This window comes from Anabrus simplex, chromosome 2, assembly GCF_040414725.1.
Source record: "Anabrus simplex isolate iqAnaSimp1 chromosome 2, ASM4041472v1, whole genome shotgun sequence".
NCBI lineage: Eukaryota > Metazoa > Arthropoda > Insecta > Orthoptera > Tettigoniidae > Anabrus > Anabrus simplex.
The window spans coordinates 421151594-422249093 of NC_090266.1; the positions used below are offsets into that span (position 1 = coordinate 421151594).

At 40.7% G+C, this 1097500-nt stretch overlaps 2 long non-coding RNA genes across 2 annotated transcripts; both read left to right on the top strand.

The window, feature by feature from the left end:
* Positions 1-111808: 111808 nt before the first annotated feature.
* Positions 111809-704259, top strand: LOC136864174 (uncharacterized). Its single transcript, XR_010859280.2, has 3 exons — positions 111809-116883; positions 429055-429320; positions 697735-704259. It is a non-coding gene; the product is annotated as an uncharacterized lncRNA (long non-coding RNA).
* Positions 704260-1087013: 382754 nt separating this feature from the next.
* LOC137498357 (uncharacterized) lies at positions 1087014-1088489 on the top strand. Its single transcript, XR_011017755.1, has 3 exons — positions 1087014-1087272; positions 1087590-1087748; positions 1088036-1088489. It is a non-coding gene; the product is annotated as an uncharacterized lncRNA (long non-coding RNA).
* Positions 1088490-1097500: the final 9011 nt, after the last annotated feature.

Consider the following 1097500-nt stretch of genomic DNA (forward strand, 5'->3'; position numbering starts at 1 on the left):
GTCTACTAGAAAAAGACCTCCGGAGGCCCTACGCCATTTATTTATTTACCAATCACCACATAAATGCCCAACGGTAAGTACGTGAAGACGTACTGTTAGCGTCAGGAAGGTTATCCGACCGTAAAACTGGGCCATGTCCACATGTGAGACACTGTTCGAAACCGCGACCCCACTAGTGTGTGGAATAAACGACGGAATAATAATAATAATAATAATAATAATAATACAGTAATGTTATTGTGTTTACGTCCCAATAGCTACCTCTGACGGTTTCCGGAGACGCCGAGGTGCCAGAATGTTGTCCCGCAGGAGTTTTTTACGTGCCAGTAAATCTACCGACACGAAGTTGAAGTATCTGAGCACTTTCAAATACCATCGGACTAAGCCAGGATTGAACCTGCCAAGCTGGGGTCAAAAGGCCAGCGTCTCAACCGTCTGAGACACTTATCCCGGCAATAATAATAATAATAATAATAATAATAATAATAATAATAATAATAATAATAATAATAATAATAATAATAATTGTGTGTTCTCAGCTACCCTGTGCAGGCAGTCGCCATTAATTTGACGCTATCTAGGTTGACTACATGCCCATTTCGACGTTACGTTTTACTCTAGGAGGTGACTTAAAAAAAGACCAAACCTGTATTAGGTAGCTTATGGCTGAGTTTTTATTAATTTTTTCAAGTAAACATCAAATGTTCCCACCTCAGCCATCCTCGAAGTGGTTTGCCACTTCTCCTCCAGGAAAATGCCGGGATGGTACCTAACTTAAGGCCACGGCCTCTTCCTTGTCTATCCCTTCCAATCTTCCCATCCCCCAACAAGGCCCCTGTTCAGTATAACAGGTGATACCACCTGGGCGTGGTACTGGCCGTTCTTCCCAGTTGTACCCCGGACCCAAAGCCTCACGCTCCAGGACACTGCCCTTGAGGCGGTAGAGGTGGCATCCCTCGCTTAGTCCGAGGGGAAAACCAACCCTGGAGGGCAAACGGATTAAGAGAAAAGAAAATATCAAATCTGTCACCAGAGACGTTTTACATTCCGACAGCGTACGAGGTGTAATGCCAAACGGACTTTATTCCGCCCTGGAGGGTTTGAACCCACGATCTTGGAATCCTGAAGCTGTAGCTGACACTCTACCACTGATGGGCAGACGGAGTTCGAAGATCGTTCCTGTCCTCCGTATTAGAAGTCGTTCCAGTCCATGGCCTTTTTTATAAATGCTATTTGTTCGTGGCGTCGACCTCTAGAGATCTTTTGCCACAACTTGCACCATATGATATGAACCTGCGTGTAATTATAATTGCGGAAGTGTGGAGTGTTGACTGTGAGGAAAGGAACGTTAAGGACGACACAAACACCCAGTCCCCAGGCCAGGGACATTAATCATTTACAATTAAAAACGTGGCTCCCTACACCGCGAGGCCGGAGCTTGCTTCTGCTGTTATTAAGCAAGTTACAGTCCATCAAATGTAACCTGATAGACCAATCTCTGGGTGTAATTTTGAGGACCCTGAGTCCAGTGTAGACAGTTCTTCGTTTGTGGATCTAGCGCTCCTATCCTGGGTTTATATTCTACCCTTAAGTGTCCCACTTGGCATAGTAATTCCATTGAAAAGCTCTTCAGAATTGTATTTGTTTAGGGAATGCAAATAAAACTGGCTGTTATCTCATAAGTGATGCCAGTGTCAAGGTTCTTTCTGTGATAAAATGTTATCTCTACACTCTCCGTTTCTTGAAACCTTGGAGAATATCATACACGTTGAAAGTTTAGATTAGTACATGGAGATTTATTGCAATTGATACAGAAGGATAGGTTTATCTCACGGAAATATAACCTATATTAATTATAACGGTACTTGCCATCTACCCTTCTGCAGTACAGGTATTACTCGGGCACTACCCTCATTAACGAGCGGCCACGGCCACTTTACCTTCGAAGTTCCGTGGAATGCTTTTTTCTTTTGGGCAATATTTTATACCCTCTTGTAATCATGCAGTGTTATTCGAAACACTAAGTGAACACTACAGTCTATAAGCAACAGTTGCTGTGAAAACCGCTATAAGCTCCTCAATGGCCCTGAAATATTGCAGTGTTCCCTTCTCTTGGAGTAGAAATACAAACGTCGATATGATGCTCCTTCACTGCTGTTGGGGAATGAAACAAATGAAGTCAGCTCATTCATGCGGTAAGGATAAACAGGTTACATTATTCCACTAACATTATCGCTTGCTGTTACCAAAGGCTTGTCGGTCGTTAACGAGGGTACTGCACTCGTAATAAGTTGGGTAACGTGAGGCTATTGGCCGCTCGAGGAGGATCTTCATACACTTCACCCTCTAAGAAAGCTATTCTATGTCAAATACATGTTCATGCCTTTTTTGTCTTGACGAATTTGCTTCCATTCCATCATCATCCACCGGACGCCAATAATGATATCAATTACATGGCCTCGACTTTTCCCTTCCTCACTCCTAACATCAAATTAAATTACTAAACATTGCCGTTATAGGTTGTCAGAGAGACGTATTTAACTCACATATAGGCTATGCTTACTTCCTGGGCCCTGGTTGACAGGTTCGATACCAACTAATTCAGGTGGTATTTGAAGTTACTTGGTAAATTTACCGGCACGTAGTAGAATTCCTAAAACCTGGTACATACAACCCTGTCTAGTCGACTGGTGCCTAGCCAGATGGCCTGCAGATGTTGGAGTTCCTAGTTGTCAGTGTAATGGTATCGTATTGCTTGACTTTCACGATCGGGTCCGTTGTCTCTCGTATGACAGCTCCTTGGTTGGTCTCACGAGGCTGAGTGAATCCTGTTGCACCCAACCTCCTCCAGGTATAAGGAAGTTACGCTAGTCAAGGGGCTGTTAAGAGAACCACTACGGGATAAAATTTCCAACACCTCCGAAAACCGTAAAACTAGTTAAAGTGGCGTAAACCTAATAATATTACTTTTTATGATAACACAAGTCCACTCATACAAACAGACATACCGGTACATAGGCTACATGCATCCACACAAAGTACAGTACATACGGCTGCTGAGCACTATGTTTCAAGTCCAGCACATGAAGTAACAACACATAAGCGATACAATACAGTAGCTTTTGTTTTCATATTTTTTCCTCTACTTTCATAAGTTCACCCTCTTAGGATAGTTCATAAAGGAACATTTCTCTCCTATCTCGAGGGTAGTGTCTAAGATGAAACTGGGTCAGACGATCCAGGGCTCGCTGCTGTGGTGAAGGAGGCTGAGTTAATCAAACGCGATCCTGGCTTATGAAAAAGGTTACATTTCTTATTAACCCGAACTTTACAGTGAGAAAGCACTTCCATGTACGTCACCGGACATGTCCAGTTCCATGGCTAAATGGTTAGCTTGCTGGCTTTTGGTACAAGGGGTTCCGGGATCGATTCCCGGGGTGGTTGGGCTTTATAACCTTAATTGGTTAATTCGTCTGGCTCGGAGGCTGGGTGTTTGCCATGTCTTAAACATTAGATATCATCTTATGTAGGGTCCCATCATTACAGACGTGCAGGTCGCCCATAGGCCGTCTACCGAGCTCGATAGCTGCAGTCGCTTAAGTGCGGCCAGTATCCAGTATTCGGGAGATAGTAGGCTCGAACCCCACTGTCGGCAGCCCTGAAAAGGTTTTTCCGTGGTTTCCCATTTTCACACCAGGCAAATTAAGGCCACGGCCGCTTCCTTTCCACCCCTAGCCCTCTCCTGTCCCATCTTCGCCATAAGACCTATCTGTGTCTGTGCGACGTAAAGGAACTCGCAAAAATATAGGCCGCCTAATCGTAGAAGAACTGCACCAGCCCTCACCGGAGGACATACTCCATTATTGTTACCGGATAATTCGTATGACAATTGTCAGTTCCATAGGCGACACTGGCCGATAAATATATTTAGTACAGTGCGTTTCTTCAAGACAGACGGAACGTTCTACTGCGGCTGCGCAGTACGCCGAATTGCTGTACACTGTTAATAACATTTATATTAGTTTGTGTGTCTTCTTTCTCCTGGCCTTTTCCAAATTACCTTGGGTTGACATTTATATTACGCCCAGGTTTACGGCCGGATGCGTCTCCTGACGCCAGCTCTATGTGGTGGAATGTGTTCATTAATACATAGTCCGACTCGTTGGCTGAACGGTCAGCGTACTGGCCTTCGGTTCAGAGGGTCCCGGGTTCGATTCGCGGCTGGATCAGGGATTTTAACCTTAATTGGTTGATTCCAATGGCCCGGGGGCTGGGTGTGTGTGTTGTCTTCATCATCACTTCATTCTGCGCGTCGTCTACAGGCGTCAAATAGAAAGACCATACGACATTTCATTTCATTAATACATATCTCTGTGGTGGTTGGTAGTGTGATGTGTTGTCTTTACCTGAAGATGTGTGTATTAACATGAGGCAAAGAAATTAACCATACGCTGTTAAAAGCTTCCAACCGGCCGGGAATCGAACCTCTGGCCCGCTGAACTGAAGTCTTCAAATCTGACCACGCAGCCAAGGACCTGGACAGAATAGTTTGTGTGTAAATTTTAAAAATAAAACTTGTGGTTATTGGTTTTACTATGGCTGTGAAATGGCACAGAAAGGAGATCGTCTGCAGTGACTACTCGTGGAGAAGTTTTCCTTCACGTCGATGGGTATTGTTAGTTTGTTTAGAAGCTATAACTTTCCTACTTTGAGTTAATATAATAATTTAAGACTTCCAGTTGTTGACACACTATTAATTTTCTAATTAATTGTAAGCGGTGATTTGAACAATGTTAAAGCACACACGTGGAAATGAAAATGACAACCTACAACCTGTTTTCCAGTCATTGACCGGGTCAGGATGGGGTCGCCACTCCCAATGTGATTTATGAATGACTGAGAGATGCTATGAAATGAAAATGGAGAGTGTTGCTGGAATGAAAGATGACAGGGAAAACCGGAGTACCCGGAGAAAAACCTGTCCCACCTCCGCTTTGTCCAGCACAAATCTCACATGGAGTGACTGGGATTTGAACCACGGTATCCAGCGGTGTGAGCCACGAAGGCTCCCGTGGAAATGAAACGTCAAAATTATAACATCGTTTTTTTAACTGATAGAAAACGAACAGAAACAAGTAAAAAAGATGTGAGAGTTAACACAAATAACACAGGACGATAAATAATTGTACTAGATCGCTGGCACTCACACTCATTAGCACTGCGGAGCCCCTTCCCAAGAATCAGCACTTTCGAAGACTCCTTCAAGGGTATCCGTGGAATATGGGATAGACTAGATCAGGGCCTCTCAAACGCCCAAAATCTCACGTGTGCAAATCGAGGCGCAAGAGCTCCGTGCACTGTGCATCGGTCCCGCTCGGTTCGCCTCGTACCAACGCTTCATCTCTGGGCTACTCGTCTAAGCTCGGCTCAACTCGGCTCGGATGTGGAGCGCTACGGAGCAAGTGAGGAAGAGGAAGACAGGCGGAGCGAGCGAGTCAGGCGTGGGGAAAGAGAGAGACAGCGCTATTGCTCCAAGTCGAGGAGTGGGGGTCTGCACTCTGGTCAACCAAGCGAAGACGTCTTTTGCACCGTGCACAGTGCATGCACCAGGCGCATGCACTCTGAGAGGCCCTGGACTAGATCTTTAAGTTAATATTACGTGTATATGAGTAGTCGTATTTCTGTTATATATATATATATACACAAAGTTCAATCAATATTGTTGCGAATAAAAGAGTGTCTGTTTTATCACTCTAATTTATTTCAGGATGACCCAATAAGTTCACACACACACACACATACACACTAACGCATATATACACACACGCAGTTCTATTCAACCATGAACGGCCGAACTTACTAATTGCTGTTCATTTACCAGTATCGCTTCTTTTGGCACAGCAGGCCGTCCGGCCCGTTTGTATTACCTAGGAACGGCTAAAATCTTTACTTTCACTTCTCCAAGTACCAGTCACCCCATACAGCAGCTGCGTGCAAACTGTTGGATTTGAACTCAGTGCTACTGGCTACACAACACACGACGACGCCCTAAAGATGGTTTTCCGTGGTTTCCCATTTTCACACCAGGCAAATGTTGGGACTGTACCTTAAATAAGACCACGGTGGCTGCTGGCGATGCTGGTGTACGCTCCATGAACACCAGTTGTGAGGAGCAGTGCAAGATGCGTGGGTCCACATCCCTCTAGAACGATTCAACTCCTTGCAGAATCGATGCCTTGCCGTGTTGTTGCCGTTTTGAGGGCTCGAGGAGGAGCAACTCGTTCTTAACATCACTCGGTGTCTTTCCATGACGTTTGGCCACTCAGTGGCCCTTAGTTCTCCGTCACTGTACTGCACTTCACAGAAAGCTTGCAGTGATGTCTCAACGACGTACTAGCCACCAGCGTTGTGGAAATGTGTGGTAAACCAACTGACGAGCCCGGTGCTACCTAGGTAACAACACTAAATGCCGATCATTGTTTACTGATTGATTGATCGATTGATTGGTGTACTCAGTGCACTGAGTGAATCTCATTTCAAACTACAGATCAAGTAAAATTCCTTGAACTAGGCAGGAATCGAACTCAAGTCTCTTAGTACGAAATGCATACACCTTACATCATATTATTATTATATTGGTCAGTACTGAATATTTCGCTTGTCCGGCTCATCCAGTGAATGGTCAGCGTATCAGGCTTCGGTTCCGAGAGTCCCAGGTTCGATTTCCGGACCGGGTGTTTTAAGCGCGTATTGTTAATTCCTCTGGCTCAGGGACTGGGTTTTATTATTCATCTTTACACACTGTTTAATGTACGTACAACACAACACACACAACACAACACAACACAACGTTAAGAACTAGTTGAATATATCCCCCACTTAGGGTTCGCGTCAGGAAGGGCATCCGGTCGTAGAACTGGGCTGAATTAGCTTGCAGTGCTGACCGCAAGTAACTAGGGGAAAGTCCAGGAGGAAGAATAAGGCGAAGAAGTAGCTATATATCGTCGTTGCCGGGACAAAACCTCCTATGTGATAATATGTTTTGGAGATATAATGACCCGCAGCACATACATTGTGAAGAGCGAGAATGCCTTGACAATATGCACACGATATTGCACCTTAGATGACAGAACCTTACCAGCCAAAGTTCTAAACTAAAATTATTTCATATAGGAGGTTTTGTCCCGGCAGCGACGATATTTATTTTAAGAGTATGTGCCCATGCGGTTATTAGGCCTACTATCATCTTTTTCAATGCTTATTTATTTATTTATTTATTTATTTATTTATTTATTTATTTATTTATTTATTTATTTATTTATTTATTTACTGTATTTATTTATTACTAATGTTTTGATTCGTTCTAGAAAGCCAAGAATAACGGCCGAGAGGATTCGTCGTGCTGACCACACGATATCTCGTAATATGCAGGCCTTCGAGGTGAGCAGCGGTCGCTTGGTAGGCCAAGGCCCTTCAAGGGCTGTAGAGCCATGTGGAAGCAAGGAAGAATCTTTTGATTTAATCAGACTCATTGAGATATTACTTAGAAACGTTTCACTATTACTAGAGATAATAATTTCCTGTGGCTATTTCTAGCCGAGTGCAGCCCTTGTAAGGCAGACCCTCCGATGAGGGTGGGTGGCATCTGCCATGTGTAGGTAAATGTGTGTTATTGTGGTGGAGGATAGTGTTATGTGTGGTGTGTGAGTTGCAGGGATGATGCGGACAGCAGAAACACCCAGCCCCCGGGCCACTGGAATTAACCAATGAAGGTTAAAATCCCCGACCCCGCCGGGAATCGAACCCGGGACCCTCTGAACTAGTACTCTGTCCATTCAGCCAACGAGTCGGACATTACTAGAGATAAAGATAAAGTGATTAATTTTTAGGACCGCATTCATTTATGCAGTTTGGATGTTCTTCCTTGAAGTAGGCACGCGAAGTGACCGGGAGTCAGCAAGTCTCGGGCGTTCTCTTTAGCCTAGTTTATCTCGTTCTCTAGAATGAGGTTAAATCTAGTTTTACTGCCTTGAGGACAATATTATCAAGGTCTCGCTCCTTTGCCGGAGCAGAAGCTTGGCTGTGTTTACCGGAATCTCAAACCCGACATCCAGTGAAGCTAGGGCGGGAAATAAAAATCTTATCAATAAGCTTCTCTCTCAACAACTACTGTAATCTCCATTGTATAACATTAATTTTATCTCTTGTTCTCTGAGAAGTTTGAGTATATTGAATCTCCGTAAGTAAGAATACAATTATCCCTTTATATAAGGTCGTTATGATTACGGATCAGTGCATAGTTTGCATCCGTAATATTTTCTAGTCGTTATGCGTTTTATCTGAAACAGTATCCGGTTCCATGGCTGACTGGTTAACGTCTTAGCTTTCGGAACTCGGAGTCTCGGGTTCCATTCTCGGCCGGGTTGTGCGATATTAATCTTGAGCGGTTAATTTCTTTGCCTCGAGGATTAGGTATTTGAAAAAAAACCATCGCACTACAGCCCTTGAAGGGCCTTGGCCTACCAAGCGACCGCTGCTCAGCCCGAAGGCCTGCAGATTACGAGGTGTCGTGTGGTCAGCACGACGAATTATCCCGGCCGTTATTCTTGGCTTTCTAGACCGGGGCCGCTATCTCACCGTCAGATAGCTCCTCAATTCTAATCACGTAGGCTGAGTGGACCTCGAACAAGCCCTCAGGTCCAGGTAAAAATCCCTGATCTGGCCGGGAATCTAACCCGGGGCCTCCGGGTGAGAGGCAGAAACGTTACCCCTACACCACGGGGCTGGCTAGGTATTTGAGCTGGAAATTAATTATTCCTGCAACTTACACGTAACACGGAGTTTCCTATAACTTACACAGCGGATGCCGTTCTCTTTTGTCGAGGGTTCTGCCTTACAAGGGCTCATTAGGCTACCAGTACCCACTTTCAAAAATAAAATGGCATTTAATTTTTGGTTATGTTGGTGGCTTCCTAGCCGAGGTGGTAAAGGTGTCACCTGAAAGGATGTGTATTCGATTCCCCTTCTGGAGTCGAAACATGTAGAAAGGAGACTTCAAATTCTGGAGAGGGAAATAAGCCTGCACTAGAAATGAGTTCCAGGTTAATTCTTGGAGGCAAAGGTGGTCGGGCATAGACCTTTAGCCACTAGTACTGAAATTGCAGATAATGGAAGCATTTGCCTGCCTCGCTTCCAAGGAGATAACTTTGCTTGATTTCATGCCCATCAGTTTTGTTGAAATACCTAGGTTTTAAAGTTTTCACTACTTTGCATTGACGGAATACAAACAAGACTTACAGACAAACGAAAACTTTCGCTTTGCATGTCACAATATTGTGTTGATTCCGGTAGGAAAATGCACGTGACTAACTCGAGAAAAAACTTCTTTGTGCTCTACATTTATTCGATAAACTAATAATTACGGACTCCAACGCTGGTGTCTTAATCTTGTAGCGATGTAGGAGCTTGCGTGCCAAAGTGATCCTGAGAACTATGCCGGCGGGAGCATAAGCTCCTGATAGGGCCACCCAAGCCGAACAGGTCAAAGGTGATAAGCCAGATTAAGACGGATACCCTGGTCCTCAGGTTGGGGGTTGATCATGAGGCTAACAACCCTATATCGGAAAAACAACTCTTTACGAAACTCATAGACAAGAATAGACGGACTGATGACAATGGTAAACGACCCACGCGAGGAAATGGAAGAATAAAAATGGGAATAAGAAGATGGGGGAGGCGCGCAGAAGATCGTGAAGATTGGGCTACAATCTTCAGAGAGGTCAAGGCCCTACAAGGACTGTAGCGCCGAGGAGAGTAATAATTACGGAAATAGCAATAATAGACTATAGTAGAATGTTATTTAAAACGGTTAGTCACTGTCAGTGGCCGTATGTTTCGTAACGTTATTCGCAAGGTTGTTAGAGTAAGAGGTAGGCATCACGCGCAGGACTCCCCACCACGCTTGGCCGTCGATGACGTCAACATGAACCCTTAGCGCCTTGTCTTCTGCGTGAGGTAGGCTAATACACTGCTGTAAGCTATTCTGTTTTAACCACAAGTTAGAGATAAGAGAACTTCATTTGATATTTTAATATCACCTCACAAAAGGCATTCCACTTCACTATTACAGTAGATTAATAATAGATCAAATACAGTGTTATTCCAGCAGCGTTTCTGAAGTATTTCGCTCTGTATAAAAGGTTGTAACAATGCTAAGACTGTGATCGCAGTGGAATGGCCTTTCCATATGTTCGTGTTCTCAACATCTATGATAACAATGACAAGGGGCTCTAATTGTTACAGACTCGAACATTAAAGCTTGATGACTGCAAGAAATATGTCCGTTGTTACAAGCAATATTGGGAAACTATATACATTGTCAACAAAACAAACAGCAAATGTTAGGAAACTGTCCACAACACAAACAGTACAGTAAATGTTCTCCTCCAAGTGCCAGGAACTGACAAATTCCACGTTAACATTAGATAGACCATATAAATTAATGAGCCTGTATATTAACGTTCTTAGCACTGGTTTCATATACAACAACATAAATTGCCTTTCATAAAAAAACAGGTATGTTATACAGGTTTAGTGCCATTTCGTCCAGGCGCCATTTCGTGCAACAACAAATTTCCGTGAAAAACGTGCCATTTCGTCCAGCTCGGTTTTACAAATTATTACACAAGTTAATGAGTGCCATCTCGTCCAGACGAAATGTTTACAAGATTAGTGTTGAGGCAGTGCAGGTAGTTGGCGGTCAATGACCCCTGTGCTTACGTGCACAACCACAGGTTGTGGGATTTCCCACCCACCCCAGCTATGAAATTCCATTCCTCCCCTCCCTACCTTTGTTTATGTACAGAGATTTCATTCGTTCGAATGATCTCTATGAATTAATATCTTCGATAATTATGGAGTTTTCAACCGCCACAAGGGGCCAACGTAGTTTATTACTTAACGCGTATCGGTATAGGTTAAGAATAAGAAGAAGTGCGGTGAAGTTGTGTGGCGTTGTTTAACCGTTCTTGTAGTGGAAAAGTGTTTACTATAAACCGTGAAATTATTAAATAAGAGATCCATAATACGTGTGTCCATCTCTTAGCACAGGCCAGAGTAAAGTGTAGCTTCCACCGAAGTCCCAGTCTCATCCATGGCTGTGACAATATGGAAGCTGCTGGGGTATGGGTGGTGCTGAGTAATGACATTCAGAGCACGACTAGTGCGTCTGAGTGTTATGAAAGGTGTTGCTCATAGGGTCAGTCGTGCTGCAATAGCACTTTCTGACCCAGTGAGGAAAGCAATGGCAAACTACCTCACTCCTCGTCTTGCCTAGTACGCCTAATTTTGGTGCTGCCATTGGTTTTTGCGGTTTCCTTATAACCGCATAACCTTTGGTGGTGCTATTTGAGGATCCAACCAGCCTCTGGGCTGATGACCTAACAGACAGACAATACGTGTGTTCCTGATGTGGCTGCACAAGAAGTCCGCAAGGCTATTGCACAGGGAAAGAAGAGAGCCCGCGAAGATACTGATAAATCCATTTCACAGGTAGGTTTATATTTTTATTAGTGACAATATTTACGGCCCAGACTCTAGGACTCCGCCCCACTGGCTTTTAAATGGGCATAAATTTATTTAAATTGAGTTTGAACTCCTTGTAAATCCTGAAGCTGAAGGTCGAATGAAGTAAACTAGCGAAGCGAGCTTACATTCTGCGAGCGACGTCTGGCTCGAGAGACAGACGGAAATTGAGATAAAGTCCGATTCGGCTTCTACGATGTATAATACAAGAAATTATGCCAAAATTTCACTATTCCAAGTAATGTACAGACAGAACTCTTATTTTATTTATATAGATAGTATAGTTAGTTCCTTTTGGTATCAGATTTTTGACGACCTCTTCTACAATCCGGATTTGAACTCGTTACCAGAATTCCTCAATTATATAACTGCAAGTCTTGTCTGCATGGACAGCAAAGGGTTGCTCAGGGCATTTAGGCTGAACCCAATCATCGAGATGTTGAGTTTGAAGATGGCAGATGGAAATAATTTCTTACTAGCTGACGACTGTAATGGTGAGCGGATACTTATATTTGCCAGTTCCACAGGAAAAAAACTGCATTAAAAGAAAATAAGATTTTTTTCATGGATGACACCATTAAGAGTGTTAGCAAACAATTTTCGCAGTTGTACACCATCCATATAGATTTAAGAAGCACTGTGGAAGGAACAAACGTAACCCCCGTAGTTTTCGCATTACTTCCTGACAAGAGAAAGAACTTATATTTGCCTGTTTAACACCATTCTTCGGGTGATTCCAGACTGGTCCCCTGAGACAGTAAACGCCGATTTCGAAGCTGGAGTGATCGAGGCAATCAACACTGTATTTCCTGCTGCAGAATTTCATGGGTCCTTTTTTCATTTTTCACAAAGTCTATGGAAGAATGTACAAAACCTTGGACTTGCCAATGATTAAACACACGCCAGGAAACACGAGACTCCGTGAGAATGTGCGCTGCTCTGGCCTCTTCAAAAACGACAGATGTGGTGAGAGGCTGGCTACGCATCCACAGTGTTGCTGTAGCACATGAGAAACTCAAGGAGTTTTTTGACTATTCCATTGACCAGTGGTTAAATAACCCTCATTTCCCAATTGTTGCATGGAATTGTACCGGCAGGTGACATCGTACCAACAAAGCTGTGGAAGGATGGAACCATCGCTTGAATGCAATCGTAGGCAAACCACACCCTCGAATAAAACATCTAATTATGACACTGAAGAAAGAAGGAGTATGTTCTAACACGAACATCGTCAGGATTGACCTAAATTTAGAAGGTCTAAAGAGGAGAAACAAGTACTTTGTAATGGACAAAAGAATAGGAAGAGCCATTGAAAAATAGGAGAAGTCAGGAGAAATTTAAAAGTTTTTGAGGAACGTCTCCTACATAATTCAAATGAATTGAGAGGAACAAAAAAGTTACTGATTTGCATCATCGGACAACGCATTAGCTGTTGCATACATTGTACACACTGTTTATATTTGTAAATAGGCACAAAACTTGACAAGGCTGAAAGGCCGCTTTTTGCGTTGCCCGATTTGGTTTGTGTTTTTAATCAAACCTTTGTAGTAATGTGAAATTTAGCTGAACGTGACTTCGTAGCAGTCTCAAGGAACGTAGTTAATAGTGAGTATATTATCTTATATTTAATTACGTCAGGAGTTCTTTGTCCAGTGAACTACTTTTTTTATTATAAGTCCGATTTTGATGATTGAGGTGTCAAATTAAAGAGAACTTTCCCTAGATGTTTCGAAAAGACAAAGTCCCCATGTAATTTTAATGAATAAACAAATATTCCTGCTTGAAATATGATAAGATATTCATTTAAACAGATGTTTTAGTAATGCAACTTTGGATATATTTTAATTATCACCTCATTTGTGAAAATATTTGTTTTTATTCTCACTGTGTTGTTTACATTATAAGCATTTCATTGTAAAATATATTTGACTGACGAGCGGAGCGAGTAACGTCCATTATTACAAACATCAAAAAATTACTTATTTCTAACAAGGAATGCAGTGAAACGAAACACTTATTGCAGACCTGTCAAACTGTAAATCATAGGTGTTTGGACGAAATAGCACTAGTGGGCCGGTAGAGAGTTAACCACCTGCCTTTGTTCGTGGAATTTGGAAGAAATGGCACCTGGACGAAATGGCACGACACGGTTATACACAAAGAAAAAATGCTGAAAAAATATCAAACACACTTATCCATAGCATCAGTGGAGTTTCTTTGCTTTTCTTCTTTCTTTATCGGCATTGTATTAACTGAAACCCGGTCTCTTGAATGTCTTACTTTTGTTTAAAGCGACCGTTCGAATAGAAGAACGGCTTCTCACGAAGCAACTTGGAAGCTCATAAATTTGGGGTAATTTCTTCTTCAGGATATCCGTAAGGTTTGTGATGATGTTAGAACCCTCTTTCGGTTCTTTCCCGTGGTAAAATTGAAACTACCGAATTCGATAGCTGCAGTCGTTTAAGTGCGGCCAGTATCCAGTATTCGGGAGATGGTGGGTTCGAACCCCACTGTCGGCAGCCCTGAAGATGGTTTTCCGTGGTTTCCCATTTTCACACCAAGCAAATGCTGTACCTTAATTAAGGCCACGGTCGCTTCCTTCTCACTCCTAGCCATTTCCTGTCTCATCATCGCCATAAGACCGATCTGAAAGAAATCTTTTTGAAATCTAATTTCCACCCCTTGTAGTTTGACCTGTTTTCTCTCTGTAATTGCTTTCTATATCGAGGTTCTTCTTCTTTACCCTAAAAGCTATATAGCCAGTGAAGTCTTCAAGCATCTCATCACGATCCTTGGTTTCGCGACTGTCTTCGAGCTGTTTTACTAGCATTTCGAGGGCTTTAACGAACCCTTGCTCATCCTCCGGTAAAGAATAGAATGCTCTGGGCTCAACGCTGGCCTTAGACTGGCATACGATATGCGAGTTTAGTCGAGTTCATCAGTAGCATGTAACATATTTGGGCGTAATGTTTCATAATCTTCCGGAGAACAGATGGAATTTCTTATCGCCTCGGATGCATTGAGGCTAAGAAACAATGATCTCACCTTTCGCGTCACAGTTGTGGAAAGAGGATGGTCATAAAGACCTCAGAACCCTCGAAGCTGAGAAAGCTTTTGATAATATCTTGATTACTTCTGTCACCATTTATTTAGGTCAGTGGTTTCAGGGAATACATGAAAGTGTATGTTTCATTCCTTCGCGTGCCTGCTATGATTTGTGCAGCCTGCAATGGCATGACAAAGCATACTGAAAAGTGTACACTATTACTGCTTTTCACGTTTTATCACATAAAATAAACACACGCGGTTTCTTATAAACCACAGATATGTTACTATCGTGTATTATTAGCACGTAGCATCAGCGTGTACAACGATTCTTATTCGAACTACCTCCACCTCATTCAGAGCAGATTCAACGCGAGGGTCCTGCGTGACGTCACAGCCCTGCTTTGCTACTGCGCACCTCTCTCGTGATCCCTACCTTGTATTCTACGTACCTTGGTTATTCGTAGGTTTAGATCTCACACTAGAGTAACTTGGGTCTTAAGTCCACTGATTAACTTCTAGATAGCGCTCTATTTCACTCTCTCTTCATGTCTACGGATCTGTTGTACCCTTTATTGTCGTTGTCCACTGTGCAACAATATGGCTGACAATTTAGACAGGATGTTACGTAGAGTATTATTTGAGGTGTAAAGAGTGTAACCGAGGGAGTGGCTGCATAGTTTGGGTCACGTAGCTCACAGCTTATATTCGGGAGATAGTGAGATCGAACCCCACTGTCGATAGCCCTGAAGATGGCTTTCCGTGGTTTCTCTCTTTCACACCTTAATTACGGCCACGGTCGCTTCCTTGCCACTCCTCGCCCTTTTCTATTCCGTCGTCGGCATAAGACCTATCTCTGTCGGTGCGACGTGAAACAAATTGAACAGAATCTATTTGAAATAAGTATTAACCTTTTAGAAGGTGATGAAACATGCAATTTTAGAGATTTTTCCAGTTTGAGCATGATTTTTCAAGAAAAATATATCTTACATTTGAAGCTTCTTGGCTCACCGAAATAGGATTAATTCACACGAAATTGCACCAGGGAATGTGCGATTACTGTATTTATTTGTATGTTAAGCTATTAATTTGGCAACAACAACAACAACATTTGACTTACATCTTAGATTCCAAACGTTTTCTAAAGTCTCTTAGTGTTTTGAAAAATTTTCGTCCGTTAGCGATCAAACGGATGAGAAGAATTTGGAAATTGAATCGCAATCCAAGGAGAGGAAATCAAAACCTTGAGATTTGCCGGTGATATTGTTATTTTACTTGAGACTGCAGGAGATCTCGAGAAGTTGCTGAATGGTATGGACGAAATCTTGGATAAGGAGTACAAGATGAAAATAAATCTGAAACAAATGTAATGGAGTGCAGTCGAACGAAGGGAGGTGATGCAGGTAATATTAGATTAGGAGGAAATGAAGCCTTAAAAGGAGTAGATGAATATTGTTTCTTGGGTAGTAAAATAACTAATGATGGCACAAGTAAGGAGGACATAAAATCCAGACTAGCACATGCAAGGAAGAGCTTTCTTAAAAAAAGAAATTTTCTCACTTCAAACATTGATATAGGAATTAGAATAATATCTCTGAAGATGACTTTCATGTGGAGCGTGGCACTGTATGGAAGTGAAACGTTGACGATAACTAGCTCAGAAAGAAAGAAAATAGCTTTCGAAATGTGGTGTTACAGAAGAATGCTCAAAGTGAGATGGATAGATCGAATCACGAATGAAGAGATAATGTATGGAATTGGTGAGATGAGATCAATTTGGCTAAATTTGACGAGCAGAAGAGATAGAATGACAGGACACATCTTAAGGCACCCAGGACTTGTTCAGTTGTTTTCTGAAGGAAGTGTTGGCGGTAAGAACGGCAGGGGTAGACCAGCAGATTAGAGCAGATGTAGGTTTCAGTAGTTACGTAGAAATGAAAAGGTTATCTCAGGATAGGGTGGCATGGAGGCTGCACCAAACCAGTCTATGGACTGATGACTCCAACAACAACAGCATTTCCAAAATTTGTCATACAGTACAAAAATCGAAGATTGCAAAAAGTGGATTCTTTGAAAATGCGAAAGGAATATATACATTGGAGTAAGGACATTCAGATAATAATGTCCTTAAATAGACTAACGCAATATCATAGCTATATTAAATTGTCACAGCGGTGTATTTTCGATTAAAGTACATGACAACGGTTATATCTGACATTGTACGGAGATGATTCAGAGACACAGTACTTTTTCTTGGCCTAATACAGGGAATTTAAGCACTGTCCAAATTAATGAGGTCAGTGGAGAAATGCTGAAACACTGGATCTCATTAGAGCCTCAGAGTTAAACTACACTGGTAGTTGTACTCTCTTGGATGAGTAACTCACGTGCTGTTGGTTATAGATGAAGCAAAAGTAAGTATTAGCCACCCTACGGCAAGGAACCTCTGGCTCAGGATGACTCATCAGTGACCTCATGTGGCAGTGTTTCCAAGTTTATTTCTTTAATAATATATGCATTACCGAAACCTCCTTTTGGTGTAAGATGAATATGACTGTGGGCACACTTTAAGGGACTAGATCTCGCCAGCAAAGTCATTTCACCCTGTATAAAATTAATTATCTTTCCTCGATGGCATGTGTGCTGCGGATCGGTATATTTTTCCAACTAAATTGTCATAGTATTTTTCAAGGTGCAAAGACTATATCTTCTTTCGCCGTCGTGATCTAGGGTTGATCATAGTATCTTCCCGCTCGGTCATACTGAACTCGATCATCTTCCTTACCACGAATTCAAGCCAGGTTTAAGGGTTTAGAATGGGATAAGTAGAGCTTCAGGAACACAGTTGTGCAGTTGTGTGGATTATAAGCTCAAATAAATCTCTTTCTATATATATAAAATAAGAGTTTTCTCTGTCCATTGCTCAGAATTTAAAAAGGATGGCATTTCTGTATCAGTCGTGTCCACAGTGACAAGGAAATGCCCTTTCTAATTTTCCGTGATTTTCTGTCTGTATGTATGTATGTATGTATGTATGTATGTATGTATGTATGTATGTATGTATGTATGTATGTATGTATGTACACGCATCACGAGAAAACGGCTGAAGAGAATTTAATGAAAATGGATATCCAAAGTCCAGAAATAAGTCGCTACAATCTAGGCCATAAATATCTGTATTCACGCTGAGGGAAATGGTAGTTTAGGGGAAGGCCTAAAATTTAATTCTCAAATATTTATGTTATTAGTGGTCGTATCTTAACAGAAATCGGTAGGCGAAGTCGGAGAGTAAGTCGCTACAATTTAGGCTACAAATAATTGTATTCACGATAAGAAAAATGGTAGTTTAGGGGAAGGCCTAAAATTGATTTCTCAAATACTTATGTTATTAGTGGTCCTTTCGTAATGAAAATCGGTACACAATGTCGGGAATAAGTAGCTATAATCTAAGCTGTAAATAATTTTATTCACGCTGAGTGAAATGGTAGTTTAGGGGAAGGCCTAAAATTTATTTCTCAGATATTTCTGTTACTAGTGGTCGTATCGATAAATGCCACATAACTAAAGTTATATATTATTATCTTTCCAATCATTTGCCTTATACATTGTTACCGTACCGGCTATGATCACAGAGATATTCATGAATTTGAATTTTTTTACTAAGTCCATATAAGCGCCGAGCCGCGAGAAAATGGGTATACAGAATTTAATGAAAATCTGTATGTAAATTCGGAGAATAAGGAACTACAGTCCACGCTACAAATAATTTTATAAGAAAATTAAATGTGAAGGCCTACAATATATAAAGCTCATAAAATTGATCAAAAATAACATTACGTTGACTATTGTTTGTTCTGATGTGCTTTGCGTCTTCTGTTGCCACTCATCTTCGATAGATAGGATTACTGCTGCGTACCGAGTATTTTGTTAATTTGCCTTACGTCGCACCGACACAGATAGGTCTTATGGTGACGATGGGATACGAAAGGGCTAGGAATGTGAAGAAAGAGGCCTTGGCCTTAATTAAGGTACAGCCCCATCATTTTCCTGGTGTAAAAATTGGAAACCACGGAATAACATCTTCAGGGCTGCCGACAGTGGGGTTCGAACCCACTGTCTCCCGAATACTGGATATTGGCCGCACTTAAACGACTGCAGCTATCGAACTCGGTAGTTTCAATTTTACCACGGGAAAGAACTGAAAGAGGGTTCTAACATCATCACAAACCTAACGGATATCCTGAAGAAGAAATTCCCCCAAATTTATGAGCTTCCAAGTTGCTTCGTGAGAAGCCGTTCTTCTATTCAAATGGTCGATTTAAACAAAAGTAAGACATTCAAGAAACCGGGTTTCAGTTAATACAATGCCGATAAAGAAAGAAGAAAAGCAAAGAAACTCCACTGATGCTATGGATAAGTGTGTTTGATATTTTTTTCAGCTGGGGAGTTATATAACTTTCTTCTTTAGCATGCCATTCCTCAGGTTTATAAATGTTCTGATACTACTGGTACGTAACACACTGGTCCATCATAGCAAGCGAGTTATTCAAACCCTACTTTGAAGACCTGATTGGAATGCGCAGTGTGCATATTTAACGGAATATGGCAGAGGAGTGTTTACGGCTGTCTGCGGTCTGGTAATTCCAGCTCTGGAACTATGGACTGTTAGATCGGCACCGTAGTATTAATCGCTCCTGTCGTACTGACGTTTTTGTAATGACCTATATTGACTTCAGTTAAGAAAGTCACAAGGTCAGTCCTTCTGAGAATCCCGTAGCGAAGCACGGGTACAGCAGCTAGTGAATAAAAATAAATAAATAAAATAATAAATTGATCTATATATATATATCTAATAAGAGTTTTGTCTGTACATTGCTCACAATTTGAAAAGAATGGTCTTTCTGTATCGATCATGTCCACAGTAACAAGGAAATGCACTTTTTACTTTTCCGTAATTTCTGTCTGTCTGTATGTATGTATGTATGTATGTATGTATGTATGTATGTATGTATGTATGTATGTACGTATGTACACGCATCACTAGAAAACGGCTGAAGACAACTTAATGAAAATCGGTATGCAAAGTCGGGGAATAAGTCACTACAATCTAGGCTATAAATAATTTTATTCACGCTGAGTGAAATAGTAGTTTAGGGAAGGCCTAAAATTTACTTTTCAAATATTTATGTTATTAGTGGTCCTATCTTAATAAAAATGAGTATGCAACGTCTGAGAATAAGTCGCTACAATCTAGGCTATACATAATTTTATTCACGCTGAGTGAAATGGTAGTTTAGGGGAGGGCCTAAAATTTAATTCTTTAATATTTACATTATTAGTGGTCCTATCTCATTGAAAATAGGTATGCGAAGTCGGAGAATAAGCCACTACAATCTATGCTATAAATCATTTAATAGGCGCTGAATAAAAGGGTAGTTTAGTGGAAGGCATAAAATTTAATTCTCGAATATTTATATTATTAGTGGTCGTATCGATAAATACTACATAACCAAAGTTATATAGAATTAAATTTCCGATCATTTATATCATACATTTTTACCGTACGGGCTATGGTAACACAGATATTCATGAATTTGTATTTTTGTTGCCAAGTCCATATCAACGCCCAGCCACGAGAAAATGGGTGAACAGAATTTAATGAAAATCGGTATATAGAGTCGGGGAATGAGAAACTACAGTCTAAGCTATAAACAATTTTATTCACCCTGGGGAAGGTGCCTAAAATGTAATTTTTAAACACCTATGTTATTGATCCTATCTAAAAGCACTACGTAACAAAAGCTATAGAGAATACAATTTCCGGTCATTTATGTTTTATTCAGTTTTAACGTACCGACTATAATAAGAGTGGTATTTCGGAGTGGGAAGAAAACTAAATGTGGAGGGCTATCATATCGAAAGCGCATAACATTGATCAACAATAACATTACATTGATCATTGTTTGTTGTGATGTTCCTTGTCTCTTATGCTGCCTCTCAACTCCGATAGATGGGATTCCTGCTGCGTACCGAGTATAATAGCCTGACTGAATATTGAAGGGAAATAACCGGGGAGTTATAAAACTTTCGTCTTTAGCATACCATTCCTCTGGTTCATATATTTTCTGATACAGCTGGTATGTAACACACTGGTTCATCATAGGATTCCAGCTATTCGATCTCTACTCTGACGCGCTGTTTTGAATGAGCAGTGGGCATACTTAAGGCAGAGGCTCACTTAGTAAAGTAGTAGTAGTATGGCCTGGTCTAGAATAACAATTACGGCTATTCCAAATTATAGCACCACAATTCACTAAATAACTCAAAATTCAACCATGAAAAGAGCCGTTTCTAAAGAAAAGCTTCTTCCTTTTCTTTTTATTAAATTCTACATTCATTTTATTCCAAATTAGCAGTGAAGAGGGGGGTTTCTCCTCTGGCATGGAGGAAAAATTTGCCTCCAAGTCAGATAGATTTTTCCGCTGCCGGTGTAGTAAATTGATACTTCCAGACTCATCGGGGTACTCCTAGGACACAGATTAGTAAAAGGGCATAGTTTTTACCCTGGGAGTCGCCACTATTCGACCCCCTCCCTGCAGGAAAGGGACGAAGAGTGTTCACAGCTCACGGCAGCCTGCGGCCTTGTCATTCCAGCTTTGGAACTTTGGACTCTTAGATCGGCAGCTTAGTCCTGTTCGTTAAAAGTGAGAAAATGTGTGGTTTTTCATTTGATCGAATATTTCATATGAAAGCATTGCTTTTGTTCGCTCCATTCCTACTGACGTCATTGTAATGTATGTTCATTTCAGTTGGGAAAACCACTAAGACAGTCTTTTCGAAGATGTAAAAAGGCAGGTGGAGAGTGCGTGTCTACCATTACAGTGAAAATTCCTTAACTCAGTCTTCATATGAGAAATGATGTTTGGTGACTTCCCCGTCGGGTTTGTAGGGTAACGTTAAGAGCTATGCAATTTCATACAATCCTGCTCACAACGTGTACACTAAGTATACAATGTAGAATTCCGTAGCGAAGCACGGGTACATCAGCTAGTAAATAAATAAATAAATTAATTAATTAATAATATCTAAACACAATCAATAGTAACACATGTCTCAACAATGATTTGGTTGATTACTGCTCACGGTTAAAAACAAATGAATGTCAACATGTCTTTCAGAGTTCTTTGTCTACTCATGACTGCCACAATTGCAAAGCCAGCTTCGTTACAATTCGCGGATGTCCTGGGAGGAGTGGAAGGTAAAGGCTTCCACTATCCGTGACATAGGCGCTAAGTGGAACAGAGCGGTGAGCTGTATGCCCGACCGCTTTCGTGCCCCAAGATTTAACCTGGCACTGATTTTTGGTGCCGGCTGTATGGTTTCTCAGGACCATGAGCCTCTCCAGAAACTAAACTTTTTTGACTTCCAGTTACCAAAATGCATAATTCCATAGAATATTATCCGGCAGACCTTATAAACACTTAAGTACTCTGTGTTGTGGGTAATGATATTCTTTACCTCAATGACGAAGCAAAGACTGCTATAATATTCACACGCATATACTTACTGGAAAGGTATGTCCTCGGTGTCCTGAAGGAACACCAAATCTCTAAACTCAACACGCAAGTATTGCATGCCTTAAATTAACATGTTTTTGAATGATGTAAACCGTATATTTTTGAGGACAAGCATCTTAAAGGCGGGAAGACAAAATAAAACATATGTTACGCTGTCATATTTGCTGAAAAATATTGCAAGAGACTGAACATCTGATACATTTGGCACCAGTTGGCAACTGGCTGCTTTATTTTCTTCCCTTGTTGTCTTACTCTTCGGCCTGATTCGTTACTGAAAATCCCTCATGTTTTCAAATATGGTTGCTTCGCCTTTCGCCGTCTGGCTACAGCACTAGTTACTTTTACTGAGACAATGGGGAGACACTTGATTGGGCCATTGAAAGCAACGTCTCCTCTTTGAATGTCGGTCTGATTACTCGTCCACTGTCCAGTACTTTCAAGTGGGCATCCACCTCTTGTAACTGTATGATGAATAGGTGCAATTGGGTAACGGTAGAGAAGCGGTTGTTAGTAATCACTTCTTGGGGAACGAAGTTTTAAAGGTACCTAATATTGTATGATTGAGACCTACTTTACTTCTGCCGCATGTATGAAGCATTTAGGTCTACTTCAATGGATTACAGGAGAGAGAAGTGTTAGTAGCGTATGGCAGACAATGAATGTGATTTATTTTCTGGACGCTAGTTATTATTCAGATTTCAAAGCCTGGAAAAACTTTCCTCGATCAGTTGTATATTTAAGTGTCAATTAAAGAGCAAATACTCCACTGGCACTTAAAGAGCTTTAAACTAAATTTCTAATCCAGAAATTTACCCTTGAGTGTTATGTAATGTTCCTTCTCCCGTGTATGAGCCAGTTCTAGAGGTTTTACGTTAGTAACTACGACGCTTCTCTGAATATTGGCCTATTATAAGACGCCGGATAACTGGTTTTTGAAACTTGAAACGCTGAAAGCTCGAAAATTAATTGCCATTCGGGAACAGGTATTGATTTTGCTCCTGTGTAGACAAACTCGCCTAATTTCGACAAGTCATATACACTACTATCACAAGTCAGTCATTAAGGTTTTTATACTAATTATTAATACACTGTCCTACTAATTGAGCAACCGTCCGTCAGTTTATGTCTTTACTCCACAGGATCCTGGAATCTTGACTGAAACGTTGTACTTGATATTACATTATATCGAAGTACATCGATCGCCGCAACCGAGTTGGGATATTCCGGGACGAACTTCTCTCTTTTGCATGCACATGCGCTAAAATAATTGAGATGAATTGCGTTATTTGATGTAAGTAGGGTCTAGAGGTAGCGAACCTGCCTCTTACACGGGGGCTCCGGGTTTGATTCTCTTCCAGGTGAGATATTTTTACCTATATCTAATGACTGGTTCGATGTTCACCTAGTCTACGTGAGAGCAGTTGAGGAACTACCGTATCTGGCGCTGAAATGACGATTTCGCTCTAGAGAGCCAAGAATAACGACCGAGAAAATTTGTCTCGCTAACCACGAGTCTCCTTGTAATCTGCAGACCTTCGGGCTGAACAGTACTCGCTGGGTAGGCCAAGGCCATTTAAGGAATGACTGTAGCGCCATAGAGTTTGGTTTGATTTGGTGGTGTCGTAGCGTTTCGTCCGAGTGCTACCTTCCCGATAGTGTTTAATGAAGCTTTAACATCTATTGCCCATTGTTTAGTTTACGGTACGGTAAGTTCCATTGTTAGTGCCAGCCACGACTGCACGCCGTCTTTAATTGGCACCTCTGTAAAAACGGAGATGGGTCTGCCGTGTAACGAAATGTCAGTCTATAGCGTGATTCAGACGCCTCTTTCCGTGTAGTTTTATGCAACCCACAATAGACATTCCGTCCTGAAAACATCTGCTCTGCCGGTATGCTCAGACAACACAACCGGATATCTTGGTATTTACCGTCTGACCATGATAGGACGCCGTTATGTTATACTCGTATTAAACACTGGAAGACATGCGTGTGCCTTCTAGATCACATGAAACTGACACGCCGGTGAAACACTAAATTGATACGGTGACAGCAGTAAACTTAATACTTGCCATAAGCTGTTCAGTGTGCCGTACGGAACCGAGTGTAGTTGGAAAAGGCGTGGCGGAGCGGGCTTGCATTTCAGGTGGGAGCAGTAAACTTAATACTTGCTATAAGCTGTTCAGTGTGCCGTACGGAACCGAGTGTAGTTGGAAAAGGCGTGGCGGAGCGGGCTTGCATTTCAGGTGGGAGGTTCTAGTCTGGGGCGAAGATTACAAATTTTTGAAATATTTGTTTAATATGTACAGCACTCAATGTAAGATCCATATCCGCTTTCATGCAAATTGTATGTGAATGACTGTGCTTGTGGCCGAAAGAAGAGCCGATTAGTTAGCAGGCCGGACGTACACAGACCGGAAATAAAAGGAACACAATTGTCCTTACAATGTTTTATCGCATCAAATCCTAGATGTGATGACCGTTTTCATTTATGCACATTCGGGCCCGGTGTCCAATAGATCGTCTTGCGCGCTGAAGCATTCCAGATGTAATTGCTCGCCAGCCGTTCGTGAGAGTTGGCGCAGCTGGTCAGGGTTTTCCGGCGCTTGAGTGTAAACGTCGTTCTTCAATTGTCCCTACAAGAAGAAGTCTAATGGCGTTAAATCCGGTGATCTGGTGGGCCAAGAAACAGGGCCTTCTCGTCCTATCCATTTCCCTGGCAGTTCCTCGTTCAAATGGTTACGAACGGGCAAAGTCGAATGTGGTAGAGCTCCATCCTGTTGCAACCACATCGTCAAACATTCGTGCAAAGGCATCTCCAGCAGCAGTGGGAGTTTCTGACTCAGAAAGTGCAGGTAGCGTTGGCCCGTCGAATGGCCCTCAAAGAAATAAGGTACAATCAGGCCATCCTACAAAATTCCACACCAAGCATCCACTCCCGATCGTACTTGATGGGCCGCCTGTCGCACCCAGAGAGGATTGTCCGGACTCGAATAGTGCAAGTTCTGGCGATTGACGTTCCCATTATTGTGGAAGCGCGATTCGTCCGAGAACAAGATATGCGATACGAATGCTGCATCTTTGTCCAGCCTGCCTAATAGCCACCGACAGAACTCCATTCGAACTTCGAAATCCCGCCCGTGGAACTCTTGGTGTAGCTCAAGGTGGTATGGGTGAGATTTATGTTCATGCAGTATTCGCTAGACGGACGGCTGGCTGGTGTTCACCTGTCGAGCAATCGCCCTTGTACTGATGTGTGGATTATTACGAGCTACCTCCAGAACGGCCTCTTCTATTTCACCCGATGTAACGGGCCTATCGCGGACTGGTGGCTGGTTGGAAATCACGCCTGTTGTCCTTAAGCGTCTTTCAACACGACGAAACGTCGTAGCAGCGGCGTGTCGCCTGTCGGGATACCGTTCCCGGTACAGACGTAGTGCATCGCACGCGTTTTGTCGTGCTTCCCCATAAATGAGGAGCATGTCAACATATTCCTCTGTGGAAAACATGTCGAATGACAGCAGAGATTACAGTACATTCAGGCCCTAACCAGCGGAGTATGCGCAGGGCACAAGTTGAATAACAGCGTCATTCTGCTGTTCGAATGTGGCAAACGTGAGCCTGTGTTTACGTATTCAAACATCATACATATGCAAAGATATATGATCGATGCAGGATTGGAACCGCTGCTGGCACATTCCCTCGAATGCTGTGCGAACGACTAACCACATCCGCTACGGTACACTGCTGGAAACCTGCTGGTAGTACGACGAGAGCAGAGTACACACGCCATCCGGTTCGGTGTTTAAGACGTTAATTACTGCACTGTTACCTAGTTTTATGCGTTGATTCTCCTCTTCCTTACACCCGGTCACGAGGCACGACACATTAACATAGTTACATGGTAAAAGGACCTTGCTTCATGACTTCAAGGCGTCATGTTTTGAGAACAGATGATATGTGGAGGAAGCAACTCAGAAGTGATGCTAAAAAAATAGAATACCATATCAGTTACCTCGTGATTGTCCACAAAGAAAAAGATCAATCTATTCCATAGTTCGGTTTTAAAAATCCTTAATAATTTTCCATTAGATTAGATTATGCAATTCTTTATTCATATATAAGCTTAAAAGTGGTTAATATTACATCCTTAGTATTCAGTGCAAAAATTGTTTGAATTTAATGTATTTGTTACACGTTGACATTGCATATTATTCTGATTATGTCTATGTAGAATTGCTCAAAGAAAGAATGAGCGCATTGTATTGCATAATTTCCTCGCAGGTACACTTTTCTCAGAAACGGTTGAACTTAAATATGTAATATTTGTTTTGATTATAAGAGTTTGTGTCTACTTGGGAGGTGAATTATATTTTGGTAATAATTAAGAGTAAGTCCGAACAAATATTGAATGTGAGAACATACAATACCATACTTTCATTCATTTTTTGAGTGACTTTACATTTATGGTTTTATTATCTTTGATAATGTCTATTGTATGTAACATAAATCTGAGTAGGTGCTTGTGCATTTAAGGTTTTATTTTATTTGACAATGTCTATTGTATGGAACATAATGACTGAATAAACTCTATGCTATTCTTATTGATATTGAATGGGTTAACAAACTATGGACCTTGGCGAAATAGTCTTCTATTGAACAGCTCTAACAAACTGAGAAACAATAGGGTCTGTTTGGTTATAATTCTGAAAATACTGGTACATGTATTATATTTGACAAATAATGCAATGAAACGTGTATAATCCATACTACAGCTTTCTTTTGTTCAGAGGTCGCTGTTTTCAGGGAGCTGGTTTCGACTTAGTTTGTGTCAGTGGTCCTCTGATTCACAGCGCTATGGCTTAGTAGCCAGCCCACGCTAACTCAGAAAGTGCCATCTTCACGCATTTCCGTTACGCTCAGGTTAATTGGACAGAAATTATGCATGACAATTCTTTATCATTTTAACATATCTAATTCCAGAACATAGTCTTACATGTCATATCAATTAATTTGACAAATATAAGATGTAGCTTTTATCTACTTATCCGGGATTTCTTGCGAGTCTTCGTCGCTTTTAACACATCTCCTATTACCAGTAACTATTAATTTCCTATCATTTTGAAATAAAGAGTGCATTAGAAATGGCTTAGCCTCAGGTGATAATCACGCATTGTCAACATCCTACTAGTACCACTCGAGAAGAAATATTTTACCTTAAACTGAAATGAAAATGAAAACCTACAACCTGTTTTCCAGTCATTGACCGGATCAGGGATGTAATGAATGAAACATATATAGGCTGTTATTACAATGGGGTCGCCACTCCCAAGGTGATTTTATTAATGAGTGATAAATGCTATGAAATGATACTGGAGAGATTTCCTGGAATGAAAGATGACAGGGAAAACCGGAATACCCGGAGAAAAACCTGTCCCGCCTCCACTTTGTCCAGCACAAATGTCACATGGAGTGAAGGGGATTTGAACCACGGTATCCAGCGGTGAGAGGCCGTCGCGCTGCCGTCTGAGCCACGGAGGCTTTACCTGAAACTATGGTACCTAATTTGCTTTACTTGTTTACGTTCCATCAGAACGACTGAACTATTCCTCACTGCCTCCTACTGCGAGGGAATTTTGAGAGGCTAAATAGCAGGATAAGAAATAAACTTAAAGATTCCACGAGTGACGAGGAAACGTCCGCCGTCTGAAAATTTGAAATACTGTACTTGACCTAAAGTACTTACAGTTCTCTTATACATACAGAAATTTTCAATTGTACCAGACCTCAATTTTAATATACTCCAGAAAGTTTTCATCGGGGGATATTTCGTAGTTCTTGAATGGCGCTATACTCTACCTGAACTGAACACCTGATTCTACGAAAGGAAAGAGGGACTTAATTAATATGTTGTGTTATTTCACTATGAACTCTAGACGACTTGCCTACCGAGCTCTCCAAGGTGTTTGCCAAATTCTGTTCCCGTGCCCTGTTATTGTGCGCACTGAAAAACACTTGTAAAATATTATTATTATCGTCATATATCTGTTCAAAAAGCTATAGGCCTATATTACTTTCGTTTAGCAATTAAATTGGTACAATTCACCCAATACATTTTTCGGCTCTTTGGCTGAATGGTCGACCTACTGGTCTTCGGTTCAGAAGGCCCCGGGTTCGATTTCCAGGCGGACTCTAGAATGTAATCTATTTGATTAATTATTCCTGCTCGAGGGCTGAGTGTTTGTGTTCATCTCTATATGCATCACACTATAAGCCACTACAAAACACGAAATGGTAAATACACCCCTCCACATAGGGTTGGCGTCGGGAAAGGTATCCGGCTGTAAAACTGAGCTTAATCCAGATAGTGCCTGCCCCATGTAGTTCGAAAAATATAGGGAAGAAGAGGAAGAAAATACGTCTAATATTTTTGTATCAGCTCCATTAAGAATTGTAATAGTTCTTGAACAGAATCCAATAGAGAACCAATTGTACCACGGTGTCTTACACTGCCCAAGAGTTTTGAAATTTATTCTTGGTTTCTGGATAAAATTCAGTGATTCTAACGGAATATTGAATACTGAATCCAGATATACCTTCAGTATTTTTTATATCACGTATCACATATAGAAATTGGCTAGTTTATCTTCTTTCTTTCTTTCTTTCTTTCTTTCTTTCTTTCTTTCTTTCTTTCTTTTTTTCATTCTGTCTTTCTTCATCTGTTTACCGTCCAGGGTTTGTTTTTCCCTCGGATTCAGCGACGGATCTCACCTCTACCGCCTCAAGGGCAGTGTTCTGGAGGTAGGCGAAAAACTGGGGAGGAGGACCACTACCTCGCCCAGGTGGCCTCACCTGCTATGCTGAACAGGGGCCTTGTGGGGGATGGGAAGTTTGGAAGGGATAGACAAGAAAGAGGGAAGAAAGTGGCCGTGGCCTTAAGTTAGGTACCATCCCGGCATTTACCTGGACGAGAAGTGGGAAACCACGGAAAACCACTTCGAGGATGGCTGAGGTGGTAATCGAACCCACCTCTACTCAGTTGACCACCCGAGGCTAAGTGGACCCCGTTCCGTGGCTGAGCCGGGAATCGAACCCGGGCCTCCGGGGTTGGCAGCTAATCATGCTAACCACTACACCACAGAGGCGGACGGCTAGTTTATCACTTATCAAATTTGGTAAATCGCGGTAAAACTGAAGTAATTATCTCGGTATACTTGCCTTACTGCATGAACTTCTTGGCTTTCTTCTGTTTGTTTGATATTGCTGGTGTTTCCCTCACTGCTTACCAACAGTAATCTGCAGATATGACTGGGTCCATCTTCCCTAGAAACGCTTTTCACTTGTCAAAATATCCTGATGGATATCTCCATGTTCGTAACTGAAGGTAAGATAAGAGTGTATTCTGCCCGAAGGCAGGTCCGAACCTCCGCACAGGTGTGCCTGAGCCGGGGTTTACGTACGGTAGATTGGCCAGTTCCTTTCCGCTCCTCCATTCCCTTACCCCCTCCAACAGCGCGTGGCAACCCATCCAAATCTTGACCACGCCCAATGCTGCTTAACTTCGGAGGTCTCACGGGTTCGTAACTGCAGTGGCCTAAATTGTCCGGAAAAATTCCAAATGGGGGAGAAAAATGAAGCTGCAAAGACATGTTGCACTCCATCTCCCAGTAGGTCACCAACATCCACATCTCCACATAATCTCTGAAGTCTTCGGATTTCCTGTTCCCTAAGAAGTATTTTGTGAAATCTTTAAAGCATGTTCAGGCATTTTTTCCTTCCCCTCTAATACTGCATCGAATTCAGTATCTCTCATCAAATCCCCAAATTTGTGGACCAACAATATAAGCCTACCCTCTTTGATCTTTGCCTCACTAACGTTTTTGAACTTGTCTTTTATTAAATGAACTTCTGTAGTTCCTATCCATACCCTTGACGTAGTGTTTCATTAGCGGTGGCTTGAAGTGCAAGGGTGGACGGTAAATATTGCTGGATTCAACAAGATTTTTAATGAAGAGTCGCCTTTAATCCGTAGTACGACTTACTCAAAGGGATTGCATTAAACGGCCTAGGGCCTACATCATTGCTATATGTGAGATATTCATTGGTTGAAAAGTATTGAATGTACTTATCTTCAGGATGTTGAAATACGCTAACACTTGTCTCCTTGACCAGTACATTCCATTGCTGTAATCGTGTTCCCAGCAGCTCAGCTTGACTTTTGGTCTCTAACCAGGTCGTTTAGCTCCTCTTGAGAGATAACATGGGGTTCATCGGCGTTACAGGGATGGAAATCATTACTATATCTAGAGATTGGAACAAGGCGCAAGTGTCGGATATAGTACGCGCACCATTTAGCGATAGATTTTTGTCCGGGTTGAGGAGTTAGGAGGGAGCTCTGTCGGTTCCGGTTATACTGCCAACTGAATGGAAATGAAATCTGAATTGAATCGATAATATTACCGATATTAATATTATCTTAAGCCAGCAACAGTGTCACACACACATACAACATTTCTCGATGCGAATCTTCTTCCTAACATGAATTCTATAGTTTGGCTTTGCTGTGTAAACAACAACAGTACTAGTACGTAAAGTGTACCCCAGATGTCCCACAGCGATACATAAACGATTCATAGTTTGTGTTTCAAAGGTTGCCAATACTTATCTCGAAGATAAGAAAGGTCGACCGATTCAGCACAAGGGTGTCCGTCTATCAATAAAAGGTGCGTGTACTATACCCGCTTGACGGTCCTGCATGAGATTTTCGTAATTATTAGCTTTATGAACTATCAGAACCCCTAACATTTATGCAACTCCCCGGCATACTGTAGAGCGGCTAGTTTAGACTAGCGCCTTGCTAAAATACGTTTACATTCTCCTATAATTCCCATCTCTAATGATATTCGTCTTCACAAAGTTCTTCTTCTTCGTCATGTTCTAAATTATATGATTCAGGGGAAACAGGAATAGGAAGACCTTTACTATGTCGATGGCCTAGATTGAATACCTCGTATCTCAAAAAGTTCTTCCTATCCATTATTTCCCTTAAGACTGGTCACGCCTCCCAGCCACACATGAATATGCAGTCCATCAGAACAATGTTCATTGGGTTTATTTTCTTATGCTGATGCTTAAAGGAAAATGAACCTTATAAAATTTTACTGTAGGAGTCAGTAAATACATCACGCAGACATACTTTCCTATAGTACGGTACGATAAGGTTCATTTTCCTTCACATGACGGCATAGGAATAAAGAACACAACGAACATTGTTCTGATGGACTGCGTATTCATGTGTGGCTGGGAGGCGTAACCAGTCTTAAGGGAAGTAATGGATAGGAAGAACTTTGTGAGATACGAGGTTTTCATTCTAGGCCATCGATGTGCAACAGGTCGCATAGCAAGAGGTAAATTGGGATAAACTATTAATGTCTTGCTGTTTGCAGAGAAACCTACAATACTATTTTGGTAACACAGACATAACAATAGTTTAAATCATCGTGCTGTTTCTTCCGAATCAATGGTACAGCAAAAGGCATAGATGAAGGAGAACCCCTAAGCCATTGGCGAAACCTGTTTGCACATGAAACAAAGCTCATTTCTTGCCTTGATCACAAACACCGCAACCAAAATACAGGTGATAAGTTGTTTTTATACGGGAGCTAATGACCCTTCTTTGATGCTTCGCAGTGAACACGCCATTTGTACATGTCTAGGTTATGTGGTCATTCATTGATTTATTATACATGCACCACAGAGTAGAACTCAGTTTGAATGTTCCTTATACATCCACCATAGAGTAGAAATCAGTTTGAACGTTCACTATGAACACAAATGAACGACAATCACCGAAATACGCATAATACACAATTCACATTACTGCAAGAAAGCCGACATTGAGTCAGGACTGTTAACGTAGTTGCTTTCAACTGCTAACATTAATTTGTTAAATAATACACTGCTGACAACTTGATGGGGTAAAACTAGAGTTTCACTGGACAGGGTGACAAATTATGAACATACTGGGGAACCTGTCCCTACTCACAAAGCATGTAAAATGTAATATCGATTTTTAATAATATCTATCGATCTGTACGTGGTAGCGAAATACGAACATTTCCGAATTCAGCGTTAAAAATGCTTCTAAGCCAGCTATTTGCTTTTGAGAAATAAAATCATTGTTGACCATTAACGTATGATTATGATAACAATTTTTCTTTCGGTCAAGACAATGTTCTTAGCTTAGCAAACAAATAATTTAATACAAGATAATTCAGAAATGACTCAAGGAGACCGAAGCCATGGACAATTATTTGCTGTCAATACACTCCCCAACTTTAGTCCCTTAATTAACTAATTGTAATGTTCATTTATTTCTGCGAACTTTTATGCGTATTAAATAAATAATAAACAAGACTTTTCAATTTGGTTGATGCCTACATACCGAGAGTTTGAAAAATGGGACATCCTTTTCGGGACACATTTTTCGAGAATACATATGTCTGAATCTAAAATTATACCTTTTGCATGTACTCTGTTATAGACTTACGAGCCTTCAGATGTGATTTGAAACGGGATGAAAATAAATAAATAAATAAATAAATAAATAAATAAATAAATAAATAAATAAATAAATAAATAAATAAATAAATAAATAAATAAATAAAATAAATGCAATGAAATGCAATCTAACACAGTTAGGGGAAGCCGGATATATCCGATTAGGAAATGAAGTCTTTAAGGAAGAGGATGAATATTGTTACTTAGGTAGTAGAACTCAGTGATGTCATAAGTTAGACAGACATAAAATGTAGACTAGTCCAAATAAAGAAGACCCTTCTTGAGAAAAGCACTTTTCTCAACTCAGGAATAGATATGAGTATTAGAAAAATGTTGGTTCACCAATGAGGGCATCCTGGAGCAAGCGAGCAGGCGATATTGCGTCGTTTGTATACAGTTGTTTGCCATCTCTCATTTGTGAGTTTTGTTTAAGAAATTACGTATGAGTTCATCTCAGTAACCAACGGTAAGCTACATCAGAGGATTATTTTATCCTTCTTTGGTAATAATCCAAATATTTCAGTTATATAAATCGAATAAAATCTATCCACATAAGCACGGTAATACTTGAAATAATAATGAATAACTATTGGCATGAAAGGGCCGTCTGTCACCACCTTTGATCCATCAGAACCAATTCAATCCTGGCTCATAAATGAGGTCACGATGCTCAGCAGTGAGCTTAACGACTGATGATGAAGATACACATACACGTAACAGGAACATAATGTATGATTAATGTAAGTAATATTTAGTTTTTAATGTCGTTAACAACCCGCGACACATACATTCCATTTCGACTGAGGACTTCCACCTCGTTCCGGCACTCAGTCCAGAATTAAAATCGATCTCGGTGACTCGGCCTAAAAAATTAAATGGCCGGGAGTGTCCGAGGACAAGTTCGGCTAGCCAGATGCAGGTCTTTTGATTTGACTCCCGTAGGCGCCCTGCGCGTCATGATGAGGATGACGACACATACACCCAGCTCCCGTGCCAGCGAAATTAACCAATTACGGTTAAAATTCCCGACCCTGCCGGGAATAGAACCCGGGACCCCTGTGACCAAAGGCCAGCACGCTAACCATTTAATCATTGAGGGTGACTCGGCCTAAGTGGCAGGGACACTACATTTGCACCGCGTCCTATTAATGTTGTTAGTTGGTGTGAGTTTCAATCACTGTTGCGATATGCATATGAAGAGTTTTGGATGTATCTGTAGTACACCTCATACGAATATCTGCACACAAAAAGCTCGCCACAGCATGCCTACGTATTTCAACCGAATATGTTGGCATAAATCTCATTTTCCTCTGTATGTACAGTAGATGTCAAATTTAACACGAATAAAAATGCGTATGGCTGATCGAATCGTAAATCGTTTGTTTTGTAGATAAATGTAGTTCTATATTTATTCTTTATGCATTTTCCGTACGTCAGCGTTATAAATCACCTTTCTTGACTCTCTTTTTTTGTTAAATAGCACGAAGTTCTTGCTCCTCCCCTGCGTAACTTCGGTTCCTCACCAAGGACGTGCGCAGTACAGTTACTATAGAGTATGACTGGCTTATACACTACTGGATACTGTGTATATAAATAATATATAAACAACTATACGGGGTGGTTCACCAGCTCCTTATTTTTTCGGAGAAAGGCAACCCAAATAACGCGTGTAACCTAGAGATCCTTATAATTTAGTTTTACGACGCCTTTGTGGTGTAGTGGTTAGTGTGATTAACTGCCACCCGGCGGAGGCACGGGTCCGATTCCCGGTTCTGCCACGAAATTTGAATAGAGGTACGGGGGCTGGAACGGGGTCCACTCAGCCTCGGGAGGTCAAATGAGTAGAGGAGGGTTCGATTCCCACTTCAGCCATCCTGGAAGTGGTTTTCCGTGGTTTCCCACTTCTTCAGGCAAATGTCGGGATGGTACCTAACTTAAGGCCACGGCCGCTTCCTTCCCTCTTCCTTGTCTATCCCTTCCAATCTTCCCATCCCCCAACAAGGCTCTTGTTCAGCATGGCAAGTGAGGCCGCCTGGGCGAGGTACTGGTCATCCTCTCCAGTTGTATCCCCCGACCCAGTGTCTCACGCTCCAGGACACTGCCCTTGAGGCGGTAGAGAAGGGATTCCTCGCTGAGTCCGAGGGAAGAATCGACCCTGGAGTGTAAACAGTTTAAGAAGAAGATGATGAACACCAAATAACTTGAATTTCTCCTTATGGTCTATAAGGCTCTCCCTTACCTGTGTGTCATCACTGTAAATTGATCCATCGACTTAGCAAAAGAGAAACTACTATGTACAGTTCTGCGCCAAATACTAAGAACCATTCTGCAAGAATGTGATTCATTGCGCCTTGAAATAACACAGGTAGCCGTAATACGATCGAATTAATAGGTTATGCCACGTGTTATGTAATGTAAGGAAGTAAAATGAACACTGCCTTTTTCTTATTCCTCTTCTCCTTCTTCTTCTTCTTTGTCTTCTTCATCATCTTCATCGGTTTAGGTTCAGAGGGTCCCGGGTTCGATTTCCGGCCGTGTTGGGGATTTTAATCGCTTCTGATTAATTCTTCTCGCTCGGGACCTGGGTGTATGTGTCAGTCCCAACACTCTCCTCATAATATTCAGACAACACACCACACTACAAACCACCACAGAAACACGCAATAGTGATTGCATCCCTCCACATAGTGTTGGTGTCAGGAAAGGCATCCGACCGTAAAAATGGCCATATCCACATGTGTGACGCATTTCGCACCCGCGTCCCCACATGTGTGGGAAAGAAGCGGTAGCAAAAGAAGAAAGAAGAAGAAGAAGTATTCCTATGAAAGTACGTTGAATTTTTGCTAATTTATGAAGAAAGGATGGTCGAGTCCGCCTCTGTGGCGTAGTGATTAGTGTGATTAGCTGCCACCCTTGGAGGCCCAGTTTCGATTCCCGGCTCTGCCACAAAATTTGAAAAATAGCACGATGACTGGAATGGTCCACTCAGCCTCGGGAGGTCAACTGAGTAGAGGTGGTTCGATGCCCACCTCAACCATCCTCGAAGTGGTGTTCCGTGGTTTCCCACTTCTCCTATTAGGCAAATGCCGGGATGTTACTTCACTTAAGGCCGCGGCCGTTTCCTTCCCTTTTCCTTGCTTATCCCTTCCAATCTTCACGTCCTCCAACAAGGGCCCTGTTCTGCACAGCAGGTGAGGTCGCATGGGCGACGTTCTGGTCATTCTCCCCGGTTGTATCCCCTACCCAAGGACTCGTGCTCCTGGAATCTGCCCTTGAGGCAGTAGAGGTGGGATCCCTCGCTGACTCCGAGGGAAAACCCGATCCTGGAAGGTAAACAGATAAAGTATAAGAAGAAGAAGAAGTAGTGATCGATTTCCGCGTTCATTTTAGTTTAAGTTAATGATTTCTACCATATTCACGAGCATTATATAAACGGTATGGTTATACTAAAGCGATAAAGAACCAGGTACTAATGTTTTTCGGATGACTATTATATACACGTTAGTTGGGTTACCTACCTCCGAAAAAAATTAAGGGGCTGGTAAACCACCCGGTATAGACACATTGAAGAGTTGCTCATTTTTCTGTAATAGTTTAAGTTACCGGTACCTTTATTTTTTAAATCGCCGTATTTGCCGAAGTGACTTTAAATATGTATCATTTATTATTGTGATTATTAACGACTGAGTTGGCCGTGCGGTTAGGGTCGCGTAGCTGTGAGCTTGCATTCGGGAGATGGTGAGTTCGATTCCACCGTCGGCAGCCCTAAGGATGGTTTTCCGTGGTTGCCTTTTTTAAATCAAATACTGGGGCTGCACTTTAATTAAGGCCACGGTATCTAAATTCCCAGTCCTAGCCCTTTCCCATCCTTCCTTTGCCGGAAACCGTCGATGTGTTATTGCGACATTAGACCACTAGCTGCCATTATACTTATAATAATAATAATAATAATAATAATAATAATAATAATTGACCACGATGTTCCAAGCCCGTCACATAAAGTAACGAGGCTAACTAAATCATTACAAGGCTCGAACATTATCTTTTAAACGTTTTTTACCTAGGTTAGGATTTTCACCTTCGTATGTGAATCATCTGCACAAATACCTACGTCAAGTTGTTCGAAGCACGTGCCCTCTATCATATTTTCAGGGGTATTTTCATATGGTTTTTAACTGTCGGGTGAAGGCACTACTTTTTACTCCACTGCCTGGTATTACGTGAATACGAGATGGTAAATGTGGCCCTTATATTATATTCGGAAGCCTGCGTCGAGTTTGCCTGTTACTGATGGAAATTCATGCAATATACAGTGCTTTTATACCCACAGAGTTTTAACACGTATACAAGCTGTGCTCAAGAAATCCTGTCAGTAGGAGTTATGAAGGTTCTTAAACGTTTTATGTCAGTATGCACACAAATGGGCGATGCGAAAACAGTGCCACAGGAAATATTGAGTTCGTCTCCTTTGTTTTGTGGCTTGTCATTACAAGACTTGGATCAGAAACTGGCGGGTTAAGACATAGTTAAGTAACTTAACTGTCGTTGTTAAAACTACTAGAAGTAAATATTGGCTGGGCTCTCATTTCTTAGGGACATGTAGCGTTCGTCAACTAACGTCCAAGCTGATCTGTACAGCGATCTAGATTGAAAACCTTCTCTTCCAAGAAAGACCAAACCCTGGTCGTCGTTTTCGCTGCATCTATCTATCTATCTATCTATCTATCTATCTATCTATCTATCTATCTATCTATCTATCTATCTATCTATCTATCTATGTTATCATTCCCCACCCAATCGGGCGAGTTGGCCGTGCGGTTAGGGGCGCATAGCCGTGAGCTTGTATCCGGGATATAGTGGGTTCGAACCCCACTGTCGGCAACCCTGAAGATGGTTTTCCGTGCTTTCAATATTCACACCAGGCAAACGCTGGGGCTGTACCCTTAAGGCCACGGCCGCTTCCTTCCTACTCCTAGCTCTTTCCTATACCATCGTCGCCATGAGACCTATATGTGTCGGTGCGACGTAAAACAGATTCTAAAAATAAATAAAAATCCCCCAACCTGAAGGGGTGTGGCGGGCCACCTAGAGAGTTACGCCCTCTCTCTGGCTAATTTCCACTGCATGTAAAGTCTTCCTGATAGTATGTAGTAGTGAAGGTATTTATAGTCGTGTATGTAACTGGTTGAGAAAGGACTGGGAAGGAAGCAGTTGTGATCCACGGGGCGAATAAAATGTAATCCGACAAAGGCTAGGAGGGTGCTCGGGACACCTAGGCAATCACTTTTTTGCGAATGTCATATAAACCTGTGCAGCACTGTTTGTAGGTGGACAACCGATCCCAATGTAACACGCCTTACAGTCCTGCATGGTGTGTGTTATTCTCGGCGCCTTGAAACACATACCACTCGCATTCTCACCAAGATTACCGTTACCCTACGAGTCTTACAAAACAGAACACACCTTTGCACGCCACAATCACGGCAAACGGGGTTCGACAATACCTCCGTTGACCTATACACAAAGGGTGATCCGGCGGGACATGGAATTGTAGAAGACCGCATCACAGACACGCACATACGATATTTGGCAAAACATTGGGTGTCCCGAACACGCCCCTCCCTCATTGATGTTATTCGCCACCCCAGCGATCACCTGGAGATGAAGTCCTGTGGAAAAAAAAGAAAAAATTCTCGTGGAAGGATCAGCTGCCCTCTGCTCTTCTCAATTGTGTACCCGTAGCTGGATTGTGGGATTCGCAATAACATTACGTTAGAAATTAGTGAAAGTTTCAGATTATACTCCTAATATAAAAATAAGACTGAAAAGTTGAAAACTAGATTCCAACTCTGAATCCGATAGGCAAGGAAGAGGGAGGAGAAAATTTTCGATGTGATGAGTCCGTATAATCTGGCTGTGAATTCACACGTCTGCATCACGCATTCTATGATACTCGGACCGCCCTTTTCTATTAAAATCAAATGGCCTCTTGGACCAATCTGGTGTTCAATCCTCTACCGACAACTATAGCGGTGGAAATGGTTTGTACAACACAGTAACATTTCGTAGAAATGATTAGAGCGTTGGACTCCGCTCCACATAAATGGGTACAGTGCTTTTGAGATGGGCCTCACTGTCTATAGTAAGGCTTTTGCGTTGTGCGGGGAAGCCTATATCGGACTAATTGAACATAACATTGCTGTAAGATGTTGCTTAATATACGACCGACTAACAGACATGTAATTACTAGCAGGTTCTAGAAAAATAGGGGCAGTTTTCAAACACGGTATATCAACAGGTTTCTCTGTTCTCAAGAATATATGAAAGTACAAGTACATTTTTAAAATTAAGAAAAATATGGATTTTATGTTGAAATATAAAGTAAAATCGAAATTTAAAACAGGATATAAAAAGCATATTAATAATTTTCGAAGTAAAGTTAGTCTTTTAATCTGCGCAAAAACTGGTTTTGTTGGTTCACGAAGTAAATTACTAATAAATAACGAGTAATTTAAACACATAACAAGTAAATTACTTTGCCAACCCTGACCCTCAGACTGAGTGCAGAAATTAGTGCCAAGTTCCCAAGCCCTGGGCAACCGGTTGGGAAACTACTATGTTAACTTTCAGACGACGGTGACATCGATGTGTCCACTTTTTTTAAGGTATAACTTATAGGCTTGTCAGTATTTTGCAGATATATTATAGATGTTCTAAGCGTTCTTGTTTCGACAGACTGAAAAAGCTTATCAGTTCTATTAACTATGTCAACACTGAAAAAGAGATTAGCTCCATCTTAACAAAAACAAACTAAAACGCTTTGAAGAACGGAATTGAATGCAGCTGTTCATTAATGACATAATTCTTTGTTGTTCCTGTGGTAATAATAATCTTTTTTTTTTGGCTTTTCACACTCCTATTGGTCCTTGACTTGGGACACCATCTGGATCACAGACGTGGGTCACTGCTTATCTTCCTTGTCTTGTGGCACACTGTTGGCCACCTTCCTCTGGGCGTCCCCTTAGACTTGAGTCTTGTGCCCGTGGTCATGATCTCTCTGTTAGCGTATTCACGTGTATGTCCGAACCACTTGAGAAAAATCATTTTAATAAGGTCCGAAAATTAGGGGTCGGTATATATTGTAGCTTATTGGTACCAGAGGAACGTGTATCTGCCATAGCGGCAGATCCTCTTCCTCCAAGAGGCTTTTCATGGCCAGGATTTACCATAGTACATACAGCCAACTGAGGGCTTTGACCTGCCAACACGACTATCATATGGCCTAAATATATTGAGTGACGCGTTATCAGCGTGACGGCACATTCAGGCGTATTGCTTGGATTTCAGCTCCTGGGTCCACTGCTTCTCATATTAGAGAGCTCCTTAATGGACCTCATGAGGCTTAGATCGCAAAGATAGACATCCTTCGATGGTAGTTTCCATGCAAGCAACCTTGTAGTTTGACGTGACTGCTCATCTCGTGATCATAGGCTTGATACCTCCAGTTTTACGTGAAATTCGAACCATGACTTATCTTTTTTTACAAATCCCTCATACACTGGCTGGAATTCTAATAACAGCCGCCTTAATCAAAAGGCTGTGACGATGTCTTGGGATATCATGCTCCTATGGTTTCCACATTCTTCACTCTGTTTTAATAGATTAGATAGTTAAAATGTATTGATTTGAAACAGAGAAATCTGGCTAGAGTGTACTGAAGATACCTGATAAAATCTTCTGGATGGAGAAATTTGAGAAGGACCGAGTCATGTAATATATTTAGTCGCTGAGGACTGCTGTCGTTTAATTTTTTTTTCTTTTGCATCGAATCTCTCTTTGATAGAGTATTTCCATAATGATGGTGGAATGTTACTTCCTATACAAATCGGCTTATACCCTAACCTTTAGCGTTATTTTGAACATATTTTTTTTTTACAATTGACTTAACCATGCACCGACACAGATGGATCTTATGGTGACGATGGGACAAGAAAGGCCTAGGAGTGGGAAGGAAGAGGCCGTGGCCCTAATTAAGGTGCAGCCTGGTGTGAAAACGGGAAACCACGGAAAACAGAATTTTTGGTACATCCTGAAAGTGTATTCGTTTTACTGCTTTATAAATTTTATTTGATTTATACCTCGCCATAAACTTAAATTATTTAGGGATGCCATGTGTTCTTAGTATAGTAGTAGGCTTACGTAACGGCTGTAAAATTAACTAATTGTGATAAAGCGGAAATTCACGTCCTGCTCGCTTTTGATGAATATACCCGTCGGCTTGGTCATGCCATCATGTTTTGTTCAGCCTCAGTGCAAAAATACAAAGCCCCTATATAGGGAGAAGTCCACAAGCCTGATCCTGTGTTTTGTGTTGCTTTACGCTATTGGAGATGTTCTTTGATATGCTTCTAAATTCACTGATAAAAGAGATCTGTGCCCACGACGTTAATGACAGTCAGATTTGTCAACTTAATCGATTGTCACAAAGAACTGTTCCTTCGGTCAGTAACCCCACGTGACGGCGAATATGATGTAATTGTCTTAAGGTATTGTCCATTTGAAGAACTGTCAAGACCTAGCGTTTTCCTTGTCCCAAACCAGTGATCCAAAAAGTTGCGACCTCAGCATTCACATCGAACTGTGGTTACTATTAGAAAGGTTGACTTTACTGTGACTAATATTCGTTAAATTCCTTTAAAATGTAATTTCTTAGTGTGATATTTTCGTAGTACCTGATTTCTTTCGTCTGTATCCCATTACCTCTGTTTCGCATGTGTTTATTTCGATCTTTCTCTCTTTCTCTTACCCAAGGCTTTCATTGAGTTCTTCAGTCTCACTTTAAATTATATCACTGGCAAATCTTAAGAGTTTGCATTACATTTCTTCTCAAATTTTATTCCTTATGTCTCTTGCTGCCTTTTATATGCGCCCTTTAATAAGAATTGAAGATAACATAACCCGCACTTACTTTTTTTACAAACGGCTTTTTACGTCGCACAGATAGGTCTTATGGCGACGATGGGACAGGAAAGGCCTAGGAGTAGGAAGGAAGCGAGCGTGGCCTGAATTAAGGCACAGCCTGGTGTGAAAATGGGAAACCACGAAAAGCCATTTTCAGGGCTGGCGACAGTGGTGTTCGAACCCACTATCCCCCGGATGCAAGCTCAAAGCTGCGCGCCCCACTTACTTCTAGATAATAGTTTCTCTTTCTTCTCTCTCGGTTTACATCGCTTCAGTTTCATCAAAAAGATGTAAAGAGCAAATTATAGATAAGTATTATTTTCCCTATCATTTTTGGAGTTTGTTCCAGTCTGCGCTACCAAGCACTTTTCCCGTATCTGCAAGTAATATATGGAAGGGATTGCGTTTCTTTATTCGATCTTCTTCGATTATATTTAGGGTTAATACTGTTTCCACTGTCCCTACTATACTTTGTAAACCTATCTGTTCCGTACTTCAGGGGAGATAGGATCGTTTCACGAAGGGATTGTGTTTGATGGATTACTCACACGAATATTATTCTCGAGATAGTAAATCACACTGCCTAATATTGTGCGTACAGTCCCAGGTTTTACGAGGTGAGAGCATTTGTTGATTTACTAGCACGAATGTTATTCTCGAGATATTAGGCCTAAATTACGTGGCCTAATATTAAGTGTAGAGTCCCAGAATTCGCGAGAGGATGGTATTTGATGGTTTACTCTGTGTTGATACATATCACACGCCCACATTGGATTTATTACATCATATTATTGTTAATATTATTTCATTGGTATTAATGTAAGAATATTTGAATCTGGAAGGTCTCCATGTTAGATATTAGTACAGTGGAACCTTGGATTGCGAGCATAATTCGTTCCGGCAACATGCTCGTAATCCAAATCGCTCGTATATCAAAGCAAATTTTCCCATAAGAAACTATTGAAACTCGGTTGATTCGTCCATAACACAAAAACATTTATTCGCATAACATTTCTAAAACAAAATATAACGTAAAACAATTAAACTGCACATTACCTTACACATACAATCATTGTTGGTGTTGTAACTATTTGATGATAATAATAAATATAATCAATAAAATATCATAAAATATATCATAAATGAAAATATTAAAAAACATCATAAAATACTTGAAATGAATTAATAAAAATATTTAATCGAAATGTCCGTAGTATGGGCACCAGTGTTCACCAGAATGGATCCCTCGAATTTAAATAGAGCATGATACGCTTTATATCTCAGGGCGTGTACATAATGCTGCGTACTGGTTCATCTGCTGCAGACCTTACCTAACCTCCTGAAAACGACTAAATAGGTAGGAACTGCACCTAGGTTCATCAATAACTCCACTGATTCTAAAATAGCTAACTATATTCTTAACAAAATCCGTGCATGAGCACCTCATCAACACACAAAATTATACATATAATACACACATAAAATATTGCTAGAAGACTCCATATTTCCAACAACAATGAAAACAGTGGGAAAACGAAAGCGAGAACTCAACTACCATTTGTAGATGGTCCGATGAACAATGTACATACATGTAGATAAATACCCTTCACTGTCTCTGTATCAATACTACTTGCCAATTCTTATAATCAGCACTTCTAACATCACACAGATACTGTACCTCGTAATACTGTGTTCACAGACTTTAACACTTGTAAAGATATATACATTTAAGTAACAGACGCTTGTCAACCCTGAACATAAATTATGGAAAGTCTGAGATAGCTTTCACCAACATACAATGCCAGGCCGCCACAAGTGCTATAATACTTAATGCGTAAGCACTCCACGATCCGTCGATCAGTCACTTTCCACGAACATAACATGACTACGCTCCACAAACGTTTGAAGTCCAGTCCATTGCAGCCGTGTCACTCCAGTACCGTGTATCAGCACCACTTCCTTCCGTACAGTGTGTCAGTTGTGGGTCACTCATACAGTGATGTCGAAGTTTATATAAACATCCGCTTCTCCGTTCCTCTCAGATGAAACATCTGGATTGGTCCTTGCCAGCCAATCACGAGCGATGCTCTCGTCAAGACCATGCCCAGAACTCAAACTTGGTCCCAAGAAATAAACAAACGCTCGGGTGTTCCACATGAGTCATAGAACTTTCCTACTACCACAACAAGCTCATCTCATCAGACACTGGGATGCCCGCATGAGTCATCCAAATTACCAGAGTCCAATATAGCAATGTTTTCCCACTCGTGCAAATCAAATTACTCATACCTACATATGTGGATATCTCCCAGCTTACAAATATAAATGACAAAATATTCAAATGAAATACAGATAATAATAATAATAATAACAATAATAATAATTCGAATACTGACAATAATATCTCTAACTTCTACATATAATTCGGGGGTGTGATATATGTACTATCACACAGTGAGGGAGACGAGAGATGACATGAGAAGAGTTACTGTGTAGCACGAATTTCACTAACGGAATCACTGGTATAGGTTGGCTCATTGGAAGTGTTTTCTTTTCGTGCAACTTTAACGAGGAACCTGTCCAATGACTGTTGCTTTTGCCTCTTTTTGAGGATTTCACGAAAATGTGACATTGCATTGTCATTGAACAGATTCATCCACTGTAATCATCTCCTTCTTCCGACCGAATTCCTTTTTAACCTTCTTTTCGTTCACAGGGCCCATCGTTGCAGAACAGTTATATCACAGATGACAGAAACAAAACATGTACACTCGTACGGTGTTGACTATGCGAGCGAGGCACGCCAACTGAAGTCCAGCGCGGGAAATTATTACACACTCTTTCCCAGGAAAGAGAGTGGCAGGGGGAGGGGAAAACAAAGGCACAGGGGAGGTGAAAACGTACGTAATCGTGACGCTCGTATTGCGAAACCTCACTCGTTTATCAAGTCACAATTTATTTAAAATATTAGCTCGTCTTGCAAAACACTCGTAGACCAAGTTACTCGCAATCCAAGGTTCCACTGTAATTTATTTTGTACAGGCAGTCGGGAAACACACAGCTATTCCAAGTTTGGAAAAACATCCAGGGAAAGTTTGGTGAATCGTACGGAAAGTCCAAGTCATGAGACATGGTTATCTTGAAATCTTAGTTTCGGGCGTGGTGGGGAAATAGTAAATAGTGTTTCCATACCGCGGGAAATCTCCCGCTCATTGGACAGACACGCCTGAGTGGGTTTGGGCAATCACATTTGCGATATGCATATGAAGTTCTTTGGCTGTACCTGTAGTGCACCTCACAGCAATATCTGCACATAAAAAGCTCGCCTCAGCATGCGTACGTATTTCAACCGAAGATGCTAGCATAACGCTCATCTTGTCAAATTTACAGGAATAAAAATATTTATTGCTTATCGAATCGCGAATCGTTTGTTTTTTAGATAAATGTATTTTTATATTTGTTATTCATGCATTTTCCCGTATGCCAGCGTTATAGTTATAGATTTTTCGGCGAGTTAAGAGAATCTTTCCGCCAGTTATTTGAACGGCAGATACATGCTCTGCCACTAACCGGCGTTTCATAATCCGCGCATCCTGCTTAGCACAGACAGTGTCACCCGTCAGGCTGTAACACAGAATCGTCTTCGAACGCAGGATCTTTTGACTCCATATTACTCATGTTTAGGTAAGCGAATATAGAAAATGCCTACTAGCATTAAATCTCATCATAATGGAATCGTATAGTACAATCACTCGAACTGAAATTTGAAGTCATAGAAATGAATAGAAATGATATAAGAATGAAAAGTAGCCTAGGCGTTCTGGTTTTTTCACTGATACAGTATCAGCTTTAGAGGTCTATGGTGGGGCTATTACTTTGAACAGACAGAAATTAATGGTACAACATCACTTGACACTTCAGGTTCAGCCCTTCACTTATGATTACACCAATAATAATAATAATAATAATAATAATAATAATAATAATAATAATAATAATAATAATAATAATAATAATAATAATTGTACCGGGTGGTACACCTCCGCGCCGCTAATTCAAACATTGCGGCTGTTAGAACTCCTCTACTGGAGGAAGCCTGAACTTTAACAACCATGTTAATTCTAAAGTTTCTCAGAAGATGTCTCTACTGTAAATTTTGAAGTGTTCTGAACTATGTCAATTTCGATTCGTGTTTGTCTGCTCCATAGCAAAAACTTTGAACATTCTCTAACAGATGTCTCTATCAAAACTGAGAACGCTCTCTGGTGTAAAGGAATGAACAATCCGGAAGAAATTTAACATTCATAAGTTTTGTTTTTGCTAAATTTTGTTCTGTGGGTTGAGAGTTGGCAATATAGTCATTTCTTTCCGCCTGTTTTGTATGTAGCCAATCAGGAATTTCTGTAATTAATTTTCCACCAATAAGGTGTTTCTTCTTCGTCTGGTGTATTAGTTTTTGCTGTTATCCAATAAAATTTTGTGGGCGGGTTGTAATCATTCATGAAACGTCTCGAATCTTCCGCGAGGGTATATAAACTGCTGATTTTCTGGTCTCCTCGCCACTTCAGTAACATCTTTCTTTGTGTGATTATGTAGCAGGGGGCGGGAAGCGCCTCTTTCTTCGGGCAGCAGTTCAACCATCAGGTAATGGCCGTTTTATAACTTATTTTCTTGCTAGCTCAGCAGTTTAACCCTCGGGGCGGGTTCGAAACTTTCCTCATGTAACCTATATTTAAAATGTAAAAGACACTTGGTATAAATTCTGTTTCCTTAACTACAAATTGGGATAGAGAGTGCCTAACCCTCTAGAGCTCCCAATCATTTTGTTTTGAGGTGACTACATTTTTTATAACAGTTTCCCTTCTACTCGTAATGTCATAACATTTTTCAATCGTGTCACCTCCGTAGTATGGGATTAGCCCTTGCATAAGTGGCCTAGTGCCAAATAGGTTTTAAAGAAGTGTATTAGGAGTGCAGTTACGCCTCCTCTCAAGTTGGTATTTTGGGAGCCATGTAATTGTCCTGTTTCTTTATTGAATAGGCCTCAGTAAGTTGGGTATTTTTACCCCTGTTTTCATGTGCTTGGAGGACAGCTTGAAGGCGGAGTTTGGTGTGGCCTTTGATAGGCTTGAACTTTGAGAGCGGGTTGCTCTTTCTTAAATTTGGTTTCTGTGTGCCTCGAGCGGGCTTTACTGAGTAATAGGGAGCGAGTGCTCCTGGGCATGATTGGGGTTTTCTGCCCCTTTGTTAGACCTTGTGTATAAGTAAAGTTGGGCTCATTGCTCAGGGATTGTGTTTCTGGAACTCGAAGCCCAATATATATTAATAAACTGTAATTGTACATTCTTATTTTGTTGCTATATAACTAAGTTCCTGTTGTACTTGTTATTTCTTGATCTCGAAAAGGAAATATAACCTTGTTGAATTTTAAATTTACTTTAATTTCGTAAGTTGAGACCTGTTCATCCCAGCACCTTCTTTCACCTCTAACTACCACGGATAACTCCGTAACAATAATAATAATAATAATAATAATAATAATAATAATAATAATAATAATAATAATAATAATAATTTGAAAACGGTATCTGTTAGCTCTCTAATGACACTGGTAGTGAAGGTGATGATGATGGGATTTGCAGGGACTTTCTCATTCTTCTTTATACATTTTTTCCCTGCAAAATTCTACCAAGTGCAGCTTTTGATAATACTGTAGCTTTCGCGGTTCGATCGCAAACTCTACTAACAGATTTTTAACGATCTGCCACGCCTTGCGTCATCAAACTCATTTTCAAAACACTCAAGTACGTTACGGACTAGCTCCTTCGTATCTGAACGTATTGATTTACCCGTCTCGCCAAGCAAACACACACGTAGAGTAAGACAAAATAACCAATGATGCCATTAACACATCCATCTCTAACTAAACTTTTGATTTTGCTGCTTCTGTTGTGTTCTCCGATGTATAACAGTATTTTGAACAATAGCAGTGATACAGGGATTACTATCGCAACTCTTGCACATTATTTCGTCAATTATGGCTAGTTTTCCTGACTTCAGAGCGCATGAACTTTCTACTCTTCTTGCTGTGCGTTCAAAGACCGTTCATTCCTCCTCACCCCTCTCTGAACCTGTTTCAATTAATTTTTACTTACTTGACATTCAATCCTCTTAATTCTATTCCCATCTGACATCACTATAGTCTTGAACATTATGAAATCCATATCATACACAATGTATTCCCTTTTAAACTCCAATATATTACATTTCAAGCGTTCGTCACACTCTGTCATTAAGACGAAATCAAAGGCTCAGTCCGCTAGTCCCACGGTATAGCGGTAACGTTACCGACTCTTACCTAGAGGCTTCTAGTTCGATTCCCGGCCAGTCCAAGGATTTTAATTCTTAAATGAAACGGGGATCACTTAGCTTTGAGAAACCAACTAAAGAGGTGGTAATACGGGAGGCAGCGGGCCCGGGTGTGAAAGCCAAGCAATATACAGTAGGTTAAGGATGTCGTTACGCTGACCGAGTGACTCTCCAATATTTACTGGTCATATGACTGGACGGCAGTTTTTTGGGAGCTCAAGGCCATTAATAGACGGTTGAGAGAGAGGCGGGAGAGAAGAAGATAGGCTTACCACATTGCCATGTACATCTCTATTTACATGTCTTTTGCAAGCCCAGATAAATTGTATCATGAAACGGACCTGCATTATTATTATTATTATTATTATTATTATTATTATTATTATTATTATTATTATTATTATTATTATTATTATTATTATTATTATTATCTTACAATTTGCTTTACGTCGCACTTACACAGATAGGTCTTATGGCGACGATGGGATAGGAAAGGGCTAGGAATGGGAAGGAAGCGGCCGTGAGCTGCTGACAGTAAGCTTCGAACCCTGTATTTTCCGGATACAAGCTCACAGCTGCGCGCCTCTAACCGCACGGCCAACTCACCCGGTTTATTATTATTATTATTATTATTATTATTATTATTATTATTATTATTATTACTATTACTATTATTTCACGTTTTTAGTTTCTTGTGATATTGTCAGCCTTGTGCAGTCCTTGTACTGTAAGGCAGACTCTCCGACGAGGGTAGGCATTCTATGGCATTATTGACCATGAGTATTGGTGGAGAATTTTCCAAAAACGTAACCAGCTTGGTAGCCAACTACCTGACGTTTACTTTTCTGACGATGTTTTTGTATAAAACGATACGTTACGTAGTGTGTACACAAGGTTAGCATTACGTTGGACAATAAAAAGCTCCCGTCTCTGCCATGTAAGCCCTATAATCTTTAATGCACTGAGTTCACACAGTGAAGTCATTTTACGGTGACTGCCCGAGATACAAGCGCACAATAGTAGCAGACATTAAAAGCAGTACATGAAGTAAGTTATCAGAGCGATATTGAGCAGTCCTTCAGTAAGTAGAGAATATTAAAAAGTCGGCAAGCTCTATATATTTAATGCCCCGCGTCCAGAAGTGGAATCTTGTTGGTTTTCATTACATTATCAAAGATCGAATAAAATATCAGAAGTTTTGCATTTTAAAAAATCTTAGGATCATAAACCACGGGTCCAACAGGTTTACGTGGAATAAAACATTAAGAATCTGACTTTTAAGTTACAAAATTCTACATGTCGTTACGGGCGGCATGTGTCCATCATCGTGATCTGAGGAATGGCGTAGAAGTTACCATGCGGTACTGCTGGGTTGGATCCCTTTGTACCACAACGTATTTAACCAATGTTTTGAAAATTGCAACGGGGAGAACTCAGCCTTGGATGATACACAATAGGAAATTAGTATAATCCAAATTCTGGCTATCCTATAGATGGTCTACTGTAATGTTCCTCGTGAACTCCAGGTGATTGTGGGGATGGTGTCCTAACATACTGAATAAGCTACGAGCGCTGCCTTCCCATCCCTATTTATTCACTGATATCACCAGGGGATATCAAACTATACTACAAAATGCGGCCCTATCAGATGTTCTGCTGATCTGAAATGCCACTTGGCCAGCCTGGTCCAATACTCCGTCACATTTCTTGCCATCTTGACCAGCTCAACTGCCTCTCAAATCAGAGAGTTTATGTCATGAGGCTGAGTGAACTCCGCTCTAACACTCGGTCTAGAATTAAAATCCCCGGACGAGCCTTCCCTACGTGGGTTCGCATCTCCGTCAGGAAGTCGTAAAATTTAAGAAATGAGATTTCCACTTCCGGAGGTGCACATGACCCTGAGGTTCACTCAGGCTACACCAAAAATGAGTACCAGGTTAATTCCTGGGGGCAAAGGCGGCCGGGCGTAGAGCTGACCACTCTACCCCATCAAGTGCCGAAGTTATGGATAGGGAAAGCCTTTACGTTCCACCCCTCCAAGGGCCTTCATGGCCTGTACGGAGTGACTTTGCTTTACTTTTGGACGAGCCTTCCCATATGAAAGACACTGAGGCTACATTTGTAGAGTTGAAAGATAAGTACGTTGTGATATCATTTAGTGTCGCTACGTACTGTATGTAGTCGAAGGTTTTGATTATATCTCACAATCTCTTCCTCCATAAGCGTAGCCTCGCTCAGTTACAAGTACACAGCAATACAAACATAACAAATAAGTCACCAGATGGATCTCACACCCGGTGGGCGCTGTAGCTGAATGCTTTATTAAAACTTGACCCCAGATATTTCCATTTACAAACTAGAAACACCACAACGGTACATATTATCACAAAGATTCTACACGTACCAGTGCCTAAGACTAATAATTTCATATGTATTTACAGTTTTGCTTTACGTCACATTCACACAGATAGGTCTTATGGCGACGATGGGATAGGAAAGGGCTGAGAGTGAGAAGAAAGCATTTTTTGCTATTTGGTTTACGTTGCACTGACACAGATAGGTCTTATAGCGACGAAATGATAGGAAAGGCCTACGAATGGGAAGGAAGCGACCGGGCCCCAGCATTTTCCTGGTGTGCATATGGGAAACCACGAAAACCATCTTCAGGTCTGCCGTCAGTGGGGTTCGAACCCACTATCTCCCGGACGCAAGCTCACAGCTGCGCGCCCCCAACCGCACGGCCAACTCGCCCGATTGAGAAGGAAGCGACCGTGGCCTCAATTAAGGTTCAGCCCCAGCATTTGACTGGTATGAAACCACGGAAAACAAACTTCAGGTCTGCTGACAGTGCAGTTCGAACCCACTATCTCCCGAATGCAAGCTGATAGCTACGTAACCCAATCCGCAGTGCCACTGGCTCACTTAGTAGTTATAATCAATAGCTGTCGTAAGCCCCTAATATGTATCAACTACAATAATATCTGTAATTTGTGGATGGGCCGATGACTTAGATTAGGCTGAAGTCTAAAGTGGAGTATTTTTTCCTATGATATTTATTAAAAATATGTTGAATATTTAAGTGTCCAAAACTATGAATAATAAATAAGAAAAACAACGGTGCCCTCAGGTTTGAGGAAACGAACCTTGGCGCAATCAGTTGGCATTACAGCCTATATATGCTTCATTCATTACATTCCTGACCCGGTCAATGACTGGAAAACAGGTTGTAGGTTTTCATTGTCAGTAGGTACTTGAAAGATTTTTTTAACACATTGCGTTTTCATTCTTGATTAAATGTGAATAGTTATGGAAGTTTGAATGGACTGCTTAGGCGCGGCGGGAAAGTTGTTTAATCCACTTCTTGGGATGCGAGTTCAATTTCCCATGTGAAAGTCGAGAAATTCAGAAAAGGGGTTTGCACTTCACGTTGGAATACGCAAACCACTAAGTCCAACTCGCTGCCGAAATTACGAGACTTTACCTGTCGCTCCGGTCGGGGCTTTCATCTCTCCTGTATGTGTGCTTTTGTTTTTTGTACGTTATTATTATTATTATTATTATTATTATTATTATTATTATTATTATTATTATTATTATTATTATTATTATTACGTGGACTCCGTGACTGAGTTGTCAGCGTATTGGCCTTGTGGCATTAGAGCCCCGGTTCGATTCCCGGATAGCTCGTGGGATTTTAATCGTAAATGGTCGATTCCCTTGACTCGGAGACTAGCTGTTTGAGCTGACCTCAACATTCCTGCAACTCCCATATCGCACAAAGCAGTATTCTCTAGCACAATAACACTCAGTTTACTATTTACGTCAGACACTGCCCTCCATCATCAGAGGGTGTACCTTATAACACTGCATCTAGCTATACTAACCATACGATATTATTACTAATAATAATAAATACAATTGCAATGCCAATTGGCATTTAAAATGAGCCATGATACTTACAGATCCAAATCTGTCTCCTACCACGTTATACTGAGGCACTACTGCGTAGTACTCTGCAGTAACACTAGCAAAAATGGAAGATATGTTGATTGAGAAAAAGGCAAGGAAGTTCCTCAGAAAGATTATGGGTCCTAAGAATGTGTCCGGTGGTTTTGTCTTCCACCTGAGGTCAAACAAAGAAATGTATGCGAAAGTCGAAAAGATCATCACGGTTATGAAGAAACGAAGGTTAACCTTTTATAGTCACCTGAAGAAAATGAACCCGGAGTGATAGGCACACAAGTTGCTCATTTTACAAGAAAAATGGAAATATCATCCTCTCTGGCTGAAGGAGGTGCATAAAGACATGCGGGTAAATGATATAACACCAGAGGATATAATGGAGAGGACCATCTTTAGGTAGAAATTTGCGGGGTTGAGCGATGATCCAGGGGGAGAGCCTGCTAAACTGCGGAACATCTCGGTGGAAGATCGGCTAAAAAGGAACGTTAAGTTGAAAAACAGTTGGTTATTATGTAGACGAAAAGGTGTAAGCCTAAGAAAGAGGGGCAGGAAATTTGTGTAACCGTAGTCCATAACTGGCTGTATCGATGTACTGTAAATAAATAAATAAATAAATAAATAAATAAATAAATAAATAAATAAATAAATAAATAAATAAATAAATAAATAAATAAATAAATAAATAAATAAATAATAAACTGTGCCACCCACCGGGGCTGCAGTCTCAGAATGTTTGGATGCAACGTGTTTAGGGTATCAACTCGCAGAAGTTTTAATCCACTACTATCTATTTTCCCAGGATTCTCTATTTCTAGTGTTGCAGGGTTATTTTAGAGGAATTGTTCGGCTAACAAGTGAGAGAATAGAGACGGTCTTAATGTAGGTGGTTGCTGCATTGTGAAGTCCCATCACTCGTTCTTCCTGTCGCAACAAAGGGTCACTCTGGCTCCTTCCGGCGCTCTTCGTCCCCTCCATTAGTCCTCGTCTGTATCTGTCCAGCTCCTGGTCTCCATCTGTTGAAATTACAGCGTCATTGAACTTATTCCTTTTGCACTCAAGATGTTTAGATGAACCACTTAAGAGGAGAAACTCATAGGAGATGGATGCGTCTTCGATCTGGTATTCCTCTATTATAAGGCCAGTTTGGTGAGAAATAGTATCCTCTCTCTTTCAGGTCTTGTGGTTAGGAGAGAGGTTTCTTTTCCGGTTGAGTCGCGTTTGATTTCCGGCTATACCAAAAGGGTTTAGCCTCTAGTGTGAATGTTGGAGAAAATCTCACTCTGAACCTTCCGAAAATTGTTTCTGCGTGGTTTACCACTTCAACTCCACGTGAATACCAGACTAGGGCCTCTTCATTCCCTACCCTGCCTCTTGTCATTTACGGGTTACAGTGTCCATGATAAATCATTTTAGTGCAAGTACTACAAATATACAAAATCCTTTAAAATAATTTACTTGTGGACCAAAGGGACGTGGTTGTTGACTAAAATGTCCCAGATTCGCAAATTGAAACAGTAACTTCAACAACAACATCAACAACAACAACAACAACAACAACAACGTTCCAGCCACGTATCACTTGCTATGTCCTCAGAAGCGTCCATTTCTCTGATAACATACTGTAAAAGTCCTTTTGATGCCCAGTCTCTTTAAAAAATATTGTTTTTCTCTTGCCACAAGAGATAAGAATGCTGTGTGAATCTGAACAGAAGCAGATTATGGATTTACACATTTCCGTATTCTCGTGAAATAGAACGGCGCAACCTTAACCCACGGTGATGAATTTCAAATGTCATTCCCCTGATTTTAACCAATGTTGTTACTCTGTTTTTCCACTGACAGGTCAAGCTAGACGCCGTCATTAATGATCATTAAACAAACATTGTCGACCACCATGCTGTCCATGAAAAATGAGCATTCTCAATGAGGTATACATGTGACACCTCTGAAAATGAATATCTTCACAGGTTCAAAAATTTAACCGAGTATACCATTTTCCCATCACCCACCATCATGCCCCGTTTGAAATCAGATAACTCACTTTACCTTGCCATGGGTAGCAGCCGGCGCTCAACCTGCACGATATGATCAATTCGTCACAACTGAAACAGGTTTTTACCCTTAACGTTAAGTTATATATTACTATCCCATGACGTATTTCATCACCTCTACTGTACACGCTCGGCCGGAAGATGTTAGTTAAATTTTCCATCAGTTTTTAATTTCTGCTCAAAGAGGAAAAAGATACGTTTCTTGCAGTTTCCGGAATTTCTGTTAGTTCCTTTAATTTCTGTAGAAGAATATTGTACGGTGTTGATGTAAAATGCAGGAAAGTCTATGTCAATTTGTTTGATGATTTACGACTGTCCAGGCCTGAAAACGGTGGCACTGGCGATGATGCGGAATTATTTGATAAGATAATCAGCTGTGTCGAGAAAATGCGATAGAAAGGAGGGCTGTAAAGGTGGGACTACTAAGCAGTACCATATGTTTGAAAGAGAGGCAAAGGCGATTTTAAAGGTAATTATGATCAGTGGAAAATGGTAAATAATGATGTAAACAGCCTATGGGTTGGGTTTGGGGCAACTGATGAAGAGTGTGGCACCTTTAAACGTGGTAATAAGGAATAGCAAAGACCTACTATGTTATCACAGAGCAATAAAAAAAATTAAGAAGGCGTTGCAGTTTAGAAAGAAATAGAGTTAGGAATGGCTGTCAAGTAAGGAGAGATTGGAGGAATTTAGCAACAAAAAGGAGAGAGAAGTCAGGTAAGAATAATATGATGGCAGTCATATGTACTTCAGAGAAAAAAAGGCAGAAAAGGGTCCAGGGGGGACATTTCAGGGATTATTAATGAACAAGGAGTGTGGATACTGTATGTGACAGAAATATTCCGTAGCAGTATGTTAATGATACTTGGATATAAGGAAAATATCCAGGTAGACGAGGTTACAAGTATAACGAAGTACCGAAATTTACCTATGATGATAAAAGCATTTACAAAAAAAAATTGAAAGCTATAAAAGCAGCTGGAATTAATAAGATTTTCGGGGATTTAGTGCAATGTCTGAAGTATTTATTCGATTACTGTTTGGATGAAGAGGCTATTCCAAATGAATGGAGAGTTGCTGTAGTAGCCCCAGCTTATAAAGGGAAGGATGATAAACATAAAGCGCATAATTACAGACCTAGCCAGCTTGGAATGTTCCTTTTATGCTCTGGGGAAGAATTCTTTCTTGATTATAAGTGACGCGTTTGCGAAATTACTAGGTGGTTTGATAGAAGTGAGTTCGAGTTTATGAAAGGTTACTTTAGTGAAGCTCAACTTGTAGGATTCCAACAAGATATAGCAGACATTTCAGCTCCAGGTGGTATAGAGCTGTATTGCTATTGACCTATCAAAGGTTTTTGAGAGGGTAGATCATGGAAGACTACTGACAAAAGTGAGGGCTATTGGACTAGACAAAAGAGTGACTAAATGGGTGGTTAATTTCTAGAACATGTATCTCAGAGGATTACAGTAGGTGAAGCTTTATCTGATGCTGTAACGATAAAGAGGGTGATTCTGCATGGCAGTATTATTGGACCTTTAGGTTTCCTTACGTTTCCTTAATGTTTCCATACCGGTATAGTATATATATTATTTAAACTAGCCGAATGTCCGTTCTTCGCATGGGATGTTGCGTTTTCTTTTTAATTTTTTTTTGTTTTCTGGACGAAAGTGATGAATTTTTGTTTGAAGCCTAACAGCATGGTTCTTAGTGGTACTCAAGAAACGTCACAAGGATGTGACTGCGTATCGTTTCTCTTGGGAATTTTTATTTTCGAAATGTTCCCTTTCCTAGTGCCTGCAGAGTTTTATTCTTGGCAGGCCCTCTTGCCTACTGCTGGACGAATTCATGAGACCTGGGATAGTTGCATCTCAAAAAAATTAAGTTATAATTTAGAAGAACGATGTTGAACGGGGTTCGTTTCGTCTTAGTAAACAGCGTTGGATGTTCTTCCACACGGTGCTAACATTACGAGGATAGACTGGCTTGAGAAAGGGCGTCACCCCTCCAGAAGGCACGCCATACCCCATCAGGGTACGGAATGAGAGCTTTAGAAAATAAACGACGTTAGATGGTTTGTTAACCCTCGAACAGGCTACATGAAACGACGCTTAGCTATGCTATGTGATAAACCACTTTCGATACTGGCTTTTTTCAGCGATTGTCCCTGTAATTTGTTTATAATCATGGGGAAGCAAACCTTAACTGGGAACTGGAAATGTTTAAATTGAAATGGATAATCTGAAGGAATAAGTGGAATTCTTAACATAAAAACGGTCTCATCCACAGCAGTCCCTGATAAAATTGTGGCCCCAATGACGTTCCGTTGTAAAGACTTTACCAGAAGCCATGCTCCCTTGCAAAGCTTTGGTGGATTTAGGTTTCTGATAAGCATCACCGGACCACCGGCACTGTGGGCATTTTATGAATCAATTTTACAAAACATAGGAGTGAATCATTTTTACATTCCTTAACTATTTTATATGGAACACCTGCGTCAAATTTCAGCCCACTAGTCCTGTGGAAAGCGTGAGATGAGAAGCATTTGTTGATTAGTGCTGTTACACTTATTTCACTACCTAAATCACAGAATATCGGAATGAAATATGTTCGGTTTTCAAATTAGCTTACAAGGAACTCCTTTGCCAAATTGCAGTCCTCTACCATCTTGGAAAGCTTGGGAATTAGTGATAGCGTTAGGCTAGTGCACATCGGTTTCACCCCTTTAATAAAAGAGATTACAATAAAATATTTTTACTTATTGTAATCAACTTATAAGGACCACATGTGCCGAATTTCATTAGTATAGATTTGTGGGAAGTGAGAGTGATAAAGTGATTAGGGTAGATACCCCGATATCACCACTTTAGTCACAAAATCCTCAGAATCAAGCATTGTTACTTTTTATAAATACGAGGTGTGTTCGAAAAGAAATCGAACATTTGAAACACCACCCCAAGCGGTAGAGGGAGTGTGCTACGGTTACCAAGAGCACGCAGCGGCAGGTTTAGACAACAAACTGCCATTTGCCGCGTTTCGCTCGGACCGTTAGTTGGTGAGCTACAGCCGCTGAAGTGAACACGTCCACAAGCAGTTCGTCGGATTAGTGCCAAAGTGACAATGAAAGAGCTTGAAGAGCAACGTGTGTGTGTGTGTGTGTGTGTGTGTGTGTGTGTGTGTGTGTGTGTGTGTGTGTGTGTGTGTGTGTGTGTGTGTGAAATTTTGCCATAAACATGGAAAAAACTTTCACGGAAACATATCGGTCAAATTTTGAGTGACAAACTTGAGATGCGTCGTGTCAGTGCAGTATTAATAATAATAATAATAATAATAATAATAATAATAATACACTTAAGAAAATGGAAATTGCAACACTATGAAGGCATTGATCGTTTGTGTTGATTTTTAAGATATGGAACGATGCCATGTAGGTATGTAAACGGTCAATATCTTTTTTTTTTCTATTTGCTTTACGTCGCACCGATATGTCTTATGGCGACGATGGGACAGGAAAGACCTAGGAATTGGAAGGAAGCAGCCGTGGCCTTAATTAAGGTACAGCCCCGGCATTTACCTGGTGTGAAAATGGGAAACCAGGGAAAACCATCTTCAGGGCTGCCGACAGTGGGGCTCGAACGGTCAAAATTTCAGACCCATTGGATTGTTGCTACAGGTCTCACCACGTGATTGGTCGCAGAGGAATCAACTCCAGTATACGGGCTCTGGTGTAGCGTAGTTGACTTGAAGTCTGTGCAGTGAAGTGTTCCCCGTCAAACATGCCTCGACGACAGAGAAGAGCACGCTATCAACAACTGTCGCCGTTTGAGGGGGCTCGGATAATTGGGCTGTGTGAGGCTGGATTATCGCTAAGGACTGTCGCTGCACGTGTTGGCCGACGGGCATCTACGGTACGTGTATGGTAGCAGTGGTCAAATGAAGGTACCCACACTCGTAGACCTGGCACAAGCCCAGCGCGACAGACAACTGTGAGAGAGGATCGCCGTATCATTCGGATGGCCCAGATGGAACACCATGCAACAGCAGCGCAAATTCGAGCAGCTTTAGTACCCCACGTTACACAACAAACAGTTGGTAATCGCCTGCGTGCAGCTGGCTTACGAGCCCGTGTCCCTGCAGAAGGTGTTCCATTGACCCCACAACAGCGACGTGTAAGGCTGGCCTGGTGTCGAGAAAGATCGACGTGGGTTGACGAATGGCATAGGGTCGTCTTTAGCGATGAATCGCACTTCTGTCTTGCCCACAGTGATCGCCGGAATCGTGTGCGCCGACGTACCGGGGAGAGGGGCCGCCCAGATCTTATTGTCGAGAGGCACACAGGGCCAACACCAAGCATTATGGTCTGGGGAGCTATTGGCTTTAATGTGAAATCATAATTAGTTCTTGTTGAGGGCACTATGACTGGTCGACAGTACGTTGATAAGGTACTCAATCCAGTGGTTGTCCCTATAATGGCGAACATTGCTAATGGGATGTTTCAGCAGGACAATGCCCGGGTTCACACTGCACGCATCTCCAGGGAAGCTCTCTACGACATCACAACCTTAGAATAGCCCGCCAGATCCCCGGACCTCAGTTCTATTGAGCATGTGTGGGACATGATGGGTCGACAACTGGCCCACCGTCCTCAGCCACCCACAAGTCTGGAACAACTGACCCGTGCAGTGCAGCAAGCATGGGCCACAATTCCTCAGGAAGCGATCCAGGGCCTTATTGACTCCATGCCTCGACGAATTAATCAATGTATTGCAGTTCGTGGTGGGCACATCCTGATTTGGTTGTTGTCCAAACTTGCGTTCAGAGGGACCTGAAAGTGTAATCATCGAATCACAACCGAACACTTGTCCTGCATGTTCAATTGCAGCAATGTAGCACCACTCCTTCTGGGTGTTGCAATTTCCATTTTCTTCAGTGTAATAGTAAGGTGCCGGAATTTTGTCCCGCAGGATTTATTTTACGTGGCATTAAATCTACCGACAGGAGGTTGACGTATTTGAGCACCTTCAAATACCACCGGACTGAGCCAGGATCGAAACTGCCATGTAGGGGCCAGAAGGACAGCGCCTCAACCGTCTGAGCCACTCAGCCCGGTAGTGCAAAATTCGTGCCGCGTTTGCTGACTGACGAACCGAAACAGACCCGTGTTGAAATCCGCCAGGAAGTGCTTGCCACTGCCAATGACAGTGAAAAAATTCCTTAAGAACATCATAAGAGGCGATGAAATATTACATTGAAACAAAAGGTGCCGTCGTCACATTGGGTGGGCAAATGGTATCCTCGTCCAAGAAAGAAAGCACGGTCAAATATCATGGTGATGATGGTTGTTCTTTGTCTGCAAAGCAGATCAGATTTCATCAGGAATTTGTACCACGTGGTCAGATGATAAACAAGTTTGGCGCGCTATTTCTAAAGATCGGTTTCTTTCTGAACACACCTTGTACCTCTTAAGAAACATCTGTGCCAAATTGCAGCCTTTTAGCTTCATGGGAAGAGTATGAATTGGTGATATTATGGATTAGGGTACTTACATCAATTCAATCCCTTTAATCATAAAACGTCGTAATGAAACGTTTTCAGTTTTCTTCACTAGCTTCTGAGAAACATGCGTGCCAAATTGTAGCTCTCTAGTTTCATGGGAAGTGTAATAATTAAATATTGTAAATTGGGTAGTTCCTCCCATTTCACCCTCTTAATCATAAAATATCGGGATAAATCTCTTATGTTCTTTTGATGCTATTTGCTTTACATCGCACCAACACAGATAGGTCTTATGGCGGCGATGGGACAGGAAAGGCCTAGGAGTGGGAAGGAAGCGGCCATGGCCTTAATAGTGGTACAGCCCCAGCAATTGCCTGGTGTCAAAATGGGTAACCACGGGAAACCATCTTCAGGGCTGCCGACAGTGGGGTTCGAACCCACTACCTCCCGGATTCAAGCTCACAGCTGCGCGACTCTAACCGCACGGCCAACTCGCCCGGTCCTTAGGTTTCTTAATTAGCTTATAGAAAAACATTTGTGCTAACTTTCAGCCTTCTGCTTTTGTGGGAAATTTGCGATTTTTGGATAGTACTTTTAGGGTATTTGCTGCAATGTCACCATGTTTACGTCCGGCTCCATGGCTGAATGGTTAGCGTACTGCTCTTTGGTCCAGAGGGTCCGGGGTTCGATTCTCAGCCGGGTCGGAGATTTTAACCTTAAATGGTTAAATTCCCTTGTCTCGGGCGCTGGGTGTTTGGGGGTGTTTGTGCTCTCCCCAACATCCCTGCACCTCACACACCACACATAACACTATTCTGCACCACAATAACACGCTGTAACCTGCGCACGGCAGTTGCCGCGCTTCCTCATCGAATGGTCTGCCTTACAATGCACCCGGCTAGAAATAGCCACACGAAATTAATTACCATGTTTATCATAAAACATTGCAATAAAGCATCTTTACTTTTCCTTACTAGCTTATGGGAAACATCTCTGCGAATTCGCTGCTCTCGAAATTCATGGGAAGTGTGAGAATTAAATATTGTAATTTGGGGAGTTAACCCTATTTCACCCCAGAATCACAAAATGTCAGAATAAAACATCCTTACCTTCCTTAATTAGCTGATAAGAAACACTTGTGTCTAATTTCAGCCCTCTATCTTTATGAGAATTTATATTTTGTTTAGGGTACTTATACCAATTTTACCTCGTATAACACAAAATATCGGAATAAAAAATCTTTAATTTATTTAATTAGCTTTTAAAGAACACCTGTGCCCAATTATATCCTTCTAGCTTTCTGGGAAGTATGTAGTTCAGTGATATTGTTTCTAGGGTAGCTACTCCAATTTCACCCAGTTATCACATCAAGAATTGGTAAACAAAATCGAATTCACGAGAACAATGATAAAGTATTATAGTTTTAAATTGGAATACGGAATAAGTCGCTGTGCTATAACTATAGGCTTAACAACAACAGATCAGCCGTAAATCATGTGTGACACGGTTCACACCCGCGTTCTAACAAGGTTTGGGAAGAATGGTAGAAGAAGAAGAATGGTGGTTAATGAAACGTAAAATTTGGTGTAGATAAAGTTAATATTATCGTGAAAATAGTACGATTCCTGACTGAATGAGGTTCTAAATCCAGTAGTAATGATTAATTGTTTGTTAAATACAATGCAATTAATTGACCTTGAATGATCTGTAGACCTATAATTACTAAATAAAATGAAAATAAATTTAATCACAAGTATCTTCGGAAGCAAATTCATGTTACATGTAATAAATCTTCTCCATCTTGATTTTCCTTTTTATTTAAATTACGCACGTTCTCTTCATTCGGAGAAGTATTAACTACCGTTCTTCTCAAGATCGGAAAGCAAGGAAGAAATTACAATTTCTTCAACCAAACTTCTAATATTTAAAGTAGTTTTCTGTCACCGGAGCATCTGCACTTTTCTAGAGCACCCTTGCCTGGTTTTGGATAACAATGTATGGTTTATCCCCATAGCATAATAACTGAATTTATGAATTATACTTATTTTGAATTACAGCGGTTTCTCTACTTTTCTATCGATGAATTACCCCGTTGAAGCGTTTTCAATCATTTGGGGAACAGCAGACATCAGCATGAAATTAATAATACATTCTGCGTCCAAATGTAAAATGATACTCATATAAGTTTAATTAGTGATCACTGATGCACGTAATTTATTTTATTAGCCTACAGTGTATCGTGCCAAGGAACCATTCATGCGACTCTTATGTTGAAAGTGGAAAAGTAACTAATCAGTTTCTTCTAATGTAGTAATCGGCCACATTTCAACGAACGTTCAAATAATTGTTTAATCCCGAGTGAAACGTAAAATAAGGTATACACATCCAACGATCATTCTTCCCCACCTCGAGTTGCGTTGTATATGAAGTTGTCCGGCCGAATATTCTACTGTGCACATCCTTAATAGTTTTTTTTTGCTATGTCTTATGGAGACGATGGGATGGGAAGGGCCTATAAATGGGAAGGAAGCGGCCGTGGCCTTAATTAAGGCACAGCCCCGGGATTTGCCTAGTGTGAAAATGGGAAACCACGGAAAACCATCTTCAGGGCTGACGACAGTAAGGTTCGAACCCACTATCATCCGATTACTGGATACTGGCCGCACTTAAGCGACTGCAGCTATCGAGCTCGGTCCTTAATAGTTTATCTAAGTAATTTGATTCCAGCAAAATGCCCGCTGAAGAAGTAATATCTAAAACACGAGAAGATGCTGTTTGCGAATTCCCCCACATGCCGTTTGTACTGGGTCATTAAATGAAGTGTATTTTGAAAATCGGAAAGGGACTAATTTAAGATTCCCAAACCGCGCCAGGTTTCCTATCTCATACTTGAATTAGATCAAAATATACTGATGATACGTGATCTACTCTTAACTTAATTTTCCACGCGCAGAATGCACCAGAAAGCCGAACGTTTCTCTCACTCTTTCCCATCCCCTCCACCCCCACCCAAACAAGAACTGGACTTCCATGGAAATTTACGACTTTCCTAAGAATTTGAGGTGAAGAATACCAATGTAACTTGTTTTCCATCAGCTTCATATTTCGCGCAAGAAAACTAACGTGCGTGAAATTTTGAAACATAATTCGACATAAGTGCTTCGTGACAATTGTATAGTAATATATGCACTTTAACTTGAAATGATCTATATGTGTGATAATCTGTTCACCTAGTACATCATAGAACTCCTAGAATATAATATCTAAACTGCTGATCTTATTTCTTAGATATTTTCTGATTTCCAAAATGCTTATGCTAGTGGTAGGTGCGGGCTCCCGGTGTTCACCTTGCATTCCTCTGCGCGGTATGTTAATGGGAAGCGTTCCTCGAGCCGAGGGTTAATTAATCGTTTGCCCGCCCCTCAGTGTGTCCTCCCCACAGTGTCACGTTGGCCGGACGACAATCAATTAAACTTCTCCGTAGACTGGAACTTGGACAGCAAGTTTTAAATCGTTCATCGCGGTCGGCAAGAACTGTAACTTGGTAGCGTCCACAGAGGCCTCCCTCCCATCAGCAAGATGACAAACAGGACTGCAGAATAGCCGCCTAAGGGCAACTAATTATTTCTAGACAACGTTACCGAGTTTTAATTTGCCAAGATATGCTTCGCAGAATTGAAGAAATGACAATCAGTGTACTGAGAAACTTTTGGGGCGGTGACATGTGACATAACTACTAAATAACCACATGTCGCTTTCTTGTTTAGTAAGAATTATCAGAGCTATCATCAGCTGCTGAACTGTAAACTTGTGCACTTTATCATGGTTAGAATCAGAAGGTTCAAACATAAGCATAATGACTGGTTGCGTAGCATAATTACTTTGTTTTGCTACTTGTTCTGTTTTGCTATTTGTTCTACGTCTGTCCGAGAGACAGGTCTTACGGCGACAGTGGGATAGGAGAGGACGAGGACTGGAAAAGAAGTAACCGTGGCCGTGGTTTAGGTACAACCCCAGCACATGACCGGTGTCTAAATGCGAAACCACGGAAAACCTTCTTCAGGGATGCTGACAGTGGGGTTCGAACCAACCATTTCCCGAATGCAAGATCACAGCTACATGACCAAAACTGAGTAACCAATTCACTGGGTAGTATGGTTACTTACGCGCTCAACATTCTAGGTTTATGATTATGGGTTCGATTCCCAGTATAGTATTTTATTTACAGTGCTAAAATACGAGCTAGATTTACTGATACGCTAGGAAACCCACTTTTCCAGGCAGTATAACTATATCCCGTTCTCTCTTAAAATCTATAGCAGTTGAAGGATCATCAAACATATAAAGTAAAGCCATCTCCGTACAGGCCACGATGACCTATGGAGGTATTAATTAATGGCGTATGGCCTCCGGAGTGGCCTGGTGCAGGTCTTTTTCTAGTAGACGGCCTATTAGGCGACATGCATGTCTGTGAAGATGAAAGCCCTACCTAGCATGATTTCTAATGTTCTAATAAAATTACGTCTTTTTGTCTTTTTTTATATTTTGCCTCTTCAGTTAAGCGATAGTTTATTAGATTCCTATTATTTCAGGTCCGCATTGAACTGGGAACGTTGTACTTGTTAACATCTTAAAGGACCGATTGCTCGTTTCCACCTCACTAGGATTGCTCCATTAAAGCGACTCTGAAGATTTTATTGAATTATTTTAATACGATTCTACGTCACGTTTTAAGAAGTGTGTTAAATTAAGCTAATGTTTCTTCAAGACTATTTTATTTTATTTTTAAGTTGTTGTTCGTTTAAATCCACGTTAGTTTATTAGTGAGCAAACCGGTTTACATATGTTTTCATCAATTTAAGGTTTAAGACTCGCAAGTCTCGGACTTGTAGAAAATATGGACTTTGAAACAGTTTAATTGTAATACAGTTTTAGGTTGTTAATATGGTTTTAAATTGTGTTCAATTTGACGTAGATAAACTTATGTGATTGCTAATTTTTCCAAGAATCTATATCAGCTGATGATGACGCAAAAAGGGCGTCGAAACTAGTTCTGATTGAAATATATGTTGTAATTTCATCTAAACAACAGTTCTTATGTATTGAATGAGGTGGATCCAAATTATAATAAAAGTTGACGAGGAGAAGCCAGCACGGCGAGGTTATTTCATTTAGTGTGTAAGATGTACAGTATAAAAACTAAAACCAAACCCATGGCGCAAGAGCCCCGTAGGACCATGGCCTAACAAGCGACCTCTGCTCAGCCCAATGGCCTGCAGATTATGAGGTGTCGTGTGGTCAGCACGACGAATCCTCTCGACCGTTATTCTTGGATTCCTAGACCGTGGCCGCCATCTCACCGTCATATACCTGCTGAATTGTAATCATGTAGGCTGAGTGGACCTCGAACCAGCCCTCAGATCCAGGTAAAAATCCCTCACCTGGCCGAGAATCGAACCCGGGTTCTCCGGGTAAGAGGAAGGCAGGCTACCCCTACACCACGGGGCCGGCAAGATGTACAGTATGTTACTGAAAAAGTGCCATCAGATTTTAGACAGAATGTTGTTATATTTATTCCCAAGAAAGCAGGTGCTGACAAGTATGAAAACTAACGTACCATTAGATTAGTATTGTAGCTCACGCTTGCTAAATTTTAACTCGTAGTATTTACAGAAGGATGGAAAGACAAGTTGAAGCTTAGTTGGGAGAAGATCAATTTGGCTTCAGAATAAATGTCAGAACACGTGAAGCAATCCTGACTTTACATTTGAAATTTGAGGGTTGAATTAAGGAAAACACGCCCACGTGCATGGCATTCGTAGATCTAGAAAAGGCATTCGATAATGTTGATTCGACCAACCTATTTGAGATTCTGAAGGTGATCCGGATCAGATACCTAGAAGGAATAATTGTATACAATTTGTACAAAATCATTTTACAGTGATAAGAATCGAGGCCTTTGAAAGAGAAGCAGCAATCCGAAAAAGAAGATGTGAGGCAAGGCTGCAGTTTGTCTTCACTCCTTTTCATTGCTACATTGTTACAAAGAGAGAATCTCAGTGAAGCAGCATCATGGATAGAAGGACTCATCCTAAAGCCCACTCACACAATAAACAACACAAAATGCAGAGCTAAACCATGGTTCAACAAGGAATGTCGCGAAGCCAGAGGGAAAACCATCAATGTCATGCATAAAGCCAGAATAACTTTATCAGTGGATGACTTGGACCGCTACGATAAGCTGAGGAGAGAGTACAAAATCAAGATTATGGAAGCGCGAAAGAACATTCTGGGAGGAAGAGGAAACACTTTTAATAGAAACAGCAAGGCAGAGACCCTACAAGGCTCTTCAGCCGAAGCAACCGAAATTCCCAGGGAACCTCCCAAGGGACGTTTGGGAAAGACATCTAAGCTCAACCCTTCGGGCTAACGACACACGCCCGCCGGCAGCAAGCCCCAAGGTGACTCAACCCCCTACACAGGAGATCGAATTTTTCACATGAGATGAAATAATCCACACATTTATGAGTACAAAGAACAATAAAGCATGTGGACCAGACAACATTTACAACGATCACCTGAAGACTACGCTTCCTGCATTAGTTACTCCACTCACAGCATTCCTCAATGAATGCCTGAAACTAGGAACTATATCAGATAAGTGGAAACACTCAAAGGTGATAATGCTGTACGCTGACCGAAATGCGTATATGGGCATTGCGCTGGAGAACACCCTACTCAAGATCCTCACAACACTGTTATGTAAGCGTCTTCGAGATTGTATCGATGACAAACTCCCCGATTCGCAGTTTGGTTTCAGATGTGGAAGATCAACTAGACAAGCTATACACTGTCTCCAAGCTGATATAGAAATTGCCTTAGCAAACCGTCGGGGAAAGCTTTATTAAATCTTCATAGATTACACCAAGGCGTTCGACACTACCAATAGATCCATTCTAATGCAGAATCTGGAAACCGCTTTCGGCTCAAGACATTACCTGCTGCCAATCATCAGAAATCTTCTCACTAATAACTGTGCGGAAATGCATGATGGCATAGATAAATCGAGCCTGATACAACAAACTGTTGGGGTACTGCAGGGGAACCCACTCCTCATCGTAGCTACAACAGACATGGTCGAGACAATAAAACACGACATTATAAACCTTCTAATGTATGCGGACGACATGGCATTGACCTCAACCTCAGAGGGTGACTTGCAGAAAACCTTCATCCAGTTGGTGGACTGGGCACAAGAAAACGACCTGGCATTGAATGAAGGGAAGACAGTCTCCATGACCTTCAGAAGAGGGCGAAGGCCCGGCACTTTCTACACTGGCGAGTAGTGATGGGACATTCGATTCATTTTACTGAATCGATTCATTTTATTCCGTTCACGTTACTGAATCGATACAGTGATCCGATTCATGGCACATTAGTCACCGCTCCTACTGCATCTGTGTAAGTATGTACTGGTAAGACAGCAGCAACAGCATTCAGTGCTCACAGCTGCCATCTGGTCTTCACACTACGAATTCCTTTCTTAGAAAAAAAATGATAGTCACTCTAATATATCGAAGGTTTCTGGCGACGCAGGATAGGAAAGGTCTAGGATTAGGAAGGTACCAGCCATAGCCTTAATTAAGGTACAGTCCCAGAATTTCCTGGTGTGAAAATGGGGAAACTACGGAAAACCATCTTAACGGCTGCCGACGGTGGGATTCGAACCCTTCATCCCCCGAATGCAAGTGCATAGCTACGCGATACTAACCGCACGTCCAACTCGTTCAGTCATTTTTGAAAATATGGGTTTTTCTATCAGCTGAGGATTTTTTAAATCGTCATATTTTGTATAGGCTACCCGAGATGTACAATTGCCCGCTGGTTTTCTGATTCAACATATTGTTGGTTAAGTTATTGCGTCAGTCGGCTCACTTACTGTCCACATATTATTGAAGTCTTGTGCAACGATGTGACATACGAACTGAGAGAATACAGAGCCGTTCTTCCCAATATAAAACAGGTACTTTTGAGTGGTCATGAGCATGACTCATAGTCATAGGGCAGGCTAGAGTCGAGTTTAATTGTCAAATGTCAACTAAGTTATAATACTAAGATTCATTAAACTAATAAATAGTATAACATAATAGCCTACCTACTTAATAGCTGCTTCAGAATTACGTTTTGACTACCTTTTTAACACTGCAAATAAATCCATGTATTATTTAAACCTCCCTGTAAGAAGAGGACAGTGAATGCAAGTGGGTTTTATTTTCAAATGAGCTGAGCTCGAGAGTCCATTATAACATACACTTCTTTCAGTGTACCATGGCTCACTGTGTGTCTCGCTGCAGCGGAAACTCGGCTCTCCGCCAGTGTCCAGTGTGCCGATAAGGAGCCGTGTGTATCGTGTGTCTCACTGAGCCGTGCTCGTCCACGATTCTTTCGGTGTCCCATGGCTCACTGTATGTCTCGCTGCAGCGGAAGCTCGGCTCTCCGCCAGTGTCCAGTGTGACGATAAGGAGCCGTGTGTATCTTGTGTCTCACTGAGCCGTGCTCGTTCACGATTCTTTCGATGTGCCATGATTAACTGTCTGGCTGCAGCGGAAGCTCGGCTCCCCGTCAACGTCCAGTGAGTGCGCCACTCAGCACTGTCCGCTGGGAGTAAGCTGAACCGTGTGCCGTGAGCTCGCCATTCCTGCGAATCGATTCACTCGGACACTTAAATGAATCAATACACTGCTTCGAATCATGCATTCAGTAGCCAACACTACTGGCGAGACACCGCTATATTCAGTCACCAACTTCTCATACCTGGGAGTTACCGTATTCACAGGTCACATAAACGACAGAGTTAGCCCTACGACTGTTCGAAGTCAAAGTTGAACCTGTCGTTTAACATACGGACTGGAAAACATATGGACACATCTGAAGAAGATAAACCTCGAAATGATAGAGAAGCTGAAGGTAACATACTTGAAAAGGGTGCTCTGTCTCCCCAAATACACACCCTCTTGTCTCGTGTATGAATAGACCAGAGAGCCCTTCTTTATAGGTAACATATTACAGATTTGAAAACTGGTAGTGAGAGTTTCCTAACTCGCTGACTAAATTTACAAACATATTATAAATCTGCATTTAACTTGAAAAATCTGAATATCTGCATTTAAAATGGAAATTATGAAAATTAACATTCATTAAATAAAATACACACTCGTCGAACCTTGTACTCACACTTACTTGTTACCTGCTTACTTACACATACGTTATTTGAAGGGCGCCAGCTACCACTCAGTGCAGCAATAATAGAATGAGAATCTTGACTATCTCTAGGGTGTGGGGTAATAAGCTTACTTTTGACAACATACAATATACGTTCTGGGAAAATGAGATTGGCGTTCGGTTTCCCCATTCATTTTGAGGTTAAGATATTTTACTGTCATTGAAATAAAACTATGAATTCGATTGATAGAACAAAATATATTCTTTAAATAATATAAAAAATAGTGAGTCTTGTTGCGATAAACAGATGAGAATATGAAATTATGACATCGCAACTGAAAGAAACTAGGCATGAATTTGAATTCTTCTTGACCAGACATTTAACAATTTATACGAAATATTTCCCTCACTGATTCACTTGACTGTACCTTCAACACTTTGAGTGTAAATACGACGTATTCCTTTGATCTGGTGTTTACTGTAGATGTGTCACGCCTAACTTGGTGATACATCCTTGTGACTGCTTCTTCTCCATATCATCTGACTTCTTTGTAAGTCAATATGGTATTACCTCATGGCAGGTCCAGGGTTGCCCTCTCTGACTCCATGGTAAGCCCTTGCGTCCGTGTCTTCAACTAAGTGGCCAACTAACTTTGGCCTCACTCTCTCAATGACCAATGATTAATGGCTCACTGAGTCTTTTCCATCTCTCTTTCACACTCGTTGACTGACCGACTGAGGCCTCTTCATCTAGTAGACTTCTTCACTGTTCAGCTTCCGTTTAACTAATGACTGTTCACTTATCCATTTTGACTTCTTCACTGTACTGCTTCCGTTTAAATAATGACTGACGCTACAATATGCATCCACCTTTTATAGACGTTGGTTGACACAGCTACATAACCTCCAGAAATAACAATGACATACTCCCACAACGCCTCAAACTGTTGCATGTACTGGTGAAATCCCCTGGGGCGGCCGACTCTCTGAACGAATTTCTAAAAGCTCACGATGACGTAGCCATGACGTAGCAATGACTTGGCAGAATCGCCAGTAATATTGCACAATGTAAGGATGTCACATCCAACATCTGATATATAACAATTCTCACTGTACATGTATTGAGTGTTATTTTACACACACGTATATATGCATACATCTAAGTACAATCCTGCAAGCGACAAGCATTGTAAAATTGAATTGAATAAGAATTATAACAAAATAATAGTAATCTCACAGATAAAATAATAATAATACGGACATAATAATAATAATAATAATAATAATAATAATACAGATAAAATCATAAAATAATAAAAATACAGATATCATCTTGTAACGGAATTTGAACCGTTACAGTAGGCCTATTTGGAATTTCCTGTAAAAGTAAAGAACATCAATTTTTTTCGGAAAATCCACTTATGGGGAACTGAAAAAGGGGGTGAATTTTTAAAATTAGCATGTCTATAGTATATCTCAAAAACTTAACATGATGTAGGCGTGAAAAATTTGGTGAATTCTTTGTATGACGAAACTTATATCTCAAAAACTAAAGATGTTAAAGACGCGAACATTGGTATTTGGAATCACCTTAAAAAGTGAAGAAACGCACACTTTTAGGGACGGGGGAATCAGCTTAACGGTTAGGAAGGGTGGGGGTTGAAAAGGAGTTGAATTACGTTTACGTTTATTACGTTTATGAGGATACTTATATCTCAAAAAATGAAGATGTTACAGACGTGAAAGTTGGTATTTTGAATTTCCTTTCCTTTGTTTTCGGGAAGTCCATTTAAGGCGGAAGAGGGGTGGAAAGAACGCAAGAACAAGAAGAAGAAGATGCAGAAGAAGAAGAAGTTGAATTATTCTTATGAGTATACATTTATCTCCAAAAATGAAGGGGTTACAGACGTACAGACATTAAAACTGGTACTTGGAATCTCCTTTAAAAATAATGAAACACATATTTATTGTTTTCGGGAAATCCAGTTAAGGGGCTGAAAAGAATAGGGAAAACGGGTGATTTTTTTAATGAGTACCGGTATATCTACATTACATGTCAAAAACTTAACATGTTAGAGACAAGAAACTTGGTATTTGGAAAGTCCTTTAAAAATACAGGAACATGTATCTTTTTGTTTTCGGAAAATTCCATTAAAAGGGGGGGGGGGGGTGAAAACAGTCCAAAATGGGTTGAATGCCTTTTATTAGAATACTTATAACACAAAATCTGAAGATGTTACAGACATGAAAATTGGTATTTGAACCCCTTTTCGTAGAAGGCACTTAACGGGGGTGAAAAGAAGCGAAAAATAATTGAAATATTTTTATGAAGATACTTATACCTTAAAAACTGAAGATGTTACAGACGTGAAAATTGGTATTTGGAATCTTCTTTAAAAATAAAGAAACCTGCATTTTTGTTTTCGGAAAACACACTTAAGTGGGGGTGGGGGAAGGACTGATCAAGGGGTTGAATTCTTTTTATGGGGATACTTATGTACATGTCCAAAAATGAAGATGTTACAAATGTGGGAATAGGTATTTGGAATCTCTGTTAAAAATAAAGAAACATGTATTTATTTTTTCGACTTGAGAGAAAGACTGATTCTCACATGTACAGTTCAATGTCTCATGGTCGTCTTAACCCCAAAAGGTAATACCACAAACATGTTTACAAAGAATTTCTGGGGTAAATGAAACTCCGTTTAGGGTGAGTTTTATACTTTAGGAATTTTCAGATAATGTATTTTAGTACAATGCCGAGGAACGATAACTTTGATCATATTACGAAATCCACGCGAGCGAGCCAATATAAAATAACATGTACTGACTGACTGACTGACTGACTGACTGACTGACTGACTGATTCATCATCACCGAACCAAAGCTACTGGACGTAAAGAAATGACATTTTCAGGTTTGTTTTATATTGCAGTGTAATTACTCACCAAGGGAGGGTTTTTGGATATTCCGTCGCTATGGAGGTGAAAGTGGTGATGCTTTGTTTAAATGAGTATATCTATATCTCAAAAAATTTAAAGGTTTACAGATGCAAGAATTGATATTTGAAATCTCCTTTAAAAATAAAGGAACATGTATCTTTTTGTTTTCGGAAAATTCCATTAAGGGGGGGGGGGCTGAAAAGAGTCCAAAATGGGTTGAATGCCTTTTATTAGAATACTTATAACACAAAATCTGAAGATGTTACAGACATGAAAATTGGTATTTGAACCCCTTCAAAAATAAAGAAACGCGTATTTTTTTGTTTTCAGAAAATCCACATAAGGGGCTGAAAAGAAATGAACAAGCAGGTGAATTTTTAAAATGAGTACCGTTATATCTACAGTATATCTCAAAAACCTAACATGTTACAAGCAAGGAACTTGGTATTTGGAAAGTCCTTTAAAAATACGGGAACGTATGTTTTTTTGCTTTTGTTTGTTTTCGGAACAGGGACTTAACGGGAGTGAAAAGGAGTGAAAAAAACAGTTGAATTGCTTTCCTATGAGGATACTTACACTTCAAAATCTGATGATTTTTTAGACGTGAAAATTGGTATTTGGAATCTCCTTTAAAAATAAAGGAACATGTATGTTTTTTCGGGAAATCCTCTTAAGGAGGTGGGGTAAAGATTGATATAAGGGTTGAATTCTGTTTATGGGGATGCTTCTATCTCTAAAACAACAGATGTTACAGACGTGGGAATAGTTGTTTGGAATCTCCTTAAGAAAAGAAAATTATTTTTTTTCGACTGAGAGAAGACTGTTCCTCACATGTACAGTTCTATGTCGCATGGTCATGTTAGCCCCAAAAGGCAATACTACAAACGTGGTTCACAGAGAGTTTATATTTTTTGGTGAGTTTTTACACTTTAGGGATTTTTAAGATCATGTGTTATTAGTATTACTGTGCTGAGGCAGAATTACTTTTAATAAATTACGAAATCCACGCGGGTAACTTTTAGTAAATGAATATGTGCATTAAGACGAACGGAAACATCGAATCGGGACTCTTTGAAACGAAGTCAACTCCGCTGACTATTTAGTCAAGGCGTCGAACTATTATTATTATTATTATTATTATTATTATTATTATTATTATTATTATTATTATTATTATTATTATTATTATTATTATTATTATGCTGTGTGCTTCCAGGGTATGGAATGTCAACGGCTTCCAACTCAATGTAGCCCCGTGTTGAGGGCAGTCAATTTGCCATCCAGTTCATTATTAGGCTGACAAAATATGTCAATACTACATTAATTTATATCCTCTGAAGTATCACTCAGATGGCTGTTTCTGTTTCCGTAACTAAGAACGTGTTTACATGTGCGCTCGAGAACACTGTAGTGGAAGTACAGCCCAATTACTTCCCTAATTACCCACGAGGCTCTAGTAGTTGGCCCATGCACCGTGCTACCACCATAATGCAACAAAGAATATTACAATTCAAGAATATTCATATGGATTGACTAGTTCCCTTTCCACGTCTTTAGAAAGCATAATATTTCTGATTGTTGATTGTTGTTTATTGTGTACTGTTGGGTATGGGATTAACAGAGCATAATATGTGATAATATAATGAGAAATAGATGAGCAAAATAGAAAAAAGGAATGTAATTTATATTAAAAGTTAGCAGACCGGGCGAGTTGGCCGTGCGGTTAGGGGTGCAGCTGTGAGCTTGCATCCAGTAAATGGTGGGTTCAAGCCCCACTGTCTGCAGTCCTGAAGATGGTTTCCCATTTTCACACAAGGCAAATGCTGGGGCTGTACCTTAATTGAAGCTACGGCCGCTTCCTTCCAACTTCTAGGCCTTTCCTATCCCATCGTCGCCGTAAGACCTATCTGTGTCGGTGCGACGTAAAGCCACTAGAAAAAAGAAAATATAGCAATCAAAATGTTTGTGTTTATAAGTAATTTTTGTTTGATTAAAACACTTAGACCATCGTAATTAAAAATTACTTACGCATTAAATTTATCTGTAATGATAAAAATGTGAAAGTCAAGCCTCAATGCTTACATATTTACACAATATTTTGCGTAAACCTGGAATATCCTATAGACGAAGGAATGGAAACTATGGATTTGGAAAATTCGTTATGATCACTTCTGTTGAGAGAAGTGAGTTGTGGACATTCACCGATTCATAATGATTGAAGTTGTGACTTTTTAGCATTCATATGTGGCGTGTTGTCATTTTCGCTAAATCTCAATAGGGGCTTGCAGCATCTCCAGACATTAGTATCCTGTACTCTCTGCAGTAAATGAGTGATTAGATACTTTATTTTGAAGGTGGCGTATGTGTAATTATATTATTTGGACCTAAGTTGGGGATATGTGATCCACTTCCTAAAATACTATACTATCCCAGTTTTTACCTAGAGTGAATGTGGAATAATCCATATTGAAGTTAGCATTGGGATTCAAATTTCGGATATTCGAATGATGCTGCGGCCAAACTTATTCTGGAACATGAAATTGTTTTTGATTTTGCTTCGTGTAAGGGGCTTGGGATATCTCTTATATCAGTCTCACGTACATTGTGTGCTCATGTTGTGTGTCTGTAGTGACATGTGTATTCGTTTGTTTGTTTGTTTGTTTGTTTGTTTTTGAAGTGACTCTGTGTTTTGAAGTCATTCCCCATGTGGACTTCAGTCTTACATGAAATCGCAGCTACAGGGACGTAACTTTGCTTTTGCCTTTCCCGGACAGACGTTGGTGATGAAATCACTATAATACCAACATATATTTTTGATGACCTCAGTGACACAGTCGGTTAGATATATTTCTGTTCTCAAGATAGCAGGTTTAATCCCTAATGGGGTTGGTTGCAACTTCTTGTTATTGGCTTCTAGTATGTTAAAGAATCCTTTGGAAAACCTTCCCTTAAAAATCAACATCAATCGGAGGAGCATAGTGATAAATAATTAGACTGTATTATAATATTTACAATCCTCTAACTACTGTACTCCTAGGGGCTGCCTAGCCAATGCGGTAAAAATGTGCTCGGTTCACCCGCAAGGACGTGGGTTCGATTCCCCGTCAGGTAGTTGAAAATTTTAAGAAACGAAATTTCCACTTCTGTGGTGGCACACACCCTGAGGTTCACTCAGCCTGCACCAAAAATGAGTATCAGATTAATTCCAGTGAGCAAAGGCTGCCAGGCATAGGGCTAACCACTTTAACACACTAAGTGCCGAGGTTACGCAAGGTAAAAGCCTTTACTTTCCACCCCTCCAAAGGCCTTCATGAACTGTACGGAGATGGTTTTGTTTATTGACAACTACTGTTACATTCATCGGAGACGCTGATGATCTGCAATTTTGTCCCGCAACATTTCTTTTACGTCCTGGAAAATCTATTGACATGAGGGTGGCGTATTTTGGTCACTTTCACAAACCACTGGACTAAACCGGATTCGAACTCACCAACATGGACTCAGATAGCCAGTGCTCTACGTTTGAGCCACTCAGCCTGGCTAAATTATTATTATTATTATTATTATTATTATTATTATTATTATTATTATTATTATTATTAGTAGTAGTAGTAGTAGTAGTAGTAGTAGTAGTAGTATACATTAAATGTCAAGTACAATTCTGATATTCATCTTGACTTTAAGTGGAAAGTATAATAAACTCACCACGAGTATGGGCGCGGTTGGGGCTGTAATACACTTCTCAGATGAGTTACGTAGGGCCAGTACAAAACTACGCTCAACTGTACGCCGTTTGTACTGATATTCGATCCTCGGTGAAAAGTGATTAATTTTTAACTAACTGTGCGTGTAAGCTGCTGAGGTCTGGGTGTTGGTAAGTACTGTAATGAGTAATGACATTCAGTGCAATGCTAGTGCGCCTGGATGTTGTGAAAGGCGTTACTCTGGGGTCAATAGCACTTTCTGGCTCAATGGGAAAGCAGTAGTAAACGACCGGTACTTCACTCCTCTATGGCCACACAAGGACTCACCGGCCCAACATGATGCTCAGCTTAGCCTCCGGGCTGGCGATTTAACATGCCTATGACGAACTGGTGCTAGGAAACTAGGAGTTGTTGTTATCTCAGAATTTATCTTTACCGAATGTTGAATATAGGAGGTAGAGAAGAGGGTACAGCGATGGCTTCCTGAATCCAAGTGGCGGGTTCGATCCCGGCTCACTTCAGTAGTATTTGAAGGTACTTATCCTACATCAGCGTCGTGCCAACATATTTACCGGTTCATAAAAGAATTCCCCAGCGACAACATTCCGGTACCTCAGCGTCTCACAAAACCGTAAAAGTAGTTCGTGAGACGTGAAATCAATTATCAGATAGTAGAGAGAGAAGCCTTCTCAAGACAACTGTTATATACATTGCACTGCTTTTCAGGCCGGTAACCAATACTTCGTGACCTACTGGTGACTTTCTCTCGATTGAGTATGATGATGATGATGATGATGATGATGATAATAATAATAATAATAATAATAATAATAATAATAATAATAATAATAATAATAATAATAATAACGTGTGGCCTGGTGTATGTCTTTCGGGTTGGCGCCGTATAGGCGACCTGCGCGTCTGTGAGGAAGGGGCCCTACCTAAGATGAATTCGAATGCTGAAAACGGCACACACACACACACACACACCTTAACCAATTAAGGTTAAAATCACCGACCCGGCCGGGAATCGAACCCGGGACCCCCTGGACCAAAGGCCAGCACGTTAACTATTCAGCCGGGCGTTGGAGTGTGAGCTAAAGGCCTCCCCTAATTCCTGGGGTTATACTTGGACATTTTTGACACCAAAGTCAATCTGATGCTTGTTGTTTAAAGGAGCCTCTCATCTAGTTCTAGGTCATCGACCCGGAGTCAATCTGGTAGTGCATTTTTGTTTTAGACTATCTCTCCAGAAGTGGAAATCTTGCCTCTGAATTTTTCAACTTCCAGACGGGAATTAGGATACACATCCTTTCAGGCACTGTAATAATAATAATGTCCGCCTCTATGGTGTAGTGGTTAGCATGATTAGCTGCCACCCCCGGAGGCCCGGGTTGAATTCCCGGCTCTGCCACGAAATTTGATAAATGGTACGAGAGCTGGAAAAAGCTCCACTCAGCCTCGGGAGGTCAAATGAGTAGAGGGGTTTCGATCCCCACCTCAGCCATCCTCGAAGTGGTTTTCCGTGATTTCCTTCTTATTCTCCAGGCAAATGCCGAGATGGTAGGCTACCTAACTTAAAGCCACGGCTGCTTCCTTCCCTCTTCCTTTTCTATCCCTTCCAATCTTTCCATCCACCACAAGGCCCCTCTTCAACATAGCAGGTGAGGTCTCCTGGGCGAAGTACTGGTTCTCCTCGACCAAATGTCTCATGCTCCAGGACACTGCCCTTGAGGCGGTAGAGGTGGAATCCCTTGCTGAGTCCGAGGGAAAAACCGACCCTGGTGGGTAAACGGTAAGGTAAGGTAAGGTAAGGTAAGGGTATATTCTGCCCGAAGGCAGGTCCGAACCTCCGCAGAGGCGTGCCGGAGCCGGAGTTTACGTACGGTAGAGTGGCCAGTTCCTTTCCACTCCTCCATTCCCTTACCCCCCACCAACAGCGCGTGGCATCCCATCCAAATCTTGATCACGCCCAATGTTGCTTAACTTCGGAGATCTCACGGGATCCGGTGTGGGTAAACGGATTGATTAAATAAATAATTCATAATTCGTTGCAGACCCAACGTCACTAATGTTTTCCGGATCGCAACATTGCTAACAGGAGGAGAATCCGTAACTACGCTACACGGCCAACCATAACAAGGTGAAGTCCGTGGACAAAGTTATGTCATCATAAAATATTTCATTTAAACTCGTCTAAATTGCCTTAATAGAGAAAACATGTCCATATTACCGCAATTCTGCATCCCTGTAATCAATAGCTGAATAAATAATGTGGAATTACATTTCTCTTGCCTGATTTGCAAGCGTTTCCATTAAAACAACATTAACAGTGCCACTTTGCGCATTAACTAGCTAAAGCCAGCTGGATATAGTCATATTTCAATCTTATACTTAGTTTCCATGTCACAGATATTTGGTGAAACCTATCCAGTTTATTTACTGTGGCTTTGACATATTTCGAATCCTTTACCAGCACTTCCACAAAATCCTGACTCCTTCCAGACTTCATAAGAAAAGCTATAGTTTGCTAAAATTGTACTCGGTGCCTATTTACTAGTCCTCGGATTCTTAGCACAAACTTGTAGATTCTTTTGTTAACAAATTTAGAAACGATTTAGGTTTTTGACATTTAATCAAATGCTTCTTGAAATATAATCCATTCTACAATGTTGCACCTGCTTTCATTCTTGTTTACAGACTTACCGCTCCAAAGGCCCCCTTACAGAACACGACGAAATGTCCATCCTTCCTGGATCAAAGTAACGGCCCTTGCGATTTGAACCTCGTTAAGATGTCTCATGGGATGTGCTGATTTACGTACAACGGGGTTCAGATGACCGCAGTAGTCTGTGTACCTCACAACGACACACGGACGCACCGTTATTCACTTTGTTTTGAGGGGTCACCTGACAATTTAATGCATGGCTGCGCCTACATATGGAGTATAACTTCGATTAACGTTCATATACCAGACGTTACAAGACATGTTCCCCTAATTTTTGACCTGTGTAGTTCTTATGGCAAAAGGATACATTACAGACAGTCACTTTCATTTTACATATCACAAAAGTACTAAATGTATAAAATTAACACTGGTTATTAGGATGTTAAGAAGAGCTGTTATCAACACTTCTGGTGGGTACTATCCGCATATCGCCACCAAAATCTGTTGATACCCCAACTAGCCATTCACTCAGGCGTGTGCGGTCCTAACTCTCTAAGCAAAGTCTAAATTTTACCGCTAATACAAATTTTGGGGAACATATACTTCGACAGACGAACATCGAATAACGGGTGAAGCTATCTGCTAAAATAATGGGCAACGGTTGGCGAAAACAAATTTCTAATTTATTCAGAATATCGAATAACAATAGTAACCAAAAAACCCCATGGCACTACAGCCCTTGAAGGGCCTTGGCCTACCAAGCGACCGCTGCTCAGCCCGAAGGCCTGCAGATTACGAGGTGTCGTGTGGTCAGCACGACGAATCCTCTCGGTCGTTATTCTTGGCTTTCTAGACCGGGGCCACTATCTTACCGTCAGATAGCTTATCAATTCTAATCACGTAGGCTGAGTGGACCTCGAACCAGCCCTCAGGTCGAGGTAAAAATCACTGGCCTGGTCGGGAATCCAACTCGGGGCCTCCGGGTAAGAGGCAGGCACACTACCCCTACACCACGGGGCCGGCTAACAATAATAAGGCAAAGAAATCAATAAAAATGCAATTAAAAATCCTGAATTCAATAACTCTCCATTTCACTGCGTTTGTAAACCTCCAGGGGTCTTTACTGCAATTAACATGAAAGTTACCTCTAAATTCTTGGCTTTAACATACGTGGTGTTGAGTTTTAATCCAGGTGAACTTGTATTTCATTTCTCGTCGAAAACATGAGTAGCTAATTTCATATCCACAAAACATTGTGTTGACATCTTAACCGACTTCTACGTGAATACTTAGGGGATTACTATTACCTAAACTCAAATATTTGGTTAAATTAATCGCATGAAGTTACTTATTATGCACAACACATTACCTTAAAATCACATATAGAATCCCTCACTTGGATTTCAATTCGCCACGGACACAAGTTATTCACAACGCTAATTAAATCATCAAATAATTCATAATGGACTCACAATACCCGAAAACATAATGTCGCTCTCACATTCAGACCAAAATACACAACATTGACACTCGGCCATCAAAAACTTCTCGCCTGCCATGCATGCTGATGATGATTAACACTGATATGAACCTGGAATATACAGTTCCCGGGTCTCGAACATCGAGAACATTCCCTCGCGCTGCCTATCTTTCGACGGGATCACGTTCGCTACACTCCCTGACTTATAAAGTGACGATGCGGACAATGACTACGCATAGGCCTACAATTATAACATTCCTTGGGATTTTAATTATTACCTCGCCAGACAATATCCTAGTCCTGACGGCATTACGCACTAGGAGATCACACATGCTCCCTAATCTCATTAATATATTTGACGATGTTGCCTTACACATATCAATGACAATGGCAGTCCAAGCCATGTCTCAATTCTCAACATCACTATCATTTTCTCAAGGCCTGTCAATACATTAATTTATTTATATCGAAGATTTCTATGCACTCCGCTACATTCAGTATTACAATCTTATTCCTCACGATTATTGTAGCATTGAATAAAGACTCTATCCACATCAAACTGAACACATTATCTGAGTTAATTTACACACTTTTTGAAATTCTCCTGACGATTCTCCTACCGATTGATATCGAAAACTGACAACATGGGCATAACAACCAATTTCATTCTCTAACATACGGAGGATAAATTTCGCCCATTTCCATGCATATGATCATTCATTTCAAAAGGATGCATATTACTCGATTACACTAGATCTGACATTATATTTGAGGCTTGTCTGCGCGTTTATTAATCAAACTTTCTCTGAATGATACACAATTGTGAACAATACTATTCCCCTTTTTACATTTATTTCAAAATTACGTGCATCTTTACGTTAATTTTCCCCTACGAAGCAAGATGAAATGACATGAAATGGATCCGATTCATTAACCAATTTTATATTTTTGACCCTTATGATACTGGCGATGGCCTCTTAGAAATGAAAATTCAAACAAACTAAGACTACTATTTAAAAAAAAACTCTAAACATCTACGCAGAATACTGCATAATTGAAATGGTATTTGCTACTCAGCCTTCAGGTTAAGCCTCGCGTTAGGTCGAAAGGCCCCATCCTTTTTACTCGACCATGGTCACTAACGTTGGATATCCAGGAATCAGGCCCATCTTCAATCTGGTCCAGTTGCTGCTGTTCATCGCTGTGTTCTCGTACTAGATCTGATGATTCTGCGGCTGGGACAGCTGGTCCACTCGTACCCCAACGGTACCTCGGTGGTAGCCTGGTAACACGTTGTAACTGTTGTTACCTACTGAGCTATCTACAGTTTAGCTACTACGTATATGGCTGCTATAGCATCCTGAAATATTTATTGGCATTATTCTAGGTGCTATCATAGTCTGTCTCCGTCTGCTCACAGTTTATGGGTTTAACGGTTGATTCGCGCCGCGATCGCCCGACAGAACCTTTCCCGCACTACTTATAGACACTGTTCTGTACTCTCGGAATACGATCTCTGCATCTCGACGTTGGCCAAACACCCACATACTGTCACGCCGCTAGGCGAATTGCAAATTTCCACTGATTAACATGTTCCACACGACTCATCGCGAAATGAGTCCTTTAGTTGTGATTGACTGTCGATCCGAATAGTATTCTATTTCGAATCTAACTCGTCATGACGCTCAGAGTGAATACATTCAGCGATACAGTCAAACCTGACGTATTTGATGAGTTCAAGTGTAGAAGTGTCCACACCAACCACAAATGTTCAAGACAGAACTGCTTCATAAGTACAAGTTCAAACAAGTGTGTTCATACGCATTTACAGTTAAAAGTGCCTGCGCAGCTCAATAACATGAAGTAAAAGAGTAAAGAATATCTAAGTGCAAGTAAAATGTAAGAATGTCAAAATCTTAAACTAATGTCAGAATATCTCAGACTAATGTCGGAATGTCCCTCCGTGCTCCGTGCGACTAAATTTTATCATTTCGGTCACTTCCTTCCTGAGTATTCGTCAATTCGGTTTCTCTCGGTCTTCTCCAATCATCAAGTAGTAATTAATATGCCGCTTCCTCTCATTGTTAGGCTGGTTGTGCGTCCTCTCCTGAGGCTCTTGGATTCGATTCCTCCCTTGCTCACGTAGGCCAGGGTTAGAAATTTTCTACCCTTTTGTTCGAGTTTCGCATTTTCCCTGACCTAAAATCTATCTGTCCCCTCCACGTTGGTTCATTTTAGTTGTGATTTTATAACTGGGAACAGTTGCGTTCCTTTACAAATTTTATATAACGTTTTCGTCACACTTTCTGGCCCTCGTGGGCCTGGATATCGAATGCATTGTTTCCCCTAGTCTTTTGTCTTGCCGTGCGCCAACCCATTCGCGCCCGTTCCTTAAGAAAATTTTTGACTGGGATGTAATTTTTACCACTCCGCAAGACACACCGCGTGTCCTGTCTCAAACCGCTGGTTGGCCAACCCTCGGTTTTCTCTTACTTTGCTATACAAATTGTATTTAATTGTCCAACTTTATGGAATAAATAATTGATACCAAGATACACTTTCAATGAGCTCGTATTGATACGGGGTCAGGTACTACTCAGAGGAGTAGCGACAACGACAGCTGGATGTCCAGAGATGTCAACCAGCTGTTGGTTTCTTCGGTGCCTGAATTTAGGTCAGGAATGTTTCCCTCAGACCTCTTTGAGGTGAATCACCACAGTCACAGGAAGGTCTCTCTGTCATTCCCCATTTATGCTGCCGGAACCTGCATATTCCGTAATTCGTTCGCACTCGTTTCAATGATGTAGACATTGTTGGTGGTCGGTTGAAACTAGGGACTATTTACAATCGTCAGATATTAACCCTACATAGTCAGGGTTCGATGTGGTCCGTTCTTCACGCCAGGCTTGATCCATGCTGAACTGCGATTCAAGTTGCCTCTCGCCTACCTTCCATGAGAGATTTCTAGATTTAAATCTCCCTTGATTTTGTTCCCTGCAGTCTTGGTGTGTCGGAAGACACAGATTTTCGCAGCATTTTTGCCATTCATTTTTCAGGACTGTTTGCCATCGAAGATCACGAAGATGGATGTTGGACTCCTGAAGGAGTGGGAGTAAAGGCTTCCACTATTTGTAACCTCGGCGCTAAGTGGGATTAAATTGTTAGCCCTATACTCAGCCGCATTTATCCCCAGGAATTAACTCTTCCTCTATTTTGCTGAAGGAGGAGTGAACCTCAGGGCCTTATTAATTATCGTCTCTAAACTTTTCGACTTCTTGAAGGGGAAACGAATCCACATCCTTCCGGGTGAACCGACCACGCCTGTAGAGCTTCAGTTAGGCAGCCGGGCAGCAACAGTAGTAGTAGTAGTAGTAGTAGTAGTAGTAGTAGTAGTAGTAGGTGGTAATGCCACCGATCGCGTTGGCCGTGCGGTTAGGGGCGCAGATCTGTGAGCTTGCATTCGGGAGGTAGTGAGTTCGAACCCCACTGTCGGCAGCCATGAAGGTAGCTTTCCGTGATTTCCCATTTTCACACAAGCCAAATGCTGGCTCCACCTTAATTAAGGCCACGGCCGTTTCCTCAGTATTGCAAGCCCTTTCTTATCCCCTTGTCGCCATAAGATCCACTGTATCTGTGTCGGTGCGACGTAAAGCTACCTATAAACATATATAAACATCGTTTCAGTTAGTATATTCAAGAAACATTAGGAAATCGAAATTTTGTCCCACAGGAGTTCTTTAACACACCGAAATGCCATCAAGGCAGCCGCGGCGGAACCCGCTATATTGAAAAGAGAAGGGCTGCGACTAAACAACCCCGCCACTGACAGCAGTAGAAGATTCTAGTTGCTATTAGTAGATTCTGATAATGTTGATGGACTTTAAATACCAACAAAAAACCTACAATTTTTAAAGGGACTATAATTAAATGAAATGGAGTACGGCTTTTAGTGCCGAGAGTGTCCGAGGACAAGTTCGGCTCGCCTAATGCAGGTCTTTTGATTTGACACCCGTAGGAGACCTGCGCGTCTTGATGAGGTTGAAATGATGATGAAGATGACACATACACCCAGCCCCCGTGCCAGCGAAATTAACCAATTAAGGTTAAAAATCCCGACCCTGCCGGGAATCGAACCCAGGACCCCTGTGACCAAAGGGCAGCACGCTAACCATTTAGCCATGGAGCCGGACAGGGACTATAATATTCTTGCCACATTCATGACAATACCATTTGCTCCCATGACCTCGTCCTGCCCCGCAGCGCTCAAGATCAATATCTATTACAGTCTTTATTCTTTGTCAATCGACTGATTCTCGATGATTAACTCAGTTAGCATTTCATTGAATTCGTTTAATTAATTTCTTCATTCAAAAGAATACATTGTATTCATTGAGAACGTATTAAAAGTTTCGTTAGTCTTCTTTGGAGACGATCTTAATGTAATTGAATGAAGCCCAGCAGCAGACTGAAAAAGCGCCAGACGCAACTATTCTGGGGAATACAACGCTAACGACTACGAATTACTAATACTCGGCTTGACTCTTCTGTCGAAGTTTATGTACCCATGATGTGGAATTGAAACCTCTGATATTTTGAGTGAAGGGAATCTTTTTTTTTTCGGTTTTACACTTTTCTGTATGACAGGATGATAAAGGAAATAAATGGAAATGTGGACTAAATACAGCAAGTTCTTAGTTACATACATACATACATACATACATACATACATACATACATACATACATACATACATACATACATACATACTACACCTTATTATCGGTTAGGGTGTTTGTTCCCGCCAGCTCCTCAGGGTAAAATATTAACTTCGTCCTTAAAATAAGATAATATTATCGTAGGTTCAGTTGAAGAGTAAGACTGTGCATAAAACCATTATTTAACCCCCAAATTCTACCAAAGCATTTCATCTTTCGTCATATCATCTCAATAATCCTAGTCATTAATAGTTATATACACTTTACAGCTACATATCATTACCTATATTCCTTAATAAAACTCTGAAATACTCCTTACACTAGTTTATTAGCATGCTAATTTCATATGAAAGAAAATAAAAATGAAATCTATGTTGTTGAGAAAAGAAAATGTAAATACAATAATTAACGATCTTATATAGATTGATTCTTCTTGTCAACATAGTTGGAATTGGGTCTTTTGCATTCGAACATTCATCACTTTGCCATTAATGCTTCGCTGAACTATCTGAATCCATTATTTGGCATAAGTAAAGTTCATAGGGTAATTTTCCTACAAGGTCATATTCTTTATTCATGGTTGGATGTTAAGGATTTTTCATATTTGATATTCGATATTTAATATACTCGGTATTTGATACTTGATATTTGGGTTTTCACGTTCATTCTGCAAGTTACGAGATAATTAAGAAGTTTCCTCATTGTGGCTTTAAACTGACACCACAGTTTAAAATACTATTATAATTAGAAATACTACTAGGCAATGTCATATCAATTCGTTTATGTTATTGGAAATCATATATGTAATTAATAAGTGCCTCTAATGAAATAGCTTATCATTATTAACTCTGAAATTGTGCCACTCACTTATATATGTGCTACTATTAAAGATGTCTATTCTTATTTTATCTACCGCTGTGCCAATACTTCGACGTAATATAATTCCTCAATCTACATTTTATTCTGGGAGACATTTTCGTTCTGTAAGGCGATAATTATTACTGTCCCTACATATACACCAATAAGTATCCTAAAACTCAATAACCATGCATAATATTTCACGTTATATCACCAATCGACATCAAATCAGCCTATGCTGTAACTCAATATACACATCAACATGACTTAACCTCGTATCTCTCATTTTATTTAACATGGATTATTATTATCTGCCACACGAATCCCTCACAACAACTTCCTTCCTATAACCTTACGACGAAAATAAACGTTATACCACAATACTCTCATTACTACACATGTCTCATCTACCTCATCTTACTCCCTCGACGACATATTCTTATAAAACGCAGATTCCTAATATAATCCATCTCTTCGTATAATAAAATCATTACAGACATGTCCGTCGATTTGGTTTACTCAAAGATTAGGTTATACTCAGCAATTCATGACCACTCTTTTCAATCTTCCCTCATTTCATAGTAAAATAAACCTTCCGTGTAGATTGGAATGTTAAGATCGACATACACACTTCACGTATGTTGACAGTAACCTATAATTGCATGCAGGTTATATCTGCTACTTAAATTGGCACTCACGCGCGGTTAACAGTTTAAAATCTAATACTGACATTCACAATTTGGCACATATTATTCGTCTATAAGTAACACTAGGTTACTTTTAATTTATTCCAACAACTACTATTAATTTTATATATATATATATATATATATCGGAAACTTATCTCGACTCGAGTTGGTCAGCTGCTGGCTCCTGGTTGTATGCTATGCCATATCTCCTGGTTGTATGCTATGCCATATCTGAGATAAATTCCATCTCCGGTCACGTCACAGCTGGTTACTGGGCATCGTAATATTGGTCCCCGTCATAGCAGCCTGGGCAGTCCTCCTCCATCAGCTTAAGCGGTTCTCATCATGTTAAAGGTGTCCATGCAAGAAGAAAACAATATTATACTAGCAGAATAATTATCTAATTCATTCATTTTAAACATTAGCAAATGTGAATACATTTCTCCTATATTTTGGAATTGCGCTCTTATATGAATTTAAATGCGGCTTATTCTCATCAAATAGGACTTTTTCTTCATGTTGGCTAGTGCTTCTACATATTATTTCCTTTATTTCTGATTAAATTCAGCCACTTATAGTGCTAGAATTTGCCCTTTCTCTTCGGTCTTGCACCGGTCCGTATATTCCTTTTCTTCCAATATGTGAAATTGAAACCTATACGTTTCCCCTCGTCTTGACTAACTCTTTAGCTGTGAATAATCGAATTCTTCACCAATATTTATATTTTTTAAAACGCACTTCTCTTCCTTTTTGTTGATCAGCCTTTTCTTAGCTTCAAGTAGATTACTTTTTCAAATGCGATCTTCTTCCTCTCAAAGTAGTAAGAATTAATTGAATTCAATTATTTCTCAAGACAATAGTTATTCCAATATGAAGCTCTTTTCTGATGGTCTTTCATAAGTCTCCGCCTTCTAAACTGCGATCAACTTGCCTCTTGGTGATAGTTCACATGTGTCCGCGTTGCGTGAAGCCGGCGCACGCCATTTTGTCCGCTACATCTCTGCGAGTAGGATCGCCTCCACTGTAACGTAATGGTACAATACATACATACATACATACATACATACATACATACATACATACATACATACATACATACATACATACATACATACATACATACGTACATACATACATACATACATACACAGTCGGGCTGAGTGGCTCAGACAGTAGAACGCATGTAATCTGACTTCGTATTTGCGGATTCGATCCCGACTCAGTTGTGTAGTATTTGAAGGTGCTCGAATACGCCAGCATCTTGACCGTGGATTTACCGACACGTCAATGAATTCCTGCAGGAGAAAATTCCGGCACCTCGGCGTCTCCGAAAACCGTAATGATTGCAATTAACGGGATGTGAAATTATTATTATTATTATTATTATTATTATTATTATTATTATTATTATTATTATTATTATTATTACGGGGATATCGTGGATCACAGAGGTGTAAGAAGGTGCTGGGGTGAATGGGCAGACGAGGGATTAACTAGAGCATAACTTAACACAACGAAATTCGAAATTATATTTCTTTCCTTTTTTTAATTTAAAATTGGATAAATAGACTATCTGAATGAAAAATAATAACATATAATGAGCTCGTCAGCTCCAATAACAATGACTTAAAATCCAAAACATCAGGAACAAAACTTGAGAGAATTATCAACATGATAATATACAATGGGATGAGCATAATAGGTCATAAGAGCATGTTTGCCCCACTAATTTACATAGCCTAGGAGTCTGAGCTCCATAATTATAACAGTCCAGCCTCTCAGAGCCATGAATTTCTTACAGCGCATATGGTTATACCTGACAATCTTCAAATGAGGTATTTACAGTCACTTCTGCTCAACAGTTTTTCACTTTCTTTTCCAGAAACATAAACAAGGGGCAATGAGTGCCCATACTAAATGGCCTTAATGTAAAAAGAAAAGGTTGATCATGATCGGCCAAAAACAAAACGCAAGGAGGCGAAAAACCTGCACTCCTTCTAGAAAACTCTTAAAACCCTAAGTGGGCTTATGACCCGAAGTTACAGAGGCTAAGCCTATTCTACAGAGGGGTGACTAAACGAGAAATGCTAAATGTCAAAAGTGTTAATTTAGAGGTTCAGAAAATTTTAGTCACCCCATACCAAGCTGAATGGGATCAACAGAGCGTAATCACTCTTTGTTCCCTTCCATTACATATTTCCCATTAAGGAATAAAACAGATTCCTTAGACTGGCCGAAAATTTTACATTTAAACCACCAGGTTTAGAAATTCGCACAAAATAAACAGAGGTTTGAAACTTCCCCCTTACGTTATCTGCCGGAGCTGTCACATGTTAAGAAAATTCTACCATTACCTTGAGTTGCTGGGTCTTCCGAACGTCGACCTGCGGCCCCTACCCCCGAAGAACACAACTCATTCACTAAAGTGGAGCGATGAAGATAACGATACAGCCCTGAAGTGGCCAGCTTTTATAGTATTTCGAGGGGAAGTTTCCAGAACTCTGTACAGATAGGCTGGATGCCTGTACACCCCCCCCCCCCCCATTTAATTGGCTAGAGGAAATATTCAAAAAATATCTGATAGGTTGATAGCTATTGAAGAAGGAAGCAGCAGGAGAGTTAACAGCTTTGATATATATTTTTTTTAAAACAATCCTAAGAAGCAGGTTGAAATTTTTTTAATGGATTTATTGTAGTTTACCCCATAAGATGGAGCAATTAAACCTACAGTAGAGATATCTAACAATTGAAAACAAAACTATTTAGTACATCAGTTCGAGTTAGATTACATATATATGACCTTATAGAAGGCGCGCAGTTTAACTGAACGCAAAATGTACTGAACTGATTGAAATCCATAGCCAATTGACGGAAGTATATGGCGAGTCGTGCATGGATGTCAAAAATGTTCGTAAGTGGCGTAGAGAGTTTGTAGCCGGTCGGACTATAATTCACGACGAACAAAGGAGCGGGAGACCGTCAATTTCCGTCAAGACAGTCGTGAAGGTTGAGCAAATCATGCGTGAAGATTGTCGGATCACCCTGGATGATCTCTGCACTTTTGTTTCTGAGGTTTCCCGAAGCGCCGCTCACAGAATTTTAACGGAAAAGTTTAAATACCGGAAGGTATACGCAAAATGGGTGCCACGCATGCTGATTGAAGACCACATGCGGCAACGAGTTGATTCTTCCCGCACATTTCTTCAACGCTTTGCAGCCAAACAGGACAACGTTTTGGACTCAGTTGTCACGGGATACGAAACCTGGGCGTTCAACTTTACACCTGAGACCAAGCAACAATCACGCCAGTGCCGGCATCCCTCTTCGCCAAAGCAGCGGAAATTCAAGCAAACACAGTCTACCGTTAAACTGTGTTTTGGGATCGAAAAGGGGTATTGTTCGTTGACTTTATGCCCGCTGGGACAACAATTAACGCTGACAGGTACTGTGAGACCCTGAAAATCTCAGACGGGCAATTCAGAACCGGAGAAGAGGAATACTGAGCAAGGGCGTAAACATTCTCTATGACAACACTCGCCCGCATGTCGCCCGGCAAACCGTTGCTCTCCTGCAACAGTTTTAGTGGAACATCATCATCCACCCACCCACCCTATAGTCCCGACTTGGCGCCCAGTGACTATCACTTGTTCCCTAAGTTGAAAGAACATTTGGCTGGAAAGCGATTCAGCACCGACGACGAGGTGAAAGATGAGGTTCACAACTTCCTGAACAGCATGGTGGTGGGCTAGTATGACATGGGTATACAAAAACTGTCACAGCGTCTACAAAATTGCATCGACCGAAATTGTGATTATGTAGAAAAACAGCCAAATATTCAATCTGTAAAGTGTTGTAAACCATCGTAGAAATAAACAGCTCTATGTATTCAAAAATATAGGAGACCTTATTTTTGGGATTTTATCTCACCTCATCCCCGACCCCCGTACAAGGAAAACGGGACTAAGGGCCAGATATAAATATATTATTATCACACATACATATACACAGGCACATGTTTATTGTTGATTGGTAACCGTTAATATACAGAGTGTTTGCGAGTGAAATCTACAACCACCTCTCCACGTTACCTGATTTTACACTCCTGCTCTTGGTTCCTTTATTCCTTGACTTCATGGTAAGGTGTGTAGACGTACAGCTGCGAATAAACGATTTTGGAGATAAGGTCACTCATGACTAGTTCGCAACTGAACGCTGGCAGATATAACAATCTTTGATGAAAAATATTAAATATCATAATTCCAACACTGGTAGGTTTTGGGCGTCGGAGTGTTAAGAAAGGGATAACAGTGAAAAAGAAGCGGCCACCACCTTAGTTATGATTTCGCCACGAACTGATGTAAATATATACAAAGCATATCTAAGGGTGCTGACGATGGAATTCGCACCCATCATATTCCGCCGAATGCAAACTTACCGGTGCACAACATGTACTGTGCTAGATGTATGTAGGCCTACAGTGTGTAGGCTATTATTTTGGGCGCTTGATTTGTTCGGTGGCTTAGCTGCTGGCTTCCCACCCAGAAGGTGAGCTTTGAATAGGGGTCAATCCTGGATTGAGATTTTCATCTCAAAATCCACGTGATGACCGGAAGGGCATCCGCCCTCAAACCGCCGGCCAAACCAAAAAAATGAACCTAGGTATCTCCACCGACCCGGAAATACGAGTACCAGGGATAAGCTGAAGAAAGAGAGAATGTATTATTTTCCATTCAGCACACCAATACGGACTCCTCATCAGTCCAGAGTATCCAGTGGACTTCTTCTTCTTCTTCTTCTTCTTCTTCTTCTTCTTCTTCTTCTTTAGGAGCTTTTCCAACAATCTGGTGGGGTCGAGAGTGCGAGTGCGAGAGTCTGTAGAGCTGGTCACCCTAACGCGAACGGTGTTGGCCATGTGGACTTGGCTCCATTTTACGGTCGGGTTTCCTTCCTGACGTCAATCCTATGTGCCGTGGAGTTTGGTTCCTTTGGTAGTGTGGTGGGTTGCGTGTTTTAATGCAAACAACCAGTCCCGTATGCAGCGGAATTAATCAGACACAGGACAGACTAAAATCGCTGTTTTGGCTAGGAATCGAACTTAGAACCATGTGAACCGAAAGCTGCGACATTGATCAATCAACAGCTGAGCTGGACAGGGTATCAGACAGATGTTCCAACACGGTCTCTTTACCATGATATTCCAAACCTATTTTGTTAAACAAAACAAAAAAGCTACTTAGAACTCACGGCATTTCCTTCGATGACTTCGATATCTTTAACTCGCTATACTACCATTCTGAGATGATACAAAATCAAAGAATACACGTCCAGTATTGTAAATTGTCCTTCTTTCGCCCGAGCGCAATATCAGGCATTCTCCCGATCCCTGAATGAGAAGAATGTGGCCTCGGTAATCACTATCCAGGTGAGTTGTTGATTACGTGGAGTGAATGGCGTGATGACAGTGAACAGGGCTGAAAGGGAATGGTCCCGTATCTCACATTACATCGTTCCATATGTTACTAAGATCCGTATTTTCCATATTACCTAGTCAAGAAATGATGCAGCTTACTTTATCCATTACGGCTGAAGGTTTTTCAAGTGATTAGAATATACACTACTTCAGTACTAGGCCTAGTACTAAAATGTTTTCATTCCCCTCCTGAAGGGGGATGCGAGCCTCTTAGACGGCGACGCTGTCTCTCAGGTCGGGAGATATGTTACGGTGAAGGAGATGCTCGGAGAAGGCGAGGGGTTGGCGGCCGTGGCCTATACTAGGAACTGTCCCGGCATTCGCCTTAGTGTGGGAGAATGGAAAACCACAGAAAACCATTCTCAGGACAGCCGACGGTTGGGGCCAGCCGTGAGGTTCAGCCCTGTCCCGTCTCCCGCATGCAGAGGCGTCGAGCCGCTGTAGAACCGTGGCCACTCCTCATCTGCTCGGTTGGCCGGTCAGAGTGCAGAGCTGTTGGATCACGGACCAGCAGTGGCCACTTATGGGCCGAGACCCACTCTGCATCTACCGACGGATACATAGCTCTCAGAATTGTTAGATGTACCATTAATGCACTTACAACGTGAGATATTGGCCTACTCTGGAAGCTATCGTTTCAATCGTTAATCAAGTATGAGATTCGTTTCTAACGCTAAACGGATGAAGTGAGTTGCTAACGAACCTGGCAGAAGCGTCTTACCAGTACATGCCGGTTAACTGCATGTCGGGGAGCGTCTTTAACACGTCATCATCTTCTGGTCGCGTGCCGAACCCACTTTGTTTTCTTAATGTGACATCGCCAACTACCAGCACATTAAGTGCGGTTACCCAACCAATCCATCTTCCAAATGCATTTAATTGGCCATATTAGAATGCCTTTGTCACCATTAGATCTAAATAATATTCTACCCTTTAGCACAAGTTCACATGTTACTTGTGTCAAGTAGTTCAAACGCTGTGTAATATGATTTTAATGATGCCTCTTTCACGGACCAAGTGCTGTACACTTAGTGATCTATTGGAGATAAAATGTTACGAGTTCACATGACACTATCCTCGACATTTTACCAGCTCGATACAGTAGCTCAGACACAGCTGCAGTCTCAGCTGGTGGTCCTACATACCGACATAACTCGAGGAGTGTTTTATCTCTTCGCTCGTATGCAATTGTTGCTTAAGTAATGACTCTTAAGTGATTTTAGCGTAACCGAACCAGAAATGTAGTTAACTGCCCCACCTTTTAATTTGACTATGCACATTAGAAAGCTTAATGGCATTGTCTGCGATCCTTTGGTAGTGGCAATTTAGCCTAAAGTGGCGTAATCAATCTCAGTCCTTGATTCCTTCCATTCAAAAGTGAATGATATTTATTTTTATGCTCGACGATGGCGAAATATAAACATTATATGCCAGAAAACTGAATCTTAGTGAGGCTCATTATAGTTCAAGTTTCATTATGATACAACTGTTTGACCAATCAAGTAAGGATAGCATCGCACCTGAGCTCAACGCACTAGCTTCGCACTTGTTTCCGAAGTCAAACATGTCGGACACACATATTAACATCAATGCACCTTCTACTTCCAATAATTCACAACCACACGGCACATTCCCGCAAATTCACTTCACCGACTGTACAATAAACAATTTGTATTTGAAATTAAGCTAGGTTATGACAACCGTCTATCAAAGCTTTGAAAACATATGACATTGTCAAGGTCTCTGATCCATTCACGGAAAATCAATAACCCAGCGCATGTGCTCTGCGCTCTGTTCAATAAACACAACTGCCAAGCGACATCTCGAAAGAAATTTATGAATATTTAAGAAATAGTTACAATTATCATCGATCATAAACAGTCGTATGCAACCCGGCTATAATGGTAATGAAGCCACTCGTATGGAAATTATAAAACTCGCTTCGCTCGTTATATAAACATACTCGTGTCTTAATTATTGCCATTATAGGCTTGTTGCATACTGTACTATTATATTGTTACTTAAATCTGTATATTTCTGGAGCTAAATAGTCCTAGGGTCCAGGGTTCACTCAGCCTACATCGAAAATGAAATGGCGTACGGCTTTTAGTGTCGGGATGTGTCCGAGGACTTCGGCTCGCCAGGTCTCGACATGCGTCTTTTGATTTGACTCCCGTAGGCGACCTGCGCGTCGCGATGAGGATGAAATGATGATGATGACAACACATACACCCAGTCCCCGTGCCAGGGCAATTAACCAATTATGATTTAAATTCCCGAACCTGCCTGGAATCGAACCCGGACCCCTGTGGCCAAAGGCCAGCACGCTAAATATTTAGCCATGGAGCCGGACATCGAACGTGATTACCAGGCTAGTTCCCGGGATCAACGGTGGCTGAACGCAGAATTGATAACTCTACCCTACTTAGCGCCGAGGCTCATATAGTGGAAGCTTTTATCTTCCATAGCCTGTATGGAGATGACTGTCATATTTCTAAAACATTAATTACATATTAATTTTTGTAATCTTTCTTCTATCTTTCTTAATCCGTTTACACTCCCGGGTTGGGTTTTCCCTCTGACTCAGCGAGAGATCCCACCTCTAACGCCTTGAGGGCAGTATCCTGGAGCGTGAGACTTTGGGTCGGGGTATACAACTGAAGAAAATGGCCAATACCTCGCCCAGGCGGCCTCATCTGCTGTGCTGAACAAGAGCCTTTTGGGGGATGGGAAGAGTGGAAGGGATAGACAACTAAGGGGGAAGGACGCAGCAGTGGCCTTAAGTTTGGTACCATCCCGGCATTTGCTTGGAAGAGAAGTGGGAAACCACGGAAAACTACTTCGAGGATGGCTGAGGGAGAATCGACACCCCCCCCCTACTCAGTTGACCTTCCGAGGCTGAGTGCACCCGGTTCCAGCACTCGTACCACTTTTCAAATTTCGTGGCAGAGCCGGGAATCGAATCCGGGCCTCCGGGGGTTGAAGGTAATCACACTAACCACTACAGCATAGTGACGGACTTTTATTTATTTATTTATTTATTTATTTATTTATTTATTTATTTATTTATTTATTTATTTATTTATTACGAACATAGCAGGTCATATGTCCCACTTAAAATGTCCAAGACAGTTGTTCCGTATATGAAATATAAACAAACTAATTTATTCCTTAAATAACTTCAGTTTCACACAAAGGTAACTAGCGAGCGCGATAGCTACGCGGTTCGGGACACGTAGCTCTGAGCTTGCATTTGGGAGACAGTGGGTTCGTACCTCACCTTCAGTAGCCTTGAAGATGGTTTTCCGTGGATTCCTGATTTCGCACCAGACAAATGCTGAGCCTGTACCTTAATTAAAGCCACGGCCGCTACCTTCCCAATGTTAGCCCTTTCCAATTCTTGCATCGCCGAAAATATTCCACGTGCCAGTGCGACGTTAATCCATTAGTAATAAAAAGAAAAAGAAATGGTAGTTCTTCTTATAACTTAAGACATTACACAACAAGATGTTATTGTCAGTCTTAATGTATGGCCTATGGACAAGATATTCACTATAACTGTGGTGGAAATAGAATTTTAACGTCTTGTAAAAATGTGTTCATTAAGTATTGATATACTCCATGTAATATTTTGCATTTGGATATTGATATTATAAGTCTACTGTGTCCACGTGAGAGAAATGATGGAAGGAAAATAAAGATAAGCCCCGAAAATGTACATTTTCTTGCTGTCCTCCGTTCGGGATCTCCAAATACGCTGCATTGTATTTTAATTACATTCTTCCAGTTTAAACATTCACTGAATTTTTGTACAGTAATTCTAAAGGGAGTAAACCTTAGTGTTGTTGTAATGTACTGTGATTTCTAACATAATCTATCACACCGAACTCGATATTTTATACGATATTATAAAGGTTTGTTAGCAATAAAGGAACATAGTTGACAGAAACATGTAATTCACTTTGCATGTATGAGTGTTGTGTGCGTCTGTGAAGACTGATTAATAGTACGGATGTGTCGTCTGTGTCCGGCTCCTTGTCCGAATGGACCTGGGTTCGATTATCGGCCGGGTCGGAAATGTTAATCGTGTCTCGTTAAATCTTTTGATTCGGGGACTAGTTGTTTGTGTTTGTCCTAACACATTCCTTTTCATATTCCCACCGCAGAAACACGCACTCCACATAAAACTTGGCCAAATCTATCGCTGGGACACAGTTTGGACCCACGTCCCCCATTAGGATGTGGTGGGAAAAGCGGTAGAAGAAGAAGTGAAGTCTGTACTGGTGTATACATTCGTACAGGCAGTTAACAGGCAGTGTTGCCATCTTAGCGGATTTTCCGCTAAATTTGGCGGAATTGGAGGACTGACGGCGGAGAAATATATCATTTAGCGGACAGCGGATTTTTTGGGCGGAATTCTAGATTTATTATAGCGGAATTTAGTGTTTTATCCATTTTACGTTTTGTAAATGTGTACTCCAGTCTGTCTCCAAGCTATTCCGTGTTTCTTGTCACGAGCTAGCAGTCACATGAGGAAAACATGTTATTTGGATTTGATGTTATGAGATCGTGTTATCATAAATAATTAATGCGTGGGGAAAGGGTACTTATCTCTTAATTGACGAATGACGACAGATAATGAAACTGTGAGAGAGTAGCATTTATATTCATGCTAAGAAGGAAGACCGTTTAATGAACTGGCCTGTTCTGCGTCTGGCCCATGAGGTAGGGGATTCACCTAGTTGGCACCCGGCACTAAAACCCCAACACCGGTCGAGTTGGCCGTGCGCGTAGAGGCACGCGGCTGTGAGCTTGCATCCGGGAGATAGTAGGTTCGAATCCCACTATCGGCAGTCCTGAAGATGGTTTTCCGTGGTTTCCCATTTTCACACCAGGCAAATGCTGGGGCTGTACCTTAATTAAGGCCACGGCCGCTTCCTTCCAACTCCTAAGCCTTTCCTATCCCATCGTCGCCATAAGACCTATCTGTGTCGGTGCGACGTAAAGCCCCTAGCAAAAAAAAAAAAACAAAACCCCTACAAGTTTTAGCTCTTCGGCTCGAAGGCAGGGGGCAATCCCAGTGAAACCTACAGATGAGGTGAGTGGAGACATTTATTATTACTATTTTTTTTTTGCTATTTGCTTTACGTCGCGACGACAGAGATAGGTCTTATGGCAACGATGGGACAGGAAAGGCCTAGGAATGGGAAGGAAGCGGCCGTTGCCTTAATTAATGTAGGGGATTCACCTAGTTTGCATCCGGCACTAAAACGCCTACAAGTTTTAGCTCGTCGGTGTGAAAATAGGAAACCCCGAAAACCATCTTCAGGGCTGCCGACAGTGGGGTGTGAACCCACTATCTCCCAGATGCGAGCTCACAGCTGCGTGCTCCTAAGCGCGCGGCCAAGACGCCCGGTATATGTATTATTATTATGATTATTATTATTACTATTATTATTATTATTATTATTATTATTATTATTATTATTATTATTATTATTATTATTGCTAATTTTTATTACTCATTTTTATTACTCATTATTTGAGATCGGATTTCTTGGCGGAATTTTAGCGGATTTTTAGTAGCATTTAGGGGATCTTGAAAATATAAGTTGGCAACACTGTTAACAGGTGCTACAACTGGGAAGGAAGCGGCCGCGGACGATAGGGTATATTAAGTGTTACTTTGGCATTCGCCAAGTGTTGAATCAGGAAAATTCAGGGACCTCTTATACGATGGCTGAGAGTAGAGTTTTAACGCACTCTTCTATTCAGTTCCCAGCCTCATGGTGTATGGATAGCGCGCCTTGTGTTCCTTTTCCAGCCAGTCCAAGGATTTTGATTCTGGACGAAATTCACTCAGACTCATGAGATCAAATGAGAAGCTGTCTGCTATTGAGAGGCAGTAGACACTGTCGCGAAAGCAAGCAATACAGCTGAGGATTTCGTCATGGTGACCATATTGCAAGCTATCTGGCAGGGCAGCAGTCATCTTAGCAGGCCAAAGCCCTTCATAAGTTGTTACACCACGGGTTTGCTTTTTCTTCTCAGTTATTATACTTGGGACCAATGGTAGTTGAGCCGGAAATTGATCCGGGACAACTGAGCAGGAAGTGAATTTTCTAGCCCCTAGGTCTAGTGGTAAATACGCCGTGAAGGTCTTGTTCGCTCACAAGGACTTTGCCGCCGGCAACTCGAGCCGTTGGTGTACAAAGCATCCACAACGGCTCGAGTTGCCGGCGGCAAAGCATCCACAACAGCTCGAGTTGCCGGCGGCAACGCATCCACTACTCGAGAGGATAGTGCTTGTCCGTGGCTCAAATGTGTCCATTCCAACTATAGTCGATGATGGCACGTGGTGGTCTCTCTTTCCCCTATATTCTCCTCCATGTGTGACTGTAAGTCACAATAGGCGGTGTCAGGAAGTCACCAGAGTTAAGAGTAGAAGTGCAGAGTGTTAGAGGTTACACAGTCCGCAGATTCCCTTATGAATTTCTTAATGTGTTACTTCCGAAGGCAGAATACTTTGTGGTAGCATGCGTTCGAGCCATCCTGTTCTTGGACGAAAATAAGTTTCAGTTTCCTCGCGATTATGGATTCGCTACGATTCTGTAGTCCAAGACGAACACCTTGAAAGACTGCCAGTACAAGAGTTTTCAGCTTATTGAAACGTGTTACCTCAAGAAATTCTTCAGTAATCAACAATCAATCAGTCATCACTGATCTGTATTTAGGACTGTCGCCCAGGTGGCAGATTTACTATCAATTATTCCCCTGTCTGCCGCCGTAGCGTAACGGTTAGCATTAGTAGCTGCTGGGTTCGATTTCCGGTACTGTCAGAGATTTAAGAATGTCAGGAGAGCTAGTATGTGATTAAAATGGCACGTGCCGCTCACCCCCAGGGGAGTGGTACTGAAAGTGCTGCACCACTTCAAGATGAGGCCAGGAGTTCAATTTCCTTAGTAAAAATGTTATTGGCTTTACGTCCCACTAACTACTTTTACAGTTTTTGGAGACGCCGAGGTGCCGGAATTTAGTCCTGCCCGAGTTCTTCTACGTGCCAGTAAATGTACCGACACGAGAATGACGTATTTGAGCACCTTCAAATACCACCGGACTGAGCCAGGATCGAACCTGCCAAGTTGGGGTCAGAAGGCCGGCGCCTCAACCGCCTGAGCCACTCAGCCCAGCAATCTCTTTTTAAGTGATTTCAAAAATATGGTAGTTTATCGAAGATGTACCTTGATAAATTATTTCATTTCGTAATTCCTCTTCCTATAAATGAATATTTGCCCCAATTTGTCCTTTTGAATTCCAAACTTCAGCTTCATAGTAAGATCTTGCCTACCTTTAAAAGCCACAATCAAGCTCATTCGTCTACTATCCTCATTTTTCCAACAGTCAAATATACCTGAATTAGCTTGGCTGAGTGCCTCAGGCGGTAGAGCGCTGGTCTTCTGAGTTTTAAGTGGTGGGTTCGATCGCGGCTACGTCCGATGGTGTTTCAAGGTGTTCAGACACGTCAGCTTCAAGTCGGTAGATATCCTGGCACGTAAAACATATTCTGTGGGACAATATTCCCGCACCTCGGCTTCGTAGAAAACCTTTAAAGTTATTAGTGGGACGTAAGAAACCAATAACATTATAATTGCTCCATAATCAATGCCATGGCTACTACCTTCCCTTTCCCATCCTAACGTCGATGAAAACTTGTGTAATTATGACTTCAAGTAACAACGATATTTTTTAGTATTTCTATATTTCAGGGACTGCCTGGCCGAGGCGGTAAAGGCGTGCTCGGTTCGCTCGATAGGACGTGGTTTCGAATCCCCGTCAGGAAGTCGTAAAATTTTAGAAACGAGATTTCCACTTCCGGAGGTGCATATGGCCCTGAGGTTCACTCAGCCTACACCAAAAATGAGTACCAGATTAATTCCTGGTGGCAAAGGCGGCCAGGCATAGAGCTAACCACTCTACCCCATCACGTGCCGAGGTTAACAATGGTGGAAGCCTTTACCTTCCACTCCTCCAAGAGCCTTCATGGCCTGTACGGAGGTGACTTTGCGTTACTTTTTTATTTCTATATTTCAGTATAATCCTTTGATAGTGAAGTTATGACGGAGCTTGATAGCTGCAGTCGCTTAAGTGTGGCCAGTATCCGGTATTCGGGAGATAGTAGGTTCGAACCCCACTGTCGGCAGCCCTGAAGATGGTTTTCCGTGGTTTCCCACTTTCACACCAGGCAAATGCTGGGGCTGTACCTTAATTAAGGCCACGGCCGCTTCCTTCCCACTCCTAGACCTTTCCTCTCCCATCGTCGCCATAAGGCCTCTCTGCGTCGGTGCCACGTAAAGCAACTAGCAAAAAAAAAAAAAAAAAAAAATGAAGCCATGCACTATATATAGAAGAATATCTTAAAAATTGATCGATTTATGAAACGTCCTGCGATGGAAATGGCCCACAAAATGTAATATTACTGTGTTGAAGCTCGACGTGTTAATCTTGTTATCCGAATATGGTTATTTTCTCTAACATAGTTCAGCCAAATGCTGGGCCAATATCCCACTCTGGGATATTTGTCGGAATGGGGTAGTTCTATTAAAACGCCACACATTGATAGGCAACGTTCCTCATTAACGAACAAACTTACGGGACTCGTGACCGAAGATGTAACCTGTTGCTGCAGCTCGGACAACAACAGTGTCAAACATGGAACTATCCGGATCTGAGGTTGGAATGCCTCCGCTGACCATTGCAGACCTTGAATTTTATTTCCTTCAGTGCTCGTTCCAGAAAGTCACTAGGCCTACTTCAGCCCTCGAGCTCATTGCCCAATTCCAAAGTACTAGTAGATCAATGACACAGGTTTTTGGACGGGTTTCACTGACAGGAGTGCACGGGTAGTACCGAAGTGGTCCGACGGTCAAAATATTCCAAAATATCCCATAACGAAATGTCGTGGTTGAACTGGTCCGACGGGTAGTTGGCAGGTAACGGCACCAATTCCCGAATAGGAACAACAGCCCCATTTCTCTAGACTAGTAGAAGTGTGCAATGTTTTCCATGTTAAGTAAGATGGGCTTTAAGTTAGTCGATTTTGAAGGATTTAAATATTCAAAAGGTGACAATACACAATGGGGTAAAAAAAAATGGCGATCCTAACCTAACCTAACCTAACCTAACCTAACCTAACCGGAAAACCACTACATATACTGCATACTCTACGTTATTTGACAACGCCGCTACATACAGTATGTGTATCTGTTATTTGTACAGGCTTCAATTTCTTATCAAGTCTCGTATATTCACATTAACGACTGAAAAAGTGACATAAAACGTACATTACGGTTAAAAATATTGTTTGTCAATGACGATTCGTTAGTGAAAACCACAGTTATTTACATACAGGCAAGAAGATTTGATATTAATGTGCCGGCATCAACAAACGGGTGTATCAGTTGTATTCGTACACATGGACAGGATGATGCCCACCGTTTGGTTGCGATGCACGGAAAAGTCTCAGTGACGGCATACGACTGACTGGTCAAGTGCGATAGTCTCCTTCCTAGTGTATCTGCGGTGGACATCGGTAGGAGTGCAGATTTAAGTACGGAGCTCAAGAACAGTATACTTAAACTGGCACTTAAAGGACTTTCATTACGAAATATTGAACAGCTGGTCAATAGAAGACATTCTACGGTGCAATATGTGGTTGATACATTCAAATACAAAGGCACTATTAAGAACACGCCAAGGAAACCTAAGAGACAGTGTTTAACTGAAAGGAAAGAACGACTTGTTTTTCGGCTTATAAAGTCAGATTCCAAATTAAGTGCACCAGTATTGAGACAACTCACGTAGGAATGAACTGGAAAGACGATCAGCAACTCCACCATCCGTCGGATTCTGTATCGGCATGGGTACTATGAAAGAATCCCTCGGAAAAGGCCATATGTAAGTAGAAAAATCCGACGGCTTATACTGATATTCGCTAAGGAGCATATAAATAAGGAGAAAGAATTCTGGAATGATGTTATCTTGTCTGATGAGACAAAAATAACCCTTTCTTGGGTCAGATAGCATCCACAGAATATGGAGAAAAAGTGGTATGGACAAAGATGTGGCGAATACATTCCCAGCTGTAAAATACGGTGGTGGGTCTGTAATGCTTTGGGGCTGTATATCAGCCAGAGGTGTGCGTAACATACATTTCATCGACGGAATAATGAACAAGGAGGGCTATAATGCAATCCCGTGGACAAACGTGAAGCAGACTGCCGAAAATATGGGGATGCCACCTGTTTATATATTCCAGCATAATAATGAACCAAAACACACTGCTGATATTAAAAAGACATGGTTGATCTGGAACATTCCTAAGCAGCTTAGAACACCTTCCCAGTCTCCGGATTAAAATCCCATCGAACATATTTGGGCTACGTTGAAGAGGAATCTCCGAAGGCAACGTATGCGTACGAAGGAGGAACTTAAAAATGCGATTCTTCAGGAATGGCAGAAAATCAGCCCCGACGTATGAAAGAAATTAGTGTATTCTATGCGGCGACGATGTCAGGCAATTAAAAAGTCTTGGAGACATTCCACTAGATACTAATATGTTCCAGGAACCCCTATTTGTTTGTTTACTTCAAGTGTTCAGTTTTGCTTGTACGAATAGAAGTGATACAAGATTATGGGCGCGCTTTTCTTCATTAGAAGCTGTATGTTTGGTTAACATGATTGCAGATAGATACAGTAGATATATGTTTTCTGAAGGATTTGTTGAATGTATGTTGAGTGAATAAAATCCTTTTCAGTTTATTATTTTCTGGCAGTGCGTTGAAGAACTAAAGCAAACAGCCCGTACGAATAGAATAGGTACACACTGTATATTTACTATATTGTCCCGTGTCATTTTATTGGGATAGTTAGTATAATATATTAGCGAATGATAAGGCTTCCTCGATCCTTGGTCTTGATATTTTAGCGTCAGACCAGTTCGACCCCACTAATTTGTTGATCTCAAAATTCTTGTAACCATCGGACCAATTCGACAACACCCGGAGTGCACATAGATGTTGACAGAAAAAGGCCCATCCTTTCAAAATGAGTAAACAACATCTATGCTGGTCAAATATATTCAAATACTTTGTTCTTTTATGGTGCGCGCGCGTGTATGTGTGTGTGTGAAGGGGAAGTAGGTAGTGGAGTCGAAGGGGTGCGCCGCAAGGAGACTTCGAGCCAACATCTCACCAACACTACTCCAACAAAATCTGCAGAGTCGTAAAAGACAGACGGGAAATAAATGAACAAAGGGAGAGATCGTGAGATTTCACCATTTGTATCCTCCATTGCGCCAAGATCCGAACGGTTTATTGCTTTACATAAAACTTTACTCGTCAGCATTTCTCCATCGTCTTAAGACACAGACATGCCTGGAAGTCTTGAGATTTGCTGTTATCGCTGCGAGTGAAAAATGGGCGATACGTGAACTGCTAGATATTCAATTGATATTGAGATATTGTAGCATAGTGGTGACCTACCTTAATAGTACGGTGAAAGACGACACGAATATTGATAAGGAAATCAGACATTGAATGCTGCGATTCTAAATCATGACAACACTCCACACAAACATTCTAAGTAGAATTTTCCGCACTCTCTCTCAGAAAATTAATATTGTCAGAGAGCTTCCATACACACACAAATTTACAAAACTACAGACCAAGGATTTACTGAACGTACCATACGAATGAAAAATATAAGAAATAAAGCTACGGGCTAGTCAATCCTATTAATACAAATGCCTATGGGTATATATAATGACAAAACAATAGCCGGGCTGAGTGGCCCATACGGTTGAGGCGTGGGCCTTCTAACCCTAACTTGGCAGGTTCGATAGTGGCTCAGTCCAGTGGTATTTGAAGGTGCTCAAATACGTCAGCCTCGTGTCGGCAGATTTAATGGCACGTAAACGAACTCGTGCGAGACTAAATTATAGCACCTCGGTGACTCCGAAAACCGTAAAAGTAGTTAGTGGGACGTAAAGCCAGTAACATTATTATTACTGTTATACATGTTATATTTGCTTCACATCGTCGACGGGTAGCGAATCTTCCTCTTCCACTGAGGTCGCGGGTTTGATTCCTCGCCAAGTCAAAATTCCTACCTGGATCTTATTGCTGCTTCGAAGTCCACTCCGCCTACGTGAGAACAATTGCGGAGAACTATCTGACGGTGATACAGCGCCGCCTAGAAAGACAAGCATAACGAATGAGAGGATTCGTCGCGGTGACCGTGAGTCACCTGCGGACTTAGCAACGGTCGCTTGGTTGCCCATAGATCATCAGAGTAGGGCTGTTGCGCCGAGGATTACTTGCGGTCGCTTGGTTGCCCACAGTTCATCAGAGTAGGGCTGTTGCGCCGTGGATTACTTTTTATTTTTGTTTCAGTGTGCCTGATGAATCAACGTTCACTTTCTTTATCCCTCGACTGGTATGATACGTCTGTGAGACGGCGGCCATCGCTTCTGCTTCCGGGGTTCTACTTCTTTCTCCGTTTGTGTACTTTTGAGTTGGAGTGTCGGCTCCATGCAGTAAAGGTGGCGTGCTGTTCACTCTTGTTTGACCTTCAGTAAAAGCGCGGTAAGGTCGCCGCTCCGCCTCGCAGACAAATGATACCAGTTACGTGACTGTTATTCGCGAGTCAAGTTAATCACTATTTTGTGTTTGTTATGATTGTTACGGAGATTTTCGCAGAGCAGAGAGGGAAAGATGCCTGAGGGGTGAATGGCTGGATTAAGCATGAACCAAAGTTTAACTTTTGATAACAAAATCTACTGAAACATTTCTTTCTTTCTTTCTTTCTTTTCTTACCAGATAATATTCTAGAAACCACAACAACAACAAAGTGATAACATTACGAAAGAATACAGGGAAGCTTAAATGCTTAGTTAATTAACGATAAGGGGAGAAATGGCTCCCATTTCATACAAGTCAGTCAGTGAATCCCATACTAATAGGTCTTATAAATTTACAATGTTTCGGAGATAGGCTAGCCCTTACCATCAAAGTCCTATTATAGAGAGAAAATAGAAATTTACACAGTCCAAAATGGAGCCGAAGCTTTTAGAATAAGATTATCTCGGAAGGGTATCGAACCCTGAACCACAATTTACACATTACAAACGCCCATTTATGGGTCAGGAAATTACATAAATGTTTAGTGTCAAACACCTCTAATACTTGACGCAGAAGCAGCTATTACACTCCCTACCTTTATACACGAGAGCCACATTCGAAGGAAGGATCGAAAGGTCCAGAAAATTTTACAGGAGCCGAAGCTCATACTCATACCGCAACGCCATCCACCGATAAATAGTTTCTTACCGCGCAGCGTCGTCCTAAGACTGATGTTTTTCCTGGCCACCAATGCGAAATTGTTTGTTTCGTATAAAGTGCGGAAAGGAAGCCTGTAAATTGATTGCTCACTACAGATACCAACTATTGGAAAATAGTTATGAATTACTGACCCCTACTAAAATTGTTGTCAGTTATTGTTATGATAATACTATTGGTTCTGCGTCCCACTAACTTCTTTTACAGTTTTCGGAGACGCCAAAGTACGCGACTTTTGTTCCGTAGGACTTCTATTACGTGCCAGAAAATTACCGATACGAGGCTGTCTTACCTGAGCGCCTTCAAATAGCACCAGACTGAGCCCACGAACAAATACGTCACCTTGGACTCAGGAAGCCAGTGCTCTTCCATAATAGGCACTCATATTATTATTATTATTATTATTATTATTATTATTATTATTATTATTATTAAATTGTTTGGACCTCTCGCAGGTACTGCCACCTTGACGAAGGCAATATGACATTGCCGGGTGTTTTTGGAGGCTTGCGTGCTCAAATGACCCTTAGAGCTATGCCAGCGGGAGCTACGACTTCTGGTAGGGCCACCCATACTGGACTGGTCTAAGGCGATGAGGCAGACTAAGAACAGTACCCTGGTCCTCCACTTTGGGGGTTGGACGTGGGGTCAACAAATTTATCCCGAAAAAAAATCTCTCGTTACGGAACTAAAGGACAAAGGAAACCGGGAGTGGGTGGAGATTGTCCAGGAAGCCAAGGCCCTACAGGGGCTATAACGCCAAGCAGTAAGTAAGTAAGTGAATTGTGTTGGAGTTACGATGCCGAGATCAACAAAAACGTGCACTCACCGCGTTTTGAAAATTATGACTGATGGTCTATGCTATGCTACCTTCGTGTTTGTATTCCCCTGTAAAAACGAGCTTTCAGACAGAATGTAAGTACTCAGTGCTAATGACCTTGCTGATCCAAGATTGTTAATTGAAACGGCAACAATAACAGCAACGTTTGTGTAAGGAACGGACGGGTTGTCCGTTACAGATTTTCGGTGTTGTGCCTGTCCTGTAGCTTGGTGCTTCTACATTACTTGATAATAATGTTAATGAGTTTTGATCCCACTACTTTAACGGTTTTCGGAGACACCATTGTGCCGGAATTTTGTCCCACAGTAGTTACGTTCCAGTGAATCTTCAGGCACGAGGCCGTATTTTATCAGCTGCAAATATCACCGGACTAAGCCGGGATCGAACCACCAACCGCCTGAGCTACTCTGGCCTGCTCTATTTAGTTTACTTATAGTTTTGCTGCTGATGACGTTAAGGAAATTAATAATTTTCTTTGATGTTCTATTTTACTTCAGATGGCATCTCAACCGCATTAGAGTTGATAAGAGTGTTGAACGTACCAATATTAACTATTGAATATTTAGGATGTGAAGTGATACAGGCTACTCGTTATTTATATCTATTACCTTTAAACCACTTCTTATGTGTACGTTTTCTTTTGCAGGCGAAAATGTGGAGGTTCTAAGAGAGTCTATCCAGGCCCTACTTGAAATGTTCCGGTTTCCGTTGGAGACGTTACCATTGATTTATGTCGTTCTCAAAGACACTCGCTCTGACGTGAAAGAAGCATCCAATCGCATCTTGGAGGGTAAGTGTACTGGCCGACTTGTAAAGAGTAGACTGCATTCCAGACTTGAAAGTTTTGGGGAGCATTAGATTAGATTGCAACCTCACCAAGGAAGGACTACAGTGGTTTATGTGATTTATGCTGAATTCCATCAATGATGTATCATGCATTTAAAAAAATAACTTTGTAAAGGTTCAAAAGAATTAAGCTCATACAAAAAGATTCCAAGAAAGGTAGTATTCAGGAGTAAGAAAAATCCTTAGTATTCTCACTGTATTCTTCTTTGGTCGTAACGGCCTACTAAGGACCACGTTATTTCAGCTGTCTCCTGTGGGCTTTGCCTTTGCCCAGTGCTCCTTCATTCGTTGCCTGTGTTGCTCTTTACTTTCCACCGTCCACGTCTTTCCCGTCTTCAACTTTGCCCTTTCTTGAAAATCCTGGTGGTCTTTTAGTTTCCTCCTGAGTGGGTTGCGTTCTTGCATATCTTCGTAAGTGATCCCAGTCTCCTGTAGGTCCCTTTCCACCTCCTTGAACCAAATTAGCTGGGTCTTCTTATCTTTAAAATAGCTAAAGATCTGGTTCGATGATCGTGTTGGTTTCATTCTTAGCAAGCGGTCATAAAATGCAATTCTCCTTCTCCGCATGACATCAGAGATCTTCTTGACATGAGTGTACAGCTCGTGGTTACGCTGATGTCTATATTTACCTTTATCTTTAATTGGGCCAAGAATTTTCCTTAAGTTCTTTCTTTCTTCCTTTCTTTAATTTCCATTTTTTTCTATCAGGCCTTTCTTGTTCATAACAAGGCATTCCCCTGCATACAAAGCCTCTGGTCTTATAACATTGCAGTAATGTCTGAGTTTTGCGTTCAAGGATACGGACGTTTTGTTGTAAACGTCCTTGGTCAGTTTATAAGCCATTTCTCTGTAATTGAACATTTTTGCTCCTCAAGCTGTAAGAAAAAATTTAATACATATTGTTGTACACCTCCAAAACCGCTATGTGAGAATATGTTTGGAGAAATATTGACCCGCAGCACATACGTTATTAAGAGCGAGAATTCCTTGACAATATTCGCCCAATATTAAACCTTATATGACAGAACCTTACAGGCTAATATTCTAACCTAACATATTTCACATAGTGACTTTTGCTGGCGCAAAGACAATATATTTCTTGTTGCATTTAAATGTCAAACTTCCTGTATTCTGGAGCAGTCTTCTCTAATAGTACTTAACCACTTGGCTTAATTATATATATATAATTAAAATATGTGATCAGATTATCACAATAATACAAGTAAGATTAAATTAAACATTTTGAGACTAGGATTAGTTTTACGTTAGTTAAGTTAATGACTTTGTTATATTTTAAATATTTCTGCTTTAATTTATGCAAAATATGTGTGTTGATATATTATCTGCTGTTTTTCTAACTCGTATTCTGTTCTCTTCCCTGTGTAGGAAGGAGAATTACAAAAATCGTGACAAAGTTCACTTATGAAAATGGATGACATGATCTCTCGCTTTATGTTATTATGAAAATGAAGAAAAGTTATACTCATACAATTTTATGGTTAAAATTTTGAGTGATCAACGGAATGTAGGCCAGTACAAAGTCTATAAAGGATATGGTGAAATAGATTAACATAAACTAAATGATGTGCTTATATGTGGTATGCGTCTTGTCGTAAATAGGTATGTGGTGTACAATGCTATGGAATTATTATTATGTTTATATCGTCTGCGTTGCTGCTTTTATGAGCTGGTTGATCCTGGCTTTCCAAGAACTCAGTTAAACTATGTGATTGGTCGTAAAAGTTACAATAATGACAGCACACCTATACCAACGATAAGGCATGTATGAAATGCAGTTCCTTGAGAACTGAAGTTGTTTATTTCCATAACTCGCATGACAGCATGGAGCCACTGCATAATACACGTACACATTGTTACCAGTTATAAATGATCTGTATTAATGATCAGAAAGTGCAAAAGTATGTGGAAAGAAAACAGACAAGTACCGGTGTATACATTTAACAGAATGATAATAGAAATGAAAACATGCAATTCTGTATCAGGGATCTGCAACAGAAAGCGAGCTGTTGAGAAATATACAGAAACTTGATATGCTTGGATGATAAAACATTCTTCGGATATCAGTACCCACATGTATTGTATTATGTTAAAACCATACATTTAAAAGAATGTACAAAGTGGAAAGAATGGTAATAACTTGTGAGTGATTTTTGTGCAGAAGGAATGAAGAAACGAAAAGAAGAACAAAGAAAGGAATGAACATGTGAAAAGAAGTAGTAAAAGGTATTTTCACGCGCGACGCAGAGACTCGATGTTTTTCGTGTGAGATCTATCGTGAGAGCAAAAGGCTCTTTTACTAAATGTTCGTGATGTGAGATCTATCGTTAAAACAACTTACTATCAACCATCAACACAATTGTTTGAAAGTAAGGAGCGGAAGAGTGAAAGAAATAAATACTAAACAAAAACGGAATGAACGAACGAAAGAATGAAGGTCGTACGTACTATATGGCGAAAGAAAAGAAAGAAAAAGAAAAGTTCGGTAAACGAAATAGGAATCGAAATTCAAAGAAATTCGTAGAATATTATGCCACTATTTAAGCACGATGATCTCTTTATACGGTAACTCAATTGATACATTGAAAATCTTCTCCTTTCACAACGGATAACAAAGAAATATTTCTGCAAGTATTTGTATTTAGTGACTATTCAGTATATTGTGTCCAACGTAGTTGAAGAACGTTTCAAGATTTGGCACTTTGTTTTGTAAAGACACGTTCTCAAATTGAACAAAGCACAACCATTTCTCCATGGTACCGGAATTTTTCCTCACAGGAATTATTTTACTTGCCCAAATATCTTCAGAAAACGCTACTGGCATATTTGAGCGCCTGAGGTGAGATTCAACCCATCGACATGAGCACAGAATGTTAGCCTTCTGCCATCTGAGACAACCCCCATTAATAGCAGCTAGGCTACACATACCAGTACAGAATACTCAGTCACTTAATTTATGCACGTAACACACGGAATTGATGACCACGAAGACCCAACCATTGATCATTTTCTACTTGTAATATAGACGGTCGTGGTCTCGTTGCTGAAGACAAAACCACAGTTCTGCGGTTCCATCGCGTTTGCACATTACCTTCCGCCTCAGTCCTCGAGCTACGGAAATGGACTGAAACTCTCTCAAGGCCGAATAGCCAATAAGTAACGACCAGATCGTTCACTGGTTTCATGCAAGGGCCACCTTCATTAGTAAAGTTAATCAGTTACGTTCTTGCAAATATTCTTATTAGGTAAGAGGCGTTAGTTTATTCAGTGTTCAGGGGTAGCGTGCCTGTCTCTTACTCAGACATAGCGGGTTAATTTTCTGGCCAGACCAGGGACTTCCGTTGGCTGGAACCGTGTTCACTCAGCCTCGTGAGACCAGCTGAGTAGTTCTGATTCAAGAGGCAGTGAACCAGGCCTGAAACTGACGTCATACTGACCACGCGACACTCAAATATCTGCAGGCCATCAGCAGTCGTCTTAGCAGGCCAATCGGCTGCTGTGCCACCAGTTCTTTCTGTTACGGGTCATGGGCGGCTTCCATTCCAGCCCTTGAGAAAGTTGTAAAGGAAGCTTAGCTGTTGGAGATGTGTCCTCCCGAACCTACGTTCATCCAAACTTACATGTGAAATGTTAGCAATTCGTTTGCATCAGCTCCGTGCAAGGCTTAACTTCACTACACAGTTATAATTCATTTTGTCATATAAGTATTAGCAACGGTACTTTACTATTTATCAAATTGTGTTGGAAGCGAATGCTATTCCTCCGCGCGTAAGTACGAGTAACATGAAAGATGATGTGTGTCAGAAGACATTTCTGATGATTTTTGCAACTTATATCATAATTTAGCAGTTTGCATCCATCAGACCCGGACTGGCAATATGTTTTCCCTCTCGAAAAATGATGATTGATTATATACTGGCGACTGGCGAGCGCCAATAATCGCGTTCTCTGTAGTTCTCATTGGCTCGCCACCGAAATATATTTGCTTGTTGCTTGTTTAAAGGGGCCTGACATCTAGGTCATCGACCCGAAATTTATTTGCATACAGTCCATTGTTAAACGAAAAACCGTACAATTGTATTTCGTTCGAAATTGTTCATGTAGACATTTCCATAAAACAAATACTACTGACAAAACGGTGAAATAACTGACTTGGCATCTCTTCAAAACCCTTACACTCATTCAGTTCATTGAAATTGATACTGGTTCTATCCGGAAACCCATGTCAGAACTGGCAGATTTTCAGTAAGAAGTGTAAAATGTGTCCAGACAATTTTACATCTAGAACAACAATCCACACAATCCGATTTTTATAATTATCTTTATCGAAAACATTTTAGAAAATAGTTCTTAGAACTAGATTTCGAGCATGTAGACTTTTCCCCTATACCATTGTGAAATGTAACTATTCAAGCACCAGTTCATTGTGTGATATCAAAATTTCGTGTAATTCTCTGACAGATTCGAAATAATGAAGTAAGATTAAAATATTTTCGGGTAGCTTACTCGTTATAAAAGGACAGACAGACACAGACACCAACCATAAGACATTCATGATTTTATTTATTAGATAGCTCTGCTGTGTGTTCATCGTCCCTTTAGCTGTAAATTTTCCTTTTAGGAGAGAGTAAATCTACTTTCATAGTTTACTCACATTGAGCCACATTTAAATACCAACCAACCGTACTCGGATTTGTGCAGGAGAGCATCATCGCTCTTCTACCGCCTGGCGATTCCCTCCAGAATATTTTTATAACATTTTATATAGCCTCAGCAAGAAATAATTTTCCCTTACACAGATATAAATCTTATTTCACAAGCTAAGATTTTTTTCCAGGAGTTGCAGAAATCCCTCATATATACTTTCTCACTTGGCCTCGTTAACTCATACCCGTGCCGTCCTTGCTCTTGAGCGAAACTGGTTGCTGCTTTGTTCTATTTTAGCGAATTTATTCCATAATTTCGACTACTGAAAAGAATCGGTTATGCCAGTGTCCACAACTATGCTGTCCTTTTCAGAGGATCTACATTAATGATTTCCATATGTAGATATAATATGGGACTGAAATCATTGAACCTGTGTCTTCTAGCGCAAACTCATAAATTATAGTCATATTTTGTGTTATAGCTTTGTGCATACACATTCGACTACACTGCAGCTATCTACCCCTGAACTGTCATAACTGCTAAATTTTATTTAACTACTGTGTGGAAATCCAGATATTTCTGTAACAGAATGTTCAGGAGCAGTGTCAGTTAAGAAGAATTCTAAGGAGAATAAACACATTTGTTTAACAGGATATCTAACGCTTCATTCATCTACGGCTGAAGGAAGTGAGGAAGCTTCAGTTCTGTGCCTCCACCGTTGGATGTATTATGCAAAGAACAGACGACCGCGATGCACGGAACCATTGAACAGCGATGCAGTGCTGTGGGTGCAAGAGTACAATGCAACAAACGGAATGAATAATATGAAAAACGTCGGTTGGGGAGTTGTGTGCGTGTGTGGAAGTCAAACGTTGTGAATAATTCTTTCGCGAGACTTGTTGCATTGGATTGTTGTTCGAGTTGGATGTCAACACGAGATTTCAATTAAAACACTGACTCTGCACAGTGCGTTTGTTAGACTAATCCCCAGTGAGGAGACCATTATATATGTGACCCGCACAGCCAAGAAGTAGTTCAGGAGCATAACTACACGAAGAGGAATTTTGGAGTTCCGTTCAGTCCAATTGTTAATGCAACACAAATATAATACTGAAGACGTCATAACGTTCTCTATGTGAATTTACTAGAATATAATTAAAATTAAACGTCATGATCTATATCTTTTAACTAAAAATGATGAGAATACGTGGATTTTCTAGCATCTGTTTTGACAGGAACTACTAACAACTGAAAACAGTTTTTAAGTTGAAAATAATAAACGTAGCTTCATAATTTCAAGGTCAGTTCAAATGAGACTTTTACAGGAGAGTGGTTGATCTTTCAGGAATGCTTCTCTTTAACTATAGTAAACAAACAAGAACTTGTTCCTTGCCTCCCGCAGAGCTGGGGAATTGTTACAATGAAACTGGAGGAATTTTAGTGCCCTTATCAAGAATATATTGCCTTGCGTTTCGCCATATGCCTGAAATTTTGGAGAGAAAAAGTTGTAACAAAAGTATATTCAGTAGTGAAGATTATAATGCTGAATTTTTGCAGGCAACCACTCTGCTCAAGGCGCTTTGGAATTTCAAAAGCTCTGCTACGCGGCGAAGTCGGTCTTCTGATGTACTCTCCCCAAGAAGCGAACCAATTACCATAACCTGCTTCTCAACTTCTTTTTACAGTCTATCGCGTTGTTTTTATTTTATGGTTTGGGATCTCCTGACCCAAATTATTTCACGACTTGGTGATAAGATTATGTAAAATATTATTCCGTTCAAGCGACGACTGATCTTCGATAGATTGTCGTCATAAAACTGTGAAACGAATCAATCCCATTCGAGTCGCACTCTCCATCTAGCAGGTTCAGCTTAAATACTCATGAGAAAGGAAGGCCAAAAATCAGTTCCATATTACTGCCAGTGCAAGATGAAAGGCACAATTTATTCGAAAAGAAAACATTGTCAAGTTCTTTTTCAACAGGATTACTGCCAGTGCATGATGAAAGGCACAATTTACTCGAAAAGTAAACATTGTCAACTTCTGTTTCAACAAATACTTCATCATGAATTGGTTTGAATGGATGGTGAATTCTTGCATGTGTAGCATTGTACGGGTGCTCAGTCGCACGTAATCCTTCATAAAAGTAAATCAAAATGATGTCAGACACTAACATGGGAGCATTTATCTGAAAAATGTGGTGAGTGAATTGCAGTTCCGTTCTCGTCAAATTAACCAACCGAAACAAAATAATTCTTTCCATCCACATTAGTGCAGCTGAAGAATATGTATGCATAAAATAATACATTTGTTTCTGACTTTTTAGCAAGAAGTTGAGCCTATGTAAAACGAAGAATATATTTCTTTTGTCATTTATTTATCTGTAGCTACAGCAGAGTATTTATTCCAATTACAGTAACCGTACATATCACATTAAAACATAGATCAAATGGATCACAGAATGATAAGAAATTACAAATTTATATTGTTATTAACAAAAGTTAAAATAAATGACAAATAATTAGAAGAGATAAAAGGGAGAATATAAAGGGCATACAAATTAAGTAAAAAATTGAGAAGTTAACAATTCACTTCTTGAAAATTGTGATGGAGATTAAACACGAAATCATACTACGGAAATATTTAAAACTATTCACTAGAGTTCTGAACTTTTCTGGTTCAATATTACCGCCATTGCAAGACTAAAGGCACTGTTTATTCCAAAAATGAACATTGTCAAGTTCTGTTTCAACAAATACTTCGGCGTTGAATTTTGGACAGCAAGTTTTGTTTCAAGAAATACTTCTGATTTGAATTTTGGATTGCAAGTCTTTATGTTCAGGAATATCAACAGACGACCGTTCGCTAGCCTAACGATATGTTTTTCTGAATAACAGAATTTATGAATGGTATTTTCCGTGAAGATTGATGTAAGGTGTGTTGTCATAAATCCATAAGAGTTGTTTTCATTGCTAAGTACTGGCCTACATAATATTGGAGGAAAATGTTGATCAATAAATGAAAAAATCTTCAGTGGATCCAGTTCTCACGAACGGTGGCAAAGTTTGGAGAATGTGGCTCAAGAAGCGGCACATATAATAGCACAATAATGAGATATAGAACTACGTGGTGACTTGACAAAAACAAGCGACTTATTCAATAAAGTGTAACATTGGATAATTTTGAAATTTCTATACAAGACGTGGACAGTGACGACGAACTGCTTATTTCGCAATTTTATTGTGACTAATAAAGTCTGTACTCATTAAGGAAGTACATAATGATATGATGATGAATATAGGTTTGAAGATGTTTCAGAGTCGTCGCACCGTTTTGCGAATGTTCTTTCCTTTGAGACAAGCCTTGTTGTGGCTGTTTCATATGCATACATGCCATTACCGAAATGTAAGCCTAAAGCTAATTTTACTGGATGAATGTTAGTTCATGACATAATCTCAATTATTTATGGACCGCAGATCAAAAAATGCTTTGTTTTTGTATTCTGTTGCCAAAATATATTTGGACTACATTATTTCCTGTAAGGTACTCTAGGTAATCATTTATGACATAAGCAGTGTGCTGTCGTCATCTGATGTGTGAACATTTTCGTGCATACTGAGTCATTCATCAAGTATGTTAAACTTGAACTTCACGAAGACAGTGTGAAGTAATGCACATCTGTTGTGTACTTTTAGTTCCTACATCTGAAGGTTTGCTATTCGGAAATTATCCTTGCAGGTCTTTATCATTTAGGTGTAGTACAGAAATAATGTGACGTTTCATCGACGATCTTTCATTACTAAACATCAGCTGTTGTCTTTTAAGAGAAGGAAGTTTTCTTTTTACTGTGATTGTTATACAAGAAATTTACTCTTCCGTGCCTTGCATATATTCAGTCACCATTTATGGAAAGGTACAAGGCTCTCTTCTTATCTCTGCAAACTTACAAGATATGAATGGATTCAATATAATGAAATTTCATTATCTGCAAATGTTTAACAACGATTTTACGTTCATTTCTTAGACTTTCCGCATGTGCTACGATTTATTGCTTAGTTTGTTGTTTGTGTGATAAGTTATGGAATAAAATTAATATCAAGATGAATTTATTCCAAAAGTGTGGAACTAAATGAAAAATCACCGAAGTTTCTGTGAGAAACTTACTGAAAATATTGTTCATTATTGGATATCATAGTCCCCTATTTAACTCGGAAGATAATTGCTTTTATTAAGATGGAATTTTAAACGATTATGACTAATGTAGGTAACATTTACTGTGTTTTAAAACATAAATGCTCCAATATAAAGAAGGCTATTGCGTGGTTTTTAATAATTATTGTGTGAGCTATGCAAATTAAAACATTTTCATACTTTGAAATTGAATATATTTTAGATTTATCTATCATTTTTTGTTCTTCCTTCAATACGAAGTCTTTCAGGAAGTTATATCTAGTTTAGCAGCTATTTCTTCTATTGGTATAAACGACAAAATAAAACATGTTTTCACGGCTGAATAATATTTCATCATGTAATTTACCATATCCATATGTATAACGATATACAGCTATGAAGGTTTTCAAAATGCAGTTATACCTGAGAATGAGTCTAATTTAAGTAGGAAATTACAATCACAAACTAGTCTCGTAGTTAACGTGAAATGAACAAGATATATAAACATAAAAAATGATGATGTGAAAAATTTTACAAGGAAAATTAATCACATTGTGAACTACTATTTTGTAACAAATGGATTTGTTACAGTTGAAAACATCGAAGCTAGTTTCTTCTTCTACTTCTACTTGTTCAGGTAAACAAATAACCTGAACAGTGTTGTTGCAGACCCCACACTTTGTGAATGGGATACAAAGGGATAACAGGCACTGAAAGCTTTGTTTGCAATCAGGTGATTAAGCAAGTGTTACCTTTTTACATGACGCACCCAATTGTTTGAAGAAGCTATTTGTGCAGTCATTGTGTTCTCTATGCAGTAAACATGTGCCTGAAGGTCGCACGTGTGTGTGACAGTGAAGTATTTACCCAGTTGCATATAAAAAGCATTGTTTGGCAAACATGTCTTCAAGATCTGTGCCAATAAGGCCTTATCACTGGCATGTGAAAAATCTTGCAGTTCTTTTGGTACACAGTTGCTACGGCAACATACTTTGTTCACACTTAGTGCTAGTATTATATTACGTTGTACAAAACGTACTTAATTCTCGCACAACTATATGATACATTTTAATTTGAGAGTGTATACTTTCAGATCAACGCCAAATACTGTAATGAATGACAAATGTTTTCATAGAGGCCATAACACGACTAATAAGTCAGATTTCATGCCACAGTGAAATGCTTCGTTATTTTAGAATAAGTTTCACTGTACAACCGAATATAAAGTTTCATGAAGATTATGTATGAGGCCATCTTTGAATAAAATATTGGTTAACCAAAGACTCAGTGTGGTCTAAATTAAATTAGTGTTCCAGTGATAACGGAATTAAATAATGCCTCCACAAATGTGACGCCAATGGAACACTTCGGCCAAAAAATAGTAATGAAGTGAAAAATTACGGATTTAAATAGGCTAAGATTATAAATATATGGCTAAGAATTTAGAAATGTGATCGGATATGTCAAGAACTACACAACGAGGAATATAAATCACATTTTAAATAAATACCAATGCAAAAAAGAGCTGATATTAACGGAAGTCGCCTCTTGCTGCAGTATCCTGAATCAAAGATGACTTCCTGATGTCACAGTAAATGGACAGTCACACCATACTTGGTAAGTACGAATATTGAAATTTATCTTAATTCCTGTTTCATGGTGACCAGAGAAAATATTTCATGTTTTGTATTTGTTGGTATTTGTTGTATTTATATATTTCTGTACTGAGTGTGATGTAGGTTGAAAAGGAATCTAATTAAGAATTTACAACGAAGCTTAATTTAATATTACTTTCGAAAGTTATATGTTAGTAGGTTGACAAACCATTTGAAAGTAAAAACTTTCATGAAGGGGAAGGGAATGCGACCTTAATTATCACTTTGGTTTATTACCGTGAGGGTGTCACGAAAAGTAGTTTATCAGACGATTACGAAAAGAGCATTATTACAGATTCTTGCAGAACTGTACAGTATTTTAAACATGGCGTTGATAATTCCTTTTATGATAATATGAGTGCTTAATCTGGAATGGTAAATTGGTAACAGTCGTGAGGTAAGGTACTTACGTTCTTGGGTACTTTGTTCGATTGTTTCAACTAATAAAAATATGTAGGAAGATAACAGTCCGCCTCTGTGGTGTAGTGGTTAGTGTGATTAACTACCACCCCCGGAGGCCCGGGTTCGATTCCCGGCTCTGTCACGAAATTTGAAAAGTGGCACGAGGGCTGGAACGGGGTTCATTCAGCCTCGGGAGGTCAACTGAGTAGAGGTGGGTTCGATTCCCACCTCAGCTATCCTGGAAGTGGTTTTCCGTGGTTTCCCACTTCTCCTCCAGGCAAATGCAGGGATCGTACCTAACTTAAGGCCACGGCCGCTTCCTTCCCTCTTCCTTGTCTATCCCTTTCAATCTTCCTATCCCCCCCACAAGGCCCCTGTTCAGCATAGCAGGTGAGGCCGCCTGGGCGAGGTACTGGTCATCCTTCCCAGTTGTATCCCCCGACCCAGAGTCTGAAGCTCCAGGACACTGCCCTTGAGGCGGTAGAGGTGGGATCCCTCGGTGAATCCGAGGGAAAAACCGATCCTAGAGGGTAAGCAGATTAAGAAAGAAGAAAGGAAGGAAACATCGATTATAATGAAGATAAATAAAGACACACTACATTTGACCAATAATTACCAGTCTCGTAAAACTGTTTATTTGAAAGTGGAACTTCAGTTGCAGGAAGATCATTTGTCCATTAGCATCATTAGCATAAATGTTCGTGTTTGATTTTCAGAAACTACTACTCTCAAAAATACTGAGTAGGCTACTTTAAATAAAATTATCATGAAGGCCTAATATGCATACGTTATTTCTTTCTTTCTTTCTTTCTTTCTTAATCTGTTTACCGTCCAGGGTGCATTTTTCCCTCGGACTTAGCGAGGGGTCTCACCTCTACTACCTCAAGGGGAATGCCATGGAGTGTGTGACTTTGAGTCGGGCATACATACATCTGGGATGGAGGACCAGTACTTCGCCCAGGTGGCCTCACCTACTATCCTGAACAGAAGGGGCCTTGTCTGAGCGGGGGGGTGGGGGTGAGAAATGGGAAGATCGGAAGGGATAGGAAAGGAAGAGGGAAGGAAGCAGCCGTGGCCATAAGTTAGGTACCATCCCGGCATTTGTTTGGAGGAGAAGTGGGAAACCAAGGAAAACCACTTCGAGGATGGCTGAGGTGAGAATTGAATCACCCTCTACTCAGTCGACCTCCCGAGGATGTGTGGAACCCGTTCCAGTCCTTGTACCACTTTTCAAATTTCGTGGCAGAGCCGGGAATGGAATCCGGGCTTCCGGGGGTGGCAGCTGATCATACTAACCACAACAGCATGTTCTTTACCGTTTGACCATATCCTTGTCCTCATTTTCATGAAATTCATTAAACCGGTACCTTATATATATATATATATATATATATATATTATTTCCATGAAAGCCATGCAGGTGATGATGGATTAATAATGATGATGCGGAAGAATAATATATTCTCTGAAGTTTTCAGTGCATCTCCTGTTCAAGTGTGACTGTTGATATCAGTCAGGTATTACTTTCGGAAACCTGATCCACTTTTGTGACCTGTCTCGCCATTTCTTTCAGAGTCAGTGATCTTGGGAACACTGTTACATGCTGGATGAGATGCCATGTAAAATGGGATTTCTAGAGGTCAGATGGTACAATTCTCTCCAAATTAACTTGGTCAATAAATAACGTATAATGATTCCGAATATTGTTTGATCATTGATTTAAATGGCATCATCCGTTTAATTCCGTGTATGCTGCGAAAGATGGAACTTTCAAATGTTCGGAGGAGTATCAATAATACTGTTATTGGTTTCACGTCCCACTGGCCGTCTCCGTACCATAACTAGCTGCCGTCCTTGGAGGCAGAGTAATGCCAGAGATTTAAGAATGGCAGGAGGGCTCATATGTGGGTAAAATGGTACATGCAGCTCACCTGCCTGATAAGCGATGCAACATCTCAGGACAAGGACACGAGTTTACGTCCTTCTGACTACTTTTACGGTTTTCGAAGACGCCGAAGTGCCTTAAATTTCCTCCCACAGCATTTCTTTTACGTGCTGTTAAATCTACCGACGCGAGGCTGGCGTATTTGAGTGCCATCAAATACCATCGGTCTGAGTCCGAATTGGGCTCAGAAAGCCAGTACTCTACCATCTGAGCCAGAGAGGAGGAATTGCTCGGATGTGCTTATTGGTATTGAGAAATAAAGGGGTTACTTTTGTTGTTGAATGAGTTTGAATGTTTTAAAACGAAGATTTGCTTTTCTTGAAAAAGAAGTGGGAATGATAGATTGAATGCTAGTGATTACCATACAGGTATGAGTTACTTCTCAGATGTGTTCATAATATGCATATTATTCAGTTAATCGTTGGTGAAAGCTACGAATCCAATTCAAGGTAAGTTTCAACAAGAAGCACTGAGTTTCAAACCTTCAACTTCGACCAGACCCACATGATACTCCTATTGAGCTACCAATGGTATGCTGAGATGTATCCAAGACATGGGGCCCTTTCTGGTTATACTTTTGGTTAAGCTTGAGCCGGTATGGTGGGCAGGTGGGCTCAAATTCCACTCTCAGGTATGCTTTCAGTGATATTCTGTGTGTTCGCATTTCAATAATTCTAAGCAAACCCTGGAGTGGCCCCTTCATATTTATTTCTAACCTGAATGTATTTGTACGAAAAGTTAATCGCAGTAACAGACATGACGTAAGTAGCTGCTGACCACCATGTTCCTAGTCCGCAATACGAATAAGTAATAGAAAACTCGGAAGATATTGAGCAAGGTGATGAGGTAATTATGTATTCAAATAATAAGCAAGAGAAGCTGCTTGAGTGGACACTTCGTGCATCGAAGAAAAATAAATCTATAGTAGCCAACGTTGCAATAATTCCAGGTGGATTTTACAAAAATCCTTATTTCACCGTTAATGCGCTTCAGAAAGACGTAGACCGAGCTCGATAGCTGCAGTCGCTTAAGTGCGGCCAGTATCCAGTATTCGGGAGATAGTAGGTTCGAACCCCACTGTCGGCAGCCCTGAAAATGGTTTTCCATGGTTTCCCATTTTCACACCAGGCAAATCCTGGGGCTGTACCTTAATTAAGGCCACGGCCGCTTCCTTCCCACTCCTAGCCCTTCTCTGTCCCATCGTCGCCGTAAGACCTATCTGTGTCGGTGCGACGTAAAGCAACTAGCAAAAAAAAAAAAAAAAGAAAGATGTAGCCTCTTTTTACAACACGCTGCAATTTTTCAAGAACAGGAATCTAATTGTTATTTCAAATTAATGTTTCTATTTTCTTCGTTATTTGCTTTACGTCGCACCGACACAAATAGGTCTCATGGCGACGATGGGACTGGAAAAGTCTAGGAATGGGAAGGAAGCGGCCGTGGCCTTAATTAAGGTACAGCCCCAGCATTTGCCTGGTGTGAAAATGGGAAAACACGGGAAACCATCTTCAGGGCTGCCGACAGTGGGTTCGAATCCACTATCTCCCGGATGCGAGTTTACAGCTGCGCGCCCCTAGCTGCACGGCCAACTCGCCCGGTCCATTTTTTAAAACTCTGTATAACTTTATAGTTCTGTTTATATATACATCTTCATTCTAGTCTCTGTTCGGCTCCATGGCTAAGTGGATATCGTGCTGGCCTTTGGTCCGAGGGGTCTCGGGTTCGATTCCAGACAGGGTCGGGTATTTTAACCTTCATTGGTTAATTCCGATAGATCGGAGGCTGGGAGTGTGTGCCGCCTTCATCGTTAGAATATTCACCATAGGTAAGGGCCCCATCATCACAGCCGCGCAGGTCGCCTGTATGGTGTGAACTGGAAAGACCTGCACCAGTCCTCTTAGAAGGCCACACGAAATTATTATTTTAGACTCTTACGCCTTTGAGAGTTCAGTGAATTAGCTATGCTCCTCGACAATCCTATATTTCCAACTAGCTCTGTGGCCTCGTTTTATTTCGCTAACGCTTATATTTAAATGATTGAGTCTAACTATCGTCAACTTGGTCTACCTCTGCTTCTCTTACCATCCATGGCCGAGTCCGTTATTCTCCTAGGTAACACGTGCTCCTCCATTCGCCTCATACGACCCCATCACCGAACACCGAAGCTGGTTTATCTTCATATCATCATCCATCGAGTTCATTCCTAACTTAGGTTCGATCTCCTCGTTCGGAGTACCCTGTTTGTGCCAGCACTCATACTCACTACCTTCAGATCTGTTACTTCGAGTTTATGAATATCCTCCGAGTCCAACCAGCTTTGACTGTTCAATTAAACATAGAATGACATGTTTCTTTCTTAGAAGACATTTTATTTGATAGAATTTGATGATTTTATTTTAACAACGAAACATGTCATTCTGTTTTTAATTCAATTGTATCTTAATCTCTTCTTAATATTTTTCCAGATATTTTTAAAATGTTATTTTCTCCTTAATTAGTTTGGCAGACTGAAGTACCAAACAGTTATAGAACGCAGATTCACACAAATATGTTCATCCAAAACAAGAGTGAAACATTTCACTGCATTTGATAACACACCGAAAAGCCTCTAAGCCCTCTTAAGAGATCGCGCCTTAACCAACTTTTTTTTTTGCTAGTTGTTTTACGTCGCACCGACACAGATAGGTCTTACGGCGACGATGGGACAGGAAAGGGTTCGGAGTGGGAAGGAAGCGGCCGTGGCCTTAATTAAGGTACAGTCACAGCATTTGCCTGGTGTGAAAATGGGAAACCACGGAAAACCATTTTCAGGGCTGCCGACAGTGGGGTTCGAACCTACTATCTCCCGAATACTGGTAACTAAGTATTAACCGGGACAACCAACAGTACGTACATTCTTCCTCTACTACCACTTTTCCCACATCTGTAGGGTCGCGGGTGGGAACTATGTTGCACATACGGATTTGGCGCTGTTTTACGGCCGGATGCCCTTCGTGACTCCAACCCTGTATGCAGGGATGTGATAACTATTGCGTGTTTCTGTGGGGTGTGGTGTGTTGTCTGAATAGGAAGAGGAAAGTGTTGGGACAAACACAAACACTCAGTCCCCGGGTCAGATGGGCCGGGGAACCAACTGTACGTTCAGTATAACAGATACATGCAAAGTATTGTTGACTACCTGCACTGATGAAGCCATTCAACTAAAATCTTCTCCAAATCCTCATGTTTTTCCGCATTTAACTTTACTCCGCTATATCTTCCAACGACAATAGTGTTTGGATGACGATACTATATTACTGTTCTTAATGTTGATGATGGGAATCAGCGAGTTGTTTCTGATGAAGAACGGTTGTTTTCATTAGACTTCTTTAAGATTTATAATTATGCCGATAAAGAAGGTGCTTTTCGTTTAACACTCACTTGAATCACACAGACACTTCAAAGCACTAAGGTCAACATGAAACTGTCCGGCTCCATGGCTAAATGGTTAGTGCCTTTTGCACAGGAGAAATTAGGTTTTATTCCCGACCGCGTCGGGGACCTTAACCTCCACTGGTTAATTCCATTGGCTCGGAGGCTGGGTGTGTATGCCGTCTGCCACATCCTCACAGACTCGCAGGACCCCTATTCGGCGTCAACTCGAAAGACCTGCACCAGACCTCTTCGGAGGCCACACATCAAACTGACAAGCAACATATTCCAGAATTAAAGGAAGTGATCGAGTGGGTTGGCCGTGCGGTTAGGGTCACGCGGCTATGGGCCTGCATTCGGGAGATAGTGGGTTCGAATCCCACCGTCAGCAGCTCTGAATATGGCTTACCGTGGTTTCCCATTTTCATACCAAACAAATGCTGGGGCTGCACCTTAATTAAGTTCACGGTCGCTACCATCTCAACATCCCAGTCCTATCACTTTCCCATCCTTGCGCCGCCGAAAACCTTCGATGATTTAGTGCGATGTTAAACCGCTAGCAGTGAATAATAATAATAATAATAATAATAATAATAATAATAATAATAATAATAACTACAATTGGAAACTTATTCATGAAGGTACGGATTTTATTCCTTCCTGAAAATTCTATATTAACTAATACGCGTTGCTTGTTATTAAGTTAAAGGTCGAACAAGTCATAGGATGTATACATTCTGGTGAAGTGCTTCATTAGGCGAAATTACTTGTAGTAGCTTATTTGATCCCTTAACTGCAGGGTAAATGAAGGAAGAGTAGCGTTGATGTTGTTTAATTGAAAGCTTCATTGGGGAGAGTTCAAACAAAAGTTCATTTGCTTTTGGGGACATCACAGAGCGGGCATCGATCCTGTATTCCCTCATGCAAAGCGCTCTTTTACCACATACGCTATTGCAGCCCGATATGCTGGGTTTGTAGTGAATGTTTCATGCATATTTTCGCAATGTGGAGGAAGACTCCGTTTTCACTATTGATCAGCTACCTTACGTCAGTTCAGAGAATGGATAAACTGTGCTTAAATTGCGATACAGTAACGAAGCTTATGAATAACTTGCTGGAAGGTCTTTTGAAGTACAGTACATTGGTATAACTGAAGCAGACATACCACTCTTAGAGGGGTATTCGTTAGGCCAGTACTAACTCATCAGTCCCAGTTTGAGTGTACAGGGTTTGAACCCCGGAATCTTCTGGTAGGAATTTCAATAGGACCAACGCATCCGACCTTAAACCACCGAAATTGAGTGTCGACCTCATAAACACATAGGGAGGTAAAAATGAAAATCCACAGCCTGTTTCCAGTCATTCGACCGGGTCAGGAATGGAATGAATGAAGCCCCCATCTAACGGCGAGGATAGGAAATGTGCCGTCTGCCGAAGCGTGTCGCACTCCTCTGGGGCAATGATAAATGACTGATAGATGAAACTAAATGTAAATGGAGATATTTTCTGGAATGAAATATGACAGGGAAAACCGGAATACCCGGAGAAAAACCTGTCCTGCCTCCGCTTTGTCCAGCACAAATCTGACATGGATTGACCGCGATTTAAACCATGGTATCCAGCGGTGTGAGGCCGGCGCGTTGCCACCTGTGCCACGGAGGCTTCACGTAGGGAGGTAGCATCGAAAAAATGTTGGCAACACATGATGATGATGATGATGATGATGATGATGATATTTTGTGATAGTGGTTCTTTCCCCAGCCAAGAAAATATGTAAATGGTCAATAAAAATCAACAAGGATTGAATACAATGAAGGGAAAGTTGATGGTGATAATTACTGTTTTAAGAAGTACATCTGCGCAACCATCCTCTATTGATAATAGTCAGAGGGTAAAATTAAAAGGTGTCCGACAATTTGAAAAATGAAGGTATCGACCAAATAAAGACAAGGGCCATGAAGGGCATGAAAGTGAAAGACTCCCTAGGCCTCCGAACCTAATACCGCCGGAGTCGGACAAGAACAAGAATTGGCTGAGCGAAGTCGGTGAGGATAGATGAAAGTAAGAAGCCTGGCATAAGTGAGTGGAAGCAATGCCTGGACTAAGCTAAGGCCCCCATGGTGGCAACCCACGTTCAATCAATCAATCAATCAATCAATCAATCAATCAATCAATCAATCAATCAATCAATCAATCAATCAATCAATCAATCAATCAATCAATCAATCAATCAATCAATCAATCAATCAATCAATCAGCCAGTCAGTCAGTCAAACACTCACTACTGACGTGCATTTAGGGCTGTCGCCCAGGTGGCAGATTGCTTATCAGTTGTTTACCTAGTCTTGCCTGGCCTGGTGAACGAGGACATCACACGTCTAGAGTGGCCAGCTTGCTCCCCGGACTTCAATCCGTTTGAACATGCATGGGACGCTCTAGGCCGAAGGATTGCAGCCCTAACACCGCTACCACGGACCATTGTTGACCTCCAAAGGGCGTTTGTCTAGCAGTGGGATGCTGGTTTTCCTGTGTACCTAGTACCAGTAACACTGTGTCACGAGTCATATTGTCGCCAGGGCACCTTTTAGTGCACACATTATCACCCTGCTCCATGTCCTTCCGTGGATCGCGAAGATGCCTTAACTTATGGACATGCGTGTACATACTAATTACAGTCATTACAAATAGTTGAATATAAATAGGCTTGCAATGAGTAGTCATTGATGACTTAGAATATGTTTTTTTTTTTAAATTAGAACTTCTGGTATTTTGTTGCAGTTGCCCCAGACGAGAATAGAAGTTAATAGCGTGGCGTGTTGTTTAAGGCTATTGCAGTCTGATGGCAAGAAACTGCGATGAGGAACGCAATTCGGTAGAAAGGGGAGTTAAATTCCCACTCTCGGCCATTCTAGACAGGGTTATCTTTGGCTTCCTTCTACAACTCCCAGTGAATGCTAAATTGATACCTAACATACAAAGCACGTGGTTACAACATTCTCAAACCTGACCTCGTACATGAAGAAACGTCTGCCAAAACCAATTTCCAACTTCACGTACTCTGCGTGCACTTGCGAGCAAAGGAGGTTACCCATATGGGAACGGTGATTTATGCTGATAACGAATTGCCTAAAAGCCTCGCCTTAACCACTGTTAACTTCATTTGCCCTTTTGCATACTTCTAGCTACATGATTGCCAAGTTACTTTCGTTCCCCTAGAAGATGAATGAAGGTCCAACTCTCGGCACTTCCTCTAGATGGTGGAGTGAAAAAACACTGAAAACCTACAACCTGTTTTCCAGTCAGTGACCAGGTCAGGGATGGGATGTATGAAGCCCCCATCTTGCGGCGAGGGTAGGAATTGTGCCGGCTGCCGAAGCCTGTCGCTCTCCCCTGGAGTAATGTTTAATGACTGACAGATGAAATGAAATGATATTGAAGACTGTAGCTGGAATGAAAGATGACAGTGAAAACAGGCGTACCCTAAGGGAAACCTGTCCCGCCTCCGCTTTGTCCAGCACAAATCTCACATGGAGTAGCCGGGATTTCAACCACGATATCCAGCGGTGAGAGGCCGGCGCGCTGCCGCCTGAGCCACGGAGGCTCTAGATGGTTTAGTCTAATCGTAATACTTTGGTCTTGCCCACTTCGCCTTGTTTTCTCCAACCATAACAAATTTTATTGAGGAAGGCTATTTCTTTATCGCCTCTTCATTTCACTGGTTGTTCACTGGTTCATATTTGTGTTTTCGAATTTTATTTCAAGCCAATCATTGTTAGATCGATTCGGAAAACGTATGGAAGGAAAATACTATTGAGATCTACGAGTATGGGCCTGATTTTCTGCAGACAGGTGTACTCGGAGTTGTTGACCACATAAATAATAATAATAATAATAATAATAATATAATAATAATAATAATAATAATAATAATAATAATAATAATAATAATAATAATAAAATATCAAGTGTCCACCTGCTTAGTACAGTGGGCTGTTGACTGACAGTGGTGCTCTAAGGCTCTAAATGAAGAAGCAGCAACTATACCAGATTTTTCGGCATACATCTGCTAAGTACATGGCACTTTTGCCCTTGATGTCAAATTACCATAAGTCCATCTGATAAGTGATAATAGATTAATAGAATAATAGATAATAGATGAAGCAACAAAACGACCACTTACAGCGTGGTAAGGGAGGTAGCCACTCCTCTGTTCCTTCGTTCTCAGTGTACCGATGAACTCCCACAGAAGTCTTCTTTTTACACATAGATCATATACAGAAGTTAACCGACAACAACAGAATGTGATGTCTCTGCTTGTTATAAAAACTTCTACATCACAAACTTTGTATTATGTTTACAGTAGAACTTGTTTGTAACCAAGTGAGACCACGTCTAAATACTTCAGATACACCCCCGCCGTAAAGAAACAACACGTATTAAGGTGGTGGTGGTGGTGGTAATTATTGTTTTAAGAGGAAGTACAACTGGGAAACCATCCTCTGTACATCACTAATCAGAGAGGAAAAATGGAAGGGGTCCGACACTTGAAGGTATTGGCCAAGGAAAGACAAGGGCCACGAAGGGCGTCAAAATGAAAGACACCCTAGGCCTCACAAACCTAATACCGTCGGGGTCGGGAAAAAACAAGAGTTGACCAAGGGAGGTCGGATAGAATAGAGGAAAGTGAGGAGCCTGGCACAAGTAAGTGAAAGCAATGCCAGGACTCAGCTAAGGGCCCCGTGGTCGCCATCCCATGCTCCAAAGTTCAGAGTCCCTGGGGCCCCTTTTAGTCGCCTCTTACGACAGGCAGGGGATACCGTGGGTGTTATTCTACCTCCCCCACACACAGGGGGCACGTATTAAGGTTCGTTCAATATTTCAGACAGTCAAGCATATCAAACAAACCAAATAATGCTTTATAGGAACCAGTAATACTGATCACATGATATTCTAATATCTTCTGGCGATCTGGTTGGGCCAGTAGACGTCATATTAATCCCTAGTTTTTTAATGCCGGGCCGAGTGGCTCAGGCGGTTGAGGCGCTGGCCTTCTGACCCCAACTTGGCAGGTTCGATCCTGGCTCAGTCCGGTGGTACTTGATGGTGCTCAAATACGTCAGCCTCGTGTCGGTAGATTTAGTAGCACGTAAAAGAACTTCTGCCGGACTAAATTCCAAATTCCGGCACCTCGTCGTCTCCGAAAACCGTAAAAGTGGTTGAAGGGACGTAAAGACAAAATTATTATTATTATTATTATTATTATTATTATTATTATTATTATTATTATTATTATTATTATTATTCCTTTAATTGGCCATATGGACTACAGCGTTAGTTAAGTTTTTAGTTCTTAGTGTGTTGTTAGACATACCTTTTCTTGGACAATATGTTGTTCCATTTAAAAGCAAAGGTCAAGAAAGATCCTTAAAGGAGAAGAAGGGCAGGGTTCCAGTATCTGTAACCTTGGCAGTACGTGAATTGAGTGGTTAGCTCTATGTCCAACCGCCTTTGTTCCTTGGAAATAATCTGGTACAGGTACACATTTCCGGTGTAGGCCGAGTGTCATGTGCTACTCCAGAAGTGGAAGTCTCAGTATTCTAAACTGTTCGACTTTCTTCTGGGTGTACCGAGCACATCCTCTGCTAGCCAGCTTATTCGCTGAAAGTAACAAATAAGGAGATTAAGACACTGATTGTTGAAGCAATGACAGAACGTGCAGATATTGGAGAAATAATAGTTATATTATGGGTTTTTAATGGTGTGTGGCCTCCAGTGAGGCCTGGCGCAGGTCATTCAAGTTGATGCGTCTCAGGCGACCTGCGCATCTGTAAGGTGAATTCTAATGCTAAAGAAGGCACACACATCCAGCCCCCGAATCATTGGATTTACACAATGAAGGTTCAGTCACCAATCAATTAATTAATTAATTAATTAATCAATCAATCAATCACTACTGATCTGCATTTAGGGCAGTCGCCCAGGTGGTAGATTCCCTATCTGTTGTTTACCTAGCATTTTCTTAAATTATTACAAAGAAATTAGAAATTTATTGAACATCACCCTTGGTAAGTTATTCCAATCCCTAACTCCCCTTCATATAAACGAATATTTGCCCCAATTTGTCCTCTTGAATTCCAACCGTATCTTCATATTGTGATCTTTCCTACTTTTAAAGACACCACTCAAACTTATTCGTCTATTGATGTCATTCCACGCCATCTCTCCACTGACAGCTCGGAACATACCACTTAGTCGAGCAGCTCGTATCCTTTCTCCCAAATCTTCCCAGCCCAAACTTTGCAAAATTTTTGTAACGCGACTCTTTTGTCGGAAATCACCCTGAACATATCGAGCTGCTTTCCTTTTGATTGTTTCCAGTTCTTGAATCAATTAATCCTAGTGAGGGTCCCATACACTGGAACCATGCTCTATTTGGGGTCTTACCAGAAACTGATATGCCCGCTCCTTTACATCGTTACTACAATCCCTAAATACCCTCATAACCATGTACAGAGATCTGTACCCTTTATTTACAATCTCATTTATGTGATTACCCTCATGAAAATCTTTCCTTATATTACCCCTAGGTACTTACAATGATCCCCAAAAGGAACATTCACCCCATCAACGCAGTAATTAAAACTGCGAGGACGATTCCTATTTGTGAAACTCGCAACCTGACTTTTAATCCCGTTTATCATCATACCATTGCCTTATGTCCATCTCACAATATTATCGAGGTCATTTTGCAGTTGCTTACAATCTTGTAACTTATTTATTACTCTGTACAAAATAACATCGTCTGGAAAAAGCCTTATATCTGATTCCACTTCTTTACACATATCACTGATATATATAAAAACATAAATGTCCAATAATACTGCCTTGAGTAATTCCCCTCTTAATTATTACAGGGTCAGATAAAGCTTCGCCTACTCTATTTCTCTGAGATCTATTTTCTAGAGATATAGCCACCCATTCAGTCACTCTTTTGTCAAGTCCAATTTACTCACTTTTGCCAGTAGTCTCCCATCATCTACCCTATCAAATGCCTCAGACAGATCAATCGCGATACAGTCCATTTGACCTCCTGACTCTAGGATATCTGCTATATCTTGCTGGAATCCTACAAGTTGAGCTTCGGTGGAATAACCTTTCCTAAAGCCAAACTGCCTTCTATAAAACAAGTTATTAATTTCGCAAACATGTCTAATAAATTCGCCGACACGGTCGGTAATCGAACCCGGGACCCCTTCCAACGAAGACCAGCACGCTAAGCAGTTAGCTATGGAACCGGGCAAGTTAGGGGTGATCAAGCTGGATGAAACTCTATCGTATTATCGTATTTGTCCCAAGTAGTGTTGCCAGGTAGAGTATTCTTGAGAAGTGATTTTCTCGGGGAATTGGAATCTTACGATTTGCGGTTACGAATTAAATAATTAGATGAAGTTTTACTTCAAATTGTGTATAGCTGAAAGTATAGGCACTTGGTTCGTTCAAGGTGGCTTCCAGAGGGAACGCTGAAAGTTATTATAGGTTATCAGGTAAATGAATGAATGGGCGAATCGGTGGATGAACTCTCCAATGATTGACACGTTCCATTCCTACAGATGAAATGAAATGTCGTATGGCTTTTAGTGCCGGGATATCCCAGGAAGGGTTCGGCTCGCCAGGTGCAGGTCTTTCTATTTGACACCCGTAGGTGACCTGCGCGTCGTGATGAGGATGAAATGATGATGAAGACAACACATACACCCAGCCCCCGTGCCAATGGAATTAACCAATTAAGGTTAAAATCCCCGACCCGGCCGGGAATCGAACCCGGGACCCTCTGAACCGAAGGCCAGTACGCTGACCGTTCAGCCAACGAGTCGGACTTCCTACAGATTTCTTTGCTGTACAATCCGCCTCCGTATCGTAACGGTTATCAGTATTAGCTGCCATCCTCGGTGGCCCGGATTCGATTCCGGGTACTGTCAGAAATTTAGGATTAGCAGGGGGGCTGGTATTTGGTTAAATAGCCACACGCATCTCACCTTCATTGGGGGTGTGCCTGGAAAGATCTGCACCACCTCGAGATGAGGACACGTGTTTACTTGGTGCTGAACATTGAAATTTCGTGACAGCATTTATTTTTGTAGCCAATAGTAGAATATATAGTAGGCCTACTTGTAGCAGCAGTACAAGTAACGTATAGCGCATACCATCTCTATCTTTGAGGGTTTGTACGGGTTTAATTTAACTGTGTTTGGTCAATTGAGGAACGGAGGGGCAACGCACTTTGTCTTGAAAGTTATGCCGTGACACTGTAACATCGGCAGATCATCTAGCAGGACAACAGTCATCTTGTCAACCCACAAAGTCCTTAACGGGCTTATGCACCTCCGATTTAGTTTTTCATTGCCTTTCTTTGAGAAATATAAGCACGTTCTCCGGAATAAGAATATTGTGATTGATTCACCAGCCGGGGAGAATGCACTCTTAAGTGCTTGAAATGGTCCAGCTGGTCCAATTTAGAATTTCTTCGATTCTCTTTCCAACGGACATCGCTTCAGTTTTGGAAATACTGATTTGTATGTCCCTACCGAGCAAGTGATCACGCGGTTTGGGTCACGTAGCTGTGAGGTTGCATTCGGGATATAGTGGGTTCGAACCCAATTGTCGGCAGCCCTGAAGATGGTTTTCGTGGTATCCTATTTGCACACCAGGCAAATGCTGGGGCTGTACCTTAATTAAGGCTACGGCCGATTACTTCCCACTCCTAGCCCTTTCATATCCCATCGACGCCATAATGCCTGTGTGTGTCGGTGCGAAAACAAATAGTTAAAATTGTATGTCCTATTTGCTACCACTCAAGTTCTGAAATGCTACATTATAAGTTTTGGACACAGACTGCGTTGGGATGAAGCTACAGATCGGTTTAAACCGAACTCATTGCTGATCTTATACCCAGCTCACTCCCATCCCACTATTTTATTTATTTCGGGAGTTCGTCTTTTAAATTATGAAGAATAAGTTTGAAACATTTCAAACATGCCTTACCGCTGCAACTTCTTTGAACCAAGAACTCATTCCACCTGCAATAACCTGCTCGTGATCACTGTAAGCACCTTGGTGTTAATATAAGGAAAGATCTTCATTGGGGTAATCACATAAATGGGATTGTAAATAAAGGGTACAGATCTCTGCACATCAAGGTAGTTTAGAGATTGTAGTAAGGATGTAAACGAGAGGGCAAACAAGTCCCTGATAAGACGCCAAGTAGAGTATGGTTCCTGTGTATGGGATCCTCACCAGGATTCATTGATTCATGAACTGGAAAAAATCCAAAGAAAAGCAGCTCGATTTGTTCTGGGTGATTTCTGACAAAAGAGTAGCTTTACAAAAATTTTGCAAAGTTTGGGCTGGGAAGACTTGGGAGAAAGAAGACGAGCTGCTCGACTAAGTGGTATGTTCCGAGCTGTCAGTGGAGAGATGGCGTGGATTGACATTAGTAGACGAATAAGTTTGAGTGGTGTGTTTAAAAGTAGAAAATATCACAATTGGAAGATAGAGTTGGAATTCAAGAGGACAAATTGGGGCAAATATTCGTTTATAGGAATGGGAGTTAGGGATTGGAATAACTTGCCAAGGGAGATGTTCGATAAATTTCCAATTTCTTTGAAATCATTTAAGAAAAGGCGAGGAAAACAACAGATAGGGAATCTGACACCTGGGCGACTGCCCTAAATGCAGATCAATAGTGCCTGATTGATAATCCCTCAAAATGTTAATATATTTTCTCTTTTTACTCTATCATACACATTCTCTAGATCTACAAAGAAAACATAAATGTGTATTCGTCTCTTAGCATTTATGGTCGTAATTAAATGAGTAATAGTATAATTCTGCGCATTTGGTTTCATGGTTGTTTTGATATTAAGTATAATACGCATTTTATGACGGATCTTCCCCTCGTACATAGGTGATGTCTGAGGCGCTGAGTACGGAATACGTGCTTAGCGGCAGTCTTGCAACGTAGCTTGTATACTGATGCTAACATGAACAGACAGTCTATAGATCCTCTCTGACATCACTGCATTCAGACGGATGTGCACTGTAACAAAATGTATCGCTAAATTAGGCATGTACTTAACGGTCCGCCTTGCCAGTTCCCGTTGCAAGGGTGCCCAGGTGGGTTTTCCAAACAATACGATTAGGACTTTATTTCCCCTATGGAGAAAAATGTCATTAAATTGAACTTTCGAAAAGAATTTGATTTCAACTGAATACAATCCTGAGTAAATAGCTTAAACGTTTAACAAACAAGCAAACGTAAAAATGCGATTGAAAAAATTAAAGGAAAATAAAATGATGAAAGCTCAACACTTGCATCATGAAGTCCATCAAATTTCGAAAAAACCTCTTTTCTCATTTTCTAAGATAAATCACATACCTAGTGATATGTATTCTTCACTCCTATCAACACTTCTTACTTTGGCAAGCAAAGAAGAGCGTCTACATGTACTGATTTCCTTTGTAATAGTTTCTTGGATAATTGTTCCACGGATATTTATAAAAACAATTGTACGTTGTAAGAAGTATATTTTGCTTTACTAAGAATTCTTCAAGCACTTGTACTACAACATCAATCTGGAAATGAAGAAGGACATTAAAGTTTTCTTCACGAGCATGTATCTTTCCTGAAGAACCACGACATGTTAAGGTGCTCAGAATAGATTAAGTTTCTTTCTATTACACAGCGAAATATTCTGCTTATGTTTTATTGTTCAGAGATAGTTGGAAACAGAGGATTACGAAGACGATAAGTTCATTCACAGAGATTTGCAGACTGAACGCTAAAATGCATAACAGTCTATTACGAAGAATTGTACTGTATTTAATAACTTCGTTGGAAGTAACTCCTGGCTCTGTCGATTTAAAATTATATTCTTCATATATGCGTGTCTAAGATTTGGTCAGTATAGACCAATATAGAGAAAGTTGGAATCGAAACAAGAAGATTCAGTGACAAAATAGCTGACTTATTTTTTACTTCTCCGATTCCAATAATGTTTTGGAAAAGTAGCGTTCTCAGAATAGAATTATTTGCTATTTTCTTTACGTCACACAAACTCTGAGAGGATTTACGATGACAGTGGGCAGGACAAACTTGCTTTCATTCAGTATAACAATAAATTATCCTCAAAGTTTGAGAAGAAATTTTAAACCGCATAGTACTCAATGGTCGTGTACTTAAATTGTTTAATAATAGGTAAAATGCGCAGGGGTACCACATTTATACAGTTTATGCATTCTTCAAAACCAGTTTATTAGTAAAAGTCTCAAATAGAGCTTTTTTTGCAGTTACATGACACCTACGGAAAGTCACGAAATTCGCTGTCAAAATATATTTTACCACGGATAGCAACGCAATTCATCAAAATTAACTTTTTGATCAGCAATTTAAACATAATTCCGAATTGTTCCTTGTTACTATCAATCCTTTAAAACGATGCTACGTAATTGAAAGTAAATTAGAATATTGATAATACATCAAAATAATTATTAAAACAGATAACCTACTTCATTTGAATCAATATATGACTATGATCGGGATATCAACAGTCACATACAACTACGAACTTGCTTTCATTCAGTATAACAATGAATTATCCTCAAAGTTTGAGAAGAAGTTTTAAACCGCATAGTGCTCAATGGCCGTGTACTTAAATTGCTTAATAATAGGTAAAATACATAGAATGTTGTTTCAACTTGAATTTATATTCAAGATACACGCCGATTTCCTTCAAATTGCGTGTTCAGTTTACCAATCTACATAAAATGTTAATGGAAACACAAACTGTTTCTAACTTCTGAAGACACCCTAAAGTTAGCTTGATATTATTGAATGCGATAGAGGATTTGTTACATTGTCTTTATAAGGGTTTGGAAATGTGTTCACACTCTAAATACTGTCATTACCACCGAGACACAAAGCGCCGATGTATTTATATATATCCGGAGTAAGATTTTCGAGGTCAGCGATATTGCCAGCGGACGAGAAAATTCAGGTTTAGGTACGGGAAGAAACAAATTTTGGAAAAAAAAAAATGGTTAAATTCCCATTCCACAAATTTGAGAAGAATAATGTTTGATTATATTACCGTTCAGGATCTTGCTCTCCCATAGAGCAATTAACTATTCAATTTCTCTCTCAGGAATGTATTACCGAGAAGTGGAAGCTTTTATTGGTCCGTATGAATGATAATAGTCGGAACTGATCTAATACCCGGCTCTGTAACCTAGTGGGTACGTATGGAAAGAAGCTGCAAGAGCCTGTACACTTCACTTCCCTCTAATCTCCAGGAATAATTGCGTAACTCATCTCTGTAAGTGATACCATTATAGCATAACGTTTTCAGCAATTCGTTGAATCCACGTGTAGTTGAATTCAGGCAACTCTGAAGCCGAAAGGAGGTGGGTGAACCTCGTAGAGTATCGCTTCAGTCAGTTTTTTGGCAACTCCATTCTGAAGGTGGTTTTCCCATTTCCGCACTGTAATTAAGACCAAGGTCGCCTCCTTCCCAGTCCCAGCACTGTCATGTCCATCGTCACCGTAAAACCTCCCTGAGTAGGTGTGACGTAAAGAAGATAGCAAATAATTTTTTTCTGAGAACGCTACTTGTCCAAAACATTATTGGAATCGGAGAAGTAAAAAGTAAGTCAGCTATTTTGTCACTGAATCTTCTTGTTTCGATTCCAACTTTCTCTATCATACTTAAATCAGAACAATTTCTAAATCAAAGTTGAATATTCCTGTCACAACGGGTTTCCACTGGCTCCTGCGAAATATAATTATTCTTCATTTTGTTCTCTATAAGTTAAGACACTTGAACGTAGGTTCTTTAAGATAATAGGCCTATCAGTTTACAGTAACATTTTTATAGTTGGAGAAGACAGAAATGCTTATTATATGTATTAAAAGCGGTCATACCATCTACACGATGTCATTGAGAAATGTTCTTTATTATTAAACTTGGAAACCCTATCTAGAAGCTGCCTATCTGAGGCGGTGAAGGCGTGCTTGGTTCACCCGGTAGAACGTGGATTCAGTTCTCCAGTTGCCCGTCAAGAAGTTGATTTTTTTGCTAGTTGTTTTACGGCACACCGACACTGATAGGTCTTATGGCGACGATGGGATAGGAAAGGCCCAGGAATGGCAAGGAAGCGGCCGTGGCCTTAATTAAGAAACAGCCCCAGCATTTACCTGGTGTGAAAATGGGAAACCACAGAAACCATCTTCAGGGCTGCCGACAGTGGGGTTCAAACCCATTATCTCCCGGTTGCAAGCTCACAGCCGCGCGCTCCTAACCGCACGGCCAACTCGCCCGGTGTTGAAAAAAATTAGAAACGAGATTTCCACGTCTGGAGAGGCTCGTGGCCTGGGGTTCACTAAGGCTATGTCAAGAATGAGTAACAGTTCAATATCTTCGAGGTCAAAAAGTTAACCTCTCTATTCAACTTATTGCTGAGGTTTTACGGATTGTGGACATTTATACCCTCTGCTCCTCCAAGGACCTTAGTAGGTCTGTGGGGAGAGGGTTTTCTTTTTTAAATCTCAATTTCCTTGTGTTATGGTTAAGAATGCTTAAATTTGAAAGTTAGTTTAATTTCTTACATAATTAACGTAAATTACACGTAGTTTGCTAGTATACAATACGTATTTTCAATAGAGAACATAAAAAGAGATGAAAGCGTCTTTAATACCAACACGTAAAGAAAAAATTTTTTTGTTACCCATAATGAAATCATTATTCCCTCAACAATATCACTAGGAATTATATCTATTCCTTCAAGCAGTGGCGTACACTGATTTTTGTTAGGGTGAGGGTCGTAATTAAAGTTGTTCACAATTGACATTATCTGTGTTTTAAATTTTGTGTAATGTTGTTATTATTATTATTATTATTAACTACGTTACGATATATTTATTACACCATACTTGAATGGAACCTATTCATAAATATCCTAATAAAATCTTCTAAACATATTTTTAATAGCCCTAGGCTACAATTTTTTAACATCCGTTACATTTTGTATAATAGAAGTGTTTATGCCAGTGCCACATATTTATACTTTGGCTACATAATAATCATATATTTCAGTCAACGTTTATTTGTTAAACGATAAGTAAGAAGACACTTTACATAACAGGATAAAAGCAATCATTTAAACTTATATTGAAATCAATTTACCTTTGCAGAAATATGTCAATATGGAACTCAACTTTTTTTTTACAATTGTCTTTACGTCGCACAGATACAGATAGGTCTTATGGCGACGATAGATAAGAAAGAGCTCGGAGTGGGAAGGAAGTGGCCGTGGCCGTGGCCGTGGCCGTGGCCTTAATTAAGTTGCAGCTCCAGCATTTGCCTGGTGTGAAAATCACCAAGTTTGAAGAATAAAACCGGCATGATAAATGCACACTCTATGAAGTTTCTATTTAAAAATATAAACTGCCAAATGCACAAGATGTTAAACGAATGTTCCACAACAAAATCTAAACTCAGAATGACGGGTGAGAACTGCTCGACAATATACAATATTTTACGACTTCAGTGCAGAACTGTAAAACAAAATAAGTTTACAGTGTGTTTCTAAATTGCCATTACAGATTTCGAGGGCTTGCAGTGGGGACCAAGACGGTTAAATTTACCATAGGAACTTGTGTCTTTAACGTACCGTCTTCCCGCTATCCGCAAAGAACCACCACAACACAGGTTTAAATCCCGCATTTGCGGCGCTCTGTCCGACTCCTACTGCGCGTCGTCTGGGTCCAATTACTGGTGGGGCTCAATGTGACGACCACTGACGTCAACACAGACATGGTACCTACGTATCATGTTCTCGTACACACAATCACCAATCCCTGGTCCTCCAACATCCGCCGCAGCCATAACCCGTGTCAGTAGGTCTTCCGCGGATTCCACAGGGTTCTCGTAAATCAAGTTTTCATGTGACCCCACAGTCAGTAGTCTAGCGGTGTCAGGTCGAGTGAACGTGCGGGCCAAGCAATCGGGCCACTACGACCTATCCATTGTGGACTGTACTTATGACAGTAGATTTTGTTACTCTCTGACAGTGAGAAATTAGAGGAGATAAAGTTATTATGGATCTTCGGTTACATTTTCACACTCTTGCTCCCATGCTGCCAGAAGCTCCTCGTCGGATGCAAAACGCCGCCCTTTCAGTTTCATCTTCACTTCTGGGAAGAGTGCGAAGTCACACGGGGGAAGATCAGGACTGTATGGAGGGTGATCAAGCACAGTCAACCCTGATCTGGCAAGAAAATCCATTGTTACATTAGCACGATGTGCTACGTAGTAAATTATTACTGTTGTACTGTAGTATGAACGAAGATCACAAGCACAACAGCAGGTACAACACTTCTCCGTGTGGATCACACACTCAACTGAATGACATGGAATGTCAACAAACCTATAGAGGAATGAGACGTCACGTGATCGTTCAATGACGTACGTACTCTGGTCAGTGACGTGTACAACGCAGGAGATTTGAACATGTGCTATGGTGGGTTTTTACGGGTAGCGGAAGACGGTACGTTTCCTAACACAAGTTCCTATGCTAAACTTAACCGTCTTGGTCCCCACTGCAAGCCCACAAAGTCTGTAATGGGAATATAAAAACACTCTGTATTTCAGAACAAGTAAGTTTATACGGTGGTGGCCTTATTTTATTGCAAGGTCGGTATTATTATTGTACCTCCTTACAAAGCAGCACGACTTTGATGCTCCTTGCTCTCCTTCAGTAGACGAGGAGGGGTATACGCTTTGAGATCCAATGCGCCGGTAAGAGCACTGTCGCGTTCTCAGAATACTGAATGACAGCTATTTGTGTCCCAAGTTGATTGATGTATTGTACGTGGCCGCAGCCCCAAGCGAGCGAAGAAAGGGAAGGTGGACTGTACTTATGACAGTAGATTTTGTTACTCTCTGACAGTGAGAAATTAGAGGAGATAAAGTTATTATGGATCTGTAAAATATATTGAATATAAATATGTCATTTTTATTTTTATTGGCCTAATATTAAAAAGTTGTTATAAGTTCCGGCACCTCCCCCCTCCCCCTGCTTCCGTATGCCTTCAAGTAATTAAGATATGGGGAAACGACCAGTGATATCTTTCAGTAGCTCCATACAAGAATTCTATATACGAACTGCACAGGATACACATGTCTGTACTACAAAGGGCACTAGGAAAGTTTTGCAATGTCAGTGAACGCTTTAGACTTTTTCAAAATAATTTCCACCACTCTCAATACACTTCTGTATACGTCGAAACCAGTCGCTGAACCAACTCTGCCACTTTTCTTCGGTTACATTTTCACACTCTTGTTCCCATGCTGCCAGAAGCTCCTCGTCGGATGCAAAACGCCGCCCTTTCAGTTTCATCTTCACGCCCGGGAAGAGTGCGAAGTCACATGGGGCAAGATCAGGACTGTATGGAGGGTGATCAAGCACAGTCAACCCTGATCTGGCAAGAAAATCCATTGTTACATTAGCACGATGTGCTGGAGCATTATCGTGATGCAAGAGCCAAATGTTGAGCCGTGACCTTGGACGGAGCTTCTTGAGAGCCTGGATGACCTGAGGCAGACAAGTCTCACTGTACCACTTCGCAGCAACAGTCCTTTGTGTTTCTAGCACAACCCGAGTCAGGATGCCCCGTTTAGTGAAGAAAACTGCAATCCTCCTTTTCTTCACTGACCTTGACTTTCGCACAGTCACAGGAGTACCCTCATCTTCAAACAGCCACACCTTGTTCTGGGATTTTGTTGGGACATCGTAATAATAAAGCCAAGTTTCGTTACCTGTAACGATGCTATTGACGTTACGCGAAGTCCCATTTTCAAACTGTTTTAGCATTTCTCGGCACCATTTCACTCGATGTGCCCTTTGTTCCTCTGAAAGTGAATGATGCACCCAAAGGGAACAAACCTTTCTAACATGGAGATGGTCGTGTAGAATTGAATGAATAGCTGGTGCAGAGATGTGGAGGGTCTCTTCTACCTGCCGCTATGTCAACCGCCTCTCTTGCTGCAACATTTTCCTCACAGCTTCAATGTTTTCCTCAGTCACTGATTCAGACGGTCACCCAGAACGAGCATCGACTTCAACCCCAAAATGTCCCCTCTGGAACTCTTTGTACCAGCGAAAAGTTGTTGTCCGATGTGGACAGTCTTTCTCCAGCACAGGAGTCATTTCCTCCAGGCACTGGTCAACTCTTAACCCACGAGCAATTTGTAGCGGATAATTGCGCGATATTCATCTTTAGACCACAGTAACATCTTAACTTGCTTTCAGTCCCACTGCTTGGTACAACTGGTGTGATGGTCGCGCCTTGCTGTCTTCTAGACCGGTTTTCACCCCTCTTTTCATCCCTCACCATAACAGGGGTGTCCAGCCAAACGTTTTTTTCGTATTGCAAAACTTTCCTAGTGCCCTTTGTAAACTACTTACCCCGAAACCACGTTATGGTAAGTTAAAATGGCACCCGGAGTACGTTAATTTCATACCAATTCAAAGGTCCAAATATCAGATTCTTGTGGAAATAGCTGTCACCAACCGTGTGTTTAGTTATAGCAATGTACTCAAGAGAAATCACTGGTGATCTGATATTAGTTGGTATGTAGCTTCCCACTTCAGCTGGGGAGGTGACGGGTTCGAACCTCACTGTCGGCAGCCCTGAAGACGGTTTTCCGAAGTTCCCCATGTTCATATCACCCAAATACAGGAACAGTACCCTAATTAAGGCCACGGTCGCTTACTTCCCTGTCCTAGCCCTGTACTATCCCATAGTCTCCATAAGGCCTGTCTTGAGTCTGGGAAAAATCCAACAGTAGGCCTAACCTCTGTAACTCCAAGTAAATACTGGGTTCGTTACATTCCTCCTAATTTCCTGTTCACTTATCTCCTGGTACGACCTTCCATAACACAAGTCTCAATTTCTTCATTACTGGGCAGCGGACTGATCACTTTTCCCGATTGTATTCCTGTCCACAGTTACCATGTACAAGAAACTGTTTGATGTATGTTATTTTTATTGTTGTAACGCTGCTGTTTTGTTTAAATGAATTGGAACGCCGTGTGTGTACACTGTATTATAGAGTGTGTATTTGTTGGGGGATAAAGCCGGCTGTATGTTAATTGTCATTACGCCATTTGGGGTTGGAGCTGAATTGCAAAACTTGTACAGTTGTTGTAGATGTATTTTAATTCACTTCCCTTACCAATTTTGCTAATGAGGCTAAGTTTACTGATTTTTATAATCTTAAGCCAATATTGATGATGATGCTTGTTGTTTAAAGGGGCCTAACATCGAGGTCATCGGCCGATAAGCCAATATTAAAGTCGGTTTACGAAGCCAAATCTACCGGACAAGAAGTTAATACGAGAAAACCTCAGTGGCCCAGTGGTTAATCGCTGTCCATCTCTTTCCAAGATAGCAGGAATAATTCCCAGCTGAGGTCATTGGTACTTAAGTGTGTCTAAACTTCAGCATTGTGTTCTTAGCTTTCGGCTAGTTGTGCAAAAATTCCAACACTTTGGCGTCTCTTAAGATGTAAAGCAAGGAAAGGGAATTCAAATAAATTGCATTTTTTTGTAAATTTAGAAAAATTCAGTCTGGCGAATACTAATCACAACACGTACAACATGCAGTACATGTAAAAACACAATTAAACCTAAATGATATATTTCGATCTTGAAAGAACATCATCAGATTCTATCAAATCATTTTTTTACTGATGAAAATGATTTAGAAATGTACAAACATTATGTTTTAAGTTCTATTTATACCCGTCAGTACTTGAAAGTTTTTATTTTTTGCTAGTTGCTTTACGTCGCACCGACACAGATAGGTCCTAGGCGACGATGGGACAGGAAAGGGCTAGGAGTGGGAAGGAAGCCGCCGTGGCCTTAATTAAGGTACAGCCCCAGCATTTGCCTGGTGTGAAAATGGGAAACCACGGAAAACCATTTTCAGGGCTGCCGACAGTGACTGGAAAGTTAGAACTTATCTCTGCATTAACTTAGTCGACACTAAAAGTGAGGCTTCCTTCCAACAGATCCACCATCAGCTCTCATGACTGAAGACGTGCACTTGGGGCGATGACATACATAGCGGTTTCAGCCGAGTCGGCAGCAGAATCGGCGGCACCACTTTCCAAAACACACGTGGCTGTGAATGAGCTGCAATGTGATTGCTGACGTGACGGAATATGGACCCTTCCAGAGATTATTGGAGGAAGGGGTTTATATTGTCTCTTATTTGTCTTGGAGGAGAATGCAAGTTCAAAGCTGCGCGCTCCTAACCGCACGGCCAACTCACCCGGTCACCCGGATTAATGTGTGTCCGTTCTATTGTGAGTGATCGAGCAACAAAAGGTCAATTTTATATTTAATTCGAACAAGCAACGAGAGATGAAGAAGAGTTCTTTAATTTCACCCTGATGTTTTTTACAAGTTACTTTACACCGCACCGACACAGATAGGTTATGTGATGATAATGGGATAGAAAAGTGCTAGGAGTGGGATGGAAGTGCCCGTGGCCTTAATTAAGGCCGCCAACGTGGAAAATGGGAAACCACGGAAAACCATCTTCAAGGCTACCGGCAGTGGTATTCGAACTCACTATCCCCCGAACGCAGGCTCACAGCTGCGCGTCCCTAACTGCACGGCCAACTCGCATGGTCACACAGATATTAATCGCTTGTTTCGACGTATTACTTAATTTGCTCAATGGACGGAGGAACCGCTTGGAATAATAAAAGAGCTACCCCGTGTGGGTGGGTGACGTTGACGAAGAATACACCCACAGTATCCGCTGCCTGTCGTAAGAGGCAACTAAAAGGGCGACTAAGGGATGATTGAATTGAAAGCATGAAACTACTTGTGATTAGTACCATCACGCGGGGAACACCATGGGTCACCTTTACTTGCGAGGAGTACCACTATGTTAGGTACACAACTGGTTTATGATTAGTAGCAGGAGAGAGTGGCTTCACTGGGTTTACAGTACTCGTGATTAGTACCACTATATTAGCGACGCCGTGGGTCTGCGTTGCCTGTGAATATTATCCACTATGTGAGGAACACCACGGGAATACTGGCGTCCGTGATTAGTACACCTATGTGAGGAACACCATTGGTTTGCGTTGCCTATGAGTAGCGCCATTATGTGAGAAATACCATAGGTCTGCGTTACCTGTGCGACGTACGATACTTTTAATACCATAATGTGTGGAACACCGCGAGTCTACGCTACTTTTGATTAGTACCGCAGCATGACAAACACCATGGTTCTACTTTACTAGCGATAAGTAGCATTATGAGGGGTCGTTGACCTGATTTTGGACCCCTTTAGACATCAAGCATCATCGTTGCAAGAATGTGATTTAGAAGCAGTCCCTTGGTCAGTAATCCTATCGTTTTCAGTTTCTGGGAAGGTGGGGTGTTGCGGGTTGGATCTACTGGTTGTCTTAAATTCATATTCATCCATGCATTTCTCATCAACACGTTTTGAATTCTGGTCAGATGATGATTTTGGATTTTTAAATTGGCATTATATTTCGTCTCATTTCGTTCTATTAGGGGCCAGTGACCTAGATGTTAGGCCCCTTTAAACAACAAGCATCATCATCAAAAAACAGCTAGCTCAGCATGGGTAGTACGATGTACAGAGTCCGCACAATCACCGCGAGATGGGTGTCGCCGCTGTAGGGTGGTTTCACCAACTGAAATGCTAAGTAGGGAGCGCCGAATTAGCTGCCGACCATGCTGCCCACTTGGTAAAAACCGCTAAGTGTGCCATCGCCCTTAGATGACGGCATCTTTCCTCACCGAGCTAGGTGATGCTGTTACTGTACGTATCAGTCTGCTAAGCACATACCAACCTACCCTGTAAATTACACTTTCACATCCATCATCACGAAGACTGGCTACAAAGGGAATAGCGTTACTGGCATTGGTCGTACCTCAGTCACATTTATATTGTCAAAACCACGGAAAATACCAGAAGGCACGGTGCACTGGTAACACTATATCTTACCAGTGATGGATCTGGGCAAGCATTATTATTATTATTATTATTATTATTATTATTATTATTATTATTATTATTATTATTATTATTATTATTATTATATTTATGACTAATATAAATAACAATTTTGGAAGGCTAAGAAAGAATATAGGTAAATACAGGATAGCATCAAAATTAGTTATCATTGAAAATTTCTTATTCTTTTCGCTAATATATAAGAAATTAGCGACTTCTTGTCAAATTCAAGTACAATTCCTGTATTGTGTTTACTACAAACGTTAGTTATTTTCCCATTGAAAATCTAATGTTGTGATCTCGTCTTACTGCCAATGGAACAGTGGATGGTTTGAAGACACGCCGACTTTAATTAGGTGACAATATAGCAAGATTATGTAGCACTTCACTGTTTGTGGGCAAGCGCTTTTGCAATTGTGTGAAGATTCAAAACAAAATTTACAAATCTTTCTCTGATTACGGTTTCGGCATCAACAGTGATATCATTGCACACTCAACAAAATAAATCTAAATTATGGCAAGGAAATATTTAAAATTGTCAGGAAAATTGGGAGAAAATCTCGAGATTTCCTTCTTACCTATGACCCTGCTATCTTCACCCTCTGACAGAAAAATAAAATCTCCAGAGGGAAACCTCCGATGTTGGCAACACTGACTACTCGTAGAATAGAATGAAATATACTGTAAGGTAAAACTAGCTTGGAACTGAAATATTACGTTCCTCCCCTTCACGTCGATAGAGAGTGTATGAAGGAAGCTTCAAGTGGCCGTTTCTGTCATCATAAGAAATGCTACATAGGGGAGGAGGGGGAACATTTGAATGGGGGACACGTTTGGAAAGGTTGAATCTCCCGCCTTAATATATTATTTACATGAACTTTCCAGTATTGTCAGCAGATGGTAGCTCTTTCGATTTACTGGTTGCCAAGTTCCTTCCATTTCATTGCTTGGTGTAAACTCAGTGGATGAAGTATATTTTAACGCTTTAAAATATTTTTTAGTTTCGCATTCCATAAGGATAAACTGACAGCCTGAAAGTTTCAGAGGTAATTTCAATTATGTGTTAATAAACCCTAGTAATTGCACTTTTTAAATATTATTGCTTAAATTATAAGGGCCATTCAAAAAGAAACGAGCTGGTGGCTATAAAATGAAAACCTGTACCGTTATTTCAAAAGTGTTGCCCGACACTGTTGAGGCACTTGTCCCCCTGTAACACAAGGCGGTGAATGTTCGTCTCGTAAAATTCTTAGGGATGCGTTGTGAAGCAGTTCAGAACGTACTGCTTGACGTCGTCGTCCGAGGTAAATCGTTTGCCTCTCGGAGCCTTCTTCAGCTCACCTTGGATTTTTGGTTTGCAGCGACCCTGCATGCTTCCACTGGAGACTTCGTTGTTTTGACTCGTCTTCAGCGACCTTTCGTGACAGGAACTCATCCCCTTCCTTGGGATAGTGCAGCAGATGTTCAAGAGAGAGGTCCATTCGACATGCTTCCTGTGCTGGTTGAGTAGTGTGAGGCACCCAATGGGCGCACTTATAGCGAAATTTTAATCTGTCCTTAATGATGGCGTGAACACTTCCGATGCTCACTCCGACCTCTGTGAGAATGGCTGCTAACGCAACTCGCCGGTCTTGCGTAATGAGGGCATTCTCTTGCTGGACAATAGCATCGGTAATGCAGTGTGGCGTTCCAGACCGTGCCTCATCGACCAAGGACATCCGTCCTTCCCTGAATCGCTTGTGCCACGCCTTGGCACTTGCAACGGACATGCAGTGTTATCCGTATACTTGTGCAGTTCTTCGATGAATTTTCGTTCCCCTCACTCCTTCTGCTGTCAGAAAACGCTCTACACCCGTTTGCTCTTCTTCTGAAGCCTCCATTTCATTGTTGTCAGCACGACTGGGCGCAGAGGACGAGTTTAGGACCTCCGCGCTTTTATAGGGATCGCACCTTCTTCTGAGCGGTTTTCATTTTATAGCCTCCGGCTAATTTCTTTTTTGAATGGCCCTCAATTATATTTCCTTCTTGTTTCTCTTTATGATAGGTTGTACGTTTAGGGCTATGTGGGGCACACTTGAACTTACACAAATATACGCCAGTTAGCGTATGATTAAGCTCGCCCAATACCCTGCAAGTATCCCGAAGCAAAGGGCAGTAACAAAATTTCTGGAATTGATTGGCTTCAGGGTTTCATTTTCAAGTTGCTTTACGTCGCACTGACACAGTTAGTTCTTATGGCGACGATGGGACAGGAAAATGCTAGGAGTGGGAAGGAAGCGGCCGTGGTCTTTATTAAGGTACAGCCCCAGAATTTGCCTGGCGTGATTCAGGGTTTCATGAAGCGACATGAAAATATTCTTACACTGACGAATCCTGAGAACACCAGCCTGTCGAGAGCTACAGCGTTCAACAAAACTAATGTTACGGAGTTGAAAGAGCTCTGCAGTCGGGAGAATTCTCAGATGGTAGGATACACAACCTAGATGAGGGGTGTAACGATTGTTTTGCAAGCTCCAAAAGTTGTGGCTCAGCTAGGTGCACGATGAGTGGGACAGGCAGGGCCGGATTATGGGGGTGGCTAAAGGGGCTGTAGCCCCGGGCCCCGCGTGCTAAGGGTCCCCGGCCCTTGGCCGAACCTAAAATTGTATAAAAAGGCCTGCTGCTCCACCTCCGTGCATGTATATGAATGTTTACGCTCGCAAAATAGAGAACACGCACTCTTTCTTCCTTCTTATTAGCTGTCCGCGTTAGTATTTCAGCACTGCTAGAATCAATTATCGTCCGGAGACACGAATCCTCGCTACTTCCGCACTGTAATTATTGTAAAGGTTATTTGACGAAAATTTTAATCTGGCAGCTTGCGAGTACGGGCAGAGGGGGAAGGGGGGAAGAGGTCGAGGAAGTGAGCGGGAGGGGACATGGGAAGCACGGTGGAATGCGCATGCTATACTATATCTTTGCATCAGGAAGAGAACTTACAGTTCACCTCTGATTATTGAAAAATTCGTAAGTTACAACTGTAATGTTCTTGTAAAATGGATAGAAAATATCCTAGTGGTGCTAAGAAACGTAAATTAAAAGAACAACATTTGAAAGGAATTGAAAAGTTGCCGAAAATATAAGCATTTTTTGACAGGAAGTCTGCAAGTTCATCGACGACCGAAGAAACTGTTACTGGTGAATTGGAATCTTCCACAGGTAAGCGAATAGTGTAATATCTAAGTCTGCTGTTTTAAGAGAGATTAGGTCTTTACGGAATTGGAAAGCATGAGCATTAGAAAGATGGTTTTAGGAATAATGAAAGGGAATCCTAATGTGTATTTTAAACTTCAGTCACATTATATGGGATACTCGGAGTCGTAGATTAATAAATTGTCGATCTCGTTGGTGTAGTGGTAGCAATAATGACTGCCACCTCCGAAGACCCAGGTACCTTCCCCGGCGCTGCCTGGGGTGGGGGAGGCTTGGTTATGAAGAAGGGTCCCCACATTTTTAAATAGCCCTGGGCCCCCAAACACCTTGATCCGGCTCTGGGGACAGGCAGTCTCAGCTGAGGAACTATTATCACAGTTGGTAATAATGTGCCGCCAGTACTGTGTTCTCCAGAGCACGATTGCACGGCAACATAATGTTTGGATGGACACTAATCCTGGAAAAACCATCGGTGCACGTGATCTAGCATCTCTAATAAATGTAGCTTTCCTATCTGCATTTCATAAGTCCGAAATATGGCCCTTTTCTAGATTTACATTAAGTGACTTAAATTTAAAGCCATTGTTTGTATATGACAGACCAATAGACCTACCCAATCAAACTGCTGGTCCATCTTATGAAAGAGTTGGAACATCAGAATCACCGTAGGAAAATAAAGAAAATCGTGGTCTTGGAACTGTTGCCATCTCCCTAGAAAATGTACGACCTTATCCCAAAGCTACACTCAGATGTCTGGAAAGACCGAGAAAGGAAGTCAAGTCCCGCATTTTGACAGAGCTTACAGTAAAGAACAAGATCGAAGAGAAAACTCTAGCACGAAAGTCCTGGAAGGAAACAATATGCGCCATTAGGCCCTAGGTGTATTTCTAACAGAAGAAGATCTCCAGAAAAATTGATCAGTTTCTCCTGCCAGTGACAGTGATGAAGTGATTTCTGTTCACACAGCTCAGATGAAGGAATATTGCAAGATTTAATAACCGTAGAAATGAATGACACTGAGTAAATTGTTGCCGGCGAATTTGTGCTGAAAGAAATTGCAACAAAGGAAACAAAGTTCATTACGTTGGACTAGTGTAGTACCTCGTATACGGGCTCACACAGTCAGATTTATTACAGTGTTTCGACAAACGTGGAAATGTATACATTCTGAAAATGAAGACTGCAGTGTGACAGATAGAAGCGATAATTGATGCGAAATTCCCGCAGCCGTAGAATTCAGAAGGAATTATTTCCACTATGACAATGAAATCCTTTGATGTGGACTTCCGTAGTTTTAAAGAGAAAATAATATGACAATAGTAGTGCTCCTCTCATGACATTTTGTGAGTTAGTTAGTTATTTTAGAGATGATTTGGACATTGTTCGAAAGAGCTCCATACCTGATCAAAGAGTACCCCAAATATGGGGCAATTATATACACGTTACAAGAGTTCATTCTGCTTTAATTTATGATCAAGATGTGTTTAATTCGTGTAAATAAAACATTACAACTGTATATTAACCTATATTAATGTAAGGTTGTGTTTAAGCAAAAACATTTAAGTTAAATATCTGTTCAGATGTGCCCCCTCCTCCCTGTTCGTTGTTCATCTCATTAGGTGGGAAGTTGAGTTTCAAGTTCGAGTTAGGGGAACAGTGAGGTGTGAAGCGACAAGAGAGAAAATGTCTGATAGATTATATAATGTGTCGTAAAAACCTTGACCTTCTGTCGTTCGTTTAAGTTCACGTGTTGATATCATTGCAATAAAATAACCTTCAAGTTTTTCAGTCTGCTGAACACAAGACACAAATTTATAAACCACGAGTATGTACAATACCTGAAAGAAATACAGTTTATTAATAACAGAATGACATCCTTCTTTTTATAAGAACATTCTCATGTACTTTCAAATCGCGTATTTACATAGACTGTGTACGTTTTGTTGTCACTGATAGTTATGAATAGCCAGTAGGTAATATTAGAAATAAGTTTAAAAGTCAGTTGAATGTTAAAATTCTATGTCCACCACCTTAACTGTGAAAATGTTTTCATACATTTTCTTGAAGAGGTAAAAGCAATTTAGAAATGAGACCTCTACTTCTAGAGAAGTTCATGGCCCTTGAGTTCTCAAAAATGAGTACCACGTTAACTGTTGGGACAAAGAGGTCTGACCTTAGAGCTTACTACTCTGTCTACTTACTGCCATGGTTACGCAAAGTGGAAGGCTTTATCTTCCACTCTTCCAAGGGCTTTTGTGGCGTATAAGAAAATGGCTTTACTCTTCTAGGTATGAGTTGCTATAAATATATATTTTAAAGTATTCCAATTAACTTCTACGTTTTAGAATATTATTAAGTTGTGGTTTAAATGTTAAAATTCCAATGGAAAGTATTCACCAATTTGACTTTATTAATACTTGTACCTTTTAAATATTTGGAAGTAGAACATTAACGATACCTCCTTACGTTTGAGTTGATGTTTCCAGTTAGATGTAAACTGTACACACAATTATAGACACGTGGATGCGGATGCAAGGTGCGGTGTTTGAGAAGTGGTCTAACGTCCATATATTGAATAGAATTCAGATTTAAATTGTATCTACTCAGTTGCTGGAAATTTTTATTTACTAGATTTTGTGATTTAACTTATTTGCAAATATTGGCTTGCTACCGTAGAAAACGATAATATACGTAAATGTTCTGCTGTCGTCATCATAAAGGTATAACTACGAAGGGAAGAAACAATAAGCACAGAACATGATATGTTTGTGTTTTATGAAGTGGATGTGGTACTTTGCAAAGTTCCAAAATGATTATAAAAAGCCCCGAAATGGCTGTTGGTTTTTATGCCCCTTCGTCCTTTGTTGTACACAATAACCCATCAGAAAAACCACGTTTACGTTTTGGTTATTACGTTATTTTAGTTCTTTTACATACTCACTGTATTTGGGATATTTTTGCTTGTAATTGCACGTCTATGTCTACAGGTACTGTATTTCATTTTATGTCTTTGCAATACCATGGAGGATTCGACTCGTTATTACCTTTCGTCACACTTCCTACGGCAGCACTTTATGACATTACAATGCAAAACTTCTTCACCTGGCGTATCCTAGAGCCTCATTTGTATGTTCATTCTCGAAGAGACTTTTTCCCTCTCAAAAATTCATTAGATGTATATTTTCCATTCACAGACAATAAGGGAAACAACAACAAAACGAAATACCTTACTTCATTCTAAATGAGCTACTTCTACAGCTGGAATTTGGAGCATCCTGTACTGTTGAACTTGTAAGCCGTCTTATAGTATGGCTACCCTTAAATGAACGTATAAATCTTAACAAAATACAATGCACTCTTTCAGAATATCCCCGTAGTTCGCTGATTTAATGCAATTACATTTACATAGGTCTGTGGGAATATTGTTCGCAGCGTGCATCCTAATCCTGCTAGAGCCTCTGTTATAATATTTTAATATTCATAAACAACATGACAGTGTATTATGACAATACCATAAATTTGCATATCACATTAGGTTACATCAGCAAACATATTCATACAATTGAAGAAATGTGAGAAACGAAAGCATTTGTAACATACTCCGTAATTCGTGTCCGAACAAACTATGAAGTGTGCACAAATATTTGTGCCAGCTGTTAATACAAGGTAATTTACCGATTGATAGTACAAATAGAAAAACAAGCATTAGCAGGTTTATTGATATAGAAATCATACTGCTGTTTTGAATGGCTTGTTCATGGCTAATTAAAATAGATTATACATGCACTGCTCTGCTGTTCAATGTTCGACAATCGCACTTATTACAATAATCTTGGAGGTCATATCTGTATTAGTGGATACACCACAGGCGTGATTACCAGACATATCGCTCCAAGAAACATCCTTGTAGTTCTTCTTAGCCGAGCCGAAACACACACACACACACACACACACACACACACACACACACACACACACACACACACACACACACACACACACACACACACACACACACACACACACACACACACACACACACACACACACACACACACACACACACACACACACACACACACACACACACACACACACACACACACACACACACCGGGCGTACCTAGACTCTGAACCGTGAGAGCGGGTCAGCCCACGTAGGTTGGGGAAGTGAGGCGGGGGACAGGATCAAACTTTAAGATTTTGGAGAACTGATTTTATTAGTCACTGTAAGCGTAGTTGCTTTATTATAACGCGGTATTATTATTATTATTATTATTATTATTATTATTATTATTATTATTATTATTATTATTATTATTATTATTATTATTATATGCATAGGTTTTAATTATTAGCCTAGTAGGCTAATAATTTTCTCGGGTTTACTGCCTTTTTTTTGAAAACTTATTTTTCGACCATCTGACGGTTTTCATTGAGGAAATTCCGACATACACTCATCAAACGTAATCCGATCAGCCCTTCCTCTCTCATAGTACATAGTGCCTTGTCTTTACACTTCGAAGGACCGTTCTACGACCGCCGTAGTGGTTGAAATAAAGCTCGAAATTGAGAGTGCTTGCCTCATGGCAGGGAAAAAACATTGATGTTGTTAAAAAGGTCTTTAATCTGTGCCTGGCTAAATTCTTTTTCATCCAAAAGTTAAAACACAGCCTGAGTTCTGCGGTGATAACACCTATTCGAAAATAAATAAAACCCTATAAAGGATTCTACGTTTCTTGCAAATCCCTGATACTCTTTTTTGAGCATGTATGAAGGATGTATGTATGACGAAGCTGGAGTACACCGACACAGATGGATCAATGCCGACGACGGGGCAGGAGAGGGATAGGAGCGGGAAGGAAGCGTCCGTGACCTTAACTAAAGTATCCCCAGCATTTGCCTGGTGTGAAAATGGAAAACCATAGAAACCATCTTCAGGGTTGTCGACAGTGGGATTCTACCCACTATATTCCAAATACTTGCTGCTGGACGCACCTCAGCGATTGCAGCTATCGAGCTCGGTATTTAAGTGAATCAAGATGTGGTATAGTTATTGAACGTGTCCAGTATTTATTGTGACAGTCTGATGGAGGATTACTCCTGTGTTTCTGCTGATGAGCAAGCCGCGGAACAGAAATTTCTCCTCCCGCTTCTACTGCAGTGCTCTGTGCTTTTTGAAGTAATTCGTCAGTGACTCGGTGTGCGTCCTCACGATATTTTATGGGTATGTTAAGAATTCCTCTAATATGTTTTCCTACCATTATCAGATCCTTGCTCTTTGCTTGCAAGGCATTAGCTACTGGCTCTAATACTGCCGAGTACTTTGCTGTTCGAATTAGGGCAACAATGAACGTTTGTTTCGTAACCTCAGAATGCAATTGGTATTCAGAATTGTTGAGGTATTTTCGGGTTTCTTACGTTTACCCCCGAACGGTTTCACGTACTCTTGAACTCTCTCTTCAAAGTTCTTTTCAACTTTCCGTCACGGTACTTGTTCTCTATCGGTCTCGTGGTCATATTTAGCCTTAGATGGAGTTTACCACCCACTTAGGGCTGCACTCTCAAGCAACCCGACTCTAAGGAGAGATCCTCCCGGAAGCCGCAGCGGTCTCTACGGGCCTGGCACCCTCTGCGGAGCGTGGCCCCATTCAAGAAGGACTTGAACTCGCCGCAGGTTCCCGGGATAAGTGGACCCTCCCAAACACCACATTTCTCGGCAGGGTGAACCTGCGAGATTCGGTGCTGGGCTCTTCCCTGTTCGCTCGCCGCTACTAAGGGAATCCTTGTTAGTTTATTTTCCTTCGCTTAATAATATGCTTAAATTCAGCAGGTAGTCTCGCCTGCTCTGAGGTCGTGTTTGGTTTGTGCGTGTCGTACAAAATGTTCGGTCGCTGCACACACAGCACACACTTTCGAGCTTGGTCGCGGGGCAAGGGCGGCGAATCGGCGCCAGCAGACACAAAGACGCTGCGCGGACCAACCCTCCCGCCTCACACACTCTCAGTGGTGGTGTCGACCGGTCCAGCTCCACCGGGGTGAAGCTCTTTTCAGGAGACGCGGCGGCGGCCGTGACCGCACGGACCGCGACGCTCCCACCCTTCGAACGCAATGTCGCGTTCAGTTTTAGCAACCGACCCTCAGCCAGGCGTGGTCCGAGAAAGGAATCCATGGACCGCAATGTGCGTTCGAAATGTCTGTGGCGTGGAATCCCTCAACGGATATTTTCCTAATGCTTTGACAAGCTTGGGCAAATTTTGTAAGATATTTCGAATATTTTTGTATTTTTCTGACCATCTGGTCTCATACATTCCTGACAGATAGGGTGCCCAGTTCTTGCGAGCAGTCGATTTCCCGAAAAAAATATAGTATCCTTTACGGTAGCAATAGTGCTTCTAATTCCCGGTACATTATTTGCGTCGTTCACCACGAGAGCAACAGGAAAACAATTATTGGAGAATGCTGTTTCCTTAGAATGCCTTGTACATCACCCCCCTTTGCCTGCCATAGTGGAACATCCTACTCAATATTATGGTGAAAGATTATAGCTGACAAAAAATTGTCCATTTCTTCGGTGATTGATGGGGTATCATATGCTTTCATTTCCATGAATTGTACAAATTCTTCTCGAATTTTCCCTTGACTTTCATAGTTGAAACACGGACCAATAGATAGCTGTTCTCTTCCTGCTATTTCTACTGCTTCAACAGATATGACTGCTTAACCGTGGCTTTCTTATCATGAATTATTTTATTATTCCCAATACCTTCGCCGCGTAAACCTATTAATTCGTTTTGTATATATGGCTATGTATAAACTGCATTTCTACGACACTTCTTGAATTGTTTGTCACCAGAATCGTTTCGCTAAATTCAACAGATCGAAGAAATCCCCTTCATCTCCTTCGTTTCCTCCAAGAGGTGTATCATGTGTGCCGCAAAGTACTATAAAGGAAATATTTGATGACAATATTTGCATGTTTTCTTCGATTGCTTTTTGGTGATAACTTTGTAGTTGGGCATCTACTGGAACATTTTCGAGAAAAGCCTTTGCGGCAGCTTTGAATGTTTATGAAAATTACTGGCGACATGTTTCCGCCAGTCTTCGTGGATATCTTTGAACTTCGTGTATGGCCTAGTCATGAATAAACACCCAAGAGCCGATTTCAATATAATTAACAACACAAACGGTAACGCCGTCTCTCAGGCCAAGGTGATTTAATACGGTGAAGGTGAGAGGGTTGGCGACCGTGTCCTGTACGAGGAACTGTCCCGACATTCGCCTTAGTGCAGGAGAATGGAAAACCACGGTGAAACTATTCTCGTGACAACCGACGGCGGGGACGAGCCCCTCTCCGTTTCTCGAATGCAGAGGTGTAGAGCCACGGTAGAGCCGTGGCCACTCGTCATCTACTCGGTTGGTCGGTCGGTGTGCAGAGCTGTTGGGCCACGGGTCAGCCGTGGCCACTTTTATGCCAAAGCCAAATCTACAACCGCCGATATTGAATATACTAGCCACGGCACGTATTGATCTAACCAGGCATGATTACATTTTCTCCTCAAATAGCTTGCATCAGTTTTAAAATCGTAATTCGTTGGTGAAGCCCAGGGATTTTGTAACGACTTTTTATTCTTTTCCACTCTTAGATGGAGAGCTGCTCCAGCATAACGACTCGGGTCATTTTCGTGGTAGCCAACATTCTTTCCAGTCTCAGGATCGATTGAACAATTAGAAACTTGTTCAGATGTTGATAGAGAAGATTTGAGCCCTTTTATAGACCATTTTATAACCTACTTTACACCGCATCGACACAGATAGGTCTTATGGCGACGATGGGATAGGGAAGGGCTAGGAGTGGGAAGGAAGCAGCCATGGCCTTAAGATACAGTCCCAGCATTTGCCTGGTTTGAAAATGAGAAACCACGGAAAACCATCTTCACGGCTGCCCACATTAGTGTTCGAACTCACTATCTCCCGAATGCAAGCTCACAGCAGCGCCCCTATCCATACAGCCAGCTCGCTCGGTGTTATATAAACAGGCGCTGGCTAATATGATATTTGTTCATTGTCAGTTTTAAATGAGTTTGATGGTCTAGTTTCGTCAATATTATCATCGCTTCCACTGCTATCTCGACATTTTTTCTCCAGAATTGTTGTTGCTGTAAGAAATAATAATATTTAAAATAATGTAACAGTAGAAAATCTGAATGAAGGATACAAACCTAGCTTAATGGTGGCTAAATAAAAATTGATAAATGATTATAGAAACATTTTTTCCACTTTATTTAATACTAGCAGCACGTACCCGTCGTTGTCATACCAATAGCTGGCGATGTCGCTGACTTCTATTTGTATCCATCCCTAACGTGTAATTTTTAAGTATCAGGTTTCGTACAATCTGGTGTCCAGTCTGAATTAGCAGGACCCACCAAGAAAGGGCTAAATACCCATCCATCGACCGGCGAGTGGTCTGACACGCGTGCTTTTAACACACAGGAAATGAATTTCCTGCAGAAACATTACAGTTACAAAGAATGTATATGTCCCTTCTTGTAGTAAACTGAATTTTAAGCATACGCTGGGCTTCGTTTGGTGATACGACTATCCGTTTTTATTTTCGCGTTTAGCGCATGAAACATGCGTAAATTCGGTAATAACTTAATTTTAGAAAAGATTAATGATCGTAAAATGAGAATAGACTGGTGTTTGAACTAAATGTCTAAGATATATCCATGCCAAATTCTGAAATATTCGGGACTCGGCTAGAGACGGAATATTCTCGTTGCAACTTCCAGTAAGCGCACGGGGAAACGAAGGGGAAAATACAGGGAAAGGCCGGCCGTGCTCTCCAGGCCGGCTGGGAGCTCCCCAGTCTGACTCATTAGTCCCTTCCAGGAAGTACCGAATGGGCTACGACAGGGCTAGCTCGTATCAGGATCTTAGGTTTTAGAGGGGACTGTATATAAAGTTTCAGGTACGATTAAAATACATGGTAGGTACTTGAATTTGATTTGTCCTCGGATTACTTGTTTCCGTCTCAAATACAATATAATAAGTCACGAGGGAGTATATACTGTATGTGCAACCTTGTTTTCAATTTGTAATCAATCATTACTTATCAGAGCATTGGGAGTAGTCAGTGCCCATAAAATGAAATACCTATGTAGAGGATACAAACGATCCTACGATAACAATATTCATGTCTGAATGAAGAATCCTTGTACGCATCATAAACACATATCAACGAGCTGAGGCCATTGTCCTTTGGCAATGGAGTCGATGGCTATTTAGACGAAGCGTTCTTGAGACTGCCGTATGACGGCCACTTTGGTCAAAGGCCATGCACCATTACACGTGATAAGACAGACGTAATGCAATTATGTATTCGCTTATCGCCCCAGTAAATAACATTCTATTGCCGATTCTTCTGTACAGTGTCATTAATATCTCAACTGGTGTAGAAATAGGACGTCAGTCATGAGCAGATTTATCATCAGACTATTGACATATCTGTATGTATGGATGAAATATTATCCAAAATATTTGCGAAAAAAATTATGAGTCTGTCTCGTCAATTGCTCGATTTAATGCGCGAGGATATCTTGAGTGATGCGATGTTCAGCAAGTTTCAATATGCCTTATTAGGTTTCATGATGAAGCAATATTAAGTTGGCAGAACATTAGCGTGATGTGCGAACTCGGGATGTGCGTTACGAATGCGATACGACCCCGCCTCCCAAAATAAAAATTCGGGCCCCCTCCAATAAAATGTAAAAACCTATGAATAAATAATATAAATGTAATTAGAGCAGGTAAAAGTAATGCAATTATTGTCAAGTTAAATAAACAAAGGGATTATTGGTTACTGTAATATTATTAAAAAATAATATTTAATAGGTTTTAGTTGACTGCATCCGTGGTTTAACGGCGGAGCTTTCGAACTGCCAACCATGCACCTCTTTGGTCTTCGTACTTAACTGATTAGTTTCATTTTAGAGAACTATATGCTGTAACCGATAACGAAGTCTCGGTTATGTCAATGTATTCGATTACAACACAAAAAATATACGAACAAAATTAAATCAAAAACTGTTTAAATAATGTTCGAAAAATATCAAACCACACAACTGATAAGTCTAGTCGATATTAACTTCGGACAGAGAGCTCGTTAGAAATTGAGTTTTTTTTTTTTTCAATTTGCTTTACGTCGCACCGACACAGATAGGTCTTATGGCGACAATGGGTTAAGAAAGACCTAGGAATGGGAAACAAGCGGCCATGGCCTTAATTAAGGTGCAGCCCAAGCATTTGCTTGATGTGAAGATGGTAAACTACGGAAAACCATCTTCAGGGATGCCGACAGTGGAGCTCGAACCCACTATCTCCCGGATGAAAGCTCGCAGCTGCACGCTCCCTAACCGCACGGCCAACTCGCTCGAAACTCGAAACTGAGTTGAACCATTGTTACTACACGAACTTGTTATTGACATTATACATTGTTCTCGAATAATGTGAGAAAAAGTTGCAAAATGTGTGCATAAAACAATCTCAAGTGCGCCACACATCTACAAAGTATAATTTTCTAACTAGCAAAATACGTTATTTTGGTATCAATCTTTACTGTTGTAATTATTTTTTAATAATTTGGTGCAGGCCTTTTGTGAGGACCGTGTCGCGTTGTTGCAAGAGTTTGTTTAAGGCTGTGTTTGTGTTACACTCAGCATATTAAACTGCTGCTAAATGCAAAAAAAAAAAAGTTAAAAATCTCGACAGATTCTACAAAACCGCCCTGATCATTTCTGTGCCGAGTGACATCAAACTATATATATTTATTTATTTGTTATTTATTTTGCAGTAGTTTTCGGGGTCCCTTAAATGCTCGGGTTCGCCTGCACTGCAGGCTCTACAGACCCTAAATTTACCCCCCTGGAGATCGGGCTGTGCCCCAGTTCAACGAATCGAAATCCATTTTTGGCAATCCCCGAATGGAATATTTTTCGGTTCTGTCTTCACTAGCTCTAAGTACGGCCAGAATGCCACTATATTCACACACACCATTCTGTTCCATTGCCCCACGAATTACGCATGAACACATATATATGTACAAGACGTAACGCATTTCTGACATGGTAAGCATAGCTCTGAATCAACCAAGAGCTTCAGTCGGCTGGAAATCGTATGAGAATGTACATTGACTTAGCAAATGTCATGGGATAGTCATCTAATAGCGTGTGGGGCCTCCTTTGGTCCTCCGAACTGCAGTGAGATGCCGTGGAAGTGAGTCGACAAGTCCCTGGTAGTCCTCTGGACGCAGCTGACACCAAATCATTTGCAGAGCGGCCACCAATGCTGGTCTGTTCGTGGGTGCAGGAACCATGGCACGGAACCTGCGTTCCAGGACATCCCAGAATGCTCGATAGGGTTCATATCGGGGCTCCTGGGTGGCCATGGCATTCGTTGGACTTCCGCTGCATGTTCCTGGAACCATTCCCGGGCGATGTGGTGGCGCGTCATCATCTTGAAACACAGCAGAACCGTCTGGGCGCTGGAAGGCCAAAAATGGGTGGAGATGGTCTCCGAGCAGCTCAACATACCGCGTACCATTCAACGTCTCTTCCAGAACAACTAGGGGGCCCATTCCATACCAGGAAAATGCACCCCAGACCAAGAGACCATAACAAGGACACCAGCGCCCTGGACCACACCTTCAAGGCAGGCGGGATCCATCGCTTCATGTGGTCTGCGCTATACACGGTGCCTCCCATCGGCATGGTGCAGTTGAAATCGTGATTCGTCCGACATTATCACGTTACGCCATTGTTCCAGTGTCCAGCCCTGGTGACTGGCGAAAAATGCGCGTCGTTGCGCCCGATGACGTTGGGTTAACAGTGGCACCCGTGTGCGGGGCCGGCTCCCATACCCCATAGAACCCATGTTCCTACGGATTGTCCACTGGGAGACTTGTCTAGCACGGCCTGTGTTGAATTGAGCCGTGACTAGTTCCACGGTTGCTCGGCTGTCACTATTGAAAATCCGTCTCAGATGTCGCCGGTCACGGTCATCGAGGGTAGCTGGACTGCCGATAGTTCGTCTGTTGTGGACGGTGACACCCACATTCAACCATTCACGATACACCCTGGACACGGTTGATCGTGTGAAGCCGAATTCCTGCACCACTTCCGAAATCGCACTTCCCATCCGCTGGGCACCGACCACCATACCCCGTTCGAACGGTGTCAGCTCACGACGACGTTCCATGTTACACCTGTCACATGCACAGCCACTGCCCACAAGGTCTCCTATATAACTGCCGCTGGCACAGGGGGCGTGTGGTGGGCAGACAACACACCTGCGCATCAGTGCTCCGCTCTCCCGTGACATTTGCTCAGTCAGTATATACGCGTTAATTGTATATGGGTATTATGTGATCAGTCTCTTCAGCTCACCACCGAAGAGCACACCAGAATTGTATGTACTATAATTTTATATCTTAATGTGGACCACATAAAAACCATAGTGAATAAATCGACGTTAAGTTCCTTTCTTCCTGACCTACAGTGTCTATAAATCATTTTAAAATGTACAACATACCCAGTTTTACTACCTGTTATTGAACGATGAATCAAATATCAAAATCAAGTTTAATGATATGTAATATGTAGTTGTTGTTGTTGTTGTTGTTTGAGTCATCAGTCCACAGATTTGTTTGATGCAGCTCTCCGTGCCACCCTATCCTGTGCTAAATTTTCATTTCTACGTAACTACTACATCCTACATCTACTCTAATCTGCTTGTCATATTCATACCTTGGTCTACCCCTACCGTTCTTACCACCTACACTTCCTTCAAAAACAAACTGAACAAGTCCTGGGTGTCTTAAGATGTGTCCTATCATTCTATCTCTTCTTCCCGTCAAATTTAGCCAAATCGATCTCCTCTCACCAATTCGATTCAGTATCTCCTCATTCGTGATTCGATCTATCCGTCCCACGTTCAGCATTCTTCTGTAACACCACATTTCGAAAGCTTGTATCCTCTTTCTTTCCGAGCTAGTTATCGTCCATGTTTCACTTCCATACAATGCCACGCTCCACACAAAAGTCTTCAAAAACATATTTCTAATTCCTATATCAATGTTTGAAGTGAGCAAATTTCTTTTCTTAAGAAAGCTCTTCCTTGCTTGTGCTAGTCTGCATTTTATGTCCTCCTTATTTCTGCCATCATTAGTTATTTTACTACCCAAGTAACAAATTCATCTACTTCCTTTAAGACTTCATTTCCTAATCTAATATTTCCTGCATCACCTGCCTTCGTTCGACTGCACTCCATTACTTTTGTTTTGGACTTATTTATTTTCATCTTGTACTCCTTACACAAGACTTAGTCCATGCCCTTCAGCAGCTTCTCGAGATCTTCTGCAGTCTCAGATAAAATAACAAATATCATCGGCAAATCTCAAGGTTTTGATTTACTCTCCTTGGATTGTGATTCTCTTTCCAAATTCCTCTTTGATTTCCTTTACTGCCTGTTCTATGTAAACACTGAAAAGGAGGTGGGACAAACTGCAGCCTTGCCTCACTCCTTTCTGGATTGCTGCTACTTTTTCAAAGCCCTCCATTCCTATCACTGCAGACTGATTTTTATGCAGATTGTGGATAATTCTTCGTTCTCGGTATCTGATCATAAATCACCTTCAGTATCTTAAATAGCTTGGTCCAATCAACATTATCGAATGCCTTTTCTAGATCTACGAATGCCATGTACGTGGGCTTGTCCTTCTTGATTCGTTCCTCTAAGATCAGACGTAAAGTCAGGATTGCTTCACGTGTTCCTACATTTCTTCTGAAGCCAAATTCAGCTTCAACTTTGTTTTCCATTCTTCTGTAAATAATAAATGTTACAATTTTGCAGGCATGAGATACTAAAATAATGGTGCGGTAGTTTTCACAGCTGTCGATGGATAGGAAGGGGAGGACCTGTCACTTGGCCTGCTAGATCGCCAGATTTGACGTCACTGGACTTCTTCCTATGGGGGCTATTTGAAGGATATAGTGTACGCTCAGCAGGCGGAAAATCCTGAAAGCCTTATTACGGAAGCCTGGGAATTCGTAACACCTACAATGCTACAAAGAGCCCGAATGGAAGTTCAACGGCGTGCTGAAAAGCATCACTGCAGAAGGCCACCTATTCGAACACTTACTGCCCTAACAAGCTGTTGCTCAGTCAAGCGGATTCAAACCCCTAACCAGTCTATCCTCGTCCAACCCTGCTTATAAAACATCCACATCCCTAATGGCCTAGAACAGTGCCAAAATAAATAAATGAAAATGAAAACCTACCACCTGTTTTCCACTCAATGATCGGGCCAGGGATGGAATGAATGAAGTCCCCATCTTGTGTGGCGAGGATGGGAATTGTGCCGACTGCCGAAGCCTGTCGCACTCCTCTGGGGCAATGATTAATGACTGACAGATGAAATGAAATGATAGTGGAGTGTTGCTGGAATGAAAGATGAAAGGGAAAACCGGAGTACCCGGAGAAAAAGCTGTCCCGCCTCCGCTTTGTTCAGCACAAATCTCATATTGAGTGACCGGGATTTCAACAACCGAACCAGTAGTGAGAGGCCGACGCGCTGCCGTCTGAGCCACGGAGGTTCGCATAAATAAATAAATAAATAAATAAATAAATAAATAAATAAATAAATAAATAAATAAATAAATAAATAAATAAATAAATAAATAACCAGCGACGTGAGGGCATTCGGATACATTGGCTCTGTGGATGATTCTCGAAGTAAAAAATGCGAATAAAATTTACAGGCTATAGTGAGATTCGAACCCACGTACCAAACGCAGCTGTAACTTAACCCATGACACCACGGTGACTCCAGCGTGTAAGTATCCAGAAAGCCTACTAGATTGACTACTACTTCCGCTTCACAAATTCACAAACGTTTTCTATCAGCATGCATTGAATAAATGCCTTTCTCATACGGTACATGTTTTTGCAAGGGTAATGGTACAGTGAGTGTTTAAAGCCGATTGTTGCTTGGTCAGTGGCAAAGGAAAATACACCATAACGACACCAGTGACGTTCGGTGGGATGCCAAACAGCATAAAACGTCAGGCGCGGCTGACTCAGGCGGTATTTGTACGTCGTCCGCGGAAAGATGGTAGCTGGAATTCTTTTAATTAGATAAAATGTCATTCTTGACCAGAATAAATAGCAAAGTGCCTAAAACTCTGCCCTGTAGGTTCCTGCCTTCCTGGTTAGCCAGTGAGAGGTTTTATCAAGGGTTATAAGCTATTGCTTGCGATTTTTTATATACTGGGTCATTCAGCGGTTGGCCGTGGTTCGCGATCTAGGACTTGACTACACTAACCAACACCACGATTCACACAACTTAATAATAATAATAATAATAATAATAATAATAATAATAATAATAATAATAATAATAATATAACAACAACTCTGAATGCTCGAAGAAAGTAATGGTAATGTACGAAAAAACGACCAGGCAGTGAATGGATGCTGTTATCGAACTGTAGTATGCTACCTATATTCACGCATGGCTGCGGGGTATATTGTATCACTTGATGCGGAGATCTGGTAGATATTTGGTAAGAAAGGAACTGATTCCATTCAGTATTTTATTTAATAGACTGTCATATGTAGTTACTAGCGATTGTACCCGTGCTTCGCTACGGTATTCTACATTTTATTCGAATATCGAAGTAAATAGTGTACATGCAGTAAATAAGATTGTTTTAAAATTGCATGTCTCTTAGCGTTATCCGAGAAAGAGCATGGGGAGGTCCCCGTACGTTGTTTCAAATGTAAAGTGTTTGTTACGGGTTTGTGATATAACGGCAAGCTCACTTGTCTACTGCTATTCACAATCGAGTTGGGAAGTTTACATTATAATTGCAGGCCCCATTGCCTACTACGCGGACAGAATCGATTTGGGGAGTTTTCGTTAAAATGGCAGCCCCCTTTCCTACTTCCAGACAGATTACAGTTGAGGAGTTTCTATTATAATGGTAGGCAATTACCCTACTATCACTCTAAATTGAGTTGTGCAGTTATCATTATAATGCCAGGCCCATTTTCCTACTGCCAGCCAGCTTACTGCCAGTCACACCAAGTTGGTGTGTTTCCATCAAAATAGCAGGCCACTATGCCTAATGCCAGTCACAGTTTAGATGAGGACATTTCTTTATAATTGCGGGCACCCTTGCCTACTGCCAAACACAATCGGGTAGGGGAGTTTTAAACAAAACTGCATGCTCACTTGCCTTCTGCAAGTCAGATGGAGAAGGGAACTATTCATTACAATTGTCGGCCTTCCTTACTAATGACAGTTACACAGGAGTTGGAGAAGGAACCCTTTCCTACTGCCAGTCAAAGTCGTTGTGGGGAGTACTGATTACAATAGCAGACACACCCTTTCTCGATCGCTACAAATCGACATCAGTGAATATATATAGATCGACATACGAAAGTATATGCATGTTTACAATATTGAAGACCTTCATTTACAGATTAACTGCTACTAAACGTACGTCATATCGACAAAGGATTATACCATAAGACACGCCGGATTTAGTGGCCTAAATGGCTGGTCCTATGATATGTCATCTATTCTTGGGTCAGATTGAGTTAGAAACGTGGAACAGGGTAAAGGTTTTGTAAGATTATCTCACATTACATTACTTTTCGGATAATTATGTGAAGGCTACATACATAGCATTTGGCTCACATATGCCTACTGGGTGGGCCAATTTTCGTGAAGAGTATGACGATTCTGTATTTCATATAAGTAATTGAAAGTATGAATTATGCATGTGAAAATTCTAAATTGACTTAACATCCATTAATAGAGAAAAATCAAACGTAAAAGGGATACAAATACGGCAAAAAGTCATAAGACCAAGGTTGTATATCATTCCAAATTGAACGGAGATTGTGCAATCCGTTATGTGATAGGAATTTCCGAAGGTCTGCACCATCATTAAAATTGCCTGCATATTTCGATATTCTTCGGGGATAAAAAGTAAAAAATTTAATGATCTAGGATGTTTTCTGTTCGTTACAGGCTAAAACGTATAATTTTGTCAAATTTCAATCATCTTCTTTTTCTTCTGGCAGATTATGCCGCAATCTGGATTTTGGGCGAGGCGGGTAAAAATTAGGACATTCAGGAAACTAAACCAAAAATTATGGAGATGGTCATTATTACCCCTTAAAGGGAAAGCTGTACGAAAATGTCGCCAAAATAGTCAGTGTAGAGGCACACAGTCGTTACGATTTGATTTATATAGATAAGGAATCTGCTCCATGTAAAACACCTTTTGGGCTATGTCCGCTGGACTTAACCTGCAAAAGTGACCATTCATGATATCTCCCTTATTAATCCTCCTGACGAAAAAATGCACCTGAAAATAAAGGTATAGAGGTGGAATTCCATCTCGTTTGGTCGATTTCCAGTCAGGTTGGTCTTGTTCTGTATATATTGCGGAAGAGTAAAATCACCATTTGTGTTCCCTATAAACCGCCAGTCCATTCCGGAACATGAAATGTTATTGACCTTTAAAACCTACCTTTGGACAGGTGGATGCTAAATATAAATTTTGGTTCGAATGTCTTCAGTAGTTTTCAAGTTGTAAGGAATACGCTTTACACGCACCCGCTCGTGAGTTAAGTCCGATGGGACTTATACAGAAAAACGGTCCGTTAATGATATCTCCCTTATTAATCGTCGTATGGAAATGATGCACATGAGAAAAAAGGTTTAGAAATTAATTTCTACCAAGGTAGGTAGATTTCCATTAAGTTTGGTTGTGTATATTTTGTGGAAGTGCAAAATCACTGTTTCGGTTTCGTATAAACCCTCGGTCAGTTCAGGGATTTAGAAACAATATTTGCCCTGAAACCTATCAAGGACAGCTGTATTCTAAATATGAGTCTCCCATTTTCACACCAGGCAAATGCTGGGGCTGTGCATTAATTAAGGCCACGGCCGCTTCCTTCCAACTCCTAGGCCTTCCCTATCCCATCGTCGCCATAAAACCTGTCTGTGTCGGTGCGACGTAAAGCCCATAGCAAAAAAAAATATATATGAGTCTTGCTGGAAATACATCCAGTAGTTTGTAGCACTCACGTACATACGGCGTAATTAAGGAAGAAAATAATACAGTTAAGAAAGTTGAAAGTAATAGAAAATGGATTATAACTGAGGACAGCCGGATAACGACAAATATGTAAATGCCAAGTGAATGTATTGGAAAATCAAATGCCCCTCAATAAATTATGCTAGTGTGAGTTATGGATATAATAAAGCGGTAACAGAGGAGAAATTTAGGTCCATTGATTCTTAGGTAAACAAATAATAAGAAGATGACTAATGGTGTTATTACTTAATCTATTCAAGGGCAGTTATAACATCCAACGATATTCCGCCATTATCCCGCAGACGCCTCTTTTGCCTTCTACCCAAGGAACAACCACGAATTTAAAAGCATGATGAGGAAAATGGCAATACGTTAATTCCCTGCTGGCATGCAGTCAGAGACGTTGCCATGGTAACCTGTAGGTTCGTTGTCGGTCTATCGGTCACTCAATGCAGAGCATGATACCAGCGGAAAATTGTAAATTTCTCCGTCATGTGAAGAGTAAGGTAAATTATGAACATAACGAAAGTTGTTTATAATGAAGAGACGTTTCACGTACGGTAAACGAAGTTTACAGAAAATCAATAGTATAAGAGAAAATGGAGGAAAACCATTCTGGTTTTCCTATAAACCCCCCGTCTGTTCAAAGATTTTAAAATGACATGCATATCGGAACCTTCCCCGGGATAAGTATACTCTAAATATGAAGTTTGGTTGAGATCTATCCAGCCGTTTCGAAGTGATGGTGGAAAAACCATTCTAGTTTTCCTATAAACCCCCGCTCTGTTCGAAGATTTTAAAATAATATGCATATCGAAACCTTCCTCGGGATGAGTATACTCTAAATATGAAGTTTGGTTGAGATATATCCAGCTGTTTCGACGTGATGGTGGAAAAACCATTCAGGTTTTCCTATAAACCCCCCGAGTATTCAAAGATTTTAAAATGATATGCTTATCGGAACCTTCCCCAGGATGAGTATACTCTAAATATGAAGTTTGGTTGAGATCTATCCAGCCGTTTCGACGTGATGGTGGAACAGACAAACAGACAAACAGACAGACAAACAGACAAACAAACAGACACGAAACGTAAAAACCACCGATTCGGTCTTGAGTTGACCTAAAACGGATAAATATCTGAAAAATTGGCAAAACAAAAGAAATTACAGACAGCGGACCCCCTACAATTTTATTTATATAGACTAGCAAGATACCCGTGCATCGCTACGGTATTATACTAAAATTTATAACTGAATGCCAAAATTCGCTATCTGACCCGTTTTCTGAGAGATTACGGCAAACTTCCTCCCATTTTTCAATCTTTTTTACCAGCAATCGATTTCGTACTTCCCGGGCTAGGTCCAGGTTTTCCACCCGGTCAGTTGGGTCCCTAAATCTTTGCCATCTTTTCCTATAGGCATTTTAATATGGGTCAAATTATTGACGAGTTCCGGCGTGGTGTCGTCTTGGGTGCCTTGGCGGTACTGAGCCCGCGGCCGGACTGCATTCGTAGTCACTACCCGTCCGGGACACGTTTACAGCAAGGTCCGCACATTTTGACGACGGTCCAAAACATTATTACAATTAAACAGTGGTTAGGTCGCACCAGTTTTCCAGTAGCTCGCCTCATATTGTTTCAAATTACTGTAGATTTCTATACAAGGTTCCATTTCTTCACGTATAGATGGCTACTCACTTTTACATGCCTGTAACTACTTCAGTCCTCTCCGCGGTATTTCTATGTTAATCATTGGATAGTCAAGTAGAAAGTAATAAAAATAATCAAATCGCGGTATTCATTTGTTCTTCTCCACCGAAATAGTAAATCGCCTTATACTTGAAGGCGATGTTTTATAATATTTATTTAAAAAATATGTCTTGGAATCGTTCCCAAGTACGGGTGTGTGAAAGGACAGTTAGATAAACCATGTTACTATGAAGTTTGCAGTGATACGTTTAATCCTCATGACAGAGAATATGAAATAAGGTGCCATCGTGCCACATACATTAACTGAGGTTTAAAAATATTGAGGGGAAATTAACACTCAGAATACTCGCTGTCAACTCTCGTCATTCGAATATTAGATCATCAGTCGGTGTAGTTTAGGTGTATTTGACTACTGTTCTCCTAAAATGAGTCATGAAAGAAGATAAATCTGCATTGCGACAACAATATGCAATCTGCATTGCTTATACAGTAGTAAGTTTAGCTGGACTTGGTCAAACTACAGAATTTAGCGGATTTTCTTTTCTCGAAATTTTGTTAAAATTGCAAGTCATAAGACATAAAAAACAGTTAAATTGTCCATATTTCTCTTGTTGATGTTGTTGGGAAATACCAGTTTTGCTTATAAAATCTTAAAATATCATTTGTTGTAAATTTCGAAGATCTTATTTTAAATGTCAAAAAAAAAAATAATTTAATGTGTCTTTCCAATTTTAATAATATTTATTTCTGATATATTAATGTTAATTTATTATTAGCTGATGATGTCCCTTAGGGGACGAAGATGTACTAGATATAATAAATTATATATTGTATTGAATAGGCGTACCACTTAATTACAATATTTAAGTTTATCTTGAATATTCATTGATAGATTATAGTCAATACGGGATTAGTATTACTTGAAATGAAGCTGTTAAAGCTTATCACTTGTAATACATCGACGTAAGCATGTCGCAGGGCTTTAATAGACTGGTATCTCGAAGTCCAACGTGTTGGGCAAAGTTATTTTAAGGTATGAGAAGATACCAAACGCTTCCATCTTGTAATACTCTGACTGAGGAAAGGATACAGCGTTTCCACTTTGCCATGAAAAGACCTAACTTCTTGTATTCTACATGCAGTATCGTTAAGTACTAGATTTAAGTTAAGCGCTGCACATACTCTAGAGTTCTTTGTCTGTGTTCAATTTTCGGTTTGACACTTTTATATTAGCCTGACATTTAGGAACAGCCGTCATGCACTTGACCACGGCATTTAGTTAACAAGAGTTCCTTTACTTCTATTGCACTGAGTATTCACATCTCTACTCCTAATGCAGTTTGATCATGTATTTCGCGAAAGCCTAAGGAGCTTTAATTGATTTTCATGTCACAAGCCTTTACGGCTACAACATTTGAAATGGTAACGTATCTAAATAGCTTATTTAATTGATGTTGTATTTTCGCTATGTCCTGTGTTGCACCTGCAATAATAGAAAAGCGCAACTTTAATATCAGCAGTAATTTCTTTTTCAACCGCACGAGAAACACACTATTAACTCATTTTTTATTGAAATGCTTTGGTAATTTTTAGTGTACTTCGATTTATTTATGAGATTGCGTAACACAATATGGTACTTCGCGAGCAGCTCGATGATTGGTAAAAGATTTCCACTGTGTGATTTTCCAGTTTCTTCGCTATGTCCCCGAAAAGCTAGATTATTGCATTCCATTGTTAATGTCACTTTAAGAATACGCCCAAGGACTTCTTTCTCTCAAAATTCTTTGTCCTATCAATGTGAACTTTTCCAAATATTGGTAGTGAAAAGGGATCTGTAACTCTATTTAGCATCTTTGAGGAAAGGATTCGCAGGTTGACACGGACTTCGTCTAACAAAATACGCTTTTAGTTTCATCGTCTACATCTAACTCGTCATCTGCGCGATCATTTTAATACTCCCGGATGTTGACAGGCCTAACTATGTTTATGGCGATTTCGTCACAATCCTCACAACTGTTGTGTCTATTTCCGAATCACTTTTCACTTCAGAAGCACATTCACCTCTAACACTGCAACGGGGAGCATCATATGTAACTGTTTCACTAACACTAGAACTAGGAGGTGTGGATATATTACTTATTTCCCCTGATTTCTTTGTTTCTTTTCTCTATCTCTCGCTTCTGCTTTCTTTTTTATACAACACTTAAATGTTCCTACTTAAATTTAATTGGTTTCAGTTGTCGGTAAGTATTTAATTGGTTTCAATTGTCAGTAAGTACGGAACTGTGCTCTGTAACCGATACCGAATTCTCAGTTATAATAATTTATTCCATTTCAGCACAGAACATTATACGAACACAATAAATACATAACTTTGGAGATAAATGCCACACAACTGATATGCCTATTATGAACTCCGCGCAAAGTAAGGAATCCCGGTCAATGCAGGTGTGACTTAAAAATAAAAACTCACGTGTCTATGGTCCAAATTCCACATGAAAATTGAGGTCCTGTGGCTATTATCACGATATCAACAGTCGCTTAAAACGGAACGTTGTATTTGCTTCTAATCCTGCTCCAACCACATACTTACCGTACCGTACAGTAGAAATTAATGTTTGCATGACGTATTTACCCGCAACTCGACGAAAATTTTTCTTTTTTTTCTTTTTTTTGCTAGCTGCTTTACGTCGCACCGACACAGATAGGTCTTATGGCGACGATGGGACAGGGAAGGGCTAGGAGTGGGAAGGAAGCGGCCGTGGCCTTAATGAAGGTACAGCCCCAGCATTTGCCTGGTGTGAAAATGGGAAACCACGGAAAACCATTTTCAGGGCTGCCGACAGTGGGGTTCGAACCTACTATCTCCCGAATACCGGATACTGGCCGCACTTAAGCGACTGCAGCTATCAAGCTCGGTGAAAATTTTTCTGGTGGGCTGCATATCAATACGTGGTTGGGAGGTGTGACCAGAGCCTCCAAACTTTATGCAGCTTTAGGGAAACCACAGAAACCTATGGCGGCACTACAATGAGACGTACTTGGGAAGTTGAAGACTGAGGGATTTTGCCACTGTTTTCTTCACTGAGCCACAAAGTGCTATTACAACACGACTGACTATAAATAATGGCTTTCACAGCATCCAGACGTACTGCCGTGGTCCTAAAGACGCTGCATAGCACCATTCATACCACGATAGTTAACATACCGTCACAGCCATAAATGAGACAGGGACTTCAATGGAAGTTACATTTTGATCTTGCCTGTGCCAAGAGACAGATGGCCGAGCTCGATAGCTGCAGTCGCTTAAGTGCTGCCAGTATCCAGTATTCGGGAGATAGTAGGTTCGAACCCCACTGTCGGCAGCCCTGAAAATGGTTTTCCGTGGTTTCCGATTTTCACACCAGGCAAATGCTGGGGCTGTACCTTAATTAAGGCCACGGCCGCTTCCTTCCCACTCCTGGCCCTTTCCTATCCCATCGTCGCCATAAGACCTATCTGTGTCGGTGCGACGTAAAACAACTAGCAAAAAAAAAAAGAGACAGATGCAAAAATACTGCATCTGTCAAGAAATAGCAGCAGGTGGGGATGTATTGCGCGTAGAGCCAAAACATGTGTAAACCTAAATATACCCGCGTTAAATTCATTATATGTAAAACGTTCTGAGTCAAATGGTAATAATATATGAATATAAAATAAATGTAGCCTAAAATAAATATAATAACTATAAACAAATTATAAATGTATAACATAACTAACTTAACAAATAAATCAATCAATCAATCAATCAATCAGTCAATCAATCAATCAGTCATCATTAATCTGCATTTATCACTGTCGCCCAGGTGCCAGATTCCATGGCAATTGTTCACCTGATCTTTTCTTAAACTATTTCAAAGAACTTGGAAATTTATCAAACATTTTCCTCAAAAATTATTCCATTCTCTAATTCGTGTAAACGAATATTTGCGCCAATTTGTTTTCTTGAATTCCAGACTTGTCTTCGTATTATGATCTTTACTACCTTTAAGAGCTCCACTGAGGCTTTTTCGGCCATTAATATCATTCCTCGCCATATCTCCACTGACAGCTTGGAACATACCGCGTAGACGAGGAACTCGTCTCCTTAGTCCCAACTCTTCCCAGCCCAAATATTGCAACATTTCTGTAACACTAATCCTTAGTCGGAAATCGCCCATAACAAATCATGCTGCTTTCTCTTGGATCTTTTCCAGTTCTCGTATCAATTATTCTTGTTGTGGGTCCTATACACTGGAACCATATTCTAATTAGGGTCTTAACAAAACTTATACGCCCTGTCATTTATATCCGTACTACAACCCATAAATACCCTCATAACCATATGAAGAGATCTCTCAACCTCGGTAATGTGATCACCCCCACCACCTGAGTACTTACTGCGATCCCCGTGAGGTATTATCACCCCATCAACACAGTAACTAAAACCGAGAGGACCTCTTGGTGAAACCTACAACCTGACGATTCTTCCCGTTCCCCCATACCACTGTTTCCTATCCATGTTGGAACATTGTCGAGGAATTTTTGCAGTCGCTCACAATCCGGTAATTTATTTACTACTCTATAGCCTACATCATCATCTTCAAAAAGGCTTAATTATCTGTGATTTCAGTTCTTTACTCATATCTTGTATATATAAGAAGGTATATAAAAGATCGAATTATACTGCCCCGCGGGATCCCCATGTTAATTGTTATAGGATCAAATAATGCTTCACCTACTCTATTTCTCTGAGTTCTATTTTCTAGAAATTTAGCCACCCATTCAACCGCTTTTTTCTCTAGTCCAATAGCCCTCATTTGTGTCAGAAGTCTTCCATGATCTACCCTACTCTTAGCCTTGGGCGGGGCATTAACGATACAGTCCATTTGCCCTCCTGAACCTAAAATATCTTCCATATCTTTGTTTGAATCCTACAAAATAAGCCTCGCTGGAATAACCTTTCCAAAACCCGAACCGCCTTGTATTAAACTAGTTAGTAATTTCGCAAATGCGTCTAATGCTTTGTCAGAGCTTACACGCAACACACGTCAAGTTGACTGGCCTGCAATTATCCGATTTATGTTTATTACCCTTTCCCCTTGTACACTAGTGCTACTATAACAACTCTCCGTTAATTTGGTGTAGGTCCTTCATAAAACAGTAAAAAGATAAATATTTCAGACGCAGCACTATCATCCTGTACTAATTAAAGATGAATTTAGAACAACCAGTTATTCATTGGAATTATTCAAATTGTTAAGCGTGAATGGATTTGAACAAGACTGATAAAATATTGAATATACATCTTCGTTATAAACGTTTTTGCCTTTCATGTGAGTTGTTGTCTGAGTAGCCTAGTAAGTGGTCCTGTAAGTCGGGATACCAGTTGCTCGGGCCGAGTTGTGGCCCTCCTTTCTCTTAGCCCGGTGTCTGGACAGTTCCCCATACTGACACTTCCACACACTGCAAGAAATACTGACATTTCCCCACAGCCCTTGGACGTGGCTACCTGATTAATGACTCAGAAATAATTTCGACTGACAATTCAACCCACATCTCCCGCCCCCACTCACCAAAAGCTGAAAAAAATTTAAAATGCAAGCATCCACATCCCGTACATTTATTATACACTATATGATGCGTCTATTTAATACTCTTCAGCTATATATTATGTGAGGAACTGCCATGTAATCTCTCGGTCCACCGCCTGTCCCCTAAACCGTTAGAGGAGAAATTCTCACTGCGACTAAGTTTATATAGGATAGGATCGAACTTCACAGAATTGTATCGAGCATGTTCAGAATATTCAGAATATTATAATTATGAAGAGCAACGTAAATTATTTCTGTACGAAAAAACACTAACGTGAAATCTTTTATTGTTAGGCTGGTTGTTTGAATAGTACACTCTTGAATAGCTCTTGTAGTTACAAAGGATGCCTGATGTAATATTATGCAATGTACAATATTACTGATTAAAGCTTTCACAAGAACATTGTTATAAACACAGATCACTGTTTGTGTGTCACTGTCGATAGCCATTGTTAACTGTTTACTTTTAGGACGGATAGAGGATTGCAACACCCAATGGTCGTACTCAAACCAGTGTTAAGAGAGATATGGTCACATGTTAATCGGAAGTTAGGAGAATCTTATTCCTAAATCTTACTTCTCTCAAAAATGCACAGTCTCTGCTCTTCTCAGTTAATACTGTTAGCTTTAAGCAAAAGAGTGGAAATAATTAGTTCTTGAATTATAGAATTGTTACATCACTCGCAGTAAAAATTTGAACTCTGCAGAATAAACATACATTCCAAACATGCATTCCTTATAATCCTTATATTGTCCAGTGCATACTATCATTTCAAGTTATGTTACTCGACAAGTTTCTGAAGTAATCAATTAAAAGTACTAGTGCCAATTATAATTATTATTGGAGCTCAGAAAAGCCTCCGTGGCTCAGACGGCAGCGCGTCGGCCTCTCACCGCTAGGTACCGTGGTTCAAATCCCGGTTACTCCATTTGAGATTTGTGCTGGATAAAGCGGAGGCGGAACAGGTTTTTCTCCGGGTACTCCGCTTTTCCCTGTCATGTTTTATTCCAGCAACACTCTCCATTCTCATTTCATAGCATCTATCAGTCATTAATAAATCATTTTGGGAGTGGCGACCCCATCGTACTAATAGCCTATATCTGCTTCATTCATTACATCCCTGACCCGGTCAATGACTGGAAAACAGGTTGTAGGTTTTCATTTTTATTGGAGCTCGGAAATTCAGGCATTTATTTTTACTAAATTAGCCAGGCAAATAAGCACTTATAATTTAGGAAGTAGGCAGTAAAATAATGAAAATAGGCATTTACAAATGACGAAAATGGATACTAAAATAATAAAAATGGTTTCATGTAAGCTACGTAATACATAAATCTTACATAGCAGGTATCGGACCCGGCAACCCTCTCGACAAGTTGGTTTGTCGAGTGAGAGTTTCAAGAGAGACGTGTGTAATACGAAAATATCCTTTGTGCGTTATTTTTTCGTTAAATTAAAATTAAATTGTTCTCTTTATTATTAACACAGTACCTTGATTTTTTTAATGTTATTTGTTCGGGGCGTCGACCTATAGAGATCTTTTGCCCCTACTTGCACCCCGTGTGATATTAACCTGCATGTAATTGTGGAATGGAGGAAGTGTAATGTGTTGAATGTGAGGAAAGGAGCGTTAAGGACGACACAAACACCCAGTCCTCAGAGCAGGGATATTAATCATTTACAATTAAAAACCTCTGACATAGCCGGAAGTCGAACCCGGGGCCGCCGGGTGACAGGCGGACGCGTTGCCCCCTACACGACGGGACCAGACACCTTGAAAGTGCATTTTATTTTATTTGGCAAAATATGTAAATAACATCAGAAAATATCCACAACTAAAAATGGGCAAAAGGCATTAAACTTTAAAATAGGCAACGGAAGCTAAAATAGGCAGAAAAGGTCAATGTAATAACTGATCCTACCGTTCTTAAATGTACGCAAACCATTTTTATATCTATTTGACACTTTGATATATCACCCAAGTAAAAAAATCATTTTGCCTACCTTCCGGGCTATACTACTACTCTATTACTACTACTGCTTATTATTATTATTATTATTATTATTATTATTATTATTATTATTATTATTATTATTATTATTATTATTATTATTATTATTATTATTGTGGCTCTACGTCCCACTGTATACTTTTGCTTCTTTCGGAGACGCCGAGGTGCCGGATGTTAGTCCCGCAAGAGTTATTTTACGTGTCAGTAACTGTACCGACACGAGACTGACATATTTGAGCACCTTAAAATTCCACCGGACTGACCCATTATAGTCCCGCAAGAGTTATTTTACGTGTCAGTAAATGTACCGACACGAGACTGACATATTTGAGCACCTTAAAATTCCACCGGACTGACCCATTATAGTCCCGCAAGAGTTATTTTACGTGTCAGTAAATGTACCGACACGAGACTGACATATTTGAGCACCTTAAAATTCCACCGGACTGACCCATTATTGAAACTGCCAAGTTGGGGTCTCCGGTCAGAAGGCCAGCACCTCACCTGTCTGAAACACTCAGCCCGACAATAATAATAATATGTTGTGGCAATTTGAAATTACCATGTTTACACTCACTTAGAGCTAATGTATTGTGTTCTTAATTCATTCACCAGCAATGAATTAAATACAGTAGGCAACTCCGCTGATTCTTCTACGTATCAATTGCCCTTTTAATCTAAAAACACGCGAACTTCTAGCTTAGAGTACAACAAGGAAAACGTTAGCTTTTCGCACATTCATCTTCATTATAGACTGTTATGCCTTTCAGAGTTCACTCTGCAAGTCTCCGTGAATGAACTAAGCTCCTCCACAGTCCTTCACCAGGTGTATGCATAAGTCTTCTCCGGTTTTACTAAGAGATGGCGCCAGCAAGGAGTACGCAGCGTACGAATTTGACACATGCGTCAGTTTGTTCGTCTGACATTAACCTACCAATACACACAAGTTGAGTCCGCCAAACACTAGCGTCTGTGTTGTATCGTTCAGTGATCATGTCGACGTTTGTGCCTAAAAAGGAACACTATCGGCACTTACTACTTTTCTTATTTAATCAAAATAAAAAGGCTGTAGAAAGTCATCGTTTGCTGGTAGAAACATGTGGTGAACATGCTCCATCGATTAGAACATGTGAAACATGGTTTCGACAAATCGCTTCGGCAAGAAGATATTCCAATCCCTAACTCCCATTCCCTTAAACGAATACATTATTTGCCCCAATTTGTCCTCTTGAATTCCAACTTTATCTTCATATTGTGATCTTTCCTACTTTTAAAGATACCACTCAAACTTATTCGTCTACTGATGTCATTCCACGCCATCTCTCCACTGACAGTTCGGAACATACCACTTAGTCGAGCAGCTCGTCTCCTTTCTCCCAAGTGTTCCCAGCCCAAACTTTGCAACATATTTATAACGCTACTCTTTTGTTGGAAATCACCCAGAACAAATCGTGCTGTATTTGAAGTTGTAAGTCATATGATTATACAGACAATTCAAGGATATTATTTTGTTTCTAATAGTTTACAGAGTAGGCCTACCTGTAATGACATTTTGTTTTCAGACATAGTTTATTATTGAACCCAATTCGAGGCTCATGAGAGATGATAGTTATTTAAAGTGTGTACTTGGTGTTAATATTCCCGGCTACTGCATGCTTTATAAAGCTTAAGAAACAGTTTAAAATTTCCCCCTGTGGTTGGGGTTGGTTGAATACACATACGGTATCCCCTGCCTGTTGTAGGTGGCGGACCAGGGTCTCTCAACTTGGGAGTATGGTTTGGTGAACACCGTTCCACTAGTAGAGTCTGGCATCACTCCCACTAACATGTGTCAGGCTCCTCACTTTCCTGTCCTGTCCGACCTCTTCCGACCCCGACGGCATTAGGTTTGCGAGATCTAAGGAGTCTATCATTTTCCCTCCCTTTATGGCCGTTCCGTTTGCTTTTCCAATAGCTTCATTTTTGGAAGGATCGAATCTCCCCCATTTCCTCTCTGATTAGTGTTGAGAGAGGATGGCAGCCCAGATGTGCTTCCTCTTAAAACAATAGTCACCAACACCACCACAGTATAAATTTCAGGAGGGAAATTTGGCAGATGATGTTAACCTAAAACCTTGAGAAACAAGTCTCCTCAATGTGTTTTAAATGTCGTGATCACGACCATAATCCTCCAATGTATTTGTGTATTTGAGGGTAAGAGATTGGCCGGTTTGGTGTCCTTTAATGGCTAAAGGAATCACAGGCTATTAGTTATTACCTTATACCTGTATTTTCATCAATTTATTGTCAAATTATTGGAATTTATAAAGTGCAAATAATAGATTTCTGAGATTGGTAGAACGGAAGCTAAGACTTTGTCTTGGTATCGTCCAACCATTCATGGCTAATGTGACTAGATGCAGGCATTAAATCATTGAGCTTTCTTACACTTGTACCATTGTGATTTTGTTGTAACAGTTTCCGTTACGTCGCACCGGCACAGATAGGCCTTATAGCTACTTGTGATCATTTTATCGAGATCTTGTTGAAGGTCTGTAAAATATTTATTATTGTAATTTTGAGTGTAATCCTTATCGCTGCTACCGTTTGCTTTCGCGGCTTTTGACACCACATTTAGGTAGTTGAAATAATTCGGTTTATTTGTGTTGTAAATGAAATGCATGTGGACATTCAGGAGTAGTACGTATCTTGTAGTTCATTTGCCAGCTGAACTTATTTATGTCCAAGAATTTATATTTTGTAAATAGTGCAATAATAATAATAATAATAATAATAATAATAATAATAATAATAATAATAATAATAATAATAATAATAATAATTAAGTGCGGCCAGTATCCAGTATTCGGGAGATAGTAGGTTCGAACCCCACCGTCGGCAGCCCTGAAGATGGTTTTCCGTGGTTTCCCATTTTCACACCAGGAAAATGAAAATGTGTCATCGTCGCCATAAGACATATCTGTGTCGGTGCGACGTAAAGCCAATAGCAAAAAGAAAGAAAAAATAATAATAATGTGTCCCCCGTAAAGTGAATGTAACTTGTGGAAGTTCGGTGTAGTAATAGAATCAGCCATTTTAGGAGTGCAATAGATGTATTTGACCTGATTCAGAATAAAGTTGAGGACCAAGTATTCGGGATGGTATCTCAAACATTTTGCGTTTGTTCCATTGACTGAATATTGACTACTTTATAGCGGTAGCCGATGAGCCCCGTGGGGTATTGTGTGTTGTGCACAAACATTGTACAGGGTGGAACTTATGAGTGTTATGTCCAGTTGGAACCTTACCTAGGGTGATGCTGATGTAACCGTATCGGTCATACATATAATTAACTGAAAATTGGTTTAGGCAGTGCAAACATTTGTCAAGCTCCTTTGTCCATGTCGAAGTCAAGTTGCATCAGATTGCACACCTCCGACTTGGTGGTGCAAACACAAGCCCGTCATAGCTGGAGAGATCCCCAAAAAGAGAGCGAGCTTTGAAAATGCCAAGGAAGGAGAATACATAGCAATAACTCCACCCAGTAAAAATGGTCGAAACACGGTAATGCCAACGTGCAAGCTTCATTTGTGTTGTAAGATTTCAAGATAAGCACATTAATTAGTAAAGGAAAGCTCGGGATGGTTTTTTTGGTTGCACTATGAATGCCCCTGGGGATTACTAAAGCCTGAAGTGATGTTCGATGACGATCCTACAATTCCGATTTTTTATGAGAGCTTCAGAAGTTTAGCGGTAGAGATGGTTCCACTGTGTCCAAGTAAAGCTTAAGTGTGTATTATGTAGTCTTTTGGTATAAAGGACATTCGAATTACAGTATGTGTAAGGGAAATATTTTCTTTAAAACATTGTATTAAGTTACTGTTTCATTTCTATAACATCATGACGACTTACTCTTTCGTTTGAATAATGTCAAGTCTTGGTAAAGTATCTGTGTGAGAAGTGATGATAAACTTATAGAAAGGTTGCCATATTATTGTACCTAGTAGTGATTCTTTTTGATGTTGGATTTCATTTAATTTTTTTGCTAGTGGCTTTACGTCCATCCGGGAAGGAAGCTACTTTTTATTACAACTTGATTTACGTCGCACTGACACCGATAGGTCTTATGGCGACGATGGGCGAGGAAAGGCCTAGGAGTTGGAAGGAAGCGGCCGTGGCCTTAATTAAGGTACAGCCCCAGCATTTGCCTGGTGTGAAAATGGGAAACCGCGGAAAACCATCTTCGGGGCTGCCGACAGTGGGATTTAAACTCACTATCTGCCGGATACAAGCTCACAGCCGCGCGCCCCTAACCGCACGGCCAACTCGCTCGGTAATGTTGGATTTCATTGAATGTGTTTTGAGTGAAGGTCTTTAAATCCTCGCTAATGAACATTCGTAGTACAGGTGATGTAACCAGTTGGACATAGGATGTTGACACGGCATAGTGATTTTCCCAGGCTTGTAAATATTACAGTATTTTTGTTTAGATTTAACTAGTGGGAAGGACTTATTCTTAAAGTGAGTATATATTTTTTATTTTGAATCGCGTGGTCTATTTTGACAGATGATGTTAGTGGGGTCAGTTAAATGTCTCTGTAGGCGTGAAAGCAGATCTTCTGGGTTACACGTTCCGACTAGCGTTGTGTAACCCGGTGGGAGGAAAAATAATTTCGTCACGTGAAACCTCATTCAACAGTCCTTGGTTCCGACCATGCATCTACGTGCATACAAGTGGTTACTGTATTTATCTTCTGTCGTATTTACATGTTTGACTAGAGTGTGTTTTCTTTGTCATTGTTGAATAGGGTTGTATAAATGTATGATGTTTAGCATTTCTTGTGTTTTTGAAGCTAGCTGAACTCACTATCAATGAAGGGCCTGCCTTCATTAGGAGTCAACATGTGATAGGAATGATTGTTGAGTTGTATTGCCTTCTGTTTTGCGGAACTTTAAAAGTGATAAGATAAATGACTATGGAATCGTTCTTTACAGACCAGGCAAGTGATAACGCTACCCATAATAACTAAAGCCAACCAGTTACTTCGTGGGTTAACTGTTAACTTTCTTTCTTAAAATAAACATGCATTTATTGAGCTGAATTTTCTTAAGTTAACCTGAAAGAAAATTATTAAATTGAGTTAATTAAAGTTTATTTGGGAGTTACTTAGCGTGTTCGTTAATCGTTTGCGTGTTCACTTGATCATGTCGAGTACATGTGCACATGTAAGCACTTTCAGTTGATTTATTTACGATGTTAATTTAATTCAAATGATATCATCATTCATCAGTCTCTTATTTCCCTCATTTGGAAAACTGAACCTTGAGCATCATGTTTTTCTAATGAATATATTAAAATTTGGTGATAGTCTACGACTGGTCCAAATTGAACTGGAAGTTATCTAGTTTTAGCTAAGGGTCCATACAATGTTTGTATGGTATTCTGCGTCGATATTCAGTTGGTGGATGACCTTGTTATAAAGGATAGTTTAGATCTCACAAACTCAGGTCGAATATGCTCAGGCATGGGAAATTAGACATTCAGAATTAAAGTTAATTTAACCTAGGGTCACAATTCAAACCATATGTTCATCTTTCAGGTTTTCTGTTTTTATTAGTAATACTTGGAATGCAAGGTGGAACTTAGGATTAAAAAGCCAGTATATTCATCTTTTTAATTCTTTTTGAGAATTCAAACTTTTATTTGGCTATTTTTATTTTCCATAATTTAAATACCTTAACTTTCTATACACTCTTTCTTCAATGCTCTTCACATTTAAATTTTAATAAATTTGAGTTAGTTAAATTCGAGTCTTGTTATTTCAAATAATACATCCTCTTTCGTACCCTGCCAATACTCGACGAAGTGACTAGAAAAAAGAAGAAACCCCTGAGATATACGAGAGTTAATAAGTATTTACCTGCGCTGAAGCTGCGCTCAAAGATCATCAATGTTTGAGGTACAGTACCTACTAAACCCCTTAAATGTCCGACTCGTTGGCTGAGTAGTCAGCGTACTGGCCTTCGGTTCAGAGGATCCCGGATTCGATTCCCGGTCGGGTCAGGGATTTGAACCTTCATTGGTTAATTCCGATGGCTCGGGGGCTGGGTGTTTGTGCTGTCCCCAACATCCCTGCAACTCACACACCACACCTAACACTATCCTCCACCACAATAACACGCAGTTACCTACACCTGGCAGATGCCGCCCCCCCCCCCATCGGAGTGTCTGCCTTACAAGGGCTGCACTCGGCTAGAAATAGCTACACGAAATTATAATTACTACCCCTTAAATTTGTGGCCATCCCTGTGAAAAGCTGTTCCTGTTTGAGATTTTGTGTTAACGATAGTATTGTTGTCTTCCTATAAACTCTCACAGGAATAAATATATTACCTTAACGTATCATTTTATCAGGGACTTGAGTCCTGCTGGTTGGGCTGTTGGCTGTGTAAAATTGCGTTTATACCGTTAAGTCTTATAATAATTAGACGTAGCTAGTGCCTTGTAGCTGACACTGAAAATTAGCACCCAAGTACCAAACATCTATATCGATTTCCCAATTGTTTTTACAAAATAGCTTAACAAACCATGAATCCTGTGCTGAGTTAAGCACCGGCCACCAGTGTTGCTAATTGCGTGAGCAGGTCTGTAACTTAGTGCGAGTCACGAAGTGAATGTATCGTGGGGCATTGTGCAGCATGCAGTTGCCATTAATTGTATGCAAAGTTATCCAAGCTTGTACGTTACCTTACTGGATACATTGTTCCAGATTAGAACATCTGACATGGAGATAGAGTATGTTCCGCCGCATGACATCAACAAAACTGCATTTACTCATTTGACGTGGCCATTCTTACTTGTTCCAAACATGGAAAACCGACTTCTTAGCCTCGCCAAAACATTGTTAAGAAATCCACATGCTAGATAGTCTGATCGCGTCTTAATATCAAGTCAAATCCTTCAGTTTCCCACCGACGTGAAGAGGTCTCATTTCCCTCAGGAGAAAACATGTTTTGCGTTGTAACTTCTACGCCAAATATGTTACTCTACAAGAGGGTGAATTCGTCTGCCACCGTAGTCTAGCAGTGCGAGCGAGTTGGCCCTATGTTTAGGGTCACGGAGCTCTGAGCTTCCATTCGCGAGATAGTGGGTTCGAACCCCACTGTCGGCAGACCTGAAGGTGGTTTTCCGTGATTCCCCGTTTTCACACCAGACAAATGCTGGAACCGTACCTTCAGTAAGGCCTCGGCCACTTCATTTCCACTCGTATCCCTTTCCTTTCCCATCGCCCCCATAAGACCTATCGGTGTCGGTGCGACGTAAATCAAGTTGTAAAGAAAAGTAGCTTCCCTCCCTGATGGACCAGGCTGTATTCCTGACTTTGCATGAATTTTATACTTATGTAAGGAACTGGGTAAGACGTAATCAGTCTTAAGTAACTCAATTATGTACAGAAATGGATTAAAATCCCATTCTGGTTATTCCTAGAAGCACATTCCTATCGTTTATCACTTCAACTCCGGACGAATGTCAGGCTGACGCCTGACATTAGGCCACAGCGGATTCCCTCCCTCTCCGTGTTCCAAATAAGTACAACGACTTATACTGGCATAGGCTCTATAGCTTTACAGATGCACTAAGTACACAGAGAGATTGACCTAGACTTACCAGCTCCTTATAAGATGCGACAGAGAAAAACAGAACCGGGCGAGTTGGCCGTGCAGTTAGGGGCGCGCAGCTGTGATCTTGCATCCGGGAGATAGCGGGTTCGAACCCCACTGTCGGCAGCCCTGAAAACGGTTTTCCGTGGTTTCCGATTTTCACACCAGGCAAATGCTGGGCCTGTACCTCAATTAACGCCACAGCCGCTTCCTTCCCATTCTTAGGCCTTTCCTATCTCATCGTCGCCATAAGATATATCTGTGTCGGTGCGACGTAAAGCAAATTGCAAAAAGAAAAAAACAAGCATGCACTCATAGCAATTATGTGTCACTTTCATCGTGCACATGTTTCACTAAACAGCAGAAACTGGCAATGCCAGAAACGATCCTTTCCATTCGAAAGTAATTAATGTTTAGACTGATGGCTAGAATAATATATATTAGATTCTTTATTATTTATGCCGTGTGACATCAGGGAAAAGAACACTCGAGTTCGATCGTGATTCACTTCTGAGGAAGCAGAACAATGTCTTCGTGAAACGTAATATTTCCCTGGAGTTTGTCTCTGCCACACGACCTAACTCCCCGAAAGAAAGTAATTCACTTCACACTTTATTTTATCTATCGTCACGGTTTTTCAGTCCTAAAGGCGATGACCGTCATTAGTAAGTACACACGATCCAGTCTGCTGGGCACGATCTGCAGGGACCCTGCAGATTGGGTGGTACGTAGGCTTGTCGGGATCGGTCAGGCCGACACAACTCATGTCGGGTGGTTGATCGGGGCGACCACACAATCTCCCAACTCACTATTGCGACACTCTGCAAGTTGGGTCGTGTGTAGGGTGGCTGTGCAACTCGGGCCGATTTGTCATCGAGAAGTTCATTAAAGTTGTCTATATCCATTCGCAGAATGTTTCTAAAATCGAGTACTTCTAGTTCTTGAATAATATTGTTTTGACTAAATTCCTTTCTGTGTAATAACCACTCTAACCACTCTTTATCCCAATATTTTCTCTTTCGAATCAACTTCAGTGACAAGAAAGTCAGTGCAATTCCTATTTTTTGAAAATTAGAAAATGAAGGAGCCATGATCAAGCGCGTTTTCAGAGCACAGCGAGCCAACCTATTGCAGCCCCCAATTTACCGCTCCAACTACCCAGCAGATCGAGCCCAGCAGATTGTATCGTGTGGAGAGCAATCCCCCAATTTATCGCGCCAACTACACAGCAGATCGGGCCCAGCAGATTGTGTCGTGTGGAGAGCAAACCCCCCCTCCCCCCCCCCCACCGATTTACCGCGCCAACTACGCAGCAGATCGGGCCCAGCAGATTCTGTCGTGTGGAGAGCAGCCCCCGATTTACCGCGCCAACTACCCAGCAGGTCGAGCCCAGCAGATTGTGTCTTGTGGAGAGCAGCCCCCGATTTACCACGCCAAGTACCCAGCAGATTGTGTCGTGTGGAGAGCAGTCCCCGATTTACCGCGACAACTACACAGCAGATCGAATCCAGCAGATTGTGTCGTGTGGAGAGCAATACCTGATTTACCGCTCCAACTACCCAGCAGATCGGGTCCAGCAGACTTAGTCGTGTGTAGAGGACTTTTAATAGCTCGGAAGGCCACCTTGATATGTATTGCGTAAAACTGAAAGGCGTCAAGATTACCATGGTGGAACTTGAAGAACGACTCGAAATAGGAAGTAACAGAGAGAATAAATCATTCCCCTTAAAAATCTGTTTCAGACAGAAACTTGTTCGTTGTTATCTGATAATTGTAGTAGTGACGATGATGGTGGGGCTGTTTTTTTTTTTTTTTTTTTTTTTTTTTTTTAGTGGCTATTGGTTGTCCAAGTCAACTGTCCCTCTGCTGTCGTCTATTGGCCTGCTGATTAAGCGTCAGATATCTTTGACTGATAGTCTTGTGAATATTGTGTTCTGGAGCTCTCCCATATGGTTGTGTATGTACAGGGTCTTTATTTATGCTTGACAAGGACTTTCCCGCTCGACCTAGGTCGCCGACGATAGGCCGCTACCGGCCGCTGGCGCGCACGGTTTCGGGCACTTCCTGCAGTTGTTGAGAGTTGAGCTCCGAGATAGCAGCGTGTTCAATGAAGCTACTGCGTACTGTATGTCATATTGTATAGTCTTTTATTGTGATTGTGTGTAGTGCTGTAATGTATGTGAAATATTCGTTACGTGAACGTGTACATCTGCACAATAGTTACATTAAGTGCAGAAAATCGTGCGCTAGAACAAAACGAAAGTTTCGAGCGAAATTTCCTGGGAGACCCATTCTTATCAATCGGGTGAAATAAAACAACTGGCCAAGAGATTCAAACGTAAAGGTTCAGTAAGCAATAAAAATAGACGTAAAGGTCGTTATCTCCTTACTGAAGCGTGTTCGGTACGAAGATCATAAGTAAAAATCTGTGGCCCCCTCGTAGCCCAGACTTAACGGTATCTGATTTTTATTTTTGGGGAATGTTAAAAAATGTAGTTATGGGAACAACCCTCACACACTAAACTTAAAGACAATATAAGAGCTGCAATTGCATCCATCAGTGCTGAGGAACTTGGTAGAGTAACCGAAAACTTCATTACGAAATGCCGATTATGTTTGGCAGCGCATGGGGAACATTTTCAGCATAAACTGTAAAAATGGTGAGTAAAATGCATGACAAATGCATGATAATGATTTTGAGCATAAACTGTAAACATGGTGAGTAAAATGCATGATAATGATTTTGAGCACCGTATTCTGCCGTACATACGCACGCGCGGTAGCCGGCAACCGAACCGTCAATGGCGGCCAAAGTCGAGCGAGAAAGTCCTTGCCAAGCATAAATAAAGTCCCTGTATCTGCAAATAATGTAGCCTTATGTTTACAAAAGGCACTTTGATACAATTTGTTAGAATTTTGCTAGATCGACAGCAAGGATACTGAAGAACGCAGAAAGGGTTGGCACTGTCACAAGGTTGGTCTCACCAAAGCGATCGTACTTCGAATCCCGGCCAGTGCACGTGGGATTTTTGAAATGAAAAGTCACGTCCACATGGTTTGGATTGCACGTAAAAGTAGAGATCCCGTAGCTATTATCACGCTATCAACTGTCACGCAAAACTACCAACTTGCTTGCTTGAAGAACGTACACACTACAAAGCCGCCGTTAGGCTGCCGGTGTTTGAAATCCAGTGCAGCCTTTCTGCCAATATGAGTGGGCCAAGGTTTAGTGCACATGCAATCATAAGATTATTGCTCGAGCTTTAAGGAATGAAACAAAAAGGAGCTCCATGGTGAGAGATCCAGAGGTTAGAGTGGATGTGACGCTCTCATTCGTGGCATGCAGAACACGCGTCCGTGATAAAGTCAAATCTGCTTAGGCTGGTATTGAAAGCTTCATGGTTTAAATAATTGCCACCTCCCAAATTCTTCCACGTACGTATAGGCTTACTACAGACAGATTCCCGCCACTCAGGCATACTTGTAGGTACTGCGGAACTAAATTCCAAGAACGCGCTGCTTTGAAAAATATGTCCCGTTTTGAATTAAAGAAACAACTATGTTACAGTTATCAGCACAGTTCGGAAGCTTTTTTAATTAATAATAACAATAATAGTATTTGTTTTACGTCCCACTAACTACTTTGCCGTTTTCGGAGATGCCGAGGTGCCGGAATTTAGTCCCACAGGAGTTCTTTTACGAGCCAGTGAATCTACCGACACGAGGCTGACGTATTTGGAGCACCTTCAAATACCACTGGACTGAGCCAGGATCGAACCTGCCAAGTTGGGGTCAGAAAGCCAGCGCCTCAAACATCTGAGCCACTCACCCCAGCCTTTCTTAGCTAAAAGTGTGTGTTTATATACATATATAGTACATTTGTAGTGTGTGTGTGTGTGTGTGTGTGTGTGTGTGTGTGTGTGTGTGTGTGTGTGTGTGTGTGTGTGTGTGTGTGTGTGTGTGTGTGTGTGTGCGAGAGCGTTACATTGAGTTTCTCAGAATTACATCGGCACGTTTCTGATCACACCATACAGTACTTCAATATGCAGCTATCATATCTGAGAAGTGTCGCCAGTCGGTCTGTGTTTTGCTTGCTCCTAGAAGGACAGGTGACGCGACTGCAATATATCACGAACAACTTGCGGATTGCCATAAATGCAGACCAGGTATCCTAGTAAGGAGACTCGCTTATCTAGAACTGGATGTCCGTTTCTACACCAACATATTATATGAAAATAATCTGAACGTCTCACCATGAGCTGTAGTTACCTAATAGCCTTATATTAAGTTCTCCTTACAATTACTTTTATTCATACTCCCACATAAGCAAGAATCATTACTTAATGTTATATGCAGACAGAAATACAGTGTTACAACTTTAGTGTTAAAGCAATTAGAATAAAACGTTGAAACGTGCACAATTGTTTGCTCATCGAATGGAGGGAATGTATTGAGAAGGAAGACGTCTAACATGCGGCAAATATTAGAGAACTTAATTTGCCCTACCCTATTATTATTATTATTATTATTATTTTTTTTTTTGCTATTTGCTTTACGTCGCATCGACACAAATAGGTCTTATGGCGACGATGGGATAGGAAAGGGCTAGGACTGGGAAGGGAATGGCCTTGGCCTTAATAGGAAAGGGCTAGGACTGGGAAGGGAACGGCCGTGGCCTTAATTAAGATACATTTGCCTGGTGTGAAAATGGGAAACCACGGAAAACCATCTTGAGGACTACCGACAGTGGGGTTCGAACTCACTATCTTCCGGATGCGTTCTCACAGCTGCGCGCCCCTAAGCGCACGGCCAACTCGCCCGAGTGTCCTGTCTCCATGTAGAAGTAAGGTAAAGGGAAGATATCAACAGCAGCATAGAATGCTGATTCTACAACGTTAATGTGATAGAGACGAGGCAAATTATTACAACTGAAATCTAGTGAGGCTGCGAGAAAGGTATTCGTGAAGGTACCGACCATCACTGGTTTTAATCGCATGGATCGAAAGGTAACCTCGTCACAAATTGTTATCTGTAAGCACTGTACCTACCTTCTTGGATTCGGATGAAGGATGGCCTCTATCCTACTGCTGGTCCTTTGTAAAACGGTTTTCCGCGATCTCCATTTAACTCCACGAAATGCTGATTTCCCCGCTGGTTATGAACGTCACTGGTCTATCCTTGACATAGTCAGAAGCAAATTTTCCCTCACTTAAATATCAGGCTGCTGGGATATTGATCAACGAAGACATCCTGGAAACAACAATTATTCACATCTGCCGCATAATTCTGAAAGACAGTAGATAGTCGTTGTGACAATGAATTGAGGCAGTTACATGAAAATAATCACGTGTGATTATACCCTCTCTATGCATATTGAACTCAGTATCTTCACGACATCGCTATCGCCGCAATACGAGGTTCAGTGACCATACTCCGCAATCATCTATATAACATCTGAAGAACCGTATTGCAAATTTATTCCTGAGCCTTGTGGTGATTTTTCTACCTGGCACACTAGCAAAGTCAACAGTAACTTAGAAGACAAAATACTGTGTAGTCGACATACTTTGTCCTTGTGGCAGCCTCCGCATGGGGGAAGTTGTAATAATAAAAATAATAATAATAATAATAATAATAACAATAATAATAATAATGAGCGACTGCCTGGCCGAGGCAGTAAAGGGACTCTTGGTTCACCCGGAAGGACGTGGGTCGGCTCCCCGTCAGGAAGTCGAAAAATGAAAGAAACGCGATTTCCACTTCTGGAATTGCATTCCGAGGTTCACTCAGCCTACACCGAAATTCAGTACCAAGTTCATTTCTATGGGCAAAGGCGCCCGGGCGTATAGCTAACCATTCTATCAACGAGATAGTGGTTTCGAACCCCACTGTCGGCAGCCCAGAATATGATTTTGCGATGTATCCTATTTTCACTCCAGTCAAATGTTGGGTCTGTACCTTAATTAAGGTCATGGCCGCTTTCTTCCCACTCCTATCCCTTTCCTATTCCATGCCGCCATAAGACCTATCTGTGTTGGTGCGATGTAAAGCACCTTGAAAAGAAATTTCAGGATATAGGGGATATCATGGAAACAAAAGCCGATCAGAGACGTGGAGTTGTGATAAAGGTTCTTCAACGGAGAATTACAACATGCTTCGGCTAGTTGATCTTCCTCATGGGATGTCTGTTCATTTTCAGTTTCCAAGAAGGGATTTCTGATCCACGAGGTGTTCTCCACCAGCGGCAGAAAATATTGTCTGAATGTGGATCCTAGCATTCAATTCATTCAAGTGACTCAATATATATGCCAAATAACCTGGTACCGAGCTCGATAGCTGCAGTCGCTCAAGTGCGGCCAATATCCAGTAATCGGGAGATGGTGGGTTCGAGCCCCACTGTCGGCAGCCCTGAAGATGGGTTTTCCTTGGTTTCCCATTTTCATACCAGGCAAATGCCTGGGCTGTACCTTAATTACGGCCACGGCCGCTTCCTTCCAATTCCTAGGCCTTTCCTATCCCATCATCCCCGAAAGACGTATCTGTGTCGGTGCGACGTAAAACAAAAGAAAACAAAAAAAAAGAATCACCTGGTCTCGCAAGTCACGGGAAGTCATTGTAGAAGTCTTCGAAAGAGCATATCCTATCGAGAAGAAATAACCTAACTTCACCTCTCAGTTCAAGGAAGCGGGTTAAAATGTTGCCTCTCGACAACCCCCTAACCTCTGTATGCAATAGCAAACGTTCACGGCCATACTCCATCCCCTTGCATAGCTCCAAGGTGTAACCTAGAATTTAGAGGCCTGGCTTTAACGAAATTAACAACTTTCAGAGATTCTTTCAGCACATCATCCAGTTCTTCGGGCATGTTCCAAGTTGTTAGTGCACACTGGATGCAATAGTGCGTGCACGTTACACAAGGGGCGACAGTTCTCACGTGTGCAATTACGCCTTTATATTTTCCAGATAAATATGTCCTTAGCGCCATCGGTTGTTAATCCACAACATTGTTCCCAGTTAAGTCCGTTTTCAGTCATCAGTGTGTTCAGAACTGAAAAGAAACTTTCGGCATTCACGTGCGAGGGGAAGTTTGAACAAAAGACCAAATCCTCGTGGGTCGTGTTTTCAAATTCCTATCGAATTAGTTCTAATAATTTCACATTGTTTTAAATATCAGCGCTTTCATCGAGTTGAAACGTGCATCATTCACCAATTTTCACTCGTTCAACAATGCATCGAGCACATTTGCTGTCTTTCTTCTATTCTTCGCTTGACGTTATTATCAGATACCGATATAGCACCCGATTATTTTGAGTCATTCTCACCAACTACAGTATTTACCATCAATTTTGCTGCAGGTAGTACTTGCTTCCCTCCAATGGTACGTGGTTGGCCAAGTTTTGTAGTTAACAGGGAAACTTTATATGGTGATGAAACTACATTTTCCTGTCCTCCCGTAACACTGTCCTTGAGCACTTTCCTCGTCCATTAAGTTCAGCCATGCATCGTTTGGAGATGTTTTAATTTCAATGGTTTCGTACATTCGTTAGATAAAACGTCATCACACAACACACATTGGGGATTCTGGTTGTATCCAATATTCTTTCTTTCTTAATCTGTTTACCCTCCAGGGTTGGCTTTTCCCTCGGACTCAGCGAGGGATCCCACCTCTACCGCCTCAAGGGCAGTGTCCTGGAGCTTCAGCACTTTGGGTCGGGGGATACAACTGGGGAGAATGACCAGTGCCTCGCCCAGGCGGCCTCACCTGCTATACTGAACAGGGGCCTTGTAGAGGGATGGGGAGATTGGATGGGACAGGCAAGGAAGAGGGAAGGAAGCGGCCGTGGCCTTAAGTGAGATACCATCTCGGCATTTGCCTGGAGGAGAAGTGGGAAACCACAGAAAACCACTTCTAGGATGGCTGAGGTGGGAATCGAACCCACCTCTACTCAGTTGACCTCCCGAGGCTGAGTGGACCCCGTTCCAGCCCTCGTACCACTTTTCAAATTTCGTGGCAGAGCCGGGAATCGAACCCGGACCTCCGGGGGTGGCAGCTAATCACGCTAACCACTACACCACAGAGGCGGACTGTATCCAATATTCACTATAGTAAATCCCAGTAGAGGTATTTATTGTCGTACTTACGACGTTTCTGCACTTGTTGAACAGTTTTCCGGCTTGCGGATCAGGTTTCCAGAAGAAACTGTGTTGCATCATTCTAGAAAGGAAAGCTCACTCTACTTCTAATATCTAAAGTTGAATTCTGACATTTCTTGGAGAGAGGTCCGTTTACTGCCTGTCGGAGCGGGTTAAAGGGAGGGGGGTATGGTTGCCATGGAAACGGGGTGGGGCGACTGCGGTTGCCATGGAGATAAATCTTCAGGCCACTGCATATTGAATTTTCACGACCGCATTGTAATCGAAACAGACTTTGAACGTAATAGGTCGTGTTACGTACATGTAGTACGTATTGAAGAGATGTTAAGTACAGAACAAAAATGGCCAGCCGGACACCAGTGGGATCCGAACCCACAACCTCCCGATTTCGCGTCGGTTGCTCTACCAATTGAGCTATGGTGGCCTAGGCCATCTTTGTTCTGTTTGAAAGGATCTGAACTACAGGTCTGGCACTGCTGCCAGCACACTGTAGAGTGCGTTTAAGTCGCCCGTTGTGGGGCATGTCAATGCATATTGAATTTTCACGACCGCATTGTAATCGAAACAGACTTTCAACGTGTTAGGTCGTGTTACGTACATGTAGTACGTGTTGAAGAGATGTTAAGTACAGAAAAAAAATGGCCAGCCGGACACCAGTGGGATCCGAACCCACAACCTCCCGATTTCGCGTCGGTTGCTCTACCAATTGAGGTATGGTGGCCTAGGCCATCTTTGTTCTGTTTGAAAGTCTGTTTCGACTTCTGGCCAACTCTATCTGATATCTGCATGCTTACTTACACATGTAGATCTTATGCTTTATATAAAGTCAGAGATGTTTGGTGACATGGGTGTTTTTACCGCTGGATTTACGTCGCACCGACACGGATAGGTCTTACGGCGACAACGGGATACGAAAGGGCTTGGAGTGGGAAACGTGGCTTTAATTAAGGTACAATCCCAGCATTTGCTTGTTGTGAAAATAGGAAACCACGGAAAACCATCTTCAGGGCTACCGACAATGGGATTCGAACCCACTATTTTCGGAATGCAATATCATATTTTCGCACTATCATTATAGAATTATCATTTTTCAACTTATTGTAATCTAAACATTTTCTTAACATTAATCACATCTAATCCGACGTACAGACAAAAATTATAATTTTGTTTAGGGTATATAGGCTGAGTGGCCGCGTTTTAACGCACTACGGCTAAGGAGCCAAACTCTATATTCGGGAAACGCATGGGTTCGAACCCTACCGTCGGCTGTTCTCAGAATAGTTTTATGTGGTTTAATATTTTCACTTACAGGCAAATGCCGGTACAGTTCCTATCCATGGGCCAGAGCTGAGTCCTCGCACCCCTTACCCAGTTGCATTCACCATGACACATTGCATGTTCATTAGCTCCTCAACTAAGGTTTGTGCCAGGAAGGGCATCCGGGCGTAGAAACATGCTGTATAAATTAATCTCATATCGTACCGACCCGCTATCAAGAAACGAGACTGAGGGGTAGACATGCATACAGACAGAGGAAAGTAGGCTAATTATAATTTGAGTAGCTGTTTACTTAACGTGTCAGTATGAATATTAGAACAGTTTGAGCATTATGTAAGCATTAATTTCATTTTGTCCCCTATTGTATAAGATAGTGTAAGTTAACTGTTAAGTTTGAGATGAGCTGCAATTGCTTCAAAAAGGGTAGCACTCTCGAAGAAGCAAAGTGTTACAAAAAATCCTTTGTTTTGAAATCGGAAAGTGTAAAATTCAACGGTTTGAATACGCAATCTTTTGTCCTACTTCTTAAAACTCATTTAACTGCCTTTACACCCACAGCCATCTGGTAACTCGAAATTAAAGGTTTATTTGAGTCCTGTTTATTCTCTGTCAGTCCCGATATTAATGCATCAGTCTCAAACGGTAAATATAAGTAATTTAATGAGTTTCAACTTACGATTCGTGAGAATCCCAGTATGTAGTTTCGGCAGATACTTGAGGGATGTCTTCCTGTACCAGTCCTTTAGTAAGGAATTCTCTCACAGCAACGTGACTCTTTGTATGTCACTGATAAGAATGATCGCAAATGGGACGACACCGTCTGGCCAGGTACTCTGCAACAGATCACAGCGGTCAGAATGAACGAGGGAACAAGTGAGCCGGAAGCGAGGGGAAAGAGAAAGGAATGCTGGAATGTGGCAACATCGTGAAATGGCACGTGCAATGCTCCTCCCTCCAGCCCTACCTGTCAGATCTCATCTTTAGTTATTAGAGGTATAACTACCCAAATTTTCATTCCGACGGGCCTCTTTCAATGGACCTGTCTTCAACCAGCAATCCGTATTATCGTCTGTGAGTACTATTACACTAATGCCCGGTTTCTAGTATGCTGAGATATCTGCCCGATAGCTATTGATTAGTTACAGTTGTCGACTCGACAAATCTTCGCTGCGTTGCACAGCGTAATAGCAGCTAACTAATCGAACTGTTAACTATTGGCTCGTTGATCAAGTTTCACAAATGCACACTAGATGCCACACGTCTCACTGCTTTTTTGTGTGTGTGTTACATGTGTTCCCTAGACTGTCAGGCGCATGCGCACAAGTAACGCATCGTATTTGAGCTTTCTATGCAACTCTTATTATATCGTCTTGGCCATGTAGGGAGAAATGGGTATTCTAGTTCTTGCAGGCATGGGTGTCAGTTTCTTAGTGCTTAAGGACAGTCCGAAGAATCTGATATTATTTGAGGATTTCTAATGAAATATGCTCACCAGCAACTTATGTCACGCGCGATCCAGTTTGCACTGAGCCTTATAAATATACCGTTAATATTCCCTGTTATTCCAAAATATGAACATTGTTTGACCAGAGTATTGCGATAAATATAGGGTAATTAACATGCATAACCTGTTATTTCCTTTTAACGTAATATCCTTACTTAAAAACAATCCCGCGATAAAAGTATATGCTCACTACTAATGCAAGTAGGCCTGCAGTAGGCATACTATGATAAATGTGTAATTAACTGGCATGTCCTTGGTTCAATCCCAGGAATGCCTGGATAGAAGGGTGGAGGATGTCGTCTCCCCGTGGCTTATGTGATATCTCCGACCCCAGCAATAAACTGGCTGGCTTCACTTCGCCCCGTGCTGTTTGGTCAACCCTGAACAGGATCCGATGTTGTGTTGGTAGGACTGGCGCAGCCTTACATCTGTGCGAATGGGTAGATTCTCCCTGCTGTGACTGTGACGCTCAAGTGCAGTCTATCAAGCACATAGTTGTAGAGTGACCCTTACGTGCATTTCCTGCTTTTGCGGAGGAATTATTTGAAGTAACACCGGAAGTGATTACATGGATGAAAAATTTGGACATTAAAATATAAAACTGAGGTCCTGATGCTGTCACCAACTTGTATATTTGTATATTTTGTATTATGTTTATATATTTTGATTCTTATGTAAACATACGCTAATAATAATAACAATAATAACTGGTACCAGTCCTTTTACGGATGCCGAATGCCGTCATATATACAGATATGATAGGCCTCAGTAGTACTAAAGGGTATCATAATTAATATTTTACCATCAGGGGATACTGGAAAATTATTTGTCACATGACGCAAATTGTTGCCTGTAACCTCAACCAAACGTATGACAGTATATTTGTTTGAAGTGAATCTGCCTTTGAATTCACTTTCACTGTACTTCATTAGAACATTAGACCGACGATGATATAATCGTGATCGTTCTAGATTGTTGACCACATCGACCATTTCTTCGTCGGAAGAAGATGAGAAAGCCATATAAAATTTTAACCAACACAATATTAGCTGCTGATACTGAAGTACTGTGCACGCGCCCACCAAGTTTACAAATAGATGTCTCCTGCCGAGGGCCCTCTAAGATAACAGGTGATTTATCGAACCGATAGATGTACCGTACGTTCGTGCAACGCCAAAACACAAGGTAACCATTCGATACTGCTCTAGGTTCGATATCTCACGTTCCAGAAACCGGGCATAACACTTTATTACTGTTCACTTCTCAATTTCTGCAGGTTTAGTACATGGAAGAGTGATGACAGAGCCTTTATATTATTTTAAAATGATGAATTGTGTGTGTACAATAACATTTCGCACTTTTAAGTACTTACAGCTTACGTTATTATTGCGGACCCCTTGGATTGCGGACCACAGTTTGGGAATGCCTGCGTTAGAGGAAAAATTCTCACTTGGACTGTGTGTAAGTAGGGTAGCATCCTGCCTCACAGAATTTACCCACGTCCATTTGAAAGGCGAGGGACTCCTTGGAAACAACTTGGCGAAAGAAATGGCAATCGATGGGAAGTTATCAATATTATTGGGGCTAATGGAAGAAAGAAACTAGAACTGGCTGAGTCAGCAAAGAGGATTCGCCTGCATGCGTTAGGAGTTAATGGTATGCGGGTAAGGGGAACTAATGAGTAAAAGATTGGGGGTTATAAAGTATCTTTAATTGTGTGGGCAAGGGAAGAGTGTGGGGTAGGACTGTTCATCAGGAGTACTATTGTACGCAACATTGTTTTTCTTAGGCAGGTAAATTAGCGAATGATGCACGTAGATTTAGTAGTTGGAGGAATTAATACGAGAACTGTTTCAGTCTATTTAACATGTGACGGAGTAGAGGATGAATTTTACAAGTTTTATGTAACACGGAGTGACATCGTAGTCAGGATCAACAGCAAGGATAGGGTGGTGCCATTTGGGCGATTTCAATACGAGAGTTGGAAATAGATCTGAAGGATATGAGAAGGTGATGGTTAACGCGGGGATGATATGGAAGCTAACAGGAATGCAAAACATCCGCTGGACTTGTGTGCTAGTATGGGATTAGCAGTTTTTAAGCATAAGGCTATTCACCGCTACACAAGGGAGGGTAGGGGCACCAGATCCATAATAGACTATAACACAACCAACTTTGAATTCAGGATACCTGTTAGGAATGTCCACGTGCAACCGGGCATTTTTCGATGATACATACTGCTACCTGATCTATAGTTAATTATCTGTAGTCCTAGGATAGAGAAAGTGAAATCTGTCTGCAGACGAATAAGGATACAAAATCTCCAAGACGAGGAAATTAGACAGAATTACGTATGTATGATAAGAGGAAAGTTTCAAACAATAGAAACTACACCGGTTAGGAATGAGAAAGGAAATGGCTGGCATACAGGGATGCTGTAATAGAAACAGTAAGGGAATGCCTACGAACAAGTGTGTGCAAAGATGGGTAAAAGCAAACATCTTGGTGAAATGATAAAGTGAAGGCGCTTGTAAACGTAAAGAGATGGCATAGGAGAAATGGCTCCAACAAGGACTGATGCAGACGGGGAACTGCATGTAGATGAAAGAAGTAGAGTGAAACAAAGAACTGTTGACACCAAGAAAAAAGTCATGGGATGGTTTCGATAATAACCTGGAAAGGCTAGGTCAATTGGCAGGGAAACTTTTATAGAATCTTAGAAAGAGAGGGAAAAGGGAATAGAACAGTGTTATGGGTAAATCAGGAGAACGCATAGTAGATCCCAGGGAAACACTGGGCAATTGGAAGGAATATCTAAAAATCTTCTCAACGTAAAAGGAAATATTTCTGTTGACATGGCATTCAGGTGCATAGTGGATATTTTCAGGATTTCTTGTATTAGAATGAAGTATCCCTGCTGATAGAACAACATGGCGACAGCTACTCGACATGGGATGTGCCAGAGAACAATACTTCGCTTACAAAGTTGGCAAGTCTGGAGCTATTAAACGATTGACCGTAGGGCGTTTGTTCATAGGGACATTTGTGTTGTTTTGGGTTGCATTATCCATCCCCTTGTTTACCTCCCATATGTTCTATGTCATATAGTAAAGAATGTCAATTTGGGCAGCCTCGATAGCTTACAGATTGCAGTTGGGAATCTATTAGATATGAGTAACATGTTGAATAACATAAACATCTGAATATTTAAGGTTAACTATCATTTGTACCCGTTCTTCGCACGGGAATTTGCAGTGCATTACATATTTCCTTCAGGGATTTATGAGAAGTAACACGGCTCTATTCTCACGTTTAATGCGACATGTTAAAATGATATTTTCCTACGAAAGTGCGTGGCAATAACGTGAAATATGATGAAGCTGAACAAACTCGAGAGAGAATGCGGACGTTGTCCGAATTTATTGTACGGTATAATTCCTGATCCGAAGTTGTGCGAAATTCTCCACGGTTCTCAGGTTATATTTTGTATTTCTGACCACTAGCGTGGCGCTATGACGTTGATGATACGTCACTTAATATTTTCCCTATCGAAAAGAGTAAAATGGCTCTTTGGTTTTTCACATTACTTACCTTGAAGTGACATGCACGACATGTCACACGGGACTGGACTAAAATCCGCTTTTTCATAATCATCTGTGTTGTTATCCGTCGTACGATAAATACGTACATGGCGTAAAGGAACGGAAATAACATATTCTTAAACTTTTGTTATATACTGTCTTTTGATATACCGAATGTTAACGAAAATACATAGGTCGAGCCATAAGTCATAAAAAATATTTGTTTTCTCGCGAACAGGAGACAACACGGAAATTGTAAGATATGCTTTTGGAAACGTACGGTATGTACTTGCGCATGATGCCACTGGATGGTGTATGTCAACAACAGTGTGGGTCTAAGCATGCCCCCAAGTTCAGTGTGTGAGTGAGAGCGTCACAAAATGGAAGTCAACAAGCAGGAGCAACGATCGTACATTAAAGTAGCAGTTCTCCGAGGCAGAAATGCACGCCAATGCCATGCAGAGCTGCGGGAAGCATTAGGTGTGCATGCCATGCCCTATAGAACAGTGGCGAGGTGGGTGGAGACGTTCAAACGGGGTAGAGTAACATATCAACTGCCGATTTGCCTCGCCCAGGCCGTCCAGTGTCCATGGACAAAGATGTACCGTTGACAACGCACAGTGGAAACCTTGGGTGATTATTTCGAAGGTCTGTAACCACTGGAGACTTGTCCTTCGTACGTAGTCTTGTATATTTGCTGTCTATACCATAATAAAACAATGTTTACCAATGGCCTGTGTTCTGTCACTTTCCTACGAGAATCTCCTGAAGTCAGAATTTGTCTTCAGGTACTATGCATAGGTAAATGCCCTATATTTCCAAATGCATATCTTAGATTTTCCGTGTTGTCTCCTGTTCGCGAGAAAACAAATAGTTGCCGTGACTTATGACTCGACCCTCGTATTTGAGAATCACCCTATAAATAACAACTCCAAGTGATTAACGTGACATCGTATGCACCTGATAACACAATCTTGTGTGAGTACAATCCAAATACGTAATTTGATTGAAGTAAGTCCAGCAGTTTTACACTTTTAGGAATTTACAAACAGATAGATAATTAGACATACAGACAACAAACGGAAAACTTCTACCTCACATTTCGTCGGTGTTCAGTTACATTAGGTGGGGTTAATTTTCAACCGAGCGAAATATTATCCATCCCCTGATTTTCTCCTGTTATGGACCCTTCAAATAATTATACGTCTACGAGGGTGTCCGTCACTGGCTGCAGAGCATGATGTCCGTAGGATATAGTAATTTTCTCCGTCATTTAAAGAATAACCGAAATTATGCACAACAATTATTTAAAATGAAGGGGCGTTTCACATATAGTCTATAGATTTTACGTTTAATCAATAGCGTAAGAGAAAATAGAAAAAACGAACTCCTTTGGTCTTCGTATAAACCCCAAGTCTGTTCAGTGATTTTTAAATGATATGCATATGAAAACCTGTGTTTGGATGAGTAGACACTACGTATGAAGTTTGGTCGAGATACATTCAACAGTGTAAGAGAAAATGGAAAAGAAACTCTTCTGGTCTTCGTATAAACCCCCAGTGTGTTCAGTGATTTTTAAATGATATGCATATCAAATCCTGCTCCTGGATGAGTACAAACTAAATATAAAGTTTGGTGGAGATATAATCAACAGTGTAAGGGAAAATGGAAAAAAATATTCTGGTCTTCGAATAAACCCCCAGTCTCTTCAGTGATTTGTAAATGATATGCATATCGAAACCTGTGTTTGGATGATTAGACTCTAAATATGAAGTTTGATCTAGATATATTCAACAGTGTAAGAGAAAATTGTAAACAAATCTTCTTCTGGTCTTCCTGTAAATCCCCAGTCTACATACATATCGTAACCTGCTCGTAGATGAGTAGGCTGTGAATAGGATGTTTGATCGGGGTCGATTCAGCTGTTTACCCGTGGTGGTGGAACAAACAGACAAACAGACACGAAAACTAAAAACTACAGATTCGATCTTGAATCGACCTGAAACGGATAAATATATCAAAATTTGGCGAGATACATGATACTAGCAAGATTCCCGTGCTTCGCTACGGTTTTAAACTGAAAGTTATTATTCAAAGTTTTACATTTTGGAGAGTTTACTCTCAGCTGAGCCTGTAAAATACGCTCTCAGATCGTACGTCAATCGGTTTTGAGAGAATGATTATCTATTTTCTGATATACCACACATTTGAACCCCTTACGGAAGAATTTGAATGCTTAAACCCTATCTTATTTAACGTCTAGGATGTAAAAGCGACCAGATTGTGAAATTTTGATTGTACGTCGAACAGTAATGGAGGAATGAATACTTTTAATAATAGGTGAAAGTTTTTAAATATTTATTAATATCTAGGATATAGAAGACCACACTTCATAAAAAAAAGTTATGTTCGTGCCTGAAACCGTTTCGAAAGAATGGATATTGTGTTTCTTGAGAGTCAACTACCATCTAAACCTCTTAGGGGAGAAATGTTTTGAAGTATGCGGTATTTTACACCTAGGACATAAAAGAAGACCCTTTCCGTAAAATTACAACTTTGTACGCCAAACGGTTTGGGAGGTATGAATAATTTAGCTTATGGAGCTAGCCTCATTTGACACTTTAGCGGTGGAAAGTTAAAAAATGTTTCCTATTTCATACCCAGGATATAAAATATATACTGCTATTTGGAATTTTGTCTTCGTACGTTAAACCGTTCGGGAGGAAGGAATTAATATATTTGTTTTCGGATCGTAACCCCCATTTAACTCTCTGAGGTGTTAAATTTGTTTCAAACCTTCTGTTACTTAACACCCAGGATATCATTTGACATTTTAACTTCGTAATTCAAATGGTTTCATATAAACGTATGTTCTTGTCATCATTCCTCATCCGCCAGTAGAAACCCTTTAGCGGTGTATTGTTTTAAGTCCTTATTTGTATCCCCATAAAAAGAATTCAACTCCTTTTACACATCCCTAAAGTTGATTTTCCCTCCCCCCCCCAAGAAAAATGCGTGTTTATTCATTTAAAAAAAACATTTCAAATACCTATTTTCATGTCCAAATTATACTTCGTTTTTGTGATAGACGTATCCTCATACAAAGAATTAAACTCGTTTTTCAATTCACTCACCCACCCTTAATTGGATTTTCAGAAAACAAAAGAATGCGCGTTTCTTCATTTATAAAGAAGATTCCAAATACAAATTTTCATGTCTGTAACATCTTCAGTTTTTGAGATATAAGTATCCTCATAAAAAGAATTCAACCATTTTCATTACTTTTTACACACCCTTTAAGCGGATTCTACAAAAAAAAATACGTGTTTCTTTATTTTTAACGGGATTCCAAATACCAATTTTCACGTGTATAATATCTTCAGATTTTGAGATATCAGTATAATAATAAAAGTAATTCAAAACCTCCTCCAGTTTTATTTACCACCACCCCCCAAGTGATTTTTCCGAAAACAAAAATGTACCATATGTGTTACTTTATTTTTAAAAGAGATTTTAAAATACCAATTATACATCTATAACATGTTCCGTTTATGAAATATACTTATTTTAAAAATTCACCCCCCTTTGTCAGGACTTGTCACACTTCCACCCTTAAGTAGGTTTTCCAAATACAAAACAAAAAATACGTGCTCCTTTATTTTTAAAGGAGATTCCAAATAAAACTTTTCATGACTGTAACATACTTAGTTTCTGAGATATAAGTGACCTCAAAAAATATTCAAACCTATTCTCAACTTTTTTCACCATCTTTATAGGATTTTTCCACAAAAAAACGTGTTTCCTTATATTTAAAGAAGATTCCAAGTACCAATTTTCACGTCTGTAACATTTTCAGTATTTGATGTATAAGTACCCCCATAAAAATAATTCTAGTAATATCACATCTCTTCACCCACCCCACTCCTTTAAGTGGATTTTCCAAAAACAAAAAATACACGTTTCTTTATTTTTAAAGGAGATTCCAAAATATCAATTCTCATGTCTGTAACATCTTCAGTTTTGAGATATAAGTATCCACATAGAAAGAATTCAACCCCTTTTTCAGTCCTTTTTACACCTCCCCCCTCCACTGAAGTGCTTTTTCGGAAAACAAACAAATACGTGTTACTTTTATTTTTAAAAGAGATTAAAAATACCAGTGTTCACGTCTGTGACGTATTAAGTATTTTATATATACTGTATATATTATATGTTCATTTTAATATTTATCCCCTTCAATACTTCCCCTTAACAGGATTTTCAGAAAACAGATTATTAGTGTTCCTTTACTTTTACAGGATATTCCAAATACCAGTTTTCACGTCTGTAACATGTTACGTTCTTGAGATATACTCATTTTTAGAATACGCTCCCTTTGTCATTCCTGAACACCACCCCTTAACTAGATTTTCCAAAAACAAAAAAAACAAAAATGTGTGATTCTTTATTTTAAAAGGAGACTCCAAATACCAACTTGCATGACTGTAAAATCTTCAGTTTTTGAGGTTTAAGTATCAACATAAAAGGAATTCAACAACTTTTACACCTTTTTCACTACCGTTAACAGGATTTTCCGAAAAAATGCGTGTTTCTTTATTTTTAAAAGCAGAAGTGCGCCCCAGTCTGCATGGGTTGTCTGCGAGAAACAGGTGTTTCTCAGGAACGGTGAACGCAGGATTCGGGTTCGAGTGTCAACGACTTCTATGCATCACATAAAGTGGCTTCCTTTATACTTCATAATATTCAAATTGCCGCTATTTGATATGTTGAATAATTGTTATAGACTAAAATTGATGTTTGATGAGATTCCTTCTGTTTTCCATTCCTTGCCTTCTTACAGTAACACACTTGTACACTTGTCTGTTAATAATTAACTCTCTCTTGTGGCTCGATTCACTGAAATTTACCATCACACTTTCCTCACCAAAAGACCTAACCTTGCATTAATACACCGCCCATAATGAGGCCATTCTTTGTTACCGAGCGAGTTGGCTGCACGGCTTGAGCCGTGTAGCTGTTAGCTTGCATTCGGGAGATGGTAGGTTTGTACTCCAGTGTAGGAAGCCCTGAAAATGAATTTCTGTGATTTCTCATTTTTATACCAAATAAATACTCGCGTTGCACCTTAATTAAGGCCACGGTCGCTTCCTTCTCGATTGTAGTCCGGTCCCATCCCCGCGTCAATATAAGTAGAGCCCTGCGCGGATATACAAAATATTATCCGCATTCCGAATGATTATCCGCATATATTGAAACTATTTAACTATATTACACCGAAGGATAGATCTGCTAACACAATACAACAGGGCTGATTCCTATCACCAGACCGTCTACAGTCACAGGTTTATAAGAGATTTCCTCTTGAGACTACTACCGACGTATTGAGCGGTTCCCTTTCCGAGCCGTTGTTCCCTCCTTCCACTAATTGCGAGCAGGAGCCAGTTAGGCTTAGGTCAGATTTACGGCTATATGGATTCCAGACTCTTTACATATCACCATTCTCCCATACCAGTGTCAAGGGTCGCGATTAGGTACTTTATTTTATTCATATTTGATTATATTAAACACATTGCGATGTTATTAATTATTATAATTATTTTTTATTTTTATAATTATTATTTACAATGATTACAACTTTGCTCACTGCCTTTAAAACTTGGCTTAAAAATGCATTCACTAGAGCAACACACGCTTGTCTTTCCAAAACATAAAATCTGGAATTTCTGAGATACAGTATCCCATTGCTTTCAGCAACATATATAAAACCAAGCCACCACAAGTGATACAATATCAAGTGCCTAAGCACTCCACAGTTGTAGGTTAGTTCCACACTTCACATTTCACAAACATTATAAGACCACGTTCCACCAAAGTTTCAAGTCAAGTCCTCCGCTGTTTTCACACATGCCTATATAGACCTCAGCTTCCCTCTCCTATTCCATGATGCGTCTAGATTGATGTTGGCCATCTAATCACGAGTGGAAGATCCTCTTGTCATTCCAAGACAACACCCCGAACCACTTCCGGATCCCAAGAAAATAACATCAACGGACCCTGGGCTGTTCCACATGACTCATACAAAGTTTCCGAGTAGTAAATAGCACTGTTTTCTCATCCGTTAGTACAAAACAAATTACTCATATCACATATGGAGACCTTCCAGCTTAAAATATTAAGAATAAATGTAAAAATGAAGTAATAATAATAATAATAATAATAATAATGCGCACAATGACAATAATATATCCTAATCTGAATACTGTGCGACGGTGTGATATATGTACTATCACATAACGCCCTCTTAGTGAATCGGTATCGCATATTATGATTCACCACAAAACAGACCTTAAAATAATCCTAGAATGACATAACTGAACACTTAAATGACTGTGATAAAGATATATACATTGCGTCTACTTCAATGTATTCGCACACGCGAAATACAATTTATCCAAATAATAATAATAATAATAATAATAATAATAATAATAATAATAATAATAATAATAATAATAATAATAATAATAATAATAATAATAATAATCTGGCTATATACAAACAACTCTGATTGTTTGATATACCTTTGAACACAGTCCCTTCTTACTACTGAACATTAGCTCAAAATTGATAATATTTACATCCAAGGTGCAGATACCATCTCTTATATCTGCGAAGACTATAGATATTATATGTCCCAAGGACCTTGTCGTCAGGGGTTAGAAGTCGGTAAGCACACTTGCCTATACTACTGTCGACAGTACACGGACCCTGATATAAATGAACTATACATAAACTTAATGTGGAATATATAATAAAACATGACTACGTCTAGAATCCATTCTGTCTCACACAAAATCATTCATCCCATCCAGTCATGCAAAAATCATACAAGATTTCATTCGGAACATTCAAAACAAAGTTCACAATCAAAAAATCCCTATTTGTGAAATGCGCAGAAATCTCACGATGCGTTTTTTTTTGCTTCCACAAACCCATAATTAATGCAGGAAAACAGATCACATTCCTTTCCTCAGAACTCACATCGATATCATTCAAAACGTCATTCAAATCATTCACACAACTCTCAGCATTAAATAGAACATTACACACTCGCTTGAATAGACTTTCCTTCATCTCACCCACACTTCCATTCTCACTTTCCTCAAACATTTCTAACACACCCACATAATCTCCGACACAACAATTTCTCACAAAATCTTCAAACCCTGAATCACCATACAGTTTACCACCCTTCAGCACAAGATATGACTTACAATCCGCTTCAAACAACCTTTCACGAACAACTCACGCTTGTCAAACATACCTACTTCAATTACCTCATGCTCACCCTATTACTGAAATCATTACCATAATTAACTTCGAAATCGCTATCATTACTACTTAATGTCCCAACAAATAATGCGTCATCACCACCTTCCATACCGGCTCCTACCTTCACTACATTCATGCTAACAACACCGCTACTCTCAATTCTCTTACCAGAAGTTTCATTAAACTCAAAGTCACCATTTTCACACATAATCGACGAAACCTCAATCTTCTCACTTACACTCTTCTCTCACTGAACATCCTTCATCACCTTCACGAAAAACTTCACATTCCATTTCGGAAACTTCCAGAAGATTACCGATCGTCACAATGCTGTTACCATCACCACTACCACAAAGTAGGTCATCCGACACATCTTCCCTAATTTCATCTCCCCCTATTCTCAAAATCTCTCTGATCATCGCTTTCCCTCCCTACTTTATAAATTGCTTTCTTAATGCCACTACCACAATCTTTGACTGCCTCCCGTAACATTTTACCCCACTCGTCAGTTGCCTTTCTTAACTCTTTAGTCTGATTCAACAGTTCAGCCCTCTCATTAATAAGCAACTGATGCATACTACGAATGAAAGCCTCCTCTTGATCAATTTCCTTAACAACAACTACATGCTGGGATTGAATCGGATTACTCCATTCCCCACCTATCGTTGCCGATTGATCTTTAGTACTATTAGCCATTTCGCTACTCTCACTTAAATTGGATAGACTCGATGTGGTGGAATTTTTTTTACCTCTCTTATCTGGATTCACAGCACCAAAAACTTTAAGAACATCTTTATTCGTCAATTGTATAATACTCGACTCGCTAAAACATTTCTCCATACTCCAGAATATATATCACGTACATATGAAACAATTCACTGACAGCTTTTAAAAGTCCATCCACGCCTGGCAAGTGTACCTACGCTTATAAGCCTAACAGAAGCACCAATCATTCATCCCCACGTTGGGCGCCATCTGTAATATTATTATTATTATTATTACATATGAATAACTAAAACTGAAATAAATTAAAATAACATACGTTAATAAAAATCATTCTAATAATAAATAATAACAATTGCAATATGATTAAAGTAATCAAATATGAATAAAATATTTCATTGCCTCACGCTTGGGCGTCAATTGTAATCTAATTCAAAAAAATATGAATAAATAACTGAATCAATTACAAAAAATTAAATTAATAAAATAATTAATCGAAATGCCCGTAGTATGAGCGCCAGAGTTCAACGGAAAGGATCCCTCGAATTTTGATAAAGCATGATAATTCTCTCTCGCAAGGCGTGTACAAAAAGCTGCGTGATGGTACCTCTGCTTCAGACCTTACCTAACCTTCTGAAACGACTAAATAGGTAGGAACTGCACCTAGGTTCATCAATAACTCCACTGATTCTAAAATAACTAACTATATTCTGAATAATATCCGTGCATGGACACCTCATCAACACACCAAAATATACATGAAATACACTCACAAGATACTGCTGGAAGACTCCATATTTACTACAACAACAACAACAACAACAACAGTGGGAAACCAAAAGCGAGGACCAAGTTACCATATGCAGTCAGCCCGATGAAAGATCATTACAAAGTATATATATGTGGATGTATACCCTTCACTGTCTCTTTGTATCAACACAACTTGCATGTTTCAATTATTGGCACTTGTTATATCACACAGATACTGTACCTTTATAATACTGGGTTCGCTGACTCGAATGCTTGGTTTAAGATACATTTAGTTCAGCAACACGCGCTTGTCTTTCTAAAACATAAATTCTGGAAAGTCTGAGATACAGTACCCCATAGTTTTCACCAGCATATAATACCAAGCCGCCACAAGTCATAAAATACCAAGTGCCTAGGCACTCCACAGTTGTAGGTTAGTACAACACTTCACATTCCACAAACATAATAAGACCACGTTCCACCAAAGTTACATCCTCTCTTCCTACCAAAGTTTGAAGTCAAGTACACCGCTGTTTTCACATGCCTATATAGACCTCAGCTTCCCTCTACTCATTCATGATATGTCTAGATTGATGTTGGCCATCCAATCACGAGTGGAATATCATCTCTTCATTCCATGACCACGCTCCCAAACGACCTTCGGATACCAAAACACTAACAACATCAACGGACTCTGGGCTGTTCCACATGACTCTTATAAATTTCCCGAGTTGTAAATAGCACTGTTTCCCCATCCGTTTGTACAAAACAAATTGCTCATATACCTTCCAGCTTTAAATATTAAGAATAATTATACAAATGAAATAGTAATAATAATAATAATGCGAATAATGACAATAATATCTTCTACTTCTGAATACAGTGCGAGGGTGTGATATATGTACTATCATAGTTTTTCCGTACCGCGATTTACAAAACCTGGTGAAAAATCATTGTGACACACCTACCCGACAATTACATTATTGGGGTAAATATAGCGTCCCTCAGACCGAATAATAAGTTGTGATAGAACTGACGTTAAGAGAGGGCGTGCCCTCGTTGTATGCAAACACTGGATGCGGAACACTTCAGCTGACTTTCGTTCATGTTACTTTTGCTTTTAGTTAGGCCTACGTGTTGAACGTTCCACCAGCTCCTGTAGATTTTCGGTGACGATGTAGCAGCTGTAGCCTTAATTCAGGTACGCTTAGGTATATACCTTCTGTGAAAATGAGGGAACACGGAAAACCGTGTTTACGACTGCCGACGGCGGAGTTTGAATCTACCATCAGCCAAATGGAAACTTACAGTTGTACGATATATACTGTAAATGTCCATAAACTATGTTCTATATAACATCTTACCATGTTAGCGCAACTATTAGCGTTTACACAACAGTATAGAGTCCAATGGCAGGCATTTATACAAGTGGAGGCATATTCTCCCCCTCGTGCATAGTCACTGCATTGTCCTACATTAAGAGGCTTGCAGTGGTGTCTCAACAGCGCACTAGCCGCCAGCGTCTTGGAAAGATGTAGCAATCCAACTGACGAGCCCGCTGCTATACTGGGCCGAAGCGCTAGTAATTTCACGATTGAAAAAGCCTAAAGAGCTTAATTTTTTTATATTATAAGAGTTTGTACATTTTATCAGATCATAAAATTTCTAGAATTTTACACCGGTCATATAGTGAATTCCAGAATTACACCTCACACACTCGTACAACTGCCATACTGCTGTGCTTGCGGCAAATCCTTTAAAATCTTTCTTAATACTTGTAGCATTTCTCTCGCCTTGCAGTAATAGGGAGAAGAATTTAGATGGAGTTCAACACGTGAAACTGGATGGAATTAATTTACAATTTGTTTTACGTCACACCGACACATGTACGTTTTAATGGTGACGATGGGATGGCAAAGGCCTAGGAGCAGGAAGGAAGCAGCCGTGGCCTTAATTAAGGTACAGCCCCAGCATTTGCCTGGTGTGAACATGGGCGGAATTAATTGAAGTTCAGTGTGCTCAGTCACACTACATCGCACATACATTTTCGGAATTTCAGGAACATGCCTAAGATTAATATTATGATGTTTTACGTGATGTAATGATCGGGCACGGTGATTTTATTACCTTAAACATCTCAGATATATATTTAAACTCTTCGTTACATTTACGTGAACTTAGACTGGTACAAGGTATAAGCACTGATCGTGTATTGCCCTTTCATAAATTCTATACGGCTTAAATATGAAACATTGTTGTTGTACAACTATTTCCTTTTAGAACCTCATTCTTTCGTTATTGCTTTACACACACTCACAACTTCACCTAACCACTCACTCACTCATTTACGCACTCTTTCGATTACTCACATCCTCATCCACTCACTACGCCACCAGCCGGCTTTCCCACTCACTCACATATTCATTCATTCATTCATTCATTCATTCATTCATTCATTCACGTAATCATTCACCAACTCACTCCTTCACCCACTTATTCATTCGCCCGCTCTCTCATTCACTCATGCAGTCGCTCACTCAGTTACTCACATCCTAATCCACTCACAAATTCACTCTCTCATTCATTCGCCCATTCACACATTCACTCACTCCCTAACAATCGTAAACATTCAGTAATTTGATTAGACTATATTTTATTACGTGTATTCAGTTCGTATTGGAAGGCAAGTATTTTCGTGGGCAAGTAATATGTTAATAAGTTCTTTAATGAACTCACAACATCACCAGTGGACCTTATACTGAACTTCATTTCGAATTTTTCCACTGACAACCTGGATTTTGCTACTAACATTCCGCGGGTTCTGAGAGTGCTTTCTGTGGTATACCGTGACAGCTTTTAAACTACGGAGAAATCTAGTATCAAGTCAGAATCAGGAACAGATGACTATACAATAATGAGGGAACATCCAGAGGCAAAAACTATCCACATTACTCACAACTTGCCAACAAAAAGAAGAGTAATGCTTTTTTCCTTGGTCATAAAAACAGTCATTACTTAAGTTTGTGGTCGTATAAAGTTAGCACATCCGTCCCGCTGACGCATTCCTGGTATTCTGTGGAATACAGATAGTTTTCCCAACATTCATGTGTTTCTTCATCTAACGAGATTTTGCATGAAGATTTAATATTGTTAGCTTCATTACCGATTGTTATGTGTTTCAGCCTTCAGTAGGTTGCATCTGTGATTAAATTAGGTGTCTCTATTATGATCTGTATGTGAATTCTTCTCTTTCTACACTTATGATATTAAGCTATTAAATTATGAATATCACCATGGTCTCGTAAGTTTTCTTTGCTACTCTCTCCTTTTTTTGTTGTTAAATATTTTCGCCTACGTAGTTCCATCACTGAAACTATTCCAAACACACAACTTCGTACAACGTGCTCATTAAAATCTTAGTCTTTAAGTGTTCATTCTAAATGCTTTCCCGCCATTGTTCCCACCTCTTTGTAAAAACAAAATATTTTTAAAATATTTGAACCTTACTGATGTAAATCGCCGAATTATTTTGCTTTTCACAAATTCAAGTATTCAGGATATATGCGTCGTATACAAGTCCGGTCTGTGCTCATAACAAATGGTTACTGACTAACGTGAAGGTCCAAATGATCTGAATGAAGTGTTCGATTGTAGTGTCACTTGCTATAGAAATATGTCGTTATGGGATGTATAAATGATTCGAGAATCAATGATCCAGCGGCGAGTGTTGATTGATTTTACCGAGCGAGTTGGCCGTGCGGTCAGGGGCGCGCAGCTGTGAGCTTGCATTCGAGAGATAGTGGGTTCGAACCCCACTGTTGGCAGCCTTGAAGATGTTTTTCCTTGGTTTCCCATTTTCACACCAGGCAAATGGGGCTGTACCTTAATTAAGGCCACGACCGCTTCCTTCCCACTCCTAGCCCTTTCCTATCCCATTGTCGCCATAAGACCTATCTTTGTCGGTGCGACATAAAGCAAATTGTAAATTTAAAAAAGTATTGATTTAACTACCGGGGTTGAAGAACCAAGGGCTCACTCACAAGGTAGCTCAATACAGATACAGTAATTTCTACTGGATGTTTTCGATACCAATTCAACTCCAGAATTTGAAAAGGGGACGTATCTTGACGCTGCAGGCATGACTGTAACGAGATGATATAAATCAGTGGTTACGTCATGGCGAAACCCTCACCCCACCTCCCACTTGTTGGGAATTTTCCATTCGATCCAGATGGGCAAGACTAAGAGAGGAGTCGCATTAGCGGAGTGACTTGTTCGGACCCCATCGTACATCTTGAGGATATTCGAAGGCATGTGCGTTAGTGATGGGATATTCGATTCATTTTACTGAATCGATTCATTTGATTCCGTTCACGTTACTGAATCGATACAGTGATCCGATTCACGGCACATTAGATTCACCGTTCCTATTACATCTGTATAATGTTTACTGATCAGACAGCAGCAACAGCATTCAAAGCTTGCTGCTGCCATCTGGTATTCATTCTATGAACTGTTTTCCTACGCGTGATCTAGCTTTCAGATTCAGGTTTCTCCTGGCAGCCACCTCTTCGCATGAAATTTTGATGTTATAAAGCCTTTCCCTCCACAGTGACAACTTCATTAAAAAGTATATAGACTTGGATGAAAAAAATCTGTACGCACAATCTTCCGTGATCTGCATTTAGAACTGTCGCCCAAGTGGGAGTTTCCCTAGCAATTGTTTGCCTAGTTTTCCTTAAATGATTTCAAAGAACATAGAAATTTAATTATATTCACTGTAAGTACACAATACAAAACAAATAAGCCAACAAAGGAAATGGAGGGAAAAAGAACACTTGTGCGGTACTGTTCTTGCTCGTTATATAACAGTACAAAATTTACGTAGTTAATAATAATAATAATAATAATAATAATAATAATAATAATAATAATAATAATAATAATAATGAGATGTAAAAATAACTGTGTTCGCAATAAGTAACCTACATATTAAATATAAATTAATAAGTAGCTTTACCTTGCACTGACACAGACAGGCCTTCTGGCGACGATGGGCTTGGAGTGGAAAGACAGCGGCTGTGGCCTCAATTAAGGTACAACACCAGCATTTGCCTGATGTGAAAATAGGAAACCACGGAAAACCATCTTAACGGCAGCCGACGGTAGGATTCGAACCCACCATCCCCCGAATGCAAGCTCATAGCTACGCGACCCTAACCGCATGGCCAACTCGCTCGGTCATCTTTGAAACTACTGTATGTCTCTTTGTATCAGTAGAGGATTTTTTACATCGTCATATTTTGTATAGGCTACCCGAGATAAAAAGTAGCCCTGTGGTTTTCTGATTGAACATCTTTTTATTTAAGTTATTGCGTCAGCCGGCTCACTTACCCACTGTCCACGTACACCGGTGATCTCGTGATTCGATTATTGAAGTCTTATGCAATGACTGACATACGAATTGAGAAAATACTGAGCGGTTCTTCCCAATATAAAACAGACAATTTCGATTGGTCACGAACATCACTTATAGTCATAAGGTAGGCTAGAGAGTTGAGTGTAATTAATTGTCGAATGTCAACTAAGTTTTAATACTAATTCATTAAACTAATAAATATAAGAACCTAATAGCCTATCTATTTACTAGCTAGTTACTTTCGAATTATGTTTTGACTACCTTTTTAACACTGCAAATGAATCCAGATATTACTTAAACCTGACTACCTTTTTAACACTGCAAATGAATCCAGATATTACTTAAACCTCCCTCTAAGGAGAGGACAGTGAATGCAAATGGGTATTATTTTCAAATGAGGTAAGAGCGTGAGCCGTTTTAACGTACGATTCTTTCAATGTGCCATGGCTCTGTATGTCTCGCCCGCAGCTGAAGTTCGGCTCCCCGCCAATGTCCACTGTGCCGATAATGAACCTTGTGTGTGTTGTGTCTCACTGAGCCGTGATTGCGTACGATGCTTTCAGTGTGCCATGGCTCTGTATGTTTCGCTGCATCGGAAGTTCGGTTCTCCGCCAATGTCCACTGTGCCGGTATGAACTGTGTGTGTGTTGTCTCACTGAGTCGTGATTGCGTACGATGCTTTCAGTGTGCCATGGCTTTGTATGTCTCTCCCGCAGCTGAAGTTCGGCTCCCCGCCGATGTCTAGTGTGCCGATAATGAACCGTGCGGGTGTTGTGTCTCACTGATCCGTGAGTGAGCCACTCAGCACTGTCTGCTGCGAGTCAGCTGAATTGTGTGGCGTGAGCTCGCCGTTCATGTGAATCGATTCACTCGGACACTTGAACCATACACTCAGTAGCCAACACTAATGTGCCTGTCTCCATGCGGTCGTCCACTTACACCAACTATCATTAAGGTCACGTCTAGAAAGCTTTACTGTACGCATAGTGGTGATGCAGCACGTTTAGAGACGGAGCCCACCGTTCTTTATAGACAACAATCGAGTACGCGCGTGACGTATACTTGGACATACTTGTCTGAAAGCCACGAGGGGAACCCGCCAAGTGTAACAACCCGATCTGCGAGAGCCTTCGCTCAGTGAAAGAGCGGTCCAAATAACCTAACACATGTCTTCACTTATTCGTAGACACTCGATCATTTCCGAAAAAATGACAGTCCAAGTTTCTGACGTGCTTTACGTGCCAATTAGCGCACTGCAAGTAGCTCCGCGTTGAACCGACGCGGTGGTGCAGTGGCTTTCGCCACGGGTTCACTATTTTGCGCCCCGTGTTCAAATCGCCATGAATTTCTGTGGTTTCCCACTTCTCCTCCAGGGAAATGCCGGGATGCTACCTAACTTAAGGCCACGGCCGCCTTCTTCCCTCTTCCTTGTCCATCCCTTTTATTTTCCTTCTGTTTTGTTTCATTTACTTGCTTATGTCCATTGACTACTACTATACGAATGATTTTGTTCAATCTATTTTGAAATATCTTTGTCCTTTTTCGTCTATTAAGGCTCGTCCTAGTAAATGAACTTTTTAAAACGTCAGTTGTTCTATACTCATTGCACAGCAAAGGGATATCACGAATAGACGCGACGCAATAAAAATCCACGTATTGATTGATATTCAACTGCAAGCGCCAGTTTTAGAAAAAAATGATCCGTTATGCGTCGTTTGTCGCAAACATATTGCCAACACGTGAAATCATCAGTCATGTTAACGACGTTTCTTTCCCGAGTGACATTCCCGGCTAGAAATGTAACTGTGGCAAACCTGCCTTCACGCGATGCTCGTGGTGTGCGAAATTTCCATGTTTCCAATGTTTCTACGATCGGTATCATTGGAGGAAATGCACCGTATCTCCCGGAAGATAAGATATAAGAATGAACATAACAAACAATTTAATCCCTAAAAAAATACCATGTAGGGTATAATTTCTCCTTCTTCTTCCTATATTTACCTTCCAGGATCGGATTTTCCCTCGGACTCAGCGAGGGATTCCACCTCTACCGCCTCAAGTGCAGTGACCGGGAGCTTCAGACTCTGGGTCGGGGGATACAACTGGGGAGGATAAGCAGTACCTCGCCCAGGCGGCCTCACCTGCTATGCTGAACAGGGGCCTTGCGGGGAGATGGGAAGATTGGAAGGGATAGACAAGGAAGAGGGAAGAAGGCGGCCGTGGCCTTAAGTTAGGTACCATCCCGGCATTTGCCTGGAGGAGAAGTGGGAAACCGCTTCCAGGATGGCAGAGGTGGGAATCGAACCCACCTCTAATCAGTTGACCTCCCGAGGCTGAGTGGACCCCTTTCCAGCCATCGTACCACTTTCAAATTTCGTGGCAGAGCCCGGAATCGAGCGCGGGGCTCCGGGGGTGGCAGCTAATCTCACTAACCACTACACCACAGAGGCGGGCATTATTATTATTATTATTATTATTATTATTATTATTATTATTATTATTATTATTATTATTATTATTATTATTATTATTATTATTATATTTCGTTGCCGGGAACTTCACAGGGGCTTTGATGAATGTATGCTTGCGCATTTCGCACATGCACGTACCGGTACTGTTTGAAACCATTTATGTTCCATGGTGATCAGTAGAAAGTGGTTATTCTTACTGAACTTCGAATATGGATGCAGCCACCTCCGGAGGCCCGGGTTCCATTCCCGGCTTTGCCACGAAATTTGAAAAAAATGGTACGAGGGCTGGAACGGGGTTCACTCAGACTCGGGAGGTCAGCAGAGTAGAGGTGGGTTCGATTCCCACCTCTGCCATCCCGGAAGTGGTTTTCCGTGGTTTCCCACTTCTCCTCCAGGCAAATGCCGGGATGGTACCTATCTTAAGGCCACGGCCGCTTCGTTCCCTCTTCCTTGTCTATCCCTTCCAATCTTCCCATCCCTCCACAAGGCCCCTGTTCAGCATAGCAGATGAGGCCACCTGGGCGAGGTACTGCTCATCCTCCCCATTTGTAACCCCGACCCAGAGTCTGAAGCTCCAGGACACTGCCCTTGAGGCGGTAGAGGTAGGATCCCTCGTTGAGTCCGAGGGGAAAACCTACCCTGGAAGTTAAACAGATAAAGAAGAAGAAGAAATACATAACACTTATTGTGAAAACCAGTTGTAATTTTACAATCATCATAACGCCCTTTTATCCACTAGCTTGATAAGAAACATTCGTGTAGTTATCGCCAATGGACATACGTAGACACACCAAAAAAGGAAAGAACATCGGGATTTGAACGCGGGGCGCAAAAACCGGGAAGCCGCCTCAATAGCCGCTGCGCCACCGCGTCGTCTGAACTTAAACCGCTTTAAAAGGCACGTAAAGCACCATGGAAACTTCGACTGTCATTTTTCTCGAAAACGGCTGAGTGTCTGCGGATAAGCCGAAATATATGTTCGCTTATTTGGACCACTCTTCCACTGAGTGACGTTTTACACTTGGCGGTTTCCCTCCTCAGACGCACGATCGGATTTGTCATGATGGTGGGGTCATTTGTCTTGATTACAGGTCGCTAGGAAGATCCGATAATTACATGCTATACCTTAATTTATTGCCCCTCATGGTATGTCACTTAGGACCCGCGTTTCTTCTTCATACTGCTCGGGCACCCAGGAGGTTCTTGCATAATATTAAGCTCATTGCTCGGCATGTCTGATCTCCGAATCTGCCTCTTGCCAAGAATGTGTCGGGCCTGTTTGGATATCATATTGGACCTTTCTCTAGTCTTGAGATACATAAATCAAACCAAACACCATAGCGCGAAGGGCCATGGCCTAACAAGCCACTGCTGTTCAGCCCGAAGGTCTGCAGATTACGAGGTGTCGTGTGGTGAGCACGACGGATCCTTTCGGCCGCTCTTATTGGCTTTCTAGATCGGACTTCTCGTACATGAGTAACACTTAAAACACCAGAAGTGCCTACCACAAGAACGGATGCAACACCTCTGAGACTCGCATCCAGGTCAAATCACTAAGACCAGAAAGGATGCTAGAGAGGCTAACACAAAAAAGTGCATCCATCTTCATATCCATAAACACCTGACAGCGGTTCCGTGAGCAATAACGTACACATACATTACCATTCGTAGTAGAAAGTTCCGTATAAATGTTCAATAATTAATTATTACCATCATTCACCGCAAACATGATATAAAATAATCATTTATATGTAGTCTAAGGAAAAACACGAAAATATGCTGACTTTAGTGGTACAGACGTTTACTCCTTGTCCACCCCAATCGCATGATAAGAAGCTCAATCCCGGTTGTTTGAAGGCATTGAAGGGTATTTAAATGCGGCAATTTCGCACCATCGGTTCCTGTGTCCTCCTCCGTAGCGTAACGGTTAGTGTTATTGGCTGCCGTCCTCGGGGGCCCGGGTTCGATTTCCGGTACTGCCAGAAATTTAAGAATGGCAGGAGGGCTGGTATGTGGTTAAAATGGTACATGCAGCTCACCTCCATTAGGGGTGCTCCTGAACAGAGCTGCACCACTTCGGGATGAGGACACGAGTTTGCATTTTGCATTGGTTCCTGTTAAAGAATGCCTGCAGGAAAAAATCCCATCCCGTCGTCTGCTCAAACTGCTCATACTTGGAACGGCTGGTAGACAAAGAACGCAGTCTTCTTGCAGTTTTGCATTACAGTTGGTGTGGCGATTATAATCGACGGGACTTCCAATACTACGTAGAATTCTAATCACAGGGATATGACTTTTCATTTCAAAAATCCCACATACATTGCCTAAGATTCAAATCGCCTTGGTGAGGGTCAGTGTATTGTCACTAGCCACATTATTATTATTATTATTATTATTATTATTATTATTATTATTATTATTATTATTATTATTATTCCTTAATATGTTTACCCTCCAGGACAGGCTTTTTCCTCGGACATAGCGAGGGATCCTACTTCCACCGCCTCAAGGGCAGTGTCCTGGAGCGTCAGATTTTGGGTTGGGGGATACAATTGGGAAAGAGGACCAGTACCTCGCCCAGGCAGCCTCACCTGCTATGCTGAACAGAGGCTTTGTAGGGGGATGGGAAGATCGGAATGGATAGACAAGGAAGAGGGAAGGAAGCGGCCGTGGCCTTAAGTTAGGTACCACCCCGGCATTTGCCTGGAAGAGAAGTGGGGACCGGGCGAGTTGGCCGTGCGCGTAGAGGCGCGCGGCTGTGAGCTTGCATCCGGGAGATAGTAGGTTCGAATCCCACTATCGGCAGCCCTGAAAATGGTTTTCCGTGGTTTCCCATTTTCACACCAGGCAAATGCTGGGGCTGTACCTTAATTAAGGCCACGGCCGCTTCCTTTCAACTCCTAGGCCTTTCCTATCCCATCGTCGCCATAAGACATATCTGTGTCGGTGCGACGTAAAGCCCCTAGCAAAAAAAAAAAAAAGAAGTGGGGAAACCACAGAAAACCACTTCCAGCATGGTAGAGGTGGGAATCGAACCCCCCTCTACTCAGTTGACTTCCCGAGGCTGAGTAGACCCCGTTCTAGCCCTCGTACCACTTTTCAAATTTCGTGGCAGAGCCGGGAATCGAAACCGGGCGTCCGGGGGTACCAACTAATCACACTAACCACTACACCACAGAGGCGGACATTATTATCATTATTATTATTATTATTATTATTATTATTATTATTATTATTATTATTATTATTAATCTTCGCTAATTGGCCAACTAGGGACCACGATAAGCCTCACTTTACATTCTGGCATTTGTTCATTTTTCGCTTGATCCACATCGTCTTCATTAGTTCAGTGTGTTTAGCACGACGTTCTTCCGTCCATTTAGCACCAGTTGCCCGTTATTCGTCCCGGAAAGTCCCAAAAGTCTTGATGGCTACTCTGAATAGATTTCGGTCTTGTGCATCTTCTGCTTGTAGGCCCAGTTCTTAAAGAGTTTCCTTGACATTAACGTACCATGACATTGCCGTTTTTGGTTTTCTGTCAAATATATTGAAGATACGTTTCGTCCATCGAGAGTCGATCATCCGTCGTATATGGCCGTAGAAGCGAACTCTGCCTTTACGCATTGTGTTCGTGATCTACTCTATCTTAGAGTATACTTCTTGCCTGGATTTTCTAATGTAGATGCCATTTTTGTAGTTTGGGCCAAGTATGGTGTGTAGGATCTTTCTTTCTTTCCTCTCTAAATCCGCAAGCAAACATTTCTCGGACAGGATAAGGCATGCAGATGCATACAGCGATACTAGTTTGATGACAGTGTTGTAGTGACGAATTTTTGTGCTCAGGGAAAAGCACTTTTTGTTGTATATGTTGCCGGTGGTTTGGAAAGTGACTTCCATTTTCTTGATTCTTGCTGCTATGGCCTATTTTTCAAGTCCATTTTGCTGAATCCATTCCCCAAGGTATTTAAATGTACTAACACGGTTTATCGTTCCATAGTTGGTGTTTAGTTGTGCCGCATTATCTTTGATTTTTGACATTACTTCTGTCTTTTGAAAGGAAATTTGTAAACCTGTTTGTTCTGCTACTTCCTTCAACACATTGATCTGTTCTGTTGCACTTTCGAAATTTTCTGTCATAAGGGTTGTATCATCAGCGAACGCTAAGCAATCTATTTCCACTCCATTTTTCTTTGTCCCACTCCTTACGGGTTTGTAAAGGTTTCTTTCTTTTAACGTATTTCGCCATTCCTGTATTACCTTCTCAAGTACGCAGTTGAACAAAAGAGGTGACAGCCCATCTCCCTGTCGAACGCCTGTCTTGATCTCAAAGGGTTCAGAGGGACATCCTTGGAATTTTACTTCGGATTTGGTATTAGTTAGTGTTGCCCTTATTATCGCCAGCAGTTTCTCATCGACTCCCATTTCTGCAAGGATGTTTAGCAACACATCACTGTCGATGGAGTCGTATGCTTTCTTGAAGTCTACAAATGTAGATACATATGTTCGACCTCTCAGCATATGGTATCTGATTGTGGTTTATTATGGCATTATTATTATTATTATTATTATTATTATTATTATTATTATTATTATTATTATTGTCCGGCTCCATAGCTAAATGGTTAGCGTGCTGGCCTTTGGCTACAGAAGTCCCGGGTTCGATTCCCGGCAGGGTCGGGAATTTTAACCTTAATTGGTTAATTTCGCTGGCACTGGAGCTGGGCGTGTGTGTTGTCTTCATCATCATTTCATGCTCATCAAGACGTGCAGGTCGCCTACGGGTGTCAAATCAAAAGACCTGCATCTGGCGAGCCGAACTTGTCCTCGGACACTCCCGGCACTAAAAGCCATACGCCATTATTATTATTATTATTATTATTATTATTATTATTATTATTATTATTATTATTATATTTTGTTGCCGGGAACTCCTCAGGGGCTATGATGAATGTATGTATCCCTGCGCATTTCGCACATGCACATACTGTTTGAAACCATTTATGTTCCATGTTGATCAGTAGCAAGTGATTATTCTTACTGAACTTCGAATATGGATGCACCAAAGTTGAATTTTGAACATGTAATGTTATTCTCCTGTAAAGGATGGGACACCACTGCGCTGTTGGTTAATCAATGGAGGAATAAATGACAATCACAGCCTGATTCCAGTCATTCGACCGGGTCAGGAATGGAATGAATGAAGCCCCCATCTAATGGCGAGGATAGGAATTGTGCCGGCTGCCGAAACCTGCCACACTTCTCTAGGGCAATGATTAACGAATTACAGATGAAATGAAATGATATTGGGGAGTGTCGCTGGAATGAAATATGACAAGGAAAACCGGAGTACCCGGAGAAAAATCTGATCCGCCTCCGTTTTGTCCAGCACTATTCTCACGTGTAGTGACCGGGATTTGAACGACGGAACCCAGCGGTGTGATTCCGGCCCTCTGCCGCCTGAGCCATGGAGGCTCTCAATAGAGGAATAATGGAAATTTACACTAAATTTATACTATGTGCATGGTAGTATTTCTAGGGTACCCATTACTCTAAGCTACACAAACTCAATCAAATTGTTTATTCGAAAGTGTAGGCCTACTGGAAAAATTCCAACGAAACATTTATGAAAAGAGAACAAATGCAGACAATGGAAATGGTCTAGGTCTCACAGCAAGTTGCATGTGGCTCGCTGGGATATGTAAGCACACCCTTCTGCCTCATCCTACTCTCACGGTAAAACTGTCTCTTGTGTTGGACGAGAATTCCATAGATTTAAGTGACCGGGAAATCGTCTCCCGATTTTAGCACTATCGAAAAGTGCCTTGATGATTTTCTCGCCTCCTAAGACAATCCATTTCGCTCCAGCGAAATTTCAGAAATGCTGGAAAGCAAAAACCCGGTGATGAAAACCAACCAATACGGATGTGGATGTCGCCACAATAACTACGCGGCATTACGTTATCTGCAGGTTAACTAGTTAGGCAGGAGTCATTAATAGGATGTGCGTGTCACAAGTTTGTTTTAGTTTGGAATACTGGAAAAAATAAATTAGGCCTATAAACTAGAAAGCATGTTGTTCTACATGACTGCTGATATCGTTATCATAGTCACGCGACTTCCACTTTTATGTGGAATTGAACCAAAAGGATACGGCTTTGAATTTTAAAATCCCACATGAATTGGCCGGGATTCGAACCGTGACCACTTTCGTGAGAAGGAGGTAACTATATCATTCGGCTATCACATCCCAATTGAAGTGAACGATAATGAAAAAATCGAAACCAGTCAATGAAGAAAATTTACTTAATTTTCATCCAACGAGGACGTTGTAGTCAGTATCCAAATCAAACCACGACAACAGTGTGTACGAATGTACCTATGTTCCTCGATATGCATCCCGATAAAATTATGCTAGTAAGTAAATTCGTGTCCACATCCTGAGGAGGTGAGCTGCATATACCATTTCAACCACATACCAGCCCTCCTGACATTCTTAAATTTCTGGCAGGACCGGTAATCGAACCTGGGCCCCCGAGGACGGCAGCTAATAACACTAACCGTTACGATACAGAGGTGGATATTATGATGCTAATAATAATAATAATAATAATAATAATAATAATAATAATAATAATAATAATTTCGTGTGGCTATTTCTAGCCGAGTGCAGCCCTTGTAAGGCAGACCCTCCGATGAGGGTGGGCGGCATCTGCCATTTGTAGGTAACTGCGTGTTTTTGTGGTGGAGGATAGTGTTATGTGTGGTGTGTGAGTTGCAGGGATGTTGGGGACAGCACAAACACCCAGCCCCCGGGCCACTGGAATTAACCAATGAAGGTTAAAATCCCCGACCCCGCCGGGAATCGAACCCGGGACCCTCTGAACCGAAGGCCAGTACGCTGACCATTCAGCCAACGAGTCGGACATAATAATAATAATAATAATAATAATAATAATAATAATAATAATAATAATAATAATAATAATAATAATAATGTTTTTCTACACCTTAGACATGTTCCTTGAGACACGGTCTGGGATGAGGTGAGATGAGTTTATATGGCATGTTTTACGGCCGGATGCCCTTCCTTGTCACCAACCTCAGTTGAGGAGCTGATAAAGGTGAGCTTAATTATGGTGAATGAAACTGGATAAGGGTGTGGAAAGAACCCGCTGTCGTCTATGAATTAGAACTCTCCCGGCATTTGCCTGGAAATGGAAAATCGGAAACCACAGCAAACCGTTCTCTGGACAGCCGACGGTGGGTTTCAAACCAACGCGTCTCCCTAATGCAAAGCTCGGGTCAATAGCTGCAGCGCGCTAACACGCGCGACCACTCCGCTCGTTAATAATAATAAAAACCTGTGACATTAAAGTATCCTGGTAGATCGGGACTCTTAGTGGGACTCTTACACATTCCCCCGGGTTTAATTTTGGTACAAATATTTTTTTGTACAATTGGAACTAATTTTTGCCTATATGTGGTACAAATCTACAAATTTTGAGTCCTTTCTTGAGATAACTTTGAGCTTATTTGGTTTGTCTTTTGCCATTGTGCCCAGGTAAATTGCATTCTTTCACTTAGACATCCTCATGCTGTAATTCTGCAATTACTTTATTAGTTCGCCTATAATTCCGGTAGTGGAAGACAAAGTTTGAGTTAAAGATGGACTTATTTATTACCGTACGTCAGAAACATTTAGACGGATAACTGCAGGAAAAGGTTTACAGCATTCCATATATCTACAGTATATTACCTGCCTGGACCAGTATTATCATATTTATTCGGTGATAAACGAGCTCGACGTTTCGTAGCTTAAAACAATTGTCAAAATGGTCTTCTAGAAATACTGTGGAAACGTTTTTCGAATTTCCATTCTTTCTTTCTTTCTTTCTTTCTTTCTTTCCACACTATATTCTCTACCGACCTTGATAGCTGCAGTCGCTTAAGTGCGGCCAGTATCCAGTATTCGGGAGACAATAGGTTCGAACCACTGTCGGCAGCCCTGAAAATTGTTTTCCGTGGTTTCCCATTTTCACACCAGGCAAATGCTGGGCTGTACCTTAATTAAGGACACGACCGCTTCCTTCCCAGTCCTAGCCCTTTCCTGTCCCATCGTCGCCATAAGACGGTGCGACGTAAAGCCAATAGCAAAAACAAAATACTATGTTCTTCTTCTTTTCCTTTTCTTAGGTTTTTTTTTTTTTGCTAGTTGTTTTACGTCGCACCGACACAGATAGGTCTTATGGCGACGATGGGACAGAGAAGGGCTAGGAGTGGGAAGGAAGCGGCCGTGGCCTTAATTAAGGTACAGCCCCAGCATTTGCCTGGTATGAAAATGGGAAACTACGGAAAACCATTTTCAGGGCTGCCGACAGTGGGGTTCGAACCTATTGTCTCCCGAATACTGGATACTGGCCGCACTTAAGCGACTACAGTTATCGAGCTCGGTCTTAGATATTTTCTAATGTCTATTGTACTGTATGCTGACATTTTGCTATATTCGAAAGAACGCAGTACTGTAATGATAAGTAAATTCTTAGTTGGAGGGGAGTACTCGAAATGCAATGTCGAACTTTTAAAAATAATACACTCATGTCTGTAAATTAAGGGATCTTCGAAATCCGCGAGAAATCATTGCGTCATGGCCATGATGTGCGGGTTGAACTGTGGCTGGACTACACGTAAACACGTGACAAAGCTGGCACCTCAGTACGAGCAGTGTTGCCAACTTCATGGATTCCCCGCTAAATCTGGCGAATTCTAAATCCTTCTAATGGCGAAAAAATGCTTTTAGCGGCTAGTGGAAATTTGGCGGAATTTTGATGTTACAGCCGATTTCCTAGCGGCACTGTAAAATGTAAATGTAATGTCACACATGTATGGCATAAATATCACTGAATCAAATTAATGGGAAAAACTAGAATCTACCTAATCCTCGGTGGGAGTACCACTACTGTTGTCAATTGTGTCAGGCTGAGTCTGTAAATCCGTTTAATGTGATTGGAAAGTAGCGCTTTTATACCGGAGTAGCTCTGTTTTCCGTTGGGAGTATGTGTCATGCTGTTAGTTCAGTTCATCACTGGTGTGTCCGACTCGTTCGCTCCAACGGTCAGCGTCCTGGCTTTCGGTTCAGAGGGTCCCGGGTTCGATTCCCGGCCGGGTCGGGGATTTTAACCTTAATTAGTTAATGCCAATGGCACGGGGGCCTGGGTGTATGTGTTGTCTTCATCATCATTTCATCCTCATCACGACGCGCAGGTCGCCTACGGGTGTCAAACAGAAAGACCTACACCTGGCGAGCCGAACCCGTCCTGGGATCTCCCGGCACTAAAAGCCATACGACATTTCATTTTTTTTTTAATCACTGGTGTCTTGCGGGACTGACTCATTCTACTGCCGCTCCACAGGGGACATTATTTCATTCTATTTAATATCTTAATGATGTTCATCAGTGCGTTGTGCATGCATTCTGTCTTTCGTTTTTTTAACGATTTAATTTATTACCTCTGCCTTAACGAAGTGTAGCTGTGACCCATTGTACTTACTGTGTGCGTATACTTCAATACCGAGTGTTTTACTAAGTTTTATAAAAATGGCAAAAAAGAAAATACACCTCAAAATTGAAGAGTGAATGGTTAAAAATTAAATTGTTCGAAGACTGGATTCTTTCAAAACCTAGGAAAGAAGGAGCTATTTATGGGAGTAAAATTTGTTGTAGGTTTGCAATAGGGTCGCGATGTAGTGACTTAAAAATAATTGTAACGAAAGATCTTATCAGTGAGCAGTAACAATTTAAGCACTAGATTACCTTAAATTTTAAAAAATCTAACTCTCTTTTAACTTTGAAACTGCTACTACCACCATTCCCATTTCTATTTCTTCGTTCCAACTCGGGAAACTAATATGCAAGATTACACATTGTATTTATTTATTTAATAAGAAGTTAAATTAAATGTTGAATTTATCGGATTTCTAGCAGAATTGACATTACAGTTTTGGCAACACTGAGTACGAGACCGATTAGTGTGCCTGAAACAGTCCGTGTGGGCAGAGGTTTTGGGTACAGCGGTTCTATGGTACACAGTATTCGAGTCGTAGGGAACCAGAATGCCACAAAGAGCACATCTGCAGATTAGAGGCCGGCCACAGTCAGTGCCAGGTGGACCAGGAGATGAATGTCGCCCGTATCGTCATTTTACGGCTGTGGGTAAGATTCTAGAAAGGAAGAAACATTCAATGGCATTACGGGCAAGGCAGAGTCAAGACTGTAAAAATCATTCATGCTTTTGTATTAGTCCAAGGTGTTGAAAGGTAGCTATTACTATTGTACGCGCACTACTTAGTGATAGATCTTTGTACAGGGTTGAGACGTAAGGAGGGAGCACAGCCGGTTCCGGTAATACTGCCAACTGAATGGAAATGAAATCTGAATTGAATCGATAATATGCTAGATCGATATGAATTTTCTAAACCTTTATTATCTTACGCCACCAACTGTTTCGCACACACAATATATAAAACTATATAACATTTCTCGATGCGAAACGTGTTCCTAGGATGAATTCTATAGTTTGGCTTTGCTGTGTAAACAACAACAGGACGAGTAGGTAAAGTGTACGCCAGATGGCGCACAGCGATCATAAGCGATTCTTAGTTTGTGTTTCAAAGGTTGCCAATACGAATCTCGAAGATAACCGAAGTCGACCGATTCAGCACTTGGGTGTAAATCTATCGCTAAAAAGTGCGCAGATACTACCTGCTTATAAAAAATAACGGCTGCATGTGCAGTTACTGGAATTGAACAGGGAGGGTGTATTCTGCCTGTAGGCAGGTCCGAACTTCCGCAGAGGCGGTAGGGTGGCCAGTTCCTTTCCGCTCCTCCGTTCCCTTAACCCCCACCAACAGCGCGTGGCAACCCAGGAATTGAACAGATTTTGTTTATTTCAATAATTGGCTCTTTAGCTGTGGCGCATGTTCTGCTTTTAGTTAATTTAGAATGGTTTCATATTTGAAAGCTTGTGACTTATAAATGACAGTAAAAACAATATATACAATTTTCAACATTTAACTGTGAATTTGAAAAATGTTATGTTTAAACTCTTCGCCCAAAACAGGAGTAAAACAGAATAATAAAAAGGTGCATGGTTCAGAATTCGGTAATTCTTTGAAACTTACTGGATTAGTGTGATGGACGAGGCTTGAATTCGTGATGAGAGATCTGGTCTTGGTTGGACATTTGAAACTGCAATCCGCAGATCCCCCCCCCCCCCGCCCACACACACACACACTTCCTTCCAGCTTCAGTCGAGATCGATGCTTCGTTTTGATGGATACCATTGCGGAAAATGTTGGCTCTCACAAGTAAGTTGAAGCGAAGGGTAATAACACGCCCATTGCTTTTCTTGATAAATTGGGATATTCATTCCGAATCTGCACCCAAAAAATTTCAGGAGACTTCAACTTAAATTCATTTCGAAGTATTCTGTCACTTGAGAGTACTGTTAGAAGATGGACACTATTTACGATACCAAAACTGTCATCAAGTTGCAGGACAAATTTTGGGCTATCATGAAGACGTGGTAGCAATTGATGTTCTATGTCAGATGCTATTGTATCAATACGACGAGCCACCGTGTCATCTGAGAGCGATATCGACTTCAGACACTTGCCGAACTTTTCTTCATGCATTATTGCACACATCTTAAGGGCTGCAGGAAGAAGTAATTTGGATTTTGTAATTAAATAGGATACCACGAAGGGTGCTCTAAGCGCTTTTTTAGGAACTGTTACGTGCTTTTCATGGAATTTGACATTTCTTTTAGATGTTGCTCACGACGCTTAAAAAAAATGCTATAGGTTTACTTACACAGTCTGGGTGTTTTGTCTGCAAATGTCTTATAAGTTTCACAGGCTTCAAACTGTCGTTAGCTAAAATCTCCAAACAAAGAATGCATTCAGGTCTTTCTTGATTATTCAAAATAATGCTGTTAAAGCCTAATGTAAGATGATCGTCCTGATATTTACGCACTTTGCTTTTGGGTGTAGAGTTAATGTTGCGGGTGGGGACAGAAGCAGAAGAGGTAGAACAATGTACTTTGATTATATTAGATTCTTGTTCTTTATTGGGACTGAATATTTTCGAACGAAGGCAAGCACTCGATAAATCAATCCCATGGGGTCTCTTTTTACCACTGCTAATAAGTCACTTATCCGTGGGTACGGCGATACTTAAAACCAAACCCCAAAGCACTACAGCCCTTGAAGGGCCTTGGCCTACCAAGCGACCGCTGCTCAGCCCGAAGGCCTGCAGATTGCGAGGCGTCGTGTGGTCAGCACGACGAATCCCACCGGATGAGTTGGCCGTGCGCGTAGAGGCGCGCGGCTGTGAGCTTGCATGCGGGAGATAGTAGGTTCGAATCCCACTATCGGCAGCCCTGAAGATGGTTTTCCGTGGTTTCCCATTTCCACACCAGGCAAATGCTGGGGCTGTACCTTAATTAAGGCCACGGCCGCTTCCTTCCAGCTCCTAGGCCTTTCTTACCCCATCGTCGCCATAAGACGTATCTGTGTCGGTGCGACGTAAAGCCCCTAGCGACGAATCCTCTCGGCCGTTATTCTTGGCTTTCAAGACCGGGGCCGCTATCTCACCGTCAGATAGCTCCTCAATTCTAATCACGTAGGCTGAGTGGACCTCGAAGCAGCCCTGAGGTCCAGGTAAAAATCCCTGACCTGGCCGGGAATCGAATCCCGGGCCTCCGGGTAAGAGGCATGCTACCCCTACACCACGGTGCCGGCGCGATACTTGTAACAGTGTATTGTAAATGGGGCAAATTGCATCCACTAAACACGCATTAGAATTCACCTGTCTTTGAACTGACTGCAAAGACCTGGCTGAAATCGAATCGACAATGGCAGAAACAGAAGAATCTATTCTTTCAAGGAAGGGGCGGTCACATTGTCAAGCGGCTTATTGTCATTGCTGAATGAGTCATCAGTTCATAGACGGATTTGATGTAGCTCTCCCTCCATGCCACCCTATCCTGTGCTAACCTTTTCATTTCTACATAACTGCTGCATCCTACATCTGCTTAAATCTGTTTGCCATATTCATACCTTGGTCTACCCCTACCGTTCTTACCCCCTACACTTCCCTCAAAAACCAACTGCACAAGTCCTGGGTGTCTTAAGATATGTCCTATCATTCTATCACTTCTCGTCAAATTTAGCCACAACGATCTCCTCTCACCAATTCGATTCAGTATCTCTTCATTAGTGATTCTGACCGAGTTGTTGTCCATGTTTCACTTTCATAATATGCCACGCTCCAAACGAAAGTCTTCAAAATCATTTTCCTAATTCCTATATCAATATTCGAAGAGAGCAAATTTCTTTTCTTAAGAAAGGCCTTCCTTGGTTGTGCTAGCCTGCATTTTATGTCCTCCTTACTTCTGCCATCGTTAGTTACGTTACTACTTAAGTACCGTAACAATATTCATCCACTTCCTTTAAGACTCCATTTGCAAATAAAGAGATTTTGATTTGATTTGATTTGATTTGATTTGATTTGATTTGATTTGATTTGATTTGATTTGATTTGATTTGATTTGATTTGATTTCCTAATCTTACATTATCTGCATCACCCGCCTTCGTACGACTGCACTACATTTGTTTTGGACTTGTTTATTTTCATCTTGTACGCCTCACCCAAGACTCCGTCTATACCATTCAACAACTTCTCTAGATCTTCTGCAGTCTCAGATATAATAACAATATCATGGGCAAATCTCAGGGTTTTGATTTCCTCTCCTTGGATTGTGATTCCCTTTCCAAATTCTTATTTGATTTCCTTTACTGCCTGTTCTATATAAACACTAAAAAGGAGTGGGGACAAACTGCAGCCTTGCCTCACTTCTTTCTGGATTGCGTCTTCTTCTTATTCTTCTTCTTCTTCTTCATAACAATGGATTCCTATCACTGCACAATGAATTTTATATAGATTTATATTTAATTCTTCTTTCTCGGTACCTGATCCCGATCACCTTCAGAATCTCGAATAGCTTGGTCCAATCAACATTATCAAATACCTTTTCCAGATCTACGAACACTAGTATGTGGGCTTGCCCTACTTAATTCCATCCTCTTAGATCAGACGTAAAGTCAAGATTGCTGCACGTGTTCCTACATTCCTTCTGAAGCCAAATTGATCTTCTTCCAACTCACTTTCAACTTGTCCTTCCATTCTTCTCTTAATAATACGTGTTAGAATTTTGCAAGCATGAAATACTGAACTAATGGTACGGTAGTTTGTGCACTAGTCAACACCGGCTTTCTTGGGAATAGTTATAACAACATTCTGTCCGACTACTTGGCTGAATGGTCAGCGCGCTGGACTTCGGTTCAGAGGGACACGCGTTCGATTCCCGACCGGGTCGGGGATTTTAATCTCTTCTGATTAATACTTCTGGCTCGGGGACTGGGTGTTTTTGTCCGTCCCAAAACTTTCCTCTTTTTATTCACACAACACACTACACTACCAACCACCACAGAAACACGCAATAGTGATTACATCACTCCATATCGGATTGGTGTCAGGAAGGGCATCCGGCCGTAAAACATGGCCAAATCCACATGTGCGACGCAGTTCTCACCTGCGACCCCACACATGTGGGAAAAACGGTAGGATAAGAAGAATGAGAGGAAGGTATAACAACATTCTGCCAAAAATCGGATGGCACTTCTCCTGTCTCATACATCTTGCACACCAAATGGAATAACCTCGCCATGCTAGTTTCTCCTAAAGCAGTCTGTAATGTAGAGAGAATGTCATCAATTCCAGGTGCTTTGCTTCTATTTAAGTCTCTCAGAGCTCTGTCGAATTCTGACCTCAAAATTCGGTCACCCATTTCATCAGCATCACCAGACTCTTCTTGTTCCAGAACCATATCATCTACGTCCTTACCTTGATACAACCGTTAGATATGTTCCTGCTATCTTTCTGTCTTGTCTTTTTTCCCTAGAAGTGGTTTTCCATCTGAAGTCTTAACATTTATACACCTTGTTTTCCTTTCTCCAAAGGTCCCCGTAATTTTCCTGTGTGCAACATCTACCTTTCCTAGGACCATACAACTTTCAACTTCCTTGCATTTCTCCTTCAACCATTCTTCCTTAGCTGCCCTGCACTCCCTATCCAATTCATTCTTTAATCACCTGTATTCTTTTCTGCCCTCTTCATTTTTTACATTCTTGTATTTTCGTCGTTAATTGATCAGGTCTAGTATCTCCTGAGTTATCCATTGATTCTTAGTTGATCTTTCCCTTCTTCCTAACATCTCTTCAGCATCTCTACTGACCTCACGACTGTTCATTCTTCTTCTACTGTGTTTCCTTCAGCCTTTCTATTTAGTCCTTGGGCAACATGTTCCTTGAAACAATCCTTCACAATATTTTCTTTAAACTTTTCTAGATCCAATCTAACTGGATTCCTTCCTACTTCAATTTCTTCAACTTCAGATGACATTTCATGACAACCAGTTGTGATAAGAGTCCACGTCTGCTCCGGGGAAACGTTTGCAATCCAACACCTGGTTTTTGAATCTCCGCCTAATCATAATGAAGTCTATTTGATAACTTCCAGTGTCTCCAGGTCTCGTCCATGTATACAGCCGTCGTTTGCGATGCTTGAACCAAGTATTAAAAACCAAAAAGCCGAACCCCATGGCACTACAGCCCTTGAAGGGCCTTGGCCTACCAAGCGACCGCTGCTCAGCGCGAAGGCCTGCAGATTACGATGTGTCGTGTGGTCAGCACGACGAATCCTCTCGGCCGTTATTCTTGGCTTTCTAGACCGGGGCCGCTATCTCATCGTCAGATAGCTCCACATTTCTAAGCACGTAGGCTGAGTGGACCTCGAACAAGCCCTCAGGTCCAGGTAAAAATCCCTGACCTGGGCGGGAATCGAAACTGGGGCCTCCGGGTAAGAAGCAGGCACGCTACCCCTACACCACGGGGCCGGCTGAACGAAGTATGAGCAAGGACTAAATTGTCATTAGTGCAGAATTCAACCAGCCGACTTCCTCTTTCGTTCCTCTGTCCCAATCTGAATTCTCCTACTGCATTATCTTCTCTTCCTTTGCCTAGCACTGCATTCCAGTGTCCCATCACAATTAGATTCTCGCCACATGTTACATACTGTATTAAATCTTCTATCTCTTCATATATTCTTTCGATTTCCTCATCATCCGCTGAACTAGTAGGCATATATACATGCACTATTGTAGTGGGCATTGGTTTGGTGTTTATCTTGACAACAATAATCCTTTCACTATGCAGATCGTAGTAGCTTACTCGCTGCCCTATTTTCCTATTCATTATTAAACCAACTCCTGTATTTCCCCTGTTTGATTTGTGTTGATAATTCTGTAGTCGCTTGTCCAAAAATCCTGCTCATTCCTGCCAACGTACTTCACTTATACCAACTACATCTAACTTTAGTCTATCCATCTCCCTTTTCAGATTCTCTAACCTACCACAACGATTCAAACTTCTAACATTCCGTGCTCCGACTCGGAAAATATTAGTATCCATCATCCTGATGATCGCCCCCCACCCGGAGATCCGAAGGGGGTACTATTTTACCTCCTGAATATTTTACTCTGGAAGAAGCCATCATCAGTACATCATTCATACAGAGAGAGCTGCATGTCCTCGGGAGTTAGTTACGGCTGTAGTTTCCCGTTGCTTTCAGCCGTGCAGGAGTATCAACACAGCTAAGCCATGTTGAGTATTATTAGAAGGCCATATCAGTCAATCATCTAGAATGCCGCCCTTGTAACTTCGGAAAGGCTGCTACCCCCCTTTCGATGAACCATTCGTTAGTCTGGTCTCTCGACAGATACCCATCCGATATGGTTGCACCTGCGGCTCGGCTATCTGCTTCATTGGGGAGCGCAAGCCTCCACACCCATGCAAGGCCACATGATTCGTAGGGGAGGTTATAGTCATTAGTGGATGTTAAGTGTTTGATAAGGTGATTCTGCTGCGGGTGGCGGGTGAAAGGGTGCTGTGTGAGAAATGTTACTCGCACCTTTTCTCATAATACGTGCTGGCAGTATCTACTGGTCATTTCTTGTGAAATAAGACAGCAAAAGTTCGAGTTTATTGGTCTTGATTTGCGGTGGAAGAGCTTCCTGCCTTGGTTAAAGGGTGTGATAATCTGACGAAAGCAATATTTGTTACAGAATATTAAATATAAATATTTTAATCAGACCCGGCGCCCCCCTTTATCACTCTCTGCGCCCCCACCTCCCAGGGTGGCGCGCCCCCCACTTTGAGACGACTGCTTTAAAAGACAAGTTTGGTGTAACCTATAAGTTTATTCTATATCCTGTGATCGAGGGCTTGTTTTACTGCTCAGTACCTCAGAAGAAATTGATATTGTTAATATTTTCTACGGGTTATAATACACCATACCTTATAGGCCTAAGTAGAGGAAAGAATCTAGCCACATTGCACTGTTTATCATGTGGCTCAGTAATTACTTAGCTTTCAGTTCGGTGTTTAAATTTTTTCTTTAGTTACACAGCTTACGGTGGTAAGCTTACCAATCCTTATATTGATGTTTTAGTGCACCCACGATATTTTATTCAGTATAATTGGATAGGCCTATCTATCAACCTTTCTTAGGTCAACGAATATGGTGCTTCCTAAAGAAATAGCTTTACAGCATTATACAGGGTATTTTTTAACTAAGTGTGGTCTTAGACTCTGTGTTACGATAGAAACTGTACGATTTTATAAATCTTCAACCAATTTTAGGTTGTAAATACTTGATTCCTGATTGCAAGTTTGATATATATTCATCTTACTGATCTGTAATTGACATGATCCAAGATTCAATAAGTGTAACTTAACACATCACAGCAGAGTGCGTATTATATTTTCAAGAAAAGAGGGGCTATTTTAGTGGGGACGGATAGGGTTGAAATCGAAGTAGATACGTAGAAAAAGATTAAGAACTATTGACCGAATATTAAGACTGCTAAATCAGATTAATGATTGTAAAGCAACTTCAGAACAAGACTTAAATTCTTTAAAATAGATAACCAGCGGTCCAGATCACCTGATTTAAGAATAGGATTACTCCCACTAACTGACAATTCTCTTTCTTCTTTCACATTGTTATCACTGAAAGCCATCAGCGGCTGTGCAATGGGACTGTGCTTTCCTGTCGCTCCATCTCTCATTGTGCCCTCGACTCTCGGCTAAAATGTAATTAGATAAATTGGATTTGGAGCGTTTCTAAATGCAGTCCGCTGAAATGATAAAAAAAAAGGAATGAACGGACTAGGTTGTAGTATTGTTTTCCTTTCGATCGATGGGACAGGTAGAGTTTTGTATCGTCTGACTTTTGAGATTACGTTTAATATTAACGTGAAGGAGAGCGCGATCAAATGGCAGACATTCTTTTTGGAAGTCATCAAGATAACTAAAGAATGAGTGACGATGAAATATGTCACATGTGGACGTATGAACTCTGACTGGCTGTGATAATTCATCTGGAGAGATAATGCCAGCCTCTTTCTGTGTCCACCTGTATATTGTCCGAGAGTGAGGTATGTGTTTTGCTTCAATGCGCTTCGTGTGAAGTGATTGATGTAGGACATCATTTGGTTTCGACCAGATTCATGACACACCGTGAATTAGTCCCGCGCCGCTCCCCCTACATTACTATGAGTCCAAGATCCATTTATTGCACACATCTCACAGCTAAGTTCACTGCGTAATTATGTGTGACATGAAATTTCCTCCAAAATTAACCCGCTGAATTCGCATCTCATGATTCCAATATTGAAGTACTGTATAGAGTTATTGGTTCCATGAACTCAGCATAGTCCAGTGGGTAGTTAAATCATTAGAAATGAGCATATGGGTCCAGATAATTAAGCGGGGGCCAATGTAGCCACTACCGTGGATTCGAAAGGCTGATGAGTTCGAATTCCTTCAGCATCCATCCCTGAAATGAGCATCCATTGCTACCTATATCGTCTATATCATACACTAGATGCCATTAACTAGAACTTAAGCCCTTCACGGAATAAGTACATAACCAACAAATTTTTGGAAATGATATTTCAACGAAAAATAGCATGTATCATCACACATCTATGCTGTGGTGACATGTTCTGTCTTACATTTGGACTTCAAGCTGTTTTACAGCCAGCAGAGCTTTGCTCTCCGTGGTGTAAGGATGGAACATCAGTCAAGATCGTGGACAGTGCTCGAGTTAGTTCATCACCAGGTGTAATAAATCATTTAAATAAAGGCCATAGACGAAATCGCATCTATATTTTCTTGACAATTTTATTATTATTGTTATTATTAGTATCACAGTAATGTTATTTTCTATAATTTGTGTTCCAAGTGCATGTACAGCATTTCTCTTCTGGTATATACAAACGTAAGACATAGTTGCAGATTATTTTGCATTGTTTCCCTTCAAATTCATAAAAAAAATTAACAATAAAATATTGTTTTTAATAGATGAACTCATGTGTGCACTTGCATGTGCAATTCCTTCAAGTAGGCCTAATATATACCATGAATAAACCCCAAAAATAATTTTCCTCTCCCCTGGAAAATAGACTAATTTGTGGGTTATATCCTTATTCCGGGGAAATCTTCCATTAAGCCTAACCTCATGGCGCTACAGTACTGACGGTCCAAGCTAGCGACAATCAGTCCGAAGGCCTGCAGATTACGAGGTGACGTGTGGTTAGCTCGACCAACATTCTCAGCCGTTACTTTTGGCTTTCATCATCAGATTGCTCTTCAGTTGTTTTCACGTAGGCTGAATGAAACTAGAACCAGTCCTTAGATCCAGGTAAAGAATCCCTGACCTTGCCGAGAATTGAAACCGGGGCGTCCGGGTAAGAAACAGGCTCGCTACCCCTGGAGCGCTGCGCCGGTACAAGCAGAATAAAGGGAAGTGTTATACACCCGTGCTTTTGAAATCTCTCTACCATGAACTTTTAAATATGTCGAGCCATTATTGGCATCTATTGTAAGTTCACTCTACTACAATTTTTTTGGTTTCAATATGAATTTTGATTTCCAATTACTTTAATCAATTGTAGAAAAGAACCAATCGTGGCTTTATAAGGAAATCGAATAACGCCAATAATATCACTTGTGAGAAAATAGGTTTTGTATAGTGTACAGTGCTTTCAGTACCAAGATCTGTTCTCAAAATAAGAATATTTCTCTTTAAAATTATGCAATGCGTTTCTTAGGAGTATGTAGATGAGCTATCTTTACCTGGAATTGTTTACATATACTCTATCTGAATGAAATTTCTCTCTTGAGACTTAGCCATAAAATGTAAATAAAAAAAATCAGTAAGAAAATGATCTCGTACGATTTTATCGATTTCCCGAGAGGAAAATATCACACACGGACGGCTGTGTGAAAATGTCAAAACTTAAAAACTGTCAGTGTGGTTTGCTCGTAAACCCCCGAAATGCTACATAATTAATTCACAAAATGAGAAAGATTTTTACTACGATTTTGGTTAATTAGCTCTTTGTAATGTTAAGAAACTGATGAAATTTTGGATATTATCCGCTCTGTAGTTTATCCGGACATTGGTGGTGAGACCTAGTGTTTACAGTGCACTGTGTCTTCTGGCGTAGGCTAGAAACCAAGTTGTTACTTTCTTTGACCTGCCTCAGCCTCATCTGTGCTTTGACAATATGAATGCACTTAGGTATGAGCAATGATAATAATTCCATTTTCTATCCTACCAGTCCCTGTTATGAACGTGTGAAAGTGCCATTCATATGGTCAGTTGGTGCGCGCACTTCAGTGGAATTGGCAGACTAATATGTAATAACAACAGAACAACTTCTTGGTGAGGAAAGCAACGGGAAACTACCTCGCTCCTTCTTTCCCTAGTTATGTCTCTTCACTGACAGCTGATGATGGGGCTGTTGAAGATCCGGGCAGCCTTTGGGTTGAGCAGTCAACACACACAGTACCTAGTTTGTCAGATACAGCTACATACAGCACTGAAAATGTGAAATGATGAAAGCTGTGACTGAATTAATTACAGTATTTATGAATACTCGCACTATTAAGAACATAATTACTACCCAGGTGCTGCACTCTAGGGCCTCTAGGCTGTCATAAAACAATACTACCAACATAGAGAACGAAACTTCTTTTACAATTTAGCGGAAACGAAAGCCTTCTGAATTGGTTGGTTTAGGTAATAGGGAGTTCTCAATGGAACAGCGTGAAAATATAATAATAAAGTTATTTGCTTTACGTCACACTAACTATATTTACGGTTTTCTGAGCTGTCAAGGTGCCGGAATTTTGTCCTGCATGAGTTATTTTACGTGCCAGTAAATCTACCGACACGAGGCTGACGTATTTGAGCACCTTCAAATATCACCGGACTAAGCCAGGATCGAACCTGCCAAGTTGGGGCCAGAAGGCCAGCGCCTCAACCGTCTGAGCCACTCAGCCCGGCATCGCATGAAAAACTGAAGCAACTGTTACAAGAACGTAAACGGTAGTATAGTGATTAAGGGGTACTTACTACTTAGAGCAGGGTCTCTCAAACGCCCAAAATCTCACGCGTGGAAACTGCGGCGCAGAGTTCCTGTGCATCGGTCGCACTCGGCTCGGCTCGGACCAACGCTTCGTCTCTGGGCTACTCGGTTAAGCTCGGCTCAACTCGGCTCGGATTTGGAGCGCTACGGAGCAAGAGAGGAAGAGGGAGACAGGGGGAGCGAGCGAGACAGGCGTGGGGAAAGAGAGAGACAGCGCTATTGCTCCAAATCGTGGAGGGGGGTCTGCACTCTGGTCAACCAAGCGAAGTCGTCTTTTGCACCGTGCACAGTGCATGCACCTGCCCTGAGAGGTCCTGACTTAGAGACGGAGGAGGAAAATGTTAAAAGAACATACAACGCTGGGGTGATAATGGAGGACTGATGAAAAAAGAGGTAGGATAACCGCTACCGGAACATGAATTAAGCTATCGCATGTGGAAATTATCATGTTTCTCGACCTTGACCACAAGAATAACTTTCAGGGGAAAATACGTGTTGGATGGGCTGTAAACAAAAAGTCAAAATTCGGTTACATTATGGAATATATAGCACTTTTCATGAATGCAATGTTGATGTCATACCAAACCTAACTTCCGATTTCCAATATTTATATCTGTCAGTCACCTCCGTACAGATCATGAAGGCCCTTGGTGGGGTAGAGTGGTTAGCTCTATGCCCGGTCGCCTTTGTCCCCAGCAATTAACCTGGTACTCGTTTTTGTTGTAGGCTGAGAGTCACGTGCTACTGCGGATGTGGAAATCTCGTTTTTAAAATTTTTCGACTTCTTGACGGGGAAACGAACCCACGTTCTGGGTGAACCGAGCACGGCTTTACCTTCTCGGCCTGACAGCCCCTATTTACAGCACAGCAACCATTTACATGACGATAATCTGACACACAAACTATTATGACCACGAGGCTCTAAGCTCTCCGCCTGGAGAGTCAAAACCAAACAAAAATGTTCTTTCATTTTCAGCGAAAATTTGTCATTATTGTGGTCCCATTTAACAACGTGAAATTCAGCTCCCTAAACCTATAGTGTGCGTGTGTGAAATCAGTTTTATAACTAGTGCCGTTGTGTTTCCTGCAATCACGTCGACATTTTGTTAGGAGTATTAAAATAAAATACTAACCTAAATTTAGTCTAGATTGGGAAGCCCTGGATAAAAAAGGAAAGCTTTCGGACCTCCCGACGACAATCATCACGAAACTTTCAGGGATAAACAAGCAAGAAACGAAAGCAACTGGTGTGAAGCGCGGCATTTCGCAATCACCCGCAACCCCTAAATCAAGACCGATGAAAACAAGGTGCGCGACTGTAATGTTTGCAGTAAGAACGTGCCAAACACACACACTTACTGTGAAATATGAGACATATAAATGCTGAGATTACGTACAGCATCTTGAATTTTCAAATTACTTGTATACATCTCATTCTTCATCGTGGTAGTTGTGGTATGGGAAGGTAGTGCTGCAACCAAGGCAGCATCTTACACCCCGAGGAAATAATGACTGCTCTGGAATCACAGTCAGGAGTGCTGCATGTGTCTTGAACAGCAAAACTGTTGTCCAACACATTACGGGACGGAAGTGGCGTGTCCTGTTACACGTAACCAGACGCTTTCCAAGCACATCGAAATATGGGCTAGTACTGTTGTGTACTCAACTGATTGTATATAAAATAGTAGAACTTGAAAATGAAGATCCTGTAATGCCGATTGACGGTATTCTTCTCATTATGATGGATGTACTCTTCCATTCATCTCGCAAATTGTTTGTACTGGCGAATGAAATAGACATAAAGGGCATGTCAGTAGGTTGTAGTTTTTGGTGGTTTGATTTCTGAATATTTCGCAGTGAAAGTACCCGCAAGCGCATAACATCAGATTCACCAGCCCGTTATGCAAATATGATCCTACACGAGTTCTTTAAGAGTGGTTCTACATCTGTACGTCCTGAATTGTCTACCTCACTCGAGGAGTTGATTTATTTGGGCGTGAGCTACTGTGATCAATTTTGTGAATCGATCTTCCTTCATTAGACATGATCTTTTTGTGAATATTGACGATAATCACTTTTCACTTTGCATGTCCAAAATGCCGTCCAATCCAGAAGCATCTTTCTACACAGCTCAAACGTTATATTTCCATCATTCCCTTGGGGAAAAGGTTCTCAATTACCAGATAATGGTGTACAAGAACATACTGTAGACTTCGAAGTAGAATAGCTTCCTCAATAGCCTAATATGCACAAACGTTCGCATAATATTTGTATCGTAACCATGGGTTTCAGTGTCATATCTTACGTTTTTAAACAGCGTTTTTAATCATGCAGAATTTAAGCTCGTTCTGTTCATGGTGAGTATTACTACAGGTCCAATACCTCCTCTTACCCCAGTAAGTCAGCATTCATATTGCCCTTGCGCCTAGAATAACTACTGAGTGAAATACTACAACTGACAACTCTAATCCCTTTACATCAGGGGCAATATATCTAGGTAGTGCACGTTAGGTTTCTAGTCCTGAATTGTACACAGACTGTCTCAAATTTTCTGTAAGATTTGCAGACGGCATTAAGAACATGGTGTTGTGAACAGGAATCCACATCCGGGAACAGAAAGGACTAAAATGGGTACACAATCCAATCATGCGTTTATATACATAAAAATAAATAAAAATTCTCACTTCTACTGGTGGCTAAATAACATGATGTTCCATGTTGTTAAAACTGGAACCTTCTATCGAACAAATGTGGGACATTGAAAAACTTAATTTGATTTTCTTTTATTGTAGCACGGTCTTTCATGAACATGGTTCCTATACAAAACTGTTTCCATATTTCGTTCCTTCTACAAGCCATAGGAGTTTGTCTTCTTCTTCTTATCCCACGTTTGTGAGGTTGCGGGTGTGAACTGTGTCGCAAATGTGGATTTAATCAATATTGCATGTTTCTATGGTGGTTCGTAATGTGATGTGATTTTTGAATGTGAAGAGTGTGTTTGGACAAACACAAACAACCAGCCCCCGAGTCAGAAGAATTAATCACACGCGAATAAAATCCCGACCCGGCCGGGAATCGAACCCGATACTCTGCGAACCGAAGGCATCAACGCTAACCATTGAGCCAAGGAGTCGGACAAGCCATAGGAGTTCGGGTCGACCAAGAAACACCCCGAGGGAGGACCGTCGTATGGTGCGCCAAGCATTGCAGGATCCCATAACTTCGGCACCAGCCATCCCTGAACATGTACTGGAGACTCTACAGCATCCTGTGAGTTCCCGCACAATGTCTCGACGACTCGCATCCGCCTAATTGGGGTTCAAACACCCCATGCGTCGGTTGCCATTGACACCACAACACCAACGCCTGCGTTGGGAGTGGTGCATTCCCCGGGAGGCATGGATAGAGGACGACTGGCATCGCATCATGTTCAGTGATGAATCCCGCTTCTCCATACCCTCCGATGACCATCGTGAGCGAGTTTGGCGGCGTCGAGGGCGGAGGACAGATCCTGCCCATATTGTGGAAAGACACACAGGCGTCATCCCTGGCGTCATGGTGTGGGGAGCCATGGTGTGGGACATTGAAAAACTTAATTTGATTTTCTTTTATTGTAGCACGGTCTTTCATGAACATGGTTCCTATACAAAACTGTTTCCATATTTCGTTCCTTCTACAAGCCATAGGAGTTTGTCTTCTTCTTCTTATCCCACGTTTGTGAGGTTAGTGCTTCGGTAGACTTTGACGGCACAGCGATACGTCACAGACATTCTGCGTCCGCACATCCTATCTGTTATGGCACAGCACCCTGGGACAGTGTTCCGACAAGATAATGCACGTCCATACACAGCACGTGCGTCTGTGGACTTCCTAGAGCATGGTGAGGCCCTTCTGTGGCCAGCAAGATCCCCGGACCTCTCAATCACTGAACTCGTGTGGGATGACATTGGAAGGGGACTCGGTCCCTGTACCAACCTGCAGGATCTGCAGGGACAGTTGTAACAACTGTGGACGAACATGCGTCACGAGAGGATCCAAAAGCATTTGGACACCATTCCGAACCGCATAATGGGGGCCAGGGGGAATGCAACACCCTACTGACCTGGCGCAAAACATTCCACCTGTAACTGCGAACGGCCTTGTCTCTTTCATCCCATATTAAAGGCACATGGTCTTTCAGCATATGTACTAGTAGTTTCATTCACTTTCAATCACTCCTTCTGGGTTCTTTTTTGTCAGGCAGTGTAATTATTAATATTAGATACCATGCCAGGAATTAATCTTTTTCCTTAAATTCTGTCTTTCTTAATCCGTTTACCCTCCGGGGTTGGTATTTTCCCTCTGACTCAGCGAGGGATCTCACCTCTACCGCCTCAAGGGCAGTGTCCTGGAGCGTGAGACTTTGGGTATGGGGATACAGCTGGGAAGGAGGACCAGTACCTCGCTCAGGCAGACCCCACCTGCTATGCTGAACAGGGCGCTTGTGGGGGGTGGGAAGATTGTAAGGGATAGACAAGTTATGTACCATCCCGGCATTTGCCTGGAGGAGAAGTGGGAAACCACGGAAAACTACTTCGACGATAGCTGAGATGATAATCGAACCCCTCTCTACTCACTTGACCTCCCAAGGCTGAGCGGACTCTGTTCTAGCCCTCGTACCACTTTTCAAATTTCGTGGCAGAGCCGGGAATCAAGCCTGGGTCTCCGGGGGTGGCAGCTAATAACACTAACCACTATACCACAGAGGTGGAACATTTTTTTAATTAATTCATTAAATTAATGTATTTGTAGCAAAAAATGGTCAAGTACGATTAATTTACTTTTTAATACAGCATTGTTTATACAATAAAGGATTTAGTATTATTAATGTTTATGGTTTATTATTATTATTATTATTAATGCTATTTTCAATAATGCTATTACTGTTATCGCTCATTATAGAGGGTGTGTATAAATTTGTTAAATGTATAAAATATGTTTGTGTAGGTGTACTGTATTTGAGGACCTTCGTGCCCTATGAAATTAAATGAAATATACAGGGTGATAAAATAATCCATAAATATGAGGGAGCAAGAAATTCCACCTCCATCAAGTACCCTTGCTTACTAAATGCGTTCCTGCAGCAGAAGACTACGACAGCCGTACCGAAGGAGTACATACTCGAAAAGGTTTGCTGGAGGTCTATTCTATACACTTGTAACTGTATGCGATGTCGACCAAAGTAGTCCACCTGTCATTTTTAAAACACCCTTGTTGTATCAATACGAATTCACTGTTTTATGAAAAAGGCGCATTGGAGGAACGGGACGATTTACGTACTAAAGTACCCAATTATCTTCCGAGAGTCATCGTTAACGTGGAATAAGAATTTATACACCTTCCAGGATTGTGTAACTATGTGCCTTAGTTGTAATTCAGTCTTTTTACGGAAGTTTTTCCTGTTTGCACACCATTAATGAGAACAAAAAATGACGAAGCTCCCTCCAAACAGCAGCATCGGGTTTGAATCCCTGCTCGCCCAAGGGTGAATGTTGACGCAGCAGAGTCGGGAGGTTTGGTTAACAAGGCTGTAACTGCAGTAGGATTTACTCGGAAAGAACACGAGGACAAATTCAGGCTTGTTTTATTTCTCTCTTACACCGCATCAACACAGCTTTCCAACTTTACGAACAAAATATCACTTCAATTTTCTGTTCATATTTAACCTGGCTAAAATATATAACAGGAAATATATCTGACTAAAGAGCAGCTGCTTAAACAGATGGCACACTTGTAGATATTCTAGTTATTCTGTATAATAATAATAATAATAATAATAATAATAATAATAATAATAATAATAATAATAGACAGCTTCTGTGGTACAGTGGTTAGTGTGATTAGCTGCCAACCGCCGGAGGCCCGGGTTCGATTCCCGGCTCTGCCACAAAATTGCAAATGTGATACGAGGGCTGGAACGGGGTCCACTCAGCCTTGGGAGGTCAACTGATTAGAGGGGGTTCGATTCCCACTTCAGCCTTCCTGGAAGTAGTTTTCCGCGGTTTCCCACTTTCCCTCCAGGCAAATGCCGGGATGGTACCTAACTTAAGGTCACGACCACTTCTTTCCCTCTTCCTTGTCTATCCCTTGCGATCTTCCTATCCCCCCTCAAGGCCCCTGTTCAGCATAGCGGGTGAGGCAGCCTGGGCGAGGTACTGGTCCTCCACTCCAGTTGTATACCCCGACCCAAAATCTCACGCTCTAGGATACTGTCCGTGAGGCGGTAGAGTTGGTATCCCTCGCTGAGTCCGAGGGCAGATCAACCTTGGAGGGTAAACGGATAATTAATTATAATCTAAAAACCAAACCCAATGGCACTAAACCCTTGAAGGGCCTTGGCCTACCAAGCGACCGCTGCTCAGCCCGAAGGCCTGCAGATTACAAGGTGTCGTGTGGTCAGCACGACGAATCCTCTTGGCTGTAATTCTTGACTTTCTAGACCGGGAATAATAGTAATCTATATATATAAAATCCCTATTCTGTCTGTCATTCACAGAAATATTGATAAAACGAGAATATTTCAACAGCTGAAATTGGTACCATTTATAGATTGTTATGTCTGCTTTACAAGAAGAATACAATGATCCTCTCACGACAGCGACTCTTGTACTTTTTCAAAGAAAAATCGTTTCTGTAAGCGAAGTTATTGTCTCATCGCCATATTGATGCAGCTACACAGGTATGTCTATCGACATGAGTTTAAACTACGTACATCCTGACTTCTGTTGCCTTCCACCTGGCACATATGGGTTACAAGAACAATGCAATCCTGACCATCATACCGTGTAGTGAAAAATGCTACCTCTCAGTAAAATAATTGATTTTTTTTTCCATTCTGGAGTATGAAAACATTGTATCTCCATCAATAAACACGAAGATTTCTGTGGCCATGGTCGTTAAGGCGGGAACTGTATGGTCTGACACCGTGGTTAGCGGGAGCGAGTCCGGTTGGTTGAGAACACTTTCACCATCAGACTGTTAGTCGGCAGGGTAAGGGAGGTGGTGGTAGACAATTTCTAATCACTAGATTGCGTGCAAAAATTTCAAACGTCTACGCAGTGCTCATATGATGCTGTTGAATTGTGATTAGTCCGTCGGATGGTGACATAAAGTCTTGTACAGATTCCTCGACAAGAGTAGGCTATGTGCCGGAACCGGCACGTACATTCTACTATTATATAGCACGTCGTTCATTTCATCTCATTAACTCCTCTGATGAGGTTGACGTCAGGTAGGGCATCCGGTCAAAAAAGCTTGCCACGAAGATTCATCTCACTTCATACCCGCGTTCGAATACGAACGGGACAAGGGTTAGACAAATAATAATAATAATAATAATAATAATAATAATAATAATAATAATAATAATAATAATAATAATAATAATAATAATAATAATAATAATAATAATAATAATAATAATAATAATAATAATAAAGAGAATGAAATGGCGTATGGCTTTTAGTGCCGGGAGTGTCCAAGGACAAGTTCAGCTCGCCACATGCACGTCTTTTGATTTCACTCCCGTAGTCAACCTGGGCGTCGTGATGAGGATGAAATGATGATGAAGATGACACGTACACACAGCCTCCATACCAGCGGAATTAACCAATTATGGTTAAAATTCCCTACCCTGGCGGGAATCGAACCCGGAGCCCCTGTGACCAAAGGCCAGCACGCTAACAATTTAACCATGGAGCCAGAAATAATAATAATAATAATAATAATAATAATAATAATAATAATAATAATAATAATAATAATAATAATGTCCCTTTATCTACTGTTGCATTCGGGAGAGAGTAGGTTCGAACCCCACTGTTGGCAGCCCTGAAGATGGATTTCCGTGGTTTCCCATTTTAACACCAGGCAAATGCTGGAGCTGTACTTTAATTAAGGCCACAGCCGCTTCATTTCCACTCCTAGCCCTTTCCTATCCCATCGTCACCATAAGACTTATCTGTGTCGGTGCGACGTAAAGCAGACGGTATCCACTGTTTTCTATAAGAAATATCGACTGAGGGGATGGGATATTGCGCTCAAACTGTAATCTTAAACGTGCTAGAAAATCTACTGACATATCTCTTACATTTAAACAGTGTTAAAAGTTGACCGACTGTGCCGAAATTCGTTCTTATAAACTTCGAGCATAGAATGCGAGTGCTTAACCAACTACGCTTTACAGCTGCTCAGATTTTAATCGTAGGCACTTTCTTTATGGCCTAAAAATTATAACCAGCAACAACAGAAAATGTAGTTCTCTAATTTGGATATCCTTTCTCCGAAACGCAAAGTTACTCAGATTTTATTATTGTGTCCTCTTAAACATATAAGTTAATTATAAGAATGACAACCCATATAAAACATGTAAACGAAAAGAAATTTAAGTACCAAAGCTTAAGAGACTATTAAATACAATAAAAAGTCAATAAGTCATCACTAACAACGTCTTGTAATTGACCCGGAACACTGGGTCAGTGCAGCTGTGAGGTCCCGAACAGTAGTAACTGAGCAAGGATTTTAGGTATAAGGTTAGTCAGCATAATCTTCAGATCGTACAAATCATATGAAATGCAATTAACATGTGTTTGTTAAAAATTCGTCGTGTAGTTAGACACAAAGGAAATTCGTATTTTACGAGTTCAGGATAAGAAAGTGGCCGCTTTAGTCTTCCAACATGAAAAAAAAAAAAACAGAGATACAAGCAGCCCATACGGCTTCAGATTGCCAAGAAGGCTTACTGCCCCATCGGGTGTTCTGTAGATTTAGGATTGCACCTTGTCAGGGTGATGACATCCTCATCCACGTTAGTTGATATCCATGACGGGTCTACCACCTTTCATGTCTGACATCTCCTCAGTTGGTCTCACGAGGCTGAGTAAACTCCGTTCTAGCCTGCAGCTCGGAATTAAAACCTTCGGACTGATCGGGTACTGAAATCAGGGTTTTCAGGCAAGATACAGGCACACTCTGGGGCTGAATCACTTTGGACTTCTCTGTATATAAATACGAGTAATTTATAACGCTGTCTTCCGCATAAATTTATGTAGTATTTTTTTTTTTTGCTAGGGGCTTTACGTCGCACCGACACAGATAGGTCTTATGGCGACGATGGGAGAGGAAAGGCCTAGGAGTTGGAAGGAAGCGGCCGTGGCCTTAATTAAGGTACAGCCCCAGCATTTGCCTGGTGTGAAAATGGGAAACCACGGAAAACCATCTTCAGGGCTGCCGATAGTGGGATTCGAACCTACTATCTCCCGGATGCAAGTTCACAGCCGCGCGCCTCTACGCGCACGGCCAACTCGCCCGGTGTAGTATTTATTATTCCAATAAAACAGAGTAGCCTATTTCAATAATAATAATAATAATAATAATAATAATAATAATGATAATGATAATAATGTCCGAGTCTGTGGTATAATGGTTAGTGTGATGAGCTGCCACCCCCCCCCCCCAGGCCCGGGTTCGATTCCCGGCTCTGCCACGAAATTTGAAAAGTGGTACGAGGGCTGGAACAGGGTCCACTAAGCCTCGGGAGGTAAACTGAGTAGAGGTGGGTTCGATTCCCACCTCAGCCATCCTCGAATTGGTTTTGCGTGGTTTCCCACTTCTCCCACAGGCAAATGCCGGGATGGTACCTAACTTATGGCCACGGCCGCTTCCTTCCCTCTTCCTAGTCCATCCCTTCCAATCTTCCCATCCCCCCGCAAGGCCTCTGTTCAGCATAGCAGGTGAGGCTGCCTGGGCGAGTTACTGGTAATTCTCCCCAGTTCTATCGCCCGACCCAGAGTCTGAAGCTCCAGGACACTGCCCTTGAGGCGGTAGAGGTGGGATCCATCGCTGAGTCCGAGGGAAAAACCGACCCTGGAGGGTAAACAGATTAAGAAAGAAGAAATAATAATAATAATAATAATAATAATAATAATAATAATAATAATAATCGATGATTGCGATTGTGTACGTCGAACAGTAATGGGGAATGAATACTTCTTAAGGGGTGAATGTTTCGAAATATATATTAACATCTAGGATATAGAAGACAACCCTTCATAAAAAAAAGGTACGTTCGTGCCTGAAACGGTTTTGGAAGAATGGATATTGTGTTTTTGAGAGTCAACCACCATCTAAACCTCTTAAGGGAGAAATGTTTGAAGTATACGGTATTTTACACCTAGGACATAAAGGAAGACCCTTCTCGTTAAATTACAACTTTGTACGCCAAAAGGTTTCGGAGGGATGAATAATTAAGTTTACGGAGCTAAGCTCATTTGGCCCTTTAGCGGTGGAACGTTTAAAAATATTTCCTATTTCACACCTAGGATTTAAAATATATACTGCTAGTTGGAATTTCATCTTCGTACGTTAAAACGTTTTGGAGGAAGGAATTAATGCATTTGTTTTCGAATCTTAACTCCCATTAACTGTATAAGGGGTTAAATTTGTTTCAAGCCTTCTGTTATTTAACACCTAGGATATCATTTGACAACTTTTTAATTCAAACGGTTTCATATAAACGTATATTTTGTCATCATTCCTCATCCCCAGTCATAACCCCTTAGGGGTGTATTGTTTTTCCACTTCTTATTTGTATCGTCATAAAAGGAATTCAACTCCTTTTACACCCCCCTTAAGGTGATTCCCTCCCCCCCCCAACCAACAAAAAATGCGTGTTTCTTTATTTTTAAAGGAGATTCCATTTTCACGTCCGTAACATCCTTCGTTTTTACACAACTCACCCCGACCCGCTGAATTGTTCTTTTCCGAAAAGAAACAAATACGTGTTACTTTTATTTTTAAAATAGATTAAAAATAGCACCTTTCACGTCTGTAACGTGTTAAGTTGTTGATATACTGTATACTGTATATATGCTCATTTTAAATATTTACTCCCTTTAACATTTCTCCTCAAGTGGATTTTCAGAAAACAAATTATGCGTGTTCCTTTAATTTTACAGGAGATTCCAAATACCAATTTTTCACGTCTGTAAAATGATACATTTCTGTGATCTAATCATTTTAAGAATTCACTCTGTTTCTCACTCCTGTTCACCACATCTTTAATAGATTTTCCAAAAACAAAAAATACGTGTTTCTTTGTTTTTATAGGAGAGTCCAAATACCAATGTTCATGACTGTAACATCCTCAGTTTTTAGGATATAAGTACCCATATAAAAGGTATTCAACCACTTTTTTTACCTTTTTTCACCCCCCCCCCTTAACAGGATTTTCCGAAAACAAAAAAATATATACCAATTTTCATGTCTTTAAAATGTTAACTTTTCACGTCTGTAACATGATACGTTTTTGTGATCTAATCATTTTTAAGAATTCACCCCCTTTGTCACTCCTGTTCACCACACCTTTAATAGATTTTCCAGAAACCAAAACAAAATTCGTGTTCCTTATTTTTATAGGAAACTCCAAATACCAATCTTCATGACTGTAACATCTTCAGTTTTCGAGATATAAGTATCCACATAAAAGGTATTCAAGGTATTCACTCATTTTGAAAATTCACCGCCTTTTTTACCCCCTTAGCGACGGTATATCCGTAAATCCTCCCTTGGTGAGCACCTGCATTGTAATATGAATGTATCCCCCAAATTTAATTTCTTTATGTCGAGTAGTTTTGGCTCGGCGATGATGAATCAGTCAGTCAGTTAGGGCAAGTTATTTTATATAGAGACATATAAGCCACATATGTGACTGTTGATATCGTGATCACAGCCACAAGACATCCACTGGGACGTGAGTTTCTATTTCGAAACATTTCGAGCAAGTTTGCTGCGTTGTATGCTAGCATTCGGGAGATGGTGGGTTCAAAGCTCCACCATCGGCAGACTTGGGGATGGTTTTCCGTGGTTTCCCATGTTTACACCAGACGAATACTGAGGTAAAGCCTCAGCCACGTCGTTCGCAGTCTTAATCCTTTCATATCCTATCGTCGCGAAGATTTATCTGAGTTAGTGCGACGTTAAAAAACATCAAAGTGTGTTCGACGAGTTGAGAGAATTCCCACGTGCTCTGACTGTAAGGAGGAGCGACTATCCGGCGTTTCATAATCCACGCACTTTTGCACAGGCTGTGTCACCCATCAGGCAGTAACATTCAATCGTTTACGAACATAACGCAATTTTGACGCTATATGGCTAATGTTTAGGTGACCGAATTAAGAAAATGCCTTTAAGCATTACATCTCTTTATCATAAAGGAATCGTACATTCTCTCGAACTGAAATTTGAAGTCATATGAAGAAATAAAATGAGCCGCCGTGACTCATGCGGCAACGCGTCGACCTGTCACCGCTGAGTTCCATGGTTCAAATCTCGGTTAATCCATGTGAGATTTGTGCTGGACTAAGCGTTGGCGGGAATGGTTTTTCTCCGGGTACTCCAATTTTCCCTTCATCTTTAATTCCAGCAATACTCTCCAATATCACTTCATTTCGTCTGTCATTAACAATCGCCTCAAAGGAGTGCGAAAGGCTTTGGCAGCCGGCACGATTCCTATTCCTATCGTCGCTGCTGTATGGGGGCTTCATTCATTCCATTCCTGACCCGATCGAATGACTGGAAACAGGCTGTGGATTTTCAATTTTATGAAGAAGTGAAATGTGACAGAAAAGTACGCATTCCAGTGTTACACGGGTAGCGTATCAGTTTTAGAGGTCCGTAGTAGGCCTGTTACAGTACTTTGAAAATGGTGCACCACCATATGCCACTTCAGGTTCAGCCATACATGCCTTTATAATAATAATAATAATAATAATAATAATAATAATAATAATAATAATAATAATAATAATAATAATAATAATAATAATGTGGAAGCGGTGCTGTCAGCACTCTCATGACACTGATGATAATAGAGTTACAGTGTATTTCTTATTCTTATTCTTATCCTTATTCTTCCTCCTCCTCTTCGTCCTGTTCGTCTCCCGAATAATCTGGATAATCCTGTAGCTTTCGCGGTTCGATCCCAAACTCTAATAACAGATGTTAACGATCTGCCATGTCTTGCGTCCTCGCCGAGCGAGTGGCTGCGCGGTTTGTGTCACGTAGCTCTCAGCATTAATTCGGGGAATGGTCGGTTCGAATCCCACTATCGGCAGCCCTGAAAAGGTTATTCCGTGTTTTCCGATATTCACACCTGGCAACTGCTGGGTCTGTACCTTAATTAAGCAACGGATGCTTCATTCCCTCTCCTAGCCCTTCCCTATCCCATCGTTGCTTTATGACCCCTCTGTGTCGGTGCGATGTAAAACAAATTGGAAAAAAGTAATTTTGAGTCCTCAAACTCATTTTCAAAACACTCAAGTACACTACGGACTAGCTCCTTCGTATCCGAACATATTGCTTTACTCGTACCTACCGGCAAACCCAAACCCACAGAGTAAAATTTACGTATATACAGTATATCAAATAACAAGTCCTGACTGACTACTACCCGACATAAAGAAATGAAGCGTCGATGCTGGGCGGGTTGCGGAGCTTGCAGGCGGCGGAGGACACACACAACAGATTCCAAATACCAAATTTCACGATTCAGATTTTGAGATATTAAAGAAATGAAATTGAGATAGTCATCAGCTATCACGGACATTCGTTCCTTCAAGCGTCCTATCTTATCAAAATAGACAGCATGGTACATATGAATATTAATATATATGATTGTACATATTTCTCAGACCATCAGTCTACTAGGTTGTCATTATTTAACGTGTGCAGCGCTTCAAGCATCAAGTCAGTTTTCGTTCCTTTTTTGTATATACTGTGTAAAGATTTACAAATAATAAACTTTTATGGTGGTGCTTTGTATATCGAGTTCCTTGTATACAACAGAATCTCCTTTGAAAACAAAGAAACGCGCATTGGGGGGGGGGGGAAGGAGGGAATCAAATTAACCGGGCGGGGGGATGAAAAAGGGGTTGAATTTTTTTTTTTTTTTTTTGCTATTTGCTTTACGTCACACCGACACAGATAGGTCTTATTGCGACGATGGGATAGGAAAGGCCTATGAATGTGAAGAAAGCGGTCATGGCCTTAATTAAGGTACAGCCCCAGCATTTGCCTAGTTTGAAAATGGGAAACCACGGAAAACCATCTTCAGGGCTGCCGACAGTGGGATTCGAACCCACTATCACCCGATTACTGGATACCGGCCGCACTTAAGCGACTGCAGCTATCGAGCTCGGTGAATTATTTGTATGAGGATACATATATCTGAAAAACTGAAGATGTTACAGACGTGAAAACTGGTAGGCCCCCCTATTTGCAATCTCGTTTAAAAATAAGGAAACATTTTTTGTTTTCGGAAAATCCACTTACGGGGCTGAAAAGAATTGTAAAAGCGGGTGAATTTTTAAAATGAATACCGGTCTATCTACAGTATATGTCAAAGTCTTAAGATGTTACACACAAGAAACTTAGTATTTGGAAAGTCTTTTAAAAATACAGGAGCATGTATTTTTTGTTTTCGGAAGCACTTAATGGGGGTGAAAAGTAGTGAAAAAGAGTTCAATTATTTTGTATGTGAATAAGTATATCTCAAAAACTGAAGATGTTACAGACGTGGAAATATGTATTTGCAATCTCCTTTTAAAATAAACAAACTTTTTTCCCCCTACCTGAGAGAAGACTGTTTCTCACATGTACAGTTCTATGTCGCATGGTCACCTTAGCCCCAAAAGGCAATACCACAAACGTGGTTTACAGAGAGTTTGTGGGGCAAATGATACTCAATTTTTCGGTGAATTTGTATACTTAGGGGATTTTCAGATAATGTCTTAGTACAGCACCGTGGAACGATTACTTTTATCAAATTACGAAGTTCACGGGAGCGAAGCCGCGGGTAACTGCTAGTAAGACATAAAATAATAACCCATAATGGCATTAACACATCCATCTCTAACTGAACATATATTACGTTGTACTTTTGATTTCCCAGCTTCTGCTGTGTACTCTGATGTACAACAGTACTTTGAACAACACTGACAGAGATTACTATCGAAACTCACGCGCACGCACACAATACCGGACAAATACAACCTGCTCGTTTGAGTGACGATGATTCGAATCGCGGTCGCCTTGGTGGGAAGCAAGTGCATCATCACGCCCCGTGTTGTGCAGAAATGTCTTGGCTGTGCTGAGATGTAAACACTACTCTGTTAGCTGTGTTCGGTGTACATTTATAATTGCCGGAGCACACCGTTCACTTTGATTATAGTGGTGAGGTATTTCAGTGACTGCGGCGCTAAATATCTGCCAATATTTTTGCTAGTCACTCCATACTTTATGCAGCCAGTCCCTGTCGTGAATAATGTGAAAGTGTTGATCAGAGAGACTGCCGGTGTGTACATTTCAGTGGGTTTAGGAAACCGGAATTTAATAGCGTGTTCTGCTAAGTGACGAAAGCAACGGAAAACTACCTCGCTGCCCTATTCCGTAGTATGCCTCTTCAGTAAGTGTTGGTAATCCAATCAACCTAGGACTGAGGACTCAACGTATATACGCCTGGTTTGAATCCGGATCAGTTTGTGTGAGACACGTCTGTGTACTTTGGTTTCCGCTTAACGCTGTGCCCGTGAGATTTAAAATACTGGAAGTCTGCAAGTTTGCTTCGGTTTTACTTACTTGTATCGTAATGAAGTCCATTACAGTTTCCAAATGTGCAAATTATGGTTAAACCCAATTCAGGAATATTCATTAATCCTTCTTTCTCCATTACTTTTTCTACACGATAGTTTGGTCGCGGATGTCGCACACGAGGACTTGCTCTAATTTCCTGGTCGGACGCCCTTCCTGCCGCCAGGGATTTATTCAAGTACTGCGTGTTTCTGTGGTAGTTGGCAGTGTGACGTGTTGTGTATGGAAATGAAGATGTGTATTAGTTCAAACGCGAACACCTAGTCCCGAACCAGGCGCGGTTGGAATCCCCGGCACGGCGGTGAATTGAACCCAAGACCCTCTGAACCGAAGGCCGCTATGCTGACCATTCAGCCGAGGATCATTTTGGCCTATCATTGATGAAATATTGTATTCTTTCTCCCAGGCTCAAACCGTCGACCTTCTTTCTCTTCTCACTAAGATCTGAGATTTCATTCTCCGTCCAAACATTCAGATCGTGAGAACAGCAGTGCCCTTTCGGTATAAAATTAACGGAACAGTGTGACCACGAGTTAGAAAATCAAATTGCGGACCAGTAAACAGTTTGATCTTAAAATGAAACTGCAACTTTCTGTATTTGAGCTATGTTTTCAACTGCTCTCCTTGATTGAGTAAGTAAGGTATAGCCTATATCTCGGTCAAATTAAATATACTATTTGCACGGACAGCAATGGTATTAAATCATTAATCTTATGGAAGTTCGATATTACAGATCTGTGAGCGAACACGCTCTGGTGGTCGAGACTGGTAGTTCACAGGTTATTGCAGTTAGTGCAATTAACTGGCGATAGATTTCATATCTGCACACTCAATTGCCATTGATGTATTGTGAGCCGCTTGTCGAGAGCGGGTTGGTGGGGAGCGGGTGGGGTAGCCTCCTCCCGACAGCAAATGAATTTTCTGCTAGATCAGAATTAATTACAATAAGTTGAACTAAAGTGCTTTAAGTTTTCAACGCCAGGATCTAAAAATAAATCTAGCTCACTCTTCGTTCTTCTTACGTCTGGCAAGAGGGAGCTAATGTCCAAGCATTCAGATCGTAAGAACAGCAGTACACTAACCTTGTTCTTCTGTTAGAGAACAACTAATATTTTACATCGACTGGGATAAATTCGATTCATACTGATAACTCACTACATCAGCTTCAAATAACGAGGACACAACACGTCCATGTCCCAAATAAATTATTTAATTGTCAATAAATTTACATCCTTCTTTTCCAAGCATTCACTGATTCATCAAATTGCTCAGGTCTATTCTACTTTTATTCCCTAGACGTGAACAAAACACTACTTTTCTAGTAATCATATTTTTTCTTTGGGAATAAATTTGACTAGACCGTGAAATAACACTACGCTCGTGTACTGGCCTGATTCTGTGCATATGTTGAAATGTTTTCTCAACGTTTCATCACAAAGTATTCCTCTTCTTCTTTCCTCCCTACTACGTTTCGCACACGCTAGTGTTATACACATATGCACCTGACCCAGTTTTACAGCCGGATGCCCTTCCTCACGCTAACCTAATAAGAAAGAACGTATCCAACTAATCTCTGGTGGTGACTGGCAGTGTGATATCTTCGTGTTTCTTTGGAAGTAAAGAGGTGTGTATTAAGACAAACACAAAAATCATGCGGCCGGCATTTCCCGTCCGGCCGGGAATCGAACCCGGGACCCTCCAGAAAGGCCGCTACACTTACCGTTCAGCCAAGGAGCTGGACTCGTCACATTAACAGGGTACATTTAAGGAAGCGGCAGGGTTTCAGGGCTGGCGAGGTAGTAGTGAGACAAAGAAAATTCCTCACAATCCAATAAGTATTTATGACTGAAGTTAGCCTTGTGTTTAGGGCCTATCGAAATTTCAAGTAACACCTAAACAATATAGCAAAAATAAAGTGAGTTCAAGAATGAATTTAACAACAATAAGGTAGTAATAGCAAATTTTAAGATAATTAGAACAAGTCCCATGTGAAAATTGAACCTATCCTAAAAACAGTATGGTTTAGAGGGTCCTAAAAAATGAAATGGCGTATGGCTTTTAGTGCCGGCAGTGTCCGAGGATATGTTCGGCTTGCCAGGTGCATGTCTTTTGACTTACCACCCCTAGGCGACCTGCGCGTCGTGATGAGGATAATAAATAATGGCGTATGGCCTCCGGAGAGGCCTGGTGCGGGTCTGTTTCTCGTAGACGGCCTAATAGGCGACCTGCATGTCTGTGAAGATGAGGGCCCTACCATGATTTCTAATGCTGAATACGTCACACACACCCATCCCCCGAGCCATTGTAATTAACCAATTAAGGTTAAAATCCCCGACCCGGCCGGGAATCGAACCCGGGACCCTCTGGACCAAAGGCCAGCACGCTAACCATTTATCCATTTAGCCAGACGTGTTGAGGATGAAATGGTGATGAAGGCGGCACATATATCCAGCCCCCGTGCAGCGGAATTAACCAATGATAGTTAAAATTCCCGACCCTGACGGGAATCGAAACGGGGACCCCAGTGACCAAAGGCCTGCATGCTAATCATTCAGCCATGGCACCGGACAGGCCTAAAGAATTCATAAAAGAGGGGGAGAGCACCCTAAGTGGTCTTTCGAGCATCATTTGACGCAGTAGAAATTTCAGTTTGGTAAGATTACTTACCTCTAAGGAGATTCGAGAATTAAACTTTCAAGCTTAAAAATTAGTTCCAGCAAATAAATCTTAATTTCGAATTCCTCCCTTACATACGAGAGGTAATTTCTTTCTTTCTTTCTTTCTTTCTTTCTTTCTTTCTTTCTTTCTTTCTTTCTTTCACAATCCGTTTAGCCACCAGGGTTGGTTTTCCCCTCGGACACAGCGAGAGATCCGACCTCTACCGCCTCAAGGTCAGTGTACTGGAGCATGAGACCTTGGGTCGAAGGGATTTAACTCGGGAGGAGGACCATTACCTCGCCCAGGCGGCCTCGCCTGCTATGCTGAATAAGGGTTTTGCTGGGGGGTGGGAACATCGGAAGGTGTGGACAAGGAAGAGGGAAGGAAGAGGCCGTGGCCGTAAGTTAGGTACCATTCCGGCATTTGCCTGGGGGAGAAGTGGGAAACCACGGAAAACCACTTCAAGCCGATGGCTGAGGTGGGAATCGAACCTCTCTTCCACTCAGTTGACCTCCCGAGGTCGAATGGACCCCGTTCCAGCCCTCGTACCACTTTTCAAATTTCGTGGCAGAGCCGGGAATCGAACCCGGTTCTCCGAGAGTGGCAGCTAATCACACTGACCACTACACCACAGAGACAGACACACTACATATGTGGCCAAAAGGAAAATGTAACTCAAAAGAAGGAAATACTTTTAGAAGAAAAAACGAAAATAGCAAAAGTCTACAACCGTACTAAGTTATAAGTTCAACAATATGATACTCAATGCATTCTGGTCAACTATACCTTGTTATGACTGTTATCCCAATGAGTAGTTATTTAGAGGAAAAGGGAAGTGCAGTCCGGTGAGTCGACGAATCTGGGAAAGAGGTAAGGATCAAAATTAAAGACCTTTAGCTCCAGGGATCTAAAAGGAAAATTAAAATATGGAACCTAAAGATATAATTCTTGAAGTATCGATATGCTAACTAAAGAAAGAGGTGTCAATTTCTGAGAGATAATTTGGTTACTGCTATCCAGACGTGTCATGTGTCGAACTTCTCTAATCTTTCCCTATTCCTTACTTTACTTACTTACTTTACTTAACGTACAGCAGTAATTAGAGAATGGCCAAATGCTTCTCTCGTAGTAACGTTCGCGGTAGCGCCAGATACTGGATGGGTAGCATAATGACTTGTTTTAACATGGCATTTTAGTGTTTGGCTCTGCTGAGATGAAAGCACTATTCTCTTAGCTGTGTTTTCTGTACACGACCTCGCTATCGCCGCACTACGAGGTTCAAAAACCATACTCCGCAATGATCTATATAGCAAATGACGGACTGTACACCATACTATGTTCCAAATTTCTTTCCGAGCCTTGTGATTGCTGTTATATCTATCTGGCACATTTTAGCAAATTCACCAATGACTTGGAAGACATAATAATTTGTAGTTGATATGCTTTGCCCTTGTGTCAGTCTCTTCGTGGGGGAAGTTGTATTAATGTTAAAAAATATAACATGAATCGGCCCGTTCACTTTCAGTATACCGGGAGAGCTCATTCAGTAGCATCGTCGCTAATGTTTTAACAGTGCAGACTTGGTTTTAATCCTGATCAATTTAGGCTATATGAGACATGTCCCCATGTTTTGGATTCCACGTAAAATTGTAGGCCTCTTGCCGTATGTCCATGGGATGTATAAGCTTGCTTCGTCGTTACTTGTATCGTTAATGTAGTTCTTTGCTTCGTACGTTAACATGTGGTAAACTGTGTAAGAGTAAGCTGACGTGTCAACTGTGAAAATATTCTCACCTCACACCTACAAACGTTGAGTGCTTACTTACGTTAACTTGGAACTTCCACTCAAGGCGAAGTGTATATTAAAGGCTCTGGGAAAGCCTGGAATCCACAAATGAAATGCAATATTAGCTTACTTTTTTATTTTCATTTTATTCCTGTTCAGTTGTGTTCATTATAAGACGATGAATGTAGGATTTTAGTGTGATTAGCTGCCACCCTCGGAGGCCGGGTTCGATTCCTGGCTCTGCCACGAAGTTTTGAAAGTGAAACTAGGGCTGTAACGGGGTCCACTCCGCCTAGGAAGGTCAACTGGGTAGAGGGGGTTCGATTCTCACCTCAGCCATTATCGCAGTGGTTTGCCGTGGTTTTCCACTTCTCCAGGCAAATAACGGGTTGGTGCCTAACTTAAGGCCATAGCCGCTTCCTATCTCTTCCTTGTCTATCCCTTTCGATCTTTCCACCCTCCGCAAGGCCCCTGTTCAGTATAGCAGGTGAGGCCGCCTGGGGGTGGGTACTTGTCCTCCTCCCAAGTTGTATACCCCGACCTAAAGTCTCACTCTCTAGTGCACTGCCCTTGATGCGGTAGAGGTTGGATCCCTCACTGAGTCCGAGAGAAAAGCCAACCCTGGAGGATAAACAGATTAAGAAAGAAAGAATCATGTGGGACTGTTATTTTGCTCAGACCATGGAGCTGTTTGTAAATATACCACTCTTCAGGTTTTTATTTCATTCACAGGTGCTTGCAGACTGAACATTGAAATGCCCAACAGGTTATAATAAAGATGTGTATGTGCAGGCTGCACCATTACTATACCGATAACAAGTCAGAGATACTCTGCTCTTCGTGTTATGTTAAGAATAATGGGGCAGTCGGATTGGCGGAGAAAATGATTGGCGCACGATTCAAATGGACTAACTCGCCGTATTTGCTATGCCAGACCAGAAGCCACGGCCGTGCTTCAGGGAAGAGAAGGAGAGGCGGAGGGGAAGAAGGGTGTATGATGGAGACAGAGATAATGCTCCGCGCGTATGCACAAGTTTCCTCGTTCGACTCGCACAGAATTGTCCTTGTCTCTTACAGGCAATATCCACAGTTCGTTTATTAAACAGCCGTAACTGCACACACAGTACAAGAACACAATGAAATTAAACACACATGTCAGTCAAGAAATGCACCAGATCGTTTCTACTCTCGTCTGATGGTCGCAGTAACATTCTTTATTATTTAACATGCTCGAAGATGAAACGCTGCCGCCGCACGATTGTGTATTCCCTCACTCACAACATTGCAAATTGAATGAAATACTGAACGAAGGAATCAATACGCCCAATAGTTTGATTGCAGTAGATGTTCAATATGCCCTCCTCCAACTTCGATGCACAGTTCACAATGGTGTAGTTGTGACCTCTTGACTCTGTTCAGGATGTGTGGTGCGTCGCGCATTACCTCTATCTCCCACTCACCACTTCCCCTCCCATCCCTCCTCTATAAATTTGAATCGCGCGCCCGGAATTAAAATTTGATCTCATATTCTCGAAAATAAAAATGTTCTTTCGCCAATCCGATCATACCATCGTTCTTAATACAACACGAAGTGCATCCTTGATATTTTTGTCGGTATAGTCCGTGTGATACACTATGTATGTATGTATGTATGTATGTATGTATGTATGTATGTATGTATGTATTCTGCCCGTTTAAGCCACGACTAACACATTAGAGACACGAGACACCCTCAGGGGTGCTCAGTAAGGGATTGGCATGTTCCATAAAAAAGATGGTGTGGATCAAGGAAATGGGCAGATATCAGTAAATAATGAACCATCGAAATACAAATTAATGGTGGATGATTTATTACAAAATAATTCCGTCCTTCTATGAATTTTGATTGTGTGAGATGATCACTAAAAATTTTAATTTTACGTTAACTCTTGCTGTACATCTAAAAATCAAAGCAAATGGGATGGTACATGTTAATGAATTCTTATTAATTCTGACAAAATTGTTTACATAAAAGTAATATTTTATCGAATATTATTTTGAATTAAAATTTGATTTTGCTTAGAGAATGATGCTCGTACGCACGTCAAATCATGCCGGAATATCTGGAACAAGATTTTAAATGCTTAAGTTACATGACTGGTCAAAAGATGAAATACAATTTTTTTAAGAACTTATTTTACTTGCTAATTATTTCTTCAATATAACTCGACCTTTCAGTGAGTATCTGTCCAGCGTAACCTCAGAGTACACGTGACTTTACGTGACAAAAGTAAGCAAGAAAGAAGAAAAATTTAATTAAATTAAATCTTTAACCATGTGTCATGACCTTAACACAACGCCGAAACTCAGAACAACAATGATAGCACACACATCAATAATTCACAATAAAAATAAAATCACTCAACCTGTGGAAATAACAAAATAAAAATGCACGTAATAAGTCTCCCGTTACCATCATCCACGAAGGAAAGAATTGTGACCATCTACAACTAAGGATACTATTTTAAAAATATACACACACGTCCACAGGTTATCCGTCCATTACATGGAAATGGAAGACTCCCATAAATAATGGTTTGCACCTATCAGTAACCCATCCGGTACAAATAGTCTGGGTATTGGTGATTAATAATATCGTCAATATCTACATGGAACCCAGGACGTTACCCACATGTATCAAATATCGAGGAATTGAATAATATTATACAGCTACGATTTTGATATTATTGCGATGACGCTCATCCAGTATGACAAAGGGCTCTAACAATCTCATACGCTCAATTTTATTTTGTAGGAAGACATGTGGTTTACCTCGTGGTTCAATAATATTTTATGAAGACGCTATCGCCTATCGTTCTCTCACGAAAACAACTACTCGTAAATACATCAAAATGACGATAAATTATTCCTAAGTATCCATTCATCATTGCACACAACATCGCAGAAAATAGATTACATGTGCTTCTGATCATAGAGACGCGAAGATTTGCCCCCAAATAGCGCATCAAATCACCATAATCCATGCAACATTTATCCCCATGGCACAACGTGAGAGGTACAATATCGAAAATAATTCACAACATCCGTCCAAAATATCACGGGAAAATTCTCATAAATGACTGGAACCACACGTAAATATAATAATCATACACTGTCCTCCCTTAAAAGTATGAAATTGAATCCAAAAGAAAGCTATCCGTATCGTTAGCGTAGCGTTAATATGTCAGATGAGCCTGCTCTCTCATGAAAAATGTAGCAAACACTTTCGGTAAAATATAGGAGAAATACATTCCGAGGAATAAAAATATCACGCGGACACAATCCACAGTATTATAGTAATCGAATGGAGAGATAATATTCCTTAAAGGTTAGCCGATGGCTGATATTTAAACCAGATACTTGTCTGATGACATGACTTATTGAAACCCGCGTGGTCGATGATGTTGACATACCGGCATCACACACCTTAAAATCGCATAGTAGGACAAAATACAATTTCAACGTCGTATAACACAAGAAAATGACATGGTAAAGATACTAGAAATCTACTCAAACTACTGTTCAATCAATAATCCCTTCAAGAAGAAAGTTAACTACTTATTACAGCTACATAGAACAGATAACACCCAGTATAAATGAAATGTCGACTTAACTTGGATGTCTTAATGACCCTGGTCCCCTCCTAGGCTGGATTCATGGCATTAGGATGCTGTCGGCATTGGTCCTATCTTTTAGTACTGCATCCTGATGTGGGCGATGTCTCCGGGGCACATGAATTTCTTACCGTAGGTCTTCATTGCCTTGGCCGGTATCGAACTGGTACTGCTTGATGTGCACTGAAACTTTCACAAAAAATTTAGTACAAATTCCCCACTCTTGGTTTCACAATTGACACGTAATGATACGTACTTTCTTCCTAGACACTATTGACGTCTGCTATGACTGTAGATGGTCCGTTAAACTGCCAAGAAATGACACTGTTCTCCTCGTGGTGCAAGTAACAGTTGTCCAGGTCTGTTAAAGACCTCCCTGCTTAGTGAGCTTCTGAGCAACTCGCGTAACCAGCAGATAAGCAAGAGTAAGAAATTTTAGTTCGGTTCGCCACCTATATTCTGAGCTCTGACGTCATACCTCGTGATTCGATTGACGTCCTGAATTCCTCGACGTTGTAATTAACATGTCTCCTAATTTCTTGTTAATTAATTGGATAATTAATTCCACAATTAATTTAATTTCCAAATAATATTATTTGTGCCTTCCTGAAATGTGATATTAAAGCTTTTATTCACACATGTTGGAGAATATTTATTAAGACGTCGAATCTGAAGTTGTGATATTACGAAAGATTTTGAATGTAATACTTCTCGTCGATGGAGAGTTCAGCAGTATTAAAAATTTTCCTGTCTTCTCTTGCGGTGATAACATTGTCTTTCACCCCTCAACAAGTTATACAAAAAGAAAAAGAAGAAGGCCATCCCTTTGGGTTCCGCTGCCGACACTCTGCGCAGAACACATGGCGTACAGTCCGCTCACATAAAATTCACCGCCAATTACAATAGACCTAAATTGTCACAGTATGTATGGCTCAATTCGATGGGTGCAGTATGTATGTATGTATGTATGTATGTATGTATGTATGTATGTATGTATGTATGTATGTAGGTAGGTATGTGATGGCTCACTTCCAGTTTCATAACCTATCCAATCTACGAAATCAAACGACTGAAGGTTACGGTGTACAGAGAGTCCATTTTTACATGTTTTACTAGGAGATCAAGTTAAATAAAGAATCGCCCATGATTAGATGGTTAGTGATCTGATTGCCTACATGTTGAGCTACTGTGGAACATTTATGATTCTGAATATAATTTTGTAAGTGTTAGCAATATACTATACTACGGGTAATGGTTTGTTCCGCCCTGTCAGTATTATTATATTTTTTTCCAATGTTGTAAAATTGTTTCACCGAGCTCGATAGCTGCAGTCGCTTAAGTGCGGCCAGTATCCAGTAATCGGGAGATAGTGAGTTCGAGTCCCACTGCCGGCAGCCTTGAAGATGGTTTTCCGTGGTTTCCCATTTTCACACCAGGCAAATGCCGGGGCTGTACCATAATTAAGGCCACGGCCGCTTCCTTCCAACTCCTAGGCCTTTCCTATCCCATCGTCGCCATAAGACCTATCTGTGTCTATGCGACGTAAAGCAAATAGCACCAAAAAAAAAAAAAAATCTTGTTTCACTCGTACATGTTTCGGAAGTCCCAACTCCCTTCATCAGCGATTTCTTTCTCATAAAGCAATATTCCCCACATCTTAAGGTCTAACATCATTTACCTATACATAATACATCGTCAATATACACTGACTGACAGAGCAAATGCAACACCAAGGAGGAGTGGTTCGAAAGGGACGAAAGTTGGGGAAAAAACAGAGACGGCACGGAAGAATAATTGATGTTTATTTCAAACCGATATGCAGGTTACACAATGCGCACGGCATCGACTCAGTAGGATGTAGGACCACCGCGAGCGGCGATGCACGCAGAAACACGTCGAGGTACAGAGTCAATAAGAGTGCGGATGGTGTCCTGAGGGATGGTTCTCCATTCTCTGTCAACCATTTGCCACAGTTGGTCGTCCGTACGAGGCTGGGGCAGAGTTTGCAAACGGCGTCCAATGAGATCCCACACGTGTTCGATTGGTGAGAGATCCGGAGAGTACGCTGGCCACGGAAGCACCTGTACACCTCGTAGAGCCTGTTGGGAGATGCGAGCAGTGTGTGGGCGGGCATTATCCTGCTGAAACAGAGCATTGGGCAGCCCCTGAAGGTACGGGAGTGCCACCGGCCGCAGCACATGCTGCACGTAGCGGTGGGCATTTAACGTGCCTTGAATACGCACTAGAGGTGACGTGGAATCATACGCAATAGCGCCCCAAACCATGATGCCGCGTTGTCTAGCGGTAGGGCGCTCCACAGTTACTGCCGGATTTGACCTTCCTCCACGCCGACGCCACACCCCTCTGCGGTGACTATCACTGACAGAACAGAAGCGTGACTCATCGGAGAACACGACGTTCCGCCATTCCCTCATCCAAGTCGCTCTAGCCCGGCACCATGCCAGGCGTGCACGTCTATGCTGTGGAGTCAATGGTAGTCTTCTGAGCGGACGCCGGGAGTGCAGGCCTCCTTCAACCAATCGACGGGAAATTGTTCTGGTCGATATTGGAACAGCACATGCTGAAGAATGGCGGTTGACGTGGCGTGCGGGGCTGCCACCGCTTGGCGGCGGATGCGCCGATCCTCGCGTGCTGACGTCACTCGGGCTGCGCCTGGACCCCTCGCACGTGCCACATGTCCCTGCGCCAACCATCTTCGCCACAGGCGCTGCACCGTGGACACATCCCTATGGGTATCGGCTGCGATTTGACGAAGCGACCAACCTGCCCTTCTCAGCCCGATCACCATACCCTTCGTAAAGTCGTCTGTCTGCTGGAAATGCCTCCGTTGACGGCGGCCTGGCATTCTTAGCTATACACGTGTCCTGTGGCACACGACAACACGTTCTACAATGACTGTCGGCTGAGAAATCACGGTACGAAGTGGGCCATTCGCCAACGCCGTGTCCCATTTACCGTTCGCTACGTGCGCAGCACAGCGGCGCATTTCACATCATGAGCATACCTCAGTGACGTCAGTCTACCCTGCAATTGGCATAAAGTTCTGACCACTCCTTCTTGGTGTTGCATTTGCTCTGTCAGTCAGTTATTTTTAACTCATACACACACTATGACCATTTCTTGATAATGTTTGTTATGTAATAGAACACTTTACAACTCTTATAAAACGTTCAACTGGTTATTCTCCTGTTATATAACACTTTAAAACACGTATCAAAACGTCGGCTGGTTTCCTTAGAAAAATTAGCCAAAGATAAAATGTTTCTTGCTACTGTTTGTTATGTGTAGGTTTACTGTTGTAGCCCACTTTAAGGGTATTAAAAAGTCAACTGATATATTACCAAAGTTAAAAATCTTCAAATTGATCCGCTCTGTCGAAATTCCAGCCCAATACCAACATAGCACGATTCCATCTGACCTGATATAATAAATTACGCATTTAGATCTGAAGAAGGCAGATCATTTAATGTTAAATCAGTTCATTCTAAAAGGTGTTCTAACTATAACAAAGCGAATATTTTAACTTTGGTAGTATGTCAGTTGACTGTTTAATACGCTTAACATGGGCTACAACAGTAAACATATACAAACAACAAACAGTACGAAGAAACATTTTATCTTTGGATGATTTTTCTAAGGGAACCGGGCTAACGTTTTAGTGCGTGCTTTTAATGTTTTATGTAACAAAACTAACCAGCTGAACGTTTTACAAGTGTTTAAAAGTGTTTTATTACATAACAAACATTATCATGAAATGGTCATTTTATGTTTATATGTTAAAAATAAGGCTATATAATGACGATGTCTTACGTATAGGTGAATGACGTTAGATCTTACTATATGAGGAATTTTGCTCTATGAGGTAGAAATCGCTGATGAAGAGAGTTGGGGCTCCCGAAACCTGTACGAGTGAAATAATTGTACAAAATTAGAAATTGATAATAATATTGAAAAGGCGGACCAAATCATCACCCGTAGGACAGTATATGAACCTAGTCAATACTGTCCAGCTAAGGACCGAAAATGGTCAAATTTGTCGAAACTCTTAGCAATAGTATGAAGTGCACTAGGGGTGATTGCTATCAACTTCAACTTCATTAGGCATGGCACAAGAATTAATTGACCAAACGAGTTGGTTATACTGTACAGTACGGGTTGTGTAGCTGTAAACTTGCATTTGAGATATGGCCATACTTTAGTTTAGGTGGCCCTCAAGATGATTTTCCGTGGTACCCCGTATTCACACGAGGCAAATGGTGGGACTGTACCTTAGTATTTTTTGCTAGTGGCTTTACGTCGCACCGACACAGATAGGTCTTATGGCGACGATGAGATAGGAAATGCCTTGGAGTTGGAAGGAAGCGGCCGTGGCCTTAATTAAGGTACAGCTCCAGCATTTGCCTGATCTGAAAATGGGAAACCACAGTAAACCATCGTCAGGGATGCCGACAGCGGGATTCGAACCTACTATCTCCCGGATGCAACCTCACAGCCGTGCGCCCCTAACCGCACGGCCAGCTCGCTCTGTACCTTAGTTAAGGCCACGGCCACTTCCTTCCAACTCCTAGCCCTTTCCTAAACCATCGCCCCCATAGGACCTATCTGTGTCGGTGCGGTGTAAATCAAATTGAGAAAAAGAAAGAACATTAGGCCTACAACTTCTTTATGTGTACTATGAATTGTTTAATGGCGGGGTATATCGGAATATTTTACATGTGGTTTTGTGCAATTTAATGATGCACGTTGGAATTATTTGTTTGTGAAATGGATGTGTCTGAATTTGCAGTAACATAAAAGTTATTAGCAAGAAAAGACGAAGAGTTGTAACCAACAAGATCACAGTATAAAACGGAGTGATCACAAGGGTACCGGGGTATATCGGAATATTTTACATGTGGTTTTGTGCAATTTAATGATGCACGTTGGAATTATTTGTTTGTGAAATGGATGTATCTGAATTTGCAGTAACATAAAAGTTATTAGCAAGAAAAGACGAAGAGTTGTAACCAACAAGATCACAGTATAAAACGGAGTGATCACAAAGGTACCGTTAAAGTCAGGAATTATTTCATTGACACTGGACGAGTTGGCTGTGCGGTTAGGGGCGCACAGCTGTGAGCTTGTATCCGGGAGATAGTGGGTTCGAACCCCACTCTTGGCAGCCCTGAATATGGTTTTCCATGGTTTCCTATTTTCACTCCACGGCCGCTTCCTTCACACTCTTAGCCCTTTCCTATCCCATCGTCGCCATAATACCTATCTGTGTCGGTGCGACGTAAAGCAAATCGTAAAAATAAAAATAAAAAATATCATTGACGGCCTCCGGATTCACACCTTCAATATAAGCCACAAGTTCCGCACATCTCTTGATCTTCCAGCTATTAAGGCCGACCATAATGGTTTCCTTCCCATGCATGAAAAGAAAATGCAATACATAGTGAAAATCAGCTGTATTTACAAGAAGATGCTCAGCTGTTTTACCGAGGGATTGTTCGGCTCCATGGCCAAAAAGTTAACGTTTTGGTCTTTGGTCCAGAGGGTCCTGGGCACGATTCCCTCTACCCCCACCCCACCCGGTCGGGTGTTTTAACCTGAATTGTTTATTTCTTTGGCTCAGGTGCGTGGTATGTGTGCTGTCTTCATCATTAGAAAACATCTTCTATAGAACCATATCCTCACAGACATGCAAGTCGTCCATAGGCCGTCTACTAGAAAAATACCTGCACCAGGCTTCTCTGGAGGCCATACGCCATTATTACACAGAGGGTTTTGCATGGTCCAACCGTTAGTAAGGAATCTGCTACAGCCCATGAGACGTTAGGTTGAGAATAGAAGTAGTATTCACATGTTCTTTGCCAATAAACATGATGCAAAGGCCTTGAGAATTTAATTAACTATCTGAAATTATCAAATAACTATAGAAACATCATGAGTCAATATTTGGAAAAGCAATTTCCTCTTATTAGAGCACAGAATTGCTTTCTGACTTATGTTGTTCTTGACGACAAGTTATCAAGTGTGCTTTGTAAATTGTTTATATTTTTAAAAGGAAACCGAAAGGCACCAGGATGTTTTTCAATTTCCCGAAAGTAGTAATTCTTGACTTACGTTATTTCTCAAATGACGCCTTCAAATGAGAAAATGGTCGTTACATTCACGATCCCAGCCCTTCCCGTCCTTTATGTGTCAGTACGCCGTTAAACTGCAAAATAAATTATTGCGTCCACCCCACTCTAGCTCTCTGAGTATATAATCTTATCGCATGGTTTAGGATATTTTTGTCGTTTTGAAGCTTAATTAATTGCACACATTCCTGAATAGATAACACAGTAAATCAAGTTACCAGATACGATTTTTCACTTGATCTAACAACCCTGCTTTTGTAACGGCTATAGTAATCTATATATATAAAATAAGAGTTTTGTCTGTACATTGCTCAGAATTTGAAAAGAATGGTATTTCTGTATCGGTCATGTCCACAGTAACAAGAAAATGCATTTTTTACTTTTCCGTAATTTCTGCCTGTCTGTTTGTCTGTTTGTCTGTCTGTCTGTCTGTCTGTCTGTCTGTCTGTATGTATGTATGTATGTATGTATGTATGTATGTATGTATGTATGTATGTACAAGCATCACGAGAAAACGGCAGAAGAGAATTTAATGAAACTCGGAATGTAAAGTCGGGTGATAAACCGCTACAATCTAGGCTATAAATTATTTTAATCACGCTGTGTGAAATGGTAGTTTAGGGGAAGGCCTGAAATTTAATCTATATATAAAAAATAAGAGTTTTGTCTGTACATTGCTCAGAATTTGAAAAGAATGGTATTTCTGTGTCGGTCATGTCCACAGTAACAAGTAAATGCATTTTTTACTTTTCCGTAATTTCTGTCTGTCTGTCTGTCTGTCTGTCTGTCTGTCTGTCTGTCTGTCTGTCTGTCTGTCTGTCTGTCTGTCTGTCTGTCTGTCTGTCTGTCTGTCTGTCTGTACACGCATCACGAGAAAACGGCTGAAGAGAATTTAATGAAAATCGGAATGTAAAGTCGGGTGATAAATCGCTACAATCTAGGCTAAAAATTATTTTAATCACGCAGAGTGAAATGGTAGTTTAGGGGAAGGCCTGAAATTTAATTCTCAAATATTTATGTTATTAGTGTTCGTGTCTTAGTGAATATCGCTAGACAAAGATGGGAAATAAGTCGCTACAATATAGGCTATACACGCTGAGAAAAATGGTAGTTTAGGGGAAGGCCTAAAATTTAATTGTCATATATTTATTTTATTAGTGGTCGTATCTTCACGAAAACTGGTATGCAAAGTCAGGGAATAGGTCGCAATAATCTAGGCAATCAATAATGTTATTCACACTGAGTGAAATGGTAGATTAGGGGAACGCCTGAAATGTAATCTATATATAAAAAATAAGAGTTTTGTCTGTACGTTAATCAGAATTTGAAAAGAATGGTATTTCTGTATCGGTCATGTCCACAGTAACAAGAAAATGCATTTTTTACTTTTCTGTAATGTCTGTCTGCCTGTCTGTCTGTCTGTCTGTCTGTCTGTCTGTCTGTCTGTCTGTCTGTCTGTCTGTCTGTCTGTCTGTCTGTCTGTCTGTCTGTCTGTCTGTCTGTCTGTCTGTCTGTCTGTATGGATGTATGTCTGTATGTATGTATGTATGTATGTATGTATGTATGTACACGCATCACGAGAAAACGGCTGAAGAGAATTTAATGAAAATCGGAATGTAAAGTCGGGTGATAAATCGCTACAATCTGGGCTATAAATTATTTTAATCACGCTGTGTGAAATGGTAGTTTAGGGGAAGGCCTGAAATTTAATTCTCAAATATTTATGTTATTAGTGGTCGTGTCTTAGTGAAAATCGCTAGACAAAGATGGGAAATAAGTCGCTACAATATAGGCTATACACGCTGAGAAAAATGGTAGTTTAGGGGAAGGCCTAAAATTTAATTGTCATATATTTATTTTATTAGTGGTCGTATCTTCACGAAAATGCAAAGTCGGGGAATAGGTCGCTATAATCTAGGCTATCAATAATGTTATTCACAGTGAGTGAAATGGTAGTTTAGGGGAAGGCCTAAATGTAATCTATATATAAAATAAGTGTTTTGTCTGTACATTGCTCAGAATTTGAAATGAATGGTATTTCTGCATCTACCATGTCCACAGTAACAAGAAAATGCATTTTTTACTTTTCCGTAATTTCTGTCTGTCTGTCTGTCTGTCTGTCTGTCTGTCTGTCTGTCTGTCTGTCTGTCTGTCTGTCTGTCTGTCTGTCTGTCTGTCTGTCTGTATGTATGTATGTATGTATGTATGTATGTATGTATGTATGTATGTATGTATGATTGTAGACGCATCAATAGAAAACAGCTGAAGAGAATTGAATGAAAATCGGAATGTAATGTCGGCAGATGAACCACTACAAGCTCGGCTATAAATTATTTTATTCACGCCGAGTGAAATGGTAGTTTAGGGGAAGGCTTGAAATGTAATTCTCAAATAAGTTATTTATGTTATTAGTGGTCGTATCGATAAATCCATATGTATGAAAAAAGAGTTTTTCTGTTCATTACTCAGAATTTGAGAAGAATGGTATTTCTGTATCGGTCATGCCCTCAGGAACAACGAAATGCATTTTTTACTTTTCCGTAATTTCTGTCTGTCTGTCTGTCTGTCTGTCTGTCTGTCTGTCTGTCTGTCTGTATGTATGTATGTATGTATGTATGTATGTATGTATGCACACGCATCACGGTAAAACGGCTAATGAGAATTTAATGAAAATCGGTATGTAATGTCGAGTGATGAACCACTGCAATCTAGGCTACAAATTATTTTATTCACGCTAAGTGAAATAGTAGTTTAGGGGAAGGTCTGAAATGTAATTCTCAAATAAGATATTTATGTTATTAGTGGTCGTATCGATAAATACTACATAACTAATATAACTTTAGTTATGTCGTAAGTTAGTAGTAGTTATGTAAGAAGTTATTAAATTTCCGATCACTTATGTCTTATCTTATACATTGTTACCGTACCGCATATAGTCGGAGATATTCATGAATTTGGATTTTTGTTACTAAGTCCATATCAGCGCCGAGTCACGAGAAAATGGGTAAACAGAATTCAGTGAATATCGGTATGTAAAGTCTGAGAAAAGGAACTACAGTCTACGACATAAATAATTTTGTAAGACTTCCTAATTTCACAGAGTCGAAAGAAAACTAATGTGAAGGCCTGCAATATAGAAAGCTCATAAACTTTATCAACAATACATTACATTGACCATTGTTTGTTGTGATGTGCTTTTTGTCTTCTGTTTCCTCTCATCCCCGATAGATAGGATTACTGCAGCGTACCGAGTTTTTTTTTTAAATTTGCTTGACGCCGCACCGACACAGGTAGGTCGTATGGCGACGATGGGATAGGAAATAAATAGTGGTGTGAAGGAAGCGGCCTTGGCTTTAAGGTACAGCCTGGTGTGACAGGTGTGAAAATGGGAAACCACGGAATACCATCTTTTATTTTTTTATTTTTATTTTTGCTTAACGTCGCACCGACACAGATATGTCTTATGGCAACGATGGGATAGGAAAGGTCTAAGAAGTGGAAGGAAGCGGCCGTGGCTTTAATTAAAGTACAGTCCCGGCATTTGCCTGGTGTGAAAATGGGAAACCACGGAAAACCATCGTCAGGGCTGCCGACAGTGGGGCTCGAACCCACTATCTCCCGAATACCATCTTCAGGGTTGCCGGCTGTGCGGTTCGAATCCACTATCTCCCGGATGCAAGCTCACAGCTGCGCGCCCCTAACCACACGGCCAACTCGCCTGGTCGTACCGACTGTAACAGCCTGCCTGTATATTGGTGGGAAGTGTCTGGGGTGTAAGATAACTTTCTTCTTTAGCATGCCATTCCTCTGGTTCATACGTTTTCTGATATATCTGGTACGAAACACACTGGTTCATCATAGTATTCGAGCTATACAATCCCTACTCTGAGGCACTGATTGGAATGTGTAGTGTGCATATTTAACGGAATAATGACAGAGGAGTGTTCACGGCAGTCTGCGACCTGGTTACTCCAGCTCTGGAACTTTGGACTCTTAGATCGGCACCGTAGTACTGTTCGTTGAAAGTGAGAAAGTGTGCGGTTTTTCATTTGATCGAGTATTTTATATGATAACATTGCTTTCAATCGCTACATTCCTACTGATGTTTTTGTAATGACCTATGTTGAATTCAGTTGGGAAAACTACCAAGTCAGTCTTTCTGAGAATCCCGTAGCGAAGCACGGGTACATCAGCTAGTTAATTTATAAATTAAGCGAAACAATATCATTAAATAATTCTGAATTTTTCCTTTTGGTATTACTGGACCAATAGAGTAAATGTTTTCGTCCCACGGATATCTTTTTTTTGCTATTTGCTTTACGTTGCACCGACACAGATAGGTCTTATGGCGACGATGGGATAGGGAAGGCCCAGGAATGGGAAGGAAGCAGCCGTGGCCTTAATTAAGGTACAGCCCCAGCATTTGCCTGGTGTGAAAATGGGAAACCACGGAAAACCATCTTCAGGGCTGCCGACAGTTGGGTTCGAACCTACTATCTCCCGATTACTGGATACTGGCCGCACCCACGGGTATCTACCAGCCTGATTTGCCCCGTGCGATGTAACAAGAAAAGTCGCTGAACACTGCTAGCTCTTCCTTGTTAAACTATACTCATCTCACAACTCAAGACTGAAGTCAGTCCTTTCCTCTCTTTGCTTCTTTTGCTGTGTGCTCACAGTTGAACCTCACATAGCACTTGGGGATGTTGTCCGTGTTGCTATGATAATAAGTGTGAAATGTTGGAAACTAACAACACTGTTAGTGAAGATGTGTGGTCTGTAAGAGGAGAGCACCACTTCCATGGTCGTATAAGGAATATTCGCGAAGTGCCTGGCAGGATTTATCTCATCTTTTGTAACTAGGCATAAATGATGCACTAGTGGGCAGTAACGCAAATTTCAGCTGTCCATACTGGCTCGTACATAATATCGGAAAAATAGAAATTGGTAGCAACCATTCCACCTATTGCAACTTCGCTCGTTCTACCTTTCGATGTATACTTTCTTTTCGGCAATGGAAGAAGTTCGCACCAAGCAAAAGAACTCCTGCGGGACTAAATTCCGGTACCTCAGCGTCTCCGAAAACCGTAAAAGTAGTTAGTAGTTTTTATAATCCCAGCCCTGTAGATGGTTTTCCGCGGTTTCCCATTTACATACGAGACAAATGCTGGGACTTTACCTTAATTAAGACCTCGGTCACTATCTTCCCGATCCCAGCCCTTTTCCATCCTTGCGTTATCGAAAACCTCAATGTGTTATTACGACGTTAAACCATTAGCACAAAAAAAAAAATTAAAATCGCAAAATCTTTTTGTAAACGAGTTTTATTCGACAACACTGCTATTGACCCCCAAAACCGTAACGCTATCACAAACCTTCATACGCTTATCCATAATCAGTTCAGTGCCCCCACATTCAATGACATGATTAAACATGACTGGAAGAAAGCTACATTTCCAGTTGAATCTGATGTCTTTGGTGCTTCTGACAATGTTATCTGGAACACCGAAGAATCGAGTTGCTCTGCTTCCAACTGCACGAATGCAACATTCATATAATGCTTTCGCTGTTTACAATTGTCTTTTAACATATTTCTACATCAAGATCCACAAACATGTTTCAAGTATATGTAAGGACCGCTAAAATTAGTAGAATAATAATTATTTGTAGCTGAGCATTCATTATTTTACCGATATCTATCTCTGTTCATAAACATACTGTATATAATTACCGCCTCGGGCAGCTAAAGTGGTACGATAAGCATTGATTACAGCCGAACTTCCCATCGTGTTTGATTTTATACCATTATCAGTCAGCGCGAATGTTCCTTGTTTTTTTGCTATTTGCTTTACGTCGCACCGACACAGATAGGTCTTATGGCGACGATGGAGCAAGAAAGGCCTAGGAATGGGAAGGAAGTGGCCGTGACCTTAATTAAGGTACAGCCCCAGCATTTGCCTGGTGTGAAAATGGAAAACCACGGAAAACCATCTTCAGGGCTGCCGACAGTGGGGTTCGAACCCACTATCTCCCGTATGCGAGCTCACAGCTGCGCGCCCCTAACCGCACGGCCAACTCGCCTGGTAATGTTTCTTGTTAGTGTCAGCGCTACAAGGCGCGTATCTCTGCTGAAGTGGGGTGGGTTCTATGCCTTCATCACCAATGTAGTGGCGGATCTAGGAGAAATATTTTGGGTGGGCCTAAACTTAAAGTTCCTTGCATACTCATTTTCCTACTCATTCACAAGCAATATAATATATATTCAAAATGTAATTATGCGTTCACCTTATCAGAATATTTAACAGTGGGTGGCTCCGAGCCCACCGTTGAAGCCATGACTGCGACCTGCGTCGTTGTATGTATGATATGCATTTCGGTTGATTTGAAACCTTGTTTATAAGTGTTGACTGGTTAATATAATGTAATATAATGAGAATATAATCATCAGAAGCTTATCATCCGGGCTTATTGGCTCAGACAGTGAAAATCCACAGTCTGTTTCCAGTCATTCGACCGGGTCAGGAATGGAATGAATGAAGCCCCCATCTAGCGGCAAGGATAGGAATTGTGCCGGCTGCCGAAGCCTGTCGCACTGATTAATGAATGACAGATGAAATGTAATGAAATTTGGAGAGTGTTGATGGAATGAAAGTTGACAGGGAAAACCGGAGTACCCGGATAAAAACCTGTCCCGCCTCCGCTTTGTCCAGCACAAATCTCACATGAAGAGACCGGGATTTGAACCACGGAACCCAGCGGTGAGAGGCCGGCGCGCTGCTGCCTGAGCCACGGGGGCTACTGGCTCAGACAGTAGAAGCAATAAGTTTTCTTAGCTCAAAATTGGCGAGTTCGAAGTCTGCTCAGTCTGGTGGTATTTGAAGGTGCTCAAATACGTCAGCCACTTGTCGGTAGATTTACCGACATATAAAAGGTCTCCAGAGGGACAAAATGATGGCACCTCTGCATCTCCATGAGTCGTAAAGTAGTTAGTGCGACGTGAAACATATAACATAATTATTCGACCTGCGGCTACATTGGTGAGAAGCTAGTGACGATGTCACTCGGCTATCAGCCACCCCTGTAGTTTCTTTAGCGTAGGCCTATTCAAATGTTTTCTGTGGTCGCTTTAACCACCATGGCTTGTTTGGGTTCTAGCCTGGGGTTTACGACCGGTCTGAGTGGCTCAGAGGGTAAAGCGCTGGCCCACTTACCCCAAGTGAGTGGGTTCGATCGGGGCTCATTCCGTTGCTATTTGAAGGTGCTGAAATAAGCCAACCTCGTGTCGCTAGATTTAGGTAAGGTAAGGGTTATTCTGCCCGAAGGCAGGTCCGAACTTCCGCAGGTGTTCCTGAGCCGGAGTTTACATGCGGTAGGGTGGCCAGTTCCTTTCCGCTCCTCCATTCCCTTACTCCCCACCAACAGCGCGTGGCAACCCATCCAACTCCTGACCACGCCCAGTGTTGCTTAACTTCGGAGATCTCACGGGATCCGGTGTTTCAACACGGCTACGGCCGTTGGCTCGCTAGATTTACCAACTATTAAATGAACTCCATCAAGACAAAATTCCGACATTCGACATGTGAGAAAATCTCAAATGTAGTTGATGGTATGTGAAAAAAATATATTGTTATTAATTGTATTTCTTTTACCGTCCGAACTACTCAGCGCGGCATTTTTAATATTATTACATGCCTTTCCTTACAACACATGGATTTTCGGGAGGAAACTCTACACCATATTCAATGGTATTCCGATGTACTGTACATCTATTATTATTATTATTATTATTATTATTATTATTATTATTATTATTATTATTATTATTATCATCAAATGATTCCTCTTTACTACTCGTATTATTGGAGACACCTACTGTTTTGAAATTATATGGTGACGGTGGGATAGGAAAGGGCTAGAAGCGGTGTGTGGTGTGAAAATGGGAAACCAAGGAAAACCATCTTCAGGGTTATCGACAGTGGAGTTCGAGCCCACTACTCTCGAATGAAAGCTGACAGCTACAAAACCAAACCAAACCAAACCAAACCAAACCAAACCAAACCAAACCAAACCAAACCAAACCAAACTAAACCGCATGCCCTGGGCCATTACGATTTGTCATGAAAATTTGGAAATCCTCTCGGCCGTTATTCCTGGCTTTCTTGACCGGGGCCGCTATCATACCTTCAGATAGCTTCTCAATTGTAATCACGTAGGCTGAAAGGGCCTCGAACCAGCGCTCAGATTCAGGTAAAAATCCCTGACCTGTTCAAGAATCGAACCCGGGGCCTCCGGTTAAGAGGCAGGCCGGGGTCGGACACAACAGCTACGTGACGCAACCCGCATAGCAACTTGCTCGGCATTATGGTTTTACTCCACCATGCCGCGGTTAAGTGTAATTTTGTTTGACTCCCTATAGGTATTCGAACTCGAGATATAGTTTAAAATCAATTTGATTTGTGTTGATTGTGTACTGTGCTAGCATGAACATGCCTGCGGCCTGTCAGACAGTTACAGCCCTATTTCACTGTACAGTGATTATTTACAAAATTTTCAAATCAAGTTTGAGCGGTCGTAAATGTCTAGTGTGGAGTCCGCCCACAACCAGTCATCATCTTTGTTCTCCGTCGTGTTTGTGTTGCAGTTGACTACAAACACGTGTGAGTAGGGGCCACAGGACTTCAGCACAACTTACACATACTCCAAACACTAAAATAATATTACCATTCCCTAGCAACTGGTCGTAAATTATTTTTTAATAGCACCTTGCTGTTGTTTGGGACTGCAGCCGAGGCCGGAAGAATTTGAGACGGCTGTTCCACCAATAACATGAGGGGCAAGAGATCGGCAGAAAATGGATGATGCTCAGACAATTAAGACCGGATAATTATCACATTATCTTCCAATATTCTCTGGTGAATCCACGTAAAACCTTGCCCTGAATTAGTTTTGCATGTACTCGGATATTAAAGTTATCGAGTGCATTTACAGGACCTTACCGTGGATCTGTGAAGCACCTAATGTACGTGGGGGTTGCCTTTTTTCACTAGGCCATCCATAAATTTTGTATGATGTATGGTAAATGAATAATAATAATAATAATAATAATAATAATAATAATAATAATAATAATAATAATAATAATAACCAGTTGCTTAGCAGAAATTTGCAGGGGAAAAATGGTAAATAATTGTATTGGTTTTACATTCCACGGTTAGGTGCGCACAGCTGTGAGCTTGCATTCGAGAGATAGTGGGTTCGAATCTCAGTGTCGGTAGCCTAGAAGATGGTTTTCTGTTGTTCCCCATTTTCACACCAGGCATATGCTGTAGCCATACCTAAAATAATAATAATTATTTGGCCTCACCCACAGTGTGCAGACATTTCAATTTGACGGCATCTGGCTGTCTGCTCGTCAATTTCGACGTTCTGTTTCACTCTAGGCCCACTAGATGGCAGACCGAGTAAACCGAAACTCTCTTGGGCGTCTATGGCGGAGATTAATGAATTTTGTCAGGTAAACACCAAACGTGTCACCAGATATCTTTTACATGCCGACATCGTACGACATGGAGTGTCGAAAGGACTTTTTCCGCCCTTCAAAAGTCCGACTACATCTGCCGGGTTTGAACCCGCTATCTTGGGATCCGGAGGCCGAACTATACCACTGATCCACAGAGGCAGCTTTATAGCTGTACCTTAATGAAGGCTACGATCAGTTTCTTTCCACTCCTAGACTTTTCTTGTCCCATCGTTACCGAAAGAACTATCTGTAGCGGTGCGACGTAAAGCAACTTGTGAGAAAAAAAGAAAAAAAAACCACAAACTGCTTTTATGATCTTCGGAGACGCTAAAGTGCCAGAAATGTTATTCCACAGGACAGGGCCGGGATCGAACCTGCCAATTTGGGCTCAGAAAGCCAGCCCCCTACAACCTGAGTCACTCGACTCGACAAATTATTGTAATTAAACTTATCTTTTATTACCATGCAATTAAAAGCATACCTCTGAGCATAAAGAAGTGACACGGAAACAAGGAAATGGAAGACAGGACGTAAGTATGCACGAAGGATCGCTTCAGACATACTGACATTTTTTTCATTTCCTTATTGAAGTACACATTTTGTCCACGCAAATTACAAGTGTGTCTATTTACGATAACTGAAAATATGGAGCTATTACGCCAGTCTCGTGCTGTATCCTCGCAAATAGCAAGTACATATAATTATTAGAACTTACGATAAGGAGAGATCACCCGGAGCCCGGGTTCCATTCCCGGCTTTACAACGAAATTTGAAAAGTGGTATGAGTATTGAAACGATGTCCACTCAGCCTCTGGAGTAGAGGTGGGTTCGATTCCCACCTCAGCCATCCTCCGTGGTTTCCCAATTCTCCTCCAAGAAAATGCCGGGATGGTGCCTCACTTACGGCCACGGTTGCTTCCTTCCCCATTTCCTTGTCTATCCCTTCCAATCCCCAACAAGGCCCCTGTTCAGCATAGCAGGTGAGGCCACCTGGGCGAGGTACTGCTCGTCCTTCCCAGTTGTATCCAGCCGACCTAACGTCTCACGCTACCACCTTGACTAACAGAGTCTGAACGTTCGGAGGCACTCTGCAAAACTATAACACGAGCGCCGAAGAAATTAAAGTGCATACATTACGACAAATGTGACCATTGGACGGATATATAGTGTCCTAGGCTGAGAGGCGTCACAAAACATGTCCTGTGGCCGTATAACGACAACGAAATAGAACATAACTCAGCAAGGCTGTGTTGCATGTCCTATCCGACCACCTGTATGTGTTCCCTTTCAGGGAATGCTCACTTCCTGTACCAACCAGTATACAGGTTAAAAAGAAGTTGGGCCAAAACTGATTCTTATTGTAAGCCGTTACTTAGTTTCCTTTTGCGGCTTTTAGAGTCAGCTAAGTGTCACCCCAAATTGCAAAACCAATATTATTATTATTATTATTATTATTATTATTATTATTATTATTATTATTATTATTATTATTATTATTATTATTATTAATAGGAATTTGTCTTTGCACGACGTATTTACGTACTCCTAGGTATAAAGTAAAGTAAAGTATTGGCACAGGAAAATGAACACATCGAAAATTTTTCTAATGGACTGCATATCCATATGTGTGTGCGAGGCGTGACCAGTCTTAAGGAAAATAATGGATAGGAAGAGTAATGAGTGTAATGACATACACGCGGTATTGCTCGCGGAGTGACGCTATATATATGCAGTATAGTTTCCGATGCATAGGTAAAGTATGTATCGCACTTAGTAAGACAATAATGTTTCATTAGTGTTAATGAAGCAGGTGTATTATCAGATACAAATACTCGGACAAACCTAAAGTGCTTTCTAGAGTCACTCTCGAGGATTCCAGTGTTTCTTTAAAGTGAATGTATTGGAATCGTCTCAGAGGATGTTCTGTCACGTAATTTAAGTTTCATGTTCCTCTGATCCTCTATAGGAATTGATGAATTTAATGCATCAGTCAAAGAGTTGAGATAACTCGTGAATTTTTCTATTGTTTCTCTATCTTCTAAACCATCTAAATTAACACTTCGATAAACTGTTATCCCATTAGTGACACAGCTGATAAATAGCTGAAATGCCGCTCAAACATTCATTCGTTGAAATAAATTTGTGTCGTCGGGCTGAGTATTTCAGATGGTAGAGCGCTGGCCGTCTGAGCACAACTTGGCAAGTAGAATCCTGACTCAGTCCGGTGGTATTTAAAGGTGGCCTAATACGTCAGCCTCGTGTCGGTAGATTTAATGGCACGTAAAAGAACTCCTGCGGGACAAAATTTCAGCACCGCGGCTTCTCCAAGAACTATAAAAATGTATTTAGTGGAACGTGAAACAAATAACACCAATATTATTATTATTAATTTATGTCCAAATGAGCAGATATGAGTTTATAGTAATCTTTCATACCACATAATTCGGGAGATACTGTATATCACGTCCGTAAGCTTTCCTATAAAATGAGTAATCACCATCATTACCATAATTGCACTTTGCCATGGAAATTAATTTAATATATGCGAGACCGAGCTTGATAGCTGCAGTCGCTTAAGAGCGGCCAGTATCCAGTATTAGGGAGATAGTAGGTTCGAACCCCACTGTCGGCAGCCCTGAAGATGGTTTCCGTGGTTTCCCATTTTCACACCAGGCAAATGCTGGGGCTGTACCTTAATTAAGGCCACGGCCGCTTCCTCCCCATCGTCGCCATATGACATATCTGTGTCGGTGCGACGTAAAGGAACTAGCAAAATATATATATGCGATGCGTCTGAAAATGCCCAACCGAGTGAGTGGCTGTGCGGTTTGAGTCACGTAGCTGCCAGCTTGCACTCGGGAGAGAGTGGGTTCTAACTTCACTGTCGGCAGCTCTGAAGATGGTTTTCCGCGGTTTCCTATTTACACACCGGGCTGTACCCTAATTAAGGCCACGGTCGTTTCCTTCGCACTTCTTGTCCTTTCCTATCCCATCGTCGCCATAAAACCTATCAGTATCCGTGGGACGTAAGGCAAACTGTAAAGAAAGAAAAAAGCCCACAATTTTGTGCTTTAGTTATCTGGCACTTATGATGTCTTATGTCACCGTATTTCCCTAAGCATTTCCATAGCATATTAGACTGACTACCGCCAATAATTCTAATTTTATGATAGCCTGGATAAGAAATTTTGCTGTTGTATCACAGGGGTAGAGTTCCGGCTATGGGCTGAATCTGGTTACAAAAGGAAGAGAACAAACATGAAAACTAGTGCATGATTTGCCAACTGATCCCTCTTCTACTCGGAAGTAATATTTTCCAAATTAATGAAGCCACTTACTTTTCGTTGAATTACAACTAAAATGAATTTCTTCCCGAAGTTTAACTTCATCGAAATTCAGCTTTTCGACTTGTTCATTCTCCTCTTTTTCGCTAAAAATAATTGTGCTATGACAGTAGTAACATTAACAGTTTATGTCGTAAGTGAATGTAAGATCTTTCGGTCACCTCCATAGCGTAACTACCTTCCTGGGGGGCTCGGGTTCGATTCCCGGTACTGTCGGAGATTTAAGAAGGGCAGGAGGACGAGGGTACTAGTTTGCTTTACTCACCAATTTACGTAAGTGAAACTCAGAAGGCTAACGCAGCAACTCTTGATTTAAGCAGTTCAATTTAGGAGACTTTATTTTTAAAAGTAGAGGATCCAACAAAACTTCATTACTGTATCTGATTCATCTTTTCATTTGGCATTTCTTTAACATTGCATCGACTTCATTTTTTCTGTTTTTTTCTGACAGAGGCGACCTGCTTTTTAAACTAGTGATTAATTTTACATCATATATACGTTTTTAAGTAAATGTATTCTAGTGGGACTGCAATGTTGTAGTCGGACGTGATGCTAGTTTTAGCAACGTTTAGTTTATTCTGTGTTCTGATCAAATTACGTGTCTGATTATTCAGTATCTTCTTCAAAAAACAATTAATTGTTTTTCTAGCATGTACGACATCAGGGTTATCTTCAAATGCTAAGCCTAAGAATTCTTCACCGACACATTCTAGTTAGTTATTTTATTATCGAATGAGACTACTGGGTAGATATACTATGATATATGTCCGCAAGGATGATATCTTCGAGGGAGAATTAAGTTTCTTAACTGTCTTCGAAAAATATTTGAGTAGACTAGGAAAGATATGGTAACTGCTTCTGGCTTTAATTTTCACCTCAATCTTGGAATCTCTGCTCTTGCGTCATTCAGCAAGAGCGAGTCTACTTTTGCTAAGAAGTTTCCGGAAAATGAGTGTCATTCGCGAAATCAACACGAGTCAGTTTTCTGGCTTTGCTGTCTTTAGATCTACATGCGGATACGAAACACGTGGTCATGTTGCAGCACCTAGTTTTCCCACATTGCTCTTTTTTTCACAGTTTGTTTTACGTCGCACCGACACAGATAGGTCTTATGGCGACGATGGGATAGGAAATGCCTAGGAATGGGAAGGAAGCGTCCGTGGCCTTAATTAAGGTACAGCCCTAGAATTTGCCTAGTGTCAAAATGGGAAACCACGGAAAGCCACCTTCAGGGCTGCCGACAGTGGGGCTCGAACCCACTACCTCCAGGATGCAAGCTCACAGCTGAGCGCCTCTAACCGCATGGCCAACTCGCCCGGTGCATTGCTCTTTTCAAACACAATGTACTGTATTTTATACATAATTCTCACTATCTAATTAAGAAATAAGTTGGCAGCTACAGTGCCTAGATGTTTTCACACTAGCAGTGAATAGCACTAAAACAATTAGCGAGTGTGAAGACTTGAGATAACAGGGACCGCGCGCTAATGCCAATACTAGTCTACTGCCGTCTCAGACGACGGTGCTGCTGCTGCTGTGAGGTGGAGCCACGACCCTCTTCAGTTGGTTTACGGGCAGAAGCGGAGGAGCTCACTTTTCTCCTGCTATGTGTTATGGGATAACTTCCCTGACGATATCCCCATATGGAGGGACGTATTGACAACGGCGTGTTTCTGAGGTGGCTTTTAGTGTGTTGTACGTAAATGGAAGATGTGTATTAAGACGAACGCAAATACCCAGCTCCCGAGCTGAAGGAATTAAGTAGATACGATTAAAAGCACTGGCCCGGCCGTGAATCGAACCCGGAGCACTCTGAACCAAAGGCCACTACAGTAACCATTCAGCCAAGGAAAGTATTATTATTATTATTATTATTATTATTATTATTATTATTATTATTATTATTATTATTATTATTATATTCAAGCCAGCCCCATAGACACTAAGTTAGAGGATTTCAAGAACATGATCCTCAACGAGACACGATTTCTACGTTTACATGGGTACTGAAACCTATTAGAGTACACTTACCCTACTGAATACGATCCTCGCTTACATATAGTATTGAGTACTGTATAAAATGCGGCAAGCAAAATAAACACAAATAAAGGATACAGAATCCCAGTAATATCGGTATAGCCCATATTCTCTTAATCAATATAACCTATCACGACGTGATATCTTCGAAAGTTACAAGGTATTATGTTCACTCTCGCCTCGTGATGATAGCCACTTAACGTGTCTATACTAAAAACAAACAAGAAATGATATTATATATTTTCCTTCTATGGATGAATATTCGTCCTCTTCTCGTGATTATGTTGCCTTAAAATATTCAATGGGTTATCGATTATGAATGGAAATTAATAGCGCACATCCCATTATGGAGTCCGCCTCTGTGGTGTAGTGGTTAGCGTGATTAGCTGCCACTCCGGAGGTCCGGGTTCGATTCCCGGCTCTGCCACGAAATTTGAAAAGTGGTACGAGGGCTGGAACGGGGTCCACTCAGCCTCGGGAGGTCAACTGAGTAGAGGTGGGTTCGAAACCCACCTCAGCCATCCTGGAAGTGGTTTTCCGTGGTTTCCCACTTCTCCTCCAGGCAAATGCCGGGATGGTACCTGACTGAGGCCACGGCCGCTTCCTTGTCTCTTCCTTGCCTGCCCCATCCTATCTTCCCATCCCTCCACAAGGTCCCTGTTCAGCATAGCAGGTGAGGCCGCCTGGGCGTGGTACTGGTCATCCTCCCTAGTTGTATCCCCCGACCCAGAGTCTGAAGCTCCAGGACACTGCCCTTGAGGCGGTAGAGGTGGGGTTCCTCGCTGAGTCCGAGGGAAAAACCGACCCTGGACGGAAAGCAGATTAAGAAGAAGATATCCCATTATGGAAATTATGGAGTGTACAAGCAGTCGTTTTCAATACGATCTCAGTACGATCCACGTTTACGTAGAACTAAATTCGAACCGACTACGATACGATCCCATGTTTTACCGTATCGACCTCGAGACTTAATCCGGACTGAGTCCTCCTTTACATAGCGTTTTCAGTACGGAAAATGTCCTCAAATCACACTTTATGACTGTGTGAGTCACTGTTTATGTAGAGTGACTACGTCCGGCCATGTGGTACGTCATTATTGTTGAAGTGTATTTTATTGTACGGAAGGACATGCAATTAGCTGACTCCGCGGTCTGCACTAGTATTTTAAATGAACCTTCCATTTAGAGAATTCATACTATAATAATACTACATAATTTGTCGTTCTAAAATAAAATTGAATTCAACAGCGAGGAAGGCACTGCGTTTACGGTCATAGATTATTTTAAATATACATTACCTTCTACATTACACAACACAAAATTACAGGTATTTTTGTGTGTGCAAGCTGCCTGTAGTTGTACGTAGCTGCTTAAGTGATAGCATCTTATAGGAAATAGGTTCCATTAAAAATGTCCGTTGACTCAGCTGAAAAAGGAGAGAGCTATTACAGGCGACACGTGGAGCAGTTTCAGTATTCGCAGACGACCTTCAAGGTTAGCAAGTTTTCATCTCCAGTTGTGTTTTGTCTCAAAGATTGAAAATAATTGTTCTGAGGAAATATTTCTCCACGTCTCATTCGTAAGGACCGAGTAACGCTTTTATAATTACTCAAACTCAACAAGTCCTATTAGAAAATACATCATCGGAATAAATATGATACATTAAGCTCATTCACAGAAGTAGGTGGCTGCATTGTTCACACATTTCATGTTCAAATATTTGTGTTCACAGGGGCTATTCCAAGTTTCCCAATTCCACGCCAGACAAATGCAGTAATAGCGTAATGTTTCAAATGCCAGGGCACCTATCCCGACCGTAGGCCCAAGTTGTTACTGCAGACCACTCAATAACTCACTACCAATACTAGTACCATTGCATGATGACCAGTTTTGTTAGAAGTGCCTAATATGAACAGCAATAAAACAAGTCTTCCAGTAGCCGGGGGCTAACCATTCTTCGTGTCTGTGTCACCAACATCACTTGTGCAGTCTCCCTCGCCCGAGAAGAAAGCAGGTTTTGAGAAACCTATGGACTATACCTAGTTTGGTTACGGGTTTTCATCTACGGAAACACTGCTCTTTGTGCCTCTCATAATAAATTCCCTGTTTTTTGCTCTTGCAATAAAAAGCATTCTATTGTATTTTTCTTTGCTATCTCCTTAATATAGGGGCTGCCTGGCCGAGGCGGTAAAGGCGTGCTCGGTTCGCCCGGAAGGACGTGGGTTCGAATCCCCGTCAGGAAGTCGTAAAATTTAACAAAAGAGATTTCCACTTCCGGAAGTGCATATGGCCCTGAGGTTCACTCAGGCTACACCAAAAAAAAAAAAAGAGTACCAGGTTAATTCCTGGGGGCTAAGACGGCCGGACGTAGAGCTAACCCCATCACGTGCCGAGGTTAACAATGGTGGAAGCCTTTACATCCAAGGGCATTCATGGCCTGTACGGAGGTGACTTTGCTTTGCTATCTCCTTAATATCGTATTAATAACACACACAGGCTTTCGCCGACGATGGGATATGCTTCGTTTAGGAATGTATAGGTAATAGCAGTGGTCTTATTACGGTACAACCCCGGGATTTGACCGCTGTGAAAATGGGAAATCGTGGGATGCCGACGAAATATTTCAAACCTATTCAATCGGTGGTTTGTATTTTAATGTAGTCCAAAGTCAGAAATACTGACGTTAATAATGTTATTTGGTTAATGTCTTCTAGCAGTGGCTAGACCGGGCGAGTTGGCCGTGCGGTGAGGAGCGCGCAGCTGTGAGATTGCATCCGAGAGATAGTGGGTTCAAACCCCACTGTCGGCAGCCCTGAAGGTGTTTTTCCGTACCTTAATTAAGGCCACGGCCGCTTCCGTCTCACTCCTAGTCCTTTCCACTCCCATTGTCGCCGTAAGACCTATCTGCGTCGGTGCGACGTAAAGCAAGTTCTTAAAAAAATAAGTGGCTAGAGCGATTTTGCTCCCTTCATTCCTTCATTGATCTGTCTCAGTCTTATCCTTGACTTTGGCAATTTGAAAGTGACTGAGGTATGAACGATGCCAGTCCCCGTTATGAATGGTGTGAAAATGTTGCTGAGAGGATCGGTTGGTGCATGCATTTCAGTGGGCTTGGCAGACTGATATGTAATAGCAACTTCTGGCTCAGTAAGGTAGGCAACGGGAAACTACCTCACTCCTCATTTGCTAGTACGCATCTTCTGTGATGCCTAGGGCATCCATGACAGCTAATGATGGAGCTGTTGGGGGATCCAACCAACCTTCGTGCTGAGGACTGAACATACAAATGTTACCGACCTCACCCGGGATGGAACCTGCCATCTTGGGTTCAGAAGGCCTGTATTTACCATCCGAGTCACTCAGTCTTGTATGGATATGTGTATGTATGTATATATGTATGTATGTATGTACCGAGCTCGATAGCTGCAGTCGCTTAAGTGCGGCCAGTATCCAGTATTCGGGAGATAGTGGGTTCGAGCCCCTCTGTCGGCAGCCCTGAAGATGGTTTTCCCTGGTTTCCCATTTTCATACCAGGCAAATGCTGGGACTGTACCTTAACTAAGGCCAGGGCCGCTTCCTTCCCACTTCTAGCCCTTTCCTGTCCCATCGTCGCCATAAGACCTAACTGTATCGGTGCGAAGTAAAGCAACTTGCAAAAAATTGTATATATGTATGTATGTATAGCCAGTGAAGAAAATGAGCACATGGTATCGTATGTTCTTGCATTTCATTTTTATCAGACTTAACCCTAGAATACTAATATTATTCGCTAGTTTCCGAATACTAACATACGTATAATTTACGTCCATGTTCATATCTACACTAAAAGTATAAGCAAACTCCACATTGTTGCCAGAAGTAATGTGTTTGAGTCATCAGTCCATAGACTGGTTTGATGCAGCCCTCCATGCCACCCTATCCTGTGCTAACCTTTTCATTTCTACGTAACTATTGCATCCTACATCTGCTCTAATCTGTTTGTCATATTCATACCTTGGTCTACCCCTACCGTTCTTACCACCTACACTTCCTTCAAAAACCAACTGAACAAGTCCTGGGTGTCTTAAGATGTGTCCTATCATTCTATCTCTTCTTCTCGTCAAATTTAGCCAAATCGATCTCCTCTCACCAATTCGATTCACTATCGCTTCATTCGTGATTCGATCTATCCATCTCACCTTCAGCATTCTTCTGTAACACCACATTTCAAAAGCTTCTATTCTCTTTCATTCTGAGCTAGTTATCGTCCATGTTTCACTTCCATACAATGCCACGCTCCACACGAAAGTCTTCAAAAACTTCTTTCTAATTCCGATATCAATGTTTGAAGTGAGCAAATTTCTTTTCTTAAGAAAGCTCTTCCTTGCTTGTGCTAGTCTGCATGTTATGTCCTCCTTACTTCTGCCATCGTTAGTTACTTTACTACCCAAGTAACAATATTCATCTACTTCCTTTAAGACTTCGTTTCGTAATCTAATATTTCCTACATCACCTGCCTTCGTTCGACTGCACTCCATTACTTTTGTTTTGGACTTATTTATTTTCATCTTGTACTCCTTACCCAAGACTTCATCCATACCATTCAGCAACTTCTCGAGATCTTCTGCAGTCTCAGATAAAATAACAATATCATCGGCAAATCTCAAGGTTTTGATTTCCTCTCCTTGGACTGTGATTCCCTTTCCAAATTTCTCTTTGATTTCCTTTACTGCCTGTTCTATGTAAACATTGAAAAGGAGAGGGGACAAACTGCAGGCTTGCCTCACTCCTTTCTGGATTGCTGCTTCTTTTTCAAAGCCCTCGATTCTTATCACTGCAGACTGATTTTTATACAGGTTGTAGATAATTCTTCGTTCTCGGTATCTGATCCCTATCATCCTCAGAATAATAAATAGCTTGTTCCAATCAACATTATCGAATGCCTTTTCTAGATCTACGAATGCCATGTACGTGGGCTTGTCCTTCTTGATTCGATCCTCTAAGATCAGACGTAAAGTCAGGATTGCTTCACGTGTTCCTACATTTCTCCTGAAGCCAAATTGATCTTCTCCCAACTCAGCATCAACTTGTTTCTCCATTCTTCTGTAAATAATACGTGTTAAAATTTTGCAGGCATGAGATACTAAACTAATGGTGCGGTAGTTTTCACACCTGTCAGCACCGGCTTTCTTGGGAATAGGTATAACAACATTCTGTCGAAAATCGGATGGGACTTCTCCTGTCTCATACATCCTGCACACTAAATGAAATAACCTTACCATGCTGGTTTCTCCTAAGGCAGTCAGTAGTTCAGAGGGAATATCATCAATTCCAGGTGCCTTGTTCCTATTTAGGTCACTCACAGCTCTGTCAAACTCTGACCTCAAAATTGGGTCTCCCATTTCATCAGCATCAACAGCCTCTTCATGTTCCAGAACCAATTTATCTACATCGTTACCTTGATACAACTGTTGGATATGCTCCTGCCATCTTTCTGCTTTGTCTTCTTTCCCTAGAAGTGGCTTTCCATCTGAGCTCTTAATATTCATGCACCTAGATTTCCTTTCTCCAAAGGTTTCCTTGATTTTCCTGTATGCAGCATCTACCTTTCCCAAAACCATATAGTCTTCGACATCCTTGCACTTCTCCTTCAGCCATTCTTCCTTAGCTACCTTGCACTTTCTATACACTTGATTCTTTAATCGCCTGTATTCTTTTCTGCCCTCTTCATTTCTAGCATTCTTGTATTTTCGTCGTTCATCAATCAGGTCTAGTATCTCCTGAGTTATTCACTGATTCTTAGTTGATCTTTTCTTCCTTCCTAACATTTCTTCAGCCGCCCTACTGACTTCATTTTTCATGACTCTCCACTCTTCCTCTATTGTGTTTCCTTCAGCCTTCTCATTTAGTCCTTGTGCAACATGTTCCTTGAAACAATCTCTCACACTCTTTTCTTTCAACTTGTCTAGATCCCGTCTTTTTGCATTCTTTCCTTTCTTCAATTTCTTCAACTTCAGATGGCATTTCATGACCAACAAGTTGTGGTCAGAGTCCACGTCTGCTCCTGGAAAAGTTTTGCAATCCAACACCTGGTTTCTGAATCTCTGCCTAATCATAATGAAGTCTATTTGATACCTTCCAGTGTCTCCAGGTCTCGTCCACGTATACAGCCGTCGTTTGTGGTGTTTGAACCAAGTATTGGCAAGGACCAAACTATGATCAGTGCAGAATTCAACCAGCTGACCTCCTCTTTCGTTCCTTTGTCCCAATCCGAATTCTCCTACTGTACCACCTTCTCTTCCTTGGCCTACCACTGCATTCCAGTCTCCCATCACAATTAGATTCTCGTCACCTTTTACATATTGAATTAAATCTTCTATCTCCTCATACATTCTTTCGATCTCTTCATCATCCGCTGAACTAGTAGGCATATAGACCTGCACTATTGTGGTGGGCATTGGTTTGGTGTCTATCTTGACAACAATAATTCTTTCACTATGCTGGTCGTAGTAGCTTATCCGCTGCCCTATTTTCTTATTCATTATTAAACCAACTCCTGCATTTCCCCTGTTTGATTTCGTGTTGATAATTCGGTAGTCGCCTGACCAAAAATCCTGTTCTTCCTGCCAACGTACTTCACTTATACCAACTACATCTAACTTTAGCCTATCCATCTCCCTTTTCAGATTCTCTAACCTACCACAACGATTCAAACTTCTAACATTCCACGCTCCGACTCGCAGAATGTCAGTATCCTTCTTCCTGATGATCGCCCCCTCTCGTGTAGTCCCCACCCGGAGATCCGAATGGGGGACTAGTTTACCTCCGGAATATTTTACCCGGGAGGAAGCCATCATCAGTACATCATTCATACAGAGAGAGCTGCATGTCCTCGGGAGGTAGTTACGGCTGTAGTTTCCCGTTGCTTTCAACCATGTAGCAGTATCAACACAGCTAAGCCATGTTGAGTATTATTACAAGGCCGTATCAGTCAATCATATAGACTGCCGCCCTTGCAACTACCGAAAGGCTGCTACCCCCCTTTCGATGAACCATTCGTTAGTCTGGTCTCTCAACAGATACCCATCCGATATGGTTGCACCTGCGGCTCGGCTATCTGCATCATTGGGGCACGCAAGCCTCCCCACCGCGGCATGGTCACATGGTTCGCAGAGGAGGCCAGAAGTAATATATTATCTAATAATTATTAAGTATAGTTTGCATTATGTTGTTAGTAAAGGATAATTCAAGACATCTAAGTGGATCAGCTTCTACGTACGTCCTGATCGTATATGAACTATGTCCTCTTTTGGGTATTTTCCTGTGTTTGAATCAGTTGTTTTCGATTTGCCCATTCTTACCAAAGAGTTTATCCACTTCATAGTGAACAAAAACCGTTCTAGAGGTTGACAGTCTGAAGCTGAGCTGTTTGAAGTAGTCGTTTCTGTTATTCTCTTCGTAGTTCATTTTTGAGATTTCACTTTCGTTGGCCGCTCAGTTTGCTGAATTTCAACAGAAGCTCGTAAATCTAAATCACAGTCGAGATTAAGAAAAATCGTCACTGGATGAATAGTTCGGATCGTCATCGGAGAGTTTTCGTGCTCAGATTGAGTTTCTGAACAGTTGTCTTCCCTGCTCTCATTTTCATCCAGCTCATCAAAAATACAGCAAATGAGCTCTACCTATGTCACTATTTGTTTATCCATTGTGCCTTGGAAAGCCACACGCCTAATAACTATAAAGCAACCATTCGAAATGCTATTTGATTTACGTCGCACCGACACAGATAGGTCTTATGGCCACGATGGGATAGGAATGGCCTAGGAATGGGAAGGAAATGGCCGTGGCCTTAATTAAGGTACAGACCCAGCATTTGTCTAGTATGAAAATGGGAAACCACGGAAAACCATCTTCAGGGCTGCCGACAGTGGGGTTCAAACCCACTATCTCCCGGATGCAAGCTCACAGCTGCGCGTCCCTAACAGCACGGCCGACTCGCCCGATCATTCGAAATGAGCAACCTACCTGCATACGACATACCTGTTACATACTAAATAATACGCAAGTTTTACGTACCAACAATAATGCGTCATTACTGACAATACGTAATGAAAAGGAAAGAACAGTGACTTTCCGAAACTGAACTCTTACGGCATTCGCTCCTCACTCATGCATCTAAATGCTATGGTGACATCATCCACATTGATAAGTGGAAGGGGGGTCTCTTTCCGCATCGCGCTCACTTCTTTCTCTCCCTAGCCGCCTTCTGCGTGACGTCATGTGATATGAGACAGCGCTCGCCCATCCTGCTGACACGTATTACCACTACAGTCTAAAATGATCATAACTTCTGAACCATTCATGCAAATAATGTCCTGACAAGGTTATTGTAATCCTTGTAAAATACTGGAGGAGGTCAAACAATTTATTTAGATGAGGAACTCGAGGGTAATATCGAAATATTTATTTAATTTTAAGGAGTTGTATTTTTTACCGCGGACTATAGCATAAAATCGCGAACTTTCTTGTAGAGGATTCTATGCTGTACAATTCGTACGCCTACACTTGGGGTCTATCGTTGATGGTTCACGCAGCGTAACCCAAGAAAGCAAGTGATCGACCGACCGCCATTTTTATCTCTTTCTACGTATTTAATGTGCATCGGATCACAGATACATAATAATTTTATAGTGGTTCAGTACGTGAACAATGTTCGTGTTGTCAGTATCTGAAGTAGAACCACTGTTCTGATTAAAATGCAGTCAACATATTATGGAAACGTGTGTGGCACTTTAAATTGTCGGCACGTAAAAGAACTCCCGTGGGACAAACTTACGGCACCTCGAGTCTCAGAAAACCGTAAATGATGTTAGTGAGACGTAACACAAATAACATTATTATTGTATATATATATAATTCGCTGGGGCTATCAAGGACTACGTTAAGTCTTGTTGCATTTGACACTGAACTTCGCCTTCTTTAGAGCCCAAATTTCCCTCATTCTTTGTGAGTGGGCCTGCTTACGCTCGTCTGTCCAAGGGGCACCGTGTCTTCCCTTCGGTTGCTCGTCTCGGTTTAGCCCGTTCGTCAATATTTTCTTGCAGAAGAGATCTCTGTTAAGGGCATCTTCAGCTGAGATATGTAGCATTTGCAGGTCTTCTTTGGTATTTCTAAACCAGGGAATTTTGGTTTTGGGGTTTGAATCAAAAAAGTGAATGATTTCTTTAGTTAACTTTCTTCCGTCCATTCTTTTCAGATGGCCGTAATATCGTGCCGGTCTTTTTCTGATTGTGTCGGTATTTTTCTCTATTTTGCTGTAGACTTCCTTGTTGGATCTCTTTTGATGGATTCCATTTCTGTACTTTGATCCCAAGATTCCTCTCACAATTTTGCGTTCTCTTTTCTCCAGTTCCTCAAGGAGTCCTTTGTTGGCATTTAGAGACAGGGATTCGGCTGCATATAGAACTACTGGCTTCAGAACTGTTTCATAGTGACGTATCTTGGTGTTTTGGGAAAGACATTTTTTGTTGTAGATTGTGTGGGATGTTTGGTAGGTTATTTCCAGTTTGCATACTCGCTCCTGAAGTGCTTCTTTGTCCAGTCCATTTTTCATGATGATCTCACCCAGGTATTTGAATTTGTCTACTCGGGCGATGTCCTCGTATTTTGTATGGAGTTTTGGTGGAGCCTCTTTGATGTTAGTCATTACTTCTGATTTCTCAAACGATATCTGCAAACCAGTTGCTTCGGCAATTTCCTTTAAAATTTCAACTTGAGCTCTAGCGGTTTCTATGTCGTTTGAAAGAACAGCAATATCATCGGCAAATGCTAAGCAGTCTGTTGCGATCCCCTTGGATTTGGTTCCTATTCTCAATGGACTGTAGTTGGTTTCCCGTAATCTCACCCGCCAGGTTCTGATGATCTTTTCAAGAACACAGTTGAAGAGTATCGGGGATAGCCCATCACCTTGTCGGACTCCTGTTTTGATGTCAAAGGAATGCGAGAGACATCCGTGGAACTTCACCTTGGATTTTGTATCGGTCAGGGTGGCTCTAATTAATGCCAGCAGCTTCAAATCAACTCCAAATTCATTTAAGATGTTTAGCAGGACTTCCCGGTCAATGGAGTCGTACGCTTTCTTAAAGTCCACAAAGACAGACACATACTGCTTGGACCTTAGTGTACAATATCTGATGATCGTTTTGAGATTTTGGATCTGTTCAGCTGTTGAGCGACCTTTTCTGAACCCTCCTTGGTATTCACCTATTTGATGTTCGACTTGTGCTTCCAAACGCTCCAGGATGACAAGTGATAGAATTTTGTAAGTCACGGGTAGCAAAGATATTCCTCTGTAGTTGTTGGTGTTCTTCATGCTGCCTTTTTTGTGTAATGGATGGATCAAAGCTATTTTCCAATCTTCGGGTAGGGTCTCCTTGTTCCAAATTTCTTCTATTTGCTTTTGCAAGATATCAAGTAATTCCTCTGGGGCATATTTCCATAGTTCTGCTACTACTGAGTCTTCCCCCGGCGCTTTGTTATTTTTGAGACGGGCAATGTGGCGCTTGATTTCATCTCTGTCGGGTGGTCTGGAATCTGGGTACCTGAGCAAGTGTTCCTTGGTCTCAATGGCGCTTTGCGGTTTAGAGCAATTAAGTAAATCCTTGAAGTAATCTGCCAGAATGCTGCAATTTTCTTCATCTGACGTCGTCAGTGTGCCATCCTTTCGCTCAAAGCATAGAGATGGTGGTTTATAGCCAGTGAGTTTGCGTTTGAAGGCTCTGTAGTATTCTCTGCTTTCATTCTTCCTAAAGTTTTGTTCTATCTTTTCAATGAGAGATTTTTCGTATTTACGTTTCTCAGTTCTGAACACCCTAGCTGCTTGGGCACGTTGGGTTTCGTAGGTTTCCCAATCATTTTCTGATTTCATAGAGTAGTACTGTTTCCACGCATTCAGTCTTTCTTGGAGGACTGATTCGCAGGTACTATTCCACCAGGCACGCTTTTTGCTTCTCTTGATTTCTGCAACGTCTTTGGCGGCCTCAACAAGGAGACTTTTGGCGTTGTTAAAGTCACAGTCATTTGGTCTAGCCTTCTCCTGGAACTCCTCGACCCTTTGCCGAAGTTTATCATTGTCGAAGCGTGTGATCTGTTTGGTTGTCTTCCTTGTGTTTGCGGGAATTGGTTTGAATTTGATAAGAGACACATAATGATCTGAGGCCACATTGATGCCTTTCTTTACCTTGACATTCATAATCTCAGGGCTGTTTCTCTTGGAGATTACAACATGATCAATTTGGAACTCTCCGAGAGCTTGGACGGGAGAACGCCAAGTCATTTGCTTTCTAGGTAGATGGCGAAAGTGGGTCGACATGACCTGCAGGTTGTGATTTTCGCAAATGGACACCAGTCTTTTGCCGTTGGGATTGGTTCTTTTGTGAGCAGGGTAATTTCCTATAACTTTCTTGTACTTCTGTTCACGACCTAGTTGGGCATTGAAGTCGCCCAAAAGAAGCTTGACATGGTGTTTGGGGATTTTGTTTAATTTTTCATCCAGTAGGTCCCAGAAATTATCAACTTCGTCTGGATCAGACTTGTTCTTATCGTTTGTATGAGCATGTGCGTTAACTAGGGCGTAGGTTTTGTTCGCGCATTTAATTGTGAGAATAGAAAATCTGTCATTCACAGGTTCGAAATTTGCAACCGATTTAAGGATCTTGGTTCTAACAGCAAACGCGGTTCCAAGCATCACAGCTCCATTGAGGATTCCTCTTTGCGCTTTGCTCTTGAAAAATCGGTAGCCTTCGGATTCAAAAATCTCTTCATCTGGGTACCTTTTTTCCTGTAGGGCCATTATGGATATCTGATTTTCGTGAAGAGCTTTGGTGAGGGTTTTCAGCTTGCCAGTTTGTGTAAGTGAATTTATGTTGAAAGTTGCTAGAAAGGTTTTAGATTTTGGCCTGAGTGTTTGACTCTTCGGGGTACACTGAGACGCTCCGACTCGTCTCTTGCATGATGTCGAGTCTCCCCCAGAATCCGAACGAGACTCGTGCGCCGTGGCGTTCACGACGAGGGATTTATCCGAAGATTTACCCCCTGGGGTATGTTTCTTGAAATGTTGTGCCATCATGCTTTTTGACTTGACTTTGCTTTGGACGGGTACCCATCCTTTTACAACTAGGGTTGTTAGCCCTAGAGGTTGCCTCAAGATGTTTTCTGGCTTCTGGTCATTTACCAGTCTTCGCCGTAACCCTGGCAAGGGACCAGTTTTTTTTCACGGTGGTATTTTATTTCCCTACTACCCTCTGACTCTGCTGGCGGCAGAGCCAGCGAGCTTCCCGAATTCCAATGGGACGCGCCCGATGGAGGTAACCGGTAAATCCCCACACGGGCATTATTATTATTATTATTATTATTATTATTATTATTATTATTATTATTATTATTATTATTATTATTATTATTATTATTATTATTTTGCATGTTATAAAGACAATAACGACAACAACCATCATAGCCAGTTAGTCTGCTACTGTGATGGCATAACAATACTTCCTCGCCAGCAATACTTGGTTGTTGAAACACTTTGTAATAAACTCTTGAATATCTCCATTATTACAGCTCGTACGGTAAAAAGGTGTCAGATATAAATGACGGAATGAAAATCATATTTTCTATAATTATTGTTAGGTGCTAATAGCCGGGCTAAGTAGCAACTCAAATGGTAGAGCGCTGCCTTCTTAGCCCAACTTGGCAGGTTCGATCCTGTCGCAGTCCGGTGGTGAAGGTGCTCAAATACATAGTTAGTGGGACGTAAAATCCAATAACATTAACATTATTATGAGCTAATAACTTATACTTCTGAATACATTTCGAAGCTCGTGAAATAATACAGTATCCGTGATCCGATATACAGTAAATACGAAGAAAGAGACAAAAATGTCGTGCGAGAAGAGACCTATTACTGGATCTCGGTTATTTCAAACGGGGGCCTCACACATCCCAGTGATGAGTGGTTAAAAAAACATAGCCCAGTTCGAAATTTCATTTGGTGTGTTTCACGGTAAGACTGTATCCATATGCAGAAACGTAATGAAAACTCTTATTTCTATTATTAAGTCGAAATTTCCAGTATTCCATGACAAAATGATTTGTCTGTACGTAAGGACCAGGACATTTATTAGGATATGGCATTTTAATGCAAAGAGTAAGGGACTAGCACTGAGAAAATATGCCAATAAGAAGGCTAAGCTTTGGGCTGGTTTATCAAGTAATTACGTCTCCTGACACGTACGTTTTAATAATTTAATATAATTTCATAAAGATGTCGATATGATGGATATTTTCCTATGCCATTTGATATAAATATTTACTTCATCAGGAAATAAATTAATTATTTTGAGTTGCACGGCAATATTTTATTTCTTGTCGTATTATATGTCATGTATTTGATAGTTGATGGTCTACCTGCTCAGCCAGTGACGAGATTTAACGCATTTTCACGTTTTTAAATCTATTGGAAGTGCCGTTACTTATCGAATCGGACTAAACCAGACTATTATTTGATGAAAAATTGAGAAGATGTTTCACAGAAACGAGAACTCACAGGCTTACTGTACTGCGACTGTGTACCTTACTCGCTATCATTCATATCGCGTGACGTCATAGAGCTCCAGCCAATGGAAGGTTCAACCGCCGGAGTAGCCTACATTTTATTGTAGTTACCTTGAAGTGGAAGCACTACATGGAGGGTGTCGTGCCAGATGCGACCGCGCCGAATGCGACCCGTGCCACTAGCGACCGCATACTCTGTAATCGTGCCGGATGCGACCCGTGTTGACAACCCGTTTTAAATTAATAAGCTATGTCATCATCCAAGCTAAAGTAAGATAAATCAGAACAATAAAAGGTTAGAAAATAGGCCAAGCATTTATAGCACTGCTTACCAGGTTGAGTATGAAATTGTTCTTTGTTCTGTTCAAATAGCGAACTACTATAACCACAAACCGTGCACAACATTTAATTAGACTATGTACACTGAATTAGTCGACGGTAAAAGAAATTAAATGAAATGAAATTAAATGAAATGGCGTATGGCTTTTACTGCCGGGAGTGTCCGAGGATATTTTCGGCTCACCAGATGCAGGTCTTTTGATTTGACTCCCGTAGGCGACCTGCGCGTCGTTATGAGGATAAAATGATGAAGATGACACATGCACCCAGCCCCGTTCCAGCGGAATTAACCAATGATGGTTAAAATTCCCGAACCTGCCGGGAATCGAACCCGGGACCCCTGTGACTAAAGGCCAACACGCTAACCATTTAGCCATGGAGCCGGAGTCTTCGCTAAAGACAGCCGATATAAATCTTTACGGCGAACAATCGTAACGACTGCGTGAAAGGTTTATAAATAATAATTAATGAGTTCATTTCTATGACGAAAGTTCAAATACGTAAAACACGCATACACAAAAGGTTTTATCTAAAACCAACTCAAGAACTAGTCGTTGAAAACTAAATCAGTGCAATGTATAGTTTGGAATGCCATAAATAGAGATATTCCTCCCCAAGAGAAAACTCATACGGGTCATAAATAATGCAAGAGATAGTTTAAGGTCAAAACCCTAAAAATGCGGGGGGAAATGTACAATAAGGTAATTCTATTCTGAATACTACTATAACACAAGTTTAGTTATATTTTAACGAAGATTATGTTTGTAAATAATAATAATGTCCGCCTCTGTGGTGTAGTGGTTAGAGTGATTAGCTGCCACCCCCGGAGGCCCGGGTTCGATTCGATCTCGATCTCTGCCACGAAATTTGAGAGTGGTACGATCGCTGGAATGGGGTCCACACAGCCTCGGGAGGTCAAATGTATAGAGGCGGGTTCGATTCCCAACTCAGCCATCCTCGAAGTGGTTTTCCGTGGTTTCACACTTTTCCTCCAGGCAAATGCCAGAATGGTAGCCTACCTAACTTAAGGCCACGCCCGCTTCCTTCCCTCTTCATTGTCTGTTCTTTCCAAACTTTCCATCCCCCACACAAGGCCCCTGCTCAGCATAGTAGGTGAGGCCTCCTGGGCGAGGTACTGGTCATCCTCCCCAGTTGTATCCCCGACCTTAAGTCACACGTTCCAGGGCACTGCCCTTTAGGTGCTAAAGGTGGGATCCCTCGCTGAGTCCGAGGGAAAACCAACCCTGGAGGATAAACAGATTAAGAAAGAAAGAAATAATAATAATAATAATAATAATAATAATAATAATAATAATAATAATAATAATAATTAGACGCCCCTGCTGCTCAGCAGCATTCGTTATAAATAGGTCAGATAACTCATTTTGATATGCCTGTCGTCATATTGTTTTACCTGCACATTTAATAACAAGCACGTTATGGTACGCCGCACTTCGTAGTCAGAATTCATCCATTCTAACGTCATCATGCCGTCTGTTTGGTAAAAAATCTAACCATATATTCGCTTTCTTCTGCCGCAGTTCTTGATGTAAAGCTTGGTGTTGTGTCTTAGAAGGCTTTGGTATTTTTAATCGCAGTTCTTCTATATAGAACGGTTGTCTTAAGAGCTCATACGTTAGTCTGGAAGGGACTTTTTTATGCCAGGCAGAAAATATTTTTTTTAAAGATACATGTCCAAGGAGAATGTCATGATGGGTTCTATTTGTACGTAGACTTTTCCCACTATCTCCCGGATGCGAGCTCACAGCTGCGCGCTCCTAACCGCACGGCCAACTCGCCTGTTAAATTACTGCTTAAATAATGCTCAAACTGTTCAAATATTCATACTGACATGTTAAGTAAACAGCTGCTCAAAATATAATTTGCCTGCTTTCATCTATCTGTATCTGTCTATCCCTTAGTCTCGTTTCTTGATACCGGGTCGAGGATCAGATGAGATTAATTTATACGGCATGTTTCTACGGTCGGATGCCCTTCCTGACAACTCAGTTGAGGAGCTAATGAAGTTGAAATGTGTTATGGTGAATCAAATTGGGTAAGGGGGTGGGAGGACTCAACGCTGGCCTGTTGATAGGAACTGTCCCGGCATTTTCCTGGAAGTAAAAATATTAAACCACACAAAACCATTCTGAGAATAGCCGACGGTGAGATTTGAGCCCACACGTTTCCCGAATGCAGAGCTTGGCTCCATAGTCGTAGCGAGTTAAAACGCGCAGCCACTCAGCCTACTTTGACCTATATAAATAAAATGATAATTTTTGTCTGTAGGCGCGGATTAGATGTACAAGATTCCAGAACTTAATATTAAGAAATCGTTTAGATTAAAATAAGTTGAAGAAATTATAATTATATAATGATAGCGTGAAAAGATGAGATTACATTCTGGAAATAGTGGGTCAGAACCCCATTGTCGGCACCCCTGAAGATGGTTTTCCGTGGTATCCTATTTTCACAACAAGAAAGTGTACCTTAACTAATGCTACGGCCGCTTCCTTCCCACCCCTAGCCCTTTCCTATCCCATTGTCGCCATAAGACATATCTGTGTCGGTGCAACGTAAAGCCAGCGGTAAAAAGAAAAACAGCCATGTCACCATACATCCCTGACTTTTCCGTAAATTTCTGCAAGAGTATCCATAATATAAAGCACAAAGCTTGCCTCTCTTCGTTTCAATGACCTGCATGTCGTAAGTAAGCACGCAGATAACAACAAAAGCTACATTAATGATGGATGTCTACAGCTGGAATAATTACAGTATGTTTAAAACTGTAGACTAATATTACCTCAAAAAACGTTCAAGAGAGAGGGGACGGGTTGGGAGAATCCATATCACACGGTTGCGTGGAGTACGCCCTAATTAGCAGTCCCCCTTCTGCATGGACGTTGGAAAACACTGATAGGCTGCTGATAAGTTTACAGTGATCGCAAATGGGACACGAACTGGTCTTTCTTCTCATTCTTTTTTTTTCCACTGTAATGGGAGTGATCGCACATGGGACAAATTTTGCTGTGATCGCAAATGGGACACAAACGATCGGCCCCCCTACTGAGTAATCCCTTGCTAATTGCCCTTATCCTCATCTCATGACATTTGTCATCAACGGTTATATTCCCAATACTGAGGTCTCTACGGGGAAATATCCCAGCGCATCAAAATCCTAAGTGTTTTCCTTTCATTCAAGCAGTACAAATATGGAGCCTTGCTAGTAGATTCTTTGTCACTATGTTAATTTAACATTTCGGCGTAAGTTGTTATGTTGTTTCGTACCGTACGTAAAACAACGGCTGATCCTCGCTCTAGTTTCAGGAAACATTTTGGGGGAGGGACGAATCCCCCTGCCCCGCCCTTGGCACGCCAGTGGTAGGCTGTACTTCAGATAGTGAGCTGTAAGTGCTTTAGGAGACCTATTTTGGATTTAAATTCACTGTACACCTCTGAACGTGGCGAGATATTTCAAACCAACGAAGAGTATTCTCGCTGGTGGAATACTCTGGCTTTGTGTAAGTCGGGCAACAGGTTATCCCGAACAGAGCAACAAACAATATGGATACCCACAACAGACGTATCTGTAAGTTCATTGTTTCTGAGAGAAGTATATCTACGAGGAACATACACAGTACTATGCCCTCATTCCTTTTCTGAGTGACTGTATGCAGGCCTATGTGTATGTATGTATGTATGTATGTATGTATGTATGTATGTATGTATGTATGCATGCAACAAATAAAATTTTTATTAGAGGTACTTCTCCGAAACTAAGGCTAGTATTCGAGATCAATAGAACACGATGATATCATCGCGGTTTTGAAGTTTCTCATGCTTTCATCATCTTCAGTCACCTGTTAGTTCTTAAATCTTGATACATTCTTTTGAAGTCACATTGTTGAAAATTATGGCGTTCTTCATAGCGATTTTAATATAAGATGAAATGTATATGTTTCTTGAAATCATTTTATCTTCGCTCATGTGTCGTATTACACCAGCGTGGCACTGAATGCAATTATTTTCTTCAATACCATATTTGTGTCCTGAAACATAATCATACCTTGGTAAGAGAACCATGGACTCAGGGCACTTGGCTGTCGTACAGGCTGGGGTTTCTCTCCTGCACGACCTGTCCTTGAAGTGGTGTTTGTACACCAGGGGAAGAGGGAATGAAGCAGGTGATAGAGTGACGTCCTGTTAGTCAGTTAATCACTGAATCGATATCGTAATTTGAATACCAGTCAGTCACACTGATCTGCATTTAGGGCAGTCACCCAGGTAGCAGATTCCCTATTTCGTTTTTTACCTAGTCATTTCTTAAATAATTGCAAAGAATTTGGAAATGTATTGAGCATCTCTCTTGGTAAATTATTCCAATCCGTAACTCCTCTTACTGTAAACGAATATTTGCCGCAATATGTCCTCTTGAATTCCAACTTGATCTTTATTTGGCGATCTTTCCTACTTTTAAAAACACGACTCAAACTTATTCGTCTACTAATGTCATTCCACGCCATTTCTCCACTGACAGCCCGGAACATACCACTTAGTCGAGCAGCTCTTCTCCTTCCTCCGAAATGTTCCCAGCACAAACTTTGCAGGATTTTCGTAACGCTATTATTTTGTCGGAAATCACCCAGAAAAAATCGAGCTGCTTTTCTTCGGATTTTTTCCACTTCTTGAATCAAGTAATCCTGGTGAGGGTCCCGTACACTACTGTACAATGAGATACATACAATTAAGGCAATTATGCTTTTCTTAAAGGAAGGGATATATGAAATATAGGACAGGAATCATAATACTTTCTTATTAAAATAGTTTATTACGTAATAACTGTTTTTATTTTAAAATAATTATGAACATAAAAACAATGATCATTTCTTTGGTATAGGCCCTAATATTTTTAAAATCAAGCCATAAAAATCATGCGTGTGTTTACAACATGTCTTCTTCTTCTTCTTCTTCTTCTTCTTCTTCTTCTTCTTCTTCTTCTTCTTCTTCTCCCGCTACAGCTTTTCCCACACACGCTGGTGTGAACTGAGTCGCACGTGTGGACTTTGCCTTGTTTTATGGCTGGATGCCCTAGCGATGCCAACCGTATATGAAGGGATGTATTCAGTATGGCGTGTTTCTGAGGTGGTTGATGGTGTGGTGTGTTGTGTGCGCATTAAGAAGAGCGTGTTGGGACAAACACCAACACCCTGTCACGAAGTCAGAAGAATGAATCAGACGTGATTAAAATCCCCGACCCAGGAATAAGAACATTTTCACTTTTACGGACAGCCAAGCGGCACTAAAGGCAGTCCGGATAATATCCAGAATTGTCTGGTATTGCCACTCACTTCTCCTGAAGCTCTCAAAGTACAACATTGTCAAAAGAATATGGGTACCAAGGCATGCAGATATAGAAGGAAATGAAAAGACAGATAAACTGGCCAGGAAAGGAGCAGAAACACATTTTGTAGGCCCAGAACCTGTTGCGGGATTTCCTATGGACAAGCCCGACACTACATAGGAAAAAGGGTACAAAAGAAACAAATGGAAAAACTGGAAAAATACTCCGAGATGCAGGCTTGCAAAGGAACTGATAAAAATACCAAACAAGAAGCATACTAAAGAACTGTTGAAACTCAGCAGAGAAAATATAACATGGGTAGTAGGACTGTTGACAGGACACTGCCATCTGAAAAAACACCTTCAGTGACTCGCATAATTATTCGGACAGACATGATTTATTACATTTTCCATTGTGTTAGTGATTTCAGTAATAATAAATCACTGATTGAAATTGAATACAAGTTTCTGTAAGGAATATAGAAACTAATAATAATAATGTTATTTGCTTTACGTCCCACTAAGTACTTTTTCGGTCTTCGGAGACGCCGAGGTGCCGGAATTTAGTCCCGTGGGAGTTCCTTTGCGTGCCAGTAAATCTACCGACACGAGGCTGACGTATTTGAGCACCTTCAAATACCACCGGACTGAGCCGGGATCGAACCTGCCACGTTGGGGTCAGAAGGCCAGCGCCTTAACCGTCTGAGCCACTCAGCCCGGCAATATAGAAACTAAACGTCCATCATTCTTCTAATGAACACCATGAATGAAAATACAATAATTAAATAAACAATATTGCACAAAATTATTCGGACACTTTCCTTTTTACTTATGATCTTAAACGTTCAGCTCCTGGTTGTATTTCCTTTCATTTTAATTACTTCCCTGAGTCGACTTGGCATGCTCTCCACTAATTTCCGTGTATAATCGGGATATATCTGCTGCCTCTCTTCTTGAAGTCGGTTTACCAGCTGTTCTCTAGACGTGATTATTGTTTTTTCTTATTTCTTTATCAAGTTTGTCCCAAAGGTTCTCAATCACATTCAGGTCTGGTTATTTAGGGGAAGGATGAAGCACCTTTGGGCAAGTAAACAATAACCACATCCTTACATTGCAGGCCATGTGCTTTGAGTCGTTATCATTGTTACGGGGATACCCGTGGAGCAGAAAGAGGTTAAAGAAGGTGCCGGGGTGAATGGGTCTATCTACAATATCAAAATTAATTTCAAACTTGAACAGAAGGTTATATTTCTTTTAGAACTTCAAACCTAACAATTTTTCATAACAATGAAACATCAGGTACAATGACAATCTTGAAACAAGACTAGGAAAAATCCAAGATTAGTGATTTTTACAGATTCTGGGCTTCAAGCCCTTAGTTTTACAATTACAGAGATACCGGATTCAGTTTACAAAACTTTAATTAAAAATAAGGAATCCTTTAATCAAGGGCAGAAATCCCCTAATTCAAGAGCACTTGCTCCCAAAATACAATATCTAGCCTTCCAGAGGCAGTCGTTACTATTACCAAAACTTGAAAAGAGCTAACAGGCTCTCAGTTTCTTACAGCCCGCTCAAGGCTATATTACCTCAAAATGTTACACTCTCTGAATTACCTACAGGGCCTTTGCGAAAAAGAACAGGTTAAATAAACGGCCCGAACACAAACTGAATGGAGGCGAAAAATGCGCTCCGATATAATGACAAAAATTAAAATCCTACAGGGCTCTCGGCCGATGAAACGGGGGCTATTCCCAAACTACTGAGGTGGCTCGCATGGAAATATCTTTAACATATTACAAAAAGGTTGCAAAACGTAGTCACCTCAAAGCAGGATGAAGGGGAGATCGAGAGGGTAACTCACTCTCTATCCCCGATTTACAGTTAAAGATTTTATGAAGTTTTTACATTAGCCGAAAGAAAAGTTACAAATTAGGAAAGTATTGTTACATAATTAAAGATTCGGATCTTCCCCTCGAATAAAACTGCGGAGGTAGCAAGAAAGAATGATTTTATGTGGCCATTACCTTATAGATGTTCTGCTGACCGAAGAAAGAGGCGGCCCCGCCTCCTGCCTTAACACACACACTCAAAAAGACGGTGATCAATTGCCAAGGAAACGTGAAAAGCCGCAGTTTATATACCCTCACGGAAGGTTCGAGAGCATTCAAGACTAATCGGGACACACCCTCTTAATTTTTATTGGCAGATTCAAAGTGAACAAGAAATGCGGGATTAGTTGAAAATTAATTATAAAAATTCGTAATTGGCTAGATTCAAAACTGGTGGAAAGAAAAGGAAGTATTGCCAACCCAAAAATTAAATGAACATAGATCAAGTTATGGAAAACCTAGGAATATGAAATTTCTTTTAAGTTCTTTCACCTTGCACCAGGGTGCATGATCATAGTTTTTTGGTAGTGTCATCTGTGGAAAAATGTCCAAACAAAACAAGGAGAAATTCAGTCAGTTTAAGAAACTTCACAACAAAACAATTACTTAATATTTCAGTGGTGACATCTTCTGATTAAAGTTCCAAGTTCGTGTAGTATGAGTTTCACCTTTTGATCGATAGAGGAGTTTATAAAGGCGGTTATTTTGAATGTGCGGCGTTGAGGTGTACCTCCCGGTTCAATCTTTGTAAAACTTAAACGTTCACTAATCCCCATATTTATGGCACTCTTTTTCATATTGTCCCTCAGTATTCTAAAGTATTGAAAGTGGTCAATTTTACCTTCAATAAAACAAATTCACCAAATCCATTCGTCGACATGCACCCCCACACTATTACATGTCCACCGCCTTCCTTCACAGTTGCTTTCATATTTTTCTCTTGAAGCTCAATATTAGGACGCCGCCAAACTGTTATCCTCTCATCAGACTGAAATATGTTAAATCTGCTCTCATCAGCAAATATAATGTCATTGCACCACTCATTGTCCTCTCTAACATGCTCTTTGGCAAACAGCATTCTCTTTCTTCCATTTATTTGATTTATGAAGGGCTTCCTTCTTGCAATACGGCCGTGAAAGTTACCTCTTCTGAGCACTCTCCGTATTGTTTCGGGATGCACTTTCTTTCCGGTGTCTGCGGCAATCTCCGTAACGAGTTTTGGAGCACTTAACCTATTTTTTTTTTTTTAATTTTTTTTTTTTTTTTTTTTTTGTGATAGAACTCTCTTCTCTCCCACAGAAAAAGATTCATTTGTAACATTTCAGCAATTTGACGGCAACTTTTACCTTTGGCATGGTGGAAAAATTACTAGCTGCCGCTGTTTGATTGTTCTCTCTCTTCCACAGCGGGCCATTTTTTCTTAAGTTGTGCACAGTACTCTAACTCACTGAATGTTTAAGTTCACACTATCCATGGCTCTTCTACACACGACCTCTGCATGGCAACTGACTTGTGTCCGAATAATTTCGTTGAAGCACGTTAACTGAGTTCTGAGGTTCCAGGGTCACTGGTTCTCTTCCGTTTACTAAAAGTTCACATTTCAACGCCGTGTTGAATCTGTCAAATGGGGTTCTGTCAGAAACTAGTTTGCGTGTACAAGATTTTTTCTGAACCATACGGTCAGTGTGTAGCAAAGGCTATAATTAACGTGTCCGAATAATTATGTGAGTCACTGTACATAGAACTGGAGTAATAAGAGACAACATATGAAGGAAATGCAATGAAGCACAGGAATCAGCGGAACACATACTTTTCGAATATGAGGCGCTGGGTAGAATCAGACTTTTCACTCTAGGACTACCAGGTAAAGAGACAGAATAAATCCAAGAAGACCCAATAAGAACAACCTGCAGCTTTGTGAAGGGGGCAGGTATATATAGGTGGGAATGAAGGAAAAACATGGTAGCAAAAGATTTTACAGGTCGACGCTAATTAGGAACTAATATTTCCCAAGAGTTTCACTGCTCCTGACGAAGATTGCTACAAACGTAAATAGACCTGCTTTTATAAGAAATGTATTGCAGTGTGATGTAATCTTATCGGTATGAAAATTAGATGCAAAGCAAAAACCTCAGCCATCTTCATGCGTGCTAGAAAGTCCCTTGCAGGAGAAAGATTTCTATTATCCGTAATTTCGGAACTGGATGGGATATTAGTGGTTAACCTAGTCTGAGCTGCATTTGCTCCCAGAAGATAACCTATTACTTATTTCCGTAGTAAACTGTCTCAACCTGAGGGCTGCACGTATCGACGTATCTTTGGAAGTAACAATGATTTCGTGTCAGATACAGCCCATTGTAAGGCAGACTTTCTGCTGAGGATGTTGTATGTGTGTTTGTTGCATCTGTATATGTACTCCGTCGCATGCCTTCACTAGGTCTACGAAACAGAAAACATGTCGGTCTATTCCTCTCGTGGTATTTTTAAATTACTTGAGTCATCCTGGAATTCTGATCCAGGCAGCCCCTATGAGTTCTGAAACCACAATGGTTTTCACCCAACTTATTCTCCACCATTGATCGCGTTCTCTCTTTCAAAGTGCCCGTGAACGCCTTTCCTGATATACTGATCAATGTAATACCTCCATAGCTGTATAATCCCTTCCGTTCCCTTGCTCACAAACAGGTGCAATTACTGCTCTGATCAATCAGAAGATACTTTACTGTACCCAAATTCTGTACTAATCCGATTACTTTATGATGCCATTTCTTCCCAGTATAATTCACCATTTCAGGTCTAATTTCATTTAGGCCATTTCCTGCCGCGTTGTGACTCTGCGGCTTATTTACCATCCTCTCCATCCCTCAAGTGTAATTTCATTGGCATAATAAATTAGTCTCCTCGTCCGACACGTTGGCTGAATGTCAGCATACTGGCCTTCGATTCAGAGGGTCCTGGGTTAGATCTCCGGCCCGGTCGGGGATTTTAATCGCTTCTGATTAATTCTTCGGGATCGGGGACTGGGTGTATGTGTCCGTCCCAACACATTCCTCGTCATATTCAGACAACATACCACACTACCAACCACCAAAGAAACACGCAGTAGTGATTACATAACTCCATATTGGGTTGGCGTCAGGAAGGGCATCCGGCCGTAAAACGGGCCAAATCCACTTGTGGGGCGCAGTTCGCACCCGCGACCCCACAGGTGTGGGAAAAAGCGGTAGCAAAAGAAGAAGAAGAAGAAGAGAAAGAAGAAGAAATTAGCCTCCTCCATATCCCCATGAACAGGTTGTTGGGGATTTCAACAGAAAGATTACCTTTTATACTGAGAAGATTTTCAAGATACGCGTTTCATCTGTCCAGCGATTGTCTGGGATCTACAGTGAGATCAACTGACATACCTAAAACACTATTTAACTACTTAATCTAAACTGGAATTAAATTCAAGGAGGATCACCCGAACGCACTACTCACGCATATAATGTCCCATTCCCTTTACACCAGCCCTGTCCAACACGGCGCCGGAGGTGCCCTTTTATGGCGCCCTTCGCAATTAATTTCCAAATTAAATTTTAATATTTGAAAACAATACTTTTGCATTTCAATAATAATTCTTACTTTTCTCTTAAAAATACCGTCCCCAAAGTCAGGAAATTTGTTATATCCGTACCTCCAAATACACAAAGAGCTTTGAGTAAGCCATAAATGTGATCTAGGCCTAAATGACTCTTGTTCGCAAGTAGTGAAGAGATAGAAGAAAGGTTCAGAAAGAGAGCTATTCAACATGTAAGTAGTTGCGACAAAGGGAAATCCTCCACAAACCTCTCACTATGGGGGGGGGGTGCTAGCGCGAGGTATAAGGCCCTCTCTACTCACGGAGCCAAATATAGCCGCATATTTATTCTGCCAAACAGAACCGCTTCCTTATGATTCACTTGATTGCAATGTCATAAACTACCTACCATGACAGATTTTCACCAGGACGACAATGGGACACCCAATTTGCCCACAAAGTAACTTTAATCCTAACAAAGCTGTGCCGTAAACAATGAACAAACGATTTATGAAAGTCTTGCAATTGGAATGTTCCCAATTCCTAGCTTTCAGACGAACATTCAGTATTACTTGTGAGCTTATGCAGGGCGTATGGAATACGTTTTGAGTGCCTTGTGTTGTGATAAGTTGTACATTCAACATGTTTCGTGTGCTTTTTTTCATTACTATTTAAACTTTAAGTTATTCAGTTTATAATCAGTTATATTTCATTAAACATAACTCTTCTTAACTTGGCTAAAGGCAAAGAAATTATAACTTTAACAGTGAATGGGAGGAACAGTATTGCTTTATTGAAAAGAAAGGAAAGTCTGTGTGTTTGTTGTATAATGCTAGCGTGTCTGTTCCTAAAAGAAGTAATCTACAGCGACATTTTTTTGACTAATCACAAAAATTTGACAGTGAATTTCCTATTAATTCTGAACTAAGAAAACACAAAGTGAAAGACCTAAAATCTAAATTAGCATTGCAACAATGTGCGTTTAAGAAGCCAGTTCAGCAAACGCGTAACGTGACAATAGCTTCTTACAAAGTTTGTTACGTCCTAGCTAAAAGGAAAAAACTTTCAGTGATGGGGAAGTAGTGAGAGAATCTATGCTAAATGCCACTGAATCTCTGTTCGTATCTCACAAAGATAAATTTGAATTGATATCTTCAATCAACGGACTTCAGTTGTCTCACCAAACTGTTGCTAGGCGGGTTGAACAGATTTCTAATAATATGGAATCTCAATTACATCAAGATTTGAAATCTTGTGAACATTTTTCACTCCAGTTTGATGAAAGTGCTGATATGTATGACACTGCTGAGTTGCGTGTATTTGCTAGAATGGTTTTTAATGATTTTACAGTAAAGGAAGAATTTGTCAAGCTATTGCCACTTCATGGACGTACGAGGGGAGAACACATATTTAATGCTTTCGTTAAATTCACCAAAGAGAGTAACTTACCACTGTCGAAGCTTCTCGCTATAACAACAGATGGGGCACCGTCTATGACTGGTAGAAATAATGAATTTCCTTCCCTTTGCGCTAAGGATGAATCATTTCCAAAATTTCATTCTTATCATTGTATTATTCACCAAGAAGCTCTATGTGCAAAGGTTTTAAAGTTCGATCCTGTCATGAAAATTGTAACTAATGTCGTGAATTATATAAGATCGTCATCTACTCGTCATCGATTGTTCAGAAATATTTTAAGTATGTCAGATTCGGAGTACGGTGACGTCATCCTTCATGCAGACGTAAGGTGGCTTAGTAGGGGGAAAACATTTGAACGGTTTTGCTGCCTTTTGGATGAGATACGAGACTTTATGAAATCATCACCTGGGAAATATTATCACGAACTTGATGATATATCTTGGCTAAATTAGCATTCTTGGCAGACAGCACCTCAAAATTAAATGAGTTAAATCTCGATTTGCAAGGAAAAGATCATAATATTTCAGGTATGGTAAGTATTGTCAATGCATTTGAAAAGAAACTTAAGATATGGATTGTCCACTTAATAGAAATTACCTATCACATTTTTAAAAATTTGAAATCTATGGCAGATACAGTAAATGGCGGCAAGCTTGATTTTTCATCTCTTGCTAAACATCTTGAAACTCTTGGATCCTAATTTGGTAGCAGAGTTAGCCAGTTTTCAATGCTTGAACCAGTGATCATGTTTGTCAATGATCCCTTCGCTTCTGTTGACGTTTGTGAGCTTGGAGGGAGGGTGTGTGAAATATTCGAAAATTATAATCCTAAAGAATTAGAAATGGCAATTTTAAGCCTTCAGTCAGACCTTTCTTTGAAATCCTCGTACGCAACCTACGGAAATTTCTGGACTCTGGTGGACGGTAAAAAATATCCCATTACCCGCAGTGTTGCTCTGAAGATGCAATCCTTTTTTTGGTTCAACCTATCTTTGTGAAGTCGCGTTTTCGAATATGACCATAATAAAAAACAAATACCGATCCTGCCTGACAGACTCACACCTGGATGACGCGTTAAGAGCAGCCTGTTCCAGTTACACGCCAGACATTCCTCAACTTGCAGCGAGCATGCAGTGCCAGATTTCACATTAATTATGTGAATAAATATATTTTCATATAATTTTTAATTCTAGATTTATTATTATTATTATTATTATCATTATTATTATTATTATTATTATTATTATTATTATTATATAGTCGTTGTAGTACCGATAACAGTAGTCGAATTAGTGGAATCGTACCTGGCGCCCGCATACCATTATTTATCATGTGAATGTGCTCGCGTAGAAACGAACGTTGGACAGCCCTGTTTTACACTTATTTATGCAATTGTTTATCGATCGCCGGGCTGAGTCGCTCAGGCGCTGGCCTTCTGACACCAACTTGGCAGGTTGGATCCTGGCTCAGTCTGGTGGTATTTGAAGGTGCTCAAATACGTCAGCTTCGTGCCGCTAGATTTACTAGCACGTAAAAGAACACGTTCGAGAGAAAATTCCGGCATCTCGGCTTCTCCGTAAACCGTCTAAAGTAGTTAGTGGGACGTAAAAACAATACCAATTATTCGTTTATAGATCTTTCTACATTTTGCATCTTTCCTTTGTGATAAACATATGTCAACAGGCGTCAACGGCATGGCTCTCTTGAGTCTTTGTTATCTTTAGTATTTGAAAATAATTCATAGAGACATAGATCCAGAGAAATATAGATCGCAATATTTACACCTTTCGTTGATCAGCGCTTCGCACTTGTTAGGTGACGTCATGCAGCTTGAGCTACACTCCAGATCGACGTTGTCTTGCATAACATCGTCCGTATTGTTCTTTCAGCCAAAGCAGTCGAACGTACTCCAGCTCTACGATAAGAAGGCGCACACTAAACAGTCCATTCTCTTATAGCTACGATGCACTACTGTAAATCTCTGATCGTGTTTACAGCGCCATATTGGGGCCTAGGGATACATCGCTTGTACACATTGGGAATATAACATTTTTCTTTTTGCTAGTGGTTTTACGTCGCACTGACACAGATAGGTCTTATGGCGACGATGGGATAGGAAAGGCCTAGGAGTTGGAAGGAAGCGGTCGTGGCTTTAATCAAGGTACAGCCCCAGCATTGCCTGGTGTGAAAATGGTAAACGACGGAAAACCATCCTCAGGGCTGCCGACAGTGGGATTCGGACCCCACTATCTCCCGGATGCAAGCTCACAACCGCGAGCCTTTAAACGCACAGCCAACTCGCCCGGTGGGAATACAACATGATATTTTTCAGCGACTATACAAGCGGCGTAGTCCACAACTGCTTCGTGTTGTATTCCACTATTCACCTTCACTTTAGTATATGTGCACACTCTTTGCTTTCACCATTGACGTACCGTCGAGTATTCACAATGTTGTGAACAACTAACTAGTGACTATTGATATTATAGACACTTACACCACAGATCAATACGTTGGAGCATACAGTGAGATCTGGGGCCCGTTTCTTAACATTTAACAGCAAACAGGCCTCAAAATAAATGGATAATAATTCTATATGATGAAATTTTCATATTTTGAAATCAAAATTGAAAATGAAAATCCTCATCCTGTTCCCAGTCTTTCGACCGGCTCAGGAATCGAATGAATGAAGCACCCATCTAGCGGTGTGAATAGGAAGTGTGCCGGCTGCCGAAGCCTGTCGCACTCCTCTGGGGCGATGATTTATGATTTACAGATGACATGAAATGATATCGATGAGTGTTGCTGGAATTAAAGAGGACAGGGAAAATCGGAGTACCCGCAGAAAAACCTGCCCCGCGTCCACTTAGTCCAGCACAAATCTCACGTGGATTGACCGGGATTTGAACCACGGAACCCAGTGGCGAGAGGCCGGCGCGCTGCCGCCTGAGCCACGGAGGCTCTGCGATTGATCATGATAATGTGGATTTTTCGGACTTAGTCGCGCAGTCGGTTAATGGTTGTCCTTCTGTTCCTCTGCTAAGGGATTCGATTCTGATTGGCATCGTCGGTATTTGAGTGTCTTGAAATACGACACTTCCGTGCCATTGGATTCTGGCTTATTGAAAAACTCCTGAGGGACACCCTGGAGTCTCTTGACATCTACACCAATTGAAAGACAACAAGACAGAAGTTATATTATTGTTTCCGCTATTAGTACTATTAGGTGGTGTCCTCGGGGGGTCGGGTTTCGATTCCCGGTACTGGCAGAAATTGAATGACGGAAGGGGGTTGGTATGTACTTACAATGGTACACTCGTGATCACGAGAATTCCGGGTGGAAAGGGAAACAGGTAACGTTTGGGCATAGATCAACAACCCTGAGGATGAAGGAGAAGTAACCAAGACATTGTCACATGTGTTCGTCTTTCAGGAGGTGTGGCTTGCGACGATACGCACTTAGAGGTCACTCCCAACTCCATTTCTTCGGGGACTGATTAAGATTTTTGTATGGTTAAACATTCTGTCTATACTGGCTTTTCCTAATCAAGGAAAACAATTAATTAACTGTAATTTTATTGTGGACATGTGTGCACGATGTAAGTCTACCCCAATATATGGCGTTTAACAGTTTGATCAACGCTGACAATAGCACCATAGGAACGGGTTTTCAAACACCCTTGCGTCTCTGATGATCATAATGCCAGATTACTTTTACTTTGGCTGATAATAATACTAATAATACCGGTAATAATAAAAAAACTCAACAGTTATTTAAAGCTAATTATAATGTTATTGGCTTTACGTCCCACCAACTAATTTTACGGTTTCCGCAGACGCCGAGGTGCCGGATTTTAGTCCCGCAGGAGTTCCTTTACGTGCCAGTAAATCTACCGACACGAGGCTGGCGTATTTGAGCACCTTCAAATACCACCGGACTGAGCCAGGATCGAACCTGCCAAGTTGGGGTCAGAAGGCCAGCGCCTCAACCGTGTGAGGCACTCAGCCCGACAAATATTTAAAATTCAACAGCATTATAAAGGTGAAAAGAATGGTCATAATAAGAAGCAATATTTTTATACCAGATGGCAGTTCGTGAAAATAAAATAAAATAAAATAAAATAAAAAAATAAAAAATAATATAAAATAAAATAAAAGACTTACCACGCTTTCTCTTGTGAATAACTTCAGAAACTGTAATGTATTTTCGGCAATATAGGATAGCATACAGCACCTCGACCCATTCAAATACTGATCAAGTGATCATGATCAGTCTCGCGTGAATACGGATATCTCAGGTAATTCAGTGTTTCCAAACTGCTAAAATAACGGAGTTGCATACAGACGGTAAAATGCTTCAGTAGTCGGTTGACTGTTATACGTTTTCAGTGCTTTTACCACAGTCCATTTACTCTACCGTCTTACTGCCATCTCTCTCTTCATAATCTGTGCGCAGGTGAAAGGGGTGTGTGACAACACGGACACAGCCGACCGTATGAAAAGTGGATGAACAAGTCAACTCCACAGTGAATGAAAGTTTGCAATAACTCTCCCTCCTCCTTCAAGTGAATGGAGTAAGTATACGTGTGCTACACCTACCATTTCCTACACATCATCCACCATGCCTTATACATCAGAGGTCACAAGGGGCCACATTGTAGGTATGTGGAAATGTGGTCGTCCGATGTCAAATATTGCTAAAACGGTCGGTCACTCAGAAGACACAGTTCGGTTTCGGATAAGAAGATACCAGGAAGAGGGCACGGAGAACCTTAAAACTCGCAAAAAATCGGCGCAACTTGAGAAGACAACTAGGGAGCAAGACAAAGCTATATGAGAAACCAAAAACGAAAATTCTTTCCATTCAGCTATAGTGCTCATTAGAAACCTAGGCTTGCCAGTGACTGCATTAACAGTCCGCCGCCGTCTTCGTGCTATATATCCCGTACTTCGCTCTCTCCACCTCCCCTTACTCTGCAGATGTGTGCATGTGCTATGCATCTAATGGATGTGACCTGTGAGAGAGTGTGTAAGCAGGTACTGGGTGGTTCTCAGGGCTGTACTGATTTCTTGCCTGAAATTAATATTTCTGGCCACGAGATACTAAAGATCTCGAGTATGCATGCAGCTCAGCGCCACTGAGGATGTGTCTGAAAATAGCTGCGCCACCTCAGGTCGAAGGCACGAATTTGCTTTTATAAATAATTAATAACGAGGGTTTAGTGTCTCATCAACTGTTATTGCTCTTATGAGACGTTGGATTGCCGGAACTTCTTAATGGGTTAGTAAATACGACAAGGATCTCGTATAAAAACAGTCATCTACATCGAGATTCGGGCCCACAGTATGAAACATAGATGGTGGGCGTCTTGCCAACTACGCTATGCAGGCCGCGTTATTATTATTATTATTATTATTATTATTATTATTATTATTATTATTATTATTATTATTCCGGGGATACCGTGGCCCACAGTGAGATAAGAAGCGTGTGGATTGAATGGCTGGACAAGGAATTAACTACAGTAGAACTTAACCCAACAAATTTTGAAATTTTATTTCTTTCCTTTTTTTTCTTGTTTAAAATTGAAAAACTGAGTTCAAACTGATTTTGGGTTATTATTATTATTATTATTATTATTATTAATATTAATATTATTAATGCAAGAGAAACATTCTGTACAACAATACAGCATTTTAGTGATATAATAGCGAAGGTTTTCTCAACAACGTAAGAGTAGCCTTCCAAACTTGACGGTTGTTTCCAGCGGAGTTAAAGCTCCTGAATGTAGTCTTCGATACAATGTCGGGATGTTCAAACTCAACTGAATCACGTTTGGAAGACTTCTCTTACGAAACTTGTCACTGGTTTGCTTCCCTTGATGAGCTTCATATAGCGTGCAAAGAGTTGTTGCTATTATTTGTGAAAGTAATCGAAAATAATTGGCTTCTGAGTGTTATTGTTTAGCTCTTCAGACACGCGCAGATGCAGGATTTATAGCCAACTTCCTACTCTCTTGTGCAACCTTCCTAGTATTTGTCAAATTTCTGATGTTCACTGAAGTTCTCCCAGCAAAGCTTCCCTTTCCCGGTTCTCAAGGTAGTGATGCCCTAGACAAGCGATGTTTTAGACTCTATAAAGATATCCTTTGAAAAGCAGAGTCATCTTTTACAGCGTACAGTTAAAATTCTATTGGGCTTCTTTTTATACAAGTAAGACAATGTTTCCTTTCCAATGTTCCTCGTCCCTCTAAATGTAGTTTATTTTCTTCATTTTTAGGGTAAATTTCACAGGATCAACGGAGTTTTTTCCGTGGATTCCCTTCCTCACACCAGGCAAATGCCGGGGCTGCACCTTAATTAAGGCCACGGACACTTTCTTACCCCTCCTAGTCCTATCCTATCCCATCGTCGCCGTATGACCTATCTCTGTCGGTGCGACGTAAAGGAGCTGGTAAAAAAAAAACCGCTTTTCCGTTAAAAGCAGGTTCATGTGCGGGCAGTTTTCACTGTAAATTTGTTGAAGTCCAAGTATCTGATAAGGCAAACTGCAAATGTTGCCAGCCGAACATCATAACACGCTGGGAACTTCACGGAAATGTTCAGACTGGTGGATGTTTCCTTTTCCTAATCTTCACCCTTTCCTTTCTTAACTGATGTTTAGAAACTACTGTCATATACTTAGTATTATAAAGTCAGTCCACTCCCAAGTACTGGGAGAGCAACTGTTCCACGTACGGTCATCAAAATCCTAAAAATTGCAGTTGGTTTCGAGGTAATGGTATGCCCTCAGACACCACATAAGTTCTGCAACCGGTTTCCTGTCCCCTTCGTTTTATTGGCTGACAATGTTGAATGTCATAAAATGTTATATTTTGAATAAAATCAAGTTATACTGAATGTGCATTAAAATGTTACGAGTTCCGTCGTAAAACACATTTGAAACTCTGAGATCAGGCTTCGGTATTCACACGGTTATAGCGAATAGCATGGAACGAAATCCATTGTGCTTCACTCGTTCTTGTTACGTTTTAATGGTTTGTCATAGCCTTGATCAAGGTAGGTAATAAACATAGCCTTCTAGTCACCACATTGGTGCAGTTTATAGTTGAGATATTTTGAACAAGCCACAACCGAGAAGTCGTTTTTATTTTAAAACTAAAAGAATGGACTCGTTTCTTGATTCAAAGAGAATCACGGTCAGTAAAATCCAAACTTTTCAAAGCGTCAAAAGCGCGCTTGGTGAGCTAAAGTGTCTAGACAGACTGTACTGGAATGCTAATCATTTTCCGCTAAAGCAAACAATTTGAGATCACTGTAGCCTCCCTCTCCTTCATTCGCAATTAAGTTTCAGCAGGTCAGCAGCACAGTTCACATGCTACTTCATTCACTAGATTATTAATGAATTTTGTATATTAATGGTAACGTGAGAAAACATATATAAATTAACCACCTAATCAATCTATATATATAAAAGTGTCCTGACTGACTGACTGACTGACTGACTGACTGACTGACTGACTGACTGACTGATTCATCATCGCCCAGCCAAAATTACTGGGAATAAAGAAATGAAATTTTCAGGATACATTTGTACTAAAATGTAGGTGCTCGCTAAGGGAGGATTTTTGGATATTCCGTCGCTTAGGGGGTGAAAAGGGGGATGAATTTTAAAATAAGTGTATCTATATCTCAAAACTTTGAAAGTTTAAAGATGTAAAAATTGGTATTTAGAATCTCCTTTAAAAATAAAAAACACGTATTTCTTGTTTTCGTAAAATCTCAATAGCAGGGGTGAAAAGGGGGTTGAATGCCATTAATGAGGGTACTTATATCTCAGAAACGGAAGATAATACAGACCTGAAAATAGGTATTTAGGATCTCCTATAAAAATAAAGACACACGTATTTTTTGTTTTTGGAAAATCCAATTAATGGCGGGTGAAAAGGGGGGTGAATTTTTAAAATGTGTGTATCTATATTTCAAAAATTTTAGAAGTTTACAGATGTAAAAATTGGTATTTCGAATCTTTAAAAATAAATAAACGCGTATTTTTTGTTTCAGGAAAATCCCTATAGAAGGGGTGAAAAAGGGTGAAAAAATGTTGAATGCCTTTAATGAGGATACTTATATCTCCGAGACTCATGATATTACAGGCCTCAAAATTGGTCTTTGGGATCTCCTTTAAAAAATGAACACGTATTTTTTGTTTTGGAAAAATCCAATTATGGTGGGTGAAAAGGGGGTGAATTTTTAAAATTGTTCTATCTATATCTCAAAACTTCAAAAGTTCACAGATGTAAAATTTGGTATTTAGAATATCCTTTAAAAATAAAGAAACACAAATTTTTGTTTACGTAAAATCTCAATAGGAGGGGTGAAAAAGGGGTTGAATGCCTTTAATGAGGATACTTAATTCTCAGAAACTGAAGATAATACAGACCTGAAAATTGGTATTTGGAATCTCCTTTAAAAACAAAGTAACACTTATTTTTTTGTTTCTGGAAAATCCAGTTAATGGGGGTTGAACAGGAGTGACAAATTGGGGTGAATTTTTAGGAAGACTATATCTACAGTATATCTCCGAAATGTAAGATCTCACAGAAGTAAAAATTGGTATTTGGAATGTCCTGTAAAAGTAAAGAAACATAGGTGATTTATTTTTGGAAACTCCACTTAAGGGGAACTAAAAAGGGGGTGACATTTTAAAATGAGGATTTCTGCAGTATATCTCAAAAACTCCACATGTTACAGAAGTGAAAAAAGGTATACTTTATCTCTATAAAGATAAATACACATTTAATTTTTGTTTTCGGAAAAACCACTTAGGTTGGAGGGGGGGGGGGTAAAAGTGAATGAAAATGGGGTTGAATTCTTTCAATTACGATACTCAGAAAACGAGGCAGATCGCGAATTTCGGCTTTATAAAATGTTAAGCATTAAATTATAAATTCCAGTATAATACCGTAGCGAAGCACGGTTATCTTGCTAGTCTATGTATATAAAGTAACTTGTCCTGACTAACTGACTGACTGATTCATCATCGCCGAGCCAAAACTACTGGACGTGAAGAAATGAAATTTTGGGGATACATTCATATTAACATGTAATTGCTCGCTAAGAGAGGATTTTTGGATATTCCGTCGCTAAGGGGGTGAAATTTTAAAATGAGTGTATCTATATCTCAAAACTTTAAAAGTTTACAGATGTAAAAATCGGTATTTAGAATCTTTTAAAAAAATAAAAAAACACGTATTTTTTGTTTTAGGAAAATCCCAATAGGAGTGGTGCAAAAAAGAGTGAAAAAGGGGTTGAATACCTTTAATGAGGATACTTATATCTCAGAAACTGAAGACATTACAGACCTGAAAATTAGTATTTGGGATCTCCTTTAAAAATAAACACGTATTTTATTTGTTTTTGGAAATTCCAATTAATGGGAGGGTGCAAAGGAGGGTTAATTTTTATAATGAGTGTACCTATGTCTCAAAACTTTGAAAGTTTACAGATGTAAAATTTGGTATTTAGAATCTCCCTTAAAAATAAAGAAACACGTATTATTTTGTTTTCGGAAAATCCCAAGATGAGGGGTGAAAATGGGAGTAAAGGGGTGAAAAAGGGGTTGAATGCCTTTAATGAGTATGCTTATATATCAGAAACTGGAGATATTACAGACCTGAAAATTGTTATTTGGGATCTCCTTTGAAAATGAAGAAACACGTATTGTTTTGTTTTTGGAAACTCCACTTAAGGGGAACTAAATAGGGGGTGAAATTTTAAAATGAGCATTTCTGTAGTACATCTCAAAAACTTAACATGTTAACGAAGTGAAAAACAATATTTCTTATCTCTACTAAAAACAATGAAACATGTATTTTTTGTTTTCTGAAAAACACTTGGGTGGAGGGGTAAAAGACTGAAAATGGAGTTGAAATTTTTAATTAGGATACTGATATCTCAAAACCTGAAAACGTTACAGACGTGAAATTTGGTATTTTGAATCTCCTTTAAAATATAGGAATACGTATTTTTTGTTTTCGGAAATCCACCTAAACGGGGGAGAGAAATTGAAAAATCATTTGAATTATTTGTATGAGGATACGCTTATATCAAAACGAAAGATTTTGCAGACGTGAAGATTGGTATTTGGAATCTGCTTTAAAATTAAAGAAACACGTATTCTCGGAAAATCCAATGAAGTGGGGGGGGGAGGTGAAGGAATTGAAAAATTAATTGAATTAATTGTATGAGGATACTTTAATCTAATAAAAGCTAGTTACAGACGTGAAAATTGGTATTTGGATCTCCTTTGAAAACAAAGAAAAAAGCGTTTTGGGGGGAAATCATCGTGGGGGCGGGGGTGAAAAGGAGTTGAATTCCTGTTATGAGGACACATATCTCAAAAACTGAAGATGTTAGAGTCGTGATAATTGGTATTTAGAAGACCCTTTACTATTAAAGAAACAAGTACTTTTAAAGGGAAATTCACTTAATGGGAGAGTGTGAAAGGAAGTGAAAAAAGTGAATTCTTTTTATGGGGATACTTATATCTCAGAACTGAAGGTAACAGACGTGAACATTGGTATTTGGAATCTCCTTTAAACATGAAGAAACACGCCTTCATCTTTTGGAGGTGGAGGTGGGGTAAATCAATTTAACGGCGGTGGGGTGAAAAAGGAGTTGAGACCAATTGATTTTACTGCTCATAATGTCCTTATTCCGATCATGAACTGATCAGTTTTAATCTTTCCTGGGTTCGTTTTCAAGAACCATCTTTTCCTTTGGAGAACATAAAGTTAGATTACAGTAGATTCGCCTGCCATATAAATAAAAATGTAAACGCATTTGAAATAAATGATAGTAATGAAATTGACCATGCAATTGTTCACCTCTATAATAAGGTCAGCAATGACAACGGCAGCAGATGTAGTTTACCGCCAGGGCCGATGATTTTCGATGTTGGGCCCCTTTAAACAACAAGCATCATCATCATCATCATCATCATCATCATCATCATCATCAATTTACCGCCAAGTAGCGGTCTTGCATTTTGCTGTGGGTTCCAGACCATCACTAATAATAATAATAATAATAATAATAATAATAATAATAATAATAATAATAATAATAATAATAATAGTTCAACTAATGTTACCTACCCTAATAATAATAATGTTCTGGGCCGTCGTCAAAATATGCGGACCGCGCTGGAGACGGACCCTGGTCGGGCAATGACTACGACTGCATCTCGTCCGCGGGTTCAGTAGCGCCAAAGCACCCAAGACGACACCACGCCGGATCTCCTGAAGGATTTGATCCATATTAAAATTGCTTATAGGCAAAGATGGCAAAGATTTAGGGACCCAACTGACCGGGTGGAATACCTGGACCTAGCCCGGGAAGTACGAAATCGATTGCTGGGAAGAAAGATTGAGTAATGGGAGGAACTTAGCCGTAATCTCTCAGAAAACGAGTCAGATCGCGTATTTAGGCGGATTCTATCAGAAAACGAGTTAGTTCGCAAATTTCGGCGAATTAAATTATAAATTTCATTATAATACCGGTGCGAAGCACGGGTATCTTGCTAGTCTATCTATATATATAAAATAACTTGTCCTGACTGACTGACTGACTGATTCATCATCGCCGAGCCAAAACTACTAGACATAAAGAAATGAAATTTTGGGCATAGATTCATATTAAGATGTAGGTGCTAGCTAAGAGAGGATTTTTGGATATTCCTTCGCTAAGGTGGTGAAAACGGGGGTTGAAATTTTAAAATGTGAGTATCTATATCTCAAAACCTTTTAAGTTTACAGATGTAAAAATTGGTATTTAGAATCTTTTTTAAAAATAAGGAAACACGTATTTTTTGTTTTCAGAAAATCCCATTAGGAGGAGTGAAAAGGGGTGAAAAAGGGGTTGAATGCCTTTAATCGGGATACCGGTACTTATATCTCAGAAAGTGAAGATATTACAGACCTGAAAATTGGTACCTTTGATCTCTCTTAAAAATAAAGAAATACGAATTTTGTTGTTGTTGGAAAATCCAATTAATGGGAGGGTGAAAAGGGAGGTGAATTTTTAAAATGAGTGCATCTATATCACAAAACATTTAAAGTTTACAGACGTAAAAATTTGTATTTAGAATCTTCATTAAAAATAAACAAACGCATATTTTTTTTCGGAAAATCTCAATAGGAGGGGTGAAAAGGGGTGAAAAATGGGTTGAATGCCTTTAATGAGCATACTTATATCTCAGAAACTGAAGAAATTACAGACCTGAAAATTGGTACTTTTGATCTCCTTTAAAAATAAAGAAACACGTATTTATTTGTTTTCTGAAATCCAATTAATGGGGGGGTGAAAAAGGGGTGAATTTTTAAAATGATTGCATCTATATCTCAAAACCTTTTAAGTTTACAGATGTAAAAATTGGTATTTAGAATTTTCATTAAAAATAAAGAAATACATACTTTTTGTTTTCGGAAAATCCCAATAGGAGGGGTGAAAAGGGGTGAAAAATAGGTTGAATGCCTTTAATCAGGATACTTATATCTCAGAAACTGAAGGTATTACAGACCTGAAAATGGGTACATTTGATCTCTTTTAAAAATAAAGAAACACGTATTTTTTTGTTTTTGGAAAATCCAATTATGGGGGGGGGGGTGAAAAGGTGAATTCTTAAAATGAGTGTATCTATATCTCAAAACTTTTAAAGTTTATAGATGTAAACATTGGTACTTAGAATCTCCTTCCAAAATCAAGAAACACGTATTTTTTTGTTTTCGGAAAATCCCAATGGGGAGGGTGAAAAGGGTAAAAAAGGGGTTGAATGCCTTTAATGAGGCTACTTTTATTTCAGAACCTAAAGATATTACAGACCTGAAAATTACTATTTGCGATCTACTTTAAAAATAAATAAGCAGGTATTTTTTCGTTTTTGGAAAATCCAAATAATGGGGGGTGAAAAGGGGGGTGAATTTTTTAAATGAGTGTGTCTACATCTTAAAACTTTAAAAGTTTACAGATGTTAAAATTGGTATTTAGAATCTCCTTTAAAGATAAAAGAACAGGTATTTTTTTTTTGTTTTCTGTAAATCCTAATAGGAGGGGTGTAAAAGTGTTGAATGCCTTTAATGAGGATACATATATCTCAGAAACTGAAGATATTACAGAAGTGAAAATTTGTATATGGCATCTCCTTTAAAAATAAAGAAACACGTATTTTTTGTTTATGGAAAATCCAATTAATGGCGGTTAAACAGGAGTGACAAATTGGGGTGAATTCTTCCAAAGACTATATCTACAGAATATCTGAGAAACGTAAAATGTTACAGACGTAAAAAGTGGGTATTTGGAATTTCCTGTAAATGTAAAGAAACATAGGTGATTTGTTTTTGGAAACTCCCCTTAAGGGGAAATAAAAACGGATGAAATTTTAAAATGAGAATTTCTACAGTAGCCTGTATATAAAAAAACTTAACATGTTACAGAAATGAAAAATGGTATATTTTATCTCTATTAAAAATAAAGAAACGTGTATTTTTAGTTTTCGGAAATACCACATGGGTTGCGGGGGTAAACGTGACTGAAAATTGTGTTGATTTCTTTTAATTAGGCTACTGATATCTCAAAAATGAAGATGTTACAGACGTGAAATACAGTATGATATTTGGAATCTGCTTTGAAGTAAAGAAACACGTATTTTTAGAAAATCCAATGAAAGGGGGGGGGGGGTTGATAGAATTGAATTATTAAAATTGTATGAGAATACATACATCTAATAAAAATAAAGTTGTTTGAGACTTGAAAACCATTTTTTGGGGGGGGGAACCATCTCGCGGGACGGGAGTGAAAAGAGTTTGAATTCCTTTCACGAGGACACATAAATAAAAAACTGAAGAAGTTAGAGTCTTGATAATTGGTATTTAGAAGATCCTTTATTGTTAAAGAAACAAGTAATTTTTTGCCGGAAAATTCACTAGGGGGTGGGGGAGGAGTGTGAAAAAAGTGAATTCTTTTTATGGGGATACTTATATCTCAAATTGAAGGTAATAGACGTGAACATTTGTTTTGGAATCTCCTTTAAACATAAAGAAACATGCCTTCTTTTAATTTTTTTTGGGGGGGAAGGGGTAAATAAAATTAACGGCGGTGGGGTGTAAATGGAGGTGAGACCAATAGATTTTACTGTTGATAATGTACTTGTAAGGAGCCTCCGTTGCTCAGGCAGCAGCGCGCCGGCCTCTCACAGCTGGGTTCTGTGGTTCAAATCCCGGTCACTCCATGTGATATTCGTGCTGGACAAAACGGAGGCGGGACAGGTTTTTCTCCGTTTACTCCGATTTTTCCTGTCATCATTCATTCCAGCAACACTGTCCAATATTTCAATTCATTTGTCATCCATCGATCATTGCCCCAGAGGAGTGCTTCGGCAGCCGGCACAATTCCTATTGTCGCCGCTAGATGGGGCTTTGTTCATTCCATTCCTGACCCTGTCGAATGACTGGAAACAGGCTATAGATTTTCGATGTACTTATCCTGATCATAAATCGATCATTTTTAATCTTTCCTGGGTTCGTTTTCAACAGCCATCTTTTCCTCCGGAGAACGTTCTTAGATTACAGTAGATTCTCCTGGCATATAAATAAAAATTTAAACAAATTTGAAATAAACGATAGGAATGAGATTGACCGTGCAATTGTTCACCTCTATAATAAGGTCAATAATGCACGGAAGTCAGTCATTCCTATCGTCAGAAATCCCGCACAATTGCCTACCCGCGACAATAGTGCTGGTCACATTGTCAACAATGACAATGGCAGCAGATGTACCTTACCGCCAAGTAGCGGTCTTGCATCTTGCGGTGGGGTCCAGAACATCTAATAATAATAATAATAATAATAATAATAATAATAATAATAATTGTTACGGAGATATCCGTGGTAGGTAGAGGTGAAAGAAGGTGCGGGTGTGAATGGGTTTCAAGCTACGAAATTAACGTGCAATGTAAAATTAATTTAAAATTTAACTAGGTTATATTTTCTTTTCAAAAACAAGAGATAACAATCATAACAGGTACAGAGTAGCAAAAAAGTAGGTACAATATTACTGGATTCGGGCTCAGTGCCCTTACTTCATAACTCTTGGGCAATCAGCCCCGCCTTACTCCAAAAAAAAAATTAGCCAAGGGGCAGAAAACCCCATTCATGCCCAGGAGCACTGGCTCCAAACATTACACATAAAGCCTGCACGAGGCATACAGAAACAAATTTCAAAGAGCGATCCGCTCTCAAAATTGTAAGCCTATCACAAGGCCACACCAAACTCTACCTTCAAGCTGTCCTCTAAGGACGTATTCACAGGGGTAAAATACCCAACCTACGGAGGTCTATTACATGAAAAGAAGGTTGATTACATGACCTCTAAAATAACAATTTGAGAGGAGGCGATCTTGCACTCCTAATACACTTTGTTTTTAAAACCTAATCTGGCTCTGGGCCGCTAACGCAAGGGCTAATCCCATACTACAGAGGTGACTTAGAGAAGAACACTTTACATTACATAAACGAAGAATAGTTTGAGAAAAGAAGTTCACCTCAAAACAAAATGTGAGTGGGAGCTCGAGAGGGTTAGCACTCTCTATCCCAATATGTAGCTTTACAAGAAAAAGATGAAAAGAGTAATTACATTTTAGGAAAAGGTTACATGATGGAAATGCTTCGAACCCGCCGCGAGTGTTAAACTGCCGACCTAGCAAGAAAAGAAGTTATTAATAGGCCATTACCTGGTGTTGAACGACTGAAGAAGAAAGAGGCGCTTCCCGCCTCCTGCTATGTACTTAATACACTGAAAGATGGAACAGAAGTGGCCCGGAGACCCCAAAATCAGCAGTTTATATACTCTCGCGGAAGTTTCTAGGCGTTAGGGGAATGAAAACACCCGCCCACAATGTTTTTATTGGATAGGACCCCGCAACAGATACAAGTTGGGGGAAGATACACCAGATTGGTCAGAAATTACTAAAAGAAATTCGGGATTGGATAAATCTAAAACAAGGGGAAAAAGAGGGGTATACAGCCAACTTAAACAATAACAGAAAGAAATTTAACAAGAAACAAACTTTTGAAATAAAAATTTCTCCAACAAAATAGTTCTTTGACTCCGCACTAGGGTGCGCTATTGTTGATCTTCAGTAGTGTCCTCTAGAAGAGAAAGTTCACACTTCTTACTTCAAGCGAAACAAAAACACATCAAAAGTGACACAGTTCAAAAACTCAAAATGTTCCACGTGGTGACATCTTCTGAGAAAGTAGAGAATTAATAGAATAGATAAAGTTCAACCTTCCTCCAGAAGAGGAGTTTCAACTGGCGCAACTTTTAAATAAACGGTGTAGAGGTGTACCGCCCGGTACAGACCTCCCCCCCCCCCCAAAAGTTCCTCCAGGGGTGACACATGAAAACAGTTTGAAACAAAGTCCAAGTAACGATGTTGATACGAAGATAGATAGCAGAAGCATTTACAAGATTTCTTAATTCAGTTTCAAAATGTTGTTGTTGCATGTGAATGAAAGTCTTTATGTTTGTAGAATTTGAATTTCTGAAGATAAACTTTTAATACTTAAAGGTGAAGAAAAATTTTGCAATGTCCACCAAATATTGTTGTTGAATTCCCAAGTGTAGTTATTGCTTATGGTGACTGTCCATGTAGTTGATGTAGATTGAGTCGGATGGCCAGACCGGCCGTTGCAGCTTGCGTCCAACGGAGGCCGCTCGGACCCCTCAAGTACCCTGAGATAACGCTCGCCCGCACTATGAGGGGAGCAGAGGTGTTGAAGCACGCCGCGCCCGCGGTGAACATATACAGGCTGCGGGCAAGTAGCAGGTCGTGCGCCGCACATCAGCCTTGGCCGGGAGGAGAGCTCCGGCTCGCCGTGCACATGTCGTCCTCGCTGGAGAGGAGGGGGCCCATCCCCCTCCCCAGTCGCTGCACGGCGCTGCGCGGCTGCGGGGGCGCTGAAACATTAAAGCTAGGCGGCAGAATTGTGTTGGACAATCATCTTCTTTGAGGGTACAGGCTTGTGGAGAGGTTGAGGGGCCAGCGGCATGTAGATATCCATGGCATTTACTATTATGAAGCCACAGTGTAAGGTGGAGCAGGAGACGGGAGCGTGGTAATGGCCGTGGCAAGAACAGGATGGCAGTTTAACGGGTCGGGGCAGGTTTTACACAAGGCTTACATCTAAAACCAAAATATTACAGAAGGGGCAGAATGCCTTAAAAGTGAAACTCAAAAAAAAATATAACCTTCATATCCTTTCAAAATAATATGAAGCAAGTTAACACAGAAATTACACCGGTTTCACCTGGGACAGGTGAACTCTAAATATCCTCTCGGTGGCTGGATTACTTAGCAATAAGGTAACCGGCGTAAGAAAATCGAGAATGATACAAGGCCCATGAAATCTGGGGGCAAGCTTGCCCGCGGGAACAAAATTTTTGACCATAACCTGGTCACCTACCTTCAAAGTGGTGGGTCTCCGTCCACGATCATACCTTTCCCTAACCTTTTCATGAGATACTTTAAGATTAGCTTTAGCCTTCTTCCAAAGATCTTTAATGTTGTCCGGATCTATTGTCTCGGGCAGAATGTCATTCAGAGACCAGAGGTTAGAGAGCGGCGTGTTGGGAACGAACTTAAACATCAAAGAAGCTGGAGTAAATTTGTGTGATTCATGAACCGCCGAATTCAAAGCAAAAGCTAACCAATGCAGGGACGTGTCCCACCTAGAATGATCTTCATGATGATAGGCAATAAGTGCGGACCTGAGATTACGGTTAACCCGTTCAGCCAGAGATGGTTGAGGGTAATAAGCAGATGTAGTTACATGAGAGATGGACAAGTCAAAACAGAATTTACGAAACAGATTTGATGTAAAAGCTTTAGCATTATCAGATACAATGTATTGGCACGGACCAAAAGAAGCAAAAATAGAATTTAGGCAAGTAATGGTGGACTGAGCGGTAGCCAGCTTAGTCGGAAATAACCAAGAAAATCTAGTAAAGCCATCTACGCACACAAAGATGAACTTGTTAGCATTACCCTTTGACTGGGGGAAGGGTCCTACATAATCGATATACAGGCGTTCCATGGGGCGCGACGCTTGATGCGAAGACAAAAGGCCTACCTTGGTGGACATGGTGGGTTTACTAAGCAAACAAGATTTACAAGCTTTTACAAGTTCACGGATTTCACCGTCCATACCTTTCCAAATGAACATTTCACGATTTTTTTCACGGGTTTTAAAGATTCCAAGATGCCCTCCTAATGGGGTCTCATGATAATACTTGAAGATCATAGGCACAAGAACCGCTGGCACGACAACCTTCATCATCTTATCATGCCTCGATGGGCAACATAAAACACCATTCCTCAGAACATAAGGGACGACATGTTCCCCAGAAGAAAGGGTTTCCATTATCGGACCCAGCGTCGGATCTTCACGTTGGTATTTCTCGATATCCCTAAAGAGCATGGGAGCATCTGTTAGGATGGCATTAACCTCAGATAGTATGGACTCGGAAGGTGATGAACTGTCGACAGGTTCATGGGTCTCGACGTCGTTAGAAAACATACGGCTGAGTCCATCAGCAACAACATTTTCAGTACCTCTGATATGTCGTACATCGAATTGGAAGGCAGAAATACGGATGGCCCAACGGGCTATACGACCAGTACGACGCGGCCTACCTAAGACCCAGCTTAAGGCTTGATTATCTGTCTCCAAGTCGAATTTGACATGTTCCAGATAGAGACGGAACTTTTCTAAGGCAAATAAAACTGCCAAACCTTCAAGCTCATATATGGAGTACTTTGCTTCTTGAGCCGAGAGAGTCCTAGATGCATAGGCGGTGGGGCGCCTCCCTAGTTCAGTCTCTTGAAGAAGGACTGCAGCTACCGCCGACGACGACGCGTCGGTTTGGACGATGAATTTCTTCGAGAAATCAGGCATAGCAAGTACAGGGGCATTACAGAGAGCTAATTTAAGGTCTTCAAAAGCGGCTTGTTGAGACGGTCCCCACTCGAATTTGATGCCTTTCCTACGGAGAAGGTTTAAGGGCGCCGCTCTATTAGCAAAATTAGGAATGAACTTCCTGAAGAAATTCACCATGCCAATGAACCTGGCGATACCTTTAATGTCCTTGGGAGGTTTAAAATCACGGATGGCCTGTGTTCTAGAATGATCGACTGCTACACCATAAGGTGACACAATATGCCCTAGGAATGACATAGAGGGCTTAGCAAAGGCAACCTTGGACAACTTAACAGTTAACCCAGCCTTACGAAGGCGATTGAGAACTTCTCGCAAATGATCTAGATGTTCTTCAAAGGTTTCGGAAAATACGACGACATCATCCAAGTAGTGATATAAGTACTCAAATTTGATGTCGGAAAAGACCCTATCTAGTAGCCTAGTGAGCACAGCTGCCCCCGTGGGGAGCCCGAAAGGCACGCGGTTGTATTCATATAAATTCCAGTCCGTGGCAAACGCTGTAAGATGTTTAGACTCTTCGGCAAGGGGAATTTGGTTGTAGGCCTGATTCAAATCCAAGATCGTGAAGAACTTGGCCTTACGAAACCATGAAAAACAAGAATGAAGGTCGGGAAGGGGCACAGATTGCAACACCACCTTCCGATTGAGAGCCCTGTAATCAATGACAGGCCTGAAGCCTCCTTGGGGTTTCGGGACTAGAAAAATAGGCGAAGAATACGCTGACTTAGAGGGCCTAATAATACCATCCTTCAACATCTGATCGATGATTTCTTTCAGAGCCTTCATTTTAGGTGGAGATAGCCTATACGGTGGAAAACGGACAGGAATCGAATCCGTGACCTCAATTTTGTATTCAATAAGGTCAGTAACACCAAGAGTATCAGAGAACACCTCGGGAAACGACTGACACAGTTTCCGAATACTATCAGCCTGCTCCTCAGGTAGATGTCTAAGGTCTAACAACATCTCATCCTGGGTAGGCGAAATAGATGAACATGATACAGAATTACACTTTAACAAGGGAATTCTACAATTGGACGCAAATTTGAATGTGCACGACCTACTCTGGAGATCGAGCACAAGACCAGTGTGAGAAATGAAGTCCGCTCCCAATATGATGGGGCAAGACAAACGCTTGGCCACAAACAATTTGATCTTCCATGTAAATTTAAAAACCCGAATTTTGACATGTAAGGAACCTAGAATTTCTAATGGAGATGAATTAGCCGAAACATATTTAACAGGAGATGAGTCATAGTCAGGGAGTTTACAAACAGATTTCAATTTAGAATACCAATCAGCCGAAATAATGGAACAAACACTGCCTGAATCTAAGAGAGCTGTTATAGGCTCGTTATTTAACTCAATCTTAAGAAAAGGAACAGATGCGGGGGTATCCGCCGCAATCCTAAGACACTCTTTAGGGCATTCAAAAGATGAATTTGAAGGCTGGTCGTTCTCTGCATTTACAACCTGTTTACTAGGGACTAAGTCTCGGGAAGATGGATTAGTCGGCTCAGCCGACGCCACTAGTCACTTTTTATTATTGGCATAGCTGGAATTTGCACCAGAAGTTGAGCAGGAGGGGGTGCTATTTGAGTTTGGGCAATTCTTGGCGATATGTGAGAAGGCCCCACACTTAAAACAGCCTTGTGATGACCCTGCTCCATTCCTTGTCCCACTTGACTTGATCAGAGGACACTTATTCCGCAGATGGTCAGGCGACCCGCAAGCATAACATTTACGGGGATTGACTGGTCGGCGAGGTGGAGGCCGAGTGTTACTAAAGGAAGGCGGGGGTTCTTTCGCGACACGCAAAGAATCGGCGTATCTAACTCCTTCCGCTGAGACGGCCAATGCTTCAAGTTCAGAGAAGGTTTGCGGACACGCCGCGAAACACAAATATGACCTGTAGGATGGCGAAATACCTTCTACAATAGCCTGCACAATCTGATCTTCAGGAAAGTGCAGAGCAAACACCCTAGTGTAGAATTTGATATCTTGAATGAAATCAGCCAAGTTTTCATCCAAGCGCTGTACACGGTAATAGTACTTCTGAATCAGGGAGGACCTGGCCCTAGCCGGGATGAAGTTAGCTAGCAAATGGGCATGGAAATCCTCAATAGATGATTGCTCGGCAATGGCTCTTACGATTTTATCAGAGAGAATACCAATAGCATACGGATAGATAATTTGCAAAATTTGACATGGCGAAAGAGAAAAAACAAGAGCATGATCCTGAAATTCCACTAGAAATCTTAAAAATGAAATTACATCACTGGTGGTGTTGACGGAAAACTTAGAGATACCTCTAAGCAACATTGCCAATGGATGAGGCAAGCTACTGAACCCAGGTGACATAGTCGTTAAAGGTTTCAATGGCAAAGAAGTTAATTCAGAGCGGATGTTACCCAATGACGCACGGCGTTCAGATTCGTTGTTCGATGGGGCAGAGATAGTTTGAGCAGCAACGGTTATCCTATTGACTTCTCCCTGAGGAGGCTCTTCCTCGTTACCTACATTCACCGTGGCGGGTTGATCAGTTTTGGGAGGAACTTCGCCGGTTAGCAATTGAGTGACCTTATTAGACAATTCAGAAATAGTTTCAAGGAGCGTATTAGCGTCCTTCCTCTGAACGTCATTCACCTTTAGAGACAACAGATCATTAACTCTATTTGCAAAGTGATACAGCCTGCCTTGCACACGCTTAATTTGATTAGGAGACGGATCGTTTTCATCAAAAAAGCTGACTACAGATGCTAGCCCAGTAATATTCTCGACGATCGTGGAAAGAGAGTCATCAATTTCTTTCTCTCCCAAATTGGGGATGGAAATGGGCAAATCAAGGGACTCTCTAAGCTTGTTGGTGTCGATTGCAACCGTGCCTCCAGATTGCACATTTCTGATAGTTAACTCGTATATCAACTCCTCTTTGCGCAAGTAGTTAAGGAGGAGAACATCGCGAGGGCCGGGCATGATGACAGAACAATTTTGAAAAACTCAAAAAATTCCAGCAACTGAGAAAATTGTTAGAGTTCGAATCAAAGCAATGTTTAACCGTCAAAAGGGGCTAAATTGAGACCCATTCAACCACGCTCTGCTACCACTTGTTACGGAGATATCCGTGGTAGGTAGAGGTGAAAGAAGGTGCGGGTGTGAATGGGTTTCAAGCTACGAAATTAACGTGCAATGTAAAATTAATTTAAAATTTAACTAGGTTATATTTTCTTTTCAAAAACAAGAGATAACAATCATAACAGGTACAGAGTAGCAAAAAAGTAGGTACAATATTACTGGATTCGGGCTCAGTGTCCTTACTTCATAACTCTTGGGCAATCAGCCCCGCCTTACTCCAAAAAAAAAAAATTAGCCAAGGGGCAGAAAACCCCATTCATGCCCAGGAGCACTGGCTCCAAACATTACACATAAAGCCTGCACGAGGCATACAGAAACAAATTTCAAAGAGCGATCCGCTCTCAAAATTGTAAGCCTATCACAAGGCCACACCAAACTCTACCTTCAAGCTGTCCTCTAAGGACGTATTCACAGGGGTAAAATACCCAACCTACGGAGGTCTATTACATGAAAAGAAGGTTGATTACATGACCTCTAAAATAACAATTTGAGAGGAGGCGATCTTGCACTCCTAATACACTTTGTTTTTAAAACCTAATCTGGCTCTGGGCCGCTAACGCAAGGGCTAATCCCATACTACAGAGGTGACTTAGAGAAGAACACTTTACATTACATAAACGAAGAATAGTTTGAGAAAAGAAGTTCACCTCAAAACAAAATGTGAGTGGGAGCTCGAGAGGGTTAGCACTCTCTATCCCAATATGTAGCTTTACAAGAAAAAGATGAAAAGAGTAATTACATTTTAGGAAAAGGTTACATGATGGAAATGCTTCGAACCCGCCGCGAGTGTTAAACTGCCGACCTAGCAAGAAAAGAAGTTATTAATAGGCCATTACCTGGTGTTGAACGGCTGAAGAAGAAAGAGGCGCTTCCCGCCTCCTGCTATGTACTTAATACACTGAAAGATGGAACAGAAGTGGCCCGGAGACCCCAAAATCAGCAGTTTATATACTCTCGCGGAAGTTTCTAGGCGTTAGGAGAATGAAAACACCCGCCCACAATGTTTTTATTGGATAGGACCCCGCAACAGATACAAGTTGGGGGAAGATACACCAGATTGGTCAGAAATTACTAAAAGAAATTCGGGATTGGATAAATCTAAAACAAGGGGAAAAAGAGGGGTATACAGCCAACTTAAACAATAACAGAAAGAAATTTAACAAGAAACAAACTTTTGAAATAAAAATTTCTCCAACAAAATAGTTCTTTGACTCCGCACTAGGGTGCGCTATTGTTGATCTTCAGTAGTGTCCTCTAGAAGAGAAAGTTCACACTTCTTACTTCAAGCGAAACAAAAACACATCAAAAGTGACACAGTTCAAAAACTCAAAATGTTCCACGTGGTGACATCTTCTGAGAAAGTAGAGAATTAATAGAATAGATAAAGTTCAACCTTCCTCCAGAAGAGGAGTTTCAACTGGCGCAACTTTTAAATAAACGGTGTAGAGGTGTACCGCCCGGTACAATAATAATAATAATAATAATAATAATAATAATAATAATAATAATAATAATAATAATAATGTTCTGGACCGTCGTCAAATGTGCGGACCGCGCTGGAAACGGGTCCTGGACGGGTAATGACTAAGAATGCAGTCCGGCCGCGGGTTCAGTACCGCCAAGGCAACAAAGACGACACCACGCCGGATCTCCTGAAGGATTTGATCCATATTAAAAATGTTTATAGAAAAAGATGGCAATGATTTAGGGACCCAAGTGACCGGGTGGAATACCTGGACCTAGCCCAGGAAGTACGAAATCGATTGCTGGAAGGAAAGATTGAAAAATGGGAGGAAACTTGCCGTAATCTATTAGCAAACGAGTCAGATCGCGAAATTTGGCGGATTCTCGTAGAAAACGAGTCAGATCGCGAATGCCGGCGGATTATATATCTAAAACAATACGCATTCAATTATAATTGTCAGTGTAATACCGTAGCGAAGCACGGGTATCTTGCTAGTCTATATATAAAATAACGTGTCCTTACTGACTGACTGACTGACTGACTGACTGACTGACTGACTGACTGACAGATTCATCATCGCCGAGTCAAAACTACTGGACATAAAGGAATGACATTTTGGGGATACATTCATATTAACAATTAGGTGCTCGCTAAGGGAGGATTTTTGGATAATTAGTCGCTAAGGGGGTTAATTGTTCAAATGAGTGTATCTATATGTCAAAACTTTAAAGGTTTACAGCTGAAAAAATGGGATCTTGAATCTCCTTTAAAAATAAAGAAACACATATTTTTTGTTTTCGGAAAATCCCAATAGGAAGGGTGGAAAAGAGTTAAAAAGGTGTTGAATGCCTTTAATGAGGCTACTTATATTTCAAAAACTGAAGATATTACAGACCTGAAAATTGGTATTTGGAATCTCCTTTAAAAAGGAAGAAACATGTACTTTTTTTGGAAAATCCAAATAGTGGGAGGTGAAAAGGGGGTGAATTTTTAAAATGAGTGTATCTATATCTCAAAACTTTAAAAGTTTACAGATGTAATAACTGATATTTATAATCTCCTCTAAACGTAAAGAAACATACGTAGGTCATTTGATTTTGAAACTCCACTGAAGAGGAACAAAAAAGGGGAAGAAATTTTAAAATGAAAATTTCTACAATATATCTCATAAACTTAACATATTACAGAATTGAAAAATGGTATTTTTTATCTCTATTAAGAATAAAGAAAAGTGGGTTTTTTAGTTTTCGGAAAAACCACTTGGGTGGGTGGTAAAAGTGACTGAACATGGGGTTGAATTCTTCTAATTAGGATACTGATATCTCAAAACTGAATATGTTACAGACGTGAAATTTGGTATTTGGAATTTGCTTTAAAAATAAAGAAACGCGTATTCTGGGAAAATCCAATGAAACGGGAATGGGGGGGGATGTGAAAGAATTGAAAAATTAATTGCACTAATTGTATGAGGATACTTATATCTAATAAAAACTAAAGTTGTTACAGATGTGAAAATTGGTATTTGGATCTCCATTAAAAACAAAGAAAAACGCGTTTTGGGGGGGGGAGAAGAATCAGCTTGGGGGGCGGGAGTGAAAAGGAGTTAAACTCCTTTCATGAGAACACATATCTCAAAAACCGAAGGTGTTAGAGTCGTGATAATTGATATTTAGAATATCCTGTACTATTAAAGAAACAAGTATTTTTGCCGGAAAATTCACTTAAGTGGGGTAGTGTGAAACGAAGTTAAAAAAGGTAATTATGTTTATGGGGATACTTATATCTCAAAACTGTAAGTAACAGACGTGAACATTGGTATTTGGAATCTCCTTTAAACAAAAAAAAAACGCGCCTCCCTTTTTTGTGTTGGGGGAGGGGTTAAATCAACTTAACGGCGGTGGGATGAAAAAAGAGGGGAGACCAATTGATTTTACCGTTCATAATGTATTTATAAAGAGCCTCCGTTGTTCACACGGCAGCGGCAGCGGCAGCGGCTGCTGGCCGGCTCTCACCGCTGAGTCCCGTGGTTCAAATCCTGGTCACTCCATGTGAGATTTTGTGCTGGAAAAAGCGGAGGCGGGACAGGTTTTTCTCCGGGTACTCCGTTTTTCCCTGTCATCATTAATTCCGACAACACTCTCCAATATCATTTCATTTGATTTGTCATATATGAATCATTGCGCAGAGGAGTGGGACAGGCCTCGACAGCCGGGACAATTCCTATCCTCGCCGCTAGATGGGGGCTTTATTCATTCCATTCCTGACCCGGTCGAATGACTGGAAACAGGCTGCGGATTTTCAATGTACTTATTCTGATCATAGAGCGATCATTTTTAATCTTTCCCGCGTTCGTTTTCAAGAGCCGTATGTTCCTTTGGAGAATGTTCTTAGAATACAGTAGATTCTCCTGGCATATAAATAAATATTTAGACACATTTGAAATAACGATAGGAATGAGATCGACCGTGCAATTGTTCACCTCTATAGCAAGGTCAATAATGCAGGGAAGTTTGTCATTCGTATCGCCAGAAATCCCGCGCACTTGCCTAACCGCGACAAAGGTGCTGGTCACTTTTTCAGTAATGACAATGGCAGCAGATGTTATTTACCGCCAAGTAGCCGTCTTGCATCCTGCTGTGGGGTCCATAATAATAATAATAATAATAATAATAATAATAATAATAATAATAATAATAATAATAATGTCTTGGACCGTCGTCAAAATGTGGGGACCGAGCTGGAAATGTGTCCTGGACGGGTAATGACTGCGAATGTATCTGGCCAAGGGGTCATTACCGCCAAGGCACCCAAAACGACACCACGCCGGATCTCTTCAAGGATTTGATCCGTATTAAAAATGCTTATACGAAAAGATGGCAAAGATTAAGGGATCCAACTGACCACGTGGAATACCTGGACGTGGCCCGGGAAGTACGAAATCTATTGCTGGAAAGAAGGATTGAAAAATGGGAGGAACTTTGCCGTAATCATTCAGAAAACGAGTCAGATCGCAAATTTTGGCGGATTCTCTCAGAAAACGAGTCAGATCGCGAATTTCGGCTGATTATACACTGACTGACAGAGCAAATGCAACACCAAGAAGGAGTGGTCAGAACTTTATGCCAATTGCAGGGTAGACTGACGTCACTGAGGTATGCTCATGATGTGAAATGCGCCGCTGTGCTGCGCACGTAGCGAACGATAAATGGGACACGGCGTTGGCGAATGGCCCACTTCGTACCGTGATTTCTCAGCCGACAGTCATTGTAGAACGTGTTGTCGTATGCCACAGGACACGTGTATAGCTAAGAATGCCAGGCCGCCGTCAACGGAGGCATTTCCAGCAGACAGACGACTTTACGAGGGGTATGGTGATCGGGCTGAGAAGGGCAGGTTGGTCGCTTCGTCAAATCGCAGCCGATACCCATAAGGATGTGTCCACGGTGCAGCGCCTGTGGCGAAGATGGTTGGCGCAGGGACATGTGGCACGTGCGAGGGGTCCAGGCGCAGCCCGAGTGACGTCAGCACGCGAGGATCGGCGCATCCGCCGCCAAGCGGTGGCAGCCCCGCACCCCACGTCAACCGCCATTCTTCAGCATGTGCAAGACACCCTGGCTGTTCCAATATCGACCAGAACAATTTCCCGTCGATTGGTTGAAGGAGGCCTGCACTCCCGGCGTCCGCTCAGAAGACTACCATTGACTCCACAGCATAGACGTGCACGCCTGGCATGGTGCCGGGCTAGAGCGACTTGGATGAGGGAATGGTGGAACGTCGTGTTCTCCGATGAGTCACGCTTCTGTTCTGTCAGTGATAGTCACCGCAGACGAGTGTGGCGTCGGCGTGGAGAAAGGTCAAATCCGGCAGTAACTGTGGAGCGCCCTACCGCTAGACAACGCGGCATCATGGTTTGGGGCGCTATTGCGTATGATTCCACGTCACCTCTAGTGCGTATTCAAGGCACGTTAAATGCCCACCGCTACGTGCAGCATGTGCTGCGGCCGGTGGCACTCCCGTACCTTCAGGGGCTGCCCAATGCTCTGTTTCAGCAGGATAATGCCCGCCCACACACTGCTCGCATCTCCCAACAGGCTCTACGAGGTGTACAGATGCTTCCGTGGCCAGCGTACTCTCCGGATCTCTCACCAGTCGAACACGTGTGGGATCTCATTGGACGCCGTTTGCAAACTCTGCCCCAGCCTCGTACGGACGACCAACTGTGGCAAATGGTTGACAGAGAATGGAGAACCATCCCTCAGGACACCATCCGCACTCTTATTGACTCTGTACCTCGACGTGTTTCTGCGCGCATCGCCGCTCGCGGTGGTCCTACATCCTACTGAGTCGATGCCGTGCGCAGTGTGTAACCTGCATATCGGTTTGAAATAAACATCAGTTATTCGTCCGTGCCGTCTCTGTTTTTTCTCCAACTTTCATCCCTTTCGAACCACTCCTTCTTGGTGTTGCATTTGCTCTGTCAGTCAGTGTATATACAATGTAAAGCATCCAATTATAAATTTCAGTATAATACCGTAGCGAAGCATGGGTATCTTGCTAGTATAAAATTGAGAAACACGTATTTTTGTGTTTTTGGATAATCCCATTGGGGTGATGAAAAAAGGGGGAAAAGAGGTTGACCGACTTTTACGATGAGACTTACATCTCAAAAACTGTAGATATTACAGACATGAAAATTGGTATTTGGAATCTCCTTTGAATATAAAGGAATACTTATTTTTGTGTTTTTGGATAATCCGATGAATATGGGGTGAACAGGAATGACAAACGGGGTGAATTTTTAAAAAGGCTATATCTGAAAATTATCTCAGACACGTAACATATTACAGATTTGAAAACTGGTATTTGGAATTTCCTGTAAAGGTAAAGAAATATAAGTATTTTTTTCGGGAAATCCACTTAATGGGAACTGAAAAAGGGGCGAATTTTTAACATTAGCATATCTACAGTATATCTCAAGAACATAACATGTTGCAGACGTGAAAACTTGTATTTGGAATCTCCAGTAAAAAAAAAGAAACTCGCATTTGGGAGTGGGAATCAACTTGGTAGGGGGGATGAAAACGGAGATGATTTCCTTTTACGAGGATACATATATCTCGAATACTGAAGATGTTACAGTCGCAATAATTGGTATTTGGAAGCTCTTTTAAAGAAACGGGTACTGTTTGCTTCTAGAAAATTCCGTTGAGTGGGGTGTGTGAAGGTAAGTAAAAGAATGAATTCTCTTTCTGGAGAAACTTATATCTCAAAACTGAAGGTTACAGACGTGGAAAACGGTATTTGGAATCTATTTTAAAATAAAGAAACACGCATTTCTTGGGCGTTGGGGAACCAACTTCACGGCTGGGTTGGAGTGAAAAAGGAGTTGAATTATTTTCATAAGGATACTTATATCTCAAAAACTGTAGATGTTACAGACATGTTAATTTGTGTTTGGAATTTTCCTTCAAAGTAAAGAAACACGTAATCCTTTGTGTTTGGAAAACCCACTCAAGGGGGTGTATTAATTGAAAAATTAGTTGAATACTTTGTATGAGGATACTTATATCCTAAAAACTGCAGATGTTACAGACATGTTAATTTGTGTTTGGAATTTTCCTTCAAAGTTGTTACAGACGTGAAAATAGGTATTTGAAATCTCCTTTAAAATGAAATGAAGAAGCACATATTTATTTATTTATTTATTTATTTATTTATTTATTTATTTATTTATTTATTTATTTATTTATTTATTTATTTATTTATTTATTTATTTATTTATTTATTTATTTATTTATTTATTTATTTATTTGGAAAATCGACTTAAGGGGAGAGGGTGACAATAAGTAATGAAGGAGTTAAATTCTGATTGAGATGATACTTATATCTCAGAAACTGAAGATGTTACAGACGTGAAAGTTGGAATTTTGAATCTCCTTTAAAAATGATGAAATACATATCTTTTGTTTTCGGCAAGTCCACTTACGGGGGTAGGGTTTGGAAAGAAGTAGAGAAGAAGTTGAATTATTTTATTAGATACTTAGATCCCAAAAACTGAAAATTTTACAGACGCGCAAGTTGGAATTTTGAATTTTCTTTAAAAAAAAGAAGCATTTTTGTTTTCGGAAAATTCACCTAAGGGCTGAAAAGAATGTAAAAATGCGGATGAATTTTTTAAATGAGTACCGGTATATATACAGTAGGCCTATATGTTAAAAACATAAAATGTTACTGACATGAAAATTGGTATTTCGGAAGTCATTTAAAATCACAGGAAAGCATACTTTTTGATTTCGCAAAAGGCACATAATGGGGGTGAAAAGAAGTGAAAAATGAGTTGAATAATTTTATGAGGATGCTTACATCTCAAAAACTGAAGATGTTACAGACGTGAAAATTGGTATTTGGAATCTCCTTTAAAAAGAAGCATGTATTCTTTTTCGGAAAATCCATTGAGCAGGGTGTGGGTGTGGGATAAGGTCTGATAAAGGATTGAATCTTTTTATGGGGAAACTCATAGCTCGAAATCTGAAGATGTTTGAGTCGTGGAAAATGGTATTTTGAATCTCCTTTAAAATAAACATTTTTTTTTCAAGTTGAGAGAAGACTGTTTCTCACATGTAGAGTTCTATTTTGCAAAGTCATCTTAGCCCCAAAAGACAATAACACAAACGTGGTTTGCAAAGAGTTTCTGGGGTAAATGAAACAGAATTTTTCTGTGAATTTTTATACTTTAGGGATTTTCAGGTAATGTCTTACTACAGTACCGAGGAACAACTACTTTTATCAAATTACGAAATGCCACGCGAGCGAAGCCGCGGGTAACTGCTAGTCTATATAAAAAGGACATGTCCTGACTGCTGACTGACTGACTGACTGATTCATCATCGCCCAGCCAAAACTACTGGGAATAAAGAAATTAAATTTTGAGGATACATTGGTACTAGAATGTAGGTGCTCGCTAAGGGAGGATTTTTTTATATTCCATCGCTAAGGGGGTGAAAAGGGGGATGAATTTTTAAAATGAGTGTATCTATATCTCAAAACTTTAAAAGTTTACACATGTAGAAATTGGTATTTAGAATCCCCTTTCAAAATAAAGAAACACATTCTTTGTTTTCGTAAAATCTCAATAGGAGGGGTGAAAAAGGGGTTGAATGCCTTTAATGAGGATACTTACATCTCAGAAACTGAAGATAACACAGACCGGAAAATTGGTATTTGGGATCCCCTATAGAAATAAAGAAACAGGTATTTTTTGCTTTTGGAAAATCCAATAAATGGGGGTGAAATGTGGGTTGAATTTTTAAAATGTGTGTATCTACAGTATATCTCAAAACTTTAAAAGTTAACAGATGTGAAAATTGGTATTTAGAATCTCCATTAAAAATAAAGAAACATGAATTTTTTTTTGAAATTACCAATAGGAGGGGTGAAAAGGGTGAAAAATCTTTTGAATGCCTTTAATGAGGATACTTATATCTCAGAAAATGAAGATATTACAGACCTGAGAATTGGTTTTTGGGATCTCCTTTTAAAACAAAGTAACACTAATTTTTTGTTTCTGGAAAATCCAGTTAATGGGGGTTGAACAGGAGTGACAATTTGGGATCAATTTTTAGAAAGACTATATCTACAGTATATCTCCGAAACGTAAAATGTCACAGAAGTAAAAATTGATATTTGGAATCTCCTGTAAAAGTAAAGAAACATACGTGATTTCTTTTTGGAGACTCCACTAAAGGGGATCTAAAAAGGGGGCGAAATTTTATAAATGAATATTTCTACAGTATGTCGCAAAAACTTAATATGTTACAGAGGTGAAAAAGATAAAGATATAGAAACATTTAATTTTCGTTTTCGGAAAAACCACTTGGGTTGGGGGGTAGTAAAAGTTACTGAAAAAGGGGTTGAATTCTTTTAATTAGGACACTGATATCTCAAAAACTGAAGATGTTACAAACGTGAAATTTGGTATTTGGAATCTCCTTTAAAAATAAAGAAATTATTTTTTGTTTTCGGAAATCCACTTGGGAGGGGATTGAAAAATTAGTTGAATTGTTTGTATGAAGTTACTATTATTTCAAATACGAAAGATTATGCAGACGTGAAAATTGGTATTTGGGATCTGCTTTAAAAGTAAAGAAACACGTATTCTCGAAAAATCCGATGAACGGGGTGAGGGGGAGGTAAAAAATTGAAAAATTAATTGAATTAATTGTATGAGTTTACATCCTATAAAAGCTAAAATAGGTACAGACGTGAAAATTGGTATTTGAACCTCCTTTAAAAACAAAGGAAAACACGTTTTTGGTGGGAAATTATCTTGGGTGGGGGATGAAAAGGAGCTGAATTCCTTTTATGAGGAGACGTATCTGAAAGAACTGAAGATGTTACAGTCGTGATAATTGGTATTTAGAAGATCCTTTACTATTAAAGAAACAAGCATTTCTTGCCGGAAAATTCACTTAAGGGTGAAGGGGAGTGTGTAAGGAAGTGAAAAAACGTTATTTCCTTTTATGGGGATACTTATATCTCAAAACTGAAGGTAACACACGTGAAGATTGGAATTTGGAATCTCCTTTAAACATAAAGAAACACAAGAAGGAGGAATAAACAAGACTTTGTAATTTGGTTGTTAGTTATTGTCAAGAAGTTTTGGTGTCAACTTAACGGCGGTGGGGTGAAACACGAGTTGAGACTAATTATTTTTACTGTTCATAATATACTTATTCTGATCATAAACCGATCATTTTTAATCTTTCCAGCGTTCGTTTTCAAGCGCCATATGTTCCTTTGGAGAATGTTCTTAGAATACAGTAGATTCTCCTGGCATATAAATAAATATTTAAACACATTTGAAATAAACGATAGGAATGAGATCGACCGTGCAATTGTTCACCTGTATAATAAGCTCAATAATGCACGGAAGTATATCATTCGTATCGCCAGGAATCCCGCGCACTTGCCTACGCGCGACAATGGCGCTGGTCACATTGTCAGCATGACAATTGCAGCAGATGTAATATAACGCCAAGTAGCGGTTTTGCTTCTTGCTGTGTGGTCCAGAACAGAACATCAATAATAATAAAAATAATAAAAATAATAACCTAAAGTCAAATGATATCACCCTCCCTAATATTAATGTCCCCGACCGTCGTCAAAATGTGCGGACCGCGCTGGAAAGAGGTCCTGGCCGGTTAATGACTACGAATGCAGTCCGACCGCGGGTTCAGTATCGCCAAGGCACCCAAGACAACAACACGCCGGATCTCCTCAAGGATTTGATCCTTATTAAAAGTGCTTATAGGAAATGATGGCAAAGATTTAGAGACAAAATTGACCGGGTGGAATACCTGGACCTTGCCCGGGAAGTACGAAATCGATTGTCAGAAAGAGAGATTGAAAAATGGGATTAACTTTGCCATAATCTCTCGGAAAACGTGTCAGATCGCGAATTTTGGCGGATTCTCTCAGAAAATGAGTCAGATTGCGAATTTCGCGGATTATATATAAAAAGCTAAGCATTCAATTATAAATTCCAGTATAATACCGTAGCGAAGCACGGGTATCTTGCTAGACTATATATATAAAATAACATGACCTGACTGACATGCATTTTTTGTTTTCTGAAGAACCACATGGGTGGAGGGGTAAAAGTGACTGAAAATGGGGTAGAATTCTTTTAATTAGGATACTTATATCTAAAAAACTGAAGATGTTACAAACATGAAATTTGGTATTTGGAATCTGCTTTAAAATGAAAGAAACTCGTATTCTCCGAAAGGGAAGGTAAAAGAATTGAAAAATTAATTGAATTAATTGTATGAGGATACTTACATCTAATGAAAACTAAATTTGTTACAGACGTGAGAATTGGTATTTGGATCTCCTTTAAAAACAAAGAAGAAGGCGTTATTGGTGGAAAACATCTTGGGGGCGGAGTTGAAAATGAGTTGAATTCCTTTTATGAGGATACATATCTCACAAACTGAAGTTGTTAGAGTCGTGATAATTGGTATTTGGAAGATCCTTTACTATTAAAGAAACAAGTATTTTTGCATGAAAATTCACTTAAGGGGGAGGGGGGTTTCTGAAAGGAAGTGAAGAAAAAGTTAATTCTTTTTATGGGGATACTTATATATCAGAACTGTCGATAACAGACATGATCATTGGAATTTGGAATCTCCTTTAAACATAAAGAAATACGCCTTCTTTTTGGGGAAAGTGGGGGGGGGGTTAAATCATTTTAACGACGGTGGGGTGAATAAGGAGTAGAGGTCAGTTGATTTTACTGTTCATAATGTACTTATTCTGATCATAAACTGATCACTTTTAATCTTTCCAGGGTTCGTTTTCAAGAGTCGTATTTTCCTTTGGGGTACATAAAGTTAGATTACAGTAGAATCTTCTGGCATATAAATAAAAATTTAAACCCATTTGAAATAAACGATAGGAATGAAATTGGCCGTGCAATTGTACACCTCTATAAAAAGATCAATAATGCACGGAAGTATATCATTCCTTGTCGCCAGAAATCTCGCGCACTTGCCTACGCGCGACGATCGTGCTGGTCACATCGTCAGCAATGACAATGACAATATATGTAATTTACCGCCAAGTAGCGGTCTTGCATCTTGCTGTGGGGTCCATAATAATAATAATAATAATAATAATAATAATAATAATAATAATAATAATAATAATAATAATAATAATGTTCTGGACCGTCGTCAAAATGTGTGGACCGCGCTGGAAACGGGTCCTGGCCGGGTAATGACTACGACTGCAGTCCGACCGCGGGTTCAGTACCGCCAAGGCACCCAAGACGACACCACGCCGGATCTGCTCAAGGATTTGATCCATATTAAAAATGCCTATAGGAAAAGATGGCAAAGATTTAGGGACCCAACTGACCGGGTGGAATATCTGGATCTAGACCGGGATGTACGAAATCGATTGTTGGAAGGAAAGATTGAAAAATGGGAGTGTTAAAGAAGGAACTTTAGTGTTTGGGTTATCGATTCTGCACGCCTGGATACGTCTTTTGAAAGTCTTTTGCATCTATCATACAAACTGCCGATTAAAAAATGGCGGTTAATATTGGAAAGTGATTAGGTCATTGTAAGACAAAAGATAAATTAATTCAAGAAAACTCCAGAAACAAATTGGGACTGATAATTGGCGTACCAAAGCCTGGATTTGGCAGTACTAATTATGGCAATCCTAGTCGAAGGTTTTTCATGCACCCATATGTATCTGCCGAAATAACAGGGAATAAATTTCGATCTCATATACCGCTTCAAAGTGATCCTTGAAGTAATATCAAGTACACATAAAATTCATAGAGATAATTTACGCAATATGCAATGGCTGTTGGAGAACTGTATGTGGCATCCGATGATATCTAGAGTTCACAAAATCCTCATTCATGGTCCTACATTGATAAACAACGTTCTACTTCCAACAGCTCAGCTCTCTGACGAGGCCCCTGAAGCACGAAATAAGTATTTTCGCTTGTATCGCGAATGATATGCTAGAAACTTCTCCTGAGAATCATGTAACCTGGATGTGCTTAATCGAATTCTTCTATGTTCCGATCTTCTTTTGACCGGAATGAGACCACTACCTAGAAAGAGAACAAAACCGTATTTAAGAGACATTGGAGATGCTACTTCCATCTGCGCAAAGTGAGCCCACAACTGAATATCCCGATGAATTCTCAGACGAAGAGGAGGAGGATGTATTTTCTGATGAGGTACCTCGGTTGTCATCATTACCCTTCAGATATCGCAGGTATGACACTCAGAGGGACAAACCGAGATATATTGTAGATTTTTAGTAACTTAAACCATTGCTGCGACTCGCTGTAGAGGCCTCAACATCTCGCCGTGCTGCGTGCTGTTCACGCCTTAATATAATCCTGCACCCACGACTTTTTATTTCGAGACAGTTGCTGAGCAAAACATTTTGTTATTTGTAGGGACTTGGTTTTCCAAAAGAGGCGCTTCTCGCCTCTATTCAAGCCATCATGTATTCTCGTAACTTTGTGCATTTGGTGCGAGTTCTATGCTTGATTAGTTCATATGACTAGTTCTGGAATTGAAGCATCACAGGTTTGTACCTTTAAAGGTGGCAAGGAATGGCAAATACCCACTATATTCTAACAGAGAAGTAAAGAGACTAAGAAGGAGGTGGAGACCGGAAAGAAATAGAGTTAGAAATGGATGTGGAAGTAAGGAGAATTTGAGGGAAGTTACTACGAAATTGAATCCGGCAAATAAGGCAGCTAAGGATAACATGATGGCAAGCATAATTGGCTGTCATACAAATTTTAGTGAAAAATGGTAGGGTATGTATAGGTACTTTAAGGCCGAAACAGGTTCCAAGAAGTATATTCCAGGCATCATTAATGAACAAGGAGAGTGTGTATGTGAGGATCTTCAAAAGGCAGAAGTATTCAGTTAGCAGCATGTAACGATTGTTAGTTACAAGGACAATGTCCAGATAGAGGAGGTGATTAATACTAAAGAAGTACTAAGATTTACCTGTGATAACAATGGTATTTACAGTAAGATACAAAAGTTTAAAACTAGAAAAGCAGCTGGAATTGATAAGGTTTCGGGGGATACACTAAAGACGATGGGTTGGGATATATTACTATACTAGCAAGATACCCGTGCTTCGCTACGGTATTATACTGAAATTTATAATTGAATGCTTCTTGTTTTATATATAATCCGCCTAAATTCGCGATCTGACTGGTTATCTGAGAGAATCCGCCAAAATTCGCGATCTGACTCGTTTTCTAATAGATTACGGCAAGTTTCCTCCCATTTTTCAATCTTTCCTTCCAGCAATCGATTTCGTACTTCCCGGGCTAGGTCCAGGTATTCCACTCGGTCAGTTGGGTCCCTAAATCTTTGCTATCTTCTCCTATAAGAATTTTTAATATGGATCAAATCCTTGAGGAGATCCGGCGTGGTGTTCTCTTGGGTGCCTTGGCGGTACTGAACCCGCGGCTGGACTGCATTCTTAGTCATTACCCGTCCAGGACCCGTTTCCAGCGCGGACTGCACATTTAACGACGGCCTAGAACATTATTATTATTATTATTATTATTATTATTATTATTATTATTATTATTATTATTATTATTATTATTATTATTATAGTTGTTATGGACCCAACAGCAAGATGCAAGACCGCTACTTGGCGGTAAATTACATCTGCTGCCATTGTCATTGTTGAGAATGTGACCAGCACCATTGTCGCGCGTAGGCAAGTGTGGAGGATTTCTGGCCATACGAATGACATACTGGACGGTCAATCTCATTCCTATCGTTTATTTCAAATGTGTTTAAATTTTTATTTATATGCCAGGAGAAGGTACTGTAATCTAAGAACATTCTCCGAAGGGAAAGTTGGCTCTTGAAAACGAACCCAGGAAAGATTAAAAATGAACGGTTTATGATCAGAATAAGTACATAGAAAATCTAAAGCCTGTTTCCAGTCATTCGACAGGGTCAGGAATGGAATGAATAAAGTCCCCATCTAGCGGCGACAATAGGAATTGTGCCGGCAGCCGAAACCTGTCGCACTCATCTGGGGCAATGATTAATGGATGACAAATGAAATGAAATTATATTGGACAGTGTTGCTGGAATGAATGATGACAGGGAAAACCGGAGTATCCGGAGAAAAACCTGTTCCATCTCCGTTTTGTCCAGCACGAATGTCACATGGAGAGACCGGGATTTGAACCACGGAACCCAGCTGTGAGAGGCTGCCGCCTGAGCAACGGAGGCTCCTTATAAATACATTATGAACAGTAAAATCAATTGGTCTCAACTCCTTTTACACCCCACCACCGTTCAGTTTATTTACACCCCCCCAAAAAAAACCTAAAAGAAGGCGTGTTCCTTTATGTTTAAAGGAGATTCCAAACACCATTGTTTACGTCTATTACCTTCAGTTTTCAGATTAAAATAATTCACTTTTTGAACTTACACACACCTCATCCCCCCCCTCAAGTGAATTTTCCGGCAAAAAATACTTGTTTCTTTAATAGTAAAGGATCTTATAAATACCAATTATCACGACTGTAACTCCTTCAGTTTTTTATTTAAGTGTCCTCATGAAAGGAATTCAACTCCTTTTCACTCACGCCTCCCAAGATGATCCCCCCCAAAAAACGGGCTTTTCTTTGTCTTTAAAGGAGATCCAAATACCAATTTTCACGTCTGTAGGCCTGTGGTTTTTATTAGATGTAAGTATTCTCATACAATTAAGTCAATTAATTTTTCAATCCTTTCACCTCCCCACCCCCACCCCATTTATTGGATTTTCCGAGAATTCCTGCTTCTTTACCTTTTAAAGCAGATTCCGAATATCAAATTTCAAGTCTGTAACATCTTCATTTTTGAGATAACAGTAGTCTAATTAAAAGAATTCAATACCATTTTCAGTCACTTTTACCCCCCCCCCCCTTCCTCCACCCAAGTGCTGTATCCGAAAACTAAAATGCACGTTTCCTTATTTCTATAGAGATAAAAATATCATTTTTCACTTCTGCCACATGTTATGTTTCTTGAGATATACTGCATAAATTCTCATTTTAAAATTTAACCCACTTCTTAGTTCCCCTTAAGAGGAGTTTCCAAAAACAAATCGCCTATGTTTCTTTACATTTACAGGAGATTCCAAATATCACTTTTTACATCACAAACATTCTACGTTTCTCAGATATTCTGTAGATACTGTCTTTCAAAAAATTTACCTAAATATGTCACTCCTGTTTAATCGCCATTAATTAGATTTTCCAAAAAGAAAAAATACCTGTTTCACTATTTTTAAAGGAGTTCCCGTATACAAATTTTCAGTTCTGTAATATCTTCAGTTTCTGAGATATATGTATCCTCATTAAAGGCATTCAACCCATTATTCACCCTTTTACACACCTCCTATTGGGATTTTTCGAAAACAAAAAATACATGTTTCTTTATTTTTAATGGAGATTCAAAATACCAATTTTCACATTTGTAAACGTTTAAAATTTTAGGATGTAGATACACTCATTTTAAAAATTCACTCCCCTTTTCACCCCCCATTATTTGAATTTTCCAAAAACGAAAAAGACCTTTTTCTTTATTATTTTAAAATATATCCCAAATACCAATTTTCAGGTCTGTAATATCTTCAGGTTCTGAAATATAATTAGCCTCATTAAAGGCATTCAACACATTTTCACCCTTTTCCACCCTTTCTATTGGGATTTTCGAAAACAAAAATATGCGTGTTTCTTTATTTTTAAAGGAGATTCTAAATAGTAATTTTTTACATCTATAAACTTTAAAAGTTTTGTGATATAGATACACTCATTTTAAAAATTCACCCCCTCTCACCCCCACCATTAATTGGATTTTCCAAAAACAAAAAAATACGTGTTTCTTTATTTTTAAAGGAGATCCAAAACACCAATTTTCAGGTCTGTAATATATTCAGTTTCTGAGATATAAGTATCCTCATTAAATACATTCAACCCATTTTTCACCCGTTTCCACCTTTCCTATTGGGATTTTCCGAAAACAAAAAAATACGTGTTTCTTTATTTTTAATGAAGATTCTAAATACCAATTTTTACATCTGTAAACTTTCAAAGTTTTGAGATATAGATACACTCATTTTAAAAATTCACCCCCCGTTTCACACTCCCATTAATTGGATTTTCCAAAAACAAAAAAGTACGTGTTTCTTTATTTTTAAAAGAAATCAAAAGTATTAATTTTCAGGTCTGTAATACCTTCAGTTTCGGAGATATAAGTACCGGTGTCCTGATTAAAGGCATTCAACCGCTTTTTCACCCCTCCTATTGGGATTTTCTGAAAACAAAAAAATACTTATTTCCTTATTTTTAAAGAAGATTCTAAATGCCAATTTTACATTTGTAAACTTTTAAAGTTTTGAGATATAGATTCACTCATTTTCAAATTTCACCCCCCTTTTCACCCCCTTAGCGACGGAATAACCAAAAATCCTCTCTTAGCGAGCACCTACATCTTAATATGAATGTATCCCCAAAATTTCATTTCATTATGTCCAGTAGTTTTGGCTCGGCGATGATGAATCAGTCAGTCAGTCAGTCAGTCAGTCAGTCAGTCAGTCAGTCAGGACAAGCTATTTTACACTGACTGACAGAGCAAATGCAACACCAAGAAGGAGTGGTTCGAAAGGGATGAAAGTTGGGGAAAAAAAGAGAGACGGCACGGACGAATAATTGATGTTTATTTCAAACCGATATGCACGTTACACAATGCGCACGGCATCGATTCAGTAGGATGTAGGACCACCGCGAGCGGCGATGCACGCAGAAACACGTCGAGGTACAGAGTCAATAAGAGTGCGGATGGTGTCCTGAGGGATGGTTCTCCATTCTCTGTCAACCATTTGCCACAGTTGGTCGTCCGTACGAGGCTGGGGCAGAGTTTGCAAACGGCGTCCAATGAGATCCCACACGTGTTCGATTGGTGAGAGATCCGGAGAGTACGCTGGCCACGGAAGCATCTGTACACCTCGTAGAGCCTGTTGGGAGATGCGAGCAGTGTGTGGGCGGGCATTATCCTGCTGAAACAGAGCATTGGGCAGCCCCTGAAGGTACGGGAGTGCCACCGGCCGCAGCACATGCTGCACGTAGCGGTGGGCATTTAACGTGCCTTGAATACGCACTAGAGGTGACGTGGAATCATACGCAATAGCGCCCCAAACCATGATGCCGCGTTGTCTAGCGGTAGGGCGCTCCACAGTTACTGCCGGATTTGACCTTTCTCCACGCCGACGCCACACTCGTCTGCGGTGACTATCACTGACAGAACAGAAGCGTGACTCATCGGAGAACACGACGTTCCGCCATTCCCTCATCCAAGTCGCTCTAGCCCGGCACCATGCCAGGCGTGCACGTCTATGCTGTGGAGTCAATGGTAGTCTTCTGAGCGGACGCCGGGAGTGCAGGCCTCCTTCAACCAATCGACGGGAAATTGTTCTGGTCGATATTGGAACAGCCAGGGTGTCTTGCACATGCTGAAGAATGGCGGTTGACGTGGCGTGCGGGGCTGCCACCGCTTGGCGGCGGATGCGCCGTTCCTCGCGTGCTGACGTCACTCGGGCTGCGCCTGGACCCCTCGCACGTGCCACATGTCCCTGCGCCAACCATCTTCGCCACAGGCGCTGCACCGTGGACACATCCCTATGGGTATCGGCTGCGATTTGACGAAGCGACCAACCTGCCCTTCTCAGCCCGATCACCATACCCCTCGTAAAGTCGTCTGTCTGCTGGAAATGCCTCCGTTGACGGCGGCCTGGCATTCTTAGCTATACACGTGTCCTGTGGCACACGACAACACGTTCTACAATGACTGTCGGCTGAGAAATCACGGTACGAAGTGGGCCATTCGCCAACGCCGTGTCCCATTTATCGTTCGCTACGTGCGCAGCACAGCGGCGCATTTCACATCATGAGCATACCTCAGTGACGTCAGTCTACCCTGCAATTGGCATAAAGTTCTGACTACTCCTTCTTGGTGTTGCATTTGCTCTGTCAGTCAGTGTATATATAGATATGACTACTTATTTGGTTGTTATTTGCATGAAGGAACTATACCAAATGAATGGAGAATTGCAATAGTAGCCCCTGTGTATAAAGGAAGGGGTGATAGACATAAAGCTGAAAATTACAGGCCAGTTAGTTTGACATGCATTGCATGTAAGCTTTGGGAAAGCATTCTTTCTGATTATATTAGACATGTTCGCGAAATTAATAATTGGTTCGATAGAAGGCAGTTCTGGTTTAGTAAATGTTATTCCACTTAAGCTCAGGTTGTAGAATTCCAGCAGGACGTAGTAGATATCTTGGATGCAGGAGGTCAGATGGATTGTATCGCGATTGACCTGTCTGAAGCATTTGATAGAGTGGATCATGGGAGACTACTGGCAAAAATGAGTGCCAATGGACTAGACAAACGAGTGACTAGAAAATAGATCTCAGAGAATTAGAGTAGGCGAATCTTTACCTGACCCTGTAGTATTTAAGAGGGGAATTCCTCAAGGCAGTATTATTGGACCTTTATGTTTCCTGATATATAACTTATATAAATGATATGAGTAATAATAATGTTATTTGTTTTACGTCCCAGTAACTACTCTTTTACGTTTTTCGGAGACGGTGAGGTGCCGGAATTTAGTCCTGCAGGAGTTCTTTTACGTGCCAGGAAATCTACCGACTCGAGGCTGACGTATTTGATCACCTTCAAATATCACCGGACTGAGCCAGGATCGAACCTGCCAAGTTGGGGTCAGAAGGCCAGCGCCTTAACCGTCTGAGCCACTCAGCCCGGCAATGATATGAGTAAAGAAGTGGAATCAGAGATAAGGCTTTTTGCGGATGATGTTATTCTGTATAGAGTAATAAATAAGTTACAAAATTGTGACCAGCTGCAAAATGACTTTGATAATGTTGTGAGAATGACAGCCGGCAATGGTATGATGATAAGCGGGGTTAAAAGTAAGGTTGGGAATTTCACAAATAGGAAAAGTCCTCTCAGTTTTAATTACTGCGTTGATAGGGTGAAAGTTCCTTATGGGAATCATTGTAAGTAACTATGTGTTATAAGAAAATAACTTCATTGGGGGTACCGGTAATCACATAAATGAAATTGTAAATAAAGGGTACAGATCTCCGCACTTGGTTATGAGGGTGTTTAGGTATTGTAGTAAGGATGTAAAGGAGAGAGAGAGCATATAAATCTCTGGCAAGACCCCAACTAGAGTATGATTCCAGAGTATCGGACACTCATCAGGATTACTTGATTCAAAAACTGGAAAAATCCAAAGAAAAGCAGCTCGATTTGTTCTGGGTGATTTCCGACAAAGGAGTAGCGTTACAAAGATGTTTCAAAGTTTGGGCTGAGAGGACGTGGGAGAAATGAGACGAGCTGCTCGACTAAATGGCATGTTCTGAGCTGACAGTGGAGATATGGCGTGGAATGACATTAGTAGACGAATAACTTTGAGTGGTGTGTTTAAAAGTAGGAAAGATAACAATGGAATCAAGCGGAGAAATTGGGACAAATATTCGTTTATAGGAAGATGAGTTATGGATCGGAATAGCTTACCGAGGAATATGTTAAATAAATTTCCAATTTCTTTGAAATCATTTAAGAAAATGCTAGGAAAACAACAGATAGGGAATCTGCCACCTGGGCGACTGCCCTAAATGCAGATCAGTAGTGATTGATTGATTGATTGATTGATTGATTGATTGATTGATTGATTGATTGATTGATTGATTGATCACGATATCTGACTGTTGGAACTTTAAGTGCAATATTCTCCGTCAATGCGTTAGAGACTATGTTTTTATATGGTGATATTTTTCTTACAGTATTCCCTGTGAGGTACTTTTACCACATCAACGCAGTAATTAAAACTGAGAGGTTTTCTCTTCTTGGTGAAACTTACAACTTGACCATTCATCCCATTTACCATTGTCCGCTGTCCATCTCACGACATTGTCTAGGTCCCCCTGCAGTCGCTCACAATGCTGGAACTCATTTACTGCTCTGGGTACAGTAAAACATCATCCGCAAATAGCATTATCTGTTGTTTTACTTCTCTACTCATATCATTTGTATATACTGTATATCGAAAACCATACAGGTCCAATAATACAACACCATCTTATCCATTATAGGATCAGATAACACTTTTCCTACTGTAATTTTCTGAGATCTGTTTTCTAGAAATTAACCACTCGTTCATCCACTCATTTGTTTAGTCCAATAGCCCTCATTTTCACCAGTAATCTCTTATGATCTACCCTATTAAAAGCCATGGTTGCATCGTAGCCCCAGAGTACAAAGGAAAGGGTAATAAACATTAAGCGGATTATTACAGGCCAGTCAGATTCACATGTGTTGTTTGTAAGCTCTGCGAAATTATACTTTCTGATTGTATAAGAGACGTGTGCAAAATTACTAACTGGTTTGATAGAAGGCAGCCCTGAAGATGGTTTTCCGTGGTTTCCCATTTTCACACTAGGAAAATGCAGGGGCTGTACTTTAATTCAGGCCACGGCAGCTTCCTTCCCATTCCTAGGTCTTTCCAGTCCCATCGTCGCCATAAGACCTATCTGTGTCGGTGCGACGTAAAGCAAATAGCAAAAACTGAATGTAAACGAGAAGGCGTGTAAGTCTCTGTTATGACCCCACTTAGAGTACGGTGCCGACAGTGGGGTTCGAACCGACTATCTCCCGGATGCGAGCTCACAGCTGCGCGCTCCTAACTGCATGGCCAACTCCCCTAATTACTCTCATAACGATGTGAAACGATCTGTAACCTTCCTTAACAGCCTCGTTAATATGATTATCCCAATGAAGACCATTCCTGAATTTAAAATATATTCTATATCTTGCTGAAATCCTACAAGCTGAGGAAACAGCGAGGTTCAAATGGGAAACACTGTAACACCCTCCAGTAAGTTTCGACCTTTACATGCTGGATGCTTTGAGCAACAAGCTGGAAGGATGCAGATTTCCGTCAGATGCAGAGATGACAAAGGCATTTTCATCTGCCTACCAAGGGACATTTATGAGCATGGCATTACTAGGCTTGTTACGCTGTGGGACATATATCTGTTTGCTGGAGGGACATGTTTCAAACAACTCTATGCTGCATGTTTACACTTCTGACACATACGTGTATTTTTCTTATAATCATTAGCTTCACTCACTTTCATTTGACTTGCTCATACAGTTGACACGACGTAGCAGTTGTCCTTGGACCGATCTCCGTGACCGAGCGTATTGCTAACACTACCTCCGATTTCTATACTAGACAACGTTCATAAGCCCACAAATGCATGGCTGTTGACTACTGCACACGTTTATAAAACAAACAAATAAAAGCTTTGGTCCTAAGTTCCACTGTCATTTCATTGCTAAATGACGAAATTAACACGTACATCGCAGCTGGGTTACTTTCATCGGTGTGGTGAAATAACCGCACAGTAAAATATATGCACAGTAAAGAAAGCGCACAGCCAGTGCTGTGTGTACCACGGTGTCCGGACATTTCCTACCACTTGATTTTTGAGGACATTTCATACCACCTAGGTCGTTATCTACCTGCGAACGGCTTTCCCGTAATCCCGAAATATTTACGCCGGGACAATTCGTACCACTTGATGTCAAATTGGAATTCCATTTCCACGCCAGCGGGCGTAATGAGCCTCACAGGCACACTTTATAAATCAGAAACAAAAATAATTTACAAAATTTGCTGAAGAAAACTTATATATTATTTTAATAATAGCCGTTTAAACTATACTTATCACTCGTGTTTACGTGGATATCATAAGAAGGTCCCAGCCCCAGCTTTTTACTGGTGTGAAAATGGGAAACCACGGAAAACCATATTCAGGGCTGCCGACAGTGGTGTTCGAACCCATTATCTACAGGATGCAAGCTCACAGCTGCGCGCCCCTAACCGCACGGCCAACTCGCCCGGTTATTTTAATCTTTAGTTTGTTTGTAGCTTTATCAATAGTTTTATATTTACATCGAATATTAATCTAGTCTAGCGTCTGTACCAAGCAAGACCTGATGTTTCCAGTTACCTCATATATGTTCACAGTTAGGTCAGGTTACGTTTTCATCACTCCACGACATCTTTTATACCCTTCCTTCAGGCATCGCCAAAGGATTGTTCCATCGTCTTTTCGTCGAATTTCTCGGTAAGCATAGCCGTTAAAATGTACTTCAGGCTCACCTTATTAATTGTCAGCACTTCCTTCTTGGCACACTGTACAAATTATACTGGATGACTTCCAAAACAGAAATTGTAGGCGGTATGGGGCGAATGGTAAGGACCGTGAATATTGGAATATCCAGGTCCATTGTTCTCACTAATACGGCAACTCAAGCAAATACAACTCCCTGCGGTCGCAGGTACCGCGTGTGCGCGTATTTCACAAATTCCTGTTTGTACGCTTACTTCACTGTGCGTTATTTTCATATATCCACTTTCAGCTACAAACAGTGACTGGAGATACACAATAATAATGACAATGATAATAATAATAATAATAATAATAATAATAATAATAATTGTTACGGAATTATCCGTGGTAGTTAGAGGTGAAAGAAAGTGCGGGCTGGAATAGGTCTCAACTACAAAATTAAAGTTAATTTAAAACTTTAACAAAGGTTATATTTTCTTTTCAAAATCAACCAATAACAGAGTATAACAGGTACCAAGTAGCAGATCAACAAATTAAGAAATTACAAATTACAGTTCTTTACAAGATTTGGGCTTCGAGCCCCACAATTACAATCCTTGAGCTGTTAGCCCAACATTACCAAGGTACAAAATTGAACCAAGGGGCAGAAAACCCCATCATGCCAAATTCGAAGACTTGGTTTTCCCTGAGATTTCGGCTGGTTTACTTGGGGCTGAGCCTCGGGAAGATGGGTTAGCCGACTCAGCCGAAGCCACTAGTCACTTATGATTGTTGGTGGAGGTTGCATCCGAAGTTGAGCAGGAGGGAGTGCTATTAGAAATCGGGCAATTCTTGGCGATATGGGAAAAAGCGCCGCATTTAAAACAGCCTTGCGATGACCCTGCTCCCTTGTTTGTCCCATAGGATTTAATCAAGGGGAACTTGTTCCGAAGATGATCTGCTGAGCCACAAGCAAAACATTTGCGAGTGGTGACGGTTCGGCGAGGCGGAGGCCGAAAGTTACTTGAAGACGGAGGGGGCTCCCTCGCAACACGTACTGTGTCTGCATACCTAAATCCTTCGGCTGACACAGCCACAGCCTCTAGCTCGGCAAAAGTTTGCGGACGTGACGCAAAACACAAGTAGGACCTGTAAGATGGGGAAATTCCTTCCACAATAGCCTGTACAATTTGATCTTCTGGAAAATGAAGAGCAAACACCCTAGTATAGAATTTGATGTCTTGGATGAAGTCTGCCAGGTTTTCATCGAGTCGCTGTACTCGGTAGTAGTACTTTTTTTTTTTGCTAGTTGCTTTACGTCGCGCCGACACAGATAGGTCTTATGGCGACGATGGGACAAGGAAGAGCTGGGAGTGGGAATGAAGCGGCCGTGGCCTTAATTAAGGCACAGCCCCAGCATTTGCCTGGTGTGAAAATGGGAAACCACGGAAAACCATCTTCAGGGCTGCCGACAGTGGAGTTCGAACCTACTATCTCCCGAATACTGGATACTGGCCGCACTTAAGCGACTACAGCTATCGAGCTCGGTGGTAGTAGTACTTTTGAATTAGCGATGACCTAGCTCGAGCGGGGATAAAATTCGCCAGAAGGTGTACATGAAACTCTTCAATAGTTGATTGTTCGGCAATTGCCCTAACTATCTTGTCTGAGAGGACACCAATGGAATAAGGGTAAATAATTTGAAGGATTTGACTCGGAGAAAGAGAGAAAACAAGTGCATGATCCTGAAACTCAACGAAAAATCTTAGAAAAGCAATAACATCACTGGTAGAATTGACTGAAAATTTCGAAATACCTCTAAGTAACATTGCTAAAGGATGGGGCAAACTGCTGAAGCCAGGTGACATAGTAGGTAGAGGCCTAAGTGGCGGAGAAGCTGTATCGGAAGGGGCATTATTCAACGAGTTACGACGCTCAGATTCGTTGTCTAATGGGGCAGAGGTTTGTTGAGCTCCCATAGATTTCCTATTTTCTTCTCCTTTAGAAGACTCTTCCTCGCTAACTACGTTTACCGTAGCAGGTTGGTCGGTTTTGGGAGGGACTGCCCCGGTTAACAATAGGGTAACCTTACTAGACAGTTTAGCAAGGTTTTCCCTTGAATGTCACTCAACTTAAGAGACAATAGATCACTAACTCTATTAGAAAAATGGTATAATCTAGCTTGTACCCGTTTGAGTTGATTAGGTGATGGATCACCACCTTCAAAAAAACTAACCACAGATGCTAGCTCAGTAGCATTATCAGTGATCGTGGAGAGAGCATCGTCAATATCTTTCTCTCCCAAAGTTGGGATGGTAATAGGCAATACAAAAGAATCTTTAAGCTTAGTGATACCGGCCGCAACCGTGCCTCCAGATTGAACATTTCTAATTGTTAATTCATAGATGAATTCCTCCTTGCGCAAATAGCCGGGATGGAGGACATCGCGAGGGCCCGGCATGATGACAGAACTTTACAAATTTGGAAAAATCGAAAAATGCCAGCGACTGCGAAAATTGTTAGAGTTCAAAACAAAGCAAGTTTTAGCCGTCCAAAGGGGCTAAATTGAGACCCATTCAACCACGCTCTGCTACCACTTGTTACGGAATTATCCGTGGTAGTTAGAGGTGAAAGAAGGTGCAGGCTGGAATAGGTCTCAACTACAAAATTAAAGTTAATTTAAAACTTTAACAAAGGTTATATTTTCTTTTCAAAATCAACCAATAACAGAGTATAACAGGTACCAAGTAGCAGATCAACAAATTAAGAAATTACAAATTACAGTTCGTTACAAGATTTGGGCTTCGAGCCCCACAATTACAATCCTTGAGCTGTTAGCCCAACATTACCAAGGTACAAAATTGAACCAAGGGGAAGAAAACCCCACCATGCCAAGGAGCACTTGCTCCAAATTACAATATTAAGCCTCCTAGAGGCACACAGAAATTAAATTTAGGAAAGAGCAGACTCGCTCTCAAGGTTCAAGCCTATCAATGGCCACAACGAATTTCACTTCTATTTGCCCTCAAGGCGCACAAAGAAACAGGGGTATTTACTACCCAACCTACAGGGCCTTCGCGATGAGAATAAAACAGCAGGTTAAGTTACTGGCCCAAAGTACACAAAGGACAGGATGCATGAGCTTGCACTCCAAAACACCTTTTAAAACCTAAATGGCTCTAGGCCGGTACACAGGGGCTAATCCCAAGCTAGGGAGGTGACCCGTGTGAGAAAACTATAATACATTAAGGAAGCCTAGAAACGGTTATGAAAACGTGGTCATCTCAATTTCAAAATGAAAGGGGAGCTCGAGAGGGTAAAGCACTCTCTATCCCCGCTTTACAGTTAAAGAGTTTTGTAGTTTTTCATAGACAGAAGAGGAATTTACATTTTAAAGTGGTAGGTTACATATTAAAGGATTCGAACCCTCCCCGAGAGTTAAACTGCTGAGCTAGGCAAGAAATAAAGATGTTAACAGGCCATTACCTTGTAGAAAAACTGCTGCTTGAAGAAAGAGGCGCTTCCCGCCCCCTGCTACATATCCACACACTGAGTTAGATGTTATACTAGTGGCCCCGTGACAAGAAAATCAGCAGGTTTTATACCCTCGTGGAAAATTCGAGACATTCAGGAATGAGTAGACACACCCCCCAATTTTATTGGGTCGCTAAAAGTTATACATCAACATCGAAGAAGAAAGACACTATTGGTCAGAAATTAATTAAAGAAATTCGGGATTGGCTGAGTTCAAAACTGGCGGACAGAAAGATTAATATTGCCAACCCCAAAAATAAAAGAACAAACTTTAGTAAAGACAAAACTTAAGACTACAAAATGTATTCAAGAGAGTTCATTCCATTGCGCCAGAGTGTATTACCATAGTTTTTTTGGTAGAGACATCTGTTAGAGAATGTTCATACTTCTTGATCAATGAAAAACAAAAGCAAATGAAAAACACTCAGTGACCTCTTCTGATAACCAGTAGAATTAGTTCAGTGGTTAAAGTTCCGGGTTTCTCCAGTAGAGAAGTTTCAATTTGCGCAAGATTTGAACTTGCGTCGCGTAGAGGTGTACCGCCCGGTACAATAATAATAATAATAATAATAATAATAATAATAATAATAATAATAATAATAATAATAATAATAATAATATAAATTCGTGCGGCAATTTCTATCCGGGTGCAACCCTTGTAAGGCAGACCCTCCTATGAGTGTGGGCGGCATCTGCCTCGTGTTATTGTGGTGGAGGATAGTGTTATGTGTTGTGTGTGAGTTGCAGGGATGTTGGGTACAGCACAAAAACCCAGTCCCCGAGCCAAGGGAATTAAGCATTTAAGGTTAAAAACTTCGGCCCTCTGGGAATCGAACTCGGGGCCCTCTGAACCGAAGAGCACTGCGCGGATCACACAGTACAGGAGAATGTCGCTCGAAGGTTCGGTTGGTGGCTAATTTGTTGCAGCTTGTTGAGGTTTCAGATTTAAGGTTGTGGAGTGGGGAGGTGTCGACTTCAGTTGCAGTCAAAACTAGTTTCTGTGAACTGTGTCGTTAAAGTGAGGGCTGTGCCCACCCTTAACCACCGGCTTCATGAAATAGGAACCGAACAACGGAGGGTTAGAAACCATGATATTCCATGGTTTTTCATCTCAATGCCATTCTCAGAGGCTACAGTCTCTTCTTTCTCAATCCGTGTGAAAATGAAAATCCACAGCCTGTTTCCAGTCCTTCGACCGGGTCAGGACTGGAATGAATGAAGCTCGATCTAACGGCGAGGGTAGGAATTGTGCCGGCTACTGAAGCCTGTCGCACTCCTCTGGGGCAATGATTAATGACTGACAGATAAAATGAAATGCAATTGGAGAGTGTTGCTGAAATGAGAGCTGACAGAGAAAACCGGAGTACCTGGAGAAAATCCTGCTCCGTCTCCGCTTTGTCCAGCACAAATCTCACATGGAATGGCCGGGATTTGAACCACAGAACCCAGCGGTAAGAGGCCGGCGCGCTGCCGCCTGAGCCACGGAGGATCTACTCGCAACCTCTTGTACTCAAATTTGTGGGATTGAAACCTGATACAGTCGGTTGACATTTAAGAGCACCATACCAGAAGACTTACTGGCACATTAAAGTACCTCATTTCAGGACAAAGTATTAGCACTTTTGATACTAAATACATCATAACCCTGCCATCGAAGATCACATTCGGGGCTGCCGACCGAGATGTTGGAACTCGCTATCTCCTGAGTGCAAGCTTACAAGGTCTGGTAGTATTTTTGGAAAGACTCGGGACATTAGAAGTGCGAAAAATAATACTCACATTTATAATTTGAAGTTTTAATAATGCATAGGCAAAAGTTTGTTAACATGATGTGCAATAAATTAACAAGCGGAATGTGATTACCCGTATCGTGTCTCCGGGATACCAATTATTTACAGGACTTAATGTAGGTTAAAAAATTGAAATACTAAAAATAACAAATTTACGAAATTAATACAAAGATTCCTCCCATATACAGGGCTATTCAGCAAAGTTGTCCACCTCAAATAACTCTTGAATGGTTAAAGATGTTGACATTTTGTTTTCACTTTCAGTAATGGTACCGTAGGGCTTCGCTTTTTTAATCGGTACCACACTATTTTGTACACACAGCCTTACATCTACAAACATTACAAATTCAGCACCGTGATTAATCTGAAATCGAAAAAATATTATGTATTCTAACATGCCTCATTTGCCAGCTGAGGGCTAATCTGTTCGATTCGCGCTACGTATGAAACACTAGCAAGATACCCGTGCTTCACACCAGGCAAATACTGGGGCTGTACCTTAATTAAGGCCACGGCCGCTTCCTGCCCACTCCTAGCTCTTTCCTATCCCATCGCCCCCGTCAGACTTATCTGTGTCGGTGCGACGTAAAGCAAATTGAATAATAATAATAATAATAATAATAATAATAATAATAATAATAATAATAATAATAATAATAATAATAATAATAATATATTCTGTATCGGTGCGACGTAAAGCCAATAGCAAAAATAATAATAATAATAATAATAATAATAATAATAATAATAATGATATATGTTTATAACTTGTTTTATGTCGCACCACACTGATGTCTTATGGTGGCGATGGGATTGGAAATGGTTATGACTCGGAAGGAAGCGACCGTGCCCTTAACAAAGGTACAGCCCAAATATTTGCCTGGTATGAAAATGGAAACAGCGAAAAACCATCTTCAGGACTGCAGACAGTGGGGTTTGAACCCACTATCTCCTGAATGCAAGCTGAGAGCTACGTGACACAGACCACATAACAAATAGCTTGGTGGTAATAATAATAATAATACTAATAATAGTCCGCCTATGGGGTGCAGTGGTTAGTGTGATTAGCTGCCCCCCCCCCGGAGGGCCGGGTTCGATTCCCGGCTCTGCCACGAAATTTGAAAAGTAGTACGAGGGCTGAAACGGGGTCCACTCAGCCTCAGGAGGTCAACTGAGCATAGGGGAATTCAATTCCCTCCTCAGCCATCCTCGAAGTGGTTTTCCGTGGTTTCCCATTTCTCCTCCAGGCAAATGCCGGGATGGAAAACTAACTTACGGCCACGGCCGCTTCCTTCCTCTTCCTTGTCTATCCCTTCCAATCTTCCCATCTCCCGACAAGGCCCCTGTTCAGCATAGCAGGTGAGGCCGTCTGGGCGAGGTACTGGTCATCCTCCCCACTTGTATCGCCCGACCCAAAGTCTCACACTCCAGGACACTGCCCTTGAGGCGGTAGAGGTGGGATCCCTCGCTGTGTCGGAGGGAAAAACCAAATCTGGAGGGTCAACAGATTAATAATAATAATAATAATAATAATAATAATAATAATAATAATAATAATAATAATAATAATACCGGGACAGTTTGCCTTGCCGTTAGGGGCGCGCAGCTGTGAGCTTGCATCCGGGAGATAGTGGGTTCAAATACCACTGTCGGCCGCCCTGAAGATGGTTTTCCGTGGTTTCCCATTTTCACACCAGGCAAATGCTGGGGCTGTACCTTAATTAAGGCCACGGACGCTTCCTCCCTACTCCTAGGCCTTTCCCATCCCACTGTCGCCATAAGACCTATCTGTGTCGGTGCGACGTAAAGCAAGTTGTAAATAAAATAATCAATCACAGAGTGACTGGACCTCGCACCAGCCCACACATCCAGGTAGAAATACCTGGCATGGCCGCTAATCGAACCCGTGGCCTCCAGCTTAGAGGCAGGCACGTTACCCCTACACCACGGGGCTGGCAAAATGTAACCCGAGTATAACCATGCTATCAGAGCCGCAATTTGTCGACATTTTTTTAATTTTCAGTGGTCTACAACGTACGGAATGTAAAGTGTGCCGGGCTGAGTGGCTCAGACGGTTGAGGCGCTGGCGAATTAGATCGTGGCTCAGTCCCGTGATATTTGTAGGTGCTGAAATACATAAGCATCGTGTCGGTAGATTTACAGGCACGTAAAAGAACCTTGACGTCTCCGAAAACCGTCAACAATTAGTGGAACGTAAAAACAATAACATTATTATAAAGTACATGTTGATCCTCAGAAGACAAAATCGCAAAGCAATTGAAATAAAGCAAGCATTCATATTTTCAGAAAAATATTTATATGTAATGTATGAAGATTTGTTGGTCATAATTTGTCTTCTTTTTCTTACCTTGTGTATCTGTTTACCATGCAGGGTACGTTTTTCCCCCGGACTCAGCGAGGGATCCCACCTCTACCACCTCAAGGGTAGTGCCCTGGAGCTTCAGACTCTGGGTCGGAGGTTACAACTGGGGAGGATGACCAGTACCTCGCCCAGGCGGCCTCACCTACTATGCAGAACAGTGGGCCATGCAGGGGTTGGGAAGATTGAAAGGGATAGACAAGGAAGAGGGAAGGAAGCGGCCGTGGCCTTAAGTTAGGTACCATCCCGGCATTTGCCTGAAGAATTGGGAAACCACGGGAAGCCACTTCCAGGATGGCTGAGGTGGGAATCGAACCCACCTCTACTCAGTTGACCTCCCGAGGCTGAGTGGACCCCGTTCCAGCCCTCGTACCACTTTTCAAATTTCGTGGCAGAGCCGAGAATCGAACCCGGGCCTCCGGGGGGGTGGCAGCTAATCACACTAACCACTACACCACAGAGGCGGACTTAGCCTTAATTTGTAATTTATAGTATTCCTTCTCTGGTGTTAAAATGGGAAATCAAGGAAATCTAACGGTGGGTTAGAACTCACCTCATGTCGACGTTAAAGAACAGTCGTGGAGCAAAGTTCCGATACGTATGGAATGTTAAACAAATAATATTATTTTTATTATCTACCGGGACTCCATAGGTTTATTAGTGGATACTACAGTGACTCTATATGTAGTGGATAGACATCTAATATCGTGCAGCCAACTCATACAGTCTTCCGATTCTACAAGCACTCTACGGTGACAGTTGTCAGCTTTTGCATACAAGAGAGCACTAATATTATTAAAATCCATGAACTGAGGAGATGTGTAAACACAGCTAACAATTATTGGAATAATGCCACCATGTTGGCATTGACTACGTGTATCACCTCTTTCTCCTTGAACTGTCAGGTGTTGCAATTCATGTTGTTTGATTGGAGGACTGTTTACCACACGACAAACACACTTCTAGAGACCAAGATGCTACACTGAAAATAAATAATATGTTTATTCATGCAGACGGAGGCGCTCGCGGGTGGACGACGCTCTCCATGGTTGCATTCTGAGCGAGATTACCTGGCATAAAAGGGTCAATTGATTTTTCCATCCCAGTGACACTGAATGTTGCTACCTCGCCCATCACCAGTGGTTAACTAAGCCGACCTCCGTAGCACAGTCAGTTAATCTGCGTCCTTCTATTCCCAAGATTATTATTATTATTATTATTATTATTATTATTATTATTATTATTATTATTATTATTATTATTATTATTTCCTGGCATAAAAGGGTCAAATGAATTTTCCATCCCAGAGACACTGAATGTTGCTACCTCGCCCATCACCAGTGGTTAACTAAGCCGACCTCCGTAGCACAGTCAGTTAATCTTCGTCCTTCTATTCCCAAGATTATTATTATTATTATTATTATTATTATTATTATTATTATTATTATTATTATTATTATTATTAATGTCTGTCTGTCTGTCTGTCTGTCTGTCTGTCTGTCTGTCTGTCTGTTAGATCATCAGCCCAGAGGCTGGTTGGATCCTCAAATAGCATCACCAAAGGCTATGCAGTTATAGGGAAACCACAAAAACCAATGGCGGAGCCCAAATTAGGCGTACTAGGCAAGATGAGGAGTGAGGTAGTTTGCCATTGCTTTCCTCACTGGGCCAGACAGTGCTATTGTAGCACAACTAATCCTATGAGCAACACCTTTCAGGACACTCAGACACACTGGTTGTGCTCTGAATGTCATTAATCAGCACCACCCATACCCAGCAGCTTCCATATTGTCACAGCCATGGATGAGACTGGGACTTCAGTGGAAGCTACACTTTGCTCTGGCCTGTGCCAAGAGATGGATGCAAAAGTACTGTATCCATCAAGAAATGACAGCAGGCAGATTATTATTATTATTATTATTATTATTATTATTATTATTATTATTATTATTATTATTATTATTATTATTATTATTATTATTATTATTATTATCTACTGGAATTCCATACATTTATCTGTGGACACGACTCTAAATCCACTGTTCCCTGTAGGGGGTGATTCAAAATGTTGCGCAGAAATTGAAGTACGGTAACCCATAGAAGGGTCGAAATACAACATTCGGAGAGAAACGAACAGACTAGGACGAAATTCTGCGTCAGGGGAAGACTAAGAATGCAAGAATGACATAATGGACAATATATTTTTACCTATTTATTGATTGATTTATTTCGCCAGCCGTTCGGGTGGTGGCGCTGGCATGTTCGGTGCTCTGAGACATCATACTCCCGAGCTGCGGCACTCTCTGGTTGCCAATATCTGGGTATCCAGCGAGCGTGGAGGGTAAAGGGTCGGCCGCATGGGCAGGTTTTACCACGCGCTTAGACAGAGTTTGTATGAGGAAGTACGTGCGTACTGACGGCAAAATGTTGCCCGCACAAACCAATAAGCGCGGCTTGCGTAAACGTTGCTATGTCAAAGATTTTGTTTGTGCAAATTGGTTTGCACGGCGAAGAGTGTGTGTGCGCGCCACGAAAAATTTGATTCCGAATTTATTGAGCTTCATGAATCATTATCATGCCCTTGAAAGATAAAATCGAAACACTGTAATATTCCGTGTAAACTTATAACCTGCTACTCTGGGAGATGAACATTAGCAACAGCGTGCTCCCGGGGTTCTTATGCACAGAAAACGGTTACCGACTACCTGCGATTACAAGCATTTACTTCCCTTGTTTTCAGCAGAAAACCAAAATAAATCCTCTCTCCGCCACACTGGTGCGATTTTGACAAAAACCTCCTCTTCCTCCGAAGGCTAATTTTATCATAACAACGTTTGCATAAACTTACTTCCACCGTATGGACGCGGTACGGTGTTTCGTCTTTATTGTACAAATTATATCGTACAAGTAAATCGCTGCCGTATTTCCGGCCTTTTAAGGCTTTTCAGCCTTATCCACTTGTTGCCATTTCTTGTTGGATGCAGTACTTTTGCATCTATGTCTTGGGACATACCAGAGCAAAATGTAGCTTCCACCGAAGTTCCAGGCTCTCCAACAACTCCGTACTGTTCGCGGCGACCCTCCCTTTATCTTCCGCTGGTGAAGTACGTGAAATATCCGGTGCGACTGCAGAAGTAATATTCTCGTTTCGCGTTACGATGTCCTCGTGATCTCTCTGATTGGGGATGTAGAGGTTTAGTCTTGGTTTTCCGGATACCCGGCAGTAGTGCACAGGTTTTGGAAGACCACGGACTCCGAAGTTCTGAGTTTCCAACCGTTTCATCCACTCATCACGACTCCAGTTTCTCTCGAACACCACGGTGTTTCTTCGTCTGGGAACTTCGTGTGCACCCTCCCTCTTGGAGGAGAATTTACAATCTTCTGGGCAGGGTCTTCGGGACAATGATTATAGTTGTTTTGCTACAGTCTCTCCAGCCATCGTGCAAGCTGTCGTTCCGGGTTCTTGAAGTTTAGACGTCACCTGAGTGATCCATGGTCAGACCCGATGAGGAATTCTTGGCCATGCAGTTACTTAATGAAATGTTCAATGGTCTTCACATTGGCCAGCAATTCTTTCCGGATGAGGCAGTAATTTATTTTAGGTTTTGAGAGGGCCTTACTGAAGTGTGCCACTACCCACTCGTCGATGTCCACCACTTTCGCTGGCGTCCATATCGAGCACAAACTTCGGTCCAGCTCTGGGATATGCCAATACTGGTGCTGTACACAAGGTTGAAAGCTTTCAGGCATTCCTCCGACCAGATAAATTGTTGGTGATTATTCCGTGCGGCGATGCAACGGTTTAGCGATGTTGGCAAATCTGCTGACAAATCAACGGTAGTAAGTGCAGAGACCCAGAAAACTTAGGTGCTGGCCACTTTCTCACCGCCTTGGATTTCGCTCGATTGGTCCGAACTTCTTCCTCCGAGACGATATGGCCAAGGTACTCTACTTCCTTCCTGAAGAGCTTGCATTCCTTCGGGCTCAAATTCAGATGGGCTGTTCATAGTTTCCCAATAATCTCTCTCAAGTTCTTGAGGTGCTCTTCGTGGGCGCTTCCCAGGACGCTGACGTCGTCCGGGTAGATCAGGCTGGTCTTCCAGTATAGTCCTCTCCGTACAGTCTTATCAGCCTCTCGAAATTCGCCGGGGTGTTGCACAACCAGAATGGCATGAACTCGAACAGCTGAAGACGGCACAAACACCCAGCCCCTGAACCATAGGAAATAACCAATGAAAGTTAAAATACCCGTCTTATACGGGAATCGAACCCTGGGCCCCTTGCACCGAAAGCCAGCATGCTAACCATTTAGCCATAGAGCCTGATCCTGATATAGTATCTAGAGTATCGTCAATCCGAGGTAGCAGGTAGCTGTCTTTCCTTGTAACGTAATTCACTCTCCTGTCACGATCGACTTGAAATATTGACCTGGCGCACTGTCATGACGTCAGCAAAGTAACGTGGCCCGCGGCGAGTGCCGTGCCACAGCCGCGAAGTAATTCTAATATGAATGACAAGGAAGCCGCGAGGAAATTAACAATTGCGCAGATATACAATTTTCGTACTTTTTTTGTATATTATTTCTGTAACAGCACAGACTGAAGTCCACTCATGTTTATAAAAAACAGAACATCTTTAAAGACTACATGTAGGGTGTTCATATTCACAGGACATGTTGATTTAGTATGTTGTACAGAAACGATTATCATTTCTGTCACCAAGGTTCAGCATGTGCCTTGTTTCCTACAAGGCACTGGGTCCTCCATGGGCGCTGATAACTTGTTCCATGCGTGATGACATCGACGCGTATAAGGGGCAAATGGCGTCCTGGGGTATAGCTGTCCACGCTGCACTCACCTGGTTCTACAGTTCATCTTTGGTGGTTGGCACTGGATCAGAGCGCCACACTCGTCATTTCACCATATCTCACACATTTGCGATTGGCGACAAGTCCGGTGATCGAGCGGGTCAGAGCAACAGTCTGACATCCTGTGACAACAAGAAGACACGTGTTCGTGCAGCAACATGTGGTCGTGCATTGTCCTCCTGAAATATGGCGTCTGGGGTATCGTGCAGAAAGGGTATGGCTACGGGTCGCAGGATGTCATTCACGTAGGTCAAACTGGTCACAGTGCCCTGGACACGCACCAACTGTGATTTGTGGTTGTACCCAATAGCACCCCACACCATAAGGCCTTGAGCTGGCGCTATATGTCTTGTGCGAATGCAGTCAGTGTGGTCCCTCTAACCTTGTCTGCGCCGAACCAAAATACGGCCATCATTTTCAAACAAACAGAACCTGGATTCGTCCGAAAACATTATCTACTGCCATTCCTGTCCCCAGTAACGTCGTTCCATACATCATTGCAGTCTAGCATGTTTATGCACATTAGTCAAAGGTAGACGGAGAAATGGGCGACCCGCCGGTAACCTAGACCGTAATAAACGGCGATCGACCGTCACTCCTGATAGTGTACGATGTGTTCCACTGTTCCACAGTTGCACCAGAGCCGAGGAAGACGCAGATCTGTCCTACAATGCCATTCGGACGAGGTGTCGATCTTTTCCGGGGGTGGTCTGGGTGGTGTCAGAAGGCCCATCTAGTCGTGTTCTACGGCCTTCTGTGAACCATTCTTTACACACTCGTTGCACTGCCGACACACTTCGTCGCACACAAGCAGCCATTTACCGGATGGATGCATCACGTTCTCTCATGCCAATAATGTGCCTTCTTTCAAACTCACTCATTGGACGGTAAGGTTCCCCTCATACGTCTGCGGGGTATACTGCACGTCTGTTCAAGTCACACTGATCCATTACCTTCCGTTTATACCGACAACGAGAGCCGCGGGCCCATTTTACCAGTCGGTGGTGGCGCGCCGAAATATCGATGTGGACCTTGAACATGGGAGCCGACATGGTTCAAGTGCCAACCATTTCTTCAGAACATACTAATGCATATGTCCTGACCGGGCGAGTTGGCCGTGCGCGTAGAGGCGCGCGGCTGTGAGCTCGCATCCGGGAGATAGGGGGTTCGAATCCCACTGTCGGCAGTCCTGAAGATGGTTTTCCGTGGTTTCCCATTTTCACACCAGGCAAATGCTGGGGCTGTACCTTAATTAAGGCCACGGCCGCTTCCTTCCAACTCCTAGGCCTTTCCTATCCCACCGTCGCCGTAAGACCTATCTGTGTCGGTGCGACGTAAAGCCCCTAGCATATGTCCTGTGAATATGAACTTCCTATCTCTAGTCTTTCGAGGTGTTCTGTTTCTTTTTGAACATGAGTGTATCTTGAACGTTTCAAATTACTTTATGTATGAAGATATAATAATAATAATAATAATAATAATAATAATAATAATAATAATAATAATAATAATCATAATAATAATAATAATATACTTTTCCCATTTAACCATGCAGTGTATTTTAATGTTACCAGTTTTACACGAAAGTTCGAATGAACAAAATCCTTATTTACTGCTGTAGGTTTATCAGGAACTGAACGGTTGCATGAAAAATTCCCTGACCTTATTACCATCTATCCATCATTTAAATATGTACCTCAAAATATTCTACGTTGTCTTCAGTTCTTTTAAATGTCTGCCACAATTATTATTTGCTGCAGTGTCATTGACATTCTTGGTGAGATTATTTATCATTACCTTACAGGATCTGAAACTGATGTTTTGCAGCAAGTCCATCAAAGTTCTTTTGCATTCACAAACGTTATTTAAATCACCCTCAAGAAGAACGCAGCTCTCTAGCGTTATGCTACAGAGTTTATGTAAAACAGAAAGTTGATATAAATCACCAATGAAACTACTTACATACATTATTATACCTTTTAACATGAACCAGACAAGACCAGTCACCATAACACCATTTTCGGTGGGAACTGTCAATTTTTCACGGTCATATTCTATACTGAAGTAATTTTTTAAGGATACTTCAACTCTTTATCAGACTGCACCGAAAAGGTGCAAACACCACATTTTAAAACAAAAAGTTCCCTCTTTACAGCATAACCAGATATATACATCTGTTCAGGCAGAACATTTTCTGATATCTATGATATTTCAAAATTCTCCCTTAACACCCCAAAATATTTGTCAACATTCACACATTTATCAAATGTACCAGAACAAGGAAGAAAAGTCTTCAGAGGGACGTTTTGCTTCAAAGAACTAAACAGTGAAATATTTTTGAACCTTAATTTTTTTCACTTTGAAGTATCTAATAATTCCCCACCCCTTCAGTTAACGGTAACAGCTAAATCTACAATTCAGATTTTCATTCTGCAACTTACTCAACAATATGTAATCTGTAGTATGAAGTTCAAGTACATAAGGAATCAAGAGTAAAAATCTATCAAGGATATTGATTAATGACTGAAAAGTCTGAGAGCTTAAAGGCTGAGAGTTAGGGACACTGTGCCTCCAAATTTTCGACCATAATTACATTTTCCGTATAAAAAGGAGTCTAATTGTAAGGAACTGTTTACCCTAATAGGTTGCCTGTATTGATTTATTAAATCTTTCAACTTCATATGGTCCCTTTACATTCACAATGAGCTACCAGTTAGCAATTGTTTGAATGAATGATGCTGCAGACTCTGCAAAGTCTGTGTCCTTGGATGTCAGCACTTTAAAGCAGCAATTTTTGATTCACCAAAACCTTAAGTGAAAGGTTCCCATTTTGCTTCTGAGTATTGGAAGGTTATAAAACTTTAAATGACAGCAAATGATCGTATGTTATTAATTAGCCTTTTCATTCTTATATATCAATTCTAAGTATTTAAATTGTTTAAATCAGTAAACTCAAAACTATCCCAACTTTGGTAATCCAGCTGTTACAAATTCATTTTAGTAAAATTACAGTGTAAAAATTAACTTCTTTCTAGTATTGTCAAAAGGATGTTCAATACAAGACTGTAATACACCACTAGGAGTAGCCTAACTGATTAGCTCATCACCTTTTTGATTTGCTGCGTTACTATCCAGTATTGCAGTCAACACAATAAATCCAACTTTTCGTAAGTTATTACTTACATGTAATAACATATATTTTAGCTGGTGACCAGTTATATTGTTGACAAATATGACACTGAAAATACCTTTAAATTCTGAAAAGACGATGGATATCATGAACATCTCAGTCGTTTTAGCAACAGCATTACTATCAACCTTGCTGGCGCTATATATTGAACCTCCTTTAAATGTCAAACAAGGATCAATATTAATTTCATCCAGGAGCACATTTACCACACACAAGTTCATGATCTTTTAATAAATTCTTAATTTTCAAATACTCTACCCTACCATCTATATTTCAACTATATAAATCAACTCACCCATTGGCTTTCTAACATTGCATGGGTGTGGCAGGTATAGATAATTACTCTTATATACAGCAGCATATACTGATGGTGAATGAACATACAGTATAGAGAAGCTGCTAGTAATAATATATTACCACTGTACCTGTGACTGTTGTCATTTGTAAATAAGAAACTGGATCTGTTTGATTATAAATTGCAGCTGTGAACGGCGGCCACCTGAACATATTCACTGTGCTTTCCACCGCAAATATTTTGTTTAAAGGTTCTTCTTTAGGCACTAATGATTCTTTTACTGATAGTTATGAATTTCATTGGTTCCGTATTGAAGTGGGATTACAGTAAATAATATATAAATTCTTTCAAGGTCCACCTATTCAATACAATTCAATACAATGACGTCATTGTATTGAATAGGTGGACCTTGAAAGAATTTATATATTATTTGCTAATGATTCAGTTTACTTAATTACCGTACGCTACGAAACACATTCTTTGATTTTACTGAAACATATTCACTATGCACTTTATGCTGGAGAATTTTATACCTTTCCACTCAGATCTGCCTTCATTTTCACTGACACAATAATGTTGGGTATTTCTTCACTAACATCAATAAAACATAGCACTATCTTTCGTTTACTCTCAACACAGGAATACTGTTGCTTGTTTATAAGGGTACAACTTGAAAAATACTTGCACTTATCTCCCAAATTGTTAATAGCTTTCTGCTCTCCACACTGTATGTGGTCTTCTAAGCTTCTTGCCACTGATTGTTCAAAGCTGTCACTTTTTGCATCATACAGACTTCAGCATGAGGGTCCAGCTGTTGTCGAGTATCCTGGTAAATTAGGAAAATCGAAGGCACTGCATCTGGCTTCAACTTCGGGTAACAACTTGCAAATATCTTTTATTTCTCCATCAACTAAGAACTGTTCTTTCTTGATTATGCACTCTTCACTAAAATATTTTATGCGTAAAAAAAAGCTTCCTTACGTTTGAGAAGTCTGTGGAAAATTTTTCAGCCATTTTTCTTCAGTTCTTCATCCCTGGGCAAAGAAAATGTGCCGACAGTTTCACCTTGTGACCTGTAATTACTTTTACAGCCAGCTTCACAACAGCACCTTGGTATTTTTAGTACCTGAAAAATAGAAATTGAATATGACTATTACAATGCAAATACACACATATTTTCAAAAAGAACAATTAACATGTTTTATTTTCGTTTTTGTGGAAATATTTCTATATTTCTACATAGTATATACAACCGTGTTCCACATAACCTCACAAAAAATGTGAGCTATTAAAACAACTACCTATATCAATATTTAAGAAATGCTTACCACTAATAAAGCTGGTAGATTATAATCTTCACGTTAGTAGTTGAAGATAGCACATCTGCACATAGCTCTCACCTCGACACCACGTAAACGAAAACACGGTTCTACCTCGCTTACGTCATCAAAATATGGCTTCCAGCGCCGTGGCCAGTATTTCAAATCGGTCGTGATCTCCTGTAGACAGAACCATGTAGGTAGGTTCTTCTTCTTCTTCTTCTTTGCCAACACTACCGGGCTGCTCAAAGGGCTTTGCGAGGTTTCTATTACTTGACGTTTCTTCAGTTTTTTGATCATCTGGTCCACTCCGTGTTGCTTCGCAAGTGGAACTCATCGATACGAAGCCTTGATCGGCATTCAGTCACCCATATCAATCCGCTGTTGGACGATTTTCACTCTACCGAAGTCGTTGCTGTCCAGAAAGGAGACGTCCTGATAACCCAGCAGTAAGTCTTTCAGCTTCTCTCCTTGCCTGCGTTCTAGGTACTCGCTTGGTCCCTCATACTCCTTCCGCAGTGCCTCTGGGATGTTTCGTCCTGCTCTCACTTCTTATGTCTGCTTGCAGTGGGCAATTCATTTCGATGACATCGCAGCGGGCAATCCATATAATCGGCTCGCAAACTCCGAGTGCTGTCCTTGCTGGATGGCGATGTCGTAGTCATTTGAGTTGGTCAGTCGAATATAAGGCTGATGAGAGGTGTTGATCAGCGTCTTGGCAATCAGTAATCCCTTCATTCGAATGTCCTGATAATCAGGCTCCATAATTACCGACAAACCACCTCCGTCCACGTCCACAGCCGCGTCCACCTCGGTCCCAGTAGGGATGGTCCCGTCTTCTCGCAGTTTCGTCTGCCGTAAAGCAAACCCTTCTCGCGCCGATCGCGTCGCAATTTCTTCATCATCATAGCGAAGCGTGTTGGAGCTCATGTCCAGTATGATTTTATACTCAATCAGGAAGTAAAGTCCGTTGATTATGTCATCCACCATGTCTGCCCCAAAAAACATGGTGCTTCAATCACCGTCTCGCCGTGAACAGGTGTCGACTCTCCTGCGGTAGTCGCCAGTTAAAGTTTCACCTATAAGGGCTGACGTCCCAACTGTCGCAAAACTGTTGCCATGGCGATGGTCTTCCTTCCTCCTGTGTCAGTCAGCATGCTCCGCACTATCCCGTCGACGACTCTAACATCTGGCTGCTACCGTCGGATCGTAGTCACGTTGCGCTGGCGGTGAACTGTTGGGGCTTGACGAGTAATCTGCTCCTAGTTTTGCCACGTAAGGTTGGCTAATTGTTGTTATCCTTACTGGTGTCTTTCTCGGCCATCCTGATGTCTACTGTAGGCTGTCTTCGACACAGTCTTAGCTTACGGAAATAACAAGAAACGCTATTATCGTTAAGTAAAGAACTACATTCCTACTAAAACTGAAATATATCTGGCAATTTCAACCCAGGAAATAAGAGCCTAATTATACACTCTAACTACAGTTACTCTCAATAATAATATTTTGGCTTTAGGTCCCACTGACGACTTTTTACGGTTTTCGGAGACGCCGAGGTGCCGGAATTTTGGCCCGCAGGAGTTCCTATGTGTGTCAATAAATGTATCGACACGAGGCTGACGTATTTGAGCACCTTCAAATACCACCGGACTGAGCCAGGATCGAACCTGCCAAGTTGGGGTCAGAAGGCCAGCGCCTCAACCGTCTGAGCCACTCAGTCCGGCAAGACAAGATTGTGATGATCGAGATGGATGAAGGCAAGAAGAAGGTAGAACACGAACAGGGAAGGGTCGAGGAGGGTCATCACGAGATGAAACATACTTTGCAGGCAGTAAAAGGCGAACTTGAGTAAACTGTTTACACCGTACAACATGAGTTTGATAAGGAAATAGATGAAAAAGTAGGCAGAGTTTACGAGAAAATAGACACGGTTCACCAAAAATGCAATACTATTAGCCAGGATCTGCAGAGAGAAGTCGCCCCGCTACACGACAACATACGAGATGGGGCCTATACGGAGGGACCAACGTCTGCAGTACTGAGTTCGAGCAAGGTGAAGCCTCCAGTGTTCGACGGGAAGGTGCATAGGATCACGGCAGGTCGAGGCGGCCTGTTCCGCTAACCGTTGGAGCGGTTTCAAATTTTCACACCAAGCAAATGCTGGGGCTGTACGTTAATTAAGACCATGTTCGCTTACTTCCAACTCCTACGCCTTTCCTACCCCGTCGTCGCCATAAGACCTATCTGGATCTGTGCGACGTAATGCCACTAGCAAAGAAAATTAAATGTTTCAATTACATCTTGGAATATGAAAGTAATAAACAGTAACAAACAGTTTAAACAAACAGTACATGAGTTAAAGGTGATTATTAAAGTATTCTCCAAAACCAACCCAAGTTTTGGGTGATCCACGTTAAAGTAATAAATCAAAGGCTTTATGAACCAGATTGACAGCTCTAATAATGCCAATTTTTTTGGCATGCGACAGTTGTTTTCCTTTATTGAAGAGCTTACAAATTTAGGCTACAGCTAAATACACCTTAATATCACAAAACGTAAGCGTGAACATCATTAAAGAAAACATCAATTTAACAAATGTATCTCTCTACAAAACCAATCCTTGTCGGTTGGGGTGGTCTCAGTCTTATAAGTTAACTATGCTCAGTTATAATAATCATAATATTAATGAAATAAATAACATAATTGCACACTGCAGTGAAAACACATTACTGGTACTGCAAATAACAGTGATGATGGTGTTTAAAATATTGTCCAAAGTTAGCGTAAGTTTTAGGCTATATATGCCAAATCAATAAACCGAAGGGTAAAAACCACAGCACCCAAAGACATTCCTATATTGAGTGACTAAAATATCACCATGACAACAGTTCTTGCGTGATATGCTCAGCTTGAGAAAAACTAAATGAAGTCATATTTATCTTTATTTTTATCATATTTAACTTTTTCCTCCAAAGGTTCTACTCATTAGCAAAAAACTTAGAAAGTTTTTAGGTCTAGATGTAGTGTTTGCTAAGTTTATTTTCTCACCAGAAGATACAGCACAGTCATGACATTTTACACTGTCTATGCAGCACTGATCCTCATCCACAATTAGTGTGACTATCATTTTTGAATCTGACCTTGTGCTCAGCACATATTTTGCATTTTACTATGCATTTCCCATTTTGTCGCTTCACTTGAACATAACCTGTAGCACTGTCAGCACTGTAACATGAATACATTTTATTGTTCAATATAGGTGTAAAAAAAAGTGAACTAAAGATATTTAATGCTTATCTTGCATGGACCTTGGAAGTGGGAGGCCAGTTGGCCCAACCATAAATCTATATTTTTGTGGAATAATAGGTTATAGAGCCCGCCTCTGTGGTGTAGTGGTTAGCGTGATTAGCTGCCACCCCCGGAGGTCCGATTTCCCAGCTCTGCCACGCAAATTTGAAAAGTGGTACGAGGGCTGGAACGGGGTCCACTCAGCCTCGGGAGGTCAAATGAGTAGAGGTGGGTTCGATTCCCACCTCAGCCATCCTCGAAGTGGTTTTCCGTGGTTTCCCACTTCTCCTCCAGGCAAAATGCCGGGATGGTACCTAACTTAAGGCCACGGCCGCTTCCTTCCCTCTTCCTTGTCTATCCCTTCCAATCTTCCCATCCCTCCACAAGGCCCCTGTTCAGCATAGCAGGTGAGGCCGCCTGGGCGAGGTACTGGCCATTCTCCCCAGTTGTATCCCCCGACCAAGAGTCTGAAGCTCCAGGACACTGCCCTTGAAGCGGTAGAGGTGGGATCCCTCGCTGAGTCCGAGGGAAAAGCCGAACCTGGAGGGTAAACAGATGATGATGATGATGATGATGAATAGGTTATAGAACTATAGTACCATAATGCTAGCTCGTATATTTTTATGTTAGTGAAGTCCGATTTTTTACTCTGGTAATGGTGAAGCCCGAAAATGTAATGTTATTGTCTAATATGGGAATCATTCTAGAAGTAAATGGCAAAGATGATTTAAGTGATTTTTATCCATGTTCATTGTTATCCTAATTCTATATTTTGCCTGGCTGAGTGGCTCAGACGGTTGAGGCGCTGGCCTTCTGATTCGAACTTAGCAAGTTCGATCCTGGCTCAGTCCGGCGGTATTTGAAGGTGCTCAAATACGAAAGCCTTGTGTCGGTAGATTTACTGGCACGTAATATAACTCCTGCGGGACTAAATTTTGGCACCTCGGCGTCTCCGAAAACCGTAAAAGTAGTTAGTGGGACTTAAAGCCAATAACATTATTATTATTATTGTTATTATTATTATTATTATTATTACTATTATTATTATTATTATTATTATTATTATTATTATTATTATTATTCCTAATACAGTACTATGATTTACAGTACATTTCACGTATATAAAAGATGCCACTTACCAATTTGCTTTTGATCCGCGAATTTCTCCAGCCGCAGAACAGTCGCTATTTTTCAAGAATGATGTCCCCATGATGGCATCTGCACATAGTAGATTGTCTGACTGCTTTTTTGAACCCTTCTTCTGACATTTCTGACTAACAAAGTATTGTAATATACGTACGATAACAAAGGCATTTACTATAAGATACAAACGTTGAAAACTAGAAAAGCGGTCGGAATTGATAAGATTCCTGGGCATATACTAAAGGCAATGGGTTGGGATATGGACCCATATCTGAAGTTCTTATCTGATTACTGTTCGCTTGAAGAGCTATACCATATGAATGGAGAGCTGCTATAGTAGCTCATGTGTATAAAGGAAAGGGTGATAAACATAAAAACTATAATTACAGGCCGGTCAGCTTGACATGTGTTGCATGTAAGCTTTGGGAAAACATTTTTTCTGATTATATTTGACATGTTCGTGAAATTACTAACTGGTTTGATAGAAGGCAGTTAGGGTTTAAGAAAAGCTATGCACTGAAGCTCATCTTGTAGGGTTTAAGCAGATTTAGCAGGAGGTCAAATGGCCTGTAATGCTGTTGACCTGTCTGAGGCTTTTGGTAGAGTAGATCATGAGAGACTACAGACAAAACGGATTGCAATTAATTTGACAAGACAGAAGAGTGACTGAATGGGTCGGTATATTTCTAGAAAATAGAACTCAGAGAATTAGTGTAGGTGAAGCGTTATATGCTCCTGTTATTGTTATTAAGAGGTGAATTCCTAAAGGCAGTACTTTTTGGACCTTTATGTTTCCTTGTCTATACAAATTATATGAATAAAGAATTGGAATCAGAGATAAGGTATGTATTTTGCGAATGGTGTTACGTCATATAGGGCAGTAAATAATACGCAAATTTGTGAGCGACTGGGAAAAGTTGTAAAATGGACATCAGGTAATGGTATGATGGTAAACGCGATGTAAAGTCAAGCTGTGAGTTTCACAAAGAGGAATGGTCCTCTCAGTTTTAATTACTACGCTGAAAGATCTTCATTGGCGTAATTACATAAATGGGATTGTAAATAAAGGTTAGAGGTCTCTTCATATGGTTATGAGGTTATTTAAGGGTTGTAGGATGGATGTAAAGGAGAGGGCATATAAGACTCTGGGAAGACCAAAATTAGAGTATGGTTGCAGCGTATGGGACCGTCGCCAGCATTACTTGTTCCGAGAACTGGAAAAATGCAAGGAAGATTTGTTCTGGGTGATTGCCGACAAAAGAGTAGCGTTACGGAAGTGTAGCAAAGTTTGGGCTGGGAAGTCTTGGGAGGAAGGAGACGAGCTGCTCGACTAAGCGGTATGTTCCGATCAATCAGTGGAGAGATGGAGCGGAATGACATTAATTGATGAATAAGTTTGAGCGGTGTTTTTAAAAGTAGGAAAGATCACAGTATGAAATAAAGTTGGAATTCACGAGGACAAACTGGGGCAAATACCCGTTTACAGGAAGAGGAGTTATGCATTGGAATATTTTACAAAGGGAGGAGTTCGATAAATTTCCAAATTCTTTGAAATTATTTAAGAAAACAATAGGTTAACAACTGATAGGGACTCTGCCACCTGGGCGACTGCACTAAATATAAATCATTAATGACTGATCGATACGTAATGTACCGATTGTCCCGTTTCGTCAGGAACGTGTCATTTAACAATAAGCGAGTTGCATCACTTTTTGTTGCAGCTCTATTCCCTCACCCGAGGACGATGGTACCCGCTGCAGAACTTCAACGTCAGTTTTGGATTGTTCAGCCGTACATGTTATTCATAGATCTATTTTTTTATATATTTGCTTTACGTTGCACCGATACAGATAGGTCTTATGGCGACAATGGAATAGGAACTGTCTAGGAGTGGGTAGGAAGCGGCCATGACCTTAATTAAGGTACAGCCCCAGCATTTGCCTGGTGTGGAAATGGAAAACCACGGCAAACCATCTTTAGGGTTGCCGACAGTGTTGTTCGAACCTCTATCTCCCAAATACAAGCTGACAGCTGCGCGCCCCTAACCGCACGGCCAACACTCTCGGTCCTAGATCTAGAAAAGGCGTTCGATAATGTTGACTCGACCAAGATATATGAGATTCTGGAGGTAATCTGGATTAGATACCGAGAAAGAATGATTAGTGGTAACACATGGGTCTGCATTGACAAGAATCGAAGGCTCCGAACAAGAAGCAGCAATCCAGAATGATGTGAGGCAAGGCTGCAAATTTGGCCCCTCTCGTTGTCAATAAGAGGTGGTAAGGGAAATCAAAGGTGAATTTGGAAAGGGGGTCTGAATACAAGAAAAGGAAATCAAAACTCTGAAACGTGCCCATGATATTGTTATTTTATCCAGGTCTGGAGGAGATGTGGAGAAATTGCTGAATGATATGGACACAGATTTTGAGGAGTACAGGATGAAAATAAATAAATCCAGAACAAAAGTATGGAGTGCAATCGAACGAATTTAGGTGACGCAGGAACTGTTAGCTAATAATAGCTAATCAAATGAAGTCTTAAAGGAAGTAGATGAATACTGTTCCTTGGTTAGAACAACTAACGATGGCAGAAGTAAGGAGGAAAGCAAATACAGACGAGCACATGTAAAGGAAGGCCCTTCTTCTTCTTCTTTTTGTTATTCTTTATCTGTTTACCCTCCAGGGTTAGTTTTTCCCTCGGACTTAGCGAGGGATCCCACCTCTACCGCCTCAAGGCCAGTGTCATGCAGTTTCGGACTCTGGGTCTGGGATACAACTGGGGAGGATGACCAGTAGACCGCCCAGGTGGCCTCACCTACTATGCTGAACAGGGACCTTGCGGGGGATGGGAAGATTGGAAGGGATAGACAAAGAAGAGGGAAGGAAGCGGCCGTGGCCTTAAGTTAGGTACCATCCCGGCATTTGCCTGGAGGAGAAGTGGGAAACCACGGAAAACCACTTCGAGGATGGCTGAGATGGGAATCGAACCCACCTCTACTCAGTTGACCTCCCGAGGTTGAGTGGACCCCTTTCCAGCCCTCGTACCACTTTTCTAATTTCGTGGCAGAGCCGGGAATCGAACCCGGGCCTCCGGGGGGGGCAGCTAATCACACTAACCACAGAGGCGGACAAGGCCTTTCTTAAAAAAATAAATTTGCTCACTTCGAACATTGATATAGATATTAGAAATATGTTTTTGAAGACTTTCATCTAAATTGTGGCAGGGTATGGAAGTGAAATATGGACAATAACTAGCTCCGAAAAAAAAAAAGGAGAAAGAAATTTGTGAAATGTGGTGTTACACAGAAGTTATACCGAATCGAATTGGTGAGAGGAGAAAGATGTGGTGAAATTTGACCAGAGGAAGAGAAAGAATAATAGGACAAATCTTAAGACACCCACAACTTGTTCAGTTAGATTTTGAGGGAAGTGTAGTTTGTAAGAACGGTAGGGGTAGACCAAGGCGTGAATATGACAAGCCGATTAGAGCAGATGTATGATGTAGTAGTTACACAGGACTGGATGGCATGGACGTCCTCAAAATACAACAGCATGTTCTATTGTCTTGAAATCCTTGTGTTGTATACAGTATTTCTGTCCACTAATATGTATATATTCACAGGATTCGCTATTGCATTTCTTACGATATTGTCATATTATTTCATATTTCTGAGAAGAATATAAACGAATGGCTGAGGGAGACAGATGTAGGGACTATGGATGGGAGTGGGCATTAAGGAGTATGAGGAATAGATGGCGAGTTTCATGGAGTTTCTCTTAACAGAGAACAGGAAATAAGTACAGGATACGCTAGGTAGGCGAGAGTGAGGGGGAGGAAGGGGAGAATTTGTAGACGACAGGTGGGCTAATGGTTTAAGCGAGAGAAAAATGTGCAGTAAGGTTACGAACCAGGAAGTGAGTTCAGGAGATGTATCGGTGAGGAATCGATTTGAGTCACTGCAGGTAGAACAGCAGAGGGATTATGGGGAACAGGGATGTGTTACCGATTAGGTGCGAAGCAAGAGGAAATGGAACGGTAGGAGAGGGGAAACGTAGAGTAGAGGATAGGAAGAGGGAGATGGAATAGAGTCGTGAGAGGGAGGGAATGAAGAAAATAGGTTCTGCAGTCGTCAGGAAAATTCAGGTGGACCAGGAGAGGAGGAGATCTACGGTAATCAAGTGAATGGAGTTGTGGCTCTGGTCATGGGGAAGTAGGGTAGACTGTTATCCAGGAATCAGATTAACACAGAAGTTGGTTAAAGTAGAAGGGAATGATGAGGGTAAAGAGAATATGGTTATGTTCGACGTTGAAAACAACAACGTAAGGCATACAGGAATAGGTACTTAAAGACGTGCCAACTATCCCGATTTAAGCAGGAGACTCCCTATGATTGGTCCTTCCTTCCTCTCTCCCGATTGCAGAGACTTATCTCCCGATTTTGAGAACAGATCTAGTATTTCTGTATTTTTTTAAATCCTAGGGTTTTCCCCGTTCTTTAAGTAGCTGGAGAGAATTGATATTCAGTGGGCGCTGGCAAGACAGATGTAATCAGCTGGTGGGGTTCTTAAATACGACAGAATCTCTAATGTAATTATTTTTATTTTATCATTTCCACATGGCAGTGCCTACTGTATTTTAGCATATTTGCGAGGATTAAAAACTCACTTCAGATCCCAGTTTCCCGAAAAATCTGGAAAAAGTATTAAGCCTTAAAACCCGTTCAATAAGGCCAGTGCTTTAAGCATAAATCTAGTGCAGAAATATATGAAGAGCCCTAAGGCAGTTACAACGAAGAGCCATGTGTTCTAAAAGCTCAGATACATGCAGTATTTCAGTATTTATAAATAAATAAATAAATAAATAAATAAATAAATAAATAAATAAATGAATAAATAAATAAATAAATAAATAAATAAATAAACAAATGAGAGAAATTACGTAGTTGAGTAACATAATGTGTTAAACATTCTTCAAAGTTACGTAATCAATACTGTGTCGTAACATGTCGGTATATGCAGCAAACAAATCTCCTGAATTTTGACTTTTCAACGTTGCCACGTCTGGTACTAACATAGATGGGAGTGGGGGGGGGGGGATGTGTGGGATCTGGTAAATGCAGCTTGGGGGAGATGTTTAAGGTAGCGGAGATAATCAGTGGGATGCTGTGTAGCAGGGATACTGAATGGAGATCGATTGGGGATTTAAATGGGACTATGGAGTGGGTATGTGTGTAAGATTTGTAGATCCTACTGGCTGAGTAGGAAATAGGGATCTACGCTTAGATGGCCTTCACTTGAACAGCAATAGTACGTACAGATAAGGGGGGTTTGTTTATAAGTGATATGAGAGGTAAATTCAGGGAAATGGGGTGAGCTAAAGAGCGGTGATGAGAGTATGGGTAGCTGGAAATCAAGTAAGGATGACGGAAAGTTGTTAGTGTTAAACTGTAAAAGTATTATAAGGAATGAAATTAAGTAATTTAATACATATACTGTGTATTTGCCAGATATTGTAATAGGAGTTGAAGCCCGCCTGGTAGCCATGACCGCTTAGGCGCTAAGTCTATACGGTCTGATACCGCGGTTAGCCGGTTCGAGTTCCGTTGCTCGAAAAACTTTTCACCATCATGAGGTTGATGTCAGGAAAGGGTAAGGTAAGGGTTATTCTGCCCGAAGGCAGGTCCGAACCTCCGCAGAGGTGTTCCTGAGCCGGAGTTTACGTACGGTAGGGTGGCCAGTTCCTTTCCGCTCCTCCATTCCCTTACCCCCCACCAACAGCGCGTGGCAACCCATCCAACTCCTGACCACGCCCAATGTTGCTTAGCTTCGAAGATCTCACGGGATCCGGTGTTTTAACACAGCAACGGCCGTTCTATATCGGCCATGTCCTGAATACGAAGGAAAGCTGTTTTTTTTTTTTTAATCTATATATATTGAACCCTTTGGTCCACTCTGAAGGATAAGTACCTTCCTTACCTATCAGCAAAATTTCATGAGATCTGTCTCTTGGGTCGTATCGGGTTCTTCGTCACTTGATGACGTAAAGGTAGGGTTCAGTAATCCTAATCTATCTACTCAAATGAAAGGTCTATTCATAAAATATTTGTATTTTATTTTGGAAAATTTTCTGAAGAAATTAATAATTTGTAATCCAGGTATTATTCGGACTCTATCTTGTCCACTTAACACCACAATCATTTTTGCATATAGGGACCGAACGCTGGTTTGAGCCTTTAACTTAACTACCTGATGGGCGTCCTTACTAGAAACCATTGTCTCAGTTATTACATAAAGAAAGGAAAGTCTGGAAATCCTTAAAGTCGGCTTCCATGTGAGACTACATGTACCATCATAATGATTCTTGATGGTCCAGCCCTCGTAACACGAACTCTGGACTCGGGGTATAATTAAGGCAGTCCAATCGGTGTGTGCCACACAGTGGACCCTTCATTGAATCGATGTGACCTGCGACTATGTCATGGACCGACCTCTAAACCTCTAAGTTACTTTAAAGTCATTGTGGATGATGCTACAGTGCCATATGGCCCTAATCTAAATCCCTGAGGTTGATGACCCTATGGCGATCCAAGTTTCTAAGCTGAAGGCTAAACACAATTAAGTCACATCGGTTGATGACCAAAGTTTCCACTTTACTAACCCCAGCACATTTACTGCTCAATCAATCAAAGTCAAGTAATGCAACAACAACAACAACGCTCACAATACTTTGTGGCCGTAAAATCCATTACCTTCGGATATGTCCCCTTAATCGTTACGTTAACACTTAAATATTCCCAGAAAAATAAACTACGATTTCCAGAATGCATCTCCAAGTTATTCGCTTGCTTTAAAGTTATTTCACAAATACGGTCCCACTGAATTTAATAATTAAATAAATTAAAAATGATTTAATGAAATCTTAATGAACAACAAATTCTATCCCCACGGACGAATGGTTACTTTCACAAGTTCCTACTAAACATTTGACGCAGTTATATTCAATTCATGTTTAATGTTTATCATCTGGCATTATTTTGTAGCTGGAATTTTTTTTATATCACTCATTTCCAGTATTATATCTTGTTTCATGACATCACACTTTAAATCTAACCTAACCCTAGCCATTACTAATACTTGGATAACCCTATTCATCTAGTACAAACCAAAAGTAAATCGCCGTATAATGTAAGCCGATTACGATGTCATATCTTGTCATAACATTTATAAAGTTTGTGCACCCTCACACACAAAACAATCATCACTACCACCATTCTATATTTTGGACAACCCTGAAATTGGCTAACCTCGCTCATTATACTCCAACTTTAGGTTTTCAGATATACATTACAATCTCAATTAAACAAATTCACAGTATCTAATAACCTACACGTTATTCCCCGATGAAAATTTCAACTAGATCCCGTAGTTAATGCTCCCCGCTGCCAAGAATGCAATCTCGTTTCAATACGTAACACTCTACACACCTTCCGTTATACAAAAACTGTCCCCTCTCGATCAGCTGGCGGCTTGAAACAGACGACCCTCTTCTGTCTGTCAGTTTCAACATGAAATACATGTCATCGTCATACATGACTGGCTTCAAAGAATGAACCCCTTTGACTTCGCAAAATAGAACAAAATACGATATTCTGACCAAACAAATATGCACATAGATTTACTCTTAAATGTCCTACCATAATTGTACACGTCGCAAATTAATACCTTCGTGGATTCTCGCATTCTACTTTCCATCCCAAACATTATAAAATCTTCCTCGGGCTCCCACAAAGTCCCGGCTTCATCTACAGGTTTCCAATCACCTGATTCACAAATCCTATCTCAACTCATACGACAAATTTGATCTGTGTTATCAAACTCAACGACTCTCACTGACAAAAGAACTGGAATAAAAATCCTTACTAGAATCCACGACGCCTAATAACGCACAATACTTTAATAATGAACAACTTCGCATAAAATGATTTCGTATTTTAAAACTGGATATTCACGAAAATGACTGACAAATTTACTGTTATTATTGTCACTCAGACACGGTTTAAACGGGCATAGAATACGTTACACTTCGTGACAAAATTCACCGATCTTCATTACTCAACACTACACACAGCGCTTCTACCCGATTGAAAATGGGTAACCACGGATCCCTTTCGCACCAATTCAATAAAATTTCAACTGAAAATTTTACGCCGAATAAACATTTTAATTTGACATCACAAAATATAAGCAATAAAATACACGGAAATGACGATCTACTTTGGACGTGATATCACTTCGAAACCCTCATTAGTAACTTTTACAACATTACGCGGCACTCGCAATAGTTTAAGATTTATACAAGCAGAAAATAAAATAGATGACCTTTTTCGTCATATTCTGACATTCACAAAGAAACAATACTGGTGACCAACTGCGTCATAAATACCCACTTCAAATACATGTACGTTTGACATCATGAAACAAGATATAGTAGGCGTTAAGATGGCATGTCACCTACCTTAAGTCACGCCAGCGTTCATCTTTGGGCTCACCGGTGACCCTTTTTCATTTATTTAGCCATTTTTACATTTTGTCTGTACATTGCATTTTTCTTCCTTTTTCCTGGAAATAAAGCATAATAAAGAAATGCCTTTCACTTGTGGCTTTTGTTAATCGCACTCGACTGATAGTATTTATTAACCGCACACGAATTACTTTCCTTACCACACACAAATTTATAAAAACTTCTTCGGTATCTTGACCATCCCTTTTATACAATTACTTCTGCTCAAAGAAAAACTATCTCCACGTGGAGTCAAGACCCCAGCCACATCGGCTAAATCTGTTGGTTGGACTTTTAGTCTACTTGTCGATCGATTTACAGAGCAGTTCAACCCTCTGTCTTCAGCCTCACGATACCAAATTCAGGGGTTTCAACATGGCGTCCCTTCTATATTTACAGACAGTACCCCCTCTCTCCAGGCATTTTCCCTTTGCCGCCAAGAAAATTTGCGTAACTTTTCGACTTAAATGAACTGTATTTAAAAGAGTTTTTGATGTAACCACATACTTGCTACATTGCTAACAGTAGTGTTCCTGGACATTTAAAATTTATTTATATTAAATTAACTGGTTAAATGACCTCATTTTGTCGACTAAGCGTGGGTAAGCTAGACACGCGCATCCATCTGAAATAATCCCCAGAAATGGCTTAGCAGTCTCAAATCTGTCTTACTAAAGACCAATTTTCTTACAGATAAATACAGGACCATCATTATATTGCATTCACCACTAATTCTTTCATTTAATTATATTTATTCAACATAAACTTTCTTCTGTATCCTTCCACCGCCGACACGTGCGGATGATGTCACATCTCAGAGCGTGGGACGGAAAGTAGCTACCTCCTTGCCACGTGTCACTCCCGTGATATATATAAAATTTCGAGCTTCCTATTACAATTGACATGGGCCTCCTGTAATAATCTTCATACTTAAAATTCTTATGGCACAAAGGTCATGGGTTCAATATGTATGTATGTATGTATGTATGTATGTATGTATGTATGTATGTATGTATGTATGTACGCACGTACAGGCATCAAGAAAGGGCGGCTGAACAGAATTTAATAGGAATTGGTATTTTAGGTCAGGGGAGAAGGTATTTCGATCTAGAGTATAAATCATTTTAGACAAACAGGGTGAAACGGTCATCTAGAAATGAATTCTCAACTGTTTATGTTAATGCTGGTCCTATTGATAAATGCTACATAACGAAAGTAGTTTAAAAATTTACAACGGATAGTAATGGAAATATTTACTGTTTGAAAGGTATAACAGTCCATAAGACGTATGTATGCATTTGTTTTATTATTATTATTATTATTATTATTATTATTATTAATTGTTATTATTGCACTTTTACGGACGTATTGGACCATTGTAGTCAATTTCTGTCCGGTCTTCTATGATGTTTTGTGGTTTATTCCTTTCTGTTCTTCCAGTATTTCTTCCTTTTATTTGATCTTAGTTTTCGTTCTTCTTCTGAAAATACCCTTTTAGTTGTTTTTCTTTTATCAATTTTTGGTAGGAATCTAATTTTACTATTCTTCACTTTATATACTTTCTTTGATTTATTCTTTAAATCCTCCAGTGTTATGTCTAATTCTTTCATGTCTTCTTCTATTTCTTTTATCCAGACAGGTTGTTGTTTTTGTTTCCAAAGCTTCTCCAAAATTCTGTGTATTAACCTGTCTTGAGGTGTTCTCAACAGATGACCAAATAATGATATTCTCTTCCTTCTTATGAAATCCGTTATATTTTCTATTTCCTGATATACTGCTGCATTTGCGATGATACAGCATTCTCCTTCTTTTTGGTACTTCTTATTAATGAATGTTCTTACTATTCTCCTTTCTATTTATAACATTTTGTCTATGTTATTATGTTGCCTTTGTTTAAATAATGTTTCACTTCCATAAGTTATTTTAGGTTGGACTATAGTCTAATAATGTTTCAATTTTTTATTTATTGACAAAATTTCTTGTTGTATGTATTTCTGGTTACTTTTTGGTCTCTGGGTAATTTAATTTATTCGTTCTCTCTGTCCATTTATTTATTTATTTATTTATTTATTTATTTATTTATTTATTTATTTATTTATTTATTTATTTATTTTTCACCGGGCGAGTTGGCCGTGCGTGCAGAGGGGCGCGGCTGTGAGCTTGCATCCGGGAGATAGTAGGTTCGAATCCCACTATCGGCAGCCCTGAAAATGGTTTTCCGTGATTTCCCATTTTCACACCAGGCAAATGCTGGGGCTGTACCTTAATTAAGGCCACGGCCGCTTCCTTCCAACTCCTAGGCCTTTCCTATCCCATCGTCGCCATAAGACCTATCTGTGTCGGCGCGACGTAAAGCCCCTAGCAAAAAATTATTTATTTATTTATTTATTTATTTATTTATTTATTTATTTATTTATTTATTTATTTATTTATTTATTTATTTACTTTCTGTGTCCTACTGTTGCTAATAGGGGCTGCCTGGTCGGGGCGGTAAAGTCGTGCTCGGCTCATCCGGAAGGATGTGCATTCGATTCCCCTCAGGAAGTGAAAACATTTAAGAAATGATATTTCCACTTTAAAAGGTCTACAATGTCCTGAGCTTCACTAAGCGTACACCGAAAGTAAGTGCCAAAGGCGGCTGAGCGTAGAGCTAAACACTAGCACACCAAGTGCCGAGGTTACGGATAGTGGAGGCCTTTGCATTTCACCCCTCCAAGGACCTTCATGGCCTATACGGAGATGACCTTGCTGTGCTTTACCGTTGTTAAAGTTAATCTTACCGAGGAATCCGTTGTAACAAAGAAGGGATAAATAGTAAATTCTGGTCTTCCATGTCTCATGCATTTCTGTCGTAGTAGAACTGTCCCAATACTTCATGTATTGACTATCCTAGTGTAGGCCTTGTCTGGACGTCTGCACGAGTCGCGATCTAGGGGAGCTAACGTCGCCGAATTTAAGTGCCTACGACTATGTGACCGGGCGAGTTGGCCGTGCGCGTAGAGGCGCGCGGCTGTGAGCTTGCATCCGGGAGATAGTAGGTTCGAATCCCACTATCGGCAGCCCTGAAAATGGTTTTCCGTGGTTTCCCATTTTCACACCAGGCAAATGCTGGGGCTGTACCTTAATTAAGGCCACGGCCGCTTCCTTCCAACTCCTAGGCCTTTCCTATCCCATCGTCGCCATAAGACCTATCTGTGTCGGTGCGACGTAAAGCCCGTAGCAAAAAAAAAAAAACGACTATGTGAACAGTGGCGAGGAGGAGTTGAGGAATTTGATAACGTTCTTGCCATAATTTGGATTATATACTGTATATTCTGATGACTACTGGTACTTGACACATTGGTCCATCACAGTAATCGAGCTATTCGATCCATTCGATAAAGGGCTGAAGGTAATCGGGAGTGTACATACCGAACGAAACGCTGCAGAGCAGTCTTCATCCAGCACTTGATCTTGGCAGTGGTACATCACAAGAGCAGTACTGCTCGTGAAGATTGAGAATCTGAGCCGCTTTTCATTTGACCGAGCATTTCACATGCTGGCATTGCTTTTAACTGCAACATTGGACTCGGCTAATTGCAGTTCGACATAAACTGACGCCTTGTTAGACAACCATATTAATATTTTCACTCTAGCGTTGAGAATTACATTGCTTTTCTCCATACCATGCGAGTTGGCCGTGTGGTTAGGGGCGCGCAGCTGTGAGTTTGCATCCGGGAGATAGTGGGTTTGAACCCCACTGTCGGCAGCCCTAAAGATGGTTTTCTGTGGTTTCCCAATTTCTCACCATGCAAATGCTGGGACTGTACCGTAATTAACACGCGAGAGGTCGCACCCGCGGCAATTTGCCGCACTTTTGAATATTTGTTAATAATTTCGTTGCTAGCCGCTGTAAGGCTTAGGTCTCTCGTTTCATCCCTCCCCTCCCTCTCTCTCGCCTGACGTTGATTATCGTCAGTGTATTGCCTGCTGCGTTCCGGAGTAGTTTAAGTTTTCTTTCACTCTCACATCTGCCGCGGCATATTGCCTTCATGTGACCCCTCGCGTAGTGCATTCTTACATGACTGCATTTCCAAGAAAGTTTCTTAAGTAAAGTTCATGAGGTTCATGGTGGCTTTCAGTGAAGTGTGGTGCTGTAGTTTTATCTTGAATTGTCACCAAATCATTCATTGAAATGTACAAATGGAAACGTTGCGGCAATGTGCTCACGGGCGACCTCTCGCGCTCTTTAAAAACTCTCGTAACTTTACCAGATTTTGCGACAAAATTCATTAACATTTTTACATTGAGAAAATATTGTTACTGGGTAGTTATGTTAGTACTAGTCGAAAGGCAGTTACACAGGGTACATATTAATATTTTTATCAGAGCATTCACCGCCAAAGGAAAATAGCAGCTCATTAAAATATGAAGCGTGAGCAATTTGCCTTCGCGTTCTAAAACGGGTGCGACCTCTCGCGTGTTAAGGCCACGGCCGCTTCCTTCCCACTTCCAGGCCTTTCCTATCCCATCGTCGCCATATGACCTACCTGTGTCGCCGCGACTTAAAGCAACTTGTAAGAAAAAAGCTTTTCTCCATTTTTCTGAATCACCTAGAGTACCTAGTCGACCTGTTGAAGACAGGCAGGATAGCTAGTTAGGAATGTAAAATCCTCTCATTAGTCATTGAAATCTATCAATCCTAAAATAATTGTATTAATTGATTAATAAATGAATTATTTTCATTGTTGAAATTACATGAATAAATACGACAACTGTAAGAACAACGAATGTAAATCGTTCTCTACGTAATACTAACAGTAACAGGTGTGAATTTACGAACGATGACAGTGATTCATAAGGCCGAGCAATTTTGTTGCAGTTTGTACCATTATGAACGTTGGAAGAATACTATGTGTTAACACCTGCGAACATGACAGCAAGAACATGCGAAAAGTTATAAAACCAATCTCAAAAATGGCTTTCACGGCCGCAGGTCTTAAATCACGAGAATAGAACCAACTTTTGGGTGGTTACGCCGCGTGCATCTGCAAGGTTTTCGCCCAGATGTCCCATTTGCTCATTAATCGTGTTAAAGACAATTAATACGTGTCCGTGAGATTTCTGAACGCGTTTCTTTACATAAAGCGTGGTATGTTGGAATAGTATTTTGTCACACATGGTTGACATTATAATAGGTTATGCTTAGCGCAGACCGCTAAGACGTAAACATGTGCAGTAAGAGCAAACAAAAGCGTAATTGTAATGGATGAGAGACAAATGTTATACTTGTAATTTGAAAGTATACGAGTGTGCTTGGAAAATGAAAGAACCGACTGTTACATCACAACATTCAATGTATCTTATATGAGTGCAATCTAAGGCTCCTATAAGACCGGAAAAATGTAATAATTGATATACATCTTGAATGATTTTTCGAGCATTCGTTTACTGTGGGGAAAATAATGTAATGCCTTGCCAATGCTGCAATGGCAGCAGAGACTCTTTGCAGAACTCTACACACTCTTGAACATAGTCGCCTACAATTACGTGAAAAGAGTCTGAAACATAATATCTGAGAGGAAAATGCTGCACTGGGGACACGTAAGTTTCAGTTTGCGGGAATCTCTAAGCTATTTTCATATTCTTCTAGTACGGTACCTTGTTCATTATGGCTTTGGCAATTGAGTATCAATGTAGAAAACTTTCATCTGACAACTCTAAAAAGTAGTTTTTTCTTAGTATGTGTCATCCTTTGCCTTCTTCAGTTTATAAACTGACTTTATACAGCAGTAATGCTTCAAACTTACGTTTTCTACTTGCTACGATTTTGAAATGTTAACAGCTGTTAAGTGGTTTAACACAGGGCTGCTGCCATGTTCATTCAACGCTAGTATTAACATTTTTTGTTAGCGTGAACAATTATTCTTTATGAGACGGCCATTTTGTTAAATTACATGTTAAGTCTGCTTAACAGCAGTGTTAACACTAAACATTCGTTGAAGAAACTGGGCCTTCGTAGAATAGGACTTTTCCTTCGGTAGAGAAGCATTCTTCTCGGATTTCACGCAATATCTTAAATACTTTAATTACACTTTCTTTAATTATTCTTATGTCAGCTCTATCGGTGTTTATGTAACTATGAAGGCTTGAAAAAGTCTCTGTTGACATTTTTAAGAAAGGTGAGGGGACAGAGGTAATTTAATTAATTAATGTTATTTATTTTACGTCCCACTAACTACTCTTTTACGGTTTTCGGAGACGCCGAGGTGCCGGAATTTAGTCCCGCAGGAGTTCGTTTACGTGCAAGTAAATCTACTGACACGACGCTGACGTATTTGAGCACCTTCAAATACCACCGGACTGAGCCAGGATCGAACATGTCAAGTTGGGGTCAGAAGGCTGGCGCCTTAACCGTCTGAGCCACTCAGCTCGGCAGAGGCAATTTAGGCGCTACCTGAAGTGGTCACGAGCTACGAGTGGCTGAGGTGGGAATCGAACCCCTTCTACTCAGCTGACCTCCTGAGGCTGAGTGGACCCCGTTCCAGACCTCATACCACATTTCAAATTTCTTGGCAGGGCCAGGAACCTCAGAAATGACCGAAATATGCCCAAAACAATAAAAAATGTGCATTTGTGTGCACTATAAAATAACGCTAAATATGCTCAGAAACGTCCAATTCGTGCTTAATTTCAACAAATAGCCAAAACGGGAAATAGGAAAAATATGACATTTCCGGAACATTCGAACCCTAATAATAATGCTATTAGTTTAACATCCAAATACCTACTCTTGCGCTTTTCGGGGACGCCGCTTTGTTTTGAATTTGTTGTAATTTTTTAGTACAGTAGGTCCTGATAATTTGAACTAATTGGGATCGGAATCCCTTCGGATTGGCTCATTTTTGGGTTATCAGAAATTTCTTCCAGCCGCCTCTGTGGTGCAGTGGTTAGTGTGATTAGCTGCTAGGCCCAGAGGCCCGGGTTCGATTTCCGGCTCTGCCAAGAAATCTGAAATGTGGTACGAGGGCTTCAGCATCGAGAGGTCAACTGGGTGTTAGATTCCCACCTCAGCCATCCTCGAAGTGGTTTTCCGTGGTTTCCCACTTCTCCTCCAGAAAAATGCCGGGATGGTACCTAACGTAAGGCCACGGCCGCGTCCTTCCCTCTTCATCGTCTATCCCTTTCGATAGCAGGTGAGGCCGCCTGGGCGAGGTACTGGTCCTCCTTCACAGTTTTATCCCCTGACCAAAAGTCTCACGCTCCAGGGCACTACTTTTAAGGCGGTAGAGGTGGGATCCCTCGCCGATTCCGAGGGAAAAATCAACCCTAGAGGGTAAATGGATTAAGAAAGAAAAAAATAAATTTCTTCCGATGTCCAGCATTACGCTGCAACTACGACATTTGGCGTGGATTAACCAAACACGAATAACAGACTTTGTACAGAGAATGTTTTACGTGCTGGTAAATACCGACAGGAGACTGGCATGCACTTCCTTGTCACTGTTGAACGAAACCAGGCGCATGGACATGAGCACCACCTATCCCAACCTCTGACAACGGATCCAACGTCGATGATCTGTTGTCACTTCGACCAAGTATGGCTCCTTGGCTGAATGGTCAGCAAAGTGACCTTCGGTTCAGAGGGGCGCAGGTTTGATTCCCGGCGGGGTCGAGTATTTTAATCTTAAGACGTTCTTTCCTTTGACTCGGAGACTGGGTGTTTGTGCTATCCCCAAACTCCTGCAACTTATATATCGCACACACAACATTCTCCTCCATCACACTATCATTCTATACACGGCAGATGCAGCTCACCCTCGTCGGAGAGTCTGCACGAGGCTAGCTACAGCCATACCAAAAAGTTATTACTTCGAACAACATGTTGTACTGATCTCCGGTATAACCACCCAGCCTCACTCAGACTCAGTTAAATGCTCAAATGTCACTCTTTCACAGTCATAAATAATGTTTTCGGATGCTCATTCAACTAAATCCTCTTTCGATTTTCGAAGACACAGAGGTACCGACATCTTGTCGCGTAGGATATATTTTACGTGCTGGTAAATATCGATACGAGGCTGGCGTATTTTAGTACCTGCAAATACCATCAGGCTAAACCGGAATCGTGCCTGCCCACTTTGGCTCAGAAAACCAGATTTCTACCATCTGAGCCACTTATTGTCATGACAAGTCAACAACATTTACCGCAACCTAATAGCTAAGTCTGGCGCTTGAAACTAGCAACTTCTCCCTCTGGAAGAACACACCTTTCAATACGCTGCGCCACTGACATTCTACAGACAATTCTCGACTCTTGATTCTTTCACAGCGCTGCGCTTTTAATCGTCTAATATGCTGTCCTCTTAAGGTCTGCACACACCAACGCGAGACGCGGGAAGCGGGAGCGGGAGCATAACCTACAATCCCGCAGTCACTGCGAAGTTCGTCTTTGTCTTCACACAGACCCATAGAAGTTCATGTGGGCACAGCTAAGCTAATCATTAGAACAACGTGCATTCTGCACAATTTGCTGAGAGAAAATTCAGCATATTACGAAGATTTAGATCCACCGGAATCAGGACTTAAAGCCTTTGAAAATGTTGACAATGATGCACGACGAGCACCCACTGTAGCCTTCGCTGATCGTGAGAAATTTGTGGAGTTCTTTGGGATGCATAACAACAGCGTAGGCCTATAGATAGTTTTAGTATACATCTAACATGTATCAGGAAGTGTTTTTTTTTTCTAGTTGCTTTACGTCGCACCGACACATATAGGTCTTATGGCGACGATGGGACAGGGAAGGGCTAGGAGTGGGAAGGAAGCGGCCGTGGCCTTAATTAAGGTACAGCCTCAGCATTTGCCTGGTGTGAAAATGGGAAACCACGGAAAACCATTTTCAGAGCTGCCGACAGTGGGGTTCGAACCTACTATCTCCCGAATACTGGATACTGGCCGCAATTAAGCGACTGCAGCTATCGAGCTCGGTCAGGAAGTTTACGAAGGAGAAATGTGTGCAAAAAGAAGTCACAAAAGAACAGTGACAATTAAAGAATTGATACTTACCAGGTATACGCAGTTCTATTCTTTTTTCTTTTCTTTTGCTATTTCTTCTCACAACATAGCTTTCTTCCTTACATTCTTGTAATCTTCATTACTCATGTCGTAAAGTATTGGATGTTTCTTAGCGCACTCTATCAACAGTTCAGTCGCCATTGCTACTATCACAATGAATGCGGGACGCGGGAAAACGCTGCAAGCTGCGAACTGAAAATGTACTAATAACAGTTCGCGACGGAATCGTTCCCGCTCCCGCATCCCGCGTTGGTGTGTGCAGATCTTTATAGTGTCACGTGCAAATCAAATTTGGACTTAGGTTCCTTGAAATATATTTATTTTAAACTCTTTGAGCCTCCGTGGCTCAGGCGGCAGCGCGCCGGCCTCTCACCGCTGGATTCCGTGGTTCAAATCCCGGTCACTCCATGTGTGATTTGTGCTGGACAAAGCGGAGGCGGGGCAGGTTTTTATCCACGTACGCCATCTCCTGTCATCTTTCATTCCAGCAACACTCTCCAATATCACTTAATTTCATCTTTCTATCATTAATCATTGCCCCAGAGGAATGCGAAAGGCTTCGGCAGCCGGCACAATTCATACCCTTGCCGCTAGATGGGGACTTCATTCATTCATTCCATTTCTGACCCGGTCGATTAACTGGAAACAGGCTGTGGAATTTCATTTATTTTTACGTTTCCCGTTGGTGTTTTATGTGTCAAATGACCAGATGATTGTCTCTGCCGTATTACACGGATTTGACGAACGATTTCACAGGATCTCATATCCAACAACCGTTCACTTATCTCATGAGGCTCGGTGAACAACGCTTTTCCGGCTCCATGGTATAGTGTTCATTGTCTTGGCTTTCGTGTCTCCATTCCCGGGTTCTATTCTGGACTAGGTTGTGGGATTTAAGACTCAGACGGATAAATTTTCTTAGCTCGCAGAGTGGGTTTTTTCTCTACCCAACATGCCTGTAACTCACAATATTCCTGCAACTCGCACACCACACACACACTACCCTGAGCCACAATAACACATAGATCACCTTGCACGTTAAACGATTACCCACACTCAACGGAGAGTCTGTCTTATAAGGAATGCATACGACTCATAAAGCTACACCAAATTTTAATACATGAACAGCGTACAAATATTCCGACTAGGATAAAAGACTAACTTCCATGCACAAGCTGAGAATCGAATTCGAAACTTCCTAAACGAAGTTCAAGGAAGCTTACACCACGCGATTCGTATTATTATTATTATTATTATTATTATTATTATTATTATTATTTCTTTATTCATCCGTTTACTCTCCAGAGTTGGATTTTCCCTCGGACTCACTGAGGTATCCTACCTCTACCGCCTCAAGTGCAGTGTCCAAGAGCGTGAGAATTTGGACCGGGAACGAAACTAGGGAGGAGGACCAGTACCAAACCTAGGCGGCCTCATCTGCTATGCTGAATAGGGGCCTTTGTGGGGGATGGGAATAATGGAAAGGATAGCCTAGGAAGAGGGAATGAAGCGGCCATGGCCTTATGTTAGATGCCATCTCAGCATTTGCCTGAAGAAGAAGTGGAAGACCACGGAAAACCACTTCGAGGATGGCTGAGGTGGAAATCGAACCACCTCTACACAGTTGACCGCCCGAGGCTGAGTGGACTTCGTTCCAGTCCTCGTACCACTTTCCAAATGTTGTGGCAGAACCGGGAATCGAACCCGGGCCTCCGGGGTTGGCAGCTAATCACACTAACCACTCCACCACAGAGACGAACAACATTATTATTATTATTATTATTATTATTATTATTATTATTATTATTATTATTATTATTATTATTATCGTGAGTGAGTTTATTTATAATAACCTTTGATGGTTTTTACGGAGATAAGAAAGTTTCAGCGTAGTATACTTCACTCTTCTCTATGTTTATTCCAGTTATTGAGATGTGTTGAAGAAAATCGGGGCACTGACCAACTGTAGTTTGTTTGTTCAAGTGGACCGTGTCTTACAATTAGCAGGGGGTCCGAGTCTTGGTGGACAGCTGGACTGTGTGATTCCTCCAGAGGCATCCTCCCTTGGGCTTGACTCATGAATATACATTTGCGTGATGCAGGAAGTGCACTGCGTTGCGCGGGGCTCGTTGTCGTAACAGAGCTCTGCCATTACGAGATCTGTCCTCTTGGCACCCTGGGAGACCGGCCTTGATCGTTGACACATAGACGAGATGACGTTTAACTTCCTAAAGGAAATGTTAATTTATGAGCAGGGAAGGAGGAAACTGGGCGCTGGCCATGGTCAGTCATAGGACGTTACAGCCTCAAATAGGGATCAAGTCTTAATTTCTCTTAAACTGAGGAGTGCGACAACTGAGAGACATCGTCATTGAATACTAATCAAGACGATCACGATTCGAATTCCGACCATTGCATGCGTGAGTTCAGAAATGAAAGTTAAATCACGTCACTGATTCCAACTACTGTAGAAAAGAATTCCAGTAGCTATGAACAGTCACATAAAATTGAAGAGCGCAGTGGAAAACAGACACATACCACATTCTTGGTGATTTTGAAATATTTGTATTATCACGCAGCCCATACCATCGCCTGTTACAGTTACGAACTACAACCATGTAACTTGTACGCATTATTTCTAAGTAAGCTTAACAAAAATCTCGTTTATGATCTTCGGACATCCACAGTGGAAAGAGGCTCATGCCACATGTATCGCCACTCTTATGAATTAGCGATTCTCGTTGAAATACAGACAGCAATTTTTAGGGATTTGCATAGTCGAATACAGTTTGTACCACCTATGTATGTTTTGTTTTATCAGTCAAAGAGGTGTGATAACAGTACAGGAAGACTTACACTGGAAAACGGATATGAGTAACTGAATATGCTGTACTACAGTGCTTTTTCAGACAATCCACTGATAACTGGTTCTTGTAACGACATGAGTCTTAATTGGTTGATCATACTTGAACAAATTCCAATTCCTACTCCAATGCCCACCATTCAATTTAAAATGATACTGCATTCGAGAAAACTTTCACTTTATTCAAGTAACGGGCACTCCGGGTGAGTTGGCCGTGCGGTTAGAGTCGCGCAGCTGTGAGCTTGCATCCGGGAGATGGTGGGTTCGAATCCCACTGCCGGGAGCCCTGAAGATGGTTTTCCGTGGTTTCCCATTTTCACAGCAGGCAAATGCTGGGGCTGTACCTTAATTAAGGCCACGGCCGCTTCCTTCCCACTCCTAGGCCTTCCTATCCCATCGTCGCCATAAGACCTATCTGTGTCGGTGCGACGTAAAGCAAATAGCAAAAAAAAAAAAAAAAAAAAAAAAGTAACGGGCTCATGCCACATACTTATTAACACTTCTTTTCATGAAGACGGTTAATACAAGCATAGAATTCGATGATATTTTAGCCAGTATTTAATTAATTAATGTTATTTATTTATTTATTTATTTATTTATTTATTTATTTATTTATTTATTTATTTATTTATTTATTTATTTATTTTGAACATAACGGGTCATGGGTCCCAGTTACAATGTTCACGACAATTGGCAATTAGGCCGTATGTGTAAAACATTAACTAGAATATTCTTAAAATTATTATCCAATGACACAATTCAGATTAAAGACAACGTGAAGGGTAACATAACTATTAATTCATTACAATACTCATTTATATTAATTATGGTATAATACTTAAAACAATTATTGCAACAGGATATTTCACTTGAGATATAATAAATAATGATATGATTTACAGTGCTTACACTCATTTCTTTCAAATTCTTAATAACTATTAAATTGTGTTGATAAGCACGTTGTTACATGAATAAGTGAATGTAACTTCTGCCATACTAAAATATCAACGTATGGATAAATATTAAATTGTAAAGTCTCATTGCTCAATTAACTGCGGAGTTCTTACGAGTTTTAGTCTTAGCCTTCGAAAGAAAGGATATATTTCTAGGAAGACTTAGTTTCTGTGGCGTATGGAATCACTTATGTCATCATCTCATCATTTTTCTTCCTTTTAAGAATAATTTCTATTTCGTACTTCATTTTTACGTAGTAAAGGCGCACACAAACTCTTCTTTCCTCGTGCGGCGTGTGCCTCTTTTCCACTCGGCCCCTCAATTACAATTTCACCGAGCTCGATAGCTGCAGTCGCTTAAGTGCGGCCAGTATCCAGTATTCGGGAGATAGTAGGTTCGAACCCCACTGTTGGCAGCCCTGAAGATGGTTTTCCGTGGTTTCCCATTTTCACACCAGGCAAATGCTGGGGCTGTACCTTAATTAAGGCCACGGCCGCTTCCTTCCAACTCCTAGCTCTGTCCCATCGTCGCCATAAGACCTATCCGTGTCGGTGCGACGTAAAACAACTAGCAAAAAAAAAAAAAATACAATTTCTCTCTTGTACTAATTACCTTGATAGCTTGTTTTCTATTGGTTTTACGTCACACCGGCTCATACGATGGCGGCAATGGGATTGGGATTGGGTAGGGCTAGGACTGGGAAGAAAGTGGCCGTAGCCTTAAATAAGGTACGGCCCAGTATTTGCCTAGTGTATAAATGGGAAATCACAGAAAACTATGAACCCACCATTTCTCAAATATAAGGTAATAGTTACACGGCCCGAATCGCGAAGCGAATTCTCTGTTACCTTGATAGCTATGATCGCTTACGAACACCAACATAGAACTGCGAAGTTGCAGTTGAGAGGTTCAATCTGAGGACAATGTTCAGTATGTGTTTACCATACGCTTACCCTACCACATTGAAATTTCGACTCAGTAATCTTTAAAAAAACTTTAAAAATCTTGCAGTGATAATTTCCAGTGTATTCTAATAATAATAATAATAATAGTAATAATAATAATGTTATTTATTTTACGTCCCGCTAAATACATTTACGGCTTTCGGAGAGATCGAGGTGCCGGAATTTTGTCCCACAGGAGTTCTTATACGTACCGATAAATCTTCCGACACGAGGCTAGCGTATTTGTGGACCTTAAAGTACCACCGGACTGAGCCAGGATCGAACCTATCAACTCGGACTCAGAAGGCTTTAAAATGTTTCACAATATTCATTTTTCCGAAAACGTTTCACGTACGACTTAAAATTTTACATGAAGGTTGGTCTTCTATGTCTTGGATATTATTTAAGTAATAAGAAATAATTTTAGAAGATTCATTCCTTCATTACTCTTCGACGTATGAAGTTACGGGTTCGTCGCACCTACGCTCTAGATGTTAAATAGCATAGGGTTTTTAAACATTCCATTTTTATGGGGTTCATATGTGTGTTAGATCCTTAAAAAAGGTCATTCCTCCTAAACAGTTTGACGTACGAACCGAGGGTGTATTTTATAGGCTACCTAGCCGATAGTGTACTTTACAAAATGTAAAACTTCGAAAGATAGTTTTCAATTTAAAGCCCCAGCAAAGCACGGGTATCTTGTTAGTACTGTATTAAGAGAAAATAGAAAAGCGTTTGAACCAATACACCCGCATACCTCTAATTAGGTAAAATGTGTTCATTTTTACCTAAATGTGAAACCTACATTTGATTTTAAAAATAGATTCAAAACTCAGGAAGTCTGTCATAACTCCCCTTAATATTTTTTGCGGGAAAGAATTCGGTTTTATTTACAGGAAGAGTGAAATCTGGAACCAGCACAAAGGTAATTATCGGATTATATATATTTTAAATATTTTATTTAGTCAATTTATCGTCCAGGTTTGTTTCCTTCCCCGGACTCAGCGAGGGATCCTTCCTTTACCACCTCAAGGGCAGTGTCCTGGAGCGTAAAGCATTTGGTTGCGACAGCTGAAGAGGACCAATACCTCCCTTAGGTGACCTCACCTGCTATGCCGAACAGAGGCCTTGTGGCGGATGGGGAGATTGGAAGTGATAGGCAAGGAAGGAAGGAAGGAAGGAAGCGGCCGTGGCAAAAAGTTAGGTACCATCGCGGCATTTGCCAGGAGGAGAACTGGGAAATCACGGAAAACCACTTCGAGGATGGCTGATGGCTGAAGAGGGAATCGAACACCCCCCACCATGTATTCAGTGACCTCCCGAGGCTGAGTGAACTTCGTTCCAGCCCTCGTACCAATTTTCAAATTTCGTGGCAGAGCCGGGAATGGAACCCGGGCCTCCGGGGATGGCAGCTAATCACGCTAACCACTACACCACAGAGGCGGACTTTTATAACTTTGCCTGTTTAATATTTCTGGTTAATTTACATCTTAACTTTCAGTCACGCTTTCTCCGCTTATTCTCAAGCGTAAACGACGGAAACCGTTGAGACGTTTTAGACGCCGTTCTCGCCGCCGTTTTAGGTGTTTCTGTTCTCCGTTAGGAATTATGCATTATGCAAACAAGCTCATCTAAAAGTAGTGCTGGCTGAGGCATATTCAAAATTCCTCCATTTTATACACCAGAAACTTGTATTGCTCATTTAGTAATCGCTTCTAAATATTTTTGTGACCATAATTATAAATGTTCCAACTTGGATATCTCTTTTCGATACCTCTGGCTTTACAGTCAGATCATTTGCGAGTAGTGACATACAGGGTCGTCTTGAATTGGTGTTCCAAGACGACAGTGGAGAATCATCAATCGGATAAGAACTGGACAAGGCAGATGTGGTTATCTGTTGTGCAAATGGGGTTGGACTAGGTCTGCAGATTGTGACTGTGGTGCATCTTCTCAGTCATCCACCACATTGTTGCTGACTGCCCAATTCGAGCTTTCAAAGGAACGCTGATGGACATTCACCGCACATCGGATGAAGCAGTTGATTGGGTCAAAATGCTAGACCTTGAGCTATAGCATTGTACGGACTTGTGACTACGCACATTTACCCTGAACTATATACATGTGTGTACTACATAGATTCATCATACGATAAATATATAAATAAAATATATATCAACCGCGTTGCTTACTTGTAGCGAGTTTGAAACGAACTAGAGAAATACAGCATATCCGAACGTTTGATTCCTCAAATAAACTGGGAAATACAAAAGAAATAAAAAAATAAAAGCAAAGCATTAAAATACTACGGTAATTGTCGGCCAGTATAAGTGGCTGAGCATTTATACGACCCATAATGGCTGAACATGTTACTCCTCTGGTGCTGTTGTAGGAGTTGCAGATTCTTCTTCTTCTTCTTCTTCTTCTTCTTCTTCTTCTTCTTCTTCTTCTTCTTCCCTTTCCCTTTCTTATTCTTCTTCTTCTTATTATTATTATTATTATGGCATCGTAGGATTTCGTGGGTTTACGAGTAAAATACATACATACATACATACATACATACATACATTATCATTATAGACTGGTATGCCTTTCAGCGTTCAGTCTGCAAGCCTCTGTGAATTTACTAAACGTCGCCACAATCCTCGATTTTCAGCTAGTGTTGTGGCCTCATTTAGTTCTATACCTCTTATCTTTAAATCGTTAGAAACCGAGTCTAACCATCGTCGTCTTGGTCTACCTCTACTTCTCTTACCCTCCATAGCAGAGTCCATTATTTTCCTAGGTAACCTATCCTCCTCCATTCGCCTCACATGATCCCACCACCGAAGCCGGTTTATGCGTACAGCTTCATCCATAGAGTTCATTCCTAAATTAGCCTTTATCTCCTCATTCCGAGTACCATCCTGCCATTGTTCGCACCTGTTTGTACCAGCAATCATTCTTGCTACTTCCTTGTCTGTTACTTCTAACTTATAAGATATCCTGAGTCCACCCAGCTTTCGCTCCCGTAAAGCAAAGTTGGTCTGAAAACAGACCGATGTAACGATAGTTTCGTCTGGGAGCTGACTTCCTTCTTACAGAATACAGTTGATCGCAACTGCGAGCTCACTGCATTAGCTTTACGACACCTTGATTCAATCTCATTTACTATATTACCATCCTGGGAGAATACACAACCTAAATACTTGAAATTATCGACCTGTTCTAGCTTTGTATCACCAATCTGACTTTCAATTCTGTTGAGTTTCTTACCTACTGATATCAATTTAGTCTTCGAGAGACTAATTTTCATACCATACTCATTGCACCTATTTTCAAGTTCCAAGATATTACACTGCTGGCTTTCGGCACAATCTGCCATTAAGACCAAGTCGTCAGCATAAGCCAGACTGCTTATTACATTTCCACCTAACTGAATCCCTCCCTGCCATTTCATACCTTTCAGCAGATGATCCATGTAAACTACGAACAGCAAAGGTGAAAGATTACAGCCTTGTCTAACCCCTGTAAGTACCCTGAACCAAGAACTCATTCTACCATCAATTCTCACTGAAGCCCAATTGTCAACATAAATACCTTTGATTGATTTTAATAATCTACCCCGAATTCCATAGTCCCCCAGTATAGCGAACATCTTCTCCCTCGGTACCCTGTCGTATGCTTTCTCTAGATCTACGAAACATAAACACAACTGCCTATTCCTCTCGTAGCATTTTTCAGTTACCTGGCGCATACCGAAAATCTGATCATGGCAGCCTCTCTGTGGTCTGAAACCACAATGGATTTCATCTAACTTTCTCTCAACGACTGATCGCACCCTCCCTTCCAAGATGCCAGTGAATACTTTGCCTGGTATACTAATCAATGAGATAGTTGATGCAATCCTTCCTGTTCCCTTGCTTATAGATAGGTGCAATTACTGCTTTTGTCCAATATGAAGGTATCTTACCAACACTCCATGCTAATCTTACTACTTTATGAAGCCATTTCATCCCTGCCTTCAATCTATACTTCACCATGTCAGGTCTAAATTCATCTATTTCTGCTGCTTTATGACAATGGAGTTTATTGACCATCCTTTCCACTTCCTCTAGCATAATTTCACCATAATCATTTTCCTCCTCCTCATGAGCTTGGCTGTTCGCAACACCACAAGAATGATTTCCTTTTACATTGAGAAGACGTTCAAAATATTCCCTCCACCTCTCCAGTGATTCCCTGGGATCTATTATGAGTTCACCTGAATTACTCAAAACACTGTTCATTTCCTTTTTCTCTCCCTTCCTAAGATTCTTTATTACTGTCCAGAAAGGTTTCCCAGCTGCTTGACCTAGCCTTTCCAGGTTGTTACCAAAATCTTCCCATGACTTCTTTTTGGATTCAACAAGTATTTGTTTCGCTCTGTTTCTTTCATCTACGTACAGATCCCTGTCTGCCTCGGCCCTTGTTTGGAGCCATTTCTGATAAACCTTCTTTTTACGTTTACAAGCTGCTCTCACTTCGTCATTCCACCAAGATGTTCGCCTTTTCCCATCTTTACACAGTATAGCGAACATCTTCTCCCTCGGTACCCTGTCGTATGCTTTCTCTAGATCTACGAAACATAAACACAACTGCCTATTCCTCTCGTAGCATTTTTCAGTTACCTGGCGCATACCGAAAATCTGATCATTAATTAATATTGATAGCTCCCCATCCTAGGCATTCCCTTGCTGTTTCTACTACAGCATCCCTGTATGCCACCCAATCACTTTCTATATCCTGAACCTGCTTACTGTCTACTGTTTGAAACTTCTCACTAATCATATCCATGTACTTCTGTCCAATTTCTTTCTTTTGTAACCGTACAACAGGGTTACAGACTCCATTCTGTATTTATTATTATTATTATTAGTATTATTATTATTATTATTATTATTATTAACCCGATTCATTAGATTTTATATATTCTGTTTCTCATCAATTAGACTGCAATAATTAGGTATCACGTATATTATTGTATTTCATCATAGGTTAAGTGAATATGTTTGTAATTATTCTGTATTGTAGTAAGTGAGATTTGTTGGTTTCATATTGTCATGCTGTGGCTTGTAACTTTGGCTAGATGAGCTGGCATAGTATTTTGCAATCGAGGCTATGTTTAACTGGGAATGTTGTGTACAAGGAGATTTCCCGGTGACGCATTCGGCCTAGTCATTCTCGGACCGCTTGGGTACGCTTAGACGACACATGACTGATGACATCAGTGCGTGGACACGTGATTGCGACCAAGTGTCAGTATTCGCCAGCTACTGTATGTTGAAGTGGAAGGGATGAACAGTGAGTGGGGAGATGAGTCGTCATCGCGAGGTTATATAAAGTCAAGGCGACGGTGGGGAGAGGTATTCTGTTCTTAATCAGTTCATAAGCAGTTGATATCGTGCAGATCATAAGTAACAGTCAGATGTATCAAATGGAAGAAGTGGTCTTAGTGTGATGGTCAGAGCTAAGAGTTGTGTTTGAAGAGGTAATCATCGAGGAAGTCTACAAGTGGTGGTTGTATCCGAGCAGAGACGGGTACTATGCTGTTAAAGAAACATTATCTTCTTGTGAGGATGGACTTCACAAGATGTTTCTATAATATTTTCCAATTATTTAAAATATATTGAGTGGACGTAATTACATTGGAGCTCCCTACACGCGTACATGGTATGTAGGCCAACTCCTTGTTATATAAGAAGACTACAACAGACGGCTCCCGACTTCAGCTCACAGGTTTTCCCAAGAATTTTCAAGTTCAACAGCGGTGTATGCAGACAACAGGTAATTAAAGCATCAGACATGTTATGCATTCATAACATGAAGAAGAGTGTAATCAGCGGCGATATCACATCTCACTTCAAGTTCATGCCAATAGCTTTTTTTGTTTAGATTAAATTTTCCTTTTCTTTGTACCGCAAATCTCACAATATATTTCTTTTGTTAAATTAAAAGACGTAAATGATGGTTCATTGTGACGTAAATTTAGTCATAAACTCAGTTTTATTTTTAATTATAATAAGTGATTCCAGTTCCATGTACAATCCTCAATTGTGGAAATGCAACAGTAATTTAATATTGTCCTGATCCATATCCCTGTATATTGCCAGATATGTGAGTTTATCACCTCACGCCTTGAGATAATTGATATAAGAGGTATGCTCTACCGAATTTTGTTGTTTTTCTTAAAAAAGCAACTGGCGCTCAAACAAATGTTATTTATATTATGTGGAAGATATGTAAGTATAAGAGTAGTGGTTGAGTAGCCACAACGTGTCGCCAGCAACGTGGGACTCGAAAGGTTCAGAAGAAGTGTTTCTGAATGGCAATATACATGGATCAGTTCTTTTAATGAGTACGCACATGTTAAATTCACCGAGTAATGTTAGGAAGGTCATTTTGTTGAAGTTTGTATTTAAGGGGTAATGTCAGAGGAATTGCAAGGGGAAATAGCTTTGAGATCGCGAAAAATTAGTAGGAAACCGAAGATGGACAAGGATAGCAATATGCAGTCAGGTGATGAGGCTGAGGTTATTGTGTCCAAGGAAATCCAAGGTGGTAACATAAATAGGAAGTTGGTGACTAAGGTGGGACCTGCTGAAAGTCAGAAAATAGTAGAAACTGAGGAAAACGCTGTCATGCAAGATCAAAGTAAAGGGGTGATTGACCTGGGTTTATTTAATTTGCTGATGTCCAAAATGACTGAGCAGAATAATATTATGAGTGAGAAAATTGAAACGGTCATTAGTGAGAAAATTGAATCTCAGAATAATATTATGAGTGAGAAAATTGAAACGGTTATTAGTGAGAAAATTGAATCTCAGAATAATATTATGAGTGAGAAAATTGAATTTCAGAATAATATTATGAGTGAGAAAATTGAATCTCAGAATAATATTATTAGTAAAAAAATTGAAGCTCAGAGTAATGCCATAAATAGTATTAATAAGAAGATTGATGATGTTAGTAATAAGATAGATCATAAGGTGTTAGAAATAAGTAAGCAAATTAATAATTTAGAAAGTAAAGTAAATAAGGAGTGTAGTGATATCAGAGCTGAGATGGAATTGGGTCGGAGCAATCTCCATACGGAAATAGAGCAAATTAGTGAGACATGCATCAAACAGATTGATGAATTAGGCGCCAAGATCGAGTCTAATAAAGGAGAAATCAATGAGTTAGTAGAAGAAAGGTTTGAAAAGATAACCAATACAGTGGGGCAAGAAACTAGGAAATGTATTAGTAGGGTAGAACAGGTGGAAAGAAAACTTGGAGAAGTAGGTGATCTAGAGAGTGAACAAAAATCATTATCACAGAAGGTGAGAGAATCGGAAGAAAAGTTGCAGGAGGAATTAAGAAAAATTCAAGAAAAGGCTGAGGAAACAGTGGAAGAAAAATTTCTGAGTTGCCAGAGAGTACTCCAGAAAGAAGTGCGTGATAGTAAGAATGTACGTGAGATAATTGTAAATGATGGTTTAATCACTAGAGATCATGATTTACCTAAGTTTTCTGGGAAAGAATTTAACCCGATGGAATTTATGAGAGTAGTAGAGAAGAAATTTGCTGTTCAATTAAGAGACAATATTATTAGCTGGGAAACTGTATTGGAGATCTTATCTAATGCTTTCGTAGGAGAGACTAAGTCTTGGTTTCAAGTATATAAAAGCTCGATGTCTAGTCTAACTGAATTTAAGGAGAGATTCATGGCTAAATTTTGGAGTGAAGGTGTTCAGAGTAGAGAGAGAGAGAGAGTAATGTTTGGCAGGTATAATTCTAACGAGGGTGTTAGAATGACTGAATACTTTTTGGCTCATGTTTTGGTGTGGAGAAATTTAGAATGTATTGGACCTGAGGCTGATATAGTTAGACTTATGGCTAAGCACTATCCCGATAGAATAAGAGAAGCTGTTTGTATGCAAAGAGTGGAGACTATTAAGGAAATGGAGATTTTGTTGGAAAGTTTTGATGCTTTAGGTAGTAGCTTGAATCATAGTAGGACATTAAATAGGAATGTAGAAGGAAGGGGTAACCAATCTAATAATCAGGACAGGACTATGAATAATCGTAACTACAGAAGAGAATATCAGGAGAGACCTAATAATAATTTCCACAGGGAGAGAAATTATCAAAATAGTTCGGAAAATTTCAGGACTGGGAGGCGTGATTATGGTAATCAACCAGAAGCTGGGAGGCGGGAGAATACAGGCCATAATAATAATAATAATGACGCTAGAGGAAATAGGCAACAGGGGAGGCCGACTGAGGTGTGTAACCAACAAGTCGTAACCGAACCAAGTACTTTAAACGCGCAACGGACTGTATAAACAGGTCACTGAGACAGTCCGTAAATGGTGAGTTCACGTATAAGGTAGATAAGCATGTTAATGTCGACCAGCCTATAGTTGTAAGTGAACATGATTGTGACCTAAGTAGCAATAATTCAAATGTTTTAAGTGACGACTTAATCGTAGACAATAAATTTTATAAGTGTAATTTAAATTTAGATATAAGGCAAGATTTGTTAAGTGATCTTATATTATGTAATGAGGATAATTTAAGTAGTGTTACTGTTACACCGACGATTGAACTGCTGATATGGGGCAGAAAAGTTAAGATTTTGTTGGACTCTGGTAGTGAGAAGTCATGTGTAAATTCCAAGCTGTATGAGGAAGTTTTGAGAGAGAAGTATGAGGTAGCGGAAATTCCAGTGAGGAATACGTTCATCGTAACAGCTGTTGGAAACAAGTCTCAAAGAGTGAATAAACAAATAGCTGTCCCCATTAGCATAAGTGGAGAATGTATTTTCCAACCATGCTTAGTTGTGCCTAATTTAGTTTATGCCGTTATTTTAGGTACCGACTGGTTAACGTGTCACAAGGCTAAATTAAATTTTGATCTGTGTAATGTCAAGCTTATTTGGGGAAAGAGTAGCAGGGAAGTCAGTTTACCATATGATGTTTTGTCAGAAATTAGTGCGAATAAAGTGTGTTCTAGTACGGAAGGATCTTGTGAAATTCCTAATATGAGGAAAAATATTGATGTCTGCCATGTGTCTATACAGAGAGATTCTAGAGATGAATTGTATGAGACAGTGGAGAAATGTAATTTAGCGGAAAGTCAGAAGGACGAATTGTGTGAATTATTGATATCACATAGTGATGTTTTTAGCGATCGGCCTGGTAGAACACATCTTTACGAACACAAATTTAATGTTATTGATAACTCAACTTTTGTAGGACCGAAATATCCCATTCCGTTAAAATACGCTAGCGCTGTTGAAGAGCAGATTGACATTATGCTAGATTATAATATAATTGAACCATCATGTAGTCCTAATTTAAATCCACTTGTTATTATACCTAAGAAGGATAACACGGTAAGACTGTGCATTGATGGCAGATTAATGAATATGAGGATAGAAGCCGATCAGCAAAGGGCGGAGACGGTAGAGGAACTTATTCAACGTTTTGAAGGTAGAAAATGGTTTTCTACTTTTGATTTGTCGTCATCTTTCTGGCAGATTCCACTTAGAGAAAGTGACCGTCCACTTACGGCCTTTGCATACAAGAATTGCTTGTATCAGTTCGCCAGGGTGCCCTTCGGGACCCGTACTTCTTCTGCAGCATTAGTTAGAGCCATGAATAAAGTATTAGGGAGAGATACGGATAGTTTTGTGACCATGTACATCGATGACATTGTTATAGCATCCCACACGTTTGAGGAACACATGAAACACTTACAGATTGTTCTACAGAAAATCAGGGAAGGGGGATTTACATTAAAACTGAGTAAATCGACATTGTGTTCACAACAGATCACATTTTTGGGACACACTGTATCTGAACAGGGGGTAAAACCGGAACAGACGAGATTAGACAAGATAAACAACACTCCTACTCCACGTAATGTTAAGCAATTGAAATCTTTTCTGGGAATGTGTAATTACTTTCGACGTTTTGTGGGTAAATATTCTGCGCTGTTAGAGCCGTTTCGTGAGCTATTGAAAGGAGGTGCGAAGTGGAAGTGGAGGAAAGAACATGATGAGGCTTTCCAGAAGTTGAAGGATGGATTTAATGAAGCTGTTATGTTGAGATATCCTATGTCAGATCGTGAATTTATTCTCATGACTGATGGTTCAGAGAAGGGAGTTGCTGGATGTTTATGTCAGAGAGATGATAACGGCAATTTAGGCATAGTTTCCTTGGCAAGCCGTGGGCTCAGTATGGCTGAAAAGAGATATACGATCACTGAGATTGAATTTCTTGCAATCATGTATTCATTAAGTAAGTTTAGAATGTATGTTTTAGGTAATAAATTCGAGATATGGACTGACCATCAGGCTTTGGTATTCTTAAATACTTATAAATTAACTAGTAATCGTATGACTCGTTGGATTTTAGCCATAAGTGAATATGATTTTAAGATACGTCATATTAAAGGGAAAGATAATGTTATGGCTGACTTTCTCAGCAGGTATCTCCCTAAGGAGGAAAATACTGTCTCTTTAGAGGTGAAAGAAGGTATTTTGATTTGTGTTGGCTCGATGACTGATAATACTGCAGAAAGAGATAGACTTCGTTATCTGTTGTCCGAGCAGGAAAGAGAAGAAGAGTTGGCGGGACTGTTGACCTCGCTTAGAGATAAGGAACCAGGTACTGTTCTAGTGAACGGTAAATTTACGTATAAGTTATGTAATGGTTTTCTCACTCGGAAATGTTATTCTGGGAAGTTCAATGTATGTGTACCTAAAGCCCTGCAAGAGGATATGATTTGGTTTTATCATAAGGAGCTGGGTCATTTTGGAGCAAATAAGGTCTTATATGCTATTCAGGGTAACTTTGTGTGGAGGAATATGGGAAGGCACGTGAGGAAAATACTCGCTACGTGTGATCTCTGCCAACGCTCTAAGCACCCGACTAGACTTCTAGAGGGGCCCAGGCAGGCTGTTATTGTTGACAGACCCGGGAAGCTTATTAGTGTTGATCTGTTTGGACCGTTAGTTAAATCCAGATATGGTTACCAATTTGTTTTTGTCTTGATTGATGCCTTCAGCAAATATGTCAAGATGTACCCATTGAGGAAAGCTACAGGGAGGGGTTGTCTCAAACAGGTCGTGGACAGATATATTCCTGAGTTCGGATGTCCCCTCAGAATATTATCTGATCATGGCAGCCAGTTTATTTCGAAGATCTGGAATACCAAACTAAATGAACTGGGGATCAAAACTATATTTTCATCGGTACGTTGCCCGCAGAGCAATATGGTTGAAAGAACGATGCGTGAAATAGGACGTATATTTAGGGCATATGTGCATGACAAACACAACTCGTGGTTTTCACAGTTGGGTAATGTCGAACGTTGGTGTAATATCACGTTGCACGAGTCCACTGGATTTACGCCCTATGAAATTCATCACGGCAGGAAGCCTACTGATGAAATTGCGAGTATGTTAGGCTTGGACTTGGGAGAGGAGAAAACTAAGGATTTTTATATCCAGCTGGCTAGGGAGAATTTAAAGAAAGCAGGAGATAAACGTATTCGCCAGCAGAAAAAGACTAAATTGGATGAATTTGAGCTTGGTGACAAGGTTTTACTCAGAGTGCCACTCCCGTCATCAGCAGAAGCTGGTCAATTTTCTAAGTTTTTCTTGTTTTATCAGGGATACTTCACCGTAGTGAAACGGATTGGGAAATGTGCTTATTCATTAGAAGACAAGGAAGGAAATATCGTAGGAACATACAATATAAGAAATCTTAAGAAATATATCATGTGAGTTTGTTGATTAATTCTCATTATTATGTTAATTCACCATATTTTATGAAGCTGGCATTGCGAACAGGACTTCAGTGAAATTAGCGTGTGTTGTGATAATAAGTGAAGCACGGCAGTGCAATAAACTCCAGTGCTTGGAGACAGTGTATATAATGGAATGTCTTCGAGAACTACTTTTGAACACTCAATGAACGTTTGAAACGACAGAAGTGAGAAAGAAATGTAATCTCTGTATGTAAATAATACTGTATAATCAAAGTGAAAATGATAATTGATCAATGTTTTATATGTGTAACAACGAACATCCAGATGGATGATACTATGTACCCAAATTTGTAAAGGGCATTTTTATACATGTATCTATGGTGTACTCGATTTCAGACATGTTATGTAGATATTTCATGAATCAATCGATTCATTTAATCGATTATTTCATGAGGGAGGCGTTCTGTAACCGTACAACAGGGTTACAGACTCCATTCTGTATTTATTATTATTATTATTAGTATTATTATTATTATTATTATTATTAACCCGATTCATTAGATTTTATATATTCTGTTTCTCATCAATTAGACTGCAATAATTAGGTATCACGTATATTATTGTATTTCATCATAGGTTAAGTGAATATGTTTGTAATTATTCTGTATTGTAGTAAGTGAGATTTGTTGGTTTCATATTGTCATGCTGTGGCTTGTAACTTTGGCTAGATGAGCTGGCATAGTATTTTGCAATCGAGGCTATGTTTAACTGGGAATGTTGTGTACAAGGAGATTTCCCGGTGACGCATTCGGCCTAGTCATTCTCGGACCGCTTGGGTACGCTTAGACGACACATGACTGATGACATCAGTGCGTGGACACGTGATTGCGACCAAGTGTCAGTATTCGCCAGCTACTGTATGTTGAAGTGGAAGGGATGAACAGTGAGTGGGGAGATGAGTCGTCATCGCGAGGTTATATAAAGTCAAGGCGACGGTGGGGAGAGGTATTCTGTTCTTAATCAGTTCATAAGCAGTTGATATCGTGCAGATCATAAGTAACAGTCAGATGTATCAAATGGAAGAAGTGGTCTTAGTGTGATGGTCAGAGCTAAGAGTTGTGTTTGAAGAGGTAATCATCGAGGAAGTCTACAAGTGGTGGTTGTATCCGAGCAGAGACGGGTACTATGCTGTTAAAGAAACATTATCTTCTTGTGAGGATGGACTTCACAAGATGTTTCTATAATATTTTCCAATTATTTAAAATATATTGAGTGGACGTAATTACATTGGAGCTCCCTACACGCGTACATGGTATGTAGGCCAACTCCTTGTTATATAAGAAGACTACAACAGACGGCTCCCGACTTCAGCTCACAGGTTTTCCCAAGAATTTTCAAGTTCAACAGCGGTGTATGCAGACAACAGGTAATTAAAGCATCAGACATGTTATGCATTCATAACATGAAGAAGAGTGTAATCAGCGGCGATATCACATCTCACTTCAAGTTCATGCCAATAGCTTTTTTTGTTTAGATTAAATTTTCCTTTTCTTTGTACCGCAAATCTCACAATATATTTCTTTTGTTAAATTAAAAGACGTAAATGATGGTTCATTGTGACGTAAATTTAGTCATAAACTCAGTTTTATTTTTAATTATAATAAGTGATTCCAGTTCCATGTACAATCCTCAATTGTGGAAATGCAACAGTAATTTAATATTGTCCTGATCCATATCCCTGTATATTGCCAGATATGTGAGTTTATCACCTCACGCCTTGAGATAATTGATATAAGAGGTATGCTCTACCGAATTTTGTTGTTTTTCTTAAAAAAGCAACTGGCGCTCAAACAAATGTTATTTATATTATGTGGAAGATATGTAAGTATAAGAGTAGTGGTTGAGTAGCCACACTTTCTTCCATAAGCTCCATTAATATTGATAGCTCCCCATCCTAGGCATTCCCTTGCTGTTTCTACTACAGCATCCCTGTATGCCACCCAATCACTTTCTATATCCTGAACCTGCTTACTGTCTACTGTTTGAAACTTCTCACTAATCATATCCATGTACTTCTGTCCAATTTCCTCGTCCTGGAGATTTTCTACCCTTATTCGTTTGCAGACAGATTTCACTTTCTCTACCCTAGGCCTAGAGATACTTAGTTCACTACAGATCAGATAGTGGTCTGTATCATCGAAAAATCCGCGGAAAAGTCGTACATTCCTTACAGATTTCCGGAATTCGAAGTCTGTTAAGATATAGTCTATTATGGATCTGGTACCCATAGCCTCCCGTGTGTAGCGGTGAATAACCTTATGCTTGAAGAATGTATTCGTAACAGCTAAACCCATACTAGCACAGAAGTCCAGCAAACGCTTCCCATTCCCATTAGCTTCCATATCTTCCCCACATTTACCAATCACCCTTTCGTATCCTTCAGTTCTGTTCCCAACTCTCGCATTGAAATCGCCCATTAGCACTATTCTATCCTTGCTGTTGACCCTGACCACGATGTCACTCAATGCTTCATAAAACTTGTCCACTTCATCATCATCTGCACCCTCACATGGTGAATACACGGACACAATTCTAGTCCTAATTCCTGCAACTGACAAATCTACCCACATCATTCGCTCATTTACGTGCCTAACAGAAACTATGTTGCGGGCAATGGTATTCCTGATAAAGAGCCCTACCCCAGACTCTGCCCTTCCCTTTCTAACACCCGTCAAGTACACTTTATAATCTCCTATCTCTTCCTCGTTATCTCGCCTTACCCGAATATCACTTACTCCTAGCACATCCAGATGCATCCTCTTTGCTGACTCAGCCAATTCTACTTTCTTTCTTCCATAAGCTCCATTAATATTGATAGCTCCCCATCGAATTCCATTTCGTTCGCCAAGTTGTTTCCAAGGAGTCCCTCGCCTATCAAATGGGAGTGGGACTCCGATACTCCCATAGGTCCGAGGCTTGCTTAAAGTGTTCTGAGTTCGGTAAATTCATGAAGCAGGATGCTACCCTACTTGCACATAGTCCAAGTGAGGATCTCTCCTCTAACGGGTTATGGACCACCGGTGAATTGTATAGCCCTAGCCGCCTGAGCACAAGGAGGGCCACGACTCAGAATATGTCCGAGATGCCCACTCCCATTCCATAGCAACTGGTATGCCGACTCTCAGGACCACTTACTAGGCCACTCAGCCGTTGCCCATGGTTCACGAACTAGGACGTGACTACAGTAATCCACAAACATGAACCATGAGTAAAATGCATGAAGTCAAAAATGTTACTTCTGGTAGGAAAACGTGTTGTGACAGTTTTCAATCTTTCAATTCCAATATTTACTCTCAAAATAAGAATTAAATTATGCAGTGTTTTTGTTAGCGGATCTATTATAGCGCTGTAATGCAGTGTGAAAGCGGATTCACTCAAATACTGGCAACGTATTTTGCTTGTATACCCACGATATCTATGTAGTGTACTGTGTTTAGTCTGTGTGAATGTAATGTTTATTTTTGTATTATTAACAAATATGCCTACGTTGCTGTTGGTTCTAGTTTTTCTACCAAACGAGCAGAGCAGAGGTCATGCGACTATATTTTTTTTCTATATGTTTTACGTCGCACCGACACAGATAGGTCTTTTAGCGACGAAGGGATAGGAAAGGGCTAGGAATGGGAAGGAAGCGTCCGTGGCCTTAATTAAAGTACAGTCCCAGAATGTGTGAAAATGGGAAACCACGGAAAACCATCTTCAGGGCTGCCGACAGTAGGGTTCGAACCCAATATCTCCCGAATACTGGATACCGGCCGCACTTAAACGACTGCAGCTATCGAGCTCGGTGACTATAATTTTAATAACAACCCCAAACAGCGTCTGTTTCAATCTACTTGCTCGGATCCCTCGAATATTAGCCGGCTGTTCTAGAATTCGATCCGATCCTCCAAGGTGATTACTTGGTTGGACATACTCCTTAAGAAAGAAGTTGAGGATATCCTAACAGAGCGCGCGTGCTTACGAATATTCGAGCTCTATGCCATGTTCGCTTGTTTTCAGTCTGGGATAAAAGTGACTTGATATCATCAATTGGAACTAAAATGTAATACCACGCTGCACTTCCTACCCACGAACGTGCTGTGAACGCAAAGTCAGCCGGATTGCGAAAGGCACCGCAACTTGCCAAACCTGTTGTTTTATTGTCTCCCAGGACGCTAATTGAAAGCCCTACAAAACTTAATGCACTTTTTTCTTCATTTGCCACTCCACTCATCTTTTCTTTGTCTCATAAGCATTTCTTTCAACATTCCGTCGGAATAGATATGTATGCCATTGGTGTCGCGGATAAATAGAATTCAGTTATATTCCGAAGAGTAGATTTTGGTGTGATCACGTTCACATATTACTGATGATACTGAACTCGTATGAAAAACCATGTCGATAAACAACTTAGAGCAGATACAAAATTGTTCCAGAAAGATCCTTAAAAAGGTGCGTATAATCATTAGTAATCTGCTTTATATTGCGATGGATCTAAAAGTTATGAGCAGCTAAGGACACAACAAAGTGTACGTAATTTCAGCTTTTTCAAGTACATAACTAACAAGAAACGTTCGTGAAATGCCCGGTAAATATTGGTATAATATTAAATGAGAAGACAAGTTCAGCTGTGAACAGTGTTTTCTGTGCCGACTTCATCTGCCGATAGTAGTAAATACTAGCTGATGTACCCGTGCTTCGCTGCGGGATTCTCAGAAATACTGCCTTTGAGGTTTTCCTAACTACAGTTAACTTAGGCCATTACAAAAACGTCAGTAGGAATGTAGGGATTAAAAGCAATGTTATCATATAAAACACTCACTCAAATGAAAAACCGCACATTTTCTCACTTTTAACGAACAGTACTACGATGCCGATCTAAGAGTCCAAAGTTGTAGTGCTGGAATGACCAGGCCGCAGACTGCCGTGGGCACTCCTCTGCCATGTTCCGTTAAATATACACACTGCTCATTCTAATCAGTGCCTCAGGGTAGGGATTGAATAGCTCGAATGCAATGATGAACCAGTTTGTTACGTACCAGTAGTATCAGAAGAACCAGAGGAATGGCATGCTTAAGAAGAAATTTATCTAACTCCCCAGCTACTTCCCGCCAATATTCAGGCAGGCTGTTATAGGCCTACTCGGTACGACCGGGCGAGTTGGCCGTGCGGTTAGGGGCGCGCAGCTGTGAGTTTGCATTCGGGAGGTGTGGGTTCGAAAACCACTGTCGACAGCCCTGAAGATGGTTTTCCGTGGTCTCCCATTTTCACACCAGGAAAATGCTGGGGCTGTACCGTAATTAACGCCAGGGCCGCTTCCTTTCCACTCCTAGCCCTTTCCTATTCCATCGTCGCCATAATACCTACGTGTGTCGGTGAGACTTAAGCAAATTTAAAAAAAATACTCGGTATACAGCAGTAATTCCGTCTATCGGACATGACTGGCAACAGAAGACACAAAGCACATCACAACAAACAATGGTCAAGGTAATGTTATTGTAGTTCAGTGTTATTGTAGGCCTTCCCATTTAGTTTCCTTTCGACTCTGTGATATTAGGGCGTCCTACGAAATGTAGTTCTTTATTCCCCGACTTTACATATCGATTTTCATTAAATTCTGTTTACCCATTTTCTCGTGATTTGGCGCCGATATGTACTTAGCCATAAAAATCCAAATTCATGAATATCTCTGTTATCATAGCCGGTACGGTAAAATGTGTAAGACATAAATGATCGGAAATTTAATACTATATAACTTTAGTCACGTAGTATTTGTCGATAGGGCCAGTAATAACATAAATATTTGAGAATTACATTTTAGGCCTTCCCCTAAACTACCATTCCAATCAGTCTGAAAAATTATTTATAGCCTAGATTATAGCGACTTATTTTACGACTTAGCATACCGATTTTCATTAAGATAGAACCTCTAATAACATAAAAAATTTGAGAATTTTAATTTAGACCTTCCCCTAAACTACCATTTCTTTCAGCGCGAATACGATTATTTATAGCCTAGATTGTAGCGACTTATTTCACGACTTTGCATACCGATTTTCATTAAGATAGGTCCACTAATGATATAAATATTTGAGAATTTTTTTTTTTTTGCTAGGGGCTTTACGTCGCACCGACACAGATAGGTCTTATAGCGACGATGGGATAGGAAAGGCCTAGGAGTTGGAAGGAAGCGACCGTGGCCTTAATTAAGGTACAGCCCCAGCATTTGCCTGGTGTGAAAATAGGAAACCACGGAAAACCATTTTCAGGGCTGCCGATAGTGGGATTCGAACCTACTATCTCCCGGATGCAAGCTCACAGCCGCGCGCCTCTACACGCACGGCCAACTCGCCCGGTGAATTAAATTTTAGGCCTTTCCCTAAACTACCATTTCTCTCAGCGTGAATAAGATTATTTATGACCTAGATTGTAGCGACTTATTCCCGGACACTACATAAAGATTTTCATTAAATTCTCTTCAGCCGTTTTCTCGTGATGCGTGTACATACATACATACAGACAGACAGACAGGCAGACAGACAGACAGACAGACAGACAGACAGACAGACAGACAGAAATTACGGAAAATTAAAAAGTGCATTTCCTTGCTACTATGGACAGGAACGATACAGAAATACCATCCTTTTTAAATTCTGAGCAATGTACAGAGAAAACTCTTATTTTATATATATAGATTTATCTGTGTAGCTGGGGACTGAACAACTTGAATCTTCACTCTCCCAAATAATATTGTCAGGATAATGAAAGACATCACATTAAACCAGAAATTCAGCTTCCTTTCAAGTGTATTTAATGATGTTATTGCATAACGGAGTGCTGAACTGATTACGGGTAAGTGTATGAGGATTGACGATACTACACCTTTGAAGGTCGATATCAATGTTATCGAACGATACTTTTTTTCCATTGAAGAAAGAAGTATACGTGCAAAGGTTGAACCATCGACGTTGGATTGGTTGTCTCTTATGGTTTATTTGCAACTGCAAAACATATTTTGATGACAGAGTGAAAGTGAATCGCAAACAGTGAGTGACTTTGTTGATAGAAGAACATGATAGCATTTCGTTTCAAAGTTGGTAGAGAGAGAATGATTTATGACGTGGATACCGTGAGCTGACTCATACTGTAGGTGTTCAAACATACGCTCCACTTTCAAAAGAGCCCTTATACGAAAATATACGTATACGTTTGGTAACGCCCACTTATGCAAGTCGTCTACTGCCTTAAAACCTCCTTATTCAAATAAGTACAGAATTATGTCCTCGCCGGGCTGAATGGCTCAGACGGTTGAGACGCTGGCCTTCTGACCCCAACTTGGCAGGTTCGATCCTGGATCAGTCCGGTAGTATTTGAAGGTGCTCAAATACGTCAGCCTCGTGCCGGTAGATTTACTGACACGTAAAAGAACTACTGCGGGACTAAATTTCGGCACCTTGGCGTCTCCGAAAACCGTGAAAGTAGTTAGTGGGACGTAAAGCAAATAACATTATTATTATTATTATTATTATTATTATTATTATTATTATTATTATTATTAATTGCTCATTGTCAAGAGGCTAATTTAACTGAAATGTCCATGATCAAAATGTACATATTCCATAACATGATAGAATTATGTACAACATGGTGGAAGTGAAAATACGGGGCAAATGTCGAAACATTGTAATATATTTTTAAACTTTAAAAAAGTATTTATGTTGGTAAAACCTAAGTTTTATTCATCTTCATATGGACCACCTCCTTGAGATTCATGCTATAATTTCAGATTATATGAGATGGCTCTTAGATAACGCTAAATGACGCTTTTTGCGTTTTGGTCCTTTGGACCTTTTCGTATATTGTACCTTTTTGTGTGTACGACGTTACCCTACCGCGGAAGACTACTTAATTACTTTCCGGTTGTTAGACCTATCAAATGTACAGCCTTAAACTATGGACTATTTAGAACATATATATCTTTATTATAGAATCATTTTCAGCGTTCAGTTTGTCAGCCTCGGAATGGTTCTTTTTGTGAGGGCCTTTTGATGGACATTGTACCTTGCTGAAATTCTGCGGACTATTTCACCTCTCTATATTCAGAGAAACGAACGCAGTGTGATTTAATGAAGTATGAGAATACGGAAATGGATCCATTGATGAATGTACTAAACGTTAATGAAATTAGGCTAGTTCAGTCGAAATTTAAATGCAATACACAAGATGATACAAAAAAAGCTGCAGGCCGAGATGTAATGCTTCGTATATAATTTAAGTCTGTTTAGATATTTAATTATATTCTTTCTCAATTTCCAAAATTTCGATAAAAGTTGGAACCTTTCCTGCTAAGTGCAAGATAACGCAAGTTAGTCCACTTCACAAATCCGGGGACAAGTCGTATGTATTTAATAACTACAGACCAGTTGCAATTTCTTCCGCACCAACAAAAATTTACGAACAAACACTCTATCGGCATGTATTCAGACACGTGGCTTCAGACCGGGGAAATCGACGACGACAAATCTATTGGAGTTCACTATTGAATTATTGGCATATTCAATATTCGATAAGTAGGAGGCCAAGTACATGTAGTATTCACAAATTTTAGAAAAGCATGTAATAACGTTGGTCACGACGTACTCTTAAATAAATTAACTTATTATGGATTCTCACATAGCCTAATGACATTATTTGCATAATATTTCTCTGTCAGACATCCTGAGTTTTATAAAGGATTTGACTATGCATGTTATAATATTTGATCTGGGGTCCCACAGGGTTCAACCATTACTCTTCTTACTACTCATAAATGACCTTCCCAATTGCATAGAGTATTCAAACATATTGTTATTCGCAGATGATGTAAACATTTTCAAAACCATTCGGTCGAAGGAGGACTGTAGATTTCTTCAGAAAGACCTCAATACCGTATCATACTGGAGCGTTATTAAAACGTTAGATTTTAACACAAACAAGTCTTATGTAATGATATTTTCCAGGAAAAAAATGTAACATTAGTCACTCAATAATATTTTGAACACTAACATGTCATCAGAGAATTCTATCAGGGATCGTGGTGTGCATTTTTACGCTAATTTGACGTTCTTTTTACACATAAACGAAATGGTTACAGACGCATAAAGAGTGTTATGATTTATTAAGAGATGCACACGTGACTTCACTAATCCCGAGGCAATAATCAAACTGTATTATAAAACTCCTTTGTAAGAAGTTGGGTGGAATATGCATCGCTCATTAGCCGTATCATATTCTATCATCGTCGGCTGAGTTGGTGCAACGTTAAACAATTAGCTACAAGAAACGGCCGTCCATGGATTTGAGGAAGTTATGGTGATAAGGTAAGATAAGGTAAGTTGCATTGTTCTCCTTTCTTGAAACCGTGCCCTTACCAGACTGATGTTATAATTTTCTTTTTTGGTGACTGAATATATGAAGTGCAGAAGATTCTAAAATGGCAGCGCCAGAATAATATAGTAACACTTGTTTGGTGATATTCACAATATTTTTGAACTAAATATTTTTGTTAAGTGAAACACGCTATCAGGCTATCTTCATTTATCATCAAAGGCCATTTTACAAGCCTCTCCAGTAAGTTTTATCCTAGTGGGTGCAATCAACAAACTCGAATCAGAGTATGACTTCGCGATTAGAGCATTTATTTCTGGATATGTTGAATGAAAATTTGTGAGGGATTATTTCAAGGAATACATTGCACAAGGACTAAATGAGATTGGAAAAAGAACGATTACGAGAACTAAAGCTCTCTAAAGTCTGCTTTGAGATTAAGTGACGAACTCTTAACGTCCACCTAAACTGGTTTAGACAGTAACCCGCCTTCAGGAATCTAATTCAGTCAAGCTTAGATCCTGGATTAATCGGAAAATCCACAGTCCCGCAAAACACCTTCCTTCGTGGTTGATATTAGGGTATTATACTGTGAGTAATGGTAGTTATGACACGCTAATTAATTTCGTGTGGCTATTTCTAGCAGAGTGCAGCCCTTGTAAGGCAGACCCGATGAGGGTGGGCGGCATCTGCCATGTGTAGGAAACTGCGTGTTATTGTGGTGGAGGATAGTGTTATGTGTGGTGTGTGACTGGCAGGGATGTTGGCGACAGCACACACACCCAGCCCCGGGATACTGGAGTTAACCAATGAGGGTTAAAATCCCAGACCCAGCCAGGAATCGAACCCGGGTCCCTCTGGTCCGAAGGCCATCACACTAACCATTCAGCCAACGAGTCTGACTATGGGACGCTGAAAGGGTGTGAATGAACATTGTGTAGTCTCTTAACACGATTATTTTTATTTTATATTTGTAAATATTTCCTTTGTAAAGTAATTGTAGGATATTAAACAGATATAACCGTTCATTTTTCCTGTATTTTCAATAATAATAATAATAATAATAATAATAATAATAATAATAATAATAATAATAATAATAATAATAATAAAACATGTTTATATCATTTAAATTTTTGTACAGGTTATGTATACCGTTAAAATATGAAATTGGTTATTCTGCTGCGTACACAAATACTGGAAGTATCAGATACGTTGTGAGAAAAACGTAATTTAAAACAATACTTAGTTACTTCATAAATTAATATGTACAGCGGAATTCTTAAATAAAGTCTTGCAGTCTCATTTGAGGTTAAAAGTGTAGGAATAAGGAGTGCAAAGAGAAGGGAATGAGAGCTAGAAGATCGGGTATATTGTGTAAACATGGTCCATAGATGACCATAACGAATAGAATAACCATATATATTGGTAAAATGTTGCTGAAAAATCCCCTAATCGAAAGTTTGTACAATTTACCATCCCTGCACGTACGGCCTGGATGTTGGTTCAACAAGGAAAATCCCATTAAAATGAAATTCCATGTTCTTTCCAATACTTCCATCGTTCTATTAATAGAAACGAGGTACCATCTCTTTTAATGATTGGGAATGGAGAAAGTTTGTTTCAAAAATAAAATAAAAACTCACTGTGCTTGACCAGAAATCATCTGTCACTTATGATCGATTATTGTAAATGGTACCTCGAGGGATTCTCCCTCTAAATGGTGCATATTCCGCAGGTCAGTTATTCTAATATAAAGTTGTTACATGCCAGTTTTTGAGGCTATTCGACGGTAACTGGTATAAAATATAATGTAATCTATAGGCCTATATATAAAACTAGCAATTACCCGCGGCTTCGCTCGCATGGATTTCGTAATTCGATCAAAGAAATCGTTCCCCGACATTGTACTAAGACATGGTCTGAAAATTCCTAACGTATAAAAACTCACCCAAAAATTGAGTTTCATTTACCCCAGAAATTCTTTGTAAACCATGTTTGTGGTATTACCTTCTGGGGCAAAATGTAAAATTCGATATAGAACCGCACATGTGAGAAAGAGTCTTCTCTCAAGTCGAAAAAATAAATACATGTCTTTTTAATTTTTAAAGGAGATTCCAAATACCTATTCCCACATCTGTAACATCTTCACTTTTTGAGATATACATAAGTATCCACATAAAAAGAATTCAACCCCTTGATCAGTCCTTTCCCCACCCCCATCTAAGTGTATTTTCCGAAAACAAAATAGATGTTTCTTTATTTTTAAAGGAAATTCAAAATACCAATTTTCACGTCTGTAACATCATCAGTTTTTAAGATATAAGTATCCTCGTAAAAATAATTCAACTACTTTTCACTTCTTTTCACCCCCCCCCCCCGTTAAGTGCGTTCTCCAAAAAAAAAAGGTGCATGTTCCTGTATTTTTAAAGGAATTTCCAAATACCAAGTTTATTGTGTCTAACATGTTATCTTTTTAACATATAGTGTAGACATTCCGGTACTCATTTTTAAAAATTGTACCGCGTTTTCAAATTTTTTAGCTCCTTAACTGGATTTTCCGAAAATAAAAAAAATACGTGCTTCACTATTTTTAAAGGAGATACCAAATACCAGTTTTCATATCTGTACGTCTGTAACCCCTTCAGTTTTTGAGATTAATGTATACTCATAAGAACAATTTAACTTCTTCTTCTTCTTCTTCTTCTTCTTCTTGACTTCTTTTCACCCCTCTCCCGCCTTAAGTGGACTTCCGAAAAAAATACGTGTTTATTTATTTTGAAAGGAAATTCAAAATACCCGCTTTCACGTCTGTAACAGCTTCAGTTTTTAAGATATCAGCTTATAAGATAAAGTATCCTAAAAGCATATTTCAACTCCTTATGTACTTATTTTCAACCCCACACCACTTACGTCGATTTTCCGAAAAAATGCGCGTTTCTTTATTTTTAAAGGAGATTCCAAATACTAATTTTCACGCCTGTAACATCTTCAGTTTTTCTGATATAAGTATCATCATAAAATAAATTCAACTCCATTTTCACCCCACCCCCCATTTTCCTACCCGTTAAATTGATTCCGCCCTCCCCATAAGTACGTGTTTCCTCATTTTTAAAGGAGATTCCAAATACCAATTTTCACGTCTTTAACATCATTAGCTTCTGATATATAAAAGTATTGTCATACAAAGAATTCAACTAATTTTTTTCAATTAATTCACCCCCCATAAGTGGATTTTCCGAAGGCAAAGGAACACGTGTTTCTTTACCTTGAAAGAGGATTCCAAATACACATGTTCATGCCTCTTAACATCTTCAGTTTTTGAGATATAGGTATCCTCACAAAAGGAATTCAACTTCTTTTTCACCCCAGCCCGTTAAGTTGATTTCACCCCCCACTCCCCCAGCCTTCCAAATAATGCGTGTTTCTTTATTTTTAAAAGAGATTCCAAATACTAATTTTCACGTCTGTAACATCTTTAGTTTTTGAGATATAAGTATCCTCATGAAAAGAATTCAGCGTGCGGCTGTGAGCTTGCATCCGGGAGATCGTGGGTTCGAATCCCACTGTCGGCAGCCCTGAAGATGGTTTTCCGTGGTTTCCCATTTTCACACCAGGCAAATGCTGGGGCTGTACCTCAATTAAGGCCACGGCCGCTTCCTTCCAACTCCTAGGCCCTTCCTAACTCATCGTCGCCGTAAGACCTATCTGTGTCGGTGCGACGTAAAGCCCGTAGCAAAAAAAAATAAAATATATTCAACTCTTTTTTTCACTCCACCCCCGCCCGTTAAGTTGGTTTCCCCCACCTAAAAAATGCGTGTTTCTTTATTTTTAAAGGATATTCCAAATACCAATTTCCACGTCTGTAACCTTCAGTTTTGAGTTATAAGTTTCTCCAGAAAAAGAATTTTTTTTTTACATTCTTTCACACTCTCCACTCAAGTGAATTTTCCAAAAACAAACAGTACCCGTTTCTTTAACAGAGCTTCCAAATACCAATTATCACCACTGTAACATCTAGAGTTTTTTAGATATATATATATACTCGTAAGAGGAATTCATCTCCGTTTCCATCCCCCCCCCTCCTACCAAGTTGATTCCCCCTCCAAATGCGTGTTTCTTTATTTTTAAAGGAGATTCCAAATACCAGTTTTCACGTTTGTAACATCTTTAGATTTTTTGGTATACAGTATATATACATTCTCATACAAATAATTCAACTAATTTATCAATTCTTTCAACCCCCTCCACCGTGTTAAATTTTTTCCGAAAACAAAAGAATACGTGTTTCCTTATTTTTAAAGGAGATCCCAAATAACAATTTTCACGTCTGCAGCATGTTAAGTTATTGAAATATGCTGTAGGTGGGCTCATTTTAAAAATTCACCCCCTTTTTCAGTTCCCCTTAAGTGGATTTTCCGAAAAATATTTATGTTTCTTTACTTTTACAGGAATTTCCAAACACCAGTTTTCAAATCTGTAATATGTTACGTGTCTGAGATAATTTGCATATATTGTCTTCTTAAAAATGTACTCCGTTTGTCACTCCTGTTGTTCCCCTGTTCATCAGATTATCGAAAAACACAAAAATACGTGTGTCTTCATTTTCAAAGGAGATTCCAAATACCAATTTTTACGTCTGTAAACTTTTAAGTTTTCGAGATATAGAAATTCTCATTTTAAAAATTCACCCCCCTTTTCACCCCCTTAGCGACGGAATATCCAAAAATCCTCCCTTAGCGAGCACCTACATTTTAATATGAATGTATCTCCAAAATTTCATTTCTTTCTGTCCAGTAGTTTTGGCTCGGCGATGATAAGTCATTCAGTCATTCAGTCATTCAGTCAGTCAGTCAGTCAGTCAGTCAGTCAGTCAGTCAGGATAACATGTCCTGACTGCTGACTGACTGACACACGAAATTATTATTATACCCCCTATTCATTGGATTTTCCAAAAATACAAAAATAACTGTTTGTTTATTTTCAAAGGAGATTCCAAATACCATAACATGTCCTGACTGCTGGCTGACTGACTGATTCATCATCGTCGAGCCTGAACTGGACATAAATAAATGAAATTTTGGGGATACATTTATATTACGGTGTAGGTGCTCACCAAGGGAGGATTTTTGGATATACCATCGCTAAGGGTTTAAACGGGGGGTGAATTTTTAAACTGAGTATATCTATATCTCAAAAACATAGAAGTTTATAGGCATAAAAATTGGTATTTGCAATCTCCTTTAAAAATAAAGGGGTAGGGGATGAAAACGGAGATGAATTATTTGTATTAAGATACTTATATCTCAAAAACTAAAAATGTTACAGACGTGAAAATTGGTATTTGGAACCTCCACTAAAAATAAAGAAACACGCATTTTTTGGGGAGGGGATCAACATGGAGGTTGACCGGTGAAAAAGGAGTTTAATTCCTTTTATGGGGATACATATATCTTGAAAAGTGAAGATGTTACAGTCGTGATAATTGGTATTTGGAGCTCCTTTATAAAAAAATAAACACGTACTTTTTGTTTTCGGAAAATTCATTTAAGGGGCGGGTGAAGGGAAATGAAAGAATTGAATTCGTTTCATGGAGAAACTTGTATCTTAAAACTGAAGGTTATAGACGTGAAAGTTTGTATTTGGAATCACATTTTTTTTAAACACGCTTTTTTGGAGGAGGCAATCAACTCAACAAGCGTTTGGGGGTGGGGGGGGGGATGAAAAGGAAGTTGAATTATTTTTATGAGGATAATTATACCTCTTATATCTCAAAAACTGAAGATGTTAGAGGCATGAACATTTGTATTTGGAATATTCTTTCAAGGTAAAGAAACACGTATTCTTTTGTCTTTGGAAAATCCACTTAAGGGGTAGAATAAATTTTAAAAAATAGATGAATTCTTTGTATGAGGATAATTATATCTCAAAAACTTCAGATTTTAAAGGCGTGGAAATTGGTATTTGGAATATCTTTTAAAAATAAAGAACACGCATTTTTGGTGGGGGAGTCAATTTAGGGGGAGGGGTTATGAAAAATGAGTTTAATTAATTTTATGAGGATACATGTACCTCAAAACTGAGGATGTTACAGACATGATAACTGGTATTTGGAAGGTCCTTTACAAATAAAAAAACACGTATTTTTAGTTTTCGGAAAATTCACTGACAAAGGAAGTGAAAAACATGGAACTTTTTAAGGAGTAAAGTATATCTAAAAATCTGAAGGTTACAGACTTGAAAATTGTTATTTGGAATCTCCTTTAAAAGTAAAGAAACACACACTTTCTCGGGGGGGGGGGAATCAATTTAAAGTGAGGGGAGGGGGTTAAAAGGTCGTTTAATTATTTTTATGAGGATACTTATATCTCAAAAACTGAAGATCTTACAGACATGAAATTTGGTATTTAGAATCGACTTAAGGGAGGGGGCTTGAAAATAAGTTAGAAGAAGTTGAATTATGTTTATGAGGATACTTATATCTTAAAATCAGAGGATGTTACAGACATGAAAGTTGGTATTTTGAATTTCTTTTTATAATAAAGAAACACGTATACTTTGTTTTCGTAAAGTGCACTTAAGGAGCTGAAAAGAAGTTAAAAAGCGGGTGAATTTTCAAAATGAGTCCCTGTATATCTACAGTATATGTCAAAAACTTAACATGTTAGAGACTAGAAAATTGGTTTTTGGAAAGTACTTTAAATCTACAGGAACATGTAACGTCTTGTTTTCGGAAAAGGCACATAACGAGGGTGAAAAGAAGTGAAAATGAGTTGATTTATATTTTACGAGGATACTTATATCTCAAAAAATGAAGTTGTTACAGATGTGAAAATAAGTATTTGGAATTTCCTTTTAGAAAGAAGAAACATGTATTTATTTTTTCGGCTTGAGAGAATACTGTTTCTCACATTAAGATTTTTATGTCGTCTTAGCCCCAAAAAGTAATACCACAGACGTGGTTTACAAAGATTTTCTGGGCTAAATGAAACTCAATTTTTCTAAGAGCTTTTATACTTTAGTGATTTTCAGATTATGTCTTAGTACAGTGCCGAGGAACAATTACTTTAATCAAATTACGAAATCCACGCGAGCGAAGCCGCGGGTAACTGCTAGTATATATATAAAATAAAGAAATACGTATTTTTGTGTTTTTGGATAATCCCATTGGGGTGATGAATAAAGGAGGAAAAGAGGTTGAACCCCTTTTACGAGGAGACTTATATCTCAGAAACTGTAGATGTTACAGACATGAAAATTGGTATTTGGAATCTCCTTTGAAAATAAAGGAACACATATTTTTGTGTTTTGGGATAAGCCGATGAATAGGGGGTGAACAGGAGTGACAAACGGGGTGAATTTTAAAAAGACTATATCTGAAAATTATCTCAGACACGTAACATATTACAGATTTGAAAACTGGTATATGGAATTTCCTGTAAAGGTAAAGAAACATAAATATTTTTTCGGCAAATCCATTTAATGGGAACTGAAAAACGGGGCGAAATTTTAAAATTAGCATATCTACACTATATCACAAAAACTTAACATGTTGCGGACGTGAAAACTGGTATTTGGAATCTCCATTAAAAATAAGGAAACACGTATTCTTTGGTTTTCGGAAATAACCCTTAACGGGGAGGGAGTGAAAAATTGAAAAATTAGTTGAAACACGCATTTGGGAGTGGGGATAAACTTGGTAGAGGGGATGAAAACGGAGATGTTTTCCTTTTACGAGGATACATATATCTCGAAAACTGGAGATGTTACAGTCGCGATAATTGGTATTTGGAAACTCTTTTAAAGAAACGGGTACTGTTTGCTTCTAGAAAATTCCCTTGAGTGGGGTGTGTGAAGGGAAATAAACAAAAATGAATTCATTTTCTGGAGAAACTTATATCTCAAAACTGAAGGTTACAGACGTGGAAAATGGTATTTGGAATCTATTTTAAAATAAAGAAACACGCATTTTTTGGGCGTTGGGGAATCAACTTAACGGGCGGGGGTCGAGTGAAAAAAGGAGTTGAATCATTTTCATAACGATACTTATATCTCAAAAACTGAAGATGTTACAGACATGCTAATTTGTGTTTGGAATTTTCCTTCAAAGTAAAGAAACACGTAATCCTTTGTGTTTGGAAAATCCACTCAAGGGGGTGTATTAATTAAAAAATTAGTTGAATACTTTGTATGAGGATACTTATATCTTAAAAACTAAAGATGTTACAGACGAAAAATTGGTATTTGAAATCTCCTTTAAAATGAAGAAACACGTATTTATTTATTTATTTATTTATTTATTTATTTATTTATTTATTTATTTATTTATTTATTTGGAAAATCGACTTAAGGGGAGAGGGTGAAAATAAGAAATTCTAATTGAGATGATACTTATATCGCAGAAACACATATCTTTAGTTTTCGGCAAGTCCACTTACGGGGGTAGGGGATGGAAAGAAGTAGAGAAGAAGTTGAATTATTTTATTAGGATACTTAGATCCCCAAAACTGAAAATTTTACAGACGTGAAAGTTGGAATTTTGAATTTTCTTTAAAAATAAAGGAGCATTTTTTATTTTCGGAAAATTCACCTAAGTGCTGAAAAGAATGTAAAAAGCGGATGAATTTTAAAATGAGTACCGGTATATGTACAGTATATGTTAAAAACTTAACATGTTACTGGCATGAAACTTGGTATTTGGGAAGTTCTTTAAAAATACAGGAAAACATTTTTTTTTGTTTTCGTAAAAGGCACATAATGGGGGTGAACAGAAGTGAAAAATGAGTTGAACAATTTTTTATGAGGATGCTTACATCTCAAAAACTGAAGATGTTACAGACGTGAAAATTGGTATTTGGAATCTCCCTAAAAAAGAAGCATGTATTCTTTTCCGGAAAATCCATTGAGCTGGGTGTAGTGATGGGAGAAGGTCTGATAAAGAGGTTGAATAATTTGTATGGGGATACTCATAGCTTGAAATCTGAAGATGTTAGAGACGTGGAAATTGGTATTTTGAATCTCGTTTAAACTACATATATTTTTTTCAACTTGAGACAAGACTGTTTCTCACACGTACAGTTCTATGTTGCACAGTCATCTTAGCCCCAAAAGGCAATACCACAAACGTGGTTTTCAAAGAGTTTCTGGGGTAAATGAAACATAATTTTTCGGTGACTTTTTATACTTTAGGGGTTTTCAGGTAATGTCTTAATACAGTACCGAGGAATGATTACTTTTATCAAATTACGAAACCCACGCGAGCAAAGCCGCGGGTAACTGCTAGTTTTAGAGACTAGCAAATACACGTGCTTCGCTGGGATTTTAAACTGAAAGTTATTATTCACACTTTTCCATTTTGGAGTGTCCACATCCGTCGTTTTTGAGATATGAGTATCTTCATACAAAGAGTTCAACTCTTACTTCACTCCTATTCACCCACCCAACCTTTTGAGTGGATTTTCCGGAAGCAAAAATAAGTGTTTCCTTATTTTTAAATAAGATTCCAAATACAAATTTTCATGTCTATAACATCTTCAGTATTTGCGATGTAAGTGTCCACATAAAAGTTATTCAAGCCCTTTATCAGTACTTTTTACAACCCCCGCGCCCTTAAATGGACTTTCCGAAAACAAAAAGATACTTGTTTCGTTATTTTTAAGGTAGATTCCAAATACAATTTTCGCGTCTGTAAGATCTTCAGTTTTTGAGATACCAGTGTCCTAACAAAATAATTCAGCCCCTTCTTCAGTCCTTTTAATCGGACTGAAGGTTTTTTCCGAAAACAAACAAATATGTGTTAATTTTATTTTTAAAAGAGATTAAAAATACCAATATTTACTTCTGCAACATGTTAAGATTTTGAGATATACTGTAGATATGCTCATTTTAAAAAATTACTCCCTTTAACACTTCCCCTTATGTGGATTTTCAGAAAACAAATTTACTTTTACAGGAGGATCCAAGTACCAGTTTTCACGTCTGTAACATGTCACGTTTTTGAGATGTACTGTGGATATACTCATTTTAAAAATTCACCCCTTTTCTCAGTCCTGTTCACCACCCCTTAAGTAGATTTTCCAAAAACAAAAAACATGTGTTTATTTATTTTTAAGGGAGATTCCAAATATGAATTTACATGACTATAACATCTTCAGTTTTTGAGACATAAGTATCCTCATGAAAGATATTCAACCAGTTTCACCTCTTTTCACCCCCCTTAAGAGGATTTCCCGAAAACAAAAATTACGTGTTTCTTTATTTTTAAAGGAAATTCTAAATACCAGTTTTCACGCCTCAAAACTTCTCGGTGTTTAAGACATACGTACACTCGTTTTAAAACATTCACCAGCCCTCCACCTTTTCACCCCCATAGCGATGGAATGTCCAAAAACCCTCCCTTGCTGAGCACCTACATTGTAGTATAAATGTATCCCCAAAATTTCATTTCTTTATGTCCCGTAGTTTTGGCTCGGCGATGATGAATCAGTCAGTCAGTCAATCAGGACAAGATATTTTATATATATATATAGATGGTGGAGCACTAGAATCTTTCGGGTGTGAATAGAGATGGAAATTTCTCGTTTACCGTTCCAGAAGGCATATGGAGAAATCCTATGAAAGCACAATACAAGAAGAGGCCGGCCATGCCCTCCAGGCCGGCTGGGAGTTTCCGGTCTGACTTACTAATCCCTTCCAGGAAGTACCCACGGGGGCTACGACGGGGCTGGCCTGTAACATTACAGTCATCCGACTTTGTTCCATTTAACAACAGTTTAATTTTTAAACGAACCACTTATTTGGGGTGGAAATTTTACCCGTAAATAGCGTTCAAACTTGTGCCTTAAATACGAGAATCAGTACATCTATTTGTTAAATTTTCATCCTGAAAATGCATTGTCACTTAACATAATGGTATTAATTGAAACGAGCGGATAAAGTTTAAATGCCAGCACAGTATTATGAACATTTCGGGAATAGGGCTTTAGAAGTCACTGACAGTTGTAGGCCATAATAAAATTACTTAATAGAATTTAACTGCTTTCCCATCGTCTTCCATGCATTGGAACCTTTCTGAATGTCATCGTTCTTCATATTTTATTAAAACATTTCCTACCGAGCTCGATAGCTGCAGTCGCTTAAGTGCGGCCAGTGTCCAGTAATCGGGAGATAGTGGTTTCGAGCCCCACTGTCGGCAGCCCTGAAGACGGTTTTCTGTGGTTTCCCATTTTCACACCAGGCAAATTCCGGGGCTGTACGTTAATTAAGGCCACGGCCGCTTCCTTCCACTTCCTAGGCCTGTCCTGTCCCATCGTCGCCATAAGACCTATCTGTGTCGGTGCGACGTAAAGCAAATTGCAAGAAAAAAACATTCCCTGGATAGTAGGTATGAAAGCTATCCTAATTTAAAGTGCTATCGAATTTGTACAAGGATAATAAATGATTAGAAGTAATCCTTGGTGCATTAATATAGCGTTTATAAAGCTCGTCTCTTACGAAGAGCCGAAGTATTGATAAAAATAACCCATTCAGCGACTCTGTTCCTTCGATCAATAGTTCCACTATAAAATGAATGGCTTACTTGGGTGAAAACTGTACCTATAATAAATTTCAAGCTGGAGCCTTAACTCCGCTCTTTGTTCTACTGATACTGTTGTGTTTTGAAAGAGTCAGTTAGTCATGTTCCTCAAGTTCCTATAGTCCCAATCGAGGGCACATCACATACTCCCCTTCATACGTTTAGCTACTAACCCACCACCATCAAACATCTCTATTCATGCAATACCTCACTTCCATGTCACTGCTGTTGAAAGTAGTGTCAAAGGCATACTAAAGGAGCTGTTATGTTGTAGATATGAATAATAAACTGGACGGCATGAATGTAGATTCGTGTTCCGTTCCATGAAAATTCGAACTTCTTTTAAAAGAATGACTGATTCATTTCACGTTAATTATTAGAACCACTGAAGTGATAATTTTACTAGTTGTCTCTAAAGTATACACATGAGCTACTGGCGTCACATTGTTTTAATGTTTAACCCTTCCTTTGCAAGAGTTAAGTTGATTTGTATCATAGGTATCATAGAATCTTCTTCGATGTACTAAAAATAGACCTTGTTTGTGATGTGCTCAGTGCGCGTTAAAATTTATTTTTGCAGGATATATTGTTTTACAGTGCTACTAAATAATTAAATCTTTACATTTTCCATGATATGTAGGTGGATTAATTAATTTTAATGAGACAATTTAGACTAAGGCGAAATGATGCGTTTCAAAATGTATGCGGGAAAATAATATAATATAAACTAATATTGGTTATGCGTTAAAATTGCAGCTCAAGAGGAACTCCGTTCAATGGCGCTACGGGAGGCAGCTAGAGTTATGTACTATCCCAGCTCTTATTACTGCAACTACTTTACGTCCACTCCCACGTATCTGCCCCCGGGCATGTACCCACCTCCAGCGCAAGGACAGCTGTTTCCCCCGCACCATGTTCCAACGTCAACGCTCGGCATCCCGTCGTCTCCTGAGTCACCGGTACGGCCGCACGCTAACACTAGCAGTACTCCGACTATTTAGCGTCCATGTGGCCTGTGTAAGGTGAGTCCTTCAATCTGCTTCAGAGAACGGATCATTGAATAGCACCCTTTTTCAGATCATTCTACTTTTTTACTCCTTTGAATGCCTTTATTTGGACCAGAATTAAGCACAGTCGAGAATCAGAATTGTCATTCCCTTGTAACTTCCAATGAGGCAGGCTTATATTATTTTGTCAATTCAGTGCTGTGACATATGACCTTGAGTTTAAAATAACAATCAATCAATACTGATCTGCATTTAGGGCAGTCGCCCAGGTGGGAGATTCCCTACCTGTTGTCCTCCTTGCCTTTTCTTAAATGATTTCAAATAAATTGGAAATTTATTGAACATCTCCCTTGGTAAGTTATTCCATTTCCTAATCCCCCCTCCTATGAACGAATATTTGTCCCTAATGCGTCCTCTTGAATTCCAACCCTATCTTCATATTGTGATCTTTCCTACTTTTAAAGACACCGCTCAAACTTATTCGTCTACTAATGTGTCTACAGCACTGAAGGGAAGATTGAGGATAGCGAGATATCATTTATATTCTTCCTCATGTTAGCGCGCTCAATGCGTCGCAGATCACAAATCTTTCTTTTGATATTTATATTTCCTTTTCTTTCTTCGTAACTGCTGCAGGCTATTACTGTATAAATTTGTTGTAGTTTTCGAGATGCTTGTGGTCACCTGTAACTTGAAGCAGATTAGACTAATAACTTGTGTCAACGAAAGGTAAACATTACTTAACAATCCATCGAAATAACCCTGGAAAAAGGGTATGTTCTAAACGACTTTTGGAACCAAATAAATTGTAATGCAAATAGGATTGTGGGATATGAAATAAACTCAAAGGAAATTCCAAATGGATTTCGTTTAAGGAAGATATATTGACGCTGAACTCTTGAAAATAAGCTACAATCATATTCAAATTGCTGATATGAGTTTAACATCACGAGAAATATTATCTCTCTCTTAGGGGACGCCAGAAGTTTATTCTCAAACAGGATTTAGTAACTTGCCAGAAAATTTATTTACTTGAGTTTCCCTCATTGCGATGGTGGCTGTGGTTTTAAGGGAAGGAACAACAAGATAATCCTCACCTAGTCTTTCCCAATTAATTAATCTTAAATAATGACATCCGCCTGCTCCAAGATTCGGTCCCAAATCCTAGAGTAAAGAATGTGAACTATGCAGCCGATTTCATATTAAAATTACTAGTTAATTCCCAAACGTAAGTTAGTTTTTAATGTGATGATAATAATGTGAGGTCTCTTGTGGCGCTTGAAAATGTAAGGTTTTGGAACTTAATAGTTAACTCTTCTACTAAAGTTCTACGAGTAAACACGGATAATATCAGAGCGAGGTATTTGCCTGTTTCCTAGTACTAGCATGGAGCCATGACCTACTACACACTGTTACGAAGTGTGATTGCACGGCGTCCATGACACTAATGACTCGCGCATGACTTTGAGGTGCGAGAGTACGACAGGTACTGTTGCTAATGATATTGCCTGACGTTTGTTAGATTTTTGTAAATGGTAAAAATGATCTTGACTTTCTACAAGGATATACATTGCGGGTTGGGCATTGGGAGAATGATCCTCTATGCTTGAATCTAGTTGTGGTCAAGTTATGATGAAACAAGCCACAAGGTTCTTGTATCTTCTGACGTATGTTTGAAATTGATATCGAAAAGAAGGCATGTTAAAGGGGTGTCTAACAATATTTTTAAGATGTGGCAGAACATGTTAAGCAACTGTAACGTTTCACTGATAATTGGGATTATTTTGTTTGTTGATGAATACACTCGTTCTTCTAAAAACGGCATTATGACGTTAAAGAAACTACTAAGTAAATAAAATTTAGGTAAATTTCCCTGTTAACATAACTATCTCAGTTTCACCGCAGTATGTTATACGACAGGACATAAAACGAAAGGAAGTTTAAATTCCTAATTGTGCGCAGTTTCTCAGATGAAATTTCAACATGGACACTTTTTCTCTGACTTACTGTAATTTATTATCGTACAGCAAAATAAAAAGTTAATATTGTTTCTTAGGTTTCTCCAGATCATTATTATATACTATACTGTACTTTATTTTAGAACTTATGTTGTGTGAATGACTCAATAAACGCGTCAGAATATCAGAAAATCTGTCATAAATGATAATCTTGTTTCAAAGGTAGCTATGCAAGTGTGCTCCTTGCTGAGAATTTTAACTTCGAGTTCTCTTCATATGCATGTTTGATTTTTATTGGAAAATACAGCGGAAAAATGATTTTAGACTGTGCGTACTTCCTCTTAATGGCACAACAATTTATAGAAAGAACGGTGAATAAATTCTGTAAGGTTCAAATGTCATTGGCCAGACTCCTTTGTCATGAAGTAGGTTGTCACATGAGGTATGAATTTTGCCTCCCGTGGTTTCATCTGTGTGGCTGTACGTCAAGTCCTCTGCACGAGACTGCATTGCCGCCGGAGAAAAAGCGCTCCTAGCATTGTGACGAGCTGAAGCCAGCCTCCCAAGCCTGGGCCTCACACAAGAAGTCGGCCTGCTACTTTGACGTATTGACTGTCAAGTCTGCGTGGCGCGCAACATTCCATAGCAAGCAGTAGTGAAAGGCCATGGCGTCTGTGAAAGAAGTGCAACTTATTACAGTGCGGCGGCAGCTTTCATTTCTTACATACATGGGGTGCTAATAGTCCCCTATCAGCTAACATATTACAACTGATTTATTCTACAAGATGATAGCTTGTCCAATTTACTGCAATTATTATAATTTCCTTTATCTCAGGAATGTGGACAGTACTTATATATTTTCTTTGAAATATCTTAAGAAGAAAAGTTACAATATAATTGAAAATGTGTGGAGTTATAGTAGGATTTATGACGCAGAGGAGATGGTAGATCTCGATCTAGAGTATTTATAATTTAATTGCAAATTTCCTGCCCAGTAGAAACACAAAGAATGATTTACTTGTTGGCAAATTTCAGGACTTTTGGTGGATAACAGTACTCTTCGTGCCTGTCTATTCGTCTTCATGAATAGAAATTAATTAACGTCTCATGGTTTCAGTTAACCCGTTAGATTTTCACATTGAAAAGTTAACGTGGAAACCCTTTCGCTGGGTATTGTAGTACTGTCCCCTTTTCTTTTTTCTAAGATTAATTGGTTATAATTTTGTAGATGTACCTGGAATATAAGTTAATTGCAAGTCGCTCCCATAAGTTACATCATTAAGGAGTATTATTTTAAATCATTAAATATATTTCATGAAACGATATTCTAAATTCATTTCCCTATATGTGTTATAAGATGCATAACTTGAAAGCTGCAGGTGATACCTTTTTAAGGAATGGTAAACAGGACCATTCACCTCCAGTTTATCAATGTTCACACACTAAGCATACCTTGCTGCCTATTGAAGGCTGCGACTCCGGTAAGTTATGGTTGAAATGTACTGAGAATACTTCTCTCCTTGGAATATGTCCGACTCGTTGGCTGAATGGTCAGCGTACTGGCCTTCGGTTCAGAGGGTCCCGGGTTCGATTCCCGACCGGGTCGGGGATTTTAACCTTCATTGGTTAATTCCAATGGCTCGGGGACTGGGTGTTGGTGCTGTCCCCAACATTCCTGCAACTCACACACCACACATAACACTATCCTCCACCACAATAACACGCAGTTACCTACACATGGCAGATGCCGCCCACCCTCATTGGAGGGTCTGCCTTACAAGGGCTGCACCCGGCTAGAAATAGCCACACGAAATTAAATTTTTTCCTTGGAATATCATAATACAGTTTTTCTTATTAATCCTTATAAGCATTTTCATCAGTGGGATTTTGTTCCACACCTTTGGGACAGAAGACAGCGTTCAGGCCGTTGTACAGCTCAAGTGTCTGTTAACGGTCGTAGAATAAGTCCTGAAGGAGCGAAGGGTTGGGACCACTTTTAATTTCTGTTTTAGTAAAAGTAGAAATAAAAATGTATGGCGTGATGGCTCTTTGTCGTATAAAAATGATTGAGAGATGAAAATAGGAAAGTTTACAGTAAATTATACGTTGAGAGCATGTAAGTGGTCCTTCTAAAAATAACGTGTAAATACAGAAACGTCTAGAGTAGGACACGCCAAAGATGATAGTATTATTAATTGAAAATTGAATAAAGGGAAGAAATATCTTCAGCGCATCAGGGAGATTATTAAAATGCATAGGCCTGATTGTTTCATTTAAGGTTTGTGTGAGAAGACAAACTTCGCAAATACAAGGCAAATTGGAAACGCTATTTTTTCCTACATGTTTCTACATGTGAGATTTATGATTTTGTTTTTGTGAGAAGTAATTAATGTACAGTATGGTCACCATAGCAAACACGACTTTGTTTCAAGTGTGAGACTCAAAACATAATTTGGAAGAAAAAAGAGTGTTAGCATATTAGCTGCCTTACCCACCGCAGATTGCTCACGTTGGTGTAATTGAATATGTCTCAATAAATTCCTTCATCGGGAGGAGATCATGGATACTTTCTCTTAGGAATTCGGAACTGTTATCATCAATACTCTTCTCTGAGAAGAAGGGTATCTATACTATTCTTAATAAATGATACATACCAGAACAATTATTCCAGACAATTCAGTATGAATCAGTCATAAATTCTAAGCATCTTACATGTTTTTGCTGTTTTCCATACAGCGGATGATAACGAAGAAATTTAGATGTTTAAGTCTAGTTAATTTTGTTAAGATCTTATACAATGTCAGATATAAACTATTATATTTATTGATTGAATATATTTCAAAAACAATGTGAGGAACACGCTGGCAAAGGAGTAAATTACGCGTCCTGAACGTTGGTCTGAATAATATTTCCACTGTTACAGTATGTTTAGTAACATTCTCGAGTCCTGATCATCATCATCATCATCATCATCATCTGTTTACCCTTCAGGTTCGGCTTTTCCCTCGGACTCAGCGAGGGATCCCACCTCTACCACCTCAAGGGCAGTGTCCTGGAGCTTCACACTCTTGGTCGGGGGATACAACTGGGGAGAATGACCAGTACCTCGCCCAGGCGGCCTCACCTGCTATGCTGAACAGGGGCCTTGTGGAGGGATGGGAAGATTGGAAGGGATAGGCAAGGAAGAGGGAAGTAAGCGGCCGTGGCCTTAAGTTAGGTACCATCCCGGCATTCGCCTGGAGGAGAAGTGGGAAACCACGGAAAACCACTTCCAGGATGGCTGAGGTGGGAATCGAACCCACCTCTACTCAGTTGACCTCCCGAGGCTGAGTGGACCCCGTTCCAGCCCTCGTACCACTTTTCAAATTTTCGTGGCAGAGCCGGGAATCGAACCCGGACCTCCGGGGGTGGCAGCTAATCACGCTAACCACTACACCACAGAGGCGGACTCGAGTCATGATACTCTTCAAAATAGACATATATTTTAAATGAAGTAATTGTCTGGATATTATTGGCATCTTGATGTACAGGCCAATGTTAACGATCACAATGCTTTGTACACTACGAATAAAAGGGTGAAAATATAATGTAAAACTTACCCCTGAGTGGTGAAGTAGGCCAAACACTTTTAACAGTGTTTTGTGTAGCCTGCCCGAAGTCAACGACGACATTTTCGGGACATAAATCCTGCCCGTTTTCACGGCACAATTCTGATATTTCTAATAAGGCAGAATAAGTTTGTTTTCCTCTTCGCTAACATACTTAATACTTACGGTACGTAATTTCCATTTCCCACTACATGCTTTGTAAATATCTGGGTAAAAAAACTTGCCACAGTAAGAAAAGGTTCTGCCCATACAAACTGTTTCATGTTTACAGTAGTTACATGACTTACATTTTTCTTTGTCGAAAAGAATCACAATGTTCGTATTTTGTTCTTGCTCCAAAACATTTTCTGTCTTTCATTGCTTAAAATTTCGATGCACTTCAATGCCTCGTTGACATCATCTGTATTTTTAGGTACAGGTGGATACTGTTGTCTCTTTTTTCCATACAAATTCTTTTTTTTTTATATACATCGCACATTTTCCGACTTAAACTAGTCTGAAATTCTTGGGGGAGTATTGACTATTTCTCTTCTTACAATTTTCTCTGACACATCTGTTAGTTCAATCTCTGCTTTCCTTTTATGATACAGAATTTGAAAGGGCCGATGATCTTCGCTGTTAGGCCCCTTTAAACAAAAAGCATCATCATCAACAACAACACACTTTGAAATAAACTAACCATGTAAATTTTCACAAACATCATGGTTACGGTCTCCAACGGGTATCACGTCGATTGTTGAATCTGCATAGAGTTTAGCAATGCACTTCCTCCTCACACACCTCCAATTTTGTCCTTGATTTGTTAGATCGCTTTTGTAAAATTTGTGGTTATTATAAACAAATAGTTCGCGTCCCTTCTCACTAAACAGGGCAAACATATCAGAACGCACATCGCTCCTATTGTACCATTTCGGAGTATGACAGCCGATTGAAGAAGCGTTTGCCGGTGTTATTGGCCACCAACCGGCTTATGAGCGTAGCAGACAGCGATGGTCAAAACAAATGGGTTTGGATTGTGACACTTCCTCAGCAAGGACGCCTGCACTTTTGTAAATAATTTCAATCCTAATATTTACTTTTGTACGCAATGTGATGACGGAAAAAAAATTCAGATTAAAACAGACAACCGGTGCAACTCGAATACCTCCCAAAATGACCACCGGTGCAAGTCGACAACTGCCTTTGATAAAAGGAAATATTTTGTTAAAGCCCGCTACACACGTTCAATTCGGCTTGTCAGTTCGGCTTGTCAGTTAGAATTGACAAATCTAACTGACGCAGCAATCACATACACACGTTCAGTTTGATGTGTCAATTCGATGTGGTTAACTCCAAAATTTGGTCGTGCTTGTGTTTCGGTAATTGCAACTTAATGTTTTCGGACGATGAGTTGTTATTACTGATGTATGGTGCAGTAGCTTGTGTAATTGTGAAAAGAAGGCGCCAATTCAAGCGGAATGTGTGGGTTAGAGACTGGCTTTTAAAACGAGCCCAGTACTCGCATGTTAAACTTTTAAAATAGCTTCGGTTTCACCCCAAGGATTGGCCTAATTATTTGCGGATGAACGAAGAAACATATCTAGATCTGCTGTCCCGTGTTTCTCCGTTGATAAAGGACACTGATAAGGAAGATTTGGACATTATTGGCACCTCTTGATCCGTCAGGAATAACACCATATTTTAGGTACATACCCGTCGTCTGCACTCATTCCACTAATCAAACTGTCTGTTTTACAGAGTTCTTTACGAAATGCAGTTTTCAAACTGTTTATCTTCTTTGTCATTAGTATTTTGTTGGCAAGAGGATCGATCTCTTTAACTTTTTGTACGAGCTTTTTATAAGCTGCCTCACGTTTCACTTTATGATAATCTTTAAAGGTAAATAAATGTAAATAAAAAACTACTTTTGGTGTCACTTGAAAGAGGGCTATCAATATACTGACTACACACACGGCAAAAAATACGCGGGACACTTGACAATCAGTGGTGCGAATGCGCAGAACAGCTGATTTGAGTAACTGAACTGACGCTCTCACACACACGATCAATTCAGCTAGCCGTCAAGCCGATGTGTCAAGCAAAAATGATGAATTTCCATCATGCCATCAGTTCAAATTTCTGGCTTGAGTTCACATCGTTTGAACAAACTTTTGCATACACACGGTCAATTCGGCTTGTCCGTTCGGCTTGTTCACATCGAACCGACAAGCCGAATTGAACGTGTGTAGCGGGCTTAAGAAACGGAGCCAAGAATGACGAGACGGTATCAAGTACATCTTAGAAAATAATATCATGCGTCAGTAATTCTCCTTTCGTAGCATGGAGAGAACCGTTGAGAAGAAGAAGGAACGGGAGATTCACAGATCTCCATCTTCACCACACACAACAAACCAACAATTCTTTCAAATACATCTCCTAACACTGTTTAACAACATTAATAAGAAACTCATGCTTGACATACCGTCAGGGAGAGGTAGATTTCAGGATAACATATATAAACCCTTAAAAGTCAGCTAATGTGGAGTAATTTGCCGCCATCTTAGCTTATGAAGATTTGCATATGGACATTAACATTCTCACGGTTACGAGAAGGTTGCCTAGTTGTATGGTTTTTCCCTTAAAACAATCACTAAATAATTTTCGTAGTTTTCGATTTGGACTGTTATTTAAAATATACACCTAATCTTACTTATATCTTATGTTTGTTATATTTGATTATCAATAGTGAAGTACGTTCCGTCATCTGTTGACAGTAGAAGTAATAAGTGCTCAACTTAACCATATCTAGAGGTTATCTACATACATACATTATCATTATAGACTGTTATGCCTTTCAGCGTTCAGTCTGCAAGCCTCTGTGAATTTACTAAACGTCGCCACAATCCACTGTTTGCAACAAGTGCTGTGGCCTCATTTGGTTCTATACCTCTTATCTTTAAATTGTTAGAATCTGAGTATAACCATCGTCATCTTGATCTACCTCTACTTATCTTACCCTCCTTAACAGAGTCCATTATTCTCCTAGGTAACCTATCCTTCTCCATTCGCCTCACATGACCCTACCACCGAAAACGGTTTATGCGTACAGCTTCATCCATCGAGTTAATTCCCGAATTAGCCTTTATCTCCTCATACCGAGTACCCTCCTGCAATTGTTCCCACCTGTTTGCACCAGCAATCATTCTCGCGACTTTCATGTCTGTTACTTCTAACTTATAAATAAGATATCCTGAGTCCACTCATCTTTCGCTCCCGTAAAGCAAAGTTGGTCTGAAAACAGACCGATGTAAAGATAGTTTCGTCTGGGAGCTGACATCCTTCTTACAGAATACTGTTGATCGCAACTACGAGCTCACTGCATTAGCTTTAATACACCTTGATTCAATCTCACTTACTATATTACCATCCTGGGAGAACACACAACCTAAATACTTGAAATTATCGACATGTTCTAGCTTTGTATCACCAATCTGACATTCAGTTCTGTTGAATTTCTTACCTACCCCTGACATCAATTTATTCTTCGAAAGGCTAATTTTTATACCATACTCATTGCACCTATTTTCAAGTTCCAAGATATTAGACTACAGGCTTTCGGTAAAATCTGCCATTAAGACAACGTCGTCAGCATACGCCAGACTGCTTACTTCATTTCCACCTGACTGAATCCCTCCCTGCCATTTTATACCTTTCAGCAGATGATCCATGTAAACTACGAACAGCAAAGGTGAAAGATTACAGCCTTGTCTAACCCCTGTAGGTACCCTGAACAAAGAACTCATTCTACCATCAATTCTCAATGAAGCCCAATTGTCACCATGAATGCCTTTGATTGATTTTAATAATCTACCCCGAATTCCATAGTCCCCCAGTATGGCGAACATCTTTTCCCTCGGTACCCTTTCATATGCTTTCTGTAGATCTACGAAACATAAACACAACTGCCTATTCCTCTCGTAGCATTTTTCAGTTACCTGGCGCATTCCGAAAATCTGATCATCACAGCCTCTCTGTGGTCTGAAACCACAATGGATTTCATCTAACTTCCTCTCAACGACTGATCGCACCCTCCCGTCCAAGATGCCAGTGAATACTTTGCCTGGTATACTAATCAATGAGATAGTTGATGCAATCCTTCCTGTTCCCTTGCTTATGTCTGTCTGTTAGGTCATCAGCCCAGAGGCTGGTTGGATCCTCAAATAGCACCACCAAAGGCTATGCAGTTATATGAAAACCGCAAAAACCAATGGCAGTACCAAAATGAGGCGTACTAGGCAAGACGAGGAGTGAGGTAGTTTGCCATTGCTTTCCTCACTGGGCCAGGCAGCGCTGTTCCAGCACGACTGACCCTATGAGCAACACCTTTCATAACACTCAGACGTACCGGTTGTACTCTGAAGGCCATTACTCAGCACCACCCATACCCCAGCAGCTTCCATATTGTCACAGCCATTGATGAGACCGGGACTTCAGTGGAAGCTACACTTTGCTCTGGCCTGTGGCAAGAGATGGATGCAAAAGTACTGCAACCACCAAGAAATGACAGCAGGCAGCCCTTGCTTATAAATAGGTGCAATTACTGCTTTTGTCCAATATGAAGGTATCTTACCAACACTCCATGCTAATCTTACTACTCTATGAAGCCATTTCATCCCTGCCTTCAATCTATACTTCACCATGTCAGGTCTAAATTCATCTATTTCTGCTGCTTTATGACAATGGAGTTTATTTACCATCCTTTTCACTTCCTCAAGCGTAATTTCACCAACATCGTTTTTCTCCTCCCCATGAGCTAGACTGTTCGCAACACCACCAGAAAGATTTCCTTTTACGTTGAGAAGACGTTCAAAATATTCCCTCCACCTCTTCAGTGATTCCCTGGGGTCTACTATGAGTTCACCTGAATTACTCAAAACACTGTTCATTTCCTTTCTCCCTCCCTTCCTAAGATTCTTTATTGCTGTCCAGAAAGGTTTCTTTGCTGCTTGACCTAGCCTTTCCAGGTTATTACCAAAATCTTCCCACGACTTCTCTTTGGATTCAACAACTATTTGTTTCGCTCTGTTTCTTTCATCTACGTACAAATCCCTGTCTGCCTCGGCCCTTGTTTGGAGCCATTTCTGATAAGCCTTCTTTTTACGTTTACAAGCTGTTCTCACTTCATCATTCCACCAAGATGTTCGCCTTTTCCCATCTTTACACATAGTTGTTCCCAGGCATTCAATTGCTGTTTCTATTACAGCATCACTGTTTGCCACCCATTCTCTTTCTATATCCTGAACCCAAGGCCTAGAGATTGTTAGTGGTCTGCATCATAGAAAAATTCCCGAAAAACTCGCACATTCTTAACAGATTTCCTTAATTCAAAGTCGGTTAAGATATAGTCTATTATGGATCTGGCACCCCTAGCCTCCCATGTGTAGCGGTGAATAGCCTTATGCTTGAAGAATGTATTCGTAACTGATAAACCCATACTAGCACAGAAGTCCAGCAAACGCTTCCCATTCCCATTAGCTTCCGTATCTTCTCAACATTTACCAGTCACCCTTTCGTATCCTTTAGTTCTATTTCCAACTCTCATTGAAACAACCCATTAGCATTATTCTATCCTTGCTGTTGACCCTGACCACAATGTCACTCAATACTTCACAAAACTTATCAACTTCGTCATCATCTGCACCCTCACATGGTGAATACACTGAGAAAATTCTCGTCCTAATTCCTCCAACTGACAAATCAATCCACATCATTCGCTCATTGACGTGCGTAACAGAAACTATGTTGCGTACAATGGTATTCCTGATAAACTCTGCCCTTCCCTTTCTAACACCCGTCAAGTACACTTTATAATCTCCTACCTCTTCCTCGTTTTCTCCCCTTACCCGAATATCACTTACTCGTAGCACTTCCAGATGCATCCTCTTAGCTGACTCAGCCAGTTCTACTTTCTTTCTTCCATAATCCCCGTTTATATTGATAGCTCCCCATCGAATTCCATTTCGTTCGCCACGTTGTTCCCAACGAGTCCCTAGCCTGTCAAATGGGAGTGGGACTCCGTTACTCCCATAGGTCCGAGGCTTGCTTAAAATGTTCTGAGCTCGGTAAATTCATGAAGCAGGATGCTACGCTATTTGCACATAGTCCAAGTGAGGATCTCTCCACTAACGGGTTATGGACCACCGGTGGATTGTATAGTCCTAGCCGCCTGAGCACAAGGAGGGCCATGACTCAGAATATGTCCGAGATGCCCACTCCCATTCCATAGCAACTGGTATGCCGACTCTCAGGACCACTTACTAGGCCACACAGCCGTTGCTCATGGTTCAAGAACTAGGACGTGACTACAGTAACCCACACTGACTGACTGACTGACTGACTGACTGACTGACTGACTGACTGATTCTTCATTGCCGAGCCAAAACTACTGGACATAAAGAAATGAAATTTTTGGATACATTTATATTACAATGTAGGTGCTCGCTAAGGGAGGATTTTTGGATATTCCGTCGCTAAGAGGGTGAAAAGGGGGGGGGGGATTTTTAAAATTAGTGTATCTATATCTCAAAACTTTAAATGTTTACAGATGTAAAAATTGGTATTTAGAATCTCCTTTAAAAATAAAGAAGCATGTATTATGTGTTTTCGGAAAATCCCAATAGGAGGGATGAAAAAGGTGTTGAATGCCTTTAATGAGGATAGTTATATCTCAGAAACTGAAGATATTACAGACCTGAAAATTGGTTATTTGGTATCCCCTTTTAAAATGAAGAAACAGGTATGTTTTTTGGAAAATCCAAGTAATGAGGGTTAAACGGGAGTGACATATTGGGGTGAATTTTTAGAAAGATTATATCTAGAATATACCGGGTGTCTCAGAAACGTAAAATGTTACAGACGCTCCTGTAAAAGTATGGAAAATTAGGTGATTTATTTTTGGAGACTCCACTTAAGGGGAACTAAAAAGCGGGTGAAATTTTAAAATGAGCATTTCTACAGTATATCTCAAAAACGTAACATGTTACAGAATTGAAAAATGGTGTTTTTATCTCTATTACAAATAAAGAAACATGTATTTTTTTGTTTTCGGAAAAGCCACTTGGGTGGGCGGGGTAAAAGTGACTGAAAATGGTGCTGAATTATTTTAATTAGGATACTGATATCTCAAAAACTGAAGATGTTACAGACGTGATATTTGGTATTTGAAATTTCCTTTAAAAATAAAGAAATACGTAGTTTTTGTTTTCGGAAATCCATTCAAAGGGGGGGGGAATTGAAAAGTTAGGTGAAATATTTGTATGAAGATACTATTATCTCAAAAATGAAAGATTTTGCAGAAGTGAAAATTGGCATTTGGAATCTGCTTTAAAAGTAAATAAACACGTATTCTCGGAAAATCTAATGAAAGCGGGGGGGGGGGGAGGTGAAAGAATTGAAAAATTAATTGAATTAATTGTATGTGGATACTTATATCTCATAAAAACTAAAGTTGTTACAGACGTAAAAATTGGTATTTGGATCTCCTTTAAAAACAAAGAAAAGCGCGTTTTTGGAGGAAATCTTCTAGGAGGCAGGGGTGAAATGGAGTTGAATTCCTTTTATGAGGATACATATCTCAAAAACTGAAGATTTTAGAGTCGTGTTAATTGGTATTTAGAAGATCCTTTACTATTAAAGAAACAAGTATTTTGCCGGAAAATTCACTTAAGGGGGGGGGGAGTGTGAAGGGAAGTGAAAAAAGTTTTTTATGGGGATACTCATATCTCTAAAGTGAAAGTGATAGACGTGAACATTGGTATTTGGAATCTCCTTTAAACATAAAGAAACACTCCTTCTTTAATCTTGGGGGGGGGGGCTAAATCAACTTAACGGCGGTGGGGTGAAAAAGTAGTTGAGACCAATTGATGTTACTGTTCATAATGTACTTATTCTGATCATAAACCGATCATTTTTAATCTTTCCTGGGTTCGTTTTCAAGAGGCATCTTTGCCTTTGGAGAACTTAAGGTTAGATTACAGTAGATTCTCCTGGCATATAAATAAAAATTGCAACACATTTGAAATAAACTATAGGAATAAAATTGACCGTGCAATTGTTCACCTCTATAATAAGGTCAATAATGCACCGAAGTATATCATTCGTATCGCCAGAAATCCTGCGCACTTGCCTACGCGCGACTGTGGTGCTGGTCACATTGTCAGCAATGACAATGGCAGCAGATGTAATTTACCGCCAAGTAGCGGTCATGCATCTTGCTGTGGGGTCCAGAACATCAATAATAATAAATATAATAATAATAATAATAATAATAATAACCTAAATTCAACTAATATCATCCACCCTAATAATAATAATGTTCTGGACCGGCGTAAAAATGCGCAGACCGCTCTGGAAAAGGGTCCTGGCCGGGTAATGACTACGAATGATGTCCGGCCGCGGATTCAGCACCTCCAAGGCACCCAAGACAACACTACGCCGGATCTCCTCAAGGATTTGATCCATATTAAAAATGCTTATAGGAAAATATGGCAAAGATTTAGGGATCCACCTGACTGGGTGGAATACCTGGAGCTAGCCCGGGAAGTGCGAAATCGACTGCTGGAAAGAAAGATTGGAAAATGGGAGGAAATTTGCTGTAATCTCTGAGAAAACGAGTCAGATCGCGAATTTTGGCGGATTCTCTCAGAAAACTAGCCAGATCGCGAATTTCGGGGGATTATATATAAAACATTAAGCATGCAATTGTAAATTTAAGTATAATACTGTAGCGAAGCACGGGTATATTGCTAGTTTAAATTAAAAAATCAACAATGCGTCAGAACTATCACATCGCTCGCACATGAGCACTGATTCCTCTTCATATTTCTGGTAGAGATTTAATGTACGGTTTTCCTCTATTTTTAATAACCTCTTATTTTTACATCAGTGATTTTTAATCGTTACCAAAATGTATATCGAAGACATACTTTATGAGCATGTGAAAAGCATTTTCTCACTCAGCGGCGCGGTGTAAGATTGTATTTAAACCCTGTACTAAATGCATGAACAGCTGGTAAGGTCTTTATTCGAGTATACGTATCTAAATATTTATAGGCAGTAAAGTTACAGTTCTGTATACGGGCAGCAGTTTGTTCATGTTCTCAACATCACTGTAGTTTGCAAACCGCTAGCTGTTTATTCGATTATCGTCCGTAGTGCTTATTAGGTCGTATCGGCGGGTAGATTCATACCTCCTGCGCCCAGGTGAGAGGATGCTGAAGCAATGGTCTTCTACGTCGTTCTCAGTTCCAACGCGAATGTCCAGAGTTCATATCCTCAGTGACTTCGGGTGGAATTTTTAAAGGGACTAGAGTGTGGTGGCCCAAAACTCACGGCCATACCCCAAAAGAAGACTGGGTGACCCCTCCCCTTCCCTCCTCGCGTACCCTGATAAAGTGATGTTGAAGGAAATAAATATACTGTTGCCCTAGTTGGAGTTTTGCAAAAGAGTCAACAGAACCAAGCGACGCGATTTTACCACCGCACGTACCATGTACTTCCCTAGCAAGTGCCACTTATCTTGGTCACAATAAAATGAAATTAATCTGGACGGGAATGTCTTTCGAACTTGGGTTTAATCGGAATCGTTACTTTTGCTTTTTACAATCTGCCTTGCGTCGGACCGACACAAATAGGTCTTATGGCGTCGGTGTGATAGGAACGGGAAGGAAGCGACCTTGGCCTTAATTAAGGTGTGAAAATGGAAAACTACGTAAAACCATCTTCAGGGCTGCCGACCGTGTGGTTCGAACCCACTATCTCCGGAATGCAAGTTGATAGTTACGTAACCCAAACCACGAAGCCACTTGCTCGGTATCATTACTTTTTCAGGGAAGGTTTGATAAATGAGTGTTATCTTCACTAGCTTCACACCAAGGCGGTCGAATTCTCGGCATTACACGCGAGAATTTTAAAATGAACACTCACTTGGCATTCGGATTCCAGAAAAAACTGACAGTATCATAGCTAATGTTCGAACGTTTAACAGTCATGTAAAACTGTAATGCTATGCTGTTAAAAACTTAGTTCGCAGACAAATCAGAATATAACGTGTCTAGTAGATAAGTGGAAAGTGGGAAACCATAGGAAAAAATGAATGATACATTTATTTCCGAGTCTATCACCCTCAGCTGCCACCGTCGTCTAGGGGTTAGCGTAGTATCTTCCTGCTTGTTTGGCCTGGTTTCGATTCCCGACTCTGCCACGAATGAACAGGTTAAAGTCAGCTTCGGGAGCTCAACTGAGAAGGGAAATTGGTTATCATCTTACACTTGGTCATCTTCAAAGTGTTTTGCAGTGGGTTCTCACTTTCCCACTTCAACCTCTGGCAAATGTCGGGATGCCATCTAATAAATAGGTCACACCGATCCTAGCCACAATTTATTCCAAATGCATTCTTTTTTTTCTTGCTAGTAGTTTTAACGCTGCGCTAACTCGGATAAGCTTTCTGCGACGATCGGATCGAAAAGGGCTTGGACTGGGAAGGAAGTGGCCGTGGCCTTAGTTAAGATAAGCTGGTGTGAAAGTGGGAAAGCGTGGTAATACATGTTCAGGGTTTCCGATGGTGGAGTTCGAATCCACCATCTCCTGAATGCAAATTTATAGCTACACAGCCCGTACAGCTCAGCCAACTCACTCTGCAATTACTAATACATAAACCAATAGAGACACTGCTGCCACACATGATATCAGGCAGACTTCAGAAGCACTAAGTACCGAGGCTGTAGACCTAATTTTCGAAGCCCGTTATATGAAACAACAGCTTTGTTACATTTAACTTGAGGCTAATGACATGAAAAACTATCATTATTTACCGTGTATCTCTGGCACCATTATCACTCCCTAGCCCTATTTTCGCATTCCAGCGACGCCGATGGTTTACACCAGGAACCCCTTGTGCCATAAATACGTGACACTTAGCCGTATGAGACTGTCTGGCGAGGTTCTGTTTTATGACTGTAGAGGAGAGAAGCGTGATGTATTAGTAGTGGTTACATTTCCTTCACTCCCTTATCAGAATATAAAAGGACGGTAACTATACATCTTCTGTGATTGGAAGTGGAATTTTAAAAGTACATTTACCGTTTTATGCATTGTAGTGTAATTACTGTTTCAATTTGCTTGGATGGTAACTCGAACAACCGTATCAACGGTAATGTTACAAATAAAACTTCTCTCGTAACGTCCTCTGGAAGGAAACGATATGCCCAATAAAGTGGAGCGATCAGATTTCGACCAACTTGTCTATTCGAGAAATGAACCCTCTTATAGCATTCGGATTTTTAACATATTTTAGGCGCTTCTAGTCTGTTCACCAGCAGTCAAGACCCAACTAGACCATCTCACCACTAATTCCCTTAAGAAAGGTAGCTGTCCTACCCATATGGGTGCTATAACGTTTCCATTTGCTCCAACGACTCAAGAAGCACGGGACGATAGACTGACGGCACTGCTTCCACGTGATAGAAATACATGTAGCTCTTCTATAAGTTTTATTTCACCCGTTCCTGCTAGTTTTCCACTCTTTAGTATACTGCTCTCACAAATTTAGAGGGTTATTTTGGTTGGTCGAACTTCCTGTTCAGCCGCTTTTCTTCGTGCTGCTCCTTCTAAGTCATATCTATCATATCTGGAACGGCAGGTACGGGCTAGGAAAAGCGGCGGCCCGAAGGGGCTGGATGAAGGTCGCATTAAGCGAAAGATACCAACACCAATTAACAACGATATCTCGCCAAGCTTCTTTAATTACAAGTTCGGAAACTTTAACTGCTTTAAAAACATCAAGTAACAACAATTTACAATTAAGAGGATAATACCCGTATATACATTCAGAATTATTACAAAACACTAATGAGGGAGCCAGCCCTCTCTACCAGGTACAAGTTCACATGCATACGTGAAGGGTTTCGCTTTGCAACTTTCCGAACATAATATGAAAGACCTTCTAATATTACAATAAGGTTGAGAATAAATTAAGCATGGTCTTCCGAATTCTTAACCAACGCAACGCCCGAAGGCACATAGAGAATCCGTAGTGGATTACAATAACGTAGAAAAGCAACACCTACTTAACCCCACAATGGAATGTTTCGGCCATGAAAATACTTTCTTTAAACTGAATCAAACACATCAACTAGAAATCTTAAATAAAGATCGAATCCAAAGCACAAAGTTCCTATCATTACACAGTGACAAGCCTCGTTTTTACCTCAGGCACCTTAAATTTCGACATCTTAAGGGGACAGTACAATAGCAAGATCCCTCTTTCTCTCTTACCTCCGCGCTAGCGTGCCGGTTTCGAGGGGCTAGAAGGCAAGCCCAGGAGATAACAGACTGCTCAGAGTGCCAACAGCCGAATCGCCCGGCCGGCCGAGGAGAACGACCGCGAGCCGAGCAGCGGTCACGTGGACCGAAACTCCCCTCTAGAAGAGAAGGGAGTTGCAGAGGGGCGCGAAGCAAGAGAGATAGAGAGTAGCGCTGTTAACGGAGCGGTTGTTTACGGAGCGGAGGCTCCGGGCGCTTTCAATCGTTTGCCTCCGGAGAACCTCCGATTGAATTGCAAGCGCGTAGTTTGAACTTGGCACGGGAGAAATGAACGAGCATTTGTACAGGAATTTATAACTTGTCGCTATTAATGTGAAAAACTACGCCCCTCCGTTAATACTTCAGTTATTTGGCGATATTACAAATAGGCCTAGCATTCTTACGTACAGACATAATAATTATGTAACAGAACCTCCGATTGAATGACAAGCGCGTAGTGTGAACTTGGTACGGGAGAAATGGAAGAGCATTTTCTCAGGAATTTAAAACTTGTCGCTACTATTGTGCGAAACTAGGCCCCTCAGTTAATACCTTAATTATTTATCGATATTACACATAGCATTCTTACGTACAAACATAATTATGTATTTTCTTAAATATAAACATGTTATAATTTAGGCCTTGTCCGTGACTGTAAATTACTTCGTTATGAAATAATTAATACTATTATCATTGCATGCCGGGCTGAGTGGCTCGGACGTTTGAGGCATTGGCTTTCTGACCCCAACTTCGCAGGTTCGATTCTGGCTCAGTCCGGTGATATTTGAAGATGCTCAAATTCGTCTGCCTCGTGTTGGTAGATTTAATTACACGTAAAAGAACTCCTGCGTAACCAAATTCTGGCATCACGGCGTCCCCGAAAACCTTATAAGTAGTTAGTGGGACGTAAAGCCAATATTATTATTATTGTTATTATTATTATTATTATTATTATTATTATTATTATTACTAGCTGATGTACCCGTGCTTCGCTACGGGATTCTCAGAAAGACTGACTTGGTAGTTTTCCTAACTGAATTCAACATAGGTCATTACAAAAACGTCAGTAGGAATGTAGCGATTGAAAGCAATGTTATCATATAAAATACTCGATCAAATGAAAAACCGCACACTTTCTCACTTTCAACGAACAGTACTACGGTGCCGATCTAAGAGTCCAAAGTTCCAGAACTGGAATAACCAGGTCGCAGACTGCCGTGACCACTCCTCTGTCATTATTTCGTTAAATATGCACACTACTCATTCCAATCAGTGGCTCAGAGTAGGGATTTTATAGCTCGAATACAATGATGAACCAGTGTGTTACGTACCAGATATATCAGAAACTGTATGAACCAGAGGAATGGCATGCTAAAGAAGAAAGTTATCTTACACCCCAGCTACTTCCCACCAGTATACAGGCAGGCTGTTACAGTCGGTACGACCAAGCGAGTTGGCCGTGTGGTTAGGGGCGCACAGCTGTGAGAGTGCATCCGGGAGATAGTGGATTCGAACCCCACTGCCGGCAACCCTGAAGATGGTATTCGGGAGATGATGGGTTCGAGCCCCACTGTCGGCAGCCCTGACGATGGTTCTCCGTGGTTTCCCATTTTCACTCCAGGCAAATGCCGCGACTGTACCTTAATTAAAGCCACGGCCGCTTCCTTCCACTTCCTAGACCTTTCCTATCCCATCATCGCATAAGACCTATCTGTGTCGGTGCGACGTAAAACAACTAGCAAAGAAAAAAAAACATTGAATGACAAGCGCGTAGTGTGAACTTCATACGGGAGGAATGAAGGAGCATTTTCACAGGAATTCATGACGTCGCTGTTTTTGCGCGAAACTACACTCCTTCTCTTTTTTTTAATGCTATTTGTTCGGGGCGTCGACCTATGAAGATCCTTTGCCCCTATTTGCACCATATATGAGGAAACCTGCGTGTATTATGTAAATGGCGGTAGGGTAAAGTGTTGAATGCGAGGAAAGGAACGTTAAGGATGACACAAACACCCAGTCCCCAGGCCAGGGATATTAATAATTTACAATTAAAAAACTGACCTGGCCGGGAATCGAACCCGGGGCCGCCGAGTGACAGGCGGACGCGTTGCCACCTACACCGCAAGTCCGATGGTTAGGAGTCGTTTGTGCCATGTTTTACACAGCAGCATTTACAGATTTGAACCACTTGAACTCCTCCCTCCGCTCGTAAATAATCATCCCTTACTTCTGCCACGTCTTTCACGTGTTTTACATATGTCCAGAAATTAAAAACGAATTCAAATTTAACTTGAAATTACTGTATTCTAGCGCCAATATAATGGGAATATTTCCATAATAATGAACGAACCACTGTGTAAGTTCTGCACAGGTAGGGCCTGTACTTTTCTGAGGAACAACTGAACCTATTAAGATATATTGTTTGTTGTATCTACAGGGTTTATACCTACAGGTATATGGGGTATGTATTATATGTCGATATAATTGCATTTTCTTGATAACAAATGAGAGGATGCATTAATTATTCTGAATGACTATACGTTCTTTGTTAAGGGGTATTGTATGGAATATCGGTGATATAGATCAATTTTTGTTTATGCAGGTAACGAATTTTATAGGGCGCCTACATTCATGGACGTAAGTTTGAAATTACAGCCCACTAAGTCCTTACACTCGGAGCTACTGTTGCGAATAGAGCTGGGAACGGAGCAGTTGCTCCTATGATTGCAATCGGTAGTGCGAGTGAGCGCTCCCTCCGGTATTCTCCGGTAGTAAACTGTTGCTGGAAAACCAATCGGTGCTTCGGCACGCGAGCGGAGGGCGAGTGGAGGACGGAGCAACAGTACTGAATGTGTGCCTCGCTTGCCGTTCCATCCGTGGTGCGCAACGGATGTGCTAGCGACATAGTAAATACTGCTTTATAAGTATGACGAAGGAGAATATAGGAAATATATACATTCTCATTTATCGTTCGTGTTTCATTTGTCGATTACTTTTGTAAAAATTTGCTTTACGTCATGCCGTCTTATTACGACGATGTGATAGGAACGGCTAAAGAGAGTAATTTCTAGACGTGAAAATGGAAAACGACGTAAAACCATCTTCAGAGCTGCCGACAGTGGGGTTCGAACCCATTTTCATCCGGAAGATAGTGGGATCGAATCCCACTGTCGGCAGCCTTGAAGATGGTTTTCCGTGGTTTCCCACTTCCCCTCCAGGAAAATGCCGGGATGGTACCTAACTGAAGGCCACGGCCGCTTCGTTCCCACTCCCAAACCTTCCCTATCCCATCGTCGCCATAAGACTTATCTGTGTCGGTGCGACATAAAACAAAACCCAAAGTCTCACGCTCCAGGACACTGTCCTTGTGGCGGTATAGGTCCGAGGGAACACCCAACCCGGGAGGGTAAATTGATGGAAGGATTATTATTATTATTATTATTATTATTATTATTATTATTATTATTATTATTATTATTGTACTCCCATAACCACTTCTGTGGTTTTCTGTGACGTTAAGGTGCCGACATTTTGTCCCACAGGAGTTCTTTCATGTGCCGGTACAGTAGCGGTGATTAGGGGGGGCGAGAGGGGACAGTCGCCCCCCTACTTTGTGGAGAAAACTTTGCATTTGTATTCCATTTTAGCTGGATGAAACAAGGTATTATAGGAATTATTAAAACAAGCAATTTGTACAAGCCCTGTTGTCTTATCAGCTAATTATTTGCTTTAATTAATAACGAAATTATTAGCGGAAATACGCAACAAAGTCGTTCATGCGGTTAACCGATTTGTATAGCGCCACAGCGAGTACTGTAGTGGAGACTTTGTATGTGCTGTGAGGAAGGGTACGCGTGCATTCGTTACTCTGGCAGTCTATTTAGTGTCAGTTTTTTTTAGTTTGTAGTCAAATACTAAATGATTTTAATTATATAATCACGCCGTACGTCTATTTAATTGTAATACATGTGTAATATTGTTCCTCTCGTGAAAGTTTTATTGTATAGTATTAAATCAAAATCTCAAATAAATATTATCAACACAAGTAAGTTGGTAGGCTGAGAATCTTTACCTCTCTGTCGAAATTCCATTTAGTAGCTTTTTTTTTCAGTTTTAATGTATAACGTATATTCCCCCCCCCACGCTATATCCGACAAACTGGGGTACTTTGTTGTCTTTACATTTTTCCCCCCTACTTCTAATTCCCAATCGCCGCTACTGCCGGTACACCTGACCACCTTCAGGTACCGCCGAGCAAAGTCGGAATTGAAACCGCAAGCTTGAGCTCGGAAGGCCAGCGCTTTACCGTCTGAACTACTCAGCCCGGTACAGCATATAACCAGTTTCAATCAGTTCGTACTCTTCAGTAAAAACTGAAATGGCGTATGACTTTTAGTGCCGAGAGTGTCTGAGGTCAAGTTCGGCTCACTAGATGCAGGTCCTTTGATTTGACGTCTTTAGGCGATCTGCGCGTTGTGATGTGGATGAAATGATGATGAAGACGACACATACACCCAGTTCCAGCGCCAGCGAAATTAGCCAATTAAGGTCAAAATTCCCGAACCTGCCGGGAATCGAACCCGGGACCCCTGTGACCAAAGGCCAGCACGCTAACCATTTAGCCATGGAGCCGGATGTACTGTTCCGTAATAAATGAGCTACGAGTATAATTAATGTAAGAACATCGTATATAATACATGTTTACATGCAATGGAATATAATTACCACTTAAACTATTTTACTACCAGTATTAATATTATTGTTAACGCATTTGCAACAGTATAATATATGCCAATATTCAATCTACAGTATTCTATCCACCTGCACCTATTGCAAACTGAACGTCAGCAGATCAAAATCTGTTATTCATAACGTAACAAATAATGCGGCGATCTTGAAACGACTACTTCATTTGAATGACAAACGTAGGGGAACACATGCATCTGTGGAATTAGTACTAAAATCTAAATTGTAATTCCTCCTAAGATCACCGTTGCAACATTGCCCACATCTAAGCATTTGAATTTTCCGCCAGTGAATTCAATCGGAGGACTACCGGAGGTCTCCGGAGGAGCGCTGTAATCGTATTATCCGATTCAATCAACAGGAGGTCCGCCTCCTCTTCACAGCGCTAATAGAGAGAGCTCGGAAGGGAGGGAGGACTCTTCAGGGCGAGAATACTTCTACATTTCCCTGAAGACATGCGGAACGGGCAAAAATACATTTATTCCATAAGAGGGGCAAGGATAGGAAATAAAATACATGTAAATACATCAAATTACACAATACATAGTACAGCTTGCAAGCACATACACTGTAAAAACACTGGAGAAAGATAGTCTGGGAGGGGGATCACAGTTTACACGGTTCAGATCCTCCCCGCCTAAAAGCCGACGCCGGAGAAGATGAGAGTAGACCTTAAAAATATAATATAAATGCAGTTCTTCTAAAAAGAGTTCCATGCAGTTGGAAAATACTCCCAGTTCAAGGAGAACACATTCCCAAAATCACTTCAAAACTTCAAATTCAAATTTGAATAGAAATGCACATAAAGAGGTTCTGTGCCTTAAAAATTTCCTGTTACTAGGAGCAGACTTTTGTAGAATAACAAGTGGACTCGGAAGAAGGAATTTGAGCCACACCAAAAGTTCATAAGCGGCACAGGAACTTGGCGAATAAGTGACAGCGACGAATTTCCCACTCGGTCCTTCACATAGCTAGGTCGCAGCAGGTGAGCAACCAGAAAGAGTTGTGCGCCATAAGAACAGATAGGCACGAAGATAGGGGCTCCGAAGGCGTAACATGGTCCATGAGGAGCCGAAAAACAGATCACAGCCAGGGCAAGACGTACCAACAGCTCCACCGAGGGGCCCTCTCAGAGAGCTCGGCAACAGGATGCACCAAATGACTGGAAAAATAACAGAGCCAACAGAAGTCTGTCCTTTTGCACTTTTCAAGGAAGGACCGGGGGTAGGTCGACAACGCCAGGCCGCATAAGGACCCGGCAGCAGCGCGGAGGTAAGGCGGGAAATCAAGAAGGGAGGGAGAGAAAGGCCGGAAGGGGCGTGAGGTAAAAGGAAATACAAGAACAATTAATCAAAAGATACCGTTTAACAATGGTAAACATTTTAAAATACAACAAGATATCATCCTTAACTAAGGAAACCCTCCACAAGTGATTCGAAGCGAGGCGAATTTGGTGCAAATGGCACCAACAATTTAGGCAGGCTTGACTTGAGAGAGGTGGACTCTAAACACCCTCTCCGCTACGGGGTCCCTCAGGAGCAATGTGACAGGAGTCAAAAATTTAATGACAGTACAAGGCCCCCAAAAGCGGGGGGAGAGCTTACTCGAAGGTACAAAATTCTTCACAAAAACCTTATCACCGACGGCCAGGCTGACAGGTTTTCGCCCCTGATTGTAACGTTGCTGCTTCCTTAAATTAAAGACCTTAAGGTTAGCCATAGCACGTTTCCACGTAGCCCTAACATTAGGAGGATCGATATTCTCCGGCAACAGATCATTTATATTCCACAAATTTGACAAGGGTGAGTTAGGTATGAAACCAAACATGAGAGAAAACGGGGAGGACTTATGCGCCTCATGAACAGCAGTATTGAAAGCATAGGTTAACCAAGGAACAGTCGTATCCCACCTCCAAATATCTTCATGATGGAAGGCGATAAGCGCAGAGCGCAAATTACGGTTTACCCTCTCCGCGTACGACGGCTGAGGATAGTAAGCAGAGGTCGTAACGTGAGAGATAGAAAGGCCGAAACAGAATTTTTTAAAGCAATTGGACGTAAAAGCCCTCGCATTATCGGAAACTAAAACTTGACAAGGCCCAAACGAAGAAAAAATGTTTTTCAAACACCTTACCGTGATGTCAGCAGTAGCAAGCTTGGTAGGAAACATCCAGGTAAAGCGAGTGAAAGCATCAACACAAACAAGAATGAACCTATTACCATCCCCTTTCGATTTGGGGAGGGGCCCAACGTAGTCTATAAACATACGCTGCATAGGGCGAGTAGCTTGAGAAGAAGATAGAAATCCGACCTTAGTATTCAGCGGTGGCTTGCTAATTTTACAAAGCTTGCAAGCTCTAACCAATTCGCGCACTTCACCATCCAGTCCCTTCCAAATGAAATTCTCACGGATTTTCTCTCTTGTTTTAAAGACCCCGAGATGGCCCGCAAGGGGAGACTCATGAAAATATTTAAAAATCATGGGCACGAGAACGGCAGGTACCACCACCTTCATCCTTTTATCATGGCGAGCCGTACAACACAGAACTCCGTTCCGTAATTCGTAGGGAGCAACCGGTTTACCTAGCTCTAAATCTTGGATGATGGGTCCCAAGTAAGGGTCTTCTCTTTGAATTTTTCCAATGTCATGATACAATATGGGGGTATCTGACAGAAACGCCGCAGAAATCGGCAGGGCAAGGGACTCAACAGCAAAGGGTTGATCATCTTGAACCCCCTCGGGAGAGTACATACGGCTTAAAGAATCAGCCAAAATATTATCCGACCCCCGGATGTGGCGCACTTCGAACTGAAAGGCAGAGATCCTGATCGCCCACCGGGCCAAACGGCCAGTTCTACGAGGACGACCCAGAACCCAGCTCAACGCCTGGTTGTCCGTTTCAAGTTGGAATTTAACGTGCTCTAAATACATCCGGAACTTCTCGAGGGCAAACAACACGGCTAAACCTTCAAGCTCGTACACCGAGTATTTAGATTCCTGGGCGGACAAGGTCCTGGATGCATAGGCAATCGGGCGTCTGCCAAATTCTGACTCCTGCAACAACACCGCGGCGACAGCGGATGCAGAAGCATCGGTTTGGACTATAAACGGTTTAGAAAAATCGGGCATGGCAAGAATAGGCGCGTTGGAGATGGCCAACTTAAGATCTTCAAAGGCGGCCTGCTGAGAGGGTCCCCAATCAAATTTAACCCCTTTCCGACGCAAGGAGTTAAGCGGGCTGGCGCGCTTAGCGAAGTCCGGAATGAACTTGCGAAAAAAATTTATCATGCCGACAAACCGTGCTACGCCTTTCACATCCTTAGGGGGGGGAAATTCACGAATGGACTGGGTACGAGAGAGGTCCACGGAAACACCGTCAGGCGAAACCACATGCCCAAGAAAAGACATCTGGGGCCTCGCAAAGGAGACCTTAGAAAGCTTGACGGTAAGGCCCGCCTCCCGAAGGCGCATCAACACTTCCTTAAGGTGCAACAGGTGCTCCTCGAAGGTCTCAGAATAGACCACAAGGTCATCCAAATAGTGATATAGGTAGTTAAATTTAATGTCCGAAAACAGCTTATCCAGAAGCCTAGTAAGAACGGCGGCGCCCGTCGATATGCCAAAAGGGACGCGCAAAAATTCATATAAATTCCAGTCTGTGGCAAATGCCGTCACATGCCGCGACTCAGGAGCCAAGGGGATCTGGTAGTAGGCTTGATTTAAATCCAAGATAGTAAAATATCGAGCCTTCCTAAACCAGGAGAAACAGGAGTGTAAATCGGGGAGCGGCACGGACTGCAACACAATTTTCTTATTGAGGACCCTATAATCCAGGACAGGCCTGAACCCGCCCTGAGGTTTAGGGACTAGGAAGATGGGCGAGGAATAAGCGGACGTAGATGGTTGAATAATCCCCTGGTCAAGCATCTTATCGATGGTCTCCTTGAGCGCCTTCATCTTAGGCGGGGACAAGCGGTAAGGTGGAATCCTTACTGGAGTTGAATCAGAGAGTTCGATTTTATACTCCAAAAGATTGGTCACGCCCAATTCCTCAGAAAATACGTCCGAAAAAGTGTCGCACAACTCCCTCACACTCCGCGCCTGATCCTCAGGGAGATGGCTAAGATCACATACCATCTCCTCTTGAGGGGGCGTAACCGACCGAAAAGACACAGAATTAAATGAACCAAGGGGAATCTTTACCGATTGAGAAAATCTGAACCAACAAACCCCCTTTTGTAGGTCCAGAACCAATCCGGAGTAAGAAAAGAAATTTGTCCCAAGGATTACGGGAGATGACAAATCCTTGGCTACATAAAAGGAGAACTTCCAAGAAAAGTTAGACACTCTAATTTTACTAGTGAAGCTACCTATAATTTCGACCATAGAAGAATTGGCTGATACACACGAAACAGAGACAGGAAGCAAGTCCGAAAACTTACATATAACTTTATGTGCGATATACCATTTCTCGCTGACCAAGGAAACTACACTCCCCGAGTCCAGCAAGGCCGATACAGGCTCGTTCCCCATTTCAACCTTAATGAAGGGAGCACTACCTTTCAAATCCGCAGAAATCCGTAAACACTCGGGCGGAAACGTATCACATAAAGGCTGAACAGAAGCACAACGAGGGCTGTCATCAACTGGGGGACCGTGAGGGACGGAAGCCCCCTTACCTAGTCAGCTTGACGCTGAAGTTCCAGCACAGTTCTTCGCAAAATGCCCCGGACGCCCACACTTAAAACAAGCCAAATTGCTACTCCTATTAGGAACACTGGCATTAGCCGACGTGCCCACCGGGCGACGACCAGGAGTCCTAGTGGGACAACGGTTCCGCAAATGATCGCGTGATCCACACTCATAACACCTTCTCAGGTCTGCAGGCTTTCTGGAAGCGGGAGCGCCGGATACATAGGGCGATGAAGGACTACTTCCCGTACGCAAGGTGTCCGCATGACGAACTCCTTCCGCGGCGACGACCATTGCCTCCAACTCCGAAAAATTGCGGGGATGGGCCGCGAAACACAAACAAGAACGATACAAGGGGTTTATGCCCTCAACAATAGTCGAGACGATTTGCTCTTCTGAAAAATGGAGCGCGAAGACCCTGGCGTAATGTTTAATATCCAAAATGAAATCAGCCAACGACTCATCATTACGCTGGACTCTGAAGTAAAATTTCTGCACAAACGAATTTAACGCCCTAGCTGGAATAAAATGCGTCAATAAGTGCGCGTGGAATTGCTGAATAGTTTCCTGTTCCTTAATGGCCTTAACAATCCTATACGACAACTCACCACTCGCTAAGGGATAGATAATCTGCAATATATGAGTATGAGAAATTCCAAAAACCAGGGCATGGTCCAGGAATTCGACCAAGAAACGAAGGAAGGCTACAGTGTCGCTGGCCGAATTGACAGAGTAATATGGGGCCCCCTTCAACATTAGCGTTAATGGATGAGGAATATTGGAGAATATAGACACATTTGACGGTGGGATAGATAGCAAAGGTTGCTGTTCTTGCTGTTCTCCAACCTCTCTATTCCCTATAGGTTTATCCGAATCATCTCCACCTACCACGGAGACCAAAACAGGTTTGGTTTTGCCTGCCAATTTCGTCAACCATAAGTCAGTTTTCTCCAACGAGCTAAGCGCTCTACCTTCCAAGTCCTTGATTTGGGTCCTCAATTCATCCTTTAACTCCAATGACAAAAGGTCCCTAATACGCTGAACATAATGCGTGAGGCGACCTTGAACTCTCCTCAACTGATGACTAGACACTACGTCGCTTTCCAAAAATTCCATAATTGAAGCAATATCAGTTAAATTAGTATCAATCAAGGACGCGGCACTGCCCACCTCGCCATCGGTATAACAGGGTACAACGACTGGCTTATCTAAGTTGGTTCGTAATAATGCTTCATCGTTCTTGACCGTACCTCGAGATTCAAGATTCCGAATGGTCAACTCATACAGTAATTCTTCCTTTCGGAGTGAGCCCGGATAAGCTACATCTCGAGTAGACATTTTGATAACTTAAGGGACAAAATGGGGCGCAACGTGGCGGAGGGACACCGAGAGACCCCCTCCCAAGCGATCAAGTACATTTACTAATACGACACCAGCCCCATACAACCCACGCTCAGCTACCAGCTGGAACGGCAGGTACGGGCTAGGAAAAGCGGCGGCCCGAAGGGGCTGGATGAAGGTCGCATTAAGCGAAAGATACCAACACCAATTAACAACGATATCTCGCCAAGCTTCTTTAATTACAAGTTCGGAAACTTTAACTGCTTTAAAAACATCAAGTAACAACAATTTACAATTAAGAGGATAATACCCGTATATACATTCAGAATTATTACAAAACACTAATGAGGGAGCCAGCCCTCTCTACCAGGTACAAGTTCACATGCATACGTGAAGGGTTTCGCTTTGCAACTTTCCGAACATAATATGAAAGACCTTCTAATATTACAATAAGGTTGAGAATAAATTAAGCATGGCCTTCCGAATTCTTAACCAACGCAACGCCCGAAGGCACATAGAGAATCCGTAGTGGATTACAATAACGTAGAAAAGCAACACCTACTTAACCCCACAATGGAATGTTTCGGCCATGAAAATACTTTCTTTAAACTGAATCAAACACATCAACTAGAAATCTTAAATAAAGATCGAATCCAAAGCACAAAGTTCCTATCATTACACAGTGACAAGCCTCGTTTTTACCTCAGGCACCTTAAATTTCGACATCTTAAGGGGACAGTACAATAGCAAGATCCCTCTTTCTCTCTTACCTCCGCGCTAGCGTGCCGGTTTCGAGGGGCTAGAAGGCAAGCCCAGGAGATAACAGACTGCTCAGAGTGCCAACAGCCGAATCGCCCGGCCGGCCGAGGAGAACGACCGCGAGCCGAGCAGCGGTCACGTGGACCGAAACTCCCCTCTAGAAGAGAAGGGAGTTGCAGAGGGGCGCGAAGCAAGAGAGATAGAGAGAGCTCGGAAGGGAGGGAGGACTCTTCAGGGCGAGAATACTTCTACATTTCCCTGAAGACATGCGGAACGGGCAAAAATACATTTATTCCATAAGAGGGGCAAGGATAGGAAATAAAATACATGTAAATACATCAAATTACACAATACATAGTACAGCTTGCAAGCACATACACTGTAAAAACACTGGAGAAAGATAGTCTGGGAGGGGGATCACAGTTTACACGGTTCAATATCTACATTAATGTTACAGATATTCTTCATGGACATAGCATATAAATACAGGATATAATTGAAATACATTTTGTTCATTAAACGGATGGCAGAGCGCTCTAGGTTATCAACAATTCGTCTCTCGTTAAATTTAAAATTTAAATAGAGAAAGTTAATGTTTGCAGGTGAATAGTACAACTTCACTAGTCTTGTAAGGAATTTAACAAAAGGATGACAAAATCTTGCACATTTTGCGTAAATTTCTTCGTAATTGCGTTGTAAATGAAATGGCGTATGGCTTTTAGTGCCGGGAGTGTCCAAGGACAAGGTCGGTTCGTCAGATGCAGGTATTTTGATTTGACTCCCGTTGGCGACCTGCGCGTCGTGATGAGGATGGAATGATGATGAAGACGACACATACACCCAGCCCCCGTGCCAGCGAAATTAATCAATTAAGGTTAAAATTCCCGACCCTGCCGGGAATCGAACCCGGGATCCCTGTGACCAAAGGCCATCACGCTCATAGAGTTAGTAAATGAATCACTAGAGGTAGCATTGGCGCTACCGTCTACGAGGGAAATACTGTAGCGAGCGGAGCATGTTGATATCGCAGCTGTTTTGCAAAAAGCTCACTCCGCCGTACTCATCAATGTAAATTGGGGACTTTTAAAACTGTGTGGATATACATAAGGTTTAAAATTCTTACATGTAAATATTCTCAGATACTACAGTATACTTGTGATGCTTCTCTCCGGTAAAAAAGGAAGCCCAAAGAGTATGAATACAGGACTAAATGCATAATATTAGAGGACGGTGTTCAGGCGCAGTTTAGTAACACAAAATCAATTTACTGTTCATATCAAGTCTTCTAACAACATACGTTTAGAAGGAGGGCTCGTATATTTCGTTATTTTTTGTGTAAATGACCAGAAATTTGGTATAATTCTGCCGAACGACCGAAAATGTCCTGTCTCGTACGAAGCGGATGAGCGGGTTTTCAGGCCTAAAAACGTTGGCGAGATTTTGGGGTAGAGTAGAGAAAACATTATCATCGCCAGTTTAGACCGTAGCTTTCTGAGCCCAAGTTCGCAAGTTCGAACCTGGCTCAGTCCGGTGAAACTTGAAGGTGCTCAAATAAGTCAGCCTCTTGTAATAGACAGATTTAGCGGCACATGAAAGAACTCCCGTGGGAAAAAATTCTGACACCTCAGCGTCTCCGAAAACCGTGCAAGTACTTAGTGGGACGTAAAGCCATTATTATTATTATTATTATTATTATTATTATTATTATTATTGTCGATGTTTTCTAAACGCGATTAAAAGTGGAAATATGACACTCGGTTGATATTTCGGCCTATTGTGGAGTTTTTATTTAGCTTTTCCTGAAATGTATGATTTTCTTTAATATTTTAACTTGTAAAATGATTTCCGTTAATGGTAAATTACATGATTGAAGAGAATTGAAAAAATACTTACAATATTTTTACAATTTGATTTACATCGCACCGACACAGACAGGCCTTACGGCGATGATGGCTTAGGAAAGGACTAGGAGTGGGAAGGAAGCGCTCGCGGGCTTAATTAAGGCACAGCCCCAGCATTTACCTGATGTGAAAATGGGATCCACGGATAACCCTCTTCGGGGCTGCTGACAGTGTTGTTCAAACCCACTATCTCCTGAATGCCAGCTGACAGCTACGTGACCTAAAGTCTGCAGCCACTCGCTCTGTATCATGCAGTTGATTTTTCTGGATATTCGCTTTCAAAGGCATGGCCATTCAGTGAAAGGAAAATGCCATCCTTTATATTTCGTAAAACATTAATTTCAGTCTTCAATGTAAGATCCAAAGAATCTCATACACGCCGACAGGGAATCAGTAGCGCATTCAGCCCAAGTACAATAGGCCAATTCACATGACAATAAGTGTCACTCGAAATATTACTTTTTTTTATGTACGGAAATGAATTTCAAGGAAAATACCTATGAAATGATATGCCATGGCCCTTTGTGAACCTCAGTATGCAGTCATAAGCTGCAGAGGAGACTGGCATTTCCCTTCAGAGAAGTATATACTTCAATTTATCGGGAAGCTCCAGTAGTGACAGTGCCAAACAATCCAGCTTTTTGCCAAACAGCGCGCTCGTTCAACTTCGCACGCGACTGCAGCCACAATGCTACCTCTAGTGTTTCATTTACTAACTCTATGAGCACGCTAACCATTTAGCCATGGAGCCGGACAATTGCGTTGTAATTAAGCTACTTGCATTGTATTGTAAGAGAGCTGTAACTACAGTAGTGGCAACGTAGTCCAGACACTCGCAGGAGATAGGGAATGCGCAATCAGGATATGCGAGCGGTCAGATGGCGCTGTTGTCGTTGTGTAGTGTGTATTTGACGGGCATCCAGTTGCTGTGAGGCGTGGAAGTGAAGAGTGCCGATTTCACCACTCTAAATAATGTTTTCAAAAGGTGATCAGCGTTCGTGGTTTAAAATCGAGGTTGCCCGTGCCAAAAATGCATCATAATGTTATTGCGAGATGATCGCCCTGTCGTGTTGCATGACAACGCACGTTGTCATGTCGCAAACAATGTCAAGTTCTTATTGCAACTGTGGCATTGGGAGGTCTTGGAACACCCTCCGTACTTACCAGACATGAGTCCCTGTGACTTCGACCTGTTTCCGAAGGCGAAGGAACCCCTCCGAGGCCGCCAATTTCCAGATGTGGCATCTGTACTCCCCGCAAGAGGGCGCTCTGTCGCCGTTATCAACAGAAAACTTGCAAACGGTCCCCAACGGCTTCCCGACATTTGGCAAAAGGTAATAGACTTTGCGTGTGACTACACTGAAGGAATTGCAATGCAATTGTACTTGTTATCCCTAACAGAGTTGTTTTAAATAACTTATAATCTCAGGTTGGGAATACAAGTTGGAACTCGTAGGTCATTTCAAGTGTTTAGCATGTGTATTCTCCCAGGATTGTTGTAGAGTAAGTGAGATTGAATCAAGGTGCATCAACGCCAACGCAGTGAGGTTGCAGTAGCGATCAACAGTATTCTGTAAGAAAGAAACAAGCTCCCGGACGTAACTGTCGTTACACCGATCTGTTTTCAGACCAACATCGCTTTACTGGAATGAAAGCTGGGTGGACTTAGCATATAGTAATTCAGGGATATCTCGACACGCTAAGCAAAAACCCGTAATTTTGATCATGCTTTATTTTACTAATAAAGCATGATCAAAATTTACGGCAAAAAATAACATTTCATAACATGTTAAATTATCAAATAAATAAAGGATGCAATAATGTCCACTTCTCCCGCACTTAGGGAGAACCTGACACTAGGTAGGACCTCCAAATAGTTACGCAACTATTGTACACAATGGGGACATATAAACTGCTCATCGTTTCCATTTTCCACACATATCTCGTGGAAGAATTTCCTGCATTCCCCACTACATTGGACCCATGCCTCATTACGGTTGTCGTCACATACTGCGCAGTAATTCTCAGAGCAAAGAAGACAGCTTGAGAAACTAGCTTCCCCGTTGCGCACGCCGAGTTCTCGTTCTTGTCCTTCGATTTGAAGGATTCTTTTCATTTTCGCGTGGTGGTTGGGGGGGGGGGGGGGGACAACACATCGCTATTCATACAGCTTGTGCCTTATCAAGCACATCCGGATCTTTGCACTGCGTTCAGTGTCCGTCGATTATGAACCGAATCCTGCCCTGAGGTTTGTAACGGTTTAGGTGATCAAGGAATAATGATTCGGACATTTTAACAACTGATCCACTGGGCATTCGTTTCGAGTGTATCTTTGCCTTACCCCTTTCATTATAACAAAGGGTGGGATAGCATATCCAGTAGCATTACCACACACCATTACTGTTATTGTAGATCCCTTTTCTACCGTGGTGCTGTGAAACACGTTTTTCTTTCCTTTTTCACTGATAATCTTCCCTGCCTTAAATATGAGCTGACCACCAGTTTCATTGACATTCAAAATATGCCAGACTCTTGAAAAACCCAGTCATATCCAACCACTGCCTTTTGGTTTTTAAATATGCTTCTTAACGCCATTCCTCTGAGTGAACCTAAAAGCCAGTTCTCGTAAGTCACTGTTCGCCCAAACCCTTTAGAATCGAGATGAAAATGATGGTTGACTAAATGGTCCTCCATAGCTTTGTCAATCGTTGTTCCTTTTTCCAGTTTTCTATTGGTAGATATACCAGATATTATTCTGGATCTGAGTGTATTCCATAGAATACTGAAATACTTCGCAGCTGTTGCTAAAGTAGTTCCATTTTCTTTCACGACATTAACAGCAGCAGCCATATCTTCTGCATTCCATCGTCCAAGCAGACCTTTGTACACATATTTACGTGGCATCCTCCACCTATAACCATTTGGATGCAAAACTATTAATGCGAAACTTCTACTTTATCATCAGTCTCCAACCTTCGTAATTTGAGTTTAATTTAACACTACAAACATTATTTAAAAAATATCGCATTTCAAAAATATTATACATATCCTAATACACTACATTGTCATCATTTATTACTCCTACTAAACTGTAGAAATAACGCACCATTAAACCTTTCCCCCAAAATGTATCCCGGTTTAGAGATTCAGGGAGATCTCGACACTGTGTCTAGATCTCCCCGAGTTTCATTGGCAGGCAAGAGGTCGCAACACTTACCAAGCTGAAGGTTTGGCGATTTGGAAATGACATCACCGCTTCTCCGAAACTTGCTTAGTGCGCCTAACCTAAAATGTTATCTTAAAAGTATCGCATATCTACCTATTTCGTTACACAACCTACACATCATATTATAGCAAGTTACTTTTAAATCATATATTACTTACTTACCCACCTTCAATTGTTCACGTGCGTTGTATTTATAGTGATAATCTTCAGCTAACAGGGTGACCATGAGCACAAAACCATACGGCTCCAGTAAATGTAGTTGCAAATTTGACCTGTGCAGTATTGCGGTTACCAGAGGCGCTAAGCTTAAAAGTGTCGAGTTCTCCCTTATGTCGGGATCTCCCTAAGTTACCTTATCTTAAGTTAGAAGTAACAGGCATGAAAGTAGCGAGAATATTCGCTGGTACAAACAGGTGGAAACAATGTTAGGAGGGTTCTCGGAATGACGCGATAAAAGCTAAGTTAGGAATGAACTCGACTGATGAAGCTGCACGCATAAACTAGCTTCGGTGGTATGGTCCTGTGAGGCGAATGGCGGAGGATAGGTTATCTAGGAGAATAATGGACTCGGTCGTGGAAGATAAGAGACGTAGAGAGAGACCAAGACGACGATGGCTATACTTAGCTTCTAATGATGTAAGGATAGCATGTGTGGAAGTAAATGGAGCCATATAACTTGTTATAAATGTAGGATTGGTGCGAAGTTTCATTAACTCGCCGAGACTTGCAGACGGGACGCTGAAAGGCATAACAGTCTGTAATGAAGATGTATGTATGTATGTATGTATGTATGTATGTATGTATGTATGTATGTATGTATGTATGTATGTATGTATGTATGTATGTATGTATGTATGTATGTATGTATGTATGTATGTATGTATGTATGTATTGAGCCCATCATCTGGAATCGCCAAAGACAATAACGCTATTTTTATAACTGAAAGTTAAACGTCGCGACTTGACCAACACACTGTAACCAGCCAATTGATAAAGATGCAGTCCTTATCCATTTGATGTCTGCCAGATTATAGAGAAGGTGACTGCGATCCCTTTGGACAGAGAGCGGTACCGAATTTGTAAGATCGGAGAGGAGACTCTCGGAAGGCTTCGAACGTGTCGGAAATGTTTTTGGAAACTTATATGATAAATTAAACACTGATGATGTAGATGTTGATTCCCATAGGGAACCTAAAATATTTGTCCCGAATGAGTAAATTTATAATACCAATTTAAATGGTCCGTTATTGGACATTATAAATTTTCCAGCTAACTCATTCTTGGTTGCCTGCGTTTCGCCCTCGTGTGCTAAGTTAGGCTCGTCAGTTGGGTGGTGTGCTAAGTCCCAACTGACGAGCCTAACTTAGCACACGAGGGCGAAACGCAGGCAACCAAGAATGAGTTAGCTGGAAAATTTATAATGTCCAATAACGGACCATTTAAATTGGTATTATAAATTAAACACTTGTAAAATACGGCATAATACCAAATAATTCAGGTCAAATTAAGAAAAAAACAAATTGTCTTAAGAGTAGATGAAGCTTTGGTTGGACCGCGAAAATCCAAGATAGAAATGTGTCTCAAACATTGCATCAGATAAGAGTGGGGATGATTGCATCAAAATGACGCTTTGTCATTTAGGATCGTTTAGAGTGATGACAGAAGTATGGGACCTAGAAATTCGTGATGCCTGAATGTTCTTGAACAACGTTGACATACAAACTGCGTGCAAAATCTATCAGATTGTAAAATTAGAAATTACTGCACTACATCTCGCTAGTGTTTCCCGCCAGACTAGAAATAAAAGCTTGAAAGAAATCAGACGCGCTGACTTTCCACTCTTGATTCACGAGACTAGACTGGTGACACTCTGGTTCAGGATATGCGTGCACGATAAATGATACTTCAACATTCTATCAGACCATACGGCGTAACTTGTAGTATGTGAATTAAGGGGGTACTGATTTATGACAAAGTATACAACTTGTGCGGAATAGTGATATAGTGCAAAAGTTGATTGGTGACGAAGTTCTATTGTCGTCAGTGAAAATAATTTAAGACGCGAGTGCTCACTTGTGAAGAATTAAATTTGCGAAATGTATTTATGTTTAAAAATTGTATGCAAAGAAAAGTTGTGTTAGCATGTAAGCATAAAATTCTCAAGAGAAACACTACGCTATTCGTAATAAATGTTTACACTGACAATCTTATTGGTTAGCATGGTTGACTAAACTACGAGGTAATCGGTGGCCTGCGATGCCATAGAACAACACTGCCATATCAGCTGAGACAAGGTGTGTAACGAATTTTATTATCATGTGAGGGTTTATCAGCTGAGACAAAGTCTGTAATTAATTTCCTTATCAATTGAGGGTTTATTACATTGTCTTGTTAAAGTGTGTACCGTACAGTGGCTAATTTTATGACAATAGAGTTTGTCACGTAACGATTTAATTGTTCTTTTACGAATCAAGAAGTTGCATGCGGATATAATTTGGGATCTCGTGTGTAAAGGTGTGTAGCTAAAAATCATGAAGTGTAAAATAATGTAAAAATGGATGCAGGTATCGGTAAAAGTCATCCATATCCCTGTTCAAATTATCAGGAATGTTTTAGGAACATCTCCATGTGCAAAAATAATAACGAGGATAAATAATGTGCGTTCGAAAATTTGACGTATATCGGATAGTATTACCTGTATACCCTAAATTTATATATAAAACAGTGCAGCAGTTAAAGTTTTTTGTCAATAAAAATGTCAAGATTTAAATACCATTTATTTGTGGTCTCTTTTTTAATGGTTATACAACAAGGCGTAAGTTCCCAATGATATTTTGGAAAGGAATGGGATCAATGTCACATTTTCAGAATGCTTTGGTGAATGCTATGGCCAGTAGAGATGAAAATGAAGAAAATAATGGTTGAAAGGTTGAAGCCACGAAATTAGTGAACCATGCAGGCTTACGTTGATAATTCATCCAGGAAATGTAATGATGAGGCCCATAGGATAATATTAGCTGCTGTAGTTGAAACCGGGAAGAGTTGATATGCCCATGGATGCGATTTCATGTTAAATTGGACTGAGTCGTGGGCCAGCCGACCATTTATACTGAAGATATTGGAGACTATAATGCAGGATTATTCCAAAGGGAAATACATAATGAAGCCTCTGCGGATAAATTCAGTGCAATGGTTAATGTAGAATTTATGGCTTGTTTAAAAAGCACATTAATTTGTTACTCCAGACAGCGGTCCCTAACCAGGTGTGATTTGTTACTTATGCAGTAGGCGAGCCAAGTTCGAAACCGTCATGGGAAGGGATTAATTTGAGACTTCTTCAGACAGATTGCCAGTTCACTGTCTGGTATAATAATAATGATAAGCAGAAGAAGAAGAAGAAGAAGAAGAAGAAAGTATAATAATAATAATAATAATAATAATAATAATAATAATAATAATAATAGAAAACTCTGTTTCGTAAATGGGAATCTATAGATATGTTGGATCCACGCTCCACAAACTTCGGTGTTTTACGTACATGCAGAGGTTATCCACTGTTGTACTTAATTATAAATTATTGATTAATATTTAGAGAGTGGTTTATGTTTCACTCGTATTTTTCTTTGAATTTATAACAGGACTGGGAGTGGTTTGGTTTCATGTCAATGGTGCAGATTTTTAATATGTAATATTATCTGGGTGGGTTGTTTAGGATAATGTGTTAGACAATGAGCGTGTGTGTCAGTGGTGACCAGAATATATTCATGGTAGAAAACTGGATGTAGTCGACTATGGGGTGCTTGCAAAATTTAGACTACAGTTCATAGTCAGATATAAGTGATACGCCATGACGAAGGCCCAGCTGACGGGTTAGTGCGACCACTATTACACATCTTTTGTATTTGAGAGTTACATGTGTCTTCAATTAAATGTTAGGTTTACTTTAAATTGGGGCTGTACGTTGATTTGTGTATTTTTTTAAAGTTGTGGCATACCATGTGCTGTCCGAGTGCAGTTTGACACATGGGCAATGATGACGCTGAAGAATATTATTATTATTATTATTATTATTATTATTATTATTATTATTATTATTATTATTATTATTATTATTATTATTATTATTATTATTATTACCTAACTAACAAGATTCCCGTGCTTCAAAGTTTTACATTTTGGAGAGTTCACTGTCAGATGAGCCTGTAAAAAACGCCTTCAGTTCGTACGTCAATCGCTTTTGGGGGAATAGTAGTATAATAGACGGGTTCGGCCGCCTCCTCCTCCTCCGGCTCTCGGGAGAGGCCTCCTCCTCAGCCAGTGGCCTCCTCCTCCTCCTCAGCCAGTGGCCTCCCAGTGGCCACCTCCTCCTCCTCCTCAGCCAGTGGCCTCCCAGTGGCCTCCTCCACCTCAGCCAGAGGCCTCTTCCAGTGCTGCCAACTTAACCTAACTAGCGCGAGATAAACAAAGCCACGTGCTTTTTGACAGACAACAACGCATCGCTAACCTCAGTACTGCCATCTTGACGGGCCTAAACCTCACTAGTGCCAACTTAACCTAACTAGCATGAGGTAAACAAACCCACGTGTTTTTTGACAGCCACGTGCTTTTTGACAGACAACAACGCATCGCTAACCTCAGTACTGCCATCTTGACGGGCCTAAACCTTAGTGGTACCAACTTAACCTCACTAGCGCGAGGTAAACAAAGCCACGTGCTTTTTGACAGCCACGTGCTTTTGACAGATTTGTAAACAAAGCCACGTGCTTTTTGACAGACAACAACGCATCGCTAACCTCAGTACTGCCATCTTGACGGGCCTAAACCTTAGTGGTACCAACTTAACCTCACTAGCGCGAGGTAAACAAAGCCACGTGTTTTTTGACAGCCACGTGCTTTTTGACAGATTTGTAAACAAAGCCACGTGCTTTTTGACAGACAACAACGCATCGCAAACCTCAGTACTGCCATCTTGACGGGAATAAACCTTAGTGGTACCAACTTAACCTCACTAGCTCGAGATAAACAAATCCACATGCTTTTTGACAGCCACGTGCTTTTTTGATAGCTGTCATCTGCCATCTTTGAGCACAGTGCTGCCCTCTTTAGCTACTTACCTTTGAAATGTGGTGGCGGATAATTTGAAAAAATGCTTTTCGACATGCAGCCATCTTTAATCCAGAGAGAACAGTGCTACCCTCTATGTGGTGGCGGCAAATTCCACGTGCTCTTGTTTGAAAACATACTCACGTGCTTTTTTTTTGACAGCTGTCATCTGCCATCTTTAATCTATAGAGCACAGTGCTGCCCTCTATGTGGTGGCGGCAAATTGAAAAATTCCACGTGCTCTTGTTTGAAAACATACTCACGTGCTTTTTTGACAGCTGTCATCCGCCATCTTTAATCCAGAGAGAACAGTGCTGCCCTCTATGTGGTGGCGGCAAATTCCACGTGCTCTTCTTTGAAAACATACTCACGTGCTTTTTTGACAGCTGTCATCTGCCATCTTTAATCTATAGAGCACAGTGCTGCCCTCTATGTGGTGGCGGCAAATTGAAAAATTCCACGTAGAAACAAAGCCATGTGCTTTTTTGACAGCTGTCATCTGCCATCTTTGAGAACAGTGCTGCCCTCTATGTGGTGACGGCAAATTCCACGTAGAAACATACTCACATGCTTTTTTTGACAGCTGTCATCCGCCATCTTTGAGAATAGTGCTGCCCTCTATGTGGTGGCGGCAAATTGAAAAATTCCACGTAGAAACAAAGCTATGTGCTTTTTTTGACAGCTGTCATCCACCATCTTTAATCCAGAGAGAACAGTGCTGCCCTCTATATGGTGACGGCAAATTCCACGTAGAAACAAAGCCATGTGCTTTTTTGACAGCTGTCATCTGCCATCTTTGAGAACAGTGCTGCCCTCTATGTGGTGGCGGCAAATTGAAAAATTCCACGTGCTCTTGTTTGAAAACAAAGCTTTTAATCCAGAGAGAACAGTGCTGCCCTGGTAGCGGTAAATTCCACGTGCTTTACAAAGCTATGTGCTTTTTTGACAAAAAAAAAATTCTGCTCTCGAGATACTTACCGAACTATACTCACGAAACTGCTCATCACCTTCTTTCTTCTACGAGTAATAAACAAAAACTCTATCCTGCAAATAAGGAGCGGGAGGAAGGTGATACCTAACCTAAAATAAAAGAATATGCCAATTCTACATTATTTATTTACATCTTGTATGTACAAGTTTTATCTCGAATCATTTCACCCTAGCGTACTTCTCGATGCAATTCTTGAATGTACAAGTTTAGACTTGCCGTACCAGCGTTCCTCTCCCGAATTGTGATGTAAGACAGCGTAACGTAAGTACACACACCTCTAGCATAATGTTTATGTAAAGTAGTACTTATCAATACTACTATGCCCCCAGGCTAGCGTGTTGGTAGAATTTGGAATGACAAACCGTTTACAATCATCGCTATTAAGGGCTACCTTACTAATTAAATGAGTGTACAACTGGTGCTTCTTGCTTCTAATGACAGACATTTGCTTATGCAAAACAGGTGGATTACTTTTAATGCAATTGTTATAGTTTTCAAAACTTAGCTGATTCTGAACGACATTCTTTTTAACCCCCTTCAATCTCTTTATTTGTAATTCATTTAAGAGTTTTATGCAATATGACTTGGATTTAGTACCTACAAATGAATCGATAATATTCCCAGCACATTCATCTTTCATTTTACCTAGAACCTTTTTGTTCACTAGCGGTAGATGATATTGATTATCTGCAGGATAGTTACTCGTATCAAACCTACCCAAGTCAGGCTTTATATCATTGTAATAGTCATCAGTTTTGATTTGATAAATAAACGAATCGGTATCTGTGTAGAGCAATTGCGCATTATGCGCGTACTTCTTCATCATATAATCGTAATGGAATTCATACATGAGTGTTTTAGCCAATTCAAGTACTGTGAAGCCGACGTAGGTAGGTTTGTCATACTTAACCTTGACACGATTCATCTGTATAATAACTAAATTCTCGTGTATGATGGTGCAGCTGTGGAAATTTGGTTTACTTATTAAATAGTTAGCACCATACCTTTTCTTAATATTATCCCAGTTTGTAATCAATTTTACATCAACGCGTTTGTCAACATTCTCCATAGTCTTACCAAACACACTATTATTCATGAGCTTGTAGAAATCTTTTTCAAACTCGTTAACCGCATTCGTTCTTAAATTATTGTTCAGATCGATATATGGCTTTAGCCACGGTGACTGATTAAATTCTAGTACGCGATGAATTTTGGATAACTTCAAACCATGCTGCAAACACTGTTTTAAATTTCGGTAATGAATGATATACTTAGATTTATCGCATAAATTAGCAATGAGCATTTTCGTCGTTGATGCAATGTACGGGGACTTCATATTTTCAGGGCAGAACGGTAGGTCATTATGGGAAGTGTGTAACTCTTTCGGATACTGTAAGTCAACTTCGAGGAAATAACCTTTATCAGCTTCATCGCCTAGGGCGTGTAGCTGTAAAGCATCAATTTCGCACTGCGTCAGCCAGCGGAAACCACTCACCGGTAGATGCTGACTCATCGCCCACCCATACTGATTATTAGCATCCAGATAAACGATATACCGAGATTCCTGACTGGAATCGAAACTCGGCATGTACTTATTATTAGCACTCGAATACCGGCCGCTACACTGACTCAGACCGCCTCGAATGGATGCTTTTATAAAGTGCACCATATCGATATCCGTTAGCAGCTCCAAATTCACACGCGTGTATTTTAACATCGCGTCCCAACTTAACCCAGGTGCAGTAAAATACTGACATGGGTCAAGGCTGTAGGTGTTCATGCAAACACAGCGAAAATTTTCAAAAACATCAGCTAACAAAAGTACATCTGTCTTTAAATATAAATCGGAGTATTCACCCAGCGTTTGAATGTGGAACTGCTCCCAGATATGTTGTGCATGTAAATAGTCATCATCACTAATATCTGCTGAATTCAGCGAGCTGTAAAAGGATTGTTTCGATGGTAAGGCACGTTCTTCGAGGCGGTCTAAGCAGTCGAGATATTCGTAACAAAAAACACCCTTACGCCGAAGTAAATTAAACTGCGCTTCTTCAGGGAAAACGCGTCGAATTTCCGTAAATTGTTCAGGCTGTAAATGACTAGAAAGTTTATCGAGGCTACTCGCCATAAAGCGAAACGAGTCAAGGAATCTCAGTTTTATAGAATGCTCAGCATCTACTTTTACAGACTTTGCAAACGCAATGTACCGCTCTTTATTCTGAGGGATTATATCTACTTTTTCATCCGAAGCTCCAAATTGTGAAATGATGAAATGAGAGTCGTAACCAGATAAGTTATGAAAAATTACAGGGATAAATTTAGGAACTCTATACTTAAGATTACAGCTATAATGAGCGGCACATCTGTAGAAACCAGTTAAATGATCATGATCAAAAACTTTAGGGTCATTTTCGGAAAATTCCCCATCACAAATGCTACACTTTGTAGCACGTTCATGTTCATTTAACTGAATGTCGGTGAGTGGCTTCATAGGAATATTACTATTCAGAATACGACCGAGACGAACTGCATCACTTTCAAGTCTTTCTAAAAATACTTTAGCAGCATCATGTCCTCGATACAGCTCTAACTTGTTAAGCGTACTATCGTAACTACACTTGATGTAATACGCGAAGCTATACGGGACATGCATGTGCGTAGTATTAGTGAAAGAGTTGTCAGGATTAGGTGAGCATGTGTTGCATGGCGTGAGGATGGCTTCAAAGTCTGCATAAATCACGAACGGTACCCACATCTGCTTGTGAAAATTTGTAAATTTTAAAACATTATTGCCTGTAGTAGGTATCTCTGTACGTACATGATTGCAGTCATTCTTGGAATGCTTCGTTAACTGATCTTCATTTCTGAAATACTGCAAGCATCCATCACATAGCCACTTTTTGTTACACCTGTTTGACAACTGACTGCCAACAAGTCTACTCAGATTTTTAATCCAGCAAAAGTGGCTATTCTCACTGTTTTCAATATAGAGTAAATTAACGTGAGTACTCTTCTTATGACATGTATAATACAGAGGACCTACTACAGACTTTTTCTCTACACCATACACATTAATACTAATGTTATTTAGTTCCTCAAAGCGCTTAATATCCTTTATCTGCACAGGAAATTCTATACTATCGAAATTTAGCTGCGTTGAATAGTGTGGATACGATGATGTTCTATACGCTACATTCGATTTAGCAGGATTTAAAGCCGACATCACCGCCCATGCGAAACATGCTTCGTCATTGCTTTGGATGTTTACAACAGCTTCTTTTCGCTGAATCCATGCCGGCAGCTCGATGTACGATGAACCTCGCATGGGATTGTACTTATTGATGTTAACTTCTAGATACATTATCTCAACTAAAGCCCACCCTGATTCCTTTTCCTGAAATTCCTCGCTCTTAGTTGAAATAATGTTAGAGACATCCCTAAGTACATCACCAAAATTAGTCGACTCACTTATGACAAAATTCTTCGTATTAAATGATTTAATGTCCGTTATTTCGGATTCATCCGTGCTTTTAATGTACAAGGCGAAAAGTTCAAAATTAACTTTAAATAAACTATGATTGGACAAAGATTTAGCAAGAAGCTGTTGTACATCCGGTTGAACGCAATTTAAAAAGTTTGAAGTGCTCTGAAACTTTTGACTGGTGCGAATTCGGTAACTAGCAATCCTACTTTTAAATGCTGTATTAATTTCCTCGATGTTTGCGTTACTACCACTTCTACACGCATTATTTTTATGCGCATTACTCCGTAAGTGTCCCTGAAAATGCGAAGATGGTACATCAGTGTTACAGTGCTCGCAGTGAATAGTTTGAAGTTCATTTTTCCTAGGTTTTTTACTACTAGTACTTTCTACAGCTACATCAGTAGCTGCACGCTTTTTCCCTACTACTACCTGAGGGCAAGTAGATATTTGATGTACCTCTGCTAAGTGAGCCTGGTATTGCTCTACATTAGCGAAGTACAGCCCGCAAACATCACATAAAGCAGATGTTATGCTAGGGTGTTTTGCTTTTATATGACGTGCGAGGTTATCCTGTCTTACGAACGTTGCCTTACAATGTTCGCAGGGGAACATAGTTGGGTTATAGTCGCAAGCAGATAGCTGATGATGTTTTGTTTTTACATGGCGTGCAAGGTTGTCACGTCTTGTGAACATTGCCTTACACAGCTCGCATGGGAACATAGTGTCTTCTCTTTCTTCGAATAAAGTGTTTAGGTGAACAGCGTATGCAACAAGTTCTGAAAAGAGAACAACCAATAGAGATTAGCCTAAAGTTGCGATGTTCAACCTATAGAGGTTGGACATGGCTGTGAGTTAGGCCTATAGCATGAGGATTGAAGAGAACGACTAAAGTTACGATGTTCGGAAGAAACCAAGTTTCAACCTGTTGAGGACAGACATAGCTACGTGTGCGTGTTTGAAATTATACCACGTCTATAGTATGTTGATTAAAGAGAACAACTATTTATCAATAGACTAAAGTTACGATGTTCGGAAGAAACCAACTTTCAACCTGTTGAGGGCAGACATAGCTATGTGTGCGTGTTTGAAATTATACTACGTCTATAGTATGTAGATTAAAGAGAACAACTATTTATCAATAGACTAAAGTTACGATGTTCGGAAGAAACCAAGTTTAAGCCTGTTGAGGACGGACATAGCTATGTACGCACCTCGTCTATAGTATGTAGATTAAAGAGAACAACTATTTATCAATAGACTAAAGTTACGATGTTCGGAAGAAACCAAGTTTCAGCCCGTTGAGGGCAGACATAGCTATGTGTACGTGTTTGAAATTATACCACGTCTATAGTATGTTGATTAAAGAGAACAACTATTTATGATTAGCTTAAAGTTACGATGTTCGGAAGAAACCAAGTTTCAGCCTGCTGAGGTCAGACATAGCTATGCGTGCGTGTTTGAAATTATAAGATTAACCTCTTCTATGACATGCAGATTAAAGAAAATAACTATTTGTCAATAGACTAAAGTTACGATGTTCGGAAGAAACCAAGTTTCAACCCGTTGAGGTCAGACATAGCTATGTGTGCGTGTTTGAAATTATACCACGTCTATAGCGTGAGGATTAAAGAGAACAACTATTTATGATTAGCTTAAAGTTACGATGTTCGGAAGAAACCAAGTTTAAGCCTGTTGAGGACGGACATAGCTATGTACGCACCTCGTCTATAGTATGTAGATTAAAGAGAACAACTATTTATCAATAGACTAAAGTTACGATGTTCGGAAGAAACCAAGTTTCAACCCGTTGAGGGCAGACATAGCTATGTGTACGTGTTTGAAATTATACCACGTCTATAGTATGTTGATTAAAGAGAACAACTATTTATGATTAGCTTAAAGTTACGATGTTCGGAAGAAACCAAGTTTCAGCCTGTTGAGGGCAGACATAGCTATGTACGCACCTCGTCTATAGCGTGAGGATTAAAGAGAACAACTATTTATCAATAGACTAAAGTTACGATGTTTTAGAAGAAACCAAGTTTCAACGAATAGAGGTCAGACATACCTTAAAATCTTCGCACTGCAAACTGTTACTCGGATGTATAAAATGCGTGCGTTCAAGCCTGAAACTCGAATGATAATATTCTGGTCGTACCTAAAAAAAGAAAAAACATATATGAATGTAGTGTAGGGTACATCATCTAACCTAATTATCTTTACAACTCAAAGTTCGAAAACATACCTTTAAAAAAAATGCACGTGCTGCAGGCTGTTACTGGGATGAATAAAATTGTTGCGTACTTTCGAACGGTACCTAAAAAGAAAAGAACATATATGAATGTAGATGTCTAGCGTAGAAGTTGCTTTGCAAATAAAAAAAAAAGGTAATTAACAGTTCTACCTTACCTTAAGCTGAAGAATAATATTCACTGCAGACGGGAGATGCGTGTGTACGTAATAAACGCATACAGAGAACTGTGAGCACTTCGCGCAGACTGCTGCGGCTAAATATTCTGCTTGTTACCAAGCGGATATGATAATCGCTGAGCTGACAACTGCGGTACAGTCGGAACGAATGCAAACAAGAGCTCCTACCTGCAGGCTGACGTATTCAAACCTCCTGTTGATACCGAGGTGTCAGAATTTAAGAGTTCGATCCTTGGAAAGTTAACGTGTGATCCTCGACTTCTCGAGGGTACATACGCGGTATTCCTTACCTGTAGGTATTGAGCTAAAGCTAGATCATGTAATGACGATCGCGCAGCCCCCCCTCGCCTAGCATTTACGGCTTCTAGTTCGAACCCGCTATCCCCCGAAGTAGTGAGAATGATTGGAGAGTGTTGAGGGTGATTCATTCGTCGGATGGAGGCGTTAAGCTATGTGCAGGCTTCTTCTAGTCAGGGTACGCGATTCAAATCCTGGCAACTTATACCGTCGGGAAGGGCATCCGGCTAGATCATGCAATGACGATCACGCAGGTCCCTCGCCTAACATTTACGGCTTCCAGTTCGAACCCGCTATCTTCCGAAGTAGCGAGAATGATTGAAGAGTGTTTGAGGGTGATTCATTTGTTGGATGGAGGTGTTAAGCTGACTTCTTCGGTAGGAGTAGGCTATGTCGGGATATCGATTTAAAATCCTAGTCAGGAAGGGCAACCGGTCGTATAAAACTATGGTGTGAGGCGGGGTGTGTGTAAAAGCTAGCAATAAGTAAGGGCTGTTGATGGGGACGTTAAACCTTGTGCAGACTCCTTCGAAAATGATTTTTGAGTACATGACTTGACGGTGATTCATTTGTCGGATGGAGGCAATAAGCCTTGTGCAGGCTTCTTCTAGTCAGGAGTAGGCTATGTGTCGGTACTGGGATATCTAGTTATAAAACCCGCTACAACAAATTTATCGCGTATACTGCGATTTAAAATCCTAGTCAGGAAGGGCAGCCGGTCGTATAAAACTATGGTGTGAGGCGGGGTGTGCAAAAAAGCTAGCAATAAGTAAGGGCTGTTGATGGGGACGTTAAACCTTGTGCAGACTCCTTCGAAAATGATTTTTTGAGTACAAGACTTGACAGTGATTCATTTGTCGGATGGAGGCAATAAGCCTTGTGCAGGCTTCTTCAGTGGAGTAGGCTATGTATCGGTACCGGGATATCTAGTTATAAAACCCGCTACAACAAATTTATCACGTATACTGCGATTTAAAATCCTAGTCAGGAAGGGCAGCCGGTCGTATGGTGTGAGGCGGGGTGTGCAAAAAAAAAAAAGCCAGCATTAAGTAACGGCTGTTGATAGGAGGCGTTAAACCATGTGCAAGCTCCTTCACCAGGAGAAGCCTACATGCCGGTACCGTGCAGGTTCTTTCGATAGGAGTAGGCACTGTGTGTGTTTTAACCTCTCCGTACAATCATGATAGTTTACGTTAGGAACTTACATAGGCTAAATGCTACACATTCCGTGGCAGAGCCAGGAATCGAACTCGGACCTCCGAGGGTAGCAGCTAACTACTGCACTACAGAGGTGGACTATTTCAGAATATTTTACAACCTTAATTAGTACTGTGTTTTAAGAGCTTGAATGGTACTCACATAAGAAGACGTTCGCGAGTTACAAGCCGCTTATCAGTGTCCTAGCTCAAGGTCGAGCCGGAAGATACGTGTACAATTTCAGCTAACACATGCATTCTACACAACTCGCTCAGAATGACTGTGCTGATACTTCGAGGACTGTAGAACAAATCTATAGCCTACAGTATGCATGCCTCTCACCCGGTAGTCTCGGGTTCGATTCTCTTGGGGATAAAAATGTGTTTAAATCACATGAATGTGTTGAGTTATCCTTCCTGATGCAAAACTAGCAGTATCTAACCTCATAGTTTTACGACCGGTTGCCCTTCCTGACAACTCAGATTAAGAATCTGTTTTACAACGTCTAACACGGGGAATCGGGGATTTACAGCTAGATGCACTTCTTAGATTTTAAATCACGAACTATTGTTTTACGGCCGGATGTCCTTCCTGACTAAGATTTTAAATCGCAAGAATTTGTTTTTAAGACTAGTCGCCCTCCCTGATGCAAAACTAGCAGTATCTAAGCTCTTGGTTGCCCTTCCTGACAACTCGGATTAAGAATCTGTCGAGAATCGGGGATTTACAGCTAGCTTAGATTTTAAATCACGAACTAACAAGAGAACGTGGAATTTACCGCCACCGGGGCAGCACTGTTCTCTCTGGATTAAAAGCTTTGTTTTCAAACAAGAGCACGTGGAATTTTTCAATTTGCCGCCACCACATAGAGGGCAGCACTGTTCTCAAAGATGGCAGATGACAGCTGTCAAAAAAGCACATGGCTTTGTTTCCACGTGGAATTTGCCGTCACCATATAGAGGGCAGCACTGTTCTCTCTGGATTAAAGATGGTGGATGACAGCTGTCAAAAAAGCACATAGCTTTGTTTCTACGTGGAATTTTTCAATTTGCCGCCACCACATAGAGGGCAGCACTGTTCTCAAAGATGGCGGATGACAGCTGTCAAAAAAGCACGTGAGTATGTTTCTACGTGGAATTTGCCGTCACCACATAGAGGGCAGCACTGTTCTCAAAGATGGCAGATGACAGCTGTCAAAAAAGCACATGGCTTTGTTTCTACGTGGAATTTTTCAATTTGCCGCCACCACATAGAGGGTAGCACTGTTCTCTCTGGATTAAAGATGGCGGATGACAGCTGTCAAAAAAGCACGTGAGTATGTTTTCAAACAAGAGCACGTGGAATTTTTCAATTTGCCGCCACCACATTTCAAAGGTAAGTAGCTAAAGAGGGCAGCACTGTGCTCAAAGATGGCAGATGACAGCTGTCAAAAAAGCACGTGAGTATGTTTTCAAACAAGAGCACGTGGAATTTGCCGCCACCACATAGAGGGCAGCACTGTTCTCTCTGGATTAAAGATGGCGGATGACAGCTGTCAAAAAAGCACGTGAGTATGTTTTCAAACAAGAGCACGTGGAATTTTTCAATTTGCCGCCACCACATTTCAAAGGTAAGTAGCTAAAGAGGGCAGCACTGTGCTCAAAGATGGCAGATGACAGCTGTCAAAAAAGCACGTGAGTATGTTTTCAAACAAGAGCACGTGGAATTTGCCGCCACCACATAGAGGGCAGCACTGTTCTCTCTGGATTAAAGATGGCGGATGACAGCTGTCAAAAAGGCACGTAAGTATGTTTTCAAACAAGAGCACGTGGAATTTGCCGCCACCACATAGAGGGCAGCACTGTTCTCTCTGGATTAAAGATGGCGGATGACAGCTGTCAAAAAAGCACGTGAGTATGTTTTCAAACAAGAGCACGTGGAATTTGCCGCCACCACATAGAGGGCAGCACTGTTCTCTCTGGATTAAAGATGGCTGCATGTCGAAAAGCATTTTTTCAAATTATCCGCCACCACATTTCAAAGGTAAGTAGCTAGAGAGGGCAGCACTGTGCTCAAAGATGGCAGATGACAGCTATCAAAAAAGCACGTGGCTGTCAAAAAGCACGTGGATTTGTTTATCTCGAGCTAGTGAGGTTAAGTTGGTACCACTAAGGTTTATTCCCGTCAAGATGGCAGTACTGAGGTTTGCGATGCGTTGTTGTCTGTCAAAAAGCACGTGGCTTTGTTTACAAATCTGTCAAAAGCACGTGGCTGTCAAAAAGCACGTGGCTTTGTTTACCTCGCGCTAGTGAGGTTAAGTTGGTACCACTAAGGTTTAGGCCCGTCAAGATGGCAGTACTGAGGTTAGCGATGCGTTGTTGTCTGTCAAAAAGCACGTGGCTGTCAAAAAACACGTGGGTTTGTTTACCTCATGCTAGTTAGTTTAAGTTGGCACTAGTGAGGTTTAGGCCCGTCAAGATGGCAGTACTGAGGTTAGCGGTGCGTTGTTGTCTGTCAAAAAGCACGTGGCTTTGTTTATCTCGCGCTAGTTAGGTTAAGTTGGCAGCACTGGAAGAGGCCTCTGGCTGAGGTGGAGGAGGCCACTGGGAGGCCACTGGCTGAGGAGGAGGAGGAGGTGGCCACTGGGAGGCCACTGGCTGAGGAGGAGGAGGAGGCCACTGGCTGAGGAGGAGGCCTCTTCCGAGAGCCGGAGGAGGAGGAGGCCGCAGAACCCGTCTATTATACTACTGGGAATGATTATCAGTTTTCTGATATACCACTCATTTGAGTCCCATAAGGAAGAATTTTAATGTTTTAAGCCCTACCTTATTTTAACAGCTAGGATGTAAAAGCGAGCAGTCTGTGAAATTTTGATTGTACGTCGAACAGTAATGGAGGAATGAATACGTTTTAAGGGGTGAATGCTTTGAAATATTTATTAACATCTAGGACATAGAAGACCACCCTTTATTAAAAAAAAAGTCATGTTCGTGCCTGAAACGGTTCCGGAAGAATGGACATTGTGTTTCTTGAGAGTCAACCACCATCTAAACCTCTTAGGGGAGAAATGTTTGAAGTGTACGGTATTTTACACCTAGGACATAAGAGAAGACCCTTCTCGTAAAATGACAACTTTGTACTCCAAATGGTTTTGGAGGGATGAATAGTTTACGGAGCTAGCCTCATTCACGTTAAACCATTCCGCAGAAAGGAATTAATATATTTGTTTTCGGATCTTACCTCCATTTAAATCTGAGGGGTTAAATTTGTTTCAAACCTTCTGTTACGAAACACCTAGCATATAATTTGACATTTTAATTTCGTAATTCAAACGGTTTCATATAAACGTATGTTTATGTCATAATTCCTCATCCCCCAGTCAAAACCCCTTAGCGGTGTATTGTTTTAAGTTCACTTCTTATTTGTATCGTCATAAAAGGCAATCAACTCCTTTTACACGCCCCTAAAATTGATTCACCCTAACAAAAATGCGTGTATCTTCATTTTTAATGGACATTCCAAATACCTATTTTCACATCCGTAACATCCTTCGTTTTTGTGATGTGAGTATCCTCATACAAAGAATTAAACTAATTGTTCGATTAATTTACCCACCGTTAATTGGATTTTCCGAAAACAAAAGAATGCGCGTTTCTCTATTTTTAAAGAAGATTCCAAATACAAATTTTCATATCTGTAATATTTTCAGTTTTTTAGATATAAGTATCCTCGTAAAAATAACTCAATCATTTTCAGTTCTTTTTACACCCCCCTTTAAGCGGATTTTACGAAAACAAAAAATACGCGTTTCTTTATTTTTAAGGAGATCCAATTACCAATTTTCACGTATATCTTCATATTTTCGGATACCAGTATCCTAATAAAAATAATTGAACCCCTATTCCAGTCTTTTTTACCCCCACCCCAAGTGATTTTTCCGAAAACAAAAAAGTATGTGTTATTTTATTTTTTAAAAGAGGTTTAAAAAACCAGTCTTACGTCTGTAACACGTTACGTTTTTAAGATATACTCATTTTTAAAACTCACCCCCTTTGTCAGGCGTTTTAACACCCCTGCCCTTAAGTAGGTTTTCCAAATACAAATAAAACTACGAGTTTTTTATTTTTGAAAGAGATTCCAAATAAAACATTCCATGACTGTAACATATTCAGTTTTTGAGATATAAATATCCTCACAAAGGTATTCATACCTTTTCTCACCTTTTTTCATCCCTTTAACAGAATTTTTTCGAAAACAATAAAAACGTGTTTGCTTATTTTTAAAGGAGATTCCAAATGCCAAGATTCACGTCTGTAACATCTTCAGTATTTGATATAATTGAAAGTATCCCCATAATAAGAATTCAACTAAGTTCACTTCTCTACACATACCACACCCCATTAAGTGGATTTTACGAAAACAAACATATACGTGTTACTTTTCTTTTTAAAAGATTTAAAATACCCATTTTCACGTCTGTGGCGTGTTAAGGTTTTGATATATACTGTGTGCCAACGGCCGTAGCCGTGTTGAAACACCGGATCCCGTGAGATCTCCGAAGTTAAGCAACATTGGGCGTGGTCAGGAGTTGGATGGGTTGCCACGCGCTGTTGGTGGGGGTAAGGGAATGGAGGAGCGGAAAGGAACTGGCCACCCTGCCGCACGTAATCTCCGGCTCAGGAACACCTCTGCGAAGGTTCGGACCTGCCTTCGGGCAGAACAACCCTTACCTTACCATGTACTGTGTTTATATATATTCCTTTTAAATTTAGGCTCTTTAAAACTTCCCCTTCACTGGATTTTCATAAAACAAATTGTGCGTGTTCCTTTACTTTTACAGGAGATTCCAAACACCAGTTTTCACGTCTGTAACATGTTACGTTTTTGAGATAAACTCATTTTAAGAATTCACCCCCTTTGTCACTCCAGTTCACCACCCCTTACGTAGATTTTCTAAAAACAAAGAATATGCGTTTCATTATTTTTAAAGGGGATTCCAAATACCAATTTTCATGACTGTAAAAATCATCAGTTTTGAGATATAAGTATCTAATAAAAGGTATTCAGCCCCTTTTTCACCTTTTTTCACCCCCCTCCCCCAAACAGGATTTTAAGAAAACAAAAAATTCGTGTTTCTTTATTTTTAAAGCAGATTTCAAATACCAATTTTCATATCTTTAAGCTGTTCAGTTTTCGAGATATAGATACACTCGTTTTAAAAATTCACCCCAATTATCACCCCCTTAGCGATGGAATATTCAAAAATCCTCCATTACTGAGCACCCAGATTGTAATATGAATGTATCCCCAAAATTTCATTTCTTTATGTCCAGTAGTTTTAGTTCGGCGATGATAAATCTGTCAGTCAGTCAGGACAAGCTACCAAGTTAACGGGCTGGGGTGAAAAAGGAGTTGAATTCATTTTATGAGGATAATTATATCTCAAAAACTGAAGATGTTAGAGGCATGAACATTTGTATTTGGAGTCTTCTTTCAAAGTAAAGAAACACGTGTTCTTTTGTGTTCGGAAAATCTACTTAAGGGGGATGAAAGAATTGAAAAAATAGTTGAACTCTTTGTATGGCGATACCTATATCTCAAAAGCTAAAGACTTTAAAGTCGTGAAAATTGGTATTTGGAATCTCCTTTAAAAATAAAGAAACACGCACTTTTGGGGAGGGGGGAATCAACTTAACGGGTAAGTGTTAAATTACTTTTATGAGGATACTTATATCTCAAAAACTGAAGATGTTACAGACGTGAAAATTAGTATTTGGGATCTCCTTTAAAAAGAAAGAAACGCGCATTTGTTTTTTCGGAAAATTGACGTAAGGGGTGTGGGGTTGAAAATAAATAAATAAAGAACTGAAATATTTTTGTGAGGATACTTTACCTTAAAAACTGGAGCTGTTACAGACGTGAAAGTTGGTGTTTTGAATATCCTTGAAAAATAAAGAAACACGTATTTTTTGTTTTCGGAAAGTCCACTTAAGGCGGGAGAGGGGTGGAAAGAAGTCAAGAAGAAGAAGAAGAAGTTTAATTATTCTTATGAGTATACATTTATCTCAAAAACCCTTAGGGGTTACAGACGTACAGACATGAAAACTGGTATTTGGAATCTCCTGTAAAAATAATGAAGCACGTATTTTTTTGTTTTCTGAAAATCTAGTTAAGGGGCTGAAAAGAACTGGAAAATAGAGTGAATTCTTAAAATGAGTACTAGTATATCTACATTATATGTAAAAAACTCAACATGTTAGAGACAAGAAACTTGGTGTTTGGAAAGTCCTTAAAAATACAGGAACATGAACCTTTTTGTTTTCTGAGAACGTACTTAACGGGGGTTGAAAAGAAGTGATAAAATAGTTGATTTTTTTCTGAGGACACTTATATGTTAAAAACTGAAGATGTTACGGACGTGAAAATTGGTACTGGGAATCGCCTTTAAAACTAAAGAAACATGTATTTTTGTTTTCGGAAAATACACTTAGAGTGGGGTGGGGGTGGGGAAGGACTGATCAAGGGGTTGAATTATTTTTATGGGAATACTTATGTATCTCTCAAAACTGAAGATGTTACAGATGTGGGAATAGGTATTTGGAATCTCCTTTAAAAATAAAAAACATGTGCTTATTTTTTCGACTTGAGGGAAGACTGTTTCTCACATACACAGTTCTATGTCCCACAGACGTCTTAGCCCCGAAAGGCAATGCCGCAAACATGGTTTACAAAGAATTTCTGGGGTAAATGAAACTCAATTTTTGGGTGATTTTTTATACTTTAGGAATGTTCAGATAATGTCTTAGTACAATGCCGAGGAACGATTTATTTGATCAAATTACGAAATCCACGCGAGCGAAGCCGCGTGTAATTGCTAGTAAAATATATAACAACACTTTTTCACAAAATATGACTGACACAACGGCACATTATCTACTGTCATGGCAAACAGAATAGTAAGTTATAGAACGAGTCCTCTGCATTTTTTTTCTGGGCCCCCCCGAAGCCCGCTCCCCCCGCGTGACCATCGACTCAATCAACATGGCCTCCGACATGCTATTATTTCTAAGAAGAAAGAGATAGCAGGGAAAAGTGGGAAGTGATACAAGGAGTATCTGCCGGTTTCCATGTCAGACACGTTACCACGGCAAGAGTTTGTGTTAGGTAAGGTGGTGTTGAAGTATGGTATTGAAGGGTCAGGGAAAAACCACATAGGCAGAAAAGAGAAATAGCCTACATGTAAAACCTGACATCTTTTTGATAGCACATGCAAGGACGTGGGCTGGAAAAGTCCAGAGGTTGTGTTAGTTAGGAGGATGTGTCATGCAATCATAGCCATTTTCCTAGCTTTTGTCGGTTATTATGGGGAATCTTGTCACTGCCTGGTGCGGCTCGGGTCCGCTGGCGTCTGGGCTTTGGGCCACAGGTTAGTCCCTTGGTCCAGCAGCCAGTGGTCCCTGGTGCCAAGTCTCCTTTAAGGAGAAGGGGAGTATAGCCAAGCCTTACTTCGGGTAAGGGGCTTCTTCTTCTCGCCTGATGACGTCCCTTCTTAGCGGTGTTGGTGGCACACACTTGTCTCTGCAACTATATATACACATACATACACATATGCATCGTTATCATATATACAATTATACGTTTCTTGGTAGAGTGCGGGCCGCTCTTCCGCTCTCATGTCCTGTGAAATTAGTAAATTAAATAATTAATTCAATTAAGTAATAGCTGCAGGGGGGTTTTCTGTCCACTCCCTTGTCACTGGCGGGCGGCGGGTTGGATTGTGTCGTCTCTGAGTCCTCTGCATAACACTTCCTAGGTTTATATATCCTAGTGCACTTCCTGTATTTCACGTTTTCAACTTAACTTCAGTTTCAGTTATCTCCTTTCCATGCGAAGCCGCCTTTTTCTAACATGTTCCTTGGACAAACCCAGACCCATAACGTCACTGCCCCAATTTCCGCTCCGTTTGTCTTCACCTTTTGCTTAGTTTTCATATGAGTGCACTTCACTACTTCTACTTCTTCTACTTCTCAAGAGTCCTGGCCTTTGGTACACAAGTAAGACGAGTTGCTATGTCTTAAAAAACGGCTCTCTGAATCTTACCACTTATACACAGAGTTTTAACACATGAATTCAAGGAATGCCTACAGTTACGAGTAAATAGTGCAACCCATATATTTACATCATGGTACCAGAAATTAGGCTAGGTGTATGTGCCGTCTTCATCATCATTTCATCCTCATCACGACGCGCAGTTCACCTACGGGCGTCAAATCAAAAGACCTGCATCTGGCGTGCCGAATTTGTCCTCGGACACTCGCGGCACTAAAAGACATACGCCATTTCCTTTTTTGTACACATGTATAACATATATATTAATTTTCGCGCGTGTAACATGTTGCAACACATTACTATGCAAATGCAGCTGCAACAAAATAAAAGTTGTTTAAGCACATATTTCGGCCTAAGCAAAATGGCTGCATTTAAATTTTAGTCGAGGACAGGAGAAGAATTACAGACTTTCAAATTTACATTTTTAAATTATGTTACACAAGAAGGAAATGAACTGAATATTTAAAATACCATCTCCCAAAACGAGAAGGATAAGATGAGCAAGCCTGCTTCAACTGTCCACCTTACCTGCCCGCCAGGACTAGTCTCATGGCCATTTCAGTCAGTCACCATTCGTAAACGAGACCTCAGTTCCACACCCTAGCCAGCAGCAGGCGAGCTCGGTACCAGTGGGTACCACCATATAATTTTTCGAGTTGCCATCTATGTATCAATCAATCAGTCAATCATTCACCAATGATCTGCATTTAGAGCCATCACCCAGGTGGCAGATTCCCTGTCAATTGTTTACCTAGCCTTATCTTAGCCTGCCTCTTACCCGGTGGCCCTGGGTTCGATTCCCGGCCAGGTCAGGGATTTTTACCTGGACCTGAGGGCTGGTTCGAGGTCCACTCAGCCTACGTGATTAGAATTGAGGAGCTATCTGAGGTGAGATAGGGGCCCCGCTCTGGAAATCCAAGAATAATGGCCGAGAGCATTCGTCGTGCTGACCACAGGACACCTCACAATCTGCAGGCCTTCGGGCTGAGCAGCGGTCGCTTGTTAGGACAATGCCCTTCAAGGGCTGTAGTGCCATGGGGTTTGGTTTGGTTTGGTTTGGTTTTACGTCGCACTGGCACAGACAGGTCTTGTGGCGACGATAGGATAGGAAAGAGCTAGGAGTGCGAACGAAGCGGCCGTGAAATTAAGGTACAGCCCCCCAGAATTTGCCTTTGTGAAAACGGAAAACCATCTTCAGGACTGCTGACATTGGGGTTCAAACCCACTCTCTCCCGAATGAAAGCTCATAGCTGCGCGACCCTAACCGAACGGCCAACTCTTGGTAATCGCTTGTTTCCCTTCCTATAAACGAATATTTGCCACAATTTGTCCTCTTGTGAAGCCTCTGTGGCTCAGGCATCAGCGCGCCGGCCTCTCACCGCTGGGTTCCGTGGTTCAAATCCCGGGCACTGCATGTGAGATTTGTGCTGGACAAAGCGGAGGCGGGACAGGTTTTCCTCCGGCTACTCCGGTTTTCCCTGTCATCTTTCATTCCAGCAACACTCTCCAATATAATTTCCTTCCATCTGTCAGTCATTAATCATTGCCCCAGAGAGAGCGACAGGTTTCGGCAGCCGGCACAATTCCTATCCTCGCCGCTAGATAGGGTCTTCATTCATTCCATTCCTGACCCGCTCGAATGACTGGAAACAGGCTGTGGTGTTTCATTGTCCTCTTGTATTCCAACTTTATCTTCGTATTATGATATGTTCTACTTGTAAAAACTCCTTTCAAGCTTATTCGTCCACTGATGTCATTCCACGCCATCTCTCCGCTGACAGTTCGGAATATACCGCTTAGCCGACCAGCTCGTCCCCTTTCTCTCAAGTCTTCCCAGCCCGAAGTTCGTAACATTTTCGTAACACCTCAATTCAACACGCTAGCTAGCAGCAGGCGAGCTTGGTACCTTGTAATTTTTTCGAGTTGCCATCTTAGATAACAATCAATGATATCGTGCTGCGTTCTTTTGGATCTAGCCAAAGTTCTCGAATCAAGTAATCCGTGGTTTAGGGGTAGCGTGCCTGCCTCTTATCGGGAGGACCCGGGTTCGATTCCCGGCCAGGTCAGGGGTTTTTACCTGGTCCTGAGGGCTGGTTCGAGGTCCACTCAGCGTACGTGATTAGAATTGAGGAGCTATTTGACGGTGATATAGCGGCCCCGGTCTAGAATGCCAAGAATAACGGCCGAGAGGATTCGTCGTGCTGAGCACACGACACCTCGTAATCTCCAGGCCTTCGGGCTGAGCAGCGGTCGCTTGGTAGGCCAAGGCCCTTCAAGGGCTGTAGTGCCATGGGGTTTGGGTTTTTTTTTCGAATCAAGTAATCCTGGTGAGGGTCCGATACACTGGAACCATATTCTAATTGGGGGTCTTACCAGCGACTTATAACCCTCTCCTTCACATCCACACTGCAACCCTTAATTAGGGCCTATCCTCATAACTATACGAAGAGATCTGTAACCTTTGTCCACAATCCCATTAATATGATTACCCAAGTGGAGTTCTTTGCACATATTAACACCTAAGTACTTACAATGATCCCAATGAGGTACTTCCACTGCATCAACATACCAATCAAAATTGAGAGTACTTTTCCTATTGGTGAAACTTAGAACCTGACCCTTCACCCCGTATTTCATCATACCATTGTCTGCTGCCCATCTCACAACATTGTCGAGGTCTTCATGCAGTCTGGAACAATCATATCTTAATATCTTTAATTACTTTCATGGTTAGTTCCAATGTCTGAAACCACATGATGAGAACGTCGTCTTAGTACTGATAAGGAGCCCAAGCAGACCGTGTAATAATAATAATAATAATAATAATAATAATAATAATAATAATAATGTAGTCGTGAGGTGAAATCACTTGTGACCGCGTCGAGAAAATGCCTCTTAGAGCACACAGCCTCGGTTTTTACGACTTCGTAATAGTCACCAATACGTCAACCTCGCTGACGTAAAAATGAGGCTGGGGCGTGATGTGGCCTGAGATCGGGAGGGCTGACGTCACTGTTTTTAAGCTCATAATGAAAGCTAGTGTATATACCAATCATTAGGGGTGTAGGGTTACCGCAATACTTCATTCAAAGTGTGGCTGCTTTATTTAGTTCTCAAATGTTCTTATTGCACGCTATAAAGCAGTGGGTTCTCGCGCAGTGTTTGCTATTGAAACGTTAACTGATTCCGTGTTTTACATCACTTGCACCGAGCCTATTATACTGTGGTCACCGGAAATGGCAAGCTGCCATTATGCTACACTGCTTGCTTTCTTGCTTGCTTGCTTTCTTTCATTCTTCCTTTCTTTTTACTCGAAAGAGTCACTATTTATATTGTCGCCAGATGGCAAGTGCCATTTGCCAACACTCATTTAATGTAAAGAGTGTACTTGAAGTCCAACTGTACAGCTCTCAAGCACAATCACCCAACATTTTATGGTACTCCTACACTATTGAGTTTGTCCGGGATTAACCGACTTCGTACGATGTCTCATCGAGCGCTATTCGTGTAGACATAGTAGATGCAAATAGATACATTCTTATTTTATCCTTGGGAAGCAAAATGAGAGTGCAAATACATTGCTAGTCCTTAAAATTGCAACACTACGAAGAAGAAGCCAAATCAGTACACTTTGTACCATACAGTGACATTACAGTTCTGGTTTAAGAGCACATTCGAACACCGTGAAATACCCCCTAGAAAGTAAACATCTGCCCTACAAATTCAGTTATTTTTTCCTCTATACGCTCGCATCTAATTGCATGTATTTCGCCGTATTCATTGAGTTTGGCTAGGTATTGCAGGAGTTATGAATTTCTAAATAGGCTATCATAAAAACCACTCCAAAATGTCGCCAATTTTATAGAAGTAATTTATTTTGTGCTGTGAGTCGTTCCAAGTATTGGTACGAAGATGTTTGTCAAATAATAATAATAATAATAATAATAATAATCAAAACATAAGGTTCTTAGAAGGTGCGAGAAAACCATAATTTAATTCCATCTATTGCAAATTTTAAACACACTTAAGCTCTTTAAGTCTTTAGGTAAAAGACTTTAAGTGCTTAAATAATAATAATAATAATAATAATAATAATAATAATAATAATAATAATAATAATAATAATAATAATAATAATAATAATAATCATAATAATAATAATAATAATAATAATAATAGTAATAATAATAATATTGATGACCTGTGGCCAGCGGAGAGGTCTGGTGCAGGTCTTTTGAGCTGACGCCTCATAGGCGATCTGCGCGTCTGTAAGAATGGGATTCTACCTGTGATGAAGCCCCCGAACAATCAGAATTAACCAAAGAAAATTGAAAGCCATACCTCCACCTCTGAGGTTTAGTGGTTAGTGTGATTAGCTGCCACCCCCGGAGGACCGCGTTCTATTCCCGGCTCTACCACGAAATTTGAAAAGTGGTACGAGGTCTGGAACGGGGTCCACTCAGACTCGGGAGGTGAATTGAATATAGGGTGTTCGATTCCTACCTCAGCCATCCTTGAAGTGATTTTCCGTGGTTTCCCACTTCCCCTCCAGGCAAATGCCGGGATAGGAACCTAACTTAAGGCCACGGCCGCTTCCTTCCCTCTTTCTTGCCTGTTCCTTCCAGTCTCCCCATCTCCAAAAAGGCCCCTGTTCAGTAGAGCAGGTGAGGCAGCCTGGGAGGTACCGGTCGTCCTCCCGAGTTGTATCCCCGACCAAAAGTCTCACGCTCCAGGACACTGTCCTTGAGGTGCTAGACGTGGGATCCCTCGCTGAATCTGGAGGAAAACGGAATAAATAATAATAAACAGAATCAATAATAATAATAATAATAATAATAATAATAATAATAATAATAATAATAATAAAGCCCGCCTCTGTGGTGTAGTGGTTAGTGTGATTAGCTGCCACCCCTGGAGGCCCGGATTCGATTCCCGGCTCTGCCACCAAATTTGAAAAGTGTTAAGAGGGCTGGAACGGGGTCCACTCTGTCTCGGGAGGTCGAATGAGTAAAGGCGGGTTTGATTCCCACCTCAGCCATCCTCGAAGTGGTTTTCCGTGGTTTCCCACTTCTCCTCCAGGCAAATGACGGGATGGTACCTAGCTTAAGGCCACGGCCGCTTCCTTCCCTCTTCCTTGTCTATCCCTTCCAATCTTCCCATCTCTCGTAAGGCCCATGTTCAGCATAGCAGGTGAGGCCGCCTGAGCGGGGTACTGGCCATCCTCCCCAGTTGTATCCCCCGACCCAAAGTCTGAAGCTCCAGGACACTGTCCTTGAGGCGGTAGAGGTGGAATCCTTCGCTGGGTCCGAAGGAAAACCGACCCTGGAGGGTAAGCAGATTAAGAAAGAAAGAATAATAATAATAAATGCTGTACCAGTTACTTATTGTGTTTTCATACGTGGTACAGTATTTCTAAGCTAAGCTGAAATTGGCCACTACATTCCCTCGTTTTGCTCACATTGAGTGAGCTATCGGAGTGAACTTCTTTTTCCATGAGTTGTTCTAATTTTACTCTGAATCTAGAACAAAAAGAAAAGAACTAATTTATGTAGCGTTGGTCTCGAGAATAGTCGTTTGTCAGGAGTGCACGACAACAGGGAAGCCGTAAGTTCGTTGTGTGTACTTTTGCGAATAAAGTATGTCAAAGCCTGTGTCAAATCTTTCTCGGGAGCAAGAAGTGCAATAGTCTCACGGTGGGATGACACACCAGTTAAGTGTGAATAAATTATATGTTATGAATTAAATAAGGACAGTAAGTAAAACGCCATTAGAATTAAGGCCCGCACAAGTCTCCCGATAGCTACCACACCGCACCAATATTTAACCATTGCCATGATTTATTGAGTTACAGTATATTAATAAATTTATTTATTTATTACGGTAATTAATTAACTTATTTATAGACATAACTTTTTATAAATTATGGTATTTATTATTGCCTGCCCCGCGGTGTAGCGGTAGTGGGTCTCCCTCTTTACTGGAACTGGGTTCGATTCCCGGCCAGGTTAGGGATTTTTACCTGGCTCTGAAGGCTGATGCGAGGTCCACTAAGCATACGTGTTTACAATTGAGGAGCCATCTGACGGTGGGATGGCGGCCTCGGTCTAGGATCCTAGAATAACGGCTGACAGGATTCGTCGTGCTGACCACACGTCAGCTCGTAATCTGCAGGCCTTCGGGCTGAGTAGCGGTCGGTTGGTAGGCCATAGACCTTCGAGGCTGTTGCGCCACGGAGGGGGGTTGGTAGGTATCTAGTATCGCAGAAAGAGAATTTCTGTCCTTTTAATTTGTGGCCATAATATTCTGACCGACACAGCTTGGTTCAACGGTGCTGTGATTACTCTTACAGTCCGGTTCGACGTGCGAAACGTGCAGATATCTGTATCTCATGGAACCACTATTAGCATCAGAAATGGCTTTTGCATGGTCTGTCGTCGAGAGGTAGAAATGCTGAAGTGTGTTTTGGGTAGTGATGTGCGCGAGTGACGCTTGGACTCGCGAGAATCGAGTCTGGCGAGTCCGAGCCTCTCCGAGTAACTCGTGCGAAGTACTCGAGTCCCCACGGTCACGTCACGATCCGTAACTGCGACCTGTTGCCGAGCAGTCAAAATGAATAGTCCAATCATTAAGTACTACGACAACAGATATGTAAATGATGACCATAACGTGAAACACGCGAGTGTAAGACCGTAACATATTTGTTTCGAAATGCCAAACGTTTAGTTTGTTACACAATGACATACTTTTTTCTCCCTTGTCTATATTTAGTTGGGTCCATTCGTTACAGCGCCTCTGTAGCGTAACGGTTAGTGTTATTAGCTGTCATCCTTGGGGGCCTGGGTTCGATTCCCGGTACCGCCAGAAAGTTTAGAATGTCAGGAGAGCTGGCATGTGGTTGAAATGCTACATGCAGCTCACCTGCAATGGGGGTTTTTGCATTATATCGTCCATTAGGTTAGCCTTTGGTAACTTGAGATACGGAGTGAAGATTAGGAACATAATTTAACTATTCATTGTAGGTATTAACATACTTTTTCCAGCGTGCTGGTGATATTGGTGATGATGATTGTTTTAAGAGGAAGTACAACTAGGCAGTCATCCTCTATATAACACTAATCAGGGAGAAAAAGTGGAAGGGATCCGAAACGTCGAAAAATTAAGGTAATGGCCAAAGGAAGTCAAGAGCGTAAAATAATGTCCTTTATACACTGACTGACAGAGCAAATGCAACACCAAGAAGGAGTGGTTCGAAAGGGATGAAAGTTGGGGGAAAAACAGAGACGGCACGGAAGAATAATTGATGTTTATTTCAAACCGATATGCAGGTTACACAATGCGCACGGCATCGACTCAGTAGGATGTAGGACCACCGCGAGCGGCGATGCACGCAGAAACACGTCGAGGTACAGAGTCAATAAGAGTGCGGATGGTGTCCTGAGGGATGGTTCTCCATTCTCTGTCAACCATTTGCCACAGTTGGTCGTCCGTACGAGGCTGGGGCAGAGTTTGCAAACGGCGTCCAATGAGATCCACACGTGTTCGATTGGTGAGAGATCCGTAGAGTACGCTGGCCACGGAAGCATCTGTACACCTCGTAGAGCCTGTTGGGAGATGCGAGCAGTGTGTGGGCGGGCATTATCCTGCTGAAACAGAGCATTGGGCAGCCCCTGAAGGTACGGGAGTGCCACCGGCCGCAGCACATGCTGCACGTAGCGATGGGCATTTAACGTGCCTTGAATACGCACTAGAGGTGACGTGGAATCATACGCAATAGCGCCCCAAACCATGATGCCGCGTTGTCTAGCGGTAGGGCGCTCCACAGTTACTGCCGGATTTGACCTTTCTCCACGCCGACGCCACACTCGTCTGCGGTGACTATCACTGACAGAACAGAAGCGTGACTCATCGGAGAACACGACGTTCCGCCATTCCCTCATCCAAGTCGCTCTTGCCCGGCACCATGCCAGGCGTGCACGTCTATGCTGTGGAGTCAATGGTAGTCTTCTGAGCGGACGCCGGGAGTGCAGGCCTCCTTCAACCAATCGACGGGAAATTGTTCTGGTCGATATTGGAACAGCCAGGGTGTCTTGCACATGCTGAAGAATGGCGGTTGACGTGGCGTGCGGGGCTGCCACCGCTTAGCGGCGGATGCGCCGATCCTCGCGTGCTGACGTCACTTGGGCTGCGCCTGGACCCCTCGCACGTGCCACATGTCCCTGCGCCAACCATCTTCGCCACAGGCGCTGCACCGTGGACACATCCCTATGGGTATCGGCTGCGATTTGACGAAGCGACCAACCTGCCCTTCTCAGCCCGATCACCATACCCCTCGTAAAGTCGTCTGTCTGCTGGAAATGCCTTCGTTGACGGCGGCCTGGCATTCTTAGCTATATACGTGTCCTGTGGCACACGACAACACGTTCTACAATGACTGTCGGCTGAGAAATCACGGTACGAAGTGGGCCATTCGCCAACGCCGTGTCCCATTTATCGTTCACTACGTGCGCAGCACAGCGGCGCATTTCACATCATGAGCATACCTCAGTGACGTCAGTCTACCCTGCAATTGGCATAAAGTTCTGACCACTCCTTCTTGGTGTTGCATTTGCTCTGTCAGTCAGTGTAATAGAAATAGGTTAGTCGAAAATGTACTTTTGTCCTGCCTGATCTCTAAAATTTCACACTGTGTGCTGGTAAAATGAAATGACGTGTGGCTTTTAGTGCCGGGGGTGTCCGAGGACATGTTCGGCTCACCAGATACAGGTCTTTCGATTTGACTCCCGTAGGCGACCTGCGCGTCGTAATGAGGATGAAATGAAGGTGAAGACAACACACACACCTAGACCCCGTGCCAGCAAAATTAACCCTGCCATGTATCGAACCCGGGACTCTTGTGACCAAAGGCCAGCATGCTAACCATTTAGCCATGGAGCCAGACTGTGCGGCGGTGACATTGTGGTACATGAGCAGCTGTGTCCACACGTTGCTTAGTTTACGTTACAATAAGGTTTTATTGTGTAGGCTTATACATTCATGTAAATATGGCATAATGCACATGTTCAGCTGTATATCTTGTGCAGTAGAACAACGCAGGCCCTAGTACAACGTCCACAACGTTCAATTGATTGAAGGAATGCTATGGGCAGTTGGTGAGTTATCCAAGAATAATATAATTATATTGTTTCCACCTCCGGTATTTTGTCCTGCCGTATAATATCGTACTTATTTTGTCAGTAAGGTAATGTATGTATGCTTCGGGATTAACGACTGTTTCAAAGGGTGACTGTGTACACACTTCTTTAAAGTGATGTTCATTACCGCATCGTAACATTAGTTTGTACATTATATCACTGTGCATTATTGGGAAACGGAACCAATACTTGTCCTTGGCCTACCTACAATAGTATGCATCGTGTTGTTTCCACACACAACTCGCAGATAAAGCTGCCAGCGTCCTCGGACTCGAGTACCTCGAGTTTTACGGTCCCAGACTCGATTCTTCGCGAGTCCATTTGCAGCTCATCATTAGTTTTGGGTATGTTAAGCCCATAAGGTTTGCATACTTTGTAACACGAGTGAGTGGTGTGTGGTGTGCTGGTTCTACCGTGGACCAGGTGTCTTCAGTAGGCACTTTATACGGTGCACGTACAGTTCAAGTATTACTCACATTAATTAGGTCACTGAGCGAGATATCGGAGAGAACTACTCTCCCATGGGTTGTTCTAATTTTACTTTGAAGGAGAACAAGGAAAGTACTCATTTCTGTAGCACTGAATTAGCCTTGAGATGCACAATAACAGGGAAGCCAAACGTTCAGAAACTATGGGACGTTGGGTGCCACATCTGGTTATGCATTGCCCTATTGGCAAGTAGTTCCCGCTAGGATCGGAAAATAATAACGAAGAACACGTTCCAAGCACCTCATAGAGACCAGCCGGTAGCTGGCCTACATAACGGGAATACGTAGGACCTACTAGGAATGTGTCTGGATGGCGTTTTTATGCAACAAACGTGTTTCGTAAATACAGTACAGAATACAGTGAGAATTCGCTTACAGTATTTGTCACTTCTCATTTTTAGCTTGACTTATGTTAGTGCTACAGTAAACTATAATTTAATTAACGATTTTATTTACTATATTTGGATTCTATTATTATAAATGCTCGCTTAAATAATGTTTAAGTATAATAGTATGATTATATCCGTTGTTTAAATTGTAAGTGAGATTTTCATCTTTTTCCTCTAGGCTATCACGGATTTTTTCAGATTTTCCGGAATTTCAGATTACTGGGGTTCTACATCACACTATATATCCTATACTAAGACAGCTTTTCACCTGTTTCTTTCTATTACTTTCATTCAGCATGTCATTATTATTCGCCAGTTATCTTCCCATAGAACAAGAAGCCTCACACTCGTGCCATCCGTATACCACGGGCCATTCCTCTTACCCATCACTTGACTTAATAAGATTCATAGATACTACTTGAGGTGCCAATGGCGCAATTCTGTGCAGACATAGACATCGTTGAGCCAGCACAGGCCAGGCAGTCGGGAGTTGCATATCGGCGATCTAATCATCTAGGATCTTACTACGGGAGCAAGATGGGAAGGAGAGGTGTTAAATGGTTTTACGTCCAGTAAATACGTGCTACCATATACATAAGTAAATCACTTGTCTAATTGACATTGCAGTAAACGCATTACAGAGTAGAAGTTCGTCCGCAATGAAAGCATGCCGCTACATTCTATGCTATGGTTAAAATTCTAATACTTCTGTTGGATTCTGTGGAATTACCTTCACTTAAAGATTATATGAAAAGTGTTTTAATGAGAACTAAATTCAATCTAGTATAAGCTCGGCTCGTTTCAAGCAAACATATTGTAATGGAATGTAACCTCCGGGATGGAAATGTCAGCCAGACGGCAGGTCTCGAGTCAGAGGGTCCGGCCCAAGAGCACTGTGATTACCAGGGCAGTAAATGTCTGGGCACGAGGCCAGCATTTACAATTTATGACGTGCGCAGTTCTCATTGGTTGGAAGGAAACGGTTTTAAAAAGGCAGAACGGTTGTAAACGTCAACAGGAAGACAGCAGCTACAAAGAGACAGATAATCCTAGTGAGGCTTCAAGCCACTGATCTGGTTGGTACCTACCGCGAGGACGCCAGGCCTATAAACTGACCGCCCTTCCTAGCCGGTTTCTGAACCCACATGCTCCACGTATATCTGATTCACAACTGCGTTCCTTCTGCCAAAGAACTAATGTTTTACTCAAGTTCACTGATGTATTCAGAACGTATTATGAGTAATGACATTTTAGTTGAAAGATGTGGATCGGGCAAATTTGTCATCCTTCACCATTATATGTTCATTTTATACTTCCAAAGTCAATGTCAACCCTATGTGGAGCCATGTATTCATTATTGCGTGTTCTGGGTGGTGTTTAATATTGTGATGTGATGTGTGCGTGTGAAAAGGTGTGCATTAAGTTGAACGCAAACAAGCAATTTCAGAACCAGAGGAATTACATAGATGCGACAAAAATCCTCGGGCTGACCAAGAATCGAACCTGGGACTCACTGAACCGAAGACCGGTACGCTGACCTTTTAACGAAGGAGCTATACCAATATAACAAACAAAATGAGAAATAGTGTTTAACGTCCTTTCTACCTCGGGATTCCGCCTATCGAAAGATTTGAATTCTGTACTGAGGGATGGAACAGGGTTTATTCAGCCTTAGAAACCAACTGAGAATCTGCCTGATATGATTGGCTGTAGACCCAGTCAAGAAAATCGCATAATATGGCTGAGGGTGTTATCATGCTGAACAAACTGCTCTCTAGTACCTGGAGGCCATCTGGCTAAGCAGCAGTCTTGATGGAAAGCCAAAGCGTTTAATTAGCTGTACGTGGCACATGGGTAACGTCCGTTCTACTGTTGCCTTAAGAAATGCCGAAATGCCGCATAATTTGATCTGACTCACACGTGTTCAATATTTATACACCATAGATACTCATAGACTGTGCCACGATTCGATTCCGTATCATTCAGGATAAGAGATAAATGTGTAACTAACCACATTCCGCTGCCAGTCTCCAATTATCTTTGCCTTTGATAGCGATGGATATCTTCACGCGACTTGTAGTATGATATTAATTCAAATTGTAAGAAAGCCGGATTACCCCCTCCCCCACCCCCACCCCCACCAAGGAGTTCTTTAATGAGCCAGAAGCCAGCAACTAAGAATTGTAGTATTGAAATACCATAAAATCCCATCGACTTCAGCCAGGATCGAATCCACCATCTTCGGAACAGAAGAATATTGGCTAACCGACTGAGCCAATGTCGCTGGCGATTAGAGTATTATTGTGTGGAAGTGAGAAAGAGTCGAAGACATAACCACATGCAGCATAAGAACTGCTAGTTCCAGGAATCGAACTCCGATTCAGTGAACGGTGCAGCATCATGGTCCTATCGTAAACGATATTCTGAGAATTTACGCCATATACTGCGGTAAAATAATCTGAACCGCGCACATGATTAGTATGGTGAACTAGTTTCTCTGAGGCCCAATTGAAGAGATGACCGATGCCGAGGGTTGTATCATTACTCATTTGATGATGGATTCCTGTAACCATAAGTTTAACGACAAAGAGTGCATAACTGACTCAAGTTATGATGCAAGCTGGTGTTATAAAACATGACCGTATACTTTTGATTGTGACGGATGTGCCGAGCTGTGCCGTCAAATCAGGAAATGCACTATATTTTTTATTATAGCATTAATGAAACATTAGTCATGGCCTTCCTTCCATTGTAGAAACAATCTCTCCTTTCCTAGCAGAGCAATCAGTTTTACGTACCATAAATATTGTAATCATGTGCCGAGCTTCGGGTGGAATCCGCAACACACGGACATGAGTTTACATTTCAAGAAATGTAAATTTATTGACCTGGACTTCAACTAAGATGATCTTCAGGAGATATCTGCAGCGGCATCAATGAGTCACCATATCAAACAGTAGTCTAATCATTGTTTATACTTTATAATCACCTCGTTTGCATACCGGTCGTTTAGACACAGGATGTAGAAGGTACACGGAAATGAAAAGGACAGGGTGGCATGGAGAGCAGCATTAAACCAGTTTATGGACTGATGACCGAAAGAACAACAATAATAACAACAACAAATTATGGCATCTAGTACCCCACATCGGACTGAACCTGTTTGGAGATTTCGTCAATAACTGCGCTGCGTTATGAAAAATGACTGCAGTGGTATACTTGTGTGGTAGCCCGATAGTGTTGAGATGTAGTCTGTACCTCTTACTAGGAAACACTGGATTCTGTTCCTGGCTCGTACAAGGACATCGGTCTTAGTTTGAAAGGATTAATTTACAATTGGCATCATGAGATCATCTGAAGAGCTGTCCGATATGAGAGTCACAGAACGATGAACGTCTGTCTGGGAAGGAGTCCACTTAGCACTGAATGCACTGTAGGGGCACGGGTACAATTAATTATTTGCATCTGCTTGAATTTGTGACGCAAGAAATAAACTTGTCCGCCTCTGTGGTGTCGTGGTTAGTGTGATTAGCTGCCACCCCTGGAGGCCCGGGTTCAATTCCAGGCTCTGACACGAAATTTGAAAAGGGGTACGAGGGATTTAACGGGGTCCACTCAGCTTCAGGAGGTCATCTGAGTAGAAGGGTGTTCGATTCCCACCTCAGCCATCCTCGAAGTGGTTTTCCGTGGTTTCCCGTGGTTTCCCAATTCTCCTCCAGGCAAACGCCGGGATGGTACCTAATTTAAGGCCACAGTCGCTTCCTTCCCTCTTCCTTGTATATCCCTTTCAATCTTCTCATCCCTCCTCAAGGTCCCTGTTCAGCATAGCAGGTGAGGCCGCCTGGGCGAGGTAATTGTCCTCTGCCTCAATTGTACCCCCTATCTAAAATCTCACGCTCCAGGACACTGCCCCTTAGGCGGTAGAGGTGGATCGCTCGCTGAGTCAGAGGGAAAAATACAACCCTGGAGGGTAAATGGATTAAGAAAGAAAGAAAGTCCGCCTCTGTGGTGTAGTAGTTAGTGTGATTAGCTACCACACCTGGAGGCCCGGGATCGATTCCTGGCTCTGCCACGAAATTTGAAAAGTGGTATGAGGGAGGTCAGCTGAGTAGAGGGAGGGAGGGGGGCTCGATCCTCCTCAGCCATAATCGAAGCGGTTTTCCGGGCTTTCACAGTTCTCCTTCAGGCAAATGCCGGATGATAACTAACTTAAGGCCACGGCCGCTTCCTTCCTTCTTTCTCTTCTATCCGTCCAAATTTCCTATTACCCCACAAGGCCCCTGTTCAGCATAGCAGATGAGGTTCTGGTCCTCCTCCCTAGTTGAACCCCACTGATCCATAATCATAGGCTCCAGGACACTGCCACTGAAGCGGTAGAGGTGGGATACCTCACTGGTCGGAAGGAAAAATCAACCCGAAAGGGTAAATGGACTAAGAAAGAAGAAAGAAAGGAAGAAACTAATTGTGTTTTGTCAAACGCACAAATTATTCTGTCAAATTGCAAACCGTCAGCCCGACATAGAGTTAGTAAAATATGCACTAGAGTTAGCATTGGCGCTGCAGTCGCATGCGAATTTGAGCGGGTGCTTTTTTTGACAAAGGCTGCCTTGTTTGGCGCATTCACTACTGGAGCTTGACGATAAATTGGAGTATGGTTGGACGAGAGGTTCACCAAGGACAATGGTATATATTTTCACACGTAATCTTTTTCTTCTTTACCTACCTCTTTTTTCTCATCGGTGGGGTTGTGGGTGCGAACTGTGTCGCACGTGTGGATTTGGCCCTGTTTTACGCCCGGGTGCCCTTTCTGACGCCAACCGTATATGGAGGGATGTAATCACTATTGCGTGTTTCTGTGGTGGTTGGTAGTGTAGTGTGTTGTCTGAATATGAAGAGGAAAGTGTTAGGACAAACACAAACACCCAGTCCTCGGGCCAGAAGAATTAATCAGAGGCGATTAAAATCCCCGACCCAGCCGGGAATCGAACCCGGGACCCTCTGAACCGAAGGCCTAAACGCTGACCATTTAGCCAATGAGTCGGACTTATCATTTCACACGTAATGTTTCCTCAAAATTCATTTCCGTGCGTATAGCAAGAATATTGTGCCTGACACTTTTCATTGCTAGTGGCTTTACGTCGCACTGACACAGATAGGTCTTATGGTGACGATTGGGCAGGAAAGGCCTAGGAATTGGAAGGAAGCGGCCGTGGCCTTAATTACGGTACATTTGCCTGGTGTGAAAATAGGAAACCACGGAAAACCATCTTCAGGGCTGCCAACAGTGGGATTCGACCCCACTATCTGCCGGATTCAAGCTCACAGCCGCACGCCCAACTCGCCCGGCACGTTTCATGTAGATTGGCCTACTCGCGCCGACTTCGCGTTTTTCTTTTCCTGTCGGCATGATTGAGATTTTCGGACCTTACCTTGAGGTCTAAAACCAATGTTTTAGAAAATATAAAGTCCGCCTCTGTGGTGTAGTGGTTAGTGTGATTAGCTGCCACCCCCGGAGGCCGGAGTTCAATTCCCAGCTCTGCCACGAAATTTGAAAAGTGGTGCTGGAACTCGGTCCACTCAGCTCGGGAGGTCAACTGAGTAGAAGAGGGTTCGATTCCCACCTCAGCCATCCTCGAAGTGTTTTTCCGTGGTTTCCCCACTTGTCCTCCAAGCAAATGCTGGGATGGTACCTAACTTAAGGCCACGGCCGCTTCTTTCCCTCTTCCTTATCAATCCCTTCCAATCTTCCCATCCCTCCACAAAGTCCCTGTTCAGCACAGCAGGTGAGGCCACCTGGGAGAGGTATTGGTCCCCCTCCCCAGTTGTATTCCCTGACCCAAAGTCTGAAGCTCCAGGACAATGCCCTTGAGGCGGTAGAGGTAGGATCCCTCGCTGAGTCCGAGAGAAAAACCAACCCTGGAGGGTAAACAGGTTAAGAAGGGATGATATTCTCTTTCACTGATAGGCGAAGCTAATTGTGAAAGCGTATACGAAGGCTGTACACACATCATCTCAATGTTAGAAGTAGGTTAACAAAGACCATTTTGTTTCGTAACCACTGTTGTTCTTCATTATAATCAGAGGGTAATGTTGATTTCTCGACATATTTCTTACAGTACTGACGATATTGACGGGTATAATATAATTGGTTGTTCATGGTCAGTGATATTCAGTTTTTAGAGATTACCTTGGTAGATTAAATTGCATATATTTGTTTTTTTAAATACTTTTCACGTGCTTGATAGACTGCAACAGCTCGCTCTGTGGGTCAGTGGTAGAGTTTTAGCATCCGGATCTCGAGATAGTGGGTTCAAACCCAGCAGAGATAGCTAGGTTTTTGAAAGGCGGAAAAAAGTCCATTCGACACTCAACGTCGTACGATGTCGTCAAGAACGGAAGTCATATCTGCCCTTGTGTCTCCGAAAACCGTAAAAGCAGTTAGTGGGACGTAATATCAATAACATTATTATCATCATCATCATCATCATCATCAGATCTGCCTGTGACTAATGAGCACCTTGGATGGAGTTGGCTCTAGTGGATCATGAACAGAGACATCACATTTCACAACTCCACAGGCTTGTTGAAATCTCTGTTGCCAACTGAATCAGACATCTAGTTGCTAGGAAATGGAGCTGCTGCTGATCCGTAGGTCACCGTTGTAAGTCAATAGGTCTTCAACGGTTGATGAGGTAAGCTGAGCCAAAGAATTTTCTATGAGTCTTGGTCTAACGAATAGACGTTGATTAAGCGATACATTTTCTCAGTATCTGCAGTTATGACGCACCTGTGTGTGTCGAAGAACAATAGAGAACACGTCTTGTTGCACAATAGGTCCAACCATTATGATATAGTTCAGAGACACTGAAGTCGTAGTTACCGGGGATGTTGGCCGTGCAGTTAGGAGCGCGCAGCTGTGAGCTCGCATCCGGGAGATAGTGGGTTCGAATCCCACTGTCGGCAGCCCGGAAGATGGTTTTCCGCGGTTTCCCATTTTCACACCAGGCAAATGCTGGGGCTGTACCTTAATTAAGGCCACGGCCGCTTCCTTCCCATTCCTAGGCCTTTCCCGTCCCATCATCGCCACAATGCCTATCTGTGTCGGTGCGACGTAAAACAAAAAGAATAGCGAAGTCGTAGTTTTAGACGACGCATCAAAGACTACCCTAACCTTCATTGTTGTGCCGCCTTTCTACACCTGTTCTACGCAGTATCATTATGCGCGGAGGCGATGTCCGTGAGATCTGGGATACACGTTCAGACAAACGCCGTCATAGCGCACGTCGGTTTGCGCGCCTTGTTCAGTTTCAGGCAGATTAAGATAATGCATACATTTTCTTGAATTTTAAATGTAATATAAACTGTTCTTGAGAGCGGAAAACATCTCATATTCTTTCTTCATTACACAGGTGGTGCCATGGCACCACAGGAGCCACCCCTGCCGGTGCGTTAAATTGTAACACACTACGGTACGGTAAATAGTGATGGAATATTCTATTCATTCATCGATCATCGATCATCGATTCATCGATCCTATAGCATCCGTGTACTGTATACTGATAAGACAGCAGCAACAACATTCAATGCTTGCTGTTGTCATCTAGTCTTCATTTTATGAACTGCCTTCCTATGCGTCATCTAACTTTCAGATTCAGTACTATACTTGCTTATTATATTACGGGACAAAACTTACGTAGTTAATAATAATAATTACTGACATAACTCAAATTGTATACACTACCCAATGGTTTTCCACAGTTCTCTGAAAGTCACAACTATTATATATATATCATCGATTCATCGATCCTATAGCATCTGTGTACTGTATACTGATAAGACAGCAGCAACAACATTCATTGCTTGCTGTTGCCATCTGGGCTCTTTTACATGCCATTAAATCTACCGAGACAAGGCTGAGCACCATCAAATGCCATCGCATTGGGCCAGGATTGAACCTGCCAAGTTGGGTTCAGAAGGCCAGCGCCTCAACCGTCTGAGCCACTCAGCCAGGCGGGGAGGCTAGAGAGCTGGGTTTAATTAATTGTCGAACGTCTACTAGTTATAAAAATACTGATTGATTAAACTAATGCGGTAAATAAAATAACCTAATGGCCTACCTATTTACAAGCTAGGTACTTTGGAATTATGTTTTGTCTACCGTACCTTTTTAACACTGCAAATAAATCCATCTATTATTTAAAACTCCCTGTAAGAAGATGACAGTGAATGCAAGTGGGTATTATTTTCAAATGAGCTGAGCTCGAGAGTCCATTATAGCGAACGATTCTTTCAGTGTACCAGGGCTCTGTTAGTATTGCTTCAGAGGAAGTTCGGCTCCCCGCCGATGTCCAGTGTACCGATAATGAACCGTGTGTGTGTTATGTCTCTCTTATCTGTGACTGCGTACGATTCTTTCGGTGTGTCATGATTCACTGTGTCTCGCTGCAGCGGAAGCTCGGCTCCCCCCCTCAGTGTCCAGTGTCCCGCTTGTGAGCCGTGAGTGCGCCACTCAGCACTCTCCGCTGCGAATCAGCTGAATCGTGTGTCGTGAGCTCGCCGTTCCTGTGAATCGATTCACTCGGACATTTGATTGAATCTATACACTTCTTCGAATCATGCACTCAGTAGTCAACACTATACGGTACCACTTGAACACACGGCCTGTTGAACTTCGAATCTAAGCAACACTTCTCTGGTAGCACACCAATTAAATTACATCACTCTTGTTTAAAATACAAAAGTTTATTCTAACACTGTTTACAAATTAAGTCCGACTCCTTGGCTGAATGGACAGCGTTGAGGCCTTCGGTTCAGAGGGTTTGGTTCCCGGCTGGGTCGGAGATTTTAATCCCGTGTGATCAATTCTTCTAGCTGGGAGACTTCTTCTTCTTGAGGCGCCTTCTCCTAGCGGAGGTTGGCGGTCCACATAGCCAGCTCTGGACGTGATGTTGCAGCATGGAAAGCATCTTCTGAAGTGCAGTAGTGCCATCTTCGGATGTCCTTTAGCCATGAATTCCTCCTCCTGCCAACAGACCTTTTCCCCTGTATTTTACCTTCAATGATGAGTTGTAATAGCTGGTACTTCTCGCCTCTCATAATGTGCCCTAGATATTGGATTTTTCCTTTTTTAGCAGTAAGTAATAGTTCTTTTTGTTTCTTCATGCGATGAAGGACTTCGTCATTTGAAATTTTCAGCACCCAAGGTATTCGGAGTAGGCGGCGGTATAGATACATTTCAAAAGCATCAATTCTTTTTTCTAGATTTTGGTCAAGGGTCCAGCTTTCACATCCAAAGAGAAAAATGGAGAATACATAGCACCGAATCATTCGCATTCTTAATTGCACACTTAGATCCGATTTTGTAAATAGCTGTTTCATGCTAAAAATTGCCTCCTGGCCTGTTCTATTCTAGATTTTCTCTCTCTCTTGGAATCATATTCCTCATCTAGCACAGTACCCAAGTATTTGAAGGAGGATACTTGTTCAGTCTTACTACCGTTTATTGACAGGGTTGCTAGATTTTTTCTTTTAGAGAAGACTACAACTTTGGTCTTGGAAGCGTTGACAAACAGGCCAAACTCTTCACTGCGCTGGACTAATTTGTCTATCATGCATTCTCCTCTTCAAATCCAAACAACGCACCACATTACCAACCACCACAGAAACACGCAATAGTGATTACATCCCTTCGAATAGGGTTGGCGTCAGGATGGGCACCCGGCCGTAAAACAGGGACAAATCCACATGTGCGACACAGGTTGCACCCGCGACCCCACAAGGTGTGGGAAAAGGGGTAGTAGTAGTAGTAGTAGTAGTAGTAGTAGTAGTAGTAGACTACAATTTAAAACTAAAAATAAGAAATACACGGTGTGAATGCACACACGGACTGCTACTGAGATCCTTGGCTGAGACAGTAAGTCCAAAAGACGCTACGCTGCACTGGTGCTGTTACTGCTTCAAATGTCGCTATGTGAACTAAACAGACTTAAGCGACCCTACAAGTACATTTAGAGCATAAGTATCCAAATAATTTTGAATTAGATTGAACGTATTATGAGTCAGCATTAACTCTGTGGTGACCTTCCTAGGGAACACTTGTCGGGCTGAGTGGCTCAGACGTTTGAGGCGCTGGCCTTCTGACCCCAACTTAGCAGGATCGATCCTGGCTCAGTCCAGTAGTATTTGAAGGTGCATAAATACATCAGACTGGTGTCGGTAGATTTACTGGCACGTAAAAGATCTCCAGCTGGACTAAATTCCGGCACCTCGATGTCTCCGAAAACCGTAAAAGAAGTTAGTGAGACGTAAAGCCAGTATTATTATTATTATTATTATTATTATTATTATTATTAGGGAACACTTAGGCCTTTCTGCATCAGGCAGGTTGTAATTCATTCAACGACGTCCTTAACAAAAGTGTACTCTTCTAGAATTTACTGCGGCCGCATCAGTTCTTTCACCACAATGTTGTGATAAGGCTCTGCTTGTTGGCGTGCGGGTCCTTGCGAGCCATACACGACCTGTCTCGCAATTAGCATCGTGCAGCTCCATCATTAAGATTTTATTGCAGCTAGGCCCCAACCTCTTGCGAAATTTATATACCTTCCCACGTCTACAATAAAACCGCTTGTAGAATACATGCTACATGGGTCTTCTTGGCAAAGACAATGTCAAATATTTTGTATGCTGGTCTACTAGTTAGGAGATTAGCCACGCAAAGTGTGGAACACATTCTGTGATCGCAATTTCGGCTACAGAGTGGAGCTTTGTTATTAGTTGTGTTCATATCTTAATTGTTTATCCCGGCAAGGCTGTATTCTGTGCAGCAGTTATGTACTTATTGCTTTTCCATAAACTTTCAAGGCAAGAGAAATCATGCCCTACATGCAAACTTCTCCTTGTACAAATGTCCATTGCTATTATGGCTGGGTAATAAAGAACGCTTTTTAAGACTTTCCTGTTACGTAAAGTGTTGCTCTAGGTTTGTTACATAAGAAAGTGACTTTATACGTAGTACTTCGGAAATGATTATTTTAGCCAAAGTGTGTTCAGTACGGTTCAGCTTGTAACTCTCTGATTGGCTCGTTCAACCTACACATATTATAATGTGGGAAGAAATAACATCAGCATTCTCTGTTGCTTTCCAGAGTAACGTCGGGCGGTTGTGTCCCATTTGCGGTCAGTCCCATTTGCGGTCACAGCAAAATTTGTCCCATTTGCGGTCACTTCCAGTTCAGAAGAAAAAAGGAATGCGAAGAAAGACCAGTTCGTGTCCCATTTGCGATCACTTTAAAGTTATCAGCAGCCTGTTGGGGTTTTCCAACGTCCATGCAGCAGGGAGACTGCTAATTAAGCTGGACTCAGGGATTCTCCCAACCCCTCCCCGTAGTTCTATTCGCACGAATATAATGTGATTGATTTTACGTCTTCTAATTACTTATTAATATTGAAAACATTTCCTAGCGGACAAAGTAGTACGAAAAACGTAAAATGCAGCAATTTACTCAATTGTGCCGAAAGTTAAAGAGTTAAAAGGCCCAAAAAGGTTTCAAATCGTGAGTCTTGGATAGCCCTATCAAAATAAAATTAAAAATCTTAAAATCACTTCCACCTGGCAAGTTCGCCGTGCGGTTAGGGGCACGCAGCTGTGAGCTTGTATCCGGGAGATAGAGGGATCGAACCTCACTGTCGGCAGCACTGAAGATGGTTTTCCGTGGTTTCCCATTTTCACACCAGGCAAATGCTGAGGCTGTACCTTAATTAAGGCGACGGCTGCTTCCTTCCCATTCCTAGGCCTTTCCTATCCCATCGTAGCATAAAGTCCAATCTGTGTCGGTGCGACGTAAAGCAGCTTGCAAAAAAAAAAGAAAGAAAAAGTGTCCCTTACTGTATAATGGGGAGAAGGAAGTGTAATTTTACTGCTAAATTGGACAAGAGCTACAATTGCTTCAAAAAGGGGTGTCGTCCTGATTGCGAACAGAATTGGGGTCAGTATACGCAGTCCTAAATTACTAATTCATCTCCTTCGTGTACAATCTATATTGCGTTATTTAATGTATAATGGGAAAGTGCCAAATGCATTGGGGGGGAGGGGCATACATCATAAAAAATATTGCAAAGCAAATCTATCACCGTTCAGACCAAGAAGGACTTGGAGTAGTGGAAGATAAAGGCTTCTACTATTCGTAAAATCGGGAGTAAATTGTAACTCTATACCCGGCAGCCGTTGTCCCCCAAGAATCTACTTCGTACTCACTTTTAGTGTGAGCTGAGTAAATCCCAGCAAAGTGCGCCTCTCCAGAAGTGAACATCTCGCCTCTACATTTTTCGACTCCCTGATGGGGAATCGAACCATGTCCTTTTGCTTGAAAGGATCACGCCTTTACCGCCTCAGTTAAGTAGCCCCTGTTGATGCAAAATATTCACAACTGTATGCTTTGGAACAATAATACACTGTTGAACAGGTCTTGTGAATATTATGTAAATATATGTCTATGGAAATACGGTAACTGTATATAAGCACACTATATAGAATATAATTGCTTATTTTAATATTGTAATTTTACGTGGGGATGGAGGCACATTCGTGTATGTGGGGCTATGACCTTTCGCCATTCACCGTCCCTCAATTGTACCTACAATTTAAGGAAAATAAATAAATAAATAAATAAATAAATAAATAATAATAATAATAATAATAATAATAATAATAATAATAATAATAATAATATAATAATAATAATAATAATAATAATAATAATAATAATAACAGAAGTAGTACGGTCTCAACTATCATGCGCAGACATTCTGATTTGATGCTAATTAGGTTGCTTGAGTGTAATCCGCTGCCTGCTGTCATTTCTTGATGGATACACTACTTTTGCATCCATCTCTTGGCACAGGCCAGAGTAAAGTGTAGCTTCCACCGAAGTCCCAGTCAACATCCATGGCTGTGACAATATGGAAGTTGCTGGGGTATGGGTAGTGCTGAGTAATGACATTCAGAGCATGACTAGTGCATCTGAGTGTTATGAAAGGTGCTGCTCATAGGGTCAGTCGTGCTGCAATAGTACTTTCTGACCCAGTGAGGAAAGCAATGGCAAACTACCTCACTCCTCATCTTGCCTAGTACGCCTCATTTTGGTGCTGCCATTGGTTTTTGGGGTTTCCTTATAACCGCATAACCTTTGGTGATGCTATTTGAGGATCCAGCCAGCCTCTGGGCTGATGACCTAACAGACAGACAGACAGAGTGTAATCCTGACGTTACATGTTACTCTGCCAGAAGGTATAGAAACCTCTCAAGGGCGATCTATGGCTGATTTTTTTAAATTATGTCGGATAAACACTACATGGTCCGCCTCTGTGGTGTAGTGGTTAGTGCGATAAGTTGCCACCCCTGGAGGCCCGAGTTCGAATCCCCGGTCTGCCACGAAATTTGAAAATTGGTACGAGGGCTGGAACGGGGTCCACACAGCCTCCGAAGGTCAACTGAGTAGAGGGGGGTTCGATTCCCTCCTCAACCACCCTCAAAGTGGTTTTCCGTGGTTTCCCACTTCTCCTCCAGGCAAATGCCGCGATGGTACCTAACTTAAGGCCACGGCCGCCTCCTTCCCTCTTCCTTGCCTATCCCTTGCGAACATCCCATCCCCCCCCCACAAGCCTCTGTTCAGCATAGGTGAGGCCACCATGGCGAGGTACTGGTCATCCTCCGCAGTTGTATCCCCCGACCCAAAGTCTCACTCTCCAGGACACTGCTCTTGAGACGGTAGAGGTGGGATCCCTCGCTGAGTCCGAGGGAAAAAACAACCCTGGACTGTAAACGGATTAAGAAAGAAAGAAAGAAAGAAAGAAAGACTTATTTTACTTTTAGGATCTGCTTTACGTCGTACCGACACCGATAGGTCTTATGGCGACGATGGGATAGGAAAGGGCTAGGAGTGGGAAAGAAGCGGACGTGGCCTTAATTAAGGTACAGTCCCAGCATTTGCCTGGTATGAAATTGGGAAATCACGGTAAACCATCTTCAGGGCTGCTGACACTGGGGTTCGAACCCACTATCTCCTGGATGTAAGCTCACACCTGCGCGCCTCTAACCGCACGGCCAACTCGCTCGGTAACCCTAAATGTATCACCAAAGAATTTTTACATGGGATCCGAAGACAGGCGATGCCAATTGTCTACAAAAGGAGCGTATTTTAGCAAATACACCTATCTTCATAGCTGTGCGCGTGTTGAGGTGTCGAAGCGCCCGAGTAGCGTTTCGTCCGAATTCCATGAACAGGCAGCTTAAGGGTTCAGAATATAAGAATATAAGGAGGAATGACAGATATATTTCTGTTCTTTCGTATGGCTTAAAATGTTTTTCTTTCAAATGTTGAAACATTTTCTCTTCTGAACTGGTAAGCCGCATTTTGTCTTGAGTTTACATTGCAAACGTTGCTAAGGTACTTAGGAGCTCAAAATTAGATATAATTCATATTAATAACTTGAATAAATTCACCTTAATTAGTATTTACCTGCTTCGTAAATGGCATTTAACCCTGCAGTGAATAGCTCCCTCATAATTATGAGGATATTTATTCAACGTTTTAGTGCCTAGTTGTATGTAATTCAATTCGTCTCCAGTTCAAGTCTTCCAGTGTACCTATCATATTGTTGAGTACCATAAAGTGAAGTCATGCAACTAGCAAGAGGAAAGTTTGGTAGCATGTACTACTTTCCGTATGTATTTTCTTTGTATACAATACGACGATGTCCTAAAGATCAAAAACCTTATGTAAGAACACCGAGACAAGAAAGAAATATATAGCTGTAGGCTACATTGTATATTACAAATATATTACTCTAGATTATCTTGGGGATAAAGTTGATACGAAGCCAGAAATTCTGTAAGGTATTCTTGTATTCAACGCTATGTTAATAGTGCAAGTAGTGCGGCCAGTATCCAGTAATCGGGAGATAGTGGGTTCGAGCCCCACTGTCGGCAGCCCTGAAGATGGTTTTCCGTGGTTTCCCATTTTCACACCAGGCAAATGCCGGGGCTGTACCTTAATTAAGGCCACGGTCACTTCCTTCCACTTCCTAGGCTTTTCCTATCCCATCGTCGCTATAAGACCTATCTGTGTCGGTGCGACGTAAAGCAAATAGCAACAAAAAAAGTGCAAGTACACACTAATAATATTTGTTATCTGTTCATCTTTCATAATGGTATATATTTATTATGAAATGTGCATTTCCATGTTTACAGCCAATAGGCACATAATGCAAGAAAATATATATCGAAAAAGTAATGACACTAAAATATTTCGAACCGGGCGAGTTGGCCGTGCGCGTAGAGGCGCGCGGCTGTGAGCTTGCATCCGGGAGATAGTAGGTTCGAATCCCACTATTGGCAGCCCTGAAGATGGTTTTCCGTGGTTTCCCATTTTCACACCAGGCAAATACTGGGGCTGTACCTTAATTAAGGCCACGGCCGCTTCCTTTCAACTCCTAGGCCTTTCCTATCCCATCGTCGCCATAAGACCTATCTGTGTCGGTGCGACGTAAAGCCCCTAGCAAAAAAAAATATATTTCGACTACTTATGAATTAAAAAGCACTTTCTGAACCGCATTACTTGTTATTACAGCACAGAGAAATCGTAAATTGACTAAAGAGTTTATAGATGATAAAGCTTTTTGGCTTATTATATGAGCTATTTGGAGAAACGAAGACCGCAGAGAAAGTGAGGTCTCGCTGTCGTTGTTTCAGTATACTTTAAAGTGTATATAAGTGTAGAATATTTAAGCTGTTACAGTCTTGAAATGTATATATAGGCCTATATTTTAAACGACTTTCAAAGGGAATGAAAATAATACAGTGGCTAAACTGCACATTTCCCACTCTGGCAACCGAGGTTCGAATTCCTGTGGCCACTGGAAGGAATTTTCAATTGTGACAATAACGGCGCAGAAAGAAAGAGAATAGAAGTTTTGAAATGTTGTGAACAGAAATAGATTGATGTGAAATGGGTAGATCTGATCATAAATGAAGAGGTACTGAACCAATTCGGTGAAATATGAACAGTAGAAGAAATACATTGGTTGGACACATCTTGAGACACCCCAGGACTTGTTCAGTTTGTTTTTGAAGGAAGTGGAGAGTAACAACACTAGAGGTAGAGCAAGGCATGAATATGCCAAAGCCAGGCTGAGTGGCTTAGACGTAAGAGCGCTGGTCTTCTGATCCCGACTCTGTCCGGTGGTGTTTGGCGGAGCTCAAATACACCAGCTTCATGTCTGCTCATTTACTGGCATGTAAAAGAACTCCAGCAGGACAACGTTCCTACATCCCGGCTTCTCCAAAACTCGTCAAGGTAGTTAATCAGACGTAAAACCAATAACACTGAATATTGATTATGACAAACTGATAAGAGTAGGTGTGGTATGTATTGTACTATTTACGTAGAAATGGAAAAGTTTAACACAGGATAGGGGGGCATGTACAACTGCATCAAACTCCAACAGCGACAATCACGTGGTGTCAGAATGGAAATCCCGACAAAAACTTCTAGTGAGCCAGGTTGCCTGAAACGCCCCAGAAATTACTAAGATAAGCTAACGATCCCATTAACTAATTTAAAGCTATTGCTGATCATACAGTAATTTATGTTTTGACTGACAGAGAAGTTCGAGTTATTAAAAACAGTCCTTGTCTCATACCGCTACAACCTCTGCAGTAAGTGACAAACTTCCAAGAGAAGATAATTTATAATTTCGTGTGGTATATCTAGCATGGTGTTGCAGCCCTTGTAAGACAGACCTTCCGACGAGGAGGGGAGGTATCTGCTGTGTAAAAATAAACAGTGGGTGTTAATTAAAAACACTGTGCTATAGCCCTGATGGGTCTTGGTCTACCGAGCAACCACTGCTCAGCCTGAAGGCCTGCAGATTACGAGGTGACGCATGGTCAGCGCAACAAATAATCTCGGCCGTTATTCTTGGTTTTCTAGACCAGGGTTGCCATCTCACCGTCAGATAGCTCCTCAGTTTTAATCACCCTAGACTGAATGGACATCGAAACAATCGTCAGATATAGTTAAAGATCCCAGACCTGGCCAGGAATCGAACCAGAGGCCTCCGGGAGAGAGGCAGAACAGCTACTCCAAGACTGCGTGTTAATGTGGTAGAGAATAGTGTGGTATGTGATATGAGTTGTAGGAATGTTGAAGACAGCACAAGCACCCAGCCCCGAGCCAAAGGAATTAACCATTTACGATTAACGTCCCTCGACCCGACCGAGAATCGCCACGAGGACAAAAGGCCAAGACAATGACCATTCAGCCACTAAGCTGGACCATGAGAGATACAAGCATTCTTCATAGTCTTGAATTAGGACGTGTCTCTTAGCGCACATGCTTCTGAAGGCGGATATTCATATAGGCCTACACTTCCTGACACAAAAAGTGACGAACTTAGGTCTATGAGGTTAGTTAACACAAAGGTTTATCTACACTTTACCAATGAAAGGGTGCATCTCTATATTTTTAAAACGAGTTTTACTGATAACATTTGACATATATTGCCGTAAAGGCTGCTTGTGACTTCCGTAACGTAGGCCTAATAGAACTACGGCAAGGTTACTGTAAAATGTATATTAGAAAAAATAAATTAGAGAAGTACCGTTGCAAACCGTATTACTGAATTATGTGGGTTCTTATAGTTTCTCATGTGCTCTTTCATCAAGTGAAATCAAATTGTGTCAAATCACGTGTTTTCCTAATGTACATGCAACCTGTGTTCTGTCAACGGGCATGTTTTGTTGTGTTGGATACAATGTAAGTTCGTTGATTCTTACGTTGGATATTCTGCAAATTAGGCGCCATGTTTACGACAATAATGAACAGACTGTGCTCTGTCGGAGTTGATGATAGAGCGTCTAGAGGAGTACTAAACACGAAAAAACTGCCATTTTACACATGTTTTTATCTATAATATTGACCATTTCTTGAGAAAACATTAGTCTCCTTCAGTTAAATTCCATAATGTAAGTAATTCAATGTAACTGTATAAAAGAAAGTCTTGTTACCATGCTGTGCGAATCCAATCATATTATGTCCGAAGTGCTTTTCCGATTTTCCTAAAATCCAGTATTGAAATGATTTCATTTTCCGTGGTTTCCGGATGCATGCATAACGTAGACAACTACTGCTCTTACTTCATTGTGGTTTCTTGCCTGATTTCGGTATAATCGTGTTTGTTTCTCTTGTAAAATTTCGTTCAGGGGACATAAGACACTTTGCTTCGATACCCCTCAAATACTTTATGACGATAAACCATTGCGTGGGCCGAGGTACACAAAGTTTGACGCAGGTTCTTCTGCACAAGAAGCTGCTCAGTTTCACATGTCAGGAAGTGTGCATTCGTTCAGAAAAGGAATGAACACATGATATTGTATAAGTTCCTCGCAGGTACACTTCCCACAGAAACGGAGATATAATGTTTGTTGCAGGTATCTTTTTTCTTGCTTTACGTCGCCCCGACACAGATAGGTCTTATGGCAACGATAGGAGAGGAAAGGGCTAAGAGTGGGAAGGAAGCGGCCGTGGCCTTAATTAAGGTACAGCCCCAGCATTTACCTCATATGAAAATGGGAAAAAAGGAAAACTATCTTTAGGGCTGCCAACAGTGGGATTCGAACCCACTATCTCCCGAATGAAAGCTAATAGCTACGTGACCGAAGCCCCTCAGCCACCGGCTCGGCGTTGTGGGTATCCACAGGGTTTTTATCAATATGAGAGTTGAATTATATTTTGATAATAATTAAAGTTATGTCTGATAAAATACTAAATGCGAGCTTTTTTGGAGCAATTTTAATTAATTTCGTGTGGCTATTTCTAGCCGAGTGCAGCCCTTGTACGGCAGACTCTCCGATGACGGTGAGCGGCATCTGCCACGTGTAGGTAACTGCGTGTTATTGTGGTGGAGGATAGTGTTATGTGTGGTGTGCGAGTTGCAGGGATGTTGGGGACAGCACAAACACCCAGCCCCTGAGCCACTGGAATTAACCAATGAAGGTTAAAATCCCCGACCCGGCCGGGAATCGAACCCGGGACACTCTGAACCGAAGGCCAGTACGCTGACCATTCAGCCAACGAGTCGGACTGGAGCAATTATACACTACAAATGTGTTGCTACTGTACGTTCTTGGGCTTCTAAGCTTTAATTGGTCGAATATTGGCTTTTGTGTCGGGTCTATGGTATGAAAATAGATAAATAAACATTATGAGAAAACTATGTCAAAAATTATAATAGATTATCAGTCTCCGCACGGCACTGCGGTATTGATACTTTCGTTCTGAGCCTTGTTCACCGACCTATTGTTAAGCCAAGAAACAACAAACAACGCAGGAATGACCATGACTCTAAAAAGTTACTACATATCAAATGCATTCAGAATAAAGAAACAGTTATATCTTTGCCTCACCGGCTCATTGGTCAGTCCACATCTTTCTTCTGTCCTTTTCTTTTTAGTGAGACGGCTTCCATACGAATTCTACAGCTGCGTGAAGAGCTGAGTGTTACGGGATGTGGGGTATGAATATTTATGGTTATATGTGTTTCATAAACACTTAAAGAGTCACACCCTGCCTAATTCTTCAAAACTGACTGCGTTTAAGAACTAGACCCTTAATTTTAAGCTCTCTGTTATTAGTTCATCCGATCATAAGTTTTCAGTGTTCGTTACTCGTAGATTAGCGAGGACTGATGATTCCTCAACGTGAATGTAACCTTCTCATTATACATGTTTTTTGACATCTTTATAATAGCCATGGGACCTGCAGTTTAATTTGGAATCCGAACCACTGGACGTGACCTTTCACTTTTAAGATATCACGTGTAGTAGCTGGGATTCAAATCATGACCGTCTTGGTGAGAAGGTCATGACAATTGGACTATCGCGCCCCCCATGGTAATTCAAATTCCACTGTTCACTACCTCGAAACATTTTCACGGCTCCCCATTTCAATGTTCTTTTTCACTTCATGTAAGAACCTTGGGAAGGCCGGCACAGCGGTCTAGGAGTAGCGAGCCTGCCTCTTACCGGGAGGCCTCGGTTTCGATTACCAGCCAGGTCAAGGAATTTTGCCTGGATCTGAGCACTGGTGCGAGGTCCAATCAGTCTACATGAAAACGAGGAGCTTTCTGACGGTAAGGTTTTGCCCCGGTCTAGAGAGCCAAGAATAACGACCGAGAGGATTCATCGCGCTGAACACGTGTCAAATTGTAATCTACGGGCCTTCGGACTGAGTAATGGTTGTTTGGTAGGTCATGGTTCATCAGGGCTGTAGCACCATGGGGTTTGGTTTTAAGGGCTTGAGATATCCTGATGAAGTCCCACCGATGGCCTATGTGGCCAGAGTGTGTAGTTATTAATAATAATAATAATGTTATTGATTTTACGTCCCACTAACTATTTTTTGCGGGTTTCGGAGACCCCGATGTGCCTGAATTTAGTCCCATTGAAGTTTTTACGTGCTGGTAAATCTACCGACATGATGCTGACATATTTGAGCACCTTCAAATACCAACGGACTGAGCCAGGATGGAACTTGCTATGTTGGGGTCAGAAGGCGAGCGCCTCAACCATCTGAGCCACTCAGCCGGCCTTTTGACAATATACATAAGATGCCAATCGGCCGAGTCAATGACGTCCTTCGCCAGTCTTATTTTCGGAAGCGGGCGAACTATGGCTATTTTCCATATTTACGGATATGTCCCCTGTTGCAGTAAATAATTAAAGATGTTCACCAATGGATAAATGATGTGATGGAGAATTTTCATGAACATTTCGTGCCCATATTATCTACGCCCCTAGCCTTGCTCTTGATGCGTTTTATTGAGTCAATCACCTCTTGCGGTGTGACGTGACTGAAGTAAAATTTAACCCTGTTTGGAGATGGCGTGTTATCATATGAATGAATTGTTTTCTCTTTCATGACCGTTGGCGAAATGAAATGGTCGTTTAATTCATCTACGCTAACATTTAGTTCTTCGTTAGATTTCTGGTTATTGATGCCAAAATATTTAATAGATTTCCACATCGTCGCAGGGCGTATGTCAGGTCTAATCAAGTTATGGCCGCAACGTAGTCTAGCGTTTCGAATTTTAGAGGTCGTTTTATTACGCAGTGTTTTATAAGTGTGGTGGTTCACTTCCGTTGGGTAGAATTTGTATAGTCTATGAGCAGTGTCTCGTTTAGCCATTAGGTGGAAAATTTCGTCATCTATCCACGATTTAGGAGCTCTGGAACCATTTCCCGTACACACTGGGGCATGCCGATCGTAGAGTTGCGTTACTAGGTCATTAAATGTTGAAACCAATTAATGAACGTAAGTTTTCGTGGCTCATTGTATTAACATAAAGAAATAAATAAACTGGATTAAAGCCACTATATATATTTATTAATAATAAAGCCAAGCTTTCAGCCAAATTGCAAAACTTCTCATGCCCTGATGAATGCCAATGCAATTTGGCTGAAAGCTTTGCTTTATTATTAATAAATACATATATATAGTCTATATATAGTGGCTTTAATCCAGTTTATTTATTTCTTTATGTTAAATGTTGAAACCACTTCCTCTACATTATTGGCGCGATTTATCTCCATCCATGGCATGGAAAGGGCATCTCATTCTAATTTGTCTTCATCAATTCGTCTGAGGTCCCTGAATGATAATATTTTTGTGTTGATTTCGGACTTTCTAATCAGTCATGTCGAGGTTGTCCATGTTGCAGAACTTTCGTTGAATTATTTGTTATTAATAGATCAAGAATAGTGTGACTGCATTTAGTGTACTGGGTTGGTCCGAGGGGTGTTCATAGTCTGGCAGAAGGTTTCGTATTTCAGTCTCAAGCTCGGTCGGACAAATACCCTACTTTCGGAGGCTTGTAAACCACTCCTAGCAGGCATTTCGCTCTAGATAGTGTTATCTCTACAAGCGAAAACTACGGTTTACTTTCATACTGTGAAGGTGAATGGCTAATTACTTAAGGGTTGAGGTCTCTGGCTACATGAGCAGCACCCCCACCCCCACCGCCTTTACCCTTGCGGTAATTTCGTAGAAGGGCGTACCTGTCCATGTCAACAGTTGAACTGGGACATTTGCTGGTCAACCACGTTATGCATTTCATCCATGCGCGTTTGGGACAGCAATGACTGCACATCACTGTGACAAACGTTAAATGCTCTTGGCAATAAACCCACAGTTACCTTCAAGGTAGTAGCGGCTGAGAGAGGACCTGGGTTTGCTGTGTGTAAAGGGAGCGGTTAACCGTAAGAGTGAGGTAAACGGATGGAGGTAAAGGAATGCGCTTAGGCCTGCAGTCGTCAGACGCATATCCTTGTGCTAAACGGTATGCCAATTTTGGAACAAAATTAAAACTAAAACAGAGCTAATGCGAGGACTACGGTTAAATAGAATTCAAACAATACTGATTACTGTAGAAATAAAAGACAATGCGGGGGTAATAACAATGACATAACACATTACAGCCAAATTATACAAGGTAAATCACACAAATGAATCTAATTTGAAACTAGAGGTTTCGAATTAGCGATGTTATACTTGGAAAAATTACTTTGTATAGTAAAATATGTGATAGGAATTGTGTTATGGGAGAGAGGATGAATGAGAGGGAGAGAGAGAGAGGAAGAGAGAAAAAGGAGGAAGAAAACGTTAAAGTTAATTGTAGTGTATTTCCACTGTGAAGGCAAGGGAAGACAATATTTCGGTACTGTAATGGTTCCTGACTCTGTGACTATCTTTTGAAACATATCAAACTGCATTTAAATTGAAAAATGTAAAAAATAGTAAGTCTTGCTGCGATAAAACAGATGTGAATATGAAATTATGACATTGCAACTGAAAGAAACTAGGCATGAATTTGAATTCTTCTTAACCGGACATTTAACAATTTATACGAAATATATCCCTCACTGGTTCACTTGACTGTACCTTCAACACTTTGAGTGTAATTACGACGTATTCCTTAGATCTGGTGTTTACTGTAGATGTGTCACGCCTAATTTGGTGATGCATCCATGTGACTGCTTCTTCTCCATATTATATGACTTCATTGTAAGTCTGTATGGTATGACTCCATTGCAAGTGTATCCTTCTATGACTCCATCACTGTTCACCATCCACTTCTTCTCTCTTCACCTTCCGTTTAACTAATGACTCCCGTTGACTGACTGAGGCTACTCCATCTCGTTCACTTAATGGCCAACTGTGCCTCTCCTTCCAGTAGAATAATGACTGACGCTACAATATGCAGCCACCTTTTATAGACGTTAGGTTGACGCACCTATGTAATCTCCAGAAATAACTATTATCTACTCCCACCTCGCGACAAGTGTTACCTACAATGGTTTAATAGCCAGGAGCGGCCTAGGTATGTCCAAGACCGTGAGCGCATCGCTAAATGCTCACGATGACGTAGCAATGACGTAGCGATGACTCTGCATTTACTCCAGCAGTATTGCACAATGTAGCAATGTCACATCCACATCTGAGATACAGCAACTCTTTACTGTACATGTACACTGACTGACAGAGCAAATGCAACACCAAGAAGGAGTGGTCAGAACTTTATGCCAATTGCAGGGTAGACTGACGTCACTGAGGTATGCTCATGATGTGAAATGCGCCGCTGTGCTGCGCACGTAGCGAACGATAAATGGGACACGGCGTTGGCGAATGGCCCACTTCGTACCGTGATTTCTCAGCCGACAGTCATTGTAGAACGTGTTGTCGTGTGCCACAGGACACGTGTATAGCTAAGAATGCCAGGCCGCCGTCAACGGAGGCATTTCCAGCAGACAGACGACTTTACAAGGGGTATGGTGATCGGGCTGAGAAGGGCAGGTTGGTCGCTTCGTCAAATCGCAGCCGATACCCATAGGGATGTGTCCACGGTGCAGCGCCTGTGGCGAAGATGGTTGGCGCAGGGACATGTGGCACGTGCGAGGGGTCCAGGCGCAGCCCGAGTGACGTCAGCACGCGAGGATCGGCGCATCCGCCGCCAAGCGGTGGCAGCCCCGCACGCCACGTCAACCGCCATTCTTCAGCATGTGCAAGACACCCTGGCTGTTCCAATATCGACCAGAACAATTTCCCGTCGATTGGTTGAAGGAGGCCTGCACTCCCGGCGTCCGCTCAGAAGACTACCATTGACTCCACAGCATAGACGTGCACGCCTGGCATGGTGCCGGGCTAGAGCGACTTGGATGAGGGAATGGCGGAACGTCGTGTTCTCCGATGAGTCACGCTTCTGTTCTGTCAGTGATAGTCACCGCAGACGAGTGTGGCGTCGGCGTGGAGAAAGGTCAAATCCGGCAGTAACTGTGGAGCACCCTACCGCTAGACAACGCGGCATCATGGTTTGGGGCGCTATTGCGTATGATTCCACGTCACCTCTAGTGCGTATTCAAGGCACGTTAAATACCCACCGCTACGTGCAGCATGTGCTGCGGCCGGTGGCACTCCCGTACCTTCAGGGGCTGCCCAATGCTCTGTTTCAGCAGGATAATGCCCGCCCACACACTGCTCGCATCTCCCAACAGGCTCTACGAGGTGTACAGATGCTTCCGTGGCCAGCGTACTCTCCGGATCTCTCACCAATCGAACACGTGTGGGATCTCATTGGACGCCGTTTGCAAACTCTGCCCCAGCCTCGTACGGACGACCAACTGTGGCAAATGGTTGACAGAGAATGGAGAACCATCCCTCAGGACACCATCCGCACTCTTATTGACTCTGTACCTCGACGTGTTTCTGCGTGCATCGCCGCTCGCGGTGGTCCTACATCCTACTGAGTCGATGCCGTGCGCATTGTGTAACCTGCATATCGGTTTGAAATAAACATCAATTATTCATCCGTGCCGTCTCTGTTTTTTCCCCAACTTTTATCCCTTTCGAACCACTCCTCCTTGGTGTTGCATTGTCACTGTCAGTCAGTGTATTTAGTGTTAATCTACACACACGTATATATGCATACATTTAACTACAATCATGCAAGCGACAAGCATTGCAGAATTGAATTGAATAAGAATGATAATACAATAATAGTAATCTCACAGATAAAATAATAATAATAATAATAATAATAATAATAATAATAATAATAATAATAATAATAATAATAATAATAATAATAATAATAATACAGATATCCCTTGTAACGGGATTTGAACCATTACAGTACTCACATTAAAAGCGAAGGTAGTGATGTGATGTTTGTAGATTACAATCTAGGAGTATCACACATGCGGTTGATACAACGTCTTGTACCATCTGCCAACATAATTATAATATCTCCGTGATCAGTCCAAGTGTTCCGTAGTCCATGAACAGTGATGGCTGCCTTCAAAATTGGTAGACGAATTGCAGTCAAGTCCTCCCGTTTCGTGGTAAGTGTTCTTTTTAGTTGGCGCTTCCGTGTTAAAACCTCTTGTCTGGAGCGGAAGAATGTAACTTCACAATGATGGGCCGAGGTTTTCCGAGCACTTTCGGTCCTACTCTGTGGCTTCTGTAAATGCCAATTTTGCTTACCTTGGCCTCCAGTTTATTGGAGAGGCTCACTACAATGTCGTCTGGGTTCTCACCCTCACTTTCAGCAATACCAACCAGACGTAAAGTTGACCTTCTTTGGTACTGTTCCAGGGAGTCGCACTTCGCCTCAACTTCTTTTTTGAGATGTTTTATTTCTTTTCCGCGGCACTCTAGTTTTTTGTTTAGTTCGTTTACAAATTCGGCATTGAACTGGAGACTTCGCTCAACTTCTTTCACTACAATTTCCGTCACCTGTCTAGCTACTGCACTCACAATACTATCCACGAAGCGTTCGGAGAGCACGGCCTCATCCAGTGTCTTTTCTCACCACCTGTTGGATTTGGCTGGCACCACTGCAGATACTACCGTTGCTAGCTTTATTCGAATGACGACCCATGTAAATATTATTCTAATATAAACAACGATATCGATTCAAAACTAGTTTCAACTTGAATCCTGGCACAAATTCCACAGATCTGCACGTTTCCACACCACACACTGCTTCTGTTCACATACAAAATTCGCTTCAATGGAGAGCGTGCTTCCATGAGCAGAGAGCCCAAAACCTTTACCCATCGTCACCATAATACCTATCTGTGTCGGTGCGACGTAAAGCAGCTTGTTAAAAATAAAAGACCTAATGGGTGATACGAATAAAATAAGCGAGGATTGACTTCATATTTGAGTGTAACTTAGGACTGCCAAACGTCCTTGTTTGGCAGGACGTGTCTATATTTTCATATGTTATCTGGCGGTACGTATTTTTTAAATTGAGGAACATCTGTATTTTTAGAAAACGAAGTTCAGTGGGATTGCTTATATTTTCAAAATCGTTTACTTCTTAACATACCGAGCTCGATAGCTGCAGTCGCTTAAGTGCGACCAGTATCCAGTATTCGGGAGATAGTAGGTTCGAACCCCACTGTCGGCAGCTCTGAAAATGGTTTTCCGTGGTTTCCCATTTTCACACGAGGCAAATGCTGGGGCTGTACCTTAATTAAGGCCACGGCCGCTTCCTTCCCACTCCTAGCCCTTTCCTGCCCCCATCGTCGCCATAAGACCTATCTGTGTCGGTGCGACGTAAAGCATCTAAAAAAACTTAACATCTTCGAGTCTCTTCAAACAAACGAGGTCGTGCTGATATCGTACGGTTGGTATCGAGTGCTCTTAAGGTTGGGTTGGTATTATATACATGACACGTATGTTGCTTTCGGCTTCAATATCCGCACGGTATATGAAAACTCACTACATGTGGCTCGGATTTCACATAAAATTTTATGTCCCGTGGGTGTTATCACATCGTCAACAGTCACTTTAAACTGCAGGCTTGCTTGCTTGCTTGCTTGAAATTCAACAGTGATTTCATGTGGCAATGAACTCCTTGATTTAGCACAGTTTTCTCAGCATACCTAGTGCTAGTGTAGTGAGCATCTTTTTACTTATAAATACAAAGCCAGTTGACCAAGAAACGTAACAGGTTGTGCATTCATTCAGTAACGTACATTGTCATTCTAAAATTCAGTTTTAAAGTGTTAATTTGCCAACGGTCTTTTGATATATATAAATAATTAAAATAGTAATTTGGACTGTACACTTGAACTTTTGGCCTCATTTTTCGTATTGACCACGGATTAGGTACACAAAAGTCGAAAATAGGTTCAATTCAATGTCTGTCTGTTCTTTTTACAAGTTGCTTTACGTGGCATCGACACAGACAGGTCTTACGGCGATTATGGTATAGGAGAGGGCTAGGAATGAGGAGGAAGCGGCAATGGTCTTAATTAAGGTGCAGCCCCAGAATTTGCCTGGTGTGAAAATGGGAAACCACGGAAAACCATCTTCAGTGCTACCGACAGTGGGGCTCGAACCCACTATCTCCAGAATGCAGGGTCCATCAGGGCTGTAGTGCCATGGGGTTTGTTTTTTGTTTTTATTACATACAAGTCGAAAGTCGGTTCAGTTCAATTTTTGTCTGTGTGAACATCACGGGAAAACGGTTTGACATAATTCCTTGGAACTCGGTATTGAAGTTCAAGAATATCCGGAGAGTGGACTAGGCTATATGTCAGGGGTGGCCACTAACCTTAATTTTGGGAGCCGGAAATTTAGGAGCAAATTTAGGAGACAAAGCTGCGAGCATGTTTAGAAAATGTTTTATAAAATGAAGACACGTTTTTCATTTTATAACAAATGAAGGAACCTTTATTTTCTACGCTACACAGAACATTATTGTTCAGGTACACATCAAGGAATGAGATTTTACTTTTGATAAGTGCTGTTTCGAGTGTTCATTTTTGCTGTTAGTTTTTTGATATCAGGCTGATAATTGGTAAGCCCAGTTCGCACAAATTCATTTAAATGTTAATTAGTTTGTTCAGATCGATATTTAGATTTAATGAATTTAAGCGTTGAGTACAGTGATTCACACACATATGTAGTCCCAAAGACTGAGATAAGTCTCTTAGCACACTTTTGTTAGTGAATATTTTTCTTCTGCAGCATTCTTCCAAAAATCTATGGTAGAAACGCCACTTCGTCTGAGTCCTTTTACTCCTTCGTCCTCTTGCAGTTCTACTAGCTCCAACTCTACAGCTGCTGTATCCTTTGTTATTGGTGATGAAACAGGACAGCCATCGCCCACAACATCAACAGCAAAAGGATTTTCCAGGAATGAAAATGAAGGTTTAAGTGATCTCAAATCATTAAATAACGTTAAGCTGCACATCGGTGCTACTGACGCCGGCCGCGAGATGATGTTAGTTTCCATTAATTATATAAGTAAATTTTACTCTAAGATTGGTGTCAAGAGCCGCACGAGACTGACTCAAGAGTCGCATGCGGCTCGCGAGTCTCGTTATGGCCAGCCCGGCTATATATTATCTGATTTGTATACAGTGGATTACAAATATTAGGGAGATCGAAACAGAAAAGCGAACATTTCTCCGATAATATTAGGTGTATCGAAACACTGTAAAGTTTAAAAGTTGTACCAAATAAATATTTCGATCTTGTATGTCTTATAAATTTTCCTGACGAATAAAAATGACGGAGATATTCACGATTATTGTGTTTTTCACAAATTCCAAACTTCTCCGGAAGAATTGGTTCTATTAAAAACTCGTAATAACAAAAGTTACAGAAACTACAATTTCCGATCTTTAATGACTCATGCATTTTTACTACAGTGGCTTTGATAACAAATATTTTCATTGCAAAGTGCAAAGTGCATCAGTGCCGAGAGACAATGTGATGGACTTCTCATTTCCTTCCCACTTCCCTTTTCCTTTAGGAAAAGGTACTTAAAAATCTGCCTGATCAAACTATCCTTCAGTCATTTCATATTTAGACGTTATGAAGGCCATGAGGGATGAATGAGGAAGAGGAAATTGTCTAGGGAAGGTGGACTTAGCAGAAATGAGAAGAAGGGTTATATTTAAGAGAAGATTTCCGTATTCAAGTTTTAACATCCTCAAGTTGAGAAAGCTGTATGGAAATAAGAGACTGCAGAGTATATGATTTGTGCATTGAGGTCTCTAGTCCGAATGACAAGTAATATACTGGTGTGTAAAAATGCACTATACGAGTATAAACAAACGAATTTTGTTAAAAAATGTCATCCATCAATGTAATATCCAACTTAATGTATTAGTCTACTAACAATACTATAATTAGTTTTACGTCCCACTAAATACTTTTACGGTTTTTTTCTGCTATTGCCTTTACGTCGCACCGACACAGATAGGTCTTATGGCGACGATGGGACAGGAAAGGGCTAGGAGTGGGAAGGAAGCGGCTGTGAAAATGGGAAACCACGGAAAACCATTTTCAGGGCTGCCGACAGTGGGGTTCGAACCTACTATCTCCCCAATACTGGATACTGGCCGCACTTAAGCGACTGCAGCTATCGAGCTCGGTCTTTTACGGTTTTCGGAGACACTAAGGTGCCGGAATGTTGTCTCACTGGAGTTATTTCACGGGTTGTCGACAGGAGGCTGGCTTATTTAAACACCTTCAAATACTGCCGGACTGAGCCAGGATCGACCCAGTCGTCTTGAAAAGCCAACGCTGTACCATCTCAGCTACTCAGCCCAGCTTGATGTATTAGTGCTGCCTAGCGGGCAACATAGGAAACAGTGAGAAATCACTTCTCTCGCTGACCATAGATAAAGAGCGAGTGGTTGCGCGGTGTGGGTCACGTAGCTATCAGCTTGCATTCGGGAGGTAGTGGGTTCGAACCCCACTGTCGGCAGCCGTGAAGCTGGTTTTTCGTGGTTTCCTATTTTCACACCAGAACTGGTAAGATCACGGTCGCTTCCTTCCCACTCCTATCCCTTTCCTATCCCATCGTCGAACTAAGACCTATCTGTGTCAGTGCGACGTAAAGCAAATTGATCTGACCACAGAAATAACGTGATATATGGAGTTCTACTTGCGGTGTTGCGCCTGTTGCTATTCCTTTATGGGTGCAGTATTTTTGCATCTATCTCTTGCCCCAGGCCAGAGCAAAATATAGCTTCGACCTAAGATTCAGTTTAATTTATGGTTGTTACAGTATGGAAGCTCTTGAGGTATGGGGCGTACAGAGTGATGATATTCGGAGCACGAGTGTTAGGAAAAGTGATACTCAAAGGGCTGGTAAAAAATTAAATGGCGTATGGCTTTAAGTGCCGGGAGTGTCCGAGGACAAGTTCGGCTCGCCAGATGCAAGTCTTTTGATTTGACTCCCGTAGGCGACCTCCGCGTCGTGATGAGGATGAAATGATGAAGAAGACAGCACATACACCCAGCCCCCGTGCCAGCGAAATTAACCAATTATGGTTAAAATTCCCGACCCTGCAGGGAATCGAACCCGAGACCCATGTGACCAAAGGCCAGCACGCTAATCATTTAGCCATGGAGCCGGACATAGGGCTGGTCATGCTGTACTAGTACTTTCTGGCCCAATGAGGAAAGCCAGGGTATAGATCGTTTTTCTTTAGTAGTGTTGTGTATCTAGAACCGAATTCAGTAATTTCACATGTTATAAGATCATTTGAATTGTTTGAATTGTTGTTGACAAAAATGTGTTATCATTCCCGTTAGGAGTGTGATTTATTTTTCCATATAATTACACAATGATGTGTGTACACATTTCTATTCACATAAGGAATGCTGTGAGGTATCGCGTATCTCAGCTTCTATCAACACCTGTAAGGGAACTGGCAATTTCATCCTACCCACCGGTGAACTGTCAAGTCGGAAATAAGAGTGATGCAATGAAAAGTGAAGCCACATCGCTTTGGATGTTTCATAGGGTACGTTTACTAGAAAAACTCAGGTCTCCACGAAACGTTCCCCATGTTCTTCGTTCATTTTTCATGGGGGTTAACACGGTAACAAGAGTAGTAGATATCAAAATCCATCTGCTCGCCACCAGATAAACTGTGATTCACGTGCCATTCACACGTTGGTATCATCTTGCACCCTGTGTGTTCTGAGGAGAGTCTGCAGATTTCTGTATTAAAGAGTACGGGTTTCAGTGGTTGAGCGCTAGTTTCCTGAGTCCAAGTTGGCGGGTTCGATCCTGGTTCAGGCCGTGTTTTGTGAAGGTGCTCAAATACACAAGACTCGGGTCAGTATACTGACCACCACATAAAGACTCCTGCGGGCCAAAATTCCGGCACATTGGCGTCTGCGGAAACCGTAAAGGTAGTTAGTAGGACCAATAAAATTCTTCTTCTACTTCTTTTTTCTACCGCTTTTCTCACACCTGTGGGGCCGTGGGTGCGAACTGTGTCGCACATGTGGATTTGGCACTGTTTTACGGCCAGATGCCCTTCCTGATGCAACCCTATATAGAGGGATGTAATCACTATTGCGTGTTTTCTGTGGTGGTTGGTAGTGTAGTGCGTTGTGTTGTGTGTATATGAAGAGGAAAGTTTTGGGACAAACACACCCAGTCTCCGAGCCAAAATAATTAATCAGAGGCGATTAAAATCCCCGACCCGGCCGGGAATCGAACCCGGGACCCTCTGAACCTAAGGCCTCAACGCTGACCATTCAGCCAATGAGTCGGACAATAAAATTATTATTATTATTATTATTATTATTATTATTATTATTATTATTATTATTATTATTATTATTATTAACCGATATTGTATTTATTTAGAGTCGTTTCAACCTCCTACAGGTTACGTTTACACAACTTCCTTGACTGTTGATGTTCTTTCTTTCTTTTTACGCCAAAACTCTTTTATTCTCTGGCTCGCTTTTGCTCGTTCCTCATCCGAGACCACCCTTCTTGTTCTGCTGGGTTTCTCTGCGAACAGATCCGTCACCTCCGCAGTTGTCCTTCTGCTTCTTTCCTGGAAGATGAAGATATTATTATTATTATTATTATTATTATTATTATTATTATTATTATTATTATTATTATTATTATTATTATGTTGCCTGCTGTCATTTCATGATGGATACAGTACTTTTGCATCCATCTCTCGGCACAGGCCAGAGTAAAGTGTAGCTTCCACCGAAGTCCCAGTCTCATCCATGGCTGTGACAATATGGAAGCTGCTGGGGTATGGGTGGTGCTGAGTAATGACATTCAGAGCACGACTAGTGCATCTGAGTGTTATGAAAGGTGTTGTTCATAGGGTCAGTCGTGCTGCAATAGCACTTTCTGACCCAGTGAGGAAAGCAATGGCAAACTACCTCACTCCTCGTCTCGCCTAGTACGCCTCATTTTGGTGCTGCCATTGGTTTTTGCGATTTCCTTATAACCGCATAACCTTTGGTGGTGCTATTTGAGGATCCAACCAGCCTCTGGGCTGATGACCTAACAGACAGACAGATTATTATTATTATTATTATTATTATTATTATTATTATTATTATTATTATTATTATTATTACACGTAGACGGGGTATAGGTATGGTAAAGGCACTCGGAATCATTAGACACGCCTTGAGCAGTATCGTTTTAACGTCCCCGACAACGGATACATAGAAAGAGACATTCTAAGACGCTTTTACTGTTTGGGCAGAACTTGTCGTAGACGGGATATAGGTATGGTAAAGGCACTCGGAATCATTAGACACGCCTTGAGCAGTATCGTTTTAACGTCCCCGACAACGGATACATGGAAAGAGACATTCTAAGACGCTTTTACTGTTTGGGCAGAACTTGTATATCGCCAACAGTATTTAACTTACGATTATTTTTATCTGTTAACTGATACATTAAGGCAAAATGTGTGCAAAATATGTGACGTCACAAGCATGCTCTGTTATAAGATAGCGCTGTCGTGACTCGCGCGATTTGAATGTTGTTCGGAGCAACTATCCCAGCACTTTGGCCAATTCATTTATTGATCTTACTTTTATTCGTAATATTACCCCCGAACTCTTAAACGATGTCTCTTATTTCTCATATCAAAGACCCATATTACAACGATTATTATCGACATTCCAAGCGTACAACGTTTCTATTCAATAACATTTTATTATCCACATAATATTGGTCTTATTCCTAATAAGTAAGTCTACGGAATCGTCAAAAACCCTGCGGCCGTTACAATAGAGACAGCCTACCGCCGTCTTTTTAAAAAATATAGGTTATTCCCTTGTTTGTATTTCTTTCTTTTACTCGAGAAACCGTATTTTAATGTTATTAATTTTGCTCCAATACTTTTTTTCCTCTTTTTCTTTAACCATAGCGCGTTATAAAGTTCGCATATTGGGAAAGAAATACTAGCAGATAAATAACCCACTTTAACTGTTTTATTCCTCGTCCACGGAGTTTAGCAAGATAATCTTATTATTAAACCACTGAAACTCATCGCCTTTAACTTTTAACTACTAATATACAGGGTTATTGACCTAACATGTTACACAGAAATAACTTTTAAACCATAAAAGATATCGGCATTCTGTTTTCATATTTGAAAATGGTATCCAGGGCCTTGTAAAACGTGCTACTTAGCCTCATAGGGTGATTAATAACCGAGATAATGATACTAACTCCATATTTTTAAAGGGAATGGTACAAATTCATACAGCTGGCCTAAAAGTTCAACTGCGTACAAGTTCAAATATTTCAAGTTTAAGTATTTTCAAAATCGGACAATTACTTTTTGAGATGTAAATGTGAACAGCATGCGCGGTTTTGCATGCCTCATTAGACGGCGTGAAGTCGGGTAAGGACATATTGAGGCGCAAGCTGCTTCCTGGCCTTGTTTCCAGCCACAGAACGGAGGCATGTACTGTAAACATAATATGATGTACCGTAACATACCCTGGGTGTGCAACGTTATTGTATGACTGGCAAACACACAACGGGGAAGGGCGATCGAAGTTGTGTTTTTTTGTTTTGACATGTAACAGGTTGCGCTCAATTTAGCATTTTTTTCCCCACGGATGGGAATGGGAAGGATTTGGAAATGAAGTCGGCCGTGGCCTATCACAAAGGTACCTATCCGGTATTTGCCTGGTGTTGAACATGGGAAACCATGAAAATCACTTTCAGGTTGGGCGAGGCCGGACTCGAACCTACGCTCTTCCGAATGCACGCTACTACAGTCGCGCTGGAGCTCTGCGGAAATTAATGCGTGTAAAATAAAACATAAATAATAGTGTTGCTGCCATATCACCACGATCAGCTCTGAACATTTGCTTTTCTAGAAGGAGCTCTTCCGGTGTTTTGTGTTATGTTTATTTCTCAACTCACAGAGTAGTATGAACTGAAAACTAAAACCACTGAGAATTATAGCTTTCGTTATGTTCCTTTCAAGGCAAAGTGCTTACTTTATTCATTTTAAACACATCAACCCTCCCTGTCCTGTGTTCGCCTGTCATACGCACTTTGCAAACCCATCACATGTGTATGAGGTGTTTTCATGCCTGGTATCCATTCTGTGGCTGAACTCACTCCCAGGAAACTGCTTGCGCCTCAATATGTCCTTCCCCGACTTCACGCCGTCTTATGCGGCATGCAAAACAGCGCATGCTGTTCTTACTTATATCTCAAAAAGTAATTGCCCGATTTTGAAAATACTTACATATTTGGACTTGTACGCAGGTGAACTTCTAAATCAGCTGTATGAATTTTTGCCGTTCCATTTAAAAATATGGAGTTAGTATCAATATATCGGTTGTTAATCACCCTATGAGGCTAAATAGCACGTTATTTTACAAGACCCTGCGTACCATTTACAAATATGAAAACAGAATGCCGATATCTTTAATGGTTTAGAAGTTATTTCCGTGTAACATGTTAGATGAATAACCCTGTATATTCTGATTTTCTTCCTTTTACAGCTCTGCACTTAATTTAAAAGTAGAAAAGATGTTAACGAATTTGAAGTGTATAATTCGAATGTGTTATGTTTTTGTTCATCTACGTAAGTTCTGAAAGCCGAGATTTCGTCATATTTGTTAAATGTAAAATAATTCAACAAACTGATTTGTAGTGATTTCTTATTCTTCTTCCCTGTTGTAATTTCTAACTGCTGTTTATTGTATGGTAAACGGCACAAGCCCTGTTTGTGTGTTATTTCTCAAAAAAACCTTTACGGGCCATGTTGAAAAGGGTGTTTGAGTTTCGCTATGTGTGAAATAAATGAAATTTAAAAAAAAAATGGCTTTTAGTGCCGGGAGTGTCCGAGGACAGTTCGGCTCGCCAAATGCAGGTCTTTTGATTTGACTCCCGTAGGCGACCTGCGCGTCGTGATGAAGATGCAATGATGATGAAGACGACACATACACCCAGCCCCCGTGTCAGCGAAATTAACCAATTATGGTTAAAATTCCCGACCCTGCCGGAAATCGCACCCGGGACCCTTGTGACCAAAGGCCAGCACGCTAACCATTTACCCATGGAGCCGGACATGTACGAAATGATAAACTTTAATTCGATAATAACAAAGTATAGTAATCAATCAAAACAGTAGAGAGATAGGTCTTAGACACTTTCTCAAGCAACTGATTCAACTGCGGAAATCTAACCGACGATGCAGGGATAAGTCAAGGGGGACCGGCGGCTTCATCCGTTGACATTTCTTCGTAGTATTTCTGAATCTCTCTATATGATCGGATCACGTAACAGGCTATAAAAGCACAAACAAATGTGGACACAAAAGGGTGCTGCTGCTACCACGTATCTTATGGGTGAATGGGTCTGAAGAAAGACTCCTGATTTTCAAGTCAAATTTCAAGAAAAGCGCCTCTAAAACTTTAATGGCCATCATGTACATTTTTTTACAATTTGCTTTACGTCGCACCGACACAGATATATCTTATGGCGACGATGGGATAGGAAAGGCCTAGGAGTGGGGAGGAAGCGGCCGTGACCTTAATACAGCCCCAGCATTTGCTTGGTGTGCAAATGGGAAACCACGGAAAACTATCTTCAGGGCTGCCGACAGTGGGGTTCGAACCCACTATCTCCCGAATGCAAGCTCATAGCTGCGCGCCCCTAACAGCACGGACAAATCGCCCGGTGGTCATCGTGTAGTTTGACAGTTTGATTAGTCGGATAGTATCTGTTGACACCTTGGAAGAAGTTAATAACTTCTTCTTCTTCTTCTTCTTCTTCTTCTTCATCTGTTTTCCCTCCAGGGTCGATCTTTCCCTCGGACTCAGCGAGGGATCCCACCTCTACCGCCTCAAGGGCAGTGTCCTGGAGCTTCAGACTCTGGGTCGGGGGTTACAACTGGGGAGGATGACCAGTACCTCGCCCAGGCGGCCTCACCTGCTATGCTGAACAGGGGCCTTGTGGAGGATGGGAAGATTGGATGGGACAGGCAAGAAAGAGGGAAGGAAGCGGCCGTGGCCTTAAGTTAGGTACCATCCCGACATTTGCCTGGAGGAGAAGTGGGAAACCACGGGAAACCACTTCCAGGATGGCTGAGGTGGGAATCGAACCCACCTCTACTCAGTTGACCTCCCGAGGCTGAGTGGACCCCGTTCCAGCCCTCGTACCACTTTTCAAATTTCGTGGCAGAGCCGGGAATCGAACCCGGACCTCCGGGGGTGGCAGCTAATCACGCTAACCACTACACCACAGAGGCGGACAGAAGTTTATAGCTTCCATATTTAATCAGGATGGGAGAGAAATAGTTATTGCATAAGCAGTGTAGAGACTCATAGCATTTATTCTGATGGTAGGCCTACACTGTTGTTACAGTTCTTTTTCGTACCAGATCTTTCCCCTTGCAAAAATGCAGAAGAAATATCTATTTATCCAAAAGCCGTCAACATCGATCGCACAGAAAATAAAATTAAGAAACTAATTTCAGTATTGTCATTTTGTTATGCCACTTCATCAAACATGTATGCAAAACATAATGAGAGGTGAAGTATTTACTGGTACTCGCTCTGTTGTAACTTTCTTCACTGAAACGTAAGAATATATGAGAACTTGCATGTTTTAATTTGTTAAAATCCGTTAAAATAAACCAAATTACTGTGTTATATATTTGTCCGGCTTCTTAGATGAATGAGCAGCGTTGAAGCTTTCGGTTCAGAGTGTCCCGGGTTCGATTCCTAGCCAGTCCGGTGATATTAATCTAATCTGGTTAATTCCTCTGACTTGGGGACTCGGGGTTTGTATTTGTCCCAACGCACTCCTCTTCATATTCACACAACACACACTACCAACCGCCTCAGATACGCAACAGTGAATGCATCCCTGCACAGTTCGCACACGACGCCTCCTGGGAGTGGAAGAAGACTTTGTTATACATATTAGCTTTCTTTCTTCGCGTAAGTTATACAGTCGCAAATTTGAGGGAGCTTATGGTGAACACCATTTTGCATGGTACTTCAGACGTTATCACAGTTCGTGAGCGACGGTAAACTGTCATAGCCTCTTCCTTCACAATCCTAGCATTCTGACGTAGGTTATCAGACACACATTTAGGCACTTTTAAGAACTCGGAGATAAATGAACCAGCTCTTCATATATCAACAACTTGTTTACAAATCTGTATGCCTTCTTGTTTCATATTTTATAATGTCCTTGCTTCGTCTTAGTGCATGAATTCACCTATGCAATAGACTGAGCTTCATCTTCGGCTACAACATTAATCGAATGTATTATCATGGAAGATATATCCTCCAGACATCTCCGGGAGGTCAAGCTGAAGTTGGAGACTACAAAGTCCTAGAGTGAAGGGATGACTAAACCATCTGTTAGTACCCGGCGAGTTGGCCGGCCGGTTAGAGGCGCACGGCTGTGATCTTGTATCTGGGAGATAGTGGGTTCGAATCCCACTGTCGGCAGCCCTGAAGATGGTTTTCCATGATTTCCCACTTTTACACCAGACCTTAATTAAGGTCACGGCCGCTTCCTTCCAACTCCTAGAGCTTTCCTATCCCATCGTCGCCATAAGACCTATCTGTGTCGGTGCGACGTAAAGCCACTAGCAAGAAAAAAGGCATCTGTTAGACTTCCCCATTATTTAGAATATAATATTAAAGCAATTTCAAGGATTGATGACTCTGGTACTTAAAAGTTCAATTACACGTACCGTGTTTAGTTAATTGGAAACTTGCTTCTGGAAATATACCTTGGTAGACACCACTGTAACTAGTTGGCAAAGTTCCCGAACACATCACTGTCCCCACTCCTCCTTAATACGTGGAGTTTTACGAGCCTAACGTTCAAAATAGCATAGTGCATTCATAAAGAAAGTGCGACACACGTTTTTTGTTCTAGCTAGATGGTCACAAAATAAACAAAACTTCTCAAGTTTGTCATCATTGTGACCAGTTGGGAGAATTGTCTTGTGGAATCTTAAAAGGTGTCCTCTACAATGTAGGAATGTAGCTCAATTTATATTTGCTGACCTATCTTCAAGCTGCAGTGCTACGTGTTGGCATGTTGAACGATTAATGAATACGAATAGGAAATCAAGTATTTAAAAAAAAGTAATTCAGGAAATTCTCTCAGCAGCAATAACTCCGCTGCAGGTACAAAAATACAATACGGGAACATTTTGAGGACATTAGAATACCGTAGAAACTTTGCTGAGTGAGAAGACGAGAAGTTGAGCTCGCTGTTTGTATGATTAGTAAATGGTCATTCCTGGGATCCGTTTATTGTAGCTTCTTCGCGCTGATTGTGTAAGGAGAATGGGTCAGATGTTTTGGATATGCTTCACTCTCTGTCTCATAATGACGTTGAAATATGGGACAGATCTATAGCAACGAGCCGGTATCCTAGTGATGGAAGGGAACAGTAACCACGAATGCTAGTTGCTTTACGTCGCACCGATACAGATAGGTCTTATGGCGACGATGGGATGGGGAAGGGCTAGGAGTGGGAAGGAAACGGCCGTGGCCTTAATTAAGGTACAGCCATAGCATTTTTCCTGGTGTGAAAATGGGAAACCATGGAAAACCATCTTCAGGGCTGCCGACAGTGGAGTTCGAACCCACTATCTCCCGGATTCAAGTTCACAGCTGCGCGCCCCTAACCGCACGGCCAACTCGCCCGGTAACCATGAATGTGATGCAGGACCTTTGAGGCTACCGATGGCCAAGGATTTGGTGGAGAGAAAGGAAGTGCGTTAATCTTTCCAGTAATATTGTTGAATCATTTTAAAAGCTTCGGAAACCTTGGTTTACACACTCTTGACTTATGTGCAAAAACTATCTAACATGTAGTCATGTATGAAATGGTAACCGTTCCAACCTAGAGATAGATGTCCCGGAACATGAAGCGAGGTACTATTTCACCATGTTCCTGCAGTGTATGTATGTATGTATGTATGTATGTATGTATGTATGTATGTATGTATGTATGTATGTGTGTGTGTGTGTGTGTGTGTGTGTGTGTGTGTGTGTGTGTGTGTGTGTGTGTGTGTGTGACTCGACTTCTCGGTCATGTAAGCATCGCACAACTCAAAGCAAGTGGGTGAGGAACAAAGCTACAAAGAAATAAGGGTCTGCACATTCTACTCAACATGATTCAATAAAAGTTGCCCCCAGAGTAGTTAGACAATAGTGGTGATTGATATCTTATATTGTCCGACTCGTTGGCTGAACGATCAGCGTACTGGCCTTAGGTTCAGAGGGTCCTGGGTTCGATTCCCGGCCGGGTCAGGGATTTTAATCTTAATTGGTTAATTCCAATGGCACGGGGGCTGGGTGTATGTGTTGTCTTCATCATCATTTCATCCTCATCACGACGCGCAGGTCGCCTACGGCAGTCAAATAGAAAGACCTGCACCTGGCGAGCCGAACCCGTCCTGGGATATCCCGGCACTAAAAGCCATACGACATTTCATTTCAATATCTTACATTAAAGGGAGAAAATAGGAGATTATCAGTTCCAGTACATGAATGGTCAGGAATTTGAACACAGTTCGACGCACTGTGCTACCATGGTTCAAACAGTGAAATCAAACTTGCAAATAGATACACAATACAATAATTCTCTCACATTAACTTCTTCTCATTCGTTATTGAAGGTAATCTCAGATATAAACATCATAAGTATAATATTCACAATTCATCAAAAGAAATATATTATAACGGGACTTGATTATACGTTAACACGTGTTTACTTTGCGTGAAAATTTGTAGTAATCAATGTATTCCATAATTTTGTTTAGAAGATTAGCACTCGGTGGTTTCAGTTACTACACTCTTTTATTCATAGGTAACAAAGCTTTATTTATAGCTAGCCCCGTGGTGTAGGGGTAGCATGCCTGCCTCTTACCCGGAGGCTCCGGGTTCGATTCCCGTCCAGGTCAGGGATTTTTACCTGGACCTGAGGGCTGGTTTGAGGTCCACTCAGCCTACGTGATTAGAATTGAGGAGCTATCTGACGGTGAGATAGCGGCCCCGGTCTAGAAAGCCAAGATTAACGGCTGAGATGATTCGTCGTGCTGACCACACGACACCTCATAATCTGCAGGCCTTCGGGCTGAGCAGCGATCGCTTGGTAGGCCAAGGCCCTCCGAGGGCTGTAGTGCCATGGGGGGGGGAGGGAGTTAACAAAGCTTTATTTAGGCCTAAATTATAACCTCCTGTTATACTATTACATTCCAATTTGAACTCTATTATATGCGCAAACATGCTTAACTTGGGAATTGCTCATTGCACCGAGCTAATGATCGTCTGGGTAGACACAAGTGCACCTTCAAACAAAGTAAGATCGTCTAGCGTTCTTTGTTATGTCGATGTTGGACTGGGCGTTTTATCAGAATATTGTACTACTACTACTACTACTACTACTACTACCGAGCTCGGTAGCTGCAGTCGCTTAAGTGCGACTAGTATCCAGTATTCGGGAGATAGTGGATTCGAACCCCACTGTCGGCAGCCCTGAAGATGTTTTCTTCAGTGCTTTCTCATTTTAACACCAGGCGAATGCTGGGACTGTACTTTAATTAATGTCACGGCTGCTTCTTTCCCACGCCCAGCCCTCTTCAGTCCCATAGTCGCCATAAAACTTATCTGTGTCGTTGCGACTTAAAGCAACTTGTAAAAATTACTACTACTACTACTACTACTACTACTACTACTACTACTACTAAGTGCTGATAACCCCAAGAAAGCGGAGTGCTTGCATTTTACTCTGAATGCGGTCCATATCTATTCATACCAGTCTCCTCCTTCAAAGCACATTAAATGCTGGTCAACAGCGCCGAAAACGGAAACCGGAGACAGACACCTGGCTAGATTCCCCAGGAAGCCAGTCATTTAGCAGCATATTTTTATGCCGGGCATGATAAGGAACCATAATTTTAAGTTTGAAAAAGAAAACGTCCTTTTTAAAATCAAGGATCAGTCAGACGTCTACCTTGAGGGTTTCGTTTGAACTGATTAGGTTACGTTTTTACATTTTTGAAAGGCATCCGAAATTGCAATCTAATATTTTGAGACGAAAAGCAAGTAACCATTCTCACAAACAAACAGCGGGGTTATACTTGTGTGAATTTGCTATCCTTTTCCTACTTTTAGATTGAAAAAATCCAAAGAAAAGCAGCTCGATTTGTTCTGGGCGAATTCCGACAAGCCGCCTCTGTGGTGTAGTGGTTAGTGTGATTAGCTGCCACCCCCGGAGGCCCGGGTTCGATTCCCGGCTCTGCCACGAAATTTGAAAAGTGGTACGAGGGCTGGAACGGGGTCCACTCAGCCTCGGGACGTCAACAGAGTAGAGGTGGGTTCGATTCCCACCTCAGCCAAAATTTAAGAGAGCCTGACAGTAGCGCGAGTATTAAGTTTTGTTTTACAGTCTGTTTACGATGGGTATGTTGACCTGTAAGAGATACTCTTTAGTGATGAGTCATAGTTTCATTTGGGTGACTATGTGTACAGTCAGAACAATGTCTATTGGAGTGCGGAAGCGAATTCTGAGACTTCTGCTCTTGTGTGAGGGCTGTTGGTGTATAGGCCTACTTTTTATTTCAACGCCTCTCACAGGTAGTAGTCACAGGGATTTAAACAGGGAAGTCCAGCAGGCCGGTTAACCGTACGATTTCTGAAAACTCCCTTCTTGCTACCATGGATCTATTACCAGTGAATGTCGTAGAATCTTGCGTGAAACGACCATAGTTACCTTTTTTCACCCGACAGTTTTCCGTAGTTTCCCACTTCTCTTCCAGGCAAATGCCGGGATGGTACCTAACTTAAGGCCACGGCCGCGTCCTCCCCTCTACCTTGTCTATCCCTTCCAATCTTCCCATCCTCCCGCAAGGCCCCTGTTCAGCACAGCAGGTGAGGCCGCCTGGGCGAGGTACTGGTCATCCACTCCAGTTGTTCCCTCTACCTAGAGTCTGAATATCCGCCCTTGAGGCTGTAGAGGTGGGATCTCGCGCTGAGTCCGAGGGAAAAACCGACCCTGGAGAATAAACAGATAAATAAGAAGAATTTTTCCGACAAAAGAGTAGCGTTACGAAAATGCTGCAAAATTTAGGCTGCAAAGACTTAGGAGAAAGGAGACGAGCTGCTCGACTAAGTGGTATGTTCTGAGCTGACAGTGGAGAGATGGCGTGGAATGATATTAGTAGAAGAATACATTTGACTGTTTTTCTAAGTAGGAAAGATCACACAATATTAAGATAAAGTTGGAATTCAAGAGGACAAATTGGGGCAAATATTCGTTTACAGGAAGAGGAGTTAGCGATTGGAATAATTTACCAAGGGAGATGTTCAGTAAATTTCCAAATTCTTTGCAATTATTTAAGAAAAGACTAGGTAAACAACAGGTAGGGAACCTGCCACCTGAGCGTTGATTGCTTGATTTATTTATTTATTTATTTATTTATTTATTTATTTATTTATTTATTTATTTATTTATTTATTTATTTATTTATGAAACTATTCCGTTAATGAGATTTCATCCCTGCTACATTTCTCATCTTAGAATACATACATATTGCTCTAGAAGGTACCGGTAATGTTGTAGACATAGGAATTCAGTTCCTGCTTAAAGTGGAACTCCTTTTGAACCACGGTGGAAAGGAAAGGTATATTTTCTCACATTACCATGGCTTTATGCCTGCAAATGGTAAATGGTAAACGTAACTCGCAAGATAAACGATATCCTGTTTGGTTCGTTTCTTTTTGCCGAACAAGAGACCCACCCGTACGAACGACAATTTTCATTCCAAGATACTACTCCTGTCTTATTCATGACATTGTATTTATTAATGGCTTGGCCGTTTATTTTTTACCGCGTGAGCGGCTCCTTCGAAATGTCCGCCAATTCTTTAACTCGGTTTATTTTTATGTAATCCTCGAGCCTTTCTTTATAAATCAGTGCTTCAGACAATGTATCAGTTGGTGTGACATAGAGTTTCTTGTTAATTTCTATGTTTCTTTTCCTTTTGGTAGGCCGTTCTTCTTTCTTTGTTCCTTCCCATCTGAAAGCTTTGTCTCTTTTTCTCCTTTTTGTTTATTTGCTTATTTTCTCAGAACTCGTCTTCTCCATTATTCTATTTTGCTTTTCGTATGCTGCATTTATTTCCATGTTTGTTTCATTGTTTCTTTTCGGTTTTGTGCTTTTATTGGGTACTTTTTATCTTCCAGTTTATCAAGAAAGGCAACGTAGATCTATTATTTGCCACATGTGAGGGAGGTCGTTGAAATTCCAGTCCCGTAAGGTTCACTTTGATATTTCATGGGTTTTTCAGAAGCGCAATAGTATTACTCCTTGAAGTGAGCATTATTCTTCTTTGCCGATATATACACAGTGTAATTCCGATTCGCGTAGTAAGTATACTAAAATGTTTCGCCGAATGTCTGCCTGTCTCCCTGTTCCCCGTACTTATTTTAACCAAGATTGTTTATTCTTCGGGCATATATTTGAGGATTCCTTATCAATACGCCTAATATCCATTTACGATTTAAGGTTTTCCGTTCACGAAAGAGTCTGTAACGATAATGATAAATACCCGATCGATTTACTGACAGTCGTTTCACAATAGTAATTTTATGGAAATTTCTGGAAGACGAAAGCAATTAACTCCTAAGAACAGCATACGTATATCTACTTTACAGGTTATTATACCGTTCAGCGTTCAGTCTGCAAGCCTCTGTGAATTAACTATGCGCCTCGATTATCCTCTCCCTACAACTAGCTCTGTGGCCTCGTTAGGAGTTGCAAATATGAATGTAGTAGTAGTTGTTATTTGATGGTACAGTAGGTTAATTAAAACACAAGATATACAACGTCAGTTTCTGGAGTTGTCAAGGTCATATTATTCACAGTTACGAATTAGGAGGAATGCACTTTTTAGTGAGGTTGGATAGAATATCGGGAGACAGTTTTGTGAGACTGAACCCAAATTTGTGACGTTATGACGTAAATGATATTTATTTAGTGGCTTCAGTTCACTTCCGGTTTCGTCTCTGTAATACAATTTTAAGTAACAATATTAGGTAGTAATTATAATATTAACAATAACAGAAATAATAAGCCAAATACGTGGAATTGTCGCATTTAGTCATCCTCAAATGCCACCGAACTCAGTCGAGGCTGAATCCGGTGTCTTGAGAATAGTCTAGGCCAATGAGATTGATGGTGCTAGAACTAGCTTAGTGATCAACTGTTTAACCGATGAGCCTAGTATTTAAAACGGACATTGCCATGATTGAAAACAATTTCCAGCCCTATATGGCTGTAAAATCAAGGATTTTATCATCCACGTACATGTATTTCAAAATTCTCCGTGAAAAGTTCGAAAGCACTGTTCTCCATAAAATAAATAAGCGTCTGTCTACACCCAAGGTTTGAACTTCCTTTGTCTCATGAGGCGTTAAGAACAAGTGAAATGGTCTGTGGCTTCTCACCAAGGCGGCTGCGTTTCAAATCTCGGTCGAGAGATGAGGAATTTTTGAAATGAAAAAAACACCCCCCTGTGGTTGTTATTCCGCCGAAAACTGGTGGTCTGGTAGCTATGATCACGATCAACATTCGTATAAAACTATAAGCTTACATGTCTTTGTCTCAAGAATAGTTATTTCGACTGACTTTTGTGAGCTAGAGGTACAATTCTTTGTTTCCTTTTATATTTCCAGGAATTAAAATTATTACAATGACAAGACATTTAGAGAGAGAGAGAAAAAGTACCAAAAGGATAGATAGTTGCTCTGTTATTGAAGAATACCTTTTGGTAACTCATCATGATAAATTAAAAATAATTTGCATTGTATCTGTATCATGAGTTCTAATGATGATAAGAAAGCGTAGTGTGCAGCGGTATCCTACTGTGAGAACTATCTGCAAAAAGAGTTATTTATTTTGGCTGTTATCCTACTGTGAGAACTATCTGCAAAAAGAGTTATTTATTTTGGCTAAGTAACTATGAAAAACGAATGATGATTTACAAGGCGTAAAGAGTTTCTTAACATTTCCAAACATATATCTTGAACGCCAGACTCCGTGCTTGCCTGTTATCTGGTTTCCCGGTCAGTCAAAGGATTTGAATTCGGGACTAAGGGCTGGAAGGGGGTTCACTGGGGGGTTACGTCTCAAAACTCACGAGTTTCAAAACACACGGGATAAAATTAGTTACAAATAGTATCAAAACTCACGACTACTAACTGGTAGCTAAAGTAAACATTCTAATGAGTCACAATTCACGACTCCGGACTGCAGGTACTTGCGATGACCGCAGGAGGGACTCACGCTTCCCTTACGACAGGCAGGGGATACTGTGGAAGTTATTCTGCCACCCCAACCCACTGGGGAAAAATAATGGCTGATGAATTAAAGAGGTGTAGGCTATTATTATTATTATTATTATTATTATTATTATTATTATTATTATTATTATTATTATTATTACCGACTCGTTGGCTGAATGGTCAGCGTACTGGCCTTCGGCTCAGAGGGTCCCGGGTTCGATTCCCGGCCGGGTCGGGGATTTTAACCCTCATTGGTTAATTCCAGTGGCCCGGGGGCTGGGTGTTTGTGCTGTCTCCAACATCCTTGCAACTCACACGCCACACTTAACACTATCCTCCACCACAATAACACGCAGTTACCTACACATGGCAGATGCCGTCCACCCTCATCAGAGGGTCTGCCTTACAAGGGCTTCACCCGGCTAGAAATAGCCACAAGAAATTATATTATTATTATTATTATTATTATTATTATTATTATTATTATTATTATTATTATTATTATTAAAATATTTTGCTGTTGTCTTAATGCTAATATAATGCATTTTTTACCTTTCACATAAATTCATAATAATGACGAGTGGCCTCCTGGGAGATCTGGTGCAGGTCTGTAGAGTTGACGCCGTATAGATGACCTGCATGTCTGTGAGGATGAGGCCCTACCTAAGATGAATTCTAATGCTGAAGACGGCACAAACACCCAGTCCCCAAGCCATAGGAATAAACTAATGAAAGTTTGAAATCTCCCACCCGACCGGAAAACGAACCCGGAACCCCCTAGACCCTGTGGACCTAAGGTCAGCATGCTAACAATTTATGCATGCAGCCGGACGACATGAAATTAAAGTAGGTATATTGCCCGCTGCTAGTTAAAAGAAACTGTCGGTTGGTAGTACTGGGGCTTAGTTCCATTATGCAGCCAGAAGGCAGTATTTACTTGAATAAGGAATTTTATTTAGACATATTAAAGAAAAAAGACTTATTTCTGTTTTTCGTAAGAGTTCATCTATTCGTTTATTTCAATAGATTGTCTACCCGACACTCTTAAACCGAAAGAAATTATTCATGACGCATCCGATTATTCTGTACGATATAAATGAATGTTATTTGAAACTCATTCGATTTTTTAAATAATCGGATGGAAGTTATTCGATTGTTAAAAGTATTCCATTATCCCATCACTAAAAGGGTAGACATCCATTCAACGAAGAACTGGCCCTGTTCGTGAATTTTGAGACTGGCCCAAGTAGAGAAACCTGTTCTTAACTAATCCTCTTCCTGGAATTCGTGAGTTTTGAAACTCGTGAGTTAAGACGACACGCACTGGGAAGATGTCCGATATGAGTGGCGGTTGACCCAATAACAAAAGCCAGTGAGTTACCACGCTGACGACGTGGCACTCCCATTATCTGCAGGCCATCCGGCTGAGCAGCACAGCTGATATCTCAATTGTTTCTAACGACTCTATTCATTGGACTTTTCAACAGAACTGAATTTTTGCTTGGCTTCTTAAGATCCCATTTCTTTCATTCTGGAAGCTTCTGATTTGTGTTAGAAGGGGATAAACTATAGAGTTACGGCTAGAGCAGACGTTTTTCTTTTTTCTCATGATATCAGATATTTGTGAATTATGTGTAAGTAATATCAAATTCTCCAGGTGTGTTCCTGTACGAGCAGAATTATACACTATACTTATACAAGCCAAGTTCGATGGCTTGTTAATGGCTATTTCTTACTTATACTGTTGGACTGCGTTTGTGTGGCTATTTTTTCTACCGAGCGAGACTACGCGATACTGGCCGCGTAGCTGTAATCTTGCATTTGAGAGATGGTGTTTACGAATACTACCGTCGACAGTCATGGACAGTCATCTTACGACGTTGCATCCTCAGCCTGTTACTTCGTTTCTTCGACGAGGTCCGCTGCCACTCGTACCAGCGGCTCCTCAGGCCATTAAGGCAATTGCCCTGCTAAGACGACTGCTGTACTCAGTTCAGAATACAAATCCACGACTGTCCGGGAAATGAACTCAAGGCCTCTGGTTAAGTGGCAGACACTTTAGCCGTACACCACCCCTTAAGGACTATTAAACCGGGCGAGTTGGCCGTGTGGTTAGGAGCGCGCAGCTATGAGCTCGCATCCGGGATATAGTGGGTTCGAAACCCACCGTCAGCAGCCCTGAAGATGGTTTTCCATGGTTTCCCATTTTTAAAACCAGGAAAATGCTGGGGCTGCTTCCTTCCCATTCCTAGGCCTTCCCTGTCCCATCGTCGCCATGAGACCTATCTGTTTCGGTGCGACGTCAATCAAATAGCAAAAAAAAGGACTGTTAATCGTTAATTGTTTTGTGTATTATTTAGAAATGCTGCTTTCACATATCTTCCCAAGAACAGTAATAAAATCCTAAGTGTTCATTTCTGTCTTCTGCCTTTGAAATAATTACGAAGTGGTAAGCATTATTTTAATTTTTATTATTAAAATTAACTGTACTCACGATCCCTCCGTTTCAACATTTCCAGAAAAATTATTGAGGACATTTTACTCTTCTAACAATCGCGAAATAATTTCGGTTGGCTGGATATATGTAAGGGAGACAAATACTTTACTATTGTAATAGTCATGTACCCACATGGAGGAACAGCATCTTCAGTCGAGTACGTTCATGCAGTAGTGACTCGGGTTAGTGGCATCCAGCAGATTTTAAACTATCAAGCATTCGTCAAGTGCTCTCCATCACACTATACCAATGTGAATTTATAACCAAAGATCAGGAAAATGTCAAATCTCAAGGTTCTGGTCAGACATGGGCTTTCCAAGTACAATTAAACAACAAACCATTAAGTACCACTGCCTACCAAGACGACTGGTGCCCATCCAGATGACCTTCAGATGTTAGACAGTCACCTGGTCACCGTGACGACATCCTGAACGAAATTATTGCTTGGCTTTCTTGACCGGGACTGCTGTTTCCCATATCAGACAGCTCCTCAATGTAATTCACGAGACTGAGTGAACCCCGTTCCAGCCCACAATCTTGTAAATCGATTCTGGGACATACAGGTAAGGATCTAACATCCTACCTCTACACCGCGTTACTAGCACATCTTTCATAATCAGACCCTTCATATACACGCAAATCAAAAGAGGTGTTTGTCTATGAAACACACCACGGAAAATGAAAATTGCAGCACCATCAATGGGTGTGCCTGCAACGCACCAAGTGTGCATGGTAGACGGGCGTGAGACAACCATCTATGATATCATATTCAGGTGCCTTTGAGCGCACTTGCTGACACATGTCGGTACAGGTTGCGCCCAGAACGATCCGCAGTACTGTGCGTTAAAGAGGTTTGGCTCATATCCTGCGGAATTGCAGCCCTTGCTTGCTGCACCGCGAGGGTCAGTTTGTCCACAGTTTGGCGTGGTCGTGGGAAGTTGGGACAGGCGTCTATTCATTATGTCCCACTCATGTTTAATAGGGCTTATGAGCGACGATATAGCTGGCCACTGTAAAGACGTATTGTCTTCGATAAATTCCCTGGAGATGTCTGCAATGTGAGGGTGGACATCGTCCTGATGAAACATCCTATTTGCAACGGTCGCTTGAGGGACAACTACAGGACTGTAAACCCTGCCCTCATACTGTGGAGAAGTCCTTGTGCCCCTCAGCAGTCAGTGATTTCACATGAAGGCTAATAGCTTCCCAGATTGTAATGCCTGTGGTTGGCACCATATGCATCTCAACAAGAGAAAAACGATTTGGCTCCTCTCCCCAGGACGCCGTCGGACACGTTCTGATGATCACTGTCCAAGACAAACGCGCGATTTATCACTGAAGTCGTCAGTATTTCAGTCGGCCCTTCGTGGCCGTTTCCGACGCCAGGACAGCTTGACACGTCGATGTGTGGGGCCCGCAGAACATATGTTGCAGGGACACGGGAACGTAAGGCAGCTGCACGCAAATGGTTGCCAGCTGTTCGTCGCTTAACGTGTGATGACTCATCAGATCGAATTTCCGCCGCTATTGTTTGGGGGTTTGTCCAGAACATGCGAATGATGTGACGATCCCCCCGCACTGTTGTCCCTTAACTCGATCCTGTCCCAAGTCTCCAGGCATGATGCCCTTAATGTGACCACTTCTGCCATGCACACTGTATTGTAGATGCTTTTCGGCCAATACGTGCAACTACAGCCCACTCTCACGCAGGTCCATTATTAGGATCCTCCCAACCGGTTACAGTTGCTGATATCCTGTTTCTACCCGTTGGCGAGACACGTTTCGCAAGCGAAAACTTCACCTCACTTCACCTTACCTTACGGACTATACGTCAACTAAGCTCTACTGGGCTTCACAAAAAGGAGGTGGTACGTTCGTAAGCAGTCAGGTGGGGGTCGTATGACCAACGGTTGTCACGAAACCATTATCGTTTACGTACCGTTTACCGTTCCGTATGTTCAATATCAACATGAATTACCAATTCCTTAGTGGTGCTGTAATTTTTATATTTCTCGGTGTATTTTTTATACCGTATGTTAACGATAAAAGTTATCCACATCAAAATGTTGGATATAAATGAAGTATGTTGTTAATTAAAGCACTTAATTAATATCGTTTCGTAAAGAAATGATGAACTCCTTACGCATATATCCCCTGAGAGTGCACTGACGAGGAACGAAGTTATTTAAATGGAATGTTTTTTAATCATAATCTCGGGTTGCTTTGCTTTAAACTAAATAGGTACATTTAATCTTTAATAGTCAAAGCTGTTATACTATAGTTCAGGGCCTCTCAGGGTGCATTCGCCTGGTGCATGCACTGTGCACGGTGCAAAAGACGTCTTCGCTCGGTTGACCAGAGTGCAGACCCCCACTCCTCGATTTGGAGCAATGGCATGTCTCTCTCTTTCCCCACGCCTCTCTCGCTCGCTCTCCCGGTCTCCCTCTTCCTCACTTGCTCCGTAGCGCTCCAAATCCGAGCCGAGTTGAGCCGAGCTTAGCCGAGTAGCCCAGAGACGAAGCGTTGGTCCGAGCCGAGCCGAGCGGGACCGATGCACAGTGCACGGAGCTCTTGCGCCTCGATTTGCACGGGTGAGATTTAGGGCGTTTAAGAGGCCCTGCTCTAGTTATATCAGGGAACAGGTATATCTAACTCCGTGAATGGGTGGTCAGCATTCTTATCTTTAGACAGCAACGTTGCCTGTTCGATTCCCAGCCGGGTCTTGGATTATAACCATGCATGTTTAATTCCAGTGCCTGTTTCTTTTGTTTTGTTTTCTTGTCACTAAACTTCCCGCAACTCACTTTCTACATTTTCCTACGCTTCACTTACGCGCAATTTCCTTTCAGTGTCTCACGCGCTCCAACTTCATCGGTGGTTGTGGCTTACAAGGGCTGTACCAGGCTGCAACAGGCACACGAAATAATAATACCTAATAATAATAAAAATACATGCATACATACATTATCATTATAGACTTATTGTAGACTTATTATAGACTCATTATAGCCTTTCAGCCTTCAGTCTGCAACCCTCTGTGAATTTACTAAACCTCGCCACAATCCTCGATTTGCAACAAATTTAGTTCTATACCTCTTATCTTTAAATCGTTAGAAACCGAGTGTAACCATCGTCGTCTTGGTCTACCTCTACTTCTCTTACCCTCCATAGTAGCGTCCATTATTCACCTAGGTAACCTATCCTCCTCCATTCGCCTCACATGACCCCACCACCGAAGCCGGTTTATGCGTACAGCTTCATCCATAGAGTTCATTCCCAAATTAGCCTTTATCTCCTCATTCCGAGTACCCTCCTGCCATTGTTCCCACCTGTTTGTACCAGCAATCATTCTTGCTACTTTCATGTCTGTTACTTCTAATTTATGAATAAGATATCCTGAGTCCACCCAGCATTCGCTCCCGTAAAGCAAAGTTGGTCTGAAAACAGACCGATGTAAAGATAGTTTCGTCTGGGAGCTGACTTCCTTCTTACAGAATACTGTTGATCGCAACTGCGAGCTCACTGCATTAGCTTTACGACACCTTGATTCAATCTCACTTACCATATTACCATCCTGGGAGAACACACAACCTAAATACTTGAAATTATCTACCTGTTCTAGCTTTGTATCACCAATGTGACATTCAATTCTGTTGAATTTCTTACCTACTGACATCAATTTAGTCTTCGAGAGGCTAATTTTCATAGCAAACTCATTGTACCTATTTTCAAGTTCCATGATATTAGACTGCAGGCTTTCGGCACAATCTGCTATTAAGACCAAGTCGTCAGCATAGGCCAAACTGCTTACTACATTTCCACCTAACTGAATACCTCCCTCCCATTTTATACCTTTCAGCAGATGATCCATGTAAACTACGAACAGCAAAGGTGAAAGATCACAACCTTGTCTAACCCCTGTATGTACCCTGAACAAAGAACTCATTCTAACAACGATTCTCACTGAAGCCCAATTGTCAACATAGATGCCTTTGATTGATTTGTAATAATCTACCTTTAATTCCATAGTCCCCCAGTATGGCGAACATCTTTTCCCTCGGTACCCTGTCATATGCTTTCTCTAGATCTACGAAACATGAACACAACTGCCCATTCCTCTCGTAGCATTTTTGAGTTACCTGGCGCATACTGAAAATCTGATCCTGACAGCCTCTCTGTGGTCTGAAACCACACTGGGTCTAGTCCAACTTCCTCTCAACGACTGATCGCACCCACCCTTCCAAGATGCCAGTGAATACTTTGCCTGGTATACTAATCAATGAGATACCTCGATAGTTGTCGCAATCCTTCCTGTTCCCTTGCTTATTGATAGGTGCAATTACTGCTTTTGTCCAATCTGAAGGTACCTTACCAACACTCCATGCTAATCTTACTATTCTATGAAGGCATTTCATTCCTGCCTTCCACTATACTTCACAATTTCAGGTCTAATTTCATCTATTCGTGCTGCCTTATGACAATGAAGTTTATTTACCATCCTTTCCACTTCCTCACGCATAATTTCACCAACATAATTTTCCTCCTCCCCATGAGCGTGACTGTTCGCAACACCACCAGGATGATTTCCTTTAACATTGAGAAGATGTTCAAAATATTCCGTCCACCTCTCCAGTGATTCTCTGGGATCTATTATGAGTTCACCTGAATTACTCAAAACACTGTTCATTTCTTTTTTCCCCTCCCTTCCTAAGATTTTTTATTACTGTCCAGAAAGGTTTCCCTGCTGCTTGACCTAGCCTTTCCAGGTTGTTACCAAAATCTTCCCATGACTTCTTTTTGGATTCATCAACTATTTGTTTCGCTCTGTTTCTTTCATCTATGTACAAATCCCTGTCTGCCTCTGCCGTTGTTTGGAGCCATTTCTGATAAGCCTTCTTTTTACGTTTACAAGCTGCTCTCATTTCATAATAATAATAATAATAATAATAATAATAATAATAATAATAATAATAATAATAATAATAATAATAATAATAATAATAATAACAACAATAATAATAATAATTGAATATACAATAGTGTTGTTTGAGTCATCCGTCCATAGACTGGTTTGATGCAGTTTCATGCCACCCTCGCTGTGCTAACCTTTTAATTTATATGTAACTGCTGCATCGTACATCTGCTCTAATCTGCTTGTCATATTCATACCTTAGTCTACCCCTACCGTTCTTACCGCCTACATCTCCCTCAAACAGACAACTGCACAAGTCCTGGGTGTCGTAAGATGTGTCCTATCATTCTATCTCTTCTTCTGGTTAAATTTAGCCAAATAAATCTCCTCGCCAATTCTATTCAGTATTTCTTCATTCGTGATTCGATCTATCCATCTCACCTTCATCATTCTTCTGTAACACCACATTTCAATAGCTTCTATTCTCTTTGTTTCTCAGCTTGTTATCGTCCATGTTTCACTTGCATTCGTTGCCACGTTCCAGCCGAAAATCTTCAAAAGCATCTTTCGTACTCCTATATCAATGTTCGAAGTGAGAACATTTATTTTCTTGTGCTAGTCTGCATTTTATGTACCCCTTACTTCTGCCATCGATAGTTATTTTACTACCCAAGTAGCAATATTCATCTTCCTTTAAAACTTCATTTCCTAGTCTAATATTTCCTGCATCACCTTACTTCGTTCGACTACACCCCATTACTTCTGTTTTGGAGTTATTTATTTTCATCTTGTACTTCTTACCCAAGACTCTGTCCATACCATCCAGCAATTTCTCCAGATCTTCTGCAGTCTCAGATAAAATAACAATATCATCACAAATCTCTGGGTTTAGATTTCCTCTCCTTGGATTGTGATTCCCTTCCCATGTTCCCCTTTGATTTCCTTTATTAAAACCAAACCCCATGGCACTACAGCCCTTGAAGGGCCTTGGCCTACCAAGCGACCGCTGCTCAGCCCGAAGGCCTGCAGATTACAAGGTGTCGTGTGGTTAGCACGACGAATCCTCTCGGCCGTTATTCGTGGCTTTCTAGACCGGATTTCCTTTACTGCCTGTTCTATATAAACAGTGAAAAGGGGGAGGAGGGGGGGGGCAAACCTCAACCTTGCCTCACTCCTTTCTGGACTGCTGCTTCTTTTTCAAAGCCTTCAAGTCTTATCTCTGCAGACTGATTTTTATATAGATTGTAGATAATTCTTCGTTCTCGGTATCTAATCCCGATCTGATCCAATATAATCGTATTTAAATATTTCAATACCCTGCTTGAATAGCTTGCGATAGTGTAATATGTTCTTTTATCTGACAATATGTATATTTTATAGATAATAATGTGAAATTAACCTTCCTTATTTAACTTTGTGGTTAACAAAAAATATACGTATGGAATATTACGTAAGATGAATTTAAAAGTTGAAAATTATATGGGAATGAGTTATTTCTCATGAAAACAGTACAAACTTGAAAGTATTCCGTGGTCGTGTGTATGTCATTGTTCCTCGCATTTGCAGTAAATAGAATGATATATTGCTACATTTTAACTGGCACATAACTTCCTTCGCAAATTCTTACCGTGTATCACATCCTGAAAATAGAAAATTGGTGCTGAATGTTAGGCACTCCCTCCGTGGGAAGGTTCGGAGCTTACTGCCAGCGTCTTGTTGTTTTGTGAGACTGTGCAATAATTTACTTTCTTTATGTAATTCTGTCAACTCTTCGAACAAAATGTCAGCCTGAGCCTGACGAAAGAGAAAAAGTGTGCTAGTAATAAAGGAAGAGGATAGAAGATGAAGAGAAGAAATGAAATAACGTGTAAATTTTAACGACGAGAAAAACTGAAAAAAGTCTCCTTTGCCAACAGTCACTTCACATAAAGAAGTGGTCGTATCTGATGCGGTTATGCGAAGTATCTCAATAAAGTGCGGGTTATGAGCAGAGCTGAGGAATAGCATACACGTCAATAAGAAGCGAACCAACCAAAGAAGACAATTTTATTCGCAACAGCTGCTACGAATGTTAATGCGAGGTTAACTGTACTAAACATCAATTCCTGGTATGAAAAGCTTTTATGAGAAAGTTTTGAAGCAGCATAATGACATTCATGACACAAGTACTAAGAATATTTTATAGCTTTCTGTATTGCGGCGTTGTGTGGAAGAGCGAGGACTTGTTCGTTTGCATTTGTTAATCTCTTTGACTAAGCAGGGAAGTTATCCTTCCTTCTCTCGGTTCGGATATGTATGTACATACACTCTTATCGTTCGGCAGATATATAGATATTTTTTCCTGATCGTGGTCTATAAAGTAAAGGTCATAAGACAGTCCAATCATCTTCTTATAATTAATACATGTGATTTATACTCGTGGATATCAAGAGATATTTCTTAAGGATTTCTGCAATACAATTACACCATTTCACAAAATTTCCTACACATAAATAAACCACAAATGTTTAATATTAATTAGGGAAGATTCTAAGTCAAATAAATCTTGTAAACTTTTATTACAGTGTTCTTAATACACATTGTGATTCAGTGCTACTGGCTTCTTTGCCCGGCATTGTTCAGGAGGCGTCGAAGACTGTATGGAAGCGGCAGTAAAGTATTCAGAAAATTAAGAATGCCACACACTATAAAATCATATAGCGAGCAAAAGGCCGGCGTTCGATTCCCGGTACTGCCAGAAATTTAAGAATGGCAGGAGGGCTGGTATGCGGTTGGGTAGACAGTTTCCGTGTATGCAGTATAAACTATACAGGGCTGCCAGAACATGTAAATCTGACCATGATTTTACGTGAGGGTAGTGGATGTGATTATATGCAAGTAGCAGTCATAAGTGAAAGGAATGCAGTATTTATTTATTTATTTATTTATTTATTTATTTATTTATTTATTTATTTATTTATTTATTTATTTATTTATTTATTTATTTATTTAGCTTCCGTGGCTCAGGAGGCAGCGCGCCGGCCTCTCACCGCTTTGTTTCTTGGTTCAAATCCCGGTCACTCCATGTGAGATTTGTGCTAGAAAAGCGGAGGCGGGACAGGTTTTCTCCGGGTACTCCGGTTTTCCCTGTCATCTTTCATTCTTCACCATCATTTCATCTGTCATTCATTAATCATTGCCCCAGAGGAGTGTGACAGGCTTCAGTAGCCGGTACAATTCTGTCCTCGTCGCTAGATGGGGGCTTCAATCATTCCATTCCTGACCCGTTTGAATGATTGGAAACAGGCCGTGGATTTTCATTTTCACTTATTTATTCATTTACTTGTTTATTTCTTTCTTCGTTCATTCATTCATTTATAAATACATACATGTTAAACGACAACCCACTTATAATTTACCGACAATTATTTCTTTATGGACTCTTCTCACAATGCCTTCTAAATCAGTATGCTTCATTGTGAACTATTTTAGCCTTCTGGGAACCTAGTCTCCCAGTAAGCTTGCAAATAAAAAGCTAAAGCTACATAACGTATCGAAAATATACAAAATCATAATTACACGAACGTATGTTAATCTTTGTTTTTGGTGATATCTGCAGCCATCTCCTTTCAGTTTCGACTCAGTTAATTTATAACTGTTTGGTTCTTCAGTCTTAAAATATGCAACTTAATTAAAGTAAGTGGCTCCTTTTTCAAGTATAATACAGTTACCATATGTTTTCTTTCTCAGTTAGTTTAGAAATTTATTAATTAAATTTAGTTTCGGCGTATGGTAATTTGTATTTGCGATAGGATTTCGGGCTCCACCCTCTATAAAATGCTGCAAACAAGACAATTATACTAATCCGTATATACAGAATATTTCGCGAATTGTTGATCTCGAAAAACACAATTTCATCCACTCGGAGGTGAGACTACACAGGTGTACAACATGCAGTAATACGTTTTCACGAAACAAATTAGGAAATAACCAATACAGTAATGCTCTTCAGGATCTGCTCACCTGATGATTTAAACTGAGCACTGTCCCTGCATTGCAGGAGGCCATAGCCCTTAGGGAATTTACGAGGCTATTTATTTATTTATATGAAACTGCTCCAGATTTCTATATCGAGTCCTAACACGTAACTATATTTTAAAAAAGTTATGTGTTGCTGGAGCAAATCCTGCTCTCTCCTCTGTGTACGGTTGAGCTACTGTAATATTATATAAATACTATATTTATCGCAATTCGGTGTATATCTGGGTCATTCGGGTAATAGTGCGCAAGCCCAAGCTGACTTACTTTTAGGTGAATATGGCTAGTAATAGCATTTCCTTTGTTCCAGCCGGGCTGAGTGGCTCAGACGGTTGAGGCGCTGGCCTTCTGACCCCAAGTTGGCAAGTTCGATCCTGGTTCAGTTCGGTGGTATTTGAAGGTGCTGAAATACGTCAACATCGTGTCGGTAGATTCACTAGCACGTAAAAGAACTAAATTCCGGCACCTTGGCGTCTCCGAAAATCGTAAAATTAGTTAGTGGGACGTAAAACAAATAACATTATTTTATGCGAATCTCAAGGCTGTATCTAGATGTTGGGTTTTATGATTCCGGCATCTTTGAAAGGTTATGGATACACAGTGAACTATAAGTTAATTTATACTGGTTGCTCCTCAGTTATGTTATTATACACGTGTCATGGCGAAAGAAAGTAAGAACATTTTACAATACCGCTTGATAAACGTCTGCATAAAAGAATTAGGCTCGTTTCACATCGAAGCGGATCTCCACCTCCGCAATACGCACGCGGATATTATTACCTTGTATACACGAAATCTTTCGTATTTCGTGGACAGAAATATTCATTTCAGGCAAGAAATCAGTACAGCCCTCAGAACCACCCAGTACCTGCTTACACACTATCTCTCATCGGTCGCATCCATCAGACGCGTTAACACATGCACACATCTAAAGAGTGAGGGGAGGTGGAGAAAACGGAAGTACGAGGATGTCTAGCATGAACGAAACACACGCGGAGGGGAAGGTACTTGCTTTCCCGAATGCCCACACGTTCCACTGACTTGACAATGAAGGGACAGGGAATGAAGGGAGGAACCACGCGGCTCCTTCAAGGCAACAGACGTAATGTGTAAGTCAACTCATTGAGGGTAAAATTCTCCAGTTTCTTTGTAATTCTTGTTTGCGAGGTCTGGCTGAAATGTTAGCGGTCTCGACAATGACTTCATTATCACATGGCATCGCGATCAACCACTGTAAGAAAGAATGACCCTTATTTCCGTCAGTATAGGCCCTGTTAAATACTACTACTACTACTACTACTACTACTACTACTACTACTACTACTACTACTACTACTAATAATAATAATAATAATAATAATAATAATAATCATAATAATAATGTCATCCTCAAAAAGCAATGTAAAAATAACCTGGCATTAAATAATTATAATTATCAGACACGCAAGGGCGTTTGGAAAACCGTTCCCATGAAGTTATCGTCAGCGCTGATCAAACAATTAATTGCCATATATTGGGATGGTATTACATCGTGTACACTTCATCGCAATTAAATTACAGTTATAATAATATAATTATAATTTCGTGTGCCTATTTCTAGCCGAGTGCAGCCCTTGTAAGGCAGACCCTCCGATGAGGGTGGACGGCATCTGCCATGTGTTTGTAACTGCGTGTTATTGTGGTGGAGGATAGTGTTATGTGTGGTGTGTGAGTTGCAGGGATGTTGGAGACAGCACAAACACCCAGCACCCGAGCCATTGGTTAAAATCCCCGACCCGGCCGGGAATCGTACCCGGGACCCTCTGAACCGAAGGCCAGTACGCTGACCATTAAGCCAACGAGTTGGACATTACAGTTAATTAGTTGTTTTGCTTGATTAGAAAAAAGCTAGTATAGCCAGAATGTTTAACCATAGAAACATCTTAATCAGTTCCCGAAAAAATGGATTTGCGAGTGGCCTCTGAGTGCGCAACGTCGCAACCCACACCTCCTGGAAGACTAACACATGTGACGTTGTCTTGGTTACTTCTCCTTCATCCTCAGGGTTGGCCAAAATCTCCGCCCAAACGTTACCTGTTTCCTTTTCCACCCGGAATTCTTGTGATCGCGATTGTACGTATGAAAGCGCGGATGGGAGCTCTCCGCGTGGCCCTTGCCTCTATGCGCCTTCGTTACGCATCACATGATTTCACTGCCATTAACTGTAGCGTGCACAGCTAGGCGGTCTCTGCGTCACGGAGTTATCAGTCTGTGAGTGTAGTTGTAATAAATAAAATATTATACCACTAGCAAGATACCCGTGCTTCGCTACGGTTTTATACTGAAATTTATAATTGAATGCTTATTTTTTAGATATATAATCCGCCGAAATTCGCGATCTGACTCGTTTTCTGCGAGAATCCACAGAAATTCCCGATCTGACTCGTTTTGTATTATTTTACGGCACGTTTCCTCCCATTTTTCAATCTTCCTTTCCAGCAATCGATTTCATACTTCCCGAGCTAGGCTCAGGTATTCCTCCCGGTCAGTTGGGTCCGTAAATCTTTGCCACATTTTCCTATAAACATTTTTAATATGGATAAAATCCTTCAGGAGATCCGGCGTGGTGTCATACTGGGTGCCTTGGCAGCACTGAACCCGCGGCCGAACTGCATTCTTAGTCATTACCCGTCCAGGAGCCGTTTCCAGCGTGGTCCGCACATTTGAGGACGGTCCGGAACATTATTATTATTATTATTATGTGTCGCTGGAATGGCTGATGACAGGGAAAACCGGAGTATCCGGAGAAAAACCTGTCCCGCCTCCGTTTTGTCCAGCACGAATGTCACATGGAGTGAACGGGATTTGAACCACGGAACCCAGCTGTGAGAGGCCGGCGCGCTGCCGCCTGAGCAACGGAGGATCCTTATAAATCAATTGGTATCACCTCCTTCTACACCCCACCGCCGTTAAGTTTATTTACCGCCAACCCCCCACCAAAAAAAAATTAAAAGAAGGCTTGTTTCTTTATTTTTATGGGAGATTCCAAACACCAATGTTCACGTCTATTACCTTCCGTTTTGAGATATGAGTATCCCCATAAAAATAATTTACTTTTTTCACTTCATTTCACACTACCCCCCTCCCCCTAAGTGAATTTTCCCGCAAAAAAATACTTGTTTCTTTAATAGTAAAGGATCTTCTAAATACCAATTTTCATGACTCTAACTTCTTCAGTTTTTGATTTGTGTCCTCATGAAAGGAATTCAACTCCTTTACACTCCCGCCCTCCAAGATGGTTTCCCCCACAAAACGCGTTTTTCGTTGTTTTTAAAGGAGATCCAAATACGAATTTTCACGTCTGTAACAACTTTAGTTTTTATTAGATGTATGTATTCTCATTCAATTAATTTAATTAATTTTTCAATTCATTCCCCCCCCCCACCTCATTGGATTTTCCGAGAATACGTGTTTCTTTATTTTTAAAGCAGATTGCAAATATCAAATTTCACGTCTGTAACATCTTCATTTTTGAGATATCAGTAGCCTAATTAAAAGAATTCAACACCATTTTCAGTCACTTTTACCCCCCCTCCACCCAAGTGGTATTTCTGAAAGCTAAAAATACACGTTTCTTTATGTTTAATAGAGATAAAAAATACCATTCTTCACTTCTGTAACATGTTAAGTTTTTTAGATATACTGTAAAAATCCTCATTTTAAAATTTCACCCCTTTTGAGTTCCCCTTAAGTGGAGTTTCCAAAAACAAATCACCTATGTTTCTTTACATTTACAGGAGATTCCAAACACCCACTTTTTACGTCTGTAACATTTTAAGTTTCCAAGATATTCTGTAGATATAATCTTTCCAAAAATTCACCCCAATTTATCACTCCTGTTTAACCGCCATTTATTGGATTTTCCTATTGGGATTTACAGGGAAAAAAATACGTGTTCCTTTATTTTTAGAGGAGATTCTAACTACCAATTCTTACATCTGTAAATTTTAAAGTTTAAGATGTAGACACACTCATTTTAAAAATTCACCCCCTTTCCACCCCCCAATATTTGGATTTTCCAAAAAGGAAGAAATACGTGTTTCTTTATTTTTAAAGGAGATCCCAAACACCAATTTTCAGGTCTGTAATATCTTCAGTTTCTGAGATATAAGTAGCCTCATTAAAGGCATTCAACCCATTATTCACCCTTTTACACCGTTTCTATGGGGATTTTCCGAAAACAAAAGAATACGTGTTTCTTTATTTTTAAAGGAGATTCTAAATACCAATTTTTACATCTATAAACTTTAAAAGTTTTGAGATATAGATACACTCATTTTAAAAAATCACCCCCTTTTCACTACCCCCCATTAATTGGATTTTCCAAAAACAAAAAAATACGTGTTTCTTTATTTTTAAAGGAGATCCCAAACACCAATTTTCAGGTCTGTAATATCTTCAGTTTCTGAGATATAAGTAGCCTCATTAAAGGCATTCAACCCTTTTTTCACCCCTTTTCACTCCTCCTATTGCGATTTTCCGAAAACAAAAGAATACGTGTTTCTTTATTTTTAATGAAGATTCTAAATACGAATTTTTACATCTGCAAACTTTAAAAGTTTGGAGATATAGATTCACTCATTTTAAAAATTCACCCCCTTTTCACGCTCCCATTAATTGGATTTTCCAAAAAACAAAAAAATACGTGTTTCTTTATTTTTAAAAGAGATCAAGAGTACCAATTTTCAGGTCTGTAATATCTTCAGTTTCTGAGATATAAGTACCGGTATCCTGATTAAAGGCATTCAACCCATTTTAACCCATTTTCACCCTTTTTCACCCCTTCTATTGGGATTTTCTGAAAACAGAAAAATACGTGTTTCCTTATTTTTAAAGAAGATTCTAAATACCAATTTTAACATCTGTAAACTTTTAAAGTTTTGAGATATAGACACACTCGTTTTAAAATTTCACCCTCCTTTTCACCCCCTTACCGATGGAATATCCAAAAATCGTCTCTTAGCGAGCACCTACATTTTAATATGAATATATTCCCAAAATTTCAATTCTTTATGTCCAGTAGTTTTGGCTCGGCGATGATGAATCAGTCAGTCAGTCAGTCAGTCAGTCAGGACAAGTTATTTTATATATATAGACTAGCAAGATACCCGTGCTTCGCTACGGTATTATACTGAAATTTATAATTGAATGCTTATTTTTTTAGATATATAATCCGCCGAAATTCGCGATCTGACTCGTTTTCAGCGAGAATCCACCAAAATTCCCGATCTGACTCGTTTTCTATTAGATTACGGCACGTTTCCTCCCATTTTTCAATCTTCCTTTCCAGCAATAGATTTCGTACTTCCCGGGCTAGGCTCAGGTATTCTTCCCGGTCAGTTGGGTCCGTAAATCTTTGCCATACCGTATTTTCCTATAATCATTTTTAATCTGGATAAAATCCTTCGGGAGATCCGGCGTGGTGTCATATTGGGTGCCTTGGCGGCACTGAACCCGCGGTCGGACTGCATTCTTAGCCATTAACCGTCCAGGAGCCGTTTCCAGCGCTGTCCGCACATTTGACGACGGTGCGGAACATTATTATTATTATTATTATTATTATTAATATTCTTCTTCTTATTATTACTATTATGTGTTGCTGGGATGAATGATGACAGGGAAAACCGGAGTATCCGGAGAAAAACCTGCCCCGCCTCCGTTTTGTCCACCACGAATGTCACATGGAGTGACTGGGATTTGAACCACGGAACCCAGCTGTGAGAGGCCGGCGCGCTGCCGCCTGAGCAACGGAGGACCCTTATAACTACATTAAGAACAGTAAAATCAATTGGTCTCACCTCCTTTTACACCCCACCGCATTTACGTTTTTACTGCCAACTCCCCCCCCCCCCCCCTCCAAAAATTAAAAGAAGGCGTGTTTCTTTATGTTTAAGGGAGATTCCAAACACCAATGTTCACGTCTATTACCTTCAGTTTTGAGATATAAGTATCCCCATAAATATAATTTACTTTTGTCACTTCACTTCAAACTACTCCCCCCCCCCCCCAAGTGAATTTTCCAGCAAAATATACGTGTTTCTTTAATAGTAAAGGATCTTCTAAATACCAATTATCACGACTCTAACCTCTTCGCTTTTTGATTTATGTGTCCTCATGAAAGGAATTCAACTCCTGTACACTCCCGCCCCCCAAGATGGTTTCCCTCCCAAAACGCGTTTTTCTTTGTTTTTAAAGGAGATCCAAATACGAATTTTCACGTCTGTAACAACTTTAGTTTTTGTTAGATGTATATATTCTCATACAATTAAAGTCAATTAATTTTTCAATTCTTTCACCCGCCTCGCCCCCCTTCATTGGATTTTCCGAGAATACGTGTTTCTTTACTTTTAAAGCAGATTGCAAATATCAAATTTCACGTCTGTAACATCTTCATTTTTAAGATATCAGTAGCCTAATTAAAAGAATTCAACACCTTTTTCAGTCACTTTCACCCCCCCCCCTCCACCCAAGTGGTATTTCCGAAAACTAAAAATACACGTTTCTTTATGTTTAATAGAGACAAAAATACCATTTTTCACTTCTGTAACGTGTTGAGTTTTTTAGATATACTGTAAAAATTCTCATTTTAAAATTTTACCCCTTTTGGGTTCCCCTTAAGTGGAGTTTCCAAAAACAAATCACCTATGTTTCTTTACATTTATAGGAGATTACAAACACCCACTTTTTACGTCTGTAACATTTTACGTTTCCAAGATATTCTTTCAAAAAATTCACCCCTTTTTGTCACTTCTGTTTAACGGCTATTAATTGGAGTTTCCAAAAACTAAAAAAATACGTGTTTCTTTATTTTTAAAGGAGATCCCATATACAAATTTTCAGTTCTGTAATATCTTCCGTTTCTGAGATATATGTATCCTCACTAAAGGCATTCAACCCATTTTGCACCCTTTTACATCCCTCCCATTGGGATTTACAGGAAACAAAAAAATACGTGTTCCTTTATTTTTAGAGGAGATTCTAACTACCAATTTTTACATCTGTAAATTTTAAAGTTTTAAGATGTAGACACATTCATTTTTAAAAATTCACCCCCCTTTTCACCCCCCAATATTTGGATTTTTCAAAAACGAAAAAATACGTGTTTCTTTACATTTAAAGTAGATCCCAAATACCAATTTTCAGGTCTGTAATATCTTCAGGTTCTGAAATATAAGTAGCCTCATTAAAGGCATTCAACCCATTATTCACCCTTTTACACCCTTCCTATTGGGATTTTCCGAAAAAAAAGGAATACTTGTTTCTTTATTTTTAAAGGAGATTCTAAATACCAATTTTTACATCTATAAACTTTAACAGTTTTGAGATATAGATACACTCATTTTAAAAAATCACCCCTTTTTCAACCCCCCCATTAATTGGATTTTCCAAAAACAAAACATACGTGTTTCTTTATTTTTAAAGGAGATCCCAAACACCAATTTTCAGGTCTGTAGTATCTTCAGGTTCTGAAATATAAGTAGACTCATTAAAGGCATTCGACACCTTTTTCAACCTTTTCCACCCCTCCTATTGGGATTTTCTGAAAGCAAAATATACGTGTTTCTTTATTTTTAAAGGAGATTGTAAATACCAATTTTCACATCTATAAGCTTCAAAAGTTTTGAGATATAGATACACTCATTTTAAAATATTACCCCCTTTTCACCCCCCCCCCTTAATTGGATTTTCCACAAACAAAAAATACGTGTTTCTTTATTTTTAAAGGAGATCCCAAACACCAATTTTCAGGTCTGTAATATCTTCAGGTTCTGAAATATAAGTAGCCTCATTAAAGGCATTCAACCCCTTTTTCACCCCTTTTCACCCCGCCTATTGCGACTTTCCGAAAACAAAAAATACGTGTTTCTTTATGTTTAATGAAGATTCTAAATACCAATTTTTACATGTGCAAACTTTAAAAGTTTGGAGATATATATTCACTCATTTTAAAAATTCACCCCCTTTTCACCCTCCCATTAATTGGATTTTCCAAAAACAAAAAAATACGTGTTTCTTTATTTTTGAAAGAGATCAAAGGTACCAATTTTCAGGTCTGTAATATCATCAGTTTCTGAGATATAAGTACTGGTATCCTGATTAAGGGCATTCAACCCATTTTCCCCATTTTCACTCCTTTTCAGCCCTCCTATTGGGATTTTCTGAAAACAAAAAAATACGTATTTCCTTATTTTTAAAGAAGATTCTAAATACCAATTTTTACATCTGTAAACTTTTAAAATTTCGAGATATAGACACACTCATTTTAAAATTTCACCCCTCTTTTCACCCCCTTAGCGAAGGAATATCCAAAAATCCTCTCTTAGCGAGCACCTACATCTTAATATGAATATATCCCCAAAATTTCATTTCTTTACGTCTAGTAGTTTTGGCTCTGCGATGATGAATCAGTCAGTCAGGACAAGTTATTTTATATATATATTATACCATTCGACTTAACCCATACTTCTAAGACTAATTATTAAAAAACTGCTCAAGCTTGTGTTTATGTATACGATAACGTAACCGGGCGAGTTGGCCGTGCGGTTGGGGGGCGCTCAGCTGTGAGTTTGCATTCGGGAGATAGTGGGTTCGAACCCCACTGTCGGCAGCCCTGAAGATGGTTTTCCGTAGACCGAGCTCGATAGCTGAAGTCGCTTAAGTGCGGCCAGTATCCAGTATTCAGGAAATAGTAGGTTCGAACCCCACTGTCGGCAGCCCTGAAAATGGTTTTCTGTGGTTTCCCATTTTCACACCAGGCAAATGCTGGGGCTGTACCTTAATTAAGGCCACGGCCGTTTCCTTCCCACTCCTAGCCCTTCCCTGTCCCATCGTCGCCACAAGACCTATCTGTGTCGGTGCGACGTAAAACAAATGCTAATAAAAACCGACGATAATGTAAGGCTGAAAGGTATATAATATGCACTCGAACCACGATATTTCGAATCACCGCGGGAGCTGAGTTTTATTTCGACTTATCGAAATTTCGAGATATAGAGAATTTCCGCCCTGGAAGATTGCATGTAGGCTAATCGAATAGTCATAAGTGTCATTCAACCAAATAAAAACTAACTCGAAGTATTTTGTCATTTTAATTACAACACTTATTATAGCAAGTTGTTGAAGGCAGAATACGTACACAGAGTAGACAAAATTGTAACATACCTCCGTTGAAATAAATGCCGTATGGCTTTTGGTGCGGGGAGTGTCCGAGGACATGTTCGGCTTGGCAGGTGAGGGGTCTTTCGATTTGACGCCCATAGGTGATCTGCGCGTCATGACGAGGATGAAATGATGATGAAGACAACACATACACCCAGCTCCCGTGCCAGCGAAATTAACCAATGATGGTTAAAATTTCCGACCCTGCCGGGAATCGAACCCGGGACCCTTGTGACCAAAGACCAGCACGCTAACCATTTAGCCATGGAGCCGGACATATCTCCGTTAACAACTTGGGAAAAATCCGTTGATTTCTTCCGTTTTTCACCCTCAAGCTTCGGTTCTCCCACACAGGTTTCAACAACAGTTATTGCTGTAAAACATTTACTCTCGACTGACTCTGTATGTAGGAACGAAGAATAGTCAGTGCACTTATCGTCTGGTCTAGTGACGATCCACCGGGCGAGTTGGCCGTGCGCGTAGAGGCGCGCGGCTGTGAGGTTGCATCCGGGAGATAGGGGGTTCGAATCCCACTGTCGGCAGCCCTGAAGATGGTTTTCCGTGGTTTCCCATTTTCACACCAGGCAAATGCTGGGGCTGTACCTTAATTAAGGCCACGGCCGCTTCCTTCCAACTCCTAGGCCATACCTATCCCATCGTCGCCATAAGACCTATCTGTGTCGGTGCGACGTAAAGCCCCTAGCAAAAAAAAAAAAAAAGTGACGATCCAGAAGAGGGTTCATAGAGCTCCAACTGCCTATGGTCAACGCACCAGGGGTGGACAGATAAGCAGCTATGTAAACATACCGATGTCTGATCGCAAGATATACTGTAATACGTTAAGGAATTAAATGCTGTTTTGCACAATTAATGTTATAAAAAATTCGAGTTACAGAATACCTTTAGCACATATGGAGGAAACGTTTGCTTCGAGAAATGGAGAAATTCGTGAAATCGAATTTCGAGAAATAAAGAATTAAATACACATGAAGAATAGAACAGAACAGATGCCAGGGAAACTGCAATTATTTCGAGGTACTGAAAATTCGAGTAATGGAGGTTCGAGATATCGAGGTTCGACTGTGTGTATAAAAATTCTTTTTAAAACCCTATTAAGATTATAGAAGTCACTGAAATTGAATTGTTTTTGTAGAAACAAATACTTACCGCTCCACAGGACACATTGCAACTCGAATAATAATGCTATTGGCTTTACGTCCTACTAACTACTTTTTTACGGTTTTCGGAGACGCAGAGGTACCGGAATTCTTTTACCTGCTAGTAAAGCAGCCAACGGCCGTAGCCGTGTTGAAACGCCGGATCCCGTGAGATCTCCGAAGTTAAGCAACATTGGGCGTGGTTGAGAAGTGGATGGGTTGCCACGCGCTGTTGGTGGGGGTAAGGGAATGGAGGAGCGGAAAGGAACTGGCCACCCTACCGTAGGTAAACTCCGGCTCAGGTACACCTCTGCGGAGGTTCGGACCTGCCTTCGGGCAGAGCACACTCCCGCTAGTAAATCTACCGACACGAGCCTGACGTATTTGAGCACCTTCAAATACCACCGGACTGAGCCAGGATCGAAGCTGCCAAGTTGGGGTCAGAAGGCCAGCGCCTCAGTATTACAGTATATCTTGCGTTCAGACATCGGTATAGCTGCTTATCTGTCAACCCCTGGTGCGTTGACCACTTATACTCTGTATAAGTCACAGTGTCCTGAATGGTGTCCAGTCTTCACAACCAACTCATCAAATGATCGAACAGACTTGCGGAAGTAGTTTAAAAGCTTGCTTTCATCTTCACGTAATTCTGTGTAGATGCACCCTTCATTGTTCGTTGAGCAACTATCGGATATATCCAAACACGTCTCCTCCGTTTATTCCGCTTCTTCATATTTTGGGATGGATTGGAAACAGCTACTACTTTAGTGTATTATGCGTTCATTTTGAAGCTCTGGATCGAACTGATACGCGCTTCGCTGTGAAAGACAAGTCAAATCTCACGTCCACGGTATTACGCTCGCGAAGGGCGGAGATCCACTTCGCTGTGTAACGGGCCTTAGGAAAGTATATTTAGAGTTCGAAATCCTGTGACAAGTGTAACACGCATACCAAAGTTCGGTCCAAATTTCTGCATGCTCATAACGAGGATATTAAAAAAAATGAGTGGTAGGCCTATACACTGCGAAATGAACGGATTCAGATATCTGGAAGGATAGTTTTGCGAGGGTTTTACAAGGCTGTAATCATTCACCCTTATTGTTGATAATTTACGTGGATCATTTGCTGAAAGGTATAAGACGCTAGTTTGGGATGAAACTCGGTAGATTGTAGTAAACAGCTTGGCTTATGCTGACGACTTGGTTCTAATGGCAGATTGTGCTGATTGTCTGGAATATCCTGGAGCTTGAAAAGGGTTGCAGAGAGTTTGATATGAAAATCAGCACTTCTAAAACTAAAGTGATGTCATTTGGGAAGAAACCCAAGAAGAGTGAATACCAGCTAGGAAATACAAAACTGGAACAGATGGATCACTGAAGTACTTCCGATGTGTATTCTCCCGGGATGGTAGTATAGTAAGTGAAATCGAATCAAGGAGTAGGAAATTTAATGACACAATCTCACAGTTGCGATCAACGGTGAAATGAAATGGCGTATGGCTTTTAGTGCCGGGAGTGTCCGAAGACAGTTCGGCTCGCCAGATGCAAGTCTTTTGATTTGACGCCCGTAGGCGACCTGGGCGTCGTTATGAGAATGAAATGATGATGAAGCCGCCACACACGCAGCCCCCGTGCCAGCGAAATTAACAAATTAACAGGACCCCTGTGACCAAAGGCCAGCACGCTAACCATTTAGCCATGGATTGCGATCAATGGTATTTCGAAAGAAAGAAGTGAGTTCTCGGAGGAAAATTATTCTTATAAAATCGACCTGTTCTCGTTGTTGTACTAAAATGAAAGGTGAGTGAACTCCGGATATCTTATTCATAAATTCAAAATATTTATTTTTACAAGCTGCTTTACGTCGCACCGATACGGATAAGTTTTTGGCGACGATGAGAGAGGAAAGGGCTAGGAGTGTGAAAGAAGCGACCGTTGCTTTAATTAAGGTACAACCCCAGCATTTGTCTGGTGTGGAAATGGGAAACCACGGAAAACCATCTTCAGGGCTGCCGACAGTGGAATTCGAACCCACTATCTCCCGAAAGCAAGCTGATAGATACGTGACCCAAACTACGTGGCCATTCGCTCGGTAAATTCAAAATAATAGACATGATGTTAAAGATAATGATCGCTGGACAGCAGGTGGGAACAATGGCAGAAGGGTGCTCAGAATGAGGATGTGAAGGCTGTTGGGAACGAACTCGATGGATGAAGCTGCACCCGTAATTTACCATAAGAGCAATGGGCTCAGTCGTGGAAGGTAAAAGAAGACCAGCTAGAACAAGACGACACATCTCATTTTTAAATCATAAAAACGCGCCCGGCTCCATTGCTGAATTTTCAGCACCTTGGTCGTCGGTCCTCAGGCCTTTTGAGATTAAAATTCCTCGATCACGAAAATAATGGCAAATACTGGATGGTGGAGTCGCATAGTTAATACAGACTTCCAGACTAAATGCTGAAAAGCATGATCGTCTGTAATGAATATGTATGTATGTATGTATGTATGTATGTATGTATGTATGTATGTATGTATGTATGTATGCATGTATGTATGTATGTATGTATGTATGTATTGCACACTTATATACCAATGGTCAACGTATATCACCGGCTCTTGCAGTACAGGTTCTTCTGTCACTTGTTGACATAGATCGACCGGTGACACGAGGAAATATCATTTTTACTTGAAATAAAATTTAAGAAGTTAGCTAAGATGAACGTATTGATTCGAAATGAAAATAGTGAGAATTAAAAAAGATGTGAAGCAACATAATTAAAGGAAACATGTATAGGTTTTTTTTGCTTTACGTCGCACCGACACAGATACGTCCTATGGCGACGATGGGATGGGAAAGGCCTAGGAAGTGGAAGGAAGCGGCCATGGCCTTAATTAAGGTACAGTCCCGGCATCTGCCTGGTGTGAAAATGGGAAACCACGGAAAACCATCTTCAGGGCTGCCAACAGTGGGGCTCGAACCCACGATCTCCCGATTACTGGATACTGGCCGCGCTTAAGCGATTGCAGCTTTCGAGCTCGGTGAAACATCTATAGCATAAATGACAGAAAATAACGTGAAATGTGAGATGTCGGTATGGCATGGTGCCCCCAAGTTCAATATTAACGATATTTGGTATTTGGAATATTCTTTTAAGGAAAGAAACGCGCATTTCTTTGTTTTCGGAAAATCAAATTAAGGGGGTAAAATGAAGTGTAAAAAGGGCGTGAATTTTTATAAACGAGTATATCTACAGAGTATCTCGAAAACGTAACATTTTACAGACGTGAAAACTGGTATTGGGAAGCTCCTTTAAAAAAAAGAAACACGTATTTTTTGTTTCCGGTAAATCCACTTAAGGATGCGGTGAAAATAACTGATAAAGGGGCTGAATTATTTTTATGAGGATACTTATATCTCAAAAACTGAAGAAGTGACATTTGGAATACGCTTTACAAAGAAACACATATTCTTTGTTTTCATAAAATCCACTTATAGGGGTGAAATGCAGCCAAAAAGGGGGCGAATTCTTAAAATGAGTATATCTCAGTAACTTAACATGTTACAGACGTGAAATTTGGTATTTGGAATCTCCGTTTAACTTATAGAAACCCCCATTTTTTGTTTTCGGAAATGCACTTAAGGGAGGGATTTAAGAGGAGTTTAAAAGGGGGTACATTTTAAATTGAGTACATCTACAGTATATATCAAAAACTGAACATGCTACAGACGTGAAAAGTGGCATTTGGAACCTCCTTTAAAAAAAAAGATAAACGCATTTTTTCGTTCTCGGAGAATACACTTAAGGGGCGGTGGAAAGAAATGAGGTTGAATTCATTTTATGAGCATACAATACTTATCTCAAAACTTAAGTAAAGAAACATTTTTTGTTTTCGGAAAATCCACTTGCGGCAGGAGGAGAAAGGAAGTGAAGAATGATTTTAATTATTTTTATTAGGATACATATCTCTCAAAATCTGAAGATGTTACACACGTGAAATTTGTTATTTGGAATCTCCTTTAAGAATAAAGAAACGCGTAGGGCCTACTTTGTTTTTCCGCTAAATCCACTTAAGGTGGTGCGGAGTGAAAAGCAGTGAAAAATGGATTTTCTTTTTATGAGGATACTTATATCTCTAAAACTGAAGACGTTACAAACCTGAAAATTGGAATCTTAAAGGAACCCCCCTTAAGGAACCCTATGTAAACTGTTCCCAAGTTTCTCTTTAGACCACCACAAGGCAAAGGAACGCTATGTACACTGTTCCCAAAGTTCTGTTCAGACCAACAAAAGGCGAAGGAACGCTATTCGCAAGGTTCTCTTCAGACCACCATAAGGCAAAGGATTATTTGAAGTCACTTTTACATTACTTGCTAACTTTTACATTAGTTGCTATTGGTAGTGTAGTGATCTCTCAGTATGTATTTACGATACCATCCATATACGTTGCGTTTCATTCATTAATTCATTCATTTATTTTATTGTCTCCGTTCATAACCGGCTGGGTTGGATTAATTTATTTATTAATCAGGGAGAGTCCGTCTCTGTGGCGTAGTGGTTAGTGTGATTATCTGCCACCCCCGGAGGCCCGGGTTCGATTCCCGGCTCTGCCACGAAATTTGAAAAGTGGTACGAGGGCTGGAACGGGCTCCACTCAGCCTCGTGAGGTCAACTGAGTAGAGGGGTGTTCGATTCCCTCCTCAGCCATCCTCGAAGTGGTTTCTGTGGTTTCCCACTTCTCCTCCGGGCAAATGCCGGGATGGTACCTAACTTAAGGCGACGGCCGCTTCCTTCCCATCGTCCCATCCCCCGACAATACCCCTGTTCAGCATTGCAGTTGAGGCCACCTGGGCGAGATACTGGTCATTTTCCCCAGCTGTATCCTCTGACCCATAGTCTCACGCTCCAGGACACTGCCCTTGAGGTGGTAGAGGTGAGATCTCTCGCTGAATCCGAGGGAAAAACCAAACCTGGAGGGTAAACGGATTAAGTAAGTAAGTAAGTAAGTAAGTAAGTAAGTAAGTAAGTAAGTAAGTAAGTAAGTAAGTAAGTAAGTAAGTAAGTAAGTAAGTAAGTAAGTATTCAGGGAGACGGTAATGATTAAGTTAAATATCAGTGCTTATTGGATTATTCATTCAAGATTCTATTTTAAATATAACCTGAAAGTTAATTCGTTTATTAACTCACATTTCAATTAAAGTTTTCAATAATTAATATTGTGGTTCAGTGGAAGATTCTAGTTAAGAGTTTAATTTTAACACTATTAAGGTAAGTTACTTTCATGATACAAGTATGTGGTTGTGATACAAGATCGTGCGATAATTTATTTTATTGAGTCATACGATGATTGTTAATATTAAACTTTGGAGCACCATGCTTTTGCCGACGAGCAAGTTAAATTATTAAGCCAGTTCTTTTAATTGAGTTATGATCGATTCAAGTATAACCAGTGAGTGTTTCGATTCGATTAAGGGTTCATTCGCTGGCTGATGGTATCCTACTTAATGCTATAATCGGTGGATAACCTTGATTGAGAAAAATTCCGAGTCCTTTCACGGAAACTGAACCTTAACCGGTCAAGTGAATCGACCAACTGAGTTACTTGGAATTCAATATAATAATTTTCTGGTTTCCCTTTCTTTCTTTCTTTCTTTCTTTCTTTCTTTCTTTCTTTCTTTCTTTCTTTCTTCCTTTCCTTCTTTCTTTCTTTCTTTATTTATTTTATTTATTTATTTATTTATTTATTTATTTATTTATTTATTTATTTATTTATTTATTTATTTATTTATTTTCGTTCCTTTTCTAGCAATAGCAATTCACGTTCAATTAATGCAAGAATAAATAAGGAAGTCCTAGAATTAATTCATATTTCACGTTATTTTCTGTCATTTGTGTTGTAAATCTTTTCTTTAATTTTGATGCTTCACACATTTTTTAATCTTCACTATTTTAATTTCGAATCAATAAATTCATTTTAGACCACTTCTGGAATTTTATTTCAAGTAAAAATTAAATGTCCTTATGTCACCCGTCGATCTATGCCAACAAGTGACAGAAGAACCCGTACCCCTCAGATCAGAAGAATCCACAGCTGCAAGAACCGGTGATATACTGTACGTTGACGATCGGCATACGAAGGTGCATAAAGAAAATGTCGACCATCGTCGGCGCTTTGTCAAAGTGCGATATAGGAAGTATTGAGTCATGTTGAAATGGATAACGTTGAGGCATTAGTCACGTTACGACGCCATAAAGAAAATGGCGCGCAATGTGTTGGCCGTAAGTCACGTTAAGTGGGAACTTAAGTCATGTTAGGTGGGAGCTTACGTCACGATAATGTTAATAACATTGAAACGCAAGTCACATTAAATTGAATTAAGTCAGATTAAGGAAGCCGAGAGGAAGTGGCAAATGATATTCAACGAAGTTATATAGATGTGAAGGGTTAAGTCACAGCAAAGGAAATATAAGAAAATAATACATGATCGAATGAAAGGAAATCTAATTAGAGTTGTTCTTACAAACTTTTACTTGTATCAAGACTTGAGAAATCCGATATGAAAGGCATTATTGAGAGTGAATATTATCGTGGTAAACTTTGGAAATAGTACCTTGCGAACTATGTCCAAAATTTATTACTATGAGAGATTAATAAATTGATAATATTCCACAGATGAATTTTATCGCCTAAATTTAGTATACAGTATTGTGCACTTCCAAAATGTATTAAATTGATTATATTGCCAATAAGTACATTTGATCAACGTCAAATGAAGTTGGAGATATTTATGTGGGATTTATTTAATTTTTAAATTTAAAGACGAGCTGGTGATCTCCCTTGATGATTGTCTTCATGATAATCAGCTTACCTATGTGCTCAATTTCTCATTGAAATGAAAGGTAAGAACGTTGAGGAGATGATGGAGCAGTCGTTCCAAGCGACGTGGGACATGAAGACTGACATGAGTCAGTCGAATGTCAAATAACTTGAGGACATGAAGATTGATACAAGTCAGTCGAATGTTGAGTTATGTGACGACATGAAGGCGGATATAACTAAGTTGAGTGAAGATAAGAATGTTAAGATTAAGGAGATGAATGATGACTTCCAGCAAGGACAGAGTGAGTGTAAGGAGGCGAATCTGAAATTAATAGAAAGTCAGGCAAATATGAGGGCTAATCTTAACCAGTCTAATATTGAATTAAATAAGCGTCTAGAATAGTCATGGAAATACTAGGGCTGATCTTAACCAGTCTAGTATTGAATTAAATAAGCGTCTAGAGGAAAATCAGGCGGATGCTGGGGCTGAGATATGAAAATCCAATAAAAAGTTAAGGGAGGATTTAGACAATTTACTGAGGTACACAGTAGCTTACTAGAAGATATTGATCAACAATTGAGTGAAATTCGGAAGATGTATCACACATTGTGACAATCATACCGAGATGAAGGAGTCAGACCAGCATTTGACAACTAGTCAAGTGACACAACAACTACTAAATAATAACCACGTAGAGACTACAGCTGATTTAAGTAGACAACTTGAGGAAATACGGATGTCGATGTATGTAGCTAGGGAAAACTTTGAGGATCATTGATAAATATCGGGAAATCTTATCCAATGACATCAGAGCTTTAGAATCTAAGATGGAGGGTATTTGCGGAGATCTTGAGAGCTCAGTAACTCAGAAAGTAGATGTTCAGGGTAACGAAGAGTATTAAGCAGTTTGAAAATATCTCAGGATGGCTTAAGCAATAATATTAAGGAGGTACAGGAAGAAATGATAGAAATGAGGAATGATTTGGAGGATAACAGACAGGAAGTGCCAGCACAAGTTCAAGAGACACGAGATAAGATCACATCCATAAATGTCAAGTTGAATGAATGGAATGCAGGATGATGTCGACAAGAATGTCGGGTTCATCAAGAGCGATGTTGAGGACAATAAAAGGGAATTCAACAGTTGAGTATCCAGTGTTATAGAGATAAAAGCCTAGATGGACAAGGTTACTAGGTAATCGACAGTGATCCCTAATTTCCGCATTAGCGACCAGACGTCAACTAGTAAGAGAATGTTTGTTAATAGTCAGAGGAATAGTGAGAACGTTACTAGATCTCAAGGACCGGGAATCACTTATGTGATTAATATGATTAGGTTGCATGAGGACCAAGCCAGAAAGTTCAGCACTGATTCCCATTTGACACCTAAAGACTTCTTAAAAGACCTGAGATAATACATTAAGGAGGCTAAATTTCCGGAGGAAAGACAGTTCAGAGTAGCGGAGTAATACCTGAAAGGCGCGCCTTTGCTGTTGTTGAAAGGGTTCCGGTACCACTTTGATACCTTCGATGAGTTTTATCAGGCTTTCCTGAACAAGTTCTGGAGTACGGAGGAACAACGGAGTTTGTGGTTGGAGTTATATTCCCGCAGATACACGGCAATCAGTCCTACGATCTATGCCGAGTACTTAACTGCACAGCTGGTAAAGATGTGAGAACTCGAGTCCCCACCACCTGAACAGGAGCTAGTCCAAGCAATTCTAAAACAATTGCCTCCTGATGTTCAGAGGATGCTAATCGCGTCTAAGGTAGAATCCCCAATTCAGGCAGAGATGATCTTAGGGCAATTACATCATACTCATAACCAGGCAATTACCAGAGGCCGGAGATCTCATGAAAACCATGCCAACGGAAGTCAGCAGCATTCCAGAAAACGGTGAAGAGGGTCGACGTAGCCCAAGCCAACGTAGAACGCAGCATCAGGGACAACAATCCAGATCGACTCCAGATTTACGAGATCCTAGGGGAGAATTTCGTGATTATTCTTCAACTCAAGGTGATGAATAAAACCCGCATTAGAAGACAAAGTGGCAAAGCAGGACGCCAAATAATAAAATGTGTAAGTAACTAGCTGTTATCCGCGGAACCGCTCGCGTGGATTTCAAGGAAATGTGCCTGGAGTCCTGATTTGGTGAGGGACTGATCAGTCCTTTCTTTGTGCGATTCCTTTGTAAGTCTTGTATGATGCGGGTCGGGGGTGGTATTGGTACTTTCTTCCAACAGGAAAGCTGGTTTCAACCGGTCTACTAAATTACGCTTAGTTGATCCATCGACACCCCACATCTTCACATGGCTATTAAGGCGTTGCTTTAGAGGAAAGGTTCTGTAGAATACAGAACATTGATAAGGCCTCCCATAAGAATGAGTTCAGGAAGGGAGATCAATTAATAACCAAACATCCGCGGAGTAATACAGTATCTTCACTTTTAGATATATGAGTACCGGTATCGTCATATAACATCTATAAATATTTCATCCCCATTCAATGGATTCTCTGAAAATGGTGAAATACATTTCTTTATTTTTAAAAGGGGTTCCAAATACCAATTTTCACCCTCTTAACATCTTCACTTTTTGAGATATAAGTATCCTCATAAGAGGAATTCCACTCCTTTTCCCCTCCCCCTCTCCTTACGTGGATTATCCGAAAACAACAAAATACATGTTTCTCTATTTTTAAAGGAGATTCCAAATACCTATTTTCACTTCTGTAACATCTTCAGTTTTTGAAGTGTAAGTATCCCCATAAAAAATTCAACACATGTTTCACTTCTTTCATCCCACCCCACCTTTAAGTGAACTTTCCGAAAACAAAGAAATACGTGTTTATTTTAAAGGATATTGTAGATACCAATTTTCATGCCTTTAATATCTTCAGTTTTTGAGATATCAGTGTCCTTATATAAAAATAATTCAACCAATTTTTCACATCTTTTCACCCCGTTCAGTGCATTTTCCGACAACAAATATACTTGTTTCTTTAGTTTCAAAGGAGGTTGCAAATACCAGTCAATAAACAAATTAATTTTCAGGTTATATTTAAAACAGAATATTGAATGAATAATCCAATAAACACTGATGTTTAATTTAATAATTACCATCTCCCTGAGTAATATATTCATCTAACCCAATTGTTCATGAACGATGACAATACAAGAAATGAATGAAAGAAACGCAACGTCTATGGATGGTATCATAAATAAATACTGAGTGATCACTACACTACCAATAGCTGTCCGGCTCCATGGCTAAATGGTTAGTGTGCTGGCCTTTGGTCACAGCGGTCCCGGGTTCGATTCCCGGCAGGGTCAGGAATTTTAACCATCATTGGTTAATTTCGCTGGTACGGGGGATGGGTGTAAGTGTCGTCTTCATCATCATTTCATCCTCATCACGACGCGCAGGTCGCCTACGGGTGTCATATCAAAAGACCTGCACCTGGCGAGCCGATCATGTCCTCGGACACTCCCGGCAATAAAAGACATACCCCACTTCATTGTACTACGAGTAGCAACTAATGTAAAAGTTACCTCAAATAATCCATTGCCTTATGCTGGACTGAAGAGAACCTTGGGAACAGTGTACATAGCGTTGCTTTGCCTTATGCTGGACTGAAGAGAACCTTGGGAACAGTGTACATAGCGTTGCTTTGCCTTATGCTGGACTGAAGAGAACCTTGGGAGCAGTGTACATAGCGTTGCTTTGCCTTATGCTGGACTGAAGAGAACCTTGGAAACAGTGTACATAGCGTTGCTTTGCCTTATGCTGGACTGAAGAGAACCTTGGAAACAGTGTACATAGCGTTGGTTTGCCTTATGCTGGACTGAAGAGAACCTTGTAAACAGTGTACATAGCGTTGCTTTGCCTTATGCTGGACTGAAGAGAACCTTGGAAACAGTGTACATAGCGTTGCTTTGCCTTATGCTGGACTGAAGAGAACCTTGGAAACAGTGTACATAGCGTTGCTTTGCCTTATGCTGGACTGAAGAGAACCTTGGAAACAGTGTACATAGCGTTGCTTTGCCTTATGCTGGACTGAAGAGAACCTTGGAACAGTGTACATAGCGTTGCTTTGCCTTATGCTGGACTGAAGAGAACCTTGGGAACAGTGTACATAGCGTTGCTTTGCATTATGCTGGACTGAAGAGAACCTTGGGAACAGTGTACATAGCGTTGCTTTGCCTTATGCTGGACTGAAGAGAACCTTGGAAACAGTGTACATAGCGTTGCTTTGCCTTATGCTGGACTGAAGAGAACCTTGGAAACAGTGTACATAGCGTTGCTTTGCCTTATGCTGGACTGAAGAGAACCTTGGAAACAGTGTACATAGCGTTGCTTTGCCTTATGCTGGACTGAAGAGAACCTTGGAAACAGTGTACATAGCGTTGCTTTGCCTTATGCTGGACTGAAGAGAACCTTGGAAACAGTGTACATAGCGTTGCTTTGCCTTATGCTGGACTGAAGAGAACCTTGGGAACAGTGTACATAGCGTTGCTTTGCCTTATGCTGGACTGAAGAGAATCTTGGGAACAGTGTACATAGCGTTGCTTTGCCTTATGCTGGACTGAAGAGAACCTTGGGAACAGTGTACATAGCGTTGCTTTGCCTTATGCTGGACTGAAGAGAACCTTGGGAACAGTGTACATAGCGTTGCTTTGCCTTATGCTGGACTGAAGAGAACCTTGGGAACAGTGTACATAGCGTTGCTTTGCCTTATGCTGGACTGAAGAGAATCTTGGGAACAGTGAACATGGAATTCCTGTACGTTCTGGTGGTCTGAAGAGAACATCGGAGACAGTGTACATAGCGTTTCTTTGCCTTATGATGTTCTGAAGTGAACCATAGAAACAGTGAACATGCCTTTGTATTCTGATGGTCTGAAGCAGAATATTCTTTTCCCGACAGTAATTTTCTGCTTCCTTTCCTTATCGTTTGTTTCCGAGGTTTGTTTCACATGTAAATCAAGTATATTATTGTTGATCTATTGTGGTGAATTATACAACGTAGTTCATAGGCTATCCGGACACAATATTAGTCACGCTTAGCAGAACTTCCCTAATAACGTACGTCAAACCTCCGTCGTAGACAAGCCGGGCTGAGTAGATCAGACGGCTGAGGCGCTGGCCTTCTGACCCCAACTTGGCAGGTTCGATCCTGGCTCAGTCCAATGGTATTTGGAGGTGCTCAAATACTTCAGCCTTGTGTCGGTAGATTTACTGGCACGTAATAGAACTCCTGCGGGACTAAATTCCGGCACCTCGGCGTCTCCGAAAACTGTAAAAGTAGTTAGTGGGACGTAAATCAAAATAACATTATTATTATGTCGTAGCTAAGCACATATATCCTGCTGAGCAGGGACTTCGTGACTGAAGAAGTACGCTACATCACAGGTGCTCACGCTGGGCATTTCGTCCCGCGAGCTCACAGCCTTGTAAGTGGGCGGGCAGGCGATAAGCCTGTTATTCGTCCACAATGACGTTGTGGTTACGTCACAGGCTGTGATGGTCAATGCCAGGCGAAAGCCTGCCAGTCAGCCTCGATCATTGCGGCGACACCCGAGTTCGAAATGGTGGCAGCAACTAATGAAAACGGGAAGATCTTGCCAAATCTGTCTGCAGAGTGCAAAATGTCTACTATGAGGGTAGTCAGTTTCGTCGTAAAAGTATAATGCTGAACGCCATTGCAAAGCGAAACATGCTCATTTGCATGATACTGTTGTAGGGGATGTTCAGATAAAAATGGTTGAAGATAGATTTTAAATACTATTTAGTGAAACTCAGCGAACAGGTTATGAAATGAAATGGCGAATGGCTTTTAGTGGCGGGAGTGTCCGAGGAGAAGATCCGCTCCCCAGATGCAGGTCCTTTGATTTGACACCCGTAGGCGACCTGCGCGTCGTGATGAGGATGAAATGATGATGAAGACGACACATACACCCAGCCCCCGTACCAGCGACATTAACCAATTAAGGTTAAAATTTCCGACCCTGCCGGGAATCGAACCCGGTCCCCTGTGGCCAAAGGCCAGCACGCTAACCATTTAGCCATGGAGCCGGACAACGAACAGGAAAATGAACGAAACACTAGAACACTTCGCAAAATCAAACATAAAATTTTTGATTGATTTATTTCGTTTTATTGGGTGGATAATGGGGATTTTACCTTTCTTAGTGAAAATTCTGTTATTCCCATGCAAGAAATTGTAAATCATAGCTAGCACGCTTTAACCATGTATCTCTGTGCATCGCTAAAAAAAAAAAAAAAAGAAAAAAAGGAAAAAAGTTCCTCTCAGATTCATTTTTTCAGAAACAATTGAACCTATTGATATAATGTTTGTTGTAGGTATCAACAGGGTTTTATCCACATGGAAGGTGAATTTGATATTAATAAAACTTAAGTCTGAGAAAATATTAAGTGCGGGGAACATAAAATACCGTGCGCTCGTTTTGTTTTTGAGTGACTCTAACATGTCAGTTTTCTTCGAATGTATAAATATAGGAATATGAAACCATGTCTGTTAATATCGAACGGAGTATAAATCACACGCGAATATTTGAAGAAAACTTAGGTATTTTCTTGCGATTTATGTTTGATGTACTCCAAGCAACATTTCGTTGAAAATAGTGATAGGAAGGCTCTAAAGTCACAATCGAACGGCACTCCTCCTTTGCCGTACCGAATGCGTTCATGCTCTCGCTTGACAGTGGCGTATGCTTAACACGTAAGCTGCCTGCAGTTACGTCAAGACTGCTCAGCCACACTGGGCTAGCCTATACGGGCGCCCAACTGAGCAACTCTGCGCTACAAGAATTTGCAGCCACTCGTGCTTAGGAAGCCCTGAAGTTACGGCAGAGTACATAAGTTACAGTAGATACCTATTCGTGCGTTCCTCCCGCTATTCGCGGTAAGTTCCACAGATTTTTTTCTGAATTCAAATGTCGAGAATTAATGGCCCAGGGGAGATGAGGGAGCGTCGTGGAGTGCTTGTCATGTTACGTAGACACATTTCTTGACCGATGCACGCGGTAAACGTTATCTGGGAAGGCAGATACATCCATGTGATGTGCATATTATATTATTCTGAAAGATTTAAAATACTAGGCATTTGAAATTACTTTTGGTGGCTCATACTTTCAGAGTGGACAATTGTGCTTGCAAAAAATTTTGAATAGAAAATCATCTCTGAAATTGTAATTATTAATAATAATAATAATAATATATTTTAGGAGCGTATAGCTGTGTAACAACGTCATTCGTTTCTTACGACGGCGACCACGATTCAAATATAGATAATGCACGTAGAAGATCTTAAATGGGAAGTTTCGTGTCTATGATTAGGATTTCACGTAAGATGGGATGTCATTCGGCTTTGATCACGAAATCAAAACTCACGCAAAACTACAAACCTGATTATTTTTACATTCTTGTTTGACGTCCATTGTAACAGCTAAAACAGAAGATGAGGGGCCAGAATCATATCCTGCAAGAACTCTTACACGTGACGCAAGTCAGTGACATGAAGTACTATCCACCTCAGCCGAAAACGAACCATCCACTCCCTGAAGAACAGGACTACGGCTAACCGATTGTACCACTGAGGTAAGCGTGACCAGAATTACCTCACCGAAGCTCCTATTTCATGTGTTATCTGTGAATAAATCTAATAATGAACAGAATCCTGCTCTACCCGAATTACTTCCCTAGAGCCTGCATTGTTTCGAAGTTTTGAAGGAAGAGTACGTCCTTTTTGATTTGCGGATGTCCCTTCCCGTTTTAACAGACTTCAGACTGTATATTGCTCCAGGTATGTAGAAAAATGTGTGACACTGTAATGATCACCAGCAGTTAACAGTACCACTACTTAAATAGGAGAAAGTAGCAATTTCTTAGTAAAAACCTATGATGGGTTATACGACAGTTTGTCAGCTGATCAAACTGTCCTTTGGACCCTTCTCTGTTAGGTGAATGTTTAGTTTTTTTATTCTTGTTACTTTGCAGCTTTCCATACGTCTTTCACAGACGCAGAGACAATTTCTTCCACTTTCTTTCCTCTACCATAGTGGGCAGTGAATTTCAGAATACAAATGAGAGTGAAGATGCAATATATAGGCCTATGCCAATCGCATGGCAAATTTGACTTGTACAGCGTCACTCGCAGTGAATGTGCTAAGCAAAAGAATCAGTAATTTAAAACCGCTTTAGAAGTTAACCTATCTTGAAAGCGTCATTACTAAGTTACCGAACGAGTTGACCGTACAGTTAGGGGCGCACAGCTGTGAGCTTGCATTTGGGAGATAGTAGGTTCGAACCCCTCTATTGGCAGCCCTGAATATGGTTTTCCGTTGTTTCCCATTTTCACACCAGGCAAATGCTGGGGCTGTAGCTTAAGTAAGGCCACGCCGCTTCCTTCCCACTCCTACCTCTTTCCTATCCCATCGTCGCCATAATATCTTCCTGTGTCGGTGCGACGTAAAGCAGGTTGTAAAAAAGAAATTTTAAAACCTCTTAAGAAGTTGAAAAGGTGGAGTTGGGTTTATAGGCTGTAGGAATGCACTGGTGTAGCCTAGCGAATTTCATGATATCGTCTTTGTTTGGTAAAGCACTCCTAACTTTCCCATGCGTTGAGAAGCCGGACTCCCGGCATTATTATTATTATTATTATTATTATTATTATTATTATTATTATTATTATTATTATTATTATTATTATTATTATTATTAATGAATGGGGCCGGACGGCCCATTCGTTGCCAGCTGCCGTGCTAATTCTGAATAGTGTGCCCACCACCTACTATTAAGCCGGCATTACGCCTACCGAGTAATCGGCTAATGTGATACGTACAGTCAGTACTCGGCCTAGTAGCGAGCGAGTGATCTGGGCGAGACAGTGGATAGAAACTTGGCCCAACTGCTCGGCCGAATGAGTATCCTCACCACCTGCCCACTCACCTCGGCGCTTCACTCCCTCTTCACTCGGTCAGTGTAATCAGTCAAGTGAATTGTGAAGGAGTGGTCTTGTGTTGTCTGGCGCGCTGTGATTTGATTTCTTCAATGGCAATGGCTACATGGAGTAGTGACAGAACTTTAAATTTCATTCAAGAGTACAAAACACACGAATGTTTATGCGACTTCAAATCTGCTGTTTACAAAGACAAAAACATGCGTGCTGCTGCTTATCACAAGTTGGTAAAAGCTATGAATTTTCCTGACTTTGGTGTACCAGATGTAAAAAATAAAATTAAGTACTGTTGTTGCTAATGTCATCTTCGATTTCCTCTATTATGGCAGGTACGATCAAGTTGCAATAGTGTTTCAAAACTCTCTTCATTTTCCTCATTTTCCTACTTCGCATAATCATATTCCCGCACACTTCAAACGTTTTTAATGCACTGATTCGTCCACTGTCTCTTCCTCGTGTAATCACATCTACTCCTCAATAAGTTACTCGGCCGAGTAACAAAGCGAATAACTCTTCCCAGTACTCGGTAGGTGTAATTCCGGCCTTAGTGATGAGCGATACCGTGATTTGTGAGTCACAGCGTGTTTTGATACCGTGTTTTTCTGATACAAGTGATTTTTACCGTGCCGTTATCACAATCACTGGACCGCCCGTGCTGCTTGTTATTTGTAGCTTGTGATCACGAGAGGGCCTTGTTAAGTCTTACATATAAACAGCCTGCATTTTGGTGGCAGTACAGAAGACGAGCACCAACATTGGCAACGGTCGTCTTACGTACCGTAACCAATTATTTGGTATGTGCTAAAAAATAAAATTCAACAAGTGACACAACAAGTGGCACAAGTGAAAAATATGATGATGGATAACTCTGTTCTGTTACCAAACGGTAAGGTTAAGGTTACCACTGCACCTTTCCCTAAATACAAAATCATGAATCACTTCAACTAATATCGAAACATCATATGATCCAACGGTAAAAAGTTAATTGTTAAAAGAAACTGAATTAATCTCAAACAGAGAAAATAAAACATATAAATCGTTACTAAATATGCCAACTGAACATTCTTGGTATTATTATTTGGTATGTGCTAGAAAATGAAATTCAACAAGTTAGTATTCTAGGCGAGTCCCGTGAATCACGATGCAATTTGAACAGGCGCTTAAAAATACCACACTACGAGTGAACATCACAATTTTATAAAATCTATATTACTAGCGATGACGAAGTTTTAAGTTATTCTTATGTTCGAAAGGAATGTGATCAATTTTTATAAGTATTTGATATTTATAATAATTTAACTCTCTTACGAAAATTAAATTCCAAATATTCGTACAGTTGGCAATAATGGTAATGCTGCTTCCTCGACCCGCATATATCCTGTATAACTTACATCCTTTTTGTCGATCACATCGCTTCGCTTGGTTACCCTTACGGCACCACATTGTTGTGATATCACGGCTGATCACAGTCACAGTTTGTGTAGTGAAAGTCACTACTACTACTACTACTGTGATTATTACTCATTAATTTAAAATGAAACTGTATTAAAATATTCATGAAATAAAATACTCAATCGTCGGACTATGTACTCACACTTAGTACTTACCTGATTACATACACATACAATTGTTGATGGGCGCCAACTACAAATAAATGTAACGATAATAGAATGAGAGTCTTGAATATCTCTAGGGTATGAGGTAATAAGCTTACTTTGACAGCGTAACATAGGTTTTGGGGAAAGGACACGAGGTTCGGTTTCCCCATTAAAATCTGAGGTTATCTGATCTATTGAAATAAGACAATAAATTGTATTTGATACTAAACAAAATATATTCTTTAAATATTGACTTTAACAGGTGAGACCTGCTGCGATAATATCAATGGTAATATGAAACTCTGAAATAACAACTGAAAGAAACTGTAGACATTAAATTTGAAATCTTCATGACCGGACATTTAAAAGTTGTACAAGAAATGTATCCCTCACTGGTTCACTTAACATTACCTTCAACACTTTGAGGGGTATTACGACGTATTCCTTTGAATTGGTATCAGCTGTAGGTATCTCAAACCTAATTTGGTGATGTATCCTTTTAGTTTCACAAACGAGATATAGCATGGCTTGAAATTATATTCACACTTTACAATCAACTTTACAAGTAAATTCACTGATAACTGTTAGTCTGCATTACGACAACTCAATATTTCGGCTGTCACCGAACTGACACAAGAACTCGACCGAACAGATACACGAAATGCACTCCGGTCACTGACGATTTTCAACTGATTGACTGACCAGCTGTGGCCTCACTCTCCAAATGATTATCCTTCGACCAAGGCTCCATCCATCTGACTACAACACTTCATGGCAAGTCTCTCCATTCAACTCCTTCCAACCAACTCATTGTGGCCGAATATATTAGACTGTGACCTTACTCTCCTTTCAACTGAACTGACGCTATAGGATGCACCCGTATATATAGACACTGGTTGTCACACCCACGTCATCTCTCAAAGAGTAGGCCTATATGATGTCATGAAATAGCCTCAGGCAAAGTAGAAAATCTCAGAATATTATCTCATAGTCTAAATGCATACAATGACAGAGCGATGGCTCGACAGTTACTGTAACAGTATTGCACCATATATTGCAACGTTTTAAAAGTATTATCACAAATAATATATCCATATCTAATATTAGGCAGTAAGTCTCACTCTACATGATTTAATGCTAACACACACACACACACACACACACACACACACACACACACACATATATATATATATATATATATACAGACAATAAATTATATACAATAAAGCAAGTGATAATTAATTAATACATAGCGAAATCAGATTATAGAATTAAATCAAATGATATTAATAGTTACATTAATAGTAATAATAATAATACGGATACAGTATTAATACTAATAATAATACAAATAAAATGATACTAATAATAATATTTGTAACGGGATTTGAACCGTTACACTACTACTACTAAATGTTTCCATTGCCCCACTGAAGGGGAAGGCGGGCCTCCTAGCCAGTGAGCCGCCTCTCAGGCCAGGACATTTGTATCGGAGAAGGAGATGTGCGGAGAAGGTGAAAGGGTTATACTAGGCCTATACTAGGAGCTGTCCTGGCTTTCGCCTTAGTGCAGGAGAATGGAAAACCATGGAAAACCATTATTATCAGGACAGCTGACGGTGGGGACCAGCCCCTCTCCGTCTCCCTAATACAGAGGCATATAGCCATGGTAGAGCCGAGGCCACCCCTCCTTTGCTCGTTTGGCTGGTCGTAGTGCAGAGCTGTCGAACCATGAACCAGCCGCGGCCACTTGTGGGCCGAGACCCACCCTGCATCCGCCGACGCAATATTCACTAGAACGGTATATGGTGATATGAGGGCGCGCGACAATCACATTGGAGTGAAACCTTGAAATCACAGTTCGTGAAATAGCGTCCATCACTACCTACCCTCGGACATTCAGTTGTAGTTGTAATGATGCGAGTGTTTTGAATGCGAAATGTAGCCTGATGTAATGCTTGCTAAGTGACATGTGCGGCACGTGTTTGAATTACGTTTCAGCTCCTGCTCCAAAATACAAATGTTCAAGAGCATGAGACTTTTACAGGAATGATTTATTCCTTGAGAAATTATTGTTCCTGCTTGTGCTAAGCACACATGAGTCTTGAGGCAGTCCTGAAACAGTGACGTACAGCTGGCATAGATCCAAAGCCCACGCATGGCGAAGATGAGACTTACATGCTGTTGTACAACAGTGGCATTTTGCTGTCACGGGAGAAAATCCTCATACATTAAAAACAAGTTGCAATGAAATTGGAACTCTTTTACTCTATGTATAATGCGGCCATCTACTGCATTTCACTGATGACCAATTGAAACAAAAATAGGGTTAGGCCACTGTGGTCAGGGGAGAAGCTTACTACAGCAGCTAATCTTCCAATTGGTGCTACCCAAGACCCATTTTATACCCTCAAACTTTTCTTCATTTTTCATTAGTAGGTGAAATGAAATGGCTTACGGATTTTTAGTGCCGGGAGTGTCCGAGAATTGATTTGACTCCCGTAGGCGACCTGCACGTCGTGATGAAGATTAAATTACGAAGACGACACATACACCCAGCCCCCATGCCAGCGGAATTAACCAATTATGGAATCGAACCCGGAACCCCAATGATCAAAGGCCAGCACGCTAACCATTTAGCCATGGAGCCGGACTCATGGAAACTACCTATCAACCCCTAGACCACGGCATTAGACTCAATTTTGATGTGATACAATTTATAATAGCTTGAGGTAGGCTACAATTTGTCTGTTTAACGAAACCAAAACCCATGGCGCAACAGACCCGAAGAGCCTTGGTCTACCAAGCGACCGTTGCTCAGCCCGAAGGCCTGCAGGTGTCGTGTGGTCGACATGACGAATCCACTCGGCCGTTACTCTAGGCTTTTTACACCGGTATCGCTATCTCACAGTCACTCAACTGTGAGGACTTCGCACCAGCCTTCAAATCCAAGTAAAAATTCCTGACCTGGCCGAGAATCGAATCCAGGGTCTCCAGATAAAAGGCAGGCACGGGGACGAATAATTGAAGCTATGAATTCCAAAACAGCACAAGTCCACATTTTGACGCTATGTGAGTTATGGGTATCGTTGGAATCGTCTCGTCGTAAGCTTTCACTTGACAATCAGAACAGCACAAAATATCCGTTTTGTGCACATGTATTTCGAGTAATGATGATCAAAATATCATAAGTGCATGAACAAATGCTGTTCTGACTCTAAACGCATATACTTTTACTGCGTGCGGCTGACTTCCAGAACAGCACGCGTCCGTACCTCCTCTCACTCACGCTAGGCGGAGCTGCCTTCGCATCGGCTGTTACGTTGTGTTCCCACGTGAACTGTGAAGTATTAATACCGACAATATTAGAGGATTTTGTGTAGTATTTTATGAAATAGAATTGGTCAATGAGTAACGAGTGTGGTTCAGATGGTATAACAGTTCCTAACCGGAAATGTAATCCCCAAAACTGGAAGAAAAGGAAGATAATATCTGGCGGAAAAACAGGAGATGTTTGCAGGTAAGTAAAGAGCATGGTTTCAGAACTGCAGTGGCAAAATTGTAACATATAAAACAGACATGTTAATATCTGCAGTATTTGTTGTAGAAGACAATGCATGTCAGGCTTGTCACTGGCTGCAAAGGACAATATAATAACACAGTTCAATAACATGGAGTCTAAAAATGCACAAGGCAGGTATCTGGTTGGACTATCCTGAAATTCAACTCAAGAGCTTAGAAAAAATATCCTTCCGCACGTGAGCATGTCCCCTGTTCCCCCTTCCCGTCTCCGTTCTCCATCTCCGCCACAACCAGCTTGTTATTAACGCCGTGCGTCTATCTGACAAGTACCGGTACTTCATTCTGAAATAGTGAAGCATCTAACGAAATCCTATCCCTTTATATAGCTGTACTTTGATTACGTACCATACCTATTTATTCCTTTATTGACCATGTAAAATATACAGTTACTGACGAATACCGAGCCAAGAGAAGCAAGGTTTATTTTTATTTCATAATGCAATTTGTCTGAGTCACATGGAGACTTACAACATAATTATACGATTCTGCTCTCGTGCAACGACTGTCAGTGGCAGTTTCTCACATTTCAAAAAGCTGAAAAAACCACCCGTGAGTGGGATTGCAAAATACAATGTTTCCAGGAATGTTGTAAATATTGTAGTCTCTTCATTTGGAAGGTAAAAACGAACTCATGATCCCCTCATGACAACATTCCTGCAGGTAGAGGGCGGTTACGAATACAAAGCAAAGTACAAATTATTATTATTATTATTATTATTATTATTATTATTATTATTATTATTATTATTATTATTATTATTATTATTATTATTATCGAACACGCCAAGGATCCTATTCCCATACCGTGTTAAGGCCCTTCCTGTTTTATTTACGGCGAATGCTGAGCTGACACATTGTCCTTTCGCTGGAGACTTAGATTTTCCGTGGAGTTTAAATTCCACGCGAGCGGCGTAAACACAGAAACGCCGGTCAGCTGCGCGGTGTTTTTCACCACGTTTTCCACAGTCCGTAGCGGATTCTCATCTCGTAGGCTACTGTACACGTTTAAAACAATTTGGTTTATATTTTCTACTTAATTTTTTCTCCACTTTTGTTAGCTTTAAAGTATTTCACAGGGGACTCATGCGTCACAGCATCACACACGTCTTGATCACAGCCGGCAGCCATTATGAATACTGAACATGTTGCAGCCAGTATTACCAACCATTTTCTTGGATCTATCTTCAACGTCGCACATATTATGCGAACTTATCAGCAATGGAATGAACTCGAACAAGCTTAATAAGTACACAATGCAATAAGATATCAATATCATATTAAATAATTATTATTTTGCTACATACACCACTGAGAACAATAACTATTCATAGTCATCTACGTATGAAATGTAAGAGTTGGTAACGAACCCGAATAACATACAACCTGTGATATATTTTCCATATTTATAAAGGGCAAATTGTTTTAATTCGTCAAGTCAGTTCACCAGAATATCTAACCAAACTGAAGGAAGCTCCTGGCTTCAGGAACAAGTAACAAACATAGGGAATTATTTGGCGCTGCCGAAGCCTTTTCACCGACCAGGTCTGACTAACATCAAAGGGACCGCTAAGGTCTTGAGTTGACTCTCAGTATAGTAAGTGTGACCCTGCCAAGAAGAAAACGGTCTCGGCTTCATGAACCTGCAAAGCCTAATTCAGCTGTTTTTCATCACTTCAATATATTTTACATATAACATATAGCCTACTCTAAGGTGAATAATTCGATATTACCTACCAATGATCATTCATTAGCACTATTTTCCCCTTCAGCCATTTTCGATTTGTGTTTCCAAGTAGCAATAAAATAATAATATATCTTCTCTTTAGGTGCAAGTAGGATATTTCGATAAGATAATGTGCAAACAAGCCTTTATGCCATTACACGGGATTACTGCAACACGTTTAAGAAGAATCACGTCCCTGGTGTGTGAAGGAGTACTGTCTCCTGTTGATAAACCTGAAAGACGTCGTGAAACATGGTGTAAACTTGAAAGTTGCAAAGACCAAATGAAGACACCTATTATGTCCTATCCCTTCCGAGTGGCACATTACGGAAAAGTGCGGCAAGAAAACTAGGTACTTAGCTTCAGACCTGAATGTTAAAACAATGTGGAAGATATGCCTACGGAAATATGAACTTAAACGTTTTCCAACACTGTAATTATCTCCGTAACTGTATGATATATATGAGAGAAAGTGATTGTGTAGGAACAGCACTCTCAGGATAGCTGCCGTGGTCCGGAATGGAAACAATGGTCGTAAGTACATTGGTCCTAGCACGAAGTGTGTCATATTACGCGCAGCTCTGAAGGTGCGTGAACAATATTTTCCCCTATCTGTTACAGGACACTGAATGGTCCTTGAGCAGTTCCCATTGTGTTGCTAAACAAGAACAGCCACAATATGGCGAGTTTGTCACTTTAAAACGTGAACCAGCGAACAGCGCGTAATCCCCTCACTAGAAACTGGAGTGAGTCACTTGCTTGAGTGCTATCGTTTAGCGAGTGTGATGCCACGGTCGCAAGCTCTCCACAAGCTAACGGGTGGGGGAGACCAAGTCCTACCGACCTGTTGCATGGAGCTCTCTCCACATAGAACACTGCTTTCTTCCTATTTAACAAAAGTTACCATGTCCGGGTGGAGGGAGAAAATGACGAAATTCCACCGGATTCCCAAGAAGCTCAGAGTTATTGGTAACATGCCATTTTGACAGTATTTCGATGCACAATTTCAGTCCGAAATAATATTTATTCTCCTGGCTTGCTTATATCCCGCATCGGATGTTTATTTCTGGATCATATATTTATCTCTTGCTTAGCTATTCACTGTTTAGTCAGCAATCCTCTGCAAGTGAAATAAACACCTCCACTCTATTATGCGTTTTCGTATACGTCTCTTTCCAACCATTAAATACCGAGTTTTATTTTTTTCCTTTATTGGCTTTAGGTACCAGACCAAACAGTCAGCTAAAATGCATTGGAATACAAAATATCAACAGTAAATATACACTTAGAATACATATAAACATGTGAATCTTCCATCACATTGTACTTGGATTTCGTAGCTTTAATAGATCTGAATTCTTAAAGAATACTCACACACATACACAGAGAAAAAAGAAGAAATTTAAACACTGCAACTGTAGTATGTTTAGTCATTTTTCAGACGTCGTAGCACGTCAAACTTATAGTCTTAAATCGGTGTCTTTTTAGAATATGGCGATTGCATTGTACATCTCTAGTTGCTGGGATGATGAAATGTTGAGTGGTAGTAGGAAGTTGAGTGAAAATAAAGTTGTTATTCATTTTTCCTGCTACACATTATAAATACACTAAGGCACGAGAAGATGTGGTTGAGGTCAACGATTGCTTGACGGTCACCGGAACAGTAAATACTGGGTTAAACGGCCGCTCCCTAGGTCTCCTTCCACTGATTTTACACCCACAACCGAGTCGGTTATTCTCCTAACTAACAATCCACCTCAATTTCCCTGCGCATTAACCCACCGTCGTAGCCGGCTCACAAGCGCATAACGTGCTCATTCCTAACCTAACACTTAACTCTTCATTACGAATGCCATCCAGTCATTGTTTAATAATAATGTTATTTGTTTTACGTCCCACTAACTACTCTTTTACGGTTTTCGGAGACGCCGAGGTGCCGAAATTTAGTCCCGCACGAGTTCTTTTACGTGCCAGTAAATCTATCGACACGAGGCTGACGTATTTGAGCACCTTCAAATACCACCGGACTGAGTCAGGATCGAACCTGCCAAGTTGGGGACAGAAGGCCAGCGCCTCAACCGTCTGAGCCACTCAGCCCGGCCAGTCATTGTTTCCTCCCCATTCTCGCCATTTTCATCCCTGGCAACAGCAGGGAAGAAAGGGAGGAAAAAGAATCTAGGAATTCACGCAGCTGTCGTACAGCAAAGCTATGAAATCGGAGCAAGATAGGTCTGCGAACTCACTGTCTACGTGCTCCAACCAAAACAATGGAATGAAAGCATATGGGGCATGGGGTTCAAAAGTTCAGAAATATAGTATGGAAAATAACACAAGCATTAGATGTAGTTGTAAGTAAATTTGCCAAAATTATGATGAAATTACCGAGCTGTACTGCAAACAATGGAGTGAGCATGATGCGTGAAGGAGTGAGTATACGGTCAGATATTGTTGAACAAATAATTAAATATTGGTACGGCTAAAGACGAGGGCAGGAGGTGAAATTCTAAAGATAGCATACCAGCACCAAATAAAATATCAAAATGAGGGTTACTGGGTGGATGGGGTGAAGAAACTAGTGGATGACATAGGAATGTGGTACCATTGGAAAATACATTTTTCAAGGGATGATATGCGATTGTGTAAGAAGGTAGTCCAAAGAGTGAAATACATTGAAAGGCAAAACAAGCACAGAATGTTAAGCAAGAGAACACTTGTTGAATTTTGTAAAAAAAAAAAAAAAAAAAAAGTAAAAATATGCCAGTGAGGACTGAAATGTTAACAGAAAGGGAAATGAGAGGGATACTTTCGTGGCTGATAAAAATGTACAAGAATAAAGCTATAAGACAAAAAAAAACCGAAGAAAAATCGGTGCATTTAATGCAATAAAGTGATGGACATGACACACCTATTAAAAGACTGTAAAGAAATAAGAAATATCAGATCAAAATTTATAGTAGGAAGGAGATAGGTAAAATCGAAAATGAACCTGATCTTTACACTCTTGTTAAGTTATTAGTCAGAGAATGGAAGACACAAGAGAGAATAGCAAAACTATGTAATATTATAAGAGGAATGTGAGAAAAGAAATTTAAAGAGGATGAAAAAAGAGAAGATGCACGTAGCTAGCTAGCTAGTAGTAGTAGTAATATGCATATGGAGGTATTCTAGATTCTGTGACGTAGTTTAAGTCTAGGAAGTATCTCAGATCGTATGTTTATATAACTATTAATAATTAAAGATATATCGAAGTACTACTTGTGAGAAATAGTGTATATTAGTAAATATACTTAAATATGAAATAACATCATTCTTAGTTGGATTATCTGTAAGATTGTGTGTAGTAAAATAAATGCATGTATTAATTATGATTAAATAAATGAATACTCTCTTCCAAGTTGGAGGTCATTCGTGACTGGGGAGAAGTTCATTCATTCATTTATATTCCGTATACTGTGAGCTGGTCCCGTCGTCGGCTGCCCTGAGAATAGTTTTCCGTAGTTTTCCATTCTCTTCAGCAAGGGGAATGCAGGGAAAGTTCTATTATCGGCCACGGCCGCTCTCTTCTCACTTTCCTCCGCTGGACCGGGCGAGTTGGCCGTGCGGTTAGGAACGCGCAGCTGTGAGCTCGCATCCGGGAGATAGTGGGTTCGAACCCCACTGTCGGCTGCCCTGAAGATGGTTTCCGTGGTTTTCCATTTTCACATCATGAAAATGCTGGGGCTGTACCTTAATTAAGGCCGTGCCCGCTTCCTTCCAACTCCTAAGCTTTTCCTATCCCATCGTCGCCATAAGACCTATCTGTGTCGGTGCGACGTTAAGCAAATAGAAAAAAAAACAAGCTCTCATCCGCACCGCAAATCACCGCTACACATCTCCTTGGCTTGAGAGGAGTCACCCTCCAGGAGGCCCGCCGTACCCCTTCAGGGCACGGAATGAAAGCTATAATAATAATAATAATAATAATAATAATAATAATAATAATAATAATAATAAGGTAGAAGGCATGGTTTTAATTAACCCTCCAATCTAGTATTTAAAGGCTAAGCACCTCGCTTCAAGAACATTATTTAATTTTCAAGTCCACCTACCATATAATTGACTCTCTTGTAATTGATTTTTTTTCCTGATGGTTTAACGTCGCACTAAAGCATCGACGGTTTCCACCGACGCAAGGATGAGAAAAGGCTAGGATTGGGGAAGTAGCGGCCGTGGCCTTAATTAAGGTACAGCCCCAGCATTTGCCAGATGTGGAAATGAGGAAACCACGGAATGCAATCTACATGGCTGCTGACGGTGCAATTCGAACCCACTATCTCCCGAGGGCAAGCTCACAGCTACACGACTTTAACCGCACGGTCGACTCGCTCGGTTCTTGTCATTGTGATAGGATCCATAACCACTTCACTTCTCCATGGTCAACATAGCGGCCTTCGCCCCCGCGGTGCATGTCCTTTCGGGGATTTTAGACATGTCTAGTTAATTATTCTGATTTGGGGAGTATATATTTGTGTTTAGATTTTGTCCTGTTCAACCATAATAAATAAGTTTCAACAACAATGTCAAAAATACTGTACAAATTGAGGCTGGCTGTATGGTCGGATAATACCGAAAACTAAATTACATAAGTTATTTATAAACATTTAATATGGTCTCCTTCTAGCCAATTTACTCGATGTCTCTGTTCTCACTAATATTTTACCTCTGGGCTTTTCCCCCCTACGTCTGCATGTGTACCAAAATTTCGATACCGACGAGAATATGGTTGAGTCCCACAACACATTTAGCCATGGTAAATTCAACGGTCAATGTTAATCTATTTGACATCATATTCAGAAACAATCTTCTAATCTCAGAAAGGAATTAACTTTGTATACTTAAACAATATGGAGCGTTCGAATTTATGGAGAATGGGTTACCAGCCGGGCTGAGTAGCCGAGCTGAGCTCAACTTGGCGGATTCGATCCTGGCTCAGTCCGGTGGTATTTAAAGGTGCTCAAATACGTCAGCCTCGTGTCAGTAGATTTACTGGCAACTCCTGCGGGACGAAATTTTGGCACCTCGGCGTCTCTGGAAACCGTAAAAATAGTCAGTGGAACGTAAAACCTCTGGGAGACTGCAGCCTAATATCACCTATGGGTTCCCCTCCACGACGCACCTGATAATGGTCTACTCATTCAGGCTGCCAGATCATCTGTTGCAGGGAAGCCCGTATTTTATGCAGTGACAGGGCCGTAGCCAAGCGGGGGGGGGGGGTGTTACTGGGGGTTGGAACCTCCCCCTTTCCATGGAATGTATACAAAAGAAAATAAACAGAAACTGACAATGAACAAGTGAAAATCGACTCAATGGGTTGGCCCTTTTGAACATTCACTGAGACATAATTGTAAAACCAACATATCCCTTGAATCTATTTTCTAGTAATAATGTTATTTGCTTTACGTCCCACTAACTACTTTTTCGGTTTTTGGAGACGCTGAGGTGCCAGAATTTTGTCGTGCAGAAGTTTTTTACGTGCCAGTAAATCTGCCGACACGAGGCTGACGTATTTGAGCACCTTCAAATACCACCGTACTGAGCCAGGATCGAACCCACCAAGTTGGAGTCAGAAGGCCTGCGCCTCAACCGTCTGAGCCACTCAGTCCGGCAATCTATTTCCTAAGAAGCATCGAAAGTTGGATTTTAGATTGCAATATGAACATAACATTCGCCGTAAAACTATTCACCTTGATCATATTTTTCTTGTTCCGTATTTTAATGTAAGATTTTGAAGTGTACCGGTACTGCAATCTGAATATCAATATAATTTAATTGTATAATGTCCTTATTATGACACTCATGCATGAGCACTCCACACACGCACAAACACCTTCATTTTGGAACTATAACCTCCTCCCCCCTCCTCTACCGGCCCGTCCTAACTACGCTACTCTGCAGAGAACTGTGGTAGTCCTTACATAATCTAAAGAGGAATTTCATTCTACAGCGTGTGTTCGTCAAGTGTGACATGGTTAACCTGCAGCGCCGTTTAAATCCATTCTTTTTTGAAAACGTAAGGGCGAAGATACATTAATAGAACGTTATTACTAACGTTCGACACCCTAAGTTGGACTGATACTCATTAGCAGTTTTGCCAAGGTTTAGCAATCAACCGCTAGTGAATATTGAAACAAGTGATTGCGCTTAATGACAATGCTCATACGCAAAAAGGCTAAACAGAATGGCAATTACGGAAACATTCGGCGACGTACGGAACGAGAGAAATAAAAAGTCCAGTTAAAGATGGCAAGGTTGAGGAGAACACACACCGCTGTTAAACTCCAAGACTCGGCATTATTTCCTTGAATGATGGCCTATAAAATGCGCGTAGGGGAGCAGTAAATCATAAACGGCAAGAGTTGCCGCTGAGACACTGAGAAGCAACACAACGCACGCCTTCATTGCCAGCTGTTTTCTTTTTTTTTTTCGTTCCTTTCTTGTGTGTGTCCTTTTGTTTCGAGGTCGCGCTTACCTTCGTAAATAATTTTATGATAGTTTTCTGTCTTTGGATGACAATTTAATGTCCCATCGAAGGAAAATCCATGCTGTTTTTCTCATACTAGTATGTTTTCTGCGCAATTCCTTCTTGTCTGAGAAAAAAAAGCGGGCTTGCGTGCAACGAGCCGGGACAACGGGTAGTTCTGCATTTCACCGTTACTCACCAAGGAACGAAGCTTTGTGGCAAAGAGAAGCAAGATACGCAGTACGTATGAGACGACCCTCTTAAGTTTACTCATTTAAACTTTGCGGCTAATACATGAACTCGTTCTTTTGATATGCTATGTGCCTTCTTCCATTAAACAAACCAAACCCCATGGCGCTATAGTCCTGATGGGCCTTGGCCTACCAAGTGACAGCTGCTCAGCGCGAAGACTGCAGATTTCGAGCGGATACATAGTCTGTGCGACGAATCCGCTCGGCCGTTATTCTCGGCTTCCTAGACCTGGGACAGCTATCTCACCGCCAGATAGCTTCTCACATAGGCTGAATGGACCTCGAACCAGCCCTCTGATTCCTGACCTGGCCGGAACCGCAGCCGGGGCCTTCAGGTAAGGCTTTCTAGCCCTACTTCGCGGGGCCACTGCACGTCCATAATTATGTAAGAGGGTGTTAAAGAGAGGCCGTATTCGGACCTCGAGACACTGTAACATTACAAATATACAGTGTTGAAAATGTTTTGTGATATCTGAAGCCATCTCTTTACAGTTTTGACTCAGTTAATTTATAACTTTTAGGTGGGTGGACTTTCGATATCTTATTCATAAGTTAAAAGTGACATACACGAAAGTAGCAAGTTTGCTGATACAAACAGGTGGGAACAATGACAGGAGGGTACTCGGAATGAGGAGATAAAGGCTAAGTTAGGAATGAACTCGATGGATGAAGCTGTACGCATAAAGCGGCTTCGGTGGTGGGGTTATGTGAGGCAAATGGAGGAAGATAGGTAACCTAGGAGAATAATGGACTCTGTTATGGAAGGTAAGAGAAGTAGAGGGAAACCAAGACGACGATGGTTAGACTCAGTTTCAAACGATTCAAAGATAAGAGGTATAGAACTAAATGAGGCTACAGCACTAGTTGCAAATAGAGGACTGTGGCGACGATTAGTAAATGCACAGACGCTTGCAGACTGAGCGCTGAAATGCATAACGGGCTATAACGATGATGTACCGGTATGTATGTATATATGTATGTGCTTCAGTCTTCCGTATATAAGGAAATCCTTCAACAAATATTCACCCCATTGACCGTCATGTCTTGGAGAATTTCAGCTAATAATAATAATAATAATAATAATAATAATAATACTTAACTAGAAATAATTGTCCGACTCGTTGACTCAATGGTCAGCGTACTGGCCTTCGGTTCAGAGGGTCCCGGGTTCGATTCCCGGCCGGGTCGGGGATTTTATCCTTCATTGGTTAATTCCAGTGGCCTGGGGGCTGGGTGTATGTGCTGTCCCCAACATCCCTGCAACTCACACCACGCATAACACTACCCTCCACCACAATAACACGCAGTTACCTACACATTGCAGATGCCGCCCACCCTCATCGGAGGGTCTGCCTTACAAAGGCTGCACTCGGCTAGAAATAGCCACACGAAATTATTATTATATTATACTATAAATAATTGATACTTAAAAGGAACGTGGAACTTAAGTAGTCATTTGAATATTTGGCTTCGTGATTTAGGTACAAATTTATGTCTCTTTTACCGATCAACTTGAGTAACGCATGTTTTATTGAAGTGTCTTGTTTTGTTGCGTGTTCATTCAGTGTGCGTTTAAGGTGTGGTGTTTTGCCATTGATGTAATCAACGTTGATGTGGAATCGTTGAACCTATGTTTACGTTTATTTATTTTATCAAGTGCAAACCGTTTCAATAAAATCGTAATACTGTGGTCTTATACACAAGACGAGAGACAATAACTCAAAAGGAGAAGTCACTTTTTCTTCAGGAAGGAGTAGTACTTTACAAAGCGCGAGCTTGTGAATGCACGGTAGAGGATAATATTGTACTAACAGAGAGGTGTTGAAAATTGAGAGAGTCACGACTTCTTTCGAGAAATTTGGTTCCTATTTTCAGCACCGTTTTGTACACATTTCACTGTAGCGGATCCAGACTTTTGCCTCTCTTGTGTACACATGCGCTTGGCTGCCTCCGCTTGCCTCTTCGTTTGTTTTCATGATACATGTAACTAACTGCCTGTATTTAAGATCTGGTACAGTTACATTTTACCGATTCCTTTCAGGGTGCGAAATATGCACAAAATTGCCTAGTTTTCACGAAATTTTCACCAAAATCAAACCATTTTAAACAACGAAATAAGAAGAAAATTATCACCATAAAATCACACCCCTACTTAAAAATCATTGGTGAGAGAAAACTTTTACGTCCACCAGAGTCATTGTGCGTATCCAAATTTTTCTTGAATATGGACGGCAATGTTACTTAAGCTTTTCCTAAGGACAAAGATTGTCAAACCCCTGGGGTACGCGCACGTTTTCCAGGGTACGGGAACGATACTTTTTGGGAAATTGACAAAATCACAAAAGAACTAAACTTTGCGATCAGTTTTCGAGGTATTCAATATGAACTTTCTTATTTGATTATCTGAGTAACATATTAATATCTGACGCAGCACTACAGTAGTACTGTATTTCTACTACAATACTAGAGGTTTACCATCGGCTTTGCTGCATTGGGGAATACTGCATTTTTACCTTAAAACATGACCGCGAATCGTTCTAAATAATGGAAGTTGACGATTATTTCTTATTTCAAGAAACCAACCATAATACGTTTGTGACTGTGTTGGCGACATTCGTTCTTGTTCGACTTAAACAACGTATTATTTCTCTTCTATTATTAATCTTTTCTTTTCAATATTTAATAAATAATAATTACAATTTTAATTACGGTAGATAGGATCGATGCTTTTAATCTGTTTGAATAGATAATAGGTTTATTATTCTTTTTAATATTTTCTTTGTAATGTTTGTAAGAACACAACAGTGTAACATATGGCAATATCTTATTTCCCCGCTCCCAAATCGAAGCAGTCTAGCCATGATTTGTTAACTGAGTGGTTTAAAATATAGTTGTGAGTTTAGAATTATACTTTATGTGTTTGTTTGTGTACTTTTCTCACATCAACCAAGATGAAAAGTATGGTTAATGGCGCAACCCGTTAAAAAGCAAAGACTCGAAACAGAAAGTCAGACTACTTCTATAAAGGTGAAGATTGTGAAAAAGTTGCAGAGCCAGCGGAAGCTGAATCCTTTCTTTATCATAGGAGTACGTGTTCTGAACAGAAATCTCCACGTAAGTTCGGAAGGTGTGATCCTGTGTACTTGTCTTTAAGATTTATTTATTGAGGAAGTGAGTCAAAACCACAACCTCTTTGTGGTGTTTTCCATGAGACCCTTTCCAACAATTCAGTGAAGACATCTTTATCAAAAATACATTTTCATATGAAATACGAGAACCTGAAAAATAAGTCATCTAAGGTATGGTAAAGAACAGATTGCCTCATTTTCATCCGTGAATACGAAGGGTCATGAAGCATCATTCAAAATAAGCATAAGAATAGGCAGGGCTGGAAGAGCACATACTGATGGTGAGACATATTTACTGCCTGCGGTTAAAGACATGGTGTCGAGTGTTATTGGTGGTAAACAGGCAAATCAGCTGGGTGTTATTCCCTTGTCCAACGATACTGTTTCTCGCAGAATTTCAAGTATTGGTAATCGTCTTAAAATAACATCTCGTAATCAATCTCAGGTCCACAAAAAACTTTGCTGTACAGATGGTTCGGTGTATAGATTGCACAGATATGGCGCAATTGATAGCATTTGTTAGATATATAATTTCTACCCACGCAATGGCAGGAGATATGCTTTTCTGCGAGGTACTTCCAGGACGAACACCAGCACAAAAGTTATTTGACACTCTTGACAGTTTTCTAAGGCAGCATGGCAAAATTCGTTCTCTGCAATCTTCACAGGGAGGCTCTAGGTGCAAAAAAGTGTCCAAATGGAATGAAAATAGTGTTGACAGAAACAGTGAACATAATAATTTCATAAAATCAAAAGCAGCCAATTCCAGATTATTTGCAATCTTATGTGAAGAAATAGAGAGTGAATATAAACATCTTCTCTTCTATACTGAGGTAAGGTGGCTTTCCAAAGGGAACTGTCTTGCACGTTTCTTTGAATTAAGACAAGAAGTTCAAGTTTTTCTTTTTGGTAGTAAGTGTGAGTTTACTGATAGGCTTACAGATTTATTGTATGAGTTCAACACGCAAAACTACAGTATTGATCGAAAGATGAAAAATAGTACTATATATTATTATATACATAGATACACATGACCAGAAACAACAAAATGTCTATATTTTTAAGTTCAGACGATCCAGCTACTGTATCACAGAATGTGTGGTATGAAAAACATCCGTTGTATCACATTCATAGGCTTGCAGTCTGCACTCGAATGTCATGTGTTGTATAGACTGGGAAGAAGCACCACAGTCACAGGGGGGGATGAACAGTGTTTGTTCAGACTAGCTTTCTTAGATGACAACTTACAGTGGATCAGTGAGGTGAATATAGGACTATAGAGTAAACATACAGCAGTTTTCATGGTTCAGGACAAAATAAAAGCTCTGAAAAGTAAACTTCAGTTTGCCTTTAAAGAAGTTGTGAATAGAAAACTTTCAGTCTTTTCATTGTTAGAAAATTTCGTAGACGAAAATGAAATTGAGCTTCATGATTTCACTGTGAGCAATATAAAAGATCATTGTTCAGGTCTGATTGAAGAGTTTGGCGAACACTTTCCAGAGCATATAGACAGCGAGTTCTGGATTCGCGATCATTTTTTCCGCGGTGAGAGACTTCAGGCTACCAGATTCGTTTCAAAAAAGAAATGGAAGAAATCATTGAACTGTTCTCTGATAAAACAATTAAATGCGGTTTCAAGAAAACATCTTTGACAAACTTCTGGTTGTATAAACAAGTCGAATTTCCTAATATGCTATGCTATCATATAAAGTTCATGATGCCTTTATCAACAACGTACCTATGTACCTATATACTTTTCATCCAAGGTGTACATGAAAAATAAGTACCGCAATAGGCTAAATATAGATACGTACCTCCGTTTGAAAGTCTCGCCTGGTCAAGTAGACATAGGAAAGCTGTGCATATCCTTCTCAATGAAAGACAAATTCATTGATTAATAACAATTTTGAATTTTATAATTTTATTTACATTTGTGAATAAAAACAAAGAAGTAACAAAGCCCAGTTTCGTAAATAAAATATGCTTTTAGATGTTTATTTTAAAATTTAAAATAGCTCTTTTTAAAAGAAGTAAGCGAAGTTTATAATCTTCATTATTTTTAAACATGTTTAAACATTTTAAGAAGGTTTGATTGAAACGTTAACGATAAAACTTTGTAAAACTGATCTTAATCGATACTAAAACACATTATGTTAAACTACAACATTTGAATTATTTAAATATAATTATTTGTCACATTTATAATATTACTATTATTTGTTACGTCTTTAAATTTCAACCTTAATTTTAAAAAAAAGATATGGTGGGGTTACAAAAGAAAACTGCTCATGAGTTAAGAGTGCAATTTTTAGAATGTTTGAGAATCCCTGTCCTAGGAAAATATTTTCACATTGTAGTTCATTCACTTGTGCTTGCATTGTTGTTAAACGAGGTCTACTTTTGCTACTGAAAGTCTTAATTCAGTCCGTCATTTTCGGTTTTTCGGATGTATTTTATTGGTAAGTGTGGTGGTTGACAATATAATATTTTTTAAAGAATGTGACATTTGGCGTCGTCAGTTTTTAAAATTTCATACAATTACTTAGAATTTGCGAACATTTTTTTTTGCAGATGAGAAGGAACTTGCAAAAAAGTAAAATATTAAACATTGCGTTGAAGGAGGACAAAGTTATAAAGATAACATTAGCATGGAATTTCTTCACTTCTCAGCAGTAGATCCGATATGATAGAATTAACGTGATACTCAGTTTGAGTATTTCCTTAAAGTTATGTCTTCTTGTTACTTGCTCTCTATATGTTGCTATTCACGTGAATATTTACACGAGGTAGGCTGACGATGTGAAAATTTAATATTTTCTCCAGAATTTCTTTACCGTTGAAGAGGTATATTTTTTCGCTCATGTTGTAGAATTAAATTCTGAAGATACAGCTGAAAAGTTCATTCAACGAAAATCATCCTGAGCGAGGCGAACAAGAAGAACCTGAAGAGTTCGTTTCGAAGCCCATCGTGTTTATCGTCCCCAGGCGGATATTAACCCAAATTCAACAAGCTCAGAGAAAGATCTCCTCGGAAGAATCCCTCCAAATGTCCCACTGACAATAAAGAAATGATGGTGATGATGATTATAATGATAATGATTATTGTTGTTGTTTTAAGTTTACAAATATCGAGGTCACCGGGCAAAAGAGAATGTTAACCTCGGTATTAATTTCAATCACTCTGGACGGTTTGCCTGTATTTCTAGAAGCGGATACTTCTATCTAGTAGCTGTAGTATAGGTAGGCGAGGTGCCTCTCGGTCTAGCGATGCACCATTCAGCTCTTTTTAATTAGAATTAGATGTTATTAGCCTTAGTCGACCGGCTAACGCGATTAGACTATGAAGCTCTACTATTCAGAGTGCCCCACATCCGCCCCTCCCACTCCCAGCAAGTCCTATATCTCAACTTATTATAGACCCTATAAGGACACATGTCATCAGTGTTACTACATCATTCTCTAAGAAATAAGAAACAAAACCCAGTTTTGTAAGCAAAATATGTGATTAGATTTTATTTTAAAATTTAAAATAGCTCTTTTTAAAAGAAGTAAGCGAAGTTTACCTAGTCTTTTGTGACTGTTGACATAGTGGTCATAAACGCAGGACTTCCAGTTTTACGTGGAATCTGAACCACGGGGACGTAACATTTTATTTAAAATCCTACCTGCATTGTCCGAGATTTGAACCACAGCCGCCTTTGCAAGAAATCATTGGGTGGACTGGAGTTTGTTCCCAACCATATACGAGGAGACACACGAGTTGATTCCCAAATTTTCGAAGGGTCAGTACAGGAGTTTGCCCTCAAACTGTTGAAGGGTCAGTGCACAGTTTGGTTTCCCAGTAAACGCCATTTTCCTTCCCATGTTTAACAGACTGGGGACTTTCTGCTGCTACTGTAGTAAACATAGTTAAAATGTTGTTAAACAGTACGAGAATGTTATTAAACCCAACAATATTATGTAGTGAATCGTTTGAGAACAGAAAAGTTTCACCTTTGCTAGTGTTTGTCATATGAAGCCATCATTAATTACAGTTCATCTACAGATTCAGATAATTTAGTTCGAAAAGCTAAACGACTGTAATACATGTTAGGCCTATTTCGCGCGGTGGTAATATCCTCAGCACTTAACGTACGAAAATCACTTTCCAATATCCTTCAACGAATAATTTCTGAAGGTTGCTCATAAAATAGACAGCGTGCTTTCCGTTTAACATAGTTCCTGAACGTCTGACAATCTAACACTGAAGTGTCACCGCCATTGTGATTATGATCTACTTTGCTTTCTGAAATGATATGAAATGGATTGAAATGGACAAAGTTTAACGCAACGCTTACCATTTCTCTTAATACACGGATATCTTTCCACACTACCACTCGAAGTACATCAATTTCATGGCATAAATTTGAACTCAACCTCTTCGGAATATTCCAAAAATATAACAAAATATCACTAGTATCTAATATGATGATTACTATCAGTTCTCGATAAACCATAATTCAAGGCCAGAAACTTACGGGAAGCGATTGGAGTAATGTCAGATTCAAGACCCAAAATTAACGGGAACCAACTCGACCTCCACAAGTTCGACTTCGGAACCAACTCGAGAGCTCCAAAGTCATCAGCAATATCGCTCGGATATCACACCACAGTGTCGAAAGTGGAGTCAAATATACCTTTAGCATCACTGATCGCACGGAGCTACTCTGGTATATTTCATCTTAATATACTGATGGTGAGAGATTATCCTCTTTAACTTTCCTGATATTGTGAACGTTTATCACCCTAGAAATTTCTTGATGACTGCTTCAACAACTACCACTTTTTATCCTGGTTCGAGGTCCACTTAGCCTACATGAGAACAATTGGGAAGCTATCTAACGGTGAGGTAGCAGCATCGGTCAAGAAAACCAGTAATACATATCGTCGAGGTTACTTAAACCTGAAATTTTCGGACTTGCAATTTCTAGTACCGGTAGGGTAGTTACTGGGGTAACAGTCTGCCGATTGTCGAATAATAATAATAATAATAATAATAATAATAATAATAATAATAATAATAATAATAGATCGAATGAGTTGGTGGCCCCGCGATCTAGGTGTAGCAATCTGACCTATTAACGGGAAGCTACGGGTTCGATTCCCGGCTAGGTCAGGACTTTCTTTACCTGGATCTGAGGGCTGGTTCGAGGTCCACTTAGCCTACATGAGAACAATTGGGAAGCTATCTAACGGTGAGGTAGCAGCATCGGTCAAGAAAACCAGTAATAACGGCTGAGTGGACTAATCACGCTGGTCACGCGTCAACTCCTAATCTGGAGGTCTTCGGGCTGAGTAGCGGTCTCTTCGTAGGCCAAGGTCCATCAGGGCTGTAGCGCCAAGGGCGGGTAGGGTCGAATCTAGCGAGTTGGCACGGGGTATTGCTCGAGTAACTATAAGTTTCCAGTCAGAAAGAAGAATATGCTTTACGTCGCACCGACACAGATAGGTCTTATGGCGACGATGGGATAGGAAAGGGCTAGGAGTGGGAAGGAAGTGACCCTGACCTTAACTAAGGTACAGCCCCATAATTTTTCTGGTGTAAAAATGGGAAACCACGGAAAACCATCTTCAGAGCTGCCGACAGTGGGGTTCGAACCCACTATTTCCCGAATGCAAGCTGACAGCTACGTGTCCCAAACCACGCCACAACTCGCTCAGTTCCATTCAGGAGATATCGGATTCGAAGCCCCCAACATTCCACTTTAATACATAGTGATACTGTTGGTTTTTCGTCCCTGACTACACTTTTCCAAGTTTCCATAGTGCCGGAAATTTTGTCTCGCAGGCGTTTTTCTACGTGCTGATAAATCTGCCGACATAGGCTAGCATATTAGAGCATTTTCAAATACCAAGGGACTGAACCACGGCCGAACTTGGGCACAGGAAGCCAGTGCTTTAACATCTGATGCACTGGAGTATGTAGCCAATTTATAAATCCCAAGAGTAAACTATGTGAAAACACACAACTGAATATTCCAGGTCCATAAATTCCATTTTCTTCCCAGGTAAAGTAATTTGCCAGGTTAGAGGTGCCAAGAGTCCATGTGAGGACAGATCACTGATATGAAGAACTAATTACTGCAGAGTCTAGTATGAAGAGCCCCGAGACCTCGAAACTCCATTCTGTTCCCAGCGTCAAACACGAGAATTTTGACCCTATTACCATAAATATGACATGTTCAAGAGGGTAATATTTATGCCAATATTAGTTACATGTCATGTGATGTTTTCGAGTTGATGTCTACCTGTGAGAAGTAGAATAAAAGAATGAGAGAAAGAAAGAAAGACAGAGGTAACTGGGCGTTCCTTGAAGGCCTAGCCTTCACCGTCTTTACGACGTCCAGCGCAAAGACATTAAACAGAGCGAAATGCCTGCAGAATACGTGATTAAAACAGCTGTAAAACATGAGTCGTGCGGTGAGACTGGAGGAACGGCTGTGTGTTGGCTCTTAACTTATTAGCCAATATGTAATGAGGGAACTTATAAAACGCGGTTCGGAAATAAAATAACGACGGCGAAGTTATGTTGGACTAGTCCAAGTTGTATTTGTTGCAAGGTAGCAAAACACAACATTTGTCTGCTTGCTGAAGATCGCAGATTGTGCACTAACTATGTGTGTTTCGTGATACGAATTGCCCTCATGTTATGCTAATTTTCTGTGCCCTGCGGAAGAATGTGCTCGGTAACCGGCGAGGAAGTAGAGTTTCAAGAATGTGACTTCTAAGTATGCCTTAGCAGAAATTCTCTCAGGAACGTGTTTCCTAGTTGGTTTGATTGAATCACCTATCCGTCTGACCATATTGATTTCACATCTCGTGTCTTCTATGTTTCAACAGTTGTATGTAAATAAATGAGCTTCAACGTCATAGGTGGTATAGTTGCAGACTTTCAAAGAGTTCAAGTTCGGGAATCAAAAAGTTTCATATGGAAAGCCCGTACTAATCACGAACCGTCGAAATGCTGACCTGTTTGAAACAATTTGTCAAATCAGGTTGCATTGAATCGTGCTTTAACATCACAGAAGACCTACAGAAATTTCTCGATTTATGTTATTTATGGTCTAAAAACGTAGACCTTTTGTGTAGACTTTGAATATAGGTAAGTGAATCTATATTAATTCTTAGACCGAGCAAGTGGTTGTGAGGCTGTAGCTGTCAGCTTGCATTCGGGAGATAGTGGGTACGAAACCCATTGTCGGCAGCGCAGAAGATGCGTTTTCGTGGTTTTCAATTTTCACACCAGGCTGTACCTTAATTAAGGCCACGATCGCTTCCTTCCTACTCCTAGACCTTTCCTATCCTATAGTCGCCATAAAACCTATCTGTGTCGGTGTGACGTAAAAGCAAATTGTAAAATAATTCTTCGAAATACTTTTAATCGGCAAACGATTTTCAGTCGTTTAAAGGTTTCGTCTTATAACCAAATTCAGTTGTCTACTTTATGAATATATCATTAAAACTATCTGAAGAACAATTCAACAGTCTTTCCCTTTCTCCTTATTAACAATGCGTTCATACAATTTGCACTCAGTAAATTTATGTAGAATTAGTGAATAACTGTCATATAATTTAACATGGCTTTGCCTTGAAATATACCTAATCATATGCTAATAAAATACAAAAGTATAGCCTAAAATGAACATATTGCTAATTTTTATTCCCAGTATAATAAATCTTAAAATTAACTGATAGTAAGTGAAATTAGCCTGCAACTTGATTATGAATGTGATCATTCCCCCCCCCCCCCATATTTATTGCTGATGTTAGTGATGTAATAACCAATTATTCGTTATTTGAAAAATAATGTAATACACTTGAAAGACATATGCAGACGATTTCAGATTGCCAGAAATATTTAATTAACATTATTAGTTTAACATCACAGAAGACCTACAGTAATTTCTCGAATGATAGATTAATATTTATCGTCTAAAAATGAAGACCTGATGTTTAGACTTCAAATACGTCAATTTATTAATGCAGGTTAAACTCCTAGGTTGTCTGCATTCAAAGATAAGGCGTTTCTTTTGAAGAGCATCGAAGGATAGCAACAGAGTGTGTAAATAATTAGAAGAGCGAGTCAGTTGGCCGTGCTGTTAGGGTCGCGTAGCTGTGAGCTTGCATTTGGGAAATGGTGGGTTAGAATCTCGCCGTCGGCAGCTCTGAAGATGGTTTCCCGTTGTTTCCCTTTTTCACACCGGGTAAATTCTGGAGCTGTACCTTAATTAAGCCCACAGCCGCTACCTTCCTAATCCTGTCCCTACCATCCTTGCATTGCCGGAAACCTTGGATGGATTAGTGCTACGTTAAACCGCTACCAAAAAGAAATAAAATAACAGATGAATGATACTCTTACAAGAATACTTTATTAGATGTCCAGCCCTAGTTACAAGACTTTCACACCCTCGGAACGACTGTCGTTTATTTTGCACGCTCGCGGCCTTCTCTGGAAGGATGTTGTCAAGCGGTGCTCATTGCTGCCAACCTCTGTACTTAGGAACTAATGAGTAAGTGGTGCTTCGATAGCTGGTGGTGGTGATTACTGCTACACCATTGGTGAGGAGTTGTTCTTGCCGTGCGGACGTTAGGATAGGACCTGGACAAGACCAGTGATATAGGGATAAGTAAAGAGGGTCTGGGGGCGTAAGCCCCAAGGTTAGAAGTCGCGAAGTGGCCCTAGGCCTCTAGTTTCGTGTGGAAACACGAATGGTCTGGACTGGTTCTTGCCGTGCGGACGTTAGGATAGGACCTGGACAAGACCATTGGTCTGGAGTGGTTCTCGGTTCCGGGATTCGGCTTTGTTTCCTTAACATGTTACATTTCCTTGCGCTTTTATTGTGCTGGGGTTGGTAACGGATTATGATTAACATTATTGACGAGAATGAGATCACGTTCCACTTTACGTTGGCCATTACGAATGCAAGTAACTACTTCAGAAATGAAAATGGCGTGTAATACTCTTCATTAGGTTATAAAAGTAAATGTATTTCTTGGGGCGGGATGGTGGGTTCCTGGACATTGCAATGAACACATCTCTCCTCTGAGACGCATTCCAAGTAAGATTTCATTAATTTCCACTTATAACATTAAAAATATCTTGTCACTAGGGCTGGAATTTTACCAATATTTTACTGTACTTTAAAAGAAGAAGTTTTCGAAATGGTAAAATCCATTATTTTTCATTGAAACTTTTTGTGCGAGGTTAAATTCAGTCGATGAAATGCCACTAGAGTATAGTTGCAGTAGATGATGTCTTCGTACTGTATGTAGGACGTCTTCTTTACCTTTTCAGAAAGAGTCTCTCGAACAAGTATAGACTATCCAAAATTCTGAAGGAAGTAAAATAAAACAGATATGATTTTCATTTACTAATACATTTGTCTTAGTAATATTCATACAGTGTACTAAGTATGATTTATTTTTGTATAAATTAGAAAGAAATAATATTTTTTTAAATGGGAATTTTACTCCATACCCACAAAATTTTAAAAGTCTACAATTGGAAGTTCTTTAAAATATGCACTTATTTGCAAAATTAGATGAGTAAGCAGCGAAATTTTTATTCCATATGTAATTTAAAAATATGACACATCAGAAACACCTGTGCTTTAATTAGGTTTAACTAGCTACCCAGCTCGGCTTCACATGGGAACAGTTGTTTAAGGCGATAGTTTACTTTTGACCGGGGACTTGTAAGATTCCCTTTCATACGACAGTAGTCGTTTCTACTCCAGAAATGAACACGAAAAGGTTTTGTTTTAATCTAACACGCGAATGGGACACGTTAAGCTGTCCGTGAGAAAAACATTCACTACTGAGATCAACTTGAGCCACGCTAAGTGTCTGACCCTGTGCTTTGTTTATTGTCATTGCAAAGCAGATTCTTGCCGGGAACAGGACTCCTTTGAAATCAAAGGGCAAATCTGAAGGAATCATAGGGCTTGTCGGTATTAAGACCACTTCTCGGCAGCTTTGTTCGTGTAAGACGTTGCATCCGAAAGTAAAAATCACCACACAATCATGTTTCACCCCATTTGGCCACGATAAATGCATACTTTCATTGAACAGCATAGGTACTGTAACATGACTCACTGCTGACACTTCTATACAACCAAATATGAACATTTGCTAAGAGTTTCATCACTTTCAAGTATACCAACAACAGCATTTCCCACTTTTCTGCCACAAGAGTCCATAGTCTCCACAATACATACTTTTATTTTCTTTCATTTTTGCACCCGGCTTTGATATTTTGCAATATTTATCCACAGCATTCGAAGTAGACTCATCTGTAGTATCGAAGTTCGTATGCTTAACAAGAAATTTACTAAACCCACTATTGTTCACTTGATATGGAAGAATATCAGCCAAAATAAAATAAAAACCTTACAAAATCTGAATAACACAAATTACATTTTGAAAGTCCTAAATGTGTAGACGAGGGTCCTGATTCACCTAAGAGCACTTGTTTGGAAGTCGAACGTGAAGCTGCAGCGGTAGGCTTGGTGCCGCACAAAAGTTGCGTTACTTGAGACCGCTGATCCACTTTTATGGATTTTCCGCGAAGTTGGCAATACCATATTTTCTCATCTCTACTAAACATACTAAACTGACGTATTACTGCAAACGGAAATTTAAACTTGTTTTGTCTTTCGGCATTCTGAAAATTCGAGCACGATACGCCGAAGCAAGATGACTCGAGGCTGAAATTAATGCGACCCGTAAAGCCAGAAGCTACTGACCGAACGTCGCACAGTGCTGCAGAGTCTTGAAACTCGAATGGTATGATCTTTGTTATCTAATCTAGATGCTGCTATGTTATCTCGAATACATCACTACATGGGTGAGGGGAGTCCAAAGCTCCAATCGGAAGTGCATTAGGATGAGATAAATACAGATGTAAGCTGAGTATGTAGAATAGAGAATAACATACTCTACACTAGCATTCAAGGCAGGAATAGATAGCTTAAGAGGAAGACACGACTCACGACAGTTTCTTCCTCGTTTAAGATTTTTTTGCTATTTTATTTTACGTCGCACCTACATAGATAGGTCTTATGGCGACGATGGGATAGGAAAGGCATGGGAATGGGAAGGAAGCGGCCGTGGCCTTAATTAAGGTACAGCTCCAGCATTTGCCTGGTGTGAAAATGGGAAACCACGGAAAACCATCTTCAGGGCTGCCGACAGTGGGATTCGAAGCCACTAACTGCACAGCCAACTCGCCCGGTCGTTTAAGTAAAACGAAACTAGAAACAAAATGGAAATAAACTGAACGGGCTAGCATACTGTTAAAAATGTAAAAGAAAGGTGCTAGTAATAACTGGAAGACAAGAATTTAAGTATTCATAGAAAATTGCTCAAACATATATTTATGTTAAAATATTCCTTTACCAAAGAAATGCGAAATAATTTAAAAATATGTATTTACATAAAAATATTTATTTACCGAAAAATCCTTTCCCAAGTTACACGTAACTAAGTTTTGTTTAAATACTGTATTTTAGGGCATATATTTCGGATCAAAAATCAGTAACTGAAGTAGTTTCATAAAAGCCTTCATTTTTATCAGAACGTTAAGAATTCTTTACTTGTATGCTGTACAACAGCAGAAATTATCATTTTAATGTACACATATCTATAATATTTTGTTGCAACGGCTGTGTGCAATATATACCTTGCGTGCGACTAAAATCTTTCTTCAACCAAATACTCTGAGCAATGCTAAATTCACGACCAAACGTATTTACTGCCATTAACTTAGGCTATCACTACATTACTGCATTTTATGCCTGCACCAGGATTATATTTCTTAGCAATGCTGCTTTTATGTATCTGAAAACGATATGCAAATCGGTAGATCGTGATTACAAGTACGAATTTGATTACTGTCTTCTTAATATTTTTATTACTGCTTGTGTGGTGAAAGCTAATTCGGGACTGAAATAGTATTTTACTGTTCATGGTAGACGCTCTTGAATTTAATGGGTTTGCTTATATCCTGTGCGTAGCCTCTCTGAAGGAGACTTCGAGAAGCTATCAAATGTATCGTTAAAAGGCAGTATTTCATTAAAGACATTGAACTTACCTCATAAAACGCATGTGTAATTAGCTTTAGTACATTGCCTCTTTCGTAATACACACTTGCCTGTCACCAAGCTGCTGATATTCACTGCCCTATGGCACGGTTCTGAATCCTCCATCGTATCTCATTCCCATTTGCCAAGTCTGTATGGGAGGCAGACCTAGAGATTCAATTTTAACTTTTCAGAGTTATTTTACTTACCCAACTCCGAGAATTTAGACTCTTACCACTCCTACAATAGCGGTAAAACTCGTATAAGCAACATCCTTAACATAAGGAAAACATTTTTCTGTTGTATAATACATTTGGGGCATCTCCAAAATTGATGTAAATTTAAGTTCCTAATTTTGCCTGATGACTTTGAATGTAGATCTATCTCACACTGATCTACCAAGTAATGACTGAGTAACATTCCACATCTGAGTAATGTGATAAATTTATCGACCGTTCTTATTATTTGGTAATACTAGTAACTCATACATGATACTGTTTTACGTAGCACTGACCCATTAAGCTGGTAAAGTTGAGGAATATTAATTGAATGAAACTGAATAATCGTCTTCTCTCTACTTAACATCAGATAATATTACAAACTACCGTAAGCTCTGTGAATTTAACTTTTTAGTAGGTTGTTATCTGGACTGTTATGTAGAAACAAATAAGATACATGGATGTTATTTTATGTTAGAGGCAAGAAAGAGATAAAATTAACCCAAGTAAAGGAACATTACGAAAAGTTTACAGAGCTCGGGACAAAGGATGAGACACATATTATTGGTACGTGAAGTCCTATGCACAAGATATAGCAAAATTTAAGTCATCAATGTCCTTTGTATAATTACTAGCAAAATACCCGTGCTTCGCTACGGTTTTAAACTGAAAGTTATTAGTCGAAATTTTACATTTTGCAGAGTCCACTGTTGGCTGAGCCAATAAAGTACACCCTCAATTCGTACGTCAAACGGTTTTGTGGGAATGATTATTTATTTTCTGATCTTACATCCATTTTGAAACCCGTAGAGAAGAATTGGTATGTTTAAAACACTATCTTATTTAATATCTAGAACGTAAAAGAGACCAACCTGTGATATTTTTATTTTCAACATCGAACAGTAATAGAGGAATGAATTCTGTTTCAGAGGGTGACTGTTTTAAAATATTTATTAACATCTAGGATATAGGAGACCACCCTTCAGGTAAAATTTTTAAGTTCGTGCCTGAAACGGTTCCGGAAAAATGGAAATTGTGTATTTGAAAGTCATCCAGTATCCAAACCCGTTAGGAGAGAAATATTTTGAAGTATACGATATTTTTACACCTAGGATATAAAAGTAGAACCTTCTCGTAAAATTACAATTTTGAACGTCAAACGGTTTTGGAGTGATGACTAATTTCGTTTCCGGAGCTAACCCCATTTTAACACATTAGGGGTGGAAGGTTTAAAAATATTTCCTATTTCACACCTAGAATTAAGCTAACATATATATCACCGAGCTCGATAGCTGCAGTCGCTTAAGTGCGGCCAGTATGCAGTATTCGGGAGATAGTAGGTTCGAATTCCACTGTCGGCAGCCCTGAAAATGGTTTTCCGTGGTTTCCCATTTTTCACACCAGGCAAATGCTGGGGCTGTACCTTAATTAAGGCCACGGCCGCTTCCTTTCCACTCCCAGCCCTTCCCTGTCCCATCGTCGCCATAAGATCTATCTGTGTCGGCGCGACGTAAAGCAAAAAAAAAAAAACACATATAGGCCTATATCATTATTTGGAATTTAAAAAAAAGCAAAGTCACCTCCGTACAGGCCATGAAGGCCCTTAGGGGAGTGGATGGTAAAGGCTTCCACCATTCTTAACCTCGGCACGTGATGGGGTAGAGTGGTTAGCTCTACGCCCAGCCGCCTTTGCCCCCAGGAATTAACCTGGTACTCATTTTTGGTGTAGGCTGAGTGAACCTCAGGGCCATATGCACCTCCGGAAGTGGAAATATCGTTTCTTAAATTTTACGACTTCCTGACGGGGATTCGAACCCACGTCCTTCCGGGCGAACCGAGCACGCCTTTACCGCCTCGGCCACGCAGCCCCTATTTGGAATTTTACCTTCGTATATTAAACCGTTTAGGAGGAAGAAGGAATATATCAGTTTCCCGATCTAAACCTCCATGTAACACTCTGAGGGTTTAAATTTGTTTGAAACCTTCTGTTACTGAACACCTAGGAAAATTATCTTCACGAAAATAATTCAACTCTTTCTTCCCCCCAACCTTCCCACTCCCCCGCTTAAGTGGCCTTTCCGAAAACAAAAATATGTATTTCTTTATTTTTAAAGCAGATTCCAAATATCAATGTTGACGACTGTAACAAATTCAGTGTTTGAGTTATCAGTGTCCTAATAAAAAAAAGGTTCAACACCTTTATCAGTCCGTTTTATCCCCCCTTAAGAGGTTATTCCGAAAACAAACAAAAAGCACGTGATTCTTTATTTTTAAAGGAGATTCCAAATACCACTTTTCACGTCTGTAACATGTTATGTTTTTGAGTTATACTGTAGATATGCTCATTTTAAAAATTCACCCCCTTATCTCTTCCCTTTAAGTGTATTTTTCGAAAACAAATTATGCGTGTTTCTTTACAGGAGATTCTAAATATCAATTTTCATGCCCGAAACATGTTACGTTTTTTAGATATACTGTAGATATACTCATTTTTTATAATTCGCCCCCATTTCTAAACCCGTTCACCCCCTTAAGTAGATTTTCCAAAAACAAAAAAAATACGTGTTTCTTTATTTTCAAACGAGATTCCAAATACCAATGTTCATGTCTGTAACATCTTCCGTTTTTGAAATATAGGTATCGTCATAGAAGGTACTCAACCCATTTTTCACCTTTTTTCACCCCCCTTAAGGGGATTTGCAATTCAGTGTTCTTTAGCTGAGGTGGTATCAAGCTAAAGGTAGGTCGGATAGTCCACTCGGATGCAATATAGATCTTGGCTTGATTTATAATATGCTGTAATTTCACGTTAAATCCACCCCACACCTGTTGTGTAACGCCACATTGCGCCAGTCTATGCTGATTTGTATCCCTAGGTGCTCGGTAAAACCCGCACATTTTATCATTTTGCATATGGATGTGATGGAGTTTGCTATTTGTAAGAATAATATTTTGAATTACTTTACACTGAGTATCACCTTTTATTTGAGAGAGAATACGATTTGAGATGATTCTCCAGACTCAGAACCAGTTCATTAACATCGCTGTCTTCACTATTTTAGGGTCTTGATACTGCTGTGTGATCACATACTTATAAATTTTCTTCCTTGTTATGTCTGAGGATAAAAGGAGATCATGGAGAATGTAACTCATCTCACATGGCATGTAAGTTGCCGTGCGTGTGGCGCGTGGTGGTCAATAACATAAAATCCTGGCGGGTTCTTAATCTCTTTAGCGTTACACATTTCCATTAAGAAATGGTTTGATCTACAGTTTTCTGCCACCTGCATCATTCTCAGATTCCTTAATAACAAAATAACTCTGATGTTAAACTTTATATCAACAAGACCAAGACCTCGTTCGGATTTGGCTAGTGTGAGTGTATATCTTGCGATACGAAAATGTGATCCTTGTCATATATATAAACCTGCTGATAAAGCTATCCGGATTCCAACTATTCTTGTTATTGTTAAAATTTGACTTAAATACCAGATTTTGCTTAGACCGTGCGTACTGACAAATTGCACTCTTTGATGTACTATCAAGAATGTATATTTAACTTGTTGCAGGACATATTTTACTGATGCAAGTGCAGCGGACCAATTTTCCTGAATCATCTTACACATGCTGTTATAGAACATAATTCCTAGTATTTTAATCTCGTCAGTTACATTCATCCATGGGGAAACATTTTCGCCGTCCCTCCATCGATTCCATCTCCGCATAGTTTTGGTTTTCTGTAAATTGGGATTTGCTCCGAAATATCTTCCGTAGGTCTCTAAATCGGTTAAAAGAAGCTGGCAGTCAGCTACTGGCTGTTGGCTGGATGTTACGTCTTCTAGGAAATTGTTGAACGTTTGTTTCAATCCTCCAGTAGGAGTGTGTTAGATTTGAAGTCGGCTGTTGTCCTTGGTTTTAGTTTCTTTGGGATCAGAACTAGTTGACCTTCCTTCAACTTTTCTCTATTTCTTCCAGGTTGCTTTATTTACAAGGTGCTTTACATCGCACCGACACAGATAGGACTTATGATGACGATGGGATAGGAAAGGGCTATGAGTGGGAAGGAAGCCGTGGCCTTAATTAAGGTACATTTTGCCTGTTGTGAGAATGGAAAACCACGGAAAACCATCTTCAGGGCTTCCGAGAGTGGAGTTCGAAGCCACTCTCTCTCGAATGCATGCTGACAGATACGTACTCAAACCACTTATCCACTTGCTCGGTTTTGTAACATTAAAACAAGGAGAAACAAGTACACCACTCTTCTGAAAGAGCTTTCGCACTGAGCATTTTTCTCCTGGTTACAACGCTAACATACATCATTGTAGGAAAGGAAAATATATGGGCGTTTATTTTCACTGCATTTCTTCAGTCACTGGGGCCATTTCAATCTCTGCAGTACTCATTTCTAAAGTTAGCGTTACATGAGTGCCAAATACTTGAAATGTCTTTATACTCTCCACCGTATATGCCATGTCCACGCCCATACTACACAACTGGTCTAAACTGTTGCCACTAAGTTTATGTCTTTGCACATCGGTGCCAAATTCGTTCTGAGCTAGCTATGTAAACACTGCCTCAGGCTACAGTCGTCTACGAGGGTTCGTCGCTGATATCCGGGCTGTGGTGCAAGTGTTCACAACTTGGTACTCGTGAATACGGTAGTGTCTCCAAGCAACACAAGTTTTAGGGGGAAAATAAACTTGGGGGGCAGAGGGTGAAAAGGAGTTGAATTCCTTTAATGAGGACACATATCTCAAAAAATGAAGATGTCACAGTCGTGATAATAGGTATTGGGAAGCTACTTTATAAATAAAGAAACACGTACTTTGTGTTTTCGGAAAATTCACCTAAGAGGGGAGGGTGTAAGGAAGTGAAAAAATTGAATTTTTTAATGTGGATACTTATATCTCAAAAACCGAAAGTTACAGATGTGAACATTGGTATTTAGAATATCCTTTAAAAATAAAGGAACGCGCATTGGGGGGAATCGATTTAACGAGGGTGCGATGTTAAAATAGTTGGTGAATTCTTTTTGTGAGGATACTTATATCTCAAAAACTAAAGATGTTACAGACGTGAAAATTGGTATTTGGAATCTCCTTCTAAAAAAAGAAACACGTCTTCTTTTGTTTTCGGTAATCCACTTAAAGGGGGGAAGGAATAGAAAAATTCGTTGAATTATTTGTATGGGGATACTTATATCTTTAAAAGCTAAAGATGTTACAGACGTAAAACTTGGTATTTGGAATCTCCTGTTAAAATAAACACGTATTTCTTAGTTTTCGAAAAATCGACTTAAAGGGGGGAGTGAAAATAATTAAAGAAGGAAAACACCTATTTTTTTGTTTTCGGAAAGTCCACTTAAAGGGAGAGAGGGTGGAAAGAAGTTGAATTATTTTTATGAGGAAGCATATATCTCAAATACTGAAGATGTTACAGACGTGAAAGTTGGTATTTTGAATCTCTTTTAAAATTAAAGAAACACGTATTTTTCCTTTTCGGAAAATCCACTCAAGGGGCTGAAAAGAATTGAAAAAGTGGGTGAATTTTGAAAAAGAGTACCGGTATATCTACAGTATATGTCAAAAATTTAACATGTTACAGACATGAAACTTGGTATTTGGAAAGTCCTTTCAAAATACAGGAACACGCATTTCTTTTTTTTCTGAAAAGGCACTTAACGGGGGGTGAAAAGAAGTGACTACTTTTTTATGAGGATGCTTACTGTATATCTCAAAAACTGATTATGTTACAGACGCGATAATTGGTATATATAATCTCCTTTAAAAGTAAAGGAACATGTATCTATTTTGTTTTCGGAAAATGGGAAGGACTGATAAAGGGGTTGAATTCTTTTAATGGGGATTCTTATAACCTATCTCAAAAACTGAAGATGTTACGGCATGGAAATAGATATTTAGACTCTCCTTTAAAAATACACATTTTTTTTCGATTTGAGAGAAGACTGTTTCTCACATGTACAGTTCTATGTTGCAAGGTCATCTTAGCTCCAAAAGGCAAACGTGGTTTACAAAGCGTTTCCGGGGAAACGCAATTTGTCGGCGAGTGTTTATACTTTAGGGATTTCCAAATAATGTCTTAGTTCAGTACCGAGGAACGATTACTTTTATCATTTTACGAAATCCACGCGAGCGAAGCCGCAGGTAACTGCTAGTTATTAAATAAGACTCTAAAATGTTGAGAAGCTTATTTAACTCAGTGATACCGCAGACGTCTCACCACGATTAATTCTCGGTCAACGCATGCAAGACTTTCGAAATTTTAAACAATATTATTCGTCAGTATATATCTGTCAGTCCCATGGATTTCTTTTAAGGAATCTTTTTTTTTTTTTTTTTTTTTTTGTTATTTGCTTTACGTCGCACCGACACAGATAGGTCTTACGGCGACGATGGGGTAGGAAAGGCCTAGGAATTGGAAGGAAGCGGCCGTGGCCTTAATTAAGGTACAGTCCCGGCATTTGCCTGGTGTGAAAATGGGAAACCACGGAAAACCATCTTCAGGGCTGCCGACAGTGGGGCTCGAACCCATGATCTCCCGATTACTGGATACTGACCGCACTTAAGCGATTGCAGCTATCGAGCTCGGTTTTTAAGGAATCAAACATGTAAACATATAGCATTAAAATCCTGCACTTACTAAATTTCAGATGTAGAAATAACATCTCAGAATAAAAAGCAACACTTTTCTACCCTGTAAGAAATTATGTTGCTTCCCAGTCATTTGAGATATAAACTTTCTAAACTATTATTCCTAAACCTATCATCATACTATCTGAAGCCACGCAAAAATGCAAGTTCACTTTCTACTTCCACAAAAATGGCATGGTATTTAAAGTCAACTTGTATTGACTGCACAAAATCAGCAATGGACACATAATAAGAGAGATTATTCTCGGTAGCAAGATGCATTATCTGTTTTTTCCAGCAATCTATAGCACGATTATTATATTAGCCTAGAACTGATTAAAAATTAGTGGAAGTAGATTATTTCATTACAGTCCGACACCTTGGCTGAATGTTCAGCATTGAGGCCCTCGGTTCAGATGGGTCCCGAGTTCGATTGCCGGCCGGGTAGGGGATTTTAATCTTGTCTGGTTTTCTCTGACTCGGGGTCTGGGTGTTAAGTGTTAGTCCCAACACACTCTTCTTCGCATCCACACGACACACCACGCTTTCAACCACCACAGAAACACGTAGTACTAAACACATCCCTCCACATAAAGGTGGCGTCAGGAACGGCATCAGGTCGTAGAACAGGGCTACATGAACGTATGAGACCCAGTTCGCATCCGCTACGCCGCCAGGGTGTGGAGAAAGTGGTAGAAGAATGATATTTAATTCTCCGTAAATCATCGCAATAGATGAATTGCCTGTCTAAGCATCAAGGGTATCAAACCTAACCATGAATCGACCATCCAGTCTTCCAGAGTTAAAAAAGGAGTGGGGGGGGGGATGGTATAGCAGCTTAGGTTTTGGCTTTGATCTAGGACATAAAATGAGTTTCAGTCTCACTATTCGCTATGCTCGAGATTACCTTTTATATAATGTTATTAGCTTTATGTTCCACTAACTACTTTTACGATTTTCGGAGACGCCGAGGTGCCGGAATGTAGCCCCACCGGAGTTCTTTTACGTGCCGACACCGACACGAGGCTGATGCATTTGAGACACCACCGGACTGAACCTAGATCGAACCTGCCATGTTGGGGTCAGAAGGCCAGTGCCTCAACCGTTTGAGCAACTCAACCTGGCATTACGCTTTGTAGGCTAGTTTACACTTTCTGTTCCTTGCAGATGATGGAAAGGTGCATTTCTGGATGATCACAGGATTTATTGCACCAATTTAACTCAGGGTGCTACAAGAAATTCACCTTCCTAGTCTAGTGCAATAGACACGCATCGATATGGAATTAGGAAGCCAGAAATGGGTGGTTTGATTCCAGTCCACGACGGATTTTAACTTGGCGCCAAGTTCCCTAATATTTTCGATCCATTTTCATATCGATACACAAGATAGTACAAACACACTATAATCCACGCTCGCATGCTCTGACTATGCTGCACTAGCCTCTTTACGAGTCACCTACAGACACAACGTACATTTCTGGTGATGTTCACGAAGTGCGTGCGGAATGCCTCTCTATACTGGCCAGTGCGACTCCCCAAGACAGTTATAAATAGCTGGCATCAGTCCAATTGGATGTAGATGGACTGTAGTCTCTTGAACATGCCACACTTAAACACATAATTTATACAATCCACTTAATCTCATGCGTTTGACTATGGGTAGCTAAAAGGTTTGGCGGTAACACACTCCGTAGCACTGACAAGTGCCCGTGTTATTCTTGGGTGCAGAAGATGCTGATGATGATTAGTGGCGGTAACGGAACAAAAATCTAGGACATCGGCCCCGCAGAAGATGATGGTAAACACCGAGGCTCCCCTGTCAACGTAACATTTCCTTTGGTAACGTCACCCTCAGGCACATGTTTCGAAATATATATTACGTGGGGATTTTCTCCCTATTATCTCTCTGACCAAACCACTTGGCTACAAGGTACGTATTTCTTTTTACAAGTTGCTTTACGTCGCACCGACACGGATAGGTCTTATGGCGACGATGGGACAGGAAAGGGCTGGGACTGGGAAGGAAGCGGCCGTAGCCTTAATTAAGGTACAGCCCCAGCATTTGCCTGGCGTGAAAATGGGAAACCACGGAAAGCCATCTTCAGGGCTGCCGACAGTGGGGTTCGAACCCACTATCTCCCGAATACTGGATACTGGTCGTACTTAAACGACTGCAGCTATCGAGCTCGGTTACAAGGTACGAGCCGCGTAGCTGTAAACCAGCATTTGGAAATTGGTGGGTTCGAACCCCACTGTCGGCAGTACTGAAGATGATTTTTCGCGATTTTCCATTTTCAGACTAGGTAAATACCGTCACTATACCTTAAATAAAGCCACAGCCACTACCTCCCTAGTTTTAGTCCCCTCGTATCGCAGCGTCGGCGACAACCTGCGTTAGTTTAACATTAAACAGTTAGCAGAAAGAAAAATGCTGCTTACCTAACATGCCGTCTGAGATCAAGTCAAATATCACATAAGCCAATCGTTGGCTCGAACCATATCAGATATTTGTGCGTTTGTAGTAGGAACCAGGATTTATGAAACGGCTGATCTCCAATGCCTAACTTGACCATCATTTAGATTGTTTATCTGTGGACCGTCAGATAACCAACTCTTGTGCCTTTCGTGTATCACTTTTCCGAGCGAAATTGTTGCTCTCCAGAGTAACGATGTTTCTAACGTACCAACAAATCTACAATTAAAAGCAAAAAGACTGTCAGAAATCTATTTCACAATCTTGCCTATACTGTCGAAGACGAGGAGACCTCATCCAACAAAGATACACAGCCGGTATTCTTCTTCATCTCCTTAAACGTTTTCGCGTCCTCATCTCGTTGAGAATAGTGTCCATCCATCGCTGCTTTGCGCTTCCACGAGAACTTTCTCTATTTACTTCCAGACTGGAAGTCACGGCTGCCACAAAGATTGATTGGGCTCTTTGAACAATGTGGTCAGCAGCGAGTTTCCAAAATATTTCCTTAAATTTGTACTCTAATTATTTACCCCCTCTACTGCTCCCCAGTTATTTAAAAATGCAGTTGAAATGACCAACTGCTTGAATAAACCAGTCCACAACACAAATGTGTCCAGCTCCTTGGCTGAATGGTCAGCGTAATGCTCTTCGATTCAGAAGGCTCAGATTTCTTTTCTATGCTTCCGGGTAGGAGATTTTAACCTTAAATGGTCAATTCCATTGGCCCGGGGACTGGGTGTTTGTGATATCCCGAACATCCTGTAACTCACACACCATACGCAATACTATCCTCCACTACAGTGACACTCAATATCTTATACACGTCTTATACACCTTCGTCGGAGGGTCTGCCTTATAAGGGCTGCACCAGGCTAGAAATAGCCACACTATATATATATAGCACAAATGTTCCGTCAGACGTACTTCTCGCTTAACAGGCCGGCTCTTGCCGCAGTTTCCGAATCCTACAATACAATACTTACTGCGGATGCACGATCCTGAACCCTTGAGTCACCTCGTCGATCGTCGGTCATCTGGCACAGCTGCTCCGATAGTAACATTCAACTATACAAATCTTGGGGTCGTAACGGGCCTTTTCTTGTCACTTCGCCGAAAGGTCGACAGGGATCAGTGGAAGGCATAACTACTTCAAATGCCAGTGTCCAGTGTTCGGGAGATAGTGGGTTCGAACCCCACTGTCGGCAGCCGTGAATATGGTTTTCCGTGGTTTCCCATTTTCACACCAGGAAAATGCTGGGGCTGTACCTTAATTGAGGCCACGGCCGCTTCCTTCCCACACCTAGCTCCTTCCTGTCCCATCATCGGCATAAGACCTGTCTGTGTCGGTGCGACGTAAAGCAACTTACAAAAAAAAAAGAAAACCTACTTCAAATGATAGGCAAAAATATGCTTACTAAAATGTATTGAGCTGAAAGGGCTTTACGTTAAATTAAATTGATATATGTATACAAATCTGACATAGAAACGAAAACATAACAGTCACACTTGATAAATGGTGCTTTAAAATAGAGCTGGAATACAAATACATTAATTCGTTACAAATTCTTCAGGATAAGATTGAAATGTGGAGACAACAAAACCATAACAAAAGCACGAAAAACCTGAAATTCGGGAACGTAAATTCCAAATCAAGGTTCTTGTTTAATCTACTTGATCCGCGGAAAATTTGGCTTTCCAAGTTGAACTCCAAAATCACCTACAACTATGGTTGTCTAACGATCATAAACACCAACGCACGGTATCATACAGCAATTGAATGAACCCTTAATCGAACCAAACCAACCTCCAGTTACTAGGGACCGGTTATAAAATTGTTTATTGCAAAGCATGGTGCTTTAAAATTTAAGTTACAGCAACAAATGAAATAAAAGAAAATCGCACCACCTACAGCTATCACAGGGCACCTTTAAGTTAATGTTAGACCAATGCTCGAATCTGCATTCCCAATAAACATGTTCGGAAGGAACCAATAAATGCTCAAGGATTTACTTTAATTAACGTGTTCAGACGGAACCAACAAAAAGTTGAATGAAAGTATAACCAACACTTGAAAATAAAATTAATTAATTAACTTTCAGATTATATAGAATGATTACCAACGAAATCGTTTAAAACAAGCGATCGATGTTATCGAGCAAATAAAATATGTGGATTCACTTTCCTCCCTCCATTCTACAGCTATTGGCCTGTGTAAAGAAATCTGTCCCCTGAATCTACTTGACAAACTAAAATCAAAATAAAATCGATAAATTAAATTCACGTGCGGAGAAAATACAATATTCAGCAACAGCTCAATAATCGAAACCGCATCCGCAATATCTAATGAAATAAATAACCGCCAATAGTAGGACACAACCTATCTTAAATCCATATAATTTTATCCCCGCAAAAGTATAAACTAGGAAGGATACCCATGGCTTAGTTGTCGGGACTAATCTGCGCTAGCTGGGCTTTCATCTGGAAAGACGCCTATATTTACGTCTGCAAATGCAACACAACTATGGAGGGCACTTCACAGCCAGTAAGGTCATTCAAGCCAAACATGACCATTATTCTAAGTCCCACAACTCACTTTCCTTAACGTAGTCCACCACTCAATACACGAGAGAAAAAACTCAAAATAAATAGCCAATTATTGTTGATGAACTTAACCATAATAGGTATTTGATTTGATCCTGTATTGACTTGTCTAAATCTATTAAAGATCATTATGAATGTATGAATGAATAAATAAATAATTTTCAGTCATTAAAAGTGTGTGGACAAGGTGGACCCAACATAAACTATTTTAAATAGATTCTTTTACAGATTCATGCAATTATTTACAACACAATAGCGGCCTAGTCCTAGCGTGAGGCGTGCCGTAACCTAACACTGAAAAATTAAACACAATAGACAGTATTTACACCAAGTGACGGTTCAGTCTTACTATAATTCTATGTCCACACAATAAAATAATAATATCAAATTAATTTGTGACCTCAACAGAAAAATGATAAACGTAATCATCGCACACGAAGTTGAATTAACAAAAAACCAAAATATTGAGAATATGAAATACCTTCCATGTCACAACCACCATGTGACAACTCAACACTATAAACTATAAAATATAATCATCACACACGAAGTTCAATGAACCAAAAACCAAAATCGAGGATCTGGGATACCTCCCATTTCACCACCACCAAGTGTCAACTCACCTAGTCAGTAGATTTACTCATGTTAATTCCAAAACATATCAATCATATTCTCCAGTTGTTCACTCAACTCACTCAAGCTTATGCAGTGGCATGTAATATTTCCAATATCAAAATTTTAACACCAACGTGAAGTTGAAACAAAATAAATGTTGCTAATAATTGCAACGAATAATTATCACTGCTATGTATACACTATTAAATTACTTGAGGTCAATTAACAAAGTGTCCGGCTCCATGGCTAAATGATTAGCGTGCTGGCCTTTGGTCCAGAGGGTCCCGGGTTCGATTCCCGGCCGGGTTGGGGGTTTTAACCTTAATTGGTTATTCCAATAGCCCGGGGGCTGGGTGTGTGTGGCCTATTCAGCATAAGAAAGCATCCTAGATAGGGCCCTCCTATTCACAGACATGCAGGTCGCATAATAGGCCGTCTACGACAAAAAGACCCGCACCAGGCCTCTCCGGAAGACATACGCCATTATTATTTATAATTAACAAACTGATCCTTAAGCTCTTTACTAAAATATGTTGGATGGACGCTCCGTATAACATAAATATTTCACGTCACAGGGGCATTGTTCGCACAGCCTGTCCCAAACTTCCTTATCATCATCATCATCATCGTCGTCGTCTAGAGGGCATTCCAGCTTTTTCAGAACATATCAGAGCACGTTTGATGTAGCCCAAAAGTGATTTCATATTACCAAAACTAATTTTCTAACACAAATTTTTCAATAACAAAACAAATCTCAAGAAAATGGCATAGATAATTATTTCTACCACACACTGTTCCTTAACAAAAATGATGATAAAATATCCAGTTTTACTTCCTCAGTTTTATATTTCTTTACGCCACGAATTAATTATCTGAAGGTGATACTAACACTGTCTATTATTATATTCATTTTTGATCGTTATTATTACTTTAATTATTGTTCTTACTATAACGATAGAGTTAGCGCGGATAATATGCAGAAAATTTACCGTTACGGTACGGCTTGACTACACAAAAATGAACTCTAAATAAACGTGTTTATCACGAAACGTGGACATAGCCAATCTAACATGAATTACACATGAAAATACGAACAAACACTTCCACAAGGGGATTAAAACTTTACCGTGACATTTCCCTTACAAACTAACACACACATACTGATGGCGACACTGGCCATTTAAAGCATTTGAGGAGACAAATTTGTACATTCTAATTACACACACTAAAAAAATCAACTTACAGATCTCGTATATTGTTGTCGAGTTGTCCCTGGCCACATTTGAAACCTACCGGCCTCGTAGCTTACTCCATCATAATTAGTACGTTTACATGGGGATTGAGATCGATTTGAGTACACTTACCGTATTGAATACGATCCCCGTTTACATGTAGTAGGCTATTTGAGTATCGTATTGAATCCGCCAGGCAACATCGACGTATACGAACGATACAGAATTGTAGTAAAATCGATATCACCTCTTAAGAAATTAAAAACGCCAAATGATGTAGAAGCCCACGAGATAACTTTCAGGTTTGAAAGTATGTGTGGTATTCCAAATGTAATTGGTGCAATAGATGGAACGCGCATTCCAATTTTACCACCAACAGAAGGTTATCGTAATTTTGTTAATCGCAAGGGCTGGCCGTCTTATAATATGATTGCAGTTGTTGATCATTTATACAGGTAAATATATTTACTGGCTTATTATATTTGTTATTTCGACAGAACTTTGATGATGATGATTTCGTCAGAACAAACATGGAAGTGTGTGCGTAGTTGTTTTCAATACGATCTCAGTACGATCCGCGTTTACATGGAACTCAATTCGAACCGAGTACGATACGATCCCAGATTTTACCGTATTGACCTTGAGACTCAATCCGAACTGAGTCCCCGTTTACATGGCGTTTCCAATACGAGAAGTGTACTCAGATCGATCTGAATCCTGCATGTAAACGTACTGAATGAATTCAACGGTTTCCAAACTGCAGCTTCCTGCCATGATTTGCCTCTGGATTCTCTTACTGACTTATTTAAATTACATATTACCACAAGTTTACATGTATACACTAAGTTGTATCGGCACCACAACCAATAATTTTCCTCACGAACAATTCGCGTCCACACTCCGAATCACTTCACAAAAGACTGCCCTACAAGTTTACCCGTTATCGGCGACATATGGTTCGTCTCAGCGACCCGGCCTGGGATAACACCGCTTCTTCGCTCGCAGCTAATTGAACGGACAGATATCAAAGTACCAAGTAAAACCTGGGTCAAATATTCTCTCCAGTTAGACCAAAATTAACTTTCACCGCTTCCTACAAAAGTTTATGAGCTGTACTAATACACCACTAGCTCCTTACACAACGTACTCTGTTACTTGAAAGTTATTCAGGTAAGCCTACTGTTTGAAATTTAGTCTCAACACTTTGATGTTACAAAACTTACCCAGTTCGTATGATTTCCTTTTGTTCTTGTTTAAAGTTACGGTCCCCTGCTTGAAATTTATAAATGCCGGTTTCAAATACCTCAGAGAATCCCTCTGTCTTTCACATTTCAGACAGGAAATATAAGTTTCCGAATACGCGTTTTTTTCTTAGCCAAACGTAGGTTCAGCCTTCCGACGACCAACCACGAATGAGTAATCAGCCCTTGTGGGTGGAGTATTTATCAGTTCAGAGGTAACGGTACCTGGGATGCTGTATTGATTGCACTATCCAATTACTTTCTATACCTCTGGGATTTTCGCATAAATGTTTATCTCATTGGATTCATTAAAATCTTACGTTTACAGCGGGGATAGTCTCATATTTTTCCTATTCCTCACGAGGGTGTAATTGCCAAAGCGTCACTTGCTAAATTTCCCGCGACTTGATTATGCAATCATGCCACGCGCTGGCCACCTCCTGTTGTTTGACTTATGAAGCTCCATTATGAATATCCTAACAGATATACGTCCTTTTGAGCTAAAATTTTGTAGCAACTTCTCAATAAATTTCTTCTAGTAATTTCCCTTTTGTTGCAGGTCAAAATATCTCAAGGTTATCAGTTACCAATAATTTACTATTATATGACACCCAAATACGTTCCGAAGCTCTCCCGCCTGCATCGATGATTCGGGTCACGTGACGCGCAACCAAGAAAATCAACATAAAAGGATCTAATATATCGATTTTCTTCCTCGCTCTAAAATAACAATGAAGGCTCGCTCTCCAATGCACACAAATACCGCGACTACCAGTGCGGCACTTTCGACCATGTAGGATATGGGTTCAATACGAAAGCATGTACAGCACGTGTTGGTGAAAGAAATAGCCATTTGACCATATTTCGTAGCACTGATTTGTTTTGCCTTATACTGCTACTAGACTACTTATATATGCTCGATTGACGTAAAAAATAAGTTAAATTTCACCCCCTGGCATACCTACACAAATACACATAATTTAAACACAGCTACACCATTATCCGTGAATACCCCTCAGGTGCACTATAATTCGCTATTTTGGATTCATCAGCTACTTACATTTATACTGAAGAACAACTACAAAAGTATTTTCACATACACGGCACATAGAATATATAATAAAATACACAGGATTTCACAATTTCCAAGCGGTAACATGTTACACAAGGAATGTACCAGAAATTCCATCAGCCGACTGCCAATGTCCAGAACAAGATAGTGCAAAAGTAAAACACTGTATTTGTGCCAGTTGGAGCCATACACGAAACTGCTTATAGTGGAGCATTTTGCTTGAGTTTGAAATACACACAGAACGAATAAACTGCTTTGATTTCACGAATGAAGCCTTTTTTAACGTAAAAAGAAGCACACCCGATTTGTTATTCCAATTGCAAAAAGATAAAATACTTTACAAGAAGCTTATTTTTACTATTTAGCATTTCAATGCACAACAAGAAGCATTTTCAAGTTTTCAAAACGAAATTTCTGCCTATTTTCAGCTAAAACAGCTTTTATCTAATCACGAACCGCTTCTCTCCACATCGGATGAGGTTATTGATACATATTTAAAACAAACAATGTCTGACAGTGAATATTCTTCTCCGTTGGGCCCCAGATTTCCCTTGCCACTTAGGACACTGCTTATTTGCATAAGTTGATTGTACCTCAGATTATTTGATATGACGTTCCTTAATTTCACCAAAACTTGTTTCCCGGGCTCCTCGGGAGAATTATCAATATTCTCATAGACTTCAGGAATGTCCTGTTGAGTTGACGAAAGAGGTACGTCTTTCTTTTCAAGTTTCATGATGGTGGAACTTAAAGAAGGGCGTAGAGCTAACCACTCTACCCCATCATGTGCCGAGGTTAACAATGGTGGAAGCCTTTATCTTCCACTCCTCCAAGTGCCTTCATGGCCTGTACGGAGGTGACTCTGCTTTGCTTTGCTTTGCTTTGCTTTGCTTTGGAACTTAACGAAAGCAAAGTGATATTTAATGTGTACCAAGTTTTCTTGAAGTCCCTTCGCACACATACTGTAGCTTCCAAAGACTCACTAAAGCACACAGCATCCATCATCCTTGTTTAGCTTTTCGAGGACTTATTTTATAAGTTCAATATTGTCCAAATAATAGCACGCCGACTCCAGCCAAGCCCCACCTGGTGCACACTGGTTGCGGAGGTAGCGGCAAATCAGCTGGACACTGTTTGAACTCACACAACTCGGTGCTTTAATGAACACGTCCTTCACGGATTCTATTACTCCGTTCACATCAGGAAAAAATACTCCTTATTGTTTCAGCAACACGGTGCATACCGTGAGCTAAACAAGTTGATATACAGAATTTTCAACCACTGGCATGCTCTCCAAACTCCCGCACAATACGATTCAAAGTAACGCTCTTCACACATTTGGGATGCATCTTATTCGTTGAAACGAGAACTCCACACTGTCGGTCTATGTTTGACAATTACGGCAGATCATTTTAATTTCCTGTTAAGTTACGGACCAGTGGAGGGGCAAAGGAGGCTTAATGAGAATAACGACACCTGTCCCTTTGCTGTTCTTAATGTTCGGGGAATACAGAGACAAGGGATCACTGACGAAACGGAGAAGCCAATTGCTGGAATTGCTAAAGTTAGAAAATGTAGGTATGAGACATCTAAGAAGTACAATATACCGCCGAGTATAGGAAATGTCTACTTATGAAAAAATCCGGATATGTATTTAATTATAAAAGCGGCAAGCATATGTAAAACAGGGCGAGTTGGTCGTGCGGTTAGGGGCGCGTGGGTGTGAGCTTGCATCCGGGAGATGGTGGGTTCAAATCTCACCGTCGGTAGCCCCTGAAAATGGATTTTCGTGGTTTCCCCATTTTCACACCAGGCAAATGCTGGGACTGTACCTTAATTAAGGCAACGGCCGCTTCCTTCCCCTTCCTAGACCTTTCCTATCCCATCGTCGCCATAAAACCTATCTGTATCGGTGCGATGTAAAGCCACTAGCAAAGAAAAAAGAATATGTAAATTAAATATATTTATTCAAAGAATATATTTAAGCGCGTAATAACCCGAACCTTCTTTGTTGTTATTATTATTATTATTATTATTATTATTATTATTATTATTATTATTATTATTATTATTAAGCCTCCGTGGCTCAGGCGGCAGCGCGCCGGCCTCTCACCGCTGGACACCGTGGTTCAAATCCCGGTCACTCCATGTGAGATTTGTGCTGGACAAAGCGGAGGCAGGACAGGTTTTCTTCGGGTGCTCCGGTTTTCCCTGTCATCTTTCACTCCAGCAACACTCTCCTATATCATTTCATTTCATCTGTCATTCATTAATCATTGCCCCAAGAGGAGTGCGACAGGCTTCGGCAGCCGGCATATTTCCTATCCCCGCCGCTGGATGGGGCTTCATTCATTCCATTCCAGACCCAGTCAAATGACTGGAAACAGCCTGTGGATTTTCATTATTATTATTATTATTATTATTATTATTATTATTATTATTATTATTATTATTATTATTATTATTATTATTATTATTATTATTGGAGACTGCTTAGCTGAGATAGTAAATGTGCTCGTTCGGAAAGACGTGAATTCTAATAACTATCAAGAAGTGGATCAATTTATGGACGATAATTTTTCTTCTGGAGAAGCACTTCGCCTGGCTTTATTCAGCCTACAACAGAAATGAGTACCAGGTCAATTTGTGGAAGAATGGTGGCTGACATAGGGGCAAACCACTCTATCCCACTTGATGCTGATATTTTGAATGGTATTGTCCATAGGTCTTCAGGGTCTGTACCGAGACGAATTTGCTTTTCAATCCTAATGATGATGATAATAAGATAACACATTTTTGCTGAAAAGCACACTCCAGTGAGAGTCTATTCTAAATTGAATTACGGGTTGGAAATACCTAGGGGAATAGGTCAAGGCTGTAATCTCCCACTGTTCTTTCACAAACCTATTTAAATGTACTACCGGGCGAGTTGGCCGTGCGTGTAGAGGCGTGCGGCTGTGAGCTTGCATCCGGGAGATAGTAGGTTCGAATCCCACTATCGGCAGCCCTGAAAATGGTTTTCCGTGGTTTCCCATTTTCACACCAGGCAAATGCTGGGGCTGTACCTTAATTAAGGCCACGGCCGCTTCCTTCCAACTCCTAGGCCTTTCCTATCCCATCGTCGCCATAAGACCTATCTGTGTCGGTGCGACGTAAAGCCCCTAGCAAAAAAAAAAAATTAAATGTACTAATTGGCTGAGCCAGGCGCGCGATGCAGAGATACCGTCTGTGCCTTTATTCTGAAGCTCTAATTCGATTCCCAGCTCTTTAAAGGATGTTAATTTCGATCTGTCATTTTTCTCGTAGCCTCTTAAGGTCAAATGGAGAGCAGTTTAATCTGAGTGATTGCGAAACCTGTCACGAGAGGCCTACGATTGAGAAATAATCACGCTGAACTCGTGGCACTTCAGTATCTGGAGCCCATCCTACAAGATGGTAGTAGGCCTGGCCGTCTCAAGATCCTGCCACTTCCTCTTGTACTCCATACTGAGTATAGTACCTCCGAGTATGATTTCCATAGTGTCTATTAGTGGCCATGTTCTTCACTTCCGCTCCACATCCACCGAGCTTCTAAACTTCTCAGTTGCACGTCTCCAGGTTTTCCTTCGTATTCCCTACTTTCGGTTCTCATGTGTATACCAAACTTGAGCCGCCTTTTCAATTGCTGTGTCCGGTTTTCTCGACATATTCTCAGTCCACCTACATTCTCTCCGTTGAATTTGTACTTCTATAGATGGTTAATTGTCCGTACGGGCCATGGATTTGGTTCTCATCGCGATACTCAAGAACACCATCAGAGAAAAAAGATATTAAGAAAGATTAAGAATGATTCTCTGCAATGGTCTGTGACATCTCTACATGTGTGTTCACTCATGGGGCGTGCTGTGTAGACGTACTTAATAATTCCTTTTCAATTAATTCTATGTTCTGCCATTGCTGAAAGATAGCTTAGTCGAAATTGTATTAAAGAAGCCAGTTAACCTTGTCTTGGCGAGGAAGTACCTGACCTTTGATCTAACTGACGTCTACAAAATACTGTGACATGGAGAACCCGTGCGCTATTGTTTTCAGATGCCTGCTGATGACGTAACTATGAATCCGCTGTTTGCGTGAAGCTTTGCCCAGTACAGAACTTATATAATGTATTGTACGTGCCATTTCACTCATAGTATCTGAGTTCAAAATGCTGCGTGTTTTAATTCTAGCGTAGCGTGCGGTCACACTTCATTTAGATATGCGAATATTCTTGTTCTAAATGTGGCTTTTATGGGCAAAGGGAAATCCCACCCATCTACTAGCTAATTATATCCCATTTAGGAACTGTGCTGTCTTTTTACAAGAAGCATAAAGCGTAATTTATGCAGGTCATTTCAAGGGAAATACTTCATGCGTCACACTTAGCGATACAGTGAAATTGTGCAGTATTTAAAACTATTGACATAGTTTTAAATAGAAGCAGACGTGCTTGCTTTGTCTGTATGTGCCCGTAAACTCAAGTAAAACCTTAACAAAGCTTGTATCGAGCTAGTCCTCATGTATAATACTGCCGTCATCTTTACGTAAACAATCATCAGTCCATGCTTACGGCTAAACCATTCATACCAATTGAGTTAGGCCTAATTACACTTGTCTTAATGACTTATAAGTGAAATCAAAACTCCACGTCACTAAAATCAGGTTGATGGAGCTCCCAAATTCTTGAACACTTAAATATGCCCGCGCCTAATATATTCTTTCCAAAGAGTTTCTCTTAATAAAATCCCGCAAAGATTCATTAAAGATTCGGGCGTCATGATGAGACGAACATTAAAAGAACTGCTACAATTGCCTGCCGATGTCTCCAATGATATATGTGGTCACAAAATTTAAGGGCTTGTGTTTATTTTGATCAGCCTGAGAAGTCCTATTGCAACATATCAATACACGTAAGAATTCTTCAGCTTGCAGATGATCACATTCTCAATACAATTAGGAATTTCTGTCAAAAAACTTCTGACAGTCTTACATCATTACGTATTACAGGGTGAATTAATTTGGACGAAGCGGCACGGTTGGGTTGACACAAGTAAAGTAAGAGGACTGGAGTAGTAAGCCTCATAAAGGAAAGGGAGTAATCCTTTTTTAAGCAACATACACCAGCTAACAAATGTTTTAGGGACCACATGGGCTTGACGTGAAGTGAACGGAGAGAGGGAATCAAGATGACTGCAAATATGTCAACCGTATGCTCTGTACCGGGCAGATCTCTGTCGACGCTGTCACAGATAGAAACACTTGCACATGTCCTGTCCACTTGGTGGCCATCATACCATCAGATCCCTGATTGCTGAAGGTCTAAGATTAAAAGGCTACGCACTTATGAGGTGCATGGTCTCTCAGCTGATGGGAGCAAGAATAAACATCATCGCCGTCGACCCTCACACATCAGTAGGCTACATAATCAACCCGAGTAAACGGTTCGAGACAAATGAAAACCAACCTGAAGAAGTTGACCTTGAAAAAAAAAAGACGTATCTATGAAGCCACAACACCGTACTATAAAGACAAATACGGTGAAGTAAGGTTATTTGGTGATACAGGTAATTTGGTGATCCCACCACAAAACCTGTTCTGTTTTTGTGCTCGTCTGTTGTCACCTGGGTGTCCTGGGTTTTTCCCTTGTCCCGCGCTCAGGTATAATCCTTGGATTCTTTCGCTTACTGAGGTATGGGATTTTGTAACTCTCAGCTGGAGTGAGTTGGACAATGCAGACTTATCGCTAGAGACGAGAATTATAGGCACTAAAAACAGCCAAAATAGGCAGGCATATAGGCTCTTAAATAAGCCAAAATAGGCATGTAAATAGGCAATAACGTGTAAAATAGGCAACAAAATAGGCATGAAATATACTTATTTAATAACACGCTCAATTACTATAAAAGGAATTTACAACAAGCAACGTTTCAATGTTTTCCGGTAACAATCTTGTTTTCCTGTCGGGCAGAATGTTTTGTAAATCTCTCAACATCACAGGAAGTGATTGGACAAAACTTAAATGAAGCCATTTCATCTGGTTTTAGTTCAACTGCTTCATCTACCTCACCTCGTAGCACCCTGGCTACTTTTACGGTAGTTTTCCATCATGGATTATGCTGCAGGACTCTTATGGAGCTTTTTGCTGACAGCAGCTACCTTCCCAAAGATTCGGTCAAAATTTTTTCGGACTTCTTCCACAACCCTCAATGACTCCACCGGGGGAAAGCGACTCGTCTCCAACTCTGCGATTGCTCCCAGCAGTTTTATGAACATTGAAAATGCTCCAGTTTATGCAGGGGGATATTAGCTCCCACCATTGCAGTGCACAGATCTATAGACAATTGTTGTTGGTCGCTGTTCACAGTGGACTGGTAGAAAAGCTACGATGACAACGCTTTCTGTATTCGTGTCAAATGCATCGCAGTATTTCTATGTTGATATCTATGGTATCTTTTCACATTTGATCTCAAAAATAATAAAATTGACTTAAATTACAATGTTCTTATATTTCTACAGCTGGGCTAATTGGCAATAATGCTTAGTTTTTCTCTAGACGGCCTATTAGGCGACCTGCATGTCTGTGAAGATGAGGGCCCTACCTAGGATGATTTCTAATGCTGAAAACGCCACACACACACACACACACACACACACACACACACACCCAGCGCCAGAGCCACTGGAATAAACCAATTAAGGTTAAAATCCCCGACCCGACCGGGAATCGAACCCGGGACCCTGTGAACCGAAGGCCAGTACGCTGACCATTCAGCCAGCGAGTCGGGCAGTATAAACATGCATTTGTTTCATAAAAAAGATGAAGATTATTAGAGGTGATGTTTGTAGAAGTACAAAACTTTAAAGTAGGAACAAGAGAATTTGTAATTTACATGGAAATATGTCCTCAAAAATGTTCAGTTATAATTTGGCAGTTTCCTGTCGAGTTCAGCGGGTGAAAAAATTATAAAAATGACATGAAACAATACCTGAGTCGCGTAGAGGAGAGATCCTTCCTACATGCTTGCCAGAGACTCACCAAGTTGCATCTAGCAGTATTCTTACTTATATAGAATAATTAAAACGGAGGCACTATAAATCTCAGATTTGTGAACATTTTATATGTTGCTATTCGCCGGCTTTGTTCAGCCGGGTCAGCTGTCATGAAAACTATTTTCTGTTGCCTGCAATAGATCCAGCATCATGTGTGCCCACAAGGCTGCCACTCTCGTTGAAAATTAGAACACAATTTAGCAGAACTCTTCTTTTTTTTTTTTTTTTTTTGCTAGGGGCTTTACGTCGCACCGACACAGATAGGTCTTATAGCGACGATGGGATAGGAAAGGCCTAGGAGTTGGAAGGAAGCGGCCGTGTCCTTAATTAAGGTACAGCCCCAGCATTTGCCTGGTGTGAAAATGGGAAACCACGGAAAACCATCTTCAAGGCTGCCGACAGTGGGATTCGAACCTACTGTCTCCCGGATGCAAGCTCACAGCCGCGCGCCTCTACGCGCACGGCCAACTCGCCCGGTAGCAGAACTCTAGATGGGATGCTAGAGCTTACGCACCCCAGACACTCTTAATATCGCTTAATATCGTGAAAGCTGAAAAAATTTACATTTCATTTATTTCCAGTATTATATTTGTTTCATGACGTCACACCATAAGTTTAATTTAACACTAGCAATTAATAACACTTGGATAACCCTAATTATTAAGTATTCGAAATCTGCATAAGTAACTCGGCGTAACATATAAGCCAATACTATGTCACATCCCATCATGACTTTTAAATTAAGGCTTTGTGCATCCCTCAAAATAAAATAAATAACTGCAACCAATAGTCTATTTTGGACATCCCTGGAAATGGTTAAATCCGCTCATTATTGTCTCATTTCCGTCGCTTCAAATATACGTCCAAATCTCGGTTAAACAAGTTAATATTAAAAAATGCGATTTAATAACATACATATTACTCATTGATAAAATTTCAGTTAGTTTCTTGCAAAGTTACAAACTCCATTCTAAAGAATACAATCTGATTTTCAAAACGTTGGCTGGATAACAGGCAACAAAGATACCGTTACTCTACAAGTCTCGCTCCACCCTAGTCAGCAGTGTAGCCGAGCAAGGTATCCCCTCTGTCATCGCTGTGACGGCCAAATATGTCACTCGCGTTTAAACTGGTCTAAAAAGAAATGATACCTGCGATCTCGCTGATAAATTCACAAAATACGACATCCTTGACCCAAACAGATTATGCACAGAGATTTACTTTAAGATGTCACTCAATATTCATACATCTCGCGAATATACACCTTTTTACGTGGAATCCATCCCAATTTCCATCACTAAACTTTACTCAAATAAATTTCTCGGGTTCACACAGAATCTCCCGGCATCAATTACAGTCTTCCAACTACCTGATTCACCAAAATCCTACCTCAACTCACATTTTAACAAGACTGAAACCACTTGCTTCAAAACATGACAAATCACGACGACATAAAAATGGAATATAATTCTTAGGATCTACGACGTTGTACACACACAAGTACTCTGATAAGGAAACCCTCCGCATAACGTGACCTCGTATGTCTGAACTGGACTTCACAAAAATGACTCACAAATTTTCCTGTTATTTACTCTCAGTTATACACAGTTTAAACGGATATAGAAATAGCACTCCTTTCGTAACATACACTGATCCATTTCGTCTCGTAACTTTCCTTAATAAAATTTTAGATTGCTCAACACGACAGCATGCCTTCACTCGATTGAAAATGAGTAACCACGGATTTCTTACACGACTTTCGTCATAATTTCAAACAGAACATTTTTCACATCAGATTCAGGATCTTAACTTGACACCGCAGAATACAGAAAATAAGCGCACGGAAATGACAATCTACTTTAGACGTTATATCGTTTCATAACCATCAAATTGACTATTTTACAACACATCACGCGGTACTTCGTAAAAATGTCTAAATTTTATCCAAGCATAAAAACAAATGACCTCTCGTCATATTTTCTGACGTTTCACGAAATAAATGGGTGAACAAACTGCGTCACAAATACACATACAAAATCTAAATGGTGACATCGTGAAACAAATACATAGGTTGTGATGGTGATAATTCACCTACCTTAAATGTACACCAGTTTCCATCGTGTGAGTTCACCAGCAACTTTCTGGTATTTTTATTTAGCCATTTTAACACTTCTGGCTTCACAGATCATTTTATTCATTATGGCTTTTCCTGAAAATAAAGGCACAAAAATATATACCCCTCACTCGATATTTTCGCGGACCGAACACGACTGTTTGTACAGCCGATCACACACGAAATACTTTTCACAACACGATATTATTTAAACTTCCCTAATGCTACTACGGCATAGGTATGACCGTCTTTTTTATGTTCATTAAATACACTTTACTTAACAAAAACTATCTCCACTTGGAGACGATACTCCAGCCACATCGGCCAAAATCTAAGTTCTCTATTGGACTTATTCTAATACTCGACGATAAATTACACAACACTATGCCGTTCTCCCTCTAGTTCAAAGGACTCAATGCGGGTGACTTCAAGTTGGCGCATCCCTTTTCATAATTTCTACCCCCTCTCTTAGGCAATTTTCTTTGCCGCCAAGAAATTTTAGATATATTTTCCGACCTTGTGGAAATGTATTTAAAGCAGTTTTTACTGTAACCAAGTACTTGCTAAATTACTAGTGACATTGTTTATGAACATTTAAATTTATCTAGTAACAGATTGACTGCATAAATGACCACGTTTGATAGGCACTATATTCCGATGGCGTGATATATGTTGACCAGACACGCGCGTCTTTTGCCATTTTTCCCTTGGAAACTGTTTAGCGATCTAAAGTTTGTATTACTAATGACCCAATTGTCTCACACGCAATTATAGGATACTTGTTATATAAGTTTTGCTGCTAATTTCTTTTAATAGATATATTTATTTAACCAACACTTTTGTTGTATCCATGCACCATCGACACGTGCGGGTGACGCCACTTTTCTTAGCGTGAGAAGAGAGCCATTCTCCCCCCTCCCCCCTGCCACGTGTCGTTCCGATGAGAAAAAATGTATTCGAGCTCATCATTGCGATTAATATGGGGCCTCATGTGGCAACTTCAAGACTCTGATTTCTTGTGACACAAAGGTCATGGGTTGAGTTTGTATGTTATCATCTACAAAGTGAACTAATGGATTGCATAATATCTACAGTATGTTATTGATATTTTTTATTTTCACTTATACAATACAGGAATACGACGTGCAGTTATTGCTAAGTTGGCTATTGTCGCATCTCACTGCCGAAGATCACGTCTTTCTTGCTACGATCAGAAATTTTTGCTGTTACCTGCAGCAGGTTGTACTGTATTTTCCGGCGAACACCCTGAATTAGCTCAATAGCTAACAGCCTGAGTATCACAAGACCCCACTGACGGCAGCCCTGAAAGACGATTTTCCGTGCTTTGTCATTTTCACACCATTCAATTGCTGGGGCTGTACCTTAATTAATGCCACGGCCGCTTCCATTCCACTCATAGCTCTTTCAGTTCCATCGTCGCCATAAGACCTACCTCTGTCGGTGTGACGTACGAAACTTGTAAAAAAATTGCTTCGACCCGGCAGGAGCTGGATAAGGGGAAAGGAAGAAGAAGAAGAAGAAGAAGAAGAAGAAGAAGATGATCATGATGACACACCATTTTAAGACATTCATAGATATTGAGAAGATATTCATTGCATCAGTTATCCTAAATTGATAAGAAAAGTATAGGAGTACTGGAGGTTGAAAAATAGATATTAAAACTGATCGAGATGATATTTTATAGTGATGAGTGGTGCCCGGATTCCCATGCACTATCAAATCTTGCATTCATGCACTATCATATGGCAAAACATGCACAATAAACTGGAAAATATGCACTATCAAAATTCAGTTCCTTTTGAAACATTGTACAACGAATTTCTCCAAATTGTCCTGATTTAAGCTCATCCGTTTATCTGTCAGCACATTCTTAAGCACAGAAAATTATCTTTCTACGTCACGAGAAGTATCAGGTGCATACTTAAATGAAGACATTCGGGACCAAGTGAGGTCAAATTGTACGTCTTTTTCATTTTCACTTGAACACGTCTTTCATAAGCTTGAGGAAATCAAAATCAGGATTTGAACGGATCACTTTGTTCAACCTATCTCTATCTGCCGCAGCTACTTCTTCGTGCGATGGTAACAGACAAATGTGTATGTCCTCAGTACCTGGTAATGATTGCCTGCTGTAGCAAAGGCGTGTGACGACTGAGAGCTCCGAGTAGGAAATTTCAGAATAACAACGGAAGAGGGTGCAATGGAAAACCAAGATTTGTAAGCTGATATCTCAATAACGCGGTGCCACAGAAGTGCGATACAAGCTCACTTTTGTTCGTCTAACTTAGAAGAAAAAATGAGCCGTCAATGAGTAATGCACTATTTACGGTTCAATGTATAGCAATGTATAACTGTAAAACTGGGACACCTTATTCCTAAGAATTAGAGATCGACTTTGGGCCTTCCGTCTTAGTCAATGATTACTTAATTGTTTAATTGCAGTATAGGGCCTCTACTAACTTTGTTTGTCACAGAGGATGCCACGAATACATTCTTTTCGTCTCTCAGTAATAGACATAATGTATAACGTGGAAAAATGGTTCAAAATTCTGCAAGCTAACATTCAGAAGAGACACTATCATGCAACTCAATATTAAACATGAGCCACAGTTAGAAGAAAGTCATACTATGCAATATTAAACGTCCAAATATTCGCTATTAAATCCAACTCTTCAAAATATGCATTGTGCATTAATTTTCTCCTATAAAGGCTAAAACATGCAAACATGCACGGAAAAAAGAACGGTTGTTTGGAATCGTTAAGCCATGAAACGAATATTTGCAAAGTTTGAGAAGTGTAACCAGCTTACGCAGGTCGATCAAATATAAACGGTATTTTTGTTCCTGAACATCAATAGTTGGTAGGACTGGCCCCGCGTTTCTGCTATGCTTAGGCGGGACCGTTAAGAGTGGGGAGAGCATGCTGTTAGATATTTCCCGCCGTTTCATCAGTAACGCTCACGATGTCGGTGCAACGGCTGGACCCCTCCACTGCGCAACGAATTGTTATAAAATTTCTTGCTCGTGAAGGAGTTACAGCGGCAGATATTTGCCAGAGTTTGACTGCACAGTTCGGTGATCAAACATTGTCAAGGACGCGTGTGTTTGCCTGGCATAAAAAGTTGAAGGAAGGGCGAGAACGTGTGGAGAATCAGCAACACTATCGCCGTCCTCAGACCAGCATTACAGACGAATACATTCGTGCGGTTAAAGATGTAATTGATGATGATCGAGAGGCGACAGTATCAGAAATTGCAGAACAAGTCGGAATCAGTCATGAGAGCTGTCAAGCAAACATCACAAACGACCTGCAGTTCCGTAAAGTGTGTTCCAGATGGGTCCCTTGCCTTTTGATCCAGAATCGGAAGTTGAGACTGGACTACACTTGATCATCCTCCTTACAACCCGGACTTAGCGCCCTGCGATTTCCATTTGTTTAGACCGCTTACAGAAGCTCTAGGAGGGCAACGATTTGAAGATGACAAGTGTGTGGAAGACGTCGTGCGCAACTGGCTGGTGACGCGACCCTATTCTTTTTACGATGAGGGCATCAAAAGGTTGCCCATACGCTGGGAAAAATGAATTTCCAAAGCAGGAAACTATGTGGAAAAATAAATTGTAATTACCTTGTGTTTTTCAATAAATGAATTTAAATTTTTTTAAACCCGTTTATATTTGATTCCATCCCCCCACCCCCCACCCCCGTATTTAAAAACATGCATTTGAATGGAATTCCGGGCTCTAGTGATGAGTAATTAGCAATCCAGTGGTTCTGTTCTGGTGGACACAGTTTCTCTTGTAGAGAATTGTCCTCTGTAAGCACACTTTCTAGGAAGTTCCTAAAAGACACAGTACGGGTGGGACTGGGTTGGAATAAATGTAGACCATGTGACTGTAATGAAAGTGTAAAAACCTAGAAGAAAGACTCATGGTCAACCTCGGACTTCTGGAAGTGGGATTGTCCAGACAAGCCAGCGCTGATCGTCCGGTGAAACCCAGTGCCAAGGAGCTGTGCGATACGTCTACTAACACAAGATTTGTTGTTGTTGGGTCATCAGTCCATAGATTGGTTTGATGCAGCCCTCTCTGCCACCCTATCCTGCGCTAACCTTCTACATAACTATTACATCCTACATCTGCTTTAATCTGCTTGTCATATTTATACCTTGGTCTACCCCTACAGTTTTTACTACATACATTTAACTCAAAAACTAATTGAACAAGACCTGGATGTCTTAAGCTGTACCCTAACACTCTGTCGCTTCTTCTTCTGAAATTTAGCCAAATCAATCTCCTCCCACCAATTCGATTCAGGATCTCTTCATTCGTAATTCGTCCGGCTCCATGGCTATGTGGTTAGCGTGTTGACCATGCTCACAGTGGGTCCCGGGTTCGATTTCCGACAGGGTCGGGAATTTTAACTACAATTGGTTAATTCCCCTGGCACGGGAACTGGCTGTATGTGTCTTCTTCATCATTTCATCCTCATCACGACGCGCAGGTCGCCTACGGGTGTGAAATCAAAATACCTGCACCTGACGAGCCGAAGTCCTCGGACACCTCCCGGCACTAAAAGCCATACGCCATTTCTTTTCACTCGTGATTTGATCTATCCATCTCACCCTCAGCATTCATCTGTAACACCACATTCCCTTTCTTTCTGAGCCGGTTATCGTCCATGTCTCACTTCCATACAATGCCACGCTCCAGACGAAAGTCTTCAAAAACATCTTTCTAATTCGTATATCAATGCTCGAAGTGAGCAAGCTTATTTTCTTAAGAAAGGCCTTCCTTACTTGTGCTAGTTTGTATTTTATGTCCTCCTTATTTCTACCATCTTTACTTATTTGACTATACAAGTATTCATCTACTTCATTTAAGGCATTATTTCCTAATCTAATATTACCTGCATCGCCTGACTTGGTTCGACTGCACTCCATTACATTTGTTTTGGACTTATTTATTTTCTTACTCCGTCCATACCACTCAGAAATTTCTCTAGATCTTCTGCAGTCTTAGACAGAATAACAATATCATCGGCAAATCTCAAGGTTTTGATTTCCTCTCCTTGGATTGTGATTCCCTTTCCAAATTCCTCTTTGACTTTCTTTATGGCCAGTTCCATGTAAACGGTGAAAAGGACGGGAGGGGGGGGGCAAACTGCAGCCTTGCCTCACTCCTTTCTGGATTACTGCTTCCTTTTTAAAGCCCTCGATTCTTATCACTGCAGACTGATCTTTATACAGATTGCAGATAATTCTTCATTCTCGGTATCTGCTCCCGATCACCTTCAGAATCTGAAATAGCTTGGTCCAATCAACATTATCGAATACGGTACCTTTTCTATGTCTACGAACGCCATGTACGTGGGTTTGTCCTTCTTAATTTGATCCTCTTAAGATCAGACGTAAAGTCAGAATTGCATCACGTGTTCCTACATTTCTTCTGAAGCCAAATTGAACTTATCCCAACTTAGTTTCAACTCGTCCTTCCATTCTTCTGTAAATAATACGTGTTACAATTTTGCAGGCGTGACATATTAAATTATTGGTGCGGTAGTTTTCACACTTGTCAACACCGGCTTTCTTCTGAATATGTATAACAACTTTCTGCCGAAAATCGGATGGCACTTCTCCTGTCTCACACATCTTACACACTAAACGGAAAAACCTCTCCATACTGGTTTCTCCTAAGACAGTCAGTAATTCTGAGGGAATATCATCAATGCCAGGTGCCTTGTTCCTATTTAGGTCTCTCAAAGCTCTCTTGCATTCTGACCTCAAAATTGGGTCTCCCATTTCATCAGCAACAACAGTTTGTTCTAGTTCCAAAACCATATTATATAAATCTTTAACTTGATATAACTGTCGGATATGTTCCTGCCAGCTTTCTGCTTTGTCTTCTTTCTCTTTCTCTAGAAGTGGTTTTCCATCTGAGCTCTTAGTATTCATACTCCTAGTGTTCCTTTCTCCAAAGGTTTCTTGGATTTTCCTGCATGCTGCATTTACCTTTCCTAGGACCATACAACCTTCAACATCCTTGCCACTTGCCATTCTTCCTCAGCTGCCCTACATTTTCTATCCACTTCATTCTTTTCTGTCCTTTTCATTTTTTTCACTCTTGTATTTTCGTCTTTCATGAATCAGGTCTAGTATCTCCTGAGTGATCCATTGACACTTATACGATCTTTCCTTTCTGCCTAACATTTCTTCAGCAGCCCTAATGACCTCATTCTTCACGACTGTCCATTCTTCTTCTACTGTGTTTCCTTCAGCCTTCTCATTTAGTCATTGTGCAGCATGTTCCTTGAAACAATCCCTCACACTCTTTTCATTCAACTTGTCTACATCCCATCTCCTTGCATTCTTTCCTTTCTTCAATTATTCAACTTCAGATGGCATTTCATGACCAACAAGTTGTGGTCAGAGTCCACGTCTGCTCCTGGGAAATCTGTTTGATGCCTTCCAGTGTCTCTAGATCTCGTCCAAGTATACAGCCGTCGTTTGTGGTGTTTGAACCAAGTATTAACAAGAACTAAATTATGATCGGTGCAGAATTCAACCAGTCGACTTCCTCTTTCATTCCTTTGTCGCAATCCCAATTCTAATACTGTACTACATTCTCTTCCTTGTCCGGCTCCATGGCTAAATGGTCAGCATACTGGCAGTTGGTCTCATGTGTCCCCGGTTCGATTCCCGCCAGGATCGGTAATTTTAACCATCATTGGTTAATTTCCCTATCACGGGGGCTGGGTGTATGTGTTGTCCTCATCATAATTTCATTCTCATCACGATGCGCAGGTCGCCCACGGGAGTCAAATCTGGCGAGCCGAACCCGTCCTGGGATCTCCCAGCACTAAAAGCCATACACCATTTTTTGTAAATTCTCTTCCTTGGTTTACAACTGCATTCCAGTCTCCCATCATAATTAGATTGTCGTCACCTGTTACATATTGTATTAAATATTCTATCTCTTCATAAATTCTTTCGATTTCTTCATCATCCGCTGAGCTAGCAGGTAAATAATCCTGCACTATTGTGGTGGGCATTGGTTTGGTGTCTATCTTGACAATAATCCTGTCACTATGCTGGTCATAGTAGCTTACATTCTGCCCTATTTTCTCATTCACTATTTAATCAAGGAGCCTCCTTGGCACAGGCGGCATCGCGCCGGCCTCTCACCGCTGGGTTCCGTGGTTCAAATCCCGGTCACTCAATGTAAAATTTGTGCTGGACAAAGCTGAGGCGGAACAGGTTTTTCTCTGGATACTCCGGTTTCCCCTATCGTATATCATTCCAGCAACACTCTCCAGTATCGTTTCATTTCAGCTCTCATTCATTAATCATTGCCCCAGAGGAGTGCGACAGGCTTCGGCAGCCGGCACAATTCATGTCCTCGCCGCTAGATGGGGGCTTCATTCATTCCATTCCTGACCCGGTCGAATGACTGGAAATAGGCTGTGGATTTTCATATTAAACCAACTCCTGCATTTTCCCTGTTTGATTTTATGTTAACAATTCTATAGTCGCCTAACCAGAAATCCTGCTCTTCCTGACAATGTATTTCACTTAAACCAACTACATCTAACTTTACTCCATCTATCTTCCTTTTCAGATTCTGTAACCTATCACAACGATTCAAACATCTATCATTCCACGCACCGACTCGCAGAATGTCAGTATCCATCATCCTGATGATTTCCCCCTTTCATGCAGTCCCAACCCGGAGAACCGAATGGGGACTATTTTACCCCCGGATTATTTTACCCGGGAGGAAGCCATCATCAGTACATTCATACAGACAGAGCTGAATGTCCTCGGGAGTTAGTTACGGCTGTAGCTTCCCGTTGCTTTCAGTCGTCTAGCAGTATCAACACAGCTAAGCCATCTTGAATATTATTAGAAGGCCATATCAGTCATCTAGACTGCCGCCATGGCAACTTCCGAAAGGCTGCTACCCCCGTTTCGATGAACCATTCGTTAGTCTGATCTCTCGACAGATACCCATCCGAAATAGTTGCACCAGCGGTTCGGCTATCTGCTTCATTGGGACACGCAAGTCTCCCCACCGCCGGAGGGTCACTTGGTTCGCAGGGGAAGTCACAAGATTTATCAGGACGGTATTTTCTTATAATGAACTCGCCAGCAAGTTTATTGGTTTTTCAATCATGAAAGTCTTGCGTAACAGTGAACTGTTGAAATTGGTAACTCAGGCACCAATTCACATGGTGCAAGAATTCTCACATTTCTTTAGTCGCAGCACACTCTTTCGCCGTGTAGAATATTGCGCAACAGTTCTGCTTATTTTAGAGGGATTTCGAAATTTCAGGAGCAGCATCACTGGATCACTAACAGAGTATACAGCGGTGTGCGATGTGTGGTACGATCGAGAAACATGTTGATCACTCCAGAACCATAGCGAAGCGCCTGCTGTTCAGTTTCCTTACACTAACTTAGAAACGGAGAGGTCTATATCAGTGTACAGCGCAGAACTTTGTTGGTGGTTGTTGACTAAGCCAGCCGTAATAGTTGGTATCATTATGAAATCAAAATACCTTTTTTTTTTTTTTTTTTTTTGTAATATTGAGAAGTTTTCAGCTAAACTCTAACGATGAAGTAACAGCGATGAACATCATCGTGAAGATAGAACTAGTGATTCGCCCGGTTCAAATGTCACTGCCAAATTACTTCCGCAGAGTAGTTCATTCTCTGGTGCCGTGCACAGGTATCAAGATTCTTATTGAAGTTTTAGGGTTTGCGTACACTAAATCTAATTAATGTTATTTTCTTTATGTCCCACTAACTACTTTTAAGGTTTTCGGAGACGCCGAGGTGCCGGAATTTAGTCCTGTAGGAGTTCTTTTACGTGCCAGCAAATCTACCGACACGAGGCTGACGTATTTGAGCACCTTCAAATACCACTGGACTGAGCCAGGATCGAACCTTTCAAGTTGGGGTCAGAAGGCCAGCGCCTCAACCGTCTAAGCCACTCAGCCCGGCACACTAAATCTATAAATCATAAACATTCTTAGTGTGTTGTTTGTAGTGAAAATTATCCAATTATCCAATAAATGTATGGTTCTAAACAAAGTAGAAAAATCACAGTAATTTAGTAAATAAAGAGAAAGTCTTTCAAACGTATACTTACTTTCAAGCAAAAACAAATCAAAACAGTGAATAAAATAACAACTGCAAAAGGTGCTTATCTAAAGCAGCAGAAACTATTACCGGGACAATGCATCCACTGATGCAATGAACATCTTCACAATGTCTAGGAATCTCTTACAATTGCGTAATACGGTGTTTTATATCACACCAGATGTAACCAATCCTTCGAATTCTGTGACGAGACCCGAGTCACTCCGTAGTAATGTAGACAGAATTGTGTTCAAATACTCCAGCCTCTTGTCAGCAGATTGACACTGTTATTCTCGCTGTGTTGGGTACAGTGAGCAAAAGGCCCGATACGACTTATGGGGACAAAAGCTCAGTTACAGGGAAACGGTTTCTAATTTGAAGGAATGCGTTGAAAGAAGGCATCCAATAATAATAATAATAATAATAATAATAATAATAATAATAATAATAATAATAATAATAATAATAATAATAATGTGTAAACTCGAGTCCTCATCCTGAGGTAGTGCAGATCGTTTCAGGCACACCCCCAATGGAAGTGAGCTGCATGTATCATTTCAACCACATACCAGCCCTCCTGCCATTCTTAAGTTTCTGGCAGTTCCGAGAATCAAACCCGGGCCCCCGAGGATAGCAGTTAATAGCACTAAACGTTACACTAAGGATAATAATTGTACTGGGAGGTACACCTCAACGCCACGCATTCAAAATCAGCGCCTAAATGAACTCCTCTATTGGTCAAACAGTGAAACTGAAACTACACCAACTTGGAACTTTAATCAGAAGATGACACTACTAAAAACTATGATCATGCACCCTGATGCAAAGTGAAATAAATAATTTAAAGAAGTTTTGTATTTCTAGGTTTTTTTTAACTGATTGTTCATTTATTTTTGGGTTGCCAATACTTCCTTTTTGTTTCCGCCAGTTTTGGCCAATGAAAAATTTCTGTAATTAATTTTCAACCTATCACAGGCTTCTTGTTCGATTTTGAGTGTTACTTTTGAACTCAACCAATAAAATTGAGAGGGTGTAGCTAGTTTATTAATGAATGATCTCGAACCTTCCCTGAGGGTTTATAAACTGCGGCTTTTCACGTTTCTTGGCCAATTGATCGTCGTCTATCTAAGTGTGTGTGTTAAGCAGGAGGCAGGCGGCCTCATTCGTTGGCAGCTAGAACATCTACAATGTAATGGCCACATAACTTTATTCTTTCTTGCTACCTCCGCATTTTAATCCGAGGGAAAGGTCCGAATCTTTAACTATGTAACCTACTTTTCTAAAATGTAAATCATCTTTCGGCCAATGTAAAAACTTCGTAAACCCTTTAATTGTAAATCGGGGATAGAGGGTGAATTACCCTCTCGAGCTCCCCTTCATCTTGGTTTGAGGTGACTAGGTTTTATAACTGTTTTTCATTCTGTAATGTGGTAAAGTAATTTCTATACGAGTCACCTCAGTAGTTTGGGAATAGCCCCTGTTTCATCGGCCTAGAGCCCATTAGGTTTTTAAGTTTTCATTGTCTTGGAGCGCAGTGCATGCCTCCATTCCTTTTGTGTTTGGGCCAGTTATTTAACCTGTTCTTTTCCATGAAGGCCACGTAAGTTGGGTATTAAATATCCCTGCATATTTTTTTTACAATTGTAAGTTGTGCCTTGAGAGGCCAGTGATTGTAAGTTGACGTTGCCTTGAGTAGGCTTGGAAAACTGAGAGCCCTTTAGCTCTTTTTCAAAGTTTTTGTAAGATTAACGAGTGCCTCTAGAAGACTAGAAATGGTATTTTGGGTGCTCCATGAATTAGGGGATTTCTGGCCTTGAATAAATTTGTGCTCTTTTGTAAATTTGAGCTGGGAGCTCAGAAATTGTAAAGTGAGGGGCTTGAAGCCCAAGATCTTTAAAGTTCACTAATCTTGGATTTTTTAGATTAGTTTCAAGATCGCCATTGTACCTGATGTTTCATTGTTATGAAAAATTGTTAAGTTTGAAGTTCTAAAAGAAATATAACCTTTGTTAAAGTTTTAAATCAATCCTTGATATCGTAGTTAGACCCATTCAAGCCCGCGCCTTCTTTAACCTCTTTCTGCTCCACGGGTACCCCCGTAACAACAATAATAATTAGTGCAGTGACAGCTGCTGGCTTTCGATGGTCGAGATTCGGACCCCAGTCACTCTCATATAGGAATTTGCGCCTGGAAAACCACACAACATCAGAAAGAGCGTCGACTCACAAACCCCCGGTCAAAATGCTAAATGTAGATTCCAGTGATCCTGGAAATAACCGTGATGAGTTGAAGGAAGTTCAATGTCCGTTAACATTGATATTGATGTTAACAGACGCTGGGATGTTGTAATGTCGTCCTACAACAACCAGAAGCCATCTAGACAGAGTTGTCACATTGAAAGTCTCAAATACCATCGACGTCTCAGGGGATCGATCTCACTATCATGTAAACAGATGGCCAACGACTACCGACTGCACTGTTGAGGTCGACATTAAAACAATTGGAACCGAGCTCGGTAGAGGCAGTCCCTTAAGTGCGGCCAGTATCCAGTATTCGGGAGATAGTAGGTTCGAACCCCACTGTCGGCAGCCCTGAAAATGGTTTTCCGTGGTTTCCCATTTTCACACCAGGCAAATGCTGGGGCTGTACCTTAATTAAGGCCACGGCCGCTTCCTTCCCACTCCCATCGTCGCCGTAAGACCTATCTGTGTCGGTGCGACGTAAAGCAACTAGCAAAAAAAAAAAAATGAAAAATACTTTGAATAATGACTTTGTTCCCTTAAGCGTATACAATTTGTTTCATTTGCTCTGGGAAATCTTTGCGAACTTTACGATCATCGGGCAGATTCGTGCTCTCTTTTCTGCTTACGTTAACAAAGTATTAATTAGCGTTAATGCCTGTGCAATTTCGATCACAAGCAGGGCGAGAAATGATTAGCCTCACGGTCTTCTTGGTGTTCGAGCTGAGATTGTGGTTAGCACTGGTTAAATTCTTGGAAGACATTCTGTTAGCTCATTCATGTAGCGACCCTGAGAGAGCAAGTAAACATGGGCATTGTATGAAAAGTACAACTTTGTAGTCATTTCTCCGTAAAAATGCACACGCGCGAGTTCTGGATAAGCTTATGGTTGTCGAGCCAAATGTCAAATGGATGTTTTATGAGCAGTCGGGATCTTTCCAACTCACAGGAAGCACCGATTCCACTAAATTCTTTATTGTCTACCTTGAAGTTTCTTTCTATTACTTTCTTATTCGTGTTATTTCATGTCCAATGACCCGTTCAATTAATACGTGGATAAATTCTCTGTCTTAGATAACACGTGTTCTTGTCATATCTGGGCTCAAATGTACATTTTCAAGTAATTGGGTCAAAAAACGGAGAGGAAGCATTTGTAGCCGTAATTGAGATACCATCACATCATTCCCCTGAAATTGAAATAAACAATTTATGGAAGCCCATTTCTAGCATCGCTGACGGTGGATCCGAACGCACTTGTTATCCAAATGCAGGCCGCAAGTATTGACCAATATGGCGATCGCTTAAATTCTTGGGAGTCTGTTCACTGACAAAGAAGCGAATGTCTAAAAGTAGAATAATATGAAGCTGATTTATTGCCGCGCTAAATAATTTATTATAAAACCTCAGATGTTATCGACATTCGTAAGATCCATATGATTTTTATATATCATTAGTATTTATGGAAAGAGTTATTTTTCTTTTGAGCCGATGATTTCGATGTCAGGTCCTATAAGGAAGGGAAATCATCGTCATCATCATAACTTTCCTTTACTCTTCTTCAAGTCAGAAGTGTTTATTGATCGTTTGGTCGAGGGAGAAGTGAAGATCGAAGAGGACAAATTATTAATAGTAATCAGTAATCACTTTATAAGCAATTCATGAAGATTGTCAACTATAGATAGATATCTTATATACCGTTCGATAGCAGAACTGATTTCATTGAATCTCGTGCGTAGCTTCGGGTGTCATTTTTTTTGCAATTGGCTTTACGTCGCACCGACACAGATAGGTCTTGCGGCGACGATGGGACAGGAAAGGGCTTGGACTGGGGGGAAGCGGCTGTGGCCTTAATTAAGGTACAGCCCCAGCATTTGCCTGGTGTGAAAATGGGAAACCACGGAAAACCATCTTCAGGGCTGCCGACAGTAGGGTTCGAACCCACTATCTCCCGAATACTGGATACTGGCCGCACTTAAGCGACTGCTCACAGATTATTGCCGTGTCCAGTCGTCCGCAGGATCGGTACTTTTCTACGGTGGTCATTGGCCCAGATACCTTTACATGTTCCGCACAGATGTCCGAGGGATACAGAGAAGCTTAGAACATCACACATGGAGGAACAATTGGTATGCTATCGTCTTTTCTGTTGTAACCCGTTTCACCCTGCAATACCGGGTGAACATATCCGTGACTGGAAGAACATCGCTAACAGACTGGGGGAGTCCTGGATTATGCACCACCTTGCTCGTTCGGGCACGAGGCATTATGGTATGGGGTGCCGTGGAATTCCAATTACACTTGTGCCTAGTATACATTCACGGTACGTTACATCGCTGAGGTACTGAAGTCCCTCGCTGCCCTTTCTTCAGAGAATGACAGGAGCCATTTACCAACAGGACAATAAGCCACTCCATGTAGCACGAACGATTGATAATCCCGAGAAGGCTACAATGTTCCTCTTCTTCCTTGGTTCGAGCGTTCACCAGATTTGTCGCCTGTTCAACAAATCTGGTCCATAATTACACAATGACTGGCAAGCCACAGACCACCAATGTTTACAGCAGAATAAGTAATGACGAAATGACAGACTGTTGTACTTCAGGTCTGCACTCACAAATTCCGAATTTAATCATTCATATTATTTTATTTCAGCCTGAGATTAGCTTAAACGCTTTTAACCTTAGCCGTATATCTACATTTTTGCAGAGAAATAAAATACGAGTAGTCGTGTAACTAGCCAATCTTATGCTGAGGGTTCAACGTGCCGTGTAGCAGCCGCTGTTCCGGCCCTCGGTAGCTCAAGGAGGCGATTTCTGTACGTTCTGTACGTTCTGTACGTCGAACAGAGCTGCAAGTGTAGTCGCTTCAAGTTTGTGCCATGTTCCCAGCTGTCAGTGGAGAGATGGCGTTGAATGACATTAGTAGACGAATAAGCTCTAGCGGAGCTTTTACAAGTGGGAAACATCATGAGATAACGTTGGAATTCAAGAGAACTAACTGGGGCAAATATGCATTTATAGGACGAGGAATAAGGCATTGGAATAATTTATCAAGGGAGATGCCCGATACATTTCCATGTTCTTTGAATACGTTAAAAAAGCTACGTAAACAATTGATAGTGAATTCACCAACTGGGCGACAGCCCTAAATGCAGATCATTGATGATTGAAAAAGTCTCCATATAATAAATATGGCATTGACTGCTCATGTCTTTCGTATTGTTGCAGTTTTAATGGCCAGAAATGCAGTATATTAACTGTCACTTTCCAAGAATTGGAGGAAGGATAGCGTAGACGTTGTTTGATGTAAAATGTTTGGCAAGTCCCGAGGAAGGAAGTTAAGGGAGAGATTAATTTTAACCCTGGTTACTACCGCCCTGGTGAATTCAATCATAACCAAGTAACAACATTGCATAAATATTAGAGTATATCATGACAATAAAAATATGTATTTACTGTATCTGTGTATTGTCCGACACCTTGGTTGAATGGTTCAGAGGGTCTCGAGTTCGAGTCCCGACCAGGTCGGGATCTTAATCGCGTGAGATCAATTCCTTAGACTCGGGGACTGGGTGTTTGTGTTTGTCTCATCACTATCCTATTCATATTCATTTGTTGAGAAGGAATCCATATTCTCAGTGTCGACTTCAATGTAGGTAACTTAAAAGCTGTCGAGCACACAAGCTCAAAATATAATATGCACACTATAACATACCTGTAAAAAGTACACACTATCAAACAAAGAATGGTATGTGTCGTTCTCCAAGAACATCCTCAGATCCTATCAAACCACTTTAAATCGTGCGCAGAGGACTAATAAGTTACATTGAAAAGGCCTAAAGAGCTTAATGTTTTTAACAATTGCAATAGATGAAATTAAATTATAGCTTCCTTCTATGAACCTTATTTTTTTATACTTTCATTATTTGTTCACATGTGTTCATAGCATCACCACCTCATAATCATTGACTAATTTGCGTAACATAAACGATATTGTACATAATGCGCACGATGTATAAAATAGTGTGTATTTTTACAGGCATATTAGGCTATAGTGTTATATATTAGCCGGCCCCGTGGTGTAGGGGTAGCGTGCCTGCCTCTTACCTGGAGGCCCCGGGTTCGATTCCCGGCCTGGTCAGGGATTTTTACCTGGACCTGAGGGCTGGTTCGTGTTCCACTCAGCCTACGTGATTACAATTGAGGAGCTATCTAACGGTGAGATAGCGGCCCCGGTCTAGAAAGCCAAGAATAACGGCCGAGAGGATTCGTCGTGCTGACCACACGACGCCTCGTAATTTGCAGGCCTTCGGGTTGAGCAGCGTTCGCTTGGTAGGCCAAAGCCCTTCAAGGGCTGTAGTGCCATGGGGTTTGATTTGGTTTAGTGTTATATATTATATTTTGAACTTGTGTGCTCGACAGATTGAACAGCTTTTCAGTTGTGTACATATTCGGACAACATACTACACTACCAACCACCACAGAAACACGCGACAGTAATTATATCCCTTCACATAGGGTTGGCGTCAGGAAGGGCATCCAGCCGTAAAACAGGACCAAATCCACATGTGCGACGCAGTTCGCACCCGCGACCGCACAGTTGTATGAAAAGTGGTAGAAGAAGAAGACTTGCTTCAAGAAATATATACATCAGTATGCGGAATAATTTGTTAAAATTAATTTGTTGACACTCGGTTGACACTTCCTGCATTATTCGAAGCTCATATTTTCTGCGCAAGTGTAAAAAACAGATTTACTTATAGGTCACTACCCAAGTTCATTAATAGTGTCAATTTACATTAATGGTTAGTGAATCAAACCATTTGTCAAATTACTGTTTGAAACGGTAATGAAATGGCGTATGGGTTTTAGTGCCGGGAGACCCAGGACGGGTTCGGCTCGTCAGGTGCAGGTCTTTTGATTTGACTCCCGTAGGCGACTTGCGCGTCGTGATGAGGATGAAATGATAATGAAGACAACACATACACTCAGGCCCCGTGCCAGGGAAATTAACCAATAATGGTTAAAATTCCCGACCCTGCCGGGAATTGAACCCGGGACCCCTGTGACCAGAGGCCAGCACGCTAACCATTTAGCCATGGAGTCGGACTTTGAAACGGTAATGCGGGGATACAGAGACTGCCACAGCAATACTTTGCATAAACTGCAAGTCATAGCCGCGTGTTACTGAAGTATGAACGCACATGTAAATTAAGTAAATATTGTATTACGTAATTCATTCGCTTATGCTGTACGAAATGGACATCATTACTTTGCGAATTTTGTTTTCAACTTCTTTCGACGTGTTACTATATTTATGCTTTAATTTTCAATTTTTTACTAGGTTTATAACGTCACACTTAACATTTTCAGAATTTCGACGAGGATGAGATAGAAAACGCTTAGAACTGGGAAGGAAGTGGCTGTTTGCGTATATTTGCCTGTTGTTGAAATGGAAAACTTCTGAAAAGTATTTTTGAAGATTGCCGACGGAGTGGCCCTTTAACTAACTACCTCATAAGCTCCTCAACTGAGGCTGGTACCAGAAAGAGCACACGGCCGTAAAACTAGCCATATAATTTCATATCATCCTATCCCCGATCCCGTATCAAGAAATGTGACTAAGCGTACAATTCATGGCAGCGACTAATTCACGTAACATCGTACTACGACCAACGGTGGGAGTTAGTTTACACAAAAGCCGTTCTTAGAAAGTTCGTCGTCAGAAGGAGAGGAGGTTGTTGTCGAAATAGTGTCATTGTGGCAGAGTGAAGATTTGTTTTGCTACAAGTGATTTTCTGTTCTTTATTGGTGAAAAAGGCGGGGAGTAAACACATACGTACGTACATACATACATCTTCAGTATAAGACTGTTATAACTTTCAGCGTTCAGTCTGCAAACATCTGTAAAACTGCAAAACGCATCCACAATCCTCTGTTTGTAACTAGCTCTGTGGCCTCGTTTATTTCCGTACATCTTACATTTAAATTATTCGAATTCGAGTCCAACTACCGTCGTCTTGGTCTCCCTCGACTTCTCTTACCATTCTTGACCGAGTCCATTATTCTCCTAGGTAAACTATTCCCCTCCATTCGCCTCACACGACCCCCACAACCGAAGCCGGTTCATGAGTACCGCTTCATCCATCGAGTTCTTTCGAAACTTAACCTTTACTGACTCATTCCGAGTACCCTCCTGTCATTGTTCCCACCTGTTTGTACCGGTGATCATTCACGCTGCCCTCATGTCTGTTACTTCTAACTTGTGAAAAGGATGTCCTGAGTCCACCCAGGTTTTACCCCCGCACAGCAAAGTTGGCTTGAAAACAGACCGTTGTAAATAATGTTTCGTCCGGGAACAGATTTCTTTCTTACAGAATACTGTTGATTTCAACTGCGAGCTCACTGCATTAACTTGGCTGAACTTTGATTCAATCTCACTTACTATGCTATCATCCTGGGGAACGCACATCCTAAATACTTGAAATGATCTCCTGTTCCAGTTTTGTATTCCCAACCTGACATCAGTCCTCTTATGTTTCTTCACTACCGACAACGCTTTATTCTTGAAAAGGCTAATTTTCAGATCATACTCACTACACCTCTTTTCAAGTTCCAAGATATTAGATTGCAGACATTTAACACAGTCTGTCATCAAGACCACGTAGTCGGCATAGGCGGAACTGCTTATTACACTTCCACCGAACTGAATTCCACCCTGTCACTTTGCATCTTTCAGTAATAGATCCACGTAAAGTACGAACAGCAAAGGTGAAAGAGTAACCCGTGTAAGTACCTTGAACCAACAACTCATTCTACCATCAATTCTCACTGCGGTCTAATTGCCAACATAAATGACTTTTGTTTTCAATAATCTACCCTTAGTACATATTTCCTCAGTAAGGCTAACACTTTTCCCTCGGCAATCTACCATGTACTTTCTCTAGCACTACGAAAGATGAAGACAACGGTCTATTCATCTCGTAGCATGTTTCATTTACCTGGAGTGTACTGGAAATCTGATACTGAAAGTCCTTTTGTGGTCTGAAATCACTGTGGTCTTTACTCAACTTACTCTCAACCATTGATCGCACCCTCCCTTCCAAAATGCCAGTGAACACCTTGCCTGGTATGCCGATCAGTGAAATTACCCTATAGTTCTTGCAGTTCCGATGGTTATAGATAGGTGGAATTACTGCTTTCGTCCAATCAGAACCTTATTAGTATTCCATGCTAATATTATTACTAAGTGAAACCATTTCATCCTTGTCTTCTCATTGTATTTCACCATTTCAGGTCTAATTTCATCTATTCATGCTGCATTATGATAGTGTAGTTAATTTACCATTCTTTTCACTTCCTCGAGCATAATTTCACTAACACCATTGTCGTCCTCCCCATCTGCTTGTTTGTTCGCTACGTTAAGGGGGAAAATCCTTTCACGTTGAGAAGATTTTCAAAATATTTCTTTCACGTGTCCAGTTATTCCTTCGGATCTAGTATGAGTTCGCCTGATTTATCCAAAACACTATTCATTTTCTTTTTCCCTCCCTTTCTGAAATTATTTAGTACTATCCAGAAAGATTTCCCTGCCGCTTGGCCTAGCTTTTCCAGGTTATTACCGAAATCTTCCAATGCTTTCTTCTTGTGTTCAACAATTACTTGCCTTTCTCTGTTTCTTTCAACTATCGGTACATACAATTCCGTGTCTACATCCGTCCTTGTTTGGAGGTCATTTTAATACGCCTTCTTTTTACGTATACAAATTGCCATCGCTTCAACATTGCACCAAGATGTTCTGCTTTTCCCATATATACACGCAGTTGTTCCTAGGTATTTCACTAGAGAATCCCAGTATGCCACCCATTCTCTTTCTACATCCTCAACCTGCTTTCTGTCTATTATTTGGAATTCTTCACTAAACATACCAATTTACTTCTGTATAATTTCCTCGTCTTGGATATCGTCTACCCTTATTTGTCTGGAGACAGATTTCACTTTCTCTATTTAAGGCCTAGAGATACCTAGATCACTAAAAATCATATAGTGCCTTGTGTCTTCGAAAGATATCCGGAATGCCCACGCATTCCTAACAGATTTCCTGAATTCAAAATCGATTATGATAGCGTCACTTTAATACTACAACTAGGTAACTTAACAATAGCATTATCGTAGAAAACAGGCTTGAAACTATCCTTGGACGCTAATGCTTTGTAGCAGAAAAACTCGTGACAAAAATTCAGAAAAAAATACATTGAATTGGTGTAAAACATGCTATATTTTTATATTATCAGAATATTGTTGTACAAATGTTTTTCTTAAAATTATAATTATCTAGTTGTTGCTCTGGTCTGAAGTTTGAGAGATGTTGACTCACCCACTTGTGATAATTGTTAAGGCAACACACGCAGTATTAAACATATACACTGATGGAAAAAAATCTAAGCACCAAGAAGGGGTTGTGCTGGATTAATAAACGTTGGTAGGCGGGTTTTATACATCTGAAAGATGACGTTGATTCAAATTTCCCGCAAATCGCATTAGCGCGGCGCTAGTAGCAGCCCCATGAATTTGCACATCAGGTTTGCTTTAAATACGGGCTATACTGTGCAAGAGCGTTAGTTACCCTGTGAGATTGGACGGAGGGACAGTGAATGGGTAAAGAATGCCTTTACGACGACGAAGAGGCCAGTTTCAACAGCTCACTGCGGTTGAACGAGGCCGTATATAGGGCTACGTGAAGGTTGATTTTCCTTCCGCGCTATTGCAGAACGACTTGGCAGGAATGTCTCCACTGTGCATGCGTGCTGGCAGCAGTGATCACGAGAATGTACGCTCTCAACCTGGCCAGAGAGAGGGCGTCACCCTCTAGGTGGCCCGACCCTTCCCGAGAGGGAGGACCGCCGTATTCGGCGTATGGCTGTGGCGCAGCGGACTGCGTCTGCAGCAGCAATTCGAGCGGCAGTTGGCACCACAGTGACGCAATGAACTGTTCGAAATCGGTTACTTGAAGGACAGCTCCGAGCCAGACGCCCTGCGGCGTGCATTCCACTTACCCCAAACCACCGCCGTCTGCGAATTCAGTGGTGTTAAGCGAGAGCTCATTGGAGGATGCAGTGGAGGTCCGTTGTGTTTTCCGATGAAAGCAACTTCTGCCTTGGTGCCAGTGATGGCCGTGTGTTGGTCAGAAGGAGGCCAGGTGAGCGCTTGCATTCCACCTGTCCGCGGCGTCGACATACTGGACCTACACCGGGAGTTCTGGTCTGGGGAGCAAGTTCCTATGACAACAGGAGCACTCTCGTGGTTATCCCACGCACCCTGACTGTAGATGTGCACATTCGTCTGGTGATTCGACCTATTGTGCTGCCATTCATGAACAGCATTCCCGGGGGTGTTTTCCAACAGGATAATGCACGCCCCCAACACCCTGCCGCTGTTGTAACCCAACGTGCTCTACAGAATGTTGACATGTTGCCTTGGCCTGCTCGATTCCCCGGTCTGTGCCCAATCGTGCATCTATTTGGACGTCACCCACAACCGGCATTAACTGTCCCTGTATTGACTGACCAAGTACAACAGGCATGGACCTCCATCCCTCAAGCTCACGTCCGGCACCTGTACGACACAATGCATGCACGTTTGCATGCTTACATTCACCAGTCAGGCGATTACACCGATTATTAATGGATCACCACGGCACATTTGCGATGGATTTCTCGCGCGGATATTAACCTGTAGTCTTGTATCTTTAATAAATTAAACATGTTACCTCGGCAAATATATTGCCAAACTTTCCGTATTCTACATTCCTTATGTAGTCGTCGATGGAGACGTGGATACAACCCAGATCTCATCTTTGTCAGCGATGCTATTTCACAGCAGTGTGTGAAGTCTGTCTGCGAACCTATACCCAACACACAACATAGACCCATTATGTGCCACGTTTTCTCAGCAGTTCATCCACAATCTGTGCCATTCAGAAGGCGGTACAACTTTAAGAAAGCTGACTGGTTGAAGTACACAAAGCGCTTAGATGAAATGGTAGCAGACATCGAACCTGTTCCAGAGGTATACGATCTGTTCATCGATGCCGTGCAAGAATGCTCTCGCACATCAATACTAAGAGGCTGTAGGTCTCAGTACATACAGGGTCTAGAGGCCAGTACAGTAGATAAATTAAATGAGTACCTGCTGCTCTATGAAGAAAATCCCTTCAGTGAGGACACTATTCAGGCTGGTCAACAACTAATCCAGTCCATGGGCGAAATAAAGAGAGAACGTTGGGTTAAGCTGATGGAAGAACTAGATATGGCAAGAAACAGCAGAGAAGCTTGGAAGCTACTTAGACGTCTGAACAATGACCCCACGAAAAGTCCTCTACATAGCAACATTACTTCCAACCAGATAGCTCATCAGTTCCTAATAAATGGCAAAACAGGCAAGCGAAAAAGACCACCAACACTTCAAAGACATATCGAACAAGAAACATCCAGTCTGTCCAATTCCTTCACTATGAACGAGCTGGAAAACGCCATAAAAATGAGCAAAACTGGCAAGGCAGCCGGTCTAGATGACATGCGTATGGAGCAGATACAGCACTTTGGGAATGCTACCAAACAATGGATCCTACAGCTTTTCAATAACTGTCTGGAACGATGTCAAATCCCTAAAATCTGGCGGAAGACTAAGGTGGTTGCAATCCTGAAACCTGGTAAGCAGCCTACGGATCCGAAGAATTTCAGACCAATATCACTCCTGTGCCATCTATATAAAAATTTTGAAAGAATACTTCTGAACCGACCAGTGGTCGAACCTTTTCTAATCCCAGAGCAGGCTGGATTTAGACCAGGTAGGAACTGCTGTACGCAGATCCTTAATCTGACACAGCACATAGAAGATGGATTTCAACGTGGTGATATTACTGGAGTGGCTTTTGTTGATCTCTTTTCAGCATATGATACTGCACAACACCAAATAGTTCTAAGGAAGTTTTACCATCTTACTGTGGACTTCAGGCTCACAACGATTATTGCCACGCTGCTACAGAACCGACGCTTCTTCGTTGAATTTCAAGGACAGCGGTGTAGATGGAGAATACAGAAGAACGGTCTCCCACAAGGCAGTGTCCTAGCACCAATGCTATTTAACATATATACCAACGACCAACCTCTTCCACCTCACACAAGGAGCTTTCTGTACGCAGATGACCTGGCCCTGGCAACTCAGAGTAAAAACTTTGAGCAAGTGGAACAAAACCTTACTGCTGCTTTGAAGATGCTCTCAGATTATTATGAGGAAAATCACCTCAAGCCAAACCCATCGAAAACTAGTGTGTGTGCCTTTCATTTAAAGAACAAAGAAGCCCTGCGGAAGCTGCGTGTGAATTGGAAAGGAATGGAGCTCGAACATAGCAATACTCCAGTTTACCTTGGTGTTACCCTGGATCGTTCGCTGACCTTCACCACACACTGCACCAAACTCAAGGCAAAAGTTTCATCACGAAACTGCCTATTGCGTAAGGTAACTGGTTCTGGATGGGGTGCCCACCCCCAGACAGTAAGGACAACTGCCCTAGCACTCTGCTACTCTGCTGCTGAATATGCTAGTCCCGTGTGGTATAAATCAGCTCACGCAAAGAAAGTCGACATTGCCTTGAATGAAACCTGCAGGCTAATTACAGGCTGTTTAAAACCAACACCCACACAGAAGTTGTATTCACTTGCAGGTATAGCTCCACCTGATATTAGACGTGAGGTGGCCGCTAATATCGAGAGACAAAAGGTTTGCAGCATCTCTGCCCACCCCCTTCATGAACAGCAGCCACCACCAGCTCGACTGAAATCCAGGAAGAGTTTTCTACAGTCTTCTGCTCCACTTAATTCTGACCCAGAAAAGGCCAGGGTTAAGCTATGAAAACAAAGGTACCCAGATCATCCGGAACGTGTTGAAATTGAAGAGAAGTTGTCACCTGGTCACGAAGAGGGATGGTGTATATGGAAGTCATTAAACAGACTGCGGACCGGCGTTGCAAGATCTAAGGACAATCTTGTGAAATGGGGCATCGTGCACGGTGGGGACTCATTATGCGAATGTGGAGAGGAACAGACACTACGCACGTCTTGCACTGTCGTCTATGCCCAGATTCATGTACAGGGTTGGAATTGGCACTGGCTGGAAACAATGCCATCAATGTAGCCAAATACTGGTCACAACTTCTGTAAAAAATGTATATATAGTGTAGATATTTTCATGTAATACTTCCTTTCTCCTTTTTTTATTTTTTACAATTAATTTGTTCATATGTCTTTCATTTTGAGTGATTAACATACTTCAAATTTTTATTATTTATTTTTTTAACTGTATTTAAATTGATTTCTTATATATTGGTACCTCTGACACGAATAAATAAATTCCTTATGTCATGGTGTTTGGATTCTTTTTCCGCTAGTGTATTTATGTTCAACGAAATTACAAACTAACTTAACACTCGTGGAAAAATTCAAGAATCTTTCATACTTGGTTCCATTAAGTGTATTTCACTAAAATTTTACAAAATTGATATCATAAGTAATTCGCGGAAAAGTCACTTTAATTACCCGCTGTCGAATGAGGTTTGGTCTCTCTCGCCTTGTCGCTTTGGCCCTTCCTTCGGGAGAAGTTTTCATAAAACGGCTGGTACTCTGGAGTTAGAACTGGAAGAACTGACCTGAACAGAGAAACCAGAGCATCATCCTTTTCTTTTGATATAAAAGGAGTAGACGTGTAGGCCTACAAGGGTTTGATGTTTGACATTGAGGGCCTGTTGATTTAAAAAAAAAAGTCTAGGTCACGACAGAGTATGCGACATAGGAGGGACCGTCAGTAAGGAGAGATCCTTTCCTTGGGACACGTAAGGAACCCATGGAACCTGCACGAAATAAAAGTGTTCTGCCTATAATTCGGAAGCTCTTCATTAGTTTTATTGAAAGTACGACATTTTATAAAGCTCATACATTTCTGTAAAACAGCTAACAGCAAATGACATAGTTTGCGAAACACTGATTCATAACACTTGCTAACGCTTGTGGGCAATTAATTTATTACTCGCCTGTATCTACGAAGAGCAGCTTCAACAAATTTCTTCCCCCTGTAATACATAAATAGAATACAAAACTTACTGAAAACACACAGACACACATATATTGTGCCCGTACACAGGTACTTGAATACCAAATCGATTGACAACACTTGCCCACGTCAACCCCTGAACTTACCGTTCCATCATTGGTCGTCTGCCTCGGCTGCTTCGGTAGAGCAATGTCGTACTCTCGGATCTTGGGGTTGTTCCCAGTCCTTTTCTGTCACCTCATCGACCAAACGATAGGGTTCAGAGGAGAGCATAAGTACTTCAAATGAGGGGCAAAAATGTGCTTACTGTAATATTTATTCAATGTAAATGACGATAATTTGTTTAATAAATAGACAAGAAAAGTCAGTTAAATTTTTCAGAACATTACATTGATATTTATATACCCTCACAATTTTGTGTGTGTGGCCTCTGGCCTGACCTAGTGGCCTGTTTATTATTACATATCAGTCTGGTAGGACGTCCCCCTCGTTTAAAGGGTGGACCGCTATGGTCATAAGCTAAGCAATTAAATCGATTCGTGTTTATGTTATCACACATAGTGTTCTTGGCTAATGATCAGCACATAACTTAATACAGTAAATACATTCAACTTATTTACTTACTCTTTGAGAAGGATGCCGACTTGGTTCATAACAGAAAACAGATCTGCCTTGAGAAGGAGCCTGACTTGAGTCATGCAGCAGATGGAGTCTAAAATACTGTCATGACTTGTGTCGTCTTCGGCTCATAATTTTAGACGGAGACCTGGAAAATACTGAACGAGTTGGCTACGCAGTACAGACTGTGTCGTAAGTTTGCATTCGAAAGATGGTGTATTCCGACCCCATCGTCGGCTGCCTTTACTATGATTTTCCGTTGTTTTCCGTTTTCAGTCCAATGCTGGTCTTGTTCGGTGGTGACCTTCGCAATCTAGTAGCCTTACTATTCGGCCATGATGCCGGACTGATCTCTCCTGCTCATATTCTATTCTAATTCCTCCGTCAAATATATTTCTCGGCTTTCTCTGCTATTATTTACATTTTTTTGCTATTTGCTTTACGTCGCACCGACACAGATATGTCTTACGGCGACGATGGGATAGGAAAGGCCTAGGGATTGGAAGGAAGCAGCCGTGGCCTTAATTAAGGTACAGCCCCGGCATTTGCCTGGTGTGAAAATGGGAAACCACTGAAAACTATGTCTTGAAATGTTCTATAAAATGTTGTCTTCCTCTTGTCAACTTTCAACAATTTACTCGATTCTTTTAAGCTCAGTTGGATTTCTCTGTGATTCAGTTTACCTTACCCGTTATACACGGAGCATTCTTACGTAACGCCACATTTCAAAGCCTTCTAACACCATTCATTCAAATCAACTAATGTTCATATGTTTCACGTCTAAGTACGCTACGCTCCATCCAGGTGCATTCAGAAACAATTTTCCAATACGTAACTCTATGCGTAAGGTAATCAAATCTTTTCTTCAGAAAGTCTGTGTTTCTAGCCTAATGCATCTACTTACTTTAACATTCCAATTTCTAAAGCCCAAATTCATCTAAGAGGAGGCTAGTTGATACTGTGCTGTATCTTCTGAACTGGGCAAGAGCAAATTCCTTACTTTTGCCGACCTGTTTCAGTCTCGTCTTTATTTATCCTGGCATGAAAATTACTGAGGTATGAGCGATACCAAACACCATTCCTTTTGCAGCCATGGCTCATATCGCTGGCCGGTTTATATATTTCATTGGGCTGTGAAAGTGATCTGCTATAACACCATCGGGTTCACTGAGGAAGGCAGCAAGAAACTGCATCACTTGTTATTTTCTTAATACACATCTTCAATGACGCCTGGAGTCGGAATCGTTGGGGATACACATTCTGACTTAATCTGTCTCATTTGTCTAGTAATGGTGTGGTAGCCTTACATTGTCACTGATTTCTCATCAACGACCCCGCGGTTCGAATCCTGGTCAATATACATAGATTTTAAGTTTCGTCCTTGTGCTTCAGATTGCGCGTAAGAATAGAAGTCCCGCAGCTTTGGTCACGGTATATGCTGTTAAATTACAAGCCTGCTTCATTTACTTAAGTGCATCTTGTAACCAATTTTTGAGACTACGTACCCTGATATTTAAACAAATCTAAATTACATCTATGAGCAAATTTTTAGTCTCGTTGCAATCTGTTAGGATTCCATGTTTTTATTGCAAATGCTTCAAGCACGGTATAATGGTTTATGAAGGAAATTCAATAAAATACAAAGTGTTATATAGTAAAATTGTTCTTGTGGTATTGGTTGATTTCTTATTACTGTTTAAAGCATTAACATAATCATGTATTTCGCAAGACTGGCAATCCAGTCGAGGCAGTGCTGTTTGTCTGGCTCACTCACTACACGTGCGCAGTTTTCTGCTGTGAAGGTCACGGCAATAGGAAATAAGACAAGAGTTACTGAGACAATTTACAGCCGCGATGACCAGACTAAAGATAACAAACACTCCAAGCAACTGAAGTGCACTCACGGTTTGAGACTTCTATATGCGATATATAGTAGGTTGGTGGGAGGGAGCACAGCAGTATTTTTCAGTCGAGCTTCTATAAAAAATCCGAATCAAGCGTTCCCACAAGATGGGAATACACTGCAAAGAAACAAACTGTGACTCACGATATGTGTCAGGAACAACAGAATTTCAATACGAAATATTCTAGATAGATGGATACTCACGGGATACATATCGGAATATCTGTTCAGCTTCCTTTGCCTCGTTTAGGATTCAACCATAATGAGAAATTAGCGCTGCGTCCTACAGTGTTAATAAATATCAGGGCCTGGATTTTGATGACATAATAAATACCATACAAATACCTATACAATTACAAAAGTATTCTCAAACGTGACTTAAAATAGTAGGGAACTATCTCTGCCATCTAGTGGAGTAGGACGGAACGTCGAAATTGACAAGCAGGTTGATATAATCAAGTAGGGCCTACCATGAGACCTAGCAGAAATCAGACTTTAACCCCAGGTGGTAACCAATCCACTGCTGTCAAGAAAAGTACATGCAGACTGTCGGATTCTGGGGAGTCTGGACTGACACGGAGACCTCTGGCCGACTTCGCCAAAACAACAGAAATATACGAGCAGTAAATTGTTTTTTCTTTTTTTGCTATTGGCTTTACGTCGCACCGACACAGATAGGACTTATGGCGACGATGGGACAGGGAAGGGCTAGGACTGGGAAGGAAGCGGCCGTGGCCTTAATTAAGGTACAGCCCCAGCATTTTCCTGGTGTGAAAAAGGGAAACCACGGAAAACCATCTTCAGGGCTGCCGACAATGGGGCTCGAACCCACTATCTCCCGAATATTGGATGCTGGCCGCACTTAAGCGACTGCAGCTATCGAGCTCGGTCAGTAAAGTTGTATGAACTACAGCAAACCCTAAAGGAACAGAAAATACAGATACTGGTGCTCCAAGAAACAAGACTGGCTGACGAAAGCGCAATGAATTTTGGGAACTACAGACTCTTCAAAGGTAAAACAGACAAACGAATTCTTAAAAACACACAACTTTTTTTTAGGAGTTTCCTTTGCAGTTAAGAAAAATATACTCAACTCAATAACAAATGTGCAGGCTGTAAACGATAGACTAATGGCAATCACCGTCAAATGTGCAAATAAAACATACACGCTAATTATTGCACACATGCCAATCAATGAGGACAATAAAACAGACCGCAAAAAGTAGACAAATCCTGGGAAACACTAGAAGCAATAGAGTCCAATAATCCTCGAAAGCACGTCAAACTCATACTAGGCGACTTCAGTGCACAACTAGGCACAGGAAGAAAAAACAGAAAAACAATTGGGTAATTACCAACACATAAATTGACCAACCAAAATGGACAAAGATTAGTTGAAGTCTACAAGATATTCAACCTGAAAATCATATCAACACACTTCAAAAAGAAACCATCAAAACAAATGACATGGATATCACCGAACACAATAATCGGCGAATTCCAAATGGACCACGTAGCAATCTCTTATCCCAACCACAGAGAAATTATGAATATTGAAGTCAGAAGGGGTGTAAACATAGAGTCAGACCATTACCTGACAAGAATCAAACTACAGTTAAAACCTAAGAGATTCACGAACAACAAGCCACCAATCCCAAAATTTGACACCACTAGAATCCAACCATCTCTCACAGAAGAATGAGAGAAAAGGGAGGCAAAAATTGACAACAACTCAAATGAAAACAGATTACAACAGCACAAGCACTAAGGAAAACGCACCGTTGGTGGATTGACGAATGTGGACAATCAATTCAATCTCAACAGAATGCGTTCAACAATTGGAACAGCAAGAAAACAGAGAATAAATACAAAACATTCCTGGCAGTGAGAAAAGAGACAGCTCAATTAATCAGGCAGACCAAAAAGAAATTCGAAGATGATCAACTACTTGAAATCGAGAAAGACTTAGAAAGAAACAAAACGCGAAATTTCTATAAGAAGTTCAAACCTAAGCCTACAGGATATCAACAATATCTCTGCTTGGAGAAAGAAAATGGACAATTGGAACTAAACAACAAAGAACACAGCGAATAATACGCTAGATATTTTAAAGAATTGCTGAACTGCCCACAACCAACACAAAGACTTTTACTGCAAGGACCTGAAAATACTAATCCAAATTCATTACCACCAGATGAAGAAGAAATCGTAAGACAGATCCTAAGACAACAGTATAAATCATCGCGTGAAGGTGGAATCATAGCGTAAGTCGTCAAATCATTAAGCCCAAGAACCATAAAAGAAAGCACCAAAATCATGCAAGATATGTGGCAAACAGAAGAAATCCCAGAACACTGGAAAAATTAATTAATTCACCCACTACACAAGAAGGGAGACAGAACAGATGTAAACAACTACAGAGGAATCTCACTACCTCACTAGCATCAGTTGCATACAAAATTCTATCCCAGTGTCTTCTCGATAGAAAACAACAACAAATAAAACCATAAATCGTAGAATATCAGGCAGGATTCAGACCAGGCCGATCCAGAGCACATCTTGAACCTAAAGCTAATTCTAAGACATCAGAGAATTGGTAGCAAAAATTTAATCTGCACATTTGTTGATTTCAAAAAGGCCTATGATTCAGTCGATCCAAAATCACTCTTCCAAATATTAAAAGAACAAGGTTTCGACATGAAAACACTTGCAATCGTAAAACTGACACTGACAGACTCGAAGCCCAAGGTTAAATTCATGGGATAAATCTCAGGTCCCTATGAAATTAAAACGGGAGTAAATGAAATAGCATATGGCTTTTAGTGCCGGGAGTGCCGAAGTACAAGTTCGGCTCGTCAAATGCAGGTCTTTTGATTTGACTCCCGTAGGCGACCTGCGCGTCGTGATGAAGATGAAATGATGATGAAGACGACACACAGACAGCGGAATTAACCAATTATGGTTAAAATTCCCGACCCTGCCGGGAATCGAACCCGGGACCTCTGTGTGCAAAGGCCAGCACGCTAACCATTTAGCCATGGAGCCGGACAAAACGGGAGTAAGACAAGGAGATGGACTCTATCCTGAACTCTTCAACAGCGTCCTTGAAAACGTGATACAAGAATGGCGCAAACAGAACTGGTCCACAAAATACACCAACCAATCACTTTAGGCAGAGGAAAAGTAGCAATAGATTGCTTAGCATTTATAGACGACCTAGCAACCTTAATCCGAGACATTTCAACAGCCCAAATTCATATTGAACTCCTGCAAGAAATTGTGGAAAATGTCGGCCTCCAGATATCTTTCGAAAAGACAGAATACATGACCTGCAACAAACAGTCACCAAAATGCATAGACACGGAATATGGCGAAATTAAACGAGTAACACAATTTAAATATCTTGGTGAAACAATTCAGGAAAATGGGCTGGAAAAGAAACAGCCAATGAAATTAGGTGTCAAAAGATTTAAAAAATAGTAAACTCGCGTCCTCATCCTGAGGTGGTGCAGCTCTTTCCAGGCACACCCCCAATGGACGTGAGCTGCATGTACCATTTCAACCACGTACCAGCCTCCTGCCATTCTTAAATTACTGGCAGTACCGGGAATCGAACCCGGCTCCTTGATGACAGCAGCTGGTAACACTAACCGTTACGCTACGTATGCGGACTGTCAGAAGCTGGAAAATGCATATCGTTCGTTCGTTCGTAATCTGTTTACCCTCCAGAGTAGGTTTTTCCCTCGGACTCAGCGAGGGATCCCACCTCTACCGCCTCAAGGGCAGTGTCCTGGAGATTCAGACTTTGGGTCGGGGGATACAACTGGGGAGAATGACCAGTAACTCGCCCAGGCGGCCTCACCTGCTAAGCTGAACAGGGGCCTAGTGGAGGGATGGGAAGATTGTATGGGACAGGCAAGGAAGATGGAAGGAAGCGGCCGTGGCCTTAAGGTAGGTACCATCCCGGCATTTGCCTGGAGGAGAAGTGGGAAACCACGGAAAACCACTTCCAGGATGGCTGAGGTGGGAATCGAACCCACCTCTACTCAGTTGACCTCCCGAGGCTGAGTGGACCCCGTTCCAGCCCTCGTACCACTTTTTCAAATTTCGTGGCCGAGCCGGAAATCGAACCCGGACTTCCGGGGATGGCAGCTAATCACGCTAACCACTACACCACAGAGGCGGACAAATGCATATCGACTAACCCAAAATATCTACAAGAAAAAATGTATCTTCAAGCACACAAAACTAAGATTTTGCAATACAGTCATTAGACCAGAAGGTCTTTATAGATCACAAACGCTAATTTTAGATAGGTCGCCATAAGACCTATCTGTGTCGGTGCGACGTAAAGCCCCTAGCAAAAAAAAAAAAAAAAAAAATAGATAGGAAAGCAGACAATGAAAACAATGAGTAAAAGGAACGCAAAATCATTCGAAAAATTCTAGACCCGAAACTCGCCGACGAACAATACCGACTCAGAGGCAGACAGGAAATCAAACAATACACTAATATTCACATTGACATTAGAAAACGCAGGTTATGTTTTTATGGACACATTAAAAGAATGCACCCAGACAGACTTACAAAACAAACAGTGGAATTCCACGAAAACAGGAGTAAAGCCAAAACAGACACAATGGAATGGGTTGACGAAATTAGAACTGATCTGAAACAGGCAGGAATTACACCAGCAGATGTCCAGAACCGAGTGATCTTAAGATCCAAAGTTCACAAATGGCATATTGTCCAAGAGGAAAGCCCAAGGAAGAAGACCGGAACAACTTGGTCTGAAGACAGAAAGGAAGCCCACAGTAAAATAATTAAAGAAATATGGGCACGAAGGAAGGCAAGCGCATGCCTCTAAGTACTCTGCGTAGTCCTAATGAGCTTATTCGGAAATATAATAATAATAATAATAATAATAATAATAATAATAATAATAATACCGAGCTCGATGGCTGCAGTCACTTGAGTGCGGCCAGTATCCAGTATACGGAAGATAGTAGGTTCGAATCCCACTGTCGGCAGCCCTGAAGATGGTTTTCCGTGGTTTCCCATTTTCACACCAGGCAAATGCTGGGGCTGTACCTTAATTAAGGCCACGGCCGCTTCCTTCCCACTCCTATGCATTTCCTATCCCATCGTCGCCATAAGACCTAACTATGTCAGTGCGACGTAAAGCAACTAGCAAATAATAATAATAATAATAATAATAATAATAATAATAATAATAATAATAATAATAATAATAATAATATCCTCCTCTGTGGTTCCACTTCCGGAGGCCTGGGTTCAAGTCCTGACTCTGTCACGAAATTAAAAAGTGGTATGAGGGCTGGAACGGGGTCCACTCAGCATCGGGTGGTCAACTGAATAGAGTTGGGTTCGATTCCCACCTCAGCCATCCTCGATGTGGTTTTCCGTGTTTTCCCACTTTTCCTCCAGGCAATGCCGGGAAAGTACCTAACTTAAGGGTACGACCGCTTGCTTCGCTCTTTCTTACCTGTCCCTTCCCATCTTCCCATCTTCCCATCCCTCCACAAGGCCCCTGTTCAGTAAAGCAGGTGAGGCAGCCTGGGCGAGGTAATGGTCTTCCTTCTCACTCGTATCACCCAACCTAAAATCTTACGATCTACGACGCTGCACTTGAGGCGGTAGAAGTGGGATCCCTCGCTGAGTCCGAGGGAAAAATCGACCCTGGAACGTAAACAGATTAAGAAAGAAAGAAAGAATGAAAGAAAGAAAGAAAGAAAGAAAGAAAGAAAGAATTATTATTATTATTATTATTATTATTATTATTATTATTATTATTATTATTATTATTATTATTATTATTATTATAAAGCGTTTTAGACAACAACATTTCCATCCTTCGTTTTCTGATATGCAGTTCTTTTTACAAGTACAATAACCGAGCTTCAGTGTGCCACCATTATTGGAACATTACGCCGTCTCCAAGTTAAAAAGTATCTGAAATGAAAAAGAAGAACTATACTATTAACTAATCAAACGTGTTACCGGAGGAGAACATATCGAAGTTATTGTAGGCCTACATCCGTACAGATTTCAATATATATAGGCTATAATTATATCCTGAATGGCACCTTACTCCGCACTGCAGTAGATGACGGTGGCCATAAGCCGGTACTCGAATGCAAAACAACGTTGCTTGTCAGTCAAAACGTTCTTGTTTTGAAAAGTTTGGACTGAATCCTAAAACTTCTAACGCGTATCTACGTTTATTCAAAGCTCCAGTGATATTCAGATATGTTGATTGCTTAATGTAAGTGGATGAAAATGATTACATAAGACCGCAAGAAAATGACTTTAAAAATAAGAAATTAGTAAAATGAATGGGCGGCTTTGTGGTAGCGGTTAGTGTGATTAGCTGCCACCCCCGGAGGCCCGGGTTCGATTCCTGGCTCTGCCTCGAAATTTGAAAAGTGGTGTGAGGGCTGGAACGGGTTTCACTCAGCCTCGGGAGGTCAACTGAGTCGCGGGGGGGGGGGGGGGGGGGTGTTCGATTCCCACCTCAGCCATCTTCGAAGTGGTTTTGTTTGGTTTCCCACTTCTCCGCCAGGCAAATGCCGAAATGGTACGTAACTTAAGGCCACGGCCGCTTCCTTCCCTCTTCCTTGTCTATCCCTTACGATCTTCCCATCCTCCCACAAGGCCTCTGATCAGCATATTGGGTGAGGCTGCTTGGGCGAGGTACTGGTCCTCTACCTCAGTTGTATCCGCTGACCCAAAATCTCAAGTTCCAGGACACTGCCTTTGAGGCGGTAGAGATGGGATCCCTCGCTGATTCTGAGGGAAAAGCCAATCCTGGAGGGTAGAAACTGAGAAAATGATGACGGATTTAAAAAGTTAAAATTAAAAACATGGCGAAGAATGACGCGAAAATGAGTAAATTAATGCACATTTATGTGATCTGAGGGCCATGATAAGGATAAATTTCCAGTATAAGATAGCATTGTCTATGATGTACCATTTAAAAGCTGATATGTCATCAAAATACAGGCCCTGATAACAATGTTATTACTTCAGCGTCCGTTCTTATTCCTCAAGGTCGTAACAGACACTGGGATGTCGGAATGTTTTCCTAGTGCTCCTTAACGTGTTGGAAGAAAACAATGTGGAGTTGCTTTGACTTCAGCTGGGATCGAACTCGCTACCCTGGGAAGAGAAGTATAGCTGTTAACTGACTACGCTTCTGATACCAGTGTGAAGGTAAATTTGCTCACCTCATATAGAGAACAGGTCGTTGGTTCCGAAAGAGCCTGTGCAGAAAGTGGCATTGTTTGGCTGTAAAACAAAAAAGCATTAAGTGTTTCAGACAGAATGAAGATAGAAGGCAATCAATCAATCAATCAATCAATCAATCAATCAATCAATCAATCAATCAATCAATCAATCAAACAATCACCACTTATGTGCATTTAGGGCAGTCGCCTAGGTGGCAGATTCCCTATCGCTTGTTTACCTAGTTTTTATTAAATAATTTCAAAGAATTTGGAAATTTTTCGAACATCTCCCTTGGTTAATTATTCCAATCCCTGACTCCTCTTGCCCCAATTTGTCCTCTTGAATTACAACTTTATCTTTATATTATGAACTTTTCTACTTTTGAAAAACTCACCCAATCTTATTCGTCTAATAATGTCATTCCACGCCATCTCTCCACTGACAGCTCGGAACATTCCGCTTGCTCGAGCAGCTCGTCTCCTTTCTCCCAAGTCCTCCCATCCCAAAGTTTACAACATTTTGGTAACGCTACTCTTTTGTCTGAAATCACCCAGAACAAATCGAGCTTCTTTCCTTTGGATTCATTCCAGTTCTCGAATCAAGTAATCCCGGTTAGAGACCCATATGCTGGAACCATACTCTAATCGTGGTCTTACAAGAAATTTATGTGTCCTCTCCTTGAAATCCTTACTACATCCCTAAATACCCTCATAACCATATAAATAGATATGTAACTTTTATTTACAGTCATGTTTATGTGATTACCGAAGATCTTTCCTTATAGCTATTACCACCTAGGTATTTACAATGATCCCCCTGAGGAACTTTCACCCCCATCAACTCAGTCATTGAACCTGAGAGGACTTTTCTTCTTTGTAAACTCACAACGTGGCTTTTTATCCCGTTTATCATCATTCTATTGCCTGAAATGTGGCGTTACGTAAGACTATATAATATAAAAATGAGTAGATGGATCACAAACGAAGAAACAGAATGAAGTTGTAAGGAAGAGAATAATTTGAAGAAATTTGACCCGAGAAAGTGATTTTGTGACATCCATGAATGGCGTGCTAAGAAATGGTGGGGACGACCAAGATATAAATGTCGTATGACTTTTAGTGCCGGGATATCCCACGACGGGTTCGGCTCGCCAGGTACAGGTCTTTCTATTTGACTCCCGTAGGCGACCTGCGCGTGGTGATGAGGATGGAATGATGATGAAGACAACATATACACCCAGCCCCCGTGCCATTGGAATTAACCAATTAAGGTTAAAATCCCCGACCCGGCCGGGAATCGAACCCGCGACCCTCTGAACCGAAGGCCAGCACGCTGACCGTTCAGCCAACGAGTCGGACCTAAATTTGATAAGCGAAGTAGAATAAAATGTGCGCTCCAGTGATTGGATTTACGAAGAGAGGGAGAGAGACAGAGTCCAGAAAGCTGTTCCTCTTAGGGGAGTATGATTTTATTATTAATTCAGTTTTCAAGTTCATAGTAAACTACTGTATTATAATAGTTTGGTGGTGTTACTTTTTTAAAACGTTTAGGATCTGTTCTACTCTGATGTACGTTTTGCTGCGTGTATTAGTTCTTAATTGGAGCAAGAATTAGGAGGAAAGTCCTTAATGTTAATCGCTTGCAATGTGATTAAGAGTGTAATATTAGCCTTGTTCCCTACTCAGCTGAGTTCCCAAGGTTGAATGTTATGCTGTTACTGATCGTCAAGCCTGTCCCCACTACGCGATACAGCTGGGAATGTAAATCGAGCCTACTGGGCTGGAAGCGGCATAACACTACTTCTAGCATTCCAGAGTTTAAGACCAATATGTACTGAAAATGATAAGCATATTATTATTATTCATAGATAATTGGAGCGTGATATCTGAGTGACAATGTCGCTGGATTCTCATCAAGGCGGCCGCGGTTCAAGTCCCAGACAATGCACTTTTCTTGTTGGATATTATTTATTTACGTTAACAGTTGATCTTTACTTGAGAACGGTCGTGCAGTATTATTACTTCGCGATGAAAATACTGTTCTAGCGTTGTTCTGTGCTTGTTTGCCATGTCGAAAATAGCACTGTAGTGCACAATCCATGTGCCACTTTGTATGTACTGGGAAAGTCCTCTTCTGAGCAGTATCATTATTCACATCCCGAGCTGTTTACTAGGTAGTAAGCATTGTTTCAATGTCCATTTAACATTGGAAAGAAGTCTCTGTGTTTTTTGAAGCAGCCTGTGTTAGCTTATAACCCCACGTCGCAACAGCCCCGAAGGGTGATGTCTACCAAGCGACCGCCGCTCAGCCCGAAGGCCTGCAGATTACGAGGTGTCGTATGGTCAGCAAAACGAATCCTCTCAGCCGTTATCCTTGGCTTCCTAGACCGCCATCTCACCCTCAGATAGCTCCTGAATTATAATAACGTAGGCTGCGTGGACCTCGAACCAGCCCTCATATCTAAGTAAAAATCCCTGACCTGGCCGGGAATCAAACCCGGGGCCTCCGGGTAAATGGCAGGCACGCTACCCCTACACTGCAGGGCTGGCCAAGTTAACTTAAAAGTAGTCCATAAATAATGCAAATAGGCTTGTTCTGTCATCGTAATGTAGGGGTTAACATGATAGCTTCCTGTCTGGTAAGCCTGGCTTTAATTCGCGGCTGTGCTGATAGTTTAAATCATACTTCAAGTAAAATACCTACTGTATAGACCACTCCAATTGCATAGATTTTTATGTAACAGATGGGACATGCCCTTTCAAAAGCATTTGAGCAAAATTTTAAATAATTTGCTCTGATTTGTAAATTTCAGGACATTTAGGTAGTTTTAAAAATTCAGTCAGGACGTTGGGACACATGCTCAAATTCAGGACAATCCCGCTTTTTCAGGACGTATGGCAACCCTAGGTACGAGGGCTGGAACGGGGTCAACTCAGCCATCTCAGCCATCCTCGAAATGGTTTTGCTTGGTTTCCCACTTCTCCTCCAGGCAAATACGGGATGGTACCTAACTAGGCCACGGTCGCTTCTTTCCCTCTTCCTTGTATATCTCTTCCTATCTTCCCATGTCCCCACAAGGCCCATGTTCAGCATAGCAGGTGAGGCCGCCTGGGCGAGGTACTCGTCCTCCTCTCCAGTTGTATCTCCCCGATCCAAAGTCTCACGTTCCAGGACACTGTCCCTGAGGCGGTAAAGGTGGGATCCCTCGCTGAGTCCGAGGGTAAAACCAAACCTGGACGTTTTTAAAAAAATGCTATTTGTTGGGGGCGTCGACCCATGTGGATCTTTTGCCCCTACTGGCACCATATTTTATGAACCTGCGTGTAATTGGAATGTTGTGTGTGAGGAAAGGAAGATTAAGGACGTCACAATTCCCAGTCCCTAGGCCAGGGATATTAATCATTACAATTAAATAACCCTGATTCCCCGGGGAATCGAACCCGGGGCTGTCGGGTGACAGGCGTACGCGTTGCCCCTTTCGCTGCGGGGTCGGACAACCCGGGAGACGTTAAACGGAATAAGAAAGAGAGAAAGGATGCGTTCCTTTCCAGGCATGATCGTACTACCAGAGCGAACATAGTCCTGGCTGATGTATATTTTCTTAATGACTGTCAAGTATTGACATTCGAATGAGAGGCGCGTGCGTAGCCGTCAGTACGGTGAGCCGCTAAGTTCATGTGTACTGCTGCAATCTAGCGGTCCGTACCTGAACCAATCGAACTTTCCGGTGTTCAGCATAATCTGGAGATGTTAAGTGACTGCGTAGTGCGTACAGGGTTTGAAGTGGAAGATCGCTCGAAGCGGATAATACCGTATAAAGAGGTATGCAGTGTATTATATAACCTGCTGTATTTAAGTATGAGGCAGATGTGGACTGAATTAAAAAAAAACATCCTGCCAAGAACGTAGCCATGATAATATAAGGGATCCAAACCACAGCGACATGACTTTCCACATAAAAATTCCACGTGCCTTTTTCGGGATTCGAACGCCAGCAAATCAATCAATCAATAAATACTGATCTGCATTTAGGGCAGTCGCCCAGCTGGCAGATTCCCTATCTGTTGTTTTCCTAGCCTTTTTCTCAATGATTTCAAAGAAATTGGAAATTTATTGAACGTCTCCCTTGGTAAGTTATTCCAATCCCTAACTCCCCTTCCTATAAATGAATATTTACCCCAGTTTGTCCTCTTGAATTCCAACTTTATCTTCATATTGTGATCTTTCCTACTTTTATAAACGCCACTCAAACTTATTCGTCTACTAATGTCATTCCACGCCATCTCTCCGCTGACAGCGCGGAACATACCACTTAGCCGAGCAGCTCTTCTTCTTTCTCTCATTTCTTCCCAACCCAAACTTTGCAACATTTTTGTGGCGCTACTCTTTTGTCGGAAATCACCCAGAACAAATCGAGCTGCTTTTCTTTGGATTTTTTCCAATTCTTGAATCAGGTAATTCTGGTGAGGGTCCCATACACTGGAACCATACTCTAGTTGGGGTCTTACCAGAGACTTATATGCCCTCTCCTTTAATCCTTACTACAACCCCTAAACACCCTCATAACCATGTGCAGAGATCTGTACCCTTTATTTACAATCCCATTTATGTGATTACCCCAATGAAGGTCTTTCCTTGTATTAACACCTAGATACTTACAATGATCCCCAACAGGAACTTTCACCCCATCAACGCAGTAATTAAAACTGAGAGGACTTTTCCTATTTGTGGAACTCACAACCTGACTTTTAACCCCGTTTATCAACATACCATTGCCTGCTGTCCATCTCACAACATTATCGAGGTCACGTTGCAGTTGCTCAGAATCTTGTAAATTATTTATTACTCTATAGAGAATAACATCATCCGCAAAAAGCCTTACCTCCGATTCCACTCCTTTACTCATATCATTTATATATAAGAAAACATAAAGGTCCGATAATACTGCCTTGAGGAATTCCCCTCTTAATTATTACACGGTCAGATAAAGCTTCACCTACTCTAATTCCCTGAGATCTATTTTCTAGAAATATAGCAACCCATTCAGTCACTCTTTAATCTAGTTTTTTTTTTTTTTTTTTTTTTTGCTTTACGTCGCACCGACACAGATAGGTCTTATGGCGACGATGGGACAGGGAAGGGCTGGGAGTGAGAAGGAAGCGGCCGTGGCCTTAATTAAGGTACAGCCCCAGCATTTGCCTGGTGTGAAAATGGGAAACCATGGAAAACCATCTTCAGGGCTGCCGACAGTGGGGTTCGAACCTACTATCTCCCGAATACTGGATACTGGCCGCACTTAAGCGACTGCAGCTATCGAGCTTGGTTTTGTCTAGTCCAATTGCACTCATTTTTGCCAGTAGTCTCCCATGATCCACCCTATCAAATGCTTTAGACAGGTCAATCGCGATACAGTCCATTTTACCTCCAGAATCCAAGATATCTGCTATATCTTGCTGGAATCCTACAAGTTGAGCTTGAGTGGAATAACCTTTCCTAAAACTGAACTGCCTCCTATCGAACCAGGTATTAATTTCACAAACATGTCTAATATAATCAGAAAGAATGCCTTCCCAAAGCTTACATACAACGCATGTCAAACTTACTGGCCTGTAATTTTCAGCTTTATGACTATCACCCTTTCCTTTATACACATGGGCTACAATAGCAAGCAATCTTGATCAGCTGCCACTTCTCCAAATTAAATAATACAGGGTGTACTTAAATTGGTGTCACATATCTTCCTAACATGAAAACATTATCAATCTTTCATTCGAATATGGTCCTGCAAATGCTTAACTTCTGAGTTCTCAACAGCTCTATTCTCGTACTAACTCAGGATTAATAATAATAATAATACCGGGCGAGTTGGCCGTGCGCGTAGAGGCGCGCGGCTGTGAGCTTGCATCCGGGAGATAGTAGGTTCGAATCCCACTATCGGCAGCCCTGAAGATGGTTTTCGTGGTTTCCCATTTTCACACCAGGCAAATGCTGGGGCTGTACCTTAATTAAGGCCACTGCCGCTTCCTTCCAACTCCTAGGCCTTTCCTATCCCATCGTCGCCATAAGACCTATCTGTGTCGGTGCGACGTAAAGCCGCTAGCAAAAAATAATAATAATAATAATAATAATAATAATAATAATAATAATAGGGCCTCCGTGGCTCTGGTGGCTGCGCGCTGGCCTCTCACCGCTGGGTTCCGTGGTTCAAATCCCGGTCACTCCATATGAGATTTGTGTTGGACAAAGCGGAGGCGGGACAAGTTTTTCTCCGGGTACTCGGTTTTCCCTATCAACTTTCATTCCAACAACACTCTCCAATATCGTTCCATTTCATCTGTCAGTTAGTAATCATTGCCCCCAGAGGAATGCGACAGGCTTCTGCAGCCGACACAATTCCTATCCTCGTCGCAATATGGGGCTTCATTCATTCCATTCCATTCTCGAATGACTAATGACTGTAAACAGGCTGTGGATTTTCAATAATAATAATAATAATAATAATAATAATAATGTTTTTCCGTCCCACTAACTACTTTTGACGGTTTTCGGAGACGCCGAGGTGCTGGAATGTTGTCCAGCAGGAGTTCTTGTACGTACCAGTAAATCTACCGACACGAGGCTCGCGTATTTGAGCACTTTCAAATACCATCGGACTGAGACAGGATCGAACCTGCCAAGTTGAGGTCAGAAGGCCGTCGCCTCAACCGTCTGAGCCACTCAGCCCGGCCCAATGAAAATTAACAAAGTTGTGAAGCATCAGCAAACAAAAGGAAATGTACAACACAGATGATAATGATGAATTTAATTTTTTGGTTAGAATTTGCCCTTGAGGTTAATGAGGCCCTGTATGTGGCATCTACGTTGAAAACATTTGTCAAAACAATGATTATAGGAAAAGAGAGCGGGTGAAAATTAAACTAAAACCTGAAGTTTGAAAAATTTACGAACATGCACTTAAACATTATGAACATAAAATACATAAAAATAATATACAGTGGTTACAAACAATGATATTGGTTAACTTGGCTTGAATGAGGAGCTATGCTAATGATCGACAAGATGTTGGTGTAATTATCTGAAAAGCTGCCAAAAGGAAGGAATCAATTTACATTGGAATGAAATTAGTAGCCGCCTCTGTGGTGTAGTGGTTAGCGTGATTAGCTGCCACCCCCGGAGGTCCGGGTTCGATTCCTGGCTCTGCCACGAATTTTGAAAAGTGGTACGAGGGCTGGAACGGGGTCCACTCAGCCTCGGGAGGTCAACTGAGTAGAGGCGGGTTCGATTCCCACCTCAGCCATCCTGGAAGTGGTTTTCCGTGGTTTCCCACTTCACCTCCAGGCAAATGCCGGGATGGTACCTATCTTAAGGCCACGGCCGCTTCCTTCCCTCATCCTTGCCTATCCCTTCCAATCTTCCCATCCCCCTACTAGGCCCCTGTTCACTATAGCAGGTGAGGCCGCCTGGGCGAGGTACTGGTCATACTCCCCAGTTGTATCCCCCGACCAAGAGTCTGAAGCTCCAGGACACTGCCCTTGAGGCGGTAGAGGTGGGATCCCTCGCTGAGTCCGAGGGAAAAGCCGAACCTGGAGGGTAAACAGATGATGATGATGATGATGATGATGAAATTAGTAAGATTAAAACAAAATAAAATAACAATAATCATGGCTTATGGGAAATGAGACGATTTAGTGAACATATTATGCAAATGAAGTGTCCATTAATTAATGCATTTTGTTCTATTCACCCAGGAAACATCTCCTTAAGTATTTTTTTTGAGAGACTTGATATTGACAGAATTGATACATTGGTGAAGATTATAAGTATTAAAAAGCCGTAATGCTGTACAGAGGAAAGATCTGTTGTATTTTACAGTGCTATCTTTGGGAATCTGAAATGTGGATTTTTGTGTATCTGTCATTTCTATCGTGGATGGTGTTCATTAATTGGGATAGGTTACAGAAATAACATGCGATCTTACTACACTATACAGTACCTTGTGCGTAAGTAGCGCAATGGAGAGCTGCCTGCGTGCTCGAAGTTTTTAAGTACTGAATTTGTACGTAATAAGGGCTAAGGTATTCATCAGGTCAAACATTCAAAATGTAACGAACACAGATATTCTGAACTCCCTGCAATTTTATATTCAACGTATGAGATAAATCATTGTACACACCTGACCTATAGCCGATTATTGGAAATATTTGAGCTTCGATAAGTGACTTACGCATGTTAGGAGGAATATAATGAATATTACACTTCATGGTATGCATCGGTGAAACTGTCTTTTTTTTACCACAGCTGCTGTGTGCTCCGACCAAGACAAAGTTCTGTCTATCATTCCTAAATTGTTGGCTGTATTATTGTACGGGAAGGAGGTTGCCTGGCCGAAGCGGTAAAGGCATGCTCGGTTCGCTGAGGTTCACTAAAAATGAGTATCAGTGTAATTCCTGCGGGCAAAGGCGGCCGGGCGTAGAGCCAATCCTTCTACCTCACCAAGTGCCGAGGTTACGGATGGTGGAAGCCTTTACCTTCCACCCTCCAGGGGCCTCCATGGCCGGAGATGACTTTGCTTTTACTTTGCTTACTTTATTACTGTAAAGGATGTCAGTATCTATCAATTTTACTGGCAGGAGAGAATCGAAATCCACAGAGATTAGTAGTTTCTTGTAGCCAAAAGATATTAGTTGGGTGTCCGGCTCCATGCCTAAATGGTTAGCGTGCTGGCCTTTGGCCACAGGGGTCCCGGGTTCGATTCCCGGCAGGGTCGGGAATTTTAACCTTAATTGGTTAATTTCGCTGGCACGGGGGCTGGGTGTATGTGTCGTCTTCATCATCATTTCATCCTCATCACGAAGCGCAGGTCGCCTACGGGTGTCGAATCAAAAGACCTGCATCTGGCGAGCCGAACTTGTCCTCGGACACTCCCGGCACTAAAAGCCATACGCCATTTCATTAGTTGGGTCTTGGAAATATTTAACTGAAGATTATGATTTTGGGTCCACTAAATAAGACGGTCGATGTCTTCATTGAAATATTCTATAATGCATGTGATGTGCTGTACTGGAACTAAAATGAACGTGCGCCTGAAGATCATCAGCGTACATTTAATAAATAATGCGTGCGGCCTACGAAGAGGTCTGGTACAGGTCTTTGGAGTTGACGCCGTATAGGCGACCTGCGCATCTGCGAAGATGGGGGCCCTTCCTATAATGAATTCTAATGATGAGGACGGCACACACACACCCAGCCCCCGAGCCATTGGAATTAACTAATGAAAGTTGAAATCCCCGAACCGGCCGGGAATCGCACCCGGGACCTTTTGGAACAAATGCCAAAATGCTAACCATTTAGCCATGGAGCTGGCTTGTGCGACGTTGATAGACCATTATGGAAGGCACCTTCCTGATGTTGAAACACAGCCTGTTAATAACCAGGTCCATAACGTGAAACGTGATCTTGGTTCTTTGTAGTAGCAGCTATAGAGAGGGTAATAGCTTGTAATTGAGCCACATGTTGCGTCACTGTCTCCAGTTAATGGCTGGAGAGGAGAGTGCCCTAGTGTGGTGTTGTTATTCTTGCGTATTTCCGAGATTGTGTCACATTTCCCCCGCCAACCTTCGATATAATTGGGCGTAAAATGCGGAGGGTAGCAGCTATACAACAAAGTCCTGGTGGAAACAATGGCTCGCCCAAGAACAGCTGAAAAGCGCGGGATTGAAACAAGACAAAAAAAAGTGAAGACAATAGCTGAAAAAGTCAAGAGCTCACGGCCTTGTGTTCGTATGTTTGTCAATAGGAAGAGTTTTAAGCGCCTCCCATAACAAGCGATCTCTCCTTCCTCGGATTTGTGTGATGGTGTTTACTTGTAATGTCACCTGAGCTGTTGCCAGTCTTATTTTAGCCGCTTACAGTAAGTGAGTTGTATTGTTTCTCTGACAGGGACTTGGGATACTTTTAGCAATCAACTCTGTGTTCTTTTATACTCGTATATATTGTAGAATGTCTCTGATAAGAGGTCTTAAAAAAGAAAAGCAAGCGAGCTTTCAGTTTCACGTGGCCATTGATATTGTGATCATACGTCACAGGGCCAAAGATTTCATGTATAATCCGAACCACTCAGAGGTGGTTTTTCAGTTTAAAACGCCTACCTGTATTCCGACACTCGGGGAGAAACTAAATGACCTCACCGACTTCTTTCCCCTAATAACCAGTGGCCTTTCGTCTGAGAGGGTTTTATGTTCGTTCTTATATTCTCAAGATAGTGGGCTCGATCCCGGCTGAGATTGATTTGAGGGTGTTTACTTGGGACAGCTCCGTGTTGTTGGCTTCCAGCACGTTAATGAATTCCAGCGGATTGAATTTCCCACTCCGTGGCTTCTGTTAACATCTACAGGAACTAAAGGGACGATAAACAACATGATTTTTATTAATTTTTTATTTACTTATTTATTTATTTATTTTACAACGTAGCGTTTCAGCTGTTTCCTGCCAGTCGGGTTGGAATATGTACTTGAATTAATTATGCCGAGGTGCCCTGATTGCTGATTGGCATTGTTTCCAGCTAAAATCAGAAGACATAGTGCGCTGTAAATGTTATATCTCATCAGAGATGGATCTGGACTGTTGTTATGAGTGCGAAACTTAAATGTTAATTAAACTTTAAAATGTTAACACGGACGTTCATAAAACATCACTACAAATACTAATGACGTGTTAATGAAAATTATCAGAGAATATCAGAGAGTGGGATTTAAACCTACTTCTCTTTCCCAATCGGATAGTTCTCACTCGCACAATGAAGTCGTTTTATGACCACGATCTCGTTAGTCCCTATGGGAACTTACAGCTATAATGACCTTAGGACATGATCTTCTGATGAAAGCAGACTGTACAGACCGCGAAGGCCCTTGGAGGCGTAGAAGGGAAAGGCTTCCACTTTCCGTAACCTCGGCACTAGTGGGATAAAGTGGTTAGCCCGGCCGCCTTGCCCCTGTACTCCATTTTTGTATAGTTCGCGGGAGCCTCAGGCCTATGAGCCTCTCCAGAAGTGATAATAATGTTATTGGTTTTTACGTCGCACTAACTACTTTTACGGTTTTCGGAGACGTCGAAGTGCCCGGATGTTGTCCCGCAATAGTTCTTTTACTTGTCAGTAAATCTACTGACACGAGGGTGACATATTTGAGCACCTTCAAATACCACCGGACTAAGCCAGGATCGAACCTGTCAAGTTGGGCTCAGAAGGCCAGTGCTCTACCTCCAGAACTGAAAATCTCCTTTCTAACATTTTCAACTTCCTGACGGAACAGAACCCGTGTCCTTCCGAATGGACCGAGCTTGCATTTACCGGCTCTGCTAGGCAGCACCTTTCGTAAATTATATGCACAAGTAAAATAATTCTCTCATCAAATCCATTTCAAGAACCTGAAAATGCTTTTATGTATTTTTAATCAGGAATCAAACCAATGTTATCTTATTTTCCCAGAGTTACAGCTGTGCTGTCAGTACGTTGAGAATAATTCTCAAGTGCCACTACTCCGTTTATCTGCATCTAAATATCTAAATTAATTTTCCATTTCAAGCACACGTGCACTTCTTACTTCGTTAAGTGATGTTTTCCCATAGGCAGCAGTGTATGGTCACTCCAGTCCTGTTCCCCTTTGAGGTCAGGAGGCCTTTGATAGAAATGGGATCTGTAAGGGCTGGGAAAAAGTTTTCCTCCCCGCCTGCTCTTAACATGCACCGTTAACATCGACCGTCATTGCAACGTAGCATCTCCCCTACGTGACTCCGTACTGCAGAACATTTACCTTTCTGTACTTGCAAACATATTTTCGTATCGAAATTTTATGTCGGTACAGGCTATAAATGTACCCTGCGGATATGAAGGTAAAGACTTGCACTCTTTGTAACGTCATTACCAAATGGGATAGAATGATTAGCTCCACGCCCGGCCATCTTTACTACCAGAAATGATCCCAGTACTTGGAATTGAGTCCGGAGGCGAAATTATCCTTACATGGTTCTGTTTTCAGACCAACTTTGTACTGTGAATTTGAACGTTTGGAATTCGAATGTCTCATTCATGAGCTAGAGGTTTCAGACATTAGGCAATGCTGTGGTGGTTCGAATACCGGCCAGTGCATGTGGGATTTTTGAAATGAACGTGATTCGGATACCACATTGAGCTTGAGGCCTTGTGGCTGTGGTTATGATATCAACAGTCACGTCAAACTACAAGCTTGCATTTTAGAGACATTAAAGGATCAAGCATGATGGCTGGTAGAAAAAGACAGGAGGATATTCGCAGTGGAAAGATAAAGGTTAAGTTAGGAATGAACATGTTAGGGTAATGTGAGGCGAATGGGTGAGTATAGGTTACCTTAAAGAATTTAGCCGGGCTGAGTGGCACAGATAGCGAAGCGCTGAGCCGAAGTTGGTGGATTCGATCCCGGATCAGACCGGTGGGATTTGAACATGTTAAAATACGCCAGTCTCTTGTCGATAAAGGATTTAGAGGCACGTAAGAGAATTAGTGCCGAACAAAATTTCCGGCATCTCAGCGTCTTCGAAAAACTTTAAGGTATAACAGTATTTCTTTCTTTCTTTCTTTCTTTCTTTCTTTCTTTCTTTCTTTCTTAATCCGTTTATCCTCCCGGTTTGGTTTTTCCCTCGGACTCGGCAAGGGATCCAACCTCTACCGCCTCAAGGGCAGTTAAGGTATAACATACCAGGTAAAATCCTGGAGCAATATGATCTGAAAACGTTTAAAGCTCGACCGTGTAATCTATCATAGACTGGGTGGGATCTATCAAGGTTTGTTTGGAGCCGTCATTCTGCGTGTTGCCTAGTCAGAATTCAAATAAATGTTTGAGATTTTCGTCCGCCTCCGTGGTGTAGTGGTTAGTGTGATTAGCTGCCACCCCCGGAGGTCCGGGTTCGATTCCCGGCTCTGCCACGAAATTTGAAAAGTGGTACAAGGGCTAGAACGGGGTCCACTCAGCCTCGGGAGGTCAACTGAGTAGAGGTGGGTTCAATTTCCACCTCAGCCGTCCTAGAAGTGGTTTTCCATGGTTTCCCACTTCTCTTCCAGGCAAATGCCGGGATGGTACCTAACGTAAGGCCACGGCCGCTTCCTTCCCTCTTCCTTGTCTATCCCTTCCAATCTTCCTATCCTCCCGCAAGACCCCTGTTCAGCATTGGAGGTGAGGCCGCCTGGGCGAGGTACTGGTCATCCTCCCCATTTTTGTCCGCGACCCAGAGTCTGATGCTCCAGGACACTACACTTGCGGCGGTAGAGGTGGGATCCCTCAATGAGTCCGAGGGAAAAAGAAGAAGAAGAAGTTTTAGATTCTCAGTCGGTCGACACGTAAAAAGTTCCCTATTAATTTAGATAAATGATCAAATTAAACAGTAGCAAAACCAACCATTAGACAAAAATTGAACAAATATCATATTCGTAACTATCAATAAATGATCAAATTAAACAATTAAACAGTAGCAAAACCAACCATTAGACAAAAATTGAACAAAAAATCATATTCGTAACTATCAAACTAACATCAAATCTTAACTAAGGTGCATCGTACAGCTGCACCGCGGAGTCCTTTGAACATGCTGAAAGTTCGATACAGCGAAGTCTAAGGGGTGATTTTATTTGAGTCCCTTAGATGTGAGTCCACAATATATGTAATGGTAAAATAAAAACTACATAATATTATCTGAAATACTTCTTCTTATTCTTCTGTCTAGCCTTTTCCCAATTAACTGGGGTCGGTACTTTGTACGGAATTAGCTCAGTTTTACGTCTGGATGTTTTTCCAGACGCCAGCCCTATATGGATGGATGTGGTCTCTGTTGTGTGCTCCTGTATGATGTGTATTATGTATATGAACATTTGTGTAAAGACGAACACAAACACCCAGTCCCCGTGCTATATTTATTAACCAGACAAAGTTAAAATCCTCCAGCTCGACCTGAAATCGAACCTATAACCATCGGAGCAAAAAGTCAATACGCTGATCATTCAGCCGGACTACGCTTTGTAGTTCAGTGCTGTACGTATATGTCCGTAGTGGAACTTCATGGGCTACATTTAGAATGGTTCTTAACCAGTTAGTTACTTGCTGCTGTCATCTGAATCTACAATGCTATGCAGAAGCCATAGAAATGCCACTGCCTGATATTGAAGCCATGGCAATGTCCTTATATCCAGCATCTGTACTAGCTCAAAGAGAAACCTATTTTTGATTGAGACTCCTTTCAGCACTGTTGTTTTATCACTTGTCACATCTCTTTTTGGTAGTCCGGATTAAAGTCAGTAGAAAAGATAAGAGTGTCCAATGTTTTCTTCACGTTTGACATCTACTTCGTTCGACATAATACAGTACAATAAAAAGCCTTAGGGCGGACACGAAACCCAGTAAAATGTTCCGTGTTTTACTGCGTGATGAAAAGCAGTCCAAATTATCGCGAATTCCGAATTTTTGAAGTCTGAAATGATGAAGGTTTACTTATGTAGCTTTCCGCCCTTCTTATCCGGATTCAGTTCCTACTTTATTACAAATACATTCATCAGTACTGTCACTCATCGACATGGGTTATATGGCAAACTTTCAAACATACTAAGGATACAGGGCTAATGATCGATATTTTCTATGCCTCCTACATGGAGAAACAACGGGAAGAGCGAGTGAACATTTGGCCACTCATCTAGAGGTAGGACTAAAAGTTACCTTGCTGCGTTGAATTTTGAAGCTATCATAGGGAAGAATGTGGTCTGGCTTATAATTCTGGTACAATGAAGGTATTCAACTGGGGTGGAAGGGTGAAACCACACAAGTCGACTTCTAAAATGACCGAGAGTGAGCTAGTTTTTACTGTACTCTTCTCAGTTGTATTACCTGAAGTCGAGTACATTCCGGTTCAAACCTTATATTACCAAAAAATCCGGAAATTGAACTCGAACCAACAGGGAGGGAGGCAAACATCACGGCGGCCTTCTTAGTATTGTTACATGTGTAGTCAAATCTAACGCCACTTTCCGAAAGTTATACGTAACTTTGGGGCAGCGAAAATTTGTAGAATTTTAATCTAGGGTGCCCAATACTTTCAGCACCAGAATTTGTCTCGTATGACTTCTCTTTATGGCTGTCTTATTAGGTCTACGTGTTAGCTCGTGTACACACATACATCTGCATTAAAGATGCCTTTCAGCGTTCAGTCTGCAAGCTTCTGTGAATTTACTAAACTCCCCCACAATGCTCTATTTGTAACTAGCTCTGAGGCCTCGTTCAGTTCTGCAACTCTTCAATAATCAGAAAAGGAGTCACTCCATAGACGTCTTTGTCTCCCTCTACTTCTCTTACACTCCCTGCCCGAATCCATTATTCTCCTAGGTGACCTGTCCTCCTCCATTCACCTCACATGACGCGACAGCTGAAACCGGTTAATGCGTACAGCTTCATAAATGGAGTTAATTCCTAACTTACCTCTTATCTCCTTATTTCGAGTACCTTCCTGCCATTGTTTCCACCTGTTTTTACCAGCGATCATTCTCGCCACGTCCATATCTGTTACTGAGTCCAACCAGCTTTCATTCTCGTAAAGTAAAGTTGGCCTTAACACAAACCGGTGTAAAGGTAGTTTCGTTCGGGAGCTGACTTCTTTTTTACAGAATATTGATCTCAACTGCAAACTCACTGCATTAGCTTTGCTGCACCTTGATTCTATCTCTTCTTCTTTTCCTCTTTTTTACAAGTTGCTTTACTTCGGGATAGGAAAGGACTAGCAGTGGGAAGGAAGCGGCCGTAGCCTTATTTATGATACAGCCTGGTGTGAAAATGGAAAATGATTCAGTCTCACTTACTATACTACCATTATGGGGAAAATAGACATCCTACATACTTGAAATCTTCTACCTGTTACAGCTTTGTATTCCCAACCTGACATTCAATTATTTTAAGATTATTACCTACTGACATCACTTTAGTTCTGGAAAGGTCAATTTTCATATCATAGTCATTGCACATATTTTCAAGTTCCAAGGTATTAGAATGCAGGCTTTAAGCACAATCTGCTACTAAGACCAAGTCGCCGGCACAGACCAAACTGCTCACTACATTTCCACCGAACTGAATCCCTCCCTGCCACTTTCAGTAGATGATCCATGTAAACGAAGAACTCATTCTACAATCAATTCTCACTGCAGCCCAATTGGCAACAAAAATGCCTTTGATTGCTTTTAATTATCTACCCTTAATCCCATAATCTCCCAGTTCGACGAACATATTTTTCCTCCGTACACTGTCATTATGCCTACTATAGATCTACGGAACACATACATAACTCTCCTCTCGTAGCTCCTCTCGTAGCTTTTTTTCAGTTACCTGGTGCATACTGAAAATCTGACTCTGACAGCCATTCTGTGGTCTGAAACCGCCATGGTTTTCATCCAACTTCCTCTCAACTGTTGATCGCATCCTCCCTCCCAAAATGCCAGTGAACAGCTTGCCTGATATACTGATCAATACCTCGGTATCTCGATACCTTGATAATTGTTGGAATCCTTCCTGTTCCCTTGCTTACAAACAATTGACATAGGTGCTTGCAATAGAAGGTAGCTAGCTAACAATCCATGCTAATCTTATTACTCTATGAAAACGTTTCATCCTGCCTTGCCACTATATTTCGCCATTTCAGATTTAATTTCACTCATTCCTTCCGCTTTTTGACAATTGAATTTATTTACCATCCTTTCCACTTCCTCAAGAAGGTACTGGTCAATTCATATTTCGAATTACATGCCGTTCGAAGAACAGACGCACAGCTTGGCCATGGTGACGGGGAACCTGTCATCTACTAAAGCTCCAGTAGCCGGGCTGAGTGGTTCAGACGGTTAAGGCGCTGGCCTTCTGACCCCAACTTGGCAGGTTCGATCCTGGCTCAGTCCGGTGGTATTTGAAGGTGCTCAAATACGTCAGCCTCGTGTCGGTAGATTTACTGGCACGTAAAAGAACTCCTGCGGGACTAAATTCCGGCACCTCGGCGTCTCCGAAAACCGTAAAAGAGTAGTTAGTGGGACGTAAAGCAAATAACGTTATTATTATTATTATTATTATTATTATTATTATTATTATTATTATTATTATTATTATTATTATTAAAGCTCCGGTAGACGCTGTATATACTCAAAACGGTGGCTTAAGTATGTTGAGTCTCAACAATTAATGAAAGATATAACCTACAAGTGTAGAAATCCACTAGTTTCTTTCGAAATTGAGCTTATGAAGTTCGGGGACTAACTTAGACTTTTAGTTCATGAGAACGATGCCATATAATGTTCAACCTTTCTCAAAAGGAAATGTACGTTCACCAACAATGATAGCAGTTATTCTAAGGAATCAATGATTTGGGAAGAATTAATGCAATGGCTTTAATAGCTTTCCATACTTGACCAACCAATTTGTCTCATCATTAACTATTTGGAGGAATGGCTGTCGTTGAAATTATTAAATACTGATTTTCATTTTAAGTAGACTGTTGAAGATTATCTCCTTCAAATATTTCCTTCTCTACCTCTTGTGACAGTGTCAGCAGCAACTGAGAGAAGTGGTAGGTATTGTGGTCATGATGTGCTTGATGATACAGATTTAAAATAATAAACTAATAGTTTGCTTAAAATGTTATATATCAGCCCGTCAAGAAGTCGTAAAATTTAAGAAACGAAATTTCCACTTCCGGAGGTGCACATGGCCCTGAGGTTCACTCAGCCTACACCAAAAATGAGTACCAGGTTACTTCCTGGGGGCAAAGGCGGCCGGGCGTAGAGCTAACCACTCTGCCCCATCGAGTGCCGAGGTTGCGTATCGTGGAAGCCTTTACCTTCCACCCCTCCAGGGGCCTTCATGTCCTGTACGGAGATGACTTTTTGGTTGCATATAATGCTTTTCTGATTAGTAGAGATTCAGATATAATCTTGTGAATGTCGACATCATCTTCAAAGAAATAGTTGGAACCGAGCTCGATAGCTGCAGTCGCGTAAGTGCGGCCAGTATCCAGTATTCGGGAGATAGTAGGTTCGAACCCCACTGTCGGCAGCCCTAAAAATGGTTTTCCGTGGTTTCCCATTTTCACACCAGGCAAATGCTGGGGCTGTACCTTAATTAAGGCCACGGCCGCTTCCTTACAACTCCTAGCCCTTCCCTGTCCCATCGTCGCCGTAAGACGTATCTGTGTCGGTGCGACGTAAAGCCCCTAGCAAAAAAAAAAAAAAAACCCACTATCGACAGCCCTAAATATGTTTCTGAGTTGTGTCTCGTTTTCACACCAGGGCTATGCCTTAATTGAGGCCACGGCCGCTTCCGGTATCCGTGTCGGTGCCACGTAAAGCAAATTGTAATAAATAAATAAATAAATAAATAAATAAATAAATAAATAAATAAATAAATAAATAAATAAATAAATAAATAAATAACGTTTGAAATCGCTTCAATACGCCTCTGTGGTGTAGTGATTAGTGTGGTTAGTTGCCACCCCCGGAGGCCCGGGTTCGATTCCCCGCTCTGCCACGAAATTTGAAAAGTTGTACGAGGGCTGGAACGGGGTCCACTCAGCCTCGGGAGGTCAATTGACTAGAGGGGGAGGGGGGTTTAATTCCCTCCTCAGCCATCCTCGAAGTGGTTTTCCGTGGTTTCCCACTTCTCCAGGCAAATGTTGGGATCGTACATAACTTAAGGCCATGGCCGCTTTCTTCCCTCTTCCTTGTTTTTCCCTTACAGTCTTCCCCCCCCCCCACAAGGCCCCGGTTCAGCATAGCAGGTGTGGCCACCTGGGCGAAGTAATGGTCCTCCTTCCCATTTGTATCCCTCCGACCCGAAGTCTCACGCTCCAGGACACTGCCCTTGTAGCAGTAGAGGTGGGATCCCTCGCTGAAACTGAGGGAAAATCCAACCCTGCAGTGTAAACGGATTAAGAAAGAAAGAAATCTCTTCGGTGATGCTATCTATGTCAGTTGAAGGTAAAACTGTTGGGGATGCAACCTACCTTTGGGTTGGGACTCGACATGATTACAAATTTACAGTATAGGCACAACTCAGCTTATCAATTATTATTTACACACTAAGCACACGGGGCTGGTGACCAGTATGTCACTAGCATCTTTCATGAAACATATACTGGAAAGGTACTATAGTCAGAAATATATTCATTTTTTTTCCTCTTTTTTAAAAACTAGAATTCCCCATGTGATGTGTTCGAGCAAGTACTCACGTTCAGCCGGATAGCGCCCACTGATTCTCGCGACGTAGCGCCGAGACAGAAATTTACAAACAGCAAATTGGGCCGCTTACCTCCTGCGGTCCTAGTTACATAGTTGTCTTTCCTTATGCGATGCACCGAGTCAGCTGATATTGAAAGGACGTAGCGAGCACAGAATGTGAAGCATTGACAAGTGTGGCATTTTACGTCACTTAATATGGGAAGAAGGGGTGATATTTTTGTAACAGTTAACATGGAATGCTGCTTCTAACTAAAGGCGATATTTTGCGTATAGCGCAGCATGCATTGTTTTGTGTTTTAATGCGCTAAATTGGGCTCGCTTGAATTTGGAATCAATCTGTAACGAGTACGTACAGGGTGCAGGGATGGCTGATTCATCTCTTCATGAAACATAGGCCTCCATCGATTTTTCCATCCGAGGGGCACTTTGAAGTGCTTGCGGCTAGTTGGCCGAAGTTACTGTGTACCGAGCGCGCGGGGGAGGGCAATGAGGCAGTTTGGGCGGGGTTCAACTCTTTTCCTCCCCACTCTTGCATTACCATCATGCGCAATTCTGCTTTCCAGGGGGGAAAAATGACTGGGTTTAAAGGAACCTGTTATGTGTAAGATGAAAGCATAGTGCTGTTGGGAGACTTCTCCTTGCGATGATAGCAATGCTAGCTAGCCCCATCATAATTCGCTTTCATTCTTTTATTGCACTGAAGTAGGTCTTCATTCTGAATAATAATATTAATAATAATAATAATAGCTGGACTGAGTGGCTCAGACGGTTGAGGCGCTGGCCTTCTGACCCCAACTTGGCAGGTTCGATCCTGACTCAGTCCGGTGGTATTTGAGGGTGCTCAAATACGTCAGCCTCGTGACGGTAGATTTACTGGCACGTAAAAGAACGCCTGCGGGACAATATTCCAGCACATCGGCGTCTCCGAAAACCGTAATAGTAGTTGGTGGAGGGCCGATGACCTAGATGTTAGGCACCTTTAAACAACAGGCATCAGTAGTTAGTGGGACGTAAAGCAAATAATAATAATAATAATAATAATAATAATAATAATAATAATAATAATAATAATAATAATAATAATAATAATTCGCAGTGTTAATTCCCTGCTCAGTCGGCAAGTGTCCACGAGCGAACTGTGCACCTTTGCTATGCCCTGCTTGCAGCGACTGTTCAGGTAATATTTATTTATTTATTTATTTATTTATTTATTTATTTATTTATAGCTTAACGTACTTAGGAATTAAGAACTCGAAAATTTGCCGTTCGTAGATAACAGCTTTGAATCCAATTACTCACAGCGGCTGTGTATTCTCCCCAAAAACACTCTTCCTTGATGATGTTGGGATAGTAAATATGAAGTCTCGAGACACCTTCCCTAATCCCGGGCACACTGCCACAGATAGCATAACCGAGCGTACTGGCTCGTCGTTAAGTGCTGTATAGCTGTAAACGTACTCACGGGGATAATGGGTTCGAACCCCACCATCCGCAACCATGAAGATGGTTTGCATGGTTTCTTATTTTCACACTAGACAAATTTTGGAGCTGTACCATAATTAAGGCCACTTTCCCAATACTAGCGCTTTCCGATCCCACAACACAGAAAACGTAAGCAAAAATGTAAGCAAGCTTCTATTTGTATGTGGCCGTTGATATCGTGATCATTGCCACGGGACCTCTTTTTTTTGCCTGGAATCCGAACCACAGGGACGTGACTTTTTATTTTAAAATCCAGCATCGACTGGAATTCGAACCGCGGTTTCTTTGATGAAAAACCAGTGACAATGGCACTCGGCTATCACGTTAAAGAGCTCGAAAAATGCAAATGTTGGTTATAAGGTAATTATTGCGCGCTTTTTGTTGTTGTACTCACCATCCTGAGGTTGAATTAAGAAATCACCGAAAACAACTTCTGGTATGGCCGAGATTGGGACTTCACACCACTTCGCCTGGTATTGAACTGTGAATTGTCAGGCTTAGTGGCTCAGTTGGTTGATTTGCTGGCTTTCTGACCCCAACTTAGCAGGTTCGACCTTGGCTCAGTCCGGTGGTATTTGAAGATGCTCAAATACGTCAGCCTCGTGTCGGTAGATTTACTGGCACGTTAAAGAACTCCTGCGGCATTATATCCCGGCACCTCGGCGTCTCCCGTGAAAACAATAACATTATTATTGAACTGTGAATTCATGGAAACATCTTCTGGGATGGCCAAGAATGGGATTTCATTCCACTTTGCTACTAAATTACGTTACCTGAGGCCAAATGCACCTCGTTCCAGTCCATCAAGCAGGTTTAAACATTTGACAGAGCATCGAATCGAATCTAGACCAGACAGACAAGATACTATTTTAGACTATTATACTATTTTGGGGATCAAAAGTATCCTAAATCTCTAAAATTGTTCCAATATGTTTATATCTCTTAACTTGAAATTCTTATCATATCACACCATATCACCAGAATCCTTCGTATAAATATCACATGTGCATTATTTTCGTCCATATAATAAAATACTATTTTCCGTTCAAATTTTTCTACCATATTCACAGCGATTTGGTCACAGTTTTACTCCCACATGCCTTCACTGGTGAGACCTGGTGTTTACAGTGCACTGTGTTTTCTGGTATGGGCTGGAACAATTTTTTTTACTTTCGTTAACCTGTCTCAGTCTTATTCTTGACTTTGACATCATGAACGTGACTGAAGTATGAGGGATGCTAGTAATGATATTCTTTATGCAGCCAGTCCCTGCTATGAATGGTGTGAAAATGTTCCTCATAGGATCGGTTGGTGCATGCATTTCAGTGGGTTTGGCGGACTGATACGTAATCATTTCCTTAGTACACCTCTTCAGTGACGCATATAGGCTATCAATGATAGCTGATGGTGGAGCTGTTGAGGATCCAACTAGCCTTCAGGCTGAGGACTGAACATATATACATGACAGAGGAGGTCCACATGGTGACCAAATAAGGTGTTTTAGCCTTAGCCTCGGTTGTCACCGAAGACGTCGGATGAACTTCCGAGAATAAAAGAGTGTCAGAGTCAAGTATAAAATCATTGCCAAGTGCAATACCGAGTGAACTGGCCGTGCGGTTAGGGGCGCGCAGCTGTGGGCTTGCATTCTGAAGTTAGCGGGTTCGAACCCCACTATTGGCAGCCCTGAAGATGGTTTTCCGTGGTTACCCATTTTCCCACCAGACAAATTATGGGGTTGTACCTTAATTGAGGCCACGGCCGCTTAGTTCCCACTTCTAGACCTTTTCTATCCATCATCGCCGTAAAACCTATCTGTGTCGGTGCGACGTAAAGCAACTTGTAAGAAAGAAAAAAGAAAAGAAATGCAATAATCTCATGGAGGGGTAATACAACGAATAAATCATGTGTTAATAACACAGTAAGGAAGTAAAATGCTATTAATAGAAAGGCCGGCAATTGTGATTTCCTAAGGAGAGTTTAGTTATTTGTTTCCAGACGTATTGTAAGTTGTTGGGAAATTGCGGTACCGTAAAACTTTCTTCAGATTATCCCAGTTATTTCTGGGGTCGCTGGAACCACCCAGGCTCCTGTTTTGTTTTTGGCCGAGGGTTTCAGGTCACATGCCCTTCCTGACAACACGTGATTTTTGAGAACCCGGGATCGACTGGGACTCAAACCTTAACCTTCTGCGTGGAAAGCCGGTAGCTAAACCACTGAGGTAATCACGCCCCTTTGTCGGGAAATTACAGTATTTTATAAAAAGGAATTACTGTCATTTAGCACGGTTGTCTTAAACTTCTGGCTGCTGCTGTGCTAGAACGGAACTGAAATGCAAACTGTTTTTCTTTAGGACTATTCATTCATTTTTAAGTTAATCTGTGACGTAATTACTGTAGTCTCGAAACAGGAAGAGTGCATCTGTCAGTCTGGTCTCCAATCACACTAATAAAGACTGCCTATTAGTCAGTCTTGTAGTGACTTCCAATTGAGCTACACAAAGGGCCAGTTTCATCAGACTCTGTTAAGGATTTAACATCACGTTAAACTGCTTTAACGAGCTTGTTAACAGAATGGCTGTTTCATCAACCTTCGTTAACGCTAACGCGTCATTAAATTCTTTGTTACCGAGCTCGATAGCTGCAGTCGCTTAAGTGCGGCCAGTATCCAGCAATCGGAAGATAGTGGGTTCGAACCCCACTGTCAGCAGCCCTGAAGATGGTTTTCCGTGGTTTCCCATTTTCACACCAGGCCACAGCCACGGCCACTTCTTTCCCACTCCTAGCCCTTTCCTCTCCTATCGTCGCCAGACCTATTTGTGTCGGTGCGACGTAAAACAACTTGTAATAAATAAATAAATAAATAAATAAATAAATAAAATATTCGTTAATTTAACGTAGCGTTCTCGTCCCGTTAAGTTACTTAACGTCATGTTAAAATAAAAATGACTGGAAGAGAATTTTTGTTTCGTACTCAGTTTTTCTATGTAGATTATCTTCACAATTCTGAGAGACAAGAAGTTTACGCAGGAGTAATAAAACTGACCTCACAGAAAAGCGGTTTTCAGAAAGAAACAGGTTATCGAAGTTTATCACGAAATTTGAAGATTTAAAAGACAGGTTACAGTTGTCTACAGGAAGAAATTCTCCAATGCAGCAATTGCTGATTGTACGGAGATATTATCCAATGGGGTCATTCAGATCATTACGGGAGATACCAATGTTGCAAACTGTAGAAGAGAGATAGCCTAGGTACATGAACTAAAATTCCATTAACTTATATGTAAGGAATATTTTGTATCTAAATGTAAATTTAAGGGAAGAATGATCATACTCCCATGTAGCCTATACTGTATAAAACATGGTAGGCCTAATTTCAAATATGATTGTGCTACGGTACTGTAGTTATTATTGATATGTGCAGTTCAAAAAAATTGAGCCTAAAAACCTCTGAATGGTAATACGAGATATCTCAGACAATAACAAGGATGCTTTAAACATAAAGCGTCATTTCATATAACGTCTTTAACTGTAATGTTTCACCCTGCCGTGATATTCTGCATCATAGTCGTAGTCATTACGAAGAGGCTCAACTTGGTCGCCGATTAATGCAATAATCTTCGAAGTCATCTGTGTAGATGGCGGATTAAATATAATACCTCTGATCTTGAACTGCTCCAACTTGTCCTTCGAATCTTATTTTGCGCTTCTTTTCAGGTTTTCAGACAGGTATTTTATTTGTTTTTCTGACCGCATAGTAACATTCGAGAGGCTATTGAATTCAATTGATAACTCATTCCACGCCTTTTCTTTTCCCTCTTTCTGCAGTGAAGTGACATTTTTTCCCCGAAGTCTTTTTCCGTCACCTTCCCTTGTAATTTTCTTCTGTGGTTGGTCTAATTAACTGTCTCGTCCTATCACCAATTAAATTCACTTTCAAATGGGACCTCTTATTCCTTGAAAGGTGACAAATGAATAACATTATGCCCGGCAACGTTCAGAAAAGAGAAATAATGTTAATGCTACAGACAGCTGACTTGATCGTTAATGTTAACGCTACCTTAGTTAACGATCTTGTTATAGCGTTCTGTGAAACACGATTTCCATAACGTCACGTTAAAATCTTAGTGGTGCGGCTTGTTAACAGTGGTTGATGAAACTGGCCCTAAGTGTATTCGAATGTTTTGGTCCCTCACCACCCAGTTGCACGATACGCCGTAGCTTCGGCAACAACGATGTGAATGAGCCGAGCATTGGTCGATTGGCCAGCAGTCGTTGTATGGACAGTGAAGTGAAGGATAGAGGTGATAAAACAAATAGTTACATCCGTATTAGTGCATTAGGCGATGATCATTGTATCAATATAATATTTCTCTCCCTAGTTAACAGTTGGACCTTCGGATTATTCAACATTTAAGATGGCATATATTACCACATCATGCAATGTTAACTGGCTCATTGTGGAATTATGTATGAATGAGGAAATTGAATTTTTCGGCTACCTAACCGATGTGTTTGTAATTGAGTAAAAATATAATGGTATAATTCCTTGGCCGAGTAGTCCATTCAGTACTCATACAGGTTCCTTTCAAAAACCCAGTTAAGTGGACATGATAGTCGAGTAACAAAATCGTTGGTTTATTTCGAATCATGATCAAGGCATGTGGAATTTTTTAAGCGATGAGTCATGCCTCTTCTTGTTCCATAACCTTATCATCTACTTTCTTCCCTTGATACAATTGTTGAATATATTCCTGCCAACTTTGTGCCTTGTCTTCTTTTCTTTCATTTTCTTTCATTTGACCTCTTAATATTCATACACCTTGGTTTCTTTCTTTCAAAGGTTTCCTAGATTTTCTTGCATGGGGCATCTGCCTTTCCTACAACCGAGGGAAATAAGTAGATGATGAGGTTCTGGAAACAGAAGAGGCTGTTGATGCTGAAGAAGGGGAGACCCATTTCTGAAGTCAGCATTCGACAGGGCTTAGATAGACCTACATAGGAACAAGGCACATGGAATTGATGGCATGCCCTCAGAATTACTGACAGTGTAGGAGAAGCCGGCATGTCAAAATTATTTCATATCGTGTGTAAGATGTATGATGCAGGAGAAGTACCATCCGATTTTAGATAGAATGTTGTTATATCCATTCCCAAGAAGGCAGGTGCTGATAAGTGTGAAAACTACCGCACCATTAGTTTAGCATCTCGCGCTTGCAAAATTTTAACACATATCATCTTCAGAAGAATGGAAATACAACTTGAAGCTGAGCGAGGAGAAGATCAATTTGGCTTCAGAAGAAATGAAGGACCACTCGTAGCGATCCTGACTTAACGTCTGATCTTAGAGGATCGAATTAACAAGGACAAGCCCACGCACATGACAATCGTAAATCTAGAAAAGGCATTCGATAATGTTGACTGAACCAAGCTAGTTCAGATTCTGAAGGTGATCGGGATCAGATACCGAGGACGGATCATCTACAATGTGTACAAATGTCAGTATGCAGCGATAAGAATCGAGGGCTATGAAAATGAAGCAGCAATCCATAAAGGAGTGAGGCAAGACTGGAGTTTGTCCCCTATCCTTATCAATGTTTATATTGAACAGGCAGTAAAGGAGATCAAAGAGGAAAGGGAATCAAAATACAAGGATAGGAAATCAAAACTCTAAGATTTGCCGATTATATTATTATTTTATCTGGCTCTGGTGTGGTGTGGTAAATTAATCTAAAACAAAACAAAAGTAATGGAGTGAAGTCGAGCGAATTCGGGTGATGGAGGCAATATTAGATTAGGAAATGAAGTGTTAGAAGAAGTCGGTAGTAAAGTAAATAAACGACGGCAGAAGTAAGGGGGACATAAACTGTAGACTGACACAAGCAAAGAAGGCCTTTCTTAAGAAAATAAATTTGCTGGCTTCGAACATTGATACAGAAATTAGAAAGACGTGTTTGAGGAATTTCGCCAGGAGCGAAGAGAAATAGACGATAAGAGCTCAGAAAGGGAGAGAATAGAAGCTTTTGAAATTTGGTGTTACGGAAGAATGCTCACGGTGAGATGGATATATGGAACCACGAAATAAGAGATACTGAATCGAATTGGTGAGAGGAGATTGATTTGGCTAAATTTGATCAGAAGAAGTCATGGAATGATAGGGCCCATCTTAAGACATCCAGGAATTGTTCAGCTAGTTTTTGAGGAAAACGTAGGAGGTAAAAATGGCAGGGGAAGAGCAAGGCATGAATATGTCAGATTAGAGTACCATTGATTTAGGTTGTGGTAGTTACGTAGAAATGAAAAGGTTAGCACTGAGCAGGGTGGCATGGAGAGCTGGATCAAACCAGTCTATGGACTGATGACCCAAATAATAATAATAATAATAATAATAATAATAATAATAATAATAATAATAATAATAATAAAAACAACATTGTCTCTATTAATGACAAAATCGACGGGCAGCCATCATCGCATTTAAGTCAAATTCTCCTCTTGGATACATCTTTGATGCTGCGAATAAGTTCGAATCCCACGATAGTCAGGTGTTGTGCTCTAATATAAGCTATCTAAGTACAAAATCAATATGATCAACATAATGAATGAAGTCAATGAAACCAAGAAGCGCGAGAAACTCATCTATGAGCCGAATTCCAATTTCTTTAAAGAAAACCAATATTTTTGCCCATATTTGTGAATGGTTTGGGCTCGTTAAAGCATTCATAACCACACATGCCGTAATCGTGCTCAAAAATTCGACTTTTATATTCAGGAACGATGTATTTGGGCATTGAACACATGTCATTGTGTAGTCGATTGATTTCATCTACAAGTTATATGTAAGCTTTCCAAATACACTGACTGACAGTGACAATGCAACACCAAGGAGGAGTGGTTCGAAAGGGATGAAAGTTGGGGAAAAAACAGAGACGGCACGGATGAATAATTGATGTTTATTTCAAACCGATATGCAGGTTACACAATGCGCACGGCATCGACTCAGTAGGATGTAGGACCACCGCGAGCGGCGATGCACACAGAAACACGTCGAGGTACAGAGTGAATAAGAGTGCGGATGGTGTCCTGAGGGATGGTTCTCCATTCTCTGTCAACCATTTGCCACAGTTGGTCGTCCGTACGAGGCTGGGGCAGAGTTTGCAAACGGCGTCCAATGAGATCCCACACGTGTTCGATTGGTGAGAGATCCGGAGAGTACGCTGGCCACGGAAGCATCTGTACACCTCATAGAGCCTGTTGGGAGATGCGAGCAGTGTGTGGGCGGGCATTATCCTGCTGAAACAGAGCATTGGGCAGCCCCTGAAGGTACGGGAGTGCCACCGGCCGCAGCACATGCTGCACGTAGCGGTGGGCATTTAACGTGCCTTGAATACGCACTAGAGGTGACGTGGAATCATACGCAATAGCGCCCCAAACCATGATGCCGCGTTGTCTAGCGGTAGGGCGTTCCACAGTTACTGCCGGATTTGACCTTTCTCCACGCCGACGCCACACTCGTCTGCGGTGACTATCACTGACAGAACAGAAGCGTGACTCATCGGAGAACACGACGTTTCGCCATTCCCTCATCCAAGTCGCTCTAGCCCGGCACCATGCCAGGCGTGCACGTCTATGCTGTGGAGTCAATGGTAGTCTTCTGAGCGGACGCCGGGAGTGCAGGCCTCCTCCAACCAATCGACGGGAAATTGTTCTGGTCGATATTGGAACAGCCAGGGTGTCTTGCACATGCTGAAGAATGGCGGTTGACGTGGCGTGCGGGGCTGCCACCGCTTGGCGGCGGATGCGCCGATCCTCGCGTGCTGACGTCACTCGGGCTGCGCCTGGACCCCTCGCACGTGCCACATGTCCCTGCGCCAACCATCTTCGCCACAGGCGCTGCACCGTGGACACATCCCTATGGTTATCGGCTGCGATTTGACGAAGCGACCAACCTGCCCTTCTCAGCCCGATCACCATACCCCTCGTAAAGTCGTCTGTCTGCTGGAAATGCCTCCGTTGACGGCGGCCTGGCATTCTTAGCTATACACGTGTCCTGTGGCACACGACCACACGTTCTACAATGACTGTCGGCTGAGAAATCACGGTACGAAGTGGGCCATTCGCCAACGCCGTGTCCCATTTATCGTTCGCTACGTGCGCAGCACAGCGGCGCATTTCACATCATGAGCATACCTCAGTGACGTCAGTCTACCCTGCAATTGGCATAAATTTCTGACCACTCCTTCTTGGTGTTGCATTTGCTCTGTCAGTCAGTGTACAAATACTGTATATAATTTTACCTAGTGAGTAATCGTGCTGTAGCCTATGTTTTTGGTAAACTTTGTCTTCACAGCAACCTGCAACTGCTGCGGACAGAATTTCAAAGGAAAACAAACAGATCGTGCTGAGTGCCTTGGATAAGAATCAGTGTAGTTTGGGCTGTAAGAACCGGAATGTCAGTACGTAGGAGTTTTCTGCGAAGAGCTGTTAGAGGAGTATTCATGTTCTATATTTCTAGAGAATACTACATTTATAGAGAATACTACTACTACTACTACTACTACTACTACTACTACTACTTGTTTAAGGACGTAAGGCAAACAACATTATTTATTACTACATCTTTACGTCCCATTTATTACTTTTTTACGATTTTCGAATACGCCGATGTGCCAGAATTTTATCCCATATGAGTTCCTTTACTTGTCGTTTAATCTGTCGACAAGAGGCCTCGATTGTCTACAAAGGTTAAGCAAAGTGACAACGGACTGAACCTTGAGTATGCGGCCGCTGAGATTCTAGACAGTATTTGGCATGGATGAAATACAGTACATTAAACGATTAAACTATTGTAGATAAAAGAAACAGAGGAACATTTGGGTAAAGGACGATGATTTGACTTAGAAATTAATGATTTCAAGACGAGACGAAGATATTTATTCTCACTGAAATTGTGTAAGTCTGGTTAAGTGTAGGAAAAGAATGCATCCTTAACTTTGCCAGGATAAATAAAATAGCATATCTGATATTAAATTTATCTTATCCTGTCTTATCTTATCTTATCTTATCTTATCTTATCCTATCTTATCTTATCTTATCTTATCTTATATTGACTTTCTCTTGATATTCAACTCTTAACTTTCTGTATGACAATGGATATTATAACAGATCGTTATTTAATATGTATGTATTTATAGCATCTCAAATAAAAGAATGAGCGCATGGTATTGTGTGTTTCTCACGTTTAATATTCTTTCAGACTTAATTTTAATTATTATCATGTAGATACAAACCTTGTGGATATCCATGACAAACATTATATATATTGGTTCAGTTATTTCTGATAAAAGTGTACCTACGTTAAACTTACACAGTACCATGCACTCATTCATTTTTGAGCGACCATATGTATATAAGTATGTATGTATGTATGTATGTATGTATGTATGTATGTATGTATGTATGTATGTATGTATGTATGTATGTATGTATGTATGTATGTTTAACAAACGTCATGTTAAATCAAATTAATCAATGATGTTAACTGAAAGACCTTCACTTAGTAAAACAAGGTCGATGATATAAACATCTGCTAAGCTGTTCCAAGTACATTGTCCTCAGCTGTATACCAATATGTACAGTATTAGTTAAGTAACGATCGAACTTACGTACTTTAATGTCTTCTGTTACAGGATTTTCAGCGGCTCTGAGGGGCGTTGTTGCTGCCGTCCACGCATTGAAGAGCACGCCAATTAATTGTTCCTTGATGAATCTTAAAACTGGTCACTGATACAGCTATCCCAGACGTCCAGCAATCACCTGCAGGAATTATGCATACATTTTTTGAATTCATTTATGAGAAGACATTAACAGAAGGAAGAACTTTTTCTTAGGCCTGGATATTTGGGATCAACATGAAAAATACTTCGTACTTTCTACCTGATCAAAGTAAATTCGATAAAATACTTGCAACAACATTATCTGATATCTTACGGAAAGGAAATGTTTTTCCTTGTCAATAAAGGTGCGGGTTCCCTGCTCGTCTTCAAATGGTATGTGTTACTCACAGTAACGATTTCCTTTCCTGTTTATTCCAGTGATCCCGGCAGAGAAAGTCCCATCTGTGCACTGAGAGTGTATGAACACAGTTTTGACTTAGATCAATAACTGGACGGGAGTATCTTAATCGTTCTGCGTGGCACGCTCGCTACATGTGTTGTTTGATTATTATGATCTCAGCAATATTCAGTGTCCAACTAGGGTTTAACTTCCCATCAGATGTGTGGATATTATCCAACAAAGTTATGTCTTTAATCGCGATGGTGATATTTTGTAACTTCGTGAACTTTGAGATTTCTTAGACTAAAACAACTGATCGTGATCTAATAGCTTTGTTGTTTATCTCAGTGGAGTAGATTCAGCCATACCTTTGGCAGTATTAACAGTGTTAAGTTTGGTGTCTTGTTGATGAATATCTATTATAGCGGATAATCATAAGTGTATTGTGTTTAGGCAGGTATTATTCCAATTATGGTGTACTAAAATATGAGGATGTTTGTATGTATGTATGTGCTATAGCTTTTGGAGACACCAATGTTATCGTCGAATAAGCGTAAGTGTATTTATAATTTAGTAACTTCGAAATAAACTGTTCATCATTGTGTTATAATTTGTTCCGATTGAGTGAGTGTAGTGATCATGCAGCTGTAGCTGTACTTTATGATCCAGAACTGAGCTATGTACCCATGCACATCGTATCTCGAAAGCCAGCAAAATATGAAGAATGGAAGTAGCACACTATTACCTGGCAGAGACAATTTTGAGATGTTCGCAGTGAGATTAACATGTGTGCGTACATTGTGGTTTAATTGCTTATGACCGACAGTATAGTCCTGTATTTTCATTACTTTATTAGTGGCTCAAGTGAACATTGGTATTTATGATAAAGCCACGTTGTTATGTGAATTTTGAACCTTTATTTCTTAGAATATTGATATTTCGAAGTTACCAAAGAACTATTTTACTGTCGGCCACATATGTTAGCGTTTAGTATATTAAACAGCGTTAATATAATTATAGTATTGGTTGCTGGCGAAAGACATTACACCTACATATTAATTTTGCCTTTTATCCCTCAATTTTCCGGACGTTTTCTACTAGAGATTTGAAATTGTAAATTATGTTACTATAAACTCTTGTTTAGGAATTTCAGTCCTAGATGAAATCCTCGCAACGTTTCACCTTACCTGATGTGTACAGACACTGTAACAGACCTTTTGTTTGGTTATCTCACTTAAAAGCCAGTGATATCCGTATATCCGTAATTGCGCAAGTATTAAATTTATAATATTGTTATTTTGGTTGTAATAGTTTTAAGGACATAATCAGTTCTGTGCGTTATGTGTATCCTCATTGTTAGAAACATGAGGTAAATTAATGGTACTATCTGAAATGATTGAGGATCCCCGTCAAGGACAGCTATTTTAGCATGATAGGTGTGTGTAAGTAATCAGTATTTCAGGATAGTGCCCCTTTGTTACCTTGCATTGCCCTGAGGGAACTGGGAAGATAATTATTTGCTTCATTCAGTTTTATTCAATGGAGCTGCACCGGAAATTTGTCTATGTTTCAGTCCCCATTAATTGATCAATGATATATTTAAGAAGTTCTGAACTTTTGATATTAATGGTTAATGAGAAAGAAACCAAAGGATTTCTTAGCAAGATAGAGTGTGAAAAGCTATGTGAACAGCAACCACTCGTTACACTGGGCTGTCAAAGAAGAAACCAAAGAGGACAACCTTTAGGCATATGCATTATGCTCTCTTTGGCTAGAGGTGTGTTCCAAGTTAGTCACCAGTGAGCTAAGGAGAAACCAAAGAACAAGAATGCAACGAAAGGGAGTGTTATGGGCCCGTTTGATGCAGCTCGAATGACTACATTTCGTACTTCTCCTTGTGTTTCTACTGTGACTTATTTTGTATGTAATAGCATTGTAAACATTCACAGTGTCACATTCAAATTTATTGATTATTGATTACTTGTACAGTAGTATGGATTGATAACAAGATATTTTTATAGACTTATTTTCATTGTTATGCGATGGAGTTTGTTGTTCGACGTCTTACTGACTAGCGAATTCATTAACAACTACCCAGTTTAACAAGTTTCCAGTATAATTGCAAGTGACCAATATTGCTTAACTGACGATTCCCTCCACATTTAGTGTTGTGCGGTTAACGTATGAGATGTGGACGTTCTTGACATTATAGCTGTGTAATTTATAAATTTGCTGTTTGATATGATTGTGGGGTACTCTTTACTCAGCACTACGGTGGAAAGAGATGGCCACAACAACTATAAAGTTTCACGATGCAGTGTGGCGGAATGGTTGTGGTCTTTTCCGTGTGCTACATAAGCACGCTACATTGTATTGCTTTACTTGTAATGGGAGAACTGATAACTTAATGAACTGGATACCGACCGACACTACACTGGCTAGTCTTTAAGAGGACAATCATAAACACATACAAATGTGTATAAAAATACAAGCTGATTTAAAACTATCTCCACAATGGAGTAAAATTTTAAATTAAAAATGTACTAGTAACCGTTAAAGTTAAGAACTTGCGAAAGATTATACGGTAAGCGTTAGATTTTCAAAGTGTATTTGTTGATATTAGTATGATTTGGAGACCACTTCAAACATGTGCTCAGATAGTCTCATAACGGATTTGGTTGGTGTAATCATATTGCTATTCATTAAGAAGTAGAAGATAGATCCGTTAATAAGATGGTATTATTAATTAATCAAATTTAATTTTTACAATCATCTCAGTGAGTATGACTGTTACGGACAACTCCCGGACATCTTAGCACCACGTACTTACAATCACAATCTTCAGAACCAGTAGAATAGACCACCTGGAAACGAAGAGTGAATTTTTTGCCTTTTCTATTTATCTGTTATCCGGAGATGTCAGTGTGGTAAGGGTTAAATTCTTTATCATTGACGATATCTACAGATCCTATTTAACAACATGCTATTCCTAGTACTCCGTTCAGTTGAAAGCGAAGGAAAATTTCGGAGCCTCACAAATTCATCCATTTTCTGCAAGGAGCTCTGTTAGTTTACTTGTCGTCTTCATCCTAGCTCTTTAAAAAAATGTTTATGGATGTATATTTTATTTTAGGGACTACATTCTTAAATCATGCAAGATAGAACCACGTAGAATACATGCAGACATTTTCCATGGGGAAAATTTCAAGGACAGAATATCTCATATCATTCATGATTTCGGATTCATTTCCAACAGACTTCTGCCATAAAATTCCACTTTAACACTCAGAATGAAATGGTAAATTCGTTAGAAGACTGTGAGTTATCTGAATGTCATTTCCAATTAGTATATCAGATTATTTTGTGGGATATTATTTAATTGTACGTGCTGAATAATTTTAGCGACTAGATAATCTATACTAATTTAAAGCTATTAGGTGCCCAAATTTGACAGTACTTGATTTCGAATCGCGTCATCTCAAGTAATGGAACTCGTAAGCAACGTGGTGACGAGCAGTGATTGTTGTGCCACCAGTTCGGCAAGTATTACCTTTTCTCAAGTTGTAAATTTATCAAGAGTTGTTAGATAGAGGTGGATAATTGTTGTGGCCTACGAAGAAGAATCCATTACCGCACTTTTCTTCCTGTTTAACGAATGTTAAGATGGCCCATTACGACAATGTCGATATCGTCACCACACAAAGTGCCATCTTCTTAGCCATTCGAATTACTCCAGTTATGATCGATATGATGAAATCCAGGATTCCCGAGTTCCCAGTACCCCTCTCCTCCCGCTACACTTTGTTTTCCTCGAAAGGGACTTCAGTACAGGGAATAATCCAGGCAAAGAACGTTCGTGTTGACGATACAATACGATTGAAAGATTTCTTGTTAATTGGTAAGATATGCTAGCCTGAAAAACACATATGGTGTATTTCAATCAGAAATGGTGTATTTTAATTTATTTACTTGCATACCATACAAACTCGGGGCCGGGCTGAGTGGCTCAGACGGTTGAGGCGCTGGCCTTCTGACCCCAACTTAGCAGGTTCGATCCTGGCTCAGTCCGGTGGTATTTGAAGGTGCTTAAATACATCAGCCTCGTGTCGGTAGATTTACTGGTACGTAAAGGAACTCCTGCGGGACTAAATTCCGGCACCTCGGCGTCTCCAAAAACCGTAAAAATAATTAGTGGGATGTTAAGCCAATATTATTATTATTATTATTATTATTATTATTATTATTATTATTATTATTATTATTATTATTATTATTATTATTATTATTATTATTATTATTGTGACAAACGTGGTAATCCACGAAAGTGATCACACCACCATATCCATATTGAGGGTAGCTTCATCGTCCATTCGTTTCATGTTTTTATTAAATGTTGATTTATGATCATGAGAAAATATATTTTAAAATCTCTTGAAAGAGAGTCGGCAACTACGAATTGTTCCTAAAATTTGTGCATAACCTTTACAAAATACAATATACCCTATTGTCAAGTACTGTTTGAATTCACCTTATTATATTTCTAAGCATGATAAAGTGAAGAATGCTATTTTTAGTACTTTTTAGGCCAGTTACAATAATGATCTCGAGAACAGCATGTAGGACGTGCAATATCGCAAGTGATATGATGTAGAAGAGGACACGACTGTATGAGATCGGAAAGGATTTGTAATGCAACCATTTCAGAATTTATCTGAGATTCTTGAGATACTTAAAAACTATTACACAATTAATCTACAAGAATGCAAAGCAATTTTTTATAATATTCGACATTCCTTTCCCTTGTCACTCTAATTTCTACTTTAGAGAGACGAGTAAGATCCCCATTCACAAGTCAATGTATTATTTTATGTACTATTCACGAGCATAAAGAATAAGTACGACTAATTTACTGACAATATAGCTAGAGTAACATTTTTCCTCTATTTGGTATACTAGTCCTGAACAGAAGGCATGTCCGTTTTGTGTGACAACACTGTGGTAATGGAATGTAAACTTGGTTCAAGGACGTTTGCTCAGATTTTCATGTATGTTACTTGGTAATTCTTACAGTATTTGAATTACCTTTTGAGTGTTACTTTTTAAGTCCAGTGTTCATTCGTGTGGACATTATTAGTGCACGAGTTGACAGGAGTGATTATTGTTATGACAAGGCCAGGTATGTCGATGTTTGTTCCAGTTTTGTTGTTCATCTAACGCATGCATTATGCATATGTAAACAACAATATTGCAGACTATATTCAAAAGAATCAATTCTTTACTTAATTGTTTCTGGAAACTGTGAGTATGGTGTTTTGGAACTCTCCATTTACACATGTATCATCTCCTGATTGCTTCGTTACCTTGTAATGGTAATTAGTATGTATCTAAAATTCGCAGTTTCCTGTCTGAACTCCAAAGAAAAGAATATAGAAATAAATAGAGCAATATCTTGTCATCAGGAAGCAGAAAATATATTCGTGACGCAATTAAAACTTTTCCCTCCAGAACTGTCCAATAATTGTATTATGCCACTGAAGCATCTAAGAGCCCAAGTATTGTATTCTTTAGAGTGCAGTGGAGTTATAGAAAGCTACACTGAGCAATACTTTTGCTTGTTCCTTGAATGTGTACTAAAGTTACTAAATATTATTTAATGCATACTTCTCTGTGTTTTTGATGGTTCAATACCGTCATCAAATATGAAATATTTATTGGGATCTGTGAGATTGCCTTCAGCTGTAAAATGCACCTGGTTCTATGTATGCAGTGTTTTCAAATTACCTTGTTGTTTTGAGACAATATAAATACTTCGTATGACTGGTTCAAAACTCTGCACATTGAAGTCAAGAAATATGTAGTTGTCATTTTGTTACTTCTATTCCCTCCTGAGTTTACATGTTATCTGAATTGTATTGAATTGTAATAGGCTAGCATTAATAATTTCATGTTACATAATTACAATAGGAATCATACATTTATGACCTATGTCTTATTATTATTATTACTATTATTATTATATTTCCAAAATAATATGTTACTTATTATTATAATAAGTATTATTATGGTTATTTATACTAATATAACTTTAAAATTATTAGGTTAAATCATTGTTTTATTTCTGAGCAATACTTTTGAAATACATATGCAAATTAAATGTTGTTAATGCCAACGTGTTTCATTTCCTATTCCTTCCCAGCTCTTCTATGGCTCAGTTTATAACGAGTGTATTGTAACCATTAAATTTCAGTACAAGACGTAAGCATTATAAGAAGCATATCGTTGCTGCGCCTTGAAATACCATTATGCGACAGTGTTGAGGGGAGAAATACTAACCCGCAGCACATGTATCGCTTAAAACGAAAATTCGTTAATACCGAACCTTAGATGACAGAACATTTCTGGTCAGAGTTCTAAGCTGAAATGTTATCACATAGCGGTTTTTCTAGGCGTAAAGGCGATATATTGAAACCTAGACTGAGGAGTGTCATGGCGGACAGTGTATAATTGCACAAAGTAAGGCTCTTGATTAAGTTAAGTTCAGTGTGTTCTTTTGCAGAGTAAAAGATTTGTGACACTGATACAAATTCCTCCCATTGTCGTGCGTATACGGAAGTGTTAGTGAAGTGATACCTGTGATTACCATCTACCAGCAAACACATCGTGCCACGTAAAGTGAAACAAGTGCCTATGGAGAGCGTGGTGAAGGACGCCGCCCAGGACGCGCTGTGTAGCGAGGACATCCGCGATCCTAATACAGGAGAAGTAGATAAAGGTAGTTATGGAACAATTCCAGGGGTCTATAGATTTCAATACAAAGGTAACTGAAGATTTACGGAGTGCTCTCGAATATAGGGACTAAGTCATAAAAAGACTAGAGTCCCCGTTACTGGAAGAGTACATGAGGCACCAGTGTTTGCAAGTGTTCAGTGTAGCTGAGTCCGTGCACGATAAGACTGACTAAATGTTAAAAAATATTTCTGAGGAAATTGGGGCTATCTCTGTCTAGAATATATTGATAGGTCACACAGAGTAGGGGAAAAGCGAAGACGGTCGTCCGAGACCGATACTAGTGACGTTTGCAATATCTGTAAACAAGAAAAGACTGAAGGGCACAAACAAAACTATCCGAGAAGATCTCACTTCCCTGAGACTACAGCTCCTCCAGGAGGCAATTTTGAAGTACGGAGTGAAAAATACGTAGTCGAAGGACGGAACAGTTTGGCGAAACGAGGTGACAGAAAAATTCGGTTCACAAATCGTCAAGGACTAAACTGCATCAGTTAATTATTTATAGTCGCAGCCACCAAATAAGGCGGGCCAGAGAAATTACGCTGTTGCCAAGCCTATGTAGCAATTTGCGAAGAAATTTCAAATTAAACACGAGGTAGATTCTCTCCCATGTTCCTGATGTTACCCCTACAATTTTTCAAAACAAATTATACTACAACCTTCAGGAAAGACTGCCGATTTCACCGGAATTGCCGTTTTCCACAAAAAAGCAATTAAACTAATTATTAAGAACTCGAACAAGTAAATTTAAATCTGTAAAATAGTGTATTGAAATTGTCAGTACGCGGCCACGTATTAGTTTCTTCAGCCATAAAATTTATGTCTGCGAGATGTAGAAACTCGTCTAACTTATGGCGACATTCCGGAGATAAATATCGATATTTTGCTCATTGTGGAGAATTTTTTTTATGACTGAAATTGGAAGGATTGAGTTTCTTTTTTCTTGTCACGAAGTTCTTTTTCTAAATTCATATAATGTATCACTGTAATAATGCTTTGTTTGCCAATTGTAATTTTACATTTAAATTCCATTTTCTCCCTTAATATTCTGCCAAATGTAACAAAATTTGTATGGTATATGTATCACAGCTATATTAAGAAACCTGCGTATGGAATTTTTGATTGCAGAATTTTTTCTAGTACAGATTTTTAAGTCTAAAATTTTAGAACGTACAAATTACACAAACTTTAGTACGATATATCTCCTCATATAAATTATGTACATAAAATCGATACGTAGTGCTCTTAAAAGAAGTATTATCTACCTAATTATGAATTTACATTAACATGTTAATTAAATTTCGTGAAAAAATGGAATTAAAAGTTTGAAAGAGAATATTTTAGAAAAACTATTAATTGTATAAGAAGGAAATGTTCGTGATATCTCTACTACTTTTATGTAGGTGACATTCCCACAAAGTTTCGTGAAAATCCATGCATTAGGTAAAAGTGTATTTTTATCTCCGGAGGGTCGCCTTAAATTGTTTGTCTGAAACATGTTTCCAAGGGTGTTTTAGCTTTCCTGGAAAATGGCCCGGAAAATGGCCATACAAATGAAGCTACCTGAGGTAGTTCGGGTCGCGCGCGCCAGCACAGGACACAGGACACGGTACTTCCGGACTATATATTAATCTGTATCAGTTTTATTAAAACATCTTTATTTCTTTGTGGTTTACAATAAAATCTTAAATTTTTGAAAAATATATTGCACCCGTCCACCTCCCGAGTCCCAGACTAGCATTTATCTCAGGGGTGTCGGTTCATTATTTAAGTCATCAAAATATAAATATAGCGGCATAAATGAACACGGGAATGAACGGAGCAATTTAAAATTAAAATGGGGAAGGCTCGATTGTAAACTTGAATTTAAGGACTCCATGATAGGACTAGGAAGTGACTGTTAACTTTAAAAAGGGCATCATCTAACTACAATAAAAAGATTATGAGCGTGGTTTCCTTTGAAATAATTTGCCAGAAGGAGCAGTTTATTACGCCATCCGACGTACGAAACTTTGATACATTTGGCAATGATATTTAAATTTCCACACATGTTACATAAACAAATCACTTGCTATACCGCAAGTGGTATCAATATCTTGCTAGGTTGCTTCTGAAATAAAATGACATTTTGAGGTATAATTTACGGATCGATTCCATTTGAATCGAACCGTTGTTCAGGGATATAGCTTCCTTTTATCGGGAGCCCGAGCATAACCCATGTTACGGTCGGCTTCTCGATTTAACTAAGATGATGTACTCCGGCTATATACATTTTTCCGAGACCGGTACTCGGACTGGGTAATGTTTCTCGTGAATTACGAAAAATGGATTACACGGACAGTTCCTATCTTACGATATCCAGCTGATGCCATACCACAGAATTAGCATTTATATTTTATTTACACATGATCTGAGATGTTACAAAGTAGCCTCAGTAGACTACTGCCACAGATGAGATAACGAGAAGCGTTGGGAAATACCGTGGCAATGACCCCCCTCGCATCGCGGGCGAGGTAAACAAACACACCAAGTATTACTGTAACTCGTCCCGTATGGAAACCGTACCATAACGAGGGAACAAATGACTATAATATTATCATTCTTATTATTCAACATAAGAGTAGAGGGATGTTGTCACCAAATAATTAATTCACTATCGTCAGAATATTCATGAAATTATCATCCTTGGAATTATAATTATTATTATTATTATTATTATTATTATTATTATTATTATTATTATTATTCAACGGTTCCTGGCATTGTCACGTTTGATTAATATCGTCATTATTATGCGGGACGCAAACACAAATGGTTATTACTGTTATTATTATTATATCCCTCTTGTGATTATTATTATTATTATTATTATTATTATTATTATTATTACTGAATAGGTGCCTCAAGATATTATTATTATTATTATTATTATTAACGTCACTCAAGAGGTTATTATTATTAATGAACCGGTCACTTCCGCCAAATATATTAAGATATCGGTCGCAATTATAATTATTTCACTGATCAACCAACGGCATCATTACTGTTATTATTATGACAATTATTATTAATCTGACCGCGATGATTTAACATCGTCCCTACATTATTATTATTATTATTATTATTATTATTATCGGTTGCATATTATCATTTAGATTCCCGTTTAACATCTTTATCAACGCTCAATTAATTACGGCGGTCCAATCCTTTATCTGCAATATTTATTATTATTATCACGACATCATGATTGACATCACTCGTCATTACAATGATTACAATATATGATCATTTATGTGGACTCTGAACTCTCATTATCCTTAGATTCGTTGTATCTCAACGAATAGCTGTGCAGTCTATTTATTTCGTACATGCTGTCACGGGTTCGAATTCTACCCGCTACGTAACTCAGTATTTCTCTGTGACACTGCCCGTACATTTTACACTCATTTCAATATCCTAAGTGTCTCTCGTACGGAATTTATTTCCTTTTCTATCTCAATATTCCTTGATTCATTTATTTCTCACAGAATTATCAACTGACTTATTTATTTATTTCTGACATCGTACGACCTTTTATTATCTGACTGCAGATTCTTTAACATTTTTCTATCTCATTTTGATCTACGCCTTAGTTCATTCTCCACAAATAATCGTAACATCTTGAAATTATATTTACCAAAATTTAACAATCATGGTTTCGTAATATTAGTCCTACGTGTTCCGGCTAATGAATTGCAAATTTAAGACACGACATTTATACGTAAAATATTGGACCGTAATTTAAACCACACGTTCATTAACATGTACGGATTATTAGCACCGATCTACATTTCAATATTATTAATTTATCAAGTTAAATTACCACACACTTTAATTCCGAATTAAAAACGACCTCCCGTCATTAAATGATTTCCGACAAACTCAACACCTGATCACTTAAATTTATTATTACGCATTGATCACTAAAAATTTCCAATATCTCATGAATTATTATTATTTCCAAATTATATAAAACAAAATTTCTTCTAAAAAAAGTAGTTTTAGTTTTATTTATTATTATTATTAATTTTAAAAAAATTTAATTTCGCCTGTTACACGGTAGTCCACTCTTAATATGTTTAACGCATAACCCCTTTTACAAATTCGATTTATTCTGGCACTAATCACTCCAGATATGATTTACTTGGAATATTATTATTATATCGCTTCTCCCAAATTTTAACTTCACTATGAAAATATGAACATACTAATCACAACAAAACACAACTGGTATGGCAAAGCTGGATTTTCCTTCAATGTCATTACATAGCTCGTTAAAATGACAAACAGAAAAGCACATATCGGGTCTTATTTAACTATCATAACCAAAATCAAATGTAAAGAAAATTATTCTTGAATACAAAGAAAATAAGAATGCATGCATGACTTAACGTACTACCCTATATCTACAAAATTTACATCTACAACAAACTGAATACATAAAAAAGACCCGATTATTTACATTGTTATTATTTACTACTGTCCGTGCTACAAATTTAGGATGGAGTCGTTAAGCGACTCATCTTGTTACAGAAGGTAACCAAGTATAATCAAATTATTCCCATTTTTCCCAATCACGCTAACATTTCCCAAATATTATATACATTATGTACTCATCTTAGTTTATCGGTATTCCATTACAGCTTTGCAGATGAGAGGCTCCTCTCGGCCCCTCTCCGCATTTTACTCCTCCATTCTTGATGGCGTAGTTTCACAAAAGATTTCCTGGCACATTACCATTTTACACTAATACCTTATTTACCACAAAACTTCACCATTGACAACGTTAACACTGAACACTTTAACTTTTATACAACAAATTAATATCCTAGACCCAAAAATTTAATATTTTACACTATTTTAATCTTCGTCCAATTACCGCACAATGGACCTGGACACGTACGACGAGGTGTCAACTTTTACGCCCGTCGCGATACGCCCGTTTCATACGGCACTCTTGAAGTGTTCATGATAGCGGTTCGAAATCGCAAAGTACAGGCTATTATTCCCTTAAAGTACTGTTCGTCACACAGTCCGTTATTAACGTACTTATTGTAGTACAATTTATATTACTCTCCTACAGTGCAATTAATTTACTTCACTGATATTTATAACTGACAAACACTGTCCTACGTTAACTATTTCCAGTTCATGTTGCTTGAGCGCGATCACATTTTATAAACACTGGCGGATGCTCGCGCCATTAAATGTTGAGTTACTGTATGCCCGTAAAATTCGAAGTTAGCTGCGACCGACGGTTCACCTCCAGAGATTCAATTCAAGTGTGTTGCTTGAGCGCGATCACATTTTCTAAACACTGGCGGATGCTCGCGCCATTGAATGTTGAGTTACTGTATGCCCGTAGAATTCGAAGTTAGCTGCGACCGACAGTTCAGCTCCAGAGATTCATTTCAAGTGTGTCTGCGAGGATCCCTTGTCCCGTATATATGGATGAAGCTTTCTCCCGCGGATTCATTGACGTCATACCCCTGAGGGAGGGGGTGGTTTTTTAATATCGGCATTTGCACTCCGAATTGGACGTTAAAATTTACATCAAATTAATCCACTCCGCTAGCATATCTGCTGGATTAAATATGAACTCCTAGCGATCACAGATTTAGGAGATACGGATGGATTTAACTCCTCACATTTCGCGCCTTCGGAAGCGTCCCTTGCAACGTGGTCTTTGTCCAGCCAATGACATTCAAGATGCCTGGTTTCCAAGAAATCCAGCCTTCAATTTATTTAATTTGCCAATAATTATTGATTATTCTTCCATGCGTGACATCTAATAAATTCATTACATCGATCCGTGTACTCACAATAATTTATTACTGATTACTTTTGAAGTTACGAGAATATCTCATCCATCATTCCTTAAGATGGTATCCCTGAGTCTTACATCAAATTTTTACGATTGGCCGGCAAGCGGTCACGTGATTTAAATCTCCACCTGCCCGAACCTAGGCTAGCGAATGTACACGCAGCCGCTGTAGTTTTCCACGACCTCACGGAATTTCCGTCCTGCCAAAAATATCCCAATGTATTACTCATGTAGCGAGCTTCCTTTGTGTCCACTCTCCCCCTTCTTTTTCTGACCAAGACTTATTTGTAGACTTGTATTTCCTTGTTCGCCAACTAATGAGATCCCCTGCTGTGAAGTAGCTAAATGTTGTCGTGTTGAGCTAATCCGTCAGGCTCCAGTCTGTCGTCCTTCCTTCGCTCCTATTTCGACATTACATAAACGAAATATTTTCAACTACACTTCTGTATTTCAATAAATGTACCATATATTATTTTATCAATCAAATCATGACTGACTATGGGCCTAATTCACTCGGGTTCAATATATAGGACTACATTCAATGTGGTAGACCCCAGGGGCCTGTAAATATATTATGTCTCTTACTGGTGGTAGACAACCACACTGAATGTAGCTGCGGGACATGTTACGTAGGCGAATCGAAGCATCTGATATCTTCCTGACTTAAAAAACATTTCCGACAAACCAAGAACCAAGACAGATATTTCAGCAGTAGCTAAGCATTACTACCAAACAATACACGAAATTTCATTTGACACGACCATGATCTTAGAATCTATCCCCTGGAATCTCGAAAGGAATATCCATGAGGCTATCGAAATTAAGAAACACCCGAACAATATGAGTTTAGAAGAAGGATATAAAATCAGTAATTCTTGGCTGCCTATTATACATAGATTAAAAGATGCAGGCTACAACATAAACACACAGGACGAACATCAAGTTACTTAATAGCACTGGCAATCCCCACCACCTGGCTGTGACACATAACATTCCTGAATTCTCAAGAGACCGCTAAGGGCTTATGTCAGCCAGAGAGAGAAGGATATTTAAGGCTAACAACAGTAACTACTCTCGTATTTGATTAGCTGGCTGGGAGACACGGATCGGGTAGGGGTATTTCAGCCGCCTTGACAAAGAATACTGCAGTGTATACGAAACGTCGGCAAACTATACGGAATGTACAGAATACAACAACACGGTTCATCCGGGAAGAAGAACTAAATAGACTGGCGGAAAAATATCCAGACACCCAGAAGGGGTTGTGCTACATAGATTAACGAACGTTGGTAGGCGTGTTTATACATCTGAAAGATGATGTTAATTCAAATTTCCCGCAAATCGCATTAGCGTGGTGCTAGTAGAGGCCCCATGACGTAGCACATCAGGTTTGCCTTAAATGCAGGCTGCACTGTGCGAAAGCGTTAGTTACGTGTGAGATTGGACGGTATGACTATGAGTGGGTCAGGAATGCCTTTACGATGACAAAGAGGCCGTATAATAGGGATACGTGAAGGTGAATTTTCCTTCCGCGCTATTGCAGAACGACTTGCCAGGAATGTCTCCAATGTGCATGTGTGCTGGCAGCGGTGGTCACGAGAAGGTACGCTCGCAAGAAGGCTGGGCTCCGGACGTCCCCGTGGCACTGCCGAGAGGGAGGACCGCCGTATTCGGCGTATGGCTGTAGTGCAGCGGACCGCCTCTGCAGCAGCATTTCGAGCGGCAGTTGACACCACAGTGGCGCAACGAACTGTTCGAAATCGGTTACTTGAAGGACAGCTCCGAGCCAGACGCCCTGCGGCATGCATTCCACTTATCCCAAACCACCGCCGTCTGCGACCTCCGTGGTGTCAAGCGAGAGCTCATTGGATGATGTAGTGCAGGTCCTTTGTGTTTTCCGATGAAATCCGGTTCTGCCTTGGTGCCAGTGATGGCCGTGTGTTGGTCAGAAGGAAGCCAGGCGAGCGCCTGCATTCCACCTGTCTGCGGCGTCTACAGACTGGACCTACACCGGGAGTTCTGGTCTCGGGAGCAATGTCCTATGACTACATGACCACTCTCGTAGTTATCCCACGCACCCTGACTGCAGATGTGTACGTCCGCCTGGTGATTCGACCGGTTGTGCTGCCATTCATGAACAGCATTCCCGGGGGTGTTTTCCAACAGGATAATGCACGCCTCCCCCCTCTGCCGCTCTTGTAACCCAACGTGCTCTACAGAGTGTCGACGTGTTGCCTTGGCCTGTTCGATCCCCCGATCTGTCCCCAATCGAGCATGTATTGGACGTCATCCGCAACCGGCATTAACCGTCCCTGTATTGACCGACCAATGCAACAGGCTTGGACCTCCATCCCGTATGTGAAATCCGGCACCTGTACGACACAATGTATGCACACTTGCATGCCTGCATTCAACAGTCAGGCAATTATACCGGTTATTAATGGACCAGCATGCCACATTTGCGATGGCTTTTCTCGCGCGAATATTAATCTGTAGTCTTGCACCTTTAATCAATTAAATATGTCACCTCGAGAAATATATTGCCAAACTTTTCGTATTCTACATTCCTTATTTCATGGTGTTTAGATATTTTTCCGCGAGTGTAATTCTACACCGTGGAAGCTTCACTTATAAGATAACATCAGTTAATCATGAGCCTAAGCTAAAACTAGGTTGTGATATGGCATGTGTTTCAGCTTCCCCTATGTATAACCAAGCTGCTCACTCTCTATCTCCACTGGTCTCCTCCATGTCATGTACTCATGTTAGGTCTTCCCCTCCTCCTCTGGCCCTGGGGATTTCACTCGAGAACTTGTTTTGCTATGCTGTCATCAGGTGTACTCAGTGTATGGCCAGTCCACTGCCACTTTCTTTCTTGTTATGCTATTCAATCGGTAATTGGTGCGTTCTATTCCACAATTCCTCATTTGACACCACTTCTGGCCAGTATATCCCTGATATGTCTAAAATGTCTGAATCATCCGTGTCAAAGAATTGGTCATTTTCCAGGTTTCACACGCGTAAACGAGCACAAACTTAATATCGATATTGAAGATCCGCAGTTTTCATCTCGTACCGAGCCCTTTAGACCTCCAAATGGGATGGAGTGTTGCGAACGCACTCTTAGCTTTGTTCAAACGGCCGGTAACATCTTCATTTTTCCATCCGTTCAACGTTACAATGCTTCTTAGGTAACATAAGCTATTCATTCACTCTATAACCTGTCCATCCAGTTGCAGTGGTGTATTGCTTCGGTTTCTCAATAGCATTTCCTTTGTCTACTTAATGTTAATCCGAACTCCAACTTCCTGTCCTTCAGTTTCCATGTCCTTAAGCTTTATTTACATACTTTACAACTATGAGGAAGTAAGCATATTCATCGGCAAAGTCCAAATCTTCCAGTCATTGAGTAAGATTCCATTGGATTCCCAATCGCCGATTCATTGCACTTCTCATGACAACATCAAGAGCCATAAGGAGCAGTATGGGTGAAAGTAGACATCCATGTTTCACACCAGTCTTTACTTCAATTGTTTCCGTCAAACGTCCTGTATGTTCCACCTGGCACGTATATTTATAAAACATGTACTTAATCAGACTGATGATCTTGGGAATACCGAAGATATTCATTGCCCTCAAGATCTTATCCCAAAGTGCTATCGAATGCCTTCTCAAAGTCAATAAAGAACATATACAAAGGTGACTGGTATTCTGCTGATTGCTCTGCGATTGTACGTAAGGTGATCTGGTCGTCACAGGAGTGACCTTCTCGGAACCCAGCCTTCACTTTTCTCAGCTTACTGTCCACATAAGCTTTAATCCTGTCGAGGATGACTCGTGAAAGAAACTTGCTAGGCATTCAGAGCAATGTAATACCACGCCAGTTGTCACAAACCGACAGTTCTCCTCTCTTCGGAAGTTTGATAAGCAGCCCTTTATTCCATTATTTTGGGAAGGTGTACTTTCCCACAGAACAGAAATGAGTGGAAGCAGGAAATCCGCAGATACGCCTGGATTTACTTTGAGAGCTTCCGATATGACATTTTTCAGTCCCGGAGCTTTGCCATTCTTTAGGTGCTTGATGGATTTTATCATTTCTTGTTTTGCTGGTTTTCCTGCTGATCGTTCGATCTTCTAGTATCTCTTGATCTTCCTGCTCTGGCTCCTCAGTTTGTTCTGTAGTTCGTTTCAGGACGTCCGTAAAATACACTCTCCATCTCTTCATCTGCTTTTCCTCGGAGGTAACAAGAGTGCCTTCTGTATTCTTAATTGGCTTACCGTCAAATTTCCTGTTGGCCATTGGTTTTGTGATCATATAAACAGTTCTTATATCTCCTACTTCCACTGTACGCTCTGCTTCTCTGGCTAGCTTGTTAACAAACGTCCTATTATCCCTGTGACACACAACGCTTAACTGACCGATTGATGGCAGTGTATTCCTTGTGGGTCCTCTGTTTAGCATCTCGTGTTTTAGTAGCACATTTTCTTGGGTTTAGCTATTTATCTCTCTTTAATTAAGTTCCAAGTGCCTTGTAAATCCAGTCTTTCTTTTTTTTAGTCCAAGTAGCGCCTCACAAGTTGAGTTAAACGCTTCAGAATTAGGACGCCACTTTAACAAACTCTCCTTTGCTGTGAAACTCAGTATTAGAGCTGCCGATGACCTTAGATATTAGGCCCCTTTAAACAACAAGTAACAAAACAACAAGTAGTAGAGCTACCCCTCAGCATGGTTGTCATCCTCAATTCCCGAATATAGTAGAGTACTTCCATTCCTAGTTTTTATTTCTCAAAAAACTGTCCATCTCGTCTCACTAAGCCCCAAAATTGTCAGTGGATACCTCATCATTCATCTTGACACGTCTTCAAGTTTCCCAGTCTACCACATGGTCTGAATGTTCCAGAATCCAATTCGAGTCTCCTTTTTCGTAGCAAATATAACACCTTTAGAATTATTCCGGCTATTTCTTGCTTTAGTTTCTTTGATGAGGTTTGTTCGGGTTAGGATGAGTTATCGGCCCAAACGCCCTATCCTGGTGGAGTGCTGCCCCGTTCTGCTGATAACAAAACTGTAAACCAACGTCTGCTCCATTCCTATTTCTCACATCGAGTAGGGAGGTGCGCCGGTACTCGCCCTTAGCTTTTAGAAATCCCTCCCCTTCTCTACAAGTCTGTGGTTGCTAATCCTATTTACTCCGGAAAGCTGGGTTGCCTCTTCTGCCAGTTCCGCCGTTCCAACAACTCTTCTTTCTAATCGAAACTCTTCTTTCTGCCTTCACTGCCACTGAGGACTGCAGCAGTGTTTACCAGGGCCCCGTTAGCCGTTATTTTCCGGGGTTCATGCAAGGCCTTCACAGCTACCGTGGCGGTCCCGGGGCACAGGAAATCCCCACTGTACTTCGCCCCGACAGACCATCCCCTATTTCATGCCGTTGTCCGTCTCCCACCAAGGGGTGGTGGGGTTGGACTTGTGGAAGACTTTATTTTATAATTATTATTTACGTTTAATTTCATAACGAATTATATATAATTAGGAACCTCAAGACTGTAATTTTTACATAGTAGAACATATAAGATGGTTCGGTATAGCAGCAGGTTTCATAGCCTGAACCATGCCATATAAAATACGTCAGTATATAAATAAATAAATACAAAATAAAATAAAAACCTTTATACGAGGGAAGTTCAATAAATACGGTACCAAGACCCCTCATTGCGTAAATACACGGAATTTTTCCATACACGTACGAAATGTACAATGAACCTGGAACGTATTCTTCTTACACAAAATCCTCAAATTTGTTCAAGTACTAGTTTTTACCGTGTACCTAGGACATGAAAGAAATCCGAGTCATATGTCCGACGTCATTTTACGACGGCTCACTGAACATCACTATCGGACCCCAATCTTCTCCAATGTAGATGCTTCCAAAGTGGTTCAGTAGAATGGATATCAGTCTACTCCATGTCTGGACGGGATAGTCCAGTACCTCCCAGCGATAGCACCTATGCAATCCCGGCGAGCACTTGACTGAGTGTGGCCTAGTGTTGTCATGCAGGAAATCAAAGCCTTTTCACAACGTGTCATGTCCTTTTCTATAACATTATGAGATCCTGATTGGTCCTTGTATAGGGAAAAATAGGATCTCATAGTATATCTCAGCGTTTGAACATATTTCCTTCAGTTCCACCATTTAACAACTGTTAGAACGGTTTTATTTTTTCGTATGATAAGTACACAGGAATAGAATATTGGTACTGCACCCTTTGCACTTCTTCCTCTGCGGTGATTTCTTCTTTCTGGATCCGCCACGACTGCCCTGTAATAAAATATACTCACCGCAGACGTCTCTTCTCTCCTGGGGTAGTCTCGTTCACTAGACTGTCATGTGCGGTGCGATAGGAGGCTATCAGGCTATAGGCTAATGTATGCTATCGAAATAAAAGAAATACTGGCGCAGACTGAGCTTTAGATGTGTTTTATTTATAAAGAAAATGATTAATAAAATGAATAAATAAAAAATTGAGGAAATCAAGTGAAAATGATTATCCACAGCCTGTTTCCAATCATTCGACCGGGTCAGGGATGGAATGAATGAAGCCCCATCTAGCGGCGAGGATAGGAATTGTGCCGGCTGCCGAAGCCTGTCGCACTCCTCTGGGGCAATGATTAATGAATGACAGATAAAATGAAATGATGTTGGAGAGTGTTGCTGGGATGAAAGATGACAGGGAAAACCGGAGTACCCGCAGAAAAACCTGTCCCGCCTCCACATTGTCAAATCTCACATGGAGTGACCGGGATTTGAACCACGGAACCCAGCGGTGAGAGGACGGCGCAATGCGCCTGAGCCACGGAGGCTCTAGGAAATCAAATAAAAATATAAATCTGATGCAAGCATGTGTGTAACAAGTGTGACGTCATCAACTCATAGTAAACATACAAAAACAACTATCTTCATCCCCCAAATCAACTACACTGATTTAATTATGGAGGCTCAAAATTAAGTGTCATCATTAATTAATCAACCAAAATGTACTCGAGTTAATTACATTGGTTCTAGACAATCATGATACACTACAATGTTATCTGACTGAGTAACTGAATAAACATTCACTAACATGAACCTTGAATATAAATTAATGACTGAAACAGGATAATTAAAAGATTGCAATTACTCATTACCAATTACCAGTTAGTGGTCTTCACATGAGAATTATTATAACTCAGAACGTTCAGTAGTCTGTCGGATTCACAGCTCCCCTTTACATTTTTATCTAAATTCAATTACATTGATTTTTAAATAGACTCAATGGCCTCTCACGGCTGAATGTCGCCATCTGACACTTCAATAATTACATCATAAAGTTAATTGCCAGTTATTGATTTCTTTCGTTATCACAAGTTTACAGATTTGATGGTGGCATCACCATGTAAAACCACGAAGGTAGGAGGTCAATAACCTCAAGTTTAATTGAGAATCCAGTCAACTGAACAGCCACGGTTTACATTTACACGACATGCGTTGATCATATTTGGTCTCACAGGGAGCCAAACTACCTGAACAGATAAAAATATACATAACACACATTTACAATTTCTTGATCAACCTTGTCTGGATTTACACATGAGGAAATTTATAACTGTTGGGTGTACTGTTCAGTGACATTTCTAATTATGTTTGCTGTTATTATGTAAACAAGATGGGAATCTGAGATGCTGTCTAGTTGAATTGACGCAAGCTGTCATGAACCTGACATTATACAAAATGCTCCCACATTAATAAAAGAAAATCTATCTACATTTATCCCGTGGTATTTTTTTACCCTTTCCCCTATCGGGCGCGTCCCAAGTGGCGGATAGGGGGACCCTCCGTACTTGTCTGGAGGGTCTGAGGGAAATAAAATGCTCTCTCGCGGACCAAAAACAGGTATTGCCAGGAAACGTCTTGAGGCATTGTGATTGTTACTAGCCCAAGTCAAGGCTTGGAAGTGGAGGCCTCGCCCACACATGCTAGAGAGGCATTCATGGTTCCTCCACATGGGTGATACGGTGGTTCTGGTGAAGTGGGGTTGGTGATTGAAGTGAAGGCTCACTGCGGGTTGCTGTAACCAACATATCACTTTGCCCTACGTAGCCTGGACTAGCCGTGAGTGGGGAAAGGGGCAATCCCAACCTAGGGAAAAGTCATGGCTGTGAACTCAGTCATGATAATGCCAAGTGGAGACCACGTGAGTAGGCCTCCTGAAGGGGGAACAAACCTGGGTAGGTTTGGGCTAGGGGCGGACCGCTGGATGGACGACTGAGGGGCGTGGTCTCTGCTACGGAGAGTCTGAGTTGCGGGAGGTCAATGTCTGGCTGTATGCCTCACCACAGATTGTGAGAACGACGCTCAGGACCCTAGAAGGGGCAAAACCCCTATGATTGATTGAAATATGGATGCGTATAAAGAACCAATTTCAAACACTTCGACATCAAGGGAAGCCATGGAAGCTCCAGTAGAGAAGATCCGGGAGCAAGCCCAAGATGAAAAAATGGAGACAGAAGTCCCAATTGGACAGGCAGCCGCCGACTCAAAACAAGAAATGGCAACGGAAGCTCCCGTAGAGCAGACTGCTACCACAAGCAAACCAGGAACGTCCATGGAGACAGAACTGAAGATTTCTGCATCGAAAATCAACAGATTTCATATCGACAGACCACCTCGCAACAGTGCATATTACAAGGAAAGGAGGAGAGCGAGGATGGAAGCCAAAATAGCGGCTGGAACTTGGATCGAGCTGAAGCCAAGGAACAGGGATCGGCGAGAGGCTATCCCTCCGACAACGCTCAAAATGCCAAGGTCGAGGATAGTACGCCATCAAGTTCGGCTACAAAACCGCCAGCCAAGAAACAGGGAGAAGAGACAGTCATGTCCTTTTCGGGAAGACTAACTTCATTCAAGGTAACAATAATACCTAAAACCTTTCCAGACGGGAAACTGAAGGAGGAAGACGTGATGGAACTTTCATCTGCTCTGATAGCGCAAATGAAACCGCTGTCGGACGGATGCCTTCCAGGCTTCCTCGAGTCTCCAAGGCTGGAAAGTGGAGCAATGGTACTGATCTGTGCAAATCCAGAAACTAAAGGCTGGCTTGAACAGACAGTAGCCAATTGCAACCTTTGGAAAGGGGAGAATTTGGAGGTGGCAGAAACCAAGAAGGTGCTGAATATTACAAAGGTCATCACCAAGTTTCCTCCTCCGTTTGACAAGGTGAAGGTCGATGATGTGCTTGTCAGGATACATCAGCATGACACCAAACTTCCGACGAATGAGTGGAGAGTGCTGAATGCAACGACTACTGATGACACAGGAAGGACAATCGTTTTGGCCCTTAATAAAAGAGATTTTGAAGAGTTCAAGAGGAGAGGCCTTAAGGCCAAACTTGGACTTGGGCAGATCAAATTTCAAGTAATTAAGGGATAAACAAAACCTAGCGTTGGCAAGGATGGTACTGAAAGTTCTACAGGCCAACCTACAACATAAAAAATCAGCTGTGGCCAATTTCGTCACGATGTTCAAATCCGAAGATATTGATGTGGCTCTTATACAAGAGCCATGGACAGTTAAGGGCAGAGTAGCAGAACTGGCGGAATCTGGAGGTAAGCTAATGTACGATACTACATCGAATATGCCTAGAGCAGGTTTACTTCTGTTGCAGGAACATTGGTCAAAGGACTTAGTAGCGGCCAAGATAAAACCCGGAAAGGTCTCAGAGAAATAACCATAGGCTCTGCATACCTCCCATGTAACTCAACTTATCTGACACCATCAGAAGAAGTTGAGATCCTAATTTGCAACGCAAAGAGGAAAGGTGAACACCTAGTCCTTGGAGCAGATGCAAATTCACACCACACGGCATGGGGCAGCACGAACTGCAATGCAAGAGGTGAGTCTTTACTAGAGTATATTATTGGAACTGAGTTGACGATACTAAACCTAGGAAACAAGCCTTCATTTATAAATAAAAATCGTAGGGAGGTAATAGACATTACACTAAGCACTACGCATATTGCAAACTTTATTAAAGACTGGAAGGTGCTGGAGGAACCATCATTGGCAGACCATCAGCACATCCAATTTGTAATAGATACGAGACTATGTGGGACTGAGATGTACAGAGACCAAAAAAGAACCAACTGGGATACATACAGAGAAATCCTAGGGGAAGCTGTACAAACAAATTCCAACTAACGTGAGAGGACAGAAAGAATTGGATGAGGCAGTGGAACTTTTAGAAGAGGCCATTATAGACTCATTCCATGACAACTGTCCTCTCAAAGAAAAGAAAAACACCTAAAAAGTAAGGCGGTGGAACAACAAACTAGCCGAAATGAAAAAAAGGTTAGGATGTTGTATAGAATATCATCTAGACATGGTATGTGGGACGTATATCATAGGAAACTCGCTGAGTATAACCTAGAGATACGGAAAGCAAAAAGAACATTTTGGAGACTGTTCTGTGAGAAAGTGAAATCACACACTGAAGTAGCAAGGCTGCAGAAGGTTCTTAAAGCAACCCCTATAAATCTGGTGGGAACACTGGAGAAACCAGCTGGGTCATTTACTCAGGCGGGGAAGGACACGCTGGAGATGCTAATGGCGTGTCACTTTCCTGAGGCTGAGGAGTTGACAGAAGAAACGGTTGGAACAGAGACCGGAGCTCGAAGAGTGGACTGGAACTGTGCCAACAGAATAATGAAACACAACCATGTAAAATGGGCAACGGACACGTTTCACCCTTTAAAGGCTCCGGGGCCAGATGAGATACTTCCGATACTCCTACAGGAAGGACGGGAGATACTCGTCAATGCCCTGATGGACCTCTTCAGAGCTAGTCCAGCTTTAGGGTACGTGCCGAAATCATGGTCTGAAGCTAAAGCAGTATTCATACCTAAGCCTGGAAGGGCAAACTATGCCCAAACCAAAGTATACAGACCATTATGTTTAACCTCCTTCATGCTGAAAGCAATGGAGAAAATTCTGGATAAATATATCAGAAGAACGGTGCAACTGACCTCAGCGTTAGATGAAAATCAGTTTACATATAGACCTAGCAGATCCACTGAAGTAGCACTTCACCAGTTAGTTTGTAAACTAGAGGAAAACCTAGAATATAAAGAAATTGCACTGGCGGCATTTCTAGATATGGAAGGAGCCTTCAGCAATACGACCTATGACTCTATGATCAAAGCATTTGAAAAGAGCAAGGTGAGTAAAACCGTCGTCAAATGGATTAAATCCATGTTGGACGGAAGGAAGATAAAAGCAACCCTGTTTGAAGAAACGCTGACGGTTAGGGCCACCCGAGGCTGTGCTCAGGGAGGTGTTCTTTCGCCTCTGCTGTGGAACCTCGTGGTGAACAAAATCATAGCTATGCTCAACGAACAGGGTTTCTATACACAAGGATACGCAGGTAAGGTGATGAGTGTTATCCAGGACTTCATGCAAAAATCACTCAACCTTGTGGAGAACTGGTGTCGGGAAGAACAACTATCAGTCAAGCCGAACAAGATAACTCTGGTCCCTTTTACAAGAAGGAGAAAATTAGAGGGAAAGAGATCACTGAAGCTCTTTAGGCAAGATATATGTATGGAAGAACAGGCACTGCACCTAGGTGTAGATAAAAATCTAACCTGGAACATAACCCGGGCCAAGAACTTGCTGTATGCATGTAAAAGAGCCGTTGGGAAGACATGGGTCCTAAGACCATCAATGGTAATGTGGATATACACAATGATCATTAGACCGTTGATGGCCTATGCTGCAATCATATGGTGGCAGAAAGTAAGTCAAGGAAAAGTCGGCAGTATATTGGATAGCCTACAGAGAATGGCATGCATAGCCATAACTGGAGCTATCAGAACTACGCCGACAGAAGCCTTGAATACTTTTCTACACATGCCTTCTGATTATATGATACCAAAGTACAACTTTGAAAATCCGTTTGAGACCCAGATAATAAAAAAAGAAGACCGGGATATCAACAAATGGAATATTGGAAAAGAAGATATAGTGTGGTGGACTGATGACTCAATGACTGTGGATGGCACAGGAAGAGGGATCAACGGGGGAAGACCTGAGAGATCAATCCAGTTGAGCCTGGGCAGACACACTACAGTCTTTCAAGCTGAAGTGATAGCTATCACAACATGTCTTGAAGAACATCTGAAAATGAACTATAGGAATAAGAACATTTTTACGGACAGCCAAGCGGCCATTAAGGCACTAGAATCAGTCCGGATAATATCCAGAGTTGTCTGATATTGCCACTCACTTCTCCTGAAGCTCTCAAAGTACAACATTGTCAAAATAATATGGGTACCAGGACATGCAGGTATAGAAGAAAATGAAAAGGCAGATAAACTGGCCAAGAAAGGGGCAGAAACACATTTTTTAGGCCCAGAACCTGTATGCGGGATTTCCTATGGACAAGCCCGACACTACATAGGAAAATGGGTACAAGAGAAACAAATGGAAAACTGGAAAAATACTCCAGGATGCAAGCTTTGAAAGGAACTGATAGAAGGACCAAACAAGAAGCATAATAAAGAACTGTTGACACTCAGCAGAGAAAGTATAAGATGGGTAGTAGGACTGTTGACAGGACACTGCCATCTGAAGAAACACCTACATAGAATTGGTGTATTAAGAGACAACATATGTAGGAGATGCAATGAAGCAGAGGAACCAGCTGAACACAAACTTTTCGAATGTGAGGCGCTGGGTAGAATCAGACTCTCCACTCTAGGACTACCGGGTGAAGAGAAGGAAAAATCCAAGAAGACCCAATGAGAATAACCTGCAGCTTTGTGCAGGGAGCAGGTATATCAAGGTGGGAATGAAGGGAAAACATGGTAGCAATGATCTTAGAGGTCGACGCTTCTTAGGAACTAATATTTAGAGGCCCCATGTAGAAAAGAAGAAGAAGAACATCTACATTTATAACCGCAGTCAATTACCACCTATGCTACATAAAAATAGTCAAAGGGAAACACTTCTGGAATAAAAAGACATCTACTCTAATATCCTACACTAATTTATATACACGCTGATTCACGCACTTGGTTATTTCCAATACAAAAATACTGAACAGTTAATTTACTTTTCTGCTTCTGGAGTAACTCGATGCAATTCTGATATCCCCCGGCAAAGGGTCTAGGAGAACACTCGAGGTTGAATCAGCCTATTCTCATTTGTGCATTACAGTAGGTACGCAAATCTTCCCAGGGTTGTTCGGAAGCGATTTAGCATTGCCCATTAACTACGCTTTAAACTGTAGCCAGAGAGCAATTGAGGTCCTGAGTAATATGTCCCTTCGTAGGTAAGGAAATATTCCAAATTTCCTCCCACGTTTCTGTCATATTGAAAGTTACTCGAAGTGCAAGGTCTACGGTCCGTGATGTTCTCCTGGAACGTAACCTGAGGGCTGGACGATCCTGCGTTCTTCAAACAAGAGTGAGTTTCTGTGGGAACGACAGTTCACAATTTCTCAAACAGCTGTGACGTTACGTTGCATTGCAGGTGGAGCGATACTAATAAGGACTGGGAGCCACGAGATTTGAGTTTCGACCGTTCTCGAAAACAGGCGCATATCTATTTTATCCGCTACACGCTGTAACACAGTCAACTTGAATGCAAGATCGAACCACGTACCGTCCATCTCAGGACTACATGACAATAGAAGCAGGAAAAACCTCAGAATTTGTCACATCAGCATTGAAGGCATATCTCCACCAAAGAACGAATACCTTGCTCGGCTGGTGGAAGATAAGGACGTTGACGTTTTAGCCATCCATGAAATACATATAACATCGGACGACAATCTAAGGGCTACAGTAGGATATACTAACAGATGATATTCACAGGAATGTCCATGGAAAAGCAACATCCATCAGATAATCCACTACAGCCCACCAAGCCAGATTGTGTGTATGCGTTAGTGGTTGAATTCTGTGGTGCTTGGACAGTATAACTGATGTTTACGGGGTGGTGTATTTCAGCGTTTTGAAATCAGAAATTCGGTATTTTGATTTACACATTTAGCAAAGCGTTTATATCTCTGTAATTTAGCGTTTTAAGAGAAACATAGAATTTCCGTTAACTCTGATAAATAGGGAATGTTTTTGATGATATATATGTGACTCGCTTTCGCTCGTTGGGAACTCCGCCCCCAAACCCCCAGTTCCTCTGCATTAGAAGAGGTCATTTGGACAATTACTGTGACGAACCGGTACGTCGTTACGAGAAACGGATAGCGCCACCAGACGGCCCACTTATTCGCGTACATGCTTGATCCTATAACATTTCCTCGTACATTCTATTCACGATTACATCAAAGATAAGAGCCTCCGTGGCTCAGGCGGCAGAGCACCGGCCTCTCACCGCTGGGTTCCGTGGTTCAAATCCCGATCACTCCATGTGAGATTTGTGCTGGACAAAGCGGAGGCGGAACAGGTTTTTCTCCGGGTACTCCGGTTTTCCCTGTCCCCAGAGGAGTGCGACAGGTTTCGGCATCCGGCACAATTCCTTTGTTTTTTGCTATTGGCTTTACGTCGCACCGACACAGATATGTCTTATGGCGACGATGGGACAGGAAAGGGTTAGGAGTTGGAAGGAAGCGGCCGTGGCCTTAATTAAGGTCCAGCCCCAGCATTTGCCTGGTGTGAAAATGGGAAACCACGGAAAACCATCTTCAGGGCTGCCGACAGTGGGATTCGAACCTACTATCTCCCGAATACTGGATACTGGCCGCACTTAAGCGACTGCAGCTATCGAGCTCGGTGGCACAATTCCTATCCTCGCCGCTAGATGGGGGCATCATTCATTCCATTCCTGACCCAGTCGAATGACTGGAAACAGGCTGTGGATTTTCATTTTCATAGCAAAGATAGATGTTAACGTTTCAACCTGGTGCAAATTACGTACGATTCTCTCAAGATGAAAAATTATTTTCCTAACCTAATGGACAGCTATAGTCTTACAACTTGGTAGGTGTATCATAGTTGAAACGTGCTACAATTTCGTTCCTTGATGTTTTGTCGTATCAACATCGGGTATACCTTAGATTGTTTTAGAACCTTACATTAGGAGTACAGGGTCCACATATTCCTTTCGTTTTTCCATTCTTAAACGGTACTAGAATCATGTATTTTGCTCACATATGACCCACAGACTTTCCAATGACCCTTCCGAATTTCATGATTCTATCGGTCTTATAGGTCTTATTTATGGAAAATGTACAGAATTGACGTAAAATACGATAATGTAGCTCTATCTAAGGCATAAGGGATTAAGATACGACTAAAAGTCACGGGACCGAAGTTGTAGATCTCTTCATGATGGGTTCCGAATGTCTTGTCCATTTGGCGATACGACTCAGCGTTTAGCCACAAAAAAAAATCCTCGAAACGATGGTCTGTATCGTCATGGAAATTGCCTCCACTTTTCGATAATTTTTGGAGATAAAAAGTTAAACATTGGCTTTTTTTTGGAATGACTCCGTCGGTTTCAGTTTAAGAGCTATAACTGTGCCAAATTTTAATTCTCTAGCGCACTGCAACTTATCGTCCACCTTTTATTTGAGGGGAAGCGAAGTAAAACTTTTAAAAATTGAACATTTTGGACTTTTCCATAGGTTACAGCCTAATAGCTATCACACTGACAAATTTCAAGTTTCTACCCCCATCTGGAAGTGGTCAATTTTTAATGTCAGTCGGTCAGCCGTACGGTTTTATATAACATAGACAAGCGTTGAAGATGTGCACGTTTATCAGTGCAGACCTTCATTTGGAAATTTACTGTGGCCGAATGGTTGGTCGTACTGACAAACGATTTGAGGCATAAGGCGGTTCCTTTAGTAGCCTGCATTTTTGGTCTTAAGACATTTTCTCATATATTTATGGTACAGATAGAGTGAAATATTTCGATCTAGGTCAAATTTCGTACGTTTTTCACAAGTTGAGAAATTATTTTGCCAACTTTCCACATAGCTACAGTCTTGAAACTTGGCAGGAGTATCGACCACGAAACGATCTGTAATTTTAGTTCTTTGACGATTTGTCATATCACTGTCGGCTTAACCTTAGATTCCTTTAGAAACATGGATAAGGCTGAACTTTGTGTAGTGTTTCCACAAATCGCTTCCGATTTCCCATAGCTACATGGCGGCAGGAATAATGAAAGTCGATTTGCGTATGACCAATGGGCGTGGCAAGCGGCCTGCTGAATTTTGTGATCCTACCGGATTCAACTTTCTCATCTGGAAATGGTCAATCTTTAATGTCAGTCAATCAGCCATACGGTATTATGTAATACAGATGTAGATAAGCGTTGAAGATGTGCACGTTTATAAGTGCAGACCTTCATTTGGAAATTTACTGAAGCGGAACGGTTGGTCGTATCGACAAACAGATTGCAGCATCAGACGGCCCTTTTAGTAGCCATCATTTTTAGTCCTAAAACATTTTATCGTATCTCGGCTGTTTATGGCATAGATACAGGTAATTATTTCGATCTAGGTCTTAAAATTTCGTAAGTTTGTCACAAGTTGAGAAATTATTTCACCATGTGGCTACTCCAACCACTACTCTTTTACCTTCATATCTTCCACACAATATAAATAACATTTGTTTGAGCGCCAGTTGCTTTTTCAAGAAAAACAACAAAATTCGGTAGAGCATACCTCTTATATCAATTATCTCAAGGTGTGAGGTGATAAACTCACATATCTGGCAATATACAGGGATATTGATCAGGAAAATATTAAATTACTGTTGCATTTCCACAATTGAGAATTGTACATTGAACTGGAATCACTTATTATAATTAAAATAAAACTGAGTTTATGACTATAATTTACGTCACAATGAACAATCATTGACGTCTTTTAATTTAACAAAAGAAATATATCGTGAGATTTGCGGTACTAATAAAATGAAAATTTAATCTAAACAAAAGAAAGCTATTGGCATGAACTTGAAGTGAGATGTGATATCGCCGCTGATTACATTCTTCTTCATGTTATTAATGCATAACATGTCTGATGCTTTAATTACCTGATGTCGGCATACACCGCTGTTGAACTTGAAATTCTTGGGAAAACCTCTGAGCTGAAGTCGGGAGCCGTCTGCTGTTATCTTCTTATATAACAAGTAGTTGGCCTACATACCAAGTACGCGTGTATGGAGCTCCAATGTAATTACGTCCACTCAATATATAATAAGAAATTTGAAAATATTATTGAAACATCTTGTGAAGTCCATCCTCACAAGATGATGATGTTTCTTTATCAGCATAGTACCCGTCTCTGCTCGGATACAACCACCACTTGTAGACATCCTCGATTATTACTTCTTCAAACACAACTCTTAGCTCTGACCATCACACTAAGACCACTTCTTCCATTTGATACATCTGACTGTTACATATGATCTGCACGATATGATCTGAATAATATGAACTGAATATGAACAGAATACCTCTCCCCACCGTCGCCTCGACTTATATCACCTCGCGATGACGACTCATCTCCCTACTCACTGTTCATCCCTTCCACTTCACATACAGTAGCTGGCGAATACTGACACTTGGTCGCAATCACGTGCCCACGCACTGATGTCATCAGTCAAGTGTTGTCTAAGCGTACCCAAGCGGATTGAGAATGACTAAGCCGAATGCGTCACCGGAAAATCTACTTGCACAGTTAAACATAGCCTCGATTGCAAAATACTATGCCAGCTCATCCAGCCAGAGTTACAAGCCACAGCATGACAATATGAAACCAACAAATCTCACTTACTACAATACAGAATAATTACAAACAAATTTCACTTAACCTATGATTAAATACAATAATATACGTGATACCTAATTATTACAGTCTAAATGATGAGAAACAGAATATATAAAATCTAATAATAATAATAATAAATACTGAATGGAATCTGTAACCCTGTTGTACGGTTACAACCAACTTACCACACAGCTACAGTCTTGAAAAACTTGGCAGGAGTATCGACCACGAAACAATCAGTAATTTTGGTTCTTTGACGTTTTATCGTATCACCGTCGGCTAGATTGCTTTAGAAGCATACATAAGGCTAAAATTTGAGTACTGTTTCCACAAATCGCTTCCGTTTTCCCATAGCTACATGGCGGCAGGAATAATTAAAGTCGGTTTGCGTATAACCAATGGACGTGGCAAGGGGCCTACTCAATTTTGTGATCCTGCCTGTCTTACAAGTGTTTCAAGCGGTGAAATAATGTATGAAAAGGAACATAATTGGCCGAAAATCGGAAAATGAAATTCGATCTAAGGTAGAAGGAGTCGAGATACGATAAAAAGTCATAGGACCGAAGTTGTAGATCTCTTCATTCCAGGGACCAAAAGTGCTATCCATTTTTTGATAGGAAATACAGTTTAGGCATAAAATACCTCGAAAGAAAGGTCTGCACTGTCATGAAAATTGCTTCAATATTTCGATATATTGGGGAGATAAAAACTTAAACATTGGAACTTTTTATAATATCTCCGTCGGTTACAGGGTAACGGCTATAATTTTGCCAAATTTCAATTTTCTAGCACACCCGAAATTTGAGTACGCCATTACGTTTTAGTGGGGCCTAATATGAAATATTTGAACTTTCTGGAATGTTTCCTTAAATTACACCCTAATAGCTGTAAGACCGCCGAATATGAAGTTTCTAGCTCGTCTGGAAGTGGGTAAATATTAATGTCATTGAATGAGTCAGTCACTTAGCCTTCTGGCTTTATATGACAGAGATATTAAAAACGCACTTGCATAGATCTATTAGCAAAATAAAAAAGGAGAAAAAATAAAAATAAAGCGTTACTTGAAAATATCGTCGGTTTCTCATTTATATTGCAATTAGTATACATTTCGCATTTTAACGCGATTTTGAAGCATATTACAAAGTGGTTTAAAGGTCGTGATCGTCACCATAACACCTATATGTGTCGGTGCGACGTAAATCTAATTGAGAAAAAGAAAGAAAGGTCGTGGAAGATTAAAATTCAATCGTACATCCATTTTACAATGATACGGGACAAAGTATAACTGGAAATAAATTAATATTGATGCAAAATTAGAATAATAAAATGAAAATATACAAAATTAACGTGTCATGTTCGTGAATCAGTTGACGGAAATGTGTAGTGAATTTATACTTTCCGACTCATCAGGTACTTCTAGGAAACAGATTAGTAAAATGGCATAGTTTTTGCCCTGGGAATCGCCACTATTCGGCCCCTTCCCGCCGAAGAGGGACGAAGAATGCTCACGGATCACGGTAGTTTGCGGCTTGGTTATTCCAGCTCTGGAACTTTGGACTGTTAGATCGGCAGCTTAGTCCTGTTCGTTAAAAGTGAGGAAATGTCTGGTTTTTCATTTGATCGAATATTTCATATGAAGGCTTTGCTTTTAATCGCGCCATTCCTACTGACGTCATTGTAATGTATGTTCATTTCAGTTGGGAAAACCACTAAGACAGTCTTTCTGAGGATTTAAAAAGCCAGATGGAGAGTGAGTTTCTACCATTATAATGAAAGCTTCCCAACCTGATTGTGACTGGTGGTATGCAAGCGAGCCTACCATTACAGTGAGAATTCCCTAACTCTGTCTTCATATGAAAAAAGATGTTTGGTGTCTTCCCTGTCGCGTTTCTAGGGTAACGTTAAGAGCTATGCAATTTCATACAATCTTGCTTACAACGTGCACACTACCTAACCTAGAATTCTGTATACAATGTAGAATTCCATAGCGAAGCTCGGGTACATCAGCTAGTACTTCATAAGTATCTCGCGTAATACTGCTATTGCGAAAAATCACCACCCCTACTGACATTACGTGCTCTGTAAATGAAATGGAGTATGACTTTTAGTGCCGAGAGTGTCCGAGAACATATTCGACTCGCCAGGTGCAGGTCCTTTGATTTGACGCCCTTAGGCGACCTCCGCGTCGTGGTGGTGGTGGTGGTGGTGGTGATGATGATGATGAGGAGGAGGATGATGATGAAGACAACACATACACCCAGCCCCCGTGCCAGTGGAATTAACCAATGATGGTTAAAATTTCCACCCTGCCGGGAATCGAACCCGGGACCCCTGTGACCAAAGGCCAGCAGCTAACCATTTAGCCACAGAGCCGGACATGTGCTGTGTAATGTTCGTGAGACGAAGCGGTGATCAGCTTGCTCTATTTTGGAATGAAATATACATGAAACGGAAAACAGTTTACATCTGAAAGTCCTTTACGTAGCACACTAAGTGATAAATTAAGACATGTCTACATATTTATTAATTGCCTCGCCTAAGACTGTCGGTGCTGGTTTAATTTGGCGGACAGCGCTATTATCACACAGCTCTTAGGAGCTCACATTAAGACCAAACTAATGAGGAGCCTGCCAGTCAATGGCCACGCCATTCCCAGTCAACTTCCTCCATGTTTGTAGGTACGCACGACAATCCATGAAATGAAAATGAAAATCCACAGCCTGTTTCCAGTCATTCGACCGGGGCAGGAATGGAATGAATGAAGCCCCATCTAGCGGCGAGGATAGGAATTGTGCCGGCTGCCGAAGCCTGTCGCACTCCTAGCAATTCATGAAGTAATACTATAATTACATAATCAGATTCAGAGTAATGGAAACCAACGTACAACTATCGGAAGTAGTAACGCATGTATTCTACCGCACGTCATTTATTTCGTGAGATCTATGGCATGGAGAGAACAAAGTTTAGATTAGTGGGTAAGTCACCACAAAAGATGGCAACTTGTGTCTATAGATCAGACCTGATCACAGAGGACAGTAAGCTTACGATTTAATCTGCTCGTTCTTGGCGAGTCATTGACACAATTGTTCGTTAATTCAGGCCCAGCTGATTAGACTGTTTCCTGCGTTTCTCTCATCTTTCTATGCGTGTTTTTTTTAATGGTATACGCTAGTGTTACATGTAACGTTTGTGCAATCCGTTCTTATACTTTAGAAATGATAATTTTAATACAACTCAATTTATGTCAATTTATTTACTTCTTCTGTGCCTCATCTCTTCACTTCTTCACAAAAATAAACGGACTTTTTTCTGTAAGTTGCTTTACGTCGCAAGATATGTCTTACGGCGACGATGGGACAGGAAAGGGCTAGGAATGGGAAGGAAGCGGCCGTGTCCTTAAGTAAGGTACAGCCCCAGCATCTGCCTGGCGTGAAAATGGGAAACCACGAAAAACCATCTTCGAAGCTGCCGACAGTGGGGCTCGAACCCACTATATCCCGAATACTGGATACTGGCCGCACTTAAGCGACTGCAGCTATCGAGCTCGGTAATAAATGGACTAAAACCGGGCGAGTTGGCTGTGCGGTTAGGAGCGCGCGGCTGTGAGCTTGCAACCGGGAGATAGTGGGTTCGAACCCCGCTGTCGGCAGCCCTGAAAATGGGTTTTCCGTGGTTTCCCATGTTCACACCAGACAAATGCTGGGGCTGTACCTTAATTAAGGCCACAGCCGCTTCGTTCCCACTCCTAGGTCCCTCCTATCCCATCGTCGCCATCAGACCTGTCTGTGTCGGTGCGACGTAAAACAAATAGCAAAGAGAAAATGGACTAAAATGCTCCAAGTACGACAATAAATCCTCTGACGACAATAATTTTTAACAGGTAATCACTCAGGGCTGCAGTGATTTATGCATTAAAATTAAATTCAGGACATTACTAGTGCATAGACAGGGTTATTCAGCTAAGTCGTTCACCTCAAATAACTCGTGAGCCATTCAAGATATTGATGTGCTGTTTTCACTTTCAGTAATGGTACCAGGAGGCTCACAATGGACTTAGAGTACTCTTTCATTGCGTCAGTATCTTTATACATAATGGTACAAACCACCAGCAATGTACCTATTAAGAACCTTGACCTGCCTAGAAGTCCGCTGCACTCCGGATTGTCTCCAGATGTTAGAATGTTACGTGCTCAGCGTAACGACTTTGTCAGATATTTCCTCGGCTTTCTTAATTGAATTCACTACCTGTCGTATATAAACATCTCCTCACTGTGTCTCACGGGGCAGTGCCAACATCGTTCCATCGTTCAGACCAGGATAAAATCCTTGGACGAGCCGGGAATCGAACCATGAACCTCCGTATTTACCTTACATCCAGCGGAACGAAAATTAAAGCGAAAATATCCCAATGGTGTCCTTCACATGGCAGAGCAGTCAGACACGGAAAGCTGCATTGTTCTCAGATTCGAAGCTCAAATGTGGACTTCCCAGGATTTTCGCGTGGGCCTCCTAATATCGTATGGGAGGAGAACAACATCTTTCTAACAGCTGACCAACCGCATTTAAGTTTGAAGCAGTGAATACAGATCCACTGTTGGTACTTAATGAGACAATAAATATTATCGACTCAGGTAGCAAGATTGATGGGAGAAGGTGTGTGGCAGTGGAATCAAGCACATCCACACAAGGGAGTTGTAATTAATTGCTCTCGAATAATCTCCGGTAAATATAGCTATTCTTCCCACGCATTGATTCGTGTTACAAAGTTGAATTCTACGTTTTAAGAACTGCAAGGATTACAATCTCGAGCGAGATGGACGTGCGGTTAGGGTCGCTTAGAGGTGAGTTTCCATTCGAGAGATGGTGTGTTAGAATCCAACCGTCGGCAGCCCTGAAAATGGTTTTACGTGGTTGCCCTTTCTCACGTCAGGAATCCGCTGGCGCTCTACATCAATTAACGCCATTGCCGCATCCTTTCGAGTCCTAAACCCTTCCTATCCTCGTGCCGCCGGAAAACCAACGATGTGTTAGGAAAAATAATTATTAAAATAGCGTCCCAAAGGGTCTTGTATGCATATAATAAAGTTTATAAAACAGTATTTCATATTTGTAGTTCACATTGGTGAGTTAACGGAGGTGGTCTAAACAATGAAGCCCCACTTTCTTAATTAGAATGACCGAGGTTCAAGCACAAGTTGCAGCACTTAATAATGATCCCCCTTTTTTTACAATCTGTTTTACGTGACACCGACATGGATAGGTCTTATCGCGACGATAAGATAGGAAAGGGCTAGGAGTAGGAAGGAAGCGGCCGTGGCCTTAAATAAGATACAGCCTCAGCATTTGGCTGGTGTGAAAATGGGAAACCACAGAAAACCATCTTCAGGGCTGCCGACATTGGGGTTCGAACCCACTATCTCCCGAATGAAAGCTCACAGCTGCGTGACCCTAATCGCACGGCCAACTCGCGCGGTACATGGAGTGCCAAAATTAAGATTAATACCACCATACATGACAACACTAGTATAAAATTGGGGGGTCCGGCCACCACCTCCACCTCCCCTGGGAGAGGCATCCGCCTCACGGAATGTGCTGACTAAGTGTACACGCTTAACCTTTCGTGACCTGACTTGAAAAGTAGGTCGGTTGGCTAACAGCGCGCTCTTAACCTCACATGGCCTTGCGCTAGCTATGTATCCAGGCTTAAACTCAGAGATCCCGGGTTCGACCCCAGACCTAAGGGCGTTAACCTTACGTACGGTACGTAAGTTCGATGCTGAGGCTAACTGCATAACAGTGCAGGCTTAACCTTACATGATGATAATGGCTAGGAGTGTACACTTAGCCTCACGCTGACCAGGCGTTAACCTAACCGGTTGCCCTTTCTTACACTAGCTCGGGCATAACTTTACACTCTAGCCAAGAGTGCCGGCTTAACCTCACGCTGATAGGCATTAACTTAACCTAACCTAACTCACACCCTGGCTAAAAGTGCAGGCATAGCCTTACGCTGGCCAGGCGTTAACCTAACCGGTTACCCTTCCTTACACCGTGGCTAAGTCCAGGCTTAACCTAACCAGACAAAATGACACATGGTCCGGGGTTTTTGGAGCTGAGCTTGGAACAATATGGCGTTACACATTGTACTGACAGGACTAGGAAGATAGCGTAAGGCTTAATACATGTGCTTTATTCAAGGAGGGGATAATGTTGAAAGCTGAACTCGGAAAAAGATGGCGGCTACGCATGGGACTAGGGATATGGTGTAAGGCTTAATACATGTACTGTATTCATAGGGGCCGTAACGTTGGAAGCTGAACTCGGAAAGAGATGGTGGCACGGTACTAGGGAGATAGTGTAAGCCTTAATACATATGCTTTATTCATAGGTTGAACAAAAGTAACATTAGTCAAAATATCTAACCTACACAGAAATCGAGTCTAGGACTCCCTTGAACAAAAGAAGAACGGGCATCGAATTTGGAACTCTCTTAGACTGAAGCTCAACGTCACCCGGATATCGAATACTACATTTTTCTTGGACCGAAGACTAGGGTAACCTAACAGCTCAATCCACTACAGGAAAAGGAATGCTGAAAATGTGTTATGAAGCGAACAATGTCACGTCTCAGCAGAATTGTTTCTCCAATCAACAAGGGTTACTAACCTAGAAAATATTTTTCGAATGTAGCTTTTTATTCATTTAGCCAGGTGTTCGTACTTGTCATCCCCCCGGTCTGCGTGAGAAAAAGTATGCATAAGTTTGAACTTTGGCCGATTGCCCTTGCCTACACAAATCCGACATAACATTACACTCTAGCTATCTGTGCAGGCTTAAGTGCACGCTGACCATGCGTTAACCTAACCGGTTGCCCTTCCCTACACGAGCTTAGTGGCTACGCGTTGTACAAACAGGACTAGGGAGATGGTGTAAAACTTTATACATATGTTTTATTCATAGAGGCGTAACGTTGGAAGGCACCCTCAGGGGCTTGGACCTGAACTTGGAATCTTGAACAAGATAGCGGCTACACGTTTAACTAACAGGACCAGGGAGATGGTGTAGGATTTAGTACACCTGCTTTATTCATAGGGTGTAACATTGGAAGGCAACTTCACGGGTTTCGAGCTGAACTTGGAGCAAGATGGTGACACGGGATTAGGGAGATGGTGTCCGGTTTCCTTTCCTTACACCCTGGCTAAAAGTGCTGTATAACTTTACGCTGACCAGGCCTTAACCTAACCGGTTGGCATTCCCTAAACCCTGGCTAAAAGTGCAAGCTTAATCTAACTAGACAAGATAAGACATGGTCTAGGGGTTTTTGGAGATGAGCTTGGATCAAGAAGGCAGCTACATACATTGTACTAATGGGACTAGGGAGATGGTGTAAGGCTTAATACATGTGCTGTATTCATAGGGGCATAACGTTGGTGCCGCAAGGGTGCGGGTTGCTCTGCTGTGTTTCCAGCTTCTTCTTGGCTGGCAGCTGCAGTGAACGCCAGCGCCCTGGTGTTTTCGCTGTCTTGTAGGACACGTTCGGCTGTCTGCGTCGCGGTGGGAGTGCTAGCAGGAGCTAATATCTGGATAGCAGCTTTTGAACGCCCGTCGGAGTGTGCCTCCACCTCCGTGCCGCCATCAGTTATCCGGGGCACCGTTCTGGATAGCCCTGGGTGGTTACAGACGTTTCTGGTAGGCGACCTCAGTCTGCGTTCACTTGGGGAAACAGAAACACAGAACTTGAGTCGCGCCTTCGTGACGCCAGGGCATCCCCGTCCACCACGGTGCTGGCGTCCGTGGTCTCTGTGTAGGTACTAACCAGCTTTTTCCTCATCCCTTTGTCCTTAGTGGAGGTCTGCGTGTCGGTGGTCATCTGCTTTTCTCCTGCATCTTTTGAGCGCAGCACCTGAAACACTGTAGAAAGATCTTCCCGAATTCCTTCGATGCGCCCTGCTTTCCTGTGCGTAACAATTAGGCCTCCTGATAGGAAATACTTCGATATAGGTACGTAGTCGGCGATGTCCTTTCCATGCCGGAAGTTTGGTGGCCTAGGTGGTCGATGACCAGGTCCCTTTTTTTTTCACTGTCGAGCTCCGGCCTGTAATAGACCAGGAAAGCGGGCAACTGGGGATCAACGTGGCCTTCTAATAACTTGAAGCCCTGCGGGGTTTCTCATCTTTCCCTGTAATAGTAGCAGTCGTCTACCTCTGTCGTTACCACGTCTCCAACTGAAATGTAGCCCTGGAAAGAAGGTAGTACTGAAAAGTCCTAGACGGACGATAAAATACAAGACAAATTGCTCCTGGCGAGGAGAAAGACTAAGCGAAAGGCAAGTACGTCCTTTCATTTGCATAGTCAGCTTGCTCTTCATTGACTGATTTGCGGGTTACTACTTTAAAATATTTTTATCCCGTACTCCGAAGGGGTACGGCGGAGCGCTTTGAAGATTACGCCTTCTCTCAGGTCAAGCAATACTGGAGCGATGAACGACATGTATGGAGAACGTGACAGGGTTGGCGGATGCGGCCTATACTAGAAACTGTCCCGGCAATCGCCGAAGTGCAGGAGAATGGAAAATATCGGAAGTCCATTTTCAGGACAGCCGACGGTGGGTACCAGTCAATCACCGTCTCCCGGATGCAGAGCTGTCGACCCATGGTCGAGCCGTGGCCACCGGTAAGCCGAAGTCTACTCGGCTCGTTTGGTTGGTCGGTCGGAATGTGAGCTGTCGAGCCACGATCCAGCCTTGGCCACCGATACGGCCGAAGCCGATTCTGCATCCGCCGACTTTGTGAGTTGACATTCACACTCTAGCACATTCTGTCACTACGAAGAGGCGGAGAAAACCTATCACACAACAATCGAGCAATCAAAAATTATCTCGGCACTCGTTACGTGCTGACGTAGGAAGAAGTGACGTGACAGCTGCTAGGAGTGGAAGGAAGGGGACGTGGTCTTAATTAAGTTACAGCATTTGCCTGGTATGAAAATGGGAAACCACGGAAAACCATCTTCAGGGCTGCCGACAGTGGGGTTCGAACCCACAACCTCCCGAATGCAAGCTCACAGCTGTGTGTCCCTAAACGCACGGCCAACTCGCTCGGTTCCAGCTTTCTCTGACAACTCAAGAGGTTCTAACCGCATTTACATTCAGACTAAGGAGGAAAGAAAACTTCATTATAATAATTACTGACTAGCCGCACTATTGCGACGCATCACCCAATTTCACAACTGCATTTTAGAGATAGTGATACCGAGCTAGATAGCTGCAGTCGCTTAAGTGCGGCCAGTATCCAGTATTCGGGAGATTGTAGGTTCGAATCCCACTGTCGGCAGCCCTGAAAATGGTTTTCCGTGGTTTCCCGTTTTCACACCAGGCAAATGCTGGGGCTGTACCTTAATTAAGGCCACGGCCGCTTTTTTCCCCACTCCTAACCCTTTCCTGTCCCATCGTCGCCATAAGACCTATCTGTGTCGGTGCAACGTAAAGCAATTAGCAAAAAAAAAAAAAGAGATAGTGATAAAGCTGTTACCAACAAATAAGTTCGCAACATGAGTGGTATTAGTGGTAAAATTTGCAGGAAAAAATGTCAACAACTCCACATGCAAAAGAAACTGTAATCCATTCTTCCATGGGTTCACTATGTGGTATTTTACAATATTTGAGTTCAATGAGTGACTAGAAAGTGGCTGACCCAGGCCCGTGAGGAGTTCTAACCCTTCAAGAAATACAATTGAAACTGGTTTATACGTCGTTCAACGGAAACGATTTTAACACTGTACAAGTTAACACGAAGTTACCTACAAATCACATTAATTATCTCCTTCATTGGGGTCTACGCGCATTGGAAATGTGAAGAAAGAGATGTATAAATTAATATGAAGTCCGTACTGCAACGCAAAAGCCATTCATGTTTCACCTAATAACTTCATACGAGGACAGGAAACAACTAGAAGTATTTCTCTGTTTTGGGTGCAGGGAGCACACCCGACTTAAAAGGGCGATCAGTGACAATTCTGTCGGAGCTTCTAAAATGAGCTACAGTATGTATAAGTAAAAAGTGAAATGGCGTATGGCTTTAAGTGGCGGGAGATCCCAGGACGGGTTCGGCTCGCCAGGTGCAGGTCTTTTGAGTTGAAGCCCGTCATGATGAGGATGAAATGATGATGAAGACAACACATAAACCCAGCCCCCGTGCCAGGGAAATGAACCAATAGTGGTTAAAATTCCCGACCCTGCCGGGAATCGAAACCGGAACCCCTGTGACCAAAAAGCCAGCACGCTAACCATTTAGCCATGGAGCCAGACGTATGTATAAGTTATTTACAAATACTTGAAGCAAGAATTAAACGCAATATAGAATATTACGTCTTCTAGTTTGCTAGTTGTTTTACGTCGCACCGACACAGATAGGTCTTGTGGCGACGATGGGACAGGGAAGGGCTAGGAGTGGGAAGTAAGCGGCCGTGGCCTTAATTAAGGTACAGCCCCAGCACTTGCCTGGTGTGAAAATGGGAAACCACGGAAAACCATTTTCAGGGCTGCCGATAGTGGGGTTCGAACCTACTATCTCCCGAATACTGGATACTGGCCGCACTTAAGCGACTGCAGCTATCGAGCTCGGTATATTACGTCTTCAATGGGATTTCAATATAAATAGTAACGTATTTCCGAATTCATCAAAATAAATTTTCTATAATTAACAGGAAGTAATACATAATATTATTAATTATCTTAAATGAATAACGATCTGAGCAAGCAAGTCAAGGGAAATAATTTAAAACATACGGAAAAACCGCATAAATTTAAAGCGTCCACCATTTAAGGGTGATTAAAAGAAAAAAGGTACACCTTAAGCCAGTAAAATTAATTTACCGGGCGAGTTGGCCGTGCGGTTACGAGCCAGCAGTTGTGAGCTTGCATTCGGGAAATAGTGGGTTCGAAGACAACTGTCGGCAGCCCTGAAGATGTTTTCCGTGGTTTCCCGTTTTCACACCTGGCAAATGCTGGGGCTGTCCCTTAATTAAGGCCGCTTCCTTCCCACTCCTAGCCCGTTCCTACTCCATTGTCGCCGTAAGACCTGTCTGTGTTGTTCCGACGTAAAGCAAATTGTAAAAAAAAAAAGAATCAACAATAAACACCATTAAAAGGTTCAGATCTACCATATCGTCGGTGAAGAAACAATAACCTCGTATGTCACAATGCTCTTCCTATCCATTATGTTCCTTAAGACTGGCCACACTTCCCAGCCATATATGAATACGCAATCCACCAGAAAAATGTTTGTTGTGTTCATTTTCCTATGCAGAAATATAGAGGAAAATGAATCTTATATACAGTTTACTGTAGGAGTGAGAAATTCGTTTAGCAAACACACATTCCTACAGTACGGTACGGTAAGGTTCATTTCCCATTACACATCAGCATAGGAAAACGAACACCAACAGGCAAACTTGTGGAAAATCTCGAAGAAGAAGAAGAAGAAGAAGAAGAAGAAGAAGAAGAAGAAGAAGAAGAAGAAATTAAACTTCGAGCACTAGACGCTGCACGACGAATTTCGTATTCAAAGGAAATTCAAAATATATTACGTTCATATTACAGAAATATAGCCAATACATCTCCTGAGTAGTCCACGGTTTTTGGAAGCACATTTAACAGTTGTGTTGACGGAGACAAAGTACGAAAGATATATTTAACGCCAAGTCTAGTAAGAATGTCTCTTGAGTGTGCGACAAGAGCAACAGGTGGCAGCTCTTGGACCGCCAGAATGAGATATTGTCGCTTGAGTGCGGAAAGAATTGTGAAGTGGCCTCGCTCTCAAATGCTCTTGAAAGGAATACGGTAACTTCCTTCCACGACCAAAGAAGTGTTACAGTGATAACAAAATATTCATTTCACAGTGTAGCATGGTTCAGCTTATTTACAGTCAGCAAAAACGAATGTAATTAAAGTATAACGTAAAAGTTCTTGGTACAGCTGTTATTTTGGCCAACGTTTATAGCACATTGAATCCTGTTGTTCGCACATATAGAAATATGCTTTTCTACACTTATATTGTTGACTTGTGAAAATTTTCTTTATGGTGTAATTTAGCGCTGGTAATTGTGAATAAACCGATATATTCACTTTCCTCACACTGGAGTGACTCATAGCGATTCCTCACCGATAGCTTTTCTGAAATGACCTCCTGCCCGAACCCCTTGTCACTCAGTTTCCTTCCCTTAGAAAATTAGCCCACATATCTGCCACAGTTTGTCCCCTTCCTTCCCTTCCTCTTGTATACTTACTGTAAAAATAATAATAATAATCGCATGGCCACAGCTACCGTGTGCAGACATTTCGATTTGACGCCATCTGGCTGTCTGCTCGTTAATTTCGACGTTCCGTTTTACTCTAGGTCCACTAGATGGCAGACAGAGTAAACCGGATCTCTCTTGGGCGTCTATGGCTGAGATTTAATGAATTTTGTCGGGTAAACACCAAATGTGTCACTGGAGTGACTCATAGCGATTCCTCACCGATAGCTTTTCTGAAATGACCTCCTGCCCGAACCCCTTGTCACTCAGTTTCCTTCCCTTAGAAAATTAGCCCACATATCTGCCACAGTTTGTCCCCTTCCTTCCCTTCCTCTTGTATACTTACTGTAAAAATAATAATAATAATCGCATGGCCACAGCTACCGTGTGCAGACATTTCGATTTGACGCCATCTGGCTGTCTGCTCGTTAATTTCGACGTTCCGTTTTACTCTAGGTCCACTAGATGGCAGACAGAGTAAACCGGATCTCTCTTGGGCGTCTATGGCTGAGATTTAATGAATTTTGTCGGGTAAACACCAAATGTGTCACCAGAGATCTTTTACATGCCGACATCGTACGACATGGAGTATCGAATGGACTTTTTTCCGCCCTTCAAAAATCCGACTACCTCTGCCGGGTTTGAACCCGCTATCTTGGGATCCGGAGGCCGACACTCTACCACTCTACGTTGTTTGAGCGAGAATTACCTTCATTCTCGTCCTTCCTTAGAAGCCTAATTACGTCTCTCAAATTTTCTAACTCTTCCCACACACTCTGAAATGTCCTCTCACACCCACAGTCCCTGCACAAGCATTATTCAGACATTCCTTAATCTTTTTCGCGGGAATATGAAATATTATAAAAAATCAAGAAAAATAATATACGGTAACGTACTCTGTGAATTAAATAATTGAAAGCAACCAGTACTATTTACTGCACAAGGATTACACGACAATAAAGAAAGCAAGGTACCAACTAATAAAATAACTACACTACACTGCTTAGGCTATCCTAATTATAAAATAAAGGAATAACTATATGAATGTAGTTAAAACTAACTGGACAGATTATTATTATTATTATTATTATTATTATTATTATTATTATTATTATTATTATTATTATTATTATTATTATTATGTCCGACTCGTTGGCTGAATGGTCAGCGTATTGGCCTTCGGTTCAGAGGGTCCCGGGTTCGATTCCCGGCCGGGTCGGGGATTTTAACCTCTATTGGTTAATTCAAATGGTCCGGGGGCTGGGTGTTTGTGCTGTCCCCAACATCCCTGCAACTCACATACCACACATAACACTATCCTCGACCACAATAACATGCAGTTACCTACACATGGCAGATGCCGCCCACCCTCATCGGAGGGTCTGCCTTACAAAGGCTGCACTCGGCTAGAAATAGCCACACGATATTATTATTATTATTATTATTATTATTATTATTATTATTATTATTATTATTATTATTATTATTATTATTATATTATATTATATTATATTACGCTCTAATAGAAATGTAAACTGCCATTGGATGCTGAAAAACTGAAAGGATTACACAAGGAATACACACTAATTAAGCAAGCAAGGTACGGTCTAATATATTTTTAACAATTTGCTTTACGTCGCACCGACACAGATAGGTCTTATGGCGACGATGGGATAGGAAAGGGCTAGGAGTGGGAAGAAATCGGCCGTGGCCTTAATTAAGGTACAGCTCCAACATTTGCCTGGCATTTGCCGACAGTGGGACTCGAACCCACTATCTCCCGGATGCAAGCTCAGAGCTGCGCGCCCCTAACCGCATGGCCAACTTGCCCGGTACTGTCTAATAAAGTAACTACACATTCTAATCTGCACTTAGATCATGATTAGAACAGGTTAACTGACACAGTAGAAATATAGTTTAAAAAACTAATTCCTTAGAGAGATCATTATTTTTCTCTGCGTGCTAGCTGAAAAAAGTCTCCCTTAATTGCCGAAATATCGAAAGTATATGGAAAGATATCTAAAACAGTGGCTGGACAAAGCGGAGGCGGGACAGGGTTTTCTCCGGGTACTGCGGTTTTCCCTGTCATATTTCATTCCAGCATCACTCTCCATTAATATTTCATTTCATCTATCAGTCATTTATTATTGCCCCAGAGGAGTGCGACAGGCTTCGGCAGCCGGCATATATCCTATCCTCGCCACTAGATGGGAGCTTCATTCATTCGATTCCTGACCCGGTCGAATGACTGGAAACAGGCTGTTGATTTTCATTTTCATCTAAAACAGTGGCTCGGTAACATGTATCTCGAAACTTTGCCGGAGACTTGAACTACAAATATCTAAATGCAGGAATCAGCTGTTTAATATTGTGTTTACTCGATGGTATGCCAACAACGGAATATTTGAATACGAAGAACAGCAATAATCACTGTTACGGTGTTTTATGGTGGACAGAGGTGAAAGAAGGTGCGGGCATGAATGGGTCTATCTACTACAACCAAAAGATTAATTAAAAGGTTTAAAATTAAAGTTATATTTCTTTTCTCCTCTTTTTTTTCAACTGAAAAAATATTAACAAACAAGTCGTTCAGCGACGGAACAAGATTTCAGGTCCAGTAGTTTAAATGCAAGGTAGGAGAAGTGAGAAAATCCAACAAAATAGGTCAATTAATCATCTGAGCTTGAAGCTCCAATTTTACAAGTGTTATTTGTGCACTATTGCTTCATAAACCCACAAGTTAACGAGACAGGTCTCCTCATTTCATTTACAGAGTATATCTACCATAATAGGAAGAGTATCTATGATCTATGAATTGTCAAGGAGATTGAGCTCCGAACTTAATACCATTACAACCCCAGCATCTTTGCTCACTGAAAATTTACAGTTTCCAGGCCTCTCGAGGCACAACCTACAGTACATTTAATAGTTCAAACCGATTTCAGATTTCACTGTCTTCAACACTCAACAGTTTAACCACTTAACGAAAATAACTAGGTTTTACAGGAGTATCGAATACTCATTCTACCGGGCCTTGGTGGGAACAAAAAAACACGTGTTAAAGTTACTGGCCCAAAAATCAAAATCATGCGGAGGCAGACATTTGCTCTCCTTGAAATGTGCACACAAGATTAAAACCGTATTCGGGCTTCTGGCCCGAAGTTACAGAGGCTAATCCCATTCTACTGAGGCGACTAGATGGAGAAAATTTAAGTTACAAGGCTACAGATAGGAAACGGTTACAAAAACGTAGTCACCTCAAATACAAGTTGATAGGGAAGTCGATACGGTGTCACACTCTCTATTCCAGAATTTCGGCTTTTTTAGCCTAGTTTGACATTTACATTTGAAAAAGATATTTACATTATTGAAGACTGGAAATTAAAGTTACATTCTTAAAGACTGAAAGCCTTCCCCTCGGGTTAGATTTCAGAGGCTATCTCCTAGTTAGTACATGGCTGCCATTACCTTATTGCTCTGGACTGCTCGATGAAGGGTGAAATGCCCCCGCCTCCACTATTAGCACATACTCAGTAAACTGGACGATCAAGAAGACAAGGTAGCTCGAAAATTGTCAGCTTTTATACCCGAGAGGAAGGTTCGAGAGAGATCTGGACTAATGCGCGACACCCCCCAACCCAATTTTTATTGGATAATTAAATATGTATTAGAAAACGCTGATTGGTTGGAAATTAAATACAGAAATTTTTCTATTGGCCACTTGTGAAGTTGGCGGCAGGAGGTCGAAGTGTTGACAAATTTAACATACCAAAAACAAAAGACAATCAACTCAGTGTAGTAAACCTAGGAATACAAAATTACTTTATCACTTTAGTAGCGACATCTGTTGACCAAAGTTGCTCTAGTTGTTTCAAGTTTTAAGTGTAAGATGTCATTTCACAAGACGCTTGATTCAAATAAACGGGGTGGGTGTACCCTCACGGTACAATCACCAACAATGAAAAGACCGTTAACTAACTTGTCAGTGAAATACCATATATTCACTTCAAGTTTTGTATTTTCTTTAACAACATTTGCGGCTATCGCATTGCTTATTACAATGAATTGTTTCCTTGATGATAGGCGCAACGGACCTTAAACACCGATCTTAATCCAAATTCCGTGTCTAGTACCTGTATGAATGTCAATGTAAAACTGAAGTGTTGGTGACAACTGAATATATGATTTTACTGATAAAAATCTCAACCCATGATCAACGGTAAGTCGAACCTCAGCCTTCCGAGTAAGAAGCTAGCAAGCTAAGCTACTGAGCTAAATACTCCTCTAATAATAATATAAGAGGTCGGTTCGATTCTCACCTCAGCCATCCTGGAAGTGGTTTTCCGTGGTTTCCCACTTCTCCTCCAGGCAAATACCGAGATGGTACCTAACTTAAGGCCACGGCCGCTTCCTTCCCTATTCCTTGTCTATCCCTTCCAATCTTCCCATTCCCCACCAAGGCCCCTGTAGCATAGCGGGCGAGGCCACCTGGGCGAGGTACTGGTCATCCTCCCCAGTTGTATCCCCCAATCCAGAGTCTGAAGCTTCAGGACACTGCCCTTGAGGCGGTAGAGGTGGGATCCCTCGCTGAGTCCGAGGGAAAAGCCAACCCAGGAGGGTAAACAGGTTAAGAAAGAAATAATATAGTGATGCTCCGCTTATCTCTTGTCTGTAAAGTTTGAGTTCGGTTTCCGGTTTGTTCAAGGGTTCAGTGTTTGAAAAACGCTCATTATAACCTATGAATCGTCCATCTAGTGACGAGGCTAGGAATTGTGCCGTCTGCCGAAGCCTGTTGCACTCCTCTAGAGCAAAGATTAATAACCGATAGATGAAATAACATCATATTCTAGAGTAGAATGAAAGATGACCGGGAAAACCGGAGAATCCGAAGAAAAACCTGTCCCGTCTCCGCTTTGTCTTGAACAAATCACACATAGAATTACCGGGAATTGAATCATAGAAGCCAGCAGTAATAGATCGGCGCGATGCTGCTTTAGCCGCGGAAACGCTGCCCGAGCTGATTTTGGTTTTAGCTAGGGGTTTAAGACCGGATGCTGTTCCTGACAGAATATGGGTTTTGTGATAAAATTCTCAACCCAGGATCAACGGTAAATCCAACCTCAGCCTTACGGACAGGGAAAAGATTATCCGGTCAAAAAGCCTGTCCCGTCTCCATTTTGTCATGCTCAAATCACACATAGAAACCGGGATTTGAACCATAGAAGCCAGTGATAAGAGATCGGCGCGCTCCTGCTTAAGTGCGGAGTGGCTACCCAAGCTGATTTTGATTTTATATGGAGATTTAAGAGTGGATGCCCATCCTGACAGAACATGATTTTAGTGATAACAATCTCAAGTAAGGATCAACGGTAAATTCCTAGTAAGAAGATACGCTATTGAGGTAATTACGCTCATAATAATAATAATAATAATAATAATAATAATAATAATAATAATAATATAGGGACGCTGTGCTTATCTCTTGTCTGTACTGCGAAGTTGAAGACCTGATGCTCTTCCTGAGAGTACATAATTTTAGTGATAATAAATAACCTTAACTCAGGATCAACGGTTAATCGAACTCAGCTTTCCAGACTGAAAAAAACGGAGTATTCAGAGAAAAAAAAAGTCACCTCTCCGCTTTGTCTTGCAATCTAGCATGGAGTAATCAAGATTTGAACTATAGAAGCCAGCCTGCTTAATCCGCAGAGACGCTACCCAAACTGATTTTGGATGTAGCTGGGAAGGAGGAGAGGAAGGTAAGACCAATAGCTCTTCCTGACAATACATGATTTTAGCGAAAAATTCTCAACCCAGCATCAACGGTAAATCGAACCTCAGCCTTCCGAGTAAGAAGCTAGCAGCTAAGCTACTGAGCTAATTATGTCCCTCAAAGTAATAATATAGGGATGTTGTTCTTATCTCTTTTCTATGGAGTTTGCGTTCGGTTTCCGGTTTGTTCAAGGGTTCAGTGTCTGTTAAAAATCCTCATGATAAACTATGAATCGTTTATCTAATAGCGAGAATAGGAATTGTGCCGGCTGCTGAAGCCTGTTGTACACCTCTACAGCAATGATTAATATCTGACAGATGAAATAAAATCATATTGTAGAGTAAAATTTAAAATGAGAGGAAAAACCGGAGTGCCCGCAGAAAAACCTGCCCCGCCTCCACTTTGTCTTGCACAAATCAGCTGGCCAGTTGGCGTCCTGCTTCTAAGGAAGCCAGAATGTTTAGGTTGGGTCGAAAGATGGCCCAGAAGAGAGAGCACCCTCCCTTCCTTTCCTATTTTTGTACGGGGTCGGTAGATGACCCCACGGGGGACAGGACCCTCTCCCTTCTCAAAGAAAATCTCGGTCGCTAACCGGACCGATACGGCTCCTCCATAAGGCACCTGTGTGAGGTTATTATGACGTCTTAGTCTAATCTACGGGTCAATAACCCCAGATCATTGACCCCTCCTCACAAAAATGTACTGACTCGGCAAAAATTATAATTTACCTCCAAAATCATGATAAACTAGGAATCCTTTATCTAGTGGCGAGGATAGGAATTGTGCCGGCTGCCGAAGCCTGTTCCACTCCTCTACAGCAAAGATTAATAACTGACAGATGAAATAAAATCATATTGTAGAGTAAAATGAAATGTGACAGGGAAAACCGGAGTACTCGGAGAAAAACCTGTCCCGCCCATTGTTCCAGAACATATTTGCTCATACTACTACATATATGCCACGACTTCAGAGGTTCTGTACTACGGTAGCTGAGGGCATACCATTATTACCATTATTGGTAGTCATATATACATACATACATGACGGTGCCTTTTCTGGCCGTAAAGGAGTAACTTATGTGACTTTTTTAACACATCTCGTTATCTTTATCTGTATTTATCTGTTACCGACCGCCGATAGAGTTATCTCCTACGACGGTAAATGAAAATGTAAACAGACTGTGGGGTGAGATTAAAGCAATTGATGAGAAATGTGAAAAAAGGTATGTGCCGTTAAAAGTACTTAAGATGGATCAGATATCTTGTTAGACCATAAATGACAGATGTCCTGAACTATGGATGCATAACTAATAATTAATTTAGTGTATTAAGGAATGACTTCAAAACGAATACTAATCTTGACCACATCTCCTTCAGATGTGTAGAAAGAGAATTACTAATGAATGTATGTTGTTCAAAAGTGTGTAATGTAAACAACGTCTAAAACAATATCAAATTAAAAGTTAATTATTATGACTTATGCCGCATGATCTGCTCATAGTTCTACTAAACGGTGCCCCATTTAATTCTGTTTACAATTTCACAAACTTAACTAATGAAGTTATATTTTTTTCATAGAGCATCAGTATCGGAAACTTAGATACACGATTCTTTCCAGGAAATACCGGTGACACGCGATTACTTTTTAAATAATTTTCACAATTTTGACACGAATTTCGTATAAATCGGAATATTTATGAGATAAATACAAACTGAGCGGTTATGCCTTCTTCACTTTAGGTCTAAGAAGCCGCACTAAGGATAGATTCAAGTTTCTAATGTCGGCATAGACAGTGATTATCTTAAGTGTAGTTTCCTCTCACGTTTTTACCTCTCGCTCAAGGAAAATTAGAGAGTGATTCCGTATTTCTTTTGCCGAAGCACCAAAATAATCCACCAAGCAATTCTTCAGTTTCTGTGATGTGATCATATGCCCTGGGGCCGAAAGATTCTACGCAGTATCCGAACAAGAGGGCGTGATTTTTCATTTTGCAAATCTCACATATGATTCTCTGGTGACACTGGCACACAATTACAATCACTACAATAACACAGGTTCTACTCACTGAATACATGAGACTGATGCGTGAATTTTCTCTATTTCCTAAGGTAAAAGTGTAAAAATAACAAGACGGTGTAGGCCAGGGACAAGACATTTATTTTGTGGCTGAACTCATGTTTGACCTTAAGGTCGAAGCCATCCGGGAGATAGTAGGTTCGAATCCCACTATCGGCAGCCCTGAAAATGGTTTTCCGTGATTTCCCATTTTCACACCAGGCAAATGCTGGGGCTGTACCTTAATTAAGGCCACGGTCGCTTCCTTCCAACTCCTAGGCCTTTCCTATCCCATCGTCGCCATAAGACCTATCTGTGTCGGTGCGACGTGAAGCCCGTAGCAAAAAAAAAAAAAAGGTCGAAGCCTGTCTTGCGGTCAGGAATGTGTATTCGTCCTTGAAATATGCTCAATAAATGCATTACAAAATATGATGCGCTGAATAATTAATGGAATAAAATCCTTGTTTAGGTCTTAGTATGATACACGTCCCGGCACTTTCTACAATGTTGCATATAAAAACTTTGTGCATAAAATACTGTAAGCCAGTGCCATTTAACCAAAATAGACACACATGGGAATTACAAAGTTTTCTCTTAGAACGATTCGTTATAGTTGTATAAATAGCATGTATTCATTCTAATGAAACCAGTTGATTTCAAGCGCATAATTTCAACTACCAAACAAAGTCCTACGCAGTATCCGAACAAGAGTGACGTGATTTTTCATTTTGTAAATCTCACATGTTTCTCTTGTGACAATGGCGCACCATTACAATCACTACAATAAGACACGTTCTACTCACTGAAATACATGAGGCTGATGCGTGAAATTGCTCTATTTCATAAGTATGTCACGAGTATTGATGATAAATTTATCGTCTATATTTTGTGAAGAAGAGCCTCCGTGGCTCAGACGGCAGCGCGTCGGCCTCTCACCGCCGGATACCGTGGTTCAAATCCCGGTCACTCCATGTGAGATTTGTGCTGGACAAAGCGGAGGCGGGACAGGTTTTTCTCCGGGTACTCCGGTTTTCCCTGTCATCTTTCGTTCCAGCAACACTCTCCATTCTCATTTCGTAGCATCTATCATTCATTAATGTATCACTTTGGGAGTGGCGACCCCATCGTACTAATAGCCTATACATGATTCATTCATTACATCCCTCACCCGGTCACTGACTGGAAAACAGGTTGTAGGTTTTCGTTTTCATTTTGTGAAGAATGGATTACAATACAAGATAGATAGATAGATAGATAGATAGATAGATAGATAGATAAATAGACAGATGTACGGCTCTTTAGCTGAAAGGTCAGCGTAGTGGCATACGGTTCAGAGGACACCGGGTTCAATTCCCGATCGGTTCGGAGATTTTAACTGCGTCTAGTTAATTCCTCTATTTCGGAGGTTGGATGTTAGTTTTCTCCTTAACATACATCTTAACTTACACGCAACACATCACACTACAAAAACATGCAATATTGAATTCATTACTTCACACAGGGTTGGCGTCTGGAAAGGCATCCGACCCTAAAACCGGGCTAAATCCATACGCATAACATATCAAACATACTATATAAAATCAATGGACATGTTGCTTCCTGAAATACAATAACAAAGTAGAATATATGTGTATAAATTCGTGTGGTTGTTTCTAACCCAGTGAATCCCTTTTAAGGCAGACCCTCAAATGAGGATGGACGACATCTGTCGTGTAGGGAACTGCATGTTTTGTAGTGGAGGATAGTGTTGTGTGTGGTTGCAGGGATATCGGGGGCAGCACAAACACCCAGTCTCCAAGCTAGGGGAAATAACCATTTAAGGTTAAAATCTCCGAACCTGCCCGGAATCTAACCCAGGGTCATCTGAACCGAAGGCGATTTTGCTGACCATTCAGCCAAGAATCAGGACAATAACGAAGTAATATCAATGTAGAAATTAATATAATTAATAATAAAATGAATATAAGCCTCCATGGCTCAGGCGGCAGCGCGTCGGCCCCTCACCGCTGGGTATCGTGGTTCAAATCCCGGTCAATCCATGTGATATTTGTGCTGGACACAGCGGAGACAGGACAGGTTTTACTCGGGGCACTTCGGTTTTCCCTGTCATATATCATTCCAGCAACACTCTCCATTATCATTTTATTTCATCTGTCAATCATTAATCATTGCCCCAGAAGAGTGCGACAGGCCTCGGCAGCCGGCACAATTCCTATCCTCGCCGCAAGATGGGAGCTTCATTCCTTCCATCCCCGACCCGCCCAATGGCTGGTAAACAGGTTGTAGATTTTCAATAATAAAATGCGTAATAGTAACCTAGTTAAACATACGATCATTTATCATTGTGTGTGATGCAAGTATTTGAACTTTTCGCTTTGAAGAAGGTGTCAGTACCAATGTTATAACTTCGGATGAAAAAAAAAATGAAATTAATTGAAATGGCGTATGGCTTTTAGTGCCGGGTGTGTCCGAGGACATGTTCGGCTCGCCAGTTGCGGGTCTTTTTCATTTGACTCCCGTAGGCGACCCGCGCGTCGTGATGAGGGTGAAATGATGATGAAGACGACACATACATCCAGTCCCCTGCCGGGGAAATTAACCAATACTGGATAAAATTCCCGACCCTGCCGGGAATCGAACCCGGAACCCCTGTGACCAAAGGCCAGCACGCTAGCCATTTAGCCATGGAGATGGACTGACATACAAAGAAATGCAGTGTTGCACTTATTTAATAACAGATATTTAAGTTTAAATGTTGAAAGGATTTGCACATGGAAAGAAATCAAAATTATTCAGGTGGAGCATGAACAAGTTACAGGTCACGTCTCGATACCTAGAATAATCTATGGCTGCATGAGACTTTGCCATTAAGAGTCTTACTAATGAGAGATGAGAAGCTGTACAGTACTATCAGTTTTAGGAATATCGTACCGAACACGGGACTAATAAATCTTCAGACATTCCCGAGATCCAAATCTGGTCTCTGGCATTGTGCCACTAATGAGAAACGCGCGTGAGGGGGCGAGTCACTGAGTGGACGAAGACAGAAAAACGTGCTACGAAAAGATATAGCACATTGAAAATTTTGGAGGCTTCTACTCGATTATAAGGCCAGTTTCAAAGTAACTTGTAGAGCGTAACTTGTGTTGAACCAGTTTTATTGTCAAGTGACATCACGCCTATCAACTGTTCATTTTCTGTACAGACGTCATTATTACTGTGATGCCTGTATAAAGAGACAGATTCATAACTTAGCTGGGGATGGTATTACGAGACGAGTACCACAACTTGAAGTACGGAATATTTCTGAAGTATATGAAAAAAATGGGCTGATGGCGATTAAGGAAAAGCTTCTCCGTCACCGGAAGATGATTTTTGGTTCCATGTCTCGAGAAAAATATAACACAGACAGCATTTTCAAACAGCTACGTGGCCGTGGTATTTACTCAGCACACGACAGTAATAACTACCATGGTGACCGACCATGGTAATGAGCACTTCACATTCTTCTTCTTCTACTTCTTTATCCGTTTACCTTCCAGGGTTGGTTCTTCCCTCGGACTCAGCGAGAGATCCCACCTTTACCGCCTCAAGGACAGTGTCCTGAAGCTTCGGATTTTGGGTCGGGATACAACTGGGGAGGGTGACCAGTACCTCGCCCAGGCGGCCTCATCGGCTATGCTGAACAGGGACCTTGCGGGGATGGGACGTTTGGAAGGAATAGACAAGGAAGAAGGGAAGGAAGCGGCCGTGGCATTGAGCTAGGTACCATCCCGGCATTTGCCTGGAGGAGAAGAGGGAAACCACGGAAAACCACTTCCAGGATGGCTGAGGTGGGAATCGAACCCACCTCTACTCAGTTGACCTCCCGAGGCTGAGTGGACCCCGTTCCAGCCCTCGTAGCCCTTTTCAAATTTCGTGCCATAGCCGGGAATCGAAACGGGCCTCCGAGGGTGGCAGCTAATCACACTAACCACTACACCACAGAGGCGGACTGAGGCGGACTCACATTATTCTAAGGACAATTGAAGCCTCTGCCTTCCATTAATCGATGAGTCTTCATAGACTGAACGATGATGGCTTAGAAGCGTGAATACATACTAGAGAAATCTACTCTCAGTATTGCTGCTGTCGTTGCCGAGTGTCGATCCACGTCTCCAAAGACTGAACTGATCCACAGGTTAAAATTCTACCGTATGCCTTTTCTTTTGTTTTACTTTTTTACAATTTGCTTTACGTCGCACCGACAGAGATAGGTCTTATGGCAATGATGCGATAGGAGAGGGCTAGGGGTGGAAAAGGAAGCGGCCGTGGCCTTAATTAAGGTACAGGCCCAGCATTTGCCTGGTGAGAAAATGGGAAACTACGGAAAATCATCTTCAAGGCTGCCGACAGTGAGGTTGAAACCCACTGTCTCCCGAATGTAAGCTCTCAGCTGCGTGACCCTAACCGCACGGCCACTTGCTTGGTATACGGTGTGATTCAGCAGCCCCTTCCAATATCGCTTGCTGCTGCCCAAGTAACTGCACGTAGTAATAGGGATGATATTCCCCTGCAGGCGTACTGTATGATACTAATGTCCAGCGAGCACATTTTGCACACGATTCTGAACCCTAGCCAAATGTTATATCATCCGTTCGCAAAACATGACGCTCCGGGAGATCGTGGGTTCGAGCCCCACTGTCGGCAGCCCTGAAGATGGTTTTCCGTGGTTTCCCATTTTCACACCAGGCAAATGCTGGGGCTGTACCTGAATTAAGGCCACGGCCGCTTCCTTCCAACTCCTAGGCCTTTCCCATCCCATCGTCGCCATAAAACCTATCTGTGTCGGTGCGACGTAAAGCAAATAGCAAAAAAAAAAAAAAAAAAAAAAAAGACGCCTTGAATTAATGTAGTAACGTCCTTTTACCATGTAACTACGTTAATGTTTCGTACCTCGTGACTGGGTGCAACGAAGAGAGGAATCAATGCATAAAACTAGGTAACAGTGGTGCAGTAATTAATGTCGTAAACATCGAAGCGGATAACGTGTGTACGCTGCTCGCGTCGTACTACCAGCAGGTTGTCAGCAGTGTACCGTAGCGATGTGGTTAGGCGTTCGCCTAACAATCGACGGAATGGTCGAGCGGGGCGAATCCTGCACAGTTCAGATGTTTTTGCATCGGTTGATACGTAAACACAGGCCCACGTTTGCCACATCCAAACAGTAGAACGACGCTGTTATTCATATTGTGCCCTGCGCATACTCCGCTGGTTAGGGCCTGAATGTACTGTATTGAACATCTCCCTCGGTAATTTATTCCAATCTCTAACTCCCTTTCCTATAAACGAATATTTGCTCCAATTTGCCCTCTTGAATTCCAACTTTATCTTCATATTGTGATCTTTCCTACTTTTAAAGACACCACTCAAATTTCTTCGTCTACTGATGTCATTCCACGCCATCTATCCACTGACAGCTCGGAACATACCGCTTAGTCGAGCAGCTCGTCCCCTTTCTCCCAAGTCTTCCCAGTCCAATCTTTGCAACATTTTTGTAATGCTACTCTTTTTGTCATAAATCACCCAGAACAAATCGAGCTGCTTTTCTTTGGATTTTTTTCCAGTTCTTGAATCAATTCATCCTGGTGAGGGTCCCATACACTGGAACCATACTCTAGTTGGGGTCTTACCAGAGACTTATATGCCCTCTCCTTTACATCCCTACTACAACCCCTAAATACCCTCATAACCATGTGCAGAGATCTGTACCCTTTATTTACAATCATATGTATGTGGTTACCCCAATGAAGATCTGAAGTACCTAGGTACTTACAGTGATCCCTAAAAGGAACTTTCTCACCATCAACGAAGTAATTAAAACTGAGAGGACTTTTCCTATTTGTGAAACTCACAACCTGACTTTAAACAACATTTTCGAGGTCATTTTGCAATTGCTCACAACCTTGTAACCTATTTATTACTCTGTACAGAATAACATCATCTGCAAAAAGCCTTATCTCTGATTCCACTTCTTTACATATATCATTGATATATATAAGTCCGGGCGAGTTTTCCGTGCGGTCAGGGGCACGCGGCTGTAGCTTGCATCCGGGAGATAGTGGGTTCGAATCCCACTGTCGGGAGCCCTGAATATAGCTTTCCGTGGTTTCCCATTTTATCACCAGGCAAATGCTGGGCCTGTACCTTACTTAAGGCCACGGCCGCTTCCTTTTCCACCCCTAGCCCTCTCCTATCGCATCATTGCCATAAGACCTATCTCTGTCGGTGCGACATAAAGCAACCAGCAAAAGAAATATATATATATAAGAAAAGTAAAGGTCCTTGAGGAATTCCCCTCTTAATTATTAGAGGGACAGATAAAGATTCGCCTACTCTAATTCTGTATGTTCTATTTTCTAGAAACATAGCCACCCATTCAGTCACTCTTTTGTCTAGTCCAATTGCACTCATTTTTGTCAGTAGTCTTCCATGACCTACCCTATGAAATGCCTTAGATAGGTCAATCGTGATACAGTCCAACTGACCTCCTGAATCCAGGATATCTGCTATATCTTGCTGAAATCCTACAAGCTGAGCTTCGGTGGAATAACATTTCCTAAACCCAAACTGCCTTCAATCAGACCAGTTATTAATTACGCAAACATAGGGGCCGATGACCTTCGATGTTAGGCCCCTTAAAACAACAAGCATCAATTATGCAAACATCTCTAATATAATCAGAAACAATACTTTCCCAAAGCTTACATGCAAGGCATGTCAAACTGACTGGCCTGTAATTTTCAGCTTTATGTCTATCACCCTTTCCTTTATACACAGGGGCTACTATAGTAACTCTCCATTCATTTGGTACAGCTCCTTCATGCAAACAATAATCAAATAAGTACTTCATATATGGTACTATATCCCAACCGATTGTCTTTGGTATATCCCCCGAAACCTTATCAATTCCAGCCGCTTTTCTAGCTGTCACCTTTTGTATCTTACTGTAAATAACATTGTTGTCGTAGGTAAATTTTAATATTCTTTAGTACTAGTCACCCCCTCTATCTGGACATTATCCTTGTAACCAACGACTTTACATTCTGCTGACTGAATACTTATGTAATCTCTGCTGTTATTTCCACAGGGCAATACTCATCATTTATGGGGAAGGAAGACTAAACGCGTGCGAGGCACTACGTCTGTGCGAGGAACGGTATCCCGACAGGCGACACTCGGCTTCTACGATATTCCGCCGAGTTGAAAGACGCCTAAGGACAACAGGCGTGATTTCCAACCAGCCACCAGTCCGCGATAGGCCCGTTACATCGGGTGAAACAGAAGAGACCGTTCTAGAGGCAGCTCGTAACAATCCACACATCAGTACAAGGGCGATTGCACGACACTTCAACACCATCCAGCCGTCCGCCTGGCAAATACTGCATGAACATAAATTTCACCCATACCAACTTGAGCTACACCAAGAGCTCCATGGGCGGGATTTCGAAACTCGAATGGAGTTCTGTAGGTGGCTATTAGGCAGGCTGGACAATGTCGCAGCATTCGTACCGCATATCTTGCTCTCGGACGATTCGCGCTTCCACAATAATGGGAACGTCAGTCTCCACAACATGCACTATTGGAGTCCGGACAATCCTCACTGGGTGCGACAGGCGGCCCATCAAGTACGGCAGGGAGTGAATGTTTGGTGTGGAATCTGGGGAGATCGCCTGATTGGACCTTATTTCTTTGAGGCCACTGGACGGGCCCACGCTACCTGCACTTTCTGCGTCAGGAACTCCCACTGCTGCTGGAGGATGTGCCCTTGCACGATCGTTTGGCGATGTGGTTGTAACAGGATGGAGCTCCACCACATTCAACTTTGCCCGTTCGTAACCATCTGATCAAGGAACTGCCAGGGAAATTAATAGGACGAGGAAATCCTGTTTCTTGGCCCGCCAGACCACCGGATTTAACGCCGTTAGACTTCTTCCTGTGGGGACATTTGAAGAACGTCGTTTACACGCCTTTTAGAAGGCCATCTGTGATGTAAAACCCGAACTGTGTATTGGAAGAAGTGTGCACTTTAATCTTCAGATGTCTCTGCTATCGACTTATGTGCCCCCTCTTGTGGGAGGATGGACAATTAATTTTCAAGGGAAATTTTTATCCTATATGTTCATTAACCTGAAGTGGTTGTAAATTCTTTTTTATGTGCTGAAATTGTCAGCAATACATGGACTTATTCTTCGCGAAAGTATTAGCCAAACAGAAATTTTGTACATGTATTTGATAACCAATCAAAATTGTGGGTGTGTACAGGCCATCGGCCTAGAGGGTTCTGTAACTTCCCCTCTGCTATAAAAGCCGGGAGCTTTTTCACCATGTTGTCTTTTTCTTCGCTCCAGTCTAGAGTGCATACGTTAGTGGGGGCGGGAGTAAGCCTTGCCCACTCTCGAAAGGCCCACCAGCTCAAGGTAATGGCAGACATCTTTTAAATACGTGATAGCTCCAGAAAGCTGACTTGAGGGGAAGGTTTCAAAATTATTTCCTAATGTGAATTTCTAAAGTTTAACATCACCGTAAAAATTAATTTTCATGCAAGTCTAGGGAGTCTATTCAAATCCCTCCTGGGAAAGATGTAACTTAGGGAGTAGAAGAGTGTTCACCCTCTTTTAATTCCCATTCAACTTGGTATTGGGGAGACTACGATTTCCTAAAACTTTAAATTTTTAACTCTATTTTTGGAACTTAATATTTGTCGCCATCTAGTTACCCTCTGCAGTATAGGCTTAGCCTCTGTAAATTCGGGCCACAAGCCCAATAGGGTTTTAATTGTTTTCAAGCGTATTTCAAAATTAGTGCAAGGGTTTCTCCTCTTAAGCATTTTGTTTATGGCCGATATCTTAAACCTTTTCTTTTGACCACTAAGGCCATTTAGAATGGGCACTTATTACCTCCGTTTAAAGTGTCATTAATTATAGACAATTGTGAATCGGACTGTCGAGCAGAAAAGAGAGTGAGAACTGTTTCCAAACCAATCTAATGTAAAATTTGGATTAGAAACTTATTCTTTGAGAGGCTGGAATGTTGTAAATTTTGGAGCTCAGTCTCTTTGAGTGTAGTTGAGTGGAGCAAATGTGCTATTTGAAATAGTGTAACTTTTGGGCTACAAAAATCATCTCTTTGAATTCATTGTATTAACAATTTTCTCTATGGTACCTGAGTGTTTAAGGACTTCAAATCAGTATTATTATAAGAGCTGACGAGCTCATCGTGACCCCATTTAACTGTTATTTGTGGTTTATCAAGTTTAAAGTCAGCAAAAAAAGAAAGGAATCAAAAAAAGTTTCAAATTTTAGTGTTTAAAATTATGCTCTCCTCTTTTCTCTGTCCACTCATTCAAGCCCGCACCTTTCTACACCTCTGAGTTCCACAGAAAATCCGTAATAATAGTAGTAATAATAATAATAATAATAATAATAATAATAATAATAATAATAATAATAATAATAATAATAATAATAATAATAATAATAAAATTACGTTAATGGTTCTTGAAACATTTCTTTCTTTTTAAAAATATAGAAATTGCTGTTTTATGGAATTCTTAACATTTTATTATTTTAAAACCTTTCTCGTTTTGAATGATCATAAGCCTCCGTGGCTCAGGCGGCAGCGCGCCGGCCTTTCACCGCTAGATACCCAGGTTCAAATTCCGGTCACTCCATGTGAGATTTGTGCTGGACAAAGCGGAGGCGGGACATGTTTTTCTCTGCGTACTCCGTTTTTCACTGTCGTCTTTCATTCTCAACAAATTAATCTAAAAAGCCACCTAATCGATACTTTTTAGATTAATTTGCTGATTAAACTCATCGATACGGCCATGAAGTGGACAGCTTGCAATACAGTCTTTCATTCTAGCAACAATCTCCAATATCATTTCATCTGTCAGTCATTAATCATTGCCGCAGAGGAGTGCGACAGGCTTTGGCAGCCGGCACATTTCCTACCCTCGCCGCTAGATGGGGGCTTCATTCATTCCATTCCTGACCAGGTCGAATGACTGGAAACAGGCTGTCGATCTTCATTCACTTTGAAGGATAAAATCAAATCCGTTTTTCCTTACCTTTCTTCACCGGTCCCGCGGTGTAAGGATAGTGAGCCCGCCTGACACCCGGAAGCCCTGGGTTCGATTTCCGGCCAGGTAGGGGATTTTTACCTGGATTTGAGGACTGGTTTGAGATCTACTAAGCCTACGTGGAAACAATTGAGGAGTTAGCAAGCGGTGACAACCGGTCAAGTAGCCAAAGGTAACGGCTGAGAAAATTCGTCGTGTCGACCACACATCACCTTCTGGGTCAACATCAGGACTCTTGCATTATGGGTTGTTTGTTTTATTTTATTTTGTTCTGTTTGATAGTTTTACTTTTATTCATTAACTAAAGCCACCTAACAAATGTATTAGAAAGTCTTGGTTTCATGTGTCAATGAAATATCTGATAGTCTGTTTTAAATATTGCTGGTTTAATCATTCGAGCGCACTTGATCAGTTTCCCATCCACATTCTCTGGTACTAGACATCAACGCAGCACTCTTCGTAATATCACATTTATAATGCGCTATATTGATGTTATTTAACTGAGTCTTGGGTCAACAAATGATAAACTACATCCCTTTCTTGGCAACTGCCTAGCCCAACCAAAGGAAGCAGTCTTGATCACTGGACCGATAATACTTCATGGTAATCAATTTTTTCATATATATATATATATACACATAGAGAGAGAGAGAGAGAGAATTTGGCAAATGACACGTTAAGCTCACATGGAAAGAGTAATTACGAAGATCTTTCAAGCCCAGGAATATTATTCTGTTGATGTAATAGTTCCCGAAAAAGATCTAATACTTACATACCTTCCTGCTCACAGCTGAAATGTAAGTGCTCTAGAACTAGCTTGGCCAAAAATAAAGAATAAAGAGAATGTCAGAGGGCACATCACCACGTTGGTTATATTAGCTGTAAGTTTATGAAAGCACACCATCGAGTCACTTTATTAGGCAACTCTCATGAACTGGATGGCTTCTTGGGTGAATGGTAAGCGTACTGTCCTCTGGTCAAAGGGCCCCGGGTTCAATTTCTGGTCGAGTCTGGGATTTTAACATCGAATTGTTCATTCCTCTGGCTCAAGGACTAGGTATTTGTGATCGTATTATCACACTTCTCTCTATATATGTACAACACATCACACTACTAAACACGCCAGGAACACGCAATAGTGAAGACATCTCTCCACGTAAAGAATGACATGTGGCCGTGAAACTGGACCAAACCCACATCAACTACCGAGCCCTAGAAAACGAGAAAAATGGCAAAGAATAAGGGAAAGAAATAGATGGTTTTCGCAAATATGTTCGAAGAACTCCATTTGGAGCAGGAAGCTGTATAGGAAATTATCATGTAGTTCACATGTGCAGATTGATGTTTTCACGTCCCATAATAAAAGACATAATATTCTTTTGGATTTATGCCGTGAGAAAGAGACAAACTGCAGGGATACTTTTACATTTCACGAAAACTTTGCTCCGCTTCCTCAGAAGTCAGTCCTAATTACAAACGCATAGACACTCCAGTGAAGATACTACAGGCACACAGACTTCAAACTGACAAGAGTACACGAAACTGTTGACCATGGTGTTCCAAGACCGTAAACTGAATAGCATCGCCTCAGTTATGCACGAGGTTTATTCATGCGAAATTTCATTGCGTATTTATTGAACTGCTCTCTGCAATTGCTGTACGTCATTGCCGAGAATTATTAATCGTATTCTTATATTCCACATCTGTTCACTGTAAAAATGCAGTATCTTGGAGAATATATGAGAGAAGAGACATCACATTGCCAGGATTTGTCGGGAAGGGACATCAACTGGATTGATTACCGCATCAGTGTCAGTGTACTGTAAACTCAACAACAATCAGACCACGATGCGTGGTGTAGGGGTAGTGTCTGGATGTGGTAAGGTCCTACCCGTTTCCTCACTCTAATACTTCCTCAGACGCAAGTGTAACGGTCACCTTGGCAATTATAGATTTTGCCACTGAAGATGGAACATACAGTTATGTCTTTCTTCAATATTGACTCAGCCTTGCATGCCGATGTTAAGGTCTTACTGAATGATATTATTCATGAACTCAGTCACAATATCCGTTTAAACTAAAATGGCAATCTGTTCGCCGTGGAAAGAGTGGTATTGGGGTTACATGTGCATCCGCGTGTGTGCCTCGAATCTCCGTAACTGTCTTACGAATAGTTCGCCTATGGACTCTGTCTGGTATTCTGCCTGGTTCACTCACGCGAATGTTTTTTTGAAAGAAAAAACATATTCGTAACGTTGAATTGCATTCACTGCATAATAACTACCCTGCTCCAAACCCAATGATGTGAACCCCCTCAAACTACGGCACTTTGAAGTTGATCATCGCCTTGTCTGGTGAACATGCATTAATTCACTCACCAAAATCAGCCAAGCCTCTCAATGCTGTTATACTAAAGATACGCTATCAGTTATAGACCACGAAAGACTTACCTTGCACACAATTCTACTGCGCTGCATCTTGAACCGCTAATCTTCATAGTGTTGCAATTTAAATGTTGGGCAGTTTATAGCATGTTGCAAAACATTATTGCAAAATTCGTCATACTACATAGCTCTTCCAGCGTATCCCAAGCAGAGAATGCAAGGAGAGTGTCTGCAATTTTGAACAACCTCATGACCGACTAGGAGCATCAAGTTGTGCTATGGGAAATGAGATTGTGCTAATGTCCACTTTGTTCATTCCCACCCTCTCCCACACAGAGATGATCCTGTGGCAGCTTTATAGAGCTCAATAAAATATCAGGGGCACGATCAATAAGTCACACCCCTTCACTACGTCCCGTTATTTAATGCGCCATCATTCCACATTGAACGCTGCTGTTGGGCAATGACCAAGCAGTGATTACAGGTGTTGAATTTATAATAGATTGTGTCCATGCTGTAGCCCACCTGAAAGCTTCTGAGCAAACTTAACATTGCAGGAATCATATTGGTAACATTCACAAGCGTCGTTCTTGTGTGATCTGTGAGCAGCGCGGAACGTAAAAGGTCCGCAAAGATAATACCAAACCACATTATTATTATTATTATTATTATTATTATTATTATTATTATTATTATTATTATTATTATTATTAGTCAATCCTTGTAGCGTATTCAATTAGTCGCTGAATGATTTCTTGAGCACGTGACTCCCAACTCGTAAACTTCGTAATCAGGACTGCAATAAAATAAATTAATACTACCTACCTACCCCATGGCACAACAGCCCTTGAAGGGCCTTCAATCAATCAATCAATACTGATCTGCATTTAGGGCAGTCGCCCAGGTGGCAGATTCCCTATTTGTTGTTTTCCTAGCCTTTTCCGAAATGATTTCAAAGAAATTGGAAATTTATTGAACATCTCCCTTGGTAAGTTATTCCAGTCCCTAACTCCCCTTCCTATAAATGAATATTTGCCCCAGTTTGTCCTCTTGAATTCCAACTTTATCTTCATATTGTGATCTTTCCTACTTTTATAGACGCCATTCAAACCTATTCGTCTACTAATGTCATTCCACGCCATCTCTCCACTGACAGCTCGGAACATACCACTTAGTCGAGCAGCTCTTCTTCTTTCTCTCAATTCTTCCCAACCCAAACATTGCAACATTTTTGTAACGCTACTCTTTTGTCGGAAATCACCCAGAACAAATCGAGCTGCTTTTCTTTGGATTTTTTCCAGTTCTTGAATCAGGTAATCCTGGTGAGGGTCCCATACACTGGAACCATACTCTAGTTGGGGTCTTACCAGAGACTTATATGCACTCTCCTTTACATCCTTACTACAACCCCTAAACACCCTCATAACCATGTGCAGAGATCGGTACCCTTTATTTACAATCCCATTTATGTGATTACCCCAGTGAAGATCTTTCCTTATATTAACACCTAGATACTTACAATGATCCCCAAAAGGAACTTTCACCCCATCAACGCAGTAATTAAAACTGAGAGGACTTTTCCTATTTGTAAAACTCACAACCTGACTTTTAGCCCCGTTTATCAACATACCATTGCCTGCTGTCCATCTCACAATATTTTCGAGGTCACGTTGCAGTTGCTCACAATCTTGTAACTTATTTATCACTCTATAGAGAATTACATCATCCGCAAAAAGCCTTACCTCCGATTCCACTCCTTTACTCATATCATTTATATATATAAGAAAACATAAAGGTCCGATAACACTGCCCTGAGGAACTCCCCTCTCAACTATTACAGGGTCAGACAAAGCTTCACCTACTCTAACTCTCTGAGATCTATTTTCTAGAAATATAGCAACCCATTCAGTCACTCTTTTGTCTAGTCCAATTGCACTCATTTTTGCCAGTAGTCTCCCATGATCCACCCTATCAAATGCTTTAGACATGTCAATCGCGATACAGTCCATTTGACCTCCAGAATCCAAGATATCTGCTATATCTTGCTGGAATCCTACAAGTTGAGCTTCAGTGGAATAACCTTTCCTAAAACCGAATTGCCTTCTATCGAACCAGTTATTAATTTCACAAACATGTCTAATATAATCAGAAAGAATGCCTTCCCAAAGCTTACATACAATGCATGTCAAACTTACTGGCCTGTAATTTTCAGCTTTATGTCTATCACCCTTTCCTTTATACACAGGGGCTACTATAGCAACTCTCCATTCATCTGGTATAGCTCCTTCGGCCAAACAATAATCAAATAAGTACTTCAGATATGGTACTATATCCCAACCCATTGTCTTTAGTATATCCCCAGAAATCTGATCAATTCCAGCCGCTTTTCTACTTTTCAACTTTTGTATCTTATTGGCATACCAAGCGACCGCTGCTCATCCCGAAGGCCTCCAGATTACGAGGTGTCGTGTGGTCAGCACGACGAATCCTCTTGGCCATTATTCTTGGCTTTCTAGACCGGGGCCGCTATCTCACCGTCAGATAACTCCTCAATTCTAATCATGTAGGCTGAGTAGACCTCGAACCAGCCCTCAGGTCCAGGTAAAAATCCCTGACCTGGCCGGGAATCGAACCCGGCGCCTCCGGGTAAGAGGTAGGCACGCTACCCCTACACCACGGAAAATAAATTAATACAATTATTAAACTAAAATGAATTAATAAAAATAATTAATCAAAATGTCCGTAGTATGGGTGCCAGAGTTCACCAGAGTGTATCCCTCAAATTTTAATAAAGCATGATAATTCTCTCTTTCCCAGGGCGTGTACATAAAACTTAGTACTGTTACATCTGCTTCAGGCCTTACCTAACCTCCTGAAAACGACTAAATAGGTAGAAACTGCACCTAGGTCCATCAATAAATCCACTGATTCTAAAATAACTAACTCAATTCTGAATAATATCCGTGCATGACCACTTCATCAACACACCGAAATATACATAAGATACACTCACAAAATACTGCTGGAAGACTCCATATTTACACAATTATCCAACAACAACAACTAAAACAATGGGAAACCAAAAGCGAGGACCAAGCTATCATTCGCAGTCAGTCCGTTGAACATTAATTACAAAGCTCATATATGTAGATGAATACCATTCACTGTCTCTATGTATCAACACAACTTTCATATTCTCATAATTGGCACTTGTTATATCACACAGATACTTACTTACCTTTATAATTCTGTGTTTACTGATTCTAACACTTGATTTAAACATACATTCACTCGAGCAAAAAACGCTTGTTGTTCCAGAACATAAATTATGGAAAGTCTGAAATACAGCATGTCATAGCTCTCACCAACGTATAAGACAACAAGCCGCCACAAGTGGTAAAATACCAAGTGCGTAAGCACTCCACAGTTTGTAGATCAGTACCACACATCACATTCCAAAAAATTTCGCGCCAAGCACGTTCTACAAAGGTTTTAAGGCAAGTCAGCTTCACCAAAGTCACATCTCCTCTACATTCCACCAAAGATTTTAAGACAAGTATGTTTCACAAAAGTTACATCTCCTCTCACATTCCACCAAAGATTCAAGACAAACATGTCTCACAAAAGTTACATATCATCTACGTACACCAAAGCTTTAAAATCAACTCATCCGTTGTCTTCATACAAGTTCACTCCGTCGTTTTCTCACATACCTAAAGAGACCTCAGCTTCCCCCTCCTCTCACATGATAAGTCTAGATTGATCCTGGCCATCCAATCATGAGTGGAATTTCCTCTTGCCATACCAAGACCACGCCCCGGACCGCCTCCGGGTCCCAAGAAAATAACAACAAGGTCACCTCTCGGACTCTGGGCTATCCGCATAAATGACGCAAGTTTCCGAGTTGTTAATAGCACTGTTTTCCCATCGGCTTGTACGAAAGGAATTGCTCATATCACATATGGAGACCATCCAGCTTAAAATATTAAGCATAAATGTACAAATTAAATCATAATAATAATAATAATACCGGGCGAGTTGGCCGTGCGGTTAGGGGTGCGCAGCTGTGAGCTTGCATCCGGGAGATAGTGGGTTCGACCCCACTGTCGGCAGCCCTGAAGATGGTTGTCCATGGTTTCCCATTTTCACACCAGGCAAATACTGGGGCTGTACCTTCATTAAGGCCACGGCCGCTTCCTTTCCACTCCTAGCCCTTTCCTATCCCATCGTTGCAATAAGACCTGTCTGTGTCGGTGCGACGTAAAAGCAAAGAGCAAGAAAACAATAATGACAATAATATCTCTTTCTTCTGAATACAGTGCGAGGGTGTGATGTAGTATCACAGAACTGACAACTTCAAGTAAGTAACCAGTTGCAGCAGCAGCAGCAGCAGCAGATAGCATAGAATATTGTCCGAGCTCAACAGTAACCTACGTTTGTGGAGAAGTGTACTTACATTTGCAGACTTCAGTGCTGCTTCAGGTCAGTTGCTCTTCTTCCACCGATTCCAAGATTGTGAATTCGATACCGGTTGAGATCGGTGGTTTTTGAGAACGTGTAAATGCGACAACTACAATATGTCCCGTTAATTCCGGCCGGGTTAGAAACCCCTGCGGGATAACATTTTGACTTCCTGATGTTTCTTAAAACCTACGGCAATTGAGGGACAGAATGCAAATAATAATAATAATAATAATAATAATAAGAATAAAAATAATTTGAATAATAATAACGATAATAATAGCTGTGAGCTTGCATCCGGGAGATAGTGGGTTCGAGCCCCACTGTCGGCAGCCCTGAAGATGGTTTTCCGTGGCTTCCAATTTTCACACCAGGCAAATGCCGGGGCTGTACCTTAATGAAGGCCACGACCGATTCCTTCCCACTCCTAGGCCTTTCCTATCCCATCGCCGCTATAAGACCTAACTGTGTCGGTGCGACGTAAAGCAAATATAAAAAATGAATAAGAATAATTAAATTTATTTATTTATTTATTTATTTATTTATTTATTTATTTATTTATTTATTTATTTATTTATTCAGGATCAGCAATAGCATAACTCCGAATTACAAAGATCCGAGCTATGTACAATAGGTATTAATCTAAAATGAAAGCATACATACATGCACACACACATATATATACATACATGATCATTATAGATCGCCTTTCAGCGTTGAGTCTGCAAGCCTCTGTAAATTTACTAAACGTCTCCACAATCCTCTATTTGCAAATAGTGCTGTGGCCTCATTTAGTTTTATACCTCTTATCTTTAAATCGTTAGAAACTGAATGGTATAAAGTGGCAGGGAGGGATTCAGTTGGGTGCAATTTTAGTGAGCAGTCTGGCCTTAATTGCAGATTGTGCCGAAAGCTTGCAGTCTAATAACTTAGAACTTGAAAATAGGTGCAATGAGTATGGTATGAACAATAGATTATCGAATATTAAGTTGATCTAGGGGTAATAACCCTCTAGGACGATGCCTCCATTCCTGATTAAACATCCGACTAACTCAGGTTTGGGCAGAGAATTGGGTTCATTGTCGAAGGGCAAGTCTAAAAGTCGAAGTATATCACTTAATTACAAGTATATGACAGGAAATGGAGGTTTAACTCGAATAAGAAACAATAATATGAGGTAGGATGGGTTTATTCATAAAATATCCCCGAATCATACTATCACAAATGAAATTCAAATAATGAAAAGAATATAACATTTTAAAAGAAATAAAATAGAAAAGAAAATGGACAACAAGAACATAATTTCGCAAACAGTAAATGCAAAAATGAAAGTTCAAACACAGCATTAAATACTTGTGAACTTCAGTTTAACTTCACATGATTGTCCAATGTTCATGTTCATATTTGTATACGTATGCGTATACGTATTCGATTCTTATGGAGTAACACGATGTTAACTATCACCACAATACGGATTGAAATTCAGGAGAGTTGCCGCAAAAATTAACATAAAAGAAAATTAAGACGCAATGGGACATGCTATGAACTATGAAAAATACTAGTGGCATTTACCTACACTATATTTACAATGATCACAAAATAATTAAAATATCTCAAATATCTACATTGGATTAGGAAAGGGAAAACTTATGTACTACACTGACTCGACGTGGAACACGATTCACCAAAAGGTCTAGTAGGAACTAGATTGACCACAAACATTCACTCAGCACTCGGGCTGTTCACAATTAAACAACATTGCGTTCCTCTGCTGCATTTGCGCACCAGAAAGTGCGTTTCTCTGTCACATATTTCCTGCTTTGCTGTGGGCTGAAAAGAAATGTTAAAACTCAATACTGCACTGAGGGCTTGGTCACTGTTCGACAAGATTGTATTACGGAAACGACATCTCATTTCACACTGTCTATGTAAACACGGCTGATAAGTAAACCTGTAAGGCGAGTTTGTATTTCCTCAACTGCTCGGAAATTCACATACAATCGTACTTTTTGCTAGCATGCTATTATAATTCAACACACACATCAGATTCACTGGCCTGACATTAATTACCGTCAATTCTGATTCACAGTAATCTCTCAGAATACAATTGCAGGACTATTCTTACTGCACACAATTGGGAACATGCATCAATTTCAAAAATATTTTTTTTGAAAAGTACACCAATGAAATAGTACGTAAACGTATTACATTGTGGTATGTTGCCTTGTTTTATACCATTAAAAAAATATTTAATAGTGCCTTTCCGCTAGGCGAGTGAAACGGCCTCTGACGTAAGCGGCGCGCTGTGACGTCACGATCCAGTACCGCATGGAGCTCTACCAGCCGTTGTGCATCAGCCGTTGCTAAAAGCCGATTGTTTATTATTCATGATCGCGAATAACTTCGAAATGTCAGAAGAAAGGTTCAAAACAGCACAGTCAGACAATCTACCATGTGTAGATGTCATCATTCTTGAAAAATGTGACTTTTGTGGCCGCAGAAATTAGCGGATAACAAGCAAGTTTGTAAGTGGCGTCTTTTATATACGTGCAATGTACTGTAACCCATAGTATTAGGATAACAACGAACCTGGATAGATATCACATCACTTTCAACATTTCCTTCTAGACTGATTCCCCTATTAAAGAATAGCATTACATTTTCGGGCTTTCAGCATTAGTAAAGTAAGAAATCGGATTTCAGCACTAAAATAAACATATAGGTAGCATTATAGTACTAATCCGCTTCTGTGGTGTAGTGGTTAATATGTGCCACTCCCGGAGGCCCGGTTTCGATTCCCGGCTCTGCCATGAAAGTTGAAAACAAATAGTACGAGGGCTGGAACGGGGTCTACTCAGCCTCGGGAGGTCAACTGAGTAGAAGGGTTTCGAATCTCACCTCAGCCATCCTCGAAGTGGTTTTTCGTATTTTCCTACTTCTCTTCCAGGCACCTAAGGCCACGGCCGTTTCCTTCCCTCTTCCTTGTCTATCCCTTCCGATCCTCCCATCCTCCAACATGGCCCCTGTTGAGCATAACAGGTGAGGCCGCCTGGGCGAGGTAATGGCCCTCCTCACCAGTTTCATCCCCATACTCAAAGTCTCACGTTCCAGGACACTGCCCTTGAAGTGGTAGAGGTGAAATCCCTCGCTGAGTCCGAGAGAAAACCAACCCTGAAGGATAAACTGATTAAGAAAGAAAGAAAGAAAGAAAGAAAGAAAGAAAGAAAGAAAGAAGGAAAGAAAGATCATAGTACTATAGGGCTATAATCTATCATTCCCAAAAATATATATATTTATGGTTGGGGCAACTGGCCTACCCACTTCCGGGGCCCATGAAAGAGAATTAAATATCTTTGTGGAGGGAAAAAGTTAAACATGATAAAGATAAATATGACTTCATCTAGTTTTCACAAGTTGGGCTGAATGGTTCAGACGGTTGAGGTGCTGGCCTTCTGACCCCAACTTGGCAGGTTCTATCCTGGTTCAGTCCGGTGGTAGTTGAAGGTGCTCAAATACGTCAGCCTCGTGTCGGTAGATTTACTGGCACGTAAAAGAACTCCTGCCGGACTAAATTCCTGCACATCGGCGTCTCCGAAAATCGTAGAAGTAGTTAGCGGGGCGTGAAGCCATTAACATTAATTGCATTTGGCTTTTAACAAGCTGAGCATATCAGGAAAGAAAAGTGTCCTGGTGACATTTTAGTCGCTCAATACAGGAATGTCTTTGGGTGCTGTGACTTTTACTTTTTGTTTTTGCTGTTTGCTTTACGTCACACCGTCACATATAGGTCTTATGGCGACGATGGGACAGGAAAGGCCTAGGAATGGGAACAAAGCGGCCGTGGCCTTAGGTACAGCCTCAGCATTTGTCTGGTGTGAAAATGGGAAACCACGGAAAACCATCTTCAGGGCTGCCAGAAGTGGGGTTCAAAACCTTCTATCTCCCTGATGCGAGCTCACAGCTGCGCGCTCCTAACCGCACGGCCAACTCGCGCGGTATTTTTACCCTTCGGTTTATTGACTTGGCTTGTATAACCTAAAACTTAGGCTAAGTTGGATAATATTTTAAACACCTACATCACTATTTTCACCTGTGTGCAATTATGGTATTTATTTCATTAATATTATGATAATTATTATAATTGAGCATTGTTAACTTATAAGACCCCAACAAACAAGCATTGGTTTTGTGTAGAGTTATACATTTGTTAAATTCACGTTGTTTCCTTTCATGATGTACACGCCTATTCTTTGTTGCTTTATAGATATAGCCTAAATTTCTTTACCAATTAAGCTCATTAAAGACATACATAACTGTCCCATGCCAAGATATATTGGTAGAATTAGAGCTGTCAAAATGGTTCATAACCCCTTTGATTTATTATCTTGACATGGATCACCCAAAACATAGGTTCGGTTTGGAGAATACTTTAATAATCAGCATTATTTAATGCACTGTTTATTACTTTCATATTCCAAGATGTAATTGAAGCATTTAAATAAAGCATCATACATTAAAATTTAAAGTTTTACCACTAGAACAGCGGACATGGAAAAGTGATTTGAAAATTCAAACAAATTCATCTTACGTTAAAATCTTTAAAAAAATAAACTGTAGACTTTCCCGATATATCACCAGCATTTCTCCGGCTCGCCAAAATCCATTTCTCCCTAGTTTTAGCGTCTTTGGAACATGTATAAACAATTTGTTTGGTATGGTATGCGATGTGCTATTGCACATCGGAACTCTACACCATTTATAAGTTTTCTGCCTCACTGTCTGCGCAGGATTCATTTTAAGTCTAAAATATACCACGCAGATTATTATCCGATGTATAGACCTCGAATTTAATAATACTAGACACTAACGTAAAGTAGAAATACGCGAAGTGTATCCTGCTTCTCACAGCGCACTACGTGTTATTTCGTCTGCTAATTCAGTCAACCTGTACGATGACGTCAGACCAATGAGATCGCGTACTTGCGTGACGTGACATTTTCGTAGATTTTTATCATGTTTGGAGTTATTATTTGTACATTCTGATCACATTTTTGAATTCTGCATGAAATTTTGAATCAGATTAGCATATTTTTAATTAAAACCCCGGATCATGCATGTTCCCTATTCTTATCACTTCACCAGGCATGCAATCGGCGTGCATAATCAACTCCATAAATCAGCATGCATTAAATTATCTTTTATTTCTTACAATCTCATCAGCCTCTCTCATTATAAATCCGGGTTCGATTCCCACTCAAATCATTGTACGAAACAGTTTCCAACCCACATTGGAAGAATCCTTTTCTAGTCAACGTTGCGATGCTGATCCACACGTCTCACAACTCCTGAAATAACATGCGTCATGCAACCTAACTGTTACTAATCTTTCTAAATGGAAAAATTTAATTTTTCTCTCAACGCAGCAAGTGTTTAACTCGGAAAGTGGATGATCTTGTCAATCTAATCCTCAGATTTCTAACATACGAGAATATCGGAATAATCCTAAGCTAAGTAACATGCATACTGACACAAAAACAAAATAAATCCTAACGTCTCCCTCAATATCCCATCTAACTAATCGTAAAGTAAAAGAAAAATAGAGAAATCATGCAATTCCCGCCTATCCATATTTTCAGCATCACAAAAGTAAAATAAACACATGCCGTCCGTCAAAAATAACATTAAAGAAAATCCCTACATTAATCTTCACTAATATTATTCATAATTCATATAACATGCTACTTAATGTAAAAACATGCGTCTTATCTTTGACAACTCCCTGGACATCGGCAGCGGCTTACATCCCCGCACTGGAATTAGGTTACTCCATTTTCACCACGGATTTAACACATGGAACTATCTTCTTTCTTCTATGAGCGGTGCCATCTACTTGATGAAAGTTCCTGTACACTGCAACAGAAAAGACTTCAAGTAAATACCTCTTCACCGCTCTATGCGCATGTTCCGAATAAACCCTTGTCAGATGTGAATTAAGCCAAAATTAATCTGACAGAACAAACACACGTAAAATTAAGAACACAAATATTTAGGGTTTGACACAGTTAGTTAGAGCGGCTCGCGGTTCGGTACGAAAGTCCTTCGCGATACGCGACCGACCCGAAAATACAATGCAGCTGAGCGTCTCTCCTTCACTCACCAGTCTGCGGCTGATATTACCGTCTATTACTTTGGAGTAAAACTTTGCGTCATAATGTGATCGGTAATTTATCACTGCACCAGTTAATTTAGCAAACTTCACAATTAAATGCACTATTTTTCGGTCGGAAAGACCATACACTGTTATATGTCTACCCACGTGGCAACATTCGCGCACGAATATAAGAGCAGCATAGAACGACGTTCACTCCCGGCGACTCACACAATCAGAATGACGCTTCCAATGATTTGGACGCTTACAAAGCTTAGCTAACGCCGTTGTCGCTAGGGGATTCCCGTATATTCAATGACTCAAACAATCAGCGTGCTTGTAATTCACAATGACTGTTATATTAATTGAAATTTATATTAAACACACTCCTGATGCCTTAAAAATGACTCAGATAATTGCTATAGAGTATCCCTTATTATTTCTCTCTTTCAGACCTGTGGAAATCCATCAACTAACAGAACTGATTCCTCTATATCGGCGTCTTCTTCACGCAGATATCCATGTTGATCAACCTGGGATTTTAATTCGGCGCGGTCCAGAATCCATATTGGCCACACCGTCGCTTCCTTATTGGCTGAATTCTTATCTTGGCTAACGTCTTCTACACGTGCCGAGATGTGCTAACTTCTGGTAACGCTGAACCTTTCCCACGGTCACAGGCCAGCATCGCGCAATATACAGCGACTTATGTCTCCAAGGAATTCCGGTCTCAACTGTCCTGCAATCTACTATTTACAATGCCCGACTGAAATGTATCTCAATATAATTTTTTTAATATGGCAAATATATATCTGATTGTCCCTCATGGGCCATCAGGATACGGCTCACACACATATATATACATACATTATCATTATAGACCGTTATGCCTTTCAGCGTTGAGTCTGCAAGCCTCTGTGAATTTACTAAACGTCGCCACAATCCTCTATTTGCAAATAGTGCTGTGGCCTCATTTAGTTCTATACCTCTTATCTTTAAATCGTTAGAAACTGAGTTTAACCATCGTCGTCTTGGTTTCCCTCTACCCCTCTTTCCCTCCATAAGAATCCATTATTCTCTAGGTAACCTATCCTCCTCCATTCATCTCACATGACCCCACCACCGAAGCCGGTTTATGCGTACAGCTTCATCCAACGAGTTCATTCCTAACTTTGCCTTTATCTCCTCGTTCCGAGTACCCTCCTGTCATTATTCCCACACGTTTGTACCAGCAATCATTCTCGCTATTTTCATGTCTGTTACTTCTAACTAATGAATAAGATATCCTGAGTCCACCCAGTTTTCGCTCCCGTAAAGTAAAGTTGGTCTGAAAACAGACCGACGTAAAGATAGTTTCGTCCGGGAACTGACTTCCTTCTTACAGAATACTGTTGATCGCAACTGCGAGCTCACTACATTAGATTTACTGCACCATGATTCAATCTCACTTACAATAATACCATCCTGGGAGAACACCCATCCTAAATACATAACCAATCTGACAATCAGTTCTGTCGAATTTCTTGCCTACTGACATCAATTTAATATTCGATAGTCTATAGTTCATACCATAATCATTGCACCTATTTTTAAGTTCTAAGTTCTTAGACTGCAGGCTTTCGGCACAATATGCAATTAAGGCCAGACTGCTCACTACAATTCAATGCAACTGAATCCCTCCCTGCCACTTGATACCATTCAGCAGATGATCCATGTAAACTACGAACAACAAAACCAAAATATGGCTTCCGATTGAGATAGCTAGAAATAAAATCCAGGAAACTCAAGCGTCAAAAAGTTACCAGTGTTTCGCCCGGAGTGCGGCATGGGCTCATCAGGTATCTCAATCGGAAGCCATATTTTGGTCATGCTAGCCCGGAAGGGCAATATGGCATGTGGAGATGCAATTCTCCACTAGTACGTCGGCACTGCATTGTGCTTATCACATGTATGGCTTGCAGTGGTGTCGCTACCGGCGTGCTAGCCGGGCAGTGTCTTGGAAAAGGTGCGGTATCCAACTGATGAGCCCATGCCGCACTCTGGGCGAAATACTGGTAACTTTTTGACGATTGAGTTTCCTGAATTTTATTTCTACGAACAACAAAGGTGCAAGATTACAGCCTTGCTAGCCCCTGTAAGTGTCCTGAACCAAGAACTCATTCTACCATCAATTCTCACTGAAGCCCAATTATCAAATCAAATGCCTTTGATTGATTTTAATAATCTACGCTTAATTCCATAGTCCCCCAATATGGTGAACATGTTTTCCCTCGGTACCCTCTCATATGCTTTCTTTAGATCTACGAAACATAAACACAACTCTCTATTCCTCTTGTAGCATTTCCTGTTACCTGGCGCATACTGAAAATTTGATCCTGACAGCCTCTCTATGGTCTAAAACCACACTGGTTTTCATCCAACTTCATCTCAACGACTGATCGCACCCTCCCTTCCAAGATGCCAGTGAATAATTTGCCTGGTACACTAATCAATGAGATACCTCGATAGTTGTTGCAATCCTTCCTGTTCCCTTGTTTATAGATAGTGCAGTTACTGCTTTTGGCCAATCTGAAGGTACTTTACCAACACACCATGCTATTCTTACTATTCTATGAAGCCGTTTCATCCCTGCCTTCCCGCTCTACTACACCATTTCAGGTCTAATTTCATCTATTCTTGCTGCTTTATGACAATGGAGTTTATTTACCATCCTTTCCACTTTCTCAAGCGTAATTTCACCAGCATCATTTTATTCCTCCCCATAAGCACGGTTGTTCGCGGCACCACAAGGATGATTTCCTTTAACGTCGACAAGGTTTTCAAAATATTCCCTCCACCTGTCCAGTGATTCCCTGGGATCTATTACGAGTTCACCTGAGTTACCCAAAACACTGTTAATTTCCTTTTTCCTCATTTCCTAAGATTCTTTATTACTGTCCAGAAAGGTTTCCCTGCTGCTTGACCTATCTTTTCCAGGTTATTACCAAAATCTTCCCACGAATTATTTTTTGTATTCAACAGCTATTTATTTCGCTCTGTTTCTTTCATCCACTTACAATTCCCTATCTGAATCGGCCCTTGCTTGGATCCATTTCTTATAAGCTTTCTTTCTAAGTTTGCAAGCTGCTCTCACTTCATCATTCCATCAAGATGTTCGCTTTTTCCCCCATCTTTACAGAAAGTTGTTCCTAGGCATTACCTTGCTGTTTCTAATACAGTATCCCTGCATGCAACCCATTCTCTTTCTATATCCTGAACTTGCTTACTGTCCGCTGTTCGAAACTTCTCACTAATCATATCCATGTACTTCTGTCTAATTTCCTCGTCCTGGAGATTTTCTACCCTTATTCGTCTGCAGACAGATTTCACTTTCTCTATCCCGAGCCTAGAAATACTTAGTTCACTACAGATCAGATTGTGGTCTGTAACATGGCAAAATCTCCGAAAACCCCGTACATTCCTAACAGACTTCCTGAATTCGAAGTCGGTTAAAATATAGTCTATTATGGATCTGGTACCCCTAGCCTCGCATGTGTAATGGTAAATAGCCTTATGCTTGAAGAATGTATTCGTAACTACTAAACCAATCTTATCACAGAATTCCAGCAAACGCTTCCCATTCCCATTAGCTTCCATGTCTCCCCAACATTTACAATTACCCTCACCCTTTCGTATCCTTCAGTTCTATTTCCAACTCTCGCATTCCTATCCTTGCTGTTGTCCCTGATTATGATGTCACTCAATTCTTCATAAAACTTGTCAACTTCATCCTCATCTGCACCCTCACATGGTGAATACACTGAGACAATTCTCGTCCTAATTCCTCCAACTGTCAAATGTACCCGCATAATTCGCTCATTTACGTGCCTAACTGAAACTATGTTGCGTGCAATAGTATTCCTGATAAATATGCCTACTCCTTCCATTTTAATACCCGTCAAGTACACTTTATGATCTCCTATCTCTTCCTCGTTATCTCCCCTTACCCGAATATCACTTAATCCTAGTACATCCAGATGTATCCTCTTTGCTGATTCAGCCAGTTCTACATTCTTTCTTCCATAATCCCCGTTAATATTGATAGCTCCCTATTGAATTCGATTTCGTTCGCCAAGCTGTTTCCAAGGAGTCCAATGAAAGATATATAAGTATTTACAAAGTACACAAATATACAAAAGAAAAACTGTACAATCCTATATAATACAAATTTACATAAACAACGACATTAACAAAGGAGAATGCATTTACAGTAAATACAGGATCAGTAACAGGAAAGAACAAGAAGGAAATTTAATTTAAATGAGAAGTATGATGGCAGAAAGAAGGAAGGAAATGATACAAATATGTCTAGGTTCTTGTTGATAGATAAGGTATTAAACATGGCTGGAATACGTACAGAAAAGGACCTTTGGACGAGACAAAGCCGGGAGTAAGGAATATGGAATAGGTCTTCATTCTGGTACTACAGGATTGGACGTGGTGGGGGAATAATGAAACCAAATCTGGACACCTAAATAGACCATTAGCTGCTTTGTATAGCAGCTTTATGTCGGCTACTTTCCTCCGAGCAGAAAGAGTTTTGAGTTTTAGTTTCCAAAGCACTTGGATAGTGCTTAAACTGCGGCACATAAAAAAAGATTGTACGGCCAAGGTAATAATAATAATAATAATAATAATAATAATAATAATAATAATAATAATAATAATAATAATAATAATAATAATAATAATAGCAATATTACAAGGACAACTTCGTATGTTTGGAATTTAAAAGAAGAAAACAAACAAACAAAGACCGTCGATCAAAAACTCATTGGGGTCTTTGCCTGCCAAGGTAATTTCTGTCCAGCCAGATGGCCAACAGATAGAGATGTGTCAGGTGGTCAGTGTAGCGAAATCCTCAGCCGTATTCCTTGGCGTTCTTATCATGGTCCATTGCTTTTGCATCAGAAGAGCCTCAATTAGTCTCATCAGGCTGCACGAATCTCGTTCCAGCGTATAGTCCAGAAATGGAATCCCTGGACTGGTCTGGAATCGAACGTAGCACCTTCGGATAAGATGCAGGCATGCTACCCCTATACCATGAAGCTGGGAAGAGAAACACTAAGATAAAGTTATCACGGACTTATGAGACAAAGTTAATGTAGCGAAAGAAAGCACATGGCTCTACTGTAACACAATAACATAATACGTGAAGTGTCACGATCAAAAATAAATAAATAAATAAATAAATAAATAAATAAATAAATAAATAAATAAATAAATAAATAAGTAAATAAATAAATAAATAAATAAATGAAATTTACAAGGCATTGTTCACAATTTAGAAGAGAACATGGAAATGAAGTGTTCGGTGTTGACGTTATATCTTATATTCAACCGCACTGCAATGGAAAAAGAAACCTCAAATCGTATGTTTTGGGAACAGCTTTATCAACAACAGAAAAATCATTAAGTAGGGGTGTTGCATATTGATTTACACTTTATTTTATTTTCACTCAATTGGAACTGTTCCACATCATTATACATAACCACTTTCTGAGTGTAGTCTTCCGTTAGCTGCATACATTTTCTCCGTGGAAACTTCTCTACGCACTCCTGGAATCACGTCTTCGATGTATGTCGTAATCAGTTCGTGACGGCAGTTTGCAGTTTGTGGTGGTCAGTGAAATAATTTCCACGCCGATATACCTTCAAAACCCCGAATGGATTGTAATCGGAAGGGGCCAAATCAGCAGAATAGCCGCGTGACATCACTTAGAAATCCAAAATCGGCGACTGCGGTAGTTTGCGTTTGCCTGTTGAGGACACTGTGCGAAATTTCTTCGGCGAGGAGCTCCCTTTTGTTTCCATTCCATTGACTGGGCTTTGGTCTTCGATTCATAGTAATGGAGCCACGTTAATCGCCGGTCACAAATTTGGACATGAAGACTATCCGCTGTCCCGTCATCGCTGTAGTTCGCAGATATTACGCCCTGCTCCATGGCTAAATGGTTAGCGTGCCTGCCTTTGGTCGAGAGGGTCCCGGGTTCGATTCCCGGCCAGATCGGGGATTTTAACCTCGATTGGTTAATTCCAATGGCTCGGGGGGCTGGGTGTATGTGCCGTATTCAGCATTAGAAATCATCCTAGGTAGGGCCCTCATCTTCACAGACATGCAGGTCGCCTAATAAGCCGTCTGCGAGAAAAAGGAGCGCACCAGGCCTCTCCGGAGGCCATACACCATTATTATTGTTGTTATTATTATATTACAGATATTACATTCCTCCGTCGTATGCTGACACCTGTGGGTAGGCCTATATACGTAGTACAGTCATTAAATTCTGAGACTGACCGTATGATGGCGCTGTGGTGCAATATAGCGCATAGGTGGCGCCGTGGTATGGTACCATGTCAGTTAGTCTCTCGTCCATGCAATAGGCAGTTGAGTGTATGCACTGGAAGCAGACATACGGTCGTTGTTGTGACGGTGATTTCAATGCGCCCGTCGACCTTGACATGTCACAGTTTGAGAAACGGGCAAACATTTAGTTCTGCCAGAAATTAGGTAAAACCGCTGCCAAAACGTTTGAAAAGATGCAGCAGGTTTACGGTGAGGATGCATTGAGTCGCAGGGTTATGTTTAAGTGGCACCGACGTTTTGTGCATGGACGGGACAGTTCTGAAGATGATGTGCGTACTGGTCGGCCACAAAGAGTTCGAACGGAACGCAAGATCCAAGAAGTTGCAACGTAGGTGCGTGCTAACCGCTCCCGATCGGTAGACGATCTCACAGCAGCAATAGCTGTCAGCCGTGGTACTTGCCAAAAAATTCTGAAGGATGACCTCAACATGTCTCGTGTCACCCAGCACAGTGTGCTACGAATCCTGTCGCAAGACCAACGTGATGATCGCATGACGATTTGTGGTGACCTCATCAGTAGTGCTGACGATGATCCGACGTTTCTCAACCGGATTATAACTGGAGATGAAACATGGTGATTACTTTCAGCGGTGCTTCCAGCAGCGATACCAACGTTGGCAAACGTGCAAAACGGCCAATGGCGACTATTTCGAGAGTGGATGTGATTCTGTGTAGGTGTACGCCGTGTAATGCGGCATCGTGTGCAACATACAGAGTCGTGTGGGTGTCTATCCTCCTGGTGCTAAGGCTCAGAATTTAATGAATGTACTACGTACTAACCTCTCAGCGACTATTATTCTTCCTTTCTTAGTACGTTTACACTCCATGGTTGGTTTTCCTCTCGGACTCAGCGAGGGATCCAACCTCTACTACCTCAAGGACATTGTCCTGGTGATTGAGACTTTGAGTCGGGGGTACAACTGTAATGGAGGACCAGTACCTCACCCAGACAGCCTCACTTGCTATACTGAACAGGTGCCTTGTGGGGGTGGGAGGTTGGCAAGAACAGAAGTGATAGACAAGGATGAGGGAAGGAAGCGGCCGTAGCCTTAAGTTAGGTACCATCCCGGCATTTGCCTGGAGGAGAAGTGGGAAACCACGGAAAACAACTTCGAGGATGGCTGAAGAGGGAATCGAACACCCCTCTACTCAGTTGACTTCCCGAGTCTGAGTGGACCCCATTCCAGGCCTCGTACCACTTTCCAAATTTCGTGGCAGAGCCAGGAATCGAACCCGTCCTCCGTGGGTTGAAGCTAATCACACTAACCACTACACCAGAGAGGCGGAGAAGGACTGTTATACCATGCCTAACGGCGAACTGCGGGTTGCGGGTGTTTCGAATGTGTAAATAAGTATGTAATGCTCCTCGTATATTGCCCAAAATAATTACGACCCGTGTATTGTACCGTTCCAAGGCATCAGTACATGAACCAGTTACCATTGTTCACAAATATGACGTTAGAATGGAGCACCATCGGTGAGCCTCGAACTCAGCCCGGTTTGTCGAAGCCTCACCCTCCCCTACTAGAATAATTCGCTAGCCGAGTCGATATCGCATTTTCAGGTCTGTGGAATGTCCGATGGGGCGGTAAGTTCTTTAGTAATAGTCTCTATAGTAGGGGGAAAAGTTAATTATGAGAGGAATACCATTTCATTACTAATGAGGAGAGAGACAATATCTTGTACAACAAATTTTTACTTATACAAGTGAAACACATTATTTACATGGGTATGCCATACAAACACCTTACATACAGTAATTTGGGTGATCTTGACGTTTAAATGTTCGGTAGTCTTTTTCTACACTTCATTATACGTTTAAATATTCAAACTTAATAAGGCGTTCACTCTTGGGTTATTTACACTATCTCAGATTTAGAGGGGCGCTTCCTCTCGAATTATTTCACTCTACACTTACATTAAATCACACACATATTTAATCAGTATGGGCACACCCCGCTGTAAACCTGTTTACCTGCCAAGAATTAATATATTCACTTTGCATCAAATTATGATATAAGTTTGCTAGAATCAGATGAACTGAAATAGGCAATTTACACTCCCAATCCTTTGAAAGTCGCGTTACAACACTTCCTTAAGTTAAACGTTGCCAAATATGCAGTATAATAAACCCGCTCATTTCATTAGGAGTTTTATCAATACCTATATCAGGACATTATTTACACAACGTTGCTACCTATGGACAAGCACTTAGCGACTTCAATACCAGACATCATAAACAAATAAATGGACAAGAATATATACATTTCACACACACACAATGAGTCAGAGATGGTACAAGCCACCCGCTGTTGGTAACAGTGAACATAAACTTTCACTGTCTCCTAGAACGAACTCAAGATCTTCTGAGACGGGGTATATTTAATCTGGAATTCCCTGTACGCTATAAGTAATTAAGAAAGGAAATTGGAGGGATCCTTCCTTTAATGCTCATTTGGGATCTCTGCGACGTTGGCTCTATTTAAATTAACACACGTAATCTCTGTGCCGAAAGGAAAGAAACTCGCCACTTGTATCTGTTCTATTTCACTGAAGAAAACGCCTTCACTCCCCCATTTAAAGGGGCTCATAAAACTCCAGCTGTTAGTTGCCCGTGACACACTTTCAAGGGGCGGCCTGCCAAGCACTTCCCAGACAGTTATTTCACGGCAAATAATCTATTCACTTCTTTCAATACTGCCCACAATGGCATCACAACAAATCTCGGCCCTATATCCGGCCGTACTCAACATATTCACATCGCGATATGCACCTCGCGTATCTTAATGACAGATTCCAAGGGAACTTAACATTTTCATTTCACACTATATATTATGGCTACAGCCTGTTGAGCCATTTCATTTCCTCTCGGTACATTGACCACGATGCAGATTTAATGATGATCTCCTGCCACCAGGGTCCAAATTAACTTGCGCATTCGCGAACTAATTAATTAACGATGTAAGATACTCACTGTCTCGATGCCTTGTTCCAGGTGCCTTAGTTACTAATTAGGAGGGATCTCTATCAGGTGAAGCGCACAAAAAACGAATTACTGAAAAATCTTGATGACTCGTATATGCTATGGAAAGATGATAACTGGAGTCACTTTTACAGAATATTTAAGCCCTCTCTACTTGACAACGCTTCACACTTAATTAAACCAAGGTCCTTATAATTACGTCATGCATTATCGAACCCTTATACTAGGACGGAAGTAAAATATGGTCGTCCCAAAACCATGATGAAAGTATTCTATAAAAGACCCAAATAAAAATGAAATTATTATTATCATCCCCCTGAAATGGCGTGCTTGCAGTCTACGTTACATCTAAGTGGAAAATCTACATATTTACAATGGGACACGACCTTCAAAGATATAAATACTTGGAAATGTACTCAGCCTTCTGGATACCACGTTCACAGCTTTACAGGGAGGTAACCATGGTTTACTCGACTTCCATCACGTCATCAGCGATGCGAAGACCCATGATGACTTCCTGGCAGGTCACACACATGACAGCGACGTTCCAGACGTTCTCGGCTACCAAGCGAAATTCCGGCACGCAGCTAGATGTCTCGTTCTCTCCGGTACACAGGCAAAACTCTGGCATTCAGCTGGATGTCGACGTTCTCACAGACATGTAAATTTGGGGAAGTTATCTCATGTGAATGCGTTAGTTTATTACACATCACAATTTGAATATATGGTTGGATATACTCATTAGCACGAGCATTCCAACACGATGTCGGTAATGTCCCAGAAACCCGACATTAATCCCTTCTCATTTATCTAATCTTCTTGTAGGCAGTTATTATAGGCCCAGAAATTTCACTAGTTTCCCTAGAAACGACAGTGGTTAGGCCACTAATGTATTAGCATTCTCGTATTTCATGATACTAGTTCAGGCCTGTTCTATTGCACTTAGCCGTAAGTCGAGCTCTCAACTGCACTAGGGATTACTTTAACGTGGCACTGTCCTCAATTGGGTCGACAATGAGCCGTTCACTGACTTTCTTGGTAATTCACATTTATATCAAGCCCGCTCGCTCCACACACTTCGCTAAGTACGTCCCTATATATGTTAACTGAGCCGTATTAGCTTAGATACATAGGAGGCTCGATGTACGACCTCTTCTACACACGGACATCGGTTATTGCGGTTTCGCACCGTTCCTATTTTATTAATTAGCGGCACACTGTACACGCTAACATCTCATTCAGAGGGTGATTATTTCCACATATATTCACAAACTTTAATAAATCACTGCATTACACTGCTCAAATTACAGGATTATTTCTTCCCAAACGACTCACACACAAACCACGACGAAATACTATCGTACTGGCGTTGCACTGAAATGCACTGGATAGTGTCTCCCTCTCAGCTCTTGAATATATAGGCGAGCTACGCTAGAGACCCGAATGCTGAGGGTGGGGGAGAAATGCAACCCTTTCTCACACGTTGGTCCGTTAATACGCAACGTATAGTGACGAACAGGATATCAAATTGTAGCTCTTGCATTCTCATTTCCAGTGAGTGAATGTTTTTGAAATATCTTCGTAGATTCTCAAGCAATCTCAAAAGCGTCCTTTTGTCTCTGGCGGTGAATGATGACGAGCACAGGGGATTCCTTGTGTTCGCTGTCACGGTTAGGGTCCAACATCTGTTAGTCATTAAGACGCGCCCATGTTTACAGCGTAGTTACCGCTCTGTCAGTTAAGTAGAGCATTTCTCGGTCTCATAATTATGCGTAAAATTCCCTGATTCAAATGAATGTTTGCGCTTAATTATCCATTGGGTATTTTGCGATTTATAAAAATTAACAGAAATAAAACAGCTGAATGCGATAAGTTGGCAGTGGTGAATGAGCGAGGAAAACAGGGTATAATGTTAGTTTTCACGTTTGGTATACTCTCTGGGCTCAGCTAGTGACGTAGATTCTTTGTCACGTGATAACGCGTCTCTTTTCATCTCGCTCGCGGTTGGAGTGTGAAAACTTCGAGTACAAGCGCTCTTGCGCCGCCTTGCTGCTAATTACCAGCAACTAGAGCTGGGTCGCGCGACTCTGGATACTGCTAATCGAGTTCTGGTGCGGGTGGAAAAATTCTAACTTGGTCAGTTTTTATCGTAAAATGACGCGGAAAACGGCATATTCCATCTCCTGGATATTATGACATACCATAGGTGACGTTGTGAGCGGTCACATCCCTTCCCTGCTTAAAATAAGAAAAATCACGGGTAGGGATTTTTCTTACCAATCACATGGTTCTCGTATTATTAAATATGAGTGTATCGTAGGATAGCATTTTCTTGTCTTAGAGAGTATCTGGACATGAGGATACGCAAATATTCTTGGGTCATGATATCTCGTCTTTCCGTGCATTCTAGACAATATTCATCTCCCGACTCGTCAATGTTATCATCCATCCCATGGTGATCTTCTAGTTCCATGTAGTTTACTTCATCCATTTCTTCTTCAGGATCCTCTTCATCCGCGACGTCCACTCCGTCGTCGTCCTCGTCTTCTTCTGGAGGTTGTCCTTCATCTTCTAGGTCATCTGGATCGTTGTATTCTCCTCCGGTAATTGTCCTGGCACATGGTATATTTTTAGATTTGAGGCGTTATGGATAGCCTCAGTTGTCCCATCCATGGATTGTACCTTGTACGCGTTATTTTCTGAATTTTGAATTATTCGATAAGGCCCAATATACAGCTCTGCAAATTTGTGGTTAAATTTCCGTGGTGGATCCGAAGTTGCGGGACGTTTGACCAATACAAGTTCTCCCACACGTAGAGGTCTGTGGAATCGTTTGCGTCGCAATCGTCGTAACCGCTTCTCTGCCTGTTTCTTCAGAGATTCCAACGTATCTCTCACCCTCAACTCTACTGATGGTCTTGGATCTCCTGGACATGGCACGACATCTTTCCATGGTCTCTCGGGATGTTCGTTGAAGTGCACGACGCTAGGAATCTGCCCTGTCATTTCTTGTACGGTTGAGTTTATGCATTCCATTATGGTTGGAGCAACATCTACCCACCGCCAATGCTGTCTCGGGCAATAGCTTCTGCAAAATTTTCCGATCTCCCTCATAATCCTTTCAGACGGGTTCGATTCTGGATGGCGGATCGAACTCATGAGATGTTGAATTCCCATCTGTTCCATGTCCCTACGGAACGCGGTTGACGTGAACTGCGATCCGTGATCGGTTAAGAGTTTATCGGGCTTGCCCTTCTTGGGAATGATCTTATTCCTTATCTGGTTGACAACGGTACGCGTATTCGCTTTCTGTACTGGACACAGCATAACATATTTGCTGAAGACGTCCATGCACACCAAAATGAATTGGAGGCCCCTGGTCGCCTTTGGAAGCGGACCATAGAAGTCCATGGAAAACAGTTCACCGGGCTTCTCAGGAATCAACGGCTTTGGTGGTTGTTTGAGTAAGTACGCGTTGGGCTTAATACGTTGACAGATGTCACAAGTCATTAAAACTGTACGAGTCATCCTCCTCATTCGCGGCCATGTAAAGGTCTCTCTAAGCGTAGCCATGACTTTGTCTACAGCAGCGTGTCCTATGGAGTGGTGCGTCAGCCATATTAAGTCAACCTGGAGAGCGGGTGGAACGACCACTCTAAGACGAGTATGCGCATCATCCACATATTTGTACAAGATCCCAATTATGTAGTTATAGTTTTGCGCATGACTCTCTGCGTCTTGATATTCTGGCGTTCCTGGTTGCAACTGTTTTCGCAGAAACTGAATCATTCGACGGGTCTCCGGCCAACTTCTTTGTTCTTCAGGAATTTGTCTGAGTCGATCCAAGGTCTCTCGATCTTCCTCAACTAGCTGTAGATGATGTATGGCTTCGCCCTCGGGATCGGGATTTCTGCTAAGGGCGTCCGCAATGATATTTTCTTTGCCCGCGCAATGTTCTATCTCCAGATCAAATTGTTGAACGAACAAGGTCCAACGATTTACCCTTTCAGAAGCCATGGTGGATTTGAGCACAAATGTTAAAGCTCGATGATCCGTTCGTAATAAAATGGGAAAACCATAGATGTATTTGCGCCAGTGATTTAATGCATTTACGATCGAAAGCATCTCCAATTCGGTAACGGTGTAATTTTGCTCATGTCCGCGTAGCTTGCGGCTCATGAAAGCCAAGTAATTTATTCGTGGCTCAGTGTCCTTCTCCTGATATAACACTGCCCCGACACCAATCATGGACGCATCCGTCTGTATTATAAACTTCTGGCTATAATCAGGATACGCCAATTTAACGCTGTTACTCATCAGATCCTTAGTCTTACGGAAAGCTTCCTCACAGGCTGTATCCCACTTCCATCGGTTGTTTTTCTTTAATAGCTCTTGCAACGGAGCAACCGTGGTGGTATATGACGGACAGTGATCCGCAAAGAATCCGCATAAGCCTAAGAACTGCCGAACGTGCTTCACTCTGGTTGGCTTCGGGAAGTCCTGAATTGCCTTGATTTTCACAGGATTTGGAGAGATACCCTCGGCATCAATGACATGCCCTAGAAAGAGGATACTACGCTGACAAAAACGGGATTTCTCCAGATTAATTTAGAAATTGTTTCGGCCTAAATCTTCCAAAACGAGGCGCAAATGTTCCATGTGTTCTTCCGAAGTTTGCGCAGCTATCAAGATGTCGTCTACATATTGGACTGTGATTTTCTTCACCTTATCACTTAAGTTGCGATCAAGTGCTCGAATGAGGGCTGACCCAGCGTTTTTGAGTCCGAACGGGAGACGTTTGTAAACGAATGTCTGCTGGTCAAACAGAAAACCAGTCAAGACCTTTGACACGGCTGACAACTCTACATGATGGTAGGATGCTCGCAAGTCTACACTGGAAAAGACCTGCATATGCTGAAATTTCTTTAGGAGCCCTTTGATATTCGGCGCACGATCGTATTCCGGCACGAGACTCTCGTTAATAGCTCGGGCGTCTAAACAAACACTCAGAGATCCGTTTGGCTTAGCCACAATGACCAATGGATTTAGAAACGGTGTTGGAGCCTTTGAAATGATGTCATTGTCTTCCATCTCCTTGACGATCTCACGCACCTTAGGATAGTGCTTCTCTGGTACAGGGTAGGGGTTTTTCTTAAATGGTCCCCAACTAGTTACAACCATGTTATATTTGAAATTTAGAATCTTCCCTGGTTGAGATCCAAAAACATCCCGATAAGTTTCCAAAATATCCTTCAATTTACACTTGTTCTCGTCATCAATCTTCGCCTCGCTCAATTTGACCTGTACAATATCCTAAAACTTCGGTTCTGCTTCTTCCACTTTCTCCAGATTAGCAACCATCTCGTCGAATTGTTTTCTAATTTCTTCAACTTTCTGTTCGTCCCAATTCAAGAATTCATGGTAGTCTTCCTCTGTATCTTGTGACAACTGGGTTGTCCATATCCGTTCTCCGTCCATAGTCTCTGGTTTATCATTCAGTTTCACGTTCTCTTGAATCATATTTATGTACAACTTAACATGGTTTTGATCCATGTCGATGACTGCCTTGTATTCACGTAAAAAGTCAGATCCCAGGATAACGTTTTATTCCATTCGGTCCATGACCAGAAATGGATGTGCGAGTGTGGCGTTGCCTATTTGTAAATCCAAATACACTTGCGTGTCACATACTGCCGTGCGATTCGGAATGATGCCTCGCACCTTCACCTTGGAAACGGGTAAATTCGGAATTTTGAATTTTGACTGTATTTCACGTACAAACGTTCTTGAAACTACACTGACACTAGCTCCTGTGTCTATTAGACAGCGTACACGTAACTCTTGGACACGAATATAAATTACTGGAAGTTCTCGGATAATCTTTTTACAACATGGACTTGGATCCTCTAACAAATCTTCGGGTTGTATTTCCCATGATTCAAACGTGACAATGACTAAGTCTGAATCGTCTCGATGGTTGCTAATGTGTGGAGAAACTATCTCCTCGCTACCTAGTTCTGCTTTTTTTTAACAGCTCCGCCCCCTGCGAAGTATTCTGGCGCACGAGGGTTCAGCCGGTTACCTCGGTCTTGTTCCCGTTGAGCTTGAAATTCGATACTCTCAGCTCCCGTAACTTCTTCAGATGATGCCATCTCTTGGATAAGCCTTTGCCATTTGTAAATACTTGCGGGTTGGTTTCGGAGCTGCTCGACGTACCTCTTCGATTCCGCTTGTCGATCCCGTATCTGGTTGTCCATATTCCTCGGTCTATCCCATGACCCTCTACTCTCTCCTCTCCATCTACCGTATGGCCTTCTACAATGGTCGACCTGACTATACCTAAACCTATTTCTCCGTTCAGGTCGTCTTTGGTAGTCATAACTCCTGGAATTCCACTCTTCACGGCGTCTATCTCTCGGCTCACTCCATCTCGGAAGATTTCCATCACCATCCCTCGACGTTGAGTAAGTTTCCCTTCTCTCTTCGGTACTCGTGCCCTGATTTCGACGTTTTGGTGACCCTCCTTCTGATTTCATGTCCATCGTGTGCACCGTCTCATGGTGTCTCTGTCTCACATGTCCTCCACTTGTTGTCTGGTCCAGCTGGCGCAAAATGAGCTCAGCTTCTACTGCGGTCTTAACATAGGCAGAAATGAGAATCTTTTGGACTTCCGGCGGAAGATGTTTCCCGATCGCAGAGATCAGCTCTAACTCGGAAGGTGGGCTGTCTAACTCTTTCATGCGAAGAAGCTGATGGACGAAGTACTCGCAAAACCTCGTTTGTCCAGTTGCCGAGTATCGCCGTGAGTACAGCTCGAGGCGTAACCCTTGCTGTGTCTCGATGCCCCAGTATTTCTCTAAAAACCTACGCCGGAATTCTTCGTATCCGTCAAAGCAGTATTTAAATGCCTTGAACCATATCAACGGCTGGTCCGCGAGGTATCTTTGAACTATCCGTAGGCGCCTCTCTGCGGGGACATTGTGATCGGAAAAATATTGGTCCATCTCATTTAAGAACCCTTTCGGTGTCATATGGGCATTGGACCCGAATTTCTTAGGTTCATCATGATTGAAACGCAAAAGGTTGTAAAATGGGATCAAACCAAGATCCTGAGGTGTTGAACTACGTCCTGACATAAAGCGAGTTTGATTGTTCTCAAGGGTTGGAACTGATTTTCCCGTCAAGTCAAATTCGTTGTGCGTTCCTGAAGGTTCCTGGTCCTTCTTGTCAGACTAGTTCAAAATAGACTTCAACACGTCGTCTCCTCGAGACTCTTGCGTCTTAAGGTTTTCTACTTCTTCTTGGAGTTCCAAGATTAGCTTCTCGTGGACGTCTATTTTAATGGTAGCTTTATGAGCGTTCAGTTCAAATTTATCAATTTCATCTTTCAACTCCTGGACCTTTCCCTGCTTTTCCCGTTGTTTTCCCTCGGCGGTAACGCTCAATTCATTCTTCGCTCGATCTATGTGCTGATCAATATATTCCTTGCATTTAGTCCCTGTGCCGTCCCGAACCTGCGTTATCTGTCCTTCCATTTCTTCAGTCCTTAAAGACAGGTCCTCAAATCTAGTTCGTAATTCTATCATGGCTTCCGTGCTGGCGTTAATCTTCTATTCCATTCCTTCCATTCTGTTTCCTGAGCTGTCATTTTTATTTCTATTTCGGCTGTACGCTCATCCAGACGGCTACTGGTTTGCTCTTGCTTCAACGTGAGGGAATCTATGCGTGTCGTCACGTCATCAGTGCGGGAGGTAACGTGTTCTTTAAGCTCCGCGGCTTGGGCTTTACACGACGCCTCGTATCCGTCTAACCGTGCAGTGAGCTGACCTACTCGACTATTGCGCTGGTCTAAACCTTCTTCAATTTGCATGGTTGCCTGTCCTAGTTTATTTAATAGTTCTACCTGCCTCTCACTATCGGCCTTTAACTGCTCCTTTAAAAGTCCTGCCTGTCTTTCACTATTGTCCGCATTAGCCTGTTCCAATTTCGCAAGACGCTCATCAAACTTCGCACTCTGTTCCCTGAAAAGCTCTGCCTGCTTCTCACTTTGTTCGGCCAGTAAGGCGGCCATCAACTGTTTAATACCTTCCACATCCATAACACTTCACTTCTTGAGAAATTTGTGCCCCCCTGAATTAAGCTGCTCGTGGTATTTCAGTTCATACGATTCAGTCTCCTAAACTTAGAAAGGTGTGCAATTTTTGAAAATGACCAAGTTTTTTAACGCCAAAATTAGCTTCAAAACAGCTGCGCCACACCTCCTAACAATTACTTGTGTTTCCCTAGTATTTTCCTACGTAATTCATAAGCATTATCCCGATATATTGTGTTTAATACTTAAATTCATGTAGCCCTTTATCAAAATAAATATTACCTAAATCCGCGACCTAAATGGGCTCGGTACTTTACGTGTGCCGGAAATGTGCTGCACTTAATGAACATTGGATGTTTCCAGCCTCGAGATTTGGAAGGTGCTTTAGCAGACAATTCCACGTCTCGAACTGACAACATAGCACTGTTCATTTTGAGAAAAAAAATTAAGAGTGATGTGGCTTCCACTCTTGTCCGCGATATCTACTCTGTTTACATGGGATGAATCCCCTAAGCTACGAAGGCCTGCTTGAAATGCATTGCCTTCGGCATGAACCTGTGACCAGAAGAATTTGAAGAACTCTGTCCAGTCATTTTATCCTCAACAATGGGAAGGTCATTTTATTGCTCCCCCTAAGTTACACAACTCCATAACCTTTTTCCAGGTATGCCATACTTCTGAGTGACCATCGTGTATATTTCCACTTAACCTGGTACACGCTCTATTCAATCTTCTCCCTACATCCGTTAAATGTAATGTATTCCAGTCACTCATTCAAATCTCATTGCGCGTGACGTAACTGTCTATGGCAGCGGCTTACGCACTCCATCCGACACATTATCCATATTAACTATCACGTTCACACGCTCTGATTGTATTTTGTATTCCTCTCTCCTCACAAAATTAATATACGGGTAAAATTTGGTATTTCCATTCGTTCAGTTCTAACCGAATCAATTTGATAATCCTACTACCTTAGGTACTCCTTTCATAGTAGTGGTATTCGAACTTGTGCCCTAATATTGGCTATATCAATATTTATGGTGCCGTAGGGCTTTACAATCTTGCCCCAACAACGGGACGCTAAATAATGCGTCGCGAGAACAATATGTAGCTCGCCCCAAACAAAATTAAGGCCCCACGTTGGGCGCCAAATATGTACCTTTCCAAGGCATCAGTACATGAACCAGTTACCATTGTTCACAAAAAATGACGTTAGAATGGAGCACCATTGGTGAGCCTCGAACTCAGCCCGGTTTGTCGAAGCCTCACCCTCCCCTACTAGAATAATTCGCTAGCCGAGTCGATATCGCGTTTTCGGGTCTGTGGAATGTCCGATGGTGCGGTAAGTTCTTTAGTAATAGTCTCTGTAGTAGGGGGAAAAGTTAATTATGAGAGGAATGCCATTTCATGACTAATGAGAAGATAGACAATATATTGTATAACAAATTTTTACTTATACTACTGAAACACATTATTTACATGGGTATGCCATACAAACACCTTACATACAGTAATTTGGGTGATCTTGACGTTTAAATGATCGGCAGTCTTTTTCTACACTTCATTATACGTTTAAATATTCAAAATTAAGAAGGCGTTCCCTCTTGGGTTATTTACACTATCTCAGATTTAGAGGGGCGCTTCCTCTCGAATTATTTCACTCTACACTTACATTAAATCACACACATATTTAATCAGTACGGGCACACCCCGCTGTAAACCTGTTTACCTGCCAAGAATTAATATATTCAATTTGCATCAAATTATGATATAAGTTTGCTAGAATCAGATGAACTGAAATAGGCAATTTACACTCCCAATCCTTTGAAAGTCGTGTTACAACACTTCCTTAAGTTAAACGTTGCCAAATATGCAGTATAATAAACACGCTCATTTCATTAGGATTTTTATCAATACCTATATCAGGACATTATTTACACAACGTTGCTACCTACGGACAAGCACTTAGCGACTTCAATACCAGACATCATCAACAAATAAATGGACAAGAATATATACATTTCACACACACACAATGAGTCACAGATGGTACAAGCCACCCGCTGTTGGTAACAGTGAACATAAACTTTCACTGTCTCCTGGAACGAACTCGAGATCTTCTGAGACGGGGTATATTTAATCTGGAATTCCCTGTACGCTATAAGTAATTAAGAAAGGAAATTGGAGGGATCCTTCCTTTAATGCTCATTTGGGATCTCTGCGACGTTGGCTCTATTTAAATTAACACACGTAATCTCTGTGCCGAAAGGAAAGAAACTCGCCACTTGTATCTGTTCTATTTCACTGAAGAAAACGCCTTCACTCCCCCGTTTAAAGGGGCTCATAAAACTCCAGCTGTTAGTTGCCCGTGACACACTTTCAAGGGGCGGCCTGCCAAGCACTTCCCAGACAGTTATTTCACGGCAAATAATCTATTCACTTCTTTCAATACTGCCCACAATGGCATCACAACAAATCTCGGCCCTATATCCGGCCGTACTCAACATAGTCACATCGCGATATGCACCTCGCGTATCTTAATGACAGATTCCAAGGGAACTTCACATTTCCATTTCACACTATATATTATGGCTACAGCCTGTTCAGCCATTTCATTTCCTCTCGGTACATTGACCACGATGCAGATTTAATGATGATCTCCTGCCACCAGGGTCCAAATTAACTTGCGCATTCGCGAACTAATTAATTAACGATGTAAGATACCCACTGTCTCGATGCCTTGTTCCAGGTGCCATTGTTACTAATTAGGAGGGATCTCTACCAGGTGAAGCGCACAAAAAAATGAATTACTGTAATATCTTGATGACTCGTATATGCTATGGAAAGATGATAACTGGAGTCACTTTTACAGAATATTTAAGCCCTCTCTACTTGACAACGCTTCACACTTAATTAAACCAAGGTCCTTATAATTACGTCATGCATTATCGAACCCTTATACTAGGACGGAAGTAAAATATGGTCGTCCCAAAACCATGATGAAAGTATTCTATAAAAGACCCAAATAAAAATGAAATTATTATTATCATCCCCCTGAAATGGCGTGCTTGCAGTCTACGTTACATCTAAGTGGAAAATCTACATATTTACAATGGGACACGACCTTCAAAGATATAAATACTTGGAAATGTACTCAGCCTTCTGGGTACCACGTTCACAGCTTTACAGGGAGGCAACCATGGTTTACTCGACTTCCATCACGTCATCAGCGATGCGAAGACCCATGATGACTTCCTGGCAGGTCACACACATGACAGCGACGTTCCAGACGTTCTCGGCTACCAGGCGAAATTCCGGCACGCAGCTAGATGTCTCGTTCTCTCCGGTACACAGGCAAAACTCTGGCATTCAGCTGGATGTCGACGTTCTCACAGACATATAAATGAGGGGAAGTTATCTCATGTGCATGCGTTAGTTTATTACACATCACAATTTGAATATGTGGTTGGATATACTCATTAGCATGAGCATTCCAACACGATGTCGGTAATGTCCCAGAAACCCGACATTAATCCCTTCTCATTTATCTAATCTTCTTGTAGGCAGCTATTATAGGCCCAGAAATTTCACTAGTTTCCCTAGAAACGACAGTAGTTAGGCCACTAATGTATTAGCATTCTCGTATTTCATGATACTAGTTCAGGCCTGTTCTATTGCACTTAGCCGTAAGTCGAGCTCTCAACTGCACTAGGGATTACTTTAACGTGGCACTGTCCTCAATTGGGTCGACAATGGGCCGTTCACTGACTTTCTTGGTAATTCACATTTATATCAAGCCCGCTCGCTCCACACACTTCGCTAAGTACGTCCCTATATATGTTAACTGAGCCGTATTAGCTTAGATACATAGGAGGCTCGATGTACGACTTCTTCTACACACGGACATCGGTTATTGCGGTTTCGCACCGTTCCTATTTTATTAATTAGCGGCACACTGTACACGCTAACATCTCACTCAGAGGGTGATTATTTCCACATATATTCACAGACTTTAATAAATCACTGCATTACACTGCTCAAATTACAAGATTATTTCTTCACAAACGACTCACACACAAACCACGACGAAATACTACCGTACTGGCGTTGCACTGAAATGCACTGGATAGTGTCTCCCTCTCAGCTCTTGAATATATAGGCGAGCTACGCTAGAGACCCGAATGCTGAGGGTGGGGGAAAAATGCAACACTTTCTCACACGTTGGTCCGTTAATACGCAACGTATAGTGACGAACAGGATATCAAATTGTAGCTCTTGCATTCTCATTTCCAGTGAGTGAATGTTTTTGAAATATCTTCGTAGATTCTCAAGCAATCTCAAAAGCGTCCTTTTGTCTCTGGCGGTGAATGATGACGAGCACAGGGGATTCCTTGTGTTCGCTGTCACGGTTAGGGTCCAACATCTGTTAGTCATTAAGACGCGCCCTTGTTTACAGCGTAGTTACCGCTCTGTCAGTTAAGTAGAGCACTTCTCGGTCTCATAATTATGCGTAAAATTCCCTGATTCAAATGAATGTTTGCGCTTAATTATCCATTGGGTATTTTGCGATTTATAAAAATTAACAGAAATAAAACAGCTGAATGCGATAAGTTGGCAGTGGTGAATGAGCGAGGAAAAAGAGGGTATAATGTTAGTTTTCACGTTGGATATACTCTCTGGGCTCAGCTAGTGACGTAGATTCTTTGTCACGTGATAACGCGTCTCTTTTCATCTCGCTCGCGGTTGGAGTGAGAAAACTTCGAGTACAAGCACTCTTGCACCGCCTTGCTGCTAATTACCAGCAACTAGAGCTGGGTCGCGCGATTCTGGATACTGCAAATCGAGTCCTGGTGCGGGTGGAAAAATTCTAACTTGGGCAGTTTTTATCGTAAAATAACGCGGAAAACGGCATATTACATCTCCTGGATATCATGACATACCATAGGTGACGTTGTGAACGGTCACAGTATATGTTAATTTCTGTTCACAGGAACTGTGAACAAAGTAAAATAAATAAGCCTGGATTATAAGGATAGGATTTTAAGTAGCAAAGCCGAGGAATCTGCAGTGTTGTGAATCGCTAGGGTGATGTCCTCACCCAAATGACCTGGGAATATCAAAATAAATTATTAGAGTTTAAATTCTTAGAGCACTTCAACATCATTCATATCAACCTGAATGAGTTCAATAAAGTATCATTGTAGATTTCACAGAAAATTGTAATTCATAAGTTAGAAAGCAAATACTGTTCATTGATATTAAGTAGACGCTGGGATTTCACAATGCTAAAACGTCCTTCACCATATCCCAGTTGTTACTGGTTTCACTGGAGCCATCCAGGCAAAATCTGTGGTTTGGTCGGGGTATGAGGCCCGATGCCCTTCCTGACACCACATGAATTTAAGACGAAAATATCAAGCCAGAATCCATCGAGGTTCCGTATGCATGGAGAGAGCGGCTAAAACTCTGCATTAACCATGCCCCCGTAATTTTATAATAAATCGTTATAAATGTTTACGTAAATTAACTACAAATCGTATAATATAATATGAAAAATGCAAAATCAATAGCGACTAAATTACTGTTAGAACACTTAGTGATCCGTGCTCTAATATAACTAAGACCATGAACTTAATACATTAGAAACGAAAAAGATCAACAAATCGAATCTTAAAGATATCCTGAGTACTGATTACAAAAAGTAGCAAAACAGGTTATTGCAATGCAATAATAATGTTACAGAATATTTTTATTGCATCACAGAGATACACAAATTGGAAATGTAAAACGTTACAAACTCAAATGTTTTCTTCCAATGCAAATAAATAATAGCAATGAAAAGGTTAAAATCTCGGTTTTATTTAGTGGTGATGATAATGATGCTTGTTGTTTAAGAGGACCTAACATCTGAGGTCATCGGCCCCTTTATTTAGTGGAGGCTTTCCGCTCTTCACTCTGCCCTAGTAACATGTGTGGCCTCCGCGGGCATTGTTCGGGTCTCTGGCACGCTGTGGCATGCTTGCGATCAGTACATTGACATCATTTTGAGGAAGAAGTTCCCTTTCAATCTGGGCAAATTTAATGAGGACTGGGAGTGTCTGTGGATGTTGTAGACGATCAACCTGCCCCGTACATGCTCAATGCAGTTCATGTCCGGTGAATTATCTGGACAATTCGTATGATTGATACTTGCCTCTCTCACGAAGTTCCTCAGGGATGCACCTTAATAACGGTGAGCATTGTCGTCGACGAAAATGAATTCAGTACTGTACCATTGAAAATTGGTAATTAGACTGTATGCGAAGAATATTTTATTATCGGGGTGGAACAATGCATTAATTTATCATTCAGGAAGGAGATTTCAACTCTGCACTGTCTCCGCTCGCCAGCGGCAGAACAGGTTTTTCCCGACGAGCCGGCAGCAGTCTTGGGTTTAGTGTCTTGTTCTAGACCCCAGCTGTGTGACACGTGACTACAGGTTTACCAGGCCATGTGCGATCAATATTTTGAGAATTGATACGTCATGATATTTCATCAATTGGATTGGAAGGTTAGCTCGATCGCAAGATTTCAACAAATGGGATTCAACTAACAGACACACCTACGTCTTGAAGAAATAAATACCCGTATATCTGGGGAAATTTGCTCTCTTTATTCCTTACTTTTCTTCGCTTCGCTGACTTTAGCTGTTTTACTTGGCTAATTGATTCTTGCAAGAACTTGTCTTCGTAAAATAAAATTGCCTGTACTACTGGGAGACGACCTACACGACGTTGGAAATTATAGGCATCCATTTGACGAAAGATCACAATATTTCTGCTTCTGAGGAAATTTTAAATGGTAATATTTGTTTGAAACGTCGCAGTTCAGATTTCATTAATAATCTGAGGAACATTAAAGTACGTAGAACTGTGCCATCATAAAGAATCGAGTGTGTGTTTGGAATTATTACTAAAACAAATTTATTAGTTTCAGCCTTTTACCAGAAGACGGAAGATCGCAAGCAGTCCTGTATTATATCGAAGGATGGAACCTCAACGTTACGAAGGAATCTATAACTGTTCCAAGTCTTCATCTGCTGCAGCCATGAATAACTAAAATATGAGGCATCATTCAGCCAAGGGGAGAGTATTACTCGAGATGAAACCCGATCCATTTTAACTGATCATCAACCAAGTCCAGAAGCCATGTCCATTACAGATAAGATTTCAAACTATTTTTTCTGTTCATCTGTTGTAATAATATTGTAGACGTAGTCCTTGTTTAGATATTGGCGATCATTTCTACTAGTCTTTGTAGTTAGAAATTTCATTCTTCTTTCATTGGTGTCGGTAGAATTTGATGTGTGAGAGAGTGTATTTGGGACCTGTATTTTGTCTTACTTGAGTGCGTGCTTCGTGACATGTTCTTACTGTCCCAGAATTAACATAGGAGAGTGATAAAATTACTTGACCCACGCGTTAATAATTATTAATTTATTAAATAATTTTCAAATAATTTTGGAATTATTTGGGACAGAATATCGACGTGTTCTGTAAATTTAGGATTTTCCCTTGATGACATTTGTGGTTTATCATAGATTCGAGATAGGATAGAGTCATCTATGATTTCATTAAGCTATAGCCTACGATGACGCGACCGCGCGCGCATAATAATAATAATAATAATAATAATAATAATAATAATAATAATAATAATAATAATAATAATAATAATATTGACGTTGTTACGGTCTAAAAGAATATGTAAGGGTCATGAGTATAATTATTACTGTGCTTACGAGTGATTAATATGTGCTCTATTTGAAGCAGATGTAGGCCTGGAATATGGTCGTGACTTGAAGGTTCACATTTTTACATTTGCTGATATTTTGGATTTTGAGACTTGTAAATGGATTTTATGATAGGATATTATTTGTGTGTCCGTTACATGAGTCGATTAAGGAAGAGAGTATGTCTTTGAACATAACTTCTTCTTGGGAAGCACATATTAGTCGATGTTTTGAGAGAAAAGGAGAATAATAATATTGAAGTCGTGACTCATAGACCGCATACGCGAATGCTTATTTATCTGAGACTGTAGGCAAATTTAAAGAATTCTTAGTGATGGTTTCTATTGTAGAATTCTCCTGGAACATCGTTGTGAATTCTATTTCATTGAAAAGTGATAATCCTGATACCATCACAAGTCAAATGATCGTAATGGTAGTCCTTATATGACCCGTCATCGGGAAATTTTCTCAAATTTCAAATAATTACAAAAATAAAAATCAAGGGCTAGGTTTAGTTAAATTTATTTGATAATATTGCCGTGGACCTAAGCTTGAATGTGAGATGGATGAATGGATGATATTTTGTAAATATGATTTTTCATGGTGATTTTTCGTCATGATATGTGTACGCAATACGCGTAAATTTCTTCGATTTTTTGATGTTTTGCGGTGAGCCTGTTTGACTCAGTTATAAATCCTTAAGCGATTTTATGGTGAAATAAGATAGATTAGGATCTTGTGCTTCGAGGCAAATGTTTAAGCAAGAATCATGTCAATGAACTAAGCTCACAAAGTGTAAAAGAGTAACCTAATACATCGTATATTTTAAGCATTTTATTGTGAGTTGTGCACAACATTGAGTCGATTTATACAGGATTAAAAATATAATATGTTGGATGAAGGATTTCAAACTAATCTAATTAAGTAATTTAAAGTATAAATAACTTATCAGAATAATATTTAATCAAAAGAAATGATTATTTGATTTTTGCTGTGAGGTGAAATTTTCATTGATTTATGGGTAAATAGCAAAATATTGTCAATTCAATTAATGATTTAAAAATCAGGTTTTTGATATACTGAGACAGAATTTTCTCAAATAAGGAGATAATTAATTTTCTAATGCGATTTAGTAAAATTCAGTTTCATATCTTTGTAGACTGTAATTTGGTAAAGAATTTCGGATGAATTCCAGCAGGGAAGAATTCATTATTTTATTCCAAGATTTTAAAATAATAGATGGTTTTTGAAAAGTGCTACTAATTTTTTAATAAATGTTAAAACCCATTTTTTGTGTTTTTCATTTGTCGTCATTCCTTAGATTTTCCCTGTCCTCAAAAACTTTTGCGTTGCCGTTTAGCGAACGTTCCGCTCCCTGGGACTCTCGCTCAGCGGCTGAGCTACCCGATAAAACGGGGCAGTACATTCAATCATAAAGGAATGTACGAATGGTCGAAAAATTTCATCGGTATACTGCTGGGCAGTTAACGTCCCTCCAATTGTTGTATCAAGGATTTACGACGGCCATACATAATCCCAGCCCAAAACATAGCTTAGAAACTTAGATCTCAAAAACTTACGGTTACACACATGAAATTTTGTATTTGGAATATCCTTTAAAAATAAAGAAACGCGCATTTTAAGGTAGGGGGTATCAACTTACCGGGCTGGGGTGAAAAAGGTGTTGAATTATTTTATGAGGATGCTTATATCCCAAAACCTGAAGATGTTAGAGTCATGAACAAATGTATTTGGATTCTTCCTTCAAAGTAAAGAAACACGTGTTCTTTTGTCTTCGGAAAATCCACTTAAGGAGGGTGAATGAATTGAAAAATTAGTTGAATTCTTTGTATGAGGATACTTATATCTCAAAAGCTAAAGATGTTAAAGACGTGAAAATTATTATTTGTACTCTCCTTTGAATACAAAGAAACACGTATTTTTGTTTTTGGATAATCCGATGAATAGGATGTGAACAGGAGTGACAAACGGGGCAAATTAAAAAAAGACTATATCTGGAAATTATCTCAGATACGTAACATATTATAGATTTGAAAACTGGTATTTGAAATTTCCTGTAAAAGTAAAGAAACATAAGCTTTTTTCGGAAAAACCACTTTAGGGGAATTGAAAAAAGGGGGCGAATTTTTAAAATTAGCACATCTACAGTATATCTCAAAAATTTAAAATGTTTCGGGCGTGAACATTGGTATTTGGAATCTCCTTCAAAAATAAGGAAACACGTATTCTTTACTTTTGGGAAAAACCCTTAGACGGCGGGGGAGGGAGGGTGTGGAAGAATTGAAAATTTAGTTGTATTATTTCTATGAGAATGTATATATACCGAACCCTTTTGGTCCACTATGAAGGATACCTACCTTCCTTACCTATCAGCAAAATTTCACGAGATCTGTTTCTTGGGTCGTATCGGGTTCTTCGTCACTTGCTGAGGTAAAGGTAGGGTTCAGTAATTCTAATCTATCTACTCAAATGAAAGGTCTGTTTAAAAATATTCCTATTCATTCAAGTAATGTCTGAAGAGTTAATCATTTATCATCGGTATCATTGGGATCCAATCGTGTCCACTGGACACCACAATCATCTTACACAGAAGGTCAGAACACTGGTGTAAGCCTTTGACATAACTGCCTGATGGGCATCCTTATTAGAAACCATTTTCTCAATTACTAATTAAAGAAAAGAAAGTCTGGAAATCCTTAGATTCGGCTTCCATGTGAGACTACATGTACCATCATGGTGATTCTTTATGGTCCAGTCCTCGTAACACGAACTCTGGACTTTGGGTATAATTAAGGCAGTCCAATCGGTGTGTGCCACACAGTGGTTATACGGCATGGACCCTTAATTGAATCGATGTGACCTGTGACTATGTCATGGACCGACATCTAAATTTCTAAGTTACTTTAAAGTCATTGTGGATGATGACCGCAAGAAAAATGATGCTACTTTGGCATATGGCCCTACTCTAAGTCACTGAGGTTGATGACCCCATGACCATCCATGTTTCTAAGCTGAAGGCTAAACACAATTAAGTTACATAGGTTGATGACCAAAGTTTCCACTTTACTAACCCCAGCACATTTACTGCTCCATCAATCAAAGTCAAATAATGTAACAACAACAATGCTCACAATACTTTGTGGCGGTAAAATCCATTACCTTCGGATATGTCCCCTTAATCGTTACGTTAACATTTACATATTCCCCAGAAAAATAAACTAAGATTTCCAGAATGCATCTTCAAGTCATTCGCTTAATTTAAAGTTATTTCAAAATACGTTTCCACTGAATTTAATAATTAAATAAATTTAAATGATTTAATGAAATCTTAATGAACAACAAATGAACAAAATCTCCGCGGACGAATGGTTTCTTTCACAAACCCCTACACAAGTCTTGGCGTAATTCATTTTTTAATCATGTTGGATGTATATCGTCGGTAGCTGGAAAAAATTTGCATCACTTATTTCCAGTATTTATCCTGTTTCGTGACATCACAGTAACCATTATTACTACTTGGATAACCCTGATAATTAAGTGCAAAGCCATAAATAACTCGCCGTACAATGTAAACCGATTACGATGTCATATCTTGTCATAATATTTCCGTGAAACTTTGTGCGCCCCTCACAAACAAAACAATCATCATTACCATCGCTCTATTTTGGACAACCCTGAAATTGGAGCATCTAATAACACACACGTTATTCCCGGATAAAAATTTCAACTAGATTCCGTAATTACTGATATCCACTGCCAAGAAATGCGATCTCGTTTCAATGCGTAACACACTCTGCACGTTCCGTTATTCGAGCTGCGAACTCCTATCAGCTGACGGCATTGAGACACGAGCCCCGCTCTGCTGTGATATGAAACATCTGTTCGTCTTGATTGACTGGCCTCTCAGAATGAAACCTTTAACTTCCCCGACATAATTAAACAAATACGATATTTCTGACCAACAAAATGCACATAGATTATACTTCAAAATGCCCTACAATAATTGTACACGTCGCAAATTAATACCGCCATGGATTCTCTAGTTCTACTTTCCATCCCAAACATTACACAAAATCTTCCTCGGGCTTATACATATCCCGGCACATATACAGGCTGCCAATCACCTGATTCACAAATCCTATCTCAACTCGTACGGCAATCTGAACTCTGCCTCAACTCAACGGTTCTCACTAACAAGGAAATGGAATAAAATATTTAGAATCCACGACGCATGATATGCACGAATACATTAATAATGAACACTTCGCATTATGCTCTCGTATTTTCCAAAACTGGATTTCACAAAATGACTGTCAAAATTCTACTATTCTTTTATTGTCAGTCAGACACAGTTTAAATGGATATAGAATAACGTTTCACTTCGTGACAAAATTCACCACTCTATATTCTCAAACCGACAGCGCTCTTCCACTCGATTGAAAATGGGTAACCATGGACTTCTTACATTAATTCCATCAAACTTCGAACATAAAATTTTTACGTCAGATAAAATATCTGAATTTGACATCACACAAGTATAGGCAATAAATTCACGGAAATGACGATCTACTCTGGACGTGATATCACTTCGAAGTTCTCACTAATAACTTTTACATGTCACACGGCACTCGCAATATTTTAAATTTATCCAAGCAGAAAATAAAACAAATGACCTTTCGTCATATTTTGACATTCGCCATAAAACATAGGGGTGACCAACTGCGTCATAAAAACCCATTTCAAATGCACATAAGTTTGACATCACAAAACAAGATATAGTAGGTGGTAAGATGACAAGGCACCTACCTTAGATTGACGTCGGATTCCATCCTTCGGCTCACCCGTGACCTTCCGTCGCTTATCTAGCCATTTTACATTTCTGGCTGTACATCATAATATTTATTTATTTTCCTGGAATAAAACATAAAAAAGAGAAATACCCTTCACTTGTTGATTTTGTTGATCGCACTCGACTGATAGTATTTATTTCCCGCACACGAATTACTTCCCTTACCACACACAAATATATATATAAACTTCTTCGGTTTCTTGCCGTCCTTTTTATACAGTTACTTCTGCTCAAAGAAAAACTACCTCCACATGGAGTCAAGACCCCAGCCACATCGGCTAAAATCTGTCGGTTGGACTTAGTCTACTTTTGTCGATCGATTTACAGAGCAGTTCAACCCTTTGTCTTCAGCCTCGCGATACAAAATGCAGGGGTTTCAACATGGCGTCCCTTCTATATTTATAGGCAGTACCCCCTCTCTCCAGGCATTTTCCCTTTGCCGCCAAGAAAATTTGCGTAACTTTTCTGACTTAAATGAACCGTATTTAAAAGAGTTTTGGATGTAACCACATACTTGCTACATGGCTATCGGTAGTGTAGGACATTTAAAATTTATGCACATTAAATTAACTGGTTAGATGACCTCATTTGATAGGTACTACTTTTCTGTCGAATTCGCGTGGGGACGCTAGACACACGCGCCCTTCTGAAATAATCCCCAGAAATGGCTTAGCTGTCTCAAATCCGTCTTACTAAAGACCACTCCTCTTAAAGATAAATATAGGACCATCATTATATTGCATTCACCACTAATTCTTTCATTTAATTATATTTATTCGACATAAACTTCCTTCTGTATCCTTCCACTGCCGACACGTGCGGATGACGTCACGTATCCCAGCGTGGGAATGAAGTTAGCCACCCTCTTGCCACGTGCTGCTTCCATGATATCAATACTATGTTCAAGCTCCTCATCACCATTGACATGGGGCCTCATGAAGTAACTTTCATACTTAAAATATTTAGGGCACAAAGGGCATGGGTTCAATATATATATTACCAGGAACTGTTCCAGCCCTGTACATTGTTTTATAATTGCCGGAATATATGGAAAAGGTACGGCGATAATATGTGTTGGCATGCCCGACATCTTGTACGAGCGCGATACGAAGCTCCTCGTGGCGAGCTGGATACGTCACGAGCAATGAATCTGCGGGTGACGTCACGGCCACATGTTGTACGCCTCTCTCTGGAATGTACTGGAAGGAAAATTTCTAACTTTTTAACCGATAAAGATACGGAAATGAGACATACATCATCGTGCAGCTCATGTTCTGAACGTAAACATATGTCAATTTCAATAAAATCCATCACAGCATTCAAGAGATATAAGTGAGAAAGGAATCACACTTCCCCAGTGACGTGGCAAGCAACCTTGGGTCGTACGGAATATAAGCAGCGGACCAGACTGTAGAAATCCCCGGCTCTGGGTACACAGCTCTTGAACTCTTCGTACGTCTCAGAACACTCCTTACTCCTTAATTTTTTTTTTGTCGGCCGGGTAGCTCAGCATCTCTACTCCAGCTACTTCGCCGACTTCAACAAAGCAAATTGGCTGACGCCTTGTTGGAAGTTAGCCACCCCTATACCTACTCTTTTCTCCTCACCATGCTGACCACTACTACTCCCACCACAACAACAACAACCACCACGACCTGCGCACTTAACATTCTCTACTTTCCTGTCACTACGGTTACGTACTCCCATTCTTCCCCTATTCTGACTACGAACCTCCCTCTGCCGCCATACCCTGATCCGCCCAGTTACCTGTACATCCCTCCCCGCTACTTCAACCGTTCGACCATCGCTGAAGAAACCTCTGCTACGACACCAGTCACACAGCCTTCACCTCCAGCAGATACCGTGTGCCATTCAACATCACCACCGCCAGATCGCACCACTATGCATAGTTGTGTTTTACGCGGCGTGGATCCTGACATCTCAGATCGAGAGGTTATCCAAGAACTTAATCTCGAAGGCATTCCTGTCCGTCGTGCCTTCCGAATTTGGAACAACTCCGGACCAACCTATCTCGTCCGTCTCCACCTGCCTACGGAAGAAGCAGTCCAACGTCTTCTTACCAGCGGCGCACGTATCTACGGTCGTCACCATCAAGTGGAACCTTCACGCTCCCCTCCTCGAACTTCCAACAGCCCACGTCTTCGACCCCGGCCAGCCCCCTCATATCGAACTCCCCACACGTTCGTCCACCAACACAATTCTCCTTCTCACCATCCTTAACAGCCGACCTTCTCAGACTTCTCACCACCTCCTTGTACAATATCTCCGCAACCTTACACCTACTTCCCTTTCATGGCAGCCCTAGTACTCTTCTCTGAATTTTCACCCGTTACACACATCCCTGGTATTTAAATAACATCCATGCACACCTCCTCAAGCATTAATTCCACTTACCCTCCTCCTTACAATATTGGTCCTTCCCCAACTCTTTCAACATCTCCGGCCCGGGAGACGGCGACACTGTCTAGGGGCCCGCCTCGCCCGAAGGGCGGGGAATGAATCACGTTGCAGCAGCAGCTGTAGAAATTCAGTTCGCATTCTTCACAGCTGGCTCGCATGTCATGCTGCATGCGACGAGTCGAACTTCGTATTCATGCTGCCGGACATCGTAATACTTATATAATTTCGACGGCAAGTTGACACTTAGTTTCTGTAAATACCAGTGATTAACTTATAAATTGTTGGACTTGCAATTCGTCAGACATTCAAACTTTGGAAATTAACGTGTGTACAACATCGGAGTCATAATACTTATAATATTTTACCAATATTTGAACTTGACAAAGATCTCACTTTTCGTGTGGATAACTATAACAAACTTGAAGTTACCACGGCTACTTTAAATTGTAATGATCTTGAACTATATCTACTTAGAATATCGTGAGTGTAGGTCGCAACACATTGACTATTTTGAGTATTATTAGGGCCTAGAACACTTTAATTTGTGCCGAAAGACTGTTCGCGTATCGTCATAACAGACTGTACCATTTAAACAACCCGTGTGGATAGACTGTATAATGAACTTCGTAATTCAGTGATATTGTGAAGTACAGGACTCATACATGAATACTTTTAGAACTGTGATAGTGAGAAGGAACATTACGAGATATTACGAGATAGAGCCATTTATTTATTTCTTTGCTGTGAAAGTGAGCCATGATAAACTCTGCTTCGAATGAAAGTTTTTTAAATACGAACAGTGTGCAGTAAGTGTCAAGAAGAACTGTGCAGGGAAGTGTATTTTCTCATTATCGTGATTTACAATAATAGACAGCACTCCGACGTATTTCTCATCCAGTGAATGGTGATTATTTATGAGACAGTGATAATCAGTTCTAACAGTGCAAAATCAAATGGTGCACATTTCAACCTAGTCAGTTGGACTTTCTCGTGTTAAAGCCACTCTTTTAGTAACATGAGAAATCCTGACTCAAGACGACGGAGATCGACGGAGATCGACGGAGATTTGATGCAGATCAACGTGGACTTGGTACTACGACGGACAGTTCCAGGGACGTGGTACTATTCAACATTGTGGTGTTTGCTGATGGCTGAGTTCCAGATTGCTGCTTGCAGAGCAGTATTCAACTGTTCGAGTTCAACAAGAAGGCGTATGTCAGGTGATATCAGTGCTTTTTCCATTCCAAAACGTAATTCTAACTTTGAACAGAACTTTTATAAACAGTCTCATTACGGAAAAAGAACATTAAAGGCTCACTTACTTAATATTTTACTTGGAAAATTAACGTTTTACAACTCTTAAGTAAAGACAGACTTTCAAATAACAGTGTACTCTCGTCGTATATTCTCATTTATTGGAACTTTAAAATATCGATTGAGTGCTTCATTCATAGTGGAAGTGTATTATGAACACTCAATTTACTATATTTACGTAAAGTGTACAATAAGCTACAAAAAATAGGACAATACTCAGAACTTTATGCTGGAAGATCAGATTTAATTTCAAGTGTTTCATATTTGAGTTTGACGTATTTACAAGAAGGAATTACCAAATTTACTTTATTTAATTTGTGTAGAAAGCATAATCTGAAATCGCAAGTGCCAATAGAAAAGACTTTAGGATTTCGTATTCACTTACAACATGCTTAACAAAGCATTAATTTATGCCATGAAAGTTATGATGGACTTAACTGACTGAAAAGGACATTATTCAGTTGCATTTTACTTGATCAACTTAATTTTTCGGTATTCTGTTGTTTAAATTGGGATTTATTTTTTGGTAAATATCTATGATTCTGCGATAAAATAGGGTGACTTTCCAGAGATTGAATAAAGGAAAGAAAGATACAATATCTATGATTTCGCCTTGCGATCCTCCCTCTTTGTACCATCTCCTAAGGACTAGGCACCCCTCGACAGACCTCATGCTCTTGAAAATCAACTTTTCCTGGTACAATATATACCAAAAATATATAAAAATGTTACAAACGTGAAAACTGGTATTTGGAATCTCCTTTAAACATAAAGAAACACGCATTTGGAGGGGGGGTGAAGGTCAACTTGGTCGGAGAGGGGGTGAAAACGGAGATGAATTCCTTTTACGAGGATACATATATATCTTGAAAACTGAAGAATTTACAGTCGTGATAATTGGTATTTGGAAGCTATTTTAAAGAAACCGGTACTGTTTGTTTTTAGAAAATTCATTTGATTGACGAGTGTGAAAGGAAGTGAAAAATATTGATCTTTTTCTGGAGAAAGTTATATCTCAGAACTGAAGGTTACAGACGTGGAAGTTGTTATTTGGAATCTCCTTTAAAAGTAAAGAAACACTCATTTTCTGGGTGGGGGAAACCAACTTAACAGGCGGGGGTGGAGTGTAAAAGGAGTTGAATTCTCTTCATGAGGATACTTATATATCAAAAACTTAAGATGTTACAGACGCGGAAATTAGTACTTGGAACCTCCATTGAAAATAAAGAAACACGCCTTTTGGGGGGGAAATCAACTTGGAGTGGGGACGATGAAAAAGGAGATTAATTCCTTTTTATGAGGATACATATATCTCAAAAGATGTTACAGTCGTGATAATTGGCATTTAGAAGTTCCTTTATAAATAAAGAAACAAATATTTCTAGTTTTCGGAAAATCCACTTAAGGGAGGGTGAATGAATTGAAAAATTTGTTGAATTCCTTGTATGAAGATACTTATATCTCCAAAACTAAATATTTTAAAGACGTGAAAATTGGTATTTGGAATCTCCTTTAAAAATAAACACGCACTTTTAGGGAGGGCGAAATCAACTTAACGGTTACGAAGCGGGGGGGGGGGTGTAAAAGCAGTTGAATTACTTTTATGGGGATACTTATATCTCAAAACTCAAGATGTTAAAGACGTGAAAATTAGTATTTGGAATATCCTTAAAAATGAAGAAACACGCATTTGTTTTTTCGGAAAATCGACGTAAGGGGCGTGTAGTTGAAAATAAGTAAATAAAGAGTTGAAATATATTTACGAGGATACTTTATCTTAAAAACTGAAGCTGTTACAGACGTGAAAGTTGGTTTTTTGAATTGCCTTTCAAAATAAGCACTTTTTTGTTTCGGAAAGTCCACTTAAGGCGGGAGAGGGAGAAGTGAAGAAGAAGAAGTTGAATTATTTTTATGAGTATACACTTATCTCAAAAACTTAAGGTGTTACAGGCGTACAGACATGAAAACTGGTATTTGGAATCTCCTTAAAATAATGAAACACGTAATTCTTTTGTTTTTGGAAAATCCAGTTAAGTGGCTGAAAAGAACGTGAAAAGCTGGTAAATTTTTAAAATGAGTACAGGTATATCTACATTATATGTCAAAAACTTAACATGTTAGAGAAAAGAAACTTGGTATTTGGAAAGTCCTTTATACATATAGGAACATGTACCATTTTTCAGAGAAATCACTTAACGGGGGGAGAAAGTAAGTGAATAATAGTTGAATTATTTTTTATGCGGATACTTATATCTTAAAAACTGAAGATGTTACAGACGTGAAAATTAGTATTTGGAATCTCCTTTAAAAATAGAGAAACATATATTTTTGTTTTCGAAAATACACCTAAGTGGGGATGGGGGTGGGGGAAGGACTGATCAAGGGGTTGAATTATTTTTATGGAGATACTTATGTATATCCCAAAAACTGATGATGTTACATATGTGGGAATAAGTATTAGGAATCTCCTTTAAACATAAAAAAAACGTGTACTTATTTTTTCGACTTGAGAGAAGACTGTTTCTCGCATGTACAGTTCTATGTCGCATGGTCGTCTTAGCCCCAAAATGTAATACCACAAACATGGTTTACAAAGAATTTCTGGGGTAAAAGAAGCTCAATTTTTGGGTGAGTTTTTATACTTTAGGAATTATCAGATAATGTCTTAGTACAATGCCGAGGAACGATTACTTTGATCAAATTACGAAATCCACGCGAGCGAAACCGCGGGTAATTGATAGTTGAACATAAACATGTTATTTTAAATGTCTAAATTTGGTCTTGGAACTTTTGAAGATAAACATACAGTCGCTGAAAACATTTATGGCAGAGAGCATGCCGTTCAAGTAAGGCGAAATATACCGAGCAATTGGCTACGCGGTTTGGTCACGTAGCCATTAGCTTGCATTTGCGAGATAGTGGGTTGTTACTCCACTGTCGGCAGCCATGAAGATGGTTTTCCGTGGTTTCTCATTTTCACACCAGACAAATGCTAAAGCTGTACCTTAATTAAGACCACGGCTGCTACTTTCCCAAACCTAGTCCTTTCCCATCCTTGCGTCACCGAAATCATTCAATGTGTTAGTGGGACGTTGAACCAGTAGCCAAAAAAAAAATCAGCAGAGCTTGTAATTCCTGAACCACGGGGTCTCACAGCTTCTTTCCTATCACATTTCGCAGATAAATATAAGGCTAGTCCACCACTTAGCGTTCTTTCGAAATGTTCAACATATGGCATCTTAGGTACGAACTTCCCGCTCGGTGTCGTCATGTTTTTATACAATCTACGAAAATGTTATATCTCATGCCAATAAATTATATTTTGCATCCATGAGATAGTGGGTTCGAACCCCACTGTTGGCAACCCTGAAAATGGTTTTTTCCTGGTTTCCATTTTCACACCGGACAATTGCTGGATCTGTACATTAATTAAGGCCAAGGCAACTTCCTTCCCACTCCTAGGCCTTTCTCATCCCATCGTCACCATAAGACCTATCGGTGTCGATGCGACGTAAAGTAAATAGTAAAATATATTTTAAAATATTCTTGAATTTCTGACGTAATTTTATTGAATTCCTATTAAAAGCGCTCTTTCGAAGGAAAAACAGTGTCTATATTCACAAACACAAGAACATCAAGACTGCTGCCATTGGCTGCAGTCCAAGCAAAGAAAACAGAATTTGGATTTATTTAGACAGTCCGATGGAAAGTAAAATTTTTCTCTCTCCCCCTCTCTCCTTCAATCCATAGAGAGTGCTTGCTTGCTGCCCAGAAACAACGGGTGCATTATGTATTAGTGTTTAGCCTATACATTTGATTGTTCGACACCGAGCTCGATAGCTGCAGTCGCTTAAGTGCGGCCAGTATCCAGTAATCGGGAGATAGTGGGTTCGAGCCCCACTGTCGGCAGCCCTGAAGATGGTTTTCCGTGGTTTCCCATTTTCACACCAGGCAAATGCCAGGGCTGTACCTTAATTAAGGCCACGGTCGCTTCCTTCCCATTCCTAGGCCTTTCCTATCCCATCGTCGCCATAAGACATATCTGTGTCGGTGCGACATAAAGCAAATAGCAAAAAAAAAAAAAATGTTGATTGTTCGACAGACTGCGGAAATTAAAGGTTATTTCAAAACCAGAAAATGAAACATACATACATGCATACATTATCATTATAGACTGTTATGCCTTTCAGCGTTCAGTCTGCAAGCCTCTGTGAATTTACTAAACGTCGCCACAATCCTCGATTTGCAACTGGTGTTGTGGTCTCATTTAGTTCTATACCTCCTATATTTAAATCGTTAGAAACCGAGTCTAACCATCGTTGTCTTGGTCTCCCTCTACTTCTCTTACCCTCCATAGCAGAGTCCATTATTCTCTTAGGTAACCTATCCTCCTCCATTCGCCTCACATGACCCCACCACCGAAGCCGGTTTATGCGTACAGCTTCATCCATCGAGTTCATTCCTAAATTAGCCTTTATCTCCTCATTCCGAGCACCCTCCTGCCATTGTTCCCACCGGTTTGTACCAGCAATCATTCTTGCTACTTTCATGTCTGTTACTTCTAACTTATGAATAAGATATCCTGAGTCCACCCAGCTTTCACTCCCGTAAAGCAAAGATGGTCTGAAAACAGACCGATGTAAAGATAGTTTCATCTGGGAGCTGACTTCCTTCTTACAGAATACTGTTGATCGCAACTGCGAGCTCACTGCATTAGCTTTACGACACCTTGATTCAATCTCACTTACTATATTACCATCCTGCGAGAACACACAACCTAAATACTTGAAATTGTCGACATGTACTAGCTTTGTATCACCAATCTGACATTCAATTCTGTTGAATGTCTTACCTACTGACATCAATTTAGTCTTCGAGAGGCTAATTTTCATACTATACTCATTGCACCTATTTTCAAGTTCCAAGATATTAGACTGCAGGCTTTCAGCACAGTCTGCATTTAAGACCAAGTCGTCAGCTTAGGCCAAACTACTTACTACATTTCCACCTAACTGAATCCCTCCCTGCCATTTTATACCTTTCAGCAGATGATCCATGTAAACTACGAACAGCAAAGGTGAAAGATTACAGCCTTGTCTAACCCCTGTAAGTACCCTGAACCAAGAACTCATTCTACCATCAATTCTTACTGAAGTCCAATTGTCAACATAAATACATTTATTGATTTTAATAATCTACCTTTAATTCCATAGTCCCCCAGTATGGCGAACATCTTTTCCCTCGGTACCCTGTCATATGCTTTCTCTAGATCTACAAAACATAAACACAACTGCCTATTCCTCTCGTAGCATTTTTCAATTACCTGGCGCATACTGAAACTCTGATCTTTACAGCCTCTCTGTGGTCTGAAACCACACTGGGTTTCATTCAACTTCCTCTCAACGACTGATCGCACCCTCCCTTCCAAGATGACCGTGAATACATTGCCTGGTACACTAATCAATGAGATACCTCGAAAGTTGTTGCAATCCTTCCTGTCCCCTTGCTTATTGATAGGTGCAATTACTGCTTTTGTCCAATCTGAAGGTACCTTACCAACACTCCACGCTAATTTGACTACTCTATGAAGCCATTTCATCCCTGCCTTCCCACTATACTTCACCATTTCAGGTCTAATTTCATCTATTCCTGCTGCCTTATGACAATGGAGTTTATTTACCATCCTTTCCACTTCCTCAAGCATAATTTCACCAACATCATTTTCCTCCTCCCCATGAGCTTGGCTGTTTGCAAAACCACCAGGATGATTTCCTTTTACATTGAGAAGATGTTCATAATATTCCCTCCACCTCTCCAGTGATTACCTGGGATCTATTATCAGTTCACCTGAATTACTCAAAACACTGTCCATTTCTTTTTTCCCTCCCTTCCTAAGATTCTTTATTACTGTCCAGAAAGGTTTCCCTGCTGCTTGACCTAGCCTTTCCAGGTTATTACCAAAATCTTGTCATGACTTCTTTTTGGATTCAACAACTATTTCTTTCGCTCTGTTTCTTTCATCTACGTACAAATCCCTGTCTGCCTCGGCCCTTGTTTGGATCCATTTCTGATAAGCCTTCTTTTTACGTTTACAGGCTGCTCTCACTTCATCATTCCACCAAGATGTTCGCCTCTTCCCATCTTTGCACACAGTTGTTCCTAGGCATTCCCTTGCTGTTTCTACTACAGCATCCCTGTATGCCACCCATTCACCTTCTATATCCTGAACCTGCTTACTGTCTACTGTTCGGAACTTCTCACTAATCATACCCATGTACTTCCGTCTAATTTCCTCGTCCTGGAGATTTTCTACCCTTATTCGTTTGCAGACAGATTTCACTTTCTCTACCCTAGGCCTTGAGATACTTAGTTCACTACAGATCAGATAGTGGTCTGTATCATCGAAAAATCCGCGATAAACTCGTACATTCCTAACAGATTTCCTGAATTCAAAGTCTGTTAAGATATAGTATATTATAGATCTGGTACCCCTAGCCTCCCATGTGTAGCGGTGAATAGCCTTATGCTTGAAGAATGTATTCGTAACAGCTAAACCCATACTAGCACAGAAGTCCAGCAGACTCTTCCCATTCCCATTAGCTTCCATATCTTCCCCACATTTACCAATTACCCTTTCGTATCCTTCAGTTCTATTCCCAACTCTCGCATTGAAATCGCCTATTAGGACTATTCTATCCTTGCTGTTGACCCTGACTACGATGTCACTCAATGCTTCATAAAACTTATCAACTTCATCCTCATCTGCACCCTCACACGGTGAATACACGGACACAATTCTTGTCCTAATTCCTCCAACTGACAAATCTACCCACATCATTCGCTCATTTACGTGCCTAACAGAAACTATGTTGCGTGTAGTGGTATTCCTGATAAAAAGCCCTACCCCATACTCTGCCCTTCCCTTTCTAACACCCGTCAAGTACACTTTATAATCTCCTATTTCTTCCTCATTATCTCCCCTTACCCGAAGATCACTTACCCCTAGCACATCCAGATGCATCCTCTTTGCTGACTCAGCCAGTTCTACCTTCCTTCTTCCATAAGCCCCATTAATATTGATAGCTCCCCATCGAATTCCATTTTGTTCGCCAAGTTGTTTCCAAGGGGTCCCTCGCCTGTCAAACGGGAGTGGGACTCCATTACTCCCATAGGTCCGAGGCTTGCTTAAAGTGTTCTGAGCTCGGTAAATTCATGAAGCAGGATGCTCCCTACTTGCACATAGTCCAAGTGAGGATCTCTCCTCTAACGGGTGATGGACCACCGGTGAATTGTATAGTCCTAGCCGCTTGAGCACAAGGACTTAGAATATGTCCGAGGTGCCCACTCCCATTCCATAGCAACGGGTATCCCGACTCTTAGGACCACTTACTAGGCCACTCAGCCGTTGCCCGTGTTACTACAGTAACCCACAAACATGAACCACGAGACAATGAAAGACTGACTTTTATCATTTTACCTCATTAATCTATTCGTCTTCCTCCTCCTTAGAGTCGATATGTATCTTCGGACGTAGAAACTATGCTCCAAGTTTGACAACCTAGATCTTCGAGAACCCTTTTAGAATGATATGATCGTTCTTGTGCTGATATACTGTATCTTAGTTCGGACAGCTGGTATTTACGAATGCCTATGTACGAGAGACTCGTTATACTGGAACATTAATGACCCGTTTTCTAAACATTTTTTCCGCACCATACCTCAACTTCTCTTAAAACCGATTAACAGCTGAAGGTAAATTAAACACATATATTGTATTCAAGCACATTGGTTGATAATACCATCCGAGTAATTTGATCAATGAAGTGAGGACACGCAAATTTTCACCTAATTTCGTGTTTTATGAAATCTTTCTTAACATCGGGAAAATATTGAAAATATATTCCGAAATTTCAGAGGACCAGGCAACACTGTAACTGATCACCTTGCCAAGTTTCATTGCAATCGATGTACCGTACCACCTACCATTTAAAATTGTATCAACAAATTAATATATTTTTCAAGCATGTGAAAATTATTTTATGGCAGAACGACTATTACAATTACGTTTAGGATGTCCTAGCGGGCCCCGCGGTCTAGAGGTAGCGTGCCGACTTCTCACCTGAAGGACCCGGGTTCGATTTCCGGCCAGGTCAGGGATATTTACCTGGATCTGAAGGTTGGTTTCAGGTCCACTCAGCCTACGTGATCACAATTGGGGAGTTATCTGACAGTGAGATGGCGACTCCGGTTTAGAAAACCAAGAATAGCGGCCGAGAGGATTCGTCGCACTGACCATGCGTCATCGGATTGAGCAGTAGTCGCTTGGCAGGCCAAGGCCCGTCAGGACTGTAGTGCCATGATTTTTTGAGTCCTAATAGATCATCCTACCCACTTTCATTTCAATCGATCTGGTCCAACCAGTGCCGAGGTTGTGGATGGCTGAAGCCTTCAATAGCTTTTATGGCCTGTATGGAGATGGTTCTTCCCTTTTTAAGCACTCCTACCTTATACGCTAGGGGCTGCTTGGCCGAGGCGGTAAAGGTGTGCTGGTTTCACCGGAAAGGACGTGGGTTCGAAACCCGCCAGAAAGTCATAATTTTAAGAAATGAGATTTCCACTTCCGGAGGTGCACATGAACCGGAGGTTCTTTCAGCCTACATAAAAATTAGTGCCATGTTAATTCCTGGGGGGAAGGTGGCCGGGTGTAGAGCTAACGACTCTACCCCACCGAACGCGTAGTGGAAGCTTTTACCTTCCAGCCTCCTAGGGCCTTCATGGCCTGTGCGGAGATAACTATGCTTTTCTACCTTATATGTTCAAGGGTGACTTTTCTTTTTCAGACCTACACATGTTCCTGTGTATCATTCAATTCCTTAAAAGTTAATTTAGGTTCTAACAGCACAACCAGCCCCTCGAGTATATTGCCTTAAATTCTTCAGCCACTTCAGCAGGGAGTAGACTAGTCCTCTTATGATTATATGAATCCGTCGTACTGGAAATAACTCAAGTGCTGTCATACTCTTAGGCCCAAGTTATTACCAACACAGCTTATTCAGGAGAGTAGTAATATCGAAAATTTCAAGTTTCTCTTCATGGTTAACACAGTTATGGATGATATGTGATGGACTCTATACTGAATTAACACAACTTCCCCCATGAGTAGGAAAATGTACATCAACTAAAAAAGAATTATGTCTTCCAAGTCATTGACGAATTTGTTAGAATGTGCCAGACAGAAATAAAAACGATCACAAGGCCCAGAAATAGTACTTTGACGTTTGGTGATACTTATTTTTTAAATTACGTCTAAGTATAACATTTGAAACCCACAATACCTTAACCTTATAATTGAATAAGATTCAGAAATCTTAAGATATTTCTCCCCTTGACCTACGAAATTATTAAAATTTGATGTTTTAAGGGATATATTAAAATGGAAACGTATACCACTCATCTACCCATAGGCCTAAATCCACACTAACTGACACAAAAAGTGATCTAAAAGTCCATCAGTACCATCATGCCCGAAAGGAAGGCGTACATTATCATGCAGATTTCTTGATTTGGCTTACGGTTACGGCCATAGCCGACCCAAGCCTGGTCACGATTACGAATATATATTCGAGTATAAACATCCTGCCCCACTGGCGTAGTGGGTAGTGTGATTAGCTGCCAACCTTGGAGGCCCGGGTTCGATTCCCGACTCTGCCAATAAATTTGAAAAGTGGTACGATGGCTGGAACTGCGTCCACTCAGCCTCGGGAGGTCAACTGAGTGGAGGGGTTCTATTCCCTCCTCGGGCATCCTCGAAGTGTTCTTCCGTGGTTTCCTACTTCTCCTCCAGGAAAATTTCGGGATGGTACCTAACTTAAAGCCTCTTCATTGTCTACCCCTTCCTATCTTCTCCCCTCCCCACACACACATACAAGGCCCCTGTTCAGCACAGCAGATGAGGCCGCCTGGGCGAGGTATTGGTCATCCTTCTCAATTGTATCCCCCTGATCCAAAGTCTCACGCTCGAGGACACTCCCCTTGAGGCGGTAGAGGTGGGACCCCTCGCTGAGTCCGTGGGCAAACCAACCCTGGAGGGTAGACGGATGAAGAAGAAGAAGAAGTGTAGACATCACGAAAACACTCATCATCGGAAATATTTCACACATACTACACACAGGAGGCGACGAACACGAGCATACCGTTACCGCAGCCCGACAATGTCCTGTCAGTGGACGCTAGAGGCATGTCTGATAACTCAATGTTTAAACGTGTCCTCGTAGATATACTAGTAAAACATGGCTAGACTGCATTTAAGTCGTCCCATTATAACTGATCCTCATCCTCCTTCCGAATCTATGTCGTCATCTCCCTTTTGTGGATCGCTTTCTTCTCCCTCTCCTTAATTTTCCTTCCCTACATGAATTTGTACATTAAATGTGGCATATCGCTCCCTTCTAAACTTCCATATTTCAACGTACTTTTAATCCGCAAATGTAAGTTTATTACATTATGTTATTTCATCATTTTATTTTGATATTAGGTTAAATTATTTCTTCAATATTATTACAATTATTGTCATATTTCTTCTTCTCCTCCTCCTCGCCTTCTCCTTTTCCTTTTGCAAAATACTTCAGTTGTTACAAGTAATAGCTAAGGCTGTTTATGTGTACGTAACAGAACACAACCCTTACTTTCCCAGGATCAATAAATAATCCTCTTTTGTACCTTTACCTTGTCTTAACTTACCACTTTGACAAGACAGCTACGACAATGTATACTAGTTTGATCTCGGAGTACGATCACCGTAAGATATTGTTCAAGTTACGTGAGATATGCCTGAAGTATGAATACGATTACTTTACTGTAACCGAGAGTGTTGACTACGTACTACGAGTCATGTAGCTGTAAGCTCCTCACCTCCATAGGGGTGTGCCTGAAAAGAAATGCAGATGAATATTGTTACTTGGGTAGTAGAATAAATAAGAATGGTAGAAATAAAGAGGACATAAAATGCCGACTAGCACAAGCAAAGAAGGTCTTTCTTAAGAAAAGAAATTTGCTCATTTGGAACACTGATATAGGAATTAGAAAGGTGTTGTTGAAGACTTTCGTCTGGAGCGTGGCACTGTATGGAAGGAAGTGAAACATGGACAACAGCTGGATCAGAAAGAAATACAATAGATGCTTGGAAATGTAGCATTACAAAATGATGCTGAAGGTGAGATGGTTAAATCGAATCACGAATGAAGAGATACTGAATCGAATTGTACCACATACCCAGCTATCTGGAGGAGCTACGTAATAGTAGATGTGAAACGACCGCGATCATTGGTTCAGAACAGGCGGAAATACTGCCTGGATCCAGGCTCTTAGGAGCTATACTAGTCATCAACAAACTATTTTACCTCATAGATAAAACGATAGGTTGAGGCAACTACGATTTAATAAAGGAAGGAAAAACAATGCATACACATTAAATTAAGTGAAGAAAAAAGTGACCAGTAATTCGATAATTGATATAGGGTATATTTTTAAAAAGGATATGGCGCATAGCCCGTAAATAGTTTCAATTACACACACATAAATGATATGGTGCAAACTTACAGTGATCTTCATTCAGTGGAACCTCCCGATATCAGAGGGAATTTCACATTAATCAGTTTCTACCACTCGAAGTAAACCTTGTCATCACGCCGCTAAAACACAATATAATCCCAAAAGATGCTTCTCTATAAATTTTTGTTTTCTTTTCCAAAATCGCCGTTTTCTCGGTTGTCATGACAATCTCCATGTGTAAAGCGTAGGTGGAGTGGGGCCGACAAGGTGTCAAAATAGAAAAAAGGGCAAAGAATAAGATAAAGAATGCTTACGTCTATATGGATGGCTTAATGTCACGATGACAAAATGTTCACACATAACACGAAAAATGGAGAAAAAATACAAGTAAATAAAAGCAAGACATTAATAAGCCTGTAAAATAAAATAGCAAATACAGCGAGATATTCATACAATCGTCCAAAGCTCAGTCGCTCAAGACATGAAACACCAGGAGGGACGGGAAGAACAAACGTAAGGAGATCAGGAAGTTATCGGACTCGGTGTGCAAATAGCCCGCATATCAGTGGAGCCCTATTATTAGTAGCTCCTCAAAACATTCACTACGACGATTGAATCTCATCATTATTATTCCATTAATAGAACATATATTTCTGCGGCATGTAAATGAACAAAATCAGGGTTCACAATACATTATGCCGGCAGAATTTGGCGACGGAGGTACAGTGGAACTTGTAGGGGCCTACTACCGAACCGTTCGTACGTACAAAGAAGGTTTCCAGAAATGACACAAGAAAATATCACCGAAGTATACCGCGTTATTTGTATTTAAAGCACAATAAGTGAAAGAGGAAAAGGATAAACGATTACAATAATACCGCCGCCCGGGATCAGCTAAGTGCACAAAGAGAAGGGAGGATAGAAAAGTGACCAAGCAAATCACATAATGAATAACCAAAATGAAACATACCGTACATTAAGTTATCGTGCCGGTCAAGACACCCGCATAGACGAAAAGTAAAATACGTCTCTCCATTATGGGAAGTTAAAAGAACCTAAGTATAACTTACGAACTTTCCACCTAGAACGATTTGATTACATGCCGCTCCAATGCAGAATTCTTTAGTGCGTTTATCATAATAAAGGTTAGAAGATTCATATACCGGGCGAGTTGGCCGTGCGCGTAGAGGCGCGCGGCTGTGAGCTTGCATCCGGGAGATAGTAGGTTCGAATCCCACTATCGGCAGCCCTGAAAATGGTTTTCCGTGGTTTCCCATTTTCACACCAGGCAAATGCTGGGGCTGTACCTTAATTAAGGCCACGGCCGCTTCCTTCCAACTCCTAGGCCTTTCCTATCCCATCGTCGCCATAAGACCTATCTGTGTCGGTGCGACGTAAAGCCCATAGCAAAAAAAAAAAAAAAAAAAAGAAGATTCATAATCACACTTATTGCCAGCCAACGATCCCCAATCGGGATTTCAAAGCATCGACAGTCAGGTTACAAAATATCATGGAATAGAATAGTTCAGTCATACAAGAGGTCAAAGATACATATAAAAAGGACGACGGAGATAACAAGAGCGATCTTACTGCCATCTGTTGAGACCACCATATTAAGGTCTTACATCAATAGTAATATAGAACAGATAATGTTACAAAATGTGAGGGTAATCAATCAATAGAGAATATGCAGGCATTTATAAGATACAAGAAAAGGTTTCTTGGCTAAGCTTCGTAAGCTTAGGTTGGAGGCTGCGATTGTAATGAAAAATTGGTTGATATTTTGTATATAAATTAACGAGTATCAAGAAATTTTCTATATGGTACTAGTCCGTTTGAGTATACTTCAGTCAGCTCCGCAATAAATCGATAACGTAAGTAACGTGTGAAACCTTGAAATTGATCTGTTCAATTCTTTATGTCGGATTTTTGCGTGAATGTAATGTCATATAAGACATCTTGGGGGAGTTCTTTAGGTTTTTAGACCGTTCTCCAGTGGAGTTTTAAACTCACAACGTTCCACTGAAGGCTGCTAGGTATTTTCAAGGGTCTACTGTCGCCGATACTTGGAAGATCCACTGTGAAGACCGTTGAGGCAGCCGAACAGAGTCTTCAATGAAACGTCGGGACATTCAAACTTCCCACGTTTACTGGACTATAATCTGCAAGCCTGAAAGACCCGCATGATACTGATACCGTTCGTGAAAGCGTAAGTTGTTATGAAGTATACGACACTCTAATTTACCAAGCTGAGTAACTTCAGGATAGTAATTGAGTATATTTTGAATTCGTAAATGTGACATGTGAGGTTTCCCTGGGCACCCTTGATATCACTCTATGAATGGCGTGACACTATCAGGCTTTATTCCTGGCTTCATCATTAGCATGTGCACATCGCTGATAACCAAGCTAAAACATTATCACTTTTCACAACATGTGCTCATCACACAAGACAATGAGCTGGCCGACCTGCCACAACTCATTTAGAGCCCGTAAGAGGATGTACAAAGATGTAATTTTCCTATAGATTTCAAAGAACTTAGTCGATATGTTCTTTTCGTAAAGATTATTTCCCATCTATTCTATTGTCAAATGCAGTAATTTGATGTCAGTCGGGGGATGCTGCAAGAACTTATTATATTCATTGACCTCGGTGTATGCCACAAAACCACCAGACAACCAACCCGACGCTCCCAGTTCATCTCAGCATTCAAATACTTGTGCGGTGATATGGGCGAACCTTCAGAATTCTTTAGGTTCTCTGTCATTGCGAAGTCTTTATGGTGTTACACAAAGTGCTTCTTTGATTGACACCTTTGTTGTAAGTGGTGATTTGGAACATGGTATTAAGTAACAAATAGATTATATGAAGCGTAGTATACGCGTCGAAGATGTGCAAACGTGTCTAATCAATATAAACATATTTACAGATGCGACAGTGATTTTAACCATTTTAATCTACATAGTAAGTGAAGTGTTCGGGACTGAGAGAGCTGGACAACTGATCAGCCACTCACACCGTATATTCAACGTTGGAATATAGAATTGAATGGAATCCTGCAATCTAAGGGTTTTTGAAGGTGGGAGATTTGAGCTAGATTAACTGACGTATTAAAGAACCACTTCAGTATGACTGGATAATAGGTGATTGTGTTGATCATTCACAGAAAGTGTTCTGGATTTCTTGACCAACTGCTCCGTGCGTGAAATCTGTCCGATAACCTGCGCTAATGTGGTATCTGTACTAAGGTGTATAGATAATTAATTCTTTGGGGCTATGATTGGTCTGCATGTAAAGCATCATCTCAGCAATCACCAGGATTCAAAGAGGGTAACCAAGGAAAACCACTTCTAGGAACCTCAACTGAGGAATTTTAAAGCTGCCTTGATTGTGTTACTTAGGGTTACAACATACTGATAAGCAAACCAGGGGACTCATTTGTCGACATGCACTTCTAACCGCGGATTCCAGTAACGACATTATTGTAAATCCCCTGCTATATAAAGGCTACAGAAACTATGATATATTTCTCAATGCAACGTTCTTAACATTGAGCAACGAGATAATAATACAAATTACAAACAACTGTACTGATTATGATAAAGGTCATAATAACAAATTTTAAAACCTGAACGGCATTCATATTGCAAAAAATAATCGTGTTTAAATACATTGGTAGCAGACGTCAGCAGTACAAATATAAATTACCTCGTGGTATACCACTTTATCCTTCCTGCCGTTGAATGGCCCAAGCATATTACCGTGTAGACCTTACCTTATTCAGCAACTACTTATTGCTTAAGGGATAGGAGTGAAATTCCTTGCATGTAAAGTGCTGTACGAACAATATTCCTCGCAGTGATTCACGAATAAGATGTCTCTTTCTTCGCTCCACTGACGTTTCGTCAAAGAGAAAACACGTTCCAGATTTGCATTATTTGATGAACAAAAATATCTCTGCATTTTTTTTTACAAGTTGCTTTACGTCGCACCGACACAGATAGGTCTTATGGCGACGATGGGACGGGAAAGGGCTAGGAGTTGGAAGGAAGCGGCCATGGCCTAATTTAAGGTACAGCCCCAGCATTTGCCTGGTGTGAAAATAGGAAACCACGGAAAACCATCTTCAGGGCTGCCGACAGTGGGGCTCGAACCCACTGTCTCCCGGATGCAAGCTCACAGCTGCGCGCTGCTAACCGCACGGCCAACTCGCCCGATACTGCTTTCTTCAAAAGTTCTGAGTGACACATAATGTTTCTGACGTGCCTGCAGATTAATGAACTCATGATCATCTTTGCACTGATTCACAAATTTCTTGGGGTTGCTGATTTGATCAAAGCATTTTGTATCGTATATGGAAGGTTCCACCTTATCCCGCTCAAATGACCCACTAAGAGACATCCACATGAAGCCTGAAAACTCTTTCATGGGTTCCGACAATTTTTATAGATATTCTATGCAGCTTCATTTATGAACTATTTACTCCTGTACAGAATTTTTTGCACTCCGCATCAAGACCCACCTAACGGGTCTTATAGAAGAACGTTAACATTCAGGAACATAAAGTTGTTGCTCTTACGCTCAGAAAGCATGTCCTGAAAATGAAGAACTTTCACAAACCCTGCGACCGAATTATTGAACTCCTGAGAGATTGCAAATGCCTTAAATAAACCTCACTAAATACTTGTTTAAAAATCCTTTTAACACTATAGGTGATTTACTCTGCGAGAGAAATACATTCTTTGGCAGCTGGAAACATGTGGCTGAGCCAAGAGATGGCTGGAAATAACGATAAGGACCCTTTCTTGCTATGGGATAGCAGCTTCTTGTATTCATTGCCTACAAATTCACAGTACTCTTTTGACTGCTCCGTTCGAACTGCATAGATTTGGAAGTATTGGTACCGTATATATTGATATAAGTCCGCCTCTGTGGTGTAGTGGTTAGTGTGATTAGGTGCCACCCCCAGAGGCCCGGGTTCGATTTCCGGCTCTCCCACGAAATTTGAAAAGTGGTACGAGGGCTGGAACGGGGTCCACTCAGCCTCGGGAGGTCAAATGAGTAGAGGTGGGTTCGATTCCCACCTCAGCCATCCTGGAAGTGGTTTTCCGTGGTTTCCCACTATACCTCTAGGCAAATGCCGGGATGGTACCTAACTTAAGGCCACGGCCGCAACATTCCCTCTTCCTTGTCCATCCCTTCCAATCTTCTCATCGTCCCCCAAGGCCCCTGTTGAGGCATAGCAGGTGAGGGCGCCTGGGGGAGGTATTCGTCATCCTCCCCAGTTGTATCCCCCGACCTAGAGTCTGAAACTCCAGGACACTGCCCTTGAGGCGGTAGAGGTGGGTTCCCTCGCTGAGTCCGAGGGAAAAACCGACCCTGGAGGGTAAACACATTAAGAAGATATATTGATATAAATATCTCGACATCACTGTCCCAAGTGTCTACTGCTTGATGTACACAACTATTCAAATTCGATATCCCACACCATTTAAGGTTTTTTTAATGTAATTACTTCTTCAACTTTGCAATTGTATAATTTCCTTCAGAATCCTGTCGTATCCCCCGAACTTTGTATTGGCGTTGTCACTTGTGGATACTACGTATTTCTTAGTAGTCCTTTATTTTCCAGAGTTTCCTTCACATATGACGATAAGCTATGTGCAGTCTCATTAGGTTGGCTTTGCGTTTCAATTAATTTGGACTCGTAGCATCACTCTTCTAGTCAACATATTTAATCGCTATTGAAAACAACTTTACCGAACCATGGTTACTCCACAACACATTAATTCAGTTTCTTCAATACTTCAAATAATAATTAATAATGAGTTGAGTAGTAGCCTCCGTGGCTCAGACGGCAGCGCGTCGGCCTCTCACCGCTGGATACCGTGGTTCAAATCCCAGTCACCCCATGTGAGATTTGTGCTGGACAAAGCGGAGGCGGTACAGGGTTTGCTCCGGGTACTCCGGTTTTCCCTGTCATCTTTCATTCCAGCAACGCTCTCCATTCTCATTTCATAGCATCTATCATTCATTAATAAATCACTTTGGGAGTGGCGACCCCATCGTACTAACAGCCTATATCTGCTTCATTCATTACATCCCTGACCCGGTCAATGACTGGAAAACAGGTTGTAGGTTTTCATTTTCATTTTCAATTAGTTGAGTGCCATGACCGAATGTATAACTACCTCTGTCTTAGTTTTCACATTTAAAATGAGTACCGAGCGAGTTGGCCGTGCGGTTAGGGCCACGTAGCTGTGAGGTTGTATTCGGTAGATGGTGGGTTCGAATCCCACCGTCGGGAGCCCTGAAGATGGCTTTCCGTGTTTTTTCATTTTCACACGAGGAATATGCTGGGGTTGTATCCTAACTAAGGCCACGGCTGCTGCCTTCCCATACACATCCTTGCGTCGTTGAAACCCTACGATGTGTTAGTACGACGTCAAACCACTAGAAAAACGAAAACAAAAATAAACTTTAAAACTTCCTTGCAATTTGAGAATTTCGGAACGTCGTCTTCAGTAAGCGTGATGTTCACGCCATTACGTTGTAACTACCGCGGTGCATAACAGTGTGAAAAGCGGAAGTTTCTTCTGATGCAGTTCCTTCATCTTCAGCCCTCCCTCACCCTTGATTCGCAGGGTCAACGACGTCAAGATGGTTAAACGATCACGTCGTAACAATACGATAGACCGGAAAACTTAACCAATATTCAGAGTTAATCAAATATCTTTGTTTAAATTTACGCCCAATGTTTTACTAGAAAATGAACTGAAAGCGGGCAATTCAATCCGTTTCATGTACTGGATAATACTATGTCTGCTTTTCTTTGTGAGGGAACCGCGTAAATATTAGGCTAAAAAAATTAAACATATAATTTGTAATATCTAGCTTCATTTCTTCATGACTGTAAAAACAAGCTAATACGTTTTGAATAAATGTAGTTACATTGCAACTATAATTGCTTTTAGAAACGGTTTGTTGTTGAAGCAATGGTTACGGAATTAATATAATAAATCATAAATTTGCATAAAGAAAATGGATGTAACCAATATGACTATACGACTCACCACTGTTACGGTCAAAATATTCGCGTGTGCCACTGAGCAGGTGATTCTTGCGGAGTACTGCTCAGCAGGGCAGTGCGTTTCAACCACTCAGGTCCTCTATTTCCTTACTCCTCCCCTTTCACGTCTCACCTAGAGCTTCGTGCATAGGTTACACTTTGTGATCGAGAATTTACTTCATACCAGTAAGAGACTGGCTCGTCAAGGGACTGGTGTGCCCTACAAACGTTAAGGAGGATTTGCTAACACTAGATAGGAGGAAACCCTATTTCAAACTAAAGGCATCGGCAAGATTCCGTGCTCGCGACTGTACACGACGTCAGGCCATATGAGAGAGAGGCCACAGTCAACATCATTTTTCCCCTTTCATGACAGCATATTACTATCAGTTTCCAATAAATCATCAATATCCCCACAAACCCAATCCCGGTCACTCCATGTGAGATTTGTGCTGGACAAAGCGGAGGCGGGACAGGTTTTTCTTTGGTTACTCCGGTTTTCTCTGTCATATTTCATTCCAGCAACACTCTCCAATATCATTTCATTTCATCTGTCATTCATTAACCATTGCCCCAGAGGAGTGCAACAGGCTTCGGCAGCCGGCACAGTTCCTATCCTCGCCGCTAGATGGGGATTCATTCATTCCATTCCTGACCCGGTCGAATGACTGGAAAAAGGCTGTGGATTTTCATTTTCATCCCCACAAACCCTCTGCTCCACCGGTGTTGCCAGAACCGGAAATAATATTTCGGAATATAAGACTAGAAAATTTCGGAAACGTTTATAAATACAGCATGTAACAATAATATAAAACACATTTTCAACACACATTCCTCACACAACATAGAGGAAGAAAATATGTTATATGGACAAGGGTCTGGAAACGCTTTATTTCCATGTTAGGACTCATTTTCTACAACTCTACATTGTAAATTAATCGAGGAAAAAACACAGGAACAGAAAGTACTAGCATACCATATGAAACATAAAATGTTCAAAATCTTCAAAAGTGCATGGAAATTAATAAAAATGTGTCCTGAAAGTTTGGCCATACCTAATCTTTACATGCTGTATATCGCAATAGGTACTGAGGATGGTACTTAAAATTATATTTTTCAAGTTTTAAGATTTCCAGTCTGTCGAACACAAGATACAAATTTATACACACCTGATCGTTTTTCTTCTCGGTATGTATAAATTTGAACTTTTATTTGACAAACTGGGTAAATTAAAGGTTATTTCAAAACTAAATACTCATAACAAATAACATTTTGAAATTGACTCATAATTTTTCTTCATTAATCTGTGCTTCTTCTCCGTCCTCCCAGTCTTTATAGATCATCGGACTAAAAACCCCAGTTCCAAGATTGAAAACCTAGATATTCGAGAACCCTTTTAGAATTGCATGACCGTTCTTGTACTGATATGTAGCGTAGTTCGGGCAGTTCGTATTTGTGACTGTCTACATACGCAAGTCTCGCACTACTGGCAATGTATTATCCGCATCGTGTCCCAACCTTTCTTAAAACCGATTAGTATGTGAAGGAAACTTAAACCTATATATTACATTCAGCCATATTGGATCATATTACCACATGATTAATTTTATCCAAGAAGTGAGGACAGAGTAAATTTCGGAAGATTTCTACCTAATTTCCTATTTTCTGGAATTTGTTTAAAAATCGGAAATCTTCCGAAATTTTGGTGGTACTGGCAACAATTCCTCCATACTATCAAGATCCGTATCTAACTCCATTTCCTTCAAAAGTGCTACAAGTTCCTCCTGACTCATATTGCAATTGAAAACGGCAGTCATGTTTACTCGCCGACTAGTTTTCCATAGGTAAGCAAAGCAAAGTCATCTCCGTACAGGCTATGAAGGCCCTTGGAGGGCCCTCAGTACGTGATGGGGTAGAGTGGTTAGCTCTACGCCTGGCCGCCTTTGCCCCCAGGAATTAACCTGGTACTCATTTTTGGTGTAGGCTGAGTGAACCTCAGGGCCATGTGCACCTCCGGAAGTGGAAATCTCGTTTCTTAAATTCTACGACTTCCTGACGGGGATTCGAACACACGTCCTTCCGGGCAAACCGAGCACACCTTTACCGTTTCCATAGGTAAAAATTGTACAAACGATTCCATGCAAGTGAAGAATCAAGCAGCAAAATACATCCAGATAATTAGGAAAACAAGATTATAATGCAGTTGAAGAATTAGGATGTACTTCTAATTATAACGCCAGCCTTCGATCGTTACAATGATTTTAATCCTAACCTGGATTTTGGAATGGGATTCATTCCGTCTCGCAATCTGCAGTGAGTAAGTAGAATTTTTGCTGTACTGCTCCTTATTACAACATTTGAAGTAAGTTCTATTCTTATGCCAAGGGACATGAGATATGATATGCTGTAATCAGACGTGCAACCTATTCTCTTCTAAGAAATTGGGTGTGAGATGAGTGTTGATTTTAACGAACTGTGAAAGGTTAAAGCCATTGGAGAGGCGTGAAGCCATGCAGATAGAAGATTTATTAAATTTGGGGGTGCTGTGGGAGTAATTCTGGGGTGTAGCATTGTGTACGTTTTCTCTATTATGGATATGAAGCATTAGATGAAATGAGTCATAGAAGTGTGAAAGGATCTCTTGTGTGCAGAAAAGAAGAGAAAGAGGTGGGTAAGGGAGATGTGCAACTAAATTTGTTCAAAACGAGTAGCCTTCTATCAATGCATTGTTTAGTCATATTTCTAATGCAGTAATAATCTCCTCAATGAGGCCTTTCCGATCAGACTTTTAACTACATTCAACAAAGAAAGTTTTACGTAAGTAGCGTCAGTGAGCTGCTATGTTAAATGTCCAAATGCAGAATGGAGAACTGACCCTTAAGTAATTAGCCACACTTATAAGATGCCTTACCTATAGAGAGAATGTCATACATAAGTGGTAGGTAGTATTTCAGTTGTAACTTTTTTGATGATAATAATAAATAAAATCATGAATAAAAATATATAAATAAAATCACTCAAAAACTTAATAAAATTAATAAGCATAATTAACCAAAATGTCCGTAGTATGGGCACCAGAGTTCACCAGAATGGATCCCTCGAATTTAGATAAGAGCATGATAAACTTTATATCCCAGGGCGTGTACATAATGCTGCGTACTGGTACATCTGCTGCAGGCCTTACCTAACCTCCTGAAAACGACTAATTAGGTAGGAACTGCACCTAGGTTCATCAATAACACTGATTCTAAAATAGCTAAAAAAATAACTATATTCTTAACAAATTCCGTGCATGAGCACCTCATCAACATACAACATTATACATATAATACACACATAAAATATTGCTGGAAGACTCCATATTTACAACAACAACAAAAATAATGAAAATAGTGGGAAAACGAAAGCGAGAACTAAGCTACCATTTGTAGATAGTCCGATGAACAATGTACATGTATGAAGATAAATACCCTTCACTGTCTCTATATCAATTCGACTTACCGATTCTCATAATCGGCAGTTATCACATCACACAGATACTGTACCTTGTACTACTGTGTTCACATATTTTAACACTTGTTGTAAAGATATATACACACGTCTGTCGATCCTCAACATATAAATTTATGGAAAGTCTGAGATAGCTTTCACCAACATATAATGCTAGGCCGCCACAAGTGCTACAATACTTAATGCGCAAGCACTCTCCACAATCATCCACTTTCCACGAACATAACAAGACTACGCTCCACGAACGTTTGAAGTCCAGTCCATTGCAGCCGTGTCATTCCAGTACCGTGTATCAGCACCACTTCCTTCCCGTACAGTGCATCAGTTGTAGTTGTAGTTGTAGTTATCTTCCTTCTCGTTCCTTTACCTTCACATTTACAATCACCCTTACAATGTTTTTTTACAATGTTCCTGGTTGCCGCCGTATGATCAACCTTTATAGACATCAACATTCCCCTCCTCTCAGATGATACGTCTGGATTGGTGCTTGCCAGCCAATCATGAGTGAACCTCTTCTTTCTCCCAAGTTATAAACAAACACTCGGGAGTTTTACATGAATCATCGAATTTCCCTGGTACAACAACAAGCTCATCTCATCAGGCTGGGATATATACATGACTAATGGAATTTCCTGACACAAGTACATCACAACAAACACTGGGGTAGCCACATGACTCATCCAGATTACCAGGGTTATTAAAGCAATGTTTTCCCACTCATGCAAAACAAATTACTCATACCTACATATGTGGATATCTTCCAGCTTATAAATATAAATGACAAAACATACAAATGAAATACCGATAATAATAATGATAATAATAATATCTCTAATTTCTACATATAATTCGGGGGTGTGATATATGTACTATCACACAGTTGAAGATGTAGCACCAGCAAGGAAGCATTAGAGTCATGTTCTGAACAGGGTAGTGATGGTCCATGGTGGTGTGATATACAAAATCGACATTTCACCGTTACAAAATAATAATTTTTTATCAGAAATGATTGTCAACAAGAGAAGGTGCTCGACGTGTGCGAGTTAATGAGAGAGATGCGTTTCGGACATGGAAACGTTTCAGAACAACAAGTGGTGTTGAAGACTTAGCCCGCACAAACAGTGTACGTTGAACAACTGCTGTCGGTGACCGCTAATTCCAATTGTTGGCTGGGAGAAACTCACAGCACTAGGTTATAGTTGTAACAGGACATGGTGTGTCCAGTCAAGATATTAGTAACAGGTTGCAAATCTGCATTTCCAACGGCCATGGCGAAATCCAGCTCTTACATCATACAGCCCGTTACATATTGGCAAGAAACCATGCCCATTGGACTCCGTAGAATTGGCTTAGAGCGCTATTTGCAGAGACATTTCACGTATGAATGACTCCAGACGATCACAGTCAACGTTTTTTGAGGGAACAGGGTAATACTGCAAGTCTGCGATGCTGTGCCCAACGTGTGCATCATAGCTCATCGATGTACTGAATGACTGTAGACCTATCGTAGTTCTTCAGGGACTGGGCGAGTTGGCCGTGCGCGTAGAGGCGCGCGGCTGTGAGCTTGCATCCGGGAGATAGGTTCGAATCCCACTATCGGCAGCCCTGAAGATGGTTTTCCGTGGTTTCCCATTTTCACGCCAGGCAAATGCTGGGGCAGTACCTTAATTAAGGCCACGGCCGCTTCCTTCCAACTCCTAGGCCTTTCCTATCCCATCGTCGCCATAAGACCTTTCTGTGTCGGTGCGACGTAAAGCCCCTAGCAAAAAAAGAAAAGTTCTTCAGGGCACACTAAATGCTCCAAACCCAACGAAAAGTGGAACAGTATCACAACCATTTCGGGGAAAATTTCAAAGTTTCGATTACCGGTACTTTTATCGACAATGAAAAAATGAAAACCTACAACCTGTTTTCCAGTCATTGACCGGGTCAGGGATGTAATGAATGAAACATATATAGGCTGTTATTACAATGGGGTCGCCACTCCCAAGGTGATTTATTAATGAGTGATAAATGCTATGGAATGATAATGGAGAGTGTTGCTGGAATGAAAGATGACAGGGAAAACCAGAGTACCCGGAGAAAAACCTGTCTCGCCTCCGCTTTGTCCAGCACAAATCTCACATGGAGTGACCGGGATTTGAACCACGGTATCCAGCGGTGAGAGGCCGACGCGCTGCCGTCTGAGACACGGAGGCTCTTTTATCGACAATATTAAGGCTTAATATGGCATTTCGTCCAGCACATTATACATTCGTCACATGTAAGGACGTCGGAAGACACAAGAGTTTGTGGCGGAAGTAAACAGAAGTATTGACAAGGCTGATTTTAAATCTATATATATATAAAATAACTTGTCCTGACTGACTGACTGATTCATCATCGCAGAGCCAAAACTACTGGACGTAAAGAAATGAAATTTTGGGGATATATTCATATTAAGATGTAGGTGCTCGCTAAGAGAGGATTTTTGGATATTCCTTCGCTAAGGGGGTGAAAAGAGGGGTGAAATTTTAAAATTAGTGTGTCTATATCTCGAAACTTTAAAAGTTTACAGATGTACAAATTGGTATTTAGAATCTTCTTTAAAAATAAGGAAACACGTATTTTTTTGTTTTCAGAAAATCCCAATAGGAGGGGTGAAAAGGGGTGAAAAATGGGGAAAATGGGTTGAATGCCCTTAATCAGGATACCAGTACTTATATCTCAGAAACTGAAGATATTACAGACCTGAAAATTGGTACTTTTGATCTCTTTTAAAAATAAAGAAACACGTATTTTTTTGTTTTTGGAAAATCCAATTAGTGGGAGGGTGAAAAGGGGGTGAATTTTTAAAATGAGTGAATCTATATCTCCAAACTTTTAAAGTTTGCAGATGTAAAACTTGGTATTTAGAATCTTCATTAAACATAAAGAAACACGTAATTTTTTGTTTTCGGAAAATCGCAATAGGAGGGGTGAAAAGGGGTGAAAAAGGGGTTGAATGCCTTTAATGACGATACTTATATTTCAGAAACTGAAGATATTACAGACCTGAAAATTGGTGTTTGGGATCTCCTTTAAAAATAAAGAAACACGTATTTTTTGTTTCTGGAAAATCCAATTAAGTGGGGGTGAAAAGGGGGTAATATTTTAAAATGAGTGTATCTATATCTCAAAACTTTTAAAGCTTATAGATGTGAAAATTGGTATTTAGAATCTCCTTTAGAAATAAAGAAACACGTATATTTTGTTTTCGGAAAATCCCAATAGGAAGGGTGAAAAAGGTTGAAAAAGGTGTCGAATGCCTTTAATGAGTCTACTTTTATTCCAGAACCTGAAGATATTACAGACGTGAAAATTGGTGTTTGGGATCTCCTTTAAATAAAGAAACACGTATTTTTTTTGGAAAATCCAATTAATGGGGGGGGGGGTGAAAAGGGGGTAATTTTTTAAAATGAGTGTATCTATATCTCAAAACTGTTAAAGTTTATAGATGTAAAAATTGGTATTTAGAATCTCCTTTAAAAATAAAGAAACACGTATTCATTTGTTTTCGGAAAATCCCAATAGGAAGGGTGTAAAAGGGTGAATAATGGGTTGAATGCCTTTAATGAGGCTACATATATTTCAGAACCTGAAGATATTACACACCTGAAAATTGGTATTTGGGATCTACTTTAATTGTAAGGAAACACGTATTTTTTCGTTTTTGGAAAATCCAATTAATGGGGGGTGAAAAGGGGGTAATTTTTTAAAATGAGTGTATCTATATCTCAAAACTGTTAAAGTTTATAGATGTAAAAATTGGTATTTAGAATCCCCTTTAAAAATAAAGAAACACGTATTCTTTTGTTTTCGGAAAATCCCAATAGGAGGGGTTTAAAAGGGTGAAAAATGGGTTGAATGCCTTTAATGAGGATACATATATCTCAGAAACGGAACATATTACAGAACTGAAATTTTGTATATGGGATATCCTTTAAAAATAAAGAAACACGTATTTTTTTAGTTCTTGGAAAATGCAATTAATGGCGGTTAAACAGAAGTGACAATTTGGGGTGAAATTTTTGAAAGAATATCTTGGACACGTAAAATGTTACAGACGTAAAAAGTGGGTGTTTGGAATCTCCTGTAAATGTAAAGAAACATAGGCGATATGTTTTTGGAAACTCCACATAAGGGGAACCCAAAAGGGGTGAAATTTTAAAATGAGAATTTTTACAGTATATCTAAAAAAAAACTCAACATGTTACAGAAGTGAAAAATGGTATTTTTATCTCCATTAAACATAAAGAAACGTGTATTTTTAGTTTTCGGAAATACCACTTGGGTGGAGGGGGAGTGAAAGTGACTGAAAATGGTGTTGAATTCTTTTAATTAGGCTACTGATATCTTAAAAACGAAGATGTTACAGACGTGAAATTTGATATTTGCAATCTGCTTTAAAAGTAAAGAAACACGTATTCTCGGAAAATCCAATGAAGGGGGGGGGGGGTGGGGAGGTGGGTGAAAGAATTGAAAAATTAATTGACTTTAATTGTATGAGAATATATGCATCTAATAAAAACCAAAGTTGTTACAGACGTGAGAATTCGTATTTGGATCTCCTTTAAAAATAAAGAAAAGCGCGCTTTGGGGGGGAAACCATCTTGGGGCGGGAGTGTAAAGGAGTTGAATTCCTTTCATGGGGACACACAAATCAAAAAGTGAAGAAGTTAGAGTCGTGATAATTGGTATTTAGAAGATCCTTTACTATTAAGGAAACACTTATTTTTTGCGGGAAAATTCACTTAGGGGGGGGGGGGCAGTAGTTTGAAGTGAAGTGACAAAAGTAAATTATATTTATGGGGATACTTATATCTCAAAACTGAAGGTAATAGACGTGAACATTGGTGTTTGGAATCTCCCTTAAACATAAAGAAACACGCCTTCTTTTAATTTTTTTTTGGGGGGGGGGGGGTTGGCAGTAAAAACTTAACGGCGGTGGGGTGTAAAAGGAGGTGAGACTAATTGATTTTACTGTTCTTAATGTACTTATAAGGATCCTCCGTTGCTCAGGCGGCAGCGCGCCGGCCTCTCACAGCTGGGTTCCGTGGTTCAAATCACGGTCACTCCATGTGACATTCGTGCTGGACAAAACGGAGGCGGGACAGATTTTTCTGCGGATACTCCGGTTTTCCCTGTCATCATTCATCCCAGCAACACATAATAGTAATAATAATAATAATAATAATAATAATAATAATAATAATAATAATAATGTTCCGGACCGTAGTCAAATGTGCGCACCGCGCTGGAAACGGCTCCTGGACGGGTAATGACTAAGAATGCAGTCCGGCCGCGGGTTCAGTGCCGCCAAGGCACCCAATATGACTCCACGCCGGATCTCCTGAAGGATTTTATCCAGATTAAAAATGATTATATGAAAATACGGTATGGCAAAGATTTACGGACACAACTGACCGGGAAGAATACCTGAGCCTAGCCCGGGAAGTACGAAATCGATTGCTGGAAAGGAAGATTGAAAAATGGGAGGAAGCGTGCCGTAATCTAATAGAAAACGAGTCAGATCGGGAATTTTGGTGGATTCTCGCTGAAAACGAGTCAGATCGCGAATTTCGGCGGATTATGTATCTAAAATAATAAGCATTCAATTACAAATTTCAGTATAGTACCGTAGCGAAGCACGGGTACCTTGCTAGTATCGAATATGTACACTGACTGACAGAGCAAATGCAACACCAAGAAGGAGTGGTCAGAACTTTATGATAATTGCAGGGTAGACTGACGTCACTGAGGTATGCTCACGATGTGAAATGCGCCGCTGTGCTGCGCACGTAGCGAACGATAAATGGGACACGGCGTTGGCGAATGGCCCACTTCGTACCGTGATTTCTCAGCCGACAGTCATTGTAGAACGTGTTGTCGTGTGCCACAGGACACGTGTATAGCTAACAATGCCAGACCGCCGTCAACGGAGGCATTTCTAGCAGACAGACGACTTTACGAGGGGTATGGTGATCGGGCTGAGAAGGGCAGGTTGGTCGCTTCGTCAAATCGCAGCCGATACCCATAGGGATGTGTCCACGGTGCAGCGCCTGTGGCGAAGATGGTTGGCGCAGGGACATGTGGCACGTGCGAGGGGTCCAGGCGCAGCCCGAGTGACGTCAGCACGCGAGGATCGGCGCATCCGCCGCCAAGCGGTGGCAGCCCCGCACGCCACGTCAACCGCCATTCTTCAGCATGTGCAAGACACCCTGGCTGTTCCAATATCGACCAGAACAATTTCCCGTCGATTGGTTGAAGGAGGCCTGCACTCCCGGCGTCCGCTCAGAAGACTACCATTGACTCCACAGCATAGACGTGCACGCCTGGCATGGTGCCGGGCTAGAGCGACTTGGATGAGGGAATGGCGGAACGTCGTGTTCTCCGATGAGTCACGCTTCTGTTCTGTCAGTGATAGTCACCGCAGACGCGTGTGGCGTCGGCGTGGAGAAAGGTCAAATCCGGCCGTAACTGTGGAGCGCCCTACCGCTAGACAACGCGGCATCATGGTTTGGGGCGCTATTGCGTATGATTCCACGTCACCTCTAGTGCGTATTCAAGGCACGTTAAATGCCCACCGCTACGTGCACCATGTGCTGCGGCCGGTGGCACTCCCGTACTTTCAGGGGCTGCCCAATGCTCTGTTTCAGCAGGATAATGCCCGCCCACACACTGCTCGCAACTCCCAACAGGCTCTACGAGGTGTACAGATGCTTCCATGGCCAGCGTACTCTCCGGATCTCTCACCAATCGAACACGTGTGGGATCTCATTGGACGCCGTTTGCAAACTCTGCCCCAGCCTCGTACGGACGACCAACTGTGGCAAATGGTTGACAGAGAATGGAGAACCATCCCTCAGGACACCATCCGCACTCTTATTGACTCTGTACCTCGACGTGTTTCTGCGTGCATCGCCGCTCGCGGTGGTCCTACATCCTACTGAGTCGATGCCGTGCGCATTGTGTAACCTGCATATCGGTTGGAAATAAACATCAATTATTCGTCCGTGCCATCTCTGTTTTTCCCCAACTTTCATCCCTTTCGAACCACTCCTCCTTGGTGTTACATTTGCTCTGTCAGTCAGTGTATTTATTGGAGTAGGGATTGTAGTCAATACGGACCATTATGAAATCAAACCACAATGGTGTGGTTTTGTCAATGAGAGGCGGATTAGCTAACGCGCTGCATACAAGTTTTCAAGAGACGCAAGGCATTTTCTGCGTAAATGTTTCAAAGAAACTTGAAGTAACATACCCACAACACATTCGTGCTGAGGCCAGCAAAAGTTGAAAGATGACGAAATAGCATATGAAACGTTTTCTAGCTCAGTATACAGCAGTTAACACATCAGAAATATGCCAGTGTCCAAAGTGTTAGTATATATGATTATGTTGTCCAAAATCAAATGTATGTTGTGTGCGTTATCAGTTGAAGATTGTAGTGCATGTATAATTGTTTAAGGTAGTTTAATTTACTTAATTAGGTATGGAATTAAGAACTGTAGAACTCTGCAGTTGTACAATGTAATGTTTAATATATGGTTTGGCATAGCAGCATATTGGATAGCCTGTGCCAAGCCGTATGAAAGAACAACAACAGCAAGGAGGAGAAGAAGAAGAAGAAGAAGAAGAGTAACAGTATTTCAGGGTGTTTAAAAAATGTAACCTTGTTGATATTTAGTAACCAGATACTTAAGTCAAATTTATGATCAAAAGTTTCTCGTAATTAATCGTATTTCTGATTGTGCAAGAACCGGTATGATGGATGACAGATGAGTAAATGTTTTATATAGGCCTACCATTTATTGTAAGCTTCTTTAGCATACAAACTTACTGAAAAATAAATTACCACATGGTATTTATGTTCCTGGTATTTCATATTTTATCAGACTTATTTTTAGTTCGCCTCTGTGGTGTAGTGGTTAGTGTGAATAGCTGCCATCCTCGCAGCGCGGGTTCGATTTCCGGCTCTGCCACGAAATTTGAAAAGTGGTACGATGTATGGAATGGGGTCCACTCAGCCTCGGGAGATGGTACCCAACTTAAGGCCACGACGGCTTCCTTCCCTCTTCCTTGCCTGTCCCCTCCGATCTTCCCATCACCCCCCACCCATCCAACAAGGCCCCTGGTCAGCATAGCAGGTGAGGCCGCTTGGGCGAGGTACTGATCTTCCTCCCAGTTGTATCCTCCAGGACCCAAAGTCTCACGCTTCAGGACACTGTCCTTGAGGCGGTAGAGGTGGGATCCCTCGCTGAGTCCGAGGGAAAAGCCAACCCTGGACGGTAAACGGGTTAAGAAGAAAGAAACACTTACTTTTAATTATTATCAAAGTACAATTCATCTCTCAACGCTGTGGATACCCAGAACAAACATTATATCTAATTATCTATAGCTTCAATTGTTTCTGAGAAACGTGCACCTACGACTAACTTATACAGTACCATGTGCTCATTCCTATTTGAGCGACTGTACATTATGAGGTAGTACAAATTCTGCACCAAAAGTTCCGTTGAGATTCGAAAACAATTACGTAACTATTTGCAACGTGTGTATCGTACAACTTAAGAAACCGCGGAAAATCATTCTTATATTTCAGAAACTTGTATTTCAATCTCACATTTAATAGAATAGGCATATTCAAATATGCTTGGAAAACACTTGATTTCAAGTAATCTACTTATAATAATGTAGCTGTTGAGAATTTATGCGTAATATTGTACACTTGAACTATGAAAATATCTTTTTTTTTTGTTAGGGGCTTTACGTCGCACCGACACAGATAGGTCTTATGGCGACGATGGGATAGGAAAGGCCTAGGAGTTGGAAGGAAGCGGCCGTGGCCTTAATTAAGGTACAGCCCCAGCATTTGCCTGGTGTGAAAATGGGAAACTACGGAAAACCATCTTCAGGGCTGCCGATAGTGGGATTCGAACCTACTATCTCCCGGATGCTATGAAAATATCAGCAATGATATAGCATGTAAAAATCTTCGATGACATGACTGAAATTCCAGACTTGCAGTTGACAATTATTAAATAGCTGTACATCATTTTTGTATTGTCGAAAAATAAGACCTCTTTTTGGATAAAATATGTCTTCTTTAATTATTTTTAATTTTTCTCTTCCCATAAACGAACACTCAAGTTTCGAGCCAACCTGAGTGACTGAGACAGTGACTTTCTGAGCCCAAACTTTGTCCGATCCCGGCAAAATTTCTCGATATTTGAAAGTGTTCAAATAAACCAGCCTCATGTCGATAGATTTAACGGTACGAAAAAACTTCCACGGGGTAAACTTCCGGTATCTTGGCCTCTCCGAAAACCTTAAAAATAGTTAACCGGATGTAAGTCAAAAACTGTTCGAGTTTTCAATAAAAGTGACAGAAGCTACTTTTATTAATATAACGATATCATATTTTAAATAAGTTGTTATCTAGGGAGAAGCGCGTTTGTTGAGATAATTTCCTGTTTTGTATAGAAATAAAGAGAACATAGAAGACAGTAAGAAGGAAGGAAGGAAGGAAGGAAGGAAGGAAGGAAGGAAGGAAGGAAGGAAGGAAACATAGAAGACAGTAAGAAGGAAGGAAGGAAGGAAGGAAGGAAGGAAGGAAGGAAGGAAGCAGCCAAGTGAGAAAACCTCACCAAAGACTTCAGTGTATAAATACTTGGCTTTTAATGTTCCTTGTTTTACTCTTGTGAGATATGAGCTCATCACACGAAGTTCTACTTTGAAAGTCCACTTATTTCTGGTAAATACAACGGTAGCTGAAAAGAGAATTCAAAGCTTGAGCTTTGCGAGGTTTACATGAACTCAGGAATGCAGTAGTGCTAGTTTTGTGCGTAATGCAAATCTCGATGTGCAGCTGGCTCTACTCAAGTCGTGCACGAACTATCCAGTCCCCATGTAGTATATTCCTGTTCAGAGACCCCTTACGAATGGAGGTTAGGATATATCGTAGTATCTCCTGTCTATCTAAGGCGGCAGCTAAGAGGCGGAGAACCTGTCGTCCACATTTACATGCATTATTCTGCATAAAGACAGGGCCACATACTCCCAGGACCTCTCGGCCGGTGAGCTAAAGGAAGGAAGAGTGACTTCTACTAATTGGGACCCAGTTCTCAACTCTTCGAGTAACATTCGGCGGTGGGGGGGGCTCTTTCCCCTTAGCCTATGTACAGTCGCTCAAAAAAAAAAAAAGGAATGAGCACATGGTATTGTATAAGTGCCTCGCAAGTACACCTTTCTCAGAGAGGGCCGCGCACCCGTGAGCTTGCATTCGGGAGATGGTCGGTTCGAACACCACTGTCTGCAGTCCTGAAGATATTTTTCCATGTTTCCCCATTTTCACACCAGGCAAATGCTGGGGATGTACCTTAATTAAGTCCATGGAATCTTCCTTTCTACTTCTAGCCCTTTCCTGTCCCATAGTCGCCCTAAGACCTATGAGTGTCGGTGCACGCAAAGCAACTTGTAAAAAAATCAGGGATAATTGAACATATAGATAAAATGTTTACTGTTCGTATCCAGAGCGTTTGCATCTATATGGGAGGTGAATTATATTTTAATAACAATTGCAGTTAAGTCCGATACACGCCAGGCTGTGTGGCTCAGACGGTTGAGACGCTGGCCTTCTGGCTCCAGCTTGGCAAGGGTTCGATCCCGACTCAGTCCGGTGGTATTTGAAGGTGCTCAAATACGTCAACCTCGAGTCGGTAGATTTACTGGCGCGTTAAAGAACTCCTGCGGGACAAGATTCCGGGCACCTCGGCGTCTTTGGAAACCATCAAAAGTAGTTAGTGGGACGTAAAACCAATAACATTATTATTTATTAAATGCGAGGAACATACAATATCATGCGTTCATTCTCCTTTTTAAGGTTCTATACCTCTCAGTTCTGATGCCCTCTTCCGGCAGAGAGGTGTTGATGGGCGATTGGCATTATCACTGGCTTCTCATCGAGGTGGACGCGGTTCGTATCCCAGCCAAATTATGCGAACTGTTACATACATAATTCTTCGTTAGAGACTGTTATGCCTTTCAGCGTTGAATAAAATTAATATCTGTGTGGTTAGGTCTTCGCGTAAAACTGGAGGTACAGCGGGTATAATCACTATATCAATAGTCACAGATCGTCTGCTTGCTCCGCTTTAGTGGCAGCAGTGAATAGGATCTTATTCATCAAGATTTGCGTTCTGAACTCTGAAAAGTTGTCTATTAACTGTATACAATAGGATGTATTGCACCCATAAGCCGAAAAGCCTGATCTTCAAAGGGTGCAGTACATACATAATATAAAAGACAAAGACAAAGTCACCTTTGTACAGGTCTTGAAGGCCCCTGGAGGAGTGGAAGGTAAAGGCTTCCACCATTGTTAACCACGGCACGTGATGGGGTAGAGTGGTTAGCTCTACGCCCGGCCGCCTTTGCCCCCAGGAATTAACCTGGTACTCATTTTTGGTGTAGGCTGAGTGAATCTCAGGGCCATATGCACCTCCGGAAGTGGAAATCTCGTTTCTTACATTTTACGACTTCCTGACGGGGATTCGAACCCACGTCCTTCCGGGAGACCCGAGCACGCCTTTACCGCCTCGGTCAGGTAGCCTCTACATATATAAGATGCCTGTAAAAATCCAAGGATAAATGATGAGCATAAAATAATTGAGAAATTTCAGTTCAAAAGGTGGTATTTCCACCTTTAAAAAGTTGTGGTAAAAGTGCAAGAAACGTACAATAAAACGCACATGGAACGAACCCATGATCGGTTTCGGTACAACATTCTGGTCTGGATTGCTAATGGTAATCGATAATATTGAACTACCGTAATGCATGTGGACGAAATATTGATTCTTCTTTTTTGGAAGTGGAAATAGCAACCTTTTGAACAGACACTCCTCAATTGAAGCATCCATAAACGTGAATGCTTTTTGCCATTGATCACTTTAGTGCCTTCAGATGTTGTGGTCAACTTCCCCATGTACATCGTTCATCTACGTCATAGAACCAGTACAAGTGTGTTATCTGCACTGGTGAGACACAATAAAGCATTGTCACTGATAAGAGTGATAAGTAATTATGCGCACATTGTATTTCATTTTGTATGAAAAATTCTGGCTCATGACATTGGTGACATTGGTGAAGCCGGCGTAAGTGGTTCAGACGGTAGAAGCGCTGACCTTCTGAGCCCATATTGAGGGGTTCCTTACGTAGTTAGTCCGGTAATAGGCTACCTGAAGGACGACAGGTCATTTCAGTAAACTTCCTGGCACGTAAAAGAACTCCTATGGGGCAAAATTCCGGCACCTCGACGAAAACCCTAAAAGTAGTGGGACATGAAATCAATGATATTATTATTATTATTACTATTATTATTATTATTAGTATTATTATTAGAAAAGCAGACAAGCTTGTAGTATAATGTGACTAACAGTGTGGTGACCATAGCCACAATCCTCCTGCATTACGAGGAATCCGAACCACAAGGACGTGACTTATGATTTCAAAAACCAACCTGCATGACCAACTTGGTAAGAAGTCAGTGACGAAGTCATTGAACTAGACAGCGGCATCCCATAACCTCATAGTGCAGACAGCTGTGTGTGGAGCTCCTAACCAGATTGTGGGCTAGGGCACAGAACGCCTGGGAGCCTGCACTTCAAAAATTATAAGTAGTATAGAAAACGAAATCAGGGTTCGATTCTCGCGATTATTTCAGCTCTGCCTTGTTCAGGAATGAGCGCTTTAAGGGACACTTTCAGGCAGTATAGACACAGGATCCATTTGCAGCACCACCACGATTCTTACGACTGGTGTGAGGGTGCACGCAGTCTCAGGTAACTCAGATGACAGAAGTCATTTTACTCCTATTTTTGGCCATCGTAGAAGTGGATTTCTGTGGCCTCCCATTTCAGCTTTGCGCTAAGGTAGGGTTGATACCTAACATGTAGACCACGATCGCTTTCTCTTGAGTCCTAACCGTGGTTGATTACATTACAGACACCGCATTTTCTCAGATTATCAGGTAAGCCTTACACAAAGTGAAGCTTTATTCTGAATGACAAGGAGGTACCGGTATTCAGATGGTTGGAAATGGTACATGATTAACGTCGCACTAACATATATAAGGTTTTCGGCCACGGAAGGATGAGAAAGGGCTAGGATTGGAAAGGTAGCGGCCGTACATTTAATTAAGGTACATCCACACCACTTGCCTGGTGAGAAAATAGGAAACCACGGAAAGACATTTTCAGGGCTGCTGACGGTGGGATTAGAAACAACTATCTCCCGAATGCAATCTCACAGCAGCGCGACCCTAACCGCACCACCAGCTCGCTCGGTGGTTGGAAATGTAATTGGCTTCAATGCTTCAATGCTAGACTGTATAGAAACTTGGCAGTGTAATAGTTTGTATTTTGAAAATAACTTACAGTCAGTATGATATAAAAAATATCATGTCCAGGAATAAAGGGATCTTAGTTGAAAGGAAACCTAAGAGGCTGAAGTATCATGTAGGGAATACGAAACCGGAACACTTAGGATACTTAGGATATGAAGGCCCTTGGATGGGTGTAAGGAAAAAAGGCTTCCAATATCCCAATATCCTTAAACTCAGCATTTATTTATTTATTTATTTATTTATTTATTTATTTATTTATTTATTTATTTATTTATTTATTTATTTATTTATCTATCTATTTGTGTCCTTTACAGTGGAGAAGTTAGTGCTGGAGACCCTCTCTTACACGTAATCACATACTAATAAAAATCTTAAATAAAATGCTAAAATAATACTGGGGTAGAGTGGTTAGTTCTACGCCGGGACGCCTTTCCCCCTCCCAGGAATTAACCTGGTACCCATTTCTGGTGTAGTCTGAGTGAACCTCAGGGCCGTGTGTACCTCCGGAAGTGGAAATCTTCTTCTTCATCTGCTTACCCTCCAGGGTCGGTTTTTCCCTCGGACTCAGCGAGGGATCCCACCTCTACCGCCTCATGGACAGTATCCTGGAGCTTCAGACTCTGGGTCGGGGGATACAACTTGGGAGGATGACCAGTACCTCACCCAGGCGGCCTCGCCTGCTATGCTGAAGAGGGGCCTTGCGGGGGATGAGAAGATTGGAAGGGATAGACAAGGAAGAGGGAAGGAAGCGGTCGTGGCCTGAAGTTAGGTACCATCGCGGCATTTCCCTGGAGGAGAAGTGTGAAACCACGGAAAACCACTTCCAGGATGGGTGAGGTGGGAATCGAACCCACCTCTACTCAGTTGACCTCCCGAGGCCGAGTGGACCCCGTTCCAGCCCTCGTACCACTTTTGAAATTTCGTGGCAGAGCCGGGAATGGAACCCGGGCCTCCGGGGGTGGCAGCTAATCACACTAACCACTACACCACAGAGGCGGCCAAGTGGAAATCTCCCTTCTTAAATATTTGACTTCTTGACGGGGCTCCTAGGATGGTAGTATAGTGAAATCGAATCAAAGTGTAACAGGCCTAATAATGCAGTGAGTTCTCCGTTGCGATCAGCGGTATTCTCTAAATAAGAAGTGACCTTTCGGATGAGATTATCTTTACATCACTCAGTTTTCAAACCGCTGTACAGGAATGAAAACTGGATGAACTAAGGATATCTTATTCATAAGCTGAGGTAGCAGACATGAAAATAGCGAGAATGGTTGCTGATACAAGCAGGTGGGTATGATGGCAGAAGGGCAGTTTTAACGATGGTATTTGAAGGTGCTCAAATACGTCAGCTTTGTGTCGGTAGATTTAATGGCACGTAAAAGGGGTATAGTGCGCATTGGTATCACCTAAATATCACTATAAAATTTGTCACAAATGGAACATAATAATTACTTTTACACATATCAAGTGAAAAATCTCTGGCAAATTAAGAAATATATGTTTTTTGGAGAATATTAATACGTACTTTACTACTTTGCAAGTACATTTGGTGTTGCGCTCACAGTGACACACGTATGTCTTTTGTCTTACACTTTGAACAATTTCGTGTGTGATATCTGTGTTCACTGAAGTTCTTTGCTTTCGTTTCATTCTTCACTTGTCAATGACATCATTTCATGAATTGTATCGCGATATGCAATATTTAATAGGCGACAAAATGATATGGCCAATGTACATAAGAAAAATTCAGTGGACTAGTGATTTATTGGTCCAGGGATCGAGCTACTTTCGTTCGAACAGAAATAAAAATATTTATTGGTCCAGGGATCATGCTATTTTTCTTTTGACCACCATTTTGCTGTTTGTACTGGCCAAAGATAATGAGAATCTACAGACATAGCACTCCCATTCCACGGTGCTAGCCCTGGACCTGAATAAAGTAACAAAAGACGGCACCAGCAGCGAATGGACAAAGATAATGAGAATCTACAGACATAGCACTCCCATTCCACGGTGCTAGCCCTGGACCTGAAGAAAGTAACAAAAGACGGCACCAGCAGCGTAGTACGACATAAACCAGTCCTGTCTACAAGCCTTAAGTATGTTTTCATATTTCTCAAATAACGACGGTATTTCTTAATTTGCCAGGGATTTTTCACTTGATATGTGTAAAAGCAATTATTATGTTCCATTTGTGACAAATTTTATAGTGATATTTGGGTGATACCTTTGCGCATCATACCCCGTAAAAGAGCTTCGGAGCGACTAAATTCCGGCACCAAGGCGTCTCCGAAAACATTCAAAACTAGTTAGTGGCACGTAAAATCAATAACATTATTATTATTATTATTATTATTATTAATATTATATAATAATAATAATAATAATATAATAATATAATATAATAATAATATAATAATAATAATAATAATAATAATAATAATAATAATAATAATATTCGTATCTTAAGAAGTCACCGTCTGCCTCTGTGGTGTAGTGGTTAGTGTCATTAGCTGCCACCCCCGGTACGAGGGCTGGAACGGGGTCCACTCAGCCTCGGGAGGTCAACTGAGTAGAGGTGGGTTCGATTCCCACCTCAGCCATCCTGGAAGTGGTTTTCCGTGGTTTCCCCACTTCTCCTCCAGGCAAATGCCGGGATGGTACCTAACTTAAGGCCACGGCCGCTTCCTTCCCTCTTCCTTGTCTATCCCTTCCAATCTTCCCATCCCCCATCAAGGCCCATGTTCAGCATTTCAGGTGAGGCCGCCTTGGTGAGGTACTGGTCATTCTCCCCTGTTGTATCCCCCGACCCAATGTCTCACGCTACAGGACACTGCCCTTGAGGCGGTAGAGGCGGGATCCGTCGCTGAGTCCGAGGGAAAAACCAACCCTGAAGGGTAAACAGATTAAAAAGGACAGAAGTGACCATAGTCACGTCCTTTGGTGTACTGGTTATCTTCTTTTCTGGGTAAGAAACTTGAGCATACGGTAAGAACTTGCATAGGCGGCTTTTGCGAACCCTACGAGCAAGAACATAATGGTTGACCATATCAACTGGACGGTAAAATGAAAATCTGTCGGTGCTTCTGGCTTGCGTTGCATAATTTAAGCTGTGGCAATCATTCTTCAAAGTGCATTATAGGTTTCATGAAGGGAGGGAGGGAGGGGTGAGGGAGCCCTATCCATATCGTACTGCACGCTGCATCCACCTTCACTTCACGCTGCATTTCACCTCCCCCTCGCTCAGTGCCAAACTTCATCAGCCTTACACGCCCCTACCCGCCTGCCTGCCATATGACGTCACAAATGTCAATACTCTCCTCGCCAGAACTGAAAATCATAGTTGTTGCTGCACTACTCTCCCTGCAAAATTTTATTCGTAATCTATATCGACGTTTAGCGGAATAAAGTGTTAGTATAAAATATGCTGCTATTTTGGGAAGGCTGTATACTATACATTAATAAGTATGTGCTAGTCTTAATATGAGCATACTCTTGACGTAACACGGTAAAGGGCGTACTTCCACAGAGGTGTAAATTAGTTGAAGAAACACAATGATATTTGGCCTTACACTTCTTCTTTATCGGTTTACTCTCCAGGGTCGGTTTTTCCCTCGGACTCAGCGAGGGAACCCACCTCTACCGCCTCAAGGGCAGTGTCCTGGAGCTTCAGACTCTGGGTCGGGGATACAACTGGGGAGGATGACCAGTACCTCGCACAGGCGGCCGCACCTGCTATGCAGAACAGGGGCCTTGCGGGGATGGAAAGATTGGAAGGGACAGACAAGGAAGAAGGAAGGAAGCGGCCGTGGCCTTATATTAGGTAGCACGCCGGCATTTGCCTGCAGGAGAAGTGGGAAACCACGGAAAACCACTTCGAGGATGGCTGAGGTGGGAATCGAACCCACCTCTACTCAGTTGACCTCCCGAGGCCGAGTGGACCCCGTTCAAGCCCTCGTACCACTTTTCAAATTTCGTGGCAGAGCCGGGAATCGACCCCGGGCCTCTGGGGGTGGCAGCTAATCACACTAACCACTACACCACAGAGGCGGACATTTAGCCTTACACACATTACGTTTTGTTCCTGCCCCGCCCCCTTCCAGCTAACATAATGTGGATCCTCATCTAAGTGATTACCATCCCCAATATTGATTAACTTCCTAGATCTCATGGGAACGCTGCTACGCCGTTGACGTAAATAAATAAATAAATAAATAAATAAATAAATAAATAAATAAATAAATAAATAAATAAATAAATGTCTGCCCCTTAGTCCCGTTAAATAAATAAATATTAATATTAAAAATAGCCTTCCGTCCCGTGAACTGTTTTTACGTTTTTCAGAGACTTCGAATTGCCGGAATTTTGTCCCGTAGGAGTTGTTTTACGTCACGAGGCTGGCGTATTTGAGCACCTTCAAATACCACTGGACTGATCCCGGGTCGAACCCACCAACCTAGAGTCTGAAGTACCGCGCTCTTCCGTCTGAGTAATTCAATGTGACACGTGAATAAATATTGTGTTATCTATATATATAAAATAACTTGTCCTGACTGACTGACTGACTGACTGACTGACTGACTGACATAATTTTTTGTTTTCGGAAAATCCCAATAGGAAGGGTGGAAAAGGCTGAAAATGGGTTGAATGCCTTTAATGAGGCTACTTATATTTCAGAACCTGAAGATATTACAGACCTAAAAATTGGTATTTGGGATCTACATTTTGGAGAATCCAAATAATGGGGGGTGATTTTTTAAAATGAGTGTGTCTACATCTTAAAACTTTAAATGTTTACAGATGTAAAAATTGGTATTTAGAATCACCTTTAGAAATAAATAAGCATGTATTTTTTTGTTTTCGGAAAATCCTAATAGGAGGGGTGAAAAGGGGTTGAATGCCTTTAATGAGGATACTTATATCTCAGAAACTGGAGATATTACAGACCTGAAAAAAGGTATTTTGGATCTCCTTTAAAAATAAAGAAACATTTACTTTTTGTTTTTGGATAATCCAAATAGTGGAGGGTTGAAAAGGGGGTGAATTTTTCAAATGAGTGTATCTATATATCTAAACTTTCAAAGTTTACAGATGTAAAAATTGGTACTTAGAATCTACTTTCAAAATAAAGAAACACGTTTTATTTTGTTTTCGGATAATCCCAATAGGAGGGGTGAAAAGGGGTGAAAAATAGTTTAATGCCTTTAACAAGGATCCTTATTTCACAGAAACTGAAAATGTTAGAGACCTGAAAATCGGTATTTGGGATCTCCTTTATAAATAAAGAAACATGTATTTTTTTAGAAAATCCAAATAGTGGGGCGGATGAAAGGGGGGTGTATTTTAAAAATGAGTGTATCTATATCTCAAAACTTCAAAAGTTTGCAGATGTAAAAATTGATATTTAGAATCTCCTTTAAAAATAAAAGAACACGTATTTTTTTTGTTTTCGGAAAATCCCAATAGGAGGGGTGAAAAGTGTAAATAAGGGGTTGGATGTCTTTAATGAGGATACTTATATCTCAGAAACTGAAAATATGACAGACCAGACAGTCAGTATATGGAATCTCCTTTAAAAATACAGAAACATTTTTTGTTTTTGGAAAATCTAATTAATGTGGGTTAAACAGGAGTGACTAATGGGGTGAATTTTTAGAAGGACTATATCTACAGTATATCTCAGAAACGTAAAATGTTGCAGACGTAAAAATTGGTATTTGTAATCTGTTAATGTAAAGAAACAGGTATTCTCGGAAAATCCAATGAAGGTTGGAGGGGGGGGGGTGAAAAATTGAAAAATTTATTGAATTAATTGTATGAGAATACTGTACTTACATCTAATAAAAACTAAAGTTGTTACAGACGTGAAAATCGGTATTTAGATCTTCTTTAAAAATAAAACGACGCGTTTTAGGGAGGGGGAGGATCATTTTTGGGGGCGAGTGTGAAAAGGAGTTGAATTCGTTTCATGAGGACACATATCTCAAAAACTGAAGATAATCGGTATTTTGAAGATCCTTTACTATTAAAGAAACAAGTATTTTTGCCGGAAAATTCACTTAAGGGGGGGCGGGGAGTGTGAAAGTAAGTGAAAAAAGTGAATTTTTTGGGGGGGAATACTTATATCTCAAAACTGAAGGTAACACACATGAACATTGGTATTTGGAATCTCCTTTAAACATGAAGGAACACGTTTTCTTTTCTTGCGGGGGGGGGGGGGGATCAACTTAACCGCGGTGGGGTGAAAACGGAGGTGAGACCAATTGATTTTACTGTTGCTAATGTACTTATAAGGGGCCTCCGTGGCTCAGGCGGCAGCGCGCTGGGTTCTCACCGCTGGGTTTCGTGGTTCAAATCCCGGTCACTCCATGTGAGATTTGTGCTGGACAAAGCGGAGGCGGGACAGGTTTCTCTCCGGGTACTCCAGTTTTCCCCGCCATCATTCATTCCAGCAACACTCTTCAATATCATTTCATTTCATTTGTCATTCATTTAATCATTGCCCCAGTGGAGTGCGACAGGCTTCGGCAGGGCTTATTCATTCCATTCCTGACCCGGTTGAATGAGTGGAAACGGGCTGTGGATTTTCAATGTACTTATTCTGATCATAAACCGATCATTTTTAATCTCTCCTGGGTTCGTTTTCAAGAGCCATCTTTTCCTTTGGAGAACCTTCTTAGATTACAGTAGATTCTTCTGGCATATAAACAAAAATTTAAACATATTTGAAATAAGCGATAGATATATGATGTATCGTGCAAATATTCACCTCTGTAATAAGGTCAATAATGCACGGAAGTATGTCATTCGTATCGCCAGAAGTCCTGCGCACTTGCCTACGGGCGACAATGGTGCTGGTCATACTGTCATCAATGACAACGGCAGCAGATGTAATTTACCGCCAAGTAAACGTTCAGTAACGCCAAGGCACCCAAGACGACACCACGCCGGATCTCCTCAAGGATATGATCCACATTACAAATACTTATAGGAAAAGATGGCAAAGATTTACGGACCCAACTGACCGGGTGGAATACCTGGACCTATCCCGGGAAGTACGAAATCGATTGCTTGAGAAAAGATTGAAAAATGGGAGGAACGTGGCCGTAATCTCTCAGAAAACGAGTCAGATCGCGAATATCGGTGGGTTATATATAAAACGATAAGCACTCAATTATAAATTTCAGTATAATACCGTAGCGAAGCACGGGTATCTTGCTAGTCTCTATATACACTGACTGACAGAGCAAATGCAACACCAAGAAGGAGTGGTCAGAACTTTATACCAATTGCAGGGTAGACTGACGTCACTGAGGTATGCTCATGATGTGAAATGCGCCGCTGTGCTGCGCACGTAGCGAACGATAAATGGGACACGGCGTTGGCGAATGGCCCACTTCGTACCGTGATTTCTCAGCCGACAGTCATTGTAGAACGTGTTGTCGTGTGCCACAGGACACGTGTATAGCTAAGAATGCCAGGCCGCCGTCAACGGAGGCATTTCCAGCAGACAGACGACTTTACGAGGGGTATGGTGATCGGGCTGAGAAGGGCAGGTTGGTCGCTTCGTCAAATCGCAGCCGATACCCATAGGGATGTGTCCACGGTGCAGCGCCTGTGGCAAAGATGGTTGTCGCAGGGACATGTGGCACGTGCGAGGGGTCCAGGCGCAGCCCGAGTGACGTCAGCACGCGAGGATCGGCGCATCCGCCGCCAAGCGGTGGCAGCCCCGCACGCCACGTCAACCGCCATTCTTCAGCATGTGCAAGACACCCTGGCTGTTCCAATATCGACCAGAACAATTTCCCGTCGATTAGTTGAAGGAGGCCTGCACTCCCGGCGTCCGCTCAGAAGACTACCATTGACTCCACAGCATAGACGTGCACGCCTGGCATGGTGCAGGGCTAGAGCGACTTGGATGAGGGAATGGCGGAACGTCGTGTTCTCCGATGAGTCACGCTTCTGTTCTGTCAGTGATAGTCACCGCAGACGAGTGTGGCGTCGGCGTGGAGAAAGGTCAAATCCGGCAGTAACTGTGGAGCGCCTTACTGCTAGACAACGCGGCATCATGGTTTGGGGCGATATTGCGTATGATTCCACGTCACCTCTAGTGCGTATTCAAGGCACGTTAAATGTCCACCGCTACGTGCAGCATGTGCTGCGGCCGGTGGCACTCCCGTACCTTCAGGGGCTGCCCAATGCTCTGTTTCAGCAGGATAATGCCCGCCCACACACTGCTCGCATCTCCCAACAGGCTCTACGAGGTATACAGATGCTTCCGTGGCCAGCGTACTCTCCGGATCTCTCACCAATCGAACACGTGTGGGATCTCATTGGACGCCGTTTGCAAACTCTGCCCCAGCCTCGTACGGACGACCAACTGTGGCAAATGGTTGACAGAGAATGGAGAACCATCCCTCAGGACACCATCCGCACTCTTATTGACTCTGTACCTCGACGTGTTTCTGCGTGCATCGCCGCTCGCGGTGGTCCTACATCCTACTGAGTCGATGCCGTGCGCATTGTGTAAAATGCATATCAGTTTGAAATAAACATCAATTATTCGTCCGTGCCGTCTCTGTATTTTCCCCAACTTTCATCCCTTTCGAACCACTCCTTCTTGGTGTTTCATTTGCTCTGTCAGTCAGTGTATAAAATGCTTGTCCTGACTGACTGATTGACTGACTGACTGACTGACTGACTGACTGACTGATTCATCATCGCCGAGCCAAAACTACTGGACATAAAGAAATGAAATTTTGGGGATATATTCATATTATGATGTAGGTGCTCGCTAAGAGAGGATTTTTGGATATTCCTTCGGTAAGGGGATGAAAAGGGGGGTGAAAATTTAAAATGAGTGTATCTATATCACAAAACTCTAAACGTTTATAGATGTGAAAATTGGTATTTAGAATCTTCTTTAAAAATAAGGAAACACGTATTTTTTTGTTTTCAGAAAATCCCAATAGGAGGGGTGAAAAAGGGCGAAAAATGGGTTGAATGCCTTTTATCAGGATACCGGTACTTATACCTCAGAAACTCAAGATATTACAGACCTGAAAATTGGTACTTTTGACTGCTTTTAAAAATAAAGAAACACGTATTTTTTTGTTTTTAGAAAATCCAAGTAATTGGAGAGTAAAAAGGGGGGTGAATTTTTAAAATGAGTCCACTTATATCTCAAAACATTCAAAGTTTACTGATGTAAAAATTGGTATTTAGAATCTTCATTAAAAATAATGAAACACGTATTTTTTTGTTTTCGGAAAATCCCAATAGGAGGGCTGAAAAGGGGTGAAAAACGAGTTGAATGCCTTTAAAGTGAATACTTATATCTCAGAAACTGAAGATATTACAGACCTGAAAATTGGTGTTTGGGATTCCCTTTAAAATATAGAAACAGTATTTTTAATTTTTGGAAAATCCAATTAATGGGGGGGGGTGAAAGCGGGTGAATTTTTAAAATGAGTGCATATATGTCTGAAAACTTTTAAAGTTTATAGATGTAAAAATTGGTATTTAGAATTTCCTTTTAAATAAAGAAATGTATTTTTTTGTTTTCGGAAAATCCCAATAGGAAGGGTGGAAAAGGGTGGAAAAGGGTGAAAAAGTGGTTGAATGCCTTTAATGTGGATACTTATCTTTCAGAAGCAGAAGATATTACGGACCTGAAAATTGGTGTTTGGGATCTCCTTTAAAAATAAAGAAACAGATATTTTTTGTTTTTGAAAAATCCAATTAATGGGGGGGGGGTGAAAAGGGGGCGAAATTATAAAATGAGTGTATCTATATTTGAGAACTTTAAAAGCTTACAGATGTAAAAATTGGTATTTAGAATCTCCTTTAAAAATAAAGGAACATGTATTTTTCGTTTTCGGCAAATCCATATAGGAGGGGTGAAACGGGGATTGAATGCCTTTAATGAGGATACTTAAATCTCAGAAACTGAAGATATTACAGACCTGAAAATTGGTATTTGGGATCTTCTTTAAAAATAAAGAAACTTTTTTTTTTGCTTTTGGAAAATCCAAATAGTGGGGGGGGGGGGTGAAAAGTGGTTGGATTTTTAAAATGAGTGTATCTACATCTCAAAACTTTTAAAGTTTGCACATGTAAAAACTGATATTTAGAATCTGCTTTAAAAATAAAGGAACACTTTTTTTTTGTTTTCTGTAAATCCCAATAGGAGGGGTTTAAAGTGTGAATAAGTTGAATGCCACTAACCAGGATACATACTGTATATCTCAGAATCTGAAGATGTTACAGAACTGAAAATTTGTATATGGGATCTCCTTTAAAAATAAAGAAACACGTATTTTTTTTTGTTTTTGGAAAATCCAATTAATGGCGGTTAAACAGGAGTGACAATTTGGGGTGAATTTTTTGAAAGACTACATCTACGGAATATCTGAGAAACGTAGAATGTTACAGACGTAAAAATTGATATTTGAAATCTTCTGTAAATGTAAAGAAACATAGGAGATTTGTTTTCGGAAACTCCTTTTAAGAGGAACTAAAAAGGGGGTGAAATTTTAAAATGAGATTTTATACAGTATATCTCAAAAATCTTAACATGTTACAGAAGTGAAAAATGGTTTTTATCTCTATTAAAAATAAAGAAACGTGTATTTTTAGTTTTCGGAAGTACCACTTAGCGGTCGGGGGGGGGGGGGTGGTTAAAAGTGACTGAAAATGGTGTTGAATTCTTTTAATTAGGCTACTGTTATCTCAAAAATGAAGATGTTACAGACGTGAAATGTGATATTTGGAATCTGCTTTAACAGTAAAGAAACACCTATTCTCGGAAAATCCAATAAATGGGGGGGAGGGGTTTGAAAGAATTTAAAATTAATTGACTTAATTGTATGAGAATACTTACATCTAATAAAAACTAAAGTTGTTAGGGCCTACAGACGTGAAAATTGGTATTTGGTTCTCCTTTAAAAACAAAGAAAAATCCGTTTTGGGGGCGGAAACATCTTGGGGGCGGGAGTGTAAAGGAATTGAATTCCTTTCATGAGGACACATAAATCAAAAACTGAAGAAGTTAGAGTCGTGATAGTTGGTATTTAGAAGATCCTTTACTATTAAAGAAACAAGTATTTTTGCCGGAAAATTCACTTGGGGGGTGGGGGGACGAGTGTTAAAGTGAAAAATAGTTAATTATATTTATCTCAAAACTGAAGGTAACAGACGTGAACACTGGTGTTTGGAATCTCCATTAAACATAAAGAAGCACGCCTTCTTTTAGTTTTCTTTTTTTTGGGGGGGGGGGTGTAAATAAACTTAACGGCGGTGGGGTGTAAAAGGAGGTGAGGCCAATTGATTTTACTGTTCATAATATATTTATAAAGAGCCTCCGTTGCTCAGACGGCAGCGCGCCGGCCTCTCACAGCTGGGTTCCGTGGTTCAAATCCCGGTCTCTCCATGTGATATTTGTGCTGGACAAAACGGAGGCGGGACAGCTCTTTCTCCGGATACTCCGGTTTTCCCTGTCATCATTTATTCCAGCAACACTGTCCAATATAATTTCATTTCATTTGTCATTCATTAATCATTGCCCCAGAGGAGTGCGACAGGTTTCGGCAGCTGGCACAATTCCTATTGTCGCCGCTAGATGGGGGCTTTATTCATTCCATTCCTGACCCTGTCGAATGACTGGAAACAGGCTGTAGATTTTCGGTGTACTTATTCTGATCATAAAGTTATCATTTTTAATCTTTCCTGGGTTCGTTTTCAAGAGCCATCTTTTCCTTCGGAGAACGTTCTTAGATTACAGTCGATTCTCCTGGCATATAAATAAAACTTTAAACACATTTGAAATAAACGATAGGAATGAGATTGGCCGTCCAATTGTTCACGTCTATAATAACTTCAAAAATGCACGGAAGGATGTCATTCGTATCGTCAGAAATCCCGCACACATACCTACGCGCGACAATGGTGCTGGTCACATTCTCAACAATGGCAATGGCAGCACATGTAATTTACCGCCAAGTAGCGGTCTTGCATCTTGCTGTGGGGTCCAGAACATATATAATAATAATAATAATAATAATAATAATAATAATAATAATAATAATAATAATAATAATAATAATAATAATAATAATAATAATAATAATAACCGGGCTGAGTGGCTCAGACGGTTAAGGCGCTGGCCTTCTAACCCCAACTTGGCAGGTTCGATCCTGGCTCAGTGCGGTGGTATTTGAAGGTGCTCAAATACGACAGCCCCGTGTCGGTAGATTTACTGGCACGTAAAAGAACTCTTGCGGGACTAAATTCCGGCACCTCGGCGTCTCCGAGGACATTAAAAAAGTAGTTAGTGGACGCAAATCAAATAACATTATTATTATTATTATTATTATTATTATTATTATTATTATTATTATTATTATTATTATTATTATTATTATTATTTTCTGGACCGTCGTCAAATGTGCGGACCGCGCTGGAAACGGGTCCTAGACGGGTAATGATTAAGAATGCAGTCCGGCCGGGGTATCAGTATCGCCAGGGCACCCAAGACGACACCACGCCGGATCTCCTGAAGGATTTGATCCATAATAAAAATGCTTATAGGAAAACATGGCAAAGATTTAGGGACCAAACTGACCGGGTGGAATACCTTGGCCCTAGCCTGGGAAGTACGAAATCGATTGCTGGAAAGAAAGATTGAAAAATGGGAGGAAAGTTGCCATAATCTATTAGAAAACAAATCAGATCGCGAATTTTGGCGGATTCTCCCAGAAAACGAGTCAGATCGCGAATTTCGCGGATTATATATAAAAAAATAAGCATTCAATTCTAAATTTCAGTACAATACCGTAGCGAAGCACGGGTATCTTGCTAGTCTATATATATAAAATAACTTGTCCTGACTGACTGACTGACTGATTCATCATCGCCGAGCCAAAACTACTGGACATGAAGAAATGAAATTTTGGGGATATATTCATATTAAGACGAAGGTGCTCGCTAAGAGAGGATTTTTGGATATTCCTTCGCTAAGGGGGTGAAAACGGGGGTGAAATTTTAAAACGAGTTGCTCTATATCTCAAAACTTTAAAGGTTTACAGATGTAAAAATTGGTATTTAGAATCTTCTTTAAAAATAAGGAAATACGTACATTTTGTTTTCAGAAAATCCCAATAGGAGGGGCGAAAAAGGGGGAAAATCGGGAAAAATGGGTTGAATGCCTTTAATCAGGATACCGCTACCTATATCTCAGAAACTGAAGATATTACAGACCTGAAAATTGGTACTTTTGATCTCTTTTAAAAATAAAGAAACACGTAATTTTTTGTTTTTGGAAAATCCAATTAATGGGAGGGTGAAAAGGGGGTGAATTTTTAAAATGAGTGAATCTATATCTCCAAACTTTTAAAGTTTGCAGATGTAAAAATTGGTATTTAGAATCTTCATTAAAAATAAAGAAACACGTATTTATTTGTTTTCGGAAAATCGCAATAGGAGGAGTGAAAAGGGGCTAAAAAGTGGTTGAATGCCTTTAATGAGGCTACTTATATATCAGAAACTGAAGATATTACAGACCTGAAAATTGGTGTTTGGGATCTCCGTTAAAAATAAAGAAACACGTATTTTTTTGTTTCTGGAAAATCCAATTTAGGGGGGGGGGGGGTGAAAAGGGAGTGTTATTTTAAAATGAGTGTATCTATCTCAAAATTTTTAAAGGTTATAGATGTGAAAATTGGTATTTAGAATCTCCTTTAAAAATAAATAAACACGTATTTTTTCGTTTTTGGAAAATAGAAATATTGGGGGGTAAAAAAGGGGGGAGGGTAAATTTTTTAAAATGAGTGTGTATACATCTTAAAACTTTAAAATTTACAGATGTAAAAATTGGTAGTTAGAATCTCCTCTAAAAATAAAGGAACACGTATTTTTTGTTTCCTGTAAATCCCAATAGGAGGGGTGTAAAAGGGTGAAAAATGCGTTGAATGCTTTTAGTGAGGATACATACATCTGAGAAACGAAAGATATTACAGAACTGAAAATTTGTATATGGGATCTCCTTTAAAAATAAAGAAACACGTATTTTTTCGTTTTGGAAAATCCAATTAATGGCGGTTAAACAGGAGTGACAAATTGGGTGAATTTTTGAAAGACTATATCTACAGAATATCTTGGAAACGTAAAATGTTACAGACGTAAAAAGTGGGTGTTTTTAATCTCCTGTAAATCTAAAGAAACATAGGTGATTTGTGTTTGGAAACTCCACTTAAGGGGAACTCAAAAGGGGTGAAATTTCAAAATGAGAATTTTTACAGTTTATCTCAAAAACTTAACATGTTACAGAAGTGAAAAATGGTATTTTTTATCTCTATTAAACATAAAGAAACGTGTATTTTTAGTTTTTTGAAATACCACTTGGGTGGAGGGGGGGGGGTAAAAGTGACTGAAAATGGTGATGAATTCTTTTAATTCGGCTAATGATATCTCAAAAATTAAGATGTTACAGACGTGAAATTTGATATTTGCAATCTGCTTTAAAAATAAAGAAACACGTATTCTCGGAAAATCCAATTAAGGGGGGGTGAAAGAATTGAAAAATTAATTGACTTAATTGAATGAGAATACATACATCTAATAAAAACTAAAGTTGTTACAGACGTGAAAATTCGTATTTGGATCTCCTTTAAAAACAAAGAAAAACGCGTTTTGGGGGAAAACCATGTTGGAGGGCGGGAGTGTAAAGGAGTTGAATTCCTTTCATGAGGACACATAAATCAAAAACAGAAGAAGTTAGAGTCGTGCTAATTGGTATTTAGAAGATCCTTTACTATTAAAGAAACAAGTATTTTTTGCGGGAAAATTCACTTGGGGGGGGGGGGGGGGGAGTAGTGTGAAATGAAGTGAAAAAAGTAAATTATTTTTATGGGGATACTTATATCTTAAAACTGAAGGTAATAGACGTGAACATTGGTGTTTGAAATCTTCTTTAAACATAAGAAACTAGCCTTCTCTTAATTTTTTTTTTTTGGGGGGGGGTGTGTGGTGGTAAATAAACTTAACGGCGGTGGGGTGTAGAAGGAGGTGAGACCAATTGATTTTACTGTTCTTAATGTACTTATAAGGATCCTCGGCAGCGCGCCGGCCTCTCACAGCTGGGTTCCGTGGTTCAAATCCCGGTCACTCCATGTGACATTCGTGCTGTACAAAACGGAGGCGGGACAGGTTTTTCTCCGAATACTCCGGTTTTCCTGTCACCAACCATTCCAGCAACACATAATAATAATAATAATAATAATAATAATAATAATAATAATAATAATAATAATAGTAATAATAATAATAATAATAATAATAATAATAATAATAATAATAATAATAATAATAGTAATAATAATAATAGTAATAATAATAATAATAATAATAATAATAATAATAATAATAATAATAAAACTCCATACAAAATACGGGGACATCACCCGAGTAGACAAATTCAAATACCTGGGTGAGATCAACATGAAAAATGGACTGGACAAAGAAGCACTTCAGGAGCGAGTACGCAAACTGGATATAGCCTACCAAACATCCCGCACAATCTACAACAAAAAATGCCTTTCCCAAAACACCAAGATACGTCACTATGAAACAGTTCTGAAGCCAGTAGTTCTATATGCAGCCGAAACCCTGTCTCTAAATGCCAACAAAGGACTCCTTGAAGAACTGGAGAAAAGAGAACGCAAAATTGTGAGAGGAAACTTGGGATCAAAGTACAAAAATGGAATCCATCAAAAGAGATCCAACAAGGAAGTCTACAGCAAAATAGAGAAAATTACCGACACAATCAGGAAAAGACGGGCACGATTTTACGGTCATCTGAAAAGAATGGACGGAAGAAAGTTAACTAAAGAAATCTTTCACTTTTTTGATTCAAACCCCAAAACCACAATTTCCTGGTTTAGAAATACCAAAGAAGACCTGCAAATGCTACATATCTCAGCTGAAGACGCCCTTAACAGAGATCTCTTCCGCAAGAAAATATTGACGAACGGGCTAAACCGAGACGAGCAACCGAAGAGATGACACGGTGCCCCTTGGACAGAGGAGCGTAAGCAGGCCCACTCACAAAGAATGAGGGAAATTTGGGCTCTAAAGAAGGCCAAGTTCAGTGTCAAATGCAACAAGACTTAACGTGGTCCTTGATGGCCCCAGCGAATTATATAATAATAATAATAATAATAATAATAATAATAATAATAATAATAATAATAATAATAATAATGTTCCGGACCGTCGTCAAATGTGTGGACCGCGCTGGAAACGGCTCCTGGACGGGTAATGACTAAGAATGCAGTCCGGCCGCGGGTTCAGTGCCTTCTAGGCACCCAATATGACACCACGCCGGATCTCCTAAAGGATTTTATCCATATTAAAAATGATTATAGGAAAAGATGGCAAAGATTTACGGACCCAACTGACCGGGAGGAATACCTGAGCCTAGCCCGGGAAGTACGAAATCGATTGCTGGAAAAGAAGATTGAAAAATGGGAGGAAACCTGCCGTAATCTAATAGAAAACGAGTCAGATCGGGAATTTTGGTGGGTTCTCGCAGAAAACGAGTCAGACCGCGAATTTCGGCGGATTATATATCTTAAACAATAAGCATTCAATTATAAATTTCAGTATAATACCGTAGCGAATCACGGGTATCTTGCTAGTCTATATATATAAAGTAACTTGTCCTGACATATTCATCATCGCCGAGCCGAAACTACTGGACATAGAGAAATGAAATGTTGGGGATACATTCATATTAACATGTAGGTGCTCGCTAAGGAAGGATTTTTGGATTTTCCGTCGCTAAGGGGGTGAAAAGGGGGATTAATTTTTAAAATGAGAACATCCATATCTCAAAAACTTAAAGGTTCAGAGTAATAAAAATTGGTATTTGATTTCTTCATTAAAAATAAAGAAACACGTATTTTTTTGTTTTCGGAAAATCCGTTGAAGGGGATGAAAAGGGGGGGGGAAGTGTTGAACACCTTTTATGTGGAGACTTATATCTCAAAAACTGAAGATGTTATAGTCATAAAAATTTAAATTTGGAACCTCCTTTAAAAATAAAGAAACACGTATTTTTTGTTTTTGGAAAATCCCAATAGGAGGGGCGAAAAGGAGTGAAGAATGGGTAGAATAACTTTAATGAGGATACTTATATCTCAGAAACTGAAGATATTACAGACCTGAAGAAAGGTATTTGGGATCTCCTTTAAAAATAAAGAAACATGTACTTTTTGTTTTTGGAAAATACAAATATTGGAGGGTTGAAAGGGGGGTGAATTTTTAAAATGAGTTGATCTATATCCCAAAACTTTCAAAATCTACAGATAAAAAATTGGTACTTAGAATCTACTTTCAAAATAAAGAAACACGTACTTTTTGTTTTCGGAAAATCCCAATAGGGGGGTTGGAAGGGGGTGAAAAATTGTTGAATGCCTTTAATAAGGATCCTTATATATCAGAAACTGAAGATGTTACAGACCTGAAAATCGGTATTTGGGATCTCCTTTATAAATAAAGAAACATGTATTTTTTGTTTTTAGAAATCCAAACAGTGGGGGGTTGAAAGGGGGGTGAATTTTTAAAATGAATGTATCTATATCTCAAAACTGTAAAAGTTTACAGATGTAAAAAATGGTATTTAGAATCTCTTTTCAAAATAAAGAAACACGTAACTTTTTTTTTCGGAAAATCCCATGAAGGGGGTGAAAAATGGGGGGAAATGGGTTGAACACCTTTCATGAGGAGACTTATATCACAAAAACTGAAGTCATGAAAATTTAAATTTGTAACCCCCTTTAAAAATAAAGGAAAACGTACCTTTTTGAAAATCCTAATAATGGAGTTGGGGGTGAAAATTGGGGTGAATTTTTAAAATGAGTGTATCTATATCTGGAAACTGTAAAAGTTTACAGACGTAGAAATTGGTACTTAGAATCACTTTTCAAAATAAAGAAACACTTATTTTTTTGTTTTCGAGAAATCCCAATAGGAGGGGTGAAAAGGAGTGAAAAATGGGTTGAATGCCTTTAATGAGCATACTTATATCTCAAAAACTGAAGATATTAACAGACCAGACAGTTAGTATACGGCATCTCCTTTTAAAATACAGAAACATTTACGTTTTTGTTTTTGGAAAATCTAATTAATGGGGGTTAAACAGGAGTGACAAACTGGGTTGATTTTTTAGAAAGACTATATCTATAGTATATCTCAGAAACGTAAAATGTTACAGACGTAAAAACTGGTATTTAGAATCTCCTGTTGAAGTAAAGAAACAGATATTCTCGGAAAATCCAATGAAGGGAGGGGGGTGAAAATAGAAATATTAATTGAATTAATTGTATGAGGATATTTACATCTAATAAAAACTAAAGTTGTTACAGACGTGAAAATTGGTATTTAGATCTTTTTAAAAAATAAAACGACGCGTTTTTGGGGGGGGGGGGGAATCATCTTTGGGGGCGGGTGTGAAAAGGAGTTGAATTCGTTTCATGAGGACACATATCTCAAAAACTGAAGATAATCGGTATTTAGAAGATCCTTTACAATTGAAAATGAAAACCTACAACCTGTTTTCCAGTCATTGGCGGGGCAGGGATGTAATGAATGAAACTTATATAGGCTGTTATCACAATGGGGTCGCCACTCCCAAGGTGATTTATTAATGAGTGATAAATGCTATGAAATGATAATGGAGAGTGTTGCTGGAATGAAAGACAGGGAAAACCGGAGTACCCGGAGAAAATCCTTTCCCGCCTCCGCTTTGTCCAGCACAAATCTCACATGGAGTCACCGGGATTTGAACCACGATATCCAGCCGTGAGGGACCGACGCGCTGTGAGCCAAGGAGGCTCTATCCTTTACTATTAAAGAAACAAATACTTTTTCCCGGAAATTTCACTTAAGGGGGGGAGTGTGAAAGTAAGTGAAAGAAAGTGAATTATTTTTATGGGAATACTTATATCTCAAAACTGAAGTAAACACACGTGAACATTGGTATTTGGAATCTCCTTTAAACATAAAGAAACACGCCTTCTTTTCTTTCTTTTTTTTTGGGGGGGGGGGTGTAAGTCAACTTAACCACGGTGGGGTGAAAACGGAGGTGGGACCAATTGCTTTTACCGTTCCTAATGTACTTATACGGAGCCTCCGTGGCTCAGGCAGTAGCGCGCTGGCCTTTCACCGCTGGGTTTCGTGGTTCAAATCCCGTTCACTCCATGTGAGACTTGTGCTGGACAAAGCGGAGGCGGGACAGGTTTTTCTCCGGGTACTCCGGTTTTCCCCGTCATCATTCATTCCAGCAACACTCTCCAACATCATTTCATTTCATTTGTCATTCATTAATCATTGCCCCAGAGGAGTGCGACGGGCTTCGACAGTCGGCACAATTCCTATCCTCGCCGCTAACTGGGGTCTTATTCATTCCATTCCTGACCCGGTTGAATGACTGGAAACAGGCTGTGGATTTTCAATGTACTTATTCTGATAATAAACCGATCATTTTTAATCTTTCCTGGGTTCGTTTTCAAGAGCCATCTTTTCCTTTGGAGAACCTTCTTAGATTAAAGTAGATTCTTCTGGCATATAAATAAAAATTTAAACACATTTAGAATAAACGATAGGAATGAGATTGACCGTGCAATTGTTCACCTCTTAATAAGGTCAATAATGCACGGAAGTATGTCATTCGTATCGCCAAAAGTCCAGCGCACTTGCCTACGGACGACAATGGTGCTGGTCATACTGTCATCATTGACAATGGCAGCAGATGTAATTTACCGCCAAGTAGCGGTCTTGCATCTTGCTGTGGAGTCCAGAATAATGTTAATAATAATAATAATAATAATAATAATAATAATAATAATAATAATAATAATAATAATAATAATAATAATAATAATAATAATAATAATAACGTGCGGACCGCGCTGGAAACGGGTCCTGAACGGGTAATGACTACGATTGCAGTCCGGCCGCCGGTTCAGTACTGCCGAGGCAGCCAAGACGACACCACGCCGGATCTCCTCAAGGATATGATCCACATTAAAAAAGCTTATAGGAAAAGATGGCGAAGATTTAGGGACCCATCTGACCGGGTGGAATACCTGGACCTAGCCCGGGAAGTACGAAGTCGATTGCTGGAAAGAAAGATTGAAAAATGGGAGGAAACTTGCCGTAATCTATTAGAAAACGAGTCAGATCGCGAATTTTGGCGGATTCTCTTAGAAAACCACTCAGATCGCGAATTTCGGCGGATTAAGTATAAAACAATAAGCATTCAATTATAAATTTCATTCTAATGCCGTAGCGAAGCACGGGTATCTTGCTAGTTCATCATAATAAATGTGTCTCAACATATATTACATAGTGCATATAATTTCTTTCTTCTTTACAAAATAGCTTTTGATCAGGTAAATGAATTGCCAAAGCTGAGCTTATAATAGAAATGGAATAGTCTATTCGCAAACATCAATCGACGCTACTTAAGTCTGAAGAATAGCGAACGAACGTTAACTAATCGTACTTCTTTTAACGTCCTTTCAATTGTCGGAATTTCTCCTGCAGGAGATTTTTAACGTGCCAGAAACCAACGACACGGAGTTGTATTTAAACTTCCTCAAATACCTCCGACCTCAGCCGGAATCTTGAGAACAGAAGGACGATGACTGACTGACTGTTCCTCTATGGTCAGTCAACCAGCATTCAATACATTCAATAAACATGTAGTTGTTCACGCCAAATAAGCAAAGTTTTCTTCATGAGCTCAGGAGCGTAACGTTAGGGCCTGCAGAGCCTGCAATGCAGGCGTACCGGGCCTTTCAAGGGCCCCGCGGGCTCTTTATAAAATAAAATATAATTCTGGTGGATTTTAATTTATGACTTGTTAAATTTTGTGAGTCAAGTAAACACTAGCATTGCGCTACGCGTAATCGCGTGGGCGCGTGTTGCAATAATATATTAATCTATGCATTTGCTAAGTAATGACATTTGAGTGCATAACTCATTCACAGAAGTGGAGCATGAGTTTATATTTTGGAAGGCTTATCAGAAGGTGGCGTGCCAGATGCGACCGTGCCGCATGCGACCCGTGCCACTAGCGACCGTATAATCTGTAACCGTGCCGGATGCGACCGGCGTTGACAAGCAAATTTTCATTTAATAAGCTTTGTCATCACCCAAGATAATGTAAGCTAAATCAGAACCAGGAAAAGTTAGAAAAATGGCCAACAATTGAGAACACTGTTTACGGGGTATGGAATTAAATTGTCTTTGTTATGTTCAAGTACTAAACCGCAAACTGTGCACAACATTAATGCACACTGAATTAGTCATCGGGAAATACTGTACAACCTATACAGCTCTTTACGGAGAACAATTCGAACGATTGCATGAAAGGCTCATAAATAATAATGAATGAGTACATTTCTTACGAAAGTTTAAATAAAACATACATTACTTCACACACACGCGCGTAATATCTAAACCCAATTCAAGAACTCGTTGAAATATGTCAGCGTAATGTATAATTTGGAATGTCATAAACCAAGGTATTCCTTCCCCAAAGAAAACACAGATAGGTCAAAAATAGGCATAAAGCAAGAGGTATTTCAAGAACAAAATCCTAAACATTTGGGGGAAATGTACAGCTGGGTAATCTGCTGAATACTAGAATAACACAAGTTCGGTTACTTTTTAACAAGGATTATTTGTTTTACAGTTAACTGATCATCAAGTAGGCCTACAGCTCTTGGGGATCATCAGGACCAGTCCCTGGATTTTCGGGAAACAGATATGACAGAGCAGCATCTTCTTCAATTGCTTTTCAAGAACTTTCCTGTGAAGTACCAGTACGGAGTGCAATGTCATTTCAACAAGCCCTGTAAGCAGCTGCTGCCCCTACTTTATGTAACACTTCTGGGAGAAACTCGTCTTACAACACGAAATATGGTGATGCGTTTACATCTTTTCCTAAAATATGTCCATATATGGAGCTGCGTTTCCATGTCTGGGAGAAGGTACCAAGCAGGTTAGGTCAGTGCGTTGCAGCACGACTAGTTACACCTACTTCGGTAGGCTGTTGGGTTCGAATACCCCGTTGGCCATCCTCGAAAATGGTTTATCGTGGTTTCCCATTTTCATCTTCAGGAAAATGCCTTGATGGCACCTTCCTCCAATTTCTAGCCCGTGCAATTACACTCACAGGCAACATCATCACACAACACTCCTGGCACTAAAAGCCAGATGCTAAAAAATAAAATGTTAATCAATCAATGATTTGTTGTGTCTTCTAGTGAGGAGTTTTATAGTAGGTATAGGCCCTACAGGGAGTAGCTGACATTGGAAACGTCTTGCCCATACGTGAAGCTGGTGGGTCTAGGCCTAACCTTCGTACAGAGGACCGCATATTAGAATTTACTGCAGAGGACCCCCAGCAGGAATACTCGCCAAATCGCGGCAGTGGTAGGAGTGGACCGTCCTACGAACATAACGGGAAGACCGGCAACATCAGTATCATTTGCAGTGTGTTCAGCACTATTGGAAAGAAATTATGAACCGCAAATAGCCTTCTGTGAATAGGTCCATCCTCAACCCAAAGACTTCATGAATCATGTTTTGTTCACAAATGAGGTCTCGTTTACGAGGAATGCTAGCTTCAGTTTTGATAACACGCATGTGCAGTCGGAGAACAAGCCCCATGCTATGAGACGTTCCCACCACCAGGTTCGGTTTTCCCATTAATATTTGGACAGGGATTTTGGGGAGCATTATCAGAGGACCTGTGGTATTACTTCGTAGAACGGCTACCGTATCTTATGTACAGTTTCTGGAAGGCATTCTACCACTACTACTAGAAGATGTTCCATTCCATACGCGACGACATCTGTGGCTGCAAAATGATGGAGCACCTCCGCACATTACCAGCGCAGTGAGCCGTCACCTGAACGCCGCCTATTCGCAGCGATGGATCGGCCGACAAGAAGTCCCGATCAAAACCCCTTAGATTACTTCTTTTGTGGGTTCATGAAATCTAAGGTTTATCGCCGAGAAATGGAAACTCTGCAAGAGTTCCGGGATCAGTCAAACAACGAGGTACTGAGGCGGGTTCAAGAGAATTTGCTCCGAAGGTGCCGAGCATGTATTACCGCCAATGGTGTTTTCGAACACTGTTGTAACAATGAAAATAATTTCCCACGGCCAATCTGGTCAAGTGTGGTATTCTCTAAAAGGTACATAAACGCTTCGTCGTTGTTTTAATGTTTTTCTATTGATAAGTAAATACGGTACGCTTAGAGTTTTACGTGACTTTTACTTTTGTGATCATAAGCCACAGGACCTTCATTTTTATGTAGAATCCGACCCATAGGACGTGGCATTTCGTTTCGTAAATCCCACACGTATTGGCCGGGAATCAAACCCGGACTGCCTTGGTGAGAAGCGAGCAGTGATACCATGGGCTCGTTTCTATTACTCCCCACTTTATCCGGTTTTTACTGCGGGTCAGGGTTTGTAGCAGACTTGGCAGACTTTTACGGCTGGATGTTTTTCTTGACGCCAACCATTAGAGGGGAAATGCTGTGTGTTAACGTGGTGGTGGTGATTATCAGAGAGAAAAAATGGAAGGCATAAGTCACTGCGACAAATGAGGATATCAGCGAAAGAAAGACAAAGGCCACGAAGGGCGTGAAAGTGAAAGACTCCCTAGGCCTAGAAAGTTGTAATATCGTCGGGGTCGGAAAAAACAAGAGTTGATCAAGGGAGATGGGATAGGATAGATGAAAGTGAGGAGCCTGGTACAAGTAAGTGGGAGCAGTGCCAGGAATCAACTCAGTGCCCCGTGGTCGCCAACCCACGTTCCCAAGTTGAGAGCCTCTTACGACAGGCAGGGAACACCCTGGATGTTATTCTACAGCCCCCACCCACAGAGGGATGTGGAGTTAGATAACTTTCTTCTTTAGGATGACATTCCTCTGGTTCATCGATTGTCTGATACTAGGGTCTACTGGTACATAACGCACTGGCTTATCATAGTATTTCACGCATTTGATCCCTACTCTGAGGCGCTGATTGGAATGAGCAGTGTGCATACTTACAGGAATAATGGCAGAGGAGTGTTCACGGCCGTCTGCGGCCTGGTCATTCCAGGTTGGGAACTTTGGATTGTTAGATCGGCAGCATAGCACTGTTCGTTAAAAATGAGAAAATGTGCGGTTTTCTATTTGATTGACCACCGGTATTTCATATGATAACATTGCTTGTAATTGTGACATTCCTAATGACTTCATTGTAATGACCTATGATGATTTCAGTTGGGAAAACCACAAAGACAGCATTTCTGAGGATGTAAAAAGGCAGGTGGAGAGTGATTGTCTGCCATTATCGTCAAACTGCCCAACTCGACTGACTGGCAGTAGGAAGTGGACCTGCCATCATAATGAAAACTCCCCAAGTTCATTGTGACTGATAGTAGGTAGGAGGACTTGCCATTATAATTCCCTAACCCAGTCTTCACATTACAAGAGACGTATGGTGACTTTCCCTTCGCTTTTATGGGAACTTTAAGAAATATGCAATTTAATATAATCTTACTCACAACGTGTAGAGTACTTAATTTAGAATTCTGAATACAATGAAGGATTCCGTAGCGAAGCACGGGCACATCAGCTAGTTATATCTAAATTTGTTTCAGAATCTAATTACGCTGTACCGGGGACTCCGAAATTAAGGTTAAAACCCTTTCATAAAACAATCGATAATGTTTGGTAACAAAACACACGAGTAGCGTTACGAAAATGTTGCAAATCTTGGACTGGGAAGACTTGGATCTTAGAAGTAAGAAGACGAGCTGCTCGACTAAGCGGGATGTTCCTAGCTGTCAGTGGAGAGATGACGTAGAATGGCATTAGTAGACGAATAAGTTTGAGTGGTGCTTTTAAAAGTAGGAAAGATTACAATATGAAGATAAAGTTAGAATTCAAGACGACAAATTGGGGCAAATATTCGTTTATAGGACGAGGAGTTAGGGATTGGAATACTTTACCAAGGGAGATGTTCAATAAATTTCCTAATTCTTTGAAATTATTGATGACTTAGGCCTACTTACTTATCGTGTCCTACTAGTGCCAAGAGTGTCCGAAGACGTGTTCGGTTCGCCTGGTGCAGGTCTTTCTACCTGACTCCCATGGGCGTCCTGCGCTACTGGATGTGAGATTATGATAATGAGGTAGGGAGAGGGTGAAAACCGGTGTCGGCACGTAGCCTACTCCTCTCGAATAACACCAAGGGGTCTGTTCAAAGCTTTACGTCGTCATCCGACGGACGAATCACCATCAACAGCATCATATTCCCTCACTCCATTTGAACAATGCGAAGAGGTTTGGATTTGAATCCATGCTTTTGGCACGCAATCTATTGTTTACAAATTGTGTACCACCAACTTTCCTACCCTGCCGGCCTACATTCTGATGATGAAATTTTTTTCATCCAGGCTAAGTGGTTCAGACGGTTGAGGTGCTGGTCTTCCGAATCCAACTTGGCAGTTTCGATCCTGGCTCAGTCCGGTTGATGCGTGTCGGTGGATTCAGTGGCACGTAAAATAACTCCTTCGGGACTAAATTACAGCACATCGCCGTCTCCTTAAACCAGAAACATAGTTACTGGGACGTAAAGCTAGCAACACTGTTATAATTAGTTTTTCGTCCAACGACAATCGAACCGGCTAACCACGGCGTCAGACCTTCATTTTAGAAAAGACTAACTTAGTACTTGATAAGCAATCTGCCACTTGGTGACAGCCCTAAATGCAGATCAGTTGTGACTGATGGGTCGCATGCGGCACGATGCTTAATCCTCTCGGTTGCTAGCGGCACGATAATGGCCGGGTCGCATCTGGCACGGTCGCTTCTGGCACGTAACCTATCAGAAACCGATCGTCCCACGCACACACGTGCTGTAAGAGAAAGAAGATAGGTAATTTTAATTTCCCTGCGATGAGACTGATGAGATGATGACAAACTTTCGATGTTCTGACCATGTCAGCATCAACTTTAAGCTCGCAAGAAATTATTAGCCTTATGGGGATTACTTCATATTGTGACTAAAGTCACAAATACATGTAACGATATATGGAATGTAAATAAAATGCTCAATCGTCGGACTATGTACTCTCACTTAGTACTTACCTGATTACCTAAACATACAATTGTTGATGAGCGCCAGCTACAAATAAATGAATGTCTCTAGAGTGTAAGGTAATAAGCTTACTTTAACAGCATAACATATAGGTTCTGGGAAAAGGAGACTGTCGTTTGGTTTCCCCATTAATTTTTTTTTTGCTATGGGATTTACGTCGCATTGACACAGATAGGTCTTATGGCGACGATGGGATAGGAAAGGCCTAGGAGTTGGAAGGAAGCGGCCGTGGCCGTAATTAAGGTACAGCCCCAGCATTTGCCTGGTGTGAAAATGGGAAACCACGGAAAACCATCTTCAGGGCTGCCGACAGTGGAATTCGAACCCACTATCTCCCGGATGCAAGCTCACAGCGGCACGCCCCTAACCGCACGGCCAACTCGCCCGGTCCATTAAAATTTGAGGTTATCTGATCTACTATTGAAATAAAACAATTAATTGTATTTGATACTAAACAAAATATATTCTTTAAATGCATAATTGAAATGGCAAGGCCTGTTGCGATAATATAGATGATAATATAAAATTCTGAAGTTAAAACTGAAAGAAACTCTAGGCATTAAATTTGAAATCCTCTTGATCGTATATTTAAAGGTTGTACAAGAAATTTATCCCTCAGTGGTTCATATAATTGTACCTTGAACACTATGAGTGTTATTGCGACGTATATTCCTTTGAATTGGTATCAGCTGTATATATCTCAAACCTAATTTGGTGATGTATCCTTTTGGTTTCACAAATGAGTTATAGCATGGCTTGAAATTATATTCATACTTCACAATCAATTTTACAAGTAATTCACTGATAACTGTTAGTCTGCATTACGACGACTCAATATTCGGCTGTCACCGAACCTACACAAAAACTCAACCGAACAGATATACGAAACACACTCCGAACATATAATCCATTTGGTCACTGACGATTACGTATCCACATCACTGTTTACCATCCGTCTCATTGACCGACTCTCTGGGAATTCACTGCCATCTGACTACAACACTCCATGGCAAGTCTCTTTTCCAACTCAACTGCCGCTATAGAATACTGAAGCTTATATAGACATTAGTTGTCAAACCCACGTCATCTCTAAAAGAGTACTTGACATCACTCCCACCCAGCTCCAAAGTGTTACAGACTGTGATGAAATATCCTCAGGCAAAGTAGGAACTTCGTAAATATTATCTTATAGTCTAAGTGCATACAATGACAGAGCGGACTCGACACTTACTGTAACAGTATTACACAATATGTTGTAATGTCTTACAGTTGTTACAAAATATATCAATATCTGATATTAGGCAGCAACTCTCACTCTACCTAACTTTAATTCTGACATACACACATATGTATAATAGATTAAAAACAATGAAGCAAGCGAGAATTACTTAGCCTAATACATAGCGAAATTAGATTATAGAACTGAATCAAACCATAATATTAATAACAATAATAATAATACAGATACAATAATAACAATAATACAGACATAATAATAGCACAGATAAAATAATAATAATAATAATAATAATAATAATAATAATAATAATAATAATAATAATAATAATAATAATAATACAGATAAAAGCTTGTAACGGGATTTGAACCTTTCCAATATATTTAATTATTCTTATATCGTAAATTAACAGGTATCTAGCGTGTGAGCACCTGCCAGTTAACTGCGCTACTTGCATGCCGTTCTCCTTTCGTCTCATCAACAGTTAATCTATCAAATCAAATCTCACTTCTGAAGCAGTAAATGACAGTCAACGAGTCAAACTCAGTTTTGAACGAGTCGGAACCTCATAGTTGGCAGTTAAGCAGCTTGGCCGTTACACCACGCAGGCAGTCAAGACCGATTAAATATATTTTTAAATCTTACAATAATGAATAATCCCTTTGTTTAAATACATTTACAATATGCTGCGTTACTTCTTCCTGCTGTGACTGTATTTGTATTAGTTAATCATAGGTTTGCCTTCGGACTGAGCAGAGGTTGCTTGATAGGTCACGACCCTTCGGGGCTGTTGCGCCTTGGGGTTTGGTTTTGTTCATAGGTTGAACATTTTATTTGAGGGGGCCCGAATTTAATTTTTGCAGGTGGGGCCGTATCACATTCGTTACGCTCCTGCACCTATGTTGCAGATCCAGTGATGCACATAAAAGCAGCTGTGACTGCAAGCCCGGACTGACCCCAAGGTACGGAGCTGCCGTACGTGTAAAACTGGCTGTCCAGGCATTGGTAAGCTACTGTAGTGCAGTGGGCTCTGGCAGTGTGCGGCGTTTGTGTGGTGCTCGTGTACGAAAGTAATTCGGATTCTATAATATTTGTGTGTTTATATTTATTTACATGATATTAAGTCAGAGCCTCTCAGGGTGCATGCACCAATGCATTACGCGGTGCACGGTGCAAAAGAAGACTTCGCTTTATTGACCAGAGTGCAGACCCCCACTCCTCGATTTGGAGCAATAGTGCTGTCTCTCTCTTTCCCCAGCCTGTCTTGCTCGCTCCGCCTGTCTCCCTCTTCCTCACTTGCAATGTAGCGCTCCAAATTCGAGCCGAGTTAGCCGAGCTTAGCCGAGTCGCCACGAGACGACGCGCTGGTCCGAGGCTAGCCGAGTGGAACCCATGCACTGTGCACAGGACCTCTGCGCTTCAGTTTGCATGCGTGAGATTTTGGACGTTTGAGAGGCCCTGTATTAAGTGCTCAACTATAGGCTCTCTAGCAATTTCTTTCTTTCCTTCTTTCTTTCTTTCTTTCTTTCTTTCTTTCTTTCTTTCCTTCTCGCTGTTCAAAAGACAACCCAAATCCTCGAAAGCGCACCGGACAGAGAGGAGAGCACAGCAGATAAGTGGTAATAAATCCTCCATCCGCCATCCAAGACATGGTTCTCTATGGGTTCTTCTTTCAACTACAGGAAAATTTGATTGTTTCTTTATCAAAAGTGATCTCAGTGTGAACAGGATACTGCGTTACACTTGTCGAGTTTACTTCCGTAGAGTGGTTAACATTTCCGATTTTGTGATTGGTAGAATAATGCCTACGGCCCTTCTGACGTCGTGCAACTAAGACCAAATTACGTCTCAGCGTCTGAGGTTCTTATCGTCTGATGGTCTTAACGCCTCAACTACTGAACGTCATTGGTCATGGTGATAGAGGAAGAAGGTCCTTCTCGTCGTTCCTATGATACGAGATAAGACAGAGCAGATAACAAGATGTTCTCCGCTTAGTTTTCAAGTTCACTTCACATCTCTGTAGAGCGCTACTCAAGGATACTTTCATTGAGAAATTGTTATCTAAATGACGAGAGATAAAGTTAGCGGGAGACCGGTTTTGATCTATCTCGAAAAGTAGTTATTTTTCCTATATCTTCAGTTACGCTACATTTTTGTAATACGGAAGAATACAAGTGTATTCTCTCCATGAACGCAACCCAAGGTAGTTTTGATATTGATATTAGGCCTCATTACCACTTCATGAAATGAGCGTTATAGAAGTGTTAAGGTCAGGAAAGTCGTTGTCCAATTAGTGGGTAATGCTTCAGTCAGAATTAGGAGTTGTATTTACTATAAGAGATAACAAAGGCAGTACGAGAGGACCAGGAAACGACGGCTCCAACAACGAACGTGTCCAGATACAATAATCGACAAATGGTGAGCTAATGGCATAAATTACTGTAAGTCTCCGTGTAACAGTTCATTTTATTACATTTTATATCAATCGATTTTTCTTTTGTTTCTTAAGTTCAGTTTTCGTAAATACGTTGTCTCATTTATCATCATAATAAATCGTTATTGTGTAATTGGTACCTTCATAAATTCTTGTTGTTGATTCTTGCTTTCCTAGTTTGTGTTCTTAATTGTTAGCTTTCTGTCACCCCACCTATTGGAGTATTTAGAGTCTCACAACTTATTACTATTAATTATTATCAACTATCGTCTTCAAGCTATAAATTTGAAGGCTGGCGCCCAAGAGGTATTGTATATGGAGAGTGAAATGAGCGAGTATTTATTTATGTTAAAATTAAGGTGACCCGACACGTCACAACTGGTCCTGTAACCTCCTTCAAAACAAACTGTTATTGTTGTTGATGAATCATTTAGTTTCTGAGGAGAACTAGGCCATATGCTTGGCGTGTATCTGACACAATTTTAAAGCTTTATATACTGTATATCATATCGAGCCTCAGTTGTGTTGTGGCGTGTCTGAGACGAGTGGAAAATGTTGGTCTCAGCCAGTTTGCGATACGCTCCCGTATAGCATGATTGCTTCTTATAAAGCAGTAGTTGATCGGTTTAGTGCGTTTCCTGGCTTCTGAATTAAGTGTTGAACAGCTTATTTTCATGTGCTGTAGGTATTTGAAGCAAGAATCTGCTGGGAGAGCGAAAATAGGATTCCGAGAACTATTTTCTGGAGCGTGAGCGCCAACGTGTTGCGGAATTAATAAAATTGTGAGTGAATTAAAATCTGTGGATTCCATTCTAAACAGAAAACGAGTTAGACAACCGACTGTCTTACTGACGAAAGCGTTCAAAATATTTGTAAAAGACTTGAGCAATTCCCCCGAAAATCTTTCAGGAAACTGCCTCAGCATACTGAGGCTTCATATTCTTCTGCTTGGTGGGTGGCAAGGAAACTGAAATTTAATACTTACAAAGTCACGGAAGTAGGAAATTTAAGCCCAAGAGATCTAGCTGCAAGAAAACATTGCAACTTGGTTTCTTCAGTTCCTTAACAGTGGTGAATACAATCCTAATTCGGTGCTGTTTTCTGAGGAAATGTACCTTTATTTGCATTGGGGAGTAAATTCGCAAAATAGCCGTTATTGTTCTCGTGAGAATGCAATAACAATTAATTAAATACCACGTCATGAACATAAAATAGAAATTTTTGGTGTTAGTAGTGGTAAAAGTATATTGAAGGCCAATGTATTTCAACGACACCATTAATTCTAACCGATACGTAGGCCTACAGAACGAGTTTTTCCTCGTTTGACTAAGCAGGGAAGGAGTGACATGTAAAAAAGTTATCGGAAAATAGTAGTGTCGGGATCGCTGAGATGTTTTATGACAATCTAGATACCGTTTAAGTCCAAGTTCAGCCTCCATCGATCGACATGCGAGTCGAAAGGGCCGTAAAAGAAAATGTCCAACTTACCGAGATCAGTGTTTAATCCACAGTTCTTGGGTTCGCTAGGCTAATCGGCTTCAACAAATAATCTAAAAGTAAAACTTTTCATTAAACACACAACAACAACTCTAAAACGACAAAATAGTTCGTAAAATACCAAACAACGTCACAGTAAAGAAATCTATGAAAATTCACTTGACACAAAATTAACAGGTAATATAAAACCAAAAGTTAAACATTCAGGGAAGTACCCGGGCAACGCATGGAGGATTTTCATATCAAGACACGCTATTTCACCTATTCATAATGAATACTGAGGACCAGTACGGGTCCTCTAGTTATTATTATTATTATTATTATTATTATTATTATTATTATTGTTGTTGTTGTTGTTGTTGTTGTTGTTGCTGTTGTTGTTGTTAAACCAAGGGAGAGCATTTACAACACTTACCACAATGGGGTAAGTTTTATTGATTTTAAATACACAGGGTCTTTCACTCAAAGTGGGGCCGGCCGGTTGGCCGGCGCAGTACAGCGGGTGGATGGGCGAGCTGAAGGTCAAACGAGCACATGGCAACTCGCCGAGCTTGGGGCTGCGAGAGCGCCCGTATGAATAGTTTGTAAATAATAAGCACACATAATGTACCCGCTCTCCTCCCGAGTCCCAGACTAGCCTTAATCTCAGGGGTGATCAGTTCGTAAAATAAAAAAAATTTAATCCAAAAAATCAAAATATATATCGGCGCACCAAATGAACACAGGGATGAACGGGGCATGCAAATTAAGGTAACGGGGGACGGCTCATTCATGGATATAAATTATAGACTCCACAATAGGACTGGGAAGTGACCTTAAATTTCATGGGCATACTGGACTATCTACAATAAAAAGATATGGAAACTGTTTCCTATTGAAATTGCAATGAGGAGCAATTTATTAACTTATTTTGCAAACTACACATGATGGCAATTATTACATTGGGACACTTCCATCCTGAAAAATAAATGACATACTACTTGGATTTACCTCACTACTCTGGTAGTGTAAAACATTTGGTGAATTCGCCCCAATTGGTTACTGGGGATCGAATTCACATCCGTATGAGTGGACGTTTCATCGCTGGAGATCTTCTTTCGGAGACGAAGGCATGACAGTAACTATTTACTGTCATCTCCTCGTTTCGTCTGGACATGAGACACTTCCGGTACGTACATTCTGGTGAGCCGGACACCCACCGTGGAAATGTTATCTCGAAAACGGGAATTTATAGTACGGACAAACTCTAGCCTATTATTTCCAGATTCACAAACATGCCAGGTATAGCTCATTAACTCAAAGCCTATTTTAATATTTACACTTGTCAATACGACAAGACGTACGGAAAGTTTCATTACTATGCTCTGACAATGAAGACATGTGCCGTCCGTGGGTTATCTTTGTATCTACCGCTAACAATCTCCCCCGTGAAAACCCAACGTCTGGTTCTGAGCAGTTCGACACATGACGACTGTCCCTATCATATCCTCCTATGATTATTAAATAATATCATTATCATTCTTTACCTGATCATTATCATATTCTGTGATTACCATCAATTATTTTATTATTATCATTAATTTCAATTATAATCCTATATTTGATTATTATCAGTTGTCATCCGGGATGATTATATGCCAACCCTTGCCGACGTTTCAAACGAAGGGTCGTTCTTCCTCGTAATTTATCCGCACAATTTAATGATCAGTTTCCTAATAAAATATTATTATTATTATTCTATTATTATTATTATTATTATTATTATTATTATTATTATTATTATTATTAGTTTCGTAACAATGAATCATCGCCCAATAAATATCTTAATTTCCTTTCATCATAATTATCATTCTCAAAATACTATTGCAAGTTCTTCATCTTCTGCTTCTTCAACTTTTCATCATCATTATTATTATTATTATTATTATTATTATTATTATTATTATTATTATTATTTCCATCAGTGGAGATTATCATTATCGCATCACTTATTCATCATGGGTTTAATATTTTACATTGATCTCACCATAATTATTCTCAAATTAATCGAATAAATTCTTCCTATGATTATTCCTCTTCATATTATTATTATTATTATTATTATTATTATTATTATTATTATTATTATTATTATTATTATTATTATTATTATTATTATTATTATTATTATTATGGTAACTTAATTTCACGTGTTACACTGCCGTTAGCGATATTTATGGTTAAATGCATAAGCTTTTACAATTTCGGTCTACTTTGACACTAAGCAATTGGTTTAAGACAAGATTCACTTAGATTATTATTATTCTTATTATTAAAATGGGAAGTTTGATATTTTAATCTCCACTCTTTAGAATTCAGTCACATATGTTAAATCCCGTTATGAACCACCAAGATCTGCTTTATATCGGTCGGGACAACACGGTATTCGGTACCGCAACCTTCAGTTTCGTACTGCCGTTTATTTTATGGGGACACATGTCCTCCCAAGACACATCTCACAACCTATGGCACGTCGCGGCTGGGCAAATACCTCCAATGCCGGCGATTGCTAACTATTCCTTCCTACTCATTTGAAATCCAACTTTTTCTTATTGGAAATCTTAAAACATTTAATTCATAAATTACTCCTCGGTGCGTGGATTCTGCCACTCATAACACCGGAATATGCATTTTATATCATCTTAGGCCTTGAGATTCATCTATTTCATCATTACAAACAGTACTGCTCAATTTTATTTCATGCCGGATTTTCGTCCATCATGACTTCCAACTCTAAATATGGGCTCAAACCACTCTGGGCTTTTAACATATCGTAACCATTCTAATTCACGTGCCTCTATCACTTTTAAAAAAATTTAATGGTTAAGATTAAGTCCAAAAACGTCAAATCAACAATTTACGTAAAATCAAGCTTATTGTCCGAATTAAATTCTTTGACGCTACATGCCATCTCCACATTGATTATTATTTCCGCTAGCAAACTCACAAAGCATTATCATGACTATTATACTATAACTTGAAAGCGCACAAAATCTTATTATTATTATTATTAATTTACTTTCCTTTGCCAACTCACAAACATTATTATTATTTCTCATTCGCAAACATTATTATTATTATTATTTTTCACTCGCAAACACACCGAGCAGTATTATTATTATATAGAACTTGCGAACGCAGAAAGCACATAAAGCAGTATTATTATTATTTTGACCTTCCGTACGCAACACAAAATTTACTCTCTGGCACTTTCATAATCGGGCTGTCTGGTAGCAAATATTCCTAACTAAAGTACAAATAATCACCGCAGTGATTGAAAATCAAATAAATGGGTTAGCACAAAAAGGAATTTAATACTTGAAATGAACTTAAATCAAAGTATACACAAACAGCATGCATTAATTGAAAGAAATATATCCCATATTTACATTATATACAACAAACAAATACTCAAATTAATTAATCTAACCCATAATTACGTTAATATAAATTAGTTCGTCCGTCTATCTTAAAAATCATGGATTCGTGAGGCGAACCATGTTAAGTAACCATGATTAATCTACACTGAACCCCGTTTAGTCGCGATAACATCCCCAAATATTAAATTTGTGTACACATTCCTATGTAGAATTCCATTGTCTCGTAGCGGATGAGAAGCCTCATGGCCCCATGGGAACTTACTCGTCCATCATATCGCACTTTATAAATTTAACACAATAAAAAGCTTCTGGGCGACTACCCATGATTAATACCTTACTTAGAAAATTTACACTAATTTATACAAGAATAAAACAACACTTATAGGTGCCTCTAGACCCATTACATTTGCACAATTATACTTCCTTGAGCCCGAATCACACGTCGTGACACATTACGACGAAGTGTCGTTTCATTCGAACCGGCGCGTATCGCGTTCTTCAATCCGCACTTCCTGAAGTATACGAAACCGTCTCGTGATCGCCTCGCTCCTACAGTTTTTTTGCTAGAGGCTTTACGTCGCACCGACACAGATAGGTCTTATGGCGACGATGCTCCTACAGTTCCCTGCTACAATAATTGTTACAGCGTCTATCATGAAATATGTATTTCAGGCTCTGAACACTGCCTTCAAAAAGTATTATCGGCGTTCCTGTCGATCCTTTAAATTCCAACACATGAAATGTTGTGAAATGTATTAATTTCACATACAGTGATATTGATAATTTACACTCGATATACTGAATAATTATCACTGCTCGTCTTCACCTTCATGATGACTAACGTATTTTCAACTCTAACAGAATCTATAATGCGTTTTCTGGTACTGAGTTACAGAGTCACCGTATCAGCGTATAAAATTATTTCAAACGACTGGTTGATGTGAAGCTCGACTGGTCACAACTGGTGACTGGTAACAACTGCTGATGTGAGATCCCACTGCTGGTTATTTATGGACGATATGGTTTCCCGCCGGGGTCATCCGTGGTCATCTCATAGGGAGGGGTGTTGGTTATCCTAAATCGGCATATGCAGGTGGATTTGGATCTTTTAATTTATCCCACTTAATAAACTGGCGATACATATTCGTGTGTCGTAGTCTGAACTCATATCGTTCGGTGATCATGGAGATATCACTTGATTCCTGTCTTCCACCTTTCGCGCGCTAAGTCGGCGTCCCTGATGGCGTGCTCATCTTGACCAATGGCGAGATAGCGTGGGTCATTTCCAAGAATTCATTACTTTAATTTATTACAATTACAATTAATCACCATGGGAATGATATCACAAAAATCCCCTCTATTCAATTCTGTGGTTGGAATAACTTAATTATTGTTATCGGAGAAGCTAACTGGAGTTCACTCTGAGTTTCTCTTACGTTGGTTTATCTGCGAGCCTCTGATAAATTTTGCCATTGGTCAACACCGCATCGGTTAGTTTAAATTCTCTTCCTTCCAACTTGACAACACAACATGCCTCGAAGCGTTGGAAATACTCGTACGTCATATTTCCGTATCGCTGATGCACCTGGCCTCGCTCTTGTTCAGAAATAAATGCTCTTTCACTTCCTTATAGTCATTACTTCTGTTGTTGTGAGCTCTAGATTTAATCCTCTTAGCTTCTGACCAAGAATATTCTCCTCATTAGGAGAGGCTAAACTGTGGCGACGGATTGTCGCGATATGTCTGACTATGTTGAAATTCTTCCGTCCACACAAAACTGACACTGCACATAATTTAATATTCTGATATGTCTGCATTCATCTTATAAAAATCAAATCATGAAAACTAGGGCCATCTCATCCGGGTACAATAATAACGCATAATCAAAGTAAAATAATTTCTCACCTTGTCACAGGAGATGTTGAAAATGTCTTCCACCTCCATCTACACATTTCTGGCTTCATCTAAGGAAATTTTCATTCATACGCATTTGTTCATCTACCGAGATAGCCTCAATTTCTCTCGTGATATTTTGTTTGAGTTGATCTAGAGTGTGAAAATAGGGGTGCTGGCGTCAGTAACTTAAGACAGGATAATAGGGCCTGTAGTTTTTGAAACCACAATCACTGGGCAGATATATGGGAATGACATTCTCGTACCATTTTGTAACAATTGATGGACAATGAATGCCAGGCTGGATATTTCCAGCAAGACTCTGCAAACGCGCATACGGCTAACGAGTCATTAATTGAGGACATTTTTGACAACAGGGTAACTGCGGCCCGCCAGATCCCCACACAAGATTTTAGACATCTTCTGTGGAAAAGTGAGAAATTATTTTACTTTGATTATGCGTTATTATGTGTGCTTGTTATTTACATGCGATTCATTCCGGCACTCTCCCGGCCCCAAGCTCAGCGAGTTGCCATGTGCTCGTCTGACCTTCAGCTCGCCCGTCCACCCGCTGCACTGCGCCGACCAGCCCCACTTTGAGTGAAAAATCCTGTATTTTTCAATGTGATCACCCATTCAAGTCCACCTCTGTGGTGTAGTGGTAGTGTGATTAGCTGCCACCCCCGGAGGCTCGGGTTCCATTCCCGGTTCTGCCACGAAATTTTAAAAGTGGTACGAGGGCTGGAACGGGGTCCACTTAGCCTCGGGATGTCAACTGAGTAGATGTGGGTTCGATTCCCACCTCAGCAATCCTGGAAATGGTTTTCCGTGGTTTCCCACTTCTCCTCCAGGCAAATGCCGGGATGGTACCTAACTTAAAGGCCACGGCCGCTTCTTTCCCTCTTCCTTGTCTATCACTTCCAATCTTCCCATCCCCGTTAGGCTCCTGTTCAACATAACAGGTGAGCCCGCCTTGGCGAGGTACTGGTCATCCTCCTCAGTTGTATCCCCGACCCAGTGTCTGAAGCTCCAGGACACTGCCCGTGAGGCGGTAGAGGTGGGATCCCTCGCTGAGTCCGAGGGAAAAATCGACCCTGAAGGGTAAACCGATAAAGAAGAAGAAGATGATGATGATCCATTCATCGAAATTGATGGGTTTTCTACGGGAGTACGAGACTGGTGTAAGGGCGATCGCGCTCTCGTTTACCGATGCGTGACATGTAGGAAGAACGGCAACCCTTGCGGGACTCACCCTCTAATTCCTAAATCAGTGTTTCGAACAAGTTAGACGATGAGTTTCCCAGAATGACGCACAGTAATCTAAAATAGATAGCCTCCGTGGCTCAGGCGGCAGCGCGCCGGCCTCTCACGGCTGGGTTCAGTGGTTCAAATCCCGGTCACTTCATGTGAGATTTGTACTGGACAAAGCGGAGGCGAGACAGGTTTTCTCCGGGTACTCCGGTTTTTCCTGTCATATGTTATTCCAGCAACACTCTCCAGAATCATTCCATTTATTCTTTCATTCATTAATCATTGGCCCAGAGGAGTGCGACAGGCTTCGGCAGCCAGCACAATTCCTATCCTCGCAGCTAGATGGGGGCTTCATTCATCCCATTCCTGACCCGGCCGAATGACTGGAAACAGGCTGTGGATTTTCATTTTCAATCTAAAACAATAACTGTTCCAAGCCGTCGATCTCAAAAAATTAGAGATAATATAATGGAACAGCTTTTTTCCTTTTTACAAGTTCGGTTGTATCCCATAATTGTTAACAATGCCACTTTTCTTGCTCACACCTCCTTCCACTCCTTTTAGGACGTCTATATTCTTTTTCTCTAATGTTAAGCTAAATCACGTGCCAAGCTTCGATATTGCGAAGAACTTGCACTTTAAAATTACAACTTAACAACGGTGGGTCCTTTGTCCAATAAGTTTTGCATAGTTATGAAGATGTTAGCACATTGTTCTTGCAGCTTAATGGCTAGTGTGGGAAGGGTTTGAAGTACATATTCTATGATTACTGTTACCGCACACGAACGAGGTGAATAAACCCACACTAATCAGGAGAGGATGAATGGTACACACCAGCAAACGAAAGGTTCCATTTCCATACAGCTTTTCTCTGAATAACAGTACACCCATGAAAACTATGTACAGAACAATCAGTTCTGTTTGCTACCGGTCCATCTCTACAAATCCTTAGAATTAGTGGTGAATCTCCTAAATTTCATTGGAATCCAGGAAAATTTGCTATTTAACTGAAACCTGCCTTCGAATTATCCAGTAAACAGATAAAATCTCGCTTGTAATTCGAATATTCTAACGTGATTTTACGTAGGAACTTCAAGGAGAATACACTTCTGTTCGAATTATTCTATCCACTTCAAATTACAAAATGTCAGCTGTACATGGGAACTCGACCTACTAGCCAACAGCTACGAACTGTACGAAATTGATAGGGTGTAACTGAATGAACTATGACGGACCTCACGGGTGTAAACGTCTGCTTAATAGGCCTGGTATACACGTTATAATATTTCTAAATATTACATATTAAAGTGATATTTACACATTCATTATATCGGGAATTAAATCATTTATAAGTAAACATCTGAGCTATAAGAGCCAATGGCATAGGCATGTTGAAATACCGGATCTCGAGGAATCTCTGAAGTTAAGCAACATTGGATTTGGTGACCATTTAGATGGGTATTCCACGTGGGCACAAAGGAACTGGCCACCCTACGGCATACTGAACCCTTTTAGGTCCACAAAGGACACGGGTTCAGTACGAACTCCGGACAAGAATGCCTTATGAATGGTCCTTAAGGTAGCTGGGGACAATGAAGTCCAAGGTTTGGATAAGACACTGGTTGTTACCAGAGCTGTAGGACCGGGCGAGTTGGCCGTGCGCGTAGAGGCGCGCGGCTGTGAGCTTGCATCCGGGAGATAGTAGGTTCGAATCCCACTATCGGCAGCCCTGAAAATGGTTTTCCGTGGTTTCCCATTTTCACACCAGGCAAATGCTGGGGCTGTACCTTAATTAAGGCCACGGCCGCTTCCTTCCAACTCCTTGTCCTTTCCTATCCCAACGTCGCCATAAGACCTATCTGTGTCGGTGCGACGTAAAGCCCCTAGCAAAAAAAAAAAAAAGAGCTGTAGGAACTACGTATACGTGAAACAGATTTACTAAAGGAGATGTTACTCTCACGAAAATATGGGAAATAGTAATATCTTCTCAGGATATCCTTAAACTTTCTATGATTACAAAGAATATGTAATATCATCACCATAAATATTTTAGGCGTACTAAAGAGAATTAAAAGGTAGTTTAAAGTATGCGTTTTCACTATGTATGTTGCACCCATCACCGGTAAAGGGTGCAATACGTTATTATGACCTTTGGATTGCCACTTAACGCCAGCAAATCTGAAAGCCCGCTTGTTAGAACAGTGCCCTCTGTGTTAGGTATGCGGCCGAGAGGGAAGTGAATTGACAAAGGGCATTATGCTTGGGATAACACGCGGCCACACAGCATCACAGCAGTTATGACCTGCCTCCTCTTGATTATGTAATCTCCAGTGTATTTTCCTCTAGTAAATCAGTTTGTTTTGTGCTTGAGTGTGCCTTAGGCATTAAAGCCTTACTGTAAATTGCAGCAACCTGTGATTGCAAGAGATCTGGAGAAATTGCTGAATGGTATGGACAGAGTCTTGGGGGAAGGAATACAAGAAGAAAAAAATTAGTCCTAAACAAAAGTAATGGAGAGTGGTAATATTAGATTCGGAAATGCAGTCTAATAGGAAGTAGATGAGTATTGTTACTTGGGTGGTAAAATAACTAATGACGGTAGATGTAAGGAGGACATAAAATGCAGACTAGCACAAGCAAGGAAGGCATTTCTTAAGAAAATAAATTTGCTCACCTCGAATATTGATATAGGAATTAGAAAGATGTTTGTTTTAATACTTTCATCTGGAACGTGGCATTGTATGGAAGTGAAACGTGGACGATAACTAGCTCAGAACTTGGCAGACACTTAAGATAAAAGCTTTTGAAATGTGATGTTACAGAAGAATGCTGAAGGTGAGATGGGTAAATAGAATCACGAATGAACAGATACTGAATCGAATTGATGAGCGGAAATCGATTTGGCTAAATTTGACTAGAAGAAGAGATAGAATGATAGGACAAATCTTAAGACAACCCAGGACTTGCACAGCTAGTTTTTGAGGGTAGTGTAGGTGGTAAGAACGGTAGAAGTAGCCAAGGTACAAATATGTCAAGCAGATTGGAGCAGATGTAGGATGTAGTAGTTATGTAGAAATAAAAAGTTTAGCACATGATAGGGTGTTATGGAGGGCTCCATCAAAGCAGTCTATGGACTGATGATTCAAACAACAACACGATGATCGCATTTCGTTGAAGAACGATTTCCTGCATTAGATCGACAACAGTAATTAAATTCTGTTCATATAGAGTAAAAAGCAAAGTCATCTCCGTACAGGCCATGAAGGCCCTTGGAGGGGTGGAAACACATAACTCTCCGTAACCTCGGCACTTGATGGGGTAGAGTGGTTAGCTCTACGCCCGGCCGCCTTTGCCCCCAGGAATTAACCTGGTACTCATTTTTCGTGTAAGCTGAGTGAACCTCAGGGCCATGTGCACCTCCGGAAGTGGAAATCTCGTTTCTTAAATTTTTACGACTTCCTGACGGGGATTCGAACCCACGTCATGTAGAGAATGTTTATCATTGTAGGCATTTCATGATCGTGTAAGGAAAATTTTGGAAGAATGAAGTAACTTGGTGCCTGTTCGTTACGAAAGGAATTAAAACAATCGAAAGAAGTAGAGAATAAACAAACAATTCTTGTAGGTTATTTGCATGTCAAAACTGAAAATAGAATTTGTCTAATGCTTGTTCTTCTCCTTCCTCTTCTTTATCTATTTACCATCTAGGGTCGGTTTTTCCCTCGGACTCAGCGAGGGATCGCACCTCAATCGCCTCAAGGGCAATGTCCTGGAATGCTTGTTCAATTTGGTAGAAATCTAAGACGAAACTAAGAGCTTAAATACCCTTAGTTGTTATATTATGTGACATAGAGCGATTAGCTATTATATTATGGCCACCTACCTACTACGGTGGAGGGCCATATTTAGCCCGCGGAACAGTGGAAGCATATTTTTGGGAAGCTCATTCAAAGGAGAGTCGAAATGTAGCGACCTCTACCGCCTCAAGGGCAGTGCCCTGGAGCTTCAGACTCTGGGTCGGGGGTTGCAACTGGGGAGGATGGTCAGTACCTCGCCCAGGCGGTCTCACCTGCTATGCTGAACAGGGGCTTGCGGGGGGGGGGGTGTGGGAAGAGTGGAAGGGATAAACAAGGAAGATGGAAGGAAGCGGCCGTGGCCTTAAGTTAGGTACCATCCCGGCATTTGCCTGGAGGAGAAGTGGGAAACCACGGAAAACCACTTCCAAGATGGCTGAGGTGGGAATCGAACCCACCTCTATTCAGTTGACCTCCCGAGGCTGAGTGAACCTCGTTCCAGCCCTCGTACCACTTTTCAAATTTCGTGGCAGAGCCGGGAATCGAACCCGGGGGTGGCAGCTAATCACGCTAACCACTACACCACAGAGGCGGACTTTACCACTTTTTACCTATAATAATTATTTTTCAAAAGCTCCCTCATGCCTCTCTTATCAACCATATGGTAGTGCTTGATTTATTTTACCAGGTTCTTTACCTCGCACCGACACAAATAGGTCTTATGGCGACGATGGGATAGTAAAGAGGTAGGAGTGGGAAGGAAGCACCTGTGGAATTAATCAAGGTACAGTCCCAGCATTTGCCTGGTGTGAAAATGGGAAACAACGTAAAACCATCTTGCTGGCTGCCGACAGTGGGGTTCGAACCCACTATCTCCCGAATGCATGCTCACTGCTGCGCGCCCCTAACCGCACGGCCAACTCGCTCAGTGGTAGTGCTTAATATTTTTTTCACCTTCCTTTCTATCACATTATGTCACTAATACCATCTATTACTTCATTTGTTCTACTCAGCTCATCTGCCGGCCCCGTGGTGTAGGGGTAGCATGCCTGCCTCCTACCCGGAGGCCCCAGGTTCAATTCCCGGCCAGGTCAGGGATTTTTACCTGGACCTGACGGCTGGTTCGAGGTCCACTCAGCCAAAGTGATTAGAATTTAGGAGCTGTCTGACGGTGAGATTGCGGCCCCGATCTAGAAAGCCAAGAATAACGGCCGAGAGGATTCGTCGTGCTGACCACACGACACCTCGTAATCTGCAGGCCTTCGGGCTGAGCAGCGGTCGCTTGGTAGGCCAAGGCCCTTCAAGGGCTGTGGTGCCATGCTTTTTTTTCGAGCTCATCTAGTTTTATCAGCACCACGGCTATCGAATTCTTTCCTCTAGTTTATTCCATCATTTTCTGATTCAGTTGTCCTTCTCAGATGTTGTTAGTCATGCTATCTGTCATTCGTATTGCTACCCACTCTACCCAGTTAGCATTAGGTAAACTGAGAGGCGGGCTGAATGGCTCAGTGACCCCAACTTGGCAGGTTCGATCCTGACCCAGTCCGGTCGTATTTGAAGGTGCACAAATACATCAGCCTCGTGTTGGGAGATTTACTGGCACGTAAATGAACTCCTGTGGGACTAAATTCCGGTACATCGGCGTCTCTGAAAACCGTAAAAGTAGTTAGTGGGACGTAAAGCCAATACCATTAAATTAAATGACTTTTAAAGCATCCTAGCGATTTCTATTACAGGTCATGAACACCTCTCTAGGACTGAAAAGTAAACGTTTCCACTGTCTGGAACCTCCGTTCTAGGTGGGATATCTACAAACCAGCCCATGTAACATTCATTTTAATAAATCCAAACCCCTCTCCCGATAATAACTGGGAATATTTATTGATATACTTACTGGGTGGTTCTATGATTGGCCATCTCTCACACCCTGTCCTCCTCTCCTAACCCTGGACTGATTTCTGCCGCACACTGAGGGGATCCCAGTTCTAAGTGCCTGGCTCCTTCAATGATCTGTAACACAGTATAGATGTGAGAAGCAAAGCGGAAAGGGACCTCTTGTTGGAGAAGTAAAATTTTAATTTTTTGTTTGCTAGGGGCTTTACGTCGCACCGACACAGATAGGTCTTATGGCGACGATGGGATAGGAAAGGCCTAGGAGTTGGAAGGAAGCGGCCGTGGCCTTAATTAAGGTACATCCCCAGCATTTGCCTGGTGTGAAAATGGGAAACCACGGAAAGTAAAATTTTCAGAACAAGCAAAATTAGTGGTTAGGCTCGAAAATACCGACATTCAGTTTTTGTCGATTATTATAGCTTACTTCGCCTTGCGCAAGCTCTTATCAATTTAAACGTTTTTGGAACTGAAAAATATAAACGATGGTGGCATTGTAAAATATTACATTTGTTTATCCCAAACGCCACTTTCCGTCAAAAATACAAAACTGCCATAAATCACTCAACTTTTGTGATAAAAATCTAAATGTTAAATTTCAAATTAACATACACTTTAAACCTTAAATTTTCAACAAGAGGTCCCTTGTATATATACACGAGTAGCGTGGTTTTAAATTCTACATGGAAGCGGGTGGGTTGGCCGCACGGTTAAGGGCGCGCAGCTGTAAGTTTGCATTTGGGAGATACTGGGTTCGGAACCCACTTTCGGCATCCCTAAATATGGTTTCCCTTAGTTCCTCATTTTTATTCCAGGCAAATGCTGGGGCTGTGCCTTAAGACCGCGGCCACTTCCTTCCTACTCCTAGTCCTTTCCTGTCCCATCCTCGCCATAAGGCCTATCTGTGTCGGTGCGACGTAAAGCAAATTTTAAAATTCTAGATACTTTTTAAAACAGTAACTTTATATTACGCCGTGGCTTAGTGCTGTCTTAATTATAGTTATACGTACAGTAAATGCACAGCTAAAGAGGTTATGAAACAAGTCACATATAAACAGTAAGTGCATGAATTTGGTGACTAAATTTGCCCCGTGTCGTAATAGGGAACAAAAAGATCAATATTAGGAAGCAGTCTCCTTAGGAACGTGTGTGGAAGGATTATTTCCCAACAATCTAGCCAGTCGTTAGTTTTACATAAACTTGAACAATCAGACCATGACCTTCAGTGACTAATCATGACAATCGCAGTTCTACAGCCATTACCGGTAATGAGGACGTGGTAGCCAAGTGGCTTGGACACTGGCTTCTCAGTTCTCAATAAGGTCGCCGTGGTTCGAATTCTAGCCAATGCCTGTGAGAGTTCTGAAATGAAAATTCACCTAGTACTGGTTCGGATTCCACGTAAAATTGGAGGTTCTGTAGCTATGATTAGAATGTGAACAGTAATGTGAAACTGCAGTCATGGATGTTATTTATAACGCAACATTGCATTAAAATACTGTATATTCATATTTTCTGTGTTAGACTCTGACAAATTCTTCCAAGTTCTCGACGCTCTAGCGGTAATTGAGCCTGCACCCTTCCAGGCAAACAAAGCGCGATTTCATCACCAAGGATAGGGCGCCCCAGTCTACATTTAGAGATCAATTTTTGCTGCATGAAGTTATTTTCGTTAATAATTTGCTTTACGTTGGTCCGACTCGTCGGCTGAATGGTCAGCGTAATGGCCTTCGGTTCAGAGGGACCCGGGTTCGATTCCCGGCCGGGTCGGGGATTTTAATCGCTTCTGATTAATTTTTCTGGGTCGGGGACTGGATGTTTGTGTCCGTTTCTTCCTCATATTCACACAACACACTACACTACCAACCACCACAGAAACACGAAATAGTGATTACATCCCTCCATATAGGGTTGGCGTCAGTAAGATCATCCGGCCGTAAACAGGGCCAAATCCACGTGTGCGACGCAGTTCGCACCCGCTACCCCACAAGTGTGGGAAAAGCGGTAGGAAAAGAATAATAATAATTTGCTTTACTTCGCACCGACACAGATAGGTATGGCGACGATGGGATAGGAAAGGGCTAGGAGTGGAAAGCTATGGCCTTAGTTAAATACAGCCGGGCTGAGTGGCTCAGACGGTTGAGGCCCTGGCCTCCTGACCGAAACTTCGTAGTTTAGATCCTGGCTCAGTTCGGTGGTATTTGAAGGTGCTCAAATACGTCAGCATCATGTCGGTAGATTTACTGGCACGTAAAAGTACTCCTACGAGGCTAAATTCCGGTACCTCTGTAGCTCCGAAAACCGTAAAAGTAATTAGTGAGACGTAAAGAAAATAACACTATTATAATTAAGGTACAGTCACAGCATTTGCCTGGTGTGAAAATGGGAAAGTACGGAAAAACCTTCAGGGCTGCCGGCAGTAGGATTCGAACCCACTATCTCCCGAATGTATGCTCCAACCCGCACAACCACTCGCTCAGTATAAACATATCTAAAGCTAAGACAAAGCCATCTCTGTACAGGCCAAGAGGACCCATGGAGGAGTGAAATGCAAAGGCTTCCACTTTTCGCAAGCTCGGCACTAAGTGGAGTAGAGTGGTTAGCTTTATTCCCGGCCGTCTTTGCCTCCAGGAATTAACCTTTGTGCAAGCAGAGTGAACTTCATTTTTTTTTTCTTGCAAGTTGCTATACGTCGCACCGACACCGATAGGTCTTATGGCGACGATGGGACAGGGAAGGGCTAGGAGTGGGAAGGAAGCGGCCGTCGCCTTAATTAAGGTACAGCCCCAGCATTTGCCTGATGTGAAAATGGGAAACCACGGAAAACCATTTTCAGGGCTGCCGACAGTAAGGTTCGAACCTACTATCTCCCGAATACTGGATACTGGCCGCACTTAAGCGACTGCAGCTATCGAGCTCGGTGAGTGAACTTCAGGGCCATGTGCTGCTCCAGCAGTGGAAATCTCCCCAATGGACCTTTTAATGAAAGTGAAATGCACATCTCACGTTTCCCGCACTGCAAACTCGTGCGCAGTTCACCAATCCCGCCTTCCCCAGCTTCACATGCACTTCTATAGCTCCGCCGATGCAGAAAACTTCATTACAACTTAAATGACCGTCGAGGTATACACGATAATATACGAATGAGTGGTCAAAAAATCAATAATGTTGCACGCTGAAAGAGAGTAGAGAGGGTGAGGGGCGTTTATTTTGAGAGGTGCAGTAACCTGTACAAATATTGCATATGGCAACGTAGCTTGCCTGTTAAGGGCAAAAATGTGCTCGCTATGCCTCGACCAATAAGTAGCCCACTGAACTGCATTCGCAGATGTGCGCTTAGTGGTCTAAGAGGAATGCTGGCGAGGTGGGGATACAGTATTAATAGATTTGAAAGAGGTTTTTTTCCCACGAAGTTTCGAATAAATATTATAGATGTCAACTTACATATATTTTTGAATATGAAACAAGGTCCTCCAATAATAATAATAATAATAATAATAATAATAATAATAATAATAATAATAATAATAATATTTGTATCGAGCTCGATAGCTGCAGTCGCTTAAGTGCGGCCAGAATCCAGTATTCGGGAGATAGTGCGTTCGAACCCCACTGTCGGCAGCCCTGAATATGGTTTTCCGTGGTTTCCCATTTTCACATCAGGCAAATGCTGGAGCTGTACCTTAATTAAGGCCAAGGACGCTTCCTTCCCACTCCTAGCCCTCTCTTGTCCCATCGTCGCCATAAGACCTATCTGTGTCGGTGCGGCGCAAAGCAACTTGCAAAGAAATACATATATATATATTTGTTTGACGTCCCTGCAATGACCTATTTTAAGAGAGAGAATCTTCTCCTGAAGGAGTTCTCTGTAAGTCGGCTTTCAAGCTCACTGATGAATTGAGAATAATAATGTTACTGGCTTAACATCACATTAATTACGTTTACGGTTTTCATAGACGTCGAAGTGCCCGAATTCTGACCTGCGTGAGTTCATTTACAGGCCGGTAAATCTACGGACACGAAACTGGCGTATTTGAATACCTTCAAATACCAGTGGACTGAGCCGTGATCGAACCCGCCAACCTAAACTCAGGAGGCCAACATTCCACCGCCTGAGCTGCTCAACCTGGCAATAGAAATTAAGAAAGGAAAAGACACAAGCTCTTAATTTAACTTTATTTTTATATATGCATTACTACAACTATATTTTCAAAAGGAGAGATTTTTTTGTTTTGTTTGCTATTTGCTTTACGTCGCACCGACACAGATATGTCTTATGGCGACGATGGGATGGGAAAAGCCTAGGAAGTGGAAGGAAGCGGCCGTGGCCTTAATAAGGTACAGCCCCGGCATTTGCCTGGTGTGAAAATGGGAAACCACGGAAAACCATCCTTAGTGCTGACGACAGTGGGGCTCGAACCCAGGATCTCCCGATTACTGGATACTGGCCGCACTTAAGCGACTGCAGCTATCGAGCTCGGTGAGAGAAGTATCTGAATTGTATGATTTATTGTGAATTTCATAAGTTCAAGTTGAATTGCAAAAGACATACCACGTAGTGCCTACCTGTACTTTCTTTCTTTTTTCTTTCTTTCTTTTGCTTGAATGTTGTTTTCTTCTCTCTTTCTTTCTCTCTGACGTTCATTCTTTCTTCAATAAGCAGTAATAGACACAGATTTTTTAAACATATTTTCAGCTTGCAGGCTGGTTGTATTTCAAGCTTGGCACAGTACGGAAACCGAGCAAAAGCACAGGGGCACTAATGAGTTAAATTACATCAGCAGAAATTGGGGTGACTATTTTACATGTTACTTAATGACTTACAACGCTGATTAGCGAGAAATGTCAATGAACAACCTAAGGTGTACTGGTATATACTGTAATTGCGAATAATTATTTTATTCTTTATTGCTATTGGCTTTACTTTGCACCGACTGACGACATGTCTTATGGTGACAATGGTATAGGAGAGAGTTAGGACTGGAAAGGAAGGAAGGAAGGAAGGAAGGAAGGAAGGAAGGAAGGAAGGAAGGAAGGAAGGAAGGAAGGAAGAGGTCGTCGCCTTAAGAAAGGTACAGCCACAGCATTTGCCTTGAGTGAATATGAGGAAGCCACGAAAAATCATCTTCAGATCTGTTAATCCACCATCTCTCGAATACAAGCACACAGCAACGTGAGCAGCCAAGTCACTCTGTTTCTCGTGATTCGTAATTCCATAATGGACTTACTCTCTCATATCAGATACAGTTTGGACTTCCCCCAGAGGGCAGCCCAGTTACATGTGTACGTGTCTTCAGTTCTTCTATTTATACAAATGCATAAAAACATTATCTGCTTTAATACGATACATCGCTTGTCTCACTGGTGCAGTTATTTAAAAAGGCTGAATTTTGGATATTTACATTTTAAAGAAGGCATGCTGTCAGAGCAATTATAATTAATATGCAATAAAATAGAAATAGGTGAATACAAAGAGATGAACATAATGTCAAATGAAGACTTCTTCTTCTTCTTCTTCTTCTTCTTCTTCTTCTTCTTCTTCTTCTTCATCCGTTTACCCTCCAGGATCGGTTTTTTCCTCGGACTCAGCGAGGGATCCCACCTCTACCGCCTCAAGGGTAGTGTCCTGGAGCGTGAGACTTTGGGTCGGGAAGGGGGGGAGGAGGGGGATACAACTGGGAGTTGTGACAGTGGACGGTGCTCGAAGGTTTCACAACCAATTGACGGGGATATGGCAAAGTTGCATACCTAATAGTTTCCACAGACTCAGCTTTTCTGAAGAAATACTGTACTACATAAGAACTAAGTTCTTGAGATTGTGCCCTTTAGCTGAATATATTATGTTCTTGATATGGAGGTGGTGTAGCATAGCCATAAACTCACATTTCGAACAGTCTGGGAGTAGAGTGATGATATGGACAAGAGTATCCCTCCGATTGACAGCATATGCTCCTTTTTGAATTGAGTATAGCTGACAATTCTCAGGCATTTCTACTGAGTTGTTGAGATACACCGGGTAGTTTACCAACCCCTTTCGATTTAGTTTTATGCATCCCGTCGCTTTTACTACATTTCTGGAACACATTGGTCCCTCTGTCTAAACCGTGGTACTATAAGGAGTTGTGGGGTTATGGGCTAAAAACCAGCAGGAATCTTGAGCGCCAGTATTAATTCATTGTGAGTAACCCGAATGAACCCGTAAAACTTGCACATATTCGAAGAATATGTACCTTACAAGAGGAGGGGAACACACAAACCAGGAACAGGTATTGCATATGTTGGAAACTGCCCACTTGGCAGGGGCACTGTGGGAGTTGTGACAGTGGACGGTGCTCGAAGGTTTCACTACCAATTGACTGGAATACGGCGAGGTTGCATACATAATAGTTTCCATAGAATGATTTCTTTATTTGGCCCGGAAAAGGGCCATTGGTATGGAGCTGGGTTGGAAGAGACTAGGAAACATGTGACAGGATTTTACTTACTTACGTCTTTTAACGCAGCACCTGCTCGAACTGACGACCTTCGTGGTCGATACAGAGCTGCGCGAGATATTGTAAGGAACGTCTGGCACGTTGCAACAACTCCGGCGTAACGGACCGGCATGCATCGGTGATGAGCTGTCTAAGGTCACCAGGATTCATCGGCTCCTGTGCATACACCAGTTTTTTCACATGGTCCCACAGAAAAAATCCAGGGGCGTACGATCGGGCGATCTGACGGGCCAGGTGACAGGGCCTCCCCTTCCCATCCGTTTATCACGATACGTCGCATGGAGATGATTCCGGTCGAACACAGCCGCTTGCGGTGGAGCTCTGTAATGTTCAAACCACATCCTGCAGCGGTCAAGGAGTGGCACATGTTCCAAGAACGGTGGTAGGTCACCTTGGAGAAACCACAGATAGCGTTCTCCCATCAGAGGTCCCTCAAAGAAATGGGGACATATGAGGGGATCGCCCAAGATGCCGCACAATACGTTCACGCCCCACCGTACATGAAAAGCTGCCTGTCGTACCCAGCGGGAATTATCCACACTCCATTAATATATATTACGTCGATTAACGGTTCCAATGTTACTTTTTTTGCTAGTCGCTTTATGTCGCACCGACACAGATAGGTCTTACGGCGACGATGGGATAGGAAAGGAAGGAAGGAAGTGGCCGTGACCTTATTTAAGGTACAGCCCCAGCATTTGCCCAGTGTGAAGATGGGAAACCATGGAAAACCGTCTTCAGGCCTTCCGACAGTGGGATTCGAACCCACTATCTCTCGGATGCAAGCTCACAGCCGCGAGCCCCTAACTGCACGGCCAACTCTCCCGGTCCCATTGTTATGGAGCCGCGCTTTGTCTTTACATAAGATGGTCGTTAAAGAGGCAGCACCAGTGTCCACATACTGTACGGTTCATTGAGAGAACGCCTCCCGTGCTTCGAAATCATGACCGTGGAGATCCTGATGTAAGTACAGATGGTACGTGTGAAACCGCTGGGTATGCAATATCCGCATAACTGACGCCCGGCTAATGTTCGTCTCCTGTGCAATGACCCGTGTGCTAGTGTGAGGGTCATGCCGGACAGCGTCCAACACAACCTCTTCATTGTGATCAGACATCACAGGATGATCTCGAACAGGCCGTGTATTTTCCAGCGACGCAGTAGCCCACAGACGTCTTTCCACACTCCGAAATGTCATGCCTATCGGTTGTCGTCTATCCGGATAGCGTTCTAGATACAGGCATACATTCTGGTGTGCATTCTGTCCAGTTTCTCCATAGATGAGTATCATATCTACACATTCGTCGCTTGAATACATCATCACGAGGCCGTGAATAAGCTTTGTGTTGTCTTTTGTTGTATTGTGTTTTGACTTGCCTCGAAGGAGGGGAGTTCGCGCATCTACATACCTACCTGCCATCGCATGTTGTTATCTTTCCAATGGGGCACACTTTGTCCAACCTGTGATCTATGAAGTTTAGAACATGTAGGCCTACGACATAGCTAACTGGTTGCGTGTGTCACGATCACCTCCACATCCTCATCCAATCCGCTCAATACCATATGCCAGGATACATACGGCCCGGCGGGATGCATACAGCTAAATCACAAGGGGCTGGTGAACCATCCGGTATAAACTGCAATTAGGACATGTATTTCACTTAAGAGTGTTAGATGGGGGTTGCCGTGAAGTTGAATTTCTGGGGAGATTTATAGCACCGACATCAGCAGAACTTTCCTATCTTTAATATCTCGCTGCTGTTGCTTCACACTGTCAGCCTGTCTTGCCAATTGTGCAGCCTATTAAGATCCAGATTGTCTATCATTTGTAGTTTTTCCGAACAAGCCTGATCTGAGACACATATAACGATCAGATCTCTAATTAAAGAGATATTGGTCAGCTAACCTATAAAGATCATTAATGAAATAATCAATAGGTTCCCTCTCCATCTGTCTTCTTTTAGGAAATTTAGCTCTTAGATACACAATATCGATGGCCTAGACTGAATACCTCGTATCTCAAAAAGTTCCTCCTAGCCATCATTTCCTTAAGACTGATCACGCCTCCCAGCCACACATGAATATGCAGTCCATCAGAACAGTGTTCGTTGGGATTATTTTCCTATGCTGCCGCGTAAAGGAAAATGAACCTTATAAGAATTATACTCTAGGAGTTAATAAATACGTCACGCAGACATACTTTCCTATAGTACGGTACGGTAAGGTTCATTTTCCTTCACACGTCGGCATAGGAATAAAGAACACAACGAACATTGTTCTGATGGATTGCATATTCATGTGTGGCTGGAAGGCGTAACCAGTCTTAAGGGAAATAATGGATAGGAAGAACTTTATGAGATACGAGGTTTTCATTCTAGGCCATCGATATGTGTCTTACATTCAAGAAACGTTTCTAACTCTGCCTTGACCTTGTCATATTTGCCACTATCCGCCTCATTCAAGCCGAAAGACTTCACCAGAACTTCACCCTTGTTTCTCAAACAATATAATCGCAAACTCACTTGTTCCTTCTCTTCCTTTCACTTCAGTTTGAACAAAACTATAAAACGTTCAAAACTTCTAATAAATCGAGGCCAATTCGATGGTTCCTTAAAGTTAAATATCTCGGAAGGAAAAACAGGTAGCTTTAACTTGATGAATAGTGGTACTGTCCATTTGATTGCATAGAGCAAACAATATCACTATCACAACAGTACTCACAAAACTCGTCTTTTAACATAACTTGTTAATTGCGTACTACGCAAAACCCAACATCCACAAAACTAAATATACTACACATAACCACAATATTCAGATATTTGCCGTAATCGATATTTCGATACCAAGAGGTATTCACACAAAGAGATAACTTGGTATGATAATGAATGGGGTCAAAAGTCAAGTTGTGAGTCTCACTAACAGGAAAAGTCCTCTCAGTTTTAATTACTCTGTTCATGGGGTTTAATTTAATTTCGTGTGGCTATTTCTAGTAGAGAGCAGCCATTGTAAGGCAGACCCTCCGACGAGGGTGGGCGGCATCTGCCATGTGTAGGTAACTGCGTGTTAATGTGGTGGAGGATAGTGTTATGTGTGGTGTGTGAGTTGCAGGGATGTTGGGGACAGAACAAACACCCAGCCCTCGGGCCACTGGAATTAACCAATGAAGGTTAAAATCCTCGACCCGGCCGGGAATCGAACCCGGGACCATCTGAACCGAAGGCCAGTACGCTGACCATTCAGCCAACGAGTCGGACTGTTGATGGGATGAAAGTTACTTATGGGGATCACTGCAACTACCTAGGTGTTAATATAAGGAAATATCTTTATTGGGGTTACCTTATCACAAAAACAGGACTGCAAATAAAGGGTAGAGGTCTCTGTACATGGTTATAAGGGTATTTAGGGGTTGTAGTAAGGATGTAAAGGAGAGGTCACCGAGCTCGATAGCTGCAGTCGCTTAAGTATGGCCAATATCCAGTATTATTATTATTATTATTATTATTATTATTATTATTATTATTATTATTATTATTATTATTATTATTATTATTATTATTATTGTTACGGAGATTTCCGTGGTAGTTAGAGGTGAAAGAAGGTGCGGGGTGGTGAACAGGTCTCAAGCTACGAAAGTAAAATTAATTTAAAAATTTAACAAGGTTATATTTTCTTTTGAAAATAAAGAAATAACAAGTACGGCAGGTACAGAGTAGCAAGTCAACAAAATGTAGTTACAATATTTACTGGATTTGGGCTTCGCGCCCCGACTTCACACTTCTAGGGCAATTAGCCCAACTTTACTCCAAAATAAGTTTTACCAGAGGGGCAGAAAACCCCATTCATGTTCAAGAGCACTTGCCCCAAATTACACAGAAAGGCCTCCTCGAGGCATACAACACTTAATTTTCAAGAAAGAGCCACACGCTCTCAAACTTTAAGCCTCTCAAAGGCCACACCAAACTCCACCTTCAAGTTGTCCTCTCAGGACATAGACACAGGGGTAACATACCCAACCTACTGAGGTCTATTAAATGAAAAGGGGTAATTACATGACCTCTAAAATAACAATTAGAGAGGAGGCGATCTGCTCTCCTAATGCATTTGTTTTTTTTAAACCTAATCTGGCTCTAGGCCACTAATACAAGGGCTAATCCCATACTACAGAGGTGACTTAAGAAGGAAACAATTTACATTACGTTAAAGAAGAATAGGTAGAGAAAAAAAATAAGTTCACCTCAAAGCAATATGAGTGGGAGCTCGAGAGGGTTAAGCACTCTCTATCCCAATATGTAGTTTAAAAGATAGAATAGATACAAGTTTCTTTACATTTTAAGGAAGGTTACATAATGGAACAACTTCGGACCCGCCCCGAGAGTTAAACTGCTGAGCTAGCAAAGAAAGAAGTTATTAATCGGCCATTACCTTGTTGTTGACCGCTGCCGACGAAAGAGGCGCTTCCCTCCCCCTGCTATGTACTTTACACACTGAAAGATGGAACAGAAGTGGCCCGGAGACCCTAAAATCAGCAGTTTATATACTCTCGCGGAAAGTTCGAGGCGTTTGGGGAATGAGAACACCCTCCCACAAAAACTTTATTGGCTAACCAAGAAAACCCCTACACAATATGAAGAAGAAACACCTAATTGGTGGAAAATTAATTCAAGAAATTCGGGATTGGCTAGATACAAAACAAGGGGAAAGAAAGGGATAATATTGGCAACTTAAATAATGACTGAAAGAAATTTATCAAAGAACAAACTTTTGAATTCAAAATTTCTCCAAAAAAAAAAAACAGTTCTTTCACTCCGCACTAGGGTGCACTATTGTTGATCTTCAGTAGTGTCCTCTAGAAGAGAAAGTTCACACTTCTTACTACAAGCAAAACAAAAATACGTCGAAAATGACACAGTTCAAAACTCCAAAATTTCCAGGTAGTGACATCTTCTGAGAAAGTAGAAAATTAATACCGTAGATACAGTTCAGACTTCCTCCAGCAGAGGAGTTTCAATTGGCGCACATTTTAAATTAGCGGCGTGGAGGTGTACCGCCCGGTACAGACCTCCCCCCCAAAAGTTCCTCCAGGGGTGACACCGGCAATTTGTTTGGAAACAAGTTTCAAGTTTTGATGTTGATATGGAGATTAATTGCAGAAGTATTTATAGGATTTTCTTAATGTGGTTTGATTCAGTTTTAAATTTTGTGTTGTGACAGGCGAAGTAAAGTCTTTATGTTTGTAGAAATTCAGAAGGAAAACTTTAGTTTTTAAAGTTGAGGAAAATTTTCTAAGTCCACCAAATATTGCAGTAGAATACCCAAGAAAAGGTAGTAAAGTTAATCTGGAATGTCCATATAGTTGATGTTGATTAAGTTGGATGGCCAGACCGGCCGTTGAAGCTTGCATCCAAAGGCGGCCGCTCGGACCCCTCAAGTACCCTGAGATACCGCTCGCCCGCACTATGAGGGGAGCAGTGGTGTTGAAGCACGCCGCGCCCGCGGTGAACATGTACAGGCTGCGGGCAAGTAGCAGGTCGTGCGCCGCACATCAGCCTTGGCCGGGAGGAGGGATCCGGCTCGCCGTGCACATGTCGTCCTCGCTGGGGCCGAGGGGGCCCTTCCTCTAACCCAGTCGCAGCACGGCGCCGCGCGGCTGCGGGGACACTGAAACATTAAAGCTAGGCGGCAGAATTGTTGGACCATCATCATTTTTTGAGGGCACAGGCTTTGTGGAGAGGTTGAGGGGCCAGCGGCGTGCAGAAATTCATTTCAGATGCGAGCCACTGAGTGTAGTGGAGCAGGAGACGGGAGCGTGGTAATGGCCGTGGCAAGGACAGGATGGCAGTTTAATGGTTCGGGGCAGGTTTCACAAAAATGCTTACATATAAAACAAAATACTAGAGAAGGGGCAGAAAGCCTTAAAAGTGAAACTCAAAAAAAAATATAACCTTCATATTCCTTTCACGATTATATGAAGCAAGTTAACCCAGAAATTACACCGGTTTCACCTGTGACAGGTGAACCCTAAATATCCTCTCGGTGGCTGGATTGCTTAATAACAACGTAACCGGCGTAAGGAAATCGAGAATGACACACGGCCCATGGAATCTGGGGGCAAGCTTGCCCGCGGGAACAAAATTATGACCATTACTTGGTCACGTACCTTCAAAGGGGTGGGTCTCCGTCCACGATCATACCTTTCCCTAACCTTTTCATGAGACACAGTGAGATTGGCTTTAGCCTTCTTCCAAAGATCTTTAATGTTGTCCGGATCTATTGTCTCAGGTAGAATGTCACTCAGGGACCAGAGGTTAGAGAGCGGCGTGTTGGGAACAAACTTGAACATCAAAGAGGCTGGAGTAAATTTATGTGATTCATGAACCACCGAATTCAAAGCAAAAGCTAACCAATGCAGGGACGTGTCCCACCTGGAATGATCTTCATGATGATAGGCAATAAGCGCGGACCTGAGATTACGGTTAACCCGTTCAGCCAGAGATGGTTGAGGGTAATAAGCAGAAGTAGTTACATGAGAGATAGACAAGTCAAAACAGAATTTACGAAAAAGATTTGATGTGAACGCCTTAGCATTATCAGACACAATATATTGGCACGGACCAAAACAAGCAAAAATAGAATTTAGGCAAGTAATGGTGGACTGAGCGGTAGCCAGCTTAGTCGGAAATAACCAGGAAAATCTTGTAAAACCATCTACGCATACAAAGATGAACTTGTTGGCATTTCCCTTTGACTGGGGGAAGGGTCCTACATAATCAATATACAGGCGTTCCATGGGGCGCGACGCTTGATGCGAAGACAAAAGGCCTACCTTGGTGGACATGGTTGGTTTACTAAGCAAACAAGATTTACAAGCTTTTACTAGTTCACGGATTTCACCGTCCATACCTTTCCAGATGAACCTTTCACGAATCTTTTCACGAGTTTTAAAGATTCCAAGATGCCCCCCTAATGGGGTCTCATGATAGTATTTGAAGATCATAGGCACAAGAACAGCTGGAACGACAACCTTCATCATCTTATCATGCCTCGAAGGGCAACATAGAACACCATTCCTCAGAACATAAGGGACAACATATTCCCCAGAAGAAAGGGTTTCCATTATCGGAGCCAGCGTCGGATCTTCACGTTGGTATTTCTCGATATCTCTAAAGAGCATGGGAGCATCTGTTAAGATGGCATTAACATCAGATAGCATGGACTCGGGAGGAGATGAACTATCGACCGGTTCATGGTTCTCAACGTCGTTGGAAAACATTCGGCTGAGTCCTTCAGCAACAACATTTTCGGTACCTCTGATATGCCGGACATCGAATTGGAAGGCAGAAATACGGATGGCCCAACGGGCTATACGACCAGTACGACGCGGCCTACCTAAGACCCAGCTTAAGGCTTGATTATCTGTCTCCAGGTCGAATTTGACATGTTCCAGATAGAGACGGAACTTCTCTAAGGCAAATAAGACTGCCAACCCTTCGAGCTCATAGATAGAATACTTGGCTTCTTGAGCCGATAGAGTCCTAGATGCATAGGCGATGGGTCGCCTCCCTAGTTCAGTCTCTTGAAGAAGGACTGCAGCTACTGCTGACGACGACGCGTCGGTTTGGACGATGAATTTCTTCGAGAAATCAGGCATAGCAAGTACAGGGGCATTACAGAGAGCTAATTTAAGATCTTCAAAAGCGGCTTGTTGAGAAGGTCCCCACTCGAATTTGATGCCTTTCCTACGAAGAAGGTTCAAGGGCGCCGCTCTATTAGCGAAGTTAGGAATAAACGTCCTGAAGAAATTGACCATACCAATGAATCTTTCGATACCTTTAACGTCCTTGGGAGGTTTAAAATCACGGATGGCCTGTGTTCTAGAATGATCGACTGCAACACCATCAGGTGACACAATATGCCCTAGGAATGACATAGAGGGCTTAGCAAAGGCAACCTTGGACAACTTGACAGTTAACCCAGCCTTACGAAGGCGACTGAGAACTTCTTGCAGATGATCTAGATGTTCTTCAAATGTCTCCGAAAATACGACGACATCATCCAAGTAGTGATACAAGTACTCAAATTTGATGTCGGAGAAGACCCTATCTAGCAGTCTAGTGAGTACAGCTGCTCCCGTGGGGAGCCCGAAAGGCACGCGGTTGTATTCGTATAAATTCCAGTCCGTGGCAAACGCTGTAAGATGTTTAGACTCTTCCGCTAGGGGAATTTGATTATAGGCCTGATTCAAGTCCAAGATAGTAAAGAACTTGGCCTTACGAAACCATGAAAAACAAGAATGAAGGTCAGGAAGGGGCACGGATTGCAACACCACCTTCCGATTGAGAGCCCTATAATCAATGACAGGCCTGAAGCCTCCTTGGGGTTTCGGGACTAGAAAAATAGGCGAAGAATACGCCGACTTAGAGGGCCTAATAATATCATCCTTCAACATATGATCGATGATTTCTTTCAGAGCCTTCATTTTAGGTGGAGATAGTCTATAAGGTGGAAAACGGACAGGAATCGAATCCGTGACCTCAATTTTGTATTCAATAAGGTCAGTAACACCAAGAGTATCAGAGAACACCTCTGGAAATGACTGACATAATTTACGAATACTATCAGCCTGCTCCTCAGGTAGATGTCTAAGGTCTAACAACATCTCATCCTGGGTAGGCGAAATAGATGAACATGATACAGAATTACACCTTAACAAGGGAATTTTACAATTGGAAGCAAATTTGAATGTGCACGACTTACTCTGAAGATCGAGCACAAGGCCAGTGTGAGAAATGAAGTCAGCTCCCAATATGATGGGGCAAGACAGGTGCTTAGCCACAAACAATTTGGTTTTCCATGTAAATTTAAAAATACGAATTTTGACCTGTACAGAACCTAGAATTTCTAATGGAGATGAATTAGCCGAAACATATTGAACAGTAGATGAGCCATAGTTAGGTAGTTTACAAACAGACTTCAATTTAGAATACCATTGGTCCGAAATAATTGAACAAACACTGCCTGAATCTAATAGAGCGGTTATAGGCTCGTTATTCAACTCAATCTTAAGAAAAGGAACAGGTGCGGGGGTATCCGCCGCAATCCTAAGACACTCTTTGGGGCATTCAAAAGATAGATTTGCAGATTGAACATTCCCTGAATTTACGACGAGTTTGCCAGGGGCTGAGCCTCGGGAAGATGGATTAGTCGACTCAGCCGAAGCCACTAGTCACTTTTGATTGTTGTTGGAAGTTGCACCTGAAGTTGAGCAGGAGGGGGTGCTATTTGAATTTGGGCTTTTTTTGGCGATATGTGAGAAAGCCCCACATTTAAAACAGCCTTGTGATGAGCCAGCTCCTTTATTTGCCCTACTAGCTTTGATCAATGGACACTTATTGCGAAGATGGTCAGGTGACCCGCAAGCATAACATTTACGGGGTGTGACTGGTCGGCGAGGTGGAGGCCGAGGATTACTAAACGAAGGAGGGGGTTCTTTCGCGACACGCAAGGAATCGGCGTATCTAACTCCTTCCGCTGAGACGGCCAATGCTTCAAGTTCAGAGAAGGTTTGCGGACACGCCGCGAAACACAAATATGACCTATAGGATGGTGAAATTCCTTCTACAATAGCCTGTACAATTTGATCTTCAGGAAAATGAAGGGCAAACACCCTAGTATAGAATTTAATATCTTGGATGAAGTCTGCCAAGTTTTCATCCAAACGCTGTACACGATAATAGTACTTCTGAATAAGGGAGGACCTGGCCCTAGCCGGGATGAAGTTAGCTAGCAAGTGGGCGTGGAAATCCTCAATAGATGATTGCTCGGCGATGGCTCGTACTATTTTGTCGGAGAGAATCCCAATTGCATAGGGATAGATGATTTGCAAAATCTGACATGGGGAAAGAGAAAAAACAAGGGCATGATCCTGAAATTCAACTAAAAATCTTAAAAATGAAATTACCTCACTGGTGGTATTAACGGAAAACTTAGAGATACCTCTGAGCAACATTGCCAATGGATGAGGCAAGCTGCTAAACCCGGGTGACATAGTAGGTAAAGGTTTCAATAGCAAGGAAGTTAATTCCGGACGTATATTACTCAACGATGCACGTCGTTCCGACTCGTTGTCCAATGGGGCAGAGATAGTTTGAGCGGCAACGGTTATCCTATTGGCTTCTCCCTTAGGAGTCTCTTCCTCGCTACCTACATTCATCGTGGTGGGTTGATCAATTTTGGGAGGAACTTCCCCAGTTAACAATTGAGTGACCTTGCTAGATAATTCAGAAATACTTTCAAGCAACGTACTAGCTTCCTTCCTCTGAACGTCATTCAACTTCAGAGACAACAGATCGTTAACTCTATTTGAAAAATGATATAGCCTGGCTTGCACACGCTTAATTTGATTAGGAGAAGGATCATTTTCGTCAAAAAAACTAACTACCGATGCTAGCCCAGTAGTATTCTCGGTGATCGTGGAAAGAGAGTCGTCAATTTCTTTCTCTCCCAAATTGGGGATGGAAATGGGCAAATCAAGGGACTCTCTAAGCTTGTTGGTGTCTATCGCAACCGTGCCTCCAGATTGCACATTTCTGATAGTTAACTCATAGATCAACTCCTCTTTGCGCAAATAGTTAAGATGGAGAACATCGCGAGGGCCGGGCATGATGACAGAACAATTTTGAAAAACTCAAAAAATTCCAGCAACTGAGAAAATGGTTAGAGTTCGGAACCAAAACAATGTTTAGCCGTCAAAAGGGGCTAAAATGAGACCCATTAAACCACGCTCTTCTACCACTTGTTACGGAGATTTCCGTGGTAGTTAGAGGTGAAAGAAGGTGCGGGGTGGTGAACAGGTCTCAAGCTACGAAAGTAAAATTAATTTAAAAATTTAACAAGGTTATATTTTCTTTTGAAAATAAAGAAATAACAAGTACGGCAGGTACAGAGTAGCAAGTCAACAAAATGTAGTTACAATATTTACTGGATTTGGGCTTCGCGCCCCGACTTCACACTTCTAGGGCAATTAGCCCAACTTTACTCCAAAATAAGTTTTACCAGAGGGGCAGAAAACCCCATTCATGTTCAAGAGCACTTGCCCCAAATTACACAGAAAGGCCTCCTCGAGGCATACAACACTTAATTTTCAAGAAAGAGCCACACGCTCTCAAACTTTAAGCCTCTCAAAGGCCACACCAAACTCCACCTTCAAGTTGTCCTCTCAGGACATAGACACAGGGGTAACATACCCAACCTACTGAGGTCTATTAAATGAAAAGGGGTAATTACATGACCTCTAAAATAACAATTAGAGAGGAGGCGATCTGCTCTCCTAATGCATTTGTTTCTTTAAAACCTAATCTGGCTCTAGGCCACTAATACAAGGGCTAATCCCATACTACAGAGGTGACTTAAGAAGGAAACAATTTACATTACGTTAAAGAAGAATAGGTAGAGAAAAAAAATAAGTTCACCTCAAAGCAATATGAGTGGGAGCTCGAGAGGGTTAAGCACTCTCTATCCCAATATGTAGTTTAAAAGATAGAATAGATACAAGTTTCTTTACATTTTAAGGAAGGTTACATAATGGAACAACTTCGGACCCGCCCCGAGAGTTAAACTGCTGAGCTAGCAAAGAAAGAAGTTATTAATCGGCCATTACCTTGTTGTTGACCGCTGCCGACGAAAGAGGCGCTTCCCGCCCCCTGCTATGTACTTTACACACTGAAAGATGGAACAGAAGTGGCCCGGAGACCCTAAAATCAGCAGTTTATATACTCTCGCGGAAAGTTCGAGGCGTTTGGGGAATGAGAACACCCTCCCACAAAAACTTTATTGGCTAACCAAGAAAACCCCTACACAATATGAAGAAGAAACACCTAATTGGTGGAAAATTAATTCAAGAAATTCGGGATTGGCTAGATACAAAACAAGGGGAAAGAAAGGGATAATATTGCCAACTTAAATAATGACTGAAAGAAATTTAGCAAAGAACAAACTTTTGAATTCAAAATTTCTCCAAAAAAACAGTTCTTTCACTCCGCACTAGGGTGCACTATTGTTGATCTTCAGTAGTGTCCTTTAGAAGAGAAAGTTCACACTTCTTACTACAAGCAAAACAAAAATACGTCGAAAATGACACAGTTCAAAAACTCCAAAATTTCCAGGTAGTGACATCTTCTGAGAAAGTAGAAAATTAATACCGTAGATAAAGTTCAGACTTCCTCCAGCAGAGGAGTTTCAATTGGCGCACATTTTAAATTAGCGGCGTGGAGGTGTACCGCCCGGTACAATTATTATTATTATTATTATTATTATTATTATTATTATTATTATTATTATTATTATTATTATTATTATTATTATTATTATTGTTACCGCGTTTTGGTGGTAGGTAGAGGTGTAAGAAGGCGCGGGCGTGAATGGGTCTCAAACTACGGAATCAAAGTTAACGTAAAATTTAACAAGGTTATATTTTCTTTTCAAAATTAGGTAACAACAAATAGAACAGGTACTTAGTAGCCGAAACACAATTGAAAAATACATTTACATAGGTACCCCATTTGGGGCTTCAAAAGTCAGAAACATAATTCTTGGGCAATCAGCTCAGTTTTACCCCAAACACAATTTTAACAGAGGGGCAGAAAACCCCATTCATACCTAGGAGCCCTTGCTCCAAATTACACTGAAAAGCCTCCTCGAGGCATACAATATACCATTTTCAAAAGAGCCACTCGCTCTCAATTTTAAGCCTCTCCCAGGCCACACCAAACTCCACCTTTAAGCTGTCCTCAAAGGACATATACACAGGGGTAAAATACCCAACCTACTGAGGTCTATTAAATGACAAGAAGGTTAATTAAATGACCTCTAAAACAATTTGAGAGGAGACGAACTTGCACTCCTAATACACTTTGATTAAGATCTACTTGGCGCTAGGCCGTTAATACAAGGGCTAATCCCATACTAAAGAGGTGACTTAAGAAGAGAACAATTTGTTTTACATTATCGAAGAATAGGTTGAGGAAAATAAGTTCACCTCAAAACAATATGAGTGGGAGCTCGAGAGGGTTAGCACTCTCTATCCCAGAATGTAGCTTTACAAGAGAATCGAAGAAAAGAGTAGTTACATTTTAGGAAAAGGTTACATGGTAGAACGCTTCGCACCCGCCCCGAGAGTTAAACTGCTGAGCAAGAAAAGAAAGAATTTATTAATCGGCCATTACCTTATTGTTGACCGCTGCAGAAGAAAGAGGCGCTACCCGCCTCCTGCGATGTACTTAATACACTGAAAGATGGAACAGAAGTGGCACGGAGACCCAAAAATCAGCAGTTTATAACCTCTCGTGGAAGGTTCTAGGCGTTAGGGGAATGAAAACACCCGCCCACAATTATTTTATTGGCTAGGACCCCGCAATCGATTCAAGTTGGGGGAAGATACATCTGATTGGATAGAAATTAATTTAAGAAATTCGGGATTGGCTACATGCAAAACAAGGGGAAAGAGAGGGGTATACAGCCAACTTAAACAATAACAGAAAGAAATTTAGCAAAGAACAAACATTTGAAATAAAAATTTCTTCAACAAAACAGTTCTTTGACTCCGCACTAGGTTGCACTATTGTTGATCTTCAGTAGTGTCCTCTAGAAGAGAAAGTTCACACTTCTTACTTCAAGCTAAACAAAAACACATCAAAAGTGACACAGTTCAAAAACTCAAAATTTTCCACGTGGTGACATCTTCTGAGAAAGTAGAGAATTAATAGAGTAGATAAAGTTCAACCTTCCTCCAGAAGAGGAGTTTCAACTGGCGCAACTTTTAAATAAACGGTGTAGAGGTGTACCGCCCGGTACAGACCTCCCCCCCCAAAAGTTCCTCCAGGGGTGACGCATGAGATCAGTTTGAAACAAAGTCCAAGTAATGATGTTGATATGAAGATAGATAGCAGGAGCATTTACAAGATTTCTTAATTCAGTTTCAAAATGTTGTTGTTGCAGGTGAATGAAAGTCTTTATGTTTGTAGAATTTGAATTTCTGAAGATAAACTTTTACTACTTAAAAGTGAAGAAAATTTTGCAGTGTCCACCAAATATTGATGTTGAATTCCCAAGTGTAATTATTGCTTATGGTGACTGTCCATGTAGTTGATGTAGATTAAGTTGGATGGCCAGACCGGCCGTTGCAGTTTGCGTCCAAAGGAGGCCGCTCGGACCCCTCAAGTACCCTGAGATACCGCTCGCCCGCACTATGAGGGGAGCAGAGGTGTTGAAATACGCCGCGCCCGCGGTGAACATATACAGGCTGCGGGCCAGTAGCAGGTCGTGCGCCGCACATCAGCCTTGGCCGGGAGGAGAGCTCCGGCTCGCCGTACACATGTCGTCCTCGCTGGAGAGGAGGGGGCCCATCCCCCTCCCCAGTTGCTGCACGGCGCTGCGCGGCTGCGGGGGCACTGCAACATAAAAGCTCGGCGGCAAAATTGTGTTGGACCATCATCTTTTTTTTGAGGGCACAGGCATGTAGATTGAGGGGCCAGCGGCGTGGCGATATCCATGGCATTTCATCTAAGCCAGCCACTGTATTTAGTGGAGCAGGAGACGGGAGCGTGGTAATGGCCGTGACAAGGACAGGATGGCAGTTTAACAATCGGGGGAGGTTTACAAGAAATGCTTACATAAAAAATAAAATAGAAGGAGCAGAATGCCTTAAAAGTGGAACTCAAAAAAAATATAACCATCATATTGCTATCAAATTATATGAAGCGAGTTGACACAAAATTTACACCGGTTTCACCTGGGACAGGTGAACCCTAAATATCCTCTCGGTGGCTGGATTGCTTACTAACAATGTAACCGGTGTGAGAAAATCGAGAATGATGCATGGCCCATGGAATCTGGGGGCAAGCTTGCCCGCGGGAACAAAATTTTTGACCATAACCTGGTCACCTACCTTCAAAGGGGTGGATCTCCGTCCACGATCATACCTTTCCCTAACCTTTTCATGAGACACTTTAAGATTGGCTTTAGCCTTCTTCCAAAGATCTTTAATGTTATCCGGATCTATTGTCTCGGGTAGAATGTCATTCAGAGACCAGAGGTTAGAGAGCGGCGAGTTGGGAACAAACTTGAACATCAAAGAAGCTGGAGTAAACTTGTGAGATTCATGAACCGCCGAATTCAAAGCAAAAGCTATCCAATGCAGGAACGTGTCCCACCTGGAATGATCTTCATGATGATAGGCAATAACTGCAGACCTGAGATTACGGTTAACCCGTTCAGCCAGAGATGGTTGAGGGTAATAAGCAGAAGTAGTTACATGAGAGATGGACAAGTCAAAACAGAATTTACGAAAAAGATTTGATGTGAACGCCTTAGCATTATCAGATACAATATATTGGCACGGACCAAAAGAAGCAAAAATGGAATTTAGACAGGTAATGGTGGACTGAGCGGTAGCCAGCTTAGTCGGAAATAACCAAGAAAATCTGGTAAAACCATCTACACATACAAAGATGAACTTGTTGGCATTACCCTTTGACTGGGGGAAGGGTCCTACATAATCAATATACAGGCGTTCCATGGGGCGCGACGCTTGATGCGAAGACAAAAGGCCTACCTTGGTGGACATGGTGGGTTTACTCAGCAAACATGATTTACAAGCTTTTACAAGTTCACGGATTTCACCGTCCATACCTTTCCAGATGAACATTTCACGAATCTTTTCACGGGTTTTAAAGATTCCAAGATGCCCTCCTAATGGGGTCTCATGATAATACTTGAAGATCATAGGTACCAGAACGGCTGGAACGACAACTTTCATCATCTTATCATGCCTCGATGGGCAACATAGAACACCATTCCTCAGAACATAAGGGACAACCTGTTCCCCAGAAGAAAGGGTTTCCATTATCGGAGCCAGCGTCGGATCTTCACGTTGGTATTTCTCAATATCTCTAAAAAGCATGGGAGCATCTGTTAGGATGGCATTAACCTCGGATAGTATGGACTCGGAAGGTGATGAACTGTCGACCGGTTCGTGGGTCTCGACCTCGTTTGAAAACATACGGCTGAGTCCATCAGCAACAACATTTTCAGTACCTCTGATATGCTTGACATCGAATTGGAAGGCAGAAATACGAATGGCCCAACGGGCTATACGACCAGTACGACGCGGCCTACCTAAGACCCAGCTTAAGGCTTGATTATCTGTTTCCAGGTCGAATTTGACATGTTCCAGATAGAGACGGAACTTCTCTAAGGCGAATAAGACTGCCAAACCTTCGAGCTCATAGATGGAATAATTGGCTTCTTGAGCCGACAAAGTCCTAGATGCATAGGCGATGGGTCGCCTCCCTAGTTCAGTCTCTTGAAGAAGGACTGCAGCTACAGCTGACGACGACGCGTCCGTTTGGACGATGAATTTCTTTGAGAAATCAGGCATAGCAAGGACAGGGGCATTACAGAGAGCTAATTTCAGATCTTCAAAAGCGGCTTGTTGAGAAGGTCCCCACTCGAATTTGATGCCTTTCCTACGAAGAAGGTTTAAGGGCGCCGTTCTATTAGCAAAGTTAGGAATGAACTTTCTGAAGAAATTCACCATACCAATAAACCTGGCGATGCCTTTAATGTCCTTGGGAGGTTTAAAATCACGGATGGCCTGTGTTCTAGAATGATCGACTGCTACACCATCAGGTGACACAATATGCCCTAGGAAAGACATAGAGGGCTTAGCAAAGGCAACCTTGGACAACTTAACAGTTAACCCAACCTTACGAAGGCGATTCAGAACTTCTCGCAGATGATCTAGATGTTCTTCGAAGGTCTCCGAAAACACGACGACATCATCCAAGTAGTGATATAAGTATTCAAATTTGATGTCGGAGAAGACCCTATCTAGTAGCCTAGTGAGCACAGCTGCCCCCGTGGGGAGCCCGAAAGGCACGCGGTTGTATTCGTATAAATTCCAGTCCGTGGCAAACGCTGTAAGGTGTTTAGACTCTTCGGCCAGGGGAATTTGATTATAGGCCTGATTCAAGTCCAAGATAGTGAAGAACTTGGCCTTACGAAACCATGAAAAACAAGAATGAAGGTCAGGAAGGGGCACAGATTGCAACACCACCTTCCGATTGAGAGCCCTGTAATCAATGACAGGCCTGAAGCCTCCTTGGGGTTTCGGGACTAGAAAAATAGGCGATGAATACGCCGACTTAGAGGGCCTAATAATACCATCCTTCAACATCTGATCGATGATTTCTTTCAGAGCCTTCATTTTAGGTGGAGATAGCCTATAAGGTGGAAAACGGACAGGAATCGAATCCGTGACCTCAATTTTGTATTCAATAAGATCAGTAACACCAAGAGTATCAGTGAATACCTCTGGAAATGACTGACATAATTTACGAATACTATTAGCCTGCTCCTCAGGTAGATGTCTAAGGTCTAACAACATCTCATCCTGGGTAGGCGAAATAGAGAAACATGACACAGAATTACACGTTAATAGTGGGATTTTACAACTAGAAGCAAATTTGAATGTGCACGACCTAGACTGGAGATCGAGCACAAGACCAGTGTGAGAAATAACGTCCGCTCCCAGTATGATGGGGCAAGACAAGTGCTTAGCCACAAACAGTTTGATTTTCCATGTAAACTTAAAAATACGAATTTTGACCAGTAAAGAACCTAGAATTTCTAATGGAGATGTATTAGCCGAAACATATTTAACAGGAGAAGAGTCATAGACAGGTAGTTTACAAACAGATTTCAATTTGGAGTACCATTCAGCCGAAATAATGGAACAAACACTGCCTGAATCTAATAGAGCTGTTATAGGTTCGTTATTTATCTCAATCTTAAGAAAAGGAACAGGTGCGAGGATATCCGCCGCAATCCTAAGACACTCTTTGGGGCATTCAAAAGATGTATTCGAAGACTTATCGTTCCCTGAATTCTCGACCTTTTTGCCAGGGGCTGAGCCTTGGGAAGATGGATTAGTTGACTCAGCCGAAGCCACTAGTCACTTTTGACTGTTGTTGGAAGTTACCCCAGAAGTTGAGCAGGAGGGGGTGCTATTCGAATTGGGACAATTCTTGGCGATATGTGAGAAAGCCCCACATTTAAAACAGCCCTGTGATGAACCAGCTCCATTATTTGCCCTACTAGTTTTGATCAGAGGACACTTATTGCGCAGATGGTCAGGCGACCCGCAAGCATAACATTTACGAGGGGTGACTGATCGGCGAGGTGGAGGCCGAATGTTACTAAAGGAAGGCGGGGGTTCTTTCGCAACACGCAAGGAATCGGCGTATCTAACTCCTTCCGCTGAGACGGCCAATGCTTCAAGTTCCGAGAAAGTTTGCGGGCATGCCGCGAAACACAAATATGACCTGTAGGGTGGGGAGATCCCTTCAACAATAGCTTGCACGATCTGATCCTCAGGGAAGTGGAGAGCAAACACCCTAGTATAAAACTTAATGTCCTGTATGAAATCAGCCAAGTTTTCATCCAAGCGCTGTACCCGATAATAGTATTTCTGAATCAGAGATGACCTCGCGCGGGCAGGAATGAAATTTGCAAGCAAGTGTGCGTGAAAATCTTCAATAGATGACTGTTCAGCAATAGCTCTTACTATTTTATCTGAGAGAACACCAATAGCATAAGGATAGATAATTTGCAAAATTTGACAAGGGGAAAGAGAAAACACAAGGGCGTGATCCTGAAATTCAACTAGAAATCTTAAAAATGAAATTACATCACTGGTGGTGTTAACAGAAAACTTAGAAATACCTCTGAGCAACATTGCCAATGGATGAGGCAAGCTGCTAAACCCGGGTGACATAGTAGGTAAAGGTTTCAATGGTAAGGAAGTTAATTCAGAACGGATGTTACTCAACGATGCACGGCGTTCAGATTCGGTGTCCAATGGGGCCGGGATAGTTTGAGCAGCAACGGTTATCCTATTGACTTCTCCCTTGGGAGGCGCTTCCTCACTACCTGCATTCACTATGGTGGGCTGATCAGATTTGGGAGGGACTTCCCCAGTTAACAATTGAGTGACTTTACTAGACAATTCAGAAATAGTTTCAAGGAGCGTATTAGCTTCCTTCCTCTGAACGTCATTCACCTTTAGAGACAACAGATCATTAACTCTATTTCAAAAGTGATATAGTCTGCCTTGCACACGCTTAATTTGATTAGGAGACGGATCATTTTCATCAAAAAAACTAACTACAGATGCTAGCCCCGAAATATTCTCGACGATCGTGGAAAGAGAGTCATCAATTTCTTTCTCTCCCAAATTGGGGATGGAAATGGGCAAATCAAGGGACTCTCTAAGTTTGTTAGTGTCGATAGCAACCGTGCCTCCAGATTGCACGTTTCTAATAGTTAATTCGTAGATCAACTCCTCTTTGCGCAAATAGTTAAGGAGGAGAACATCGCGAGGGCCGGGCATGATGACGAAAAAAAAATTTTGAACAACCTCAATAAAAAATTTCCAGCAACTGAGAAAATGGTTAGAGTTCGGATCAAAACAGTGTTTAGCCGTCAAAAGGGGCTAAATTGAGACCCATTCAACCACGCTCTGCTACCACTTGTTACCGCGTTTTGGTGGTAGGTAGAGGTGTAAGAAGGTGCGGGCGTGAATGGGTCTCAAACTACGGAATCAAAGTTAACGTAAAATTTAACAAGGTTATATTTTCTTTTCAAAATTAGGTAACAACAAATAGAACAGGTACTTAGTAGCCGAAACACAATTGAAAAATACATTTACATAGGTACCCCATTTGGGGCTTCAAAAGTCAGAAACATAATTCTTGGGCAATCAGCTCAGTTTTACCCCAAACACAATTTTAACAGAGGGGCAGAAAACCCCATTCATACCTAGGAGCCCTTGCTCCAAATTACACTGAAAAGCCTCCTCGAGGCATACAATATACCATTTTCAAAAGAGCCACTCGCTCTCAATTTTAAGCCTCTCCCAGGCCACACCAAACTCCACCTTTAAGCTGTCCTCAAAGGACATATACACAGGGGTAAAATACCCAACCTACTGAGGTCTATTAAATGACAAGAAGGTTAATTAAATGACCTCTAAAACAATTTGAGAGGAGGCGAACTTGCACTCCTAATACACTTTGATTAAGATCTACTTGGCGCTAGGCCGTTAATACAAGGGCTAATCCCATACTAAAGAGGTGACTTAAGAAGAGAACAATTTGTTTTACATTATCGAAGAATAGGTTGAGGAAAATAAGTTCACCTCAAAACAATATGAGTGGGAGCTCGAGAGGGTTAGCACTCTCTATCCCAGAATGTAGCTTTACAAGAGAATCGAAGAAAAGAGTAGTTACATTTTAGGAAAAGGTTACATGGTAGAACGCTTCGCACCCGCCCCGAGAGTTAAACTGCTGAGCAAGAAAAGAAAGAATTTATTAATCGGCCATTACCTTATTGTTGACCGCTGCAGAAGAAAGAGGCGCTACCCGCCTCCTGCGATGTACTTAATACACTGAAAGATGGAACAGAAGTGGCACGGAGACCCAAAAATCAGCAGTTTATAACCTCTCGTGGAAGGTTCTAGGCGTTAGGGGAATGAAAACACCCGCCCACAATTATTTTATTGGCTAGGACCCCGCAATCGATTCAAGTTGGGGGAAGATACATCTGATTGGATAGAAATTAATTTAAGAAATTCGGGATTGGCTACATGCAAAACAAGGGGAAAGAAAGGGGTATACAGCCAACTTAAACAATAACAGAAAGAAATTTAGCAAAGAACAAACATTTGAAATAAAAATTTCTTCAACAAAACAGTTCTTTGACTCCGCACTAGGTTGCACTATTGTTGATCTTCAGTAGTGTCCTCTAGAAGAGAAAGTTCACACTTCTTACTTCAAGCTAAACAAAAACACATCAAAAGTGACACAGTTCAAAAACTCAAAATTTTCCACGTGGTGACATCTTCTGAGAAAGTAGAGAATTAATAGAGTAGATAAAGTTCAACCTTCCTCCAGAAGAGGAGTTTCAACTGGCGCAACTTTTAAATAAACGGTGTAGAGGTGTACCGCCCGGTACAATTATTATTACTTCTACAAGTTGCGTTACATCGTACCGATACAGATGGGTCTTATAGCGACGATGGGACAGGAAAGGGCTACGAGTGGGAAGGGAGCGGCCTTGATCTTAAAATTAAGGTAACAAAGGCTTTACGATTAGTATTTCCAGAAGATAGCATTGTTCATCGCTTTTATCGGCTATAGCCCCGTAGTGTAGGTATAGTGTGCCTGACTCTCTTCCAGAGGCTCTGGGTTCTATTCTCGGCCAGTCCAAGAATGCATCATTTACGCCCGTAATTATATTTATTTTTGTGGCGTCGATGGTGATTATTGTTTTAATAGGAAGTGCACTTGGGCAACCATTTTCCCTCAACACTAATTAGAGGGAAAATAGAAGATTCCCACACTTCGAAGAATGAAGGTAATTCTGAAAGAACGAGAAGGATCACAAAGGGCGTGATAATTATAGACTCCCCAGGTCTCGATACTTAGTACCCTCGGGAATCGGAAGATATTTGTTAACAATCTGCTCTACGTCGCACCGACACAGAGAGGTCTTATGTCGACGAAGAATCGGAAGAGAACAAGAGTTAACCAATGGGAGTCAGACAGGAAAGTTGCCGTTGAGGAGCCTGACGCAAGAAAGTAACACTAGACTCAGTGCTGGTGGTGGTGATTATTGTCTTAAGAGGAAGTAGAACTAAGTAACCATACGGTACGCTAGATTCAGCTAAGGACCCCGTGTTCACTAACCCATGGTCTCAAGTTCAGAGCCCCTGAGGTCTCTTTTAGTTACCTCTTACGATAGGTACGTTATGCCGTGGGTGCTTTTCTACCGTCCCCACCCTCAGGAGGATTGCCTTAGGAGAGACCTGGTGCAGGTCATTCTAGTATACTCCCATAGGCGACCTGCGTGTCTGCATTTAATATGATTGTGAGACAGGGAGAGGCTGAAACTCAGTGACGGCACATAGCCTGTTCCTGTCAATCAGTCACTACTGATCTGCATTTAGGGCAGTCGCCCAGGTGGCAGATTCCCTATCTTTTGTTTACCTACCCTTTTCTTAAATGATTGCAAAGAAATTGGAAAATTATTGAACATTTCCATTAGTAAGTTATTCCAATCCCTAACTCCTCTTCCTATAAACGAATATTTGCCCACATTTGTTCTCTTGAATTCCAACTTTATCTTCATATTGTGATCTTTCCTACTTTTAAAGACACCACTCAAACTTATTCGTCTACTAATGTCCTCCCACGCCATCTCTACACTGACTGCTCGGATAATACCACTTAATCGAGCAGCTCGTCTCCTTTCTCCCAAGTCTTCCCAGCCCAAACTTTGCAACATTTTTGTAACGCTACTCTTTTGTCGGAAATCACCCAGAACAAATCGAGCTGCTTTTCTTTGGATTTTTTCCAGTTCTTGAATCAAGTAATCCTGGTGAGGGTCCCATACACTGGAACTCTAGTTGGAGTCTTACCAGAGACTTATATGCCCTCTCCTTTACATCCTTACTAAAACCCCTAAATACCCTCATTACCATGTGCAGAGATCTGTACCCTTTATAAACAATCATATTTATGCGATTACCCCAATGAAGGACTTTTCTTATATTAACACCTAGGTACATACAATGATCCCCAAAAGGAACTTTCTCCCCATCAACGCAGTAATTAAAACTAAGAGGACTTTTCCTATTTCTGAAATTCACAACCTGACTTTTAACCCAGTTTAGCATCATACCGTTGCCCACCGTCCATATCACAACACTATCGAGGTCACCCTGCAACCGCTCACAATCTTGTAACTTACTTATTACTCTGTACAGAATAACATCATCTGCAAACAGCCTTATCTCTGATTCAACTTCTTTACACATATCATTGATTTATATAAGAAAATATAAAGGTCCAATAATACTGCCTTGAGGAATTCCCCTCTTAATTATTACAGGGTCGGATAAAACTTCGCCTACTCTAATTCTCTGAGTTCTATTTTCTAGAAATATAGCCGCCCATTCAGTCACTCTCTTTTCTAGTCCAATAGCACTCATTTTTCCAGTAGTCTTCCATGATCTACCCTATCAAATGCCTTAGATACGTAGGTCAATCGCAATACAGACCATTTGGCCTCCTGAATCCAGGCTATCTGCTATATCTTGCTGAAATCCTACAAGCTGAGCTTCAGTGGAATAACCCTTCCTAAACGCAAACTGCCTTCTGTCAAACCAGTTATTAATTTCGCAAACATGTCTAATATACATGTAATTAATCTCATAATGGAACCGTATTGAGGATAATATATTAAAATTATAAAATTCTTTTATTAACAATCACCTACTCAATACAATATAATACACTCACTAAATTATAACATAATCATGAGGTGTCTTAAAAAATGGCTTAAATAACGGAACATGTTTCTTTCGGCATTGCGAACATCATCAGCCGTTAGTACAAAGACTAAGGTCAGGGCCCTGAACTTATGTGATTAAAATTGTTAAAAGAATAACAATGTCGTAATAAAAAGTAATATGATAACATTAGACTTAATTAGTAACAGTATGTACAGATCAACAGCAAGAATTTATGGTGAAATACATTGAACGATGGCAGTCTGTGGAGTTAAAAACAATCATGGGGTTGTTAAAGTAAAAAACAAAAATAGATATTGTAGACAATTAAAATATACGTCAATGTGTGAAGCGTGGATTAATTATTGACGTTGGAGTTCTTACAATTGTGCGAAAACAAAAGTTGAATTAGAGTTAATTGAACAGTACGAGTCAAATAGAACCAGTCAAAAGGCGCATGACGACGTAACCAAGGATGATATGACGTGATCACCGGTAATTGCAAATTTTGTAGGAGAGAGAATTACAATGCCAGAAGGAAATACAAGTTGAACTAGTCCACATTCACGCTCTAGCATAAAATTAAAAACGTATACAATGTAAAACATCAATGATGAACTCATTAAGGAGTAACTGTGATCTTGAATAAGGGAGAGTTCAGGCAATCCGTAGATGAATGAAGCAGATTATGGCACAATTGGAGTTTGAAATCCTTGGGACTAGTGTGAGGTGTCCGCTAGTGTTAGCTGCGCCAGTTTACTTCACGCAGCTGGGAGACTTCCCTAAACGCATGGTGATTGATTGATTGATTGATTGATTGATTGATTGATTGATTGATTGATTGATTGATTGATTGATTGATTGATTGATTGATTGATTGATTGATTGATTGATTGATTGATTGATTGATTGAACTGGTACAAGAAGATCCCTAATTAACTTCAATATAGTATCAAATAGAAGAGATTAGCCCATTATATTGTGTAAGTTCATCGTAGATACACTTTTCTCGGAAGCAATTGAACCTATAATAGATATAATGTTTGTTGTGGGTATCTACATTGGAGGTCGATTATACAGTCGAACCCCGATATCTCGAACCTCCATTACTCGACTTTTCAGTATCTCGAAGTAACTACGATTTCCAGGCCGTTTGTCCTATTCTTCACATGTATTTATTTCTCTATTACTCCAAATTCGGTTACACGAATTTCTCGATTTTTCGAAGCAAACGTTTCGTCCTTTGAAGCAAAAAACTACTCTGTAACTCGAATTTTGTACAACATTAACTGTGCAATACAGCATTTGTGGTTTGTGAGGAACAGTTAAAGGAAGGGTTACAGTGATGCTGGACTAATACGACGGGAACCGAAAGCCCAAAACTTCTAGTGATCTAAAAATCGGTGAAGCCTGTAACGTGCTACTGCAATAACATCTCCATCGACGTTCTAAGAGTTTCTGCAAACTTCGTCGCATGTACATCTCCACATACTCTACAATTTTATGTTTCTACAAGACTATAATGCTATTATTACTATCTGCTCTGGTTATCAATACTTCTTCCTATCATCGGAATTACCTTACTTTGTTTACCTGTCGTTACCCTCCGACATTTCTCGACACACTGACTGCTGTCTTTCTGTCTGCCTCGCACCTACTATGTCATCTGCCACGTCACATGATCTTTCTCGAATGAACTGGTCTTCGCTTCCGGGCGTGTATATATTGGACTGCTTGGCCCGTCTTGGGCAGACTGGCATCATCTTCTGTAAATAGTGTGTGTGTGTGTGTGTGTGTGTGTGTGTGTGTGTGTGTGTGTGGAGGGACTACGGACCTCGCACGGCTTGCCGTGTGCTGCGCCATTTTCTTCCCTACCAGCTGATGGAGTTATTCTGAAAGGACTTTGGTGAGCTAAACATATCATTTACTAAACTTGTTTTGGAAACTTTAAACTCGGCCTGTTTCGGCATTTTGAGTGATGGCATGCTATGAAAACTTTTCAAGGCCTTGGTTTCGAGTTTAACTCCTTGCCACCTTCAAACTGATTAAGATTAATTGATTTTTAGTGCTGAACACTTGGTGATGTGGACTGAGCCTAAATATCGTCAAACAGAACTTTCACAACCTTAGACGATTCTGAAAAAAATCTATTCGCAGATCAAACATTCTCCAGCATTACGCAGTCGGAGTTTCCTTTCTTTTCATCCTCACTTATCCTTATTGTACTGATCCTCCTTTTTACCCTACACTTTTCTCTTTTATTAGGTGTACATGCTTTTTATATTAGTGCGCCCTGGAGGCGTATTCGTTGTTTTTTTTGTGTGGCCAAATATTTCTTGATCTTCATGGTAAAAGTGTACTTGTTCCCTCCAAATTTGATCAGATAATAATATTAATAATTATCATTTGAGGTGATTGTGTTTGTGACACCTCTCTTTCAAAATAATAATAATAATAATAATAGAGAAAACTGGTCTTGTGATCTAGTTCCATTATATGGTCGAGATTCACGCTGACACAGTGTTCTATGTAACGATTTTTGTAATTTTGTCCAAACTTATCTGTGGGTTAGTCCCCTTTCGAAAACGTTTCCTCTAAAACGGGGACCCGAGCTATTTTGTCTTTGTAATCAATGCCTGGGATTTTTGCTCGGACTATATCTTCTTGGTTAACAAGGTGTGTATTGTGATAAACTTTTTCACCAATTTTATTGAAAAAAAAAAAGAGTTGTTCTTTCAAAGGTTTTGAAACTCTACATAAGAAATATATCATCTGAGATGATTATCTGTATAACTTGGGAAAAACCGTTAAAGCACGGACCTTGCATGGCAGTTCCTTTTTAATCTCTTGTGTATATATTGGTCAATTTAATTCTGTAGGTTTAGCATAATTATCCCTTTGATACTTTCCTAAAATGTCCAGGATATATTTGAGGATCTATTTTCTCCAAACATGTTAGTGTGTACTGTATTCTCGTTAAAGCTGCTGTTTCCAATGCACTTGGTCATCTAAAATTTTTTTTGTAACGTGGTGTTCTTTTTTGATGTTTGGTACCTACCACGGTAAACCTCTCCTACTATCCCCTCCCCCCCCCCCCTCCCCAGTACTGCTTCCGCTCACTCTGCTCCTTTCTTGTTTGATGTGATCGACTCCTCGGTGCAGTGTTGCCTATGCACAGACATCGTTTGGTAGTTTTTTCTTTCAACCGGGATGAAAAGATTAGTTTTGGAGAAAGCTCTCAAGATGTCTTAACTATGTTGCACAATACGTCACAAGCCTCGCTGTGAATTCATTACTGGTCACGTACGAAAGCAACCCCGAAGGTCGTGAATGACAAGCTCCATTTACGAGTCTTGGCTGCGTGGTTACTGGTATTGACGAGAAATTCCAACGTGAAGGGAGGAAAATCCTTCTTTTCGTAGACAACCGCCCTGCTCATCCCAAGGTGCTCGTTCTGGATGGTAATGATGATGATGATGATGATGATAATGATTCCCAACAAGAAGAGTTGGGGCTGCCTTCTCCTGTACCGTCAGCAGAACAGGCGTTAAGTGCAGTGGCTATTCTTCGAACGTACATACAGAGTCAGTCGAATATAAATGACAGTTTTCACAGGAATAAATGTTGTTGAAAAGTTTGTGGAAGAAAAGAAGGTAAACAGTAAAAAACAGAAGAGACTAACGGATTTCTTTCCAAAGGTGTTGACCGAGGTATGTTTCTTGTTTCACTACTGTATTCTTTTTTTTTCTGCTAGTCGCTTTACGTCGCACCGTCACAGATAGGTCTTATGGCGACGATAGCACAGGGAAGGCCTAGAAATGGGAAGGAAGCGACCATGGCCTTAATTAAGGTACAGCCCCAGCATTTGCCTGGTGTGAAAATGGGAAACCACGGAAAACCATTTTCAGGCCTGCCGACAGTGGGGTTCGAACCTACTATCTCTCGAATACTGGATACTGGTCGCACTTAAGCGACTGCAGCTATCGAGCTCGGCTACTGTATTCTGTCTTCTAAAACGTTACTATAATAAAGATGATGCCGTAAAATACGAGTTTTAGTATATTTTTAAATACTGTTATGCATATACGTGGATAAATATTATTCAATTATGCACTATACATGCCCCAAAACGGTGTAATCTATATCTCGAAATTTCAATAACATGAAATAAAATTTAGCTCCCGAGGTGATTCGAGATATGAAGTTTCCACAGTATTTTGATAACAGTCCTAATTAAAATTAAACTGATAATTTATTAAATGCGAGGAACATACAATACCAACACTCATTTTTTAGTAACTATACTTCATCATCTTCTTCTTCTTCTTCTTCAACTTCTCCCACATGCTGGTGGGATTGTGGGTGTCAACTGTGTCACACATGTGGATTTGCCTTGTTTTACGGCCGGATGCCCTTCCTGACGCCAACCCTCCGTGGAGGGATATATTCATTATTGCTTGTTTCTGTGGTGGTTGGTAGTGTGATGTGTTGTGTGTAGATGGAGATAAATACAGTATTAAGATAAGACATACAATAATTCCCCGAGTCAGAGAAATTAAAGAACCCCTTTCCCCCACCATTGGCACTACAGCCCTGAAGGGTCTTGGCCTACCAAGCGACCGCTGTTCAGCCCGAAGGCCTGCAGATTACGAGGTGTCGTGTGGTCAGCACGACGAATCCTCTCGGCCGTTATTCTTGACTTTCTAGACAGGAGCCGCCATCTCACCGTCAGATAGCTCCTCAATTCTAATCACGTAGACTGAGTAGACCTCGAACCAGCCCTCATATTCAGGGAAAAATCCCTGACCTGGCCGGGAATCGAACCCGGGGCCTCCGGGTAAGAGGCAGGCACGCTACCCCTACACCTCGGGGCCGGCTAGAGGAATTAAACAGGTGAGATAAAATCCCCAACCCAACAAGGATTCAGAACTGGGACTCTCTGAACCGAAGGCCTCAACGCCGACCTTCAGCCAAGGAGGCGAAGTTTCAGCGACTGTACATATGACAAGAAAATAAGTTGCAATTTTCATTCTAATTCTTAAATTTCATTCAGATCAACAAACTTTCTTAAGACAAAAACCAGAAATAAATCATAAATCATCAGGATGTTCAAAATATGAATAATAATGTTACTGATTTTACCTCCCATCGACTACTTTCATGGTGATCGGAGATAACGAGGTGCCGGAATTTTGTCCCGCTGAGATTTTCTTACGTGCTGCTAAATCTACCAACATGAGGCGGACATATTTGAGCGCATTCAAATACCACTAGACTACCAACCAGCCAACTTGAGCTCAGAAGGCTAGCACTCTACCGTCTAAGCTTCTCAGCTCAGCTCGGAGCTCATTTTCAAAGATTATTTGAGTAAACATGTTGTATAAGCCGCCACCTATTCTTAATATGAAGAGCCACGCCCATTTGAAAGTTGACTGTTGATTGAGGCGAGGTGGAAAAAACAAAACAAGAAAGAATCAAAAATAATCTCTTCTTTAAGTGACTTGTATTCTGAAGATGAAAATATGTTGCGAATTTCTAAATCAGTTATAATAGACATTCTTTATCATTGTTACGATTACAAGATTGCATCGTATTATTTTCTTTTCAAAGCGACTGTTGCAAATGAAGCCCCTAATTTTACTACTGTTGCGTTTATAGAATTTTCCACAAAAATGTTCACTCCTACGAAGTTTAAAATAACTTTTACTTGAATTAATTTGGCCGCAAACGTTATGAAACAAGAATATTCAAATTTGATAATCAGCTTCGTTTGATTTACGTCTATTTAATCTCTCTATAACTATTTAACTATATTCGGATCTGTGAGACGTCAACGTACACTCAAATAAGGTTAATTAACATACCATTTAATCCAATGACACTGATCTCTGGCATTTAAATGTTAATCGGCTACACTGGAATTCAATTTGATTCGATTCAGAAACATTGAGTGGAGAAAGTGAGCGCCAAGCCAAAGAATTATACAGTCAGTCGGAACCAGTTTCTATATCTAAAATCCTCTTTTACTTGGGCGTAATAGCTTGAGTGACAAAGTCACTGGTTTCTCATTATCACTGCTTTAGGTTTCCTCGTCTTTAAGTGACTTGTATTCTGAAGATGAAAATATGTTGCGAATTTCTAAATCAGTTATAATAGACATTCTTTATCACTGTTACGATTAGAAGATTCCATCGTATTATTTTCTTTTGAAAACGATTGTTACAAATGAAGCCCATAATTTCGTTCCAGTACAGGTCAGTGCATGCGGGATGTGCGTCTCCATGGCTAAATGGTTAGCGTGCTGGCCTTTGGTCACAGGGGTCCCGGGTTCGATTCCCGGCGATGTCGGGAATTTTAACCATAATTGGTTAATTTCGCTGGCACGGGGGCTGGGTGTGTGTGTGTGTTGTCTCCATCATCATTTCAACCTCAACCATGACGCGCAGGTCGCCTACGGACGTCAAATCAAAAGACCTGCATCTGGCGAGCCGAACTTGTCTTCGGACACTCCCGGCAGTAAAAGCCATACGCAATTTCATTTTGCATGCGGGATTTCTGAAAGGCAAAGTTACGTCCCTATCGTTCATTTCCACGTAAAACTGGAGGTTCTATGGCTACGATCATGATATAAACAGGCACGTAAAACTACAAGACTGCTTTAGGTTTCCTCTTCTTTAAGTGACTTGTATTCTGAAGATGAAAATATGTTGCGAATTTCTAAATCGGTGATAATAGACATTCTTTATCACTGTTACGATTACAAGATTGCATCCTATTATTTTCTTTTTAAAACGATTGTTGCAAATGAAGCCCATAATTTAACTACTTTTACTTCATCATCTTCGTCATTATCATAACTGAAAAACCTCTGCATGACAGATGAAGAAACCAGTAAACATTTCTACGTCCAAGGCACAGACTGTGCGAATCATGTGCAATAATCCCCATCCGAATCTTTCCGGCAGCCGAGTGGTAACATATTTGAGGTTGGTATTTATCCTGAAGGAGACCGTCTACATGTGACAATATTTCTTTTTTTCTTCACTTGCCGGTCATCTCAAGGTTTCTCATTATGGCTTCAGTAGTTACTTTAGGGCGGTTCAAACACAATGGGAGCTGAAACAGCACTTTCCCACGGGTATCAGATTACATCCGGGGTAAATGACCTCTCACGTTACCAAAGTCATGGGCCTGTGGCGTCATCATGACGCCATAAGCTAACCTGACAATGTTAACCTAACCTCAAAGGCTCCATGGAGGAGCCCATCGGTGAAGTTAGTGACCAATTGACCCAGCAACACTCTACAAAGAAATTGCCAACCACTGGCCCAGTGATCATTCACCGGTCCCGCACACCCAGCAGTCCCTGTTCCCCTCAGGCTCGAAGCCCGAGAGCGGAGACCAGCTGGAGACCAGTAGTCGGTAGTCTGTCTCACGACACATTGCAAAGGTGTGGGTTTTTTTCGGGCAACCGGCTTGGCGATCAGCACAATCTACATCGCCTCCGACATGCTGTTAATTATTAAGAAGAGAAAGAGACAGCGGGGAGGGTTGAGAAGAAGTGATACTGCAGGTATACTTGCCTGACCCCATGCTCAAATAATGTGATGAGGTATCATAGTGGTGTCATCGGGTAGTAAGGGTCAGGGAAAAATCACATAAGCAGAAATAGAAAGATGCCTACAGGTACATGTAAAACCTGACAAAATGTAGGTAGCACATGCATGGTAGCATGTTTGACATGGGGACAGGCACGATACTTGCTTTAGTATCACAACTTTCCAACCTTCTCTGCTGTCTCTTTCTCTTCTTAGAATGTTTCTTCTTTTTTTCATTTTGCTTTATGTCGCACGGACGCATATAGGTCTTATGGCGACGATGGTATAGGAAAGGCCTAGGAATAGGAAGAAAGCGGTCCTGGCCTTAATTAAGGTACAGCTCCAGCATTTGCCTGCTGTGAAAATGGGAAACCACACGGAAAACCATCTTCAGGGGTGCCGACAGTGGAATTCGAACCCACTATCTCTCGGATGCAAGCAAGCTCACAGCCGCGCGCCCCTAAACGCACGGCCAACTCGCCCGGACTTCTTAGACTTAACAGCATGTCTGAGGTGATGTAGCTTGTGTTGACCACCACGCGGGAATTGAAACACGCCTTTGCAACTGCCGACTGCTGGTCTCCAGCTGGTCTCCTCTCTCGGGCTTCTAGCCTAAGGTAGCGATGGGCATTCCGAATGAAAACTATCGAATTATTCGATAGTCTCAAACTACCGTTTCATTCGATTGTTTTCAACAACATTCGATGTTTCATTCGGTCTATATGATACTGAATTCTCCTGCTGTAGTTGCTCCCACTTCGCTCAAAACGATAGTACGTAAGTCGAATGTTACGGAAACGATAGGAACCAATGCAATAGTATTACGGTCTAGGAGAGCAACTATCGCGCGCGTATTTTAAACATTATCCAATGATGGTCCGTAAATATTATTCCCTCCATTACATGGGCAAAAAGAAAGCAGTTCAGCAGAATTCTGGAAGAAACACAAATCTGTCATGGAACTCTTATACACATTGTCACAGAATTATCTCACAATTCCTGCAACATCTGTTCCAGCAGAAAGAATATTTTCGAAAGCTGGGCAGATGAGTGAAGAAGAAACAGGCTGAAAGCAAAACATTTAGATCTTTTAATATTCCTGAACAAAAATTTTTGATTATAGGAAGACAGTGGTAGCCTAAGTGTCTGATTAATTATACTGCAAGTTTGATATGATGTTTTAGTTATCCTAACCTGTTCTATGTGCACAGAATGAAAACATTTGATCTAGCTACTTTATGTACTTTTTACCACGACATATTATTAGTGACTGCACATATAAATGCTTATTGCTCTATTACATGTGTGTTTCATTTAGTTCGCGGTTTGGTTGTATTTTTTCATGTTAAAATGAAATTTTTAAAATATAATGTAAGTATCTGAAAATCTATGACAGCATTGAAGAGAGCTATGTTTAACGGCTGTTTGTACATGTATATTGTTTGACATGATACCAGTTAAATAAATAAAAATGTATTTTACTGTACTTCTTCCTACGAAGAGAGATTGCCTAACCTAAAACTGACCAAGTGCACCATTAAATATTTCATATTAAAATAAGTAGGCCTACGTGGTCCCAGTGTCCATAACGTTAATAATGAGTATTCAATAAATTGTTCCTAATGATTAGCACAGATCTTGTGGGAGCCGAAATTGCAAGGATCAGAGTAAATTTAAGTCCGTACACTGTAACAAGCGTGCATATTGCAGTAATTAGTAACTACCGTAACGAATGTCAGCAATTCGGAAACCGAATGAAAACTATCGAATAAAAACATTCGGTTGTGCTCCTGGACTATCGTTTAACAATCGATAGCAGGAAACATTCGATATGCCCATCACTAGCCTAAGGGGAACAGGGGACTAGTGAGAGGAAGGTGGTAAATGCTCATTTGGACAGCGGTTGGCAATGCTTTTGGTGTACCGGTTCAGGGTAACTGGTCTAGAGGGAGAGGTTAGCCACCTCTCCATAAACCCGGTCACTAACCTGACCGATGTACTCCTCAATGGAACCTGTAAGGTTACGTTAAGACTGATAGGTCAGGGTAGGTTATGGCGTCATGAGTACGTCACAGATCCGTAACCTTGATAACGTGAAAACAGAAATAGAAAGATGCCTACAGGTTCATGTAAAACCTGTTATCAGTGAGAGGAAAGTGGTAAATGCTCATTTGGACAGCAGTTGGCAATTTTCTTTGGTGGACCGGTTCAGGGTAACTGGTCTAGAGGGAGAGGTTAGCCCCCTCTCCAGTTTCGGAATTTAGAACGGGATGCTATCAGCCGCAAGCATCAAAACTCCACAGTCAGCCAACCCACAAGCAGTATTCCCTGTAATAATAATAATAATAATAATAATAATAATAATAATAATAATAATAATAATAATAATAATAATAATAATAATAATAATAATAATAATAATAACCTGAAACCCGTAGGAAAATGCTGATTCAACGCTCATTGTGTTTGAACCGTCCTAATGTAACTACTGTACTGCCTCAGTACTAAATGTGGTGCCGTACGACATGAAGTCAACATACCTCTTGTCCGATTCGTTGGCTGAATGGTCAGCGTACTGGCATTCGGTTCAGAGGATCCCAGGTTCGACTCCCGGCCAGGTCGGGGATTTTAACCTTCATTGGTTAATTCCAATGGCCCGGGAGCTGGGTGTGTGTGCTGTCCCCAACATCCCTGCAACTCACACACCACACATAACACTATCCTCCAACACAATAACAAGCAGTAACCTACACACGGCAGATGCCGCCCACACTCAACGGAGGGTCTGCCGTACAAGGGCTGCACTCGGCTAGAAATAGCCACACGAAATTAATTAAAATTGCTCCAAAAAAGCTCGCTTTTAGTATTTTGAATGAACCAACGACGTATCAATATTTCACACTGGATTTTCTGTAGCAGGAACTTTCGTACCTACCTTTCTCCCGCCTCAAACGTTGAGAGACGACTTAACTTGGAGTCAGTTGAAGGCCTTGTTTGGGACATAGGGTAGAATTAATAAACAGGATACTACCCATGGAAGGACAAAAATCATGAGATTCACCCTTTTAAGAGTAATATTCCGAGAACATTGATTATTGCGAGTAACTCCACAATACGCGTAGTCGAGCGCAAAGTCCACGGCGGTACGTGCCTTTGTCTCAGTACACAATGTGAGCATGAACTGGTACAGCTGATATAATACTGTTTCGACGGTCTGGCCCAGATGACTGATTGTAAACAGGGGATTATCCCTGGCCCTTTACTGCGCCTGTGGCCCGTAGTCAGGTCGCACTGATAATAGCGGCCACCTGTCGGAATGCACGCTCCTAACCTCATTCCCACTTAAATAGCAATGACTACTTTCCATTCTAGAGGGGCTGCTTCTCTTCTGCCCTATGTACTCGGAGGAGTCAGAAGGACTGGGAGAGGAGATAGAGGAAGGGGGATAAGAAAAGGGGAAAGAACGAGAAAAAGGTCAGAGTTCCGACCATTCTACCGGAGCTAATTTGAAAGCTCTCCCGCAACCAACAAACCGCAATGAGAAGTGGGACGAGAAAGTCACATGTTTTGATGGCTGTATTTAAATCACTATAAAACCAAATATTCAAAGAACTGTGGAGTCGAGACAATCGAAACAGAACGATTAAAATCACAACTCATGAAATGGAAAAGTTGGTTTCGTATTTCTTTCATTTAACTTTTCATTCATCACTTGTACAAGGCCTATTTATTAATCTATATTTACCTAAGTTTCTAATACACTGAATAAACTATTGGTTATTTGCGATTACTGAAGCCCTTATTTATTGTTAAATTCTCTTTAGGAGAAGGGCTTCCGGCCTTATACCTCCGGCCAAAATCAAAATGAGCCTGGGTGACTCCAGCGATCCCAGAAATAACTGGGCCCCGAAGGGTCATGGTCTACCAAGCGACCGCTACTCAGCCCGAAGTCCTGCAGGTTACGAGGTGTAGTGTGGTCAGTACGACGAATCCTCTCGTCCGTTATTCTTGGCTTTCTAGACCGGAGCCGCCATCTCACCGTCGGATGGCTCCTCAATTGTAATCACGGACGCTGAGTGGACCTCGAACCAGCCCTCAGATCCAAGTAAAAAAATCCGAACCCGAGGTATTCGGGTAAGAGGCAGGCACGCTGCCCCTGCATCGCCAAGCCGACACGTTAACCCTCAGAAAGTCGACAAATTTAAGGAACGAGATTTCCACTTCTGAAGCCTCACATGGCCCTGATGCTCACTCACCCTATACAAAAAATGAGAATCAGGTTAATTTCTTGGGACAAAGGCGGTCGGGAATACTTTGCTTTGTACCGAGGTTCCGGATTGTGGAAGCCTTTACATTCCACTCCTTCCAGGGCCTTCGAAGCCTGCACGGGAATTGCTTTGTTATGCTTCGTACTGCTCTGATTGTAAGTCAAATAAAATATTCATTATTGTTGTATGATCAACATAATTTCACTTATATATAGAAGTTCCTTCCTGTATTATTATGCATTGTTTATACGTATTCTTAATTTTTTGAGAGGGAATCTATTTATGCTATCAGGTTTCTCCATAATTCCATTATGTGAATTCTATTTAAATGTGAACGAACATTCCGTTCTTAATTTTACGTACGATATGAACTGAACGTAAGAATGTTCAATTATAATTATCCCAAGGTTATAGTGTTCTTGTGCCAGCCCCGCGGTGCAGGGGTAGTGTGCCTGCCTCTTACCCGGAGGCCGCGGGTTCTGTTCCCGGTCAGGTCAGGGATTTTTACCTAGATATGAGGGCTGGTTTGAGGTCCACTCAGCCTACGTGATTAAACGTGAGGAGCTACCTGACCGTGAGGTGGTGGCCCAGGTCTAGGAAGCCAAGAATAACGGCCGAGAGGATTCGTCGTGCTGACCACACGACACCTCATAATCTGCAGGCCTTCAGGCCGAGCTGCGGTAGCTTGGTAGGCCAAGGCCCTTCAGGGCTATTGCGCCATAGGGGGGGAGGAAGTTATAGGGTTCTTGCCTCGGACCTCTCTTAGTGATCAGCGTCCTTGATAGGCCTGTATTAGACGAATAGTTTATTCATAGGTATGCTCAGAAAAGCAAATAAAGTCGTCTCCGTACAAGCCATGAAGGCCCTTGGAGGGGTGGAAGGTAAAGGCTTCTACTATCCGTAACCTCGGCACTTGGATGGGTAGAGTGGTTAGCACTAAGTCCGGCCACCTTTGCCTCCAGAAATTAACCTGGTACTCATTTTTGGTGTAGGGTGAGGGTATCTCAGTGCTATCAGCACCTCCGGAAGTGAAAATCTCGTTTCCTAAAATGTTCGACTTCCTGGTGGTGAACCGAGCACGCCTTTACCACCTCGGCCAGATACGTAATACTGTCACATTGCTCCCTCCAGAAAGTTCTAAGGACCTCCGCAAAATATCTGAGGGAGAAATGTTCCTGCTGTCAAGAGAGTATGCTCCTACAGCGATTCACAGTAAAAAGTAGTACGCCTATTATTTTATAAGCCTTTATTTAAAAACACATTCTGTATTGTCAGGACCGAGTAAGTTGGCTACGTGGTTCTGGGCGTGCAGCTGTTAGCTACACGGGAGATAGTGTATTCGAGCTCGAATGTTGGCAGCCCTGAAAATGGTTTTGGGGGTTTCCCACTTTCACCCCAGACAAATGCTGGGAATGTACCTCGATTTAGGCCACAGTCGCTTCCTTCGAAGTCCTAGCTCTGTCACATCCCATCATCGCCATTAGACCTGTCAGAGTCGGTGAGACGTAAAACAAATGGCAGAAGCAAAATTTCAATATACCAATACAATTTGCTGAACGTTGCACCGACACATGTAGGTCCCATGGCGACGACGGGATAGGGAAAGGCTAGGAGTGGGAATGAAGCGGCCATGGCCTTAACTAAGGTACAGCCCCCGTATTTGCCTGGAGCGGAAATGTGGAAACCACGGAAAATCATATTCAGAGCTGCCGACAGTGAGGTTCGAACCCACAATATCCCGAATGCTAGCTCACAATTCCAATGTACCGTAATTGCACAAAACAGCAAAGAAACAAAGCAATACACTCTAAATACTAATCTGTAAAAGTGTCTTACCCGTTGGCTGAATGGTCAGCTTAGTGGCCTTCGGTTCAGATGATCCCCGGTTCGAATCCCGACAGGGTCGGCGAGTTTTAACACTCGTCCTGTAATTCCTCTGTCTCGGACACTGGGTGTTTGTACTCATCTTAATACACATCTTCATCCATACACAACACAGTACCAAAACAACTACCACTCTAACACGCAGTATTAAATTCGTCTCTCTCAATAGGGTTGGCGTCAGGAAGGACATCCGGCTGTAAGGATGGATATAATTCACACACAATGTCAACCCTAAATAAGTGGCGCAGCGCCAGGAGGAAGAAGGCTAATGTTTAAAAGTGTAATATAAAATACGTATTTCTAGGCCAAGAAACTGGTACGGTTTCGTTTTTTTTGTCTTCGAAAAATAGGTATAAACATAGTAATCGTTTGGTGTATAGCTTAAGCTACTTTTCATATCCCCTAGTTGAATCGCAGATGGAATTTGTGTCTTACATGTGGACCTTCCCGATACCAAGAGTCTGGAGGGACGTACTCTACTATTTATTTATTTATTTATTTATTTATTTATTTATTTATTTATTTATTTATTTATTTATTTATTTATTTATTTATTTATTGAATGAATGAATGAATGAATGAATGAATGAATGAATGAAAATGTACAGACGTTCGTCCAGTTACAGTATTTGCTCATAACTTCTACTATTATTAACTACAAATATTAAACCGAAAATACTAAGTGTACAAAAACACAAATAACAAACTATATACAAAACCAAAATTTAGAAATTAAAATGAGTTAATCTAATACGTAGCAATAACAATAAAATAATGAACACAATAAAAATAAGAATACATTATCAACCAAAAAAAAGCAGACAAGATGGCATCGTTAAGCTAATTAATTATCGGCACCTGTAATAAACGCCTACAAGATTTCAAGAAGTCAGATTTTTCATCTTGAAATAAATAAAAACTCAGAGGATGTAATTTATTATACAGTAACATTGTTGTGTATGGAGGTGAATTTAAATGTTTGTTTGTACTGTATTAGCTCTTGGCAAGACCGGGTGAGTTGGCCGTGCGGTTAGGGCCGCGCAGCTGTGAGCTTGCATCCGGGAGATAGTAGGTTCGAACCCCACTGTCGGCAGCGCTGAAGATGGTTTTCCAGTCGTTTCCCACTTTCACACCAAGCAACTGCGGGGCTGTGCCTTAATTAAGGCCACGGCCGCTTCCTTCCCACTCCTAGGCCATTCCTATCCCATCGTCGCCGTAAGACCTATCTGTGTCGGTGCGACGTAAAGCCAATTGTAAAAAAAAACTCGTCGCAAGAAAAATAAGTTCCTTAATTTGCCTGCCGATTTTCTAGGTGTGTATAATAGAAGCCGTACCAGGTCTAGTCCCGGTTGGGGACTGGTTCTGGATTGAGTAGGAGCCAGTCAGTACTCTTCAGGGAATGGGGGGGGGGGGGTCGCTCAAACCCGACACGGCGCGTCCCAAAGGCTGATAGGGGAAGTTCTTGTAGATATGCAGGGCATGTGCGAATAAGGTTATACCAAATAAGCACCCGCGGATCAACTGAGGCAATCCAGTGCTTTGTGGATAGGGTTTTGACCCAAAGGCTTTGGGAGTAAACCCAGAAAGAAAATCAAGCAAGGACAAAGGCTTTGAGGGAGCAGCCCTCTCACTGTCCTAGATCCATCACAGGATACCCGTATGGAGTGAATTTCAAATCAATTCAGAGAAATATCAGATTTGAATCCGGACGGACCACAAGACGACGAATTGGCGAGAAACGGGATATGAGAATCGGAACCTGGAATATTACCTCTCTGACAGTCAAGGAAGTGGAAGTGGCAGAGGAGATGAAGAGGTACAAACTCGAAATTCTCGGGATCAGTGAAGTGAAGAAAATGGGAACAGGGGAGATGGAACTGGACCAGGGATATGTTCTGAGATATTCAGGCGTAGATAAGAGAAATAGAGCTAAAGAAGGAGTCGGAAGTATCACAAGTGAGCAATTAAGTAATAAAGTGGTCGATTGGAAAGCAGTAAGCCCAAGGATAATGAGATTGGATCTGGATGTGGAAAATAACCGAAAAGTTGCTCTCATACAAATATATGCTCCTACTGAAGATAGTGATGAGATAGAAAAGGAGATATTTTACTCTGCCTTCCAGAGGACATTGGAAAAAGCTAGAAATACCATAGAATCGGTGATAATGGGGGACTGGAATGCTAGAGTTGGGAATAAGATGAGTTCTGGCCATGGAAGCTTGGGTTGGTATGGGGCAGAGGAAAGTCTGAACAGCAATGGGAAGAGCATGCTTGAGTTCGGCATAGATAATGAAATGCACAAACGAAATTCTTTCGTCCCTCATAAACAGATCCGCCAAATTATCTTTGAGGCAATAAGCAGAAATGTACGAAGTTCAATAGACTACAGTGGCGGTGCGTGACTTTTACAGAAGGGAAGCACATATCATAAGCTAAGAAGATACATACAGTAAAATAAATATAACTCACATTGTCTTGTGCTATTTGAATGTTAGTTTCATCAATTCTTGAATTGACGAATTCTTCTATAACAAGGCTGTAGAATTCTTCTTCATTCTTTGATGACTTCAATTTTAGTAACGTCTCCTCAATCGACAGTAGAGACAAGTTCGAGAGTCTCTGTTGTCCCTGTGTGTTTCTGCAGTAGGTGTGGATTTCCCGAAGTACGATATTTCACTTCAGTTAAAAACACAAGCACAATTAACCTTTTTCTCACAATTTTTTTGTGCTAGTGGCTTTACGTCGCACCGACACAGATAGGTCTTATGAGAACGATGGGATAGGAAAGACCTAGGAGTTGGAAAGAAGCGTCCGTGGCCTTAATTAAGATACAGCCCCAGCATTTGCCTGGTGTGAAAATGGGAAACAACAGAAAACCATCTTCAGGGCTGCCGACAGTGGAATTCGAACCCATTATCTCCCGGATGCAAGTTCACAGCCGCCCTCTCCAAACCGCACGGCCAACTCGCCCGGTCTCTCTCACAAGTTTTATCACATACACATACAACTCTCAAACGGAATGAGTAGTTAGATGCATTCCCCTAGGGCGGAGATACCCGAACCCAAGTGAATAATTACGAAGGGACCAGACTGAAGCCATGGCAAATACTTAAATACACCAATACCAGACACCTCTATCTCAACAGCATTGAGTGGAGTGCGAACAGCGACGATGGTGACATCTAGCGTATTGGTGTGAACTGCATACTTGTCTATGCTACAGTTGAGAGGAATGCACTACACTCATTGGAAATATTTTTGTTAAAATAATTGAATAATAAAAATAATTAAGAATGACATTTTAAAATATGAAATGCCTCCTTCATAAACCTCCAAACGAGCATTATGTTAACCGTGCCTTTCGCTATGTCTTAAAAATTATAAAGCAGAATTTGTTGAGGATCCACCCAGCCTCTGGGGGAAATATTTAACAACTACTCTCTCCTCTTCTTTCTAGCCTTTTCTCATTTACCTAGCGCAGGATTTTGCATGGACTTAGTCTATTTTTCCGGCCGGATGCCTTTCCTAACAGCAATCATATGCGGGATATATACCGTACTCACTATTGCGTGTTTCTGTGGTTGTTATTCGTTTGATGTGTCGTATATACTTGAAGATGCGTATGAATACGAACACAAACCAGCAGCCCTCGATCTACAGGAATTAACAGATGCGATTAAATCTCCGACTCAGCCGGAAATCGTACCAGGGCCCTCTGAACCGAAGGCCAGTACGCTGACCATTCCGTGGTCGTGATTATTTTAAGAGGAAGTACAACTGGCCAGCCATCCTCTATTAACACTAATCAGAAGGGAAATGGAAGAGTTCCAACACTCTGAAGAATGAAGGTATCATAAAAAAGCGGGGGGGGGGGGGCACGAAGCGCTAATCATTCAGCCAAAGCGCCAGAGGGGGCAGATAACTTAACAACATCCATGATTTATTAAGATTTTGGGAAAGAGAGGCTGTAATTAAGGAACAGGAGTTTTGATCCATTATTTTGACTCCTTCTTCTTCTTCAGTACGACCGATCTTCCCGAACTCTACAGGGGAACTCACCTCGCGCTGCTGTCTCGCTTTTGCAGTACTTTGAATTTTGTTTTACCTCTGATGACAGAAATACACAATATACAGTATATAACACATATTGGGGTTACGTGAGTGAACTACGACGTTCCTAACAAGGAAAAAGTGTTCAGAATTTCATAAAGTCTCTTTCACAAATTTATGCATGGAGAATTACCATACACGCGTATTAAATTAGTTGGACTGGTGCTCAAGCCTATGCTAATAATACACTGATATAATTTTCTTACGCCGGTCTGAGTGGCTCAGACGGTTGATGCGATGGCCTTCTGATCTAAATTTGGCAAGTTCGATCCTAGCTCAGTCCGGTGGTATTTGAAGGTGCTCAAATACGTCAGCCTCGTTTAGGTACATTTACTGGCATGTAAAAGAATTCGTTGGTGTGAACTGCATTCTTGTCTATGCTACAGTTGAGAGGAATGCACAACACTCATTGGAAATATTTTTGTTAAAATAATTGAATAATCATAATAACCGTAAAACCGTAATAGTACTTAGTGGGACGTAAAGACAATTATTATTATTATAATTATTATTATTATCATTATTATTATTATTATTATTATTATTATTGTTATTATTGGTCCGCCTCTGTGGTGTAGTGGTTAGCGTGATTAGCTGCCACCCCCGGAGGTCCGGGTTCGATTCCAGGCTCTGCCACGAAAATTTGAAAAGTGGTACGAGGGCTGGAACGGGGTCCACTCAGCCTCGGGAGGTCAACTGAGTAGAGGTGCGTTCGATTCCCACCTCAGCCATCCTGGAAGTGGTTTTCCGTGGTTTCCCACTTCTCCTCCAGGCGAATGCCGGGATGGTACCTAACTTAAGGCCACGGCCGCTTCCTTCCCTCTTCCTTGCCTATCCCTTCCAATCTTCCCATCCCTCCACAAGGCCCCTGTTCAGCATAGCAGGTGAGACCGCCTGGGCGAGGTACTGGTCATACTCCCCAGTTGTATCCCCCGACCAAGAGTCTGAAGCTCCAGGACACTGCCCTTGAGGCGGTAGAGGTGGGATCCCTCGCTAAGTCCGAGGAAAAAACCGAACCTGGAGGGTAAACAGATGATGATGTTGATGATGATGATGATGATTATTATTATTATTATTATTATTTTCTTACAGTAAAAAAAGTGTGACTGGATTCGAAACTCAGGGCCTTCAATTTTCAATTTCAAGACTACCGCGATAACCATTACGCTACAGGACCACAAGTTTTCGATTGTGAAATTTATGGTTCAGTTTGACAATGTGGACCCTCAAGTTTGAGTACACTAGAGTTCCATATTTGTTAATAGTATTGGTTTTACGTCCCTCTAACATTTCAGTAGAGTATTTGATTGATTTTCTTAATATAAGGGACATAGATTGTAACCTCAACTCAGATGCGAGGTCATTACTTTTTTTAATACTTACGGTCCTTATCAGTTCCCATGCCCATTATCTTGCTGGGTAATTTGTTCAGCGCATAACACTTTTCTTGGAATACAATAACTGCAGTGTAAGATTATTTAGTGCACACAGTGACATATTATAAAAGAACACGGCAGTACGCCAAGAGCCGCCTCTGTGGTGTAGTGGTTAGCGTGATTAGCTGCCACCCCCGGAGGTCCGGGTTCGATTCCCGGCTCTGCCCCGAAATTTGAAAAGTGGTACGTGGGCTGGAACGGGGTCCACTCAGCCTCAGCCATCCTGGAAGTGGTTTTCCGTGGTTTCCCACTTCTCCTCCAGGCAAATGCTGGGATGGTACCTAACTCAAGGCCACGGACGCTTCTTTCCCTCTTCCTTGCCTGTCCCATCCAATCTCCCTATCCCTCCACCAGGCCCCTCTTTAGTATAGCAGGTGAGGCCGCCTGGGCGAGGTACTAGTCATTCTCCCCAGTTGTATCCTCGACCCAAAGTCTGAATCTCCAGGACACTGCCCTTGAGGCGGTAGAGGTGGAATCCCTCGCTGAGTCCGAGGGAAAAACCGACCCTGGAGGGTAAACAGATTACGAAGTACGTCAAGAATCATACAGATGGCAATATGTTATTGAAGATTTGTTCTCACCAAGCCATGTAGGTAGCAGCACTATCGACTTTCTCACTGAAAACAGCAAGCTGTCCGGTACCGGTATTGTTATATTAAAGTATTTGGCCATGGTCGAGTCTGGCAAGCTGGGCAAGCCGTCTGGCAAGCCACTTGCCTGACAAACGGCTTTGATAGCACATCCTTGCGTAGCTCTTGGAGACAGACCTATGTTTGCAACTCTCAACTGCCCGTGCATCACTGTCACGTTAAAATAACGTTAATTATACAGTACTTAAAACGACACGAAATTTAAAATAAATACTGGTTGCAATAACATACTTAAATATATTTCTTCTTTGTGTAATAATTTTTAAGGGAATGACTTATTCCCTTCATTCCACGAAAAAACCGCCCCTGATGACTACTATGGTACACAAAGAATACCCACTATGATGTAATGGATGTGAGGGTATTACGCAGTGCGGAACTGAACACTGAACATCGTTTATTGGTAATGGAAACCCGGTTCAGATATATACCAGAATCAACAAAAATGAATTATGTCAAAGTGAATGTATCTGCCTTAGAGGATATCTCCAAGAGACGAGAGTATGAGAATAAGTTGAACGAAAGACTCATACAGAAGGAGCAAAATCACAGAGGTATGTGGAACGTGGAAGACAGATGGAAGGTGATGAAAGAGACGATTAACCAGGTAGCTACAGAGGTGTGCGGGATCAGCAGAGTCAAAGGAAATAGGAGACAGACAAGATGGTTGCAGCCAAGAAGAAAGCATGGAAAAGATATATGAAATCCAAAAGTGAGGAAGACAAAGGAACATATAAACAACTAAGAAATACAGCAAGGAGAGCAGTCAAGGAAGCTAAAAAGGAATCCTGGGAACAGTTCGGAAGGGATATAGAAGAAAGTTATAAGGAAAACTAAATAAAGTTCTGGCATGTGGTGAAAAGCTTGAAGGGGAAAGGTGAAAGAAAATCAGAAACATTAAGGATAAAAATAACAAGCTGAAAACCAACATAAAGGACATCCTGGAAGTGTGGAACGAATATTACCCAGAAACCCTCAAGGAAAGCAATAAAATGGTGGGCATGACACCAATGGAAGAAGATAACAGTGGAGAGAGTGAAAAGAAAGAAGGTATTAGATTCAAGGAAGTGCATGAGGCAATTAAGGCAATCAAGACTGGTAAAGCAGCAGGCTGGGATAATATTCACCTGGAGTTTGTGAAATTCGGGGGAAGAGAACTAGGGAAATGGATCTGGGATCTCTTCAAGTTAGTTAGGGACTCTGAGAAAATACCAGAAGATTGGGAGCGGAACATCATAGTTTCCATTCACAAAAAGGGAAGCTCAACTGACTGTCATAATTACAGAGCGATATGCTTAGCATCATTTCTCCAGAAGTTACATTCAACTGTAATAGAGAAGAAACTTAGAGAGCAAGCGGCGGAAGGATTGGAAGAAGAAGAGGCTGGATTTAGACCCCATTGGCAAACACAAGATTAGATCTTCTGTTTCAGAAATGCAGCAGAAAAGATCCTAAATTGGGAAGGAGAACTATTTGTAGCATTTATCGACTTGAAGTCGGCATTTGACAGAGTACCGAGAGAAGAGCTATGGATGGCTTTACAGAAGGCACATATTACTCCCAAATTGACTAGAGTGATTAAAAGTATATAGAGGAGGGTTATAGGTATTTTCTTTTCCTTGTTTTCCTACCGCTTTTCCCACACCGGTGGGGTCGCGGGTGCGAACTGTGTCAAACATGTGGATTTGGCCCTGTTTTACGGCCGGATGCCCTTCCTGACGCCAACCCTATGTGGAGGGATGTAATCACTATTGCGTGTTTCTGTGGTGGTTAGTAGTGTAGTGTGTTGTCTGGATATGAAGAGGAAAGAGTTGGGACAAACACAAACACCCAGTCCCCGGTCCAGAAGAATTAATCAGACGGGATTAAAATCCACGACCCGGCCGGGAATCGAACCCGGGACCCTCTGAACCGAAGGCATCAACGCTGACCATTCAGGCAATGAGTCGGACACAGGAGGCATAGTGAGGATAAATGGTCAAACCTCAAAGGAATTTACTGTACAATGGAAAGAAGTGTCAAACAAGGTGACGGGCTTAGCCCTCTACTCATTATAATATTCATGGATCAAGTTATTAAACAATGTAAGAGGCGAACAATTAAATGCAACGTTGGAAATTTCAAGATGAGACCAGTGTGGATACAGGCACTAGCATACTCTGATGATATCACGCTTTTGACAACAGATAGAGACAAATTACAGAGGGCAGTGATGTAATGGGGGTGCGCACTCAAAGACAGGGGGATGGAAATTAATGTTAGTAAAAGTAAAGTTATGCACCTTACCAGGAAAGAACAAAAAGACCTTAACATCGAGTGGCAGAATGAGATTTTAGAACAGCTGTAGCAGTTTGAATATTTAGGCAGCATCATAACAGCAGATGGAGAAGTAGATTCTGAAATAAATCACATAATCAATAAAGCTAACAATCTGTATTATGATATTAACAATGCCATCATAGGAAAGAAAGAAGTTACCAGGAAAACAAAAATGAGAATATACAAATCAGTATATCTTCTAGTGCTGACGTACGGATCTGAAAGTTGGACTCGCATCTGGGAGATAGTGGATTCGAGCCCCACTGTCGGCAGCCCTGAAAATTGTTTTCCGTGGTTTCCCATTTTCACACCAGGCAAATGCTGGGGCTGTACCTTAATTAAGATAACGGCCGCTTCCTTCCCATTCCCAGGCCTTTCCTCTCCCATCGTCGCCATAAGATCTATCTGTGTCGGTGCGACGTAAAGCAACTAGCAAAAAATGAAAGCTGGACACTGCAGAGTAATTTAGAGAGCAGACTCACTGCCACAGAAATGAAGTTGGAAGGACAAGAAGGGATATGGTTAAAAATACTAGGATAAGGGAAGAGTGTCTTAACCAAGAACCACTGATTAGTTTAATTGAAAAGAAGGAACTTGGAAGGTTGGGGCACCTGGTGAGGATGGAAGAGGAAAGGAAGCCTAAACAAATATTCCAAGCAAGACCAGAGGGAAAAAGAGGAAGGGGACGACCGAGGCTGGAGTCGGACACCCACGTCTTTGACCTGGCATGAAAGACTCCAGCAGAATTGAGAAGAGTGGCACTGGAAAGGACTTAATATGGGAAGTGGCTGAAGGACCCGACGCTTGCGAGGGTATAACGAGAAAAGAGAAAGAAGAAGAAGAAGTATAATAGAATATGACAAGTTATTTCCATATCATGTGTGTCATTATTAACAAGCTTACAGAGTAACAATCATCAACTGAAATTTTCTTCTGGTATCTAGCATTTCAAACCCAAATTTTAAAATAATTTTTTAATGAACCCATGACCTTCGTGTCATAAGAAATTAGAGTCCTAAAGTTACCATATGAGGCCCCATATTAATCGCAATGAGAAGCTCAGATATATTTTTTCTCACCGGAACGACACGTGGCATGGGGGGGGGGGGAGAGAATGGCTCTCTTTCTCACGCCAAGAAAAATGACATCACCCGCACGTGTAAATGGAGCATTGATACAACAAAAGTGTTAGTTTGATAAATATATTGTTTAAAAGGAATTAGCACGAAACTAATATAATAAATGTCCTGTAATTATATGTGAGATAATTGGTCTTAAGTAATACAGATTTTAGATTGCTAAGCAGTTTCCAACGGAAATAGGTAAAAGGCGCGCGTGCCTGTTCAACATACGTAACGTCATCAGAATATAGTGCCTATCAAACGAGGTCATTTAACCAGTCAATTTGTTACGAGATAATCGTAAATGTTCATAAACAATGTCACTTTTAAATTAGCAAGTACTGGGTTACTATAAAACCTGTCTTTAATACATTTCCACAAGGTCGGAAAATATACGTAATATTCTTGAAGGCAAGGAAAAATGCCTAAGAGAGGGGGTGAAGGCTATAAAAATAGGAGCGCCATTTTGAAATAATCTGCATTGTGTCATTTGAGCTAGAGGAGGAACCTCGTGCTATTGTACAATTTGTCGGCGATAATTAAACTAAGTCCAACTAAGAACTTAGATTTTTGGCCGATGTGGTTGGAGTATCGTCTCCAAGTGGAGATCGTTTTTGTGTTGTAAAGTGTATTTAATAAACATGTAAACGGACGGTCATTGTAGGCCGCAGTCTTATAAGTGAAATTTTAATAATATCGTGTTGAAAGTATTGCGTGTGCGATCGAGATTACAACAGTCGTGTTCGGTTCCGCGAAAATATCGAGTGAAGGATATTTTTATGTGCCTTTATATCAGGTGAATCAAGATGAATAAGATTACCTGTGAAGCCAAAAGTGTTCAAATGGCTAAATAAATACCAGAGAGTTGCTGGTGAACTCACATGATGGAAGCTGGCGTACGACCAAGGTAGGTGAAGGATCGCCATTACCACCTGTGTATTTGTTTCATGATGTCAAGGTTTATTTTGTATGTGTATTTTGTGACGCAGTTTGGTCACCCATTTACTTTCGTGAAATGTCAGAAATATGACGAAAGGTCATTGGTTTAATTTAACGCTCGGATAAAATTAGGGATTTTTGCGAAGTACCGTGTGAGTTTTATATTGCTATTTGCTTTACATCACACCGACACAGGTATGTCTTATGGCGACGATGGAACAGGAAAGGCCTAGGAATGGCAAGGAAGCGGCCGTGGCCTTAATTAAGGTACCAGGTATTTGCCTGGTGTGTGCGGCCCAGAACATCTAAGGGCATCACAGACCTGTTATTGCTCAATCTCGTGCGGCTAGAAGCCGCCTGTCCCTCTAAGGGCCTTATTACACAGGGCAGCCAGGTCGCGCAGCCATGGCTGCCCGACCTGGCTTGAGCCGAGCGACTGGTGCAGCAGCCAGACAGTTCCATGTTGCTCAGTGTCTGTTTGACCAGTGATGAAGACACGAGTGTTCGTGAGTTCGATTATTGAGTTACTTTATTAATTGACTAGTTGAGATGAGTGATTAGTATATGCTTCTCCTTCCACTATTGATGAAGAAGAGGAGGAGAAGGAAAAGAAAGATGCATGTGCATCCTATTCTATCTTTAAGACAATCTAAAGGGTCCTACTATACTATTTTTGATGAGCTTTGTTCAGTCGACAACATTTGCCGTCAAGAAAACAGTGCACAGTAGCACGTGGCTATACGTAACTAAACTGTGGCTGCCTGTCTCTTTTCTCCCTTGTGTAATAAGCCCCATATATTTCAACGCCTGGCCACCACCAGTGGTCGCCAGATTGGTTGCCGGGTAGGGAAACCTCAAGGTCAACAAAGTGTGGTCGCGCGACTGGCTGCCTTGTGTAATAAGAGCCTAAGAAGATGGGTTGTCGCCGGTAGCACGAACAGATACCGGATGCGACTATTTAGCAGGCTAGAGTCTCGTTCGTTATCGGAATTAATCAGACAAGTCGCTCCACCAACTAAGAACGACCATGCACCACCACCCACCGAATCAAGAAAGAGCTCTCAATCTGTCAATCCTTTCTGTGTCCGGGCCTAGTGAGGTTTCCCGTGTTGAGTCAAATTAAGCCGCAGGCTCCACTCCTGGTGGTGCCCTTCCGTCAATTCCTTTAAGTTTCAGCTTTGCAACCATACTTCCCCGGAACCCAAAAGCTTTGGTTTCCCGGGAGCTGTCCGCCGAGTAATCGGAGGAACTTCGGCGGTGTGAAAATAGGAAACCACGGAAAACCATCTTCAGGGCTGCCGACAGTGGGGTTCGAACCCACTATCTCCCGATTACTGGATACTGGCCGCAATTAAGCGACTGCAGCTATCGAGCTCTGTTATCGTGTGAGTATTTTGTGTATTTTGGTATCTTTGTGGCTATTGTTGTTTGCAGATTGGAGGTGTTTGGACAAGCAGTTTCTATAAGGGATGCGGATCTTTTTGATTTATCGACTAGAATAATATCTGGCCTATTGTTGCTGAGCGTGACATCGGTCATGACTTCTCGGTCCCACAGTAGTTTGTATGAAGAGTTTTCGAGAACGGGTGGAGGTGTATATTTCCAATATGCAGTTGATTTATTATTATTATTATTATTATTATTATTATTATTATTATTATTGGATGCCTACTTTCAACGCATTCCTTCAAATTAGAATCCGTTTCCCTGTAACTGAGTTTTTGTCCCCATAAGTCGTATCGGGTCTTTTGCTCACTGTACCCAACACAGCGCGAAACAAGAAATGTGAAGTGGAAAGGCCACGCGGAAATGTGTCGTGAAGCTACGCTTCTGTATGTATTACCACCAGTAAACCTAATACAACGCACTTCGAATAAGTAAAGAATAACTGTAACCAGCCGAGAATTAACGGAGGAGGAGAGTCAGCACTGCCTCTAAGCTCTTACAGCACAAACTTATCACACGCGCCTACGCAGCAGTGCACGCTTGAGCGAGCTGCCGTGGTTCTTTATGGGGTCTAATATCGGTCAGCCAATCAGAAACTCCCTTCCCTTTCTTTGGCTGTACTGAGGTAGTTTCTTTTGTATTAGGGTCTCCGATAGAACATAATATTATTTCTGGAACAAGATACACCTTAATGTTATTTAACTCCCATCGCTACCACACACCCAATAGGCGAACGTCCGTTGTTGCATACCAGCGAGTACGCGATATTCGTAGTGTTTTACCGTCTTATCGAGACTGAGGTTGGCAAAGATCGCGGCAAGTGTTAGCAATAGAAGTCGACATTCTGAAAATAATTGAAAGCCACCGAGAGTGAACCAGGCGATAAATGTTGGGCGCGATGTTGGTGCGTCCCAATGCGTGAAAAGCACCTGCGACCGTATCATGTGCAACGTCACTGCCTTCGTGATGTACAGGCCGTACTTCGGAAGCGCGCCAAGCCCATCAGCTGATTGATTAGGGCTGTCTAAATCAATGTTATGAATTGTACTTATGAATGTAACACATCTTTGGATAATTGGATAATTGTGACTGTTGAAAGAGAGACCTTTATTTTTAAGCATATTGCACGCTTGTTCTCTGAATTTAAGCTATTACATCAAGATTTGCATAAACGGCTCTTACTGAGAAAATCCGACCTCACAGTTTAGCTTAGGTATGTTATTTGCTTCTTGTGGAATTTATTCATTGAATCGTTACCGTATAGCACATTTTTTGTGGAAATATAATGTTAATATTTTAATTCCTTTTTTTTCCTAGTTGCTTTACGTCGCACCGACACAGATAGGTCTTATGGCGACGATGGGACAGGGAAGTGCTAGGAATGGGAAGGAAGCGGCCGTGGCCTTAATTAAGGTACAGCTCCGGCATTTGCCTGGTGTGAAAATGGGAAACCACGGAAAACCATTTTCAGGGCTGCCGACAGTGGGGTTCGAACCTACTATCTCCCGAATACTGGATACTGGCCGCACTTAAGCGACTGCAGCTATCGAGCTCGGTAATATTATAATAAATTGCCACAATGCCAAAAGGTGTGCGCATCACGACGAATATCCAAATATAAGTGACTATACACAGTATACACCAATATTGTCATTTCTTTCGAATGACGGCAGGAGAAACTTATGGAAGACGAAAATTCTAAACGAAAATGTAGCTATCCTATTACGAAGAATATAGGAGTATGTTTCACTCATTTTTCTGAACTGAGGGTGAGTTATTCTTTTGACTTTCTTCTTGTTATGTAGATTTATGGCAGTGCGTTTCATTGTTGATAGAGAACAATCGTAAAAGTACATAACATAGATGACCAGTAACCAAGTGAGCCTACATTTGTGTTATTTCTTTTTTAGGCAATATTGGAAAATCTATATAAATAAAATTGAAGGGGGTCCGCTGTCTGTAATTTCTTTTGTTTTGCCAATTTTTCAGATATTTATCCGTTTTAGGTCAACTCAAGACCGAATCGGTGGTTTTTACGTTTCGTGTCTGTTTGTTTGTCTGTTTGTTTGTCTGTCTGTTTGTCTGTTCCACGATCACGTCGAAACGGCTGGATAGATCTCAACCAAACTTCATATTTAGAGTATACTCATCCCGGGGAAGGTTTCAATATGCATATTATTTTAAAATCCTTGAATAGACGGGGGTTTATAGGAAAACCAGAATGGTTTTTCCACCATCACGTCGAAACGGCTGGATAGATCTCAACCAAACTTCATATTTAGAGTATACTCATACCGGGGAAGGTTTAGATATGCATATCGTTTTAAAATCTTTGAATACACGGGGGTTTATAGGAAAACCAGAATGGTTTTTCCACCATCACGTCGAAACGGCTGGATAGATCTCAACCAAACTTCATATTTAGAGTACACTCATCCCGGGGAAGGTTTCGATATGCATATTATTTTAAAATCCTTGAATAGACGGGGGTTTATAGGAAAACCATTCTGGTTTTCCTACATTTTCTCTTGTACTATTGATTTTCTGTAAACTTAGTTTACCATATGTGAAACGTCTCTTCATTATAAACAACTTTCGTTATGTTCATAATTTACCTTACTCTTCACATGCCGGAGAAATTTACAATTTTCCGCTGGTATCATGCTCTGCATTGAGTGACCGACAGACCGACAACGAACCTACAGGTTACCATGGCAACGTCTCTGACTGCATGCCAGCAGGGAAGTAACGTATTGCCATTTTCCTCATCATGCTTTTAAATTCGTGGTTGTTCCTTTGGTAGAAGGCAAGAGAGGCGTCAATCGGCCTATCTGCGGGATATTGGCGGAATATGGTTGGATGTTATAACCGCCCTCGAATAGATTAAGTAATAACACCATTAGTCATCTTCTTATTATTTGTTTACCTAAGAATCACTGGACCTAAATTTCTCTCTGTTACCGCTTTATTATATCCATAACTCACACTAGCAAAATTTATTGAGGGGCATTTGATTTTCCAATACATTCACTTGGCATTTACATATTTGTCGTTATCCGGCTGTCCTCAGTTATAATCCATTTTCTATTGCTTTCAACTTTCTTAACTGTATTATTTTCCTCCTTAATTACGCCGTATGTACGCGAGTGCTACAAACTACTGGATGTATTTCCACCAAGACTCATATTTAGAATACACCAGTCCTTGATAGGTTTTGGGCAAATATTGTTTCTAAATCCCTGAACTGACTGGGGGTTTATACGAAACCGAAACAGTGATTTTGCACTTCCACAAAATATACACAACCAAACTTAATGGAAATCTACCTACCTTGGTAGAAATTAATTTCTAAACCTTTTTCCTCATGTGCATCATTTCGATACGAGGATTAATAAGGGAGATATCATTAACGGACCGTTTTTCTGTACAAGTCCCATCGGACTTAACTCACGAGCGGGTGCGTGTAAAGCGTATTCCTTACAACTTGAAAACTACTGAAGACATTCGTACCAAACTTTGTATTTAGCATCCACCTGTCCAAAGGTAGGTTTTAAACGTAAATAACATTTCATGTTCCGGAATGGACTGGCGGTTTATAGGGAACCGAAATGGTTATTTTACTCTTCCACAATATATACAGAACAAGACCAACCTGACTGGAAATCGACCAAACGTGATAGAATTCCACCTCTAAACCCTTTTCTTTCATGTGCATTTTTTCGTCAGGAGGATTAATAAGGGAGATATCATGAATGGTCACTTTTGCAGGTTAAGTCCAGCGGACATAGCCCGAAAGGTGTTTTACATGGAGCAGATTCCTTATCTATATAACTCAAATCGTAACGACTGTGTGCCTCTACACTGACTATTTTGGCGAAATTTTCGTACAGCTTTCCGTTTAAGGGGTAATAATGACCATCTCCATAATTTTTGGTTTAGTTACCTGGAAGTCCTAATTTTTACCCGCCTCACCCAAAATCCAGATTGCGGCATAATCTGCCAGAAGAAAAAGAAGATAATTGAAATTTGACAAAATTATACGTTTTAGCCTGTAACGAACGGAAAACATCCTAGGTCATTAAATTTTTCACTTTTTATCCCCGAAGACTATCGAAATACGCAGGCAATTTTAATGATGGTGCAGACCTTCGGAAATTCCTATCACATTACGGATTGCACAATCTCCGTTCAATTTGGAATGATCTACAACCTTGGTCTTATGACTTTTTGCCGTATCTGTATCCCTTTTACGTTTGATTTTTCTCTATTAATCGATGTTAAGTCAATTTGGAATTTTCACAAGTAGTATAATAAGCGGGTTCTGCGGCCTCCTCCCGCGGGAAATTTGAATTCTGGCGGGAAATTTGAATTTTGGCGGGAAAGTTGAATTCTGGCGGGAAATTTGAATTTTGGCGGGAGATTTGAATTTGTAAACAAAGCCACGTGCTTTTTTGACAGCTGTCATCGACAACAACGCATCGCTAACCTCACTGCTGCCATCTTGACGGGCCTAAACCTCAGTAGTGCCAACTTAACGTAACTAGCGTGTGGTAAACAAAGCCACGTGTTTTTTGACAGCCACATGCTTTTTGACAGACAACAACGCATCGCTAACCTCAGTACTGCCATCTTGACGGGCCTAAACCTTAGTGGTACCAACTTAACCTAACTAGCGTGTGGTAAACAAAGCCACGTGCTTTTTGACAGCCACGTGCTTTTTTGACAGCTGTCAACCGCCATCTTTAATCACCGTGCTGCCCTCTTTAGCTACTTACCTTTGAAATGTGGTGGCGGTAAATTCCACGTGCTTTACAAACCCATGTGATTTTCTGACAGCTGTCATCCGCCATCTTTAATCCAGAGAGAACAGTGCTGCCCTCTATGTGGTGGCGGCAAATTCCACGTGCTCTTGTTTGGAAACAAATCAACATGCTTTTTTGACAGCTGTCATCCGCCATCTTTAATCACCGTGCTGCCCTCTTTAGCTACTTACCTTTGAAATGTGGTGGCGGTAAATTCCACGTGCTTTACAAACCCATGTGATTTTCTGACAGCTGTCATCCGCCATCTTTAATCCAGAGAGAACAGTGCTGCCCTCTATGCGGTGGCGGCAAATTCCACGTGCTCTTGTTTGGAAACAAATCAACATGCTTTTTTGACAGCTGTCATCCGCCATCTTTAATCACCGTGCTGCCCTCTTTAGCTACTTACCTTTGAAATGTGGTGGCGGTAAATTCCACGTGCTTTACAAACCCATGTGATTTTCTGACAGCTGTCATCCGCCATCTTTAATCTAGAGAGAACAGTGCTGCCCTCTATGCGGTGGCGGCAAATTCCACGTGCTCTTGTTTGGAAGCAAATCAACATGCTTTTTTGACAGCTGTCAACCGCCATCTTTAATCACCGTGCTGCCCTCTTTAGCTACTTACCTTTGAAATGTGGTGGCGGTAAATTCCACGTGCTTTACAAACCCATGTGATTTTCTGACAGCTGTCATCCGCCATCTTTAATCCAGAGAGAACAGTGCTGCCCTCTATGTGGTGGCGGCAAATTCCACGTGCTCTTGTTTGGAAGCAAATCAACATGCTTTTTTGACAGCTGTCAACCGCCATCTTTAATCACCGTGCCGCACTCTTGCGTCAGCTGTCATCCACCCAGCAATTCTCTTTCTATATAATAATTTCGTGTGGCTATTTCTAGCTAAGTGCAGTCTAAAAAAATCCTAGTCTTGTTACATCAGGAAGTGTAACTGGCTAAATCCTGGTCTTTCAGCGTCAGGAAGGGCAACCGGCCATACCGTGAAACAATAGTGTATGATGTAAGAGGCTAGATACTGCTTTGAGCATCTAGCTGTAAAACACCGATTCTCGTGTTAGAAGTTGTAAAACAGATTCTTAATCCGAGTTCTTTGACGTCAGGAAGGGCAAGCGGTCGAAAACAATAGTGTATGATGTAACAGGCTAGATACTGCTAGTTTTGCGTCAGGAAGGGCAACTAGTCTTAAAACAAATTCTTGCGATTTAAAATCTTAGTTTTGCGTCAGGAAGGGCATCCGGCTGTAAAACAATAGTTCGTGATACAGCGATTTAAAATCTAAGAAGAGCATCTAGCTATAAATTCCCGATTCTCGAGTTAGAAGTTGTAAAACAGTTTCTTAATCCGAGTTCTTTGACGTCAGGAAGGGCAACCGGTCGAAAACAATAGTGTATGATGTAAGAGGCTAAATACTGCTAGTTTTGCGTCAGGAAGGGCAACTAGTCTTAAAACAAATTCTTGCGATTTCAAATCTTAGTTTTGCGTCAGGAAGGGCATCAGGCTGTAAAACAATAGTTCGTGATACAGCGATTTAAAATCTAAGAAGTGCATCTAGCTGTAAAACCCCGATTCTCGTGTTAGAAGTTGTAAAACAGATTCTTAATCCCAGTTCTTTGACGTCAGGAAGGGCAACCGGTCGAAAACAATAGTGTATGATGTAAGAGGCTAGATACTGCTATTTAAAATCATAGGAGGGTATCCAGTTGTAAAACGGATTCTTGTGATTTAAAATCTCGCGTCAGGAAGGGCAACCGGTCGTAAAACAAATTCTCGCGTTTTAAACTCCTGCGTCAGGAGGAGGCACTCGGCTTTAAAACATATTTTTAATCCCGGTCCTGCTACGTTAGGAACCACATCCAGCTGTAAAAACAGGAGCTTCAAACATTTACAGTTTTAAGCTTTAGGAACGGGTTATGGGTTACATTTTCTGTTCTACTACATAGAAGACTATCTTTGAAGTTGTATCGGCGCAGTCTGAAGCGAGGTGCGGAATGTATGTGTTAGCTGAAATTGTACACTCGGCTTCCGACAGCACTAACCTTGAACGAAGACACGGTGTGCTGATAAGCAACTTGTAACTCATACAACGTCTTATTGCTAGATTATAAGCGTATTAAGGTTGTAAAATATTCTGTTCTGTAAAACTGAAATAGTCCTCCTGTGTGGTGTAGTAGTTAGTGCGATTAGCTGCTACCCCCGGAGGCCCGAGTTCGATTCCCGGCTCTGCCACGGAATGTGTAGCATTTAGCCCATGTAAGTTCCTAACATAAAATATCATGATTGTACGGAGAGGTTAAAACACAGTGCCAGCATATAGCCTACTCCTATCGAAAGAGCCTGCACGGCGCCGGCATGTAGGCTACCGTACTCCTGTTGAAGGAGCCTGTACAAGGTTTAACACCTGCCATCAACAGCCCTTACTTAATGCTGGCTTTTTGCACGCCCTCGAAACTACCTAAGAATGTAATATACAATAGTAGGGAGAGGGTAAATCCCGGTGCATGCACATAGCCTACTCCTACCGAAGAAGCCTGCACACAGCTTAACGCCTCCATCCGACAAATGAATCACCCTCAACACTCTTGTACTCACAATCATTTTCGAAGGAGTCTGCATAAGGTTTAACGTCCTCATCAACAACCCTTACTTAATGCTAGCTTTTTTTGCACACCCCGCCTCTTAGATCATACACCATAGTTTTACGACCGGTTGCCCTTCCTGACTAGGATTTTAAATCGCAGTATACGCGATAAATTTGTTATAGCGGGTTTTATATCTAGATATCCCGGTACCGGAACATAGCCTACTCCTACCGAAGAAGCCTGCACAAGGCTTATTGCCTCCATCCGACAGATGAATCACCATCAACGTCTTGTACTCAAAATCATTTTCGAAGGAGCTTGCACAAGGTTTAACGCCCCTATCAACAGCCCTCACTTATTGCTGGCTTTTTTGCACACCCCGCCTCTTAGATCATTCACCATAGTTTTACGACCGGTTGCCCTTCCTGACTAGGATTTTAAATCGCAGTATACGCGATAAATTTGTTATAGCGGGTTTTATAACTAGATATCCCGGTACCGGCACATAGCCTACTCCTACCGAAGAAGCCTGCACAAGGCTTATTGCCTCCATCCGACAGATGAATCACCATCAACGTCTTGTACTCAAAATCATTTTCGAAGGAGCCTGCACAAGGTTTAACGTCCCCTATCAACAGCCCTTACTTATTGCTGGCTTTTTTGCACACACCGCCTCTTAGATCATACACCATAGTTTTACAACCAGTTACCCTTCCTGACTAGGATTTTAAATCGCAGTATACGCGATAAATTTGTTGTAGAGGGGTTTTATAACTAGATGTCCCGGTACCGGCACATAGCCTACTCCCACCGAAGAAGCCTGCACATAGCTTAACGCCTCCATCCGACAAATGAATCACCCTCAACACTCTTCAGTCATTCTCGCTACTTCGGAAGATAGCGGGTTCGAACTCCTACTGTTAGAAGCCGTAAAAAATAGCAAATGCTAGGCGAGGGGGACCTGCGCGATCGTCATAATGTGTAACTATATGATCTAGCTAAATGTAGTTTTAGCTCAATACCTTTAAGTGCCTACAGGTAAGGAATACCGCGGATGTAGCTTAGTACCCTCCCGTTTAAGTCCAGAAGTCGAGGATCGCGCGCTAACATTCCAAGGCTCGATCCGCTGCAGAACTCTTAAATTCTGACACCTCGGCATCAACAGGAGGTTCGATTCCGGCTTAAATACGTCAGCCTGCGGGACTCAGTGTAAGACCCTCAGGAGAGCTCTTGTTGCATAAACACTTCGTTCCGACTGTACTGCAGTTGTCAGCGATTTTCACATCCGCTTGGTAACAAGCAGCATATTTACTCGCTGCAGTCTGCGTGAAGCGCTCACAGTTCTCTGTATGCGTTTATTACGTACGCATCTCCCGTCTAAGTACTGTCTGCTGTGAATATTATTCTTCAGCCTTTATCTTAAGGTAAGCTAGAACTGTTAGTTACTGTTTGCAAAGCAACTTCTACGCTAGGTAATAGACATCTACATTCATATATGTTTGTTCTTTTCTTTTTTTAGGTACCATTCGAGTTACAGGCTTGAACGTACGCATTTTATTCATCCGAGTAACAGGCTGCAGCACGTGCATTTTAAGGTATGTTTTCGAACTTTGAGTTGTAAAGATAGCTAGGTTAACTGATGTACCCTACACTACATTCATATATGTTTGTTCTTTCTTAGGTACGACCGGAATATTATCATTCGAGTTTCAGGCTTGAACGTACGCATTTTATTTATCCGAGTAACAGTCTGCAGCACGTGCATTTTTAAGGTATGTTTTCGAACTTTGAGTTGTAAAGATAGCTAGGCTAACTGATGTACCCTACACTACATTCATATATGTTTGTTCTTTTCTTTTAGGCACGACCAGAATATTATCATTCGAGTTACAGGCTTGAAAGTACGCATTTTATTCATCCGAGTAACAGTCTGCAGTGCGAAGATTTTAAGGTATGTCTGCCTCTATTCGTTGAAACTTGGTTTCTTCCGAACATCGTAACTTTAAGCTAATCATAAATAGTTGTTCTCTGCAATCCTCATGCTATAGACGAGGTTAATCTTATAATTTCAAACACGCACACATAGCTATGTCTGTCCTCAACAGGCTTAAACTTGGTTTCTTCTAAAACATCGTAACTTTAAGCTAATCATAAATAGTTGTTCTCTTCAATCCTCATGCTATAGACGAGGTTAATCTTATAATTTCAAACACGCACACATAGCTATGTCTGTCCTCAACAGGCTGAAACTTGGTTTCTTCTAAAACATCGTAGCTTTAAGCTAATCATAAATAGTCGTTCTCTTCAATCCTCATGCTATAGACGAGGTTAATCTTATAATTTCAAACACGCATACATAGCTATGTCTGTCCTCAACAGGCTGAAACTTGGTTTCTTCTAAAACATCGTAACTTTAGTCTATTGATAAATAGTCGTTCTCTTCAATCCTCATGCTATAGACGAGGTTAATCTTATAATTTCAAACACGCACACATAGCTATGTCTGTCCACAACAGGCTGAAACTTGGTTTCTTCTAAAACATCGTAGCTTTAAGCTAATCATAAATAGTCGTTCTCTTCAATCCTCATGCTATAGACGAGGTTAATCTTATAATTTCAAACACGCATACATAGCTATGTCTGTCCTCAACAGGCTGAAACTTGGTTTCTTCTAAAACATCGTAACTTTAGACTACTGATAAATAGTCGTTCTCTTCAATCCGCATACTATAGACGAGGTTAATTTTATAATTTCAAACACACACATAGCTATGTCTGTCCTCAACAGGCCGAAACTTGGTTTCTTCCGAACATCGTAACTTTAAGCTAATCATAAATAGTTGTTCTCTTCAATCCTCATGCTATAGACGAGGCTAATTTTATAATTTCAAACACACACATAGCTATGTCTGACCTCAACAGGCTGAAACTTGGTTTCTTCTAAAACATCGTAACTTTAGTCTATTGATAAATAGTTATTTTCTTTAATCTGCATGTCATAGAAGAGGTTAATCTTATAATTTCAAACTCACAGCAATGTCCGACCTCTATACGTTGAAACTTGGTTTCTTCCGAACATCTTAACTTTAAGCTAATCATAAATAGTTGTTCTCTTCAATCCTCATGCTATAGACGAGGTTAATCTTATAATTTCAAACTCACAGCAATGTCCGACCTCTATACATTGAAACTTGGTTTCTTCCAAACATCGTAACTTTAGTCTATTGATAAATAGTCGTTCTCTTCAATCCTCATGCTATAGGCTAGGTTAATTTTATAATTTCAAACACACACATAGCTATGTCTGACCTCAACAGGCTGAAACTTGGTTTCTTCTAAAACATCGTAACTTTAGTCTATTCATAAATAGTCGTTTTCTTCAATCCTCATGCTATAGAAGAGGTTAATCTTATAATTTCAAACTCACAGCCATGTCTGACCTCTATACGTTGAAACTTGGTTTCTTCCGAACATCGTAACTTCCGCCTAATCTCTATTGGTCGTTCTCTTTTCAGATGTTCCCCTGCTGCGAGGAATGTAATGTAACGTTTACAAGGCGAGATAACTTCATGCGCCATATGAAATCAAAACACCCTAGCATAACATCTGCTTTATGTAAAGTTTGTAGTGTGTATTTCGCTAACGTAGAGCGATACGAGGCTCACTTAGTAGAGGTACACCAAATATCTACTTGCCCTCAGGTAGTAGTAGGGAAAAAGCGTGCAGCTACTGATGTAGCTGTAGAAAGTACTAGTAGTAAAAAACCTAGAAAAAATCATGAACTTCAAACTATTCACTGCGAGCACTGTAACACTGATGTACCATCATCGCATTTTCAGGGACACTTACGGAGTAATGCGCATAAAAATAATGCGTGTAGAAGTGGTAGTAACGCAAACATCGAGGAAATTAATACAGCATTTAAAAGTAGGATTGCTAGTTACAGAATTCGCACCAGTCAAAAGTTTCAGAGCACTTCAAACTTTTTAAATTGCGTTCAACCGGATGTACAACAGCTTCTTGCTAAATCTTTGTCCAATCATAATTTATTTAAAGTTAATTTTGAACTTTTCGCCTTGTACATTAAAAGCACGGATGAATCCGAAATAACGGACATTAAATCATTTAATACGAAGAATTTTGTCATAAGTGAGTCGACTAATTTTGGTGATGTACTTAGGGATGTCTCTAACATTATTTCAACTAAGAGCGAGGAATTTCAGGAAAAGGAATCAGGGTGGGCTTTAGTTGAAATAATGTATCTAGAAGTTAACATCAATAAGTACAATCCCATGCGAGGTTCATCGTACATCGAGCTACCGACATGGATTCAGCAAAGAAAAGCTGTTGTAAACATCCAAAACAATGATGAAGCATGTTTTGCATGGGCGGTGATGTCGGCTTTAAATCCTGCGAAATCAGGCGTAGCTAAGAGAACATCATCGTATCCACACTATTCAACGCAACTAAATTTCGATAGTATAGAATTTCCTGTGCAGATAAAGGATATTAAGCGCTTTGAGGAACTAAATAACATTAGCATTAATGTGTATGGTGTAGAGAAAAAGTCTGTAGTAGGTCCTCTGTATTATACATGTCATAAGAAGAGTACTCATGTTAATTTACTCTATATTGAAAACAGTGAGAATAGCCACTTTTGCTGGATTAAAAATCTGAGTAGACTTGTTAGTAGTCAGTTGTCAAAAGATAAGTGTAAAAAGTGGCTATGTGATGGATGCTTGCAGTATTTTAGAACTGAAGATCAGTTAACGAAGCATTCTAAGAATGACTGCAATCATGTACGTACAGAGATACCTACTACAGGCAATAATGTTTTAAAATTTACAAATTTTCACAAGCAGATGTGGGTACCGTTCGTGATTTATGCAGACTTTGAAGCCATCCTCACGCCATGCAACACATGCTTACCTAATCCTGACAACTCTTTCACTAATACTACGCACATGCATGTCCCGTATAGCTTCGCGTAGTACATCAAGTGTAGTTACGATAGTACGCTTAACAAGTTAGAGCTGAATCGAGGACATGATGCTGCTAAAGTATTTTTAGAAAGACTTGAAAGTGATGCAGTTCGTCTTGGCCGTATTCTAAATAGTAATATTCCTATGAAGCCACTCACCGAAATTCAGTTAAATGATCATGAACGTGCTACAAAGTGTAGCATTTGTGATAGGGAATTTTCCGAAAATGACCCTAAAGTTTTTGATCATGATCATTTAACTGGTTTCTACAGATGTGCCGCTCATTATAGCTGTAATCTTAAGTATAGAGTTCCTAAATTTATCCCTGTAATTTTTCATAACTTATCTGGTTACGACTCTCATTTCATCATTTCACAATTTGGAGCTTCAGATGAAAAAGTAGATATAATCCCTCAGAATAAAGAGCGGTACATTGCGTTTGCAAAGTCTGTAAAAGTAGATGCTGAGCATTCTATAGACCTGAGATTCCTTGACTCGTTTCGCTTTATGGCGAGTAGCCTCGATAAACTTTCTAGTCATTTACAGCCTGAACAATTTACGGAAATTCGACGCGTTTTTCCCGAAGAAGCGCAGTTTAATTTACTTCGGCGTAAGGGTGTTTTTTGTTATGAATATCTCGACTGCTTAGAACGCCTCGAAGAACGTGCCTTACCATCGAAACAATCCTTTTACAGCTCGCTGAATTCAGCAGATATTAGTGATGATGACTATTTACATGCGCAACATATCTGGGAGCAGTTCCACATTCAAACGCTGGGTGAATACTCCGATTTATATTTAAAGACAGATGTACTTTTGTTAGCTGATGTTTTTGAAAATTTTCGCTGTGTTTGCAAGAAAACCTACAGCCTTGACCCATGTCAGTATTTTACTGCACCTGGGTTAAGTTGGGACGCGATGTTAAAACACACGCAGGTGAATTTGGAACTGCTAACTGATATTAATATGGTGCACTTTATAAAATCATCTATTCGAGGCGGTCTAAGTCAGTGCAGCGGGCGGTATTCCAAGGCAAATAATAAGTACATGCCGAGTTTAGATTCTAGTCAGGAATCTCAGTATATCGTTTACCTCGATGCTAATAATCAGTATGGGTGGGCGATGAGTCAGCATCTACCGGTGAGTGGTTTCCGCTGGCTAACGCAGTGCGAAATTGATGCTTTACAGCTACACACCCTAGGCGATGAAGCTGATAAAGGCTATTTCCTCGAAGTTGACTTACAGTATCCTAAAGAGTTACACACTTCTCATAATGACCTACCGTTCTGCCCTGAAAATATGAAACCCCCGTACATCGCATCAACGATGAAAATGCTCATTGCTAATTTATGCGATAAATCTAAGTATATCATTCATTACCGAAATTTAAAACAGTGTTTGCAGCATGGTTTGAAGTTATCCAAAATTCATCGCGTACTAGAATTTAATCAGTCACCGTGGCTAAAGCTATATATCGATCTGAACAATAATTTAAGAACGAATGCGGTTAACGAGTTTGAAAAAGATTTCTACAAGCTCATGAATAACAGTGTGTTTGGTAAGACTATGGAAAATGTTGACAAACGCGTTGATGTAAAATTGATTACAAACTGGGATAATATTAAGAAAAGGTATGGTGCTAACTATTTAATAAGTAAACCAAATTTCCACAGCTGCACCATCATACATGAGAATTTAGTTATTATACAGATGAATCGTGTTAAGGTTAAGTATGACAAACCTACCTACGTCGGCTTTGCAGTACTTGAATTGGCTAAAACACTCATGTATGAATTCCATTACGATTATAAGATGAAGAAGTACGCGCATAATGCGCAATTGCTCTACACAGATACCGATTCGTTTATTTATCAAATCAAAACTGTTGACTATTACAATGATATAAAGCCAGACTTGGGTAGGTTTGATACAAGTAACTATCCTGCAAATAATCAATATCATCTACCGCTAGTGAACAAAAAGGTTCTAGGTAAAATGAAAGATGAATGTGCTGGGAATATTATCGATTCATCTGTAGGTACTAAATCCAAGTCATATTGCATAAAACTCTTAAATGAATTACAAATAAAGAGATTGAAGGGGGTTAAAAAGAATGTCGTTCAGAATCAGCTAAGTTTTGAAAACTATAACAATTGCATTAAAAGTAATCCACCTGTTTTGCATAAGCAAATGTCTGTCATTAGAAGCAAGAAGCACCAGTTGTACACTCATTTAATTAGTAAGGTAGCCCTTAATAGCGATGATTGCAAACGGTTTGTCATTCCAAATTCTACCAACACTCTAGCCTGGGGGCATAGTAGTATTGATCGGTACTACTTTACATAAAGCAGATGTGTGTGTAAACATTATGCTAGAGGTGTGTACTTACGTTACGCTGTCTTACATCACAATTTACTGTACATATTGTAGGGAGAGGTACGCTGAGAGCGTAGTACGGCAAGTTTAAACTTGTACATACAAGAATTGCATCGAGAAGTACGCAAACATCACTAGGGTAAAACGATTGGAGATAAAACTTGTACATACAAGATGTAAATAAATAATGTAGAATTGGCATATTCTTTTATTTTAGGTTAGGTATTACCTTCCTCACGCTCCTTATTCGCAAGATAGAGTTTTTGTTTATTACTCAAAGAAGAAAAGCAAGAAAGAAGGTGTTGAGCAGATTCGTAAGTATGTTATTGTCTAGCTCATGTTGAGAAGAGAATTCTTTTTCTAAACAGTGTTTGATTGCAATGCAGTGTTCAACAACATCGAACTATAAACGGTAGTATGTGTTCAAGTCTAAACTTGCAATACTCTTGCTTTTGCAATGCACGTTCGATAGAGATGTAGCTTGATAGAGGAAGAAGAGCAGTTAGTAAGTATGTTGAAAAGATATTTTGTTTTTCTTTCTAAACAGTGCTCGATTCTAGTTATACAATGCAGTGTTCAACAACATCGAACACTAGTATGCAGTTCAAGTTGTAATAAGTTTTGAACAGTAGTATGTGTGTGTTCAAGTCTAAACATGCGTCACTGCGGGTATGCGAGCGGATGACGAAATTGCCCCACATGAGGGCAGCACGGTGCTCTGTTCATTAAAGATGGCGGATGACAGCTAACGAAATTGCTGGTTTGTTTCCAAACAAGAGCGCGTACAATTTACCACCACCACATTTCAAAGGTAAGTAGCTAAAGAGGGCAGCACGGTGATTAAAGATGGCGGTTGACAGCTGTCAAAGAGCATGTTGATTTGTTTCCAAACAAGAGCACGTGGAATTTGCCGCCACCACATAGAGGGCAGCACTGTTCTCTCTGGATTAAAGATGGCGGATGACAGCTGTCAGAAAATCACATGGGTTTGTAAAGCACGTGGAATTTAACGCCACCACATTTCAAAGGTAAGTAGCTAAAGAGGACAGCACGGTGATTAAAGATGGCGGATGACAGCTGTCAAAAAAGCATGTTGATTTGTTTCCAAACAAGAGCACGTGGAATTTGCCGCCACCGCATAGAGGGCAGCACTGTTCTCACTGGATTAAAGATGGCGGATGACAGCTGTCAGAAAATCACATGGGTTTGTAAAGCACGTGGAATTTACCGCCACCACATTTCAAAGGTAAGTAGCTAAAGAGGGCAGCACGGTGATTAAAGATGGCGGATGACAGCTGTCAAAAAAGCATGTTGATTTGTTTCCAAACAAGAGCACGTGGAATTTGCCGCCACCACATAGAGGGCAGCACTGTTCTCTCTGGATTAAAGATGGCGGATGACAGCTGTCAGAAAATCACATGGGTTTGTAAAGCACGTGGAATTTACCGCCACCACATTTCAAAGGTAAGTAGCTAAAGAGGGCAGCACGGTGATTAAAGATGGCGGATGACAGCTGTCAAAAAAGCATGTTGATTTGTTTCCAAACAAGAGCACGTGGAATTTGCCGCCACCACATAGAGGGCAGCACTGTTCTCTCTGGATTAAAGATGGCGGATGACAGCTGTCAGAAAATCACATGGGTTTGTAAAGCACGTGGAATTTACCGCCACCACATTTCAAAGGTAAGTAGCTAAAGAGGGCAGCACGGTGATTAAAGATGGCGGTTGACAGCTGTCAAAAAAGCACGTGGCTGTCAAAAAGCACGTGGCTTTGTTTACCACACGCTAGTTAGGTTAAGTTGGTACCACTAAGGTTTAGGCCCGTCAAGATGGCAGTACTGAGGTTAGCGATGCGTTGTTGTCTGTCAAAAAGCACGTGGCTGTCAAAAAAACACGTGGCTTTGTTTACCTCACGCTAGTTAGGTTAAGTTGGCACTACTGAGGTTTAGGCCCGTCAAGATGGCAGCAGTGGGGTTAGCGATGCGTTGTTGTCGATGACAGCTGTCAAAAAGCACGTGGCTTTGTTTACAAATTCAAATCTCCCGCCAAAATTCAAATTTCCCGCCAGAATTCAAATTTCCCGCCAAAATTCAAAATTCCCGCCAAAATGCAAATTTCCCGCCAGAATTCAAATTTCCCGCGGGAGGAGGCCGCAGAACCCGCTTATTATACTACTTTCACATGCATAATTCATACTTTCAATTACTTATATCAAATACAGAATCATCAAACTCTTCACGAAAATTGGCCCACCCAGTAGCCATATGTGAGCCAAATGCTATGTATGTAGCTGTCACATAATTATTCGAAAAGTAATGTAATGTGAGATAATCTTACAAAATAATCTTACAAAACCTTTACCCTGTTCCACGTTTCTAACTCAATCTGACCCAAGAATAGATGACATATCATAGGACCAGCCATTTAGGCCACTAAATCCGGCGTGTCTTATGGTATAATCCTTTGTCGATATGACGTACGTTTAGTAGCAGTTAATCTGTAAATGAAGGTCTTCAATATTGTAAACACGCATATACTTTCGTATGTCGATCAATATATATTCACTGATGTCGATTTTTAGCGATCGAGAAAGGGTGGGTCTGCTATTGTAATCAGTACTCCCTACACCGACTTTGACTGGCAGTAGGAAAGGGTTCCTTCTCCAACTGCTGTGTAACTGTCATTAGTAAGGAAGGCCTACAATTGTAATGAATAGTTCCCTTCTCGATGTGACTTGCAGAAGGCAAGTGAGCATGCAGTTTTGTTTAAAACTCCCCTACCCGATTGTGTTTGGCAGTAGGCAAGGGTGCCCGCCATTATAAAGAAATGTCCTCATCTAAAATGTGACTGGCATTAAGCATAGTGGCCTGCTGTTTTGATGGAAACTCACCAACTTGGTGTGTCTGGCAGTAAGCTGGCTGGCAGTAGGAAAATGGGCGTTGCATTATAATGATAACTGCACAACTCAATTTCGAGTGATAGTAGGGTAATTGCCTGCCATTATAATAGAAACTCCTCAACTGTAATCTGTCTGGAAGTAGGAAAGTGGGGTTTCCATTTTAACGAAAACTCCCCAAATCGATTCTGTCCGCGTAGTAGGCAATGGGGCCTACAATTATAATGTAAACTTCCCAACTCGATTGTGAATGGCAGTAGGCAAGTGAGCCTGCCGTTATATCACAAATCCGTAACAAACACTTTACATTGGAAACAACGTACGGGGACCTCCCCATGCTGTTTCTCGGATAACGCTAAGAGACATGCAATTTTAAAACTATCTTATTTACTGCATGTACACTATTTACTTCGATATTCGAATACAATGTAGAATACCGTAGCGAAGCACGGGTACATTCGCTAGTGTGCAATAAAGGCAGAATCTAGACCAAAATGTAGAACTAAATGCAGTTTATAAAATCCAACTTTCTATAAAATGATTTTGGTATTGTACACATTAAACAATTCAAATTGAACTATTGTTAATTGACAATATTTAGGTATTACAACTAATGCAACATAATTCCTAGAAGGATAGTGCCAGAAGTTCCAAGAAAAGAAACCCACGAAACTGCACTGTACTTATGATCATCTAAAGGTACGGTGGCACAGCCTTATTATTATTATTATTATTACTTGTGTACGTTCGTTGGCTCCATATTTTTATTAATGCACAATCATGATGTTCAATTAATACAACATTTGAGAATATGACTTAACTTCCAGGCACAGACGTATTATGTGCTTACATTGCGCGGGTCGGATGGAGGAAACTGTTTGGTGTTCCCCTCTTTGCGTGACGTCATCCGAGCTACATTACGGCCTGTGCATCACGAAGGAAGTGGCAACATGTACACTGTCTGCAAGACGAGGATTTTCCGCAAAGGTGGGAATTTTGTTCGTGGTTTCTAAACGATATGGCACAACAATCACTGTTCCATTCCAAGTTCTGGCAGAGACGAAACCTGTTTCACGAAGAATGGTGTGTTAAATTTCCATAATATCCATACATGATTTGCCCTTAATTCAGATACGATTTGGCAGGTACGTTTTCAGTGTCGATTTGCAGTGAATGTGTGAGCCGGCATTATTGGTGTTTTCCTAATTGGGTCTAACGTATTACCCCCGCGTCCGACATGTGAAAATTACCTCAGAGAGGAATTACCGATGTACCTTGAGAATGCACCATTGCAAATACATATGAACATGTACTTTCTTCATGACGGTGCACTACTCATGTAAGGGGCGGTGTACGTGAATACCTCGCCGTTCGATAGGGCCCAATGGACCAATTAGATGACCGGTTCGGTCTCGTGATTTAAATCCCTTGGATTTTTATCAACGGGGCCGTATCAAGTGGCTGATGTAGGCAAATGAAACAGAAAAAGAAGATGAGCTCCGCCATCGTATTTTTTGTGCAGCGCAATCCATACAGGTGAGTCCGCATGTGTTTGCACGTGTTCGGGCATCATGGATTCATCGCAGTGAAACAGGTCTGCGAGTAAATGCTGGACATAACGAATATCTACTCTAGTAGCTTGGAGGTCTTCGGTGTCCATTCGGATGTGTCATGTTGTCTGTGCGAAGGTCAACGCCCACAATATGTGACTTGATGTTTACAAACACTTACTGTGTGTCATGGATACAGACACCAAAGTCACGGTTGTTTGTCTAACGGTCACACGTGTATAGTGATTAAAGATGCGTTTGCAGGCACCATGCTCCCGAGCATGTTTAGGATAGCCTATATCTAGAAACACAGCCGTTTAATATCCGTGATTGGCGAACGTATGTTCATTGTCCATTGTCAGGATCACAAGATTATCCTGTGTACTTCGTGCTTGCGGAGACCATATTGAGATTGTGGAAGAAGTTCCCACTGCTCAAGCTATCATTCCCAACACACATTCCGCTCACACTGCCAGCCGCGACATTCGTCTCTATCACAGACTTCACAAATCTTGCGGTCGGGATAGGAGCGGGTATGTGGACCGACGGCCAGAAGATGCCATGCATTTAACGTCCACTGAACTACAATTGGTACTGACCAGATACGCAGTGTCTGATCCCGAGAGCTTCTCTGTAGTCTGAAAACACACTGGTTTTCATCCAACTTAATCTCAACCATTGACTGAATCCTCCCTTACATAATGCCAGCGAACACATTGCCTGGTATGCTGATCAGTGAAATACCTCGAAAGCTGTTGCACTGTTCCTTTGCTTGTAGATAGGTGCAATACTTCTTTCGTCCACTAAGAAGGTATCTTACTAACATTACACACTAATCTTATTACTACTACTAATAATAATAATGTTATTTTCTTCACGTTACACTAGCTACTTTTACGGCTTTCGAAGACGCCGAGGTGCCGGAATTTAGTCCCGCTGGAATTCTTCTACGTGCCGGCAAATCTACTGAAATGAAGCTGACTTACTTGAGCACCTTCAAATACCACCGGACTGAACCAGAATCGAACCTGCCAAGTTGGGGTCGGAAGGCAATTGCCTCAACCGTCTGAGCCTTACAGCCCGGCAATCTCACTAGGCCCTACCCACTGAAACTATTTCATTACTGTTTTCCCACTACATTTCACTATTTCAGGTCGAATTTCATATATTCCTGTTGCTTTACGACAATGGAGTTTGTCCATCATCATTTCCACTTCCTCAAGCGTAATTCCAGTAATAACATTGTCCTCCTCCCCATGTGCTCGGTTGCTCGCGACGTCAACAGTCCGGTGGTATTTGAAGGTGTTCAGATATGCCAGCCTCGTGTCGGTAGATTTACCGGCACGTAAAAGGAACTCCTGAAGAATAAAATTCTGGCACCTTGGCGTCTACGAAACTCGTAAAAGTAGTTAGTGGGATGTAAAACGAAAATCATTATAGTTAAATAATATTATTATTATTATTATTATTATTATTATTATTATTATTATTATTATTATTATTATTATTATTATTATCATCCTCTCTCTCTCTCTCTCTCCCTCTCTCTCTGCCTCTGCCTCTCTCGATTTCAATAAGGCCAACTTAGGAACACGATATTCAACCTTATCACTGGGAGTGGGCTTTGATGTTTGTCCAGTACGTGCGCATTCTCTGGCTGTTTTGTTCCTTCCTTTCCTTTGTCCAAAGGGCACCTGTCTCCTTACGGAGCGGATTGTTCTGTAATCTCCTTTGTCTCAGAATACTTCTGAGTGGTGATCGGTCTCTGATGTCACTTTCAACTATTCCTAGTTCCTGAAGATCTTTACCCACTTCCGTTAACCACTGGGTCTTAATCTTTCTCTTCTGCCAGTAGGAGAGAACACGATTAGTCACCCTGGCAGAATTCATCCTACCGGGCGAGTTGGCCGTGCGGTTAGGAGAGCGCGGCTATGAGCTTGCATCCGGGAGATAGTGGGTTCGAATCCCACTGTCGGCTACCCTGAAGATGGTTTTCCGTGGTTTCCAATTTTCACACCAGGCAAAGGGCACGGCCGCTTCCTTCCCACTCCTAGGCCATTCCTATTCCATTGTCGCCGTAAGACCTATCTGTGTCGGTGCGATGTAATGCAACTAGCGAAAAAAAAAGAATTCATCCTTGATATGTGCCCATAGAAGGTCAGACGTCTCTTCCTGGCCATGTCTGTGACCTTTTCTGTGTAGTTATAGAGCTCATGATAGTGTCGCCTCCTGTATTCACCCTCTATTTAGACTGGCCCTATTATCTTCCTGAGAATTTTCATTTCCTTGATCTCTAGTTTTTCAGCTAGACATTTCCAGTTAAGGATCAAGCTCCCGGAGGCATACAGGGCTTCTGGGCAGATGACAGCATGGTAGTGTCTGAGTTTGGTGTCGCGGGGGAGAGACACCATTTGTTGTAAGTGTATTATTATTAACGCTATTTATTATTATTTTCGAGTGACTATTGCTAGCCTGCTGCAGCCCTTGTAAGACAGACCCTCCGACGAGAGTGGGCGGCATCTGTCGTGTCTGTGAAACTGCGTGTTATTATAGTGGAATGTGGTATTAGGTGTGGTGTGTGAGTTGCAGGGATGTTGGGGACAGTACAAACACCCACCCGCGAGCCAGGTGAATTCACCATTTAAGGATAGAGTCTCCGACCCAGCCGGGAATCAAACCCGGGGCCCTCTGAACCGAAGGCGACTACGTTGGCCATTCACCCAAGGAGCCAGGCATTATTATTATTATTATTATTATTATTATTATTATTATTATTATTATTATTATTATTGTTACATGGTTCATGGTGCTGGTTACTGTAGTCACGCCCTAGTTCGTGAACCATGGGCAACGGCTGAGTGGCCTAGTAAGTGGTCCCGAATGTCCGGATACCAGTTGCTATGGAATTGGAGTGGGCATCTCGGACATATTCTGAGACATGGCGCTCCGTGTCCTCAGGCGGCTAGCACTATACAATCCACCGGTGGTCCATAACCCGTTAGAGGAGAGATCCTCACTTGGACTATGTGTAAGTAGGATAGCATCCTGCTTCATGAATTTACCGAGCTCAGAACATTTTAACAAAGACTCGGACCTAGGGGAGCAATGGAGTTCCACTCCCATTTGACAGGTACCGAGCGCGATAGCTGCAGTCGCGTAAGTGCGGCCAGTATACAGTAATCGGGAGATAGTGCGTTCGAGTCCCACTGTCGGCAGCCCTGAATATGGTTTTCCGTGGTTTCCCATTTTCACACCAGGCAAATGCCGGGGCTGTACCTTAATTAAGGACACGGCCGCTTCCCTCCAGTTCCTAGGCCTTTCCTATCCCATCGTCGCCATAAGACATATCTGTGTCGGTGCGACGTAAAGCAAATAGCAAAAAAAAAAAAATAAAAAAATCATTTGACAGGCGAGGGACTCCTTGGGAAAAAACTTGGCGAACGAAATGGAATTCGATGGGGAGCTATCAATATTAATGGGGCTTATGGAAGAAAGAAAGTAGAACTGGCTGAGTTAGCTAAGAGGATGCATCTGGATGTGCTAGGAGTAAGTGATATTCGGGTAAGGGGAGATAACGAGGAAGTAATAGGAGATTATAAAGTGTACTAGACGGGTGTTAGAAAGGGAAGGGCAGAGTATGGGGTAGGGCTGTTTATCAGGAATACTATTGCACGCAACATAGTTTCTGTTAGGCACGTAAATGAGCGAATGATGTGGGTAGATTTGGCAGTTGGAGGAATTAGGACGAGAATTGTCTTAGTGTATTCACCATGTGAGTTTGCAGATGAGGATCAAGTTGACAAGTTTTATGAAGCATTGAGTGACATCGTGGTCAGGGTCAACAACAAGGACAGAATAGTGCTAATGGGCGATTTCAATGCGAGATTTGGAAATAGAACTAAAGGATACGAAAGGGTGTTTGGTAAATGTCGGGAAGATATGGAAGCTAATGGGAATGGGAAGCGTTTGCTGGACTTAAGTGCTAGTATGGGTTTAGCAGTTACGAATACATTCTTCAAGCATAAGGCTATTCACCGCTACACATGGGAAGCTAGGGGTACAAGATCCATAATAGACTATATCTTAATCGACTTCGAATTCAGGAAATCTGTTAGGAATGTACGAGTTTTCCGGGGATTTTTCAATAATACAGGCCACTATCTGATCTGTAGTGAACTAAGTATCTCTAGGCCTAGGGTAGAGAAAGTGAAATCTGTCTGCAAACGAATAAGGGTAGAAAATCTCCAGGACGAGGAAATTAGACAGAAGTACATGGATATGATTAGTGATAAGTTTCGAACAGTAGACAGTAAGCAGGTTCAGGATATAGAAAGATAATGGGTGGCATACAGAGTGAATGCCTAGGAACTACTGTGTGTAAAGATGGGAAAAGGCGAACATCTTGGTGGAATGATTAAGTGAGAGCAGCTTGTAAACGTAAAAAAAAGGCTTATCAGAAATGGCTCCAAACAAGGGCCGAGGCAGACAGGGATTTGTACGTAGATGAAAGAAACAGAGCGAAACAAATAGTTGTTGAATCCAAAAAGAAGTCGTGGGAAGATTTTCGTAATAACCTGGAAAGGCTAGGTCAAGCAGCAGGGGAACCTTTCTGGAGTAATAAAGAATCTTAGGAAGGGAGTGAAAAAGGAAATGAACAGTGTTTTGAGTAATTCAGGTGAACTCATAATAGATCCCAGGGAAGCACTCGAGAGGTGGAGGGAATATTTTGAACATCTTCTCAACGTGAAAGGAAATCTTCCTGGTGGTGTTGCGAACTTCCAGGCTCATGGGGAGGAGGAAAGTAATGTTGGTGAAATTACGCTTGAGGAAGTGGAAAGGACGGTAAACAAACTCCATTGTCATAAAGCAGCAGGAATAGATGAAATTAGACCTGAAATGGTGCAATATAGTGGGAAGGCAGGGATGAAATGGTTTCATAGAGTAGTAAGGTTAGCATAGAGTGTTGGTAATGTACCTTCAGATTGGACAAAAGCAGTAATTGCACCTATCTATAAGCAAGGGAACAGGAAGGACTGCAACAACTTACCATTCCATCGTTGGTCGGCCACACCTGCTGCAGTAGAGCAATATCGAAATCTTAAATCTTGGGGTCGTAGCGGGAATAATTCGGTCACGATCTTAACCAAACGATGGGGTTCAGAACAGAGCCTAACTACTTGAAATGAGGAGCAAATATGTGCTTACTAACTTTTATTGAATCAATTAACTGCACACAAATTTTTTATTTATATAAAATTCTTGATCAAGAAAAAATTTAATTATTCCTCAATCCTCTCGTGACAAACAACCTTTATAAAAATCCTTTTTCATTTATTTTTACTACAAATTTCGGACCTCAGGAATACAACAACACACCGTGATTCTCTATATCACCGACATACACGATGTCACAAAATTTAACTTCCCATGAATAAATATAACTTTATCAGACTTCACTGGGTTTCGAGACACACACAAACCTTATTGAACATAACTGTTAAATACACTTTTAACATAGAAATTTTTTATCCCGTGGTAATTATTATTATTATTATTATTATTATTATTATTATTATTATTATTATTATTATTATTATTATTATTATTAATATTATTTCGACAAAAAAATTCTGAACTCATACGATATTCGAAATTAAGACATTCTCCTCGACTACATGATCGTAATCACCTTCCTAATTTTACTCAATTTGAACAATATCTCAAAGAATATTAACACATTATTTAAACTTTGCATTTTATACTTTCTCGATGTGAATTTAACAGCCCTGAAGACTTTCAGACGACGACCAGAAATGTAATACATTCGCCTGATCATTATTAAATATAAATTCGACGCACGCACTGAAAATTTATTGGGACAAACAAATCCTAACTACAACATTGATAAAAATACAGTTACAGACCTGTAATCATAGTCGTCATCTTGGATTCTGGCTGCATTTAGCCAGCTGGCCTCGTGCTTAGCCTTCCATGGCTACATTTGACATCATCTTCTTAGATATATATAACTTAAGCTATAGATTTTTACACTAGGTGTCGATTAACACCGCAAATACCGCACTTTCTTCGCGTTTAACATGCGACGAGCACGCTTCTCAAATGGCGACAGCCACAGTTTTCCCAGGACCCTGCTTTCGTTCACACTACTGCTGGCCAGGTGTTCCAAACAGATAAGAAAATCAGACCTCACTGGTAGCCTCCAGACTTCCCTTTTACAAATATCAAACACACCTGCACTTGTAATACGGAGAGAAACTCAGCTACGTATTTTTAACCAAGTATCTAAACCTTCACAGTTTTCATCGGCGGCAGTTCAGGAAAATTTCTATCACCTTACACTTTAATATTCTGCTTGAACCATTGACATGAATATGTAACAAGTTACTTTGGGAACAAAACCCCGCACTTTCTTGTAGACGAGTAACGTGGGCTCCGCCGTGCAGACCATCAGACAGAATGTGTAAAATAGACAGAGGGAGGTTTCTTTTATACCCTGTCCACGAGGCTCGGTTATGCAATCTGCTAATTCCACATCCACTGGACCAATTTTCTTGAAATGTATTCCATAACTTCGGACAGACTTACAATTCATTATGGTGTTAATTTCATATTTTTCCCAGAATTGCAACGGGCGTAATGAATTACTTCTGCCAAGGAGTTTCGCGGCTTTTTCTTCAGGAAATTGACTTCGTCACGTGTTGCAGAACCCGCCAGCAGGACGCACTCTCCTCCAGGCTTAACTGCATTTATATTTACCCTGGGGATTCTATCTTCACTAATTTAGATCCTTTATTCCTGGATTTACCATGTCGCTAAAATCTCTCGTTATGAATGATTTCTCGAAATTGACAAATTATTCATTACTCGAGGTCCACCGAAGTATCCCGGCATTTCACGAGCTCGCGGCTCGCTTGTCACGGAGAGTTCGTTCCCACGAGACAGAGAGGCTCTTGAAATAAAAACATGGCTACTCTCAAAAAAGTTGTTTGTAGCTGAAATAAATATTTAGAATTAAATTTTTTTCATCGTAGAATTATGGGTTCAGTATCTCATTGATTAGTATACCAGGCAAAGTATTCACAGGGATCTTGGAAGGGAGGGTGCGATCAGTCGTTGAGAGGAAGTTGGATGAAAACCAGTGTGATTTCAGACCACAGAGTGGCTGTCAGGGTCAGATTTTCAATATGCGCGAGGTAAATGAAAAATGCTACGAGAATAAGCAGTTGTGTTTATGCTTCGTAGATCTAGAGAAAGCATATGACAGGGTACCGAGGGAAAAGATGTTCCCCATATTGGGGGACTATGTAATTAAAGGTAGGTTATTAAAATCAATCAAAGGCACTTATGTTGACAATTGGGCTTCAGTTAGAATTGATGGTAGAATGAGTTCTTGGTTCAGGGTACTTACAGGGGTTAGACAAGGCTGTAATATTTCACCATTGCTGTCTTTACATCTTTACATCGGTCTGTTTTCAGACCAACTTTGCCTTACGGGAGCGAAAGCTGGGTGAACTCAGGATATCTTATTCATAAGTTAGAAGTAACAGACATGAATGTAGCAAGAATGATTGCTGGTACAAACAGGTGGGAACAACGGCATGAAGGTACTCGGAATGAGGAGATAAAGGATAATTTATGAATGAACTCGATGGATGAAGATGTACGCATAAACCGGCATCGGTGTTGGGATCATGTGAGGCGAATGGAGGAGGATAGTTTACCTAGGAGAATAATGGACTCTGTTATGGAGGGTAAGAGAACTAGAGGGAGACCAAGTCGACGATGGTTAGACTCACTTTCTAACGATTTAAAGATAAGAGGTATAGAACTAAATGAGGCCACAGTATTAGTTGCAAATTGGGGATTGTGGCGACGTCTAGTAAATGCACAGAGGCTTGCAGACAGAACGTTGAAAGGCATAACAGTCTATAATGATTATGTATGTATGTATGTATGTATGTATGTATGTATGTATGTATGTATGTATGTATGTATGTATGTATGTATGTATGTATGTATGTACGTACGTATGTATGTATGTATGTATGTATGTATGTATGTATGTATGTATGTATGTATGTATGTATGTATGTATGTATGTATGTTCGTAGTTTACATGGATCATCTGCTGAAAGGTATAAAATGGCAGGGAGGGATTAAGTTAGGTGGAAATGTAGTAAGCAGTCTGGCCTATGCTGACGACTTGGTCTTAATTGCAGATTGTGCCGAAAGCCTGCAGTCTAATATCTTGGAATTTGAAAATAGGTGCAATGAGTATGGTATGAAAATTAGCCTTTCGAAGACTAAATTGATGTTGATAGGTAAGAAATTCAACAGAATTGAATGTCGGATTGGTGATACAAAGCTAGAACAGGTCGATAATTTCAAGTGTTTAGGTTGTGTGTTCTCCCAGGATGGTAATATAGTAAGTGAGATTGAATCAAGGTGTAGTAAAGCTAATGCAGTGAGCTCGCAGTTGCGATCAACAGTATCCTGTAAGAAGGAAGTTTGCTCCCGGACGAAACTATCTTAACATCGGTCTGTTTTCAGACCAACTTTGCTTTATGGGAGCGAAAGCTGGGTGGACTCTGGATATGTTATTCATAAGTTAGAAGTAACAGACATGAAAGTAGCGAGAATGATTGCTGGTACAAACAGGTGTGAACAATGGCAGGAGGGTACACGGAATGAGGAGATAAAGGCTAATTTGGGAATGCACTCGATGGATGAAGCTGTACGCATAAACCGGCTTCGGTGGTGGGGTCATGTGAGGCGAATGGAGGAGGATAGGTTACCTACGAGAACAATGGACTCTGTAATGGAGGATAAGAAAAGTAGAGGTAGACAAAGACGACGATGGTTAGACTCAGTTTCTAATGATTTAAAGATAAGAGGTATAGAACTAAATGAGGCCACAGCACTAGTTGCAAATAGAGGATTGTGGCGACGTTTAGTAAATTCACAGCGGCTTGCAGACTGAACGCTGAAAGGCATAACAGTCTCTAATAATGTATGTATATATGTATGTATGAATCATTATTATAGACGTACGATTCATCAAAGGAATAGGGGAGTTTATCCTGTTGAACTTTACAATACAATAAATAGGCTGCGTAGTCCTCAATACTGACTTAAAATGGTATCACCTGTACTTAACAGAAATACTGAGCAAGTGGTTGTACCGTTTCGGTCACGTGCCTATCAGCTTGCGTTCGAGAGATAGTGGGTTCGAACCCCACTGTCCTCAGCCCTGAATATGGTTTTCCGTGATTTCCCATTTTCGCACCTTAATTAAGGCCACGGCCGCTTCCTTCCCGATCCTAGCCTTTCCCTGTCCAATCGCCGCTATTAGACCTATCTGTGTCGGTGCGACGTAAAACAAATTGCAAAAAACCAACAACAAAAAAAGAACCTTAACAGAAACATTTGTTCAACGGAAATAAAATGTTGTGTTATGCGATTCCGTTGTAGACAGGTCCACAGGGCAAACAAATGGCAAGTAAGTTAATATGGGAAGGACAGCTGATTCAGAAAGTGATGGAACCAACTAGAATGAAGGATATTCTGGACGTGGTGCTGGTAACACCAGATGACCTCTATAGAGAAACCGAACAAATGGATGGTATTAGTGATCACGAAGCTGTTTTTGTCGTAGTTAAAAATACATGCGGTAGAAAGGGTCTTAGAAGTAGGACCAGCCCCGATGGCCCGGGTTCGATTCCTGGGTCTGCCACGAAATTTGAAAAGTGGTACGGGGGCTGGAACGGGGTCCACTCAGCCTCGGGAGGTCAAATGAGTAGAGGTGGGTTCGATTCCCACCTCAGCCATCCTGGAAGTGGTTTTCCGTGGTTTTCACTTCTCCAGGCAAATGCCGGGATGGTACCTAACTTATGGCCACGGCCGCTTCCTTTCCTCTTCTTTGTCCATCCCTTCCAACCTTCCCCCCTCCCCCACAAGGCCCCTGTTCAGTCAAGCAGGTGAGGCCGTATGGTACTGGTCATTCTCCCCAGTTGTATCCACCGATCCAATATCTCACGCTCGAGGACACTGCCCTTGAGGCGGTAGAGGTGTGATCCCTCGCTGAGTCCGAGGGAAAAACTAACCTTGGAAAGTAAACAGATTAAGAAAGAGGAAAGAAAGAAGGAACTATGATCGGTGGAAAACGGTAAATAAAAATTTTAACGTACTCTGGGATAGGTTTAAAGCAATTGTTGAGGAATGTGAAAACAGGTTTGTACCTTTAAAGGTGGTAAGGAATGGTAAATACCCACTATATTATAACAGAGAAGTAAAGCGACAAAGAAGGAGGTGCAGGTTGGAACGAAATTGTATTCAGAAATGGCTGTGGAATTAAGGAGAATGTGACAGAACTTACTAGGGAGTTCAATTTAGCAAAGAAGTCAGCTAATGATAACAGGATGGCAAGCATAATTGGCAGTCATACAAATTTTAGTGAAAAATGGAAGGTTATATATAGCTTCTTTAGGGGCTGCCTGGCCGAGGCGGTAAAGGCGTGCTCGGTTCGCCGGGAGGGACCTGGGTTCGAATCCCCGTCGGAAGTCGAAAAATTTAAGAAACGATGTTTCCACTTCCGAAGGTGCACATGGCCCTGAGGTTTACTCATCCTACACAAAAAATTACTACCAGGTTAATTCCTGAGGGCAATGGCGGCCGGGAGTATAGCTAATCCCTCTACCCCATCAAGTGCCGAGGTTATGAATAGTGAAAGTCTTTACTTCCACCCCTCCAAGGGCCTTCATGGCCTGTACGGAGATGACTTTTCTTTGCTTTGCTTTGCTGTGTATAGCTACTTTAAGGCAGAAACAGGTTCCAAGAACGACATTCCAGGAATCATTAATGAACAAGGGGAGTGTGTATGCGAGGATCTGCAAAAGGCAGAAGTATTCGGTCAGCAGTATGTAAAGATTGTTGGTTACAAGGATGATGTCCAGATAGAGGAGGTGACTAATACTAAAGAATTATTACTCTTTACCTATGATAACAACGACATTTGCAATAAGATACAAAAGTTGAAAATTATAAAAACAGCTGGAATTGGTAAGATTTCAGGGGATATACTAAAGACAATGGGTTGGGATATAGTACCATATCTGTAGTACTTATTTGGTTATTGTTTGCATGAAGGAGCTATACCAAATGAATGGAGAGTTGCTATAGTAGCCCCTGTGTATAAAGGGAAGGGTGATAGACATAAAGGTGAAAATTACAGGTCATTCAATAGGACACGCCGGCCCCGCGGTACAGGGGTAGCGTGCCTGCCTCTTTACCGGAGGCCCCGGGTTCGATTCCCAGCCAGGTCAGGGAATTTTATCTGGACCTGAGGGCTGGTTCGAGGTCCACTCACTCTACGTCATTACAATTGAGGAGCTATCTGACCGTGAAATGGCGGCCCGGTTTAGAAACCAAGAATAACAGCCGAGAGGATTCATCGTGCTGACCACACGACACCCCATAAACTGCAGTTCGGGTTTAAACCAACTGAAACTCAACTAGTAGGATTCCAGCAAGATATATCTTGGATTCAGGAGGTCAGACGGGCTGTATCGCAATTGACCTATGTACGGCATTTGATAGGGTAGATCATGGTAGACTACTGGCAAAAATGAGTGCAATTGGACTAGACAAGAGACTGACTGAATGGGTGGCTATATCTCTAGAAAATAGATCACCGGGCGAGTTAGCCGTGCGGTTAGGGGCGAGCAGCTGTGAGCTCGCATCCGGGAGATAGTGGGTTCGAACTCCACTGTCGGCAGCCCTGAAGGTGGTTTCCCATTTTCACACCAGGCAAATGCTGGGGCTGTACCTTAATTAAGGCCACGGCCGCTTCATTCCCATTGCTAGGCCTTTCCTGTCCCATAGTCTCCATAAGACCTATCTGTGTTGGTGCAACGTAAAGAAAAATAAGGCTTTTTTTGCGGATGATGTCGTTCTGTACAGAGTAATAAATAAGTGACAAGATTGTGAGAAACGGCAAAATGACGTCGATAATGTTGTGAGATGCACAGTAGGCAATGGTATGATGATAAACGGGATTAAAAGTCAGGTTGTGAATTTCACAAATAGGAAAAGTTCTCTCAGTTTTAATTACTGCGTTGATGAGGTGAAAGTTCCTTTTGGGGATCATTGTAAGTACCTAGGTGTTAATATATGGAAATATCTTCATTGGGGTAATCACATAAATGGGATTGTAAATAAAGTGTACAGTTCTCTGCGCATGGTTATGAGAGTATTTAGGTGTTGTAGTAAGGATATAAATGAGAGGTCATATAAGTCTCTGGTAAAACCCCAACAAGAGTATGGTTCCAGTGTATGGGACCCTCACCAGTATTACTTGATTCAAGAAGTGAAAAAAAAAATTCCAAAGAAAAGCAGCTCGATTTGTTCTGGGTGATTTCCGACAAAGGAGTAGCGTTACAAAAATGTTGCAAAGTTTGGGCTGGGAAGACTTGAGAGAATGAAGACTAGCTGCTCGACTAAGTGGTATGTTGCGAGCAGTCAGTGGAGAGATGGTGTGGAATGACATTAGTAGACGAATATGTTTGAGTGGTGTCTTTAAAAGTAGGAAAGATCACAATATGAAGATAATGTTGGAATTCAATGGGACAAATAGGGGCAAATATTCGTTTATAGGAAGGAGAGTTAGGGATTGGAATATTTTAGCAAAAGAAATGTTCAATACATCTCTAATTTGTTTGTAATCAAATAAGATGCTAGGAAGAGAACACATAGGGAATCTTTCACCTGGGCGACTGCCCTAAATGCAGATCAGTACTGTACTGACTGAACTTATAACTCATCAGTCTTTAATTCACAGCGGAACCCTGAACCAGAATAGCTGACTGACACAGGATTGGTCATTCAGTTCTATTGAGTTTTCGCTTCACATTTAATTAATAATATATATTGCAAGTCAGTATGGATAATCCTGGACATTCCTCTGCTACGTCCAGGCTTCGCGGCCCCGGGTTCGATTATCGGCTGAATCGTGGTATTGCAATTGTAAATGGTTAACTCCCTTGGCTTAGAGACTGGGTGGTTTTGTTGCCCCCAACATTCCGGCAATTCACACGCACTCCACACACCAATTTTCTCCGTCACGATAACAAGCAGTTTTCCATACACAGCAGACGCTGTCCACCCTCATCGGCGACCTGCCTTACAAGGGTTGAATACGACTGTAACAATCACACCAATTTCTTCTTGTTATTATTATTATTATTATTATTATTATTATTATTATTATTATTATTATTATTATTATTGTTATTGTGCCGATGACCTTCGATGTTAAGCACCTTAAAACAACAAGCATCATCATCATCATCATCATCATTATCATCATCATCATATTATTATTATTATTATTATTATTATTATTATTTATTCCTCGGCATTCCACATTAGTCTATACTAGCTGTACCTTCATCACCATAATTGGTCTAGGATTTCGTATATCAGCTTCCCGCTCTATTGGTTCGGTCCCTAACTCTCCCATGAACGATTTGAAAACTGATATGAGGGTCAGAGGGAGGAGAGTTTGACCGCTGGAGGATGACTTTGAAGAAAGGTGAGTTTGAATTTCAGTCTCGGCAAACGTAGATCTATTTTTGTGTTTTTTAAATTCCAGGATAATTGTCAACATACAGATCCTGGTCGCTAAAGTGAACAGTTTATTACGAAGGACAAAAAAGTTATAGTCGTTTAAAGAGAAGATTTGGCTGAATGGTCAGCGTACTGGCCTTCGGTTCAGAGGGTCCCGGGTGCGATTCCCGGCCGGTTTGGGGATTTTAACCTTCATTGGTTAATTTCATTGGCCCGGGGGCTGGGTGTTTGTGTTGTCCCCAACATCCCCGAAACTCACGCACCACACGTAACACTAACCTCCACCACAATAGCACGCAGTTAACTACACATGGCAGATGCCGCCCACCCTCACCGGAGGGTCCGCCTTACAAGGGCTGCATTCGGCTAGAAATAGCCACACGAAATTAATTAAGAGAAGATACGTGTGGACAAAAAATGTATTGACAGATTTTTGTGGGAAAGTACCCTTTCTACAAAGAAAGAAAGAAAGAAAGAAGGAAAGAAAGAAAGAAAGAAGGAAAGAAAAGCAAAATTGTTCAATTGCATAAAGACCCCTTGATTCAGGTCTGCCGTAATTTCAACTTTCATGAAAACAGAAGTTCACAACTCTGAAACCAAATTACTACACGCGCGGCAGTGGGTAATTTTATTTGTAAACGACAAGCAGCTGCACCTTCAATGTTGTTTGGTTCTATACCTAAATGGTTAGCGTGCTGGCCTTTGGTCACAGGGGTCGCGGGTTCAATTCCCGGCAGGGTCGGGAATTTTAAGCGTATTTGCTTAATTTCGCTGGCAGGGGGTATGGGTGTATGTGTCGTCTTCATCATCATCCTCCTCTTCATCATCACGCGCAGATCGCCTACGGAAGTCGAATCAAACAATCGGACACTCCCGGCACTAGACGGCATACGCCATTTCATTTTTATTTATTTTCTATGTTGCCGGTAAATGTCGTATGGCTTTTAGTGCCGGGATATCCCAGGACGGGTTCGGCTCGCCAGGTGCAGGTCTTTCTATTTGACGCCCGTTGGAGACCTACGCGTCCTGATGAGGATGAAATGATGATGAAGATAACACATACACCCATCCCCCGTGTCATTGGAATGACACGGCCGGGAATCGAACCCGGGGCCCTCTGAATCAAAGGCTAGTACGCTAACCGTTCAGCTAACGAGTTGGACTATGTTGCCCGTGTAGAAGAACTTAAAATTCAGTTTACTCGTTAGGTACTGTTAGATATTTATCTGAGTATTCTCATTCACAACCCTTTAATCTACCAATAAGTGAACGATGAACGCTCAGATGCCTAACACCCGGTACATTCTCATTAGCAGAAGTATAATCAGTTTTACGCATTTTAACAACACTCATCCACAATGATTACAATTCAAATACACAATAGGACATCGCGTTCCAGAGTCATTACGCACCCCTTAACACAAACCACAGGCACTAAATCAGATTCGTTTTCCGATAAATGACCGAACTGCACTTAATGTTTATTGTATTGAAATGGACGGGAAATCCTGTTCGCTGAATGAGAGAACAGAAGAGTATATAACTGTCTTCATTTAGACCTTCAAATGGTAAAGATTCAATGTAAGACAAATTCTGTGTTGAATAAATGTCAATCAAAGTAACCAACAGAAATGTATCTTGTAAATTTACGGAAATATTAAGGATAGAAAGATCAGGAAAGGTGAACTGATCTTATTGCGAATAATCTTTCCTTGACCACATCTAAAATTGAATTCTATACTCGCTTTCAAAATGAATAATAATAATAATAATAATAATAAGAAGAAGAAGAAGAAGAAGAAGAATAAGAATATATTCAGAAAAGAAGGATTACATTTTGTGGGGATGTAACATGAATTAGCAAAGTAAGAATGACCAACTACAGTATATCTAAACTTACTTTCAGGATAAGAAAACCAAGGAGGCCAAGCTCACTCAAGTGGAAAGATAACTTAAAGAAATGGGGGTCATACGGTAACGGTTCAAATCTCGTTACAAGGCAATATCTGTATTATTATTATTATTATTATTATTATTATTATTATTATTATTATTATTATTATTATTATTATTATTATTATTATTATTATTATTTATTTTATCTGTGAGATTACTTTTATTGTAACTATTATTATTGTTCAATTCAATGCTGTAATAATTTTCGCTTGCGTGATTGTAGTTAATTTATTGTGTATATATATGTGTGTGAATATTAGCATTTAACCATGTAAAGTAAGACTTGCTACATAATATCATATATGGATATGCTTTGTAATAAGTTTTGACATTGCAATGCACATGTTTCAATACTGCTAGCGTAACTGCCGAGTCATCGCTCCGTCATTGTGTGCATTTAGCGATGAGCTCAGTTTTTTTTTTTGTTTTTTTTGGAGGAACCCAGCCGCCCCAGGCAATTTCAACATTGTATGTAACATTTGGAGCCGGGTGGGAGTATATCATAGTTATTTCTGGAGATTGCGTAGGTGTGTCAACTAATATCTATATAAGCTGTCTGTGTATTGTAGCGTCAGTAGTTAGTCATTGAGAGACTGAGGCCACAGTTGGTCGGTCAGTCAAATGGATACTGAACAGTGAGTGAGTCAATTGGAAGGAGAGACCTCAGTCGATCAGCTCAGTTGGAGGCAAAAACTTGCCATGAAGTCATATTAACGGAGAGACTTACCAAGAAGTCGTATGGATGGAGACACTTGCCAAGAAGTGTTGTACTGAGGTGATAGTAGTTAGTCATCTGGATGGGGAAGCAGCAGTCACATGGATACTTAGTCGTCAGTTAAACAAAAAGGATACATCACCATATTAGGCTTGATACATCTACAGTAAAAACCAACTCAAAGGAATACGTCGTAATTACACTCAAAGTGTTGAAGGTACAGTCAAGTGAACCAGTGAGGGATAAATATCTTGTATAAATTTTTAAATGTCCGGTCAAGAGGAATTCAAATTAATGCCTAGTTTCTTTCAGTTGTATGTCATACTTTTATATTCTCATCTGTTTTATCGCAGCAGTTCTTACTATTTTATTGAAATTATTCCAAGAATATATTTTGTTCTATCAAATTAATTTATCGTTTTTTTCAATGGTAGAATTATATAACCTCAAATTTAATGGGGAAACAAAACGACAGTCTCCTTTTCCAGAACCTATATGGTATGTTGTCAAAAGTAAGCTTATTACCCCACACCCTTTTAGTATGAAAATCTTCAACACATAAGAACAAGCAGGACAGTGGCCCACTTAAGAAAAAACTTCAAACACACCAGCTTTTTCACGAATAGCCGAAGCTAAGAACAAAGAAGTCGTGGATTGAGGAGACAATGTAATAACATCGAGGACGAATGCGGGAGTACTTGGTTAAAATTATGTTTGTTGAATAGTCAGCCCGAAGGCTGGTTGCATCCTCAACAGCTCCACCGTCAGCCGTCGTAGATGGCCTAGGTGACATTTTCACATCCTTCTCAAGAGGGACCGGCTGCGTAAGGATTGGCAATGCTCACATCTTAGCCACTTTAATTTTGTCGACGTCAAGGAGAGACTGAGACAAGCTCAATAAAAGTAACAAATTTGATGTAGCCTATTCCAGAAGACATAGTGCACTGTGAACACTAGGTCTCGTCAACAAGGGCGTAAGTAAAAGTCAGAAAATTCGAATGAAAGGAGAGTTGAAATGACGTGGTCCATAGCTGGTCGAAACGGAGTGAATAATAATAATAATAATAATAATAATAATAATAATAATAATAATAATAATAATAATAATAATAATAATAATAATAATAATAATAATGTCGGTCCGCCTCTGTGGTGTAGTGGTTAGTGTGATTAGCTACCACCCCTCGGGTTCGATTCCCGGCTCCGCCACGAAATTTGAAAAGTGCTACGAGGGCTGGAACGAGGTCCACTCAGCCTCGGGAGGTCAGCTGAGTAGAGGTGCGTTCGATTCCCACCTCAGCCATCCTGGAAGTGGTTTTCCGTGGTTTCCTACTTCTCTTCCAGGCAAATGGCGGGATGGTACCTAACTTAAGGCTACGGCCGCTTTCTTCCCTCTTCCTTGTCTATCCCTTCCAATCTTCCCATCCCCCCCGTAAGGCCTCTATTCATCATAGCGAGGTACTGGTCATCCTCCCCAGTTGTATCCCCCGACCCAGTGTCTGAAGCTCCAGGACACTGCCCTTGAGGCGGTGGAGGTGGGATCCCTCTCTGAGTCCGAGGGAAAATCTGACCCTGGAAGGTAAACAGATAAAGAAGAAGAAGAATTCCAGGCTGAGTGGCTCAGACGGTTGAGGCACTGGCCTTCTAATCCCAACTTGGCAGGTTAGATTCTGGCTCAGTCCGGTGGTAATTGAAGGTGCTCAACTACGTCAGCCTCGTGTCGGTAGATCTATTGGCATGTAAAAGAACTCCTGCGGGAAAAAAATTCTGGCACCTCGGCGTCTCCGAAAACAAAAATGTAGTTAGTGGGACATAAAGACAATATTAATAATAATAATAATAATAATAATAATAATAATAATAATGTGATTTTTTTCGTAAGGAACAAGCAAAGATTTTGTAAGCGGGTCGCTTCCGGGCTTCGATGTCCCAAATGGTGGGCCTGTTAGCTAGGTAAGTCGTTGGAGAACATACATGACGAGAGCTTAAAGTTGCAGCAGTAGCCCTAGAATACATTCGCTGCGGACATTTTCTTGATGGTTCCCTCTGCTGTATTTGAAATGTATTTTCTTCGTCATACGTATGTGTAATTAATTGGAAGCTATTTTTTTTTTGAGAAAGTTTCCACAGAATTGGCAGAACATTTCTGGAAGCAAAATTTGACGAAAATCACTCAGGATGATTGCCGTGACCAATCCACATTAGTTCTGCAGTCCTACAACCCACATTTCTTAACTCATATGGTCTCGAATGCACAAATATATAACTGACAAATAAAGTAATTAAATACATAACTTATTGCACGCGTTAAGAAATGTGGAGAATTTACAATTGCGGTTCTTTGGAGGGAGGAATCCAAATAATTTAATAGTAGACCTTTGCTTTGAAATGATTCTCGGTAGGAGGCTAGCAAGCAAGCAGTAGTGATATATTTGCAGTGCTGAGCTGGGTTAAAAACTAGGGTCCTACAGGCATACTGCAAATAGTAGCATGCGTCCACCCCTTTCTCCACACGTCCCCCTTTCTCTCCGTGCATCCCCTCAGCTGGGGCGCAGTAGGAATGGGCGTGGCTCTTCTCCGGGATATGAACCCCGGCCTTTATATTAACCCCCTCCCAATAGGTGAAGAGCTGTTGTACAAGGATGTGGACCATTAGAGAATAGGGATTACCTGCAAGCCCTGCTGATTAGCAATATGACTGCCAGGTATACAAAAATACCGTTCGACCTCTCATTTGAAAATACTCTGCTATTGCTGAATAGCACATACACTCTTAACACGTGAAATCAATAATAATATTATCATATCGCATTATTTCCACGAGTCGATCAAAGCAACCTCGAGCATTTGTCCATCTGTCAAATAGCAAATGCATCATCAGTCTATAGAAGTCTATTCAAAGCAGATCACAATGACCAATCAAGATCCGTCAATCATTTGTATATATACCATCTTTGGCGTTTACCAGTTCCGAGCGGTATTGGGCGAAGCTTTGCGTGGAATTGTGTTGAATACAATACCCTGATGCTATTAATGATAACGGGGGCTGGCTCGCATCGTAAGATTTATGCACGGCTGAACAAATAATATTTTGTGCTCTTATAGTTTACGGGATACAGCATATTCTGGTAAATCACTGGCTATTGAATAATCAAATGTAATTCCTGCAGACTTGACTCTAGCTGCAATGTGGTGACAAGTGGGTTGGACCCAATTGATACCAATGCTTTCAACATGGCACCAGAACTCCGTTTTTAATAATTAGGATTAATTTAGATCGTAAGGCAGAGAAAGAGGCAGTCGACAGTCAGGAAACAAGTTATTTTAGCAAACAAAACATAATGTTCATTTACCTCATATTAAGACACATTAACATCAGCTTAAAAATTACAAATAAGTTCACAGAGTCATAACATTATATCAGTAGAAGTCCGACTCGTTGGCTGAATGGTCAGCGTACTGGCCTTCGGTTTAGAGGGTCCCGGGTTCGATTCCCGGCCGGGTCGGGGATTTTAACCTTCATTGGTTAATTCCAATGGCCCGGGGGCTGGGTGTTTGTGCTGTCCCCAACATCCCTGCAACTCACACACCACACATAACACTATCCTCCACAACAATAACACGCAGTTACATAAACATGGCAGATGCCGCCCACCCTCATCGGAGGGTCTGCCTTACAAGGAAGGTGTTAGGGTCGCGTAGCTGTGAGCTTGCATTCGGCAGATAGTGGGTTCGAACCCCACCGTCGGTAGTTTTCAAGATGGTTCTCCGTGGTTTCCCATTTTCATAGGCAAATGCTGGGGCTTTACCTTAATTAAGGCTACGGCCCTTCCCTCCCAATCTTTGCCCTTTCCCAACATTGTGTCGCCCAAAATGTTTAATGTTTTAGTGCGACGTTAAGCCACTAGGAAGAAAAAAAGCTGTCAGGTAATTGTAACTTCATCTGTTGAGAAACTTTTAATAGATTTGCAAGCATATCTTTCACTAAAAGGCAAACATGTGTTAAGGACATACTGTTTTATTATTATACTAGCAAGATACCCGTGCTTCGCTACGGTATTATACTGAAATTTATAATTGAATGCTTATTGTTTTAGATATATAATCCGCCGAAATTCGCGATCTGACTCGTTTTCTGCGAGAATCCTCCAAAATTCCCGATCTGACTCGTTTTCTATTATTTTACAGCATGTTTCCTCCCATTTTTCAATATTCCTTTCCAGTAATCGATTTCGTACTTCCCGGGCTAGGCTCAGGTATTCCTCCTCGTCAGTTGGGTCCGTAAATCTTTGCCATATTTTCCTTTAATCATTTTAAATATGGATAAAATCCTTTAGGAGATCCGGCGTGGTGTCATATTGGGTGATTTGGCGATACTGAACCCGCGGCCGGACTGCATTCTTAGTCATTACCCGTCCAGGAGCCCTTACCAGCGCGGTCCGCACATTTGACGACGGTCCGGAACATTATTATTATTATTATTATTATTATTATTATTATTATTATTATTATTATGTGTTGCTGGAATGGCTGATGACAGGGAAAACTGGAGTATCCGGAGAAAAACCTGTCCCACCTACGTTTTGTCCAGCACGAATGTCACATGGAGTGACCGGGATTTGAACCACGGAACCCAGCTGTGAGAGGCCGGCGCGGTGCCGCCTGAGCAACGGAGGATCCTTATAAGTACATTAATAACAGTAAAATCAATTTGTCTCACCTCCTTCTACACCCAACCGCGTTAAGTTTATTTACCGCCACCCCCACCCCCCCCCCCACCCAAAAATTAAAAGAAGGCTTGTTTCTTTATGTTTAAGGGAGATTCCAAACACCAATGTTCACGTCTATTACCTTCAGTTTTGAGATATAAGTATCCCCATAAAAGTAATTTACTTTTTTCACTTCATTTCACACTACTCCCCCCCCCCCCCCCTAAGTGAACTTTCCCGAAAAAAATACTTGTTTCTTTAATAGTAAAGAATCTTCTAAATAACAATTATCACGACTCTAACTTCTTCAGTTTTTGATTTATGTATCCTCATGAAAGGAATTCAACTCCTTTACACTCCCGCCCTCCAAGATTGTTTCCCGCCCAAAACGCGTTTTTCTTTGTTTTTAAAGGAGATCCAAATACGAATTTTCACATCTGTAATACCTTTAGTTTTTATTAGATGTATGTATTCTCATACAATTAAGCCAATTAATTTTTCAATTCTTTCACACACACACACACACACACCCCCCCCCCGCCTCATTGGATTTTAAGAGAATACGTGTATTTTTACTTTTAAAGCAGATTGAAAATATCAAATTTCACGTCTGTAAAATCTTCATTTTTGATATATCAGTAGCCTAATTAAAATAATTCAACACAATCTTCAGTCACTTTTACCCCCCCCCCCCTCCACCCAGGTGATATTTCCGAAAACTAAAAATACACGTTTCTTTATGTTTAATAGAGATAAAAAATACCATTTTTCACTTCTGTAACATGTTAAGTTTTTTAGATATACTGTAAAAAATCTCATTTTAAAATTTTACCCCTTTTGAGTTCCCCTTAAGTGGAGTTTCCAAAAACAAATCACCTATGTTCCTTTACATTTACAGGAGATTCCAAACACCCACTTTTTACGTCTGTAACATTTTACGTTTCCAAGATATTCTGTAGATATATTCTTTCAAAAAATTCACCCCAATTTGTCACTCCTGTTTAACCGCCATTAATTGGATTTTCCAAAAACTAAAAAATACGTGTTTCTTTATTTTTAAAGGAGATCCCATATACAAATTTTCTGTAATATCTTTCGTTTCTGACATATATGTATCCTCATTACAGGCATTCAACCCATTTTTCACCCTTTTACACCCGTCCTATTGCGATTTACAGGAAACAAAAAAAATATGTGTTCCTTTATTTTTAGAGGAGATTCTAAGTACCAATTTTTACATCTGTAAATTTTAAAGTTTTAAGATGTAGACACACTCATTTTAAAAAATTCACCCCCCTTTTCACCCCCAATATTTGGATTTTCCAAAAACGAAAAAATACGTGTTTCTTTACTTTTAAAGTAGATACCAAATACCAATTTTCAAGTCTGTAATATCTTCAGGTTCTGAAATATAAGTAGACTCATGAAAAGCATTCGACCCCTTCTTCAACCTTTTCCACCCTTCCTATTAGGATTTTCCGAAAACAAAATATACGTGTTTCTTTATTTTTAAAGGAGATTCTAAATACCAATTTTCACATCTATAACCTTTAAAAGTTTTGAGATATAGATACACTCATTTTAAAATATTACCCCCTTTTCACCCCCTCCCTTAATTGGATTTTCCAGAAACAAAAAAATACGTGTTTCTGCATTTTTAAAGGAGATCCCAAACACCGATTTTCAGGTCTGTAATATCTTCAGTTTCTGAGATATAAGTAGCCTCATTAAAGACATTCAACCCTTTTCCCACCCCTTTTCACTCCTCCTATTGCGATTTTCCGAAAACAAAAAAATACGTATGTCTTTATTTGTAATGAAGATTCTAAATACCAGTTTTTACATCTGCAAACTTGAAATGTTTGGAGATATAGATTCACTCATTTCAAAAATTCACCCCCTTTTCACCCTCCCATTAATTGGATTTTCCAAAAACAAAAAATACGTGTTTCTTTATTTTTAAAAGAGATCAAAAGTACCAATTTTCAGATCTGTGATATCTTCAGTTTCTGAGATATAAGTACCGGTATCCTGATTGAAGTCATTCAACCCATTTTTCCCCATTTTCACCCTTTTCCACCCCTCCTATTGGGGTTTTCAGAAAACAAAAAAATACGTGTATCCTTATTTTAAAAGAAGATTCTAAATACGAATTTTTACATCTGTAAACTTTTAAAGTTTTGAGATATAGATACACTCTTTTTGAAATTTCACCCCCCTTTTCACCCCCTTAGCGATGGAATATACAAAAATCCTCTCTTAGCGAGCACCTACATCTTAATATGAATACATCCCCAAAATTTCATTTTTTTATGTCCAGTAGTTTTGGCTCGGCGATGATGAATCAGTCAGTCAGTCAGTCAGTCAGGACAAGTTATCTATATACTGTATATAAAACTAGCAAGATACCCGTGCTTCGCTACGGTATTATACTGAAATTTATAATTGAATGCTTATTGTTTTAGATATATAATCCGCCGAAATTCGCGAACTGACTCGTTTTCTGCGAGAATCCACCAAAATTCTCGATCTGACTGGTTTTCTATTATTTCACGGCACGTTTCCTCCCATTTTTCAATCTTTCTTTCCAGCAATTGATTTCGTACTTCCCGGGCTAGGCTCAGGTATTCCTCCCGGTCAGTTGGATCCGTAAATCTTTGCCATCTTTTCCTATAATCATTTTTAATATGGATAAAATCCTTCAGGAGATCCGGCGTGGTGTCATATTGGGTGCCTTGGCGGCACTGAACCCGCGGCCGGACTGCATTCTTAGTCATTTGTCCAGGAGCCGTTACCAGCGTGGTCCGCACATTTGACGACGGTCCGGAATATTATCATTATTATTATTATTTTTATTATTACTATTATGTGTTGCTAGAATGGCTGATGACAGGGAAAACCGGAGTATCCGGAGAAAAACCTGTCCCGCCTCCGTTTTGTCCAGCACGAATGTCACATGGAGTGACCAGGATTTGAACCACGGCACCCAGCTGTGAGAGGCTGGCGCGCTGCCGCCTGAGCAACGGAGGATACTTATAAGTACATTAATAACAGTAAAATCAATTGGATACACCTCCTTCTACACCCCACCGCCGTTAAGTTTATTTACCGCCACCCCCCCCCCCCCAAAAATATTAAAATAATGCTTGTTTCTTTATGTTTAAGTGAGATTCCAAACACCAATGTTCACGTCTATTACCTTCAGTTTTGAGATATAATTAATTTACTTTTTTCACTTCATTTCACAATACTCCCCCCCCCCCCGAAGTGAATTTTCCCCTCAAAAAATACTTGTTTCTTTAATAGTAAAGGATCATCTAAATACCAATTATCACGACTCTAACTTCTTCAGAGTTTTTGATTTATGTGTCCTCATGAAAGGAATTCAACTCCTTTACACTCCCGCCCTCCAAGATGGTTTCCCCAAAAAATGCGTTTTTCTTTGTTTTTAAAGGAGATCCAAATACGAATTTTCACGTCTGTAACAACTTTATATTTATTAGATGTATGTATTCTCATAGAATTAAGTCAATTAATTTTTCAATTCTTTCACCCCCCCCCCCCCCCGCCTTCAAGGGATTTTCCGAGAAAACGTGTTTCTTTACTTTTAATGCAGATTGTAAATATCAAATTTCACGTCTGTAACATCTTCATTTTTGAGATATCAGTAGGCTAATTAAAAGAATTCAACACCATTTTCAGTCACTTTTACCCCCCCCCTTCCACCCGAGTGGTATTTCCGGAAATTAAAAATACACGTTTCTTTATGTTTAATAGAGATAAAAAAATACCATTTTTCACTTCTGTAACATGTTAAGTTTTTTAGATATACTGTAAAAATTCTCATTTTAAAATTTCACCCCTTTTGAGTTCCCCTTAAGCGGAGTTTCCAAAAACAAATCACCTATGATTCTTTACATTTACAGGAGATTCCAAACACCCACTTTTTACGTCTGTAACATTTTACGTTTCCAAGATATTCTGTGGATATAGTCTTTCAAAAAATTCACCCCAGTTTGTCACTCCTGTTTAACCGCCATTAATTGGATTTTCCAAAAACTAAAAATACGTGTTTCTTTTTTTTTTAAGGAGATCCCAAACACCAATTTTCAGGTCTGTAATATCTTTCGTTTCTGAGATATATGTATCCTCATTAAAGGCATTCAACCTATTTTTCACCCTTTTACACTCCTCCTATTAGGATTTACAGGAAACAAAAAATGCATGTTCCTTTATTTTTAGAGGAGATTCGAACTACCAATTTTTACATCTGTAAATTTTAAAGTTGTAGACACATTCATTTTAAAAAATTCACCCCCCCTTTTCACCCTCCAATATTTGGATTTTCCAAAAACGAAAAAAATACGTGTTTCTTTACTTTTAAAAAAGATCCAAAATACCAATTTTCAGGTCTGTAATATCTTCAGGTTCTGAAATATAAGTAGCCTCATTAAAGGCATTCAACCCATTATTAACCCTTTTACAGCCTTCCTATTGGGATTTTCCGAAAACCAAAGAATACGTGTTTCTTTATTTTTAAAGGCGATCCTAAATACCAATTTTTACATCTATAAACTTTAAAATATTTGAGATATAGATACACCCACTTTAAAAAATCACCCCCTTTTCACCCCCCCCCCCATTAATCGGATTTTCCACAAACAAAAATATGTGTTTCTTTATTTTTAAAGGAGATCCCAAACACCAATTTTCAGGTCTGTAATATCTTCAGGTTCTGAAATATAAGTAGACTCATGAAATGCATTCGACCCCTTTTTAACCCCTTTTCACTCCTCCTATTGCGATTTTCCGAAAACAAAAAAATACGAGTTTATTATTAATGACGATTCTAAATACCCATTTTTACATCTGCAAACTTTAAAAGTTTGGAGATATAGATTCACTCATTTTAAAAATCCCCCCATTTTCACCCTCCCATTAATTGGATTTTCTAAAAACAAAAAAATACGTGTTTCTTTATTTTTAAAAGAGATCGAATGTACCAATTTTCAGGTCTGTAATATCTTCAGTTTCTGAGATATAAGTACCGGTATCCTGATTAAAGGCATTCAACCCATTTTCCCCCATTTTCACCCTTTTTCACCCCTCCTATTGGGATTTTCTGAAAATAAAAAAATACGTGTTTCCTTAATTTTAAAGAAGATTCTAAATACCAATTTTTACATCTGTAAACTTTTAAAGTTTTGAGATATGGATACACTCATTTTAAAATTTCACCCCCCTTTTCACCCCCTTAGCGACGGAATATCCAAAAATCCTCTCTTAGCGAGCACCTACGTCTTAATATGAATATATCCCCAAACTTTAATCTCTTTATGTCCAGTAGTTTTGGCTCCGCGATGATGAATCAGTCAGTCAGTCAGTCAGTCAGTCAGGATATATTTGGGGATATATTCATATTAAGACGTAGGTGCTCGCTAAGAGAGGATTTTTGGATATTCCTTCGCTAAGGAGGTGAAAACGGGGGTGAAATTTTAAAATGAGTTGCTCTATATCTCAAAACTTTAAAAGTTTACAAATGTAAAAATTGGTATTTAGAATCTTCTTTAAAAATAAGGAAACACGTATTTTTTTGTTTTCAGAAAATCCCAATAGGAGGGGTGAAAAAGGGTGAAAATGGGGAAAAATGGGTTGAATGCCTTTAATCAGGATACCGGTACCTATATCTCAGAAACTGAAGATATTACAGACCTGAAAATTGGTACTTTTGATCTCTCTTAAAAATAATGAAACACGTAATTTTTTGTTTTTGGAAAATCCAATTAATGGGAGGGTGAAAAGGGGGTGAATTTTTAAAATGAGTGAATCGATATCTCCAAACTTTTAAAGTTTGCAGATGTAAAAATTGGTATTTAGAACCTTCATTAAAAATAAAGGAACACGTATTTTTTTGTTTTCGGAAAATCGCAGTAGGAGGAGTGAAAAGGGGCTAAAAAGTGGTTGAATGCCTTTAATGAGGCTACTTATATATCAGAAACTGAAGATATTACAGACCTGAAAATTGGGGTTTGGGATCTCCGTTAAAAATAAAGAAACACGTATTTTTTTGTTTCTGGAAAATCCAATTTGTGGGGGTGTGAAAAGGGAGTAATATTTAAAAATGAGTGTATCTATCTCAAAATTTTTAAAGGTTATATATGTGAAAATTGGTATATAGAATCTCCTTTAAAAATAAATAAACACACGTATTTTTTCGTTTTTGGAAAATCCAAATATTGGGGGGTAAAAAGGGGGGAGGGTAAATTTTTTAAAATGAGTGTGTATACATCTTAAAACTTTAAAATTTACAGATGTAAAAATTGGTAGTTAGAATCTCCTCTAAAAATAAAGGAAAACGCCTTTTTTGTTTCCTGTAAATCCCAATAGGAGGGGTGTAAAAGGGTGAAAAATGGGTTCAATGCCTTGAATGAGGATACATATATCTCAGAAACGAAAGATATTACAGAACTGAAAATTTGTATATGGGATCTCCTTTAAAAATAAAGAAACACGTATTTTTTAGTTTTGGAAAATCCAATTAATGGCGGTTAAACAGGAGTGACAAATTGGGTGAATTTTTGAAAGACTATATCTACAGAATATCTTGGAAACGTAAAAGTTAGAGACGTAAAAAGTGGGTGTTTGTATCTCCTGTAAATCTAAAGAAACATAGGTGATTTGTGTTTGGAAACTCCACTTAAGGGGAACTCAAAAGGGGTGAAATTTCAAAATGAGAATTTTTACAGTTTATCTCAAAAAACTTAACATGTTACAGAAGTGAAAAATGGTATTTTTTATCTCTATTAAACATAAAGAAACGTGTATTTTTAGCTTTGGGAAATACCACTTGGGTGGAGGGGGGGGGGGTAAAAGTGACTGAAAATGGTGTTGAATTATTTTAATTAGGCTACTGATATCTCAAAAATGAAGATGTTACAGACGTGAAATTTGATATTTGCAATCTGCTTTAAAAATAAAGAAACACGTATTCTCGGAAAATCCAACGAGGGGGGGGGGGGTGAAAGAATTGAAAAATTAATTAAATTAATTGAATGAGAATACATACATCTAATAAAAACTAAAGTTGTTACAGACGTGAAAATTCGTATTTGGATCTCCTTTAAAAACAAAGAAAAACGCGTTTTGGGGGGAAACCATCTTGTAGGGCGGGAGTGTAAAGGAGTTGAATTCCTTTCGTGAGGACACATAAATCAAAAACTGAAGAAGTTAGAGTCGTGATAATTGGTATTTAGAAGATCCTTTACTATTAAAGAAACAAGTATTTTTTGCGGGAAAATTCACTTAGGGGGGAGGGGAGTAGTGTGAAATGAAGTGGAAAAAGTAAATTATTTTTATGGGGATACTTATATCTCAAAACTGAAGGTAATAGACGTGAACATTGGTGTTTGAAATCTTCTTTAAACATAAGAAACAAGCCTTCTTTTAATTTTTTGTGGGGGGGGGGGGGGTTGCCGTTAAATAAACTTAACGGCGGTGGGGTGTAGAAGGAGGTGAGACCAATTGATTTTACTGTTCTTAATGTACTTATAAGGATCCTCGGCAGCGCGCCGGCCTCTCACAGCTGGGTTCCGTGGTTCAAATCCCGTTCACTCCATGTGACATTCGTGCTGGACAAAACGGAGCCGGGACAGGTTTTTCTCCGGATACTCCGGTTTTCCTGTCATCATCCATTCCGGCAACACATAAAAATAATAATAATAATAATAATAATAATAATAATAATAATAATAATAATAATATTAATAATAATGATGTTCCGGACCGTCGTCAAATGTGCGGACCGCGCTGGAAACGGCTCCTGGACGGGTAATGACTAAGAATGCAGTCCGGCCGCGGGTTCAGTGCCTTCTAGGCACCCAATATGACACCACGCCGGATCTCCTGAAGGATTTTATCCATATTAAAAATGATTATAGGAAAAGATGGCAAAAATTTACGGACCCAACTGACCGGGAGGAATACCTGAGCCTAGCCCGGGAAGAACGAAATCGATTGCTGGAAAAGAAGATTGAAAAATGGGAGGAAACATGCCGTAATCTAATAGAAAACGAGTCAGATCGGGAATTTTGGTGGGTTCTCGCAGAAAACGAGTCAGAGCGCGAATTTCGGCGGATTATATATCTAAAACAATAAGCATTCAATTATAAATTTCAGTATAATACCGTAGCGAAGCACGGGTATCTTGCTAGTCTATATATAAAAAATAACTTGTCCTGACTGACTGACTGACTGACTGATTCATCATCGCCGAGCCAAAACTACTGGACATAAAGAGATGAAAGTTTGGGGATATATTCATATTAAGACGTAGGTGCTCGCTAAGAGAGGATTTTTGGATATTCCTTCGCTAAGGGGGTGAAAACGGGGGTGAAATTTTAAAATGAGTTGCTCTATATCTCAAAACTTTAAAAGTTTACAAATGTAAAAATTGGTATTTAGAATCTTCTTTAAAAATAAGGAAACACGTATTTTTTTGTTTTCAGAAAATCCCAATAGGAGGGGTGAAAAAGGGTGAAAATCGGGAAAAATGGGTTGAATGCCTTTAATCAGGATACCGGTACCTATATCTCAGAAACTGAAGATATTACAGACCTGAAAATTGGTACTTTTGATCTCTCTTAAAAATAATGAAACACGTAATTTTTTGTTTTTGGAAAATCCAATTAATGGGAGGGTGAAAAGGGGGTGAATTTTTAAAATGAGTGAATCGATATCTCCAAACTTTTAAAGTTTGCAGATGTAAAAATTGGTATTTAGAACCTTCATTAAAAATAAAGGAACACGTATTTTTTTGTTTTCGGAAAATCGCAGTAGGAGGAGTGAAAAGGGGCTAAAAAGTGGTTGAATGCCTTTAATGAGGCTACTTATATATCAGAAACTGAAGATATTACAGACCTGAAAATTGGGGTTTGGGATCTCCGTTAAAAATAAAGAAACACGTATTTTTTTGTTTCTGGAAAATCCAATTTGTGGGGGTGTGAAAAGGGAGTAATATTTAAAAATGAGTGTATCTATCTCAAAATTTTTAAAGGTTATATATGTGAAAATTGGTATATAGAATCTCCTTTAAAAATAAATAAACACACGTATTTTTTCGTTTTTGGAAAATCCAAATATTGGGGGGTAAAAAGGGGGGAGGGTAAATTTTTTAAAATGAGTGTGTATACATCTTAAAACTTTAAAATTTACAGATGTAAAAATTGGTAGTTAGAATCTCCTCTAAAAATAAAGGAAAACGTATTTTTTGTTTCCTGTAAATCCCAATAGGAGGGGTGTAAAAGGGTGAAAAATGGGTTCAATGCCTTGAATGAGGATACATATATCTCAGAAACGAAAGATATTACAGAACTGAAAATTTGTATATGGGATCTCCTTTAAAAATAAAGAAACACGTATTTTTTAGTTTTGGAAAATCCAATTAATGGCGGTTAAACAGGAGTGACAAATTGGGTGAATTTTTGAAAGACTATATCTACAGAATATCTTGGAAACGTAAAATGTTACAGACGTAAAAAGTGGGTGTTTGTATCTCCTGTAAATCTAAAGAAACATAGGTGATTTGTGTTTGGAAACTCCACTTAAGGGGAACTCAAAAGGGGTGAAATTTCAAAATGAGAATTTTTACAGTTTATCTCAAAAAACTTAACATGTTACAGAAGTGGAAAATGGTATTTTTTATCTCTATTAAACATAAAGAAACGTGTATGTTTAGCTTTCGGAAATACCACTTGGGTGGAGGGGGGGGGGGTAAAAATGACTGAAAATGGTGTTGAATTATTTTAATTAGGCTACTGATATCTCAAAAATGAAGATGTTACAGACGTGAAATTTGATATTTGCAATCTGCTTTAAAAATAAAGAAACACGTATTCTCGGAAAATCCAACGAGGGGGGGGGGTGAAAGAATTGAAAAATTAATTAAATTAATTGAATGAGAATACATACATCTAATAAAAACTAAAGTTGTTACAGACGTGAAAATTCGTATTTGGATCTCCTTTAAAAACAAAGAAAAACGCGTTTTGGGGGGAAACCATCTTGGAGGGCGGGAGTGTAAAGGAGTTGAATTCCTTTCATGAGGACACATAAATCAAAAACTGAAGAAGTTAGAGTCGTGATAATTGGTATTTAGAAGATCCTTTACAATTAAAGAAACAAGTATTTTTTTGCGGAAAAATTCACTTAGGGGGGGGGGGGCAGTGTGAAATGAAGTGAAAAAGTAAATTATTTTTATGGGGATACTTATATCTCAAAACTGAAGGTAATAGACGTGAACATTGGTGTTTGAAATCTTCTTTAAACATAAGAAACAAGCCTTCCTTTAATTTTTTGGGGGGGGGAGGGGTGCCGGTAAATAAACTTAACGGCGGTGGGGTGTAGAAGGAGGTGAGACCAATTGATTTTACTGTTCTTAATGTACTTATAAGGATCCTCGGCAGCGCGCCGGCCTCTCACAGCTGGGTTCCGTGGTTCAAATCCCGTTCACTCCATGTGACATTCGTGCTGGACAAAACGGAGGCGGGACAGGTTTTTCTCCGGATACTCCGGTTTTCCTGTCATCATCCATTCCGGCAACACATAATAATAATAATAATAATAATAATAATAATAATAATAATAATAATAATAATAATAATAATAATGATGATGTTCCGGACCGTCGTCAAATGTGCGGACCGCACTGGAAACGGCTCCTGGACGGGTAATGACTAAGAATGCAGTCCGGCCGCGGGTTCAGTGCCTTCTAGGCACCCAATATGACACCACGCCGGATCTCCTGAAGGATTTTATCCATATTAAAAATGATTATAGGAAAAGATGGCAAAGATTTACGGACCCAACTGACCGGGAGGAATACCTGAGCCTAGCCCGGGAAGAACGAAATCGATTGCTGGAAAAGAAGATTGAAAAATGGGAGGAAACATGCCGTAATCTAATAGAAAACGAGTCAGATCGGGAATTTTGGTGGGTTCTCGCAGAAAACGAGTCAGAGCGCGAATTTCGGCGGATTATATATCTAAAACAATAAGCATTCAATTATAAATTTCAGTATAATACCGTAGCGAAGCACGGGTATCTTGCTAGTTTTACATATATATACTAGCTGATTTACCCGTGCTTCGCTACGGGATTCTCAGAAAGACTGATTTTGTGGATTTCCTAACTAAAGTCAAGATAGGTCATTAGAAGAACGTCAGTAGGAATCTAAGGATTAAAAGCAATGTTATCATATAAAATACTCGATCAAAGGAAAAACAGCACATTTTCTCACTTTTAACGAAGAGTACTACGACACCGATCTAACAGTCCAAATTTCCAGAGCTGGAATGACCAGGTCGCAGACTGCCATGAACACTCCTGTGCTATTGTTCCGTGAAATATGCAAAATGCTCATTCCAGTCAGTGCCTCAGTGTACGGATTGAATAGCTCGAATGCTATTACGATCCAGTATGTTACGTACCAGCAGTATCAGAAAATTTCTGAACCAGAGGAATGGCATGATAAAGAAGAACGCCCCAGCTACTTCCCGCCAATATTCAGGCAGACTGTTACACTCGTTACGACCGGATAAGATGGCCGTGTGGTTAGGAGCACGCAGCTGTGAGCCTGCATCCAGGAGACAGTGGATTCGAACTCCACTGTCGGCAGCCCTGAAGATGGTATTCCTTGGTTTCCTATTTTCACACCAGGCAAATGCTGGGGCTGTAAATTATTTAAGGCCAAGGCCGCTTCCTTCACACTCCTAGCCCTCTCCTATCCCACCTTCATCGTAGGACCTATCTGCGTCGGTGCGACGTAAAGCGAATGAAAGGAATACTCGGTACGCAGTAGTAATCCTCTCTATCGGGAGTGGCAACAGAAGACACAAAGCAGGTCACAACAAACAATGCTCAATGTAATGTTATTTTATGAGCTTTCTATATTGTAGGCCTTCACATTTAGTTTTCTTTCGATTCTGTGATATTAGGACGTCTTATAAAATTATTTATAGCGTAGGGTGTAGTTCCTTATCTCCGACTTTACATACCGATTTTCATTAAATTCTGCTTACCATGTTCTTGTGACTCGGTGCTGATATGGACTTAGTGACAAAATTCCAAATTCATTAATATTTCTGTGTTCATAGTCAGTAACAATGTATAAGACATAAATGATCGGAAATTTTAATACTATATCACTTTAGTTATGTAGTATTTATCGATACGCCAATAATATAAGTATTTGAAAATTAAATTTTAGGCCTTCCCCTAAACTACCATTTCATTCAGCGTGAATAAAATTATTTATAGCCTAGATTATAGCGACTTATTCCCAGACTTTGAATACCGATTTTCATTGGGATAGGACCACTAATAACATAAAATTTTGAGAATTAAATTTTAGGCCTTCCCCTAAACTACCATTTTCCTCAGCGTGAATACAATTATTTATAGCCTAGATTGTAGTGACTTATTCCGGGACTTTGGGTACCAATTTTTATTAAGGTACGACCTCTAATAACATAAATATTTGAGAATTAAATTTTAGGCCTTCCCCTAAACTACCATTTCATACAGCGTGAATAAATTATTTGTGGGCTAGATTATATCAACTTACTACCCCGACTTTACATACAGTTTTTCGTTAAGATATGACCACTAATAACATAAAATTTTGAGAATTAAATTTTAGGCCTTCCCCTAAACTACAATTTCGCTCAGCGTGAATAGAATTATTTATAGCCTAGATTGTAGCGACTTACTCCCCGACTTTGCATACCGATTTTCATTAAATTCCCTTCAGCCGTTTTCTCGTGATGTGTGTACAGACAGACAGACAGACAGACAGACAGACAGACAGACAGACAGACAGACAGACAGACAGACAGACAGACAGACATTACGGAAAATTAAAAAGTGCATTTTCTTGTTACTGTGGACACGACCGATACAGAAATACCATCCTCTTTAAATTCTGAGCAATGTACAGACAAAACTCTTATTTTATATATATAGATTTAATGCAAGATAATGATATGTGGCTAAAACATACTATAATTTAGAAGTCGTTCGGCAGAAACGTTGTGTTTTGTTCTCCAATACGTATGTCGAGAAATTTAGGAACAGAATTACCATTTCCAATCAAGTTAGTGGTGGCTGGTGCTCTCAAATTCTAAATTATCTTGCAAACGGCTCGTTTGCGGACCCATGTTTACTAAGCTAATTTTTGCTTCTAGTATCGTGTACTTACAGTTGTTTCAATGTGCGCTATTATTATTATTATTATTATTATTATTATTATTATTATTATTATTATTATTATTATTATTATTATTATTTTTTGCTATTTGCTTTACTTTGCACTGACACAGATAGGTCTTATGGCGACGATGGGATAGGAGAGGCCTAGGAAGTGGAAGGAAGCGGCCGTGGCCTTAATTAAGGTACAGCCCCAGCATTTGCCTGGTGTGAAAGTGGGAAACCACGGAAAACCATCTTCAGGGCTGCCGACAGTGGGGCTCGAACCCACTATCTCCCGATTACTGGATACTGGCCGCACTTAAGCGACTGCAGCTATCGAGCTCGGTGCGCTATTAATTATGATACACCCTGTATACTCTAGTTTATAGTATTACCCCGCCCCTACCTCCTACCTGTCGTGGATTAGCAGAATCTGGAGCCCTCTAGGCTGGACCAGAGGTTATACCTACTGGCGCCCACACTGTTTGGAGGGTCTGACCTACAAGGGCTGCACCAGGCTAGGAATAGCCACACGAAATTAACCTACTGGCTCTAACATAATCACTTCCTGAAGCCCGCCTTTGACAGCTTAGATAGCAAGCAAGTTCATCACGGAGTCCATGTTACTATGTATACCATAATTTACCTAACCTCACATTAATGTTTTGTACTTAGCATTCCTCCGACTGCTACACATCAACCAAAGAAGCGCAGTCGGATTGCCGTTGTCCTATTGCTACAATTCCAACTGAGATGGGTGGCATTTGAGGAAGGTTAAATGCGATAACTCCGTGTCGATGGCTTTCAGCATGTTAAGGAACACTTGCGATACGAAGTTCCGACACCTCATTGTCTGTTAAAATAGTTAGCGGTTAGGACGGACATTACACAAACAGCAGTAACTCATTCCAGTACTACAGATTTTAGGAGAATTTACCACCTGGAATCTACTACTACGAAGTAGAAGAAAAAGAATATATCGACCGTGCAGCTGTGAGCTTTTATTGAGAAGATGATAAGTCTGAACTCTGCTGTCACCAGGTCTGAAGATGGTTTTCTGTGGCTTCCCATTTTCACACCAGTCAAATGCTGGGGCCGTCCATTAATCCCAACTGAGGCTGATTCCATCACAATAATAATGGCGAGATAGGATAGGAAAGGCCTAGAAGTGCGAAGGAAGCGGTCGTGGCCTTAATTAAGCTACAGCTCCAGCATTTACCTTGTGTGAACATGGTGAAACCACGAAAAATTATCTTCAGGGCTAGCGTCGATGGTAATCAAACCCACCACCTTCTGAATGCATGCTCACAGCTATGTGACGCTAACTGCGTGGCCAAATCGCTCGGTTTAACCTTTTAATATTAAAATCCTCGACCCACCGGGAATCGAACCTGTATCCCTCTGAGCCGAAGGCCACTACGCTGACCATCCATCCAGGGACCCTGATGCTTACATCCGTGAAAGCTTGTCACTCCACTTACTGGCATGTAAAAGGGCTAGTTTTAAGGGCAATATTTTGGCACTCCGTCGTCTCTCGATATCAGAATTAGTTTAATGTACTGAGAACGTACATTTTTATTGTCTGTCTGTTAGGTCATCAGCCCAAAGGCTGGTTAGATCCTCAAATAGCACCACCAAAGGTTATGCGGTTATAAGGAAACCCCCAAAACCAATGGCAGCACCAAAATGAGGCGTACTAGGCAAGATGAGGAGTGAGGTAGTTTGCCATTGCTTTCCTCACTGGGTTAGAAAGTACTATTGCAGCACGACTGACCCTATGAGCAGCACCTTTCATAACACTCAGATGCACTAGTCATGCTCCGATTGTCATTACTCAGCACTACCCATACCCCCAGCAACTTCCATATTGTCACAGCCATGGATATTGACTGGGACTTCGGTGGAAGCTACACTTTACTCTGGCCTGTGCCAAGAGATGGATGCAAAAGTACTGTATCCATCAAGAAATGACGGCAGGCAGGACACTTTATTAACGTATTATATTTATTAATCTATGATTATTATCTAATTGAAAGATTCAGTGTTACCATGTCTCTCTTATTAGGAGGTTTTCGGCTACGCAAAGAAGGGAAAATGCTAGAATTCGGATGGTAGCGGCCGTGGCCTTAATTGAGGTAGAGCTCCAGCATTTGCCTGGTATGAAAATGGGAAACGACAGAAAAATCAACTTCATGGCTGCCGACGGTGGGATTCGAACCTGCTGTCTCTGGAATACAAGCTAACTTGTTCAGTAGAGGAGAACTGATTTGAAATGAAATGAGAATTGATATTTTACATGTAACTGAGACTGAAAAATCTCTAATCTTCATGAGAACGAATACTGATCTGAATCAACACACAAACAAACGTCACGGCACCACAGTCTTGATGGGCCTCAGCCTACCAAGCGACCACTCCTCAGCCTGAAAGTCTGCAGATAACGAGGTGTTGCGCGTTCAGCGTTACGAAGCCCTTCGGCCGCAAATCATGGCTTTCTAGACCCGGGCCTCTATCTCACCGTCAGATAGCTACTCAATTGTTCAAAATAGGCTGAGTGGACCTTAAATCCAGGTAGAATCCCTAACCCGGCCAGAAATCGAAATCGAGGCCTCCCAGTACCAGGCAGCCTCACTACCAATAAACCATAAAGCCGGCTTCTAAATCTATACGCATTCTAAATTAATATAATCAACTTCATTTGCACTAGTATCAGTGTATGTGAATTATAGTACTGTTCTATTTCTTAGGCACAAGAACTGCGCTACGAACTACTATAACTAATACGGTCTTTGAAAAACATATCACCGAGCTCGATAGCTACAGTCCCTTAAGTGCGGCCAGTATCCAGTAATCGGGAGATAGTGGGTTCGAGCCCCACTGTCGGCAGCCCTGAAGATGGTTTTCCGTGGTTTCCCATTCTCACACCAGACAAATGCCTGGGCTGTACCTTAATTAAGGCCACGGCCGCTTCCTTCCACTTCCTAGGCCTTTCCTGTCCCATCGTCGCCATAAGATATATCTGTGTCGGTGCGACGTAAAGCAAGTAGCAAATATATATATCCGAATTTCTAATCAAGAAACACATCTTACAATTACGTTCTGACAACAAAATATCAAGAGTGGCCTCTAGCATATTCCTCCAGGAGAAAGATTGTTAGAGACTGTTTAGAAGAGTGCAATTGTATTATTTCTTAACCGGTGAACGTCGAATGCATTTAAGATACTGCCCCCATTTTTCCCGAGCTAAGCCCAAGCCGTCGAGCGAGAGATCCCAAGGTGGACCGTTCGATCGTTGGCTATCACTTTCTAGAGGCATTTAAGGGTTGTTAGGGATTGATGACCAAGCAGGATAAAAAGAAATGTTAAAACAACACTCTGACATTTATTCACATAAGCAAACAAACAAATGAAATACTCTTGCTGATGTGTTTACAAAAATAGAACTTTCATAATATTGCATTTCTTCCTCGATTTAGAGTGACACGTGTTCTTAATCTCCAGCCTTACTGTGCTGTAATGAAACCAAAGGAAAATTAGGCCTCTTGCCTTTTCAAATCAAAATATTTGACTGAAAGAATTAAATAAATTAACACAGAAGTTCATAAAATCATAAACAGCTGTCTTGCTAACGAGGGTTTTACAATAAATGTGTTCAAAGCTTTACCAATTCAAAGTAGCCTCAACACGTGGTTTTAAGATGTACTCAACTGAATTCGTCATTTACAGTCTTTAATAATAGTCAATGACACCAACATGAACTTCAGTAGAAAATGAAAATTGATTTCAAAATTCTCAAAATTAATTAATTATTATTTCAATTATTATTATTATTAATTTCTCATCATTTAATTAGCCCATGTTTCATTGTCACACGATCGTGTTCTTATTAATTTTCCACTGCATTATTTACCTAATGATCGCCATTAGCATTTCAGAATAATTATTTTGAATTAATTATTAATGACTTATTTTCATCATAACTCTAATTAATCATGCGGCTAACGAATTTCTACCTCTGATCTTTGTATTTCATTTCTATTCAAATTAATCTTAAAGTATTTCAAATTTTAGAAATTTGCATTACCAACGTGTGAGCTAGTTAAATAATTTTATTTACAAATCGAGTGCCTTCATAAAGTAACGAGATGATCTTTCCTTTTAAATCTCGCTAATTAAGAAAATAAATTCTTCCTAGTCTTCCTCGACTTAACTTAATCAAACTTTCCCTTAAGGGCATGAAAATTATTTCTTAAGGCAACACACAACGATGAGTGTAATCTGCGTCACAGCGAGTGCGTGACCAGATCAAAATTAAATGAAACCAACATGACACAAGAGAAATATACATATTTACATACACACACACATTCACACTAGTGAAACACGTTTTATGTACATTATTTACATCGAATCCTGTTATGGCAAGTTTATTCATAATTTTTATTGGTGGTCGGGACACGTAATGTCTAGCAGAAATAATCCGTGTACTGAAATTATCCTTCATTTAATAGTGGCTAGTGATCGAAGTCATGGGTATCACTTGGTAGAAACACATTTCACATATCAACGTAAGTTCATCTAACTCATGAAATTATAATGGAAGATTCTAGTAAAATCCATAAGCACTACCATCATTTGGGCTACAGGTTGAAATTACCGCAAGCGTGAGCCTTACTTGTATTACTTTTATTTCCTACCTGTGAAATACACTCGCAACACGTGCTCCAATAATTATACTCCATCTTGCGCTCCCAATACACAAGAATAAGTCAAATATCATCATTTAATCATCAACTGCACAATTATACAACAAGTATCCCGCAGGATTGGTCATATTCCAGACCCTTCATGAACAGAGCACATTCAATCTCACATATAAGGACTCTACAGTAATTGTATGGCTCACGAGCGTTTACTTCTGTTTTACCCGATCTTTAGTTAATATTATTATTATTTAAGTGATTATTACATCTACTGATCCTCATGGAATATCGTAAAATTAGATGACTTCATCATAAATACAACAAGTGATCTTGAAAGACACTAGGTTCGACCCTATTCACTCAAAATGTACACGCAAATTTCCATCCAGTAACTTTCAACATTACAAGGAAAGTAGATTTATCGTGTGGTCAGTGATTATTAAATATAAAGCTCCTTAAGCATGGGAAATCATTCAAAGACAACCTACATGTCTACTCTAATAGATTCCAAAATTTCATTCACACGTACCTAGTCTACCACGACACCTTAAGAAGTGGAAAAATGAAATATTTCTAACTACAACAAACTAATAGATCTACGACTTAAGAAGAAAGACCTCTAGTTGTACAAAAGGTAAGACAGATCAATTAAATTAAAAAGGTACTCAAGTTTTTGATGTAGTTCGATTCCCGTCGACAGTCAGTTATTCCAGCATACTCCTCCGGTCAGTCTCCTTCCAATTACCAGATACGCCTCACATTTTACAGCTCCATGGAGGCTCTGCAACAGGTGTCCCTCGATGAAATGATGTTGTCGGTGGTTGCGGAATTATCCATCTTGAGATGTTCAATTCTACGACGACTTCCGTAGAGTGCCGGTCACAAGCTGTAACTGAGATGACAAAATTAAGTACTTTGCACAAGCACACGCCGAATATAAATAGCTCGTCTACACTGTGACACTTAACTTGGCTCCTAGGCGTCTTTATTCCATAGAATTCACTAATGGTTTCTCTAAATTCTAGCAGAACGGCGTCGACTTGACTGAAATTACTTCTCCACGTGGTCTGAGAATGTGGTGCAGCACGACGAAGGATATTCAGAGTAAGAGTTTCAAGAACATTAAGAGCATTAAGAGCATTAAGAGAGCGATTTACTCGAAACAAGGCCTTTTATCTAATTAGCTTGGGAGGTGTGACCTCCAGCGAGGACGGTAATTGGCTGATGGTCTCCTTTAATTGGCTCAGACTATTCCAGAAACAAGCTGGGTTGCGCGCGTGCGAAGGTAGTCACGTGGTTTGCTCTGACCTTGGCACAGTCTTGCCAGTGTGTCTCCCCTCTGAACGACAAAAAAAACTCGTTCTCAGCTCGCCACAACTCCCCAAATGATATACTGCAGTTACAAGCAGACAATAAAATCTTCACTTTCCACTTGTTAAAATATTCGTAATACCGCCAATTTTAACGGGGACAATACGTAATGGCATACAAATATAAAATGTGTTCAAATTGGTGCTACAGTGGATGGGGATTTGTGCACTTTCTATATAACATATAGAAACATAGTAAAAACACATTCTTTTTTGAGTTGCGATTGCTTGTTTGAAAACGCTGTGAAAGTATGACGCAGTCTTCGTGTAACGAATTCTGCATGTAGTAATAGTTATTGAGATCTCGTGAAGTTTCAACAATTGTAATCGTACGTTCTTAGGCATAATGCGCTCGTCATATCTGACATACAGAAGGTCTCATGCGCATGCATTTTACACCGTCTGTAATTTTATACCCAAAGTTTAGATATGCAAGATTATACACAAGAGATCCACAATCCAATGACCGAAAATACTAGGCAATGTTACGTTTTAGGACTTGTGGGTAGATGACACAACTGCTCTGACCATAGTTAACGTATGGTCGAATCAGAACAAGGTTTGTCGAAAATTAGACCTAAATTATTTCCTGAGATGCGTTAAGGGATATTTCTGTCCAGAATATTTTTGGCTGGTAGTGGGCTGAAGTCAACAATCTGCAAGAGTTCGGTGCATTCGATCAACAGAGAGATGTCCTCATTAAAATACTCCATGCTGGAGTGAGAAGATTAACTGCATCAGCAAAATTTATAGGGGCATATATCTTGCAACGAATGTGCGTTTAAAAATGTGTACGCCTCATTAAATAAACCCTCCACTAATCCTACTCATGCTGTCCCTTTCTCTCCCATGTTTAATAAAGAATATATAATTTCCTAGTCATGTGGTAATCTTGTATTGGAACATTTCCCTACACAGGTAAGAAGTAACTTTATTTCTTTCTTTCTTAATCTGCTTACCCTCCAGGTTTGGCTTTTCCCTCGCACTCAGCCAGGGATACCACCTCTACCGCCTCAAGGGCAGTGTCCTGGAGCGGGAGACATTGGGTAGGGGAATACAACTGGGGAGGATGGCCAGTACCTCGTCCAGGCGGCCTCACCTGCTATGCTGAACAGGGGCCTTGCGGGGGGGGGGGATGGGAAGATAGGAAGGGATAGACAAGGAAGAGGGAAGGAAGCGGCCGTGGCCTTAAGTTAGGTACCATCCCGGCATTTGCCTGAAGGATAAGTGGGAAACCACAGAAAACCAATTCCAGGATGAATGAGGTGGAAATCGAACCCACCTCTACTCATTTGACCTCCCGCGGCTGAGTGGACCCCGTTCCAGCCCTCGTACCAGTTTTCAAGTTTCGTGGCAGAGCCGAGAATCGAACCCGGGCCTCCGGGGTGGCAGCTAATCACACTAGCCACTACACCACAGAGGCTGACAACTTTATTTCAATAAATATTTTTAAGTACGAAGATCATGTGGTAAGATATAAAAAAATCACCCATTTACTTTGAAATAATATATAAATATATTTTTTTCTAATTATATATTTGCATTCTTACATTTCATTTATGTCCGCCTCTGTGGTGTAGTGGTTAGCGTGATTAGCTGCCACCCCCGGAGGCCCGGGTTCGATTCCCGGCTCTGCCACGAAATTTGAAATGTGGTATGAGGGCTGGAACGGGGTCCACTCAGCCTCGGGAGGTCAACTGAGTAGAGGTGGGTTCGATTCCCACCTCAGCCATCCTGGAAGTGGTTTTCCGTGGTTTCCCACTTCTCCTCCAGGCGAATGCCGGGATGGTACCTAACATAAGGCCACGGCCGCTTCCTTCCCTCTTCCTTGCCTATCCCTTCCAATCTTCCCATCCCTCCACAAGGCCCCTGTTCAGCATAGCAGGTGAGGCCGCCTGGGCGAGGTACTGGTCATTCTCCCCAGTTGTATCCCCGACCAAGCGTCTGAAGCTCCAAGACACTGCCCTTGAGGCGGTAGAGGTGGGATCCCTCGCTGTGTCCGAGGGAAAAGACGGCCCTGGAGGGTAAACAGATGATGATGATGATGATGACATTTCATTTATAAATAAAGCAAAGCCAAGGACCCTTGTCTAGTTTTTGCTCCCCTCTGTATAAGCAAAAGCACATACACTATCCCGTTTGTCCTCATACACTACTATTTCATCGCGCCCGCTTGGAACGCGGAAGATTCTCTTTTCTGTTATCTCAAACAGTATTGTCGTCGGCCTCCTTCGGATCAGAAGATAAGTAGTACGGGAAGATCGAAGAAAACCGTGCACTTGTTGATCCAGTGATATCGTTACTGAATAAACCTCGAGTCCACGTCAGTGGTGTAGTGGTTAGTGTCATTAGCTGCCACCCCCGGAGGCCCGGGTTCGATTCCCGGCTCTGCCACGAAATCTGAAATGTGGTACGAGGTCTGGAACCGGGTCCACTCAGCCTCGGGAGGTCAACTGAGTAGAGGTGGGGTCGATTCCCACCTCAGTCATCCTGGAAGTGGTTTTCCGTGGTTTCCCACTTCTCCTCCAGGCAAATACCATGATGGTACCTAACTTAAAGCCACGGCCGCTTCCTTCCCTCTTCCTTGTCTGTCCCTTCCAATCTTCCAATCCACCCGCAAGGCCCATGTTCAAGATAGCAGGTGAGGTCGCTTGGGCGAGGTACTGGTCACCCTCCCCACTTGTATCCCCCGACCCAGAGTCTGAATCTCCAGGACACTGTCCTTGAGGCGGTAGAGGTGGGATCCCTCGCTGAGTCCGAGGGAAAAACCGGCCCTGGAATTTAAACAGATAAAGTAGTAGTAGTAGTAGTAGTAGTAGTAGTAGAAAACGAAGAAGAAGAAGAAGAAGAAGAAGAAGATACTCGATCTGAAAGCAAGAGACAACAGGTTCCTCCAAACTTCAGTAATGGCTCTTCCTTGCAACGGAAAATTACAATGTATTCAAAAGCAGAATTCATTATTAAATATGGTTGTAGTAATGATCATCTAAAGTAAGTAAAGCCAATTTCCTTTTCTTAAGGAAAAATAACACTACCAAATAACTGTGCTGCCCTGAAATAAAAATGTAATTCCCTCTTGGTCAGCAAGCTCTAAAATAGTGTATTCACACTCACAAGAAAACTACTGGGTGGAATAGAATAGTTGCCCGGCCAATTTTGCGCATGCTGATTTACCTAATACTCATTCCTGACGTAGGCTGAGTGAACCCCAGGATCATGTGCCTCTCCACTATTGAAAATATCCTTTATACATTCTTTGGTGTCCTGATGGAAATCAAAGCTAAAATCCGCTAAGCAGCTCCCTCTCATAGCACATTAAACTTTTTTTTGCTAGTGGCTTTACGTCGGACCGACACAGATAGGTCTTACGGCGACGATGGAATAGGAAAGGCCTAGGGGTTGGAAGGAAGCGGAGGTGGTCTTAATTAAGGTACAGCCCCAGCATTTGCCTGGTGTGAAAATGGGAAACCACGGAAAACCATTTTCAGGGCTGCCAACAGTGGTATTCGAACCCACTATCTCCCGGATGCAAGCTCACAACCACGCGCCTCTAACCACACGGCCAACTCACTCGGTGCACATTATAACAAAGTCAGGCCCTTGGCTGATACAACCCATTTAAGGGTCCTGGTTAGCCGACAAGACTATAATGGAGAATAATTTTGCAACCACGTTGGTCGTTACTGAATAAAACTCGAGTCCGCCTCTGTGGTGTAGTGGTGAGTGTGATTAGCTGCCACCCCCGGAGGCCCGGGTTCGATTCCCGGCTCTGCCACGAAATCTGAAAAGTGGTACGAGGGCTCTAACCCTTAAATGAATTTTTCTTTATTATTAATACATTACATTGGAATTATATCTTTCTTCTTTCCGTTGATTCATTTTAATACATAAATAACAAGAGAAAATATCCACAACAACTCAAAAATCTCGCTCCACTGTTGAGCGTCACAACATTAGATAGCCTGTTATGCACACATTCCTACCTTTTAAGTAACAGAACATGATCCTTGAAATAACTAGAAAAATATGTACATGGACTCACTATTAGCATTAGATAGACGGGAGCACGTAATAAAAGCTGATCTCCTACTTGAAATTAATCCCTCTCCTTATCCTTCTGCTGTCTAAAACGTTTCTCCCCTGACTTAAATAAATTACCTCTACCTAATCTAATAAGTAGAGCCCGAAAGTTCAGGCATTTATTTTTGCCAAAATAGACAGGCAAATAAGTACTTAACATTTAGGAAATAGGCAGTAAAATAATTAAAATAGGCATTTATAATGACAAAAATGGGCACTACAATAATGAAGCTACGTAACACACATCTGCATCACATTTTAGAACATCTTACATCCCCCTGTAAGTGAGCATGATAGGAAAACGTCAACGGTTTTCCCTGTTTGTCGTAAGAGGAGGCGACCAAAATGGGGACCAGGGGCAACCTCGGAGTGTGGGTTGGCGAGTTGGTTCCCCCAACTGAGTCTGGCGTTGCTTGCACGCTCGTACCTTTCCTGTCTGACCCCCCTTGGTCAACTTGTGTTCTTTTCCGACCCCGGCAGTATTAGATTTGCGAGGGATAGGAACTCCTTCATTTTCGCGTTCTTCGTGGTCCTTTCCTTTCCTTTGCCGAAACCTTTATTTTTCCTAGTATTGGACCTTTTCCATTTTCCTTCTGATTAGTGTTAATCTTCCTCTTAAAACGATAATCACCACCAGCACTTAATTTTACGTAGCAAGGACTTGAACTGGCAACCTTCTCAACCACTTGGCTTGTAAAGGTTTCACCAGAGATTTATGTAATATGAAAATATCGTTTATGTGAAAGTTAAATGAGTTTTTCTTCTATTAATACAGTACATTGGAATTATATCTTTCTTCTTTACAATGATTAATTTTAATACATAAATAACAAGAGAAAATATCCACAACAACTTAAAAAAGGCAGAAAAAGACATTAAACTATCAAATAACCTACGAAAGCTAAAATAGTCAAAAAAGGTAAAGTAATAACTCGTCCGACAGTTCCCGAACGTACGGACAAATGCTTATCTGTATGTGGCACTTATATGTACAGGGTGTTTCTATATTTCTATTACAAACTTTAAAGGCTTGCAGTGGGGACCAAGACGGTTAAGTTTAGCATAGGAACTTGTGTCCGGAAATGTACCGTCTTCCCGCTACCGGCAAAAAACCCACCACAGCACATGTTCAAATCTCCGCCACTGACTAGAGTACGTACGTCATTGAACGATCACGTGATGTCTGATACCCCTGCAGGTTTGGTGACATTCCATGTCATTTCGTTGAGTGTGTAATCCGCACGGAGACGTGTTGTACCTGCTGTTGTACTTGAGATTTTCGTTGATACTACAGTACAGCAATAATTCTTTACCACGAACACAGCAGTAAGTTGTACGTACAATAATTCATCTGCACAAAAAAATTGGGCAATAGTGGATAGGTCGTGGTGGCCCGATTACTTGGCCTGCACGTTCACCCGACTTGACACTTGACTTGGCGTCTTGGAAGGTAGGGTGCGATCAGTAGTAGAGAGAAAGTTGGGTGAAAACCAGTGTGGTTTCAGACAATACACGGACTGTCAGTATCAGATTTTCAGTATCCGCCAGGTAATTGAAAAATGGTACGAGAAGAATAGACAAGTATGTTTATGTTTCGTAGATCTAGAGACAGCATATGGCAGAGTACTGAGGGAAAAGTTGTTCGCGGTAGTGGCAGACTATTGGATTAAAGGTAGATTATTAAAATCACCCAAAGGCATTTATGTTGACAATTGGGCTGCAGTGAGAATTGATAGTATAATGAGTTCTTGGTTCAAGGTACTTACAGGAGTTAGACAAGGCTGTAATACATCCACCCTTGTTGTTCATACTGTAGTTTACATGGATCATCTACTGAAAGTATAAAGTAGCAGGGAGGGATTCAGAAAGGTGGAAATGTAGTAAGCAGTCTGGCCTATGCTGACGAGCTGTCTTGATGGCAAATTGTGCCGAAAGCCTGCAGTCTAAAATCTTGTGACTTGAAAATTGTTGCAATGATTATGGTATGAAACTTAGCCTTTCGAATACTAAAGTGATGTCAGTAGGTAAGAAATCCAAGATAACTGAATGTCAGATTGTGGATACAAGACTGGAACAGGTAGATAATTTCAAGTACTTAAGATGTGTGTTATCCCAGGATGGTAATATAGTGAGATTGAATCAAGGTGTAGTAAAGCTCATGCAGAAAGCTCGCAGTGGCGATCAACAGTGCTCTGTAAGAAGGACGAAACTATCTTTACATCGGTAGTAGTATAATTGGATGGTTCGGCCGCCTCCTCCTCCTCCGGCTCTCGGGAGAGGCCTCCTCCTCCCGCGGGAAATTTGAATTTTGGCGGGAAATTTGAATTTTGGCGCGAGATTTGAATTTGTAAACAAAGCCACGTGCTTTTTGACAGCTGTCATCGACAACAACGCATCGCTAACCTCAGTACTGCCATCTTGACGGGCCTAAACCTCAGTAGTGCCAACTTAACCTAACTAGCGCGAGGTAAACAAAGCCACGTGTTTTTTGACAGCCACGTGCTTTTTGACAGACAACAACGCATCGCTAACCTCAGTACTGCCATCTTGACGGGCCTAAACCTTAGTGGTACCAACTTAACCTCACTAGCGCGAGGTAAACAAAGCCACGTGCTTTTTGACAGCCACGTGCTTTTGACAGATTTGTAAACAAAGCCACGTGCTTTTTGACAGACAACAACGCATCGCAAACCTCAGTACTGCCATCTTGACGGGAATAAACCTTAGTGGTACCAACTTAACCTCACTAGCTCGAGATAAACAAATCCACGTGCTTTTTGACAGCCACGTGCTTTTTTGATAGCTGTCATCTGCCATCTTTGAGCACAGTGCTGCCCTCTTTAGCTACTTACCTTTGAAATGTGGTGGCGGATAATTTGAAAAAATGCTTTTCGACATGCAGCCATCTTTAATCCAGAGAGAACAGTGCTGCCCTCTATGTGGTGGCGGCAAATTCCACGTGCTCTTGTTTGAAAACATACTCACGTGCTTTTTTTTGACAGCTGTCATCCGCCATCTTTAATCCAGAGAGAACAGTGCTGCCCTGGCGGCGGCAAATTCCACGTGCTCTTGTTTGAAAACATACTCACGTGCTTTTTTGACAGCTGTCATCTGCCATCTTTAATCACAAAGCCACGTGCTTTTTGACAGCTGTCATCGACAACAACGCATCGCTAACCTCAGTACTGCCATCTTGACGGGCCTAAACCTCACTAGTGCCAACTTAACCTAACTAGCTCGAGATAAACAAAGCCACGTGCTTTTTTGACAACCACGTGCTTTTTGACAGATTTGTAAACAAAGCCACGTGCTTCTTGACAGACAACAACGCATCGCAAACCTCAGTACTGCCATCATGACGGGCCTAAACCTCAGTAGTGTCAACTTAACCTAACTAGCATGAGGTAAACAAAGCCACGTGTTTTTTGACAGCCACGTGCTTTTGACAGATTTGTAAACAAAGCCACGTGCTTTTTGACAGACAACAACGCATCGCAAACCTCAGTACTGCCATCTTGACGGGAATAAACCTTAGTGGTACCAACTTAACCTAACTAGCGAGAGGTAAACAAAGCCACGTGCTTTTTTACAGCCACATGCTTTTTGACAGCTGCCATCCGCCATCTTTGAGCACCGTGCTGCCCTCTTTCGTCACCTGTCATCGGCAGTGCTGCCATCTTGACGGGTCTAAACCTTAGTGCTACCAACTTAACCTAACTAGCGCGAGGTAAACAAAGCCACGTGTTTTTTGACAGCCGTCATCCGCCATCTTTAATCCATAGAGCACAGTGCTGCCCTCTTTAGCTACTTACCTTTGAAATGTGGTGGCGGATAATTTGAAAAATGCTTTTTGACAGCAGCCATATTGCATCGCAAACCTCAGTGCTGCCCTCTTTAGCTAGATACCTGTGGTAGCAGACAATTCCACGTGACAGCAGCCATCTTTGAGCACCGTGCTGCCCTCTATGTGGTGGCGGCAAATTCCACGTGCTCTTGTTTGGAAACAAACTCACGTGCTTTTTTGACAGCTACCATCCACCATCTTTAATCAACAGAGCACAGTGCTGTACTCTTTAGCTAGATACCTTTGAAATGTGGTGGCGGCAATTTGAAAAATTCTATGTGCTCTTGTTGGGAAACAAAGCCACGTGCTTTTTTGACAGCTGTCATCCGCCATCTTTAATCAATAGAGCACCGTGCTGCTATCATGCGGGCAATTTCATCACCTATCACCCGCCATCTTTAATCTACAGAACACCGTGCTGCCCTCTTTATGGCTACTACCTTAAGCATGTAGTAGCGGGCAATTTGAAAAGTTCTGTTAGCTATCATCCGCCATCTTTAATCAAGAGAGCACCGTGCTGCCATCTTTAGCTAGATACCTTTGAAATGTGGTGGCGGCAAATTGAAAAATTCCACATGCTCTTGTTTGGAAACAAACTCACGTGCTTTTAGACAGCTACCATCCGCCATCTTTAATCAACAGAGCATAGTGCTGCCCTCTTTAGTTTGAAATGTGGTGGCGGCAAATTCCACATGCTCTTGTTTGGTAAACATAGCCACGTGCTTTTTTGACAGCTATCATCCGCCATCTTTAATCCAGAGAGCACCGTGCTGCCCTCTTTATCGCAGTAGATGTAAATTCGTCACCTGTCATACGCAGTGCTGCTATCTTTAGCTAGATACCTTTGAAATGTGGTGGTGGATAATTTAAAAAGAAAAATTCTACAGCAGTCCTCTCTCGACGCTAATTGCATAAGATGGCGGCTATACATGACTCCTTAAGGGTGCTTACGCAAGATGGCTGTTATACACAGGTTCTTATGAGACGCCCTTGGGATGCTTGCGCAAGATGGTGGTTATACAAGGCTCCTTATGAGACACCCTAGTGATGCTTGCGCAAGATGGCGGTTGCTCTTATGAGGCGGCTTAAGGGTCCTTGCACAAGATGGCTAGAGACGCCCTAAGGATGCTTGCGCAAGATGGCGGACACAAGATGGCGGCTATACACGTCTCCTTATGAGACGCCTTAAGGGTGCTTGCGCAAGATGGCTGCTGCTCTTAGCTTAGAGGCTAACGTGTCGTGCTAGTTCGATTCATTAAATTTAGGGCTTAAATGCAAAATGTTAAATATCTCGAAAGCAGTGCACCGTAGAGCAAAACGGACAAAATTTTTCTGCCTAATACCTAGGTTCGCAGTATGAGGAACAAGAAAATCATAGTCTAATGATGGGATCAACGGTTCGGTTCCTACTTAGGCCCTTTGGCATTTGCTCTGTTTTAGCTTGTATTGAAGCGAGTCTTCGTAACATGATCAGGTTTAGCTATGGTAGAGAGTATAACGTGCCGTGCAGGTTCGATTCATTAAATTTGGAGGCTTAAATGCAAAATGTTAAATATCTCGAAAACGATGCATCGTAGAGCAAAACGGACAAAATTTTTCCGCTTAATACGTAGGTTCGTAGTATCAGGAACAAGAAAAAACATAGTCTAATGATGAGATCAACGGTTCGATTCCTACTTAAGCCCTTTGCCATTCGCAGCTATCTATTTCTACAAGATGGTGGCTGCTCTTATGAGAAACAAGATGCCTTGAGACGTCCTAGGGATGCTTACGCAAGATGGCAGACACAAAATGGTGACTATACATAGCTCCTTATGAGACGGCCTAGGGGTGCTCGCACAAGATGGCGGCTACTCTTATGAAAAAAGCTAGCTTAGAGGCTACTGCGCAAGATAACAGCTGCTGTTATGCATGTGGTGGAGGGCAATTTGAAATTCTATGTGCTTAATCAACAGAGCACCCTGCTGCCCTCTTTAGCTGAAATGTGGTGGTGGATAATTTGAAAAATTCTTTTGACAGCTATCATCTTTAAAAACAATGGCGACTATACATAGGCTGTTAAGGCCTTATCATTCTCCTCCTCCTCCTCCTCCTCCTCCTCCTCCCCCCTCCTCCTCCTCCTTCTCTACCTCCTCCTCCGCCTCTTATGTCAAGGCATAGCTTCATATCGAACAAGTTTAAACCTGCATCGCGAAGGCAAGCGTGTGCAGCGATAACATTATTGTGCATGTTTAGACTTTCGAAACATAAGAAGAGTAGAATCAAACGCTGTACTCGATACGACATGTGATCAGAACATTGATTGATGCGTTCAGAAAAACAAAATAAGTGATCAAGACTAGAATCGAACAATGTACTCAATACATCATGTGTTTAGAATATGTCAGGGGATACGCTTGTTCTAAGAAGATCAGATTGAAACATAACAAGACTAGAATAGAACACTGTAATCGATGTTGTTAACTTCAACATGTGATCAGAACATTGATTGATGTGTTCAGAACACAAAATAAGTGATCATGACTAGAATCGAACACTGTACTCGATACAACATGTGATCAGAACATTGATCGATGTGTTCAGAACACGAAATAAGTGATCAAGACTAGAATCGAACACTGTACTCAATACAACATGTGTTTAGAACATGTTAGGGGGTACCCTCGTTCTAAGATCAGAATGAAACATAACAAGACTAGAATCGAACACTGTAATCGATGTTGTTAACCTCAACATATGATCAGATCATTGTTTGATGTGTTCAGAGCAAAAGTACAATTTTGATGATTTGCGCAGCTAACTCGCTCGGTAAACGATATAGCCAAAGTATAACTTCAAATTATTTACCTTCCATCATTCGTCTTGTGTGTAAAAATCAGTCGAACAAGTTATCGCATAAACATGGCTGAAAAAAAATCGTGATAGGGTATGGAACCCAGGGGTTACATCTTATCAGAAGGGCAAAAAGGATGAAAGGACTCTTCCTCCTCCTTACCGCACATTCCTTGGCTAAAGGGCTAATGGGCTAAAGGGCTAATGGGCTAAAGGGCTAAAGGGCTAAAGGGCTAAAGGTGCAACAACCTCATCGATCGCTATCAGCAAGAACGCTTGTACTTTGTTAAGTGTAGAAAATTAATCTTTATTTGTAAATGGTTTCATGTTCAGAACAAGGAATGGAAAATCCCCGAGGTGCGATGAGTTACGTTTTTCGAACTAGTGTTTGGAACACTGAACTTTTCAAGATGATAGCAGAGAGTTTAGCAATGTTCTGTTGTTGGATTTTAAATTCCGCGCTACAACATGCATAAGGTGGTAGCCTTGAGGTTTACCGCCGTAAAGATGGCAAGAGTGAGGTTAACAATGTTCTGTTGTTGGATTTTAAATTCCGCGCTACAACATGCATAAGGTGGCAGCCTTGAGGTTTACCACCGTAAAGATGGCAAGAGTGAGGTTAACAATGTTCTGCTGTTGGATTTTAAATTCCGCGCTATAACATGCATAAGGTGGCAGCTTTGAGGTTTACCGCCGTAAAGATGGCAGCAGTGAGGTTAGCGACGCTCTATTGTCCTTCAAAGTGAGGTTAGGGTTCGTCAAGAAGACAGCTGTCAAAAAAGCACGTGGCTATGTTTACCAAACAAGAGCACGTGGTCGTGACGTCACGGTCACGTAGTATGTTGCCTCAGCATGTAAAGTTCAATGTCTACACCTACGTAGTTAACACTCTGCTATGTTCACAAGATTTTTTACACATAACTATTCTTTATGCTTTAAGTGCATGCACATAGGCTATGCTAAGATAGCAGTACAAACACATGCGAACTTTGTACATCTAATGGAATAAGTTTAGTACTGTGTGCATCATGGATACATGATGTGTGCACGCATTTAATCTTGACTATACGTAATGCTGCTGCTTTGTTTACAAGATTTTTATACATTGCTATTCTTTATGCTTTAAGTTCGTGCACGCACAAGCGATACTCGTACGCTCTAGCAGGAGAAGTTTAGTACGATATTCGATACATACATTATCGATAGGTGATGTGTACACGCTTTAGAACATAGCTCATCTTTATGCTTTAAGTTCGTGCACAGGGGTTTGGGATACATAAAAGCGATTGCTACATGCTCTAGCGGAAGAAGTCTAGTACGATAGTCGATGCATGTAAAATCGATAGGTTATGCTAAGATAGCAGCACACTTACATGATTTTAGCACAATCTAGTGGAAAAAGTTTAGTATGAGTAGCAGCACACTTACATGATTTTAGCACAATCTAGTGGAAAAAGTTTAGTATGATAGTCGTTTCGTGCAAAATCATTAGGTAATGTGTAAACGCTTTGAAACAAGGCTATTCTTTGTACTTTAAGTTCATGTGTATGAGTTATGCTAAGATAGCAGCACAACCTAGCGGAAGAAGTTTTGTACGAGAGTCGATACATGCAAAGTCGATAGGTAATGTGTACACGCTTTGAAACATGGCTATTCTTTGTACCTTAAAGTCATGCGTATAGGTTATGCTAAGATAGCAGCACAATCTGGCGGAAGAAGTTCAGGGTGATCTGTACACGCTTTGAAACAAGGCTATTCTTTGTACTTTAAGTTCATGCGTCTTAGTTATGCTTGCGATAGTCGATGCATGTAAAATCGATAGGTTATGCTAAGATAGCAGCACACTTACACGATTTTAGCACAATCTAGTGGAAGAAGTTTAGTACGAGAGTCGATGCTTGCAAAATCATTAGGTAATGTGTACACGCTTTGAAACAAGGCTATTCTTTGTACTTTAAGTTCATGCGTCTTAGTTATGCTAAGATAGCAGCACAATCTACCTGAAGAAGTTTTGCACGAGAGTCGATACATGCAAAATCGATAGTTGATGCGTACACGCTTTAAAACATGACTATTCATTGTACTTTAAGTTCATGGGTATAGGTTATGCTAAGATAGCAGCACAATCTAGCGGAAGAAATTTAGTACGAGATTCGATGAATGCAAAATCAATAAGTAATGTGTACACGCTTTGAAACATGGCTATTCTTCGTACTTTAAGTTCATGTGTATAAGTTATGCTAAGATAGCAGCACAACCTAGCGGAAGAAGTTTAGTACGATATTTGTTGCATGCAAAGTCGATAGGTAATGTGTACACGCTTTGAAACATGGCTATTCTTTGTACCTTAAGGTCATGCGTATAGGTTACGCTAAGATAGCAGCACAATCTAGCGGAAGAAGTTTAGTACGAGAGTCGATGCTTGCAAAATCGATAGGTAATGTGTACACGTTTTGAGACATAGCTCTTCTTTGTTCTTTAAGTTCATGCGTCTTAGTTATGCTGAGATAGCAGCACAATCTACCTGCAGAAGTTTAGTACGAGAGTCGATACATGCAAATTCGATAGTTGATGTGTACACGCTTTGAAACATGACTATTCATTACACTTTAAGTTCATGGGTATAGGTTATGCTAAGATAGCAGCACAATCTAGCGGAGGAAATTTAGTACATTATTTGATGCATGCAAAATCAATAAGTAATGTGTACACGCTTTGAAACATGGCTATTCTTTGTACTTTAAGTTCATGTGTATAAGTTATGCTAAGATAGCGCAACCTAGCGGAAGAAGTTTAGTACGATATTTGTTGCATGCAAAGTCGATAGGTAATGTGTACACGCTTTGAAACATGGCTATTCTTTGTACCTTAAGGTCACGCGTATAGGTTATGCTAAGATAGCAGCACAATCTAGCGGAAGAAGTTTAGTACGAGAGTCGATGTGTGCAAAATCGATAGGTGATGTGTACACGCTTTGAAACATGGCTATTCATTGTACTTTAATTTTATGGGTATAGGTTATGCTAAGATAGCAGCACGATCTAGCGGATGAAGTTTAGTTCGATGGTCGATGCATGTAAAATCGATAGGTCATATGTACACGCTTTGAAACATAGCAATTCATACTGCTGCTCTGTTCCCAAGACTTTTAAGCATAGCTAACCCTAATACTGCTCTTAACGACGTCGAGCTAAGGATTGATTACGTGACCGTGACGTCACGACCACGTGCTCTTGTTTGGTAAACATAGCCACGTGCTTTTTTGACAGCTGTCTTCTTGACGAACCCTAACCTCACTTTGAAGGACAATAGAGCGTCGCTAACCTCACTGCTGCCATCTTTACGGCGGTAAACCTCAAAGCTGCCACCTTATGCATGTTATAGCGCGGAATTTAAAATCCAACAGCAGAACATTGTTAACCTCACTCTTGCCATCTTTACGGTGGTAAACCTCAAGGCTGCCACCTTATGCATGTTGTAGCGCGGAATTTAAAATCCAACAACAGAACATTGTTAACCTCACTCTTGCCATCTTTACGGCGGTAAACCTCAAGGCTACCACCTTATGCATGTTGTAGCGCGGAATTTAAAATCCAACAACAGAACATTGCTAAACTCTCTGCTATCATCTTGAAAAGTTCAGTGTTCCAAACACTAGTTCGAAAAACGTAACTCATCGCACCTCGGGGATTTTCCATTCCTTGTTCTGAACATGAAACCATTTACAAATAAAGATTAATTTTCTACACTTAACAAAGTACAAGCGTTCTTGCTGATAGCGATCGATGAGGTTGTTGCACCTTTAGCCCTTTAGCCCTTTAGCCCTTTAGCCCATTAGCCCTTTAGCCCATTAGCCCTTTAGCCAAGGAATGTGCGGTAAGGAGGAGGAAGAGTCCTTTCATCCTTTTTGCCCTTCTGATAAGATGTAACCCCTGGGTTCCATACCCTATCACGATTTTTTTTCAGCCATGTTTATGCGATAACTTGTTCGACTGATTTTTACACACAAGACGAATGATGGAAGGTAAATAATTTGAAGTTATACTTTGGCTATATCGTTTACCGAGCGAGTTAGCTGCGCAAATCATCAAAATTGTACTTTTGCTCTGAACACATCAAACAATGATCTGATCATATGTTGAGGTTAACAACATCGATTACAGTGTTCGATTCTAGTCTTGTTATGTTTCATTCTGATCTTAGAACGAGGGTACCCCCTAACATGTTCTAAACACATGTTGTATTGAGTACAGTGTTCGATTCTAGTCTTGATCACTTATTTCGTGTTCTGAACACATCGATCAATGTTCTGATCACATGTTGTATCGAGTACAGTGTTCGATTCTAGTCATGATCACTTATTTTGTGTTCTGAACACATCAATCAATGTTCTGATCACATGTTGAAGTTAACAACATCGATTACAGTGTTCTATTCTAGTCTTGTTATGTTTCAATCTGATCTTCTTAGAACAAGCGTATCCCCTGACATATTCTAAACACATGATGTATTGAGTACATTGTTCGATTCTAGTCTTGATCACTTATTTTGTTTTTCTGAACGCATCAATCAATGTTCTGATCACATGTCGTATCGAGTACAGCGTTTGATTCTACTCTTCTTATGTTTCGAAAGTCTAAACATGCACAATAATGTTATCGCTGCACACGCTTGCCTTCGCGATGCAGGTTTAAACTTGTTCGATATGAAGCTATGCCTTGACATAAGAGGCGGAGGAGGAGGTAGAGAAGGAGGAGGAGGAGGGGGGAGGAGGAGGAGGAGGAGGAGGAGGAGGAGAATGATAAGGCCTTAACAGCCTATGTATAGTCGCCATTGTTTTTAAAGATGATAGCTGTCAAAAGAATTTTTCAAATTATCCACCACCACATTTCAGCTAAAGAGGGCAGCAGGGTGCTCTGTTGATTAAGCACATAGAATTTCAAATTGCCCTCCACCACATGCATAACAGCAGCTGTTATCTTGCGCAGTAGCCTCTAAGCTAGCTTTTTTCATAAGAGTAGCCGCCATCTTGTGCGAGCACCCCTAGGCCGTCTCATAAGGAGCTATGTATAGTCACCATTTTGTGTCTGCCATCTTGCGTAAGCATCCCTAGGACGTCTCAAGGCATCTTGTTTCTCATAAGAGCAGCCACCATCTTGTAGAAATAGATAGCTGCGAATGGCAAAGGGCTTAAGTAGGAATCGAACCGTTGATCTCATCATTAGACTATGTTTTTTCTTGTTCCTGATACTACGAACCTACGTATTAAGCGGAAAAATTTTGTCCGTTTTGCTCTACGATGCATCGTTTTCGAGATATTTAACATTTTGCATTTAAGCCTCCAAATTTAATGAATCGAACCTGCACGGCACGTTATACTCTCTACCATAGCTAAACCTGATCATGTTACGAAGACTCGCTTCAATACAAGCTAAAACAGAGCAAATGCCAAAGGGCCTAAGTAGGAACCGAACCGTTGATCCCATCATTAGACTATGATTTTCTTGTTCCTCATACTGCGAACCTAGGTATTAGGCAGAAAAATTTTGTCCGTTTTGCTCTACGGTGCACTGCTTTCGAGATATTTAACATTTTGCATTTAAGCCCTAAATTTAATGAATCGAACTAGCACGACACGTTAGCCTCTAAGCTAAGAGCAGCAGCCATCTTGCGCAAGCACCCTTAAGGCGTCTCATAAGGAGACGTGTATAGCCGCCATCTTGTGTCCGCCATCTTGCGCAAGCATCCTTAGGGCGTCTCTAGCCATCTTGTGCAAGGACCCTTAAGCCGCCTCATAAGAGCAACCGCCATCTTGCGCAAGCATCACTAGGGTGTCTCATAAGGAGCCTTGTATAACCACCATCTTGCGCAAGCATCCCAAGGGCGTCTCATAAGAACCTGTGTATAACAGCCATCTTGCGTAAGCACCCTTAAGGAGTCATGTATAGCCGCCATCTTATGCAATTAGCGTCGAGAGAGGACTGCTGTAGAATTTTTCTTTTTAAATTATCCACCACCACATTTCAAAGGTATCTAGCTAAAGATAGCAGCACTGCGTATGACAGGTGACGAATTTACATCTACTGCGATAAAGAGGGCAGCACGGTGCTCTCTGGATTAAAGATGGCGGATGATAGCTGTCAAAAAAGCACGTGGCTATGTTTACCAAACAAGAGCATGTGGAATTTGCCGCCACCACATTTCAAACTAAAGAGGGCAGCACTATGCTCTGTTGATTAAAGATGGCGGATGGTAGCTGTCTAAAAGCACGTGAGTTTGTTTCCAAACAAGAGCATGTGGAATTTTTCAATTTGCCGCCACCACATTTCAAAGGTATCTAGCTAAAGATGGCAGCACGGTGCTCTCTTGATTAAAGATGGCGGATGATAGCTAACAGAACTTTTCAAATTGCCCGCTACTACATGCTTAAGGTAGTAGCCATAAAGAGGGCAGCACGGTGTTCTGTAGATTAAAGATGGCGGGTGATAGGTGATGAAATTGCCCGCATGATAGCAGCACGGTGCTCTATTGATTAAAGATGGCGGATGACAGCTGTCAAAAAAGCACGTGGCTTTGTTTCCCAACAAGAGCACATAGAATTTTTCAAATTGCCGCCACCACATTTCAAAGGTATCTAGCTAAAGAGTACAGCACTGTGCTCTGTTGATTAAAGATGGTGGATGGTAGCTGTCAAAAAAGCACGTGAGTTTGTTTCCAAACAAGAGCACGTGGAATTTGCCGCCACCACATAGAGGGCAGCACGGTGCTCAAAGATGGCTGCTGTCACGTGGAATTGTCTGCTACCACAGGTATCTAGCTAAAGAGGGCAGCACTGAGGTTTGCGATGCAATATGGCTGTTGTCAAAAAGCATTTTTCAAATTATCCGCCACCACATTTCAAAGGTAAGTAGCTAAAGAGGGCAGCACTGTGCTCTATGGATTAAAGATGGCGGATGACGGCTGTCAAAAAACACGTGGCTTTGTTTACCTCGCGCTAGTTAGGTTAAGTTGGTAGCACTAAGGTTTAGACCCGTCAAGATGGCAGCACTGCCGATGACAGGTGACGAAAGAGGGCAGCACGGTGCTCAAAGATGGCGGATGGCAGCTGTCAAAAAGCATGTGGCTGTCAAAAAGCACGTGGCTTTGTTTACCTCTCGCTAGTTAGGTTAAGTTGGTACCACTAAGGTTTATTCCCGTCAAGATGGCAGTACTGAGGTTTGCGATGCGTTGTTGTCTGTCAAAAAGCACGTGGCTTTGTTTACAAATCTGTCAAAAGCACGTGGCTGTCAAAAAACACGTGGCTTTGTTTACCTCATGCTAGTTAGGTTAAGTTGACACTACTGAGGTTTAGGCCCGTCATGATGGCAGTACTGAGGTTTGCGATGCGTTGTTGTCTGTCAAGAAGCACGTGGCTTTGTTTACAAATCTGTCAAAAAGCACGTGGTTGTCAAAAAAGCACGTGGCTTTGTTTATCTCGAGCTAGTTAGGTTAAGTTGGCACTAGTGAGGTTTAGGCCCGTCAAGATGGCAGTACTGAGGTTAGCGATGCGTTGTTGTCGATGACAGCTGTCAAAAAGCACGTGGCTTTGTGATTAAAGATGGCAGATGACAGCTGTCAAAAAAGCACGTGAGTATGTTTTCAAACAAGAGCACGTGGAATTTGCCGCCGCCAGGGCAGCACTGTTCTCTCTGGATTAAAGATGGCGGATGACAGCTGTCAAAAAAAAAGCACGTGAGTATGTTTTCAAACAAGAGCACGTGGAATTTGCCGCCACCACATAGAGGGCAGCACTGTTCTCTCTGGATTAAAGATGGCTGCATGTCGAAAAGCATTTTTTCAAATTATCCGCCACCACATTTCAAAGGTAAGTAGCTAAAGAGGGCAGCACTGTGCTCAAAGATGGCAGATGACAGCTATCAAAAAAGCACGTGGCTGTCAAAAAGCACGTGGATTTGTTTATCTCGAGCTAGTGAGGTTAAGTTGGTACCACTAAGGTTTATTCCCGTCAAGATGGCAGTACTGAGGTTTGCGATGCGTTGTTGTCTGTCAAAAAGCACGTGGCTTTGTTTACAAATCTGTCAAAAAGCACGTGGTTGTCAAAAAAGCACGTGGCTTTGTTTATCTCGAGCTAGTTAGGTTAAGTTGGCACTACTGAGGTTTAGGCCCGTCAAGATGGCAGTACTGAGGTTAGCGATGCGTTGTTGTCGATGACAGCTGTCAAAAAGCACGTGGCTTTGTTTACAAATTCAAATCTCGCGCCAAAATTCAAATTTCCCGCCAAAATTCAAATTTCCCGCGGGAGGAGGAGGCCTCTCCCGAGAGCCGGAGGAGGAGGAGGCGGCCGAACCATCCAATTATACTACTATCGGTCTGTTTTCAGACCCACTTTGCTTTACGGGAGTGAAAGCTGGGTGGACTCGGGATATCTTATTCATAAGTTAGAAGTAACAAACATGAAGGTAGCGAGAATGATTGCTGGTACAAACAGGTGATAACAATGGCAGGAGGGTACTCGGAATGAGGAGGTAGAGGCTAAGATATGAACTCAATGGATGAAGCTGTACTCATAAACTGTCTTCGGTGGTGGGGTCATGTGAGGCAAAAAGACGAGGATAGGTTACCTAGGAGAGTAATGGACACTTTTATGGTGGGTGAATAAAGTAGAGGTAGACCAAGACACCGATGGTTAGACTCAGTTTCTAACCATTTTAAGAGGAACAGGAATAAACGGGGCCACAGAACTAGTTACAAATAAGGATTGTGGTGGCGTTTAGTAAATTCACAGAGGCTTCCAGGCTGAACACTGAAAAGCATAACGGTCTGTAATGAAGATTATATATTTGTGTATAATCATAAAGTTATTGGTTTAGTGTCCCGCTACTACGTTTACGATTTGGTGAGACGCCAAGTTACTTGGAGGGTAAATCTACCGAACCCAGACAGGTATATCTGAGCATCTTCAAATATCACCGGACTGAGACGTGATGTAACCCACCAACTTGGGCTCAGAAGGACATGGCTTTACCACATGAGCCACTCAGCCCGGTGGTTAGTTGACCATTGTGTTAGGTTTTTAGAATCGGATGTCCTCTCAAGTGGAAAGTTCTAGTAATGAATTAAATTTTATAGTAATTTAGACATCAATCAAGATAGTATAGTAGCTCACAAAACCACATCCTTCCCGTTCCCAGCCTCAGTTAATTAAATACGCATACCAATACAGGTAATAAAACATTGCATTATTTCATAGCATGTGACAGGAGTACGGGACTTCGATGTCACAGCAACAACAGCAACTTTCCTTTGTTTATCGGAAAGGAAATAATTGATCGCTCTCCCCGCTTGAGCTTGTGAGTCAGGAACCTTGAATGATGACCATTACCAGCAGTCCTGGAGCAAATATTGAACAAGTGCCTGTTGTACGTCAGTACTCCCTCCAGTAGATGTGTAGCCGCCGGCGGAACGATTCCATATTCGAATCCAGGGACGTAAAGTGGCAGGTTATTGAGTGCAAACTCTCTCATTTCCTTTGCTGCTCACCTCCCGTTGATGTTCACTTCGTGGGGTTTTGGAACCAACAATCCTGCATTCGCGGTGTTTATGAAGTCTGTCTATGTAGTCTCCGTACTACAGTATCTAATTAGGAAAGAAGTGGCCACCTGGGAATGTGCTGAGAAACAGCGGAAGAGCAACTTTACTCAGACGTACTGTTTCGATCCTCATAACAAAATTTAGATCTTCTCTGGCAAAGTCGAGAATCGAACCCCGATCAACGAAACTGTGATCATCTAGATCTTGTCGGTGGCACAGCACAAATTCTATTGTGAACAATGTTAACATAGGATCTATATATATAAAATAACTTGTCCTGACTGACTGACTGACTGACTGACTGACTGACTGACTGACTGACTGACTGACTGACTGACTGACTGACTGACGGATTCATTATCGCCGAGCCAAAACTACTGGACATAAAGAAATGAAATGTTGGGGATACATTCATATTGCAACGTAGGTGCATACTAAGGGAGGATTTTTTGATATTCCGTCGCTAAGGGAGTGAAAAGGAGGGTGAATTTTTAAAATGAGTGTATCTATATCTCGAAAATTGAACCGTTTAAAGACATGAAAATTGGTGTTTGGAATCTGCTTTAAAAATAAAGAAACACGTATTTTTTGTTTACGGAAAATCCTGTTAAGGGGGTGAAAAAGGAGAAAAATGTGTTGAATACCTTTTATATGAATACTTATATCACAAAAACTGAAGATGATACAGTCATGAAAATCGGTATTTGGAATCTCCTTTAAAAATAAAGAAACAGGTAATTTTCGCTTTTGGAAAATCTATTTCAGGGGTGGTAATCAGGAGTGACAAAGTAGGTGAATTCTTAAAATGAGCATACCTCAAAAACGTAACATGTTACAGACGTGAAAATTGGTATTTGGAATCTCCTGTAAAAGAAAAGGAATGCGCATAATTCGTTTTATGAAAATCCACTTAAGGGCAAGTGTTAAAGTGGGTTAATTTTTAAAATGAGCGTACATATCAAAAACTTAACACGTTACAGACGTGAGAATTAGTACTTTTAATCTCTTTTAAAAATATAAGTAACACGTATTGGTTTGTTTTTGGAAAATAAAACTTCAGTGTGGGGGTGGGGGGCTGTGTGATAAGGACTGAAGAATGGGTTGAGTTCTTTTTATATGGATACTTATATATCAAAAACTGAAGTTCTTAGACATGAAAACTGGTATTTGGAATGTCCATTTAAAAAATAAAGAAACATGTATCTTTTTGTTTTTGGAAATCTACTTAAGGGGTGGTGAACATGAGTGACAAAGGGGTGAATTTTAAAAATGAGTATATCTTATAAACATAACATGTTACAAAGGTGTAAATTGGTATTTGGAATCTCCTGTAAAGTAAAAGTAAAGGAACATGCATAACTTGATTTCTGAAAATCCACTTAAGGAGAAGTGTCAAACTGGGTGAATTTTTAAAATGAGAAGATATACAGTATATATAAAAAACTCAGTGGCGTACGGCGAACATATTCATTACTTCAGCTGCAAAAATGTTTCTAAAATATAAATAATCGGAGCCTCACTGCACTCTCAAAAGTCAACATTACCATTTTATAAGGCTGCGTTTTTTGTGGAATGTTCTACCTGAGAAAGATCTTTCAAGAATATTTTTAACCACACGCTTGCACATACTTCCAAATTGATATTCACGGCAGTGACGACACCATCATAACTTAATCTATAGCAGATTTTAAATAATGTACTTACAGTTTCATCCGGTGACGCTTTGTGATATTACAATCATGGTCTTCACAAAAATGCACTGGGACTATTTGTTTTTACGTAAAAAGCCTAATCTAAACTAATCAGCGAAATTTAACTGGTATTTTACCGTGGCTGAGGTTTTATAGTTTCACTCGCATACTGAGTGTACGTGCATCAACGAAAAACGAGGGAAAATATTTGTCACGACGTATAACACACACGTTATATTCATGAAGAATGCCACAGAACTCGCGAAACCTTCACCTATAATCCAAGAGGAACACTACAAAATTCACTATATACCACCATCAGAAACAACCAAATACAAACTCTGTGTTCATGCTCGGCAACCTAAATATTTTTCTGAGGCTATCGGGACACATACTGTACACGTGCCATCAATGAATTACTCGAAATAACTGTATACATGCCGCAACCCAAGACTAAAATGTATTATTCTATATTACAATTGATTTCATGTACTGGATCTACTTTTTATTAGCAAGACAATATGCAAGTGGTTATACTATTAAGATGTTGATACTTTTCTTGCAGTCCCTAGTGTGTGGCACTGAAGACTTCGAGTGTCCAGTATTAAATCTAACATTACCTTACTAAGCTAGCTGGCCTGTCACCGTAAATTGCTGTCGGGGAGTGCTCACAGCTCCGCCCCGCTGCCAGGACAAGGAAGCTTCAAGTGCATACGTCACCCAAGCGACCTTCAATTTCGCTGGGGTAGCTCTTTTTTGCGCCGGCAAGGAAACCCAGCTCGCTGGAGAAGCTGAACTGCAGTAGTGCAAGCGGATTGTCGAGACAGCTATACTTTTCTTGGCTTAGATGTTCGCAATTTTTAACACTATAAAAAGCGTTCTAAGGAATAATTAGAAAATTTAAATACAAAGTTCTTTACCCCAGCAGCGCTGCGGTGGATGGGGTTCAGTGTACGCCACTGTGAAAACTTAACACGTTACCGACGTGAAAATTTGTATTTTTAATCCTTTTTAAAAATAAAAATAACACGTATTTGTTTCCTTTCGGAAAAACACTTCAGTGGGGGGAGGGGGGAGGTGTAAGAAGGACTGAATACTTATATTTCAAAAACTGAAGATGTTACAGACATGAAAATTGGTATTTGGAATTTCCTTTAAAAATATACACGTATTTTTTTATTTCGGAAAATCCACTTTGGGGTGGGTGAAGTGAACTTAGTTGAGTTCTTTTTATGGGGATACCTTTACATCAAATACTGAAGATGAATCAGGCGTGAAAATTGGTATATGGAATCTACTTTAAAAATAAGTAAACACGTTTCTTGTTTTCGGAAAAATCCTCTTAAGAGGGTGAAAAGAGACGAGGAAGTTGTTGAATACCTTTTTGGATACTTATATCTCAAACACTGAAGACGTTACAGTCAGGGACAGTTATATTTGGAATCCCCTTTAAAAATAAATAAACACGTATTTTTTTGTAAAACCTACTTAAGTGTCGGGGGGGAGGGGTGGAGTGAACAGGGCTGACAAAACGGGGTGAATTTTAAAATGGGTATATCTCACAAACAACATGTTACATATGTAAATATTGATATTTTAATCTCTTTTAAATATGAAGTAATACATACTTTTTTGTTTTCGGAAAACTCACATGGCAAGAGGATTGGATAGTGTGCCCTTTTAAAGGCACCCAACTGCGGTGGTCGTCTTTCTTGAATATGTGCGCCGGCTGCTCCTGAAAATAATGACATTTAAAAAAAATACTCACCGCCACATGTAGACTCTTCTTCCTCAGAGGTGGTGCGTCCTTCGATACCTCGGGATGATGGGCCACACGCCGATCGGGGGTGAGGAAATGAAAGATGGGGTAAACTAAACAATTAAATAACGGTACCCAAAGACTGAATTAAAATTTAAATAAATAAAATGGTTTATTTAACAAAATTTTGCAAAAAATGCATGTAAACTGGTGTAAAGTAAAATGATATGAAATGAAATTAAAGTTAAACAATTAAAGAATCTGCATTACAATAAATTAATTATCTGCCTTAATAAATTTTGACTGAAGGTCGATTAAATTTAAATATTAGTGTTCTGGATAATGTCGAACCACTGTCTCCATGACGATGACATGACCACATTTTAAACACTGGTCAGAAATACAGTCTCATTTGATTGAATGATTTATAATACCTTGGAAAATGTCATCTCACAATAAATTCAGTAATTAATTAATTAATTCATTAATTCATCCAGTCGACATTGACTTTAAAGTGTCTATCAAATATTTAATTCATGTTTAAATTCATTTGGGAAGCACCCAACTCTAAAGTAATACTAGAATACACTAACCATGTGTAACAATGAACGAAAAGGAGAGAAGAACAAAACAACCATGAACATTGTACCTTTTCCGTTATATAACCTTTGCCACATATTTACACTGCTCGTGGCTGAAAACAAGAAAATTTACTGAACTGAATACTTGAGTGCTACTACCACTCCTTTAGTTTGTTAAACCTTATTTACTTAACTGTGATAGTCTGGACGTTTAAAATTACTTTAATTAATTAGGTCAAGTGCCTCAGGTTTACATCTCAAATGAAAGCGATCCCTTTACATCGTTAACTTTACCTACTTTGCCGCTACTTGCATTTTCATTGCGAATGCGTATTTGTGGTACCAACTCTAGATGGAGGCAGATTCCATCGTATTTATCTGACTCATTTGCGGCATTTGATACAACTGCTTGTTAAAGATCGCTTCATTTGCCTAACTGAAATGTAGTGGATTTCTAAGACTTGGTGATTACTGACTGCCTTTTATATGAGCATCCCACTACTATATTTTTGACTATGAACTAATCGATGATCTCTTACCCTAACACATGAAATCTTATTTACATAAATGAAGATGTCAATGGAGAAACACTGCTCCTAAGAAATACTGAAATTAAAATAATCTGACTACACCTATTTTATTTTATTTACAGACATTAGATCAAACAAAATTCACGTATCAGATTTTTGAAATAATACGGTGACAAAATATATACAAAAAATGATATCATAATAAAAATCTGGACCCCAAAAATCGCTGCCTAATAAAATTTAAAATAAAATGCGCAATGTAGAAGAATAAATATTACTCTGATCCAAATAGCAAATTACAAGAATTTGATGGCAATCTTCAAACCTCAGACTAAAATGTCTGGACATGACCTTCTTCAATCTTTACGGACAATAATTATTGGTATTACATGTCATCAATGATTATACTTGACTGTCGAAACACGCATTGATCAGTCGCTCTGTTCACGATTTATCTCGGGCTCCCGATTGCATATTTTCCGAGCATTTATTTTCCCTCGAAACTATTTGAAACAATACAGGCTTTCCGCCTACAACCATAACACATGTCGTCACATATTTAACACTCTCGGTTAAATTATTCATCTCTCAATTCTATTTATTCATCAATATTCTCGACGTAGTAACTCATAATACGGCCTCGCTCGTATCCGGCGGGCGAAATAACTGTGTCGTTCACGCATCCATTTATACGACACTACTAATGACATGGTCCAAATATCACATTTCCCATTTCTCAACACAAAACATCAGGGATATTACTATTACTTTGCTCGTTATTTTGATTATCCACCGTTTCACATCTTATGAAATATCAGAGCTAACTTATCAATGGCTTCCTGTCACTAATTAATTAACTGAAATAACGAAATTTCCTCTCAAAAACACGGCTATCAACATGTGTAACCACGTTACATAAAGAAATAAAATCTTGCGTATCAACCATATCGACGCGAAATACAAAGTATGAGAGTTACCGGAACAGTCATCTGAATAATTATTACAGAACATGAAATAATAAACCTAATGCGCTAATAGCAAAATAAGCATTTAAACTAACTTGGCGGCATCCACAAAATCGAAATGTCAGCAAAAATACCGCTCATTATCACAACTATTATTATTATTATCATCACTTTAAAAATCTGCACTACACCGTATGTAAATTTCTTAGTGAAATAGGATTCTCATATGTCACAATGACTTACTTTAAAAGAAAACTACGCAAGTATCACACGCTAACATTTATTATTATTATTATTATTATTATTATTATTATTATTATTATTATTATAGTTTTTATAATTACCATCCGATCCGTGAATTATTTACAATCCTATCTAAAATTCTAAACTACATTTTGATCATCGATTTGTTCATAGCCCTAGATGATTACATATTTACATTTTGCTCATTTACCTTATTTGTGCTGGAGGCAGGTCAGATCATCCTCCGGACCCCGTCATGATGAATTTAGAACTTCATCTTCAAGCTGATGTTATCCAAGAGGTCACACACGCAAACTTGATGCATTTTTACAATATCGTTGCACACGTCCATTATTTATATTAGCACTCGCATCTTTAACACTCCTCCGAAGAATATTCAATGACACTGCATTGACCACCTGACGTGAAGTCGAAAGTCTGGACTCCGCTACCTGCCTGCTGTCGCCTCTCTCTCTCACCCCTCTCAGTTTGTTGGTGTAAAGGATTATTGGTTATTCACCTTCTCTGACCATGACACTGGACTCAAGGTCTGAGTGCGGCAGCATTCCAATTATGAAAACAAAGTTTTTCTCCCTGTAACTGGCTTGACTAAATCTGCTCCCAAATATCTCACTTGCAATAATAGTTCTATGAGAGTGTGGAAAAATTTAATGTAATGTTCCCGATAATGTGGAGAATTTTATAATAATTGTCCTACAACATATGACTTTTCCACGAAATATACAAGCTACACGTGAAATAGGAAAAATGTTATGCAGCTACGTGCTACGACGAGATTCAATGTTCACCTCGGTCCTAGCACTTTAAGTTCATTCATGGCAAGTATTGAGAATGTGACCACCATTGTCATTTGTTAATTTAATTGCCTGATTATATCGGCATAATCTAAAGTTGAATAAAAGTTTGTCAAAGTGTTCATTTCGGCTAAGATATTACTCACACAAATAAATACATTACTCACTCGGATGTCAACTACTGTATAAGACACTGAAGATTCTTATAAGACTGCGAATTCTCACAGGACTGCGATTCGCTACAAGACTGAGATTTCGTGCAAGACTACTCAGGATTACCACGAGACTGAGGTTCACCACCTTGGTGTCTCCGTTTTTGTAAACAGTCCTCCCCCCACTTCGAAAACAGTTCTGTGGAAGGGATGTGGCGTAATAATTCTGCACTGTGAACTGATTTATCATGTGTCCGTAGGTTAGAATTTTAGAAAATGTGCTCAAAACATTCCTAATTCTGGTCCGACTTATGTGTTACATTGCGTTATGAGAAACGATCACAGCTTAATTCATAAGACGGCGCGCGTCAGTGGCTCTATTTTCTGTCAGAGTATGGCGCCTTCCCGCCATGACGGTTCACTTCCTGGGCGATACCACTTTTCCATGTAAAGTTGAAAATTTCTTATTTAACCACTGATTAACCACACATTTGCACTGATAAATCCTTAAATATTGCTTGGAAGTCAGGACATAATATTTCACAGCTACTTCGGTCATCAAATCGCGAAATACTAGCTGTAGATTCCCGCTATGACAAGACATTAAAATTTGCAATTTTGTGATTGGCTGAGACGTTCGCGCTCTTAGTAGTTTGGATTCTTCCACTTTCTGCTAAGGGATGACGGGTATTATTCGTGTCTCACTCACTCTTCTGGGCAGAGAGCATTCCAACGTGCGAATTCACGTGGGAACTGGATAGAAAGTTTTCACTTCCCGTCGGCATCATAAAACATAATTGGACGTACCACTCAGGCTGGCTACATCCTGTTCGTGCCTTAAAACGTATTCTGTGGATATATTTTCAGTCTGAACGGCGCCTGGCTGTTGCTTTGTGAGACAGCAATCTTTTCCCAGCCTACTGCTGTATTCTCATATGCGAATTATTAAACATTTAATTTATGCATTAATTATGCACATTCGCTTATGGGTGCAGTAGAAAGGACTGAAATAGGAGTTTAATTATTTTTGTTATGGTACTGGTATCTCAAAATCTGAAGATATTACAGACGTGAAAATTGGTATTTGGAATCTCCTTTAAAAATAAATATACCTGTATTCTTTTGTTTTCGTAAAATCCACTTAAAGGGGATAAAAAAATTCTGAAGATACTTATGTCTAAAAAACTGAAGATGTTACAGACATGGATATTTGTATTTGGAATCTTCTTTAAAAATAAAGAAACACGCAATCTTTTGTATTCGGAACATCCTATTAATGGTGGGTAAATGAATTCAAAAATGAGTTTAATTCTCTGAATGAGGATACTTATATCACAAAAACGAAGGATGATACGGACGTGAAAATTGGTATTTGGAATCTCCTTTAAAACTAAAGAAACACGCAGTTTTTGTCGGGGGGAGGGAATGAACCTATGGAGGGGGTGTAATACGAGCTGAATTGTTTATATGAGGATACAAATAAGAAGTGGACTTAAAACAGTTCACCGCTAAGGTGTTTTGAATGGGGGATGAGAAATGATGACAAAAATATACGTTTATATGAAACTGCTTGAATGATGAAGTTAAAATATCAAATGATATCCTAGGTGTTAAATAATAGAAGATCTGAAACAAATTTAACCCATCAGAGTGTTAAATGGCGGTTAAGATACGAAAACAAATATATTAATTCCTTCCTACGAAATGGTTTAACATACGAAGACAAAATTCCAAATAGCGGTATATATTTTAAATCCTAGGTGTGAAATAGGAAATATTTTTAAACGTTCCACCGCTAAAGTGTTAAATGAGGTTCGCTCCGTAAACTAAGTTATTCATCCCTCCAAACCCGTTTGGTGTACGAAGTTGTAATTTTACGAGAACGGTCTTCTGTTATGTCCTAGGTGTAAAATACCGTACACTTCAAACATTTCTCCCTTAAGAGGTTTAGATGGTAGTTGACTCTCAGAAACACAATATCCATTCCTCCGAAACCGTTTCAGGCACGAATGTTACTTTTTTATGAAGGGTTGTCTTCTATATCCTAGATGTTAAATCATTTATGGTTTAAAACATTCACATTCTTCCTTACGAGGTTCAAATGATTGATTATAAAGTAAATAATCATTCCCCCAGAACCGTTTGACGTACCAACTGAGGACGTATTTTACAAGTTCAGCTGACAGTGGACTCTCCAAAATGTAAAACACTGAATAATAACTTTCCTTTTAAATCCGCAGCGAAGCACAGGTATCTTGGTAGTCACATATAAATTGATTCAGGAGCTGTCTTGCTATGGTGGTTAAGGAATGCTCGGTTTCCTGTCATGAACTCGAAATTCTTAAGAACGATATTTCTACCTGGGAAGAGGCATTTATCCATGAGGTTCACTCAACCTAAACCAAAAGTGAGTATCAGGTTAATTCCTGTGGAGAAAAGGCGTTCTGGCATAGGGTTAACGCTAACCTCTCTATTGCTCTTAATGCCAAATTTACGGGTAGTGGAAGCCTTTAACTTCCAATCCTCCAAGGCCTTCATGGCCTTTGAAATCTGTGCTATCGTTTCACCATCAGGACACGGACAGTACGTTACCAAACCTAACCCCAAATACGATAAATACAGTATATAGACTAGAAGAGGCATTACAACCATATACAGTATCAGCTACACATGCAGTAAGTTCGCAAGATTGTTGACCACGATGTCCCAAGACCCTTACTTCAAGCAGCAACAACAACATCTTCATCGAGGTGGAACTTCGTTTGGTTCGTGCCAGAGAATGTACGTTGTAAAGATCATTATGTTCGTCATCACGATCATTTCGATCATAGGTGGGCAAATAGAGAGCCCCTCTCCTTGAACGAACTGCATGAGTGCGAGAAGAGTCGACGAGCCGAGAGCAGCTGACTTCTATCTAGCCTAATAGTTTGGGCTGTGAAGGCTAGATGGCGATATGCGAGGTCAAGGCGCAAGCAAAGTCACAGCAATGTTCCTGGCTGAGTATATTATGTTTACGCAGAACAATCGTACAGTACGTGGTGTAGTTAAAATGGTTAGTCAAAACAATGCGGTAAAGCGGCATTCTATTGTACGGTTCAACTCCACTTGGGAGTGTGATAACTTGCTCACCGAAATGGGAGGAGCGCAATATTTGGTATGAGGCAAGATATTAGGCATAAAATAGTAGAATGCCACTACAAAATTCATCACTTCAACCAATATGGAAATGCAGAGGGTGAAATACGACTTACTCTTCTCAATAATCTAAGCTAGAGAGGAACTAAAGCAGAAGTACGTATTATAATTTTGTACCTACATACGATATCATTTAATTCCGGTGTCCAGTACACAAAATTTTCCTTCGAAATTACAAATCTAATTATGAATAACACAGGAATGTGATGCCTCCTCTTCCGATGCAGCTGTTCGTGCTAGTTAAGAATAGCTCTGGTTTCTCCGAGCATTATGTGACGGCGAATTTGTGAAACAGAGTTTGGAAGTCGTAGCAGACGTTCCTATGCAACCCTCTCCGGAATCGAACCCTGATTCCCCGTTACCCGCTACGACCATGGTAGGCGCAGAACCTACCATCGACAGTTGATAAGGCAGACATTTGAAAGATGCGTCGCTGGTACGAGGACCGTGCGATCAGCCCAAAGTTATTCAGAGTCACCAAGGCAAACGGACCGGACGAGCCGACCGATTGATTTTGATGTAATAAAAGCGCCCTTCCACTTCTGGTCGAGACTCTGTTTGCATGTATTAGCTCTAGAATTAGCACAGTTATCCAAGTAAAGTGGTACGATCTAAGGAACCATAACTGATTTAATGAGCCATTCGCGGTTTCACCTTAATTTGGCTTGCACTGAGACATGCATGGCTTAATCTTTGAGACAAGCATATGACTACTGGCAGGATCAACCAGGGAGCTGGCTGGCTCGAGAGCCGAAACCGAGCGCCGTAGCCCGCCGTCGACGAGTGCGGCCTGCAAGTTTGAGTCTATCGCGGCGCAATATTACTCGTCGTATTGAACGTTTGTTAGGTGATATTGTGGAGCAGTTAATGTTTTTAAAATTTGTTTTACCTCGCACCGACACAGATAGGTCTTATGGCGACGATTGGATAGGAAAGACATAGGAATGTGAAGGAAGCGGCCGTGGCCGTAACTATGATACAGCTCCAGCATTTGCCTGGTGTAAGAGTGAGAAACCACGGAAAACCATCTTCAGGACTGCCGAACCCACTGTTTGTCCAATGCAAGCTCCATTTGTGTGCCCCTAACCGCACGGCCAACTCGCTCGGTTTCATTATTTTTATTACTTTGCTTTTCGTCGTACCGACACAGATAGGTCTTATGGCGACGATGGGACGGGAAAGGCCTAGGGATGGGAAGTGGCCGTGGCCTTAATTAAGGTACAGCCTCAGCATTTGCCTGGTGTGAAAATGGGAAACCACGGAAAACTATCTTCAGGGCTGCCGACAGTGGGATTCGAACCCACTATCTCCCGGATGCGAGCTCACAGCTACGCGCTCCTAACCGCACGGCCAACTCGCCCGGTTCGCTCGGTTTCAGTAGGAGGAACTTCTTGATTTATGCTCCTCAAGGACAGCACGACAGGTGATATCATACTGCAATACGTGGAAGATGTATTTATCAGGTTTGATGTACGGTGAGGAAAGCTCTTTTCACTTGACACTCATGGAGCACCCTGCATAGTCGGATGTAGAGCAGGGCTTATAGGCCATCCGAGAAACAAACTAGTGCAACACGAAGTGAGTGGCAAAAGTTGACGCCTTGCTGCCGAAGGTTTGTAACATTATTAGGAAGTATAAATTATGCAAATCGTACTTGAAATTCCTTTCAGAGAAGAGATATGTTCATTGCGAAGTATAGGAACCCACCAGCTCGCCCCCAGAACTACATTTACCTTTATAGCCTAATAAAGAGCAGCACCCGCCATTCTCTATTGCTGAAGTAGTTACTTGCATTCCTATTGGCCAATGCGGAAAGGGATGTGACGTCATTCCCATCAATGATGATAATTAGATTGCGTAACCAACCCCGGAAGAATAAAAGCACAGACAAGTAGAACATGTAAAGGAAACAATGTGGAATACACAACAGGGAAAATTGTATATGAAACTTACCTTAATGTAGTGGAGGATACAGGGCGGCGCCTATATCTGCCATGGGAGGGGCCACACTCCCTCAAGAGGCTGTCGCGGTGCATACTGCCCTCACGGCAAGGAAAAGGGTATAATTCACCTTTCGAATTGGAGCTTACCTTAGGTCCTAAGTAAACAGGTTGGAAGCATTGTTGACCGCCCGACTACGTCCTCCGCGAGAAGGCCACGAGAAGTAAACAAACGACAGCCATTCCGTGCGTAGCTGAATGTGGTGAGTGTCGGGGGGCACGGCGTCAACTATTGACGAAGTGAAGCTCATACTTGTGCATTGTTTGATTCATCAACAAAACCCGCGCCCAAGAAACGTCCCAACGGCAAATGTCATGACCATAGTAGTGATAAAAGTTCATTTCATTAAGACTCATGGACAGAGCCGTAGACGATTTGAAGCTCTTCTGAAGGATACTGAGTGTGAATTTTGTGATATTACATACTTTGCGAAGTTCGATAGCTCAGTAGGGGTAATACAATATGTTATATCGTTGTTTTGGTTTGTTGGACGAAATAGTTTTATTCATGGAAATGAAGGAGCGTCCTGTTCATGAATTCACTGACCCGAAATGGATTAACGAGTTAGCGTTTCTCACCGACACCACATCCCACGTGAATAAACTTAATCTTAAGTTGCAGGGAAGCAACACACTTATTACCCATTTTGTAGACAGTATTACTGCTTTCAAGCTAATGTTGGAGATTTAGCAGCGTCAGATGTTGAAAGGTGAGTTAGCCCATTTTACCAAATTGTCAGTGTGGGAATCTAGTTGAACTCAAGGTCAATTCTAGACATTGTCAGGCGAAATAATTTTACACTCGATTTGGAAATCTGGACGATTTATCAATGTATCTCGAAATGTTTGCTGCGTCCTTTTTAAGTACTATAATAATTGATGGCGTTCCGTCTAGTCTACAGTGCGAGGTGCTCACAATTAGATGTGATAGTGAGTCGAAGGCTAAATATGAATCACCAACAAGCCTATGATATTTTTCTGAAATTTTTTCGAAAACAGATTTCCCAAATATGCACAAAATGGCTGCCGAACTGCTGTCATTGTTTGACTCAACATATCTCTGTGAGAAACTGTTCTCTCTAACGAAGATAAATCTCCACGAAGAGCCACTCTGACTGAGCATATCTCACCGCAGTTCTTCGAATTGCAAGTGTGGGATCGATCCCACCAAATATAACTCTTCTTCAGCAAAAAGAGATGCGTTCCTCCTCATCATCTCCACAATTAAAGTTCGGAAATTTCAGATATATAAGAACACATGTTTTGTTTACGGTGATTGTTATTCATTTATTTATTTCTGTGTTTAACCTAGAGTTCGTCTGAAATTCATTGTTTATCGTCGTTAGGGCTCGAAATACCGTTATGCGATAATGTTGAGGGGAGAAATACTGACCCAGAGCACATGTATCTCTTGGAACGAAAATTTGTTGGTACAGTTCATGCAATACTGAACCTTTTGTAACAGAACATTTCCGGTCAGAATTCCAAGCTTAAATATTATAACATAACGGTTTTTCTTAACGGAACGACCCCTATTCAAAACCCCTTAGAGGTGTATTGTTTTAAGTGCACTTCTTATTTGCATCCTCATAAAAAGAAATCAACTCCTTTTACACTCCCCTTAAGTCAAAGGTCAATTTAGATACAATATTGTTCAACGTTTTAAAAGGGATATTGCTATTCTTCTCCTTGACCTTTCCCCAGCTGTTTGAGGTCGGAGTACTTGTGGGTTTGACCTTCTACAGCCGAAAGTCCTTGTGAGTCTCTGTGGCGTTTGGTAGTGTGGTGTATTGTCTGTAAACGAAATAGTGTGTACTAAGACGAACATAAACACCTAGCCCCCAAGACAGACGATTTAATCAGATGAAGCTAAAATTTCTGAACTGGCCGGGTAACGAAAGAGGGACTATGTTCTATTCATCTAAAGAACTTCTTAACTACATTTTTCCACATCATTGCATGGCAGTTCACTTCATTATTCTTGTTCAATATTTTATCCTTATATTACTTTCTTTAAAAATCCTACTTGAACTACTTATACGGTTTAATTAAGTACTCATAAACCAACGGCATATACTTGATTCAGGAGCCATTTAAGTCATCCGACGAAACAGGATTTCATAATCACCACACTCCCCATGAAATCCATCGTCATCCCATCTACCTATATATATAAAATAACCTGTCCTGACTGACTGACTGACTGACTGACTGACTGATTCATCATCGCCGAGCCAAAACTACTGGACATAAAGAAATGAAATTTTGGGGATACATTCATATTAAGTTGCAGGTGCTCGCTAAAAGAGGATTTTTTGATATTCCCTCGCTAAGGGGGAGAAAAAGGGGTGAAATTTTAAAATGAGTGTATCTATATCTCAAAACTTTAGAAGTTTACAGATGTAAAAATTCGTATTAAGAATCTTCTTTAAAAGTAAGGAAACATATTTCTTTTCTTTTCAGAAAATCCCAATAGGAGGGGTGAAAAGGGTGAAATAGGGGTTGAATGCCTTTAATCAGGATACCGGTACTTGTATCTTAGAAACTGAAGATATTACAGACCTGAAAATTGGTACTTTTGATCTCTTTTAAAAATAAAGGCACACGTATTTTTTTTGTTTTTTTTAAATCCAATCAATGGGAGGGTGAAAAGGTGGTGAATTTTTAAAATTAGTGTACGCATCTCTCAAAACTTTGAAAGTTTACAGATGTAAAAATTGGTATTTAGAATCTTCATTAAAAATAAAGAAGCACGTATTTTTGTTTTCGGAAAATCCCAATAGAAGGGGTAAAAAGGGGTGAAAAAAGGGTTGATGCATTTAATGAGGAATCTCATATCTCAGAAACTGAAGATATTACAGACTTGAAAATTGGTGTTTGGGATCTCCTTTAAAAATAAAGAAACATGTAATTTTTGTTTTTGGAAAATCGAATTAATGGGGGGTTAAAAGGGGGTGAATTTTAAAATGAGTGTATCTACATCTCAAAACTTTTAAAGTTTATAGATGTAAAAATTAGTATTTAGAATCTCCTTTAAAAATAAAGAAACATGTATTTTTTTGTTTTCGCAAAAACCCAATAGGAGGGGTGTAAAAGGGTGAATAATGGGTTGAATGCCTTTAATGAGGATACATATATCTCAGAAACTGAAGATTTTACAGAACTGAAAATTTGTGTATGGGATCTCCTTTAAAATTAAAGAAACACGTATTTTTTTGTTTTGGAAAATCCAATTAATGGCGGTTAAACAGGAGTGACAAATTGGGATGATTTGTTTTGAAAGACTATATCTACAGAATATCTGAGAAACGTAAAATGTTACAGACGTAAAAAATGGTATTTGGAATCTCCTGTAAATGTAAAGAAATATAGGTAATTTGTTTTTGGAAACTCCTCTTAAGGGGAACTAAAAAGGGGGTGAAATTTTAAAATGAGAATTTATACAGTATATCTCAAAAAACTTAACATGTTACAGAAGTGAAAAATGGTATTTTTTATCTCTATTAAAAATAAAGAAACGTGTATTTTGAGTTTTCGAAAATACCACTTGGGTGGAGGGGGGGTAAAAGTGACTGAAATTGGTATTGAATTATTTTAATTAGGCTACTGTTATCTCAAAAATGAAGATATTACGGACGTGAAATTTGATATTTGGAATCTGCTTTAAAAGTAAAGAAACACGAATTCTCGGAAAATCCAATGAATGGGGGGGGGGGGGGGGTGGAAGAATTGAAAAATTATTTGACTTAATTGTATGAGAATACTTACATCTAATAAAAACTAAAGTTGTAAGGGCCTACAGACGTGAAAATTGGTATTTGGATCTCCTTTTATAACAATGAAAAACCCGTTTTGGCGGGGGGAATCATCTTGGGGGCGGGAGTGAAAAGGAGTTGAATTCTTTTCATGAGGATACATACATCAAAAACTGAAGAAGTTAGAGTCATGACAATTGGTATATAGAATATCCTTTACTATTAAAGAAACAAGAATTGTTTGTCGGAAAATTCACTTGGGGGGGGGGGGGTGAAAGTGAAGAAAAGTGAATTATTTTTATCTCAAAACTGAAGGTAATAGACGTGAACATTGGAGTTTGGAATCTCCTTTAAACATAAAGAGACACGCCTTCTTTCAGTTTTTTGGTGGGGGGAAATAAACTTAACGGCGGTGGGGTGTAAAAGGAGGTGAGACCAATTGATTTTACTGTTCATAATATATTAAAAAGGAGCTTGCGTTGCTCAGGCGGCAGCGTGCCGGCCTCTCACAGCTGGGTTATGTGGTTCAAATCCCGGTCTCTCCATGTGACATTCGTGCTGGACAAAACGGAGGTGGGACAGGTTTTTCTCCGGATACTCTGGTTTTCCCTGTCATCATTCATTCCAGCAACACTGTCCAATATAATTTCATTTCATTTGTCATTCATTAATCATTGCCCCAGAGGAGTGCGACAGGTTTCGGCAGCCGGCACAATTCCTATTGTCGCCGCTAGATGGAGGCTTTATTCATTCCATTCGTGACCCTGTCGAATGACTGGAAACCGGCTGTAGATTTTCGATGTACTTATTCTGATCATAAACCGATCATTTTTAAACTTTCCTGGGTTCGTTTTCAAGAGCCATCTTTTCCTTCGGAGAACGTTCTTAGATTACAGTAGATTCTCCTGGCATATAAATAAAAATTTAAACACATTTAAAATAAACGGTAGGAACGAGATTGACCGTCCAATTGTTCACTTCTATAGTAAGGTCAATAATGCACGGATGTATGTCATTCTTATCGCCAGAAATCCCGCACACTTGCCTACGCGCGACCATGGTGCTGGTCACATTCTCAACAATGGCAATGGCAGCAGATGTAATTTACCGCCAAGTAGCGGTCTTGCATCTTGCTGTGCGGTCCAGAACATCTGTAATAATGTTGTATGTTGGGTATTCAGCCCAAAGGCTGGTTTGATCCTCTACAGCTCCACCAACAGCTGTCATAGATAGCCTAGGTGTCACTGAAGAGGCATACTAGGGAAATTAGGAGTGAGGTAGTTTCCCGTTGCTTTCCTCTCTATAATAATAATAATAATAATAATAATAATAATAATAATAATAATAATAATAATAATGTTCTGGACCGTTGTCAAAAATGCGGACCGCGCTGGAAACTGGTCCTGGACGGTTAATGGCTAAGAATGCAGTCCGGCCGCGGGTTCAGTACCGGCAAGGCACCCAAGACGACACCACGCTGGATCTCCTGAAGGATTTGGTCCATATTAAAAATGCTTATAGGAAAAGGTGGCAAAGATTTAGGGACCCAACTCACCGGGTGGAATTCATGGACCTAGCACGGGAAGTACGAAATCGATTGCTAAAAAGAAAGATTGAAAAATGGGAGGAAACTTGCCGTAATCTATTAGAAAACGAGTCAGATCGCGAATTTTGGCGGATTCTCTCAGAAAACGAATCAGATCGCGAATTTCAGCGGATTATATATAAAACAAGCATTCAATTCTAAATTCCAGTATAATACCGTAGCGAAGCATGGGTATCTTGCTAGTATTATATACAGAGTGGTCAGAGACAACGTGAACGATGTATATCAGCGTTAGAGGTTAGGTAATGCTGATAAATAATTTGAAGGAAACAATTCGATACCTCGCGCCGTTGTCACATTGTCAACTGCTGAAATTAGCCAATCAGACCGCTTCGCGGGCGAATTGATATGGACCTTGCGAGGCGGTGTTGTTAAATATCTATGTGGCTTAAGACCGACACACAAATAGCTCCAACCCCTCCTCCGCCTCTCCTCAGCACCCGTAACCATACGCAAAACAATAATGTTCTACCACTCATCATCAGCCTCTAACAAAACCAACCTCCACGAAACCTAGAGGCCCCTCGGTGGATCGAGTAGCCTAGACCCTGGAAGACCTAATCAGTAATACACTCCCCTCCTAGCAAAATAAATCCCGCCAAGATTATCAAGACAATCCCACCTAAGACAATCTCACTTCCTTAAACTTCATCTTACGGCCTCTAAATGTAAGTAATGACTAATACTGTACCTTCTACCACATACCTATATCTTTTGAGAGAGACGGTACTGATTCTTTGTCCCTCACAATGGCTACACATGCAATGTGAGAATGAAAAATCAGTAAAACGTGCTGTATGTGAGACAACTGCCCTTTGGTTCACTATGTTTGCCGTTTAAAATAACGATACCCAACATACATACACAAGCGGACCTCAACGTTATTTCCTTGCTTGATTCATTTAATTAATGACTCATATGATCCTCATTCCCAGAGTTAAAATTCCTATGCAGTAACGTTTATTTGAATACCAATTAATTAGTGAAACATTTGGGAGGGCAATAAACGTCCTTCTTTCACGCTATTCAAGATTAGAAGTGAGTAGTCAGTGTATTAATGTATCGTTACGTCTTGTTCGATTTTCTTTCACCATTCAACATGTCTAAAAGAACATCGATGTAAGTGCTTAACAAATTAATTGGCTTCATTGTCACAAGCCTAGACCCCGTCTTTGTCCTTGAAACATTCAACATCAAATCAAGTTATCTACGGCACATAACTGCTAAAATCCGGGCTGTGTGGCTCAGACAGTTGGGGCGCTGGCCTTCTGAACCCAACTTGGCATGTTCGATCCAGGCTCAGTCTGGTGGTATTTGAAGGTGCTCAAATACGTCAGCCTCGTCTCGGTAGATTTACTGGCACGTAAAAGAGCTCCTGCGGGACTAAATTCCAGCACCTCGGCGTCTCCAAAAATCGTAAAAGTAGTTTGTAGGACGTAAAGCAAATGACTGCAAGCGTTCAACAATTTTTGTACCGTAATTATAATTGTAACGTTGTTTTAGTGGACCAGAGAGGGAAGAAGTGTGAGGGATAAATGGCTAGACAAAGCATGAACCAAGGATAAATTTTTTTTAAATATACGGTATTTGCCGGAAAACTTTTCAAATAATAACGACAAGTACAACAAGAATGCGAACAAACTCTGGAGCTTAAGTTTTTCATCAGGGGAGAGAAGCTGCTATTTACATTAGATAAGTCTTCAAGTGTTCATCAGACCAACAGGTCAACTTATGCATACGTTTTTGGTATGAAATTACCAATTTCGAAAGAGAATTGATCCATGGACCATATTACCGAGAAGCTAGACCTTGTAAAATTAATTTCAGAAGATGGGAATCAAACCCTTAGTTTGAGAACAGATATACTTCAAGAGGGAGTACAGACCCTCAGTTAGAGTAATTACACCATCAGACTTGATTTTTAACACTTTAGGAGGGCATCAAACCCTGAACTACAACTTCACACTTCAGGTCCCTTACATGAGAGTTCATTTGAACAATAATTACCATATTTCAAATCTCATTAGGCTTTTACACTCGCGACCCTTATTCAAATAGGGAAGCCATACACACGGACGGATCGGAAGATCCAGAAAGTAACAGAAGGCGAAACCCATACTACACGGCTCAGAAAGTAAAAAGTGGAGATGCCGAGAACAAAGTGAAAGGGAGGCTCAACCCACTGAAACATTCCCAGGACATGACTTGTCATAAAACCTAGCATGGCAAAAGGCCCGGTGACACAGAGCATAAGCCATACTGCTTGGTGACTGAGAAAGGAAAAGTACAAGTCCGAAACTCAAGGTAGAAAAAATTAGAATTAGGAAACTTAGTCAACAAAAAACAAAGTGAATAAGGGAAACGAGATTACACGCGCTACGTTGCATGTCCGCTGCAGCAACGGCCTCAAACGGAAACTTTTATATCACGCCTGATACATACAACGCTATCTCTTCTCGGTCAAAACAATTGTTGACATCCTGTCAGGTGGACAGCATTTGAATTTCATCGAGCACAAATCTTCCCATGTTAAAAACACATACATTCCTCCCTAACATACCAATATCATCAAACCACAGGACGGCTATGCATGCGAGCTGGGAGTTTTACGCGATGATTCATCTGCAGTCATAACCCAAAAGACCTGAATTGGAACCCATGGAACATACATTCCGTTGATTGGGACTTGAACATCGACCGCAGTGTTGAGAAGCCAATGTTAGCTATCATAACTATCTCTCCAGAAAGCGAAAAATTGCGTATTTTCTGTCATCTTGTCGTATGTTTGCCAGTGCAGTCAATTAGTTTATTCCTCTGTAGTGCCTCCTTTCTCCGATGACTTAAGTTTAATGGCAGATAATGTCAAAAACTGGCGTGTACTCACTAATGTATGAAAATCTGTATTTACATAATTTAGAAGTATACTGATTACTTCTCCTTCTTATACCGCTTTTCCCACACATGTCGGGTCGCGGGTGCGAACTGCGTCGCACATGTCCATTTGGCCCTGTTTTATGGCCAGATGCCCTTCCTGATGCAACTCTGTATGGAGGGATGTAATCACTACTGCATATTTCTGTTGGTAGTTGTAGTGTGATTGGTAGCGGTTGGTAGTGTGATATGTTGTCTGGATATGAAGAGGAGAGTGTTGAGATGGACAGAAACACCCAGTTCCCGAACCAGAAGAATTAATCAAAAGCTGTTAAAATCCACAACCCGGCCGGAAATCAAACCCGGGACCCTCTCAATCGAAGGGCAGTACGCTGACTATCCATTCAAGGAGTTGGGCGTTAGAAGAATACTGACTAATGTATGAAAATCTGTATTTTCAATTTTAAATGATACAGAAATCTCACAAGATAGAATGTAAGGTGGCAAATACATAATAAAGGTAATCATAACGATCTTTTAATTCAATGATTTGTATATTTTACTTCTCCCGGTGACGAATGCCAAGCAGCACGGCTGAATACGCGGACAAGGAGGTCGACTTCTTACCTTTCTCCTGACTCTTCATATTTATCAATATTACTAATATTAAGTATATATTTCGTGTTTTATTACTGCGTTTTCTTCTTCTGTGGCTTTTCCGATACAATGCCTATGAAGATGGATGTTTTCAACTACAGTATTACGTGTTTCTGTAGTGGTTTGTAGTGTGCTATATTTTGTTCAAATGAAGATACGTGTATTAAGAGAAGTCCATGTGCCAGAAGATACCAGAGAATGCCACTGATACCAGCCGTCTGGAAGCGATTGTCCCATAATATACGGTATATCTAACAATGTGCGTTTGTTAGTTTACAGTACCTCAAATGGAAGGTAGGGGGAGGTTCGGCTTCAAATTCCAAGACTGTTGTATCCATAGACATTATTTGAAAACAAAGTGGTCCGGTGACCAATAGAGATTAATTAAAGAATATATTGCCTGGCATATACGTCTGTTTATAATCAATGGTTGCCAGCAAGACTTCTTGCAACCTGCTGATATCCTAGAGTGAATAACCTATCATCCATATCATCCCCACACACAATAATTTCAGAACCAAATAAAGATCAGTTTCATTCCTTACTTTGTTTGAACATTGGGAAACGTGGGTAATTAAGCCGGTATAACGCCACTTGTCAATGCTAGGTGTAGACAACGAGTTTAAACATTTAAGAATGCATGTCATTACAATCGTGAGACGGCAATAGCAAAATATCACTCCCCACAAGAAAGAACCAAATAACATGACCTATTCAGAACGAGAAGACAGGCGAACAGCTTAGCGTACTTCCCTCACCACATTTAATGTGCCGTTAAGTAAAGAAGGTTCTGCTGTAAAGGTCAGTCGTAAAGCTTCTCCCAGCCGAGACCACTGTCTAAGGAAAACTGCGCGATATTCCATGACTTAGACACCATTTCTAAATGGCACCAACTCCATAATAGGTTGCTAAAAGAAGTACCAAGTTCCTACAAATTGATGTGAACGTGCAATTATAAAAGTCGGTGGTGTAACAACCTGTGAACAAGATGATCATCTTGTTGAAGCTTAAACCACATTATAATCCCAGTTAGACTGAATAGTATGTTTTCTCGTACACTGTAGGTCTACAGAGGTAACTAAGTGACTCGACACTATCCTCAGCGAATTTAGCAAAGAGTGTGGAAATTATTATACTCGTGGATTTGTCTTAACTTGCAGCCCCGTGGTGTAGGTGTAGCGTGCCTGCATCCTACCCGGAGGCCCTGGGTTAGATTCCAGGCCACGTCAGGGATTTTTACCTGGATCTGAGGGCTGGTTGGAGATCTTCTCAGCGTACGTGATTACAATTGAAGAGTCCCGAAAGCACGAATAATGGCCGAGAGAATTCGCCGTCCGTACTGACCACACGACACCTCGTAAACTGCAGGTCTTCGGGCTGAGAAAAGGCAAAGGACCTTCGGGGCTGTTGAGCCACGGGGTTTGGTTTTCATATGTCTCAACTTAGTATTACTTTCCAACATCACACACAACACGAAACTTCCCTCGTGACACATTTCACGATAGCAGATATTAATACGGGGTGGCCGCCCTTTTCCTCATGGTAGATCTAATTCTGCCGGAGATACTACCTGCCCAGGAATAGTAGCCACTTCTTCTGGTAGAACTGTGGCCAGACTACTTCCTGATGTAAGTCTGTGTCTGCAGCGACATCGGCGTTCACACCAGCGGTGTTCTATGAAATTCAATTCAGAATATTTCTGAAAACTCCGTGTCCACAAACCATTTGAGCAATAGACTTGCACTGTCACGTCGATACAGACAGCAGTCATGACCAAAATGGTCTTCTGCCTTAGACAGTAGGGGCTGCCTGGCCGAGGTGGTAAAGGCGTGCTCGGTTCGCCCGGAAGGACGTGGGTTCCAATACCCGTCAGAAAGTCGTAAAATTTAAGAAACGAGACTTCCACTTCCGGAGGTGCACATGGCCCTGAGGTCCACTCAGCCTACACCAAAAACGAGTACCAGGTTAATTCCTGGGGGCAAAGGCGGCCGGGCGTAGAGTTAACCACTCTACCCCATCAAGTGCCTCCAAGGGCCTTCATGGCCTGTTCGGAGATGACTTTGCTTTTCTTTGCTTTGCCTTAGACTACATAGCCTTGTATAGTCGCTCAAAATAAGAATGAGAGCATAGAGCTGTATGTTCCTGCTATTCAGTTTTTTATCGGACTTACATTAAATAATTAACCTCCCACGTAGATACAAACCACGGGATACAATAAACATTGCATCTTCACTTTCAGTTATTTCTGAGAAAAGTGTGTCTGCGAGGAACTTATACAGTACGATACTACGCGCTCATTCCTTTCTTGAGCGACTGTACTACAACGTTGTGGTCATCTTCGCTGTTGACACCACATATGATGGTTATTGGTTTTATGTCCCAAAAACGGGTTAACTTCTACGAGTTTTGAAGACGCCAAGATGCTGGATATTTTGTCACGCAGTTCTTTTACGTGCCGGTAAATCAATCGACACGAGGCTGGCGTATTTGAGCAGCTAAATATATATAACACCAGACTGAGCTAGGATTGAATCCGCCAACTTACGGTCAGAAAGTCAACGTCTACACCCTGGTTATTTTTACTTCGGGGGGTCCACAGAAGCCACTCCCCCCGCGTGCTGACCAACAAAAGCTAGGTCGCCTCCGACATGGCTATTAATTCTAAGAGGAAGAGACAGCAGAGGGGGTTGGGAAGTAACGATACTAATCAAGTATCGTGCCTGTATCCGTGTCAATTATACTACCAGGCAGATTAAATGATGATGATGATGATGATGATGATGATGATGATGATGATGATGATGATGATGATGATGCTCGTTGTTTAAAGGGGCTGAAAATCCAGGCCATCGGCTCCCCAGGCGTATTAGGTATTCGGTTGCGTCGTACTGGAAGTTGGTAATAAGGTCCAGGAGAAAACCCCATAGAGAGAAATTGAAATATGCTTGCAGGTAAAACCTAGAATGTTCTACATAGCACATGCAAAGGATGTGGTCTGGAAAAGTCCAGGCAATGTTTTTAGTTAGGAATAGCTATCGTGAACAAGTCATTATACCTTTCCAAGCCAGTCCAGTTATTCGGGGGATGATCAATCCTTTAGGCATTGCTGTGACTAGCGCGAGTCTTGCCGGTAACCAAGCCATGCCGTGAGAAATCCTAAGACCTTCTGCAAAGCTTGTTCTCCATGGGGTGCCTGGTGCCTCGTCTCCCATTCCGGAGAACGTGGCCACTCCCGCCGGGGCGGTGCTGGAATATGGCGATGGGCTTTCTTCTTCACCGCCCGAGCCATGGCCTTATTTACTGGGCAACTGCGATGAGAGACCGGATGCACCCCCCCCCCCCCACCACCACCACCACCACCACGCAGTTGACACACACTGGCGCCTACGTAAGTGCCGAGCAGACTGGTGGTGGTCACCAGCAAAGTGATTGCATCGTACCTGGAGCCCATAATTTACCTGACAGCGGAAACACTACAAGAGTTGCAGAGGGGGACGTTCTGATCTCACCGATTGTTGTGAACTGCTGGGGGTCGCTCTTGATTGGTCTCCGGATTGAATGCTTCCCTGGGTGCAGTCGCAAGTATCGGCTGAGTGGCCCTCTTCTGGTGGGCTTGCTTCTTCTTCCTCCTGATGCCGGACCTCGTCTTCTTGGTGACAATGGTGTGGCCTCGTCCTGGTAGAGCCCCTCTAATCATCTTAGGTGCCCTGAGGGAACGGGTTATCCTGTTGCTGTTCTGTCTTCTTCTTCTTCCTGGGTGGCAGCTGCAGTGCGCCAAAACAGTGAAGTCACTCCTGTCCTGTAGGACACTTTCAGGTGTCTGCGTCGTGGTAATGGTGTAATGATGCTAGGAGGCCTCTACACTACGTATCATAACCGCATGCCTATTAGGTATCGTTATCTAGGCAAACTAGCCCATCGGACGGCTCACATAGTATCCAGTTATCCACTGTCCAGCAGTATCGCATATTCCATAATTTTAGGCGGTGCTTAGAGGCACGGAAGAAACTCTTGGTTTATTGGTAGACGCTCGTCCACGCAACCCATTCCTCTTAACTCTTGACGCCTAGTCATGGCGCTAGCTGGACAATTAGGAGCACTGCAAAACTTGTGTAATCTCAGTAGATATCTGGTGATTTGCAGAAAGTAACTTCTTCAACCTGCGACGGCTTCTGCCAGTTATTAAACAGAGTCTGCCTGCCCGGTTGTGTCTTCATATTTCCAATTCATATTCATTAGTTATCACATTACTAAAGGGCAACTTGGATAAGATAAGATAAGATAAGATAAGATAAGATAAGATAAGATAAGATAAGATAAGATAAGATAAGATAAGAAGGTTTTAAATACCCGTACTGATGTGGCAGCAAATAATTGGTCCATGTTCGAAGTACCTGACCTTCCCATTCTGCTGTACTTCTCATTAATGAACAACACATAGTACTCTTACACCTGTAAATGCAGACATAAGTACTATAAGGATTCACTTTATTTACAGAAGCAGACATAGGTCCTAAGTATTTATCCATTCATGCTCTGGCTCTTGCAAATAGATCAGACGCTTAGAAAATTTAAGTTGGAACTCTTTTCAGTATATTTCCATTTCCTCGTTCGATAAATACATATATGGGTAATATCGCTTAAGCTCTTCTGAATAATAACCTAATAACACTTTCTTCCAGTGTGGATGTTTAGAATGAGACGTCGCTATCCTGACAAACACCCCCTCCCCACAAACTGATAATTAAGCGCTGCGAATAGCAACATACCTATGTCTGTCATTGATCAAACTCTAGTCGTCCTTTAATCAGTGCATAACAAACACATTGGTTCTGGTTTACTGTCATGTGTATTGAATGGACTGGAAAGGAAAGAAAACTAAGAAGAGAGGAGAGTTATTATGAATCTTCACGAACAGGAGAAGAACTATACAGAGATTGCAAATGTGGTGAACAGAAGTCGTAAAGAAGTGCATAGCACAATACAGAACAGTTACACGAAGGAAACAGTCTTGCCAGATCTGGACGACAACAAAAGCTAAGCATCAGAGACAAGAGGAAGATCTAATTAATGGGGATCCCAAAATTACAGCATCCAAAATAGCAGCTGACCTGAGAGAGAACCTTGGAAATGAGATTCATATTACGTACTGTCCGCGGGAAGCTGACTACATCCCCCATGGTTTTACACAATGAAAGGTGCAGTGTCTGTACACATCAAGAGAACATGATCACACGTTTGTGTGCAATGTCTGATAGCCATGAAAGCCTGCGTACATCATTGAAAAATGCAGCAATTTTCGAATGATTTACCGTTGATAACAAATCAACTTTATATAATATTTTCCTCTCTCTTTTTCCCTTCCTAACATTCTAAACACAAAATTAACTAAAGATCTTTGTTCTGCTTCCGTTGTATCATTCAGCGATACCTAAATAGCCTTTATCTTAGCTTGCCTAACGTCGCTTTACAAAGCTAATGAGAAGGGACCATTTAGAGGTAGAAATATTGTGTTTCCTAACTGTTGACTCATCCGGGACGGGTTCTTTCGTATAATCTATATATATAAAATAGCTTGTCCTGACTGACTGACTGATTCATCATCGCCGAGCCAAAACTACTGGACATAAAGAAATGAAATTTTGGGGATATATTCACATTATGATGTAAGTGCTCGCTAAGAGAGGATTTTTGGATATTCCTTCGGTAAGGGGGTGAAATTTTAAAATGAGTGTATCTATATCTCAAAACTTTAAACGTTTATAGATGTGAAAATTGGTATTTAGAATCTTCTTTAATTTAAGGAAACACGTATTTTTTTGTTTTCAGAAAATCCCAATAGGAGGGGTGAAAAGGGGTGAAAATGGGGGAAAATGGGTTGAATGCCTTTAATCAGGATACCGGTACTTATATATCAGAAACTGAAGATATTACAGACCTGAAAATTGGTACTTTTGATCTCTTTTAAAAATAAAGAAACACGTATTTTTTTTGTTTTTGGAAAATCCAATTAATGGGAGGGTGAAAAGGGGGTGAATTTTTAAAATGAGTGAATCTATATCTCGAAACTTTTAAAATTTGCTGATGTAAAAATAGGTATTTAGAATCTTCATTAAAAATAAAGAAACACGTATTTTTTTGATTTCGGAAAATCGCAATAGGAGTGAAAAGGGGTGAAAATGGGTTGAATGCCTTTAATGAGGCTACTTATATCTCAGAAACTGAAGATTATTACAGACCTGAAAATTGGTGTTTGGGATCTCCTTTAAAAATAAAGGAGCACTTATTTTTTTTTGTTTCTGGAAATCCCAATTAAGGGGGGTGAAAAGGGGGGTAATATTTTAAAATGAGTGTATCTATATCTCAAAACTTTTAAAGGTTATAGATGTAAAAATTGGTATTTAGAATCTCCTTTAAGAATAAAGATACACGTATTTTTTGTTTTCGGAAAATCGCAATAGGAGGAGTGAAAAGGGGTGAAAAATGGGTTGAATGCCTTTAATGAGGCTACTTATATTTCAGAACCTGAAGATATTACAGACCTGAAAATTGGTGTTTGGGATCTCCTTTAAAAATAAAGAAACACGTACTTTTTTGTTTGTGGAAAATCCAATTAATGGGGGGGGGGGGTGAAAAGGGGGTGATTTTTTAAAATGACTGTATCTATATCTCAAAACTTTTAAAGTTTATAGATGTTAGAATTGGTATTTAGAGTCTCCTTTAAAAATAAAGAAACACGTATTCTTTTGTTTTCGGAAAATCCCAATAGGAAGGGTGTAAAAGGGTGAAAAATGGGTTGAATGCCTTTAATGAGGCTACTTATATTTCAGAACCTGAAGATATTACAGACCTGAAAATTGGTATTTTGGATCTACTTTAAAAGCAAAGAAACACGTATTTTTTTCGTTTTTGGAAAATCCAAATATTGGGGGGTGAAAGGGGGGGTGAATTTTTTAAAATTTTTAAAATCTTAAAACTTTAAAATTTACAGATGTAAAAATTGGTAGTTAGAATCTCCTCTAAAAATAAAGGAACACGTATTTTTTGGTTTCCTGTAAATCCTAATAGGAGGGGTGTAAAAGGGGTGATAAATGGGTTGAATGCCTTTAATGGGTTTACATATATCTCAGAAACGAAAGATATTACAGAACTGAAAATTTGTATATGGGATCTCCTTTAAAAATAAAGAAACACGTAATTCTTAGTTTTTGGGAAATCCAATTAATGGCGGTTAAACAGGCGTGACAAATTGGGATGAATTTTTTGAAAGACTATGTCTACAGAATATCATGGAAACGTAAAATGTTACAGACGTAAAAAGTGGGTGTTTGGAATCTCCTGTAAATGTAAATAAACATATGTGATTTGTTTTTGGAAACTCCACTTAAGGGGATCTCAAAAGGGGTGAAATTTTAAAATGAGAATTTTTACAGTACATCAAAAAAAAAACTTAACATGCTACAGAACTGAAGGTATTTTTTATCTCTATTAAACATAAAGAAACGTGTGTTTTTAGTTTTCGGAAATACCACTTGGGTGGAGGGGAGTGGTAAAAGTGACTGAAAATGGTGTTGAATTCTTTTAATTAGGCTACTGATATCACAAAAATGAAGACGTTACAGACGTGAAATTTGATATTTGCAATCTGCTTTAAAAGTAAAGAAACACGTATTCTCGGAAAATCCAATGAAGGGGGGGGGGGGGAGAATTGAAAAATTAATTGGCTTAATTGTATGAGAATACATACATCTAATAAAAACTAAAGTTGTTACAGACGTGAAAATTCGTATTTGGATCTCCTTTAAAAACAAAGAAAAGCGCGTTTTGGTGGGGAAACCACCTTGGAGGGCGGGAGTGTAAAGGAGTTGAATTTCTTTCATGAGGACACATAAATCAAAAACTGAAGAAGTTAGAGCTGTGATAATTGGTATTTAGAAGATCCTTTACTATTAAAGAAACAAGTATTTTTTGCGGGAAAATTCACTTAGGGGGGGATTATTGTGAAATGAAGTGAAAAAAAGTAAATTATTTTTATGGGGATACTTATATCTCAAAACTGAAGGTAATAGACGTGAACATTCGTGTCTGGAATCTCCCTTAAACATAAAGAAACAAGCATTCTTTAAATTTTTTTGGGGGGAGGGGGGTGGCGGTAAATAAACTTAACGGCGGTGGGGTGTAGAAGTAGGTGAGACCAATTGATTTTAGCTGTTATTAATGTACTTATAAGGATCCTCCGTTGCTCAGGCGGCAGCGCGCCGGCCTCTCACAGCTGGGTCCAATGTGCGGACCGCGCTGGAAACGGCTCCTGGACGGGTAATGACTAAGAATGCAGTCCGGCCGCGGGTTCAGTGCCGCCAAGGCACCCAATATGACACCACGCTGGATCTCCTGAACGATTTCATCCATATTAAAAATGAATATAGGAAAAGATGGCAATGATTTACAGACCCAACTGACCGGGAGGAATACCTGAGCCTAGCCCGGGAAGTACGAAATCGATTGCTGGAAAGGAAGATTGAAAAATGGGAGGAAACGTGCCGTACTCTAATAGAAAACGAGTCAGATTTGGAATTTTGGTGGATTCTCGCAGAAAACGAGTCAGATCGCGAATTTCGGTGGATTATATATCTAAAGCAATAAGCATTCAATTATAAATTTCAGTATAATACCGTAGCGAAGCACGGGTATCTTGCTAGTCTATCTATATATATAAAATAACTTGTCCTGACTGACTGACTGACTGACTGACTGATTCATCATCGCCGAGCCAAAACCACTGGACATAAAGAGATGAAATTTTGGGGATATATTCATATTAAGACGTAGGTGCTCGCTAAGAGAGGATTTTTGGATATTCCTTCGCTAAGGGGGTGAAAACGGGGGTGAAATTTTAAAATGAGTTGCTCTATATCTCAAAACTTTAAAAGTTTACAGATGTAAAAATTGGTATTTAGAATCTTCTTTAAAAATAAGGAAACACGTATTTTTTTGTTTTCAGAAAATCCCAATAGGAGGGGTGAAAAAGGGTGAAAATGGGGAAAAATGGTTTGAATGCCTTTAATCAGGATACCGGTACCTATATCTCAGAAACTGAAGATATTACAGACCTGAAAATTGGTACTTTTGATCTCTTTTAAAAATAAAGAAACACGTATTTTTTTGTTTTAGGAAAATCCAATTAATGGGAGGGTGAAAAGGGGGTGAATTTTTAAAATGAGTGGATCTATATCTCCAAACTTTTAAAGTTTACAGATGTAAAAATTGGTATTTAGAACCTTCATTAAAAATAAAGGAACACGTATTTTTTTGTTTTCGGAAAATCGCAATAGGAGGAGTGAAAAGGGGCTAAAAAGTGGTTGAATGCCTTCAATGAGGCTACTTATATATCAGAAACTGAAGATATTACAGACCTGAAAATTGGTGTTTGAGATCTCCGTTAAAAATAAAGAAACACGTATTTTTTTTTTGTTTCTGGAAAATAAAATTTAGGGGGGGGGGGTGAAAAGGGAGTAATATTTTAAAATGAGTGTATCTATCTCAAAATGTTTAAAGGTTATATATGTGAAAATTGGTATTTAGAATCTCCTTTAAGAATAAATAAACACACGTATTTTTTCGTTTTTGGAAAATCCAAATATTGGGGGGTAAAAAGGGGGGAGTGAAAATTTTTTTAAATGAGTGTGTATACATCTTAAAACTTTAAAATTTACAGATGTAAAAATTGGTAGTTAGAATCTCCTCTAAAAATAAAGGAAAACGTATTTTTTGTTTCCTGTAAATCCCAATAGGAGGGGTGTAAAAGGGTGAAAAATGGGTTGAATGCCTTTAATGAGGATACATATATCTCAGAAACGAAAGATATTACAGAACTGAAAATTTGTATATGGGATCTCCTTTAAAAATAAAGAAACACATATTTTTTAGTTTTGGAAAATCCAATTAATGGCGGTTAAACAGGAGTGAAAAATTGGTGAATTTTTGAAAGACTATATCTACAGAATATCTTGGAAACGTGAAATGTTACAGACGTAAAAAGTGGGTGTTTGTAATCTCCTGTAAATCTAAAGAAATATAGGTGATTTGTGTTTGGAAACTCCACTTAAGGGGAACTAAAAAAAGGGGTGAAATTTTAAAATGAGAATTTTTACAGTTTATCACAAAAAACTTAACATGTTACAGAAGTGAAAAATGGTATTTTTTATCTCTATTAAACATAAAGAAACGTGTATTTTTAGCTTTCGGAAATACCACTTGGGTGGAGGGGGGGGGGTAAAAGTGACTGAAAATGGTGTAGAATTAGTTTAATTAGGCTATTGATATCTCAAAAATGAAGATGTTACAGACGTGAAATTTGATATTTGCAATCTGCTTTAAAAATAAAGAAACACGTATTCTTGGAAAATCCAATGAAGTGGGGGGGGGGGGTGAAAGAATTGAAAAAATAATTGAATTAATTGAATGAGAATACATACATCTAATAAAAACTAAAGTTGTTACAGACGTGAAAATTCGTATTTGGATCTCCTTTAAAAACAAAGAAAAACGCGTTTTGGGGGGAAACCATCTTGGAGGGCGGGAGTGTAAAGGAGTTGAATTCCTTTCATGAGGACACATAAATCAAAAACTGAAGAAGTTAGAGTCGTGATAATTGGTATTTAGAAGATCCTTTACTATTAAAGAAACAAGTATTTTTTGCGGGAAAATTCACTTGGGGGGGGGGGGGGAGTAGAGTGAAATGAAGTGAAAAAAGTAAATAATTTTTATGGGGATACTTATATCTCAAAACTGAAGGTAATAGACGTGAACATTGGTGTTTGAAATCTTCTTTAAACATAAGAAACAAGCCTTCTTTTAATTTTTTGTGGGGGGGGGGGGTTGCCGTTAAATAAACTTAACGGCGGTGGGGTGTAGAAGGAGGTGAGACCAATTGATTTTACTGTTCTTAATGTACTTATAAGGATCCTCGGCAGCGCGCCGGCCTCTCACAGCTGGGTTCCGTGGTTCAAATCCCGTTCACTCCATGTGATATTCGTGCTGGACAAAACGGAGGCGGGACAGGTTTTTCTCCGGATACTCCGGTTTTCCTGTCATCATCCATTCCAGCAACACATAATAATAATAATAATAATAATAATAATAATAATAATAATAATAATAATAATAATAATAATAATAATAATAATAATAATAATAATAATAATGTTCCGGACCGTCTTCAAATTTGCGGACCGCGCTGGAAACGGCTCCTGGACGGGTAATGACTAAGAATGCAGTCCGGCCGCGGGTTCAGTGCCTTCTAGGCACCCAATATGACACCACGCCGGATCTCCTAAAGGATTTTATCCATATTAAAAATGATTATAGGAAAAGATGGCAAAGATTTACGGACCCAACTGACCGGGAGGAATACCTGAGCCTAGCCCGGGAAGTACGAAATCGATTGCTGGAAAAGAAGATTGAAAAATGGGAGGAAACATGCCGTAATGTAATAGAAAACGAGTCAGATCGGGAATTTTGGTGGGTTCTCGCAGAAAACGAGTCAGACCGCGAATTTCGGCGGTTTATATATCTAAAACAATAAGCATTCAATTATAAATTTCAGTATAATACCGTAGCGAAGCACGGGTATCTTGCTAGTCTATATATATAAAAGAACTTGTCCTGACTGACTGACTGATTCATCATCGCCGAGCCAAAACTACTGGACATAATGAAATGAAATTTTGGGGATATATTCATATTAAGATGTAGGTGCTCGCTAAGAGAGGATTTTTTGACATTCCGTCGCTAAGGGGGTGAAAAGGGGGGTGAAATTTTAAAAAGAGTGTATCTATATCTCAAAACTTTAAAAGTTTACAGATGTAAAAATTGGTATTTAAAATCTTCTTTTAAAATAAGGATACACGTATTTTTTTGTTTTCTGAAAATCCCAATAGGAGGGGTGAAAAAGGGTGAAAATGGGGAAAAATGGGTTGAATGCCTTCAATGAGGATACCGGTACTTATATCTCAGAAACTGAAGATATTACAGACCTGAAAATTGGTACTTTTAATCTCTTTTAAAAATAAAGAAACACGTATTTTTTTGTTTTCGGAAAATCCAATTAATTGGAGGGTGAAAAGGGGGTGAATTTTTAAAATGTGTGAATCTCTATCTCCAAACTTTTAAAGTTTGCAGATGTAAAAACTGGTATTTAGAATCTTCATTAAAAATAAAGAAACACGTATTTTTTTGTTTTCGGAAAATCGCAATAGGAGGAATGAAAAGGGGTGGAAAAAGGGTTGAATGCCTTTAATGAGGCTACTTATATCTCAGAAACTGAAGATATTACAGACCTGAAAATCGGTGTTTGGGATCTCCTTTAAAAAAAAAGAAACACGTATTTTTTTCCTGGAAAATCCAATTAAGGGAGGGGGTGAAAGGGGGGTAATATTTTAAAATGAGTGTATCTATATCTCAAAACTTTTAAAGGTTGTAGATGTGAAAATTAGTATTTAGAATCTCCTTTAAAAATAAAGAAACACGTATATTTTGTTTTCGGAAAATCCAATTAATGGCGGTTAAACAGGAGTGACAAATTGGGGTGAATTTTTGAAAGACTATATCTACAGAATATCTTGGAAACGTAAAATGTTACAGACGTAAAAAGTGGGTGTTTGGAATCTCCTGTAAATGTAAAGAAACATAGGTGATTTGTTTTTGGAAACTCCACTTAAGGGGAACTCAAAAGGGGTGAAATTTTGAAATGAGAATTTTTACAGTATATCCAGAAAACATAACATGTTACAGAAGTGAAAAATGGTATTTTTTATCTCTATTAAACATAAAGAAACATGTATTTTTAGTTTTCGAAAATATCACCTGTGTGGAGGGGGGGGGTAAAGGTGACTGAAAATGGTGTTGAATTCTTTTAATTAGGCTACTGATATATCAAAAATGAATATTTTACAGACGTGAAATTTGATATTTTCAATCTGCTTTAAAAGTAAAAGTACACGTATTCTCTTAAAATCCAATGAAGCGGGGGGGGGGGGGGAGGGGGGTGAAAGAATTGAAAAATTAATTGGCTTAATTGAATGAGAATACATACATCTAATAAAAACTAAAGTTATTACAGATGTGAAAATTCGTATTTGGATCTCCTTTAAAAACAAAGAAAAACGCGTTTTGGGCGGGAAACCATCTTGGAGGGCGGGAGTGTTAAGGAGTTGAATTCCTTTCATGAGGACACATAAATCAAAAACTGAAGAAGTTAGAGTCGTGATAATTGGTATTTAGAAGATCCTTTACTATTAAAGAAACACGTATTTTTTTCGGGAAAGTTCACTTGGGGGGGGGGGAGGGAGTAGTGTGAAATGAAGTGAAAAAAGTAAATTACTTTTATGGGGATTGTTATATCTCAAAACTGAAGGTAATAGACGTGAACATTGGTGTTTGGAATCTCCCTTAAACATAAAGAAACAAGCCTTCTTTTAATTTTTTTGCGGGTTGGTGGGGGTGGCGGTAAATAAACTTAACGGCGGTGGGGTGTAGAAGGAGGTGAGACCAATTGATTTTACTGTTATTAATGTACTTATAAGGATCCTCCGTTGCTCAGGCGGCACCGCGCCGGCCTCTCAAAGCTGGGTTCCGTGGTTCAAATCCCGGTCACTCCATGTGACATTCGTGCTGGACAAAACGGAGGCGGGACAGGTTTTTCTCCGGATACTCCGGTTTTCCCTGTCATCAGCCATTCCAGCAACACATAATAATAATAATAATAATAATAATAATAATAATAATAATAATAATAATAATGTTCCGGACCGTCGTCAAATGTGCGGACCGCGCTGGCAACGGCTCCTGGACGGGTAATGACTAAGAATGCAGTCCGGCCGCGGGTTCAGTGCCGCCAAGGCACCCAATATGACACCACGCCGGATCTCCTGAAGGATTTTATCCATATTAAAAATGATTATAGGAAAGGATGACACAGATTTACGGACCCAACTGACCGGGAGGAATACCTGAGCCTAGCCCGGGATGTACGAAATCGATTGCTGGAAAGGAAGATTGAAAAATGTGAGGAAACGTGCCGTAAAATAATAGAAAACCAGTCAGATCGGGAATTTTGGTGGATTCTCGCAGGAAACGAGTCAGATCGCGAATTTCGGCGGATTATATATCTAAAACAATAAGCATTCAATTATAAATTTCGGTATAATACCGTAGCGAAGCACGGGTATCTTGCTAGTATATATATAAAATAGCTTGTCCTGACTGACTGACTGATTCATCATCGCCGAGCCAAAACTACTGGACATAATGAAATGAAATTTTGGGGATACATTCATATGAAGATGTAGGTGCTCGCTAAGAGAGGATTTTTGTATATTCCGTTGCTAAGGGGGTGAAAAGGGGGGGTGAAGTTTTAAAATGAGTGCACCTATATCTCAAAACTTTAAAAGTTTACAAATGTAAAAATTGGTATTTAGAATCTTCTTTGAAAATAAGGAAACACGTATTTTTTTGTTTTCAGAAAATCCCAATAGGAGGGGTGAAAAAGGGTGAAAATGGGGGAAAACGTGTTGAATGCCTTTAATCAGGATACCGGTACTTATATCTCAGAAACTGAAGATATTACAGACCTGAAAATTGGTACTTTTGATCTCTTTTAAAAATAAAGAAACACGTATTTTTTTGTTTTTGGAAAATCTAATTAATGGGAGGGTGAAAAGGGGGTGAATTTTTAAAATTAGTGAATCTATATCTCCAAACTTTTAAGGTTTGCAGATGTAAAAATTGGTATTTAGAATCTTCATTAAAGATAAAGAAACACGTATTTCTTTGTTTTCGGAAAATCGCAATAGGAGGTGTGAAAAGGGGTAAAAAAGGGGTTGAATGCCTTTAATGAGGCTACTTATATCTCAGAAACTGAAGATATTATAGACCTGAAAATTGGTGTTTGGGATCTCCTTTAAAAATAAAGAAACACGTATTTTTTTGTTTCTGGAAAACCCAATTAAGGGGGGTAAAAAGGGGTACTATTTCAAAATGAGTGTATCTATATCTTAAAACTTTTAAAGGTTATAGGTGTAAAAATAGGTATTTAGAATCTCCATTAAAGATAAAGGAACACGTATATTTTGTTTTCGGAAACTCCTAATAGGAAGGGTGGAAAAGGTTGAAAAAGGGGTCGAATGCATTTCATGAGTCTACTTATATTTCAGAACCTGAAGATATTACAGACCTGAAAATTGGTGTTTGGGATCTCCTTTAAGAATAAATAAACACGTATTTTTTGTTTGTGGAAAATACAATTAATGGGGGGGGTGAAAAAAGGGTGATTTTTTAAAATGAGTGTATCTATATCTCAAAACTTTTTAAGTTTATAGATGTAAATATTGGTATTTAGAATCTCCTTTAAAAATAAAGAAACATGTATTCTTTTGTTTTAGGAAAATCCCAATAGGAAGGGTGTAAAAGGGTGAATAATGGGTTGAATGCCTTTCATGAGTATACTTATATTTCAGAACCTGAAGATATTACAGACCTGAAAATTGGTATTTTGGATCTACTTTAAAAGTAAAGAAACAGGTATTTTTTCGTTTTTGGAAAATCCAAATATTGGGGGGTGAAAACGGGGGTGAATTTTTTAAAATGAGTGTGTCTACATCTTAAAACTTTAAAACTTACAGATGTAAAAATTGGTGGTTAGAATCTCCTCTAAAAACAAAGGAACACGTATTTTTTTTGTTTCCAGTAAGTCCTAATAGGAGGGGTGTAAAAGGGTGAAAAATGGGTTGAATGCCTTTAATGAGGATACACATATCTCAGAAACGAAAGATATTACAGAACTGATAATTCGCATATGTGATCTCCTTTAAAAATAAAGAAACACGTATTTTTTAGTTTTTGGAAAAGCCAATTAATGGCGGTTAAACCGGAGTGACAAATTGGGGTGAATTTTTTGAAAGACTATATCTACAGAATATCTTGGAATCGTAAAATGTTACAGACGTAAAAAGTGGGTGTAAATCTCCTGTAAATGTAAAGAAATATAGGTTATTTGTTTTTGGAAACTCTACTTAAGGGGAACCCAAAAGGGGTGAAATTTTAAAATGAGAATTTTTACGGATATCTAAAAAACTTAACATGTTACAGAAGTGAAAAACGGTATTTTTATCTCTATCAAACATAAAGAAAAGTGTATTTTTAGTTTTCGGAAATACCACTTGGGTAAAGGGCGGGGGGGGGGGGTAAAAGTGACTGAAAATGGTGATGAATTCTTTTAATTAGGCTATTGATATCTCAAAAATGAAGATGTTACAGATGTGAAATTTGATATTTGCAATCTCCTTTAAAAGTAAAGAAACACGTATTCTCGGAAAATCCAATGAAGGGGGCGGGGGGGGGTGAAAGAATTGAAAAAATAATTGAATTAATTGAATGAGAATACATACATCTAATAAAAACTAAAGTTGTTACAGACGTGAAAATTCGTATTTGGATCTTCTTTAAAAACAAAGAAAAACGCGTTTTGGGGGGAAACCATCTTGGAGGGCGGGAGTGTAAAGGAGTTGAATTCCTTTCATGAGGACACATAAATCAAAAACTGAAGAAGTTAGAGTCGTGATAATTGGTATTTAGAAGATCCTTTACTATTAAAGAAACAAGTACTTTTTTGCGGGAAAATTCACTTAGGGGGGAGGGGAGTAGTGTGAAATGAAGTGAAAAAAGTAAATTATTTTTATGTGGATACTTATATCTCAAAACTGAAGTTAATAGACGTGAACATTGGTGTTTGGAATCTCCCTTAAACATAAAGGAACAAGCATCATTTTAATTCTTCTTCGGAGGGGGGGGGGGGCTGTAAATAAACTTAACGGCGGTGGGGTGTAGAAGGAGGTGAGACCAATTGATTTTACTGTTATTAATGTACTTATAAGGATCCTCCGTTGCTCAGGCGGCAGCGCGCCGGCCTCTCACAGCTGGGTTCCGTGGTTCAAATCCCGGTCACTCCATGTGGCATTCGTGCTGGACAAAACGGAGGCGGGACAGGTTTTTCTCCGGAAACTCCGGTTTTCCCTGTCATCATTCATTCCAGCAACACATAATAATAATAATAATAATAATAATAATAATAATAATGTTCCGGACCGTCGTCAAATGTGCGGACCGCGCTTGAAACGGCTCCTGGACGGGTAATGACTAAGAATGCAGTCCGGCCGCGGGTTCAGTGCCGCCAAGGCACCCAATATGACACCACGCCGGATCTCCTGAAGGATTTTATCCATATTAAAAATGATTATAGGAAAAGGTGGCAAAGATTTACGGACCCAACTGACCGGGAGGAATACCTGAGCCTAGCCCGGGAAGTACGAAATCGATTGCTGGAAGAAAAGATTGAAAAATGGGAGGAAACGTGCCGTAATCTCGCAGAAAACGAGTCAGATCGCGAAATTCGGCGGATTATATATCTAAAACAATAAGCATTCAATTATAAATTTCAGTATAATACCGTAGCGAAGCACGGGTATCTTGCTAGTCTATATATATAAAATAGCTTGTCCTGACTGACTGACTGACTGACTGACTGATTCATCATCGCCGAGCCAAAACTACTGGACATAAAGAAATGAAATTTTGGGGATATATTCACATTATGATGTAAGTGCTCGTTAAGAGAGGATTTTTGGATATTCCTTCGGTAAGGGGGTGAAATTTTAAAATGAGTGTATCTATATCTCAAAACTTTAAACGTTTATAGATGTGAAAATTGGTATTTAGAATCTTCTTTAATTTAAGGAAACACGTATTTTTTTGTTTTCAGAAAATCCCAATAGGAGGGGTGAAAAGGGGTGAAAATGGGGGAAAATGGGTTGAATGCCTTTAATCAGGATACCGGTACTTATATATCAGAAACTGAAGATATTACAGACCTGAAAATTGGTACTTTTGATCTCTTTTAAAAATAAAGAAACACGTATTTTTTTTGTTTTTGTAAAATCCAATTAATGGGAGGGTGAAAAGGGGGTGAATTTTTAAAATGAGTGAATCTATATCTCGAAACTTTTAAAATTTGCTGATGTAAAAATAGGTATTTAGAATCTTCATTAAAAATAAAGAAACACGTATTTTTTTGTTTTCGGAAAATCGCAATAGGAGGAGTGAAAAGGGGTGAAAATGGGTTGAATGCCTTTAATGAGGCTACTTATATCTCAGAAACTGAAGATTATTACAGACCTGAAAATTGGTGTTTGGGATCTCCTTTAAAAATAAAGGAGCACTTATTTTTTTTTTTGTTTCTGGAAATCCCAATTAAGGGGGGTGAAAAGGGATGTAATATTTTAAAATGAGTGTATCTATATCTCAAAACTTTTAAAGGTTATAGATGTAAAAATTGGTATTTAGAATCTCCTTTAAGAATAAAGATACACGTATTTTTTGTTTTCGGAAAATCGCAATAGGAGGAGTGAAAAGGGGTGAAAAATGGGTTGAATGCCTTTAATGAGGCTACTTATATTTCAGAATCTGAAGATATTACAGACCTGAAAATTGGTGTTTGGGATCTCCTTTAAAAATAAAGAAACACGTACTTTTTTGTTTGTGGAAAATCCAATTAATGGGGGGGGGGTGAAAAGGGGGTGATTTTTTAAAATGACTGTATCTATATCTCAAAACTTTTAAAGTTTATAGATGTTAGAATTGGTATTTAGAGTCTCCTTTAAAAATAAAGAAACACGTATTCTTTTGTTTTCGGAAAATCCCAATAGGAAGGGTGTAAAAGGGTGAAAAATGGGTTGAATGCCTTTAATGAGGCTACTTATATTTCAGAACCTGAAGATATTACAGACCTGAAAATTTGTATTTTGGATCTACTTTAAATGCAAAGAAACACGTATTTTTTTCGTTTTTGGAAAATCGAAATATTGGGAGGTGAAAGGGGGGGTGAATTTTTTAAAATTTTTAAAATCTTAAAACTTTAAAATTTACAGATGTAAAAATTGGTAGTTAGAATCTCCTCTAAAAATAAAGGAACACGTATTTTTTGGTTTCCTGTAAATCCTAATAGGAGGGGTGTAAAAGGGGTGATAAATGGGTTGAATGCCTTTAATGTGTTTACATATATCTCAGAAACGAAAGATATTACAGAACTGAAAATTTGTATATGGGATCTCCTTTAAAAATAAAGAAACACGTAATTCTTAGTTTTTGGGAAATCCAATTAATGGCGGTTAAACAGGCGTGACAAATTGGGATGAATTTTTTGAAAGACTATGTCTACAGAATATCATGGAAACGTAAAATGTTACAGACGTAAAAAGTGGGTGTTTGGAATCTCCTGTAAATGTAAATAAACATATGTGATTTGTTTTTGGAAACTCCACTTAAGGGGAACTCAAAAGGGGGTGAAATTTTAAAATGAGAATTTTTACAGTACATCAAAAAAAAACTTAACATGCTACAGAACTGAAGGTATTTTTTATCTCTATTAAACATAAAGAAACGTGTGTTTTTAGTTTTCGGAAATACCACTTGGGTGGAGGGGAGTGGTAAAAGTGACTGAAAATGGTGTTGAATTCTTTTAATTAGGCTACTGATATCACAAAAATGAAGACGTTACAGACGTGAAATTTGATATTTGCAATCTGCTTTAAAAGTAAAGAAACACGTATTCTCGGAAAATCCAATGAAGGGGGGGGGGAGAATTGAAAAATTAATTGGCTTAATTGTATGAGAATACATACATCTAATAAAAACTAAAGTTGTTACAGACGTGAAAATTCGTATTTGGATCTCCTTTAAAAACAAAGAAAAGCGCGTTTTGGTGGGGAAACCACCTTGGAGGGCGGGAGTGTAAAGGAGTTGAATTTCTTTCATGAGGACACATAAATCAAAAACTGAAGAAGTTAGAGCTGTGATAATTGGTATTTAGAAGATCCTTTACTATTAAAGAAACAAGTATTTTTTGCGGGAAAATTCACTTAGGGGGGGGATTATTGTGAAATGAAGTGAAAAAAAGTAAATTATTTTTATGGGGATACTTATATCTCAAAACTGAAGGTAATAGACGTGAACATTCGTGTTTGGAATCTCCCTTAAACATAAAGAAACATGCATTCTTTAAATTTTTTGGGGGGGAGGGGGGTGGCGGTAAATAAACTTAACGGCGGTGGGGTGTAGAAGTAGGTGAGACCAATTGATTTTAGCTGTTATTAATGTACTTATAAGGATCCTCCGTTGCTCAGGCGGCAGCGCGCCGGCCTCTCACAGCTGGGTCCAATGTGCGGACCGCGCTGGAAACGGCTCCTGGACGGGTAATGACTAAGAATGCAGTCCGGCCGCGGGTTCAGTGCCGCCAAGGCACCCAATATGACACCACGCTGGATATCCTGAACGATTTTATCCATATTAAAAATGAATATAGGAAAAGATGGCAATGATTTACAGACCCAACTGACCGGGAGGAATACCTGAGCCTAGCCCGGGAAGTACGAAATCGATTGCTGGAAAGGAAGATTGAAAAATGGGAGGAAACGTGCCGTACTCTAATAGAAAACGAGTCAGATTTGGAATTTTGGTGGATTCTCGCAGAAAACGAGTCAGATCGCGAATTTCGGTGGATTATATATCTAAAGCAATAAGCATTCAATTATAAATTTCAGTATAATACCGTAGCGAAGCACGGGTATCTTGCTAGTCTATATATATAAAGTAGCTTGTCCTGACTGACTGACTGACTGACTGACTGATTGATTCATCATCGCCGAGCCAAAACTACTGGACATAAAGAAATGAAATTTTGGGGATGTATTCATATTATGATGTAGGTGCTCGCTAAGAGAGGATTTTTGGATATTCCTTCGGTAAGGGGGTGAAAATGGGGGTGAAATTTTAAAATGAGTGTATCTATATCTCAAAACTCTAAAAGTTTTCAGATGTAAAAATTGGTATTTAGAATCTTCTTTAAAAATAAGGAAACACGTATTTTTTTGTTTTCAGAAAATCCCAATATGAGGGATGAAAAAGGGTGAAAATGGGGGAAAATTGATTGAATGCCTTTAATCAGGATGCCGGTACTTATATCTCAGAAACTGAAGATATTACAGACCTGAAAATTGGTACTTTTGATCTCTTTTAAAAATTAAGAAGCACGTATTTTTTTGTTTCTGTAAAATCCATTTAATGGGAGGGTGAAAAGGGGGTGAATTTTTAAAATGAGTGAATCTATATCTCCAAACTTTTAAAGTTTGCAGATGTAAAAATTGGTATTTAGAATCTTCATTAAAAATAAAGAAACACGTATTTCTTTGTTTTCGGAAAATCGCAATAGGAGGAGTGAAAAGGGGTTAAAAATGGGTTGAATGCCTTTAATGAGGCTACTTATATCTCAGAAACTGAAGATATTATAGACCTGAAAATTGGTGTTTGGGATCTCTTTTAAAAATAAAGAAACACGTATTTTTTGTTTTTCTGGAAAACCCAATTAAGGGGGGTGAAAAGGGGGTAATATTTTAAAATGACTGTATCTATATCTCAAAACTTTTAAAGGTTATAGATGTAAAAATTGGTATTTAGAATCTCCATTAAAAATAAAGAAACACGTATATTTTGTTTTCGGAAAATCATAATAGGAAGGGTGGTAAAGGTTGAAAAAGTGGTAAAATGCATTTCATGAGTCTACTTATATTTCAGAACCTGAAGATATTACAGACCTGAAAATTGGTGTTTGGGATCTCCTTTAAAAATAAAGAAACACGTATTTTTCTTTTTGTGGAAAATCCAATTAATGGGGGGGTGAAAAGGGGTGATTTTTTAAAATGAGATATCAATATCTCAAAACTTTTAAAGTTTATAGATGTAAAAATTGGTATTTAGAATCTCCTTTAAAAATAAAGAAACACGTATTCTTTTGTTTTCGGAAAATCCCAATAGGAAGGGTGTAAAAGGGTGAATAACGGGTTGAATGCCTTTCATGAGGCTACTTATATTTCAGAACCTGAAGATATTACAGACCTGAAAATTGGTATTTTGGATCTACTTTAAAACACGTATTTTTTCGTTTTTGGAAAATCCAAATATTGGGGTGTGAAAAGGGGGTGTGAATTTTTTTAAAAGAGTGTGTCTACATCTTAAAACTTTAAAATTTACAGATGTAAAAATTGGTAGTTAGAATCTCCTCTAAAAATAAAGGAACGCGTATTTTTTTGTCTTCTGTAAATCCTAATAGGAGAGGTGTAAAAGGGTGAAAAATGGGTTGAATGCCTTAATTGAGGATACACATATCTCAGGAACGAAAGATACTACAGAACTGATAATTTGCATATGGGATCTCCTTTAAAAATAAAGAAACACGTATTTTTTAGTTTTTGGAAAAGCCAATTAATGGCGGTTAAACACGAGTGACAAATTGGGGTGAATTTTTTGAAAGACTATATCTACAGAATATCTTGGAAACGTAAAATGTTACAGACGTAAAGAGTGAGTGTAAATCTCCTGTAAATGTAAAGAAACATAGGTGATTTGTTTTTGGAAACTCCACTTAAGGGGAACTCAAAAGGGGTGAAATTTTAAAATGAGAATGTTTACAGTATATCTAAAAAAAAAGGAATATGTTACAGAAGTGAAAAATTGTATTTTTTATCTCTATTAAACATAAAGAAACGTGTACTTTTAGTTTTCGGAAATACCACTTGGGTGGAGGGGAGGGGTAAAAGTGACTGAAAATGGTGTTGAATTCTTTTAATTAAGCTGCTGATATCTCAAAAATGAAGATGTTACTGACGTGAAATTTGATATTTGCAATCTGCTTTAAAAGTAAAGAAACACGTATTCTCGGAAAATCCAATGAAGAGGGGGGGAGGGGTGAAAGAATTGAAAAATTAATTGACTTAATTGTATGAGAATACATACATCTAATAAAAACTAAAGTTGTTACAGACGTGAAAATTATTATTTGGACCTCCTTTAAAAACAAAGAAGAACGCGTTTTGGTGGGGAAACAATCTTGGAGGGCGGGAGTGTAAAGGAGCTGAATTCCTTTCATGAGGACACATAAATCAAAAACTGAAGAAGTTAGAGTCGTGATAATTGGTATTTAGAAGATCCTTTACTATTAAACAAACAAGTATTATTTGCGGGAAAATTCACTTAAGGAGAGGGGGGGGGGGATTATTGTGAAATGAAGTGAAAAAAGTGAATTATTTTTTATGGGGATACATATATCTCAAAACTGAAGGTAATAGACGTGAACATTGGTGTTTGGAATCTCCCTTAAACATAAAGAAACAAGCATTCTTTTAATTTTTTTGGTGGGGGCGGGCGGCGGTAAATAAACTTAACGGCGGTGGGGTGTAGAAGGAGGTGAGACCTATTAATTTTACTGTTATTAATGTACTTATAAGCATCCTCCGTTGCTCAGGCGGCAGCGCGCCGGCCTCTCACAGCTGGGTTCCGTGGTTCAAATCCCGGTCACTCCATGTGGCATTCGTGCTGGACAAAACAGAGGCGGGACAGGTTTTTCTCCGGATACTCCGGTTTTCCCTGTCATCAGCCATTCCAGCAACACATAATAGTAATAATAATAATAATAATAATAATAATAATAATAATATTCCGGACCGTCGTCAAATGTGCGGACCGCGCTGGAAACGGCTCCTGGACGGGTAATGACTAAGAATGCAGTCCGGCCGCGGGTTCAGTGCCGCCAAGGCACCCAATATGACACCACGCCGGATCTCCTGAAGGATTTTATCCATATTTAAAATATTATAGGAAAAGATGGCAAAGATTTACGGACCCAACTGACCGGGAGGAATACCTGAGCCTAGCCCGGGAAGTACGAAATCGATTGCTAGAAAGGAAGATTTAAAAGTGGGAGGAAACTTGCCGTAAAATTATAGAAAACCAGTCAGATCGGGAATTTTGGTCGATTATCGTAGAAAACGAGTCAGATCGCGAATTTCGGGGGATTATATATCTAATACAATAAGCATTCAATTATAAATTTCAGTATAATACCGTAGCGAAGCACGGGTATCTTGCTAGTCTATATATATAAAGTAGCTTGTCCTGACTGACTGACTGACTGACTGACTGATTCATCATCGCCGAGCCAAAACTACTGGACATAAAGAAATGAAATTTTGGGGATATATTCATACTAAGATGTAGGTGCTCGCTAAGAGAGGATTTTTGGATATTCCGTCGCTAAGGGGGTGAAAAGGGGGGTGAAATTTTAAAATGAGTGTGTCTATATCTCAAAACTTTAAAAGTTTACACATGTGAAAATTGGTATTTAGAATCTTCTTTAAAAATAAGCAAACACGTATTTTTTTGTTTTCAGAAAATCCCAATAGGAGGGGTGAAAAAGGGTGAAAAAGGGGTTGAATGCCTTTAATCAGGATACCGGTACTTATATCTCAGAAACTGAAGATATTACAGACCTCAAAATTGGTACTTTTGATCTCTTTTAAAAATAAAGAAACACATATTTTTTTGTTTTTGGAAAATCCAATTAATGCGAGGGTAAAAAGGGGGGTGAATTTTTAAAATGAGTGCATCTATATCTCAAAAGTTTTAAACTTTAGAGATGTAAAAATTGGTATTTAGAATCTTCATTAATAATAAAGGAACACGTAATTTTTTGTTTTCGGAAAATCCCAATAAGAGGGGAGAAAAGGGGTGAAAAGGGGGTAGAATGCCTTTAAAGAGAATACTTATATCTTAGAAACTGATGATATTACAGACCTGAAAATTTGTGTTTGGGATCTCCTTTAAAAATAAGGAAACGCGTATTTTTTGTTTTTAGAACATCCAATTAATGGTAGGGGGTAAAAGGGGGATAATTTTTTTATATGAGTGTATCTATACCACAAAACTTTTAAAGTTTATAGATGTAAACATTGGTATTTAGAATGTCCTTTAAAAATAAAGAAACACGTATTTTTTGTTTTTGGAAAATCCAATGAATCGGACGGTAAAAAGGGGGTGAATTTTTAAAATGAGTGTATCTATATCTCCAAACTTTTAAAGTTTGCAGATGTAAAAATTGGTATTTAGGATCTTCATTAAAAATTAAGAAACACGTATTTTTTTGTTTTCGGAAAATCGCAATAGGAGGAGTGATAAGGGGTGAAAAAGCGGTTGAATGCCTTTAATGAGGCTACTTATATCTCAGAAACTGAAGATATTACAGACCTGAAAATTGGTGTTTGGGATCACTTTTAAAAGTGAAGAAACACGCATTTTTTGTTTCTGGAAAATCCAATTAAGAGGGGGTGAAAAGTGGGTAACATTTTAAAATGAGTGTATCCATATCTCAAAACTTTCAAAGGTTATAGATTTGAAAATTGGTATTTAGAGTATCCTTTAAAAATAAAGAAACACATATATTTTGTTTTCAGAAAATCCTAATAGGAAGGGTGGAAAAGGTTGAAAAAGGGGTCGAATGCCTTTCATGAGTCTACTTATATTTCAAAACCTGAAGATATTACAGACCTGAAAATTGGTGTACGGGATCTCTTTTAAAAATAAAGAAACACACGTATTTTTTTGTTTTGGGAAAATCCAATTAATGGGGGGTGGAAAGGGGTGATTTTTTAAAATGAGTGTATCTCTATCTCAAAACTTTATAGTTTATAGACGTAAAAATTGGTATTTAGAATCTCCTTTAAAAATAAAGAAACACGTATTCTTTTGTTTTCGAAAAATCCCAATAGGAAGGGTGTAAAAGGGTGAGTAATGGGTTGAATGCCTTTAATGAGGCTACTTATATTTCAGAACCTGAAGATATTACAGACCTGAAAATTGGTATTTGAAATCTACTTTAAAAGTAAAGAAACACGTATTTTTTCGTTTCTTGGAAAATCCAAATATTGGGGGGTGGAACGGGGGTGAATTTTTTAAAATGAGTGTGTCTACATCTTAAAACTTTAAAATTTACAGATGTAAAATTGGTACTTAGAATCTCCTCTAAAAATAAAGGAACACGTATTTTTTTGTTTCCTTAAATCCCAACAGGAAGGGTTTAAAAGGGTGAAAAATGGGTTGAATACCTTTAATGAGGATACATATATCTCAGAAACGAAAGATATTACAGAACTGAAAATTTGTATACGGGATCTCCTTTAAAAGTAGAGAAACACGTATTTTTTAGTTTTTGGAAAATCCAATTAGTGGCGGTTAAACAGGAGTGACAAAATGGGGTGAATTTTTTGAAAGACTATATATACAGAATATCTTGGAAATGTAAAGTGTTACAGACGTAAAAAGTGGGTGTTTGGAATCTCCTGTAAATGTAAAGAAACATAGGTGATTTGTTTTGGGATACTCCACTTAAGGGGAACTCAAAAGGGGTGAAATTTTAAAATGAGAATTTTTACAGTATATCTCAAAAAACTTAACATGTTACAGAAGTGAAAAATGGTATTTTTTATCTCTATTAAACATAAAGAAACGTGTATTTTTAGTTTTCGGAAATACCACTTGGGTGGAGCCGGGGGGGGGGGTAAAAGTGACTGATAATGGTGTTGAATTCTTTTAATTAGGCTACTGATATCTCAAAAATGAAGATGTTACAGACGTGAAATTTGATATTTGGAATCTGCTTTAAAAGTAAAGAAACATGTATTGTCGGAAAATCCAATGAAAGGGGGGGGGGGTGAAAGAATTGAAAAATTAATTGACTTAATTGTATGAGAATACACACATCTAATAAAACTAAAGTTGTTACAGACGCGATAATTCGTATTTGGTTCTCCTTTAAAAACAAAGAAAAACGCGTTTTTTTGGGGGGGAGAAGCCATCTTGGAGGGCGGGGGTGTAATGGAGTTGAATTCCTTTCATGAGGACACATAAATCAAAAACTGAAGAATTTTGAGTCGTGATAATTGATATTTAGGACATCCTTTACTATTAAAGAAACAAGTATTTTTGCGGGAAAATTCACTTGGGGATTGGGGGAGTAGTGTGAAATGAAGTGCAAAAAGTAAATTATTTTATAGGGATACTTATATCTCAAAGCTGAAGGTAATAGACGTGAACATTGGTGTTTGGAATCTCCCTTAAACATAAAGAAACAAGCCTTCGTTAAAATTCTCTTGGAGGGGGGGGGGGGCAGGTGGCGGTAAATAAACTTAACGGCGGTGGGGTGTAGAAGGAGGTGATACCAATTGATTTTACTGTTATTAATGTAGTTATAAGGATCCTCCGTTGCTCAGGCGGCAGCGCGCCGGCCTCTCACAGCTGCGTTCCGTGGTTCAAATCCCGGTCACGCCATGTGTAATTCGTGCTGGACCAAACGGAGGCGGGACAGGTTTTTCTCCGGATACTCCGGTTTTCCCTGTCATCAGCCATTCCAGCAACACATAATAGTAATAATAATAATGTTCCCGACCGTCGTCAAATGTACGGACCGCGCTGGAAAGGGCTCCTGGACGGGTAATGACTAAGAATGCAGCCCGGCCGCGGGTTCAGTGCCGCCAAGGCACCCAATATGACACCACGCCGGATCTCCTGAAGGATTTTATCCATATTAAAAATGATTATAGAAAAAGATGGCACAGATTTACGGACCCAACTGACCGGGAGGAATACCTGAGCCTAACCCGGGAAGTACGAAATCGATTACTGAAAACGAAGATTGAAAAATGGGAGGAAACGTGCCGTAAAATAATAGAAAACGAGTCAGTTCGGGAATTTTGGTGGATTCTCGCAGAAAACGAGTCAGATCGCGAATTTCGGAGGATTATATATATAAAACAATAGGCATTCAATCACAAATTTCAGTATAATACCGTAGCGAAGCACGGGTATCTTGCTAGTCTATATATAAAAAATAACTTGTCCTGACTGACTGACTGACTGACTGATTCATCATCGCCGAGCCAAAACTACTGGACATAAAGAGATGAAATTTTGGGGATATATTCATATTAAGACGTAGGTGCTCGCTAAGAGAAGATTTTTGGATATTCCTTCGCTAAGGGGGTGAAAACGGGGGTGAAATTTGAAAATGAGTTGCTCTATATCTCAAAACTTTAAACGTTTACAGATGTAAAAATTGGTATTTAGAATCTTCTTTAAAAATAAGGAAACACGTATTTTTTTGTTTTCAGAAAATCCCAATAGGAGGGGTGAAAAAGGGTGAAAATGGGGAAAAATGGGTTGAATGCCTTTAATCAGGATACCGGTACCTATATCTCAGAAACTGAAGATATTACAGACCTGAAAATTGGTACTTTTGATCTCTTTTAAAAATAAAGAAACACGTATTTTTTTGTTTTTGGAAAATCCAATTAATGGGAGGGTGAAAAGGGGGTGAATTTTTAAAATGAGTGAATCTATATCTCAAAACTTTTAAAGTTTGCAGATGTAAAAATTGGTATTTAGAACCTTCATTAAAAATAAAGGAACACGTATTTTTTTGTTTTCGGAAAATCGCAATAGGAGGAGTGAAAAGGGGCTAAAAAGTGGTTGAATGCCTTTAATGTGGCTACTTATATATCAGAAACTGAAGATATTACAGACCTGAAAATTGGTGTTTGGGATCTCCGTTCAAAATAAAGAAACACGTATTTTTTTGTTTCTGAAAAATCCAATTTAGGGGGGGGTGAAAAGGGAGTAATATTTTAAAATGAGTGTATCTATCTCAAAATTTTTAAAGGTTATAGATGTGAAAATTGGTATTTAGAATCTCCTTTAAAAATAAATAAACACACGTATTTTTTCGTTCTTGGAAAATCCAATTGGGGGTTAAGAAGGGGGGAGGGTAAATTTTTTAAAATGAGTGTGTATACATCTTAAAACTTTAAAATTTACAGATGTAAAAATTGGTAGTTAGAATCTCCTCTAAAAATAAAGGAAAACGTATTTTTTGTTTCTTGTAAATCCCAATAGGAGGGGTGTAAAAGGGTGAAAAATGGGTTGAACGCCTTTAATGAGGATACATATATCTCAGAAACGAAAGATATTACAGAACTGAAAATTTGTATATGGGATCTCCTTTAAAAATAAAGAAACACGCATTTTTTAGTTTTGGAAAATCCAATTAATGGCGGTTAAACAGGAGTGACAAATTGGGTGAATTTTTGAAAGACTATATCTACAGAATATCTTGGAAACGTAAAATGTTACAGACGTAAAAAGTGGGTGTTTGTAATCTCCTGTAAATCTAAAGAAACATAGGTGATTTGTGTTTGGAAACTCCACTTAAGGGGAACTCAAAAGGGGTGAAATTTTAAAATGAGAATTTTTACAGTTTATCTCAAAAACCTTAACATGTTACAGAAGTGAAAAATGGTATTTTTTATCTCTATTAAACATAAAGAAACGTGTATTTTTAGCATTCGGAAATACCACTTGGGTGGAAAATCCAATTGGGGGGTAAGAAGGGGGGAGGGTAAATTTTTTTAAATGAGTGTGTATACATCTTAAAACTTTAAAATTTACAGATGTAAAAATTGGTAGTTAGAATCTCCTCTAAAAATAAAGGAAAACGTATTTTTTGTTTCCTGTAAATCCCAATAGGAGGGGTGTAAAAGGGTGAAAAATGGGTTGAACGCCTTTAATGAGGATACATATATCTCAGAAACGAATAGTGACTGAAAATGGTGTTGAATTATTTTAATTAGGCTACTGATATCTCAAAAATGAAGATGTTACAGACGTGAAATTTGATATTTGCAATCTGCTTTAAAAATAAAGAAACACGTATTCTCGGAAAATCCAATGAAAAGGGGGGGGGGGTGAAAGATAAATTAATTGAATTAATTGAATGAGAATATATACATCTAATAAAAACTAAAGTTGTTACAGACGTGAAAATTCGTATTTGGATCTCCTTTAAAAACAAAGAAAAACGCGTTTTGGGGGAAACCATCTTGGAGGGCGGGAGTGTAAAGGAGTTGAATTCCTTTCATGAGGACACATAAAGCCAAAACTGAAGAAGTTAGAGTCGTGATAATTGGTATTTAGAAGATCTTTTACTATTAAAGAAACAAGAATTTTTTGCGGGAAAATTCACTTAGGGGGGGGGGGGGAGTAGTGTGAAATGAAGTGAAAAAAGTAAAGTATTTTTATGGGGATGCTTATATCTCAAAACTGAAGGTAATAGACGTGAACATTGGTGTTTGAAATCTTCTTTAAACATAAGGAACAAGCCTTCTTTTAATTTTTTTTTTTGGGGGGGGGTGCCGGTAAATAAACTTAACGGCGGTGGGGTGTAGAAGGAGGTGAGACCAATTGATTTTACTGTTCTTAATGTACTTATAAGGATCCTCGGCAGCGCGCCGGCCTCTCACAGCTGGGTTCCGTAGTTCAAATCCCGTTCAATCCATGTGACATTCGTGCTGGACAAAACGGAGATGGGACAGGTTTTTCTCCGGATACTCCGGTTTTCCTGTCATCATCCATTCCAGCAACACATAATAATAATAATAATAATAATAATAGTAATAATAATAATAATAATAGTAATAATAATAATAATAATAATAATGTTCCGGACCGTCGTCCAATGTGCGGACCGCGCTGGAAACGGCTCCTGGACGGGTAATGACTAAGAATGCAGTCCGGCCGCGGGTTCAGTGCCTTCTAGGCACCCAATATGACACCACGCCGGATCTCCTGAAGGATTTTATCCATATTAAAAATGATTATAGGAAAAGATGGCAAAGATTTACGGACCCAACTGACCGGGAGGAATACCTGAGCCTAGCCCGGGAAGTACGAAATCGATTGCTGGAAAAGAAGATTGGAAAATGGGAGCAAACATGTCGTAATCTAATAGAAAACGAGTCAGATCGGGAATTTTGGTGAGTTCTCGCAGAAAACGAGTCAGACCGCGAATTTCGGCGGATTATATATCTAAAACAATAAACATTCAATTATAAATTTCAGTATAATACCGTAGCGAAACACGGGTATCTTGCTAGTCTATATATATAAAATAACTTGTCCTGACTGACTGACTGACTGACTGACTGACTGACTGACTGACTGACTGACTGATTCATCATCGCCGAGCCAAAACTACTGGACATAAAGAAATGAAATTTTGGGGATATATTCATATTAAAATGTAGGTGCTCGCTAAGAGAGGATTTTTGGATATTCCGTCGCTAAGGGGGTGAAAAGGGGGGTGAAATTTTAAAATGAGTGTATCTATATCTCAAAACTTTAAAAGTTTACAGGTGTAAAAATTGGTATTTAGAATCTTCTTTAAAAATAAGGAAACACGTATTTTTTTGTTTTCAGAAAATCCCAATAGCAGGGATGAAAAAGGGTGAAAATGGGGGAAAATGGGTTGAATGCCTTTAATCAGGATACCGGTACTTATATCTCAGAAACTGAAGATATTACAGACCTGAAAATTGGTACTTTGGATCTCTTTTAAAAATAAAGAAGCACGTATTTTTTTGTTTTTGTAAAATCCAATTAATGGGAGGGTGAAAAGGGGGTGAATTTTTAAAATGAGTGAATCTATATCTCCAAACTTTTAAAGTTTGCAGATGTAAAAATTGGTATTTAGAATCTTCATTAAAAATAAAGAAACACGTATTTTTTTGTTTTCGGAAAATCGCAATAGGAGGAGTGAAAAGGGGTGAAAAAGTGGTTGAATGCCTTTAATGAGGCTACTTATATCTCAGAAACTGAAGATATTATAGACCTGAAAATTGGTGTTTAGGATCTCCTTTATAAATAGAGAAACACGTATTTTTTTGTTTCTGGAAAACCCAATTAAGGGGGGTGAAAAGGGGGTAATATTTAAAAATGATTGTATCTATATCTCAAAACTTTTAAAAGTTATAGATGTAAAAATTGGTATTTAGAATCTCCATTAAAAATAAAGAAACACGTATATTTCGCTTTCGGAAAATCGTAATAGGAAGGGTGGTAAAGGTTGAAAAAGTGGTCGAATGCATTTCATGAGTCTACTTGTATTTCACAACCTGAAGATATTACAGACCTGAAAATTGGTGTTTGGGATCTCCTTTTAAAATAAAGAAACACGTATTTTTGTCTGTGGAAAATATAATAATGGGGGGGGGGGATTGAAAAGGGGGTGATTTTTTAAAATGAGTGTATCTATATCTCAAAACTTTTTAAGTTTATACATGTAAAATTGGTGTTTAGAATCTCCTTTAAAAATAAAAAAAACACGTATTCTTTTGTTTTCGGAAAATCCCAATAGGAAGGGTTTAAAAGGGTGAATAATGGGTTGAATGCCTTTCATGAGATAACTTATATTTCAGAACCTGAAGATATTACAGACTTGAAAATTGGTATTTGGTATCTACTTTAAAAGTAAAGAAACACGCATTTTTTCGTTTTTGGAAAATCCAAATATTGGGGGTGAAAAGAGGGGGTGAATTTTTTAAAATGAGTGTGTCTACATCTTAAAACTTTAAAATTTACAGATGTAAAAATTCATAGTTAGAATCTCCTCTAAAAATAAAGGAACACGTATTTTTTTGTTTCCCGTAAATCCTAATAGGAGGGGTGTAAAAGGGTGAAAAATGGGTTGAATGCCTTTAATGAGGATACACATATCTTATAAACGAAAGATATTACAGAACTGATAATTTGCATATGGGATCTCCTTTAAAAATAAAGAAACACGTATGTTTTAGTTTTTGGAAAAGCCAATTAATGGCGGTTAAACCGGAGTGACAAATTGGGGTGAATTTTTTGAAAGACTATCTACAGAATATCTTGGAAACGTAAAATGTTACAGACGTAAAGAGTGGGTGTAAATCTCCTGTAAATGTAAAAAAATATAGGTGATTTGTTTTTGGAAACTCCACTTAAAGGGAACTCAAAAGGGGTGAAATTTTAAAATGAGAATTTTTACAGTATATCTAAAAAAACTTAGCATGTTACAGAAGAGAAAAATGGTATTTTTTATCTCTATTAAACATAAAGAAACGTGTACTTTTAGTTTTCGGAAATACCACTTGGTTGGAGGGAGGGGGGGGGGGGTAAAAGTGACTGAAAATGGTGATGAATTCTTTTAATTAGGCTACTAATATCTCAAAAATGAAGATGTTACAGACGTGAAATTTGATATTTGCAATCTGCTTTAAAAGTAAAGAAACATGTATTCTCGAAAAATCCAAAGAAGGAGGGGGGGGGGGGTTGTGAAAGAATTGAAAAATTAATTGACTTAATTGTATGAGAATACATACATCTAATAAAAACTAAAGTTGTTACAGACGTGAAAATTCGTATTTGGACCTCCTTTAAAAACAAAGAAGAACGCGTTTTGGTGGGGAAACCATCTTGGAGGGCGGGAGTGTAAAGGAGTTGAATTCCTTTCATGAGGACACATAAATCAAAAAACTGAAGAAGTCAGAGTCGTCATAATTGGTATTTAGAAGATCCTTTACTATGAAAGAAACAAGTACTTTTTGCGGGAAAATTCACTTAGGGGTGGGGGGGGGGGGGGAAGGAGTGTGAAAGGAAGTGAAAGAAATTGAATTATTTTTATGGGGATATTTACATCTCAAAACCGAAGGTAATAGACGTGAACATTGGTGTCTGGAATCTCCCTTAAACATAAAGAAACAAGCATTCTTTTAAATTTGTTGGGGCGGGGGGGTGGCGGTAATTAAACTTAACGGCGGTGGGGGGTGGGGTGTAGAAGGAGGTGAGACCAATTGATTTTACTGTTATTAATGTACTTATCAGGATCCTCCGTTTCTCAGGCGGCAGCGCGCCGGCCTCTCACAGCTGGGTTCCGTGGTTCAAATCCCGGTCACTCCATGTGGCATTCGTGCTGGACAAAACGGAGGCGGGACAGGTTTTTCTCCGGATACTCCGGTTTTCTCTGTCATCAGCCATTCCAGCAACACATAATAATAATAATAATAATAATAATAATAATAATAATAATAATAATAATAATAATAATAATAATAATAATAATAATAATAATAATAATATTCCGGACCGTCGTCAAATGCGCGGACCGCGCTGGAAACGGCTCCTGGACGGGTAATGACTAAGAATGCAGTCCGGACGCGGGTTCAGTGCCACCAAGGCACCCAATATGACACCACGCCGGATCTCCTGAAGGATTTTATCCATATTAAAAATATTATAGGAAAAGATGGCAAAGATTTACGAACCCAACTGACCGGGAGGAATACCTGAGTCTAGCCCGGGAAGTACGAAATCGATTGCTGGAAAGGAAGATTTAAAAATGGGAGGAAACGTGCCGTAAAATCATAGAAAACCAGTCAGATCGGGAATTTTGGTGGATTCTCGCAGAAAACGAGTCAGATCGCGAATTTCGGCGGATTATATATCTAAAACAATAAGCATTCAATTATAAATTTCAGTATAATACCGTAGCGAAGCACGGGTATCTTGCTAGTCCTCCATAAACTAAATTAGATCCTTATTATGTTGCTTAGCCAATGGCATGTCTACCGTGATAATTGTTTTTACATACAACTTAAATGAATTTACTTCGCATTGCAGGATAGGATAAAATAGTACTAATAATAATCTGTCTACGCATTTAGCTTCGCTGGTAATTTTTGAGTAGTTCTTGCGAATTACAAACTTGCAATATTCATTTCTGGTTGTGCTTAGTAGTACCATATTGTAATTAACAGGGTTAGGCTTTTTAGGTGAACGCCGTTTTTGTTAGGGTAAATTAAAGCTGTTCGGAAAGATATCACAGTGTGAAATTTTGTTTCTAGTTGCGAAAAGAGACATTTTCCCGCATCTTTTCCCTTTGTTAGGACCTTTATCCCTATTTTCCCCAACCATGCCCATAATCCCATTTCCCCCCTTTTTTCAGTTTAATTCCAATTAATTCTATAAGGTTTCTAATCAATATAAAATATTTAACTTTCAATTAACGTCTACTCAGCTTGCTGTGTACGTGTGAATAGTAAGCCTACCTATTTCAGTAAACACCGCGCGGGAGTTGAAAGCACATCTGCAACAATGGAAAATAGCCCGCAATAATGCAGTTGACAATGAGTGATTCTGTATCACCGGAATCAGTAGCCTGCTGTTCGTGAATGTGAGTTTGTTACTGTGAGAGACGTCATCTGTTCGCATGGAGGCGGAGGCTGATGACGCTGAGATGTCAGCAACCGCACCCGCGTAGTTCCGAGAATTGAGACTGGGTTCTGCTCTAAGCTACTAGAAATCGCTGAGACTACAGTTCCAGCATGAATGAGAACATTATGGTAAATGTCGCGGTGTTATAAAAGAGTGTGGACAGCATGTGAGCGAGTAAGCGCAAGAGTGAGTTGTGTGATAGTCGCATTGAGTTAGCAAGTGAACTAGTGTTGGCTACTGAATGTATGATTCGAAGCAGTGTATCGATTCATTCAAGTGTCCGAGTGAATCGATTCACAGGAACGGCGAGCTCACGGCACATGATTCAGCTTACTCCCAGCGGACAGTGCTGAGTGGCGCACTCACTGGACGTTGACGGGAGCCGAGCTTCTGCTGCAGCAAGACAGTGAATCAGTGAATCATGGCACATCGAAAGAATCGTGAACGAGCGCGGCTCAGTGAGACACATGATACACACGGCTCCTTATCGGCTCACTAGACACGCGGAGAGCCGAGCTTCCGCTGCAGCGAGACATACAGTGAGCCATGGCACATCGAAAGAATCGTGAACGAGCGCGGCTCAGTGAGACACAAGATACACACGGCTCCTTATCGGCTCACTGTAGCGAGACATACAGTGAGCCATGCTACACTGAAAGAATCGTATGCTATAATGGACTCTCGAGCTCAGCTCATTTGAAAATAATACCCATTTGCATTCACTGTCCTCTTCTTACAGGGAGGTTTAAATAATAGATGGATTTATTTGCAGTGTTAAAAAGGTAGTCACAACATGATTCTGAAGTAGCTAGTAAGTAGGTAGGCTATTAGGTTATACTATTTATTAGTTTAATGAATCTTAGTATTATAACTTAGTTGACATTTGACAATTAAACTGGCCTATGACTATGAGTCATGCTCATGACCACTCAAAAGTACCTGTTTTATATTTCATATGTCACATCGTTGCACAAGACTTCAATCATATGTGGACAGTATGTTGAATCAGAAAACCAGCGGGCTACTGTACATCTCGGATAGCCTATACAAAATATTACTATTAAAAAATCCTCAGCTGATAGAAAAATACTTTTTTAAAAAAATGACTGAGCGAGTTGTCGTGCGGTTAATATCGCGTGGCTATGCGCTTGCATTCGGGGGATGGTGGGTTCGAATCCCACCGTCGGCAGCCGTTAAGATGTTTTTTCCGTAGTTTCCCCATTTTCACACCAGGAAATGCTGGGACTGTACCTTAATTCAGGTCATGGCTGCTACCTTCCTAATCCTAACCTTTCCCACCCTGCGTCACCGGAAACCTTCGATGTATTAGAGTAACTAGCATTTTTTCTAAGAAAGGAGTTCATAGTATGAAGACCAGATGGCAGCTGCGAGCACTGAATGCTGTTGCTGCTGTCTTACCAGCACATACTACACAGATGCAGTAGGAGCGGTGACCAATGAGCCGTGAATCGGATCACTGTATCGATTCAGTAACGTGAACGGAATCAAATGAACGATTCAGTAAAATGAATCGAATGTCCCATCACTAAAGTGAACTGGTGTTAGCACTTTGTTACATTACTAAACGAGTGTACTACTAAATTTTACCATGCCAAAGGTGTCCAGTGCCCGATTTATTGCTCTAGCTCAGGAATTCAAACATAAATTCATAGACACTGCGGAACTGTTTTGCGATGTACTATTTGTGATTCAAGAATTTTTCTGGATGAAAATCACCAGCGAGATCGCATCAAACAACACATTTCCAGCTCTAAGTATCAAATGAATAAGACTCTTCAAGCAAACAAATCGCGGCAACCTCTATTACGAAATGCGTTTTAACAGAGTTCTTCAAAAAGCCATAATTTGAAGGAATTAAACATTGATTTGTGTGCAGCTCTTACACAAGCAGGAATTCCACTCAATAAGGTGAACCATCCAGCCTTCAAGGGATTTCTTGAAAAATACACAAACTACGTGGAGCCAGTTTACCAAGACTGTATCATCTTCAGTTTCTGAGAAATAAGTACCCACATAAAATAATTCAACCCATTTTTCAGTCCTTTTTACAACCCCCACCACTTTAATGTATTTCCGGGACGAAAAATACTAGTTACTTTATTTTTACAAGAGATTGAAAGACCAATTTTCACGTCTTTAATATGTTACGTTTTTGAGATATACTGTAGATATGCTCATTTTAAAATTCACCCCCCTTAAACACTTCCCATTATGTAAGTGGATTTTCAGAAAAATTATGCGCGTTCCATTACTTTTACAGGAGATACCATCTGTAACATCTTCATTATTTGATATATAAGTATCCTCGAATTCATCACTTTCTTCACTTCTTTTCAACCACCCGTCCCCCTTAAGTGGATTTTCCGAAAACAAAAAAATACGTATTTCTTTATTTTTAAAGGAGATTCCAAATACCGATTCCCACATCGCAATCAGGCACTTTCTCCTTGATTCTTTGTACGGTTTCTTGGTATCGTCGTTTTCCGTAATGAAAGGCATCCAGGATTTCTGACTCTAATACTAAGGTGTCAAGTGTTGAGTGAAACTGTCGGAAACCGAAATGTTCTGCAGTGAAGAAATTCTGTCGTTCTAGAACAAATTTTAGTCTTTTATTTGATATTTTTTCCATTAGTTTGCACATAGTGCATGTTAGAGCTATTGGTCGATAGTTATCTGGTAATATGTGGCCGCAGCCAGGCTTAGGTATTGGCATTACTATAGCTTTTCTACAAGCGACTGGAAATACTTTCTGTGACCAAATGAAATTAAATATTTCAGTGAGGAATGCTAGGCCTTCAGGAGGAAGTTCTTTCAAGAAGTCATATATCATCAGGACCTGGGCTTGTACTTCGACAGCTACTGAGTTCAAGTAGTACATCAGTAATACTGATATTATCTTTGTAGCGTTGGTCAGCACTTAGATGGATGTGTGACTGTAAATCAGGACAATCTTCACGAGAGGACAAAAATTCATCACTTGAAATTTTTGCAAAGTTTTCTGCTAATGTATTTACAATATCGTGGTGTGTAGTTGTAACTGATCGAGTCATTTTTTTAGGGCTATGATACGTGAGGGTTTTTAAGCCCTCTTATTTTTCGTAAGTGTTCCCAAATTGAGTTTTCTGGGGTCTGATGAGAAAGGAGATGACACATACGTCAGCCAAGATGCTCATTTACTCTCTTTTATGACTTTTCGGGCTGTAGCGCGACATTTTTTGAATAATTTGTTTTGTAAAGTGGGATGGCGTTTATACTTGTAGAATGCTTGGTTTTTCTTTTTAAGTGCATCTTTACAGGAATCATTCCACCAAGGAACTGATTTTATGTAAGCTTTACTGCTGGTTCTTGGAACAGAATTTTCTGCGGCTTTAAGTACGATATTGGTGAATTCTCTTACGATATAGTCAATGTTGTAATTTTTGAAATGGGTAGGTGGTGGTAATCTGAATACCTTTGCTTTAGTATTTTCATTGTATTCCCAAATTGGGATGTTTAGTATTAGTTTAGTATTGTTTAGTACTAAAAGTTCCATGCTGGATATCGTAGTGATCCAATTTTCAATTTTCAGAATCTAGCAACGATTCAATTATTCTTCCTCTTGTGTTAGTGTAAAGGCAGTTCCGAAGGATGTTATGGTAGTTAAAATCTCCTAAGAAGAGGAATGAATGGTTTAGGAAGTTGATTTATCAGATCTACGAATTCATTTTAATCCATGTTCTGGTTGCCGGGAAAATAAACATTACAGATGCATAGGGAAAATATTAGAAAGACTGTAACTGCTACTGCTTCCAAATTAGTTTTCAGTGGTATTCCTTTTTGAGGAACATTGTCACGTATGTAAGTAGCAAACCCTCCACTCGCATGATCGGGATTGTTGCGGTTTTTGTGATATACTGTGAAATGTCTCATATTAGCTACGTAGTTATCTCGAAAATTAGTATGCTGTAGTCAAATTATTTCGGGTTGGTGTTCATTAAAATTTGTTGTAGATATTCGTATTGAGGGTAACATCCGTTAATATTCCAATGCAGTATCCAAGAATTTATGATGGCTTTTAAGAGATGTATTTACTAGATTTGATCCTTATCAGTTATTGGGATTGTCTGATCTGGGGAAAACCTATTGCTTTCTCCGTTTATGGCAGTGAGTAGTTTATTTACAAGTCTGGTACTCTGAATTTTATTTTCTTTTGTCCTTATAGTAGGGGTATAGTTTATGCAGGGTCTCGATGAGATCTTCAACATGGGAAGTATAAGATAATGCAATAGGTAAGATATTTGTTGCTGATGTTCCTTTAGTATTTTCAAATAAACTTTTGAGTTGTATGAAATTAAGAATAAAATTTGAGGGATTAGCTTCTATTACTTCCTTCACAGGAAGAAGTTATTCTTCAAGACTGAGGGGATTTAATACCATTAGTTTCTTCTTACGCTGTTTAATGTCTTGGGTTTTATTTGATCCGAGAACAGGAAATTCATCATTCGCTTTAATTATCTCCCTAGATAGAAGAATTATCTTAGAAGGCATTATATTCAGCCTTGGAAGTGTTAGTGAAGAGTCACTTGAAGGCAAGGGTCGTTTTATTACTTGATGTTTAGTTATGAGTGATTCTTTATTTGCTTCATTCATTGGGACTGTCCGACTCATTGGCTGAACGGTCAGCGTACTGGCCTTCGGTTCAGAGGGTCCCGGGTTCGATTCCCGGCCGGGTCGGGGATTTTAACCTTAATTGGTTAATTCCAATGTCACGGGGGCTGAGTGTATGTGTTGTCTTCATCATCATTTCATCCTCATCACGACGCGCAGGTCACCTACGGGTGTCAAATAGAAAGACCTGCACCTGGCGAGTCGAACCCGTCCTGGGATATCCGGCACTAAAAGTCATACGACATTTCATTTCATTGGGACTGAAGTGTTAAAGTTGGAGGAGACGTCCTATTGAGGGGGTTTTCTAGAGAAAGATGATGTGTCATTAGAATGTTTAAATTTGCTGAGGGTCAGTAATTGGCTGAGGATTCATAGTTGCGTTTGCTGGGTTGGAATGTTGATTAGGTAGCTGGTTATTTTCTTGTAGAGTCTCAGGTAGTGAGGGACATACTCGGGCCAGGTGGCCTGCTTCTTTGCAAATAAAACAGGTGGGACGTCTGAGAAAGTGTAGGTCCAATAATTGGTTCCTTCAAAACATGTTTCCAGTGCATGAAATCGTCAGGTTTAACATATAGTTGTCGGCGGAAGCTAAGAACTTGTGTGAATCCCGGAATAATAATTCCAGCCTTTAAGGCTGGTTATAAATGACATTGGTTTGATACCCAGTTGTTGTAAGTGTTCAGTGTGTTGAGTAAAGTAAGACATACATTGGATACTATCACTCTCTTGTTTGCGACAATTAACGGTCTGAGAGTGAGATCATTATTATTGATTTTAATTACAGGGTGATTGAGTGACAGTTCCTGAACAATTTTTGTGTTCGACAGGTATATGCAAATTCTTGAGTTTGAAATACGAGATATATAACGTATGTTAGTTGGATCTGTTATTTTTCCTACTGCAAGGACGTAGTCTCTTATTGGGATTCCGTCGTGAGCATCAATAATAATAGGCTGTTCTTTATCTTGGTGTTAACTGCATTACAGAAGCATAACTTATCTGAGACTGTTTAGGTACATTATGGGTAGAACTGTCGGTAAGGTTATTTACGGACTGATTTCCTTGATAAGAAGCCATTTCTTTGAGTGTGGAAGACTTTGAAGACTCCTTGAATAACGATGTTTAACTGTTTGTTATTGATGTCCTAACAGTTTTCTACACGTAGACCAGAAAATAATAATGTTCACTGTAATTAAATAAAATTATGTCGAGTACAGTCCTCGAAGTTTACACTGATCGTGAGTCGTAATACTCATATTTAGTCCAGTATTTGTGTTGAAAAAGGACTTGAAGTGTGTTTATGTAGATAAAAACTAGCTCACATCAATAACACGTCTGTATTCATTCACTGCCACCTCGATCATCCGCGTACACGTGTGCAGGTTACAAAACACGGTTTCTTAAATGACCTTTCTGATGAGCAGTAAGTGCATATGACATTTTGGGCATTACAACTGTTAATAGTGTCGTGAAAATTACGTTATTATTAAGTCTGTAATGACTGGAATTTTTGGAACCTAATGAATATAATCCAAGTCATTAAATCCTGAGGTTGAAGAAAATACATTTCCAGCACTGAAAGATTGCACAAATTCTGGCGGCATTCAGGTTTGCTATATAAGAGCTGAGGTGAGTTAATGCCATGTCATTAGTTGAGGGTAGCGGGAGACTGTCTTCACGTCTCTATATTTCAGAGTGTTTATTCGAATATACATATCAATTTTAGTCAGTGCGGTGCGTTGACTGAAAATTTTTGAATGTGTAATTTGGGACTCGGTTAAATTATCACATGGAGACTTTCAAACACTTGGAATGGAATATTTTCACTTGTCTGGAGGTGTTGACTATGACAAATTTTCGAATGTGTAATCTGGGACTTGTTAAATTAACGCTACAATTTATAAATACTTGCAAATATTTCTCCACTTTAACATTTCTTAAAGTGACGAGAACGGACTTACCTCAAGTCATATGATTATTACGAGATAGCGAATTCAGAACAGTGTCGAGAAGTGTAGTACGGTAACTTAAAATGTCCGATTTCTTGTTAGTAGAACCCAGGTGTACACTAGACAGGCTTGATTGTGCGGGATCGAAGTGTACCGTTTCTGACCGCGGGTTGTTCTCATTATTACTCGGCGATAGCGAAGCCATTAGCCATATGCGTCCCAGCAAATAATGGTTTCGTGGGTTTTAAAAGTGAGAGTTTAATCTCGTGGGAAGATTATGGAAATACATTGGTTTGTAATACAACCAAGTGAAGTGTTTTAGTGTTATTTCCTGTTTAGCATGTAAGTTATGAAATATCACCATGAAGATTGAGACAGACCTGTGTCACAAATATGTAATTTATCTTGGTCCTGGACTGGAATTACCTTAGTTGTTCTAAACTCGTTGCATATTACCGTTTCGTTTGGTCGTACCATTTTCTTTACTTTGACTTAGTGTTACTAAATGGCGCTAACATACCATCTCGCACCGCGATTATTTTGCTATATTCGCTTGAGCATTTATAGTCCTTTGTCTAAGACTGTGTACGTCCTTATACCAGGAAAAATGGAGTCGGAAAGCCATCAGATCACTTTCCTTTCTTACAATAATGTTTACGCCCGTTTCAAGGGTGTATGTCTTATTTGGATATCACTGTTAAAAGCAGATATTTGGTGTGTTCGGTTTTTCGGACTATGGACCTATTCCAGTATATTTTATTTGCTTGGGAAATCTATTTATGCCCTTTCTATCAGTCGGCTACCATAGATACTACTTAATTATTCGTGTTTGAACCCTATTCGTTTTATTAGAACTCTTTTACGTACCTTGTCCTTCCTTTATGACCTTGTGTCTTTATTTTCGTTTTCTCATTCCTTTCCCGCGATTTTTTTTTTGCCTTAACCTATCCCTTGGTGTAGTAGGTGGTATGTGGACTGATTGGTTAATCACTCAGGGTTATACAATTGTTTTGAACATGTGCCTTGTGGAGATGGATATTATTTTCCTTACGTCGGGAATGTTATTTTTAACCTAGGTCCATAAGCCCACTTCTTTTGGTTGTTGCCCCTATGATAATTCTGAACAATTGTTGTCGAATCTTGTCCTAAGGGCAAGGTAAATGTTCTGTGAGTTCATGAGGTGTAGTAAGTTCATTACTGTTAAAATGGTCTGTTGGATACTGATTGTCAGTGTATGTGTGATTTGGGCTTTTTAGGTTCGTTATTCCTGAATACTTGTATTTATGTTGTTATCTAACAGCACTCTCGGTGTATTAAAATATTGGCACAGTCGTGTTCCAAATGTGGCCTTTACTTGTATTTCCTCACTGTGTGCGACGAACAGCCCCTATATCGCTGCTAGGTGTAAAGAGATATTTGCTGTATTCGGATATCATTTTGCTGGCACTTATATTTTTACCTTTTCCTATATTTAATTTACGGGTTCCTTTGTGTCATGTTTTGTAACTTTTATTTTCAGTAGCTACGGTAGCCACCTGTGTTTATTTTCTCATTTTAACCACAAGACCGTTCTCCATTTTGGAATGTAAGTCGTACGCGTTGCTCAATCAATCAATCAATCAATCAATCAATCAATCAATCAATCAATCAATCAATCAATCAATCAATCAATCAATCAATCAATCAATCAATCAATCAATCAATACTGATCTGCATTTAGGGTAGTCGCCCTGGTGGCAGATTCCCTATCTGTTGCTTTCCTAACCTTTTCCTAAATGATTTCAAAGAAATTGGAAATTTATTGAACGTCTCCCTTGGTAAGTTATTCCAATCCCTAACTCCCCTTCCTATAAATGAATATTTGCCCCAGTTTGTCCTCTTGAATTCCAACTTTATCTTCATATTGTGATCTTTCCTACTTTTATAAACGCCATTCAAACGTATTCGTCTACTAATATCATTCCACGCCATCTCTCCGCTTACAGCTCGGAACATACCACTTAGTCGAGCAGCTCTTCTTCTTTCTCTCAGTTTTTCCCAACCCAAACTTTGCAACATTTTTGTAACGCTACTCTTTTGTCGGAAATCACCCAGAACAAATCGAGCTGCTTTTCTTTCGATTTTTTCCAGTTCTTGAATCAGGTAATCCTGGTGAGGGTCCCATACACTGGAACCATACTCTAGTTGGGGTCTTACCAGAGACTTATATGCCCTCTCCTTTACATCCTTACTACAACCCCTAAACACCATCATAACCATGTGCAGAGATCGGTACCCTTTATTTACAATCATATTTATGTGATTACCCCAATGAAGATCTTTCCTTATATTAACGCCTAGATACTTACAATGATCCCCATAAGGAACTTTCACCCCATCAACGCAGTAATTATAACTGAGAGGACTTTTCCTATTTGTGAAACTCACAACCTGACTTTTAACCCCGTTTATCAACATACCATTGCCTGCTGTCCATCTCACAACATTTTCGAGGTCACGTTGCAGTTGCTCACAATCTTGTAACTTATTTATCACTCTATAGAGAATAACATCATCCGTAAAAAGCCTTACCTCCGATTCCACTCCTTTACTCATATCATTTATATATATATAAGAAAACATAAAGGTCCGATAATACTGCCTTGAGAAATTCCCCTCTTTATTATTACAGGGTCAGATAAAGCTTCACGTACTCTAATTCTATGAGATCTATTTTCTAGAAATGTAGCAACCCATTCAGTCACTCTTTTGTCTAGTCCAATTGCACTCATTTTTGCCAGTAGTCTCCCATGATCCACCCTATCAAATGCTTTAGACCGGTCAATCGCGATACAGTCCATTTGACCTCCAGAATCCAAGATATCTGCTATATCTTGCTGGAATCCTACAAGTTGAGCTTCAGTGGAATAATCTTTCCTAAAACCGAATTGCCTTCTATCAAACCAGTTATTAATTTCACAAACATGACTAATACAATCAGAAAGAATGCCTTCCCAAAGCTTACATACAATGCATGTCAAACTTACTGGTCTGTAATTTTCAGCTTTATGTCTATCACCCTTTCCTTTATACACAGGGGCTACTATAGCAACTCTCCATTCATCTGGTATAGCTCCTCCGACCAAACAATAATCAAATAAGTACTTCAGATATGGTACTATATCCCAACCCATTGTCTTTAGTATTGCACCCGTCCACCTTCCGAGTCCCAGACTAGCATTTATCTCAGGGGTGTCGGTTCATTATTTTAAGTCCACGAATATATAAATATAGAGGCATAAGAGAACATGGGAATGAACGGAGCAATTAAAATTAAATGGGGAAAGCTCGATTGTAAACTTGAATTTAAGGACTCCATGATAGGACTAGGAAGTGACAGTTAACTTTAAAAAGGGTATCATCTAACTACAATAAAAGATTGAGAATGGTTTCCTTTGAAATAATGGCTAGAAGAGCAGTTTATTACGCCATCCGACGTACGAAACTTTGATATATTTGGCAATGATATTTAAATTTTCACACACGTTACATAAACAAATCACTTGCTATACCGCAAGTGGTATCAATATGTTGCTGGGTTACTCCTGAAAGAAATTACAAATGGGGTATAACTTATGGATCGATTACGTTTGAATCGAACCGTTGTTCAAGGATATAGCTTCCTTCTATCGGGAGCCCGAGCATAACCCATGTTACGGTCGGCTTCTCGATTTAACCAAGATGACGTACCCCGGCTATATACATTTTTCCGAGACCGGTACTCGGACTGGGTAATGATCTCGTGAATTATGAAAATGTATTTACACGGACAGTTTCTACCTTACGATGTCCAGCTGATGCCATACCACTGAATTAGCATTTATATTTTATTTACACATGATCTGAAATGTTACAAAGTAGCCTCAGTAGACTACTGCTACAGATGAGATAACGAGAAGCGGTGGGAAATACTGTGCCGAAGACCTCCCCTCGCATCGCAAGCGAAGTAAACAAACACACTAAGGGGGCTGTCACACAGGCTCGATCGAACGACTGCGATCGACCGACTAAGAAAACAAACCTACAGAGGGCAGCGGCACCAGTCACACAGCATCGATCGTCAGCGATCAACTACGAGCGATGAAGATCGACTGGTTTGTGAAAACAAACGTGTCCGTTTTTCAGTCGCAGTCGTTCGATGATGGCGGACGCAACATAGTCATCTGTTGATGAAATCGAAACATTAATTTGCTTAGTGTATGAAAACAAAGTGGTGTATAATCCTAGACTCCCTGGATATAGTAATAGCGAGACCGTGAATTTTGTATGGCATTCTATAGCGTCAAGAACTGGGACAAATCTGGTAAGTAATTAATATATTTTTACGATTATCTTATGAATAGTGTTATCTTAGATTATTTATTGATAAAATATATTATACGGAATAGATTGGTAAAAAAAAGTTACACTAGGAGAACTAGTAATTATCATTCTTGTAACTTAATTGAAGAAATGTTTGGAAGACATAAGCAGTGCTTTCCTAACCTCCATCTCGTACCTAATGAAATGAATAGGCCTACCATTGTTCGCTTTAATGGCAAATAAGTGTAGGCCTATGCCATAAGTAGGCCTACTACATGTATATTTTCTTTGTCACAATATTCTGATTCATTGTTTCAGGAAAAAGTTGTGCCAAAACAAGGCAAATTCTGAAGGCTGGATATCGAACTTGGAGAGATAACATCCTCCCTCTCCTCCCAGGTTCTGCTGTACAGAAGACATAAAATGGGTCTACTTCAATGCCCTCAACTTTCTGGAACTCTTCATTGCTGGAAAAAGGTACAATTCTGTAATATTTATTTTTAAAAGTAGGCCTACACTACAGACCAGTGTTCTAGTTGTGAAAGAGTGAGGGGAAGATTCAGTCTGTAGGCCATAAGTTCCACCCATCTGTTCATTAATTTATCAGATATAACTGAAAGTAATATAATATAATCCAACCTAACAATCATCTTACTAAAATAATTATTGAAAGTAACAATTTCTTAAGCAGAAGGCTTGTGTCCAGACTAAAATATAGCTCCAATTTAGAAGAATTGCATTAATATGTTGTTCATTTTTTTCAGTTCTGTAACAAACACATCTATGGAAGTGGCACCTGATGTGTGAGAGCCTTTTCACCAAGCTGAAATAGAGGAGGAGGAAGCAGAAATAATTTGTGTTGGAGGGGTCTAACTCCTACAGATCAGAAATTATTGAAGGGACTTCAACTTCCAGTCCAGTGGCTTCTGCTTCCACAAACAGCTCTGCCAGCAGTTAAAAATAAAAGAAACAGAAATGTGAAAGTGACAGTGATGTGTTAAGTGAATATTTAGAAAAGATACTGAAAACTGAAAAGAAAATGTAATCAGTGTTATTTTTAGTGTCTTTGTGATGACATGGAAAGAATGAGTGTACTAGGTCGAAGGGTTTTCAAAGTTAAAATTCAGGAACTGTTGTATACAGTGTTAGATCAAGAAAGAATCGAATAAAATTTATGTTCTTGAGAAATGTTCTACTTTTTTAATTAAATCAGTTTTTGTTATACTTATCTATCAATATTTATTTGAATCCTCAGTGAGTTATGTGTATTAGCACCTAATGGGAAAGAACCTTAACTCCAATTTTTTTAAAATTATTAGCATTATTACAACATCTTAATTTGTATATTTTATGTGGTAGAATATGTATGGTTTACAAGGAAAGGAGTATTTTGAAATACATGTAGTAAGTCCCTTCTGTGTGTATGTAGTAAGCAGTTGTACAGCACAGGTGGTCTGAAACCAGACCAGCGTATTGATAGTTCTGTCCAAGAGCTGACTTCCTTCTTACGGTACCTATACTGTTGATCACAACTGCAAACTCATTGCATTAGGTTTGTACAGCACAGGTGGTCTGAAACCAGACCAGTGTAAAGACATGAGTAGTTTTGTCCAGGAGCTGACTGTCTTCTTACAGAATACTGTTGAACACAACTGCAAGCTCATTGCATTGGGTTTACTGCATCTATATTTAATGTTGCTTACTATACTGCCATCCTGGAAGAATACACATCCTAAATACCTATTTGAAATTATCTACCTGTTCCAATTTTGTATTCTCAACCTGACATTCAGTTCTATTTTAGGTGTCTTCCCTACTGCCATCACTTTAGAATTGAAACGACTAATTTTCATGTCATATTCATTGCATCCTTTTTGAAGTTGCAAGATATTAGATTGCACAGTTTCAATAGACCAAGTCGTTTGCATAGGACAAAATTCTTACTAGAGTTATACCTGACAGAATCCCTCCCTGCCACCTTATACCTTTGTAACTTAGGTAGCCTTTATCTCCTCATTCCAAGTACTCTCCTGCCATTGGTACCTGTCTGCACCAGCAATCACTACTTTCATATCTGTTACCGTACTTATAATTTATTAATAACATATAGGCCTACAGGGGGCATCAAGGTAGACCGATTTTATTTCTTGTGCTGTAGATCCATATGAACAATGAACAACAAAGATGAAAAATTCATTTGTAACTATTTTGACAGGTGTTTCTACCAAAGTTTTGTAGATTTTAATCTACAACATAAAAAAACTGTATTTTGTGGGATGTGATATTAAGGGGATATGATGGCAGAACATGTACATATTTATAAAAAATATATCCATATGACAGTTACATGCTTGTAATAAAAGGTTGAGTAGATTAATTACCCTGTAAGTCAATCCAAGATCTTAAAAGACCCATACACCCTACTCTGTCAAACATTAATTTATATAATTGGTATTTACAAACAGTTTTGACAGGCAATGTAAGATATAGCAAAATTAAATCATTTACCACCTGAGCAACAGGCCTAAATAACATTTTACTGTAGATGGCAATAGTATTTAGTTGTTAGAAAGGCACACTCTTCACTTCTAAAAATAGAAGGCAAGGTGCTTGTTATTAGCACCTATTATTTTTTGCAGTGTTTGGTTCTCATTTTGGGTTAAATTGAAGGCAAAGTTTTCATTTTCCTTGAAATGATTCATAAGGAAAGTATTTCAGGATGGATAGATAGGCTTGGTAGTGTTCATATCAGTAAAGAAGTTACATATGAACAATACACAGAAAGGCAAAATCAACATTGAGGTAAGGAAGAGAGTCCTACCAGACCTTTGCAGAAAAAGTTGTTACTCTGTACCAAGGAGTTTACCAGTAACTTGGATGGAAGTGCAGGATTTATATAAATTGGTTTATTATTATCAAATGAGCAATTAGAGCAGCTTGCCAGTGCGAAGTTTGGGGAGACAGTACTTTATGCTTAGTGATGAGGGTAATAAACAAGACCTTGTGTGTAATTTACATGTAGTTGTGACAAGTATCAGTCTATTACACTGCCAACTTATTAGAACAATATTCCAGAAGCTTTTCCTATAGTTATTAAGCTAGTGTAGAGCACTAGCCTCACCTGAACTCCTCAAGAAATGTACACATATGTGAATACACAGAACCCTAAAGAGAATTTACTTTGGAAGAGATGTCCATAGACAACCTTTCTTCACAGCCATTTGGTAAAATTAGCTGCTTTTGAAGCTGCTGTAGTCTTCAATGATATAAATTAAGACAGGATTGTCATTCTTGCAAAGTTTGGATATGGACCTGGATTCTTTGCACAAAACACAGTATGCCTACAGAAATTCAGCAACATCTTTGTCATGAAAGCAATATGATACTATTCTGAACGTGGCACAATAACAAAGAAGAGGAGAGGCAACAAGAGATTTGCAGAGGATCATGAGGGAGAGAAACAGTGTAAGGAACTCCAATACTTTTATCATTTTCACAATATTCAGAGCAGATGTGCATTTTTCTTTCTTTCAAAATTATTTACAGGATTGTAATGAAACTTGACACACTATTTCTACATTAGGTAATGTAAATTTTGACTGGAAGCATTTCTTGATATGTCTATTATTTTGGTAGGTGGGATCTCACCAAGTGGTATGGAAAAAAAAAAAAAGCTGTTAACCTCCATCTAATAAACACCTCAAAATATCATTTGAAAAGACAGTAATTATGCTCCAAGATCCAGCATTATTAAAACAAATAAGCATAAATGGTATTAGTCTTATATTTGACGTACAATGAGCCACTGTTGTGAGGCTTTTGTTGGAACTTTCACCCTGTCAAGAATTCTGCCTGTAGTGCTCTATGAATGGCATCACATATAATAGGAACAAATCCATTGATGTATTGTGAGCAATCCTAAATCTGTATGAGTCACCAATGTCCAGAAACCTGTAGGCCTAAATAAATATATTTCCACTGTTCATTGTAGCACCTTCAAATTATGAATTCAAATTGATGTAGGCTACATCATGGGCGCCCGCAAGGGGGGGCGCTTGCCCCCCCCCCTGGAATTCTAAAGATGTTGATGTTCAATTGTTTAATATCATACCAGACTATTTCATAAACTTAAATTACTGACAGTCATCTAGCATATGTTATAACAGGAAGTTTCTGTAAACAATTTAATGTTGCTGACGTTATATTGGTTTTTATATTCAAGAAAATTGTTAATTTGCCCCCCCTGGAAAAGATCCTGCGGGCGCCCATGGGCTAGATAACAGTTTTCAGTCCTTTTTTATCAATACTTTATTAGAATCCTACAGAATGCAAAGAAATGTACCTGCCACTAATCCTTTATTTGATATATTTTGCCACGGACATACAGTAGTTGTTTCGGAGGTGAACATCACTTCTGACTTTAAACCTAAAAAAATCGTTGTGAATATTGAATTTAACGATAGTGTCAGCCTTTCATCAGAACTTATACTTTTCCTGTAATTTGTTTGCCGGATATTTATTAGTGACTACATTTTTTCCTCTAATTCCTTATACCGTAATTATTGATGAACATTCGGTACTAGTTCCTGAATTTTTCTTCGTCATTCCACAACGAAGGCACACTTTGGTGGATTTCTCCATGGCTCTTTACCTTGTCCACTGCGATCGTCTGGTTCTTTCCTTTCTCCTAATATATTCATAGGTTAGAATCATATTTCCACCCGAATTATCGCTTTCACAACACATTCTTTTTCTCTCGTGAATATGAATACGTCTGCAGCCTGTACGGTACTGGGCGGGAGTATCAGCTGTTTCCGTGCAGTCGATCCCTCTCGATCGATGAGCAGTGTGACAAGGTAAATTAATTTAGTCGTTAGTACTCGATGCCAGTTGGTCGCTCTTGATCGTTCGATGCCCTGTGTGACAGCGGGCTAAGTATTACTGTAACTTGTCCCGTACGGAAACCGTACGATAACGAGGTAACAAATGACTATAATATTTATTATTCTTATTATTGACACTACACGAAGAGAGGGATGTTGTCACCAATTATTTAATCCACTATCGTCAGAATATTTATTTATCCACGAAATTATCATCCTTGAAATTATTATTCTTATTCTTCTTCTTATTATTATTATTACTCAACGGTTCCTGGCACTGTCACGTTTGATTAATATCGTCATTATTATGCGGGACGCAAACACAAGTGGTTATTACTGTTATTATTATTATTATTATTATTATTATTATTATTATTATTATATCCCTCTTGTGGTTATTATTATTATTAATGAATAGGTGACTCAAGATATTATTATTATTATTATTATTATTATTATTATTATTATTATTATTATTATTATTATTATTATTATTATTATTATTAACGTCACTCAAGATTATTATTATTAATCAACCGGTCAATTCCGCCAAAAATGCATTAGGATATCGGTCGCGATTACAATTATTCAATGATCAACCAAAAGACGTCATTACTATTATTATTATGATAATTATTATTAATCTAACAACGATGATTTATCATCGTCCTAACGTTGTTATTATTATTATTATCGGTTGCATATTATCATTTAGATTCCCGTTTAACATCTTTATCAACGCTCATTTAATTAAGGCGGTCCAATCCTTTATCTGCAATATTTATTATTATCATCACGGCATCATGATTGTCATCACTCGTCATTACAATGATTACACTATACGATCATTTATGTGGAATCTGAACTCTCATTATCCTTAGATCCGTAGTATCTCGACGAATAGTGGTGCAGTCTATTTATTTCGTACATGCTGTCACGGGTTCGAATTCTACCCGCTACGTAACTCAGTATTTCTCTGTGACACTGCCCGTACATTTTACACTCATTTCAATCCTAAGTGTCTCTCGTACGGAATTTATATCCCTTTCTATATCAAGATTCCTTGATTCATTTATTTCTCACAGAATTACCACCTGACTTATTTATTCCACTTCCGACATCGTACGACCTTTTATTATCTGACTGCAGATTCTTTAACATTTTTGTATCTCATTTTGATCTACGCCTTAGTTCGTTCTCCACAAATAATCGTAACATTTTGAAATTCTATTTACCAAAATTTGACAATCATGGTTTCGTAATATTAGTCCTACGTGTTCCGGCTAATGAATTGCAAATTTATGACACAACATTTATTCGTAAAAAAAATTACTGGACCGTAATTTAAACCACACGTTCATTAACATGTACGGATTATTAGCACCGATATTATTATTCAATATTTTTAATTAATCACATTAAATTATCACACACTTTAATTCCGAATTAAAAACGACTTCCGTCATTAAATGATTCCCGATAAACTCAACATCTTATCACTTGAATTTTATTATTGCGCACTGCTCACGAACCTTCCAATATCTCTTGAATTATATTTATTATTAATATCGCTTCTCACAAATTTAACAACTTCACTTTGAAAATATGAACACACTGATCAACAACAAACACAGCTGGCATGACAAGGCTGGACTTTCCTTCAACGTCATTACATAACTCGTCAAAATGACTAACAGAAAAGCACAGATCGGGTCTATTAGACTATGATAACAAATTCAAATGTAAAAATATTCATGACTACAAAGAAAATATGAATGCATGCATGACTTAACGTACTACCCTATATCTACAAAATTTACATCTACAACAAACCGAATACGTAAAAAAACCCGATTATTTACGTTATTATTACTAAATCCTGTCCGTGCTACAAATTTAGGATGGGATCGTTAAGCGCACCATCTTGTTACAGAAGGTAACCAAGTCTAACCAAATTATTCCCATTTTCCCAATCACGCTAACATTTCCCAAATATTCTTTACATTTTGGTACTCATCTTAATTATTGGTAATCCATTGCAGCTTGGCAGATGAGAGGCTCCTTTCGACCCCTATCCACCGTACTACTCGCCCATTCTTGATGGCGGAATTCCACAAGTGACTTCCTGGCACATTACCATTTTTACACTAATACTTTAACTATCACACTACTTCACCATTGACAATGTTAACACTGAAAAGTTGACTTTTACAAAACAAATTAATACCCTAGACCCAAGATTTATTATATTACACTGTTTTAAGCTTCGTCCAATTACCGCACAAAAGGACTTAGACACGTACGACGAGGTGTCGAATTATTCGCCCGGCACGAGTTATGTTGTTCGACGCGATACGCCCGACGCAGGTTTCCCTCTTGAAGTGTTCATGATAGCGGTTCGATCCTCCTAAGTACAGGCTATTATTTCCCAGGTACTGTTCGTCACACAGTATTCTATTCTTGCACTTAATGCTGTGCAGTTGAATTTTATATTAGTCACTCTTGCAATGCAATTAATTTAACTTTACTACGATATTTGTAACTGGCACACACTGTCCTAAGTTAACTATTTTCAGTTCACGGTTTTCGAGCGCGGTCACATTTTATAAGTACCGGCGGATGCTCGCACCAATACATGTTGAATTACTGTAAGCACGACAAGTTTGAATTCAGCTGCGGACGGTCTTTCAGCTTCGAAGTACAATTTCAAGTCAAGCGCGGACGGTATTTCCGCTCCGAAGTTTATTTTCAAGACAAGTAAGACTAGCACAACTGCTAAGACTGCTACGACTGGTAAGACTGGGTGATGAGTGTTCTATGCACTCGTATATATTGACGAAGCTTTCCCTAGCGCATTATCTGACGTCATATCCATGATGGAGGGGGTGGATTTTTAATATCGGCACTTGCACTCCGAATTGGACGTTATAATTTATATCAAAATAATCCACTCCGCTAGCATGTTTGCTGGATTAAATATGAACTCCTGACGATCATAGATGTAGGAGATACGGGTGGATTTAGCTCCTCACATTTCGCGCCTTTGGAAGCGTCCCTTACAACGTGGTTTTCGTCCAGCCAATGACATTCAAGCTGTCTGGTTTCCAAGAAATCCAGCCTTCAATTTATTTAATTTGCCCATAATTATCTATTATTTTTCCATGCGTGACATCTAATAAGTTCATTACATTGATCCGTGTACTCACAATAATTTATTACTGATTACTTTCGAAGTTACATTGGTGTATTATCCCCCATCTCTTAAGATGGTATCCCTGAGTCCCCATCTCAATTTTCGTGATTGGCCTACAAGTGGTCACGTGATTTAAGTTTCCACCTGCAATAACCTAGGCTAGCGAATGTCGTTGAAACCGCTGTACTTTTCCATTCAACCTTTCCTGGAATTCATGACGTCGCGGAAGTTTCCGTTCGCCCAAAATATCCCAGCGCACTGCACGTGTGGCAAGCTCCCATTGTCTCAAACTACCCCCTTCTCTTTCTGACCATGACTTATTTGTGGACTTGTATTTTTTCTGGTCGCCAAACTAATGGGCTCCCCTGCTGCGAAGCAGCTAAATTCTGTTGTGCCAGGCTAAGCCTCACGGCTCCAGTCTGTCGGGTCCCCCAAATAATATTTCAACACAGCTCGTAGGGAATAAGTTTTCTGTATTTCAATAAATGTACCATATATTATTTTATCAATCAAATCATGACTGACTATGGACCTATGTCACTCGGGTTCAGTATATCCCCAGAAATCTGATCAATTCCAGCCGCTTTTCTAGTATTCAACTTTTGTATCTTATTGTAAATATCATTGTTATCATATGTAAATGTTATTACATCTTTGGCCTTAGTCTCCTCCTCTATCTCGACATTATACTTGTAACCAACAATCTTTACATACTGCTGACTGAATACTTCTGCCTTTTGAAGATCCTCACATACACACTCCCCTTGTTCATTAATTATTCCTGGAATGTCCTTCTTGGAACCTGTTTCTGCCTTAAAATACCTATACATACCCTTCCATTTTTCACTAAAATTTGTATGACTGCCAATTATGCTTGCCATCATGTTATCCTTAGCTGCCTTCTTTGCTAGATTCAATTTTCTAGTAAGTTCCTTCAATTTCTCCTTACATCCACAGCCATTTCTACCTCTATTTCTTTCCAGTCTGCACCTCCTTCTTAGTCTCATTATTTCTCTATTATAATAAGGTGGGTCTTTACCATTCCTTACCACTCTTAAAGGTACAAACCTGTTTTTGCATTCCTCACTCTATTTTTTTGTACTGGGCGACGTTTTTGAGTGCGGCACAACATGAATATGAAGTCCTTGGTAGTAATGATTATCACAGTTACAATAGTTAACGATGGTCGATTAAATCCTGAGGCAGCTGGTGGATTGGGAAGATGGTGACGATATCCAACAATGTAGAGTTTTGTACAGAATTTGCATTATACAAATGAATGCGTATTTTTGTCGTGTTGACCTTCCCCTTTATGGAAGGTGCCGACATAATTCTGCGTAATGAAAATAATTATTTTTGTGAGCTAAAACCTTGTGTCTGGATTATTTAGAGTGATGTACATTTATAGTGCGTTTGTAAGTTAAACATGGCTATGTCCAGAAAGGTTATGTTGTCATTATTTTGGTGTCCATGGTCAGCTCGAAACGAAATGTATGGATTTTAATGCCGGGATATCCCAGGATGGGTTCGGCTTGCTAAGTGCAGGTCTTTCTCTTTGACTCCCGTAGGCGACCTGCGCGTCGTGATGATGATGATGAAATGAAGACAACACACACACCCAGCCCCCTTGCCATTGTTAACCAATTAAGGTTAAAATCCCCGACCCCGGCGGGAATGGAACCCGGGACCCTCTGAACCGAAGGCCAGTACGCTGACCGTTAAGCCAACGGATCGGACAGCTCGAAATTAATAATAAATAACACTAATAACAAATATGTAATCTGTCCCGTAAAAATACCCCTGGATGAAATGGATAGTAATGGATTCAAAGAGTTTCGGAATAAAAATGAGTTAGATTTTCCGTAATTGAATATATGTTTGAGGCCCGAGTATAGGCGAATTTTGGAAGTTATAGTCATCAATCCGGACTGAAATGTATCGTTTCTAACTGTGGGAGATCATTCAGGTGATTTGTGCCGTTCTATTTGAGTGGATACTATCCAGGGTAGCCTGAGAGCCCATGTGGTGATATTTTGTTTGTGCAGGATTTTATATGTCCGGGATGCAGTCTGTGAATGCCTGCAGATTTTGACCGTTGTAGGTTTAATGCTCATTGTTAGGTAAGTGTTGTATGAATTTTTGTCGCTTCGCGT